This window comes from Schistocerca piceifrons, chromosome 3, assembly GCF_021461385.2.
Source record: "Schistocerca piceifrons isolate TAMUIC-IGC-003096 chromosome 3, iqSchPice1.1, whole genome shotgun sequence".
Taxonomy (NCBI): Eukaryota; Metazoa; Arthropoda; class Insecta; order Orthoptera; family Acrididae; genus Schistocerca; species Schistocerca piceifrons.
The window spans coordinates 407,348,191-408,501,623 of NC_060140.1; the positions used below are offsets into that span (position 1 = coordinate 407,348,191).

The 1,153,433-nt window shown below is 41.9% G+C and overlaps 4 protein-coding genes, 1 non-coding gene and 1 pseudogene across 9 annotated transcripts in view; 3 read left to right on the top strand and 3 right to left on the bottom strand.

Annotated features, from left to right (window-relative positions):
- The window catches only part of LOC124789384 (metabotropic glutamate receptor 4-like), an 876,620-nt gene extending 870,987 nt beyond the window's left edge, over positions 1–5,633 (top strand). Inside the window, exon 14 of the mRNA XM_047256716.1 lies at positions 4,353–5,633. Within this exon, the coding sequence (XP_047112672.1) occupies positions 4,353–4,636 (284 nt within the window). The 3' untranslated portion in view covers positions 4,637–5,633. The remainder of the gene's footprint in view (positions 1–4,352) is intronic.
- A 141,201-nt stretch (positions 5,634–146,834) lies between these two features.
- Positions 146,835–565,320, bottom strand: LOC124789880 (D-glucuronyl C5-epimerase B). Of its 2 annotated transcripts, none has more exons than XM_047257396.1 (9): positions 565,200–565,320; positions 266,406–266,573; positions 266,151–266,303; positions 249,665–249,836; positions 242,184–242,411; positions 232,696–232,868; positions 212,033–212,167; positions 193,391–193,578; positions 146,835–147,599 (listed from the first exon to the last, which is right to left on the bottom strand). In XM_047257396.1, the coding sequence occupies exons 2-9, from the start codon at positions 266,559–266,561 to the stop codon at positions 147,065–147,067; spliced, it is 1,740 nt and encodes a 579-aa protein (XP_047113352.1). In that variant the 5' UTR covers positions 266,562–266,573; positions 565,200–565,320; the 3' UTR covers positions 146,835–147,064. The 2 variants fall into 2 exon arrangements, with proteins under 2 accessions (XP_047113352.1, XP_047113351.1); XM_047257395.1 differs by lacking the exon at positions 565,200–565,320 and adding an exon at positions 275,473–275,668 and having other exon boundaries at positions 146,836–147,599.
- On the top strand, positions 259,134–259,251 carry LOC124791175 (annotated as a pseudogene).
- LOC124789881 lies at positions 276,740–889,081 on the top strand. The gene is made up of 4 exons (XM_047257397.1): positions 276,740–277,036; positions 577,015–577,111; positions 827,160–827,333; positions 886,630–889,081. Exons 1-4 carry the CDS (start codon positions 277,025–277,027, stop codon positions 887,847–887,849), a joined length of 1,503 nt encoding a protein of 500 aa, XP_047113353.1. The 5' UTR covers positions 276,740–277,024; the 3' UTR covers positions 887,850–889,081.
- Trnap-cgg lies at positions 632,070–632,144 on the bottom strand. Its single transcript has one exon. It is a non-coding gene; the product is annotated as a tRNA-Pro (tRNA).
- An 86,697-nt stretch (positions 889,082–975,778) lies between the features above and the next one.
- LOC124788197 lies at positions 975,779–1,120,135 on the bottom strand. Of its 4 annotated transcripts, none has more exons than XM_047255374.1 (7): positions 1,119,989–1,120,121; positions 1,039,576–1,039,709; positions 1,019,519–1,019,552; positions 1,008,021–1,008,240; positions 1,001,103–1,001,284; positions 982,669–982,840; positions 975,779–976,304 (listed from the first exon to the last, which is right to left on the bottom strand). In XM_047255374.1, exons 2-7 carry the CDS (start codon positions 1,039,623–1,039,625, stop codon positions 976,042–976,044), a joined length of 921 nt encoding a protein of 306 aa, XP_047111330.1. In that variant the 5' UTR covers positions 1,039,626–1,039,709; positions 1,119,989–1,120,121; the 3' UTR covers positions 975,779–976,041. The 4 variants fall into 4 exon arrangements, with proteins under 4 accessions (XP_047111330.1, XP_047111332.1, XP_047111329.1 ...); XM_047255376.1 differs by lacking the exon at positions 1,119,989–1,120,121 and adding an exon at positions 1,044,919–1,044,943; XM_047255373.1 differs by lacking the exon at positions 1,019,519–1,019,552 and having other exon boundaries at positions 1,119,989–1,120,135.
- Positions 1,120,136–1,153,433: the final 33,298 nt, after the last annotated feature.

Consider the following 1,153,433-nt stretch of genomic DNA (forward strand, 5'->3'; position numbering starts at 1 on the left):
AAAACAAAATTTGCATATCTTGTATTGCTGTCTTTAATCAATAAGAAATTCTTACAAAGCTAAGGCAAAGGAACTATTCAATCGATGTCTACGGTGCGAATTCAAAAGTGCCGGAGAGAAAACACACCGGCACAATACCTCTTCATTAGTTATCCAATCCGCCCCTCTAATCTGCAACTCTCTTTTGTAGAAATTCATTTCAAGTGTTATTTCCTTCTTGTATCTACCGTTTAACGTCCACGTTTCACTTCCACACAAGGCTACGCTCCAAAACAATAATCTCAAAAAAGATTTGCTAATGCTTAAAATCATATTAGATGTTTAAAAAGCTCTCACCTTTTCCTCTTTACTTCTGCCTTTGTCAGTAACTTTCCTCCGCAAATAGCAAAACAGATCTACTGCCTTCAGTATTTTTATTTTTTATGTGTGAAACTATATTCCCTTTCCATATTTCTTCTTGTTTTCCTGCGGTGCTTTCTCAATGTATGCATTGGATAACATGGAGGACTGATTCGATTTAAACAACATTGGTCTTAGCCCCCTGTTGTCCGCACGGAAACTAAGTTTATTGTACTGTATCTCTGTCATTCTAGTTAAGCCAACCATGACCTTTAAAGGGTAGCGGGAGACCCTTCACTAAATCTCTACTAATCACAATTTCTTCAGGAATCAGTTACCCAAAAATATTGTATCTTCTGGCGCTGAGTGCTTCGCTCTGGAAGATTAAGTGTTGTGCGATTTTATTCCTCATACCACACAGGCTGTACTTAAGGGCTTGTTTCTCTACTCCCGTTGTGAGCAGATGTTTCTTGAAATACCTATGGGCAGCCAAGAAACTTACCATGAGTCTATTCTGATTCCTGGCCAATCCCAGTATTACAGGAGTTTCGGAGTCATGAGCTTGTCACATTTCTGTTTTTGGGTTTTAGTACAACGTTCTGTGTGCTGCCTCCTGATCCAGCTACTTGGTTTAGATTTTACCATCGCCTTTGTGACAGGACAGGACAGGTTCTGGTCCAACAGAGTCGTCGCCCCTGCATGAGGGATAGGCTGCAACCACGGCTCACTCCTTTCATGTCCTTCAACTCTTATAATTCCAGTCTCGTTTTTCTTTCCCTCTGCCATTTTATCCCTGTTACCTCATAATTTACATGAGTGTATTCTACTCAGCAACGTCAAAAGCTTTCTCCGAATCTACAACTGCTATAGATATAGTACTGCCTTTATCAGTCTATTTTCTAACATAAAGCATAGGGTCAATAGTAACTGTAGTGCTCATACATTACTCCCCAACCCAGTCAGATCTTGTCTGAGGTCGGTCACAGTCAGTCTTTCCACTCTTCTGGAAATAACACACTCTACGATGAAAAATAAATAAAAAAAGAACGACGCACCACAGAGGAATTATCTGAATGAGACGGAAATCCGTACATGTGATGTACATTTATGCACAAACAAATGATTGCAATTCCAGAAAAAATGGTATCTTAGTCAAGAGAAAGACCTTCACAAATTGAGCGTTGTCCCACTTCTGGCCCATATGCAAGCAGTTATAGGCTTAGCTTTGATTGACAGAGTCGACGGATGTCGTCCTGAGGATATCGTGCCAAATTCCGACCAAATGGTGGGTCAGGTCGTCAAAATCCCAAGCTGGTTTGATGGACCCGGCAATGATGTTCGAAATGTTCTCATTTGGAAAGAGATCCGGCGACCTTGCTGGCCAAGGGAGGGTCTGGCAAGCACGAAGAGAAGCAGTAGATGCCCTCGCAGTGTGCGGGCGGGCATTATCTTGCTGAAATGTATGGTCAGGATGTCTTGGGATGAAGTGTTACAAAACGGATCGTAGAATGTCAATGACATATCGCTGCGCTATAAGGGTGCCGCGTATGACAACCCAGACTATCACTTCTAGTTGTCAAGCCATACGGCAGGCGACAGACAGGTTTGTGTCCCACCACTGCCTGTGGCGTCTCCAACGCGTCTTCGCTGGTGTTTGGGGCTCGGTTGGTTAGGTTGTTTGGGGGAAGAGACCAAACAGCGAGGTCATCAGTGTCATCAGAGTAGGGAAGAATGGGGAAGGAAGTCGGCCGAGCCCTTTCAAAGGAACCATCCAGCCTTTGCCTGGAGCGATTTAGGGAAATCACGGAAAACCTAAATCAGGATGGCCGGACGCGGGATTGAACCGTCGTCCTCCCGAAAGCGAGTACAGTGTGCTAACCACTGCACCACCTTACTCGGTTAGGGCTCAGTTCCATGCGGGCTCGTCAGTGAAGACCATTCTACTCCAGTCAACGAGTTTCCAGCTGAAGACGTATCTGAAGAAGCGCCCGACAGCAGTTGAATACGGCACGACATCCAAGAGTGGTTGTCTAAGGTGCCATTTCATTTCGTACCGTCCGCTGCACCCTTACAGTACAGCAGTACTTCGACGATTTTCGTCCCCCTGTTTTGTTGCCCTTCATGGCAAGCCATGCTGGGTTTACATTTCATCTACAAAATGTCCATTCACATACGGCGAGAGTTCCTACTGCTTGTCTTTATGCTTGCCAAACCCTACCTTCGCTAGCAAGGTTGCCAGAGCTCTCCGCAGTTGAGAACGTTTGGGGCATTATGGGCAGGACCAGCTCGGGATTTCGACGATCTAAAGCCCCAATTGGGCAGAATTTGACACGATGTCTGACAGGAGCACATCCAACAACACTATCAGTCAATGCCAAGCCGAAAAACAGCTTGCATGTTGTCCAGCGGTGGACCAACAATTTGTGAAGCTCTTTATTTTATTTTATTTTCTTTTAAGTGTTGTAAGGTGGAATCATTTTGAGCCACATTACAACTACCAATCCGGAAAGAAGACCCTTTAATAGTATAAACATCGAGACAGGAAACCATTAACGATACTGACATCGGCTAGGGATCTTAATTTGTAGCAGAATATCTGCACGTTGGGCGATAGTGAAGAGGACAGAGACGGGAGGCTGGTAGGAGAACGGGAAAGACACAAGCGAGGCAGGCAGGCCTGAGAGCTGAAGACAACAGCGCCTGTAAGCTCCTGGAAACCCCAGGCAGGTGGACCACGGCTTAGCGGGAGCCACGTGGCCGAGGACAAGAAGACACAGGGGCTCGCTCACAAAACGCGTGGCGGCGTGTAGGTGGTTTTTCCCAACGGCCGGAGCGGAAGCTTCTGGAACAGTCTGGAAGCTTCTAGAAGCTTCGGTCGGTTGCAAAATTGAGATTGGTCGGCGCTCAGAAACGAACACCTTCCAGCAACATGATTGGGCACGCATATTAAAGGAGGAAGAAAAAAGAACAGGAGCTACGAAAAAGCGTAGCGACTGAGAAACACTTGTTCCTGGGGCGTCGAGGAGAGAGGTTGGTCCTGGCGAGGTGTGCGACCTCCTTACTGGGACAGAGTACTTCTAGCGAGAGCCTGAGGATCGTCTGGTGATCCACAGCAGCCGTGGAGGTGCCTACGGAAGCTTTTGGTGAGGTAGAATTTATGTCATCTCGCTGAGGCGAGAACCTTTGCAGCGATAAGCGTTAGATCACTGTAGTGGTCGTACATTCGCAATGGCGGTTAGGGAAGTAAAGTAAATTGCTGATCACGTGTCTTTTTCGTTCTATGCTGAGGCTTCACATTGCTTGTCGCGAGTGAAGTTCTAAATATAATTGCAATTACCATAGCTGATGTCAGTATTCCGCGCTTGAATTAACGACCGCGAATATATCACAGGACAGTGCCAGACAGAGCGATTACCAAATGTGAATAGCCAGAACTATAATGTTGCTCGTACTGTGTAACCTTGAATAGAGTGAATTGCAGAAGAGTAAGAATTTAACACTACTGAGTGTATCATTTCATAGCTGGTACTTTCCTTTGTCATTTTATTATCTCCTTATTTGTGTGTTTAATGTTTGCAACCACCTTGTGGAGGCAGTGTTTGTAGGTCAGCACATCTGAACATTCTAGCATATACTGAGGATATGGTTAGAAACCAACCAGATTTGCATAAGACTAGTTAACGTCACATATAAAGCAAAGGATAAGCTTACCTTTCTGGAGAGCGTATAACTGTCAGGGCGACAAATTAGCGTTATAAAATCAGTTGCGCACAATTTTTCACTTATACGTTCGGCTCGCAGGCTTACCCATCAGCAGAAAAGAGCAAAACAGAAGCGGTAGCTTACAGTGTGTATGTTAGTATTTCGCAACCATGAATTATTAAACGGAGGGGTCGGTAATATTCACACCAGTCGTTACCTTTCTGCTATAGAATTTATCTTAACAAGAGTTTCAATTCTGTCCTCTAGGGGTGTATAAACGTAACCACAAGAGATGCTACTTTTTGTTTCAGGTATGGAGCTGGAACTGCGTGAAGACGTGGTTCACCAGCGCCGTCCAGTGGTGCACGGCTGCGTGCTGCTGCTGGTGAACCGCTCGACTCAGACAGAGCCGCCACCCGCTGAGCCGCAGACGCAGCCCCAGCAGCAGGAGCAGCAGGTGCAGACCCAGGCGGTGGCCGCGGAGCACGGCAGCAGCAACGGCCCCGTGGCAGGCGGCCAGCCGCAGCTGCAGGCGCAGCAGCAGCAGCAGCAGCAGCTGCAGCAGCAGCCGCAGCAGGTGGACGTGCAGTTATAGCGGAAGCGCAGTAGGGCCCACCGGCACTCAAGCCGCAGGCGGCGCTCACCCGTGCTCGTGTGAGAGAGACAGCCTGCGCTGCGCCGGTTGCTGAGGCTCAGCCCTCGGCGTTCAGCACTGTTGCTGGAGACTGAACGCCCCTGCCACGGCGTCAAGCGATTACGTGAAAGATTCCAAAGGTGCCGAGACAGTAACTGAGATTCTTCCATTCCCCTTTTTTCTTCCTGTGGACTAGGTAAAGTTTTTGCTATCGATTTCTTCTGTATGTGTGACCCGGGTTCTCATTGTCAACCCAACGAACTGTTCAGTGTAACGAAACACTATATGAAATGAAGAAGAATAGTCGTAATTACAGTTTGTTCAGTATTATGAAATGAAAAACGTAGTCCTGTAACAGTGTCAGAAAAGGTGTTCAAATTGGAGCTGACTTTTGTCCTGTCCCTTATGCCAAGCATACCCTTCATGTACATAGTCTGTCATAAACATATCTGTTTTACTCCTGAGCGAATGCGTTCGAAGTAAACCGTGTTGGTCACCATTGTCTAACGACTTCTTGAAATTAGCCTTTAGAGTAACTCTCGACACTTCTACAGTACAGAACTTAGTTTCATTTCCTAGGAATTAGTAAATTCTCTTACATGGATGCTAAATAGTATCTACGTTCCTTAAGTGTAGAGGTTTGGGAGATGGTAATGGTAAAACAGAATGTGTCACATGTTGAGCCCCTGTGGCACATTCCTCTTATCCGTCAGTTTCCACTGAGAGTTGTACAACATTGTTACTGTCATATATGTACAAAGTATTAAAATCTGTGATTAAGTAAATTAAGAAATCTGTGATTCATTAACCATTTAAAATGATCTGCAAATGATATACCAAATAAAATAGGAGGTAGCAGTCACATGTAAACCCGTTTCATCTGTGTATGGGCAACTGTCAACATTAAACCATATGAAAATTTGCTTTTAACTCACTTCCAACAAAAATGAAATTGTACCATATTATATTGTAAATAAAGAAATATTACCAAAAATAGTCAGCTTTATCTTTCTTGTTATCTCCATAAGTGTGTCAGTTGCTTAACACCCAAGTGTGCCAATGAAGTAAAGATATAGGTGAGTGGAAAGAACAAAACAGAATAGTATTTATCAGTTTGCAACATTAACGTAGGTAAATATACATGTTTGCTTGTAATGTTATGTAATATCTCGTCCTTCAAGGCCTACCAAAAAGAAAGGTAAAGGGAAATTATTTTACCCTCGTGTATTATGAACCGTCTGTATTGTAGGTATAAACTTGAATTCTACAAGCAGTTCAAGTGCGAAACTTAGCTGTATGTGTTCACCCTTTAGAACGAAGTTCATATAGATGTCAGGTCCAAACTTATATAATATCATTCCAGCTTTCTGAATGGATTGAAGGCCCCATTGCAGATAGGAATTAGTACACGGTTCTCAAGAGGCAGAAATTCCAGGTGTGAAGTAGTTTCAGGTCACCCCGGGCAAATCTTAAAAGCCCATGTGTATGAACTACACAAATGCATACGTTCTGCTCCCTGTCGCTCAGCAAATTCTGATATTCATCCGAAAAGTAAATATGTGGAAACTAAACATTTTTTATCTTACTCATTACAAATACCTACTATTAAGTGATGATTCAGATATAATATGTGTTATATTTGTACTCGCTTAACGGCTTAGACAAACAGCCCGCTTCAGCAGACGTTATAATTTCCTACCGCACAGTGCCACTTCAGAGCAATGCTACTTGCTCCTCTAGTGTGCCTCTATTTTGCGAGCAGCTGACCCAGTTGTGAGCTTATGTAGTTGCAATCTGATGTGATTTTCCTTTCCTTGCCGCTAATTTTTCGAGAGCCAAGTACCAGCGCATGTTGTTCTTACATTGTGACTTGATTAAGTACCAATGAGAAAGCGAAAACAAATAATACAGTCTACTATTCGAAAACCACTCAGTTCAAAACCTCAACATTGCAAGAAAAATGTGACATGCAGAGATCTGGAAAATCCATCCCGTCCCTGAGCACAATACAAAGCGCAATGAGGTCGCACAAGCACGCTTTATAACACAGACATTTACAAATTATAAAAAAGTTAATTTCTGAATGTGCATTAAACATATCTTTTTTCCCTTGTGTCTGATTGGAATTAAAGAAGACGCAGAAAATATTGTGATGATTAAAATAGGCGTGTTAAACTTCAAGAGGCTTCATGAAAAATATCGTGAACATGACACGCTGCGTAAGCAAACACAATGAAGTGACAAAAGTCGCCGGTCGGTGTGGCCGAGCGGTTCTAGGCGCTCCAGTTTGGAACTGCGCGACCGCTACGGTCACAAGTTCGAATCCTGCCTCGGGCATGGATGTATGTGATGTCCTTAGGTTAGTTAGGTTTAAGTAGTTCTAAGTTCTAGGGGACTGATGACCTCAGATGTTAAGTCCCATAGTGCTCAGAGCCATTTGACATAAGTCATAGGATACCTCCTAACATCGCGTCGGACCTCCTTTTGCCTGGTGTAGTGCAGCAAATCGACGTGGCATGAACTCAACAAGTCATTGGAAGACCCCACAGAAGTACTGAGCAATACCACCTCTATAGTCATCTATAATTGCGGAAGCGTTGCCGGTGCGGCATTTTGCGCACGAACTGACCTCTCGACTGTGTCCCATAAATGTTCGATGGGTAGCCAAATCATTCGCTCGAATTTTCCAGAATGTTCTTCAAACTAATCGCGAACAACTGTGACCTGGTGACGTGGCACATTGTCATCCATAAAAATTCCATCGTTGTTTGGCAAAATGAACTCGACGAATGGTTGTTAAGTAGTCTCCAAGTAGCCGAACACAACCATTTCCAGTCAATCATCGCTTCAGTTGGACCAGAGGACCCAGTCCATTCCACGTAAACACAGCCGACACCATTATGGAGCCACCATCAGCTTACACAGTGCCTTGTTGACAACTTGGGTCCATGGCCTCGTCGAGTCTGCGCCAAACTCGAAACCTACCGTCAGCTCTCACCAAATGAAATCGGGACTCATATGACCAGGCCACGGTATTCCAGTCGTTTAGTATCCAATCGATAAGCCATGAGCCCAGGAGAGGCGCTGCAGACGATATCTTGCTGTTAGCAGAGGCACTCGCGTCGGTCGTCTGCTGCCATAGCCGATTAAAGCCAAATTTCCCCAGCACTGCACGTTCGTCGGACATCCCACATTGATTGTGAAGTTATTTCAAGGAGTGTTGCTTGTTGTTATCGCTGACAACTCTACAGAAACGCCGTTGCTCTCGGTCGTTAAGTGCAGGCCGTCGGCCACTGCATTGTCCGTGGTTAGAGGCAATGCCTGAAATTTGGTATTCTCGGCACACTCTTGATTCTGGATTTTGGAATACCGAATTCCATAAGATTTCCGGAACGGGACGTCCCCATGCCTCTAGCTCCAACTAGTATTTCGCGTTCAAAGTGCGTTACTTCCCGTCGTGTGACCATAATCACGAAGGAAACATTTCCACGTGCATAACTGACAACAAATGACAGCTCCGCCAATGAAATGCACTTTTATACCTTGTGTACGCGATACTACCGCAATCTTTATATGTGTATACGCTATGCCATGACTTTTGTCTCCACGTGTAATGCTGTTGTTGCTGTTGTATCTTCAGTCGAAAGACTGGTTTGATGCTGCTCTCCATACTAGTCTGTCCTGTCAAAGCCTTTACATCTCTGCGTAACTACTGCAAGCTATATACATTAAAATCTGCGTACCGTAGTGAAGCACTGACCTTCCTCTGTAATACTTCCCCCATATTTCCCTTCATCACCGAATCGACGATTCGTTGATGCCTGATGATGATCCTAATAAGCGATCTCTTCTGTTAGTAAAAGTGTGCGACAAATTTCTTTTCTCCTTTATTCGATTCAGTAACTCTTTATTAGTTATTTCGAGCTACCCATCTGACCTACAGCATTCATCTGTTTACACACGTTTCAAAAGTGTCTATTCCCTTGGATAGTCCACTTACTCCAGTGGTGGCCAAATTCTTCACGGAACATTTCGAAGCACGGGCGCTGGACTTGGCACCTTGGAAATTAAGGTGTGGTACAGATACGTCGGGATACCTCCATTGTTTGGTGCCGTGATGAGGAACAGCCTGGTGTCTTTCTAAGACACCTGAACGGTCTCCAAGCCAACATAAAATTTACCTTGGAGGTAGAGAAGGTCCAAGAGCTACCATTTCTAGATGTGCTGGTCACGAGGAATGGTAAAAATCTGGAACACAGCGTGTATCGAAAACGCACACGGACCGATACCTACACAAACTGTCAAATTACCACCGCATCCAGAAAAGAGGCATGGTCAACACGCTCGTAACGCGAGCGAGACGTATGTGTGAGCCGCAGTACCTCAGACGCTGAATGCAACACCTGGAAAGCGTTCTGAGGAGCAACGGGTACTCCATCAGTTACATAAGGAGTGTCACAGAGTCAGACACTCGGCGAAATGACACATCGAAAAGAAAAAGAAATGTCGGGTATGGCCTTTCTGCCTTACATTCCCAGAGTGACGGACAGAATCGGCGGTGCACTGAACAACTTGTAAACCGACAAAGAAGATCGAAGAGCGTCTAAGGTCGGCAAAGGAGAAAAACGGCCCACTTGCAATGTCGGGAATACCACGTACATATGGAATAGTCTTTGTCGGGATGACTGGCTGATCAATCAACACCAGAATCACCGAACATAAGTGGCATTGCAGATTAGGGCAGGAGAGAAATCGGCCGTAGCGGAGCACGCACTGTGTGAGACCGATCACATAGTGAAATTCACCGACACGGAAGTTCTTGCATTAGAGACAAACTATTACACCCGTTTGTTCAGGGAAGGTATATAAATACACAAATGTGACAATAGCTTAAGAAGAAGCCTCAAGCTGAATGGATCTTGGATTCCACTGGTGCAGAAAACGATCGTTGCAGATATAAAGGGGAGGACCGTGGTGGAAATGACTACAGAAAAGCCCTTGGACGTTGGTGCTCCAGGTATGTATAACGTGCGGACACGAACTAGACTCCAATCCACCACTGGCAATAGAAAGCGAAGCTTTGACTGCCAGCCACTCGTGCTGACGAAATGTTAGAAGAATTGTCAAACAAACGTCGGCCGAAGAACAGGAGACAGAAGGCAACAGACAATTTATTATTCCCGTCTTGTCTGAACTATTTATCGTCAACGTTTCACTTCATAAACAATACTTCATAGTTTGCCACGACGATCATGAAAAGAAGACCTCATTTTGGGATACCGGCACATACTGGCCTCTTCTTTTCCAGTAAGTGTTCTGACAGACAAGCTCTGCAATGACTTCCTCTCCATCTTGTATTGTCGTAGCTGGGGACTACAGAAACTGTTGCACTACGCTAATCTTGCCTTTATGTCGACGTCTTCGTCTTCTACATTACTGGCCATTAAAACTGCAACACCACGAAGATGATGTGCTACAGACGCGAAATTTAACCGACAGGAAGAAGACGCTGTGATATAGAAATGATTAGCTTTTCAGAGCATTCATACAAGGTTGGCGCCGGTGGTGACACCTACAACATGAGGAAAGTTTCCAACCGATTTCTCATACACAAACAGCAGTTGACCGGCGTTGCCAGGTGAAACGTTGTTGCGATGCCTCGTGTAAGGAGGAGCAATGCGTACCATCAGGTTTCCGACTTTTATAAAGGTCAGATTGTAGCCCATCGCGATTGCGGTTTATCGTATCGCGACATTGCTGCTCGCGCTGGTCGAGATCCAATGAGTGTTAGCAAAATACGGAATCGGTGGGTTCAGGAGGGTAATACGGAACGCCGTGCTGGATCCCAACGGCTTCGTATCACTAGCAGTCGAGATGACAACCATCTTATCCGCATGGCTGTAACGGATCGTGCAGCCACGTCCCGATCCCTAAGTCAACAGATGGGGACGTTTGCAAGACAACAACCATCTGCACGAACATGTGCATGGACTATCAGCCCGGACACCATGGCTGCGGTTACCCTTGACTCTGCATCACAGACAGTAGCGCCTGCGTTGGTGTACTCAACGACGAACTTGGGTGCACGAACGGCAAAACGTCATTTTTTCGGATGAATCCAGGTTCCGTTTACAACATCATGACGGTCGCATCCGTGTTTGGCGACATCGCGGTGAACGCATATTGGAAGCGTGTATTCGTCATCGCCATACTGGCGTATCACCCGTCGTAATGGTATGGGGTGCCATTGGTTACACGTCTCGGTCACCTCTTGTTCGCATTGACGGCACTTTGAACAGTGGACATTACATTTCAGATGTGTTACGAGCCTTGGCTCAACCCTTGATTCGATCCATGCAAAACCCTACATTTCTGCAGGATAATGCACGACCGCATGTTGCAGGTCCTGTACGGGCCTTTCTGGATACAGAAAATGTTCGACTGCTGCCCTGGCCAGCACATTCTCAAAATCTCTCACCAATTGAAAACGTGTGGTCAGTGGTGGCCGAGCAACTGGCTCGTCACAATACTTCGGTCACTACTCTTGATGAACTGGGGTATCGTGTTGAAGCTGCATTTGCAGCTGTACCTGTACATGCCATCCAAGCTCTGTTTGACTCAATGCCCAGGCTTATCAAGGCCGTTATTACGGCCAGAGGTGGTTGTTCTGGGTACTGATTTCTCAGGATCTATGCACCCAAATTGCGTGAAAATGTAATAACATGTCAGTTCTAGTATAATACATTTGTTCAATGAATACCCGTTTATCATCTGCATTTCTTCTTGGTGTAGCAGTTTTAATGGCCAGTAGTGTGCCTTAGCCAAGGGTGTTGAATCATTTCTTCTGTTGTCGGTTCTCTTTGAGCTGTAATAGCAAATCCAGTTCTGTGTTTGTTTGTCTGTATTTAGTTATTAGTTCCTGCACCGAAATGCCGCGCGGGGTTAGCCGAGCGGTCTGGGTCGCTGCAGTCAAGGACTGTGCGGCTGATCCCGGCGGAGGTTAGAGTGCTCCCTCGGGCATGTGTGTGTGTGTGTGTGTGTGTGTGTGTGTTTGTCCTTAGGATAATTTAGGTTAAATAGTGTGTAAGCTTAGGAACTGATGACCTTAGCAGTTAAGTCCCATAAGATTTCACACACATTTTTTTGCACCGAAATCTTTATTTCATTTTCATTTCTTACGCTTTCCTATAGATTCACGTATTAATACTGAACGTGTTTTTTCTTGCTATACACGCAAGTTATTAGATCATAAAACGGCAGTTTACTTTTAATTTTGAACTCATCTCTGTAAAAGTACGTATTAATTTCTAATGTATGACAAAAATCCGTTGCCTCCTACACGCTCTGCTGAATTTTTAGGGCGTAAAAGAAAAGTTATTTTCCTTGTGTTCGTTTCTGTTGTCTTTCGACAGAAGAATGTGTTAACACAATGCAGTTTTAAGTTTGTTTTATCCGCTACCGTACACCAAGTACAGTTCAGGAACCATATTACATTTTGATTGAGCGCGACAAGACCGCTGACGCGTCCTTCAGAACAACGAATAGCAGAGTACGGAAACAGCTCACAGCGCTCCCACCCAAATCGGCAATTGTGGAATGATCGGGTCATAGTTATTATTTAAAACGTTTTTTGTTGGGGGGGGGGGGGGCATATAATATGGTGTGCCTAGGGGTAAATCCGCCGCTGCACATGCCAAGGTGGACAAGGGAAGACACTGCGAGAAGTCTGTGTGGTTTACTTTTTCTTTATTACGTAAATGTTTCCATGAACTGACAAATGCATAGCCATAGTCTCTATTGAAGACAATTTCACAGTATAATTTCAGCTGCTTCCCTTACCACAGACTCCCAATAGGTTGTCGTGTGAGCAAGTATTTTCATTTGTTCAGACAAAATCTTGTGCATATTTAACAGTCTGTGCTCTGCAACGGCTGTTTTAACATGACACTGATGTTCGACACAGCGATCGGCAAGTGTCTGTAGAGACTGGCCACCATGACGTTTGCCACACTCGCAAGGAATATATAATTCCCGAGGCCAATAATACATTTAACTGGACGCAACATTTCTTTAATCTTTCTGAGTGGCCAGAAGACTGCCTGTTTAGGACTCTACCTATCTTGCTAGTAGTTGCACCGCAGCATAGAAGCTGTGCCACATGTTGGTCCTCTTGGCTTGTTTGAACGGCATCGTGTCTTGATTTCCTCGCCATTGGTCTAATATCACAGATAGGATGCCCATTCCCTCTGAACACTGTCTTCAAATGGCTAATCTTGGAGCCAAGGTGGTCTTTGCCCAAAATAGTCCTGTCTCTGTGTAGTAAGGTGTTCAGCATAACTCTCATCTGTGCTGGATGGTGAAAGATAGGTCCATTGAAATACAGATCTGTTTGAGTTGGTTTTCTGTACACATAATGGCCCAGTCATCTCTCTGATTTCCGTCCAACCAACATCTCTAAGAAAGGTGACTTCCTGTCCTTTCCACCTCCACTGTAAATCTGATGTTAGGATGTATACTAGTCAAATGATCAGCGAACTGCCAAGTGTCAGGTTCATATTTTGATTTAGGCTATGGACGTTACTACTGAAGCAGTCATATGTAGGTTTGGCACATGCTCCGAGCTATGAGTTCCTTGGACAGTAGGCCTACCCTCACAACAGTCTCGAACTGGGTCTATATCGCTGTAAAACAATAGCAATTATACAGGGGACTAAACAGTAAGTACCAACCTGAGGATACTTCCATTTCATCTGTGTCGTGACCAGTGAGAAGTGTGGCACATGTCACTTCCCTTGCTGCAGAGTGCAAATAGAAGTGAAGCTGGGCCATGAATGCTCTCCTCCACAACTCTCATTACCAGACAATCTAAGTAAAGACAACCTCTTAACTTTGCATCTTGAATATACCATCACTATTCCCAATAAGCTGAACTTTGACCACTCCATGTCCACTTATGTCCAGAGTGCACCAATATGGCACTCCCAACCCCCACTCCCAGCTTTCAGCACTTACAGCCAGCACCATACCAAATTAGATATACTAATTCTACATCTACATCTACATTTATGCTCCGCAAGCCACCCAACGGTGTGTGGCGGAGGGCACTTTACGTGCCACTGTCATTACCTCTCTTTTCTGTTCCAGTCGCGTATGGTTCGCGGGAAGAACGACTGTCTGAAAGCCTCCGTGCGCGCTCGAATCTCTCTAATTTTACTTTCGTGATCTCCTCGGGAGGTATAAGTAGGGGGAAGCAATATAGTCGATACCTCATCCAGAAACGCACTCTCTCCAAACCTGGCGAGCAAGCTACACCGCGATGCAGAGCGCCTCTCTTGCAGAGTCTGCCACTTGAGTTTGCTAAACATCTCCGTAACGCTATCACGGTTACCAAATAACCCTGTGACGAAACGCGCCCCTCTTCTTTGGATATTCTCTATCTCCTCCATCAACCCGATCTGGTATGGATCCCACACTGATGAGCAATACTCAAGTATAGGTCGAACGAGCGTTTTGTAAGCCACCTCCTTTGTTGATGGACTACATTTTCTAAGGACTCTCCCAATGAATTTCAACCTGGTACCCGCCTTAACAACAATTAATTTTATATGATCATTCCACTTCAAATCGTTCCGCACGCATACTCCCAGATATTTTACAGAAGTAACTGCTACCAGTGTTTGTTCCGCTATCATATAATCATACAATAAAGGATCCTTCTTTCTATGTATTCGCAATACATTACATTTGTCTATGTTAAGGGTCAGTTGCCACTCCCTGCACCAAGTGCCTATCCGCTGCAGAGCTTCCCGCATTTCGCTACAATTTTCTAATGCTGCAACTTCTCTGTATACTACAACATCATCCGCGAAAAGCCGCATGGAACTTCCGACACTATCTACTAGGTCATTTATATATATATTGTGAAAAGCAATGGTCCCATAACACTTCTCTGTGGCACGCCAGAGGTTACCTTAACATCTGTAAACGTCTCTCCATTGATAACAACATGCTGTGTTCTGTTTGCTAAAAATTCTTCAATCCAGCCACACAGCTGGTCTGATATTCCGTAGGCTCTTACTTTGTTTATCAGGCGACAGTGCGGAACTGTATCGAACGCCTTCCGGAGGTCAAGGAAAATAGCATCTACCTGGGAGCCTGTATCTAATATTTTCTGGGTCTCATGAACAAATAAAGCGAGCTGGGTCTCACACGATCGCTGTTTCCGGAATCCATGTTGATTCCTACAGAGTAGATTCTGGGTTTCCAAAAACGACATGATACGTGAGCAAAAAACATGTTCTAATATTCTACAACAGATCGACGTCAGAGATATAGGTCTATAGTTTTGCGCATCTGCTCGACGACCCTTCTTGAAGACTGGGACTACCTGTACTCTTTTCCGATCATTTGGAACCTTACGTTCCTCTAGAAACTTGAGATACACGGCTGTTAGAAGGGGGCCAAGTTCTTTCGCGTACTCTGTGTAGAATCGAATTGGTATCCCGTCAGATCCAGTGGACTTTCCTCTGTTGAGTGATTTCAGTTGCTTTTCTATTCCTTGGACACTTATTTCGATGTCAGCCATTTTGTCGTTTGTGCGAGGATTTAGAGAAGGAACTGCAGTGCGGTCTTCCTCTGTGAAACAGCTTTGGAAAAAGGTGTTTAGTATTTCGGTTTTACGCGTGTCATCCTCTGTTTCAATGCCATCATCATCCCGGAGTGTCTGGATATGCTGTTTTGAGCCACTTACTGATTTAACGTAAGACCAGAACTTCCTTGGATTTTTTGTCAAGTCGGTACATAGAATCTTACTTTCGAATTCACTGAACGCTTCACGCATAGCCCTCCTTACGCTAACTTTGACATCGTTTAGCTTCTGTTTGTCTGAGAGGTTTTGGCTGCGTTTAAACTTGGAGTAAAGCTCTCTTTGCTTTCGCAGTAGTTGCCTTTGTTGTTGAACCACGGTGGGTTTTTCCCGTCCCTCACAGTTTTACTCGGCACGTACCTGTCTAAAACGCATTTTACGATTGCCTTAAACTTTTTCCATAAACACTCAACATTGTCAGTGTCGGAACAGAAATTTTCGTTTTGATCTGTTAGGTAGTCTGAAATCTGCCTTCTATTACTCTTGCTAAACAGATAAACTTTCCTTTTTTTTATATTCCTTTTAACTTCCATATTCAGGGATGGTGAAACGGCCTTATGATCACTGATTCCCTGTTCTGCACTTACAGAGTCGAAAAGTTCGGGTCTGTTTGTTATCAGTAGGTTCAAGATGTTATCTCCACGAGTCGGTTCTCTGTTTAATTGCTCGACGTAATTTTCGGATAGTGCACTCAGTATAATGTCACTCGATGCTCTGTCCCTACTACCCGTCCTAAACATCTGAGTGTCCCAGTCTATATCTGGTAAATTGAAATCTCCACCTAAGACTATAATATGCTGAGAAAATTTATGTGAAATGTATTCCAAATTTTCTCTCAGTTGTTATGCCACTAATGCTGCTGAGTCGGGAGGTCGGTAAAAGGAGCCAATTATTAACCTAGCTCGGTCGTTGAGTGTAACCTCCACCCATAATATTTCATGGGAACTATCCACTTCTACTTCACTACAGGATAAACTACTACTAACAGCAACAAAAACGCCACTACCGGTTGCATGCGATCTATCCTTTCTAAACACCATCTGTGCCTTTGTAAAAATTTCGGCAGAATTTATCTCTGGCTTCAGCCAGCTTTCTGTACCTATAACGATTTCAGCTTCGGTGCTTTCTATCAGCACTTGAAGTTTCGGTACTTTACCAATGCAGCTTCGACAGTTTACAATTACAATACCGATTGCTGCTTGGTCCCCGCATGTCCTGACTTTGCCCCACACCCTTTGAGGCTGTTGCCCTTTCTGTAGTTGCCCGAGCCCGTCTAACCTAAAAAACCGCCCAGTCCACGCTACACAACCCCTGCTAGCCGTGTAGCCGATTGCTGCGTGTAGTGGACTCCTGAGATATCCAGCGGAACCCGAAACCCCACCACCCTATGGTGCAAGTCGAGGAATCTGCAGCCCACACGGTCGCAGAACCGTCTCAGCCTCTGATTCAGACCCTCCACTTGGCTCTGTACCAAAGGTCCGCAGTCAGTCCTGTCAACGATGCTGCAGATGGTGAGCTTTGCTTTCATCCCACTAGCGAGACTGGCAGTCTTCACCAAATCAGATAGCCGCTGGAAGCCAGAGAGGATTTTCCCCTTAGCGACACACATCATTGGTGCCGACATGAGCGACCACCTGCAGATGGGTACACCCTGTACCCTTCATGGCATCCGGAAGGACCCTTTCTACATCTGGAATGACTCCCCCCCCCCCCCCCCCCCCCCCGGTATGCACACGGAGTGCCCATTGGTTTTCTTCCCCTGCTTGGCCCATGCTTTGCAGGGGCCCCTTTACGCACCTGACTTTGGAGCTCCCAACTACCAGTAAGCCCACCCTCTGTGACCACCTGGATCTTGCAGACTGAGGGGCAACCTCTGGAACAGGACAAGCAGCCATAGCTGGCCGAAGATCAGTATCAGCCAGAGACAGAGCCTGAAACCGGTTTGTCAAACTGGAGAGGCCTTCCTTTCAGCCCTCCGGAATGTCTTTCACGCCCTGCCACACCTCGAGACGACCTCCCACTCTACCACAGGTGAGGGATCAGCCTCAATGTGGGCAGTATCCCGGGCAGCCACAGTCGTAGTCCGATCGGGGGATGCGTAGGACGAACTGGCCGTCCCTGACAAACCCCCATCCGGACCCCCACAGTGATGCCCATTGGCAACAGCCTCAAGCTGTGTGACCAAAGTCAACACTGCCTGAAGCTGGGAGCGAAGGCATGCCAACTCAGCCTGCATCTGAACACAGCAGTTGCAGTCCCTATCCATGCTAAAAACTGTTGTGCAAAGAACGTCTGAATTAATCTACAGAGAGCACAAACAAATCGACACAAAATTTAAACGGTTATTAAAATACAAGATTGACTAGTAAATGTAGTAATGCTGCTACTTGCGCACTGCTGACACACTGCTTGGCGGCAGAAGGAGACCACGCGATTTTACACTATTCAGGTACTAAAACGCGATGCTACAACTCTCAAATACTATAATACGCCAGAAATTTATGAATTAAACAATGCAAGTACCAAAAACACGCAAAGAAATTCAGAATTAAACTATGTAACAAATGAGTGATCTAGGAGTATACGACTTTCTGCTGGCAGCTGCTTATCCAACGGCGGCAGGAAGCACACTGGCTGTGACCAACCGACACTGGCCGTTCAAAACAAAAACAGAAGACAGACGACTACGCGAATTTACACTATTCAGGTTCTAAAAACGCGATGCTACAACTCTCAAATACTATAATACGCCCGAAATTTACGAATTAAACAGTGCAAGTACCAAAAACATGCAAAGAAATTCAGAATTAAACTATGTAACAAATGAGTGAACTAGGAGTATACGACTTTCTGCTGGCAGCTGCTTATCCAACGGCGGCAGGGAGCAAGAGACATAAGAAAACACTGTCCAGAACACACAACCTATCTGCCACTGTTTACCATTTCCTCAGTTGATTCATGTTTGCTGGGTGTGATTATTATACTTGTATCATCAGAAAAAGCAACTAGCTCTGCATCTTCATGAATATAGGATGATAAGTCATTATTATATGTTAAGAACAACAAGGGACCCAAGACTGAATCCTGTGGAATACCATTCTTGATACCTTGCTACATCTACATTTATACTCCGCAAGCCACCCAACGGTGTGTGGTGGAGGGCACTTTACGTGCCACTGTCATTACCCTCCTTTCCTGTTCCAGTCGCTTATGGTTCGCGGGAAGAACGACTGCCAGAAAGCCTCAGTGCATGCTCGAATCTCTGTAATTTTACATCCGTGATCTCCTTGGGAGGTATAAGCAGGGGGAAGCAATATATTTTATACCTCATCCAGAAACGCACCCTCTCGAATCCTAGTTAGAGGGCTCTGCTGATTTTTTGCAGACTATCAATCTTACCTCCTACTGTCAACTTACCCTGTTTTGTTTACTTCTGACTTGTCATCTGTTTTCTTCAAATTCATATAACTGATACTCTGTCCTACAGAGATCTTTAATAATGTTATATGTGGTATCTATCTTTCCCACACTCATGCATGCTTCTATGGCTTTGCAGTTCTCTTCTAAGTTCACTTAGCCATTTTGCACTTCCTGTCAGTCTCATTTTATTAGATGTCTGTATTCTTCTTTGTCTACTTCAATTGCTGTGGTTTATATCTCCTTCTTTCATTAATGAAATTCAGTATCTCATATATTATCTAAGGTTTGCTGAAGGGTCAGTCAAACAAAATGGATAATGTCTTGAAAAAAGTACCTATAAAAGCAAAATGAGGGTAATGGAGTTTAGTCAAGAACTAAATTAGCCAATGCTGAAGGAATTACAGTAGGAACTGAGACACTATACACAGTCAGTGAGCAGTTGCTATTTTAGCAGGTAAAAAAACATAAAGCCTGAAATGAGGCGGATATAAAATGCAAGCTGACAATAGCAAAAAAACATTTTCTGAAGAAGATGAAATATTTAATATTGGATGTCAGTTTATCTTAGGTACTCATTTCTGAATGTATTTGTCTGGAGTACATCATTGTACTTTTAGTGAAACATGGGTGATAAATAGGTCAAACAATGAGAGTGCAGGAGGACTTGAAATGTGATGCTACAAAAGAATGCATAAGGTTAGACGGATGACTGAATAACTAATGAATAGATACTGAATTAAACTGGCTTTGAAATAAAGTTATGTCACAACTTGACCCAGAGTAGGGACTGGTTGATAGGACACATCCCAAGATACCAAAGAATCGTCAGTTTGATAACAGAGGGAACTGGGAGAGGGGGAGCGGAGTTAAAAATTGTAAGAGGGAGCCCATGTCTTGGTTAAAGTGAGCAGGCTGAAATGGCTAAAGGTTGCAGTATTTGTGGAGAAATGAAATGGCTTGCGCAAGACCTCTCTTGTGCAAGACTAGCACAGAGAGCTTCATTAAACCAGTCTTTTGATTGAAGACCTCACAACAATAGCGATGTTCCTTTTGTCTAAGTCTATTACTATCTGTTTCTAGTAAGAGCAGCTTATGATTCACTTTATTTAAATTAAATAACATGATGGTTTATAAGAATAAGACCAAAAATGTTTTTATTGAACTAATGTATGTAGATAAAAGTAGTATCTTTTATTTTTGGAATAGTGAACTTGAATAGTATACTTTCATTGTCAGCAAATGTAACAGTTTTATGAAGTGTAAGGATAGAGTTAAAGTGTAATCCATCGAATTGGCATAAGATTTTTATACTCTCCTGGAACACTTTAATAGCATGAAGAATTTCTGAATTCTAGCAATGTAATGATTTCTGTAACTTCTTTAGAATTTGTGTAGGAACTTCAAAGAAGAGAGTAGATTCAAGCACACACTTTACTGTAAACAAGAAAATTTAATACTATATTATTGATATTGAAGGTTCAAATGGCTCTGAGCACTATGGGACTTAACATCTGAGGTCATCAGTCCCCTAGAAATTAGAACTACTTAAACCTAACTAACCTAAGGACATCACACACATCCATGCCCAAGGCAGGATTCGAACCTGCGACCGTAGCGGTCGCGCGGTTCCAGACTAAAGCACCTAGAACCGCTCGGCCACACCGGCCGGCTAATATTGAAGGAAGTGAGATGGAATAGAAATGTTCATTAGAAAAATAGTGATATTCCACAGGGGTTCATCCAAGCATTGCCAATGTACTGACTTCCAGATGAGGAGGTAGATGACCTGCACGATGATGACAGGAGATTTTATTCAGATAGAATAAAACTAGTGAACAATTTTGTGATAAGAGGCCTGTCAGAATGACAGGAGACATATTTCACATAGCTAAAAAGAAACAAACTTTGTTGTGTTAACTCTTCTAATAACACATAGGAAAACCAGAATAAATTAAGCATTTAGTTCTGATTCTTAGAAACAGAAGACTTCAGTGACACATAAAAATGACAATTGTTTGACAAAAGTACATGTCAAAATGGAAAAGATGTTGGTGGTAAAAAAATAAAAAAGAGGTGGCAGCAAAGAATATCTCAAATGGAATAAGGTATACTTTAAAGAGAAAGTAAGAGTTTAAGTAAATGATTAATAGAATGTGATGCAATATGCTTTTGCAGCCAGAGACTGTGGTAATATGTGTGTGTGTGTGTGTGTGTGTGTGTGTGTGTGTGTGTGTGTGTGTGTGTGAGCTGTCTAATTCTGATGAGTGCCTTTATTGCTGAAGGCTTTGAAGGCTTACTTGTTTGACAGTGTTTTTGTTGTGTCTATCTGCAAATCAACATCTCTGTCAAATGGTGAGCAGCAATGTACCCCTTTCATAATATTGTCGTACAATATGTTTAATTGTACAAAACAATTTGCAAATATCTCAGAGTCGATATGAGAGCATTATTGAAACTTATGCAACAGAACCAATGAAAAACAACCATTGTAGAAACTTAAGTTGGGTAAGCATCACATTTCATCAATTAATGTGGTAAAATGGAAATGTTGTGTGGCTAGGGCCTCCCGTTGGGTAGGCCGTTCGCCTGGTGCAAGTCTTCCGAGTTGATGCCACTTCGGCGACTTGCTTGTCAAAGAGGATGAAATGATGATGATAAGGACAACACAACAATCAGTCCCTGAACAGAGAAAATCTCCGACCCACCTGGGCATCGAACCCGGGCCGTTAGGTATGACAATCCGACATGCTGACCACTCAGCTACCATGGGCGGACAATTAATGTGGTAGTGGCATGAATAACTAAGAATAATGAGAAAATTGTACAACCAGGTACCCATATTTCATTTTTCTATGATTTCCCGAAATCACTCCAGACAAATGTCAGGATGGCATGTTTGTACAAGGGCATGGCTGATTTGCTGCTCCATCCTTCTCTACCCTGATGTTTGTGTTCTGTTTCTAAATGACACTGCATTTGATACAATACTACACCCTAAAATTTCTTTCCTCCCTTCCTTTCTTCCTTCAAAAGTGTACAAATACTTTAAAAGTTTGTGCAGTTCTGTAGACAAATCAGGAACCCAGGAGGTTAATAATGAAAATAATAATATTTCAGAAATAATGCCAACTGAGGTGTATAAAGCCTTCATAGTGTGAAAGACAGAAGGGTGACTGGAGATGTTAAGGCTTCATAACACCCAAAGAAAGCAGGTGTTGACAGATGTGAAAATTACCGAACTATCAGTTTAATAAGTCACAGCTGCAGAGTACTAACACGAATTCTTTACAGACGAATGGAAAAACTAGTAGAAGCCAACCTTGGGGAAGATCAGTTTGGATTCCGTAGAAATATTGGAACACGTGAGGCAATACTGACCCTACGACTGATCTTAGAAGCTAGATTAAGGAAAGGAAAACCTACATTCCTAGCATTTGTAGACTTAGAGAAAGCTTTTGACAATGTTGACTGGAATACTCTCTTTCAAATTCTGAAGGTGGCAGGGGTAAAATACAGGGAGCGAAAAGCTATTTACAATTTGTACAGAAACCAGATGGCAGTTATAAGAGTCGAGGGACATTAACGGAAAGCAGTGGTTGGGAAGGGAGTGAGACAGGGTTGTAGCCTCTCCCTGATGTTGTTCAATCTGTATATTGAGCAAGCAGTAAAGGAAACAAAAGAAAAATTCGGAATAGGTATTAAAATCCATGAAGAAGAAATAAAAACTTTGAGGTTCGCCAATAACATTGTAATTCTCTCAGAGAAAGCAAAGGACTTGGAAGAGCAGTTGAATGGAATGGATAGTGTCTTGAAAGGAGGATATAAGATGAACATCAACAAAAGCAAAACAAGGATAATGGAATGTAGTCGAATTAAGTCGGGTGATGCTGAGGGTATTAGATTAGGAAATGAGATGCTTAAAGTAGTCAAGGAGTTTTGCTACTTGGGGAGCAAAATAACTGATGATGGTCGAAGTAGAGAGGATATACAATGTAGGCTGGCAATGGCATGGAAAGCATTTCTGAAGAAGAGAAATTTGTTAACTTCGAGTATTGATTTAAGTGTCAGGAAGTCGTTTCTGAGAGTATTTGTATGGAGTGTAGCCATGTATGGAAGTGAAACATGGACGATAAATAGTTTGGACAAGAAGAGAATAGAAACTTTCGAAATGTGGTGCTATAGAAGAATGCTGAAGATTAGATGGGTAGATCACAAAACTAATGAGGAAGTATTGAATAGGATTGGGGAGAAGAGAAGGTTGTGGCACAACTTGACCAGAAGAAGGGATCGGTTGGTAGGACATGTTCTGAGGCATCAAGGGATCACCAATTTAGTATCGGAGGGCAGCGAGGAGGGTAAAAATCATAGAGGGAGACCAAGAGATGAATACACTAAACAGATACAGAAGGATGTAGGTTGCAGTAGGTACTGGGAGATGAAGAAGCTTGCACAGGATAGAGTAGCATGGAGAGTTGCATCAAACCAGTCTCAGGACTGAAGACCACAACAACAACAAGTAATGATACAAAATGGCGGAAAAGTAAGATGAAATATACTTACAGACTTCATTTACAAATGCTTTTATTTATTTTCGAGATTGCAGTACAGTGCAGAGCTGAAAAAATAAAAAAGGGCTAGCTAATAATCTAACTGCACAGAAGGAGAAAAAAGTAAACTTCCATTTTGCAGATAAGAAAACTTGCTGTATGTGAAATGGAAAAACACTACCAATATATATCTTTTGATGACAAAACACAAAATGAGTGCATCAGATGTCAAAATCAGAACAAAATTAGGAAAGCTAGAGAAGATGAAACTTGCATGTAGGTTGGGTTATAATGAAAACAAGGCTGGTGTGGATCACAGTGACCAGCTAATGGACAACTACCCTTTTGAGATGAAGCAAACAAAGTGGTGAAAGAGAGTTTTTTTTTCACATTTTCATGAAAATTATTATAAATTTGTATGTTTCATGTAAGAAGTTAAAGCCCACTAGCAAATATTCTGCTAAATTCATTATTGAATTGGCAGCAGCTTTGAGGAAAAAAGAAAGCCTGGTTGAGTCAACTTCCATCCAAAATAGTTCACCTATAAATATACTCACTGGGGGACATTTTATTAAATTGATTCTGGCTGCAAAAATGTCAGAATTTCCATAGTGGAGATGTATGGTTTGTGCAGAATGAAGCAAAGCAAGATCTAGGAAAATTGAAGAAAAGATACCAGGCTCTGGTGCAAAGAACGTAATGTATGATTTTGTTTTCCAAAATGCTTCAGAATTTTTCATACCAAGGCAACTGAAACTATGTAATTTTCAGTGAAAAACTACATATTCAAATACTTTTGGTTTTAGTGCCAACAAATTCTAATTCTATCTGCTTTTAGGAAACAAAATTAAAAAAACAATTAGTTGAGAAAATGTATTTTCATTTCAGTATTTAAAAAAATGTTAATTGATTTAATTCTATCTTTCTTTGCAGTATTTCTTTTTTTAAAAAAAAAAAAGCATCTTTCAAACACAATAAACTGACTTAAATGATGTGCAGAAGAAGATGCCACAAAAAATTCAGACAAACCATTAAAAGTGCATTACTAGCCACATGAACTACACTCTGGCTACCCAGTCCTCAAAGTGTTAAATCTAGGACAATTCTGCAATTCATTTTGCTTCAAAATATGAGACAAAGACATGATAGTAAGCTATTGAAATCATTACCAACCAATTAAATTAATCAAGGAAGGGAGCATACTGACTTTTTGAAGTGACTATAGCGTGATGCATCTTTCGTATTGCACTGTTGCTACACAGTTTTCAGTGAGGTTAGTAAGAAGTTGTAAGAAAGCTACCAAGAAGTATTGCAGTAGCAACCATGGTAAGTGCAGTGTGGTGTCATGAGGGTCAGAGTAACACATATGCAGAAGGACTGTGAGACAAACTAGCTGTACACAGTGGAAAGTTTCATTGTTAGTGGTAATAGCTGAAGCAGGCAGGATGATGTCACGCCACTAGGGCAAGACCCTTGTTGTGAACTACATGATTGGAGGCTGGATGATATTATAACAAAGGTACTCTGAACCATATAAATAGGTCTGAATTTAGAGTCAGATCTGTCCAGAGTCCAGCAGCACCACCATGACACAAGATCCAAGCCAGATGATGAGACAATTGGGCAGCATCAGTTACAGCAGCCATTGGTTCAAGCTGGCATCAGGCCAGCTACCACCTGCACTGAGTCACAGTATCACTGACCAGTTGCCCACGCCAGTCATCACCAAACTCCAGCCAGAGGACAGTGGGTTGTGTCCCATGCATTGCAGTCTTCACTCACCTCCACATTTGATGCACGCAGAGCCTGACTCACAAAGAGTGGTGATTCCACAGAGGAATGCTGCCACAGCAGAAGTAGGGGAATACTGTTAATTTCAAGGCCATGGCCTACTGTCAGCTGTGGGTTGTCATCAGCATTACAGAGCACTTACATGCACATCTCCTCACCAGGGCAGAAGCAGCCACCATGAGTTGATATTGGCGAGGCTCGTCAGATTGAGCCATGTCTGCCTCACATTACTACTGATGTGACATGTACTTCAAGTTGAATAAAACATTTCTCTTTGTCATAAATATGTCTCTGGGCCCACTGGCTCATCACAACAACCACTCGCCCTACCGAGTGCTGTCTGCATTCTACAAAGCGGTGTCAGGAGAGCTGAAGTTGCCGCCAGTGAATGGTGGAGGATGTACCAGCCCCTGCAGTACAAAGTCTGAACTGTATCCTGAAATATCCTTATCGCAGGGTGAGTAAGACTGTTATTTATGTTCTGGTGACAATCATGGGGCCAGAGATAGGAGGCTTCATCACTGAAGAGTTACTTTTGTGATGCTGGGAGAACCAGTGGATGTCATTCAGTTTAAGGGTAATTCTAGGGGTGAATGGCTAGAGCCTGAATTATGTACTTGGGCATTCTGCACCTTGTGCTGAATCTGTGGCATTTGTTTGTTTCATGTGTCATTGTTTTGGCTATACGACGAGACCACATAGGGAGTCCAGATAGCTCATGATTATACTGAGGAAATGAGTGTAGTTAATGTTAGTATCTAAGGAGTATTGTGCCCTTGTTGTTGAGTTGTTACTGCTGAGACTTACAAGGGGATTCAATGGAAAAATAGAGACTCATGGTATCACCAGTGAGGAAGCTGTGCAATCATTGATTAATTAGGTTGAGCAGTGAAGGGCAGAAAATTTATTTGTCCATAACAAACTGGTAGAAAAGGTGAATGAGTTGGGTTGTTGAAATTGCAGAGTCTAGGCATAGCTTCAGTTGTTGCAAACCTTGTTACTCCTGTTTCCGGTAGGTCATCTGAGGATGTGTTGTCATTTACAGAAGAACTAGGGGGTTGATCAAACAAGCAGTTGTTGCAAATGGCAAGACTGCAACTGTTGGGGCAAGTGATGTCATTTGTGTGATGCACAGAGGCACTGGACAAGATGAAAACTTTTTAACAACTCACTCAATGATTGGTAGAGGGATATAGAGATCAGAATAGCGTTTAGTTATTCAGTGAGTAGTTGAGTACAATTTCCAAAAGGTGTAATGAAACCATAGAGAGGATTAGGAAATGTACTGTGCACACATTTGAGTTGACACAAAGCGATGAGGCAAACAAGATGTTGCTACAAGAAGTTAAGCAATGGGCACTCAAATCTTTCCTGAGGTGCTTAGCACTAGAAATATCTAGGCGGGTACACACTGGTGTGCCTAGGGATCTCCATGTGGCAATTAGGCTAGCAATATAATTTAAGAAGACTGATGGTGTAACATGAGTGAAAGACTGGAACATGTATTTACAGCAAATATAAGATGTTTCAATTGTGGGTGTACAGGGCACATGCAGCGGCAGAGCTGCCATCCACAGAGTAATAGGGGTGGTACAAAATACCAGTGGTTTGGTGGGAATAACAGTAGAAGTGGTATGGATCAGCAGTGGTATTGTGGGAAACATGGCAGGGGTGGTAATAAGCATCCATTAAATTGGAAAGGGAAATTCAGAACTGCCAAAAGGCATTCCCACTAAATGTGAGTGCAGTGAATAAGAATGCAGAGGCAGAATGGGCCATAGTGGGTGTAGTAGGTGGCAAGAAGTATATCATTTTGTTGGACATAGGAGTGCATGTGTCAGGGACTTGAGAGATTTAGTGTGTAGGACACAATGGGACCCACCACATAATTTGCATGGGGACAGGGGATAATGATATGTTGCTGTTGGGATTGGTACCAATGAATTTTCAATTAGAGGCAGGGTGTAGAATTGATGTCATGCAAGTGATGGCTATGGCCTGATCCTAGTGTTAGATTCTCTGCATCAGCATCATGCCATAACTGACCTTTGACAACATGTTCTGGAACTTAGTGGGATGACAGTCCAGCTAGGCTAAGCTGTCATCAATATATGACATAGCTCCATTCAGCAGTACTAAACAGTCCTCCAAAGTAGTACGTTCAGTCAACGATTTAACAATTACAACTTTCAGGGAAAGCCTACAGCAGTTAGACTGGGATGAGGTGTACCGTGAACCTGATGCCAATTTAAAATATAATTTATTTCATGACAATTTTGTAAATGCATTTGTAAACTGCTTCCCCAAGAAAATAGTTAAATATACTCATAAGAAACCATGTAACAAACCATGGCTTACTAAGGGTATAAAAATGTCTTGTAACTGGAAAAGGGAAATGTATCTCAAGAAAGAGTAGTGCCCCAGAAATATCAAACATTATAAAAACTACTGTGCTATATTAAGAAAAGTTATTAAAAAGTCCAGAAGTATGTGTACCATGTCTGATAAAATAATTAAAACAATTTGGAAAATTATTAAAAGAGAAACAGGTCAACCAAGAGCACAGGGAGACAGTATTACCATCAAATTGAGTGAAAACTTTACGAAAAAAAAGTCATAAGTTGAATATATTTTTAATAATCATTTTCTAAATGTTGTGGATATAGTAGGATCCAGGTGTTCATTAGAAGATGCTATGCTGTTAATGGAAGAGGCCATACCTATGCAATTTGATACAATTGAAATCTCACCCACTTCTCCCTCTGAAATTAGAAAAATAATAAACTTGCTTAAAAGCAAAAACTGACATGGAATTGGTGGCATTTCCAGCAAAATACTAAAAGCTTGTTCTCAACAGGTAAGTAAGATTCTCAGCCACCTGTGTAATAGCTCTCTGGAACAGGGCATTTTCCCTGATAGACTGAAATATGCTATTGTTATACCTTTGCATAAAAAAGGGGATAGATCTGATGTCAACAATTACCATCCAATCTCCCTTCTAACAGCTTTATCCAAAATTTTTGAGAAAGTAATGTATTCAAGAGTAGCTTCACATATCTGTAAAAATGAAGTACTAACAAAATGTCAGTTTGGTTTCCAGAAAGGTTTTTCAACAGAAAATGCCATATATGCTTTCACCAATCAAATTTTGAATGATCTGAATAACCGAACACCACCCATTGGGATTTTTTGTGATTTCTCAAAGGCTTTTGATTGTGTAAATCATGAAATTCTGCTAGACAAGCTCAAGTATTGTAGCATGAGTGGGACAGTGCACAAATGGTTTAATTCATACCTAGCTGGAAGAGTGCAGAAAGTTGAAATAAGCAGTTCCCATAACATGCAAAGATCAGCACATTCCTGAAACTGGGGAACTATCAAGAATGGGGTTCCACAAGGGTCAGTCTTGGGTCCTTAATATATATTAATGACTTGCCATTCTATATTCATGAAGAGGCAAAGTTAGTTCTCTTTGCTGATGATACAAGTATAGTAATCACACCTGACAAACAAGAATTAACTGATGAAATTGTCAATAATGTCTTTCAGAAAATTACTAAGTGGTTCCTTGTAAGCGGACTCTCACTGAATTTTGATAAGACACAGTACGTGCAGTTCCGTGCAGTAAATGGTATGATGCCATTAATAAATATAGATCTTAACCAGAAGCATATAGCTAAGGTAGAATATTCAAAATTTTTAGGTGTGTCCATTGATGAGAGGTTAAATTGGAAGAAACACATTGACGATCTGCTGAAATGTTTGAGTTCAGCTACTTATGCAATAAGGGTCATTGCAAATTTTGGTGATAAACATCTTAGTAAATTAGCTTACTGCGCCTATTTTCACTCATTGCTTGCATATGGCATCATATTTTGGGGTAATTCATCACTGAGGAATAAAGTATTTATTGCACAAAAGCGTGTAATCAAAATAATAGCTGGAGTCCACCCAAGATCATCTTGCAGACATTTATTTAAGGATCTAGGGATATTCACAGTAACTTCTTAGTATATATACTCTCTTATGAAATTTGTTATTAACAACCAAACCCAATTCAAAAATAATAGCAGTGTGCATAACTGCAATACTAGGAGAAAGGATGATCTTCAGTGTTCAAGATTAAATCTAACTTTGGGGTGAATTATACTGCCACTATAGTCTTTGGTCACTTACCAAATAGTATAAAAAGTCTGACAGATAACCAACAAGTATTTAAGAAGAAATTAAAAGAATTTCTGAATGACAACTCCATCTACTCCATAGGGGAGTTTTTAGATATAAATTAAGAAAAAAAATTTAAAAAAAAATAAAGAAAAGTTGTTGTATTAACTTGATTATGTTATTAAATTAACTTAATTATGTCATGTATTGGAAAATTTGACTCGTTCCACATCATTACGAAATATCGTATTCATGATCCATGGAACTAGTATTAATCTAATCTAATCTAATTTAATCTAATCTGTTGCAAAGAGCAGCTTTGTATAAGGCAGTCCAGATAAACTGATAACAATGACATTAATCTGCATAGTTGTGAGTTGAGGGGACTGGAAGTCACTGTCAGTGAATGTGATGCCTCACTTTCCTATTTGATATGTTGTGTCTAGTGGAACTGCTGGCAGCTAGTAAGATATTACATGCAGCGTAGCGTTTAGTATGATGGAAGTATTGTGCATGTACAGGAAAGGGAGAGATGTATGGTGAGGGATAATTACAGTGTGCAGAAGGTTAAGTTGTTAATGGAAATGTTAGTGGCAACATTAATAATTCAAGAAGAGGAAAATTGCTGCACAGAAGGTGTAGGCTATGAGAAAGGTTACAGATGTCACTGAGACTGCATTGAGTGAGAAGGTGAACCATTTGTAGAGGACAGAGAGGGCACAGATGAAGAACAGTAGCAAGAATTTCATGACTTGTGCTTTCCATGAGGGTCATTGCCTTCAACACCCATGACAACAGAAGTTTCTAAAGGGGAACGAAGCACCAGTGTACCAAGGGCCATAACCAAAGGCCATGCAGAGTACTATGGTCCATGCAGCCAATTTTGGAGGAGTTTATCAATCAGCAGTTGGCCAACACCATAATAGAAGAGAGTAACAGCCATTGGGATTGTGGGGGGGGGGGGGGGGGGGGGGGGGGGGAGCAATTGTAATCATACTGAAGAAGTCTATGGACAGATTGAGGGAGTATCCATTTCGCTGTGACTAGAGCCATTTGAACAGCAAGATTGTGACAAATGCTTACTCCACTCTCAATGTCAAAGAAACTATTGATAACCTTGGATAATACTAGTACAGGGTGTTTCAAAAATGATGTTATAACTTTAAAAACTCATGTAAATTTATTGAAAGAAGGTATAGAACTGGGATTAGTGTTATTTTGTAGGTAAACACATCAAGTTTTCTTTTTTTTTTTTTCTTTACCTTGAACTAAAGATCTTGTATGTGGATTCAGCTGGTTATCCTGGACACATCCCATCATAACTCATTTCTTCCCAAACTTGCTGTAGCACCGCAGGTGTAACTTGCTCAGTGGCAGCATAAATTCTTGCTCTTAGTTCAGGTATGAAAGCCGGCACAGGAGGTAAAAACATGTTATCCTTGGTGAACCCCCATTAAATAAAAAAAAAACTTTTAAAAAAACTGGTGTCAGAGAAAATCTCAGACATTAGCCAGGTAGTGGGGTGACGCGTCATCTTGCATGAAGTAAACATTTTGTTCCTTGTCATCCTCATCACTCTGTGGTATCAAAAATTGTTGTAACATATTCAGATATACTATCCTGTTGATGGTTCTCTCACAGAAAAAGGGGGCCATACACTTTGTTCTTGCTCAATGTACAAAACATGTTCAGTTTAGGGCTATCATGAATATGACGTGGATTTTCACTGCCCCAATTCCTACAGTTGTGTGTGTTTACCTTGTCACTTAAGTGAAAAGTAAACTCATCAGGAAAGATGATTTTGTCCAAGAAATGTTAATCCTTATGTAATCGATTTAACATATCTTCGCAGAAGTTCTTGCAAGTGTTTTTATCAGTGTCTTTTATTATTTGTATGATCATCAGTCTGTATGGTTTCAAATGCAAATGGTATCTCAACACAAGCCAAAGAGTCATATGTGTGATTTTCAGTTCATGAGATGCACACTGGGTCGATTTCGTAGTGCTGTTGACAAAATGTCTTATCCACTCAACTATATTGTCAGATATGCTTGGACAACCTGACGTTTTCCCATATCTTACAGAGCACCCTGTTTCTGCCAAACATTTATGCCACTCATAAATTGTAGACCTGCTAGGAGGATCTTTAGCATACTTGGTATGGAAATTACGCTGAACTGTTGTTGCTGACTTCGATTCTTCAAACTAAAACACACAGCTAGCATGCTTGGGTCCAGTGTAACTGCTGCTAGCACCCTTTATGAAGTGATTCAGCACTAGCAAACTAAGAGCCAAAACTTGATATATTTTCCTACAAATTGACACTACAATCATTTCTGTAGGTACTATGAATTAATTTATGTTAATTTTCAAATTTGTAAAGTCCTATTTGAAACACCCTGTATTTATTGACAATGTACTTGAAGAGTATCTACCATCAATTAAAGTGGTCCCAGAGGATAGAGTAAAGACCGTGTTTTCAGTACTATGGAGACATTACCAGTACAGAAGAATGCTGTTTGGTTTAAAGAATGAACTAGTAACATTCCAGAATTTGTTGGTCAGAGTTTTAAAATGGATTGAAGCCTCATCAGCGTTTTGAGTATCTGGATCACCTTATCATCTTTTGAAGATATATGCAGGTACACAGGCAACAACTGAGGGAAATATTTGAGACATTACAGGCAGCTCATTGACAGTGTGTTCTGAAAAATGTCAGTCTGTATTCAAATAAGTGAATTACTTAGGTCGTGTAATTAGTGAGGAGGGTGTGAGGACTGATCTAAAATTGGTACAGGTGGTAAGGGATTTTCCAATCCTAGGAACAAGCAAAGAATTACAGTTTTTCCTACTCTTTACAAACTGTTAAAGAAAATTCATGAAGGGGTTTGCAGATAAAGCAAAACCACTTATGCAGTTACTAAGGAAAAGTATCAAATTTGTGTGGTTGTGGAATGTCAGAAGGCATTTGATGAGTATTGTAATGTGTTGGGGTCGAGTCCTTTGTTGGTGTTTCCACATTTTTGGAAGGAACTTATATTATCATGAGATATGTCAAACTATTGTCTTGGGGGCATTTTGAGTCAGGGAGTCAATGGAGAGGAATATCCTATTGCTTTTTGCATCAAGACAACTGAATGGAGCTGAAAGGAATTATTCAGATAATAGTATGGTGAGTCAGGTGAGATGGCACAAATCTTTCTGTGCCCCTCATGTGGAACAAACCTTATTACTTTCCTGGAAGCAAAACCTAATAAGACAACACTCACAGATTCAATGATTTGTAGATTTAAGAGGTCTGTAACAAAACTTCTTGGTGAACTGTCTCTGCATGATTGTGGCACTAATTTGTTACATTGTAATATCTGTTGTGAATGAGTGGGTGTACATCCACTGGGTGCTGTTGTCTCTCACCATGTTTACAAGATATTAAGAATTCATTCACTTATCTCCCCTTGCTGTTCATTTCAGCAGTCAATGAGAATGATGACAAGATATGAAACTGGTAAAACAAGTTCTTGTTTCAATCGTGGCAACTGCAGAATTTACAAATGTGGGAATATGTGATATGCATCATGCCACAATTCCCACATTCACAATTTTCTTAAATGGAAATAAAGTAAACTCCATCTGAAAAGGTGTCAGATGGCCCAATAGTACCTACCAGCTGCTGTGTCATCCGCAGCCAATAGGCTCACTGGATCTGCATATGGAGGGGACTCGGGTCAGCACACCATTCTCTCAGCCATAGTCAGTTTTCATAAGTGGAACCACTGCTAATCAATCAAGTAGCTCCCCAACTGGCCTCACAAGGGCTGAGTGCACGCTGCTTGTCAACAATGCTCAGCAGACCCCAAACAGTCACCCATCCAAGTGCTAGCCCAGCCCGAAAGTGCTTATCTTCAGTGATCTGACAGGAACCGGTGTTACCAATGTGGCAAGGCTGTTGCCTCTTAAATAGTAATTGGCATCAGTAAAAAGGTTTTGGAGCTAAGAAAAAGGTTCCTACACTCACTCTATTTCAATACATTAAGCACTGAAGAGAACAGGCATGGGAGAGAGAGACAGAAAAGATTCAAAGAGGGAATAATACTAAGATGAGGTAGGATACAATAAGATATAATTGGGTTTTATAAGTAGGTATTTCAGCTGGAAATTTACTAAAAATTCAGTTACCTCACAAATTCCTTTGACACTTGTAACTTAAAAGACTTTTCTACTATTATCAATCTTCGAGGCCAATGTTATTAGCCATTTTCATGTGCCTCTCATCAGTGATGTAGTTATTATACTTCCCATTTAGCTGTGTGTAGTAACCCTATAGAGTGAAAGTGCATAATAAAACAGTGTGTCATACAAGTGCCTCCACAGCGAACCTAAAGAGGTCATTTCCCATCCTAGATAGATGGAGAAGCAAGTGCTGTATCTGTACACAGCAAACCAACATAAGCCCACTGTGGCAGGCCCTCAGCCTCTCCTATGTTTACTTGCTTATTGTATGCTCACCTACAGGATCGTATATTGTTCTGTTCTATAGTTATGAAACTTTGTACTGTTCTGTACTTCATTCAGTGTTATTATGAATCTCTTCATGTGGGGGCACAATAAATTTGGTTGGTATTAATTCTCATACTGTGTCTGTACAATGTTACAAGATACACTATGTGATCAAAAGTAACCGGACACACACAAAAACATGTATTTTTCATGTTAGGAGCATTGTGCTGCAATCTGCTGCCAGGTACTCCATATCAGCGACCTCAGTAGTTATTAAACATCATGAGAGAGCAGAATGGGGCACTCCACAGAACTCATAGACTTAGAATGTGGTCAGGTGATTGGGTGTCATTTCCCACTCCTAAACATCCCTAGGTCCTCTGTTTCCAATGTGATAGTGAACTGGAAACGTGAAGGGACACATAAAGCACAAAATCATACAGGCTGACCTCATCTGTTGACTAACAGAGACCACTGACAGTTGAAGAGGGTTGTAATATGTAATAGGCCGACATCTATCCAGACCATAAAATGTTGTGTGGAGTGATGAATCACGGTACACAGTGTGGCAATTCGATGGCAGGGTGTGGGTATGGCGAATGCCTGGTGAACATCATCTGCCAGCATGTGTGGTGCCAACAGTAAAATTCAGAGGCGGTGGTGTTATGGTGTGGTCATGGTTTTCATGGAGGAGGCTTGCACCCCTTGTTGTTTTGTGTGGCATTATCACAGCACAGACCTACATTGATGTTTTAAGCACCTTCTTGCTTCCCATTGTTGAAGAGCAATTTGAGGATGGCGATTGCATCTTTCAACATGATCAAGCAACTGTTCATAATGCACAGCCTGTGGTGGAGTGGTTACATGACAATAATATCCCTGTAATGGACTGGCCTGCACAGAGTCCTGATCTGAATTCTATAGACCACCTTTGGGATGTTTTGGAACACCGACTTCATGCCAGGCCTCACTGACCGACATCAATACCTTTCCTCAGTGCAGCACTCCATGAAGAATCGGCTGCCATTCCCCAAGAAACCTAACAGCAACTGATTGAACGTATCCCTTTGAGAATGGAAGCTGTCATCAAGGCTAAGGATAGGCCAACATCATATTGAATTCCGACATTACTGATGGAGGGCACCATGAACTTGTAAATCATTTTCAGCCAGGTTTCCAGACCCTTTTGACCACATAATGTACTTGGCAATGAGTTTGGTATTCTACTCCACATGTTTTGTTTCTTTGATTCAATATACAATCAAATGTCTGTGGAATAATTTATTCAATCCCTTGTTGAAGACAACAGTGAGTTATCACCAAACAACAGTGAGCTCTCATTTGCAAACAGCAAGCTTTCACTGACCAGCAGCAGGCTGTCAACATGGCACTAAACAATTTGGCGCCTTCATTGATGAGCCAGTTTCCACCACTGTTGACATAACCCAGACCATTTCCTCCATATGATAATCCTACAGAAGATTGTAATGTGTATGAAACATGCCTTCAACAATGTTTTAAAGCGCTTAGTCATCATTGCCAGTTTGTTACCGAAGCCTACTGTGACTCGTGTTCGTTTGAAGATTTTTGATGCTGTAACACACCTGGTCTCTGATAGGTAAGTTCATTAATACACTTTACAAAGTGAAAATCTCTCCCTCTAGGTGTTCTGAACATTGCTGAGTCTTTTGAAGTATCTAGGGCAGCAGGAAATCAAATATAAGCTTCAAATCAAGTAGCCACCATTGCTCTCTCTCCTCCTTAGCTGCCATCTGTTAACTCACAGGTATAAGACAACATCATGGCTGTGCAACCATGGCCTCCATGCTGCATGGGGCAGTGACATTCCTAGCAGCAGTAGCACAACAGTAGCTGCATGCTTCTCTCCCATCATGCCCTTTTTTATAAAAAAAAGAAAGAGCAGGCCATGTTTCTGAGGCATTGGGCAACATGCAACCACTGTAAAACTGTGAAAAAAAGGAATATATTGAATATATTGTATCTGTGTGCAACTCTGAACCTCCTTCAACAGACATGAACATGGATGTGAACAGCACTTCCCAAGTGATGGTAGCCCCAAACAGACTCTACATTGAAGTGTGTGTGATGGACAAATTGTTGAAAATGCAAATAGACACAGCTACAGCAGTGACTTTGTTAAATTCTCAAACCTAGGTGAATTTTGAATTATTGGAATTGCTCTCTGTCTCTCATTAGTTGGTGAATTATACCAGACAAAAAAATACCTATAGCCTACTGGGTCATTTTTCTACTGCCGTAGTGTACAGAGCAGTTGTTCACCCTTTGAGCTTTCTAGTAATGGATGATGCCAACACTGAAAACTTATATGGGTTAGATGCTTTCAAAATTTTTGAATTTTCTATTTCTGACAAACTGCATCTGGTATTTGATCAAGTTCCATACCAACAAATTGACGCACTCAGTTCAGAATATATCTAGCCTGTTTTCAGAAGGTATAGAGTGTGCCATTGATCTCAAGGCTCAAATCACAATTCAACTGATGGCGCATCTCATTTTCTCCAGTCCTGCCCAGTCCCAGTAGCTTTATGGGAGCAAGTCAGATTGAAACTGGATATCTTTAGGTGTTATCATACATTTCTTCTTGAGTGAATGGCCTACTCCATTGGTAACTGTCAAAAAACATTAAAATGTCTGTAAATTCAAAGTCTATTATTAACACCTATCCCTTACCCCATCCAGATGAACTCTTAGCATGGCTTTCCAAGGCCAATATTTTTTTCTAAAACAGACTTGTCAGAAGCCTACTTACTACTACCTCTGGATGTTGATTCTGAACATGTCCTCCCAGTGCATTCACAGCATCCATGCCACAGTGCATTAGTTACCTGGATACTATTGTGGTCTCGAGTTCCTCAAAAAATGAACATTTGTGGAACCTTTGTGCCTCATTCAAGGTACTACAGGCCACCAGACTGAAAATGTGACTTGGTGGAATCACACTTTTTTCAGCCATTTATTGTCTATGTCAGTTTTGGAGTCTTGCATGTTGGTGTCAAGCCTTTGCACCAGCATGTTTGTACTGGTCCGTGACTGGCAGTACCCAAGATCGATTGACAATGACAAGGGATTGTACAGTACCAACGTCTCTATGCCATTATTGCAAAGTATCCTGTTGCACAAAGTACTTAGGCCACCAGCCTACCACCACACCTTTAATTAAGTACGGTTTCTTATTTTTAAATAGATGTTAAGACTGCAGAATGCTATCTAATTGCAGAAGATTCCAGTTGGAGAGGAGCCTCTGATAATGACAAGAATCTAGCCCGTGCTGCAATCACACTGGCAATGAACTAATCTTGCACGAAATCAGCCTTAGTACAATTAATATTGCAGCCACCTCAACCGCTGACCATGCAAACAACAGCCTGTCTGCCAAATAATGGGAACAACAACCTTTCCTAGACACGATGCTGAAATCATACAAAGCCATGATAGAACTACAAATAATCACTTAACAATATTCACACACCAATGATTACTGAAGTTAAGCGGTAGTCAATAAATGGGCCTATTTAATGAACCACTCTCATTGTCTACGATACTGATCTTGTCAGAGCAGCAAATTATTTTAATTTCAGTACCTGATTATCTTGCGTGATGATAAATGTGACATCCAACTAGCAATTGTTATCTTTTGCAACGAGCTTTTCACAATGCAGGATGTACTCACTGGCATAAACTCGGAACTGTTTTATTACGTGTACTAAAATACCAATCTGTCTACCGTCTTGAAATGATTATTCTGTTTATGGACACTTCCATCACTACTGTTAGGAATTAAAACATTTTTAATTCTCCCTTAAGTATTTTTCCAACTCGACACAGCGATAATATGTAAGTGGTGAGACTTCGCATGCATCACAGAATAACAAATCTTTGTTAGTAGCAAAATCTTTGGCCTTTCCATAAGTAATTCAATTACTTCAATTAAACTTATTCATCATTTAGAAAATTTATCCCTTAATTGAAATCTTTTCTTTAATATTGAGAAGATCTACTTTCAGTAGATTATTTATAATCTCATTCTTTTAAGAACCTTTTACCAAGCACATTTAAAAACACCACATTATATGTGATATCAACTCAACTGTATCAATATCTCTGAATTACACTCGTTTATACTTCCAAAAATTATATAGATATATTCACACCAGATATCAATTAAATAGACTGGAAAGTTTACGTTAACCCCAATAAAATTGGATTTATTTTCTTTCTAGGTATCTCAATACACGTTGGTTATCACCAGTGAATGAGTGCCAGCAAATATATTATCATTCCCCACAATACGGAAACAAGTAATAAAAAAATCAAACAAAAATCCTAAATGTCACCACCAGTTTTCAACTAACCTTAAGTTACAATTTAAAAGCAAATCTTGACCTCTTCAGGTGTTGACCACACGCGACCTGCTAAGTTCCCTAACATTTAAATCAGCCACTCATCACCTAGATGAATCAAGATTTGGTTTAGTTACGTGTGGCTCATTAAATTGTTCCTTCAATTTACTATCACTTGTCTACTCAGTGATACGTGCACACCATCACCGTATAGTGAAACAGTTCATCGTTCTAGGAGCCAAATCACTCTCTGCTGCAAGCTAGTGGTCTCGAAAATACAACTACCAACACATGTCCGAGGCTTTCCCTTCTTGATACACACATGCACAATACGCAAACCACATCAATAAAAATGACAAACAACCCAATTACCTCTGGGCGCGTCGCGACCACTCAACATACAATGCAGACGGGATATTGGTCACATTGATTGCACAAAACTCAGCACCTAACAAATCAATCTCTCAATTAAATCAGGCTCAGGCGGGACTCACCCCAGGAAATTTTATGAACGAAACTGTTCCCACAACTATAATCAACAAAATTCCGTGCACTCTCCCAAGACTTAAGTGTCAACTGAGTAGCCTCAACACACCACGCAGTGAAATGCTGTAAGATCAGACCTGATATACACCACTACCACCACTTGGTCAGTGAGAGGTCTATCCAGGAACTAACTAACCCTTTTCATTGTACTACAGGAACCATTTAAAATGAACAAACACGCAACGCCATGCCAACTTTTAGCAATTAATGTAATAATCATCGATGCTGTCGATTCTTCGCAATAGCAGCCGGCTGCTGGGCATCGTTCAGGCGGCATTCCTGGATGCAGCGAGGGCGACATGGTATATCATTGCAGTCGCGCATGCTCGCCATCTGCTATTCCGTAGATGCTCTCATATCATCTAGTACACAATTTGATTTTGGTTTTACCACATCATACATGTATATTATCATGACCACCAGGTGTTATCATTGATTTATCGTGCAGGACGCTCAGCACCAGTAAGGGCGAATGTACCCCATGCGTTTTGACACAGCATATGTTGATGCCATTACAGCTTTGCCATGTCCTACCAATGTCAATGTGTTGCAAACTTTTCTCGGGGAGACTGTGTACTACCATAAATTTCTTCATGATGTAGCCATATTGGCCCAACCACTTCATGCTCTCTAACATAATGATGTTCCTTTCCAGTGGTCACCCACCTGCAAGCATGCTTCTATACTATTAAGGTCAAAATTACTCTTGGCTTCCAGCTTGATTACCTTCCAACAAGACCAACATATTGTTTTGCCCACAGACTCCTCACAGTATGGCCTTTGGGCCATTCTCATTCGCAAATATGTGGACAGTTCTGAATGCGCTATTGCATATACTTCCAAAACCCTGAATCAGGTACAACAGTATTACTTGCAGATAGAAAAAGAAGCCCTTGCTATTGTGTATGCACTCCAAACATTCCCTGTTTTCCTATATGGTTCTAAATTTCATTTGATTACTGATCATAAAGCTCTTGTTTCTCTTATCAACCCTTCAGCATCATTATCAGACAAAGTGGTCCATTGCCTGTGACAATGGGGTCTGTTTTCATTGTACTACAACTATGAGATTCGTTTCTGACCGACAGCACAACATGCTAATACGGACGCTCTTTCTTAGTTGCCAATTGGCCCCAATTCAGAATTTGATCAGAATGGACTGTTGTGTATACATTTAGATGTCAAAGTCCAAAACACCGTGGATGATTTTCCCTTTGCCACTTCTCAGATTTCAGCATCTGTCATGCCCAATCCTGTCATACATCAAGTTGTTCAATTTGTCCACCACGGCTGGCCAGAAAAACCACCAAGCCGAGCATCAGATCCTTTGCATAATTATTATGCTTTCCGCCACTGCCTCTCAGTTCTTGAAAGCTACTGAAGAGTAGGCATTCATGGTTGTTATCCCATACACAGTGCAGCAGGAAATTATGCACCTACTCTACCTTGACCACTGGGATGTTTCTTGTACAAAATAACTGGCCCACCACTACATGTTTTGGCTCGTCATTGACAATGATGTCATGTGCCTTGTGACATGACAGTCTCCACACAATGTGCAACCCATCATGTGGCATCACGGCCTTTATTTCCAATGGGACATTCCTCAACACTTCTGGCAGCATATTCAAGCTCATTTTGTGGGTCCATTCCTTAACTCATTTTGCCTTGTAATAGCTGCCACTTTCTCAAAATTTCCTATGGTCATCTACATCTGCATCTACATGTATACTGTGCAAACCACCATGAAGTGTGTGGCAGAGGGTACGTCCCATTGCACTAGTTACTAGGGTTTCTTCTCATCCATTAATGGTTGGAGTGCAGGAATAATGATTGTCTGAACGCCTCTGTGCATGTTGTGATTATTCTAACCTTATCCTCCTGATGCCTGTATGAGCGACACGTAGGGGGCTGTAGTATGTTCCTAGAGTCATCATTTGAATCTGGTTGTTGAAACTTTGTTATCAAACTTTCTCAAGATAGTTTATGTCTATTTCAAGAGCCTGTAAGTTCAGTTTCTCCAGCATCTCTCTGACACACTTCCATGAATAAAAAAAAAAAAACCTGTTACCATTCATGCTGCCCTTTTCTGTATATGATCAAAGTCCCCCATATTCTTCAGCAATATTCTAGAACCAGTCACATGAGTGATTTGTAAGTAATCTCCTTTCTGGACTGATTGCATTTCCCCAGTATTCTACCAATAAACTGAAGTCTAACACCTTCTTTACCCATGACTGAGTCTGTTTGGTCATTTCATTCATTTACCTACAAAATGTTACACCTAGATATTTGTATGAGTTGGCTGATTCCAACATTGACGCATTGATATTCTAGTCACAGGATACTATGTTTTTCTTTCATTTTGTGAAGTGCACAGTTTTACGGTTTTTAACATTTAAAGCAAGTTGCCAGTCTTTGTACCACTTTGCAGTCTTGTCAAGATCTGACTGAATATTTATGCAGTTTCTTCCAGACAGAACTTCATTATAGATAAATACATCTTCTGCAAAAAGTCTAAGGTTACTGCTCTTAATATTGTCTGCAAGGTCATTAATATACAACATGAACAGCAAGGATCCCAACATACGTCCCTGGGGCACACTTTACATGTGACATGTCCCAGTTACTTTTACATCTGACAATGACTCTCCAACCAAAATAATATGATGTGTCCTCCCTTCCATTAAGTCCTTAATCCAGTCACAACTTTCACTCAATACCCTATTCAATCATACTTTTGACAATAGGCATAGTTGTGGTACTGAGTCAAATGCTTTTTGGAAACCAAGAAATACTGCATTTACCTGCCTACCCTGATCCAGAGCTTTCAGTATGTTACATGCGAAAAGTGTGACATGGGTTTAACATGATCAATATTTTCAGGATCCACACTGAGTAGCATGGAGGAGGTCATTCTATTCATGATACCTCATTATGTTTGAGCTCAGAATGTGTTCTAAGATTCTATAATAAATCAATTTCAAAGAAATTGGATGATAGTTTTGTGGATCACTTCTACCACTCTTCTTGTTGACAGGTGTGACCTGCACTTGTTTCCACTAAATAGGCACAGTTTTTTGTTCAAAGGATCTACAATAGATCATAGTTAGAACAAGGGCTAATTCATCTGCAAATTCAGAATATAATCTGATAGAGATTCTGTCAGGCCCTGGAGCTTTGTTCAGTTTTAACAGTTTCACTTACCTTTTCAGTGGTATGAGGGCTGAATTGGGGCAGTTCTCCTGGGTTTTCCTCTGTAAAGGAACATTTGAAAACAGAGTTAAGCATATCAGCTTTTGTTCTGCTACCCTCACTTTCAGTTCCTGCCTCATTCATTGGGGGACTGGACACTAACTCTGGTGCCACTAACAGCCCTTAAATATGACCAGAATTTATTTAGGTTTCGTAAAGGACCATTTGATGATATTCTGCTATGGTAGTCATTGTAGGCTTCACACATTGCTCTCTTAACAGCCAAACATGTGTCATTCAATATCTCTCTACCTATAGCCCTATGCTTTTACTTATACCTATTATGCACTAATCCCTCTTTCTTAGAAGTTTCTTTACAGTGACTGTATACCATGGAGGGTCCCTCCTGTTACAAATATTCTACATACAAATACATCGCTGCATGCTCAAATATTCTTTTAAACATAAGCCGTAGTTCCTCTACATTATGGTTACTGATACCAGTTTCAATGTTGCTGTTCTCAAAGAGGTCAGGTCTATTCATTGCCATTAGATCCAAAAATATTTCCATTGTAAGTGGGGTTCCAGATAATCTGTTCTAGGTAGTTTTTAGAGAAGGCATTTTGTAATGTTTCACAGGAAATCTTATCACACCACCACTAACAAAACTATAATTTTCGCAATTGATTGTTGGATGATTAAAGTCTGCACTGATGATTGCAGTATGACTGGGTAACTAACATACAAGTGAATGAAGTTTTTTCTCTAAAGTTTTCAGTTACATAATGAGATGAGTCTGGTGGGTGATAGAAGAATCCAATTACCATTTTAAGTCCACCCTTCATACTGAGTCTTGCCCGCATAATCTCACATGCAGTTTCAATTTCCATCTTTCTGGATTTGAGTTTCTTGTCTATTTTGGTAAATACAACATGTCCATTTCCCTATCCTTTCAACACACACTTAATTTTTTTTCCAAAAATGTCATTGCTATCAGTTTTCATTGGCCTATTCAACAAATTTTTCTTGGAAAGATTGCTGTAAATGGTTGTCAAGGAGAACAGTTTGCAGTTTATGTCTCAAGATTTTGAAGATTTGTGTACCAAGGGTGGCATCCAGCATATTATAGCCCCTCCCTCTAACCCACAGTCCAATGGCAAGGTGGAGCAGCTGGTCGGCACATTCAAAACATATATGAAAAAATATACCACTCAGTCTTCTCCTGGGGAAGCCCTCAATAGGTTCTTGAGTTCATGCAGGTTCACTCCAGTCAGTGACCATGTTCCAGCACAGCTGCTTCATGGCCAGCAGCCCTGTAGGCTGCTTCAGATGCTCCAACCATTACACAGCCACCTTTGGCACCCGCCATGTAGTGATCCTATTTGAGTTCTCCTATCTAAACCTGTGGATTTGGCCAGTGCTGTAAGTACATACCAGCAGTCATCCATCACTGCCAAGGCCACCACCTCTGTGTCATGACACTATGACCAGTTCCAGCCACATGGAGCCGTCTGCACATTGGAGAGCCCTCCACCCTGTGGCTGCTTCCACCATCTGCACTGGACCCTGCTGCATGATCGACACCTCCTTCAGCTCCTGTGCCATCTTCACTCTAGGTGCTGCTGATGCCGGATGGAGTAGTCAGAGCTTGGCCGCCTCCATCTCTGCAGATCCTGTTGCCAATGCTGCCTGCACTGCTGCCTCCACTGCCGAATGCCATGTGGACATGACACAGCACCATCATTGCCCCTATATGGCCTTCCACAGGGGCTTGGGTGCCATATCTGTCTGCACCAGTACCATTTCGGACCATATTCTCCTGGACAGCACAATCTCCATTCCAGCAGTTGTCATGAACCGATGAGACATGGACATCTCCACAATGAACATTTTTCCCCAAGGAGAAGGAGTGTTGCAACCCTATAGAGTAGTGGTTGTCAATTTTTTTTTTTTTTTTTGCCTAAAAGCGAAAATTGACACTGCAGGACAACAGCTAGGGACACAAAGGAAGAAGGGGGAAGGGGTAAAGTGGCTACTGAAAGACAATTTCAGTTTTCACCAAACCATGGTTACTGATAGAAGTTTACCACTTACACATTTTGAATCTATATGTTATAAGGTATCAAGTCACATGTTTTCAAGTGAAAAAGAAAATAACTCACTGGAACTACATGTACTTTTCTGAAGGGTTACATAGCGACCAATTTTCCATACCTAAGCAGGTACTGTGGTCAGTGTCAGTGCCATTGCAACAGGACCCTATGTTTGTTTTTTCTGATGTCTGGCTACATTTCCTAGGCATCTTCATGCCCTAGTATGTGAAAGAATACCAATCTGCTGCAGCAGACCATTTTCAATTGGACTTTTGTATTGAGCCTAATATAACAGAACAGACACAGTATTAAACAGTATAACTTAATTAATGCAAAATTGTTAAAAAGAGTTTAGGTTTAATCTGTTGTATTATGCATGTTTTTTGAAAGTAACTAATTCTTACCCTGGTAAATACCTTAACCAGTTTTCTCAATGAATAATGTCGCCACTTTTACAATCGTTCACCATGTCGGCTTTAACGATCCACACAAAAAACTATCCAACTGAAATAAACAACAAGAAATTACATTTGTGGGTCAAAACGCTCCCCATAGATGTGTGAAAACAAGAATAACACAAATGACTTATCTTACATGAGACAACTCAACAAAAATTATTAAAAAATAACAGAACAAACTTTCTCTGTCACTGTCAGTGATAACAGTTGTGATGTAAATTAGAACTAGAGTGACCACTTCTTGACAAACAGCAATGCTGCTTATGGCTAAATATATGCAATGGCAACTTTTCCATTGTGGCCACTTTACCACACCCTATCAATCTTACTATTATTTGGTAACCTACATAAATGGTATATTGATTAATGACAATAACTGCAATGAGTGTGACAATCGCAAATACGTACTGAACACATTGAATGTCATTTTTCTTTTATTCATTGCATTGTATTACAATGGCCTAAAACATCTTAAAATATTATAGTCTCTGTAAGTACTTCTGTTTATTACTGAGCAAGAAAAATACACTCTTAAGAAGCTCTTAACATTAGCTGACATTTTTCACTTCTGCTGTTAGTTGCCAGAAGCACATTATTCTAAAATACAGCTGAGACCTGCTGACCACACAAACACTTCATTCATGGCACAAGCAGCCCACAAGCCAAAATTTAATGATCACTGCTCTGGAGCGAGTGTGTGTAATCAAACAGCACACGATACAATTGTCCCCATGGCTGGCCTAGAGAGGTCACCTTGCAACCTGGACAGACGGCACAGCAGATGCTGTACCATGTATACAACAGCCCAATAGAAGCCCAGTGCACCAGGCCCTTGGCCTCACTTATGTTTACTTGCTTATTGAATGCACACCTATGAGACTGCATGTTGACGTTTTCTATAGTCCTGAGGTTTTGTACTGTCCTATACTTCATCCAATGTTATTGTGAATGTCTTAATGTGGAAGCCGAATACACTTGGTTGGTGTTACTTCTGATACTGTGTCTGTACAATATTACAAGATCGTGCATCAACTGTTTTTCACTGACCACTCTTAGTAAAGAAGATAATTTGTAAATTACTTGTAAATGGCACAACATTTACAATATATTTATAGTTTGTTTCCATGTATTATGTCAACAGGAGGAGGTGTGGGAAGAGCCTGCAGAAGTAGATTAGGTATCTGATTGAAACTCCAGGTAGGAATATTCATAATGTAGTAAAAGACAAATTGTTACTTACTGTAAGGAAGACACATTAAGTTGCAAACAGGCACACTTAAAAGAAACTTACATTGAGTTGTTTGCCACAGCCTTCATCATCAAAGAACGACACACACTATACTATGATTTATAATAAAGAACAGACTTTACTTGCAGCAAATTACACATTCCCTCCATCTTCTTTTCTTGTTTCCATGACTGTCACATGGTGATCCAGCCCTCAAGCAACATAAATTGAGAATACTGGGAGCCTTCATGCAGTAGCATCAATGTCTGCTTGTTGATCTTTGAGATTCTACAATACCATAGCAAGTAGCAGCAAGAACTCCACTACTGAACATGAGCAAGGTGCATAGGTGGCAGCATGTGTAGGTGGCATCTGTATGAATCAATTGTGCTGTTGCCACATAAGCCATGTTAGCAATATATGTTTGTTTGTTAGTAGTAATTTCTTGACTTCCCATAGGCAAATAATAGAAGCATGATGTATAGTGGAACTCACTTACCTCTCCCAGTTAATTCTTATGGTGCCTTTCTTTCTTGGTTTCTCTTCCAGTCTATATTCACCCTCTCTCTGTGCCCTCACCCTTGGTGGGAACCTATGCCATAACCCATTTGGGACAGCCCTGCTTGCAGCACAGTTGGTTAAGCTGTGCCCAGAGGTGAAAGACTATCTTTGATTGTGACAATGCATTGAGTTTATCATTCTTGCTGGCTCTGTGTGCATTTTCTTTCTTTTTTTCTATGGACCTTGATTGTGTGTGAATCTATAAGTAGTAGCTAGTCATCAGTCATAAGCCAAAGACACAAGAAGGTGCTTGCAGCCATTTTCCATTTGGGCACATTGATATGCGAGCTGTGCATGGCACATTATACAGGTAATTATTGATTCATAGAGAATGTTCAGTATTTGACTGATTAGTCACATCAAGAAACTTGACTATTTGAAGTTTCAGTGTGGCAAGTTTACTAAAATCTGTGACAAACAAGAGATACACAAGCATGTGTAATTCCATTGTGATTTTTGTGTTACAAATGGAAAAAATACAATAAAATAGCTATTTTATTAACTGTTATAGACTATTACCAACAATGGCCTTGTCCTCGTCATAGTCCAATCCTAATTAAAAATATTTGATAATGATAACACTGAAAGACTGTCTTTGAAATTCTGCTGCTGGTGCTGCTGATGCTGATGCTGATGTTGGTGAAAGGTAAGCCATCTTTGCTGACTTTAGAAGAGGTTTCGGCACAAATATTGGTCTAGATTCTATGGAAAAAAAAGTAATATTAAGGAGGAGGTATTTGCACTCAATAATTATGATATAAGAGAAGCCCTGTGAAAAATTTCTTTCAGTAGTATTTGGATCAAAACATGTACTTGGATGACCCCATTAATGATAAGAATTTAATTCTAATTTTAACAAAGCATTTGCCACAGGACATTCAGCAAAAAATATCATGAATGTTTGACCCCCTTGACGAATAATCACAAGCTAGTGAGTGTTTGGAAGAATTAGAAGGCAAGCAAAGAGGTAATAGTCATTTTCACAATGACCATTTTATTCTGAACAATCATTTTCTGTACTGTGAAGCCAACAGATCAAGTAATACCGATAAGCCTGAGACAGGGATGTCCAACATCCACACTCATTGTATTCATTGTCCACTATTACTTAAACTAACATAATTAAAGAAGAACCAAGCAAGTGTAAGTATATCTAGATGTATAGAGAATATTATTAGGATAACACTGCTGAAAACTGCAACATGATATGAGTAGCAGATCACAAGATTTTTACAATTTAATTAAGCTGGTCAGTCTCAATTCATGAGCAACTGAAGCAAGTGGGTTCTAACAATACTGCAAAGTGGGGCAGTGTTGGCCAAGAAATGGAAGTCATTGGGGCACAAGTGTAACAAATGTTTTTGGAAAGTTTGAAGATTGTGGATGGATACAAAATGTATCCCAAACAAAAATGCTGCATAGTTTGCAGCAGCAGGCACCCCTTCTTTCTGAAAGTTTGGAAGAGTCCAAAGTAACATAACAAGTAGGGCCTTAGGATATTAAGGTTTGTAATAGTTAGGAGAGGGGTAAAATTCTGGCAGATATCATTCTACAAGCGTCTCACTTGAATGTATTGAAGAAAGGCATTTTAATATCAAAAATGTTCACAGTATGTCATTTTTGCTCTGGTGAGACAGCAGACAGGGGGATGTGCTGTTGTTCGGTAGAACAAAACTGGAATATGAACCAAGTGGATGTCTAGAGACAGCATGGCAGTTATGGCCAAGTAAGCTTTGTCTTTATGCATATTAATAAGTAATGTTGTCAGTAGTCAAGCCACATATGAAGTGCATGTCATTGGGTCATTGTAAGTGTGTTTTGCTTTGTGACATATTCACAGACTTAGACAATGTCAGACAATGTGCAAAGCTTTTGCCAGTCATAGTGCCATTGCTAGAATGCCAGTAATTAAGTGGGTTGTCTTTATTGTTCCACTGTGTGCTGTCTCAGTGTTGCAAAATTATCATTGCTGATGACCATTTGGTTGTGGCAGGGAGAGATTTCAGTTATTTTGTGTTCATTGCTAAAGGGTCAGCATTTCCAAAACAATCCTATCACTGCGTGGTATCATGACCTGTGTGTCAGGTAAAATTTCAAACAGAGTAGAGTGTGGGAGATTATTATTGTGCCTTCTGTTGCAAGTAACTTGTTTTTCACATTGGTAGATTCGGGATGAGAGGCAAAAGTTATGTTCATCATTGCACTGTGAATTCAAATCAAAGCAGCAGGAACTTTGTGCCATTGCTGTAATGAATGTTCACATATGAAATTGGAGGACTCTGGGCCTCAACAATGTATCAACATTTTACCCCATTTTGTGTGTGATTGGTTGGTGAGTGTAATGACTTCCCCAGTGTATTCTTTTTGCATTACTTTCATACACAGTCTGGGGTCCAACTTGTAGTTGTCTGTCCTGAGGCAAGTCAGGTAAGTTTGACAGGTGTGGATGGTGCATATGGACTTCAAATACGCAAAACCACAAAGGTAAGTCTGCTAATCACTTAATCCATATAGCCCTTCTAGGCTACAGAATCTTGATACAGGTAGTTTATAGGTTGCATGTTTTGTTTCAGAGCTTGGACTGTCATGCTTTTCTCTCATAGCATGTTGTGTGTTGTGTTGTGTTGTGTTGTGTTGTGTTGTGTTGTTTGACACAGATAAATTAATAAGTCCAATTCACATAAAATATATGAGGGAAGATCAAAATGGTTACAGAGCCATCAAGCATCATCTGAATAATCATCACTGATCATGATACAATGTTATGAGGAGAGACTGGTAATGTAATGATTATTGAGGGAGTTATATGCAAATGCACACTGAGAGGTGTGAAAATGGAAAGCTAACAGTTTGGTATTCTAATGAGGAGCAGAGGTTCTCTAACAAACCCACATTAAAATAAATTTAATTTTGGAAGTGCCTTTTCCAAAACTAAGGAAAAAAGTAATCAGTTGTGCTATGGCACACAAATAAATTAAATAAAGATGAAATTACAGGAGATATCCTCAACAATGAAGAAAATCTACTGCCAACTACTATGGATTCATTGTTTGTGGCAAGAAAATTCCAGCTTGGCTTGAATCTGGGAGCAAAAGGTAACTACATTGAGAGAGTTTTACAACAAGTTAAAGATATTACTATAATAACAGTCTTTTCCCATGAACTAACAACATAGAGCATATTGTTAGTACAATTGGAAAGCAAAGTCATGCTACAGTAGGACCAACCCAACTACAATTTCAGTTGGTCAGCGAATGGTTTGCATCAAGTGCTTTGGTTACAGATACTTCAAGCCTAGCAGTAGCTGGATTCTTGGCAACAGTTGGTTGACAGAAAAACAGTGCAAAATGACTTTTGGATAGGGGTGTTTAATAGACCAAGCATAGCAGAGGATCTGTGAGGTTGGTTTATTTGATGTATTTGTAATAACTGGTTAAAAATAATGTTGATGATGGGATCATGGCTCAATTTTGTATAGAAAATTCACTGTCTGGATGTAAAGATAACAAAGTAATACCAATTCATAGAATACTCAGAAGAAGTTTTGTCATTTAATAGATTTGTTGGAATCTCAAAAGGAAGAGTAATGTTAAGTTTTTCATATAGACATAGATTTTTTTAGAGAAGGCTTGATTGATAAAAGAATGAAAATGTCAAATTAAATCCAATCTTCACATGCTGAGTCACGATAGGCACAGTAAAAAGATTCACACAATCATAACTTTCGGCCATTAAGGCCTTTGTCAGCAGTAGACACACACACACACACACACACACACACACACACACACACACACACACACATGCACGCACGCACGCGCGTGCTCACACATGCAAACGCAACTTTCACACACGTCAGAAGACTCAGAGAGCTGAAACAGTGTAGTTTCAGCTCTCTGAGACTGCAGACGTGTGTGAAAGTTGTGTCTGCATGAGTGTGTGTGTGTGCATTTGTGTATGTGTGTCTACTGCTGACAAAGGCCTTAATGGCTGAAAGCTATGATTGTGTGAATCTTTTTATTGTGCCTATCATGACTCAGAATCTCCACTATATGGTGAGTAGCAACTTTCCTTCACTGGTATTGTAACATTCCATCCTGGATTTTCCATTGTTTGAAATTTATTTTAAATTTATGACACTTTTGACACTAATCCACTGTCTAATGGTGGAATATTGTGGTACAGTCCCATTTAAGTGCCCATCAATGAAGAAAGAAAGGTGATTATAAACAAATTTAACAAATTAAGCCAGAACTGCACACTTCAAGTAAATTTTTAATAACCTCATAAAGGTAATAAACATCTGTTTTGATGTTACACACTTCACACTTTATTTCACAGACCATGGAGACAATCTTGGAGACCTCTGTTCATGTCTTCAAAAGCATGTATTGTCATATCTTGCACTAATAATGGCATTCAACCTTTCAGGGTTGCTCCTGATTATTGCAGTAATGTCCTGTTGATGAATCATATCCCGTTCTTCCAAGAGGGTGTTCTGAAGGTCGTGTAAAGTCAGGGTACAACAATAAGTGTGACAAGAGCAGGAAAACATTATTTGCTCACATTCAGTGATAGGTTTTCCAGGTTGTGTGGAAAACAAAAATTCATGCTAGTACAATAAACAATCAACACTTCTTTGTTTGCTTTCAAAGCAATGTCAATAACATATCCCATCTCAAAAAATTGGTATAAGTGCTTCAACTTGATTAAATAGATAATTACACAAAGATTACACATCATTTATTGGGTGTTGCATTTTTTTGTGCTGGTCAGTGTAGTGCAGGTTGTTCACAATATCCTTACCAAGATTTCAGGGGCTTTTTGTGGAAACAGAGGAAGCAATCTCCGCCCACCAAAGATTGACAGCTGTGGGTAGAGGGTGTCAGGTTGGGTGGGGGTGGGGGAGGGGAAGTTTCTACTAACATGACATTGGTTTGCTACTTGGAATGCTGCAAGTTTACCAACTATTCATCATCTTGTTTTCTTATTGGCAATTTAAATTATTCCATAATTGACCCTTTTTTTTTTTTTTTTTTTTTTTTTTTTTGGTAGTAGTAGTAGTAGTAGTAAAGAGAAGCTGGTTTGATTGCACTGTGTTCCTGATTACAATTCCTTGTATGTATTGTGCTCTGAATTGCATGGTAAATGTGTTGTTTGTATTCTGCTTGATTTCTGATCACATCTGTAACATTGTGTGGAGTATATCAGTCCACACTTTGTTGTTCCAGACAAAACAGAAGCTGTTTTCAACACATAGTGTTCTGTGGACTTACGTGTATTTGTCACTGCTTCCAAATCTGTGTGTGAACTGCCTGATTTAAATGCATTGTAGGTATGTTGCCTTTACTCTACTTAATTTTTATTTGCATCCATTTTCTGTATTATCTGGCATTCAATGGAGAACTTCATGTTAACACTTTTTGATAGATCTGGTATTCAATTTCTTACATCATGTCTTTTATAATTCTGCTTTGAATGGTGTTGCTTCAGGAGTGTCTGTATTTCATAGTTATTTTCAGAGTATGGATGTGGATGTAGAGTACCGGTATGCTTTGTAGTCTTACATACTACAGCATTGTTCCTTGTAAATGCAAAAATGCTGCAGTAGTTTCACAAATGTGTTCACATGTTATTAACAGGTACTACAAACAATATATGTTAATGGAAATCACTGTACTAGAAATGTCCTCTCAATCCAATGAAAAGTTTGGGAGTCTCCATTAACTACAAGAAAGTAAGAAAAAACAGATGTGAACAAACATAACATGAGTAATATACTTACAATGCATTTAAATCAAACAGTTCACACTCAAATGTGTAAGCAGTAACAAATAGATGTAAGGCCACAGAATACCATACAATGAAACCAACTTCTGTCTTATATGAAATCAATTACTCTACCCAGTACTGCATTATGGATGGGAGAAAAAATTGCACAGAATATGAACAACATATTTACAATGCAATTCAGAGACTGCAATACACACAAGTAGATCATAATAGGAACAGGACGCTACAAAACTGGCTTCTTTGTCATATTACATCAAATAATTTTTATATTTTGACAAAGGCTTAAGTGCCATTATTTCCACTTGATAATTGCCATACAGTCAAAAATGCAATATTGGCTTCCACAAATAAATAATTCTAACGTCAAAAGATGACCACAGACTCATTTATGACATTTTACATGACTGAGAATCCACCCATGAGAAGCTAATCTTAGTTTTTTATTGAGATTTTTTGAATACATTACTTTGTAAGGTCACAAAAACATTCCCAAGTACACCATTTACAACCAGACAACAAGACTCTCCCATAAGATGTAAAGGAAAAATATTACTATATAATATTCACATTTCGCAAAGCAAGAATACTAATTATTGTGCCGTATATTTGAAGTTCAGTGCCAGGCCACTATGAGTGCTATTGCTGCACTCTGTTTCCATTGCATAACACATCCTTCCACTTCTTATAACTTAGGGTTTCTCTGGTTACAACAGTGCTTACTGGTTTGGCATGGAACAGCACAACAATCACTTCTATCGGCTATGGTATACATAGGTCATGTATTGCTAGATCATGAATGCTGGCAGCGGTCAAACATAGACCTCTCTTGGCCTGAAGTTGACTGACTTCTACACATTTCAGCTGATCCAGGACTATACAGCCCTTGCCTAAGTACATTGCAAACAAAATATAGCTTATTTGTTTAGTAAATGTAAAAAATATAAAAAGAAATCAAGTAGATAACCATTAAAGGTGAAATAAATGGTTATCAATTGTAGCCTTCATTGTCTACATCACAGTCCAATTCAAATTAAAACCATTAAATAACAACAACAACAAAAACAAGAGTGATTGGACTTCTTGTTTGATAAATGGTAAGATAAGGCAGAATAGGAGAAGAGAAATAGACCTAACGTGACATGTTCATTATGGTGGTGGGATTTTGAGGAAGTATCATATGGTCAAATGGCTACAAGGAGCCTCTATATAAGGTCAATGGGAAGACACATATTGAAGGTTGTGATTCAAATTGTAGAAGGCCACATGTGAGCTTGATCTGTTCTGTATTCACAGGTGTTTGCAAGGGGAAGGAGGGAGGTGGATGACAGTACAGCTGAGCTTTCAACATATTCCTGTGGATGTCAGAGTGATTACATCGGTTCCACTTGCTGATGGATCACTCCCTATGGACTCATCTGGATTTAACACAAAAGGTTTCAAGTAATGGTTAACCAATAGGTCAGGGGTAGCTATAGCGAACATGAGACATGTGTGTTGTAACCCACAAACTGTTTAATGAAACAGAGGTTCTAATTAATCCTTGCTTAGTACAAAGTTCCCTGCTAACATATATGAATAACAAACTGTTATCAGTTCTGTTCAATTACAAATAATGCAGAGAATAAGAAAATTAACAAATGCTGGCACGGGACAGTACTAACTTAACGTTTGAATATCCAAACAAAGTTTGTGTGGTTAAGAGGATGGGAAGAAACCATAATCTATGTGTGAAACATGGAAAGATAAATTGACAGTGGTCACACAGTGATTGAATTAGCCAGAATAATGAGAAACTATGCACGCAAATAACATTGTTAGTTGAGTCATGAGTGAGCATACAATCAACCAAGAAAAGTACTAGACTCACAAAAAGTGGCTAATCCTAGCAGCCCACCTATAAACAAAGGGAACTCAGCTACCCTGCTTGCCCAGGTTGCAATCTCTCTCTATATTCAGAATTCGGGTGCAGGGAGCATAGCAGGTGCTATTATCTTTTGCAGATTATGATGCATTTGCTCTCTAATGGGTCCACAGACAAAGTCCCTTGACCAAGTTCTCTCCTCCATATCTTGACCTGAAGTGTGTTCTCTACCAACACTTAGTTCTTTCTTCACTCTATGAGTCTGCACAATTCTCATGCACCAATGAAAAAGACTCAGCAAAATACTGGGCAACAATATATTTAATTACCAGACACCTGTCTCCACTTCTTGCAAAAGCTTTACAATGTTCACCAATCACTACACAACTAAGCACGCAGTTCTCAAACAATTCTGAGTTCCTCTCCATTCAACAGCTAAGTTTGTTAGTCAGCCAACATGCTCACTACACTTCTTAAGAATTGGCATCCTGAATTCTTCTGTTCTGCCATTTCTTTACATTACCAATGAGGAGACCTGTTACAACTTTTTGGCCCAGCATAAAGTGGTAACAGAAAGTCAGTACTTTTTTTCCAAATAGAAAAGAATTCCCGTTCATAATGTGGCCTAGACACTTCTCATGGAAAGCTGAGATCTTCGTCTGTCACCGACTGTGCCTCATGCAGTATTCCTGGAAGGCGTCTTTTTGGCACAAAACATTGTTCCTCTGAAGTGTGTTTTGTTTGAATGGCCTTGTTCATACAAACTGAGACTCTCTGTAAGTGAAGGGCCCACCATGCTACATTAATCATTTCTGTGAAAGTAGGCTCATTACCCTACATTGTGCAGGATACATTACACAAAAAACTGCAGGGATGCAACCCATAGGCAACAGCACTGACAACAGCCAGGTCATTGTCTCGTACCTACTCTGGGTGGGACCTCATGCTTTCCTCAAAAAGGCAGGCCACAGGTCCCAGGCAGGTCAATTTGAACACCTAGTTACTGGTCTCACCCATTGCATTCAGAATGGCTCATCACAAACCCAACTAAAGTACAGAGAAAATTACATACAAAACCCACCAGGGAAGACAAGCAATTTGTTTAGAAGTAGACAGCTTACTCCTGGCTATAACTGTCATTATTAACTGCAAATATTAACTGTTTTATTATCATTTGGGAATAAAGATCAGACAGTAATGATTTTAAATAAATTATGAATTGCATATGACACTTGTCAATCTGACAATAGACTGATGTGTATCAACACTCCTACCTCCAAAGAAGAATCCACACAAATGTAGTCGCATTTAGACTAGTGACAGTTTGACCACAGCATGAAAATTTGTGTCAATGAGATCTCCTACTGTTGATGGGAAGGGTTGGTCAGGATGGCCAGAAAAGAATTCTTCACCAAGGGAACAACTTATTACTCCTTCCTAAACCCATCACATCCATTCATTCCAACTGCAGGCATAATAGGGTCATAAAATTTATTTCAGAGACACAACACAACACAAGGGCACCAGCTTATACACTCCTGGAAATGGAAAAAAGAACACATTGACACCGGTGTGTCAGACCCACCATACTTCCTCCGGACACTGCGAGAGGGCTGTACAAGCAATGATCACACGCACGGCACAGCGGACACACCAGGAACCACGGTGTTGGCCGTCGAATGGCGCTAGCTGCGCAGCATTTGTGCACCGCCGCCGTCAGTGTCAGCCAGTTTGCCGTGGCATACGGAGCTCCATCGCAGTCTTTAACACTGGTAGCATGCCGCGACAGCATGGACGTGAACCGTATGTGCAGCTGATGGACTTTGAGCGAGGGCGTATAGTGGTCATGCGGGAGGCCGGGTGGACGTACCACCGAATTGCTCAACACGTGGGGTGTGAGGTCTCCACAGTACATCGATGTTGTCGCCAGTGGTCAGTGGAAGGTGCACGTGCCCGTCGACCTGGGACCGGACCGCAGCGATGCACGGATGCACGCCAAGACCGTAGGATCCTACGCAGTGCCGTAGGGGACCGCACCGCCACTTCCCAGCAAATTAGGGACACTGTTGCTCCTGGGGTATCGGCGAGGACCATTCGCAACCGTCTCCATGAAGCTGGACTACGGTCCCGCACACCGTTAGGCCGTCTTCCGCTCACGCCCCAACATCGTGCAGCCCGCCTCCAGTGGTGTCGCGACAGGCGTGAATGGAGGGACGAATGGAGACGTGTCGTCTTCAGCGATGAGAGTCGCTTCTGCCTTGGTGCCAATGATGGTCGTATGCGTGTTTGGCGCCGTGCAGGTGAGCGCCACAATCAGGACTGCATACGACCGAGGCACACAGGGCCAACACCCGGCATCATGGTGTGGGGAGCGATCTCCTACACTGGCCGTACACCACTGGTGATCATCGAGGGGACACTGAATAGTGCACGGTACATCCAAACCGTCATCGAACCCATCGTTCTACCATTCCTAGACCGGCAAGGGAACTTGCTGTTCCAACAGGACAATGCACGTCCGCATGTATCCCATGCCACCCAACGTGCTCTAGAAGGTGTAAGTCAACTACCCTGGCCAGCAAGATCTCCGGATCTGTCCCCCATTGAGTATGTTTGGGACTGGATGAAGCATCGTCTCACGCGGTCTGCACGTCCAGCACAAACGCTGGTCCAACTGAGGCGCCAGGTGGAAATGGCATGGCAAGCCGTTCCACAGGACTACATCCAGCATCTCTACGATCGTCTCCATGGGAGAATAGCAGCCTGCATTGCTGCAAAAGGTGGATATACACTGTACTAGTGCCGACATTGTGCATGCTCTGTTGCCTGTGTCTATGTGCCTGTGGTTCTGTCAGTGTGATCATGTGATGTATCTGACCCCAGGAATGTGTCAATGAAGTTTCCCCTTCCTGGGACAATGAATTCACGGTGTTCTTATTTCAATTTCCAGGAGTGTAAATTTCGTCCATCCTCTCTCTGAAATCTTACAATGGTTATTCTTTAGACTTTTCCATATTCATACTTAGATATTCTTACATTTTTGCATTTCTTACTGACTCTGACCGATTCTCATTCTCATTACAGTGATGGCTTACTTGACTGCTTATTTTCACTCTTTATTTGAACAGTTTAGTATCTTCATCAATATTCACACACATCTCTATTGTGCATGTCAATACAATTAACACATACAACAATGAAAACAATCGATTTTTGATGTCACTGTAATTTCTAAGCTAAGTAGTTTACATTTTCTACTACGACTTTCTCTCTCTGTTTACCCCGTTTTTAAAATTTTGTCTGTTTCCATGACTTTCCTAATTGATATACTTTTTCTTTTCCAATCATTTTTTTCATATCTTATACATTGCCCACTCATTAATTCTTATTAACAGTTGCCTGTTCTCATGACTTTTGTATGAATTTTTCTGATTTTTCCAAAGTGTTTATTGCTTTTCTACAGTTGTTCTATCTTTTATCCACCCTCTGCTTATCTTTTTTGCCACTCTCATGATTTCTAACACTCAAACTGTCCTCCCTTGCCATGATGAATCCCGTCTCATATTACATCTGTTCTTTTTGAAAAAATGTTTTTGCGGTATTAAAACTAAGGTCCCACATTCTGTTTCCTCAAACCTGCTTCCTCTTGGAGTTATTCCAAAAGACCTAACACTGAAAGTCCCTGTTTCTGAATGTAATCCTACTATACTCTAGGCTCTTTTACAGTTTCAAATACAGCAGTCTCTTGCTCTTAGTGACTAATCTCTGACCTATATGCCTCATCAGTCAATTTCCACTCCACCAGACTTCTCTCTTGCTACAAAATCCTGATGTTATCTTCCCCTCATGTTCCCTTGGATGGTATCATATGCCAAGCTAACTTTGAACTGCAACAGCATGCCAGACTTCTACTCAAAAAGTTATCCCACCTTCCCCTAAACTGCATCAACAGTGGTGTTTCCCTTCCTGTCCCTCTGCAGCTTCCTAAACAGCCACACCATCAACTATCATGCCTCTCCTACAAAGTGAGCTTGGCCAACCCTCTCAACATCCCACAGCCTTCACCATTGCCCCCCAGGCCAAGAATAACCCATAATCACAAGAACCAGTCACAACAGTATAGTGTCCTCAGCCTCTCGTCTAAAGCACTCTCCCCTATTTAATTGTCTGTATTATCTAATAGCCACACTTTCAGTCCTAAACCTGCATTTGATCATGCTGTTTTGGTGAAAGACCTACTTTCCTTCACACATAATGTCAACTGGAAGTATCAGTTTGCAACTCAATCCCAAAACATTTCCAACAGCAAAACTGACATTGAATCCTGCCTTGAACAAGTCCAACCATGATCCCAACTTGATCCACCACCACTACCTCAAAATCATATCTTACAAGCCTTCCAAGAATTACTCACATCCAGCATTGTGTTCCTCAGGTCCCTACAACAGGACCCTAACTTGTCCTCTGCAGAACTTCATACTCTACATTCCCTAAAAGCTGATTACTTCATCATTATCCTCCCAGCAGACAAAGGATATACCACTGTGGTACTTTTCCAGAAGAAATATGTTAGTGAAGGTCAATGCCAGATGTCTGGCACCTCTACATACAGCTTCTGCCATGAATATCTCAGCCCTGTGATTCAAATTTACCTGCAGTCCCTCCCTAAAACCTCAGGCCCCTCACAAGGACTAGTACCTCAATCCATAGAAATTCTCACCCCACCCAAACCATGGTCCCCCACCTTTTACCTTCTTCCTAAGATCTACAAACTCAATCATCCTGGCCATCCTGTAGTTGCTGGCTTCGGAGCACTCTCCAAACATATATCTGCCTTAGTTGATCAGCACCTGTAACCCATAGTACAAAGACTTCCCTCCTATGTCAAAGATACCAACCATTTCCTAAATTGTCTGAACTCCATGCCCATCTGACTACCACCAAATACCTTGCTTGTCACTTTTGATGCCACCTCCCTCCACACCAACAGCCCCATGTACATGATCTGTCTGCTGCTGAACATTTCCTCAGTCAGTGCCTACCTGATTCCAAACCTATGACATCCTTCCTACTCACCTTAATCAACTTTATACTTGGTAATAACTACTTCACCTTTCAGGGGCAGACATACAAACAGATCAGGGGTATGGCCATGGGAAACAGGATGGCTCCTTCCTGTGCCAACCTTTTCATGGGTCAGTTGGAGGGGGTTTTCCTGGGATTCACAAGTCTTCAACCCCTGGTTTGGTTTAGATATATTGATGACACCTTTACCATATGGACTCATGATGAGGCTGACCTGTTAAAAGTCCTGGAATCTCTGAATACCTTCTCCCAATTAAATTTCACATGGTCCCATTCCAAATCCTATGTCACTTTCCTTGATGCTGATTTCATCCTCACCAAAGGCCAGCTACACATTTCTGTTCACAATAAACCAAGTAACAAACAACAGAACTTACATTTTGGCAGTTGCCACATTTTCCACACCAAATGTTGCATCCCACACAGCATTGCCATCCTTTCCACACCAAATGTTCCCTCCCACACAGCCTTGCCAATCAAGGCAAATGTAAATTACTCCACCACCCTAGTTCAAAAGCAGATTTCCTGGACCATCACATCCAATCATAGATAGATTTTCATTGCTCTCCCAGTCTCTGAATAGTCTTGTCAGACCCTAACTTGCCCTATGCACCTTCCTACCACCACCTGTACCAGCCCTGTAACTGGCAAAACATATACTATCAAAGGGAGAGCCACCTGTGAAATGATAGATGTCATATACCAGCTGTTATGTAAATACTGTATGGCCTTTTATGTTGGCATGACTACCAACAGATTAACAGTTAGGATGAATGAATATAAGCAGAGGGTGTATATTGGCAAAACACAATATTCTGTTGCAGAGCAAGCTGTATAACATGAAAATTGTGACATCGGTGCCTGTTTCACCACACATACCATCTGAATTCTGCCCCCAGACACCAGCTTCTCAGAACTCCACAGGTGGGAACTAGCGCTACAACACATTATTGGTTCTTACCACCCACCTGGCTTTAATTTATGCTAATTTCTTCTGTCTCCGCATTTCTTCACAGTAACTAATCTTTCTTTCACTCCGTTTTAGTTTTCTATGTCTTTCATTGTCTTACCTGTCTATTTTTCACCACCTCCCCTGCCACCTCTGTAATGTACAACACACTTAGCTTTTCATTCTTATTAACTCATGCAAGATGGTTAGGCAGTAATCTCTATCTTGCATATTACTCTGCCTTCCACCTTTAAGCTCTCTCACCTAGCGCAGTCCCCAACAACCAGTCTTCCCTTCTCATCCCATCCAGTAACTCTCCCCTGCCCCACAGTTCTGGGTGACTTTCATAAAATCTATACCTTTTTCTAGACTTCTCAAGTCCTTTTCCTTCACCCCTCTTCCTCCCATACAACCCTTCTGCATGAAAAAGGAGCCACTGGCTTCAAAATCTTGCCTAATCATAACCTTCTTTTATGTGTGTGTTGTGCCATTGCTTGATGGGTAGATTTCTTATCTATCCAACCAAATAACACATACAGCTATTTAAAAATAGAACTCTAGAGTTCAATTAAAAATAAAGAAAGTATCAATACATGGTTTCACTCCTGCAAGAGCTTCTGAAAAGTTTGGAAGGCAGGAGATGAGGTACTGGCTGAAGTAAAGCTGTGATCGCAGGGCATGAGTCGTGCTTGGGTAGCTCAGATGGTAAAGCACTTGCCCGCAAAAGGTAAAGGTCCCAAGTTCGAGTCTCGGTCTGGCAAAAAAAGTTTCTTACTAGTTGAGACTTTAATCATCCAACAATGAACTGGGAAAATTACAGTTTTGTTAGTGGTGGGCATGATAAGACATTTGTTATACTGTCTACTTGATAATCTATGTTTAATGGCTTCTAATTACTTTGTAATTACTGTAATTCACAGTGTGAAACTACAATGAGAATGTAAGCAATGTGTTTATTCAGGCTACTGGATCATATATTGGAATTACATGTACACTAAAAAATAATTTACTCATATTTGAAGCAGGAAACATGGTAGGAATACTAGGAATAATGTAGTTTCAGTGCATTTAACAAAAATGTAATCAGCATTGTTTATTTGAATCACTTCACTTATTTATCCATAAAACAACAGATATATGTTTGACCTTGTATTTTGTTTCCTGTATTGCAATGGAAACTACCAAATGCTAACATTTTGTGTAATTTTGAACAGCTGTAACTGTAATTAACAAAATTACTGTATGTAACACTGTTCTAATTGTCAGTAAATGTATGTAAGAATCATGAGAAATCTCATAAGGGGGCCAGTACAGTGTGACATTTAGAGTGTGCTGTGTGATTTAACAGAAAGTCAAGGAATAAGCAACATTCAGAGTTCTAAATCTGAGTACACCTCAATCACTTGTTGAACTTTCATGTTGTCAGAGAACTATGATGTTCTCTGGGCCTTCATCATTTTAGAAATTTACTGGAATAATTGACTGCAATGGAGAAACAAAAAGAAGTTAAGTTCACACCAGCATCTTTTGAACAACCTGAGCTACATACGACCAAGTTCAAGAAATTTTATTTCAGCTACTTTCTTCAAGATTAATATTTATAAAGACTTTTACTTTGGTTTATTTATTTTTCAACAATTATTATCCTCAGCAAGATGGTTACATTGAATATAGTGTGAGGATTTGGGATCATGATTTAATTTGGGTCTAAGTGCTAAAGTCAGATTGTGAGTTTAGCTCTGCCACTCTAATATGAAGACTGAAAGATGATTTTATTAGAGAAGCAAAACTTTACACTGAATGCTGAAATTTTCTGCAACCAAAAATATTATGAAGATAAAGAAACTGAACTGTGGAACTGAGAATATCAGTAGCTGCAATCAACTTGGACATTGTAACAACTGAGATATTTCATCTAGTATTATTTAATCGATTTTTCAATGTTGTCATTTCAGTAGGCCACATGAAGAGCTTTTCGTTTGTTTAGAGTGTGTGTGTGTCCAATATTTTCATGATGTGTGAAGATAGTAAAGTGGTAAATTTGTTACAAAATAATGAGGAGAGTGGTCAAGACAATGTCTGTGAAATAGAATCAGAAGGGGAAGCAGTAAATGGAGATTGAGACGGTATCTCTTCACCAATTCCAGGTTTCAGACATGAGGAAATAGCTGGCTTTTTAATGTGCTTGCAAGACTCATTTGGGAGAAATTAAAGAAACAAAGTCAGAAGCTAGACAATTAGATTGGGAAGAAACTTGAAAAACAGAGTGAGAAACTAGACAAAAAGCTGGATCAACAACGAAAAAAATTAGATAGCCTAGATGAAAATTTGGAGAGGCAAGATAAAACATATCAGAAAAGATTTAAAAGATGTCAAAATTCACATAGAGAAAATGATAAAGGTAACTGAGGGATCAGAAATTGACTTAAATGATTTTAAAATGCATGTGAACACAGAGCACACTGAGTTTGAAACTCATATTACTCTTGTAGAAAACAAAAACAAGTTAGAGAATGATCTGAACAATGAGATAAAAGGAATGACAGATGCCTAAAATTCATACATTCTATCACTAAAATGAAAGTAACAGTATCAATTTGAAATTAAATGAATCAAATACAATATTTAATAAAGAAATGTCAGGAGCAAAAGGTGATGTTGGTACAAGTGTGAGTAATATTTCTAATGTTAGGGCAAAGGTAGATGAAACTGAGGGTCATGTTCCAACATGACATTTTTGTAGCTTCAGTGGTAGTACTTGGAATAGTAAAAACACAAAAAAATTTCACAGGAAAAACAAATTTCACCCCATGGACTTTACTTGCCACTGTAGGGATAATTTTACAAGTAGTATGTCAGACAACTTGTAAATTAAATTTGTAAACAAATTTTTAAATGAGAAAGCACTGCCATGGGCTAACCAGAATGTACATACAGATAGGACTTTTTGAGAATTTGGAAAATGTTTCTTGAACAAATTTTGGTCTGCAACCATACATGCCAGGATCAAATAAAAATTTGAACAGGTCATGTTTAAAGAAAGGTAGCATTCACATGAAACATTTTTATGAACAGCAACTTAAAACATTTTTACACTTAGATAAACCATTACATGAGAAAACAGAGACATGCATAAAAGGGTGATGCAGTGGCGATGTTTAGTATACAGATCAGATGACTCTATTGAACAATATTTAAGGCATGTTGATAAACTAGATACGGTGTGGGAAAGAAATGTGAGACAGAGGGATAGGCAAACGAAACATGGATTTTATCAGAATTGGGGTGGGGGCGGGGGGGGGGGGGGGGTGGCAATGATCATCATGAAGACAAGAGATAACAGAAACAATATCATGATAACAGTATTAGAGGGAAAGTCACTGGAATGACAAATGCTGGATCATTACAAGGGACATAATAATTGGAATGATAGACATAGGGATAGTGAAAGGGGTCATGAGCAAAGAAGTAATTATTGGGAAGGAAATTGATAAGAGGAATTTTTAAAATAGAGGGAATGGATCAGGAAACTAAACTGCACCTCATGGGGAACCTGTCAGTTTGAGGTGAGGGAAAATAGATACCAAAATGAGGCTAATAATTTTAGGAGAGGAAGATGTAATTTTCAAATGAAGATCACAGTAGTTCACACCAAGTTAGCAAGATTGAGTTTAGCAGAGAATTTTGGGAAGATATATTAATGGAAATGAAACAGGGAGAAAATAGGAAGCAGAGGACTGAAGTTGAACTTCACAATGGTGCCTTGACAAACTTATTTGATAAATCTTGTAGCAAGAATGGAGTTTCAATTAAAGATACTAGTGATGATGATTGTGATGAGTTTGGTCTTATGAGGTTAATAAGTGATGAAGATATAGCAGAGAATGGTGAACCTATTTGTGCTGAGGTTGAATATGTTGAGGCTGAGAATCATGTACTTGAGGGGGGGGGAGAAGATAGGATAGGTAGTAGCTATGATGGTAATGATAATGTTGATGGTGCTTGTGCCATGAATCATGATGTTATTGATGATGATTTAGGTAATGATGCTGTTGATGACATTTCTGAAATTGGAAGTGAAAAGTATTTGGTTTTGTGAGGAATTTGATGGGATGATTTATGTTGAGGTTGAAGAGGAAAGACTGATGAAATAAAATGACAAGAGTGCAGTTGTAGGTCTTGATGATGTTTAATGAAGAATAGGGAAGTACATAATGATCTGCTTATAGCAGTTAATATCAGTGAAACAACGAAGTGAGCTGATTAATGATGAGATTCAGAAGGTTACCTGTAATTATTTTGATAATGTTGGTAACAGTATTGAAATGCGTGATTTTTAAATGGAATTTTTCAGCATATACATTCAGTGGAGAGCTTACAGCCTGTGGAAAGCAGAAAATCTGTTAAGGAAGTATGTGTTTCACAGAGATAGAAGAGAATTTGTTGTACAAAGACGAAAACATTGATAATTTTAAGGTACAGGGGAGTTCACATACTTGCATTCAAACTGATAATTAGAGGGGTAATTTTCTGGTTGAAACTGGAAGTCGTATTTGTGGTATATCAAAAATGCTTAGAGACAGAATAAAAGATTGGGAGAATTTTGTTGTGCTTCCTGTAACTGGAGTCAAAATTAAAGTTACCTTTGGAAAAGGCAGCAAAGTTATTGCCAAAGAAGTTTTTTGTTTTTCAAGATAAATGATATTTCTTTTGTGCAAGGATGGTTAGTGACTGGGGATTTGAATGAAAGTTTTTGATAATGGGAATGAATTGGATTGTCAAGACTAAATTAGGTTTAAATTGTAATGAGATGAAATTGTCATTTACTGAGCCTGAAAGAGGAATTTCTGAGGAAACAGACATTGTGATGGTAAATAACAGTAATAACAATCAGATCAGGGGGTAGAGGAATTTGACGATAAAGGATACTATGAGTAAGGTGAAGCATTTTGTGATGAGAAAATGAGCAATGATTCTTATAGGGATTGTGTAGCAAAAACGATAGGGAAGCCAAAGTACTGAGTACAGAGGATAAAGAGGAGCTAGAAAAAATTTATGGGTTGTTGTTGTTGTGGTCTTCAGTCCTGAGACTGGTTTGATGTAGCTCTCCATGCTACTCTACCCTGTGCAAGCTTCTTCACCTCCCAGTACCTACTGCAGCCTACATCCTTCCGAATCTGCTTAGTGTATTGATCTCTTGGTCTCCCTCTACGATTTTTGCACTCCACACTGCCCTCCAGTACTAAATTGGTGATCCCTTCATGCCTCAGAACATGTCCTACCAACCGATCCCTTCTTCTAGTCACGTTGTGCCACAAACACCTCTTACCCCAATTCTATTCAGTACCTCCTCATTAGTTATGTGATCTACCCATCTAATCTTCAGCATTCTTCTGTAGCACCACATTTCGAAAGCTTCTATTCTTTTCTTGTCTAAATTATTTATTGTCCATGTTTCACTTCCATATGTGGCTACACTCCATACAAATACTTTCAGAAATGACTTCCTGACACTTAAATCAATACTCGATGTTAACGAATTTCTCTTCTTCAAAAAGGCTTTCCTTGCCATTGCCAGTCTACATTTTACATCCTCTCTACTTTGACCATCATCAGTTATTTTGCTCCCCATATAGCAAAACTCTTTTACTACTTTAAGCATCTCATTTCCTAATCTAATTCCCTCAGCATCACCCGACTTAATTTGACTACATTCCATTATCCTCGTTTTGCTTTTGTTGATGTTCATCTTATACCCTCCTTTCAAGACACTGTCCATTCCGTTTAACTCTTCCAAGTCCTTTGCTGTCTCTGAAAGAATTACAATGTCATCGGCGAACCTCAAAGTTTTTATTTCAACTCCATGGATTTTAATGCCTGCTCCAAACTTTTCTTTTGTTTCCTTTACTGCTTGGTCAATACACAGATTGAATAGCATCAGGAAGAGGCTACAACCATGCCTCACTCCCTTCCCAACCACTGCTTCCCTTTCATGTCCCTCGACTCTTATAACCGCCATCTGCTTTATGTACAAATTGTAAATAGCTTTCACTCCCTGTATTTTACCCCTGCCACCTTTAGAATTTGAAAGAGAGTATTCCAGTCAACATTGTCAAAAGCTTTCTCTAAGTCTACAAATGCTAGAAATGTAGGTTTGCCTTTGCTTAATCTATTTTCCAAGATAAGTCATAGAGTCAGTACTGCCTCACATGTTCCAACATTTCTACGGAACCCAAACTGATCTTCCCCGAGGTCAGCTTCTGCCAGTTTTTCCATTCAACTGTAAAGAATTCGCATTAGTATTTTGCAGCTGTGACTTATTAAACTGATAGTTCGGTAATTTTCACATCTGTCAACATCTGCTTTCTTTGGGATTGGAATTATTATATTCTTCTTGAAGTCTGAGGCAATTTCGCCTGTCTCATACATCCTGCTCACCAGATGGTAGAGTTTTGTCAGAACTGGCTCTCCCAAGGCTATCAGTAGTTCTAATGGAATTTTGTCTACTCCCGGGGCCTTGTTTCAACTTAGGTCTTTCAGTGCTCTGTCAAACTCTTCACGCAGTATCGTATCTCCCATTTCATCTTCATTTGCATCATGTTCCATTTCCATAATACTGTCCTCAAGAACATTGTCCCTGTATAGACCCTCTATTTACTCCTTCCACCTTTCTGTTTTCCCTTCTTTGCTTAGAACTGGGTTTCCATCTGAGCTCTTGATATTCATACAAGTGGCTCTCTTTTCTCCAAAGGTCTCTTTAATATTCCTGTAGGCAGTATCTATCTTACGCCTTGTGAGATAAGCCTCTACATCCTTACATTTGTCCTCTAGCCATCCCCGCTTAGCCATTTTGCACTTCCTGTCAATCTCATTTTTGAGATGTTTGTATTCCTTTTTGAATTCTTCATTTACTGCATTTTTATATTTTGTCCTTTCAACAGTTAAATTCAGTATCTCTTCTGTTACTCAAGGATTTCTACTAGCCCCCATCTTTTTACCTACTTGATCCTCTGCTGCCTTCATTATTTCATCCCTCAAAGCTACCCATTCTTCTTCTACTGTATTTCTTTCCCCCATTCCTGTCGATTATTCCCTTACGCTCTCCCGGAAACTCTGTACAACCTCTGGTTCTTTCAGTTTATCCAGGTCCCATCTCCTTACATTCCCACTTTTTTGCAATTTCTTCAGTTTTAATCTATAGTTCATAACCAATAGATTGTGGTCAGAGTCCACATCTGCCCCTGAAAATGTCTTACAATTTAAAACCTGGTTCCTAAATCTCTGTCTTACCATTATTTAATCTATCTGAACCTTCTACTATCTCCAGGGGTCTTCCATGTATACAACCTTCGTTCATGATTCTTGAACCAAGTGTTAGCTATGATTAAGTTATGCTCTGTGCAAAATTCTACCAGGTGGCTTCCTCCTTCATTTCTTAGCCCTAATCCATATTCACCTACTATGTTTCTTTCTCTTCCTTTTCCTACTGTTGAATTCCAGTCACCCATGACTATTAAATTTTCATCTCCCTCCACTAGCTGAATAATTTCTTTTATCTCATCATACGTTTAATCAATTTCTTCATCATCTGCAGAGCTAGTTGGCATATAAACTTGTTCTACTGTAGTAGGCGTGGGTTTCGTGTCTATCTTGGCCACAATAATGCGTTCACTATGCTGTTTGTAATAGCTTACCCGCACTCCTATTTTTTTATTCATTATTAGACCTACTCCTGCATTACCCCTATTTGATTTTGTATTTACAACCCTGTATTCACCTGACCAAAAGTCTTGTTCCTCCTGCCACCAAACTTCACTAATTCTCACTATATCTAACTTCAAGCTATCCATTTCCCTTTTTAAATTTTCTAACCTACCTGCCCGATGAAGGGATCTGACATTCCACACTCCGATCCATAGAACACCATTATTCTTTCTCCTGATAACGACGTCCTCTTGAGTAGTCCCCACTTGGAGATCCGAATGGGGGACTATTTTACCTCCAGAATATTTTACCCAAGAGGATGCCATCATCATTTAATCATACAGTAAAGCTGCATGCCCTCAGGAAAAATTACAGCTGTAGTTTCCCCTTGCTTTCAGCCGTTCGCAGTACCACAACAGCAAGGCCGTTTTGGTTAGCGTTACAAGGCCAGATCAGTCAATCATCCAGACTGTTGCCCCTGCAACTACTGAAAAGGCTGCTGCCCCTCTTCAGGAACCACACGTTTGTCTGGCCTCTTAACAGATACCCCTCCATTGTGGTTGCACATATGGCACGGCTATCTGTATTGTTGAGGCACACAAGCCTCCCCACCAACAGCAAGGTCCATGATTCATGGGGAGGGGGCGAGGGGGGGGGGGGAATTTATGGGTATATAATAATATTTTTGATGAGAGACCAGGTAGAATGAAGAATGATCAGTGTAACTAAAGCTGAAACCTCATGACCCATTTTTCATTAAGCCTTATGGTGCACCCATTTGTAAGACAAAAGTGGTTGAAAAGCAGTTACATAAAATGCACAAGTGGAGAATAGTGGAAAACAGTTGTAGTCGATATAATAACCTGTTGCTGGCAGTTTCTAATTAAGATGGTGGGATTAGGCTAGTTCTAAACTCTAGACATTTGAAGAAGTACTTGGAGAGAGAAATTGATCACCCAGAAAACATAGATGAGTTACTGAATAAATTTGAGACTACAAAATACATGACTAGTCTTGACTTAACATCTGGTTTTCAACAAACTGAATTAGAATGTGGCTATAGTAATTATACCGCATTTTTGTATAATGGTAAGTGTTTTCAACATTGTGTGGTTCCATTTGAGTTGAATGTTTCTGTAGCTGAATTTACTAGGGCCTTGGATTATGTTTTGGAGATATAACTTTTGGCAAAATAACTAATTAGGTAGGTGATATTCTATTATCCAGTAAGACCTGGAAGGATCATATTGTATGCTTTAAGTGAAATTGGGGAACAACTGTGACAGGTAGATATGAGTTTGAAGTTATAGAAATGCAAATCTGCTGTGAAACAACAAAATTTACTACGCATAAGTTTAAGAGGGAGCTAAAATCATTCTTCATTCTTGTAGGTTTCTAAATGAAAAGTAAGTCAGGACTCAAACTTTAATTGCATCTTGCATAAACAAATTGTTGTAAAAGAATATTATATGTAAATGGAATAAGGAAAGTCCTATTGCCTTTGATGAGACAAAAGACCAACTTAGTAGAATGAAATTCTACATAGACCAGCTCTTTCTTTGTCATTCTGTTTAATGACTGATAGCAGCAATTAAGGCTTGGATGTTCACTTCTTTCAGGAAAAAGTAGTAAATGGAGTTATAGAACATAATTCAGTTGCATTTGCCAACAGAACTTTACAGAAACATGAGAGGAATTACACCATCACAGAAAAGTAGCTTTTAACAGTAGCCTGGGATTTCAAGAAATTCAGGAATTATAAAGTTAAAGTTTATTCACGTCATAAAGCCTTATTTTATCTTCAGGAATGAAAATTTTATCATGGAAGTATCATGAGGTGGGCAGTTTATTTAGAACACTTTGATTACACAGTACAGTACAATAAGGAAAAAGAGAGTGTTATTCCTAATGCTTCATCTGTGTTACCAGTGGGGAGATGATGATGAACACAGGAACAGAAATCAAGAGAGTAATTTCAAAATTATCTATATGAAGGGAGTGAAAGATGAAAAAGATAGCAGCAGCAGTCAGTTCAGGATAAACCAAAGTCATGGTGATCATTGGAAGTTAAAATTTACTTGGGCAAGAAAGGTTACAAGAAAGTACAGCTATATTATTAATTTCACAAAGGGACACTATCTTATGAACACAGTCCAGACAGTAACAGATGGAAAGTTTATTGGTCTAAGCAGTACATTCACACACTCTTTAAGCCCACACGTGAAAGCTTTTTTCACTGTAATATGTTGAAATGCATACCAGAAATACAGGAAAGTATTTATTTCCATAATATTACTAGGAGAGTCATGAAATCTCTTGTCACTTGTGATAGATGTCAGAGAATCAAAGTTAACAACCCAACATGCAGAGGCTATTTGTAAAGTGTAATTCCTAACAAACAGTTGGACCTAGTTGGTATTGGTTTATCTGGCCAACTTCCTAATCAAAAGGAGGATACTGTTATATATTTGTCATGGATGGCTTATTTTCTAATTCATTAAACTTTATCCTCTGAAGAAAGCTACTAGTAGGAAAATTATAACCAGATTACACAAAACTGTTTTCACACTGTTGGTATTGCAAATGCTGTTCTTTCTGACAGTGGAAGTGAATTTATATCAAATACCTGGAAGGATTTTACTGATTATTATAACACATTGTTTCTATTTTTTCACCACCTTTGTTGAGATATATATAAGGGAGCAAGGCTGTCTGCACAGAACTTACTGTAGCAAAGATAAAACAAACTGGATAGATTGCTTTGAAGATGTTCTAAACAGTTTACAACACACTACAACTGGCTTTTTTCCATATGAAATCTTCTATACTAAGAACATGCTTACCTTATCAGTGAAACAGTTGAATTTCCATCATGTAACAGTACTTCTGCGGTTGAGAGAGATGCCGTTATTAGGAAGACCATGGAATAAAATTATAGTAAAAGAAAACAGAGACATGACAAAAAAAGTGAAACTTAGACTATTAAGATTGGAAACCTTGTATTAACTAGGAGTTATGTCAAGTCAAATTTTATAAGCAGTGAGATTAAGAAGTTTTTTTTTGACATATACATTGAACCATTTGAAATTGTAGAAAATCCACATTCAAATGCATACAGATTTATCTATTCAGAATCTAGGAAACTTTATGGACCTAGGAATTTAACACAGCTGAAATTATAGAGACAAACAAACTGAACTGGTTTTGTTTATTTAAAATTTCATTTTACATTCCATCAGGGGGTTGCACACTAGTTGAATCACTGATTGGGAAAAGGAAGAAAGTCCAATCACCTCTGTTTGGAGAAAACTAAAAAAAGAAAAACTTGTTAATACTTACAATATTGTTCCTACAGTTTTGTGATCCATTACAAACTTGTAGAACTAAGTTATCTGTACACAGTGATGAGTTGTTCCAGTGCATTTGATAAATATTTTCGAAGCTATCCTCTTTGGAAAACGGTGGACATTTCCCCCTTTTCCAGTAAATGATTCTCTCGTGGGAAGTTTGCAAAGAATGTCACAGTACCATAGGTTCACACAACTATTTAATTTTATTTATGTTACTAACCATTTGAAAACATTTATATTTATTTAGTAAAACATCTTAATACAATACAATATAAAAAAAGTTCAATTAACAATATTTTTAACATTTTATAATCTTCTTCATCAGATTGTACTATGTTGTCTTTTTGGAAGTCTTAATCTTCTCCATCAGACTGCAAATCATTATTTCCTGTGGGCCACTGTAGAATGTTGTTAAAAACTCTTGATACTCTAATGGAATGTACTTCACTATTTTATTAAGGTCTTGCAGCTTTTTCATATTTATAGGAATCTTATTGGTGTATGCCATAGTTCTGGGATAATCAGGTATTTGTTTTCCTTTAAAAACCCGTATGTATTGCGAAGCAGTCCATCTGTCCATTCCAAACAAACAACGTACACTGGATTCTGATGGTTAAAGGTCAAATTTAGCAAGTGAAAATATTTCCTTTGCTTGGAAATTTTTGGCAAATGAAGATTTTTTTAAAGTAGTGTGACCACCATTCCTTAAAGTCAGTAATATCTTTACATTCAATAATCTTGACTTGAAACAAAGTCAGTGTTTTTCTTGAATTAACTATCATCTCAACATACCTTTTGACAGAGTATATTCTATCTTGTTGTCATATGAGTCTTTATTATAGAACAATCCCTATCATATTGGAGAAATGAGTGACCTCGAACAGGAAAATAATGCTGAATTATTTGAAATTTCCCAGTCACTGTGAGATACATCAGGTACCGTAGAGAATTGTTGTTTTTATTTTGCCTGCCATAGGAATTACTGAACATGTAGTTCTTTCACTGAGCCAGGTAGTCCACTTACAGGGCTATTACAAATGATTGAAGTGATTTCATAAATTCACTGTAGCTCCATTCATTGACATATGGTCACGACACACTACAGATACGTAGAAAAACTCATAAAGTTTTGTTCGGCTGAAGCCGCACTTGAGGTTTCTGCCGCCAGAGTGCTCTAGAGCCCAGTGAGAGAAAATGGTGACAGGAGCCGAGTAAGCGTATGTCGTGCTTGAAATGCACTCACATCAGTCAGTCATAACAGTGCAATGACACTTCCGGACGAAGTTCAACAAAGATCCAGTAACTGTTAACTCCATTCTGCAATAGTTTGCGCAGTTTATAGCTTCTGTATGCCTCTGTAAGGGGAAATCAACGGGTCAGCCTGCAGTGAGCGAAGAAACGGTTGAACACGTGCAGGCAATTTTCACGCGTAGCCTGCGGAAGTCGACGAATAAAGCAAGCAGGGAGCTAAACATACCACAGCCGACGGTTTGGAAAATCTTACGGAAAAGGCTAAAGCAGAAGCCTTACCATTTACAATTGCTACAAGCCCTGACACCCGATGACAAAGTCAAACGCTTTGAATTTTCGGCGCGGTTGCAACAGCTCATGGAAGAGGATGGTTCAGTGCGAAACTTGTTTTCAGTGATGAAGCAACATTTTTTCTTAATAGTAAAGTGAACAGACACAATGTGCGAATCTGGGCGGTAGAGAATCCTCACGTATTCATGCAGCAAATTTGCAATTCACCAAAAGTTAACGTGTTTTGTGCAATCTCATGGTTTAAAGTTTACGGCCCCTTTTTCTTCTGCGAAAAAAACGTTACAGGACACATGTATCTGGACATGCTGGAAAATTGGATCATGCCACAACTGGAGACCGACAGCTCCGATTTCATCTTTCAACAGGATGGTGCTCCACCGCACTTCCATCATGATGTTCGGCATTTCTTAAACAGGAGATTGGAAAACCGATGGATCGGTCGTGGTGGAGATCATGATCAGCAATTCATGTCATGGCCTCCACGCTCTCCCGACTTAACCCCATGCGATTTCTTTCTGTGGGGTTATGTGAAAGATTCAGTGTTTAAACCTCCTCTACCAAGAAACGTGCCAGAACTGCGAGCTCGCATCAACGATGCTTTCGAACTCATTGATGGGGACATGCTGCGCCGAGTGTGCGAGGAACTTGATTATCAGCTTGATGTCTGCCGAATCACTAAAGGGAAACATATCGAACATTTGTGAATGCCTAAAAAAACTTTTTGAGTTTTTGTATGTGTGTGCAAAGCATTGTGAAAATATCTCAAATAATAAAGTTGTTGTAGAGCTGTGAAATCGCTTCAATCATTTGTAATAACCCTGTATGTAGTCACTGATAAATGTATGTACTTCATTTGGACCTCGACTGCCTTGTCCTTCATGGTAGTAGTAAAACTGTGCTGTATTGTCTTTCAGATTATGGATTCCAAACACAAAAATCCACAGTTTTTGTAAGTAGAACATTTCCTGTACAAGAAGACAAGGAAGTGGAACATTTTGCACATAATCAAACACCAGGCCAACTGCATCGTTCCTTTCAGCACACAGTTTTATCATCACTTGTTTTTTTATAAAACTTAGATGCTCATCGCTTGTGAACCATCGATCCTGTGACAGCCATTTGTTTTGCAACTTCATTCAGGAACAGAGATTTAACTTTGGCTAGAAGCTCCTCACAGGCAAAACAGACATCTACTCATGGGTGACCAAATCCATGATAAAAATTTTCATTGAAGTATTTGAGATAATATTCATACTTGACTGTCAATTCTGGGTTTTTACCATAAAACAAGTCATGCATCACTTTCACATTTACATTGGAATCCAAATATACAATATTTTTGCCAATGTAGTGACACTGGTGGGTTGGGAAAGACTGAATATGAGCATCAGTCTTAGCAATGACATCAGATCCAACTGTATTTCCTCTGTTAATATGCTTTCCTCTACAGTCATCTGGAGACTGGGCATTAACAAGGAGTGATGTTACGTGTACAACAGCCTTATCACTTACAGCATGCAAACTACAAAATGATTTGTGACATACTTGTATCCTCTCAGTCATAGCAAAGAATCTGTATGTACCTTTTTTCACAAATGTTGGATTTTCTTTTCTGCTCCTTCTCCTTTGTACAGGTGAATGCTGTATCAGTCCCAGTAAATACATGTCTGTCTCCTTCTTAGTTTTACCATTGTACAATATCCTAATTATTTCCATTTGATCCTCATCTTTGAAATGTTCAAAACACATTTTGGAACAACTGCAATGAAACAGAAATTTGGAGCAAGATACAATATACCAGTACTTCACTTAAATATTTAGCAGTAAAATGAAGACAAATATCACATGAAAACATGGGGTTGTCAGATTCTCTACATGCTGCCATGGAATATCTCAGACCAGACGTTTCAAGTTACTTCCATAATATGAATTTGACCCTCACTACCCCAGCAGAAGTAATATCCATACTAAAATTTTTAAAATCAAAAACATCTAGTTGGTATGATGAAATATCAACAAAGTTAATTAAAGAATGTGATTATGAGTTAAGTAACATATTAAGCTATCAGTGTAACCAGTCATTCATCAGTGGAATATTTCCTGAATGGTTGAAATATGCTGAAGTTAAGCCACTGTTTAAGAAGGGAGATAAAGAAATAGCATCAAATTTCCATACTATTTCACTTTTGCCAACATTCCCAAAAATTTTGGAAAAGGTAATGTACAATCAGCTTTATAACCATCATATCACAAATAACATACTGTCAAAGTCAGAGTTCAGATTTTTAAAGGGTTCTGGTATAGAGAAGGCTATCTACACTTACAGTGAAAAAGTACTTAATTCATTAGACAAAAAAAGCAACTGGTATATTGGGTGATCTGTCAAAGGCATTTGACTGTGTAAATCACAATATCCTTTTAAGTAAATTAAAATATTGTGGTGTAACAGGAAATTCTGCAAAATGGTTCAAGTCTGATATCTCTGGCAGGAAACAAAGGGTGTTATTAGAAAAGAGACATGTATTAAGCTATCAGGCATCATCCAACTGGGAACTAATTACATGTAGGGCCCTTACTTTTTCTTGTGTATATAAATGACCTTCAGTAACATTATCAGATGCCAAATTTGTTTTGTTTGCCAATGATACAAACATTGCAATAAAAAACAAATCAAGTGTAGTCTTAGAAAGATCGTCTATAAAAATATTTGTGGACATTTATCACTGGTTCCTAGCTAATTCTTTGTCACTAATCTTTGAAAAAACACATTACATGGAGTTGTTGTAACATTCTTTGCCCAACATCTGGTGATGCTGCTTACATTAATGAGTGGACAACAGAAGAATGTCTGGACACACTTCTCTGTTCCACTAATCAAAAACTTTAAAATGCTCTACTTTCTATGTTATTACTGGTTTTTTCTTCCAGTTTCCACTCTTCAATGAGTGTCCACTCACTAAAGAGTAGACAGCTCAAAATTAAATGTATATCTCAGCTTATTTTCGAAAAAAATGGACTTTCTTCCTTTTTCCAATTAGTGATTCAATTAGTGCATCATGTGTGTGGTAAATATAGGACCCCAGCCATGTGACATTTGCTTCTACAGTAACATGTTTCTTATTGTTTTATCTCTAATTTGCTCACCCATGTTTATATACTTAACTATTTGGTTTTGATATGCATATACTTGGTAGAAGATGGAACTTTGATTATGAAGATTTACTTGGTTTTCCCTACACATTTACAAGGGGTGGGGGATACAAAAATAGCCAGAATTTCTACGTAGAAAGCAATTACTTTATGCATTTTAATTTATACAAATACAACCTTAATCTCCTTCAAAGTACTATCCATTAGCATTAATGCACTTGTACAAACATTCATTCCAGTGTTGGAAGCACTTTTTAAATTCATTCTCTTTGATACGTGTTAGCACCTTCATGACATTGCATTTTATGCCTTCGACATCAACAAAGTGTTTCCCTCCCAAGTCTCTTTGCATCCTCAGGAACAGGAAGAAGTAGAAAAATGCTAAATCTGGTGAACAGGGCATGTGGGTCAAAGTAGTCACCTTTGTTGAAGCCAAAATTGGCAAGCACTGAGGGCCCCTGAGTATGTGTGGGAGCATTGTTGTGACACAGGAACCACTTGCCAGCTTCCACAAAACCAGACATTTTCACATCACACTTCTGTGCAACCTTTCATAACCTCCAAATAGAACTGATGGTTACTGTTGGCTTTGAGGGACAAATTCTATATTGTCAAAAAAATATTGTCTTCAAATTAGATTTCAGCTGCCAAGCTTTTTTGGACAGTGTGGGTCAGCTGACTTCCTTTGATTTGACTGTTGTTTACTTTTTGGATTAGACTCATAGTACCATGACTCATCACCTGTGATGATTTTGTTGAAAAAAATTTGGATCATCTTTGAATGCATCCTTATTTAATGACAGGCTGGAATATGATGGTCCCTTTGATCTCTGATGAGAAATCTCAGCACAAACTTTGCTGCCATTCTTCAAATCCATAAATCTGTAGTCAAAATGCACTGAAATGAGCTCTAGGACAATCTGGTTGTCATCAAGTTAGCTGACTGTCCTGCATCAGATTTCATTGATCAGATCATGGGTTTTCCCAATGTTGTCCTCACCTCGAGCATTTGAAGAGCAATTGGAATAGGGCTGATCTTCAATGGCCATTTCTTTCTCTTTAAACCAAGAAAACCATTCACACACTTGAGTTTTACTTAGAGTGTGTTCTTTGTAAGCTGTTTACATCATCACATCAGTTTTTGCTATCCTACAAAAGCCCTCTCACAGAGCAACCTGGTACAACAAGTATACTGTGTGCAGCATTATGATTCAGATTATATTTGGGTGCCTCTCTCATGTTCTTCTCTTATAATATATGCACCAGGAACAATTCTGCCATGTTATAATGAAAAGATTTTGCTTAGATTATGTCAGACACATTTATGTATATCGTTTGTCTACTAAAAGTTCATGATTTGCAAACTAACTGTACTCTGCCATGGGTCTGGCAAACTACTAGGTGAATTCATTTTAGATTTCAACACTTCTTACCTCTTTGATATATAGTATTTGATCAGCTATCATGACTAGAGAGTTATTACACTCATCTGTACAAGCTGTGTATTTTCAAAGCTTTCACACCACATACTCAGATAATTAATTATTTACCACTGAAATTACCTGAAGTTTAACACATATGAAATGGCTTTTTACACACATACATTGAGCCCACAGTTACTTATGAGTGGAAGATTTATTTAGCTATGTTGATCACACTGATACACTGTTTATTACATTACACTATGGTGCTCTGATTATATAAAGAAGGAGATACTGCTATGTTTGTTTGTTCAGATCAGTATTGTTTTCATTTTACCTTTTTCACTGTCATGTAAGATGCTTGATGAATAGATAAATACACAGATGAAGACTGATGATGCATACTGAACTGAAAGTACTTTACATGTTGTTTTTGAGATTATGAGTTACAGTTATGGTATTAACACACTGGAGAGATATTGATGGTGGATTTGTGGATTACTCTGCTGCACTTCAAGATATGTGCTGTTATGTGGAAGAGAAACTCAAATTTAATAACTGAAGGAATCACTTAGTAAGTCAAAACTGTACCTGACTTCCAGTGGATAATGATACCACACTGTTCTTGTTACCTTTTGGCCTAGTCTAAACTGTACCAGACCAAGTATTGTTTTACATTCCATTTATCTAGACAGAGAGTGGAGGTCTTGTGCTACTGGCTGCCCATACAATGATGCTCAATTTCTACACAATTTGAGTGGAGGACATGCTTCTTTTGTGAGCTGCAATATAAACTACAAACATAAATGACACATTGTAGCTATATTTTGTTCATTGTTCGTTTGACCATAATGAATGAGAAGCATTAACTGATATAGACATTTTCACATTATTCTTATCATTACTCTGGGTTTACTAGTAACTCTGATGAATTGATGCATTCACTACCAGAGACATGGAAATATGTTTCTTTTATGAAATGTATTATTGCTTAGGTATAGTACTGAGAAGAGTTATTAACTATGTTTTGTTGAGAAATTTTTACATTAGGAGAAAGACACTGTGATACACAACCGGGTGTATAATGCTGTAGTATTGACACATTCTTTGATACAAAGTTGACAACTCATGTCATTCCACTACTCTATCCTCATTATTTCACTTTTTAGGAAGGGAGAGGATGAGTCTACTTTTGGTTTTATGTTTCAAGTCTAAGCTTTTATTGATTATGTGACCAATCAACAATATCCCAAATTTGGATGTAGTCAACATCACTACATTCAGTAATATGATTTTTCATTGCTTGATACTTGAAGTACCTACATCTATGTCTACATCTAGATCTGTAGTCCACAAACCACCTTGAGGTGCATAGCAGAGAGTACATCCCCTTGTATCAATTGTTAGGGCTTCTTCCTGTTCCATTCACATATGGAGCATGGGAAGAATGATTATTTGAATACCTCTGTGCATGCAGTAATTATGCTAATCTTATCCTCATGATTCCTGCATGAGCAATATGTAGGGGGGGTTGTAGTATATCCCTAGAGTAATCATTAGCCAGAGCTTGAAACTTTGTTAATAGATTTTCTTGGGATAGTTTATGCCTGTCTTCAAGAGTCTGCCATTTCAGTTGCTTCAGTATCTCTGTGACACTCTATCACAGATTAAACAAACCTGTGACCACTTATGCTGCCCTTCTCTGTATACATTCAATATACCCCTATCTAGCATAGGTCCCACACACTTGTGCAATATTCTAGGATGGGTTGCATGAGAGATTTGTAAGTAATCTCTTTAGTAGAATGATTGCACTTCCCCAGTATTCTACCAATAAACCAAAGTTTATCACCTGCTTTACCCATGACTGAACTTACATGATCATTCCATTTCATATCTGTACGTAGTGTTACACTCAAGTATTTGTATGAGTTGGCTGATTCCAACAGTAACTCATTGATATTATAGTCATAGGGTACTACATTTTTTTTTTTTCATTTTATGAAGTGCAAAATTTTACATTTCTGGACATTTAGTGCGAATTGCTAATCTCTGCACCAAGTTGAAATCTTATCAAGATCTCATTGAATATTTATGAAGCTTCTCTCAGAGAGTACTTCATTATAGACATCTGCACCATCTGCAAAAGGCCTGATTTTACAATTAATATTGCCTGCAAGGTCATTAGTATACAACATAAACAGCAAGGATCCAAACACACTTCCCTGGGGTACATCCAAAGTTACTTCTTCATCTGATCATGACTCTCCATCCAAGATAACATGCTGTGTCCTCACTACCAAAAAGTCCTCAATCCATTCACACAACACCCCATACAATTGTACTTTTGACAATAAGCATAGATGCAGTACTGATTCAAACGCTTTTCGGAAATCGAGAAACACTGCATCTACTGGATTGCCTTGATCCAAAGCTTTCAGTATGTCATGTGAGAAAAGTGCAAATTGGGTTTCACATGATCGATGTTTTTGAAAATGATGCTGGTTGACATTGGGGAGGTCATTCTGTTCAAGATACCTCATTATGTTTGAGGTCAGAATATTTTCTAAGATTCTACAACAAATCAATGTCAAGGATATTGTACAGTAGTTTTGTGGATCACTTCTACTACCCTTTTTGTAGACAGATGTGACCTGTACCTTTTTCTATGAACTGGGCACAGTTTTTTGTTTGAGAGCTCTATGATGGATTATAGTTAGAAAAAGGCCAACTCAGCCACAAATTCAGTATATAATCTGACAGGGATTCCATCAGGGGCTGAAACTTTATTCAGTTTTAACACTTTCAGCTGTTTCTCAACACCACTGACACTAATACTTATTCCATTCATCTTCTAAGTGATACAAGTATTAAATTGGGGCAATTCTCCTGGGTTTTCCTTTGTAAAGCAACATTCGAAAGTGAAGTTAGGCATTTCAGCTTTTGCTTTGATACCCTCAATTTCAGTTCCTGTCTCATTCACTAAGGATTGTAAACTAACTTTGGTGACACTAACAGCCTTTACATACAACCAGAATTTCTTTGGGGTCTTATAAAGATTACTTGACAGTATTTTGCTATGGCAGTCACTGAAGGCATCATGCATTGCCCTCTTGACAGCCAAACATGTTTCATTCAGCATATATCTATTTATATTCCTACGCTTTGTTTTACATCTATTACGCAATAATCTCTGTTTTTTAGAAGTTTCTTTACAGTGACTGTATACCATGGAGGTCCCCTCCTATTGTGTGAATTGTTCTATTGGGTACATATCTATCCAGACCATTTTCAACAATTCTTTTAAACTTGAGCCAGAGTTTCTCTACATGCCCCTGACCTGTGCTGAAAGTTTCAAGTTCCTCTTTTAGATATTACACTCGATATTACTGAACATATGTGTCTTTCCACTTGGTTTAGTGTCTTTTGTACTTTGGTATTCATTGTTGCCACCACTGTGTCATGGTCACTGATACCAGTTTTGATGTGGACATCCTTAAAGAGGACAGATCTGTTTGTTGCTATTAGATCCAATATATTTCCATCATGAGTAGGGTACCTATCTTTTCTGGGTAGTTTTCAGAGAAAACATTTAGTAAAGTTTCACAGGACATCTTATCATGCCCACCACTAACAAAACTGTATTTTTCCCCAATTCATTGTTGGATGATTAAAGTCTCCACTAGTAATTACAATATGGCGGGGAATGATGTACAAGTGAACTGAGGTTTTCTCTGAAGTTTTTGGTTACGTCAAGAGATGAGTCTGGTGGGCAACAGAAGGATCCAATTATCATTTTATGTCCACCCTCGATACTGAGTCTTGCAAAACAAACTCATATACAGCTTCAATATCAATCTCGGTGGATTTGAGTTTTTTGTCTACTGTGACAAATACAACACCTCTATTTCCCATTTGTCTGTTGTTTCAATGTACCCTTAAATTTTCCACAAAATTCTTACTGCTGTCGATTTCAGATTTCAACCAGCTTTCTGTACCTAGTATTATGAGAGCTTCACTGCTTTTCAAGAGCGCTTTAAACTCTGGCACTTTGTTGTAAATGTTTTGGCAGTTTACCATCAGGATTTTAATACTCTCACCGGTGGGAGGCATCTCTTTTGATCCTACACTGGTACTTCTGGGTTTCCTACAGCTATCATTATCTGAATTGGAAGGAGAGTCACCTAATCTAAAAAATGCAAGTGTGCACTCCACATACAGTCAGCTACCAAAGTAGTAGCCTCTGATGTGTAGTGCACACCTGACCTGTTTAAAGGGACCCTACAGTTCTCAACTGTATGGCCCAAGTCCAGGAAGTCACAGCTAGATGTCACAAAACTTTTAGAGTCTCTGGTTCAGTCCTTCCACTCTACTCAGAAACAAAGGGCGACTATCAGTTCCGGGGATGATGCTGCAAATTGTGAGCTCTTCTTTGCTGCCTTGGTCCATACTGGTGATCCTCTTCTTCTTCACATCCTGAATACAAAAACGTAATTCCATCCAATGTCTGCATTTCACCAAACTCTGACCACCTCACTTCACTCAGTCCCAGGATGCACGCACATTCGCAGCACGCACGCACGCACGCACGCACGCACTCCGCTGCTCGACTCGCTGTGGCTCACATCATTACTGTCGCTCGCGCACGCCAATGCCACTAGCCCAACGCCATGGCTGGATGGAAAGGGAAGCAGGTTGCAGCCACACTGGAAATTCTCATCCATGCATCCATGCAATGGGGAACAACAGCGGCCGTCAACGGCAGCCAAAGCGCAAGCACACTCAGCAGAAGAGCAAGATTCAGCAGTGCTACAAGTGCCAGCAGCTGGGCCATACTGTGCGTGACTGCAAGAATGTCATCACGTGCTTGAAGTGCGCAGCGGCTCATGACACGCGCAGTTGCACGAAGCCTCATGGGGCGGCCAGCAGCTGCATGAACTGTGGCGGTCCACACGCCGCCAACTCATGTAGCTGCAGCTACCTCAGGGAGTCACGTCGTCAGCCCGCTATACCACGCGCTGTGGTGGGGTCAAGCGCCTGCCCCCGGCTCCGGTGAGGGGTGCGAGCCGCGCCGTCACGAAGCAGAAGCCGCCACTGACGACACCATGGCCGGCCTCCATGCCACCTTTGCGGCAGAACGGGCCGCGCTCAAAGAAGAACTTGTCAAAGTTCATCGGCAGCTCCAGCAGCTGCACGAGGAGATGCAGGTTCTGAACAAGAAGATGGTTCCCGCCCCCGCACCCGCCTCCCCTGCGGTGCATCCGGTTGGGGTGGACACCGTCACGCAGATGGACCTACTGTTGCAGAAGGACGTGGCCACTCAAACGGACGTCGCCCCGGAACCTGTAGCAATACAGGAGACCGGGGAGACACCCATGGACGTGGCACCATCCTCTCCTTCCCCAACTCCAGGTGGGAAGGCAACACAGAAGGGGAAGCAAGAAGAGGATGGCAATCTTTGCACGGACATCATACCCATCCCGGACAGCACGGACATGCCAAACATGCTGAAGAAGATTGCCACCATGGTACGGGATGGGCGCTTCAACACCCGAAAGAACCCATACCTCTTCACCCAGCCGGAAGGGGTACGGAAGCCATCGCTCCCACACAGGCCGTTTGAGATACGTGGCGGGCATCGGGCAATTCTGCTCGAGTTCGTCACCAAGAAAGATCTCGAAACCATCAACGCGAACCCGGTCTTTACGCCGCGTGACTGGGAATACATCCTAGAGGATGCAGTCGTGCGGCTGAGGAATGAGGTTCGTGATGGCACGAGGAAGCTGTCTGCAGACCTGCAGACAGTGCTGCAGAACATCTCTCGCGAGACAAAGAAGACCTAAAACATCAAAGTCCACTAGTATGCCTGCATGCCAGTAGCCAGGACAGGACAGACACCGGACAACGAGAGGACAAACCATACAGTGAGGCCACATCACCATCACATCACCAGGAACAGAAGGAACGACTGTAATAAGTCTAAACTCCTACTCCTCAGGCCAGGGCCAAGGCCTGTTTGTAAAGTGTCAGCGTCAGCATCACTCAGTCCCAGGATGTCAAGCTTATAGTTATTCATTTCCCTTGTCACTTGTTTCAGCTTGCTACTCTTCCTCAAGGTTCATATATTCCAAAAGCCAATTTTCGTTTTCCTTTTCATGCCAAAAGTCGTTACCAGTTTATCCATCCGGGTTTGTATTCTCATCTCGGTTTCAGCAATCAGGTTATTTAAGAAGGGTGGGTGATTGGCCCACCACTTCTGATTGCCTTGGTGGGGCTGCCACCTTATCGCCCAGGCACTGACGATTTGCCAGATGTTCAGCATATGGGCTTGGCATTTCCTCCGCACCCCTGTACGTGGTTTAACCACCAGCATCGGTTAAGTGGGGGAAATGGAAAGGAAAAGAAAAAGGATAGGCTAGGGATAGGAAAAGGATAGGAGACAGGTTTTCGACAGGTCATTGTGGGACACACTTGGTCTGGCCCCTCCCCTTCGGCCTGTCCGGCATGGGTGGCCCTGGTGGTAGCTACGCTACCGCCGGCATAGCCCTCTGGATCCAGAGCAGGCAAACCCCCTCACCCACATGGACAGTGCTACATTAAGGCGGTGTCCCCTGAGGAGGCTAAGTACATTAAGACTTGATATTTGAAATGTTATTACAATAAAATATATTTTAACAAAATTAAATTTTCACTTTTAATCTTATGCTTAATTGTCGTGCAATACTTGTGCACTACACGCAGATGCATTAAGGTGACGTGGCACTACTAGCAGTGAACTGAGTTAGGTCCCAGCACACTCACTCACTTCTGTAAATCACACACGATGCAGTGCTTGTCTGGCTTCATCACCCCCTATTTATTTTTGTGAAAAAATTTATTTTTGAACAAAATTAAATATCTAGAAACAAGGGATGTAATTATTTAGTTTACCTCTTTTAAGTAAAATTGATTTTTAGAAAATTCCTTATTACTACACATACAAACTAATCATGCTTATATACACATAGAAAATATGATATAAAAGACTTTCACAAAATCATTTACAAAAATTACATAGAAATGTTACATAAATTTTTCAATAGTTACAAAGATATTATTATTATTATTATTATTATTATTATCATTTATAAATTCTTCAATCTTTACCTGAAAAGAAACACACATGAATGTTTAACTTTACAGAAACTCACGTTTTTCACCACAATTGTAGGCACCAAGGTGGGCTTCTGTACAACACATTTCACTGAATGATTGGAAATGTGGGAGGAGAATTTACTTTTTTCATTTTATTTTATTATAAAAAGGAAAGGGTGTGCTCCACTGCAGATTGGTTTGTCTTTGCATCCATTTCCACTACAGCTTGTAGTCAGACTTTCATGCAGCCTCCATGTCCCTGAGAAACGAATAACATAGCCTAAGTTTCTGTTCTCAACTTACATCTAAGGGGGGACAAAGCACAATTTATAGTCTGTTTCCTGGCAATATTTCTAATAACTGAGCTGCTGTCAGAAAGACAAGTAGCAACAAGTTACATCTGAGAAAACAAGTCATTTTTCTTCATAATTTAGCTTGAATCACAAACTTTGCATTCATGCTTTTCTTTCTTTCATAAATGATAGCTTTTATGTAATCAAGTTAGCTTTATGTTCTTAAATAGTGACCTTTTTGGCTCATTGGTAATTTATTTTATTATTTCAGATGTTGCTTTAACTCAAAAGATTGAGTAACCTTTGCAAGTTTTACTTTTGTTTGGCTCAATTATCGTATGGAGTAGTATACTAAAGATGTCATTTGCTTAACAGCACTTACTTTGCTTTGTTGTACACATTATTAAAAATTTTATTTACTCTCAACATATCGATATTGTGTGGTCTGCATTTCCCAACATATTTGTAGGATTCTATTGTCTATTTTACCAATTAAACTTACCAACTGCCTTAAGCAAGATTAAGTGTTTTCCCCAATTTTATTGAGATGTGAGGGAACTTATTCATCAATTCTCCATCATTTAAATATATATATCAGCCTACTTACTTCACTTCTCCATTTTCTTCATTTTTCGAAATAAATATACTTCGCCAATTCTTTCTCCCTTTTTCTCCTTGTCAGCCTACTGACCTCATTATTTCTCTATACATTTTGTGTGATCCTCACACCACTTCCACACATCTCCCTTTAATTAATGTTAAAACACTAGTGCTTGCCTCTAGGGGCATTACATTTGTGGCGCCGTTGAGGTCGACACCAGCATCGATCTGCGTATCGTCTTTGAATTAAGCTAAGATTATCTTTGTGCAGTTCTGCCATGTCAGTTCTGTGTAAGCCTTTGATGTGTTCAGGTGAATAAACGAACTACTGCAAAATGGGAGTGTTGTTTGGTGTAACCAACCCGAACTTCCTCCTCACTGGTGACCCCGAGTTGTAACGTCTTCCGTTTTCGCCGTTTTACTGTGTCTGCAACCTCCACGTCAGTTATTTTCACGTGTATTACATCAACACAGCATTCGAACAATGACTTTGGCCCAATGCCTAATGCTGGATTTTGTGATCAACATGCATCGTGTTGTGGGCAATGTACACCCGCCAGGACTGAAACACGATGCCTCTCACTCGACGATTACGCCAATTTCGCCGGACATTTTCGAGCCTGCAACAATAAGTGAGGTTAGGAGTGGGCATTACTCTGGCTATTGAATGCCTTTGTTCCCACCACATGTGCCCTCCCTCATCGACTGTGCAGTTACCTCTTACGGATCTCCGTGCAGTGCAGGACCAATGCCGATTTCTACAAATGCTTTGTTGGACAACCTACCACCGACAGGACAATGATTTGCCATGCCGCAATCTGTGCAGTACCACGCAGACACCTGCCATGTGGCCAGAATTGCTTCGTTCACAGGTCAACCTACCCGCCAGGACTGAAACACGATGCCTCTCACTCGACGATTACGCCAATTTCGCCGGACATTTTCGAGCCTGCAACAATAAGTGAGGTTAGGAGTGGGCATTACTCTGGCTATTGAATGCCTTTGTTCCCACCACATGTGCCCTCCCTCATCGACTGTGCAGTTACCTCTTACGGATCTCCGTGCAGTGCAGGACCAATGCCGATTTCTGCAAATGCTTTGTTGGACAACCTACCACCGACAGGACAATGATTTGCCATGCCGCAATCTGTGCAGTACCACGCAGACACGTGCCATGTGGCCAGAATTGCTTCGTTCACAGGTCAACCTACTCAGCATCCAACCACACCCATGCCTGCCTCAGTTCAGCATCAGCACTTGCCTTCCTACTTCAATACCTCAGCCTGAAACAGGAACAATAACTTGTTATCTGTGCCTGACCTCCACCTCTGTCCCACTGCTACACCTCAGTGTTTTGTGCCACGACATTCACCTTATCTGCACACTGTTTTGAGTGGAGTGACTATGAACAGTGAACTTTCACATACTCCATCCCACATTTGACATCATATCCCACACTGTGCTTCTGGACAGCCCGCACCTCTGCAGCCTTCCTGCAACACAGGTGGCCCCAGCTCTGATCATATGTCAAGCTTTCCGCGGACTAACACGCGTTCTCAAACTTTGAGCTTTTTCTCACCTGTCGCCCACGCGCTGGCTCCAGTCGAACTTCCACTACTGTTCTTGGCACATCTCGGTGCCTCATCCACATCGGTCTTCCATGACACATCAATCCAAACACACCCACAACGTCTTGAGCTTCTGCAACCGCAACCGACATGTTATGGTGTCTCACCCGCATCGGCCTTCCGCGTCACGACGGATCGCGCTCAACCACAATGTGTCACCTTCACACTGCCTCCCAAACAGTCATTGTTGCCACATCACCTGGAGGCACACTCTCCTGGAATACTATAGCAACAACAGCTCGTTTCAGGCAGTGCTCCAACGAACTCAACTCAACCTGTTCTTCTGACCATTCTACAATGCTTACTGACACTGCCACCGTTTAATCCCGATGGAGCTACAACTTGGTTCAAAATTGCAGACGAAGTGTTCGACCATTACAAACTCGACGAGTCAACCAGGTTTCTGTACCTCATCATCCACCTGCACGACCAGGAGGACTTGATTGCTGACCTGGTCGACGCCCCGGACTCATCTACCCGGTACACTTTAGACAAAGAGACAGTTCTACGTCAGCTTGCCCACTCAACTGAGGCAGCAATACGCAAGTGCTCCACATTGAGCAACTAGGCAACGACAAACCTTCCCAGCTCTGGAGACGGCTACGTGCCCTGGTCAGCACTGATCATTCTTTGACACAGCTCTCCTTGCCATCTGGTCAGATAAACTATCTCCTCACATCCGCTTTGCTCTGGCTCAAAGGACTCCTGAACCTGTTGAGCAAAGAATGACGATTTCTGACAAGCTACACAATGCATCACTGTTCCACTTCACCAGCCACTGCCTACGTGACAAGTCTCAGGTTCAGGCTCATCGCCCTGCGGCTGGACGCGGCTGGGGCCGTACTGTGCCAACTGTTCCGCTTGCTCCAGGAAGCAGTAAACAAGCAACTGGGATGTCACCAGCTCTTCCCACTGTCATGCCCCCTCCTGCAGCTGAACCTGCTGCAGACACCGAACCTCGGCCACCATCACTGGCAACGAACTTTCTGCAGGAAATGCAGCCGTGCTACCCATACTGTTACTTCCACACAAGGTTTGGTGAGGCGGCACAGAACTGCAGACCACCCTGCTACTTCCCAAACGCCAATCGCAGGTAGGTTCAGGTACAGCCTCCTGCACACAACATGACAGGCACCCCCCCAGTGTTCCATTCTGTCTGGGAGCGAGCAAATAATTTCGTCAGGATACCTTTTCCTAGTGGACACAGGCGCCGATGTTTCACTGCTGCCCACGTCATTAGCGTCATCGAACATCTGCCTTCATCATACTTCACTGCAAGCCGTGAATTCAACTAAACTACAATGTTCGCATTCAACTTCACACGTCATCTCACTCTCCGCAAACCGATAACTCGAGTGGACTTTTTTAGTGTGCGAAATCGACGAGCCTATACTAGGCACTGACTTCATGCGACACTACAAACTTTCACCGGACCTAGTGTGAAACACTGTGTTTCACCATCTGTCCAGGACTCACTTCCCCTGTGCTCCATCGAGCAACCCCCCCCCCCCCCCCCTCCATGACACATCGGTCCAGGCTCATCTCATCCATACGTGCTTGTCTCTGTCAACGACGTTACAAGACTGCCATAAAGTGTACTGACAGTTCTGCAGGGCCACACCCTCCTAGCACGGCAGCGTTTGACACTTGACCGGACACAAGTGCACCTGCGCGACGAGCGTCACGTGTTCCCGAACTGACAGCTCCTACCCCGCCTCTCCCGGACAGCACCTCAAACAATTCAACTTCGGCTCCTACGTGCCGCCGTGCAACCGCCATTGACAACACAAACAGTGCATTCACGCCAAGCATTTCGCCCGCGACCGTGCTGCCACAGGCCTCGCCCTCGGACAATGGACTCACTAACACTTCACGAGCTCTACCGAGCTCACCCGACCACAGTGCCACTGCTTCGGGCCAGCGGCCATCTTGTCACGTTGACTCCTGGGACACTTCACATCCTTGGCTCCGACCACTACAACCACGCCTCACTTGCCCCGCCCACCACACATTGTAAACAAACTGCCTCCCGTGCCGCCGGCAACATTTCTGTCGTCACCAACGGCATGGTTCACAAGCTTTGCCTCACGCTAGGCCCCCTGATCTCCAGTAAACCACGTCGACTTTGTCCCGAGCGCCTCTCCAACCTTAAAAAACAGATTTCTGAACTACTAAGCTCCGGCGTCATTGAGCCCTCTGCCAGTAACTGGTCTACACCCATACACATGACACACAAGAAAGACGGGTTGTGGCGCATGTGTGGAGACTGCCGTTGACTAACCGCACAAACAATTATGGACACCTACCCCATACCCAACATTGCCGACTTTACCAGTTCCCTTGCAGGTGCAACCACGTTCTCTATCATTGATTGCAAATGGGCCAACCATCAGATCCCCATGGCACCTGAAGACATCGAGAAGACAGCAGTCGCCACCCCGATCAGATTATTTAAGTTTCGATTCAAGCCCTTAGGTCTGAAAAACACAACCCAGATCTGGCAATGCTTCATCAACGAAGTGCTGTTCATACTAAAATTCTGCTTTGCATATCTTGATGACATTCTTGTGTTCAGCTCCTCCATCAAGGACAATATTCGACATGTGCAAACTGTTATGAACACTCTCACGACAGCAGGTATCGAAACTAACCAGGACAAATTGCAGCTACATCAACCCACTGTCACTTTTCTTGGTTTTTGGGTCTCTGCCGACGGCATTTCACCCCCCCCCCCCCCCCCCCCGCGAGAAAGTACAAACAATACTAAACCTACCCAGATTTCGTCATTCAAAGAGCTCCGGCGCTTTCTGGGGATGGTTAATTATTATCGCTGACATCTACCCCGGGCTGTGGAGATTCAGGCTCCACTGACGGACGCCTTGGCAGGCACCAACACTTTGGATCTCGGGTCGTTCCATGGACCTCTGCTATGACTGCCTCTTTCATTGCCCTCAGAAATCTTCTTGCCGAGGTCTGCACCATCGCGCATCCTCATCCCAATCCTCAGCTTTTCATCACCACAAAAGCGAGCGATACTGCCATCGGCGCTGTCCTTAGCCAGACAGTCGACGGCCAAACTTCGCCTCTGCAGTTCTTGTCGCGCAAGCTCACCAATGCACGACGGAAATATTCCACATTTGACAGAGAGTTGTTCGCGGTCTACAGAGCAATCAAGCATTTTAAGACTGACGTTGAGGGATGCCCTTTCTATATTTTAACAGACCACAAACCCCTGGCTGCGGCCATTACAAACCCGCCAGCTGACCCGCCTCCTCACTGCTTCAGATACATGGACTTCATATCTCAGTTCACCACCAATGTCAGACACATAAAGGGTGCTGACAATATAGTTGCTGATTTCCTTTCACGAGTCGACTCCGTCCATTCGCTGTTAGACCTCTCTGAACTGCCTAACCTTCAACCCGCCAATGAGGAAACACAAAACCTGATTTCAGACTCTATCTCTTCACTACACTTTGTCCACACCACCTTCCCTGGCATTTCTGGTGAGGTCTGGTGCCACGACAGTATGGGCACGTTACGCCCCATCATCCCAACCACGCTCCGTTGAGCTGTCTTCAATGTATTGCATAATTTAGCCCACGCCAGTGTTCATGCATCTGCCCACCTTGTAGCGGAGTGCTTTGTGTGGAGAAATGTCAACAAGGACTGCCAGCAATGGGCACGCTCCTGCGTCGTGTGCCAATGCTGCAAAGTACACAGGCACACCTCACCCCCCCTTGGCGCCTTTTCGATCCCTTCTGGGCGTTTCCAGCATATTCATGTTGACATTGTCGGCCCTCTCCCCCCCTCTAATGGCTTTCGCTATGTTCTCTCGTTTATCAACCGAACAACTCGCTGGGTCGAGGCTGTCCCATTCCCCAATATTACGGCAGAAACTGCTGCTTGAGCTTTCATCGAGTCATGGGTATCACGTTTTGGATGTCCAGCTATCATCACAACTGACCAAGGCAGAAAATTTGAGTCGGCCCTGTTCAACGAGATTTGTAACATCTGCGGCATCCAGCGCATCCATACCACAGCATATCACACGCTAAGTAACGGGCTAGTTGAGCGCTGGCACCGCACTTTCAAGCCAGCTCTTCGATGCCACAACTCTCTATGGACGGAGGCACTTCCCCTTGTGTTACTCGGCATTTGTGCGATCTATAAGGAAGACCTCAAAGGCGCCAATAGCCAAGTTCGTATACGGCCAGAACATTGTTTTCGCTGGCGAACTTGTGAGCCCTTCCGCTTCTCTCCCTCAGTCTGACTTACCTTCCTTTGTGGAGCACGTCAGATGCCCCTTCATCAACCTCCATATCCCTCCACCCGCCAGCCACTCCCGCCCTAAGGTTCATGTCCTGAAATCTCTGGACAATTGCAAATACGTCATGCTCCGAGATGACACTGTCCGTGCTCCCCTCCAACCTCCATATACCGGCCCATACCAGCATACCGGCACTCAGCCAACACCTGTGACATACAGATAAAAGATTCAGCTGTTACAGTCTCTCTCAACAGACTTAACCCTGCTCATGTCGAGCCTGCTTCTGCCCCCTTCAGGTCACGACCATGCCACTCACTGACGCAGCTCACAGCGCTCCTACCACTCCCTACACGTTGGACTTACACACTCGGTCGAGTGACTTCCAGCTCCAATTGTCGAGCTCTTCTCCGACCTCGCCCTCTACTCCTTTCTCACACAGTCCGTCGAGTGATCACATGCTCCCCACGTCGAGCTTACCTAGGATCACGCCCTCGCCACCAGGCCCTTTGCCAGGTCCTTCGACCTCTCCCCTGTCACCTGCCTCGCGCTGTCGAGGTTTCTCACGCCCCCCCATCTTGAACGTGCCCTCGCTCGAGGTGTTTTTGCCTGTCCCCCTGGACATAATCCACAACATCTCAATAATACTGCATGATGATACACTGTTCATCATGTGTTTCCCTTCATCCAGTGCTCACGACATGACCTGCGCCTTTCCCTGCCACCTGGTGAAATGTGTTCCCCTCTCGCCCGACGTAGACCTGGACATGCTTCATGTGTTCGCCACACCCACCAGAGACATCATTGTCGTCGCTCCGTTCCACCCGCAAACCGCTGGCCTACCTGTTGCCACATGACCCGCACGCCCAGTACGACGCCTGGCTCGCTTCAGCAACTTCCAGTTTTGGTGGCCAAACCTTCCTTCATGACATCTACAGACACAGCTCCTCAACGACGCTGTCGAGTTGACCGTGGTCCAGCTCCCGCAGACCATCCCTGCCCTGCCGACACCATAGTCACCCCCCCCCCCCCCCCCCGCCTCTCAAGAGTACTACTCCATACTGCGGGGAAAGGGGGGGTGGGGTTATGGTGCTAACTAAGCTAAGATTATCTTCGTGCAGTTCTGCCATGTCAGTTCTGTGTAAGCTTTTTATGTGATCAGGTGAATAAACAAACTACTGCAAAATGGGAGTCTTGTTTGGTGTAACCGACCTGAACTTCCTCCTCACATTCTTACCCTTCCTTCTCTTCAGACAACTTAATTCCCACTAAAATTATTACATTATGCAGATTCTAATGGATTAGATTTATGCATTTCTCATTTCTAGCTTCAATAACTTCTCATAATGCAAAGTGTGTCTCTATTATTGTAGTTACTAACCCTTTTTATGGCTCTTATTTTTATCTGTTTACTTTTAGCCACGTTTTTCCTCTTATTGGCACCCAAAACATCACCATTTACCTGTCACATTCATTAGCAAGTCATCGTTTCAATGTAGTTATGTCTGGAATCAATTATTCACTATGAAGACTATTCACTAGGAAGATTACTTACTAAGCAGACTTTATAACCTAATATAATATACACAACATGAAGACACATGTGATCCTTACTTACTATGATAGAACAGAAGAAGGGATTGGAACTTGAAATGGAAATAAAGTTCCATCTAGCTGAGACTGCACGGTATGCCAAACCATGTATCCACCAAAGAGTGGCAGACTCCCTACAGTAGATAGTTACTGTTATTTTTAAATCTCTTCAGATCCACAATATTTTGTAGACCTAGTTCCTTTTTACTCCTTGGGTATTCCAAGCGGTATTCATTTGCATGAATGGTCCATGATAGACATGCATAAACTTTTTAGTTTCCACTGAAATTTTCTTTGATTTTTCTTTAGTCTTGACCAATACTAGTTCACCTTTTTAAAACTAGTGGGGGAAGCTTTTGCGTCATGCCTTTTTTTCTATCCAGGGCTCTTTTATGTATATTTACTCTGGCCTGTGCTTTCTTTTCATTCAAAGAGCTCTGAGTTAAAACTAGAAAATCAACCATGCTGGAAATTACGTTATGGGTTCCTGACTAAACATTAGTTCACACAGAGCAAAACCTGTGGCATTGTGTTTAAGATAATTGATTATTTCTTCAATAATTTTAATACAATCAGCCCAAGTCGAATGCTTCTTGGCACAGTAAGTTCTGCACAGTCTGTTTAATTCCTGCATAAATCTTTCACTCATATTCCTCAGCAGAAAATATGCCAAGATCCTAATATGGCAAATTCCAGTCTTTTCAAGACATACCTTAAATTTTTCAGATACAAATTGATAACCATTATCTGATAAGAGATTCTTTGGCTTACCAATCTTTACAAAATAGTCCTTTTCTAGCTTGTCTACAAGCATTTTGCATTAGTCCTCTTTATTGGATGTAGTTTGACATATTTGCTAAAACTGTCAATCACCATAAAAACAAGGGTACATCCTCCTTGAGATTTCAGGAGGGGTCCAAAAAGATCGACTGCACATAACTCCAGGGGTTCACTTGGTTCTACATAGTGCATCTCTCCTTACACTATTCTATTTACTGCACATACCTTTTGCTACTCTAAGATGCATGTTATCAAAAATGACTTTCTCACTTAATTTAACAATGCATTTCTTAGCCCCATAATGGCCATATCTTAGATGCACATAATCTATCAGCAAATCCACGTGCTGTGAAGGAGAACACACTTTCCAGTCTGCTGAATGTAACTTCCTTCTTCTGAATGTTCAAATGTGTGTGAAATTTTATGGGACTTAACTGCTAAGGTCATCAGTCCATAAGCTTACACACTACTTAACCTAAATTATCCTAAGGACAAACACACACACCCATGCCCGAAAGAGGACTCGAACCTCCACTGGGATCTTCTTCTGAATAAAATTCCTTTATGTAAGTAGTAATATTGTGCTACCTTGGGATAATTAGGGACTCCTAAATGGCTTGTGACTAATGTCAATTGACGATCATCATTCTGCTCCCATCTTAAGTTTTTAAATATTTTCTCTCAGTTCATGTATGGACAACATGCTTACTTCATTACCATCTGCTAAGCAGAGTTCTGATTCATTGCATAACTCAGCACTGCTTGATAGCCCATATGTTACCTGATTGCACTTTCCCTGTATATAATTAATTTCAAGGTCGAACTGCTGAAGGTACATGGCCCACCAAGTTAGTCTTGGATGCCTCAATTTGCATGCCTTTAAAAGTGTAAGTGCTTTGTGATCACTATAGATTATCACCTTACATCCTAACAAATAGTGCTCAAACTTCTGCATACCAAACATGATGGCTAGTGCCTCTAATTCTGAAATCCCAAAATTTCACTCAGCAGATTGTAGTGAACAACCCACAAAAAGCAATGGTTTTATGACCCTCTTGGTTGCCTTTTGTTTCCATATGAAACAACTCTACCACAATCCCATAACCACTTGCATCAACTGTCATGCAAAAGGGTTTTGTAAAATCTAGTTGAGTAAGCACAGAGCATTAAACAAGTGATTTTTAACAGAACGTCAGTAGAATCCAAACGAACCAAACATCGAACTGCGTTGTTTTTTATTTCAGCACGCTACAAACTTTTCAATGGCTGATAATTTGGATGGATCAGGCAATATACCATCCCTGCTAATTGCAAGGCCCAGGAATTTTATTTTGTCCTTTACACATTCAGTCGTCTCTAACTTCAATTTCATACCTCCATTTTATATAGTTTCTAGCACCCTGTCCAGTAGACTGCTATGTTCTTCCCATGTGGGCATTGTCAACAGTATTTCATATACATAAATAGTTACCTGATCTAATAATTCCTGCCCTAATACATGAGTCATTACTCTTACAAAGGCACACACAGAAATATTTAATCCGAATGGGACTACTTTGTACTGGTAGCACACTCCTTCATACAAAAAGGCTGTATATTTACATGATTCCTTTGCCAGGGGTAAATCCCAGCACCCACAAGTAATGTCCATTGGTGTGAGGTATCTAAGTGCTTGGAATTTTTGAATCAGCTTGTCCATATTCTGTGGATGATCACTTTCTCTGATTACAGTTTCATTTAATCAGTGTGCATCCAGTACTAATCTAACACTTCCATCACACTTAGGTGCAACAACAAGATGATTATTATATTCACTAACTGCCTGCTCAATGACACTTCATGCCAACATAGATTGAATTTCATTCCTAACTGCTTGTTTTCTGGAAACATGTATCTGATAAGGTTTCTTGAAAAATATCCACCCAGGCTTTATACTCAAATGGCATTCATACCCTTTAACTTCACCAGGTGCGTTTGAGAATACATTATGATGCGTAGTTAATACACTCTTCAATTCTGCTCTTTGAATATCAGAAATTTGCTTTTTTGATTGTACCTTTTCCTCTATTTCTTCTAGGCTGTATCTCTCTTCAACATTAGCGTCTTGCACATTATTACTGAATTCAGTATTTTGCTCTAAGTATCCTTTATTCTTCATCACTCTAATAGGCAGTTCCCAGGTTCCATTATTACCACCTATATTACTTCCTATAAAAGATTCTCTTATTACTTGAGAGTCATGTAAGGTTAAAACTAAGTTGTTCTGGTAAAAATCAATCCTTCCCTGATACTTTGACAAAAAATCAGTACCTATTAGCATATTGACCTAGCACTATTAAACAAGGATGCTCTATTATTACGTCACTTATACCAATGGGTATCAAAGCTTCGTGCTGAACTGGTCTAGAAACTTTTCCAGTAGCACGTATTATTTTTAATCCACTTCCTTTCATGATGGTTAATTACTGTTGTTGGGGACAGAATCAAAAAATGCTTGGGACAAAGCACTTGCTCCACTGCCACTGTCAAGAAGACAACTCACTGTTACAACTTATATGTTAGTTTTTATAATAGGGTGTGTTATTTTACACTGAACACGTTTCTCATACACATCTTTTAATAAATCCTTCTCAATTTGGTTCCAGCTAAAGTAGTTTTGATCTGCTGCAAGTACATTCACAATTAAATTTTGGAGCTCATCAATCTTACATTATTAGCTGCCTTTTCCATCCTGTCCACTAATTTTACGTCAAAGCACTTAACAACTCCAGCTACTTCTGTTTGCTGCACATCAGTCGAACCATCCTCTGACTCTGGACAACTGCGTCCCTGCACAACGTTGTTATTTATAATACTGTCATCAGCTTTTATCATTTGTGACAAGTCAATACAACTATTAGGTTCCTTGACCTCATTACTATTGCTACCCCCTTCATTCATCAATTCATCAATGTCTCCTCCATAAAACTTTGCAAAACCGATTCTGTTTCTACTAACTCAACTTTAGCTTTTAGATTGCCATCATTATCAAAGATGTAAGCTTTTACACCATCTTTTTCCATATCAGACTCAAAACCATTAACTACTTCTTCCCTATTACCTACAGCATATTCATGTTCTTCTTTGACCCATTTCTTCAAAGTATTCAAAATACTGTCCACTATATTATGAGAGTGGTTTGACACACCACTAGTACTGTCTGTTCCTATTTTCTCATCCCTATGTTCTATTTGCATGTGCTGGCTGACTGTTGTTTGCATTTTTGTTACTGGCTGTGTTACTGTTACTGCCTTCTGAGTGCCAGCTTCCTCATAGATGGGATTTAGTTTCCCACACACGGCCTGTTATGTTCATTTGATGCAGCTTTAGATAAGGTAGCATTTTGTTCCCCTTCTTATCTCAATGGCACTGTGTTTACATTGCTGCTTTCTTCATAATAACTGTTACGAAAGTATGGTGAGTGCCTACCCCCTCTTCCTCTACAATGGCCTTGATTTTGCTAATTTGTCCTTGTATTCCTAACCTCCATACTTTTAACATTCACATTCCCACTGTCATAATTTCTGTTTTGTATGTGATTGTTAGAAGATCTGCTACTATTTTGCATCTGCTCCTCTGCAGTAAGTATTCTTTCAGCTCACTCTAGATATGCAATGAATTTATTTACATTACCTCTAGGAGCTGAAATCATTCTTTTTTGCCAGTACCAAGGCAGCTTACCTTCTAAACTCATAATAACCGTATCTGATTTCATCTTTTCTGTCAGATGTGACAGTCGTGAAACCCACTTTCTAAAGAAATCTTTTACTGGCTCACATCCTGGAGCAAACTTTTTACAATTCCAAAACTCTTTTAAAACATCGTTCTGTTTGTTGTGTGACCAGTATTAGTTAAGAAATGGAGATTTAAATTCAGATAGAGTCTTACATTTCATCATAATGTCAGCTGACCACTGCAAAGTATCTCCTGACAAATGACTGCTTATGAAGGAAATTTTCTCCCTTTCTGACCACGCATTAGACAGAACATCTTCAAAATCATTCTAGAATTCTAATGGATGAATTTGTTTGTCTGGATCAAAATGTAAAAACTGTCAACACCCGATAAAAGCGGCATCAACTGAAGACACATGTTGTACAATAGTATTACTACTACCACCAGAGGTTACTCCATTTCCTAGCAATGTTAGTATTCAGTCCTTCTACTTGTAATTCTACTGCCTCTACCCTGTCAGAACATCTTTTGTCCACATCTTCACAAATTTTATTACAAGTTTCTTTTACTTCCTTAGTATTTTTCTGACAGTTATCTACTTTAATCTTTATTTCCTCTATTCTTCTATAGCAAAGTTTGGATTCGTTGCCTATTCTTTCTGACAACCTCCTTTCCAAAAGTTAATCTGCATCTTGAAAATCTTTGCAAACCTTTTCAATTTTGCATTTGAATGTACTATGCGCTTTATTTAACTGCTGCCCTCCTTTGACTTGTAGATCATGGTGGATAGCATCAATTTTATAATTTAAACTACTCAATTTGGAGGTCATTTCCTCCTTTAACTCTTTATTACTATCCCTCATTTCCTTATTACTAGACTCAATCTTATTTTCTAGTTCTTTATTACTATCCCTGAGCTCCTTACTAGTAGATTCAATTTTATTATTTAATTCTTTATGATGCGATTCGAGTTTGGCAAACAATAATTGCATCCAATTTGGAGCCTCTACATTGCGGCTTGGCATTTCCATTGATTTTAAAGGGGTTTCTTGCATTACCTGGCCTGGCTTAGTTTGAGGCATATTGAGCTCTGTTTCATTATCTTATAAGGTTATTAATTCTCTCTTCTCCTTTTTGACCTCTATTTCAATTACTTTGCCATCAGAAAATGATTCTAACTTTTCAGTATCATTGAAATTCAAATCAGATTCTACCTTTTACAAATCACACTCCAACTTTATATTTATTGGTTCGATGGAACAATCCTTATTAAACTCAGTTTCTGATTCTGAGGATTCATGGTCAGAGACTGGTTCCTTCTTAACATTTATATAAGTATCCATATAGTAACCTGTTAGCAGCAATTAACAAATATTTTAAATATTCTTGACTTAAGTTAATTGCTTGCTTAATTGTGCGGTGTACCAGCAACTGTGTTGTGACACATTGCAATGTGTTGCAGGCAGCAGCAGCAGCAGCAGCTGCTGTGGCGGTGAAGGTGGTTGCGATCGCCTACTGCAGTAGCTCCAGGGGGGGACCCACACTAACAGTTACTTTTATGAATTCTAAGTGATCCAGGATGGTGTACAGTCCTTGTGAGTTTACTATCCATTTTTACAGCAAATGCATGATTTGTCACAGTCCATCTCTGACATCATCTGAGGCAGAGTGCGATCTGACAGTTAACAGATGTGGATCTTACAGTGGCTGAATGTGAAGTGAACCTTTCTACTGCCTCTCAGGCTATATTTATATAGGCGCTGCAGTGGATGGCCAAGGGAATGTCTGTTGTCTACTGCCATAACACATGGCAGCAGCCTCAGAATGACCACTTTCTCAGACACACTATCATTAATAACATGGTTATGAATCAATTCAGACTCTTCTTAATTTTTACATGTATTTAGGTAAGTTGTTTGAAAGCACAGAAAAAGTTTCAGCTCGCTTCAATAAAAACTTTGCCTTCTAGAATTGATATAGTGAAACTAACAGTAGATCGTTACCTCTGAACCATACCTTTACTAGAATTTGCATCGAATGTTGTTGTTATTAAAGTTCTAAAATTTGGCATAGCTCTATCATTTAGTAGGCTTTATCATCTGCTGTAACCGAAATTCTCTACTATTAAAATGACAGGTACTTAATCTACTACAAATGGCTATATTTTAGTTACAAATTTGGTTTTCACTTAATTAGTCAAAAACTATAAGAGGTAGCTTAACATGGTCTCTCAGTTATTATTTATAGGGTGAAATGAAGCATAAAACAAATTTTTACATTTCTAAGTCCAGTTTTCAGCACCTTCCATTTTTCTTAAAAATGTGGATTCCAGTTGTAATTATTGCTCTTTAGCTTTGAAACTTGCACCATTTATTTATGAGCTCCATAGGCGCATTCTGATCAAATTCTGTCTTTCTAGCCTTATTATTTAGCGCCACTTATTTTTTTCTTAAAACTGCATTTTTGCAGAAACTATCAAGTCTAGTTACATTAAGACTTGATATTTGAAATGTTATTACAATAAAATATATTTTAACAAAGTTTTAAGCATAAATTTCCACTTTTAATTTTATGCTTAATTGTGGTGAAATACTTGCATGCTACATGCAGACACGTTAAGGTGACATGGTGCTACTAACAGTGAACCGGGTAAGTCCTGGCTCAGTTGCTCACCTCTGTATCTCACACATGATACAGCACTTGTTTCACTTCAACTAGCACTGCCCTGTTCTTCGTAAAAAATTCCACTTCTCGTCTGCATCTCTATGAATAGCAATGCTGCACTCCTCATAATTACTCTCCCATATATCTTGCCCTTTGGTCTTCTGCCAAGTTCTTGTCATACTGAGTCAGTCCCAAGATCCCTCTGATCATCTGTGACCAATGAAGCATCAACAAAAGCCCTCAGATTGAAGATATCAAAATTCAGATCTCTATCTTCAAAGATGTTGCATCCCATGTATTCAGTATCTTCAGCTTCTGACTCACCAGTGACCACATCTTCCCAGTCTTCACTATCATCTCTGTATTTGTCTTCATCATCTTCACCTCTTACATAGGTTACTAAATTTGCACTTAAGGGATTACTGGGACCTGTGGTTGATCAGATACACAATCCCTTTACTCCTTGGATCCTGTTCCACCATCACTCAAACATCTCCATCATACATTCTCATTACTCTCATTGCTATGACAGCAAATGGCACTTCATTCAGCTCCTGGTTGCATGTTAAAAGCTCATCTCCACATCCTAACACTGAGGGACCATCATCGTTAGTAGCCATGAGTACTAACATACTGAAACTCCCTTCTCCTGGTTCCCCACAGTTGTCTCTCAACCTTTATTTGACCTCTTGATCATCCATCCACACCACAGCAAACATTTCCTTGAGGTGCAAAATTATTTTGCGAAGTTTGCTTTAACAGGAAGGTATTGAACAGCTAAAAAGTTCATGCTGAGCATGTGCAATGACATTCAAAATCAACCCTAACTTCTTCCTTCACTTCTGCACTTTTGCTGCTCACTGTACTGAGTACTCTCATTCCACACCTTTTGAATACTTACCATCACATGCCTTGTATAATTCTTTGTCAAGCACAGAGACCTGACTCCCTGAATCCAGTACATGTGGTGCTATGCTACCACTCTTATATACATTAATTATTGGGTAGGCAATGCTCTCCCCTTCACTCTCCTCTTGTGATAATGTTTACTGAAATTCACCAAAGTCAATAAGATAAGCTCAGGATAGACTTATAGTTTCCCTGTCAAGTCCAGAACTTCCGCTGTTAGTCAGTCTCAGAGCAAATCATTCCGTTTGTCACACTGAGTATTAGAGTTGTGGATCTCTAATACCTCCACTCCCTGTTGAAATCAACGATCATACCTTCTGTCTTTGTACCACCATTCATCCAGCCTAAAATGCGGCGACCGATGACCTTACTATGTGTGTCTTTCATCTCAGTGGGTTTCTGTCTCTCTAATTGAGGTTGTGAAGTTCTCACTTTTCTGGGAATCCACAGTAGAATATCTTTGGCTTCCCTCTGAAGACCACGCCTCCATCCTTACTACCCTCCCTGTTTACCTTTCCCTGTTGTTTCATAACCTGGGTTGAGAGTAACTGAATCCACCTTCCCTTCTTTCCTTTTTTCCCCTCTCTCCTCCTTGATGAAGGAACAAAGTTCCAAAAGCTAGGAATGTAAATTTTTTGTTCTGTTTTGTGTATCTATCAGCTATACTGAGCTGAGGTAAGTACTGGCCAGCCCCTCTATCTCTTTGTTAGTATTTGTTTCATACAGTATTTTCAGTTTTACTTGATCCTGGTTTGCCTTAGACCAATATTTATAGAGAAATGCATGCTTGAAAACCATCTTATATTTTACTATCTTCCACAATGAGTGACAAGCACACTGTGTCTTCTTCACAGAGGTCTTCACATATAAAATTAATCTCCAAAGCATGGGATCAGGACGATGGCAATGCACCCTGGAACTGATCAGTCAAAATATTTGGATGCAGGTTGTTTAATGGGTCACAAAAGGGTGATATTGCAGGATTAAGATGAAATGTCTGCGTCTCTCATCTTCACCACAGTCATAGTAGTTTATCCCACTGTGAGAAGATGACTGAACGCGTGTTCCCTAATGCAGCACAGTCTGTTAGTCAGATTGCGCATTCCTCAATTCTTGTCTCTTCTATGCCTCACTCATTCTCAGTTCTACCTCTTTCACATTGTCACTTGGACTATTACTATTATCAGTATGTCACTGTATCTTGAGAAACACCTCTTGACTGCACTGATGATCTCTCATATTTTCCAGAGACTTGCATCATAAAGCAATAATAGCTGTCCCACCATTGTTATTAGTACTCAAACCTGCTTTTTCACCTTCTTAAGTCTCATTACAGAGTAGTGTGGTCCCTTCTTCTAATAAAGACACTCAGTGTCCAAGCTGTTCACTTAAGAGCAACTTGTGCATTGTTAATGATTTTTATTTGTTCTACAACTTCATCCTTCCATGTACAACTAGATTCAAGATCTCTTTTCCCAAATCTTCTGCAGTCCTTAGGGTCTCCTGCACCGACGACACCAAATTGTTATGAAATTCTTTCAATTGTTCGTGAATTTTCCTCATTTAATTATTCTGTATTTGTTTATTTTGCACAGCCATCTTTTTATATAGACATGCAAACTATTGTTTGTTTTCTTTGATTAAGTTTTGGAATAGTTCGTCATTCTTTTTATTTTTTTAAAAAAAGTGTATGTAGAACTGACAAATCAGGTGAAAGACATGCAGGTGAAGTTGACTCATGACCACAATGGTGGGGCCATTCCTCCTGTACTGTAGCAGTGGGTTCTGACATTGCCTTTACATCTCCGCAAGCCACCCAACGGTGTGTGGCAGAGGGCACTTTACGTGCCACTGTCATTACATCCTTTTCCTGTTCCGCTCGCGTATGGTTCGTGGGAAGAACGACTGCCGGAAAGCCTCCGTGCGCACTCGAATCTCTCTAATTTTACATTTGTGATCTCCCCCAAGGTGTAAATAGCGGGAAGCAATATATTCAATACCTCATCCAGAAACGCACCCTCTCAAAACCTGGACAGCAAGCTACACCGCGATGCAGAGCGCCTCTCTTGAAGAGTCTGCCACTTGAGTTTGCTAAACATCTCTGTAACGCTATCACGCTTACCAAATAACCATGTGATGAAACGTGCCGCTCTTCTTTGGATCTTCTCTATCTCCTCCGTCAACCCGATCTGGTACGGATCCCACACTGATGAGCAATACTCAAGTATAGGTCGAACGAGTGTTTTGTAAGCCACCTCCTTTGTTGATAGACTACATTTTCTAAGGACTCTCCCAATGAATCTCAACCTGGTACCCACCTTACCAACAATTAATTTTATGTGATCATTCCACTTCAAATCGTTTTGCACACATACTCCCAGATATTTTACAGAAATAACTGCTACCAGTGTTTGTTCCGCTATCATATAATCATACAATAAAAGATCCTTCTTCCTATGTATTTGCAATACATTACATTTATCTATGTTAAGGGTCAGTTGCCACTCCCTGCACCAAGTGCCTATCCGCTGCAGATCTTCCTGCATTTCGCTGCAGTTTTCTAATTCTGCAACTTCTCTGTATACTACAGCATCATCTGTGAAAAGCCACATGGAACTTCCAACACTTTTTACTAGGTCGTTTACATATATTGTGAAAAGCAATGGTCCCATAACACCCCCCTGTGGTACGCCAGAGGTTACTTTAACATCTGTAGACGTCTCTCCATTGAGAACAACATGCTGTGTTCTGTTTGCTAAAAACTCTTCAATCCAGCCACACAGCTGGTCTGATATTCGGTAGGCTCTTACTTTGTTTATCAGGCGACAGTGCGGAACTGTATCGAACGCCTTCTGGAAGTCAAGGAAAATGACATCTACCTGAGAGCCTGTATCTAATATTTTCTGGGTCTCATGAACAAATAAAGCGAGTTGGGTCTCACATGATCACTGTTTCCAGAATCCATGTTGATTCCTACAGAATTCTGAGTTTCCAGAAATGACATGATACGTGAGCAAAAAATATGTTCTAAAATTCTACAACAGACCGATGTCAGAGATATAGGCCTATAGTTTCGCGCATGTGCTTGACGACCCTTTTTGAAAACTGGGACTACCTGTAATCTTTTCCAATCATGTGGAACCTTCTGTTCCTCTAGAGACTTGCAGTACATGGCTGTTAGAAGGGGGGCAAGTTCCTTCACATACTCTGTGTAGAATCGAATTGGTATCCCATCAGGTCCAGTGGACTTTCGTCTGTTGAGTGATTTCAGTTGCTTTTCTATTCCTTGGACACTTATTTTGATGTCAGCCATTTTTTCGTTCGTGCGATGAGTTAGAGAAGGAACTGCAGTGCGGTCTTCCTCTGTGAAACAGCTTTGGAAAAAGGTGTTTAGTATTTCAGCTTTACGCATGTCATCCTCTGTTTCAATGCCATCATCATCCCAGAGTTTCTGGATATGCTGTTACGATCCACTTACTGATTTAACATAAGACCAGAACTTCCTAGGATTTTCTGTCAAGTTGGTACATAGAATTTTACTTTCAAATTCACTGAATGCTTCATGCATAGCCCTCCTTACGCTAACTTTGATATCGTTTAGCTTCTGTTTGTCTGAGAGGTTTTGGCTGCGTTCAAACTTGCAGTGAAGCTTTCTTTGCTTTCGCACTAGTTTCTTAACATTGTTGTTGAGCCACGGTGGGTTTTTCCCGTCCCTCACAGTTTTACTCAGCACATACCTGTCTAAAACACATTTTACGATTGCCTTGAACTTTTTCCATAAACATTCAACATTGTCAGTGTCGGAACAGAAATTTTCGTTTTGATCTGTTAGGTAGTCTGAAATCTGCCTCCTATTACTCTTGCTTAGCAGATAAACCTTCCTCCCTTTTTTTATATTCCTATTTACTTCCACATCCAGGGATGCTGCAACAGCCTTATGATCACTGATCCCCTGTTCTGTGCTTACAGAGTCGAAAAGTTCGCGTCTGTTTGTTATCAGTAGGTCCAAGGGATTATCTCCATGAGTTGGTTCTCTGTTTAATTGCTCGAGGTAATTTTTGGATAGTGCACTCAGTATAATGTCACTCAATGCTCTGTCCCTATCACCTGTCCTAAACATCTGAATGTCCCAGTCTATATCTGGTAAATTGAAATCTACACCTAAGACTATAACATGCTGAGGAAATTTATGTGATTATGTATTCCAGATTTTCTCTCAGTTGTTCTGCCATAAATGCTGCTGAGTCGGGAGGTCGGTAAAAGGAGCCAATTATTAACCTAGCCCAGTTGTTCAGTATAACTTCCACCCATAATAACTCACAGAAACTATCCACTTCTATTTCACTACAGGATAAACTACTACTGACAGCGACAAACACACCACCACCGGTTGCATGCAATCTATCCTTTCTAAACACCATCTGTGCCTTTGTAAAAATTTCAGCAGAATTTATCTCTGGCTTCAGCCAACTTTCCGTACCTATAACAATTTCAGCTTTGGTGCTTTCTATCAGCGCTTGAATATCCGCTACTTTACCAACACAGGTTCGACAGCCCCTGCATGTCCTGACTTTGCCCCGCACCCTTTGAGGCTGTTGCCCTTTCTGTACTTGCCCAAGGCCATCTAACCTAAAAAACCGCGGAACCCTCCACTCTGCTCTGTACCGAAGGTCTGCAGTCAGTCCTGTTGACGATGCTGCTGATGGTGAGCTCTGCTTTCATCCCACTAGCAAGACTGGCAGTCTTCACCAAATCAGCGAGAGAGGATTTCCTCCGATCCATAGCGACACACATCATTGGTGCCAACATGAGCGACTACCTGCAGATGGGTGCACACTGTACCCCCCCTGGCATCCAGAAGGACCCTTTCCACATCTGGAATGACTCCCCCCCGGTATGCACACGGAGTGCCCATTGGTTTTCTTCCCCTGCTTTGCAGCCATATCCCTAAGGGGCCCCTTTATGCGCCTGACGTTGGAGCTCCCAACTACCAGTAAGCCCACCCTCTGTGACCACCTGGATCTTGCAGACTGAGGGGCAACCTCTGGAACAGGACAAGCAGCCATATCTGGCCGAAGATCAGTATCAGCCAGAGACAGAGCCTGAAACCGGTTCGTCAGACAAACTGGAGAGGCCTTCCGTTCAGCCCTCCGGAATGTCTTTCGCCCCTGCCACACCTCAAGACGGCCTCCCACTCTACCACAGGATGAGGGGTCAGCCTCAATGTGGACAGTATCCCGGGCAGCCACAGCCGTAGTCCAATCGAGGGATGCTTGGGAAGAGCTGGCCATCCCCGACAAACCCCCGTCTGGACCACCACAGTGATGCCCATTGGCAACAGCCTCAAGCTGTGTGACCGAAGCCAACACTGCCTGAAGCTGGGAGTGAACAGATGCCAACTTGGCCTGCATCTGAGCACAGCAGTCGCAGTCCCTATCCATGCTAAATACTGTTGTGCAAAGAACATCTGAACTAATCTACAGAGAGCACAAACAATTCGACACAAAATTTAAACGGTTATTAAAATACAAGATTGCCTATTAAATGCAGTAATGCTGCTACTTGTGCACTGCTGACACACTGCTCAGCAGCAGAAGAAGACTATGTGATTTTACACTATTCAGGTGCTAAAACACAATGCTATAACTCTCAAATACTATAAATGCCCGAAATTTATGAATTAAACAATGCAAGTAGCCAAAAACACGCAAAGAAATTAAGAATTAAACTATGTAACAAATAACTGAGCTAAGAGTATAGAGCTTGCTGTTGGCAGCTGCTTATCCAATGGCGGCAGGGAGCACACTTTGAGGCTTCACCTTTGATGCTATATACTGTTGAACCAAGCCCTAAACTGTCTATGATGTTTTACATTTCTGTCAATCTGGGCTCCATATTATCTGTTGTTGTTGTTGTTGTTGTTGTTGTTGTTGTGGTCTTCAGTCCTGAGACTGGTTTGATGCAGCACTCCACGCTGCTCTATCCTGTGCAAGCTTCTTCATCTCCCAGTACCTACTGCAACCTACATCCTTCTGAATCTGCTTAGTGTATTCATCTCTTGGTCTCCCTCTATGATTTTTACCCTCCACACTGCCCTCCAATGTTAAATTTGTGATCCCCTGATGCCTCAGAACATGTCCTACCAACCAGTCCCTTCTTCTAGTCAAGTTGTGCCACAAACTCCTCTTCTCCCCAGTTCTGTTCAATACCTCCTCATTAGTTATGTGATCTACCCATCTAATCTTCAGCATTCTTCTGTAGCACCACATTTCAAAAGCTTCTATTCTCTTCTTGTCCAAACTATTTATCGTCCATGTTTCACTTCCATACATGGTTACACTCCATACAAATACTTTCAGAAACGACTTCCTGACACTTAAATCTATATTCGATGTTAACAAATTTCTCTTCTTCAGAAACGCTTTCCTTGCCATTGCCAGTCTACATTTTATATCCTCTCTACTTCGACCATCATCAGTTATTTTGCTCCCCAAATAGCAAAACTCCTTTACTACTTTAAGTGCCTCATTTCCTAATCTAATTCCCTCAGCATCACCCGACTTAATTAGACTACATTCCATTATCCTTGTTTTGCTTTTGTTGATGTTCATCTTATATCCTCCTTTCAAGACACTGTCCATTCCGTTCAACTGCTCTTCCAAGTCCTTTGCTGTCTCTGACAGAATTACAATGTCATCGGCAAACCTCAAAGTTTTTATTTCTTCTCCACCGATTTTAATGCCTACTCCGAACTTTTCTTTTGTTTCCCTTACTGCTTGCTCAATATACAGATTGAATAACATTGAGGAGAGGCTACAACCCTGTCTCACTCCCTTCCCAACCACTGCTTCCCTTTCATGCCCCTTGACTCTTACAACTGCCATCTGGTTTCTGTACAAATTGTAAATAGCCTTTCGCTCCCTGTATTTCAACCCTGCCACCTTTAGAATTTGAAAGAGAGTATTCCAGTCAACATTGTCAAAAGCTTTCTCTAAGTCTACAAATGCTAGAAATGTAGGTTTGCCTTTTCTTAATCTTTCTTCTAAGATAAGTCATAAGGACAGTATTGCCTCACGTGTTCCAAAATTTCTACGGAATCCAAACTGATCTTCCCTGAGGTCAGCTTCTACCAGTTTTTCCATTCGTCTGTAAAGAATTCGTGTTAGTATTTTGCAGCTGTGGCTTATTAAACTGATAGTTCGGTAATTTTCACATCTGTCAACACCTGCTTTCTTTGGGATTGGAATTATTATATTCTTCTTGAAGTCTGTGGGTATTTCGCCTGTCTCATACATCTTGCTCACCAGATGGTAGAGTTTTGTCATGACTGGCTCTCCCAAGGCCGTCAGTAGTTCTAATGGAATTTTGTCTACTCCCGGGGCCTTGTTTCGACTCAGGTCTTCCAGTACACTGTCAAACACTTCACGCAGTATCGTATCTCCCATTTCATCTTCATCTACATCCTCTTCCATTTCTATAATATTGTCCTCAAGTACATCGGCCTTGTATAAACCCTCTATATACTCCTTCCACCTTTCCGCTTTCCCTTCTTTGCTTGAAACTGGGTTTCCATCTGAGCTCTTGATATTCATACAAGTGGCTCTCTTTTCTTCAAAGGTCTCTTTTAATTTTCCTGTAGGCAGTATCTATCTTCCCCTAGTGAGGTAAGCCTCTACATCCTTACATTTGTCCTCTAGCCATCCCTGCTTAGCCATTTTGCACTGCCTGTCGATCTCATTTTTGAGACATTTGTATTCCTTTTTGCCTGCCTCATTTACTGCATTTTTATATTTTCTCCTTTCATCGATTAAATTCAATATTTCTTCTGTCACTCAAGGATTTCTACTAGCCCTCGTCTTTTTACCTACTTGATCCTCTGCTGCCTTCACTGCTTCATCCCTCAGAGCTACCCATTCTTCTTCTACTGTATTTCTTTCCCCCATTCCTGTCAATTGTTCCCTTATGCTCTCCCTGAAACTATGTACAACCTCTGGTTTAGTCAGTTTATCCAGGTCCCATCTCCTTAAATTCCCACCTTTTTGCAGTTTCTTCAGTTTTAATCTACAGTTCATAACCAATAGATTGTGGTCAGAGTCCACATCTGCTCCTGGAAATGTCTTACAATTTAAAATCTGGTTCCTAAATCTCTCTCTTACCATTATATAATCTATCTCATACCTACTAGTATCTCCAGTATGTATACAACCTTCTTTTATGATTCTTGAACCAAGTGTTAGCTATGATTAAGTTATGCTCTGTGCAAAATTCTACCAGACGACTTCCTCTTTCATTTTTTAACCCCAATCCATATTCACCTACTATGTTTCCTTCTCTCCCTTTTCCTACTCTCGAATTCCAGTCACCCATGACTATTAAATTTTCGTCTCCCTTCACTACCTGAATAATTTCTTTTATCTCATCACACATTTCATCAATTTCTTCATCCTCTGCAGATCTAGTTGGCATGTAAACTTGTACTACTGTAGTATGCATGGGCTTCGTGTCTATCTTAGCCACAATAATGCGTTCACTATGCTGTTTGTAGTAGCTTACCCGCACTCCTGAATAATTCCTTTTATCTCATCATACATTTCATCAATTTCTTCATCCTCTGCAGAGCTAGTTGGCATGTAAACTTGTACTACTGTAGTAGGCATGGGCTTCGTGTCTATCTTAGCCACAATAATGCGTTCACTATGCTGTTTGTAGTAGCTTACCCGCACTCCTATTTTTTTATTCATTATTAAACCTACTCCTACATTACCTCTATTCGATTTTGTATTTATAACCCTGTATTCACCTGACCAAAAGTCTTGTTCCTCCTGCCACCGAACTTCACTAATTCCCGCTATATCTAACTTAAACCTATCCATTTCCCTTTTTAAATTTTCTAACCTACCTGCTCGATTAAGGGATCTGACATTCCACGCTCCGATCCGTAGAACGCCATTTTTCTTTCTCCTGATAATGACGTCCTCTTGAGTAGTCCCCACCCGGAGATCCAAATGGGGTACTATTTTACCTCCAGAATATTTCACCCAAGAGGACGCCATCATCATTTAACCATACAGTAAAGCTGCATGCCCTCGGGAAGAATTACGGCTATAGTTTCCCCTTGTTTTCAGCCGTTCGCAGTACCAGCACAGCAAGGCCGTTTTGGTTAGTGTTACAAGGCCAGAATCAGTCAATCATCCAGACTATTGCCACTGCAACTACTGAAAATGCTGCTGCCCCTCTTCAGGAGTCCGCAGCTCGTGGTCGTGCGGTAGCGTTATCGCTTCCCGCGCCCGGGTTCGATTCCTGGGGGGGGGGGGGTCAGGAATTTTCTCTGCCTCGTGATGACTGGGTGTTGTGTGATGTCCTTAGGTTAGGTAGGTTTAAGTAGTTCTAAGTTCTAGGGGACTGATGACCATAGATGTTAAGTCCCATAGTGCTCAGAGCCAGAGCCTCTTCAGGAACCACACGTTTGTCTGGCCTCTCAGCAGATACCCCTCCGTTGTGGTTGCACCTACGGTACGGCCATCTGTATCGCTGAGGCACGCAAGCCTCCCCACCAATGGCAAGGTCCATGGTTCATATTTCTTAAACTATGGTGCTTTTCTGTGACTCACTAAAGCAAGTCTGCTGACAAATTTCCTGTTAGCTCTCCATTTTAAACCCACTATCTAGATCTCCAGATTACAAGAATCTCATTTCACTGCACACATTCTAAATAAACTCCTTGCTTGAGCTCATGTCAACTTAGGCATTCCTTAGCAGATCTACAGATTTTAAAACACGAAACACACCTCACACTCACACAGAAAAATCTTAAGGATAGAAGATGCCATTAATTTCAAAATCCCGTACACAAAATCTCTTTAGTAATGTCTCCAATCATTGAAATAGTTACCCTACAAAAGTACAGCACAGATTACTGAGCTGTTCACAACATCAAGATGAATCAACAGACTACAAATCACCACTTAAATGAGCTCTGAAATTTTGCTGGTAATTACTATTGTCATTTGAATTTATTAAAAATTTTATTTAAATGACAGTGAATTTTCAACCCTAAAGGTTTCAACCAATCAATCTACACAGGATTATAAATTTATGCTACATGTTTTAACTGCAGATCAAAAGGTAATAAGTACTTGAAATCTGCACAGGTGTCACTAATTCTTTATGTGAAGATACACCTGAGCCTTTGATATGCCCCTCTAAATATCAGAATGATCTACATCCATGGGACTGGCTGATGGTCATGGTATGCACGACCAAAGTGTTATGATGAGTTCTCATTTCATGGCACAACTGATTGAGGAGTCTTGTGGTAAGAGCCTAGACTTAACAAAATTTACAATGTTAATGACTGAATCGAAAACACTTTTAAGTTCTCTTGGAATAGTCTTCACTATCAGAGCCTCATGATGTATGAAGCAATGTGTTGAACCTACTGCCAGGATATCTTGTTTCAGTCCTGCAACAATTCTTTGAATATTCCAGTCATTGCTGAGTCACCATCTGTGCAAACAGAAAGATAACTTTTCCAGGACAGCCTGTTTTGTTCCAACATACTGGATATAGAACTATATACATCTGAACCAATTGACATTGAGGACAGTTCAGTACACAAAAGGAATTCTTCAATAGCAGAATCCTCATCAGAAAATCTGATTTATTTCATTAATTCATATTTCTTGTTTATATCAATTGACTTGTCGAGCTGTAAGGAAAACAAATGATGGTTGTTTTGTTTTTCATGGATATTGCACTGGAGATCTGAAGACATATCATCAACTTGCCAGGAAATAGTATTGTTTGGCAATGTAACCAAAGATATTTTCTTCTCATTGTCATAACCTAACATTGATATCACTGTTTTCTTAAATGCAAGAAAAATTACATCCTCTGCAGTAGTATGGGGATGCATTTTTTTAGCGACTTTACAACTGGCCAATTGTGCTTTTACAGAAATAGTTGCTCTATGTACCAAACCTTAGGTTTGCTTTTCTGTTGATGAAGTCAATCAGCTAAAATTGTTCTTATTTCTCCCAGATAAGTGACTATGTATGCTTCAAATATGTTTTCAATTTACTAGGGACCATGGATTCATTGCCTAGGTTTTCTCCATACATGACACTTTCTGGTGATCGAAAATTTTCAGGTCCAGTGAACATAGTCCAAAATTTAAGTAACTCTCTCAATACTTATGAAGTATTTCAGTAGGTTTCACTGTTCCCACAAGACTTACATTTGGATTCAGCCCATTCTCACTATTGTTACTGTTATTTGTTTGTGACTGCATCATCCTCAGCATTTCTTCTTTCTACCAAAAAGTTATCTATACTGAAAAATTAACTCATTAACTGGACAGCGCATTCATGTAACTAAAAATGAACTTCGAAACATGACACAACACTGTTTGCAATATGACTGCAAGTCTACAAACAAATGATTGGTAAAGACAAGTTATTTGTGCACCAAACTGAGGCTCACACTTTGTTGCTGATTTGTACATTACACTCTCTCGCTGTTGCCAGCCCTGCCCATATGTCAGTGCACCACAGGAACTTTTTACATTGTGTAGCATGCAATGGGGGAGGGTGGGGGGTGGGGGTGGGAATAAAATAAAATAAAATAAAATAAAATAAACTGAGAACCAGTGCTCTAGGCAAAGTGCTCTCCTCCAAATCTCATCCCAGAGTGCATTCTCTACCAACACAGAGTTTCTTCTCCACTCTACAAGTCTATGCAGTTCTCTTGGGTCTCAGTCTGGCACACAATTTTAATTTGCCAGGAAGTTTCATATCAGCGGACACTCTGCTGCAGAGTGAAAATTTCATTCTGGGAACATCCCCCAGTCTCTGCAATACCCTTCCTTCCAGGAGTGCAAGTTCTGCAAGGTTTGCAGGAGAGCTTCTCTGAAGATTGGAAGGTAGGGGGAAAAAAGTGCTGGCAGAAGTAAAGCTTTGAGGATGGGTCATGAGTCCTGCTAGGGTAATTCAGTTGGTAGAGTAATTGCCTGCAAAAGGCATGGGTCCCGAGTTTGAGTCTTGGCCTGGCTCACAGCTTTAATCTGCTAGTTTCAATTCTGAGTTACTCTCCCACACCTCAGTTAAGTTTCTTGCTTCAGGCAAAAACACTTACCTCCATGTCTGCACTTCTCATAAATTGGCATCCTGACTTCTCCTACTCTGCTATTTTTTACATTAGCCAGTGAGGGGACCAGAGGTTCTTCACTACACAGGTAGTGGCAACAGGAGGTCAGCCAATAAGTTTATAAAGCATAAAGAATTCCTGTTCACAATGAAGCCCAGACACTTCTCAAAGGATGTCCAGGTCCTTAAACATCAATGACAGCTGCTTGAATAGCATTCCCAGAAGGTGACTTTTAGGCACAAAAGAAAGTTCCTCTGAAGTGTGTTTTAGCTGGATGGGCTCCTTGTAAAGACTGAGACTCCCAGCATGTGCAGGTGCCCACCACACTAAGTTAATGATTTCAGCGAAACTAGCCTTTGACCCCATATCACACAGGGCACATATGCAAAAAAACTGCAGGGATGCTACTCTGACAATACCTGGTTTGCTGTCTGGTACCTGTTTGAGCATTTGTCTTGCCTCGCACTTTCCTCTGGAAAGGGGGCAACAGCCCCAGCAAGGTTGGTCTGAACATCTAGTTACTGGTGTGGCCCACTGTGTCGAACCTGGCTCATCATACATCCAACTACACTTCAGCGCAATTACATGCAAAACAGTTACCAGGGATGAGAAGGAAATGATATGTAAGGGGAATTTAATAAGTGATGCAGTACTTTTTTCCTTTGTTGAAAAGATGTATAATTTTTTGTAGGGCATCCTGAAATATTCTCATTTCAGCCCTTATAGATTCACAAAACTCTGATAGGTGGCAGTGCTACATGTGCCCTTCAAAATGGTGTCTGTAACAGAGGTATGTTCCAAGAGGAGAATTGTCACTGACTTTCTTTTGGCTGAAAACCAGAGCATTGCAGATATTCATAGGCATTTGCAGTATGTCTACAGAGACCTGAAGTGAACAAAAGCATGGTGAATCATTGGACAAGACATCAGTCATCACCACAAAAAGGTCATACAAACCTGTCCAACCTCCCATGTGCCAGCCAGTTGCACACAGCTGTGACTCCTGCAATGATGGAATGTCCAGACACACTCATTCGAGGTGAATGATGGATCACAATCAAACACCTCACTGTTCAACATATGTCTCTGTTGGTAGTGTTGACACACTCATCCGCTAGTTGGGGTAATCAATGGTGTGTGTCTGCCATACAGCCCAGATCTTGACCTTCTGATGTCCATCTGTTTGACCCAGTGAAGGACACACACTATGGGAAGCAGTATTTGGATGATGGTGAGATTATTGATGCAGCAAGACATTGGCTCCAATGTCGAGGAGTAGAGTGGAACTATGCAAGTACACTGGTTCTCCCTGTAAGGTGGCATAAGACTTTTGCATTGAATGGAGACTATGTTGAAAAATGGCTTTTTGTAGCCAAAAGAGTGGGGAATAATATGGCGTGTTAGAATCCTGAATAAACCAATTTGCTTTAAGAAAAAAAATGTATTGCATTATTTATTGGATGCCCACCACAGAAGGTGGCAGCATACTTCTGATGTAATTAATTACAAACTTTAACTATTCTGTTAATTGACAAGAATGAAATTAATACAGTAACGATTTTAAATCAGTTATGACTAGCACATAATATGTGCCAGTCGGGCAATACATGCCTATCAGGGTGAACAAGGGTGCTTGCCGCTCTCCACTCCCCTCCTCTGGAACCTGGAGTTCAGAGTTTTTATTCAACTGTTGTGTATATACCATACATTCTTGGTAATATAGTAGGTTTTTTGCATCACTTATAAAATTTAGTTCTTTTGGTTTAACATTTCTCAAAACAAACCAATCCATTTATATAAAGAAGATAGTTTATAGATTCTTGTCCACCCCCCTCCCTCCCCTCCAGCCTGAAAATTTTCTGTGAACTTGTACACTTGCATCAATGCTTATAAAGTCAAGAGATCACTGTCCTGGGGTTTCAGATGCAACCTTCAAGAAAACCTGGAGAAAAAATGGAGCTTTTGTTGATTGCCCAAGCATAAAAAATCCTAAATCACTGAAAACATTATATACATAAAATAAAAGCAGTGTGCCATAAGAAAGTCTTTCAACTTTGATGTGAAATTTTAGATTCATCACTCCCGTTTTTCATCTCTAACGAAAGCCTAACGAAAAAAGGATGTACAAAGTAGTGTATGAAGAACTATTGTATTGTGTTTTTATTGCTCCTTTGATCATATATTGTACAGAGAGTACCTCAATACACTTTACATTAAGTGCATAATGAAACTGCAAATGTTTAAATAGAGCTGTATGTTAATATTTACTTATTCTAGTAAGAGATGCATTCATATTATAAAACCTCCTATTTTTTTACTCAGGACTGGAAGCAGATAGACATCTACCAGTACAGTTTGTTTTAAAATGCAATTGTTCTGACTATGTGACAGAGATGGCAGCTCTGTTTTCCACACAGAACTCTAACAGCAGCGGTGAGAGTGAGAACTATTTTTTTTTTTTTAATACTTAAAATGATGACATCTTCATTACAAGAACTGAATGTAATCATTTGTTTTCTCCATTTGCGTGGTGTGCCACCAACTGAAATTCATTTTCAGTTGAGTGAGGCTTATGGTGACTGTGTATGGATGTGTCTCGTGTGTGTGAGTGGGTGCAACAGTTCAAAGATGGCAGGACATAGAATGACAGCAAACCAAGATAATCTCTGCCTTGTACAACTCAGTCAGATGACTTAATCAAGCAAGTGAAGAAAGTTGTTTTGGAGGATCACTGAATGAGTGTGGAACACATTGCCTCCAAATCTGGCACTGCTGTTGAAACTCAGCACACAGTCCTGTATGAAGACCTGAAAATGCAAAAAGTGTCCTGCAGGGCATGCCACAGATGATGATGATGATGATGATGATGATGGATGACCTTAAGCATGTGCTCATGACCTGTTCCCAGGAAGTGTTAATGTTTTGATGAAGGCATGAATAGGGTTTCCTTTTCATTGATTTTGACAATGGATGACACATAGATGGCATTTTTAAATCCTGGAATGAAGAGCTAGTTAGCCCAATTAAAGCAGACCCACTGACTGACACCAAAACAATTTCAGGTAAGCACCTGTGCTGAAAAAATTCATTCGAGCAGTTCCCATACAAAGTGTTTCTTGGAATAATATTTTTGCCATGGTTGATACAAGACAGATTAGTACTCAAGGACCATTAAATTTAGCTACAGGCTTTAATAGTTTCCTTTTGGTGGTAGGTCAATAAGGTACTTTTTCTGTGATATCATCCATGTTAATGTAGAAGCTGTCCCTTGCCATATTCCATTAAACCTAAAACTTGAGTATCTGTAGTAATTTCTCACCCTTTGGTTCTCCATTTGTCTTGTAACCGATCTGCAGTAGTTGCCCATTTTGCTAATTGAAAGTTCAATAATTTCATTAGGGCTGTTAGTTCATAATACACAGTGATAACCTTATAGTCTTTATCTGAACCATCTGCCGAGTCATCTATGAACATATTGGCTAGCATGTGTAGGTGACAGGAAATTCAATCTCATGTCAAGAAACATGTTCTTTCAGTGTTGCTGAAAGCAAGAATGGAGTGCATGTCAGGCCAAATGGAACCTAGTGAAATGGTAGGTCAGTTCTTCATTCATGGTATGGTAGTTTCTGTGACTATTTTGAAAAACATTGTGCCACAGAAATCTTGTCAAATCTTTGTCATCTTTTTGCAAAGCAAGTTGTACGAATGCTTAATAAACAGTAAGTTTTTCCAGCAAATATTTCCTCCCACTTCTAAAGTTTTATTGAGAGAGGGTACGAGAAGAGGCATCAAAAATGATCCTCCATTTTATTTTAGCAAGTTTCTTCTTCTTAACTGCCTAATGTGGAATTTAAAATACAGCATTGCTTGGTTCTTCTGGGGGAGTAAATTCTACATGGTTCCTTGTAATGTAGTCTAACATAAGACAGTGGAAGTGTCCTTTAAGAAATCATTGCAAAGAAGTTTTTATGTACACTAAGAAATCTGCTTCCTGTGTTCAGTAGGTTAGTAGAACACAGAATAATATTTTATTTCTTAGGCAGATAAATGGCTCTTCATTGCTTGAGCACAAGATATGATGCCTGAAGTTCTTGGAGGAGGACAGAATCTTTACTGTAGCAGGACACTGTTGTGACTCCCTTGCTTGCTGTGTGGTTCTTTAGTAGATACAGGAGTGAGGAACAGACATCATTCGTGAATTGAGAATTCTGATATTAATTTAGTCTACACCTAATATCAAATAGTAAAAATTATACATAAATTTGTTGCTGTATTTGTAGTATTAGATGGTGACACTATATTTGACAGCAGAAATAAATACAGATACAAAAGTTTTAAAAATCTGTTAATCTTCAATACAATCTCTATTCAGAAGATATCGAGCCCTGGTCACTATAAAAATCTGAAAATGTTATTCAACTGGCAAACACACAAAATGGGGCCAGTGCATGAAAGTTCAAACTTAAGTACACCTGCCGCTTGACTTCTGAAGAGGGGACACCTGCATCTCATTGACAGCAGAGTAATCATTCCTGGCAGCACCCTTATGTCACAGTGATGGCTATAGGAAACATGGTGTCAGTGTGCATATTTGAAAGTATGGCCGATCAGATAGTGGCCAATACCACAGACACATAGTAATGCCACTTGTCTCCAGATCCCAGAATGGTCTCAATTGGTCATCTGTCGACATATGAGCCTGAAGTACAAGTTAACAACAGCTAAATTCTCACAGACAGCCGATCTACTCCCACTGAGGAATCAGAATTACTAGTCACAGATGTAAATGTCTTGATTGCATCAATTTACAACACATAGTATTCAGGACACACAAATACTTGTAGTAATGTCAGAAGACATTCCCTTACATCAATATTTTTCTTCTGATTTGTAGTATAGAAACTAATGTTAGAAAGCTGAAAGGCTTACAATCTTAAATTTATCTCTCACCATGTTTCAAAGGTGTTGGAATATAAGTGAAACTGATGTTAACAGTAAACAGATACTATGTTTCATTGTCATCTCGAGTGATTTGAGCCAATGTGGTTGATGATCTCTGGTCCATCACATAATCTTACAGTGGAAAAATTCTTGGTGTTTCTTTGACTCATGAGATGTAACTGAAGTATTTTTCCCTTTTATATCTTGTTTTTAGAAAAATATCAATAATACACTGTCAGTCTTAAATTAATTAAACTGTACATACTTCTCAAATACTTCCTAAATATGCCATGTGCTGATATCAACATCATTACAATGAATAATGATGTTCTTTTACACTATCATAACATTAGTTCCACAAATTTTAATTGTTGGTAACACTTGTATACTGTATTATTTATATTGGAATGATCTCTCCAATCCAATTGGAAAATGCTGAGGAAACAGAGATGGTTGCATTCTCAGTTCAAAGAAGAATGTGGAAATGTTGACAGGCAAAAGTTAGTAGAAATTATTGTTTGTATAAAAAGACTGCTGAGCAACAATTACTACCATCACACATTAGTGAAAGATCTTGCTCAGAACCCAAGTAAATTCTGGTCATATCTGAAATTGCTAAGTGAGTCAAACGTTTCTATTCATTTATTCACTTACCAGTCTGGTGTGGCAACAGACAACAGCAAAAGAAATGCTGACATTTTAGATTTCATATTTAAGAAATCTCCCATATGAATGAGATATAAATAGGCACCCTGACACTGAGAAGCAACTGAAAGAGCTGAAAAAAAGTCATAAAGACCAGATGGAATCACTATTTGGCTTAACACAGAGGACTCTACAGCACTGACTCCTTACGTAGCTTGCATTTATCCCAAATCTCTCTCCTAGGGCAAAGTCCCACACAACAGGGATATAGTGCAGCTGACTCCTGTATTAAAGAAGGGTAAAAGAAAGGATCAGCAACATTACAGACCAATATCCTTAACATCGGTTTGCTGCAGATTTATTGAGCATATTCTAAGTTTATATATAAAAAATTTCCAAAAGACAGAAAAGCTTCTATCCACAAGTCAGTATGGATTTAGAAAGCATCACTGCTATGAAACTCAACTTGCCCTTTCCTCGCACAATATCCTGTGAACCGCATATAAAGGGCAACAGGTAGATTCCATACTACTAGAATTCCTGAAAGCATTTGACACAGTGACCCACTGCATACTGTTAACCTGTTAATAAAGGTTAAGAGTATACAGAATGGGTTCTTGGATACGTGAGTGGCTCAAAGATTTCTTTAATAATAGTATGGCAAAGTGGCATTGTTGAGTGACTATAAGAGGATACAGGAATTTCAATTTAGTGTAACAAATGGCAGCACACTCTTCATGTGGAAAACTGTAATTCAATACAGATGAGTAAGAAAATTGTTCAACTACAGTACTACTGGTGTGCTCCTTTACACAGTCAAATAAATTAAATATCTAGGCACAGTGTTGTAAAGTAATATGAAATGGAATGAGCATGTAAGGTCATAATATGGATGGTGAATGTTCAGATTCTAGTAAAGTGTAACTGATGTATAAAGGAAACGTAACACTAGTGTGACCCACTGTTGAGTACTGTTTGAGTGTTTGAGATCCTCAACCAGGTCAGATTAAAGCAAGACATTGAAGCATTTCAGAGGCATGCTGGTAGATCTGTTGCTGATAGGTTCGATCAAGACACGTTATTACGGAAATGCTATTTGAACTTAAACGGGGCTCCTTGGAAGGAAATGACATACTTTTGTGAAACATTATAGAGAAAATTTAGAAAACTGCATTTGTGGCTGACTACAGAATGATTCTGCCACCACCAACATACATTTTATGCAAAAACTTCGGTCTGATATGGAAACATACAGACAGCCATTTTTTCCTTGTTCCTTTTGTCAATGGAACAGGACAGAGAATGACAAGTAGAGTTACAAAGTACCCTCCACCATGCACAATATGATGGCTTGTGGAGATGTAGATGGCTGTTCTTTACCATTGTAACATGTATTTTATATTTTCCTGGGTTGATTTTTGGGAATTTTCATTAGTTATTATTCAGATTCACCAGATACCTTTTTTCTTACATCAGACATCCCCTTTTGGCTCTTTCTTTATTTGGGAAATCACAGTTTCATTGTGGCAGAAGTTCTCTCTTCTACACTGGATGCAGATATCGTGACAAAACTTTACATATGTCCATCCACATTGAGTGTGTGTTCACAATGTAGAGCAGATTATGGTAACGTGTCTCCATGTCAAGTTTGAGCCAGCCGATGGGGAGATGGTATGTGGTAGCCAATGAACAGCTGTTTACTAAGTGCGTCTTTAGGCCACTAAGATGCAAATTCACCATTTATATCAAGGTCACTTCATTCACTTTCTGCTTTTATCACATATTGAAACTCCTGTTATAGATGTATTCAGAATATACATAATTGCACATTTGGGCCCTTTTACGTTGAAATGTTAGTCTTTTATTAATATATGCAGCACTATCTATGTTGAAATACTGTCAATAATTTCATCTCAAAGGCAGAATCTAGGTTGTGGTGACAGAATGGTTGGCTCAAATGAACCTACCGATACCAGATGCCTGCCTTGTCCTGTAACATAGTGATGATGTGGTGTGTGACATCATACATGCACAAAGAGCAAGAGAGTAGAACACTGACAGTATTTCTTTTCCTTCTATATCAGTTTTTAGAATGTAGATTGTGGTGACAGATCCATCTATAGTGCAGTCCTAGGCATAAGTTAAGATAGAAGGCATCATTTTTTATGAGAGTACAAAATCTTAAATAAGGTGACAGACTGATGCCAATTCCAAAGAAAACTAAAAGTATTTCTCTTTACCCACACTTTCAACAAATTATCTGAGTATGAAGATTAAGGAATTGAAAACACCTGTTAGCTACAAGGCAAGTAGAAGTGTTTGTTATAAAGCTGTAAGACAAATAATAACATGCTACAGATAGGACTGAGTACTTATATATGTTAATATATTTTCTTTGAAAACCTTTTTAATGAGACAAATATTAAGGTAAGGATAGTGGAGAATGGAAGCTACGTGATACACAACTGAGGAGGCAGCAGCTTTCTCAAAGTACAGATTTTTTACTAATTTATAAATTTAGATGGCATGAGTGTGCAAATCATTATGCAGGATAGTGATAGTTTGGTTACTAACACACCCATGGACAGCTAAGCACATTGAAGTGCTCACTTCCATGATGTGGGGAAGCACTTCAGCTCTGTTTCGAATCTATCCAAAGAATTAATGACGAGGGCTGGTATGCCAGCTAGCCTGGATGTGATTGTAAGGCAGTTTCTCGCAATCACCTAGGTGAATAATGGGTTTGTCCAACGTCAGTTACATGATTCATGAACATTTAGAAAACATTCTCACACTTACGTGAGATAACATTAGATGCAGACAGATGGGGCACAAAAATTCCATCCTGGGGGACATGGTGGCATAAGGGAAGGCATCCAGCCACGTACTACCTCTAGCAATGTCAAATCCGAGATAACATACCAATCCCATGTAGACACGTGATATCATGTTAATATATATCTTGACTCATTCTACATCCCTGAATCTTTTTCTTCTTGATGGGATTGTTGAACATGATGAATGAATGAATCTGTAGCATAACACAAGGCCTGGATTTGAAAGATGACATTTTGGTTGTGAGTTGGCAAAGGGGTATCAAAAGCTTCATTTAATATGACAAATCTGTAGTGTAGCCCGAGGTCTTGGTTATGTTCAAAGATGACGGTTTTTTTGTGACTTATTGATGCTAACGAATGCAAAGTGAAATCTTGGTTGTGGTGACAGGCAGATCTGTAGCATAGTCAGAGATCCACATGAGACTGGAAGCTGATATTCTCATTTTCAACTATTTTCTGCCTTCTTTGGCCCTAGAATGCTGCAGAATATATAATAATAACAAACTCCATTATGTGGCATAAGCAGAAATTTAAAAATCTGAATTAAATTATTTATTAAGCATTTGTGTGTATTTGTTCCTGCAAACAAAGTCTTTTTTCCACAAATTTGGTTTTAATGGACTGCAAAACCTAGTACGTCAGGGTTGTTGCTCCCTTGACTGTTCGCAACAGGCATTACAAACATACATTTCTAGGTTAGAATGTGAATCACCCCTAAAAAAGTTTTACTGACATCACAGCCGTTTCTTGCCACCACGTAAGCCTGCATGTTGTTTTTGCACTGGTTGCGATGCACCTTCTACTATCTGTCTGTCGATTAATGAGGATTCACATATGTGACATCACCACGGTCCATTTGGTGGTGATGACTCACCACACAGCACTACTGCAAGCAGCTTTGTGGAGTTTAGCATCACACTAGGGAAGCATCGAACAGGGCAGTGACACATCCTGGACATCTGTGCCTGTGGCTGAGCCAAACGAGAAGTCTACAGCTTCCTCTCAGTATCACTTTGTACAAATATCTGCTCCATTGACCCTATTGTAGCAGTAGAAAAGGATGCAGCCCATCAGCAGACAAAAAAAATACAGAGCATACATTGTGATGTATATGATCTTACCTCTTGTTACCCCATTATACAATCGATACAGATATAATGATTTCAAAAGTCACACCCTATTACTATCAGACCTATGATGAAACATGCCAGTGAAAGTGGATCACATTGTTTTATCTACATTCACAGACATCTTTTCAAACAATTATCTGCCTGTTACCCTTTCCACAGTCTATGACATTATATAGTGAATATACAAATCACTGTACCCAGGAGAGGAGGGAGAGGAAAACCAGATATGGAAAGTAAAGTGGAATGCAAGGCATTTAATGATCTGTAAGTAGTGATACAATGTAAGTGACACTGAGTTCCAAGCTACTTTGATGAAGGTATAGGTTTTTCAGTTTAGAGTTTTGTAGATTACAGTGATTGGTTGCAGCCAGTTATTAATTTCAGTGAATTGTGTGTTTTGTGCAAGATACACAGTATGTGGCTTGGTCTGTTTATTGTGCGATGAAGTGATAGTCCAAGATATCTTACAGTTTGTTTTAATGTTCTCTCCCATCAAAATAACCAAAATGAAACACAACTTAATTAACTCACCGCAATCAACTGATGCAATTCTATGGGACAGTTTCAATAATGCTGCATCTCATGCCTTTGGTAAGGACTGAACAGTTAAATTACCATAATAAAAAGATTAATATCAAAAACTACTTACCTCTTTTTTGGTGCAGAATATAATTCCCAGATTTTTTTCAAGGTAGTAACTTTACTTATTTGTTTCCACTATATCTATTCTGATGGTACAAGCATATGACAGAGAACAAGTCAGATCTATGCAGCAATCATCTCCTGATACAGCATTAGTTAGATTACTGTCAACACTGCACTGCAGGATAATATTTTAAAATCACAGTTATAAGATGAACAAATAATTCTGAAAGCACTAAACAGAAGTTTGCATAAAATGACTGACTGACCAAGACTAACTGATGATGACGACAATAGTCCACTGGACACTGTCATATGCCTATATATATAGTTTCGACCACAGTACTACTACACCTCTGCAATCTCATAAAACGTAACCTTATCTCCAGTGACCATAATTAAGAACCTTATCAGGCGTGTTAAATTCCAGTCTTCCCTGATTAATGCCACTTCCCAAATATGTGGATAATTGTTATTTGCCAAAGGTATGGACAAAGTTTTCAAATAGTCTTCTAAAGGTCACTCAGAAGCATGCACCAGTATTATTAGTAGCACTCTGCAATCACCAATTCTTGCCACTAAATTACGAACATACATATGCAGACAGGCATGGTGGGGTTGTCGGCAGATATATGAGATGTGACCTCAGACTTAAAAGTCTTATGCACATTGAACCCTAAGGAAGAAAGAAATCGGAATTCAAGGTCATCGAAGTAAGGATACGGATTCAGAAGCACTTAATTGGTGTTGCCTATAAACCTCCAACAATTGGAACACTTCCATCCTTACAGTTGGCTGTACACTCACTACAGTGTCAATACAAGCATGTAATTGTAATGGGAGCCATACCTGCTGAGAGACACACCTTACAAAATAAACCAAAGAAGATTGTTGACTTGCAACAACCCTCACATCACAAAGCATACTATAATCAGACTTCAGCTGCAGGTGTCTCAGCAAATGACTTTACATTCATGGTCTACTTTTCATAGCCTACCATGAACCAAGGACCTGACTGAGGTGGGGTGTCTTGCATGCCTTAAAGATACAGGTAGCCAGACCATAGGTACAACCACAATGAAGAAGTATTTGTGAAAAGGCAAGAGAAACCTATGGTTTCTAAAGAGGGGCAGCAATCTTGTCAGTAGTTGCAGGGACAACGGTCTGGATGATTAATTGCCTTGCTGTCCAGGTACTCTGAAGGACTGAAAGCAAGGGGAAACTACAGCTGTTATTATTCCTGAAGGTGTGCAACTCTCCTGTACTGAATTTCATGTGATGGCATAACAGTCTTCAGCAAGAGTGCCAGATATGTTTCTGAAAGCATAAAACAATTCATGAGCTGTCAGATAATATGGGGTGGATACTGTTTGCTGCAATATAACTAATCTTACATGTTCTTTCATATCATTTCTCCACTCCCTTCTACTGGCACAATTCCTCTAGCAGGTGTGTAGGTACATGATTAAAGATGCCCTGGGTATGGTAAAGTTAAAATTTATTAAAAAATGAAACAGCAATAATGATATAATCAAAGACTGACTATAAGCGTTGGCAAAGACATTAGTTATGAATGCACATTAAAGTGCAGACAAATGACCAAACCCATCATTCATTTTTCTGTGTATACATGATTTTGTTTTCATTCTCTCGTATATGGAAGGATGATGAAGATGTATGGCTTAAAGTATGAAGTATTACGAGTGTTAGGTATTATATTTGTGTATGAATAAGCGTATATTTAACAACAGTATTCAGTATTTTTATTGAAGTGGAGCCAAGTAAGGAGGATTTTCTTCATTTTTTGACACGCACTGGTGTCCTCTAAGTTGGCTGACTGCATCTACAATTGAAACGTAAGAGAGGAAGTCCGAATAGCCTAAATTCGTACAAGCAGAACATTTCTAATAATGCAATTGTACTATACTTTAATTTTTTTTCTTTCCATGCATATATGTATGTATGTATGTATTATTATTATTATTATTATAACACAACTGGTGACCTGAGTGCCATGACGTCAGGAGACCGGTTGTAAGTAGGGTTTATTAACTATTGTTATACTAAGAAATTTCTACGACATTGTTATGGAGTCATAAAAACTAATTGTCTGTATTTTCTGTTTGCATGAATCACAATGGGGAGCATGTAAAGCAAAAAGGCAAAAATTGAGGAGAAAATTTTGGGAAAGGAGTAAGAACTAGACGCAGGTTATGTAAAATTTTCCATAGTGAGCTGTTTTGTTCGGTGTAGCAAAGGTAGGACGGCTAAGCAAGTTCCTTGCATGGTTACGCTTGGTAGTGTCTCTTTTGATGTAGATAGAAACATTTTCCTCATTATTTCCTTCCTTGAATTTTATGGTGGAAAATTTACAGGAATTTTTCAGTGTGATACGCGTTGTCAGTAAAACATAAAGAATTGCGACACAATAGTTTGTGTATCATAATAGATGTAAAACAGGATTTGGCATCACATAAATTACAGTTATCAAGTGTAATAATTAGCACATGAAATTTTAACATTTTTGTAAAACTTTTATTTTTGCATATTCATACAACATGGCCGAAAAATGTATGTCCATTGTTGATAGCAATAGTGAAAACGCAATCAGCCAAGAAGGTGTAGAATTACGTGATCGAACAATTGAAGTTCAAGCACCATGTGTGCCTACTGCAAAAAGTTTAAGCAGATCAGAGATAAGTGTCACAGATGTGACAAATGATAGCGATGCTCCGCAGCAGAATAACCTTCACGACACAATGTTTACTACCGACGAGACAATGTGATGCATCTCCCAAAGTGACACTGATCAAGAATGAAATATTGGAGAGCAATTCCAATGTGAATCTCGACAACATGTTACAAACACCACTTGGTCACAACACAAACATTATCTTGGAAGGTACAGCTGACAGCAACCACAGTAGTACAACTGACGCACTGCTATGGCAGTTATTATCTAACATAATTAGATAATATGAACATCAATTTCACTGATATGAAACAAGATAAGAATACCAAAACTGATAATTTCACACATAATCTGAACACAATCACACAAGATATGAACACGGTACAACACAGTTACACACAATCTAAATACAATGAATCAAGAACAAAAACAAGTATTCAAGGATTTGCAAGACACAGTCTCACAGTAATTTAATGACAAATTTTCGTACTGAAATCGACAAAAAATTGAATGATATGAAAAAACAAGTAAAGCATGAAGTACTTTCTGAAGTTAACAGTAACATTATGGAGTTAAAATAGAAGGTAGATTCTTTTAATGACCATCATGATCAAGTAGAGCAAAGGATAAGGAAAATCACAGATGCAAACAGAAATATTGAAGCCACACAACAGTAAAAAAGATAACCTCTGTCGTTAACAAACTAAATAACGGCTATGAAGGTGTACCTCCAGCTGTAGAAAAGCTTACTTTACGGGTAGCTACATTAGACATTGACTCAGCACGTGCTAAGAAGGGGAGAGAGAAGATCAATGAAAATCTAAGTGATATCATTAGTCAAACTGAAGTAGGTACATTAGATAAGGGCAATACCATTGCAGAGAAGTTAGTAACAGATTGTAAGTTATACACAGATGTAGTAGAAAAGGATATTCAGAAAAAAGAAAATGAAATCTTCTTTTTTTAGAAGGAAATATTACTAGATCTCGAAATATGCATGTAAATAATAAACAGGTTACAGCGAACAAACCATAACCTGTCGGTACTTAACCACTAATTGTTACAAGTCCCACAGCAGGTACCACTGACATTTGTAGAGTGCAAAATGTAAACATACCCACAACTCCAATATCTGAGCAACTACCAACTGGAATTACAGGTAATTACAATAACAACATAAATACAACTGAAAATGCCACGTGTCTGTCAAGTATTTTTGCAGACGAAGGTTTGCTGAGACATCGACAGTTTCCTACATTCACTACCGAAGGTAAAAGAATTAATCCAGTAGTATTCATAAGAGTTTTTCATCATGGATTTCCATGTTACTGGACGGAAGCACAGAAAATCAGATTTGTTTTGGGATACACACAAGGTGACATTCTTTTATGGGCAACTGAAGTGGCCAAACATTGCAGCACTTATATCCAATTTGAAGGAGCTTTCCTTGACAAATATTGGCCTGAGGCAGTGCAAGAAAGACTCAGACATGAGGTTTTCAACCCCGCACCATTCAATGACAAATACGGTAGTCTATGTGGATATTTTGAAAAATACCTTAACGAGACACGCTACTGGACGAACCCAATATCACAGGTAGACATGTTAAAAATTTTCAAAAGTCATTTACCATTGCATATTACAGAAAAATTAGTCACAATGCCAGAGCACGACACTGAATACTTTCTGTCAGTGCTTAATTCCATCGACTTAATCTATGAAGAACGACCTGTACCCAATAGAGCAACAGAAAATCAGGCACAACAACAATATAGTTATGTAAATCAGTCAGTAAAATGTGACCTAAACACGCAGCAAGGGTGGTAAAAACAGCAGCAAAGTTACATAACCAGAGGTATTGAGTACAGTAACAGGAACAGAGGTAACAGGAACGGAAAAAACAAACGATTTAAAAGAAACTTTCAAAATGAGCAAATTACTGTCACAAGGCCCTATGCTGAACATAAACAGAAACAGTCAGCCACAGCAGTGGCTGAAGCGTGGCAACAATGCCATGTCTTACACTGTACCGCAGCCAACCTTTAGGTGGCAAAATAACAGCAAAGCAACCAACGACATAAATTGGCGAAGTACCCACACAGTAAAACTAACTGAAATTACTCCAGGTAATGAATTAAGTCACACTACGCCATTGGAAAACACCAACCGGTCATAGTTAAGCCCCAGGCTATTGACCTCTCTTGGAGTGGGGGCAAAGTGAAACTATAAATATGTTTCATAAGGTTTGACAAACAAGGTGACATCACGGATGATCTTTATCAGCATGAGTTAGATGCAACAAATAATACCCAGGAAGAACAAGTACAGGCAATCATTAAGGTGAAAATATTTAATATTGACACACAGTTATTTTTAGGGGTTCAACTACCAACCTAACGTCAAATGCATTTTTCTATGAATTGAAGAAGAGAAGCAAATTCCCAACATTTCCTTTCCAGAATTGCAAAAATTGGTTAAACATCAGGCACTTTTTCCATTACAAACAGAACATTTTACAGTGAAGTGCAATTTTCTTATAATTGACAAACTTATAGTTAATTGTCTTATTGGCATGGACACATTTAGAAGATACAAAACACAGACTGACATAGGTAATGGTAAATGCTACTTTTATGTAAAGGATCAGCTTTTTTTTATTGATTTAGTCAAAACGTCTGATGAAAGTAACAAAAACAAACCAGAGTCAAATGAAATAGTACAATATTCCTTTCCAACTGGTTATTTCACAAACACATTTGATATCGGACAAGAAGCAAACACTGAGGTTAGTTACGAAATGGTAGAACAGAAACTAAGTGAATTACAGATACCAAATGATATGGAACGACAAGAACTTTATAACTTCTTATTTAAGTACACAAATGTTTTCAGTAAGGAGCCAGGAGTAATCAAAGACTATGAATATAAATTTGAAGTCTATTTTGCGTAATGTCATATCCTATTCCACGGGCAAAATGAGAGGCATTAAGGGAAGAGATCAATCATATGATTAAATGGGAAATTATACAACCTTCATTTTCACCCTATTCTAGTTCTATATTACCAGTAAGTAAACCAGATGGGTCTGTAAGATTAGTTCTCAATTCTAGAGGTATCAATAAGATTTTAGTACCAGTATGCATAAGACCACACAATTTGGACGAACAGCTTCTAAAGTTTTACAATACAAAATATTTCAGTATACTCGATCTCAGGGAATGCTACTGGCAAATAAAGCTCCATGAAGAAAGTAAAAAACATACAGCATTTGTTTATGGTGGCAGAAGTTACGAATTCTGTGTTCTACCTTCTCAGACTGAACATTAGCACAGGCGTATTTGTATCTGCCCTGGACAAGGTCTTAGGACCAGAATTGCTTAGCAAAGTCACTGTTTATGTAGACGACAGCTGATAGCAACACCCACTTGGTTAGAGCATATCAGGCTGATTGAACAGGTATTTCAACGATTTGCAGATTATGGAGTAACAGCAATTTAAAAACGTCTAGTTTTAGTAGGAAGCAAGTCAAATTTTTAGGACATGTTGTGTCAGAACAAGGTATATTACCTGATCCAAAAAAACTTGATGCCATACACAACTGTCCAGCTCCAAGGAATAGAAAACAACTAAAAGCCTTTTTACAACTATCATCCTTTTTTCGTAAATTTGTACCACAGTAACTGATGAACAGTGATGCATTACTCAACTTGTTGCGAAAAAATAGGGCTTGGTTATGGGATGATGAGTGTCAGGAGGACTTTAATAACATTAATCAGGCATTAGTCAATGCAAACAATCTTAGACACCCTGACATGTCCAAGGATTGTGTCTATGCATAAATGCCTCATCTCAAGGGCTGGGAGCATGCTTGTTCCAGATGCGAAAAGAAGGGAATGATGTACCCAAGGTCATCAGTTTTGCTAGTCGCACATTATCAGAACAGAAAGCTCTTACTCTGCGTCAGAATTGGAAAGTTAAGCTGTAATATGGGCATTTAACACGTTTGAATATTTTTTGTGGGGTAAGAATACCAAAGTTTTCTGTGGCCACTAGTCACTGTCATTTCTTTTAACATGTAAACTATTGCACCATAGATTAACTAGGTGGTGTCTATATTTGCACGAATTCAATTTCAAGATCATTTATATTAAATAAAGTCAGAATGTTATTGTATATGCCTTGTCTAGGTTACCACAAGGTTTAGAGGAATTTAGTGAATTAACACAGCAAGATGCAGAAATCAAAACGTTATTAATGCAGGGTACAACACAATAGTCTAATTACCATAAGTTTTGTAAGCAAATGAAAATTATGCAACAGTATGATCACAGATGGAGTACAGTCATGCAAAACCTTAAGCAAGATGAAGGTGTAAAAGTAAGTAAATGGTATCAGGAGTACGAGGCCATATTATTTCATAGAAAACATGAAAAATCTGATCAATGGTGTGTGCGCATTCCTGAAGATTATATCGGCAAATTTATAAGACACACACATGAAGTATGGGGACATTATGGAGCAGGCAAATTTACTGAAAAAATTGCAACACTTCATTATTTTCCAAATTTGAGAAGGTGAGCCTACAGGTATTAAGAAAGTGTACAGTATGTCAAAAATCAAAACAGTCCAGTGTGTCAAAATATACTGATCTATATCAAAATGTATGCCATTAAAAATGCAACAGCCACAAATATCAGAAAAAGAATTGAGGGAGACTATTTGAGAACAGTAGGTAAACCAAAGGTAGAACGAGTCTTTAAAGAATTTCACTTGTTTATTAGGACATACACCCCTAACAAACACACTACATGGGTACAATACTTAACTCCCTTCAAGCAAGTTGTCAATAACCTTCCACATTCTTCAACTGTTTCACATCTAATGAACTGATGTTCCAGACAAAACGAATGAGTGGGAGTCACCCATGCCAAAGGTACCCACTACAGAAATGACAATACAAGACAAAATCAAACAAGCCATGGTTACACTAGAAAACGGGGCCGAGTATAGAAAGAAAATTTATAATAAGAAACTGAAACGTGTTACACAATTTTTTGAAGGGCAACGAGTCCTCTTACGGACTACCCTAAATCAACAAAATTTGGCAAACTGAATAAGAAGTGGCAATTACTTTATTCAGGGCCATATATAATTTCCAAAATACCATACCCTGGGATGTGCAGATTAGCCTGTGAGAAAACAGGGAGAGACAAGGGTCTCCACCCTCACAAAGATATAAAAGCTTTTATAGAATGATGAAGCTAGGTAGCACTTTGTCTTTCTATCACAAGATAATTGTACATAGTGTATATAAGTCTAAATGTAATTTTTCTTCTGGAGTGTATTTTAAGATAGAGTAATGTGTATAGGCATCAGTAATTCTTTTGATTTGTACCCGTAAGCATAAAATCAACAGCAATAAGAAGTAATACACCACTCCATGCTGTCACACTGTCAGCACTCAACAATACGCACTGATGTCAGTAGTAGGAGAGGAGGCAGTAACCTGTACGCAAGCGTGACAGACTGCCAGAAGGCGCAACCAAATATGAATGCGATATGTACATGTACCTAACTTAAAAACAAAGTAAATGGAAATACTAAGCAATTGCATCTACTATATAAGAACTGAGGAACCTATTGATATATATACACAGAGATTTGATTAAATGCTAAGCTATGTACAACATATTTACAAGCAAAGGCAAGCATTATGAATAAATATACAAGACGTGTAAGCTAAGGAGAAATGACAAAATACCATAAGAAATGTCAAATAATTTTCTTTGAAGGGTAAATGTCATAATGGGTAACAAAATAAATGAATTTTTATGAATTTAATCAACATATGGAAATATCTGCAGAGAGATGTAATGACCAAATATATCAGTGGCCACCAAGCTACAAATTGCAATTAGTTTTAAGTTTTTTTTTTCTTTCAGTGACCAGTGCATCATCACTGCACAGAAGAAGAGAACTATGCTGAGAGTAGCGGGTACCAAATGAAGAAAAAGGACACACCTCGAAGAAACAGTTTAGTTATAAGGATATTTATACAAAGGTCATAAGGCAATGAAAAACAGAAATATGCATCATCACAGTACATCTCCGTGACATTTAACAGTACCTATGTGCTGCAGAGTACACATAAACATTTAAGCACGTGATTTTACAAAAACTAATTAAATTTTTATAGTGTCATGTGAAAGTATAAATAATGACATTTCCAGGTATTCTACAATGGCTGAACCTTTATATTTCACACTAAGCTACATGTAAATTGAAGGAAACAGCTCTAGTGCATGAAGAAACAACATGATATTATGTGAATGATTAGTCAGTACACATTATTTCTATGAAGTAAGAGTTCCTTAGCAACTAGTCCATGAATGTACGAGTAACATTTCCTCATAAATCCTTGAACCAGTAGATGAATATTTCCTTTCTTCCCTCTCAAACAAAGGAGGCAGTGCCAACTGTAGTTAGACCAGCAATGTATAATGTTTTAGTCCTATTTTGAATGTTTTTCTCCTTCCTCTACCAAAGGAAGATATGAGCCCCTTAAGTGATAAAAGCCTATCTATAAAATGAAGTATAAATGTATCATGTGCTTGTATTGTATCATAATAATGTGTTGTGTTATTAATCTGTATATGTGATGTGAACGAAGATACGCTGAAACTAACATACAAAATGTAGTAACAGAACCCAGTTAATGAAAAATTTATGATATTTTAAATTTAAGATATTTATGTTCATATTATAATCGGTGGATGGACTGTCAGCCATAGGTATAAGCTATCATGTTACGCATATTGTTTTAACTCAATACTTGTATGAATTTTTGTTGGAAACCAAACTCCATGTGAAGGAATAAATTTCAAAGACAAGCAATTTATACAATGTTTGGAATGGCTATGTGTGTCTTTCAACTAGTGGATGGTCAAGCACGGTGAGATTAACATGCGTGTGCAACGAAATAATTTCTGAGTATTGTGGCTCGCAACCCTTCACACATTAATAAATGAACTACAGTTGTTCGAACCAGTACTTACCTCGTCACCGGATGGTGTTGGCCAGTGTTCTCTTCGCTGAAAATGTGAGTACAATGCGCAATAATGACACACGGGCCATAAAAATGGAGATCTTCTGCCACAGCGTCAGATTTTGAATAATAAGCACACACCCACTGCATCCAGAATGAAGAAAAATGCCAAGGCATTTCTTCAATATTTAATACTCAGGTAATGGACTATGTACGTAATCTTTTAGTTTCTTGAAGAACTCTAACATACATAGGATAAGCTAACACATCTATTCCATTACATAAAGGGCATCGACCCCTATCGGTGAATGTAAATATAAGGTATGCACATACAAAAACACTGTACTTATCCATACCATGTCAACGTACAGTGTGGGGGCAATTGTGTAGGTACATGATGAAAGACCCCCCTGGTTACAGTAAAGTTAAAATTTATTACAAAATGAAACAACAATAACGATATAATCAAACACAAGCTGCAACATTGTCGCGAAAAAACAGTGACCTGAATACACAATAAGTTTCCTTTAATTTACATCTATGTATTTGACGATGCTGGTGCTGATTCTGCATTTAACATTTGATGATGCCACTACGGCTGCAGTACATTACGACTTTGTTTTTATGAAACAGATCTGATGATGGTCATTAAAGACCGAAACCGGTAATCTGTCAACAAAAAGTTTGTGACCATAGATGTAATTAAAGGAAATTTATGATATAATCAAAGACTGACTATAAGCATCGGCAAAGGCATTAGTTATGAATGCGCAGTAAAGCACAGACAAATGACCAAACCCATCATTCATTTTTCTGTGTACATGATTTTGTTTTCATTCTCTCATATATAGAAGGATGATGAAGATGTATGGCTAAAAGTATGAAGTATTACGAGTGTTATGTATTATATTTGTGTATGAATAAGAGTATATTTAACAACGTAATAAGTATTTTTATTGAAGTGGAGCCAAGTAAGGAGGATTTTCTCCATTTTTTGACACACACTGGTGTCCTTGAAGTTGGCTGCCTGGGTCTATAATTGAAATGTAAGAGAGGAAGTCCTAATAGCCTAAATTTGCACAAGCAGAATATTTCTAATAATCCAATTATATTAGCCTTTAAATTTTTTTAATTCATATAGATAATTTTATTATTATTATTATTACAACACAAAGGCCTCAAGCAAATGTGTGTGCACTATTTGTGGACATTACTTACTCCAGAAAGCTGCTCCTCAGTTTTGACAGAAGCCACTCTTTCTCTCTCTCTCTCCCACTACAATGTTAAAATATAGTTATAGAATTAATAAACAGCACCAAGAACAGAACCCAAAGCATGAAGTAAATAAATAGAACAGCCAATTGAAAAAAACTGCAAAAGTTTATTGTAATACCCTCAGATGTCATATGATACAATGTCAGTTTATCAGTACCTACAGAATAAAGCTTTGAACAATATATGTACAACAGTTTACAAAGAGTAAAGTATGTATTGTCTTAGGATTGGAGTTCAAATTTAAAATATATACACTCACATCATTTCATAAATTTGTTATTTTGCACATCAAAGTGAGAAAAAAACCACTGCATTGGAATGTACCACAAGGATGGATCTTTACAAGTAGATAGATAGACCTCATGAGATATTCATGCCAAAAGTTTTTTATAATATTCTGAACTGCATTTATCAGAGCCAGAAATATGAAATAATATAACAAACAACACAGAAGAAATTCATTTAAAAACAGAGATCATGACCAAAAGGATTATAATACAAAGAATATTCACTGGTTCTCATCAAATATCAGCAGAATGCTTACAGTTATTTCAGATATCAGATCATCTGTCTTTTTAGACATGCTCTAAATCAATGGCAATATTAATATAACAAACAATGAGTTACCACTGTCACCACCATTAATTCCTAATTACATATAGTCACACACAAGTAAAACAAACTACACAACATTACTTGTGTTTCTGAACAAACAGTACACAAAAATGGTTAGTATTATGAAACAGGATTTACAGTATAGGAAAATAGCACGGCTTTCAAGAGGACTATGACAACCAGTACAAAAGTGGAAAAAAACTTGTTGAAAGATATTGCTGTAATTTATGCATCATTAAAATAAAAGTAACAAACTTCAAAATTCCATGATCCATGATCACTTTCATAGAGCTGTTATTCAGATTACCAGTTTCAGAAAACTATGTTGTCATCTTTGGATCTGTAAAGTATACACCAAATAAGCCCAAAATTGGGTGTGAGATATCTGCATAACATTTTTAACATAATATGGATCCACAATGCACCTTATGCAATATACTTCAAAGAACATCGTCCATGAGTTCAACAATTTGTGTCAGATAATAAATAGACAGCCCAAGAATATGAATGGCATAGTATATCGGCATGTCAAAAGCAAAACAATCATATTATAAAATATCATACACACTAAATACATCAAGAAACAAGTCGTTAAAGCACCACCCTGTTTGTTGATGTACTTAGTTTGAACGTTCAATATGTTTTGCTTCTTTAACACACACTGAATGATAATTATGGATATGCAGAATTTCATTTTATGGTTAACAAAGAATTAAATTTAATTTTTTTTAGAACTAGCTTTTTAAAGATAAAAAAATATACTCTGATTACATTGTAAACATGTATAAGGATTTATATTTTGGGCTTAGGCTTTATGTAAAATGCTGTAATTCAGTTTTTTACTACTGTGGTGCCACCTGGTGGCTGATTGTAATATCTGCTATGTTTACTACCCAATCTTAGTCTGTATGCAACTTTCAAGCGAGGACAAGCATGTATATTTGGTGCACTGTGTTTTACTTTTGACAAGGCAATATAATATTCCATGCATATACCTGGAATGTCTATTTATTACATGACACAAATTATTGTATGAGATTCTTTGAAGTGAAGTGCATAAGGCATGTAATAGATTTGTATTAGGTTAAAAATGTTATGTAGAAGTTTCACACCCAGTTTTGTACTTATCCATTCTATGATTTTCAGATCCAAAGACTGCAACATAGTCTGCCAAAACTGGTGATCAAAATAAAAGCTCTACTAAAGCAATCACTGCATTTTGAAGTTTGTTACTCCTGTTTTCATATCAAACTAGATTGCCCCGAGAGTGGGGTAACATCAAGCATATGACGATCACAGTCTTTGACACATGGTACACAATTAAATTGTAGGAGACTGTGCCATAAAATACATTAACACTGCAATCAAGCTCAAGGAACAATGAGATGCCAACTGGCTATATGTCAACTCTGCCAATGGCATCAATCAGGTACAGTATGGAGGGGCATGAGATCAGCATATCCCTCTCCCACCTGTTGTCAGCTTTCCAGGCCTTGGAGCCACTACTTCTCGTTCATGTATCTCCTCAGATGAACTGGTTTCATATGCAGCTGACTGCAATTTGTAATCAACCATAAGCATGATACAATCAATAAACTATGCTTATATATGACAAATTGAAGAAAATTCTGACACTACAATGGAAATCATGAAAAATAAACACAATATAATTCTAGCTCCTATGAGTCTACATGGCTGTAGATATAGAGGCATGAAGTTTCTACTACACCACAATGCCATCAAGAGCTATGTCCAGTTTGTGAGCCGAGCTACCACTGATGTAAATCATATTAATTATTTCATGATAGAACTCTTGGCAATTGTATTTGCAGCAGATCTGCAGTGTGTGAAATTCCATTGTGATCATATTACTGTATGAAGCACAATATTGGTTTATTTCATTATCAGCCACATATTATAAGTGGTGTTCCTGTAATCTATTCATAAAGCACTTCTGTTTGAAGTAAAAGAATCTGCCTGAATTTAAAGTATAGAAGCACAAGTTGATTAAAGAGTGTGTTTCTCATTACATTTCAACAGACAAATAATGGTGTAACTATAATTTATGTAACCTGTGAGATCTGCAGACTCAATAAAGATACATCCTTGTAATCCTGAATAGTTTTGCTGTACCTTCAAAACAAATCAGTTTTTCAATATTCCACATGTAACTCTTGTATTACGGTAAAATGTTACATATCTAACTTTCAACATGTCAACATCATAGCATATTTTCATAATGTTTAGAGCCACTTCAAACTGATACACAAAACTGCCTTATTGTTGAACAAAATAAACATTTCACACACACACACACACACACACACACACACACACACACACACACACACACCTGTTCCACAATTCATAGAATATCTCAATAACAACTACAACTGCCGGCAGGAACACAGATGCACTTTGGTGCTTCACCAAGTAATAATTTCCAAAGTGACACAGCATATCACATTTCAAAACCAATAATAATTTTACAAAATTTTCCAGCTCACAAAAATCTCTTACATACATACACAAGAAAATTCACAGTGTGATAAAATAACCCAGTCATTATCATAGCCATACACAGTGGACAAAATAAAAATATGTAGTTGCAAGGATTTACATATTGCACTTTCCATAGTGGCACATGCGCCACATATTTTCAACATACCAACTATAAGTTGAAGGTAATGTTAATTCATTGGTGTAAAAAATTTAAAGAGCGCCATTACAGAGGAATGTTACAACAAATAAACCAATATGCTAATAAAAAATCCTTCTACATTCCTATATTTAAAAAAAAAAAAAAATGTAATGATCACAAATCTCACAATTTGTGAGTAAATCGTGTAATGAAACTGCCAGTGGAAAGTTCTCATGGAATAAGAGACAACATTTCATTTCAGCTAGGAAGTGGATTATTAGTGCAACATAACTTAATACAAAGTTAATATGGAATTAAAGATGTAAAATAATTATTTTCAGTGAAACTCCCACGTTAATTTCCTATTGGTTTTTAACCAAAGGAATGATCAAAGCATATTAAGCTAAGGAATACAGTCTAATTTGGTAAAAACAACATAACAAACTCTTCATTGCGTAAATTTTATAAGCTAGGAGTTGTACGCATTCTTTTATCAAATACCAGGGTTTAGAAGTAGACAACACAATGGCAAAGACTGATATTTAATTTACAAGCACACTCAAAATACAGAACAACAGATGAAAGTGAAAAATATTGTACTTCTTTGAAAATGTCTAGCTGCAATTCTGTAAAATATAAGTGCCTGTAGCATATAAGTAGTAAACAGCTTGATGCTGGCAGTTACATTGTTTCACATATTGCACAGTTCATCTTGGCTCTTATCACGTTTACAAGCAATTGATGCTTATGTCGTCTGCTGTGAATATAATGAATAAACAAGTCTCCGAGTTGTATTTCAAGAATTTTAATGCAGTGTCACTTAATACCCAAACTTCTGCTTAATAAAATACATTGCACCTCAATATACCTGGTAGAAGATACCAGATAAAAGAAAGCTATATGTCAATACTGGACTCTACTGACACTAGAAACCCTTGAAATCATAAGAACACAGTCACTCAAAAAATGATCCATTCAAAATTTCTTTCTGCCTTCCAAGATCCTAAATTAAAAACTATCAACACAGCATGAAAATCAGTGAAAACTGAAGAGGTCGGTGGAAGACAGTTCTAACCCACAACAGTGTATTTTGAGTAATCATGTGTTATATGCTTGGTTTAAAAAAAAGAGAGAGAGAGAATGTTAATACAATTTAGACAAAAAAAGAAATCCAGAAAAGAGTTTTTTCTAATGGTAAATGGGGAATCACTTGTTATCAGCTGGGACTCATTCGAATAGACAACCAACAACGTGCCCGTAGCAATCTTTACTAAACGGAGGGTTGGTTCTTTCTTCCAGCTTCAACTGAACTCACAAATAACATACTTTATTAATTCCCCTCCTCATTTTTCACTGGAAAGTTTGTTCTGCATTCACTACAGGATAGCTTTTGTATGAACTTCTACAGGTTACGCATGTGCTTTCTTCATTCCTCACCGAAGCTACAATATTCACAAACCAAAAGTACTATCGCCAATCACAGGTATTCCTTTTTTACATGTTGACCACATTTAAAAAATATCCCTGTTCTTTAGGCTCAGAATGTAAATAACGAAAATAGTTCTTCTTCCTCCACATAATTTGCACTGATGAACATAATTCAAGTGAAAGTGAATAAAAAGAGTGTTTCAGAGTATAACCATAAATGTTTAAAAGAAAGCAGTATAGTATAGCACAATTTAATACACCTAGAGGTGTGTTAAAAGAAGTTCACATACAACTGGGAAAACAATAATTTAACACCTTGAAACCACTCAAATTATAATGAAACCTCACAAATAAAAATGTCAAATAATGTGATGGATGTCACCTTCAGTACTGGGAAATCTGAAAATACATGTATTTGTTACATGTGGCATAAGCATTTTGTAGCAACTGGAAGGTTTTTAACTGAATTGGGTGGCATGAATGTTGATAAATTTCACTTGTATACAACAATGAAACTCAGCTACTGCAGAAAAACATACCTGAAAATATTCCCAATATTTCAGCTGAAAGCTCCAGCAAGCATCATTAAATGGTGATCAGATAATACAAACTTAATTTACTTGTATTAGCACACACATACATGCACAGACATCCCAACTCTGCATTTTTGCTGTTTACTTTCTCCTTAAATGTGATTAATCAATGCTGTTTATGTTTCAGTCTCTTATTGTACACAAATTGATTATGGTATTAACATGTAAACATTTCAATCTATTTGGTTTTTATACACATACAACATCCTTTCAACTATCCTACATATATAACAGACATTATTTAACAACTACCATCACAATGTTTGATAAATACTTTAACAGTTTATGTTGCTAATTCTTGTTTGTTTTCATAATAAATGTAGACAAAACCAGCAACATTTCAATTATGCATTTCTTGAATTACATTCTATTGGTCTCTCAGTCTTTCAGAATAATTTAAATTTAAAAACATGAACAGCTTAGCTCATTCCTACAAGAATAAGTTGCAATACACATAAAAATCTAGCACCATTTGAAGACAATTACAGAAATAAGTTTATAGAAAGTTTCTTAGCTATAACTGGTCTTAGAAAATATCACTATACCTCTGAAGGAAACAACATCTCATATCCTTTTACCAGTATAAGTACCAGTACACAAAAACAGGAAGAAAATGTTCACTGTGATAAATAGGAAGCTGATTGTGGTATATAAAGTCTCTGGGGACATAGCTGAAGCTGACTTAAGCCTCCAGTAAGTGCTTTGCAGATGAACCGTTTGATTTGTTGAAAAACAGTAACATAAACAAGTTGGACAAAAATAACATCATGCAAAATTCGTATGTAATAGAAGTGTACCAATCCTGTTGTGACCCCAAGTTAAATGTGGGGCAGACACAGAGCTACACAAAGGGCTGTACTCCATGGAGACGTCCAGTGGTCACAAATTCTTACTGAAGACACAAATAACACATATTTAACTATGCATGTAATAAATCAATCCCAATCATCCACTTAAAACTGCAGGATAGAAGAGGGAGAACCCAAGATGAAATAAAAAAGACAATATAATTATCTTTATCACTGTATTACAGAATTAAAAGTGTTACCACTGCCAGTATACCCTGTCATGACCTATTCTGTTTTTAATATAAGTTCCTGCTTCCTCTCTTTAGAATCACACCAATCAAGACTCCATACTTCTTACACTTGCTAGTAACTGTAGGCATTCCAAAAATAGCAACAACCATAGTGCACCATCTATCAAGAAAAGTTTGGCTTCAATAAAACTGCTTCCTGAAGGTAGGTATAATTAATGGGTCAATAATAACTTGCTTATGGTAACAATGCACCTTGAAATGGTCAAATCAAGCATCATTTCTGTGCAAGGACGAAGTAAATATGAGCGGAGAAAAAATATAGGATCAGAATGAAGATTTTAAATCAGAGTCTTGATCCAAAGAGTGTGATTGGCAAGGGATGGAAAGGAATACAGTGTACCATCCAATTATAGGCATCCACAAGGCTAGACAAGATGAGGCACCTAGCCTTTTCTGGAATCTGGGATACAGCCTTTTAAATCGTTGCACAAATTTCATGCATTTCTATAAACAGCTGTTTGCATTTCTACTAAAGCACAGATTTAGCACTACCGAGTGCTATCACTCACTACACTAATCAGAATTGCTTGTCTGTCAAGCGGTTCACAGGAAACTGGGCTGTTCCTTGGTGTGGTGTCACTTTCAATGCTCTCTTACGGCAAAAACGGATGCATCAAAGTTGTGAAAGAGATGTTTTAGAGAGTACTTCTTGTTTTCTATCTTCACTTTGAAGAGTATTATTCAACGGTATTTCTCATCAGTTATTTTTACATGTATCTGGCAGCATTTTATCTGCTGTTCTGACTGCTTTATTTCCATTTTTTAATTTCCATTGTCAATTCAGTATAATTGGTAAATGAATAGAAATATACATTTTTTAAAATATTTCCTAGCTTTATTTTGTAACTCGTTCAAACCAACTGATTTAACTAAGTGAAGATCTCATTTCAGGCCATTAACACACGAAAAGGGGGGAACTAATAATGTAAAAAAATGAAGTTCACATACACAAATGAAATATGATTATCTTTTAGGAAGTAACTGTTCTTCAAAAATCTGCTGAGTGGATAGCTATCAACTGTTGAAGATGAGGAAATTTACTGTATTTCTTGTCAAATTTAGTTCTTGGAGCAAGATACGTCTACAAATTCACAGAATCAGTTAATCAAAACTGACAATATTGCGATTTTGTCCCCTCTTGGATAAATTTCTGTGGATGCCCACGCATCAAATGTCAGGAAAGTATGAGAGCAGCAGAAAACAAAGACAGGCTCTAGTACTAAGGATGCAGATCAATAGAAGTAGTCATTAAATATGTTAAATGCTATAGATCACCGACACTGTAAAGGCATACATCTGATGAAACAAACTGAAAATTCTCTGTTGCACTGTAGTGCAGATTATCTAACAGACAATATGTATTTTCAATATGGACTAAGAATTCCCAATCAGTATCACTACAAATGCCATGTGGTGCATATGGAGAGAACATAAACTCTAACAACAAAATTTCAGAGCTTGTTCAGGGATATTTTCTGAAAATTTGAGTATAAGAAACCCATGGTCTCCAACGGTCTGTTATAGAGTAATTACATTTTGTCTGCTTTCTTATATTCAATTACCTCTCTGAATCTGTACTGAGCTGAAAATATGTGGACAACAGACACAAAATTGACTGTATGTGTACTGTCTGTCTAGCATTCCATTCACTCACAGTATTTGCCATTGACAACAGCAATGTACACTTTACTCTTCACCCTCAAGCTTGTCTTCAGTACTGCTAAATTCTGCCTCAGGTTTGTTTCTCTGGCAGTTAGCTGCATGTAGACAACACTGGTACACAGCAGTATGGACTGTTTTACTGATGAAGAGTTGTCTGATATGCACTCATCCATGGGTCCACCATATGCAATTGAAGAGTGGCAGAACAGTTCTATGTCAAGCTGCTCTCACAGCAACAGCAAAAATGTCACAGTACACCTGTATCCATCTGAGGGTTGTTGCATTACCCTGTTTTGTGTTGTACATTTTGTTGATTGCGCATTAGAGGCTTTTTCATTGTTGTGAAGGTATTTTCACAGAAGCAATGGCAAATTGGGTAACTGGAGACTATTATACCAAAATACTTGCAAAATATCCCTGAACTTCTTCTTCTTCTTCCTCTTCTTCTTCTTCCTCTTCTTCTTCTTCTTCTTCTTCTCCTCACTATCACTTACTTGTGCTCCACTGCAGTCAAGTTTTGGCACCTTTTTTTTTTAACTTTGTGGTCGAATGGCCTTCCTGTTGCTGCAGTCATGAGTTACCCTAGAGAGGGAAGTCACATGCATCACCTGTCTGTGAACTGTGTAAATCTTATTCTGTGTGTGATCGTATTTTGACTGTTTGTGAATCATATCTTTTGATGCGGAAAGTGGGGACTATCCCAGCACGTCCCTAAACGAGTGTGAGAAACTGCATACAACCACACTTGGACTAGATGGTGTGTTAGCCATGGTCGTTAATCTGCTGCGCAAATTTGATCTGGATCTGGCTCACCTCACTGTCTTGCGAGCTGGTGTACTCAGCATTATGCTATATGAGCAGGTAAAATATCCCTCAATGTCCTCTGAAATTTACTTTGTGGAGATTGAGCTAAACCTGTATACAGTAGATTCCGCATTAGTAAAACATTAAACTCTATAATCTTTGTGGCTATGGCACTTACATAAATGAAAAAAATTGGGGATTATTATTAATTATGACTAAAAATGATGACAACCTAGTGAAACAATACTATAATTTGTGCTTATGCACTTAAAGCTCTAGGAAACAGTAGCATGTGTTTCAACAAAAGAAATGACATAGTCTTTATATGGATGAGTATTTGAAACATTACAGAAGGGCAATATAGTATTCACCTCAGCAATATGGACTAGCAACAGCTATTTCTAGCAACATCCACTGCAGTAGCATACACTTATACTACAAATGATGAACTCTGCATTGTAGTACAGTACGCCCCTCTGAGGTAATGTGTACGGAATTGTGGAAAGCACAAAAAAGTCAAGATATGGTCACTGTGACACACAGAAGCTGAGACATAAAATAAATGTGTAATTTGATTCCTCTTTCTTTTACAGTACTAACATTTATGCCTTGTAAGTAACCATTCACAGTGTCTTGTCCTGGACCATGCTGCAACAGATTTCAATCTCACAGTTCATCAGTAATAATTATATACCATTCACTCCATTCTGACTACATTACGATGACTACTGTCTCACATATCTTACCGATAACCTTGTAATGTTTTTCACAGTTTCCTTTCATATCTATTACTTACCTCATTCTTTGTGACACACCTTAATTTGTTGATAGTTCCCTGATACATCTGATTTAAATTCTTAAGACCCCCTTTTCTCAGGTTTACTGTCAAATTATGCCATACATCACATACATGCTTACAGAAATTTCTCCTTTAAGATTAGTTTGATGTCTGACTTAAGAAGGTGCTTTTCCCTGTTAAACAAATATTTCAATTTTTCAATATTATGGCACTCTTTCCGCTACTCATGAGTGCCCCCACCCCCAATTCCAATTCAAAATTTTAAAGCATATTATGTATTATACATAGAACAATCCCTCCATTCCATTGGTACTTGTATGTGTTACTCATCCCAAAATGTCTTACCCATTTTCAACATTAATGACAAAACCTTTGGGAAATATTACACATTACCTTTCCCATCTCTATTTTCTCACCTCTCTATCTCACTCTCATCAACCTCCCTCCACTAACATCAACATTTGTATTCATGGAAGTTATATGGTATGTTATTATTATTACTGTCATTTTGTTAAATGATTGTCTTCCTTGACTACCTATTTTTATTGTCACTATTTGCTCTATGCAAAAATCGTAATGCTCTAGTAAGAACTAGCTTCCTGTCAAATGGGACAAAACTCGTGTAAAAAGTTTAGTATAGTAGTGGAAATTGTACAATGGAAACAACAAAACAAGATATATGCAACAACATGCATACTGAGTAGGGACAACTTTGCTTCACCCTTTAGTGAATATTGTAGCTTAAGAAGATATATTATTCTTTTATTATGCTGTGTTTGAGCTAGCATCAAAATAATGAACAACAGCATTATTACATAACTCCCAGCTATTTTAGAGAACAACTTTCATTTTTAACATAATTACATGAGAACATTAAGTCACAGAACTATGAAATCTGTTTGGAGACACAAACCACTCTCTACTTTATGCAGACATATTCAGTATTCCATGGGGAATTGAAAGAAAATACAATTTCACAGTGTTGTACAAAAAAGATCTATCTACATGATGTTGCTGTGGTGTTTTTTGCTTTTCAAGTTCCTTTTACCATACACTGAAATCCCTCTGACTAAATCACAATATTTCTCTCAAGAAAAGCAGCAACACTGAATCAGTTATACATAAATATGAAAACTGAGCTGGATTATCAGAATTTCTCTGGCACGCGGAATGTCCTCTTTTAAGGTCAGTTTTCTCAGATTTGTTATATGTTATTTGCTGGAGGGAAATCAAAATCTGAAAAATTAACAAACTAGTTTTTGGAAGACTGATGACATCAGACAACTAATGTGCTTGGTAATTCATATAGCTTAGTTTACACAAATCACCCTCTCCTCAAAATTCTGCATCACATTTTTATCAATATAATTAAAATCCAAATGCAGGACATCCACTGCAAGAAACCAAAGCTGACAAAGTAATCAAGAGGAGCCAAAGAAACTGCAAATGAAGAACAGTGATACCAACAAACCAGCTTTTGAGTGCATCAGTAAGTAATTATAACGGGTAGAATGAACAAAGAGATGCATTGATCAATGACCAACATCATACAAGCATAGGCATACCTAGCAATTAACTAATATCTTCGGAAAATGAATGACTAGACCTTCTTTACAGGTTTTGAATTGATCCTCTACCTAACATTCATTACAAACTTAGAGTGTCAGCTTTACCAATTTTTCATAATTATGTCTTGGGGTTCCTTGTGTGAACTATATCTTAATATACAAAACTGAAGCTTATAAACACTCAGAAACACAATACATTTTTGTCCTACAGTAAGAGTGTGAATGTCACAAAAATTTCATTATGCATGTTATTAGAACAGCTTTTCCACGTGATGCTGACTTTTTATAACACCAGAAAAAAACGTGTTTTACTGAAAACTGGATGCCTGATATTGAGCAATGCCTAACTAGTGGTGAGGAACATTTATATGCTTTACTGGCATAGTTATCATAGTCGTGTATGAGTGAAAAAGAACATGAGATCTTTATACAAAGAGCCAACAAAATTTGGTAAAATGTTCTCTCAATGCAATAAATATAAAAGAATGGTTCACAACATACTCAGTCTCAAGGAAGACATGGGGTATACAGACAGGATTTCAAAATGGTTGTAAGATTTTCCTAAAAATTATATATGACTGTACTTTTAACTTAAAACTGATTTTGTGTCTTAACTTTTCAACCTTGTTTCATAGCAGCCAAAGATACATACTATCTGCATAGAAAATTAAGTTATATTGAACAAATAGCCCCTCTTCAAAAAAACCACCAGCACCTTTTCCATCAAAAACAGGCATCATTTACAGCAAACTAAAATAATATAAACTAATAATGCACTTAGTTATGTGTGAAATAACACTACATAGCAGCTCTAAACAACTACAATGACAAGAAAGAAAATTGCACTCTGTTTGTGGTGCCTTCAGTGTGAATAACTACAACACTAATATAATCTACATTGTGCCTGCAATGCTGTTTAAGAACCTGCCACTCTTAGAACATGGAACAATGAAGTGGCTATAATTCCAGCAATGTCGAGGCAACACTAACAACCATGGGACCATAACATTGTTGATATCAGTACAGTGTACTGTGTGTCAAATAGACAAATGACTTTGTGAGATTCTAATATTAAAAAACATCTGCTGACAATTTCAGTGCAGTATGAAAGGTTACTACACCCTGAGGGATGACCACATCTCAAATTCTTAAAAAAAAGTCAATAAAATCAAAAGTACAAAACAACAAATGAAACTAACAATTCCTTGCAAACAATCACTATGCTAAAAACAGGGCAACTGCCCTACTTCTGCATAAAAAGTGCTCCAAATGTAAGTAAAAATGAAAGGAACCAACAACATGCTACAATTAGGTTACCAATATCATTGGTACAAAAAGTAAATATTACTTATTGATGAAATAATGACACTTACTAAGAACCTACTATGGGATCAACATTGGTGTGGTAAGGCACACATCTGTAATTTTTTTTTTTTTTTTTAATTTTTTTTTTTTAAAGCTGACTGGGAAAATTAGTCTTCAATAACTTCACTCCAAAAATGACTGCCAGTCAGTTCTTTCATAAGCATCCATTTAATCATTGGATTTAGCTTTATTTTTATCCCCCCCCCCACAAACTCCCACACAATAAAAGATTTCTTTTTTCCAAATGATAATGAAGCTTCCGATTTATCATCCTAATGTATAAATCTATTAAAACTAACAGAAAATAAAGTCATTTACCATGTAATGTTACCAAGAACAAATCATACTGTAAACTTTCTTACCATAATGCAGTGTTATGTCTCTTACAGCCATGCATAGCATCGGAGAGAAGTTTAGCATGACAAACATAAGTACATACAACAAAATAAAGTTGATTACCAAATAACATGTTTCACATGCTGTAAAGAAATTGTTCAGCTTCAGTTGTGTGCTGCATGCTTGCCCATCATGTAGCCTGCCCAACGATCAGCTGTTTCTGCCAGAAGGGTATCCGAATCAATGGTAGCAAGCAACAGCAGTTGGTTGACATGAGTGGCATGGTAGTCCCACCGTGCTAGATTAGGTGCTGTTCCCAATGTAAAATGTCGTAAATCATAAACAGACCCAAAACCTGTGTCAAACAGTGGTAGCAATGTCTTGAGTGACCTCATACCACGCTTGAATAGATCTGCTGCCTCAGCAGCTGTGTCAGATGGTGCAATTGTCTGCAAATCATACAGTCCTAGTAACGAATAAATGAATCCATTTAACACAAAAGAGGAGGGCTGTGTAGGATATTCTTCATACCAAGGTAGTTGGTCAAGAAACATTGCTAGCACACCTCCATTCTGACTTGACACACGAAATGGTTTGAGTCCAGCGACAGCAGCTTGAAGATACTGTGGGTCTCCTCCTGAATGGTGGTATGCACGTGCCAGGACAGAAATTGCGTGGCCCTGGCCCATTGCTGAGTACCTGCACAGGGCATAATTTCACATTAAAAGCATGTAATGTTTAGTGCAAAATATATTTCATCAAACAGTTGTTACAAGGGAGCTTTTGGTTACACAAATAAAATATTTCTAAAATGAATCGTGCTAGTTACTAACTACAAGCTGTATTACAGCTTAGTACAAAAGTTTTGAAATTAATTTTCTATTTGAAACTTCAGTATTGGAGCACTGGAAAATTGCAATTATGTTACAATTAATTTTGACTATTTCTTGGTATGTTGCTTTCCTCAACTATACCAAAAATAATTTGGTGTTATTAATTGGTAATCATGTCTTCTGCAGCACATATTAAACTAATTAGAATTGTGTGCATTATGATATCAAATATTCACCTTGTATCACTAAATTAATACTAAAAACAAAGATGATGTGACTTACCAAATGAAAGTGCTGGCAGGTCGACAGACACACAAACAAACACAAACATACACGCAAAATTCAAGCTTTCACAACAAACTGTTGCCTCATCAGGAAATAGGGAAGGAGAGGGAAAGACGAAAGGATGTGGGTTTTAAGGGAGAGGGTAAGGAGTCATTCCAATCCCGGGAGCGGAAAGACTTACCTTAGGGGGCCAAACTCTTTGTCTTTAAATATGTCTGCTTGTGTCTGTATATGTGTGGATGGATATGTGTGTGTGTGCGAGTGTACACCCGTCCTTTTTCCCCCTAAGGTAAGTCTTTCCGCTCCCGGGATTGGAATGACTCCTTACCCTCTCCCTTAAAACCCACATCCTTTCGTCTTTCCCTCTTCTTCCCTCTTTCCTGATGAGGCAACAGTTTGTTGCGAAAGCTTGAATTTTGTGTGTATGTTTGTGTTTGTTTGTGTGTCTGTCGACCTGCCAGCACTTTCATTTGGTAAGTCACATCATCTTTGTTTTTAGATATATATTTCCTACGTGGAATGTTTCCCTCTATTATAACTAAATTAATACTAAGATTTACTATGCCAAACCCTAGGGAAAATCTGTTAATTCTGTAAATTTCTGCAGAGTCAGTGACAAGCAAACTGGTAAATTCTACATGATATGCTGCAGATATCACACAGGAATCGAGCTGTAGTCATCGCTAACAAAATTTTGCCACTTAACTGCTACTTCAAAGAATTACAATAGAAGGCTACAATGCAAGTTTTCATGGCCAATATAAATCCATCATTGGTGACTTTTGTTACATTGCCATTAGACCATGCTCAAAGCCATGTTCATATGTACAGCATTTTGTGTCCTAATGATAAATCTTGACAGCCTCTGACGATGTCTCCAGCATTAGGATATGAAACATGCCTTAGATCCCTATACCAAAAATCGCTAAAATTAAAATCACATGGTTGCTTAAGAAACAAGGTGCAATTCCAAAGTTAAGTTTGTTATTTGTACCAGAGATCTAGAAAACTAAACGTATCAATTCCTATCACATTATTACTACCCTTTCCCTAACATGCATCTCCTTAAATATTACTAATGTTGGTGATTCAGTTAGACCACACTGACAATCAATACTATTTTCTCTGGGTGATTCAGTTAGACCACACTAACAATCAACATAATTTTCTCTGGAATGGATGTAAGGTAACAGATATAAAACTAACGTGCAATTATGTCCTAAGGCACCTTGTTACTTTCCAAAATTTTATTTGAGTGTCCTTATGATGAAAACAGGCATCTTCCACTTATATTGTTGAAAGGACAGTTTTATGTAGTTCAACCATTTAAAATGAGATACTAGAGTCTTCATCTGATCACAATTTTTTCTCCTTGTGATGGTCAAGATCATGTATGCCAAAAGGTATTAATATTGTTTCCACAAAATTCCTCATTTTGATTTATCATTGTTTGTATGTGACTTCTTGGTCTCATCACCCAAACTCACTGTTTGATTCCTTGACAAGAGGCAGCTATATGTGTCCCTTAAAAATGGTACTTCCGACGTAATTCTGTTAGTGTATATTTTTCATAGATATCTGAGCTGCTTGGCAGCCTGTTCAACTGAACTAACTGTTTAATGCAGCAGTGAGCAACAAATGTCCATCCACTGTATTGAGCCCTTCCAATATATAATTCAATGTAATACACAAAAAGAAATTCAGACAAGTAACATTCAAGGATTGAGCAAGACTAATAATGTAAAAATAGTCTACAATTAATATAAATAATATGATGTGATTACAGGAACACTTCACACTGTTGGCACATAATTAGATGGTCAATTGCTAACATGTGGAATCCAGACAGCATTATCATTGCCGCATCTCTACATGAACCACATGCAGTCAGTTATTGCAAAGGTGAAGGAGACTCATACAGGCTGATACACAATGAACAGTACATATCGTCTTTGAACCTGTATTCCAGTAACACTGATTTCTAGTCTAGCTGTCACATACTTACGGCCACTACGCATCTTATTATTTAAATATTTGTTTATTAAGTTTATCTGCAACACTCCACTGGTTTGATTCACTGTTCACGGAATTTGTGTTAATGTAACAACTACGATTAAGGGTCTCTCTCAGCCTCGTGTCTGTGTAACCTGTGCTTCCGTTTTATATCCTCTCACCTCTCCAAGGAAGGAACTACAGTTCTGAATGCTAGGAAGTGTGTCAATCAGCAGTAAATTTCAGCTCCTGAAGGTAATCAATAGTCAGCGATTCTGTTTCATAATTTACCACACTTTAAAAATAAATAAATAAATAAATAAAAATGAAAGAAAGACAGCTAAACCAGTGAAATATGAGAGAGCAAATTCAGTGTTCAAGAACCGCAGGAGGAGAAGATATACTTGGAAAAAGGCTGTGGCTCAACATCTCCTCTATACGATGCTCAGCAATTTGTCCTTTTCATAATACTGGGATAAAGTAATTAGGTAACAAGATAAATCTAATGACTTTTATGGTTCTAACTTTCATTAGTGGTGACCCTAAATTTGAGGAAAGTGGCTACTGCTGCCAAATGCTAGTCTCACATGTAGTGTAAAACCACAGCTCACGATTTGCAGTGTAAATCCCAGAACTGATCTGATCCTCTGATTTGAGGCTGGGTGGAGAACTTATTAATTAATGCAATATCATCTAGCTTATACCTACTATCAACTGAGAGTAAAAGGTCATTGTTCTCTTATGTTAGCAACTCCCTCTCTTCATTTCTGCAAAAATTGTATAATGTTGCAAGAATATTTTTTTGGGAAAGAATTAATTTTCTCATCTCTGTATTCCCTTGGTACACTGCTTCCATTGTTTGTCCAGTAAGGTATCTCTGAATGCTATGACTGAGCCATCATTTATGATTCTGTGAAACTACACCTCTCATCATAGCTAAACCTGATTGCCTGGTATGCTTTATTGCTTCTATTTGATCACCATGGTCGGATAAACTGTTTGCTATAGGACTTATATCTATTGTCTGAAAAACAGCTGAAATTACAAACAAATTAGCAAATGCGCATGCACTAAGTCCTCCTGTTCTTGGAGGAAATGGTAACACAAGGCAATAAACCAATGATGTACATCAGTACCTCTAGATGCATTCGTTCAGTACTATCCAAGATGAAATCAATATTGAAATTACCACATACATTAGTGTCCGTATCATTTTTATTAAGTACTAGCGAAATGGGCAATGCTTCACATTTGTTAAAGATGTATGAGAATTGCATGTATGTTCTAAACAGGGTATCCCTGGGATCAGTCTCAGGAAAAAAATTTCTGCCCCTTATTACGACTGTCTGCTTTGAAGGTATGGAATTAAAAATTATAATAAATCATATAGCATATGAATGAAAATGCTTCTTTGTTTTAGTTTTTATTGTTTTTAAAAATTTTTGTACACAATATAACTACAAAACTTCAGAATATACAACATTTTTCGTTTTTTTGTATACTGTTGTGTAACACCACAAATTGGTCTTATGCACTACCAGTTTATGAAAGGACAACATGCAACTGAACACACAAAACATTTGTCTAATTGTTTAAATAGTTAAAATCAACTGTGAGGAGGAAAACAAAACAGCTATATGTGTAAATGTGTTCTGGCACATATATTGCACAACACAGCTTCCTTTCCCCCCTTCCCCCTTTCCCTGGGTCTCTGCCAGCCACATCCTCCCACCTCTGTCTGTCTGCCTCCTCCTCCTCGTCCCCATTTTTCCTGTCTCTCCATCTCCACCTCCCTCTCTCTCTGTACAGCTCCTCCTCACCTCTCTTTATGTTCATCTCCTCCTGCTCCACACTCTCTCTGTCCATCTCCCCCTCTCACTCTTTGTCCATATCCTCCTCCTCTCTGTCTATCACCTCCTTCCACCTCCTCTGTCCACCTCATCTCCCCCTTTCTCACCCTCCACCTACTCCCCGTGCTTATCTGTGTCCATCTGTACATGTAGTCCCTATAACGCATCCCAATACTCCCAGCACAACATGCCTCCTCCCTCTCTATATGTCCAGCTTTTCCTCCCTTCTCCCTGTCCATTTTATTCTCCCCCTCTCTCTCTGTCCATCCTCTCCTCTTCCAACTGTTTCACTATCCATCTCCTCAACCATGCCCATCCCCACTTGTAAAAGGCTTGCCAATACTACCTAACATCCCCCCCTTCCCTGTCCATCCCCTCCTCTCCATTCTTTCTGTCCATCTGCTCTTCCCACTTCTCTCTCTATCCATATCCTCCCTCTCCCCTGTCTCTGCTCAGCTGTAGCCATAAAAATGTGTAGCCCATGCAAAATAGATATATAAAGCAGACCAATACCACTCTCACAACATGCCTGTTCTGAAGATTAGCCTGCATGCGAGGGGCTTGAATAACAGGTTTTGCCTTCCACGTGTAGGCTGCCCTGCAAATCAGGTCAATAAGTTGCGCCGATACTACTCCAGCGCATCACATCTGTCATGCAAGGCAGCCTATATGGCAGTGGCTGAAAAAAAAAAAATCACATATCTTTGCTCCTATTGCAACTAGGAGGTTATTAATCCCACAGTGGTAATACTTATGAAGTTTGCAGTTTGTAAGCAAAATTTGGTCGAAAGCAATCCAGACATTTGGGAGAAGATCCTGACACACAAATGTAGATGCCTGCTTTACACACACACACACACACACACACACACACACACACACACACACACACACACACTAGCCTTTTCCCTGTAGTTTCACCTGCATGCATGTATGTCACAAACAACACTTATATCTCTTCATCCAATTCCTCCTCTCCTCTCTCTCTCTCTCTCTCTCTCTCTCTCTCTCTCTCTCTCTGCTCAGCACCTTCTGACATCCATGTCTGACCATCTCATCACACCTCTCTATCCATTCCATCCCTCTTTCTGTCCATCTCTTTCTCTACCCTCTCTCCCTGTCCATTTCCTCCTTCCCTCCTCCTCTGTCTTTATATCTCCTCCTGCCCCTCTCTCTCCCTATTCATACCCTCCTACCCCCTCCCCCCCCCTCCTCCTCTATCCATCTCAACCTTCCCGTCAGGCATGCCCATCAGCCCCTGTAAAAGAGAAATGAAGCAGGCTGCCCTGCAAAGCAGGTCGACACTGTTCCCACACAAACAAGCCTGTCGTGCAGGGCAACCTGTATGGAAAGGGCATGAAAAGCATGCCTAACTGCCATGTTGTTCCTCTCAGGGCAAGGAGTTGTGGGTCAAATTTGGCCCACTTCAGTCCAGGTGGCTAGGAGAAGTTCTTACATATAACTACAAACAAACACTCAGCCTATATTGGTGTATAAGGTATGGAGGTATGGAATGGGGTCACTGTGGCAAGGTTCGTAGGTGGACATATCTGACAGCTGGTGAATCCCTTCTGCCAGGTAATCCTTGCAGTTGAAAACAACAGTGGTGGAGCCTTTATCTGCAGGTAGGATTATCAGTTTTTAGATGGTGGACTACTGTTCTTTCTGTGGAAGTAAGGTTAGTTTGCATGTTGAGGGATTTGGGGAATGATGGTGAGGCACGGTTCGAGGTTAAGGAATTCTGGAAAGTTAACAGAGGGTGATTTGACGGCAGTGAGGCTGGATCATGATTGGATGGAGGAGTGAACTGAGTTAGGCAGGGTTCAACATTGGTCTTTGGTTGAGTCTGATTGGTAGGACTGGTGAAGAAAAAGTGTTTCCACTGTAGGGACTGGGAGAAGGAGAGAAGCTCTTTAACAAGCCCTGCTTGACTGAATTTGGGGAGTGGGGCAAAAGGTGAGGCCTTTGGAAAGGACTGATATTTCTGTGGGGCTAAGGCTTCTCCCACCAACTCCCAAAATCCCACTGCCTGGCCACAGAGGAGCATTCCCTCATAACTCAGTACCACCCGGGACTGGAGCAACTGAATTACATTCTCCGCCAATGTTCTGACTACCTCTCGCTGTGCCCAGATATGAGAAATGTCCTGTCCATTATCTTTCCCACCCATCCTACTGTCATATCCCGCCATCCACGGAACCTACACAATATACTCGTCCATCCCTACACAACCCCTGCTCCCAACCCATTATCTAATGGCTCACACCCCTGTAACAGACCTAGATGCAAGACCTGTCCCATACATCCTATCACCACCGCCTACTCCAGTCCAGTCACAAACATCACCTATCTCATCAAAGGCAGGGCTACCTGTGAAACCAGTCATGTAAACTACAAGCTAAGCTGCAACCACTGTGCTACTATGGGCATGACAACCAAACAAGCTGTCTGTCCGCATGAATGGGCACCGACAAACTATGGCCAAGAAATGAATGGAGCACCCTGTTGCTGAGCACACCACCAAACATGACATCCTTCATTTCAATGACTGCTTCACCGCCTATGCCACACCAGCTTTCCTGAACTGCACGGGTGAGAACTTTCCCTGCAATATATCCTACGTTCCCCTAACCGTCCTTGCCTCAACCCTCATTAATCATTGTCTTCTCCCATCCAGCCCCTTCCCTGTTCAGATTCCCACACTACACAACCCCAATTCCACCACTGCACCCAGTCTTCTTACTTCTCTTCTTTTCCGCTAACCCCCCCCCCCCCCCCCACCTCGCGTCTAACCTCCCGACTGCATATACCTGTCGTACCCTCTCTCCACCTTGCCCTCCACACTCTGCAGCAGCACGTAACTGTCTGCCACCCCTATCCAACTATCCCTCCCTCTCCACACCCCAGCCTCCTTCTTACCCCCACCCAGTTGCCACTCCCATCATGCACTGCTGCTCACAGTGTGGCCTCAATTTCCTGAGACTGCAGTCACATGTGTGGGAGGGAGGGAGAGGGGCTCTGTGTGTGTGTGTGTGTGTGTGTGTGTGTGTGTGTGTGTGTCACTAACACATACTCTCACAAAATTTAGCATTACGACATATTTGAGGTAAATGAAGAAGTGGTATTAAGAAAATATTTTGACATAGCATCTGTTAAGTGACTGAATAGCAAGTGAATCTGTGGTTACAAGCACAGTAAAAGCAAAAAGAAAGTAAGTCTTCAAATATTTTCAGTACTCTATCTACGTAAAAATACTCTGCAAAAACCTGCAATGTACATTGAGATTCTCCTTCGTTACAACCACAAAGGATATATTGCAAAAATGATTCCTTATATGCTTCCATGTAATCAATTATTAATGTTATTTAATCTTCACAGTCATTATAGGAGCTCAAGATTAGTCACAGATTTTACTAACCAAGGGCTTCGTAGAATTTCTATTAAAGTTTCCACAAGACACTTCAAGTGTTTCTGTGAATTTCCCTACTGCCAATTTTTGTGTGTAGCTCATGGGCAGCTATAGGCAGCACTCTGGTGTCTGCCACTATTTCTTACTAATTGAGTGATGTGACAGGATATATCACTCTGTTATTTAGTGCACTGAAGCTCTCCTTTATGTGCTAAATGGGCTGAAGGATCTTTGTAACCACGTGGCACTGATTGGACAGCTTTATCGCTAAATTGGATTCCTCACAGAGATAAAATTTTATGATTGTATGCTGTTTTTGTTTAGTCACAACCTTTCTTTCTTTCTTTCATTTACATTTTCTTTGACTTAAGCCAATACAGTGATGGCTCTTACAAACATCAGTATGACAATAATTAGACTTAGAAAATATGTTTTCTACAGCAATTGTTGCATCTTATATCTATTTTATACATTTATTACGTTACAGCCAATATGCTGCTGGTCCACGTTACAATCACTGTCTCAAAATTCATTGAATGAAGGTAAACATTTTTTCTATCTGAAAAGATTTGAATTTTGTATGAAAATCATTCCTCATAAGAGAATTTGGTAGTTTGTTAAACTTAATCAAGCCATTGATGTATGGCCTTCAATCTGATGTATTTAATGTTGTTCTTTTTCAGAAATTTTTAAAATTTCATCCAGCTGTTGTGATCATGTAAATCACTGCTCTTGATACCGCCTGTTGATTGACTCATTAAAAATGTAACTAATTTAAATATGTACAGAGAATATGTTGTTAGGTATTGGTGCTGCACAAACACTTAACAACATGAAATTCTACAGCCTATCCCATGTATAAGTCTTACTGACTTTTTTTCTATAATATTATTCTTTTTAGGTGTACCTCAGTTCCACAGTCTCATAGTTCAATCCCGTAACTGAGGAGGGTGGAGTTGTCTCATAACACACTATTATCAATGTCTGGCTAGGAACTATGTTTGCAAGCTGCCTAAGGAGATATGTGGCACTGCTGACCTTTCCTCATACAAAATTCGTATATCAAGAAACAAAGCAATTAAAGACATACGCTGCCTATGGGCATTGATTTACATTAATGGGACAAGTTGAAAATTTATGCCGGCCCTTGATTTGAATTCGGGCCTCCTGCTTACTAGGCAGATTCTCTGACTACTACACCATCCAGACACATCAGTCACCACAACTGCATGGACTACTGTAGCACGTCTCCTGTCAGACCCAAATTCTCAACTTATACCACACACTACAGATGTAGTTATTAGCGAATGCGAATGTGAAATAATCTGGGTTAAGTTAAGTATCAAAGGTGGGTCAGATATGATAGTCGGATGCTTCTATAGACCACCTGCATCAGCAACCGTAGTAGTTGAGCGCCTCAGAGAGAACCTGCAGAACGTCGTGAAGAAGTTTCGTGATCATACTATTATAATAGGGGGAGACTTCAATCTACCAGGTATAGAATGGGATAGTCACACAATCAGAACTGGAGCCAGGGACAGAGACTCTTGTGACATTATCCTGACTGCCTTGTCCGAGAATTACTTCGAGCAGATAGTTAGAGAATCAACTCGTGAAGCTAACGTTTTAGACCTCATAGCAACAAATAGACCGGAACTTTTCGACTCCGTGAATGTAGAAGAGGGTATCAGTGATCATAAGTCAGTGGTTGCATCAATGACTACAAGTGTAATAAGAAATGCCAAGAAAGGAAGGAAAATATATTTGCTTAACAAGAGTGATAGGGCACAAATCGCAGAATATCTGAGTGACCACCATCAAACGTTCATTTCTGAGGAAGAGGATGTGGAACAAAAATGGAAAAAATTCAGAAACATCGTCCAGTTCGTACCGACTAAGGTCCAAAGCGAGGGGAAAGATCCACCGTGGTATAACAATCATGTACGAAAGGTACTACGGAAACAAAGAAAAGCTTCATCATAGGTTTAAGAGTAGTCGAATCATAGCTGATAAGGAAAAGCTGAACGAAGCGAAAAAGAGCGTAAAGAGAGCAATGAGAGAAGCATTCAACGAATTCGAACATAAAACATTGGCAAACAATCTAAACAAGAACCCTAAAAAGTTTTGGTCATATGTAAAATCGGTAAGCGGATCTAAATCCCCTATTCAGTCACTCGTTGACCACGATGGCACCGAAACAGAGGACGACCGAAGAAAGGCAGAAATACTGAATTCAGTGTTCCGAAACTGTTTCACTGCGGAAAATCGTAACACGGTCCCTGACTTCAGCCGTCGCACGGACGCCAAAATGGAAAATATTGAAATAAACGATATCGGAATTGAAAAATAACTGCTATCACTTAGTAGCGGAAAAGCATCCGGACCAGACGAGATACCCTTAAGATTCTACTGTGATTATGCTAAAGAACTTGCCCCCTTTCTATCAGCAATTTATCGTAGATCGCTGGAAGAACGTAAAGTACCTAGCGACTGGAAGAAAGCACAGGTCGTTCCCATTTTCAAGAAGGGTCATAAATCAGATGCGAATAATTATAGGCCTATTTCGCTTACGTCAATCTGTTGTAGAATAATGGAACATGTTTTGTGTTCTCGTATTATGACGTTCTTAGATAATACAAATCTCCTTCATCATAACCAACATGGATTCCGCAAACAGAGATCATGTGAAACTCAGCTCGCCCTATTTGCCCAAGAAATTCACAGTGCCGTAGACACTGGCGAGCAGATTGATGCCGTATTCCTGGACTTCAGGAAGGCATTTGATACGGTTCCGCACTTACGTTTAGTGAAAAAAATACGAGCTTACGGAATATCGGACCAGGTTTGTGATTGGATTCAGGATTTCCTAGAAGAAAGAACACAACATGTCATTCTTAACGGTTCAAAATCTGCAGATGTAGAGGTAATTTCGGGAGTACCGCAGGGAAGCGTGATAGGACCTTTATTGTTTACAATATACATAAATGACTTAGTTGACAACATCGGTAGCTCCGTGAGGCTATTTGCAGATGACACGGTTGTCTACAAGAAAGTAGCAACATCAGAAGACTCGTACGTACTCCAGGAGGACCTGCAGAGGATTAATGCATGGTGCGACAGCTGGCAGCTTTCCCTAAACGTAGATAAATGTAATATAATGCGCATACATGGGGGCAGAAATCCATTCCAGTACGATTATGCCATAGGTGGTAAATCATTGGAAGCGGTAACGACCGTAAAATACTTAGGAGTTACTATCCGGAGCGATCTGAAGTGGAATGATCACATAAAACAAATAGTGGGAAAAGCAGGCGCCAGGTTGAGATTCATAGGAAGAATTCTAAAAAAATGTGACTCATCGATGAAAGAAGTAGCTTACAAAACACTTGTTCGTCCGATTCTTGAGTATTGCTCATCAGTATGGGACCCTTACCAGGTTGGATTAATAGAAGAGATAGGCATGATCCAGCGAAAAGCAGCGCGATTCGTCATGGGGACATTTAGTCAGCGCGAGAGCGTTACGGAGATGCTGAACAAGCTCCAGTGGCGGACACTTCAAGAAAGGCGTTACGCAATACGGAGAGGTTTATTATCGAAATTACGAGAGAGCACATTCCGGGAAGAGATGGGCAACATATTACTACCGCCCACATATATCTCGCGTAATGATCACAATGAAAAGATCCGAGAAATTAGAGCAAATACGGAGACTTACAAGCAGTCGTTCTTCCCACGCACAATTCGTGAATGGAACAGGGAAGGGGGGATCAGATAGTGGTACAATAAGTACCCTCCGCCACACACCGTAAGGTGGCTCGCGGAGTATAGATATAGATGTAGATGTAGATGTAGTGCTCCTGCTCTTAGCCTCACTATTTGCAGCATCTCGCAGATTCCCATAAGAGTTCAAGCTTAGTGAACATCTGCACTGAAGGGATCACTGGCTATAATCACCATAATTGTATAAAAATGGTGTCTTCCCCCCCCCCCCCCCCCAGATGCCCGAGAAAACAGACACCACATTTAAAATACATGTAGTTTGTCCACCACAAATTTTCAACAACTTACACACTCAAGAATACAGCTCCCAGTTTCTGTTGTTGAGGTGTTGCATACATTATTATCTTTGTTGTGGTGAGGACTGCCTATTTTAAATGCCAGTAATTGACATTTGGTGACATTCACCTCGAAACCGTAACAACTGAAGTATTTCGTAACTTCTGTTACAGCACTAGTAGCGAAAGATTCTGGCTCCTTACATTTCCTACTATAGAATAAGATTGAGGTGTCACCTTCACAGATTACTATATGGGAGTTAACGAATTGTGCAGTGTCTTTGAGATGTATGAGGAAGAGAAACGGACCAAAGATTGAGCCCTGAGTAACCTTGTATTGTTGTTTCAGTGATGGATTGAAATTTCATAATTTTATTATCTAGTTTGTATGACAGTTTAGTGCACTGTTTGTGATTCAACCGGTATCTAAATAGAAAGTTCATGAATGGTCCTGAATGCAATAGGACTTCAGTCTTTTTTTTTAGAAGTTATCTCTGTTTTACCATGTTGAATGTTTTTGTCGGATCGAAAAAGTATTCCTGCACTCTGTGTTCTCTGCTCCAACAGATAGTAAATTTTTTAAAACAACTGTATAGCTTTGTAGTTGTACTTAGCTTTTCTGAAGCCACAACCTACAAGCACTTTGCGTTTTGTGAAAAAGACACTTAGCTAGGATACGATAATAAATTTGAATATCTTACTAAAGATGGAAATTATGATTTTGGTCTGTAGATGGAGACATGCTCCTCCTCCTCCTCCTTTTAAACCCTAGTTTCACTACACTCATTTCTAGAACAGCTGGATACATGTTTTCTCTAATGCTGCATTTAATCAGGTCGATAAGAGAATTTGAGATTCCCTTTAAGCTCACCTTAGTAATTTCACTTGATATGTCATCCTATCCAGGTGAAAAATTTTTCTTTAGCAAGTGTACTGCCTTATATGGCTCCTGCTCAGCCACTTCCACAAATTCAAACTCAGTACACTGAGTGAGGTGACATAGGGTCTCTCCCTGCGTATCTATAATACGACAGAAATGAAGTAGTTATTAAGAATATTACATACAGTATTTGCATTTTTTATAATGTTTCCATCATGTTTTATGCTGCTGAATGGTTCCATGTTCATCTTCTTGGGACTCTCATGGTGTATCTCAATTAGCTCCCAAGATGCTTTGCTTATGTTGTCAGACTGTTCTGTAGGTCTGCTGTTAATCTGATTAGATTAGATTAGGTTAGTACTTGTTCCATAGATCATGAATACGACACTTCATAATGATGTGGAACGTGTCAGGTTAATAAAAGGTGTCTATACAAGATATTACACTACACAAAATATTACATGACAATTTTTTTTGGTTGGGGTGGGGAAATTACCCATTTACTATATCCAAAAATTCATCTAATGAGTATGAGGAGTTGCAATTCAGAAATTCTTTTAATTTCCTTTTAAATGCTACATGGCTATCTGTCATACTTTTGATGCTATTAGGTAAGTGACCAAAGATTTTTGTGGCAGTATAATTTTACCCCTTCTGAGCCAAAGTTAGATTTAACCTTGATTAGTGAAGATCATCCTTTCTCCTAGTGTTGTAGCCATGTATACTGCTATTACTTTTGAATTTGTTCGGATTGTTAATAACAAATTTCAAAACTGAAAAACAGTTAAGATCCCAAGCTCTTTAACACTTTCGCTGCAGGCGCACAACTCTCCAATGCGGCCCGGCAACGTGCGAGTGCGGGCCGGTAACACTTTGAAAGGGCAGGTACTGTCATGAAACAGATTCGAAAGCTATGCTTCCACGCTATCATCACTCTGCAATTCTTCTGCAGCCTCTAAATGATAATCTCCGTGGTATGCCTCATCCTCACTACACGGAAAATCACTGTCGTCTAGTACACTAAGTAACTGTTCCTCTGTCAATTTAACACTTTTTCTGCTCCTTTTCACATTGGAAGGTCCAGGTGTCTGTTCATTAGTCTCCATTACAAACAATATATGTTCGATAACTGACCACACAAAGATGTACACGCTTTTATGCTAGCTTAGCCGCTGCAACTAGACTGCGTAATCCGACAGTGAGCGCGGACGCTTATAAGTGTCAGCCGCACTGGCTCATGGCTTGTTGTGACACTTATAAGCGTCAGCCACAGCGAAAGTGTTAAATAAGTGTTTGCAGGATGATCTTAGATGAGCTCCAGCAATTATTCTGATTACATGCTTTTGTGCAATGATCACTCTTTTACTCGATGATGAGTTACCCCAGAATATGATGCCATACAAATGCAGAGAATGAAAATAGGCGTGTTAAGCTAATTTACTGAGATGTATATCGCCAAAATTTGCAATGACCCTAATAGCGTAAGTAGCTTAACTCAAACGTTTCAGCAGATCTTCTGTGTGTTTTTTCCAGTTCAACTCCTCATCAATGCATACACCTAGATATTTTGAATATTCTATCTTAGCTATTGATTTCTGATCGAAGTCTATATTTATTAATGGTGTCATTCCATTTACTGTGTGGAACTGTATATACTGTGTTTTGCCAAAGTTTAATGAGAGCCCATTTGCACAGAACCACTTAACGATTTTCTGAAAAACATCGTTTACAATTTCATCAGTTAATTCTTGTCTGTTGGGTGTGACAGCTATACTTGTATCATTAGCAAAAAATACCAGCTTTGCATCTTCATGAATATAGAATGGCAAGTCATTAATATATATTAATAACAGCAGAGGACCCAAGACCGAACCTTGTGGCACCCCATTCTTGATTGTTCCCCAGTTTGAGAAATCAGCAGTTTTTTGCATATTATGTGAACTGCTTATTTCAACTTTCTGCACTCTTCCAGTTAGGTATGATTGAATTCCATAAGTTAGCAATTTCAATTTTAAAAGTTTTCTTTGTCTGATTGTGTGTTTCCTTGAAAACCTGCAGAGTAGCAGCTTCATAAAGCAAGTTTCCATCATGTATACTCTGCTTGAGTCTAAGCAGATTTGGTGGGAGCTTTAGTCTAGGATAATGTCCATACTGACAGCATATAATTACTGTCTGGTCTCTGACTGGACAGCAATAGTAATAATGACTCAACAGGGTTGAGTAGAACTCATTCCATTTATCATCAGACCCATTCACCAGTGGTACTTCCATCCATAAACCAATATAAATAACAGTGCACTATTTGGGAGTAGTAATTTTTTAGGAATTTGTTACTAATTAGTAATTATTAGAAATTTATGTAGTATTTGTCATTGAACCCACATCATAAAAATGGATGTCTGGTAGTTTCCAAGATTTCTTGAGAATGGATATGGTGACTGTTGAAACGTTTACTTATCAGGTTACAAACAAACAAAAATTTAATATTGATGGAGTTATTTGGATATTGCGTTCAAATGTCCTCAGAAGAATTTTTGCATTTACAGCAAATCCCTTAAAACTGTATTTATCAAGTCACAGCTTGACTTGCTGCGAGATGCTTTTTAACGTATTTATTTCCTATTATTATTGAGAGTACAGAGATATGACCATTTTCTTTAGAAAGCTCACACATCTGGAGAAAGTTCAAACGAGTTCCCAAAGCACAAGTATTAAACACTAAATCTTATCAATGAATTAGAGCCGGTCATTTGCTTAACCAAAAACTAAGCCTGTACTATTTCTTTCAGTTCATATTCTCAAACTGTCAATCTGTACCCGTTATCACATTCTTGGTTCATGTTGAGATTCATCAACTGTGTGATCAAAAAAATCTATATTTTTACATTTTGGGAAGTTGACAGCTGGATTTCTCTACATTTACAGCCATTTGCCAGTCATAGCAACAGGTTGATGTCTTGTCGACATCTGGCTGAATATTACAATTGTTACCAGAAAAGATTTCACCACAGCGAAGATTTCCTCATAGATAATCATGTCACTGAGAAAAAGTGAGACACTGTAACTAATACTAATTGGCATGTCATTTATTAATAATACAAACAGTTGTAGCCCTATCATACTTACTCTAGCACAACCTGTTCTCGCTCCAAGTGCCAGTCCAATGGCAGCCGGACACCAAGGGTCAGTGGTGGGCAGCAAAGGGTGAACAGCTGTAATGGCTGATATGTGGCAGTCAGACAGCTGGGTCAAAGCCTATGTGATCACATTGCAATGGCCAAATGCTTACAGGCAAGGGTGAAGTGGCTTGCGCAAACGTAGAAAGTGGGCAATGACACTGCCTGGTGGATAGCTTATCCTAGCTATGTCTACCCACAAACGAGCTGATGGATGGGTGCTGATGGCTGCCAGTGCCCCATGGGGGATAGTGTAACAGCTCTAGGACACCTACTTCATTTGCATTAGTGGATGGTACAATGCAAAATAGTGTGTTATGTTCTATCCATCAAACACTGCAAACATTGTTGTTAGCCATAAAAATAATAGTAATGTCATGCTGAGACTACCAGAGTTGGTACAACAGAATGGAAATGCAATAATGTGATGCATTTTCTTGAGACTTGTCTAGCACACATACTGTTACACTTGGGCTTGAGATGAGCTGGATTTCCTGGGGAAAGAAAACCAGCTGGAAATGCTGCTGTCAGAGGGGCTACTGTATCACTTTTTATTTTTTGTATTTATACAAACATTTAATCGCATTTCACCATAAAATTATCTAGACGAAAACTTGCAGTCTGCTGGATCGCAACACTGGTTGATGACTTTTCCACATACGGAAGTAAAGCTACTGCCGTTAAGCGAGTTCATTATTCTTAAGCCCAAACTCCATATTTACCAGGTGATCAAAAAGTCAGTATAAATTTGAAAACTGAATAAATCACAGAATAATGTAGATAGAGAGGTACAGACTGACACACATGCTTGGAATGACTTGGGGTTTTATTAAAACCAAAAAAATACAAAAGTTCAAAAAATGTCCAACAGATAGCACTTCATCTGATCAGAATAGCAATAATTAGCATAACAAAGTAAGACAAAGCAAAGATGGTGTTCTTTACAGGAAATGCTCAATATGTCCACCATCATTCCTCAACAATAGCTGTAGTCGAGGAATAATGTTGTGAACACCACTGTAAAGCATGTCCGGAGTTATGGTGAGGCATTGGTGTCGGATGTTGTCTTTCAGCATCTCTAGAGATGTCGGTCGATCGATACACTTGCAACTTCAGGTAAACCCAAAGCCAATAATCGCACGGACTGAGGTCTGGGTACCTGGGAGGCCAAGCATGAAAGTGGTGGCTGAGCACACGATCATCACCAAATGACGTGCAAGAGATCTTTCACGTGTCTAGCAATATGGGGTGGAGCGCCATCCTGCATAAACATCGTACATTCCAGCAGGTGTTTATCAGCCAGGCTGGGGATGATGCGATTCTGTAACAATCGGCGTACCTCTCACCTGTCACGGTAGCAGTTACAAAACCAGAATCACGCATTTCCTCAAAGAAAAAAGGCCCCATAACGGTAGATGTGGTAAATCCAACCCATACCGAGACTTTCTCGTTGTGCAATGGAGTTTCCACGACAGTTCTAGGATTTTCGGTAGCTCAAATTCTGCAGCTGTGGGCGTTGACAGACCCTCAGAGTGTGAAATGAGCTTCATCGGTCCACAACATGTTACTCAACCAATCGTCATTTTCCGCCATCTTTTGAAACGTCCACACTGCAAATGCCCTCTGCTTCACTAAATCGCCAGGTAACAGTTCACGATGCTGATGGATTTTGTGCAGATAGCATTGGAGGGTAAGCCTAAGTGCCAACCAAACAGTAGTGTATGGAATGCCGGTGCGATGTGCGACTGCACGAGCACTGACTTCCCCGTGCATAGATGAACCCTCTAGTCTCCATTTCTTCCTGAACTGTCTCAGCAGCATTACGCCTTGTGCTCGGTCGGCCACTACAGGGTCTATAGTCTAAACAACCTGTGACTTCGAAATCATTTTCGCCACAGCTGCATTTGTCAACGGACCTTTATCCATTCGAATCCCCTTCCTATGGCGATAGGATCGTAATGCTGAACTAGCACATTCCCCATTCTGATAATACAGCTTCACTAAAAGCGCATTTTCAGGCAACGTCAACATGCTGCGAATGCTGGCACATCTGATTCTCCCTCTCATTACAGCTTCTTTTATACACGACTGTCATGCGCAGTCATTGATGTTTTGCTGTCCAGCGCCATCTGTCAGACATACATTTTGTGAACTTTTTTTTTAATCTAATAAAACCCCATGTCATTCCAAGCATGTGTGTCAATTTTTACCTCTCTATCTACATTATTCCATGGTTTATTAAGTTTTCAAATTTATACTGACTTTTTGATCACCAGTTATTATAAAAATGAATGTACATATGTGTGAATGTTCCACAACTCTTCCTAAACCAATAGTCTGATTTCAACCACAGTTGGTACACATCTCCCTTACTGTCAAGGCAACAATCACTGTGGGCTATTATAGTTCAGGAGATATGATGTCAAATAATGAAATGTGTGAAAAACTACCACAACATGCACGATGTTTAAATTTATTACTTCTAACTCTATTTGTGATAAATTTCGCAGACAGTACCCTCATATGCTGCTAAATGCACCCACAACATTATACCACAGTACCATACATAGTTCAGGAGATATGACGTCATAAACACTGAGATGCTTGAAAAAATGTCACATCATGAATGAAGTTTTAATGCATTTATTGTTTATCACCAACACACTCCTACAGTTGCATTAACTTAGGAATTTTCTGATACCTGGCAGCACCTTTGACATTTTCCAACTGCAAAGTGCAAATGGCTGCAAGTGAAAACAACAGTTGTTTAAGGAGCTATGAAGAAGTGTTGCCATAGAGATGTTTACAAAATCGCATTGTAGACATGTGAAGCAGTTGCACCCAGCACCCAGGAAGTGTCCAGGATACTGTTCTTGCAGATTTGTAAATTACGCATATTTCTTTGTACGATTGTTTCTTAATTTCAGAGGTGTTTTCATGAATACTCACATTGGAAATTTTTTCAATATTATGCTACAAATGAGTTTCATTTTTGTTTCTGTTTCTACCAGAAAAGTGGCAAAATTAATATCAAGGTAGTGATGGTTTTGTCAGCTACTTATTTTACAAAGCAAAGTAAATTAGATGTTGACAAACCTCAGTCAAACCTGGCAGCAAATTAATTTAACTGTGTGGTATATGTTACATTGCATTTAGGAACTTTTGGGTAATTGAACATGTATCAATAATTACAGATTTCTGTAGTTGTATATATACATTTGGATGTAGCTGTATTGCATTGATGTACTGGTGGATATTGTATGGTATGTCTCCTGTAGTTGATAGTATAATTGGTACAATGTCAACTTTATCCTGATGCCACATGTCCTTGACTTCCTCAGCCAGTTGGATGTATTTTTCAATTTTTTCTCCTGTTTTCTTCTGTATATTTGTTTTATTGGGTATGGATATTTTGATTAGTTGTGTTACTTCCTTCTTTTTATTGGTGAGTATGATGTCAGGTTTGTTATGTGGTGTTGTTTTATCTGTTATAATGGTTCTGTTCCAGTATAATTTGTATTCATCATTCTCCAGTACATTTTGTGGTGCATACTTGTATGTGGGAACGTGTTGTTTTATTAGTTTATATTGTATGGGAAGTTGTTGATGTATTATATTTGCTACATTGTCATGTCTTCTGAGGTATTCTGTTTTTGCTAGTATTGTACATCCGCTTGTGATGTGATCTACTGTTTCTATTTGTTGTTTGCAAAGTCTGCATTTATCTGTTGTGGAATTGGGATCTTTAATAACATGGTTGCTGTAATATCTGGTGTTTATTGTTTGATCCTATATTGCAATCATGAATCCTTCCATTTCACTGTATATATTGCCTTTTCTTCGCCATGTGTTGGATGCATCTTGATCGATGTGTGGCTGTGTTAGATGATACGGGTGCTTGCCATGTAGTGTTTTCTTTTTCCAATTTACTTTCTTTGTATCTGTTGATGTTATGTGATCGAAAGGGTTGTAGAAGTGGTTATGAAATTGCAGTGGTGTAGCCGATGTATTTATATGAGTGATTGCTTTGTGTATTTTGCTAGTTTCTGCTCGTTCTAGAAAGAATTTTCTTAAATTGTCTACCTGTCCATAATGTAGGTTTTTTTGTCGATAAATCCTCTTCCTCCTTCCTTTCTGCTTAATGTGAATCTTTCTGTTGCTGAATGTATGTGATGTATTCTATATTTGTGGCATTGTGGTCATGTAAGTGTATTGAGTGCTTCTAGGTCTGTGTTACTCCATTTCACTACTCCAAATGAGTAGGTAAATATTGGTATAGCATAAGTATTTTTAGCTTTTGTCTTGTTTCTTGCTGTCAATTCTGTTTTCAGTATTTTTGTTAGTATTTGTCTATATTTTTCTTTTAGTTTTTCTTTAATATTTGTATTATCTATTCCTATTTTTGTCTGTATCCTAGATATTTATAGGTAACTGTTTTTTCCATCGCTTCTATGCAGTCGCTGTGGTTATCCAATATGTAATCGATGCTATTTTTCTTACATTTGTCTGCTCCAAAAGCCATATTTCTATCACTGCTGAATACTTCTGTTATCTTTAGTAATTGGTTGAGTTGTTGATTTGTTGCTGCCAGTAGTTTTAGATCACCCATGTATAGCAAATGTGTGATTCTGTGTTGGTATGTTCCAGTAATATTATATCCCTAATTTGTATTATTTAGCATGTGGGATTGTTGTTGTTGTGGTCTTCAGTCCTGAGACTGACCTGATGCAGCTCTCCACGCTACTCTATCCTGTGCAAGCTTCTTCATCTCCGAGTACCCACTGCAACCTACATCCTTCTGAATCTGCTTAGTGTACTGATCTCTTGGTCTCCCTCTACGATTTTTACCCTCCACGCTGCCCTCCAATGCTAAATTTGTGATCCCTTGATGCCTCAAAACATGTCCTACCAACCGATCCCTTCTTCTAGTCAAGTTGTGCCACAAACTTCTCTTCTCCCCAATCCTATTCAATACCTCCTCATTAGTTACGTGATCTACCCACCTTATCTTCAGCATTCTTCTGTAGCACCACATTTCGAAAGCTTCTATTCTCTTCTTGTCCAAACTGGTTATCGTCCAAGTTTCACTTCCATACATGGCTACACTCCATACAAATACTTTCAGAAACGACTTCCTGACACTTAAATCTATACCCGATGTTAACAAATTTCTCTTCTTCAGAAAAGATTTCTTTGCCATTGCCAGTCTACAGTTTGTATCCTCTCTACTTCGACCATCACCAGTTATTTTGCTCCCTAAATAGCAAAACTCCTTTACTACTTTAAGTGTCTCATTTCCTAATCTAATCCCCTCAGCATCACCTGATTTAATTTGACTACATTCCATTATCCTCGTTTTGCTTTTGTTGATGTTAATCTTATATCCTCCTCTCAAGACAATGTCCATTCCGTTCAACTGTTCTTCCAAGTCCTTTGCTGTCTCTGACAGAATTACAATGTCATCGGCGAACCTCAAAGTTTTTACTTCTTCTCCATGAATTTTAATACCTACTCCGAATTTTTCTTTTGTTTCCTTTACTGCTTGCTCAATATACAGATTGAACAACATCGGGGAGAGGCTACAACCCTGTCTCACTTCTTTCCCAACCACTGCTTCCCTTTCATGCCCCTCGACTCTTATAACTGCCATCTGGTTTCTGTACAAATTGTAAATAGCCTTTCGCTCCCGGTATTTTACCCCTGCCACCTTCAGAATTTGAAAGAGAGTATTCCAGTTAACGTTGTCAAAAGCTTTCTCTAAGTCTACAAATGCTAGAAACGTAGGTTTGCCCTTTCTTAATCTTTCTTCTAAGATAAGTCGTAAGGTTAGTATTGCCTCACGTGTTCCAACATTTCTACGGAATCCAAACTGATCTTCCCTGAGGTCCGCTTCTACCAGTTTTTCCATTCGTCTGTAAAGAATTATACAACCTCTGGTTCTTTCAGTTTATCCAGGTCCCATCTCCTTAAATTCCCACTTTTTTGCAGTTTCTTCAGTTTCAATCTGCAGTTCATAACCAATAGATTGTGGTCAGAATCCACATCTGCCCCTGGAAATGTCTTACAATTTAAAACCTGGTTCCTTAATCTCTGTCTTACCATTATATAATCTATCTGATACCTTTTAGTATCTCCAGGATTCTTCCAGGTATACAACCTTTTTTTATGATTCTTAAACCAAGTGTTAGCTATGATTAAGTTATGCTCTGTGCAAAATTCTACAAGGCGGCTTCCTCTTTCATTTCTTCCCCCCAATCCATATTCACCTACTATGTTTCCTTCTCTCCCTTTTCCTACTGACGAATTCCAGTCACCCATGACTATTAAATTTTCGTCTCCCTTCACTACCTGAATAATTTATTTTATCTCGTCATACATTTCATCAATTTCTTCATCATCTGCCGAGCTAGTTGGCATATAAACTTGTACTACTGTAGTAGGCATGGGCTTTGTGTCTATCTTGGCCACAATAATTCGTTCACTACGCTGTTTGTAGTAGCTTACCCGCACTCCTATTTTTTTTTTATTCATTATTAAACCTACTCCTGCATTACCCCTATTTGATTTTGTATTTATAACCCTGTAATCACCTGACCAAAAGTCTTGTTCCTCCTGCCACCGAACGTCATTAATTCCCACTATATCTAACTTTAACCTATCCATTTCCCTTTTTAAATTTTCTAACCTACCTGCCCGATTAAGGGATCTGACATTCCACGCTACGATCTGTAGAATGCCAGTTTTCTTTCTCCTGATAACGACGTCCTCTTGAGTAGTCCCCGCCCGGAGATCTGAATGGGGGACTATTTTACCTCCGGAATATTTTACCCAAGAGGACGCCATCATCATTTAATCATACAGTAAAGCAGGTTCAGAGCAAGGCAGGACCAGAAAGGACTTAAAGAGTCTCCCTGGTATATTCCACGCTTAATCTGTATTGGCTGTGATGTGATATTATTTGAATTTGTTTGGATATTAAGTGTGGTTTTCCAATTTTTCATTACTATGTTTAGGAACTGTATCAATTTAGGATCTACTTTGTATATTTTCAATATTTGTAGTAACCATGAGTGGGGTACAGTATCAAAAGCTTTTTGGTAATCAATGTATGCGTAGTGTAGTGACCTTTGTTTAGTTTTAGCTTGATATATCACCTCTGCATCTATTATCAGTTGCTCTTTACATCCTCGTGCTCCTTTGCAACAGTCTTTTTGTTCTTCATTTATAATTTTGTTCTGTGTTGTATGTGTCATTAATTTTTGTGTAATGACTGAAGTTAATATTTTGTATATTGTTGGTAGGCATGTTATGGGGCGATATTTAGCTGGGTTTGCTGTGTCTTCTTGAGCTTTAGGTTTCAGATAAGTTATTCCATGTGTAAGTGTATCAGGGAATGTGTATGGACCTGCAATGTAACTGTTAAATAATTTAGTTAGATGTGAATGTGTTGAGGTGAACTTCTTTAGCCAGTAATTTGCTATTTTACCTTTTCCAGGGGCGTTTCAATTGGGAGTAGAATTAATTGCAGGGGTGACTTCATGTTGCAAAATTATCACTTCAGGCATTTGTGGTATCATCTTGTATGTGTCTGTTTCTGCTTGTATCCACCGTGCATGCCTGTTACGTTGTACCGAGTTTGACCATATGTTGCTCTAGAAGTTTTCCACGTCTGTTATGTTTGGTGGATTGTCTGTTTTAATGTGTGTGTTATCTATTGTCTGGTAAAATTTCTTTTGGTTTGTGTTGAATGTTTGGTTTTGTTTCCTTCTGTTTTCACTTTTTTTGTATCTTCTAAGTCGTTTGGCCATTGCTTGTAATTTCTGCTTCTTTTCATCTAATTGCTCTATCGCTTCTTGTTGTGAGATTTTACCTAACTTTTTCGTTTTTTTCTGACATTTCATTTCCAATAAATTGTGTTAGCTGTCCGATGTCTTTTCTCCGTTTTTCTATTCTGATCTGTAGCCTGTGTTGCCATGCTGGTTTTGTGGGTTTCTTCTGTGTGTTGGTTGGTTCTGATCTCTGCCTAGTGTGTATATTTAGTGTAGTGACTGCTCCTATATAAACCAGTAGTTGGAACTCTTCCATAGTTGTGTTTTCATTGTTTTGTTGTGTATGATTGTGTTGATAGTTTTTATTGTTGTTTCGACTTGTGGGTTATTTGGCGGTCTATGCAAGAATGGTCTAATGTCTGTATTTGTGTCTTTGTATTCTATATATGTCAGCTGAAATTTTTCTTCTATATCTAACATGTGTGTTACTTCGAGTTCTATTTGAGCTTGTTCTGGTGGCTTTCTTAAGATTTCGTTTTCCTCTGATTGTTTAATTGATGCGTGTTGTTCTTTGTTTGTTTGCTCTGGGATGTTTGAGTCCATTACTGTATTTTCTTCTTCTTCTGATTGCACATTATTTTGTTCCAGTATTTGTTGTACTTGTTGTTTGATGTTTTGTAATTCTGACTGGGGTATCCTGTTATTTTTGATTATTACACGGATCTGATCAGCTAGTTGTTGTTCTGTTAAAAATTTTAATTCTGGGTATCTGATAATAAATGTTGTGTATACTTGTGATCTGTATCCAGTTGTGTTGGTTCCTACGTTTGTTGCTTGGTAATAACAGAACATGAGGTGTCGATTAACTTCATCTGACCATCTCATCCTCTGTCTTTGTTTTCCTTCTACGGTGGTTGCAGGAAGCATATCCTGCAAAATACCTCTATTTGGATTTAAATCATTTTCCAGTTGGCTAGCAGTGTCGTTACCATTGTGGGCGGGCACGTCGTCCCTGACCATGACGGCACTTGTCCGAGGCTTCTTTAGTTCTGTCCTGAACCAACTAATCACACTAAAAGGGGGGTTAGCCCTATTAGTGGTTTGTTCTTTTCGTCGCCTTTTACGACTGGCAGAACATACCGGAGGCCTATTCTTTTCCCGGGCCTCCACGGGGTTTATTATTATTATTATTATTATTTACATTTTATGGCCTTCATTGGACCACTCTAGCCAACTTTATACAAAGAATTTTCCAGTTTTCTGTCAGCCCAGTACTTCTTCATCGGAAATCACCCTTCCTTTTGTCTGTTTGCTGATTTTCGTTTGCAGTCTGGTTTGTTTGTCTGTGAGTTTCCTGGTTTTGCCAGTTTTGTTTCTTAGGTCTTCCACTGTACTCTGTAGCTCATCCATATCTTCTTTGATTTCTGTAATCCACTTAATGTTGTACTTACTATTCCATAATTTTTGTATTATTTTCCTGATGATCCTGTTCTCTGGTGTTCTGATTAGATGTCCAAAAAATGAAATGCATTTCTTCCTAATTGTACTCATTACCGGTTCTATTTCCTTGTAGACTGTTTCATTTGTAGCTACTCTCCAGTGTCCATCTTTCTGGTACGATTTGTTGATCCATGTTCTGATGATTCTTCTCTCTATTTTGAGTATTTTGTCTACTTGTGCAGTGTTAGTTGTTTTGAAGATGGTTTCACTTGTGTATATTATTTCTGGTTGAGTGACTGTTTTGTAGTGTTTTAATTTTGTTGCTATTGACAGGCTCTTTTTGATGTAGGTGTTCTTGGTGATATATCATCAACAATAATAAGTTCCAGGGTAAAAAAACTGTATGGGAAGACAGAGACAAATACATCCAACAAACAGATGCAAGTGCTACTCTGAAATGAAGAGGTTAGCACAATTAGAAAAAAGGCAGAGATGGATGCATCTGCAGGTGTTTTAAACCTGATGGAAGTCTACTTGAGCAAAAGACCCCCCCCATGAACCATGGACCTTGCCGTTGGTGGGGAGGCTTGCGTGCCTCAGCGATACAGATAGCCGTACCGTAGGTGCAACCACAACGGAGGGGTATCTGTTGAGAGGCCAGACAAACGTGTGGTTCCTGAAGAGGGGCAGCAGCCTTTTCAGTAGTTGCAAGGGCAACAGTCTGGATGATTGACTGATCTGGCCTTGTAACAATAACCAAAACGGCCTTGCTGTGCTGGTACTGCGAACGGCTGAAAGCAAGGGGAAACTACAGCCATAATTCTTCCCGAGGGCATGCAGCTTTACTGTATGATTACATGATGATGACGTCCTCTTGGGTAAAATATTCCGGAGGTAAAATAGTCCCCCATTCGGATCTCCGGGCGGGGACTACTCAAGAGGATGTCGTTATCAGGAGAAAGAAAACTGGCGTTCTACGGATCGGAGCGTGGAATGTCAGATCCCTTAATCGGGCAGGTAGGTTAGAAAATTTAAAAAGGGAAATGGATAGGTTGGAGTTAGATATAGTGGGAATTAGTGAAGTTCGGTGGCAGGAGGAACAAGACTTCTGGTCAGGTGACTACAGGGTTATAAACACAAAATCAAATAGGGGTAATGCAGGAGTAGGTTTAATAATGAATAGGAAAATAGGAATGCGGGTAAGCTACTACAAACAGCATAGTGAACGCATTATTGTGGCCAAGATAGATACGAAGCCCACGCCTACTACAGTAGTACAAGTTTATATGCCAACTAGCTCTGCAGATGACGAAGAAATTGAAGAAATGTATGATGAAATAAAAGAAATTATTCAGATTGTGAAGGGAGACGAAAATTTAATAGTCATGGGTGACTGGAATTCGAGTGTAGGAAAAGGGAGAGAAGGAAACATAGTAGGTGAATATGGATTGGGGGACAGAAATGAAAGAGGAAGCCGCCTGGTCGAATTTTGCACAGAGCACAACATAATCATAACTAACACTTGGTTTAAGAATCATGAAAGAAGGTTGTATACATGGAAGAACCCTGGAGATACTAAAAGGTATCAGATAGATTATATAATGGTAAGACAGAGATTTAGGAACCAGGTTTTAAATTGTAAGGCATTTCCAGGGGCAGATGTGGACTCTGACCACAATCTATTGGTTATGACCTGTAGATTAAAACTGAAGAAACTGCAAAAAGGTGGGAATTTAAGGAGATGGGACCTGGATAAACTAAAAGAACCAGAGGTTGTACAGAGATTCAGGGAGAGCATAAGGGAGCAATTGACAGGAATGGGGGAAATAAATACAGTAGAAGAAGAATGGGTAGCTTTGAGGGATGAAGTAGTGAAGGCAGCAGAGGATCAAGTAGGTAAAAAGACGAGGGCTAGTAGAAATCCTTGGGTAACAGAAGAAATATTGAATTTAATTGATGAAAGGAGAAAATATAAAAATGCAGTAAGTGAAACAGGCAAAAAGGAATACAAACGTCTCAAAAATGAGATCGACAGGAAGTGCAAAATGGCTAAGCAGGGATGGCTAGAGGAGAAATGTAAGGATGTAGAGGCCTATCTCACTAGGGGTAAGATAGATACCGCCTACAGGAAAATTAAAGAGACCTTTGGAGATAAGAGAACGACTTGTATGAATATCAAGAGCTCAGATGGAAACCCAGTTCTAAGCAAAGAAGGGAAAGCAGAAAGGTGGAAGGAGTATATAGAGGGTCTATACAAGGGCGATGTACTTGAGGACAATATTATGGAAATAGAAGAGGATGTAGATGAAGATGAAATGGGAGATATGATACTGCGTGAAGAGTTTGACAGAGCACTGAAAGACCTGAGTCGAAACAAGGCCCCCGGAGTAGACAATATTCCATTGGAACTACTGACGGCCGTGGGAGAGCCAGTCCTGACAAAACTCTACCATCTGGTGAGCAAGATGTATGAAACAGGCGAAATACCCACAGACTTCAAGAAGAATATAATAATTCCAATCCCAAAGAAAGCAGGTGTTGACAGATGTGAAAATTACCGAACTATCAGCTTAATAAGTCACAGCTGCAAAATACTAACACGAATTCTTTACAGACGAATGGAAAAACTAGTAGAAGCCAACCTCGGGGAAGATCAGTTTGGATTCCGTAGAAACACTGGAACACGTGAGGCAATACTGACCTTACGACTTATCTTAGAAGAAAGATTAAGGAAAGGCAAACCTACGTTTCTAGCATTTGTAGACTTAGAGAAAGCTTTTGACAATGTTGACTGGAATACTCTCTTTCAAATTCTAAAGGTGGCAGGGGTAAAATACAGGGAGCGAAAGGCTATTTACAATTTGTACAGAAACCAGATGGCAGTTATAAGAGTCGAGGGACATGAAAGGGAAGCAGTGGTTGGGAAGGGAGTAAGACAGGGTTGTAGCCTCTCCCCGATGTTGTTCAATCTGTATATTGAGCAAGCAGTAAAGGAAACAAAAGAAAAATTCGGAGTAGGTATTAAAATTCATGGAGAAGAAATAAAAACTTTGAGGTTCGCCGATGACATTGTAATTCTGTCAGAGACAGCAAAGGACTTGGAAGAGCAGTTGAATGGAATGGACAGTGTCTTGAAAGGAGGATATAAGATGAACATCAACAAAAGCAAAACAAGGATAATGGAATGTAGTCTAATTAAGTCGGGTGATGCTGAGGGAATTAGATTAGGAAATGGGGCACTTAAAGTAGTAAAGGAGTTTTGCTATTTGGGGAGCAAAATAACTGATGATGGTCGAAGTAGAGAGGATATAAAATGTAGGCTGGCAATGGCAAGGAAAGCGTTTCTGAAGAAGAGAAATTTGTTAACATCCAGTATAGATTTAAGTGTCAGGAAGTCATTTCTGAAAGTATTCGTATGGAGTGTAGCCATGTATGGAAGTGAAACATGGACGATAAATAGTTTGGACAAGAAGAGAATAGAAGCTTTCGAAATGTGGTGCTACAGAAGAATGCTGAAGATTAGATGGGTAGATCACATAACTAATGAGGAAGTATTGAATAGGATTGGGGAGAAGAGAAGTTTGTGGCACAACTTGACCAGAAGAAGGGATCGGTTGGTAGGACATGTTCTGAGGCATCAAGGGATCACCAATTTAGTATTGGAGGGCAGCGTGGAGGGTAAAAATCGTAGAGGGAGACCAAGAGATGAATACACTAAGCAGATTCAGAAGGATGTAGGTTGCAGTAGGTACTGGGAGATGAAAAAGCTTGCACAGGATAGAGCAGCATGGAGAGCTGCATCAAACCAGTCTCAGGACTGAAGACCACAACAACAACAACATATAACTAAAGAGACACCCGAAGTTGTGGAAAAGAAATGCCAAGTAGTTTGCAATTTGAGACAGGAAAGAGCCATTACTTTACGCATTGTAATCAAAATTGCAAGTACAGTCAGTTTTACATTTTAGTTTCTTTGCCGTTTTGGATGTGGACCAGCACACTTGGGTATTGGTGGACACTATTTTTGGTGTTTTTGTGATACTGTTTACACAGCACGCATGAGTCACAATGAACAAGACACAATGAGTTGTAGTTGGACCAAAGTATGCCTGTCATACAGTTTCCATTGCTGACATTAACTCAGGTTAGTATCAGATTGAGAAGTAGTTTTAGACTCACAATATGTATTATTCATCGAGAAATCTCATACGAAAAAAGAAAAAAACCTGCATGATTTTGTAATCAGTGACTGGACATTTACTGACAAAATCCAGTATGAAATACATCTAATGATCAAACATTCATTTCACGTCACATCTGCACAATTTTGTGGCTTCTGTGAAACATCACATCAATAATCTGGCATGTATGAATAACTAACTTTGCAACATGTGTACAGAGGAATAGTGCGCATGTTAACTATTTTAAAAGTACAATTATATGTGCTTATTTATGGAATATAGTTCAGTGACTTTGATTTGGATTGTGGAATAACTGTTATTCAGACACCCTCGATACATGTTCATGGATGTACCCACTTGTTGCTACACTGCAAATGCTGTGCTGGGACTGGAAGCACAATGATATGACTGATCATCCCATTTTCATTGTTTACAAAATTGCAAAGTTCCTCTGAAACCTAAAACAGTAACGGATTACAACAATTGCATGCTGGGTATCATGCTTACCTACTTCAACTCTCTAAAAAATGAAATAAAAAATAAAAATGTTGAAAAAAGTCTGATTTAGAAGTTACAGGAGTACAGGGTGTTCAAAACACTCCATATCCCTCTTTACTTTGTACATTTGAAGAAATAAATAGTTGTTCTATTGGTATCTCTGGTTTGCAGCTGGGGGAAAAAATGTTACCAGCATTGTATTGTTTTGTTTCAGTAGTCCACTGTTTCAGCTGAGAAGTCTTGGCTGATGTGAGCGTACAGTTATACTATTGAGGATGTCTGTGAATGAATAGTCTGACAATGACACGAAGTAGCGAGTTGCAGCCTGCCATGTTTTGTTGGCATGATTTCCAAATGCTGTGTCTCACTCAAAGACATTATTTTCTGATGCCTGTGCTACATATTACTGTCCACACAGGAGGAATGTGCTTTACTGTGCACAACAGTTGGAAATGAAACCTGCCCCCTGTTATTGTATGGGTCAGGATGTTATTATGATATCTGTTCAAACCATGTTTTCTTGAAGGGTGTGTGAATGGAAACTCCTGTCTGGATGTGCTGCATACGTGGTTAATACCTCATGCTTAAGATACGGCAATCTTGGATCATGTGTGGTTACAGCAGCACAGAGTTCCAGCAAACTTTGCTATTTGTGTTCTTGCAATCATTCATCAATAATTTAGAGCCAGTTGGAATGTATTTGATTTGGTTGGCTGGTTAATTTGGAGAGGGGTGGGGGTAAACAGAGGTCAGTGGTACAATGATTCAAATTGGCTGCACCTCCAAATCGAAATAAAGTTGGTCCATTGTAACATGAGACACAATTTAGGTCGAATGGATGAAGATACAGCTACAGTAGTTTGCTTCAAGTCGAAAGTTAAGCAGTTAAGCTTTATCATGTAGCCATTGCTATGCATCAGGCGCTCCGTCCGTATTTATACGGGTACCCTTCCTTCTCATGTGCTTCGTCTGGTTTGAATCGACTGCTTATTTTGCTTTGATCTGATAAGTGCCGTTCTCTTTGTTATAGGTGTTTACGTCACTCTAAGCTGAAAATGCATTATTGTACTGTTTGTCTCATTCTGATAATGAGTGTTTACGCCCTGTCACCGCTCGCGGCATGCCTTGCTTTTGTTTGCGCTACCGCCGCTTACAATGAAAAAGAGAGAGAGGAATTGTATCATTAGTGAAACAATGCCAAGAGACTGCTATTTGTTGTTACTTACACTGCTGCGTTCTTTGATAATGATCAACAAGAGCCAAATAATAGACTGGATATGATAGAAAATGTTCGGAACTAGAGTTTAGCGAAAATTTTTCTCCATTTGAAAATCTTTACAGACGCCTCTTTAGCACATTACATTCTGCACAGAAATTAGAGTTATCTTAGATGTAAAAAATCTAGTCAGTTGTTGTACTTCATTTCTGACTATATCACTATTCAGCATAAGAATAATACAAATATAAACATGACATGATGTGTATATTCTCCCGCATTTGCTGTTGTCTCACTCTAGTTTCGTAGTTTATTAGGCAGACACAATTTAAATGAGATAGCAGCAAACATGAAAGAATACATGGCATAATGTTTACATTCATATTATTCTTATCGTGAAGAGAATACTGCATGTGATTCACGATTCATAAAAGTTCCTATTAGCAACGATCTCTTGTCACAGGTAGGAAAAAATTTAGAACATAGAGTTGGCCATATTGACATACATCCCAAACAGTCTTGCCAGTCGGATTTTCAGTCATGACTTCAAATGCAGAGTGTGTTGTTGTTGTTGTCTTCAGTTCGTAGACTGGTTTGATGCAGCTCTCCACGCTTTTCTATCCTGTGCAATGCAGAGTAGCAACACTTATAAAATAAGAATGAAAATAACTTAGAAATTGAACGCTGAAATTTAAAAGAAAATTTTATTAGGTTTGTAATACATCTTATATGAAATGTTTAAAATATCAGTCATGATTCTGAATCACTATCACTCAATTCTTTGTTGTTCATTTCTTCATACAGAGCATCGTCCTCTGTACCATCTAGTGCACTGCATAATGAACATTTTTTAAATGCTTGTTGCACAGTCTGATATGGAACACACTTCCATGCATCATAAATCCATTGGCGTACTTGCGACAAACTTTCATGTTTTACACGTACTGTTGGTGTCAATTGTCCGTTGCTTTTGGAAAGCCAGTCTGTGTACATGCGTTTAACCTTGTCTCATCTTCTACCTTTTTTTTAAATGTATTTACTGACGCAGAGGTATTGGCGCCAGTCTTTATCATTGTGCCTGCAAATCATGCCTGTGTAGCGCTACATATATTCGACGTCAGAAGTTAGTTGTGGCGGCACCATCCAACATTTTTCAGAACTTCCGCTTACTTTGTACTCGATTCCAAGCCGCAGGTTTTTTGGATTACAAAAACCGGAAAAAAAGTACGGCTTAGATTCGAGTGAGTACGGTAAAGAACAAGGAGGGGTGGGGGTAGGGAGTAGCGAGAGCATGGGAGCATGGGGCACTCCAGAGGCACTACCCATGACAGGACATCATGAATGCTGTGGACTCATCCAGATCCCCATATCATACCATGAGCATGACAATGGGGACAACACCATGGGAAGAAGACACAAGAAAAGAGGGAAAGATGGGGCAAAACCTGGCCTGCACGAAGGCAAGGCCAAATTCCTCCCAAACTAAAACAAACACTAACTGGTAGACTACAACCGTAGGGAAATTTAGGTACTTAAACCTGGGAGGACAAACCACTTTCAGGAAGAAAACATAGGATGCGTGTAAACATGTGATGGTTGCCTGCTAACACCTGAGAATGCAAGCATCATCCGCTTACAATCATGACATGGTGTGTGGGAAGGCATATTTAGGGTGAAGGGCCAAAAGGAGGGGAAGTCTAACAAAATTTGGACCACCATGAGGGAGGTCATGCAACTACAAAAGGGGAAGGAGGCACCTCATTACAGAGTAAAAAACCATGGGATCAACCTGGTATGGCTGGCAAAAGGACGGCAGAGGATGGTAGACTCCCACTGCAAGAGGCAGATGGAGGAACGCCATGTGGTAGAAATCTCCTTCATTGCACGAAATTTAATGGACATGGGGCAGCCCCCAAGAGTTGACCAACAATTGAGCAAAAAAGAATTTAACGTAAAGTGGCAAAACCTGTCCCCAAGCAGGTCACAGAAAAGGGGGGGGGGGGGGAGGTGCAAATATACAAACAATGCCAAGGCATGGATGATGAGTAATATATTTTTACGTTTCCTCAGAGAATTTGACGCCAAAATGGGGAGTGCTGCAAGAAAAGTGCTGCTGTTTGTGGATAGATGTGCGGCACATCCACCAGACGTATTCTTTCTGAGAAATGTGAAAGTAATTTTCCTGCCACCCAATTGCTCTAGCCATCTGCAACCTTTGGACTTGGGAATAATACACACCCTTAAGGTTAAATACAGGACAGCCCTTGTAAAAAAGGCCTTGAATTTGATGGACCAAAGAAACCCAGCAGAGCTCACAACTGAAGCTGCATATTTTACAGGCAATGAATTTAATTACGTATTCGTGGAGGGGAGTCAGTGCTGAAACTATTAAAAACTGTTTCACTAAAGTGGATTCTGTGAGAATGAGATGGCAGCTCCGGTGGAAGATGTTGCAAGTGATTTGCAAGAGTTTCAGGAATTAATAGGCAGTGATTCTGACACTTTTGAGGACTTTGTGGCTGTGGATGACAATGTGGTAACCACAAGAGTACGAAGTATTGAGGAGCTGACTGCAGAGAGAAGCTTGGAGAATAATAGTGGTAGTGAAAGTGACAGTGACAAGGAAGATGACCCTGTGCCCCCTGCAGCTGAAGCCTTTGAAACATTCAGGAGATATATGATGGCCAATAGACTTGAGGAAAGAACGAGCAAGAAATGATTGCCATAGAGTCTAGGAGAAATAGAAAACAGACATTCTTGCTTGGATATTTAAAAAAATCATAGGTATGTGATTTTCAGATTGCATAGGTTCCTACACTTTAGTGCAAATTTAAGTTCCAATCATAATTTAATTATTAAAGTAATATTTTTGTAACTAATTCTTTTTTAATCTGTACCATTTACTGTGTTTTTATGTAATATGTTGAGTATATCATCATCATCATCATCATCATCATCATCATTTAAGACTGATTATGCCTTTCAGCGTTCAGTCTGGAGCATAGCCCCCCCTTATACAGTTCCTCCATGATCCCCTATTCAGTGCTAACATTGGTGCCTCTTCTGATGTTAAACCTATTACTTCAAAATCATTCTTAACCGAATCCAGGTACCTTCTCCTCGGTCTGCCCCGACTCCTCCTACCCTCTACTGCTGAATCCATGAGTCTCTTGGGTAACCTTGCTTCTCTCATGCGTGTAACATGACCCCACCATTTAAGCCTGTTCGCCCTGACTGCTACATCTATAGAGTTCATTCCCAGTTTTTCTTTGATTTCCTCATTGTGGACACCCTCCTGCCATTGTTCCCATCTACTAGTACCTGCAATCATCCTAGCTACTTTCATATCCGTAACCTCAACCTTGTTGATAAGGTGACCTGAATCCACCCAGCTTTTGCTCCCATGCAACAAAGTTGGTCGAAAGATTGAACGGTGCACAGATAACTTAGTCTTGGTACTGACTTCCTTCTTGCAGAAGAGAGTAGATCGTAGCTGAGCGCTCACTGCATTAGCTTTGCTACACCTCGCTTCCAGTTCTTTCACTATGTTGCCATCCTGTGAGAATATGCATCCTAAGTACTTGAAACCGTCCACCTGTTCTAACTTTGTTCCTCCTATTTGGCACTCAATCCATTTATATTTCTTTCCCACTGACATTACTTTCGTTTTGGAGATGCTAATCTTCATACCATAGTCCTTACATTTCTGATCTAGCTCTGAAATATTACTTTGCAAACTTTCAATCGAATCTGCCATCACAACTAAGTCATCCGCATATGCAAGACTGCTTATTTTGTGTTCACATATCTTAATCTCACCCAGCCAGTCTATTGTTTTCAACATATGATCCATAAATAATATGAACAACAGTGGAGACAGGTTGCAGCCTTGTCTTACCCCTGAAACTACTCTGAACCATGAACTCAATTTACCGTCAACTCTAACTGCTGCCTGACTATCCATGTAAAGACCTTTAATTGCTTGCAAAAGTTTGCCTCCTATTCCATAATCTTGTAGAACAGACAATAACTTCCTCCTAGGAACCCGGTCATATGCCTTTTCTAGATCTATAAAGCATAGATACAATTCCCTGTTCCACTCATAACACTTCTCCATTATTTGCCGTAAGCTAAAGATCTGGTCCTGACAACCTCTAAGAGGCCTAAACCCACACTGATTTTCATCCAATTGGTCCTCAACTAATACTCGCACTTTCCTTTCAACAATACCTGCGAAGATTTTACCCACAATGCTGATTAAAGAGATACCTCTGTAGTTGTTACAATCTTTTCTGTTTCCATGTTTAAAGATTGGTGTGATTACTGCTTTTGTCCAGTCTGATGGAACCTGTCCCGACTCCCAGGCCATTTCAATTATCCTGTGTAGCCATTTAAGACCTGACATTCCACTGTATTTGATGAGTTCCGACTTAATTTCATCCACCCCAGCCGCTTTATTGCACTGCAATCTATTGACCATTTTTTCCACTTCCTCAAATGTGATCCTATTTCCATCATCATTCCTATCCCATTCTACCTCGAAATCTGAAACATTACTGATCGCATTTTCACCTACATTGAGCAACTCTTCAAAATATTCCCTCCGTCTGCCCAAGGCATCCACAGGATTCACCAGCAGTTTTCCTGACCTGTCCAAAATACTTCCTTCTTACCTCCCTTTTGAAGACTGCTAATTACACTCCAGAATGGTTTTCCAGCAGCTTGACCCATAGTCTCCAATGTGTTTCCAAAGTCTTCCCACGATTTCTTCTTCGATGCTGCAATTATCTGTTTGGCTTTGTTTCTTTCTTCAACATAACTTTCTCTATCTACCTGGGTTCTGGTCTTTAGCCACTTCTAGTACTGTGTCCCTGTACCTTGTCCATTCCTTTTCCAATGGCTGTAATTGACTACATTCAACTAACTGGTACCTTTCTGTTATGTACTTGTGCCTGATTTCCTTATCCTGAAGTTTCTCCACTCTTATCCTCCTACATATGGACCTGACCTCCTGCACTTTCGGCCTCACAATCCCAATTTCACTGCAGATTAAATAATGATTAGTGTCATCAAAGAATCCCCTGAATACACGTGTGTCCCTCACAGCCTTCCTGAATTCCTGATCTGTTATTATATAGTCAATGACAGATCTGGTTCCCCTGCCTTCCCAAGTTTACCGGTGAATGTTCTTATGTTTGAAAAAAGTAGTTTGTGATTACTAAGCCCATACTGGCACAGAAATCCAAGAGTTGTTTCCCGTTCCTGTTGGCCTCCATATCCTCTCCGAATTTACCCATAACCTTTTCATACCCTTCTGTTCGATATCCAATCCTGGCGTTAAAATCACCTATGAGCAGAACACTGTCCTTGTCCTTTACTCTAACAACTACATCACTGAGTGCCTCATAAAAACTATCCATCTTATCTTGATCTGTCCCTTCACAATGCGAATATACTGACACAATCCTAATTTTCTTGCTAGACACTGTCAAATCTATCCACATCAGTCGTTCGTTTACATACCTTATTGCAACTACGCTGGGTTCAATTTCTTTCCTGATGTAAAGCCCTACAACCCATTGTGCTATTCCTGCTTTGACTCCTGACAGGTAGATCTTGTATTCTCCCACTTCCTCTTCTTTCTCACCCCTTACCCGAATGTCACTAACAGCTAAAACGTCCAGCCCCATCTTACCTGCAGCCTCTGTCAGCTCTACCTTCTTCCCAGAGTAGCCCCCATTGATATTAATATCTCCCCATCTCATTACCATTTGTTTGCCAAGTCGTGTCTTAGGAGTCCATGGTTTGTCAGTTAGAGGTGGGACTCCGTCACCTCCAAAGGTCCGAGGCATTTTGCTCTGATTATTGCCAGCATCATATTTAAAGTACCAGGGAAGCAGGTTGCTAGCCTTACCTGCCCCGAGTCCCATAGGGTTTTACCCCTAACGGCTGAGGGACTAACCGGTGGATTTGGTAGTCTTTGCCGTATGAGCACAAAGGTGACCACGACTCAGAATATGTCCGAGATGCCCAGCCTTATTCCAAAGTAACTGGTATCCCGACTGTCGGGACCACTTACTTGGCCACTCATACGTTGCCCGTGGTTCATGAACTAGGACATGAGTATATCATAAACAAAATTTGGCTCATATCCTATAATTGGGTCAACTGAAGAACAGGATACCACATGTAAGCTTTGGACAATGATGTCATATCTTAAGAATCTGTTACAACTTTTTACAGTGCAAACTGATCCATTTACATTCACCCATCCACCTACTGGTCCCCATGTTTTAATTACAAAAAACTAATCATTTGATAATTGATCATTTGCAATGAATATCGTATTATGGTGTTGTGAAAATTTAAAATGTCATCTATGGCACTATTTGTCAAAGCTGATTAGTGGTACCCCGATCTTCAGTAATGCCCTATAATTATTATTCGGAAGCCTTCCTCTTTATAGTGTTTTCCTCTACACCCGAAGGGCTGTACTTTTAGTTTACAGCTCCCTTGACCAAATATTATTGTTGAGACTACTCTCAATACCATCACACTAGGACTTTCGCAGTCTGCAGTGTCGATCAAACCAACAGACAGATTGCAGTCACGATTGTAAGGTCAACACATACAAAAGCTGAAGTGGAATATATTATAAACATTACATTTTGCTTCTTAGAACATAATAATGGCATTCACAGGTCTATTGTGTCCAATTAGTTCATGGTTTCTGAATAGTGGAAGCCAATACAATGCCTCAGAATCGAGGGAATATTTTGGATCAAGGTGTGTAGTCTGTTACAACAATGTGAACAAGATTTGAGTCATCCCACAATGTGCAGCACTGCATGGCCCAGTACTCACCGTCTGTGGAAGACTCAATGAGTAAGTATGATTCTTTCATAGCCACTGATTCCACAAACTCAGCACTGCCAAGTCCCTGCAGTCAGTTATTGTGGGTACACTGTTCTACACAAGTTTGTTTAGTATGCAAATTCTTATTCCCTCAAATACCAGCATCAATTTTACCTGATTATATTTCCCATATCCTTCCCACAACACTTATGTGTAAACTAATACTATTACACCAGATCATTAAAATAATCACTGTGCAGTTAATATACTTTTACATAATAATGTAATAATTGGTCATCACAATTTACTACTCCATCTTTGTTCTCAAACAATGGCAACATTCATATTTGATTGTATCATCATTTGACAAAGTAATAGGCTATTTTCCAATGTTAAAAATATGGTTCATATTGTTGTTATCCTGATTCATTATAACATTCAAATACCATTTAAAGTCAATATTCTCACAGTATATCTATTATTTTTACATAATTAAAACTTAAAAATCATTAAATATCAAGTTCTGTTATGGGATCAAACCGTTCTGTTACCGGCTGATGCTCTGGAGGCGTCACAGACTAGAAGTATGACAAAACTATAGAAGTATTAAAGGAGCATTAGCTAAAGTTACAAGGTTTTTATGTACTTCTACTGCAAACAGTTTAGCTATTAATGATGGAAAATCCAATTACAACTTTTAAGTAACAACAGAAACGAATTTTGTAAATGGTGATGGAAGCCTTGCGAAAGTTGATGCGTTATGCTCCTCCCCTTTTAGAGCGGCGATGTGTACAACAAGGGACATTCTTTTCCCTATTTCCTGCAACATCATTGAACTTGCTCAAAACTAAGGAACTGTAGAACTTTTGCATGACTAGGTTGTCTATCATCAGTCTTGAGCTGCAACTCAAAAAATAACAACATTATTCTTGGCCAAACTTAGTGCCAATTTTCTTTATAGAAGATACTCAGTAGATATTATGCATTCAGCAAGAGTTTGGGGATGCAACAGATATGCATCTGACTGCACATTAAGAGGCCACATGTTTGATTCCTGGAAGGGTAATATGTTTTTAAAACTTTTACATTAAATACGAAAACAGCATTAGCAAGAATCGAGTGTAGCAGTTGTTTCAATTGTGGGATTTATTGTACATAGCTTCACATTAGTCTCAGTCTGAGAAATGGATGAAACGAGGATAAATGCATTTACTTTGCGAACAAACAATTCACTTTTTTTGGAAAGCAGTTCTAACAGTGAAGATATCACAATAAGCCCACAGTACATCAAGATGTAGGATGATGAGTTTATACGGAAAGATATACAACATGCAGGTGACACGAACAAAAGGGTTGTGTTGTTGGTAGTGAAAAGCATTTGAAGCAGACTTACTTCATCATTATGCACGATGATAAAAACTGCAAAAGTTTAAACAATTAGGAATCTAATGGACAGTGCAAAGATAAAAACATTGTTTCTAATAATGTAGAAAGTGTGTGGTCACATAAACTAGAAATATTTTTCCGAATGCGACCTGTGAACAGCGATTGCAAATGAAAGTGCATGTAAACAGCAAGGAAAACACAATAATATTCTGTTTCTGATTTGTGTGATGGAGTTTTGTAATTAAGATTTGGTTTTCATATCAGAGGACTGTAAATAGTAAGTTATAAGATTTTTTTTGGGTTAACTCAAACCAGCAATCAACAGATATTACCTCATAAAATTCAACAGTCTATCACTCTAAAACTGTCCTACTAAATAATTCAGATGTAGGTGGGTAAAACAACAACTTTAACCATGAGTTTAATTTCACTGAACGATACCATCCTTTGTTACAACAGTGGGAAAGCTAATCTTGGACATAAGTTAATGTTAACTTCACAGTGTAACACACTTTTAATTGAGGTAGTGAAATTGCGCTTTGATGCGGTGGCAATTTGCTGGTACAGTGCAACCACATTTTACCCATCTTCTCATTCTCTGGAACACTACAAAAAATTTCCAGGGGTTTTTATAGATGTATTTGTACAGTATGAATACAGTATAACACATTTTCTGAAATGTAAATTTCAAACCCAGACATCACTGAAAATTAGCATTACGACATTAGGAGGAGCGAGCTCGCCAGTGATGTTACAGGCATCACATGACTCAAATGGAGCGTTTTAGTGGGCTTTCAAATTAATTGAATTTCATTTTCATAAAAGAACAGTGAAATTGAAGAGGAAAAAAGCATGCTAGGAACATAAAATGGCATATTTAATCATTTAAGACAATTTCAGGAAAACAGTTGAATTCCTTACTATACCAAACTTTTCCCCTAACCAGAAAGTATTATAACACAGGGAAGATTTGGACTCCCTCTGAATAAAATACTTCACTTCATAAAACTGCAAAATCTGGTGAGAAAATGCTTATTCAAAAGATCATACTATGTTATGAAACTTACTGTAACTATGAAATCCAAAACCCTATAATATTGTTGAATAATTGTCACAGTCCCTCATAAAAAAATTGTAATGCTGAAAATTCTTTATAAATCCAATGAGTATGTTAGCATTGTAGGTTTTATCTTCTCCTTCCTAGGTTAGGGCTTTCTAGGTGCTACACTCCAATTTCAATTTTTCATCTTTCATTGTTCCTTCTAATATGCCTCCTGCATTTTGTTCTCTCACCCCCCCCCCCCCCCCCTCCCACCCACCTTCCTCCTCCTCCATCCCCTTCCAGGACCACTGTTTACTTTTCCTTACATTTGTGGAAAATTTTCATTTAAAAAAAAATTCTGCTGCACATCTGTCTTTCTATCTATTCCTCCTCCTCCTCCTCCTCCTTCTCCTTCTTGTAAAGGGAACACTAATGCTTGATTTACTCACATGGAACAAATGTGGAAGCGTAACACTTCTGAATTCGTAGAGCTGACAAAAGTGATGTCCTATAACAGCATGGTATAGGATGGAGATAAACAAGACAGAGTTAAATTGAGTAATATGGTCCATGTGACCTGGCAAGGTCATGGCAATAAATTTTAATAATAAAATATCCAGGGGTGGCTCATTCTAAAGGACCAGTGGGGCCCAGCCCCACCAAAAATTTAGTAATGTATTTTTCTCAGTTCTATATCAAACAGTTCGAGTATGACAACTATCACATAGTATGACTGACAGAAACTCTATGTAATCAGGTCCAGTTCTTTCTGTTGTAAGTGCACACAAAGTGTAACATTCTGCAGTGGCGAACCAGTTTTTACTTCCCCATCCAAAGCCGAGAGCCAGGGGCAGCTGGCCCATAGCCCCATACTCCCTCCACACTCCTGGCTCGCAATCACAGTGATGTGACCATTAACTTTCCCTTCTCCACCTTCCTTCCCACCACAGCATAACTGTGGGCCAGCAAGCAAGGATCCCAGTGGATATGCAAACGTGTACCCCTCATTCCCCGCACCCAAGCCACGACCGACCTTACTCCCATCCACACCTCCAGATCTGAAAACTGTAGTCGCAGTGACATGACCAAGTTGCTTCCCTTTGTCCACATTGGCCCTCACTCTAGTGCAGCTTAGGGCCAACTCGAGTAGACCTGATGGACAGATCACCTCACCCGTACCCCTCTTTCCCCTGCACTGCCCAGCCGCATTCCCACTCTCCTCCCTTTGGCCACCTGTTCACAAGTCTTCACAATATTTTGGGGCCAGCCACCTCTGGCCTGCAGCCCCTACCTGTAGTTTCTGTCACATGCCTTACTGCATTCCTTTCCCCACCTACTGTCCTTCATTAAGGGGAAATGTGAAAACAGCGAACGAGGTGACCTCTCATTCATGTCTCATATTCTCGAGCTGTGTGGTTAAATTCGACTCTTCATAAAGTGATTTTAAAATGAATAAAGTAGATTGATTGTTTAAAACACCCTTTCATTTATTCGGTACGGAAGAGAAGCTGGAAATTGAGTGGTAGGCACACATCAACCAAAAGTAATAATCATCATCTTGTGGTGTTGCAGTTCTTCTTGTTGTGTCCGTGATTTCTACGAAAATAGGACGAGGAATTCCCCTTATACAAGACAGCTTTTTTCTGTTTTGTTTCACCTACACATGTTTCAGCACTTTTTGTGCTATCTTCAATGGGTTACTTTTTATTTTCTAACTTACATGATGCAATTGGACATTTATTTTGGTAGCTATTCTGCTACACAGTCTACAACATCTCATGGTTTTGATATTGTGGTGCTTTCTCATATGTTGTTGGCGAACTGAATAGGCTGATTTTGTGACCTTTGCTTGCTCTACACTGCACTTTCTCTGATTTTTCAAAACATAGGGCAGAGTTTTTGTCACTATTACGTGTGGTATTCATTTGAAATGAATACTCTGCCTATGTTTTGCAGAATCAGAGAAAGTGCAGTGTCAGGCAACCATAGGTCACAAAATCAGCCTACTCACTTCGCCAACAACATATGAAAAAGCACCACAATATCAAAAGCATGAGAAAAGCATGAGAAGTTGTAGACTGTGTAGCAAAATAGCTACCAAAATAAATGTCCAACAGCAAACAAAAAATAACCCACTGAAGATATCACAAAAAGTGCTGAAACACATATGAGTGAAACAAAACAGAAAAAAGGCATCTTGCACAAGGTGGAATTCCTTGTCCTATCAACGAAAAGATTTCTTGATGTCTCAACTCGATGGAAAGGAGAAGAGAACTTTTTGCAACACATGGTTGTGAAAAAAGTGTTGGTTAACAGTAAGTGAAGAGAAACAAAAATTATTTCATTTCTACTGTGTTATTTGGTGCTGAAGGATTGTGGGAAACAGTCAGTGGTAATGATGTAAAACGTTTAAGTGAATGACTTAAGGAAGATGAAGAAAGTGCACTACATTTAGAAAATGCTTGTAAATACAAAATGATTGGCAAAATTAACAATGCTGCTCAGTCTGACTTGGTTTATAAAATGTTAATCCAGAAACATAACATATTAGTTATGAAGCATAGACGCACATTAAACAGAATAGTAGAGGTCTTAATGTTTTGTGGAATTCATGAATTGGCACTAAGGGCTCACAATGAAAAATGGAAGTCAACAAACTATGGCAAATGCCTAGATTTGTTGCCTCGTCTAAGAAATCTTGGAAGTGTGTTAGATGACCACTTAGGCAGTTCTAGTACCTTCTGTATGTAAATATATGTCACATATGACACACAATGAACTTTTAGACCGTATATATCAAGAGCTGGTTAAAGACATTAATGCTGCCACTTTTGTTTCTGAGCAGGCAGAAGAAACAAGAGACATTAAGTGCAGAAGATAGTTCATCGTTATATTATGGTATATTAAGCAGAAGAAAACTGTTAAAAGATTCCTTTCTTTTGAATATGTTAATGACAGGACATCATGTGGGCTTAGTGAAGTTCTAAAAAAGTCTTGAATCTTTCAGTGTTCAAGAAAAATCATCGCTCAGGCACACATGGTGCCCTAGTAATGAGTGGCACTTGTGGTGTACAGAATCTGATAATTTCCCATACGTCACGTACTTTCATTGTTATATACACCAAATCAATTTGGTTATTCAGAATACTTATAGTAAAGATCGAGGAAAAAGATTCTTGGGGTGATATTACAATAAGAGAAGCATTTGCTATACAATATTTACCTCACAATCCATATTTTTTGTTCCTTCTAAATTTTTTCAACGAGATTATGAAACATGTTGGTATTTTGCATAACACAGTTCAGATGCACAGTGCAAATGCCATTACTATATTCAAAGCATTATGCCACTTTGAGTCAGTAGTTTCTGAAATACGAGAGAATAGTGAAAGGTATCAGGTTTCTGAAGATGAATGTTTTTCTCCTTCAAGAAAATGTTCCAAACATAGCACTGAACTTGATCTGACAACAGATGCCAAAGAAGTGCATTTTCAACTTCTCGCGGCGTAATGAATAATCCATTAAATTTCGGGCATGCAGCCGCGCAAATAAAATTTCTTCTACTGATATTTCGGCCGCGTATCGTCCGGCCATCTTCAGAGCGAGTCACAAGACTGATGACAAGGTGCCAAGCGCGGCCTTATATGCTCCACCGCGGCGGTACTGCGCATGCGGGTCACAGATGCTGCGCCGCCTGTGGCGAAAGCGTACGGACGTTCGATGTGCTTATCGATGTTTGATCGGCGGCGATGACACGGTGACGACTTCTCTGCAATTTAATTAGTCCAAGAGCCGGATTCCATGCTTTGTCCAAATTGAAACCTTTATCTCTGTTTATTAAATTGTTGGCTAATCGAATTTCTATGGCTTCCTTGAATACAGAATCCCAAAAAGAAGAGGTGGATGTTAAAATCTTCACATCACTGTAATTCATCGAATGACCCGTATCAATACAATGTTCGGCCACAGCTGACTTGTCTGGATACACACGCCTATTACAACCAGACAAGTCAGCTGTGGCCGAACATTGTATTGATACGGGTCATTCGATGAATTACAGTGATGTGAAGATTTTAACATCCACCTCTTCTTTTTGGGATTCTGTATTCAAGGAAGCCATAGAAATTCGATTAGCCAACAATTTAATAAACAGAGATAAAGGTTTCAATTTGGACAAAGCATGGAATCCGGCTCTTGGACTAATTAAATTGCAGAGAAGTCGTCACCGTGTCATCGCCGCCGATCAAACATCGATAAGCACATCGAACGTCCGTATGCTTTCGCCACAGGCGGCGCAGCATCTGTGACCCGCATGCGCAGTACCGCCGCGGTGGAGCATATAAGGCCGCGCTTGGCACCTTGTCATCAGTCTTGTGACTCGCTCTGAAGATGGCCGGACGATACGCGGCCGAAATATCAGTAGAAGAAATTTTATTTGCGCGGCTGCATGCCCGAAATTTAATGGAGATGCCAAAGAAGTTTGTGACACTGTGACCAACCAACTGAAAGGAAGATTTCAAAACTCTCATGTATTCATAGCTTCGAAATTATTGATCCAAAACAGTTTCTTTCTTTCACAGAACATTTCCAAGCCACTTTAGTCAATACTTCTTCATTAAATTACAGACCCTTTATTTGCCACGATACATTGAAAAATGAACTGTCAGTAATTTATCACAAAGATACGCTTAAAGATATTACGTCAATTTGTGAACTGTTCACCTTTCTCGTGGAACATTCCTTTGAAGAATCATTTACTGAAGTGCACAAAACACTGCAAATTGCCTAACTGCACCTGTTTCAACAGCAGAAACAGAGAACAGTTTCTGTACTTTAAAAAAAAATAAAACCTCCCTCACAAACAGTATGTATCAGGAAAGGCTGAACTTACTGGCTGTTTATTCCATTCATAAGGAGGAAATAAGTAAAATTCCAAACTTCAACAACAGAGTAATTGAGTCAAAAGGACAGGCATGCACAACTACTACACAAGTAACCTTACGGAATAGAAACCTCATTAGTTAACGTGTGACTTGGGTAAAATACATGTGACACCACTCCTACCCAAGGTTTTTCCAAGAGTTTGTGCCCTCGATCATAAGGCAAAAGCCTTACCAATATTTGCTCTCCGGAGCATTCTCAATGGGGAAAAATTACTTGCTTCCTCTCACAGTTACACCATTTTTCTTTTTATACCACAATCAGACTACAGAAACACAACTAGAGTAAGTATAAACATCAGTCCAGAAACTTTGTAGTCCACAGCAGAAAGTTCTATGAAAAAACTTTCTGAGTGGTTCACAAAAAACAAACTAATTACAAATACTGAAAAAGCTGTGTGTGTCGATTTTCATTTAATTCCTCCGACTAATCAAATGTCTATTCCAGCACAATTAAAAAATGATCCCCTAGAAAATGTAAGTGTCACAAAAATTTTGGTACTATGGGTTCAGCAAGACATACACATACAAATAAATTGTCTAGAAAACTATCATCTGTGTGCTATGACCTAAGAACTTTAAAGGCTACCACAAACAAAACAAAAGAAATGTAGTATCATATCCCAAAATCATCCAGAATATTTGTGAAGTGTACAAAAATCACAGTTCAAATAAACACTTACCAGCCTGGTTCAAGATCTAACATTCCAGATGACAGCCTCCTGCGTACAGCATTAGGCCAACCACCTGTATTTGAGTCTTGGTGGTTAACAAGCCACCGGGCAGCATCATAAAACTGAGCAATGTGTTGACTGGATGAGAGAGTTATATTATCCACACACCCAATTCCATGAAATGTCAAAGCTACAACCTACAACAGAACAAACACGAAACTACTACTACAACTTGCACACTTCAGTAGCATGACAGTACCACTTCCTTTGTGTTATTAATCACCAACAAAACAGGAATCTATGGATTTGATATAAAAGAAACAATAGTGCTCATTGTTAAAGAACAATCTGTCATAGCCTGTACATGTGAAACTGTTTTTTGACTTTGGAATCAAAAACAATCAATTCAAAAAAAAGTGGACGAGTTGTTTACTACAGACCAGTCCGTGAGATGTAAAATAAAATCTATGTATAAAGCCACAAATTTATGTAATTACTGAACACGTTTATCATTAGTGGTAGTTACCTTCAAACTAAACTCCTTTGGGTCTATAGGTTTGCCTTAATTCCCTCCAATGCTCAAAACATTTCTGCATCTACAAGGTGTACAATTTTGCTTTGGCCATTTTTCCCCAACATTTGAGGCTTTAATGACACAAATTGGTTACACATGAATCATTCAAAGTATTTTCCATCGCTGGCCACTACTTTCTCCCACCTTTTGGGCTGTGTACGAATCCCGTGTCGAAAAAATTTTTCATCTTTTGAAGCGATCCATGAATCGATCCAATTTGTGAAATCTTCATGAGATTGAAAGTGTTGGTCAGCCAGGCCATGCACAACAGGCCATGCACAACTATTCACAAACACACAAACGCCGTTCAACGTCTCTTGGTTTCAGCTCACACAAGACCTAAGTTCCTTCTTTCTGAATCATGCCCATAGCCTTGAGATGTTTTGAAATGGCTTGCTGTGTCACTCCCACTAGTTGTGACAATTCTTCTTGAGTTTGATGTGAGTCTTTACTCAACAACGTCTCCAATTCTGCATCTTCGAAAGCACTCTCTCTTCCACCACTATACCGGTCTACGGCATTAAAATCACCGTTACTAAAGTGTTGAAACCACTCACAGCTCGTTCTTTCACTAATAGCACCCTTACCATACATACTTGAGAGCATTTGATGAGACTCAGCAGCTGTTTTCTTCATATTGAAACAAAACGGTAACACGTTTCAATCAAGAACAACTTTATGATGAATACACAAATTTATTCATGTTTGAATGAGGTTATGTTGACTGAGGTCCAAGCTAACTGCCCTACGACTGCGATTTGTTTCTTTTGACTGCTACTTACCGTTGTCACCACCTATCGGCAAACGGCGGGAGCAAAGTTGTACACCTTGTAGCATTCTACAGCAAAGAACCAAAGAAACTGGTACACCCAACTAATATCATATGTCTGAAGTACTGCTGGAGGGAATTCACAGCATGACTCCTGCAAGACTGTCCATAAATCTGTAAGAGTATGAGGGGATGGAGATCTATTCTGAACAGTATGTTGCAAGGCGATATGCTCAATAATGTTCATGTCTGGGGAGTTTCGCAACCAGTGGAAGTGTTTAAGCTCAGAAGTGTGTTCCTGGGGCCACTCTGTAGCAAATCTGAACATTTGCAGTGTCACATTGTACTGCTGGAATTGCCCCAGTCTGTTGGAATGCACAATGGACGGTCCCATATCACTCCAAACTGCATGCCCCCCACACCATTACAGAGCCTCCACCAGCTTGGAAAGTCCCCTGCTAACATGCAGGGTCATGGGTTCATGAGGTGGTTGTCTCCATACCTGTACACATCCATCCACTCAATACAATTTGGAACAAGAATCATCTGACCAGGCAACATGTTTCCAGTCATCAACAGTCCAGTGTCGATGTAGATGGTCCCAGGTGAGGTGTAAAGCTTTGGGTCATGCAGTCATCAAAGATACACGACCAGGCCTTCGGCTCTGAAAGTCCAAAAGTCCAACATTTGATTTTTTATGGGATTCCTGATATTCACAGTACACTCGTGAAATGGCCGTACGGGAAAATGCCCACTTCATAACAGCTCTGTCGCATCGCTCGTGCGCCAACTATAATACCACATTCAAACTCACTTAAATCTTGATAACTTGCCATCGTAGCAGCAGTAACCGATCAACAACTGCATCAGACACTTGTCGTCTTATATAAGCGTTGCCAACTGCAGTGCTGTATTGTGCCTGTTTACGTATCATTGTATTTGAATATGCATGCCTATACCAATTTCTTTGCCACTTCAGTGTAAAAGGTTGTGCAAGAGCTCTGCCTTTTTACCTTCCAGCAGAGAGCAAGAATACCGTGCAATAAACTCTTTGTCCACTGAAAACTGAGCTGATGCATTCTAAACAAACTTGTCACAGCCAAAGCACACAGGCCAAAAAGTCCGAGTCAGAAAGTAACTGCATGTCTATAAACTTCGGCAAATAGTTCCTTAGCAATTTAAGCATTTTACTGAGTGGAGGTCATCATCACTGTCGTCGTCGACGACGACGACATCGTCGTCGTCGTCATCATCATCATCATCATCATCATTATTATTTATGCAATGCTGCTAAAAATAGTAGGTGAAACAAGTTCATAGCTTTGGCTATTCCCCGTATTCAGTTAAGTTCTTTTGTTTGCTTTCTGAACTACAACTGAACCAATCAGTTTCAAAATTCCCATCTTCCAAACTCAGAATACACTGCAAGGTGAGTAGCAGTTAACAGATAGAATGTGCAACTTGTCACCAATACAGTGCTGTATCAAAAGTATTTGGAAAGGCTTCAGAAAAATAGATTTATTTGAAATATTGCTACTATCCCTTAAAATTCTTCAAAGTACAGCCCTTGAGCATCAACTAACCTTTGCCAGCAGCTTTTCCATGCCTCTAAAGATACCCTGGTAGGTAGATTCTGGAAGATTCGGGTATGCATGCAAGCTTCTTTGATGGCACTTAGTTGCCATGATGCAAATTCCAATACAGGGTGATAACTAGCCTCTTCAGTCTTCTTAGTATTTCAAAGCAAAAAGCACCATTCACTGTCTACCCCCCAGATACAAATTTGTAGTGGACAACTCTCTAGGCACTGAAGAAAATTATTAGCTTGTCTTTCACTCTGGATTTGCTCATTCAATCTTTTTGGACAAGGTGATGCTACAGTGTCACTTGGAACCTTGCTGCTTTATTTCCAGGTCATAATCGAATTCCCACATTTCATCTTCCATGATTATGTTATCCACGAAGCCAAGGTCTTCTACAAAGCACTGCAGAAGGTCTTCACAGGCAGATACTTGCCTCTGCTTTTGGTCATTCTTCAAGATCTTTGGAATGAGATTAGAGCAGATCTCTTGCATCGCCAAATTTTCAGTCATATCACCAAATTTTCAGTCATAATGATATGCACTGTTATCATTGCAACTGCATCTGTGACTACACACATATTTAACTGATAGTCTCAATTTAGCACTTTATGCATATGTTGCATATGCATTGGTTCTTGACGTCAGTGCCATCCAATGTGGGGCTCGTCCTCCAACTCTGTGGGCCATCTTTGAAGAGCTTGTGCCATTGGAAAACTGCTGTTTGTGACGTGTTTTTATCCTTGAACACTTTGTGAGTCATGGCCAATGTGTCCTTACTACACAAAATTTTATGGTGTACCTCTGTTCACTCATTCACTACATTTTGCACCTGCAATGAGTCACTGAAAAGGGCACAATGAACAAATGCTTGCAGGCGATTGGCACTTGGGCAAGTGTTGATGGTCACACCCCCCACCCACCACTGAGCAAGTGCAGTGCGAGTGCAATGTGACAAAATGTCACATCAGGAGAAAGTTGTTCCCGATACTTTTTATACAGACTGTGTCAATGGACCCATAAAACAAAAAAATCTCTGGAAAGAAATTTACCTGTACCGCTTACTACAAAGTTTTTTCCCCCCCTTGGAAACATCCACTTATTGTTAGTAATGGGACTGAGCAGACTGAGCAGACTGAATATGACGAGGATGCAGGAGGGGAGACAGCAACACATAAAACTAATCTTGAGGTCACATTACATACTGGTTTTACAGAACAAAAAATATGGGTTTTGCGGCTTGGTGTCATGCTGCTTCCACTCACAGCCTGAGAATACTGATTTTGATAACAACAATATCTTCACCTACTTCCTGCAGACTAAAACTTGACTTCAAAGCAGGTAACGATTTTTGCTCGCTTTTCAGTTACAGCGTACTAACTTATATAACTGCTATTCAGTCAGTCATTCGTGTAAACGAACTGTGCTGAATGTGTACATAGCAGGCAATATGTATCTAATCACCACACATCTAGTTGTCAGGCTATACTCCTCACTGCTACTTTGGGTCAGACTATTGATTGCTTTTGCGACTTCATAAGTTCTCCTCTGACTGCAAGCTTATAATTGTCATAATCTACACCAATGTACCAATGTGAAATAATGTTGCAAATGCAATGTCCAATAAAAAGTGAAGCATTCAGAACACATAGTCAGATGTTAATGCAACTTTGTAAATGCACACACCATCAATAAGTATGTAAATGATTATCACTGCAACTCTCTGTGACAAGTAGAATGGCCACTAAGTGCTTTAGTACTCTTAACATTTAGTTTTGTTAATATGCCTTGCGGAGTATATAAAAGACATAAGCCATGTCAGATTTTCAGTGGTCACTGTGGAAGACATGGAAGATGCCAAGTACTCGAGGAGCCTCACTGTGAATCTCTATTTGACCGGCTGGTGGAACTGTGATACTTCAATTTGTAAGGCATTCATTCATATGTCACAGTGGCCCAATGTTGGACTGCATGAAAACTTGAGGGCAGACATACTCGTCAACAATATTCTGGTCGACCAAGTCTGATGACCATGAGGGAGGATAACTGTACTGAGCACCAAGCACATTGTAGTCCATTCACATTTGTCACATCTACATCTGCCATCTGAGAACAAGTAATAGATTCTCTATAACATTCAGTGTCATCCCATATCACTGGGCTGAGACTAGCAGCGACTGGGCTACCAAATATTGTTCAATGCGTAGGATGCCTTCAACACCACTACACAAACAGCTGAGTACTTTGGAGTGGTAACATGACCAGGAAGCATGGACTGCTGGCAAATGGCATCACATTGCGTTCAGTGATGAATCACAGTTCTGCACTAACCCGGATGACCATTGTCGGCGAGTATGGTGGCAACATTGGGAGAGCTCACATGCTTTCCATGTTTTGGAGAAACACAGTGAAGTTATATTTGGTGTCATGGTGTGGGGAATCATCGGGTATGCCTTCAGGTCACAGTTGGTAGTGATTGAGGGAGCTCTGATGGGAAAATGGTGCATCATGGACATCCTGTGTCATCACAGTTGCGTCTTATGGGGCACTACTGAGGTGCTATTTTTCAACAGGACAATGCTCTTGCACACACGACACATGTCTCTGTGAACTATCTATCTGATGTAGATGTACTCCCACGGCCAGCAAGATCCCCAGATCTTAGCCCAATAGGACATGAGAAGGATCAGTTAAAACAGCTGTGTCAGTTATAACAGTTGTGCACCAACCTGCCTCACAGGAGAATACAACAGTTTTAGGCACCCATCCCAACCAAATCAATGCACACATCCAGGCTACAGGAGAAGCAATGCCATACTGAGAAGTGGGTTCATACTGCCAAGTTCTTTGTAAGTTTGACCCAATTTTGTAATCACTGGCATAACATCACGTACCCTCTAAATCCCCTAAGTTTAATTTCAATTTCTTCTCCCCTTCTGGGTGCTCCACATTTTGTCAGGAAGTATAACAGCAATACACATCGCATATCACAATTTAAAGCAATGCACAGGATGTTACAAAAATGAAAGGTTTGTTACAAAATGATCTCTCTCTCTCTCTCTCTCTCTCTCTCTCTCTCTCACACACACACACACACACACACACACACACACACACACACACACACACACACACGCTCAAACGAAAAAACAGCGAGAACAGTTTTCTGACTGGTCTGATGCAGGCCAGACAATTTTCTTTCCTGTTCCAGTCATTTCATCTCACAATAGCACACCAAATCTGAAATGAACTCAATTATTCATCACACATAGTACATATTTTCTAATCCTTTGCCTTTCCACGAAATTTGTTGTGTCTACAGCTCCTAGTATTATGGAAGCTATTCCTTCACGTCTCGGAATACAGTCTACTATCCTGTTCCTTCTTTTAAACAGCGTTTTCTACAAATTCCTTTCCCTGCTAATTCTGGGAACTTTGTTGTTCTTTACTTTATCAGTCAACGTAATTTTCAAAATCCTTCCACAACAGAACACCTCAAATACCTTGACTGTCTACTTTTCGGGTTTTCCAACAATCCTTGACTCACTTCCAAACAATGTTGTGCTCTAGACAAAATGATCACAAAAAATCTTTCTTACATGCTTCATTCTAGCAGAGTTCTCTGGCACGAAATCCTCTCTTTGCCTGCACTTGTCTGCTTCTTATGTCCTCCTTCCTTCATCCATCACACATTGCATTATTTTCAAAGTACGAGAATTCCTTCACTGTTTATTATGTGGCTGCAATTTTGATGTTAAGTTTGTTGCTAACCTCACTGCTGCTGCTCCTTAACACTTTTTTCTTTATTCAGTTTCTTTTCATTTCATATCTTCTGCTAACAAGACTGTTAATTTCATTCAACAAATTGCTGTAATTCTTCTTGTACAGTTAAAAGCTAACATCACATTATGTGTGGGCTAATTCATCCTTTTATTGATTTTTAAGATCCTTTTGTGACCAGCAGTTAACTGTTTGTGGTGTATTACCTACATCACATATCTATTAGAGCCGTAACTCGATCTGCTGGCTGCCATATTCTGAAAAGCTGAGAATTGAAAATACTCCAGTAATGAACAGTAAAAATTTAATGCTCAAATGAAAAATTGGTGCAACCTCACATCCCTTTCACTAATGCACTACGCAATGAACACCTATACTAAGCATATTACTACACACGCAAAATATGTATTCTACATCACGTTTTTCTGAGACGTTTCAGGTCTAACAAGGGCACCTTATGGTCTGACCCCCTTCCATTTTCTTCGTACTCACTTATTTTTAATTATTAATGGCACAAAAAATTTGTATATTTATTGTGAATTAAAATTTGATACAAAAATGCTATCCAGCAAATAGCAAATAAAATACTTCTCTTTTTGTATCAAAAAAATATAATTCAGTATTTGTTAATTAATATTTCCACTCAACGATAAATAAATAACTTAAATAAAGGAAACAAAAGTTTCTGCTAATAAGAATCACACCAGTGACTTCATGATTGTACATCATGCACTCAGCTATTGGTTATGTTAATGGACATGAGACGTTTTATACTTAACAGCAATCAGATATATTCTAATCTTCAAACACAATTTTTTCATAAAGTTTTGAGAATTTCAATGTACTCCTTTAGAAAAGTTATGTAAGTGTGAATAAAATGGAATATTGCAATCCCGTAATGTTTTCTTGTAAGATTATACCTTATTAGGTCTATGTACTGAACAATCTAATATCTATGACAATATGTCTTTTTTGGTCAAAACTAGGCTTCGATGCACAAATACTGAAGCGTATGTAGGTAATGGGGCATTTGCAACTACCTTAAATAAATTATTTTATTCTCATATTAATCCCATTCCCAAATGCAATGCACCGATTCAGATATTGAAAATGTAAAAAATAGCTACTAAGTTAACCAGTGTTATGAAAGGAAATGAATTGAGTCAAAGCTAATAGTATCAAATTAGCAGTGCACAGTAAGAGTACAGGACAACATAAGCAATTGCCCTGAAATTGATGTGGATGGAGCTTGTAATGAGACTCTCAGTCAATTAACATGTCTTTTTACTTGAAGGTGCAGCCAGACAAAATAAGAGAAGAACAACATATAACGAAAAGATGATAAGGTGACCCAACTACACAGGCAGAAATTACACTGTCAACAAAGGCAAAGGATTGTGATTAGTGACAGCAGTTGGGAAAGTTACCTAATACTAGTTGTTTGACGGTCAGCAACAAAAACAACAGAAAGGATAGGACAGACGAACTACATATTTTAAATAAACTTTTCTTTTATTCAATTAGAAGCTAAATAAAGGTTTAATAAACATCTACTTATAAAATTTATGTACACCATCACGCAGGTCACACAGCGAATTTCTAATTATATGTTTAACATGATGTTAGTGACACACTGTAAGTTTCATATAAAATAAATTATTTAGCTGTGCATTGCAAAACACTTTGGTGTAACAACACATATTTTTTAAAGAGTTTTTATTTTATTTCAAGGAGGAGTAAGAAGAAAAAAAGATGAGGGTTTAGCATCCCAGTGACGAGAACTAAGAGACTAAGCATGAGCTTACTGATCAATGTTAGAGAAGGTACTTAAGTCACGTCAACTTCAAAGCAACCATTCTGGAATTCACATTAATCAATTTAAGAAAACCACAGCAGACCTTATACAAGATGGCTGTATGGCAATTTGAAAGCCACTCTCTCTAGAGCAAGTCGAGTGCCTTACGTAGGATATGGATGATGCTTTTGCTCTAACATCATCACCATCCTTAACTTAGTAGATAATGTATGAAAAGCAATGTAGGATTTGTTTAGGCCAAATCAGCACTTCAAAGTTGCCGCAATGGTCTGTAAAGGTGTAAAATTCAAACTAGATATCCTACAGTGTAGCTTACAGGTCAGTGTCTGGCATTATAACATCCATACTTCTCATATTGGTGTCCAGGGTCCATTCTGGTGATGATCTTTTTCACATTGTCTTGCAAGTCATCATGTTGAAAAAGGCACAAAGTACCAATTGTAGCAAAGCCTCTCACACATGATGAGAGGAAATACGATAAAACCTGTAGTACTTTGCTTCACTATGTTATATGTTACTGTAATGACAGCAATGATGTATCTCGAAGCTTCAATGGCCATTTACATCAAAAGCATATCTGACCGAATCTTATTAAAAACTTCCATAAAGTAACTTGTCGGTGTGTAGTATGCAGCTGCATCTTGTGAATGATGTCATATGGTGAACTTACTTCTGATGACAATCTTCACTGGAACCCTTTTCCATGATCCAAGATCACTACACGTGGTACAATATTCTTCAACAATAAACCTAGCAAATTCAAAGATTCAGCCTTGGTGACAGTGCAAGAAGTAAGACAGTAAGTGCACATCACTATCTGTTTCTTGCTGTTTCTCAACTTTGGAAATCTCTCCGAGAAGTAAATTCCAATTCAGTGAAGCACAGCAACTGCAGGAAGAACTGGAACCAGATGTTCTGGGGATAAATGAAGCACACTCTTCTGTCAAACCATTGACATTCCCTAAAGCTGTTTAAATAAAGTCTGACAAATTAGTACAGAATGGCCACTGGTATCTGATTCTGATATAATCATGCATCTACCACATCCCAGCCACCTGATGTCAGAATGATGTAGAAATACTTCAGTATGACATGGGATGGTATGCAATCATTTCTGCCCCATTTAGTTGTAATTATTTTTAAACAATATTACATTTCTTAATTTTAATTCTCTTTTGACAGTTCCTTCCACTTCAGTAATACAGAATTTTTCCTTTTTTGGCAGCAGAGTTTGTCAGAGCAGTGATGACTCAGATATCACCAGTGTTGTAATGTTACTCTAATGGATTATGCAAAAGCAGTCAGCATTTTTGCATATCCATTTTTGTATATTATTCATACATCTTATTTCTGAAGCGTTAGTACCTATTTTATCAATCATCCTCATGTATCCTTCAGGCTTCTAAACCAGCATAAAGAATGGTCATTAGTCACAACTCTGAATCAGCTGCCATATAAAAAGGATAAAAATTTACTGGTTGTCCAAATAACTGCATGACATGCTTCCTCAGTTGTAGAGTAATTTTCCTTGGACTTGTGAGAGCATTCTCTAGGTGCATGCAATCACTCTTTCAGTGCCATTCTGGATTTGCACTAGCATCAACGTGTTATTCTGCCTGAGCAGTCTCACCAAAAAGCATCATGACTGGTGAATATGGTGGTGCTATGTTAAAGAGTACAGGAAGCTGTATCTTGGATCTCAATACATGAAAATTTGGCATCTCCATTTAACAGTTCTTGTACTGGCTATGACTTGCAATTTAAATACTTTATGTGGCATCACATTGTAAGGAAGGTTCTCACATCACGAATGGGCCAAGGAATTGGAAAATCCATCATGTAGCTTACTTTTATGGACCAGGGCAGATGGTGTGTTAACTAAGTGCTCCCAAATTTTTATTCCATGTATGATTAAGATGTTTTTTGTATTCAAGCGAAGACATGTGTCATGGACACACTTCAGCATGTTTGTCAAGCAGCTACATGCTCTTCACATGTCTTTGAGAAAAGAACAATATTATCACACAGGAAAGATACTTCATCCTTTTAAGATGTTGAATCATACTGTCCATATGTGTTCAAAGATGGCAGGAGCATACATCCATTAGCATAACTTTGAACTCAAAGAAGCCACAAGATGTTATTAAAACAGTCTTTTCTTGGTCAGCTTCATCAATTTCAATCAGTCAGTAGCCAGTCTGCTTAAGCCTATGGAGAAATACTTCATTCCCTTCAGACAGTCTCCAGTTCTTACCAGTGGTTACGCTCCCTTTCTGATTCTGCTCAGCCACTACAATCCATTCACCATAAGAATAAACCTGATGTAAACACTGCATTATGTATTCTTGTGCATTTGCTGGAACCTCATTGGTTTTCTGTTTCCTGTGGGACTGCAGCAAAGCTGTCTTGAGTACTGTCAAGTATGATAATAAGGGTACATTTTGTGCTCTGCTTTACTTGCACATTGACTTAGCTATAATACGGGACAACAGCTTTACCGGCACATTTAACTTTGACAGCATTGGCCATTCAGCTGGTATGGCTAGCCTGCAGTGATGTGGCCAGCCGCGGTTCACACGTAAAAAGAGATGAGCAGAGGAGCAATACAGCTTCGATGTCATTTAATTCTTAAGCAGAATGAAATAATACACTGCAAATCGCCCACAATATGCTCCTTAGACGACTACACGAAAATAGCAACACATTATCATTTTTAGTTAATGTACTACTGAAATTAAAACAAGAATGATGAGAATTCCTGGCTTAACCACAGGGTAATTTTTCTGCATAAGCTGTGGGTAACATAAGAAAGTATTGAAGGATTTACCGTCAGTTGTCTGGCTTTTTTACATTACGTTACATTTATCGTTTTCCATGGATCCCTTGGAGAGGAGTCTCTGGGATGTGGATAGAGTCAAAGCCCCCTCCCCCCCCCACCCCCCACCCCCTTCTGATACCATACATGGCTATTGTACAATTCTAATGCACACAAAATTATGAGCTATAATCCTTGTGAAGTTATCAGCGATGGAGTAGAAGGAGTTGGCCAACAGGAAGTTCTTTAATTCACTCTGAAACTGATCTTTTTCACTGTACAAGACCTCTGATATGCTCTGGTAAGTTATTGAATATATGAGTACCCTTGTATTTGACTCCTTTTTGTACTGATGTCCTTATACAGATTGTTAATAGCAACAACAAGGGACCTAAAATAGAGCCCTGGGGCATCTCTTGTCTGATGGTTTCATATTTTGTCCTTATACAGATTGTATTTGGTTCTGATATTATAACCATGTTTTGCACTATTTTGTGTAAAAAGAGACACAAAAGGACATCAATGAGTATATGTACTGAGAAGTAGTAGTTAGAATACCAAGTTTCTTAAAGAGGTCTCTGCCTGACGATCTAGGAGTGACACCTGCTATAATTCTAATGACTTGTTTCTGAATTTTGAAAATTCTCTCTTTGTGAGAGGAGTGTCCCCAAACGATGATTCCACAACGTCTTCATTTTTAAATCACATATTTCTGCTATCATACGTGCTGCAAATGTAGCTGAACTAAGGCATTTCATTAAGTCTAGAGCGCGAGTTTTCCAATTTAGGTTGTCGTCAATTTGTAGCCCTAAAACATTGACACTGTCTACAGCTTTGATTTCATTGTTTGAATACATTATACTTATAGGGTCAGGTATTCTTTGTGAGGTACTAAACTGTATGTACTGGGTCTTGTCAAAATTCAGTGACAATCCATTTTCTGTGAACCACCCACTGATACTTACAAATATTTCATAAGCTGATTGCTCAGTGAGATCACAGGTACTGTTTTTCATACCAGTACTTGTATCATCTGCAAATAAGACAAAATTTGCATTTTGTGACACTGCCTATGGAAGGTCATTAATATATAAAAGGAACAACAAGGACCTAAAATAGAGCCCTGGGGCATCCCTTGTCTGATGGTTTCATATTTTGAATGACTATTGTTATGTGATAAGCCTGATACAGACACACACTGTTTTCTATTAAAAAGGTAGGATGAGAACCATGAGCCTGCTACTCCTGTTATCCCGTAATATTTTAACTTTTATATAAGGATGTCATGCTGAACACAATCAAAAGCTTTAGCAAGATCACAGAATATCCCAAGTGGTACTATATTTTGATTTATTGATTCTAATATACCATCTGTAAACGTGAATATAGCTTGATCAGTTGACAATCCTTCCTGAAGTCGAAACTGATTGCGAATGAGAATATGTTTCTGTACTAAGTGTTCATGAAGTCTATTGTACACAACCCTTTCAAACACTTTTGAAAATACTGCCAATAATGAAATGTGACAGAAGTTTTCCACTGATGATTGTCTACTTTTTTGTGTAATGGTTTGACAATAGCATATTTAAGCCTATCTGGAAAAGTACCACTGTGGAGGGATTCATTACATACGTAACTCAGTATGTCACAAAGTTCTGAGGAGCAACATTTAATTATGGTAGTACTGATTTCATTGTAACCACTGGTACATTTGTTTTTAAGAGAGCTAATAATATTAGAAATCTCTTTTGGTTAGGTAGGATATAGTTGAATTTTGTCACACTTCTGCGGAAATGCATTTTTAAATATTTTAAGGTGTCTTCTGAGGAACTATGCAAATCCAAGTTGTCTGCTACTGAAAGGAAAACGTTGAAAGTGGCTGCAATTTTGAAGGTATCTGTAGTCAACTCAGTATTTACATTTAACATAATTTCCTCATTTGTCTGATTAGTTTTTTCTCTTTCACTTTTTACTATGTTCCATATAGTTTTATCTTGTTATTAGAGGCATTTATTTTTTCTCAAAAAGAAACACATTTTGAGGTTCTGATTACTTTGTTCAGAATTTTACAATATAATTTGTAATGTGATTCAGCTCTGTAGTCATTGTTTTCCCTTTGCTTTGATTACTTCCTTAGGGCAGCAGTTTTCAATGTGACCTATGACCATATTAGAGAAACAATTATATTTTTCATTTATCCCGAGTGAATTGTATACATCTTTCCAGTCTGTATTCCTCAAACAGTTTTTTATACCTTCAATTCCTGTTTCATATATTATTCATAGTTTCCCACTTCCTGTTATTAGATGAATCAGACCCCACTAAATTAAATGTAAGCAACTGGGCATCATGATCTGAAAGGCCATTAAATATTGGATTCATACTATGATTTTCTAGTGTGGTAGTATCTTTGAAAATGTTATCAATAGCAGTGCTGCTGGTACCCATACCCTGTTTGGGAACTGTACAAAGGGAATGAGATTGTAAGAAGTGGTAAGAGACTATAGTATGGATCTTGAGTAGCTATCCTCCAGAAAATTTAAATTAAAATCTCCACTTAGTACGAGTGCATTATTTTTAGAAGTTAAGAAATTTAATACTGCATCAAGCTGTTTAGTGAATAGCTGGAAATTACCAGTTGGAGCCATGTATATTGCGACTATGATTATTTTTCTTTTGTGTGTTTCTACTTGTGTGGCACATGCTTCAAAATGCTGATCACTACAATATTTAAGAATGTCAATGTTTTTATAATTGTGACCCTTTCTAATGTAAGTGGCAAATCTTCCTTTCTCCATCTCTCTTCTACAATACTTTGAAGCTAAGGTATACCCTTCAATATTAAGCATTTCAATTTCACTAGCTAAATGATGGTAATCTCATATCTCCTTCCTTATCCAAAACAAAGAAATACATTTCAGTTCTGGAAGTGTCACTTGCTATGTTGTTAACGAGCCTATCAACAACAGAATCCACGAAGCCAACCAGGCGCAGCATTTTCTCTTCTTCTTTTATGACGAGCTGTTCTATATCCTGCCAGTGAGCGGCAGTACGTGTGAAAAAAACTGTGTGTGTTAGTTCCAGTATGTCTGGCAGCTTAACAGTCTTGTTACTTCCTGGGCCAGTTCCGGATCAGTTCTGTTGCGTTCGTATTGTAATGGTACAGTAGCAACTGTAAAACTGCAGCGTTTGTACGATGTATTTGATGCTGTGAAAATGATTGTTTTTCATGTTTCTAAGATACTGTGGTCGACAGGCATAGTCCAAATAAAGAGAACTTGGTTTTTTTTCATTTTTGCTTTAAAAAATTAAACTGTTATGTTTTCTTAATTTCAACAACTTTTATGAACAGTTTTTCATAAAACATCGATAATTAAGAATTTGTACTGGAAAGGAAAACAGGAATTTCACGTCCAATATGTAATTAGATACAATAAGTCGTGCATTATTCATAAAAAAATGATGAGTTTTATAATTACAAGATGTAGAGTATTTGAAATTGGATAAGGAAACAAAAATTATACTGTGGAGGTTTGAACGACAACATGAACAACTGCATTTGGTTCATATTTCATTACGCTACCGACTGCGCTACAGTTTCAACATGAGTCTGTTTATCAACTGCAATATATACACCACTGAGAAAACTTCAAAGCCGATTAACTTCATTAACTGATGAAAAACATTAAGAATGGCCTATTTCTCAGCACTTTTTAAGTGTGTTCCACATGCATGTTTCACTACGGAAAAGAAACCAGCCTCAGTCATTTTCACACTGCACATTATCAGCGCGACAACCAGAGCACAACGCTGCAGAGGCTGTGACTGTACACAATTTTTGAAATAAAAACTATGTACCTAAAGCGTGATTAAGAAAAACATTGATAGCTGTTAGTACATTTGAATATCTTTAAGTTTCATCTAATGTAACTTAGTAATAAGATATCTAATATATAAGTAGGATGTACTTCCAAGAGCATAACACCACCAGTATATGTGTGCTACGGCTTCTGACAAATCATCCTGTTTGTGTTTGTTTACATCAGGTTTATTCTTATGCTGAACAGATTATAGTAACTGATGCAGAAATGCCATTTTCCACCTTTCTTCTTCACAAAGATCACAGGATAGAAAAATAATTTTTTAATAGTTTCATGATTTCACTTCCTCCTGAATTATTCATCGTTCAGCTGCAAACACCCTATATATGAGCACTGAAATATGAGAGATGATACCCAGCACTGATTTAGTGTACCACACTGGGCCATCTCATTTGCCTTGTCTCATTTCCGGACTTGAATGTAACTGAAAATTGTTTTAGAACAGCTGACATTCAACAACATCATTCTTTAAGTGAGCCCACACAATTGGCAGCTGGACAGTAGATTCCTCCAGTGAGCATTTCATAATCGCAGCATAACATGATTCTGCATCAATGGCACTAGCCTGACCATTCATGGACTGGTTTGACTGTCCCTGTGTAAATAAAATTAGGGGCAGGTTGGGCTGTTAGTGGAAATTGGTGATGCAGAACTAACCATGTCCACTTGAAATGGTTATCACGGTTGCTGTTATGTAGGTTCCTGTTGTGTTGTTGAGCACCATTTTGCTCTTGGCTCGAGCATCAAAGTTAAATGGTGACACTGGCGTGAGTGGTACACCGGGTCTCTGCTTCTGTAGTAGAAGTTATATGCTCGGAAGACTATTGCTATCACTTCTTAGCTTAATACTTGTGCTTCCTTAATGCCACCCATATTGAACACTATGGTGGCTAAGTAACTTCATTATACCTGCACTAACATGTAAACCAACATTAAATGTTCTATGCGGACCCTGAAGTGCATGCTACAGTCAGACAAGGCAGAATGATGCTATTCATTGGAACAATCATTTGGTACACTGCCCCTTGTCACAATGCATCCTCCACCATCTGCCTTCTTATTTGTATGTCACTATAACATTACAAATTGAAAGCACATTCATTAAGTAAAAAATTTGGACTGAGCTGACATGCTTGCCTCAGGAGTGTATGCTGCAATTCAGACACACACAAGGTGTTCTACCAGATTCCAATATTTCATAAATAATGAAGTCCAGAAACTTCCAGAAATCACAAACATGAAATGATAAATGACTGCAGGGGGGCAGGAATCAAACTAGTGACCTGAGCACGACCAGCCAGCAAATATAATCACTACACCATTGTGGATGACAAACGACATATGGTAATACTGTCTTAACAAACATTTTTTTATGATCACACTACACTGAATGTGTAGTTCAGAAACTTAAATTTTCGTTCATTTTTTCCTATTAAAAATAAAATATTCAACTCAAATAAACTCTTCAGTTTAACTGAATCTACACGTGTGACTGAAAATTTCGTAGCTCTGAAGCTCATCACAAATCTTCAGATATAAATGATTTCTTCATGACTTCATAGCTGCCCTAATGATCTTAGTTCCAAGTTCAAACTGAAGAATTGTGTGCAAGTACATCCGGTAAATACCATAAAGAAGACGACAACGACACACCAAGAGTACATACAATAATAAACCAAAAGGTTCTGACCAGCTGCTTAATAGGGTGTTGGTTCACCCTTGGAATGCAATACAGCAGTGATTCAGCGGTACAAAAATCTGACAAGTCTTTGACAAGTTTCCCCCACAGGTATGTGCCACTAGATGTCTATGCACAGGTCACCCAACTCCCATAAATTATGGACCGGTGATTTCTGGTCATGGAGCTGGTGCCCAACAGTCTCCCAGACACATTCCCCTGGATTCATATGCAAATCTGGCAGCTAAGACATCAACATGAATTCGCTTCATGCTCTTCAGACCACTGTAGCCTGATTTTGGCCTTGTGACCAGAACAGTTGTATTGTTGGGAGATGCCATAGCCACTGGGGAAGATCTCAAGCATGAAGTGACACAGGTGGTCCACAATAATGTTTGTGAAGTCCACAGCTCTCATGGTATCTTTCGTTATTATCACAGGTTCCCTGGGAGCCCTGGTGAATCTCCCCCATAGCATAACACCTCCACCACCTCTGGCTGGCACCTGTGACTCAGTGCAGTTTTCAAGTAGCAGTTCATCTGGATGATGGTATATCTGGACACAACCATCAAGGTCGTGTAAGAAATCTACACCTATATCGACACTCTGGAATCCACCGTATGGCGTGCTGCCGAGGGTACCCTGTACCACTACTAGTCATTTCCTTTCCTGTTCCACTCGTAAATAGAGCAAGGAAAAAACTCCTATCTGTATGCCTCCATATGTGCCCTAATTTTTCTTATCTTCAAGGTCCTCACTTGCAATTTATGTCAGCGGCAGTAGCGTGGTTCTGCAGTCAGCTTTTTCTGTTTCTTAATAATGTGCCTTCCCTCCAGGGCTTCTGATTTGAGTTCCTGAAGCCTGTCCGTAACAGTTGTATGTTGTTTGAACCTGCCAGTAACAAATCCAATAGCCCACCTCTATTGTTTCAATGTCTTCCTTTAATCCAACCTTGTACGGATCCCAAACATTAGAGCAGTACTCAAGAATAGGTTACACTAGCATCCTATATGCGGACTCCAGACGAACCAAATATTTCTAGAATTATCCCAATAAGCCAAAGTGTGATTCCTCTGCCCAGGTGACACATTTCCACTGATCCATGGTCCAGTCTCTATGGCCCCATACCCATTATGTTGATGACATCATTGGGTCAACATGGGAGCACATACTGGTCATCTGCAGCAGAGGCAACTGTTCAATCATGTGTGCTGAATGGTATGTTCCAAAACATATGTGCCTGCACTAATATTGGATCATTTGAATCCCAGATCTGCTACAGATTGCCACCTATCCTGTTTTACACAGCAGGTAAGTGTCTGACTTCCATGTTCTGTGATGAGGTGGGATCATCCAATACCCTGCCACCTACTTTTGGTTTCACTGTCCTTCAACCTTTCCATGGACACTCCTCACAGCAGAACAACTGCTGACCAGGTCTGGAGTTTCCATGATACTTGTTCCCAAGTACCAGGCATAACATTAATGCCCTTTATCAATGTGACTTACGCCACTGCATTTCTCCATTTGCAGGCCATATCGTCACTAGTATGGATCTCTGCTTCACTTTTCTTATCGATTCATGTGGCCACAATGCCACCAGGTGGCATTAGATCTCGCTAAGGGCAGTGGTCGTAATGTTTTGGCTGTACAGTGTATACTGTACCTAAAAAAGCTATTCAAAGTATTACGTAAAAAACAGGTACAGACAGTCAAGTTGTAGCAGTTCCACATAAATAAAAAAGATGCTTGGGTTACCTTTATTTTGGATCTGAACAGCTTTCTTTTGGGCTTCTTCTGATATGCCAGACCTTTCTGTAGGTCAATGATGAGATCACGTGTCAGAAGGCGCCATTCAGATTGATGACCAATACCATGGTAGGTGTGCTGATCCTAGAAAACACACACAGTTTTTTAATATGGAAGACCTGAAAGAAAGGTCTGTGTCTTTGATTTCAATTATGGTTAAATGCAGAGATCAATTATTCTAAACGAGATTTACTATTCTGACAGCTTAAAAGGGATGCAAAAATTCAAAATGCGACAGCAGTTATTTGGAATCCTTCCATTCCACATTACACGTTATTATTTTTCTTACTGGAGGATAGCGCAGTAAAAGTTGTTGTGTTGAACTCTTGAGCTAGAAGAAAGGGCTACCATGGTATCAACAATTTAAAAGTGCAATAACAGAAACATTGGTAGGATACAGAGAAGTAGAATGTTACATTTGCTCAGTGTTGTGTTTAGTCCCCCTGTGTCAGTACTGCAATGTGTTAAATAAATGCTAACAATATAATCTGTTTTGGGTATCAGTTAATACAACTTCTATTTTTATTGTGACAGCTACAGCTTCCAATTGCAGTGTTCGTTTACCTGAGCCACGAAACTAAAATAACTGTAAACACTTAAGATAAAATAAAAATTATGCAATAGACTGAATTTTTGCACTTGGATTACTCCTTTACATAAGTAAGGCTCACAGGGGGACCCTCCATATTGTAAATCATGGATTTTGATGTGCTTCGAATATGTTGTAGAGACACTTACCCTGAGTATCTGACTATCTGGTTTTTTAGCAAAGGGTCTTGGTTTTTAAGAAAATCGATTTTGAATTTCAATGTGTGATTTGTATACCTATAACATAAGATGTATTCTGGGGAAGTCAGCGTAGCGCAGTGGGAAAGGTTAACGGCTACCGCTCTGGAGGTATCGTGTTCAAATCCTGCCTGTGCAATTTTTTTCCCCCCCAAAATCGACGTAGTTTTCAATTTTATTTCAAAGAATATCAGCAAACAGTGTAAGGTGTGTGAAATTATAAGATTATAAAGATATATTCAGTTGTTAATTTTTTCTATCATACAATATTATAAAATCTTATTTTTCATTGTCCACATTGCTTGATGTGCCAGATCAATATTGTGGGTGATACTTACCAAAGAAACAACCAAGGTACAAATTTTCGCAGCATCACGCGCATTTTATGAAAGCAACCGTCTTGCAGGCGTATGGTTTCATCATGAGCGATACTGGGAAACAATTCTTTTGCATTCAAAAAGATCTCTCTTTCAACTGCTAATTTCGATATGAACCATGCGTATCTAATCATGCTTTCAAAATTAGGTGCCCTGAGTTTATGTAGGATTAGTGAATGTAAATTTATCGAATCTTCCCTAGAAGCGATCTCCCTATTGTCTTCCATCAAGTCGGGATCATTCTGAACAATTTTCGTGAAAATTTTCACCTGTTGGTAAAAATAAACATCGCAGGGATGCCAATAAGGAGTGCACTTCGGTGGGACCACTTTTAGGGTGCAGATACTCGCCTTCCTTTCATCAGTGAATATCGTATAAAGTTGAATCAGTTTGCCCTCCCCACAAATCGATAATGCACAAAAAATTTTTGTCCCACGTACGGAAAAATTACAGAATGCAAAAATTCTTCATATACCAGTTTCGTGAACTTCCCGCATTTTGCGCAGGACACGACCACATTTCTGTATTTCCCAGTTAATTTGTCTACTCGTTTTTGAACGTTAGGACGAAATCGGTCTGCATACATAAAAAAAACATAAGGGAGGATTCGAACGCGGTACCTCCTGCGCGGTAGTCGTGCACCTTAACCACTGTGCTACATTGACTTGCTTGGGTTACATGTAATGTTACAGGCATACAAAGCATGCAAAGAACTTCAAAATCATTTATCTCAAAGCCGGCCGGAGTGGCCAAGCGGTTCTAGGCGCTACAGTCTGGAACCGCGTGACCGCTGCGGTCGCAGGTTCGAATCCTGCCTCGGGCATGGATGTGTGTGATGTCCTTAGGTTAGTTAGGTTTAAGTAGTTCTAAGTTCTAGGGGACTGATGACCTCAGAAGTTAAGTCCCATAGTGCTCAGAGCCATTTGAACCATTTATCTCAAAACCCAAGGCCCGTCGCTAAAAAACCAGATAGCCTGGTACTCATGGCAAATACCTCTACAACATATTTGAAGCGCATCAAAATCCGTGATTTACAGTGTGGAGGGTCCCTTTGTCAGATCCAGATTACTACGTTCCACGAGCAATGTGCTACAAATTGTACTGTGAGTTCATCCTTATCGATTGGTACAAAACTGACTTTTTTCTCATTCCCCGATACATTTTCCGGATGTGGGTTAGTCCATGAGACATGCAAGGATAGTACAATTGGTAATTTGCTGCCAGTAAAAGGCAGTGACCTTCCCAGTCTCCAGCCTGCCATATGATTAATTCATCACGAAGTTTCAGCACTATAAGTCATCTTCAGTTTCCCTGTAACAAATATGCTAGAACTCACGAGTGGGTGTCCACGAGAGAGATTCACTGTGATATAGTTTATCAGTTTTTATGAGACAATGCATCATTTACAAAGTTGTGGAAAGTCCATGTTGTTCAGTACTTCTTTAGGTTTTTTTACTTTTTTGCGAAAGAAACATGGTGTGAGCAGCAAAGAGGATTACTGAATGAGTACAGTAGTGAGAGCAGGGTTAAGAGAAATTCAAGAGAGTACTGCATAACAAAAATACTACCTTAAATACACACTTCTGTGTGGAGAAACACTTTCCAACAACAGCAAGTGAGCTGCACATGTTGAACACTAAAGCTGAATATCTTTGTAATGTGAGAAAAGTGACCCTTTTGGTGTGTTATGCAAAAACTGAGTTCAGATACAAAATATTCAGAGAACCTGTACATATGGAAAACGATGTAATAATAGTTATCGAGGGAAGAAAGGTATTTTGAGTGAACAATTTACTACACTGTTGAGATGTGGTGTGATTAAAATTATTTCACACAGTTTGAATGGCAGAACGAAAAATATTTGAGCCGTCATGAAATGGATACGATTGTCACAGAGGCAATATGCTAGAGTGGAATGGGTTGTAAAAGTGAATTAAAACAGCACCAGGTTGTGCAAAGATAGTTGTAACGTGCCAAACTGTAAGAAAGATCAGTTCATGTAAACTGCTGGCCTTTTTTCCTCAAGGCAAATAGGTAATTCCAGTTTACCAGCACATCTGCAAATCAGATCAAATTCACCCCATGATAAATCCACCATCACAAATTCAAACTATGGAATGGTAGAAGAGCTCCAATGAGTGGCTTAGAAAATAAAATTTAGTACTGCTATGTAACGCTAAGCCTTAAGATAATTTATAAAGAAAGGTCCGTTGGAAACATGCAACAGCACTTTACAGCACAAGACTTCCTTTTAGAGAGTTTATTGCTCTAAATGGGCAAATAAATCATAATTCTGCATTTGCCCATGGAATACAGCCAATTCAACCCTATTCAAATCACAACAGCGATCACTGTCAATGAAAACAGCTGACTGCAAGAGTAGTGAGATGCCAGGTACATGTGAAAACAAGTAAGGTTTTTATTTCTTGATTCATTATTCAGCACAAAAAAAAAATTATTCCAGCAAATTACTGCATTTTTTGCTGCAAATGCACTATGCATTTCACACTTGATTTGCTAACAACTGTTTGCGTGTACAAGAGTCAAAATGATGTTTCACATTTTATTACTGCTTGAAAAGTAGATTTCTCACTGGCTTCAATGATGAACAATGAATCCTCCAGTGAAGCTGAAGGACATAGTACCACACATCACTCAAGAATAAACACTTACTATACATGACTACAGCAGCAGCACGCTTGTTTGAATACTACAACTGAGTAAAAACTCATGTAGATGTTCGTCAGTAAGTCTTTGATTTACAAATTAGTAGCTCTAAAATATGGTGATTCTTCATAACTAAGAATATGTGATGTATTAACTAAATATAAACTTATATAAGGGTTTTCCTCGTCACATATAAGGTCAACAGTGTATGTCTTCTGTAGCTCTACAAGGTTGACAGATGTTTAAAAAAAGCAGCTCACTTTCTAATAAATATTTACATCTAGATCAACCTCTTTGCAACCAACATATCATAATTCATATACAAAATTAAAGTAGATACTTCAAAATCCTGGTGAAGTGTGATACAGCAATTTTCATCATATGACAAAATCAATGAAATAAATAATGTTTACAAGAGGGAATTTAGAGCAGTTCGATTTACAAATTTCAGAAAATATGTGGAACTTGACATCCATGGGGTGGGAGGGGAGAGAGTGAGAAGTAAGGTTGATTCTGATCAAAGGTTCTGAGATGCAATCCCTGAAGAGTGGACATGGTACACTGTTGGTGGAGACTTTCTACAAAATAACCACAGTAGGTCATCATAACAGGGATGTAGCCTTCATCTTTAGGGATGATGGTCAATTTGAGCCTGTTCTAACAAGGGAACCTCCCCATCGCACCCCCCTCAAATTTAGTTACAAGTTGGCACAGTGGATAGGCCTTGAAAAACTGAACACAGATCAATCAAGAAAACAGAAAGAAGTTTTGTGGAACTATGAAAAAAATAAGCAAAATATACAAACTGAGTAGTCCATGTGCAAGATAGGCAACATCAAGGATAGTGTAAGCGCAGGAGCGCCGTTGTCCCGTGGTTAGTGTGAGCAGCTGCGGAACGAGAGGTCCTTGGTTCAAGTCTTCCCTCGAGTGGAAAGTTTACTTTCTTTATTTTCGCAAAGTTATGATCTGTCTGTTCATTCATTGACGTCTCTGTTCACTGTAATAAGTTTAGCGTCTGTGTTTTGCGACCGCACCGCAAAACCGTGAGATTAGTAGACGAAAGGACGTGCCTTTCCAGTGGGAACCGAAAACATTTGATCGCAAGGTCATAGATCAACCGATTCCTCCACAGGAAAACACGTCTGATGTATTCTATATGACACTGGTGACGGCATGTGTGTCACATGACAGGAATATGTTGTAGACCCACCTAACTTGTACACTTGGCGAATGGGTAAAAAGATTCTTCTACCTTGCCCGATTTAGGTTTTCTTGTGGATGTGATAATCACTCCGAATAAAGTGATGACGGACAGATAATAATTGTCTGAAAATAAAAACTTAAACTTTTCATTCATGGGAAGACTTGAACCGAGGACCTCTCATTCCTCAGCTGCTCACACTAACCACGGGACCACGGCGCTCCTGTGCTTACATTATCCTTGAAGTTGCCTATCTTGCGCCTGACTACTCAGTTTGTATATTTTGCTTATTTTTTCATAGTTCCACACAACTTCTTCCTGTTTTCTCAATTGATCTGTGTTCAGTTTTTCAAGGCCAATCCACTGTGCCAACTTGTAACTAAATCTGAGGGGGGTGCGATGGGGAGGTTCCCTTGTAAGGACTTGGATGGCTGTTTCAGGCATTAACTAGTTCTTTTGTTACTAACATGGGCAAGTCAACTATAAACATTATTATTTGTCTCTGTTATTCTTGTCTGACGTATTTCTTCATTAATTCATTCGACATCCATGAAAGTGGTTTTTTCCCATGCTTGGATGAACAAAGAATTGTGTAATAATGAATGGGCATGTGAGCTGCCAAAGGTGCCAGAGCTCTGTAGTAAAAGTATTTAATGACACAATTCAAACTGTCAAAATTAGCTGACACTTAGAAGAAAAGCACCACCGGAAACAATTTGTACACAAGAACAAATTATGATGTCGGTAATTCGTAATATAATCACATTTAAAGCCTGAATCACAAAATGAGTTTTGTGAGTGTATAAGTAAACAGCAAGCACATTCTCAAATACTTACATAACTCTGCACAAATCTCAAAGTAGTTTTCAAGTCAAAGACTTCTGGAGGGAAAAAAACACTACTCTACTGGCTTGATGTTCCAAATAGGGCTGTGTGATATACTCAGAATGTTCCTATTCCATAAAATTCTTTCGAGCTGTGGTCTTTGTCAAATTGTAAAATTATGAATTGATGTTTTGGGCACAGTTGTAAGTGGCAGTTATCAGGTACGTTCCATTCATAAAGGTTTGCCTACAAAAGGCTATGGTTCAGTTATGAGTTCTGGCTCAGTGCACAATTTTATTGAATGATGAAACTCACGGTCCTGGAAGCCAGGGTGTGTATTGGTGTACAGTAGGGATGTGAAGTCACATAACTAGCTATTTAATACATTCAAAACAGTACTCATGGTATAGAAAAGCTATCAATAAGAAACAATTTGTACCTTCTACTTAACATATCTCTCTTGTCTATCAGTCATTTTGTTTGTATTTTTCATTACATTAGCAATCATCCATAAAAATTTGAAGGTATTCTTTCCATGCCAATTCTGAGTCCAGTGTACATGAAGATCTTCATCTAAACCGATCACTTTAAATAAGCAATTAAAAATTTGAGATTTTGAATCTCCTCTCCTCCCCCTCCCCCCCCTCCCTACCACTACCACCACCACCACCACCACCACCACCTAAACCCTCTGTGGATGGCAAACGTACAGATACAGTAGTAGTCTTATTGTCACACCAGCTTAGGACTGTACGGGTACATTTTCTCTTTTCTGTCATGTTATGTACTGCTTTATCAGTACGATTGCTTCCTTCTGTGATGGAATGGACTGCCATCTGTTGCAAACATCTACAACCACTTGCATTTTTAGGAAGTCTTGCATACATTTGATCTATGGGAACTAAATCTAGTCCTTGCTTTTTTGTAATTTCTTATTTGGTGAGAATGATGCACTCTAAAGGTTTGTGTGGCGATGAAATTAGAAAAATACTGCTAAATGAAGGCTCAGCTGTGGAATCTGGTAGTGATTACAAAGACCATGAAGACTGCAAGGTACTACTAACAGAAAGTGAAGATTCATTGAGTAAGATTGAAATTATTCATCAACTGGGCCCTTCAAAAGTGAGAAAGATGCAAAAGGTTGGAAAGAGGGAGTACCAATGGCTGACAGACTGCAAGGTTTATGTCTCAGAATTATGCTTTTTCTAATGATAATTCTGATGTGAATCCTCATTGTGGACTAAGTGAGGATCCTAGTGAAAGTGAATGTTTTTAGCTTACATTTGACAGGCAATTGATAGGATATACTGCCAATGAAACTAACAGCTTCTACAAAGTATTTTTTGCAGTCTGCGTGCTGATGGCACACATACAAAAGAACAGAATGAAAGACTACTGTTCTACTGACCCATTGACGGAAACACCTTTCTTTTCAAAAGTAATGCCTAATCACAGATTTCTGACAGTTCTTTGAATTGTACATTTTAGTAATGCATGCATTTTGGGAGACACAGAGAGCGAATAGGCTTTATAAATTACAGCATACTGTGAATTTTTTGACAGCAAAATTGAAATCAATATTAAATGCATTCAGAGATTTATGCATTGACGAGTGATGTTGTGGAAAGGTAGCCATGTTTTTAAATAGTATATACCAAACAAAAGGCACAGGTTTGGGATAAAACGGTTTATATTGTGCAAAGTTGAAACTACATTTATTTTAGATATTACAGGGTACACAGGAAGAGGAACAGAAATTGAAGACACTTGTGGCCTTTGTGTTTCTTGCTCTGTTGAAATCTTATCTCAACAAAGGACGGATAAGCGCGTGACTGCGTGTGAGATCGCTCTCTAAGTTTTCATCTATTTTTAGTTTTCAGATATATATTTTAACTGTTTTTGTGATAATATTTACTATATAAGTGACTTATTAGTGGTTTCTTCATTCACCTCTGCATTTCGTGTGTTGTGGCCTGATATTTGTGAGTGTTTCGTATCGAGCAACTTAACCTCTTACCCGTGTTTACATTCCGCGCTGACCAGTTGCAGCTGTAGCGGCGCATCGAAAGCTAAGTACTAATTAATTGTTTGTGTATAGTATTTTATTTAGGAACTTTAGTGGTCTTCAACCGGTGTTCTTGGTGTTTTCCGGTGAAATAACTTCAGAAGAAATTTTTGCGAACTGCTTTCAGTTTCGTTACTGTCATTAGACGTTTGATTTTCTTTCTGTGTTAGTATTTTGTTATATTCTCATTTGTTGTTGATTAATACTTTCAATAATAGTAGTTACTTCCCTTGTAGAGCAAGTTTGTGATAATTGTAGTCAGTTTTTAACATCTTCTTATTGTAGTAGCGGAACTTAGATAAAGTTGTTTTCTTGTTTCAATAATTGTAAAATTTTACCATGAGTGAGAAGTGTGGGCTTTGCCGTAGGTTTGTGAGTAGTGGATTGTGGTGTGAGACTTGTTCGAAGTATTTTCACTGGGGGGAATGCAGTGGGGAAGCCAGTGGGCATTCTGGTGAGATCCTCTCCTGGAACTGCAGGTTATGTAGCAAGAGTAAGTTGATAGAGGAGCAGGAGCGTAAGATCTGTGCCCTTCAGGTGCAGTTGAAAAACGCACAGGAGGAGCTAGATAGGATGAGGAGGGAGAAGGGGGTTGGGGAATGGGAGCTGGCTGTTGGCAAGAGATCTGCTAGGAGAAGGAGATTTTCAGATAGTTTTACTATTGGTGTTTGTAATAGATATGACCAACTGTCAGAGTCTAGTGGAGAGGAATCTCTAGTAGCTGTAGATGTAGGAAGTATGCAGCAGACCTCAGCAGTTACGGTGGCTAGGACAGTTGCAAAGTCTAAGAGAAAGAAGAAGGTTCTGCTGTTAGGTAGTTCTCATGGTAGAGGTGTAGGCCAGCAGTTGCAGGAAGTTTTGGGGAGTGAGTACCAGGTCACCAGCATTGTGAAGCCTAATGCAGGATTGGCTCAGGTGACTTTTAACATAGGGGGGTTATGTAGGGATTTTACTAAAGAGGATCAGGTAGTGATTGTGGGTGGGGCTGGTAATAGTATTGATAGGGATGGGAAGTATGACATAGATGGTGACCTGGAAAAGATAGCCACTCAGACTGGCAACACGAATGTGCATTTCGTGGAACTGTTTCAGCGTCACGATCGGCCTCATCTTAATATAGCCGTCAGGCGTAATAACATGAGACTTGGGGGTGCGCTGATGACAGAAGGCATGAGTCACATTTCAGTGGTGTCGGTGGAGTCTATCAGTAGGACGGGTTTCACTAGACATGGCCTGCACCTCAACAGGTATGGGAAGGGGAGGTTGGCAAAACTTATAGGTGACAGCATAGGTGGGGGTGGTGGGATCACTCATGGGAAAATTCCGGTAGTTGTGGGTGTTAGAGCTGTACCTTTTTTAGATTGAAGTCAGCTGATAGGTATTCCTGCTTAAGGGAAGCCTCTCTAACAAAGAAACCACTTTCTACAAAGCTTGGGTATCCGATTAATGAGGGAATTAGTATATTTCATCAAAATATACAAGGTATTCGAGATAAAGTTAGTGAACTGCTTATAGATGTTGACTCTGAAATTATTGGTATATCTGAACACTTCTTAAATAAGGAGATAATTCAGAGGCTTCCTTTACCAGGATACAGGTTGGCTGGCAGCTTTTCTAGGAGCTCTTTGCGGTGTGGGGGAGTAGCCATGTATGTGAGAAACGGTATCCCATTTGAGTCAATTGATGTTTCAAAGTACTGCACTGAAAAGGTGTTTGAATGTTGTGCAGGTGTGGTTAAATTTAGTGGAGCTAAACTTCTTACTGTTGTTATTTATAGATCCCCAGACTCCGATTTCACAACATTTTTGCTAAAGCTAGAGGAGGTTCTTGGTTCACTTTATAGGAAATACAAAAAGTTAGTTATATGTGGTGACTTCAATATTAATTGTATAAGTGATTGTGCAAGGAAAAGGATGCTGGTAGACCTCCTTAATTCATATAATCTTATGCAAACCGTATTCTTTCCAACGAGAGTGCAAGGGAACAGTAGAACAACCATAGACAATATTTTTGTTCATTCGTCATTATTAGAAGGGCATTCTGTTAGCAAAAAGGTGAATGGCCTTTCAGATCATGATGCACAAATTTTAAGTCTAAAAGATTTTTGTGCTTCAACACATGTTAAATATAGTTACCAACTTTTTAGGAAAGCTGATCCAGTTGCTGTACAGACTTTTGTAAACCTTATCAAGGAACAAGATTGGCAAGATGTTTATAGTGCTGATACAGTAGACGATAAATATAATGCTTTCCTCAAGACTTTTCTCGTGCTCTTTGAAAGTTGCTTTCCGTTAGAACGTTTAAAACAGGGTACTAGCACAAACAGGCAGCCTGGGTGGCTGACTAAAGGGATAAGAATATCTTGTAGAACAAAGTGGCAATTATATCAAAACGTTAGAAACAGTCAAAATCTAAATGCAGCAGCCCATTACAAACAGTATTGTAAGGTGCTTAAAAAAGTTATTAGGAAGGCAAAAAGTATGTGGTATGCAGATAGAATAGCTAAGTCTCAGGATAAAATTAAAACCATATGGTCAGTCGTAAAGGAAGTGGCTGGTCTGCAGAGACAGGTCGAGGATATAGAATCAGTGCGTAGTGGGGATGTCCGTGTTGCTGATAAGTCGCATATATGTACAGTACTTAATAATCACTTTCTGAATATAGCAGGTGAACTAAATAGAAACCTAGTCCCAACAGGGAATCATATAGCGCTCTTAGAAAAAAGTGTTCCGAGACTGTTACCTGAAATGCTCCTCCATGATACTGACAAGAGGGAGATTGAGTTAATAATTAAATCACTAAAGACCAAGAACTCTCATGGATATGACGGGGTATCTAGCAGAATACTGAAGTATTGTTCCACGTATATTAGCTCAGTACTTAGCCATATCTGTAACTTTTCCTTTAGCAGTGGTCGGTTTCCTGACCGATTAAAGTACTCGGTAGTGAAGCCACTTTATAAAAAGGGAGACAGGGATAATGTTGACAATTATAGACCTATTTCTATGCCATCGGTGTTTGCTAAAGTTATCGAGAGGCTTGTATATACAAGGTTACTGCAGCATTTAAATTCACATAATTTGCTGTCAAATGTACAGTTTGGTTTTAGAAATGGCTTAACAACTGAAAATGCTATATTCTCTTTTCTCTGTGAGGTTTTGGACGGATTAAATAAAAGGTTGACAACGTTAGGTGTTTTCTTTGATTTAACGAAGGCTTTTGACTGTGTTGACCACAAAATATTACTGCAGAAGTTGGAACATTATGGAGTAAGGGGAGTAGCTTACAATTGGTTCGCCTCCTACTTTAAGAACAGAAAGCAGAAGGTAATCCTCCGCAATATTGAGAGTGGTAATGATGTTCAGTCCCAATGGGGCACTGTTAAATGGGGCGTTCCCCAAGGGTCGGTGCTGGGGCCACTGCTGTTCCTTATTTATGTAAATGATATGCCTTCTAGTATTACAGGTGATTCAAAAATATTTCTGTTTGCTGATGACACCACCTTGGTAGTGAAGGATCTTGTGTGTAATATTGAAACATTATCAAATAATGTAGTTCATGAAGTAAGTTCGTGGCTTGTGGAAAATAATTTGATGCTAAATCACAGTAAGACTCAGTTTTTACAGTTTCTAACCCACAATTCAACAAGAACTGACATTTTAATCAGACAGAATGGGCATGTTATAAGCGAGACGGAACAGTTCAAGTTCCTAGGCGTACGGATAGATAGTAAGCTGTTGTGGAAAGCCCATGTTCAGGATCTTGTTCAGAAACTAAATGCCGCTTTATTTACCATTAGAACAGTATCTGAAATAAGTGACATTTCAACACGAAAAGTAGTATACTTCGCATATTTTCATACGCTTATGTCATATGGTATTATTTTTTGGGGTAATTCTTCTGATTCAAAAAGGGTATTTTTGGCTCAAAAACGGGCTGTTCGAGCTATGTATGGTGTAAGTTCGAAAACCTCTTGTCGACCCCTATTCAATAGTCTGGGAATTTTGACATTGCCCTCACAGTATGTATTTTCTTTAATGTCGTTTGTTGTTAGCAATATTAGCTTATTCCCAAGAGTTAGCAGCTTTCACTCAGTTAATACTAGGCAGAAATCAAATCTGCATGTGGAATGCACTTCCTTGACTCTTGTGCAGAAAGGAGTGCAGTATTCTGCTGCATCCATTTTCAATAAGCTACCACAAGAACTCAAAAATCTTAGCAGTAGCCCAAACACTTTTAAGTCTAAACTGAAGAGTTTCCTCATGGCTCACTCCTTCTATTCTGTCGAGGAGCTCCTGGAAGAGATAAAAAATTAAGCAAATTCCAGTGTTACATTCTTGATTTTCTTTATTTAAACTAACGACTTGTTTCATTTTATGTGTTTCTACAATCGTGTTATAATTTCATGTATTGACTCGTTCCATGACCATGGAGACTTCTCCTAAATGTGGTCCCACGGAACAATAAATAAATAAATAAATAAATAAATAAATAAACACACACACACACACACACACACACACACACACACACACACACACACACACACAATTGTTGAAACAGACGAACAACAGAGAAACACGCTAGAAAATCAAGAGACACAGTATTGTTGTATAATGTAGCCAAAAGATGGCGGCAATACATAAAACTGACAGGCGAGATCAGTTCTACTGAACATATGCAAAGTCAATAAATGGTACAACACGTTTTTCTTTCACCTCCTGGTCTTGTCTTGACTAAATGCCCATATTCTTTATAAAATGAAAACTCATAAAAAATCTCAGCCTCTTGGATCTCATGTCTCACACAGAGGCACTTTACTTCCCCAGTACCACAGATTGCAGCACAAGGATCTTGGACCCAAAGATTATGCCATGTATGCATCATAGGAAGACAGAATAAGGGTATGGATATTTAATGCACGATAACAAAATCTGTAGACAGAAATCTATAATCTTCTTTTAGACAATACTGATGTGTGTGAAATGCCAGAAGTATGGCTATCATCTACAATTATCCCCAAAAACAAAAATGGCAAACGTAAATTAACAAGTTGAGGGATATCTCAGTTCAGTGTGCTTTATGATGTTTTTTTCCTTTCCTTCCACTAATCTAGCTAAAATTAAGGCATTTTTTATGAAGTGGATATTGGAGTCATCAGGCAGTGTTACAGTTGGGGACATCAACTACAGACTAGACACATACTATAAGGTACATTTGGGTAAAGTATTGAGAAGTTTTGAAAAACCCATTATGGGAACATTTACTTGTTTTCCCATGGCATATGGCGTTACAGCTGAGCCTGCACAATAGCTCGAGGGGAAAATGGAATAGCAAGAAATGTAGTTGTCATTGTCAAAGTAGCCACAAGAAGAACAAGACCAAACATAAAATACCAGGCAGAGGCATACAGCAAATTTAACATATGTGCAGATCGCAGGATTCCACTCTTGAAGGTAATTCTGTCTCATAATTACAAAGTTCCTTTGATTGAATTTTTCTTTTGATATTGGCACATGCAAATAAAAATCACAGTCCTATCAGAGTCATAAATGGTTATGGAAGGGACAGAAGAATCTGCCCTACAATGCCAGCAAAGACAGCCTTGAATATCAATGTAAGAGCGTGTTTTTCAGTTAAGTCTATGGATACCATTCAACAGAGTAGAAGGATTTGGCCACTAGAAAATTCCTTAACTTGTTGTTAAATCCTCCACACATAATTGCTCAGGCACTTACCATGTCTTGGTAAGTGCGTTTGTGGTTCTTTCAGTACTTAAGCGAAGTCCAAGGTCAGCACTAGCACAACGAGTTGTTCATGTGATATTCATTGGACTGGTGCCTGTAAACATGTGTCATATTAGTGCTCTTTGAAGAGAGCTGTGACGGTGACATGGCTCTATTGTTGTTCCGGCGTAATGATTTGCGAAGATGGAAGGAGGGGAAAATAATAATAATAAATAATAATAATAGAGATTTGAGCAGTGGTTAAGTACTTCATAAAGAAAGGTATGAAAGCAAAGGGCATTCATGCCTATTTCCAGAATACACTGGAAGACTCTGCTCCTTCATATTCAATTGTTGCCAAGTGGACAAATGAACTTAAATTTGGCCGGGACAGCTTAGATGATGAGCCATGCAGCGGTCGGCCAAGATGTGCCACTACTCCAGAAATCATTGCAAAAGTGCACAAAATGGTCATCGAGGATCACTGATTGAAAGTGCGTGAAATTGCTCATGCATGCCAGATTTCACCTGAAAGGCTACATCATATTTTAACTGAAGAATTAGAAAGGAATAAAATTATCTGCAAGGTGGGTGCCGCGGCTCTCAATGGTGGATCAAAAACGCATGAGAATGGACATAGAGGAACAATGTGTGGCCCGTTTTAGTTGAAATGAACAAGATTTTTTGGGCCAGTTTGTGGAAACAGATGAAACTTGGGTGCACGACTATACCCCAGAGACAAAACAACAGTCAAAGCAGTGGAAACATGCTGATTTTCTGCCAGCAAAGAAAGCAAAGACAATTCCTTCGGCGGGAAAGGTCAAGGCATCAGTGTTCGGGGATGTGAAGGTGATTCTGTTGGTAGATTATCTCCCCACTGGGCAAACAATTGCTGGAGAATACTATGCTAACCTCCTGGACAAATTGCAACAAAAGATACACAAAAAAAAGCCAGGTTTAGCAAGGAGGAAAGTCATCTTCCATCAAGACAGTGCACGCCCACACACATGTGCCGTCGCCGTAACAAAATTACGCGAACTAAGATATGAATTGTTGCCATACCCTCCCTGTTCATCTGATGTGGCTCCGTCAGACTTCCATCTCTTTCCAAAACTGGAAATTTTTCTTGGAGAACGAATATTCACTTCAAACGGAGAACTGATTGCCAGAGTTGACAACTATTTTGCAAGACTGGAGGAAACTCATTTTCAAGATGGGATCAAGGCACTGGATCATCAGTAGACAAAGTGCGCTAATCTGCAAGATGACTACATTGAAAAATAAAAAAAATTTCAGAGATGTAAGTTTTCAACTCATCCTCTTATTCTCATTCACACTGATGTCTTGTTTTGGATTTTATGTTTCAGAATACGAGTTAGGAATGGAGTGTAGTATGACATTGTACAAATATTTCTATAGATAAACTCAAAAAATTCATAATTTTTTTCTGTTTTCCTTAATTCCTTGAAGGTGCTTCACAAATAAAAGAAGCAAAACATGTATGGCAATAAACAAACCGCCTTCAATTAGTTACATAGACGGAACATACCTCCATGAACCCAAAAAATTGTTTAACAGAGTGTCAAAGAATAAGGAGATGTGTAGAGCGTGGTTCAAATTTACTCCCAGAGATCCAAATGATGAAGTAACCCACTTCCCTATATGATACATCAATGATTTGGTTCTTAAAAACAAAATTTAAAAAATGCCTCTTCGAAAGTGTGTGGCGAGTGCAACTATTGAAGTTCATCATAGTATGTAACTTGTATCTGCTGAATCTAAATGTTTCATATATGGTGGTATAGGCTAAAAATATTATGGCGGGGATCTTTCATCTCTGTCTACTATTCTTAAGGATTCGATCGCAGATAAATACTTGTGACAAGCAAGAGTATAAATATGATTGCTGCTGGTTTCATTCGCATAATTTAAGCTGTGCTACTCGATTCCCGTCTGACCACACACTCTGACATCACTAGTATTCAGAAAAAAATAGTGAATTATTTGTGACGAGAAAAAATATAATTGTCACTGTCAGTTGTATCATGCACATCAATTTCATCTTTCATTTCTTAAACATGTGGATGTCATGAAATTGAAGATACTCATTACTGAAAAAATGCACTCTTTCGAGTAACTAACATAAAAAAACTTAACTTCGACAATTAACAAAGTCTCAATCTCATAATGTGTTATAAACACAAAGAGGAAGAAAATATTTTCGTACCCAGCAGTATGTGAACCCAACACTTTTGGCACTGCAGTTTGTTGCCTTTCTCATTTTTGGGAAGAGATGGAAGTCTGACGGAGCCATATCAGATGAACAGGGAGGGTGTGGCAACAATTCATATCTTAGTTCGCGTAATTTTGTGACGGCGACGGCACGTGTGTGTGGGTGTGCACTGTCTTGATGGAAGATGACTTTCCTCCTTGTTAAACCTGGCTTTTTTTTTTTTTTTTTTTTGTACCTGTTGTTGCAATTTGTCCAGGTGGTTAGCATAGTATTCTCCAGTAATTGTTTGCCCAGTGGAGAGATAATCTACCAACAGAATCCCCTTCACATCCCCGAACACTGATGCCACGACCTTTCCCACAGAAGGAATTGCCTTTGCTTTCTTTGGTGGCAGAGAATCAGCATGTTTCCACTGCTTTAGCTGTTGTTTTGTCTCTCGGGTATAGTGGTGCACCGAAGTTTCATCTGCCGTCACAAACCGGCCCAAAAAATCTTGTTCATTTCAACTAAATTGGGCCACACATTGTTCCTGTATGTCCATTCTCATGCATTTTTGATCCACCATTGAGAGTCACGGCACCCATCTTGCAGATAATTTTTTCATTTCTAATTCTTCACTTAAAATGTGACATAGCCTTTCAGATGACATCTGGCAAGCCTGAGCAATTTCATGCACTTCCTATCAGCGATCCTCCATGACCATTTTGTGTACTTTTCCAATGATTTCTGGAGTAGTGATACATCTTGGTTCACCACTGCACGGCTCACTATCTAAGCTCTCCGAACCAAATTTAAATTCATTTGTCCACTTGACAACAGTTGATTATGAAGGAGCAGAGTCCCTCAGTGTATTCTTGAAATCGGCATGAATGTCCTTCGCTTCCACACCTTTCTTTACGAAGTTTTTTAACCACTGCTCGAATCTCTATTTTTTTCCATCTTTGCAAATCAGTACACAGAGCCATGTCACTGCCACAGCTCTCTTCCAAGAGCATTGACATGGCATGTGTTTACAGGCAATGAATATCACATGAGAAACTTGTTGCACTAGCGCTGATGTCTTGTGATGATTCCGAAGACTTTTCAAACCGCCCTCGTAAAATGAAATAATGTGGCATTTTTGACAGTATCCAGAACACAGTCAATATCTTATCACCATCATTCATTCATGGAAGCATGTGATCAGTGACATTTGAACAGTATTACATACTCTAACCAAACTTTTCAGTACGGTGAAGAATGGTGCCTTTGTCGCCTGTTAGCTGCTTCGGGTTCATGCCATTGTGGCATTGCTGTGTGCATGTGCTGATCTGAGGCAGATTGCTTTCAATTGGTTGGCATGAGGAGAACTGACAACGGCACCTAGATTTGCTAGAACTGTTCGATATCTCTTTCAAAATGCTTACAGAATAATGTTGGGGCTCTCCTTAAAAAACGATCACCAAAATGGTGGAAAGATACAAAAATAGGGCCTCTGGGCATCTCCAACAGCCATACTACTTGAAGCGGCACTCCCTTAGCCTACATCTGGCACTTGTGTCACCATTAGGAGGCACAGTGAGCATGGCACCATTCGCTTCCACTCTATCATGGGCCAGCAAGTAGACTGTGCCACATCCTTCTGTCTATGCAGTGTCACACAGCCTCAGCAAGCCACTTCCAGTTGCCACCTCTATCAGGACTATGCCCCTTCACACCATGACAATGAGCAGCCATCAGTCACTGATGAGCCTCTGCCTCTACAACTTGGCCTATGTGGACTCGTGTGCAAGGAATTGGTATCAGCTGGTTTATTGAATGTAGTCTTTGTAACTAATGGAAAGCCACTCCCTTGAGGTCCACCTGTACTTTGAATCTGTTGTAATTTTGCTCAGTGGTGACAGCAGTCATTACTGGAAATGTAACTTCTAGATTTATCAGTTTACCAGACACTCTCAAGACAATTCATGAAATTTTAGGTGATCTTTATGTTCTTTCGGTTAATTAGTAACACTAGTGGACTTAATGTGAAGCAGACTTATATATTTGTTAAAATAAAGTTGATATTGTTTTATGTCTGCCTGGAAACTTTGTTTGTTTGTAGAGTCTGTATTATCCTGCTGAAAAATGGCACAATGATACTAGTGCACAAGAGTTAACATGTGAGGACACAGGATGTCCATGGTGTACTGTTTGGCCATCAGAGTGTCTCAACCATTACCATCCACAACCCGATTTCACACCCAATGGCTCCTTAATACTGTAATGCCAGGAGTAACACTGCCATGCTACATCAAAACATTGGAAAAAAGGGACCTCTATCCAGATTGCTGCCATACTTGGCGATAATTATCAAGCACAGTAGTGAACAAGTGCGATTTGTCGCTGAACACAATGTGAAGTCATTCAGCAGCAGCCCACATTTTCTGGTCACAGGACAAGTCTAAATGCAGCTGATAGTGTAGTGGTGATAATGACAGCCTACGAATGGGGTGTTAATTCCCTAGTCTGGCTATTGTTAGTCTCCAACTAATGGTGTGAAATGACACCATTATTTACTCTCGGATGGCGTGTGCAGATGCTTAGGGATTATGAAGTGCTCTGTGCACAATACGGTAACATGCCTGCCTAGCCTCACATTCTCATGCAGTCCAATACTGGGCCACAATCACACCCAAATGCCCCAATAATGTTGATATTGCATGATTTGACCAGGCGGGCAAATGGAAACCCACAATGAATATCCTTTTGAAACACTGTCAGGTGGCAATAGAGTTGTCTTACGCAAATGCATAGCATCTCTGTGCTCTTCACATTGATCACTCAATATTGAGCACTGTTCTTGCCACTTACACATTCTACAACACTTGACATGAAAAACACTCAAGTCCCCTGATGGCCATCCCACCTGTCAGAGAGAATTTCAAGTCTAATCACTTACATACCTGCCCTTGGTGTGTACATGTACAAAGTTACATCAACAACTGACTATGTCATCTAGGCATTTCCCTTGTTTTGTCTTGTTGTGTCTTTACAAACATTGTAATTTGCTAGAAATTTCCTTGTATCTATAAATGGGAGCAGCTTTTGCTGATGCAGGCTGTTCAGCTCTGCATGTACTTTGTGTATGCTCAATACACACAATTTCAGTTTGAAGTGTTAGTTCTCATAACTGACGCTTTATTCCAGATTCTATGTGACAATAATTTAACTTCTAAACATGGATATCACAATTCACACAATCAATATACTTTCTTCCTCCACCTTCTCCATCTTACTTCCACTGCTGGATAAAGGTCTCAGCTAAACTTTCCATTGCATAACAGTCTTCAACCATGCACACATTATTGCTTCTGGATTTTTTTTATTTTTATTTATTTATTTATTTATTTTTGCTTTTTGTTTTTTACTTCATCTGCTAACCTTCCATGATCTCATTATTTTAGTTTATTTTTATCATTTGGAATCTAGCAAATAACAACCCTGGTCCTTCTACCATCCTTTAGCTGTGACATTTGAAAAAAAAAAAAAAAAAAAAAAAAAAACAACAATCAGTACATTTCATACAAACAACATTTACTTTTATGTCTTTCTTGTAGAAGCATTTCCACTCTTCATAACATTAACATTTTAACACTATTTTCTATGCTACAAAAATGTTACTTGTTTAACATAAGGTGGTAGTTCACTCAAACACATTCTGACAGTTGTAGAAACACCAACTGGTGATAATTTATCATTTAAATACTATGTCATGTTAATACATACGGGGTGCTGCACTTAAACTCAGACAAATAAAACTTTTTTAACACCAAATTTATTAAAACAAAATACAAATCCTTTTACATATAAGTAGTGGTACCTTTCAAGAGTAACATTACTCGATGTAACCCCCTTTAGCTGCAATGACTGCCTCCAATCTTGTCCTGAAGCGATCAAATGCACACTTTGAAACAGTGCTGTCCATTTTGTGAAATGTTGCTTCGATAGTGGTGTGTAGAAGTACGACACTAGGGTGCCTCGTCTTATTTGTAGCTCTTTCGACTACGCTCCAAGCGAAGTCGAAAGGGTTAAAATTCGGGCTATTTGGGGGCCAGAACATGTCAGTGTTATCCAAGAGCCAGTTTTGGACTACATGGCTTGTATGAAGTCCTTCTCTGCCATACGATATATTGTATGTTTGCTGATATTCAAGACTGATGCCAATTTCCCCAGCAATTGCCCACGGTTCTCAGAAAGCAGCACCTGAGCCTTTTCGATGGCTGCCATGTTCGTGACACACTTTTCCTTGAATGAGGTTTCCTCACTGGGTTAGCAGAACATTCCCCAGACGTCTCTGAAGCATTATACCTTGGCCACTATATCAAACAGTTGATCTCAGGTACCTGAAGATTCAAACTATTTCACGCCCAGCATGAAGACTTTCAATAGCCGCTGATCTTTGGTTGTGTTTGCAGTTGTCTGTAACACCTCGGCCATTTTGAGGTTCTGACTGTTTACTAGATGCCTATGGCTTTCAAGAACATCAATCACGGCCTCTAACAGAACTACAATATGGCGGGTAATCCAAACTGAAATCTGTCCAGATTTAAGCACCGCACCCTGTATGTACAGAAAGTAGATTTGTTTCTTTCTGCTAAGCACAACAACAACTCAAATTAGTGTACATTATTTGTATGATTATTTTATTAACTGTTATATTTTGCAGCCAAAACAGAAGCAAACAAATATCTCCAAGCTAAAAATTTATTACCTGGGCAGATATAAGGAGGTCAGAGCTGATGTAGTGTAGATAGAACCACTCATGCTTCTCACGATTCTGCAGTGTCACTGTGAAACTACCATTGCCCTCGAGCTTGAAGTTAAGGCTCAGTACCAAATCCATAACATGATCAAGCTGTATTGTGACACCATCTACAATGTTTTCTACAACAAAGAGTAGAATTTATTCATAAAAAATAGTCATAAATAGTTTATTTCCTATAACCTAAAAATCACAGTACAATAACTGGTTAACGATTTAAGTGTGCCAACATAGAACTATGTGGGTGATGTACTATTGTGAAAATTAGATCTGTAAAAGTTAAACAAATTTTGTCTTCTCTGTTCTTTTCTAATAAAATTGTGCAGAGGGTGCTATCTTTCCTAGGATGCAATGTATTGTACAGGTGGTACACTATGAGAAATGTCATGCTAAATAACAATATATTACCAAGTACTATTTTCAGAAATATTACTTAGTACTTATTACACAAGTTTTTTAGTTAATTTTCTCACTAAAATTACGGTAGAAAGCAGTGGCGAATTTTCTGACATATGCAATTAATTTTTAGTGTTTTCAGGTGCCAAATTATGACATCAACTTTTTTTTTTTAATGGAATTATGTACTTTTTTCTGTGGCATTGAAAAGGGGGTTGAAGAAGACTCCAAGATATTTTAAGTGTGAAACTTGATTAAATAGTTACAAAATAGTACTGCAAATACCATCCCATCATCAGGAAAAGTGGTGCCACAAATATCTGCCCTAACATATAAAATGCAAGCAAATGCCAAACACTTACCTCCGGTATGGTTTGTGTGTTTACCTATGCATTTGAAGCCAATTAGTCTCTGCTCTGCTGTTAGAGCAGTGCTCTGTGTGTGTGTGTGTGTGTGTGTGTGTGTGTGTGTGTGTGTATTTGCTGAAAGGTGTCTAGATTGTGTTACAGAACACCAAAGTTTTAGCAGTGGTAACATACAATCCACACAACACTCCAACATTACTAGGCACATTGAACGTGCAACTGGGATCAAATAAAGGAGTGTTTTACAAATACCAAGTTTCAATACATTTCATCCTTTCCACATAATCCCACATGACTCAAAATCCATTACAGTTCTTCAAATGGTGTCTGCACAAACTGAAAATTGAGGTGGTATTTTTATACATGATTTTGTTCACTGATGAAACATCATTATAAACTGTTGGAAAATCAGTCTTCACTCTGTGTACTACTAATCAGTTGAAAATCGACACTTACTGAAGGAAGTAGAATATTAAACCATTCTCAGTTCGTCAACCTATGATGCAGGCTTTTGAAGAATTGCATCATTGATCTTTGTGGGAATTTTAAGAGTCCCATAAATAAAACCAGTATCCACGGATCTTAAAAGGTATACTGCTTCAAATATTGGAAGACATCCCACTGAATGTATGGCAACCAGTGTAGTACCAACATGACTGGTGTCCCACCAATTTCACACAGATAATTACAGACCTTGTTAACAGAATACTGAGAGATCTTCTGATTAGTCATTATGTGGTTATGGAAACACAGAATGGGCTTTGCACACACCAGACCTGTGAGGAAAATTAGAACAATCTACATCTACATCTATATGGATATTCTGCAAATGGCACTTCAGTGCCTGACACAGGGTTTATTCTCAATTAATCCACTCTCTAACAGTGCGCAGAAAAAATGAGCACCTACATCTTTCTGTGTGAGCTCTGATTTCCCTTATTCTATTATGCTGATCATTTTCTCCCTATATAGGATGCTGTCAACAGAGTATTTTCGGATTTGGAGGAGAAAGTTGGTGATTGAAATTTCGTAAAATGATTCTGCCGCTACGAGGAACATCGTTATTTTCATGATGTCCACCCCAAATCCTTATTGTGCATGTGACACTCTCTCTCCTATTTCTCGATAACACAAAATGTGCTGCCCTTCTTTGAACTTCTTGATGTAATCCGTAATCCTAGCTGGTAAGGATTCCACACATCACAGCAGTACTCCAAAAGAGGACACACAAGAATAGTGTAGGCAGTCTCTTTACTAGATCTGTTACATGTTCTAAGTGTTCTGCCAATAAAATCCACTCTTTGGTTCGCCAATAAAATCCACTCTTTGGTTCACCTTCCCAACAACATTTCCTATGTTCTTTACAATTTAAGTTGTTTGTAATTGTAATTCCCAGGTATTTAGTTGAATTTATGGCCAGTATATTTGACTGATTTATCGTGCAACTGAAGTTGAAGCATTCATTTTAGCACTCATGTGGATGACCTCACACTTTTCATTATTTAGGGTCAGCTGTCAATATTCACACCATACAGGTATCTTGTCTAAATCAGTTTACAATTGATTTTAATTTTCTGGTGACTTTACTAGATGATAAATGACAGCTCATCTGCAAACAACTGAAGACAACTGCTCAGATTGTCTCCTAAATCATTCATATATATAAGGAACAGCAGAAGGCCTATAATACTACCCTGTGGAATGCCAGAAATCACTTCTGTTGCACTCGATGACCTTCCATCAGTTACTATGAACTGTGACCTCTCTAACAGCAAATCATGAACCCAGTTGCATAACTGGGACAATATTCGAAGAGAACAGTCAACTGACACTCATTGAACACGGATTCAGAATTCATAATTCTTGAGGCACACAACTATCTCTTTACGCACACGAAGTGCTGAGTGCTAACGACAAGGGTTTCAAATTGATTGCATATGTCTAGATTTGCAGAAGGCTTTTGACACAGTGCCTCACAAGTGGCTCATAAATTGTACAACAGTTGAATAGGAAGGAGCAGACTCCCACCATGTATTCTGAAAAGCAGCATGAATTTCCTTTGCTTTCATACGTTTCTTCACGAAGTACTTAATCACTGCTCGAATCTCGATTTTTTCCATCTTCGCAAATCACTATGCGGGAACAACAACATAGCTATGTCACCATCACAGCTCTCTTCGATGAGCACTGACGTGGCACATGTTTACAGTCAACAGTCCAATGAATAACATGTGAACAACTCTTTGTGCTGTCACTGACCTCCTGCGGTGATTCTGAGAACTTTTCAAACCACCCTCTTAATTCATAACGTTCAAACACAGCATACATTCTAAAATCCTGCTACATATTGACATTAATGATATGGGCAAACATTTAGTGGATTACTCCTATTAGCTTTCTTGAATATTGGTGTGATCTCTGCAACTTTCCATTCTTTGGGTATGGATCTTTAATCGAACGAGCAGTTGTATGTGATTGTTAAGTATGGAGCTATTGCATTAGCTTTCTCTGAAAGGAACCTAATTGGTATACAGTCTGGACTGGAAGAGTTGCTTTCATTAAGTGATATAAGTTACTTCACTATGTCAAGGACATCTACTTCTAAGTTACTCATATTGGGAGCTGTTCATGATTCAAATTCTGGGGTGTTTACTTTGTCTTTGGTGAAGGAATTTCAGAAGACTATGTTCAGTAAAACCACTGTAGCAGCAATGTCATCGATAATATTTCCATTGCTGTCAAGCAGAGAAGGCATTGACTGTGTCTTGCCACTAGCATACTTCACATATGACCAGGAGCTCTTTGGATTTTCTGCAAGGTTTCAAGACAAAGTTTCATTGTGGAAATTATTATAAGCATCTTGCATCGCAGTCCACTAAGTTTCGATCTTCTGTAAAATATCGCCATTCTTGGAGACCATGCATTAGTTCAAATTTGGCATGTTTTTCTGTTGTTTCTACAACAGTGTTCTGACCCATTTTGTAAAACATGAGGGAGTTATTTGGTATAAATCTCTCTATTGCTGTTGATACTATTTCTTTGAATTTAAGCCACATCTGGTTTATACTTACACCGTTAATTTGGAAGGAGTGCAAATTGTCTCTAAGGAAGGTTTCAGGTGAATTTTCATCTGCTTTTTTGAATACATATATTTTTCGTGTATTTTAGGAGGATTTGGAAGTTATGGTATTCAGTCTCGCTATGACAACCTTATGTTCACCCTGTATCTGTTTTGATGCTCATTATTAGCACAGGATTACTTGCTTCTAAGAGGTCGAGTGTGTTTTCACAACTGTTTACCATTCAAGTGGGCTCTTTAACTAAATTCCCGAAATAATTTTCATAGAATACATTGCACACAATTTCAGATGATGTTTTACATGTACCTTGAGATTTAAACATGTATTTTCACCAATATATCAACTGTAAATTGAGGTCACCACCAACTGCAATTGCCCGAGTTGGGCATGTGTTTGAAATTGGAGTCAAGTTTTCTTTGAACCTTTCAGTAATTTTATCACCTGAGTTGGGATGTCAGTAAAAGGATCCAATTATTATTTTATTCTAGTGCCAAGAATGACTTCTACCCACACTAACTCAGAGGAACTACCTACTTCAATTTTGCTACAAGATAAATTACTTCTACATGCAGCAAACACACCACTGCCAATTGTATTTACCGTATCCTTTCCAAGCACTGTTAGGCCCTTCGCAAAAATTTCGGCTGAACTTATCTCTGGCTTTCAATGGATATAACAATTTGAGCATAAGTGCTTTCTATTAGCACTTGAAGCTCTTGTAGTCTCCCACCATAGCTATGAAAATTTAAAATTGTTAGGAATCTGCAGCCTACACAGTCGCAGAACCATCTGAACCTCTGATTCAGCTCTGTACCAGAGGTCTGCAATCGTTCCTACTGACTATGCTCCAAATGGTGAGCTCTGCTTTCATCTCGGCTCTGATAGCCCTCTAAACCAGGGAGAGTCTCTTCCGATCCAAAGCGACACTCATCACTGTTAGCAACTTGAGTCACCACCTGTTGTTGGCTGCACCCTGTGCTCTTCGTGGTATCTGAAAGATCTGTTCCACATCTGGATTGACTCCAGCTGGTGTGCACATAGAATGCACATTGGCTTTCTTCCCCTCCTTGGCAGCCATGTCCGTAAGTTGCCCCCTAATGTGCCCAACACTGGAGCTCCCAACTACCAATAATCGCACCCTTTATAACTGTGCAGATCTTGCAGGCTGAGAGGTTTCCTCTGAAACAGGACAAGCAACAGTATCTGACTGAGCAACAGTGTCAGCCACAGACAGCACCTGGAATCTGTTTGTCAGACTAACCGGGGAGGCCTCACATTCAGCCTCCTTGGGAAGTCTTTCGCAGGCTGCCATACCTCGAGGTGACCTCCCATGTGACAACAGGTAGGGGCCAACCTCAGTGTGAGCAGTAACTGGGCTGGCCACCAGTGTGAATCGATTGGCAGACTCGTGGTTGTGCTTGATGTCCGTTGGATCCCAATGGAATGCCCACAACAGTGACACCAATGTATCTCAGCCTCAAGCTGTGTAACCAAATCCAAAACAGCTTCCAGCTGACAGCAAAGTGTTACTAACTCAGCTCACATCAACACACAGCAATCACAGTCCCTATCTGTATTAAAGTACAGGGAAAACTACACAGACAAACAAAGGGCTATCGAAATGTGCTGCGGAACTCTACTGTAGACCCTGCCAAAAATGCTAGAACTGTGTCTAGTAAACATTAAATTAACAATCAGAAATTCAAAAATAAGCTGCAAAAGTATGCAGATGAAACTACGTAATTCACTCTTAGTTAGGAACTCATAAAATGACACAAAATTGGTTACTTACCTGTCATCGCTGTGCCTCGGCTGGCAGTGGCAGCAGCTGACTGACTGACTACTGTCAAATGGCAATTACTAGTTTTCAAAACAAATGAACACATGACTATCGACACATGGGTTGAAACACCTTTTTTTTTTTTACAACAGGGCAGACAGTTGTGGGACCTCTTCTCCTAATGGCAGGGCAGCAATCTGAGGTGTTTAGGTGTTTTTATCTTGTTCCTATTTGATGAAGTTCCATTTGTGTTACATTGTTCCCAGTCCTCTCCAAAGGCTCTATCTAATACCGCGGAAAAATTATGAACGTCCATAAAACACATCTATGTCATAATTTGGCAGCTATGAATGTTAAAAATGATTGGCGTAGGTCACAAAATTTACAACATTGGGCTTTATAACTTGATGAAACCCGCCCACTGATGTATTTGGAGCAAATAAATCTAATTTTGGTGACCAGTCTTAGCCACCCCAACCTTGTGCAGTTTTACTGCTGTGGTGGGTTATGGCCTTTTCTCTATTTTGGGTATGATTATTCATTCATTATACTATCCATAGTAGTGCCCAAGCAATCATTATTTCCTTATTAATTATTGGATCTACTCTTGCACTGGCCCAAATAGATTTTGGGTTGACAGCCCCATGCTTGCTCACTGTTTGTTAACTATAATTCAGCTGAATCTTACTATACAAGGAGTAAATGGAAATTAGGACTTTCTACTACCCAACCATGATATTACTGCACTCAGCCTTCCATGGCTGTTATCAGGAACACACCATGACGTGAAAGTAAACAAGTGTAGTGGTGAGTAAGGAAAACACATTACACTGTCCATGCTTTCAGGTCAGTTCTGCACGTAGCAGCGAGTGATTCAGTGGTCCTCGCATGATATTGTCAGTGGTGCAGTGCAGTGTTATCCGCAATCGTCAATACCCCTGAAAGTGGGAGACATTGGAAGATGAACAATTTTGCCAGAAAGAAACAAAAAAAGGAGATTCAGGTAACAATAACTCAATAGAAAGCAATCTTGTTGGAGGCAAAAATGGTAGGGAAGTGACAAAGACATGTAAAATAATTTTTTAAAGATTTTAACAAAGTGAAGAAACCAGAGAAAAAGTGAAAACTCCTAGAAAATAAAGGCATTCTAGAAAAGTTGTTTCTCTAGACAACTTTGATAAAGCACTTACTCTAAGAAAATTTTTAGAGTATTATGAGCATAAGAAGGAAATACCAACATTGAGTAGACTGCTTATGTTTTCAAAAAACTGAGAAATTTTCATGGGGGAAGGGGAAACATTTCAGAAAATTTTAAAAGAGATAGGATTTCATTTCAAAAACTGTAAAAATATGAGAACCATGCTATCTGAACTTTTGAAATTGTTGCAAAACATGGGGAATACTTGAGAACAATCACAAATAATGAAAAGGGACCATGTAAACCAGCAGAGTTCATGGATGAAATGTGGATGCATATGCATTATACTATGAAAAAGTGTTGGCAGTTTGAAGAAATTCCGGGTGATGACCATGATATGAATGGGGATGCTTATCACAATTGGTTAGAAGAGAAACTGATTCATCACATCCCAGCTGGTAGTATTGTTGGTCTTAATAATGCACTGTTATCATACTGTTCAGACAAATAAAGCCACCACTACTGCAACTCTCAAAAAGTACTTAACTGAATGCCTCATTCCAAACAAAATCAGTTTTGAAATGGATTAACAAGAAATGAGCTTTTACAAATTATGCATTATAATAAGCCAAAGTGTGTTTTTGAGACAGATGCAGTTTTAAAGCCTAAGGGATATACTGTTCTGAGGCTCCCACCACATCACTGCAATTTGAACCCTATAGAGATATAATCGCACATAAAATGAAGCAAGAAATTCCAGGGGAAAAAAATTCCTTTCATTAATTTAACTATCCTAAAACAAATAACTGCAGACTCTTTATCTAAGATTACCCAATATGATTGGCTAAAAGCTTGCAGACATGTAAAAGGATTTGAAAATGATTATTGGCACAGAAATGGGTTAATGGAAGAACTAACAGAGAATATAATAATCAGTGTTGGTCTGGAGAGGGAAGGCGAATTTGTGGCATGACAATGACAGTGGTATAGAAACTGAGACACCAGATGAAACTGGTAAAAGGATTCCACTGATAAAGATACAGCAGATGAAGTATTTGGCACCTACCCCTTGTGCAATGGACTATTCACTCCATAACTCTAAGCACTAACATTGGTGCAGTTTTGATTGCATAACTGTAGTTGCACCACTCTTCCTTTCCTCTGCAACCTCGATTCCGCACTGACTCATGATAAGCTGACTGAAGTCCCCTACTCACAGGTGCAATAATACTGTGAGCAACAAACAGAATGCTATGGCGTTTAGTTTTGGGATTTCACATACAGAGATATAGATGGGGAATTCAATTGAGCTATTCTGCAGATTCGATTCATTTCAATCTCAGTTTTAGTATGTGGTCATCCAGAAAGTAATTCACCACATTTTTTTCCTTCAACAATTCTTTATTTAACATAATAAGAATTACACACATGAAAGAATAGTGTTTTATCTACACACCCTATTTTCCATGCAATTTCCATCCCATTCTATGGCCTTCCTCCAGCCCAAAACAATAGCGTGTATGCCCTGTCGGTACCAAACCTACTCCTGGTGGTGGAGCCAGTGCTTCACTGTGTGAATCACTTCGTCATCGTCCACAAAATGTCTTCCATGAATGGCATCATTTAGTGGCGTTTGTCCTCACGAATGACATCAGCAACTCACTGCAACATGTCAGGTTTGACAGTCATGGATGGTCTCCCCAACTGCTGCAAATCGTGGAGCTCCACCGAACTGCCTTCTAATGACATCATCCGTGCCTAGCAACTAACTGTACTTCTGTCCACAGCGGTTGCTCCATAGACTTTGTACAAGCGTTTGTGAGTACTCCCCACAGTTTATTTCTCTGCAGTGAGAAATTTGTACAGACGCCATTTTGAAACTGTCCTGCAGGTATGTTATGTCGGAAGTGACAGCAACTTGGCACACTCACTCAGGAGACTTCAAATAATACATACGTAACTTTTCGCACCCATAGCATTTTTTTCAGCTGAGAGAGAGAGAGAAAAAAAATGCTGTGTATTACTTTCTGAGCAACCGTTGTACTTAAATATCCTGTAACATAATACTTGGACTTTTTTCAAATTTTTCTCTAATACTAGCAGTTCCCCACACTAATACAGATCAGAAGTTAATAAAGTACATAAAAGTTTCAGCTGAAACATTGTGTGACTTTGTCTGAGAGGAACTTACTACCCAGATAAAACATGTAAAGTTTTTCTAAACTGACAGTACCAAAGTATGAAAGTTAAGAGATGTTTCAATGGCACAGGAAATCCAGTCATCAAATAAAGGAAAGAAAAGCACAGAGTTCCTTATTTCATACTGCCAGCAGTTATCTTTCCTTTTACAGTGTCTTACCCTCTAACTGTGAACATTATCCACCTTTCTCAATGTTCTAAGCGCAGCTCATGACAAGTAGTCATATGCTTATTTCATGCAATGCATAGAATTGAAATAAAAAGTTAGGGATGGATTTCATTTATTTTGTCCTGAACCTAGTAATATTGCAGCAACAGTAAAATTCACTGGTGTTATCTATGTCAAAATATTTGGAGCCACGTAAGTACTGATGCTACATTCACTTCTCAATGTTCACTCTTTAAGAAATAAAGCACTTACAAGCTTCTGAAAAGAACATCAAATGTAAATATTAAAAGCAGTTCATATCTGGGCTAACCTTGGCTCTTAAAACAGACAATATAGTTCCCTGTGCCATTTTTTATATAATTAAGCTCAGCGTCTTTAGGAACTCTCCAACTTCCTCTCTCTTTATCTCCATCCTCCACAACCACTTGATGAGGTTCTGGCTCGGTCATGTTTTTACTATAATGTGCTAAGCCAAACTGTGCTATCTGTGTGGGATAGAAGTAACCCTGAGGTTGCCACTGAGTTGACACCGGTACTCCTAGAAGAAAAGAAGCAACAACATATATTTTATTCAGCTGTGTTTACAAAATAATGTCTCAATTATTATTTGCAACTCTGAATCAAGCTCCCAATAAAAATGGAATAATTCAGACACAAATGGACTTTATTTGAAAGGTATATGATGCATAGTTAAGATCATTCAGTAAATGGTAGTTAGCACATATGCAAGGTTAACATAATTCTAATGAAACTTTTCTACTTTCCACAAAATGTGACTGAGTAGCTATGCTTTCTTGTGAAGCACATACACAGGTGCACAATTGTTCTGTCAAAAATTTACATAATTTTAAATCACCTACTTTTCTTGATCATTAACAGAATGGGCTGTGAGGAATGGAGGAAGCAAGCTCTGTACATCCCAATGACTGTTGCAGAGAGAGAGAAAAGATAAAGGGAGAATAAGTTGGGTGTATCTTCCTCATGTAATGCTAACACTACATGTGTATTTGCTGCTTTGTACCAAGTATCTACAAAAAAAAAAAAAAGTGACACATAAAAGTAAGAAATATTTTAAGGTTTGGTGAAAGTAAAGACACAAAGTTAACAGAACAGAGCCACACCGGGCTGATCCTGTGCCCCCTGACAGAGCTGCCAAATCTGAGCTCATCCCCTCTCACCAGTTGTAATAACCACAGCAGAAAAGCGAGTTATAAATTAATTTTCATGTATTTCCTAAAAGTAATGTCACAAAATGAAAATGGATGAATGCTTGTAATTGTGCTAATCCATTTCAAGTTGAAAATGCTTGTATGTGCTCAATACATTAGACTGGTTCAGACTGTGAAAGAGATTTGAAAAATTAACTGTTGAATATTCCTTCCAAACACAGTACGAATACTGATCCTGTTCCAAATCAAAATCTACTATCCTTCGGTGCTGATTTTGAGCATTGTAATGAGCCTATTGATGAGAGAAATATCCAGGCATAAGACCAAAGCTACTGTACAGAAGAAGAAGAAATTTTACAGGTAAATATATTACCAACTAATGAAGAAATTACTACTAGGCAAAATGTTAACTGTGGAAACAAACACTGCCTGAATGCAACAATGCATGCTTACACCAATAATTAGAATTTGAGGAACAGAAATAAAAGAGATTAGGCAAAAGAATGCAGAATCATCTCTCTCAATGTAGTGCTGGGTTTTTGAAATCAAAAGGCTACAAACAGTGATTCAAGCCTCTTTTTCAGATTGTTGACAACAAGTGGTTACGAAATGATGGTGTACAAACTGGTCATCTGAAGTTATTGCGAAAGCTGCAACTATACGTTGTATATCTTATCAAGTGTTATCTTTTATCAGGGATGTATTTAAATATTCTCTTACTAGTGAAGTCACTATTAAAAGAATCAGGCAATTTTCTTGTTTAGGTTTTATTGATTTAGGCCTCAGTGTTTTGAAAAATCAAAGTTATTAACGAAATGAAAAAAAAGGTTGTAATATAATTATTGAGAATAAAATAATAAAACCTGTCAATACAGTTAAGAAAATAAAATGACATTATAGGGGGTTTCTCCGTACTACATGTCTTTGTAGTCTAAACCTGTGTGAGCCTCTTACACCAGAAGAAAAGCAGCACACTCCAAGATGATGAAAGAGACTGACGTCATTTGGAGGCTTTGGATCTGCATTTCACTGACCATAGCAAAAATAGGACAACTAATATAAAGCCTAATAATAACAACAAAAATAACTACAATATACTAAAATATGGAGAACCTGGGTTACATTCATAGCTACATATGAGTTAAACATGTGTGCACCATATGCCAATAAGCTTTCAAAGCAGTGCAGTGCAGCGAGAGTTCACAGTGACACCACAGCTCACAGCCCACCTGCGCATGACCCCTACCATGTGTTCTAGTAGCCATGGTGTGAACCAAGAGCACTGTTCTCACATAAACCACATTAAGCCATCTGCTCAGTAACAATCATTTCTTTATGACGCTAGTTGGACAAAATTACACTGTGACAACAGTGTTTTAGTAAAGTTGTGGATCTATGGAAATGCTTCTTCTCACAGACAGAAGATGGGAACACGAGGGGTAGAACTCCTGTACCTCTCTGGGTTAATTCATAAACTGTCTTTCTTACTTGTAATTTTTTTCTGGTAAATTTTATGCACCCTATCCTTGCCTTCACCATTCGTGAGGTCCCCTCTCATTATCCAATCAGTGTGGCCCATCCAAGCAATTCCACCTCTCATGGTGAAGAAAGAAGTAACCAGTTAACATGACAGCCACTTATGTAATTGCTGCTATAATGCTACACATATTACTGTTATCATCTTATCATTAGATCACTAATGTTGGCTGTAGGCAGACACAGAATCCTAGCTGTTCGAAGTCTTCAGACTTTTACCACTTCAGAACCAGGGAGCCCGGTGATCAGGTAAAGTATGACAAATAGTCAGGAAGTTATGCAAAATAAAGGAGTTGTTTAACACATATTTTGCATTACATTTGAAGTATCATGAAAAGTTTCACATTATGGCGTGACATATCAAAAACTGTGGGAAGGTGGATTATGGGGAAAGTTGAATTTGGGTACCAACCAACACAAATATTTGCTGAAGTGTAACACATGAACATCTGCTCTAGGTTCAAGGTAATTCCCCCCTTACTTAAAATTAAGTCACTGAAAGGAATTACACGGCAACAGAACAATACAAATCACAGATAGATAAGGTGTTGTCGATTCGATAATGTTTGTAAAGCCTGCATGAGTGCATAACAGGACAGCTTGTAGCACAATAGTGATATTCTGAGTCATGCTGGGTGTTGAGTGTGTACAGATTTCCCCATTCTCCTTGTAGAAGCCGATGTGCAATAGGATGTGTAAGCTCACTCCCAAAGCTTTACGAGATATGAGTGTGTCTCTAATTGTTGGCAATCAGACAATGACGATAGAGATTTACTTCAGCCATGACCGCATAAAAAACTGAACTGTAGCCTAACTGTACTTGGTGTAGCTGTAATTGTTTTCTACCAAATTAATCATTTTGATGATACTGACAATATAGAAGATCAATCATGGGGAAAAAAACGCACCACCACCAGGGACAAGTCAGCATTCCTATTCCAGTGAAATATTTCTCTTAATGTTCTATAACACACTTTATAATTAAATTTCAAATATTTATAATGCACAGTTTTTTCATTATGTGCTCACTCAACTGAGTCTGACCCACTTCTGCATAATGCTCTTGGTACCAACTCGCATCGTCACCAACCCGTCTGCCAGAAAAGGTGGGAAACTGCAGAAGGTTCTAGAAGCTAAGGCTTGCCAACTAGCACCTGCTGCTAGTTAGTTTACTGGCAAGGATATCTATAACAGTGTCCTTACAAACATCATGATAACTATGATGTGTTGTGTTGTGTTCAAATATATACCGAAATAAAGTACTCTGAGAAGGCAGTACAATTAATAGCTTAAGAGAAAACTGAGGATTCTTTTCTCCTTATAATTTTGAGTGCCACTAAAATACAGAAGCTACAAGGCTAAAATTAACAGTACTGTATTTCAGTTAGAAACCTGGAGTCATGATGTAAAAACAGTAATGCACTACAAATTAGCATTCCTTTTGGCTTAATTTATAGATTAGAATTTCAGCACCATATTTATTAAACAACATAATAAAGCTGGTAGAAGCGGACCTCGGGGAAGATCAGTTTGGATTCCGTAGAAATGTTGGAACACGTGAGGCAATACTAACCTTACGACTTATCTTAGAAGAAAGATTAAGAAAAGGCAAACCTACGTTTCTAGCATTTGTAGACTTAGAGAAAGCTTTTGACAACATTAACTGGAATACTCTCTTTCAAATTCTGAAGGTGGCAGGGGTAAAATACAAGGAGCGAAAGGCTATTTACAATTTGTACAGAAACCAGATGGCAGTTATAAGAGTCGAGGGGCATGAAAGGGAAGCAGTGGTTGGGAAAGAAGTGAGACAGGGTTGTAGCCTCTCCCCGATGTTATTCAATCTGTATATTGAGCAAGCAGTAAAGGAAACAAAAGAAAAATTCGGAGTAGGTATTAAAATTCATGGAGAAGAAGTAAAAACTTTGAGGTTCGCCGATGACATTGTAATTCTGTCAGAGACAGCAAAGGACTTGGAAGAGCAGTTGAACGGAATGGACAGTGTTTTGAAAGGAGGATATAAGATGAACATCAACAAAAGCAAAACGAGGATAATGGAATGTAGTCGAATTAAGTCGGGTGATGCTGAGGGAATTAGATTAGGAAATGAGACACTTAAAGTAGTAAAGGAGTTTTGCTATTTAGGGAGTAAAATAACTGATGATGGTCGAAGTAGAGAGGATATAAAATGTAGACTGGCAATGGCAAGGAAAGCGTTTCTCAAGAAGAGAAATTTGTTAACATCGAGTATAGATTTAAGTGTCAGGAAGTCGTTTCTGAAAGTATTTGTATGGAGTGTAGCCATGTATGGAAGTGAAACATGGACGATAACCAGTTTGGACAAGAAGAGAATAGAAGCTTTCGAAATGTGGTGCTACAGAAGAATGTTGAAGATAAGGTGGGTAGATCACGTAACTAATGAGGAGGTACTGAATAGGATTGGGGAGAAGAGAAGTTTGTGGCACAACTTGACTAGAAGAAGGGATCGGTTGGTAGGACATGTTTTGAGGCATCAAGGGATCACAAATTTAGCATTGGAGGGCACCGTGGAGGGTAAAAATCGTAGAGGGAGACCAAGAGAAGAATATACTAAGCAGATTCAGAAGGATGTAGGTTGCAGTAGGTACTGGGAGATGAAGAAGCTTGCACAGGATAGAGTAGCATGGAGAGCTGCATCAAACCAGTCTCAGGACTGAAGACCACAACAACAACAACAACAACATAATAAAGCTCTTCCAGTTTTCATGTTTGTAATTATAATAGTGTGAATTGGCACTTTCAGAACCAAAAGACTGCAACAGTCCCACTTGTAGAATTATAGTTTGTATATTAGTAGGAGTAAATGATACTCATTAATGTCACTGCATCAACCTTCCTTACCTACAGGAAAAAATTGCATTAACTTAGATTCCCAACTGTGAGGGATAGTTACATGTTTGTACAACAAGGAGACTTTTTCATTTTCCAGTAGAAGGCTTGCGGCTAGAAAGTTGAATGTTACACACAAAGTCCATATGGAATGACAATTTTTTTCTTGTTTCTCTGGTGCAATCAGCGAGTGCAGTCCATGAGATGCAATCAGTGCAATCAGTATGTGCTAAACAGTGTGAATCTATAATTATATAAGCTATAACCATGTGCCTCAGAAGCCTATTTTTGGTAAATAACATGTCATGGAAATGACGATGTGATTTTTTTAATGGAAATTTAAGAAACTGACTGATTTGAAGACATTTTTATAAATAGACAGAAACTGTTTAGCAGAATTTGTTCAAGCTCTTGTTTGCTTCCTGCTTGAGATATTGCATGGTAAGCAGAGTATTAAATGTTTCCTCTTTCAGGGCAGCCAATTATACTTTTGAACTAACTGACCAATACTTATTTTAGCAGAGATGAAGCTGCAACACTATCAGACTTTCAACTCGGAAATGTACCAGTTGCTGCTTGTCTGTATGATAAAGACTGAATACATTTCACATGATGAATAAAACTTCCACATTGGCTGTTAAAATACTTTTATTAAAAAAGTCACTACCAGTTTTATATCAGTAGAGATGCATCTTCTGGTGACAATTTTTTCAAAAGTCATGGTGTGGCAATGTGGTTGCTTACAGCCAAGCCCACCATTCCTGTAGATAAAACCAACAGCATACTAAAAGTGGTTGCTATGATTAAACTGACTGGCATAGCACAGCACCATGCTGTACCCAGTATACAAGTGTACACAGCACCAGCATAAAATGTACTGATCGGTACATCAGTACAGTTTATGCCAGCATTATGCATACTTCTGTGATATCTGTGGAATGATGCTGCACAGTCCCACTCAATTTAAGCACAGACAACTGCTTTTAGTGTGTTGTTGGTTTTATCTAGACAATGAACAATGGGATATGGCTGTAAGCAACCACTTTGCTTGAAACGATTTTTGAAAAGGCTGTCACATGAAGCTGTATCTCTACTGATGCAGTCTTTGATCTAAAAACTTTTTTCCATTGTTTTATGATCTGTTTAGATCTATATGATTATCACTGATAATCATCAGACACATTTGTCTTCCTAAACTAGTATACAAAACATGAAAATCTAGTAAGCAAGGTAGGCACCATCAATTGGTATAAAAACTTCTTTAAATATGTCTGCTTGTGTCTGTATGTGTGGATGGATATGTGCGTGTGTGCGAGTGTATACCTGTCCTTTTTTCCCCCTAAGGTAAGTCTTTCCGCTCCCGGGATTGGAATGACTCCTTACCCTCTCCTTTAAAACCCACTTCCTTTCGTCTTCCCCTCTCCTTCCCTCTTTCCTGATGAGGCAACAGTTTGTTGCGAAAGCTTGAATTTTGTGTGTATGTTTGTGTTTGTTTGTGTGTCTATCGACCTGCCAGCGCTTTTGTTCGGTAAGTCACCTCATCTTTGTTTTTTTTTATATATATATATATATATATATATATATATATATATAGAGAGAGAGAGAGAGAGAGAGAGAGAGAGAGAGAGAGAAAGGAACATTCCACATGGGAAAAATATATTAAAAAAAGGCAAAGAGTTTGGGCCGAGATGTCAGTTGAGGCGGAAGTACAGAGGCAAAGATGTTGTTGAGTGACAAGTGATTACCGAGGGGCGGCCTGGCCTCAACCTCGGCTAATAACTGGCTGCCCTGAAAGAGGAAACATTTAATACTCTGCTTACCATGCAATATCTCAAGCAGGAAGCAAACAAGAGCTTGAACAAATTCTGCTAAACAGTTTCTGTCTATTTATAAAAATGTCTTCAAATCAGTCAGTTTCTTAAATTTCCATTAAAAAAAAATCACATCGTCATTTCCACGACATGTGCGGTTGGATATGGGTGTGTGTGTGAGTGTATACCCGTCCTTTTTTCCCCCTAAGGCAAGTCTTTCCGCTCCCGGGATTGGAATGACTCCTTACCCTCTCCCTTAAAACCCACATCCTTTCATCTTTCCCTCTCCTTCCATCTTTCCTGATGAAGCACCCGTTGGTTGCGAAAGCTTGAATTTTGTGTGTATGTTTGTGTTTGTTTGTGTGTCTATCGACACCTGTACAACTTGCAAGTATACGAGATCAACATACCTTCCACAGCACTGACACATTTGACCCTCTCCCGAACTTCAACATTGTAGTTCTCAAAATACATGAACACTCCTTTTGGATCATATTTTCCTTTAGGTTTGTAAATCTTGGAATAACTATGAGACCATTCAAATCTTTCATACCCATCATAGGTAGCAAGTTTCCCAAAAACCTAGAAATACAAGAGAAACTGTAAATTTTTAAGACAGTTGTATTAAGCATGTAAACACTTCATAAATATTTAGATCTCATGAAACAACTAAGCATATCCCTGGCAATGGTACATAAGCCAAGCCATGGTTTTCACACCATAACTAGTGTCATGTTGTGACCACAATAAAGTCCAAATCTGAGAGCAGGGTTGTTATCATCAGTGAAGTACAACTCTTAGCACTGAAAGCACGTTTATTACAGACACCGACAGGACAGAACTGAACTCCTCGACAGAGAGTGCTTTTATTTATACAAACCTTGAATATCTAGAATATGCAGATGGTACAAACACAAATTTTGAAACTTTCTGGAAATGATAAATATTAAATAACAAATATTTGCTGGTAATGGGATTTTAACTGGTGACCCACAGCACACCAGCCAGTGACACTAAGTGCTACTCCACAAGACAGGCAGCACAGCTCATGACATTGCTCCTTCTCCAGGAGAAACAGCTATCTGCAATTTCAGCGATTGTTACTGGAGCTGACTACAGCAGCTTGGATCTTGATCACTGCACTCTAGTCAAGTTATCACAGCATAATTTCATGACCAATGAACAGATCAGCAGTTTCCTTGGACGAGAAGACCTAATTATCTATCAGCACCTGATGACTGTAGTAGGGCTTCATATAGAGGACATAGCTGACCCTTGATGAACTTCATATGTGACATTCACCAAGTAACAATGGATACATTATGGTCCGAAGTAGCACTTTAGTCACTTTTCTGCGAGTCCCACTTTTAACACAGTCATGAAAAGCTGCACCAGATCTGCTGGTCTGCACGTCACTGGCTGGTCCATGCCATTATAATGCTCTCAGCCCTTCCCCTGGGCACCCAAGATCCACATGCAAACCAGCTGTCTTCCATCTTCTGTTCCTGTGATGAGGTGTTTCATGTAGTCAACCTAAATATCCTCCAGTTGAAACAAGAATGGTGTATCCATTGTCACTTCGGCCTTATGACCATGATGTAGAATAAACGGTGTGAAGCCAGTAGTGTCTTGCTTTGCTGTACTGTATGAGAATATCACAATGGGTAGTATGATAATCCAATCTCTCTGTGCAGTAACAACGTACACTGAAAGCATATCTGTCATTGTCTTTTAAAGTGCTCAGTGAGGCCATTAGTCTGTATATGATAGGTAGCTGTCATCCTGTGGGTGATGTTGCCAATGTGAAATTACCTCTGTCATTAGTCTCATGTAAAATTTTTTCATGATCAAATATATCATATGAGTGCCCCACACTACAAAATAATGTCTTCTACATGTAACCTTACTATTTCTAGAGGTACAGTAGTCATCATAGCTTTAGTGACAGCATAACGGGTGAAGAAGTTAGTGCAGACTATTATCCTTTGATTCCTGTTGGTTGACTTCGCGATCTTCCCCAAGAGGTTGATTCCAATGTGGAGGAACGACATTGCTTCCTGCAGAACTGGTGACAGGTTCCCTGGATATAATTTTGACAAATACTTCTGTCACTGCCATTACTCAGAGTGGCACACAGAGTGTTTAATGGGCCAGTGACACATGTGTCTGATTACTAATACATCTGGAGATTCATGAATTCCAGATGAGCATGGCAGAAATACTTCAAGAATGCTGGCCACAGATGAGCAGGGATGACAAGCAACCATTTACATCCCATTGGATCATCGTTCCTCTTATACAAAGTTTTGTGTATTAATTGGTATTCCCTTTTCTCGGTTCCTCCTCCTTCAAGGCTCCTATCATTTTCAGCAATGCTAGATCTTCTCTCTGTTCAGCTGCAATGTCATTTAGTGCAGCGATGACCAAAATTTTGTCATCACTAGCATGTTCCGCCAAAGGACTCTTCGAAAATCAGTTGACATCCTTGTGTTTACATCCGTTTATGTATACCACTGTGACATCACACTCATGAAGCCTCAGCACCTGCCTCACCAGTTGACCCAATGGATCCTCTAGGCTAGTCAGCCAGTATAGAGAATAGTGGTCAGTTATGAAGGAGAACGGTTTGCCAAATAAAAATGACTAGAACTTGCTGATGAACAAACAACTGCATGACACTTTTTTGTTTGCTGAGCAGTTCATCTCAGACTCAAAATATTCAGGAACTATAAGTTGCTACCCTACCAACACCGTCCTGAATCTGTACAAGAACTGCACTTATCCCACACCTGACAGTGTGAGTGTGAAGTTCTGTCTTGGTACTCTTGCCATATAATGCTAAGACTGGCAATGTTGCACGTCCTTAAGAAATAATAAAGATCTTTCTTGCACCTCATTCCTGGGAAATATGGGGTCCCCGTGCAGTAATTCTTGCAAGGGATGTGCCTTGATATAGACATCCTTTATGAATCACTAGTAGTATGAGCACATTCCAAGGAAACTTCTCATGTCAAAATGTGCCGAGGAGTAGGAAAATCTATGACTTCTTATTTTCTCTGGATCGGGATGGTCTCACCTGCCATTCATTAGGTGCCCTAAGATTTATATTTCCTGGGCAAAGTGGTTCTTTTTGGGTTTCAGGCAGAGGCTTGCAATCTGAAAACACTTCAACACAGTTGTCAGGTGGCTTAGAGATATTCTTCAAATGTCTTCAAAAAATAATATCATCCAGACAGCATACAATGCCATCCATTTAAGGTGTTGAAGCAGATTGTCCTTTATATGTTATGGCTAGAGGGTTACACAGTCCAAACAATTTAACTTTGAACTCACAGAGGCTATCAGGTATTAAAGTCATCTTTTCCCGGTAAGCTTCGTCAACTTCAACTTGCCATTCTGCATAGCCAGATTTGACAAATACTTTGCCCCTTTCAAATGGTCCAGGGAATCATTAATGTGTGGCAATAAGTAGATATCTTTTTTCATTATTCTGTTCACTCATCAGTAGTCGACATCCTTCCCCTTCATAAAAACCACAGGAGGAGGACCAAGGACACTCTGAAGGTTCAATGATGTCATCTTACAGCACTTCTCTCTTCCCTGCGAATTATGTGTCATTCAGTCGGTGACACTCTACATTAGCGCTGGCTAATTTGTGGATGATCCCCAATGTTGACACAGCGTTTTACCACAGACTGCTTGTTCTGGCTTTTCTCCAGTCCAGATTTGAAAGTATCTGAAAATTGGTGAAGGATAGCTAACACTCATTGACATTGTTTCTCATTCACAACAGATTCTATTGGCAGTTTGACAGTAGCTTTCTCTACTGCTTGGTCCGCAGCTGTAGTGGAGAACAATCTTTTCAATGGTATTGGACTGCCCATCCTGAACTGGTTCACCTTCTGTACACATATACTTTTGGGGTGACTTGTGGCTGCTTGTGACTACTAGTGACCTAAATTTCTCCTTTACCACCCACAGTGCTTACGATGATTGTTGGTATGCAGATACCTTTTGTGAGCCCAATAAGCTTTTCGCAACTGACAAAAGATTCACAATTTAACTGTGCCTCTAGACTGATTAATGCAACTCATCCAATTGATGACAGCAGTCTAACAATGTCTTCAGCAGCAAACAAGTGCCAAGAGCTATCTTTGTTATGTGTGCTTGTTGGAATAGCTTCATCACTCTGGGGTTCTGATCTTCCACAGTCTCTGACTGCTCTGATGTCTGCAAGAAGTCTCATCCCCGAATAACGTAATGATCACAATCTGTTAAAATGATAAATTTGAAGAGATGTGTTCTGTTACTGATAGTCATTTTTGCAATGCATGTTCCTGCCGGGTGGACGTATTTCCCTTATGTGACCTTAAGCAGTACTGTTTTTACATCACAAAATATAGTCTTCTTTAGACAGTGACAATAAGTTTTTAACTTTACTGAAAAAGAAACTCCAGAGTCGAGTAGTGCCTGGATAAGCTGGCCATCGATGACATTTCCTGTCGTCTTGGTAACTGTCATCCAAGGAGGATTTTCATCTTTGTTGAGCTCACCTCCATAGATGGTCATCTCAGTTACCCTGAATTCAGTGGCTATGTGAGTGGCTGATACCCCAGTACAACAATGGGGAATGGCTACAGAGTGCTGGGGAGCAATCTCGTCCATGGTGTGGTGATGACCATTGTTCCACAAGTCGACTAAGAAATCTGCAGTTGACTGTTGTGATGGTTGACATCTTGGGGTATTATAGTCACTGTACACTCACCATCTTTGTCTACAGTAGTGTAGTGTGCAAGGTATCCACAGTTAAAACAAACCAGTGTGTAATCCTCTGTTCTACAAACGTCTCTTCTTCTGTGAGACATTATACTTTTCGGAGCAGCTGATTCTACCTGCACTGGCTAGATATTGAGTAGACATTTGACAGCTGCGGCATAAGTCCGAATTGGCCGAGTCCATTCCTCAAGGTGTCTTTGACTAATGGTGTAGATTGGTGCCAAAGATCATTACACCTATCCAGGAATATTCTCTATTACCTTCTGACATACAGGATTGATATTCATGGTGCTATCTCTTGAGTACTTTGTCCAACATTCCTGGGTGCCATAAACTGTTTTATTTCTTTTCTTACTACCTGGTGAATGAGAAAGACTAGGTCACGGTGGTGTACTGGCAGCCAGCCGTCCCTTTGACAATTTCTGAAAAAATTACTGCAAATTTCCTTTGAATGTAAGGCTGTTCCTTTAGTATCCCATGGTGATTTGGATTCCCTGCATAGCCTGAGTACTGATAAGAGTGAGTACGTCAGAGATACTTAGGGTCCAGGTGACAGCCACTGCTTGCACCTGTACAAAGTGTGGCCACTGCAGAAAGGAGCACCGCCCTCTGACGAGGGTTTGCCAATATACCACAGCCTGGCAGTTGCGACCAATCTCTTGCCAGTCACTGAAACCTTACATATGTACCATTGGATAGCAAAGTATTCTGACCACGTTTTGTGATCTGGATTGTGGTACACGCTTAGACAACTCGGATACTCTAGGGACTTGTCTTGGTTATTAATTCACCTCGTGACCTCCACGTGTTAGTCACCTCCAAAACTGCTTTTTTCAGTCTGCCAGTTTCTTTGTGACCACCAGCATGAGTAATCACAAACATGCGTTTCTACTTACACAGAACAGGATAGAAAATTGGTGATGAGAATTTTTTCACCATTCAGCTATACCAGTATGGCTTGGTTCATGAGTTTCTCGAGTTGTGGCAGCAGCAGTTGTTGCTACAGAACACAAGCAACAGCTAGACAGGCAGTTGGCATTTCACCAACAACACCACACACAGCTGTTACAGCTACTGCTACACTAATAGCAGTCATCAGTTGTGTCTGGCTCACCTCCCCACCTGACCTTCACTTGTGCTGATGAGGCAAATGAAGATTGGGAGATCAATTTCTGTCAATTACAGACACTGGGCATCAGTGTGCACTCTTACTGTCTTCCAGTAGGAAACTGTATGAAGTGGTGCGAAAACTCTGGCCACTCCCAGATCCTAGTAGTTTGACTTTTTCTGATTTTTGTAGTTTGTGGACTGACTATTATGGTCACCAAACTCACATTGTTGTGGCTATGCTCAGGTTTAAGGAAACCACTCCTGCACAGCGTGGGCTGCTGACTTATGAAGCTTGGCAGACAAGTGTGATTTTTCCTGTAAACAATGTGGTACATCCAATGCGGACTCCTTTATCTATGATGTTATTAGCCGTCTCACTCTGGATTGAAACATTAGTGCAAAACATTTAGAGGTATCTGATCCTGTCTTGAGTGGTGTGTTAAAAAATACCAAGGTTCACGAAGTAACTGCATCAGTGCAAGAACTATTTCACAATTATTCAGGTGTCAGTGTTGTTAGTAGTCTTAGTAGACATTACACTCCAAGATCAACGGATGACTTCCAATCATCGAATCATCGTCCAATTTACTGAGAACCCATTTGTCTAGTGACACAGGTTTTAGTAGTTAGTGCAGTAATTAACCATTCTCCACCCTCACCATACATAAATGAGCGCAAATGGAGGTGCTTCGTTCAACGCCAGTATGTCCCAAAGCAAGCAGACACTCATACATTTTCCTCCCCATTACTGTCAAAGGACCCCAAAAATGTTTGTTCTATCAGATCATGTCCAGATTGCAGTCCACAGCATTAATGATATCACTGCCCTTTCCGCAACGTCTGTTTTTTATGCTGCAAACTGGGCACCTCGCAGGTGTCTGCCTTGGCCAGTATGTGTCAACAACTTCAGCCATTAAAAGGCTGCAAGCTATCTTGTTGATATCTGTGACAGCAGCGACTGAGATGCAGTGATTAATGTTGCAACTGGACTTTTGTGGCGTGAAAGTACTTGTATCTGGTGACTCAGCTGAATCTTTTTACACATTTTGTAAGCTCCCAAACAGTTTCTCCAGAAAACAATGATGGATGGTTACTGCTGGCTTGGAATTCATTGCTCTCCTGAAAGTACAGGCCTATGGAACAATGTACTGCTAGTATTCCACTTTCCATTAGCATAGGTGAAGGCTTTAATTGCATCTAATTGGAGCCACAGCATTGGAGATGTTAAGAAATACCACGCGTCTCCATCAAACAATCCACATTGTTACCACAACCAAGTCCAAATACAAAAGCAGAGTCGTCAGTGAAGTACAACACTTAGCACTGTAAGCACATTTATTACTGACACAAACATACAGATATAATAGAACCCCTAAATGGAGCGACAAACACTAAATATTCCAGAATGTGTAAATGTTACAAACAAAAAAAAAAATTTGAGAACTATCCAGGAATGGTAAACACTAAATAAAAAATATATAGCGGTGATGAAATTTGAGCTGGCGACCTGCAGCATGCCAGCCATCAATGCTAACCATTACTCCACAAAGCATGCAGCACAGCTCACGGCAATATTATTTGGGTTCTTTCAGGGCTAGAGTTGACAGTCATTTCATTTCAGTGAATGTAGCAGATGTGTGCACAACAACAAAAACGAAAAAATAAAAAACAAAGGCTGAAGCTCACATTGGATTATGGTAGGGAAGGAAATTGGCTAATTCATCTGAATATTTTCAAGTTAAGAAAACTATACAATCAAAACTGTAAATGCTACAATATTTGTTCAGTTGGAGTAAGAGATATGCAACTATAGTCAACACAGTGTAAGAAGACCACTAACAGATGGCAGTGTTGTTGCCAGCTTTCAACTCCAAGGCTCAGATGACTATAGACAAAAACAACAGCCGCCTATAGAGCTGTGACATCACTGAAGCATTGCCATAGAGGCTTTTACAAAATCACATTAAGCAATTGGCTGCAGCACACACACAAAGCTGTCATGCCCAGCCTACTGCAGTTGTCAGGGATCAAATCACACCACTCGACTATAGCTGTTGAAAGAAATCTATTACAAATGTGGGCGTGCCTTCTCTGTTCAACTGTGTATACAAATCCTTTTTCACGGCCTTCACTCACGCAAAGATCTACAAGTTCAAACTGTGGAAATCAAATGATATTTTATCATCCCTTCACAAGCCACAAGATGCAAAGTTCAGCATCAAGGAACCTGCTAACTTCCTACATCAAAGTACACATGTATTGTTATTGGCAAATTTAACGGTATCCTGACCAAAGAGATATACATGCATAATGATCAGAATGGTGAGCAATTCAAAATTCAGCAGTGTTAACACTTCAATCAAAACACAATATGCACTGCAGAGAAAACACATAGTGTCACCCCAAATGAAGCTTAATTTCAAGGACATTAATTGTTCAAAGTTTAGAGATACTCTTGATGCTACAGTTTTCATCCTTGAACCAAGGCCAGCAGCTGCTAGGAGAGCAGCTGGTACCTCTTTATAATGACGGGGAACGGTTACAGCATGTTGTGGCGTGATCTTGCTAGGGGTATTGCAACGGGTATGAATCCACAGACACTACAATTGGCTGTAGTCGACTGGTGTGAACAGGAATGAAACACTAATCACCCCCTTTTCTACAGTAGAATACAATGTGCCCTGAGTGGCTCTCTCTCTCTCTCTCTCTCTCTCTCTCTCTCTCTCTTTTTTTTTTTTTTTTTTTTTTTTTTTTTTTTTTTTTTTTTTTTTTTGTTGCAGAGAGCGATCATAGATTTTCTTATTTCCCGGCACATTCACGGTGTGAGAAGTTCTCACAATGTGCTCATACTACTTGCAATTCATAAAGGGCTTCTGTACAAAGGCACATCCTTTGCAAGAATTACTGCTGGGAGATCTCAAATTTTTCTGGTGCAACAAGTTCAGGTCACTTATTTGGCAAACCAGTCTCCACTGTAACAGACCACCATTTTCTATGCTAGCTGACTAGTGCGACAGATCCCTTGTGTCAATTGATAAGACAGCACCGAGACTTCATGAGTATGATGTCACAATGCATACAAAAACTGATGTAAACACAAAGACACTGACTGCTTTTCAAGGAATTCTTTGGCAGAGCATAGCAGCATGGACAAAATCTCTGTCACTGCTGTAATAAATGACACTGACATTGAACAGAGGGAAGATCAAGCACTGCAAAAATCTATAGAAGCCTTGAGGGAGGAGCGTCCAACCAAAGGAGAATTCCAATTAATAAACATAAACTGTATGAGAGGAATTATGATCCAATGGGGTTAAAAAGGTTGCTCATCATCTAAGCTCATTTGCAACCAGCAATCTTTAATATTTCTGCAATTCTTCCACATCTGGCAATCTGGGATTTGTAAAGATTCCAGACAGTCAGACACAGGTATCATTGCCTTGTTTCTACCAATACCTTACACATTGTGCGAGTCACTAAATGATGCCAGTGGTGAAAGGATGTGTTGCAGTTACCTCCAAGCATCTGATAAAAATTCGACCTGAAGCAGTGTCATTCCACTAGACTGAACTGATCTCTTGTGGAGTTTCACAAGGTCAATCAGCAGGGATCTAGAGATAATAGTCTACACCCACTACCTCACCAGAAGCTCAGGGCAGTGCGAAGTTCCTTGTAAAGGACATAATTTTGAAGCATGGAGCACTCCGTATGATATTTCTGACCATGTACAGCTTTTCCATTTGAGACTAGTATCAGAGGTAATTTCACATTTCAGTGTCACCCACAGAATGACAGCAACCTATCACACAAAGACTAATGGCCTTAATGAACGCCGTAATGGGACATTGGCAGATATGCTTTCAATGTACATTGTTGTTGAACAGAAAGAATCAAATACAATATTGCCACATCATGACATTTGCATGTAAAACAATGAACTAAGACACTACATGCTTCACCCTATGCTTATTGCTCCACAGTAGTGAGGCAAATGCCAACGGCTTTGCCATAATGGTAACACCGGTTCCCATCAGATCACCAAAGTTAAGCGCTGTCGGACTGGGCTAGCACTTGGATGGGTGACCATCCGGTCTGCCGAGTGCTGTTGGCAAGTGGGGTGCACTCAGCCCTTGTGAGGCAAACTGAGGAGGTACTTGATTGAGAAGTAGTGGCTCCGGTCTCGAAAACTGACATACGGCTGGGAAAGCAGTGTGCTGACTGCATACCCCTCCGTATCAGCATCCAGTGACACCTCTGGGCTGAGGATGACACGGCAGCCAGTTGGTACCACTGGACCTTCATGCCCTGTTTGAGAGGAGTTTAGTTTTAGTGAGGCAAATACAACAATGGATATACTGTACCCATTTCAGACAGACAATACACAGGACGACTATGTGAAACACCTCATAACCAAGGCTGAAGAAGCAAGGCAGCCAGCTTGTATAAAGAGTGATACCCAGAAGACAGACAGAGATCATTGTAATGTCAAGCAAAGGTCAGCGATATACAGCTCAGGAGACTTGATATGAAATTTTACTTATTTGTGGAAAATTGGACGATCAGAAATGTTACTTTGGGCCACATTCATCGCTTGCTGGGCATCACACAATAAAGGATTGTGCCCTTCAGCAAGAAGATAAAAGTGCATAGATGTTGTCCATGTCCTCCATTGACGGAGGCACAGGCTGATGATGGGAGCTTCTTGTTCAAGGAAGTGAGTCTGCTTGAAAACAGCAAATCTCCGACAGGATAAAAAGTGAGGGATTGTGCTTTCCACCACAGGAACGATTGTTGTAGTCACCTGCTGAACCATCACATCGATGTTACCATGTGGAGAAGATTCAATGGCGACAGCAGAGGTGAAAATTTCCCAGTCCGCATTGTTTAACGCCCATCTGGTCAAGTGTCCATGGGTCTGATGCTGGAGCAGTGACAGGGAGATGGGAAAGTGATCACTACCACACAGGTCATAATCATGTGCTCTCCAGTGGACTGATGGAAGAAGTCCTGGGCTGCAAAGTGATAAATCAATAGCCGAGTAACTGCCATGAGCCACACTGAAGTGTGTGGCGGCCTCAGTGTTTAAGAGGCAGAGGTTGAACTGAGACAGTGAAGTTTCGACATCTCTGCCTTGGCCATTAAGCATGGTGCCTCCCCGCAAGGGATTACAAGTGTTAAAATATCCCAAAAGTAGAAAGGGTTTAGGGAGTTGAGCAATCAGTGCAGCCAATGCGTTTAGGGGTACTGTACCATCTGGAGGAAGATACATGTTGCAGACAGTTATTTCTCACATTGTCCTTATCCTGACACTACAATTTCAAGAGGGGTTTGAAGGGGCACCATTTCACTACAGACAGAGTTTAGGACATAAACACAAACTCCACCTGACACTCGATCATAGTCGCTACGGTTCCTGTAATATCCCTTATAGCCACATAGGGCAGGGGTCCGCATCGCCAGGAACCAGGTTGCATGGGGGAGGGGAGGAGGGGGGGGGGAGGGGACAGTGCAGAAAGCAGATGTAAATCTTAACAGTTGCCGTAACTCAGCCAGGTGGTGGCAAAAACAGCCTCAATTCCAATGGAGGATGATGTCATCGTGAGACTGGGAAGGCATGGAACATTCAATGAGGTAGTTTACACCTCAGAGCCACCTGCTGCCACCGACTTTTTGCCTGAGTAGTCTATATCCATTGTATTTGAGGGTCCGGCGAGATCTAGGTCCTCAGCAGATGCCAGAATCTCCACCTCATCCTCAGACACAGAGCTTGTAGGTAGCGGTGGTGTGGGTGCTACCACAATTTCCTTGTTCTTGGGGGTCTTCTTTTTCGATTTCTCACACTGTTCATTGGGTTTCTCTAGCTGGGAGGGCGTCTTTGATTCAGTCTCCGAGACTAAGGAGGAAAGTGAATCCCTACGACCAGTTACCTGTGGTTACTTCAGCCACTGGTGGGTGTCCGCTTTGCCACTGGTAGGAACTTGGGAAGGGAGTGGCCCAAGGGACCCCTTCCTAGCGAGAGGAGCCGAAGAAGACTTATGCTTTTCCAGCTTAGAATTGGGGACTGATGTCCCCTATTTTTTTTTTTTTTGGGGGGGGGGGGGGGGGGGCTGCTCCCGAAGTAGGTGGTGCAGGAGCAACAGGGAGGGAAGGGCCGCCGCCCCCCCCCCCCCCCCTCTCACCATCAAGGGGGCGTGTGTAGTTTATGGCTCTTCCGAGAGCTGACTGGAATTGGTGAAACATATGGGGCTGTAACAGTAGTTATAGAAGCAGCGTAAGATATTGTCACGCACATGGGATGGAGCCTTTCAAATTTCCTTTTAGCCTGAGTGTAGGGTAGTCAGTCCAGGGTCCTGTATTCCATTATTTTCCTTTCCTTATGTAGACTCCTACAGTCAAGAAACTGTAGAGGCAAGGCAAGATGACAGCAAAATTAAATATACAGAACCGATAAAGCCAGTACTAAATATAATAATGAAAATTCTAATGGAATTTATGAAAAAGCACAAAAATTTTTATAGAAATATGAACGAAAAATTCAACAGACTTGCAAAGACAATGAACAAAATGGGAGAAAATACTGTAACTGAAATAAGGCAGTCAAGGGATGGACAAGAGAAGAAATTTGATGAATTAAAAACACAGGTGTTATTGGATCTAAAAGTAGTAAGGAACAATACTGAAGAAGAAACAATGAACATGCAGGAAACATTTAAAGACAGGAAGATGAAAATTACAAAAAAACAGCATGAAACTATATTGCAGGACGTATTACAGGTAGAAAAAAAGCAGCCAGTGTGAGCCAAATGATATAGAATGTGCAACAGTCAATTTGAGAACATGCAGAGCAAGCAGGAAGTAATGAACTGCAGACCACAATGATTTCTATTGAGAAGCAGACAGCAGTAAGTGCTAGAAACAAAATGTCCATCGAATTTCTACCTAACTGCAAAGCTAAAATTTCTGTTCAAAAGAAAGTGCATTGTTAGAATGACACCTTGAAAGAAATCCACTTCTCATTGGACAGGGTGACTTGGTGAGGTGGATAGTGCAGGGAGTCTGACACAATATACACAGCCAGCAGACATGAAAGATACCAGAAACAGAAGAAATGGCAGCAGACCAAGAACCAGTATTACACGCACTAGCTGAATGTGAAGCAGACAGCTTCCTAAAAGGCAAGGATGTGGGAATGGTGAAACACATAAGACTAATGTTCATACAGCACAGACACATAAAAAGATAGCTGGATAAGAAGAGAAATGTTTTTGACACAGGTAGACAGAGGAAGATCACAGAGTAGAAAGAAATTATAGGTGATGGGATATCACTATGGCTTCAGACTTAGAGAATAAGTGGATGAGAAGAGGGAGTCGCGTGCCTGAGTGTGACTGTCAAGCAGATCTGCCTAGAACGGGGAGCAAACCAGCAAGCAAATGAGACAGCAGGAATCTCCTGCTAGTGTTAAGATCCAAAATCTGTAAGACAGCAGCAGCTACTGGTGCAAAAACCATGTCAGTCATGAAAAACAGAAGGTTAAATGACAAACAGGACAGTTTACTAGAGGAATGGAAAAAACAAAAAAGGAGGACTGGAACTAACCCAATTATTACGAGATAACTATAGAGCCAAACAATGAAATTAATAATAGATTCTGGAAGTTCCTGTGTGCCATAACAAGTAATGTTTACAATAAAGTACTGAAGGAAAGAATGGAAATATAGTTTTCCAGCTAGTGGATTTAAAGTTAATGGCACTTTGCAAATATTCTATTAACTGCCAAGTGCCGTTGGAGTTAAATCAGTGGATGTGTGCGTCACATCACAGGGAATTAAATACTTCATGTGTTATATGGTCATTTATATCATTTGCAGTTGTTAGGGAGAAGTGTATTGCTTGCACGAATTGTTGTGTTGTACTTATATTAGGAAACTATGAGAGAAACTAAGTGATGTTAAGAAGAATTATGATGAAATATTCAGGAGAAATGAGAGAAAATGAATCTACACTATGTGATCAAAAGCATCCAGACAACCCTAAAAACATACATTTTTCATATTCGGTGCATTGCGCTGCCACCTACTGCCAGGTACCCCATATCAGCCCCAGTAGTCATTAGACATCGTGAGAGAGCAGAATGGGGCACTCTGTGGAACTCTGACTTCGAATGTGGTCAGGTGATTGGGTGACACTTGATGTCATACGTCTGTACATGAGATTTCCACACTTCTAAACATCCCTAGGTCCACTGTTTCTGATGTGATAGTGAAGTGGAAACATGAAGGGACATGTGCAGCACAAAAGCGCACAGGCCGACCTCGTCAGTTGACTGACCGAGACCACACCACAGACAGTTGAAGAGGATCATAATATGTAATAGGCAGACATCTATCTACACCATCACACAAGCGTTCCAAACTGCAACACAATCCACTGCAAGTACTACGACAGATAGGCGGCAGGTGAGAAAACTTGGATTTCACAGACAAGTGGCTGCTCATAAGCCACACATCATGCCAGTAAATGTGGAACGATGCCTCGCTTGGTGTAAGGAGCATAAACACTGGACAATTGAACAGTGTAAAAACATTGTGTGGAGTGATGAATCACAGTACACAATGTGGCAATCCGATGGCAGGGTGTGGGTAGGGTGAATGCCCGGTGAACGTGTGTAGTGCCAACAGTAAAATTCAGAGGTGGTGGTGTTATGGTGTGGTCGTGTTTTTCATGGAGGGGGCTTGCACCCCTTCTTGTTTTGCATGGCACTATCAGCAAAGAATGTTTTGGAATGCCAACTTCGTGCGAGGCCTCACTGACCAACATTGATACCACTCCTCAGTGCAGCACTCCACGAAGAATGAGGTGCCAGTCCCCAAGAAACCTCCCAACACCTGACTGAATGCATGCCTGTGATAGTGGAAGCTGTCATCAAGGCTAAGGGTAGGCCAACACCATATTGAATTCCAGAAGGGCCAGGTGTCCGGGTACTTTCGATCACATAGTTTATGGTGCATGAAAAAGAAAGGAGGTGACTTTAAGGGAAGAAGGTAGATAAATAGCAAATGTGTTTTTTGGAAGATGACATTGGAAAAGAAGTACTGTGTTTTTCCTCTTAGATAAGCAATAGCTATAAATGCAGCAATGAGTGTTAACAGACACAATGGAATTCTGATGTACAAAGAAGAATAAAAAGATACTGAACTTTCCAAGATATGATTTAATATGAGATAAACAATACCAGGAGGAAGAAAAAAGTCTGACAGAATTATTAGCAGAAGTATAGGAAGTTTCACCAAATAACCACAAGTTATATATATAAAAAAAAGATATTGAAAAGAAAGTAAAACGAAATGCCTTATGCTCTTATTGTAAATCTTCATCAAATACCAGCAGCAATGAAAGACAAAAAAAGATGAAACTAAGCATACTAGCTGCAGGAGTGGACGAAGACTATGTGGAAAATATAATTAAAAAAATTAGTGGAGGAGATATTCCAAAGGACATTAATGAATGAAATTAACCACATTATCAAGTATTAAAATAATATATGTGTGACTGTCAGGAAAGAACAGTGTTTAGTTTTTTGATTAGGTCTGCATATGTGGTAGACAATGCTATGCATTTATAATAATTATGTTAATGAACAACATTAAAGAAGTGTTAAATAGTATATTTGTAGTACTTCAAAATGTTTATACTTTCAGATCATTAATGTGAATTTCTGGTGTACTTTCATTAAATTTTGGGGTAAATCATGTCTTACTTTTCAAAATTTTGGTAATCTTTCATTAATTTTTCAGGATTTTTTTCTTTTATTTCCAAACATCCTTGTTGATTGAAGATTCTGGAAACTATTAGTAAGGAGATGTAACAATACAGAGACTGTATCCGAAAGATCACATCCACCCTTACTTGCCTTTACTCTGGCAGAGTAGCATTAATGATGTAGTGATGGCCCTTACTAAAAGCAGGGAATAGTTTTTCACCTGCCGATAGTTTTGGCGCTTATTAGTTAGTATGACTTTGGTCATTATCTCAAGCAGGTTGCAAGAGTGAGTGCAAACTGCATATAAAATGGCATGATTTGAAGACCGGATTTAGTTTTGTAACTGATGAAAGTATATTTAATTAAAAGGTGACTATAAAATATCAAACAGTAATGGCAAACTTACATAGAACTGCACTAAGTGGGTGAGTGTGGCTATAGAGAATAAGGAAATACTGGTTGTAACTAATAAATAACCAAGTCAGTGTTTAAATAAACAATTTTGTCACCATTCCAAGGTATTAATCATATGTTATTACTCTGGTGTGAACTTTTGAATCAAAGTATTGGAAGATTGAGTGTCAGCAGGCACACGGTTGGCAACTTTAATAGCTGGAATATTTACCTTGGGTGTATGTCTGTCCTCCTGTGGTGTCATCGAGTTGTTAGTCTGTTTTCTACAAATTTAGACAGCAGATAACTTATCTCTTTCCAACCAGTAGAGTTGGTGGCTTACAATGGTATTTTGTTGTTTAATATATGTAATATAATAGCATTCCTAATGGTATGAAATACATAGTTTACCATTACTTTAAAAAGAGATAATAAAAACAAACCAAAATATTTATTGCTTATGGTATTGATGAAAGCCTATAAAAAATTTATAAGTATATGACGTATTACAGAATATGAGAATAGTACACAATAAATAAACAACTGTTCTTCTAGCACTTTCCTATGGTAGCAAAAACTTAGGTGTCAATAAAAAACATGCAAAATCCAAGACAGGCTGTAGGAATGAAATATATGGAAACTGCAACTGGAAATAAAATGAGTATTAAAGCACCTAATACAAATAAACTGAACAGCTCTCAGCTTCCCAAATCAGCTTTAGAATATATATCACATAGCAGAATTCACATATGAAGATCTGAACAGAAATGAGAACATTTAACTCATAAAGTGAAGAAAATGATTATTATTTCTTGAGTTATGAGATTAAGGCACAGTGCATTATAAAAACATACCTCATAATATTTATTGAGAAATGAAAATGGTACATATACTTCTCCCCCTTCTTTCCTGCAGCTCACTGTATATTCACCGTTAATACTGCAGTCAATTTCTTCAAAGCCCTGTATGTCGGTACCATGATCCAGCAAATCACCTGCACCTAGACCCTGAATCAGTGACAACATGTTCAGAAGTTACAAAATCATTACAGAAACCCACAAGACAAAACACTTAATAAGACACCAAACACAGTAACAAAGGGCACTTACTGGAACACTATTTGAAGGTTTCTTGTTGTTCCAATCTACAGAATGAGATTTTCTGGCATATACAGCTTCCCCACACTTCATCCACAAAGGTAGTGTCATACATATCGCAATAATACATAGGAGGAACAGCATAAGTTTCAGGTTCACCCGTATCATAACGATTAAGTCCTGTAAGAAAAAATGAAAAACATATGGTCTTCCATCAAACAATTATCCACATTATGCCCAAGATGGCTAAGACAGTGCCTCTCTGCAATCAATTTTGTATATTTATTACTTTCACAAGCAAAGTGTGCTTGAATTTGCTTTACTTGTGGCAACCACAACAGGTATCCACGAGTGAAAATCAGACAATAACACACAAAATTTTATTACCAGAAAGTTTAAGAGCAACAAAGCCAAAATCACCTACTATTCTACACAATCACCAATCCTCTCAACACATTTCTCCTATCATGGTACCAATTTCAATATGCCCTCTTCACAGAAGTCCATTTTGTTGGAGTACAGCCATCCGCAGACTGCTGATTTCACTTCCACATCTGTCGCAAAGCACTGGCCGATGAAATATCTTCACGGGACCAAACAGATGAATGTCCAACAGTGCACAGTCCGGACTGTATAGTGGATGCTAGAGCATCTCTCGCTCAAATTTGGGGATTTTCTCATGAACAGGAACAACAACATGGAGGTGAGCATTGGCATGAAGAAGTTTGACACCATCAACATTAATGTTGTGAAGCACTTTCCTACCAGACTAAGTCACTTTTTTTCATACTAGAGAACCAGCACATTTCCACTCCATAGAGGACCACTTGGTTTCGGGCATGTAGTGGTACACCTACGACTCATCATCACCTTTCAGAAAGTCATGCCCTTCTGTGTGTGTGTGTGGGGGGGGGGGGGGGGGGGGGTAACTGATCCAAACTTGTGATCATTCGCTGGCCCTTGTGGTTGTCTGTTAGGTTCATAGGCACCCAGCAAGCACTAACTTTACAAAATTTCAATTTGTCATGAACAATATTGTACATTGTGTCATAGGAAATGATGAACTGCTGTAATATGGTTCACAGTTGTACACACCAGTCATTTAAAATTGCTGCCTCAATTGCTCTGCCACTCTGCAGGGTTGCAGCTGTTGCCAGCCGCCTGGAGCGTGCTGAATCACTAAGATTCACACAGGCCTCTTGGAAGAATGAACACGAGCTGGAGACTTTGTTACAGTCTATACGGTCATCCCTATACACGTCATGCATGTCTCTGTGAATTTTGCACAGTTCATGTCCTTTGTCCCTCATATATCTAACTGCATTTCGCTCCTCTTCGCAAGTTGACAAACGTAACATGTGTGCCATGCTTGTTTTGCAGTACAAGCTTCTCTCACTACAGCTGCACATGAAAACAAAATACCCTCTGTAGTGCAAAACTTCATTATATTTGTGCTAAAATTGCAACATTCCAGCTAGAATATCAAGGCAGAAAAAAATGGTTGTATATTACTTTGTGTTCATCTGGCGTGTATATATTTTTCCTCGGCATACAAAATCGATCTTACATAAGTTTCACCAAATATTAATGTTCTTTTAACAATGAATGTTTCAAATTTGTTTTGGTTTACAATGCTCTCACCAGGCACTTTCTCCTTCTTTAATCCAATTTGATGTTAAATCCTCCTCTGTAGCTACAGTTCCTTGACGTTGCTAGAGATGGCCGGTTTGTATGTTGGTGGTGAAAGATATTTTCACTAACACTACTTGGCTATCACAACAAACAAAGTTGACAATACAGGATTCCTCATCATCATAGTGTTTGCCAACACCTGTGGTTAACTTCTAAACCTTTCCATTATGTCTCACAAAGTGACAATATGTGGCATCCTTAGTGTTACCAAACATAAACAGATTTGTTGTTGTTGTTGTTGTGGTCTTCAGTCCTGAGACTGGTTTGATGCAGCTCTCCATGCTACTCTATCCTGCGCAAGCTTCTTCATCTCCCAGTACCTACTGCAACCTACATCCTTCTGCATCTGCTTAGTGTATTCATCTCTTGGTCTCCCCCTACGATTTTTACCCTCCACGCTGCCCTCCAATACTAAATTGGTGATCCCTTGATGCCTCAGAACATGTCCTACCAACCGATCCCTTCTTCTGGTCAAGTTGTGCCACAAACTCCTCTTCTCCCCAATCCTATTCAGTACCTCCTCATCAGTTATGTGATCTACCCATCTAATCTTCAGCATTCTTCTGTAGCACCACATTTCGAAAGCTTCTATTCTCTTCTTGTCCAAACTATTTACCGTCCATGTTTCACTTCCATACATGGCTACACTCCATATACTCGATGTTAACAAATTTCTCTTCTTCAGAAACGCTTTCCTTGCCATTGCCAGTCTACATTTTATATCCTCTCTACTTTGACCATCATCAGTTATTTTGCTCCCCAAATAGCAAAACTCCTTTACTACTTTAAGTGTCTCATTTCCTAATCTAATACCCTCAACATCACCCGACTTAATTCGACTACATTCCATTATCCTTGTTTTGCTTTTGTTGATGTTCATCTTATATCCTTCCTTCAAGACACCATCCATTCCGTTCAACTGCTCTTCCAAGTCCTTTGCTGTCTCTGACAGAATTACATTGTCATCGGCGAACCTCAAAGTTTTTATTTCTTCTCCATGGATTTTAATACCTACTCCAAATTTTTCTTTTGTTTCCTTTACTGCTTGCTCAATATACAGATTGAATAACATTGGGGAGAGGCTACAACCCTGTCTTACTCCCTTCCCAACCACTGCTTCCCTTTCATGTCCCTCGACTCTTATAACTGCCATCTGGTTTCTGTACAAATTGTAAATAGCCTTTCGCTCCCTGTATTTTACCCCAGCCACCTTTAGAATTTGAAAGAGAGTATTCCAGTCAACATTGTCAAAAGCTTTCTCTAAGTCAACAAATGCTAGAAACGTAGGTTTCCCTTTCCTTAGTCTTTCTTCTAAGATAAGTCGTAAGGTCAGTATTGCCTCACGTGTTCCAGTATTTCTACGGAATCCAAACTGATCTTCCCCGAGGTCGGCTTCTACTAGTTTTTCCTTTCGTCTGTAAAGAATTCGTGTTAGTATTTTGCAGCTGTGGCTTATTAAACTGATTGTTCGGTAATTCTCACATCTGTCAACACCTGCTTTCTTTGGGATTGGAATTATTATATATATATATATATATATATTGGAATTATTATATTCTTCTTGAAGTCACCTGTTTCATACATCTTGCTCACCAGATGGTAGAGTTTTGTCAGGACTGGCTCTCCCAAGGCCGTCAGTAGTTCCAATGGAATGTTGTCTACTCCGGGGGCCTTGTTTCGACTCAGGTCTTTCAGTGCTCTGTCAAACTCTTCAAGCAGTATCATATCTCCCATTTCATCTTCATGTACATCCTCTTCCATTTCCATAATATTGTCCTCAAGTACATCGCCCTTATATAGACCCTCTATATACTCCTTCCACCTTTCTGCTTTCCCTTCTTTGCTTAGAACTGGGTTTCCATCTGAGCTCTTTATGTTCATACAAGTGGTTCTCTTATCTCCAAAGGTCTCTTTAATTTTCCTGTAGGCGGTATCTATCTTACCCCTAGTGAGATAAGCCTCTACATCCTTACATTTGTCCTCTAGCCATCCCTGCTTAGCCATTTTGCACTTCCTGTCGATCTCATTTTTGAGACGTTTGTATTCCTTTTTGCCTGCTTCAATTATTGCATTTTTATATTTTCTCCTTTCATCAATTAAATTCAATATTTCTTCTGTTACCCAAGGATTTCTACTAGCCCTCGTCTTTTTACCTACTATATCCTCTGCTGCCTTCACTACTTCATCCCTCCAAGCTACCCATTCTTCTTCTACTGTATTTCTTTCTCCCATTCCTGTCAATTGTTCCCTTATGCTCTCCCTGAAACTCTGTACAACCTCCGGTTCTTTCAGTTTATCCAGGTCCCATCTCCTTAAATTCCCACCTTTTTGCAGTTTCTTCAGTTTTAATCTACAGGTCATAACCAATAGATTGTGGTCGGAGTCCACATCTGCCCCTGGAAATGTCTTACAATTTAAAACCTGGTTCCTAAATCTCTGTCTTACCATTATATAAGCTATCTGATACCTTTTAGTATCTCCAGGGTTCTTCCATGTATACAACCTTCTATCATGATTCTTAAACCAAGTGTTAGCTATGATTAAGTTATGCTCTGTGCAAAATTCTACCAGGCGGCTTCCTCTTTCATTTCTTAGCCCCAATCCATATTCACCTACTACGTTTCCTTCCCTCCCTTTTCCTACACTCGAATTCCAGTCACCCATGACTATTAAATTTTCGTCTCCCTTCACTATCTGAATAATTTCTTTTATTTCATCATACATTTCTTCAATTTCTTGGTCATCTGCAGAGCTAGTTGGCATATAAACTTGTACTACTGTAGTAGGTGTGGGGTTCGTATCTATCTTGGCCACAATAATGCGTTCACTAAGCTGTTTGTAGTAGCTTACCCGCGTACCTATTTTCCTATTCATTATTAAACCTACTCCTGCATTACCCCTATTTGACTTTGTGTTTATAACCCTGTAGTCACCTGACCAGAAGTCTTGTTCCTCCTGCCACCGAACTTCACTAATTCCCACTGTATCTAACTTTAACCTATCCATTTCCCTTTTCAAATTTTCTAACCTACCTGCCCGATTAAGGGACCTGACATTCCACGCTCCGATCCGTAGAACACCAGTTTTCTTTCTCCTGATAACGACATCCTCTTGAGTAGTCCCCGCCCGGAGATCCGAATGGGGGACTATTTTACCTCCGGAATATTTTACCCAAGAGGACGCCATCATCATTTAATCATACAGTAAAGCTGCATGCCCTCGGGAAAAATTACGGTTGTAGTTTCCCCTTGCTTTCAGCCGTTCACAGTACCAGCACAGCGAGGCCGTTTTGGTTATTGTTACAAGGCCAGATCAGTCAATCATCCAGACTGTTGCCCTTGCAACTACTGAAAAGGCTGCTGCCCCTCTTCAGGAACCACACGTTTGTCTGGCCTCTCAACAGATACACCTCCGTTGTGGTTGTACCTACGGTACGGCTATCTGTATCGCTGAGGCACGCAAGCCTCCCCACCAACGGCAAGGTCCATGGTTGGAGAATAAACAGATTACATATTTGAAATATGTTATTTCCTTTCATTTGCATAATGTTCAGTAACAACATGAACACAACATTACACTCCAAAGCAACCATCAGATAATACACTGAAAATGAAATGAAATGTCGTGTGGCTACGGCCCCCCCCCCCCCCCCCCCGGGTAGCCCGTTCGCCTGGTGCAGGTCTTTCGATGATTAGGACAACACAACACTCAGTCCCTGAGCGGAGAAAATCTCCGACCCAGCCAGGAATCGAACCCAGGACCTTAGGATTGACATTCCGTCACGCTGACCACTCAGCTACCGGGGCCGGACAGATAATACACTGACCCAAGGTTAAACTGAATTACAATTAACAAAGCATTAAAATTCAGCAATAACCAAATAAAATCAGCAAAGGAAAGATATCAAACAGCATCTGCAATAAGGAATCTTAGGTCTTAAGTATTGCTTGATATGTACATTGAATAAAAAAAGCACTTAAAATGCAAAGGCCGATGTTAAAATTTATGACTCAGTTTGTTAACTCTCTCTCTCTCTCTCTCTCTCTCTCTCTCTCTCTCTCTCTCTCTCTCACACACACACACACACACACACACACACACACACACACACACACACACACACACACACACACACACACACACACCTTATACTTCACCACTTCCTTTACATACAGTCTTCTTTCTCCTGTACGGCCTACAATGTTTTAACATTTTATACTTTGCTTAAAAAGTACCACTGGCAGGTATGAAATTCTCAACACTATTTTAACTAACTTATAAGAATCAATCTTACATAAGTTTCACCAAATATTAATGTTCTTTTAACAACATGGCTCCTATATTAGACAGGTTTGTTACATGTACAGGCTGCAGTAGGTATATATATGTGCGGATGGATAAGTGTGTGTGTGCGGGCGCGAATGTATACCTGTCCTTTTTTACCCCTAAGGTAAGTCTTTCCGCTCCCGGGATTGGAATGACTCCTTACCCTCTCCCTTAAAACCCACATCCTTTCGTCATATATATATAAGGAAGTGGGACAGGAGACATCAAATTGTGCAACCCAGATATTCATGCCATGTGGCTGTTACTGCTCAGTTGGCAATAATCTTCCTGCATTTGTTTATACAAAACAATACAGATTGGCTGTTCACCAACCTACAATGTAGGCACAATATGGCAAGTCAAAATCTGCTATCCCTTGCACTAAATGTGTTATGGGTGACAAAAAGACAAACTGATTGTTTAACAACAATACTGAGACAAGCCCCTACTGGCACATCATAAGCCTGCAAACTGATTGTGTTGCTCCCATAATCTGTGATTTAAAAGCTGTCAGACCTGGGTGAAGACTGCTATAGATACTGGGTGAAGACTGCTGTAGATATAGCTCTGCTGAGGTTCAGCACTGTTCACACATCTCTCCAATCTCTTTGTGCTTTATAAGGTGAGTGAACCATGAAGTCAGAGAGCCTGTCAAAATAGCAAGTTCCAGGAACACAGTAATTTTGAGTCTAGTAAATAAATACTGGGAGTGCAGAGTTGGGGAACTCAGTTTGCACACAAGTCTCCCCCATTTTCCTATACCCTCCCATAGCTATTTTTTCATCCCTGTTCCATTAATCTCCTTTTCTCCACATATTCTCTTCTACTGCTTCCAACTAAACATCCCTTGATCTGCTGCCTTCGAGCGTCAATTCATGCATCTTCCTTGGTGTTCTACCACATGGCACTCTCTTTACATGTCCGTACTACTAAAGTCTTGCTGCTTCTATCTTTATTTGTAAAGGTGGCCAGTTCTTATTCTGTCCAACCTCATTAGTACCACACTGCTTTTGTGAAATTCAGTGTCACATGCCTATATCTCTCTCTTTTTTTTTTCTTCACTGTCCAGCTTTCAGAACCATAGGTCAGGATAGACCACAATATTATTTCCTTGGTCTTCTGCAAAATATCATCAACCCACACTATGCTCCTGACACTTCTCATAAACATGCTACTGCTTATCTCCCTCCCACCAAATTCCTAATAATTTCTTCCACTTGTTTACAGTATGCTTCCAAGACACTTAAAGCTATGAATTTCTTTCAACTGTTTCCCTGCCATCATGTTTCCTGAGGTAGCCTTCTCCCACTTTGTGCATGCAATAATTAACTCATTCCTCACCACATTAAATTTAATATTATATAATCCAACCACCTATGCCAACATATCTAATTACTGTGACGAAGTCTCCCTACGTTGTCAGCCAAGTCAGGGTGTCACCCTGCGGCAACATTTTGACAAGTTTCCTATTTGTCATCTTTAGACAAAGTTCGACCGAAAATGATGAATAGGAAATTCGTCAAAACATTGTTGCAGAACGACACCTTGACTCAGCTGAAAAACCAAGAAGACTTCTTCACTGTCATTAGACGTGTTGGCATAGGCGGTTGGATTATACAATATGAAATTTAATGCAATGAAGAGTGAGTTAATTATTGTGGGCAGGAAGAGGGCTGCAGTATTCCATGTAGAAATATTTGGTATTCAGAGTGTGCCACAAAGGAGAATTTGCACAGATGCTACAAAGATTGTAATATATATACTTATTTGGACTGCCTAGCTGCTCTGAAGTCTCTCTCAGGCCCTACATTGAAATAAAAAATTGTTCCGGAATGCTACGAAGCCCTTGTGAGACTAGGGGAAAGCCACAGAGTAAGGCTGCTGTGGGTCCCTGATCACTCAGGAATTAGTGGGAATGAACAAGCTGATAGAATGGACAGGACAGGCGTGACAACTTGATTTACTGGAGCAGAACCTGTCCTAATCATCACTAGGGCAATGGTAAAGTCACAACTATATAGCCGGAACAAGAGGCAGCACACAGAATATTTGACTACAAACCAAAAACAAAAACATCACAAACCAATTAATCTAAAGCGTCATGTTTCAGGAAAAGTTCTGTAATTTTGAACTTCAATAGGGAAGAGACTGAACTCATGATAGACTCATGACTGGCCACGGGAACTTTAATAAACACCTACACACAATGGATATACAAGAAGACTAAATCTAGAATATGTACTGAGGAGGATGGAACCACATCCCATTTAATCTTCTAATGCGAAACCCTAGAGGACAAAAGACGTAAGTCACACAATCTTCAGACTAAATGTACGCCTACAATGACTCAAATTTTACTTTGCAAAAATCTGGTAATGGCCTGTGTGTGTAGATGTCTGGGATACTTTTACTTAATTTCTAGACACATATTCGGTCACTCTGGTGGATGCCGTAATAGAGGACAATACTAACCATTGTTTTCTTACATTATGTTCTAAGAAATTCCCCTCTTATTGTAACTATAGTACAGCCCCTTCGGGTCACAGAGTGCGAAGAATCTAATTCAATTATTAATCAGATAATTATCCAAAACAAGAGATAGGTGTGATGATTCTAATGGTTCTTAACCTCGATTTTATAGCCTAAAGTCAACTTTGTATGTCAAAGTATTAAAACACCTTCGATCAAGAATTGAATTTTTCCACTGCTACACAGTTATGAAGTCAGAAAATGCCTATCAAATTCATCGACAATAGACTCGTCAGTTGCTATCCGTAATTGTAAGTCTTACATTACAGGAGGATAGTTTGTTCAAATACTTCTACATCATATATCTATATGTGGTTTCATAAAATTTGAACTTGGAATCAGAAAAACAAGCTTCAAAATTTTCGAAGTCATTTCCCTCGAACCGATTAAAAATATCCACCTATTCCTACAATCAACCAACATGTCATTATGTTTCTCATATGACAGTATACTTACCGGCAACGTTCCGTGAAAATAGCATTATAACTGTATAGAAACACTAAAAGTTGGTAAATACGTCAAGCTACTGCACCTGTTAGATACGGTTGAGTTTTCCAGCTCCCATTTGGGATGTGGACTAACTCCTACATTTTAAAATTGAAGCTGCCAGTCAACCACACTTCATGACGCTCAACAACAGTTTACATTGTTATCATTTCTTGTACTGCAACACCACGCCTCTCACTATCATATTTTGACACATCGTACTACGCAACCAATCACAACATCCCTGCAGGTCAGGTTAAAAACAAATCCAGAACCAAAGATCTTCCGACACCGGATATTGTTCCAAAGGTCTTCGTGCGAATAGTATCTAGACAACAAAGATATACAATGTTTGTACATATAAAATACTAAAGTAACACTGCGTATCAATAAATGTATTCCAGCTCATAAAACCGTATCTATTGGAGAAGGCAACATATTACCCACTATATTCACACGAATTTTAATTGATTGACGCAGCTCACAGTTGAAGAGCAGGAAAGCCTCAGTACAGAAATAAAAATACTACTCTAGATACCTATATAGGACACTAAAATTGAATAACGTAGCTGTTACAGAGTAAGTTAATATGCAGGAAATTTTCACCGGTCAACTGGGGATCCCCGCTTAAAAATTTAGGTACAACGCAAAGTGTTTGACAATTGTTTGTCTATACTATTTCTAAAATGTTTTCAGTATTATTCGTATTACCGAAAATTTTGAACTTTACATCAGAAAAAACGTAGTTCTCTAAAGGAAGGGAAATGATTTCCATTACTGTGAGAGATCTTGACACTGTACGGCAACTTTATCCACCGTAAATAAACAAGATAAACAATGTGTGTACTTAAAACATTGTTCGGACGCTCTGTCTCAATTGAGGTGGCTTACTCGTAGCAAAATGGTATTGTCCATTATGAAATTTCTCGTTGTAAATGAAAATCAACACAGGAATGAAACGGCGACATGTTATGAAGGAAGTGAGATCTCATAGCAAGGACGAGGGAATCCCCACAACACTTTCTTGAACAAAGTCTCCCTCGGATCGCCCCTCCACTGCCAGTGCGTGTGCGGAGCGCACTCTCGCGGCAGCTAACCCCTCCTTTCCCAACCCCGCCCGAACACGTCTTAGCGGAGATGCGCCCCGAGAATCGATCGTCCGGCAGATGGCAGTCAACTCGCCGCAAACCAACGCAAGCAGGGTTGCCTGCTTCGCTGAGGGGGGGGTCTCTTCTAGTATGAAGGCAACCTAGTTCTCGGGAAGATTTCAATGATGGATTAAGTGAAGGGGGCAACTGTGTGTGTGGTGTGGTACGGGTGCTTTTTTTTTTAATTCGAGGGACTGGTTTTTTGTGGGAGTGAGTGTATTTTTTCTAGTGTTTGGTGTGCTTTTTTTTCCTTGTTTCGCCTCTGTCCGCCGTGATCACGTTGGCGAGGTAGCACTCACCATGCGGAACGAAAGTACTATCGCGTCATGAGACGCAAATTTCGGCGGTAGGCGTGCGCGGGACTCGAACAAGGAGCCTGAGTGGAGAGTGTGCTGTTTAGGCTAGGGGGTGCAGCATCCTCGGCCTATCCCCAGCGGAGGAGATGCCGTGATGGCAAGGGAGGTAAGCAAAGCATCAGCATGTTACTTTGTGTGTTGTTAGATAACTAGGCGGTCAGACGCCGGCCGGGACACCCCTCGTGGTGGCCTCGCTCGCCGCCTGACAGCTCCCAATGTGGGGCACCTATTCGGGTCGAAACTCACTCTAGCCGCCCCTTATTTTTCTGTCATGATGCTTTCAATTCTTAACACAACTTACAGTTCGTAAAACCTTACCGCGTCTGTATATCCGACGTACTCCGGCTTTCTAAGGTTGACCCAGGAGATTTTATGTTTCAGTGCTATGCCTCTTAAAATTAATAATAGGAGCTGCGATTTCAAGTTTCCTGTGCGACTAGCCACTGATATTTGATAATAGTGTAAGACGATATTTGTCATTTACTTGATTCAGCAGCATTTAGTAATCGTGCCTCCTGCAGACAAAAAGATCCTTACGATGTATAAGCGCTGTACTACAGAGCTCTTTAAGATTTTTTTCGTTGTATTTAATGTCTGTTATAATTACTTATGCAAGTCCGCCTTATTATTATGAGTACAAAGACACAGTCGGGCACTTAGTTGTATACACTACGGAAAGAGAACGAAAGCGTGATGTCATCGTGTACAATCTCTCAAGAAGCTCTAAAGAAGTTCTTATACTTGCATAACCTTCTAAAAATTCTGTACATAAGCCGTCTGAAATTGGGGGGAGTCGTTTTAAACTTTGCGGGTGGTTTTACTTTGAGCGTGTTTCTTGTAGGATGTCTTATTCTGGCTCACTGGAACGATTTTCTCAGTAATATGGCCACCGGTAGCATTTTTAATGCCTTTTCCGAAACGTGTTTTGTCTTGATAACTTAGGAACAGTCATATCTGGAAGCTGTGCAGTGCTTCAGCTAGGAAAAAAATTGGACAGAGCAGATGCAAGCCATTCCTCGAGATAATTCCTTAAAAACTGCAAACTGTATTCCATAGTGAGCTGCTATATTCGGCCAGTAAGACTGTCGATCGCTTGAGTAGAGAAATAGCTAGCTCTTGCAGATATTAACATTTTGACACATTAATATCTCTAAAGACAAAAGGAGTGTTTTTTTTATAAAAATGGAAACTGTAAGATAGCATATCTTCATTCATGGAGACGATGTTTATGTATGTATGGGCGTCAATTCACAGCCATGGTTACAGCTATCTCTCATAAGCTTAGCGTGTCTACATGCAATTCAGTGAAAGTTATCAGTTAGAAAAGAAATTTTATATTGCACTAAATTTTATGATTTCTTTTGCAGTACAACGTACTTAATGGAGATACTTTGTTAAAACGTTTAAATGGCGTAAATGCGTCTAGGTATGGAATGTTACATTGCTGTGTGGCTGAGGAAGGTGTGATCGCACGAAACTGTAATTCTTCACGTACTTATCTGTGACCGCATAGTAAGCAGATATTTGCTGTAGATCAGATCATCAATCTCGATAACTATTTGAGTTTGGAGACGAAAGAAAGAGTCTTTGCTATCCGATTTTTGTCCGGAGACTGCACGTCGTGAATTAGATAGACTCAGTGATGTCGGAAAGCGTGCGATTCTTGGAGAAGCTATGTCGTCAATATAGTTGTCACTCAGCAAAAACAAAGCAATTTTAGTACGAGAACTATGTTATTAAAGCAAAATTAGACTTTATTTTATGCAGCGCATTTACTCGGCGTTATTGTCAGTAAGAGTGGGTTTTACTGTTTTTGTGTCCACGTAACATTTGTTACTTGTTTCGGATCTCAAATAGAAGACAGATTATAAACTGTCTTTGCAAACGAAGCATTGGTTCGTAGTAGATAATGCTGAGCAGAAATACGTGGCATTATATAAATCATAGCGCGGTAAAATTTACAAGTTTCAAAATTGTAGCTAGCATAGTGTACCGTAGCGCTGTACGAGAGTAACAAGCGCGCATCGGGTTACGCACGCTACGGTAGTAAGCACCACGTTTATTTACTTGTAATTCACTCGTTTTTATGATACTTTATTTCCGGTTTCTGAGACACTATATGATGCTGCCTATTTTATTCCGAACAACGCTTCCACAATTTCTCAATTTAGTCGCGATTTTCTTTTATCTTTTGCGTCCATCCACGGAGCGCGTTTGACCTAATCTAGCATCAATTTGCTTTAATCCCTTACAATACCTCTCCATCCGTTCGTGCCTTTTTATTACCGTGGTACTTGAGCGTTTGCATTTTATAGAGGAGACTTCTGAGCAGATTTGCGTTTGTTAATTATGGTTCTGAAACTTTGTTCTCCCTCTCGCTCGAATGGTTTATTTATGAATGCCATTTTCTGTTAGGTTCCTGTTAGCTCGTTAGTTCTCTTTCCACTACGTTCACTCGGAGTTTTTCGAACTTTCGTGTTATGATATGTGCCTGATAACCGTTTTCTTTGATTTCTCAGTTGTTTCTTTGAGATGGCGGTGTTCCTATTATTGTTACGAATGTGTTAAGTGTTCGCGCGGTTGCTGTTTTGACAATGAATGGTATCTTCGTGTAGCACTCCCCCTGTACAGCCTCGACCTCTGTATGTTGCCTTTAGTATTGTTGACAAAGAATGTTTGATCGCCTCTTGTAGCGTGTGCCTTATACGTATAATTATATTCTTTAACGTCGTTATTCGAATAGTTGGTAGACGTTATAGAATCTGCAGTGATTCTTGTTTCCTTCTTTTTTCAATTGACAATGTGAAGACGAGCACTGGCTGGTCGAAATAAGTTACCGCATTGTTAAACGCTCCTGTTATCGTACCGTATTGAAAAATTAGAATAAATAAATAAATGTGTAGTGTAGGCGCTTGCGAGAGTAGTACCACGCGGTGAAGTAGTTTGCGAATTTCAGTGAGCACAGTTTTCGCTGGCGATAGGAGGGCAGCACGCAGGAAAGCGCGTGGGCGGAGTGCGTACGCAGTGCCGGCGTGTGTGCGTGCGCGCGCGCGCGCGGCCTCACCCGCAGCGGCGGGGGCGGACGCCGTTTTGGGCGGGGTGGTCCGGTCGCAGAAGCCAAGTTCCCGCGCCGTTCGAGTCGAGCCATTTTGGAGAGAGGAAAAAAATTTTTGGGGAGGGGTTTTTCGGGAGCGCAGCGTAAGGCGTGTGGCGGCGGCAGCGGCAACGGGATCGATGGTGTGGGCCCGTCCGCGCGGCGTGGCGCGCCGAGTAGGTGTGGTGTGCCGCGCCGCGCGCCGTGTGGGCAGGTGCGCTGCAGTAGTCGCAGCGGCGGGCGGCCCCCGCCCTGGCGCCACCGCCGCTGGGAGGGGCACATGGCGCTCGCCTCGCCATTCATTCAGCGCCCAGATACATGTCGGCCGTTACGTGTTTATGATTCGCTACGACAGCCGGGCCACGCGCCTCCGCGCGCGGACACCTCTCTCCGCTCCACATGTCTCGTCCACTGACGGAGCCGGAGCCGCAGTCTCTCCGCCTCGCACCGAACCAACACTGTTGAACCAAACTACCAATTTTTTTAAATCGAAATCAACACATACACAATCGGTCCAATAAGTTTTGTTCGCATATGATGCTGTAATTTACCGTCTAGTAAGGTCATCCGAAGACCAGTATCAGTTGCAAAGCGATTTAGAAAAGATTGCTGTATGGTGTGCCAGGTGGCAGTTGACATGAGTTCCAGAACAAATCCGTTGGAATTCGATTACTCGATAAATAGTACCATTCTCAAGGCTGTCAATTCAACTAAGTAAGAAGTTAGAGTGATTTCAGGTGTGCCGCAGGGGAGTGTCGTGGGACCGTTGCTGTTCACAAAATACATAAATGACCTTGTGGATGACATCGGAAGTTCACTGAGGCTTTTTGCGAATGATGCTGTGGTATATCGAGAGGTTGGAGCTATGGAAAATTGTACTGAAATGCAGGAGCATCTGCAGCGAATTGACGCATGGTGCAGGGAATGGCAATTGAATCTCAATGTAGACAAGTGTAGTGTGCTGAGAATGCATAGAAAGATAGATCCCTTATCATTTAGCTACAAAATAGCAGGTCAGCAACTGGAAGCAGTTAATTCCATAAATTATCTGGGAGTACGCATTAGGAGTGATTTAAAATGGAATGATCATATAAATTTGATCGTTGGTAAAGCAGATGCCACACTGAGATTCATTGGAAGAATCCTAAGGAAATGCAATCCGAAAACAAAGGAAGTAGGTTACAGTACGCTTGTTCGCCCACTGCTTGAATACTGTTCAGCAGTGTGGGATCCGTACCAGATAGGGTTGATAGAAGAGATAGAGAAGATCCAACGGAGAGCAGCGCGCTTCGTTACAGGATCATTTAGTAATCGCGAAAGCGTTACGCAGATGATAGATAAACTGCAGTGGAAGACTCTGCCGGAGAGACGCTCAGTAGCTCGGTACGGGCTTTTGTTGAAGTTTCGAGAACATACCTTCACCGAAGAGTCAAGCAGTATATTGCTCCCTCCTACGTATATCTCGCGAAGAGACCATGTGGATAAAATCAGAGATATTAGAGCCCACACAGAAGCATACCGACAATCCTTCTTTCCACGGGCATTTGTTGAAGTTTCGAGAACATACCTTCACCGAAGAGTCAAGCAGTATATTGCTCCCTCCTACGTATATCTCGCGAAGAGACCATGTGGATAAAATCAGAGATATTAGAGCCCACACAGAAGCATACCGACAATCCTTCTTTCCACGGGCTTTTGTTGAAGTTTCGAGAACATACCTTCACCGAAGAGTCAAGCAGTATATTGCTCCCTCCTACGTATATCTCGCGAAGAGACCATGTGGATAAAATCAGAGATATTAGAGCCCACACAGAAGCATACCGACAATCCTTCTTTCCACGAACAATACGAGACTGGAATAGAAGGGAGAACCGATAGAGATACTCAAGGTACCCTCCGCACCGTCAGGTGGCTTGCGGAGTATTGATGTAGATGTAGATGTACCTGGGTGTTAAAATTACGAACAACTTCAGTTGGAAAGACCACATAGATAATATTCTGGGGAAGGCGAGCCAAAGGTTGCGTTTCATTAGCAGGGCACTTAGAGGATGCAACAAGTCCACTAAAGAGACAGCTTACACTACACTCGTTCGTCCTCTGTTAGAATATTGCTGCGCGGTGTGAGATCCTTACCAGGGGGGGATTGACGGAGGACATCGAAAGGGTGCAAAAAAGAGCAGCTCGTTTTGTATTATCACGTAATAGAGGAGAGAGTGTGGCAGATATGAAACGCGAGTTGGGATGGAAGTCATCAAAGCAAAGACGTTTTTCGTCGCGGCGAGATCTATTTACGAAATTTCAGTCACCAACTTTCTCTTCCGAATGCGAAAATATTTTGTTGAGCCCAACCTACATAGGTAGGAATGATTATCAAAATAAAATAAGAGAAATCAGAGCTCGAACAGAAAGGTTTAGGTGTTCGTTTTTCCCGCGCGCTGTTCAGGAGTGGAATGGTAAGAGAGAGAGTATGATTGTGGTTCGATGAACCCTCTGCCAAGCACTTAAATGTGAATTGCAGAATAATCATGTAGATGTAGATATAGATGCATTTTTTGCACGGGAAAAAACTGGTACTATTAATCGAAGAAACATGCAGCTACAGTTCATCTACGGCTGCATCTACATGACTACTCTGCAATTCACAGTTACGTGCTTGGCAGAGGCTCCATAGAACCATCTTCAAGCTGTTTCTCTAGCGTACTATTCTCGAAAAGCGCGCGGGAAAAACCAACACGTAAATCTTCCCTGCGAGCTCTGACTTAATTACGATGATCATTTCGTCCTATGTAGGCGGTCGCCAACTAATAACCTTCACACTCTGAGTAGATAGTTGGTGACTGAAAGTTCATGAGAAGATCCTGCCGCAACGTAAGACACCTTTGTTTTAATTATTGCGATCCCAATTCGCGTACCATATCCGTGGTACTCTATCCTCTATTTCGCGATAGTACAAAACGAGCGGTAAGAAACTAACACCTAAATCTTTCCAGTTTGATGTAGAAAACTGCCGGAGGTGCGAAATACAGTTCTTTTTATTTATTTGATTACCGGTTTCGGGCATCAGAATCCATTCTCAAATAATCCAAACAGTAAAAAATTGTGCATTGCGTGATACCACACAAACCATGTTAATATTGTGTTGCCTGCTCCAATAATTTTTATTTTATTGCTATACGAACCAGATTTCGCCCTCGACCATTTTCAGGTTCAAAAAATTGAAATAAACAAAATAGGAGAGCTTCTGTAAAGTTTGGAAGGTAGGAGACGAGGTACTGGCAGAAGTAAAGCTGTCAGTACCGGGCGTGAGTCGTGCTTCGGTAGCTCAGTTGGTAGAGCACTTGCCCGCGAAAGGCAAAGGTCCCGAGTTCGAGTCTCGGTCGGGCACACAGTTTTAATCTGCCAGGAAGTTTCAATAGAAATATAAATCACAAAACAAGAAAAAGGACACCACGAATCTTTCTTTGCCTTATTTATATGTCAAGTGATATCAGACTGATATGAAATACAAGTCCTCGTCGAAAAAGCGTATCTGGTCGTACAGGCCAGATCTGTCATTAGTAAATACATTGCAGACTTTCATTTCTGAACTCTATAGTAGGGACCGGTGGCCTTTGTAGTCTGATCCCTTCAACCCCCATAAACCAACCAACCAACCAAGTCTATAGCAGAGCCGTTATATGAAACAGCTAACAAGTGATCTATGGGCCACACTGTTGTGTGTAACAACATCTGACATGAACATAATGAAAAGATCTTCCAAAGATCGTTTGAGAGACATCACAGTCTGCTCATGCGATCTGTGAAGTATCAGGGAACTATGTAGCTGAACTGTTTATTTTGCTTGGTAATATAATTATCTTTGCCTTCATAGGTACATGACAGTGTTCACACTATATGGAATGGAGGTCCAGTATTGAAATTCACGTGTAAATATTGTGAAGTGTCTTATCGTAATATATTTGTAACAAACATGGAATTTCTACCTTGTAATACAGTTAATTATATAAAAAAAGTGCACTATATAAGGGAGTAGTTATTTTACGATAAGACACTTCATGATGTTTGCTTGTGAACTTTAATAGTGGACCTCCATGTCATATAATGCAAACTTTAATATGTACCAACGTATGTCAAGATAATCATCACGCAAAATAAACAGTTAAGCTACCTTGCCCCTTACACAACAGATTGCATGCCCCTTATACAACACAGATTGCATTGTTCAGACTGTGATATCTCTCTGGCGATCTGTGGAAGATCGTTTCATCTATGTCCATATCTGTTGCCCAGATGTAGTAGTGTGGCGCATACCTGTTTACTGGTGAGCAACTTTATTTAACTGCAGAGTTGTAGGGTCCAGAAATGAAAGTCTGCAATACGTATGAGTATTTGGTTGTTTTAGAGGTGTTCTCATTTTTACTAATGGCAGATCTGGCCTATGCGACCACATATGCTTTTTCGACAAGGGCTTGTATTACATACCAGTCTGATTCTTTTGACATGTAAGTAAAGTAAAGAATCTTGGTATTTATACACTATTTTTTGTGATTGCTGTGCTTTTATTATTTGTACTTCTATTGTTTATTCCATTTTCTGTTCTTGAAAATGGTCTAAGGCCGAAATCTGGATCGTATAACAATAAAATAAAAATTATTACAGTCAAATGGTGGCAGTATATTCAAAAATTTATCATGAATGTGGCTCCAGCCAAAACAAAAATTACCATTTTTTCTGTTTGGATAATTTAAGAATGGGTTCTGATTCCCGAAACCGGCCCTTAGTTAAATAAGAACAACTAAATTTCGCAACTTCGGCTCTTTTCTACATCAGACTTGTTAACTACAAACTGCTATCCTGCATTTAACCCAGCATGCTGAAAATGCTTAAATCTTTCTGTAGAAGCACTGATTTCTCTTATCTTATTATGATGATAATTTTTCCCAATGCATGCGGGCACTAACAAAATATTTTCACGCTCTGAGTAGAAATTTGGTGATTGAAACTTCATGAGATGATCCTGCCTCAACGACAAACGCCTTTGTTTTAATTAATGCCAGCCCAATTCGCGTATCATATTCGTGTAAATCTCTCCCCTATTCAACAATAATACAGCACGAGTCGCCCTTTTTCGAACGTTTTGGATGTCCTCCGTTAATCCTATCTGGTAAGCATCCCATACACCACTGCAGTACTCCACAAGAGGGCGGGCTCTCGATAAGTCAAAATCTTGTATTCTATTTTTGTCTGAGCTGTTTATCGTCCACGTTTCATTTCCGCGCTGGGTTACATTTTATAGAATTACTTCTATATCTAAATCAACACGTTTAATCTACAATCCACAATTAAGTGCCTGCCAGAGGGTTCATCGAACCACCTTCAAGGTGTTTCTCTACCGTTTCACTCTCGGACAGCGCGCGGGAAAAAGGTGCTAGCTCTGATATTCTTATTTTATTATGATGATCATTTCCCCCTATGTAGGTGGGTGCCAAGAAAATACAAGGTGTCTCAAAAGATACGGTAGAACTTTAAGGTGTCACAGCATCCAAACTAATTAAGATATTCACACCATGTCTGGCTTACGTGACACCCCGTCTCCCAAAGTTTTTATGTCATTCAGTCAATGTCAACATGTGCGCCTTTAGTGTCCACGCACGACACCCAGTCTGTGTTCAAGCTCTATTCATACACGATAGTCTATCCACTTAGGGCGCAACATATTCGCATCAGCTGTGACAATGGCAGCGACGATTCGCTTCTTTAAATCGTTAATGTGGTTAACGGGCCTTTGGTAGACTCTGTCTTTGGCTTATCCTCGTAGAAGTCCACTGGTGTAATGTCAGGCGGCCTATGAGGCCAAAGAATTGGATCACGCTTGCAAATCCGTTCTGTGTTAGCTTCATTTATTCCTGGTCATCCAGTGTGATGCTGCACATAAACGCTTCCTGTCTGCATAAAATTCCTGTATCACTGGCATATCTAAATCCGCAAGGTTGGTTGCTTCATATATCATGTTTCGAAGTTCCTTTGAGGCTGCGTCTCCGGTTTGGTCTGAATAAACTAGTCCATACTCTCAGCCTTTTCTTGAACCGTTATCATAATGCTTCAATCACGAGAAGCTGGAACGCACGCAAGTGTGTTTCTCACATGAGCCAAATATGGTGTGAATATCTTAATTGGGAGCTGAAAAATTTGTTATAGCGCACGTTTTGAGACACCCCGTATTTTCACATTCAGAGAAGAAAGCAAGATGATTGAAATTTCACGAGGAGAGCCTACCACAACGAAAAACGCAGTTGTTTTAATGATTGCCACTCTAATTTGCATATCATATCCGTTGCACTGTCTCTGCCCTTCTTTGAACTTTTTAGATGTCCTCCGTCAATCCTATCTGATGCGGATCCCACACCGGGCAACAAAACTCCAGAAGAATACGGACAAGTCTAGTGTAGGTCGTCTCTTTAGTACAAGTTTTTCATTTTCTGAGTGTTCTGCCAATAAACTGCAGTCACTGATTTGCGCTCCCCACAACAATATCTATGTGATCGTTACAAAGACGGAGCACTAGAACCGCCGAATTTTCGAACCCCCTAAACAACTGTCGGGACACAAATGTCCCATCTCTAATCGATGCGTTTACAGTTTGTTCTTACCCTTTTTTATTTTAGGGAATGAATTTTCCTGTTACAGATAGTCACTCTTATTGTCAGTTATTTTGTTTTAGTACGAAATATTAGGTAAAGACATGCTAGATACTTTACGTTCACTACCAGCACGAGTTTCATTCTTACGAAGATGTGGGAAAGCATCCAGTATACGCTGAGAATCTTAATTGACAGTCATCCCGTATTTCTGCCCACACTTATTAGGTTTTGAAATGAGTGAACCGACACCTAAACTTGAACAGGAACACTGCTTATCGACACAGGATCATGAGTACTTTTGGCAGTTTCTTATGACTGTACCACATACGTGTAACATGAGAGCAAGTTTTAATTTTTTTAGCCGCTCCGACCGTGTCGACAGTAAATCAAACGCGAGGTACATCATAAGTTTCCTGAAGCAGTTACGTGACACCAGTAAAGACAAACCTTTTCGCTTATGGAGAAGGACCAAAATTCTCCTGAAGAACATTTTGCTTTCCGCTGCTCCTAGGAGTTCCAACATTAGTAGCCACTTAGGTCCGTCAGGAGCTTCAGTCTCTGTACCGACAAACAAATTACCGAGAAAGCATTTTTACCTGAATTACGGCACCTTGTAGCACTTGCATAGTTCAATTTTGCACCGTATCGCACCGTTTCGCTGTACCTACACTCTATGCATTATTGTTAGATTTGATAAATGCCAACCGTAGCAGTTCTCGCTCTGGATCCACGAATCATTGTGGCAGAACCGTCTCCACTAACTTTTCTGTTATCGTGATGATGTGGTTGCCCTTTGGATGAGGCGGCTCCTATAGATCAGTGAAATGAGCATCATTCGTGGGAAGAACACAATCGCAACGAAAACTGGGAAAACAAAACTATACGTCTCAGAAACGTTTCATTTATTACTATTTTCACTACTATGTTTACATGGAAACTCAAAAGAATCTTCATAGCTGGTCTCTGATTCATACGAGTTCGCATCAGAATCAGCTGAAATACGTCTACATGCTCTCCCTCAGATTCAGCTTCTCCAGTATCATTTAGCAAGGCTGACATCTGCTCATTCGCGAGAACGTGACTACGAGTGATGTTGCAATACTTCACAGCGCCTGTTTGTGCTAGTTATGTGAAGTTTTATTCCACCAAAGACGCCGCACTTAGTTTTAGATTTGCATTGCAGCAGCGGGCCAAATAAAGGAAGCCAACAACGTGTGGCAGTCGGCACCGCTTAGTTTATTCAGAGGGACAAAAATGTTACGTCGGCGGGTCTAGGTAGTCCTCGTTTTTTCTCGAAAACTGTGCAACTGACGGCGTTGACTTGTAATTCGAAATATTAAGCCGTAACACTCACCCACGTTCTAAAACAATTAAGAGGAGAGAGGGTGGTTAAAATTTTGCTATGGGACAAAAATGCCCCCTCAGCGCTTCTAGTGTTAAATTTAATTCGACGTTGACAAATTTCTCTTTCTGAAAAATGCATTTGTTGCTATTTCCAGTCTGCATTTTATACCGTCTCTGGTTCGGCTATCGTCAGTTATTTTAGTTCCACAAAAGCAAAATTCATCTCTATCTTTAGTGTCTCGTTTTTTAATCTAATTCCCCCAGCATCAACTGATTTAATTCGACTACATTCCATTATCCTTGTTTTACTATTTTTGATAATCTTGTATCCGCTTTCCAAGACAATGTCCATTCCTTTCAGCAGTTCCTCCAAGTTCTTTGTAGTCTCTGACAGAGTTACAAATGTTATTGGCAAACCTCAAAGTCTTTGCTTCTTCTCCATGAACTATAATTCCCTTTCCAAATGTTCGCTTTACTGATTGCTCAATGTACAGACTGAATAAAATGGAGTAAAATCAAGGTATGCTACAACCTGGTCCCACTCCCTTCTTAACCACTGCTTCCCTTTCATGCCTTTCAATTCTTATAACTGCAGTCTGACTGCAGATAACACTTCGCTTCCTGAATTTTGTCCCTGCTACCTTCACAATTTGAAAGGGTTTATTTCAATCTAAATTGACAATGTAGCTTAATCTTTTTTCAGTCTTTTAAGGGATGTCTTAGGGTCAGTATTGCCTTGAGTGTTGCTGCACTTCCCAGAAACCCAAAGCTCAAATTATCGAGAGTTTGACTGATAGACTTGGTCTCAGGACAAAGTTTTGTTAACGACGCCTTTTTGTGGCTTCGCTCAATAAGATTCCTATAAATTACGCAGTGGTCTTCTGTCTGGTTTTTCATACCCAAACGAAGAGTAGGCAATGGACAAAAGGAGTGTCAAACTGATCAGCTTGAGGTCTAGTTTTGCAAAAACAGTATTTAATTGCTTTCAAGTAATTACGCCAATTAAAAAAAATTAATTAGTGATTTCAGGGAACGTTACACAATGAATTTTTGTCCATATTTTCGTAGCCAGAGGAAGAGTGAGAAATGGAGAAATAGGCATCAAATTGGCCAGACACTTAATTAGTAATTTAAGAGAAAAATGAAATATTTCACAAATAGCTGCGTAAACGAAATTTCAAAGGTTTTATCTCTTCAAGCTCATAAAAAGTGATATTGGGGTGATATTTAACTGCCAAAAAAGCTTCCTTCGAGTGAGATACTAAAGTTGCGACGTTTCAAAAACAAAAGGCTCTAGGGCTGCAAATGAGGTGTCGAAGAGTTCATTTCTTCAAGGCGTGGCTATTTTGCGAAACTGGAGTGATATTTCATTATGAAATGGCTTTCTTCGAATCATGTACTAATTTAGAACATTTCGAGAACAGCACACATTAGGAAGACAAATGAGGTTTCAAAAAGTTTATCTTTTCGAGACCAAGCTAATATGTGCAGAAAAAGTTACAATGATGTAATATTTGACTTTCAAACTTGTTTCCTTCGAATCAAGTACTAAATTTGGGACATTTTGGAAACTGAAGACGCTAAGATAGCAAGTGAAGTTTCAATAAGGTCACATTTTCTGAGCAAAATTTGTAAATTAAAAAAAAAATTGAAAAACTGGTCAGATGTTTTGTGAAATGATGTGTCTAAAAGTAAGAAATAAAATAGATTGCAGAAATATTTGACGTGCCTTTGAATGATGCTCGAACTCCTGTACAGCAAATTAAATGCGTCGGATGCTTGTGTAACCTGTTTTATTTCTTATTTGTAGGCGAATAATTTCGCAAAACATTTGAACGATTCTTCATTTTTTAAAGGAACAAGGACAGCAAGCAACAGCTTTACTCTTTCTTTGCTCTATTCTCCATCACGACATTTTTCACCAGTAAAAGTCAATTTCCAGTCGCGAAGACACTTAAAGGAAAATCCTGTTTTGTCAGTAGCGAACACATGTTGTGGGTCGTAATTTGCCAGAAAGCATCCTAGTTCATTTTTCTGTGCCGAACGAACAATGTCATAGTACTCGCCGACCCTCACCAGCGACGAACCCTTCGGTGCCCAGACTAAGATATAATCTCCGACAGTTAAATATTGTGCTCTAGATCGAGAACGCCATTTCAATAAAATTTCAGGGCGGGGATACTCACCTAGCTGAATTTCAGCAGTCCGGTGTTTCTGCTTCAGAACTGTCGATAGTGCGAATGACGAAATTCCGAAATTTTTTGGTACCTCTTTTTTGCCTTTTCCATTTCACAGCCCATGGGTTCAATAACCTGTTTCTTTTCTGCGAAAGTCGAAAACTTCCATTTCTTTAAAGTCAATTTTACAACTGATTTATCGAGATTCGAGTAAGAGAGAGTGTACTGTATACGTTTTAGAGCATCAGACGCCTTTTTCTTGTTGCAAGATAATATTAATTTCCATTTCAGACGCCTTTCGATGTGTCTAAAGCGGCTTTTTTCTCGAAGATTTCAGTATTATTTCTACTTATAGATTTGAAAATTTCACACCATACTTATTACTCATCTATCCCGCTAAAAACTTGCTTCGATAAGAAGAAAATAAGTAAATATTATAATATAAATCATATCTAATATAAATAATATATAATAAATTTTGTTGCTGAAAATAAACACATTAACAAATTTGAAATATGGAACTATGTTAACTGTAATTTCTTGTACAATGGAACATTGTTTATTCGGGCTAGGTGGTATTGTAGGTAATTCGAATACTCGAAAAACTGCATAAAACAGAAAGTCATAAAAACAGAATGACGTGGGTTAATTGTTATAAAAACAAACATTATTCTCATTTTCACCTAAAGACACAAATTATTCATTGTTTTCACATAAATGTTCACCATATTGAAGAAGGAAGGAGAAAAACAGTAAGCCTTGTACCCTGAGATATCAGTAAATTTCTTAGGATCACATTCGTATGTCATTTGTGTACAGCATGATCACGTTAAGTTTTTCACCAATAGAAGTTCGGTCGGAGGTTTTGCTCCTGGCGTTCCGTATCAACCATTATTGTGTTTGGCTTCGTTGTTGCCTGTGTGTGTGTGTGTGTGTGTGTGTGTGTGTGTGTGTGTGTGTGTGTCATAACGTCTTTAGATACATCGCCAGTTTTCTTAGCTAATCCATCACCTCTAACGTCACAGTGTGCTGACGAACAAACGGCGATAATTTCGTCATCAGAAATCAAATGTAGCCAGTGTCATTTTCATTTCGCAGCCAATCATTTACGTTTATAACACCTATGTCTAAGCATCATCTAATCTTTGCAGATGCGTCTACATCAAATTCAGTAAAAATGTTTTTCAACAGTTCTCCTTTATTCATCCTAGCAGAGCATCTGTCCGTGAGTACTATCACTCTCTTTCTTTGTGAGGTCATTTTACATTCGCAACAAACAAGGTAGAGTAATACAGTATTGTAGAACTCAATATCAAATTGTTAAATGACAAGTTACCAGTATACGTCTAAAACAGTTCACTTTTTCTCTGTTTTAACGATTGCCTATGAACTACTGAAAGTACACGAGAAATGCGATGGTGTATATTTATACTTTATGCATTTTTTTTTTCGACCCAGAGTAGCGTTCTTGTGCATTAGGTTTTTGCCAAGAGGGGTGTAGCAGTCCTCGAACAGCTCCCTATTCTCCTCGGCATGCTTTATACTCTTTGCGAACTTAAAATCTGCTCTCAAGAGAGTAGTATTTTGAGGAAGCAGAATCGATTCAGCGGAATATGACGGCGACTCTGAACATCATTCTGGTTAAGAGCTTTTGTAAAGGTGTTCGATAAAAATCTAGGTGATCGTTGCTGTAGTGTGTGGGTTGCGAAAGCATGTACTGTATCCTGAAAGCTAATACGGAATTAAATATTGCTCGGTCTGTTGCCTCCGTGTCGTACCGAACGAATACCATTCCATCGAACTCACAACGAAATCACGAGAAACAAGTTTGCGCTGTTACACTAATAAATTTGGGTCGACTGCGTGGTCAGAAATAGTCTGATAAGCTTGTAAGGGTGTTGCAAGGTAGGTTGTGCTGAGAAATAATTGTTGAGAAAAAAATAAATACATTGCGCCGTTTGCGAGTTAATTAGCATTGCGATTAGACAATAAGGGCATTCGAGTGACCCGCCAGAGACGGCGTCGCCAAACGTGTTCCTTTGGTTTCCTAAAACCGAACAAGAGAGTGATGCAAAAATTAGACATATGATTGTGCTAAGGATCGAACGTGAGCCAAAGACTGAGCAGTCGCGTGCGCTATGATCTACGCAGTGAAAAAACTGCCACTAATTGTATCTGGCGGCAGCTCGAATTTAAGCGCGCAATAGCCTGACTTGCTAACTTCAATTCTAATTAACTCGAAGACAGCACAACGTATCTAGTTTTTTACTTAACAATTATTACTCAGCACAACCTACCCTGTAACACCCTTACAAGCTTTTCAAACCGTTTCTGACCACTGTATAGGGGAAGTAAAATAAAAACGAGAATTATGGAGTATCCAGGCGAGCAACTCTTCATCCGAGACAAATCCTCGGCACGAATGTCTTTCTCCAGGGTTCCAAAAACGTGGAAATCACATGAGGAAAGATCGGGACTGTATGAAGGATGTGTGAAGGCGTTCCAGCTAAACGTCTGTAGCGTACTCCAAACAACCTTTGCAACATGTGGGTCCGGCCACTACGCTACAGAAATTTCCCTGGGAAGCCCTTACACATCATCTATAAAGTCTCCATCTCTCCCCCAGGCCATTTCCATATTTTTGGAGCTTCGAAGAAAGACGTTCGTGGCCATCAAATTGCTTCGGACGAACACGTGCACGCCTGGGTACTATCATGACTCCGCAGGCAACCGCAAACGTTTTCCCGTGAAGGCGTTGACCATCTTGTCTCACTGTGGGTAAATGTATTAGGAGCTCGGACGATTAGTTTTGAAATAAACAGTTTGTGGTGTCACCGCCAGACACCAAACTTGCTAGGTGGTAGCCTTTAAATCGGCCGCGGTCCGGTAGTATACGTCGGACCCGCGTGTCGCCACTGTCAGTGATTGCAGACCGAGCGCCGCCACACGGCAGGTCTAGAGAGACTTCCTAGCACTCGCCCCAGTTGTACAGCCGACTTTGCTAGCGACGGTTAACTGACAAATACGCTCTCATTTGCCGAGACGATAGTTAGCATAGCCTTCAGCTACGTCATTTGCTACGACCTAGCAAGACGCCATTACCAGTTTATATTGAGATTATAATTAATGTATCATCAAGAGCGATGTTCTCCAATTATGGATTAAAGTTAAGTATTCAAGCAACTCCTTAATTTATTTAGTAGACTCAACTCCTTTAACTGTTCCAGTCCGCACGCCAGTCTGCGTGAGCTTAAACGCGTGCATTTCGGCCTCCTCTAGCAACACGGTGTTGGCTCTTCTGCCAACACATCACACTTTACTTCCATTTTTCCATCTGTCTCGTTTTCATTTGACTGTCCTGTAGTTTCTTGTACGAGGTGGTATCCAACATTTCCCGAAAGGTCGTTGTTGTGGTCTTCAGTCCGAGGACTTATTTGACGTAGGTCTTGATGCTGATCTGTTCTGTGCATACCTGCATAGCTACTGCAACCTACTGATTAAGATACTGGTCGCTTGGTCTATCTCTGCAATTTTTATCTCACGTATTTCCTTCCATTATCAAACTGACAGTTCGTTTGATGTCTCAGGATGTATCCTGTCAAGCGATCCCTTCTTTTAGTCAAATTGTGCCATAAATTTCTTTTCTTTCCAATTCGATTCAGTTCTACTCATTAGTTATTCGGCCCACCCAAGTAATTCACAACAATATTCTGTAGTGCAACATTTCGAAAGCTTGTATTCTGTTTTTGTCTGAGTAATTGATCGTCCACGTTTCACTTCCGCACTATGCTATTATCTCGTACAAATACTTGCAAAGACTTAAATATATATTCGATGTTGACAAGTTTCTCTTCTTCGGAAACATTTTTCTTGCTATTGCCAATCTGCATTTTATTACCTATGTTTCCGCTATCTATAATCATTTTTCTGCTCAAACAGCAAAACTCATCTACTACTTTTAGTGTCTCATCCCCTAATATAATTCCCTTAGCATCATCTGGTTTGATTCTACTACATTCCATTATCCTTGTTTTGCTTTTGTTGATAATCTTATCGCCGCTTTTCAAGACAGTATCTATACCCATCAGCTGTTCCAAGTTCTTAGCAGTCTCTGAGAGCATAACAATATCATCGGTGAACCTCAAAGGAATAGTTTCTTTTCCATGAACTACAATTCCCTTTCCAAATGTTTCCTTAGTTTCCTTTACTGTTCATTCAATGTACAAACTGAGTGACGTAGGTGTAGGATACGACCAAGCCTCTCTCCCGTCTCAACTCTTCTCTGTCCTACTTTTATAACTGCAGTCTGGTTTCTGTACAAGATACAAGCAGCCTTTCGCTTCCTGTGTTTCGTCCTTGCTACCTTCACTATTTCAAATAGCGTATTCCAATCAACTTTATCAAAAGCTTACTCTAGGTGTATAAATGCTCTAAAGGTAGGTTTGCCCTTCTTAAGTCTGTCAGGGTCAGTATCGTTTTGTGTGTTTCTGTATTTCCCTGGAATCCAACAATCTGATCTTCGCCGAGGTCTGCTTGCACCAGTTTTTTTCATTCTTGTGTAAATAATTAGTCAGCAACGATTTATTAAACTAATGAATCGGTATTATTTACATCTGTCAGCTCTGCCTTCTTTGGAATAGGAATTATTACATTATTCTTGAAGTCTAAAAGTGCTTCGATTGTCTTATACGGGGTGAGTCAGGAGAAAAGGTACAGGGCTTGAGGGGAGATAGTGTATGTGATTCCGAACAAAAAACTTCATATTGCGAATGGTTTCCGAGATAGAACGTATGTAATAATACTTGTTACTTATTTTCCGTGTTGCTCAAACATCGTTATTGTTCACAACGTACGACGGTAGTGTAGAGGAAGCTGAGAAGAACAGTTTGATACAGGACAGTTGTGTTCCGTCAGGTCGGGAAACTACTTCAGGGTGGGCTACAAGGAGTACCTAAGCTCCAGCGCATGCGAGTCGCGCAGTGTTTTCCATATCGTCGCATTGTCTTTGGGCAGACTGAAAGTCCCAGAGAAACATGAATAGGTTCTTTTTTTTGTAGAAAACTAAATGTAATTTTGTACTGCGACATGTTTCCGCTGGAGGGTGCGGGTTTCGAATGATTCAAGAAATCGTACGAAAGTGAAATTACATGTGTGCGATTTCAGTCTTTCTCAGCGTATTCCACTGATGAATTCTTTTCTGGTTATCAGCCGAGTGGTGGCGTCGTCTTGTCGCAACGTTTCAATGAGTTTCGTACCCATCATCTTCGCCAGCAGATAACCCGAGAAGAATTCATCAAATTACATGTGTTCTATCTCGGCAGAACGTCGGAACATTGCATTTGGTCAGTCCGCAGCTCGTGGTCGTGCGGTAGCGTTCTCGCTTCCCACGCCCCGGTTCCCGGGTTCAATACCCGGCGGGGTCAGGGATTTTCTCTGCCTCGTGATGACTAGGTGTTGTGTGATGTCCTTAGGTTATTTAGGTTTAAGTAGTTCTAAGTTCTAGGGGACTGATGACCATAGATGTTAAGTCCCATAGTGCTCAGAGCCTTTTTTTTTTTTTTTTTTTGTATTTGGTCATATGAAGTTTTTTTACTCAGAATCACTAATGCTATCACCCCTCAATGCGTGTACCTTTCCTCCTGACTCGCCCTGTATTTGTTGCATACCAGTTCGAATAGTTTTATCAAGTTTGGCTCTGCCGAGGATTCCAATAATTCTTAGGGAATGTCATCTACTCCAGGTGCCTCGTTTCAACGTACTGCAATATGTTAAAAAAATTATTACGTCTTGCTTAGATCTTGTTCTAAAAAATCACCTTCAGAGTAGTTCCCTTTGGAGCGGATATACGAATTCCAATACTTCTGCAACTTTTGAAAGGCATTCTAGGAGTCTTCCTTTGTTAGAGTGCTTAAGACCTTTTGCGATTCAGCTTGAACTCCTCCACTGTATCAAATCATCGCCCCTTCAAACTGATTGTCGTTTTGAGCAAGAGGAAGAAGTCAAACGGAACAAGGTTTGGTGGGTATGGTGGGCAGTGAACGATTGCTATCTTGCTTTTCATCAAAGATTCTTAACTCTAGGGGGGGAAAAAAAGGACGCACCATGAAGGAATTATCCGAATGGGACGGAAATCGGTAGATGTGATGTACATGTACAAACAAACAAACGATTACAATGTCAAAAAATTTGATGATTATTCAAGAGAAAGAGCTTCATAAACTGAGCATGTCAATAACGCGTTACTTGACCTCCGGCCCTTATGCAAGCAGTTATTCCGCCTGACATTGATTGATAGAATTGATGGATGTCCTCCTGAGATATATCGCGCCGAATTCTGTCCATCGAAGAGTCAGATCGTCAACATCCCGACCTGGTTGTAGGGCCGTGACCATAATGCTCCAAACATTCTCAATTGGGGAAAGATCCAGCGACCTTGTTGGCCAAGGCAGGGTATAACAAGCATGAGGACAAGCAGTGGAAACACTCGCTGTGTGGAGGGAGTGCATTAGCTTGATGAAATGTAAGCCCAGGATGGATTACCATGAAAGATAACAAAAAAGGCATAGAATGTCGTCGACTTACCGCAGTGCTGTAAAGGCGCTGCGGATAACAACCAAACGGTTCCTGTGGTATGAAATGAGTTAGCACCCCAGACAGTCACTAATGGTTGTCTGGCTGTATGGAAGACAATAGTCAGGTTTCTATTCCACTGTTGCCTGGGGCATCTCCAGACACGTCTTCGCAGGACATCGAGCGTCAGTTCGAATTGGGACTCATCATTGAAGACACTTCTATTCCACTCAATGAGATTCCGGACCGAAGACGTGTCTGGAGACGTCCTGGACAGTGACGGGATACGAGTCTCACCTGTCGCTCGCCATATGGCCCGGCAACCAGGAATGAAGGTCCGATATTCTTTTCATCGCAGGACCCCTTGGTTGTCAACCGCGGCACCCTTGCAGCATATGCCGGTTTGTTGTACATCCTAGGATTACTTTTCAGCAAGATACTGCCCGCCCGCACACGCTGAGAGTTTCTACTGCTTATCTTCGTGCATACCAAACCCTACCTTAGCCAGCAAAGTAGTCAGATGTCTTCCCAACTGAGAACGTTTGGAATATTAAGGGCAGGGTCCTCGAACCAGCTCGGTTTTTTGACGATCTACCACGCCAATTGGACAGAATTTGCCGATATCCCTCAGGAGGACATGCAGCAACTCTATCAATCAATTTGAAGCCGAATAACTGCTTGCACAAGGGCTAGGGATGGACCAACGTATTGTTGATTTGCTGCATTTGTTAAGCCTTGTCTCTCGAACAAATCACCCATTTTTTTCTGAAATTGTAATCATTTATTTGTCTGTACATGTACAATACATCTACGGGTTTCCATCTCATTTGGATAATGCCTTCATTTCGTTTGTAAGCCACCTCTGTGGACGTTTTCTCTTCATGTCATCTCCTAAGTTCAGAACATGGTGATAGAATCCTTCATTGACCGTCTGACCGGGAGCTACGAACTCTTTACGAACAGTAAAAAAAGAGAACAAATCAACAATGACTTCATGTCACTCATGACTTGTTGGGCTTTTTTTGGTCGAGGTAAAGAAGAACTCTTCCGTTGTGACGACTGCTGCTTCGATTCGGGCTCATAGGCGTAAACACAACTTTTGTCACCAGTGACAACCTTTGAAAGAACATTGAATCGTCTCGAAACAGTTCCTTTGCAGACCTCCATGCGATGTTAGTTCTGATCGTCTTCAAGCAGTCGTTGAACAAACTTGGTCGCTCTTGTGTTCAATTTTTCTGACAGAAAACGTTCATACGTGCCACTGGCGGAAAAATGATCCTATCGGAGTACAAAATAACCAAGTATGTTTGTGTTTAATTAAAAGACACTGACTGAAAAATGGATACCAGATACCGCAGTCTACCTTCCTCAGCACCTTTAAAAATTTTCACAAAAGTTTTGGCACGCGAACATATTCACGCTTTTTTAAATATGCGACTCACCTGAATCTCCCCCAAGTTCTCCTAATTGTAACTCACTCACACTCACTTGTCCACCGCTGCATGTCGCTCATACCGATCCACTCGCAGTTGCTCTTTCTCACTCACTCATTCAGCCCAATTCATTTGTCATTATCTTCTGTCCCACAGCCACAGTCCTCTTCATTCTATCCTACTATTACAGTCTCGTCTCACTGTCACTGTCTCCCTCTTGATCTCTCTTAATGCTAATATCTCATTCCTTCGTTCCTACTGCTGCTGTCTCTTCTCACTGTCACTTTCTCTCTCTTCCTTGCTGTCATTGTCATAGACCCTGCCTCTCATTATCACTGGTTCTCATTCACTTCCACATTCTCTTTCTCTTTATTCCTCCTTCTCTGGCGCTGTCTCCTTCATCCTTTTCCTAACACTGTTCTCTCACTATGAAGTATGTTCCACTGCCACTGAGTTCCTCCCTTGCTCTCACAGACCCATTGTCTCCTTCGCTTTTTCTACAATTCTACAACACAACCACTGTCTACCACCTTCTGGTATTTATTAGTTCTCCTTGTCAATGCCACTGTCTTCTTCTCTCTTAGCATAAAAAACGCGAATATGAGCGTATGCTAAAATTTTTGTGAAAATTTTTAAGGGTTCTAAGGAAGGTAGAATGAGAGAGCTGGTACCACACATATCGGTCGGAGTCTTTTAAATAATTGGGAACATATTCGTATTTATTTGCTCTGATAGGACTATTTTTTCTGATGATTCTCTTCTTTTCCCCGCTGCAACAGGGCATGTAACTCATTCAGAAATGTATCGGTCAGTAAAATTTAGACAGTTTACTTAGATGAAATTGAATTAACGCAAAACTAATTTTACTCCTCAGATCGGATTTTACGTGCAAAAAATGTTGCATGTGTTTCAGTACTACAACATGGGGTTCCCGGATGATAACGGAGATACTTTACAGTATATTTCTCTGTGTTACGTCGCTTTATAAACTACGTTTTCGTCTCACACCGCATTTTACTATACAAGTAGGGTAACTTTGAGCCTCTGTATCTCGGAAGCGGATAAAGATATGAAGAAAATTTTCAAAGTTGTTCGAGATCGGTATCTTAGGAATATATCGTAAAAATTTCAGCCATTTGTTGTGCATTGCCATCTTGGAATCCTCGGTTGGGTTTTTTGGTGCGCCGGTGATGGGTTTCTGAGGAACCGGCCACGAACTACTGGTGCCTCCATAAGTTCCATCAAGGTCACCGTAGACCACATCAAATGCAAGAGAAACCAACCGGTTTGCTCTATTTGCCTAAGCAGGAGGAAGTGCGTAATATTCATACTTTGACCTTTTATTGTAGGATAATGATACTAAGAAGATTCTTTTGTTGGGTATAGAAATGGACTCTAGCCCAAGGGCTATCGAAAAAACTTGACGCTACCTTGTTATGACCAATAGAAACCGAGGTACGAGCACCGGAAAATCTCGTTTCTATGCGCGGCGTTTTGGAACACGTTAGGTACGCATGCTATCGTGCGAATGCCGGTAACTTATTTCCAAGGTGTTGCAGTGATCTTTGATGGCCTTTCTTACGATTCTGAGGACTCATATCCCTCATTTTTTGAACAGTCTGTGGTGACTCGATCGTTCGTCAACCTCAGTCGGCGCGTTTCCGCAAGTTTAAAACAAAACTTAATCAGACACTGTGGTCTTTCAAGTTAGCCATCGCTACAACGCAAACTCGCGAAACAGAACAATGGAAAAACGTCAGCCAACAGCTAAACATCTCAGCTCGGAGCCGGTTGCCACACTGATTCAGAAGGATGTATGGAGAGACGCCCAGCGATACTCCAGTATACTTGAAACCATTAGAGTGCAAAACTGAAATTTCGGGAACTTTTGTGTGCCACTTCGTACTAGTAGTACTTCTTTTATATCGTTATCAATAATTTGTTTTGAATGCAAGAGAACTGCGGTAGTGTTTTTATTCACTGTCACTATTTTCCGTCCTTCGGCATCGTTTATGTGCGTCAGTTTTTGCCAGAAGATGGACGATATTTTCGAACACCCAGCTTATCCGCCCGATTTGCCCCCAAATCTCAAATCTGCTCTCATGGGGGTTGGGGAGCTGTCTTTGGAAGATGTTGAATCACTTCAGCGGAACGTGAAATCGATTCCGAACCGTATTTACCTGTCAGAAGATTTGTCAAGGTGTTCCAGAAGAGTATCAAGGGAAGGGATGCACGTTGAAAACTAATATTACGGTAATTTTTTTAACGCCATGCCTCAAGGTAATCGCCCACACTTACTGAACCCACACTTTATATAAAGACTACAGAAAAGTAATTTCACAAAGCACGTGCTTTGACACTGCACAAAGACATTCTAAACGATATTTGACTTAAATATACCACTACATACAATAATGGGGCTGAAAATTTTCTGGCTCTGCACAGAAAAAATAATCGGAGTTTTGACGCTAAACGTTCAGTCAACATATCTCATACGTTCCCGGATCGTTGATTCAGCTTTTGTAGTCGATTCAAAAATATATCATGTGATAGATGATCAAACTGGCAATCTCTTCAACGTCGTCGTAAATATTGTGATCTCTCATGTTATTAAACAGACAGAGCTCCAAAGGAGCCACGTCAGGTGAACTGAGATAAGCGACCAACTGGAAACGTACGGGTTTTGATCTGGTATCCACGACTAGGGACGTGTATGACCGTACATTGTCCTCCAACAGGAGGATCCCTTTGGTTGACACCCCGCACTGTTTCTTCTTCCTCGACTTCTTCAGACAGTTGAGGCAGGAAGGTAGGTTTTAACGACCTATCGATGAGGAGATCATTAGAGACGGAGCGCTAGCTTGAATTGTGAAAGGATAGGAAGGAAATAGGACGTATCCTTTTCAGAACCTCCGTGCTCCCGAATACTGACCCATGATATTTCCATCCCTCGGTCGTTACTGGTCGAGGACTCTCCGGTAGTATTGCAGCTCTGAGGCGGTTAGTCCAGCATCACCACAACATTCACTCCATAAAATGAACGCCATGACTTTCTCGTCCGATATTTGGTTGCGGAACGTCTCCGTCCACGAGGAGCCATTGTGCCACCATTTCTTGGACCCCTCGGTTTTGGGATCATAAATGAGGATCCATGTTTCATTCTCAGATACTAATGTAGCGACCAAATTCTCTGTTGCATCAAAATAGGCCGAAAAAGATAACTCAACTTGTGCCATCTCCTTTTCGCTACTGAAACGCTTAGACACCTCGCTGAAAGCTGCCTTATATGTAGAATATTGTAAGTTATGAAACCAATGCGCTCACAGATGATGTCTAATATTATGGGTCAGTTTTTGACGGATTTTCACTGGTCCTTAAGAATCGTCTTACGCACAGCATCGCATGCCGACGATGGGGGCAGCCCACTAAGGAGTTCCACTTTATAAGAAAATTCCCCAATTGAAACGAAATACCCAGTGATGTAGAAAGAACACTTCTCGACTAGTTTTTGAGACATCTCAGAGCGAATGTCCTTTGCACACTTTCCATGGAGAATCAAGAACTTTGTGACGCCTCATATCTCCACGGAAGTGATACTAGCTTGTGGCTCTGCCGTCTCATGCTGTACCTGAAATGAAAAACAATTATAAGAATACGAAACATGTAATATTTGCACAGATAGTTAACAAGATATCTAGCTTTCATAGGGTACCAAATTGATTTTTAAATTTTATGGGGAAGGGACCAAAGTCAGAAAGACTCTCTCCCTTGGGTCAAACTAATCTCTGATCTTACGTGTTGCTATTCTTTGTATATATTCAATATTCCTTGTTAGTCCTATTTGGTATGGGCCTCACAAATTTCATCAATAATTATTTGCACGAGGTTTCTGTAAGTTGTCTGCTTTATCGCTTGATAGTGTTTCCCAGTATCCTGCTTATGATTCGAAGTCTGCTACCTGCTGCACCTACAACTGAGCCAATGTGATCATATCCAGATAAATCGTTGCATTCTTTTATTTATGAGTGGGCCGATTCCAGTTAGGATTCCTTAATATTATATTCATAAGATGCAATGCGTTTGTGTTTTGTGAAGTGCAGATTGTACATTTCCAAACATTCGATGTGACTTGTAAACGTTCGTACCACTTTGAAACCTTATCAACATCTGACTGAGTATTGTGCATCATCTACGAAAGTCTGAGGCTACTATTCTTATCTGACAGAAGATTAATCCTACAACATGAACAGCGAGATCTCAATCCATGTTAACTGATTCTTCCGTCGCTTCTTGGTAGAACAATATTGTGTACGTTCTACAAGCTCAAATTGTTCAACTAACCGGTTTTCGGCTTACAAGGCCATCGTCAGACTTGAACTTACTGTTGTCGTCAGAGAAATTACAATACGTATACGAGGGTTGTATTTTAAGTAAGGGCCGTTCGCGCGTAAAGTCCCGTAGTTCGTGCGGACGCCGCAACAAGCCACCGCGCAACTTGCCGGCATCCTTCCCGTTCACACTGATGCAAGTTGTAGCTCTGTAGCTAACGTGTACGCATCGCTGTGCTACTTTATAATGTTTAGGATTATTGAATCGCCCGCCACGTGTGAGATACGGTCAGTGATACGTTTTTTGACCGCGAGAAGCGTATCAGCTGCAGAAATTCATCGTCAGTTAACAGAAGTTTATGGCTTGAATGCAATGAGTGAAGGTAAAGTGCGTCAATGGGTTAGAGAGTTTAAAAATGGCCGTCAAAACGTCCATGACGAAGAACGCTCAGGCCGGCCCTCTGTGATCACTGATGATTTGGTGGCTGCAGTCGAAACAAAGATTCGTGACGACAGAAGATTCACAATTTACACTCTTTCTTTGGAATTTCCACAAGTTTCAAGATCGGTTTTGTACAAAATTGTGTCTGAAAACCTAAACTTTAATAAACTGTGTTCTCGGAGGGTACCCAGACTCCTCACAGAGGACCACAAAGGGAAGAGATTTGCCACTTCATTGGACTTTTTGATTCGTTACGAGGAAGAAGGGGATGACATGTTGAGTCAAATTGTCACTAGAGATGAAACATGGGTATCCCATATCACTCCCGAAAGGAAGCGACAATCGATGGAATGGCGACACACAACCTCACCCGTCAAGGTCAAAGCCAAACAGACACTGTCAAAGCGCAAGATTATGGCAACTGTGTTCTGGGACCGGCGCGGTGTTTTGCTAATGGACTTTACTCGTATGCCACGAGGAACGACAATCAACTCAGATGCCTACTGTGCAACTCAAAAGAAGCTCCGCAAAGCAATTCAAAACAAAAGGCGCTGCATGCTGACAAAAGGAGTTTTGCTCCTGCACGATAACGCTAGGCCTCACACCTCTCAAAAGACTCGGGATTTGATTGATTCTTTTGGCTGGGAAGTTTTGGACCATGCACCATACAGCCCCGACCTTGCTCCTAGCGATTTTCACCTTTTCCGGTACCTGAAACACCATCTTGGCGGGCAGCGCTTCAATGACGACGATGAAGTTAAAGCGGCCGTGAACTCTTGGCTGTCGGAGCAGGCGGCCGAATTCTTTAAAGAGGGAATTAAAAACTTAGTTGTACGGTATGACAAGTGCTTAAATAAACAAGGCAACTATGTAGAAAAATAGGTAAAAGTGTGTACAATCAGAAAATAAGTTTTTTTACAAAAGTATTTGTATCTTTTTTAAAAATAAAAACGGCCCTTACTTAAAAAACAACCCTCGTATGTTAACAACATTCCAAAATATGTTACTCAAGTAGACAGATGCACGAACACACAGTAAAAGAGTTGACACTGCAGAGGTGAGGCAATCAACAGGTTAAAAATTGAGCAGTAAATAAGTGTAAAGAGCAAACCAGGAAAAACCAGTGCTTATATAACATTTTAAATTAAATTGACAAACTGAATGAACGGAAAGTGATACATAAACAGAATAATAGATAGAACTCACAACTGTAACAGCAGTATATGTGGAGCACATAGGCAATCACAATAAAATAGATAAATATAGGAAAATGTAGGAACAGAAAGGAACAGACGGAGTGGGAAGCATCTGGGAAATTGAGGATTAAGTGAAGACCAGAAGAGGGGAAGTACTGAGCTCAATACAGCTCAGTACTCCCGCTCTTCTAAACTGCACTATCAAAGATGACATATACTGTGAGGGTAACATCTTTTGCAATATTGTTCACAAGTAAGGTAGCTACTTTGACGACAATCGTCAGTTAATGTCTGACGACGGCCTTGTAAGCCGAAAACCGGTTAGCTAAAAAAAAAAATCCTGTTGAATATACACAATATTGTGTTTTTTAAAGTTTTTAATATTTTTGGGCCACAGTTATGTAATAATCTTTGAATTATATTTTCGCCATTTGACTGTACAAACTTCTTTAGTTTATATCACTATTATTATTTCGGCCGTAAGCCCAACATTGTTGTAGTTGATAATGGCTTAAGGCCGAAAACATGATGGTAATATAAAGAATTTGCAGAGTTAAATGGCGAGACTATGATTCAAACGTTGTGTTTTTCGTTTAGATCTCAACAAATTTCAATGGGACGCGCCTGAAATTACTTTTCGATCACTCGCCATCGAAGATAACATGAAGCTCTCTTCCTACCAAGAAATCCACAATCCAGTCAAAAACTTCGTTTGACTCCTCATGTACTCGCACTTTCATTAATAAGCATCGGTTTGGCACTGATTCAAATGCTTTTCGGAAGTGAAGATGTACAACATCCATCTGACTGCCTTGATCAATGGCTTTCGTGGAGGACTGATAAAAGTACGGTTGGGCTTCGCATGACCGATTGTTTCGGAATCCGACTGGTTGGCATGCTACATTACGTTTAAGTTCCGAATACGTTCTAAGATTCTATAATAGATGAATGTCACAGATATTGGACAGTAGTTTAGTGGAGCACTTCTACTACCCTTCTTGTAGACAATTGTTCAAAACTGGCTCTGAGCACTATGGGACTTAACTTCTGAGGTCATCAGTCCCCTAGAACTTAGAACTACTTAAACCTAACTAACCTAAGGACATCACACACATTCATGCCCGAGGCAGGATTCGAACCTGCGACCGTAACGGTCGCGCGGGTCCTGACTGTAGCGCCTAGAACCGCTCGGCCATTCCGGCCGGCTGTAGACAATTGTTACTTGGACTTTCTTCAACCGTTGGGCATAGTTATCAAAGGTATCTACAGTACTTTATGGTTAAAGTGAGGCGAACTCAGCCGCAAATTTCACTGCAAGTGTTTTTTGATGACAATTCACACCTACAGTGAGCCGACTCTCAACGAGCCATACATGGCAGCAGATACCTCTGAGATTATTCGGTCTCTGGTGAAACAGGCTTCATACGAGAAAAGAACATACACAATGGAACTGGAGATTGACTGTACTGCATTGCAGCACCTATTGATTTACCACAGTGCAAGGCATGAAGTCAGCAAGAATTAAGGGTTGTACTCTCTTTGAAGGTAGGGATGTACTCGTAGCTACGATTCCGCATTATTTCCCACACGGTATTGTCTTCGACATCCATTTTGCGTGCAGCAAGCAAAGTGCTACTGCCGCTTCGAAGTTGGCTGCAGTGGTTGCCCTCCTCGTTGTTTATGCTGTGTTGCCACTTTTCCATTAGCTGCTGGAGCAGTCATCGAAACTTGATATTCGTAATATGTCTGCTGCGTGAATACTTCGCTCCATACTACATTTCACTTTCCCTGCAGTTTGTTTGCTTGCCCGTACACGAAAATAATGTCTGCTAATTCCGTGACATGGTGCAATGTCATTTCTGAAGGCTGATCAAACTGTATTAGTCGACAACATTGTTACTGCACCTGCGAGTGACGGTGCTTCGATCGGCTCGGTGCTTGCCTGTGCGCTAGATTTCTATCAGAATGTGCTTTGCTGTTCTAACGACCAGACAACTTGCTCGTCAAGCTATTCGGACTGCCGCAGTGTATACGATAGTCGAAGAAAATGGACATGGTTTTTGTTTACTGTAACGTCATCGCGTGTTTCCAATAACGGCCACGGGAGGCCAAGTGCACATGTCCAAGGTGGACAGTACACTTGTAAACACAGAATGCAGTCTTACAGGTCTTTTCATAAGGGCCGACCATATTAGCGTACACAGCCACAGCATATGTGTATATAGAGTGAGCATGGCCTACTGCGCATGTTATCAACACCAAACTAAGCCAGTCGCGTGATTTTGGGACGACGCTGTTTGTTCACAATTTGCAGTAATAGCGAAACTTTAATATTACGCGTATTCGCCTCATTTTTATACGTTTCTGCATGTTTGAGTTTTAGTAACAACTATGGTGCAGAAGTATGTGAAAGGAGAATCAGATAATGTACAAAAAATCTATAATTGTAAGTGTAGTATTGATATGAGGCACTTTATATGTTAGAAAATATCGAGACGCGGTATGCTGAAGTCTTGCAACGTGGAGATAATTTCTGCAATTTTATCACCACCTGTGTACGAGACAAGTGCTAGATAAATTTTCAAGTGTGTTTGGGTAGACTGGCAGTCAGTATATACACATTGGTGCCATGTTCATATGCAGATAAAGTTTATGCACGGCAGTCAGATTAATTACCTCCAGTTTATGCAGGTTCTCAAAATCCTGTGCGTATCTTGAGTATTTCTGCATGAAACATTTTCTTATCCAGCGTCATTGTAACGTAATTAACTGCAACAGATTCGACAATATGAATCAGTGCAATAGGAAACCTAAAAGAAATATTGTTGGCTGTCTCTTCCTTTATTAACCCAAAATTCGAGCACTAATCTTGCATTTTTTTTGTGCATAGTGTATGTCAAAAAAATGTTATAGATATTTTACGTGTCTATAAAAAGCAGAAAGGTAAATAAAGAAAAATTGAAAATAATATTGGACAAGCAGGTAGTACAAATCGCTTATGGTGTAAACTATAACAATTTAATAGTTCTAGATGCGTTGGTTTTTCGTGACACTTTGACGCCGCTACAGTGACATTCTAATGTAATTGATTAGAACAAAGATTCGACAATATGAATAACTGCAATAGAAAACGTAAAAAAATTGTTGGCTGTTATTTTTTATCGCGTTACCGAAAAAAACGTAAATAAATTCGAATCTGATTTATGATAAAGTGGCGAAAAAGTACAATAACAATGCTTTTAACGTCATTAAGCCAACTTCGTTCGGCTCATGGTATCAAATTGTTAAGATGTCCGCAAAACGCGACAGAGTTTCACGGTATTTCTGAGGTAATCTCTCTGTAGCAGTGAAGTAATGACATTCAAAATACGCTAAGCGCTGTAATGGCTAAAAACCGCCGTCCCAAAATCACGTGACTTGAGCTGCAGGAGATGTTGCGGACAGAATTCTCTGTCTGTGCATCCGAATGCCCATTTCAAAGATATTTACACTCTATGTTCGCAGTACATCATCTGTAATGCAGTTTCCGGTCCCTACCACCCAAAATATACATCTACATGTTAGTCAGTTTTGCAACCATACAATGTTGGTAACTGCACTATCGAGCCAAAAAACAAAAATTACCTGTTTAACAGCGCGTTGCTACACCTTTGTAACATAATCTAGCAGCGGTTCTGCGGGACATAGATTCAGCAGGGCCTTGGTAGGTTTCCGGAGGTTTCTGGCACCAGATGTCTTCGCACCGGTTACGCAATTCCTTTAAAATGCGAGCAGTTGGCCTGTGGGTGCAGAGCTGGCACCCGATTGCGTCCCACACGAGTTCCATCGGACTCAGATCAGGCAAATTTGATGACCAAGAAATTAACGTGCGTTCATTGTACCTGCATCAGCATTGCACTCTGCCGTTAGATCTGCCACAGATCGCCGTCCATCCTGTTTTACAGATAGGGCAAACATCCGACCTCCACGTTCTGTGATGAGGTGTGGAAGTCCAGCACTTTCTCCTCCACTCGTGGTTCACCGTCCTTCAACCCCTCTCCGTAGATGCTCACGACAGAACACGCAAACGGCCTACCAACTTCGCCCTTTTCGACCTGCTCGTTCCCAGACACCGGGCTGTAATAGTCTGCCTTTGTCAAAGTCGCTAATATCAGTGGATTTCCCCAACTCCGGCACCTATCATCGCCAGATTGATTGCCCATTCGTCACTATTCCGATTATATACTTTCCTCACTATATCGCGTGTCTGCAACGTCACCAGGCGGCATTCTGTCTCGCCTTGGGCAGTAGTCATAATCATTTTTGAAAACATTATTGGAGAAAGACAGTGACCAAAACAGAATATTTGAAATTAATTATAAAACAGTCAAGATCGCAAAGGCACGTTTATTGCAATGTGACAGGTTTGGTTCAACACGTGGTTATCTTCAGACTTTCAAAACTATATTATGGTACAGAACTTGAAATTATCTGTAAAATTATAAAACATAGATCTACCCATATTGATGGACAATGGCTGTACACGGAGCAGGAACCGCTGAATGACGATAGTCAACAGCTGGCGAGAACAGTGCAGCTATTTGTTAAATACTGAAGGCTCCGTCTACAGCTGGCAGCATGATATCAGTGGTAGCCAATCAGGTATAAGTCGAAAGAATTAAAGAATTATTACGTAAAGAAGTAGTTATTAGTAAATAGAACGTCAGAATCACGTAGAATAATTTTATAATAAAGAAACAGGTTGTTAATGCAGCTATTATCAAATAAACATACTAAGAACTTCAAGAAGGAAACAAATAAACATCGCATTTGTTTCGTGTAGGTTACGAACTTGGATCACGCTGGAAACATAATTACGATGTTGTTGGTTTCTATGGAGATGCTGGACGTCGTTGCAAAAGTGTAGCAGCATGACGATTTCCAGAGATGGCGGCGAGTATCGATAGGCGACGACCAACAGGCAATATTCCATAGATGTACGAAGTATGGCCACTTTGGAGGTGGTAGACGCTAATCACGAGCGGTTTCCATGGAAGCGGCCACAAACATCGATAAATTAAGCTTGGTAGAGAACGCGCCTTAGATGCAGTCCCAAGATGTAAATAAGCGGTACTTGTTGATGTATGTATTGATCTGTAGTAAGTCTTTGTTGATCGTAAATGCTAGAAGGTAACAACAAAAAGTATGAGAGGCTAGCAGTATTAGAGAAAAATATGTGCCCATAATTCAGAAAGGCAGTTATGCAACTTTTGTATATACGGGAACATATACAGGATGGCGTAAAATAATTTTAGGCATCATTCAGTTTCCCGTTTTAGGCAGGTAGTTCTCATCCTTAATCCATTGTAAGGTGTGACACGCAGCATACACGATACTTTCTTTGGTATATCTATTTTATGACTGTTATAGGCTATATGATCTCCACTTTCCTATGTCTTGTATAGCTTTCTTAATCTTATGGTAACTCCATCCTTTTTTAATGTCGTCCAGCATTCCATGTCTTCTTTCTCTCCTTCTCTTACCTGCAATCTTTTCTTCAACGACAGTTGCAGACACTTTCTATGCAGCTTGTGCCCCAGTCGAGATGTTTTCATCATCTTTAAAAGCACTTCTCCATTCGTCATACTGTCAGCCCATTCCATTTTTGACTAAAATCTTCTCGATTTTCAAGCCAGCTCAATTCGAATACAATTTTAGAGCTTTCGGCAGCTATCTCCGCCATCATCGTCAAGAGCAAAACCAGTCGCTGCTGGGGCAGGCACGGTTTTCCGCTCATATAGCCACTTCAGCGGCCTCTTCCACCAATCACACAGGGCCGAAACGACGTGTGCGCGGAAGGTGAGTTAGGTAATTCATCGCAGCTCCGCGCATGCGTCGTCTCGGCATTCACTCATTGGTGCCAGAGGCCGCAATCGTGACTATAAACGGAAAACCATGCCAGTTCTGGCAGTCAATGGTTTTACTCCTGACGACGAGAGAAGAAACAGACATCGAAACCTCAAGAATTTTACTCAAATTTGCGTGGCTTGAAAACTGGGAAGATTGTATTCAGACATGCTGGTATGAAAGACGCTAAGGACACATCTAATTTTTAATATTTTTCTTTACATATATATCAAAACTATCCAATTACGCACCCTTTTTGTTTTTGACTGCCCATGATTCGCATCTGTACAATACTACACTCAGGTAAAACCCTTGGCGAATCTCTATCTTAATTCTAACATTTTTTTTTTTTTTTCGAAACCTCTTTCACCCATTGATGATTATTTGCCAAAGGTTTTCCTTCCAGTGATATTTTGATGGAGCCTACAAGATTGCTCGTTCGCATCTCACCTACACTTATGCTAATTACACACTCCTTCCTGCTTTTAATATCCTCTCCATCATAAACTGTGTTCATCCTCTGATTTAGCCAACAGTGCATGCTTAGTTGTGTTTATCCTTTCTCTTCCTGCCATTATGTTTCTTTCTTCTTCTGATGCTTTGTTTAAAATAGCGCCTCAAAGCAAACACGACTGTGTATCAGCATACGTAATGGAACAGTATACCTCCCTGCGACATTCACGCGTCATATGCATTAAGAAAGAGTATCGATGAATCAGTCGGTGAGACGGAATCTTCGAAATTAGTCCGCTGCGGTAATTATGCAAGGTGTACACTATTATTTATTTATTTGCAAATTTATTTTATTTTGTTACCTACATACAAGAACACACCAAATATTGTACATAAATCGATATATATGAATATAACACCTAGTATTGTAACAAAAATAATCAATTAGTATAACTCAGAATTACGGCGTTAACGAAAAAAATCTACATAAAATATTTCCTTGCAAAAGAAGATAATAAAATCTACATAGTACCCTTTGTCCATCTGGCACACAGGTATGTGCTCATCCGGAATAAAGAAGGCACATGGCACATATTACTGATCTACTGTACTATACCCCATTTTAGAATAGAATTTTTGCATCTAGAGTTAATATGTAAAACGGAGGAGTTGCATCATACATAAAAGTTGGATATGAAGTCAAAAATATTGAAACGGTTTTTGTGAAGATCAGAACGTAGACGCATGTGCTCATGAGGTCTTACTGCAGAATACTTCTCGTGAACTGTAACAGGCTACATATCCCCTCTAGGAAATTTTCCGCTATTTATGAGAAATCTAGCTGCATTATTGGGCTGTCTTCCAGACCAAAAAACACAGTTAGTAGTCTGTGGCGATGTCAGTCTAGATTTCTTAAAAGATATGGATGTGAAAAATGAACATATACCATCACAAGTATTTAGCTGTGACAATATAATTTGATTACTTAATTTTGCAACTTGTTTGCAACAAGGTAGTGGGACCCTGAATGATACAATTTTTATAGACAGTACTTAGGCTGAAACATTTAATGTGTAGCCAGTTAATGGACTATCTGATCGTGGTGCACAATTCATGGAAATAAACAGTATAGCACATTAGAGCTCAGAGGCAGGCTCATACGATCCAGTAAGGCTTCTTTACAAGAACAGGTTACAATGTATACAAGTTAAAAGAGGTAGTATGTGATCAGGTACGTCCTAATGTCAAATTCAGTTTATTCCACAATACATTTTTGTGAATATTGAAAGGTGCTTTTCTAAAAAGTTACCCAGAAAATCAAATACAAAAACAAATAAACCGTGGAAAAATAAGGGAGTTAAAATATGTAAGAGGAAGGGGTAAATTTATACATGGTGAACCAGAACTCCACCGACAAATTTTCAGAGATAGTTCAGGGATACATTCTGGTATAACAGATCCACGATTTCTGGCGGTTCATTATAGAGTAGTAATGTAATTATAATTTATTCGGTTTGTTACCGAAATCATCCTTGCTTCTACGAAAATACGTTCACAACATTGAAGAAGCTGTAATATTCAATAATCAAAATATAAAATACGCAAAACAGAGTAAATCCAGTAACCCTCAGATGATACTGTGCTGTGGTTACTGTTGTTGTGGGAACAGCTCACCATGGCGTCATTATGCTGCTCTTCCGTTGCATCCAATGAACCCATACACAAGGTGCATATTGGGCAGCTATACGTCAGTAAACCTACCGATGGTACAGATTTATATCACTGTTAGCCCACAACTAACGCTGCCAGAAACCAGAACCCTAGACGGGACGAAGCAGTACAGAATGTAAACTTGAGAACAAAGAGTTAAAGAGGGGTTACTGTTGGCAGCAGCAGGTTCTGTGAGCGAACGGAAACAAGACACACAGTGCATACCGTCTACATTTTTACTGTTCAGTGCAATTCAGATACAAAGTTACTTGGCGACAAGAAACCAAACGACATGTAATAATGAACTGCAGGAGACTGTGGTTGTTTATATCAAAATATTCAGAAGATATTCCTAAACAACCCCTGGAAGTTTGAGCTTTGAATTCTGGTTCACCTGTATAAAGGCCAGAATAAGTCAAGATATGATGTTACTTGCATACTACCAGACATACTGTTATATTTTAAGGCAGTCATTGAACTTTCCAGAAGTATGCACAACCTGACCGAAATTAATAATCCAAATAAGAAAATTATAAATATAAGGGATATTGACAAGTGGCAGACAAGGCAGCCAGTCAGTGTACGAGACACCATACCAATTAAACTAAATGACAATGCTGTGAGTGCTAACTCAAAAACTGGAAGTATTTTTAGCAACCACTTTTAAAGTGTAGCAACAATACAGGAGTAAATGGTTCATTTGAAGAACCAATAGCATATATTAAAGATGTCATTCCCTAATACTTTAAGCACCAGCATCCTTCTCCAAAATTTATAGAATTATAAGAATTCTAAAAAATTTAAGCTCATATGGTGTTGATGTAATTCCAAGTATGATTTTGAACAGTTATTCTAACTTAATAAATAATGCTCTCAGTGGGATATGCACTGCATCACAAGCACAGGGAATTTTTGCAGACAGATTAAAATGTGCAATTGTTAGCTCTTTATAAGGAAGGTAACAAGAAGGACTAAAATAATTATTTCCCAATATCCTTACTGGCATTCTTTTCTAAAGATTCAGAAAAATAATATTCTCAAGAATAGTCCCACATTTAAGTAGAAAAAATTTGCTTAGCATATCACAGATGGGATTTCCATAGTTAGTTACTTTCATACTCTGTGGATTAGTTGCATGCTTAACTGTAACAATGTGGAATAATTCATTTTTCATTCACATTACACATTCATATATAAACATGGCCACATGATGATCATGTACAATTTTTTAGTATTGTTCTGTGTTAATAATTCTTACCTATCACCTTTTACACATTACAAAATTAGAAATTCATCTTTGGGATAGAGGGAGTTGTCAAAGAGAAACTTTTTCAGTTTGGTTTCAAATTTAACTTTGATGTCTGTCAGACTGAGGAAGTGACCAAAAATTTTGGTGGCAACATTATGCACTGCTTTTTGTGCTTAAAACAACTTTAATGTGGAGTAATGAATGTCGTCTTTTCTTCTGGTATGTCAGCGTTCCTTACATGCAGTGAAGTATTTACAATAAACTTCATGAGGGAATTAACATACAAGAAGCCAATAATCAAAACGCCCAATTCCTTAAAAAATGTCTACAAGATGATTTTGGTTGAGCACCACATATTATTCTTAAAGCATATTTTTAGGCGATGAACACTTTCTTTTTTTTGAAGTTGAGTTATCCCAGAATGTTATTTCATATGACATTATTGAATGAAAATACAATTTCCTGATTTGTCTTTCCCAAAAATTTGAAATGATTCAAAGTGCAAATGTGAGTGATTTAGGAGCACCAAAATGTGTTTCTACCAGGTTAAATTCTCATCAATATGGAAACCTAAAATTTTTAACATTTCCACCATAGTCATTATTTCCTTACCATGTGTTGCACCTAACCTTAGTCTAGTACTTACAAGTGTGCATAACGAAATATCTTGTGTCTTTTTGAAATTAAAAGTGAGAATATTTGCAGAAAACCACTCAATAATACTTTAAAGAAATTTATTTACCGTTTTTTCTGTTGCTGTTTGTATTTGTAGATTACCTACAATACTAGAATCATTCGCAAATAGAACTATTTCTGTTTGTATATTAGACAGAAGGTCTTTAACGTATCACATCCGAGCAAGGAGGGGACACAAACCGAAAACGGAAATTGAGTCTGTCACTGAAAAATAAATGTAAAGTGCACCAACATGCATGAAAAATATAATGAAATTGACTGCCAACAATACTTAAAGAGAACGTATACCATTTCGATAAAAGTTTTGTAGAATTTATTCTGTAAGTCGAGTTCTCTCAAGTTTTGGATTTTTAGAGTTGTGGTGCTGTTCTTGCTGGGATACGATATAAGGGAATTGTTAATTACTTTTTCAAAGATTCAGTAAACAGGTCTCTGAAAATGGGCTCTTCCTAAACTTCGCTAAAACATATAATCAGTCATGTACCAAAACACAGTCACACCAACAACTGATGTAACAAACAAATAGGAGTCAGTAAATAGGTCAGAATGCTCCAAATTTCTGGGTGTATGTATTGCTTTTGAACTGTAAGAAGCTTATTACTGAGCTCCTGAAGCAAGTTCACCTCCATTTTCTCATCATATAACTGCTAGTCTCAGAAACAAGCGTATCAACTTCCTGACATATTTTCCATATTTCCAATCAGTAATGTCTTATGAAACAATTTTTTGGGGTAACTCATCACTTACAAAAAAAGTATTAATTGCACGAAAGGGAGCAGTAAGAATAATATGTGGTATTCACCTGCTGGTGTCATGAAGGTACCTCTTGGAGGAGTTACACATTTCAAATGTGTGATCACAATACATTCACCAAAGAAATTCGTCCTAAATAATCCATCATAATCCATACCTACAACACTAGAGGAAAAAATGACCTTTATTACCCATTACTGAAGCTGTCAGTGGCTCAGAAAGGAGTTCATATTGCAGCAATAAAAATTTTGATCACTTGCCCACTAACATAAAATGTCTGACAGGAAATAAAGCAAGATTTAAATTTATCCTAAAAACATTTCTTCTGGATAACTCCTTCTGTTGTATGGATGAATCTCTTCTTATATACTGCTAGCCTGTAAGAAAAGTGGTGTAAGTGTAGCGGCATGAGTAGGACTAAAAAAATTGTGTGTTCATTAATGTTAACACTACTCACATATTCTCGTCATATCCTGTAAATTGAATTGTTCCTCATCATTTAGACAAAATAATAGTTCAAATGATGTATGGAACATGTAACTAACTGACTAGCTAACAACTAATTTGTCACATGACATATTTTGCAGTTAATAATTGTAGTCTATTCTATATAATACTACATACACTACATTGCTCCACTGTTCTTGGTATCAGAAACAAATCCATATTTCCTCATTTTGTCTGGCTCTATGGCACAACTCAAGATTCACAAAGGCTGTGCTGCAAGTCACCCAAGGTGTAGAGATTGGGGGGCAGCTGTCAGGATTTTAGGAATTCCTTCCTGACTCTTCCTGAGGCTTATATCATCGTTGAATCACAAAGGTCTTTGTAGTTGGATATTCTAAAGTGGCATGTCTCGTTGTGATGATGTGTGGTCTTCTTTTTGGTTGTCAGTCTGCCATGTAGGCTCATAGTTTATAAGCTGGTATTTTGGCTCTGAACAATTTCAGCTTGTGCCAAAGCTCCTCGTTCCTCATTATGCTACACAATGGTGTATTACTAAAGATGTTCCTGTCCTACTCTGTAACATATTGTCTAATGGTATACTCTATACAATGTGGTCTGTTGTGTTTTGGCATAATTTCTGTGGATAAGTAAGCTTGGGCCACATTCTGATGGGTAGTGTACTGTTTCCTTGCTTTTATGTTAGGAAGGACCTGATAGGTAGTCCTCGCTGATCATGCTGTGTCACAGATTTCTTACCATTCTCTTTCAATGCCTGCCTGTAATTCCTTTTTAGATGTGGCTCTTGTAGCCGTATCCCCTTTACCATATCATATTCTCCGTTTTTGAGCCAATATTGTGAACCGCTTATTCTGCCTACTGATCCAGTGATACCAGGGACACCTTAGTCAGTGTTATCCTATACACTGCCTGTCATACATAGAAGAACGCTTCTCTGCGGGCACTGAAGAGCCTATGCTGTCTTTACCTTTCGTACTCTATCAGCACATACACTCGACCCGTAACCAACAATAGCGTTTGTCTTGTGGTACGTTATTACTGTACTTAAAGGTAGCTGAAAGCTTCTTTCGATAATTGATGTTTTTTGTTCAGGATTTTAATGCCTCTATGGGAAATGATTTCCAAGTGCGCATGAAAGCTTTAATTTTCGTCGATGTCTGTACTGAGATACCTATCTACAACCTTTCTTTTCACATGTTGACCATTTATTCTGATTCTGGAGGTTGTCGATCTTGATAATTTTCGTTTTAGTAACATATAAGCTGTTTGTTCGTTACTGTCATCAATTTATTTTCTACACAATAATTTCTTTGTGTTTCAAGAACTTTCCCGCTATGTTCCTCTAATACAGATCTTCGTTTGACAGATTCTATAATTAGTAGATCGTCTGCGTATGCGAAGCAGCCTCTAGTGCTTGTCATGCTGTGGAGCTGGTTCGGTAGTGGCTGTATGCCAACATCTCAGAATGTTGGAGCGCCAACAGAGCCGTGTGGATCGTCTTTGGTGATGCTTTTCACAGTTTGCCTTTCGGGGCATTTCAGTTTCACCTGCCTGTCTGTGATATAACCTTGTAGTTTGTTATACACTCACCTGAGACAGTGCATCAGCTTCAGTCTTTTGAACAAGGCAGGCCACCATAAATTATCGAATGCTGCAGCTATACCACTCATTATGCCTATAGCGTAGTTGTCATTTGAGGTGTTCACAATTTGCACTGCCTGTTTTACAGCATCCTCAGTGGATCTTATTCGAGATTTATCCAGATTCTGAGCACTCGTTTCTGCAAAAGAAATTCGTTTAGTAACCCTGTCAGACATGGAACAATTTGGCATACTAGCTTATGCAACATTTCCGGCAAAATTCTATCTGGCCTAGACGCTTTCTTCTTCTTTCACTTCACTATTGTCAGCCTCACGTTGCCCACGTTTTCTTCAACAATTCCTCATTGAATATAATAAGAATTACACACACGGAAGAATGGTGTTTTATCTACACAACCTATTTTTCCACGTAATCTCCATCCCGTTCTCTGGCCTTCCTCCAGTGCGAAACAAGGGTGTGAATGTCCTGTCGGTACCAGTCCTTGTCCTGGTGGTGGAGCCAGTGCGTCACTGTGTGAATCACCTCCTCATCGCCCTCAAAATGTCTTCCACGAATGCGTCTGTCCTGGCGAATGACATCACCAGCTAGCTGCAACATGTCTGGTGTGACAGCCGTGGATGGTCTCCCCAAACGCTGCAAATCGTGGAGCTTCACTGAACTGGCTTTCGACGGCCTCACCATCCATGCCCACCGACTAACTGTACTTATGCCAACAGCAGATGCTCCATAGATTTTGAACAAGCGTTTGTGAATATTCCCCACAGTTTCTTTCTGTGCAGTGAGAAATTCAATGACGGCACGTTGCTTATAACGTACATCACTTACAGACGCCATTTTGAAACTGTCCTGCAACTACGCTATCTGTCGGAAGTGACGGAAACTTGGCGCGCTCACTCAGGAGACATCAGATAATACATATGTAACGTTTCGCATTCGTAGCATAGTTTTCGGTTGAGAAAAATATGCGATGCATTATTTTCTGGACAACCCTCGGACTACTGGTACTTTGTGTCTTCCATCGTTATATCGTTCGGTAGTGGATTTCTCAGTAGGAACTGCATTGATGTCTTCCAGTCTGTCGTCATCGTGCCATCGGATGGTCTCACGGTGAATAACACAGTGAGCGGTGGAACCTTGTTTGGTTCAAGTTTGTGTGGAAGACCCCGTCTCGTCCTTTCCTACCATTTTTCTGCTCTTGTTTGATGTAATAGTTCGTTGTATTGCTGATTGACTATTCGACAGGATTCGCCCTTCATTGCCGTTCTGTTTCCCCTAAGAATCTCAAGTAGTATCTTATCGCATGTCTTGGTGTGTGTCTTAAAGACTGTAAGGAGGGACTCGAGGAATTTTAATTCCTTTTGACTTTCTGTCAAATGTTGCGATAGCTTTGTCTTGCGCCGTCTGCGATGTCCGCACCAAATCATTGTCTTTGATGTAAAAATGAATTCCGCTTCCTTGCAGTGGTTGGAGTTCCGTTTCCTTGCATTGGTTGCAACTTGAATTCTGCCTGTAAAAGTTCCCAATTCGCTTTAAATAGACTTTATACTCGCTGGGGCTGGGTGTTAGCGTCGAAGTCATTATCTGCGTATGTAATTGCGGAATAGATGAAATTATAACCACCTGTTGTAATTCCGTCACACACCTGCCAGTTTGCTATGCAGTCAGTGAATTCAGAGTTTGCAAAGGTGATATCTGTATTTGTTGCCGCCACTGCGTGACTTTGGAAAGTAGATGTGTTATGAGACCTTCTCATGACAAAAAGCTCAAGTTCTTACATAGCGTCCGGAAGGCAGAGTCCTCTTTTATCATTTACTTTGCTGTGCCACAATGTTGATATCGCACTTGCGTTCATTACGAAAAAGTGTTTGTATGTCGATTTGTTATTTCCGCTGATTTTTTCCGTCTGTTTTGTAGCCCAGGAAACGGTGGGAGTGGAAAGTGGCTGGGGGTTGTATGGGCGTAAACTATTAACCAAAATATAATAAATTTATTAACAAATGTAACAACCTGTAGCACATACAAAATAAGAAACGACGGAAACACACAGGGCACAGATTAAAAAAATACCACTCAAGACCTAACACAAAATAGCACACCTTTCAAACTTGCCCCACTGGAAACAATCAACTTTACCCTATAGAAAGCACAGATTAATATAAGAAAATAACAACACACTAATACGAAAAGAACAGCAACGCACTAATACTTAATACAACAAAACAGATTATCAATGAATCAAGATCCGCTGAATTCATTCAGCATTATAATTAAAGCGTCATGAATTAAAATAACGATACACAGTAAAACGAGAATATGAGAATGTCTAATAAAAGATCTTACCCTAGAACCAAATCCCAAATGAATCCAACAAAAGTCGACACTGACATCTTACGAGACAGGCAATAAAAGAGGCAAAATCCGTAATAAAGCCAACCATGTGTAGTCTTTGCTGCACGCAGAACAGTAAAACAATTAAATCCACTAGCAATGTCAAATAAAATCTCACTACACACGTTTTGACCAAATATAACAGCGTATGAAGATGCACCATCATACGATGTGAAGGTTTTCCTTGGTGATGCCAATGCTAAAGTAGGAAGAGAAGATATTTTGAGACCTTATGCTGGCCTTCACAGTGTGCATGATTCCTCTAACAACAGTGGAATGAATTATGAGTACCTGCTTTCGCCGCAAAGACATCCATAAGATAACATGAAAGTCACCTGACCAAGGGACTCAGAACCAAATAGATCACATACTTGTAGAGGATAGAAAGCCGTAACAGTAGAAGAGAAGCAGACCAGAAAATAAATGCAGACCTACTGCAAGAGGACAACATGAAGGAAAGATATGCACTTGAAATTGGAAACAGGTTCACTTCCATGGAAAAAGAAGACGAAGGTCATATTGAAAAGTTTTGGTCGAAAATCAAGACAGGTTTAAAAGATGCCGCAAATGAGGTGCTGAAACCCATGGAGAAAAGGAGGAAGAGCGGAGGATGGTTTAATGACAGGTGTAGGGATGCAGTCACCAAGAGAAAAGGAGCGAAACTGCTAAGGCTGACGAACGAACAGGATGAAAGAACAACGTTGGGATACATGGAAGCAGCTAGAGAATCAAGACAAGTCCTTCGAACAGAGAAGCGAGAGTTCGTAGACAGTAAAGTAAAACTGGCAGAAGAAGACTGGACAGTAAGAAATATAAGAGACTTTTAGAGGAAAGACAAGTTCTTCAAGAAAGGGTACAGTCCAAGGATTGACGTGATCAGAGGTCAAGAAGAACAGATAATCACAGATGAAATGAAAGCTATGGAGGAATGGAAAAGTTCCTGAATGTGGATGTAAACACCATGAGTGCTTCAACAGAAAATGAGGAAGAATCATATAGAAAAATTCCTGAATGTGAATGTAAACACCATGAGTGCTACAACAGAAAATGAAGAAGAAGAATCATATAGAAAAATTCCTGAATGTGAATGTAAACACCATGAGTGCTACAACAGAAATTGAAGAAGAAGAATCATATAGAAAAAACGGACTTACTGTACCATTGGGGGAGTATGAACTACCAAGCATGGAATAGGTAAGAGCGACCATAAAACTGCTGAAGAGGGAAAAGGAATAGATGACATACCTGCAGAGATGCTGAAGGAGGGAAGAGCTACTCTACAAGTGAGACTATACCACTTAATCAGCTTAATTTGGAAGAAGGAAAGGATCCCAGAAGAATGGTAGGAGTGTGTCATCTGGCTTGTACTAAAGATAGGAGACCCAATGAGATGTAGCAACTATAGAGGAATCACACTACTGTTTCAGAAGGGGAAAGTCAACTGTATACCATTTACATACAATACGGCAAGTGCTAGCAAAGAGCTGGGAATTTCGCAAAAATGTTCACTGCCTTTTTGTGGACTTCCAAAAAGCATATCATAGTATGAATAGACAAGCAATATGACAAGAATTCGAAAGGGGACAAATTTCCAGAAAACTCATAAAACTGACACAGATATGCACCCACGAGAAAACATGCATGGTGAAAGTGGAAACATATAAAAGAAGCTCAAGGTGAGGACTGTAGCGTGACAAGGAGACTGCCTCTCTCCTCTTTTGTAACCTGGTACCGGAGAGAGCACTGAGAGAGGTAGCAAGCCTAGAGACAGGAATACAGATGGGAAGAAGGATCAGCACCCTGGCCTATGCGGATAATGTAGTTTCAATAGCAGAGAAAGATCAAGACCTGGTTCAGATGATAAGAACATTAATGGAAGAGGCAATTAGAGCAGGTCTGAAGTTGAATATGGATAAGACAAAATACCTCGTAGTTAGCAGAGAAAATGATGAGACTCCTGAAGGTGGAGGACAAAGTCTTTGACAGGGTAAAGGACTTAAAATATCTTGGGGATGTACTCAATGAAAGGAACGAGACAGACCAGGAAATTACCGCACGAATACAAGCAGGAAACGGGTCAAGGTTTGCTCTGGGAAAGCTGTTAAAGTTCCGGCTTCCATCGAGATCCTCAAACACCAGGATTACGAGACAATAATACAACCTGTAGTCTTATACGGAACAGAGACCTGGACCATCACCCAAAAGATGGAAAGAAAACTTCTGACTTTTGAGAATGCCACCCTCAGACACATTTTTGGGCCAGTGAAGGATGGAGATGAATGAAGGAAAAGAAAGAACTGTGAATTGCAGGAGCTATACAAGCCGATGGACATCATTGTAGTGATCAAATAAAGAAGACTGAAGTGGTATGGACATGCAATGCGTCGAGAAGGCCAGATCATCAAGCAGGTAGTGGAGGAAGATAATAGAGGGAAAAGACCACGGGGAAGACCACGACTCCGATATACTGATTAGGTCAGAGAGGATATGAGTATTCTGAGGCTGCCTGAAGAAGAATACATGGACCGAGGACGCTGGAGGAGGCTGATTGGTGAGGTCAAGACTGACTGCGGTTTGTGTGGCCAACGCAGTAAGTAAGTAAGTGAGTAACATTTTTAATGCCCAACAACAGCCTCGTTGTATTTCACAAACGTAATTAATAGGCAACTTAAGTAAGTCAGCCGTGCCTCAGTCAAATGCGCTACTGGTCACAGGAAACGCACCCTTCTGTCATATCCGAAAACACGCCACAGTGACCATCTTTCACTCCCGGCTGCATTGTGTTGCTTGGATTCAAGAACCCAGGCCACATCTGCTGCTCTGGCCAGAATGATGCCCTGTGTTGACAGCGAGCCACCAACAGCCTCGACCCTCCATCCATCAAGCTGTCTCGATGCTCTGATCCACATTTCCGGGTTCGTCTCTCCAGGCAGCGGTTCCTGTAATCCAAATTGCTGGTAGTTTTTTCCGTCGCTGACCGTTCCGGATCGCCTTCCGCACCACTGTGGCTGGCAAACCCATGCGACGGCGGCCACCTCATCCTCTGTTTACACAGAGCCGCGCTGACATCGGCGACTACCTGGGCCCGCCACCCCTATTGTATTGTATTGTATTGTATTGTATTGTATGTTAACCAGGGGCCTAGAAACGACGGAGAGTCTCCGTCCCCGCCACAGCTGCAGTGGTCCACAACCCAAAGACGACTACCGCAGTCCACTTCACCCCTCCGCTGCCCCCACACCGAACCCAGGGTTATTGTGCGGTTCGGCCCCCGGTGGATCCCCCAGGGATCGTCTCACCCCAGACGAGTGTAACCCCTTTGTTTGCCACAGACTGGCCGGCTCACAGGACCCCGACACAAGTCCGCCGGGCGGATGCGTGCCGGGGACCAGGCGCTCTTTCCCAATCCGGAAAGCCGTGCGTTAGAGCGCTCGGCTACCCGGGCGGGCCGCCACCCCAATACACAAGCAAGCTTTGCAGGTACACCAGGCGTGGCCCCGGCGCCACGCCGACGACTTGTCCGCTGCTGTCCTTGGCCCCCAGGCATTGGCTCTAAGACGATGATGTCACTACAGTTCCGATCATCAGATTGCCTTCCGTTGTTCCACTTGGCCACGTCTTGCCTTAGCAAGGCACTACGTCCTTGATGCATGCCTCTGCGGTGGAAGGCACACAAGAGCCACCGTGGCGCCACAGGTGAGACAGGAATTGTGCCACGAACTGTTAATTCACCACACAATGTGGTTATAACTCCTGACTGTATTGAAAAATATTGATAGGTTACGTATAATTTTCCCAAGCCATTCATTGTTTCCTTTCTCTCCCCGTTTTCGTCGCAGTGTACAGTACTGCGCCAGTGTTAAGCATGTTCGGGAACAATGGAAAATATAAAAAGAAATTATGAGCAATCGCTGTTAATTAAAGTCAAGAGTCACTCACAAACAGGAGATGTGTATGAAGGAAAGGAGTACTCCCTGCATCTAATAAGTGCACGATACCGAATGAAGAGCATTGCATTAGACCTATGAGTTTCAGGTTGGCACTTTTGTAGCGAGCGGAATGTAATATCTTCTAAAATTTTGCAACATAACATAAAAAATAGGGCGTTTGGTCTCTGATCGCAGTTCAATCTGCTCTGACTATTCTAAGAAGTATCATTTCAAGACTTTGCCAGCATTCTGGGATACAGCAAATATTTTTTGTACAGCAGCTCAGGGTCGACCAAGAATATTCTTCAATAAGACGGTCACTGAAGACCCCTACAGCGTGTGCCCGAACAATCTAGTCGTCGTCGTCGTCGTCTGCACAACGTGACCTGTATCTGGTCTGAAGTACAAGATGAAATTCATCAATGTTTCCAAGAGAATTAGCTGCAGAGCTCACGCCTATCTCAGGAGTGATATTTTTCGTTAAATTATGTATCGGAGATGAGATCACGTGGTACACAAGCCAGACGGCACGCACTTTGTGTGCAGCTCATGGCTTTCCCCCCCTTAAGTTTCGAAGCTTTCCTCGCAATTTTTGAAGCATTCCCTTGGGCCTTGGTAACACAAAACACAACCAGTCCTATGACTTACCCAATCTCGCATTGCCTTTTAAAGTCTTCACTCGCTAAATGGGTTCTCATCATAGAATGTGGCACATAGAACATTCCGCTAACCTTTTCGGAAACATGTTTTCTGCACTCTTTGTCCACCACAGCCCCTGACCTATGGAGAGAATCGTACTTAATTACACCATAAAATCAATCTCCGATCACCTGAATGGTTCTGAACTAAGAAGTTATCTCTTTTCCTTTATTCAGTTCTCGATGCAAAGAAACGTACAATACATTATTTAGGTTAGCACATAGTAAATGTGTGGTGGTACACCGTTAACGTTTACACTCCTTACAGTTCTGTCACCGGCTAGCACCTTTTTCCGTCTTCTTGTCATCGATTACTTTTTCTGTGGCCTGATTCCCTATCGTGTGATTTTCTCATTAACAACTTACTTCGATAAGAGCAGCAATATACTCAACTTTTCTAAAACACACAGATCTACAAGATATTTTCTTTTTATGGCACCGTTTCTCAGTTCACACAAACTACTCGAGCAGATCACATCACTATAATTTCATTCAAATACCTCTCTATTCTCAGCATTCCTTGGCGCATGCAGTGCCTTTCTGGCACCACCAACAAAAAACTACACTGATGCTTCTCGTTACCGTCAGACTCACAGCGTTCCTTGGCGTGTATGCTCAACAACTGCTACCTCAAATTAACACAGAAGTCATCTATGAAAGTCTATATGCTTCCTACGAAGCCACATATCGTAACTTTGTTCTTCAGTTACGGCTACACAGCAGGAAACCCAGTCAGCAATTGCTTTCGGTTGCTACTAAGCGTTCATCCATACAATACAAATACAACTACACGCTAGCCATATAATCACAATGATTAGCAGCAAGGACAATCTTTGTCTCGATTTACATACTTTATAACAAAAAACATCGTGAAAGGTAAGTAATACATACTAACTGCTACTTCAAAGGACACATATTGCAATATGAGAAAAACTACACTCACAAGATTTACATACATTCATTTATTCTTTAAAGATTTTGAAATTGCATTTGTGATTAATCCACATGACTTCTTCATGCATCATATCTCGATCTCAGCTGTATTTTTACATGTAACCCTCCTCACACGAAAAGAAACAGCATAATTATTAAACAATTTGTTGCACAGAAATCTGAGTTGCTTTGATAGCTTCTGGAAACCCACTAACACTTTATATCTTGCATTCAGTCCCAACTGACGCATTTATCCCTCGTGTCTGTGTTTTCCTCCATAAGCTTCTGTTTTGATATGGTTAATTATGAGTTGAACGATCTCCATGTGCCTATGTCTTCCGGTAGGTAGAAAATTCACCAGTTCTCGTAAACAGTCTGGTGGTACTTTGTTTTTCAAGAGTGTTTTGAGAGTCATTCCAGTTGATCCGTGGGGCAACTCATCCATTAATGCTGGAAGATCACTTAAAATGATTACACAATTACGGCGCTGCCTATTGAAATATACTCAATTTTCCTAATTCCTCACAGTGCTTTCGACCATGTTCAAATCTGGATGGTAGCATGAAGTGAAGACTGCTTTTATTCCTCGCCGCTTAAGGATGGTTTACTATGACCCAAAACTGCAGTCCGTTGTCCGAGATAACTTTCTCAACGTGTTCTGCCTCCTTCAGGAAGTGATCTGTGAATTCCATCACAACGATTTTTGCTGTCACGCTTTCCAAATGGTTAACTGTTACATATTTAGAAATGAGTTATACGGTGACAAATACACGTTGAAACCCCCACATGGTGTGCAGCAGTGCTTCGAATAATGGGAAACAAGGGTGCCTTGTTTGAGGTAGAGGTTGGTTTCGCCTTCTGGCTCACTTTACAAGCAGTGGGTATTCTCCTAATGTGCTTCTCCGTATCATTAAAATGGTCTGGCTCCTGTAGTTACGTGAAACATTTCCGTGGCCCAAAATGGCTATTAAGTCTGGAGTTCGTCGTTTTAGATACACACTTCCCAGTTGTCTTTTCAAGGGTACATTTTCATCATATAAAACGTGCACAGCACTGTTTCTTCCTGGTCTTCAAGTTTTGATTGTATAAATCTCAAGGCACTGTCTTTATACTGTTCCCTTGCAGGGGTTGGAGGGCTGAAGCTATGTAATTCCCGAAAGCTCCTCATGGTATATTCATCACATTATACTCATTCTCATTCAGTACTTTGTCTAATCCTCAACAAATTTAAATTCCTGAGGTTAAAATGCCCAGTGAGCTATTATTTTAGTGATAAATTTATGGACATCGGAATTGCAAGGCTCTATAGTCCGAGTACACCTTAGTTGCACGACCAAAATTATGGTACTTGAGTTTGGTGAAGCCTCATACTATATTTATGCCTCATGTTTGATAAATGAGTAATTCTGCACCGATAAGAACTTGGATTGCAAATGAGATTGTTCATGGTACATTCATTCCACCTTGTTCTTGCACCTGAAAAAGTGTCATGCCTAACCAGTTTGGTAACCGGCTGATGAGAGATAGAATTCTTTTCCCAGGTAAGGTGAACCAATATCGGAGCTGATACCAGTGCTCTTTTGATTTCCTCTAACTCTGCTTCTCCACACTCCTATTCCAAGCTATTCTTTTTCCTGTCAGATTACATAAGGGAAGGGTAATTAAATTTTCCATCATAATAAATATTTTATAAAAATTTATGAGACAGAGAAATACTTGCATTTTGTTTTGAGCAGAGTACAGGAAATTCTCTAATCGAATACAGTTTGTCTAGGTCTGGACGAAAGCACATGGACAAGACTGTCCCAATAGTTTACTTCCTTCCAACCAAATTCTGATGCACTTAGATTCACGATACTACCATATGTGTGATATGTCCACAGCAAGATATCTATAATGTTCGGTTGTGTTCTGCCCATTATTTTCTTGGAAATAAGCACATTGTCAACGAAGAGTGTGACCTTATGCAGTGAAATGGACATTGCAGTATCTGCTCCTCTAATAATGCTAATAAGGAGATGTTTAAATCGCAGGGCAGCTTCTTAAACTGAGTTCAAAAACTGTGTATTCCTGACAGGAGCGGTGCAAACCTGTCTCCGAGTAACATGCTGTTAGACTGACTGAAGTTAACACCTCAACTCCATTGAACCATTGGTGTAACTGGTTGGTCCTTTCCAGCTTCAGTGATAGGGAGTATTTATCTCGAATCTAGGACTAGTCTTATTGAGTCATCCTTGTTTGGTGCACAAAGCAGTGGGCTGTTGTACTAGCTCACCTTGTTCTAACACTGACTGAATCTCAGCCTTAACTTTTTCTCTGTATGTGAATGGTATGAATAGAGTAGCACGGAAAACTTACTATCTTGCTTTACTCGAAATTTGTACATAAAGTTTTGAATTGTTTACAGTGAATTAGGAAACACACTCACGTTTGCTTGTAATTTCTCACGTAACTCTTCTCTCTCAGCTTGCGCTGCTATATGATGTACTCTTTCTTTGGTAATTTCATTCAAATATTTCACTTCACAATTTTTCTTTTGTGAACTTATGGCATTGTCCAATTCATTCACCTTCGAATTCACTACTGTACTAAGTGATTCACTCACCAAATCATCTTTATCGACGCATTTCTCGAAAACTAGAGTTACTGCTTGCTTATCCACGTTTGATGTTGCACATCTGACATTCTGTCGAAAATAGTATAACCTGGTAACAAATTTCATCAATGGCTAACGCTGGGACAGTTTAAAAAATTGTACTAAACGAATGCATTTAGCATACAAAGGCTAATCACATTTGCCATATGACTCCCAATCCTCTGCCACGAACTGCTTCTTGGACCTTGGTCTTTTGCAACGGTAGTACTGGCCAAGATTTGTTAGCACTGCAGCAGTTATACACTTCTCTGATGGCTGACACCTGGCACCCAGGATCAAGGATACACTGAATAATGATAATAGCAATATTCAGATGAATTATGAGACACTTAATTGCCTTTGTTTCCTCTGTTTCTTTAAACAGTGTGTCTATAATACCTTCATAGTATTTGTACAACATTCCTGTTTCTCCCTTGTTCCTACCAGTTTCACATTGTTCTCTTTTCCTCTAGCCACAGACGTGGGTTTTCAATTCCTCTCCCATCGCATTCGTTATGTCGAGGATCGGATGATCGTATGATCGTATTTCTATGATCCATTAAAGAGGCACATTGTTCATTGGAGGCATGATTTCATTAAACCGCCATCAGTCGTCATTGTAGGGATGTAGAGCTCACGAACTACTCCCACAATTTCTGTTCCATCTCCCATTATTTCATTTTTGCAAGTAATTTGCCTGTCAATTTTTCCGTTCACGGCTCTCAGTATTTTATGGAGTACCTCCTCCTGACTATCTGACGTGATCTTGGCTGTTTGAATTTGGATCGTAACCCAGCTATTGCAGTAAGTTCTCAACGAATTTACATCTTGCATACTTTCTCCTGCGATCACGTTTTCTCATTGTAAGCGATGGGGTAATTTTGTTAGGCAAATCTGCACCAGTTCTAGGAGATCATAGGGGTTATCTAGGTATTAACTGCACTTCCTCCTTGAAGTACGCAGCGCTATTATGGTGACAAGTGTTGTTATAATTTTTCATCATAAGAATTTTAAGCTTCAGATTATCTTGTATGATCTCTGACCCAGATTCATTGAGGAAGTCTCTTCTACGTTCATCGTACTTCCTACAATTGTTAATTGAAACCTGCTCCCTCATGGCCGCTTCTTCTCTAAAATGACTACTTTTTCAATAAGGGTCCCCACAAGAGTGGTAACATGTTTTCAAACTGATCTAACCACATCCACGATCGTTGTTCATTTGTTGCGTCCAATAATAGAGATTAATTCTATAAGGATACAAAGTGCCGCCTACACTTACCATCGGCAGATTCTACGCTTTCGTTCCAACCCGTTTGTACCACAAATTTTGGAGTTTGGCGACCATTGTACAGACTATAGATTGCATAATTCTTCTGAGCCTCGCCATATCCATTTATTGCTTTCGTTAACATAGTTGATTTCAAGAGCACTTACTACGCAGATTTTTCCCTCACCTAAAAATGTTTGCTGCAACTTTGCTACCATCTCACGATTAAATTGTTGATCTCAAGCTGCGTCTGCCTAAAATGCAGCAGTGATCGTACCTCATGACAGCTGCATGTTGTGTGCAGTCCGATTCACCTTCACTCTGTGAAGAAATTTGCTTCACGAGAATGGCGAGTGCATCTACACATATCAAACAAGTTCTGCATGACCTCGGTTCCGAGTGTTCCGGAACCTGTACGGAAAATTAGAATAGAGATCAACATAAACATCATTTCCGCCCTTTTTACTGCTCATGAAAACCACACATTGCATGTCGTACCACCATACAGCAAGACCTTCAAAGGTGATGGTCGAGGTTGCTGTACACAACGCTACCTCTAATACCCAGCAGCACGTCCTCTTGCATTAATGCATGCCTGTATCCGTCGTGGCATACTATCCACAAGTTCATCAAGGCACTGTTGGTTCAGATTGTCCCATTCCTCAAGGGTGATTCGGCGTAGATCCCTCAGAGTGGTTGGTGGGTCACATCGTCCATCAACAGCTCTTTTCAACCTATTCCAGGCATGTTCGATAGGGTTCATATCTGGAGAACATGCAGGCCGCTCTAGTCGAGCGATGTCGTTATCCTGAAGGAAGTCATTCGCGAGATGTGTACGATGGGGGCACGAATTGTCGTCTATGAAGACGAATGCCTCGTCAATATTCTGCCGATATGGTTGCATTGTCGGTCGGAGGTTGGCATTCACGCATCGTACAGCCGTTACGGCGCATTCCATGAACACCGCGGCGAACATTGGCCCCACATAATGCCACCTAATAACAACGGGGAACCTCCACCTTGCTGCACTCGCTGGACAGTGTGTCAAAGGCGTTCAGCCTGACCAGGTTGCCTCCAAACACGGCTCCGACGATTGTCTGGTTGAATACATATGCGACACTCATCGGTGAAGAGAACTTGATGCCAATCCTGAACGGTCCATTCGGCATGTTGTTGGGCTCATGTGTACCGCGCTGCACGGTGTCGTAGTTGAAAAGATGGACCTCGCCATGGATATTGGGAGTGAAGTAGCGCATCATGCAGCCTATTGCGCACAGTTGGAGTCGTAACACGATGTCCCGTGGCTGCACGAAAAGCATTATTCAACATGGTGGCGTTGCTGTCAGGGTTCCCCCAAGCCATAATCCGTAGGTAATGGTCATCCACTGCAGTAGAAGCCCTTGGGCGGCCTGAGCGAGGCATGTCATCGACAGTTCCTGTCTCTCTGTATCTCCTCCATGTCCGAACAACATCGCTTTGGCTCACCCCGTGACGCCTAGACACTTCCATTGTTGAGAGCCCTTCCTGGCACAAAGTAACAATGCGGACGCAATCGAATCGCGGTATTGATCGTCTAGGCATAGTTGGACTACAGACAACACGAGCCGTGTACTCCTTTCTGGTGGAATGACTGGAACTGATCGGCTGTCGGACCCCCTCCGTCTAATAGGCGCTGCTCATGCATCGTTGTTTACATCTTTGGGCAGGTTATCTCTGAACAGTCAAAGGGACTGTGTCTGTGATAAATACCCACAGTCAACTTCTATCTTCAGGAGTTCTGGGAACCGGGGTGAGGCAAAACTTTTTTTGATGTGTGTAGTTTCCCCGCTACTTTATTGGCCTCAATTTTACAGCGTTTTAACGTAACTTCTTGGTGTGTTACCTACAGACAAACACGATCGAGAACTTTCTGCTGTTGTGAAGAAATCCTGGCTACCATCTCTTTGATTTGACCACTGGCTGGTTGGTGTTATACTGTATGAATGCCCCGTGAAGTCATATGCAATCGCCGTCAAATGGCTTTCACGTTGCTGATTTAATTCCTGCTGACCTTCCTGTACTTTGCTGATCTTCCTTGCTGTTTCGTCTTTCCATTGATTAGTTACACTGCTCTCCTGTCTTATTTCAGTCACTTACTGTCGAACAGAGTCAGTTGTCTCCATCTACATGATTACTCTGCAATTCATTAAGTGCCTGGGAAAGGGTTCATCGAACCATTTTAAACCTTTTTTTCTCCCAGTCTACTCTCGAGCAGTGCCTGAGAAAAACGAACACTTCAATCTTTCCCTGCGAGGTCTGATTTATTTTGTTTTGATGTTCATTTCTCCCTGTGTATGTGTGCGCCAACAAAATATTTTCAACCGTGAGTAGAAGGTGACTGAAATGTCATGAAAAGACTTTTGGCTGCCACAGATCTAACCTACTTCTTAGTTCATCAGCCTTTTTGTTTAACTCCAACTGACCGTCGTTTTACTTGTCAAATCTTTATCAAAACTATCAAACCTTTTTGCCGTTGACTCTTGTCAGAACCTTCAAACTTCTGCAATAGCAGCAGGAGTACAAGAGCTTGTGAGTGCGATGAACCAGCCTTTGTTTCCTCTACGCTATGGAAGGCTAGCGACGCCATACCGAGAGTATCTGCTCGTTCTCCATATGTGTTTCCTCACTTCGGATCCACTGAGGGACTTGCGCAGCTGAACCTGGCTACAATCACATTCTCCTAGGAAGCGAGAAGTCTACCTGCTACACCATTTCCCTTTAATTCCTCCCCTCCAGTCGACTTAAGGTCTCTTGTGCCTGTCCTAGCAGACTCGCGAAACTGCAGGCTTTCCTCAAACCCGGTATTTTGTTCACTGTCCCTAACGACTAAACTTTCTGCCCTGGGCCTGGTAGTGGCACCCGTTCAACCTGATTATTCTCTACAATTCTGCTTATTCGGGAACACTAACCCTCACGAACACCGATTAAAATGAAGTTCTATACAGCTGTTAAGTACCGAATGAAAACCTAGTAAATCCTTTAAAAATAGTTGACATGGATATGTACAGACAAATAAATTTTCCTCAAAAGATACAACATAAATTCAATGCTAACAAGGTGGAAACGGCCTGTCAACGTTGAAACAATGCAAGAAAAGTTGTTTGAACTCTGAAAGAGAAGAACAATTGACGTGCATTCTAAAATTGTACATATGCTGGTGAGTGCCATGTACGTCTGTGTATATCAAATTCACTGGCTATCAAGCTTGTGTTTCTTAATAATTAATGTACTTCAGTACGGCCTGTCAAACATTAATGATTTTGTGTGACATATAACTTGAATCTAAGCAAGCATGAGGTTGCACTAAAATTTTCTTCATTGCATATCTCTGAATATGAATCTTCGTCTCTTTCAATACACATCTGCATTGATATTTCAGGGTTAGGTATATGTGACTAGGTGAAAGTCATTTGTGGTATGAAAATAATTTGAAAATGTGAAAGGATTCTTTGATCATGACTGATGACAATTTATTCAAAATAACTACTGATGACAAACACTTCAAAACACATCTATAACACAAAATATTTCAGGTACAAACGGAGTTACACAATCTATTCCACTTCAGAAATATTTATTAAACTGAAGGTCCCATAGCACATCAAAATACGATTCAGAGGAGACACTAATTCTACTGTGAATGGATCAGCCTCATGTCCGAGACATTAAAATACAAACCCTGGGACAAGACCCACTTAATCCCCAATCATTCATACAGTTATGAAGCGGGCGAAGTTTAATTCTACAGCCCACTCCCTTTAATGCAAGCAAAAATTGAACAACGGAGGTGGTGAGTGCTATCATATCAGAGACGCATGACCACAAAAATTCGGTCAAAAAATGAAAATGTGTGTTAGTACTCACTGAGTCCATAATTTCATGCCCTACAAAATGAATTGCGACTTCATCGAAAGTTATAAGATCACGAACACATGGGTATCTAAAGGACAAAGGTAATGACATCAGACACAATTGTTCATCAGTCAAAATAATAACGAAGTCTTTGCCATACGATTTATGATGTAATGCATAAACAAATTAGCAGAAAGAGAGATCAAACAGTCTAATGTGCGTTTAATGTTTTGGACAAAGTTTACATTTGGTGGTAGTTAATAACGAAGAAAGCGCGTCGGCCGCGGTGGCCGTGCGGTTCTGGCGCTGCAGTCCGGAACCGCGAGGCTGCTACCGTCGCAGGTTCGAATCTTGTCTCGGGCATGGGTGTGTGTGATGTCCTTAGGTTAGTTAGGTTTAAGTAGTTCTAAGTTCTAGGGGACTTATGACCTAAGATGTTGAGTCCCATAGTGCTCAGAGCCATTTGAACCATTTTTTTTTTTTTTTGAAGAAAGCGCTTAATATGCGGAATTAAATAAATGAATAAAAAAGGATCACGAAACGTTTCCCTAACACAAGGAAGCTGAAGTAAAATGGATTAAACACATCTACAAAGTAACTATGATATTCAGTCACCTCTTCCTCAGATGGGCAAGGTTGCTGAGGAGAGCACATATCCACCCACTTACCAATTCGCCACATGAGTGGGGAAAAAGACCGCATGACAGAACGTGTTCCTCTTTCGAACTGATGGAAGGAAGAAGATCTCATTACGTGTTGCCAGCCACACACCAGTGACAGCATGACCTAATGTTTATCTTTGACACTGCTCACTGCTTTTTGCGGTCACCGGTTTTCTTTTCCTCCGGGTTAAGTTGGTAAGCCCTACTCGCTACTAGGATCAACTCTGTCCGTGGAAACATCTGACAATGAAATGCACTCACACGCGCACTCACACGCGCATTCACGCATTGATAATCTGTTATAGAATAAGTGGGTAATGGAAGGAACTTATATAAGTGAAGTAAATTAACAGATTGGTTTATCCCTTCTCCAGCGGCTGGTTATTCGCGTTGAAGATTAATGTGCATCGTGAATTCAGCACTGTGAGCACGATATATGCGTTCTAGATACGAGATTTATCAATTGAGTCTGATTGATCCGTTTAAATAAATCTAACAAGCTGACGCAGCGTACTCTCTGTTGTTAGTTATTACGCCATCTTGACCCATTGAATGTATATCTATTCAACGTAAGTTCCAGTTTTTTTATTATTCTCCATAGTTTTTTCAATAAAACTCTCCTTGTGTGTCCACACATCTTCCCGTAAACATTTATGGATAATTTTGTTTAATTCAGTATATTATAAAATCTTCCTATTATATAACATCTTCCCATTATCATTCACCGAGAACTGTCACCTTCTTTTTTTTATAGTTAACTTGTTCAATTTCAGATTTTGTATTCTCATTTTTTTATTCTTCTTAGCTGCTACAACTTTCGCTATTTGCATAAGCACCTTTGCTAGGTAATTTCCCCCTTCCTCTATGTTCGTAAATTTTCGTTTTCTAAGATGCCGAAATGGTTGTTTAAGTTAATCGGTTGTACCTTCCTGCTTTCACTCTGTATTTGTGGCTTCCTGCCTGATGAACTTATTGCTTTGTAACTGTATTCTGTTTCTGGAATGCATGTTACGATTCTATGAATCCTTGAAATTGTGGAGTGATTAAGGCTGTTACACTCTGTACAATTCGTTTGTCATAATTTTTAGTGTCATTTGGCCATTGGCAAGTCCTTTCCTATTTGTTATATTCTGGAAGGTTGTGTTAAAGACAAATATGTTGTTCTTATCGATTAATTTCGCTACAATATGACCTGTGTAATTTCTAATATATCTAAATTTTCCCACTGAAGAACTGTTGCCTTAGTTTTTGTCCCACTTTCGCATTCAAATTCCCCATTATCACCAAGTAATAGGATCTGCTGTCATTGATCAGTTCCTGGAACTCGACTTAGAGTTCTTCTACCTACTCATCGAAATATGACTACATTGGTACATAGATTTGAATAGTCCAATAGAATATCTGTCATTTTTAAGACAAGTCTTACTATCCTGTCCGAGTTTTCATCCATGTTTATTATACTTTATTTTTCTTGTTTGCAATTAAGCTAACACCTGAGTTTCCTCCCTGTTCTGTCCCCGTAGGAAAAAAAATTGTTTTGGTTTAAATTGTATTTTGACTCAATTTTTTCGCCGCACTTCTGATTCACTACTCCTGGTTGGTGCAGTATACCATTTGATTTAGTATAGCTCCTCTTACAAATCCACTAACATATCTTCGGAGCCCAGAAATTTGCAGTTTATAGGCCCTGAACAATTAGTAATACACGTACTTAGATTTCTAAGGCTCGAATTACAGTCTTCGCGTAACAAAGTGTGGATGCAGGAGTAGTTCAATGTACTCCAAGGCCTGATGTCATTGACCAAGTCCTCACGGTCCACTCCCAATATTCTTTCACCAGGTTCATCAGTAGGGCATCAGAATACCCTAACCATCGTACACTAGTCTACTAAGGTCCGAAGCTTTTGGCAGGACACGTAAACAACGCTACGCTTCCGCAGAGCAGTGCCTGCATGAGGCCTGGTCTGGTTGCTTCCAAAGCTCACGTCCTGTAATCAACACGTCAATTCGTATGCTAATCATGTATCAATAGCGACCTAAGGTCTACAGTCAGTATCGTTATTTTGTCATTTTCTTATTTGTTTAAGCCGTCGCAAATCATCTCTTTTCACTTTTTTCTTCAACGATGTGTCTGTTACTTTTTGTTTCATAATGGAGTAACCTACAAAATGATGCTTAAAACCCCCCAAAAGCGGCAATGGGCCAGTCTACAGAGAGCATACCACGCCTCTTACGAGCATGTGTCGTTGGTACAGGTAATCTTAACCCCCATAAGCTGTTTAGTTGTAGAAACAGCTTTTCCGTTTTATTACTTCTCTTGAAAATGTGTGTCATCGGTTTCTGTAAACTGTTGATTAAAGATTTTTGGGCATTTCTCTGGCGTTCTTGCACCGAATAAACAAACTCAAACTCGAGGAGAATCCAATGTATCTTTTCTTTGAATTGTCTGATCTCTCTTACGTTATTTCAGCTTAAAAATTACCACGGATTAACTAATGATATTGAAGTATCAGTCAAACAGCAGTTCATAGAGATTCCTATTTCGCAGATCAAAATATTTTCTTAATATCCTAAATGAATATCTTAGTGTATTAAAAGCCTTCCACACAGCTAGATTGGGTTATATCATCTTAAATTGCTCCGCGTTGTTATTCCATGGCACCGATGATTGTGACCAGTTCCTGTAACGGTTTGGTTGTGGCATGATAAAATAATTAGTGATCTTTCCCTGTCTACACCGTTGGCATAACATGCGGTTATGTCGATAGCCAACTACACTAAGTGTTGATCATCTGGGGGACATCTTACATCTGCTAGCAATTTCCCCATTACGCTGCATCCCTGTAATCAGTCCTATCGTTCGCGAACAATCTGCGAAGTCTATCAATGTTATCTACATCTACAGCTACAAGCCAGAAGCCACCTAACGGTGCGTGGCGAAGTGTACCCTGTACGACTACTAGTCATTTCCTTTCCTGTTCCACTAGCAAAATGGTGAGGGGGTCGAACCGCACAATAACACTGGATTTCATGTGGGACGGCGGTGGGGTGGGTGCACTGCTGTGGCCTGTTGTGGGGTTGTGAACCGCTGAGAGCTACAGCGGGATGAAGTCTTTCCGTCGTTGCTCTGTCCTTCGTTTAATACAACACAATACAATACAAGTGTCGATATCAGTAGTACTTTGTTTCGTGTATGACAATCTCTGGCGCAAATATAAGCATTCGAATTCTGTAGAGAGAAATACACTTACGTATGACAGAATAATGCTGTGCAAAGGGGTGTGGCGCCGCATCTTGGTACACTTAAACGACCAAATAACGCGCCTTGTAATCTCTGTTTTATACATCAAACTATTCAGGAAGATGTGCGCTACAAGATGGACGTATTGTTGAAAAATCGATTTTTTTAAAATTTTTTGCGCCCTACCCACCCCTTAATCCGACCTGGTACGGATCCCAAACAGTCGAGAAGCATTCAAGAATAGGTGGCACCAGCGTCCTGTATGCGGCCTCCTTGACAGATGAACCACACGTGCTCGTAGATACTTTATGGAAGTAAATGCTTCCAGTGGTTGTTCTACTGTTTTGTAATCATACAATAAATCGTCTTTCAATCTATGTATTCGAAGTACGTTACATTTGCCACTCCCTGCACCTAGCGTCGATCCTCTGCAGGTCTTCTTGCATTTCGCTACAATTTTCTACCGTCGTTGCTTCTCTGTATACAACAGAATCATACGCGAAAAGCCTCTTGGAACTCCCGACATTATCGACCATGTTGTTTGTATTACAAATAAGAATTTTTGCAGCCAAGATCGAGTATTAAAATATTCTGACTTCAACGACCGGTTTTGCCATAAGTCTAGGTGTCATCTTCGGATCTACAATTTAACAGGAGAAAAACATTATTATTACAATCTGCATTATTGTACAACCAGTATACAAGTTCGTAATATATAAACTGACGGAAAAAAGTCGCAACATCAAGAAAGAGTTGGGTGACATAAACGAAAGTTGACAGGCGTCTTTCTCCATCTGAAAGATGATGCCTACTCAAATTTTTCGGCAGTCGCGTAAGAGTGGTGCTAGTAGCGCAAATAAGGTTTGCTTTAAACATAGGCGCTATAAAGTTCGTGAGCGCTTATTACCTTTAAGAATGGATGTGGTGAGTTGACGTCAGTCAAGAATTCCTTCAAAGGGACCTGGTCGTGGGCGAATTTCCTATGGTTGATCACACTAACGTTGGTAAACTTTTCTCAAAAACTATTTCTTGAAATCAAAATAAATTTAAAATATGCATAGGCTGTCAGGTCTTCTTCAAGGAGTATTGCTTATATGACAGTAGCGTTGGTCTCACAATAAAAATTCCAAAAAAGGTATGTGACAAAAAAATAGAATTAAAAAAATATATCTAGATGTTTGTCAAACCTTTAATGTGACTTACATGACTCTAGTACATTTTAATGAAAATGACATAATTAATCTCTGTACCAAGTTTCATTGGCGAAGATTTATTAGTTATAGAGAAAATTGGACCTAAAGCTAAAAATTTCACACTTTCTGGAAAATGCATTTAAAGTTTCTCTTACAATCTTTTTAATCTCCGTTCAAAGTAAAATACTCGCCAGGTACATATCTCTCATCGTTGCGGATTTCTGTATCCTCCAGCTTACGTCTGGAGGCCCTCTTTTGTTTTAAATTTGTAGGACACTTTTCTCAGCCTCCCGCACTCTCAGCTGGTCAACTGACACAAGTGCATTCTTCATGTTCACCCCAGGCTCTGCGCCCATATCACCAAAAACTTTCAGCCTGCTGGCTTACTGGGGATTGGAATACAGCACTGCATCCGTGACACTAATTGTTAGTGGCCTGAGGCTCACAGATACTATTTTAGGCAAGCGTTCCCACACACCATTATTGAAACTTGTGTTGTGATTTTGAGCTCACCCATGGACACATTTCGCATGCATGTTTTTGAAACCTAGGTTTTAAAACATTTGCTACTGTCAGTGGTAGGGGATGGTTATGTCTATATTCATCACCAATTGCACTAGCTCTCTGATATTTACACCATGACTCGGTGCTCCGTGTCCAAAACGGAATGACAGGGGTCTTCTGTTACCTTTAAACTTTTTTCCAGTATTAAACTTCCTTATTCTGCCCATATTTACAAAATGCACAGATAAAGTGAAACTTTCTTTCTTTCGCTACTGTCTTTATCCCGCATCGTGCACAGGGTCGGCAGGGTAAGTACGGATTTGGCATAGTTAATTTGAAGGGGTGGCTGGAGGCCCTTCCTACCGCCACCCCATACCCCCTGGGACGGAATTAGTGTACCCCAGCTGCCTGCATCTAGTGTAAATCGTGTGAATGTGTTTCAAATGTCTGTGAGTCGTGTAACTGAGGCGGGACGTGGAGACCAGCCCGGTATTCACCTAGGAGGATGTGGAAAACCGTCTAAAAACCACATCCAGGCTGGCAGGCACACCGGCCGTCGTCGTTAATCCTCCAGGCGGATTCGATCTGGGGCTGGCGCGCTTACCCGAGTCCAGGAAACAGCGCGTTAGCGCTCTCGGCTATCCTGGCGGGTGGATAAAGTGAAACTATAAACACAATAATATTACTTCCATAAAATCAAGTACTTTTTCAAATCACTACGACGAGTAAAACGAAAACAGATCGCTGAACTAACATTCAGCTGTTACCTACGCTCGCTTGAATAATGTAAAGTCAAAGAAAGTCTTCTGCAGCAGGAATAAACACAGTTAAATTGACAGCAGACAGAAGGGTGTGTGTCCCGTTTAGAAAATGCTCTTCTTTCCTATTAATACGGCCTAAACTAACAAAAACCATACATATTCTGTTTCAGGATGAGATGGACGTAACACAACAACAACAAAATTTTCATTTCGACAGATTTTCACTTCCTGGTTCCTCCTTAAGGCGACAATTATCAACACCCCACCGAGTTTGAACGAGGTCGTGTAATAGGGCTATGATAAGCGGGGTGTTCCGTCAGTGATAATGCAGATAGATTTGGCAGCAATGCAGACACTGTACATGAGAATGTACGGTCGCAAGGAAACCGGGCTCCGAATGGCCACGTGGCACTACCGAGCGTTCGGCATACGGCCATGGCCCATCCTACTGCGTCTGTAGCAGCCATGTGAGCAGCAGTTAGCACCACAGTGACGCAACGAACTGTTACAGATCGGTTACTTCAAGGACAACTTCGAGCCAGACGCCATGTAGCGTGCAATCCACTTACCCCCAATCACCGCCATTTGCGACTTCAGTGGTGTCAAGCGAGAGCTCATTGGAAGTCGGAGTAGAGATCTGTAGTGTTTTCTCGTGGAAGCTGGTCCTACCTCGGTGCCAGTGATGGCCAGATGTTTAGGAGGAGGCCAGTTGAGGGCCTGCAACCAGACTGTCTGTGTGCTAGACACACTGGACCTACACCTAGAGTTATGGTCTAGGGTGCGATTTCGTATGACAGCAGGAGCACTCTCATGTTATCCCACGTACCCTGACTTCAAGTTTGATGATTCGGCCTGTTGTGCGGACATTCATGAATAGCATCCAGGGGCAGGAATGCTCTTCCACATACCGCTGTTGTAACCCAACATACTAGACATGCTGCCTTGGCCTTCCTGATCACCAGATCTGTCCCCAGTCGAACACCTATGGGACATCATTGGACAACTCCAGCATCATCCACAGTCATTAACCGTCCCTGTATTGATCGACTAAGAGCAACAGTCATGGAACTCCATACCACAAACTGACATCTAGCACTTGTGCAACACAATGCATGCACGTTTGCATACTTGCATTCAACGTTCTGGCGGTTATACTGGTTATTAATGTACCAACATTTGCAATGACTTACATTGCGCTTACATTAAAGTGCGAGCTTGCATTGTTAATCACTTAAATATTTTACCTAGGCAAATATATTTACGAAATTTCGTCCTCCAATAGAGCCGTTATAGGTATGGCCCGTCAGAAGACACTTGAGCAAGCATGCAGCGGTAGCATTGCCGGGCGGTTACGCACTGGGCTAACAGTGGTGTAAGTCAGCCATTACAACAATTATTAAATATTCTCTGAAATACTACAGTGAATCCACTAGACGCGTTGACACAGGAATGGTTATTTTATAATGAGAAAATTATCTATCAGTCTAAGTGAAAACAACTGTAAGCATTTATATAATATCCCAACATAAGCAAAGACTGTCAATGCACCTGAATCACTGATACAATTATATCATTACGTACTATATTTATAGTAGATGAATTATCCCCCACACAGACTCTCTACGACCTGATTCCATTCCCCATCCAATCCTTTTCCTCGAACACATCCACGTCCTCTACACCTCCCGTAGACTTGATTCCCCCCATTCCCTGGCTACTCCTCTTCCCTCCAACCCCCGCCAGCTGCCGCGCCTTCACCATTGTGTCCCCCCTACCCTCCACCTCTACACCCTTCATCTCTTTTCCCAAGGTGGCTTCCATCAACCCCCCCTCCCGGATTATGCTCTCTACCCCTCTTTTTATCCCTCCTATCAACTCTAATCCCACCTCCCCCTCCCTACCTCTGTCCTTTTCCTGGACTCCCTCTGTCCCCCCCCCCATTCCCTCCTCTTTTTCCCTGTCTTCCCTCTCTTTGACTCCATTCTCTCCCCTGAGTCCTTTTGCTTTTCCCTCCTCTGCCCTCTCCACTCCTTCTCCCGTCTGCCTTGCCCCCCTTTTTATGTGTCCTGTCCCTCCATTGGCTCCCCCCTTTTGCTTTTCCTCCCCCCTTTCTTTTCCTTTTTTCCCTCCTCTGTCTGGGTCGTCGTCCCCCCTCCCCCTCCCATCTGCCTTAGGCTATTTTATGTTATCTTCGTGTCTACTCTATAGTTCAGTGTTTAAGTGAATATTAAGTGTTGTGCATCCTCTTTTTTAAGTGCTGCGAACAGAAACCATACTCTCGCTAGGTGCATTTTTTATCTCTTGTGAACAGAAACCAGTCTTGCTGTGTTCTTTAAATTGTGCCTGTCTACTTACTATGTGTCTTCATTAGCATTGTCAACCCCGTGTTTTCTGTTTTAAAGTCCACAACGGTCCGCCATTTTGCAATTTTTAAAAAAGGTCACCATTTTATCGCCTGTTTTTTTATTGTTTTGTTATCTTCTCATTATGTTTTTTAACTCTTCTGTGGGTCATAGAGCGGCATAAACGAAAAAAAAATTATATTAGTGATGGTGACTATACATATAGACCTACTTCCTACAATTACAAAATCATTCACAAAACTATACCTACGACATTGTTACGCAGACGTGTAAGTGTAACGTCCTGTAAGACCCTCTTGTGGCACGCCCGAAGTTACTTTTACGTCTGAAGACTTCTCTCTGTTCAGAATAGGATGTCATGATCTGTTTACTAGAAACTCTTCAGTCCAATCACACAGTTGTTCGGCTAAGGACATACTTGCAGGCCAGCGTGCTTTGGAATTACAGCTCCAACATTCAAACATCCTTGGGAAAATAATGTAAACAGCAAAAATAAAAAATACAATATACTGAAAAACTGTAAGCTGCTAATATGAAGCACCTATGGGTAAATACGACAAATGTGAGAGGACTTTTATGACATATGGCGTATCAAATGTAACAAGAACATGCTTAAGAAGTAGTATAAAAAATGGTTCAAATGGCCCTGAGCACTATGGGTTCAACATCTTAGGTCATAAGTCCCCTAGAACTTAGAACTACTCAAACCTAACTAACCTAAGGACATCACACACACCCATGCCCGAGGCAGGATTCGAACCTGCGACCGTAGCAGTCCTGCGGTTCCGGACTGCAGCGCCAGAACCGCACGGCCACCGCGGCCGGCAAGAAGTAGTATAAAAGGAGTGTGATCTCGTTATGGTTATGCGATTCATACACAGTTGTGCTATGTACAAAAAGTATGTAAAAATAATTGTGATCAGGTTATTACGCTTTTCCACTTATACATTGGTTGTACAGTTACGCAGATTGTCATAATAATGGAATATTGATATTGTAGATCCTAAGATGACAGCTAAATGCTGTCGAAACCGGTCAGAGAGGAAACAAAAATATTTTGACACGTAATCTTGACTGCAAGAATTCTTATGGCTGCAGAAATTCTTATTTATTACCAAAGATCCGATCACGTACAGCCAACATGTGCTACTTATGTAGATAAATGTATTGAAAAGTAGTGGTCCTGTAAGACCCTCTTGTGGCACGCCCGAAGTTACTTTTACGTCTGAAGACTTCTCTCTGTTCAGAATAGGATGTCATGATCTGTTTACTAGAAACTCTTCAGTCCAATCACACAGTTGTTCTGATAATCCGTAAGCTACTGTTTTGTTCATGAGGCGGCAGTGCGGAACTGTCTCGAACGTCTTCCGGAACCCAAGGAACACAACAGCTACATGAATGCTTTTGGCTATTGCTTTCTGTGTCTCGTGGACGAAGAGAGCGAACTGGGTTTCACACGATCGTTGTTTTCGGAACCCGTGTTGATTCCTACGGAGGACACTTTCGATCTCCAGAAATGTCATTGTATGCGAGCATAAAACATGTTCCAAAATTCTACAAATCGACCGACGTCAGACATATAGACCTATAGTTCTGTGCGTGTTTTCGACGACCTTTCCTGTAAACGGGAATGATCTCTGCTTGTTCTCAATCATTAGGAACTCTTCGCTCCTCTAGAGACCAACGATGCACTGCTGCCAGAAGATGGAAAGTTCTTTTGAGTACTCTGTGTAGAATCGAATTGGTATCCCGCCAGATTGAGTGGTCTTTCCGCTGTTGAGGGATTTCAGTTGCTTTTCTATCTCGTAGTCACTTATTTCGATATCTGTCATTTTGTCGTTTGTGCGATGATTTGAATGAGGAACTACAGTGCGATCTTCTTTCGTGAAACAGTTTTGCGAAAAGACGTTTAGTGTTTCGGACGGCCGACCGGAGTGGCCGAGCGGTTCTAGGCGCTACGGTCTGGAACGCGCGACCGCTACGGTCGCGGGTTCGAATCCTGCCTCGGGCATGGATGTGTGTGATGTCCTTAGGTTAGTTAGGTTTCAGTAGTTCTAAGTTCTAGGGGACTGATGACCTCAGATGTTAAGTCCCATAGTGCTCAGAGCAATTTGAACCATTGTTTCGGACGTTTCTGTGTCACTGCTATTACGGTCACAGAGAGTCTGGATAGATGGCATCGACCAATTCAATTATTTAACAAATGATCAAAACTTCTTAGGATTTTCTGTCAAATCACGCATAGACCCCCTTACGCTAGTTTTAGCTTTTCCTTGTCTGTAAGGCTTTGGCGGTGTTTGAATTTGCTCCTGACTTGTCAGAATAGCTTGAAGAACACGGATATAATATCATCTGAAACTTTGTGGCAGATTAAAATTCTGTGCCAGACCGCGACTCGAACTCGGGACCTTGGTCTTCCGCGGGCAAGTGCTCTACCGACGGACCTACCCAAGCATGACTCACGCACCGTCGTCACAGTTGTACTTCCGGCATTACGTCCTCTCCTACCTTCCATACTTCACAGAAGCTCTCTGCGATGCTGCAGAACTAGCACTCCTGAAAGAAAGGATATTGCGGATACATAGCTTGCCACAGCCTGGGGGATGTTTCCAGAATGAAATTTTCACTCTGCAGCGGAGAGCTTCTGTGACGTTTGGAAGGTAGGAGACGAGGTAACGACGGAAGTAAAGCTGTGAGGAGTGGGGGGTGAGTCGTGCTTGGGTAGCACAGTCGGTAGAGCACTTGCACGCGAAAGGCAAAGGTCCTGAGTTCGAGTCGCGGTCCGGCACACAGTTTTAACCTGCCAGGAAGTTTCATATCAGCGCACACTTCACCGCAGAGTGCAAATTTCATTCTGATAATATCAAGTGTCTGTCCCCCTCCCCCTTTCCACGTCACCTGACCTCAATCCTATTGAACGGAGTGTGGGACAACTTCAGTCGCCACTGAGGAGCGTGCGATCAAACCTCAGGACGATGCTCTGACGTCTCTCGCTGTCGTTGAGTCCAAGCTGTGACGTGACGCCATCTTCATCTGAGCTAAACGAAACTCTATACGCTGCATGGTATGCGTCTCTAATTCAGCTGCTCAAGAATTTACGTCCTCGTGATACCACTTGACGACATTTCTCCCTAAGCTTTTAAATCTCTTTGATTCAGCGCTTGCTCCGAAACTTATCGATTTCATGAGTGTTATTAGCAACTACGGTTCAACTAACTTACGTAACCGACGGCTTTAATCCGTCTCTATGTAACTACAGTACAGAAGTCATGGTGGGATACCTACTAATATCATGTCGGACCTTCTTTTGCCCGGGATAGCGCAGCAACACAGCGTGGCATGGACTCCACAAGTCGTTGAAAGTCCCCTGCCGAAATACTGAGCCAGGCTACCTCCACAGCCTTCCATAATTGCGAAAGTGTTGCCGGTGCATGATTTTGTGCACAAACTGGCCTGTCGATTTTGTCCCCTAAATCTACGATGGGATACATGACGGGCGATCTGGGTGGCGAAATCGTTCGCTCGAATTGTGCAGAATGTTCTTCAAACCCATCGTGAACAATTATGGCCCGGTGACATGGCACATTGTCAGCCATAAAAACTCCATCATTGTTTGGGAACATGAAGGTCATAGATGGCTACAAAGAGCCACCAAGTAGCCGTACATTACCAAATACAGTCAATGATCGGTTCAGTTTGACCAGAAGACCCAGTCCATTCCATGTAAACACTGCCCACACCAGAATGGAGTGATCACCAGCTTGCACAGTGCCTTGTTGACAACTTTGGTACATGGCTTCGTGGAATTTGCGCCACCCTCTAACCCTACCTTCAGCTCTTACCAACTGAAGTAGGGGCTAATCAGGCCAGGCCACGGTTTTTCAGTCGTCTAGGGTGCAACCGATATGGTTACAAGCCCATTGCAGAGGCTCAGTAGGCGATGTGCTGTTAGCAAAGGCACTCGAGTCCAACATCTGCTGTCATAGCCCATTAACGCCACATTTCACCGCACTGTCTTAATGGGATACGTTCTCTGCAGTTATTTCATGCAGTGTTGCTTGTCTGTTGGCTCTGACTACTCTACGCAAATGCCGCTGCTCTCGGCCTTTATGTGAAGGCCATAGCCACTGCGCTGTCCGTAGTGAGACGTAATGACAGAAATTTGATATTCTCAGCACACTATTTACACAGTGGATCTCAGAATACTGACTTCTCTAGCGATTTCCGAACTGGAAAGTCCGATACGTCTATCTCCAACCACCAATCCGCGTTCAAAGTCTGTTAATTCCCGTCTTGCGGCCATAATCGCGTCGGAAATCTTCGCACACGAATCGCCTTGCCTGTGTACGGTGGCAGTATATCTACCCCTGTAAAGAATAAAAAATCTGCACATCAGATTTCTGTGCCACCTCTTGCTCTCCTCCCCGCCTCCCCACTCCCTTCGTCCCACCCTCCTAGATGTCAGGCCACCGTACAAACCGTAGGTGATAAAAAGTACAGCGCAGGCCGATGTTTTGGGCCTTCTACCGAAACTATTCATGGTTCCCAGTATATCAGTTTCTACATCTACATCTACATCTACATCCATACTCCGCAAGCCACCTGACGGTGTGTGGCGGAGGGTACCCGAGTACCTCTATCGGTTCTCCCTTCTATTCCAGTCTCGTATTGTTCGTGGAAAGAAGGATTGTCAGTGTGCTTCTGTGTGGGCTCTAATCTCTCTGATTTTATCCTCATGGTCTCTTGGCGAGATATACGTAGGAGGGAGCAATATACTGCTTGACTCTTCGGTGAAGGTATGTTCTCGAAACTTCAACAAAAGCCCGTACCGAGCTACTGAGTGTCTCTCCTGCAGAGTCTTCCACTGGAGTTTATCTATCATCTTCGTAACGCTTTCGCGATTAGTAAATGATCCTGTAACGAAGCGCGCTGCTCTCCGTTGGATCTTCTCTATCTCTTCTATCAACCCTATCTGATACGGATCCCACACTGCTGAGCAGTATTCAAGCAGTGGGCGAACGAGCGTACTGTAACCTACTTCCTTTGTTTTCGGATTGCATTTCCTTAGGATTCTTCCAATGAATCTCAGTCTGGCATCTACTTTACCGACGATCAACTTTATATGATCATTCCATTTTAAATCACTCCTAATGCGTACTCACAGATAATTTATGGAATTAACTGCTTCCAGTTGCTGACCTGCTATTTTGTAACTACATGGTAAGGGATCTATCTTTCTATGTATTCGCAGCACATTACACTTGTCTACATTGAGATTCAATTGCCATTCCCTGCACCATGCGTCAATTCGCTGCAGATGCTCCTGTATTTCAGTACAATTTTCCATTGTTACAATCTCTCGATACACCACAGCATCATCTGCAAAAAGCCTCAGTGAACTTCCGATGTCATCCACAAGGTCATTTATGTATATTGTGAATAGCAACGGTCCTATGACACTCCCCTGCGGCACAACTGAAATCACTCTCACTTCGGAAAACTTCTCTCCATTGAGAATGACATGCTGCGTTCTGTTATCTAGGAACTCGTGATCGTAGACAGGCTAGAAGCTGGTGTATTGTAACATCTAAACCGGTAATCACAGCTCATAGTGCTATCCTTAGTGCATACACTGAGGTGAATAAAGTCACATATAAAGATGGCGGCAGTGTCGCGTACTCAGGGTATAAAAGGGCAGTGCATTGGTGGAGCTGTTAGTTGCAAAAGTGAAGTGTTGATAGCCGGCTTTTAATCGTCTGCGATGTTTGTTGCAGTTACACCTGCCTCTTGGGTGATGACAAATGGGGTTCACTTCAGAGATCCCAGTGATTTAGGACTTCGTCAGGGATCGGCGAGTCCCGAGTGGTTAAATGTATACGGCAAAATGGTGCTATACAAACCTGGCACTGAGGCAACTGTAGTACTCGTACACCAGAGCCATAGTTGACAGTGGTGAACAACGGCTGCAGAAATGTGTCCGGCGAATAGACGTACAACTGTCGAGCAACTGACCGTCCGGATGAACCAAGGGGATACCAGCCATCTCTCCTCAATGACAGTTCAGCGAACGTCGTTACATACGGGCTTCCGCACCCACGCTGGCTGTTCTTCATTGACGACGAAGACAGGGATTCGCACGCCAATACCGCAACTGTGCGTCCACTGAGTGGGGATAGGTGGTCTTTTCAGATGAACCACGTTCTATGCTCCATCGGCGTGAAACGTCTGAAAGCAAACACCGTGCAACAATCGTGGGAAGGGACCGGGCCAGACGAGAGAGCGTTACGGTCTCAGGATGATTTCGTGGCATTCCCTCGGAGATTTCGTCATTCTGGAAGGCACAATGGACCAACACAATTATGCATTTATCCTTGGGGATCATGTTCACCTTTACATGCTGCTAGCATGAGTTCCTTAGAAGTAGATACCTTAGGGGTTGCGAAGCAACTCAAATCGCTTAATACGGGCAAGTCTTCAGGTCCAGATTGTATACCGATTAGGTTCCTTTCAGAGTACGCTGATACAATGGCTCCCTACTTAGCAATCATATACAACCGCTCGCTCACCGATAGATCTGTACCTACAGATTGGAAAATTGCGCAGGTCGCACCAGTGTTTAAGAAGCGTAGTAGGAGTAATCCATCGAACTACAGACCTATATCATTGACGTCTGTTTGCTGTAGGGTTTTGGAGCATATACTGTATTCAAACATTATGAATCACCTCGAAGGGAACGATCTATTGATACGTAATCAGCATGGTTTCAGAAAACATCGTTCTTGTGCAACGCAGCTAGCACTTTATTCGCACGAAGTAATGGCCGCTATCGACAGGGGATCTCAAGTTGATTCCGTATTTCTAGATTTCCGGAAAGCTTTTGACACCGTTCCTGACAAGCGACTTCTAATCAAGCTGCGGGCCTATGGGGTATCGTCTCAGTTGTGCGACTGGATTCGTGATTTCCTGTAAGGAAGGTCGCAGTTCGTAGTAATAGACGGCAAATCATCGAGTAAAACTGAAGTGATATCAGGTGTTCCCCAGGGAAGCGTCCTTGGACCTCTGCTGTTCCTGATCTATATAAATGACCTGGGTGACAATCTGAGTAGTTCTCTTAGGTTGTTCGCAGATGATGCTCTAATTTACCGTCTAGTAAGGTCATCCGAAGACCAGTATCAGTTGCAAAGCGATTTGGAAAAGATTGCTGTATGGTGTGGCAGGTGGCAGTTGACGCTAAATAATTAAAAGTGTGAGGTGATCCACATAAGTTCCAAAAGAAATCCGTTGGATTTCGATTACTCGATAAATAGTACAATTCTCAAGGCTGTCAATTCAACTAAGTACCTGGGTGTTAAAATTACGAACAATTTCAGTTGGAAAGACCACATAGATAATATTGTGGGGAAGGCGAGCCAAAGGTTGCGTTTCGTTGGCAGGACACTTAAAAGATGCAACAAGTCCACTAAAGAGACAGCTTACACTACACTCGTTCGTCCTCTGTTAGAATACTGCTGCGCGGTGTGGGATCCTTACCAGGTGGGATTGACGGAGGACATCGAAAGGGTGCAAAAAAGGGCAGCTCGTTTTGTGTTATCACGTAATAGGGGAGAGAGTGTGGCAGATATGATACGTGAGTTGGGATGGAAGTCATTAAAGCAAAGACGTTTTTCGTCGCGGCGAGATCTATTTACGAAATTTCAGTCACCAACTTTCTCTTCCGAATGCGAAAATATTTTGTTGAGCCCAACCTACATAGGTAGGAATGATCATCAAAATAAAATAAGAGAAATCAGAGCTCGAACAGAAAGGTTTAGGTGTTCGTTTTTCCCGCGCGCTGTTCGGGAGTGGATGGTAGAGAGATAGTATGATTGTGGTTCGATGAACCCTCTGCCAAGCACTTAAATGTGAATTGCAGAGTAGTCATGTAGATGTAGACATGAAGTATGTTTTTCGTCGGCACGATGGCATCTACCAGCAGCAGAATGCAACGTGCCACACAGCTCGCAGTGTACGTTCGTGGTTTGAAGAGCACCTGGATGACTTCACCGTACTGCCTCGGCCACCAAACTCCCAGGATTTAAACCCAATCGAGAATCTATGGGACCACCTCGATCGGACTGTTGGTTCCATGGATCCTCAACCGAGAAACCTAGCGCAGTTGGCCACAGCACAAGAGTCCTTACGGATGCCGAACCCTACCGGTACCTTCTAGAACCTCACTGATTCTCTTCCTGCACGTCTCGCAGCAGTACGCGCTGCAAATGTGGTTATTCAGTCTTTTGACAGGTGGTCACATTAATGTAACAGGACACTGTAAAGGAAAAATAATAACACTGGAGTAAATGAGAAACGTGCTCAAGTTAGAAAGATAGTAAAGCTCGGATGCAGTTTTTGTTCTTTGCTGCACAAGTTGTCGAAACCGAAGGAAACAAAACAAAAGTTCAGAAATGGGATTAAAATTCGAGGGAACCGTGAAGCAAACAAAATAAAGGTCAAAGGGGGTCAAACATAAGATTTGATTATACACAAAGATATGGCCAAACTTTCAGGAAACATTCCCCACACACAAAGAAAGAAAATATGTTATGTCGACATGTGTCCGGAAACGCTTACTTTCCATGTTAGAGTTCATTTTATTACTTCTCTTCAAATCACATTAATCATGGAATGGAAACACACAGCAACAGAACGTACCAGCGTGACTTCAAACACTTTGTTACAGGAAATGTTCAAAATGTCCTCCGTTAGCGAGGATACATGCATCCACCCTCCGTCGCATGGAATCTCTTATGCGCTGATGCAGCCCTGGAGAATGGCGTATTGTATCACAGCCGTCCACAATACGACCACGAAGAGTATCTACATTTGGTACCGGGGTTGCGTAGACAAGAGCTTTCAAATGTCCCCATAAATGAAAGTCAAGAGGGTTGAGGTCAGGAGAGCGTGGAGGCCATGGAATTGGTCCGCCTCTGCCAATCCATCGGTCACCGAATCTGTTGTTGAGAAGCGTACGAACACTTCGACTGAAATGTGCAGGAGCTCCATCGTGCATGAACCACATGTTGTGTCGTACTTGTAAAGGCACATGTTCTAGCAGCACAGGTAGAGTATCCCGTATGAAATCATGATAACGTGCTCCATTGAGCGTAGGTGGAAGAACATGGGGCCCAATCAAGACATCACCAACAATGCCTGCCCAAACGTTCACAGAAAATATGTGTTGATGACGTGATTGCACAATTGCGTGCGGATTCTCGTCAGCCCACTCATGTTGATTGTGAAAATTTACAATTTGATCACGTTGGAAAGAAGCCTCATCTGTATAGAGAACACTTGCACTGAAATGAGGATTGACACATTGTTGGATGAACCATTCGCAGAAGTGTACCCGTGGAGGCCAAGCTGCTGATAGTGCCTGCACACGCTGTACATGGTACGGAAACAACTGATTCTCCCGTAGCACTCTCCATACAGTGACGTGGTCAACGTTACATTGTACAGCAGCAAATTCTCTGACGCTGACATTAGGGCTATCGTCAACTGCACGAAGAATTGCCTCGTCCATTGCAGGTGTCCTAGTCGTTCTAGGTCTTCCCCAGTCGCGAGTCATAGGCTGGAATGTTCCGTGCTCCCTAAGACGCCGATCAATTGCTTCGAACGTCTTCCTGTCGGGACACCTTCGTTCTGGAAATCTGTCTCGATACAAACGTACAGCGCCACGGCTATTGCCCCGTGCTAATCCATACATCAAATGGGCATCTGCCAACTCCGCATTTGTAAACATTGCACTGACTGCAAAACCACGTTCGTAATGAACACTAACCTGTTGATGCTACGTACTGATGTGCTTGATGTTAGTACTGTAGCAATGAGTCGCATGTCAACACAAGCACCGAAGTCAACATTACCTTCCTTCAATTGGGCCAATTGGCGGTGAATCGAGGAAGTACAGTACATACTGACGAAACTAAAATGAGCTCTAACATGGAAATTAAGCGTTTCCGGACACATGTCCACATAACAGCTTTTCTTTATTTGTGTGTGAGGAATGTTTCCTGAAAGTTTTGCCGTACCTTTTTGTAACAACCTGTATTTCGATCATCTGCGGAAGTGACGAAGAATTATATGACCCGCTGAATCTAATGAGTAATCTACCAAGCACAGAATATGGATTGAGAATGAACCAAACATAGACGGAAGTGTTGAAGAGCAGCAGAAATTAGTGATGAACTGTCTCTTAGATTTTCTCAGTGATTCGTAGTCATGTCGTTGAAATTGGACATTCTGCCGGTGGTCCGCGTCTTCCCAACACGACATTTCGACGCCGTAATTCGGCCACCGGCAAAACATTCGATCTCGAGGAGGTTACAGTGATAAACGAGCTGACGAGGTAAGGGAATTGTGCTGCGTTGGAGACAAAATAGCACGTTACAGACGAAGCTAAGAGAACGTAAGAAGCAGACCATCACAAGGAAACAGCATTTCCCGCCAAAAGAAATCCAGTAATGTCAAACACAGGCCTCGATTTTACGAAGAAATTTTTGAGAACGCACGTCTGGCGCATGTCTCATGAATCCCTTACTCAGAGAAAACAGCAAAAGAGAAAAATCGAAGTACTTGAGATTTCACGCTACTACAGAAGGGTGCTAAAAGTTAACTGGACTTTAAAGCTGGAAAAGAGATTTTCTGCAGAATAATCGATGGTAGAAATGTGTGGAAAACACTCTCTATAAAAAAGGGGCAGGAAAAAATTGTTAAGTGATGGATGTTGGATGTAGATGATACCCTATGATTCGTACAAGATAGGAATCGCAGCGAGTGGCATCAAACCAGTCAGAAGTCCAAGCTCCTCGTCCTCCAGAAACTGCTTTTTCCATCACTGGAAATGATTTGTTAATGTGAAATACCAAGCTCTATCATAGTTCTAGTGTCCACATTAAACTGCAGTCTACCCATCCACCAGTTAGGTAGATCATTTCAAAGGTCACAGGAGGGCACGTGCAGCCCATCGCCAATAGGACCACCCTTAATAAAGTGTTGTTGTGTTTGGAACAATCGAGCGTTTGATTTTGTCTTATCCTACTAACGTATATTATTCCTATTTGTGGTGCACACCGTTTCATTCTTTGTAAACAGTATATTCTTCGTAGCCCTTTTATTTCTTTCCAGTAGTTTCGTTAATTCTAAAAATAAACGAATAAATTTTCCATCACATTGCGTTAGTGCGTCAGCCTTTCGAAATCCGACAAAAATCTGCCCCGGTCATTAAAGAATCGTTTAGTTAGTGTTATGAAAATGACCAAGGGTTTCGTTTCCTTGAAATTGAAAAAAATGTTCCTGGCTCGTCCAAATTAACACGAAAAATAAGAATAACAATCTGTACATGAAGTTACAACTCTTACCTTCGGATGTTGTATAAGAACATCACAACATTAATATGTGAACATCGAAAATTGAAGCTCCGACTTTTAACATTAATTATTCAAGGAGGTCAAAGAACTTACATAATTCTAAAGGTACTTTGGCATGGATGTGCACAAAAAGTAATAATGTGTGTATGTAGCCAATAAGAGAGGTAAAAGGAAATACACATGCACACATGATAAAAATTTTCTTCTGACTCTCACACTGCTACCAGCTTCTGTCCCATGTAACGATCAGGTTCTATGGTAAAAATGACACACGAAACGAAAATAACAACGTTTCGTGGAATCACATTTTAGGGACGTTCATGTTTATATGTTGCAGATGGTTCATTTGCTGTAACGCCTGCAAACCGGGCAGCTACAAAGCCACAACTGCTAGATCATCGATGTTGTCGGAAGTGGAAAACAATACATCGTAGTAAGATAGCCTTCGGGGGCAACACAGGTATAGGTATCTCTTTATTTTTTGCCTAAGAGTGTACGGAACTAATTTTGTGTTCATTTGCTGCCGTTACTACGAAGTATCAACTAAGTTCACAATTTTCAATTTCTTCATTTTGAACTGCTACAATTTCCTTATTATACGGAAATTATATTTGTCTTACGCTATGCCTCGAAGAACGAAACATATTTCGTAAGTGAACTTACAATGCGACCGCCAGCGTGTAACCAGATGGAGGAAACACAGATGGCAACCAAAAACGCGAGGAACAGAAAGTAATCATTTATTTACGTAAAAAAAACAAGACGTGAACTATTTTTATAATCTACAAATTCACACATAAAAACAAAACAGCCTCAATCTAGATTCCACTGAAGATGCATTAAAGCAAAAGGCGAAACGTGTCTGGGAGAAATAAAATACATTGAAGCAAGAAAATGCTGTTTTTATTTACAAACGCGGTTTGATGAATTTACAGTACAGGTATTGGACATGCATTTGCAAAAGTACTATGTATTCAAACCAGCTAGATGTGTGGCTCCACACTTCAAGAAGAAAGAAACACGATAGGCCGATCGCTGCGTTCCTCTTGTTGGTCGGTTGCATGTACAAGGTGTTTCAAAAATGACCGGTATATTTGAAACGGCAATAAAAACTAAACGAGCAGCGATAGAAATACACCGTTTGTTGCAATATGCTTGGGACAACAGTACATTTTCAGGCAGACAAACTTTCGAAATTACAGTACTTACAATTTTCAACAACAGATGGCGCTGCGGTCTGGGAAACTCTATAGTACGATATTTTCCACATATCCACCATGCGTAGCAATAATATGGCGTAGTCTCTGAATGAAATTACCCGAAACCTTTGACAACGTGTCTGGCGGAATGGCTTCACATGCAGATGAGATGTACTGCTTCAGCTGTTCAATTGTTTCTGGATTCTGGCGGTACACCTGGTCTTTCAAGTGTCCCCACAGAAAGAAGTCACAGGGGTTCATGTCTGGCGAATAGGGAGGCCAATCCACGCCGCCTCCCGTATGTTTCGGATAGCCCAAAGCAATCACACGATCATTGAAATATTCATTCAGGAAATTAAAGACGTCGGCCGTGCGATGTGGCCAGGCACCATCTTGCATAAACCACGAGGTGTTCGCAGTGTCGTCTCAGGCAGTTTGTACCGCCACAAATTCACGAAGAATGTCCAGATAGCGTGATGCAGTAATCGTTTCGGATCTGAAAAATGGGCCAATGATTCCTTTAGAAGAAATGGCGGCCCAGACCAGTACTTTGTGAGGATGCAGGGACGATGGGACTGCAACATGGGGCTTTTCGGTTCCCCATATGCGCCAGTTCTGTTTATTGACGAAGCCGTCCAGGTAAAAATAAGCTTCATCAGTAAACCAAATGCTGCCCACATGCATATCGCCGTCATCAATCCTGTGCACTATATCGTTAGCGAATGTCTCTCGTGCAGCAATGGTAGCGGCGCTGAGGGGTTGCCGCGTTTGAATTTTGTATGGATAGAGGTGTAAACTCTGGCGCATGAGACGATACGTGGACGTTGGCGTCATTTGGACCGCAGCTGCAACACGGCGAACGGAAACCCGAGGCCGCTGTTGGATCACCTGCTGCACTAGCTGCGCGTTGCCCTCTGTGGTTGCCGTACGCGGTCGCCCTACCTTTCCAGCACGTTCATCCGTCACGTTCCCAGTCCGTTGAAATTTTTCAAACAGATCCTTTATTGTATCGCTTTTCGGTTCTTTGGTTACATTAAACCTCCGTTGAAAACTTCGTCTTGTTGCAACAACACTGTGTTCTAGGCGGTGGAATTCCAACACCAGAAAAATCCTCTGTTCTAAGGAATAAACCATGTTGTCTACAGCACACTTGCACGTTGTGAACAGCACACGCTTACAGCAGAAAGACGACGTACAGAATGGCGCACCCACAGACTGCGATGTCTTCTATATCTTTCACATCACTTGCAGCGCCATCTGTTGTTGAAAATTGTAACTACTGTAATTTCGAAAGTTTGTCCGCCTGAAAATGTACTGTTGTCCCAAGCATATTGCAACAAACGGTGTATTTCTATCGCTGCTCGTTTAGTTTTTATTGCTGTTTCAAATATACCGGTCATTTTTGAAACACCCTGTACCTGCCAACAATGAGCCTTCACCAGCCCAGAGGATTTCCCTTAAAAAGAAACAGAAGAGAACCAAAGCAGACCTGCGTCTGAAATCTGAACGTCCTCCTTATTTTGAAGGGCATTAACCAAAAAAGAAAGCATCAGGAAGGCGAGAAAGCTGTGAACGGAACTGTATCGTTTAGTGCTTGGGTAGCTCAGCCGGGAGGGGACTTGTCTGCGAAAGGCAAAGGTCACGAGTCCCAGTCTCGGTCCGGCACACAGTTTTAATGTGCCAGGAAGTTTCATATCAGCGCACACTCCGCTGCAAAGTGAAAATTTCATTCCGTATCGTTTCCAGTCATACCCCGAAGCAGCAAACGCGACCGTGTGTCGATGAAACCTAGAATAAGACACAAACATCAAACGACAGTGACACGTCTTTTACTTTTCACGTAGGGGAGGCAGCTCTGACATCATGCTTGATAACAGAAGCCAGTAGTAAGAAAAATGAAGACACTTTCATACGACTTGCCGACCTATACAAAACGGAAAACGAATATTGACGTCCCATGGTGAAGATAGTACCTCACGACGGAACCACAAACTAACGACAGTCGCACTCAGACGCAGCCACGAATGAGAAACGTCGACGAATACAGGCCCTCAAGAGGTTCAGCACGCCACCGCTGCTGGTGGTCTACTGCTGCCTCACTCTTTGATAGCAGAGGCTGACAGCAACATCTTCGTAGCACAGTTACAGGCAACGAGCTAGTATCATTAGTCAGACTTTGCACCAAAGTTTATAGTTCAATGCTATGTGACTGTCATTCAAAGTTCAAAGTAATAAACAGTTATAACCGTGTTCTGCGACAGTATTAAATATGTATTGTAATTCATGTGGACATGGATTGCTCAGAGGTTAAGTATTCTGTATTACCGAGTTTTACTAAACTGAACTAATATGCTGCATACACTATGTGATCAAATGTATCCGGACACCCCCCAGAACATACGTTCATATTAGGTGCATTGTGCTGCCACCTACTGCCAGGTACTCCACTTCACCAACCTCAGTAGTCATTAGACATCGTGAGAGAGCAGAATGTGGCGCTCCGCGGAACTCACGCACTTCGAACGTGGTCAGGTGATTGGGTGTCACTTGTGTCATACGTCTGTACGCGAGATTTCCACACACCTAAACATCCCTAGGTCCACTGTTTCCGATGTGATAGTGAAGTGGAAACGTGAAGGTACACATACAGCACAGCACAAAAGCGTATAGGCCGACCTCGTCTGTTCACTGACAGAAGACCGCCGACAGTTGAAGAGGGTCGTAATGTGTATAGTGCGCGCAAAATGTCGTGGCCACTAGATGCGCAGTCTCGGCTGGGGAAGCGTGGGAAGAGTGGCACTGACCCCCCCCCCCCCCCCAGTCACTGAGAGTGCTGTAGGGGATATTCAGAGGGCTGGTGGTAAACGCCTGTCGGCCTCCCATTCTGAACAAACGAATGAACCCTCCAAGCTCTTTGGACGAAAACTGGTAAAAGTGCATCGGCCACCGTATCCTGTGCTATCTATAATACGCATACATCTATCCAGACCATCACACAAGAATTCCAAACTGCATCAGGATTCACTGCAAGTACTGTGACAGTTGGGCAGGAGGTGAGAAAACTTGGATTTCTTGGTCGAGCGGCTGCTCATAAGCCACGCATCACGCCGGTAAATGCCAAACGACGTTTCGCTTGGTGTAAGGAGCGTAAACTTTGGACAATTGAACAGTGGATAAACGTTGTGACGAATAGCGAGTGACGAATCCGATGGCAGGGTGTGGGTATGGCGAATGCCCAGTGAACGTCATTTGCCAACGTGTGTAGCGGCAACAGTAAAATTCGGAGGCGGTGGTGTTATGGTGTGGTCGTGTTTTTCATGGAGGAGGATTGCACCCGTTGTTGTTTTGCGTGGCTCTGTCACAGCACAGGCCTACATTGATGTTTTAAGCACCTTCTCGCTTCCCACTGTTGAAGAGCAATTCGGGGATGGCGACTGCATCTTTCAACACGATCGAGCACCTGTTCATAATGCACGGCCTGTGGCGCCGGAGTAGTTACACGGCAATAAGATCCCTGTAATGGACTGGCCTGCACAGAGTCCAGATCTGAATCCCATAGCACACCTTTTGGATAATTTGGAACGCCGACTTCGTGCCGAGCCCCACCGACCGACATCGATACCTCTCATCAGTGCAGCACTCGGTGAAGAATGGTCTGCCATTCCCGAAGAAACCTTCCAGCACCTGATTGAAGGTATGCCTGCGAGAGTGGAAGCTGTCATCAAGGCTAAGGGTGAACCAACACCATATTGAATTCCGCCATTACCGATCGAGGGAGCCACGAACTTTTAAGTCATTTTCAGTCTGGTGTCCGGATATTTTGATCACCTAGTGTATCTGTAGCTTCGTCTCGACCTCCTACAGAAGTAAAACTATTGACTGTCATCTAGGCTTGCTACGAAATACGTAGACGGCCCAGCCATATTAATGTGACAAACCTCTTATGTTCTACGTCAATGTGGAATGAACACTCACGGACGGCAGGTGGCAGCACCGGCAGTGAAGGGTATATAAAGCGTGTCGCGGCGACGCCGAAAACAGTACAGTTTATCTTAAAGCGTAAACGGAGCGATTTATCTGACGTACAAAAGGGGACGATTATCGGCTTTCGGGCCAAGGGTGGAAGCATTTCGAAATGGCGAAGTTTGTAAACGGTGTTTGTTTCTTCTTGAAGTGTGGAGCCACACTGGTTTGAATACATAGTACTTTTGCAAATGCATGCCCAATACCAGTATTATCTTGCAGCTGGGAACACACAAAGTGTCAGTACAGAAGCAAGAGCAACCCGTTAATTTCAGCTTCTTATCTAAATTATGTCGAGACTTCATTTTATCAGAGGCCTTGGGAAGATGTGCTGAGAACGTTAAACTTCGATTTAGATAAACTGAAGATACTTATGATGTGAGCGGAATTCAACACTATTATTCGCCAACTGCGGATTGTTTTTAAAGAATGCTTGTCGGCTAGGACGGTAAGAACTAGATAAATCTGGTTTTGACGCGTTTTTTTAAGTGCAATATTATATAAACTTGGTTGAATCTACCTGTCAGTTTACTTTCACAGTATTTATGGTTACGGCTTTGGAAGACACTGAAGATATCATCAGCATATTAAAATTTTCTTTAGCCACTGTCTTGTACCCCTTGAACGTACATGTTTTAAAAAAGGGCGATGTTCTGTCTGCCCCCCTCCCCGGCTATCCTTGTTTCTTGATCCCAGTTAACTAGATGAGTATTGACTTGCTGCGGTTCAAATCATTCTCAGCTAATCGTAGTACCTGTTCTATCTATCTTCGCATTTTTATTCACCACTCGCCTTCACTAAGCCTACGTCAGTATGAGTGGTTTGTCTCGAACGTTATTAGCGCTATGCCTGTTACGTAAGAAGGCACGAGGCCTCAATTTGCTGTTGCCTTTGTAGATTTCCAACAGTATTTCAGAGGGAATATTTACAAAAGAAAGTGTTATCACCTGCGATATGTTGATCATGTTAATCTTTTGATTTCAAAGAAAAATTGGCTTTTGTCCTTCGTGGAGTATTTCTCAGTACACAGAGCGAAATACTATTTCGCAGAATATGAACTTTATAGTGAAACAAAACGATCATATGGCATTACAGGCTAGGTGACCCCTTCTGGGGCCATTCGGCTGCCTGGTGCAAGTTTTTCTATTTGATACCTCCTCGCTAACTTGCGCGCTGATGAAGATGAGGTAGAATGATTAGGATAACACAAACACTCCTATTCAAAATAAGGAAATGAAAGAGTCAAAAGTTGTAAACGAAAATCAGCGAATTAAAAATTTACTGTCTGTCTGCTGATGTCGATAACAACCAAGTAGACACTTATCTAATTATTTAATTTATCTGTTCAGGTTGCGCTAGATTAGTTTGGCTTTAGGAAAGGTAAAGGCACAGAGAGGCTAATCTGACGTTGCGGTTAATAAGGGAAGTAAGACTTAAGAAAATTCAAGACACGTTCATAGGATTTGTCGACCTGGAAAAAGCGTTCAACAATGTAAAATGGTGCAAGATGTTCGAAATTGAAATTCTGAAGAAAGTAGGGGTAAGCTATAGGGAGAGACGGGTCATATACAATATGTACAACAGCCAAGAGGGAATAATAAGAGGGGACGACCAAGAACGAAGTGCTCATATTAAAAAGGATGTGCCCCCTACTGTTCAATCTGTACATCTAGGAAGCAATGATGGAAATAAAAGAGAGGTTCAGGAGTGGAATTAAAATTCAAGGTGTAAGGATATCAATGATACGATTCGCTGATGACGTTGCTGTCTCGAGTGAAAGTGAAGAAGAATTACATGATCTGCTGAACAGAATGAACAGGCTAATGAGTACAGAGTATGGATTGAGAGTAAATCGAAGAAAGATGAAGGAAATGAGAAGTAGTAGAAATGAGAACAGCGAGAAACATAACATCAGGATTGATGATCTCCAAGTAGATGAAGTTAAGGAATTCTGCTACCTAGGCAGTAAAATAGCCAATAACGGACGGAGGAAGGAGGACATCAAAAGCAGACTAGCAACGGCAAAAAGGAAATTACTGGTCAAGAGAAGTCTACTAATATCAAATATCGGCCTTAATTTGCGGAAGAAATTTCTGAGAATGTACGTCTGGAGTACAGCATTGTATGGTAGTGAAATATGGACTGTGGGAACAGAAGAGAATCGGCGTATTTGAGATATGTCGCTACAGACGAATTGTTGAAAATTAGGTGGGCTGATAAGGAAAGAAAAGAGGAGGTTCTGCGCAGAATCGGAGAGGAAAGGAAGATGTGGAAAACACTGATTAGAAGAAGGGACATCTGTTAAGACATGAGGGAATGACTTCCATGGTACTAGAGGGAGCTGTAGAGGGCAAAAACTGTAGAGGAAGACAGAGATTGGAATACATCCAGCAAATAATTGAGCACGTAGGTTGCAAGTACTAGGCCGGCCGAAGTGGCCGTGCGGTTAAAGGCGCTGCAGTCTGGAACCGCAAGACCGCTACGGTCGCAGGTTCGAATCCTGCCTCGGGCATGGATGTTTGTGATGTCCTTAGGTTAGTTAGGTTTAACTAGTTCTAAGTTCTAGGGGACTAATGACCTCAGCCGTTGAGTCCCATAGTGCTCAGAGCCATTTTTGCAAGTACTATTCTGAGACGAAGAGGTAGCACAGGTGAGGAATTCGTGGCGGGCCGCATCAAACAAGTCGGAATACTGATGACAAAAAGAAAAAAAACAGGTAGCAATATTTACAACAGTTGCACAGTGTGTTGCCTCCGGCCGCCCCTGTAGCCAGCACGCACACACCGCACCCTGCGCAATGTGCAAAGTCTGCTGTTCCCCCTTTTCTGTCGGCTGCTATGGATGTTACTATTCTGCTACTGCTTTCGCTTTTAGGAGTGTAAACACATACATGAACATCCCAGATACGAATGTGTGAATTTCGCTTGTTATTTTGTCATGTCATCAATTATTAAAAATAATGCCGCGTGAAATTCATTCCTCTGCGTTCTCGTTCTGATTCGAGGAAGAAGAAAGGCGCAGCATTAACTAACCACGTGTTTCTACGAACTGTCATTTCATTTACTCCTGCTATTATTTTCGCACGACAGACAATTTTGGAGACAACAGAATAATAATATGAATATCGCTGTAAAATAAAACATGGATAAAATTATGTGAATAACACCATATGAAAATAGAACTCTAACATACACGTAAACGGATTCTGAGAGAAGCTTTTCCTAATGTGTTAGGAACTTATTCCTATTCTAACAACCACCCTATTGTTCAAACAACATCACAGACAGCGAGAATTCTTGCCAGCAGATCATTTTCGTTGCGGCGAGATGTTTCATGAAATTTCAGTCCCCAACGTTTTCTTCTGAATGCGAAAATATTTTGATGACAACCGCCTGTGTAGGGAGAAATGATCGTTGTAATAGCATTAGGGAAATCAGAGCTCGCACGGGAAGATTTACGTTTGCTTTTTTTCCCGTGCCACCCACAAGAAGAAAGTATGTGGTTTGGAGTTCCATCACACTGCAATCGTATACGTACGCGAATATGTTCAATGAGTTAGTGGACTTCCTGTGCCCATTCCACATGATTTACATCTACACGTTGTCGGTTTCCCTACCCTACAATATTAGCAAATGTGCACGTAATAAATGAATTCATTACATTGTACGAGTAATTATTTGTAGGCGCTCGTACTCCAGTGGCAGAATTCTCTCTCTACAAGCTTGATTCCATTTTTTTAAGACTCAGCTTGTTTCCTGAACAATATACTCCATTATAAATTGACACATTTGCATCATTATGCACTATATTGCATTTGGAGTCGCAATTGCGACTCCTGTATTCGCTTCAGTTCTTTCCTTAACTAAAGGAAAAAATCAATTTACATAGCTGTCTTTGGCTATTTGAAATACTGCAGTGTCACTACCCTTGTTCACTTACTTACAGACATATTTGAAGGATTTCGCTGAAGTGCAGTATTCAATGTTTGGTGCTTGGAACATTTTGGAAAGTAGTGTGTTATATGGTGCTATACATTGATTATTTTCAGTTCGTCGCTGCCTCATATTCGTATTTTTGCTGTGAAACCACCGTTTTCTGTTGATCGTCTTATGTATTTGGGATTGCCATCAAATCCGGTTTTTGTGTCGTCCAAGTATGGTTTTGGGTATTTTTTTTTGTACATTTTCCGTCACTCATACATGGCGAATTGGGGTTTAATGACCCTCAGAGTCCTTGAATCATGTTTTTCACTACTATGTCGTACAGTTTCGGATCTTTTTGTGGGCTGGGAAATTCAGCTTGGATGATTCTGTCGGTATCCGCGGGATGAATTCTGTTGTGTAGCCATATGAGTTTGTGTGTGTGAGGCAGTCCTCGTTTTTGCCGTTCGATTGTGTAAATTCAGCATCTAACGGTTCCAAAGATGTATTTTGTTATGACTTCAATAAATCTCTTCTTTTTTTTTTCGAAAAACTCGGGGTATTACGTCGTGTCGATGCACGAGGACTTGTATCTTAGTTGTTCTTTGATTTCTGGCCATGACGAGTTGCATGTGAACGTTATAAAGAGGTCAGGTCGCCCATATTTTCTTATGTAGGTCATGGCATCTTGCGTGTATTTGCGCATGTCTCTCGGACTTCCTATATATGATGAGGGTAAGATTACCATTGTTCCAATGTCGTCAATGTTCCCTCATTTATTATTGCCTCTTGAAGGTGTATGTATTCTTCCGTGATTAGTTTCCTGTGCTTCAATCTTATGTAAGGGATCCGTTCCGGGAACTGTTCGAATAAACGGCGATTGTTGAGAATGTGACTGTATGTTTCATTGTCTCTGATCATTATGAGGAAAGCATAGAACTATTTGGAAGTAAGTTTTTTGCTTGTTTCTACACCTGTTTCAGGTTGAATTTGTTTCACATTAAAATTATATCCGTCCTGTCTGTGCAGAAATATTGATGGATATTGGAGGGCTCCATATGAATGGATGTCTGTGCAATCCGTTGTAGTCCCTCTCTTCTTCGTTGTACAGTTATGTCACGGTTTGTGTTTTCATAGTCCACAATTACGATGGCGATTTCGTCTATCTGAGGTGCATTAAATCGGCGTTCGTGTTCTTCATGCGGTCTTTTATCGTCTTGAATTATAACTTTAAAGTCATCAGAAATCATTTGGTCAAGTGCTGTGTTGAAAATGTGAATCAGTTGATTGTATTCATGTAAGATGCTCTGTACATCTCGGACTACTTCTCGTCTCAGTCCACCGATATTTGTGCATCGCTGATCAGTTTCTGTTTCTTCATTTCCGATAAAATATACTCGCAGAAATTTATGGTCTTCGTTGAATAGTGGTAGTAATGATCCCATACTGTGATAGATATGTCCTTGGAAGGATAAAAACATAACCAATTACATCTCTGTTAGAGTGTATCGAAGTGACACCGAAAGAAGTCATTTGGAAGCAGGCGTTCTACGCTTTTATATTTTGAAAAAAGTGTTTTGATTCTGGAGTTTCCCCTGTCATGTAATGTAAAAATTCCTGCGGAGGTGCTTCTAGTGGTGGTAATCGATTTTTTCCATTCATGCAGCAGAATCCTGGTGTTTCTGTACTGATGTATTTCGCTTTGCATAATTGGCAGATGTTATCCTTTTTTCCGATGACGACGTGTTTCTATGTGTTACATTCTTTCGTCGTATGGTAGTGGAATGCGACATTTGTTAGATTGTTCTGTTTACTTGTCCTCGTCCGCGCTTCTCGTAGGTGATATTTTTGTGGCTAACTCGAGATCACAGTCTTTTATTATAAGATCGTGTCGCAGTTCTTGATTCTTCAGTCCGTTCATTTCAGTGTTCTTCGGTTTCCCTGTTTCTCACGATGCTTATTGCCGTTCGTTGGGAACTTAACCCTCCGTCGCTCACGCGGATGACACTCGTCATCCACATGACTTTCCCGCTCAATTTTGTCTGACAGAGCAGTATTGAGATCACGCCATTTTCGATACCTTTCTGTTAACTCTCCAGCAGTTAGCTCCAGTCATTGTTGGCTTTCAGTTACGAAAGATACGTTGTTTATGAAACATAATTATAGTCTGGAGGACACCAGTCATCCGCGCGAGCTCTGCTGCCACAATCTGAAACAAAGTACTTCTGTATTACTTTATTGCTTTCCTAAATTCAATCGATCTTTCATGTGCGTTAATTTGGACTTATTGAAACAGACCTCAGTTACCTTCCGTGTTACATAGTATTCATTTTATTTTTAGACTGTAGAAGAAATGTCAAAAGCAAAAAAAAACCTCGGACAGAGTTTAGTAGAGATCCTAATGTATGGTTGGAATGGTTCAATGAGCTGAGTGGTGAAGATGGTCATAGTGATGACTCAGAGACAGAGGACTGTGTTCATGATTCAGGAACAGAACAAGAAGAAGTGCCAGAGAATGATGAATATGAGTCACAGGAAGAAGTAACTCAAGAGGACGCATTTCTTTTAGCGAAAGATGGAATAACCCAACGGAGGAAAAATAAATATCATACCATTGTTAGAAGCAGTTCTTGTGATATTATTACGCATTTGTCTGGACCAAAAAATCAAGCTCGTATAAAAAAGACAGAAATATAAATTCTGAATTTGTTCTTGGATGAAAACATAATAAGCATTATCGCAACATGCACTCATGTATACATCAGTGAAGTTCATGGTAAGTTCTCTAGGGAAAGGGATGCTAAAGAAACAGATGCGATAGAGATCAGAGCTTTCATTGGTTTGTTATATCTGTGTGGATCTTTGAGATGTTCTAGGAAGAGTATATCGAAATTGTGGGATAACTCAAAGAGAAACGGACTTGAATCATGTTATTTATGCATAAGTTAATACCCATTCAGGTTTCTGCTGAGATGTCTCATGTTTGATAATATCCGTGATAGAGGTGTTCGCAGAGAGACTGACAAGTTGGCTCCTATGAGACAGTTACTTGAACTATTCACGAAAAATTGCCAAAAATATTTTTCACCTAATGAATATCTTACTGTTGACGAACAGCTTTTGGCGTTTAAAGGAAACTACCCATTCCATTCAGGCAATATATCGCTAGCAAACCAACAAAGTATGGGTCAAAAGTGTTTACTTTGGTTGACGTAAAAACAGCTTACATTTTGAATTTAGAACCGTACGTCGGTAATCAACCAGAGGGACCATGTAATGGCAGTAATTCAGCTGAAGATATTGTTCTTCGAATGGTCGAACTCAAACGTTAGAATATATTATAATGTGTACGAATATTAAATGTATTATATTTAGATTTAATAAAAAATCATAAAATCAGTCGTAAAGACCGTTCAAAGTATACAAATAGACCGCTTGCTTTGTGGATGACACCTGTCATCCGAGCGAGTAGCAATGTCACGAATTTTCGCGCGAGTAACGGAGGGTTAAACATGCTTCGCGCTCTTCTTCTGTTTGGTTTTTTTCGTTGTTCGTTTTTGCTTTCGCCTTTTTGCTTCAAAACTGGCAAGATTTTCTCCTTTTTTTACGGCTGAGAATTGTCTAAAATACCAATAAAATCAAATTTTTATTAACAAATACTCTAAGTCCACTTTTCACACTTCATTTTCGATTTACGAGGGTTGGAACTTTAATAGTGGCAACTATTTATTTACAGCTCGTACAAAATAGATACGTGTTTCAAAGTTTTACTGACCTTAAAGGTAGTCACCAGCATTGTGTATAACCCGTTGCCAGCGATGTTGGAAGTCGTAGGATACTCTTAGCAGTGCCAGTTGTCTTGACAGTTCGAGCGGCGCGGTATAGTGCCCGGCGAATTTGTAGCAGTTCTGAAGCGAATGCCGTGAAGTGTTTCCTTCAGTTTATAAATCGAGTTGAACTCACGAGGGCTTAAATCAGAGGACTGCAGTAGATGGTATAGCACTTTGCAGTCCCATCAGTCAAACAAATCAGTATCAACTTGCACTGTACGTGCTTGAGCATTGTCCTGCAAATTGATGGTCAGGTCCTGCAGAAAGTGTCATCACTTCTGTCTCTAATCTGGTCGTAGGTTGTGTTCCAAAAATAAACAGTATAGAGACAGAGGTGATGACACTTCATTTCTTTATATACCGCTACCAATGGGTAGCCCCCACAAGTGGCGAATTCCAGAACATACCAAAAAGGCTACGAATGGTCCACAATGTTCCAGAACATTCGAGAGTGTTCTGGAATTCTCTCTAATGTTCTGGAATGTTCTAGAAATTTCTAGAGTGCGAAACTTCCCTGCCCTCATATCTTCAAAAGCACATCCTTCAGGTAAAAAAGGGAACTTTCTTCATCGATGGGGGGTAGGGGACTACCACACCATACCACCCTTAAAAGAAAGAAGGGTCCTCTATTGTATGATAGCGGAACAAACACTGGTAGCACTTACTTCTGTAAAATATCTGGGAGTATGTGTACGGAACGATTTGAAGTGGAATGATCATATAAAATTAATTGTTAGTAAGGCGGGTGCCAGGTTGAGATTCATTGGGAGAGTCCTTAGAAAATGTAGTCCATCAACAAAGGAGGTGGCTTACAAAACACTCGTTCGACCTATACTTGAGTATTGCTCATCAGTGTGGGATCCGCACCAGGTCGGGTTGACAGAAGAGATAGAGAAGATCCAAAGAAGAGAGGCGCATTTCGTCACAGGGTTATTTGGTAAGCGTGATGGCGTTACGGAGATGTTTAGCAAACTCAAGTGGCAGACTCTGCAAGAGAGGCGCTCTGCATCGCGGTGTAGCTTGTTGTCCAGGTTTCGAGAGGGTGCATTTATGGATGGGGTATCGAATATATTGCTTTCCCCTACTTATACCTCCCGAGGAGATCACGAATGTAAAATCAGAGAGATTCGAGCGCGCACGGAGGCTTTCCGGCAGTCGTTCTTCCCGCGAACCACACGCGACTGGAACAGGAAAGGGAGGTAATGACAGTGGCACGTAAAGTGCCCTCCGCCACACACCGTTGGGTGGTTTGCGGATTATAAATTTAGATGTAGATGTAATCGTACTGGAACTCGTTTCTGAGTTTTAACGACGCGCTTTGTACACTTACTTTTGTAGTATAATATATTGATGATTAGCACGTTTCCTACCGTCCCGTCCTAACTGTGAAGAAGATACTGGAAGGTGAACCAATTGCAGCTAAAGTACTTTCAACAATAGTTCTCCTTTCTTTCTCTACAATCTTCACCATTTTCTTTCAGACTGTCATTATCTATTTAAAAAAATCTGATCTACAGGTAATTACAGTAATTCATGTTCAAAATTGCCGTTTTTAGTTATACAAGGATTGGAGAAAAATATGGAAACACTGCGAGAAATACATGCTTGAACATAAATGCAGAAGCTAGCCAAGCCTACTAGTTGCGCTGTTGTAGAGCATGACACCTGTGCAATGTCCTCCGTACATTGCAAGTGTCAATCGCGGCCAGAACACAGTTCTCAGTAGTCGTAAGTGCGTTCTGTCAGAGCTGAGTGATTGCGATCGTGGTCAAATTGTTGGTGTTCGTATGGTGGATGCTTCCGTAACCAAGGTGGCTGAAACATTTGAAGTTCAAAGAGGCACCGTATCGAAGGCTTATACGGGACATAATGAAAGCACAAAAGCATTATCCGCTAACTCACAACTCGATCGAAATTATGTTTTGATTGATCGTGACAGACGGTCATTAATGAGGACTGTGACAAAAAAGAGGGGACGACAGCTGCAAAAGTCACTGCAGAACTCAAGGTCGCACTCTCAGACCCTGTCAGTACCAAAACAACACGAAGGGAGCACCAGCAGCAGGGAACTATAGGGCGACAGGAATTCCAAAACTATTCATCAGTGATGCAGATACAAGTAACAGGAAAACGTGGTGCCAAAGCCACGAAACCCGGGCTATGAACGATGGAAGAAAATTGTTACTCGGATGAATCTTGTTTCACGCTGTTTCCAACTTGCTGCCACGTTGACGTTCGAAGAGTGAAACTTGGCGGGAGTTCGACGACGTTTGAGCACTCACACTGTGGTATACCATGGACGCTATTCTTACTCATCAACGTCGCTTTACTGCCAAGGATTAAATGACCATTTTGTCTGATCAGGCCCACACCACGGTACGATGTTTGTTCCCCGATGACCTTATTGACGCAGCCCGTTACGTTGAGGCCTGGTTTAGCGAGCACGCGATGAATTGTCGCATCTTTCCTGGCCAACACAGTTATCAGATCTCAGTATTACTGACTCTTTGTGATCTACTTGGGAGAGAAAGGTGTGGGATAGCTGTTCACCTCTGTCGTAATTACAACGACTTGCCACTATTTTGCAGGAAGAATGGTGTAAGACACTTACACAGAACCTGTATATAACCATTCCGAGAGTACTGGAAGCTATCTCTTATGCCAACGGTTTTCCTGCACCGTTTTAGGCATAGTAATGTGTTTTGCTGTTGATTTTTCCATGTTTTTGTCCATTCCTTGTAAATCCTTAAATCCCTGGCGTTTTTCTGAGACCAAAATAACACTCCTGCTGTGTACTATAGTCGGACAAACACACTTATATGGTCGGATAATGCACTACTGGCCATTAAAATTGCTACACCACAAAGATGAAGTGCTGCAGACGCGAAATTTAACCGACAGGAAGAAGATGCTGTGATATGCAAATGATTAGCTTTTCAGAGCATTCACACAATGTTGGCGCCGGTGGCGACACCTACAACAAGCTGACATGAAGAAAGTTTCCAACCAATTTCTCATACACAAACAGCAGTTGACCGGAGTTGCCTGGTGAAACGTTGTTGTGATGCCTCGTGTAAGGAGGAGAAATGCGTACCATCACGTTTCCGACTTTGATAAAGGTCGGATTGTAGCCTATCGCGATTGCGGTTTATCGTTCGCGACATTACTGCTCGCGTTGGTCGAGATCCAATGACTGATACCAGAATAAGGAATCGGTGGGTTCAGGAGGGTAATACGGAATGCCGTGCTGGATCCCAACGGCCTCGTATCACTAGCAGTCGAGGTGACAGGCATCTTATCCGCATGGCTGTAACGGATCGTGCAGCCACGTTTCAATCCCTGAGTCAACAGATGGGGACGTTTGTAAGACAACAACCATCTGCACGAAGAGTTCGATGACGTTTGCAGCAGTATGGACTATCAGCTCGGAGACCTTGGCTGCCGTTACCCTTGACGCTGCATCACAGACACAGCGACGGTGTACTCAACGACGAACCTGGGTGCACGAATGGCAAAACGTCATTTTTTCGGATGAATCCAGATTCTGTTTACAGCACCATGATGGTCGCATCCGTGTTTGGCGACATCGTGGTGAACGCACATTGGAAGCGTGTATTCGTCATCGCCATAATGGCGTATCACTCGGCGTGATGGTATGGGGTGCCATTGGTTACACGTCTCGGTCACCTCTTGTTCGCATTGACGGCACTTTGAACAGTAGACGTTACATTTCAGATTTGTTACGACCCGTGGCTCTATCCTTCATTCGATCCCTGCGAAACCCTACATTTCAGCAGGATAATGCACGACCGCATGTTGCATGTCCTGTACTGGCCTTTCTGGATACAGAAAATGTTCGACTGCTGCCCCGGCCAGCACATTCTCCAGATCACTCACCAATTAGTCAATAGTGGCCGAGCAACTGGCTCATCACAATACGCCAATCACTACTCTTGATGAACTGTGGTATCGTGTTGAAGCTGCATGGGCAGCTGTACCTGTACACGACATCCAAGCTCTGTTTGACTCAATGCCCAGGCGTATCAAGGGCGTTATTACGGCCAGAGGTGGTTGTTCTGGGTACTGATTTCTCAGGATCTATGCACCCAAATTGCGTGAAAATGTAATCACGTGTCAGTTCTAGTATAATATATTTGTCCAATAAATACCCGTTTATCATCCGCATTTCTTCTTGGTGTAGCAATTTTAATGGCCACTAGTGCAGGTTCCCGTATCGTCCATTGGCAATAGTCGATGGCGGCAGAATTAGGTGTCACACTTTAGGCCTTAGATACATCCCTCATATGATGACACCCACCATCACTTACGGCAACGGTGCCCTATGCAAGCCTGGCGCATCGTCTCATGTTTTCATTGTACCCATGCTCTGTCATTAATATCCATCAACGTGTACCTTGGCTCATGAGTCCAAGCGACCTTTCTTTTCAAGAAACGGCCCTTAGCCACGATTTAGTTTGAACACATGAAAGTCACCAACTGCACTAACACAAAGGACAACTTGGAGTGTTAGTACAGATATAAGGCCGAAGCCGTTCATAAGTCAGTTCACTGCAAGTCATTAATAGTACGGTCACAGTCAGTCCATATAGTATGAATGTAGTTCAGGTAACACAGGAGCTGTAGTCAGACGGGTAGGTTGTGTGAACAGCTTGATGTACGATGAGCAGCAAATTAAGTACTCCGGGATTTTTATTTCTTTATTGATCATTTCATTCTCCCCACATGGTGGGGGTGCTGCCAGTAGCCAAATTCTTGATTTTCAGCCAGATTGTGTTAAAATATTAATACAAGAAATATAATTTTAGGATTTATTCTGAAACACAGATAACGATAGTGTGGCTGATACCAAGAGATGAGAAGGATGATGAGTGTGACACATCTAGTAGATCCCATGAGTTCCATGCCAGTAGTTGGGCTGGTGGTCTAGTGGCAGAGAGCGTACTTGGAAACCGAGAGGTCACGGGATCGGATTCCGGTCGGACCCGGAAATTTTCAGCCTGCCTTTAATCTAGCCCTCGCCTCTCAACAGTGTGGTTAGTCGCCAGAAAGGACACGCGGTTTGGATTCCAAGTCACACTGTTGGCCCGTGCCCCGGTTGGATAACTGGGATAGACTGGAACACGCAAGTCACCGAAGTGGCGTCAAAATATACTCTAAGACAAAAAAAACGACGCATTGCGAAGGAATTGTCCGAATGGGACGGAAATCGTAGATGTGATGTACATGTACAGACAGACAAATGATTATAAATTCAGAAACACTGGATGATTTATTTAAGAGTTGGAGCTTCATAAATTGAACAATTCAATAATGTTTGGGAAACCTGAGGTGGACCAACGCGTTACTGACTCGCTTGATTTCTGAAGATCATTCTCTTGAATAAATCATCCAATGTTTCTGAACCTATAATCATTTGCATGTCTGTACATATACGAGTCAAGTTTTCGTGCGGCCCGAAGTTCTTAGCCGTATTTTGTAATAATAACCATCTACCAACTAACACCTAAATTCGAAAATGTCAACTAGCGTTAAGAACTTCTTATGAGTGTCCTTTTCCTGCTCGATAACGAACGGAAATACAGAGACAGTAATATTTTGTGCTTAATTCCATTTGTCCTCGGGCTAAGTGATTTTGACCACTGACGTCAGCGGCAGAATAAGTTGTTCGGCCACTGCGGGCTTAGAGGATGTGAGGGGGGAAACGTTTCATTGTTTGTATTCGATCAGTTGCTTTGGTACAAATTTCAAACAGGACAGTTCAAAATGTGCGCTAACGACGACATCAAGTACTAACATGGTCTCATTTAGATTGTTGTTGTTGTTGTTGCGGTCTTCAGTCGTGAGACTGGTTTGATGCAGCTCCCCATGCTACCCTATCCTGTGCTAGCTTCTTCATCACATCAACCTACTTCCATCTGAATCTGCTTAGTGTATTCATCTCTTGGTTTCCCTCTACGATTTTTTCCCTCCACGCTGCCCTCCAATGCTAAATTTGTGATCCCTTGACGCCTCAGAAGATGTCCTACTAACCGGTCCCTTCTTTCTGTCAAGTTGTGCGACAAACTCCTCTTCCCCCCAATTCTATTCAATACTTCATCATTAGTTATGTGATCAACCCATCTAATCATCAGCATTCTTCTGTAGCACTACATTTCGAAAGCTTCTATTCTCTTCTTGTCCAAACTATTTATCGTCCATGTTTCACTTCCATACATGGCTACACTCTATACAAATACTTTCAGAAACGACTCCCTGACACTTAAATCTATACTCGATGTTAACCAATTTCTCTTCTTCATAAACGCTTTCCTTGCCATTGCTAGTCTACATTTTATATCTTCTCTACTTCGACCATCATCAGTTGTTTTGCTCCCCAAATAGCAAAACTCCTTTACTACTTTAAGTGCCTCATTTCCTAATCTAATTCCCTCAGCATCACCCGACTTAATTCGACTACATTCCATTATCCTCGTTTTGCTTTTGTTGATGTTCATCTTATATCCTCTTTTCAAGACACTGTCCATTCCGTTCAACTGCTCTTCCAAGTCCATTGCTGTCTCTGCCAGAATTACAATGTCATGGACGAACCTCAAAGTTTTTATTTCTTCTCCATGGATTTTAATACCTACTTCGAATTTTTCTTTTGTTTGCTTTACTGCTTGCTCAATATACAGATCGATTACATCGGGGAGAGGCTACAACTGTCTCACTCCCTTCCCAACCACTGCTTCCCTTTCATGCCCCTGGACTCTTATAACTGCCATCTGGTTTCTGTACAAATTGTAAATAGCCTTTCGCTCCCTGTATTTTACCCCTGCCACCTTTAGAATTTGAAAGAGAGTATTCCAGTCAACATTGTCAAAAGCTTTCTCTAAGTCTACAGATGCTAGAAACGTAGGTTTGCCTTTCCTTAATCTTTCTTCTAAGATAAGTCGTAAGGTCAGTATTGCCTCACTTGTTCCAATATTTCTACGGAATCCAAACTGATCTTCCCCGAGCTTGGCTTCTACCAGTTTTTCCATTCGTCTGTAAAGAATTCGTGTTAGTATTTTGCAGCTGAGACTTGTTAAACTGATAGTTCGGTAATTTTCACATCTGTCAACACCTGATTTCTTTGGGATTGGAATTATTATATTCTTCTTGAAGTCTGAGGGTATTCCGCCTGTCTCATACATCTTGCTCACCAAATGGTAGAGGTTTGCCAGGACTCTCCCAAGGCCGTCAGTAGTTCTAATGGAATGTTGTCTACTCCAAAAGCCTTGTTTCGACTTAGGTCTTTCAGTGCTCAGTCAAACTCTTCACGCCGTATCGTATCTCCCATTTCATCTTCATCTACATCCTCTTCCATTTCCATAATATTGTCCTCAAGTACGTCGCCCTTGTATAGACCCTCTATATACTGCTTCCGCCTTTCTGCTTTCCCTTCTTTGCTTAGAACTGGGTTTCCATCTGAGCTCTTGATATTCATACAAGTGGTTCTTTTTCTCCAAAGGTCTCTTTAATTTTCCTGTAGGCAGTATCTATCTTACCCCTAGTGAGATAAGCCTCTACATCCTTACATTTCTCCTCTAGCCATGCCTGCTTAGCCATTTTGCACTTCCTGTCGATCTCATTTTTGAGACGTTTATATTCCTTTTTGCCTGCTTCATGTACTGCATTTTTATATTTTCTCCTTTCATCAGTTAAATTCAGTATTTCTTCTGTCACCCAAGGATTTCTACTAGCCCTCGTCTTTTTACCTACTTGATCCTCTGCTGCCTTCACTACTTCATCCCTCAGAGCTACCCATTCTTCTTCTACTGTACTTCTTTTCCCCATTCCTGTCAACTGTTCCCTTATGCTCTCCCTGAAACTCTGTACAACCTCTGGTTTAGTCAGTTTATCCAGGTCCCATCTCCTTAAATTCCCACCTTTTTGCAGTTTCTTCAGTTTTAATCTACAGTTCATAACCAATAGATTGTGGTCAGAGTGGTTCCTAAATCTCTGTCTTACCATTATATGATCTATCTGATACCTTCTAGTATCTCCAGGATTCTTCCATGTATACAACCTTCTTTCATGATTCTTGAACCAAGTGTTAGCTATGATTAAGTTATGCTCTGTGCAAAACTCTACCAGGCGGCTTCCTCTTTCATTTCTTAGCCCCAATCCATATTCACCTACTATGTTTCCTTCCCTCCCTTTTCCTACTCTCGAATTCCAGTCACCCATGACTATTAAATTTTCGTCTCCCTTCACTACCTGAATAATTTCTTTTATCTCATCATACATTCATCAATTTCTTCATCATCTCATTTAGATTAAAGTTATATATTGAGCGCACAATGCACAGTGTGATGAACAATTTTTTATCTTGATAGGCAATACTGATGCAACATATATTTTTCACTTACATGTGTTATTTATGGCCAACGGCCTTGCCGCAATGGTAACACCGGTTCCCGTCATCACAGAAGTTAAGGGCTTTTGGGCTGGGCTAGCACTTGGATGGGTGACCATCCGGTCTGCCGAGCGCTGTTTGCAGGCGGGGTGCAAACTGAGGAGCTACTTGATTGAGAAGTAGCGGTTCCGGTCTCGGAAACTGACATTCGAGCCGGGAGAGCGGTGTGTTGACCACATGCCCCTCCATATCCGCATCCGATAATTATGCCTGTGGGCTGAGGATGACACGGCGGCCGGTCGGTACCCTTGGGGTTTCATGAGCTGTTTAGGGTGGAGTTAAGTTTTAGTTTTTATGTTATTTATGTAGGCTAATTTTATATGAAAGTATATGTACACGGAAGATGACATCCACTGCTTTTAAATGCTTAAAGATGGATACTAAATAAAATAAAAGTGACATGGATTTGTAAATGTGCATTATAGAGACGGTCGGCTTCAAACGTGGTGCATATTTGTAGCAAGGAATGTGAAACTAAGTTAAGACTATTGTAATGTAACGCCAAAAGAAGAAAAGAATGGTATTCATAACATTTAGTAAACATATGCGATCGTGTCTCATATTCCATAATACATTTAAATATAGGTGCATTTACTGCTGTTAATGAATTAATCTTCTGCTCACGCAAACAACACTTTGTCAAGCAATTGCAGCGTCACAACTCTGGCGTCACTGAGAGTGGCAGCAGTCTGAAAGAGAACTGTCTATGCTAAGTGTTCCAAATGGTGCCGACTTTCAACGATAAGTAGTTGGGGATCAGTTGCCGAGTGGTAACACCGGTTTCCGTTAGATCACCGAAGTTAAGCTCTGTCGGGCCTGGCAAGCATATTGATGAGTGACCTTCCAGGTCTGCCGAGCGCTGTTGGCAAGTGGGGTGCACTCAACCCTTATGAGACCATTTGAGAAGCTAAATGATTGAGAAGTAGCTGCGGTCATGAAATCTGACGACGACGGAAGAGCGGTGTGTCGGTTATATACTCCTCCATATCTGCATCCAATGACGCTTATCGACTGAGGATGACATGGCGGTCGGTCGGTTCCGTTGGGCCTCCCGAGGGCTATTCGGGCGAAAATTTACTTTAGAGTGAGTGGTCATCGTATCCCGCCGTTACTGGAGGAAATGTATTGACGGCTCATAACATATTAATTTACTAATATTACCAATTAATAATAAGGTCGGTACACATACGGTCGTAGATACTGCCCCACAATACCGGTTTTGGCGCCTTAGCAAAAAAGTTTAGCGACCACTGGTCTCGGGTATTTGTGACATGAAGTGCCCCGGTTGCGACGGCGCCATTTAAGGGAAAATGGTCCGCAGCTCGTGGTCGTGCGGTAGCGTTCTCGCTTTCCGCGCCCGGGTTCCCGGGTTCGATTCCCGGCGGGGTCAGGGATTTTCTCTGCCTCGTGATGACTGGGTGTTGTGTGATGTCCTTAGGTTAGTTAGGTTTAAGTAGTTCTGAGTTCTAGGGGACTGATGACCATAGATGTTAAGTCCCATAGAACTCAGAGCCATTTTTTTAAGGGAAAATGGCGCCACATGGCACACGTAGCACAAATGGTGTGGCCTATTCTTTCGTGACAATTGGCGTGCCATCAGTTTTTAAAAGTTGCATGTCCATCTTTAGCGAAATATCGATATCGCTACGTGAAACCATAGTTTCCTTTGCTTCACTCACCTAATGATGACCTTGTACTAATTTCAGTCTTCGTGTCTATGTGATACAGCACACTACACAAGCACCTTCACGTCGCCGCAGTATTTGTCAAACCGTTCTGGATCCATTTTCCGTGTTGAATTTACACCTAGTGTGTTTGGTGCTGTACGCCAACTAATGGATCCGCATAGGCGGACAGTAGGTTCCTGTATCGTTCGTTGCTAATAGAGGATGGCAGACTTACAAGGGTGCCATGACGACATCTTAATTACGAGACGTGCTGCCAAATTATTCCTCTCTCTCTCTCTCTCTCTCTCTCTCTCTCTCTCACTCTCTCTCGCTTTGTCCGCCGCTTGTTTTCTCGCGGTGGCGTTCTCGCTTCCCGAGCACGGGGTCCCGGGTTCGATTCCCGGCGGGGTCAGGGATTTTCGCCTGCCTCGCTCGAGATGACAGCGTGTTTGTGTTGTCCTTCTCATTTCATCATCATTCATGAAAGAGGCGAGATTGGGCTAAGCAAAGGTTGGGAATTTGTTGTATGAGCGCTGATAACCGCGCAGTTGAGCGCCCCACAAACAAACCAAACATCATCATCGTTATCTCTCTCTCTCTCTCTCTCTCTCTCTCTCTCTTTCCGGCAAAGGAACTCTGTCTAATTCACGTGATCACGAGCAAGTGTATAACGAACTCAGTGCTTGTTGCAACCGTGCAATATAGATAGATCAGACTGGACTGTTACTTTTGTTACGTGAACGTCCATAATCCATGCTTACAACGTAAGTATGGAAATGGCCATTGTCAACTGTGGACCGACGAGAGCGGCAGCACCGCTTTGATTACATCCTAGAAAGACATGCGGATTGAAGCCACGTATAGCTCATCTTTATCAATGGCACCGCTGGCGATGATGAGGGCAGCACTGACAAGGGAACCGCACCTAGTAGTCATCATCTATTTCTTTCAAATTTATGGTATATGCAAGATTTGCCAGAAATGAAAGTTACGAAAGTGAGACCTCCAGATAGCCAAGCGTTTAGACAAAATACCAGTTTTGGTGAGGATTGGGCGAGGCATGAGCCAGTTATGGTAACGTAGTTTCAATGCAGCGATTGGCGCAGCTGAGAGTACAGAATGGTGATCTGAAGGTTGTGGGTTCGAATCCCCATGATAATTTTTTATTTGCAATATTTACGTTAGTTACACTGCAAATAAATCGAAATAATGCTCCATATTTTGTGTGTATTAACATTTTCATAAAAGGCATTAAAAGAAAATAGAAATAAAAATTTGGAATTGCAAATAAATTTCCAGGAGGGGAGTGTAAGGTGTACACTAGAATTTCGTATAAGGTGTAAAACTAAATACTTTTATTATTTTTCAGTTGATGATTTACACACGCTGCGGTTATATTCGTCGTAAAAGAGGAGAAGCAGTAATTTTGCGCACGTTATAAACGCAGTATTTTTGCAGTGATATGGTTGTAAGGTTTCATCGCATAAAATAAAATATTTTGAGCATTATCTCAGTTTATTTGCAGTGTAAGTAACGTAAAAGCTGAAAATTAAAAAAAAATGCGTCCACATGTGGACTCGATCCCACGACCCTTGGATTTCCGCTTTGTACCCTTTCCGCTGCGCCATACACTGTCTGTAAACTACGCCAACATAAGTGGCTCATGCTTCTCCCGACCCACGCCAAAACCGTTTGTTCTTTTCCCCTAAACGCTTGGCCATCAGTAACTCCCACTTCTGTCACTTACATTTCTGGCTAAGCTCTCGATACACGAAAAATTTTAACGAAATCGGTGATGACGAGTAGGTGCGGTCCGCTTGAGGGTGTTATGCCTGGGAGGTAAGCAAATGGAGCTGTTCGCGTACTTGCAGGACATGAGGAAATTATGCAGGAGTAAAATTTTTTATTGTCTCTGTAATTTTCTTCTTGCATAATTAGTGCAAAAGAATAAGCAATCATAATTCCCTATGAATTTGTAACTTCAACAATTCTAAAATGCCACGCTGTCCTAGACACAGTATTGGTCGGAAGGGGGTGCCTATCGCAGGCCAGAGGGCCATGAGGTGGCACTTACTCCAATCCCCGCCAACTCTCTTTCCGCTGGAAAACAATACTCTCATCCAGTCTCTCCGCACAGGCAGGTGTATCTGTTTGAAGATATCCATTTGTCTTGAAATCTCAAAACTATTTCACCGTTAGCTGCTATTGTCCTTGCGACTCAAAATTCCACATTCCTCTGGGGTCTAAAAGCTTTCTGTAGAGTAGTACCTACAAATCGCAATTTCATTTCCTCTTACCAGCAAAGGAAAAAATTATAAAAATATGAATATAAAAAGTAACAAGTGGAAAAATGATTGTATCGGGATGCAAAAAAGGGAAATATGCTGCTGTTTAAAATAGACTGAATAGTGGGGTACCAACTGCCTCATTCTACATCCATGATCAGCTTTAAAAATTTTATCAAAAATTTCGGCATGCAAACATATCCGTGCTTAACGTGCAACTCACCCTTCAGTCCCAGAAGCTCTCCTAACTGTTACCGCTCACACTCACTAGGCCATCGCTGTAAGTCGCTCGTACCCATACACTCCCACTTGCCCATTCTCACTAACTCATTCAGCCCAACTCATTGTCATTATATCTTTGGATCTGTCTACGTGCCAAAGTCTCCCATCTTACAGCCACACTTTCCTTCGTTCTGTCCTGCTACTACGATCTCCTCTCACTGTCACCATGTCCCTCCTCTCACTGTCACCATGTCCCTCTTCCCCTCTCTTACTGCTACTATCTAATTCATTAGTTCCACTTCTGCCGCCATTACCTCTCTCTTACTCGTTACTATTGTCATACAATCTGTCTCCCATCATCACTGGCCTTCGAGCACTTCCTTTTTCTCCTTCTCTTTATTCCTCTCCCGGTGACACCGTCCCCAACACTCTTTTACTAGCACTGTTTTGTCACAGTCAACTATGTTCCATTTCCACTGTATCCCTCTCTTTATTTCACACTCCCAGTGTCTTCATAACTCTTTCTCTATCACAACCGCTGTCTGCTGCCTTCCAGTATTTATTACTTTTGCGTCTCTTTCCCACTGCCTCTGTCTCTCTCAGCATAAGAATGCGCCAATACATTCGCATGCCAAAGTTTCTGGGAAAATTTTTAAAGGCGCTGAAGAAGGCAGAAGAAGGCATCTGGTACCCCACTTCCCAGTCAGCCTTTTCAACACGAGCATATTCGCCTTGTATGTGCTCCAATAGCAGCATTTTTCCGGTCGTTACCCTCGTTTCCTGCCACAGAACGGCATCTCATTTATATGAAAATGGTCAGTGATATCTTGATAATTTATTTAGGTGAAACTGAAATAACGCAAAACTAATTTTGCATCTCAGACCGAATTTTAGGTGCACAAAAATTTTGCTTGTACCCCAGTACCGCAACAAGGGGTTCCGAGAACCCTTTTGATGATAACGTAGACACTATATAGCATGTACCTCCCTGATGCGTCACTTTATGAAGTACGTTTTCGGCTCACACCGGATTTTACATGCGTATTCTACGAGTACAAGAAGGATAACTGTGAACCTCTTTGTCTCGGAAACGGATAAAGATATCAGTCAAATTTTTAACTTTGTTCGAGATTGGCATCTGAGGAATATATCGTAAAAATTTGAGCCATTTGCTGTGGGTAGAAGTCTTGGAATCCGCGGCTCAGTTTTGGTGTCCAAAAACCATGTTTTTGCGGTGTTTCTCGATAACGCTTAAAGATGTTTGAAAACGGAAAAACGGTACTTCTGCATAATTCCTTGAGAGTATAAAGCTAAAATTTTAACAATTTTCTGCAGTTGGTTATGTAGATATCCGTCGCTGACGGGGGGACATGGTGAAGAACGCGTTTTTCGTCTTTTCTGAGGAACCGTGTATGAACTAATGGTGTCTCTATAAGCTCCGTTATTTAAATATCCGTTCCTGACGGGGAAAATGGTGGAAAGCGCATTTTATGGATCTCTCAGGAGCCGCCCATTACCTAATGGTGCCTCTATAAGCTCCTTAAGGCCCACCGTAGAGCACATCAAATGCCAAAAGACAAGTCGATCTGCTCCGGTTTGCTAAGCAAAACGAAATTTGTAATATTCATACTTTGACCCTGTACTGTAGGATATTGACACTAAGACCAGCTTTCTGTTGGGTATACAAATCGTCCCTAGCCCAAAGACTATCCAAAATACTTGACCCTACCTTTTTGTCACCAATAGAATCCGAGGCATGAGCCCCGAAAAATCCCGCTTTTATGCGCATCGGTACGGAACGTACTGGTAGCGCATGCTGTCGCATGCGTACCGTTCCTGTGTATTTGAATATTGTCTGCCTGATAGCAAAATAAAGTGGACAAACCTCTTATAAACTACTCTCTCCAAATTATGTACACTGAACAGCGGTGGTATTAGTACGTTTGCTCATTAATAAACACATTCCCTCAGTAGTAACAGGTTTTATACTGTAAGAAATTGTGATTCGTTTCTTCCACCCTTTCGCCTTCCACGAACCCCCCTCCCTCCCGACCTCCCCCACCTTTACCCTCACACGCCATTTCCTGGAATTCAGATTCTACGCACTCTCATGCTTTTCCGTATTGTAATTTTAGAAGTGAAGCGTTGTCAACTACTGCTTCAGGAAAATTGTTAGGTGGACCTCCACTGCACTACAGAACTGTTTGTGATCGTGTTTCCAAGTTACTGCTAAGTTAGAGACAATTTGTGAACAGTGACCAAGAGAGCCACGGAAATGCAAACACCTCAGCGCATCACAACGAGACTGCCACGCCAGAAGAACAAAGATGACCACAGCATTTACGAAAAGACTATGTAACATCAGTATGACTTTACTATAAAGTTGTTTTTGTAATGCCATTTAGCCTGAAGGTGAGGTATAACCCTCGAAACATGTCTCTAAATAAATAAGTAATAGAATAGTTGACAAAGTTTGTGACTGGCAGCGGTAATTTAAAAAAAAAACTTTACATATTTCTTGAGACAGTCACGGTCGAAAAAAAGTCAAAATGGCTTCAAAAGCAGAAATCTACTAATGCCAGTATTGCTGGTCCCTGTTTTGACCAGAACCGAAGTGAAATCTTCCTACACGTCGGTCAGAGGCTTGTCGAATCTGAAAGCCAAATAAAATAAGTTTGGAAACTAGACTACTGAAAGGTGTTTGATTTGACATCTTTATTATCTCTGTGGTCGGGTGTTGTTTCTGTCATCTTAACCTGAAGCGGGGAATTTCCTGTGAACAGAGCATATTCTGCACTGCACTGAGGCGGCTAAAATAGGCCTGAATTTAGCACGTTTATACGAGGTAACTATCTCTTTGGTGTTAGGGAAGGGGTGGTAGTGCGGAGGGAGCGGGTGGGGGGGGGGGGAGGAAGGTATTCATCTTCTCACTGGTTTGATGCGACCTACCACGAGTTCTTCTCTTGTGCTAACCACTTTATCTCAGAGTAGCACTTGCACCCTATGTCCTCAATTATTTGTTGGATATATACCGATCCCTGTGTTCCCCCACAGTTTTAGCCCTCTGCAGCTCCCTCTAGTACCACGAAAGTTATTCTCTAATATCTTAATGCTATCTTATTATCCCACATCTTGTTCTTGTCATTGTTTCCATATGGTCTGTTACGACCCAGGGAGCTGTGGTCACTTTATCTACACAAACAGAATTAAATAGAAGGCAAAATTTGAAAGGCTCTACAAGTATACTGGATATAGTGTTCCCTCAAAAACAGTTTCATTACTTCCAATAGGTGTTGACACACCACCTTCGTAAGCTGTATGAAACAAAAGTCACACAGCATGCACATTAATAGCTAGCATTGTCACAAATGTAGTTATGGAGTGATAGTATAATCCGTTCGACGCGCAAGTCCCCGAAATGGCGTCAAATCGAAAGACTTGCACCCGGTGAACGGTCTGTCCAACGGGAGGCCCAAGTCACACGACGTTTTATTTAGTGTGAACAGTAGTAACAGCAAACAGTAAAAAATCTATAGCTAACAAGGAATAGCAAGACAAACCTAGGAATTGGATTCACAAATGACACATGCTCACGGCTGTTTGTAGTTCAGCCTCGTGTGTAAAGGCGTGCGTAGGAAAATTTGAAACTGACTGTCAAAGAGTGTTGCGTATGAAGATCTTAAGGTATCATAGATACATAATTCCAAAGGACATCTTTCGTTGTAAGCTTATAATATCTATGGTATTCTAAAATCCTCTGATTGTATATCCTGTGACAGACAGTTCCAAATTTTCCTGCACACACTCATACACAAGTAGCGGAAAACTTATTCCGCGGTTTGTCTTTCCGTTGTTTGTGATTAACAGTGACTTTTTGTTGTTGTTTGTTATTACTGTTGTTCTCGGACCTAATATTATTCCATGCATATTACAGTTTAGGTCGTCTAGATTGGTAACCATCTACACTCCTGGAAATTGAAATAAGAACACCGTGAATTCATTGTCCCAGGAAGGGGAAACTTTATTGACACATTCCTGGGGTCAGATACATCACATGATCACACTGACAGAACCACAGTCACATAGACACAGGCAACAGAGCATGCACAATGTCGGCATTAGTACAGTGTATATCCACCTTTCGCAGCAATGCAGGCTGCTATTCTCCCATGGAGACGATCGTAGAGATGCCGGATGTAGTCCTGTGGAACGGCTTGCCATGCCATTTCCACCTGGCACCTCAGTTGGACCAGCGTTCGTGCTGGACGTGCAGACCGCGTGAGACGACGCTTCATCCAGTCCCAAACATGCTCAATGGGGGACAGATCCGGAGATCTTGCTGGCCAGGGTAGTTGACTTACACCTTCTAGAGCACGTTGGGTGGCACGGGATACATGCGGACGTGCATTGTCCTGTTGGAACAGCAAGTTCCCTTGCCGGTCTAGGAATGGTAGAACGATGGGTTCGATGACGGTTTGGATGTACCGTGCACTATTCAGTGTCCCCTCGACGATCACCAGTGGTGTACGGCCAGTGTAGGAGATCGCTCCCCACACCATGATGCCGGGTGTTGGCCCTGTGTGCCTCGGTCGTATGCAGTCTTGATTGTGGCGCTCACCTGCACGGCGCCAAACACGCATACGACCATCATTGGCACCAAGGCAGAAGCGACTCTCATCGCTGAAGACGACACGTCTCCATTCGTCCCTCCATTCACGCCTGTCGCGACACCACTGGAGGCGGGCTGCACGATGTTGGGGCGTGAGCGGAAGACGGCCTAACGGTGTGCGGGACCGTAGCCCAGCTTCATGGAGACGGTTGCGAATGGTCCTCGCCGATACCCCAGGAGCAACAGTGTCCCTAATTTGCTGGGAAGTGGCGGTGCGGTCCCCTACGGCACTGCGTAGGATCCTACGGTCTTGGCGTGCATCCGTGCGTCGCTGCGGTCCGGTCCCAGGTCGACGGGCACGTGCACCTTCCGCCGACCACTGGCGACAACATCGGTGTACTGTGGAGACCTCACGCCCCACGTGTTGAGCAATTCGCGGTACTTCCACCCGGCCTCCCACATGCCCACTATACGCCCTCGCTCAAAATCCGTCAACTGCACATACGGTTCACGTCCACGCTGTCGCGGCATGCTACCAGTGTTAAAGACTGCGATGGAGCTCCGTATGCCACGGCAAACTGGCTGACACTGACGGCGGCGGTGCACAAATGCTGCGCAGCTAGCGCCATTCGACGGCCAACACCGCGGTTCCTTGTGTGTCCGCTGTGCCGTGCGTGTGATCATTGCTTGTACAGCCCTCTCGCAGTGTCCGGAGCAAGTATGGTGGGTCTGATGACACACCGGTGTCAATGTGTTCTTTTTTCCATTTCCAGGAGTGTAGTACATATCTGGGCGTAGAATGTGTTTTTGTTTTATATAATTCACTCTAATGTAAATAATGACACGGTTTTTGAGAAAACGTTATATGCAGTGCAGTTTTATTCCCTTTTGACTATCATTTACTTTTGTTTGTTGTTATAGTTATAGATGCAGTTCAGAATGAGAAAACCTGAATAATAGTCAGTAGTGCTTATTAAAGTACAACTGTATTTTAAAATAACAACTTGATAGGAACGATTTCATCCCCTAAATATATCGATACTGTGATTACCCCCGGTAGAAGTCAACAAAAGAATTCATTTGTACCTTTATAGTTTACCACTGGGTCAGTTCAAAATATCCATATTCTATATGTATTATTTCTGCTGTATGCTAATAATGTTCCAACAATTTTTTTTCCAATACGAACTGTTTAGCTCTAGTCATCAGTACAATGGAAAAGATGAGTCGAGTAACAGCGAGCGGTTGCAGGTTTTACTTTCAGTAAACTTGCAGGCGTGGTATCCGCAGTGCGCGCCTGGTCGTACGAGCGACGCAGCCCAGCGAGCAGGTTAGCGCGGCGGGTTGCGCGCACGGCAGGGGCGCGTCCGGCCTTGGCTGGCGCAGCTCGGCGCGTGGCAGCTCGGTGCGGCTCCCCCTGCCCTGCTTTCCGCACTGGACTGTCCCGACCGACCCAGCCCGGCCGCCACCGCCACCCGGCAGACGCCCCGCTGCCGCCGCCACCGCCGCTCCGCCCCCGGCGCCCGCCCGCGTCTCCACTGCATCAATTACGACGCCGCCGGCGTTGTATGTCGGTCAGCGCGTGCGTTGCTCGAAATCGATCACTCACCGTGCCGATGACACGGCTGCTCGCTTTGCATTGCGCCAACACTTGGTGTCGTTCCTGGGTGCCACCTCTTCCGGTTACATCGCCTTCCTCTATAAGTATCCGACACAGTATCGCACAGCTTATCAATATGATTCAGTGCGATCTCTCGGGTTTTTGATTAATGTCGTACTTCGAACACCTTGAAGCAAACGCACTAGAATCTTCTAAGGGCAACTTGTTTTTGTCGATACATCGGACGACACTTTTGAGGTATGAGCAGATGGAACGAAACAGCTCGAAGAGCTCCTGGAACATTTAAATTTCATCCTTTCTGATATAGAACGTACTACTGAACTTCAAAAGGATACCCACCTAACAATCTTGGACATGTTAGTTAAAAGAAGAGCTGACAGATCCCTGGGTCACTTAGTATATAGAAAATCCTCGCACTCAGACCTCAATTTCCATGCTTTGAGCCTTCACAGATATATTTCGTGCTAAGACTCCGATCCATAAAATTCGAACGCTGAGCCTTTTCAAAGAATTAAAACAACCACGAATAGTGTTTCGAAGAAATGGCTACTCAGATCTACAAATTGAGCGGGTGTTGCACTGAGCGTCAACCACGCATGAGAGAAAGAAAAGCATTATGCTGGCCCGATCTCCTACAGAAAGATGTTATCCAGTGTATTTCATTCAAGTCAACAAGGGAAAAACTCTTCTTTGCTATAACAAGGTGGTTCAAATGGCTCTGAGCACTATGGGACTTAACTTCAGTCCCCTAGAACTTAGAACTACTTAAACCTAACTAACCTAAGGACATCACACACATCCATGCCCGAGGCAGGATTCGAACCTGTGACCGTAGCGGTCGCTCGGTTCCAGACTGCAGCGCCTAGAACCTCTCGGCCACTCCGGCCGGCTTCATCAAGGTGGTCTAGATCTCCGAAAGGCGGGTATATATAACATTGCATGTGGATGTGGCACGTTTTACCGGGAAGAATATTAGCTGAATCGAGGAGAGCGACACCAACGGCACAACTGAATGAAACAACGAAGTAAATTCACTGTCACCGAGCACTACGTGTGATGCAAACGCCATGTTGCTGAGATAGCGTAGTTAAGGAGTAGGTGTAATCAAGTTAAAGATGTCGAGAACATGATAAACTGGGAAGTTTCCACTTAAGTAATGCTCGAGATCTCGCATCAGTTTATTAAGACATCACCGGCCACAGCATCCACCAGATAGTGTCGGAAGTTCCATGCGGCTTTTCACGGATGATGCTGTAGTATACAGAGAAGTTGCAACATTAGAAAATTGTAGCGAAATGCAGGAAGATCTGCAGCGGATAGGCACTTGGTGCCGAGAGTGGCAACTGACCCTTAACATAGACAAATGTAATGTATTGCGAATACATAGAAAGAAGGATCCTTTATTGTATGATTATATGATAGCGGAACAAACACTGGTAGCAGTTACTTCTGTAAAATATCTGGGAGTATGCGTGCGGAACGATTTGAAGTGGAATGATCATATAAAATTAATTGTTGGTAAGGCGGGTACCAGGTTGAGATTCATTGGGAGAGTCCTTAGAAAATGTAGTCCATCCACAAAGGAGGTGGCTTACAAAACACTCGTTCGACCTATACTTGAGTATTGCTCATCAGTGTGGGATCCGTACCTGATCGGGTTGACGGAGGAGATAGAGAAGATCCAAAGAAGAGCGGCGCGTTTCGTCACAGGGTTATTTGGTAACCATGCTAGCGTTACGGAGATATTTAACAAACTCAAGTGGCAGATTCTGCAGGAGAGGCGCTCTACATCGCGGTGTAGCTTGCTCGCCAGGTTTCGAGAGGATGCGTTTCTGGATGAGGTATCGAATATATTGCTTCCACCTACTTATACCTCCCGAGGAGATCACGAATGTAAAATTAGAGAGATTAGAGCGCGCACGGAGGCTTTCAGACAGTCGTTCTTCCCGCGAACCATACGCGACTGGAACAGGAAAGGGAGATAATGACAGTGGCACGTAAAGTGCCCTCCGCCACACACCGTTGGGTGGCTTGCGGAGTATAAATGTAGATGTAGATGTAGATCTGGGATATACTGAGGCAACGTGTGTTTCACGGAATATTAGTGCAGGGTCTGAGCACCAGAGGACATAAAAGGTGCCAAAACTCGAAATCTGCTATAAATAGCGAAGCGACGTCAACAATACCACACAGTCTTGTTGGAGTCAAGTCTGTAAATACACGTAACAGCACAGCTTACAGCATCTGAATAAGACAATGGGGACGGTCTTCGAAATATGGAACTAACAACATAGCCGAACATCAGAAGGCACACCATGAATATGAATTCAGTCAGTTTTATGGTGCATACTGCTGTTCATACTACCACTCCGTAACTACATTTATAACCCTGCTATCTATTACTGTGCACGACGTATGACTTTTGTTTTGTACAGCTTGTCAACGTGGAGTAGCAATGTCTATTGGAAGTAATGACACTATTTTTGATGAAACACTGCATGCAGTGCAGTTGTAGAGCCTTTGATATTTTGACTTCTCCTTAATTTTGGCATGATATTGTGTTTGTGCACACAAATGGACCACAGCTCCCTGGGTCTCAACAGCTGTAGAAGGTTACAACTTAGGGAAACACAGAGATCGGAATGTGCCCAACAATAATTGAGGATTTTGGGTGCAAGGGCTACTGAGATCAGTAGGTTGACACAAGAGAGGAATTAATGTGGAGGGCCGTATCAGACCAGCCAGAAGACTGAATCCCCCGCCCCAAACAAAAAAGGCAGTTTACTTATATACACGTAGTTAAATTCAGGTCTATTTCACCCATCTCACTGCAGGGCAGACCACTTTTTTCCCTTACCTCCTTGTTCCATTCGTAAATAGTGCACAGGATGAACGAATCTTGGTAAGCCGCTGGATGTGCTTGGATGTATCTGATTGTTCTGTCATGATCATTATACGGGATTTGTGTGGCAGAAAGTAATATGTTACCGGACTCTGATTCGAACATATGATCTCAAAATATTGAGAGTACTATTAAAGCTGCAAGAGCGTACTTTCGTGGAAGATTCACCGTGTAAATTGCTTCCCCCCTATGTAATCTCACGAGAAGACGATGAAAATAAAATGGCACTTTCGAGCTCACGCAGCGGCTTGCCAACAATAGTTCTTCGGTGCAACATTCGCAACTGGAAGAGGAAAGGGAGACAAGTGACAGTGGTACACAAAGCACCCTTTGCAACACGCCATAAGGTGGCTTACGACATATAGATTTAGATGTAGTATCTGCTTTGCTTACTACTTGTTTAATGTAGCAGTTTCACGTTCTCCCTCTCGACTTACGCTCCTGAGTGATTTAAGGTTATTCCTGTTTCCAGTGATTGTTCGCCAATTGTGTAATCGAATAATAATAGCTGTTCACGCCTGTTTATACTTGATAGGGTACATTTAGTTTGGTTGAGTCTTAACTTCCGGTCCCTGTACCAAACGCAGATCATTTGCTATTCTTACCGAATTTTGAAACAATTTTCTGGCATTGCAACTTTACTATGTAATACAGCAATATGTCTCCCCGTTGAGAGCGATGTGTGGAGATCTGTGTGAATTGAGTTTCATAAGGTCTCTGTTTGCTGAACCTATTTTGATTGCTATAGAGGAAATCTCGCTTAACAGCGATACCGAGAGTAAGCCTCGCTGGAGAAGGTAATATTATCATAAATAGGTGGTATTCTTAATCCCGAGATCGCCAACCATACAGGGAGTTTCAAAACGAATATTCGGGTTTTAAGGTTTTGTAGCATATATTACACTCACCTTACAATTATAAATAATACTCGAAATGAAAGAGAAACACAAACAGTTTTTCGTACAATTATTCAGTGTGAGCACCGATTACACATCGACTCGATAGGCGAGTTCAGCTGGTATCGGAGGCACATACATATGATCGCGTCAGGTCGTGTGTCAACCGGCCCCTTGCGCTCAATCCACCGGTCGGATACAACGTCGTTTAACCATCCGCGTACTGAGTGATGTCAGTGAGGCGGCGCACCATGAAGATATGTTGTTCAGCTTCTTCCCATTGAGGCACGAGCCGTAGCTGTAACACATCAAGATAAGAAACATCAGTTACAGTTGATTCACCGAAAAAGAAATGCCCATAAACTTTCCGCGGGGATATTTCTTGGGGTTAAGCGTGAAAGACTCGCACTCGTTCAACACGTTTTTCAGTCCCTTTTTGTCATTCCATACGCTTACCATTGCGCACAAGTGTACAAGCAAAACTGTTTGAGTTGCTTTTTCATTTCGTGTATTATTTACAATTTTAAATTGAACGTAATAAATGCTACAACGCCTTAAAACCGGTATGTTCATTTTTAAACACCCTGTATATTGAAAACTTGTGGTTGACAGAGCGTTACTTCCCCGTATTCAATCAACCGAAGGCAGCTTGTAGTCTACCACCGTGAGAACATCCCATTGCAAACAGTTACTAGCAGCCTTTGTGGCGGTGAGTGGGAAGAGCCCAGACCCACGCATCGAAAGAGCTTATAATTCGAGATGCATAATAGGTTATATATATAGTCCTTGAGAGACGAGAGGGAAGTTTAGTCTCCCGTTGATGATGAGGTCATTTGATGCAGAGCAAAAGTCCAGGCCCGACTGGGGAAGAATAGGAAAGAATATCGGAAGTGTCCTTTTCAAAGGAGCCATTCCAGTATTCGTCTTAAGCGATTTAGTGAAATCACGGTAAACATATGGGTGGTCGGACGGGGATTTGAGTCAACGTCGCCCTGAAAATGTTTCCTGTTAAGAGATGATAGGGTGCATGCAGCGCGTGTTTTTCGCTGAGGAACATGTCCTCTGTAAACTCTAAGTTTTGTTAGGATTAAAGTGAATTGGTAGTGATTGGCACTGTAGGCAGCTTGAGGATATTCGAAGATGGTTTTTCTCTCAAACCCGCAAATTTTAGAAAATCTTGCGGCCATTTAACTCCTATTAGCCGATTTGGACAAAGCCGTTTTCAAGAAGACCTATGAAACACCACGAATTATTTCAAAGAAGCACATCGAACTGATACACAATGTACGTTACATTAAGTAACCATCAGTTTAAACATTACGTGAATTAGTTAAGAGAAATTGACATTATTCACCTGTATGTGGTTACACTGTACGTCAACAGTCATTACTGACGTTCATTGTCGACCCGAATACGCGACACCTTTCAAAACAAATGTGACCTTGCAACCGAACATGAAAAATCTAATTCTGATTAATTGTTTTTCGATTTTAGGCCTTCAGTGTGCCTTATTAATAGTTGTAGTAGTTTCTGTTGCTTACATTTGAGGTTATGAAAGCATCATGGGCTGAGAATTTTTTCAGGTAATTTCGCGTCTTTTAGTTTTACGTTATGGGAAGGTGCAACTGAAGGGACGTGCACATCACATTACCTTTGCTTCACTTTGTCGACACTGACGAGGTACGGGGAGTCTTTGAATATGTTGCCGGTAGAAGCCTTGATGTGAAACGTCCCGAATTGGTGGATGTTGTGGTGCAACCAGTACACGTGCTGTAGCATCTTCTGAGGGCACAGTAAACTGGCGCCTACATTTTTAATTTATTCGTTTTTTTAAATTTATGTATCAGGTTCCGTGGGGCCATGTAAACCAAAGCTAGTTGGTTGTGGAACTAGTCTGTGCAAAAAAGTCGGTTAGAAAATTTAAAATCAAGAGAAGCCAAAGAATGAATAAAGAACGATAAAAAGTTGTACAAGAGTGTATGAATAAATAGGACATTACGGAGAAAAGTTCTCAATAACTGCGACATAATCTTCTGCAGAATAAGTGTGTGACCAAAAACACCTTTCAACTTAAATATGAAGACTTGATATTCATCACCCCTTTTTTTTCAGTTCAGTTGGAAGTCTATTGAAAATGAAACTTGTTGAATGGCGCACAATTTTCTGTTAAAAGCCCAAATCGTTTTTCCGTCTACTGTTCACTGAATGAGTCAGTATTGTCAACAGTAATTATGAAATATATGCACAGGAATGGCAGAGTTACAACTTCAACTCTCGTCTACAGCCTTCAGAAGTTCTAGGAACTAGCTCTACAATGACTCGTTGTTCGTATGGGATTTGCACAGTTTTATCAGATCTAATGTTATTAGAAAATTTTTCGAATGTAGAGTCGCGTCACGTTGTATAATAACTGTCATCACATAGACAAAACCAACTTTTCGGTCACGCTTGCAGTGGCTCCATAGAGTTTCTCCATTAGTAGACACAGAAGACACTGCAATCGTGCCCGAAATGTAGATTTCATTTTTTTAAAGGCTGTTAACTACTCTGGCTGCGGAAACCTACGCACTTTCAAGTGAAGCCTGTTTTACAGGTACCACTGCCGGAACTGTCACGTCTGAAAGAATGAGAATCCATATGCGACTGCTGTTAGAGTTCCGAAAATATTTAGGCTCGGTTGATTGTTTATCATCATCTAGAATGTATACCTCTAGCAGCACACAATTATCTGGAACAACTTACTACCCGTATCAGTTTCCGCACACCACATGGAACAGCTGGACGAAGTGCAGGTTGATGTGCGCAGAAGAGACCTCTAGTTCCATTGTAGCAGAACCCTAGCACATTTCACTGCTGATGCGCGGACGCGTTCAATTATCGACTTTGGGCATTACAGCATTGGTTTAGGAGGATGTGTGATGTAACCACAGCCGAGAAGGCGTAAGTTGATACCTGACAGGTGCATTGGATTCGGTGCGACAGCGAACTCAGCCAGTCGCGTATTACGATTTTGTAAACGTCTCTATGGCAACGCTTTAGTGTTGTCGTAACTATATAGACGACTGCTGTTTTCGTCTGCAGGCGTTAGCTCTACGCATCTGGGAGGTGGCAATAACGCTACCAACCGTTAGGGATCTTCTTACGCCGTCTCCACTAGAGTACGTTCGCATGATTTAACGACCTTGACTTTCTTCATTGGTGGCACGGCAAAGATTTCTTTAATGTTATTTCAAATGCCACCAAAATTGAACTGAGTAGCCACGACTTAAAACAATATCCTCACTTCTAGCACTTCTTTATAAACTTTTATAAAGGGTGATTCAAAATTCCTATTAGAAGCTCCTAGGGGATGTAGGTGAAGTTTTGATGAGGAACACATGTCTGGAAATGTACCGTTTGGATGTAAAATTACAGGATCGGATCACTTTAGGGTCTCCCACTTCACGGTACACACACAGTGGAGACAATGTCTAACCTATGCGCTGCATGAGTACATGGCAAGAGCAATGCTTCGAATACTAGTCCTTGGGTTCTCTTCTGTTGGGCTGGTGCATACGTTGTATCGTTTTTCCATAGGTTTGTTAAACACAACATATAACAGAGAATTTAGTCATCAGTAATATAATCTCTTTCGCTATTTACAACAGTCTGCCGAAGCTGGGATAACTTTTCTATTTCGCGAGTGTAAACATCACGTGATTTTGAGGCGAAGAGGTCATCGAGCCATGTTCGGAGCGCATCTTCATCCGGAAAGGAAGTTCCTTGAAGGTTGTTCGAAAAAGATCGGAAAAGGTGAAAATTGGCGACGCAAGATCAAATGAATAAGGTGGGTATGGAATGACTTCTTAACCCAACTTCTATAGCGTGTTTTTTTGTCAGTCTAGCGGAACGCAGGTAGGCTTTATTGTGGAGTAGCGTAACATAACGCGTCTTCCTGGTCGTTGCGCCAGAAAGATGCCTCAGTTGTCGACAAAACAAGTCAGCAGTGATGGTTACATCTCGGGAAAGCGACTAGTATTACCTCACACCATCGCTATTCCACCAGGTGTGGGCGTCCCCTCTGCAACTCCCAGAACCTTGTAATAGAAATTTTGAATCATCCTGTATACGCTGATCAGCCAGAACGTTATGGCCACCGACCTACTATCGATGTAAATCCATCCAGGCCATAACAGCATCACCGCGCGGTTCTAGGCGCTACAGTCTGGAACCGAGGGACCGCTGCGGTCGCAGGTGCGAATCCTGCCTCGGGCATGAATGTGTGTGATGTCCTTAGGTTAGTTAAGTTTAATTAGTTCTAAGTTCTAGGCGACTGATGACCTCAGAAGTTAAGTCGCATAGTGCTCAGTGCCATTTTTGAACCATAGCAGCATCACCTGATGAGGGATGACTGCTAGTCAGACACACACACGGTGTATGTAGTATCAGTGAGCGTATTGTCCGTGTATACAATCAGGAAAGCACATGACCTATCTGAGTTTGACCGAGGACAGGTTGCAGAGCATTTCGGAACTGCACGATTTGTAGGGTGATCGAAGAGTGCTGTGGTGGGTGTCTTCATCACGTTCCGAAACGAAGGTGAAATCACGTCCACACGTTTGTGGGGTTGGAGGGAAACTCTTCATTGCAGATGTCGGACTTCTTAGGCCGGGCAGACTTTTAAAACAGGACAGGTGGCGAGCTGTGGCGGAACTTCAGAGTACAAGTGTGTCTCAACCTACCAGTGCACCGAACACTCTTAATGATGGGCCTTCGCAACCGACGACCCACGCATGTGGCAAAATTAGCACTAAGACATCGGCAACTACGAGTATGAATGGAATGGGCACGTGACCATCAGCACTGGATGTTGGGGCATTGGCAGAGCTTTGAACAGCCTGGTGAATCCTGATACCCTCCTCATCACGCCGGTTGGAGGGCGCGGATCCGTCGTCTTCCAGAGAACAGCTCTTTGACATAGGTACAAAGGAACGGAGACAAGCTGGCGGCGGCTCCATTATGCTCTGCTAAATATCCGCGTGGGAATCCATAGATCCAGTGGAGCTCGTGCGAGGCACCGTGACGGCTAAGGAGTAATGTACACTGGTTGCAGACCACACACACCGCTTCGTGACGATCATATTTCCCGACGGCAGCGGCATTTTTCAGCAAGATAATACACCATGTCACAAGGCCAGGAGCATGATGTAGTTGTTCGAGTAACACAGTGGCGAATTCCAATTGATGTGCTGGCCCCCGAAGACGCCAGATTTGAACCCGATCGAACACATCTGGGATGTAACTGAGCGTGGTGTCAGAGCTCAAGACCCCCTCACCCCCGCTCCCCCCTTCGGAATTTACGGGAATTAGGTGACTTGTGTGTGCACATGTGATGCCAACCCCCTACAGCGACCTACCAAGGCCTAAGTAGTTAAATGCTACGACGCTTCGCCGCTGTTAACCGTACCGAAGATGGACATACCGGATATTAAGTAGCTTGTCATAATGCTCTGGATGGTCATTGTATATAGGGTGAACTGCAACTCCACCCGCAAATTTACAGAGATTGTTGTGGATAAGATCTGAATATTTTATATAACCACGGCTGCCCCCGTCGGAGGTTCGAGTCCTTCCTCGGGCATGGGTGTGTGTGTGTGTTGTCCTTCGCGTAAGTTAATTTCAGTTAGATTAAGTAGTGTGTAAGCCTAGGAACCGACGACCTCGGCAGTTTGGTCTCATAGGAACTTACCACAAATTTCCAAAATTTTTAGTATAACCCAAGTATCTGGCGGCTCATTACACAGTTGTTTTATTTCGTTTAGATTCTTGCCCCAGTTAATTGTAGCTTTGTATCTCCACCGGAGTAAAGTAGTGCACAACATTGCAAATGTCGGCAGTATGCGCTTTGTGTCCTGTTTTGGTCCGCTCACGGTACCTGCTGTTGACAGCAATAATTCGGTCTTTAACTTGTTGCCCTCAAATTTCCATTCAGTACTTCTCGGTTCTGGCTGGGGTCTGTTTTCGGTCAGAGGTAGTTGTGCGTTAACAGTGATACACAGCAGTACTATGGGGAGGTCTATTGATGAAGAGCTGGCAGATATGCAACTCGTGTATGGATTCATTGAATGTAATGGAAGAGCACCAGAACAACGCTGCACACAGGGGTGCCAAACGCATCACAGCACCTTTGCATCTAAGGGTCGCTGTATTACTCTGTGTGGTGTATTTCACGGTTTGGCTATTACATACTGCAGTCTTCTTCACTGTTGTGAAGGTATTCTCACAGAAACGACGGTGACTGCAATAACAAACCGATTAAATGATAAATTTCTTCATTACTCGATAACAAACCGCCGGACGCTGAGGGTCCCTTTTACAAAAATACTCAAAAGGTATCCCTGAACAACCATACCGATGGCCTTCTGGTTCACCCTGAGCTCTGCAGCTAAGATACTATGAACTGTAATTAAATCGTTTTGTGAATTTCGTGACTATTTTTAAGTATTAGTCCCAGGGAACTCGAATTTTGACCGCTGTCGTTAAAACCGATTTTCTTAAAACCAATCGGACTTCATAGAAACAATTCTGATATGCAGTCCGAAACACCAAACAGTTAAATTACAGGTAAGTATGAGTTTTGAGTGTACAAGTTGAGGAGTGCAGCAAATCATGGCATTCTATATTACGGTCGTCAGCCCAAGACGTACATGCACTATATTGAACAGCGTGATAACTATGTAGGTACAAACTTTGAATGAACTACACTACTGGCCATTAAAATTGATACACCAAGAAGAAGTGCAGATGATAAACGGCTATTCATTGGACAAATATATTATACTAGAACTGACATGTGATTACATTTTCACGCAATTTGGGTGCATAGATCCTGAGATATCAGTACCCAGAAGAATCACCTCTGACCGTAATAACAACGGCCTTGATACGCATGGGCATTGAGTCAAACAGAGCTTGGATGGCGTGTACATGTACAGCTGCCCATTCAGCTTCAACACGATACCACAGTTCATCAAGAGTAGTGAGTGACTGGCGTATTGTGACGAGTCAGTTGCTCGGCCACTACTGACCAGAAGTTTTCAGTTGGTGAGAGATCTGGAGAATGTGCTGGCCAGGGCAGCAGTCGAATATTTTCTGTATCCAGAAAGGCCCGTACAGGACCTGCAACATGTGGTCGTGCATTATCCTGCTGAAATGGGTTTCGCAGGGATCGAATGAAAGGTAGAGCCACAGGTCGTAACACATCTGAAATGTCCACTGTTCAAAGTGCCGTCAATGCGAACAAGAGGTGACCGAGACATGTAACCAATGGCACTCCATACCATCACGCCGGGTGATACACCAGTATGGCGATGACGAATACACCCTTCCAATGTGCGTTCACCGCGATGTCGCCAAACACGGATGCGACCATCATGATGGTGTAAACATAACCTGGATTCAATCGAAAAAATGACGTTTTGCCATTCGTGCACCCAGGTTCGTCGTTGAGTACACCATCGCAGGCGCTCCTGTCTGTGATGCAGCGTCAGGCGTAACCGCAGCCATGGTCTCCGAGCTGATAGTCCATGCTGCTGCAAACGTCGTCGAATTGTTCGTGCAGATGGTTGTTGTCTTGCAAACGTCCCCATCTGTTGAGTCAGGGATCGAGACGTGGCTGCACGATCCGTTACAGCCATGCGGATAAGATGCCTTTCATCTTGACTGCTAGTGATACGAGCCCATTAGGATCCAGCACGGCGTTTCGTATTACCCTCCTGAACCCACCGATTCCATATTCTGCTAACAGTCATTGGATCTCGATCAATGCGAGCACCAATGTCGGGATACGATAAACCGCAACCTCAATAGCCACAATCCGACCTTTATCAAAGTCGGAAACTTTATGGTACGCATTTCTCCCCCTTACACGAAGCATCACAACGACGTTTCACCAACTGCTATTTGTGTATGAGAAATCGGTTGGAAACTTTCCTCATCTAATCAGGTTGTAGGTTTCGTCACCGGCGCCAATCTTGTGTGAACGCTCTGGAAAGCTAATCATTTGCATATCACAGCATCTTCTTTCTGTCGATTAAATTTCGCGTCTGTTGCACGTCGTCTTCGTGGTGTAGCAATTTGAATGGCCAGTAGTGTACTTATTTTTCACTTTGTAACAAACACTCATTCATAATTTCCAATTACAAAAAAATTAAAAAAGTTTATAGACTTATTAAGTATTTGACTTTGATTTAGCAATAAAGAGAAACTTTGTGAATTATATCTAAAAATAACAGATACTGTCTGACTCTAAAGTTTAACTGTGGAATAACTGTTTTAACCATTCAATACAATTTTGAAATGATAAAAAAGGAACAGAACTCGCAGCTAATACTCAGCAGCATAACAGTAAAAGTTCACTGAAGGATTGGGAAACGGAACCTGTTTCGGGCAGTATGCATCAAGATATTCGTTGCCCACAAACACTAAACTCAGTGCACTGAACCCAAAAATGAACACTTTTAAAGAGTGTGACTCTTACTTTGCACAATACTAAATCAGTAGTTTTCCCGGAGGTGGTGAAGTGAGGAAGCTGTTTATCGTTATCGTCAGTTGTACCAGGTGCACATTTCCAGCACCAAATAGCTTATGAGTGGTTCCTCTCAATATTTGCAATATCCCGTGGACGTTACGTTGCCTTTTCCATGCTCGAAGACATTATCCAGGCCCCTTCTACACCTCTAGCACCCACGATGCCTCGCTCTGCCAAGAGCAGCTTGCGGCTTGGCGGTTCCTGTAAGACTCTTCGAATGTTCTCCATTGGCGCGCGCTCCTGCTTTTCCTTTCATTCTCTTCTGCCTCAGTACCACAGAGGGTCTTACCTTCGTCTTTTCCCTGTGTTTTCGAACATTTTTGCTTATCTATCTCTACACAGGGTCTTTCTCCTAAGATTTTCCGGCGCATTTTCTCCGGTTTTCCGGCAAATATCTACCATTTCATGTTTGCAATATGTAGTTTTAGCCAGCTCAAACGAACATCATTCATCATGTCTTTCATGTGACTTCCTGCGTCGACGGAAAGCGTCGGTTTGTTTCCCGTAAAAAAAAGGGGAAAAAAATTGTAAAGTGGAATTTTACGTGTTCATTCGATAGAGTGATCCCTAAAATGTCTAGTGCCATATTCGTTTTAGCGATGCGTATTAACAGGTGCAATAAAACACGATGAATAACCAGTGCTCCAGCATCGGTTGTGCAGCGCTACTACATGGAGCCGGCCGGGGTGGCCGAGCGGTTCTAGGCGCAACAATCTGGAACCGCGCGACCGCTACGGTCGCAGGTTCGAATCCTGCCTCGGATATGGATGTGTGTGACGTCCTTAGGTTTGTTGGGTTTAAGTAGTTCTAAGTTCTAGGGGGTTGATGACCAAAGATGTTAAGTCCCATAGTGCTCAGAGCCATTTGAACCACTTTTTTGAACTACTGCATGGAGGTGGCAGTAAGCGCGGATATGTATGGTGCTGCCGCTGCTAGGGTACTGCTTATTCTTCGAGGTCCAATGTCCCTTTTAATACGCATCAATAAAAGGAATATCGCACGAGACTAATTTGGTTTTCTGTCGAATGGGCATCTAAGATTCCACTTTAAAAATAATTTGGTTTATAGCCGAAAACAAACCGTCGCTTACCATGGTCGCTTGGCGTCACATGAACGATGTGAGGGCGAGCAGTACTTGTTTGGGCTGATTCGAACTACACACTGAAAAAGCGAAACTGCAGATGTATTCTGAAACACCAGAGGAAAAGCGCATGGTGACTCTTACGAGAGACTGCCGGTGTATAGACCAACAGTATCTCAATTTATAATATAAAATGGTAGAATATCTGTATAGCAATTCAAGAAAATACAAAACAGCATCATTCATTTGCAAGAATCATCAGTATAAAAACATTAGCCTACATCGATAAAAATATTACTTATGCATTAGCGTACGTAATATGTGACCGTAATTTTATTTTTCAGAGGCCCAGAAAGACTCTATAGGCACATAAATCAATCAATCGCATTGAGCCACGGTAACTTTTATTTCCCCACTCTCTATGTGATCCTAGGCTGTTAATATACGCTCATAAGCATAATGGAAAATATACGGGAAACCAGCTCTCAAAAATCGAAATTTCTTATTGTCATTTCAAGCGCACTTATTTGTAAAATGAAATTTGATGAATACAAATGCGATGATTATTTTTCGAGATATTGAGAGATTTCCGACACATTGCACTTAAAGTCCCATGTCCTCTTCCGTGTCATTATAAGATTTAAGGGTTATTAAAAGCAACAAGCAACACAGCCTTCGCTCCAGCGATCCCGAAAGCTGATACAAAAGTAATATAGCATTTGTTCTAACGAAAATCACAAGCATATAAACTCTTTACCTGTGGCAGTTAGCCGCGCGGGGTTAGCCGAGCGATCTGGGGCGCAGCAATTATGGACTGTGCGGCTGGTCCCGGCGGAGGTTCGAGTCCTCCCTCGGCCATGGGTGTGTATGTTTGTCCTTAGGATAATTTAGGTTAAGTAGCGTGTAACCTTAGGGACTGATGACCTTAGTAGTTAAGTCCCATAAGATTTCACATACATTTGAACTTTTGTGGCAGTTATAAACACAATAAAACCTATGGTAAGGGGCCATGCTATTAATGACTTCTTAATTTTTTGGGAATGAAAATATGGTCCAAGTAGGCTATATTCTTTTTATTATCTTACACGGTAAACCCACAATCAGAAGGAAAGTTTTCACACTGTGATTTGAAATAACGTAGCAAGGATGGTGTTTGTGCACAGTGAAACATGAAAACTGAGTGTGTTAGACACTGTTTTATGTTTGAATGATGGGGAGTCAAGAAAATTCCAAGTACTTGAGGAACTAGGAGACAATCCAAGGGCAAACACATGACGGATGTTACGTAATACATATTTTTCAAGAGTCCATAAGGCAGATATATTGTTGGTGCACTCAGCTGCACACACAAACTCAGGAAGCAAAGAGTCGTGAGTGAGAAAAGGAGACAGGATGCCTATGATTCAGATGCCGCTGAATAAGAAACTGTGGAATATTAACTGTAAAAATAATGAATAAAATTTGTAAGTTAGAGGGAAATAATACCACAGTATTCCTGCTTTACGTACCAGCATTTTTAGATCCAAGCATCAGAAGTACTTTACTTTTGTAACACAAATTTTTAAATAAATATCAGCAGGTATCTGCACCCTGTATGTATCTACATCTGCGTTAGATCAAAATGTTCAAATGTGTGTGGATTCCTAAGGGACCAAACAGCTGAGGTCATTGGTCCCTAGACTTACACACTACTTAAACTAACATGATGAGAACAACACACACTCCCATGCCCGAGGGAGGACTCGAACCGCCGGCGGGAGGGGCCGCGCAGTCCGTAACATGGCGCCTCAAACCGCGCGGCCGCTACACGCGGCTGCGTTAGATCGAAACAGTGAATGTACAGTCATTTCCTAGCTTGATCTGAAACAATGTGTAAGTACGACTGAAGTAAGCTTCTGCCACCTGATAAAAATATTAATGTCAGTCCACAAGATGTGACGCATGGCAATTCATACCCCACAAGCACCACAGAAGGGGGGAATACATCGCAGCGTGCATGGCCAACTTACATTCGAATCACGGTAACTTCGGTAACTTCGTCTCGTCCGATAATCCAATACGACTTAACACACAACTGGACATTAGCTTCATTGGCTCCTCACCCAGCCGTTCCTCCTCCTCCCACACAGGGAATACCACACTGTGTCACAATGCTTTTCCTGCAGGTCTCCTTCGCTGCCTGGTCTGTTTGTTTGTTTTGTGGAATCTCCAAAAGCTCGACAACTTTATAGGCCATTTTGAAATTGAACGATAAAATACAGCCCTTCTGCTACCACCAGTGTCAGCTGAAACAGTTGTATTATTTAACAAAACGTGATTTAGAATGTTTTGCTGATCACTGGTATCTCCTGCGAGCTATTTCCTTGTATTGCTTGTCAGGCAATAAGAGTCTCCTAGGAAATTATTTTTTCCCGTTTTATTTAAAAATTTGAGTTACAACTTTATAAAAAATGAATGAAGTTTTTATACCTAATGCATCATTTCAATGCAGTTCTGTACCAAATATTATTTACTCGCTGGGAAGGCGAATCATGAAGACATGATCAGGGAAAATGACGTAACAGCGAGAATATCCCCTTTATGTTTATCATCAAGGGATATTACAGTACAATTGTTGTTCTAAACTAAAATACTGAGAAGTATAGACTTTTAAAACTTATCAGTCTAAAATAATTTGTGACATTGTTGCTCGAAGGCGATTATTCTTTGGTAGGAATGATGTAAATTCAATTTCTGATTTTAAACAGGAGTCATCGATATCTTTCCACTTGTAGGTTATTTATAAGCAAATTTCTACAAGTTAACCAAAAATGCGTAAAATGTTCTTCCTGGTTAAATTATTACATCCTCTTGCTCAAATAAAATCGTCACTATCCCCTATAAGAGAGTCTTACGACACCATTTTTTCTCTATTTCTGAACATACAATCATCCTTTTGCTCGAAGAAGAGAGAATTTGATGTATTGGTGGTTGTCTGTGCGTGGACAGCACTTCTATAGGGTTGTCGAATCACCCCAGTGGTCAGTTTAGGTTCCTCACAGCGTAGAATGTTCAGGCAGATCCCTAGACCCCGCATTCCTGAGCAAGTTGCGATTGGGCAGTAGCTTTTGTAGACCACCATATAAAACTTGCAGAATGTCTCACAGAAATCTCTGTGATTAGAACAGGTTGCAAGGATAGAGATTCCAGTGATTTTGTACTAAATGTCTTATCCGAAAAATACCTTAAGCAATTTATAAGTGTAACTTCATGATCGTCTTGGTGAGAGACAGAACAGATTGTTTCACTTCAGTTAACGCAAACGATGTAATCAGATGCTCTAAGGCCGTATGGCATTCAAGCCAATCCAAGCCAGAGTCATACTGATAAGTGGGCACATACTACCAAGTTCTTTGTAAATTTGCTTTCATTTTTTAATCATTGGAATAACATCACATACCCTCTCAAACAGTGAAGAGTCATTTCGTTTCTTCCACTACTTCTGCGTTTTTCATTTTTTCTTGCCGGGCAGTGTATAAAATGAATCGTGAAAATTTTAGGAAGGAGCTTGGGGAAAACGCATAAACTAATCACATAGAGCTATAAACCAAAATTATTGCCTCTAATTTATTAACTGAACATTGTTCGTTTTCCTTAAAATTTAGCCAGCTATGCCCAACAGAAACAACCGTTTTTATGTTGTCAATTTCTTTTGTAGTCCTTAGTGTAATCTTGTTTGTGAAAGGCTGCTGTAAAGAGGAGTGGATAAAATTTGCGACAACTGAATTATTATGATATCTTTTAATGCTGTCTTTTGTGGCACTTATTTCGGCGATGCTTATTGGTTGCGCTCTTTACTGAATATCTTCATATCTATGGTAGGTGCGATGCAAACAATCCGTTGCATGTACTTTACATAGAGTCCACAAGTCACTAAGTGACCGGTGATCATCCTGGAAATAACTGCTACAACGAACAGTATTACAAATTATTATAAATCTTCCCATTAGTGTCTACAACTTTCTGGAAGCACTTTTACGCTGTTACAGGTGTGCGTCACGAACTGTGAAAACAAATAACTCAGATTCGCATACTAGTTTATATAACAATTGCACTCAGATCTTCTATCATTTTAATATAATATAATTTTCAACTTCAGTTTAGTCACCATAGGTGAACACGAAGTTTCTTATAGTAATGATTCACGGTACTACAACAAACGTAGGAGCTAGCAAGATAAATATGAGATATATTTTTTATTCCTGTGGCTGCATGGGGTGAAGTGAGGCGGTGGCGGCAGTATTTTCTGATACGTTTGATGTGGCCCGCCACGACATCCTCTCCTGTGTTAAATTCTTCACCTCACTTGTTCCCAAGTCCTCAGTTATTTGTTCTGTTCTTTCCTCCAGTTTTTGTGCTTTGCGACCCCTTCTTTCACCACAGAGGCTATCCATTGACGTCTTAGCTCTTATGCTATTATCTTTCTTTTTATAGACAGTGTTTGCCACGTACTCCTTTCCTCGCTCGTTCTGCGGAGGGTTTCCTTTTTTTCATCTTATGAATCTGTACAATTTTCAGGATCCCTCTGCAACACGTCTGAAACATGTCGACTCTTTTCTTTCCTGGTTTACCATAGTCCACGATCTACTACCGCACAGTGTTGTGTTCCAGACGTACATTCTCAGAAATTACTTCTTGAAATTGAGGCCTATGTTTGACACCTACAGACTTCTTTCGGCGAGGAGTGTCCTCTTTGTGCTGGTGTGCATATGTTCTTGCTGCGCCCGTCATGTATTATTTTGCTTTAATAGCAGCAGGAGTCCTTCACTTCCATGTTAAGTATCTGGAAAGATAATCAAAATTTGCGCCCAAAGAAGAGCCACGTTGACAAAAGCTAACCTCACTTCTCATTTGCTTAACGTTGTCTACCATTTATTCTTACCCTGTTATCTCAGTATAAACACTGGAGTCAAATTCGTTGGAACTCTTTCTTCATCTTACAATTTCTGAGGGTCCTTACAGTTTCCTTCCATTCACTGTTATTCTGACTATAGTGTCAACAACTGTAATAGGAGAAGTTCTGAAATCGTAGACTCGCGCTTCATAACAAATAAATGTAACAATTTCGACAAAACAACATCCACAATAACAAACGAATGAATAGTGTGTGTGGTTGCTTGCAACAGACGCAAATGCTAAGCAGCGATGAGGCGTGCTGTCTACAAGGCGGTTCGTGGAATCTGTCAGCAGTCGCTGGCTTTCTTGAGAAGAGATTTTTGCCATTCCCCAGTGTATCTTGACACTGAAATTAGAATCCAGACCCAGAAACCATGTTGGCCAGCACTAGGTCATGTCGATTCTGTCGGGCATTGTCACCGTTGAAGAGAAAGTTTCGACCGACTGTGTTCCCTGAAAAGTTGCATCCGTAGTCGAAGTTCCTCTCGTCAGTACCTCTTAGCGATAACAGTATTCCTCCAAGTGAAAATATGAAACTCCATACGAAAATCCAACTAGACGTTTCTCCACATTAGTACCCCACCATCAAACTTGAATTCTGCTTTGATTTTCATGGGATCTGCCGGCTACTCTTCTGCTGTAGAAAAGTGTGCGACAAGAACCATTCTCCAAACAAAGGTGAAAGTCATCTGTGGAAAGCTGACTTCCCAATAAACTGGTACGCAAACCGAGCGAGGTGGCGCAATAGTTAGCACACTGGATTTGCGTTCGAGAAAATAACTGCTCAAATCCGCGTCCGGCCACCCACACTTGGGTTTTCCGTGATTTCCGTAAACTGCTCCAGGCAAATGCCGGGACGGTTCCTTTGACAGGGCATGGCCGATTTCCTTACCCATCTGTGAAACAAACCGAGCATGCGCTCCTCCTCTAATGGCCTCGATGTCGACGGGAATTTAAACACTTACCTTCCTTCCTTTCGTCTGCACTTCGCACACTGAGACTGAGGTGACAAAAGTCATGGGACAGCGATATGCACGTATACGGATAATGGTAGTATCGCGAACACAAGGTATAAAAGGACAGTACTTTGGCAGAGCTGTAATTTATACTCCTTCATGTCAAAAGGTATCTCAAGTGATAATGATCGCACGACGATAGTTACCAGACTTTGAACGGGGAATGGTTACTGGAACTAGACGCATGGGACATTCGATTTCGGAAATCGTTAGGGAATTCAATATTCCCTAGCGTCAAGAGTGTGGCCATAATACCAAATTTCAGGCATCATGTCTCACCACGGACGACGCAGTGGCCAACGGCCTTCACTGAGCGACTGAGAGCAGCGGCGTTTGCGTTGAGTTGCCAGTGCTAATACACAAGCAGCACTACGTGGATAACTTCACAAATCAATGTGGGACGTAGGACGAACGTATCCGTTAGGACGGTGCGGCGAAATTTGGCGTTAACGGTCTATGGCAACAGACGACCGACGCGAGGGTCTTTGTTAACAATACGAAATCACCTGTAGCGCCATTCCTGGGCTCGTAATCATGTCGATCGGATCCTAGAAAACTGGAAAACCGTAGCCCAGTCAGATGAGTCCCGATTTCAGTCGGTAAGAGTTGATGGTAGGGTTCGAGTGTGGCGCAGACCCGAAGTTGTGAACAAGGCATTTTGCAAGCTGGTGGTGGCTCCATAATGGTGTAGTCTGTATTTACATGGTGTAGACTGGGACTTCTGGTTCAACTGAACCTATCATTGACTGCAAATGGTTATGTTCGGCCACTTGGAGACCATTTGTAGCCACTCATGAACTTCTTCGTCCCAAACAACGGTGGATTTTTTATGGTTGACAGTTGTTCACTATCAGTTTGAAGAATATACTGAACAATTCGAGGGTATGATTTGGCCACCCAGAGCGCTCAACATGAATCCCATCTATGAATTCTGGGACATAACAGAGAGATCAGTCTGTGCACAAAATCCTGCACCGGCAACGCTTTCACAATTACGGATAGCTAAAGAGGCAGCAGAGCTCAATATTTCTACAGTGAACTTCCAACGACTTGTTGAGTCCATGCCCGTCGAATCGCTCACTACGTCGAGCAAAAGGAAGTCCGACACCTCAATGTAAAGAACTGCTCTGAGCCCCCGATGCATGGTCTTTCGGGATACAGCAGCTCCTGAGGCAGTATTTTATATCATGTGCACGACATGTTTACTGTTCCAAAATACATCAACAAGGACGTCACGCTGCGTATCCGAGGTGCTGACAGTAAGCACCTGGATGTTATTATTCGTGCCTCACATTTTTACCAACGTCGTCACATTGTCAAAGTGCGGTCAAGCTCCACTCCACGGACGATGTTCACATTGCAGCACCTTTCTCTTGCGGGCAAGCATTTCTCCTTCATAAGTGCAATCGCATTTGGGCAGATGGCGCGTTTCCCAGACGCTGGCGTGAAGCCACTGTCACACCCACGCCTAAGCCAGGCAAGGACAAACACTTTCCTTCTAGCTTCCGCCCCATTTCTCTCACTAGCTATGTTTGCAAGGTGATGGAACGTATGAATGATGGGCGGTTCGTATGGTGGCTCGAATCTCGCTATCTATTCAACATTGCACAATGTGGATGTCGAGCGCGTCGTTGTCCAGTTGACCATCCCGTCACTTTGTCAACCCATGTCACGAACGGTGTTTTTGGTGAAATACTAGACTACGACCGTGTTTTTTGATTTGGAGAAAGCCTACGACACCTGCTGGGGTACTGGTATGCTCCGTACTCTATATACGTGGGGCTTTTGAGGCCGCCTGCCCTGTTTCCTTCGGAAATTTTAAAAGACCGAGTTTTCAAGCTACCTGTGGGTTCGGCCTTGTCGGACACCTTGATCCAGGAGAACGGGGTGCCTCGAGGCTCCGTCATGAGCATCATCTTCCTTGCTAAAATCATTAACTGTATTATGACCTCTGTACCGCCAGGCATCTCCGGCTCTCTTTTCGTCGGCGACTTTGCGGTCTATTGCAGTTCTCCGCGGACTTGTCTCCTTAAGAGGCGTCCTCAGCGATGTCACGATCGTCTTTACCCGTGAAGTATCGGCAGTGGCTTTCGCTTTTCCACTGATAAAACAGTTTGTATGAATTTCTGGCGGCGCAATCGGTTTCGCTCTCAGGGTTACATCTTGGGTCTCTTGTTCTTCCATTCTATGAAACTACGAAATTCCTAGAGCTCAAGCTTGATAGGAAACTTTGTTTGTCTTCTTACGTGTCTTGCCTGCCCGCACGCTGTACCCGGTGTCTCAATGTCCTACGTGTTCTAAGCTGTACTTCCAGGATAGCGGAACGGGCTGCCCTCCTCCGTTTGTCCCGGCTATGGGTGCTTCATTTATGCATTTGCACGTCCGTTGATCTTACGCCATCTTAATAAAATCCATCATTGTGGAATCAGTTTGGCCATTACCGCCTTTTACACTAGGCAGGCTGAGAATATCTATGCAGAAGCTGCCGAACTACCTTTGTCAGACCGACGTGATGTCCTCATCAGCGGCTACGCTTGCCGTTTGTCTGCCATGCCCAGCCACCCCTCCTATGCCCTCTTTCTCAGTGACTCCCTTGACTATCAGTATGTGGCGCACTTATCTTCTCTGTTACCTCCCATATATCCCTTTCGGCTACTGCTCCGGCAGCTTAACTTCACGCTACCTGCCACGTTTCCGATGGCTGTGAACATTGATCACCTTGGTTTCGTGCGGTGGCACGTGTTCATCTTGGACTTCATTCGCTTCCTAAGGCACTACTCCGGATTCGATCTATCGCTATAAGCTTCTCGACATTTGCACGGGATAGTACCTTCATGTACACCGATGGCTCTAAGACTGACGTGGTGTCGGGTGTGAGTTCGTCATTGGCACCGACCATTTTTGGTGTCGGCTTCCAGAACACTGCTCAGTGTTTACAGCAGAGCTCATCACCTTTTATCAGGCCACCCAATACATCCGGTGACACAGCCTTTTCAACTGCGTCATCTGCTCCGACTCTCTCAATGTCCTTCGAAGCCTCTGTGCCGTACACAGTCCGTCCTTTAGTACAGAGGACCCAAGAAAGCTTCCATTTGTTCGCTGTTGAGGGAGCCGCTGTGATGTTCACGTGGCTTCGTGGTCACGTCGGTCTTTCGGGAAATGAGGCTGTTGATGCTGTTGCTGTCTGTCGGCAGGATGTGTCACTTAGCCATCACCAGAGGTCTCTCTTCACGGGAACAAGCTCCGCGGAATCAAACTTCTATTAGCTGCTTAGCCGACTTCATTTCGGCCCTCTCGTCGTGAGGAGATCATTTTAGATAGGTTGTGTATTGGGCGTTTTAGCAATCGCCATTTGTTAAGTGATGATCCCCCACCACTTTGTGCTCATTGTCGTCAACTTTTGGCTGTTCGCTATTTCCTCACTGAATGCCCTTTTTTTAACCACTTACGTTTTTATATATGTTTTCCATCTGAGTTTCGGCTGTTTTTGCGAACGATGCACGAGCTGTCGACCATGTTTTACTTTTTATCCAATGTAGCAATGCAGTGAAGAACATTTAACCTTTGGTTCGGGACCTCCGCTATCTCTCCAGCGTATTTTGTAGACCTTTCTCCACTAGGAAGTCTCCTTGTTCTTAGCTCGCTTTCCTTCCGTCACTTAAGCTTGACGTATAGTCGTGTATAAGTTCTTTTATGTCTTGATGATCTAAGGTTATGACATGAGCGCTTATGAACTTAGTTGTTTTCGCATCCTAAAAGAAATAAACAAACAAACAAAGTTGTACTTCACAGTACTGGTACAAGTTTACCCAAATTAGATTTATTTGATTCTTAATTTGTGATTATTCTGCCACGGTTGAGTTTTAAGTGGTTTGCATCGCAAAACGCACACCAAAAAAAGTTTTGCATCACCTTGGTTCCGAGAGTTCCGGAACCTGTACTGAAAATTGGATTAGAGATCAACATAAACATCACTTCCGACCTTTTTACTGCTCATGAAAACCACACATTGCATGTTGTACCACCATGTAGTGAGACCTTCAGAGGTGGTGGTCCAGTTTGCTGTACATACCGGTACCTCTAATCCCAGTAGCACGTCCTCTTGCATTGATGCACGTCTATATTCGTCGTGACATACTATCCACAAGTTCATCAAGACACTGTTGGTCCAGATTGTCCCATTCTTAAACGGCAATTCGGCGTAGATCCCTCAGAGTTGTTGGTGGGTCATGTTGTCCATAAACAGCCCTTTCCAATCTATCTCAGGCATGTTTGATAGGGTGCTGGCCGCTCTAGTCGAACGATGTCGTTACCCTGAAGTAAGTCATTCACAAGATGTGTTGGACAGTGTGTCTAAGGCGTTCAGCCTGACCGGGTTGCCTCCAGACACGTCTCCGACGATTGTCTGGTTGAAGGCATATGCGACACTCGTCGGTGAAGAGCACGTGATGCCAGTCCTGAGCAGTTCATTTGGCATGTTGTTGGGCACATCTGTACCGCGCTCCATGGTGTAGTGCTTGCAAAGATGGACGTCGCCATGGGCGTCGGGAGTGAAGCTGCACATAATGCAGCCTATTGCGCACAGTTTGAGTCCTGTGGCTGCACGAAAAGCATTTTGCAACTTGGTGGCGTTGCTGTCAGGGTTCCTTCGAGCCATAATCCGTAGGTAGCGGTCATCCACTGCAGTAGTAGCCCTTGGGTGGCCTGAGTGAGGCATGTCATCGACAGTTCCTATCTCTCTGTGTCTCCTCCATATCCGAACAACATCGCTTTGGTTCACTGCGAGACGCCTGGACACGTACCTTACTGAGAACCTTTTGTGGCACAAAGTAACAATGCGGACGCGATCGAACCGTGGTATTCACCGCCTAGGTATGGTTGAACTATAGACAACATGAGCCATGTACTTCCTTCCTGGTGGAATGACTGGAACTGATCGGCTTTCGGACCCCCTCCGTCTAATAGGCTTTGCTCATGCATGGTTGTTTACATCTTTGGGCGTGTTTAGTGACATATCTGAGCAGTCAAAGGGACTTTGTCGGTGGTACGGTATCCACAGTCAAAGTCTATTTTCAGGAGTTCCGGGAACTGGGGTGATGCAAACCTTTTTTGGTCCCGGCAGAGGTTCGAGTCCTCTCTCGGGCATGGGTGTGTGTGTCCTTAGGATAATTTAGGTTAAGTAGTGTGTAAGCTTAGGGACTGACGACCTTAGTAGTTAAGTCCCATAAGATAAAAAAAAACTTTCTTTGATGTGTGTAATATGCCACACATTCAAGTAGGGGAGAGCCGGGCGAAGTGGCGAGGGTAAGGTATTCATATTTTTTAAGTTATCAATAGACAAAAATGCATAGAAATCAGCGATTATAGTCTGCATCTACTGAAGTATAATATCGAATAGTTTAATTAGTATTTCAAAAATTCAATTTTCTCAACGTGTCAAAATGACCATTTAGTTTGAAACTCAAAAATAAAGGATAAAAACAGTTTTAACAAAGAATTTAATATATTTTATTGTAAAACATGATCCGAATTAAATTATTTACACTTTTCACAAATAAAAGCTGATTTGCGCTCCTCAGCTCTTGTACAGAGTTCGTGACCCCAGAGAGAGCACAATTGATACTTAATCCACTTCTTTGGCCGGCCGGTGTGGCCGAGCGGTTCTAGGCGCTTCAGTCTGGAACCGCGCGACCGCAACGGTCGCAGGTTCGAATCCTGCCTTGGGCTTGGATGTGTGTGATGTCCTTAGGTTAGTTAGGTTTAAGTAGTTCTAAGTTCTAGGGGACTGATGACCTAAGATGTTAAGTCCCATAGTGCTCCGAGCCATTTGAACCATTTGAACCACTTCTTTGGCTTTGAATTTGAAAATTTTTCTTCGCAGTACATGCACTCTGGGTGCAACATCGTTGCCATCGAGAAGAGTTGTTCTAGGGCTAGGTTTCCTGCTCTTCGATCCTGTTTTTACTGCCTTTCTTCTCTTCGGTGCTTTCAGTTTTTCCTTCTATTAACTTTCTTTTTCTCCGCTTTTCTTATCAGCCGCTTCTAGATCATTCTTATAAGTACTTGCTGTAAGTATCGCTGCTGAGCCCCTCTTTCGGCCGCTGCTTTCAGGTATCCTTACAAAATGGCTAGAAGCCACCGCCAAGAACGCCACTTTTCCGGCATTTCTTTTTTGACGCCATTACGCAAAAGCTGTATACCGTCTAATAGCATGACCGAAATTTCAATAGCTAAAGTAGGATTACGTGCTCAACATATGGCCCTTTCAACACAATTTCATTAAAAAGTCATAATTTATATTCTCTCTCCACGACAAATACAAAGACTGACGAATTACTTTACATCAGGGTAAATAAAATTCACAAAAATTATTGTAACTCTGAGGAGCGGCTCAGCAAACAGGTTATACTTCATGGCATAATGAGGCCTCCAGGAAGAATAAAGCATTCCCGGCGCCCTGCAAGCACCTTATACACTCCTGGAAATGGAAAAAAGAACACATTGATACCGGTGTGTCAGACCCACCATACTTGCTCCGGACACTGCGAGAGGGCTGTACAAGCAATGATCACACGCACGGCACAGCGGACACACCAGGAACCGCGGTGTTGGCCGTCGAATGGCGCTAGCTGCGCAGCATTTGTGCACCGCCGCCGTCAGTGTCAGCCAGTTTGCCGTGGCATACGGAGCTCCATCGCAGTCTTTAACACTGGTAGCATGCCACGACAGCGTGGATGTGAACCGTATGTGCAGCTGACGGACTTTGAGCGAGGGCGTATAGTGGGCATGCGGGAGGCCGGGTGGACGTACCGCCGAATTGCTCAACACGTGGGGCGTGAGGTCTCCACAGTACATCATTGTTGTCGCCAGTGGTCGGCGGAAGGTGCACGTGCCCGTCGACCTGGGACCGGACCACAGCGACGCACGGATGCACGCCAAGACCGTAGGATCCTACGCAGTGCCGTAGGAGACCGCACCGCCACTTCCCAGCAAATTAGGGACACTGTTGCTCCTGGGGTATCGGCGAGGACCATTCGCAACCGTCTCCATGAAGCTGGGCTACGGTCCCGCACACCGTTAGGCCGTCTTCCGCTCACGCCCCAACATCGTGCAGCCCGCCTCCAGTGGTGTTGCGACAGGCGTGAATGGAGGGACGAATGGAGACGTGTCGTCTTCAGCGATGAGCGTCGCTTCTGCCTTGGTGCCAATGATGGTCGTATGCGTGTTTGGCGCCGTGCAGGTGAGCGCCACAATCAGGACTGCATACGACTGAGGCACACAGAGCCAACACCCGGCATCATGGTGTGGGGAGCGATCTCCTACACTGGCCGTACACCACTGGTGATCGTCGAGGGGACACTGAATAGTGCACGGTACATCCAAACCGTCATCGAACCCATCGTTCTACCATTCCTAGACCGGCAAGGGAACTTGCTGTTCCAACAGGACAATGCACGTCCGCATGTATCCCGTGCCACCCAACGTGCTCTAGAAGGTGTAAGTCAACTACCCTGGCCAGCAAGATCTCCGGATCTGTCCCCCATTGAGCATGTTTGGGACTGGATGAAGCGTCGTCTCACGCGGTCTGCACGTCCAGCACGAACGCTTGTCCAACTGAGGCGCCAGGTGGAAATGGCATGGCAAGCCGTTTCACAGGACTACATCCAGCATCTCTACGATCGTCTCCATGGGAGAATAGCAGCCTGCATTGCTGCGAAAGGTGGATATACACTGTACTAGTGCCGACATTGTGCATGCTCTGTTGCCTGTGTCTATGTGCCTGTGGTTCTGTCAGTGTGATCATGTGATGTATCTGACCCCAGGAATGTGTCAATAAAGTTTCCCCTTCCTGGGACAATGAATTCACGGTGTTCTTATTTCAATTTCCAGGAGTGTAGCTGCCAGGCAACTTCTCACGGATGTCCCTTACTCTTCACAACTTCCTTCTCACTTCGTCAAATATTTGGTCTGTTACAGCGAGTGCTGTGTCATCTACATAGGTGAAGCATTTTACCTCAGATATGACAGTTTAGTCGTCTTACACGTGATCTATATGCTGTTAAGGACAACACAGAACCACTTATGATGCAACAGACCATGTGCTGTGTTTGTTAAGCGGTACTCTCTGGTGGTAACGTGTAGATCCGTATACAACCTCCTACAGCGTTACACTCCATTGTTAAACAAATGTTCTGCTTGTAATCAGATAACCCTGTTCTCGATATTATAAGAACGACGGGATATTGCAAAAGCGTGTGGGACTCACACGAAGTAGGATTAACATTGAATAGTGAAAGTATACAAAGAATAACAGTAGGAATGAGCAAAGGTTTGTTTGACTTTCAGGAGAACGTTACCGAGATGCCGAAAAACATGAACTGCCAGACGCTCGGATATAAGCGAGGGCTTACCTACAAAGTTTGAGGAAGCCTGAAGTGAATAATTCAGGAATATACTACAACCTCGCTACGTATGGTGAATACAATACATGACTGATTAGAGCGTGCCCAGAGGCCTTTATGCGGTCGTTTTTCTCGCGTTCCATACGGGAATGGAAGAGTAAGTGCTACAATTTGAAGTACCCTCTGACATGTACTTCACAGTGGTTTGCAGAGTGTAGTTGTAGACGATCTAAGTGTTGCACTTTGAGCAGAATTCTTGAAACTGCTTTAAAGGAGTCTGATAATCAAGAGTAACAGACATTCTTGGTTGACCGTAAGACAGGTATTATCACTCTATGTGAATGCCAACGCGTTTCGTTTAGCACGAACAAGGACGATTTCGGTTGTTCCTACTCAAAACTGAGCAACTGTCGAGTGATCATTTATTGTGCTACTAAGAACATTAAACATTCTCAAATAGCGACTTATTAGGATCCATTCCTTTGCTGTCTGTCTGACACCTTTTTATCTGGAGCAGGTAGGTGCCTCACGTTGAAATTTATGTCACATACTAAGATCTACGTTTCCTTGACCGTGCAAAAAAATTAAGCTTACAAGACAACAGTCAAAAGAAATATGTCCCATATTTCGATACTCGCAAACTCACTCATCAAAACCTGTAAATCAATTATCTACATACGTTTTGGACCTGGTGGTCCAGCGGTAAAGCGGATGCTGGTAACCGAGAGGTCTCGGTATCGAATCTCGGTCAGACTAAGGTTATTTCAGTCTTAGTTTTAGCCTAGCCTTCACCTCTCCACGGTGTGATGAGTCTCCAGAAACAACACGTGGTTCGGAGCCCACATTAAACTCTAGGTCCCCTTTCCATGGTTTGATAAGACAAGTCGTCGAAGTGGCGTCCAATAAAAAGACTTGCACCCGGTAATGAGCCACAGGAAATTTTTATTGCTATCTATATACATAATTAACTGTGCACGGAACGCTCAGAGCGCGAATCCTAGTCATACAGATCCGGTTTTTTTACGTTTCCAACGCACTGATCATCATGTCTTTAGGACTCACAAATCGCGGGCCAGGAATATGTTGAACTAAGATCAATATTTGTAAAAAGAAAAGAAATTCCACCAGGTAGTAAATAGATTTATTTGTTTCGAAAATGACGTTAAAGTATAGCAGCTTCGTTGTTAACGCGGAAAAAATCATCTGTGATTGTTCGGTGAGCCTAAACACGCCTAGTCAGGTCTTTGCAATGTCGACAAACATGAAGGAATACAAGCGTTAGGTTTTCGGTTGGACATGGCTCCGACTAGGCGTGTTTACACACCTTTATAATCACAAAAGTTGTTTTTATTGAAAATATGGTTTTCTATGCTTTGAAATCGATTTGCAAAAGAACTACGTACAGTAACTACATGGAGCATTTATTTACTTGTGCAAATGAGGATCGTAGCAGCGGTCCAGCGCGTTCCACCACAATCTGTAAAAGCCTCTTGGTATCATTATAGTTGTTGGAAATGTTGCGATGTCTCTGCATTCAAATGCTTAAAAACTTCTGAAATCGTCAGCCGGGGGAGGAGGGGGGGGCGGTGTGATGTGTAGGGCTAAGAACACTGAATAAATTTTTAACTGCCAAGATTTCTAAAATAATTTTATTCATATACATTACCGGTTTCGGCAGTTCTCTGTTGCCACCTTAGAGTGTGTGTTTAATAACGTATAATGATGTAAACATAGATTCGAAGATGGTAACAGAGAATTGCCGAAATAATCGATATGAATCAATGATTGTACCGACCTTCGCAGCTGGAAATTTATTCAGTGTTCAAAACAGTTATACAATGTTTTGACTATATATAGGCTTTATTTGCCATGGAAGATCCGTAGTTTAATTTTAATTTTCATAACACATGCTTGTCAGCATAGACAAATTTAAGTAAACAAATACTCCTCTTCCTTTTACTGAGGATGTGATTTTTAGTGTTTCTGTTTCCTACACTTACTCATCCATGTCATGAAGAAGTTCAGTCACTGGAGTTACTGACTGTGGGTAGTACAGTCATACTTCTTATTCATTAGGAGCAGTCAACGGAGCTTACTGACATGCACGGTTAGCACTTAATTTTGGTGCTATTTAAAGTGTACCTTGTCATTGTGCTTATTTGTTCATTAGCTTCTCTCCATAGATAGAACTAGTCTTTCGGGAAAATTTTGGATATTTGTGGTAAGTCCCTTTGGGACCAAACTGCTGAGGTCATCGGTCCCTAGGCTTACACACTACTTAATCTAACTTAAACTAACTTACGCTAAGGACAACACACACATCCATGCCCGGGGGTGGACTCGAACCTCCGACGGGGAAAGCCGCGAGAACCGTGGCAAGGCGCCCAGACCGTGGGGCTTCCGGGAAAGCCATTATTTGTAGAAGCGAGTACACTCACTCCGGATATACAAGAGGCGATCAAAAAGTTTCCGTAGAAGGCCATACAGTCGAGAATCGGTGTACCGATAAGGTAAAACTGCCGTGAGCATTGAGACAATCAATGCCACGAATGCACACAGATATCCGTTTGTTAAAACACCGTGTCCCACTGCGGGAAGAAGTGCTAACGCCTGCTGCACGTCCTCGTTCGACAGGAATCGTCGACCCTTAAAGGCCTTTTGAAAGAGACGGAATGCGTGATAATCGCATGCGGACTGATCGGGACTATAGGGCGAATGCTCGAGTATCTTCCACTTGAATTGCCATAACTTCTGTGTTGCGACGTTTGCGATATCAAGGAAGTGTCTTGTGTCGAACTGCGACCACCAAGGAACTCGGCTCACGATTCTGCAACGCTGGTTATCGACAGAAGTGCTGCCCAATGCACGTTCTTCATTCACCGACGGATGTCTACAGTGTTCGTGCTTCAGCATCCAAGAACAGTACGTTGGTCCTTTTAGACGCATTTAGTAATAACGTCACCATAGTTGACTTTACCGCACAACGTCGAAAAGACACGAATGCCACACTAATACCTTGCATGCCTGTCGTTGCTTATATATCCGAATCGGAGTCGCACTACATTATACACTACTTCCCGTTAAAATTGTTACACCAAGAAGAAATGCAGATGATAAACGGGTATTCATTGGACAAATATATTATACTAGAACTGACATGTGATTACATTTTCACGCAATTTGGGTGCATAGATCCCGAGAAATCAGTACCCAGAACAACCACCTCTGGCCATAATAACGACCTTATTACGTCTGGGCATTGAGTCAAACAGAGCTTGGATGGCGTGTACAGGTACAGCTGCCCATGCAGCATCAACACAATACCACAGTTCATCAAGAGTAGTGAATGGCGTATTGTGACGAGCCAGGTGCTCGGCCACCATTGACCAGACGTTTTCAATTGGTGAGAGATCTGGAGAATGTGCTGGCCAGGGCAGCAGTCGAACGTTTTCTGTATCCACAAAGGCCCGTACAGGACCTGCAACATGCGGTCGTGCATTATCCTGCTGAAATGTAGGGTTTCACAGGGATCTAATGAAGGGTACAGCCACGGATCGTAACACATATGAAATGTAACGTCCACTGTTCAAAGTGCCGTCAGTGCGAACAAGAGGAGACCGAGACGTGTAACCAATGGCACCCCATACCATCACGCCGCGTGATAACGCCATTATGGCGATGACGAATACACGCTTCCAATGTGCATTGACCGCGATGTCGCAAAACACGGATGCGACCATCATGATGCTGTAAACAGAACCCGGATTCATCCGAAAAAATGACGTTTTGCCATTCGCGCACCCAGGTTCGTCGTTGAGTACACCGTCGTAGGCGCTCCTGTATGTGATGCAGCGTCAGGGGTAACCGCAGCCATGGTCTCGGAGCTGATAGGCCCTACTGCTGCAAAAGTCGTCGAACTGTTAGTGCATATGGTTGTTGTCTTGCAAACGTCCCCATATGTTGACTCAAGGATCGAGACGTGATGAAACGTCCCCTTAGAAATGTTTATGAATTAGTGTGCTGGTAAACCCCTTACGTTATTGATTTTCAAACAGCTGAGCAAAACTGAACGTACTCAGACATTTCGCTCTTTACCTATTCTGATCAACACTAAACTGACGCACAATATTTTTTGCGCAACGCAATCTGACTTTCAATAATCCTTACAAGAGAATGGCCTTGACTAACATTAACCTATACGCTTCACAAATCACATACCTCACAAAAATCTTCATTGCTCGAACTACTACAATACAGCGAGCGCCACTACTGCCAGCTAAATAAAAGATTCTAACTACTGAAGGCACTAACTACTGATAGGCCTAGTTAGCAAATGAAAGATTTTGGTAGAGAACAAACAATGTATTTACCTTAATAGTGTTCAAAAGTCATAATATATATAGCAGTTCATGGCATCCAGTCTTACAAATTTACTGTCTATGATGGACACACGTCCAGATCGTCTGCTCTCAATATTCCGTCGTCTCTCTCCCCACATCCACCACTGCTGGCGGCTCTCCCCTAACTGCCAACCTTGCAACTGCTCAACGCTACTCGCTAACAGCCAACTGCCCAACACTACAATAGCGGGTGGTGCGGTAGCGTTCTCGCTTCCCACGCCCGGGTTCCCGGGTTCGATTCCCAGCGGTGTCAGGGATTTTCTCTGCCTCGTGATGGCTGGGTGTTGTGTGATGTCCTTAGGTTAGTTAGGTTGAAGTAGTTCTAAGTTCTAGGGGACTGATGACCATAGATGTTAAGTCCCACAGTGCTCAGAGCCATTTGAACCTCACTACAATAGCGAATATTACAACAATGCCTACCAGTCACAGACTGCACACAGCACAGCCAGTGATTTTCATACAGAGCGCTACGTGGCGTTACCAATATAAAAACCTAAACAGCCTACTTACAGTGGCTGCACGATCCATTACAGCCATGCGGATAAGATGCCTATCATCTCGACTGCTAGTGATACGAGGCCGTTAGGATCCAGCACGGCGTTCCGTATTACCCTCCTGAATCCACCGATTCCATATTCTGCTAACAGTCATTGGATCTCGACCACCGCGAGCAGCAATGTCGCGATACGATAAACCGCAATCGCGATAGGCTACAATCCGACCTTTATCAAAGTCGGAAACGTGATGGTACGCATTTCTCCTACTTACACGAGGCATCACAACAACGTTTCACCAGGCAACACCGGTCAACTGCTGTGTGTGTATGAGAAATCGATTGGAAACTTTCCTCATGTCAGCACGTTGTAGGTGTCGCCAACCTTGTGTGAATGCTCTGAAAAGCTAATCATTTGCATATCACAGCATCTTCTTCCTGTCGGTTAAATTTCGCGTCGGTAGCACGTCATCTTCGTGGTGTAGCAATTTTAATGGCCAGTAGTATATATACGCTGCTGCAACGCCCTCAAACTAAAACTTTTTGACCGCCCCTCGCCGCGACTTCTTGTTCTGCGTCAACTTCTTCAGCTCGGAGTAGCTCTTATGCCCTACGTCCTCAATTATTAGTTGTATGTAGTTCAATCTCTGTCTTCTCCTACAGTTTTCACCCTCTACAGCCCCGTCTAGTATCATGGAAGTTATTCCCTGGTGTCTTAATACTTGTCGTACCATTATGTCCTTTCTCGTCTTTGTTTTCCAGATAATATTTTCCTCGCCAACTCGGCGGAGAATCTCCTTATTCCTAACAGTCCACCTAATTTTCAGCATTATTCTGTAGCACCACATCTCAAACGGTTCGATTCTTTTCTTCTCTGGTTTTTCCACAACCCGTGATTGACTTCCATAAAATTTTTGCTCTAAACGTACAGCCTATTAAATTTCTTCCTCGAACTAAGGGCGACGTTTGATGCTAATAGACTTTGTTTGGTCAGGAATCCCTCATTGGCCGGCCGGTGTGGCCGAGCGGTTCTAGGCGCTATAGTCTGTAACCGCGCGACCGCTACGGTCGCAGGTTCGAATCCTGCATTGCGCATGGATGTGTGTGATGTCCTTAGGTTAGTTAGGTTTAAGTAGTTCTAAGTTCTAGAGGATTGATGACCTCAGATGTTAAGTCCCATAGTGCTCAGAGCTATTTGAACCATTTGAATCCCTCTTTGCCTGCACTAGTCTGATTTTTATGTCCGTCTTTCTTTCCCTGTCGTGTATACTTTGCATCTAAGGTAATAGTATTCCTTCGCTTCGTCTGCATCGTGGCTCCTAATTTTCATATTTCACCCTGAATTTTAATGCCACATTCAAACCTTTCTTTTATTTCCTTCAGTGCTTCTTCGACAAAGAGATTTAACAGCCGGGGAGAAAAACTGCATCCCTATCGAAGATCCTGTCTTACACTTCATTCTTGATATTCCATTCTTTTTGTTCCATCTTCGTTGTCACACCTTTTTTTTTCTGAGAATGTCGAACGCTTTCTCTAGGTCGACAAATCCTACGTTAATCCTTACTTCCTTTAGCAAGTGCAACGGCAGAGTGGTCTCTTTGGTGCCTTTTCCTTTCTTAAAACGCTAATGCCTCCAATGCCTTTCACTTCCATGTCTGACATCACTCTGAGTAAAAAAATGAAGTAGCCTATTGTTTGCGATATGGCATTGTCCGTGGCATACTTTACCGTGCGAAACTAAACGATTTCCTTGCGATCACTGAAACACGTGTATGCTGCAACGGTGGTTCTCTGCAGTTTTCAGTAATTTGGCAGATGTTCAGGGCTCGTTGGTGAGTTCCTTCCCTTCCTGGCATAAGGCCAGTGTGTTTCTGCGGTATCCGCGGCAGTACGTGTGCTTTAAGGCTTTCTAGATCAATGTAGAACACTATTTTCGTGTGGTGAGATAGTATGAGGTGTTTCATAGTTTTGGTAGATGTTACCGGATTGATCATTATGAATTGGAACATAAATTGGTACCTGCAAAGTGATGTTGCCTTGTCTTAGGATTCAGTTTAAAGTATGGCAACTTCTGTGGATACATACTCTCAGCAGACACTTCTGACTTCAATAAATCCATAATTTTTTCAATCTTTTCTTTTTTTCCCTGTTGACTCTTTGAATATGTTTTGGTGGATAAGGCTGTAGGTCCCAAGTTTCTGGCTTCAATCCGCAGTGAGTCTTAGGATATTTTTCTTTCACTTAGTTCTTGGTTTACATTTGGCATTTCATTGTATAGTATGTAGACAATTCCTAGTTGCTCCGTGCGTTGTAACCAACGTTAAAACTTTAGGTCCACCTTAGCGGAATGGGCAATTCAGTGCAGACGCCAGTGGATGCCAGGAACATGCTCAGTAGGACCACATATAGTTAAGTATTGTGGTGTAAAAATCAGTATCGTTTTCAGATAATTTTATCATGTTTAGGAGTTCTAATATTATTAACCTTGTTGAAAACACAAGTTTTGCGGCAATTTTCTCGTTTTACGTCGGTTTTCTTAACAGTTTTGTATATCTGTCACTGCTTTTCATTTCTCTCTTTGCTCTTTCTCTGCTGAAGGCAAGGCTTGCTCTCATGTCTACATATGCATCTGCATGATTAATCTGCAATACACAATTAGATGTCTGACCACCTTCTAGCTATTTCTCTACCCTTCCACTGTCGAATAGAGCGCGGGAAAAACGAACTCTTAAATCTTTCTGTGCGAGCTCTGATTTCTCTTATTTTATTATGATGACCATTCCTCATGATCATTATGATGAGCATGTGGGCGCCAAAATAATATTTTCCCATTCGGAGGAAAAGGTTGGTGATTGAAATTTCGTGAGAAGATCCTGCCGCAACGAAAATCATCTTTGTTTTACTGACTGTCACCTGGATTCTCGTATCATATCCGTGACGTTCCCTATTTCACAATAATAAAAGCTAACTGCCCTTGTTTGAACTTTTTCGATGTCCTCCGTCAATACGTTTTGATGCGCATCCCACACCGCGCAGCAAGAAGACGGGCGAGCGTAGTGTAGGCATTCTTTTTAGTAGACCTGTTGCATTTTCTAAGGGTTCTACTAATAAACTGTTGTCTTTGGTATGCCTTCTGCACAACATTATCTATGTGATAGTTCCAGTTTGAGTTGTTCGTAATGGTAATTCCTAGGTGCCGGCCGGAGTAGTGGCCGAGCGGTATCGATCAATCCCTAAAGAAGAAAAAAGGACTAATGAATCTATGTGCGGATATGCTTGCATTCCATGCTAAAGACCATTCATTCAATTATACATTGTTGTAGAGACTGCGGTCTAATACGCGCTGTACCATACAGCCACAGTTACAGTATGTGTCGAAAATGGTTTTATGTTCCTCAACGCAGGCGTGTACACGCCGTAGCATGTTCTGTCTCCACATCTGGAATGAGATTTGCATACACAATACTTTTGAGACGGCCCCGTAAACAGATATCGCACGGGTTGAGATCCGGTGAACGAACAGGTCATGCAACAGGATCCCCTCGTCCGATCCACCGACCAGGGATAACACGATTGAGGTACTTCCGGACGTTAACAGGCGAAGAGGGATGGAACACCATCATGTAGCAGTCACATAACCCTTTGAATCATCAGTGGCACTTCTCCCAGCAGGGGAGGCAACGTCACCCACAAAAAATGTCGGTAGTTCCGACCTGTTAGGCGACGTGGAAAGAAGACTGGTCCCAAAATACGGTCGCCAGTTATCCCGACTCTCACATTCCGGGTATCACCATACCATGGGATACTGCATACTATACCACAGATGACAGTCATGAAAGTTGAAGTCATCACTCCATGAAAGGTGGCCTCATCTGTGAATAGGATGGAAACCACTGACACAACTGCTCCCGATGTGGAAAGCCTGACGCTGCACACGCTGTGATAAGGGTAGTAACAGTTGTCACGGAGAATGTTCCACACGGTCGCCTGGCTTACCCTGTACTGGGGGCCCAACTGCCTGGTACTGACACGGCGGTCGCCTTCCGCAGTGTTAATCACATTTTCCTCCAAGTCTGGTGTCGAACTTACGGGTATGTCCTTCATGATTTCCTATTTCCTGAAACGACCCTGTCTCAGACAAACGGAGAAACATTGTTGCGAACATTGAGTGCTGTGCTTCTTATCGGCCCGGATAGGTCTCCTGATACAACCCTACTGTCCGCCGCCGTTGTCATTTGCCATTCTGTAAATAAGCACCGCGTCAGCAGGCTCTAGATTCGAATACGGAACCATTGTGTACAACGCTGCATCGCATCCACTACAAGGTGAGTCAGCAGAAGACTTGAATCGGACACAAAATTATTAGTTACTATGGCAGGAAATGGTGCTGGGACATGACGTATGAGTAACTGTACCACCGTCTAGGAGAAAATCATGCTTATTGTAACTGTGGCTGCATGATACAGCACATATTAGACGGCAGTCTCTGTAACAAAGTATCGTTGAATAAATGCTCTCTAGCGTGGAAACCATACATTTCCGGACATAAGTTCATTAGACCTGTTTTGTTTGGTATCCTCTCATCGATCAATTCCTAGAGTTTGTACACGATGGAAAAAAAAACACCCTGTTTAATTGCTAGCGGTAAGTATGCAGTTATTGTATCAACATACTTTGGTGTACAATCTGTTTTGCAACACCGAGGATATCTATCTCTAACTACTCATATTTTGACAAAAAATGTTTCCTGACTCCACGGCAGAATATTTAATTCACTGATTACAGATTCACAATATAAATACATCTGCTGCCTTAGGCTAACTTCTGCACACTGCCTATACCTGTAAATCGTTCTTGCATGGGCATGTTGATGGTAGCGCCAGCGACATGGCTCCTCTCCCGCCCCTATTAGTCCGTGTACTCTTTGATGTCCTTATTAACAAAGACTGATGTCATTTGGCTAGATATTTTTGTACTAGGTAATTATAAAAGTAATCATACTGATTAATTAATTTAGAGGGTTACTACTATACGTTGCATGTTTCCACTCAATTCTGCTCTATGCCATAACCTTCTACACCATTTCAGCTCAGGTGAAAAAGTTTTTTCTGTAGAAGCGTGCAATAAGAATATTGTGTAACGTTAATCACCATAAATCTTGCAGAAACTCTTCAATGATCTAGCGATGCTCCCACTAGCATGATAATGCTCATATGGTATGGTAATGCAGGCTTTCTCGACAAATTTCGTCGATGAAATGTTCGCGGGTTTCAACCGAGTCGTGCCGTCGTTTTCTAGCAGTGTTTCGACGAGTTTCCTGTTTCCTAGTGGCCTACCTGGCTGCGGTAATAGTGTGGGACAAAACAGTATACTGCCATACAAAAGTGCGCAGCAAGGTTTGCTGTTGCTGTTACCTGTTAAATGTAAACTTCACTCGTTACACTTCCTGGAAACTCTCCTTTCTCATGGGATCGGCGGAACACGAAGTGTGAATGAATGAAATAATGGGTGCATGAGTGCGGTAAAATTTTCAGGTTTGGAGATTTATTTTTCAGTTTATTCTTCGAAAAAATTTCAGGACAGTAAGAAAGGAAAATTAGACCTCAGCGAAGGGGGAGATCCAACTAGACAGCGAATGGGGTTTTTCACGATTCTGAAGACGAACATGAGGCTGCTGACATGTGGTCAGAAGGACTGTCACTTGCGAAAGTTATCATTAGTTTCCGTCCCCTTGCACTTTTATTGCTCTCCCTAAATTTTCTTTTACTGACATCACTTCTTCGACGTAGTATAAGATGAACGCAGCGCGGAAGAATTGTACCACTGTAGGGAATAGCCACCCTAGTGACGAACAGCTCTTCATTGAACGGCTCGCAGTAATAAAACCGCTTAGCAGCGCCCACGGGAAAACAACCATGACGATACTCGTAAGGCATCCATACACAGCATCTGTAGCCTAGGTCCGGTTTGGTCTGCCCACGTTACACTAGGAAACTATGGTACTTGTGCATGCAAGATTTCTCTCATTGCGACTTACGTGACGTTCCACTCCTTTACTTAGTTACCTAAATGAAGTCAATTACTTCTGGCTGCCTTTAATATTACCGATCGCGGCACCGATAACTAAGTAACAGGGTCTCCAGCCTCACTGTATAATGTTGACACTGTAACACAATGGTAGTTTAAGTGATGCAATGGACCCTTCTGACGACTCATTTCCCGAAGACAAATTCAATTGAAAGGTTCGGCGAATCATAGGGATATCAACGCTGGAAATAACAATGAATGGAATTAATCGAGCATCTATTCATTCCGCCACACTCAAATGTAACACAACACACAGGGATGCAGTGACAGCACAAAATACGTGAACAAACAAACTACTGGGCATGCTGAAAGGTAATGCCTGCGAATTTTGTATTGTGTTCTCAATATCTGTTGAGGTATTACATCTCATGTATATTATTCGGTCGACTTTCCGCTTCACTGACCCAAAATGTAATCCTTTGTCGCTTCGGGGCTCCGAATCTTAGCGTGTAACGTGGCGTTGTGTAACGTAACTATGCCGGTGTTTGAGAAACGGCTTGCTGTAATCGAGTTTCGAATTCGGAGTTCGTCCACACAAGGAGCACCAAATCCTTCAGCATGACAATGCCAGACCACACACGGGCACTGTTACATCTGCAACAATCCGACGCCTTGCGTTCACTGTCATCGATCATCCTTCATACAATCCCGACTTGGCCCCATCCGATTTTCATCTGTTATCAGAACTTACAGAACACTTTCGGAGTCTTCTCTTCGATGACAAAAAACTGGTCTCTCGTTGGGAGCAATGTGTTCTTCGGCAAGGTGTCTATGTTTAGAAATAAATGTGTAGACATAAAGAATAAAGGTGTAGAATGTTAACAAAGTTTGTTTTATTTGAAAAGCTTCAAGAGTTTTAAGATAAAAGAATTCCGAGACATTACTTTTCACTACGCCCTCATACCAATAAGGACAAATGTCTATAAAGTGGGAGTGAAAATCTTTTATTAAATATAAGTTCAAAGTAGCACTATTAGGGGAAAGCCCAGTAATTCCTGGCTTAACTTAAGTAGTTATCAAAACTTTATTAGTCTCATTCATACCCTAAGAAACTCGTAGGTTTTCCTGGAAACTAGCTACAGGTACAGAAAACTAGAGGTCCTCCAGCCCTTCACCGAAAAGATCACGTCTCCCCTTCAGCACTGTACCTTGATTTACGTTGACGGTGTCTCCCCGCTATCCGCAACTCCATGCAGAACTCGGCGCCACTTTCTTCGTCTACTGTCGCCGCTGTTTATTTAAAATCTCTCGTCGCACTCTTCGCCACCCTTGGGCGTTCAATCTGAGAGTGACGCTCACAGGTGTCGCCGCTTTTTCCGCTCCCGTATCCCGGCGCACGCGTCTGGCCTCCTCCCTCTTGTGACTGGTTGTTTCACAAACAACGTACTGACATGCGCTCATTGGATGTTCTATCCTCTACACCCCACCGTCTAGCTTGCTCGAGCCAGGCCAATTTCTCGGTGTAACTGTGGTATGGAAACCTCTGGTACCGTTAACGCGGAAGTTAACACTTCGCCGTTCCCGTCGCACATCCGTTCTCTTCTCCTTTTTCTGCTGACTGGGCTGCCCCTGTTTTTCTGCCTCATTCCGTGGATGTGCTGGACCAACTGTTGTCTCATGTCTTGGGTGGTCGTCGTCCGTTCTATGTTCGCAAAACACATTGCGCTCCAAAATTAAAGGATCATTGTGGCGGATAATTTTGAAATTTGGCTAAAAAGTGCCTACAACTTTTCTCCGTAATGCTGCAAAAGCCTGCCGCCCTGTGACGTCACCCTCTGGCACGGCGACGCTTCAACAGCAAGGTGGTGATACATGCGAAGATAGGCCACAGCTCAGAAGTTCATGTGAGTTGTAAGGCGGGTTAATGATGTCACATTGGCACCAGATTTTACAAAGTTTTTCCCAACGCCACAGTAGACGTGTCGCACGATGAGAAAGTCGTCACAGCCCCTCCTACCTACATTTTATCTCTTCTTTTGAAGTCTCTGCGATGGACGTCAGAAGCGCGACATCCACTGATGAAATCAGGCGGTTTTCTCATGGTATGGGCGGCCCCGGGAAACATTTCAGACTCACCGCCGCTCAGAATCGACTCGAAAAGACCTCAGGGGGGTGTCCTAAATGGCAGCAGTGAAACGACCCCTTTCTCGGGTGCGCTGATTGCCACGTATTTCGCTGTCGAAAACGACAGTTCGCAGAGCGATGAGCGTCAGGATGATGTTATTACATCTTTTGACACCGCTGAAACCGTCGGATGTTTCAGCCCTTCTGTAAGGACACTGCAGAGCTGCATCCACGTTGAGTGTGATCTATCAAAAAATGGTTCAAATGGTTCTGAGCACTATGGGACTCAACATCTAAGGTCATCAGTCCCCTAGAACTTAGAACTACTTAAACCTAACTAACCTAAGGACATCACACACATCCATGCCCGAGGCAGGATTCTAACTTGCGACCGTAGCAGTCACGCGGTTCCGGACTGAAGTGCCTAGAACCGCACGGCCACCGCGGCGTGATCGTATCCCTTTAGAGTGCAGCGCGAACGCAATTTTTTTCATGGGGCACAGGTTGGAACCACTAGGGACCAATGAAAAACATTAGACTTAATTTGAACGTGATCCAAAGTGGTAAAAGGTGCTTATACTTTTCCAGTCCTCCTGTTTTCCGCTCTTCTGTGGCGTCATCACCTGGGAGTGCAACAATAACATGTGTAAATAAAACAGCAAAGGATCACTCTCGTAAGACCCCCCAGTTCGGCAACACCATCTGTGCCACCCACGCAACTTTATTAAGCACGTTTCAAATGTATATGTCATAAATTTTGACCCTAAATCAGCCTGGCGGCTGCTTTAGCACCAGAGGGCTAGGCAACCCTTTCGACATCCCTAGGTGAGGTTTGCCTACTTTGAGGCGCTAGAGCATTCCGCCATGGTTATATTGCTTGTAATACCTTTTGAATATTTACTCTTGTTGACTTTCGTTAATTACGCTTGTACTTATAGCTCTGTTCGGCACGGGCATAAGTCTCATCAAGTTTACGTCATTGTCACAGGCCTTGTGAAGGACTTCGCGTCACACCTTTAAGTCTGTTCGTAACGTCATTCTGGCTACGCCCCCATCGGATCTGGAATGATGATTAAGTAACAAAGTTGTTTAACATTATCAAGTTACGAAAAGTGAGATATTAAAAAGTCAAATTTAAAAAAAGTTTCGGTGAAGTAAGTTTTTAAAACTTTTTAACTTCATATTTTTCATCTTCTATAGATTGATAATGTATAAGAAACGTGTCTCCATCTTTACGTTCCTTTAATCTCAATAAAAAATCCGCTGCAGCTAGTAGGCGAAACGACGCTATAAATAAAGACATATGTTAAGCAATCTAGATTGTTTTATTCACGAAAAAGTTGACGCTCGATCTTCTGTTTAAAGGAGAAACAGAAATGCGATCTTCCTTACTGAGACATTTTGGAAACAGAAATTTACCATTTCGGCCTTCTCTCTATAATTCCCCTATTTGATGTCGTTATGGTTACAGGCTGTCTGGACAAATTGTTTTGATAGGTTTACTGATTTGATATACGACCGAATCTCCATTGAGTTTTTAGTCACATCGGGGAGGTAGAATTTTACTTTAGAATTCTGTAAACGCTTCACGGTCGGCTCTTCTTACACTAATCTTGTCTTACTTCAGTTTTTGTTTGTCTATGAGGTTCTGATTACTTTTAAATCTGCGTATATGCTTTCTTTGCTTTCGAAGGAGCTTTGAAACTAGGTTGACGAAAAACGATTGGTCTTCCCCAACCCTCACAACTTTAATCAACACGTAACTGCCTCTAGCGTATTGTCCATTACTCTTCAACTTTGTCCATTTATACTGAACATTTTCAGTTTCCGTGGACATTGTTTCATCTGAATCGGATTTTTGCACTTTTTAAGCAGAAATAAATGCCTGACAAAAACACGTGAAACATCCAGAAGGATGTGAGAAAACGAAATGGAAACTTTGGTAATTGGGCAGGCATGTGATGTCATTTCATTGATTACAAAATCGATTCAAATTTACAAAGAACTTGGCAGTCTGAGTTCACTTATCAGTATGACATTGACCCACTGTGGCCTGGGTGTATGCACGGATTCGGTTGGGAATTGTGTCAGGAAGCCATTGTACCATCTGACGCCATCTGGCCTACAAGTGCTGTATCTGGTCCTTGATATACTGAATAGTAGCACTGGGATGGACTTGACGCCAGAGCTGATCCCACAACTGCTCTACTGGGGAAAGTCTAAGGATCTTGATCTCCGCAGAAGTTCCACAACGTCACGCAGACGGTTTATAGAGAGATGTGCCTTGTGTGGACAAGTATTGTCCTATTGAAAAATGGCACGACGATACTATGGCAAGAGAGGTAACACACAAGGTCACAGGATATTCGTGACGTACCGTTGTGCCGTCGGAGATCCCTCAATCACTACCGGCCGTGACCTGAAGCCATACGTGATGGCTGAGACACCATGACGTCAGCAGTTTTCAAAACATTGAAAGAAGGAGAGCTCTCCTCAGGTTGCCAACATATTTGCTGATGACTGTCATGTAGGGAACCACAGTTTGCCGGCGAACACATGGCGACTTCATTGATCAGCAGTCCATGCTTCCCGGTCAGGCATCGCTCCAAACGCACTTGTTTGCGTGGTGGCATTAACAGCAGACTACTCTTCGGGCGGTAATTCACTTGACAGGCTGCTGCTAGATTCCGACCAATTGTGCGGCGTGAGGCAGAACGTTCTCGGGCTACAGGAGCAGATGTGAATAGATTACGATGTGCCTGGTAGAGAATACGGCGATCCTCCTGCGTGATGGTTAGATGTAATGAAATGGAATCTTGACAACGAGTATGGCTACCCTCACGTTACCATGTGCAGTACAACATCGGGACACTGTCACATACGTTTGCCCCAAAAATTTGGATACTGCGTTGTAAGGAAACAAGTCGCATGGAGACCCACAACGAAACCCCTTAAAACATTGCCAGGTGCTGATAATGCTGTCTCATAAGCTACGCAGCATCTCCGTGTGCTTCAGTGTTCTGTCAACATCTCATGCTATCCAAGCTTCTTATATATTCTTCAGACGTGGTAACAGCATTAAAAGGAACTACATAAGTGTAGACTAATGGTCTTTCTACCTATCACAGAGAATCGCAAGACTAATCGTTCATTTCCCCACCGATGATGTTTACGTGACGAAAGTCAGGGGTGATCGACTTCCGACCGTGTCTTCTGAGGGTTTCCCCTTTTTTTGTCTGTTCGTGTCTATTGCTAGCCGTATTCAGTGATTCTACAGGATGTTTCAGTAAGAGCGAACAAAAATATAACAGGACATAGAGAATGCTCCAGTGAACAATTTAAGGTGGGAAACCTGTGGTTGGAGGAACCAGCTTAGGGAGGTATGGAAGTAAACTTGTCTACAAGTTTGTCTAGCATTATTTTCCAGCTTATTTACAGCTAACATGCGTACTATTTTACACGTACTGTGCCTTTTACTTACATGTGCTTTCTTTATTTCCTGCTAGGAAGCAAGAAGGACTAGCTTGATTACTTGGAAGCTATGATGCAGGTTTTGTTTACTTTATTTGACTATAAGATGATTCTCTTTTATCGTATTTACAATGTCCCATGACAGAATGTGCTCTGAATCAACGACAGGCCCATTCATTACTCAGTGCTATCGCAGAGACATGCAGTACAATATGATGGAGCAGTACCGATACAGTTTCGCAGAACTCACTGACATACGCCTTGTGTATGGGTAAGTGCTCTCGCTGCGTTGAAAGGCTGTACATGGATGATTTCCTAACAGGTATAATCGGCCACAATGTGTGTTTATTTCTCTCGGTCGACGAACGGGAAATAGGTCCATTGGAAAGAAGAAACGAGGGACTTGGCAACATGAGAACTACTCGCATGTCCAATTTTGAAGAGGAGTTGCTGGAACATTTGCAGTGGACACCACGACAAGTACTCGCCGTATTGCACGTGAAATGGACGCTGAACATACTAGCGTTTAGCAAGTACTCCACGAACAACAATTACACCCATATCATCCACAAGGAGTCCACGCAATGTTTGTTACTGACTTTGCACCAAGGGTCACATTGTGTCTGTGGTTGCTCCATCAATTGATTGATCGTCCAGACTTCCTCCAAATGGTGCTGTTTACTGACGAGGCCTCATTTGATCGTGATAGTATTCTGAACAGCAGGAATAGTCTTGTATAAGAAGACGGAAACCCTCACGCTGTAGTAGAGTCACACGATCAGTTACGTTTTGCTGTGAATATCTGGGGCGCCATTAGAGGCGACAATCTCATTGGGCCATCTCTTCCAAGTGGCCGTCTGAATGGCCAACTATACTTTAGCTTCGTGCAAAGAGTTCTACCTCAGTTGTTGGAGAGCGTACCGTTGGCTGTTCGTGAGAGGATGTGGATACAACGTGACGGTGCATCGCCTCACTTCGGTGTGGATGTCCGCAACCATCTAAGCGCTGCATTTCCTGTTCGCTGGATTGGAAGGGGAAGTCCTCTTCCATGGCCTGTGGGGCCACATGACCTGAATCCCCTTCATTATTTTCTATGGCGATATCTGAAGTCACTTGTGTATGAGACCCAAGTCAATACGGAGATGGAATTAGTTGCCAGACTTGAAGCTGCTCGTGATGTGATTCGAAACACACTAGGGATAATTGTCAGGGTGCGTCAGAAACTTGTTCGTCGATGTCATGCTTGCTTTGAGTTTGATGGCCGTCAGTTTCAGCACATTTTGTAAGATACAATACAAACGGTACGTTCATTGTGTCAGTGTTGGTATTTGCAGTTAACTGTTGTTGTTGTGGTCTTCAGTCCAAAGACTGATTTAATGCAGCTCTCCATGCTACTCTATCCTGTGCAAGCCTCTTCATCTCTGAGTAACTACTGCGACCTACATCCTTCTGAATCTGCTTAGTGTATTCATCACTTGGCCTCCGTCTACAGTCTTTACCTTCCACGCTTCCCTCCAATACTAAACTGATGTCCCATGATGCCTCAGAGCGTGTGCTACCAACCGGTCCCTTCTTCTAGTCAATTATTTTTAGTACCTCCTCATTAGTTACATGATCTACCCATCTAATCTTCAGCATATTTCTGTAGCACCACATTTCAAAAGCTTCTATTCTCTTCTTGACTAAACTGTTTATCGTCCATGTTTCACTTCCTTGCATGACTGCAATCCATACACATACTTCCAGAAAAGACTTCCTGATAACTAAATCTATACTCATTGTTAACAAATTTCTCTTCTTCGAAAACGATTTCCTTGCCATCGCCAGTCTACATATTAAATCCTCCCTACGTCGACCATCATGAGTTATTTTGCTGCCCAAATAGCAAAACTCATCTACTAGTTAAAGTGTCTCATTTCCTAATGTAATTCGCTCAGCATCACCTGAGTTAATTAGACTACGTTCCATTATTCTAGTTTTGCTTTTGTTAATGTTCATCTTATATCCTAATTTCAAGATACTGTTCTACCAATTCCTTTGCTGTCGTGACAGTATTACAATGTCATTGACAAATCTCAAAGTTTTTGATCATTCTCCCTGGACTTTAACTCCTACTCCAAACATTTCTTTTGTTTCCTTAACAGCTTGCTCAATACACAGATTGAATACAGCCTTGTCCGGTTTCCGTGCCAATTGTAAATAGCCTTTCGCTCCCTATATTTTATCCCTGCCACATTCAGAATCTGAAAGGGAGTGTTCCAATCAATATTGTGAAAAGCTTTCTCGAAGTCTACAAATGCTAGAAACGTAGGTTTGCCTTTCCTTAACCTATCTGTTAAGATAAGTCGTAGAGTTAGTATTGCCTTGAGTGTTCCTACATTTCTACGGAATGCAAACTGATGTTCCATGAGGTCGTCTTCTGGCAGTTCTTCCATTCGTCTATAAAGAATTCGATAACTAAATCTAAACTCATTGTTAACAAATTTCTCTCCTTCGGAAACGATTTCCTTGCCATCGCCAGTCGACATATTAAATCCTCTCTACGTCGACCATCATGAGTTATTTTGCTGCCCAAATAGCAAAACTCATCTACTAGTTTAAGTGTAACTTATTAAATTGATAGTTCGGTAATTTTCATACCTGTCAGCAGCTTCCAGTTAACTATAACTAATGTAAATAAAAAAGTACACAGTAATGTGATTTTATTGATGCACTACTGGCCATTAAAATTGCTACAGCAAGAAGAAATGCAGATGATAAACGGGTATTCATTGAACAAATATATTATACTAGAAGTGACACGTGATTACATTTTCACGCAGTTTGGGTGTATGGATTCTGAGAAATCAGTACCCAGAACAACCACCTCTGGCCGTAATAACGGCCTTGATACGCTTGGGCATTGAGTCATACAGAGCTTGGATGGCGTGTACAGGTAGAGCTGCCCATGGAGCTTCAGCACGATACCACAGTTCATCACTGGCGTTCTGTGACGAGCCAGTTGCTCGGCCACCATTGACCAGACGTTTCCAATTGGTGAGAGATTTGGAGAATGTGCTGGCCAGGGCAGCAGTCGAACATTTTATGTATTCAGAAAGGCCCGTAAAGGACCTGTAACATGCGGTCGTGCATTATCCTGCTGTGAGGTAGTGTTTCGCAGGGAGCGAATGAAGGATGGAGCCACGGGTCGTAACACATTGGAAATGTAACGTCCACTGCTCAAACTGCCGTCAATGCGAACAAGAGGTGACCGAGACGTGTAACCAATGGCACCCCATACTATGACTCCGGGAGATACGTCAATATGGCGATGACGAATACACGCTTCCAATGGGTGTTCATCGCGATGTCGCCCAGTACGGATGCGACCATCATGATGCTGTAAACAGAACCAGGATTCATCCGAAAAATGACGTTTTGCCATTCGTGCACCCAGGTTCGTCGTTGAGTACACCACGCAGGCGTTCCTGCCTGTGATGCAGTGTCAAGGGTAACCGCAGCCATGGTCTCCGACCTGACAGTCCATGCTGCTGCAAACGTCGTCGAACTGTTCGTGCAGATGGTTGTTGTCTTGCAAACGTCCCCATCTGTTGAGTCAGGGATCGAGACGTGGCTGCACGATCCGTTACAGCCATGCGGATAAGATGCCTTTCATCTTGACTGCTAGTGATACGAGCCCATTAGGATCCAGCACGGCGTTTCGTATTACCCTCCTGAACCCACCGATTCCATATTCTGCTAACAGTCATTGGATCTCGACCAACGCGAGCAGCAGTGACGCGATACGATAAACCGCAATCGCGATAGGCTACAATCCGACCTTTATCAAAGTCAGAAACGTGATGGTACGCATTTCTCCTACTTACACGAGGTATCACAACAACGTTTCACCAGGCAATGCCGGTCAACTGCTGTTTGTGTATGAGAAATCGGTTGGAAACTTTCCTCATGTCAGCACGTTGTAGGTGTCGCCACCGGCGCCAACCTTGTGTGAATGCTCTGAAAAGCTAATCGTTTGCATATCACAGCATCTTCTTCCTGTCGGTTAAATTTCGCGTCTGTAGCACGTCATCTTCGTGGTGTACCAATTTTAATGGGCAGTAGTGTATTATGTCCTTAAGCAGGCTTTTCTGACCTAAGGTTCCATACCTCAAATTGTGTAGTGGAGCATCCTGTATGTCATGTTAAATTTTTGCACGCTCTTACGGAAAAACCTTTTATAACGGCCTTATTATCACTAAGTTCCTATTGTACGGTAACTGAATCGAATATTTAGGACCTTTCTGTAAGGAGGTAATTTACGATGTTACTTTCTAGAGTCGGTTCTCTGATTATCTGGTCAAGATAATTTAAGAACAAGCCTGATCCACGGAAGAGGACAGGTGTTGGTACATCAGTAACGGGCGTCGTTTGCTGGAGGAGGAATGTGGGTGACCGCATGCCTGCGGGTATTCCCCGCCGCGGGGCCGGGTTGCGCGGAACGCCTGGCCGCTTCGGCTAGCGACTTGTGAAGCAAGCAGGCAGGCAGGCAGGCAGGCAGCGCGAGGATATTTTAAAAACTGGGGCGTGCCGCGCTGCGACGCCTCCCCCCAGGTGCGCGGCGCGGCGTACGCGCTGGGCTGAAGCGTGCCGTAAAACGCGCCCTTTGATCGCTGGCTCGCGGCCGGCCGCGCGCCCGACTGGAAGGCGGGCCCGGCCCGCACGTGGCGCCGGCGCCTCACCTCACCTCAGCTCAGCTCGGCTCGGCTCGGCTCGGCTCGCTGCCCGCGCCGCGCTCTAGTCTCGCCACGGAGCTCCCGCAGGCCGCAGCCGCGGCTAGCCACCCTCCGAGATTAAGGTCAGTCGGCCGCTCCCCGTCTCCGCTGCCTTCCCAGCTCTTTGCGATGATTGTTCACCGTCTGGTCGCGCGTACTGTACGTCAGACTCCGCAATCCATGTCTCGTCACTGATTTCCTATTTCGGTTTGCAGACTACAAAAAATATACTGAGCGTTTCAGGAGCAATCTCTCTTACTAAACGGCTGCCCCACTGCACAGTCCCTGTTGCATGCCGCCTATCTAACGGCTTCCAGGGGTAACAAAAATTTGATTTTCAGTATACCACTATGTTCCAAAACGCCACGCATAATAAGGGGATTTTTCCGGGGTTCATATCTTAGGTTCTATTGGTGATAGAAAGCTAGGCATCGAGTGTTTTGGAGAGCCCTCGCGCTAGGGGCATTTGTATACCCAACGGAAGGACTGTCTTACTTTAACCACATTACATCTACATCTACATCTATACTCCGCAACGCAAGCCACCCAACGGTGTGTGGCGGAGGGCACTTTACGTGCCACTGTCATTACCTCCCTTTCCTGATCCAGCCGCGCATGGTTCGCGTGAAGAACGACTGCCGGAAAGCCTCCGTGCGCGCTCGAATCTCTCTAATTTTACATTCGTGATCTCCTCGGGAGGTATAAGTAGGGGGAAGCAATATATTCGATACCTCATCCAGAAACGCACCCTTTCGAAACCTGGACAGCAAGCTACACCGCGATGCACAGCGCCTCTCTTGCAGAGTCTGCCACTTGAGTTTGCTAAACATCTCCATAACGCTATCACGCTTACCAAATAACCCTGTGACGAAACGCGCCGCTCTTCTTTGGATCTTCTCTATCTCCTCTGTCAACTCGACCTGGTACGGATCCCACACTGATGAGCAATACTCAAGTATAGGTCGAAAATGGTTCAAATGGCTCTGAGCACTACGGGACTTAACATCTGAGGTCATCAGTCTCCTAGAACTTAGAACTACTTAAACCTAACTAACATAAAGACATCAAACACATCCATGCCCGAGGCAGGATTCGAACCTGCGACCGTAGCAGTCGCGCGGTTCTGGACTGAAGCGCCCAGAACCGCTCGTCCACAGCGGCAGGCAAGTACAGGTCGAACGAGTGTTTTGTAAGCCACCTCCTTTGTTGATGGACTACATTTTCTAAGGACTCTCCCAATGAATCTCAACCTGGCACCCGACTTACCAACAATTAATTTTATATGATCATTCCACTTCAAATCGTTCCGCACGCATACTCCCAGATATTTTACAGAAGTAACTGCTACCAGTGTTTGTTCCGCTATCATATAATCATACAATAAAGGATCCTTCTTTCTATGTATTCGCAATACATTACATTTGTCTATGTTAAGGGTCAGTTGCCACTCCCGGCACCATGTGCCTATCCGCTGCAGATCTTCCTGCATTTCGCTGCAATTTTCTAATGTTGCAACTTCTCTGTATACTACAGCATCATCCGCGAAAAGCCGCATGGGACTTCTGACACTATCTGCTAGGTCATTTATATATATTGTGAAAAGCAATGGTCCTATAACACTCTCCTGTGGAACGCCAGAGGTTACTTTAACGTCTGTAGACGTCTCTCCATTGAGAACAACATGCTGTGTTCTGTTTGCTAAAAACTGTTCAATCCAGCCACACAGCTGCTCTGATATTCCGTAGGCTTTTACTTTGTTTATCAGGCGATAGTGCGGAACTGTATCGAACGCCTTCCGGAAGTCAAGGAAAATCGCATCTACCTGGGAGCCTGTATCTAATATTTTCTGGGTCTCATGAACAAATAAAGCGAGTTGGGTCTCATACGATCGCTGTTACTGGAATCCATGTTGATTCCTACAGAGTAGATTCTGGGTTTCCAGAAATGACATGATACGCGAGCAAGTCGAAGTTTGAATATTACATACTTCCACCATCTAAGCAAATGGAGCAAATAGGTTAGTTCTTTTTGCATTACCTGTTGTCTACGGTGTGCCTTAAGGGGCTTATGGAGGCACCATTTAGTTCATGGGTGGTTCCTTAGAAAATCCGAAAAAAGCGTTTTTCACAATTTTTTCTCCGTCAGCAGAGGATATCTAAATAACTAACTGCAGCAAATTGCTCAAATTTTAACGGTATATTCTATAGGCATTTATCTAGAAGTATGATCTTCTCGTTTTCAAAAATTTTCATCCGTCATCGAGAAACGCCCCAAAAACATGGTGTTTAGGTACCAAACCCGAGCCGCGGTTTCCAAGACGGCTAGCCACAGAAAATGGCTGAAATTTTTACGATTCCAAGGATACCGAGCTCGAACAACCTCCAAAATTTTCTTGCTATCTTTACCCGATTCCGAGATACAGAGGTTCGTTGTTATCCATCATGTACACCTACAATACCCAAGGAAAATTCGATGTGTGGTGGAAACATAGTTTATAAAGTTACGAAGCATGGAGAAATATCCTGAAAAGTGTCTCCTTTATCACCAGAATTGTTCTGGGAACCCCATGTTGTAGTATTGAAGAACATGCAACATTTTTGTGCACGTAAAATCCGCTATGACGTGTAAAATATTACGTTATTTCAGTTACACGCAAGTAAACTATGAAAATTTTACTGACGCATAACGTTCTTTTCATATGAGGAATATTCCGTGTTGTAGTAGAGAAAAGAAGGGAAACAGCGGAAAAAAATGTTCTTATGGGGGCATAAAAAAGTCGAATATGCTCCTATTTAAAAGACTGGCTGAATGGTAGACTACCAGCTGCCTCATTCTACGTTTCTCACCGCCTTCAAGAACTATCCGAAAAATTTTGGCGTGCGAACTTACCGAGACGAAAGAGATCGCGGTTTTGAGACAGTGACAGTTAGACAAAGAGATAAAAAATGGCTCTGAGCACTATGGGACTTAACTTCTGAGGTCATCAGTCCCCTAGAACGTAGAACTACCTAAAGCTAACTAACCTAAAAGCATCACACACATCCAGCCCGAGGCAGAATTCGAACCTGCGACCGTAGCGGTCGCGCGGTTCCAGACGGTAGCGCCTAGGACCACTCGGCCACCCCGGCTGGCAGACAAAGAAATAATGACAATGAATTTGGCCGGGTGAGTAAATGAGAGTGGGTAAGTGGGAGTGAATGGTTAGGAGCGACCTACACCGATAGACTATTGGGTGAGAACGAGTTACAATTAGGGGCGCTTGTGTGGGTGAGAGGTGAGCTGCATGTTGAAATGAGCGCAATATGTTCGCATCCCAAAACTTTTGGGAGCATTTTTAAAGGTGCTGAGGAAGATATAACGAGGCAGCAGGTACGCCAGTTTTCACTCAGAGTTAAACAGGAGTATACTTTCCTTGTTTGCTACGATAGGAGTATTTTCCCGCCCGTTTCGTGTAAATGACCGAATATAAATATTTAAAATACTGCCATAATATACTCATTGAGTGGTATAATCTTACGTTAAAGATTTAATACAGGAAGACATGTACCACAGTTAGAAACTGTGTAGAGTGAGGCAACGTAACTCACGACACACGTGTTAGTCAGACTATATTCGTCCGGTATTTGAGAATGAGAGACCTGAAGACTTCCATCAAACTTAATATAAACTTCAAACACTTGTTGAAATTTTTTTCTCGCTGGGACCTCCTGCAAAATGATAAAAGGAGAAAAGTTTATTGCTTAGTGCATTTTCGCTGTTCAGGCAGTAAACTTTCAGCATAAGGCTTGACATTTTAATTTATTACGTCGTTACAACTACTTATAATCTCAACACATTTTGGCTCTGAGCACTATGGGACTTAACATCTGAGGTCATCAGTCCCCTATAACTTAGAACTGCTTAAACCTAAGTAACCTAAGGACATCACACACATCCATGCCCGAGGCAGGATTCGAACCTGCGACCGTAGCGCAGACTGTAGCGCCTAGAACCGCTCGGCCACCCCGGCCGGCTCAACACATTTTTCAGACAGTATCAGCATACAGGTGATCCTAGGAGGAATGGTCAATATTCAGGGACACGACGGACACGATCAGTCGAAGCAAAAAAAATTGTAATAAAGATGGGCTCTGGAATGCATACTTTAAGAACTGTGAGCACTTCTTCATATTCAGTATTGTGGAACATTTCCCTTCTACTGAGCAATCTCTCTGCTTTCCTTATTTTGGGAGCACGTAGTATTGACCAAAGCGGGAAAAACTGCCTTGTAAACTTGGTCTCTAAAATTCATGTCTGAAGTGATATGAGCACTTCTACATCTACATGATTACTCTACAATTCACAATCCTGTGCCTGACAGACGGTTCATCGAATCACCCTCACTCTGTTTATCTACCGTTCCACACTCGAACAACGCTCTGAAAAAACGAAAACTTGCATATTTCCGTGCGAGCTCTGATTTATTTTATTATGACGATCATTCCTCCCTATCTAGGTGGGCGCCAATTAAATATTTCCGCATTCGGAGGGGAAAATTGGCGATTGAAATGTCATGAGAAGAACCTGCTGTAAAGAGAAACGGCTTTGTTTTAATGATTGCCACCCCAATTCGCGTATCGTGCCCATGACACTCTCACCCCTATTTCGCGATAATACAAAACGAGCTGCCTTTCTTTGAACTTTTTCGATGTCCACCACCAATCCTATCTGATGCGGATCCTGTACCACGCAGTAATACTCCAGAAGAGGACGGACAAGTGTAGTGTAGGCAGTCTCTTCAGTAGACCTGTTGCATTTTCTGAGTGTTCTACCAATAAATAACAGTTTTTGGTTCGCTTTTCCCCACAACATTACCTCTGTGATCGTTCCATTTTAAGTTATTTGTAATTGCAATCCCTAAGTATATAGTTGAATCACAGCCTTTAGATTTAAGTGATTTATAGCGTAGCCAACATTTAGCGGATTTCTTTTAGTACGCATGTGGATAAACTTCACACTCTTCATTACTTAGAGTCATTTACCACTTTTCGCACAATACAGATACCTTGTCTAAATCATTTGGCTATTGGTTTTGATCACCTTATGACTTTACAAGACAGTAAATGGCAGCATGGTGTGAAACATCTCTCTTTACTGCTAGTTTTCCATATTTCGGGAGGAGGTAATATGGACCAAAACAAGAAAAAAGTATCTAGTAAACGTGGACTGTAGAATGCATACCTCAAGAGACATGAGTACTTGTTCAATAGAATGTGTGCGTTATTGAGCTCATATGAGGTCACAATCGTTGAGATGCATGAAAAACTACATTTTCCCACAAACTAAGAGCAAATTACCCGGACTATACTCACCCACTTCAAAAACCTTAAACATATTCTCAAACTTTTCCAAGATAATCTCGCTTCAGTGCTAAATGTCAAATATTTACTCATTTGTAAATAAACAGAGCTTTGAAGATGTTTCATACATGGAGTTTCATTTTTCCAAGAATGAGGGGATTCGGGGTTTACCGGTAGGCTGGTTCAAATGGCTCTGAGCACTATGGGACTCAACATCTGAGGTCATCAGTCCCCTAGAACTTAAAACTACTGAAACATAACTAACCTAAGGACATCACACACATCCATGCCCGAGGCAGGATTCGAACCTGCGACCGTAGTGGTCACGCGGTTCCAGACTGAAGCGCCTAGAACCGCTCGGCCACACTGTTTACTGGTAGTTAATAATTTAGGATAAGATACTATAGACTAATTCGAATTAAATATTCTAGTTTGTATTGGTTACAGAGATACAGCTGATTACACAGATAAATTTTTGCTTTCGTATTTTGGTGCTCCAGTTGCTGTGAACCTGTTTATAGATTGGCATTTTTCTTTTGAAGCTAAAGCTAAGAAGTTGTATATGAGTTTATATAATTCAGTTTGTCAACAGTAACTATGATATGTTACAAACTTCTGCTGCGTCGTTTAAGAATGCCGAACGTATTTATAAGTGCTGAGTGTGCCTGTATATTTGTGTACGGTTTTTCTAATGGAAACGCTACTACTGTTTGTAGGGAATACAGTAGACGATTTCCTTACCGCAGAGAACCAGATTCAAGAGTGTTCATTCGTTTTTTCACTAACCTAACACGCACCAGAAAGATGAATCGGCAGAAATGCCTACAAACGGCCTTTAATATAAACACCATCAGCTTTTTGCCTGTGGGTTTGCTGAAAAGGCGAAGTCTGTAAAGAAGTGCCAAAACGCAAGAGACAGATTATCGTTTGGCTTATAAATACTGCCGCTCTATAAAAGAACATCTAGACGACATCAGAAAGTTACATGTGATGTTGTCGATAGAATTGGAAAGTGCATTGACGCTGGAGGTGGAATTCATGAACGTCAACATTGAAGTTAGTCATTCGCCTTTGCTTACCACTTTTTGTGAGTGTTTGCGTAACGTTATAACAGCTGCATCTCTGTAACCAATCAAAATTTTACACCTGTTACGTGGAATAATTTATTCGATTTAGTCTAGACTACGTTTTCGTAACTCCCCTGAAACAACCTGTGTTCAGTTTCATCAACGACATCGTTTGCACTAGGCCAAAATATTAAAAAAACACTAAAGCGCGAAAGAAACTGGTATAGGCATGTGTATTCAAATATAGAGATATGTCAACAGGCAGAATGCGGCGCTGCGGTCGGCAACGTCTACATAATATAACAAGTGTCTGGCGCAGTTGTTAAATCGGGTACTGCTGCTACAAAGACAGGTTATTAAGATGTTAGTGAGCTTGAGCGTGGTGTTATAGTAGGTGCACGAGCGATGACACGGCATCGCCGAGGTAGCGATGAAGTGTGGATCTTCCTGTACGACCATTTCACAAGTTGTTGTTGTGGTCTTCAGTCCTGAGGCTGGTTTGATGCAGGTCTCTCCATGCTACTCTATCCTGTGCAAGCTTCTTCATCTCCCAATACGTACTGCAGCCTACATCCTTCTGAATCTGTTTAGTGTATTCATCTCTTGGTCTCCCTCTACGATTTTTACCCTCCATGCTGCCCTCCAACACTAAATTGGTCATCCCTTGATGTCTCAGAACATGTCCTACCATCCGATCCTTTCTTCTTGTCAAGTTGTGCCACAAACTCCTCTTCTCCTCAATCCTATTCAATACTTCCTCATTAGTTATGTGATCTACCCATTTAATCTTCAGCATTCTTCTGTAGCACCACATTTCAAAAGCTTCTATTCTCTTCTTGTCCAAACTATTTATCGTCCATGTTTCACTTCCATACATGGCTACACTCCAAACAAATACTTTCAGAAACGATTTCCTGACACTTAAATCTATACTCGATGTTAACAAATTTCTCTTCTTCAGAAACGCTTTCCTTGCCATTGACAGTCTATATTTTATATCCTCTCTACTTCGACCATCATCAGTTATTTTGCTCCCCAAATAGCAAAACTCCTTTACTACTTTAAGTGTCTCATTTCCTAATCTAGTTGCCTCAGCATCACCCAACTTCATTTGACTACATTCCATTAGCCTCGTTTTGCTTTTGTTGATGTTCGTCTTATATCCTCCCTTCAAGTCACTGTCCATTCCGTTCAACTGCTCTTCCAAGTCCTTTGCTGTCTCTGACAGAATTACAATGTCATCGGCGAACCTCAAAGTTTTTATTTCTACTCCATGGATTTTAATACCTACTCCGAATTTTTCTTTTGTTCCTATACTGCTTGCTCAATGTTGTTGTTGTGGTCTTCAGTCCTGAGACTCGTTTGATGCTTGCTCAATATACAGATTGAATAACATCGGGGAGAGGCTACAACCCTGTCTCACTCCCTTCCCAACCACTGCTTCCCTTTCATGTCCCTCGACTCTTATAACTGCCTTTTGGTTTCTGTACAAATTGTAAATAGCGTTTCGCTCCCTGTAGTTTACCCCTGCCACTTTCAGAATTTGAAAGAGAGTATTCCAGTCAACATTGTCAAAAGCTTTCTCCAAGTCTACAAATGCTAGAAATGTATGTTTGCCTTTTCTTAATCTAGCTTCTAAGATAAGTCGTAGGGTCAGTATTGCCTCACGTGTTCCCATATTTCTACGGAATCCAAACTGATCGCCGGCCGGAGTGGCCGTGCGGTTCTAGGCGCTACAGTCTGGAACCGAGCGACCGCTACGGTCGCAGGTTCGAATCCTGCCTCGGACATGGATGTGTGTGATGTGCTTAGGTTATTTAGGTTTAATTAGTTCTAAGTTCTAGACGACTGATGACCTCAGAAGTTAAGTCGCATAGTGCTCAGAGCCAATTGAACCAAACTGATCTTCCCCGAGGTCGGCTTCTACCAGTTTTTCCATTCGTCTTTAAAGAATTTGCATTAGTATCTTGCAGCTGTGACTTATTAAACTGATAGTTCGGTAATTTTCACATCTGTCAACAGCTGCTTTCTTTGGGATTGGAATTATTATATTCTTCTTGAAGTCTGAGGGTATTTCGCCTGTCTCATACATCTTGCTCACCAGATACTAGAGTTATGTCAGGACTGGCTCTCCCAAGGCTGTCAGTAGTTCTAATGGAACTTTGTCTACTCCTGGGGCCTTGTTTCGACTTTGGTCTTTCAGTGCTCTATCAAATTCTTCACGTAGTATCATAGCTCCCATTTCATCTTCATCTACATCCTCTTCCCTTTCTATAACATTGCCGTCAAGTACATCGCCCTTGTATAGCCCCGTCTATATACTCCTTCCACCTCTCTGCTTTCCCTTCTTTGCTTAGAACTGGGTTTCCATCTGAGCTCTTGATATTCATACAAGTGGTTCTCTTTTCTACAAAGGTCTCTTTAATTTTCTTGTAGGCAGTATCTATCTTACCCCTAGTGAGATAAGCCTTTACATCCTTACATTTGTCCTCTAGCCATGCCTGCTTAGCCATTTTGCACTTCCTGTCGATCTTATTTTTGAGACGTGTATATTCCTTTTTGCCTGCTTCATTTACTGCATTTTTATATTTTCTCCTTTCATCAATTAAATCCAGTATTTCTTCTGTCACCCAAGGATTTCTGCTAGCCCTCGTCTTTTTACCTACTTGATCCTCTGCTGCCTTCACTACTTCATCCCTCAAAGCTACCCATTCTTCTTCTACTGTATTTCTTTCCCCCATTCTCGTCAATTGTTCCCTTATGCTCTCCCTGAAACTCTGTACAACCTCTGGTTTAGTCAGGTCCCGGCTCCTTTAGTCAGGTCCCATCTCCTTAAATTCCCACCTTTTTGCAGTTTCTTCAGTTTTAAGCTACAGGTCATAACCAATAGATTGTGGTCAGAGTCCACATCTGCCCCTGGAAATGTCTTACAATTTAAAACCTGGTTCCTAAATCTCTGTCTTACCATTAAATAATCTATCTGAAACCTGTCAGTATCTCCAGGCTTCTTCCATGCATACAGCCTTCTTTTATGAATCTTGAACCAAGTGTTAGCTATGATTAAGTTGTGCTCTGTGCAAAATTCTACCAGGCGGCTTCCTCTTTCATTTCTTAGCCCCAATCCATATTCACCTACTATGTTTCCTTCTCTTCCTTTTCCTACTATCGAATTCCAGTCACCCATGACTCTTAGATTTTCGTCTCCTTTCACTATCTGAATAATTTCTTTTATCTCATCATACATTTCTTCAATTTCTTCGTCACCTGCAGAGCTAGTTGGCGTATAGACTTGTACTACTGTCGTAGGCGTGGGCTTCGTGTCTATCTTGGCCACAATAAAGCGTTCACTATGTTGCTTGTAGTAACTTACCCGAACTCCAATTTTTTTCATTCAATATTAAACCTACTCCTGCATTAGCCCAATTTGATTTTGCATTTATAACCCTGTATTCACCTGACCAAAAGTCTTGTTCCTCCTGCCACAGAACTTCACTAATTCCCACTATATCTAACTTTAACCTATCCATTTCCCTTTTTAAATTTTCTAATCTACCTGCCCGATTAAGGGATCTGACATTTCACGCTCCGATCCGTAGAACGCCAGTTTTCTTTCTCCTGATAACGACGTCCTCCTGAGTAGTGCCCGCCCGGAGATCCGAATGGGAGACTATTTTACCTCCGGAATATTTTACCCAAGAGGACGCCAGCATCATTTATCCGTACAGTAAAGCTGCATGCCCTCGGGAAAAATTACGTCTGTAGTTTCCCCTTGCTTTCAGCCGTTCGCAGTACCAGCACAGCAAGGCCGATTTGGTTAGTGTTACAAGGCCAGATCAGTCAATCATCCAGACTGTTGCCCCTGCAATTACTGGAAAGGCTGCTGCCCCTCTTCAGGAACCATACGTTTGTCTGGCCTCTCAACAGATACCCCTCCGTTGTGGTTGCACGTACGGTACGGCTATCTGTATCGCTGAGGCACATAAGCCTCCCTACCAACGACAAGGTCTATGGTTCATGGGGGGGGGGGGGGATTTCACAAGTGTACCGTGAATATCAGGAATCCGGTAAAACGTCAAATCTCCGACATCTCAGCGGCCGCAAAAAGATCCTGCAAAAACTGGACCAACGACGACTGCAGAGAATCGTTCAGCGTGACAGAAGTGCAACCCTTCCGCTAATTGCTGCAGATTTCAATGCTGGGCCACCAACAAGTGTCAGCCTGCGACCCATTCAACGAAACATCATCGATACTGGCTTTCGGAACCGAAGGCCCACTCGTGTACCCTTGATGACCGCACGACACAAAACTTGACGCCTCGCCGGGTTCCTTCAGTACCGACACTAGACTGTTGATGATTGGAAACATGTTGCCTGGTCGGACGAGTTTCGTTTCAAAATGTATCGATCAGATGGACGTGTACGGTTATGGAGACAACCTCATGAATCCATTGACCCTGCGTGTCAGCGGGGTACTATCCAAGCTGCTGGAGGCTCTGTAATGGGCGTGTGCAGTTGGAGTGATGTGGGACCCTGATACGTCTAGATACAACTCCGGCAGGTGACACATACGTAAGCATCCTGTCTGATCATCTGCATCCATGTATGTCCATTGTGCATTCAGACGAACTTGTGCAATTCCAACGGGATAATGCGACACGTCACACGTTCACAATTGCTACAGAGTGGCTCCAGGAACACACTTCTGGCCACCACACTCCACTAACATAAACACTATTGAGCATATTTGGGATGCCTTGCAACGTGCTGTTCAGAAGAGATATCCACCCCTCGTACTCTAACGGATTTATGGAGAGCGCTGTAGGACTCCTGGTGTCATTTCCTTCCAGCACTACTTCAGAAATTAATCGAGTCCATGCCATGTCTTTTTGCGGCAGTTCCGCGAGCTCACGTGTGTCCTACACGATATTAGGCAGGTATACCAGTTTCTTTGGCTCTTAAGTGTATACCCATCTCACAATTAACCGATATTTCCATCAGAGTGGAAATTTTTTAAAAAACCAGCCGTGAAGTATTCTTTTATAATTAGAAATATTGTTTACGTTTAGAATATTCTGTTATGCATGTTACTCGCGTTTTAACAGCGGAAGACGATGCATGCGCCAATGCCACCGTCAGACATCCCTGAAATAGTTCAATAAAGTTTCTGGAGAACTGCCGAATGTCTTCAAATTGCTGCCACGATATTTCGGCGCTGAGTCTCCTGGCCATCTTCAGGTGGACAGTCATACAAAGGGACTGAGCTGACGTATTTAAGATCCCACCGGCCCTTGCGTGGTGTGTCCAGTTGGCGTTGTGCATGGGCCCTCCGTAGTGAAAACTGGCTTCATGGATATCACATCGATTGTCTTCGTATGATAAACGACGCCGGCTACCCAGCGCACGAAGTTTTTCTATGACGGGATTCCATGCATAATTTAATTCTAAATCGCCATCTCGATTAATAAGGGACTCAGACAATCGTATCTCCATTGATTCATTGATGATGGAGCTCCAAAAGTTTGACGTGTGGCTCACAATGTTCGTTCGGCAATAGCGTACTTATTGGCTTGGAGGAGGCGAGTATGCCGCTAATTTTCTACGATGAGTTCCTGTACTGTGCGCTTCGTTTGCCCTATGTAAGATTTGCCGCATTCACTGGGAATTCTGTAAATAACTGCCTTCCGCATCTCTAAGTCATCTTTGACAGATCCCAGTAGAGTCGGGATTTCAGGAGGAGAACAAACAAGTGCATGAACTTTATGCCTTTTTAATATTCTGCCTATTTTGGCTGGAATATTTCCAATATGTATTATAAATGAGTAGACATTTTGAAGGCCACATCTTCTCGTTTGTCCTGGCCGTTTTTGCGTCTTTAGCGCTCTCTGTACTTAGATTAGATTAGATTAGATTTACTTTCATTCCAATTGATCCGTAGTGAGGAGGTCCTCCAGGATGTGGAACATGTCAGAAAAACAACAATACATGACAAATATTTACAACTAAAACAAATAAGTTAATGTACCATTCCACAGGTCCCAAGTGGAATGATCGTCATTTTTTAATGAACACTATGAGTCATTTTACGAATACTAATGCACTGAATTTAAAATAAAAAAGTTTTTTAGTTATTTATAAGGTAATAAACATGTAATACAAGTACTGTAATACTTATTTACAATGAACACATTACTGCACTGAAATGGTGCAGAAGTTAGATTATACTTACACACACACCCACACATACACACACACACACACACACACACACACACACACACACACACACACACAGACACACACAAATTTTCAATGAACACATTACTGCACTGAAATTGTGCAGAAGTTATGTTGTACTTATGTACAAATCAGTTGGTTTTACTAAGAAATTCATCAATGGAGTAGAAGGAGTTGGCCACCAATAAATCCTTTAGGCTTCTCTTAAACCGAATTTCATTGGTTGTTAAGCTTTTTATGGCTGCTGGCAAGTTATTGAAAATGTGTGTTCCTGAATAATGCACACCTTCTTGTACAAGACTAAGTGACTTTAAATCCTTGTGAAGATTATTCTTATTTCTAGTATTGATTCCATGAATTGAGCTGTTGGTTTGAAAAAGTGATATATTTTTAATGACAAATTTCATTAAGGAATAAATATTTTGGGAAGCAGTAGTTAGTATCCCTAGTTCCCTAAACAGGCTTCTGCAGGATGTTCTTGCGTTCACACCACATATAACTCTTACTGCACGTTTTTGTGCCCGGAAAACTTTAGCTTGGCTTGATGAATTACTCCAAAAAATAATCCCATATTACATTATGGAATGAAAGTAAGCATAGTATGCCAGCTTTTTCATTTTTATATCCCCTATGTCTGACAAAATTCGCATTGCAAACAGCGATTTGTTAAGGCGCTTCAGCAGTTCTGTGGTGTGCTCCTCCCAGTTGAATTTATTATCAAGCTGTAATCCCAAGAATTTAACACTGTCCACTTCTTCTATCTTCTTGTCATCGTATGTTAGACATATACTCTTGGGACATCCCTTACAAGTTCTGAACTGCATGTAGTGTGATTTTTCAAAGTTTAGTGACAAAGAATTGGCTAGGAACCAGTGATTAATGTCCACAAATATTTTATTGGCTGATATTTCGAAGACTACACTTCATTTGCTATTTATTGCAATGTTTGTATCATCGGCAAACAAAACAAACTTGGCATCTGGTAATGTTACTGATGAAAGGTCATTGATATACACAAGAAAAAGTAAGGGCCCCAAAATGGAACCTTGTGGGACCCCACATGTAATAAGTTCCCAGTTGGATGATGCCTGTTAGCTTGATACATGTCTCTTTCCTAATAACACCCTTTGTTTCCTGCCAGAGATATAACATTTGAACCATTTTGCAACATTTCCTGTTACACTATAATATTCTAGTTTACTTAAAAGGATATTGTGATTTACACAGTCAAATGCCTTTGACAGATCACAAAATATACCAGTTGCCTGCAATTTTTTGTCTAATGAATTAAGCACATTTTCACTGTAAGTGTAGATAGCCTTCTCAATATCAGAACCTTTTAGAAATCCAAACTGTGACTTTGACAGTATGTTATTTGAGATAAGATGGTTATAAAGACGACTGTACATTACTTTTTCGAAAATTTTTGAGAATGCTGGCAACAATGAAATTGGACGGAAATTTGATGCTATTTCTTTATCTCCCTTCTTAAACAGTGGCTTAACTTCAGCCTATTTCAGCCATTCAGGAAATATTCCACTGATAAACGACTGGTTACACAGATAGCTTAATATGTTACTTAGCTCAGAATCACATTCTTTAATCAACTTTGTTGATATTTCATCATACCCACTAGATGTTTTTGATTTTAAAGATTTTATGACGGACATTATTTCTGTTGGGGTAGTGAGGGTCAAATTCATATTATGGAAGTTACTTGAAATGTCTGGTCTAAGGTAATCCATAGCAGCATCTACCGAACCTGACAACCCCATCTTTTCAGTAACAGTTATAAAATGTTTGTTAAAAAGTTATGCAACACTATACACATCTGTCACCAATGTATCATTTACTCTTAATGCTATTTGTTCCTCTTCATGTCTGGTTCTACCAGTCTCCTCCTTCACTATATCCCATATTGTCTTTATTTTGTTATCTGATATGACTATCTTTTCCTTGTAATATATTTGCTTTGACATCCGTATTACAGTCTTTAATATTTTGCAGTATTTCTTATAATGTGCTATAGCATCAACATTGGAAATGTTTCGGATTGACAGATACAGTTTTCTTATTGTTTTACAAGATACCCCTATTCCTCGAGTAATCCATGGCTTTTTTGTAGACTTTGCTCTAACCTTGGTGAGTTTTGGGGGAAAGCAGTGTTCGAATAAGGTAAGCACTTTATTAGCAAAAATGTTATATTTTTCATTCATGCCATGAGAACTGTAAACATCAGTCCAGTGAATGTCTCTGAGGAGTGTCCTAAAATAATCAATTTTTGGCTTACTGATTACCCTCTTGAGCTCAGATTTAACAGATTTTATATCCTGTTCAGTATTAACATTTAACAGAAGGAACTGCATGTCATGGTCTGAGAGGCCATTGACTATTGGTTTTGTAATATAATTTTGTTCATTGGACTTTTCTATAAAGATATTATCAATGGCTGTTTGTGAACAAGTGGCTATCCTAGAGGGGAACTTTACAGTGGGAATTAAGTTGAATGCTGGGAACAATATCCATTATTCTGGAACGCAGTTTGCAGGTGGTCCAGATCCATTTGCAGATTTTCGGCATCCGAGATGTTATGAGGCCAGTGGATTAAAGTCTTTAGAACACTCATGGTTTGTGCCGGATGTTGGCAACTAGTAGTTTACAGATCCAGGTCTGTGGGACTGGCCTTTCGAAACACCGAATGCCCAAGTGTGCTATCGCTCTTACGTCGCATCAAGACGTCTAAAAACGGCAAGTAACCATCTTTCTTCATGTCCATAGTAAATTTTATGTCGTCATGTACGGAATTCAGATGTTGAAGGAACTCGTAAACAGTGTCCAAACCATGACGCCAAATTATTATAGTGTCATCAAAGTATCTCAAAAACACTGTAAGCAATATAGGAGCAGCCACCTATGATTTAGCCAAATACTTGACGTCTTTACTGAAACCTATTGTAGGCAAGTGTCCACATCATACAATTAATTCTAGTGATTTTATCAGCAGACTTCACTCACTTAAGCACGAAAGGAACGACTTGTTGATCAGTTTCGATGCCGTTTTTCTTTTTAAAAATGTGCCTCTGGTGGACTCACTACATCTCACCGGCAGTGGGTTTGGGACTGACTTTACAGACTTGGTCGAGCACCCTCTCTTGTCGACATACTTTTTATTTGACAATGAGTTTTTTTAAATCTGACGGAGTCGTCCTTTGTCTACCCTGGTGGCCCATCTTTTTATGGAAGATTTTGAGGAGCAATCGCTCGCCTCAGCTACTTTAAGACCAACGCTATTCTGGTAGTATGTTGGTGACATGTTTATAGTCTGGCCTCATGGTTTGGACAGTCTCCGAGAATTCTTTCAACATCTGAACTTCGTACATGAAAACATAAAATTTACTATGAAGATGGAGAAAGATTGTTGCTTGCCGTTTTTAGACGTCTTGGGGCGATGTAAGAGCCATGGCACACTTGGGCTTTCCGTGTTTCGAAAGTCCGCTCATACAGACATGTATCTGCAAGCTACTAGTTGCCACCATCCGGCACAAACCACGAGCAATCTAAAGACTTTAATCCACTGGCCTCATACCATCTCGGATGCCGATAATCTGCTAATGGAACTGGACCACCTGCAAACTGTGTTCCATAATAATGGATATTAGTCCCAGAAACTACAGAGAGTACTACAGACGTAGAAACTAACGGGACAAAGAAGAGGATGTGGCCTTCAAAACGTCTGCTTATTTGCTATTGGAAATATTTCAGCCAAATTAGGCAGAAAATTAAGGACACATAAAGTGAAAGCAGTTTTTCGTCCTCTTCCTATACTCTTGGCGCCACTGGGATCTGTCAAAGATGACTTAGAGATGCGGAAGGCAGGTTTTTGCAGTATTCCGTGCGAATGCGGCAAATCCCACATAGGGCAAACGAAGCGCACAGTGCAGGAACGCATCGTAGAACATCAGCGGCGGACTCACCTTCTCCAAGCCAGTAAATCCGCTATCGCCGAACATTGTATTTCCACTGGTCACTTGATGAAATACAACCAAACGAAGATTGTAGCCCATACGTCAAACTTTTGGAGCTCCATCATCAATGAACCAATGGAAATAACACTGTCTGAGTCCCTTATTAATCGAGACGCCGGTTTAGAGTTAAATTCTGCATGGAATCCCGTCATAGAAAAACTTCGTGCGCTGGGTAGCCGGCGTCGTTTATCATACTAACACAATCGATCTGATATCGATGAAGCCAGTTTCTCCACGGAGGGCGCGTAGCGCAGGGCACACACAAACAGCGCACGCGCAAGGGCCGGTGGGATCTTAAATACGTCAGCTCAGTCGCTTTGTATAAGTGTCCACCTGAAGATGGTCAGAAGACTCCGCGCCGAAATATCGTGGCAGCAATTTGCAGACGTCTGGCAGTTTTTATGAAACAATCTGTAACCAGGAAAAGTTTTAATTCTCACATCTCTGTAATGTTTTTGTAACTGGTCCCCGCTGGATTTATTTATTATTTTTCTTTTTTTAATTGGCTTTCATTACGTTCCCGTACAGCCATCTCAACAATGGAAAGAAGATACGACGATGAGTTTCGACAGTAGGGTCAATCCGTACACTAGTGTGCCACATCCTCCCGGCATGTGATTTTACAAACCCCCAGTCAGTCTTAGTTTGATCGGTACCTAATTATATCATAGTTACTATTTTTCGTAAAGAATACTTCTTGCACAGCAGAGCAAACCAGACCACAGCCTGTTTGGAGTAACGCAAGTGGGATATATGTGGTAGCAGATTGTGGTTTCGTAGAGTAATTTGTGGAGTACGGAATTTTCCACATTGCACATTAGAAGGCAAATATCCAATTCACGGTCCATTTGTTGGTTAAAGAAGTATAGTGACTTTCGTAAAAAAGAATTACTCCACCACTAAGTAACTGTTATTGCTTGGCATAAACAGTCTGACATAAAAGTATAATCTCGATATCGACAACATCTTTCGAAATTTCTGTGATACATTCTCAGTGAGTATGCAACTTTTTTAAGGGGTGACGAACAATCATACGGCTTTTTGGCTTTTAAATTACCAGTAGTTCCCACCTTAGTCTAGGGGTGCCGACACGGTAGCTCAGCGTGTTCGGTCAGAGGGCTGCTCGCACTCTGTAATAAAACTGAGTAAAGGAATCAACGATCAATTTTAACGGATGTCTTGTGACGTCCGCCCAGACCAAACGCAACGAACAATACCGAACTAAATGCAAGAAAAAAGGGGGAGGGGGGGAGTAGCTTCTTTGATTCATAATCAAAACGTTTCGATCCCGGGTTCGAATCCCGCCGCTGCTTTAATTTTGATTAATAACCAGCGTTGGCGGCCGAAGACTTCCGGCATTATAAGTCAGCCTCATTCTGCCAACGGCCTTGTCAGAGAGGGCGGAGGAGCGGTCAGAGGTTCAGGGCACTCTCTTGACCTTGGAGTGGGAAACTGCCTCTAAAGGTAGAAGAATCAGCAATGATCAACGGCATGAGGATGCAGAACGCAATGGAAACCACTGCATTAAAGACAAGTAATGTGTATCCACAGGACATGTGGCCTGTAATTGAAGAAGTGTCATGATGATCTCTCTATTGGCAAAAGATTCTGGAATAGTCCCCCATTCGAGTCTCCGGGAGGGGACTGCCAAGGGGGAGGTTACCATGAGGAAAAGATTGAATAATCAACGAAAGGATAACGTTCTACGAGTCGGGGCGTGGAATGTCAGAAGCTTGAACGTGGTAGGGAAACTAGAAAATCTGAAAAGGGAAATGCAAAGGATCAATCTAGATATAGTAGGGGTCAGTGAAGTGAAGTGGAAGGAAGACAAGGATTTCTGGTCAGATGAGTATCGGGTAACATCAACAGCAGCAGAAAATGGTATAACAGGTGTAGGATTCGTTATGAACAGGAAGGTAGGACAGAGGGTGTGTTACTGTGAACAGTTCAGTGACCGGCTTGTTCTAATCAGAATCGACAGCAGACCAAAACCGACAACGCTAGTTCAGGTATACATGCCGACGTCGCAAGCTGAAGATGAACAGATAGAGAAAGTGTATGAGGATATTGAAAGGGTAATGCAGTATGTAAAGGGGGACGAAAATCTAATAGACATGAGCGACTGGAATGCAGTTGTAGGGGAAGGAGTAGAAGAAAAGGTTGCAGGAGAATATGGGCTTGGGACAAGGAATGAAAGAGGAGAAAGACTAATTGAGTTCTGTAACAATTTTCAGCTAGTAATAGCGAATACCCTGTTCAAGAATCACAAGAGGAGGGGGTATACTTGGAAAAGGCCGGGAGATACGGGAAGATTTCAATTAGATTACATCATGGTCAGACAGATATTCCGGAATCAGATACTGGATTGTAAGGCGTGCCCAGGAGCAGTCATAGACTCAGATCACAATGTAGTAATGATGAAGAGTAGGCTGAAGTTCAAGACATTAGTCAGAAAGAATCAATACGCAAAGAAGTGGGATACGGAAGTACTAAGGAATGACGAGATACGGTTGATGTTCTCTAAGGCTATAGATACAGCAATAACGAATAGCGCAGTAGGCAGTACAGTTGAAGAGGAATGGACATCTCTAAAAAGGGCCATCACAGAAGTTGGGAAGGAAAACATAGGTACAAAGAGGGTAGCTGCGAAGAAACAATGGGTAACAGAAGAAATACTTCAGTTGATTGATGAAAGGAGGAAGTACAAACATGTTCCGGGAAAATCAGGGCTACAGAAATACAAGTCGCTGAGGAATGAAATAAATAGGAAGTGCAGGGAAGCTAAGACGAAATGGCTGCAGGAAAAATGTGAAGAAATCGAAAAAGAAATGATTGTCGGAAGGACAGATTCAACATACAGCAAAGTGAAGACAGCCTTCGGTGACGTTAAAAGCGTGATAGCATTAAGGGTGCAACGGGAATTCCACTGTTAAACGCAGAGGAGAGAGCGGATAGGTGGAAAGAATACATTGTAAGCCTCTATGAGGGGCAAGTACTGTCTGATGTGATAGAAGAAGAAACAGGAGTCGATTTAGAAGAGATAGGGGATTCAGTATTAGAATCAGAATTTAATAGAGCTTTGGAGGACTTTAGATCAAATAAGGCAGAAGGTATAGATAACATTCCATCAGAATTTCTGAACTAATTGGGGGAAGTGGCCTTAAACGACTATTCACGTTGGTGTGTAGAATGTATGAGTCTGGCGACATACCATCTGACTTTCGCAAAAGCAATTCCGAAGACGGCAAGAGCTGACAAGTGCGAGAAATATCGCACAACCAGCTTAACAGCTTATGCAGCCAAGATGCTTACAAGAATAATATACAAAAGAATGGAAAAGAAAATTGAGGATGAGCTAGATGACGATCAGTTTGACTTTAGGAAAGATAAAGACACGAGAGAGGCAATTCTGACGTTGCGGTTGATAATGGAAGCAAGACTAAAAAAAATCAAGACACGTTCATAGGACTTGTCGACCTGGAAAAAGCGTTCGGCAATGTAAAATGGTGCAAGATCTTTGAAATTCTGAAAAATGTACGGGTAAGCCAAGAGGGAGTAATAAGAGAGGATGACCAAGAACGAAGTGCTCGTATTAAAAATGGTGTAAAACAAGGATGTAGTCTTTTGCCACTACTGTTCAATATGTACATCGAGGAAGCAATGATGGAAATAAAAGAAAGGTTCAGAAGCAGAATTAAAATTCAAAGTGAAAGGATATCAATGATAAGATTCGCTGATGACATTGCTACCCTGAGTGAAAATGAAGATGAATTACATGATCTGCTGAACGGAATGAACAGTCTAATGAGTACAGAGTATGGACTGAGAGTAAATAGAAGAAAGGCGAAGGTAATTAGAAGTCGTAGAAATGAGAAAGCGAGAAACTTAACATCAGGATTGATGGTCAGGAAGTAGATGAAGTTAAGCAGTTTTGTTATCTAAGCAGTAAAATAACCATTGACGGACGGAGCAAGGAGGACATCAAAAGAAGACTAACAATGGCAAAAAGGGCATTCCTGGCCAAGAGAAGTCCTCTAATATCAAATATCGTCCTTAATTTCCGGAATAAATTTCCGAGAATGTACGTCTGGAGAACAGCTTTGTATGGTAGTGAAACATGGACTGTGGGAAAACCGGAACAGAAGAGAATCGAAGGATTTGAGATGTCGTGCTACAGACGAATATTAAAAATGAGGTGGACTGATAAAGCAAGGAATGAGGAGGTTCTGCGCAGAATGAAAGAGGAAAGGAGTATGAGGAAAACACTGATAATGAGAAGGGACAGGATGACAGGACATCTGTTAAGACATGAGGGAAAGACTTCCATGGTACTGGAGGGAGCTGTAAAGGCAAAAACTGTAGAGGAAGACAGAGATTGGAATACATCCAGCAAATAATTGAGGACCTCTGAGATGAAGGCGTTAGCAAAGGAGAGGAATTCGTAGCGGGCCGCATCAAACCAGTCAGAAGACTGATGACAAAAAAAAAAAAAAGAGTATTTGTCACTTTCTTCTTTCCTCACGTATATTTGTCCCCCTCTTGAGAAGTACGACTGTTTGGGTCAACTATTGAGCGTAAGTGATAGTGGACGCGGTGAGAATGGCTGCATTGTTTGGATTATTGACGAGAGAATGCCAGCATATAGTCCTTCATCCGAATAGCGCCTATGAGGATCGAAGGGAATATCCGCGACCATCGGACCGTCGAATCACTTTCAACAAGCAACAGGGCTTCAGTCTGTTATTGCCTATCGTACAAGGTAGTTTGCCGCTAGACTGTTAAGGAACGGATCTCATATCTGGGTCCAGCAGTCTCGATTTAAATGCTTTATGCTTTCTCCAAAATCATTTGAAGTCAATTCCGGGTGTGATTTCTTTGAACAGGCCACAGACGATTTCCGTACCCGTCGTCGTCAAGTATCAGGTTGTGCCCGTATCTAACGAGCACATGACGTCGATCGTTATTTGGGCTGTAAACTGCATTCTTTTCATGAGGTATTAGTGAGTGGTCTGTGCTGTAACTGAGGGTATTGGTGCATATTCTACTTACCATGAACCATATGCCAAACTTCTAGTCCCTACATTGGTCCAAAGATTTCTAGTATCTGGGCTCAGCCGAATACCTTCGTAACGAACGTCAAGTCAAGAGTTCTTGTTAGCGGCCTCTGTATCGGAAACTCAAAGATTTCCCGCTTTAACATGAAATTAGTAAAGCTAAGGCAAAACCCTGAGAGGTGAGTAAACAAAAAAAAGTTCTCACATAAAATGAGGGACTGGAGACCGTCAAATATTTCATCTGCCTGGGGTGTAAAATTATATTAAGATCAAAGAATGATTTTACAAGCCGTATCCACCAAGAATAACCTGGTTTTACAACAGAGGAAACATTTTCATATCCAGCTACATAGACAGACCTCGCAGAAAAGACCTCATAAAATTTGTTTGAGTATGCTGCTGTACGGAAGTGAAACATGGACACTTAGGGAAGTAGGAATAAAAAAAAAGGATTGCGTTCTAGACGTAGTATTACCGCAGAATGCTACGGATTGCCTGCCTAGTCAAGGTATCATATGAAGAGGAACTGTGTAGATTGGTGAAAGAGAAGCCGTGGCTCTTCAAGCTTATCCAAGGGACACATGTGTCGGCAGTCTACTGAGACACGATACTGTCATTAAAAGCATCATTCAAGGGATAGTAGAAAGGCAGAACACAAGAGGGAGACCGAGACTGAAATACATCACCCAGAGCGTGGTGATACCAGCTGCACCACCAATACCGTTCTCAAGAGGAAAGCTGAAGACAGAAGAGCATAGCGAACCGCTGCTACCTGACCTAATGGTTGCAGACAGAAGGAGAAGGAGAAATAGAAGAAGAAGAACAAGAAGCATAGTGACCAGCTGCTGAAATCTAAGGTACCTGCATAGTGAAGTAAAGACACTGTATACAACTCATAAGGAAGGTTGTTGACCTTTTGTTACCAGAGAAGATTATTAATCGAATGTCATTGTGCACAATGATGATGATGATGATGATGGTGGTGATGATGGTGGTACATTGGTTCCACTGTCTTTGTCTGTTTTAGGTGCTTTGTTCCCTGGTCGCTACGTAACACCTTGTTTGCAGTCCACATATTTATTTTGTAAATGTTGTTCTTAAAAATCATAGTGAAAAACTAGTACTTACAATGATCATCATCAGCCATTTGATATCTACTGTTGGATAAAAATCACAGCCAGACTTCTCTACCCATTACGGCTTTCAGCTACACATGTTACCGATGCTCGCGCCCTGTTTTCTGATGTAGCCCACCCACCTTCCATTAGGTCACTTCGGTATCTTCTTGCCTATTGGTATCCAGCAAGTGTCTTCACTGGTCCATCTACATTCCATTCTCTTACTTTAATGCCCCGCGCACTTGTACTTCATATTCATTATAGTGACTATTACATTTTTTTACTCCAGTTTGTTCCCTGGCCCATGTACTTGTTTTCATATCTCTTCTAGTAATTCCCAATATGGGTCACTCAGTTGATCGTTGGGTAAATGCCATTGAGTAAACCTCAGTGTTTGATTGGTTTTCGGATTAGAAATCACTTACTCACTGCCATATGCCACAACTACTTATACACACTGATTGGAAACTTTTCTGTTCAGACATATCGGAATCCTCGATTTTAAAATTCGATTCAGTTTACCAATAGCCCGTGAGGCAATCGTTGCAATTCTGTTTGTATATTTTTCGGTCTTAAATAGCATAATTTAACTGGGGCTAACACTTGACAGCTAGCTAGCACTATCGTTACAAATATTTTAGCATACAACCACTAATATTTGGAACATAGTCCACAGACAGGCGGTTAGGTTGTCAGACTAACACCATCTGGCTGTCTTAAGTCAATACCGCATAAAATGCACTTCACATGTGTACAGCTGTTACAGCTCTGACAGACTGCACTAAGCCATCAGCCGTTTCTTAATAGTCCAAAGATTTTACAAAGGGCATGGAGGGACACCACACAAATGATTGTGTGCAAAATCTTTTACATTTATCGCACTAGTGCCAACCTTAAACAAGATAAAGAAAGGGAAGAAACTCGAACTGCTTGATGATCTCGAAATAGCAATACACCGGGTTGAGTTTGATAAGGCACTTAATGTGCAAACTGGCGAGAATGGTGTTGTCTTTTTAGTTCTTTTTTAAGGTTGACGTAGTGTGATAAATGTTAATGATCTGTGTCTCTCTATGCCCTTCGTAACGTATTTGGCATGTTATAGAACGGCAGATGTCTCTGTACAGTCTGTCAAACCTGTATAAATGTTTACGAATTAGAGATGCACGGAAAAGCAGCTGATACGACCTGAGTTTACCGCCTTACGAGAGGAGCGTTTTGAAGAGCGTATGGTAAAATGGATAAGCGAAACAGGGAACCTGGTGTTGCCATTTTTAAAGCAAGACGAAGACTAAATGTCCGATAATTAATATTTTTTTTTTTACTTTTAGTGCTTTTGAAATGCATTTTATATACGATTAACATAGACAACCATATGATGGGAGCTTGTGTCTCGAAACGTGTTGCTGTGGATTATGTTCCCAACATTAGTGTTCGCATGCTAAAAAAATTATAACGATTACCTTAATAACCGGTATCTCTGGTCCTTAAGATGGACCGTATTAGAATAACTAGCACTATTTAATTTTCTGTGTGTTCATTATAATCTACTTTAGTCATTTTATAACTGATTTTCGATAGCTGCCCGTACAGCGCACTATATGGCAGAACAGGATGGTGAAACATACCAAAACCTTCTATGAGTCCAGGTGGTAGTGATCGTGCGGATCAACTACGGAGGCTGGTGCACCGGCCAGCATGGGTGTGGTTTTTTGGCGGTTTCTCACGCTAGTTTAGTCAAAGCCTGGAATGGTTCTCACTTTCCGCCTCAGACAACACGCTACACACACAGTTAAAACACGATCGCACACGCAACAAATTTCTGCAATCGCCTACAAGTGGAGCACGCGGCTTCCCTCCTTCACGTAACTGACTGCTACGGTGACAGGAAGGGCGTCCGGCTGCAAAGTTGAATAAAAATAAAACTGTCAAAACTGGAGTACATCGGAGCCCGTATCGAAGAGGGGAAACTATAACGAAAAGAAGAGAAGGTAATTGGTTTTCTAACCTACTTTCAAACTTAATAGAAGCAATTTTACCATTCTGAGTTGAAGTTTACCGCTACTAGATGCAAACAATACAAATTTATCAATGAAATTAAGATGGTTCAGATTTGTCCGATTGACAAATAGCCCTCCGTTTTCCCTCTTTTAGGATTTGAAAATTTTCTGTAGCACTGCTAAGAACAGTTTTGGCGGCAAGGAAGCTTCTCGGTTGATTACTCGTTCAGCTGACTTTCCCACTATTCTGCTGAAGTTTACTCAATCAAATGTATGTTGAAGCGCTGGTTGGTTTCTCAACTGCTGTTAATACAGATTTAGTTAAAACCGAGTAAAAAGCCTTCTCAGGTCTATGAAACACAAATAAAGTGACAATTCATACTCACTGATCCATTTCATCGTTTCGTTCATCACTTGCAAAAGTACATTTACGGAATATTAGCTGAGAAATACAACTCCTCAACTCTTTTACAATACTGAAACCAATCTATAGTTGCAAGAAAGGATAAATTTACAACTATTGTAAGTTAAAAGATGTTTACCAAAACTATAAGGAACCGTAAAGAACAAAAAGAAATTGAATGTTGTTGAGGAAGAGAAATAAGGTGGCGTTAGAAGTGCATACAGCACAACGGTAAATCTAATACGCCTCTGATGTTGTTGTAGTCTTCAGTCCGAAGACTCGTTTGATGCAGCTCTTCACGCTACTCTATCCTGAGCAAGACTCTTAATCTCCAAGTAACTACTGGAACCTACGTCCTTCTGAATGTGCTTACTATATTCATAACTTGGTCTCCCTCGACGAGTTTTACTCCCCCAAACTTCCCTCCAATACTAAACTGATGTTTTCTTGATGTTTCAGAATATGTCCTGTCAACCGATCCCTTCTTTTAGTCAAGTCCTTAACCTATCTTCTGAGACACGTCTTTCGGTGAACATTGCCACGCGTATTTCTACATTTATCCGGAATCCAAATTGATCTTCCCCGAGGTCATCCTCTACTAGTTTTTCCATACTTCTTCTACAAAGAATTCTTGTTAGTATTTTGCAGTCATTCCTTATCAAACTGATAGTTCGGTAATATTCACACCTGCGAACTACTGTTTTCTTTGGAATTGAAGTAATTACATTTTTCTTGACGTCTGAGGGTATTTCACATATCTGATGCATCTTGCATACCAGATGGAATAGTTTTGTCATGGCTCGGTCCTCCAAGGCTATCGGTAGTTCTGAAGGAATGCATTCTGCTCCAGTGTCTTTTCTTCGACTTAGTTGTGATAGTGCTCTGTCAAACTGTTGTCTCAGTATCATACCTCCCATCTCATCTTCGTCCTCCTCCTTTTCTATAAAATTGTCTTGAAGTCATCTGTCTTTTTCCTTCCCCCTTTCCCTTCTCTCCTTAGTACTTGTTTCCCATCTGAACTCTCGATATTCATACAGCTCCTTCTCTTTTCTCCAAAGGCCTGTTTAATTTTCCTGTACGTGAGATCCGTCTTTCCGCTAGTGAAATATGCTTCTAAATCCTTACATTTGTCTTCTAGCCATTCTTCCTTAGACATTTTGCACTTTGTCCATTGTTTAGACCTTTGTATTCCGTTCGACTGCTTAATTTGTTTTGATTTAGTAGAAAATTGGCAAGCATTTGTCCGTCAACTATCTGAAACTATTGCAGTAAACTCTTCATGATAACTTATAATAATTAATCGAGTGTAACTAAATGACCATAAGTTGAAATCTGTACAACTGAGGCATCTCGCGGTGTGAAACTTCCTGGCAGATTAAAACTGTGTGCCGGACCGAGACTCTAACTCGGGAGTTCGAGTCTCGGTCCGGCACACAGTTTTAATCTGCCAGGAAGTTTCATATCAGCGCACACTCCGCTGCAGAGTGAAAATCTCATTCTGTAAATCTCGGGGTGTGCTATTTTCCTCCGGATCTTTGTTCAAAGGACGATAGGCAGGAAAAGAAGAGAGAGGAAAGACTATGTTAAGCATCTCACCGTTATTCAAGTCTTTTCAGAGGGAGACCTGTCTCAGTTGTAGAATTATTCGGAAAAATTCTGTCACGGTTTGTTTTAAAACGATGCCAAGCTAGGTCCAATGTGACGTTTACGTCACACTACATAACTGTCTTACATGCAGCTATCTCCGAAACACATGTGGGCACTCAGCGGCACAAAACGGAAACAGCACTGTCATTGCCTTTGATTTGCAAAGCTCTTTGGAATTAGGTGGTTGTCCAACAATAGAGAGTGCGCAGGGGCGTACACAACGCCAGAAAACATAGTGATCCTCAGCTACGGATAAGTTGATAGAACAGACGACACCAGATTGGTATCATCTAGTAAAAATTCTTAAAACTTACGAGGGGGTGCTGAAAAGTAATACCTCGGGACTTTTTATTTTGTTCTCAGTATAGGTTGAGTTGAAGTATTACATGTTATGCATATTATTAGGTCGATTTTCTAACTTCGCTGACGCGAAGCTACCCACCACACTTTCCAACTCTCCAACTCTCCCATGTCCCTCTACAACGCCAGCTGAATCTCCTAGTCGAGTGGCGTAATACTACAAGTAAATTCACAGAATTACAGAAGAGTAAAGCGGCTTTATAAGAGGAAGGCCATGTACGGATAATCTGAGGTATCTTCAAAAAAAACTTTATTAGGCTTTATAGCTTGTTGTACAACATTTGAAGCCCTGCGCCCCTCAAAATAGTCCCTTCTAGTGACAGTGCACTGTTCGAACTGTTTCTTCCACTTTCGACTAACCACCTGGAACACATTTCCTGGGATGGCGCGGAGCTCTCTTGTCTCACTGTCCTGAATTTCCACTGTGGTTTGGGACGTCGTCCTTTCAGGGTGGTTTTAAGTTTGGCAGACAGGAAAAAGTCTTGAATGAGATTTTCACTCTGCAGCGGAGTGTGCGCTAATATGAAACTTCCTGGCAGATTAAAACTGTGTGCCGGGCCCTTTGCCTTTCGCGGGGGCAAGTGCTCTACCAACTGGGTGCTAGTTCTGCAAGTTCGCAGGAGACCTTCTGTAAAGTTTGGAAGGTAGGAGACGAGATACTGGCAGAAGTAAAGCTGTGAGGACGGGGCGTGAGTCGTGCTTGGGTAGCTCAGTTGGTAGAGCACTTGTCCGCGAAATGCAAAGGTCCCGAGTTCGAGTCTGGGTCCGGCACACAGTTTTAATGTGCCAGGAGGTTTCAGGAAAAAGTCTTCTAGGGTTAGGTCTGGAGAATACGGTGGATGGGGCACAACGGGAATGTGAAGTTTTACTAGGTAGCTGTGGGCATGGAGTCACGCTTGAGCCGTCGCCTTATCACGATGCAACATTCAAGTCTCATTTCCCCACAATTCAGGCCTCTCCCTGCTTACAGCATCCCACATGCGCCTAGAACTCACCAGCAACTTCTCGAACAGTTAAATGACGATTTCCGCAAATCACAGCGCAAACATTCTAGACATGCTCATCATTTGTTGATGTGGAAGATCGTCCAGGCTTGGTGCTATCACCGACAGACATTCTGCCCTGTTGACAACGCGTAAACAATCTACAGCACTGCCGGCGACTCATATAGTCCTCCCTCTATGCATAGCTAAGCAGCTGCAATGTCTCTGTGGAAGTTTGACCATGTTTGTAGCAAAATTTCACAAACACACACGCACATATACACATGTTATTCTTCAAGCTTCTTCATTGTCATTTTGGCACTATTCCGACAAGTGCTCACTTCTGCGACGGTAACTCACTTACAAGTGGTCAGAGCGAAACGCGACAAACAACAGTTTGTTGCATAAACATGCCGCTACGTGCGCTCAGTAACCGCAGTCCGCTCTCTCTGCCAGTTGGTGGGATATTACAAAAGTTGTGTTTCTTTTTGAACACAACTCGTATTATTCGAAGCATGATGCCACGGGATGGCAGATCCGCAACTGTTCATTACTAATAGTGCAATTTGTAAAGCTGTAACTGTTTTGTCTTTCGCCTTATTTTATTTTAGACAATATGCGGCTAACATACAATAATGAACAGCATGTTTTAGGTTTCAGCACTGACTCCTTTTGTGCAAGGTAGTGGTACGCCCGCCCGGTTAGCAGTGCGGTATAACCTACTGCTTTCCTGGCCGGGAGGGGCGCCGGTCCCCGGCACGAATCCGCCCGGCGGATTAGTGTCGAGGTCCGGCGTGCCGGTCTGTCTGTGGATGGTTTTGAGGCGGTTTTCCATCTGTCTCGGCGAATGCGGGCTGGTTACCTTTATTCCGCCTCAGTTACGCTATGTCGGCGATTGCCGTGCAAACACTTTCTCCACGTACGCATACACCATAATTACTCTAACACGCAAACATTGGGGCTACACTCCACTGGTGTGAGACGTTCCCGGGGGGGGGGGGGGGGGGGGGGCAAGGGGGGGGGGGTCCACTGGGGGCCAAACCGCAAAGTAACCCTAAGTTCGGTGTGGGGCGGCGGTGGGGTGAGTGGACTGCTGTAGCCTGTTGTGGGGTTGTGTACCACTGAGGGCTACGTCGGGGACGAAGCCTCTCTGTCGTTTCTAGGTCCCCAGTTCCCTACAATACAATACAATACAGTGCTTGGTACTACATCCTGTTACAAAAATACGGGCTTGTATACAGGAGGGCGCGCTATGTCGTCGCCTTCTTGCGTTGTATGTTTCATTTGGACGCTACGTTTTGTAAAAAAATTTTAAAAAATTCTTGTAATGTAAAACTGATACCTTCATTTGAATATTAGGTTCTTCTGTAAAAAGAAATTGTCACCCTGTTTTATAATGTAAATTTGATATTTCTTTACTTTTAATAATGTTATCAATAAATTGTCGAAAGCCTGAATAAGCACTTTTGGCAGAGCAAATCGCTGCGAGATGTGCAGGAAGAGAGTCAGTGAGGACCTGGAAGGTACCGACAGGGATGAGGAACCATACCGACTCCAGTGCTGTGGCCAGCTGCGCTAGGTTTCTCGGTTGAGGCTCCATGGCGCCAACAACCCGATCGGGGCGGTTCCACACATTCCCCAGTGTGTTTAAATCCGGGGAGTCTGGTGGCCGCGGGTTTACGGTAGACGGATCGTGGTGCTTTTCGAAACACACACTTACACTGCGAACAGTGTGACACGCTGCATTGTCCTGCTGGTAAATGTCACTGTGCTGAGGAAAAACATACTGCATGTAGCCGCTAACATGGTCCTCAAGGATAGATGCATAATTGTGTTGATGCTCTGGTGTCTACAAGAATGACGTGATCGCCCAGGGAATTCCACGAAAACAATCTCCTGACCTTAACGCTCTCTACTCTGGCCTGGACCCATTCGACAATTGTTTACGGTGTTTGCTTTCAGACGTTTCAAGTTGATGGAGCATAAAACGTGATTCATCTGAAAAGGCCACCTATCGCCACTCAGTGGACGTCCAGCTGTTGTATTGGCGCGCGAATCCCTGTCTTCGTCGTCAGTGAACAACAGCCAGCGTGTGTGCGAGAACCAGGCGCCTGCTGCGGATGCCCATGTGCAACAACGTTCGGCGCCGGTTTTGGATAATCGCATTCTGCCACGCACGGTGTACCTCAACCACGGTGGAACGCGAACAGTTTCAGTCTTAGCCCTTTCGGAATGGTTTCCAGCCTTGGCTCAACAACCAATGAAAGTGTTCCTTTTGGACGTCAGATGAATCACTCCGTTTGCACATTACGACAACGACTACACTTTCTTCCGCGTCCCTCTCGACACATTTTACTAACCCTCCACTGAGAGTACTGCGACCTGCCGTCTGTGAGTGGTTGTTGCTCTTTGCCGTCGAACACAGGCAATGGTCACATTATCGTGACTGGACCGTCTACCATAGCACCTCTAACATTATCATCATTTACTATACTTTAACTGCAAAAAATGGTTCAAAAGGTTCGAAGAACTATGGGACTTAACATCTGTCAACAGTCCCCTAGACTTAGAACTACTTAGCTCTAACTAACCTGAGGACAAAACACACATCCATGCCAGAGGCAGGATTCGAACCTGCGACCGCAGCAGCAGCGCGGTTCCGAAACTGAAGCGTCTAGAACCGCCCGGCCACAGTGGCCGGATCTTTAACTACAGTTTAAATCATAAACCTCATAAAAACAAAAAAATCGCCCACGAACGTATTTTTTAAAAACATAATTTATTGTCATCTGTTTTTTATGGATCTCAAAACTTCTATAAACATATGTAACTTCTAGCTGACCAGCGGTTTTGTCCGCTACCAGAACGACGCTTCGTGGGGACTTGAAGTAACAATAAAGTAAAAAAAAATGGGGAATCGTTCTTGCGACGACACGGGCCACAAATGGGGAAATCCACTGATGTAAGCGACCTCCACAAAGAACACATTGTTATGGTCAGGCGCCTGGGAACGAGCACCTCGGAAAAGACGAAGCTTATCATCTGTTCACGTACTGCTGTCGTGAGAATCTATGGAAAGGGGTAGGCCAAGAGGTGTTGGACGCCCACGCCTTATTACAGAATGTAGAGGCTTGGGCGATCTCTGAAGGAGGATGGGTGGCGATCTGTGACAGATCTGACAACAGAGTACAGTCCTGACGCAGACACAGGTGACTCAGAGCCCACCTTTTAGCGCACACCGATGAACATAGGGTTCTGAACAGACGAACCTCACGTTTTCCCATGTTCATTCAACTGCATCAATAGTGACGATTGCAGAGGGCACAGAATCATCGAGATCAGATCGTGGATAATGGAAATGCGTCTCCCGGTCGAATGAATCATGTTTCTTGTTACAGTAGATCGATGGTCGTGTCTGGATACTCCATAATCCAGACGAAAGGGTGCTCGAAACATGAACCGCAACAAGGACGCAGGCCGGTGGGGGAAGTATTATGTTATTGGAGCCATACGCCTGGCCTTTCATGGAATCTGTGGTGGTAATCGATGGGATCATGACAGCCCTGCACTACGTGAACGTTATTGCTGGCCACCTGCATCTCTTTTACGTCTACATCTACAGCTACATATATAGTCAGCGAGCTACCGTACGCTGCGTGACGGCGCGTAGCCTGCGCCTCAAACACTCAGTTTCTTCCCTATTTCACTTGCAAATAGAGCCAGGGAAAGTCGACTGTCTCTGTAGCTATTTGCGAGCCCTAATTTATCTTATCGTGGGGTCCTCGAGAAATGGACGTTGGTGGCAGTAGATTAGTTCTGTAGCCAGCTTCAAATGCCGGTTCTCTGAAGTTTCTCAATAGTGTTTCTCAAAAAGAACGTCGCTTCTCTCCCCGCCCCACCCTCCCAGGGATTCTCATGTGAGTTCCCGAGTCATCTCCGTAATACTTGCGTGTTCTCCGAATCTACCGATAACAAATCTGACAGTCCGACTCTCAATTGCTTCCATGTCGTCCTTTAATCCGACCCGGCGCCTATCCCAGACGCTCAAGCAGTACTCAAGAATAGGTCGCACTAGCGTCCATGCGGTCTTCTTTACAGATGAATCACAAATATCCAACATTCTGCCAATAAACGGAAGTCGACTATTCGACTTCCTTACTACAATACCTACTACAACATGCTCGTTCCATTTCATATCGCATTGCAACCTTACGCCTACATATTTAATCGACGTGATTGTCAAGTGCCACACTACTAATGCTGTATTCGAACATTTCGGTTTTGCATTACCTTACAAGTTTGCACATTTAGAGATAGCTACCATTCATCACACCAGCTATAAATTTTGTCTAAGTCATCCCGTATCCTCCTACAGTCACTCAACGACGACACCTTCCCGTACGCCACAGTATCAGTAAACAGCCACAGATTGCGGCTTACCCTGTGCGTCAGATCATTTATGCGTATAGAAAATAATAGCGATCCTATCACACTTCCCTGGGTCACTCTTGACGCTACCCTTATCTGTGATGTACACTCGCCGTTGAGGGTACCATACTGGGTTCTATTACTTAAGAAGTCTTCGAGCCACTGACACATACAGGCATCATATTTCGTATGCTCGTACCTTCATTGACAATCTCCAGTGAGGCACCGTGTCAAAAGCTTATCGAAAATCTATGTCTGTGGAATTTGCCTGTTGCTCTTCACCCATAGTTTGCGGGATATCATGTAAGAAAAGGGCAAGCTCAGTTTCGCACGGGCGATGCTTTCTAAAACCGTGCTTATTCGTGGACAGAAGCTATCCCTCTGAAGCAATTTATTATATTTTAACTGAGAATATATTCAAAAATTTGCAATAAACCGATGTTAAGGATATTGGTCTGTAACTTTGCGGGTACGTTCTTCTATCCTTGTCATATACAGGAGTCACCTGCACTTTTTCCAGTAGGGACTTTGTGCTGGGAAAGAGATTTGCAATAAAGGCAAGCTAAGTAAGAGACTAATGCCGCAAAGTACTTTTTATAAAACCAAACTGGGATTCCATTCGCACCTGGCGACTTACTTGTTTTCAACTCTTTCAGTTGTTTCTCTACGCCAGAGATGCCTATTGCTATGTCTGCATACGGGAGTCTGTGCGATGGTCAGACGACGGTATGTTTGCACGATTCTCCTGCGTGAACGATTGTTTAAAGGCGAAATTTAAAACTTCGGCTGGCCTTTTGCTATCTGCTTCTGCCACACCAGACTGGTCAACGAGTAACTGCATAGAAGCCTTTGATGTTTAGCGATTTTGCTTAGGACCAGAATTTTCTCGGGTTCTTGGTAAGATGTTTTTCTGAAGCATGACATTGGTAGTTGTTGTAAGCTTCAAGCATCGATCTTTTTACAGACGTGCGAATCTCTACTAATATTTTCGTGTCGTCATTTGCGCGTTCTCTTTTGAACCGAGACTGCAACAGCCTCTTCTTTCACAGCATCTTCCGAATTTCGTAGTTAAACCACGGTGGGCCTTATCCGTCCTTAATCCACTTTCTCGGCACAGATTTCTCCAGAGCACGAATTAAATTCCTTTTGAACTATGTCCACAATTCGTCAACGTCCTTCGTCTGGAACAAAACTATGCCAAATAATTGTCAGAGTGGGATGCTAAAAACTGCTTATCTGCCCTTTACAGTAGAAATACTCTATTAGCCTTTTTGATTGATTTATTAAGAAACCATAGCCACTATGATGACATCACGATCTCTAATCTTTGTCTTTATACTGATGTGTTCAAAAGTATTTCCCAAGACTGTTTGCGTGTACCCCCTGCAGTGAATCCATAGCCGTCCCAGTCTGTAGTCGGTAGGTTAACGTCACCTTCAATTACTACTGCTCAATATGGGTATTTCCGCACTGCTTATCGTAGACTTTGTTTGAACGACTTTAAAAGTGTCATAGCGGAATCGAGTGGGCCGAAAAAAGTCTAATAACTGACTTCATTTTACGTAGATTCGTTATAAATGAGCAGATAATTTAACTGTCACAATCAAATTCGACTTCAGTAGAGACAATTAGCTGAACATTTCGTCTCCTAAGCCGTCTAAGCAGTCTTTCAGATACACGTTCCATGACTCACTCAATATCTCAGAGCTTTCTGCTTAGAGTTCAGCCATCTCACGGTCACGACATAACTTGAGCGCGAGGAAGTTCCTGGAGGGCAGTAAATTCGTGAACTTTCTTACGAATACTTCGACAATTTAGAAGTAAAATTTTGACAGTGGAAGTGCCTTTGCTCTGAACGCGGTCTGATGTCGTTATCTGCATTTGGTCTGGCGACTGCTCATAAGAGTACTACCGCGTAGCCTAAAAAACCTGCAAGTGCACTCCACAAGTACTCTGCTACCCCAGTAGCTGCTTCCTTTGCGTAGTACACCCGTGACTTATCAAGCGGAGTCCTACAATTCCCATACGATTATGCAGGTCCAGAAATCTGCAGAAAAGACCGTCATAGAGTGGGAAAAGTGTTTGGTTGAAATCCTCCACTCGACTGCATACCGGAGGACTCGGATCAACTCTGGGAACAATGCTGGAAACTGCGAGCCCCGCTTGCATCCCGCGCGTGAGGCCAGCAGTCTTCACCACTTCCGCCAGCCGTCCGTATGAACTGAGGTTGGCCTAAAAAAAAAGTGACAGGCGTTGTTGGTGCTCGCGTGTGCCACAACTCGCAGATAACTGCAGCCTGCCCTCTCGATAGGCGCATGGTGAGGGTCCCCTGGCAGACGTACCGAATGCACATTGGCTTTCTTTCCGGCCCTGAACGCTGTTTATCTAAGGGGCTATATAACGAGCCTAACGTTGGAGCTCCCGGTAACTAGCGAACCTCTGCCCCCGTGTGCCTTTTCGGACCCTCTTGAAGGAAGGGTCACCACTCACACGGCGCGTTGACTCACCCGATGCGAATGCGTTACCACCCGCCATTCACCATTGGCGATGCCATCTTACAGTAAGAAAACTGCCTATGTCAAAATAATAGAATCGTGTTACGGGGGCCGGCCGGGGTGGCCGAGCGTTTCTAGGCGCTACAGTCCGGAACCGCGCGCCCGCTACGGTCGCAGGTTCGAATCCTGCCTCGGGCGTGGCTGTGTGTGATGTCCTTAGGTTAGTTAGGTTTAAGTAGTTCTAAGTTCTAGGGGACTGATGACCTCAGAAGTTAACTCCCACAGTGCTCAGAGCCATTTGAACCATTTTGTTACGGGGTTTTGAGGAGCATGATAATAGTGAATCAAGTTGAGAAGTTGGTGATCTACTTCGTCACTTCGTCTTATCTCGACTTCATGCAACTCGCCTGGGACGTTACTGGACGCCAGCTCCACGCCCACAAACAACTGGCCCGCAATTTACAGGAATTGTATGACCTATGCTTGGACATCATGAGCCACAAACATCTGGAAAACTAAGAAGGACTTTTTGAATCCGTTCCACATGAAAAGTTGCTTTATTGAGTTTTAAAGGTATTAAGTAGGTGGGTTAAATGTCTTGGTTCAGTAGCGTATTTGAAATAACAAATATGAAACCCGTGTCTTACCCATTTCTCTTTCTGTTATGTTTTTCTTAACTGACTGCCACTATGCCACGCACCAGAAACATAATCCTTATTCTTCATACCATGCTAAATGGGAAGTTACACTAGATTTTCGTTTTACTACTTTGTTTTTCATGGTTACATTTTTTTATGTTCATACATGAATTTGATTACTGAATACCTAATACTCGAAAACATTTAACTTCAAAGTCAGTCCACAATTATTCTAGTTTCTCCAACCAACAACCAGCGCGTTCTTTCTTCTCATCACTTCATCGTCGTGCTTCTTGATTTAAGAAAGAAGGGAAAAGTCAAGCACTGACTTAAGAGCAAAAAAGTGTAGTAATAATAATAGCGGCCGAAGCCCTCTGGACTGCCATACAATGTATGTTGGAGATTATTCGAGAACAGTTAAAATATGTAACAACGGGTATACTGTAGAGGGCACTCAGTTATAGGAATCAACGTTCAGCTAGCTCTGGCATCCAGTGTCCCGGGTGGTTGGACTATGTATGTGTATGGAGTTTTCGGGAATGTACCGTTCATGGTTAAAAGCTCATCCATGGAAACACTTGAGAGGATGTTTACACTGCTACTGTAATTTTGGTAAGTGTTGTGCTTCTGTAGGCAGTATGTTTGATGCATCACCACTAGCCAATGTTGCTAAAGGAATAAGCGCATATTTGTACAAGTATATATATCCTGAAATGTGATCTGAAATTAAAAAAAGAAAATAAATGAATCTTTTTCTGTTGTAACTGTGTTTCATTTCATATAAACCATCAATAGTAGGTAAAGATATGCTGTCATTGTAGCTCAGTCAGTAAGGTACTTTCACTAAAAATTAGAATTCCCCCATTACATTAATACCTTTTCAAACTGGGTGAGATACAATGATTGCACATTTTTATGTGATGAAATCGACTTGTTGCAAGTAGAATGACCAAGAGAGGCATACACTGAGGTGACAAAAGTCATGGGATACCTCCTAATATCGTGCCGCACCTCCTTTTTCCCGGCGTAATGCATCAACTCGACGTGGCATAGACCGAACAAATCGTTTGAAATATCCTGCCGAAGAATTGAGCCCTGCTGCCTCTATAGCTGTCCATGTCGGACTATCTGGGTGGCCAGATCATTCGATCGGACTGTCCGGAATGTTTTTCAAACCAATCGCGAACGATAATGGTTGGTTTAAAAGAGGGGGAAAGGACCAAACTGCTTGCTCATCGGTCCCTTGTTCCGAATAAAACAATGCCACAAGGGGGAGAATAAACCAAACGAGACGTACAACACAAAACAGAAAGAAATGAAAAACCACAAGTACGAAGGAAAGGTAACAAACACTAAAAGGAACAAAAGATGAGAAGAAAACAACAGAGAGATACTAGAAACGGTTAAAAGAGAGTAAAACATGAAAGCAGATTACAGTGCTTCAAGTCTGGAAATGTCACTTTCTTTAGTCAAGAAAGACATAGAAGTTTATCATAGATGCATATCAAGATACTCTCCAAAATGCAGTAAAGTGGCTATCTAAAACTTTGTTCACTCTGGAGCTTGTGAGTTGACATACAAGTTTATTATATATTAACAACTGGACCTCATACATGTTAATGAGGCCCAACTGTCCTATCGTTGTTTACAATCACATCGCTGTTTCCCCGGTAGTCTCCTTGCGCACAGAAGTCGTGGTTTGCTTTTAGGTAGACACACATCGCCATTTTTTTAAAAGTCCCAGCAAAATCTTTTGTTATATGTCGGTCCATAAGACAATAGCCATCTACACGAAGATGTTACAGCACTTCCTCTAGCACAGCCATTTCAAAATCAACCAATTTAAATTTATAAGTACTACCGCAGGATTTTTATATTGCTACAAAACGTTTCCAGTGATTCCTCGCCGATTTTTCCAATATTTCTCTTGCTACTGCGCTGTTGTTCTCCTGTAGGAGAAATTGTAGCTTCGTCTTGATGCCATGTTTTGCAGAGATGAACTTGGAGGATCTGTTGTGTAGATGATTGCTGAATTACCCACAACACTTGTCTTTCTCTTACATTACAGGTTACAGCGACAAATCAAAACACACACACACACACACACACACACACACACACACACACACACACAGAGAGAGAGAGAGAGAGAGAGAGAGAGAGAGAGAGAGAGAGAGAGAGAGTAGCCTAACTGGGCTAGTTGTTTACAAGTGGATAAAGCCAGTTTCTTGGACATTATTTCCAGCCTGGGTCTTTTGGGTAGAAACGAAGCTTTCACAGCCTCAATTGGACAAGGTTATGTGTTGTCAACATAGGAGGAAGTATAAATGAGTGTCACCATTGTTAGGTGGTAATGGAACTAGATTTTGTAAGAATCAGTAAGCGTAAGGTTTGTTTAAGATAGTCAACATTGTAATTCACTCCATCTTCAGCACAGTCAATGTGGTTTACTGTATATAAGGATAGGCTTTGACAGGTAGGAATTTGTGGTAATGGTAGTTTTTCGGGGTGGACATTTGGAAGAAGAGGAAGAAATACACATTTTGTAGTTGCTCTGGCTGGATGGGGAATCTATAGCAGAAATGGGTGGCAAAGAAAGCAACGCACCCCTGGTAGGGTATCCAGTAAGGAAGCTAATATTCTTGTACAAAAGGTGTATTTATTTTCACATACATTTACGTATAGAATATGGGAACAGTCTGGATACGAAAGGGAAACACATTTAAATTTACTGTATGTATTTATGTAAAGTATTTACACATTAGCGTACTTGCAGGAAAAAGATGTTTACGGAATATATGAAAGATCTGTTTATAAACCCATACCCCAATTTAATCTACTTAAAGACAGGATGGTAAAATTGTATCAACTGGACTGGACAGTGCGCATATTGTTATTCAACACATCTTGCGAAGGAAAAGCAGTGTATCGAATAGATTAAGGCGGAATACTATTAAAGAAATTATGCGAGTAAGTGCAGTTAATTTGGAAAACTTTACCGAGAAGGACAGTTATAAAATGGCACTCGAACAATAACACTGTTACTAATGTGTAAGAAAGACTCGCCTTACACGGAGAATATGGAAAATTTTGTACACCAATGGAGGGAACAAAAATCTGTATTCACTGTAAATGCTAGTGGAGGGTGATCACAAGATTGTGGATTTTCCGAAAATGATGGACTCAACAGCAATCTTATGGACCTGCATATAATGAAAGATTTCGCTGATATTTTTAACAAATTGGAGATATGCGACTGCCTAACATCGAAGCATGACTAGGAGACTACCAGGGAAACAGCAATGTGATCGTAAACGACGGTAAGACAGTTGAGATTGTCTCTTTAACGTGGATGTGCTCCAATTGCAAAGATATATAATAAATTTGTACGTCAAATGACAAGCCCTAGAGTGACCAAAGTTTTTGGTAACCACTTTATTGGTTTTTGGGAAATGTCCTGATATGCGCCTATGCGAAACGTTTAAATCTTTCTCGGCGAAGGAACCTTGTAATAGCAGATTCTGAGCCACCATTCATAACTACAGAATGGGCGGTGTGTTCGACTATGTGGAAGACTCAAAGGGTACTGAACGACAACAAACAGTATATACACACACATAAAAAAAGTATTGCATCACCTCGATTCCGAGAGTTCTGGAGCCTGTACAGAAAATTGGAATAGAGATCAACATAAACATCATTTCCGCCCTTTTTCGTTGCTCATGAAATCCACACACTGCATGTTGTACCGTCATGCAGTGAGATCTTCAGAGGTGGTAGTCCAGATTGCTGTATATACCGGTACCTCTAATACCCAGTAGCACGTCCTCTAGCATTGATGCATGCCTGTATTCGTCGTGGCATACTATTCACAAGTTCATCAAGGCACTGCTTGTCCACATTGTCCCACTTTTAAACGGCGATTCGGCTTAGATCCCTCAGAGTGGTTGGTGGGTTACGCCGTCCATAAACAGCCCTTTTCAATCTATCCCAGGCATGTTCGATAGGGTTCATATCTGGATAACATGTTGGCCATTCTAGTCGAGCGATGTCGTTATCCTGAAGGAAGTCATTCACAAGATGTGCACAATGGGGGCGCGAATTGTCGTCCATGAAGACGTATGCCTCGCCAATATGCTGCCGATATGGTTGCGCTACCGGTCGAAGAATGGAATTCACGTATCGTACAGACGTTACGGCGCCTTCCATGACCACCAGCGGCGTACGTCGGCCCCACATAAATGCCACCCCAAAAACATCAGAGAGCCTCCACCTTGCTGCACTCGCTGGATGGCGTCTTGATTGCAAAGATTCACCTCGCCATGGACGTCGGGAGTGAAGTTGCGTATCATGTAGCCTATTGCGCACAGTTTGAGTCGTAACACGACGTCCTGTGGCTGCACGAAAAGCATTATTCAACATGGTCAATAATTCAAGAACAGTCTTAATCGCATTTATTTTGTTATAATACCGCCAACCGGTTGTCCAAAAATTCAACATGGTGGCGTTGCTGTCAGGGTTCCTCTGAGCCATAATCTGTAGGTAGCGGTTATCTACTGCAATAGTAGCCCTTGGGCGGCCTGAGCGAGGTATGCCATCGACAGTTCCATATCCGAACCACATCGCTTTGGTTCACTCCGAGACGTCTGGGCACTTCCCTTGTTGAGAGCCCTTCCTGGCACAAAGTAGCAATGCGGGCGCAATCGAATCGCAGTATTGATCGTCTAGGCATGGTTGGACTACAGACAACACGAGCCGTATACCTCCTTCCAGGTGGAATGATTGGAAATTATCGGCTGTCGACCCCCTCCGTCTAATTGGCGTTGCTCATGCATGGTTGTTTACATCTTTGAGGGGATCTAGTGACATCTCTGAACATGCAAAGGGACTGTGTCTGTGATACAATATCCATAGTCAACGTCTACCTTCAGGAGTTCTGAGAACTGGGGTGATGCAAAACTTTTTTTGATGTGTGTATAATGTGTGCCCCTGTATGCTGCGCCATTCGTTTCCACGCAGTGTCAGCTAAAGAATAACTTGGACAACAAATGCTGTGTGGTATTTAAGTGTTCTGCAGTACGTCTGTTGGGACAATAACAACATCTAAAAGTTGACTGGTGTGCAAGTAAACGTTCCAGACAATCTTAGCCAAGAAAAGATTATGGGCTATGTTTCGTTTCCCTTAAATTTTAATTATTTGCCAATAAACTATGTAGAGGTTGTTAATAGAGGTCCAAATCAATATCAGCAATATACATAAGCTTTATGGTAATCCTGGAGAAACATATTCTTCTCAAGCTAGGGCGCTGTTCTCCACAGTACCGTTAAATATAGATATTGGCGAACTAGAGTTGATACCCACAAATAATGTTCTTCCACAGGTCTTAAAAAAAACACCCAATGTACTGAACAAACTTAAATACACCCTTTCAGAGAAATTATTTCCTTTAGAGCAGTTAATGTGCTAAGTGAATGAAAATGGAAACCGGAAATGTAAGAGATCGAAGTTGAAAAACGAAAACTGGAGAATACTGTGAACACAGCTACCACAAATGAGGAATATGCTGAGCATATACTCAAATGATAAGAGGTAGGAATAATTAATGCATCGAGGAACATCGTCAAAGATGTTCGTTTTCGTGGTCCAAGTGTTATGCTGTTTGGGGGGGGGGGGGGGGAGGGGGCATAACGTTGCATTGGCGTACTGAGCTTCAAATATTTTAACACGATGCACTCACCGATCAGCGTTATTGTGACACTTTACTCGTTCCCGATGTGCATCGTTTCAGAGGTCCATTCGATTCTGACTTCATTTTTATGGATGACAGTGCGCGACAGACTGAAACAGCGCAGGTGGAGGGGCTCTTGAAACAAGAGGATATTCGGTGAATGGACTAGACTGCCCGTTCCCCTGACTTAAATCCCAACGAACACGTGTGGGATGCATTGAGAATATACATTGCAGCACGCCCACATGCACCAACGATAATCCAACAGATGTCAACTGCGCTTCTGGGGGAATGGAACGCCCTACCACAAGAAGTTCTTACCAACCTTGTGGCCAGCATAGTAGTATGTTGCAAAGCATGCGTTGCCATATGTGGTGATCACACACACTTTTAAGAACCATATCCCGCCTTTTTCAATATCCAGGGAACCATCATAAACGCGGTGATTTCAGCGTCATTATTGTCTTCGAATAAAAGTGTTATTTTTGCTCTTCTCATTTCGTATTTCTCTCAGTTAACTTCTGCACTAGTCTGTTGCAGTTTTCTCTGTGTATGGTCCAAGTTTCATGGAGCTTTGTCACTTGGTGGTGACACGTGATGCGAAAGTTACTTTGTTCCTTAAGTTTTTCACTTCAGCGTATTTGTTTAGCCTAAGGAATCACCAGACATTGTCACACGACCGTCAACACGTAATAGCATCAAGTAAATAGTACAATAATACTAATGCTGCTGCTACTGCTGCTACTACTAATGCAGATAATGATAATAGCTTAATAATAAAAATATAACTGGTGTTATAGATGGAAGGATGCTAAGGCAGGATGGAAGAGCTTCAAAGTGGAACTAAGACGTGAAGAACAATAAACGCATGAAGGAATATCAACTGGGTCCTGAACCTTACCTGGCTAAATAATTTTCTCAGCTGATCACGTTACTAAGATTAAGAGACGGTTGTTTATACACATTCTCTGAAAGGCCACATAAAGGTGAACCATATAACGATTCTCGTCCACTTCTGCCATTCTTGAAATTGCAACACTTAACTGCAGTGGGATATCCGCTTGGCAAAGCATCTAGTATCGACGATAATGGTTTTCGGCTACGCAAATACACCCGCTACTGTACTTAAGTAGTAAGTAAGCACCTTAATGTAAAGCGATCAGTGCATTTCCATTCCACTGTATAAATAAACTCTCTGATGCCTACCCGATTGAACTCTTTATCCCGTGGAAGTCGTTCAGACGCTGGCAAGAACTTTGATATATTAATTAGTAATAAAACTCTTTTTGTTGTTGTTGTTATTGTTGCTGTTGTAGTATTCAGACTGGTTTGACTCAGCTTCCCACGCTAGTCTGTCCTATGCCAGCCTCTTTCATCTCCGAATAACTACTGCAGCAACAGTTTGAACCTGTTCACTGGGCTCAGTGCTCACGCAATGGTCTCCTTCACAGTTCCTCCAACAACCAAACTGCCGTTCCTTGAAGTCTCAGAATATGCTGTCAACCGGTCCCTTATTTTAGTCGTGCTGTATCATAAAGTTCTTTTTCCTGCATTTGATTCACTACCTTTTCATTAAGTAATAGATCTTCTCATCTAACTTCCGCCATTCTTTTACAGCAGCATATTTCTGATGTTTCTGTTGCCTTCGTGTTAGTGTTGTTTCACTTTCGTACAGGGATGAACCCTAGGCAAATAGCTTCAAAACACACTTTCTAACATTTAATTTTTTAATCGATGCTAATAAATTTCTGTTTCACGGAAACGCTTTTCTTGCTATCGCTTGTCTGCATTTCACAGCATTTCTATATCGGCCGTCGTCATGCAGTTTTCTATTCACTACTTTTCATACCTCATTTCCTAATCTAGTTCTAATAACGTGATCTAACTTAATTCGACACGATTCCATTACACTGATTTTACTTTTGCGATGTTTGTCTAGTAACTTCTTTTTAATACATTATTTACTTCATTCAACGGCTCTTCCAAGTTCCTCGCCGTTTCAAATAGAAGTAGACTATCGTCAACAAACTTTACACTTTATTTATTCTCCCTGAACTGTAATTCCGTAAAAAATTGCTTCCTCACTGTGGATTTTAAATAACATCGGTGATAGGCGACAATCATACCTCCATCCTTTGTAACCTACTGCCATCCTTTAACGTCCTTCGACTCTTGGAATTGCTGTCAGGTTTCTGTACAAGTTGTAGAAATCCTTTCGCTCCCCATATTTTATCACTGTTACCAACATAATTTCGAAGAGTATTCCAATCCCTATTGTCAAATCTTTTTCTAAAACTGAAAATGTTATAAAAACAGGTTTGTCTTTCTACAATACATTATATTCCCTATTTCTACATTTCTCTGGAACCCAAACTAATTTTATCTGAATTCGGCTTCTACCAGTTTTTCCGTTCTTTTTGTAAATGATTCCTATTAGTATTTGCAACTGTGACTTACTAAACGCTTGGTTTGGTAATTATCACTACTGTCAGTTGTGATCTCTTTGGAACGGGAATTAATCCATTCTTCTTGAAATCTGTAGATATTTCACATGTCTCGTATAACTTGTTCACCAAGTGGAATAGTTCTCACACGGGCGCCTCTCCCAAGGATCTCAATAACTTTGAGGTAATGTCGAGTGTTCTCTGTCAAATTTTTCTCTCAATATCCTATTTGACATCTCATCTTCATCTACTTCCTCTACTGGTTTTATAATATTGTCTTCCAGTTTTTTCCATTGTTTGCGCATTGCGGACATGACATCTGGCATCTTAACATTCGCTCAGGTGTTTCTCCTTCCTGCGAGGCCACTTTATTTTTCCTGTAAGCGGCAACTATCTCTCCCTTGGTCATACATGCTTCTGCAGGTTTTTATTTCTCGTTTAGACAATCATGCTTTGCCATTTTGCACTTCATATCACTGGCATTTTTTTACGTCTCTACTCCCTTTTGCCTGCTTGATTCGCTCCATTTTTGTTTTCACCTTCCAGCACTTAAATTCAACATATCGTGTGTTTTGTAAGGATTTCAACTGAGCCCTGTCTTCCTACCTATTTGACGTTCTGCTGCCTTCTCCATTTCATTTCTCAAAGCTACTCATTCTTCTGTTGTATTCTTTTCATTTGTGTGAGTCAGTTATTCCCTAAAGCTACCTTTTAAACTCTCAACAGTCTCTAGTTCTTTCAATTTATCCAGGTCTCATCTCCTCAATTTCTTACCTGATCAGTTACGCAGCTAGTGCGTCTGTAGTTTCACAGAATAAACATAAACAATCGGAGCAGTAGAATAAAGAAACAATTGAATCAAACTTGTTGAAGTGTTAATAGTCCCATACAAAACTTTCACGCATAACACAGTAAAAGATTCATTCCATGTAGGCTTTCACGGCCGGCGTCTTTATCAGTAAACTCTTCCGGGCTAAGTTGCCGTGGTCGATCTGTAGAACTTCTTCTCCCTGACGTTTCGTTCTCAACTGCGGAGAACATCTTCCGAGGTGAGTCGACGACTGGCTGCTAGGAGCTGGGGCCGCCGCTTATATAGAGATCGTAGGGGGCGCCACCACACGTCACATGGCGTCGATGTGCAGCTATCTCTGGCTATCGTCTGTTCTCTCGATTGCAGGCAATCGATTGTCACGTGATTGATGCAACGTCGACCGCCATATCTTATCCAATTTTAATCCTTCTTCTTTACGATTAAAATTGTATTGATGTTTGTGGATTTCAATTGCCTCTCTATACATACGTGTATAATAGTGCGACGTCCTCGCTAGCACGCTTGTTTCACCAAATTTTATGTCGTGATCTCCATCCTTAAAAACATGTTCCGCTACTGCCGATTTGTCGATATGTCCCAAGCGACAGTTTCTTTTGTGCTCCGTCAACCGTGTATTGATGCTTCTTTTGGTAGTTCCTATGTAAACCCTGCCGCAACTACACGGAATTTTTTATATACCCCTGGGGTGGCTAGGGGGTGACGAGCATCTTTTGTTGATCTTAGGCATTCACTAATTTTCTTAGTAGGTCTAAAAATGGTCTCTACCTGAAACTTGGCTAGTACTTTTCCAATGCGGTCCGTGATATTATGGATGAACGGAAGAAATACTTTTCCAGCTGATGGTTGTTGCTGTCTCCTATTTTTAGGCATTTTTCTATTTGGGTGAAGTGCTCGATTAATCTCGTTTTTTGTATAACCATTTTTCGCAAAGGCCATTCGTAAATGATTTAGTTCTTCTTGTAAGTAGCCTGGTTCACAAATATTATTGGCCCTATCCACTAGTGTTTTTATGACCCCCCTCTTTTGCCTAGGGTGGTGGTTTGAGTTCTTATGGAGGTAGCGATCGGTATGTGTACCTTTCCTGTAGACCTTATGGCCTAAGGTCCCATCCGCCCGTTTGATAACTGATACATCCAAGAAGTTAAGTTATCCATTCTTCTCCTTCTCCATAGTAAATTTAATCTTTGGGTTGATGCTATTTAAGTGTACCAGAAAATCATTCAAGTCTTCTTCCTCATGATTCCATATTACAAAGGTATCATCCACATACCGATACCACTTCGAGGGGCTTTTTTTGGCCGACTGCAATGCTTGATGTTCAAAATATTCCATGAATAAATTCGCAATCGCGGGACTTAGGGGACTTCCCATGGCTACCCCATCGATCTGTTCATAAAATTCACCATTATACTGAAAATAGGTTGAGGATAGACAGTGTTGGAACAAGGCTACTATATCAGTAGGGAACATATTGGCTATATGGGAGAGAGCTTCATCAACTGGAACCATCGTGAACAAAGACACTATATCAAAACTGACAAGTATGTCATTAGGACCGACAGTAATTTCCCTCAATTTCTCAATGAAGTGTAGAGAGTTTTTAATATGACTCTCAGTTTTGCCTATGTGAGGTTGTAACAAGGAGGCAAGGTGTCTGGCTAGTTCTTGGGTAGGAGCTCCAATTGCGCTGACTATTGGTCTCAAAGGAACATCAGGTTTATGTATCTTTGGTAATCCATATAATCTCGGAGGATAAGCCTCCGTTTCACAAAGATACTTTTTAACTTCTGTAGGAATTGAAGACTGTTTTATCAGACGCTTGGTGGCATTCAGCACATTCGTTGTGGGATCCTTTTTCAACTTCTTGTATGTGCTGGGTTCCAGGAGATCACTGATCTTCTTGTGATAATCCTCAGTATTCATTAAAACAGTAACATTTCCCTTGTCAGCGGCAACTATAATAACATTCTTGTCTGCATTGATCTCCCGCAATGCCTTCCTTTCCCCTTGAGACAGATTGCTGCTGGGTGGCTTAGCTTTGCGTAATATCCTGGAGGTTTCCATTCTAATTTCATCAGCAGAATATGATGGTAACTGACGAATTCCTGCCTCTATATTAGCAATAATGTCCTCCACAGGAATCTTGGATGGAGTTATTGCAAAATTCCCTCCTTTAGACAGAACAGAAAGTTCTTCCTTAGACAATTCTTTTTCCGATAAATTAATAACCATTTGGGAATTGTTTGGAATCGCTGTTTCCTGTCGACCCTCTTGTAGACGATCAAACTTGTCCTTCTGCCTATTGGAAGACACTTCTGCACTAATCTCCATAGATCTAAATGTTAAACTGTCCACTTTGTTCCAATGACAAAACTGCATAGTATTGCTAATAAGTAAATGAAGATTTAGCAGTTGGCCATCACATACCGCCAGTCCTCGTCGTGTCTGATGTATCCGCTCACGTAGTAATGCCAGTTCCATACGAGAATAAATACGGTTAGCTTGTGGCGAATGAAACATTCTTCTCACTTTTAAAAACTTGGGCACTATACCGGTATCACGACAGCGTAGCAGAAAAGTGAGTGAGCAAAGTTGTTGACCTTTCTTCTTGCGTAGGTCGACGTTGCATCAATCACGTGACAATCGATTGCCTGCAATCGAGAGAACAGACGATAGCCAGAGATAGCTGCACATCGACGCCATGTGACGTGTGGTGGCGCCCCCTACGATCTCTATATAAGCGGCGGCCCCAGCTCCTAGCAGCCAGTCGTCGACTCACCTCGGAAGATGTTCTCCGCAGTTGAGAACGAAACGTCAGGGAGAAGAAGTTCTACAGATCGACCACGGCAACTTAGCCCGGAAGAGTTTACTGATAAACAGTAAAAGATGTCATCATTGGGGTTTGACACCAGCACCCTTTTGCTCCATAGTTCTGCTGTTACTTTTAATTAATGTTTACACTCATTTTGCTGGACGACAGCTCATACTGCGAACTAAATCTGAGTTTTGGTTGATACTCTTATTGACATACAACATTTGGTACCAATCTGAGTGTCTGAGTTTTGGCTGTAAGATCAAAGATCAGTGCTAAGCTTTAAATAGACGCTAATTGCGGCCAGCAATGATAAGAGTGCCCCCACATTCACAGTTTCTTTTTTCCTTTTAAAAAGATTCGCAATGTAAAATATATTTAAAAAAACATAAAATATGTAATGTAAGGAGATAAACAGTACAGCAATCAATAAAACAGTCCCTACTATAATAAAACATTAAAAGTAAAATAAAAAATCTTGGTTGATAAGTTTCCATTCACCATTTGTAAACGTTGTATATCACTAAAAACTATCGATCTGATGAATCTTGAAATAAGGTAGGTGTTGTTCCTAATACTAGTATTATACACAAATAACCAAAATTATTTATATTGAAAAGACATCAAGCATCCAGATGGATTTGTGGTGTAGCGTGGCTATGTCAGTTGATGTTCTTTGGTGGTTTCGTATCCCAATAATGACCATGTGTGTGACGGAGTTCTCGGCAGCGCCACATCGCGCTTCCTTCACGCCATGTCGCAGTTCGTCAACACGCCAAGGCCGTGATAACTACGCCTCGTATGTAACGCGTAGTCTCTAGAGGCTGCATCATTGGGCCACGATTTTAGAAGATCACAAAAACGCAACACTAATTCATGAAACCGTTTCGTGGTGTGAATTTTACTATGCTGTGGCATTTAAATCAAGAACTTATGCACCAATCCTGCTGGCGCTGTATGGCTTTAAATGTTGAGAACACTTTACGTCCATAGCTCCCTTGTGCATTTGCATCTTAAAGCAGTAAGTCGAGTTCGATTAGAACTGGGGTAGGCAATCTTTTTTTCGCACCACCCACTTCTGTATCTCTGCTAGTAGCAGATTTTTCTAACTGCCCACCACTTCCAGAATAAGGATGATATATAAAGTAAGAAAGTAAAATTTATCAGTCGGATTTACAACAAGATAACACATATAATATAATTACTTACCAAATACTCTGACAAAATTTTATGAAAACCCAATGGAAATTTTTCTACCAGGAAAGCTGGAGCGCGCATTATTTGGCTACAGGGACCAGGTTGACTGCCATTGGTTTAGAACATGATCGTATTTTGGCTCTTATCGTGTTAAAGTGAATTTTAAGTCAATGATTTAAAACCTAGGTAACACTGGGTTATATTAGACTAAACCATACCATATTTTCTCATGGAGGAGTGAGAGAGGAGAGAGGGAGTGCGAAATGTTGCGCTCTACACAATGCGTTTGCTATCTTACAGATTTTAATTATGTATTGTAATTTTTTGACCATGTGATGGCCTCATGATGTACCGTGGCACTCCCGCAGGCGAAACTAGCGTAATCGCAGGAAGTCCCCACTTCACGTTAGTAAAGTGATATAGCGACCAGTCACTGATGGAAAGCATCAAGACGCATTACAGCTCACCATTCTGCAGTATACTGTTTCCAGCTCTACGGACGAACCTTTAGCGCCACGTACGAGCCAACACCGACTCAAAGGAAGCCCTCGACGCTTGTTCGTGACGTCACGTCAGCTAGGCACATCGAACGCCAGGTCTGTTGCAGGCAGAAACGGTTTGGCGTGCTTATCACTATAAATCTCTTATTTTTTGACAAAATGTTTGGTATTGTTTTGGATTCTGCAGTTTTATTTAGATGAAAGCTTACTATCGTAAAGCTACAAATGAAGATCATAGTTCTGTATTACTGAATACAAACGTAGATCAATATGAGAAGACGCTTTGCCCCATTTCAAGCTTCGGAAATTTTACATTCAAGTAACTATATTTAATTGATCCATTTTGTTATCGAAACTTACCCCAACCCCCTTACAATGAACTCGTTTCTTCTATTTATTTGTTTATTTTCGTTTGATATCGTCACTGGAAATGTGAACTAATTTACATGTGTAAATGTCCAACTGTTGCCAGTCATTAGATTACAGTCGTTTTCTACGAAAGGAATTCTAAATAGGAAACAAAATAGCTTCATACATCGAAAATACTGCTGAGGTTAAACTTTTTTAAACATGCACATTAGAAAAGATAAATATTCCCCTCTTGCAACTGAAAGGAGAAACTTTATAAGATGGAAAAATTTTATTTGATAAAACAAGTATCTCTCTTTTGCCTCTTCATCTGTCCCCCACCCCCTCCCCCAACGTGTACAATCGCAAGATAATTTATTAACATTCAGTGCTCCTCACCCCATAGTCAACCAAGATACCTAAAGAAGAGCACCAATATGTTCACAGTTTCTTGTAAAAGCAACCCAGTACAAACGTAACTTCCTCAGATTTACAAATAATGTAAAGAAGCATGAATTCTGTTGCTGCTGGACGATGAAGTTGTTTTTGTATGTCAATCCTTAAAATAGGTGGAAATTTAAGTTCAGGAGTACACTATTTGTTAAGAAGTGTAATGAATTGCACAATTAATTGGTTGCAGAAATCTCTCAGAACAATGTGTGTTGGTCAACTACCGCCAATAGTTTCACATTTTCCTGTGTCAGGAAGGGAGACACTACCATTATGAGTATGCCTGCAACAGACCGGGCGTTCGCCGTGCCTAGCTGACGTGACGTCACGAACAAGCGCCGAGGCGTTCCTGTGAGTCGGTGTTGTACGAGCGCTCCGGATCGCAAGCGGAAGTGACGCCACAGCAGCACCAATCGCACTCGTAGAGCGATGACCCAGGCAGGCTCTGTAATTGAGCAAGGCTTCGCCTTAGACCTGACACAGACTCTGCCCGCTGCCCCAGTCTGGCCATCCAGGTGTAGGTTGACTGATTTTCTTCAGTCGGTAAGGCAAATACAGGGACGATTCCTTTGCAAAAGGACAAGGCCGATTCCCTTCCTTAATCCGAGCCTGTGCCCCATCTCTAGTGACCTCGTTGCCGATTGAACGTTAAATTCTAACTTTGCTCTTCCCCCCCCCCCTCCCCCGCTGCGTCGCGACACAGTGGTTGGATAAACATATGGAAATACCGCGAGAAATCCATACTTTGATATAAATTCAGATGCTAGCCAAGCCTGCAGGTTGCGCTGTTGTATTTGACCACGAGAGGGACATGTGCAATGTCCTAAACACATTGCAAGTGATAGTCGTGGTCGTAACAGTCTTCTGTGTAGTTGTACAGCGAATGTGGACAAAAATCATCAAAGTCACAAGGCGGACGAGAGTATGTGCTGTGTGATCGTGACGGACGGTCAGTGGAGAGAACTGTGACGAAAAAGTAGAGGAAGACAGCTACAAAAGTCACTGCAGAACTGAAATTCGGAGTCACGAACCTTGTCAGCACCAAAAGAGCTGGAATTCCGAAACGACTCATCAGTTATGCAATTGCCCATAACAGGAATACGTGGTGTCGAAGCCATTAAATGTGGTCAACAGAGAAATGGGGAATGTCATTTACTCGGAAGAGTCTTGTTTCACACTGTTTCCAACTTGTAGCCAAGTTTATGTCGCTCCCTTTTTTATTTTTATTTATTTATTTTTTTATTTTTTGAGCCATATGTCTTCTGACTGGTCTGATGTAGGCCGCCACGAATGGCTTTCCTGTGCCAATTTCTACATCGCAGAATATCTCTTGCAACCTACGTCATCAGTTAGTTGCTCGATGTATTCCAGTCTTCGTCTACAGTTTTTAGCCTCTACAGCTCCCTCTACTACCATTGATGTTATTTCGCGAAGTCTTAACAGATGTCCTACCATCCAGCCCCTTCTTCTTCTTCGTGTTTTCTATACGCTCCATTTCTCCTCATTCCTTATCCTATCAGTCCACCTAATTCTCAACACTCATCTGTAGCATCTAGAGTGCTTCAGTTCTCTGCTGTTCCGGTTTTTCCACAGTCAGTGTTTCCCTACCATACAATGCTGTGCTCCAGATATACATTTTTTGTCCGCAGCTCGTGGTCTCGCGGTCGCATTCTCGCTTCCCGAGCACGGGGTTTCGGGTTCGATTCCCGGCGTGGGCAGGAATCTTCACCTGCCTCGAGATGACTGGGTGTTCGTGTTGTCCTCATAATTTCATTATCATGAAAGTGGCGAGATTGGACTGAGCAAAGGTTCGCAATTTGTACGGGCGCTGATAACCGCGCAGTTGAGCGCCCCACAAACCACACATCGTCGTCATCATATACATTTAAGAATTTTTTTCGTCATGTTAAGGCTTGTATTTGTAACTAGGACACTTTTCTTGGTTAGGAATACAATTTTTTCTAGTGCTAGTCTGCTGTTTATGTCCTCCTTGCTCCGCCCGTCATGGGTGATTTTGCTGCCTCGGTAGCATAATTCCTTAACTACATCTAATTCGTGATAAACAATTTTGAAAGGTTTCTCGGAATTAACATTTCTGTAACTTCTCATTACTTTCGTCTTTATCCGAATCACTCTCAATTGGAGTGATTGGACTGTTCGTTCCATTCAACACATCTTGTAATTCTTATTCACTCTCACTAGGTATAGCAATGTCAACAGCGAAACTTTTAACTGATGTCTTTTACCTAGAATTTTACCCCCATTCTTCAATCTTTCGTTTATTTCCCTCTTTCCTTCTTCGATGTATATTCACGGTTAAAACCCACGTCATGCCATCCTGATGTGCGTTTCTCGTGATTTCTCTAAATCACTTCAGCCAAATACCGGGATGGTTCTTTTGAAAGGGCACGGGCGCCTTCTTTCCCCATCCATCCTTAATCCGATGCGACCGATGATCTCGCTGTTTGGTCCCCGTCTCCGAATCAATCAACCAACCAATCATCGATGTATAGATTGTTCTTGGTGTACCATTATTATTGTTCCATTTTGGTTCTTGTATATATTACATATTCCCCGTCTCTTCCTATAGGTTACCCATATTTTTCTCAAAACTTCGAACATCTTGTAACATTTTACATTGCTGAACGCTTTTTCCAGGTCGACAAATCATATGAACCATTCTTGATTTTTCTTCAGTCTTGCTTTCATTAACAACCCCAACATCAGATCAGCCCTTGTGCTGCGTGTACCGTGCGTAAAGCAAACCGATCGTCATCGAACACATCCTCAATTTTATTTCCCAATCATCTGTGCCGCGCGGAGTGGCCGTGCGGTTAGAGGCGCCATGCCACGGAATGCGCGGCCCCTCTCGCCGGAGGTTCGAGTCTTCCCTCGGGCATGTGTGTGTGTTTGTTGTTCTTAGCGTAAGTTAGTTTAAGTAGCGTGTAAGTCTAGGGACCGATGACCTCAGCAGTTTGATCTCTTGGGAATTCACACAAATTTGAACATTTGAACGATCTTCTGTATAATATTATCGCCAGCAAGTTTGATGTATGAGATGTTAAGCTGATAGTGCGATAATTCTCGCACACGTCAGCTCTTCCAGTCTTCGGAATTGTGTGGATGATATTTTTCTGAAAATCAGATGGTATGTCGCTAGACTCATACATTCTGCACTGCAACGTGAATAGTGGTTTTATTGCCACTTCCCCTAATGATTTTAAAACTTCTGACGGAATGTTCTCTCTCCATTCTGCTTTATTTGATCGTAAATCCTCCAAAGCTCTTTTAAATTTTGACTTTGATTGTGATCCAATATCTGTTTCCTATCGACTCTTGTTTCTTTTTCTATCACGTCATCAGACAAATCCTCCTCCCCCCCCCTCATAGAGGCCTTCAATGTATTCTTTTCACCTATCCCCTCTCTCCTCTGCATTTAACAGTGGAATTCCAACTGCACTCGTAATATCACCACCCTTGATTTCCATTGCACCAAAGTTTTTCGACTTTCCTACATGCTCAGTCAGTACTTTCTTCACATTTTTTCATGCAGCCATTTCGCCTTTGCTTCCCTGCACTTCCTATTTATTTTAACCGTAAGTGACTTGTACTTCTGTATTTCTGAATTTCCCTGAACGTTCCTGTACTTCCTTCTTTCGTCGATCGACTGAAGACTTGCATCTGTTACCAAAAGTTTCCTCACACCTACACACCTATCTTCCTTGTACATACGTTCTTCTCTACAACTTCTGTGATTTCTCTTTTTTGAAGATATCGATTCTTCTTCAACTGTACTGCCTATTGAGCTGTTCATTATCGCAGTGGCTCAAAATGGTTCAAATGGCTCTGAGCACTGTGGGACTTAACATCTGAGGTCATCAGTCCCCTAGAACTTAGAACTACTTAAACCTAACTAACCTAAGGATATCACACACATCCATGCCTGCCCGAGACAGGATTCGAACCTGCGACCGTAGCGGTCGCGCGGTTCCAGACTGAAGCACCTAGAACCGATCCGTCACAGCGGTCGGCCATTATCGCTGTATCTGAGTATCTGTAGCCTCACAGAAATTCAATCGTATCTCTTCACTTCGTAGTACTTCCTTATCCCACGTCTTTGCACACTGATTCTTCCTAACTAGTCTCTTAAACTTTAGTAATGCTCTTCATCATTACTAAATTGTGACTTTGTCTATATCTGCTCATGGGTACGCTTTACAATCCTGTATCTGATTTCGCAATCTCTGCTTGACCATGATGTTGTCTAAGAGAAATCTTTCCGTGTCACCCAGCGTTTTCTAAGTATACCTCCTACTATTGTGATCCTTGAACAGAGTATTCGCTATTACTAGCAGAAACTTATTCCAGAACTCAATTAGTCTTTCTCCTCTCTCGTTTCTATTACCAAGCCCATATACTCCAGTGACCCTCTCTTCCTACTCCTTCCCCTATAACCGCATTCCAACCTCCATGACTTAAATTTTCATCTCCCTTCACATACTGAATTACCGTTTCAGTCTCCTCATATACTTTATCTGTCTCTTTACTTTGCGCTTTAGACCGTTGACTGTATATCTTAACGATTATTGTCCGTGTTGGTTTCCTGTCGATTCTGATGAGAACAACACTATCAGTGAAATCACTCTCTTCCCTACCTTCCGAACCAAAGTGAATCTCACTCCCGTTATACCATTTTCTGCTGTCGTTTGCATTGCCCTATACTCATCTGACCAGAAAGCCTTGTCTTCTTTCCATTTCACCTAACTGATCCCCACTATATCTAGATTGAGTCTTACTGTTTCGCTTTTCAGATTTTCTAGTTCCCTACCACGTTCAAACTTCTGACATTCCACGCTCCGACCTGCAAAATGTCATCCTTTCTTTGGTTATTCGACCTTTTTTATGGTCACCTCCCACTTGGCAGCCATTTCCCGCAATAGAATGGGGGACTAGTCTGGAATATTTTGCCAGTGAGGAGATGATCATGACACTTACTCAGTTACAGAAGACATGTTCTATGAATACACATTATTTGTCTTTAGTGTAATAGTTTCCATTGCCTTCTGTGTCCTCATGCCGTTAATCATTACCGATTCTTCCGCCTTTTATGTGCAGTTCCGCCCCCCCCCCCCCTCCCTCCGAAGAGCAAGAGTGTGCTCTATATGTCTGTCCGTTCCTCTGCCCACTTTGACAACGCCATTGACAGAATGAGGGTCACTTACTATGGCGGTAGTCTTCGGCCGGCACTACTGATCATTTTCATTTAGAATTTAAGTAGTGGCGGCGTTCGAACCGGGGACCAAGTATGTTTTGATTAGTACTCAGAGACGTTACCCATAAAGCATGGATGTGACCAGAGTGAAGTGGGTGTTCGGTGAAGATTTGGGCAGCCATGTAGCGATATTCGATGGGCCCTTGGCTTCCTCTGCAAGGCCGCGTTACTGCTGAGGATTATGTGAAGGTCTTATTTCAATAGTGGTACAAGTCCAGTTTTGTTCATTCTGAGATACAGAGCCCTAAAGTTAAATGAGGGCTGAAAAATCTGTAGTTGAGATACCAGAAATATTCAAGCATATGACTTCTTGCTAGATATGAACTTTTATTTCTGTCTGTTTGGACCATTAATGTCAGAAGCATTACAGACAGAAAAATGGAGGTAATGAATGGACTTGTACCACTATTGAAATAAGCCCTTCATGTGACCATTTTGGCTCTTCAGGTCACGTTTCTTCATGGTATACGTTTGTTCCCGATTGTGATGCTATGTCGCGAGAAGACTGGGACCGTGTTCGCACAGTTCACGTTATCCAGGACTCGTTTTGTGAGCACGAGGATAACCTGTCCCAGCTCTCCTGACCACGAAAGTCACCAGATCTCAATATTATAGAGCCTCCGTGGTCTACTTTATAAGATTTCTTTGAAAACCAAGCAGTGCCTGAAGTTTCTTGGCAGATTAAAATAGTGTACCGGGCCCAGACTCAAACCAGGGACGTTTCGCAAACGTCCTTGGTGGGAATTCCGATCTGGCACGCAGTTTTAATGTATCAGAAAGTTTTATATCAATCCACTCACCGCTGTTGAGAGAAAATTCGTTCCAAATACAGGACCGGAATTTACCCATTGCGAGACGCCTGGAAGTTGTTTTGATGGCCAATGTATTTCCTCCACCGTAATGGGCATGGTCATGTAAAGTGTCTTTAGCGTTTCCGTATTTTTGTCGACACCATGTAGCTCTCCCACGTCAGACGCCCTGTCCCACCGCAGGTATCTCAGCGAAAAATTACATGCCAACTTTCAAACAAAAGACGAACAGGGCACCGCTAACCTCAGCAGCATAAATATCAACAACCAGTTGTCGAGCGCTATTCTGTGACAATGCGAGTGGCGGTCATTTGACGCAAATAGAAGATTATGGGTTTAATCTTTTTGAAATTTAGTACATAATAAATTAATATTAATAGGACACATAAGAAATTATAAACTCTCAACAACCTTTGGTTCTTTCAAATTATCAAGTTCCCATCTCCTTCACTTCCTAGCTAATATAAGTACATGGTGTTTCAAAGTCTTTCTATGAATAGTCTAGGGGTGATAAGTCACGTCATGGTAACAAAATGTTCGCTTACGCTTCCAGACGGTGCTAAGTATCTTTCAGTATTCGCCGGCCTTGAGACGACGAGATTTGACCGAACTAAGACAATCTACTAACAATGTGTACTGCATACTACCAACTGCAATATCGTTAGTGATTTACAACAAAAAAAAAGCAGAAGTGAATGTCGCTAAACGAAGAAGCGAAGAAAGATATTTTAGAATCGGGACCAAATTTTGCTGGGTCAAGCCCCCCTTCATACAGAGCAGGTGGTTGGATTATAGATGCATTTTGCCTACGCCCTGCCACCTCTCAGAAACATAAACCAATACAGAAGGACGTCCAGTGTCGCCGAGAAATGTCAACGAGCAATTTGTAGATGCCTGGTTTGTGATCCCTATTGTTGGCGGGATGACGGAGCATCGACTACTGTTGAGCGGGTCGGCTGGCGCTTGGGTCGTTAACGACACATCAGCAAAACAAGAATGTATTACATTAAAGTTTAAAAATGTGTATTCTTCTCTGTGGTGGTGCCCGGGCCAGCGGCGGCGCTGTCCATGGCCTCGGAACGTGCTGACGCTGTTTCAGCAATCTGACGTCTGCCCACGAAAAAGGCAGGCCGCGGCGCGTAAGTCACAGCACGTGACACTGAAGGTCTTACGGTTGCCAGCAACAGTCTCCGGCGGGGTGCGAGTAACTATTTCCGACGAGTTTGATAATTCCTCACCTCCCCTGCTCCTTTTAATGCATTTTAGCTGTCGACAGTACACGACAAATTGAAGACTTTTAGAGGGTACCTTTTCAATGATGTAATGATTTCCTATGTGCCCTGCACGGAGCCGAGCGTTCGTGAAATGTGGCAGACAAGCTGACTAGTGTGACGTCACAAGTTCGTTGCAGGGCCCGTATATCTCTTTGGCCTCGAGCAGTCTTTGGAGGACGTCGTCCTAGTGGCCACCATTTCTTGTAAACATACTGTCGAGCGGGCGGCAGGTCTCGCTGGCATTGCTACGCAGGATAGCAAGTGTATATTACCAGAAAAATCTCGTGGATATCGATGGAGTCTACTCGGGTAATCTCTCAGCAGCTCTGCACGGTGTGGAGAGATGGACAACAGCGTAACCCTTCCACCAAAGAAGTATGGGGATGTCGACGACGTCTTACAGCTACTAGTCGGGGGGAGCACTGGTTAGCTTGCTTCTCGAATACTGCGACAGGTTGACGGTGCACCAAAAACCATCAGTTTGGTTCAGAAAGCCAGTGGTATAAGTCTCCAGGTCTTATCATCAATGGCTGACCGGTCGGCAGCTCACAACTACCAAGTAGGTAGCAATCTCGAAGGCAGAAATCATTTTGGCGAACGGTAGCAGTGAATCACCGGTTCGGCCTCGTAGCTGGTATACTGCTACATAACCATGTTAAGGCTCGGAAGTCCGAGTATTATTACTATTCTTATGAGGCAATGATGTTACTCTTGGCCGAATGTGGCCAGGTTTTTCGGGCCCATCAGCGGTCTTCACCCCTCAATTCCACAAGAACGGCTTTCAGGGCTTCAGCTTCTTGACTTTCCGCCATCCTGGCAGTATCACTTGCGAAATCAAGCTGTGCTGTCAGAATTTCATATTGCTTAGTTCACGATACAGGACTCTCTATCGCACAAAGTGAAGCGTCAGGCATGAGGCAATATCTTTCGTGTTTGCTCTGCTACTCGCTATGTTAGCCTTCTGTCTGTTTGACATTCTGATAGCCACACGGGGTGTTGGCATAGCTCGCCTTGGCTTGGTGGTCTGCTCGAGAGGACTTTGAGAAAACTTTACATTTGCCAATAATACATTTCTGCGGTGTAACCATCTTGTCTCTTGAAGATGTTATTCCCCACGACATGATCTATCACCGATGCTTCTAGCGTGTTTGCAACAATTATCAGTTCAAAAGTGGCTCTGAGCACTATGGGACTTAACATATGAGGACATCTGAGGACATCACACACATCCATGCCCGAGGCACGATTCGAAACTGCGACCATAGCGGTCGCGCAGTTCCAGACTGAAGCGCCTAGAAACGCTCGGCCACTCCGGCCGGCCAATTATCAGTCCTAGCGAACACATGTAAGCACTAGTGTTCGGTACTCTTGTTTCTGACACTTTAACTTACGTTGTTGGTTGCTGATGAGCAGTTACAGAGTAACTCAGTGGTTATCTCTGGGTCTTTGTTTTCAATATCTGTGATGATGGGCCTTAAAATAAGCAGCCACATTGTGAGTGCTTGTAACTCTAATGTGAAAACTAACATGTTTGGTTCAGTTTTAATAATGCTGATAGTTGTTGCAACAGTTTCAATGCTTTCAGATGTTAGTTTGAAACTGTCGTGGCTTTTATATCCTTAACACTTTGGGTAGTAATTTGTAAACGGTCCAGCGACGTCATCTAAGGTATCCCACCATCATCACAGACAGCCAACGGGAAACTACTGGAATCTGTTATTTCAGAAGGAATGTGTTATTAGAGGTAACACTGATCAAAGACCTTGTAATATGGACACTCATTAATGTTACATTGTCTCACTTCTGTTTAGTCCTCTAAGGAGAGAGTTGACCGAAAACGTTCAGATCAGGATGACGAAGTTTTTGTACCAATAGTGTACCTCCTTCGTGAGAAGCGAATACCTTGCCATAAAACATAACAGCTGTTAATACCGTTGTGTTGGAGATTTTGATCTATACGGGACTTTCCGATCACAACAATACGTCATCTGACACAAATTGACAAAAAAATAATCAGCTGTTTTCAAAAACAATACGGAACGCTACATTAGCCCACTGCCTCCTCTTTGGCAAAAACTGTGAATTAAATTTTTTAACTATGTAATCTTCCTGTTGGTAAGTCAAAGACTATTCAACATCACAGTACTCTAGTACCAGAGAACCTGTCAACGCTTCGAAATTCCTAAATGTGTACAGGAGTTGTATGTAAGTTCTAATCTCTTCATCCCCCCTGTCTCCCCCGCCCCCTCTCACTGTCCATCTACTCCTCCCACACAATCTCTCTCCTTCTCCTCCTCACCCCTATCTCTGTCTATCTGCTCCTTCTCCCTCTCCCTGTTCATTCCGTTTCGCCTTTTTTTGTCCATCTCCTCATTTCACTCTGATTTTGAACCTTGTTTATTTTTATGGGAAATGAAACTTAATTCACTTAAAATGAATCGGTAAATCGAAAAGGATCATTAATATAGGGGCACGGGACAGACACCTCCATCAGCTGGGTATCTGAGGATAGTGGCTTCAATGACAGTATTTCTCATAGTTTTAATCTGTGAACGGATCGGACTGCAAAGTTTCGGATGATTCAGATTCCAGATTACAGCAATATTTTAATCATAAGTCAGTAAGTCATAAAAACAACATTCGTCTTTCCTCTTCAAGCTAACTGCAATGAAGAAAAGAAAACAGCACACTGTTGTGTACACAGTTTTTGTTTAAAGTTATACATAAGCAGAAAGAATATATTTTTAAGAAACAATTTATGTAATGTCAGATCTTAGTTTCTCCCGGCGTATACCAGCCATTTTCAAGGCAAAGTTGCAGCAAGTAAGCGTTGCGTACACACACACACACACACACACACACACACACACACTGTAAACACTAGCGCCATCACAAACCAAAGATATACGACGTCAAAAATTATCGATATTGAAATTAATACCTTGAAAACAAAGTATCAATGTTCCACAGTAATATTTATCAGTTTTTTATGGACCGGCTTTCGGCTTCTTAGGCCATCGCCGGATAGCGTAACGCTAAACAGGTAGTCCAAACAACTTCAGCAAGAGTTCATAACTTTATAAAGATATGTGACATTTTATGACTATATCGATACAAGAGACAAGCGTAATGTAATACCTAAAGAGACATAGAACAAATAAATTTTAATGTAACAGTGTATTCAAATATTAAATCTATCTCACTGCATAAAACAGAAATGTTCTACAAGTGAGTAATGGCGCAGACTATTGTGTCATATGGGCAAAGTGGTGAATGTGGCCAACAGACCGAATAAATGGCTCTGAGCCCTATGGGACTTAACTCCTAAGGTCATCAGTCCCCTAGAACTTAGAACTACTTAAACCTAACTAACCTAAGGACATCACACACATCCATGTCCGAGGCAGGATTCGAACCTGCGACCGTAGCGGTCGCGCGGTTCCAGACTGTAGCGCCTAGAACCGCTCGGCCACTCCGGCCGGCAGACCGAATAAATGGAGGGGAAGAAAGATATCTATGGAATGTGGATGTGAACAGTTATAACAAATTTGTTAGCTAATGGTGGAAGGAATAATAACTGGCTGCTGCTTTAATATGGGCGAGTAATGGAACTCTGCTTCGTCACTAAGGACCAAGTCAGGATTCTTTGACAGCTATTTATTACTGGCCAGAGTCTCAAGTATTGTCAGTTTTCTTCCTTTAGTTCCTTTATGAGAACATCACACTTCGCATCATTTGAATGACATTCATCCAGAGTATGTTCAACGAAGGTGGAATCTTTCTTCCTCAGTCTCCACCTCCTTTCACGATCAGTCAGTCTAGTAGTTATAGCTCTACTTGATTGACCCACATATAATTTGCCACACAGATTTCAGGAAATTCTGTAAATTCCACTCTGTTCTAAAGGTGGAATCTTATCTTTACTCTTGAACAGAAGGTGGGCAACAGTATTCCTAGTGTAGAAAGCTTGGGTATATTTTCTGGATTTTAGTTTCCTGGCAAGAACCTGTGAAGCCCTACCCACATATAGCAAGGGGGCCCTGGTTATCAGTATGGTTTTGCACTGTCTGAGGTGGATAAAGGAGAGCTGTTAACCTCTCGCTAATTTTTTTGCTTACATCAATCATTGTAGGACTATAACAATTACTGTATGCTATTTCTTTAATTATTTTTAGTTCATTTTCAAAATTTGGCTTGGTTTGGTTCGGGTACAGATAGTAGGCGGTGCACCATGGAGCGTAAGGGTGCATGTTTACGTGTTATGGGATGCTGGGAGCTGGCTGGTATTACTGTGTCCGTATCGCAATAAATTGGTGTTTTTAGCAATTTCAGTTTTCTGTTGACATTACCTAATAAGCTATACAACACTGTCTTCATCCATTTTTCCCCTACTTCGTCATATGGCGGTGGTGACAACAGAGAAAAATCCTACGTCCTGGTTTTCCCCTCATTTTTTAATATTACTATTGCTTGCATTCGATTTTACTTCAAAAATTACATTGTTTGCAGACCTATATACACCGCCTGACAAAAAGGGGAGGAGGAGACGAAGTCAGACTTTACGGGTTAAGAGGGTATGTGATGTTTCAGTGATTACAAAGACTTGGCAGTACGGCCAGTGTGGCCGAGCGGTTCTAGGAGTTTCAGTCTGGAACCGCGCGACCGCTACGGTCGCAGGTTCGAATCCTGCTTCGGGCATGGATGTGTGTGATGTCCCTAGGTTAGTTAGGTTTAAGTAGTTCTAAGTTCTAGGGGACTGATGACCTCAGATGTCAAGTCCTAAAGTGCTCAGAGCTATTTGAACCATTTGAATTTGGCAGTAGAGCCCATTTATCAGTACTACGTTGCACCCTCTTTGTCCTGGATGCATGCGTTGATTCAGTTGTGAAGGATGTCACATAGTCGTTGTATCCTCTCCTCAGGCAAGAAGACCTACATCTGTTCTAAATGGTCCTTTATCTCCTGTATACTACCACTAGCACAGAGCTTATGTCAGAGTTGAACCAGCACTTGTTCTTTTGGGGGCAGATCTGGATATCATGCCGGCCACGGGAGTGCTTCAGCATCACGCAGACTTCATAGGCACACGTGCTATGGGTGGACGAGCGTTGTCCTGTTGAAAAATGGCATAACGAAACTGTCGCGTGAACGGCAACACTGAGGTTGCAGGCTGTCCATGCTGTATGGTAGTGTCGTTAAGAGTTCTCGCAGCACTACAAACTGTGACTTCAGGTCATCCCCAATGGCTTCTCACGTTATGGCGTCAGTAGTAACATCACAGTACTTCTCCAAAGAATGGGGCCTCTACGCAGGTAGTCACCATGCTAGGCAACGATGGTCATCCGGGGTAGAACGAAACTACAGTTCGTCGCCGAACACAATGCGGTGCCATTTAATAGTAGTCGATGCTTCTCAGAAAAGTTACTGCTACCAAAGTGGCCGTTAGTGATGTGGTGCTGACGGCAGCCGACGCATGGGACGGTCATTCCCTAGACCGGTTTCCGCTAGTCTCTGACCAATTGTGCGGGATAACTCAGAACGCTGGAAGGAGTCCACTATTTGTTCTCTGATGGCATGTACAGATGTGAAGTGATTACGATGTGTTTTACACAAAGTAAGGGGAACCTCCCGTGTGACGATTAGACATGGTCGACTGGAGCCTTGATGAGTGTCGCTGCCCCCACGTTCCCACACACTGCAACGTCGAGGCACTATTATATCCGTTTGCCCCTCAAATCTGGCTTCCACTCAATTCGACAAGCCGGCCAAATGGAGGCCATCAAGGAGACCCTTTCAAACTTGGTCAGATGCTGAGAATGCTGTCTCACTTGCTATGCAGCATCTCCATGTACTTCGCAGTGATCACCTAACGCCTGATGCTGTTTACACTCCGTATACAACGTGAGACACCAACTATTGCCACCTAGAATAACTCCGAAAGTATGATAGTAGCTGAAACGTTTGTGGGGCGAATGTTGCATGGGACAACGGGGGCCATAATAAGACGTTGGTTTTATGTTGCTAGGTGGGATCGAGTCAGAGATATGAAGGTCAATTTTGTTTTTTAAATGGAATGCTATAGTTTGCTACTTATTTTCTGATAGCGGCTATCGAGACGAATCCAATGATGTGTAACAGTAAGATCTTTGAAGATCAACGAAGATCAAAAGGGTGCCATGAACGTCCATTTTCAGAAGGCGTTCGAAGTGATGACCATTGGTAGCAATGCAGTGCTGCAATCTTCTTATCATGGATTGAGTGGTATTCCTTATCACATCAGCTCTTCTCTAAGCACATAAATTGACAGTTCTCTCTCGTATATAGTGCAAATAATAAATATTCGCCGGATACAGCGTATCAATCTAACGAGACATTGACATGTAATCACCATTCGATGGTTTCGCAATACAACACTAATAGGACTGCTAATACCAGTATCGTCGAATCAAGCGAATGTGAATGATGTATTCCTTCTAAGAACAAGTCGATATGCTTCTCATTTACGGAGAATGCTAACGAAATTCAGTGAGCGCTAGAGACTTAAACACTGAAAGATATCTTCAACGTACTCGCCCTACACGTCGTACATTTTTATATGTGCACGATAAATTGAGAACAACTGGATCTTTAACGCATTGGAAACATATCCAGCAACGGAAAGTTACTAACGAGGAAGCGGAAATTGGTACTCCTGCCACTGTGGTTCGAGATCCTTGTGTTAGCTCGCGTCAAATCGCAAGTGAATCTTGCACGAACCAGAGTAGAGTTGATCGTGTTCTGCATCGCCATAAATACCATCCTTACCATATCAGTCTCCACGAAGAATTAACTGGTACGGATTGTGTTCGTCACATTGAATTCTGCCGATGGGCTCAACTTCAGATTCAGAGGGATGACACATTTATTAATTTGATTTTATTTACTGACAAGGCTACATTCACGAACCATGGAAATGTTAATTTGCATAACATGCGTTATTGGGCAACTGAAAATCCATGTTGGCTGCGGCAAGTTGCACACCAAAAACCGTAAAATGTATGGTGTGGTATTCTGGAGGACAGAATTATAGCCCCTAATTCATCGAAGGAAATCTTAATGGTTGGAAGTACACTACATTACTGCAAGAAACGTTAGGTCTGTTATTGGAAGAAATACCTTTAGGAACAAGGAACAGAATGTCGTATCAACACGATGGGTGTCCGACACATTTTCCGCTGATGGCTAGAGATAAGTTGCAGAGACAATTCCCAAATCGTTGGACTGTACGCGGAGGAGATGTGTCTTGGCCGGCTCGTTCGCCATACTTGACGCCTCTGGATTTTTTCTTGTAGGGATTCGTAAAAGACATTGTTAATAAAGACGTTCCGACTACACCTGAAGATATGCGCGAGAGAATTGTCAGAGCATGTCCTTCGATAAGTGCCGATGTATAAGGAATACCACTCAATCCATGATAAGAAGATTGCAGCACTGCACTGATACCAATAGTCATCACTTCGAACACCTGTAAATGGAGGTTCATGCCACCTTTGTGACTTTCAAAGACCTTACTGTTACACATCATTGGATTCGTCTCGATAGCCGCTATCAGAAGATAAGTACCAAACTATAGCACCCCATTAAAAAAAAAAAAAAAAAAAGTTGACCATATCTCTGACGCCATCCCACCTAGCAACAAAAAACCAACGTCATATTATGGCCCCCTTGTCCCATGCAACTTTTGTCCCACGAACTTTTCAATTCCTATCGTACTTTCGGAGTTATTCTTGGTGGCAATAGTTAGTGAGTCACTCTGTGTACTCTACCATGGCTGGAAAAACGCTAAGCACGAACAACACTAATGTTCTCTTGTGGCCATTTTGCTTTTCACAGAGAATTTCAACTCTTATAATTCACACTTATACCGATAGTGTGTAGTTGTTTAGAGTTGGATTGTAATCCCACCACGTCTTTTGAATTAATTAGTTCACGGGCTAGGATTATGCCAAAAATGTTCAAATGTGTGTGAAATCTTATGGGACTTAACTGCTAAGGTCATCAGTCCCTAAGCTTACACACTACGTAGCCTATGGACGAACACACACACCCATTCCCGAAGGAGGACTCGAACCTCCGCCGAGACCAGCCACACAGTCCACGACTGCAGCGCCAGAGACCGCTCGGCTAATCCCACGCGGCAGGATTATGCCGTTTTGTTGTTATTTTGCTAGTCTCAGCCAATTTAATTTTTATCACCAGTAGTGCGTTAACATGAAAACATGCGCATAGCCAGAAATCATCATTCAGGCGACCGCAAACTACCCATCTGCATTTAGGGGCCATAAATGAAGCAAATACAATAAGGACGACTAATAGCGTGGCACACGTTCACGAAATGCATAATTTTCTTCGTTGTCGTGAATACTGCGTTCGTTCCGCAATTACACAGATGAACAATATGACACATATTTCTTCACAACTGTTTGGTTTTAAACTGAAACGCATTCTGGTTTCAGGACTACATGTCACATTCCCAAACGACTATCAAGGTGCGTTTCACGTTCTTAAAATTCAAAGATGTATTGGGATCATGAAAAAATTGCAGCTAACATTTTCGTAAACTAACCTGCAACTGATTTATGGTTATGGTCCTAGACGGCAGTGTGGAGTATCCTGAAGATGTGGTGATGGACCTTTAATAGGACACTTCTAGTCGTTCTCTAAGGATTTAAATACAGTCCTGGCTGCCCAGTAATTGCTGACACTGTAAACCACGTGTAAAGAAAGCCAAAATTTTGACATTAGTTTCGAGGCGCAGCCTTCTCCTTCATCTTAGATTGACAAAATTTAGTAAGAAAATGGCTTCGTTCATTTCCGACGGGTGCCATTCCTTTTTTAGTCACCACTCTTCTGGCTATTTCGATTAGCCCGCCACGAATTCTTGCTCTTGCGCTAACCTCTTTATTTCAGCGTAACATTTGCACCCTTCGTTCTCAGTTACTTGTTGGATGTATTCCAATCTCCGTTTCCGCCTACAGTATATACCCTCTGCAGCGACCTCTACTACCACGGAAGCTATTTCCTGATGTATTAACACTAGGAGTGTTAATATTTTTAAAATGATCGGGAACCCGATGTATCAATATTTAAAAGATTTTCGTTATCGGCCCTCGATTTATAAAAAAAAGTGTCGATATATCGATAAAACGTCGGAATAAAATTCGACGTACCGGCCTATAAAAGTACCGGCTACACATTGTAAATATACTGCCGGTTTTACAGGTGTATATTAAATATTGATTTGTTATTAGATATTGTGTACAAGCTAGCTGGCTATTTGTCCTCCTTAGGGCAAGAACTGAAAGGAAAAATATACACGTTCAAGCTTGGCGATAACCACTTTGCTAACAGTAGTAACTGAATGGATGTGGCACAAGAAAAGATTTCCAATGGGTCCATCGTTCGGTTTCGTCACATATCGGATTTATCCGGAACTCTTCATATCGACTAACTTCCTTCTGATTTCTACAAACGCCAGCGACCTAGCAGTTGTAGTATCAAAATTGCGTGGTGAAGTTAAACGCTGCAACTACCGCTGGTAGCGCCGGGCGTCGATTATGTCAGCATTCCCTCTCACGTGTCTGCACACAGAAAAGACCAGTCTTATCACTTAGATTTTAGTTCATCATTTTCAGCAACTGTATTTGAGCCGGCCGGAGTGGCCGAGCGGTTCTAGGCGCTACAGTCTGGAGCCGCGCGACCGCTACGTTCGCAGGTTCGACTCCTGCCTCGGGCACGGATGTGTGTGATGTCCTTAGGTTAGTTAGGTTTAAGTAGTACGAAGTTCTAGGGGACTGACGACCTGAGCAGTTAAGTCCCATAGTGCTCAGAGCCATTTTTGAACTGTATTTGAAGAATGTCGACGTGAAGAAATAGCTCACTAGTTGGTAAAAAATTGTTTTTTGTCGCTACTGGTGTGCTATTTCTTAACATCGGAAATCTTGTTATTGCATTCACACTGCCACCCCCAGTGCAAACGAACTTCTTGGTGCCTCCTATACATGCTTCGCACAATCTGGTAGAAGGATTGCACGTAATGAAAGCTCAAAAAGTAGTGACACAGCTTCGCATAGCGAAAGTAAAAAGAAGTTCTACTACAATTTCAAAAGAATAGTTACAAATATTTACCGGAAATTGAGAAAAAATGTAATATAATTTAAAAATATCGGCACTCGATACTGCCATTTCGACATAGATATATCGGGGAAAATGATGTAGCCGGTATGTATATCGGTATTTTTAGGAAAAAACGATACAATGATATATCAGTATTTCATCAACACCTCTAATAAATACATCTCTTATCCTCTTGTCAGTGTTTTGCATGTTTCTTTCTTCGTCCATTCTGCGGAGAACCACCCCATTTCTTATAAGTGCGCTTCGTTTTCGACATCCTTCTAAAGCACAAGATCTCAAATTTACGATTCTCTTCTTTTCTGGTTTTCCCAGAGTCCGTATTCACTAACATACAATGCTGTGGTCCAAAACACAGTCTCAGAAATTTCTACCTCCGGTTAAGGCTGATATTTGATACTAGCATACTTCTCTTGGCCAGAAATGCCTCTTTTCCCTGTGCTAGTCAGCTTTTTATGCCCTCCTTGCTCTTCTTTTATGTCCTCCTTGCTTCCAACATTGCAAAATTTCTTTACTTGGTCTACTTCGTGATTCCCAATTTTGATGTTTAGCACCATTGTCTTTTTTTTTCTTGCTCCTCATTTCATTCGTCTTTCTTATCTTTACTTGCAGTCCGTATTCTGTACTCATTAGACAGTTCTCTCCATTCAACACGTCTCTTACACTACTTCTTCACTTTCACTGAGGACAGCAATGTCATCAGCAGATGTTATCACTGATATCCTTTCACTCTGAATTTATCTCCATCATTGCTTCTATGATATGTAGATTGAAGTGCAGGCCCGAAATATCATATCCCTGCCTCACGCTCTTTTTAATGAGAGTACTTCCTTTCTGTCTTGCATTCTTAAAAAATGGTTCAAATGGCTCTGAGCACTATGGGACTTAACATCTGAGGTCATCAGTCCTCTAGAACTTAGAACTACTTAAACCTAACTAACCTAAGGACATCACACACATCCATGCCCGAGGCAGGATTCGAACCTGCGACCATAGTGGTCGCGCGATTCCAGACTGAAGCGCCTAGAGCCGCTCGGCCACAGCGGCTGGCTCTTGCATTCTTACTTTTCCCTCTTGTACGTATTGGTTACTATCCGTCTTGCCGTAAACCTTACGCTTATGTTACTCAGAATTTGCACCATCTTACATTGTAGAATGCTTTTTCCGCGTAGACAAATCCTATGTAAGTGTCTTTGATTTTTCGTGAGTCTAGCTTCCACAATCAATTGCAGTGTCAGAATTGTCTCTTCGGTGCCTTTACCTTGCCGAAAGCTAAATTGATTGTCATCTAACAGATCCTCAGTTTTCTTTTATTCATTCTACTATGTATTATTCTTTTGAACAACTTCGAAGCAGGGGCCATTAAGCCTGTTGTGCGATAGTTCTCGCACTTATCTGCCCTTGCTATCTTCGGGAGTGCTGGATGATATTTTTCCGAAAGTCAGATGGTATATGTACAGAGTCGCATGCTTTACCCAGAAAGTTGAATTGTACCTTGATTGCCACTTCGCCCAATGATTGAAGAAATTCCGAAAGAATGTTATCTATACCTTCTGTCGTATCTGATCGTAGGTCATTCATACCTCAGACTATCCAGACCTAAATTATATAGAACTGTTCTGGAATCTTGCTGACAATAAGATCCGTAGTTGTAATAAGTCAAGTACTTCCCTCTCGGAGCTGAAGAAAGGTTAATGCTTTTGCTGGTGTGCCTTTCGAAGATAGGAGAAAATCGGTAGGTCGCTTTAAAAGAGCGTGTGCTGTCTACTGGTGACAGACGTTTCGATGTTTGTGGAAAATGAAAACGTAATAATATAAGTTAATATGGATTCAAATGGAGATTTCTCGTTATCGTACGTGACTGGAAAGGAAGACGATAAAGTGTCAGAGAGCTTGCAAAAGGTAGGGACATTACGGTGGTAGGCAGTTGTACGTATTCTGCCAGATAAGCGTGTAACCTCCCCACAAAATAATTTAAAAAGAACCAAGTGTAACCTCCCCACAGAAATAATAAAATGAACCAAGTGTAACCTCCCCACAAAAATAATAATTAAATGAATTTTAAATATTGTAACCTCTGAACAAAATTAGGTTCCCATTTATTATCTCCGTGCAGAAATGCATTCACATTTAATGTACCCACAAAATTCTTTTCTCATTTAATGTTAAGTTCGAGACAGAAAAATTCCTAAACACCAAAAATAATAAAAAAAAATTCAGTATCCTGGTAAATTTTATGACGACAGCAGCGCTGCGCCACGGCCCTGTATTCTGAATAAAAAAAGCAAAAATTCTTACCTCAATAAAAACTGCGAATATACCTGCTCTTACCTAAAAAATTTTTGGCACAGCTCCGTGCAATGCTGGCGTATGCTTTGTGATTCGTAAAAGGAATAATTATTCATTGGATAAAATCCTTAAATTGAAATTAATGCCTTTTTTTTTTTAAAAAAAAAGAATACTTTATATTATAAAAATTATTATTGGGGCATTTTTTGAAAGAAATTGGATGACAGTTAACATACATCACTAGATATGAGCATGGCTACTTCTTTACCTTTTACAATAATACTCATCCTCCAGAGTCCCGACCAGAGCAGACAAGCACAAACACGCGCAGACTACTGCCGACTACTGCCGACTCACGCAGACTACTGCAGACTACTGAAGACTACAGAAGACTAATGCCGACTAGCGACAAGCAACAACTAACTACATACTGCTCTCTGGTCAGAGACTCTCCTAGGTCTTGCCTGTTGCAGGCAGCGCATACATCGCATACCTTTTACATAACCCTCCATTGGGGGGGGGGGGGGGGGGGGGGGGGGCAAAAATTTGGCAGCGATGGTGAGTCAATTGGACTTGCCATGAGCAACAAATTTTTCTTAATTAACTAAGTTTACAATCACAGAATATATACATATATATATATAAGTGCAGAACATGAAATAAAATATAGTGCACATGCACTGAGTACAGAACGTATCAAGCAAAGACAAAATGTGTACACAATGAGTACAAAACATATTAACAAATGGCAAAAGTGCACACGCACTGCAGTACAGAACATATCAGCAAATCACAAAATGTACACGCAATGAATACAAATCATATTAACAGATGACAAAAGTGCACACGCACTGTAGTACTTTTTTTTATTACTATTTTACAAGAACTAGGATAGGAAAGGGAAGGTTTGCATCATGGTTGTAGCACATTAGGTTGCACGCAGCTGCACTGAAAGTCCATATCTTTCTACAGAAGCACAACACCAAGTGAGACAATCTGAAGTTCTTATCCCTGAAGTATTAATCAGTGTAGCCAAGACACTGAAATGTCGTAGTAATGTTCCATGTTATCATTTTGGTAGTACATTAGGTACACCAAACAGTGAGACTATAATAACATCTCCATCGCTCAAGGTGGTAGACAGCATGTCGTGTCAACACCACGTTCTTGTAAGGTACACCAACGTAGAATTAGTGCAAAAACCAAATATAGTGCTCCATGAGCATGAGGATAGACGGGACAAACGGATATTGTAGTAATTTCTGGTAATTAGGTCAGAAGGTGAAGGACATTAAGTCTTATGCCAGTCATCATTGATAATTACACTAGTCTAACAACTAATTTGAGTAATGCGTGGCACTCATCGCCCAGTTATTGAACATCTCTGTACCATGTATGAAGTATTACAGAATAATGTTCATAAGTTAACTGTTTACAGAGAACATTGGCACTCATTGACCAGTTACAAACCATCAGAAGTCATCAGTCAAAACTGGAGCTAATGAGTGTAGCGTTAAGCTACTGGTATTCATATATATAGCATAAAAGTGACATAATACAAATTTAAAATATAAGAAACAGTGGCATTCATTGGCCAATAAGTATTAAATATTACAAAACATTTTTCATCATTCGATTGACATATGACATATTTAAAAATAATTATTGGCACTCATTGGCCAGTTACAAATCATCAGAAGTCATCCTTCAAAACAGGAGCTAATGAGTGTAGCATGCATGCATTATTACAAAATATCATTCACTATTACTCAGAACTCATCATTCAAGTGACATATGACATATTTAAAAATGTAACACTCTGTAACTATTACTCAAGTCTGTAGTTGGAAAACATCATTCACTATTACTCATAACTCTTTTAAACTAGTAGCAATATTTGGGACTGGTAATATATTTTTTTTTGGTGCTAGCAATGCATTGCGTTGGGATCAATAATTAATTGCTGGGGCATAACAATATTTGCTTTTGACTTGTTGCTGCAAATGAAGATGGGTAACGTCATTCGTCATGAGTCAGCTGTAGCAAGGTTATGAAACAAATGGAGTATATGTGATCACATTCATGAATGACACAGGTTTAATGACCAACTGCTTATAGCATATTAATTTCATGAATAATTTCTCCTGCAAAAAATACAAAATGGATTATTAAGCTGAAATAAGAAACGCATATTATGCTGAAAAGTAGTGAACTTCGAATTAACAGGTAATGAAATGTGTATTAAATGTATGTACTCTAGCTGTCCTTTCCAAAACCTTCAGTCATCATACCATGCGACATAAGACATACTGTCAAGACGAACTGCAATAAATACTTAAATAACTACATAGCATAAATACATACACTTCAACATTATCCTCATCTGTAAAGAAAAACTTCATTATCATCACTATCATCACCTGCAAAGAAAAACTTCATTATCCATATCATCATAACTCCATTATTATCATCACCTGTAAAGAAAAATTTCATTATTCATAGTAGCATATTCTTCATCACTATTCATCATCATTCATTATCATCTGCAAAAAAGTCACTTCATTATTCGTTATACAACTATTCATAGTATAGAGTTCCTTATTTCTAGCATATTTCATCACTAAAACTAAGATGTGTAGTTCTGTCTGACAGCCTGCATCAATCACCTCGTATTCTGAAAGAAAAAAAATAGTTAAGACTGCTATCATACGATGTGTGTAGTATATTCTTGTTAATGCTTGTTAATTGTGATCCATTTACTCTTCATGACGAGGTATTGTATCTTCTTTCGTTCATTGCGAAGGTGAAATTCCCATAATTTTTTTTACACGTTATTTCTTTCTGAAAATGATGAACAATGATTAATGTCTTGCATTTAAATCATATACCCATTAAATAAAAGCTGGTTTCTAGTGATATAATTGAGCATACAGCATAGCATGACAGAAAACGTAATATGTCAAAAAACATAGGCAGTGTTCAGATGCAAAAATGTACACAGAGTATCACAATGTAGCAGCAAAAAAAAAAAAAAGTAAAAATAGTCACAATATTGAAATACATAAGGCAAAATGTCAAAATCAACTGGTGTTTGTTATATCTTAAATGTTTCATAGTGCATACAAACAAAACAGTAAAACAATCATACATACATGAAAAATGGAAAATGTGCACGGTCTGATGTGTAACGACAAAAAAAGCCTCTCTTTGTTCAGCTCGTATGTTGTGTAGTTGATAGAGGCGAGAGTTGAAGACTTTAATGGAGAAAGAATTTGATAAAATTAATATGTCACTAGATAGAATCGCATAATTGGTCATAAAATATGTAAGTTTATCTGGAAAAATGTGCACGGTCTGATGTGTAACGACAAGAAAAGCGACCTGCTAACCTTACCTTGCGGGCACTTGCCAAGAAAAAATATGATAATAATCAGTAAGTGTTCATGTGAATATAATAGCATAAGTGGTCATAAAAAAAATCAGGAAATGGCATTACAGTGTGATAAATCATAAAGTATGTTCATTCAATAAAGGGTTTGATGTTGGAGATATGGTGATTCCCTTTGGTTTTACTGGTTCTCAAAGTTTCGACGTGTACTACATTGGGGTGAGGAATGCTGCGAATTCGATATGGACCTGCATATAGAAGTTCAAATTTACTACATCTACTTTTTCCTCTATTAGATAAATAATGTGTGCGTACTAATATCTTCTGTCCAATGTGAAAGTCACGGCGTGTACAAACCTGTTTTTGCTGTCTTCTCCGGCACGTTTGATGTTGTTCAGCGCAATGTTAATTATTTCATGGTATCGTAGTCGACGAGATGTAGGAAAGGTTACTAATTCTTTAATTTTTTTAGGTGGTTCAACATTTTTCAGTATAACAGACGGAGATAGCATAGTAGATTCATTTCGTATGGAATTAATTACATCCTGGAATGAGAGTAAGTGTCCCAATCAATATGTTTTTTATGGCAGTATATTCTACACAGTTTACCAATTTCTTTCATTAATCGTTCACAAGGGTTCGAAGAAGCATGGTACCTGGATATATAGATCGGAGAAATGTTTCTAGCTCGTAACATACGTCTCCATATAGCAGATCGAAACTGTGACCCATTGTCGGAAATTACTTTCAATACATGCCCTACATGAAATAGAAAATGTTTTACAAATGCTTTCGAAACAGTTTTAGCAGTAGCTTTGCGTAACGGAGTGAAGGTAACAAATTTTGAAGTGAGTTCAACAGCGACAAAAATGTAGCAAAAACCTCTATTAGTTCTGGGAATCGGACCAAAAATGTCTACAGCGGCCATGTGTCTTAATTTAACAGGTGCAATGGGATGTAATGGAGGAATATGTGAAGTCGTATCTGACTTAGCTTTCTGGCAGATATTACATGACGCTAAAACTCGTCGAATACGTTTCTCCATGTTGGTAAAATCACAGTTCTGTCTCAGTATAAGGAAACATTTTCTGGCTCCGTAATGTGCGTAACTTAAATGAGTATACCAGATTAATTTGTTAACAACTTCGTCAGGAATGCATAATAACCAATTGTTGCTGCCAGGGTGAGAGCGGCGTAACAGAATGTTATTGCGTACAGTGTAATGGTTTCTAATGGTAACGTTATTCCTATCTTGCCAAAGGTGTTTAATTTCTTTCCACACGTTGTCTTTACTCTGCTCTTGTGCTATGTCTCGTAATGACGACGAAATGAAATTCTCAAATGCAACTTGTTGAATGTACATGACGCTGAAATTTGCTTTGCAGAAGTTGGTTGCGATGTCTTGCTGATTGTTGCTGAGAGAACGGGATAGTGTGTCTGCTACAATATTTTGTGTACCGGGAATGTGAACAATTGTAAATTAAATTCCTGTAAATAAAGTTTCCATCTACTTAATCTGTCGTGTGTAAATTTAGCGGAAAGTAAAAACTGTATAGCTCTATGATCCGTGTAAACGGTCGTATGCCTTCCATAAAGAAAATGCCGAAATCTCGTAAATGCCCATACAACACATAATGTTTCAAGTTCTGTAACAGAATAATTGCGTTCAGCAGGTGACAGAATGCGACTCGCAAAGGCTATGTTTTTAATGACTGTACAACCATCTTCTTCAATTTCCTGAAAAATGTCTACGCCTAAAGCGGTGTTAGAACTGTCGGTGGCAATGGAAAAATTTCTAGTAAGATCTAGATGTGATAAAAGTGGTGCATTCAACAAAGCTTGTTTCAAATAACATTTTCATGAACAAGATTCTGTGTATTTGAAGTACTGCTTACGTTGCTGGAAGATGCAACCTGTACTGTATCTAGTCAAATTCTATCTGACGTGCTATTATTTGCAGGAGGATGCTATGGCATTTCGACTATTTGAACTGTTCTGTTATTTCTTCCTGACGTATTACGTTCGGGATGATATCTACTGTCTGGTTCATTCATAATAATTTGTTGTTGCGGATGATTTTGCTGCTGGTAAGACCGACTGTTATTAAACATACGCTGAAAATTGTGCTCATTACTTTTACATCTGTCATGATAGTCATTTCTATACGGTGCATTGCGATAGGAATTGAAATGGTGTGTTTTCTGTACGTAGTTATTTCCTTGTTGCTGTGCGTTACTATTTGTTGGAGCTGATGCTATACGTGCAGGCGGCGAAACATTAAAGCTTGGTTGACCTTGTTCATTACATTGTTGGTTAGGTATGCTAACCGGCTGGTTTTGTTGCTGTTGCGTTGAAAAACCTCTATTGTTACCAAAATGCGTTCGCTGTTGCTAATAATTTTACACATACTGATGATTAAACTTTTGTCTGGTATTAAAGTTCTCGTGATTGTCCTTTCTGGAGCGTCTAATGATAAACGTCATTTTCAGATAAAACTTGTCACATCGGCTTTTCTTTAGTCATTCTTAATCGTAGATGGATCGATAGTTGAAAAGCTGTTTTGATAGATATAAAGGATAGTAGAAGGGAAGGCAGCAGTGCAGAAAACTAAAGATGAAATAGCACTACTACGGCTCGGGGCCCTGTGCACGCTATGGCACATATTCATTAAAGCGTAATGAATCCCCTGAGGTGTATTACGCGCTGCAAATAAATTTTAGTTTCTGCGTTACAGGCAATGCCGGTGAAAATTCAAAAGAAAATTGTTGTATCCAGTCCAAAGCTAGTTTCTGCATTACAGGCCAAGCTGTTGAAAGTACAAAAATAAATCGACGTATCCAGTTCAAAGCGTGTACCTGTGCTCTGTCATTTTTAAATACCTTAGATTTTTTTTACGGATAAAAATTGCTTATAATCAACGTTATCGTCTCTGAATGTGTGAACAGGTTCGGGGTTGCATGAGAATGTTTGTCTGTGTCTTTTCGGATTCTAAGTCGCGTGGTCTCTGTACATTACCTAAATTATACTGGCTGTGTGAGCGTAACAAATGTTCGGAATGTGCCGTATGGGCCGGCCGAAGTGGCCGTGCGGTTAAAGGCGCTACAGTCTGGAACCGCAAGACCGCTACTGTCGCAGGTTCGAATCCTGCCTCGGGCATGGATGTTTGTGATGTCCTTAGGTTAGTTAGGTTTAACTAGTTCTAAGTTCTAGGGGACTAATGACCTCAGCAGTTTAGTCCCATAGTGCTCAGAGCCATTTTTTTTTGTGCCGTATGCTGTGACGTGTTATTGACTGAAACATTTTTCATCTCTGTCACTTCTTGCTGTAAAGTTGACAATTTTCTACGTAATGCATTATTGGACGAATCTATCTCACTGATCGTCTGCTGTAAATTTTGGAATTCAGGTGTTTGATTAAACGAAATCGGTGAAGTATCGTCTGATTTGCTGTCATTATTACCTTCAATAACGTCAATACGACTGGCCAATTCATCATAGTTTTCAGTCAGTATTTTTACCTGATCATCGTTTTTAGTGTCAAAAGCATTAATTTGTTTTTGTATTTTACGTGTGGTTTCGTTCAATTTTTTAATGTCTGCTTTGAGGGCATCGGGATCCTGTATTAGTTCTAACTGTTCGAGTCTGTCGGTCACTGTCTGAAAGTCTACTGTGTGTGTATCTGTTTTTGATTTAAGATCGGAAATTTCATCACGCAATTCGGTGTTCAACTGTTTGATAGAATTAATTTCGTCTGATACTGTAGCAATATTGTTGTCTACGTATGTTTTTGCTTTCGTAAACAATTTACGCTTATCTTCCTGTCTCTGTGCAGTAATTGTTTCCATCACTTGTCGCTTTACTTTATTCTGTTCCTGTACGAATTTACGGTAACGCGTTTCACTGTTTTGTAGGTGGTGATTAAAACGTTCATCAATTTGACTGTTCTGTTGGTCAAATTTCGCGTCTACTTTTGCATCCAGTGTGCGTGAAAGTTCTGCTGGAATTAATTTAAACTCGTCGCGTAACTGTGTTGCGTTTTCGGAGCATTGTTTACCGACTGCACTAATTTCGTCTCTAAGTGATTCTGTTGTAGCTGCTTCCGTATTCCTTAATTCTTGAGCAACAGATCTAATTTCTTCACTACTTTTCCTAGCACAAGCCTTAATTTCCTCACGTAATTGTTCTTTAGTATCATGACATTGCGCGGCAACGGCTGTAATCTGTTCACTAAGCTGTCTGGAATTGTTGTCTAATTTTTCATTCAACTGTTTGGAATTGTTGCCTAGTTTTTCATTAAGGTTGTCTTGTTTTTCATTCTGTCGTTTGTAATTGTTGTCATTTTCTTTCTTAAACTGTAGCAATACTGCCATAATTTGATCCAAGCCAAAATTAGCGACTCTATTTTCTATGCTGTGTGCTGGTGTATCTGCATTTGTCACGTTTTCTGTAACCATTTGGTCATTCTGTGATTCTCGAAAAGGTTTCCCAATCGGATGTGCACTGTTAGTCGCTACCTCGGAATCAAATAAATCTGTCGTACTTTGAGTACACTGTTCGTTTTCGTTAGAAAAAATCAGCTGTTCACAATTCAAATTTTGCAAATCGGGCGTGTCGAACTGGGCACCGTTCATTGTAACAGAGCGTCCCGCGTCATCAATTGTCATTAAATTAACAGAGGACACAATTGAATTTATTTGTTCATCATTAGGATCAAAATCATTACTAGTGTTCGGCAGGCACTGATTGTCTATAAATGGAGGATTGTCATCATTACACTGAGTGTCGCAAATATTATCGGTCAAATTATTCGAGTCGGCTATTTCACTCATTGCACATCGCGATGTACTGTTAACAGTTTTTCGCGGCATTTTCACTAATCAAAATTAAGCACAAATGAAACAAGGACAATGCAAAAATGCAACAAACACAATTACAACAGAGAGCAACAAATTGCCGATGATCTGTGAAAGAAAGAGTGACAAATTAGTAAATGCGTTGCGCCAGATGCAAACTACATTTAAGTAAATAAGAGCAGATATGTGACTACTTATCAGAAGATTCACAAAGAAATACGATCCTGGCCGGATGTCGCCAAGTGTAACCTCCCCACAAAATAATTTAAAAAGAACCAAGTGTAACCTCCCCACAGAAATAATAAAATGAACCAAGTGTAACCTCCCCACAAAAATAATAACTAAATGAATTTTAAATATTGTAACCTCTGAACAAAATTAGGTTCCCATTTATTATCTCCGTGCAGAAATGCATTCACATTTAATGTACCCACAAAATTCTTTTCTCATTTAATGTTAAGTTCGAGACAAAAAAATTCCTATACACCAAAAATAATAAAAAAAATTCAGTATCCTGGTAAATTTTATGACGACAGCAGCGCTGCGCCACGGCCCTGTATTCTGAATAAAAAAGCAAAAATTCTTACCTCAATAAAAACTGCGAATATACCTGCTCTTACCTAAAAAATTTTTGGCACAGCTCCGTGCAATGCTGGCGTATGCTTTGTGATTCGTAAAAGGAATAATTATTCATTGGATAAAATCTTTAAATTGAAATGAATGCCTTTTTTTTAAAAAAAATTACTTTATATCATAAAAATAATTATTGGGGCATTTTTTGAAAGAAATTGGATGACAGTTAACATACATTACTAGATATGCGCAAGGCTGCTTCTTTACCTTCTACAATAATACTCATCCTCCAGAGTCCCGACCAGAGCAGACTGCAGACAAGCGCAGACACGCGCAGACTACTGCCGACTCACGCAGACTACTGCAGACTACAGAAGACTAATGCCGACTAGCGACAAGCAACAACTAACTACATATTGCTCTCTGGTCAGAGACTCTCCTAAGTCTTGCCTGTTGCAGGCAGCGCATACATCGCATACCTCTCACAAGCGTATTGCATAACTGCGATAAGTCCTCTATCTAAACGGACAGTAGTTTAGTGGTACGTATAGAGGGTGATACGGCTCCACTTGTAACAGTACTGGAGAGAACGCGGATAGTGCCTCCGATACTTCTTTCTCGGGCGTGCACGATGGTGCTGCCGCCCTGGGCGGGACTTAAGTTCTCTTTACCGAATATTATAAGGAAAATTATTCCACATGCGCTAAGAAGCGCTACTAAGCAAGCTCGCATGAAGTAATATGTTTCCAAAGTTAAGACCCTCTTTCGCTTGGTTCACTGCAGCAACTTTTCGTGTATTTTGCGATTAACGTGTCTCGTTTAGACGAAGGAGCTCCATGAAATCTTAATAACGTGTTCACGTTACGTATGAATTACTTTTATGTACTTCCGGCGTGTCATTTGTGAGCTACAGGAAGTGGTGATGGTTCCGTAAATACAGATTTGTGTGAAAAATGGCACAACACTTTCTACTCCTTTCAGCACTATCTGTACACGTCTGGTTTTACGTACTGCTGTGTTCACCAAGTTGGAATAGTTGGACCACTGGATGAGATTCACAGATGCACCGCTAGAGAGTCGCCCCTCCTACTTATGAGGAGGTGAACAAACGTGGTGCAAAAATGTTGCTGTCACTTTCGTGTTAGTTCTGTTGAAAAGTCGCATTCTCTGTTCTGGTAAACCTAAAAGTTTTATTGTGTAGTTACAAGATTTTAGTATTTAGGATTAGTTTGCACAATATTGATGCAGTTTTTTTAATGCGAGCTTAACAAATTTTTAGGCTTGAAACTAACCGGAAATGGCCACCTAGTGCGCTAACTGCAGATGGGAAGTCGTGCAGGTCCATCTCTTCCGGAAAATTGGGAGAGATCGACCACTTGTTTTGATGTGGGAGAGATGGAGCGAAATTAAATTTAGCTTTAAGAATGTGGAATGAATCCACTGTAGATATCCGCAGTCCCAGACTACGCTTGTCAATCGGAAGATACGTCTGTTCCAACAAAAAAATGGTTCAAATGGCTCTGAGCACTATGGAACTTAAGATCTGTGGTTATCAGTCCCCTAAAACTTAGGACTACTTAAACCTAACTAACCTAAGGACATCACACACATCCATGCCCGAGGCAGGATTCGAACGTGCGACCGTAGCGGTCACTCAGTTCCAGACTGAAGCGCCTAGAACCGCACGGCCACGCCGGCCGGCTCTGTCCCAACAGTTCGAAGAGCAGAATCTCAGGCACAGGCCAACCATCCACTTCAAAGTTGAGCTAGTGACTTCAGGCACATCAAAAGAGCAGAGTTATCTGCACAAGGCAAATTGCCTCACTGAAACAACTTATTAAACGCAAAACTTCGAAGATTACCACTTCAAAGCTGACTGTTCCTAGACCAACATAGACAAAACTTATGGAAGAAATGTCACCTGCTCCTTCTATTGATAAAGTCGTGAATTTTAAGAGGAAGGCAGAAACTTTACCCAAATGGCTAAACTCAACTGAAGATATAGAACCTGTAAAGAAAAGGAGGGATAACAAAATAAAGGAAACAGAAAAAGGCACAAAAATGTCACCAAAAGCAAATACTGGTGAAGAGGAAAACAGACTGAAGAAACTAACAAGGCAAATTACTGCAACTAGCTCACTGTCTTCATCAGATGTAGACGTCATAAAACATTATGAAAACAGCTTTTATGAATGGGAACGTGTTGGATGTTTTGAAATCTACAAAACAACTAATAAAAATGATTATTAGATTCAGTGTGTTTTCCATTCGCGATGGTCACACGAATGTTGTTCAGCATTTGGTAATAAGTGTAATTGCTTTGGTGAGAAAAGGATAGGATAATGCTTCAACAAAACCAACATCTCATTAGAAAGCCAGTGTTTAGTCAAGATTTATAATAAACTCATAATATTGTATTGGACTAAAATATTTAATAGTATAATTCTCTATTCATTACGACATATACCAAATAAGACATGTAATTTTTATTGACTTTACTCTTCTTGTATAGCAGTAAACTGGTCTATCTCACCCACACACCTGTATATTTTAATTTTATCACATCTCTTGCATTTTAATTGGCAATGCCTCAGTAACACATTGTAGTTAAGTTTATATAACGGTTTATACGAACATGCTACCAGAAGTCACAAAAAGTTGAAAGACACACAAATGTTATGCTGAAATAAAATGGACCAACTCTCCCGGACGTCAAACATAAATGTGGTAGTAATAGGACCTCCTACCAGTGAAAGTAGTTACTGTTATTGAGGTGGCTTGCTTGTACGTAGTAATCAGTCTGGAACCGCGCGACCGCTACGGTCGCGGGTTCGAATCCTGCCTCGGGCATGGATGTGTGTGATGTCCTTAGGTTAGTTAGGTTTAAGTGGTTCTAAGTTCTAGGGGACTGATGACCTTCAATGTTAAGTCACACAGCGCTCAGAGCCATTTTTTTGAAATTTCGTGAATAGATCTCACCGCGACGAAAAATGTCTTTGCTGTAATGACTTCCATCCCAATTCGCGTATCCAGTGACCGAGGACTATTGTAATTAGTGGATTGGCTGGTTAGGCTCTCCTGGACGGTGAATGTATACACAGTCCTGATGCAGTCTTGCGATACTGTTCACACTCCGAATACTGACGCTCGTATTGGGCGTTATACTAAGACAGAGAAGCCGAGTGTCTTCTTATGTCGACGTCGGAACTATTTGTGTGACGTAAGGCGGAAGCATGACATAGCACTGTGTCGTCTGATCATAACTACATCGTGCCTCTCTGGAGGCCGGCCTTGTCGAGTGTCGTCGTGTCTGTGTGTGGCTGTGTACTGTATGTTCTGGCGGTCACAGCACGTACTTGCCACATATAGAATGTTATTGTCGTAAAACTCGCACACAGACTCCTCATCAAACGAGACACCATTTCATTTTCAAACAAAAATATCTAACGAGCTACGGCAGACGCAAAACTCTCGACGTAAACTAAATATGAACAAGTACTGAGTAATTTTTGTATCCAAACGGAAGTTAATTATTTCTGGATTCCGTGAACATCTGGTTCTAACACCTCTCGATGGTTCTCCAGAACCATATCACAGCCGGCCGAAGTGGCCGTGCGGTTAAAGGCGCTGCAGTCTGGAACCGCAAGACCGCTACGGTCGCAGGTTCGAATCCTGCCTCGGGCATGGATGTTTGTGATGTCCTTAGGTTAGTTAGGTTTAACTAGTTCTAAGTTCTAGGGGACTAATGACCTCAGCAGTTGAGTCCCATAGTGCTCAGAGCCATTTGAACCATTTTGAACCATATCAGAAAACGATGAAGAGCTTGAATGTAACTGTAAATGAGCACCTCTACCGAATAGAAAATATTGTCGTCCGCGCACCTCCACGCCCTCCAGATATTTGTACAGAATGTGAGCTTCTGCTACCTTGTTAGTTTCGGAAACTTGGTTCCTAAATACAGGGTGTTTATAATTAAACTGTCACTACTTCATCCAGTGTAGGTGGAAAACTATTTACCGCATGAGTATCCAACTTCATAGGAATGATGTTCAGACGGTGCGCTGAAGGATTTGCATCGTTAGTTGTGTTAGTGCCATGATTTGCCGTTAGGTACCGGTGGTGGTACGGTGACGTAGGGCTGAAACACAAGCATCAGTCAACATTACAGTGGCAGGCAGCCAACATGGGTCTGGACAAGGTGAGCAGGGCTTTACTCGGAAAGCTGTTTTGTCGCAACAAGAACAACAGTGCCAATGTCGTCGCAGTAAAGGAATACGGAGAAGACCTCTTTCCACACTGAGTTGAAGAACACATGATTCGGAAGTTGGAATCAACTTGCGATTTGGAAATTCCTTCTGGGAGAGATCGAAAAATTTGTACCCATGTTATTTCTGCTGTAGACTTACCTGTACGATGGGGTTTATCAGCGGGGAACACGCTGGAGTTTGAAAATAAGCGAAGCGAAGGAAGTAGCCAACATCCCAACTGAGATATTTTGGGCAGCAGTAGAACAATCTCTACTGCGGATCGAGGTTGTCGTGGTTGCCGATAGTCGTCACATTGTACGCAACTAACAAATGTTACCCTCTCATGTGGGAATTAAAATGTATTTCTTTCAATGATTTATTCGTCATCTCTTTCCACATGTCCTTACCAATGTTTTCACAAAGTTTCATTATCTTACGACCATTCGTATTTTACGGGGCCCTCTCAAGTAGCGAAAGTTAAATTATAACCATTGTACATAGCCATTTTCCGAATACTGCACGTGTAAAAAAATCATCAAGAGAAAATAAATAGTTTCTTGATTGGTTTGGTGATTCTTCCTAGGCTTAAAATTGAATTATGAACAATTACACAAATTATTTCATTCCACTCTCGCGCTCTTCACTTCCTGCAACCGCTCATATAGCTCTCATGTAGCCAATCTAGTTTTATGTTTAATTATTATTTTTGGTAGTTACGATCGCAATGCGTATCACCAAATCTTCTCTCGGGAGTTGTACCTAGCTCCGTTTATCCAAGATGCGACGGAGGTACATTTCAGTTGGTCTCATCTGCAACCAGTACGTAGCTTTGCACTCACACTTGATCTCACTGCTATTTGCAAATATTCGTAATGTCTACTAGGCTGATTTTTTCGTGGTAGTAAAGGCATAGTGGTCGGCCAGTTATTCAGAGTTACATCATGTAGGAAACCATGAATCGCTTCCTGCGGAGTGACATTAATTGTAATTCTCACATCGCCACAATTCTCAAAAGAGCCACCAAGCTCAAACGCATCACCGGCATGGCCTCTGCTTAATATTGAACAATTGTTGCCACATTAATGCCAGACAATGGAGACAACTTATATAGATAGAGTACATATCATAGCCGCGGTAAGCGAATCTGTAAATCACGAGTGACAGAAAAAACTGCAAGATTACAAGAACTGAAACCAGGATGTTGAAGCTGTTACAGTGCGTTTAACGATGTGGAGCTGTTGGAATACAAGAAACGCAAGACGAGCTTTCATAGGTCAGCACTGCACGTATCTCATATTTGTGCGTGTGTGTGTGTGTGTGTGTGTGTGTGTGTGTGTGTGTGTGTGCATTTTCCTATGAGCGTGTAATTGTTCCACGCAGACGTATGGAACAGAATGTAGCGTTTTTTTGTTAGTATCTGTTGTGTGTTGTGATAGGCTTTAAAGGTTGTTGATGATATGAAGGTTCACGGTGGCACCCGTGGTATAGGTGTAGCGTCTTTGATTAGTAATCAATGCGCCCCTGGTCCCGCATTCGCACCCCGACTCTGCTTAAATTTTGTATTAATATAATCAGCAATGACAATCAAAGACTTACAGCATAAGAAGTCACTCTTATTCCGCTAACGGCGTTGTCAAAGAGGGCGGGGGAGCGGACAGAGGTTCAGTGCCCTCTTTGGGGTGGGAAACTCCCCCTAAGGCAGAAAATCAGCAATGAACAACAGCATGTGAATGCAGAAGGCAATGGAAACAACTGCATTTAGGTCAAATAATGTGTATCCACAGAAGATGTGGCAAGTAATCAAGTAAGTATCATGATGTTCTGTCCATTGGAAAAAGATTCCAGACAAGTTCCCCATTCGGATCTCCGAGAGGGGGACTGCCAAAGAGTAGGTGACCATGAGAAAAAGATCGAATAATCAATGAAAAGATAACGTTTTACGAGTTACACGGAATGTTAGAAGTTTGAACGTGGTAGGTAAGCTATAAAATCTGAAAAGGAAAATGTTATCGCTCAGTCTAGGTGTAGTGGGGTCAGTAAAGTGAAATGAAAAGAAGACAAGGCTTTCTGGTCAGATGAGTATAGGGTAATGTCAACAGCAGCCGAAAATGGTACAATGAGAGTAGGATTCGTTACGAATACTTGAGCGATAGGGCTGTTCTCATCAGAAACGACAGCAAACCAACACCGATAACAATGTTCAGGTATACATGCCGAACTCGCAAGCAGAAGATGAAGAAGTAGAGAAAGTATATGAAGATATTGTACAGGTAATTTGGTGCGTAAAGGGAGATTAAACCTAATACTCATGAGGGATTGCAATGCTGTTGTAGGGGAAGGAACAGAAGAAAGAGTTATAGGGGAGTATGGGCTTGGTAACAGAAATGAGAGAGAAGAAAGACTAATTCAGTTATGCAATAAATTTCAGCTAGTAATAGTGAATACTCTTTTCAAAAATCGCAAGATGAGGACGTATGCTTGGAAAAGGCCAGGAGGTACGGGAAGATTTCAGTTAGATTACATCATGGACAGGCAGAAATTCCGAAATCATATAGTGCATTGTAAGGTGTACCCAGAGGCAGATACAGACTCAGATCACGATTTAGTAATAATTAAGAATAGGTTGGAGTTTAAGAGACAAGTTATGAAGAATCAATGTGTAAAGAAGTGGGATACGGAAATACTTAAGAATGAAGAGATACGCTTGAAGATCTATGAGGCTATAGATACAGCGATCATGAACAGCTCAATAGGCAGTTCAGTTGAAGAGGAATGGACATCTCTGAAAAGGGCAATCACAGAAGTTGGAAAGAAAAATATAGGTACAAGGCAGGTAACTGCGAGAAACCCATGGGTAACAGAAGAAATACTTCACATGATTAAAAAACGTAAGAAGTGCAAAAACGTTCAGGGCTATTTTGGACACAGAAATACAAGTAACTTAAAAATGAAATAAATAGGAAGTGCAGGGAAGCTAAGGCGAAATGGCTGCATGAAAAATGTGAAGAAATCGAAAAAGAAATCATTGTTGGAAGAACTGACTTAGCATACAGGAAAGTCAAAACAACGCTCGGCGAAATTAAAAACAAGGGTGGTATCACTAAGAGTGCGATAGGAATTCCACTGTTAAATGCAGAGGAGAGAGCGAATAGGGGGAAAGAGTACATCGAAGGCCTCAATGAGCGGGAGGATTTGTCTGATGAGGTGATTGAATAAAAAACAGAGGCTGATAGAGAAACGACGTGGGATCCATTATTAGAGTCAAACTTTAAAAGATCTTTGGGAGACTTAAGATAAAATAAAGCAGAATGGAGAGATAACATTCCATAAGAAATTCTAACATCATTACGAGAAGTGGCGACAAACAGGCTATTCACTTTGGTGTGTAGACTGTGTGAAACTGGCGATATAACATTCTGGAAACTGCAAGAGCCGACAAGTGCAGTAATTATCGCACCACCAGCTTAACAGCTCAGGCATCCAAGTTGCTGATAGGAATAAAATACAGAAGAATGGAAAAGAAAACTAAGGATCTGTTAGATGATGATCAGTATGGCTTTAGGAAAGATAAAGGCACGAGAGAGGCAGGTCTTGCGCTGCTGTTGTTAATGGGTTCATAGGGTTTGTCGACCTGTTCAGCAGTATAAAATGGTGCAAGATGTTTGAAAATTTGAGGAAAGTAGGGTTAAGCTGTATGGAAAGACGGGTAATGTACACTGAGGTGATAAATGTCATGGGGTGGCGGTATGCATATAACCAGATAGCAGTAGTATCGCGCGCACAGGGTATAAAACTGTAGTGCGTTGGCGTAGTGTCCGCAGCTCGTGGTCCTGCGGTAGCGTTCTCGCTTCCCGCGCCAGGGTTCCCGGGTTCGATTCCCGGCGGGGTAAGGGATTTTCTCTGCCTCGTGAAGACTGGGTGTTGTGTGATGTCCTTAGGTTAGTTAGGTTTAAGTAGTTGTAAGTTCTAGGGGACTGATGACCATAGAATCGACGTTGGCGTAGTTGTCATCTGTACTCAGTTGATTCAGGTGAAATGGCTTCCGATGTCATTGCGGTCGCACGATGGAAATTAACAGACTTTGAACGCGGAATGGTAGTTGGAGATGGACGCGTGCGACATTCCATTTCGGTAATCGTTAATGGATTCAGTATTCCAAGATCCACAGTGTCAAGAGGGTGCCGAGAATACCACATTTCAGGCATTACCTCTCACCACGGACAGCCGGCCAGTGTGGCCTAGCGGTTCTAGGCGTTTCAGTCTGGAACCGCGCGGCCGCTACGGTCGCAGGTTCGAATCCTGCCTCGGGCATGGATATGTGTGATGTCCTTAGGTTTAAGTAGCTCTAAGTTCTAGGGGACTGATGACCTTAGATGTTAAGTCCCATAGTGCTCAGAGCCATTTGAACCATTTCACCACGGACAACTCAATGGCGGACGGCATCCACTTAACGACCGAAAGCAGCGTCGTTTGCATAGAGTTGTCAGCGTTAACAGACATGCAACATTAAGCGAAGTAACAGCAAAAATCAAAGTGCGGCATTCAACGAACGTATTGCTTACGGCGGAGAGGCAAAAGTTAGCGTCAATGGGCTACGCCAGCAGACTACCGACGCGAGTGCCTTTGCTACCAGTGCGACATAGCCTGCAAAGTCTCCTCTGTTCTCTTGACCATATCGGTTGGACCATAGAAGACTGGAAACCGTGGCCTGGTCAGGTGACTCCCGATCTCTGTTGGTAAAAGCTGATGGTAGGATTAGAGTGTGGCGCAGACCCCACGAAGCCCATGGACCCAAGTTGTGAAAAAGCTGGTGGCGCCACCATATTGGTGTGGGTTATGTTCGTATGGAATGGACTGGGTCCTCTGGTTCGCCTGAACCAATAATTGACTGAAAATGGTTGTGCTAGGCTACTTGTAGATCATTGCAGTCATTCTAGGTTGGAATTTTTATGGATGACATTGTGCCATATCATCAGACCACAGTTGTTTGCGACTGGTTTGAAGAACATTCTCGACATTCGAGCGAATGATTTGCTCACCCAAATGGCTCAACATGAATCATTTATGGGACATAATCGAGAGAACAGTTGGTGCAGAAAGTCCTGATCGGAAACACTGTCTCGAGTACGGATAGAAATATTGGCAGCATGGCTCAGTATTTCTGCAGGGGACTTCCACCGACTTGTTGAGTCCAAGCATCGTCGAGTTACTGCCGTACGCCGGGCAGAAGCTGTTCGGACATGATACTAGGAGGTATCCCATGTCTCTTGTGATCTCAGTGTGTCGTTTACGGCTAACATAAGGACAAATTAGTGTGAACAGCTTCGCTCTTCTATCGGTAGAAAAAGATGCACTTGTCTTTTCAAAAAGACAGAACGAGGAATTGTTTTTCGACAGTATGACAACGCAATTTAGCCATAACAATTTTTTATTTTCCTTTTTTTATAATTGTTATTTAACTTACATTGTATTACATCTTGTTACAGGAAAAATTGATTTACACTACTGGCCATTAAAATTGCTACACCACGAAGATGACATGCTACAGACGCGAAATTTAACTGACAGGAAGAAGATGCTGTGATATGCAAATGGTTAGCTTTTCAGAGCATTCACACAAGGTTGGCGCCGGTGGCGACACCTATAACGTGCTGACATGAGGAAAGTTTCCAACCGATTTCTCATACACAAACAGCAGTTGACCGGTGTTGCCTGGTGAAACGTTGTTGTGATGCCTCGTGTAAGGAAGAGAAATGCGTACCATTACTTTTCCGACTTTGATAAAGGTTGGATTGTAGCCTATCGCGATTGCGCTTTATCGTATCGCGACATTGCTGCTCGCGTTGATCGAGATCCAATGACTCTTAGCAGAATATGGAACCGGTGGGTTCAGGAGGGTTATACGAAACGCCGTGCTGGATCCCAACGGCCTCGTATCACTAGCAGTCGACATGACAGGCATCTTATCTGCATGGCTCGCACGGATCGTGCAGCCACGTCTCGATCCCTGAGTCAACAAATGGGGACGTTTGCAAGACAACAAGCATCTGCACGAACAGTTCGGCAACGTTTGCAGCACCATGGACTATCAGCTCAGAGACCATGGCTGCGGTTACCCTTGACGCTGCATCACAGACGGGAGCGCATGCGATGGTGTACTTGAGGACGAACCTGGGTGCACGAATGGCAAAACGTCATTTTTTCGGATGAATCCAGGTTCTGTTTACAGCATCATGATGGTCGCATCCGTGCTTGGCGACATCGCGGTGAACGCACATTGGAAGCGTGTATTCGTCATCGCCATACTGGCGTATCACCCGGCGTGATAGTATGGGGTGCCATTGGTTACACGTCTCGGTCACCTCTTGTTCGCACTGACGGCGCTTTGAACAGTGGACGTTACATTTCAGATGTGTTACGACCCGTGGCTCTACCGTTCATTCGGTCCCTGCGAAACCCTACATTTCAGCAGGATAATGCACGACCCCTTGTTTCTGGATACAGAAAACGTTCGACTGCTGCTCTGGCCAGCACATACTCCAGATCTCTCACCAATTGAAAACGTCTGGTCAATGGTGGCCCAGCAAATGGCTCGTCACAATTCTTCAGTTACTACTCTTGATGAACTTTGGTATCGTGTTGAATCTGAATTGGCAGCTGTACCTGTACACGCCATCCAAGCTCTGTTTGACTCAACGCCCAGGCGTATCAAGGCCGTTATTACGGCCAGAGGTGGGTACTGATTTCTCAGGATCTATGCACCCAAATTGCGTGAAAATGTAATCACATGTCAGTTCTAGTATGATATATTTGTCCAATGAATACCCGTTTATCATCTGCATTTCTTCTTGGTGCAGCAATTTTAATGGCCAGTAGTGTAAATGCACTATTCGTGACATGAACATTTAGTCAACAGTCCCTTATTGTCCGGATCTGGTAGGCCTGTGATAGTTCAAGTCACAATCCCTGCATACGCTATTGATTCTGGTGAGCTTATGATACGGCAGTGACGGAGACAGTCGGCAAGCGAGATAACGCACAGTTAGGAGAGCGTGGTACAGTGAGAATCTGGTGGTATAAAGACGAGTAACGAGTGGTGGCGCCTACTCGCGACCCGGCAGTGGTTCTCAAATTGCAGAGCGGACGCGCAGCTGCCGCGGGCGTTTGCTCAAGGCGCCGGCCGACCCCGCCTCAACGCGAGCACAAACATGACCCGGCCGCCGCCTTCCGCTGACCCTGACGGCGAACAGAACAGAACAGAAGAGAAGAATGACTCAGTTGCTACTGTTCCTGCACTGCTTCGGGGCTCTCGCCTGAATCGGATGCAGCCTCCCACACGATCTAGGGGCTGCCACTATGCCTTTAGCACGGAAAGCCACACAAAGACGAATGAAAGAATCGTGCTTAAGCTTCGGTATTTAATAACATTAGAAAAGCATTTGATCTGTATTTGAATACTGATATATTAAAAATAAGTCATCTGCATTTGTGTACTGATGTTGTTGTTGTTGTGGTCTTCAGTCCAGAGACTGGTTTGATGCAGCTCTCCATGCTACTCTACCCTGTGCAAGGTTCTTCATCTCCCAGTACCTACTGCAACCTACATCCTTCTGAATCTGTTTAGGGTATTTTTACCCTCCACGCTGCCTTCCAATACTAAACTGGTGATCCCTTGGTGCCTCAGAATATGCCCTACCAACCGATCCCTTCTTCTAGTCAAGTTGTGCCACAAATTTCTCTTCTCTCCAATTCTATTCAGTACCTCCTGATATAAAAATGTAAAATGTCAGAATTAAACCATACTAGTCATTTTACTATTTCTACATCTGTGTTGCGACCCGTAATCGTTTTCAGACCAGTTCAGCTCACTGTATCATAGATCTGGTTGAGCAACGTGGCCGGCCGGGGTGGCCGGGCGGTTCTAGGCCCTACAGTCTGGAACCGATGACCGCCACGGTCGCAGGTTCGAATCCTGCCTCGGGCATGGATGTGTGTGATGTCCTCAGATTAGTTAGGTTTAAGTAGTTCTAAGTTCTAGGGGACTGATGACCTCAGAAGTTAAGTCCCGTAGTGCTCAGAGCCATTTAAACCATTTTCAGCAACGTGTCTTACAAAAGGAACGTTCATTTTCTTGGTAAAAACGTTGGCAGCTCAGAAAAATATTCCACGATGACTGTCATCTATTAATTGTTTACGAAGCCAACAAAATATCTGGTTTGGTTCAGTAGCCGTGTGACTGTAGGGAAGAGCGAGGGGGAGGAACGGAAGCAAACACATAGTTTTCCGAAATTTGTTGCCACAGCCGTTTGGGATGTGCGTACTGTGATTCTGTGTTTTTGTGCAATAGTATTTAAAGCTGCCCATATTCATCCGGAGTTGGATCTATTTTATGGGCATACAGAATGAGGGAAAGAAAAGTTACACAAGGATGTTGAGACTATAAAAATGTATCTACATTTTAGCCTAATGAAGAGCGAAGTGGCAGGCCCAGAATGCAGACCGATGACACAGTGAACATCAGGAGAAAAACCGACACCTGATGTTTCACGCATCACTATTTACTCGATTTTCACGAAAAGCTCGGATATCGCAAACTGAGTACAAGATTTAAACTGGTGTTTGACTCAAAGGATCGAACAGATTTTAGGAGTTGGGTTGTAACTAAAAAAAGGCTTTGGCGATCTGCAACGACCCACCCTCCTCCCCGCCCATTTAGCAGGCAATGAAAGCACGCAATAAAGTACTGATCATCGCGATACAGTACTGCCTATCTGTCTGGTTAAACATAATGGAAATTATATAGTGTTAGAAGATGGTTCCAGTAATTCCCACGTTTAGTGCTGTGAAGACACAGGCAGCATAGAACTGGTGTGATGCAGCCCGCGACGAATTCCTCTCCTATGCCAACCTCTTCAACTCAGAACAGAGCTTGCACCTTGAGTCCGTACTTATTCGTTGGATACATTCCAATCGCTTTCTTCCCCTACAGTTTTACCCTCTAGAACTCTCTCTAATACAGTGGTTCCCAAGCTTTCTGAGATCATTATCCCTGAGCGTAATTAGACAGTAGCTAATACCCCGCCCTCTCCCTCCCCTCCTCTTGTCGTCTTTTGACCCCTCCCTTTTCCACATTATTATCAACCTTAACTCCTAACTAAACTGTAGAATGACTTTTCCTGGAACACGTTAATTTTTATATATGAAGATGGGATCTGCAGTTTCGGACATGTCCGAAAGAACAGATACCATCTTCATATATAAATATATAGTTAAGGCTAACCGGCCATTGACCATCTTCTTCTGTGCGGATGCACAAACAGTGCCCGAACTCTTAAGGGAATCGGAAAAAAGCCGCGAGTAATGAGTATAATGGGCAGGGGCACTACGAATGTAGTGCGGGACAATACGTTGAGAATGTGGGTCTCTCGGGAGGCGTGTCAGAGATAAGTCCCTGCGGTCGCACTATCCTTTGTGTCCTCGGTGGCTCAACTGGATAGAGCGTCTGCCATGTAATTAGGAAATCCCGGGTTCGTGTCCCGGCCGGGGCACACATTTTCAACTGTCCCCGTTGACTTACATCAACGCCTGTATGCAGCTAGGGATATTCATTTCATTGTAACTTTTATTTTTAAAACGATGAAAGATGAATGATCTTTAGTTTGTGTGTGAGTGTGTGTGTGTGTGTGTGTGTGTGTGTGTGTGTGTGTGTAAGAATTAATGACGAAGGAATTCGTGATGCAGCGCAAGTGTCATTCACAACTCCTTCTTAGATAATAAAGCTACCTATCTGCAGTGAGGGAAGACACTTGTTACAAAACATACTTCCCGTCCATAACTCGTCTCCACTTAGGCACTTGCTTGACCCACACACTGCTGCCCAAACTAAAAACAAACAAATTGAAACTATGTGAACTATAGTTATTGTGCATAAATTAGTTGATTGCTGCTTTCCTTACTTGGGGGGGGGGGGGGGGGTGAACTGGCAGAAACTGGAAGACTTACAGCTGTTAATGCTTTGTGTCTGACCACACCCACCCATAATAGTACTTATAGTAATAATAATAATAGTAATAACAATGATAATACTGTGTACAGCGCTATAGTAGCCCTTATGTAGTTACTACTGTGCCGTGCTGTCAATTAACTCATTTATGTGTCTCGAAGCGAGTAATGAAGCAATTGTTAGACTACTGCAGTTACTAACTAAATTTGGAGAAGACATTTTCTAGGGATATTTAGCATTTGTTACGTATATGTCTCACTTTTATCGTCAGCGGTGTACGAGACAAGGCACAACGTACACTGAAGAGCCAAAGAAACTGGTACACCTGCCTAATATCGTGTAGGGCCCCAGCGAGCCCGAAGAAGTGCCGCAACACGACGTGGCCTGGACTCGACTAATGTTTGAAGTAATGCTGGAGGGAAATGACAAATGAATCCTGCAGGGCTGTCCATAAATCCTTAAGGGCACGAAGGGACAGAGAGCTCTTCTGAACAGCACGTTGCAAGACATCCCAGATATGCTCAATAATGTTCATGTCTGGAGAGTTTGGTGACCAGCGGAAGTGTTTAAAGTCAGAAGAGTGTTCCTGGAGCCTCTCTGTAGCAATTCTGGGCGGGAGGAGTGTCGCATTGTCCTGCTGGAATTGCTCAAGTCCGTCGGAATGCACAATGGACATGAATGGATGCAGGTTATCAGACAGGAAGCTTACGTACGTGTCACGTGTCAGAGTCATATCTAGACGTATCATGGGTCCCATATCCCTCTAACTGCACACGTCCACACCATTACACAGCCTCTACCAGCTTGGACAGTCCGCTGCTGACATGCAGGGTTCACGGACTCACGAGGTTGTCTCCATACTCGTACACGTCCATTAACTCGAAACAATTTGAAACGGGACTCGTGCGACCTGGCAACGTGTTTCCAGTCATCAACAGTCCAATGTCGGTGTTGACGGGCCCAGGCGAGGCGTAAAGCTTTGTGTCGTGCAATCATCAAGGGTAACGAGTGGGCCTTCGGCTCTGAAAACCCAAACTAGTGCTGTTTCGTTGAATGGTTCGCATGCTGACACTTGTTGCTGGCCCAGCATTGAAATCTGCAGCGATGTCGGAGATTTGATATTTTACCAGTTTCCCGATATTTACGGTACACTTGTGAAATGGTCATACGGTAAAGTCCCCACTTCATCACTACCTCGGAGATGCTGTGTCCCATCACTCGTGCACCTACTATAACATCACGTTCAAACTCACTTAAATCGTTATAACCTGCAATTGTAGCAGCAGTAACCGATCTAACAACTGCGCCAGACACTTGTGTTATTACATAGGCGTTGCCGATCGCAGCGCCGTATTCTGCTTGTTTACATATGTCTGTATTTGAATTCGCATACCTGTACCAGTTTCTTTGGCGCTTCGATGTACTCGTATGTGTGTAGTGGGTAGACTATGTGAGGGACATTTAACATCCACCGCATTAATGAGAAAAAGTAATTATCGATAATTTATGCAGTTAGTATTAGAATCTTACAAAATTGTGATAGTAGTAATGATCTTTTGAAAATAATTTAGTTTTGTGACCGAAAAAGAATGTTCTTGCTTCCGTGGGGATCCACACCCTCTAAGTGTTTTATAAAAGAATACATTGTTCATTGTAGACTGTATTGTGCTTCATTAAAATCAATGAGCACGATATGTAATACATGACATAGCAAATGTGCTTGATAATGTCTCACTGCCGAAATTAGCTAATAGCTCGTGTTTAATGAAGCACAACACAGCCTAAAATGGATGATGTATTCTTTTATGAAAAAGAATCGAATCGTCAGTTCCCCCCCCCCAGAAAATTTCATTTTACCCGGCAGGGAGAAATTACCCCCAGGTTGGGAATCACTGCTCTAGTTCCACGGAATTACTGCCTTTATTCCGTGACGGCTTAACACACGGAAAACACTGACAATAAGAGGAGACGGGACGACAGCGCCTATTTTTCTTTCTTCGCCTTTTCTGTGGGGTGAACCACTTTACTTCTTATTTTGTAAGTCTACCTAATTTTCAGTATCTTTCTGTAGCACCACATCTCAAGCGCTTCAATTCTCAAGTTCTTCGGTATATCTGTCATTGCTTCTACGATATATAGATTGAAAACTAGAGGAGAAAAACTGTATCCCTGTTGTACATCCTGTTTAATGTAAGAGCTTCATTCTTTGTCTTCCATTCTTATATTTCCTTCTTGGTTCTTATACATATCGCATTTTACCCGACTTTTCCTACAGCTTACATTAATTCTTCTGACAATTACGAACATCTTGTACCATTTTACATCGCCAAACGGTTTTTCTAGCTCGGCAAATCCTATGTATGTGTGTTGATTTTTCTTAAGTCTCGCTTTCATTATCAAGATTTGGATCACGTATCCAGGACGTTCTGATTACTAGTCAAAGGCGCTACTCCTAGAACTATTTTCATAAATGAGTTTTGACGAATTTCGGGATGTATTGGAGTTGAAGGTTGATGTTTTCCTTTTGATCCAGACGTTAGCGATTGAGGCTACATCGCACTAGACTGAGTAATGGCTTGTTGAAGTCAAGCTTTTTCCGATACTGTTTGGGGTAATTTAATTCGACTTCAGGAGAAAAGCATGTAGTGAATGTCTGACGCTGCATATGTGGACCCAATTTTTTTTTTTTTTACTTACGAGTGACGCGCCAGGAAGTATATTTCGAGAAACAGTTGAATCTTTTGTGGAACAACTTAAGTGTGCGCTGCCTACGATACAGATTTTGACTTCAGAATCGAACTGAGTGGCAGAACATCTAGTCCATTCTTAGGTCTTTTTGGGTATTGGTGTGAACTGAGCATCTTTCAAGTCTTTAGGTTCGGATCTTTCCGTGAGCGAGCGGTTGTATTTAATTGCTAAATATGGAGCTATTGTGTCAGCATACTCTGAGAGGAACCTGTCTGGTATACAATATGGACCTGACGCCTTGGGTTTATTAAGTGATTTAAGCTGCTTTGCTACACCGAGGATATCTGCTTCTATGTTTCTCATCTTGGCAGTTGTTCTTGATTGGAGTTCAGGAATATTTACTTCGTCATCTTTGGTGAAGGACTTTCGGGAAACCGTGTTTAATAAACCTGCTTTAGTGGCATTGTCATCAGTGACTTCACCGTTGTTATTGCGCAGTGAAGGTATTGATTGCGTCTTGCCACTGGCATACTTTATGTACGACCAGAATATCTTTGGGTTTTCTGCCAGGTTTCGACACACAGTTTCGTTGTGGAAATTATTAAAAGCATCTCGCTTTGAAATAGGCGCTATATTTCGAACTTCCGCAAAACTTTGCCAGTCTTGGGGATATTGCGTTCTTTAAAATTTGGCTTGCTTTTTACGCTGCTTCTGCAACAGCGATCTGACCCGTTTTGTGTACCATGGGGGATCAGTACCACAACTTTTGTACGCTTACATGATCAGACGGTAAGAAGTGAAGACTGCCTTTTAAAAATGCGTTAAGAGCATTTTTATCAGATTTTTTAAATAGATATACTTTGCGTTTCTTTTTGATGGTTGTAGGAGTGACGGTATTCAGCCTAGTAGCTACTGCCTTGTGGTCGCTAATCCCTGTATTCGTCACAATACTCACTATTTGTCCAGGATTATTTGTTGCTATGAGGTCAAGAAGGCTTTCGCAACCATTTACGATTCGAGTGGGCTCTTGGACTAATTGCCAAAATAAATTTCTGAGAAAGCATTCAGTACAATTTCGGATGACGTTATATGCCTGCCGCCGGTTTTAAAAGTATAATTTTTCCACCGTATCGGGCGTAGATTGAAGTCACCTCCGACTATAATTGTATGAATGGGGTACCTATTTGAAATGAGACTCAAGTTTTCTTTCAACAGTTCAGTAACTAAATCTTCTGAGTCGGGGGGGGGGGGGGGTCGGTAAAACCATCCAAAAATGGTTCAAATGGCTCTGAGCACTATGGGACTTGACATCTGAGGTCATCAGTCCCCTAGAACTTAGAACTACTTAAACCTAACTAACCTAAGGACATCACACACATCCATGCCCGAGGCAGGATTCGAACCTGCGACCGTAGCGGTCACGCGGTTCCAGACTGTAGCGCCTAGACCCGCTCGGCCACTCTGGCCAGCTATGCTCGTATATTCGTTAACAGTCGACAGTGCTTTACGGAAATCTAGGAATATGGAATCCGCCTGTTGCCCTGTATCGATGGTTCGCAGGGTCTCAGGTGATACCACTCTGATTCCACCGCCCTCCCAAGCCCACACTGTTCCAGTCTCAAACGCTGTGTGGGAAGAATGACTTTGTGCAAACTTTCGTATCAAGTCCAGCTTTACTGATTTTCTCAGTGTAGTCATTACTTGAGACGTATGTGGGAGCAAGAAATATATTGCCAGACTGTTCTCGGAACGGACTCTGAGTATTAACAGTAAACAATACCTTGATGCATAACGCCTTTCCAGTAGCGTCTGCCATTTGATTTCATACAGCACCCTCCTTAACGTTCTTGTGCACACTAAACAGTACAGTGACGAAACGCACTGCTCTCCATTGAATCTCTCCCCCCCCCCCCCCCCCCGCCTCTCTCTCTCTCTCTCTCTCTCTCTCTCTCTCTCTCCTCCCCCCTCTGTTTCTTTCCCTGTGTCTCCTCCCCTGCTGTCATCGACAACGGCCGAGAAAGCCTACGTGCAACGCAGCTAGCTCTTTATTCGCACGAAGTAATGGCCGCTATCGACAGGGGATCTCAAGTTGATTCCGTATTTCTAGATTTCCGGAAAGCTTTTGACACCGTTCCTCACAAACGACTTCTAATCAAGCTGCGGGCCTATGGGGTATCGTCTCAGTTGTGCGACTGGATTCGTGATTTCCTGTCAGGAAGGTCGGAGTTCGTAGTAATAGACGGCAAATCATCGAGTAAAACTGAAGTGATATCAGGTGTTCCCCAGGGAAGCGTCCTGGGACCTCTGCTGTTCCTGATCTATATAAATGACCTGGGTGACAATCTGAGCAGTTCTCTTAGGTTGTTCGCAGATGATGCTGTAATTTACCGTCTAGTAAGGTCATCCGAAGACCAGTATCAGTTGTAAAGCGATTTGGAAAAGATTGCTGTATGGTGTGGCAGGTGGCAGTTGACGCTAAATAACGAAAAGTGTGAGGTGATCCACATGAGTTCCAAAAGAAATCCGTTGGAATTCGATTACTCGATAAATAGTACAATTCTCAAGGCTGTCAATTCAACTAAGTACCTGGGTGTTAAAATTACGAACAACTTCAGTTGGAAAGACCACATAGATAATATTGTGGGAAGGCGAGCCAAAGGTTGCGTTTCATTGGCAGGACACTTAGAAGATGCAACAAGTTCAGTAAAGAGACAGCTTTACACTACACTCGTTCGTCCTCTGTTAGAATATTGCTGCGCGGTGTGGGATCCTTACCAGGTGGGATTGACGGAGGACATGGAAAGGGTGTGAAAAAGGGCAGCTCGTTTTGTATTATCACGTAGTAGGGGAGAGACTGTGGCAGAAATGATACGCGAATTGGGATGGAAGTCATTACAGCAAAGACGTTTTTCGTCGCGGTGAGATCTATTCACGAAATTTCAAAAAAATGGCTCTGAGCACTATGGGACTTAACAGCTGTGGTCATGAGTCCCCTAGAACTTAGAACTACTTAAACCTAACTAACCTAAGGACATCACACACATCCATGCCCGAGGCAGGATTCGAACCTGCGACCGTAGCAGTCGCACGGTTGCGGACTGCGCGCCTAGAACCGCGAGACCACCGCGGCCGGCACGAAATTTCAGTCACCAACTTTCTCTTCCGAATGCGAAAATATTTTGTTGAGCCCAACCTACATAGGTAGCAATGATCATCAAAATAAAATAAGAGAAATCAGAGCTCGAACAGAAAGGTTTAGGTGTTCGTTTTTCCCGCGCGCTGTTCGGGAGTGGCATGGTAGAAAGATAGTATGATTGTGGTTCGACGAACCCTCTGCCAAGCACTTAAATGTGAATTGCAGAGTAGTCATGTAGATGTAGATGTATACATAGTTCTTCACGATAACTGATATCGTATGCATGATATGATTTAATTTAATATTTAGGCTTCTCCATGTACTCACAAAGCTACTTTAAGTAGAATGGCGACTTCTGCGAACAGCTGGGAGGTTTTGCCATGGGTAGTCCACTTTGATCGGTGTTTGACAATTTCTTCATGGAGCATTTCGAAAGAGAGAACTTAGATTTAGCACGTTGTACATCGAAGTATGGTACAAGCACCTCGACAACAGCTTCATCGTTTGGAGACACGGTAGGAACAGCTTCTAAGATATTTGAGCAGTCATTTCACTTACTATGAAGGCAGAAAAGGAGCAACAGCTGGCCTATTTAGACGTGCAGGCTAAGAGGAGTGATGAGATGCTAGAGCTATGTGTATAGAAAAATCGGCTCTTCTGGATCGATATCCGCTCACAATGTCAAATCATCATTCGATCCAGACAAAATATTAATACGCTCATTTCGCCCGCGTGACAAAAATGTGCGCAACAGCATCTCGGACGTGACGTGCAACCCGTGGAAACCTTCTGAAGAACAAAGGGTACTTTTATACTTGTGCAGAGGTAAAGCCCCGTAATTTCCCATCTGCCCAATACAAAGTTCTTCCTGATTATGAGTACACCCAGTCTAATGCGCAGCAACATGTAACACACACTGATGAGCCAAACATTATGATCACTTACGTAGTAGCCAGTGTGTTCCGCCTCTGGCACGGTGGGCAGCGGCGGTGCGTCGTGGCATGGAAGCAATGAGGCTTGGTTGGTTGCTGGAGGGAGCTGGCACCACATTTGCACACAGAGGGAGGCGATGAGCTATGACGCCATATTCTGTCACATCCCAGATGTGTTGATTTGGTCTCAGATATAGCGATTTTGGAGGGGGGGGGGATGGGCAGCACATCAATTGGAACTCCCCACTGTGTTGCTCCAACCATTCCTTCACAATCCTGGCCTTGTGACATAGCTCATTATCTTGTTGAAAAATGCCACCGCCGTCGGGAAACATGATCGTCATGATGAGGGGGTGTCTGCAACCTGTGTGCGACACAATGGACGAGCTGCACAGCAAGTTTATCAACAACAATATCCTAATCGCCGTATCCTGCATCATACGACCTTTGCTGCTGTGTACCAACATCTGCGTGAGACCGGGTCATTTAGCAGATTACCTGGTCAGGGACGCCGTCGCATGGAAAGAACGCTGCAATTTGAGGAAGCATATGGAGCATATAGAGCGGGATCCTTCAATCAGCACTAGTGCAGTTGCATGGCGACGAATCAGATGAAAGTAAGAACAGTCCTTCAAGAGCAGTTGTTACGTCCATTTCACTTACAGCGTGTCCACAAACTGGAACCAGTTTATTATCCACCAAGAGCACAGTTTTCGCAGTGGTACATGGAACAGTGTGAAATGCATCCTACATTTCTATCCTCTGTGTTGTTTACCAATGAAGCAACATTCTGGGGTGATGGAGTCTTCAACATGCAGACTTCGCATGTTTGCAGTGAGGTTAACCCACATGCCACAGTTACTAGCGCTCATCAAGTGCGGTTCTTCGTTAATGTGTGGGTCGGTGTTGTTGGGGACTGTTTAATTGGGCCGTATCTGCTACCTAGGCCATTAAATGGCAGGCACTATTACAATTTACTTGCCAGAGTGTGTGTGCGTACTGTAAGACCTTCGGTACATACACCATCAGATTATTTGACTTGTCGCTCTAACGAAGTAGGCGAGTGTCAGCAATATGTCTCGTGGTCTTATCGTGGCGTGTTTATCTTCTGTCGTTACGTCAGACGATAGAAAGGCCACTTGCACGCTTAGATTAGCAGATTGACAGTGACCAACTTTAAACAGAACTTGATTATTTGTCACAGACATTTATTCAAATAATAAAAAGAAAAGACATTACGTAACTTGATTCTGGATGCTAATTACAATTGACAATCTGAAGTTCCTTTGGTCTGGGTACATTAATCTTATTCTCACATATCTCTGATACTTGACAAAGTGTCTATACATTCATCTTCATGGCTATGTACAGGAATATGGTAATCTTATTAGGCGCAGACTGAAACTTGACCATAGACTGGTACAGACTAATGCAGACTGGTATGGACTGGTGCAGACAAATGCAGACTGACTGATCGGAGTTCTGTACACTCGTTATAATACCTCGCGCGTTCAGGTATCACTATTCAAGTGTGATCCGCGAGGAGAAAAGGTTCTACGTTAGCAGCAATCTCATTGGCTGCGTTACATATTAATACGCGGATCGGCGGAAGCAGAATTTGGTCCATCTCTAAGGCAGCGCCATCTCGTAGTGCAGAGACAGACGAGCGCTGCGCCTGCGCTGTTGTGCTTAGCGGGGCACGCTCTAGTGGGAAAGTTGTGTACGCGCTGACTACGCGGAACTATGTACACAACACAGATCATTGCCAAAATTGCTGGAATACGTCCCGCTCCCTACAAGACAACGCATGTGGTTCCAACATGACGGGGCGCCAGCATATTTCAGTCGTCGTGTGCGTCGATTCCTGGACCGACGGTTCCCAGAAATGTGGATTGGCCTGTAGCATGGCCTGCATGATCCCCAGATATGTCCTCTCTGGACTTTTTTGTGTGGGGAGAGATGCGCAACCTTGATGACGCAACTCCTGTTGCATCAGAAGAGGATCTGGTTGCCCAGATAGTAGCAGCAGCAGGAACAATTCACAATACTCCTGGGGTTTTTGCCTGTGTCAGACAGAACATGATCCGACGGTATAACCTTTGTTTACGTATCAATGGAAGCATTTTTGAAAATCTACTGTAATTGAAATTGGGTTGCGTTAATGTGTTGTCTCTTGGTCATAAAAAAATGGAAAAGTGTTTGTTGGTTTAATTAATTTGCCACAAGAGAAATCTTCCTCTACCAGTTTAAATACTCCTCATAGGAAAAAATGACATTAGGGAAAAATATTTGTTTTGATGTCCCCTACAACCTCCCAGAGTTTGTCGGTTTAAATACTTTTCACCCTGTATAGTATTATTAAGTCTACGATAAGTGTATTTTTGCCTTTTATTTCATTCTCTTGAAAGCCCAGCTTAACGTTATATTTATTTTTCCTTCAACAGGTAAAACTCAGCCTATACAGTATTTTTTTATTTCTTTAATATTATCCTGAATTACCACTGTATAAGATAGATGCTATTTGACGGTAAAGTGTTTGAAATAGTCTTCACTGAAACTATGGAAATTTGTAATATCTTTCCCTTTAAACAATTTCTACACTAATAATGAAATTGTAAAACCGTACTGTGTGTGCCTGTTTGTCTGTTTGGACACGCTAATCACCAAAATTATTAGAAGAACTTTCATGGGGTTTTCACGGATAACTTGAGCGAGGCTTGGGGCAACGTATAGGCTTTTTTTTCATCAAAATGCAATCACGAAAAAAAAGATATCATAATTTAAAGTTTTATAAATGCGAAAGTTTGCCTGCCTTTTACCTGCTGACGACTAAACCGCTAAACCGATTTTGATGAAAATTTGGTATGGAGGTAGCCTGAACGCTGAGAAAGTACACAGGCTACTTTAGAAAGCGTCTAGTGGAAGATATTTATTCATTTGGAGGATATCACGCGAATTATGGAAAAATATTTACTCTCTGAAAAAGATATTTACGCTTTGACTTTTGAACTTTATCTTTTTGGAAATGCTTCTATTGGTTGATATGTGTTAAGATTCAAAGTAATCAATACAATGATTATAAAATCTTTATCTTTACTTCCACACTATTTTTTCCATAATGTGCCTGTTGTATAATCTATAGCTACTAAGCGTACTATCCATTACTTGAGAACGTGAGAACTCGGTGACTTGCAACACCCTTTACACATAATTTCAAATCTTTTGGAAACTTTTTCTCGCTGAGAATCCCCACGAAATGATGAAAAAAATTTATTGCTTACTACATTCGCGCTGTTCACCCAGTAAAATTGTCGCATCAAGCATGACGTTTTGAAGTTTACTTTTATTGCTTCTTTGCTACTAGGTCTATTCGTAACAGATTTAGCAGACAGTGTCGACATAAGCTGCTGAATGTTTCTACAAAAGCATATCAATGCCTTTATCAACTTGTTAGCCAGTCCACACGAAATGGATATATTTTAGGCCTTGTAGCTACAAACAGGCGTGACCTTATCGACAGTGTCAGTATAGAGACAGGAATTAATGATCGATATATCGTCATAGCGCCGATGGTTACTTCACTTAATAAATCCGTCAAGATGCCAGGACAGTATGAATGCATGGTCTCGTGGTGATATGAATTAATAAAATTTTCCCGGGATTCCAGTCGTGTCAGGTGGTTAAGATCCCACGAGCTTTCGGACGAGTTCTCCTTGGTTTTTGTCAGCTGGCACATGACTGCCGTGGCCTCAGCCGTTATATAGCCGCGTTGCTGGCTGTGACGTCACTGGTGCCCTGTTCCTCGCCAAATGTGATAATGTTTACGCCGCACGTCTGTCGCGCCTGCTTCAAACTCGCGATGGGCGGGTCGCAGGCTGTGCTGAGCTTCAAACCGCCGTCCTTGTTGATGCTGTTTTCAGATATTTTTATTTCTTCCGCTTCTATTATGAACGCAATCCCAAAATCCCTTCGTCCTCATAATGACAGATGTTCAATTCGGTTGATAGAAATCGTTGGTATTGGTGACCCAATAGTGTTCATAATGTGGCGAAGCGGAAAACCTGTTTCGTGGATTTTACCAACTTACAGACTGGCAGAACGTCTGGCCAGTCCCCTTACGAGGCACATGGATCTCTTGTGTGCATCACATCAAGAACACCGACATTTTTACCGACCGAACACACATCTACGTCTTGGGGAAGGTGATACAATGGCCAGCTTTGATGTAGTCTCCTCATTTACTATTGTTCGTCTCAATGACTGCCTCGATCTCCTCTGCCAGTTATTCGATAGTACAATTGTGCGATTGTTTAAGCACACGTTGACATCTTCGTATTTCCTATACAGCGGCAGTATTTCGACCATTTGGATGGTAAGACGATGGGAAGTGCGTTAGCTCCATCCATAGCCACCTTTTTTTTATAAAGAAATTTGAAGACATCGCTTTGGATACGGCTCCAAATAAGCCAAATTGCTGTCATCGTTACATCGACGTCACTTTTGTCATTTGGCCCCACGGACGTGAAAAACTGGGAGAATTCTTACAACACATGAACGACACTCACGACCATATTATGTTTAGGATAGAAATAAAGACGGTGGACTGCCCTTCCTTGACGTCCTCGTTTGCCGGGAAACCAATGTATACCTCAGGAAACCTACACACGCTCTTAGCCACCACCATCCTGCACAAAAACGTGGCCTTCAGAACAACCTCACCTACCGTGCTAAAGTCGTCTCACACGCTGAAAATCTGTGGCTAGAACTAACCCACCTCCGAAAAGTCTTCCGGGAAAACGGCTACAGTCACCACCAGGTAACACAGGCTGTTTCTGGCGAGACACGCAACAAAACACCGGAGAAAAGAACCAGAAAGGTTCGCTTTTGCCTTTCTGTGGCTCAGTGTCGGGAAAGATTAGCCGTCCCCTGAAGAGACACAACAGCTCATCATCGTTCAGGCCCCCAGCAAAAATACAACTAATGAGGCTTTTGAAGGGCGATTTAGGACTCAGAACGCCTGGAGTGTACAAAATACCATTTCAGTGCGGCTGGTACTATGTCGGTCCAAATGTACGCACTGTAAATCAAAGCCGGACGGAACACGAGAGGTGCCTACGCCTACGTTGCCGTCAAAAGTCAGCCGTGGCAGAACACACTTTAGAAAGGCGACACCGAATTCTATTCGACGAGACATCTGTCATTACGAGGAGGAAGGGATTTTGGGATAACGTCATAAAAGATGTGGCAAAAATAAAAATATCTGAAAACGCCAACAACATGGAGGGCGGTCTGCAGATCAGCACAGCCTGGGCGTCGTGCCGAACCCGAGAAAACTCTGGTCATATGTAAGGCCAGCAGGCGAGTCGAAGGTTTCTATCCAGTAACCCGTCGACCAGTATCGAGTGCCAGTAGAAGACAGCAAAAGTGTAGGCGACCTTTTAAATTTCCCAGTTAAAAATCATTCTCCCAGGATCGTACAGACATACCATCCTTCGACTGATAGAAATGGGCATCCGTGTCGTAAAGAAGCAACCGATAGAGCTGAAAAAAAATAAGTCGCCTGATCTAGATGGAATCCCAATTCGGTTTAACAAACAGGACTCTACGTCATCGTCCCTTTACTTAGTTTCCATTTATCGCGAATCTCTCTACCAGTGCAAAGCGCCAAGAAATTGGGAAAAAAGCGAAGGTGACTTCCATATTTATGAAACGTACAAACTAACAACCGTACTTTTTAAAGTATCCTATGTTCTTCCTCGGAGTTCAGTCTGTCCCCATACCAAATTTCATCGAAATTGGATAGGCGGTTCAGTTGTGAAAATGTAACAGAGTTACTTTTGGACGTACACTACGTAATGAAAAGTATCCGGGCACATGGCTGAAAATGACTTACAAGTTCGTGGCGCCCTCCATCGGTAATGCTGGAATCCAATATGGCGTTGCTCCACCCTTAGCCTTGATGGCAGCTTCGACTCTCGCAGGCAAACGTTCAACCAGGTGTTGGAAGGTTTCTTGGGGAATGGCAGCCCATTCTTGACGGAGTGTTTCATTGAGGAGAGGTATTGCTGTCGGTCGGTGAGGACTGGCACGAAGTCGGCGTTTCAAAGCACACCAAAGGCGTCTATAGGACTGAGGTCAGGACTCTGTGTTTACCCCCCTTACACGAAGCGAGGCATTTGCCAGTGTGATGTGTGGCTTACGATTAGCCGCTCGACCATGAAATCAAAGTTTTCTCAACTCCTGCCTAACTTTCATAGTACTTGCAGTGGATCCTGATGCAGTTTGGAATTCCTGTCTGATTGTCTGGATAGATGTCTGCCTGTTACACATTACGACCCTCTTCAACTGTCGGCGGTCTCTGTCAGTCAACAGAGGAGGTCGCCCTGTACGCTTTTGTGCTGTACGTGTCCCTTCGCGTTTCCACTTCACTATCACATTGGAAACAGTGGATATAGGGATGTTTAGGAGTGTGGAAATCTCGCTTACAAACGTATGACACAAATTACACCCAATCACCAGACCACGTTCGAAGTCCGTGAGTTTTGCGGAGCACCCCATTCTGCTCTCTCACGATGTCTAATGACTACTGAGGTCAGTGATATAGAGTACTTGGCAGTAGATGGCAGCACAATGCCCATAATATGAAAAACGTAAGTTTTTGGAGAGTGTCCGGATACTTTTGATCACATAGCGTATTATAATACAACAACTACTAGTAATTTCCTTTCCTGTTCTACTCGCAAATAGAGTGGGAGGGGGGGGGCGAAGCGACTGTCTAAAACCATCCATATGAGCCTTAATTGCTCTTATCTTACCTTCCTGGCCCTTACCCTAAATGTAAACTAGTTCTATAGTTTTCTTCAAATGCTGATTCCATAAATTTCCACCATAGTGCCCTGCAAAAACAGCGTCATCTTACCTCTAGGGGATCCCATTTGAGGTCCCAAAGCGTCTCTGTAATACTTGCGTGTTGATCGTACTTACCGGTAACAAATCTAGCAGCTCACTTCTGAACTGCTTTTATGTCTTCCTTTAATCCGATCTGGTGCGACCCCAGACACATTAACAAAACTCAGGAATGGGTCGCATTAGCGTTGATTTGAATAACGAAGACAGCTGCGACAGTTAGAATTCTTTACTGTAGCAAAAAAGTCGACACCTAAAATTGTGAGATATGGAATGGAACACACGTTTTTTACATCAGTAAACATAAACCAAGTTACAAAATTATTAAACTTGTTGCGTAATGTGCGCTTTGTATGGTGTATTGGCTGCTTCAATACCACGATGTGGAGATGAGCGCTCCTGCCCACGCTAGTCGGTATGCACCACGCTGCAGCAAAGCTTTGTGATTGCAGCGTCGTCTTGTATCTGCAAGTACAGCTCACCGCCACTCATCGTAACAAAACCACTCATATGCGAGCGGAGCCGCAATTATCATGTAGTAGGTAATAATATTTGAAGTAAATAAAAAAAAATTATCTTTAGATATATTACTTTTGTTTTGACGCTCTTGTGACCCCCTTCTTTTATTGCTTATCATAAGGCATTGGGATTAAATCAGTCTAGGCAGAATACAAAATATATATCTTAAATGTTTTCTTGTTACGAAGGGCAGGTTTATTCAGAGTTTTTAATGCATACAACCGCTGTTATGAGCGAATGCTAATGTAACCCAAACCACCAGAAAATCAGACCGGCATCAAAAATAGCTATTTCCACCATCACTTTCACCCTAACATTTAAATACGTAAACAAAGCTCATCAGCTTCAGGCGTTGGCGGATAACTATCGCCTCATCCCCACTACGTGTGAAACCTCCCCTTAGAAAAATTTATGAATTACTGTGCTGATAAATCTCTTACGTTATTTAATTTTCAAACAGCTGAGCAGAACTAAACGTACTCAGACATTTCTTTCTTTACTTATTCTGATCAACACTAAACTGACACGCAATATGTTTTAGCGAAACACAATCTGACTTTCAGGTAATCCCTACCAAAGAATGGCCCTGACTAACAATAGCCTATACCTTTCATGAATCACTTACCTCACAAAAATCTTCGTTACGCGACCTACTGCAATGCAGCGAGCGCCAATACTGCCAGCTAAATAAAAGATTCTAACTACTGAAGGCTCCAACTAGGCATACTTAGCAAATGAAAGATTTTGATAGAGAACAATATATATACCTTAATAGTGTTCAAAAGTCATAATATATATATATATATCAGTTCATGACATCCAGTCTTACAAATTTACTCTTTCTGATGGACACACGTCCAGTTCATCCGCTCTCAAAACTCCGCCATCTCTCTCTCCACATCCACCACTGCTGGCGGCTCACCTTCAACTGCACAACGCTACGCGCTGTTCACATCCAACTGCCAAACACTCCAATAGCGAATAATCCATCAATGCCAACCAGCCACAGACTGCACACAGCACAGCCAGTGATTTTCATACAGAGCGTGACGTTACCAACATAAAAACCTAACAGCCTACTTACACGTGATACAGCCGTAGTAGCGAACATGGTCCCTACCGCCCAATAGTGGGCGTTCTAGCTTTCATATGGGGTGGTAGACGACAGGGGTCTTAAAAACATTTTCATTAGGTTTTCATAAAAATGTGAATCTGCTTCATAATTTTTATAAAGTAAAGTTACTTCCATAATTTATAAATCACCATTACTGTGGAGCCGGTGGGTCTTTGGAAAATTTTAGTACTAACAGAGATATAAAAGTGGGTGGTAGGTAAAATAGGTTGACTATCCTTATGTTACCCCGCCCGGCTAGCCGAGAGGTCTAACACACGGCTTTCCGTAGCGGCAAGGATCGCCTGGTCCCCGGCATGAATACGCCGGCGGACTTATGTCGAGATCCGGTGAGCCGGACAGTCCGTGGATGTTTTTAGGCAGTTTTACATCTTCCTCGGCGAATGCGGGCTGGTTCCCCTTATTCCGCCTCAGCTACACTATGTCGGCGATTGCTGCGCAAACAAGTTTTTCACGTACGCATACACCACCATTACTCTACCACCCAAACATAGGGGTTACACTCGTCTAGTGTGAGACGTTCCCTGGGGGGGTCCACCGGGGACTGAACCGTACAATAACCCTGGGTTCGGCGTGAGGCGGCGGAGGGGGGAAGTGGACTGCGGTAGTCATCGTGGGGTTGTGGACCACTGCTGCTGCGGCGGGGACGGAACCTCTCCGTTGTTTCTAGGTCCCCAGTTAACATACAACATACATCCTAGTGTTACTGTATACATGGTGATTCTTATTAATGTTTAAAAAGAAACCAAAGCGATATAGGTGAGGCTGAATCAAGTAATTTAATATGTGACACATGGGGTGGCAGATTTCGGGAAATACCTCAAAAGTGGATGACAGGTATTGAGCTTGTGACGTCACCACATGAGGTACCAAGCAGCGGCTGAGCCTTATCGGTCTGTCGCACCTGATAATCCCAACCCAAGTCTTGTATTCAGTTCGGTGTGGCTCTGGGCGAACGTCCATGACTTTAGGGTGTGGGGCTCAGGGTTCGAACCATGCGTGTGGCACGCAGTATTTTTTCGCATTGCGTTAACAATTACCTGTTTACAATGCGGTAAGATTTAGTATTTTATTTACCGGTCTCGCGGTCTCCACTGGTTTATTGCAAAGTACAGGAGAACAAAAATCTAGCCTTTTGCGTAACAAGTAAATAAGTACAAGCGTCCGAACTGCGTCACTACCAGGAAGCGACTTACAATTTCTTCGCTAAATATAGCTCGTAAACAGAAAAAGGAGTGACAAAATGAGAGAAACACATAAACAGTGAGGACGGTATTTTTGTAACTTCTACGTTTACAAAAGATCACGTTTACGAAAGGTGTTCGAAAAAAGAGTAGCCTAGCGGAGAGAGGGTGGGATCGACATGCCCAATCGCTACACGTGTGTCGAGGTACGACATCTGGTGGCGTCACATGTTCAACATTTATCATCTCCTTTCGGGGTGGCCGGCCGGAGTGGCCGTGCGGTTCTGGGCGCTACAGTCTGGAACCGCGTGACCGCTACGGTAGCAGGTTCGAATCCTGCCTCGGGCATGGATGTGTGTGATGTCCTTAGGTTAGCTAGGTTTAAGTAGTTCTAAGTTCTAGGGGACTGATGACCACAGCAGTTAAGTCCCGTAGTGCTCAGAGCCATTTTAGCCTTTCGGGGTATTTTCCGGCATTTGCGGCCCATGTGTATGAAATTACTTGTCGCAACTTTATCTACGTCACTGCAGGGGTTTTTGAACGTCAGTAAGAATCACCCTGTGTATTGGACACTCGACAGTTTTCCCTTAAGTGAATAATATCACTGAACCAAGCTTAAATTTATGGTCCCCTTTTGGTAAAATGCCTTTAGGGTAACAAATCTGTATAATAAATGTCGTATTCCGGAATTTACTAAGTAGTGCCTGGTAACGAAATATACTGCGTATGATTCACACCTTATGAAACCGCATTTAAAGAATCAGTACCACGCACAGCCAGAAACCACTTTTTCTTACGTGATGGATCCGTACAGGGTCACTAGTACAGTAAAATGGGAACAAATCGCAGCTTATGCCCATTCCAAATAATCATCACACCAAAACACCATTTAACAGAAGGTGATTTGTTGGCGTTTAGCCATCACCTAATAATTCCTTAATGCAAGAGCTCCCAGACGTTAGTGTACCACTGATGGTAACCAAGGACACTGCAAGTAGTATGAGTACAAGTAAACGAAAAACATGCCGAAATAAGTAAAATTATTCTCTTACGTTCTTTATTTTTAAAGCAAAATGATGGTGAGAAAACTGACTGATAAAAATAGTATTTGTATAATGTTAAAGAAAGTGGATTTACTGCAGAATGTTTGTTCCTGACTGTACGCAGCACACTGGAAGGTCGAACTGTAATTTCCCAACGCTCCATTCTTTAGTCGTCGCTAAGCCGCCTGGAATGATTCGCCTTCTTTTGGCGTTGGCTGCAAAATGGCTCTGAGCACTATGGGACTTAACATCTATGGTCATCAGTCCCCTAGAACTTAAAACTACTTAAACCTAACTAACCTAAGGACATCACACAACACCCAGTCATCACGAGGCAGAGAAAATCTCTGACCCCGCCGGGAATCGAACCCGGGAACCCGGGCGTGGGAAGCGAGAACGCTACCGCACGACCACGAGCTGCGGACCGTTGGCTGCATTTTGAACGAATCTTGTCGGTGGTTATTCGAAAGTTTTCGTGTCGCTTTCCAAGTGATGACGACTTACGCGGTGTACCAAGGTCTTGTGCTGCAGTGGTCATTACGCAGTGAAGTGCTTGTTGTTGTTATTGTCGCTTTGTTCAAAAAATGGTTCAAATGGCTCTGAGCACTATGGGACTTATCATCTAAGGTCATCAGTCCCCTAGAACTTAGAACTACGTAAACCTAATTAACCTAAGGACATCACACACATCCATGCCCGAGGCAGGATTCGAACCTACGATCGTAGCGGTCGCGCGGTTCGAGACTGAAGGGCCTAGAACCGCTCGGCCACAACGACCGGCCTCGCTTTGTTGAGCGTAGCGTTAAATGACATCGTAATACGAGGAAAGCTTGCGTTTGGAATAGGAGTGCGCGTATTACAAAGAGCTGATTCTTGACTACTACAATTGTGATGTGAAGTTTAACGTGACAGTGTGACTTACAAGTGATTGTGTTTCAAGTTAAACATTAAATGATTTGTAACTTAGGAAGCTCCTATCTCCAAGGATATAGTTTAATAAATATAAAGCAACACTTAAGCGCAATTATGATCAAAGCTGCTTACAATTTGGCTTTACAGTAAAGACCAGTACGGAAATCAGTGATAACCAAATTCCTCGAAGCGCTATATGCTTAGAAAACTTTCAGATCAAACCATAAAGCCTTCTTTATTAAAAAATCATCAAAGTTCTAAGCACTTACAGTTAGTTGGTAAACCTATTGGCTTTTTTCAAAGGAAATCTGAGTTTTGTAAAAAGGAATCCAAAGGCATGGCAAATTTAATTAACATTGATTCTAACTTGGTGAAAGCCTCATATTCGCCTAGTTTTAGAATTACAAAGGAAGGAAAACCTCAGACAATTGGCGAGTCTCTCTTACTGTCCGCGGCTAGAGACTTGATCCAAGCAGTTTTGGAGGAAAAAGCAGCCAAAGGAATACTATAAACGTGATAGATGCAGCGGGATTTTGGACTCCAAACGTTGGGGAGTTGGAGTTCATAATCCTGCCGCGACTATCACGTGTTGTGGTTTTCCTTTGTCCATTACCCTCCGGACATATGGCGATCCCCGCCAGTTTTGTAAACAACTAACCGCCTCCAGTGCTTTATCCTCAACATATTACAAGGTAAGTAAATTTTGAATATTGGCATATTTGGACATTCAAATTTTGTCAACCGATTTATTAATCTGTTCTTCTGGTTGCCTACGTTTGCCATTATGAATGGTGTCTCCTACTATCCGATATGTTGATTCTCAGTTTCGATTAGTTTGCCACTGGTGAGTGTCTTAAATATAGTTATAATCTAATAAGGTTTTTTAATACTTTTAGTCCTTCAGGTGCAATCCATTTCCACTTGGACGCACATGTAGGCCCAATAGCTTAATTAATTTCTCGCTTCTCTTTTTTTTTACCTTTGTAGTAACGGGACTGGTTAATTGGTTAAGCTTCTCAGACAGACGGTCTGCTGATGATATTTTATGCTTCGTTTATTATATTTAATCTTATTTATTACATTAACTACGGTTCTTCTTTCCATAGTGACACATCCCCTGCACTATTCGCGCCAGTGCTCTGCCGGTTATTACTTGTTTGCCGGTTATTATTTGTTGGCCGGCCGGAGTGGCCGTGCGGTTCTGGGCACTACAGTCTGGAGCCGAGCGACCGCTACAGTCGCAGGTTCGAATCCTGCCTCGGGCATGGATGTGTGTGACGTCCTTAGGTTAGTTAGGTTTAATTAGTTCTAAGTTCTAGGCGACTGATGACCTCAGAAGTTATGTCGCATAGTGCTCAGAGCCATTTGAACCATTTTTTATTATTTGTTGTCTATTTGCCCTCCTCATGTGGTTAGATTTTGTGACTATGAATGTGTGGGGCATTTCGGCATGCTAATGTATGTAACACTAATGTAAGTACTTTTCATTTAGGTTTACTGTTACCGACTGTCCTTAATTTTTTAATTATATTGATTACAAGGATGCTTTCCTCTTTATGTAATATCACTTGAAGATGCTGCTATAACGCAGCAAAACAGGTTGTGTGAACAAATTTAAGCTTATAAGTCAGTTCGATCAAAAGATACTGCCACTTACGTCGCCTTTTCGACCCTCGTAAGCTCATTGATCAAAACTGTTAGGGTACTTCCAGTCGATCTAGTAAAATGAAATTTGGCAACGTTTCTCAGTACAAGTAAGGGGAAAAGATTAGAAAATTGTTAATTTTTTTCATTTGTTTCCTGTCTGTCCGAAGACTCCGTTTTCTCAGGGGTAGGTAGACGTATAATTTTAAAATGTATGTCACAAACTAAGGTCTACGGTCCCTTGGAGGAATGATTAACAGTTTGCGAGTTTTTTCCTTTACCTGTACTGCGAAACCTTGCTTCTTGCCAAATTGGATGATTGTAGGTCAATGCATCCTATAGGTTTTGATGAGTGAGTTTGCGAGTGTCATAATTTGTGACATTCGTGCAATTGCCAGTAAGCACAGCATGTTAGTATAACTCCAGAATTAATAAAATAAATGAAAAATTACAATACCAAATGCAAAATTACACAAAATACAAGCTTAAAACATTCTTGAAAGTCTTTGAATATCCGGAATCGATATCTTGTCAATATCGATATCGATAACAGGCAAAAATCGTTGAGCTTATCTGAATTTTTAGGACTCTGTTTTACTACAATCCATTGTGAATTTATTACTTTGCTGCACAACTCGTTTATATTTATTTTTGATAAATTTTGATATGTCCGGACCACAATTTTATTTTTCTAACAACCTTACGTATTTAGACTTTACGCAAGGTTGTTGGAAAAATAAAAGTGTGATCAAGACATAAGAAAAGTTATCAAAAAGTGCATCCAAATGACCGCATCTTCTCACAGCATTTTCATACAAATTGCAGCTAATTTATATTACTTGTGATGTAAAAGCTTAATAAATATATTAAATGTCGTTCCCGTGTTACTTACTGAATATTTGTGTCAGAACTGCGTTAGTTGAATTTCATACTATTTGCTACAAATAAGTACCACATTGAAACCTTATCACTTGTTTGTGTCACATTTCTGCCATACATAGTGCATGACGGCATGGTGCAAAAGCCATACATGTGTTATCAGCCCTGAGAAAAATGGCGAAAACTCTTCCCCCGTACCGTTCCTCATCTTTGCGACAGTCGTCGTCCAACCTTCCGCACCCCTCCCCCCCTTCCCCCACCTTTCTTCCCCCGCATCAGGGTTCGTTAAAAAGTGAACAAACTATAGTGGAATGCAGTGCAAATATTTGATCAAGACTATGTTCAAACTGATCAAGGAGATCAGAGAGTATCTCAGGTCGGCAAAGGCCAGAAGCCATCCACTCACAGTGACTGGTGTATACTGCATACTGTTTATGAGAGGATATGTCTATGTTAAGATGACGTGACGATCCATCAATACCAGGACCATAGGACATAAATAGTATTCCAGATTGGGACAGGTGGAAAAATCTACCACAACGGAGAACACGCTGTGTGAGACCGGTCACCAAATAAAATTCGCTCACACACAGATTCTCGTTGTGGCGAAGATCAACCACGCCCGTTTGCTCATGGCAGCCATTGAAATTCATAAACGTGAGAACAGTTTTAACAAGAAGGAGAAAGACTCAAGCGAATACTGGATTCCCGTGCTGCAACGAACTACGGCGGCAAGATACAATGGTACATCTACTGCGACAATGACCAGTAAAAAGCCTTCCGCGGGCGTTAGCGCAAGCCATGGGCCCTACTGCAGTCCGCCACTGGTAGTGGATGGTGAATCATTGAGAATTCCAGTCACTCGTGCTCGCAGAACATCAGAAAAATCATTAAACAAATCTCGGACGAAGATGCAGAAACGAGAGCCAATAGGGTAGTACGACAACAAGTGGCCATGAAAGCCTCAACAACTTTGCACAAGTTAAAATCTTATCCTGGTCCAACATGAAACTGTCGTATTTTTACATGAATCAAAGTACAGGGAATTAGAACCAGATGACAACAGCACTTTTGAGTTTCTCGTCATCCTCAAATAGCTGTCCACCAAGTGAAGTGCCAGATGAGGTAAAAGACTATTGATATGGAGTTGGCCTGTAGGGTGGGTGAGTTTCCGGCCAAGTACTAAATTTTATCCTTTGTTACAGGCATCGGTGTCTTGACGTTTGTTGTTGTGGACGGCGGCTATCCTGGACGATATTTTGCCAATCGTTGACTCGCGTTCCATGAAAGTAACAAATGAAGATCCTTTTCATCCCAAAAAACGGCAGCTACGATTTTTCAGTTCGAAGACAGAGATTATTTGAATTTGGGCAACTTGATTGGCTTCTAAGTGTTGACTTGTTTTGATTCTGTGTTGATGTAGGTTATCAATCTTTCATCGGCCATAGAAAGGTGGGGTACAAAAATTCTCTCCCATGTAGACAGAAGTCCAGAAATACCCGTCCACTTGACATTCTTCTTACCATGTTTTTATTAGGTTGCTTTCTTGACTGTCTCTTCCACACAAATTTTAGAGCTGATTCGCTACGGTCGCAGGTTCGAGTCCTGCCTCGGGCATGGATGTGTGTGATGTCCTTAGGATAGTTAGGTTTAAGTAGTTCTAAGTTCTAGGGGGACTGATGACCTCAGATGTTAAGTCCCATAGTGCTCAGAGCCATTGGAACCATTTTTTTACAGCTGATTTTAAACCATCTTGCCGATGAGCTAGACACTTGAAATTTTAAATACAGTTCAGAACTGGATGAAACCGCAATATTGACTCGCTTTCTTGTCGCTCTGTGTGGTTGGCTGAAGAACGCTCGTAACGCCTGACATCTTAGCTGCTCTGTAGGACCAGCATATTGTGTGGGTAGTACCGAAATGCGTTCCAGGTAATATGCGACGGTAGTAGGCTGAAAGGGGGGGGGAGGGGGAGTGGTGGGGAGGGAGGAGCGTGGGGGGGGGGGGGGAGGGGTGTTGTGGAAGACGAGATTGATATTACTTTCTTGTCTGTCTGTTCCGTACAAATTTTGCAAATGATTGTAAGCTAGATACTTGATATTTTACACATAGCTGAGACCTGTACGACACTGTTAATTCGCGCTCTTATCTGATGAGTGGCGGAGGGTGCTTTGTGTGCCACTGCCATTTCTCCCTTTTCCTGTTCCAGTACTCAATGTTTCGCAGGAAGAATTATTGCTGGTAAGCCTGTGTGTGAGCTCAAATATATCTAATTTTTTTCTTCACGGTCTTTTCTCGAGTTGTAGTTAGGAGGAAGCAATACAGTGAGTCAAGTGAACTGGAGTAAACCTGAAATTTACCACATGTCTCTGTTGTAATCTGATCAAAGTAATTGAAATAGATGAAAAATTTCACACACACATGAGTCTAAAGAGCAAATAATTACTAAAATAAAAACGAATTGTTAATGTACCACGTTTCTATATCGGACTGACATATAAAATAATTTCTCTAGTCCCATACAGATTCGCATCTCCATAACCATAGTCCTCATTTGTGATTGTGCAACTAACAACTACAGCAACTTGGCAGTTGAAGATAGCTGAAGAGCACACATCATGTAGCCAAAAGTTCATGAGACCAGTAAATATATATGATACCTGTCATTATGTACCGATGGTTGAATGTTACTATTCAGTTTGCCTAGCGACCTAAAGATGACACTAATGTAGTGTCGAAACTAGTGGCGTAATTAATATATTTTCCAAAAAATACGGCTGTTAGTATTCCTTACTTCAAGAAATTTATGACCACCTGCGGTCCCAAGTCCAGTTCTGTGATGGATCATCTAAGATTTAATTTTAGCCAGTTGTTGAAGGTAATGTGTCGTATTAAACGATTTGTCGGTTGCTTATTGACTGCAGGCGAGACTTATTACGAAAAAGCCAAATTTTTAAATTTAAAGATATATTTGCCCTACAAGAAGAACATTATACCGCTACCAGTTAAAAAGTATTGAGAAGTAGTAGCATGAAACGAGAGACTAAGATTTAACAAATCCTCTGTCAGGTTTTTTTTCAAACTGCGACTGAATTAGCTGCGTTATTAACTCTGATTTATCGCAGACTTTTTTTTTTGCGCTTGGAGTACGAGAGGAAGTGTGAGTCAGCCGTGTTTACAAGTGCGATAACGGAGCAGACCAGTGAATGAAGGCACACACTTCTGCTACACAGTTCTACATCAATTCTGGTCGTGGGTGATAAATGACACACTCGCAGGAAAACAGCGAAGAAGGTCTAGTTTGGCGGCAGCGAGGAATTGCTTCAAGGCAGTTTTATGTAAGACATGTCTACAAAGCTTCGCTACGCCGTTGATGATCAGAGTAGTTCTGTCAGTGGTCATAGGCAGGGATGAGGTACTGCAGCCACTTGTCAGTTCTCAAAGGAACATTTGGTCCCGAATTCATGTTGGGAGACAATGTGACCAATGTCATCACAGCTGTCCTGAAGAACGAATTTGTTGAAGATGGGGCGTACACCCCAAGGACTGGTTACTGTCACCAGGTCTGAATAGTGTGCAGCATTGGGGAGACGTGCTGCAGCCCGTCATGGATACTAAGGCATCTTCCAGACTTTCGCATATATTTACTCAGAAATGGAATTGTCAGCCAATAGCCCCTATCGCTCAAGTTAGTGAGAACACAGCACACCATTATTGAGGAGATGTGGTAGCTACGTGGGAGGGGCAAATAATATCTCGTATTAACTACTTTGTTCTAGTTTTCTACTTATTTGTTCCTGTTATTATTTTATGTTTAATACCAGCTAAAAGCAAGTACTTAGTACTTTGTACGTTTAACGCGGACGTATTTCATCCTTCCATCGGCATGAGATTTTTTGCAAGGGAATTTCAATTAAGACAGTATGTACTGATTGCATCGTCCCTGACTATTCTGAAGATTTATTTCATGTGGTGCACTAAGGGAGGTAGGACGTCAAACGGGCCGTCTTGGAGCAGGAGAGACCATAGGACATTTTAATTTCACCTGTGTATACCTTCACGAATAAATTCATAAAACTTTGTCAGCATGACCAGGAAGGATTCAAGATTCACAATCATAGCAGTGGAAGTTCAAAAAATAACAAAATTAATTTTGTTTTACATGTGAAAATTCATCATCTTTTCACTTACTATTGGCTGCGCTTGTTGCTGTAGGTACACGTTTCATCATAAGTAAGAGAGATTCTTCGATGAATTTTGCACAGCATACAAACCATACTTAACAGCTGTATGAAACTCTAGAAATTATTTAATTTATGAAAAAATGAAGGTGCTGTTACATTTTAAACTACATGTTCAGAAAAAACTCAAATTATATAGTTAATTATCTCAATTTTTACCACAGTTTTCAATAGATTTGGAAAATTCTAGAGTTTCATACACCTGTAAGTATGGTTTGTATGCTGTGCAAAATTTATCGAAGAATCTCCCTTACTTATGAAGAAAAGTGTACCTATAGCAACAAGTGCAGCCAATGGTAAGTGAAAAAAAGGTCAAATTTCAAATGTAAAAAGAAAAAACTATTTTCTTATATCTTTGAACTTACACTGCTTTGAGTGTAAATCCTGAATCCTTTCTGGCCATTTTGACAAAGTTTTATAAATTTATTCGTAAAAGTATAGACAGTGGAAATTAAAATGTCCTCTGGGGCCTCTCCTGCTCCAAGTCGTCCCGTTTGACGTCATACCCCCCTTAAGTCAGTGAACTGTGGGAGACAGTGATCCAAACCATCCAAATCCGTCAAAGAGTCTACTCGTTGTCCTTTAATTTTTGTTCGGCATGAGCTCTCAGGTTTACCACTAATTGTAAGTAAATTTTGATTCACTTGTGAATACGGTAGGAAAAACTATGGCAACTTAATTTTTTCTTGAAGGCAGGACTGAACGTGATTTGATGCATTAAAAGAGGTCAGTTAGTTTTCGAAGCCGATGTCTGTTAATGGTTGTGAAGAAGAAGTACTTGCTTAAACTAAACCTTGGGATCGCAAAGATTGACTTTTACTCTTCGAAACATTCAATTACTCTGCTGAAAGAGCTACCTCTTTCACCATATTTAATGGATATTGTGTGATGAACGATGTTACTTAGACAGTCATGATAAAATGCTTTACTTCTGTTGCTCTTATAGTATAGAAACAATATCGTCGCACACCGAGCGTGCAAGGGTCGTACCGAACCAACATTAAATGAAAGACTAAGCACTAGTTCATTTGGTAATAAAGACAATAAGTCACGCAATCAGTAGAACGCTTGGGATTCTGTAAGTCCATTTTGTACCAGTCATTTCTCTGTGGATCAATGTCTCGTACTAAGATCCAATACTTTATGTGCTCAAAAATATCCGGACACTCCCAAAAACATAAGTTTTTTTCATATGAGGTCACTGTACTCCTACCTCCTACCAGGTACTCCAGATCAGCGACCTCAGTCATTAGACATCGTGAGAGAGCAAAATGGAGCGCTCCGCGGAACTCACGGACTTCGAACATGGTCAGATGATTGGGTGTCACTTGTGTCATAGCCCTGTACGCGAGATTAACAAGCGGCTGGTCGTAAGCCACACATCACACCAGTAAATGCCAAACGTCGCCTCGCTTGGTGTAAGGAGCGTAAACATTGGACGATTGAACAGTGGAAAAACGTTGTGTGGAGTGACGAATCACGGTACACAATGTGGTGATCTGATGGCAGGGCGTGGGTGTGGCGAATGCCCGGTGAACGTCATTTGTCAGCGTGTGTAGTGCCAACAGTAAAATTCGAAAGTGGTGGTCTTATAGTGTGATTGGTTTTATCATGGAGGGGGCTTGCACCCCTTGTTGTTTTGCGTGGCACTATCGCAGTACAGGCCTACGTTGCTGTTTTAAGCACCTTCTTGCTTCCCACTGTTGAAGAACAATTTGTGGATGACGATTGCACCTTTCAACACGATCGAGCACCTGTTCATAATGAACGGCCTGTGGCGGAGTGGTGACATGGCAGTAACATCCCTGTAATGGACTGGTCTGCACAGAGTCCTGACCTGAATCGTACAGAAAACCTTTAGGCTGTTTTGGAACGCCGACTTAGTGCCAGGCCTCACCGACCGACATCGGTACCTCTCCTCAGTGCAGCACTCCTTGAAGAATGGGCAGCCATTCCCCTAGGAAACCTTCCAGCACCTGACTGAACGTACGCCTGAGAGAGTGGAAGCTATCGTCAAGGCTAAGGGTGGGCCAACACCATACTGAATTCCAGAATTACCGATGGTGGGCTTCACGTACTTGTAAGTCATTTTCAGCCAGGTGTCCGGATACTTTTGATCACATAGTGTATATTACATGGATATTACCTCTTGCGAATGTAATCTCATAATCATTTAACACACATGGCATTATTAAAAGGAGCAAAGAATGTGAAAAGCGTGAATCAACCAGGAACCAATCGCAACAATTGAGCATTTGTTAATTTCCCTCTCCACATCATGAGTGATGGTTAACCACACCGTCCCCTTGTGGTCCAACTTTCCGCTTATTATTTTTTATCTAATCATCTTCAGCGAGCTTACCACGTTATATTCAAGCGTGGTCCTTTTAGGTTATTATTTTCACATTATACGTCCGGTAATTTGAAGCTATCCTTTGTGGTGTGCTGTCCAAGAAGTGTTCGCACCTTGGGGTGTTACAGTTAAAGATCATTTCTATTACACTAAGTGTAACGAATCTCTGTTTACATGCTTACGATTCTCAGTGAACCAATTTTATTAGAATTAATGTGTTTTACTTTGCGGAGTGGCTCTGTCCTTCCCTTGTATATCCGTAAGCTCCCTCTTTTATTGCATCGTACTAATTACACTGAGTATAACGAATACTTATATGCATATATCTACATCACGAATAAAGGTCCCTTACACAAGGTATTATTTATCAAATTAATTACTTTATCAGCAATAATTATACAATTTTATGCTTTGGAAGTTAATAAAAGGAGTAGGTCGATTCACCCCGAATAATCAATCAGACAAAAGTTCGAGAAGTACTAATTTCATCACACCTACAAAAACCCGAGTATTTCAATAAAATCTGAACCATGGAGCGATTATCATGCGTGTGGGGATTCGTTAGACTCAATGTAATTAGTACGACACAACAAAAGAGGGCGCCTACGGATGGACAGGGTAGGACAGAGCCCCGTTTACTAATAGCAGTAAGCATGTATTCGTTACATTCAGTGAGTTCTGCGCTCTCTAATGGAAATGATCTTTAACTCTTAACACCCCGACGCGAAGACACGTGGTCGACAGCGCCACACAAAGTATGTGTTCAAGCTGTCCGTCGTATAATGCGGAAAAAGTAAACCAAAAGGACTGCGCTTGCATATAATGGCTCTGAGCACTATGGGACTCAACTGCTTAGGTCATTAGTCCCCTAGAACTTAGAACTAATTAAACCTAACTAACCTAAGGACATCACACACATCCATGCCCGAAGCAGGATTCGAACCTGCGACCGTAGCGGTCTCGCGGTTCCATACTGCAGCGCCCAGAACCTCACGGCCACTTCGGCCGGCTGCATGTAATGTGGAAATCTCGTTGAATGCGATTAGCTGAAAGAATAATAATCGGAAATTTGGATCAGAAGGCGATAGCCCGGTGGATCAGCAGTCACGATGCACAAAAAAAGATATTGGCTTCAACGGAACAAATTCGTTCACGTAGCACGTCACAACTAATTAACACTCCGCAAAGTCACTGGCGTTGAACAAACATACCGAAACATGAAATATTAAACTTAGTAACAACTAACATAATAAACCCACGGGGTCGGTAACGAACGAACAACAATGCACATTTGTATGATCGCACGTAAAATGTGAAATCAATTTGACTGAAAGCCTGAGCTTCACTGAAAACATAAATAATTAGTAGCAGGGCATTAAAGCGTTGATTTATTCAAGTCTATCCTCATCCTAACCTGCACAAAGCAACCTGTCTTACATTGTCGCGTTTCAGAGGAACGGACATACCCACACCAGGACGTCGGCCACTATGGCTGACTTTAAAAACCGGTCTCCAACCGTCCGCTGAAAACGGAAAATGGTTCTTTGTAAGGAAGGGAATGGCGCCATTGAGCTAGCCAGTAGAGTGGCGCGAAAAAGCGGCGAGGCCTCGGATTTGCAGCATTTTGCATTAGAGGATATCTCGAAAATATTTAGATTGGTATTGTTACATCTGAAAAACACTCGACCACTCATCCATATGGTATAGACAGACATTCCAGGCGTGGTAAGGGACAAGGAAAGGGGATGTTTATCTCTAATAAAATAAAGCAAAGCCGCTCCATTGTATCCTTTTCCAAACTGCCGTACAACCCCAACTGGACAGCAGAGGCAACAGAAACTTGCGACGTTAGCAGTCCGCGAAAACTTAAATTATGAGAGGGAGCTGAGGGTATGCTCATTTCAGAATAACGACGACAAATCTGCAAAGATCTTCATTGTTCTGGAACTAGTTTCGGCAGTATATCATCGTCTGCTAGGCATACAGTTTTGAAAATGGTGTACACCACATGCACAGTTTTGTGTTAAGAGTACCGTGTAACAAGTCTGTCGGAGATGTATCCTGGGATATACGATGTCATGACGTATTCTAGGGCTACCTATTGTTACAGCGATAAGTAGATTTATAAGATAATTTAAAACTTCAATACACAGTATTAATGTTCCACAGTAATATTTATTTAACAGCTTGTTATCAAACGACTTTCGGCTTCTTAGGCCATCGTCATATAATTTGATACTAAACAGATAGTCCAAAAACTCCAGCGAGGATTCATAGCTGCACATAAATGGTTGTACAAAGATACCTGACACTTTATGACAGCATCGATACAAAACCTAAAAAGACTCTTATCAAATAACTTCTGTACTACAGTATATTCAGATATTAAAACCAGATGAATGTAGAAGCCAAATATGGTTCAAATGGCTCTGAGCACTACGGTACTTAACATCTGAGGTCATCAGTCACCTAGAACTTAGAACAACTTAAACCTAACTAACCTAAGGACATCACACACATCCATGCCCGAGGTAGGATTCGAACCTGCGACCGCAGCAGTCGCGCGGTTCCGGACTGAAGAACCTAGAACAGCTCGGCCACCGCGGCTGGCGGCCAAATGTGCTTGTACAAGTGAGTACTACCGCTACTATGTCAAATGGACAAAGTGATGAATTCGATGAACAGGCCGAAAAATAGCGGAAGGGAAAAGAAGTCTATGGAACGTGGGTGTGGAACAGTTCTAACAAGCTTATTATCTTATGGTGACAGAAATAATATCTAGCTCCTGCGACGTTAGTAAGGGGGAGTAACTGGACTGCCTTCGGTCATTGAGGACCATATCAGGATTCCTTGATTAGTTAAAATTATAATCATATGGTAGAGATAAATTTAAAAAATTTTGAAGTCCTCTAGAAGATGGCGTACTGTCGATACTGTTGAACAAAGAAATTTTGGCAGCTTTGTGGTGTCAATATACAGAGTGAGTCAGAAGGAAAGGTATCATACTCTGTGGGGTGATAGCATTATGATCTTGAACGAAAAAGTCATGTGGACATATACCCTTTTACGGACGGTTACCTAGATAAAAAACGTTTAATCACATTTGTACGTTTTTCTTTTTTTTTTTTTTTCAATAACTCAGGAACCACACCTTCCAGCGAAATCGTGCCTCAACACAGAATCACACTACATTAAATTTTCTACAAAAAAGGAGCTATTCATTTTTTCCTCTAGGGCTAATAGTTTGCACGAAGAGAGAGCGAGAATACTGAAAATCTCGCGCGACGCACATGCGCTGTAGCTTACGTCATTTTTGTAGGCCAATTTGAGGTAGTTTCCCGACTTTATAGACCAGAAGTGTCCCGTATCAAATTCTTCGTCTGAGCTCTTTCTACTCTACAACGATAGATGTGAAAAATAAATAATACAGGAAATAAGTAACAATGTACACTAAATGTGTTCTACCTCGGAAACAATTCGGAATAGGGCGCACGTCCATTTGAAGTTTTTTGTTCGGAATCACTATCACCCTTCGAAGCATGTACCTCTTCTCCTTACTGACTCTGCATCAAAATGTTTTTTTTTTCCTTGTGATAGCTGTGGAAAACAATTTAAAGAATATTTTGTACGTAACCTTGTTGAGGAAAGCACAGAATACTATTCCCCATTTGTCTTGCTCTGTCTTTTACTATGATGTGCCTTAAGAGCGTGAGAGTGTGTGGCATATTTCTAGTATATTCGTAATTCATATTGATTGATGATGCAGTATGTATAAATAACGTCGAATTTTTGTTTGATAAAACGCATTAAAAACGCAGTCCCATTTCAAAGGGGCCGCTTCTAACACACCAGTGCCGATTGTTACAGGTATACTTGGTCCCGGTTTACGAAGATTTTTAATATTCCTGAGTCGGTTCCGGGCACACATACATGATAGTAGCTTTCTTTCGCCGCGAGAAGTTAACTGCGGCCTGTATCAGCGACGGCAATAGATGTCCCGCCGGCACGAAAGCTTATTCAAGCTTTGTTTCTCGGCGCTTATTCTAGCGTCGCTAAAATTCCGTGCATCTGGCTCGAAGCTTCGACAGCAAGAGGAATGCCGCCACTATTATGAGCGAGATGTGACCGTGCTCGTTCTGCTCCCGTTGAGATACTAAGTCAGCTACATTCTTGATGGTCATGAACTATATAGCAGAGAGTTACCTACCCGTTAATTCCGTTAATTTTCGTAGCTGCGTGACATCGATTCGTGGAATAAAAAATGGAAGGAAGATTAGAGTTTAACGTCCCGTCGACAGCGATGTCATTAGAGACGGAGCACAAACTTGAATTTTCTTATGGATTTGGGGAAAGAAATCGGGCTTTCCCTTTTCGAAGGAACCGTCCCGGCGTTTTCTTCGAGCGATATAGGTAAATCTCGGAAAACCTAAATCTGGACGACCAGACGTGGATTTGAACCATCGTCCTCCCGAGTCCAGTGTGCAATCCCTGCGCCGCCTAGCCCGGACACGTACCTGTGACTGAGATCACAATGGCACCGATATCGGTGGATTCCACCGACGATTGATATCGGCCGAAGACGCGACCGATCTTTTATAATAAGCAAACCATTACGTGCACGGCCACACAATAGCCGATATCATCGTCAGAACGTACACACTTCGGACGACAGTCGGTGAAATTCAAATCAGTTTATTTTCTTCCGTCAAATCGACCAACGTTCTTACACACACAATTTGGGGTATGAGGAACTGCTTAATTTATTCCAAGAAAGAAGAGTTTGTATCATCCTGACGATGGAAATATGATAATCGACATATAGTTCGGACTCTATGGACTAATATCACACGTTAATTTGAAACCACAAGTAGGCAAAATCTTTATTGGAAATTTTAGACGTAAATTACGACCTCGAAAAATTTGCTCAGTTGAGAAGGGTGGCGTATCTTACACTTATAATACTGTAGTGGATCTTTTTTTTTTTTTTTTGGTATGTAGCTGTCTAGAAATTACTATTTACTGTTAACTGGCATTTTATGCCAGCATGGTGGTAATTCTGTTATATGTGTTCTACAAATTTGGTGTACGGCATGATTTCCACTTTTCAGTGCTTCAGGTGTTTAGAGTAACTTATGCTAAACATTCTGCTTGTCTTTCACTCTTACGATAAATGAAATCATTGAACTGGCGTGCATCTGCACAAGTTTAAGTAAATACAGCGAAAGCGAGTGTTCGTAACTTGCTTTACAAGGTCACCACAAATTATCCCGTATGTAACAGAACGTTTCTTCCGTGATAACACATATTCGTAAAACTTATCTCGTTTATCCGATTGCACAGAACAGAATGTACAATGCTCGCCTCTTATTTTCGAGACAGATCTAGCTCATTCACATGCATTCGGAATCTTTGTGGTAGAAAAAGCAGCAATGCAGCACTCGTCTCTAATAACAGGTGTCGCGGTATGCATCCGTTCGTAAGAAGTTAAAATGTAACCTGCTTCATACATACAATAGATTCTAACCTAAACTAGCCACCTTGTCCCCGCAAAAACTGAAGAAAGAGAGCGGACGTACTGTGAGTATGCTATTGGACGATGTTATTGGACGACATCTGGCGACGGCGTCCGACGACCATTGTCTGTGCCACTGTGCACGTATTCTAAGCGAGTATCAAGGTACAAATATACGTAGGGTTGGGCGTTCAATCCTCGATCGATCCTAGTACTGTTTCTGTCGCATATCGCAACTTTCATGTCTGGATATGATTTTTCTAGATGTGAAAAAGTACCAAGTTGCTGTATGGTACTTAAACTGAAGGTCAACCTAAAACTGCCTGGGGAAGTCAGTTTACTGTGTGAGATGCTGTGGAACACCACCTCCGATACGCTAAGTAATTCATTTTGGTGTTATGGATTAACAATAGCTATACCTTCATGCCCCCTCCCCAAGTCATGGACTTTGCCGTGGTGGATTCAATTGCTTTCCTCTGTTACAAAAAGGTACGGCCAAACTTTCAGGAAACATTCCTCACACACAAAGAAAGAAAATATGTTATGTGGACATGTGTCGGGAAACGCTTACTTTCCATGTTAGAGCTCATTTTATTACTTCTCTTCAACTCATATTAATCATGGAATCGAAACACACAGCAACAGAACGTACCAGCGTGACTTCAAACACTTTGTTACAGGAAATGTTCAAAACGTCCTCCGTTAGCGAGGATACATGCATCCACCCTCCGTCGCATGGAATCCCTGATGCGCTGATGCAGCCCTGCAGAATGGCGTATTGTATCACAGCCGTCCACAATACGAGCACAAAGAGTCTCCACATTTGGTACCGGGGTTGCGTAGACAAGAGCTTTCAAATACCCCCATAAATGAAAGTCAAGAGGGTTGAGGTCAGGAGAGCGTGGAGGCCATGGAATTGGTCCGCCTCTACCAATCCATCGGTCACCGAATCTGTTGTTGAGAAGCGTACGAACACTTCGACTGAAATGTTCAGGAGCTCCACCGTGCATGAACCACATGTTGTGTCGCAATTGTAAAGGCACATGTTCTAGCAGCACAGGTAGAGTATCCCGTATGAAATCATGATAACGTGCTCCATTGAGCGTAGGTGGAAGAACATGGGGCCCAATCAAGACATCACCAACAATGCCTGCCCAAACGTTCACAGAAAATATGTGTTGATGACGTGATTGCACAATTGCGTGCGGATTCTCGTCAGCCCACACATGTTGATAGTGAAAATTTACAATTTGATCACGTTGGAATGAAGCCTCATCCGTAAAGAGAACATTTGCACTGAAATGAGGATTGACACATTGTTGGATGAACCATTCGCAGAAGTGTACCCGCGGAGGCCAATCAGCTGCTGATAGTGCCTGCACACGCTGTACATGGTACAGAAACAACCGGTTCTCCCGTAGCACTCTCCATACAGTGACGTGGTCAGCGTTACATTGTACAGCAGCAACTTCTCTGATGCTGACATTAGGGCTATCGTCAACTGCACGAAGAATTGCCTCGTCCATTGCAGGTGTCCTAGTCGTTCTAGGTCTTCCCCAGTCGCGAGTCATAGACTGGAATGTTCCGTGCTCCCTAAGACGCCGATCAATTGCTTCGAACGTCTTCCTGTCGGGACACCTTCGTTCTGGAAATCTGTCTCGATACAAACGTACCGCGCCACGTCTATTGCCCCGTGCTAATCCATACATTAAATGGGCATCTGCCAACTCCGCATTTGTAAACATTGCACTGACTGCAAAACCACGTTCGTGATGAACACTAACCTGTTGATGGAACGTACTGATGTGCTTGATGCTAGTACTGTAGAGCAATGAGTCGCATGTCAACACAAGCACCGAAGTCAACATTACCTTCCTTCAATTGGGCCAACTGACGGTGAATCGAGGAAGTACAGTACATACTGACGAAACTAAAATGAAGTCTAACATGGAAATTAAGAGTTTCCGGACACATGTCCACATGACATCTTTCCTTTATTTGTGTGTGAGGAATGTTTCCTGAAAGTTTGGCCGTACCTTTTTGTAACACCCTGTATACACGGAGGTGACCAGTCACGGGATAGCAATAATTACACATTTACAGGTGGTGCTAGTATCGCGTACACAGGTATAAAAGGGCAGTGCATTGGCGGAGCTGTCGTTTGTACTCACGTGAATCACGTGAGAAAGACACAACGGGATTTAACAGACTTTGAACGCCGAATGGTAGTTGGAGCTAGACGTATAGTATACTCCATTTCGGAAATCGTTAACGAATTCAATATTCCGAGGTCCACTGTGTCTAGAGTGTGCCTTGAATACCAAATATGAGTCATTAGATAAAGTTGGCACTGGACCTATGGAACTGTGCAACGTAGACTAGCCTTTTAATAAATGTTCGTTGATATCGGTGTCATTTCACAGTCAGGTCGCGAACTGTATACTCGGTCCTTGTTGGGTCAAAGACGTACCCATACTTCGCAATTAAATGAAGAGGTGAATCGAGTAAAATGTTCCAAAAACACTGACAGAGAATGGATGTGAAGTACATATTTTTAATGGTTAAAGCATGTCACATAGCGAAAGACGCAAGAAGGAAGGACAGAAACGTGAACTCTTACCGCTTGCGTTAAAGGCGAAGGCCGGAATTGTAGCTGAAAGCATTTCTGCTAATTCCTACAAACCGTCCCTGTCTGGCCAGTGTTCAGTCCTTAATGAGTCAAAAGAACACTACACTGAAATTTTCCTGTCAGCAGCAGCATTCTCGCAAGTGTTCACTCGATTCAACGACTGACTGGAGCACGTGATGATTGTTTACTAGCGTCTTGTGTCCTACGTTTATCCCAATAGTGTGTCTGTGAACCCTACGTAAGCGGTATGTGCGAGTCCATGGAATGTTCCTTAGGAAGAATGAGAATTATTTTTTGAAACTCAGTTAACCGGTTTCCGATAAAGAATCGTTTGTGCATTTTTTCTTATTTGCTTTATATAACAGATTTTTGAATCGTTTGTGCATTTTTTCTTATTTGCTTTATATAACAGATTTTTCGTATTTCTTTTTAGAGCACTTGTGTTCATCAGTCTTTCGGTTAACCATAGTGCACTTCTCTTTCCACATTCGAAGTACGCGGTCATTCTAAAATGAGGTGAATGTGACTGAAGAAATACTGTTCGACTTTTTATCATGTCATCATATGACTTGAACAGGTTACATAGCAGCCCGTCAAAGAGTGCTCAAACGAGCTATTATGTGACGTATTCAAATGGTTCAAATTGCTCTGAGCACTATGGGACTTAACATCTGAGGTCATCAGTCACCTAGAACCTAGAACTACTTAAACCTAACTAACCTAAGGACATCACACACATCCATGCCTGAGGCAGGATTCGAACGTGCGACCGTAGTGGTCGCGCGGTTCCAGACTGTAGCGCCTAGAACCGCTCGGCCACAACGGCCGGCTATGTGACATATTCAAATCATCTTATGACTCCATGGTAATAAGCAGAAATGGTAGTGATGCTGCTTACGTGGCCTGGGGCCGAAATAAGTAATAAAAAAATTACAGTGCAATGACTGTGTTTCCCTAATGCAGTACCGAGCGGGGTGGCGCAGTGGTTAGACACTGGACTCGCATTCGGGAGGACGACGGTTCAATCCCGCGTCCAGCCATTCTGATTTAGGTTTTCCGTGATTTCCCTAAATCACTCCAGGCAAATGCCGGGATGGTTCCTCTCAAAGGGCACGGCCGACTTCCTTCCCAATCCTTCCCTAATCCGATGAGACCGATGACCACGCTGTCTGGTCTCCTTCCCCAAACCAACCAACCTAATGCAGTATGCGTAGTCTGTGTAAGATGTTGAGAAGGTTGCAATAGAGATGATCACACGACTGGGCTTTGTCCGTCGTAATGGAATGTACAGTTCAGGACTACGACAAAAGATTCATTTGTTTCCTAACAGTATTCTCACAGAGTTTGCATTGCGCTACGAGTGGAGTGTCTTGACAAAATGGCGACAAAGCAAGGAGAGAGTTTTTGTGTGTTGGAATATGCGAGATGTTTTTTCGTTATAACAGCACAGCGTGCATTCAGAACGAATTATCGAAAAGAATCGCCATGTAAAGGCAGAATTGTGCGTTGATTTCGACAATAATAGGGACACTGCTTGTCCCTATCAAAACAAAAGCACCGGTCGACTAAGTGTGTCAGATGTAACCGTGGAGAGAGCGAGGGAAAGTTTCGTACGCAGCCCAAAAATAATCAACAGTCCGCGCAAGCGACGAACTTGGAATACCGCAGCAGACAATGTTGAAGATTTTGCGACGGCGGTTACGTTTCAAACCATACCGCCGGCAACTTGTGCAACAATTAAAAATGGAAGCGCCTCCAATTTTTTCTTCACAATGCAGGAAGCACTTGAAGATGAACGTTTCGGCTTCAAGCTGATATCCAGAGATGAAACAACCTTTTGTTTTTCTGGAAAGTTTAATCACCACAATGTAAGAGTGAGAGGCATTGAAAATATGTACTCACAAATTGTGGCGCACGAACGAGATTCGCCGAAGGTTAGTGTTTTCCGTGCAGTGTCACAGACGATGCTGTGTGAGTCGTTTTTCTTCTATAAGAAGGCTGTGACTGGTACCTCTTACATTGATAATTACGTTGCAGTTGAAGCTGTTGCCACAACTGACTAATGATTCTGAAAGTTTTATATTCCAACGAGACAGTGCACTACTCCTCATTGGGGCATCCATGTTCATTGCTATCTAAAGGAAGACCTCCCGCATCTTTTGATTGGTCGTAGTGGTGAAGTTGATGTGGATTTGTTTCCTTCGCCCCTCCCCCCCTCCCCCACCCCAGGTCTCTTGACCTAACGTCTTTTTTTACTTTTTCCCTTGGAAACTGCATTAAGGACCGTGTTCCTGTACCCCACCGCCAAGAACACTGAAGCACCTCAGATTAGGCATCAAAGCTGTTCTGATGACCGCTGACAGGATGTTTCTCCGCAAGGTATGGAACGAATTTCACTCCTACGTTTATGTGTGTCCTGTCAGCGCAGGGGCACTCATAGAACATTGGTAGAATGCAAAATGCAAACTTGGCGAGTTTACCGTTGTATTCACGCATCAATCATATTTGCACATGTAATACCTTGGAAAATTTAGAGCTTTGGAAACGAATGAATCACTTATCAATGATCAGATATCAATGATACATAACAACAGGTCTGCGCGTGAAGTTTTCTGGTCTTCCTACTGACATGTGACAATGATGAACGTGTCTTGGTGCTTCTTCGTAGTTATCGGGGGTAATCCATTGCAGCGGATACTGGCGCTAAGAAACGCCAGTTTCTGTCTGAGAGCTGTGACGCCAAACATATGCCGGACATACCTGGAGTTGGTGTTCTCAAGCAGAAGTCGCCACTGCAAAAGATACGCATCCGGATGTTCTCCGTCAGTTGTGGATCGTGACGCAACAACAGACTCGGTGTGTGTAACATGTACTAAATATACGACCGCCACTTCACTGCACTTCTGGCCCACGACTGCTGGCCGGCGCGAGCCACTTCTGTGCTCTGCACTCGCTATACACTTACGCGAACACGCATGCGCATTGTCTCTCCTGAGAGCCCGCCAGCAACGGCCTTGCCGTAAATAGAAAAAAACAACCTCAGTAGGAACGACTGGGCAGTCTCGCTAACGACCACGGGAGCTACTGAGTAACGACTGTCAAGCTACTGAGAAACGAACTAGTTTCTTGCAGGCATATTAATTATTGTAAATATTCTTTGCTTTGTGATCTGTTTGTGGCTTCTCTTATTAGTAAAATATTATGAACTGTTGCTGGGTCATATTTTAAGATAAACTGCATTTACAAGATGCTTTCATCAATAGAAGCTAATTATGTTGATGTCGACTTGGTCCCAAGCTGTGAAACAGGGTTCTACTTTTGACATATAAAAAAGCCGAAAAACGATCAAACCGAGTATATCCTAAGTATGAAAGTACAATTAAAACAAAATATTACAAATATAATATATAAAAATGAGTGTTTTCTATGCATTCCTAGGCCATTCATTCGACTGAAATGAAATTTTATTGAGTTGCTTGGCGAATGCCTGCGAAGGTTTCTGTGGAGTTTAACAAGCACCTCACACCCACAGGGAGGGGCGTAAAAAGGCGGTGATAAGAAGGTTAACATCTGATGCACTTTCAGTCAGATTCTGTACGTACATGACTCATTATCTTTATAATTATTTGCAGAAAAAGTGTGGTGGAAGCGATATACTCCAACCACCCCTAGGGGTGAGAAAAAATATTCTATAACGACCGACATAGTATCATATCGATGGTTTTCTCGCTCACTAGATTTATCGGTGACAGTTATGATGACGTTTCTCCTGTAGGTAGCGGGCGGAGGGGGGGGGGGGGGATGGAGAGGGGTCAAAGGCACTGGCATATCAGCAGTATTTCTGTAACCTCTGAAGGAACTTTTCAGAAAATATCACTTATCACTTGCTGTCTGCAAAAATTCACTGTGACAGCAAGAAAGGGCTAGAAACCCTGCGATGGAAATGGGTGACGTGAAAGCGTAACTTAGACATGTCTCGTACAATTCCGAGCAAATTTTGTGTACACATTTATTTATATAAAATATTTGTATTTTCTTCCTGCATAAGTTGAGTAGAATACTTTAAAAGTAAGACGCTCGACCTGTGATATTTGGGTTGTTCAAAGTATCAATCACATCGTGAGAAAGAGTGATTTTTTCAGCGTGTTTCGGAGCCAAAGATCACGCCACACTTCTCAATACCACAGATACATTAAATGTTCTCTCTAGAGTCAATAGCGGAGATTCAGATGTCATTGACAATCATTTTCCTCAAAACAGTAATCAGTTGCTGACAGAGTTACAAATTTCCTCAGAAATCAGATGAAACTGCAGGTCGAAATTCGCTAGAGATACAGATGAAATATCTGTACAATTTTATGTGTGTGTGTGTGTGTGTGTGTGTGTGTGTGTGTGTGTGACATATGTATAAGCGAAGGAAGTTGCGGGCAAAAAAATTCAAATATGTCGATTAAATGTGGAAAATCCGTGTTTTTTCACATGGTCAATTATAACTGGTGTTCAAAGTGTCTCTCCGCAGTGCCGTATGATTGTTAGCCGCGCATGCCGTATGATTGTTCGCCTGCCTGGGTTTTTCAACGAAACAATAAGTGCTCAACGACACTGCAGTGATATTCTGTACCCATTCATAGGAGAACTTGTGTTAAGCGAAATACTGAACGGTTGTTTTCAACGAGATGGTGCAACCGCCCATACAGCTCGCGTTTCAACGTCACTGCTTGCTGATGTTTTTGATGATCGCATAATTTCACAGGACTTTGACCCCAACGATCGCCTGACGTAACACCACCTGACTTTTTCTTTTGGAGTGCAGCGAAAGCAACTGTCTATAAAAACCGTCCAAAATCCATCGATGAATTGAAAACTGCAATATCCACTTTCACAGCTTCTGTTACAGAAGAAACGTGTTTGGAAACATGGTTAGACGAATTGAATTGTACATTCAAACAGGGGGGACACTTTCAACGCTTAACGCGAAAATTTGTAAGTAAAAATGAATATTCAATAAATTAATAACTTGTATTTCACTGAGTTTCATTTCGGTATATTCACTGCGGCATAAGGCACGCGCGGCTAACAATCATATGGCACTGCGGAGAGATTTTTTTGAACACTCCGTATGTTGCTTGCTCACGAATGTGAAATTTATTGGTTTTTTTAGAAAACGGAAAGACCAAAAATACTATATATTCTAATGCGCTTGAACAGACTTTTTAAAATGTGATGTAATGCACAAAAAACATTTCTTTCATTTATTGTGTACCTACTTAGAAAGAAAAAGAGGCATTGGAACGCATGCTGGTCCCAAGGACTCAGTTTGTTACGACAAAAGTTCTAGAACTACTGGATGTATTTGGAAATGGATCAGCAGCAAAGGAACTAAACACAACAGTAATAATAACCTGAGATGTATCTGGTAAATTAAGTTGAGTTTTGAAAGTGAAGATTTTAACTTGTCTGAAATGGCAAGTTTACAGTCAGTGTTTTATCAGTTTTGACTTAATGCAGAAATCGTTTAAAAAATAGGATTTCTCAGCCAGCAGTTTAGAGGTACATTTCGGGAGTTGCTAGGAGAGACTGAACGACAAACGACTCGATCAGGGAACAGACTGGGGAGAAACAAGTAATTGTGAATGTACTGAAAATTATATGGAAAAGATCATGTTGGCGGGCGAACAGATGTTATATGGACCAACGAAGTTCTTTGCTGAATTGCGAGAGATAAGTATGACGGGTGTGATGAACTAATAGGATGAGGTCAGATGGCAGAAAACACTGAGGGCCAGCATGGATGCTTACCGCCGAGCATCGTAATCCTCGGAAAACTCTCGAGGAGATCTTTATTCAGCAGATGATGACAAACGGGGCGGCTGCTGCAGCTGATGATGATAATGACAGTGATGATGATGATGATGACGTAAGTGGCTTGATTGAATGCGGTGCTGCTTTGTGGTCGATGAAGTTAAAATTAATATTAGGTAAATCTGTTAGACATTCTAAACATCACAATAATTTGTTGTTATTTCGTATCTTTATCTTCCCTATTTATTATATACGTTGCATACACGGTGTTAACAAGAAGTATTTGATATTGTGAGAGGTGGTAGTACAGGCTAAAATAAGACAAAGGTCTAATAAACATGGGCTCTAAATTCACACCTCAAGAGCTATTAGTGCTTGGTCACTTATGCCGCTATCAAAAACATCGCTTGTACTGCAATCTCTTTGCTATTACGAACGACCTATGGAAAGTAGTGAACAAATGAAGACAGATTCCGCTTTTATTGCACATAGATTCAGCGTGCTGAAAAAAACTATTAATATTGTTACTGTAAACCGTGTTTGGCAAGTTTGTAAAATGTTTTTACATTGTAGTTTTATCTTGGCGTCTACCAGCATAATAGAAGCCTATTATTCCACACGGGAAATGGTGGACATGACCTTCTGTTATGTCCTGGCAAAAGGAAGCAACCGTCGAAGCCATCCACTGCGTATTGAAAAATATCCAGACTAAAAGGGCCTTACATTCCTATCAAACGACTTGCCTGTCCTGCTAGAGGATGCACCATTCCAACAACTGTTGCAGGTTTGGTTCATGAATGATGGATCACCAGTACATTTTCTCCGTAATGTCCGACAACACCTCATGCACACACACATTTAACGGACAATGGATTTCTCTGGGAGGTCCAGTACGTTGGCAAGTTGGCCTCCCGATTGCAACGAGTTTAAAGGAGAAGATATGTGTTTCACAGTAGCGAAGATGAAGACGTGCTCACGGCTTTTTTAGGTATGCATTTTGGAGCCCATGTTTACTGTACAGTTTTTCCTTATTTTGATCCATACTACTACCTCTCAAAATATTGAAACTTTATATTGTTTAACATCCTGTACACATCATTCGTACAGTAAAACTTCTTTGTGTGCGTGCACTACCAACACATGGCGTTGGATGTCTGTTCAAACGTTCATACTTTGCCTAGAGAGGATGAACATTTATCTCGCAGACGCACTAATAGTCAGTTCAGTTTAAGAAAAAAATGCGCGTCTCTGCGTGAGACTTCACTGAACAAGAAACTTGAGGTGAATTTTTAGTTACGCATGTAGCATAAGAGTTTCTTATTCCGTAAGGACCGTCGGACTTTACAAGGGCCTGTCTTCTATAAACAAGCACATACACGCTTCGTTTTTTCTTAGAGTTACGTTTAGGATCAAAACATTGATTTACCATTCACTAACGCTCAATGTGCTCTTCACGACAAGCATCCAGACGCTTATACTAGTTCGATCTATGTCTGGAGCTACAGCATTCACTGCTGGTTCTTTGCGGCATCCCAGTTCGCCGAAGTTGTTGGAAGTGAGAGACATAGCTGTCACCTCTTACAGACCCTCACCTCAAACCGGACTGTGACAGGCGACTTGGTGTAATGCGAGAACCGTACGCGCCTCACTGCCGATCCATCGTGGAGGTAATTCATCTGCATTCCAGTGCGTTGTTCCTGCATCCTATTCAGAAATGACATTTTCGGCATTTTCTCGCAATTGCACAGTGAACGAGCACATAAACATATGAATAACAATAAGAATAATAAAATATATCATTTCACATAACACTTTCAACTATGTTTTATCCTTCGTTTTATTTTCTGGAAGACGCTTTACCCAACGCTGTGGAATGTATAATACTTACACAATGTCCCCTTTATAGGCATAACGTCTCACTCGATAGAGAAGAAAGCTGACTCTGTTTCTGTACCTAGCAAATAAGAAGTCGCGGAACGTAAATTGGAAATCGGGCAACATCGCTGTGGTTGTGACATCAGCTGATAATGAGTGCAATGTAATTAACAATGTGTGTATATTTTTGAAAGTATTTTCGTGCAGAAGGAAACAATGATCTTAATTGAACATTTTACAATTAAAATTAAAACATTCTAGATCGCTAGATAATTTTTTCCATAATGCGGGGCCACAGTCATAATATATTTCTTTTAAGTCAATACCGCCATTAGACTGCTGTTTATTTGCAGTGTTACATTTACACTTACACAATAATGATTTCGGCTCCAAAGTGCCATTATCAAGTGCTGTAAGTGTTATGCAGTGCCTAAGATGGCATACTGATGTATTTGAAGCCGAAATCATGATTGTGTAAGTGTAAATGTAACGCTGCAAATAAACAACAGTCTAATGGCGGTACTGACATTAAAGAAATTCTAGATCGCAGTAGAACATTTATTAAAAAACGGCAACATGTTTCGGTCAAATAGCGACCATCTTCAGACCATAAGCACTGAAAAGTAAGTGCAATATAGATTAAAGGAATAACAGCTGATATAAGATAGATGAAATAAGATCAAAATTTAAATAAGTTATAGCCATGATGGCATGTGGTGGCGGTGAACGGAACAGGTATCGTGAATGCACGAACGACAACTGCTGATCAGGGTAGAGGGGCTATGGCCGGCCGTGATGGCCGAGCGGTTCTAGGCGCTTCAGTCTGGAACCGCGCGACCGCTACGGTCGCAGGTTCGAATCCTGCCTCGGGCATGCACGTGTGTGATGTCATTAGGTCAGTTAGGTTTAAGTAGTTGTAAGTCCTAGGGGACTGATGACCTCAGATGTTAAGTCCCATAGTGCTCAGAGCTATTTGAACCATTTTGGAGGATCTATGGGTTAAGCACTGGACATTCCGCCTACCACTTACCGCATTACGTCAATAACAGCCAATCGTACACACAGTACATAAAAAGCGTTTTTGAAATAATGTACACATAAAATAGTTGTACATAAATTAACAAAACACTTATATAACATCACATAAACAGTTGCTATATAAAGCAGTTAGTTGAAATACATTTAAATGTATACAGAAGAATGTACAGGAGAGTAATGAATTGTAATCGGCTGTGAGTACGTAGATTGCCCTCTATGGGCATTTGGAGGTAACTCGTAGAACATAATTATAGCAAAGATAGAGCTATGAGGCGCCGTTGGTTTCCACGAAGATGGCGTGACGGTATCGATTTGCACCATCCAGTGCTGGCGGAGGACGAAAATGACACGTCATATTACTTTAACATTTGGACCTGTCATTTTATGACTTGTGACATTTCGGCCATTTTTACGTCTCCCTGATGCTTTTACGGCAATCTACCGATCTACAGTGCTAATTTCCACATAGTATACTGCTTATACCTAATATTAAAACCACTTCTGTCTCCGGCCATCATAGCATTTCTAATTGCTACGTAATATACTGTTTTATACCTAATATGATACTCTTCTGTCCCCAGTCACCATGATAGTTACTTCACAGCGTTCTTCAGAGGACTTTTGTACGTCAACAGTTTCTCTTGTCTGCACGACATCGGAAACTACGACTGAAATGGGCACGTGACCGCCAGCACAGGACGTTGGCGCAGTGGCAGACCGTTGGATGGTCTGATGAAACCCGACACGTTCTTCATCATGCCGATGGGAGGGCGCGAAGCCGTCGTCTTCCAGAGGAACAGTTCCTTGACACCCTGGCTGCCAACTGCTGTCGCGTCTCTGACGTCGTCTTCCGCCAGCCCTGGATGGTGAATTTCGATACCTTCACGCCATCTTCATGGAAACTTACGCCGTCACATAGCTCCGTCTTTGTTGTGATTACATTCTACGAGTTACCTTCAAATGCTCATAGAGGGAAATCTAGGTACTCACACCCGATTATAATTGATTATTCTCCTGTACATCCTCCTGTGTTTATTTAAATGTATTTTGATGGTTGGTTGATTCGGGTGAGGGAACCAAACAGCGAGATCATCGGTCCCATCGGATTAGGGAAGGATGAGGAAGGAAGCAGGCCGTGCCCTTTCAAAAGCACCATCTCAGAATTTGCCTGAAGCGATTTAAAAATGGTTCAAATGGCTCTAGGCACTATGGTACTTCATAGCAGAGGTCATCAGTCGCCTAGACTAAGAACTACTTAAATCTAACTAAGCTAAGGACATCACACACATCCATGCCCGAGGCAGGATTCGAACCTGCGACCTTAGCAGCAGTGCGGTTTCGGACTGAAGCGCCAAGAAGCGCTCGGCCACAGCGGTCGGCGAAGCGATTTAGGGAAATCACGGAAAACCTAAAACAGGATGACTGGGCGCGGGTTTGAACCGTCGTCCTCCCGAATGTCAGTCCAGTGTGCTTACCACTGCGCCACCTCGATCGGTAAATGTATTTCGATTAACTGCTTTATATAGCAACTATTTATGTACCCTCTAGGTTAGTCGAGCGTGCTAACGCGCTGCTTCCTGGACTCGGGTAGGCGTCCCCGGATCGAATCCGCCCGGCGGATTAACGACGAGGGCCGGTGTGCCGGCCAGCCTGGATGTGGTTTTTAGGCGGTTTTCCACATCCCCCTAGGTGAATACCGGGCTGGTCCTCACGTTCCGCCTCAGTTACGCGGCTCGCAGACATCTGAACACTTTGCACTATTCCATGGATTACACTAGTCGCAGACATTTGGGGTACACTAATTCCTTGCCGGGGGGTTACGGGGTGGCGGCAGGAAGGGCATCCGGCCACCCCTTCAACTAACATTGCCACATCCGCTTAACAATGCCGACCCTGCGTATCCGCGGGAAACACGGCACGAGCAAAAGAAAGAAAGAAAGAAAGAAAGAAAGATAGTAACTATTTGTGTGATGTCATATAACTTTTTTTATTAACTCTTGTACAATTGTTTTACGTGTACAGTATTTTAATAACGCTTTTTACGTATTTAACGCCCGATTGGCTGTTATTGGCGTAATGCGATAAGCTGTCGGCGGAGCATCTAGTACTTTCCCCTAGCCCCTCTAGCCTAATCAGCAGTTGACATTCGTGCACCGACACGATACCTGTTGCGTTCACTGCCACCAGCTACCATCGTGGGTATAATTTATTTTAATATTGGTCATACACTGATCAACCAGAATATTATGACCTGTCTGTCCACCTCTCGCACGGATAACAGTGGCGACGTGTCGTGGCATGGAAGCAATGAAACCTTGGTTCGTCGCTGGAGGGAGCTGGCACCACATTTGCACACAGAAGTCACCTAATTCCCGTAAATTCCGCGGAGGGAGGCGATAAGCTCTGACGCAATGTTCATTCACATCCCAGATGTGTTCGTTTGGGCTCAGATCTGGCTATTTGGGAGGAGGTGGGCAGCACAACAGTTGAAACTCTCCACTGTGCTCATCGGACCATTCCATCAAACACTCCTAGCCTTGTGACATGACGCATTATCTTGTCGAAAAATGCTACTGCCTTCGGGAAACATGATTATCATGAAGGGATGTACGTGGTCTGCAATCAGTGTACGATACTTCTTGGTCGTCAATGAGCTCCACTGCACCCATGCATCCCCAAGTGAATGTTCCACCTGGTATATTGGAGCCGCCGCCACCTTGTCTCTGTCCCGCAAAACAGGTGTCAAGGATCTGTTCCTCTGGAAGACAACGGATTTGCACCTTCTCATCAGCACGGTGAAGAAAGTATCGGAGATTCATCAGACGATGCGACTGGGCCAACGTCCAGTGCCAATGGCCCTGTGCCCATTTCAATCGTAGTTGCCGATGTTGTGGAGTTATCATTGGCCCATGCATGGATCGTCGGCTGCGGAGGCCCATTGTTAGGAGAGTTCAGACACACTTGTACTCTAATATTAGTTCCGACACAATTCGCTACCTGTCCCGTTTTCCCTGTCGGCACAGCCTACGACGTCTGACACCTGTAATAATGGGTGGCCGCCCAACCCCTCGATGTCTGGACGTGGTTTCACCTTCGTGTGGCCATATGTTGAATAAGTTCAACCACAGCACTCCTCGAGCATCGATCAAGTTGTGACGTCTTCGAAATGCTCGTACCGAGCCTCAGGGCCATCACAATCAGCTCTCGGTCAAACTCAGACAGGGTGCGCGCGTTACCCATTCTGCACACGGACAGCACGCTCGCTGATACTACATGCACCGTACGTGTGTCTAAGTAGCAGTCATTCCTAACCAGGTGACGCTGCCGTCGCCTGGATTCATATCTACAGTAAGTCTGCGGTCATAATGTTCTGACTGATCAGTGTATTTTAGGCACCTTACACCGACTGTAATTACTGGATTTTCCTCAAATCTATATTGTACTTACATTTCAGTGTAGTCTGAAAGTGGGCGCTATTTGGCCGAAAAACCGGCTGCCATTTTTTGACAATGTTCTATTGAGTTCAACAGTGTTTTAATTTTAATTTTGAAATTTGTGTATAGTATATGCATCCACTGGGAAAGAAAAATGACTGAACAGTGTAGCACCAGTTTTTTTTCATTATCAAATAATTTCCTCGTTAAACAATATTATACGTTAGGAATAAATCGAATGAGGTAGTGTTTTACTGTTTTAAACAGACTCGCTTTGTACTCGGGAGGGTGGAAGCTCCAGTGTTCATCCAGTCATTCTGATGTAGGTTTACAAGGTTTCCCTAAATTACTACAGATAAATACCGTGAATGTTCTTAGTATAAGGTCACGACCTACTACCTGTTCCATCCTTGTCAAACTAGACCTGTGACTATGTAAATATCTGTATGCGAATTACGTTATTTTTGTTGTCCTTAAATTGTAATACCAAAACATGTCCAATATTCTTGTAAAAGTGATCTACGGATGAATAGCTATTACTAGCAAACGAGCTAGCTGCATCTGGGAGACACTTACCTGCAATCACGTGAACCAGCGACTTATAACTGGCGTCAATTTAATTTTAGTTCCGATATGTAAGCTATATTTCACCCAAGTTTCTACCTACATCATGTAGACCGTATAGTTATGTAATTTCGGATAAATCTTTTTAAAACACACTTAACTTATACTTCGCGAGATTAAAGCTGCAATAATAGCCTTCGCCCATATGTCATTTACGTTCACGTTAAACCGTACTTGTCACAGAATTCTCTTTCTGCCAGTTTATGAAAATACAACAAAGAAACCTCCTACATCGCGATAACATTGCCAGTTAATTATCAAATAATAATTTATGTTACAATCGTATCCTTTTAGGAAACCGATTAGTTGGTACAGTATTCATTATTCTCTTATTGTTAATTATCGAATAATAATTTATGTTACAATCGTATCCTTTTAGGAAACCGATTAGTTGGTACAGTATTCATTATTCTCGAATAATCTGCTGACACTTACTGCACTAAATACTACAGAGGTAAGAATCATAAAACACGAAATACTGAGCCTGAATTGTTTCGATAATACACATACATATCCTCGTGAACACTAAATTCATTGTGTTGAAGAATGGATTCAAACTGCAATGATCTTATCCTAGGAAATTTTCCTCGCTTTCAATTGCCAAACAAATTAAGCGCCGAAAAAACAGGAGGACTGTCAGCCACGTCCAATTTTCTTGAAATGAAATACAGGGAATCGTATTTATTTCTCGTTGTGTCAGTGATGCCAATACTACATTCATTGTTCATGCTTGAAATAAGTGTGCATGTTCAGTGATTCATTGGAAGTGAAGAGACGCACTTCCATCTTTACCCAATCTTGCAGGGTGATAACAACATAGGAAAATGTCCAATTACAGGATGACAACAACACAGGAAAATATCCAGTTGCTTGGCTAAAAACTGCATCAAAAGCTCAATATTTGCAATAATATAGCAGGTACTATCGTGTGAACAGTATATCCACTGGTTCCAAAAATTGGCAGCTGTTCCGTAGCCTGGATTACCAAAGAATGATCCTGCATGCCTACGAAGTTGTCATCTTCATAAAATGTGCACAAGTTGAAGAATAATATGAAAATGCTGCAAGCCCACAAACCTGACGAGATAGGTCAAAATTAACAGCTGGAAATTTTTCTATATTACCGCCATCCTACAAGATTACGGTCTACCATCTGCCTTGCTCCCGGTAATGTTTTTAAACTACGTACTACTATTGTCTTGGTATTTACAATGCATGTTATTACATGACTACAGATAATATGCTTTGCAATGAATATTCATCGCTTTTTCACATTTTGAACGATCCGAAGATGGTTTCAGGTAGTAACCGAAACCAATAATCGTACAGTAATTGTGATAGGAAAATTGCAGCCTAGGCATTAAAAGTTTCTTTACTTTAAAGAAATTTTTATTTAATAGACCATATTAGACCGCCGCCTCCTGCCTGATAATGTCAGGCTTCACGAAGGAACGCTTTTAATTGCACTTCCTTACAGTAATATCTCTGCAACGTTTGTCGAAAAATTTTCCGTTGCAATCTGAGTATCATTCGCATTCGTCTAAGCCTCGGTATCTCTCTCTCTCTCTCTCTCTCTCTCTCTCTCTCTAACACACACACACACACACACACACACACACACACACACACACACACACAAACAATTATCTCACCCTGTACTTTCCTCCGCTTGTATATTGTCCTCTCTTTTTCCGTTACTCTGTGTTTTTTATTTTTTTCATGTCAATTGTAAATCAAAGTGCACAGTCGGCCCCAATTTCAGTACGAAACTAGTGATATACAGTATGTCGATTTTGTTGCAGGAAGCACGAGGCAAGAGGCCCTTCAAGATATGGGACAGCTGGAGAAACATCCGGAAAGGACTGGTGGTCAGCAGCTTCGAGGAGCTCATCGTCAGAGGTCAGTGCCCGCCTGAGCAAACGCAGGGATCGCTCATAGCTGAGCCAAGCACTTCGGTGGCTCGCATTCAAAAGCGATCCTCCGACAAGATATTATTTCCAGGCCTGGCAGGCTTACGAGATGCAAGGGCTGTTCCCTGAAATCACGACAGTAAAAAATCGTCCTTCTTCGGTGTTCAGGAAAGAGCCTACTAGTGATCGTTATAGTGTACTTTGTATTTGAGAACGGCTCGCGAAAATGTTTCGAACTTTTCTTTACGAGAATAATCATGTCAAAGTGCAAAATATGAAGGTATAAGGCTTTGACAGAACAATATATTGTCTTTGGATAACAAACTGATTAGTGATTCGAAACATCTTTTCATATGCCATCCGCGTCTTTGTAGGAAATTGATTTTGTTGTCCGATAAATATGTTCCAAGTGAAAACACCATTTTATCATCTTCACTCTCATGGGAATGATTTTGTCACACGACCGTGGTGTAATCCATGGCAGAAAGAAGGTCAGCATCAGTCAAATGTCATCTGACTTTTTCACTGCAATGCAAATCTAGATTTCAACTGACAGTGCGGCTATCACCAGTGCTATAAAGACAGATAATACAATAATTAAACACAGAAACAGCACATTAATCAAACGCCAAGTCACAATTGTACATAATTACAATTCCACAATTACATACCTTTATACGTAATCATGTAGACTGAATCTGATTATAACGACACATATTCCAATGTAACGGAGCTATGTACAATCATTCGTCCTGGCGAGCTCGCTGTTCACAAATCTATACAGCTAACCTCGGTTTACGTCATACTGGATAGCCAACGCTCTCATTTATTGCCCTTATGTAAAATAATGGATTAAGCCAAAAAAATGTTGTACGTAAAAATACGGGGAATTCAAATAGTAATTAAAATATAATACAGTTTTTTCTGGAGGCACACACTTCAAAATATTACTATAACAAGTGTTACATTACGTCATACTAAATAGCTAACGCCCTCTTGTTTTTGTGCCCCTATGTAAAAGAAAGGATCAAGCTAATGTTTTGTACATAAAAATACAGGGAATTCAAATAGTAATTATAGTACAATGCAATTTTGTCTGGAGGCATATAAATACAAAAAAAAAATCACTGTGCCAAGCGTTACATTATGTCATACTAGACAGCCTACGACCTCTGTTTTTAGCGCCAACATGTAAAAGAATGAGTTAACATACAAAATTATATACATAAAAATACAGTGAATTCATATAACAATTATAATGAAATAAAGTTTTGACTGGAGCCAAGTAAATTTAATAATCATTATGACAAATGTTACCTTACACCCTTCTGTCCTAGAACATCATTTTAGTTTGAACCCTTACGTTTTATGCTTCTTGAACAACCGCGATTACAAATTGCACTCTATATTGTACACAGTTCTGAATGTTTTCATATACTTTTATCATCGAAAAGAGAAAACTGTTATTTATAATTACACTAACATACACTTTTTTTATAACGTCCAACACAAAACACAAATTTTAGTACCATCAGCATTTCATCATATTAGTCTGTTTTCTTATAACACAATACGTAGAGAAGAAACAAACGTTCTACGGATTCTGCACTGTAGATAACTGTGTGTCTGGTTAGTTATTGTAATGTTACGTAAAATAGAGTTAGCTGAATTTAAATTATTTTGATACAAGGAGCGCTCAGTAAGTAATGGAACACTTTTTTCCTCGGCCAATTTTGATTGAAAAAATGTGGAATTTGTTGCGGAACATCGTGGAATATTCCCACTTCAGCCTCTATCATTCCATGAAATTCCAATAAGTGGCGGTGCTACACGTAGCTTTCAAAATAGTGTCTGTAATGGAGGTGCTTTCCAACCAGAGAGCTGTCATTGAATTTCCTTTGGCCGGAAACCAGAACATCTCAGAATGTCTACGGAGACATGGCAGTAGACAAAAGCACGTTGAGTCGTTGAGCGAGGCGTCTGTCATCATCACAACAAAATCGCGCAAAACTGTCCGATCTCACGCGTGTAGGCCGGTCGCACACAGCTGTGACTCCTGCAATGTTGGAACGTGCGAACCACACTTACTCGATGTCACAATGGAACACCTCGTTGCTCAACTGTACGTCTCTGTCGGTATTGCTGACACACTTGTCCACCAGTTGGGATACTCAAAGGTGTGTACTCGCAGGATTCCTCACCGTCCAACAGAAGACCATAAAGGGCAACGACGGACCATCTGTTTGGCCCAAATGGAGAATGCATTCCGCGGAAAGTGGTACGTGGATGTTGGTGAGGTTGTTATTGATGCAGCAAGACATTGACTCCGACGTCGACCAGTAGAGCAGTACCATCTGGGCATAGAGACTCTCCCAGCCACGTGGTGTAGTGCCGTCGCACTGAACGAAGAATATTTTGGAAAATACGGTTTTTTAGCCAAAAGTGTGGGGAATAGTATTGTGTATTTGATACCTGAAAAAAACATCCTGCTTTTTGAAAAAAGTGTTGCATTACTTATTCAACGCCCCTCGTATTTATGGGATTCTGACTGTAATTAAGTATCCATTGTCCATTACATGATACACGTAAATTAATATGGTACATTCCTAAATCACTCCTGTACAAAGCTTCATCGCATTCACAAATTTCACTGCCCTAGGCACTTTTCGTAGATTCCTTACGCCAGATAGAGCAGTATGCATGTTTCGTTGGTAGGTCGTCTGATTCTTCGGGGAAACCAGGCGTGTTCAAACTGAATATCGCTTAATAAATAGTAAAATATACTGAAGTGAGTGTGATAGTAGTAATAGTATGTATAAAAACGTCTGATGTCGATCAGCAAAAGTGGGATACAGAGACAATGTACCTAACTTTTTACGTATGTAACATTGATTTTGTCGATAGCTGAATTGTATCACTGTTACCCATTTCGGAACACCAGAATATTCATTACACTACTTTCAAAATTTATTGAATGACATCTTGTAAAAAATCATGAAAAATTATTATTTTAGGTTATAATTTTTTTTGCCAGATTTATTAGCCGAAACTACTCCCACAAATAAAATAATTATATAAAACTGCATCGTTCACTGGTTTTCATGAAGCGGTTCAGTAATCAAATAAAATATGAGGAGCCCAAGTCGCGATTTTTTTAACTTTTAATGTATTTAAAGAACCTGAAACTTGGCCGTACCAAAATAATGGTTAATACAAGTACTAACCAATCTGTGGTATCATGTTTGCTTTGACTGGATGTTGGTTCTACAGGTGTCTCAGGCAAATTTGGAACATTGAGAGAGGTGCTTGTACTTTGGTGAGGTTGTGTATTTTACCGGAAGACTATTGCGCCACATCACTGCACTCGGAGCACACTTTGACGGAAGGAGTTGTTGTGGATATTGGCTGTAAATGACACTTTCAAGATCCACTGGTATATCTTACCAAGTGCATCCTCAATAACTAGCTGGTAGGCAAATCTTACAAGCTCACACCCAGCGTAGGGTCAGAAGGCTTGATCATTCTGAATCAGAGGCGTCTTCAATTAGATATGTAAATTAACCAGTTACGAACAAATGTGATTAACGACACCATGCTACTGTTCACAGGTGTTATTAGTTTTCTACGTCTTTTGTCCGTCCTAGGAGGAGAGGAAGGAACTTGGTTATACCGTAACGCCCGCTCTTTTTCGGTGTCCTTCCAGGAGCTGGATGAGGAACATTGAAGAAATCGAAGGAAGTCAATTGGCGTATCCTCGAAGTGGTTTGGAGAGCTAGGCAAAAATCAAGATAACTGGACAGGAATTTTTATTGTCTCGTCCAAAATAAGAGATCTCTGTTCTTTAGCCTTTGACACACTTCTCTTTATTGTTTTCTTTCCTTTTTAAACCAGGTCATCGTGGGCACTGCTTGTGCCATCTCGAGCTCCTAATCTACAGAAGTCCACAATTTGAATGTTCGTCGTTTGAATTTTGTTTTTCCTTTTTGAGAATCTAACTCATAGTGATTTTTATACAGCGTGGCGAAAATGAAACTGCGTAATATATTTCATGCAACTTGAGACAGGAAACCCAGTTTATATCACTCCACTTGGGGTGGATGATGAAAGCAGGTTTGCCTATCTTAAGGTTCGTGATCTTATGGGCCAGTTTTATTCTGACTAAACTGTGTATGCGGAAAGACATTTGTAGGACTGCTTAACTGCTGAAATAACTTGCCCAACATCGTACCCCAGAAACGACGCAACAACAACCAGCCAAGATCTATTGTACGAGGCATGTCTAGAAAGTATGTGTAATGTATCCTTAATAGGCTGTTTTTTTGGGAGGGGGAATGGCAACACTCAGTAATAGAAAGAGGGGGGATCCCCCAACCAGAGCAAGCATCACCTAACAGTACGCCTAGAAGCAGCCCGATCTACACTCTTGCAGTACGTGAACTCACGTTATAGTGTCGAACTGCGTGAAAGATGCCGGTAGGAAATCCCGCCAAGTACGTGCCACGTGCTGTGATCCGCTTCCTACTCGCGGAAGGAATAACACCTACACAAATTTTTTCGCGAATCAAAACAGTTTACTGCGAAGGTGTTATGAATTGAACTAGTCTGTTTAAGTAGCGTATGGAGTTCAGTTGAGCCTGAACAAATGTTCATGACGAACGGAGGACTGGGATGCATTCCATTTTGACTCATCAGTTTGTGCAAAAAACCGCGGAAACTGTTCATTAAGAACGTTTATTGACAGTGAATGAAATTTCTGTGATGTTACCGCAGCTCTCCAGAACTCTCTTATACGAGTCATTCACAGAGACGCTGGGGTACTGGAAGCTGTGCTCAAGATGAGTCCACAAACAGCTGACAAAGCAGCACAAGAAAAATCGAGTCACTGGCGCCCACAAGTATCTTGAGCGACATGGATTGGAAGGTAAGGATTTTCCGAGCTCTATTGTGACTGGAAATGAAACGTGGGTGGCTCGTTACACTCCTGAGACAAAAAGGCAGTAGTCACAGAGGCGTCACACCAATGCACCATCTACCGAATAGTTCAAAAACACAATTTCTTGCAAAAAAAAAAATCATGGTCTCATTGTTTTTGCACCCAAAAGGCATCATTTTGGCCGAATTTATACCTCGTATGTCGCTGACTTGCGCCTTCAGATTATAGTCTTTTCACCTCCCTGAAGGCACACATGAGTAGAATTAAATTTTCAACCGACGAGCTGGGGCAGAAAGACATTCCGAAATGGGGCAAGGAGCTGAAGGGAGAGTTCTTAGAGGAGGTCAAAAAGAGGTTTTTCCTATGGTTCACCACTGTATTGAATGGGATGGCAATTATGTGGAAGAATAGTCAACAAGTGTATCAACAACAACCTGTATTTTTTTCTTCAAATAACCATTGTTTCAAAAAATATAACGATATAGGAGATTTACTTTCTGAACGTGCCACGTATCATTCACTCAATTATACCACTTTGGGCGCTCATTAATTTAGCATCTAGTACAGCGGGGAAGTACTCTTCAGCTATGCGTCGAATAAGTTGTCAACTCTGATCTGCTTCAAGACAAGCGGAGACGGACACATTTACTGTGCTTATAAACGGTCCTAGGTTAAGATTAAACACAGCCTCATCCTGTTGTTCGTACCATATTAAATAGGGAGTTTCCATAATGTGTAAGATAAATCCTGGAACTGTAAATCCCTTTCGGCATGGTCTCAACTGGAGCACATATCGCTGTGAGCTCTGCCAAAGGCCATCATTCCATTGCAGAAACGAACGAAACCTATAATTTTATTGATAACAACTGTCTAACACATGAAGTGGCATAAATGTACATTCAGAACGGGAGATATGTGTGGTTTGGATTTGCTGATCGAAATTGGTGTTCGGTAAAAGGAAGGCATACTGTATCTCAACTCTCGTTGATTGTGAGGATATCAGGGACGGAGCACAAGCTCGGATTAGGCAAGGATAACATCCTTCCCAAAAGAAACAATCGTGGCAATCGTTCTATTTTAAGAAAACCACGGAAAAACTAAACTTGAATTGTCAGACGGGGATGTGAACCGTATATTTTTACAAATGCAAGTCTAATTCGCTAAGCACTGCGCCATTTCATTCTCTTCGTGTAAGGTCAGACGTGTTACTTTATGGACGTGCTTTTCTGTATCCGTGTAAGTGCCTGTCGGAGTGGCCGAGCGGTCCGCAGGTTCGAATCCTGCCTCGGGTATGGATGTGTGTGATGTCGTTAGGTTAGTTAGGTTTAAGTAGTTCTACGTTCTAGGGGACTGATGACCTCAGAAGTTAAGTCCCATAGTGCTCAGAGCCATTTGAACCATCCGTGTAAGTAAATACTAACTTTATTTAGGCAGAAACTTGTTTGAGGAGAAGCAAAAAATAAAATCTGCTATTGTTAGTTAGCATGAAATGTTTATGATGTAATGATCTTACTCCGAAACAGGAATAAGACAGCGGAGAGACGATTTTCATTCCAAATTGTCTGGAGAGCGTCGCTCAGGATCAGATTCACGTTCTCTTTTGTTGCTGGCATTAGCTGTTTCCACCCCAGCGATTAATTGTTCATAAAGTTCTACCGTGTTCCTAAACTATAACCGAGGTACGTAGCGCACAGATTGGGGCTCGCTGATCGCTCTTTAGGGATGAGCTGCATTCAGATCCCCATCCCGTCGTTTTGTCTTACGTTTTTCCAAATTTCGTCAGAATATTGCTGGGATGGTAACTTCTGCGTGGCCATGAAAGATTCCCTCCCTCATACTTGAGCGACTCAGAAAATGGCTCTGAGCACTATGGGACTTAACATCTGAGGTCATCAGTCCCCTACAACCTACAACTACTTAAACCTGACTAACCTAAGGACATGACACACATCCATGCGCGAGGCATGATTCGAACCTGCGACCGTAGCGGTCGCGCGGTTCCAGACTGAAGCGCCTAGTACCGCTCGGCCACTGCGTCCGGCTGAGCGACTCAAATAGTGCTCCGTCTGTTATTACATGTTTTCTTACATTTTATATAAAGCACCACCTCGGATGCTGTTGAGAAACGGTTTGCTTTCCACTGTCGGTTACATTCACTGAAGAGCCGCTAGTAATACATGCCTTAGGCCATGCCTAGTGCTTTGGTACACATGAAGGTCCTAGGCAGCTGTCATCTGAGGTGGTTCGACGAGCATAACCGGTAGCGGAAAGCTAAGCTTTTCCTAACAACATATATCGTAAAATTATTAACTGCTGTGGCAGCTCAATGCATAACAAGCACAACATTATTTCATTTCCGTAACTGCCAACCACTGAGTACGGTAGCGCAGTTATCAAAAAAGTGAAGTCCTTTCGAAAGGAACAGCGTTTAAGTTGATGTCCGTAAGTCACTATTAAGATTTTCCGTGGTTTTCTAAATCACTTGATGGCGCAGGCTTGGGTTGTCTCTTTTAGAAGAGCACGATAACTTCCTCCCACTGTCCTTTCACAAGTTGTGCCTATGCTCAGTCCTGATAAATTCAGCGTCGTAAAGCTGACCTTATATCTTCCAACGAAGAACGTCTGGGCTGAATTTAATTTACCAAGAAACAGTAAACATAATTTGCAAAGCAATATTTTCCACCAAGGGATACATACTGCACAGTAAATAACCCAAATTATTTAAGAGATGCCTAAAACAAACTTGTTTAAAAAGATTGTTAAACAATACATTCTATGAAGTGAAGGATTGGAGAGTAGGCGTTTGGCATAAATTGGAAGACAAATAAGGAGTATACCAAGTGGGCTGTCAATGGGAATTCGCATTGAGGAGGGAGCAGTGCTATGGTGGCCGGTGCAGTTGTGCAAAGCCACTGTGCCCGGGCGGGCGTAGTGGCTAGCGCATATACAAAAATGGCTCTGAGCACTATGGGACTTAACTTCTGAGGTCATCAGTCCCCTAGAACTTAGAACTACTTAAACCTAACTAACCTAAGGACATCACACACATCCATGCCCGAGGCAGGATTCGAACCTGCGACCGTAGCGGTCGCGCTGTTCCAGACTGTAGCGCCTAGAACCGCTCGGCCACTCCGGCCGGCCGTTAGCGCATACACCTAGTCATCAGGAGACCCGGGTTCGGTTTTCAGCCGTTGTATGAATTTTCATTCGTCAATTCTGTTTGCATGTGTACATCATAGATGTTTGACATTTGAAAAGGTTCAAAAGGTTCAAATGGTTCAAATGACTCTGAGCACTATGGGACTTAACATCTGAGGTCATCAGTCCCCTAGACTTAGAACTACTTAAACCTGACTAACCTAAGGACATCACACCCATCCATGTCCGAGGCAGGATTCCAACCTGCGACCGTAGCGCGTTCCTGACTGAAGCGCCTAGAACCGCTCGGTCACACCGTCCGGCTTTGAAAAGGTGTCTGGAACTATTTAGTTTCATTTAAGACAAATAATTAATAGTAATACACCTGTCCTTTCACTTTTTTGACCTTATGCTAAAGTTTTGCAATGTATAGTACTGTCATCTTCTTTTTCTCACCTCAATGTCTCGTTCATAAGGAGGAATGCTGAAGAGTTTTTCGGGCAAGCAAACTGGAAATAGCGGTACACCAAATGAAAACCACATGTCCACATAACATATTTCCCTTCTTTGTGTGTGAGGAATGTTTCCTGAAAGTTTGGCCGTACCTTTTTGTAACACCCTGTATAAACAAGACAGTATTGTGCACTAAGAATACACCGAACGTGGTTGTACTGTTTTAAACAGACTAGCCTCGTATCCAGGCAGTCGGACGCTCTAATCCACAATCCGGCGATCCTGATTTAGGTGTTTCGTGGTTTTCCAAATTTACTTCAGGCAATTAGCAGTACGATTCATAAAACACGGCCACGGCTGATTACTTGTCACACCCTTGTCAGACTAGACCTGTAACCATATGTGAAGTACTCTGTATATGAATTGATTCTAAAACTGGAATACAATGACATGTCCAAAATGGTTCTAAAACTGATACTACAACTACTACCAACACCATTACCAACAAGACCACAACCACCACCACCACTACTTCCCTACCCATCTACCCTCCCTCCCTGATATCTCCTCAATGACAAGGTACCTGCAGAGTTTGCAGAGGAGGACTGCTGAAAAACGGAATCAATAGGCGGTAGAATTGCATCAACTCGCTGCAAAATAATTGCAGTTACGTACGTACACGTTCAGTTCTGGCTAAGTTGTTAATTGTGGATGTTTTATTTATTTTTTTAAATGATAAACACAGGGAATTATGAAGTCACCGTTGAATAGTAAGCTCCCTCGATCGCTCCTTGACTGTAAACTTTCTGTCAAAAACTGATATTTATTCCCGTACTTTAAATTTTTAAAAAATATCTTAAATTACAGGCAGAATTGTGGTTTTAGCCTGAAAGAAATTAGAAAATGGTGATAGACCTAACTTAAAAAAACTTATCAGCTGAAAATCGTATTTAATTGTGGAAATTACAGTTAAATCCAGAACTGCGATTAGATGCAGTTTCTGCAAGAAATTGGAATATACGTGAGCATCATTTCTGTTTTATTGCACTGATTGTCTATTTCACCCAAGGCTAAATAAATTGTATATTTTTATTTGTTAGGGTATCTAATTAAAGATCATAATAGCTGTGAAAATTTCATAACTTTTAAAGACGTTCCAAAAAAATGAAAATGCGTTATACATAAACAAACTTTTCATTGAAACTATTACTAGAAGTTTACCTATGTATAGTAATTCTGTCTGGCCTTGAAATAAACTTTCGGAACAAGGAAGCCTGATGAGCTCTTGGGAAAATGGTCTTTTCATCATGGAAACTACCTGGACAGTACGTTAACAGACCGCATTATTGTTATTTAACGCATTGCTAGACATTTTTGACATATTTTGTTTTCTTCCTCGAGAGTGAAAATCGGGATGCCTCCAGGCTTACTTTATGACTTTTACAGAAGTGTAGGTTGCATTAAATGAATAATATTGCTTAATTCTCTTATTTACATTTCTTTCTTTTCTTGTTCTTGGTCTTGTTCTTGTTCGTACATGCATTAGCCTATGCAGCCTGTTACGAACGTTGTTTAGTATTCACGGAGTTGGTTCTTCCACCTTTTCTCCTATGCAGCCCGTTACGAACGTTGTTTATTATTCACGGTGCTGGTTCTTCCATCTCTTCTCTAGCCTTCCAGCTGCCCTTTCACATTTGGTTCACATGTATTAAATTTTAGGGAACTGACAGTTATCTTATCCTAAGTAGTTTACCCATTTTGTTTAGTAATACTGGTTGTTTTCGCTTATATTACAGTTTGTATTTGTAAGTCGGCCCTTATTTTGTATTAATTTTCCTTTGTGTTCTTGAATAATTTGCCATTCATCTTAAAAATCTCAACTTTTATTCTTTTTCGTTGGTTACATTCCACGCTTCATTGTCATACAACAAAGTGGGAATAGCCACAGTTTTATAGAATTTGCCGTAATCTCTCTTCTCACTTTATTTTTTTTATTTTTTGCAAAATATGATCCTGACATAATTATACCCTCGTATTTTAGTGCCTAACATCCGTTTCTTCGTGAAAATATGCAATACATCCTAAGGAATTAAGTGATTTTACCTTCACATTGATTTCTTGTCAATTACTATTTTACAGCTAATAAGTTCTATGCGTTCATATGCCATGACTTTGGAGTTGTTCATTGAGATACTAAGATTATGTATGTATTTCAGTTACCTGGTGTAATTCATGAGCGGCTGTTTGTAAGGATTTCTCACTATCACCTGCTATTACCTGATTGGCCAGCGAAGAAAAAAGTCATTACAAAATTCTCATAAGCGATTTTTGCGTGTAATTGCTAATTTTTTTACATTCACCGCCGTAACAAGTCATCCACATACAAATTAAAAAGTATTGAGAACATGCTGCACCCTTGCCGTACAGCTGACTTCTTCAACTCATGCAATGGCTATTTCTTAGGTTCTCTGCATGCTTCTACACTCATGCTCATAAATTAAGGATAATTGCAGAATGTGGTGCCACACAACGTGGCACTACACAGAACTGGCGCTAATGGCATAGGCACATAGGGAACACACATTTCACAGGTCTGTAAGTCCACGGTACTGGTGATAAGTTGAGAAAACCGTCCCGAAACACATGTGCTACAAAACGCCACTGTTTCTTGCGCATGTACCCTGACATCAATATGGGATATGATCACCATGCACATGTACACAGGCCGCAGAACGGGTTGGCACACTCTGGATCAGATGGTCGAGCAGCTGCTGGGGTATAGCCATTTTTTGCACCAGTGCCTGTCGGAGCTCCTGAAGTGTCCTTGGGGTTTGAAGACGTGCAGAGATACGTCGACCGAGAGCATCGCAGACGTGCTCGAAGGGGTTTATGTCTGTAGAACAGGCAGGCCATTCCATTCGCCTGATATCTTCTGTTTCAAGGTATTCCTCCACGATGGCAGCTCGGTGGGGCCGTGCGTTATCATACATCAGGAGGAAGGTGGGACCCATTGTACCACTGAAAAGGTGGACATTCTGGTGCAAAAGGACGTCCCGATACACCTGACCTGTTACAGTTCCTCTGTCATAGACATCCAGGGGTGTACGTGCACCAATCATAATCCCACCCCACAGCATCAAACCACGACCTCCATACAGGTCTCTTTCAAGGACATTAAGGGGTTGATATCTGGTTCCTGGTTCACGTCAGATGAAAATCCGGCTAGAATCACTGTTCAGAATACACCTGGACTCGTCCTCAAACATAACCTGGGACCACTGTTCCAATGACCATGTACTGTGTTCTTTCTACCAGGCTTTACGGGCTATCCTGTGACCAGGGGTCAGTGGAATGCACCTTGCAGGTCTCCGCGCGAATAAACCATGTCTGTTCAGTCGTCTGTAGACTGTGTGTCTGGAGACAACTGTTCCAGTGGCTGCAGTAAGGTCCCGAGCAAGGCTACCTGCAGTACTCTGTGGCCGTCTGCGGGCACTGATGGTGAGATGTCGGTCTGCTTGTGGTGTTGTACACTGTGAAAGACCTGTACTGTAGTGCTTGGACATGTTTCCTGTCTGTTGGAATCGTTGCCATAATCTTGAGATTACACTTTGTGGCACACGGAGGGCCTGTGCTATGACCTGCTGTGTTTGATCAGCTTCCAGTCATCGTAGTATTCTACCCCTCACAACGTCATCAATATGTGTTCTTTGAGCCATTTTCAATACACAGTCACCATTAGCACGTCTGTAAACGTCTGCACACTTACTCGCTGCACCGTGCTCTGACATGCACCAACACACCTCTGTGTATACGGACTGCTGCCAGCGCCACCGTGCGACGACCGCAGTCAAACGCACTGCGTGGTCATACCCCGAGGTGATTTAAACCTGCGAACCGCCCACCAGAGCGTTGTTTCACCATGTATCAGCATTATCCTTAATTTATGAGCATGAGTGTATGTACTTCTCTCAGATGTAGCAGCAGACCTGTTTGTTCCACATTATGCAACTTATTTAGGATTAACCTTACAAAATATTTCACTAGTGTGTGTAAATATAAGGGCAATTTCTGTTTGATACTACAGGTACTTTTCGAGTGCTTGGCTAACGGTAGATATGTTATCTGTCCATAACTTTTCTCCAAAACCTAGTTTACTCTTCTAGCCAGATAGTTTGACCCTGGGTAATGCAAGTCCTCACTCCACTTACACATTATTCTTGTTTTGACATTTGTTTAACACGTTTGGAAATTGGAAATTTGTGGTAAGGTCTTATGGGACCAAACCGCTGAAGTCATCGTTCCCTAAGCTTACGCACTGCTTAATCTAAATCTAAGGACAACACATACCCATGCCAGAGGGAGTACTCGAACATCTGACGGGGGGAGCCGCCCGGGCCGTAACAAGGCGCCTCACACCTATAGCATGTTTAAAAATCTTTTATTTTTTATTTGAGACTATGGATACAGGGTATTATTATAGGTCCAAAGATACTGATCGAGTAGAGAAACCAATGAATAATACTAATACACTCCTGGAAATGGAAAAAAGAACACATTGACACCGGTGTGTCAGACCCACCATACTTGCTCCGGACACTGCGAGAGGGCTGTACAAGCAATGATCACACGCACGGCACAGCGGACACACCAGGAACCGCGGCGTTGGCCGTCGAATGGCGCTAGCTGCGCAGCATTTGTGCACCGCCGCCGTCAGTGTCAGCCAGTTTGCCGTGGCATACGGAGCTCCATCGCAGTCTTTAACACTGGTAGCATGCCACGACAGCGTGGACGTGAACCGTATGTGCAGTTGACGGACTTTGAGCGAGGGCGTATAGTGGGCATGCGGGAGGCCAGGTGGACATACCGCCGAATTGCTCAACACGTGGGGCGTGAGGTCTCCACAGTACATCGATGTTGTCGCCAATGGTCGGCGGAAGGTGCACGTGCCCGTCGACCTGGGACCGGACCGCAGCGACGCACGGATGCACGCCAAGACCGTAGGATCCTACGCAGTGCTGTAGGGGACCGCACCGCCACTTCCCAGCAAATTAGGGACACTGTTGCTCCTGGGGTATCGGCGAGGACCATTCGCAACCGTCTCCATGAAGCTGGGCTACGGTCCCGCACACCGTTAGGCCGTCTTCCGCTCACGCCCCAACATCGTGCAGCCCGCCTCCAGTGGTGTCGCGACAGGCGTGAATGGAGGGACGAATGGAGACGTGTCGTCTTCAGCGATGAGAGTCGCTTCTGCCTTGGTGCCAATGATGGTCGTATGCGTGTTTGGCGCCGTGCAGGTGAGCGCCACAATCAGGACTGCATACGACCGAGGCACACAGGGCCAACACCCGGCATCATGGTGTGGGGAGCGATCTCCTACACTGGCCGTACACCACTGGTGATCGTCGAGGGGACACTGAATAGTGCACGGTACATCCAGACCGTCATCGAACCCATCGTTCTACCATTCCTAGACCGGCAAGGGAACTTGCTGTTCCAACAGGACAATGCACGTCCACATGTATCCCGTACCACCCAACGTGCTCTAGAAGGTGTAAGTCAACTACCCTGGCCAGCAAGATCTCCGGATCTGTCCCCCATTGAGCATGTTTGGACTGGATGAAGCGTCGTCTCACGCGGTCTGCACGTCGAGCACGAACGCTGGTCCAACTGAGGCGCCAGGTGGAAATGGCATGGCAAGCCGTTCCACAGGACTACATCCAGCATCTCTACGATCGTCTCCATGGGAGAATAGCAGCCTGCATTGCTGCGAAAGGTGGATAAAAACTGTACTAGTGCCGACATTGTGCATGCTCTGTTGCCTGTGTCTATGTGCCTGTGGTTCTGTCAGTGTGATCATGTGATGTATCTGACCCCAGGAATGTGTCAATAAAGTTTCCCCTTCCTGGGACAATGAATTCACGGTGTTCTTATTTCAATTTCCAGGAGTGTATAAGTGGGTCCAGAAATCAATGGTTTCTACGATAAGACGTAAGCACAAATGTAGTCATATCGGTGTTACAATACTTTCAATGTATAATGCTATTTTCATTTAGAAACACGGATAGTGAGATGTAAATTACAAAGTGATAACTCTCCTCGTTTCATTTTATCATAATTCCGGATACCTAAGTACAGTGCTGATAAATAGCGTTCGCCAGTATGTTCGCCAGTGTCAGGTCACCTTGGTACCCCAACTTAAAACCCATTGGACTTTTTGTGAGGGGCGTATTTAAAAGCGTTGGTATATTCCAGCACTGTTGGTAGTATCGATAAACTACAGGAACAAATTGTATATGGTTGTCAGTCCATTCGGAACATGTCTGGGATTTTTGAACACGTACGGGCTTTGATGAGGATATCTGCTGAAGCCAGTCTTCACATGAACCAAGGCTTTGTGGGAAAACTGTAATGAGAAAAAAAGTAAATTCCGTTTAATGAGAATGGTGATTGACTCATTATGAAGTTCCGTTTATTCGTGACACAATCATAACCGTTTCCTGCCCACAAAGGCCATTTTGAGATGTAACAATACGGGAAAAAAGATTATGCTATGATCTTAAAACAAGTAAAAGTATTTTTAATAGATCGGCTTGTGAGTTAAGCGATGTGACAGTATATATGGATCATACCTATGGGCAGCATTTGGTAAATACACGCCCATGCGTTTAACTAAACACAATACCAGAACATCAAGGAATTACACACATCAAAATAAGTTTTGCATCACCTCGGTTTCGAGATTTCCGCAACCTGTACAGAAAATTGGAATACAGATCAACTTAAACGTCATTTCCGCCTTTTTTTATTGCTCATGAAACCCAAACAATTCATGTAGTACCACCAATACAGCGAGACCTTCAGAGGTGGTCGTCCAGATTGCTGGACACACCGGTACCTCTAATACCCAGCAGCACGTCCTCTTGCATTGATGCATGACTGTATTCGTCGTGGCATATTATCCACAAGTTCATCAAGGCACTGTTGGTCCAGATTGTCCCACTTCTGAACTTGCCTCCAAACTCGTTTTACGATTATGTGGTTGAAGGCATATGCAACACTCATCGGTGAAGAGAAAGTGATGCCAATCCTGAGCGGTCCATTTGGCATGTTGTTGAGCTCATCTATACCGCGCTGCATGGTGTCGTGGTTGCAAAGATGGATCTCGACATGGACGTCGGGACTGAAGTTGCGCATCATGCAGCCTATTGCGCTATTGCGCACAATTTGAGTCTTAACACGACGCCCTGTGGTTGCACGAAAAGCATTATTCAACATGGTGGCGTTTCTGTCAGGGTTCCTCAGAGCCATAATCCGTGGGTAGCGGTCATCCACTGCAGTAGTAGCCCTCGGGCGGCCTGAGCTAAGCATGTCAGCCGGCCGTAGTGGCCGAGCGGTTCTAGGCGCTACAGTCTGGAACCGCGGGACTGCTACGGTCGCAGGTTCGAATCCTGCGTCGGGCATGGATGTGTGTGATGTCCTTAGGTTTAAGTAGTTCTAAGTTCTAGGGGACTGATGACCACAGATGTTAAATCCCATAGTGCTCAGAGCCATTTGAACCATTTGAAGCATGTCATCGACAGCTCCTGTCTCTCTGTACATGTCTGAACAACATCGCTGTGGGTCACTCCGAGACGCCTGGACGCTTCCCTTGTTTAGTGCCCTTCCTGGCACAAAGTAACGATGCGGACGCGATCGAGCCGCGGTATTGACCGTCTAGACATGTTGAACTACAGACAACCTCCTTCCTGGTGGAATGAGGAACTGCTTGGCTGTGGGACCCCCTCTGTCTAATAGGCGCTGCTCATGCATGGTTGTTTACATCTTTGGGCGGGTTTAGTGACATCTCTGGACATCAAAGGGACTGTGTCTGTGATACAATATCCACAGTCAACATCTGTCTTCAGTTCTGGGAACCGGGATGATGCAAAACTTTTTTTGATGTGTGTAATATTATTTCCCTCCTTTAGCTTATATAAACGTATGCTGTTTTATTGCTGGCGTAGATATTCTCTTTAAATCTCACACTGGATTTGCATCCGGGAGAAAGACGGTTCAAATCCCTGTCTGGCTATTCAAATTCAAGTTTTCCGTGATTTCCTAAATCGCTCCAGGCAAATGCCGGGATGGTTCCTTCGTAAAGGGCACGATCGATTTCCTTCCCCATCCTTGAAATATTCCGATGCTGTGCACCGTCTCTAATGAGCGCGCTTTCGATAGGACGCAAACTCAAATGTTTCTTTCTTCCTTCGTTCCTAAATCTCAGGTCAAAGGACCTGTCTGTCTGGCCGATACAGATTTTTTTCGCTGTGACGGCATGATATATTATAGAGTTCGAACTTCCCATAGTTATTTTTGTATGGTAAGTTATGAGACACTCTTATTTTTATATTATAGTAGCGAAGCAAGCAAAGCTTTGCATTTGCTAAATATGCATGGGAATTGTATAAACGCCCTACTCTCCTTCTCCCCCGTCTTTCTGTCATTTCCTCCTCCCCCTCTCTTTCTATCCTCTACCTCCCTCTCTTTGTCCATCTCGTCCTCCTCCGCCTCCTCTTCCTGTCTCATCTCTTCGTCCCCCCCTCCCCCCCCCCCCCCCCAATGTCACTCTCCTTCGCCTTCTCACCCCTCTCTCTGTCCGTTTTCTTCTTCGCCCCCTCCCTATCCATTTCCTCTTCCCCACTCTTTCTGTGACCTTCAGCCTTGAAGTTTGGAAGATAGGAGTCTAGGTACTGGCAGAAGTGAAGCTGTGGGGACGGGGCGTGAGTCGTGCTTGGGTAGCTCATTTGGTAGAGCACTTGTCCGCGAAAGGCAAAGGTCCCGAGTTCGAGTCTCGGTCTGGCACACGGTTCTAATCTGCTAGGAAGTTTCACTTTGAGCCTTGTTTATTGTTACTGCAAACTAAACTTCGATTGTGAAATGAATTCACTTAAGATGAATTGTTAAATCGGTTGATATCATTAATATAAGGCGTACAGAAAAACCTCTCGAACTGCTGTATCTGCGAGGATAGTAGCTTCAATGACAGTATTCATCAAAGTCTTAATCTGTGAACGGGTATTAGTGCAAAGTTTCGAATGATTCAGATTCCATTGTACAGTAGTATTCTGATGATAAATCGATAACCCCTAAATACAACAGCCGCGCGGGGTAGGCGCGCGTTCTAGGGCGTCTTCTCATGGTTCGCGGGGCTCCCCCCGTCGGAGGTTCGAGTCCCCCCTCGGGCATGGGTGTGTGTCCTTAGCGTAAGTTATTTTAAGTTAGATTAAGTAGCGTGTGAGCTTAGGGACCGATGACCTCAGCAGTTTGATCCCATAGTACTTGCCACAAATTTCCAGTTTCCATAAATACAGCATTTCTCGTACCTCTTAAAACTGATTGCAATGAAAAAAATAAAACAGTGCACTGCTGTGTATACAGGTTTTGTTTAAAATTGTACGCAAGGAGAAAGAATATGTGTGGATGAATCAATTTTGTTAATGGTTTAAATGCACTGATGTGTACGTTAAAACTGACTGCGAGAAAGAACACGAAACCACAAATTTCATAGCAGACCACTTTCTATCTCGCAGTTAGTTTTAACTGATAATCTGTACACTGCTGTGTAAAAAAAATATATAGCCACATCCGTTTCAATGTCAATAGAGAGAATGTGTTTGTTGCAGGAAGCTAATGCAAGTAGTGTAAGAGTTATCGTGTTGTGAAAATTGCAAACATAGAACTACTTAGATCAGTGGTCCCATCCTCGGGCTAATTACCCCCTCAGGGGTAAAAATAAAGTTTTCTGTGGGGTGAAAACTTAACGATTCGATTCCTTTTCATAAAACAATACATTGTCCATTGTAGGCTGTATTGCGCTTTATTAAACCCGTGCTATTAGCTAGTTTCGGCAGTGAGCCTCAAGCATATTTGCTATGTCATGTGTTACATATCTTGCTCTTCACACAGTGAGCACCGAGCGAGGTGGCGCAGTGGCTTAAACATTGGACTCGCATTCGGGAGGATGACGGTTCAATCCCGTGTCTGGCGATCCTGATTTAGGTTTTCTGTGATTTCCGTAAATCGCTCCAGGCAAATGCCGGGATGGTTCCTTTGAAAGGGCACGACCGACTTCCTTCCCCGTCCTTCCCTAGTTCGATGAGACCGAAGACCTCGCTGTCTGGTCTCCTCCCCCAAACAACCCAACCCCAACGCAACACAATGAGCACATAATTACGAGGAAGGTAACCGTGAAGTGACCATGGCTAACAGAAGTAGTAGCACTTCAGTTGATCGTCGAAAGAGGTCAGTACAAAGATACTCAGGGAAATTCAGGAATATACAAATACAGCGTCCGGCAATAACACCTCCCGCATTTGACGTAGCCGACGTGCGAGTTGTAGTGAGGATACTGATGTGGAGTCCGTTTTGTTTGAAAGCGGTGTACGTGCCATATTCTGTGGGCGCCGTGGTGTGGCTTGGTGAGCGTCGTGCCTCTGTTGTGGAGGAGTTTATATGTTACGTTGGTCCTGTGATCAGTACTCACCAAGCGCTTCGGAGACGATTCGAACTTGGCCGACATGATCGTATTCCGGACAGAAAAACTATTCAGCTATGGGTGTCAAACTTTTGAAATAAAGCCGGAAAATGTGGCGCGTGTGAGGTGTTTCTGCGCAACAATCACTAATGTGTTCAGCACTTAAACATGCAGCTGCACTGGGATTATCTGATAAGAGTGTAAGAAGAACTCTTCATGGAGCACTTCATATGCACCCCTTCAAAATGATGGTTATTCAGGAATTAAGTGAAAGAGATTTTGAAACTATCATAGCTGCGTGTGAGGAAATTTTTCAAAACACTCCACCTGACGTCTTGTTTATTTCTTGGGATGAGGCTGATTTCCACTTATCAGGAACTGGGCTGCAGAAAACCATCGTGAAATTCGTCAGCGACCGTTACACACCCATCACATTACGTTATTGTCACGTGCTAGAGACCTTCCTCCAGTCTACTCTAAATCAGTTTACCGCACATCATGAAGATCAAGAAGTGTGGTTCCTCTCGGTGTTCTATGGAAATGTCGCACGAGTTGGTTTCTGGTCATCTAGTCTCTTTGCGAGGATACATTGGTCGGCCCTCAAGTTCGCCTGATTTATCGCCTTGTGATTTTTTTCTTTGGGGACACTTAAAGGCTCTAGTGTACAAACATCGTCCCATAACACTGCAAGCACTTTAAGAGGTCATTACCCAAGAAGTAGCAGCCATTCCAAGAGAAATGATACGAAGAAGTATAGAGAACCTTCGGAATAGACTTCGTCAATGTGTCAACAACGGAGGACGTCATTTAGCAGATATTTTTATAACCAAATAATCCAAAACGGCAAAGTATTATTTTTTATAAATAAAAGTAATTTTTCTCTATCACAGCTAGTTTTTCTGATACAACCTATTAAAATAAAAGAGGTTTTATTCCGGACCCTGTACATGTCACTTTGGAGTGAAAGAAATCGGAAGTGCAAGGAAGCTAAGGCGAAATGGCTGCATGTAAAATGTGAAGAAGTCGAAAAAAAAGTGATTATCGGAAGGACTGAATCAGCATATAGAAAAATCAAGACAAGCTCTGGTAACCTTAAAAGTAAGGACGGTAACATTAAGAGTTAAATGGGAATTTCACTGCTAAATGCAGAGGAGAGAGTGAACAGATGGTGAGAGTACATCGAAGACCTCCGTGAAGAGGACGACTTGTCTGATGACGTGATAGCAGAAACAGGAGTCGACAGGAAAGAGATAGAGGAGCCAGTGTTAGAGTCAGGTATTAAAGGAGCTTTGGACGAGTTAAGATCCATTGAGGCAGAAGCGACAGATAAAATTCAGTTGAAATTTCTAAAATTGTTGGGGTAAGTAGCAACGAAACGGCTATTCACGTTGTTGTGTAGAATATATGACCCTGGCGATATACCATCGGACTTCTGGAATAAAATCATCCACATAATTACGAAAATAGCAATAGCTGACAAGTGATAGAATTATCGCACAACCAGCCGGACAACTCATGCATCCAAGTTGCTTACAAGAAAAAATGTACAGAAGAATGGAAAAGAAAACTGAATATCTGTCAGATTACGATCAGTTTGGCTTTATGAAAGGTAAAGGGACCAGAGAGGCAGCTCTAACGCTGAGGTTGACAATGGAGGCAAGACTAAAGAAAATTGAAGTCACGTTCATGGGATTTGTCGACCTGGATAAAGCGTTAGACAGTGTAAAATGGTCCAAGATTTTCGAAATTCTGAGAAAAATAGGGGTAAGCTATCGTGAAAGGCGAGTAGTATACAGTATGTACAAGAACCAAGAGGGAACGATAACACTGGGAAGTCAAGACTGAAGTGCCCGTATAAAAAATGGTGTAAGACAGGGATGCAGACTTTCCTCCTACTATTCAATCTATACAGCGAAGAAGCAAAGAAGAAAATACAAGAAAAGTTCGAGAGCGGGTATAAAATTCGAGGTGAAAGGGTATCAATGATATTATTCGCTGATGAAATTGTTATCATCGGTGAAAATGAAGAGTAATTACAGGATGTGTTGAATGGAATGAACAGTCCAATGAGAGTAAGTGGAGGGAAGACGAAAGTAGCAGAAATTAGAACAGCGAGAAACTTAACATCACAACTGGGGATCACGAAGTAGATGAAGTAAAGGAATTCTAATACTTATGCGGCAAAGTAGCCGATGTTGGACAGAGCAAGCTGAACATTAAAAGAAGACTATCACTTGCAAAAAGGGTATCCTGGCCAAGAGGAGTCTGCTAGTATCAAACATAGGCATTAATTTGAGGAAATAACTTCTGAGAATTTACGTTTGAAGCACAACATTGTACTGTATGATACTGAAACCTAGACTGTGGAAAATCGGAACGGAAGAGAATCGAAGCAATTGAGATGTTGTGCTATAGAAGAATTTTGGAAATTAGGCGGACTTATAAAGTAAGGAACGAGGTGGGTCTCCGCAGAATCGGCGACGAAACGGAATTTATGGGAAACACTGACAAGAAAAAGGGACAGGGTGAAAGGGTCACCTGTTAAAACGTCAGGGAATAACTTCCATGGTAATGGAGGCAGCTGTAGAGGGCAAAAACTGTAGGGGAAGATGGAGATTGGAACACATCCAGCAAATAATTGAGGACGTAGGCTACAAGTCTACTCTGAGAGAAAAGGTTGGCGCGGGGTAGGAATTCGTGGCGAGCTGCATCAAACGAGTCAGAAGACTGATAACAAAAAAATTGTGATGAGGGTAAAATGATATTGTTGAAAAAACTTCAAATACAAACTGATAGACAACTCTGAAAACTCTGTGTGTGTGTATTTTATATTAAACGAACTTAAGTGTAAACATGTTGCCATAGTTGTTGCTGAGAAAATGTAATATAATTTCAAATCAACTGACTGGTTCCACATTGTAGCGAGACATCGCAGTTGTGATTCAAGGAAAATACCATCATTAAAATCTTTGTGTGGCCATATCTCGTAGTTGTTTTACAATTATTGAAAATATTTCAAATCCAACTTTGCAACTATAGGAAAACGCGTATTTTATCACTAAACGCGTTTTATTTTATTTAAATAAAACATCAGTGATGCGTAATGAAACATTTAGAATGTGGTTTGCTTTCTGAATAGATAAGCAAGTGTTGACGTTACTTACGGTATGTTTTGGATTTATGATATAGCTGAAGGAATCATGTAATTGAAAAAGCTCTCTCTCTCTCTCTCTCTCTCTCTCTCTCTCTCTCTCCCTCTCTCTCTCTCCCCTTCATTTTCTGCTCAACTAATTTCCTCCATCTCATCTTATTACCAACTCAGTCTCCCTTCCAATACCTTGTTTCACTATTCACACATATTTGCTCCCTCCCCTCCCACCTAATTACCACTTACATCTTCAACTCCACCGCCGGCTGGTGTGGCCGTGCGGTCCTAGGCGCTTCAGTCTGGAACCGCGTGACCGCTACGGTCGTAGGTTCGAATCTTGCCTCGGGCATGGATGTGTGTGGTGCCCTTAGGTTAGTTAGGTTTAAGTAGTTCTAAGTTCTAGGGGACTGATGACCACAGATGTTAAGTCCCATAGTGCTCAGAGCCATTTGAACCATTTTTTCAACTCCACCACTGCACTTTCATTTCACTTAAGTAGTAAAGCGCAAACAGCAGTCATGAATAGGCCAGTTAGGCCTGGTTTTCCATCTAGAAAGTAAGCCATATTATAAATATATTTCGTTACAGGCCATTTATGGTTTATTACAATAAAATGAAACGCGTTTTGTGAGAATAATACTCACCTTCTTGTAATTGCCAAAACGGCTTTAAAATATCTGTATAAATAAAAATCAGATGCCGCGTGTGAGAAAGATCATCAGCTGAGAACGGCATGAACAATTTGGTTGATTTTTATTGTTACGTTCGTTATTGTCAAGACAAGATTTGGATGAAAGAAATTTTTTGGAAAATCCAACGGGAAAGTTGGAAATTAACATCAATTAAGAATGGCTCTACAGATTTGATTGGTTTTTGTCTTTGTTGTGCTCGCAATTGTCAGGACAAGGTCTGCACGAAATCAAATTTTTGGAAATTTCGGAAATTAAAATCAGTTGTGAAAGATTTTCCTTGAGAACGGCACGACCGATTTGGATGATTATTGTGTGTGTGTGTGTGTGTGTGTGTGTGTGTGTGTGTGTGTGTGTGTGTGTTCGTAATTCTAGATGGTAATGGTACCCTTGGTATGGAAATGAAAATAAAAAAATGCCTCCAGTTTCACAGTTCTGCTGTCACATGTTTTCATTAAAAAAATCTGTTTTACAGTTATATATAATATATAAATACATTGTAATAAATAAAGGGAAACTACAAATTTTTACACGAAACTCTAAGCTAGAAAATATTTTGACGGATTTACTTCAAATTTTTATTGCCGGCCGCTGTTGCCGAGCGGTGCTAGGTGCTTCAGTCCGGAACCGCGCGACTGCTATGGTCGCAGGTTCGAATTCTGCCTCGGGCATGGATGTGTGTGATGTCCTTATGTTAGTTAGGTTTAAGTAGTTCTAAGTTCTAGGGGACTGATGACCTTAGATGTTAAGTCCCATAGTACTCAAGCCGTATTTGAACTTCAAATTTTCACACGATCCTCTACTGAACATTCAGACGGAAATAAAGATACAGAGGGAGGAGGAGTGGGTGGACATAGAGAGAGAGGAGGTTATGCACAGAGAGATGGGGGGAGCCGGAGATGTAGAGGGAGAGAGAGGGAGAGAGAGAGAGACAGAGAGAGAGAGAGAGAGAGAGAGAGAGAGAGAGGAGAAGACAATATGAGCAGAGAGAGGGGGCACGGAATTTAGGATGTCTATGCAATTTCCGTACATATTTAGCAATTGCAAAGCATTTCCGCGTTTGCTAGTTTTCAGTCAATAAAACCGACAGTCGCCGCAAAACGTAGGTGGAAATATCGTTGCAATGAAAGTCAGGCCTGGAGGCTTGCTGAGGTAGCCTAATAGTTACGAAGACTGATCGTGATAGCCTGGAAATATAATTTCTAGTCCTGATCGGGTACAAATTTTAAATTTTCAGTGATAGCTATATTCTCATTACACTGCAGATTTAACATTTTTGACGGTAATATTTTCATGTTGCAGTTTTATTGATTTCATCCCTAAAGATCCAATCATTACATTTCAATACTTTAATTCAGATGATCAGAATAAGAGCTCAAAAGATGGTATAACGTTCTCCCTGTTGTGCTATGTGCCATGTCTTCAAATCTGTTATCCATCCAGTAGTTCTAAATTAATACTGTTATTGGCCCTATTGATTCTGGTGTGTTTCATGGTATCCTCTCACATCGTCACGACGACCTCTTTCAGTATTTTCGTTTAATTTGACATACTCTATCATGTTGCTATATTCGTTCGGCCAAAAAATTCGTTTTCTCGTTAGCAGCTGCCCCATTTCGCTAGAGATATATTATTTTCATTTGCCGTCTTCGTACCTGCAGGAACCTTTACTATATACTTAAAAACTTTGTTAAATCACTGTCCTTTTCGTCTACAACAGTAAACCGTTCATTTTCTGCGACGCTGTACTTATATGCTATTTTTTCTCTAAATTTCATGTTGAGACTGACGTAATTTTAAATACAGGTTTACACTATAAACTTTTGTAAACTCTATGTAAAATCTCTCTGATGAAATAATTGTTCCGGCTACAGCAGTAAGTATTAAACTAACGTTCATTAACTTCTTGTAATGTGTGTCTAGAGTTTCCATAAATTTCTTAAATAACATCGTTTTCCTCTTTTGGCGGTAACTGATTTTATTGTGCTGTTGTAGTTCCGGCCTAAGTGCCACTGTCAGGCATCTACAAGCGTAACATAACGCACTAATAAAGCCCTACTAGAAGACCATTACTATGTACAACAGTCCGCTAACATTCATATGCTGACAGGATTGGATGCCATTTTACTGCACAGAAAGAGTTTAAAAATACTAGCGCCCCTTTAGGGCTGTGTGTCACCCTCGATAGTCTGCGAATAAATCACAGATGTGTAAGACATTTTGCCACGGATTCAAACTGCAGGTGAGCGCAGAGGGTCATTGGAAAGAGAATACTTACAATAGAGTCAACAGCCGTTATCAGTGACACGACGAACATGATGCGCAAAGACGCATGTTGAAATACAACTGTGGCAATACAAAGTCAGTTAACCTGGGACAGAGATAACTTGGGACGTCTCTCTCTCAAAGGGTAATTAGCCAAAAGCAATATACCGGATGGGGCATTTAAAAGTGTTTTTGCAAATACCTCCAAAATTAGAAATAGGATTTAAAAAAGTTGCAATAAAAGTTGTCCGCCTTGAAGAGGGACATCAAATGATACGAAGTTGGAGGTGGATCAACTTTGAAATCGTAAATAGGAACCACGATTTTTTACTGCAGGTTCCGATTCTTCGGGATAAAATATTTAACTTTTGAATTTAACATTTTTTTCGTTGCTTATGGATGGCGCTATAATCAACAACAATCGGAATGGGTTAAAACTGTCGAAAAATGATATCTCGAGAAATACACATTATATTAGGATCCCAGGAGGTTAAAAAGGTAGTTACAGTAAAATATTTAGTGAAAAACTGTTTTATAGAAAAAAAAAATTAATTGGCTAAAACATAATTCATTATATTGTCAACATTATAGGTGTTATTTCTCTCACGGTTGACGCTCGACTCACCTTTACCAAGCCCGCCCGGTTAGCCGAGCGGTCTAACGCACGGCTTTCCGGATTGGGAAGGAGCGCCTGGTCACCGGCACGAACCCGCCCGGTGGTCTTATGTCGCCATCCGGTGAGCCGGCCAGTCTGTGGATAGTTTTTAGGCGGTATCCCATCTGGTTCCCCCTATTCCGCCTCAGCTACACTATGTCGGCGATTGCTGCGCAAACAAGTTCTCCACGTACGCGTACACCACAATTACTCTACCACGCAAACATAGGGGTTATACTCGTCTGGTGTGAGACGTTCCCTGGAAGGGAGGAGGGAGGGGGTGTTCCACCGGGGGCCGAACCGCACAATAACCCTGAAAGAGTGGTTCGGTGTGGGGCGACGGAGGGGTGAAGTGGACTGCGGTACTAGTGGAGGGGTCGTGGACCCCTGCGGCTGCGGCGGGGACGGCGCCTCTACATCTACATCTATACTCCGCGAGCCACCTTACGGTGTGTGGCGGAGGGTACTTATTGTACCACTATCTGATCCCCCCTTCCCTGTTCCATTCACGAATTGTGCGTGGGAAGAACGACTGCTTGTAAGTCTCCGTATTTGCTCTAATTTCTCGGATCTTTTCGTTGTGATCATTACGCGAGATATATGTGGGCGGTAGTAATATGTTGCCCATCTCTTCCCGGAATGTGCTCTCTCGTAATTTCGATAATAAACCTCTCCGTATTGCGTAACGCCTTTCTTGAAGTGTCCGCCACTGGAGCTTGTTCAGCATCTCCGTAACGCTCTCGCGCTGACGAAATGTCCCCATGACGAATCGCGCTGCTTTTCGCTGGATCATGTCTATCTCTTCTATTAATCCAACCAGGTAAGGGTCCCATACTGATGAGCAATACTCAAGAATCGGACGAACAAGCGTTTTGTAAGCTACTTCTTTCGTCGATGAGTCACATTTTCTCAGAACTCTTCCTATGAATCTCAACCTGGCGCCTGCTTTTCCCACTATTTGTTTTATGTGACCATTCCACTTCAGATCGCTCCGGATAGTAACTCCTAAGTATTTTACGGTCGTTACCGCTTCCAATGATTTACCACCTATGGCATAATCGTACTGGAATGGATTTCTGCCCCTATGTATGCGCATTATATTACATTTATCTACGTTTAGGGAAAGCTGCCAGCTGTCGTACCATGCATTAATCCTCTGCAGGTCCTCCTGGAGTACGTACGAGTCTTCTGATGTTGCTACTTTCTTGTAGACAACCGTGTCATCCGCAAATAGCCTCACGGAGCTACCGATGTTGTCAACTAAGTCATTTATGTATATTGTAAACAATAAAGGTCCTATCACGCTTCCCTGCGGTACTCCCGAAATTACCTCTACATCTGCAGATTTTGAACCGTTAAGAATGACATGTTGTGTTCTTTCTTCTAGGAAATCCTGAATCCAATCACAAACCTGGTCCGATATTCCGTAAGCTCGTATTTTTTTCACTAAACGTAAGTGCGGAACCGTATCAAATGCAGGAATACGGCATCAATCTGCTCGCCAGTGTCTACGGCACTGTGAATTTCTTGGGCAAATAGGGCGAGCTGAGTTTCACATGATCTCTGTTTGCGGAATCCATGTTGGTTATGATGAAGGAGATTTGTATTATCTAAGAACGTCATAATACGAGAACACAAAACATGTTCCATTATTCTACAACAGATTGACGTAAGCGAAATAGGCCTATAATTATTCGCATCTGATTTATGACCCTTCTTGAAAATGGGAACGACCTGCGCTTTCTTCCAGTCGCTAGGTACTTTACGTTCTTCCAGCGATCTACGATAAATTGCTGATAGAAAGGGGGCAAGTTCTTTAGCATAATCACTGTAGAATCTTAAGGGTATCTCGTCTGGTCCGGATGCTTTTCCGCTACTAAGTGATAGCAGTTGTTTTTCAATTCCGATATCGTTTATTTCAATATTTTCCATTTTGGCGTCCGTGCGACGGCTGAAGTCAGGGACCGTGTTACGATTTTCCGCAGTGAAACAGTTTCGGAACACTGAATTCAGTATTTCTGCCTTTCTTCGGTCGTCCTCTGTTTCGGTGCCATCGTGGTCAACGAGTGACTGAATAGGGGATTTAGATCCGCTTACCGATTTTACATATGACCAAAACTTTTTAGGGTTCTTGTTTAGATTGTTTGCCAATGTTTTATGTTCGAATTCGTTGAATGCTTCTCTCATTGCTCTCTTTACGCTCTTTTTCGCTTCGTTCAGCTTTTCCTTATCAGCTATGATTCGACTACTCTTAAACCTATGATGAAGCTTTCTTTGTTTCCGTAGTACCTTTCGTACATGATTGTTATACCACGGTGGATCTTTCCCCTCGCTTTGGACCTTACTCGGTACGAACTTATCTAAGGCGTACTGGACGATGTTTCTGAATTTTTTCCATTTTTGTTCCACATCCTCTTCCTCAGAAATGAACGTTTGATGGTGGTCACTCAGATATTCTGCGATTTGTGCCCTATCACTCTTGTTAAGCAAATATATTTTCCTTCCTTTCTTGGCATTTCTTATTACACTTGTAGTCATTGATGCAACCACTGACTTATGATCACTGATACCCTCTTCTACATTCACGGAGTCGAAAAGTTCCGGTCTATTTGTTGCTATGAGGTCTAAAACGTTAGCTTCACGAGTTGGTTCTCTAACTATCTGCTCGAAGTAATTCTCGGACAAGGCAGTCAAGATAATGTCACAAGAGTCTCTGTCCCTGGCTCCAGTTCTGATTGTGTGACTATCCCATTCTATACCTGGTAGATTGAAGTCTCCCCCTATTACAATAGTATGATCACGAAACTTCTTCACGACGTTCTGCAGGTTCTCTCTGAGGCGCTCAACTACTACGGTTGCTGATGCAGGTGGTCTATAGAAGCATCCGACTATCATATCTGACCCACCTTTGATACTTAACTTAACCCAGATTATTTCGCATTCGCATTCGCTAATAACTTCACTGGATATTATTGAATTCTTTACTGCTATAAATACTCCTCCACCATTGGCGTTTATCCTATCCTTGCGGTATATATTCCATTCTGTGTCTAGGATTTCGTTACTGTTCACTTCCGGTTTTAACCAACTTTCCGTTCCTAATACTATATGCGCACTATTTCCTTCAATAAGAGATACTAATTCAGGAACCTTGCCCTGGATACTCCTGCAGTTTACCAATATTACGTTAACTTTTCCTGTTTTTGGTCTCTGAGGACGGACGTTCTTTATCAACGATGATAATGTCCTCTCTGGTAAGCCGTCAGGTATTTTATCGTTTCGCCCAAGGGGGGGTCCCTCTAACCTAAAAAACCCCCGTGTGCACGCCACACGTACTCTGCTACCCTAGTAGCTGCTTCCGGTGTGTAGTGCACGCCTGACCTGTCTAGGGGGGCCCTACAGTTCTCCACCCAATAACGGAGGTCGATGAATTTGCAACCATTATAGTCGCAGAGTCGTCTGAGCCTCTGGTTTAGACCCTCCACACGGCTCCAAACCAGAGGACCGCGATCGACTCTGGGCACTATGCTGCAGATATTAAGCTCAGCTTGCACTCCGCGTGCGATGCTGGTTGTCTTCACCAAATCAGCCAGCCCCCGGAAGGAACCAAGGATGGCCTCAGAACCCAAGCGGCAGGCGTCATTCGTTCCGACATGTGCTACTATCTGCAGCCGGTCACACCCAGTGCGTTCAATAGCTGCCGGAAGGGCCTCCTCCACATTACGGACGAGACCCCCCGGCAAGCACACCGAGTGCACACTGGCATTCTTCCCCGACCTACCCGCTATTTTCCTGAGGGGCTCCATAACCCGCCTAACGTTGGAGCTCCCAGTCGTTTCTACGCCCCCATTAACATACAAAACAATACCTTAACCAAAGTGATTTTCAAATGACTGATAACACATAATATGACGATTCAGTTGATCGCGATTCGTAAAAGATGATTAGTCAGAGAAAAGTATCTTTGAAATAAAATTACCACAGGCCGCTTGTTGTTGATACATCCAATTGCGAAAGTTCTAACGGTTTTCAGTAGTCGCCACGTTGTTCTTGTTGCAACAGTAAGTTATGTCGATGGAATTAGTGTTCATGAAGCATGTGCAGAACACTTATTTGCGAAATTCCTGAATCTCGCGCGATTTATCGAGAACTAATGTATTTTTAACTTTGAAAAACCAGTTTCTCAATGAAGGTTTCAGAATAACTGCCATTCTAATGTTCTGGAGTCCTAATCTGATATGTATTTCTTGAGATATTATGATTTTTCGAAAATTTTTAACCCATTTTGATTTTTGTTGATTACAGCGCTACCTGTCTCCCTCTGAAGATGTTACATACAAAACTTACGCATTTTTTCCCGGAGAATTGGAACCCCAATAAAAAGAGAGTTAACCCCTTCCCTGCCCCCAACCCGCCCTTTTGGGGTGAGGCAGGGCGGGGGTCGAGTTTGATGTTACTGGATGTTCCCCTTCGAGACGAACAACTTTTATCATAACCTTTTTTTAAAATCTGATTTGCGTTTCCCAAAAACAGTTTTAAATGCCTTACCCTGTATATTGAGGAGGTGGTACTCCATACCCTGGAAATATTTAAGAAATATCAAGATTCACTGCTAAGAGTCACTTTTTAGCCAGATATCATAAAATCAGTGGCTCACTGTATGCCGGGAAGGTAGTTCATGTGATATCTGCGAAGAAGCAGTTACGCCAAACGACGAAAAAACATATCGAAAAACAAGAAAAAGTGATGAAGTGCAAGACTGCAAATCCAAAAGCACCGCGTTCTATGTCCGGTGAGTTCTAGGATTTTAATTTGTCCCTCACCACTTCTTGTACCTCAGAAAATGATCATTGATGTGAAAAATTTCGAGGTGCACCGTCGTTCGAAATCCAAACTGTAGGTCCCTTCTGTAAATGGCCGGGTGAGTCACTTCAAAGCTCGGAAGAATATGATGGCATACCACCTCCAACAGGCCCATGCCTAGTAAACTACTGAGGTGTTCGAAACAATCTTCGGATTGATGACCGCTGGATGAGATGTTTTCAGTGGATAAGAGATCTGGTGAACGTCCTGGCCATGTGAACAGTCCAACACGTTATGTATCGAGATAGGTATCGACAAAATGCTGTGTTGTGTTACTTTGTTGAAAGATAACATCACGAACATCTCGAACCTAAAGTACTACCATCATCCTTAATACGTCAGAAATGTAACGCCTGCTGTCCAAATTACCGGATATGCGAATCAGTGGTGATCGCTCTGTATATCCAAAGACACATCATAAGCCAGGTGCTTGACCTGTATAACAGTGATAAATGCAATGAGCAAAGTCTGTTCTCCTCGGAGCCCGCACACATGGGCTCGTCCATCGGGACACTGCACAGAAAACCGACACGCATTTTAAACGATGATGTAGTACCACGCGTGTCCATTTTAGTGTTTAGGCACACCAAAGTCTACGCACCTCACTCTGCTGTCGCGTCAAGAGAAGCCTCAACAATGTTCACTGTTCTGACAGCTCGTGGTGTTTCAGACGTCATCTGACGTCTACTTATCTTGCTGACAGCAAGTTCATTTCCTGACTCAAGGTACACGACTTGGCTGTTCGCTCCTGCACAGCTGAGCGAACAACACGTCTCTCCTCTCGGGCACAATCGCACAGGGCAACCTAAATCCTGCATCGCGCTTGGTGTGGCCCCCTTGAACCTGTACATTGCATATTCGCATGATAGTTTTGGTTTCCCGACTAAGGCGAGCAGCAATGTCACGCAACGATAACGCAATCTCCTCACAAATGACCAACAGTCAAAAATGATTTCTGAACAAGAAACCCTCTGCGTAATCTTCCCTCACGTACAGAATGTTACTCGTACCTAATTTGTACAGCAGCAGTGAGATGCTAGTCATTTGCTTATCGAAGAATATAAGTTTTCTTCATGCCTTCACTTTTGTTTCATGTCGCCATGATGGTGTTGCAATTTTAATGGTCAGCTGTTTACATAATTGCTGGAGAACTCATTACTCTGAATAGTTGAAGCGATGAGTTTCGTGGCGAGATATCAGTGAATTTGTCTGCTCACAGTATACGAAGCCAACCTATTCATCTTGAGCCGGCCGCTGTGGCGAGCGGTTCTAGGCGCTTCAGTCCGGAACCGAGCGACTGCTACCGTCGCAGGTTCGAATCCTGCCTCGGTCATGGATGTGTGTGATGTCCTTAGGTTAGGTTTAAGAAGTTCTAAATTCTAGGGGACTGATAACCTCAGATGTTAAGTCCCATAGTGCTCAGAGCCATTTCAATCATTTTATTCATCTTGAACAGGTTATAAAGTACTCATAACAGTCTACCAACCTTCACCAGCAAACTTCCTCATGCTGTCAATCTCGTTAGGACTGACTAACTTCTGAGCACAATTCGTCCAACCCAAATGTCTGTTGAAAAAAATCGAGTCAGGTGACCTCCAATATGAAAAGCAAAAGTGTGGCTTTCGTATTTCCCCATACGTTTCTTTCAGTGACATTCCATTAAAATTAACATGTTTCGAAGCTTATGCTAGATCAAATGCGGGCTGCGAACCAAACCTAGATTTTACAACCTTGTTGAGGTCTTCACAGCTTTGTCTGCCTGTTCCTCACTTTTAATTTAGAAACTTCACTGAAGTTCTGCTGCACATCTTGATAGACTAGCACTGCTAGAACAAAAACGGCATGTCTACTGCGTAAGGAACTGTTCTCAGAATAAATTTTGCACCTTGTAGTAAAGTGTGCAGTGTTGGGTACTTTAAGGCAAACTAAATATGAGTTTCTGATGGCTGTTCTGACCCAGATATCATTTTTTAAAGAGTAAGAGCTACGCAGTCTATGTGGGAGTGCTTCTGTCTCCGGACGATAAGAAAACGTTACTGGCGTATGTGAAGCTGTGGTGGTAGATCTTATCAGGGTAGCTCACTCGGCAAGACCATTGCCCACAAAAAATGTGTTGTAGCCTGGAGTCCCAGTTCAGTACACAGCTGCAATTTTTGAGGAAGTTTCAAAATAGAGCACGCTTCGCTGCAGAGTGAAAGATGATTTGCTAGCTAGTCCGATTTGTCATATTTCCGTCCAGCATGCGGCTCCACGGAGTCAAAACGTTTTACTACTCCACTTATCAGAAACGCCCACTTTTCCTCCCTGGCCAGTAGCTTTTGATTGGTTACGAGCAATTATCCATTGTCGTTTACGATCCTCCCCCACACCCCCACCCCCCAGCTGGCGAGATATGAGAAATGTTGTCTCCTTTCCCACTGAAAGAGCTACCAAGAAGGATTTCTTAAATAACTACATGACGAAATCTTGGGGTCACCTGGCTGTTCACTTCATGAGAATCTATGATTCTCAGTCCTTAATTCCAAGCGGCTTGACGCTTTCTTCCCTGTCTAGTACGTAATTAGCCCAAAATGTGTTCAGATATTTCCTTTCGAACGTTATTCAGTTCACCAAATTCCAGCATTTGAAATACGCATACAATGTATTTTACATTCTAGATTTTACTGTATTTAGAGGAATACTTTTTAAATAGTACGCAAGCGCTAGACGTATAAACAAGTCTATCATTTAGGAATTTGTCTATATAGAACACAAAAACGACACATTTAAATTTACCTCCATGCTTGAGACAGGTCTAACACCAATGATCACATAACTGGGCCACAGTTTTATCCTGAGACCATGGAAGTCGGTAACCACCGAGTTTGCCCCTGTCTTTTTACAGTATTAACTTCGTTGTTTATATGATAGGAAAGAGATATATTAACCTTTATTTGTGTTTTATTTCTTTTGTGTATTTCTCAGTACTTTCTTCATTTTTTTCTATTGTGTTGCTCATAGGCTTACTACGGTATAATTCTTCCTGTTCTTTCCTGAAGAATCATTATCTACCGTAAGAAACAACTCATTAACTATGTCCTGATCGGATGCGATTTATAGTCATCCAATGAAGCCGTGTGAGTTCAAATTCCAAGGGTCAATAAAATGTCGCACTTCAGATGAATGACTCTTAGTCCACGTTTCACGCCATTTGCTATCAATGACGAAGTTCTTATCAACAATCTATTGTGTCAACCGCGTGTGTGGATGCCTGGAGCGAATTCGCTTTGTGGTCAATTATTATTTTGGAATATTCTTTCAAGAGGGCTTACTGTCTCCGAAACAGAGAAAGGGCTAAGTGACTGAGTGCTGGAAGCTAGTATAATTGAAATAGTTCTTATGCAGCCAGAGAAGGAATATATTCCACTGCGGAGCCACGAATGCGAAGAACTTCATGAATCACTTAAAGTGGATAGTGATCCTGATCTATCTCATGAACGTATGCGAAAATGATTACAAAATTGCTTTAAGGAAGGCCATGGTATTTCGTAGCCTAATGTTTGTGTAAGCATTTCTGATGAAGATTGGCAGGGTTGCCGCAAGTTCTAGAAGTCAGAGAAATTAGGGGATCTCAGGGAATTCCAAACATATCAGGGGAATCAAGGAAATATCAGGGAAATTTGGAAAAAAAAAACACTGGAAAAAATCTCGTTTTTGTCTCAGTAGATGAAATGCTTTGTTTACTGAGATGTCATGCATCGTCACTGGTTGGGCGCAGCTGAGCATGTGCACCGATTCCCTACTCCCTGATTCTTGCTGCTCCTCCCCTTCCTACCACTCCCTCCAGCTTGCATTCAGTGCTCCCACCATTTCTTGCTGCTAGCCTAGCAGCTGTCTGCGAGAGGCAGGGAGGCGTGAGGTGTCGTTTGTTTGGACTTGATTCTCAGAGATTCTTGACACAGTGGCTAGAGACGGCGGTCATGTGTCCATGAGTTGTATCTGAATTATTGTATGAATACGTGTGTGTTCTCGTTTCCTGACAAAGGCTATGACCGAAAATATAGCTGTGAGAATGTGATTGTCTTTTCTACATGCCTGTCTGCGACTCATCGATTATCTTTACGGTGAGTTGCTACCTATCCTCATTAGTATTGAATCTCAGAGTATTTGCGCAAGTTATCTGTTGCATGGATTGATCACCCCGGTCTCATTTCATCAACATGGTGTCTGTGACACATGAATAGCTGGCCACACGAGAGGATTTCCGCAATGGGCCAAACCCGCAGGCCGTTTCTGCGGGTATCTCTAACGGATCGGGCCTGCCGATCTGAAACCCGTCGTTTTCCACTAATGTGCAGGCCCTGCCAATCGAATCTAGTGTCACCGATCTGTCCGGAGGTCGGGTCTGTCTTGTGTGTGACGTAATGCGGCAGTTTTCGTGGTTTATCCGTGGACCGAGGACTGCGGTGCTCCTGGGCAGGCCAGAGCCCACGGGGATGGATTTAAGGAATTGTGACTGTCTCACATTTTATAGACATTTTGTTGTTTGTAGTACATTTTAGCGTTTCGAAAGCAGCTTATGTATTAGAAAGTATGGACGCTAAGAAAATAGAATTGTGACAGTCGCTGGCGGTTTGTACGCTATGTACTCATATATTTCTCGAAAGAAAAATCACACAATACCTGTAAAATAATAGGCATAATACAGTGGATAATAACCGACAATAACGAACATAGTAGAACCAACATTTTACTGGCGGGCACCTATAGTGTTGGTTTACACAAGTCTTCCCTGCCTTATACACTTCTTTCAAGAGGCCTACTTTTTTTCTGAGGTTATTTTTGAAAACAGTGAAGGTATTTTAAACCTGTCCTGCGACTCCAGGGAAATGTGCATTTTTGTCACCAAATAAGTTTCGTTTTACTGAAGTAAAAAAATAACGAGAGTGGTCTTAATGAAACACATGTACCATTTGGCTTGCTTTCTCCAACTAAAAACAGTTAATTACAGGAGATGTTTACGGTAGTACTTAAGATTTTTGCTCACACTGGGGAGAAATACTTAAGTCCTTACATATTTTTGAGATCTCAAAATTTGTCAGGGAAAAATGCTAACGCTTGTGTGGACATCAGGGAAATATCAGGGAATTTCGCTTGGGGAAACTTGTGGCAACCTTGACTAGGGTCTAGCGTTCCTTCAACGAGACGGTCGTTACAGACCGAGCATAAGTTCAGAGTGGAAAAGGATGAGTCAGGGAGTAGACCGTGGTTTATTCAATGGAACCATCTCAGCATTCATATGAAACGAGCTCGGAAGTCCACAAGTAATCAAAATGTGGATGGTGAAGACCGGACGGGAATGTGAACCGCACACCTTCCGAAAACAACTCCAGTGTGATGACCACTTCGCCACCTCGAATTTAGACTGGGCGCCATTTCTGCGGATTTTGTACGATTTGTTAATGTTCATGTCTGTGATATTTGCACGTGAAGTCTTGTTGATGTGCTTGCCGGCGTTGTTGGAGGTGAACAGTGGGATCTACCGCCCACTTAACAGCCCACCCATCTCGACTAGCACGAGGAACGAGATGAGGGAGAGGATTAAGAGTGTAGCGCCCCTATCCTTCGGATGGATCACCACAAGCAGTGTCACTTGGTGCCACAGCAGGGGACACTAGGGTGAGATTTAGAATTTAACCAAAAGCTCTGGAATTGAATCTGATGATCAAGAACTTAAAGCAACTACCCATTCTCCACTCATTGGTTCAACAGTGGATAAGAATCGGGATACGAACTGGTAGAGTGATACCGCACAAATGTGCAGTTGTGACTTGCGCGGCGGAGGCAGATTATAAAGATAAAACTTCATGAATAAAAAACGTATTGAATGCATTAGTGTTATTCGGGGGCAGTACTCTGCCTATGAATCTAATATTTTCGTTTGAAGTTGGACCTCGTAATCTACACTCCAGTGATTAAGAACTTAGTGGGTGATCTTTAGCACACGTTAATACATTATAGCCTGTCATATTCTTGATACGGACCGTAAGTTACAGTTTTCTTTCATAATTATTGAAAATGCTAAGGAATGTAACTCCTTAAACTCCGTCATATCATTTTGGATACCGTTTTTCCACTTCTGGCCGTGGATGAATGTTTCCATTTCCTCCAACATGTTCAGTTTCCAGTCCTTTTCTGAAGTATGCCTTATTTTAAGAACACGGGGACCAGTTGGCTCTATTTGTTTACCTATTGCTGTGCTCAGGGAAAACGACAATCAGCAAGCCGCTATATGAATTCCAATTTCACTAATTTTACCGTCAGTCTTTCTACATCTAAATGGATACTCTGAAAATCACATTTAAGTGCCTGGCAGTGGGTTCATCGAACCACCTTCACAATTCTCTATTATTTCAATCTCGTATAGTGCGCGGAAAGAATGAACACCTACATCTTTCCGTACGAGCTCTAATTTCCCTTATTTTATCGTGGTGATCGTTCCGCCCTATGTAGGTCGGTGTCAACAATATTTTCGCATTCTGTGAAACACATGTAGGAGGAAGTGACTTTGTTTGACTATTCTTTGAACGAACTCTGAATTTCAACGTCAAACGACACCATCATGCAAAACGAAATTTCAGTCACCAACTTTCTCTTCTGAATGCGAAAATATCTTGTTGAGCCCAACCTCTACATAAGTAGGAATTATCATCAAAATAAAATAAGAGAAATCAGAGCTCGAACTGAAAGGTTTAGGTGTTCGTTTTTCCCGCGTGCTGTTCGGGAGTGGAATGGTAGAGAGATAGTATGATTGTGGTTCGATGAACCCTCTGCCAAGCACTTAAATGTGAATTGCAGAGTAATCATGTAGATGTAGATGTAGATGTAATATATGCCACTGCCATTGGATGAGGATTTCTCGGACTCAGTCTAGCGCTAACTAGACGTACACGTGACGAAATGTGCTGTTTATGCACTGTAAGACGAAGAAGTAGAAAAAGAAAAGAAACCGCCGCACTACGTAGAAATTATCCGATGAGTCGGAAATCGGTAGATGTGATGTACATGAACAGGTACAGACAAACAAATGATAATTTGAGAAAAATTGGATGATTTATTCAAGAGCAGGAGCTTCACAACAGCGCACTGGCCCACCTCTGCCTCTCACTCAAGCAGTTATTGGTCTTTACATTGACTGATAGAGTTGTTGGATGTCCTCCCAAGGGATATCGTGCCAAATTCTGCCCAATTGGCGCGTTAGACCGTCTTAAACCCGAGCTGGTTGGAAGACCCAGCCCTGCTGGCAACGGTAGGGTTTGGCAAGTGCGAAGACAACCAGTACAAAATCTCGTCGCGGTTCCACTGCTTCAACCAACCAAGCATGTATGGTTGTGGATCGCATTCCTCGAACATATATCTTGAGACAGCGATACTGAAGACTGTCAAGTTCAGACAGAGCTCTTTCTGAAGCATATCCATAAAGAAGGCTTCCTTAGTCTAGTACTGATCTAATTTTGTAAGCCCAGGATGAATTGCTAGGAGGGGCAACCAAACGGGGAGTAGAGTATCGTCGACATACAGCTGTGCTGTAAGGGTGCCTCGGGCCACAATCAAAGCGTCCTACTATGAAAAGAAATGGCACTTCAAACGATCACTTTTGGTTGTCGGCCGCATGGCGGGCGTCAGTCGCTTTGGTAACGGAGATCAGTTCGAATCGGGACTCATAACTGAAGACAATTCTACTCCAGTCAACGAGAGGTCGAATGTGCCCGGCAGCACTGCAGCGGGGTTGTTGGTGTACAGAGGTCAATGGTAGACAGCGCAAGGGGAGCCGTGATCTCAGCCCCTTTTCTGAGAGCCGCTTATTAATGATTCTTGTGGTCAGTGAAGCTCTAGTTGCACGTCGGATCGATGATGATGATGATGATGATGATGATGATGATGATGATGATGAATCCGGGGCTCTGAGAGCCTCTCTGACGATTGCTTGGCCCTCACGGTCTGTCGTCTCTCTCCGCTTCCCTCTTGACGGTGTGTTCGGCCACGGTTCACCAATTCCTGCCATTATCGTCGAATAGTGGCATGGCTCGTGTTCAAATGTCGAGCTATTCGCCGATTACTCAAACCGGTTTCTTTGAATCCAACTGCACAACCTCTCTCAGATACCGACGTTTGTGGATATTGCCCACACGCCTGTCTGCGAGGCATGATTACTGTCGAACTGAGTACACGGGATGAAATTCGCAAGGACTTTATGTCCTGGTATCGTGTCCCCAGTTTACTATCCTTTCCAGCTACGCGGTGAAACTGCACTGCTGCGTCACACATTCATCCATCGGCCGCCAAAGTTTACAATTTTGTATTTTCTTTCGATACCTGTGTGAATATCAATTTGCAAGCAATTTAATTAATTCTATAGCGCGTCCTATTTTTCCTTTTTTTATCGTAGATTGTTTCTGATTTTCTTAGTCTTCTCTATTAATCCTCCGTGGTAAGAATACTGCACTGAATCGGTGTAATGTTGGTTTTGTTTGAGTACTATATTTCTCTAATATTCCATCAGTGAATCTATTTGTCATATGTCTTTCATATACCTAGCTTCATATGCTCGTTCCATTTCAAATCGCTCCGTCCGCTTCTTCTAGATATTTTACAATTATGATTGTTTCTGCGATTGATTATCAACAGTGTAATAAAGCAATAATGGGTCTTTCCATTTGCTTATGATGAATATCAGCTGCCAGTCACTGCACTAAGAGTCTTTCCCGTAAATGGCTGCAATTCGACTGCACTGCTTTTTCCATATATACGAAAGCTTCATCCACGAACAGCCTTACGTAGCTTCCGATGTTTTCTAACAATCATTTATACAGGACGTGTCAGAAATACTAAATGGCTGTTTCCTCACACAAAAATAAGGAGATAATTATAAACAAACATGTCTGCTAAACCTTCGTTTTTTAGTTGTTAATGAAAGAAAACTCACCACGTTCTCAAGACCTAAACTAACAACAAACGTTCAAACTGTTCTCCGATTGATTCTACAAATGCTTCCTCCCGTCGTATCATAGACTGTTGCAACCCTTCATTGAGCCCCTACCATATTGAACGCTTTTTTAGGTCGTCATGATGACACGTTGTTAAAGTCTGTCTTTTTCGCAGTCTCACTGTCTGCTACATACACTAATTATTTTACGTGGCCCGCAAGTAGTAATCCAAAGGAAAGTGGTCAGTGGCATGTACAGTTCACGTAAGTCCCTGACCTATCTATCTGTCATCTACAATACGGCCTGAAAAGTGCTGCAGCCCTATCAAGTATTTGGTCTCAAAAAGTGTTCTGAATATGGTTTGTGTCAGTAGAATCTGTAAGATGTGCTGCACGAACATAAACAGCACTTCCCCGCGAAAGGCAAACGTCCCTAGTTCGAGTCTCGATCCGGCACACAGTTTAATCTGCCAGGAAGATTAATATCAGCGCACACTCCGCTGCAGAGTGAAAATCTCATTCTAGAAACATCGTAAGTCGTGCTTGGGTAGCTCAGTTGGTAGAGCACTTGCCCGCGAAAGGCAACGGTCCCGAGTTCGAGTCTCGGTCCGGCACACACTTTTAATCTGCCAGGAAGTTTCATAAACAGGGTGTCTCTCCTAAGAGTCGTTAGGCGCAGTTTCTCTAGTATTTCTGCTGGTATCATCAATTTCGTTCATGCAATGTGTAGGTGGAATCGGCCAATAAGTACTGCTCATCACATATTTCATGCAAACGACCAGTGTCAACGGAAAGCGTCGTTTTGTTTCCCAGTACAAACAACATTATTTTTAAAGCGGAATTTTAGGGCCCAGTCCATAAAGCGGGCCCAAATTATAGTACGGTATTCGGTTTAGAGATATGTATTAACAGGGACAGTAAAACAGCAAGAATAAACCAGAACTCGAGCAGCGACTGAGTAGCGCTGCTGCATGGCGTTAGCACCTGAATCACTGCTGAAGTATTGGTTATTCGTGGTGGTTTAATGTCCCTGTTGATATCTACCGAAAACAGCACGATTCGAATTTGGGACCACGCCATCGAATAGTCACGCAGAATTTCACTTTAATTATCATCTTCTTTGTAACGGGAAACAAACCGGCGCTTTCCGTTAACACTCGACGTTGCATGGAGCACGTAATGAGCAGTTTTTGTTTGGCCGACTTCACCTATACATTGCGAAAACGAAACTGCAAGTATCTCCCGAAACACCAGACAAAATGCGCCTGACAGCCTGTATATCTGACACCAATCAGTCACATACAATTACAGCCCAAAGATTAAAGATAAGCTGACGCCGGTATCTTGACTGAATTCTGCCAGGACGATTATCGTCCACCCATTAATTCTGGATGTGAAACTTTGCTATTCCGTCCTCTAATATCCCGTCACTCAGGGTGTTTTGGCGACATTATTTTTTCGGTTAATGTTTCCGCAACCGAAATTACTGCAGGCCAATGAATCACAACAAACACGTCACGTGCCAATGACCGTCAGTTCTCTGTCGAAAATAAATATCAGGTATGGCAGCCGAATCAAGCTGTTCGAACTTCGTTACTGAAGTCATAGTTACGCCGACTTTCTAGTGCAACTATTACCTTGCTTTCTAGATCTCGGTTTTATTTTGCAATGTTGTTGGATCGTTTAAGGCGATTCTTGCTTTCTTTCATCAGGAATTATTTAGGCTCGTGATACTTGCAGTCTTAACGTTCACTTACGTCTGTGTTTTCGGCTGCCGATTTGGATTTCATCTCGTTTCCATACACCAAGTCATTAGCAGCAGTATCTGCCTAAGTAGTATCAGGATACATTTCACGCTGCTTCTGAATGTTACCTCATCTGCAAGTGAGGCTGAAGATACGAGCGACAGTTTGCACGTTTGTGCAACAATCAAAAAGTATACATTATCCCTCGTTCGGTGGTCGCATTGTGAAAGAACGTGTACGTGTTGAAGATAATACGGAGATATGAACTACTCGCGAATTACTACTTAATGTATCAGATGTTACAGCGATATAATCGTGACTGATACGTGGATCTACTTCGACAGCATTCTTACTGGTTATAAGTACGACTGCAACCTGATCTGCTTCAAACCATCGTTTGTAGTACTACGGATATCTCACGTGTGAGCAACGCCACATAAACACCAGCAAAATTTGTGCCATCTGTCTTCTTCGGAAACGCGTTTTGATATAGTCGTGCGGCCTTTCGTCAGCACGGAGTGACTTTCTAATCGTGGTTAAACAAAAGTTTTCTTTTACCAGGTAACTGACTGCTAGTACGCACTGAAACTTTCAGGCAGACAAACGAACACAAATTTCAAATTTAAACGTATCTCAATAGAAATGCGACGCCATCAAGAATTGAATTAGTGCACCAGCAGATGTATCAATATTATCACTCTCTTACCTAAGAAATTAATGCGATTTGTTGAGCATTGTTTGATTTTACCTCAACATGCGTTGGATGTAAAGTTTCATTAGTAACTCAGAAGTGAAGGATTTTCGGATGTGTTTATTTGGATTTTTTTCTTAATTTTTGTTAGAGAAATCCGATCCCAAAATGTGTCTATTTCTGATGAACTCAATATATAAGGGGCGTTAAAAAAGTTTCCTTTCGAAGGTCGTACAGTCGAGAATCAGACCAAATTGCCCTGACCACTGAGGCAACCGTCCCACCGACACAAAAGGTTAAAGATAACCGTTTGTTAAAATGCCCTGTCTTGTTGCGTGATGAAGTCAGTAACTGCCTGATGCACATCCTCGTCCGACAGGAAGCCGACCCTTCAAGGCCTTTAAGGGACAGAAAGCGTTATATTCGCTTCGTGAGCGATCAGGACCGTAGGGCGGGTACTCGAGTGTATCCCACTTGAGTTGGCCTAACTTCTGCGTTACGACATTTGCGATATGGGGACGTGCGTTATCATCAAGCAGCAGCACCCCTTCTCGCACTTTTCCCGGACCGCGGTTTTCGGTAGACATGCTTCCCCATACACATTCTTCATTCTCCGATGGGTGTCTACCGGTTTTAGTCCTTTGGCAGTTAAGAAAAGAATAACAGGACTTTGGTCCTGTTTGGACTGATCTGGTAATAACGTTGCCATAGTTCATGTGTCTGCATTTAACATGTGCACTTTGAAGAGACATGAATGCCGCACTAATCCCTTGCCTAAATGTTGGTGCGTATATACTCTCATCAGAGTCGCATTGCTTGTACGGTGCAGCAGCACCCTCAGATGGAAACTTTTTGATCGCCACTTTTCTATTGCGGGCAACGGCCTTGCCACAGTGGATACACCGGTTCCCGTCGGATCACCGAAGTTAAGGACTGTGGGGTGTGGATGGCACTTGGATGCGTGACCATCTGTGCCTCCATGCGCTGTTGCCGTTTTTCGGGGTGCACTCAGCCTTATGATGGCAACTGAGGAGCTACTTGACCGAATAGTAGAGGCTCCGGTCGCAGAAAACCATCGTAACGACCGGGAGAGCAGTGTGCTGACCACACACCTCACCTATCCGCATCCTCAACTGAGGATGACACGGCGATCGGATGGTCCCGATGGGCCACTTGTGGCCTGAAGACGGAGTGCTTATCTACTGTGAACAGTAACAGCTCTCTCTCAATATTCACAGCTAACGATTTCTTCCCATTAAGTTCTATTTACAAGAAAATCTCAAATGCAGACACGAAGTTGTCTGCTATTCTATAACCTCGTATGTAGTTCACTAGGGACAGTGCGGAACAGCGTAGAACACCTGTCAGAATTGAAGGAATATGGCGTTAACCTAGTAACCGCTATTTGCTACCCTCTGGATTTCATGGACGAACTGAATTAATTTTTTTCATGACCACTGCTTGTGGATCCTAAGGAAGAGATTTTCATTCTCCGAAAAAAAAGTCATAATGCTACAGGTTAAAATGCTGTAAGAACTTCTAACAACGTGCAGCCCGTCTGCAACTGTGATACTTAAACATATAACACGTCAGCCTCAGTTGAAAATAGAAACCAATCTTTACCTAGGTTTCAACCAAAATAATTTGGCCTTCTTCAGTAGCTGTTGCCACTAAACTATTGCATGCCAAAGTTTGGCCATGTTAAGTATAAACACCCCAGGCCCACAAAATGGCCTTCTTCCATTCTTGCATACGCCGAGCGCTTGCCATTCCTCTTTCAGCAGACGCAATGGAGAAAGAGTTATAAACCCTTAAAGTTATTGCCTATAATATTGGATATAAACCTGAAACTGTGAGACAGCTCTTTAACAAGAAAACAAGAAAAAGTGCGACTTCATCTACACTAGGCGTCGCACCAGAGTATAACTCCACTAGCTTCATTTCTATTCCCTTCATAGGCAAAGCATCTTATAAAATAGAGCGACTCTTAAAGAGACACGGCTTCAAGATTGCATATTCTACGAATAACAGCCTCAAAAAGAACTTGGTCCACTCGTTAAAGAATACTAATGACAAATTATCTCGTTCTGGGGTGTACAAAATCACCTGTAGTGATTTCCCTAGTTATTACATCGGCCAGAAAGGAGGAGCCTTTTCGGCTAGATATGAAGAACATATGCCCACGAAAAGTGATGATGGCACGCGTGGCTCGACTTTTGCCGAGCACCTTGTTCAATTGGCCCACGCTCCCAATCCACCAAATAACACAGCTATTAAATTGCGATGTTAAAGGCACTAGGCTTGACATCCTTGAGGAGTTGCAAATCATTAAACACCTGTTGCTTGATAAAGTAAACCTACTTAATGACAATTGAGAAAAAAGAACTTTTTCAAAGGTTTTCAACCTTTGCTTCACCGGCCCTGATGTTACGGTGCCTTTGTAGTCACCGACGCCTGACTCCACTTTCTTTAGTCAAATAGTAATGTATTCAAAATTGAGGAATAATTTTGCCGAGTAATAGCTAATCTTCCTTATGGGCTCCGAATCCGTTTATAGGGTTCTCGTTCTCCTCAGAAGTAAGTTCGGTTACAGATTACGCCATTAACAGTTTTAATGGTTATATTAATCCAATTCCTAACGTAAAGGTAGCTACTGTTTATGCATCTATATTTCCACGTGCATATGCGCATGACCATCAGCAGTGCTCGGTAGATATCAGCTCGCTGCGATTAGTTCCGGTGCAGCTCTCACGGCCTACCGACCTCGTTCGCGCATTGGGGCCTGCTGTTTCTCCTCAGCTAAGTAATGTAGATTTATTACTGGGTACTATGGTGCTATAGTTTTATACTTGACATGGCCAAACTTTGGCATGCAATAGTTTAGTGTCAATAGCTTCTGAAAAAGGCCAAATTATTTTGGCTGAAACCTAGGTAAAGACTGGTTTCTATTTGCAACTGAGGCTGACGTGTTACATGTTTAAAATGCTGTAGTCACCACAGACGCCTACTGCAGCGGTTACACCGCAGACAGAGCAGCGATGCGGGCTGTAGACCCCGCTGCGAAGTCTGGTCGACGCAAGAATGTTTACAAGCAAGTACCACAGTTGACAACAAACACGTAGTTGCGGCCAACGTCCATCAGAGGGCATCAACCAGCAAGCAGAGGAAGGGGGCGCGACGATCAATGAACTATTTCCTGGCGATCACGTGTGTGCAAATAGTCCCAGAGATATTCTTCCGCCCGGGGCTAGATGAGCCGGCGCCCGGCCGTTCAGCTGGAAGTTGTCGACTCGCCGAGTGTGGAGAAGATCGGCGGGTCCAGAGGTGTGCCACCTCGACCCTCCTCTCTTCCGCAACGATTGTGACACGTCGCTTCCGTCGTGTTAGGCTAGCTACCAACTGCTAAGAGCCGACGTTGACGTGGAACAGTTGTACGGGTATAGAGTCGAAGGGAACTCTTATTATAGGAATTACGTGTTATTTGCTTGATCCGCAACAAGGGATTCTTATTGGTTTTTGGTTTTGAAGAGTGTGGTACTGTTGGTAGTTTATTGCAGTTTCCTTAATAAAAGTAAAAGTGGCAAAACTAGTTGCTTCTTGCTCTGTAGATTTAGCATAAAACGTTTTCCAGAATCCTACAACCGAGTTTCACCAACTATATGTGCCTATAATTTTGCGCAGCTGTCCGAAAACTGTTCTTGGAAATGAGAATGACCTGCTTTTTTTTTTAAAGCCGCTTGGAACACCTCGTTGATCTAAACAGGAAGTATCAAAAGTTCACACATCCATCTGACCACAGGCTATCGCGTTTCAACTGTAACGTGAAAAGCAACAGTCTTCGCTGTTATCTAATGCATCTGACCATGACTGCCAAGGAAAACAGTGTTAATAGAACATGGGGATATTCGTCGTTACATACAAAACCAAATCAACACTATTGGCGATTGTGATATCTATAGTTTCGGTTGCCTTGATGATCAAGATGAAATAAAGTTTCCCCTATGAGACATTCCATAAAACAACTGCTGACTGCAACTAAAGTTGTCAGTACCATATTAGGTAAGCTGAATAATTCCAGCACTGTAAATCCATTAATATTCACTGCAGATTTGCTTTGTACGTTCAACCACTAATGTGAAATGTGACTGAATTCGTTAAATATTCTTCAGAGCCACAAGCTGTACCGTCTTGCGTAGAACTGAAAAAAATCACAAATTCTCAATAATTTTAGTAATGAATACTAACGAGACTGTAGAGGACATAACCTGTCTACATGTCTTGATTAATTGAGCACACATCAGTACTTCCAGATGTAAAAAAAGCATAAAATTTCAGATCGTTCGCACTATCGATTTAAACAAAGATTAAAGCGTCTTTGTGTTTTCTTTAATAATTCGAAAGACAGAACGATATATCATTCTCATTTAAGTAAAGGGAAACCAAAGATCCATAACTTTCAAACCTTCCCGTCTCCTCTATATCTCTTGCGTTACGCAACCTTCCCTTCCACAATAACCTATGAAACCTTCCCTTAGGATTTCTATCTCTTGCTTAATAATAACAAATGAAATCTTTCCTTTGAAATTAATTCTCTTTCTCAATCTTCGCATACAAATTTAATTGCTGCTTATTAAAAGTGATTTTCTGATTATTTCGACGAAACATAGAATGTGTCATAGTCGTGGCCTTCAGTCGTTACCTGCAATAACCCAAAACTGTTCCTACCTTTTTTACTGTTACTGGATCGCCATCTGACTGCTACATCGAACTGCGACATGAATATACTTACTGTTTTACTATACTCTATAAGCTGCTGGTGGGCTGTCATAATGAGTGACTGTATTTATTACCAAAGCTGACGTTATTCTTTAATTAATTTGACTGAAGCTAAGTAATTCATAGTTAAACTTTTTCTTGACAACAATAAAATTTTGCAAAGTTTTACGTTGATGGTTTTTGGGATGGATTATAATCAGTAATGCAATATAGCTGGCAAAAATTAATTATATTCTGAATGAAATGATTTTACAAACGTTCAAATGGGACTTACTTTTTACAATAATCTTACAACTAGCACTGCGCAAACATATCTTCAGTAGTCTTGAGTTTCTCAAAAAAAATAATTCAATAATATTAGTTCCTCTTATGATAATAGTTAGCTGATATCTCTGTACTTCCGATTATAATCTCTTGTAAATCATAGCTGGTGGCTGGCAGGCACACCGCTCCTCTCAACCTCTCGCTTCAGACCTGCTATCGACTCGCTTCACTTCTCGCCTGCTACTGATTTCCTACGAACGCTAAAGTGCGGTCTCTCCTGCCAACAATGCTTTCTGGTACAGACAATCCCTGCTACCATTACAAAATGTATCAATGCGCGGTCGTTCCCGCTCTTTTCTTAAAATGTATCCATACGCGGTCTCTCCCGCCCTTTTTAAAATTATATCAACGTGCGGTCTCTCCTGCCAATAATACTTTGATGCAGACATTCCCTGCTACCACAATTATTTCCAACATGGCAAATATTAATTATTCCTACTTAATCCTATTAATAAAATATAAACATCTTTCATAAATTGTGGTTTGACAATAGAAATATACACGTCTTACAACTTCTCTGTTTCAAATTAAAGTTAAGTCTTACCGACGCATAGAATTCCTCACTATCCTAACATCGTCGATTCATTTTTCCTGTCCGTATACAAAATGCTTTCAAGATGTCATCCAGGCCAAGGAAGAAACCAGAGAAAATACGGAAAACTACTATGAATTACGATTACCATGCATTCATTCTCTCACTAACAATCCTTTCAGTATACCTACCGTGAGTGGTAGATAGCACTGTGAAGAAACCAAATTACTGAAGTTTTTGCTCAACGATTCTGTATGTTTATTGGGGGTGCTGAATACGAATTTCATATTTTCTGGCGTGTAGGAGGTCGGCTTCACAACTAAAAACGTGAAAAACATCAATTTTCACACTTTTTCCGGTTTTTCGCTTGTAACTTGAACACTGTGTGTTTCTCGACAATGACAATTTTCCGTGGTAATGGGAGCCAACCCATTCTTTGCCGACTTCCACCACCACTATTCTGGATCTAGGTGGTTACCGATCTACTGCAGCATCTGATGGAAAGCTCTGAGGGGGGGGGGGGGGGGGGGGGGGGGCGGTGGGGGGGGTGTTGAGCTGCAGATTCAATGGTAGGTATGGAAGCCCTGTCTGCTGATGACTTGTATGCTATTATGACTGTCACAATAATCATTGAATTACATTTCTTTTTTCGGTTGAAGAACAATAAGAACTCACTCTTCAGACTGGACCGTCCACAGCCTCTTGTTACCTTCTTCATTTTCCAGATGAAGAACTTACTCGAAGTGATGACCCAATCCTGGGCTCAACATCCTCTCCTTTCATAATACATGTATATTACTACTTACAAGTCCATATTCATCTTCCTACTCAGTATCATGTACCTACATACTGTAGATATAATTTGCTAATGTTTTCGTCAAATGTTTTTTTAATCGGTTCATTCAAAACAACCTCTTTTGAGCGTAATATGCAGCAACTTATAGCACTGCTGAGAGATGGATTTGACTGTAGGGCGCATAAGACATTTTTCGTAATCTTTGCTTTTCTCACTTCCCCGTATGAGAAAATTGAATGTTATATACGAATATTGTAGGAAATTTAATGTATTTTCATGAAGTGTAGAGTTTTTGTTGTTAATATTTATTGTCGCAGAATAAGCTGAGTAGCTTCGTGGTGTAGTGGTTGTGACACTAAACTACTGCATTGAGGGTCGTGATTTCAAAACTCACCTCGAATGTACAGTTCTAATTTCTGTATTCGGTTCGAGTACATTCTAGAAGTATCCACCAATGTCAAGAATCATTATAATGGAATGTTCTGTAGCTGTATATACTCGTATACTGTATGTACTCTGGCCCGACCGGCCAGTGTGACCGAGCGGTTCTAGGCGGTTCAGTCTGGAACCGCGCGACCGCTACGGTCGCAGGTTCTAATCCTGCCTCGGGCATTGATGTGTGTGATGTCCTTAGGTTAGTTAGGTTTAAGTAGTTTTCAGTTCTAGCGGACTGATGACCTCAGATGTTAAGTCCCATAGTGTCAGAGCCATTTGTTCTGGCCGGAAGCAGTTCGGTCCGCGCTCTTGTATGTGCAAGTGTTGAATAAACCTTCGTTACGTGAAGTTTGTGTTCGTCATTCATCTCATTACACCTTGTTTATATATATTCTCGAGTTGTTCGGGGTGGGAACGGGCGTTTTGACGTTTTCGCGGAAGGGTCCAAAACCGCTGCTTTTCAGCGCCCTCTAGCGCCGACTAGGCATAAAATCGTAACTGCCTAGTGTATTTGTAGAAAATTTTGTCTGCTTCTGTTTCGTACGGAGCGTTAATCTTCAAGAAACGCATAGTATTACAGATATAAGCGAAAAATTGAAAAGTGCGAAAATTGTTTTTCACGTTTTTCGTTGTGAAGCCGACCTCCTACAAGGCAGAAAACATGATATTCGGTTTCACGTCCCCTATAAAGATATTGAACCATTGAGGAAAAAATTTCCGTAATTTTGTTACGGAAACGGCTGTTTTGAACATCTTCTCTGTGCACTCAGCGCTATACAAATAAACGGAAAGGGTAAATGTTAACTGATTTCTCATCCTCCCACTTACTCTTACTTAAGTTTACGTTGCTTCCACTTCAGTAGATTATTTATAATGCTCGATCGAAGACATCTGTTCTTAAATCATTCCCATTCGTGATGAAATATACTTAATTACGTAGCGGTTACTTGTAACCAAAAGCATTCTTTAACTAGGCTTCAGACAGCAGTTGCAACGAGTTCGTAACCCTGTTGGACATACGTGAAATAGTCTGCTTTGTCTCAAATGCTTCTGTAGTTCTCCACAAAAAGAGATTCTCTGTCACAGTTAAGCATAGCATAATCTGTAAAAGGAACAACTCCACAGTAAGAAAGCCAGTCGCTTTATAACTAATCACTGATCAATGTATTGAGCATTAAGGCTTTCAGGCTAGTATACTTAAATTTGCTACAGCGCTTCCGTGTATTAAATGAGCCTTCCGACGTAATGTTGGTTGTATGTCAGACAAGTAATTAGACAGTATTACAGTAACTCATAAACTTTGAAGACGCAACTGAAACAGAAACGCAAAAGCGACAGTGGTCATAACTGGTCGAATCAGTCTTTGAAAACATAGCATTTAGGGCACCTGTTGATATTCTTGTTATTTTCTTTTGGAATACGATTCCTAAGTATTACGCATTGATAACCACTCTATAATAGCTACCTTGTGCTGTGCTCTTCGTCCCATTACTTTCTCTTGGCAAGTAGCTTGATGAATGACTGCGCGAACCGGCCGCTGTGACCTAGCGGTTCTAGGCGCTTCAGTCCGGAACCGCTCTGCTGCTGCGGTCGCAGGTTCGAATCCTGGCCCGGGCTTGGATGTGTGTGATGTCCTTAGGTTAGTTAGGTTCAAGTAGTTCTAAGTCTACGGGATTGATGACCTTAGATTTAAGTCCCATAGTGCTTAGAGCCATTTGAACAAAATGATTCCACCAAATTACTTCATGATGGTTTATTCATAATTGTTGGCCGGTGCCTGGCGTTGTTCTCGTACACGAATGTAGACGAGAAATCAGTTGACACAGTGCCAAACATAAAACAGGTGAATAGTTGTTGTATCGTATGATCAGATCGCTGATGAAGATTACTCGTAATTCGTTCCGGCCACTATTCATGTGACAACACTCTACACTCCCTTTAAAACACTTTCTAACCGTTATCGAATAATTGACAGGTGTACGTTATTGTGATATACTGTTATTATTATTTTATTTTAAATTCATTTTAAATCCTTTGTAGAAACCAAACTGTAGTAGTTTCCACAATCCCTTCTAGCTGCAGTTGACTTACATTGGCTAGCCACAATCAGTTCACGAATAGGGAAATTTTGATTCCGAGAAAGCCTCGATACTGCCATCAGCCAATCAGTATTTAGGACATCAGTCTTAAATTTCAAGTTCTGCAGTATTTCAAGGCCAGTATTTGCGTTATTGCTTATATTTCTTTTGTGGGCAAAGGGCCGTGGCCGATATGATTCACTGTCTAACGCTTTGTCTTTCAATGCTGGAGACATCAGAGGCTTTAACGATTCAGAAAGCAGTTGCAGTCTCAAACAAGCTCAGCAGGCCGAACTTTTTATATATATCCATGAAGCGGACTGTTCGTGACATCAGCGGTCTGATGACGTCACGAACCGACTGCTGCGTGGATACGTATAAACAGTTCTGCCTGATCCGAGCTTGTTTCAGGCTGCAACTGTTTTTTGGGTCGTTAAACCATCTGATGATGTCTCCAGCACTGGAAGACGAAACATTAGGACAACGGCCTTATGACCATAAAACAAATATCAGCAATAATATTTATTTGAAGTGTTAATTCGTTACATGTGTATTTGTATATTGTTCCCAATTTTTTTGATTGGTCTATCGACAATGGCTCGTCGATACCTTTACAGCCATTGTAATACAAGTGAGCACTGTATTATAAACTTCATAGTAAAAAGTAATGCACTTAATAATGCCCTCTGCCAATAACATGGCAAACATGTACGATTAGCAATAATTCACCATCCGTTTGCCATAATGTTTGACCAACGTAATCTAAATACATTACAATTTAAATGTTCGTTTGTTCAGAATCTTACGTCTCGAAACGTTCTTCGCCAATTTCCTTCAAATTTTTGCACGGTACTCTAATGAACATTCGGACAGACAGAGATTCAGTTAAATTCGACTACGAGAAAGTAAATGTTGTACTCTGCTATGAAAACGTGAAATTTCGGTTTCTTTGTCGTAGTCTATTTCGGTTACGATAGGTTGGCATGTAAACTGTTTCAGAAATTTTCCACATATATTCTTATATGGCGGATGGTTCAAAAAGAAAAACAGATTTCAGTTACTTATTACAGGCAAACTATAAAACATAGAAACAAATTGAAACTTTCTCCATCCAGTGATATAGGCAAAGTTTTGACGCAGCTGCGCTGTTGTTTGTTTGTAGCAACATGGCAACTACACCACAAGAGAAATCATTTTGTGTGTTGGAATTTACGCGAAGTCAGTCTATTGTTTAAGTGCAACATGCATTTCACCGTCTATTCAGAAAGAAGCCGCCTCTGGATATAAAATTCTTGTTATTTGTTTGCATATGCATGTGGCAGCATTTTGCCAAAATATTTATATTCCTGAAGCCTCCAAAAATTAGGATTTACAGTGTCGTTGCAGCTTCGGGCTGTAAGAGGTTATGTGTAATGTTTCCCCACTGCTGGTTGCCTTTTGAAACCTACACCACGAGTCAGAACTTTTTGGGCAAAGAGGATGTTCTGCAATGTTGTCTGTAAAGGGTTGATGAAAAGTCGCTACCCGCACTGCTCTTTTCATTTTCTTTACTGGATGCGGCATTTCTCTTAATTGCCAGATCATAGTAACATTCCATTAAATGTCTACTGATAAGAAGACGATGTCCTTAGACTGGATTACCATCAGGCAGTTTCTTTCCTTTCGTGATCTTTATTTTTCGGAGCCTTGCACCCATACTTTTCTGCAAATGTCCACAACATTCAAATTTTGAAATATCGGAGTCTCCATACACTTTAGATTCTTTTACTTTCATAAAACATTTTTAATCTCACTCCCCAAGGTAATTAATGTATCTACCGCTCTATAGTGTTTGAAACTTACGGAACACTTTGAGCACACTTTCCTCTTTCATTTCAACACTAAAACCATTGTGAATTTTTAGAGCGCTTATAAACAAAACCCTTCTTATAATACCTGCAACTGCAGAAGTGCTTTAATGATCTTTCCATTATCTGGAAGCACCCGCTTTCGGAGATGATTCTACACTCCTGGAAATTGAAATAAGAACACCGTGAATTCATTGTCCCAGGAAGGGGAAACTTTATTGACACATTCCTGGGGTCAGATACATCACATGATCACACTGACAGAACCACAGGCACATAGACACAGGCAACAGAGCATGCACAATGTCGGCACTAGTACAGTGTATATCCACCTTTCGCAGCAATGCAGGCTGCTATTCTCCCATGGAGACGATCGTAGAGATGCTGGATGTAGTCCTGTGGAACGGCTTGCCATGCCATTTCCACCTGGCGCCTCAGTTGGACCAGCGTTCGTGCTGGACGTGCAGACCGCGTGAGACGACGCTTCATCCAGTCCCAAACATGCTCAATGGGGGACAGATCCGGAGATCTTGCTGGCCAGGGTAGTTGACTTACACCTTCTAGAGCACGTTGGGTGGCACGGGATACATGCAGACGTGCATTGTCCTGTTGGAACAGCAAGTTCCCTTGCCGGTCTAGGAATGGTAGAACGATGGGTTCGATCACGGTTTGGATGTACCGTGCACTATTCAGTGTCCCCTCGACGATCACCAGTGGTGTACGGCCAGTGTAGGAGATCGCTCCCCACACCATGATGCCGGGTGTTGGCCCTGTGTGCCTCGGTCGTATGCAGTCCTGATTGTGGCGCTCACCTGCACGGCGCCAAACACGCATACGACCATCATTGGCACCAAGGCAGAAGCGACTCTCATCACTGAAGACGACACGTCTCCATTCGTCCCTCCATTCACGCCTGTCGCGACACCACTGGAGGCGGGCTGCACGATGTTGGGGCGTGAGCGGGAGACGGCCTAACGGTGTGCGGGACCGTAGCCCAGCTTCATGAAGACGGTTGCGAATGGTCCTCGCCGATACCCCAGGAGCAACAGTGTCCCTAATTTGCTGGGAAGTGGCGGTGCGGTCTCCTACGGCACTGCGTAGGATCCTACGGTCTTGGCGTGCATCCGTGCGTCGCTGCGGTCCGGTCCCAGGTCGACGGGCACGTGCACCTTCCGCCGACCACTGGCGACAACATCGATGTACTGTGGAGACCTCACGCCCCACGTGTTGAGCAATTCGGCGGTACGTCCACCCGGCCTCCCGCATGCCCACTATACGCCCTCGCTCAAAGTCCGTCAACTGCACATACGGTTCACGTCCACGCTGTCGCGGCATGCTACCAGTGTTAAAGACTGCGATGGAGCTCCGTATGCCACGGCAAACTGGCTGACACTGACGGCGGCGGTGCATAAATGCTGCGCAGCTAACGCCATTCGACGGCCAACACCGCGGTTCCTGGTGTGTCCGCTGTGCCGTGCGTGTGATCATTGCTTGTACAGCCCTCTCGCAGTGTCCGGAGCAAGTATGGTGGGTCTGACACACCGGTGTCAATGTGTTCTTTTTTCCATTTCCAGGAGTGTATATACGAGTATAGTACGCCCCCCTCCCTTCCGCCCCCCTATTTCTCACGCAGGGACCGTGAGAACAGGGTTAGATTAATTACAGCGCAGAGAGAGCTATTTAAACTGTTATTCTTCCCGCGCTCCGTAAGGCTTGAGGTAATCATGTCCCCCCCCCCCCCCCGCCTCCCCCTTTCACCTCTCGTCTCACATTGTTATAATATGGTCCCATTCTTAAACTACACCCCTTTTTGGAAATGGTTCAATCAAAGTACTTCTAGCAAATATTATGCCAATTGTCGAAAAGTTTAAATGGTCATGACAGGTGTAGAGCACAACAGAAACATAATTTCGAAGCAGGTCGACGTAAATAGACCTATCAGTTGCTGCTTTGATGTCCGACAGTAAAGTAATGGCCAGTTTACAGCATTTCCTAAGGAATATTAGAACGAGTATGAAACACACTCGCTATGCCAGAATGAGATTTTCACTCTGCAGCGGAGTGTGCGCTGATACGAAACTTCCTGGCAGATTAAAACTGTGTGCCCGACCGAGACTCGAACTCGGGACCTTTGCCTTCCGCGGGCAAGTGCTCTACCAACTGAGCTACCGAAGCACGACTCACGCCCGGTACTCACAGCTTTACTTCTGCCAGTACCTCGTCTCCTACCTTCACACTCGCTATGAATTGTTAAAAACCAACATCCACTTGCGCAATGAAACCAATTGTTGATTTATGCTGCTGACGAACGGTGTGCCACACAGTAATTATGACCTTGTTACTTGTCGTACAGGTGGAAGCCCAGCTGTCACACCCATAAGCAACCACCTTCAGCAGAAATACATGAAATGTATTCGCAATTGCGAATATGGAAAACCAGTAGCTGTATAATGGAATGACGACAATGAAAATTTGTGCCGGGTTGGGACTCGAACCCAGATTTCCCACTTGTAGCGAGCGGTCGGCTTACCATTTGGCTATCCATGCACGACTTACAGCTACACCCAAACTTCCATATGTCGTCAACCATGCGTCTACAACCTGTACTCGTACATCCATTATGTATATTCCCTTACAGGCGAGACATTTTACTTGAAAGTCGCTTGCCAGGTGCCGACGCGAGCGGCCGCCTTACCATTACGCTATCCAAGCACGACTCGCGGCCAGACACAAACGCACAAATTATTTAAATGTCGTTAATTACATACCAACTCTTACATGAGAAATATTTTCTGCATACCTTCGTTTCGTAGATATTCCCGCTAAACCTTTCGAGGTGTGTTTTACCCCTTGAAAGTGAAATTGGGCACAAACAAAAAAAAATGCGTATTGCTAAATGGCTCTGAGCACTATGGGACTCAACTGCTGTGGTCATAAGTCCCCTAGAACTTAGAACTACTTAAACCTAACTAACCTAAGGACATCACACACATCATGCCCCCCCCCCCCCCCTGCGGGTCCGGGGTAAGAATAGACCCGAGGTATTCCTGCCTGTCGTAAGAGGAGACTAAAAGGAGTTTCAACCGTTTCGGCCTTCCATGTGATGGTCCCCCTTTGGGTTTGACCTCCATTTTTCAAAATTCTACAGAAGTATGAGCCTTTTGGGGAAGGATGCCTTACGTGGTGTACCACTGGTCCTAAGTGCACTAAGACCTTGGCACTCAGCATTGTACCGGCGTTGTAACAATACCCACTATTCCTCAAATTGGGCCTAAATGCCTGATGGGTTGTACAAGTTACGCCCACAGTGCGTCCCCATCTGCACCTACGATCATGATGGACTTTCCATGGCACCAGAAATCCAGCACGGTAGCCAGCCCGTTGTGGTGGGGTCGTCATGTACCCTCTAGGTTGTAGCCCCCTGACAACACAGGGATCGTACTGCCGATACCTGAGCTGCACCCTCCCCACGTCGGCCAAGGAGTAGATGCCCATCTCCTTGGGGCATCAGGACTCCCGGCAACGGTCATCCTGCCAGGTGGCCCTTGATGAGGCTGGGTGGCGCCCGGGGGGAGAGCCCCTGGTCGGAGTGGGTGGTATCGGGGCGGACGTTTCGCAGATGAAACGTCAACACGTATCAGGTCGCTCTGCGGCCGAGTCTTTCAAAAGAAAAGGTACCGTTTCTAGTTCTGGTTCTCCTGCCCTTTCCCCCTTGGCCACTCCCTGGGAGGAGGGACAGGCCCGCCGGCTTGGGGCGAAGTACTTCCCCCGCTATTTGGTCTGTTCTCGAACCGATGGGGGGACGTTCGCCACCTCCAAGCCCATGTTCTTTGTTCAGCACATTGAGGACATCTTTGGGGAAATCGAGGCTCTCAGTAAGATGCGTTCGGGGTCCATTCTTATAAAGACCACCTCCGCCACACAGTCGGCGGCGCTCCAGGCATGCTACCGCCTAGGGGACATCACAGTGTCCATTGTCCCGCATCTGGCACTAAATAGGACGCAGGGGGTTATTTTTCATCGGGACCTCCTGCTACAATCTGATGAGGAGCTCAGGGCCAACCTGGAGCGCCGAGGCGTGCATTTCGTCCAGCGAGTCCAGCGCGGCCCCAAAGACCGTCGCATCGACACCGGGGCCTTTATCCTCGCCTTCGAGGGGGACGTTCTCCCAGAGAAGGGAAAGGTGATGTGCTACCGGTGCGACGTGCGACCTTACGTCCCACCTCCTATGCGCTGTTTTCGGTGTTTGCGCTTTGGGCACATGTCGTCACGGTGTGAGGCTGAGCCCCTTTGTGGCGATTGTGGACGTCCTCTTCGTGAGGAACATACATGCACCCCACCACCTTGGTGCGTTAATTGTCCTGGCATCCACTCGCCTAGATCCTCAGACTGCCCCACATATCAGAAGGAGAAGAAGATACAAGAACTCAAAACTTTGGATCGGCTCTCTTATTCTGATGCCAGGAAGAAGTATGACCGCCTCCATCCCGTGCCGTTGACCACTTCATTTACCTCAGTTGTGTCCACTCCTTCCGCGGTATCCTCACCCCTATCCTGTCCCCCCTCCGCCTCCTCCGTCCATCAGGGGGCTCTGCCTCCGCCTCCCAAATCCCTCCCTTCCAAATCCTCCTTCCCTGTGGCCCCTGCCCCCTCTGCCCCAGGGGCCACCCTTCCTCCTCCTCCTCTCCCCCCGCCACCTGAGAAGCGATCCTCTTCTCAGGCGTCCATTGGGGAAACGTTCCGGACCCCAGCTTCCGAGGTCCGGCGTTCCAAAACGGACCCCGCGCGTGAGGACCTTCTTCGGGTCCAGCCCACCATCCCTGTGCCTCCTCGGCCTTCCAAGAAGGCCTCCAAGAAGAAGTCTCTATCCCCCTCTCCACCCCGGCGCGTTTCGTCTGACACTCCATCCGTGAGTCGCTGCTCCCGGCCGTCCTCAGTTTCGCCGGGATGCTCTGCTGCCAGGCGCTCAGCTGGCCTCTCGTCGGCAAATGATGCTGCCCCTCCTACACAACCAGGGACTGTGGGCGCAGCTGGCGACGACTCGATGGAACCGGATCCGCCTCCCGCCGGTTGTAGCGTTGTTCCCTCGCAACCGGGCCCTCCGCGGCCATCGAGGTGACCAGCTCTTCCCCCGTCTCGTTCCCCCAACTTTTTGACTAGCGATGGCCTTGTTACATTGGAACATAAGAGGTATTCGATCTAATCAGGAGGAATTACAACTGCTCCTCCGCCTGCGCTGTCTGCTCGTCCTTGGTCTCCAGGAAACCAAGTTGCGCCCGGCTGACCGTATTGCCTTTACCCACTATACCTCGGAGCGGTATGACCTCACCCCTGTGGACGGTATCCCAGCTCATGGTGGGGTCATGTTGCTCGTTCAGGACGATGTCTATTACCATCCCATCCCATTGACCACCCCACTCCAAGCCATAGCTGTCCGTATTACTCTTTCTGCTTTTACTTTTTCAGTTTGTACCATCTACACTCCACCGTCATCTGCTGTTAGTTGGGCTGACATGATGCACCTGATCGTTCAGCTTCCCCCGCCGTTTTTATTGTTTGGCGACTTCAATGCCCATCATCCCCTTTGGGGCTCTCCTGCATCCTGTCAAAGAGGCTCACTCTTGGCGGATGTCTTCAACCATCTCAATCTTGTCTGCCTCAATACCGGCACCTCGACTTTCCTCTCGGACCCTACTCATACCTACTCCCACTTGGACCTCTCGATCTGTTCTACCACTCTTGCCCGTCGGTTCGAGTGGTATGTCCTTTCTGACACCTGTTCGAGCGACCACTTCCCCTGTGTCGTTCGTCTCCTGCACCACACCCCATCCCCACGTCCTTCGAGCTGGAACATACCGAAAGCTGACTGGGGTCTTTACTCCTCCCTGGCGACCTTTCCGGACCACGATTTTCTCAGTTGTGACAGTACGAGGAATGGAATGTTCGGCAGCATTGATTATAACAGCCGTGAGGTATTCGACCTGACTACCTTTTCTTCACGTCGCGTTTCCGTCCCCTGGTGGAACGAGGCTTGTAGGGACGCTATCCGTGCTCGACGACGTGCTTTACGCACCTTTCGCCGCCATCCTACGTTGGCGAATTGTATTGAATACAAACGACTCCGAGCGCAATGCCGTAGAGTCATCAAAGACAGCAAAAAAGCTTGTTGGGCCTCTTTCACCAGCTCCTTTAACAGTTTTACTCCCTCTTCTGTCGTACAGGGTGGCCTGCGCCGGCTGTCGGGCATTAAGGCCCACTCCTCAGTACCTGGCCTGACCACAGGTAATGAGGTCCTTGTTGATCCTGTGGCTGTCTCCAACGCCTTTGGCCGCTTTTTCGCGGAGGTTTCAAGCTCCGCCCATTACCACCCTGCCTTCCTTCCCAGGAAAGAGGCAGAAGAGGCTCGGCGACCTTCCTTCCACTCGCTGAATCTGGAAACTTATAATGCCCCCTTTACTATGCGGGAACTCGAACGTGCGCTTGCACTGTCCCGGTCCTCTGCTCCGGGGCCAGATGCCATTCACGTTCAGATGCTGGCACACCTTTCTCCGGCGGGCAAAAGCTTCCTTCTTCGTACCTAATATCGCGTCTGGACCGAAGGTCAGGTCCCCATGCGTTGGCGTGACGCCGTCGTTGTTCCTATACCCAAACCCGGGAAGGATAGACACCTTCCTTCTAGTTACCGCCCCATTTCTCTTACAAGCTGTGTCTGTAAGGTGATGGAGCGCATGGTTAATGCTCGGTTAGTCTGGATTCTTGAATCTCGACGGCTACTTACTAATGTCCAATGCGGCTTTCGTCGCCGCCGCTCCGCTGTTGACCACCTTGTGACCTTGTCGACATTCATCATGAACAACTTTTTGCGAAGGCGCCAAACGGTAGCCGTGTTCTTCGATTTGGAGAAGGCTTATGATACCTGCTGGAGAGGAGGTATCCTCCGCACTATGCACAGGTGGGGCCTACGCGGTCGCCTGCCCCTTTTTATTGATTCCTTTTTAACGGATCGAAAGTTTAGGGTACGTGTGGGTTCCGTATTGTCCGACGTCTTCCTCCAGGAGAACGGAGTGCCTCAGGGCTCCGTCTTGAGCGTAGCCCTTTTTGCCATCGCGATCAATCCAATTATGGATTGCTTTCCACCTAATGTCTCAGGCTCTCTCTTTGTCGATGACTTCGCGATCTACTGCAGTGCTCAGAGAACATGCCTCCTGGAGCGCTGCCTTCAGCGTTGTCTAGACAGCCTCTACTCTTGGAGCGTGGCAAATGGCTTCTGGTTCTCTGAAGAGAAGACGGTTTGTATCAACTTTTGGCGATATAAAGCGTTCCTTCCGCCATCCTTACATCTCGGTTCCGTTGTTCTCCCATTCGTGGAAACAACTAAGTTTCTAGGGCTCACGTTGGACAGGAAACTGTGTTGGTCTCCACATGTCTCTTATTTGGCGGCCCGTTGTACACGTTCCCTTAATGTCCTCAGAGTTCTTAGCGGTTCATCTTGGGGAGCGGATCGCACTGTCCTGCTTCGCTTGTATCGGTCCATAGTCCGATCGAAGCTGGATTATGGGAGCTTCGTCTACTCGTCCGCTCGGCCATCCCTCTTACGCCGGCTCAACTCCATCCACCATCGGGGGTTACGTCTTGCGACCAGAGCCTTCTACACTAGTCCTGTCGAGAGTCTTTATGCTGAAGCTGCCGAATTACCATTGACCTACCGGCGCGACGTACTGCTGTGTCGGTAAGCCTGCCGGCTGTTGTCTATGCCCGACCACCCCTCTTACCGGTCCTTCTTCGCCGATTCTCTCGACCGTCAGTACGGGTTGTATGTGTCTGCCCTGCTGCCCCCCGGAGTCCGCTTCCGTCGCCTGCTTCGATAACTGGATTTTGCCCTCCCTACCACCTTCAGAGAGGGTGAGAGCCCGACACCACCTTGGCTCCAGGCTCCGGTTCATATTTATCTCGACCTCAGCTCATCCCGAAGGAGGGTACTCCGGCTGCAGTGTATTGCTCACGGTTTGTCGAACTTCGTGCTCGACTTGCCGGTCACACCTTTATTTACACCGATGGCTCCAAAACTGACGATGCTGTCGGCTGTGCCTTTGTCGTCGGGGCCGCCACCTTTAAATACCGGCTCCTCGACCAATGTTCGAGCTTTACGGCCGAGCTTTTTGCTCTCCATCAGGCCGTTCAGTATGCCCGCCGCCACCGCCATTCATCGTATGTACTCTGCTCTGACTCAGTGCTCTTCAGAGCCTTGGAGCGCCCTATCCGGTCCATCCCTTGATTCAACGGATACAGCAGTCCCTCCATTCTTTCGCTGATAATGGTTCTCCTGTCAGCTTTCTGTGGGTTCCCGGACATGTAGGAGTGCCTGGGAATGAGGCTGCGGATGCTGCAGCCAAGGCTGCAGTCCTCCTGCCTCGGCCAGCCTCCCATTGTGTCCCGTCATCTGACGTTCGTGGGGATGTTTGTAAGAGGCTAGTGTCGTTGTGGTGGGATGCTTGGCCATCCCTCTAAGGAAACAAGCTCCGGGCAGTAAAACCGCTCCCAACTGCTTGGAAAACCTCCTCCCGACCATCTCGGCGAGAGGAGGTCCTTCTGACCAGGTTGCGGATTGGGCATTGCCGGTTTAGCCACCGCTACCTGCTCTCCGGTGACCCAGCCCCGCAGTGCCCTTGTAGTCAGGCATTAACAGTGCGCCATGTTTTATTGTCGTGTCCCCGTTTTAGTCAATTTCGTGTTGTCCTGTCACTGCCATCTACTTTACCAGATATTTTAGCTGATGACGCTCGAGCAGCTGCTCGTATTCTGCGTTTTATAACTTTGACTGGCTTGTCCAAAGACATCTAACCTTTTTACTTATTTTATCTGCATCTTTGTCAGGTCCTTCTGGTGTCCCCCCATCCCCTTGAGTTTTACTAGATTCCATGTGCTCTAACAACAGTGACTGGGCGCTAATGACCTCAGTAGTTGAGCGCCCTTAAACCCCACCAAAAAAAAAAAACATCCATGCCCGAGGCAGGATTCAAACTTGAGACCGTAGCGGTAGCGCGGTTCCAAACTGTAGCGCCTAAAACCGCTCGGCCACTCAGGCCGGCTGCGTATTGCTCTATTTTACCCTTTCTAAGCATGCCCCAAGTTTCATAAAGTTTGTGTACTGACACCTTGGGAATGTTCCCTTGTAAGCACACGGTGATCTTGTCGAGATGCATAGAAAATAATGTCTCCCGTCAAATGTGAAGCCCTGCTGATGGTTTAAGCATGGTTTCATGAAGCCACATAACGTAACTATCAAACATTTCCTTCTTCATGAAATTCTCAGTCGCACATTGCAGGGGCAACAAACACTCTCCTGCGGCGTTTTCGATGGGAAGTGTTTGATCATTCACCACACAGCCCGGACTAACTTTCATTTCCATCTATTCTCTCACATGAACCGTTAGCTATGAGAACAGCAATTTTGCACAGACCAACATAGGTAGTTCGCTGCAATCACAGGCGGCTGCCTTCTGTGACGAGGGTATTGGTATGACAAATGTCTAAATCAGAGCGGCGACTACGTAGCTAAGCATCTGAAAGCTGTAGCTAAAACGGCACATAAAACATTTTTTTTATTTTTACTGTGGTTTCCATTTCTCGACCGATCGAAGGTCGAAAACAAAAAAATGTAGCCATGGTATTACTGATCTAGCTGCCAAATCTGACCCAGTGGAAAACGCTAACTGTCATTTCATGTCATCTTGGAGATTACTGGAAAGACTTAATAATGCTTTAAGATAGATCCTGCGAACATCAACCTGTCTCCTGATATAGTTGGTCATGGGCTCTTGCTCAATTAAGTTGTTTAGGGTCACATAAACAAGCCAAAACAAGGACAAATAAATGTGGAGACCAGTGAACTCAGTCTTTGCATCATCGTTAAATAGCCTGAAAAAGTTGAATTTAGATGAAATGAGGTTGACGAAAGAAATTAAACCTTTCCAGATCAAACCTACATCATGTACTCCCGTTTTGAAATCGCTCATACACAGCTAACAAAAGCCTAATACGTCTCTTGGAAGATGTCTTCGAGTCGTTTTAGAGACTTACTTTGGTAACACGAGGTCGCGGCAGGGAGTGTCCGCCACCCGATACTATCCTCACCAAAGTATCGGTGCAATGCAGCATGCGATCTCACTATGTGGCGCAATGATATCATTACCGGAATAATTTGTAGTCTGGGCCGGATCAATTCCTTTCGCCTTGGTACTAACAAAACGGTTCAGATAAGGCTCACCAGTCCGACCTTGACCCGCGAAGCGAGGATAAACAAGTCATCATTTCTATGCCGCCGTCATCTCTGTAGCAGTTTGGTTACCTTCAGATAAGTTGCAGATTCACACTACCGTACCGGAAACAGGCTTGACTTCCAGTGTCCAAATGACGCTCAGATGTCACCCTGCCGTTTCACCGGAAAGTGCAGCTAACAAATAGAACTGGGACAATCGAAACTCAGCGTGGTGAAAGAAGCAGAGGTTGAAAATACCGCTTCAGTTGTAATTTACTTTATTTTCACACGACCGGTTTCGGACTGTTATAAGCCCATCCTCAGGTTTCGTACTGGAAATAACAAAAGGAGGGAGATAGTTTTCACACGCCGCAACACACACAAAAGACAAAAACAAACATTTTCTAAAAGTTTTAAAAACTTTTAAAAAACATTTCGAAACCGCGGGTCGGGCTAGGTGCTGTGAATCCCATGTCAATGCGAAAGCGGCACCAGACAGTGCTACGGACGACTGCCTGGGTAGGGAATATACACAAATGATATCACGACACACAACGCTGTGCTGTTGTCACCGTGCGCCGCGTGTGGCAGGCACGGTGTGCTTCCTATGAGCACAGAGCAGGGAGTAGCGGATGCGAACGAGGGGGTAAAAATATGCTCCTTTACAACGCATAATGCACATTTAACTTGTATCGTGTATTTTTTATGTAATTTTTTTCTTATTTTTTCATTTTAAATGTAAACCACTAAATTCAAATTATGAACTGCCGGGCTAGTGGCCCCGTGTTCTCTCCGTCAGTAGATGGCAGCACTTTTGCCACTCTGGTTTACCAATGTGCCTCCTCGTTCGTATCCGCTACTCCCTGGTAGATTAAGTAGTTTGTAAGCCTAGGGACCGATGACCTCAGCAGTTTGGTTCCATAGTCCTTACCACAAATTTCCAGATTTCTGATTATTCCGATTACATCATCAACCACGGCATCAAATGGTTCAAATGGCTCTGAGCACTATGGGACTTAACTTCTGAGGTCATCAGTCCCCTAGAACTTAGAACTACTTAATCCTAACTAACCTAAGGACATCTCACACATTCATGCCCGAGGCAGGACTCGAACCTGCGACCGTAACGGTCGCGCGGTTCCAGACTGTAGCGCCTAGAACCGCTCGGCCACTCCGGTCGGCAACCAGAGCATCGTGTAAGGAGGGACGGCTCACCCTTCTTACGAGACAATAATGCACAGAACCGATTCCATATTTACATCATCTCATAGCAAGAATCTTAAGGCAATTTCTATCCATAAGTTATGTCGCTCAGTTAACTCTGTACCCTGTAGATCTAAAGTGAAAAACTTGCAGACTTTCACACACGTTGATCCGTTTTTTTTTTGCTTCTGTTGCTCGTATTGACTTAACTGTGGCACTGAATGATTTGATACATGGATTTCATTATGTATCTACATTTGCACAGCTTCATGAAAATCCTTCTTATTACGGTACTGCAGTATGACTGAGCTGGATGTAGAAACACAGTTGCGAAGCCGAAAGTGCGTTTTATCCCTCTAATTCGTGATAATTTGGGATAGTTTATTAATAAAGACTTTTTTCGTAACTTCATCATGGTAAGTTGAAATTAATTTTGGATCAGTGCAGCACACATTAAACAGCGTTGTTTCAATAGTTTATTGAACGCAACAGTTATACATAAGAGAAATTTATCAACAGCTGTATAATCTCCCACATTGATGAATTGTTCTCGGGTTATTAAAGCCAACAATATTTGGCGTCGTCCTGTCGCAAAGTTTCGATGAGTTTCGTACCCATCATCTTCTGGCGAAGAAGATGATTGAAGCCAACAATATTTGGTGTCGTCTTGTCGCAACGTTTCGATGAGTTCCGTGGGTACGAAACTCATCGAAACGATGCGAGAAGACGACGCCAAATATTGTTGACTTTAAATTTTGTAGGTGGTGATTTTTATTCTTTTATATTTTTTATTAAGCTTGCTACACCCGGCTGATTACCCGAGAAGATTTCATCATGGAATACTCCCGAGAAAGACTGCAATCGCATATATCTCCCACAGTATCTAAAACAGACTGACAATGCTCGCATAGTTTTTGGGCCTTCACGCCGGTAAACAATACCGCGGTAGCCCTTCGTCTCACAGCATGTGATTATGTGTAAGTGAATTTTCTCTAAATCTAAAAACTTACGTTTATCTTTCTTCGTTGTTTCTTCTAAGATAAGTCGGAGGTTTACTATGGCCTTACATGTTCCTGTATTTCTCCGGAACCCAAACGGATCTTCCCTGAGATTGGCCTCTACCAGTTTTGCCATTCTTCTTTAAGTAATTCGTGTCAGTATTTTACAGCCATGACTGATCAATATAGTTACCTTACAGTTAACTTATAGTTCGGTAGTATTCAAATCTGTCAGCACCAATTATTACGAAGGCGTGCTGAAAAGTAATGCCCCCGCAGTTTCTATGCGAAAATTCTTAAATATTTTTAAATAACAGAAACTTTATTAACGTTCTACATCCTTACTCTTCATGTCTACATATTTATTTCTCGAAATGGTCACCCTGGCGACGAACACTTTTCTTCCAACAGACACTAGTTTCTAGATTTCGTCACTGTGGAATGTTTGCATTGTTGACGGAGCCACAACCTCACCTCTGGTTGCACCGTTCCATCACTATCAAATTTGAAGTGCTTTGAGTTTTGAAAACAGATGAAAATCTGATGGGGCCAAGGCGGGCTAAGTATGGACAACGATCGACGGTAGTGAACTGAAGGTGTCGGATTGTTACAGATATCGCAGCGTTCGTGTGTAGTCTGTCCTCGTCTTGCTGAAGGAGAGAGTGCTCCTTGCATGGACGAACTCTTCTAGTTCGTGGTTTCAGTTTTCTGTGGTTATAAACTTGATTAAAGCACAGTGTTTCTCACGCTCTTACACACGAGGACTATTCGAAAAGTAAGGAGCAATCGGTCGTGAAAAGGAAACTACAGTGAAAATCCAATGAAGCTTTGCACGGATGAGTTGCGCAATATCTCTAGTATCCCTGGTCACATCGCCCTTCTCAGTTCTGAGCCCACAGTGAGTGCGAAAGAGGCTTACAGAATAGTGTCTCCCGCCAAGGATGGGTGCCTGCCGAGAGATTTCGCCTGATTTCAGGCAGTCTCACTTAACACTTAACGTAACCGCCATGCTGTTCCTTCTTCATGACAGATCTCGGGCAGACACTGCAGGGGCAATGAAGACGCTCCTGCAGCGTTTTCAACGGGAAGTTTTTGATCACCCACAATACAGCCCACACTTGGCCCCCTCTGATTTTTATCTCTGCTCAAATGAACCGCTGCCTATGAAGGTAACGAGGTGCAGTCCATCATATAAAATTGTCGGAAAGCACAGCCGGCTGCCTTTTGTGGCGATGGTATTGGAGAGTTGGTACAACGCTACGACAGATGTCGAAGTCGGAGCAGCGACTGTATAGAGAAGTAGCTGGAAGGTGCCGCTATCTGTTGCAGATGAAACATTTCTGGTTTTCACTGTAGCTTCCAACGTCGCATTTCTCTTCCACTCGGCAGGACGACGGTTCAATCCTAGGTCCGGCCATCCTGATTTAAGTTTTCCGCGATTTCCCTAAGTCACTTCAGGCAAATGTTGGGATGGTTGCTTTGACAGGCCACGGCCGACTTCCTTCCCCGTCTTTCCCTAATCCAATGAGACCAATGACCTCGCTGTTTGGTCTCTTCCCCCAAATCAATCCAATCCAATCCATTTCCCGTTTAGCCATTCCTGGGTTGCCAATTTACAAACTTCCTAACACTCTCAATTTTAGATGTCTGTATTACCTTTGACTGCATTATTTTCAAGGGATAGTATACAAAGAAGGATGGCACAAATGTTTGATTGACGGTAGAGCATCACGAAAATATTAACAAAGCATAATTGGCAGACTCCTGAAGGCAGACGCAAATTATCTCGCGAACGCCTAGTTAGCCTACTAAGTTTCCAGCTACAGTATTACGTGAAAAATCTGGAGGTATTCTTTAGCCCCCCAGTCGTGTTCCCGTAGGGATCGTAAAGACAAGTTGAGACGTGCAGGGGTATTTTTAAACAGTCATTCTTCCCGCGCTCAACACGTGAATGGAACGGGAAAAAACGGTATGCGCCCTCTGCACTTCACCTCATACAGGTTTACATACCATGTATGTAGATTTAGAAGTCTTAAGCGAGGATTTTATTGAGGCGTTATTTTGCGTTTCAATGCTTCTCGTTGTTATTTGCGTCTATGTGACTGACGAACGTGGCAGCAGCATTCAATATTTGCTCACGCCACTGTATATTTGCTGTGGCCGCCGTTTCGCTCCCAATCTACTGGGCTGTCCTTTGCCCAAACAACACAACGTTCATATGTGAAACATATGTACAGTATTATGCCTGGTTTCTTCAAGGATTGTTACAGTGTTCGTTATATTGTCAGTTTAGTATTACGTATCTCTTGTTCTGTAACTTGTTGACGGCAAAGCCTCTGTGCCTCTTGTATTTTTAATGATTGCACGATAGGTATAACACGGAGAGTTGTCATGACGTAACGAACTAAAAGCCGACATTCAGCCCTGTCAGTTGCCCCAATCATTAGCGTCTGATGGAAGTGTTTTGATTTTAAAAAAACACCAGCTTGCGATATTCACCTGTGCACTAACTGATCTTAATATAGTTTTAAGTGTAAAGGAATCGCATTTCATTCATAACTGGGCTCCTTCAAGCAATGCATCCCTTTACAAGCAAATACATGAATTTTGGTTGCGCTGATTACTTTTACTGTAGTAGTCTTATTTCTTTCAAACTGAAAAATAGTCTGGGTTGTAACGTTATTTAATTTCAAAGACGCGTTTCACCCTTTGAGCCTTCTTGGGATCGTCCACAAAACAAAAAAAAAAAACAGTAATCTATCGTGTGCGACTACACGAATAAATAAATTACAGCACGTATTAAAACTTACACAAAAGTAGCTGCATATAAAAACCATCCACCATAGAGTTATAAACAATGAGATTTGGTCCTGTTTACAAGAAAAATTGCGACAATAAGCCACCCCGTGTATGAAGAAGGCGGAATAATTCCAAAAGAGTTTAAAAAACCTATGTTACCTTAAGCATACCAGCAGAAACCACCATAGCAACACAGCGTAGCACCACGCTTACGAAAGTGCAAACTCGCTAACAATTGTGCACGGCGCAATAGATCCTCTTAGCTCTCATACAAATATGTCTATGACCGACAAGAAAGCACACACTGCACTAGAGTGGCAAGGAGCAGGTGGCCCGCAAAAGTAGCCATAAGCCGCGTGCACGAATACACTACTGGCCATTAAAATTGCTACACCAAGAAGAAATGCAGATGATAAACGGGTATTCATTGGACAAATATATTATACTAAAACTGACATGTGATTACATTTTCACCCAATTTGGATGCATAGATCCTGAAAAATCAGTACCCAGAACCACCACCTCTGGCCGTAATAAAGGCCTTGATACGCCTGGGCATTGAGTCGAACAGAGCTTGGATGCCGTGTACAAGTATAGCTGCCCATGCAGCTTCAACACGATACCGCAGTTCATCAAAAGTAGTGACTGGTGTATTGTGACGAGCCAGTTGTTCGTCCACCTATGACCAGACGTTTTCAATGGGTGAGAGATCTGGAGAATGTGCTGGCCAGGGCAGCAGTCGTACATTTTCTGTATCCAGAAAGGACCTGCAACATGCGGTCGTGCATTATCCTGCTGAAATTTAGGGTTTCACAGGGATCGAATGAAGGGTAGAGCCACCGATCGTAACACATCTGAAATGTAACGTCCACTGTTCAAAGTGCCGTCAATGCGAACAAGAGGTGACAGAGACGTGTAACCAATGGCACCCCATACCATCACGTCGGGTGATACACTTCCAATGTGCGTTCACCGTGATGTCGCCAAACACGGATCCGACCATCATGATGCTGTAAATAGAACCTGGATTCATCCGAAGAAATGACGTTTTGCCATTCGTGCACCCAGGTTCGTCGTTGAGTACACCATCGCAGGTGCTCCTGTCTGTGATGCGGCGTCAAGGGTAACCGCAGCCATGGTCTCGGAGCTGATAGTCCATGCTGCTGCAAACGTCGTCGAACTGTTCGTCCAGATGGTTGTTGTCTTGCAAACATCCCCATCTGTTGACTCAGGGATCGAGTCGTGGCTGCACGATCCGTTACAGGCATGCGGACAAGATACCTGTCATCTCAGCCGCTAGTGATACGAGGCCGTTAGGATTCAGCACGGCGTTTCGTATTACCCTCCTGAACCCACCGATTCCATAATCTGCTAACAGTCATTGGATCTCAACTAACGCGAGCAGCAATGTCGCACTACGATAAACTGCAATCGCGATAGGCTACAATACGACCTTTATCAAATTCGGAAATGTGATGGTACGCATTTCTCCTCCTTACACGAGGCATCACAACAACGTTTTACCAGGCAACGCCGGTCAACTGCTGTTTGGGTATGAGAAATCGGTTGGAAAATTTCCTCACGTCAGCACGTTGTAGGTGTCACCACCGGCTCCAACCTTGTGTGAATGCTGTGAAAAGCTAATTATTTTCATAGCACAGCATCTTCTTCCTGTCTGTTAAATTTCGCGTATGTAGCTCGTCATCTTCGTGGTGTAGCCATTTTAATGGCCAGTAGTGTATAAAACTATCAAAAACAAATAGATTAGAATGCATATGTGCAAAACCTAAGAAGTTATACAAATTATGTAAAACCAAATATATATTAGTATACCCATATACGAGCAAGAGAAAAAGGTACAGTGATGGTAGCATGATACATGCGAGAAGAAGTATGTAATAAAGGCGCAGTAACTTGGTTAAAATTGAATATGCGTCTACAGCACATGCATTCATTAATCAATCCAACTCTAAAAGCTCTCTGGATGGACACTATGAGAGAGAAAGACTGTAAATCGACAAAACATAGCAAAATATGTTTTCAGTGTTTTCGGTAAGAGAACATAGATCAAATATCAGTTTCGTTAGTATGTAGGAAAATTCTGGTTTACGAGTGCAGCTTTGTCGCATTACATACTTATCTTCTTGTTTATTCGAAATTTACAACATAAACAAATTTACATGCGACGTATTACTGTATCAAATATTCAACTGACACCAGAGAACGGTCTGAAAATTCCTTCCTGTGACTCTTTTACTCACGAAAGTACTGTAACAATAACTATTTAAAACAACTGTTGCGGGTGCACTTGACGGAAATAAAGAACAAAAAGTAATGGTAAACAGTAGTCTGCTAACGTTTCTTAACATTCAGTATGGCGGCGCCGGCTTCAGAGCAATGCAGGATTGACAGCGTAAGTCTGTATCGCCATCTCCCCTCATACCTCGATGGACTGGCGTTAGGTATCTTTTTGTAATTATTTCTTTTCCATAATTTATAATCACCCGCGCGCGAATGTTAATCATGAACATTCGTGGCACCAATTTGCGGGCTCCTCATGACATTACTATCCACTTGTAATGGAAACGGCTCTGAAGAGATTTAAATTATCGAATGTTAACTTGAACGGATTTGAATATCTAACTTACAATGATGATGATGTAACGTTTAATCACTTAAAAGCTGAAAACTTTTTTTTGACACCAAAGTTACTATAAAAGCCTTATCCGCAGGTAGTAAATGAAACCTCAAAAACGTAAATTATAGAAATCACATGAACGATTATGTAAAGGTAAGGCAAACAAATTGTAATACTGCCCAAAGGTAGTTATAAAAGTAAATAATCTCACTTACGACCTAGGATTGCTGCAATACGCCGATTTCCAGAACGCGAACACAAATTCCTGTCGTCATAAAGAAGTCAGATTTAAAATTCTCACTATCTTTGTACTGTGCGCCAGCGTAAAACAAGCTACTGTATCTGACTGGCTGGAGCTAGAAACATAATGACGGACGCTAGCTCGCGCACATCTTACCCAATACAACATTTAAATACGTAAAATTATTAACAAGATCACTGAATACATGCATGCTCAAGCACATCCTCCAAGAGACAGGTAATGTTAAACATAACAACAAACTAAAGCAAAAGTTGGCAAAGAATGTTGATTAGGAAATGACGTAGCAAACAATGAAAACTAGATTTTTTTTTAATCCAGGCCCTAGAAAACTACATTTATTCAAAGAAATACATATTGGATGAAGTCATTAAAATTACATTAGAAATTATTTTGGCTGCTTTCTGAATCTTAACGGATGGAGAACTTTATGGCGATGCAAAATCCTGAAATTGTTCATCTGTGAGCGATAGATCACGTCGTGCGTTATTTTCATCGATCAGATGGTGGCCCCGGCGAAACTGGAGCAGGATCGTCAATGTTACAATCCTCTTGAAGTTTGCATAATCCGTGTGTCGATGACAATATTCCTTTGTTGACTCCCTTGTGTTCTGGTAGGAAGCAACTAGTATTCTTGTTCACTGACGTTCGAACATGCACGACGGTAACATTTCTGCCTCGTAATACAGTTCACGGTTTTTAAAACATGCAAAATCACGGCAACTCGCGGAATATAAAATTCGTTTGTTTTTGTCATACAAACCACACCTGTGAACTCACAATCTAGTAGAGATTATTCACATATAGAAAACTGTTTAGCTGTTTTTATAACCGATCTTATTACATTAACGAGCGTGAAATCGTATTAGGTTGCAAATGAAAAAATACAAAACACTTCAGTTCCTGCAACTCAAATCACAGCATCCAATTCACTCTAGCCAAGAAATAGTAACGGCTTACTCGTGTATGCATTTTCGATGGAATGTGTCAGCATTTCACGAGGATCGCACTATTTGAACTAGTCTGACAATTTGTACAAACTGTTTTCAGGGAAATATTAAGTCTACAGCGTTTGTCCGGAAGGTAATGCATCGCGTTTCACTTTTTTTAACTGATCGGGTAGATTCTCCGAAGTATGCCCTTGTGCATCAATACATTTTTTGCCATCGCGATTTCCACCCGTCATAAGCTTTCTGGAACTCCTCAATCTGGGTGATCTTCAAGAAAGCTGCCGAAGTAATTTGAACGTTGTCCACCGTATTTTTTGTCCACCGTATTTGCAATATAAGCGTTCGGCAGTATTTGACATATATTTTATTGTGACATTGTAATGTAATAAATTAAAATGTTTTATTTGTTTTGTGACTATTAGTGTAGTGTAATAAATTAAAATATGAGCCGTGACTTACAAAAAAAGAAACACACATTAATGCAATGGCTCAACATAAAAGAGAAATAACTAATGTAGGAATATTATTAACAGTGTAATATGTTGTTTAATTTAGCTCGACGTGTATAAACACTCAGTAAACTAGCCCATTTCTCAGGGTAGTTACGTAACCGTCTATAATTAATTGTCCTTTTCTTATTTATCCAACATTGGGCTCGTGAGAAGTCGTGTGCTTATTGCACCAGAGAATATTTGCCAAGTCTGTTCGATGTACACTACTCTAGTACCTAACTTAATGTTGTGGTTTCGTCTCGATCCCCCAATATAAGATCACAAGAGTAGCATCTACAAATGAAATCCTATAATGGAACTGGAATCCTGTGACCAGACATTTTCTGCCTGGGATGTTATCTAGTTATATAAAGAAAATCTGTAAATAAAATTGTTAAATTATTAGTAGCTGCCTCCGGTCTCGTGGGATCTGAAACGAAGTTAATTGTCCTAACCGACGGCACGTATCGTAGATGAGCTAAAAGAAAAATGTTAAAGATTTTTCTAAGATGGCGCCTAACATTGAAAATTCTTTTTTAAGGCCCATATCTACTTAAGACAGTCTAGGTATCAGACGATTAATTGACCACATACACAAATTCTTTTGACAAAATAACCATTATATTTATCGGTTTTTAAGTACAACTTACATTATCAGCTGGTACAGCAAGATGAGCTTTACACAAGAACGTCCTCTTAGGTCCGAATCCAAGCAAATGAGATAAGCGAATGACAAAGGAAAGATAGTTCGTGCATAGAAGCGCAAGAGTCCATGGAATAACATGTCCACTGTAGTTCTATCTCTTCTTCTTTGGCGTACTTGTCGATTATTTATAAAATCTATCGTAATATTTAGTTTACATTTTTTTTTAAACCCAAGTCCACCCAGGAGAAACAATACAACATGACGCCGAACCGTTACTCCCTCCGCGTCCAAGCAAAATTTCTCAATCACTCACTGTTCGACTCTTGACTATCGATATTTCAATCGCGCTCTTCCTTTCTTATAACAGTTGCATTTACTATAGTTAATACAAGAAAATATTACACGAAAAAGAAATATTACTCACCCAAAATTAAATACGTTAATAACAAATACTAAGCGTAACCTAATAAAAGTAGTGCAGAGTTTAGGCCATCTCGGCCGCCTCTGTAGTAGTGTAATCAGCGGCGGACTCGGGTTCGATTCCCGTTACAGACAGCGGTTTTTCTTCGTAGGAGTACTAGAACAGAGTGCACTGAGCCTCGTGATACCAGTTGAGGAGATACTTGTCCGAGTAGTAACGGCTCCAGGTTACGAAAACTGACAACGGTCGGGTCCAGGGAGCTGCGTGCTGGCCCCACGCTCCCCGCCCCCCGCCGCCACCACCATACCGAACACAATGAGGCTACCGGCAGATGGTGACACGGCAGCCAGTCGGTACCTTTGTGTCCGTCAAGACCTGTGGATGGAGTTCACATTTACAGTTACCCCTTCTACTGTAGAACAAAACACATTAACCAGGAAAAATTTGTCTGCTGCAGGGATGTAAAAAGCGAAAAAAATATCACTAAGAATCAGTAATGTTTTCACACACTGAATTCGTTAATTAATATGTTTTCTTTTACTGTACTTCAATTTTTTACCATCCGTATCACTGATGAAACTGGTCAGTAAAGACAGGATTTCAATTTTTTATCACTTTGGAAATCAGGATATGCCCTGACTGATTCACTAACTCATCATCGTCCACCACAAACCACTAAGAACAGAAAATTAAAACTTCGAGAGGTTGTTGACCTTATACTATAGGCATCGTCTAAGAAGGGATTTTTCGATATTGCACCCCTAAAGGTGTGAAATAGGAGATGAAAGGCTTTTCGAAAAGATGTTGCTGTTAAGGAAATTTTGAAGCTATAACTACGAAAATTGATATTTGGTTTCTCGATCAGAAAAAAAATACACATTTCGGCATTTTTGTAAATTCAGCCCCCAAAGAGGGTGAAATAGTGGTCGAAAATTCTTTTGAAATAAATCGTTATTAAAGAACTACTAAACATTGTTAAAGATACATCTATGAAAATTTGTATTTGACTTCTCGGTTAAAAATAAAAAAGTTACGTGTTTTAGTGTTTTGGAAATTCAACCCCTAAGGCGATGAAATAAGGGTTGCAATTTTCTATGAAAATATTTAGTTATAATAAAACATTTTAAAGCTAAATCTATGAAAACTGGTTGGAAGTAAAGAAATATGTGCTAAAGATTGTAGGATGAAAGTTTCCGTGGAAATATCACTGGCGAAACTCAAATGCCAGGATGAACAAAAACCTCCGACTCTAGAACAGCTTTCTGATCAGAAATACATTCGGAAAAGACCATGCTTCAACGGCCTCACTAGGAGTGGAAAGTTTAGAAGGTGTTACAAATTGTGAACTACAACAAAGGAAGTTTTTTAACAGCCAATAAGACAAATTGGCTTTGTCAGAGTCGCATAGAAAAAGAAACGGATCTTTGATAAATTATACAGTAGAACTAAACATGTTTTTGTAAAATTACCATTGTTGTAATTGCTACATAAACGCGGACGCTTTCTAGTATTTCAAGATAGTTCGTTCCATTTAAGATTTTTGCAACTTCCCATCACACCACGCATTCGAACTCTTATCTTCGGCTCCGTGTTTAGCTCTAAAACGACTCACTGGCTAACGGAAGTCCGTTTCCCAAAGAACTTGACAGCCTGGTCAACATGGTGCCCATACAGATCGAAGATGTAGTGCATCAGTGGATAAAATCCAAAAGTATTTTACAACATGTTTTGTACGTGTACTGTGAGGTTTGAGAAAGATTCGCCGTGTTTCAGTAGTGGAGCTGGAAAATTTCCTACGAAGCCAATGACAAGTTCCTCATAGATGTAAGCTGTGGGAAAGCCTTATTTACAAACAAAAGCTGAACGAATCAAAAAGGAATGTCAGGAGAGCAGTGCTGGAAGAGTTGAGTGAAGTCGAAAGTAAAATTTGTCGACCGATCTGATGGCAATTACTAAGGAGCTTAGTGTTAAATTGGGTCAGTAAATTGAGCAAAATCATCTATTTAGACCCTCAGTAATCATACTGGTAACGGAATGGAAGATGACACAAGCTCGCGATACCGAATTTCGCTTTCCCAAATTGTTTCATTGAGGACTGTAGTACGTTCCGTCTTTCGATTATCGTCCTAAAGCTGCAACGATAAACAATGAGATTCGTATTCCCGAGATATAAAATTTATTTAAGTTGATTTACTAAGGGTACGCATCTAGATCTGATGGGGTACCTGAATGTTCGCAAAAAGATTATGAGAAAGAACTTTTCACCTTTTGACAGCGATTTAACTTCGCTAGCGGAAACAAAGAAAGTTGTCAAGCGAATGAAAAAATTAATGTATAATAAAAGCACTGTTCATTCCCGTTTTCAAGAAGAGTCGCCATGTGTTAGTTATAGGCCTGTATGGCTGACGTCGATCTGTTGCAGAATTGTGGAACACATTCATCATTCCATTCATTTAATTGTTCTCATTGGCATTAGTAGGCCCCAAATTTCATCATAGCCTTTATTTGAATGAACAGCCCCGTATCGGGACAGGAGTGTAGCGGGCAGTGACAGGAAACCTTCAACATCGCTCATGGCAAGGCACTAGTGGAGGTGGTCTGCTGTTGCCTTCCTCCGAACTGTTACAAAGTGTTAATAGTGTATCTGTGCCGTGTAGATGACTGAGATGAGTGTTTGTACATTGTGGTGTTGGGTTTGTGTTGTTGTCGATGAAAGGAGGGGAGAGGGTGACACCCCGTGCCGGCACGTAGCCTACGCCTCGCGAATAACACCAAGGGGCCGCCGAACTTTACGTCCCCATCCGACGGACGGATCAGCTTAAAAAATGTCACAAGCCCTCATTTCAGGAGACTCTGCGGAGAGAATTGTAATTTAATCCAGGACACTGGCGCAAAGACTGGTTATCGAGAACGTTAACCACAACCTCTCCCCCCCTTGCCGGCCAAGCACTGGCAGTGAAAATTTCGTCCACCACCAGGATTCGGACTGGCTTACCTCCGAGTGGAGAGCCACGACAGAAGCCTGTATTAGTGGCCTAGTCTACGGAGGTAACTTTTGCTTAGTCAATATTAAAACGTCGTCCCCTTCTAGGCCTATGCGATTATGAATCCCAGTTGCTATAACTTCTGGTTTCTTCTTATTTTCTCTTCAGTTGGAAAGTGAACAACGTGAAACCACCAGGATACGCGAATGGAGCTCCCCTGAATGTCAGATTCCTTCAATTGTTCTTCGCACAAGTAAGTCGTCATCTTTTTGACGAATATTAGTCTAACATCAGCGGAGAACGTTAATGAATTTTCCATTGGCTTGCATATTGTCGTTTCTAATTACCAAAGTCTTCTAGGAAAAACTGTCTGTATTCCGAGCCAAAAACGGTCACCAGAGGCAGAAAGTTTCATCGGCCAAGTCTCTAAAATCGAAATTTTCCTAAAATAAATTTTCAAGTTCTAAAGTTACAGTAACTCGCAATAGATTTATTTCCAACTAATTCACCGTCGCCTTTGGTAGAGTCTTTATCTCTAAAGAGAACATAATTACATTTGACTGTATGCATTTTTAAATTCCCACATGAATGTAGTAGCGCCAGTGAAGCCATTTGGCTTGCGTATCCATTTTCAAACTCTGTATTTCTGCCGTCGTCTATGTCAATAAAATGCAAATATTTGAGTGTGGGCGTCGAAAATGTGTAGTCACCCTTTGATAGAGAAAATCAGTGGAAAACGAAACTCATTAATGATTTCAGCGTCATTTTGACGTCTTTTAGGTGCTCAGAAATATCGCCAATAATACTTAACATCGCTGTCGATTTAATAAACGAACTTCAGTTCATTGGTAGGATATTGGGGAAAAGCAGTCAGTATGCAAAGGAGACTGCTTACAAATCAGCTGTGCGACCCATCGTAAAATATTGCTCAAATGGGATTCGTACCTTATAGGACTTACAGGAGATGCTTAACATATACAAACAAACATGGGACGAATTGACACAAGTTTGTGTGATTCACGGGAGAACGTCATGAAAATATTCAAAAACCTGAAATGGCAAACTTTCATGATAGATACCAGTTAGCCCACTAAAACCTACATCTAAAATTTCCAGAGCCAGTATTTAGTGAAGGAACTAGAGCTATTCGCAGTCCCCTATGTATCGTTCCCGTATGAATCGTGAATTCAAAACTGTACTAGTTACAACACAGACTTTTAAGTAATCTTAATTCTTGCACTCCATTAGCGACTGGAACGTGAAAGATTCTAGTTTGATCCGGCCCGCCACGAATTCCTCTCTTGTGCTACTTCTCATTACTTTCGTCTTTCTTCAGTTTAGGAGGAGGAGGATATTAGTGTTTAACGTCCCGTCGACAACGAGGTCATTAGAGACGGAGCGCAAGCTCGGGTGAGGGAAGGATGGGGAAGGAAATCGGCCGTGCCCTTTCAAAGGAACCAACCCGGCATTTGCCTGAAGCGATTTAGGGAAATCACGGAAAACCTAAATCAGGATGGCCGGAGACGGGATTGAACCGTCGTCCTCCCGAATGCGAGTCCAGTGTGCTAACCACTGCGCCACCTCGCTCGGTTTCAGTTTAGGTTTACAGAGTTTGTATATAAATGTGATGGCTACGCACATTGTTTATATTTTTTATCTTTGCACCTTCAGTTTATGTGGATTACCTAGATCAGGGGTCAATGACATGGAGGTTACACTGTCAAAACCTAAATATCTTTTGGGCCACACATGATTGCACCTTAATATTTTACAGGTGTTGTATACGCAACAAAAGCATCTTCTGCTGTAAATTTTGATGTCATACATGGAATTGAGTCTTCTCAACAAATTACTGGAAAAGTTAGGTAATTAGGGGGAATGTTGAGCAACACCGGCACATATCTGTAAGACATTAAACATCGGTCACGAAACAGTTTAAAACTATTTATGTAAGGCTGTAAAGTGGTATTTTTTAAACACTTTTCAATCCCTGGGTAGAGCAGACTACTCGGGTAATGGCTCTGAGCACTATGGGACTTAACATCTATGGTCATCAGTCCCCTAGAACTGAGAACTACTTAAACCTAACTAACCTAAGGACATCACACAACACCCAATCATCACGAGGCAGAGAAAATCCCTGACCCCGCCGGGAATCGAACCCGGGAACCCGGGCGCAGGAAGCGAGAACGCTACCGCACGACCCCGCATGACCACGAGCTGCGGACCATAAATGTTCGATGGGATTCATATCAGGTGATCTGGGTGGCCAAATCATTCGCTAGAATTGATAGGAATGTTCTTCAAAGTAATCGTGAACAAGTGTTTGGCATTATGGCCAACGACCTTGCTGCAGTGGTAACACCGGTTCCCGTTATATCACCCAAGTTAAGCGCTGTCGGGCTGGGCTAGCACTTGGATGGGTGACCATCTGGTCTGCTGAGCGCTGTTAGCAGCGGGTGCACTCAGCCCTTGTGAGGCAAACTGAGGAGCCACTTAATTGAGAAGTAGCGGTTCCGGTCTCGAAAACTGACATACGGCTGGGAGAGCGGTGTGCTGACCACATGCCCCTCCATATCCGCATCCAGTGACGCCAGTGGACTGAGGATGACACGGCGGTCGGACGGTACCGTTGGGCCTTCATGGCCTGTTCGGGAGGAGTTTAGTTTTAGTTTGGCATTATGCAGTCCATGAATGGCAGCAAATGGTCTCCAAAAAGCCGAACATAACGACTTCCATTCAATGAGCGGTTCAGTTACACCCGAGGACCCAGTCCAGTCCACTCCATGTAAGCCCAGCCCACACCACTATGGAGCCGCCACCAGCTTGCACAGTGCCTTGTTGAGTCCATGGCTTCGTGAGGTCCGCACCACACTCGAACCTAATATCAGCTCTTACCAGCTGAAATCAGGACTCAGGCCACGGTCTTCCAGGTCGTGTAGGGTCCAACCGATATGGTCACGAGCCCAAGATAGGCGCTGCAAGTGATGCCGTGCTATTAGCAGTGGCACTCGCGTCGGTCGTATGCTGCCAAAGACCATTAACGCCTTACTTGTCTATTGTTAGCACAGACAGCTCTACGCAAACGCCGCTGCTCTCAGTCGTTAAGTGAAGGCCGTCGGCCTCTGCGTTGCCCATGGTGAAAGATAATACCTGAAAATTGATAATCTCGGCACAGTCTTGACATTGTGGATCTTGGAATACTAAATTTCCTAAGGATTTCTGAAATGGAATGTCCCAAGCGTCTAGCTCCAACTACCATTCCGTGTTCAAAGTCTCTTGATGCCCTTCGTGCGGCTATAATCACCTCGGAAACCTTTTCACATGTATCACCTGACTACAAATGAAATGTAACTCCACACAATGCACTGCCATGACTCCTGTCAACTCGGTGTAGTATAGCCAGAATAATCTTCTGAGGTGATATGTGACATGTGATATGTGGCTGAATTCCAATCAAGAACAACTGCCAATATGAGAAATACGGAAGTAGATATCCTTGGTGTCGCGAAGCAGATTAAATCACTTAATAAAAGCGAGGCTTCCTGTCCAGATTATACACCAGTCAGGTTCCTCTCAGAGTATGCTGATACAATAGCTCCATGTTTAGCAGTGCAGTTGTATATAACCACTCGCTCACAGAAATATCCGTACCTAAAGACTGGAAAATTGCTGAGGTCACACCTATACCCATAAAGGAAGTAGGAGTAATCCGTTGAATTACAGACACGTATCGCTAACGTCGATTTGCAGTAGGGTTTTGGAACATGTACTGTATTCGAACATTATGAAGTACCTCGAAGAAAACGATTTATTGACACGTATTCAGCACGGATTCAGAAAATATCGTTCTTGCGAAACACAACTAGCTCTTTATACTCATGAAGTAATGAGTGCTATCGACAGGGAATGTCAAATTGATTCCATATTTTTAGATTTCCTCACAAGCGTCTTCTAACCAAACTGCGTGCCTATGGAATATCGCCTCAGTTGTGCGACTGGATTCGTGATTTCCTGTCAGAAAGGTCACAATTCGTAGTAATACACTGAAAGTCATCGAGTAAAACAGAAATAATATCCGGCGTTCCCCAAGTGTTATAGGCCCTCTATTGTTCCTGATGTATATTAATGACAAGGGAGACAATCTCAATAGCCGATAAATCACACAAATCTGAAGGCTGTAAATTCAACTAAATTTTTCAGGAATACAATTACAAATACCCTAAATTATAACGATCACATAGATAATGTTGTGGGTAGAGCCAACTAAAGACTACGATTCACTGGCAGAACACTTAGGCCTAGAAGGTGCAACAGGTCTACTAAAGAGACTGCTTACACCACGATTTTCCTCTCTATTCTGGATTATTGCTGCGCGGAGTGGGATCCGCATCAGATGGAACTGACGGGGATGACATCGAAAAATTACAAAGAAGGGCGGCCGTTTTGTATTACCGTGAAGTGGGGGAGATAGTGCCACAGACATGATACCTGAATTGGAGTGGTAATCATTAAAACAAAGGCGTTTTTCGTTGCGACGGTATCTTCTCACAAAATTTCAATCACCAGTTTTCTCCCCCGATTGCGAAAACATTCTGTTGGCACCCACCTACATAGGGAGAAATGATGATCACGATAAAATAAGAGAAATCAGGGCTCGCACTGAAAAATTTAAGTGCTCATTTATCCCGCGCGCCGTTCGAGAGTGGAACGGGAGAGGCAGCTTTAAGGTTGTTCATTGAACCCTCTTCCAGGCATTTTTTTGTGAATAGCAAAGTAGCCACGTAGATGTAGATGTTGATCAGTTATTCGAAAACTTCAGGATACGCCTGATTCTCTGTGCACCTCTATAGGATCGGACTGATAGGAATTTTCCATATAAACGACATACTGGAATGTCCTAAATACGTTAGACACCAAAATAAGCTGCAGCAGAACCTTGCAAAAACGAGGATTTCCTTGTCAACAAACATTAAAATACTACTAAGTCAGAAAATTTTCGAAATTAACAGTTGCATCGCAAGCCGCTTGCAAGAAGCGAACACAAATCTGATGTATCAAATACTGTCATTTGTGAATTTATAAATGTATAAAATAGCTATGTAATTACCTCAATAAACAATTACAGTGGTTGTATTTTCTCCAGCAGATACTGTCGATGTATTGAATGAAATATATTTTCGTGTACGAAGAACTAATACAATCTCAGGTAGTTTTGTTCCATTCGTCGTCACGAAAACAAAGATGGTTCTGCAAGCCGCAAATGGGTCACGGATTTCCAAACAACTGATTTAAGGCTTTATTCTTCAAGGTACTAGTAGTAAGATAGTGTTATTCCCCTGAATGCCACGAAGTTTCGAAGGTCGTAAGGTGGAGCACAATTTTGTTGCAGGATAACGTCTGCATCATTTAAAATTGCCACTCGAATAGCAGAACAAATCGTTTCCAGCCAATCGGGATACAACTGTGTGTCCTTTCCGATAGTCACAGCATACAAAATTTTTGCCGTATTTGCCACCGGTTTCTAAAATCAACATTACAGTATTTCTAAGTCCAGCTGGCCGCCATCTTCATGTTGAATGCTGTTGTTTAATCTTGTTTACAACACATTACTGCTTGACATGCAGTTTTTCTATAAACACAGCTCCTTGTCAGGTAGCGAACAGAACTTTCTAATCCGTCAATCTAGACATTCAGACCAACCGTGAAGAATACTGACGTATCTCTTTTCTTAACTGGTTGGAATTCGCAATGTCTTGCATTGTGTTAATCGGAACCTGTTAAATTCCTTTGCAACTGAGTACACAACTCCACTTGGAACCTGAAACGAGAAGCCAAGGTTTAAATGAAAATTACTATTGAGCCCAGCATTATGATTGTGTTTATCATAGCTCAGCTGAAACTGATAATTTACACGGGAGAAACTGTTAAGGAGTAAATTTACTGGAAAGTGAAAGCAGGAATCCCATCGTCTCTAAAAAGACATCTGCAAAGCCCTTCCCCATAAAACACAGTACTGACGCTGCAAATATTCTGTGTTTCACTTTGCACTGCATAAATGGCTACCTAATATGATTGTTCACTCAATTTATCCACTGATCTGTTCCGTCCTATACATGTCACACTGTCTTCTGCTATTGTTCCATATTTCCATATTTTGATTAGCATTTGTTTCAGTCCCTCACTATCGAATCTATTGTTGTTGTGCTCTTCAGTCCGAAGATTGGTTTCATGCATCTCTCCGCGGAAGTCTACTCTGTGTAGGTCGTTTTATCTCTGCATAACTACTGCTCTCTACTTCTAGCGCTACGGTCGCAGGTTCGAATCCTGCCTCGAGCATGGATGTGTGTGATGTACTTAGGTTAGTTAGGTTCAAGTAGTTCTACGTTCTAGGGGACTGATGACCTCAGAAGTTAAGTCCCATAGTGCTCAGAGCCATTTGAACCATTCTACTTCTAGCTGAACTTATTTATTGGACTCAGGCTTTGGTCTCCCTCATTAATTTGTACAATTTGTAGTCTCCCTTCCCCCTCCACACACACACACACACACACACACACACACACACACACACACACAATTCGCCCCATAACCAAAGTGAAGGTTCCTTGATTCCCCAGGATACGCCATATCAAATGAGCACATCTTTTACTCAGGTTGTGCCATAAATTTCTGTTTTACTTCTTTGTTAGTTATTCGATCTATCCCTGTAATTTTCAGCAACCTTCTGCAGCAACGAATTTCAAAATATTCTATTCTCTTCTTGTCTGATCAGTTTATGTCCATGTTTCACTTCCGTGCAAGGCTACACCCTTCACAAGTACCTTCAGAAGAAACTTGCTAACACTTAAATTTAATCGTATGTTCGATATTAACAAATTTCTCTTTTCCAGAAATTCCCGTATTTCCAGCGTGCTTTGTATATTATCGTCTCTACTGCAACCACCGTCATATTTGGCTGACCAAATACCGAAACCTGTCTACTACTTTCTTTGTCTCATTTTCTAATCTAGTGCCCTTAGCATCATCTGATTTAATTTGACCACATTTCATTATTCTAGTTTCACTTTTGTTGGTGTTTATCTTACACTACTGGACATTAAAATTGCTACACCACGAAGATGACGTGCTACAGATGCGAAATTTAACCGACAGGAAGAAGATGCTGTGATATGAAAATGATTAGCTTTCCAGAGCATTCACACAAGGTTGGCCCCGGTGGCGACACCTACAACGTGTTGACATGAGGAAAGTTTCCAACAGATTTCTCAAACACAAGCAGCAGTTGACCGGCGTTGCCTGGTGAAACGTTGTTGTGATGCCTCATGTAAGGAGGAGAAATGCGTACCATCACGTTTTCGACTTTGATAAAGGTCGGATTGTAACCTATCGCGATTACGGTTTATCGTATCGCGACATTGCTCCTCGCGTTGGTCGAGATCCAATGACTGTTAGCAGAATATGGAATCGGTGGGTTCAGGAAGGAAATACGGAACGCCAGGTTGGATCCCAACGGCGTTGTATCACTAGCAGTCGAGATGACAGGCATCTTATCCGCATGGCTGTAACGGATCGTGCAGCCACGTCTCGATCCCTGAGTCAACAGATGGGGATGTTTGCAAGACAACAACCATCTGGACGAACAGTTCGACGACGTTTGCAGCAACATGGACTATCAGCTCGGAGACCATGGCTGCGGCTACCCTTGACGCTGTATCAGAGACAGGAGCGTCTGCTATGGTGTACTCAACGACGAACCTGGGTGCACGAATGGCAAAACGTCATTTTTTCAGATGAATCCAGGTTCTGTTTACAACATCATGATGGTCGCATCCGTGTTTGTCGACATCGCGGTGAACGCACATTGGAAGCATGTATTCGTCATCGCCATACTGGCGTATCACCCGACGTGATGGTATGGGGTGCCATTGGTTACACGTCTCGGTCACCTCTTGTTCGCATTGACGGCACTTTGAACGGTGGACGTTACATTTCAGATGTGTCACGACCCGTGGCTCTACCCTTCATTCGATTCCTGCGAAACCCTACATTTCAGCAGGATAATGTACGACCGCATGTTGCAGGTCCTGTACGGGCCTTTCTGGATACAGAAAATGTTCGACTGCTGCCCTGGCCAGCAGATTCTCCAGATCTCGCACCAATTGAAAACGTCTGGTCAATGGTGGCCGAGCAACTGGCTCGTCACAATACGCCAGTCACTTCTCTTGATGAACTGTGGTATCGTGTTGAAGCTGCATGGGCAGCTGTACCTGTACTCGGCATCCAAGCTCTGTTCGACTCAATGCCCAGGCGTATCAAGAATGTTATTACGGCCAGAGGTGGTTGTTCTGGGTACTGATTTCTCAGGATCTATGCACCCAAATTGCGTGAAAATGTAGTCACATGTCAGTTCCAGTATAAAATATTTGTCCAATGAATACCCATTTATCATCTGCATTTCTTCTTGGTGCAGCAATTTTAATGGCCAGTAGTGTACAACCTCTTTCCAATACACTACCCATTCCGTTCAACTGTTCTTCCTAGTATTGCTGCCACTGAAGGAATTACATTGTCATCACCCATCCTAATTTTTTTTTCTTCTCCCTGAACTTTAATTCTTTTACCAAACTTCTCCTTGGTTTGCTTTACTGCACTGGGGACAGACTACAACCCTGCTCACTCCCTTCTCAGCTACTGCTTCTCTTCCGTATCCTCCGACTTTCGTAGCTGCTATCTGATTTCTGTACATTTTGCTAAAAACCTTTCGTTTCTTGTACTTTACCCGTGATACCTTCAGAATCTCGAAGAGTGTATTCCAGTCAACATTTCCTGATGTCTGTAAGTTAGTTCGTTGATTTGGGGGAAGGGACCAAACAGCGAGGTCATCGGTTGCATCGGATTAGGGAAGAATGGGGAAGGAAGTTGGCCGTGCCCTTCAAAGGGACCCATCCCGCATTTGCCTGAAGCGATTTAGGGAAGTCACGGAAAATTTAAATCAGGGCGGAAGGACGAGGATTTGAACCTTCGTCCTCCCGAATGCGTGTCCAGTGTGCTAACCACTGCACCACCCCGCTAGGTGATATAAATAAGTGCTCTAAACGTAAGTTTTCCTTTGTTCAGTCTTTTTTCAACGATAAATCGTAAGATCAGTACTGCCTCATGTGTTCACACATTTCTCTGGAACGCAAACCTTCTTCGATGTCGGCCTCTACTATTTTTTTCCATTCTTCTATATATAACTCATGTGAGTACAGTTCATCCATGACATTTGTAGCTTGTAATATTCGTACTTCTCAGCACTCACTTTTCTTCGTCAAGTCTGAGTGTATTTATCCTATCACATATCATGCACTTTGGTTGCAATTCTTCTGTCAAGGCTGACTCCCCCAAGGATCTCAATAATTTTGAGGGAATTTAATCTAGAAGTATTGTTTCGGGTTATGTCTTTCAGTTCTTTGTCATTGTTTCGCAATATGATACCATCAATTTCATTTTTATGTACTTCCTCTTACCTTTCTGTAATAGTGTCTAGTTCATTTCCCTTCTACTGCCATTTTGGATAGTCCTTCACTTTTCCTTTCAGCTTTCTCTTCATTACTTGGTGGTGGCTTGTCGCCTGAACTCTTGGTTTTCACACAACTACTCCTCTTTTCTCCAAAGGTGTCTTCAGTGTTCTTGCGTCATTACTGTTCTTCTATACACGTTGTCCAGTTTGGTTTCCTCTGGATATGCATTTCTAAAATCTTCTTTCGAATCTATTCAGTATAGAATTTCATTATCTTGTATTCTTATATCTTTCAAATTAATGTAATTTATTGCAGACATTTCGACGTGGAAGCCTTTTTCCGTGTTGACACACAGTAAATTTCTCTTGAATTCTCTTCAGTTGGCCTGAATACATACATTCAGCTAAGTATAAACAACCAGTTTTGTTCCTGTGATGCTGTATCTTTTCCTCAGGGGAAATAGATCACCTCTAGTTATTTTATTATTCTGCATTCTGTTTCGGCTCTTCTACACCTACATTTTTTCTTCTTCATCATATGTAGTCTCCATTTCCACGTTCTCTGTCTTGTTCTCTTCTCTCATCGCACTTCACGCCTCACCCAATGAATCTTGAGAGTTTCATGTGCGTGTTTCTTCAGTTCCTTTCAGGTTCTAGTTACTGCCAAAAGTTCTCTCTTTGATATTTCTTCTCTACAGTCCTCTCAAGCGATTTCTCGTCATTTGCTTTCTGATTCAGGGTTGCTTTAGCCTATTCTGTACTTTTGGTTTGTTTCTTTCCTTGTTTGTATGTCCTTCATTCATGTTTCCACGATCTGAGGTGTTCCTTAACTATGAGAGAATCTCCCTCCCGTCAAAACGTTCGTTTCTTTATTCTTTTTCATACTGAACTTCGATGTGTTATCTGTAGTGTAATAGCAGTTCACAGCAACATATAATGTACGGTATATACTGCCTCATTTCCATTTCCTGGAATATCAAGCAGCAGTCTTAATTGCTCGCGCGTTCTGGTATTGGATTATGTAATTTGATTTAATACAGCAGTTGCTTGGCACGCAAACGTAAATTTTCAGAACCAATTTTTCATCTTAAATCGATTACGATTTCTTGGTCCACAATAAAATAAAATTATGTCTCTTATTATTTTGGTTACAAGATCTGATTGGAAACTGGTAGGCAATACACAACGCGAAAGAGGAGCTGCTGCACGTTTTGTGTTTATCGTCCCATCCGCGACGAGTCACTACAAGCAGATCACGAGCTCGAATTGAAAAGGTATGGAGAATGAATTCATCTCTGTGCCATTCAAAGGAGCTATAATAGCATTTGCCTTATACAATTCAGGGAATTCCCGGAAAAAATTAAATCTCGATGGCCAGACGGAGAACTGAACCGCGACCCCCACTAAAAGGGTAAACAACCACGCGAGGTACGATCTCGGGGATCAATCGGGCATCACGTGACAGCATCACAGGGGCCGCAAGCAGCGTGTGACATGAACCTCACCTCTGAGACGCAGGGCCGAGTGTTGCTCAATATCTGTGACTGGATTCAGAACTTCCTTGCAGGTAGAACGCAGCTCGTCGCTCTTAACGCAACGTAATCAACAGAAGTAAACGTTATCTCCCGTGTGCTCAAAAAAAGTGTGATAGGCTCGTTACTTTTTTTTGGTACATATTATAAATTGAAGTCCCCCCGCCGGGCTTTTCTGTCTCCATATGAAGGTTAATATTGCGAACTACTGTAATGATTTTGACATGGTTTTCATTAATAGATAGATTCACGAGGAAGGTTTGTGTGTATAAAAGTTGCCGTTCGAAGGCCATACATTTCAGAATCGGTATGCCATTCAGGCAAACTCGCCATGAGCATTGAGGCAATTATCCCACCAATTCGTCAGGTTGAAGATACCCGTTTGGTGAAACAACGTGTCCTGCTCTGTGCAGACGTTAGTAACTGCCTGCTGCTCTTGTCTCGTCTGACAAGAATCTTCGACCCTTCAGGGCCTTTTTTAACGAACCGAAGTACTGATAATAGCATGGGGAGAGATCAGGACCATAGAGTGAATGCTCGAGTGTCTCCCACCCGTAATGGGTAAGGCTGGACTCCCACATCAACTGGCGTCTCATGTCGAACGTAACTTGGCGCACCATTCCACAACGGTGGTTTCCGCGTGCTCCCTATACACATGGACGTATACCATTGTTTGTCTTTCGGCAGGCAAGAGAAGAGTAACAACACGCTGGTCCCGTTTGAATGCATTTGGTAATAAAGTCGTCATAGCTTTCCTCATTTACCGCAAGCACGTCCGAAAGCCGCGAACACGACAGTGATCCATTGCATACATGTCGGTGCTTATACTCGCATAGGAGTCGCACTGGTTTGCTTAGACGCTGCAGCAACGTCTTCAAATGGAAAATTTTTAATCACCCTCTACATGGTGATGCAGCTAAGTGATAAGACCCCTTGTATCTCCCCAACCGGAATAGATACAAAGATGCCGTTGGGACAGTGAATTGCAGGGACTGGGGCTACTTGAATACATCGCATTTCTTGTTTGTGTTATTTTTTATTACAGAGATATGAGGCCATCTTTGATTTTTTAAATGGAACCCTATGTAAATTTTTAGCGTAACATGATGGGCTTAAAAAGACTGTTTCAAATATGTGTATATCATAATATTTAGGCGAATAGTTTTTGAGACACAGATATGTTCTCGTATCGTGTTCGTCCATCGAAGCGGCGTTGTCCAATGCGACCTTTCCTGTTGTGTAGAGTACATGGTAAACGTCACGTGTACGTCCTTACACAAACACGCCCGTTTAACCGACAATAGTAATACATACTGAGATACTTTGTCCAAAAATTAACTGATGATGTCGCACAAATATTATTCAGTTATTTGACAACTGTGATACCAAAATAGTAGACAACATTCAGTATTAAAATACTGCAAGATGTTAATTCATTTTAAGTAATAGAAATACAAATGTAAATGAGGAGGCCCTTATTGGTCACAGTTATTTCGTGCGTATTTGTTTTTTATTTGAAAATATTTACTATTGATCACAATAGGAAGAAAATACACACAAAGATGCAAAATACATACTGTACATGATACAAAACTTTACTGAAGCATGAGCTCAAAATTCTTCCCCTCTGCTGCGATGCACATTTGTAGTCGCCGTTCGAGTGATTTGTGAACGGCTGCGAGGGTGTTATGTGAGACACCATTGCACGCTTCGATGATACGTTGCTTGATATCGTCTGGCGTGGTTGGTATTTGAGCATACACTTTATGTTTGATTGCTCCCCACAGAAAAAAATCAGGAGGGGTCAAATCAGGAGACCGGGCTGGCCACTTCAGCACGTCGTCCTATCCAACATTCCGGGAACTTTTCATTTAACAGTTCTGTAGCCACACGGGAAGAGTGAGCAGGACAGCCGTCATGTTAGAACCACATGAACTGAAGCGTAGTCAGTGGTACCTTTTCCACCAAATGGGCAGAACGTTTCGCAGGAACTGTGCATAGTTATTGCCATTTAGTATACCCGGAATGACGTACGGCCCCACAATGACAGTTCCGACGATGCCGCACCACACGTTAACACTCAACGGTTGCTCATGCTGTACCTGTCGAAGCCAATGAGGGTTCACTATTGACCAGTAATGCATTTATGCAAATTCGCATTACCGTGGTTGGTGAAAGTCGCTTCATCAGTAAACAGCACCCGTTGAAACAACGTTGGATCATCTTGTAGGCCCTGCAGAGCAAACCGGCAAAATTCCTGGCGCCGTTCGAAATCCACGCCGGAGAGTGCTTGATGTAATGAGAGGTGAAACGGGTGAAATCTGTGCTACAAGGAATGCGATATACACCCTCCTTACGCAAACCAAGATCATCCTTACCAGAACCCAAAAGCACTCTAATTTTAGATGGAAGTCGGAAAACACATTTCACATCATATTTCCGTAAAATACGACCGATCTTGTTGGAAGTGCTTTCTACGTAAGGCAAAATGGCAGTTGACTTAGGTGTCGACTCAGTATTATCATTAGTCAACCGATGTACAGTTGGTCGATAGCGCAACGCACGTTCAATCTGTCTTTCACTATAACCATTTTGACGAAATGTAGCTTCAAGATGGGACAGCTCAGCTGCCAAGTCTCAGTGTTGGAAATGACATATGCCTTTTGTACCAAGGTACGATGTACCCCTTCACACTGGGCCGGGTGGTGACAACCATTAGCCTGCAAATGCAAGTCAGTGTGGGTACGTTTCCTGTAAACTGGCGGGTTTGAAAGGCGCCGACTCCACGTCCCTCGAAATCTTCCATAAACAAATTTGCAATCACAGAAGGCAGCTCGTTTTGTATTATCGAGAAATAGAGAAAAGAGTGCCACCGATATGATATGCGTATTGGGGTGGCAGTCATTAAAACACAGGCATTTTTCGTTGCGGTGGTTTTTTTTCATGCAGTTTCAATCACCAACCTTCTCCTCAGACCGTGAAAATATTTTGTTGGCACCAACCTACGTAGGGAGAAATCATCGTAATAACAAAAGAAGCTACATCAGAGCTCGCTCAGAAAGATTGACGTGTTCCTTTTTCCCGCACGTTGTTCGAGACTGGAAAGTTAGAAAAGTAGCTTGAAGGTAGTTCGATGAACCCTCTATCAGACACGTAACTGTTAATTGCAGATTAATAGTGTAGATCCAGGTAGAAGTTGACGCGTAGGGTAATAACACGTCCATTGCCCATCTTGCTAAATCAGTATATTCATTCTGAGTCTGCACCAAAACATTTTCGAGAGAATTCTATTTAAATTCATTTCGAAGCTTTCTGTCACTTGAGAATTCCATTAGCCCCTGCTGTTCTACTGGTAACAAGTGGTCCGCCTGTTATCATCGTAGCGAACGGATTGTTGATCCAGTCATATTTAGATGAAGGTTTCGGAACTTTATCCTCTATTTGTTGATGAAGGTTTTCGAGATGTACTACGCCAATTCCACTAATTTTACCTACGTTCAACTCATTTTCCTTACAAAATCATTCAGACAAGAAAACATCTCGAAGTTACTCATCTCCGTCTAGGTTTCCTAAAGTCCAAGTTTTCTCTTAAACACAAACACTTTTCCACGTAGAAAGATGATATTTCGACCGTGAAGCGATACGTTAAGATCATTAGTTTCTCAAGAACTTCCGCGAAGTATCATAATATTAGAAACCATTTTTCATCCAGAAACAGAGTCGCGAGTTCAATAGAAAAAGACAAAGTTCATCCTTCAACTTCACAACGCGACGAAGACGTTTACTATGAGACAACCAACTTACCACCGAGTACAATAGAAGCGACCCATGAGTAGTATCCATCTCTTCGCCTAGAATGGAATACAGCCTCCTGTTTAAAGGTCGTGCTTTCGCAAAATTTACATCTCTGACTGCATCATTCAGCACTTTATGACTCCCGGTTCTACTACTCCAGGAAACAATACCTCCCGGTCTGTCATGCAATTTGTGAATTTTAAAGAAGTAGAAACAACACACTCTCTTCCAATGAACCCCTTTTTAGTTACACTAAAAGCTACCGCCCCGTCGGTACATATACCAAGATAATACGTTCATGACTGATTGTTGTCAACGAAAAAAGAATTCGCAAGAAGAAAACATCTTCCCCAGTTGTTCTTCCTTCCAGAGTCCTAGAAAGTAAAAAAATCTTGTGCATTTCATTTTCATAACAGCAGCGTACAAAAACAAGAAACTGGGAAAGCTTTCCGACCTCATCAAGTTGCAAAGAGAATTTGAGACTGTCATGAAGATGTGGCAGCAATTGATATTTCAGGTCAGTAGTTATTGCATCAATGTGATGAGCCACAGTATCATCTGAGAGTGGTGTCGACTTCAGACTCTCGCCAAACCTTTATCCATGCCTGATTTCGCACATTTAGACGGCTGCCGGAAGAAGTAATTTCTCACCAATAATGTGTGGCAATTTGTATTTTGGAATTAAATCCGATACACCTAGGAGTGTTCGTAAGGGTATACCTTTTTTGAGGAATCTGACATTTCGCTTTAGTTGTTACTCATTATCCTTAAAGAATGTGGTTAGTTTACTTACATGGTTTGGATGTTTTGTCTGTAGATGTCTCTTCAGTTTTATAGGCTTTAAGCTATCGTTGGCTAAAATCTCCACATAAAAAACGCATTGTTGTTTTTCCTCATTCAAGGATGTTGGTAAAGCCTAATGTCAGATAATCAACTTGAGATTTGCGCACTTTGATTTGGCATTTCAAACTAATGTTTCTGATAGGAACATAGGAAGAAGCGATAGAAGATTAAATTCGAACCTTTTTCCTTATTACAACTGCATACTTTCGAAGTAGAAAAGGTACACTGCGAATCACTTCCATGGGATCTCTTGTTAGCGCTCCGAATCAGCCTCTTATTTTCGGAAACTGCGGAACTTGTCACTTTATTTTAAATCCCGTTAACTACTTCCGCTGAGCGGGCACTAGAAATCAGCTTATAGATAATTCATCATCTTTTGAACTGACTCCGGAAGCTTGGCTGAAATCGAGTGGACATTCAAGATTGTCGTGACTCTTGCAGTCAATATTGCAATGAGATGGCGGTCACATGATCAAGTGGTTTATGTCGTTAATGATTGTTAAATGTTTGGTAAGTAACCCTGCGGATGATTGGTGACAGGGTCTGTGAGATACAATATTCTCACCATTCATGCTGACAGGGTCTATTGGCCAGCTCCTGTGAAGAAAGGCAGTAAATTAACGATGGAGGCGAATCCTAACCTGATTCCCAGAAATGAGAATCTGACGCTAGCAATATTTGTTCACTTGAAGTCTTTTTTTTCCCCCACCTCACTTCCTTGAAGGCGGCTGGTCTATAGCAAAGTCTTGTGTTGTTGTTGGGCTCTTGATTTCTTATCGGACTCGTTACCAGCGTGTGGCGATTCCTTCAGCGAACAGGTTGCTACTCCTTGGCAGATGGGCTACGATGGAACTGCTGAGATCGTGGTAAGTAGAAATTGCCCGTTAACCCATGGATCGCGGCTTATATCCTGGTTTGCGCAGTGATGTGAAACTGCGCACTACGTGTTGCAGGTGACTGCTAACGTCTGTTATCCTGACGACTATTGCTGTAGGCCACTCGAATTGCTCACGAGCTTACTCCACCTGCTAAGTAGGCTGCCCCGTGCAACACGAGTTGCTGGAGGGAAGACTAGCTTGCAGTGGAGATGCGACCTACGACTCACGGTCGCGACGTCGTGATAGAACGTGGGCGTGTAGAAAAGTAATGCCTCCGAATTTTTATGTGAAAACATTTTGAAATAAAACGTTATTAACAGGCAACATCTTTATTCTTTATGGCTACATATTTATTTCTTAACAATCACCCTGTCGACGGACACATTTCTCTCATAAGTGACCAGTTTGTTAACACCGTCAATGTAGAATGTTTGACTTTGTTGATGGAGCCACACCCTCACCTGTGCTTGTACCGCTTCGTCACTATCAAAGTAAGGTCCTCGAAGGCGTTCTTTAAGTTTTGCAAACAAGCAACAAATACCTTCTCATACGAGAAATTCTTCCACCAGTGAAGATCCATACAGATGGTCCACATAGCCTATGAAGAGGACGGCAGAAACAACTTACCTCCGAAAGGCGCACATGTGGTTGCAGAACTTCTGGGCGCTATCAGATTTGGGGCCATCCGAGATGGGGCCAAGTCGAGACTATGTGGAGAATGATTGATGACAGTGGACCCAAGGCGTAAGATTGTTGCAGATTCAGCAGCGCTGGTGTGTGGTCTGACATTATCATGTTAATGGAGAGGGTGCTCCATGTGTGGATGAATTCTTCGAATTCTAAACTCGATTACAGCACAATGTTTCTCACGCATCGACACAGTTACATTATGCAAAGTTATGTTACACGCTACTGTTCGAAGCCCTCTAGCGGCAGAGAGCTGTAGATGTGTGGACATGTAGAATAACGGTGTAGAATGTTAGTAACGTTTTATTTAAAAAGCTTTAAGAGTTTTCACATAAAAAATTCGGAGCATTACTTTTCAGCAATCCGTCGTAGCTAAGTGACATGCCTTCCGCTTTATGGGTCAAGAACTGTATTTAACGTCGGTCCTTTCCTCAGAAAGTGTTGTGCAGATGCTTGAAATAGTCCTTGGTGGCGGCTGAATACCAGACGTACTCCACAGTATTAAAGTTGTGAGATCTGGCTAGTCAGTCCAAGCAACGAATAGCTTCTCATACGAGAAATTCTTCCACCAGTGAAAATCCATGCAGATGTCCTTATAGTCTATGAAGAGGACGGCAGAAACAACTTACCTCCGAAAGGCGCACACGTGGTTGCAGAACCTCTTCTCTGTACCACTGGGCGCTATCAGAAACAAAGGTGTCTAGTCCCATTGAACCACGACGCTTTCGCACACGAGAACCACACCACCATAAAATTGGTCTCTTTCCACGATGTGTCCGTGACTGTGCCAACTGTCTTGTTTCTTCTAGAAAAATGAACGTTAGCGAGCTTCGTCCTGCAAATTGGGAAGGCGACCAACTGTGAACCGCACATTCCTCTGTTCAGTTTCGGTGTTGCGACCCCCCTCCCCCCCCCCCCCCCCCCACACACACACAGAATATTAATTTTTGTCTGGGATCATTGATATCATTCTCTCAGAAATAAAATAGTCATAACCCTCCTGTCCCGACCGAGATTTTCGTGAGGTTTCCCGTGGTAACACCAAACTGAAACTGTCCCAGTTATTTCCAATTGGGACACCTTACCCACTCGCAGCCTCCTGGAACGTATGGCTCAACAGAAGTGTGACTCTTTCCTGGGTTGAATCACAGACAGCTCTGTCTGTGTCTTGGGTGATGATTTTTGCCAGAAAATGCAACTGACCAGTCAAACGCACATCTGTTGTTTACAGCTTTAACGAAATTTAGAACACACATGAGACGTTAAAATATCATGGCCATTCGGGAAAACCATTTTCGAAAGCGACACACTGCCAGATACTCTATTGGACCATGTATCATGGATGTCATAAAAGTATGTGTATGTTTACCTCATTACCTCCTGAAATGTCAATGTTTCCACTTATGCATGATCAAGGAAGATGACACAGACATTTGCTGTGTAAATCTTCTCGCGAGGTTTATATTCCCATTCACACCTTTGCACGTAGAAGTATGGTAGCATGCTTAACCATTGACCTGCCATCTCCTGACATTTTATTGTAACACTTCTAATGTAGGACGTGTTTTTAGTATGCCTTTACCACGCTGCTGCTCTGAAACAACATGCATTCGCACCACGTAAATTCTAATACAAAATCCACTTCATTCGGTACTTAATCTTCAGAAAGCTGTATCCCAATGTGCTGTCTGCTCACTTCGTCCTGTGACACAGAAAGCTAACTTGCATTGCAATGTTTTGTAATTCTGCGGATCGTTTTACTTCAGCACGAATGAGATACGTATTGTGGTAAACCTGCTGTACGAAACAGTTGATATTTGCCTGCCAATTTCGGTAAGTTTTACAAATTTTTACTTCGACTGTTTTACATAAACTATGGATAAGACATGAAACTTCTCTCTAGCTACACCTGATATTGTTAAGTACCATGACGAGCCTGCTAGTGTCACAGTCTAATTAAAAAAATCATATTGTAATAAAATTGCCAAATACAGTGAAACTCATCTTCCTTCAAGTGATTTGCGGCAGTTATAATACAAGGTCGGGCAACGGCCTTGCTGCAGTGGATACACCGGTTCCCGTGATTTATCGGTTCGCCAAAGTTAAGCGCTGTTGGGCATGGTCGGCACTTGGATGGCTGACCATCCAGGCCGCCATGCGCTGGTGCCATTTTTCGTGGTGCACTCAGCCTCGTAATGCCAATTGAGGAGCTACTCGACCGAATTGTAGCGGCTTTGGTCAAGAATACCATCATAAGGACCGGGAGAGCGGTGTGCTGACCCCACACCCCTCCTATCCGCATCCTCCACTGAGGATGACACGGCGGTCGGATGGTCCCGGTAGGCCACTCGCGGCCTGAAGACGGAGTGTTTTATTTTTTATAATAAAAGGTCGTCATTCCAAATCGGGCACACGCTTACATAAACTGTTTGGTTGTCGGACAAACTCTTACATAAACCATTCGGTTATTCCTCGTTTCTCTAAAAGCGCAAACTTCAGACATGACCCAGACTATTCTTTCCACAACTGAACAGTGCGATTATAAAGAAATAACATTATCTTACTTTACAGACACGCTTCCAGCAAGGTATTGTCCTGGTAAGAAATGGCACCACGATACTGTCTCATGAGAGGTAACACATGAGGCGCAGGACGTCCGGGAAATACCACTGCGTCGTCTTAGTTCCCTCAATCACTACCATGAAGCCAGGAGTAACACGGCTGTGACGCTCCAAAACTTTGGAAGAATGGGACCTCTTCCCAGGTCGCCCCCATCCCCGGTACTACAGAACAGCGATTATCAATGTGACGTCATTCATCAGCAGTAGCCGCGCGGTTTGCGGCGTCATGTCACGGACTGCGCGGCCCCTCCTGCCGGAGGTTCGAGTCCTCCCACGGGCATGGGTGTGTGTGTGTGTTGTTCTTAGCATATGCTGGTTTAAGTAGTGTGTAAGTCTAGGGACCGATGACCTCAGCGGTTTGGTTCCTTAGGAATTCACACACATTTGAACATCAGCAGTACATGCTATCTGGTCACAGTACCAATCCCAACACAGCCGTTTATGCCGTGGTGTCAACAGCAGGCAACGCATGGAGCAGTAATTCCCTGATCCGGCTGCTGCTAGTGCCCGACTTGATACCTGGTACTTAATGGAATTAAGGAAAACGAGGAAGGGAGGACCCACCAATATAACTTTCTTTTCACACAACATGTTGATTTAACAAAATATAACCATAAAATTCTCTTTAACAAAATGAACAAATTTTCAAGATTCTTTTCACCTTAAACCTCAAGTTGAATAAGCTTTTGCAGAAGAAATCTGAAGTGCTGTATTACAAAACAGCAAACAATGCGACAATGATTACAAGACGGCCGGACCTGCAGCCTGCCCGTTGTTGGGTGCAACAGTGATGTTTACTACCGCGCTGGACACAGCGCCCTTCTGCAACAAAAAAAAAAAAAAGGTTCAAATGGCTCTGAGCAGTATGGGACTCAACATCTGTGGTCATCAGTCCCCTAGAACTTAGAACTACTTAAACCTAACCAACCTAAGGACATCACACACATCCATGCCCGAGGCAGGATTCGAACCTGCAACCGCAGCAGTCGCGCGGTTCCGGACTGAGCGCCTAGAACCTTCTGCAACATATGAAAACTGTATAAGCACCATTGGTGACAACAGTGATTCAGTTACGCAAAAAAGATGACGTAACTTTTAATGTGTAAGCTGTATGTCGAAACGTTCGAGGTTAAGATGCGTACCAGTGCTTAAGGAGATTAGCAAACAATATGACAATGACAATGCTTACTTCAAAGCAACCAAATTCTTAATTTCAATCGGCAACTAAAGTGCGACTGGATCCCAACCCGTCCCTTCTGACAATTTTATTTTGACTATAGCCCGCCGGACGAGGTGGCCGAGCGGTTCTAGGCGCTACAGTCTGGAACCGGGATGTGTGTGACGTCCTTAGGTTAGTTAGGTTTAAGTAGTTCTAGGGGACTGATGACCTCAGAAATTAAGTCTCATATTGCTCAGAGCCATTTGAACTTTGAACTAAAGCCCTGGTGATAGTTGACTGCTAATATTTTCAAAGTTAAACTGATTGTCAGTTATTAAGACCGCTCTGAAGGAACGTCTTAAAACATTACTTGTGAACACTCATTACAGGAGAACTCACTCGGTGGAACCACAAGATCCAGCTAAAATACACCAATAATGACCCTGTCTTACAAACACAGCGACGAACAGCTTAGTACAACAGGTTGTTCAGATTATAACTAATGACTGAGAAATGCAATTACAATCAAATAACTGAACCGGTTAACATCTAAATCTGACCACAATGTCCCTCTTTTGTTTAACGGCGACCTGTGCCTTAGTACAATTGTTCCGGTTGTATTTACGACTACGAGCTGATTCATTAGGGCATTAATGATCGGGTACAAACCAGAAAGGAGAAGCAATATAATAGTGGGACAAATTTTCAAACAACAACTAGTCTCTTAGTACAATACTACGACCAAACAGCCGACTGAGTAAAACTCTGAGGATCGGGTGCAAACCAGAAAATAATAAGGAGGGCAGGTAGACAATGACACAAATCACCACGAGGATTATGGAATGTTACTCCCCTTTATCAGCAAGCAGTTCCATGGATCCACGTTACGTCGCAGCGGTTACTGAGTGGTGCCGATGAAAGCCAGGTAGAAGAGGGCAGCCAGGCCAAAAGCGGTCGTCCGACACGAATGCCAATCACCCGACGGAATGTCTGCCTCCTGCTTATAGTCAGCGTTGATCCCGGTGAAGTACTCCGGTATCTTCGCTCTGCGTAGGCCCTCTTTGCGCAGCTCGTGGCTTCGGCCACTCTGACCTCGTGACCATCTCTTGTCGCGACGGTACCGCTAATCCCCAAACTTCGTGCCTCCCTCTGTCGGGGCAGCGAACCTCGTAGGCCTACATATATCGGCAAGAAAAAACTTTCTAAGGGCACAACCCACAGACACCAACTCACCTTGTAGATATTGGCAATGGGGCCGCAAGAGGGTAGTCGATACTACACCTGAGCCAGTGGCGCCACGGCTCACGACTAATTGGGTGGGATGCCTCAGGATGTTCCAGCAGTCTATTACTTGTTCCCGGATGGCAGGCGCAAAGGTCAAGGGGTTACGATGTGCATGATGTAGAATGATGCTATCCTCCCTTGTGCGCGTCAGACGTGGTTGACTGGAAACTTGAGGATGAGTATGCATATCCTCCCATTCCCGTGCAGTCCAGATGGTTCAAATGGCTCTGAGCACTATGGGTCTTAATATCTGAGGTCATGAGTCCTCTAGAACTTAGAACTACTTAAACCTAACTAACCTAAGGACATCATACACAGCCATGCCCGAGGCAGGATTTGAACCTGCGACAGTAGCGGTCGCGCTGTTCCAGACTGAAGCGCCTAGAACCACTCGGCCACAGCGGCCGACGTGCAGTCCAACATCGGGACACTGTCACGTCCAAATGCCCCTCGATAGGGCACCTTTCAAGCTGATAGGTGGTGGTAACGCGGCCTCACAAGAGTACGTAGCATCTCTGTGTTCTTCATAATGGCCTTTTAACCTCTGACGCTGTTCACGCCCCTTATATAATCTACCGGGTCTGGTAACAGCTCTAAATGCGACAGTACTAACGCACGCTCGTGGCCGTGTTAACCCTCACACAGAATTTAAACTCTTAATTTACACAGCTGGCCGCGGTGGTCTAGCGGTTCTATGCGCCCAGTCCGGAACCGCGCGACTGCTACGGTCGCAGGTTCGAATCCTGCCTCGGGCATGGATGTGTGTGATGTCCTTAGTTTAGTTAGGTTTAAGTAGTTCTAAGTTCTAGGGGACTGATGACCACAGCAGTTAAGTCCCATAGTGCTCAGAGCCATTTGAACCATTTAATTTACACATATGCCGATAGTGATTAGGTGTACGAAGGTACATTGACATCCAACCATGTCTTCTGGGTGCTTCAGTTATTGTCGAGCAATGTATAAATTAGTCAAAAAATGTCTATAACGCTACTTGAAATTTCCAGAAGACTTGGGGTTCTAGACTGAAGCACCAAATAAACTGGTATAGGCATGCGCATTCAAATACAAAGATACGTAAACAGGCAGAATACGGCGCTGCGGTCGGCAACGCCTGTATAATACAGTGTCTGGTGCAGGTGTTGGATCGGTTACTGCTGCTTCGATGCCAGGATATAAGGATTTAAGTGAGTTTGAACATGGTGTTATAGTCGGCGCATGAACGATGGGACGCAGCATCTCCGAGGTAGAGATGAACTGGGGATTTTCCTATTCGACCATTTCACGAGTGTACCGTGAATATCAGGAATCCGGCAAAACATCAAATCTCCGACATCGCTACGACAGGAAAAAAATCCTGCAAGAACAGGACCAACGACTACTGGAGAGAATCGTTCAACGTGTCAGAAGTGCAACCTTCCGCAAACTGTGTAGATTTCAGTGCTGGGCCATCAACAAGTGTCAATGTGCGTATCAGTCAACGAAATATCATCGATATGGGCTTCTGCACCCTTGATGACCGCACGACACAAAGCTTTACGCTGGGTCCGTCAACGCCGACATTGGACTGTTGATGACTGAAACATGCTGCCTGTTCGGACGAATCTCGTTTCAAATTGTATCGAGCGGGTGGACGTGTACGGGTATGGATACAACCTCATGTATCCATGACCCTGCATGTTAGAAGGAGACTGTTGAAGCTGGTGGAGGCTCTGTAATGGTGTAGGGCGTGTGCAGTTGGAGTGATGTGGGACCGCTGATACGTCTAGATACGACTCTGACAGGTGACACGTACGTAAGCATCCTGTCTGATCATCCACTATGCATTCCGACGAACTTCGACGATTCCAGCAGGACATTGCGACACCTCACGCCCAAAATTGCTACACATTGACTCCAGTAACACTCTTCTGAATTAAAACGCTTCCGCCGGTTACCAACCTCCCCAGGCATGAATATTATTGATCATATCTGGGATGCCTTGCAATGAGCTGTTCAGATGAGATCTCCACCCCCTCGTACTCATACGGATGTATGAACAGCCCTGCAGGATTGATGGTGTCATTTCTCTCGAGCACTGTTTCAGATATTAGTACAGTCCATGCCACGTCGTGTTGCGCGTTTCTGCGTTCTCGCTGGGGGCCATACACGATGTTGGGCAGGTGTACCAGTTCCTTTGGCTCCTCATTGTGGTTAGAATTAAATTTAGTTTCCAACGTAAAATAATTTTAAAATCTATTACATTTCCTAACTTAACAAAGAGAATCCAAAAAGTTGCACTGTAATTTCTGAAGAATCAATAAACAAGAATTTCTTTTGAACACTCCTTAGCCCTTTAACTACAACTTCGTTTATACTACTCCCAAAGGAGCTAAATCTGCATATGATAAAGGAACCTCTCCAGGGAAGCATGAAATACGACAATCATCTTCTTCACATACAAATTTTTGAAGCATCATCCACAATGTATTCTATCTGCAACAACAAATGTGTCCATGCATTTACAGAACGAAATGTATTTTACCTGAAGACAATAAAATGCCATGACGAGTAGTGTGGCTCTGTTCGTGATGTCCAGGTAGCCTTTCATCGACCAAGGCCCACATTAGCACTTATCGCCATCATTTGGCTGTTGCAGGGGTTGGACAAAAATATGGAAACAACGCAAGAATCTTACCATTGAACGTAAATGCATACGCTAGCCAAGACTACAAGTGGCGTTTTTGTAACTGACCACGAGCGGCACCTGTGTAATGCCTTTAATAACTTGTAAATATCAGTCATGATCAAAACAGTGTTCTGTGTAGTTGTGAGTCCGTTATGTCGGGACGGAGTGAATTTGAACGTGGGAAAATTCTTGGTCTTAATATGGTGGGTTCTTCCGTAACCAGGGTATCCGAAGTGTTTGGTGTTACAGGAGGCACCTCACCGTAACGAAGATTTACACCTCATACAGAGAAAGCAGAAAGGCATCATCCGCTGAGTCGCAACGCGGACGCAAGATGTGATGCGTAATCGTAACGAACGGATATTGAGGAGGTTTGTGATGGAAAATAAGCGAACGAAAGCTGCAAAGGTAACTGCAGAATTGAATGTCGCACTGTGCACCCTATCAACAACAAAAAAAAACAAAAAACGAAGGGAACTCCAAAAGCAGTGAACTGCAGGGCGAGCTGAAATTCCAAAACCACTCATCAGTGATGAAGATGTCCGTAATGGGGAAACGTGGTGCCATAGCTGTAAAACCTGCAGCTGGCCGGGGCGGCCGAGCGGTTCTAGGCGCAGGTTCGAATCCTGCCTCGGACATGGATGTGTGTGATGTCCTTAGGTTTAAGTAGTTCTAAGGGACGGATGACCTCAGAAGTTAAGTCCCATAGTGTCCAGAGCCATTTGAATCATTTTTTGTAAAACCTGCACAGCGGAACAATGGAAGAAATTCGTTTGGTCAGACAAGTCTTGTTTCCCAATGTTCCCATTCCCGACTTCTGGGCGAGTTTATGTGTGCTGTATGATGCCTCAAGCCTACGATGCAGACTGTCAAGAGTGAAATATAGCGGTATTCGGCGCTGATTTGGGCCGCCAAATTGTAGTAATCCGGGGGCCCCATAGTCACTCTGCCAGATCGCACCACCGCCGAAGTTTGTGATCATTTTGGCTATCAGATCCATTCCATGTATTTGTTCCACTATGGTGATGATGTGTCTGATCCTAGACTGGTTTTATGATGGTTCAAATGGCTCTGAGTACTATGGGACTCAACTGCTGAGGTCATTAGTCCCCTAGAACTTAGAACTAGTTAAACCTAACTAACCTAAGGACATCACAAACATCCATGCCCGAGGCAGGATTCGAACCTGCGACCGTAGCGGTCTTGCGGTTCCAGACTGCAGCGCCTTTAACCGCACGGCCACTTCGGGCGGCGACTGGTTTTATGAGCGTGAGGATGAACTGTCGCATATCCCTTGGCCACCAAAGTCAACAGATATCAATATTATTTAGCCTTTGTGGTCTACTTTGTAGAGAAGAGTTCGTGATCGATATCTACCTCCATCATCGATATCTGAACTTGCCATCATTCTTCAGGAATAATGGTATAACATTCACTTCAAAACCACACTCGACCTGCATTTATCTATTCTGAGACGACTGGAAATTATTTTGAATGCCAGCGGTTTTCCTACACCGTATTAAGCATGGTAACGTATTGTGCTGTTGGTGTTTCCATATTTTTGACCAGCCACTGTATTGCCAGTACCACCTCTGTTGTTGTAGCATGGAGCCGAGAATTCAAATCTTCCATACTTCGACATACAATTATCATGCAAGACTATTCCATTCAACTGCGAACAGCAAACTGGGGAGTTCACTCTCGTTGACCTTGCACTAGCCTCAATCCGAGTTGATATGCACACAGCCTGCATATTCCGCCTTTTCCTTTCGCACATTTACATCTCCTGCTACCGAATACTTGATCCTTACTTTATCCACTCACGGTTTCATCAAATTTCATTTTGACTGTATCTGTACAGGGTGTATCATAATTAATGGCGTAAACACATACAGTTGAAAGTACACGATACTACAAGCAAGAAAGTCTCAGTAAACACAGGGTCGAAAACGCATGCCTTAAGAGCTACGAGCAATTTTTCATCTTCGATACTGTCAAACAAATCTCTTCTACTGTAAATATCCAGTAAACATGTGCCCTAAAATGCATACCTTGAAAGTTATGAGCATTTGTTCATTACAAGAGTTATGCTTCAAAGCAGCGAAGATGAGAAAGTGCTCACAGCTCTTAACGCATACATTTTAGAGCACATGTTTACTGGACACTTTTTCTTGTTTTGGTCCGTACTGCCACTTCCCAAAATATGGAAAGCAAAGAACTTGCAGTAGAAGAGATTTGTTTCACAGTATCGAAGATGAAAAATTGCTCGTAGCTCTTAAGGCAGGCGTTTTCGACCCTATGTTTACTGAGACTTTCTTGCTTCTAGTATCGTGTACTTTCAGCTTATGTTGTTCGACTCCTGAAAAGCGCTGTCCCGAAATTTCAGTAGTAAATCTCTCCGTGATGCACATCATCTCTCTTGTAACGTCTGCCAGTGGAGTTTGTTTAGCATCTCTGTACCGCTCTCTCGCTAGCTAAACGATCCCGTGACGAAACGCGCCGCTCTTCTTTGGATCTTCTCTATCTTCTCTACCTGATAGGAATCCCAGACAGATGAGCAATACTCAAGAATCGGTCGAACAAGCGCCTTATAAGCCACTTCCTTCGTAGATGAGTTACATTTCCTTAAGATTGTTCCGATGAATCTGAATCTTTTGACTGCTTTTCCCACTATCTGTTTTATATGGTCATTGCACTTAAGGTCGCTCTGGATAGTTACGCCTAGATATTTTACGGCAGAGGCTGTCTCCAACTGTGCGGTAGGGCATTTCTTTCCTATGAATACGCAATGTGTTACACTTATTTACGTTCAGGTCTGCACCATTCATAAATTCTCTGCAAGTAGTTCTGCAAATTGTTACTATCTTCTGGCGTTGCTACTTTGGTATAAACAACTGCATCATCGGCGAATAGCCTTAAAGAGCATCCGACGCTTTCTACTTGATCATTTATATATATTGTGGACAGCAACGGTCCTATCACACATATGAAATGTGATTGTGATTCTGAGTTTTAGTGTTACAGGTTCACGTTTCTTAATAGGCTCAGAATAGCCGACGAGATCTGCTCTGTTGCTCACCATTGTAAATGCTTCTGAACGCCAAATTGCAGTTGTTACTCGTGGCCGACTTCACTCTGATGTTAGCAGATCACTGAACCTTTTCATGACTGCATCAGCGTCTGAGCTACTTCAAAGGCATCTGTGAATGTGCTCTGCAAAAATCGTCCATACCATGTCTTACTGACGTGACGTAAAATTTAACCAAGACACTGCACACTACTCAGAACAGAAATACAGTTTTTCCGCCAATACACTGTTTCTTTTCCTATAAAAACAACACATGTCGGTTTATGAACAAATTTTCACTGCTGTGATAACTCATACATTGTCGCTTTCTTTTCGCCAGTCTAACTTCATCCTTTATATGTACACCATTTTGTCAGAAGTATCGGGTCACCGCTACATAATTCGGGATTGAGCTCTAGGTGTCACGAAACGCGGACTTGCCAGCGTAAAAGGAGGTGGCTGATATAGTGTCAGTAGAGCAGCAGAATTGTCATTCGAACGTGGATTACACACTGGCGTCACATGAGTAACAAATCGATCAGGGCCATTTCAACCCTTTTAAAGATGTCATGGACACGTCGACCGTTCTAAAGATGCACAAGTCGACAGCTGGTGATGTGACGGCGGAGTGGAAACCCGAAGGAACAACTGCAGCTAAAGTAAGACCAGGCAGACGTCATTTCTAACCAACAGGGGCCGTCGAACATTGTGGAGTTGTTTGTAAAAGATCGCCTGAACTCAGCGGAAGCTAAGTGTTCCCAGCAAGCCAGCTGATCAGTAACTGTGCGCAGGGAGCTGAAAAAGAATGGGGTACAATGATCGAGCAGCTTGAGGCGAAGTAAACAGCGACGCCGCTGCACAGTTAGTGACTGAAGACAAGTGATATAAAGTCATGAGTTACGCTACATCCTTTGGCAGTCCGATGGAAGGGTTTGTGTTTAACGATTGTCTGAAGAACTTTACCTGCCATCGTGTATAGTTCCAACAGCGAAGTACGGAGGAGGTGGTCTTACGGTATAGGGGTGTTTTCTTGTGGTTAGGATGTTGTTCTCTTATTGCACTTAAGGAAACGCTAAATGTGAAAGGATATGGACACACTTAACAGCATTAGTAGTAATTCTTTCCGTGCCGGAGCAGTTCAGAGACGATGACTGCATCAACGTGGCCCCGAACCCTGCATCTGTGAGGCAATGTTTTGTGGTCAGTAACATTCCAGAAATGTACTGGCCTGCCCAGATTCCCGATCTGAACCCAGTGAAACACTTTCGGGATGAATTAGAACATGGACTTCGCTCTAGACTCCAGCGTCCAACGTCACTAAAACCTGTGGTTCTGGCTCTTGATGAAGAGTGGGTTACCATTTCTCTACAGATAATTCATTGAACGTATCCCTAGCAGTGTTCCAGCAGTCATAAAGGCGAAGAATGGACACTCCCCGTACTAACGTCCATTAATAGGTGTCCCTTTACTTTTGATCGTGTACCGTACGAGTTATCTGTGTGTTCCGGGACCCAAAGTGAGGTGTACAGAATTATTTTCATCCTCTGCAAACGCTGTGAACACGTTCTAGAATTGAGTGCGTTGTCCAAGAATGGTTCAAATGGCTCTGAGCACTATGGGGCTTAACATCTGAGGTCATCAGTCCCCTAGAACTTAGAACTACCTAAACCTTACTAACCTAAGGACATCACACACATCCATGCCCGAGGCAGGATTCGAACCTGCGACCGTAGTAGTGGCGCGGTTCCGGACTGAAGAGCCTAGAACCGCTCTGCCACCGCGGCCGGCTATTACGTTGTTTTCTGAAGCGCATTCTAGACTTCAGTATGATGATTTAATCTGCCACGAGCTTACAGCGGGCGTTCGGCTACATAATGAACAACTCTGGAAACAATCCCTGGGTTGAGGCTGAGTCATTTTTTTGCGATACTCTTTCTCACAAGGATGCTAGTCCAGCTAAGCATGCAATAGAGTTTTGCGGAGCTTGGAACGTGGGAGATAGATAGTGGGAAGATTGAAGTCGTGAAGATGGATCGTAAGTCTTATTTCTATGGCCCGCAAAAGACAATATTCCAGATTCGATTCCCGGCCCGGCACACAGTTTTAATCTGTTAGGATGTTTCCTGTTGGGCAAAACTGATTGTTTTCTATGCGGTCCAGTCACGTTAATGTGACCTTCGTCTACGTTCGACGTCAACATGCAGTAACCACTCACAGGCGACTGGGGACATCACTCATCACTAGCAGTGGAGGTTACACAAAGTGTGTCGGGGAGGGGGGGGGGGGGACTCGGAAGACAGGGCAGTCGTTGTTGTAATGCGGAAACGGAGAAATGTATTTGACGTCCAAAGAGGCATGATAATTGGTTTGCGGGCCAAGGGTAGAATCATTTCCGAAACGATTAACTGTATAAACTGTTCGCGTACCGCCATGGTTGAAGTACGAGTGTGCCGTGCGTGACATAATGGCATTATCCCAAACCGGCGCCATGCAACTTCGATATACCACAGGACATAGGTGACAGTGGTGACGACCGTTGCAATGTTTACGAGCGAACAGATGTGCAAATGTTGAGTAACTGGTCGTCCAGACGAACCAGGGGTCTACCAACAGTGTCTCCCCAACTACCCTTCAGCAAACGTTGCTACATATGGGCAACTGGCCATTGGGTCATACACTCATGTTGGTTGCTGTTCCTCGACGACAAAGGCTGGAATTTGCACGCCAGTAACGCAACTGGACGGCCAATGAGTGGCAACAGGTGGTCTTTTCAGATGAATCACGTTTCATGCTCCGTGGGATAGATGGCCTTTGGCGTGTGCAGTGTCAAACGTCTGTAAGCAAATACCTTGCAACGGTCGTCGGAAGGGTACAGGTCGGAGGGCATTCCATGGCTGATCTCCTCATTCTAGAAGATGCAACGGATCAGCACAAGAGTGCATCCGTCCTTGCGGACCTTGTCCTCTCATACATGCACTTTGTTTTTCCTCGGCACGATGGCATCTACCAGCAGGACAACACAACATGTCACACAGCTCGCAGGGTACTTGGGTGTTCGGAAGAACACCATAATGACTGTACTAATGTCCGCCCCGATAGTTGAATGGTCATCGTGACGGACTGCCGTCCTAAGGGGCCCGGGTTCGATTCCCGGCTGGGTCGGGGATTTTCTCCGCTCAGGGACTGGGTGTTGTGTTGTCTTCATCATCATTTCATCCCCATCCGGCGCGCGGTAGCCCAATGTGGCGTCGAATGTAATAAGACCTGCACGAAGGCGGGCGGACCTGCCCCATAAGGGGCCTCCCGGCCAATGACGCCAAACGCTCACTTCCATTTCCAGTGTACTAATTTCCCATGGCTAAGGAACTCCCGTGCCTTAAACCTAGTCGAGAATCTGTGGGACCACCTCGATTGGGCTGTTCGCGCCATAGGTCCTCAACCGAGAAAGCTAGCGCAGCTGGCCACGGAAGTGGAATCGCCACGGCTCCACATCCCTACGGATACATTCCAGAGCGTCATTGACCCTCTTCTTGCACTGCTCGCAGCGGTCTGCGCTGCAAATGTTGTTATTCGGGCTTTTCACAGGTGGCCACAATGTGACTGGACAGTGTAATAGTCAGTCACACAAATCGCATGCACTAATCTTTTGAATATGTCACTTTTATGAAAATCTGCTACGGAAATTTCATCCATCATAGAAAATGTACCTCTGTGGATTATAATGAAAATTATGAAGCAGAACTTTGGACACTATCATAGACAGAGACAGAAATAATATCTGGCTTGTGCAAGGATTGTGAAGAAAGATCTTTGCACCCTGTCGTTTCTTTCGGTTATCTAACAGAGGACCCTACTGGAAGACTGTTATGCTAGGATTTCTTAGCAGCTTTCGACTAATAATATGGTTCAATAACACAAGATTTGTTCTGTAGGACATCCACAACTGAGATATATGATTAATTAATTTAAAGAGTTCCGTCGTATTAATTTGTTAAAAGCACGACCGATTTAGGAAAGTTAAAAATCCCATCTTCACAAGTTTAAAGTTTTTTTTCTTTTATTGAGATGTATTTAGACATGCGTAACATACTGTGGGATTAGTTAGTGATAGGGTTCCAAATCCCTGCGTCTTAGGCGGAAACCGTCGGCCGTCGGGTAGCAAGCCTTACGCTATCAACGCCTATCACGACTGAGTTGAGGGTGACGCCGGAGGTCTGGAGGCGCTGTGCCGTGTGCACAGAACCGGGCGGCGGACAATTTCGGCCTAAGATGCTGTGATTTGGAGCCGTTTTACTGACTGGTGCAAGCGCATGTTATGCATGTCTAAATACAAAAATATTATCCACACTAAGTGGCATTTTAAACTGATCGTGATTTGAATAAACCATTAATTCAACTGTAGCAGAGCTTTTTAAATTAATTAATCAGTCATGATTGAACGGATTGCAGTAGCTATTCAGTGAAGTAGTTAAGCAACAGCTGCTATGTTTTTACACAGCGCATTTCTGAATTCTTCCAACGAAATTTTAGGCACTGATCATAATGGTTAATGAGTGTTTTGGTATGAGAAGCGCTTAGCCACCGACAGCTCGTTACAGAGTGATTCGTTCGGTATGTTTTGTCGTGTACCTTTGTGACTGCATTACGCCGATAAATGCGTCAACTCATTGCAAATGCGCGTCATGTTTTTAAGAGGACCGTTTCTAAAGACTTTCTCGAAGTAGACTACATTGTGGAATGCCCTATTGCGCGTCTCCTCCAGCATTTTCTCTTACAACGGTAAACATATAAATAATACTTTAAAAAAACGGAGTGATTCAACAACGTTGTTTGTGTACATCCAAACACACCATAGTACAGAACCGCTTGTTTACAAGAACACAACAAAACGTTTAACCTGTTGGCGCTCGTCTCGAGAGCTTCGGCTGATGGTCGTTTAATGGTTCTTCTGACGTTTCGCCAGCACGAGTTGTCAAAGAATCTCCCTCCATTGGTGGTGGCGGACTGGAATCGAATCTGCGGTCGGAGGTTATTTACTTGGCGCGCCGAGACCTGAGGGTCTTTCCGCGGGAATTACCCCTGTTCTTTTCAGCTTTTTATTTACAGCGCCCGTTCGGTACAGACGGGGTATCTAGAATCCGTTTATGTTCAGACTTTCGTTTCTCTTCTTGACGCAATCGTCGTATTTGAGTATTCCGATAACTTCCCTGAACACTTTGTCGTTGTAGTTTTTCTCCACAGCCAGAAAAGCATCCGTCGAATTTTATCACTAGTTTGTGCTCTGCCACGGGGAATCTCTCTTATCACTCTCAACCCGCAATGCTGTTTATCTTCAGAGATCCAGGTATTGACGGATCACCAAAACATTCAAACACAGATGTTTCCACATGTACATGCCACATACCATGTAAATTTTGACCTCGCTGTCTGGTCTCCTTCCCCAAACAACCCAACCCTCTCAACATAGTCACCTTGGCGAACAACACATTTCGGCCAACAAGAGACCAGTTTTTTGATAGTGTCACTGCAGAATGTTTGACTTTGTTCCCGGAGCAACAACTTCACCTCTGCTTGCACCGCGCCATCACTATCAAAATGAAGCCCTCGAAGGTGCGCTTTAAGCTGTGGAAACAGATGAAAATCCGATGGGGCCAAATCGGGATTGTGTGGAAGATGACAGATGACAGAGAACCCAAAGTATCAGATTGTTGCCGATGTCGCAACGCTCGAGTGTGCCCTGGCATGGTCATGCTGAATGAGAGAGTGCTCCGTGTATAAACGAACTCTTCGAATTTATGCTTTCAGTTTCATCATGCAGCGACATAATTACCTTACACATACCTTGTGTTACACGCTACAATTCGGACCCCTCTAGCGACAGAGAGATGTAATTTGCGTTAGTGAAGCGAGAAAGTCGACCGAGAAATAAGCGTGACATGTAATCTCTCAACCGATGTTGAGAACAAATAAAAATTCGGAGTCATCACCTTCCAGTACGCCCTCGTATATGCTCATGTTTACTGTTTTTGTCCTGGATGTCTTGGAAATATTTTGTATGCCGCAGTTCTCGATCTATTCTCGTAATTTAAAACAGCTTTGAGAATGATGTCATCCGTTTCGAATTCCGTCTTATGTTGTATTGTATTGTATTTTATGTTAACCGGGGACCTAGAAACGACGGAGAGGCTCCGTCCCCGCCGCAGTCGCAGTGGTCCACAACCCCACGACGACTACCGCAGTCCACTCCGCCACTCCACATCGAACCACTCTTTCAGGGTTATTGTGCGATTCGGCCTCCGGTGGATCTCCCCACCCGCCACCCCTCACAGGGAACGTCTGCACGTCTCACACCAGACGAGTGTAGTCCCTATGTTTGCGTGGTAGAGTAATGGTGGTGTACGCGTACGTGGAGAACTAGTTTGCGCATCAATCGCCGACATAGTGTAGCTGAGGCGGAATAAGGGGAACCAGCCCGTATTCGCCGAAGGAAATGGAAAACCGCCTAAAAACCATCCACAGACTGGCCGGCTCACCGAACCTCGGCACAAGTCCGCCGGGCGGATTCGTGCCGGGGACCAGGCGCTCCTTCCCGCCCGGAAAGCCGTGCGTAAGACCGCACGTCTAGCCGGGCGGGCTTATGTTACTATTCAGTATACATCAGTTCTGTGTCATCGCTCAAACAAAAGCTTTACTCCTACGTGGAATAAGGCATAAAACTAACAAAGAAATTACTGTATCCAGCATAACAGCTACACGAATATCTGTAACTGTTTTTAACTGCTGCCGGCCAGGCCTGCCAGTGTGGCTGAGAGGTTCTAGGCGCTTCAGTCTAGAACCGCGCGACCGCTACGGTCGAATCCTGCTTCGGGCATGGATGTGTGTCATGTCCTTAGGTTAGTTAGGTTTTAGTAGTTCTAAGCTCTATGGGACTGATGACCTCAGATGTTAAGTCCCATACAGCTCAGACCCATTTGAGCCATTTTGATAACTGCTAATTTTATTTCTAACTGTAAAATAGTGTTCGATATTTCTGCAGGCTCACTGAAAAATCAGTCGTTAATCGAAGGATGAAAAATACTCCTGCTAACTTCGCCTCCGTGGCCTATTCCTGCCCTCTCCACTCCACACTGCCGCATCCAAATCCTCGCTGCACTCCAAAATCTTCACAAAATTTTATATTTTAGTTTTGTTTTTGTACATATATATGTGCATTACGACGTTTCCGTTTTGTTTAATTTTACGTAAAATACAAAAGAGTTAAGAAGTGTAAGGGGCAGGCGTAAGTACAGTACCTTAAAAACATGGCAGGTGATGAAGAAAAATATTTTGAAGATGACAGAAGCGTCTTCGTAAAAGAGGTGGAGCGTCAATGATTCAGCAAATATGGACAAGGGTGATATTATCTCGTGGTTTATCGCAAGCAATTTGAACTTAACTGCTAACTAAAACACAGTGCATTCAGTCTGTAATACGGAACTGTTTTAGAGGCAAAATTTTGTCGTTACATATGATTACTATAGCTGAACATTTTAAATTCGCAGTACTGAAGGTAAATGAAGAGTTCTCTTGGAAGTATGACATTCAGGATCGTATACAGAAACTAACTGCTGCTAGATATCTTTACTAAAAGAACAATATTCACTGTTTGCCACGCTGAAACGTGAAAGGTGGTTTAGCTGCATGTTTTCAGTGTGTTATATAATATGGCACCATATTTTCGGTCAACTCTTTGTCTTCACAATGAATATCCTTAGCCCAGAACAAGGCTTTAGGGCGCTAATTCTTGAAATTCATGCAAGCCACTGCGCAAGCGTCTACGAATTTTAACTCTAGCATCCCAGTGAGCACACTCTCTTAAGGGATTAGTGGTTAACAGTAAACACAAAAGCAAACAAGGTGCCATTCACACCCGACCTGCACCCATTAGTGCACCTGTGAATGCTTCCACCTATCATGGCAAAGTCGTTCAGTGGCAGATGATTGATATCTATGACGATGATCGTGGGTGATACTGTCCTTTAACTAGCCCATGATTGACAATACGGCTCAGTGTTCATTCTGTTCCCCGGAAGGAAAGTTCAGTCAAAAATTCTACAGTAATGACGCAGATTCTATAAGCAACAACTATTTACATCATCGACAGCTCCGCGAACGCCTTCCGTCTTATCTAACAGGCGATGAAAAAGTGTCCGTTTGAGGGTACTGCTGCAACATATTTGCAATTTTCCGCGAATCCGATGTGGGTATATAAGAATTGGCATATAGTCCAGGGATTAGTGTGGCATTAGTGTCTTACCGACGTGCGTGTGGTAAATGCGGAAACGAACTATGGCGACGTCATTACCAAATGCATCCAAACAGGACAAATGTGCTGTACTTTTTTTCTTGGCTGCCGAAGGTCAAACAACTATAGACATCCATACGAGAATAAAGAACGTGTGTGCGGCAGCATGCCTGTCGAAAAACACCGTTGTCCAACAGCGCGCCAAGCTCATGATAATTTACGTCCCCGTATCGCAAATATCGTAACGCAGAAGTCACTACAACTCAAGTGCGAGACCCTTGAGCACCAGCCCTATAGCCCTGGTCTCTACCCACGTCATTATCACGCCTCGGGTCCCTTAAAAAAGGCCAATTATCGACGGTTCCTGTCGGTCGAGGATGTGGAGCAGCCAGTCACGGACTTCCTCACACAGCAGGACACGATGTTTCACCAAATTGGTGTACTCACACTGGCGCGTCCGTGGGTTGATTGTCCCAGTGCTCTCAGCGATTTTGTCTGATTGGCGTACAGGTTCTGGACTGTACCTGTACAGCCTTCGGACGGAAAGTTTTTGATCGCCCCGTATTGATAACACTGATTTAAACATTACACAGAAAGAGCAAAAATTGAAAAGAAATTCAAAGTTTTCAAATTTTAAGTTGAAGCCGTTCCTCGAAGTATGCTCCTTTAATCCAGTCGCTTTACTTTACGAGCGGCAAAATACTTCTATCGGAGCACGAGAAAAGGCGATTATGTTTCTCTTTAAAAGACTCACAGAAAAGTGGGAAGCTGTTGTCCCAAACCTCATTCCGCCCTCCGCACGAAAAACTTTAGTACGCGTACATATTCGCACATTGTTAACAAAGAACATTCTACATTCTTTTACCCAGTCTCTTTTTGTAGTAAAATCTTCAATTTATCCACTCCGTGCCCCCCCCCCCCCCTCACTGTTACTGTCTGTTTATGTGTCTCACCTACTGTGTCCTCCCCCCCCCTCTCCCCCCCCCCTGCCCCTTGACTTACGGTATATCCCACTGCCTGTGTCTCTTCTCTAACTTATACTGTCTCCTTTTGTTTGTCTTTCACACTGCCACCGTCTCCACCACACCTCAGCAGCTCAAAAACTCTGGCGTGTCCAAATTATTTTTTCCCCTACACCTACGTGCTTGAAATTTTAGTCCCAAATGCGCCTACCCCTCTACCTACGTGTTAAAGTTCGCAGGTGTGGGAGGGTCTAGACCCTCCCAAGCCTATGTGTTGTCTCCACTCATACGAAATTTTCATTTCAACTGTCTCCTCTCCTTTACTGCTACTGTCTGTCACTGACCATCATTACCTTCTCTCTCTTTGACTCCCACTGCTACGGTTTCCATCCATTTCTCTTTCTGTTTCATTGGTACTTTCTCTCCCGTCGTTCACCTCTCTTACGCCGTCAATGTGTCTCTACTACTCTCACAAAAAAAAGGTGAATATGTCTGCATGGCCGGCCGCAGTGTCCGAGCGGTTCTAGGCACTTCAGTCCGGAACCGCGCGACTGCTACAGTCGCAGATTCGAATCCTGCCTCGGGCATGGATGTGTGTGATGTCCTTTGGTTAGTTAGGTTTAAATAGTTCTAAGTTCTAGGGGACTGATGACCTCAGCTGTTAAGTCCCATAGTGCTCAGAGTCATATGAACCAATTTTTTGTTGGCATGCCGAAATTTTTGGTCAGGAAGGCGGAAAGAGACTTGAGACAGCTGCTTCGCCACTTTTGTGTCAGTCTTTTAAACCTATTCGCCTTTTTCGTGTTTCGAAAGAAACATTTTCCCGATGGTTCGCTTCTTTTCCCTGCTACAGCAGGGTGTGCTGCTTATGTAAAACTAAAGCTGTATGTAAGAAAAGTTTTCAAAGCTTATGTATCTACTTTAACACACATAAACAACAAATAAGTACGTATAATGTAAGATTAACACAAGACCGTTTGCTTTACGTTTTTTTCTGGGTACTTTGCTCATTGATAGTAAATAATTGAAAACGTTCATCTCATGATTTGTACCTTAAAAGAATAAAAAAGGTAACAGAAATATTTTAATGAATTTACGGTCTTTCCAGTCTTACATAATTTTTGACTGTCATATTAAGTTGTTTCGAGGCAAATTGAGACCCCTTTTATTTCATTTTCTTGTCACTGCAGTACAACTTTGGCATACTTGTATTGGCGTGAAGTGCCCATTACACACAGAGAGAGCGTGTGATAAAGTGTTATCGGTTAAAATATTCCTGACTAAAAACACGGTCAGGAATCCCTAGAACTTTTGTATTGTGTTCACTACGTCAATTTAAACTACGTTTATGCCTCAGACCGGACATTACGTGCATATTTTACGTGCCTAAGTACGGTAACTATGAACCTCTGGATCTAAGTAATGGTTAGTGATATCGAAAAAAGATTCAAGGTTCCCCGAAATAATCATCTTAAGAACATATGATAAAAACGTCAACAATTAGCCAAGAATAGAAATTATAGAAGGGGCTATCCCTACAACTGGTTCTTTTCGAAGCCAAACCTTATGGCTTTTCGGATTTTTCTCAGGAGCCACCAACGAAAAAATGGTGCTTTTACTTGCCGCCTAAGGTCCACATTAGGCCACATCTAATGCAAAACAATCAACCGATTAGCTCACTTTGCCTGGTCTGCAGGAAGTGTGGAATGTTTAAATTTTGGCTCTGTGCTGTTGGATAGCTACAGTATGACCGTTCTTCCGATAGTTGTACAAATGATCGCTAGGTCAAAGACTACCGAAAAAACTTGATAGTTTATCTCTATGCTGACTGGAACCTCAGATATGATCCCCTGAAAAATCGCATTTTCGCTGGCGACTTTCTGGGTACAGTGTACTTCCTCCCAGTAGTTAACAGAATTTGCACTGCAACGTATTATTTACCGTAAGTACGGCAGTAATTTTTTGTGCTTTTTATTATTTATGTAGTCTTTTTTGTTTTGCTTTTAAATTTTCTCGTTCGCTTTCTGTGTATTATGTAATGACTCGTTCCATGAGAGTACTGTGTCGGTGACACCATCCCGACGAGCCTAACGAATTAAATTAATTTTCGATTATAAAGCATAAACGAATGTAAAATTCATCATTAGCATTGCAAGAATCCAACTCTTGTTACATTTTAATGATAAAACACCTCTGAAGCCTAGTTTACATTGGAGGATATCGAAGCGAACACAAGCGAACTAGCCCTCGCAGACAGTTCACCAGCGCCGCAACTGGCCGATTCATCTGTGAACAAGCGTTTACTCTGAACCAGTGGGCCTAAAACTGCGACCCGCGGGCCGCTTGCGGCCCCAATGAAAAATCTGTACGACCCGCGATTTTCAACCGCATTTTATAGTACTATGCATGTAGCAACTAATCACCGACTCCATAAACGTCAACTAATGTTATGAGCTTCTTAAGAGTGCAGTTTTCGTTCTTAGTAACAAACAAAAAGACTTACAGATACAGTAACATTTTAAGATACGCTTAACTGTAATTGTCGTGGCTGAATTCGGTCGCTCACCTCATTGGCAGAGGGCTAAGTAGCGCGGCCACTACGGGCTTAGAAGACGTATGAGGAGGAACGTTTCATTGTTTGTATTCCAGTGCAGACGACTCACGGACGTGCGCGAGTCGTAACGATTAGCTGCTGTGGAAAGAATTTCGAACGAAAGTTACATGGATTCGCAAATGCACATTATAGAGGCGGTCATCTCCAGATGATGTGCCTATTTGTAGCAAGCAATATGAAATTAAATTACTGTTCTTGTAATGCAATACAATGAGTAGAAGAAAAATAACATTCAACGAATATTGCATAATTCATTTAAACGTAAGTACAACTTGCCATTGTTACTCAGTTAATCAGCCGCTCGCACAGACAACACAACAACTCTTCGTTAGGCAGTTACAGTGTAACAATTTTGGGATCGCTGAGGGTGGAAGCAATCTGAAATAGAGAACAATCAACACGAAATTTTCCGAACAGTTCTAACTTTTGACTTTGGCCAAATTACCAAGCTCTTACTACAGCAAGACGATTGAAGGCTCTTGACATGCTAATTTGTGTAGGTTACCAATTAATAATACGATCAGTGCCTCTCCACAATGTCCATATTAGCTCTTGAGCAAAGAAATTTTGACAACCACTCCTCTAGACGGAACAGAAGACTGTCGGTCGCTGTGGCCAAGCGGTTCTAGGCGCTTCAACCCGGAACCGCTCTGCTGCTACGAATCCTGCCTCGGCCATGGATGTGTATGATGTCCTTAGTTAGGTTTAAGTAGTTCTGAGTCTAGGATGTTTAGTCCCATAGTGCTTAGATCCATTTGAAAAGAAGACTACAAGAGATATCGAGAGTAATACGTGAACACTACTTTTGTTTCTTTGCGCTAACAATCAGCACGCAGGCTACACCACCATACAGATAGAGGCACGCAACAAAACTCTGATAGACGGAGAGCATTCTTTTGTATGGCAGCGCCCTGTTGTTGACGAAATAAGCAAAATTTTTGGTGAATTTGTACGAAAGGGTGAAATGCGTGACTGTAGAGCACTTAACACTTATCACTGAATGGCAGCCACAGTTTTCCTAAGAATTATTCCAAAACTTCTCAGATATGTCGGTTGATACTTTTCGATAGGTTCTCATTATAAGTGAGCAGAACACTAATTACCAACACAGAAAGCAGAACACTAATTACCAACAAATTTCCGACGATCATCAGCAACTGGACATTTACGTTAGTGATTATTTAATATTTCAGTAGCTGCAGTGTCTCAGATAATTTCTAATGTCTGCAGCGACATATTCTAAGCACTCCAAGGATTTTTTTTTGTTACCGCATCCACCCTTCTTTATGCGAAAATAACATCACAACAGTGAAGAAACCTGTAATAGGTAATAAACAAACCGTAGTCCACGCAACACACAGCAGACAGCAACGCAACAACCTTCAGCCGAAACACCATCCTGCGATATGGTTGCCGTCGCTGCCGGAACCACTAAGCAAGCGGACAACGAGTTAAAGAGGGCAATGCTGTTGACAGTAGCAATTACTGCAGGCGAACGGAAACAAAGCACGCAGCACATACCATTGCTATTTACAATGATTTGCACTATTTTCAGTCCGATACAGAGACAAAACTAGCAGGGACAAGAAACCAAACGAAATGCAACAATTCTGTAACGAGCGGACGGAGACCGTGGATTCCCTCTACCAAAATACTCTGAACGTATCAGTAAACAACCTGTGAAAGCTTGACGACAAAATTCTGGTTCACCCAGTACACTTTGTTATAGGGCAGATAGCGTGACTTCGGGTAAATCATTTTCATTTATCATTGAGAAATCTCTAGCGTAAGTGGTACATCAGTCATGTAATTAAAGCTATCATGAATCTAATAAACAAGAACAGTCAGGTTTTTCTCATATTTTGAAATTTAATCAACATGATTTATACATAGTCACAGTTGTTTACTTTACTACGCACTGTATTTCTCTGTCTTAATGAAAATAAATACAATGGTTGTGCTTATTCACTCCATACCCACCTGACGGAGGCATATAATCTATACAAATAGAAATGTAAAAGTTCTTTTGTTCAAAATCGCGTATCTCCGAAAGTTTCAAATTTTGACACAAAACTGAATTCGGGTGTGTTTATATACCTAGTGAAACGTCACATGTATAAATATGTATGTATTAAATACAGGGGAAATCTATATAAAAATAAAAATTTTCGTTTCTTCAGAATCTCCGAAAATTGTACACCGTTTGCTTCAAAATTTTGAGACAACGTTATATACGAATGCGCGCGTGTTTACCAAAAACCTCGGAAAGATACTGATGGATTTACTTCAAATTTTTGCACAATATTCTAACGAACGTTCGGACGTTAGAATATTGTGCAAAAATTTGAAGTAAATCCATCAGTATCTTTCCGAGGTTTTTGGTAAACGTAGGATATATATATATATATATATATATATATATATATATATATATATATATATATATATACTACGTCCGAACGTTCGTTAGAATATTGTGCAATATATATATATATATATATATATATATATATATATATATATATATAGGGGAAAATCTCAAAACGTACTCCATGATTTACTATAATTTTTCACGTTATTGTAACAGAAGTTTGGATATACGAGGGTTGGAACTTTAATAGTGACAACTGTTTATTTAGAGCTCGTGCAAAATAGACACGTGTCTCAAAGTTTTACTGACCTTCAAAGTAGTCACCAGCATTGTGTATAACCCGTTACCAGCGATCTGGAAGCCGTAGGATGCTCTTAGCAGTGCCAGTTGTGTTGAGAGTTCGAGCGGCGCGGTCTATTGCCCAACGAATTTGTAGCAGTTCTGAAGCGAGTGCCGTGAAGTGTTTCCTTCAGTTTATAAATAGATTTAATCTCACGAGGGCTGACGTCAGGGGAGTGCAGTAGGTGGTATAGCACTTAGCAACCCCATCAGTCAAACAAATCAGTAACAGCTTGCACTGTACGTGCTTGAGCATTGTCCTGCAAAATGATGGTCAGGTCCTGCAGAAATTGTCATCACTTCTGTCTCTGTTCATTTTTGGAACACAGCCTACGACCAGCTTAGAGGCAGAAGTGATGACACTTGCTGCAGGATCTGACAATCATTTTGCAGGACAATGCTCAAGCACGTACACTGCAAGCTGTTACTGATTTGTTTGACTGATAGGGCTGCTAAGAGCTATACCGCCTACAGCACTCCCCTGACTTAAGCTGTCATGACTTCAACTCGATTTATAAACTGAAGGAAACACTTCACGGCATTCGCTTCAGAACTGCTACAAATTCGTCGGGCAATAGACCGCACCGCTCGAATTGTCAACATAAACTGCAGTGCTAAGAGTATCCTATGTCTTCCATATCGCTGGCAACAGGTTATACACAATGCTGGTGACTACTTTGAAGGTCTGTAAAACTTTGAAACACGTATCTATTTTGTACGAGCTGTAAATAAACAGTTGCCACTATTAAAGTTCCAACCGTCTTATATACTGATGAGCCAAAACTTTGACCACCTGCTTAATAGTTTCTTTATCCGACTCTGGAACGAATATATCACTGACTCTGCGTATCAGGGATCCGGCAATTTGTTGGTAGGTTTATGTAGTTATGTGGCATTAGATGCCTACGCACAGCTCACGTAATATTCTCGTAAATAACGGGCCGCTGATGGCTCCCGATAGCGACCCAGACGGGTTCCATATAATTTACATCAGGCGAATTTCGTCGCCAAGACATCAACGTGAGTTCAGTATAATGCTTCTCAAACCTCTGTAGCGCGGTTCTGGCTCCGAGACACGGACAATTATACTACGGAAAGATGGCATTGCCATCGGGGAAGGCATCAAGTACGAAGGGCTGTAAGTATTTCGCAGCTTTCACCGTGTTTTCGATTACTACCAAAGGTCCCTTGCAAGCGCAGAAGGTCTCCCACAGCATAATGCTGCTTTCACCAGCCTGCGTCCGTGGCGCGCTGCATGTTTCCGGCCGCTCTTCACCCCGACGACGGCGTTTGGGGAGACGACCATCTAACTAGTGCAGCAAAAATGTGATTCACCCGAAGAGCCGACACGTTTCCATTGATTGACGGTAGAATCCTGATGGTCCCATGCCCATTGCAATCTCAACTAACAATGTAGTTGGGTTAACAGTTGAACTCTTAGGGATGGTCTGCTACAACTCCGCGTTCAACTTTGTACGATGAACGGTGTGGTGCGGAACACTTGTGCGTGTACCAGCATTGTGCTCTTTCTGCAGAGATGCAAGATCACCATCTATTCTACTTTACAAAGCAGAGAAAGCTCAGAACCCTACGCTCTGTGAAGAGCCGGCCGAAGTGGCCGTGCGGTTAAAGGCGCTGCAGTCTGGAACCGCAAGACCGCTACGGTCGCAGGTTCGAATCCTGCCTCGGGCATGGATGTTTGTGATGTCCTTAGGCTAGTTAGGTTTAACTAGTTTTAAGTTCTAGGGGACTAATGACCTCAGCAGTTGAGTCCCATAGTGCTCAGAGCCATTTGAACCATTTTTCTGTGAAGAGTAGTGGACGTCCAACCATTTAGCGCATAGTGGTCGATCACTCTCCTACTTCTTTCTGTAGATGCTGATGACAGTAGCACGTGAACATTCGACCAGCTTCGCCGTTTCCGAGATGCTCGTTCACAGGTCCTGCATAATAATAAGCTGCCTTTTGTCAAAGCCGCTTATTTAAATGGATTTCTCCATTAGCAGCCCATATCTTCATTAGGGTATCTGCACCGCTTACACACTTTTGTTACCGTATCACGTGCCCGTGGGCGGACCAGGCGTCGTCCAAAGTTGCGGTGGTCAGTGGTCACAAAGTCTTGGCTTATCAGTGAATCACCTAAAACTTGTACTGTAAATATTGCGGAAATGGAAAATGCTATTGATGTGTGGTTTTCACAGAATGAATTGGTAATCAGGGGCTTTATTTTTAGCCAACACACAGATTGTAATAATACTTTGAAAGTGTATTTTCTGAGCAAATATACACGTTTGACATTCACAAACAAAAAGTAGGGTAAATTACAATGTCAATGGTGTTTGTTGCAGGGGTGTAGTGCGAGTCATTTACGAGATACCGTATTGTGCAAATTTCCGAACCCATACTTTTTTGTGCCATTCAACTTGCGTAGTTGCTGGGTACGTTGTTGTTGTGTTTGCTTACAGTGTGCTTGTGTGTTCCTTGAGCGCGTTGCGACTTGCTAGTCAGTTGGGGTGTGGCAGTCCAAGCAGTAGGTCCTGAGTGTACGATGGGATTTACCGATGCATAAGAAGCCGACATGCTCATGGTATATGGAGAGTGTAGGAAGAATGAAGGTCATTCTTGTGCAGTTTATGCAGTAAGAGATCACACAAGACGTCAGCCATCTCTGCAATTATTTGTCAACCCCTTCAGCCAGTTATGTGAAAGTGGTAGTGTAACACCTAGACAATGCAACAGAAGGAAACAAGTGACGACAGAAGCGAGGTAAATTAATGTTATTGCGCTGTTGCAGTTGATGTGCACGATAGTTCCCGCGCCATTGCATGAAGAAGTGGCATGAGTCAGGCAAAGGTCGTACGCATTCTCCATCGACTATAACATCTCTCACCAAGAGCTGCATGAAAAATATTATGAGAAGCGTGTAAATTTCTGTACATGGATAGTCCAGATGTATAATGCATTTGGTTTAGTGATTAAGCCACGCTTAGCAATCAGGCCCAGGTAAGCAGCCGAAACATTGATAGGGTGACAATTCCCGTTGGTTTCGCCAGGTGGAACGTCAGCATCTGTGGAATGTAAATGTGTGCTGTGGGTAGTGGACAATCAGCTCATAGGCTCATTTTTCATAGACATCGAAGCCTCCTAACAGCCATCTATCGCGGATGCTAGAAGACGTTCTCTAGCAGTACTAATCTGTGGTACCATCATGATGGCTGTCGAGCCCATAGAGCATAAAGTACTAAAGCATGTCTTCACGATTGTTTTCCAAATCGTTGGATTGGATGCAGAGGACCTGTACCTTGGCCATCCGGTTCCCCGGATTTGTCGCCTGTAGACATTTTTCTGTGGGGTAAACTGAAAGACACTGTCTACAAGGACATACAAACTATGTCCGGTGATACGCAATGACGTATTACTGCAGCTTGCTCGGACATCTCGCTGCAGAGTTACAGATTAGGTACGAAGCTGAAGGGGTATATATAACGTACAACCCATTGATAGAGAACTTCAGCCAAGTTTTGAAAACATTATACATGGATCCGGTGGCGGTTACTGACGTATGTAAGTGTGCACAGGAGTTTTACTGCGGTTCGCGCGGCAGTCTGTTGACAGGTCTTTCTTGGCTTCCACGATATGCGGCGTGCTACACATTTACATGGCAAGCTACTTCTGAGGGTCATGAATTGACATTCTGCGGTTTTATACCTTCATCATGCCATGTGTATGGTCGTTCGCAGCTGGTTCATAGGTTACATTAAGCTGGCAATGTGTAGTTATTAGCTGTTACATTCATGTTTGTTCGGTTAGGCTCCGTTTACCCAGTGCGGTACTCGTTGCCTGAGAGAACCTGGTACGGCTTTCTCGTACCCCAATCGAGTTATTACCTGATGATCATATTTGTATGGGGCCTTTTAATGCAATTTATTTTATGAATTATCCCTCCTAGTTTCCTTTTTTTGCGCCTGGGTCGCGTGTATGATTTTATTCAAACAAAAGGATTTGTGAAGTGAAACTGGAGCAGATTTATTTTAAACCGAGCGAGATGGCGCAGTGTTTAGCGTATCTGACTTGCATTTGGGAGGACGATGGTTCAAACTAGCGTCCGGCCACCCTGATTTAGGTTTTCCGTGATTTCCCTAAATCGCTTCAGGCCAGTACCAGAATGGTTCCTTTGAAAGGGCACGGCCGACCTCCTTTCCTAATCCGATGGGACCGATGACCTCGCTGTTTGGTGCCCCCCCCCCCCCCCCCCCCTCAAAAAAAAAAATCAACCAGCCAAAAATTTTAGCAACAGTTGTGGGTGTCCCGCAAAGAATATACTATGCCAGCTTCTGAAATGTTGACAGCGTGCACGCTGTTTGCACTAATAATTTGCCGTCGTAGACAAGATAACTAATGTAGGCAAGCTCCCGGCAGCTAGATCCGGAATTACCGGGAATAAAGAAATGCCGTCACCAGAAGTTAGTGGGCAAGGCGAGCCGGGGAGGGGGCGGGGTTTGGTGCACGTTTTGCTCGTCAGACGAAGTTTTCGGTTACTCTCAATTCTGGACGATATTTGCTGTGCATTTGGGGGCACGCGGTACTGTCGACGGTGTTCCGTTTGTGGAGGATAGGAACTTTACATTGGCAGGCGCCTTGGTGCTCTTTGAAAGGAGGTGGTTATGTTTAGACACAAGGTATCACTCTTTATTCCTTTTGCTTTCGTAATCGTCTGGAGCACATAATGCTAATACTACGATGGGCGCTAAGTCCCCTTTTTCTGATGTACACTCGCTTCCAGCTCTTAAAGCCAGTATATGTGGGAAAATCGGCTACGTCTATAATTCGTAAGACACTCAACAGTGTGTAGCAAAATGTACCTCCTTTACTAATAGCATACCAACCGTTACGTTATCATTCGTGAAGGTAAACGGGAAGAGCAAACTTTGGTAAGCTTCCGTACGAGCTTGGTTTCTCTGATTCACTTTCATGGTCGTTCCGCGATATGTATCTGGGGCAAAGTAGATCTACTATCCCCTGCTGAGAAGAATTCGCGCGATAATTATGCGGCAGTCAGTCGGTTTTCCATTGTGATGTAGTCTAGAGGTCATTGTAAAAACATTATCGTTAGCGCCGTAAATATATTAAATCATCGCACCTTTAGGATGCACTGATATTCCTGGAATAGTAGTGGTCAAATGCTTGATATATGTGGCCATGGGTATAAGTATTTGTGGGGTGTAAGTTAAAGTTTATTAATTCTGATGCTCTACATGCAACTGCTGAAACCCGTTTTTTGGGTAAGATAAACGTTTTGTCTTATTCAGTTAAAATATAGTAACCACAGAGGGAATTGAGAGGAGGACGGGAGGATGGGGGAGCGTTCTCGTCTATTTCTTTCTTACAATAAGGATTTCTTGTCTGCATGGATGTTTCATACGAATTTTCTCTGATGCGTAAAAAAAAAAGCCGGTAATAAAACGTGTGTCAAAGGTAAAATTCGTGTGTATTGTGTAAGCAGGCAACACATCCCTTCATAAGTGCGACACAAAGCACAACGCCTCCAATGATAACTTTTATCGGAAGAAACTACGACATCTGTAGTGACAAATACCGTGATTAAAATTTTCACATCTGTTATTTGTTTATATATTTTTAGTGTGACTGCATATTGACTGCGATAGTCAGGAAGCAACAGCTAGTTAAGTTATATTCAGCAGTGACAATAATGTTTTCCTATAGCCAATGTTTTACGAATTATCGTTCGTGAAATTCGCGGCCTGGGCAAAATTTTTTATTAAAACAGTTGGTCGGCAGTTCTCTTGAGATGAAGATGCGTTGTAGTGTGAGTTTTGGAATTACACTCATCTCGAAATTGTGTTCAGCTTAATCATTCTCGTCACGTTTACAGTATACCTCTCCTTTCAGCGTAAAGAAATTCACTATGTGTTCTGTTGTACGATATTTTTCTGAATCAAAGCGTAGCTTGAAATGTTTGGGCGAAGAAGACAATAATGAAAACAACAGTTTGTGACTCGCCATTAATTTTCGTTTGTTAAATCGTTTATTGTCGGTATCTTAATGTGCTACTGAAGGTACACGTGAATTATTTGACTAAATGAATCAACTAGTTATGACTGAATTACTAGAGAAAAAGCTTGGAAGACAATGAGTAATGTTGTACTTGTAGCTAACATTACAGTGAGAGTGTTACGCGTCCAAACCCTTCTGCAATGGTACCAACAATTTGAGCATGGCCGCACAAACGTGGGTTACGTACGGAAAGTCTTCACCTTGCACCATGCGATTTCCTTGTTTTCGACAAGCCGGATTACAATCATCTGCGAGGCAAGAAATTTCCCAGCGATTAGTAGGTTCACACAGCGTTCCTCAAATGGCTCCATGGCTAAGAAGTGGATTTCTGTCGGTGAGGCTTGGAACGATTTGTAGAACGTCCCATCTGCTGGTTAGAGAGACTTGGTAGCGATACTGGAAAATAGTGTCATATATCTGTGACATTTTGATGTGTAGTGCAGCATTCAGTAAAAAAGGTATTTGGCATACTATAACAACGCGTAACTTATTTTTCGAAGTCCTCTCGCACCTTCCATTCGTATTCACTAACAGTATTTTTGTGTTTTATTAGTGATTTAGTTCTTTTGTTTGTAACTTTTCGAAGCACCGTTCTGTAAACTGACTCATTGCACACTGAAGGAGCTTCGGCACGCATAGTCCCACGGAACCTACGACGAAGTCTGTTAGTAGGGCAGCATTTTTCGGGTAGCTATATGCAGCTGCGGCGAGGTAGGTAGCGAAGAGGGAGACTGTTTGCCCGCAACCTGCCTTACCCCTCGCAGGCATTCTTCTAAGCTGTCTACTACAATAATTATGTTGCTTACTTTGTTTGTGAGCGTCAGGGGTTTATAAGTTTTGTGAATAAGGATATCCACACTTCACAGTGTTTCTTTTTGTACCTTACATTGCAGTTCCACATCACAGCACATAATACACACGGAAACACATGCATAAAAAACACTTATCCATGTATGAAATTGAAATGTTTGTCTGGAGCAATGGTCAACACTGTCCCGGGAATAAAATAGTTTCAACGACCCAGTACGACAAAGCTTTCCTGAAGATTTCCCTTTATTGTCAGAAAAATTCCGAAACTGGCAAGCGTCTCCTATTTATTTTTTCCCAATTGGAAACCCCTGTTCTCCACTTCCAGCCTTCCTGGTAATCGGCTGAAAATAATCGCAACTCACTAGCGGGGCAGATATAAATACGCTCTTAATTACACAGAAAATGTGGATTTATTGCAGTCGCATGATAATTCACAATTCCAGTCGGCACCGGGTCGGCGTAAATGTTAAAACACACCAAGAGAATAATCCAGATAGTCTAGGGTCAAGCCAATCAGTCAGTAACCAGTAGACACCCGATTCTTTAAATAATCTAACTCCCAATTAGAACACAGCTTCAGACATCTGACTGCCTTACAGGTGCGTTAATGCCTTAAATATTTATTCTTAAGCATGTAAACCAGAAAATAATTTACAAAAAGGTTTGAAATTATGTTTAAAGTTTGTTTCAAGTTGTTAAGTGGTGTTATCAGATACTGGATGACTACAATGTGGGTAATTTGCACTCAGTTTTAAGCAAAAGCTAGTGTTGTTACGCATGTCAGTGTTTATGATGTAATATCTCCTTAAATATGCGGCGTACAATGGTGTAATTTTGCTGGTACGTTCAATCGTAGTAGCTGGTAGTAAAGAAGTAATAAATTAATACGTCATGCCTGATGCTGAAATTTTACTGCATGAACAGCGATAACAAATTTTCTTTTAATCATTTTGCAGTGGGTGTCAGCGAGAAAAAGTTGCGTAAATGTTTGAAATTGTGTGTCAAGTTCGCTGAAAGTCACCAGATGCTTTCATTCTCAAATACTTGATGAATACAATCTGCATATTTTTGTGCACTGTGAGTTACCCTACCCCGAGATATGTACAGAGTTTCTATCTGTAATACCTGCCTTACTGTATTAAACCTTCAACACAAGATTATACCCCTTAAATATTAGATTATGACAGCATTTTAAATTTTCAAATTCGGTCAAATTATATGAAATATTGAAAATCAAGTTTCTGTTGCTCCTAGAGGCTGCTAGGCTACCTGCGACGGGAACTGGGTGACAGTGCCGCGTGTTGGCTCTTTAGTTACATGGATCCGTTGAACAGCAATCCGAAACATCGTTCAGTCGAAACCCAGTTCACGTCAGATCACCGAAGTTAAGCGCTGTCGGGCTTCGCTAGCACTTTGATGGGTGACCGTCTGTGTCCGCAAAGTGCTGTTGGCAAGCGGGGTGCTCTCAGCCTTTGTGAGGCCACCTGAGGAGCTACTTGATCAGCAGCGGCACCGGTCACGAAAACTCACAACGGCTGGGAGAGCGGTGTGTCCCTCCATATCCACATCCAGTGACACATATGAGCTGAGGATGACACGGCAGTCGGTCCGTTCCGTTGGGCCTTTGACGCCTGTGTGGGCAGAGACTTGGTCGTAATTAAACTGACGGTGTTCCGAGTGCTGCGGTGTGAGCTGTATACATCTCACGATCCTGAAACATCGCAGGTATGTTCGTTAATCGGTACGCTCGCAGTTTATGCTGAAAAAAAAAATAGTTTCACTTTGTACCACCAGTTGAAAATATGGCACTGTCAGTATTCAAATGGTGGTGTGGGTGTAGGAAAAGTGGAGGAATGGTCAAACATATGATAACGGTGGTTTCGACACGTTTACCAGCATATGGTCACAAGTTACAACTTGTGTTCAATATGATCTACCGAGTCGACAAAATGCTGCATCTGTAACACGGCATGGTCGACAGTTGCTCAAAAATGGTTCAAATGGCTCTGAGCACTATGGGACTCAACATCTGAGGTCATCAGTCCCCTAGAACTTTGAACTACTTAAACCTAACTAGCCTAAGGACATCACACACACCCATGCCCGAGGCAGGATTCGAACCTGCGACCGTAGCCGTCGCGCGGTTCCAGACTGTAGCGCCTAGAACCGCTCGGCCACCGCGGCAGGCGACAGTTGCTTGCAGCATATCTGGTGTAATCAGAGCGATATGTCATCGGATGATATCCTTCAGAACAAACGAGCCCGGATTCATCCGTAATAGACAGGATCTTTCAGATATCCCCACAACAAGAAGTTACACGGATTTAGGTCAGGGAATCTGGAAGGCCACACATCTTGAAATTGCCCAGGAACGATGCGGTCGTTACCGAAGGTTTATCGAGGCACATCTTTCACCAGACAAGCTTGTTGCCCCATCTTGCATGAAAATAGTGGAGTGGACACAGTTGCGTTCTTGCGAAGCTGGAATCACGTATTGCACAATGAGGTCGTTATAACGTGCAGATGTCACTTGACACCTATCAGGCCGGCGAGATGTCGTCTCCTCAAAGAAAAACAGATCCAGACCCAGACTAAAGGAGCTTCTGAAATCACATCAAACAGTTACATAAGCTGAGTGCAGTGGATGTTCCTGCGCTACATGTGGCTGAGGAGAATCCGATATGCGAGAGTTCTTTGCATTCGCGACACCGTGCAGTGTAAAACGTGCCTAATCCATCCAAAGAATATTCCCCGGCCACATGTCAACCAATTCAGTGAGCGCCAAAAAACGAAGGGCGAAGTCACATCGTCGTTGCCTATCTTGGGGCTTAATTTGCACATTCGCAGTCTTGTAAGCGTACTAGCGTAAAACCACTGCAAAAATGAACGGATGCAATTTTTACTAACGCAGCTGGTCATTCGCCTTCGTTACTACGTTATTATTTTGCGAGATTATGGTTTACAAACTGGCTCGCTCACGATGAAATTTGTAACTACATAATGTCAGTCTTGTTGTCCCAGAATACGAATGCCTCTAACTGCTATGATTACAGCTAATGGTGATAGTTTTTATTGCATACTCAGCGCTTTTTTTTACGGTTTGGGCGATCTGAAGATGTAAAAAGCAACCGAAACTAGTTATCGTGCTTTAAATAATTTAAGGAAAAATATTATATATGGTCTAGGCATTAAATATTTTTAATTTAAGAAACTTTTGTTTCATGAAATTTCAAATTTCGTCGCATGGTTTTGAACGGTCCCTAGTTGGGGGGGGGGGGGGGGGCGTCAGCGGAGTCTGAGGTTGTCAAGAATGTCGTCGTTGTGCTCATCACACTGCGAACCGCTCGTTTCAACCACGAGATTTGCAGGAACCTACTCCTCCTCTCCCCCCACCCCCCAGAAAAAAAAGAAAGAGTGGCATCATTGATGGCCTTTATGCCGTCCCCCTAAGGCCTTTACGTGTCGATTCTGGGCGGAGGTATGTCTGAAATATTTTTCTGATCACCCATAAAAAACCACATCGTATCAACGCTTGGAGTCGCGATCCTAACCTCCATTACAGACGCTTCAAAAGAAGAAGCGTAATTTGGGTGAGAAGGGATGTGGCGATCTTCCCATAGTGTGACACGTCCACAATGGTGTTGCGGTGTGCCGACCTTCCGGTAGTGTGACACGTCCGCAGTGGTGTTGGACAGAATTGCGGGGAAATTTGGTGTCAATGTGACACCTTACAGTGCTCATGAACTGCTATGGTCTGGCCTGTTTTTCACATGTGACGATGCCTCGCTGTTTTAAGCGTCGGCGAGCTTGAGGGTGATGTCGCAGGGTATCACCCTTTTGCTTCATTACAGGGGAAGGCTGTATGCACCTTCGAGTAGAACGGGAGACAGTTACTGCGGTTCGAAAGAGTGATACTTGTGTGGTGCAGTAAGTTCGGGGTGTCCCACAAATGTTGCGACAAACATTGAGTGGCTGTAGAGGATAGGAACCCGTGTCTGGAAAAGTTATCCAACGACGCTACAGAACGCCGAAGCTATAGACGCCTGCGCCTGCTACTAGATCACCCCTTCGACAGCAAACGTGACTTTGTACGCTGACGGAACGTGGGCAGCGTGTCTCGCGATGTTTTTTGCTACTCAGCGATCGAGACTAATTGCCACGATCGCTAATGGAGGGGATGGAGCCAGCTGCTGCATAGACACGCCGTGTGTCCTATGGAGACGATGCTCTGTTGCCTTAGTGGATGAAGTTTTCGGGCATGATTATCCATCTGCAGTTTATTTTTCTCCTGTATGCCGGAAAACAATGGAGATTTTATAGGGTGACGTTTCCTGTCACGTGTTCCTGTCCTCGTTTTGTCCCTCAAGACATCTACTACAACCCCTGGAAGTTTGTCACAACATTTCTGCTGCGCAAAACAGGATCACTTACGTGAAAACCAGTCATTTTCACCCACTGCGACGCAGAAGGGTGAAATATGACTCAAACCACCCTGTATATATTTTCCTTGCCATCTCAGGTAGCTGTAACAAAAGGTTACACGGCATGTCGTACTACATGCAGACCCGATGAGCAGACCCCCCAGACTCGGCGTGTCTCAGCTTTGCTCGGTCCTTCTCGGATGGTTCAGCTTGACTTCTCATTTAGTATAGCGGTGTGGCTTTTTTCGGTCGTCACGACTCTCTTCAGTTCGGCAGAATTGCGGTATCAACGCTGTTTACCCTCGTCATTTGGTGGTGGTACGAAGGACGTTCACAGGTCCAATGGCTGTTAGCACAAAAAGAGGCAGTCTAGTGATCTATCCTCAAAAGCCTTTAAAATAGGACTGAGAAGAGAGAGGGATGAGAACTCTCAATAAGGAATACGCTATCGCATAATCGACTGGTATCGCATATGTACTATAAAAATACATTACATCCTGCAAAAAAACTTAAGAGTTAGTTGAAATGAAACAGCAAAAAATCACAGTGATCGACAGATGGGATTCATTGATCTATACATCGCGAAGAGCTTTTTGCTAAATTCGGAGGCATGGAGTACGAGAAGGAATTGATGGTACAAATAGTAACATTTCTGAAGCTGCATGCATTATCCCACTGCCAGTTCCAACAGTTATCGATGGAACTGAACGAAGTGTATGGGGCCTTTAATATATTACTGCAAAGTAAGTTGCTTAAGTCAAGGGGCATGCCTGGAACGATTCTTCGATTTGAAATCCGCTGTTGTTGAATTTATCAAGGAAAAAAAGTGCAGGAACCAAAATGATAACAGCCGGAATGTGTTACAGACCTCGTATTTGAAGTGGCCTTGACTACACACAACCCACAGTAAGACATTGCAGGATTTGGTAGGGATGCATTTAAAAAGAAAATCGCGTTGTAGAACCGACAAACTCTGGCAAATAAAACACGGTTTGCTTCCCTACTTCCCTAAGCTCACTGGCGTTAAAGGAAACGCGAGGTCTAAGAATTCATTGTACCCTTGAAAGGATTACAAGGATAGTTTTCTAAATGTTTTGAAGAGACTGCAATCTTATATCAGTTTTCGAAGTGTTTCCGACACCGTTTTCAGTTTTAGTTGAAAGCGCCCCCGTGCATATGCTGATGTAACTGATTACTCTGCATTATAATTCCCGTTTTAAAGACAAATCATGCCACATTAAAACTGTCCAGGACACCTACAGTGTTTTCCTCAGGTAGAGTTTCCAGGTCTCCATAGTGAGAGTGTTACAGACTTTTTTTCGGTTGTAAAACCAATTCAGCCACGATTACGTAGCAACATAAGTACAAAAATCTGTGAAACTGTCTGTGTCTGTATGGTTGCTGACAGTTTGTACCAGATAAACATTATGTCTTCAGCGCAACGTAATTAAGTACTACTGAAAATTGGCTTTGTTTGTGACCTATGATTCTGATAATAATTAAATATGAAACCAAGTCTTGTGCATTGCCATCTAAATACGGTCCATTTGCAGTTCCCCCCCCCCCACCCCCCTTGAAGCTCAGACAGAGTGGCATGGCAGCTGAGTGAGTGTGCGGCCAGACTGAGCGCTATGGCACTAGAGCCAGGGCTCGGCTCATGAGAGGAATTGCTGGCTGCTTCTGCTGTTACACAACCAGGCAGCAGACTCGCAGTGGGCAGTGTTCGTGTTTTGGGTCAATGTCAGTACTTTTGGTGGACCACGTAGAACTGCATCTACCATTTATTGACGACTGGAACTTGTCGTACAAGTGGTGCATTCATACCATAATCTCCTGCGAAGGCCTTCCACGGTTTGGCATAATTGGAGCATCTAATGTACTGAGTGAAAACAATTGTTATTACCGGTTAGGAGGACCCACGTGTTATTTAACTCGTAAGAAGCTATGATGACGATTGATAATGGTTGACTGGGCAGTAGATACTGGGTCTTTGGCTATCGTCTGTGGACAGCGTCCTGGTGTTGTGTGATGAACCAAGGGGTGGAGATGCTTACCCAACTAAACACTCAACGGTAGGAGATGGCCGCCGGCACAAGGACGCCAGGCTGGGGAAGGTGCTGTAGCAAAGGAATAGTGTTTGCAGCTCGATGAGTGTGTAGCCTTATGAGACTACAGCGGCAGCGTCTTGAGGTGTGGGCTAACCAAGCCGATAGGCGTAGATACTGCGAGCCGCTGGCTGGTCGCTGCAAGTCAAATGCACGAGGCGCCCAAGCGTGGACTTCGAACCAAGGACCATCGGAAGACTCCTTGCTGTTGGTTGCTGTCAGCCAGATGTAGGCCCCCAGCTGGGAGGCACCAGTTGCGGTTCATAAACGAGCAGCTGGTTTTAGATGAGACTGAATGACCAACGTTAGATCGACAGCTAGTGTTCAGTACTTCTTGTTGTAGGCAGTGGTTGATGACGTGCAACTGGGCTGGAAGGTCAGCACTTATATTGACGTGCCTTGTATCTGTTACGAAAAAGTATAGCTTCCAGTTATGTCTAAGGCCCAGCAATAGGCATAAGGGCCAGTGTGGTAACCTGTGCTCGCCGTGCCGGCTCCAGGTTTGTTTTTTTTTTTCAGTGTACGCAGCAGAATTTGGTAAGCTCCCTGCCAGCTCTTCAGGCTGTAGGTTTCGGACGCCGATTGGGAAAGCCACTGTTGCAACAATATCTTCTTAAATATGTAAACCATTTTTGCACATTCAAACAGAGACCATGCCTATATGAAAAAAGTAACATCCTTCCTTAAGGTTGAGTCACTTTTTGTACCCTCTTTTTTGTCACCTTTACGTAGCATTCTTTTTCCCCTTGAGGAGGGAAAGATAGTACCGAGCGTACAAAATTCTCCACTTGCCGCATAGTAGTATGTCATAAAGCAGAAATCCGATTTCATGACTTATTTGGATCTTCTATTGTTTCTAGTGAAGAAACGATAAAAGAATCTTAGGTTACTTTTTACTAGGTATCTTAAGAACATCCTGTAGACGAATCCGTAAGAACCATACTGTGAAATGTAGGTACTTTATTATCAGTAGTCGGTAGATAGTAAACCATTTGAAATTTAATTTACAACTAAGTTGTAGGCTAACACCAGTGCCACTCAATCCCATAACAATAGTCGTTACGCCGTTTCACCATCTAGATCATAAATTTTTGTGAAAGAAAGTAACAAGTTTCATTACTCTTGTGGAATGTACGCTTTCAGATTTTTACCAGTAAGCGCTTTGTGGGTCTCAATATCTTTATTGTAGCGTTTCCTACAGGTGTTCGAAACACTTCTCTGGGACATTCTCAGGCTGACCAACACACAAACGATATTCTGTGCATGTTTGAATTTTCTTCCTCTATTCAGATAATCCAGCAGCGTAAGGGGACACAGTAGTGTTTTACAGACGATCACTGTCATGGACGAATCCAGTTCTTCACTCAGCATTCTTCCAGTGAATCTGTGTGCCTCTCAAATGATTCAGTGATTCCTTCCTTTCCCATCTCAAAGCTCTCTGGATGAAAATTTCTATATATTTCAGTGATGTGTCCCAATGAGTGCTTGACAACGCTGTACAAATATCAATTTTTTTTTCATGTACAGGTGCAGCACATCTTTATGCTAAGGGCTGTAGGCAATATGTACAAGAAGCACTGATCATCTGCAATTCATCCTGCGCTCTGCAACGATTTGTATTTCTCAATACTGCTGTATTTACAGATCCCCTATTAATAAAGTTACGTGTAATCCTTTAAAAAACTGTACAATTCGCGAAGTTGCTTGTTGTGTTTACTGACGTCATCAGCTTTCATTTTATACTTCGTACACAATAGTAACATTGTTGATTGTTACCCTAGATTCATTGTGGAAGTCGTAATGAGCTCGTCTCACTACCACAATTTTTCTGATATACTTGGCTTTCCCATATCGTGTTCGTTCGATCTAACGTAGTTTCGTTGAGAACGTGAGATTCACTTTTCATTTCGTTCCCTTGTGGTGTCTCCACCCTTCAACTAATAGGTCACTCTCCAGCCTCAGGAAAACGCTAGATTCAGCATTCAGCCCCCTCCATTCCTCACATTCCTAGCCCTGTTCGCTAGCCGCCGCGAGCTGTGAAAACATTCATCTTTGCCTCTCGGTCCACGAGCCGGCTTCCCGTAAAGTCGCGTAACGACTCCGCCCCCCCCCCCCCCCGCCCTCAGTGTGCAATATCGTAACTTACTTTTCGATACGTGTGAATTATATCCTTCACCAAGGAAAATTAGTTACTGAGCTTGAATCCACGCCACTGTTTTAAACTACTATGATACGAATGTGATGTGCTTTTCAATTTTTTTCATAATTTCTTTCAAATTCCTAGCCTTCTCTGGGACCAACACACAAACGATATTCTGTGCATGTTTGAATTTTCTTCCTCTATTCAGATAATCCAGCAGCGTAAGGGGACACATGAACCATGAACCATGGACCATGCCGTTGGTGGGGAGGCTTGCGTGCCTCAGCGATACAGATGGCCGTACCGTAGGTGCAACCACAACGGCCGGGTATCTGTTGAGAGGCCAGACAAACATGTGGTTCCTGAAGAGGGGCAGCAGCCTTTTCAGTAGTTGCAGGGGCAACAGTCTGGATGATTGACTGATCTGGTCTTGTAACAATAACCAAAACGGCCTTGCTGTGCTGGTGCTGCGAACGGCTGAAAGCAAGGGGAAACTACAGCCGTAATTTTTCCTGAGGACATGCAGCTTTACTGTATGATTAAATGATGATGGCGTCCTCTTGGGTAAAATATTCCGGAGGTAAAATAGTCCCCCATTCGGATCTCCGGGCGGGGACTACTCAAGAGGACGTCGTTATCAGGAGAAAGAAAACTGGCATTCTACGGATCGGAGCGTGGAATGTCAGATCCCTTAATCGGGCAGGTAGGTTAGAAAATTTAAAAAGGGAAATGGATAGGTTGAAGTTAGATATAGTGGGGATTAGTGAAGTTCGGTGGCAGGACGAACAAGACTTTTGGTCAGGTGATTACCGGGTTATAAATACAAAATCAAATAGGGGTAATGCAGGAGTAGGTTTAATGATGAATAAAAAAATAGGATTGCGGGTTAGCTACTACAAACAGCATAGTGAACGCATTATTGTGGCCAAGGTAGACACAAAGCCCATGCCTACTACAGTAGTACAAGTTTATATGCCAACTAGCTCTGCAGATGATGAAGAAATTGAAGAAATGTATGATGAAATAAAAGAAATTATTCAGATTGTGAAGGGAGACGAAAATAGTCATGGGTGACTGGAATTCGAGTGTAGGAAAAGGGAGAGAAGGAAACATAGTAGGTGAATATGGATTGGGGCTAAGAAATGAAAGACGAAGCCGCCTGGTAGAATTTTGCACAGAGCACAACATAATCATAGCTAACACTTGGTTTAAGAATCATGAAAGAAGGTTGTATACATGGAAGAACCCTGGAGATACTAAAAGGTATCAGATAGATTATATAATGGTAAGACAGAGATTTAGGAACCAGGTTTTAAATTGTAAGACATTTCCAGGGGCAGATGTGGACTCTGACCACAATCTATTGGTTATGACCTGTAGATTAAAACTGAAGAAACTGCAAAAAGGTGGGAATTTAAGGAGATGGGACCTGGATAAACTGAAAGAACCAGAGGTTGCAGAGAGTTTCAGGGAGAGCATAAGGGAACAATTGACAGGAATGGGGCAAAGAAATACAGTAGAAGAAGAATGGGTAGCTCTGAGGGATGAAGTAGTGAAGGCAGCAGAGGATCAAGTATGTAAAAAGACGAGGGCTAGTAGAAATTCTTGGGTAACAGAAGAAATATTGAATTTAATTGATGAAAGGAGGCAAAAAGGAATACAAACGTCTCAAAAATGAGATCGACAGGAAGTGCAAAATGGCTAAGCAGGGATGGCTAGAGGACAAATGTAAGGATGTAGAGGCTTGTCTCACTAGGGGTAAGATAGATACTGCCTACAGGAAAATTAAAGAGACCTTTGGAGAGAAGAGAACCACTTGTATGAATATCAAGAGCTCAGATGGCAACCCAGTTCTAAGCAAAGAAGGGAAGGCAGAAAGGTGGAAGGAGTATATAGAGGGTTTATACAAGGGCGATGTACTTGAGGACAATATTATGGAAATGGAAGAGGATGTAGATGAAGATGAAATGGGAGATAAGATACTGCGTGAAGAGTTTGACAGAGCACTGAAAGACCTAAGTCGAAACAAGGCCCCGGGAGTAGACAACATTCCATTAGAACTACTGATGGCCTTGGGAGAGCCAGTCATGACAAAACTCTACCATCTGGTGAGCAAGATGTATGAGACAGGTGAAATACCCACAGACTTCAAGAAGAATATAATAATTCCAATCCCAAAGAAAGCAGGTGTTGACAGATGTGAAAATTACCGAACTATCAGTTTAATAAGTCACAGCTGCAAAATACTAACGCGAATTCTTTACAGACGAATGGAAAAACTGGTAGAAGCGGACCTCGGGGAAGATCAGTTTGGATTCCGTAGAAATGTTGGAACACGTGAGGCAATACTAACCTTACGACTTATCTTAGAAGAAAGATTAAGAAAAGGCAAACCTACGTTTCTAGCATTTGTAGACTTAGAGAAAGCTTTTGACAACGTTAACTGGAATACTCTCTTTCAAATTCTGAAGGTGGCAGGGGTAAAATACAGGGAGCGAAAGGCTATTTACAATTTGTACAGAAACCAGATGGCAGTTATAAGAGTCGAGGGGCATGAAAGGGAAGCAGTGGTTGGGAAAGGAGTGAGACAGGGTTGTAGCCTCTCCCCGATGTTATTCAATCTGTATATTGCGCAAGCAGTAAAGGAAACAAAAGAAAAATTCGGAGTAGGTATTAAAATTCATGGAGAAGTAGTAAAAACTTTGAGGTTCGCCGATGACATTGTAATTCTGTCAGAGACAGCAAAGGACTTGGAAGAGCAGTTGAACGGAATGGACAGCGTCTTGAAAGGAGGATATAAGATGAACATCAACAAAAGCAAAACGAGGATAATGGAATGTAGTCGAATTAAATCGGGTGATGCTGAGGGGATTAGATTAGGAAATGAGACACTTAAGGGAGTAAAGGAGTTTTGCTATTTAGGGAGTAAAATAACTGATGATGGTCGAAGCAGAGAGGATATAAAATGTAGACTGGCAATGGCAAGGAAATCGTTTCTGAAGAAGAGAAATTTGTTAACATCGAGTATATATTTAAGTGTCAGGAAGTCGTTTCTGAAAATACTTGTATGGAGTGTAGCCATGTATGGATGTGAAACATGGACGATAACCAGTTTGGACAAGAAGAGAATAGAAGCTTTCGAAATGTGGTGCTACAGAAGAATGCTGAAGATAAGGTGGGTAGATCACGTAACTAATGAGGAGGTATTGAATGGGATTGGGGAGAAGAGAAGTTTGTGGCACAACTTGACTAGAAGAAGGGATCGGTTGGTAGGACATGGTTTGAGGCATCAAGGGATCGCAAATTTAGCATTGGAGGGCAGCGTGGAGGGTAAAAATCGCAGAGGGAGACCAAGAGATGAATACACTAAGCAGATTCCGAAGGATGTAGGTTGCAGTAGGTACTGGGAGATGAAAAAGCTTGCACAGGATAGAGTAGCATGGAGAGCTGCATCAAACCAGTCTCAGGACTGAAGACCACAACAACAACAGCCTGTAACGTTTTCAGTACACTTATATTCATGTCTTGTTTGTAATACTTTTAACCGTACAAGGAGTATAATATTTTATGGACTGCGGTAAAGACAACTTTATCTACATGGTCCCCTATCAGCGTTGTCGTAGAGCGTAATTCGGAGAGCGATGGATGGCGAGACGGGGAGTTTAACCTGATCGAAAACTAATCCGCGTACCGAACTAACGGCCGATGGTCTGGTACGCCGACAGTTTTGGGTGTAATTTCAAACGGGTTGCGTCACTTGTTAAGAAGAAAGAGGCCGGAGTTTTACGTTTTCTCGGCGGCTTTCTAAGGAATTTTTTTCGAAGTGGGTGTAGCGAACTTATAGTGGTTGCACTTGGCGACAGACATAACGGCTGGTGAAGAAGCGAGAAAGTTTCTAACTAATCTGGGAGCAACGGCCATAGAACGTTGACAGGAAGCGCGGAGGCAAGCAGCTTACCCTGCTGGACGATGCCTAGTAGCCGTCGACGATGTTGTCAACAACGCCAAGGCTTCTAAACGCCATCTTGCAACCACAAGTTGAGAGACATTGTGTGTCTCGTACATTGTGTAGCTTGGGCACAAAGTAAGTCGGACCCTCGCAACTACTTATTGAGACGATATGCAAGTTTTTCTTTGAACTTGGGCCCATAGTTGTTACGAACTGTTCGACTGACTCCAAGCTGCCTAAAACTTAATTTTTAGGATTTCTTCGTATTATCGTATAACTTCAACCTATCGTGATTTTCAAGGGGCCCTGCTAAAAAGTTTACTTATAAAAGAACATTAAATTTTCAGTATCGGTACATAATTTTAGATTTAAGGCACTGATTAAACAGGTATACACCCGTTAGCATGCTGTTAAACAGACATTATAAACTTATCTCATGCGTGTATCATCTTTGAAAACATGCGGTGTACTGTTTGCAAGTTATTTGTAGCAGCACCTTCTCTAAACTGACAATATCTCCCATCGCAGATGTTTTGATGATGAAACAGCTAAAAATGAATCAGTTCAAGCATAAGTTCTTATCTGTTTAATCACTGCTCTTAACTTTAACTAAATTATGCACTGAACATCTAACGTTTTACAACGTTCCATGTAACGAGGTTGGGGAGTGGAGGGATGACTTTTATTGACTGGTGGACGGTTGAGCGGAATATTACTTTTATTGCCATACAGTAATTCCTTGGAAACGTCTTGATCGCAAAAAACTTTATTTATAGCGCATTTTGTGGAGTCATCAGATAACATGTGCTTAGGAAGGCTCATACGTGGAGCAATAGAAGAAAAACGTAAAGTTTCATGTGCAATTGCCGTTAGGCGTATTTTCAAAAGATGCTATTTCGAGACATCGCATACCAGACTCAGCGCCTGTCTCACCAGTGCATACACAAGGAACTAAATGACGAGGCCTGTTGACTTACCACCTGGCAGTGGCGGCGCAAGTGTCCGGCATGGGAACTAGTGTGGCTGGAGATGGAAAGAAAAATTACGGGGATTATAAAATTGCAGGTCTAACTAGACCGTCCGCTTACACTAATAGAAGACTCAGACAGTAAAAATGAGACTGCACCATGGCGTAATGCAATACATATAACGATGATACATGTAATAGAAATTCATGCTAGAATGATACCCCGTATTAGGCAATAAGGACGAGTAATACTGAAATGATAAACTCCCATATTTAGGCAATGAAATAGCGTGAGGGAGTGATGAGCTCGTACAATGTATAATAGATTTATGTGTAGTGTTCTCAAGGCAACAAAGTGTAACAAACACCTACTAGCAACCCATAGCGGCAAAAACAGAAACCAGCTCTATGTTATCATTTGAAGCATGCGTCCATGGGTTGTAAAATCTGGCGTGACCTAAAATAGATGAAGTCAAAAATAAAACTGATACCAAACGTATAAGATCAGTATAGGCCGAAACAGGGCGGTCAGAAACAGTCTTAAGAGCTTATAAGGATGGTGCAGGGTAAGTTGTGCTGATAAATAATTGTTAAGGAAAATTTTTGATACTTACGCCGCTTCCGAGTTAATGAGTACTGAAAATAGCCATTCAGCCCGTTGCACGCGTAAATCCAAGCGACCCCCCCCCCCCCCCCGATAGAATTAGTTTCAGTTGTTGTAATAGCATAGATGACAGCGCACGAGATTGCTCAGCCTTTGATTCGGTTTCGATCCTTACTACAGTCCCATGTCCCATTTTTTTACCTCTTTTGTTCGCGTTTAGGGAATAAAACGAAGAACACGTTTGGTGACACCGTCACTGGCGGTCCGCTTGTATTTGTACGCGTAACTGCCTGATTGGTTAACTTCAATGCTAATTAACTCGAAAATGCTGCAACGTATCGATTTTTTTCTGAATAATTACTTCTCAGCAGAATCTAACCTTAAACAACCTTTCAAGCTTTTCAGACTATTTCTCGCCATCCTGTACATACATAACGGTAAAACTGCATGGCTGTGAGTTAAAAACGCATGCATAGAAAGTGGAGTAAGCTTAGTTGTCTATAGTCAGATATAAAGAAAAAGATTTTAACATATACATCGCGTATGACCATGTGAAACACTGGTACACTAGTAGTGAACAATGAACAAGACACGACGTTTTGTTGTACAAATTTGTGCTCTGTTAGATGTATCATCCTCGTATTGTACTACGTGTTGTTGTACAGGTTGCGGCAAGTTTGTTGCTACTGTATGACTGAGGTTAGGATATGTGTTAAAAGAAAGGCCTTTATTTAATAATTCACTCTGCTCTTTATTAAAGCAAATGTTGATGTTAAAAGCACATTACATAGTCTGTGCAACATGGTGTGCAATGCAGCCATGTAAGTAAATGGGTGATTAGATGAATTATACATAAAGACAGTTGTGACTGACTCTTTCCTGCAGATACCACGCATGGTAAAGTATCATTTTTAGAAACAACAAGGTCTAAATATGGTAGGAATTGGTGTTTTTCGTATACATTACATGCTCCTATTGCCCAATCTGGGGTATCATTCTGTTTCATTATATTTATTGCATTACACCATGGTTCAGTCTCATCTTTATTGTCTGGGTTTATCTAGTACTGCATTTTTATAATTCCCAGTTTTCTTTACTCTTCCATTCACTTTAGTTCATATACTGGTCCTCTGTATCACCATTTGTGTACTGGCGAGGTAGGCATTCCTCTCGGTACTCCGGCACATAAGTATGCATGTTCATATTTTTGCTTTTGATCTAATGCATGTCCCTCCTTTTAGAGTAGCAATTTATGTTGCAGTTCCTAATGTTGCAAAGCCGCAATCTTTGCACCCATCCCGCACCCATGAATTAACAAGTAGGTGTTATCCGAGGCTTTATCTGCCATTTTTGTAAAGTTAACGCTGTATTGGATAGACACTGTGTGCCACAGTGCCGTGCTGGGCAGCCAGGACATCTTATAAGTTACTTGACATGGACAAAAAGACGTTAAAGAAAGCCACCGTTATTAAATTCAACAAAACGTGTTCAACATACATCACCTCAAATTATAATACGTATTATTTTAGTAAGACCGAAGCTCATTCCCCTGTATGTATACTTCAGCTAATGTAAATAGCTGTTAGCAAAGAAATTTGTGCATTGTACTAAGAAAGACCACTTTAATGGGAAAACGTACTTAGCCCACATTCTGTTGGCTAAGCAGCTTGACAGTCCCACTTCTGACCGCGCTTGCAAGCGTATTGCGCATAGTGCTAAATTTCTAGGTGATGAAATTTCAATCACTCACGAACAAATGCTCGAGAGACTTCGCTTATGATCTTCCGCTCGCACGACCGAAAAGGCACCTAAATGCTCCTTTCACTTTCACACAAAAGTTGATAATTGCACCAACGTTTGCTGTAATAAAGAGGAGAGTGAATTATTAAATACATGCATTTCTTGTAAAACATGCCCTAACTTCGACCATAAAGTAGCAACAAACTAATAAAAGCAGCAGGGCTGTAAAAATAAATAAACCAATCAAAAAAAATTGTTCAAATGGCTCTGAGCACTATGGGACTCAACATCTTAGGTCATAAGTCCCCTAGAACTTAGAACTACTTAAACCTAACTAACCTAAGGACATCACACACACCCATGCCCGAGGCAGGATTCGAACCTGCGACCGCTAGACCACCGCGGCCGGCAATAAACCAGTCAACCACGAGCTAGACCAGCTACTAAAAGAAGTACTATCTGAGCCATAAACGTAGAGGTGTAGTATTTGAGGTAAGGATCAGCTGTTAGTCTACAGTATTACCGAAAACTGGGAGACAACAGAGTCCTTGTCATACATGCTGACAAAGAACATACTTCAGTTAATATATCTAAAGCCAAAAATGTTCAGAAAGCACATTATTTTACTAATAACACCAACATTGAAGTTTGCCACTATGACTTGACTTCGAAATTTACCAGTGAAACAAAAACTGCATTCAAAATGGTGCATATACCTGACCCTCATTTAATAAAGAGCCTTATTACGTATGAACCGCAAAACGCCCTCATTAGGAAGCACACTAAAAATCTGTAAAACTCGTGCTCCTCTTAGATCGATAATCAGTGCCGTAAATTCTCTTTGCTAGTGGCTTGCTAAAGAACTCAACTTCTTTCGTAACAAACACTATTATTATCATCCGGTTTCATATACCAACCGAAACCAAGAATAGCTAATTTCTCACCTTAAGGACATGCCAGTTGGTAATAAATGCTATATGGGAGTTGGGATGTGGTCATCATGTAAACGAACATCCTGATTAAGGAAGTTACTCCTATTATTAAAAGTAGCTTTAAACAATATAGCACCTGGATGTTCAGGTCATCAATAAGTTTCTAATGCTCCTCAAGCTCATTCTCAATACTAATGTGACATTGTTTACTATGACGAGGCAGCCTTGGTATGGGATCACCATTAGTCAACACAATTACTAATATTTTCATCGAACATGTAGAGATCAATATTTTAACACATACCCCACCTATAAGGACAATATCGTATGTTAACTGACATGATGTGCATGGCGTTTTTCTCTTATTCGATGGTACAAAATAGCAGACTATCCTTTGTCAATAGGATCTGCACGGTGTACATATCACAGTACAGAACCACAATAACCTGCAGTTAACATAGCTACCTTACTGCCCCCTGTGTTATACATGTATGTTAAATACACTCCTGGAAATTGAAATAAGAACACCGTGAATTCATTGTCCCAGGAAGGGGAAACTTTATTGATACATTCCTGGGGTCAGATACATCACATGATCACACTGACAGAACCACAGGCACATAGACACAGGCAACAGAGCATGCACAATGTCGGCACTAGTACAGTGTATATCCACCTTTTGCAGCAATGCAGGCTGCTATTCTCCCATGGAGACGATCGTAGAGATGCTGGATGTAGTCCTGTGGAACGGCTTGCCATGCCATTTCCACCTGGCGCCTCAGTTGGACCAGCGTTCGTGCTGGACGTGCAGACCGCGTGAGACGACGCTTCATCCAGTCCCAAACATGCTCAATGGGGGACAGATCCGGAGATCTTGCTGGCCAGGGTAGTTGACTTACACCTTCTACAGCACGTTGGGTGGCACAGGATACATGCGGACGTGCATTGTCCTGTTGGAACAGCAAGTTCCCTTGCCGGTCTAGGAATGGTAGAACGATGGGTTCGATGATGGTTTGGATGTACCGTGCACTATTCAGTGTCCCCTCGACGATCACCAGTGGTGTACGGCCAGTGTAGGAGATCGCTCCCCACACCATGATGCCGGGTGTTGCCCTGTGTGCCTCGGTCGTATGCAGTCCTGATTGTGGCGCTCACCTGCACGGCGCCAAACACGCATACGACCATCATTGGCACCAAGGCAGAAGCGACTCTCATCGCTGAAGACGACACGTTTCCATTCGTCCCTCCATTCACGCCTGTCGCGACACCACTGGAGGCGGGCTGCACAATGTTGGGGCGTGAGCGGAAGACGGCCTAACGGTGTGCGGGACCGCAGCCCAGCTTCATGGAGACGGTTGCGAATGGTCCTCGCCGATACCCCAGGAGCAACAGTGTCCCTAATTTGCTGGGAAGTGGCGGTGCGGTCCCCTACGGCACTGCGTAGGATCCTACGGTCTTGGCGTGCATCCGTGCGTCGCTGCGGTCCGGTCCCAGGTCGACGGGCACGTGCACCTTCCGCCGACCACTGCCGACAACATCGATGTACTGTGGAGACCTCACGCCCCACGTGTTGAGCAATTCGGTGGTACGTCCACCCGGCCTCCCGCATGCCCACTATACGCCCTCGCTCAAAGTCCGTCAACTGCACATACGGTTCACGTCCACGCTGTCGCGGCATGCTACCAGTGTTAAAGACTACGATGAAGCTCCGTATGCCACGGCAAACTGGCTGACACTGACGGCGGCGGTGCACAAATGCTGCGCAGCTAGCGCCATTCGACGGCCAACACCGCGGTTCCTGGTGTGTACAGCCCTCTCGCAGTGTCCGGAGCAAGTATGGTGGGTCTGACACACCGGTGTCAATGTGTTCTTTTTTCCATTTCCAGGAGTGTAGATGTCATTATACAAAATTATCTAACCGTCTCTGTAGTCATAAATTGCTGCTTTGCGTACCAAGTTGTAAGGGATATATAATGAGCCTTTACCCATATGCAACAATGAAAAAGTACTTCGGACCATTAAATTTATTTTGCGCACTAATGATATTCCTGTACAGGTCGTCGAGTCTCCAAACTATCAACTGAAACATAAGAAGTGTATGAATGTTAATGGAGCCGGCCGCGGTGGCCGAGCGGTTCTAGGCGCTTCAGTCCGGAACCGCGCTGCTGCTACGGTCGCAATTTCGAATCCTGCTTCGGGCAAGGATGTGTGTGATGTCCTTGGATTAGTTAGGTTTAAGTAGATTTAAGTCTAAGGAACTGACGACGATCAGATGTTAAGTCCCATAGTGCTTAGAGCCAATTGAACTTTGAATATTAATGAAAATTACATTTGCTGCTCAGTGTAACTCCCAGAACTATTATGAAGTCCGTATCTGAGGACCATATCCGAACAGTTAGATAAATATCTGAAGACGGCGGGCATTATACCAGCTTTCCACATGTCCTGTCAGGTTAGCTTTCAATTCATACATACACCATGAAACTAGCAGCAAACAGCCGTAGGCACAATCGGGTATTTACAGTATGAAATCACGCATGGTGACTGTGACTTTCGACATGTCGGTGAAACAGGATGTGCTTTTTCCACCAGGTTCAAGGAGAATCAGAGAGTAGATAGTTCTAAATCGGCACTTACTAATAACCCTAAGGCGTGCAACCATTCGGTCTCTGATGTAAGTAAAAATTTAACGTTCTACACCTTCAACTGAAAAGAGTAACCCTTGCTCTTCTAGAAGAGAAAGAAGTCCTCTGCAATCTTAATCACTGCCCAGACTGCACGTTAAATGAGCAAAACACGCTGCAACACAGGTTCGTTCTTGATCATTACGGCCTCCTAAATAAGCGCATTCTTGAGCCTATGCCCATATCTCTCAGGTTTCGACAACCAGGTATACAGTACACGTACTACACCACTGGCCATTAAAATTGCTACACCAAGAAGAAATGTAGATGATAAACGGGTATTCATTGGACAAATATATTATACTAGAACTGACTTGTGATTACATTTTCACTCAATTTGGGTGCATAGAACCTGAGAAATCAGTACCCAGAACAACCACCTCTGGCCGTAATAACGGCCTTGATACGCCTGCCCATTGAGTCAAAGAGAGCTTGGATGGCGTGTACAGGTACAGCTGCCCATGCAGCTTCAACACGATGCCACAGTTCATCAAGAGTAGAGACTGGCGTATTGTGACGAGCCAGGTGCTCGGCCACCATTGACCAGACGTTTTCAGTTGGTGAGAGATCTGGAGAATGTGCTGGCCAGGGCAAAAGTCGAACATTTTCTGTATCCAGAAAGGCCCGTACAGGACCTGCAACATGCGGTCGTGCATTATCCTGCTGAAATGTAGGGTTTCGCAGGGATTGAATGAAGGGTAGAGTCACGGGTCGTAACACATCTGAAATGCAACGTCCATTGTTGAAAGTGCCGTCAATGTGAACAAGAGGTGACCGAGACGTGTAACCAATGGCACCCCACACCATCACGCCGGGTGATACGCCAGTATAGCGATGACGAATACACGCTTCCAATGTGCGTTCACCGTGATGATCCTAAACACGGATGCGACCATCATGATGCTGTAAACAGAACCTGGATTCATCCGAAAAAGTGACGTTTTGCCATTCGTTCACCCAGGTTCGTCGTTGTGTACACCATCGCAGACGCTCCTGTCTGTGATTCTGCGTCAAGGGTAACCGCAGCCATGGTCTCCGAGCTGATAGTCCATGCTGCTGCAAACGTCGTCGAACTGTTCGTGCAGATGGTTGATGTCCTGCAAACGTCCCCATCTGTTGACTCAGGGATCGAGACGTGGCTGCACTATCCGTTACAGCCATGCGGATAAGATGCCTGTCATCTCGACTGCTAGTGATACGAGGCCGTTGGGATCCAGCACGGCGTTCCGTACTACCTCCATATTCTGCTACCAGTCATTGGATTTCGACCAGCGCGAGCAGCAATGTCGCGATACGATAAACCGCAATCGCGGGAGGCTACAATCCGACCTTTATCAAAGTCGGAAACGTGATGGTACGCATTTCTCCTGCTTACTTGAGGCATCACAACAACGTTTCACTAGGCAACGGCGGTCAACTGCTGTTTTTGTATGAGAAATCGACTGGAAACTTTCCTCATGTCAGCACGTTGTAGATGTCGCCACCAGCGCCAACCTTGTGTGAATGCTCTGTAAAGTTTATCATTTGAATTTCACAGCATCTTCTTCCTGTCGGCTAAATTTCGCGTCTGTAGCACGTCATCTTCGTGCTGTAGCAATTTTAATGGCCAGTAGTGTACAATATGACGGTGGTACATCTATTAGTGCACAGGCCGGCCTGTGTGGCCGAGCGGTTCTAGGCGCTTGAGTCTGGAACCGCGCTGCTGCTACGGTCGCAGGTTCGAATCCTGCCTCGGGCATGGATGTGGGTGTGTCCTTAGGGTAATTAGATTTAAGTAGTTCTAAGTTCTACGGGACTGATGACCCCAGAAGTTAACTGCCATAGTGCTCAGAGCCATTATTAGTGCACAAACGTTCATATCAATAATGACGTGTGATGTTCATTCGTTATTAATGGTTTTTTAAAATATTGATAATGGCTGGGGGCAGCGACTGTAATGTATCTTCGTGAGGAGGAATTGAAAAATCAGCCAAATCGTTACAATAATACAAGATTTGTTGAAAACTCCTTGACCCAGGTTTCGACCTCTTTAAAAACATCATCTTCAGCAGGTACAATGATTAACAGCTAAAATAGTTACTATTTATTCATGTTAAAATATGGGTATAAAGGAAAAATAAAAACTAATAACTGACTTGCAAAGAATTTTTACATCTGCTGGTTACATGATGATTTGCAAGTAAGTTACATTTATAGCCATAAGCCACAAATGAAGATAAATTCACATCCATAGTAACACCACACGGAACACCAAGCTGCTGCATTAGAAAATGTTTCACAAGTGTAAAGAATGAACTGACGTCGCACCCATTTCCCATGAGCAGAGGAAAATTTAGGACGCGAGAAGGCATACTACTATGCACGGAGTAAGTGCGAAAAAGTGCGGGTACGATTAGCACTGAAATATCTAGAAGCGACTAAATTATTCAGTTATTGATATGCTGGGTGATTATAGTTAATGTTAAGTCGCATAGTGCTCAGAGCCATTTTAACCATTTTTCAAACAGCTGTAGAAATAATGCCACTGCCCAGATTGATGTCAAATTGCAACGGAATATTATCGGAGAAGGGGGAAAACGTATGGCAGAAGAAAAATGGTTCAAATGGCACTGAGCATTATGGGACTTAACAGCTGTGGTCATCAGTCCCCTAGAACTTAGAACTACTTAAACCTAACTAACCTAAGGACATCACACACATCCATGCCCGAGGCAGGATTCGAACCTGCGACCGTAGCAGTCGCGCGGTTCCGGACTGCGCGCCTAGAACCGCGGGACCACCGCGGCCGGCAGAAGAAAAATAAATAGTTACAAAATTCTGCAATAGATGGTGCTGTAAGGATCATAATTTAATAGTGGTCGACTATAAATGACAAATGAATCGTACAACAATATCTAAGGTGTACGTTTGACGTTAAACATACGTAACTACTCAGTGTTCGTGGGTGTACAGGTGTGATACTGTTAGTTACGTAAGCCCATCCACCACGGATAGGTCATATCATACCACATCGGATGGGAAAAAATTGGTTTTTAATTGTCCTGAGGCCAAAAACCGTATAAAAAGCATCAATCACATCGGTTTTTTATTGTCCTGAGGCCAAAAACCTCATAAACAGCATCAATAAAAATGAAATCAGATTATTAATTTCCGTGTGACTGGCGCAAAATATGTTCAGTATGCGGTCCATCGATATCTGCAATAAGTTGAAATTGAGAAACAGCATGTTCCACAACTGATCGAAGCGTTTCCGGGGTCAAGTTCAGAATGTGTTGCGCAATGCGTGCCTAAGTTCGCAGTCGGAACACTGAACACAACATCTTTCATATAGCCCCACAGCCAGAAGTGACACGTATTAAGATCAGGTGATCGGGATGGCCAGGCTGCAGGGAAATGGCAGCTGATAATTCTAGCATTTCCGAAATGGCGCTTCAGCAGCTGCTGAACTGGATTTGCAATGTGCGGAGATGCGCCACGCTGTTCGAGAGCTGGAATGACGTGGTTGCGCAAAAGACACACATAGCGCTTACCAGCCACGGTACAGGTGACAGGACCGGAAGCACCCGTCTCTTCGAAAAAATATGGCCCTACGATAAATGATGCCGTTAATCGGCACCACTCAGTGACCTTTTCAGGATAAAGTGTTATTGGTTGATTTGCGTTTGGATTTTCCGTTGCCCTTATTCGACAATTGTGTGTATTGACATATCCTGTCAGATGGAAGTGGGCTTCGTGTGACCACAAAATCTTCCATGGCCAATCATTGTCCACCTCCATGTGAGCAAGAAATTCTAAAGCAAAAGTCTCTCTTACTGGCAGGTCAACAGGAGCAGCTCGTGCACAGGGGTAATTTTGAATGGACAGCACCACACGTTTGCACACCACCACTCGTCTCCTCCTGCATCGCTGTGGCCACTGCTTCCAATCACTTCGTCTCCTCCCACTAACAGTTTGCACACCAAAAGAACCCGTTTTTTCGAATTTCCAAATCATTTTCTCCAGACCCATGGCAGTCATCAGACCAACGCCTTGTTTCAAACCCTTTACCGTCCGAAACTTCTGCAGAGCGACGTGTGCACAGTCATCATTCTTGTAATACAGCTTTACAAGCAGAGCGCGATCCTGCAATGAGATAGTCAAGGCAAACGTCGCAGACGCGAAAGGAGGAAAAGCCGTGTACCCGGCGCGTTTATACCGAATTCAATGGGTCGCGCGCGTGACAGGTGTTTTCATTTACGTATTCTGACACATACAGCGCCATCTATTGGTCAATTTTCACACTATTTTTTTCCTCTTCTCCGATAATATTCTGTTGCAATTTGATGTCATTCTGACAGTGGTGCTATTTCTACAGCGTTTTGAATGTTTAATTATAGTCACCCTGTATAAAAGGACTTAGCACCCGCGTGGTAGTATAAAAAGACATACGACGTATTTTTGTTTCTGAGTGTCACACTACGTATCTCGAAAACGACGGGTCGTACGAAGAAAATGTTCTTGGTGAAAAGTTGATATTAGCAGTGGGTGGTACAACTGGCCATCTCCTAAGAACCTCTCCTGTATATGCGGCGTCATCTTCGTATTTTCGAATTGGAACCACCCCCAAATTTTATTGCATATTTGGAGTGTAAGCAGACAAAGCGTACGGTTTACGCAAACCATTGTTTCCCATTCGTGATAGATGGCGCTATAATCCGCTAATTCAAGAGTGCCTGTTTTTCCAATTAAGAAACGACGCATTTGATTCCACATTTCATTTACGATGTAAATGTAAACCTTTGGGTTCTAACAGTTGCTCCTGAAGTTTAAACGTTACTTGAGTGTTGCAAATTCGATGAAACAGCAGAAATAACACGGCTAGAGCCGGCCGGTGTGGCCGAGCGGTTCTAGGCGCTACAGTCTGGAACCACACGACCGATACGGTCGCAGATTCGAATCCTGCCTCGGGCGTGGATGTGTGTGATGTCCTTAGGTTAGTTACGTTAAAGTAGTTCTAAGTTGTAGGGGACTGATGACCTCAGATGCTACGTCCCATAGTTCTCAGAGCCATTAACACGGCTAGACATTGTCATTCCAGGGAAGTTAGTATTTTGGTCCCTACGGTGTTGATTGTGGTGAGTTTCCAAACCATCGGGATACTTCATTTTGATGGCCTCCCTTGAATCCCGCTACAAGGGTGACTTATTTAGATGTGTTTCTCCGTTAAACTGACTGGAAGAAGACAGTTACAGCTGTCGAAACCCGTAGTCAACAATAAAGACTAGTATATGCGACCTTGGCTATTGATAATGTTTTCCAGTGGAAACATATTGCCTGGTCGAATCTCTTGTAACCCCAGGTCGATGATAGTCCAGACACGTGTTGTCCGTCGAACGCCTGCTCGAAATAGGCACCGCGTCCTGGACACTGGCCGATGGGGCAGCATTATGCTGTAGAGGGCATTCACCTTGGCTGCCATGGGACCTGTGGTAGTAATCTAAGGCACCATGACAGCTGCGTACTACGTGAAGATTATCGCGGCCTGGCTGCGTTCCTCACACTTGATGTCTTCCCCCACAGTGGTGGCGTCTTCCCGCGGGATAGCTGCCCTGTCACGAGACCAGATTCGTGCTGCAATGGTGTGAGGAGAATGTTAGTGCACCCCCAGCTGATGTCTTGGCCACACAGTTTGCTTGATTTAAACTCGAAGGTACTCATCTGGTACTCTATCGGACGCCAGCTACGCATCCACAAATCACTGACAGTAAGGGGTGTTCAAGGTGAACGTTAATGAAACCGACAAACTGCAGGGACGGATTCCTGATTGCAAATGGAAAAAGGTCCTATGAACATGTATTCGGGAATGGATGGTGTGCGTGCAACGACAACAAATCGTCCCGGAACACAGTATAGAGCTGCATCGCATCCACTCCACAACAGTGATCGAATTCAAAGTGACCTTCATGGGATGTGGTTGTCATGCAGGAGCGCCGGCCGCTGTGGTCGAGCGGTTCTAGGCGCTTGAGTCCGGAACCGCGCTGCTGCTACGGTCACAGGTTCGAATCCTGCCTCGGGCATGGATGCGTGTGATGTCCTTAGGTTAGTTATATTTAAGTAGTTCTGTGTCTAGGGGACTGATGACCTCAGATGTTAAGTCCCATGGTGCTTAGAGCCATTTTTGTCATGCAGGAAACACATAATCGTACTTTGGCTTAAACCATGTTGGCGGGCCACTTGCCTGGGGTTTGTACTAGGTTTCGTCTCAGTATCCCGTAGAACCGGGTCCTCCAAATCTGGTGTACGCACAGCCCACCGCCTCCCTGCACGTTCTTATGTATGAAAAGGACTCAACGTCACACAAACTCCCAAAAAGGGCTAGAAATGTAGGGTGATGCGGTTAGTGTCTGTGAGGATACTTGTTTTGGTAGAAATGTGCTGCCTCTCGACCGTTACCATCTGCTTGGCTGTACACAAACACCAACTCTGCTTCTTCCCGATATGAATGCCGTACCATTTTCCTGCTTCCAGTACGCTGCGCCAATCACACGGCCTGCCCCCCCAATAAAAGTGCGTGAAATCTTATGGGACTTAATTGCTAAGGTCATCAGTCCCTAAGCTTACACACTACTTAACCTAAATTATCCTAAGGACAAACACACACACCCATACCCGAGGGAGGACTCGAACCTCCGCCCGGCCCGGACCAGCCGCACAGTCCATGACTGCAGCGCCTTAGACCGCTCGGCGGCCTGCAACACATAAGGGACAAACGGCAGGTGGTAAGAGAAACGTTCATTCGTCAGTGCCATCTATCGTGGCAAAGATGCGTTTCCGGACACATGTCCGTAGGAACTTTTTTCCCTCGATTTCCGGTACTGCGGTTTGTCGGTTTTATTAACGCTCACCCTGTATATACCAAGTTTGGTTCAAACTGGTCCAGTGGTTAGGAGATGTGGAATGAACACACAGTCACCTTTTTAATATGTATGAATTTCTGTTTTTCAGAGTTATTGCGCGGAAGTACCTGATTAACCATTGACTTTACTCCTTTTATCTTCATTGTATTAACGTAATAACAGAATCTATAACATTACTATGTTTAATCTTTTAAAAATCGTTATTTATTGATCTCGTCTCCACTGTATCTTCTGAAAGTCATTCTACTATAACGTGAAGCACATACTACTTCTGTTCTTGGTTTTTTAAATAATTTATTGTAGTCCTCCGTGAGTTTGATACCTCTCTCAGCTGTATCATTTACAATTTTCAGTTTAATATTTGTAGAACGTTGACAACATCTTCCTTTTCATTTAGCTAAGAAAGATTTATCTTGAAGATCTCATCAGTCGGGCCAAACCCGAGGCACAATGTGTTTAATCTCATTACTGTTAATTTCTGTATGAACATTTTTTTGTATTTTCTTCTTCTGGATCTCCCTTACCGCACTGACTGTTTTCATCATTTTTTATTCAGATGACAAACTGAGACCAAACCGCGCCAAAATGACAGCGTCAGGAAACCGGTACTACAAATGATTCTCCTGTTTTTGTAAAATCACAAGAGAGATCATTAGCAACAACCTTAGATTTTATAAAGTATTGAAAGATATCTGAAATTCAAATACATTGCTTTGGCTCCTGAACGATCAAAGAACTTTGTCGTCAATGATGTCAAGGAAAATATGAATATTGCAAACTGCATATTCTTGCTAGAGTGGTAATTTAAATTCATCACAGAACGTAATCAGTTTTAAGCAATAAACAGCTTTCATTATCCAGTTGGAGCTCGGAAGGATATTCCAGGAGACGATGCTTCACCAATAACGGGACAACTCTTATTTGTTGGGTATACTGCAATCTCTGTCCTTCCCTTTCCCTTGTCTTATAACCATTCTAATCGGAGCACTTCTTTCTTTGTCTTCCTTTCTTATTTTTCGCTTATACATCGAAGCGCCAAAGAAACTGGTGTAGGCATGCGTATTCCGATACAGAGATATGTAAACAGATAGAATACGGTGTTGCGGTCGGCAACGCCTATGTAAGACAACAAGTGCCTGGCGCAAGGTTGTTAGATCGGTTACTACTGCTACAATGGCAGGTTATCAAGATTTAAGTGAGTTTGAACGTGGTGTTATAGTTGGCGTACGAGCGATGCGACACAGCATCTCCGAGGTAGCGATGAAGTGGGGATTTTCGTGTACGGCCATTTCACGAGTGTACCGTGAATATCAGGAATCCGGTAACACATCAAATCTACGACCGAAAAAAGATCCTGCAAGAACGGAACCAACGACGACTGAAGGAAATCGTTCAGCGTGACAGAAGTGAAATCATTCCGCAAATTGATGTAGATTTCAATGCTGGGTCATCAAAAAATGTCAGCATACGAACCTTTCACCGAAATATTATCTATGAGGACTTTCGGAGCCGAAGGCCCACTCATGCACCCTTAATGACTGCACGACACAAGGCTTTACGCCTAGTCTGGGCCCGTCAACATCGACATTGGACTGTTGATGACTGGAAACTTGTTGCAGGGAGAGACGAGTCTCGTTTCAAATCGTGTCGGGTGGATTGACGTGTGAGGGTATGGAGACAACCTCATGAGTCCATGGACCCTGCATGTCAGCAAGGGACTGTTCAAGCTGGTGGGGGCTCTTGAATGGTGTGAGGCGTGTGCAGTTGGAGTGATATGGGACCCCTGATACGTCTAGATACGACTCCGACTGGTGACACGTTTGCAAGCATCCTGTCTGATCGTCTGCATCCACTTACGTCCATTGTGCATTCCAGCGTTTGCCATACTGTATTAGCAGTGGACGATAAATGAACCTACTGCCCGACTATGTGGATATTAGTTGGCGTATAACACGCAATGCATTGGCTGTGAATTCAGCACGGGTAATGGATCAATATGGTCTAAAAATACTGCGCAGACATGAAGGGTGAAGGGGCTTGTTAGTCCACCCGTTCACCTAGACACGAAGATTGATATTGGGGCAGGAACATTATTAGATGGTCGAAGTAAAGAATACTACGGAGTCGAATACTGATATTGATATTTCGCGGAAGATGGACATGTCTCACAGGATGGCAGCACAACGATTGTCACAACAGAAATAGGCCACGCCACCTATGCTGGATGTGTCTAGTGGCGTCATTCTGCTGTGAAAAGCCTCCGTCGCAATCGTTAAATACGTTAGACTATCCGTCGACTGCAAACCAAAATACCCCCCCCCCCCCCAATCTAAAAATTGTCCGGCAAAAGTCCAACAACAGATAAAAATTACTAAAACTCCTTGCAGGCTGTTCATGTGGATTATTACAAAAAAAAAATGGTTCAAATGGCTCTGAGCACTATGGGACTTAACATCTTAGGTCATCAGGCCCCTAGAACTTAGAACTACTTAAACCTAACTAACCTAAGGACATCACACACATCCATGCCCGAGGCAGGATTCGAACCTGCGACAGTAGCAGTCCTGCAGTTCCGGACTGAAGCGCCTAGAACCGCACGGCCACCGCGGCCGGCTGATTATTACAAAAGCCTTATCCAACTCTCCCTCAGCTTCGCTAACGCAGCATGAATCTTCACATCCCATTATGTCATGCCATGCATTTCACCCTCCCCTGCTGCACATAACCTCCACCAGGTAACAAAAATGCCCGCTATTCTTAAATTCCTCGAACATCTTCACATATCCTATACACCCGCAAACTCGAAGATCAAACTCGATGTTCTACCCAATCCTCTCGAACCCCGGGCTGCTTTCAGCATCTCACCCTCACTGCATGTCCACACTCCGTGTATCCATTCCGTCGGTAATTTCAACATCTTCCCTCCTCGTGACCAGAACTCACCCCTCACGCCTACAGCTCTATTCTACATATCCTTCCCTTACTTCTAGGCTCCAACACATCTCCCAGCCTCCTGACCCATACATGCTCCTTCCTGCTCTGGTCTTCACTTGACAACCCGCTAACCAGCTCAATATTATCCTCGCCACTCCCAGGTGTAGGGAAGACGATTTATCTGTATTTTCCTAATGCCTCTCACCCTCTATCCTGCCTTCTTTCTTTGCTGGGAGCTATCTACAGGATGACGAAAAAGCCAGTAAACATTTGATAATTCAACACTCCACGGAATAATGTAGATAGAGATGTAAAAACTGACTCACATGCTCGGAATGACTTGGAGTTTCATTGAAACCAAAAACAAATCCTCAAAATGACCAACAAATGACACTCTTCATTGGCATACCAATTGAATTTTCGCAAAGACTTTGTCCTTTATAAGAAATGCTTAGCTTATCGGCCGTCATCCATCAACAATACCTGTAGTTGAGGTACAATGATGTGAACAGCATTGTACAACAAATCAGAAGGTATGGTGAGAAATCGCCGTTGGATGTTGTCTTGTAGCATCCCTAAGGAAGTCGGACGATCGCGACAGACCTGCATCTCCAGGTGGCCCCACAACCAATAACACTGAGGTCTGGGAACGTGCGAGGCCAAGCATGACGGATGACGGACGTGGAGGCTCAGCACGCGATCCTCACCAAACGATGTGCTCAAGAGATCTTTTAGATGTGTAGGAATATGAAGTGGAGCGCCATCCTGCATAAATATTGTATCTTCCAACAGGTGTTTATCATCCAGGCTAGGAATGATCCTCTTTTTGTGTGTGTGCCTCTGCGTGCGTATATATATATTTTGTGGGTGTGGGTGTGTGTGCGTGCACGAATGTGTGGATGGTTGTGACGATGTGCTACGAACTTAGTGGATAGACTTCTTTTGTGGATGGCCAAGGCGTAACTTTGTCTTTATTGTAATATTCATAATGGCATTGGGCTTTTTGTTTCTTTGGCCCTTGTAGCTTTTAGGTGAAAGGTGAGGCGTATAGATGGTGTGCGACTTCGGTAATCGCCCGAGGTGTCTGGACCCATTGCCAACGCTCACGAGCTATTGATCCCACCTGACTCCCTCTCTCAGTATGGCTCATATTATACTGGATACTCATGCGACGTCACTGATGTGTTGCTGTCCAGCGCCATCTGTTGGCTAGGTTTTGCACTCGTTCCCGGTTTCAATAAAACACCATGTTGTTTCAGGCGTGTGTGTCAATTTTTATCTCTCTGCATACACTAATCCGTACAGTATTGGAATTAAAAATTTAACGGACTTGTGAGTTATCCATTATGTTACTAAATGACTATACCGATGCACGATCACCGAATCACAATTGCAGGCTGCTTATGTAACTGCTTCCAAAGCCAACAAAAATTTTGTTTTCAATCTTTCATGACCGAATTTAAAAATGCTCTCGCCGTGTGGAGTGGCCGCGGGGTTTGAAGTGCCATGTCACGGATTGCGCGGCCCCTCCCGCCAGAGGTTCGAGTCCTCCCGCGAGCATGGGTGTGTGTGTTTTTCTTAGCATAAGTTAATTTAAGTAGTGTGTAAGACTAGAGACCGATGATGTCAGCAGTTTTGTCCCTTAGGAATTCACATACATTTGAACATTTTTTAAAAATGCTCTCATAATCTTTTGATTAATTTACACGCCACCAAAGTTCTATAAATCCCTCCAAATCCTCGAACGCCTTGCACTCCGTTTCGCATTCCTCATGGGTTTATCTTGCGCCAACTGGATCCTCTACGATCTCATCAAATTCCCATCCCTCCTCACCTACATCGAACACTTACGCATCTCCTATACTGTCCTCAAGCTGGTTTCCAATAACCTCATTGTCTCCCCTCTGATCACCAACCCTGGTATGCAGTCGCACCTTTACAAACCCATCCCTCTGTCCCTAAACCTCCACACCCTTCATATCCTATCCCAATGCAACTTCAACCTATTGCCTTCCCAGACAATGAGATCCGACGCGATATTCATCGTTCCTACCAACTTCAATTCTTCTCCACCTCTCCCACCACATTAGGGTCCGCCCCGGTAGCTGAGTGGTCAGTGTGACAGACTGTCAATCCTAAGGGCCCGGGTTCGATTCCCGGCTGGGTCGGAAATTTTCTCCGCTCAGGGACTGGGTGTTGTGTTGTCCTAATCATCATCATTTCATCCCCATCGACACGCAGGTCACCGAAGTGGCGTCAAATCGAAAGACCTGCACCAGGCGAACGGTCTACCCGACGGGAGGCCCTAGCCACACGACATTTCCATTTTACCACATTAGGGCTCTTATCTCCTTTTTCTCTCCATCCATCCCCATCCCATTCCTCTCGCAACCACTGCCCTACCCACTCGCCACACTACTCCCTACCCTTGTCTTTCCTACCGACTGTATTTCCCACTATCGACCTTACCTCCTACATCTCATCTCCATAGCATTCCCATTTAACAGACGTCTGTCTTCCTCCCACACCCCTCAACCCTATGGAATATACACTCTCCTCCAACAATACTTCTCACCCTTGTGCAGGTCCGTCAGATTTTACGTGAAAGTGCAGTGCTTCAGTGTTTTTATCCGAAGAATTTCACCTTCCTGCGACGTGTTTTAAAATTTTCAAATTTTCTTTGTTTTTAACTGTTCGTCTTTGATTTTTTGTATTGTTTTGTATTTCACATTGTAAATTTCTGGAATACCCCTGGCTGAAGAGCGGAGAATTGTACCACTGACCCCCCCCCCCCCCCCGCCCCTCCTCTGATTAAGACGTTAACACCCTCCCCATCCCCAAAAAGAGATGAATTTAAGAGAGTTTATCGCTTACCACAATTTCGCTGTTCATGCAGGGAAACTTCAACATCGGGCATAACATGACATTAATTTATTAATTCTTTACTGCTAACTCTACTCTCAAGACATTTTGCATACAGTATCCACATATAGAACCACTACGCTTTTGTTGAATTTAAATCTTTGGCAATATTTTCCTCTACTCATTTTGCCGGCCGCTGTGGCTGAGTGGTTCTAGGCGCTTCAGTCTCGAACCGCGCTACCACTATGGGCGCAGGTTCGAATTTCGGGCATGGATGTGTGTGATGTCCTTAGGTTAGTTAGGTCTAAGTAGTTCTAAGTTCTAGAGGACTGATGACCTCAGATGTTAAGTCCCATAGTGCTCACAGCCATTTGAACCATTTGAACCTCTTCCTGTTTCACCATATTCACTCGCGCGCTCACTCACACACACACACACACACACACACACAAAAGGCGAAAGATAAACACACAGTGACAGTTGGCTACACTACACATCGTAAACACATACAAGTTGATTAAAAAATGTAAAGTGCAAGTGTTCGTAACAAATGTGGGTGAAGGAACGCCGAAAATCGCCCAGCTGGAGCATGGAGACTAATGAACACATCTCCAGTACCACACATACAGGCTAACAGCGCTGTAAATCGTAACACCCAATTGCAATTTCACCTCACGGAATTTGTGCTACAGAAGTTGATTCTAATCTGAAAAAGAAGGGAAAAACATGACAAAATTTCTCATAGTAGCATACTGTTACTAACACATAACACATTTATTTTACGTATAGAAATAAACATGTATCATAGGCCACTGGAGTTGCTTTACGAATAAAAGAAGAGAAACGCGTGTGCCAGCAAACAGCCTTTCATAGTTGCACAGACGGAACATACTTCCATGAATTTTGAAGCAACTAAGGAACGACGGAAAATAGAAAAATTACGCTTCAGAAAATAGCGAGAACTGACGGGCAAGTGCGGGGCGGCAGTATAAACGGACACTGTCGCACCAGTGGAGCGGTACAGAAGGTCGGCTGCGCCAGCGCCATCCACGGAAGCGAGCTGCGGCATCTTTTATATCGATACTCGGACTGAGCGGGTGTTTGAAATCACTGTTGGATAATAAAACGACCATGGAAAAATCAGAGAAACTCGACCTCACTCTGAGGCTTACCGACGGATGTTCTTCATGTGAACTATTAGCAGAAGGAGAGAACAGGGAAGGAGGCATGACAGCACCGTCCAAAGTACGACCCTGCACACATCCAGTGTGGCTTGTGGGATAAATGTAGAACATCGTGGAAAAAGCCAAGGACGGTAGCGGTGGGCCCTTGACGTATTGGGGAGCAAGTATGTAGACATTCAGTTATTGATATCTTCTTTGGTGACGGGAAGAATACTGTTACAGCTCAGAGCTGCAGAGATGAGGTCTCTTCAACGACTTTTCATATATTCCAGTCTTCCTTTTTGGTGGACGATAAACACCATCCGCATCAAACTGTTCAGATGGATAATTCCCCGTAGATTAAGTTGTTGTTGTTGTTGTTGTTGCTGTTGCTGCTGCTGCTGATATCAGTTGTGGTGGTTGTGTTGGTGGTGTTTGTGGTGGTCGTCTTCAGTCTGCAGACTGCTTTGACTCAGCTTTCCACGCCAGTCTGTTACATGCGAGCATCTTTATCTCTGAGTGGCTACTGCCACCTACATCCAATGGAACTTGCTTACTATATTCGTCTCTCAGTCTCCCTTCATAACTTTTCCCCCACACTTCTCTCTGGTGATTACTTGATGTCTCAAGACATGTCATATCCAACGATCCCTTCTTTCAATCAAGTCGTGCCACAAATTTCTTTTCTCCTCAGTTCTGTTCAGTTTCTCCTAACTAGTTAGTGATCCACCCCACTAATCTTCTGCATTCATCTGTAGAACCACAATGCAATAGCTTTCTATTTTCTTCTTGTCTAAACTGCTTATCGTTCAAATTTCACTTCCCTACATGGCTACTCTCTTGACAAATACCTTCAGAAAAGATTTCCTAACACTTTAATGTTTATTTGATACTAAAAATCTCTCTTTTTCAGAAACGCTTTTCTTGCTATTGCTAGCTTATATTTTATATCCTCCCTACTTCGGCCATAGTCATTTATTTTTCTGCTCAAATAGCAAATCTTGTCCATTATGTCGCTCAGCAGCAACTGATTTAATTTGACTACATTCCATTACTCTTGTTTCGCTTTTGTTGCTGTATCCTTCTTCCGAGACAACGTCCATTCCATTCAACTGGTCTTCCAAGTCCTTTGCTGCCTCCCGCAGAACTAAAGTGTCACCGGCAAAACTCAAAGTTTTTATTTCTTCCCTCTGATTTCTAATTCCTACTCTAAATATTTCTTTTGTTTCCTGTACTGCTTGCTCAATGTACAGACAGAATAACATCGGGGATAGGCTTCAACCTTATCTCACGCTCTTTAACAACCACCGATTTCATCTTATGCCCCTCGACTTTTATAACTGCCTTCTGGTTACTGTAAACTTGTAAATAACTTTCGCTTCCTGTATTTTACACCTGATAATTTTAGAATTTCATGGACAGTGTTCCAGTAAACACTGTCAAAACTTTCTCTAGGATTACAAATGTCAAAAACGTAGGTTTACCTAACCTTAACCTATCTTCTAAGATAAGTCTTAGGGTCAGTATTACCTTGCTTGTTCCTGCATTGCCGATCAGCAACGCCAGTACTGGAGGAGCAGTAAGAAATGCAAAAGTTGTCTGCATACAGAAAATGTCAGACAGACGGTCCCACAGCTGCTGTAAGACCGTTAATGACCACTAAAACTAGAGGGACACTCAATACGGAGTCCTGCGGGACCCCATTCGCTTGGGTATGGGGTGAACTGTTGTTGTTGTTGTGGTCTTCAGGCCTGAGACTGGTTTGATGCAGCTCTCCATGCTACTCTATCCTGTGCAAGCTTTTTCATCTCCCAGTACCTACTGCAACCTACATCCTTCTGAATCTGCTTAGTGTATTCATCTCTTGGTCTCCCTCTACGATTTTTACCCTCCACGCTGCCCTCCAATACTAAATTGCTGATCCCTTGATGCCTTAGAACATGTCCTACCAACCGATCCCTTCTTCTTGTCAAGTTGTGCCACAAACTTCTCTTCTCCCCAATCCTATTCAATACTTCCTCATTAGTTACGTGATCTACCCATCTAATCTTCAGCATTCTTCTGTAGCACCACATTTCGAAAGCTTCTATTCTCTTCTTGTCCAAACTATTTATCGTCCATGTTTCACTTCCATACATGGCTACACTCCATTCAAATACTTTCAGAAATGACTTCCTGACACTTAAATCTATACTCGATGTTAACAAATTTCTCTTCTTCAGAAACGCTTTCCTTGCCATTGCCAGTCTACATTTTATATCCTCTCTACTTCGACCATCATCAGTTATTTTGCTCCCCAAATAGCAAAACTCCTTTACTACTTTAAGTGTCTCATTTCCTAATCTAATTCCCTCAGCATCACGCGACTTAATTAGACTACATTCCATTATCCTTGTTTTGCTTTTGTTGATGTTCATCTTATATCCTCCTTTCAAGACACTGTCCATTCCATTCAACTGCTCTTCCAAGTCCTTTGCTGTCTCTGACAGAATTACAATGTCATCGGCGAACCTCAATGTTTTTATTTCTTCTCCATGAATTTTAATACCTACTCCGAATTTTTCTTTTGTTTCCTTTACTGCTTGCTCAATATACAGATTGAACAACATCGGGGAGAGGCTACAACCCTGTCTTACTCCCTTCCCAACCACTGCTTCCCTTTCATGTCCCTCGACCCTTATAACTGCCATCTGGTTTCTGTACAAATTGTAAATAGCCTTTCGCTCCCTGTATTTTACCCCTGCCACCTTTAGAATTTGAAAGAAAGTATTCCAGTCAACATTGTCAAAAGCTTTCTCTAAGTCTACAGATGCTAGAAACGTAGGTTTGCCTTTCCTTAATCTTTCTTCTAAGATAAGTCGTAAGGTCAGTATTGCCTCACGTGTTCCAGTGTTTCTACGGAATCCAAACTGATCTTCCCCGAGGTCGGCTTCTACTAGTTTTTCCATTCGTCTGTAAAGAATTCGTGTTAGTATTTTACAGCTGTGACTTATTAAACTGATAGTTCGGTAATTTTCACATCTATCAACACTTGCTTTCTTTGGGATTGGAATTATTATATTTTTCGTGAAGTCTGAGGGTATTTCGCCCGTTTCATACATCCTGCTCACCAGATGGTAGAGTTTTGTCAGGACTGGCTCTCCCAGGGCCGTCAGTAGTTCCAATAGAATGTTGTCTACTCCGGGGGCCTTGTTTCGACTCAGGTCTTTCAATGCTCTGTCAAACTCCTCACGCAGTATGGTATCTCCCATTTCATCTACATCCTCTTCCATTTCCATAATATTGTCCTCAAGTACATCGCCCTTGTATAGACCCTCTATACACTCCTTCCACCTTTCTGCTTTCCCTTCTTTGCCTAGAACTGGGTTTCCATCTGAGCTCTTGATATTCATACAAGTGGTTCTCTTTTCTCCAAAGGTCTCTTTAATTTTCCTGTAGGCAGTATCTATCTTACCCCTAGTGAGATAGGCCTCTACATCCTTACATTTGTTCTCTAGCCATCCCTGCTTAGCCATTTTGCACTTCCTGTCGATCTCATTTTTGAGACGTTTGTATTCCTTTTTGCCTGCTTCATTTACTGCATTTTTATATTTTCTCCTTTCATCAATTAAATTCAATATTTCTTCTGTTACCCAAGGATTTCTACTAGCCCTCGTCTTTTTACCTATTTGATCCTCTGCTGCCTTCGCTACTTCATCCCTCAAAGCTACCCATTCTTCTTCTACTGTATTTCTTTCCCCCATTCCTGTCAATTGTTCCCTTATGCTCTCCCTGAAACTCTATACAACCTCTGATTCTTTCAGTTTATCCAGGTCCCATCTCCTTAAATTCCCACCTTTTTGCAGTTTCTTCAGTTTTAATCTACAGGTCATAACCAATAGATTGTGGTCAGAGTCCACATCTGCCCCTGGAAATGTCTTACAATTTAAAACCTGGTTCCTAAATCTCTGTCTTACCATTATATAATCTATCTGATACCTTTTAGTATCTCCAGGGTTCTTCCATGTATACAACCTTCTTTCATGATTCTTAAACCAAGTGTTAGCTATGATTATGTTGTGCTCTGTGCAAAATTCTACCAGGCGGCTTCGTCTTTCATTTCTTAGCCCCAATCCATATTCACCTACTATGTTTCCTTCTCTCCCTTTTCCTACACTCGAATTCCAGTCACCCATGACTATTAAATTTTCGTCTCCCTTCACAATCTGAATAATTTCTTTTATTTCATCATACATTTCTTTAATTTCTTCATCATCTGCAGAGCTAGTTGGCATATAAACTTGTACTACTGTAGTAGGTGTGGGCTTCGTATCTATCTTGGCCACGATAATGCGTTCACTATGCTGTTTGTAGTAGCTTACCCGCATTCCTATTTTCCTATTCATTATTAAACCTACTCCTGCATTACCCCTATTTGATTTTGTGTTTATAACCCTGTAGTCACCTGACCAGAAGTCTTGTTCCTCCTGCCACCGAACTTCACTAATTCCCACTATATCTAACTTCAACCTATCCATTTCCCTTTTTAAATTTTCTAACCTACCTGCCCGATTAAGGGATCTGACATTCCACGCTCCGATCCGTATAACGCCAGTTTTCTTTCTCCTGATAACGACATCCTCTTTAGTAGTCCCCGCCCGGAGATCCGAATGGGGGACTATTTTACCTCCGGAATATTTTACCCAAGAGGACGCCATCATCATTTAATCATACAGTAAAGCTGCATGCCCTCGGGAAAAATTACGGCTGTAGTTTCCCCTTGCTTTCAGCCGTTCGCAGTACCAGCACAGCAAGGCCGTTTTGGTTATTGTTACAAGGCCAGATCAGTCAATCATCCAGACTGTTGACCTTGCAACTACTGAAAAGGCTGCTGCCCCTCTTCAGGAACCACACGTTTGTCTGGCCTCTCAACAGATACCCCTCCGTTGTGGTTGCACCTACGGTACGGCAATCTGTATCGCTGAGGCACGCAAGCCTCCCCACCAACGACAAGGTCCATGGTTCATGGGGGGGGGGGGGGGGGGGTTAACTATGACAGGCCTTAACTTGGACCCGAAAAGTTCGGAGCGACAGGAAGTTCTGGAAAAAAATCTAGAGCGGGCCCCAGAAACCCCACTCATGTAATGTGGCAAGGATATGGTGTCGCCAGGTAGTGTCGTAGGCTTTTCTTAAACCGCTACCAGGTGTTAGTGTAGGGAAAAGACTGTTCGGATGGCAAACTCAAAGGACACCAGGTTATCGGCGGTAGAGACACCCTGGGGGAAACTGCCCTGGCACGGAGCCAGTAGGCCCCAGGAGTCCAGGAGCCAGCACAACTGCCGACTCACCATACATTCTAGCAGCTTACAAAGAAGATTGGTGAGGCTGATGGGCCGATAGCTATCCGCATCAAGCGGATTTTTACCAGGTTTGAGCACTGGAGCAATGGTGCTCTCCCGCCACTGCACTGGGAAATGCCATCACTCCAGATGCAGTTGCAAATGACGAGGAAATTTCGCTGGTAGTCCTATGAGAGATGTTTAATCATCTGAGCTTGGATGAGATCTGGCCCAGTGCTGTGTTGGGACAATGTGCAAGGCCGAGGAGGAGTTGACACTCAGTAAATGGATCATTATACAGTTCACCGAGGCGTGTAGTGAATGAGAGGAATTTCTCTTCCACTCGCCATTTGAGGGTACGAAAGTCGGGGCAGGGGGGGGGGGGCAGGTTATTCTCCCATACAGAGGCCTCAGCTTAGTGCTCAGCAAAGGCTCAGCAATTGCATTTGCATCGGTAGATAACATTCCATTGATGTTAATGCCAGTGACACTTGTTGGGGTCTGGTACCCAAGAACGCATCTGATCGTTGTCCACACTTGTGAAGGTGACGTATGGTACCCAATGGTTGAGACGTAACTCTCCCAACACTCCTGTTTACGTCTTTTTCGTGAGCTGGTGAACACGACAACGGAGTCGTTTAAAAGCTATTAGGTGCTACTGTGATGGGTACCGTTTATGTCGCAGTAGGGCCTGCCTACGCTCTTTAATGGTCTCAGCGATTTCCGGTGACCACCAATGTACTGTCTTTCGCCGGGGTACCCTGAGGAACAAGAGATCGCGTTTTCCGCCGCAGAGACAATCGTTGTCGTCGCTCGCTCGACCACCACATCGATGTTATCGTATGGGGAAGATTCAACAGTGACGGCAGAGGTAAAAATTTCCTAGTCTGCCTTGTTTAATGCCCATCTGGGTAGGCGTCCTGGGGTATGACACTGGGGGAGTGAGAGGAAGTTGGAGAAGTCGTCGTGGGCTCTCCAGTGGGCAGATGGGAGAAGTCCTGGGCAGCAAAGTGATAAATCAATGGCCGAGTAAGTAGCATGAGCCACACTTGAATGTTTATTCTTGGGGGGCCTTCTTCTTCTTAGATTTCTCTAGCTGCTCCTTGGGTTTCTCTGGCTGGGAGAGCTTCACTGATTGAGTCGCTGAGGAGGATCTTGAAGCCCTACGACCAGCTGCCTGTGGGTGCTTCAGCCACTAGTGGGTGTCCTATTTCCCACTGGTAAGAACCTGGGAAGGGAGTGATCCAAGGGACCCCATCGTAGCGAGAGCAGCTGAAGACGATTGATGCTTCTCGAGCTGAGCAATGGGGAATTATGTGCCCGATGGTTGGGGGTGTGGGGAGGGGGGACATTGCTCTCAAAGTAGGTGGTGTGGGAGCAGCAGGGATAGGAGTGCCCCGCCACCCCCCCCCCCCCTTACCACACCATCGAAAAGGCAGAAATAGTCTTGCAGACCTGAGGGCCAAATGGCGGATCTCATGGGGCTGTCACGCACACAGAATGTACCCTTTCAAATTTTCTCTTAGCCTCAGTGTAGGTCAGTCAGTCAGTCCAGGATCTTTTATTCCATGATTTTCCTTTCTTTATGTAGAATCCTACAGTCCAGCTAGCAAGGGGAATGTTGCTCGCCATAGCTGACACAGATGGGAGGCGCGGCACATAGAGTATTGGGATGTGATGGACGTCCACAATCGCGACGTGTGACGCTGGAAGTACAGCAGGAATACATATGCCCGAACTTCCAGCACTTAAAGCACCACATCGAGGGGGGAATATATGGCCTTACATCGGTATGCGATCACCTTGACATTCTCGGGGAATATATCACCCTCAAAGGTGAAGATGAAAGCACCGGTGACCACCTGATTATCCTTCGGACCTGTATGGACAGCGCCGGTCGCTGTGGCCGAGCGGTTCTAGGCGCTTCAGTCCGGCACCGCGCGACTGCTACGCTCGCAGGTTCGAATCCTGCCTCGGGCATGGCTGTGTGTGATGTCCTTAGGTTAGTTAGGTTTAAGTAGTTCTCAGTTCTAGGAGACTGATGACCTCAGATGCTAAGTCCCATAGTGCTCAGAGCCATTTGAACCCTATGGACACGCCGGACGAAATGAACACCTAGTCGCTCTAAGTTGACGCACAGCTCGTCATCTGACTGAAAAAAATATCCCTGTGGAATATAATACCCTGGATCATATTTAAGCTCTTATGGGGTGTCATAGAAACAGAAACATCCCCCAGCTTGTCACAGGCGAGTAATGCCCGTGACTGTGCAGGGGATGCTGTTTTTACCAGGACTGACCCACATAGCATTTTGGACAATCCTTCCACCTCCCCAAACTTGTCCTCTAAATGCTCCACAAAAAACTGAGGCGTCATCGACAGGAAGGATTCCCCATCAACTCTCGTACGTACTTGGTACTGGGGCGTATAAGGTTCGCTTCCACGTTTAACCTGAATAATGTCGGGAGTAAACCATAAAAATGTCTCACTTCCATCTCAACTACTGCTTCTCTTTCACGTCTTTCAACATTATTGACTGCTGTCTGGTTTCTGTACTAGTTTTAGACAACTTTTCGCTCCTGCAATAACTGTACTTTTAACTGGCTGTAAGTGAATCCAAAGACAAATTCGTAAAGTAAATTGAAGTTAAGGAAGAGGAAACAAAAAATTTGTGGTTTGATGATTTTGCAATTCTGTCATGGATGGCAAAGGAATGGAGGAGCGGTTGAAAGGAAGGAAGTTTATTTTTATTTATTTATTTCATTAACAGTACAGAGTAACCCACCGCCTTGAAATGTAAGGTGGGTCGGGTGCTTCTGAATCTAATAGCAAAGACTTCTCATTGTTACAATTTTATTGGTATACAAATGTTAATAATTTTTTTAATAATCTAAAGAACGTAGTATATAAAGATTTCTCTGAGGTTACAGCGAATTGAATGCTTAACAATTGTTAAAATGGTTCCGTATAATTTGTTACTACCTAGTTGACGATAATATAATTTATATAATGCAAATGTCAAAGAAAAATAAAAAATAAAATAAAATGTAACACAATGATGGTGGTGAAAATAATTTGTAGTATGTAGAGGGAAGGAAGATTAGTGTTTAAGATTCGGTCGACAATGAGGTCATTAGAGACGGAGCACAATCTCGGATTGTGCCAAAGCTGGAGAAGGAAATCGGTCGTACCCTTTCAGAAGAAGCATCCCGCCATTTGCATAGAGAGATTCAGAGAAATCACAGAAAACCTAAATCTGGATGGTCGGACGCGGATCTGATCCGTCGTCCCTCCCGAATGCGAGTCCAAGAGCAGTTGAATGGAATGAATAGCTTCTTGAAAATAGACTGTAAGATGAATATCAGCAGAAGTAAAGCAATGGTAGTGGAATGTAGTCGAATTAATTCTAACGATGTTGTGGGAAGTAGTAGACAAGGTTCGCTGTTTGGGCAGAAAAATAAGACAGTGGACGAATTAGAGAGGAAAAATGGCCGGTTAGATAGAGTATAAAATGCAGGCTGGAAAATAGCAAGAAAAGCGTTCCTGAAAAATATAAGTATTTTTATATCGGATATAAATTTAGGTGTTAGGAATTCTTTTATGAAGGTATTTGTTTGGGCTGCAACCCGGAATGGCAGTGAAACGCGGACGATAAGCAGTACATAAAATAAGACAAAAGAGGCTTCTGAAACGTATTGCTACGGGACAATGCTTAAGATTAGACGGAATAGATCGAATAACTAATGAAGAGATTCTGAACTAAGTTAGGGGGAAAATAAATTTACGGCGTATTCACTAACTACAAGGAGGAATCTGTTGTCTGGACGGATGCTGATGCATCACGCACTAGTGAATTTGGTAATGGTGGAAAGTGACATGCATGTCCGATGGAACTTTGCATCGAACTGTACAGACACTGTAATATACAGACACTGCCGTATTGCATTCAGTCACAAAAAAAGGCAGTCTGAGGAGCAAAACAATGCCTCTCCCTATTCTGGAATCATACAATTTGTGTGAGAGCACTATAGGACATACACACCAGGACATAAGGGAGTTTTGGTCAGTCCTGGAGGCGTAGTCGGATGTCCGAGGCTGTTAAGGCGACCGCTCGAGTAAAGCGGGAGATCCGGGTTCGAGTCCCGGCTCACGCAAATTTTCATGTTACTAGAAAGTTGTATAGCCGTTTTACAATCGTATTCGCAGTTTGTGACTGTCAGTCGTCAATAGTATCTGTTCCTTCGGACGTGAAACATGAGTGGGAAATATTTATGTTTAATTGTAAAGACGATGAAATTCACTATCATTTTTTGCGCCCTGTGTTGCGCACTCGTTAAATCTCGTGGCCCAAATCATTGTAGAGGAATCCTTAGAATAGCTGATTTTTTTTTCATGTTTTGCATCAAGTATATGACTTTTTTTATAGCTTCTACTCATCGTTGGCACGTTCTTGTGAAGATTAATTAGCGACCTAAGACATTGTCCGATACTAGACGGCCGTATCTTGTGCAATCAGTATGACGTGTTCGACAGAATTTCCATTCCGTTTACGTGTTACCTGAAGATGTTGTTAAGAAGGAAGAAGAAGCGGCAGAGACAAGAAATGAGCAGAACGGGGGCAGCTTTATTGGTTGTTTTTCTGAGTTGACCTTTTGTCTTAAATAGACAAAACTAACAAATATTGGCAAAAGTCTGGACTAGACTTAATTAACGGGTGTCAAGCGTTTCAAACATTGATCCCATTTTTAAGCCGTATTAGGGAAAATTTTAATGAACATGAAAACCAAACTAGGAGCTTAAATGAGCATGTTTATCAAGAATTTAGCGAAGAATGGAAATACAAAATAAGATGGTTCCCTCTTTGAAAAAAATCAGAACTGAGTGGTCGTGATACATTTCGTGTGCCATTCATTACAGCTGATGATAAACTATAAGTAGAACCGAAAAAGCGAGAGGAAAACTATTACGAACTAGTATTTTACAATCTTTAACAAACAATTTAGTAAAGCTGGAAGCTAAAAACTCTTAACAGAAAAGTCAAAACTTTGTGAAAAATACCGAGGTGATCACTACGAAGAAAGTTTTCATTCTATAATTCTTCATTTTAGAAAATGGTTCTGATTTTCCCTGTTACATTTCACGATTCGAATTATACGAATTAATGTTTGAAAATGATGGTTCAAATGGCTCTGAGCACTATAGGACATAACATGTGAGGTCATCAGTCCCCTAGACTCAGATCTACTTAAACCTAACTAACCTAAGGATATCACATACATCCAAGCCCGAGGCAGGATTCGACCCTGTGACCGTAGCAGTCGCGCCGTTCCGGACTGAAGCGCCTAGAACCGCTCGGCCACCTCGGCCGGCAAGATAAATTACTTATATTTTCGTTAATGTCTTAAGTAAACCATTTATCTGCAAAAAAAGAATCTCTGCTTACAAAATCTACTAACCTCTGCTGAAATTTAAAATTTCCCATGCTTTTACGCCTGGAGAGTGCCACAAGCCCCTAGCTGACATCCGCCAAAATTGTATTGGCTATTCCATATCGGTCGGGTTGAGAAGCTCGATTTGGATCTACTCTGTCCGAGCGACTATTAGAGAAAACGCAAAATTTATTAATTCTTCCCTTAACAGGCAAAAGATTAGATAACCTAGTCAACCCATATGGCCAGGTATCTCTGAAGTACCCAGCGAAAGGAGACAACATATTTCTCAGCAAAATATACGGAAGCAAACAATTTGGTGAGACCCGGCGTTATGTGTAGAGATGGTAAAAAAATTTATGCACCCGTGAGGTTCTTCTGAAAATATACTTCTCTCTAGGATTCAAAGATTTTCTTGCAGGCCAATGTATTCTGAAGTTGATCCCAGGCCCTGCTACTCCATTCACAATTCAGATTATTGATTTAAATTGTATATGAAATCTATAGCGTAAGAACCACTAAAAAAATTCTATAGTATTGAATTTTAGTTGCAAAATAAAAGTCGGAAAGGCTTTTTTATCATCATAATAGGATTGAGCACGCCAAAACTCAAGAGAATAAGTCATTTTCATTTTTTTAAAAGTGTTCTCATCGTTGGCTCGAGTTGTTATTTGTACCGTATGAATTCCAGTTTCGTACTACCTCAGTGGTTTCTGCGCCACTTTTGAAACAGGCACACAAGAGGTTTCTGGAATAACATTAAGTAAATGGCTCTGAGCACTATGGGACTTAACATCTGAGGTCATAAGTCACCTAGAACTTAGGACTACTTAAACCTAACTAACCTAAGGACATCACACACATCCATGCCCGCAGCAGGATTCGAAACTGCGACCGTGAAGTGCCTAGAACCGCTCGGCCACTCGGGCCGGTATAACATTAAGTAATGCACGAATATAAATAATTGCTATTGAAAATGCTAGGTACGCCGAAATAGGGAAATAGCCGGATGTTCTCCGTGTGACTAGAGTGAAGGATGATTCTTGGAAAGTCACTATCATTAGCAGTAAGAATAGACAAAAAAATAATTTCATTTCATTCATCATCAACTCTGCGTACCAGGTATAATCTCGAATCCGAGTTGAAACTAAACGAATCGAAATGCATTTCACAAAGCAGATAACACATATCTTAAATATGTGTCTTATTCAGTTTTTCTGGTCCTAATTGCTAATTCGTTAATTTTTATTCGCTGTGCACATTGTCAGCCATATTACTTACCTTTCATATGTGCTCATATCCTATAATACGAGGCTTGTTGCCGGTCGGTGTGGCCGTGCGGTTCTAGGCGCTTCAGTCTGGAACACGTGACCGCTACACTCGCAGGTTCGAATCCTGCCTCTGACATGGATGTGTGTGATGTCCTTAGGTAGTTAGGTTTAAGTAGTTCTAACTTCTAGGGGACTGATGAATTCAGAAGTTAAGTCCCATAGTGCTCAGAGTCATTTGAACGATTTGAGCTTGTCTACAGAGTGACCCAAAAGTCCGGTAACATGTGAAAATGCACTAATTCACAGAGTAGTGTAGGTAGAGAGGTAAAACTTGACGCACATACCTGAAACGACAAGGGTTTTGTTTGAATCCAAAAACGAGTCCAGAAACCGGCCAACAGTAACAAGTTTCGTAACAAGTCAGTGACATCGCATGACAATCGTGTATAAAATGAGCTGTGGAGAGCGAGGGAGTCAGATGCGCCAGCAGTCGCGGCATATTGACTTAACCAGAAAATGCACTGTTAGTGAAGCTCTACTGTCAAAATGGAGACCGTGTAAAGGTCCTGTCGCTGTGATGAAAATAATGTCGAAATTCGAAGCCACGGGTTGTTTACACGATCGGCACCGTAATGGGTGACCAGTCACAAGTGCTATTGCTGCTCGGACTGTTCAGGAGATATGGAGACATAAGCGGGCTCATCTCTGCGTGGTGAAGTCAACGCTCGTGAAGTCTCACTTAGCACCGGCATTCCACGCACTAGTGTTTGGAGAGAACTATGGCGTACCCTCCAATCCTATCCGTTCAGAATCCTGCGTCATCATGAACTTCAGCGCGCGGCGCCCCCCCCCCCCCCTCCCCCATCCTCTCCCATTTTATGACGCCAATTTCTCACCATACCTACTGGTTTGTTGTACAGTATTGTTGTCCACATTGTCCCTCGACTACAGGCATTGTTGAGAAATAACGGTCGACATGTTGAGCGTTTGTTATGAATAACATGATCTTTGCTAAAAATCATTATGGTGCTAATTATTGTTTTGTCTCATTTGGAGCACCATTTGTTGATCAGTTTGTGCATTTTGTTGCGGTTTCAACAAAACCCCATGTGATTCCAAGCATGTATGTCAATTTTTACCACTCTACCTACATTATTCCGTGAGGTATTAAATTTTCAAAAGTTAACTGACTTTTGGGTCACCCTGTACTTCGTGACTAGCTATGTTCTTCAAGACAAGCGTATAATCCCTTCACGCATCTGCCTAGGACTTCCACAGGCGTTGAAACTGGATAGAAGTTTTATCAGTTGCGCGATGTGAGGGGCCTTCGCAATAGTGCATAATGAATATCTAACCGATTTAATGTGTCCCTCAGGCGAATGAAGACAAAACACTCCTAACACATCGATATCGAATCTGTCGGTAATGAGCCATGGGATACCAGATGTTCCTTTAATCAAACTAGTCATCGAACTACCAATAACAACCTTTCAAAAGTTGTCAACTTATTTATATCCAGTCTATAATTTTTAATTGGTTTTTGTTATTTATTCTCAGGTTTCCATAAAACATCTGGGGCGAAATTACTCGATCATTGGAAGAGTCAGTACATATACACTACTGCCATTAAAATTGCCACACCACGAAGACGTGCTACAGACGCGAAATTTAACCGACAGGAAGAAGATGCTGTGACAGATTTTCAGAGCATTCACACAAGGTTGGCGCCAGTGGCGACACCTACAACGTCCTGACATGAGAAATGATTCCAACCGATTTCTCATACACAAACAGCAGTTGACCGGCGTTGCCTGGTGAAACTTTGTTGTGATGCCTCGTGTAAGGAGGAGAAATGCGGACCATCACGTTTCCGACTTCGATAAAGGTCGGATTGTAGCCTATCGCGATTGCGGTTTATCGTATCGCGACATTGCTGTTCGTGTTGGTCGAGATCCAATGACTGTTAGCAGAATATGGAATAGGTGGGTTCAGGAGGGAATACTGAGCGCCGTCCTGGATCCCAGCGGCCTCGTATCACTAGCAGTCGAGATGACAGGCATCTTATCCGCATGGCTGTAACGGATCGTGTAGACACGTCTCGATCCCTGAGTCAACAGATGGGGACGTTTGCAAGACAACAACCATCTGCACAAACAGTTCGACCACGTTTGCAGCAGCACGGACTATCAGCTCGGAGACCATGGCTGCGGTTACCCTTGACGCTGCATCACAGACAGGAGCGCCTGCGATGGTGTACTCAACGACGAACCTGGGTGCACGAATGGCAAAATGTCATTTTTTCGGATGAATCCAGGTTCTGTTTACAGCGTCATGATGGTCGCATACGTGTTTGGCGACATCGCGGTGAACACACATTGGAATCATGTATTCGTCATCGCCATACTGGCGTATCACCCGGCGTGATGGTATGGGGTGGCATTGGTTACACGTCTCGGTCACCTCTTGTTCACATTGACGGCACTTTGAACAGTGGACGTAACATTTCAGATGTGTTACGACCCGTGGCTCTACCCTTCATTCGATCAGTGCGAAACCCTTCATTTCAGAAGGATAATGCACGACCGCATGTTACAGGTCCCGTACGGGCCTTTCTGGATACAGAAAATGTTCGACTGCTGCCCTGGCCAGGACATTCTCCAGATTTCTCACCAATAGAAAACGTCTGGTCAATGGTGGCCGAGCAACTGCCTCGTCATAATACGCCAGTCACTACTCTTGATGAACTGTGGTATCGTGTTGAAGCTGTACCTGTACACGACATCCAAGCTCTGTTTGACTCAATGCCCAGGCGTATCAAGGCCGTTATTACGGCCAGAGGTGGTTGTTCTTGGTACTGATTTCTCAGGATCTATGCACCCAAATTGCGTGAAAATGTAATCACATGTCAGTTCTATTATAATACATTTGTCCAAGGAACACCCGTTTATCATCTGAATTTCTTCTTGGTGTAGCAATTTTAATGGCCAGTAGAGTATAATGCACAAATTACTGATACAGGAAATAACTGAACGACGGAAACAAGAGATTCCTGTAGTATGTACAAATAAGTATCACAGTTCGGTGAAAGGCTCCAAACTGCTGGCAAAGTGGTTGACAGACGAACTGAACCACGCGAATGGTCGGATGTCAGTGTAGTTTTGTGCAAGTTCACACCATCAGCAAGTATATAAATTATTACAATTTCAGTTCACTGTGTCAGGTAGATCGGCCACCAGACTGCATTATTACATTTTTTGGATGTGAGGCCCGCCAGTTACACAAAACACCGTTTTTCTCAGTAGCCAAACATGTTTCGGCACCACTGTGCCATCATCAGTGGGTTTTCGTTTTTATTTAGTCTACAATGTGAACATTTTGTTAAATGATTATAAAATTATGTGCATTTTTTGTTCAAACAACATTTCGTTTCTTTTTGTAAATACCTTTACATTTGGTGAACATGAATTTTCTGGATCACTTTTGTGTTAATTATTACAGGTAGCTTGTCATCTGCAACCAAACGATGCTGATGAGAAAAGTTTTTTGCTGGAAGTTAACCTATCTTCTAGAATGTAATTTAGTTTTTCGCGATGTTTTCGCGTCTATTTTCGTATTTACTTACGTTTTCGTGTGGCAAGCATTTCCATTCTCCGCATCATGCTGAGATGTGATGCATACGTAACTATAACAAGTATTTTCCACAAATAACGTAGTAAAACACTTTTTACTACACTAGAACACAGTGTGATTGTGGTTTGTTATGTGTCCCCGCCCAGTCAGTATTCATTTGTTCACCAGAGTGTTCGGCACCAAATTTGAATTTTATTTGCATTTTATGTGTGTGTGTGTGTGTGTGTGTGTGTGTGTGTGTGTGTTCGCGTGCGTGCGTGCGCGTGAGTGCGTGTGCAGACTTTATCTGTTTATGCTGTTTTTATTTGTAAAGTTCCTTTAATGTGTTAAATAGTATGCCCTTGCAGAGTGTAGTGTATTCGTTTAAGACCTGTTTCCCTTCTGCTATTGCCTTCTGTATATGGAAGTTTTCCTCAATGGTCAGTTTGCTGTATAGGCTGTGGCTGGGTTTTAGTATTCTTAAGTCTGTTTCTATTGTAGTTGAGTGGCGGTAAGGTGGTCAGCAAATGTGCTATGGGAGCTGTTGCCTTTTAAAGCTCTGAGATGTTCCGAATATCTTGTTTTGAAGTTTCTGCAGCCGGCCGTGGTGGCCGAGCGGTTCTAGGCGCTTCAGTCCGGAACCGCGCGACTGCTACGGTCGCAGGTTTGAATCCTGCCTCGGGCATGGATGTATGTGATGTCCTTAGGTTAGTTAGGTTTAAGTAGTTCTAGTTTATAGGGGACTGATGACCTCAGATGTGGAGTCGCATAGTGCTCAGAGCCATTTGAACCATTTTTTGAAGTTTCTGCATGCTTGTCCTATGTATATTGACTGGCAAGTGTTGCATGTGAGTTCTTATATTCCTGATCTGTTAAATGTATCCATGGGTGTTTCTTGTGTTCTGATCTTTTTCTGTGTTGTGTTCTCCCTCCTGTATCCTATTTGGAGTCTCTGTAAAAGATGGATGCTTTATTAAAGGACATCACACACATCCATGCCCGAGGCAGGATTCGAACCTGCGACCATAGCAGGAGCGCGGTTCCATGCTGAAGCGCCTAGAGCCACTCGGCCACATCGGCCGGCTCTGTCCCCCAAAGACTCCAGTTTCGCTTATTGACGAACTAATCCAAATGAAAGCGGGCTTCGTCGCTAAGCCAAACCAAGCAAGCGCATACTAATTTCCATCATGCTCCGCGGCCAACCCTGCAGTTTGGACGTCCGAACGTAAACCGTTCAGAAGTTATGACAATTTTATTTCGTATAGTCCAATAATTATCAGACTGTACATCGAGGATGTAGATCTACTGCGTGTCTGTTGTCAATGAAAGTCAGTCAATCAACAAAATCCAAAACTAATAGTATTTTTATATATGTGTGATGTCTGTTCCTTCGGACATGTCCGAAAGAACAGATCCCACACATCAATATATACACCTTGACGCCTTTAAGGTCTTTTCTGTGCGGATACTCTCTCTCTCTCTCTCTCTCTCTCTCTCTCTCTCTCTCCCCTGAATTCTTGCGGAAATCATCGTATAGCTGCGAGAAATGAATATGATAGACAGGGGACGCTACGTAAATAGTGTGCGACAAGTTGGGAATTTCGATTGGAAGGGAAGCGTGCTCGGATAGCCCAAGCTGTTAAGGCGACCTCTCGCGTAAAGTGGGAAACGCGGGTTCGAGTTCCAGTCCGGCTAAAATTTTCACTGGTCACCAATGAATTCATTTCGATGTCCAATTGCGGCTGATACCGGAATTTCTCTTTCATCGTGTAATACACTGACGCGCCAAAGAACCTGGTATAGGTATGCATATTCAAAAACAAATGTCAAATGTGGATGAATTTCTAAGGGACCAAACTGCTGAAGTCATCGGTCCCTTTACTTACACACACACACACAAACACACACACACACACACACACACACACACACACGCCCGAGGGAGGACTCGAACCTCCGACGGGAGGGGCCGCGCAGTCAGTGACATGGTACCGCTAACCGCGCGGCCACTTCGCGCGGCCAATTCAAAAACAGAGATATGTAGACAGGCAGAATACGGCGCTGCGGTCAGCAACGCCTATGTAAAACAACAAGTGTCTGGTGCAGTTGTTATACCGGTTACTGCTGCTCCAATGGCACGTTATCAAGATGTAAGTGAGTTTGAACGCTGTGTTATAGTCGGCGCACGAGTGATGGGACACAGTATCTCCGAGGTAGCGATGAAGTGGAGATTTTCCCGTGCGACCATTTCACGAGTGTACCGTCAACATCAGGAATCCGGTAAAACATCAATTCTCCGACATCGCTGCGGCCGGAAATGATCCAGCGAGAACAGGACCAACGACGACTGAAGAGAGTCGTTCAACGTGACTGAAGTGCGACCCTTCCGCAAATTGCTCCAGATTTCAATTCTAGGCCATCAGCAACTGTCAGCGTGCAAAACATTCAATGAAACATCATCGATATGGGCTTTCGGAAGCGAATTCCCCTCCATGTACGCTTGATAACTGCACGACACAAAGCTTTACGCCTCGCCTGGGCCCGTCAACACCGACATTGGACTGTTGATGATTATGAACATGTTGCCTGGTCGGACGAGTCTCGTTTCAAATTGTATCGATCGGATGGACGTGTATGAATATGGAGACAACCCCATGAATCCATGGATCCTGCATGTCAGCAGGGGACTGTTCAAGCTGGTGAAGGCTTTGTAAAGGTGTGGGGGGTGTGTAGTTGGAGTGATATGGGACCCCTAATACGTGTAGATAACTCTGACAGGTGACACGTATGTAAGTATCCTGTGTTCAAAATGGTTCAAATGGCTCTGAGCACTATGGGACTTAACATCTGAGGTCATCAGTCCCCTAGAACTTAGAACTACTTAAACCTAACTAACCTAAGGACATCACACACATCCATGCCCGAGGCAGGATTCGAACCTGCGACCGGTGCGGTCGCGCGGCTCCAGACTGAAGCGCCTAGAACCGCTCGGCCACACTGGCCGGCGTATCCTGTGTGATCACCTGCTTCCACTCATGTCCATTGTGCATTCCGAAGGACCTGGGCAATTTTAGCAGGACAGTGCGAAACCCCACGCGTCCAGAATTGCTACACAGTGGCTCCAGGAACATTCTTGAGTTTAAACACTTCCGCTAGCCACCGAATTCCGCAGACATGAACATTATTGAGCATATCTGGGATGCCTTGCAACGTGCTGTTCAAAAGAGATCTCCACCCCCTCGTACTCTTACGGATTTATGGACAGCCCTGCAAGATTCATGGTGTCAGTTCCCTCCAGCACTACATCAGACATTAGTCAAGTCCATGCCCCGTCGTGTTGCAGTACTTCTGGATGCTCGCGGGGGGGGGGGGGGGGCCTACACGATATTAGGCAGGTGTACCAGTTTCCTTGGCTCTTCAGTGTAGCTTTTTGATGAGTTGTACCAGTTGGTTCTGGTGACAGATTTCGGCTTTTGGAACTGAAACCGATCGTTAGAATGAAAATATGTATTAGACTACGCCTTGTTCATAAAATACGTGAAATAACGTAAAAGTATGCCAAACAGTGGAGGAGAATTGGAGATTAGTCATTCAAGTGAGGAAATCTATTGACATTAATGCACACACAGTTTCACGAATTTCATTAGCATCAGCAAAGATATATCTGAGACGAAAATGCGTTCTATGTTACACGTTCGGAAGAGAAGACACGTCGACAATCGGTATACATGTGTAAGAACTGATGTTTCATTTACGTCACTCCTTGTTTCCCAAGATTTCATACAAAGATCGTTTTTGCGTATGTAATGAAGGGAAATATGTCACTAGATACTCAGAGGCACGCTAAGATTCATCCTTTGAATAAAAAAAAAATAGGAAAGAGCAAGAGTTGTTGCGCTGGACGTACGCATCGAAGGATCTAGACAATGTTGGGCCCTTCTACCGTTGCGCGGAGCTTGACGTACAGGTTCACGTGTAGCCATTTGACCGTCGTCAGTATATGTGCGATACAAACTCCAGCAACAAAATCTTTGAGAATTTTGAAGGACAGGGACCTGTAAGTAGCCCTGTGTCTCATTTCAGAATAATAATGTAGCCATGGTTTTTCGGTTTGTTACCGCAGTTACCTTTTGCTTTTGTGAAAATACCATCAGAACAGTGAAAAAAGCCTGTGATATTAATTACCAGAACGTACAGCACTAAGTGCAAAGTAATTCAACAACCCTGAGACGTATGTAGAAGTACGGTGATGCGGCCAGCGTCTCTGTCGTTACAGCAGTTGTGCCGCCCTTCCATTGCACTCAGTGAACCTGTACACAAGGTGCAATGGACCAACTCCTCAGCAGTAAAGCTATCCATTCCTGTGTGTATCTCTGTTGCCGTACGACTACCAGTACTGGAAAATCAAACCCGACATAGAACTGAGCAGCATTGAATACCAGCTTTTTAAAGAAAATTTTTATAGCCAAGATCGCTTACAAATATGTTTTTATTGGTTTGTTTCGACAGGTGGGAGTGTTATCATATCGTTAAAAACTCTTTTAGTTGTACGTCCTGCCACATCGTGCGCTCATTAATCATGACACGTTAACATTTTAGTGAAGATTATATTGCATATACCACACAGGTGTGTCAAAAGTAAAATGACAAACAAGTTTTTCACAAGTAAAAATACACACAGCTAAAATTCACATTGTGGATCTTGGCATATCTACATATGTAGCATTCCTTTGATGTTTGTCAGTTGTTAAAATCCACAATACGTAGTAAAAGTCACATTTATGCCAATGTTTACGTATACACGACGAGTGAAGCATATCGTGGAAACAACTCACTGACAAGCATCAAAGGATATAAAACAAAGTTTACAATCAGAGTATACAAGACGAAAGTGGAACACAGTATACACAGTAGTAGTATGCTATATAAATCCTACTGGTGAGATAATAAGAAATGATGATTCGCTGTTGGTACACATTTGGGATATTCCAAATTCAGTCCATATTAATGACTTTATATCTAAATTAACAATAAAATGCTCTTTATGTGTACTGTGAGAATTGTTTCAAACGCTGCAGAAAAAGAAATGAATATTTCTGCTGGTCTATAACAAGTACCATCTACACAGAAGAGACGAACACTTTACAAGAACCATATTTGTGTATTGCACCTGCATTCAGACACATCCACACGAAAAATACATAGTGACATACATTTTAGAAGCTGAGCGTTCCATATTTTGCTGAGTAGCACGTGGGAATATGAAGTTAACAGAGCTTTTGGTCTTCCTCTGGCATTTTAAGTACCGAGAGCATTAGCTTAGCAGCGCAGGGGGATGGATGTTGACACTGCTGAACTCTTACAGTATTTGCTATATCGTTGAATGCTAACAAAGGTTGGGAGCTGCTTGGCAAGCGATGACCAAGAACTCGAAGATTACTTGCATGTACATTTATGTGGTAAGTGTTCTTAAGACACAGCAAGAATATATGGTTTGGATCGACTTCCTCTTCACAACCACACAGAGGGGTGGCGCTTAGGTTTGCCGAAAGAGGCATTCGTTGAACTCTCAGTGCTTAAATTTCAGCTGTGCTGTAACAGTCGTGAAGCTCCTTGAGGTTCGTGCTGTATTATACCACGGTACTGTTGGTATCGTAGGACGGATTAGTGCGTAGTAAATGCCTTTGATTTTAGGTGTCCTCTACCATACCTCTTGATAGAGGAATACCGCTTTCTGACCGTTGGTACCATATCTGTGAGAGGGAGTTTATCATAGCCAATAATTCCATACAGAGATGCCTGTTTTGCTAGGACATATACTTGTGCGTTTCCAGGTATCCCAGAATGACCTTTCATCCATACTATCACGATGTTGTGACTATTCCTCTGCACCCGAAACACAACGTCGACACTTGCTGTAACTATGGGGTTGATACCAATATTATGATTGTTTCTGATCAGTTGCAGAGCTGTCGTACTATCAGATATGGTGATTATTGTGTGTGCTGTGGTCCTCTGTGCGAATATCAGGGTTTCGAAAACGTCAATCAACTCGGCTGCCATAATGTGAAGTGTGGATTCAGCGTGTTCAGGCCTTGTTTGTTTCGTGGCACCCAATAAGCACAACCAGCATCTCTACTAGACTAGGACACATCCGTATATACCACGCACGAATCGTGAAAGTGAAACAGGAATTCCAATGATGATGTATTATATGGGTCCTTGTTTTGAAATTTAAACTGGTCTGGCATCGATCTGCAGAGGCGACGTTTCGTATGGCCTGTTATAATGCTGTAAAGAGGACTTATCCACACCTTGTTCCTTAACGCCTGCATTTCTGTATATTCAGCCGAGAAGGCTTATTTATGTAGTATCTTCCGCACACAAAATAGGATGTCAATTACCGGATCTTCCCGTCAAGGGGCCCATATTCGTCGAAGTAGAACGGCAGGAGGAATTTCTTGCAGAGGAATATTCGTCGCAGCTTTAACGGTGTTTCATTTGCTTCAATAAGCAACGCGTTGGTTGGGGTTGACATGATCGTCTCAGCAACTATAAGCAAGGCTTTGTACTGCATAGTATCAAGCTTTTGGAGCGTGAAGTTTGACGCTGATCCGTAGCATATGTGGCCGTAATCGAAGTTTACCTTTAGTAGGGGCTAAGAATAAAGTAGACGTTTCTGTTGCCAGCAGCAAGTAACACAAGTAAATGGAAGAAGCTTGTTTCCGAAACACTCACAGTTCATACGTTTGTGCAGATATTTTCAGTACAGTACAGTTACAAAAGCAAATACGAGTAAGAAATCAAATTGAATGCAAGTAGTCCGCAACGAGGCACCGGAGACCATGGGTCACTTGTAGCAAAATTCTCAGAAAATATCGGTGAACAGCTTCCGAACTTTTGTTAGCAAAGTCGCGGTTCACCTTCTATAACAGATTCCCAGGCGGGTGGGTTTTCTACGGGAGCTGCTGCATATTCTAGAAAACAACTATGATTTCACCATTCTAAAGGGTTGCACGTAGGTTAGTACGAGGTCGTGCCGAAAAGTAATGCCTCCTAATTTTTTTTGTGAAAATTCTTAAAGTTTTTTAAATGTTTATCTTCTTCGTGTCTAAATAATTATTTCTTGTCAGAATCATCCTGGCGACGAACACATTTTTCCCAACGGTAGGCCAGTTTGTTGATACGGTGACTGCAGAATCTTTGACTTTGTTGATGCAGCCACAATCTCACCTCTGCTTGCACCGCTTCTTCAATGTCAAACTGAAATCAGCGAAGGTGTTTCTCAAGTTTTGGTGGCAAATGTAAATCTCATGGGACCATGTCGGGACTGTGTTTAGGATGGTCGATCACAGTGAATCAAGGCGTCGGACTGTCGAAGATGTCACAGCGCTCATTTGTGGTGTAGCGCTCTCACGCTGAGTTACTCCAAACGTGAACGAACTTTCCGAATTCGAAAGTCGATTTCAGCACGCTTTTTCTCACCACACCGACATAGTTACGTTACACATCACCATGTTACACGTTACAATTCGGAGCCCTCTATCGGTAGAGGGCTGCAAATATGCAGACATGAAGAACAAAGGTGTAGAATGTTAATAACGTGTTTTATTTAAAAAGCGTTAAGGGTTTACACATAAGAAATTCAGAAGTATTACTTTTCAGCACGCCTTTGTAGATTGGTAGAAAATGGACTATGAAAGGGAGCACTTGCAGTTAGGGGTGCAACGTTAACGAAGTGATCATCAGATAAAGTCGTACACCTAAATTTCCTTAACCATATAATTCGACATAAGTAGCTCTCATAATCAAGACCCTACTGCACAGTTAGAAGATCCGCAGTCGAGTGGCAGTGTTTAACCTTCTGGGCGATAACAAGCACGCGTTGGTGCGACCTAAAAAGGTGCAGAGAGCGTGCAGCGTTGACTAAATAGCAAAAAACTAGAGTTCATCAGAGAACCGTCAAAGAATAATGAGCCTGGAATGCTCTCTTCCAGCTGTGCTACAGGGAGGTGGTTCTGTAGTGATGTAGGTCGAAGTTTCACGGTAGTGCATCGATGGATCGATCGAGGAGGCGCAGGAGTTCAAGGACTGGACTCGCATTGGCGTAGAGGAGGTTTTAAAGCCCACCTCATCACGTATATTTGGGCCTTCTCTGCTCTCCAGTGATAATTTAAATCGAATGTTTCATTCATCATCCTTGTACGTTCATGTTCAATTGAACATTCCTGTCTTTTCCATTCCTTTTTAGTTAAACGTTCCTGTTCCTTGCGTTCTTTTTCACCCATTTGCTATAATCTGGACTTTAAAATATCGTTAACCCCCTCCTACAGCAGTAAAGTAAAGTAGTATGGCGTGGTTGGCTGGGAGACCCCAACGGAAAGGGTCAACCTCCTGATTGGAAAGGTTTTTCCTAACCGCTGCGCGTAATGGGACGTTTACTTCGCTAAGTACTAGATTTGTGTGGCAAGTGTATCTGACTGAATTTACCAGATATAGACTGGGACACTCAGATGCTTAGAACGGGTGGCAGGGACAGAGCATCGAGTGACATTATAGTGAGTGCCTATCAGAAAATTACCTCGAGCAATTAAACAGAGAACCGACTCGTGGAGATAACATCTTGGACCCACTGATAACAAACAGACCCGAGCTTTTCGACTCTGTAAGCGCAGAACAGGGAATCAGCGATCATAAGGCCGTTGCAACATCCCTCAATATGGAAGTAAATAGAAATATGAAAAAAGGGAGGAAGGTTTATCTGTTTAGCAAGAGTAATAGGAGGCAGATTTCAGACTACCTAACAGATAAAATGAAAATTTCTGTTCCGACACTGACAATGTTGAGTGTTTATGGAAAAAGTTCAGGGCAATCGTAAAATGCGTTTTAGACAGGTACGTGCCGAGTAAAACTGTGAGGGACGGGAAAAACCCACCGTGGTTCAACAACAAAGTTAGGAAACTACTGCGAAAGCAAAGAGAGCTTCACTGCAAGTTTAAACGCAGCCAAAACCTCTCAGACAAACAGAAGCTAAACGATGTCAAAGTTAGCGTAAGGAGGGCTATGCGTGAAGCGTTCAGTGAATTCGAAAGTAAAATTCTATGTACCGACTTGACAGAAAATCCTAGGAAGTTCTGGTCTTACGTTAAATCAGTAAGTGGATCGAAACAGCATATCCGTACACTCTGGGATGATGACGGCATTGAAACAGAGGATGACACGCGTAAAGCTGATATTCTAAACACCTTTTTCCAAAGCTGTTTCACAGAGGAAGACCGCACTGCAGTTCCTTCTCTAAATCCTCGCACGAACTCAAAAATGGCTGACATCGAAATAAGTGTCCAAGGAATGGAAAAGCAACTGAAATCACTCAACAGAGGAAAAACCTCTGGACCTGACGGGATACCAATTCGATTCTACACAGAGTACGCGAAAGAACTTGCCCCCCTTGTAACAGCCGTGTACCGCAAGTCTCTAGAGGAACGGAAGGTTCCAAATGATTGGAAAAGAGCACAGGCAGTCCCAGTTTTCAAGAAGGGTCGTCGAGCAGATGCGCAAAACTATAGGCCTATATCTCTGACGTCGATCTGTTGTAGGATTTTAGAACATGTTTTTTGCTCGCGTATCATGTCATTTCTGGAAACCCAGAATCTACTATGTAGGAATCAACATGGATTCCGGAAACAGCGATCGTGTGAGACCCAATTCGCTTTATTCGTTCATGAGACCCAGAAAATATTAGATACAGGCTCTCAGGTAGATGCCATTTTCCTTGACTTCCGGAAGGCGTTCGATACAGTTCCACACTGTCGCCTGATAAACAAAGTAAGAGCCTACGGAATATCAGACCAGCTATGTGGCTGGATTGAAGAGTTTTTAGCAAACAGAACACAGCACGTTGTTCTCAATGGAGAGACGTCTACAGACGTTAAAGTAACCTCTGGCGTGCCACAGGGGAGTGTTATGGGACCATTGCTTTTCACAATATATATAAATGACCTAGTAGATAGTGTCGGAAGTTCCAAGCGGCTTTACGTGGATGATGCTGTAGTATACAGAGAAGTTGCAGCATTAGAAAATTGCAGCGAAATGCAGGAAGATCTGCAGCGGATAGGCACTTGGTGCAGGGAGTGGCAACTGACCCTTAACATAGACAAATGTAATGTATTGTGAATACATAAACAGAAGGATCCTTTGTTGTATGATTATATGATAGCGGAACAAACACTGGTAGCAGTTACTTCTGTAAAATATCTGGGAGTATGCGTACGGAACGATTTGAAGTGGAATGATCATATAAAATTAATTGTTGGTAAGGCGGGTGCCAGGTTGAGATTCATTGGGAGAGTCCTTTGAAAATGTAGTCCATCAACAATGGGAGTGGCTTGTAAAACACTCGTTCAACCAATATTTGAGTATTACTCATCAGTATGGGATCCGTACCAGATCGGGTTGACGGAGGAGATAGAGAAGATCCAAAGAAGAGCGGCGCGTTTCGTCACAGGGTTATTTGGTAAGCGTGATAGCGCTACGGAGAAGTTTAGCAAACTCAAGTGGCAGACTCTGCAAGAGAGGCGCTCTTCATTGCGGTGTGGCTTGCTGACCAGGTTTCGAGAGGGTGCGTTTCTGGATGAGGTATCGAATATATTGCTTCCCCCTACTTATACCTCCCGAGGAGATCACGAATGTAAAATTAGAGAGATTCGAGAGTGCACGGAGGCTTTCCGGCAGTCGTTCTTCCCGCGAACCATACGCGACTGGAACAGGAAAGGGAGGTTCAAAATGGTTCAAACGGCTCTGAGCACTATGGGACTTAACATCTGAGGCCATCAGTGCCCTAGAACTTAGAACTACTCAAACCTAACTAACCTAAGGACATCACACACATCCATGCCCGAGGCAGGATTCGAACCTGCGACCGTAGCGGTCGCGCGGTTCCAGACTAAAGCGCGAAAGGGAGGTAATGACAGTGGCACGTAAAGTGCCCTCCGCCACACACCGGTTGGTGGCTTGCGGAGTATAAATGTAGATGTAGATGACTAATTTGTGTGTGTGTGTTTTCTGGTGGCATGTGTGCGGATGATGATGATGATGATGATGATGATGATAGAAGTGAGAGGGTGAATTCCAGTGCCGACATTTGGGCTATTCCTCTCTGATACCACCAACGGGGCCGCCATGCTTAACTTCTCCATCGGACGGTCGGATTACCACCACACCCTCACTCCGTGAGACACCACGGAGAGGTCTGAATTGTAATCCAAGACATTGGCGCAAAATCAGGTGATCAGCAACTCTACGTCACCAGCCCTCGTTCAAAATGGTTCAAATGGCTCTGAGCACTATGGGGCTTAACATCTATGGTCATCAGTCTCCTAGAACTTAGAACTACTTAAACCTAACTAAACTAAGGACATCACACAACACCCAGCCATCACGAGGCAGAGAAAATCCCTGACCCCGCCAGGAATCGAACCCGGGAAACCGGACGTGGGAAGCGAGAACGCTACCGCACTACCACGAGATGCGGGCACCAGCCCTCGTCCCCTTTGCCGGTAAGACAAGGAAAAAAATTGCCACCAGCGCGTGACATACCTGGGCAGTTACCCTTCTAAGTACCGGCCACAACCGGTATCTCTAAATTTCGCTGAATCTGACCGAACGAGTGTATTAAACGAGGCAAGACCGTTGGTTCTCTACGGCACTCATTTTTGTATGTGTATCAGTGAAATCACAACTTACAAATTCAAATTGTGTAAGTGATGTCTTTAGTTATGGATCTTCCACTTCAGTTCGTTCAAAATAGAAGAAGTTTAATGTTACTGTTACTTTTTTCTTTGTACAGACTAAACGCAAGTATCTTGCTGCCTCGCTGCCGATTATGGTGATATTTTTTAGATCACGCCGTTTCTCTTTCCTGACAAGTTAGTTACACTTACTGAACTCACAAGGGAATGGTTCAGTCCGACATATCGAATCCTACCCTGAACTTTTTCACGCAAGAAGAATGTGCTGTCAAAATTATAGCCGCTGAGGCGCACTGCAAGTATTTTTAACAAAGACGTTGAAAATTCCCGAGTTTATAGTCCGCCAGGCACATGGAAAAATCTTCATTCCTGCCGTAGGTGTAGCAGATAGTGCATTGTGCAACTCTGCTGACATATATCCTTGATTGAAAGCACCTTGGTAAACAGATAACACGGCACGGCGCAGTTGTAATTTGTGAAGCGAATTTCTGTTTCCGTTCATAGTTTGACACAATATTTCACAGTTACTGTTCGCTCGAATATGTAACTTATTTAATATCGATAATAATACCTTTGCGGTATCGCGATTAAGAATGGAGATGAAACTGAATTAACTTTCTATGTGATTTTTCGAATATGCTTACTAGCAACATCTGTCTTTGTGCAGGTCGCAGAGTTTCACAGTAATCTGGCATTCAGTTAATATTTTCAACCTTCCAAAGAAGAAATGGGCAGAACGTGGTATGCAATAGAAATCACTTCTTCTAAAGCCCAACATGTGTGTTATTTATTAGTTAATTTCTCGGACGTCCACTTGAATGTTGACATTTTGTTAGAAATCGTGAAAGCATTAAAACAAATTCCCTAAATTTTGGTTCAGATGTCGATTATTATGCTATTTAAAGTCTAGAACAAAAATAGTGTCCCTTCCAAGCGCAAAGAAAACGTGCAGTAAAAGTTTTCAGTGACAAAGAAGAGTCTGTATTATTTTTTTAGCTAATCGAAGGAGAGAGAAAACACTTCAAACTTAAGCAGTATGCAAAACCGCTTTCATTTTGTAAAAATATGAACATGAATTGTAAGCATGGAAGAAATATTTACAGGAAGTACAAAATATGTACCAAAATGAAACTTACGAAGTGTGAAACTAAAACTATTCGATTTAGAACGAAGGAAGGAAGGAAGAGTGAGGTTAGCGTCCCGTCGACATCGAGGGCATTAGAGGCGGGGCACAAACTGGGATTGTGTCAAAGGTAGGAAAGGAAATCGGCCGGGCCCTTTCAAAGGAACCATTACGGCATTTGCCTGGGTCGGTTTAGGGAAATCACGGAAAACCTGAAAGTCGATAGCGGGACGCGAGTTCGAACCGTCGTCCTCCCATGTGCGGGTCCCGTGTGCTAACCACTGCGCGACCTCGCTCGATAAAAGATTTCGAACTGCTGATAACAGTCAGTTAACCGTTACTGAACGAGATCTACGAAAGTGGATGCCCCGAATTGCAAGAGAGATAAACATTACTGATTTCCAGGCTCCTTTGACCTGGTTAACAAGAGTCAGGAAGAAAGTATACGGAAAACGAAGTCGCAAAATTACCACTTTACGTCAGGTAAACGTTTGGAGTAGATGTCATTAATAGGTAATACTATCGAGAAATTCGTAGCTGATATGAAGACGAAGCTTCTCGTGGTCCCATAAGAAGCTGTGTATAAAGCAAATCAGTCAGGTTTTTCGTGGGAAAACTACGTACAAATCCCATTTGTCACTTTGAGAAGAAAAAAATAAATAAATAAATAAAAGAAAACAGACAGCCGCTTGTGTAGTCGATGAATGCTATGTCACGTTCGTATACAACTACTCCATCGATAAGTAACAGTTGTCTTCAGAAATCTCAAGGAAAATTAGAATCAAAAATTTAAAATAATGGTTGTAATCGACATAACAAAATGGGAGAGCATGATTTTCAATGTACGGTCACGACCATTTCTGACTCCATTCCAGTTCTGTCTAAACAAAATTAGTGAAGTGCCTCAGTGCATTAATTTTTCCTTTAATAATGTACTTCGTGTAAGGAATACGTTTGTTTTCATCATGCAATAGACATTTAGCATTTTTTGTGATGATTACAGGGATAAACAAGGAACTGTTTCATTGTTGTAAAATATGTATTACTCAAAAATTAACATAAGAACTTATAGGAATTTCCATAAAATATTTAATGTCAAAAATGTTGAAGCCCCGATTGATGCATGTCGTCTGTAATGTAACATCATACACTGAACTGATTTTCTTTCTTCTGCGAGTCACTTGTGTGCAACAACTGTATCTGCAGCATCTTAGTTGTGCGCATGAACTACAAGTTATTCAAAAAATTAACGATCTGAGACATCTTTGGTGTGGTTTAAATGCCTTGGACTTCACGCTACATTCGCTTGTCACGGCCGAGTCTACTTATTCGCAGATTCCCCTCGTTAGGCAGGAAAGGCTGTACAAACCGCTGTTATAAGCGATTCTACGTGCTGCAAAAGTGAGTAATTAACATATTTAAAGAACTTGTAGTGCGCATTACCAGCTAAAATTTTGATAGTGCATTTCTTATGGTGTATTCTTCCTGTGTGTAAAATTTCAAGGTAGGTTCCGAGATGGAGAGCATGATTGTCAATTGCAGGACGTACCATACGCAAAGTTACCTGAGTTCAAGGCACCCACGCTAAGTAATGATTCTCACTAACAAAATTCAGTTCTCCAGTTAATTCAGTTTTACCCACCAATAGAATCAACACACATATATATAAAGAAAAAATTTTTTTGCCTTGCTTCAATGCACTAAAGTTGTGGTTTCTGGCCTCTGAAATGTCACCGTTTGTTGTCTCGTCTAGACTGCTTACTGCTGGTGGTGCTCATTATAACAGTGGTTGTTGACTGTTCGGTTTTCCAGCAGCAAAAATGTTAAAGTCGGTAGTACTTCTGTGTGCATATGACTAACTACATACAAAAGTAAATAATTGTTGTAATGGTCAACTAAGTAATAGATAACCTAGACAGTAGTTCGTTCTTTACATCAAATAGTTTTTCAGAATTATTTATTACTAGGCTCGTGTATAGAAACCAAGTTAAACTGTCACGAAACCGTCACGGCTTACTCTTCTGACTTCCACAAAGTAGTTAGAAACGTGTCTGAATGAGCAGGACAAATGTCTTTTTTGCACTATATCTGCTTTTCAGTGAGAGCTGTTTACGACTAAAGTTTCTTTTTTTTTCAGCTTAGCATTTGCAGTGCCACAAACCCAGAAATATATTTCTTAACCTTTTTCAACTTAGGCACTCCTGACAACATAAAATTATAGGGACATAAAATTCCACACTCGTGACTTCGGCTCAGTAGGGAAGAGAGTTGTACCTGGAGGGTAGTGTTTCTAAGAATAAATCCTCGTTCCTGGCCGGTGTTTCAGTCTAGTGACTGGTTTTAGAATCAGTTAAAGGAATGTGCACTGGAGAGTTCCATAAGTAGCCTCCAGCATTTTCTACTGTCTTAGTTGTTGTGAGACATGAAGTTTTGTTTTATCTGAAGTTTGTAAATATACTGACGGAAAAAAATCGCAACACCAAAAAATAGAGTAATGAACTTTCGAAAATGTATTCGTCTAGATAACATATTTAAATTATTTAAGTCATTAATATTCCAAGATCATAGGTTAGTGTAAGTGCGACATAATCCACTGAAAATGTGTAATGGTTCAATTCACTTGACGCCTTCCTGAGAGACAATCTTCACTCATTCCAAATTAATAATATAAGTGTAGACCAGACGTGGCTTAAATTCAAAGAAATAGTATCGGCATCAATTGAGAGATTTATACCAAAGAAATTAACAAAGCACTGAGCTGATCCTCCTTGGTACACAAAACGAGTTAGAACACTGTTGTAGAAACAACGAAACAAACATGTCAAATTTAAACAGACGCAAATCCCCAAGATTGGCGATATTTTACAGAAGTTCGAAATTTAGCGCGGACTTCAATGCAAGATGCCTATAACAGTTTTGACAATGAAACGTTGTCTCGAAACCTGCAGAAAATCCAAAGAGATTCTGTTTTGTGGCGGCGTTCGTAGCGACAAACAATTCGCTGTAGAAACGGCTTACGAAGTCACCGCCACACTTTAATAGCGGGCCGACCGGTCCGCTGGAACAGTGAACAGAAAGATGAAAACCCAAACACTCTGATTAAATAAAAGTCGGTACTTATCTTGATTAACGAAGATACGGAAACACAGTAGTGAACTCCGTGTCTACAGAGATCTGTCTAGTTCGAGTCGGAGCGGCTAGGTCAGCGTCGGCTGACGACAAACAACAACTCTGCTGCGATGAACACACAACTGACTAGCAAGTACACAATTCGGTGGCGAGTATACAACTGAGCGGCGAATACAGAACTGTCCTACCGCTCGCGACTCCAGCGCTTAAGAAACCAGAAGCCAGCGGTGGCGCGCGCAGACTTGCGGCGATTTCCTGTCTCGCTGGCGCTGCTTATGCGGACGGCGTCCGGACTTTGATGCTGCCAACCTTTTGGCAGCGGGCTCGGGTGGCATTACTGGCTAGGATATAACATTCTGGTCGTATGTGAAGTATGCTAGCGGCAAGAAACAGTCAATGCCTTCTCTGCGCAATAGCAATGGAGATACTATCGCAGACAGTGCTGCCAAAGCAGAGTTGCTAAACACAGTCTTCCGAAATGCCTTCACAAAAGAAGACGAATTAAATATACCAGAATTCGAATCAAGAACAGCTGCCAACCTGAGTAACGTAGAAGTAAATATCCTCGGAGTAATGAAGCAACTTAAAGCACTTAATAAATAGCAAGTCTTCTGGTCCAGACTGTATACCAATTAGGTACCTTTCGGAGTATGCTGATGCATTAGCTCCATACTTCACAATCATATACAACCGTTAGCTCGACGAAAGATCCATACCCAAAGACAGCAAAGTTGCACAGGTCACACCAATATTCAAGAAAGGTAGTAGAAGCAATCCAATAATTGCAGGCCCATATGGCTCACGTCCATATGTAGCAGGATTTAAGAACATATATTGTGTTCGAACAATGAATTACCTCGAAGAAAACGATCTATTGACACACAGTCAACATGGGTTTAGAAAACATAGTTCCTGTAAAACACAACTAGCTCTTTATTCACATGAACTGCTGAGTGCTATTGACAAGGGATTTCAGATCGATTCCGTATTTCTGGATTTCCGGAAGAGACAATCTGAGCAGCCGTCTGCTGTCGATTATCGACTAATAAAGTCATCAGAAGATCAAACTGCAAAACGATTTAGAAAAAATATCTGAATGGAGCGAAAAGTGGCATTTGACCCTGAATAACGAAAAGTGTGAGGTCATCCACATGAGTGCTAAAAGGAACACAAAGTTCGGTTACACGATGGGAGAGAGTGTCACAGAAATGATACAGGATTTGGGTTGGAAATCGTTGCGAGGGAATCTTCTCACGAAATTCCAGTCACCAACTTCCTCCTCCGAATGGGAAAACATTTTGTTGACACGGACCTACATAGGGAGGGACGATCACCACGATAAAATAAGGGAAATCAGAGCTCGTGCGGGAAGATACAGGTGTTCATTCTTTCTTCGCGCTGTACGAGATTGAAATCATAGATAATTGTGAAGGTGGTTCGATGAACCCTCTGCCAGGCATTTAAAAATGTGATTTGCAGAGTATCCATGTAGATGTAGATGAATGGTTCATATAGTTCGAAGCACTATGAGACTTAACATCGGAGGTCATCAGTCCCCTAGAACTTAGAACTACTTAAACCTAGCTAACCTAAGGACATTACACTCATCCATGCCCGAGGCAGGATTCGAAACTGCGACCGTAGCAATCATGCGGTTCCAGACTGAAGCGCCTTGAACCGCTCGGCCCCGGCCGGCAAAATGTGTAATGCTGGTACATTAATAACCGATGTAACCGCCAGAATGTTGTGCATGCATTGTGTAGTATAAGTGCTGGATGTCACTTTGTGGGATAGAGCCTATGCCTGTTGCACTTGGTCGGTCAGTACAGGGACGGATAATGCTATTTGTGAATGACGCTGGAGTTTTCGTCCGAAGATGTCTCATATGCGCTGAATTGGGAATAGATCTGGTGATCGGAGAGCCCAAGGCAACATGTCGACATTCTGTAGAGCATTTTGAATTACAACAGCGGTATGTGAACGAGCCTTATCCTGGAATGCTGTTCATGAATGGCAGAAAAACAGGTCGAATCACCAGACTGACATACAAATTCGCAGTTGGGATGCGTAGGAAGACGACGAGAGAGGTCCTCATCATTTCATCATCATTCATGCAAGTGGAAGATTGGACTGAGAAAAGGTTGGGAATTTGTACAGGTGCTGATAACCGCACAGTTGAGCGCCCCACAATCCAATCATCATAATCATCATCATCTGAAACGGGTATAACAATGGGAGAAATGTGTTGACAACGTTGGTGTCTATGTAGAAAAGTAGATAAAAGATGAAAGTTCGTCTGTGATTTTTTTGTTTTGTTACCAGTTAAACTCTTTGGCAATAAAATTACTGTGCGTTATATTCCGATCTTACCTTGTAATTTACGATATTCATTTGTATCAGATAAATCTAGTTAATGACATGTGTAATTGTTATTTACTATAACATACACACATTACTAACTAGTAATTGGACGGTATGCTTATTTCGAAAGAAGTGTGATTTCTCGAAATTGTGCTGAGTTACACAAGAACTGTACAGTTAATTTTATACTTACAGTACTAGAGCGGTTGAAACATTGTAACTAATGCATGTTATTCGGTCGATCTTTCCCATTACGCTGACGCAAAGTGCAGCCTTCTGCTAATAGAGCGTTCCAAACTGTAGCATGTAACATTTCGGTAACTATACTGGTAACTATAGGTAACTACACTACTGGCCATTAAAATTGCTACACCGAGAAGAAATACAGATGATAAACGGATATTCATTGGACAAATATATTATACTAGAAATGACATGTGATTACATTTTCACGCAATTTGGGTGCATACATCCTGAGAAATCAGTATTCAGAACAACCACCTCTGGCCGTAATAACGGCCTTGATACGCCTGGGCATTGAGTCAAACAGAGCTTGGATGGCGTGTACAGGTACAGCTGCCCATACAGCTTCAACACGATACCATAGTTCATCAAGAGTAGTGACTGGCGTATTGTGACGAGCCAGTTGCTCGGCCACCATTGACCAGACGTTTTCAATTGGTGAGAGATCTGGAGAATGTGCTGGCCTGGGCAGTAGTCGAACATTTTCTGTATCCAGAAAGGCCCGTACAGGACCTGCAACATGAGGTCGTGCATTATCCTGCTGAAATGTAGGGTTTCGCAGGGATCGAATGAAGGGTAGAGTCACGGGTCGTAACACATCTGAAATGTAACGTCCACTGTTCAAAGTGCCGTCAATGGGAACAAGAGTTGACAAGGACGTGTAATCAATGGCACCCCATACCACCACGCCGGGTGATACGTCAATATGGCGATGACGAATACACGCTTCCAATGTGCGTTCACCACGATGTCGCCAAACACGGATGCGACCACCATGATGCTGTAAACAGAACCTGGATTCATCCGAAAAAATGACGTTTTGCCATTCGTGCACCCAGATTCGTCGTTGAGTACTCCATCGCAGGCGCTCCCGTCTATGATGCAGCGTCAAGGGTAACCGCAGCCATGGTCTCCGACCTGATAGTCCATGCTGCTGCAAACGTCGTCGAACTGTTCGTGCAGATGGTTGTTGTCTTGCAGACGTCCCCATCTGTCGACTCAGGGATCGAGACGTGGCTGTTGTGATGCCTCGTGTAAGGAGGAGAAATGCGTACCATCACATTTCTGACTTTGATAAAGGTCGGATTGTAGCCTATCGGGATTGTGGTTTATCGTATCGCGACACTGCTGCTTGCGTTGGTCGAGATCCAATGACTGTTAGCAGATTATGAAATCGATGGGTTCAGGAGGGTAATACGGAACGCCGTGCTGGATCCCAACGACCTCGTATCACAAGCAGTCGAGATGACAGGCATCTTATCCGCATAGCTGTAACGCATCGTGCAGCCACGTCTCGATCCCTGAGTCGACAGATGACAGTGTTATTTACGGATAATATTTTTTGCGAAGTGCGAATTTGGTTGTAAGTGTAGAAGGTTTTCTCACTTGGTGCACCTAAAACTTAAGAGAGATATTGAGGGTGTTACATATCGAAGGCCACTAATAGAATTCCACGCCGATAATAATTTTTATAAATTATATTGAAACTTAGTTTCATTAGTTATTTTCATGTCGGTTCATTCGAATTAACTAGGATTTTCATACATGAATTGTTAAGTTATCTTCTTAATGTATAAAAATTCAGATTGCATATTTTTGCGCTCGTTAAACTCTAAAAGCAGTCGGCTGATTGACTTGAAATTTTGACGACACTGCAGTCAAATATGCGCGTGTTTTTACACACCTTTTTTAAAAACATAATTCCTTTTTTAAAATATAAGTAATGTATACAGGGTGTTACAAAAAGGTACGGCCAAACTTTCAGGAAACATTCCTCACACACAAATAAAGAAAATATGTTATGTGGACATGTGTCCGGAAACGCTTAATTTCCATGTTAGAGCTCATTTTAGTTTCTTCCACCTACGCTCAATGGAGCACGTTATCATGATTTCATACGGGATACTCTACCTGTGCTGCTAGAACATGTGCCTTTACAAGTACGGCACAACATGTGGTTCATGCACGATGGAGTTCCTGCACATTTCAGTCGAAGTGTTCGTACGCTTCTCAACAACAGATTCGGTGACCGATGGATTGGTAGAGCGGACCAATTCCATGGCCTCCACGCTCTCCTGACCTCAACCCTCTTGACTTTCATTTATGGGGGCATTTCAAAGCTCTTGTCTAAGCAACCCCGGTACCAAATGTAGAGACTCTTCGTGCTCGTATTGTGGACGGCTGTGATACAATACGCCATTCTCCAGGGCTGCATCAGCGCATAAGAGATTCCATGCGACGGAGGGTGGATGCATGTATCCTCGCTAACGGAGGACATTTTGAACATTTCCTGTAACAAAGTGTTTGAAATCACGCTGGTAAGTTCTGTTGCTGTGTGTTTCCATTCCATGATTAATGTGATTTGAAGAGAAGTAATAAAATGAGCTCTAACATGGAAAGTAAGCGTTTCCGGACACATGTCCACATAACATATTTTCTTTCTTTGTGTGCGATGAATGTTTCCTGAAAGTTTGGCCGCACCTTTTTGTAACACCCTGTAGATAAATATGTAATATAGAAATGGGAAATGTTATTATTAAAAATTTCTAATAGTTGTTGAGCGATTTACTTCGAATCTTTACTGATTCTTCAATAAACATTCAGACGGACATTATATATATATATATATATATATATATATATATATATATATATATATATATATATATATATATATACAGTGACTTGTAATATTTTGAAGTATGTAGGTTAAGTACTTTTTGAGAATATATATATATATATATGGGAAACACTGTTATAAAATTCTCAAAAATTACTTAACCTACATACTTCAAAATATTACAAGTCACTGTAACAAACGTTTGGACACACATAGACTAAACATTTTAACATATGTACATAAAAATATATAATAGTGAAACGTTAACAAACAGAAAAGTTACATTTATGGCTTATCGCCTTATGATTTAAATACTACTACAGACCATAAATTTACAAAAAGAATAAACAATGCTCAAGGTCAAGGCGAGGGGGCAATAGGAGATGGACAGAGGGCGGGAGGAAGTGGAAATACAGGGCGGAAATGAGGAGATGTACAAGAGAGGGGCCGGAAGTGATGGAGCGAGAAGGGAGAGGAGAAGAGGGACAGAGAGAGAGGAGAGAAGCGGCAGAAAGAGACGGAGAGAGAAGGGAGGAGAAGATGAGAGGAGGGAGATGGTGATGGTTAAAGACAGGGGGAGACGTGGATTAGGACATATATCCACTTGCCATCCATATTTAGCAATTTTCCATTTAACAAGATTGAACCATAGCACCGTGTGGCCGAGTAAGCTACTATTGTATAAACTCCTGTCTTTAGTACTACAAAATCAGAACCGACAATTTAAATAAATGCAATGAAGCACAGGATATTCACTCTATTCAATGTACGATCTGCCTTAGACATAAAAGAGAGCAGCTTGTCAGATGGCAATAAATAAAAACATTTCCGGGCCGGTTTCTAATTTGTTCCAAGATATCCGAGAGTCTGGTGTATGAAACAAAATCCAAATGGCATTTTGCAGCATTACACCGGCCACTTCAAGAATCTATGATATGTTCACGACGAATGTGCAGACACGGAAAAAAAGTTTGAGTCTAATGCAATGGATGTGTTTAAACAACATCCCTCTTCCAAAATAGCGTCTTTCAGTTTTGTATGGAAATCTTGTCGATCATTTACAGTTATCTGATCACTGTCGCGTTCTCGGCGGATTGGATATTCCATACTTTTTCGGACATGGATCCAGTACACTGCAAATTATTTATTCCAATATCTTCCATCCATTGTCATGGTCTATCGGCGACTGACTTTTGAGAGTGGAAGCGTGGGTATTTTATGCTTGTGATGCCGAAAACAAATGATTAACAGATATTACTTTGGTGTTCAATATGTTGGATTACAGCCGGTGTCTGCCTAGCTTCTGACTGATTTTAATTCGCAAAATAATTCTCACTGAACTTGTGCATTTTAAACTTTAAGTTTTATATCATACAACGATATGTACGATATCGAATGACACTTCACCTTAGCATTAAATCTTGTCGAAAATACTGCAGATACGATAACATGGAACTCTGAGTTATGGTTCTCAAAATTATGGTTATTAACATCTGAACGTACCACATCATTCAAAATTAAAAGAAAAATGGAAAAATAAATTCTCATTCTGGAAACACCCCGAGGCAGTGGCTGAGCCATGTCTCCGCATTATCCCTTCTTTCAAGAGTGCTAGTTCTGCAAGGTTCACAGGAGAGCTTCTGTGAAGTGTGGAAAGCAGGTGACCAGGTACTGGTAGAAGTGAAGCTGTGAGGGCGGGGCGTGAGTCGTGCTTGGGTAGCTCAGTTGGTAGAGCACTTGCCCGCGAAAGGCAAAGGTCTCGAGTTCGAGTCTCGGTCTGACACACAGTTTTAATCTGCCAGGAAGTTTAAACACACAATTGTTTAAAAATGATTAAAAGAACAGCAGCTAGAACAGATGTGTTTTTCACCAACAGGTGCCGCTGTTGCTGTCCTGTATCCACAGTGCGCCATCATTCAAACAAATTTGCCAGCTGGTGAAAATGGAAAATGATGCAGACAAACTGTGGGACGTTCCGTGGACAGACGAGACGCACTTTTCACTTGATGGAAGTGTATATGAACGCATGTGTGAACTGTATTTCGCCACTATGAGAACTATTGAATGAAGTGGGACTTGTCGGTGAAAAACGTAACTACTGTATTTTGGCACTAATGCATTTCATTATTAAAACTACTCCGTATCTTTCAGTACATTTATGTGAAAATCGCATTTTGTTGGTGACAATACCTTTCGAATTACTGATCTTTTTTTTCCATTTTTTGCCGTTGCCAATCACACAGTGATTGAAGGTATCCGATGTCCATTTAATTTTTGATCAATGCTCAGAAATTGGCGGAGTAAATCATAGATTTATACCAACTGAAATAGAAAGAACTTCTGTGAACTTAATCATAAAATGATTATCTTAGATAATCTAAGGAGTTAGTTAAAATATAACATTAGAGGATGCTTGATGTGAGCTCGAAGATGTGCGTGTCACATATCAGAAACTGATAACTATAGCTTATTTGCTACTTTTGAGGTATCCGCACTACGTGTTGATACAGCCTCTGCCACTTTTCAGAACATAATGAACTGCTATTTTAGGTTGACGTGTAGCCCTTCGAATTGACTTACTTAGGCTGTTGCGACCTCAGGAGGACATCCTGAGTCTATTGAGTAGAAACACAAAGCCCTCCTCCATGTAGTTTACACAGGTTGCCAGTGATCCGAAACAGACAGTGTTGTGAGGTTATTTCCAATCGTGTAGTGCATGTACACACGACAAAACTCCCTTTCCACTATACTGGTAGAAGAGTCTTCAGCACACTATAAACTATCATCTGTGCTGTCTCGTGGATGGGGATAATATGTTGTAATTGACACTGCAGGCTTACCAAACCCACCAGTGTGAAAAACTGATTTTTTCCCTCCTGGTGGACCACAGTCATGTAGAACTTTTTGAAAGAAATTTCCGTCATTTGACTCTAAATTAATATTCACTCAGTCATGATTTCGGCTTTTTAGCCTTTCTCAAGTTTAACTTAAAATGATTAACACGATCCTACAGTGCAAGGCATAATATGAGGAACAAAAAGTCATTACATATTTAAGAACATCTCCAACATGCCACAAAATGTCCGATATGCCTAAATGGCATGTCACTGTAGAAATAGCATACACTGCAGAAACTAATAGTACACTCTTGTAGCAGTTTCCAATTTACTGAAGATTTGTTGTTGCAACAGTGCATACGGAGTACATGAAATGATTAAATATACAGGTCAATATAATAAGCGGTATTGAGGTACCAGGTATCAACCCGTGCTGAAACACCCACTTTAGTACGTGCTGTAGCTTCCACAGTCTGTAATGCAGACGCTGACTCTGGCACCCAGTCGATAGTACAGATGGCGAATACTGTCCTGGATCGCACCCCACACCGTAAGACCTGGGTGGAGCCCGTGTGTCTTGGACGAATTCAATCAGCGCTCATCAGATCTACGTCGTACGCGTAAACGACCATCACTGGCGTGCAGGCAGAATCTGCTTTCATCGCTGAAGACCACGGCACGCCATTCCATCTTTCAAGCGATCCTCTGACAGTACCAATCGAGCCGCACATGTCGAAGCTGTGGCGTGAGTAGGAAATGGGCTGAGGGTATGCGTGCCCGTAGACCCACTGGTTCGCAAGAGTTCGTGTTGATGCGTCTGGGCTACTGTGGTAGCTGTACAATCTACCACTGCTGCCGGTATAATCCGACGATCCTGGCGGGCGTCCGTGCAGAGTGGACGTCCAGAACCTCGTCTACGGGTGTGAGAATGTTCACGGCACCACTGATATCAGCACCGTTGCACACCTGGCGCAGCACGTCCAACTTATATGGCAGTTCTCGGAAAGGGCCATTCCGCCACTCGGGAAAGCCACAGTTTGGCCCCTCTCAAACTCGTTCAGTTGGCTGTCGAAAGCACGAGTGCATCTCCGTGGCATGGTTGCCTTCTTGCTTCACGCATCTGCACCACACTGAACCCTCTGGCTTCGAGGTTTCCGTATTAAAACGTAGACAAATGGGGCTCTGGTAGCTATGCCATTACGCTACCTGTTGCTATATGACACCGAAACAATTGTACGTACATCTACTGTCCGCGAAGGTGGCGTATGCCGTAAGCGGATCAAAATTGACGTTTTTCGAATTTGGCCGAAAACGCTAGATACCGTCCGAAGGAGGTATGAGCTCGCTTTAAGGCAGCTCCCTGTTGAAGTGTCTGGTAGCGACTCGTTGAATCAGAGTTCGGTTCCTCCATCTGGCCAATACTTTTTTTCCGCCTTGGTAGGTAGCAATGGCTTTCTGTGGTAGCTGCTCTTAGTTTTCATGAGTACAACACTGGTGCATATTGTATATAGTCTATAACAGATCTACTGCAGTACAAACTAATAAAAACTGATCACAAAACTCTCAGAATTTCAAACAAATTTTATCCTAATTGTTTTAATGGTACTTGTTTTATAGGAGTGAGAGAATATTATTTAGAGGAGTAAGTGATTTTAGATCAGACTCCTAGCAAAACTTTTTCTTTTACGAAGCTCATATTTCAAATACAGAAGAGCTTAGCTCATAGAATAATTAAATTCTTAGGCACGAATGAAACTTAATGACGTACTTATTTTTCAAATTACGAACTCAAATGTGAGCGCGAAGCTCAACAGCATTCCTTTTGTCTTTTAATTCGGGAAGAGTAGAATTCACTCACTCAGTTTCGGAAACAGTCATCTTCAAATTAAGACGCTGAAGAGAAAGTTTTGTCTGTATGCACGAAACTATTCACAGATGTAGCAGACAGGAAGGGTAAGCAGATACAGCAGGAAACTTCATTAAGATGAAATTGAGGTAGAGAGAAAAATGTATAACAATGAATTCAAATTTTGGTCTCGATAAAAATTACAAATATGCAGGGAAAATTAAGTTCAACTATTTAGTGTCATGTGTCCGAATAAGAGCTGTAAATTCTGTCAGACAATATTTATTAAAATAGTGTTGCACATGTGAATGATCCGAAAGAGATAAGCAGGTACGAAATTGCACGACATACAAATTGAGAGGACGAGTAGAATATGGTTTTCCAATGGGAATTATAGTTCATTTCTCCCTAATTTTCAAGGAAAATAGAACTCCTTATCATCGGTGGTCTGCGGATGTGAAACTACAGACGCCAGATGACGGAATGCACTACGCTTTGCCTTATTGCAATTAGAATTTAATTTGAGAAAATTACTTTTTGTTTTTGCTTTGATATTGTTTTTAGTTTACCCAATAAATACTATTATTACTGAAAATTATTTTAGATCGAGAGGAAAGCTACTTACGTGAGACAGCTGGATTCTGACTGAAGAAAGTGCTCTGTTCTGTTGAGAAGTATGAGATCTTAGATCTATCAGCGCCTGAGGCAAACGGCAGTGACAATAAGACCATTACGCACTTCGACACTGTCTAGAATCATTGATTTTAAAGGTGTTGTAATTAAAGTTTTTTGAGTGTATGTTCTTTTAGGGCTTTAATATCTGAAGGTGAGTACCTGTTGCAACAATATTCGTATGATTATGTCCTTAGCAAACCGCTTTCATTCAGTGTAATGAATGGTCCTTCAAATCGAGCAGCGGAACAGTGAGACCTGGCTTCTAGCGCAAGATGGCTTATTCCGAATATGTGACACCATGGGTACCCTAATGTGCGACAGTATAGATTATTAGGACATGCTGTCTCATTAGGATAACTTTAGCTTGCCACATTAATAGGTAGAGTCAGAATAATATTTTTACTAAGTGATTTGACAACTTTGGAAGTTATTGAAGCCATCCGATTAACCTGTTGTGCTAATACTTAATGGGTATCACATGACATTTTTGTGGTAGTCATGAGACCGTTTAAAACGCATTGTCTCCAAGGACAGTGGGCAAATAATCCAGTCATGCAGCAACATTTTTTATTACGAGGTTATTTGGAGCGCTCTACGTGAGAACAGTAACAATGGTAAGTACTATAAATGGCCTCTGGAAGACAGGGCTTTCCCCATGATTCAGGCATATGCTTAGAGACAATGACTGCAATACGCCAGGAATTTGGCATACAAGACAGAAACAACGGAACAAATGTGAGTCAAAATGGTATCCGGCCAGCTCACAAAATCGGCAAGCCACATCAAGAGCCACCAGGTCTAGTCAAATCAGCACTTTCTGAATCCGTTAAACAGCTATCATCATCTCCATACAGGGAAAGTTTGAAGCAATTCAAAGAGCTGTAGCGGAATCGAAGTAGACAGAAGCGAAAGTTTTGTTCTTGAAAAAGAAAAAGAGGATAACACGGAAACAATCTTTCCGTTATTCGGAGTCTAATACAAATTTGAGGACAGTGCATCAGATATTCGATCTGAAGAAGAACAATAACAAGAAGAAGACACCGAATGTACATCCTGGAGTGGTTTTTCTCTGAACACCAACATTGAGAAATGGGTCCACGAAGGGCGTTAACTTGAAGGAGAGCTTTTGTTTGCCCTGACTGCACTTCTTTTGCGCAATAAACGCAGGAAGCTTTGGAGAGGCGGTAGTGAAGATATTTTAGGATCAAACTGTTCGTATATTGGTTCACATACTGGTAGATATTAAGTGTTCCCTCTGACTGTCTCATTTTACTCTATTTCTATTTCTATTGAAATTTAGGTATTTGTGCTTTTTTTTCAAATTTGCATGTGTTAAGTGTCATGGATCAACAAAAAATTTAAAGTACAATGATTTCACGGAGATTTCCAATTAAACATGCAATTATACAAAATGACGTAATATCGAGTGAAGCAATGTGAGACGAGGAAAGTTTCACATCATGGATAAGGCTAGTATGAGGTCTGCCTCGTGCGACGAGGCATGGAGGCGGTCAGCCTATGGAAATATGTCTCATTATCCGCGATATTCTCTCATGCGTCCAACACCAGGTGCCACAGTGAGGTGTGTGTGGGCCGATGTCTGTCAGTAAGTTCACGTGACGCTTCATGTGCGTCCACAAATTTTCAATACGACTAAGTCCGACGCTCGTTTTCATTCTGGTGCGAAAACCATTGCTAAACGATTCGACTCGAGTGAAGCGGTAAGTGGTCCTCCTGGAACAGGATCACTTCATTGGGATAGCGCATCCTCACGCTCGGCACCATAGTATGTTTTCTGATGTGCAGACACTGATCTGCAGCGAGATGACCACGAATTCGATGAAGTATCCTTGCCCCATCTTATGACATCCACGTCCAGCACGAGACTTACGTGGGCAACACGTAAATGTTGCTCCACATACTGGCATGTAGATCATCACCCGACCCTCATTCATTTAGCTAAATATTGACTCGTCTGAAAAGATGACATGGTGCCAGTCACGGTCTACATTTAATTCAGTGAAAGTAAGCCTATAAATATTTATCTTTTGGATTTGCAGCTTTTGTATTTTTTCCGTGTTTGCAGTTATAATTATTGGACACAGGTTTCGCCTTTCATGCAAAAACACTTTTTTTCTCTTGTTACCCAAACATTTTTCGGCACCTCCGTGTCATCAGTGGGTTTTACTTTTGAAAACGTGATGATACATTATATGGTCGTGCATAACCATACAACGTAAAAGTACTTTTTCACTTAAAAAAAAGCACTGATGGTGGCACAGAGGTGCTGAAACATGTGCATCTTCATACTTTCGCGGCGCAAAGATTGTTCTATAAAATTTCGCTCGTGCAGCCGCATAAATTCGACTTCTTGTAATATTTCGGCTGAATATCGTCCAGCCATCTTCAAAATGACTTCGAGATGACTGATGCTCCAGCACTTGCTCTGTCCCGTCTTTCTGGGACTCAGTAGTGAAAGAAGCAATTGAAATTCGGTTGGCGACTGATTTAATTAATGGAGATAGCGGCTTCAGCTTGGACACATCTTGGAATCCGGCAATTTTTGTAATAAAGTCACGAAGACGTAGCGACATTGCAGCTCGCAGTGACACATTGATATCACCATGTGGACCGACTGCGCAGCCAAAGATCTAATTCCATGCATATGTGATACCTCTTTGCCGCCGATCAACTTCTCTGGCGCCTTGTATATCTGTGGCAGCATGCGAAGTGGTTCGTTCCGTGTGTTTAAAATGATGGAGCAAGTGCTGGAGCGTCAGTCGCCTCGGGTCACTCTGAAGACGGCTGGAAGGTATTCAGCCGAAATATTAGAAGACAAAGTCGAATTTATGCGGCTGCACGCCCGAAATTTTGTGAAACGTGTCGAAACATGTTCGGGTAACAAGAGAAAAAACTTGTAAATAATAGATTTCAGCTATCAGTCGTCCTTTTTAAATTTTATTGGCAGATCTAGATTTCAGCTAGAAACTAGCCATTCTCAATGCTCTATCATTTTTGATCAGTGCATGTAATGCCTGTTGGTCGGGCTTCATCCACAGTTCATCAAAATCATTGATCAAAAATGATTGTGCATTGAGAATGGTTAGTTTCTATCTGAAATCTAGTTCTGCCAATAAAATTTAAAAAGGACGACTGAGAGCTGAAATCTATTATTTACAAGTTAATATAACAGTCGATGCGTGCAATAGCCTTCTGAATGGAAGGTAACCTGAAGAGAAAAAACTATTTTTGGATGAAAGACAGAACCTGTATCCTACAATAAGCCTATAAAGTTTGTGATCTTCAGAGAGGTCCTCTTTAATATTCCCGTAAGCGGTTGCGAACGGTTTGCGGGCATCCAGAAAAATTTATCACATTCTTGAGTTGTATGGCGTTTAAAAACGGACACTCCAGACAGCTGTCAACTAACACACTGTCTTGCTGAGGCGTCGACACCTCTCGTAAGCCCGACCCCTGAATGCATCCAGGTACCGTTGTGTCGCCCCTCCACTTTATAGACATTCGGGCACAGCGAGGTCGAACGCCGCACCTGGCTGCCGCCTCCACGCGCCCTGAAATCACCGTACTGGGAGAGTGCCAAAAAGCTGTCGCTCGTGGCATACCTATTTCAGACATCTGTCATATACCCGTCTGTGGTGCAGTGTTCGGCAGATCTCTGCTTGCAATATTCAAGGTCCCGGGTTCGATTCCCGGCGGGTCAGGGATTTTCATCTGCCCCGAGATGACTGGGTGTTGTTATGTCGTCTTCATCATCATCATTCATCCCCATTTCGGTCGGAGGAAGGCAACGGCAAACCACCTCCACTAGGACCATGCCGAGTACGGCGGTGCGGGTCTCCCTTCTCCTCTGTCAAGACGCATGGGACTCCATTTCCATTTCCATATACAGGGTGGTCCATTGATCGTGACCGGGCCAAATATCTCACGAAATAAGCGTCAAACGAAAAAACTGCAAAGGACGAAACTTGTATAGCTTGAAGGGAGAAATCAGATGGCGCTATGGTTGGCCCGTTAGATGGCGCTGCCATAGATCAAACGGATTTCAACAGCGTTTTTTTTTTAATAGGAAACCCCATTTTATTACATATTCGTGTAGTACGTAAAGAAATATGAATATTTTAGTTGGACCACTTTTTTCGCTTTGTGATAGTGGCGCTGTAATAGTCACAAACATATGGCTCAGAATTTTAGACGAACAGTTGGTAACAGGTAGGTTTTTCAAATTAAAATACAGAACGTAGGTACGTTTGAACATTTTATTTCGGTTGTTCTAATGTGATACATGTACCTTTGTGAACTTATTATTTCTGAGAAAGCATGCTGTTACAGCGTGATTACCTGTAAATACCACATTACTGCAATAAATGCTCAAAATTATGTCCGTTAACCTTAGTGTATTTCGCAATACGTGTAACGACATTCCTCTCAACAGCGAGCAGTTCGCCCTCCGTAATGTTCGCACATGCATTGACAATGCGCTGACGCATATTGTCATGCATTGTCGGTGGATTACGATAGCAAATACCCTTCAGCTTTTCCCACAGAAAGAAATCCGGGGACATCACATCCGGTCAACGTGCGGGCCATGGTATGGTGCTTCGACGACCAATCCACCTGTCATGAAATATGCTATTCATTACCGCTTCATCCGCACGCGAGCTATGTGCCGGACATCCATCCTGTTGAAAGTACATCGCCATTCTGTCATGCAGTGAAACATCTTGTAGTAAGATGGGTAGAACAGTACGTAGGAAATCAGCATACATTGCACCATTTAGATTGCCATCGATAAAATGGGGGCCAATTATCCTTCCTCCCATAATGCCGCACCATACATTAACCCACCAACGCCGCTGATGTTCCACTTGTCGCAGCCATCGTGGATTTTCCGTTGCCCAATAGTGCATATTATGCCGGTTTACGTTACCGCTGTTAGTGAATGACGCTTCGTCGCTAAATAGAACGCGTGCAAAAAAATCTGTCATCGTCCCGTAATTTCTCTTGTGCCCAGTGGCAGATCTGTGCACGACGTTCAAAGTCGTCGCCATGCAATTCCTGGTGCATAGAAATATGGTACAGGTACAATCGATGTTGATGTAGCATTTTCAAAACCGACGTTTTTGAAGTTCCCGATTCTCGCGCAATTTGCCTGCTACTGATGTGCGGATTAGCCGCGACAGCAGCTAAAACACCTACTTGGGCATCATCATTTGTTGCAGGTCGTGGTTGACGTTTCACATGTGGCTGAACACTTCCTGTTTCCTTAAATAATGTAACTATCTGGCGAACGGTCCGGACACTTGGATGATCTCGTCCAGGATACCGAGCAACATACATAGCACACGCTCGTTGGGCATTTTGATCACAATAGCCATACATCAACACGATATCGACCTTTTCCGCAATTGGTAAACGGTCCATTTTAATACGGGTAATGTATCACGAAGCAAATACCGTCTGCACTGGCGGAATGTTACGTGATACTACGTACGTATACGTTTGTGAGTATTACAGCGCCATCTATCACAAAGCGAAAAAAGTGGGCCAACTAAAACATTCATATTTCTTTACGTACTACACGAATATATAATAAAAAATGGGGGTTCCTATTTTAAAAAAACACAGTTGATATCCGTTTGACCTATAGCAGCGCCATCTAGCGGGCCAACCATCGCGCCATCTGATTTCCCCCTTCAAGCTAGACAAGTTTTGTTCTTTGTAGTTTTTTTCGTTTGACGCTTATTTCGTGAGATATTTGGCCCGGTCACTATCATTGGACCACCCCGTATATATTTATCGGAAGTGAACGCTAATTACTTCAGTGTAATTCCGGATCCTGAAATGCTGCCACGCGGTTATCACATAGCTGTAAAATTGTGCTCTTTTTTGTTTATTCGACGTAAAAGCGTCGCCTCATGTCATACAGATAACATATGCATTTAGGGTGTTACAAGACGATACTGACAAACCTCGAGGGGCGTAGAGGGTGTCTTGCGGAAAAATTGAGGATGGGAAAGGATATACACGTTTCCGGAAACATCGTCCAACGCTGCTACAGTGCGTAGAAGCTATAGGCGCCGGCGCCTGCCCGCTAGGCCACCCCTTCACGCGCAAACGTATCGTTGTAGACTGACAGACAGTGGGCGGAACGTTTCGCAATGTTGTTCGTTATTCAGTGATGGCGACTGATCGCCATCCGCCAGAAGAAAAGATGGAGGTAGCTGCTTCGTAGACAGGCCTTATCTCCCATGATTGCGATGTTCTGTTGTCTCAGCGAATGACAGTTTCGGACACTGGTTTCCATCCGCAGTTTGTCTCAAAGAACCCTCTAAAATCTGCAATGTTTTTCGATATACAGTGGAAAAATAAACTGCAGAGAGCATCGCGTTCTTAGAAGACAAGGGTTATCTTTGGAGCAGCTTGCTACATTTTCGCCCGACCGCTGTGGTCGAGTGGTTCTAGGAGCTTCAGTCCGGAACCACGCGGCTGCTTCGAATCCTGCCTCGGGCATGGATGTGTGTGATGTCCTTACGTTGGTTAGGTTGACGTAGTTCTAAGTCTAGGGGACTGATGACCTCAGATGTTAAGTCCCATAGTGCTTAGAGCCATCTCAACCATTTGCTATATCTTCTGCAGTGGGTTGGGGATTTTCACTGCTCGGGGGCTGGGTGTTTGTGTTGTCCTCATCATTTCATTATCATCATCATCATCATCATCATCATCATTCGTGACAGTGGCTGGACTGGATTGGGTAAAAAAAAAAAAAAAAGACTGTAAAAATTTGGAAATTTGGGACTTTGTACGGGCGCTGACGACCGCGCAGTTGAGCGCCCCACAAATCAAACATCGTCATCATCGTCATCTTCTCCAGTGATGATGGTGACATTCAGTCGCGATCGCTGAATAAAAAACACTGCGAGACGTTTCGCCTACAATCCTTCAACGTACAAAGTAACGTTTGCTGCCGAAGGGATGACCTATTGCCAGGCGCCGGCGCCTGTAACGTCGATGCTGTGTAGCGTCGTCGGATGACGTGTCGGACATGTGTTCCTATCCTCAATTTGTTCCTCAAGAAATGCTCTACAACCCCTCGACGCTACTCACTCTTGTTTTGTAACACTCTGTATACAAAAAAATATGCGATAATTATACGCATTCGCGGATGGTCTACAAGTAACATCGTTACAATAGGAAGGTAATAAATACATTGCTAAAAGTATGTCACATGTGGTGCTGCCATCATTGTGTGCTATACCATTGGTGCGAGCAGTGCACAACCGAATGACCCCTAGTTTATCGAGGTATGCAAACAGTTTTGTTTTGTCGACTGTACCTTGACATCCGACTAGTCCTTTCGACATAGTGCATCCGCTCATATGGTGCCCCACATCACTGATACATGGATGAGCGGAACACTTCCCGCACACAGTAACAGCTTCCACATACGCATCTGCCTACATAAGGACTTACAAGGGCTAACCTCAGTTAGCAGGCCTGTATCAGGAGACTCAATTAAATGTTAGTCTTAGCATGCTTTGTCGCAGCCACTTGTCAAGAAACAGTTATGGTATCACTTAAAAATTTTATTTAGTGTAGTTTGACAGCTTTTAGTTTTAATGAAATGAAACTACATAGCTTCAGAGACCTTTTCAAGTCTCAAAGAGCTATGATGTTCATATACAGACTGAAGCGACGAATGAACAATTGTTACAAAGCCTGGATTCAAACCAAGTAGTTACCCTGTTCACTAATCAGGTGCGTTAACCACTACGCCACTCTGACACAGAGGCTTTGCACAACTACACGGACTTCTCTAGCATGGATTTTTCCTCAGTCCAAATTCTCATTCATGCCTCAGTCCACTTGGTATTCACCTTAAACTGTACTACCTTTGCAGACGCTCTCCGTGGAACAGCACCTCAGCATCGAACGAAATGGGGTATCCTGCCTGAAACCTAGGCATAGGTGTTTTAATAAAATGGATCTATATGGTTCCACAAACCACAAACCTTTCCAAAGCCCGGTTTCATTCCCGGCCTTGACACAAATTTTATTTTCATTCGTCACTTCAGTATATATATATATATATATATATATATATATATATATATATATATTATTTTGTTGATGTAATATCATCATATGTCTACTTGTATACTTTCTTATTTTTATAGAGCTGTTGATAATTTCTGATTTGTCTGTCTAAATAGGTATAGCCCACAAACAAATTACTTGAGCATTGAAACAAACTTCATAGTAAAAACTAATATGCGTTGTGAACTGTACCAGTTTGTTCATATTATAGACGATAAAAATTTATTATGAAAGGAGGAGGTTCCTACTTAGTGTGACCCATGTTCAACAGGGCTTACTTCGCTAACTTCGTGAAATTAGTGCCGGATTGATTGCGTGACGTAGCACACACTACTGATGCCTCGATCTACATGCAGCAAAAGAGATACTACCTGCTTCGAGTAGGCACATTTGTATCTTATGTCGCAAGGTAGAATCCTAGAACGTTTCAAAACGGGGAAGGACTCAGACTGGAGTCCGCTGCAGACCTTTCCAGCATAGAAAAAACTTAATTGGTCTCTGGGAATCGAACAAGGGACGTCCGCGTCGGTAGCCAACAATTCTAACAACTAGTCGAAGGGGGCCGTCTAACAGCATCCACGCCTCAGACACATGGTAAGGTGTTTGTTTGTGCATTTATTTCACCCAGCAAGATTCAAGCCTTCTCCTAAATCTTATAATAAAAATTAAAAGTGATAATAATAACAATAATAATAATAGCTGGTGTCTCTCCTAAGAGCCGTCAGGCACATCTTCTCTGGTGTCTCGGCAGCTATTTGTAATTTCATTTTCGCATTGCAGTGCTGGAGTCAGTGCAAACTATTATTGTTTGGCCCGTCTTTCTTGCGACGTCCAGTGTCTTGGATTGTTTGGGGGAGGAGACCAGACAGCGAGGTCATCGTTCTCATCGGATTAGGGAAGGACGGGGAAGGAAGTCGGCCGTGCCCTTTCAAAGGAACCATCCCGACATTTGCCTAGAGCGATTTAGAGAAATCACGGAAAACCTAAATCAGGATGGCCGGACGCGGGATTGAACCGTCGTCCTTCCGAATGCGAGTCCAGTGTGCGTCCAGTGTCAACAGGAAGCGTCGGTTACAAACATAATTATTTTTACATCGGAATTAGACGTGTCCATTCTACAAAGCGCTCATAAATTAGTCTAGTACGATATTCGTTTTATCGATATGTATTAACAGTGACAGTAAAACACGAAGAATAAATAGCAATCCAGCAGCGACTCAGCAGCAGTCAGCCTGGACTAAGGCACACTGACTAGCAGTTTACTCAAACTTGCAAATTTATACATCACTTGTTTCCTAAACATATGACCATAAAATCTCAAATTATCTCTACAATATAAGCCTTCATAATTCCGTGTCTCGATATTTTTAAACATATAAAGTACCTCATACGAATATGATAATTAAAATTGTACATTTGTCGTACATACCTGTGAAAAGTAACTGGTCTTCCTTTCACATACTTCTCTTTACACCCGTAGCAACGAAAATACTGCACCAGAGCTGTTACTAAAGCTCAAACGTGCAAAAACGAAAACAAAATAGGACGAATATATGTAAAGTGCAAGATTCGGTAATATCGCAAGTTATAGACAAGCAGTGTCGTCACAAAATCATGTGACTAGCCCGGTCTGATGTTGAGAACATGTGCAGTAGACTAAGCTCACTCCATGGATATACGAACTCTATGCTTTAACGCACATTCATCACAGTCTCAATTTTGAAGGATACGTATATCGTCGCCAGATGTCGGAACTTCATGAAACTATAGTGGCTGAAGTGGGAACATTCTACGATGTCCCACAAAAGAATTCGCATTTTTTTTTCAACAAAATTTGGCCGAGAAAAAGGTGTTGAGTTAATTATTGGATGTCCTCAAATGACATTTACATTGCTGTGCAGCAGAATGAGACGTTCTCAAGACGGCTATTGTATAACCGAAAACGGAAACTATGTTGGAAAAAATTTTGCAATCAAGACACTCAAATAAGAAATTAACTAGGCACTGGTTTTTGTGCGAAGACCTTCTTGTGATTAGGTGAATTCCATGTTAACGAGTGCAGTCACGATAGAATCTTCTTAACCTGGACTACTGTTAGAGCAGCTACATCCTAAAAGGTCGATAACTGACATGTAAAAAAGGCTGTAATAACAACACATAAGAGGAATGAGCGATATGGAGGCGCTCAGATCTTCATAGGATTATCAAAGTGCGCGAACGAACATGCGATTGCTTTGTGCAGTGGAGTAGATCGCCGTGATCACAACCTATTCCTTTCTGAGAAAATATTTTCTTCTTCCTCTACTGACGAGAAATTAACATATTCCGTAGCACTGCGTCTTTTGCATTACTTACTATTATTAGTCCTTAAAAGTGTATCTGGACAGTGTTGTTTACAGTGGCTTTTAACCTCTTGTCTCTCCAGTTACCTGTTTTCCCAGTTTTTGGAGGCCGCATTGATCGATATACTTGAGTTGTATCTCCTGACAAGGAGAGGGTTCTTTGCACTTAGAGCATTGAAAAACTGTAACACAGTTATAGATAGTAATTTAAATGATTGCTCGCTAACTAAGGGGCTGACTGAAGAAAAACTAGTAATGGCTTTTTACGTCATGTCGAATAAACAGTGACACAAATTACGGCACAGTCATGCCGAAAGTAGCAAACAAAAGAATGAAGAGATATGGATTCACTTGCAATCTAGAGATGTCAAGCCAAACTTGAAAGGAACACTACAGAAAATTTGAATGGTAAATATAATACATTTATGCATACGTACATCACTTTCTTTGATAACTGTTTCCCATTGAAGTACTGCAAGTAGAAATTCAGTACTAGCAAGACTGTTCCATTGATTATATCAGAATACTATGTAGAAGGAAACGGGTGCCTGTATGCTCACTAACCTTAATTGCCTCGAAAGTCGTTTCCATTTCCGTCCAGAAGTTTAAGTGATAGGCGGTTGAAAAATTTTAAATAATCATGCGGGCGTTGTTCAAGCTCATTTTCAATTATAGTACAGTGTCACATTATATTTTCATGATGATCCGCTTGCAGATAAGAATCTCCATAAAATAGGTTGACAACCCACAAAGACCTCAATAAGCGTAATTTGGTACTTCCAAGTACGTCGAACGTTTGTAGGATAGTTTTCCAAGAAAATAGTGTCCCATGTAAATATAGGGTGTATCAAATAGGTTCATCCCATTTTTAAAAAAAATGATAACTATTACGTTATTTCGGATATGTGGGTGAATAACGTACTGTCGGAAAGAACAAACTCTCAAGTTTCACCTGCTTCCCGCTAAGTAGTGCGCCCACTTCAGTTCTAGTGAAAAGGATATCGGGACAACAGAAAGCGTTTTGTGCTCTACGTTTTGTGCAGTGCGGGTCAGTAATAACTGTTCGACCTGCCGGCCGTTGTGGCCGAGCGGTTCTAGGCGCTTCAGTCTGGATCCGCGTGACCGCTACGGTCGCAGGTTCGAATCCTGCCACGGGCATGGATTTGTGTGATGTCCTTAGGTTAGGTAGGTTTAAGTAGTTCTAAGTTGTAGGAGACTGATGACCTCAGATGTTAAGTCCCATAATGCTCAGAGCTATTTGAACCATTTGTTCGGCCTGACTTTTGTACTAGGTATGGTGTGGATCCTCCTACAGCACAGTGCATTAGATGATGGCATTAAAAATTCAGAGAAACGGTTGTATGTGTGAAGGCAAATCGCTGGCCGTCCCCGAGTGTCTGTCAAAGACGTCGAACGCACCCGCCATAGTTTCACAAGGAGTCCGCAGAAATCCGTTCGCCGTGCAGCTCGACAGCTCAGCATGCGCCCGACGTCCGGCTGGCGTGTGTTGCGTCGACGTTTACACGTGAAACCATACGAAATTCAGCTACTGCAAGTTCTTCGTGAAGGTGACAAACAACAACATGTGGAGTCCTGTAATTTCGTTCTTGGCAAGACGGAGAATGACAATTTTCTTCCACGCTTAGTGTTCAGTGACGAAGCAACATTCCATTTAAATGGAAATGTGAACCGTCATAATGTCAGAATATGGGTTACGGAACAACCAAGTGAAGTTGTACAACATGAGAGAGAGGGACTTTCCAAAACTTTGTGTGTTTTGTGCAATTTCACGGAAAAAGGCGTATGGTCCATTTTTCTTTGACGTGAACGCTGTTAAAGGAAGCACATATCTCGATATGCTTGAGAACTTTGTTTTCCCACAGTCGGAGACTGATTCGAACGACTTCGGTTACCAACAGAATGGGGCACCGGCACACTGCATCTTGAAGTGCTAGAATTTTTAAATCAAAGGATTTCAGATCAATGGATGGGTCGCACTGGAGCCAAATGATTGAGCCTTAGATTACTGGCCTCCAGGGTCACCGGACCTGATCTATGTGATTATTTCTTGTGGGGGTTTGTAAAAAACTCTGTTTATGTGCCCCCGTTACCAACAACAATGAATGAACTGAGACATCACATAATAGCAGCTGTGGAGACTGTAAAAATGGCTCTGAGCACTATGGGACTTAACATCTATGGTCATCAGTCCCCTAGAACTTAGAACTACTTAAACCTGACTAACCTAAGGACAGCACACAACACCCAGTCATCACGAGGCGTGGAGACTGTAACTCAAGACATGCACGCTGCAGCATTGATATATGCCGTGCATCTGAAGGAGGCATACTGAACACCTATTAGAAGGTGTCAAAATTTTTTTTGAGTTTCCCGTTCATAAAAAACGAAATTCATTGTATATGTTTATTAGTTTTAGAAATATAGACATGCTAAGTTGTTTAATTCTTTTTGATACATCCTGTATATGACACAGACAAGTAAGTAACTAAACCAATTCGTAAATGACATGCGATTTACATGGTCCTGCTTAAACATCAAGTAGGCTTGAGAAGATCAGCACGCCATATATTAACGGTGCGCCAAGACACCGTGAAATGTATCCTTTCCGCGCTATTCGTTTCTATATAGATTAAAATACCAGTTACAAGGCGACCGCGCGTACTCGTCACCACCTGCTTCGACCACATTTATTGTATACGCAGGGCTTGGCCAGAAATGAAAGTGACAGAAGTGAGAGCTTCAGATGCCAACCGTTTCGAAAGAAAAAAGCATTTTTGTCACGGGTCAGACAACGCCTAAGCCATTTACGTTGGCGTAGATTCCAGGCAGAACGGTAATCTGAGGGTCGTAGAAATGACTCACCATGCAGAGAATATTTTTTGTTTTCTATTTTCAATGTTTAAGTTACGTATAATACAAATAAACGGAAATAATGCTCTGTACCTTGTATTTGGTAACGTTATCATAAATGGCAGGAAATGGAAAATCAAGGAAAAATTTGGATGGCAATTAAATTTCCAGAAAGGCATTGTAATGTGTACACCAGAACCTCGTGTATAAAATTAGATTCTTTTATCATTTTACAGTTGGTGATTTACACGTGCTGGAGTGATATTCATCGTAGTAACAGGGGAACCCGTTATTGGCGTGGAGCTGCTGAGGGCTGCTCGAAGGTCACAATAATCTAATGGAATACGAAATCCTGTACGCTATTATTACACTCTCTTCTTGGAAAATTATTTTCCGAGTTATCATGGACCCTGTATGTACAATCCTTTCTTGACAATAATCTAATGGAATACGAAATCCTGTACGCTATTATTACACTCTCTTCTTGGAAAATTATTTTCCGAGTTATCATGGACCCTGTATGTACAATCCTTTCTTGACAATAATCTAATGGAATACGAAATCCTGTACGCTATTATTACACTCTCTTCTTGGAAAATTATTTTCCGAGTTATCATGGACCCTGTATGTACAATCCTTTCTTGGTAGTTATTTACAATCCCAAACTACCTTTTGCCTTTCCTTTTCATGCCTTTTATGAAGATATTAATAAAAAGAACATATTGAGCATTATTTCAGTTTATTTGCAGTGTAAATAACGTAGAAATTAAAAATTAAAAAAAGTCAGCAAACGGACTCGACCCCACGATCCTCGGATTTCCGTTCTCTATGCTCTCCGCTGCGCCTGCCGCTGCCTCGGTACTACCGTAACATATATGGCTTGCGTTTCGTTTGATCTGCGCCAGAAATGCTGCTTTTTTCTAAATCCTTGGCCGTCAGGAGCTCCCACTTCAGTCACTTTCATTTCTGGTCAGGCCCTGCATATTCCATGAACTTGGACGACATGGGTGATGGCGAGTAGGCACAGTCACTCGCTAGTAAAACCACTTTATATAAAAGGAGAAAGAGATAGACAAATTCATACAAATTTTTTCTGCTAGCAGTTTATCGCAAAGGCAATTAATAAGCGAATAGTAAAATATTACACTACATGTAATTTGTTTTAAGATTCGCTATTTGGCTTCAGGCAAGTACCTTAAGGAAAAATCGAGTGTATTATTTTCTTTATGTGAGGCACTTGTAGAGTCAAATGATACGCCGAAGACAGTAACTATCTTCTTTGTTTAAGGAAAAAACATTCGACTGTTAGGACTGTACTATACTTTTCAATAACTTGGAATCTCTCGGAATTAGGGAAATCACTCAACAATTATAAACATCGCTACCAATAAATAGGAAACAGACGGTAGACTTCCAGGGCAAAAAGTTATAAAATATATTTGAATCAGACTTGGATGCTGCAAAAAAAAAAAGAGGTCCCCAGGGTTCCGTTCTAGGTCTACAATTTTCTTAATACGTATGAGTGCTCTATCACTAACATCGAAAAATGAACCACAAAATTTCCTTTTTTCCAAATGGAGTAAGTTATAACTAAGGAAAGTTGAATAACTTTCATCAAAGTATCATCTTCAGGATATTATGCAGAAACTAGGGGCTCTTATCTTGACATTAAGAATAGCTATCACTGTCGCAGTTATTAAACGCGAAAACTTGTTGACTTTACATACTTTGACTCTGTTACCTTCTATGGTAACTCTGCTGTATATAGTCAGAAAAATTATGCTTAGCCCACAAAAGACGACTCACTCAAACGATCTCCCGTTTAGAACACGAGATGTGTCAGTTTGAGAACTTCATGAAGGTCATTGTTCATCTGTATCGGAATTCCATCTCCGGCATACCTCAACGTATACTCCTTTATGGCATTTTTCATTAATCATATGGACGCTTTCAAGAGAAAATGCAACATTCGACAGTAAAATGATTTGTGTTTGTATTACACTTCTTTAACCATGGTCCGTAAAGTATTGTATTCTGCAGGTTCTAGTTTCTGTAGACCTTCAACATAACTGAGAAATCAGAGTTACTGCCCTCAGATTTTCAAACTTAGTTGAAAGGCTTCCTTGCTGTACTTCACTATCCTAGGATTTTTGTTTGAAAATTGTTATCAGCAGTCTGTAAATAATTTAATGACTTATTCTACGATCGAGTTGTTTGGCACAAGGTGTCACAGAAATTGGAAATTTGTGGTAAGGTCTTATGGTACCAAACTGCTGAGGTCATCGATCTCTAAGCCTATTCACTATTTAATTTAACTTAAACTGACTTACGCTGTGGACAACACACACACTCACCCATGCCCGAGAGAGGACTCGAATCTCCGACGAGGGGAGCCGCACGGACCGCGACAAGAAGCCTGAGACAGCGCGGCTACCCCACGCAGCAGGTGTCAGAGACCTGAAAAAAAAAACTATATAAAAATGTAGTAGTGCGCTCTCTCTAACGACTGTGGTGTATTTGGGACATTAAACTGCTGTAGACTCTACGTGATTTCTCTGAGGACAAATTTGTTTCCATTATCCCAATGTCCTATAATAAAGTTCTCGTGCTCGCTGCAATCATTAGTGACGTAGTCGTTCGGTCAACAGTGGAAGATGCTCTGTTCGTCCGATGTGGAAGGTCATTTGTAACAACGATATTAGAAATATTATGAACTCTGAAAGCTACATCACAGAGTGCTGCCCGTTCTGTTCTGTGAAACAGATAAACCTCGCATTTTCACCTTTTTAGACGGCACTATCGCCATTATACCAGTTCCAGCCGGAATGATGACAGCCTGAGCCTCGTGCCTCCACGATACTTGATTCTTGCCTGTGGCCCATCCCAGTCTGCCATTCTTAAAAGCCTGTTAAATCTGCAGCCCTGCCCATCCACCGAAGAAGTGTATGTGCGTCAGGGGTCCATTTTGTACCCTTCACACGTGTCTTTTTACGGGAGAGGGTTGGTCAGTGACCATAAAGTTCTAGCTTAGTGGTCGCCGGTCTTTTTTTCCAACGGGCCAGTTAACTCACAAAATTGTGAGCGTGGGCCATATCAACATACGCGCTCACTCTGGGAAAAAAGACGAAAAGCTAAGATCAGCATTGCGAGATAATCATGGGTTAGTGGCATACAATCGAAAAAACAGGGAGAACCAACATCATTAATTATTAAAAATGTTATCAAAGACGCGACGTTAGCAAAAAGATAATTATTTCAGATGTATGGTCCACATATCCGAATCTCACAAACTAAACAGCAAAAAACTTAAGTGAGATTTTTGAAGCTGACGTTTGGATTTCTAGATATCATCAGTGTTTGGTTTGGTATTACTGCGTCCAATCAAGAGTACTAGTTTCAAATATACATAAGTCAATTTCGTTCGATATGCTGACTTCAGATATTTCATTTTCTAAAACGTTTGCTCACACACTTAGATTGTTCGCAACACTGATCCCATAACAGCGGCAAATTTCTTCAGATTGGGAAACTTGTCATAGCTAAGCAGCTGTAAGATTCAACAAATTTTCCTCACTCTGCTCCTCTTACAACAAGGTATTTTCTTCCAAATAACTTAGCTCTCGCTGTACTTGAACTGGCGTATTATCAAGGTTACAATCGAACTTATTCTGGAACAGAAGAACGTCACTCTAAAGTCTGTCAAGATCTGAAAATCTCTCCAAAATTTTTTTTCCTAAAATGGAAGTTGACACCTTCGGGGCTAATAGCACAAAACTCTTTGAAGCAGTGAAAAGAAAAGTTTTTCCTCCATTTGTGTTTCAAAGAATGGCAGCTTTCTCCGAAATCCTTTGATGATTTTATAAAGATCAAAAACGAGGTTATCCTTTCCCTGAAATTTCAAGTGCAGTTCATTCACGTAAGATGTGATGCCGATTGAAAATGACAGCTTGGACAGCCAGGCAGGATCTGACAGCTTTGGATGGGCTCTATCTTCTCAGTGAGAGAAACGGAGACTGTAAAGACGAAATAGAACTTCACCGCAACTGCTCTATGATAATCCACTCACAGAATTCAGAATCTATTTCTTCGCGAAAATCCTGGGACTGACGGTGATTGAGTGCTTGTCCCCGAATGAAGTTCATACGGAATAACACGGGATAAATGCCCCGCACTATTTGTGGTAGTCTTTTGGCAGTCATGACGCAACATGATATGAGACCACGTTCGTAGATCCATGTGTACGAAGATATTTGAGTCCGTATGCTGGGACGCCGGCGGCGGTCGAAATTAAGAGATGGCACTCTTGTCTTGCTGCAGTAAGAACGAACGTTCTCGTGGCGGGTGGCATGTTGTTGCTCGACAAATTCCGAAGAGTGCCTGAGTGGTTCCCCAAACACGAATTCTGCTGCAGAAGCTCCGATGTCCGGCTTAACGGCTGCGTGTAGTGTTAGTAACACCATCAGTAGAGGACGTACGTCTGGTGGACTACAGGTTTTATCAAGGAAATTCAAGTACCGTCGGCTGACCGGATAAACTGACGTCGCGGGTCGGATGAAATCTACGAACCGTAGTTTGGAGACCCTGCTCTAGCAGAACAGTGTTTACTACTTCTAAGGAAAATTTTGTTGCAGAATGGCCAATGGATGATTTTCTGGCAATAACAGAAGTCATTTAACATATTAACGACGCGGCCGACGTGGAAGCCGTGCTGGTTCCATTTTAAGAATTAAATGAGAAGCGTCATAACCAGGGAGTGACTAAAGACGTACTTTAAGAGTAATTATACATTTTCACAAAATGTAGAGTAAACATTAGAAAATTTCGAAACAAACCAGGATCTGAAGAGAGTCTTGGCGCAACTAGTTAATCTGAATAATACCTCAAAAACCGATGTATAAATGTCCTGAAAGCATTAGAAGTATCTTTATGCAGTAGGGATGACTTCTTCTTACAGGTCTTAATTTATCTACAGTCGATTTCGGTGTAAACACATCTTTTGCCATCACTGCAAAAAAATTCAGTATCAAACTAGTTACTTTTAAAATGGGGATCATACATTAATTTCATTAAATTAAAACAGCTCCAGTTTTTATTTGTTCATATGCGGAGCAAAGTGTTATAACCTTTCCAACAGACAAGAATTATGGACAGTGTCTGTACTGCATCATATGTGTAGTTATTACACTAAAAACAGACAGCCTAAGGCACAGATGTTTTAAAAGGTAAGAACCGTTAAGGCACACAAAATGGTTTAATGAACTATAATGGGTATAGAACTATATTGGGCTACATCAGCCTTAGGAGGCGCGTTGTAGTCCTCTTGCGTCACTGATACAAAACAGTTTAGATGGAGTGACGCATAACGTGTCACTTACATGAGGCGGCATCTGAATTGTTTTAATTTATTGGAGTTAACGCATAATTAGTTTAAAAGCAGCTGTAGATAGTTTGATACTGCATTCTGTACAATTATGAAAATATATGTTTATCGTATTCAGGATCCAGAAAATGGTGTAATGTAACACCAAAATCGACAGCAAATAAAGTGAAACCTATAAATACAGCTGAAAGTGTCGTCCTTACAATATAAAGCTACAACAATGGTTGTCATCCCACGAACTTTCGAAGATGGCTGTGCAGAGATGAGGAGCCTCTCTCTGTGTCTAGTTAAAGAACAAAAAACAAATTCTAACAATAAAAGCACTGCTGCGCCGTTATTGTCACGTTCTTGATTCCCTTTCGACTTTTTCTTCGTATCGGCGATTTTGAAGACTGAAGGCCAATTTTATTCGCTTGTATGACGTACCTGTTTCGCCTCAGACTTGTCCACGACAAGAATTTTCCAAGTCCATCATTCTGGTAGAAACAGATAGATATTTCGTATGAGCTTGTCCACGAACCATTAAGACACAACTTGTTCACTGGACGCACACTTACTCAGACAGGGCAACGATAGTGAAGGAAAGGGCGATTTGTGTCTCGAATGAAACTTTTCGACATTCTCCTTAATGGATTTCGAGAAATCACGGAAAATGGAAAAATGATTAGCGAGAGAGGAATTTGAACCTAGTGAATCCAGTCCGTAGACAATTGCGTCGCCCCAGTGACAAACTGCTGTTTTCTGACTCTACATTATTCTATCTGATCAAATGTATCCGTACACCTGTTAGGGGACGTTGTTACGAATGTGTCCATCCTAATCATCGTCTCGAACTGATCCTCTGCCGTACGCACTACACAGCGTTGTAAAATGTAGTCACATAATTCCATCATTCCGCAGTTAGTGTTTTTCTTAAGTGCAATAAGGGGAGCACAGTCATACCTTGAAAAACACTCCGTACTACAACATCACATGCTCCATACTTCACTGATGGCACTACACGCGATGGGATGTAGCGTTCACTTGGCATTCGCCAAACCCAAATCCTTCCAACGGATTGTCGCGGTGTATGGCGTGATTCGTCACTCCATAGCGCTTTTTTCCGGTCATCCATTGTCCGTTGGTGTCGCTCGTTAAGTCACCTGAAGCTTCGCTTAGGACTGTCAAGAGAAAGATGGCTCATTAGGAGCTGCTCGATCATTGAACCCCATTCTCTTCGACTCTATATGCACAATCATTGTGCTAACTGGACTACTGGTTGCACTTAGTGACATCCGTGAGGCTTCGCATAGCGATGTATTGATTACTGCAGATCACGATGACTCTTTCTTACCGGAAGGTGACTATCAAGTTCACGTTCGACGCGCAATACACAAGACCAAAAGCACACGAAATCGAACGTTTCATGCGCGCAGTGGTAAAACTAGATCCCCGGGAGCTGATGGGAATTCACCTATCAATAGTGTCCAGCGTCGTATACGTAAAACCCACAGACGAGGCAGCGTGCGACAGACTTATCCGTCGATCCACCGAAGGTTACCGTCTTTGCAACGCCGACGAGAACGTGGGTGTGGTATCTGTTGATCATGCCGGTCTCGGAGTGAGAACGGTACGCGTATTCGAACTTCCGTTCGAAGTTCCTGCGGACATGGTTATCGCAGCTCTTCGCCCTTACGGCACGGTCCTTAATCATGCTGCGGAGAAATGGACCAGCTTCGAGACGTATCCCGTACTCAACTGAGTGCGCCAAAAAAGTAAAGAATTGAACCATGAGACAATAGGTGGCTGCCGGGCCATCGTTATATACGATGCTCGACCGAAAATCTGTTCTGGCTGCGGGCAGGAAGGCCATGTCCGAACTGACTGTCTTCAGCAACGTCTAGTACATCTACCTCGGGACACCCTTCAACCGACACAGCAGATGACGTCGCTGCCTATTACGTACGTGGAAGCGCTACGTAACGACGTGGGCGACGCATATGACAAGCCGTTGTCCGTAGAATCTGCGAGTATCGTCCCCGATCCCACGTCACTGACGGCGCAAATGGCTTTGTCACACCAACAGCCAGACGCTCCAAAACAGCTGCGCAGCCATAGTCCTACCACGCTCCAGTCGAGCCCATCATCAGATATGGAAGCGGATCCGAAAGAGGATCGCACTGAACAGCATCCCTCAGCAGACGTGGAAGCTCCACCACGAAAATAGCGGTCGAAGAAGCGCAAAAAGAGACGGCTGTCCACAGAAGACGAGCAAAACAACCGAGGCGACGACCAAGACAATGGGAACGATCAAGATTTGTTTCCACTGCCAGGCCAGGACGACATCACATCCACAGCGTCATTGCTACAAATCGTGGAGAAGCCGCCACATCAACGAGACACGATGGATACAGATACGCTACATGATGAGGTTCCACCTGCAGATGAACGCCCGTCAAGAGCGAGAGTCCTCACCAATGCATAAGGAGATTGCGTGCAAGAAATGGAAGAAACTGATGAGATGCAGGAGGACGACTTTCAACCGTTTTTCTCCCACCGACAACGAGTCGGGAGAGAACTTTGTCCATGGCGGCCACTGAGGCCGTGTCGTGTGGTCCCGGTCCAGGAAGAACGCTCCGTCGACGGCCGATCAGTAGATGCGTGAACTCCCAGCAGTGCACAACCGATAAGATGTCACACGTCTACCGTATTGGCACATTTAACATCAATGGTATTAGCACCTCAGTAAAGATACAAATGCTGCAAGATATGCTGCGGGCAGCGGACGTCGACATAGTTTTTCTGCAGGAGGTACGAAACGATGCCCCTGTTGAGTTTTACGGTTATGACGTCTATCGTTTAACAGATTATGACGGTAGCGGTGGCACAGTCATACTGTTACGAGAAGGAATACTGGCGGAAGGTGTGGAATACTTACCACCGATCCATGGTGTTGCCCTGACTGTAGCGGCTGTACGTTTGGTGAATGTTTACGCACGGTCTGGTTCGACCAAGAGACACAATCTTTTACACAGAGGAAGTCAGGATAATTAATCTTCGTTGATCAATTATGGAGTGTGGGACGACGGTTGGCATGAACTTCTTGATGCAATAATTTACCAACAGCCGTGTGATTTGTAGAAGTTTATTTTATTTTATGAACTTCTATGTGGTACCAGTTTCGGCATTACATTGATGCCATCTTCAGGTCCCACTCGTCATAATCGTAAAATCTATATACACGGAAGGAGCCTTATAACTGGATCCGTGAATCAATCGTTCTGCAACAGCTCTTGGTGGCCAGGCGCCACAGGAGAATTATGTTGTCGGCGGCGACTTCAACTGCGTTCTGCAGCTCAAGGACCAACGACCACACTTCTTTCCTTGCCCGGCATTAAAGACGCTGGTCCGGGATCTTGCACTGATTGACACGTGGGAAATGACGCACGGCGACAGCCGCGGATATACGTACTTTACAAGTCACTCAGCTAGCCGATTCGACAGGGTGCATGTGTCACGTGGGCTACGCAAGGCGACGATTGACGCCGATGTGTGGCCTACGGTCTTTACAGACCACCAGGCTTACATCTGCACCATCGCTCTGCCACGACAGAAGACATGGCGCAGTAGGGGCCCATGGAAGCTCAACGTTACCCTCCTGCAGGATCAAAACTGTTTACGGGAGGTTGAAGTCACATGGCGACAATGCGAACGGCGTCAATGTTCGTACGATTCAACGCTTAAATGGTGGCTCTGCTGCGTCAAACCGGCTTTACGCAGAACGTTCACACGATATGGCCAAGATAAGTCACATTGCCAACGGGCGACTTCCGGATTTTATTTCATAGACCTACGTGAGTTGGTGAAACAACCACCGTCTGCCGATCGTCAGCAGGCTATCCAACGTATCAAAGCACAACTGTTGCGTCTAACGGCAGTGAAGATGGAAGGAGTTAAAATTCGTGCGAGGATGCTCGACCGATTACGCAACGAAACGGCCGTCATTCCACTACATACTGAGAGAAAGAAGGCAGCGCCGACGTACACTTGTACGGGATGTCGAAATGGCCGATGGATCGCGGGCCACTTTACAGAAGGATATTGCACGTGCTTTTGCTCACCACTATTGCAGTTTCTACGCGGAGGACCAGCTGGACAGAGCAAGACTGACAGAGGTGCTTTGCGAAATGCCAGCGGACGGGCACTGAAGTGGGCGGCCTTATGGCTGAAATCACAGTAGATGATCTGGACGCTGCCCTAAAGTGTGGTGCGTTAAACAAATCCCCTGGACCGGATGAGCTCCCTCTGGAGATCTACCGCACGTTTGCTCCTCTGATGGGACCGACGTGGGTACAGATGTATAGTGAACTCTTAACACCTACCATACGTGTCCCTACCGAGTTCACAGAGGGTATCATGATACCGGTTCCAAAACCAAGTGGTCGTCATAGACCACAAGACTACCGGCCTTTGACATTATTCAACTGAGACTACAAAATCTTCGTACGTATCCTCCGTGCTCGCCTTCAAGCGACAATAAAGGGCAAAATCCATTTATATCAAACGTGTCTAGGTGGGAAGAGCAATATACACACAGCGCTAGGGGGCATACAGGGATGTCATAGCATTATTGTCGGCATGTCGATTACGAAGAGCCCTCGTGGCAGTGAATTTCGATCATGCTTTCGACGGAGTGGACCATGTGTTCCTCCGAGGAGTCATGGAACGGATGGGAATCCCCCTCCAGTTTGTGGTCACGATCTTGAGGTTGAGTAATGGCGCAAACTCGAGAGTCATGGTGAATGGTGTTATATCCGAACCTTTCACCATCCAGCACTCAGTGAGGCAAGGTTGCCCCCTTTTGGCCATCTTATTTGCAGTCGCTCTTGAACCTGCACTACACGGCCTCCGACGAAGACTTGAAGGTGTCCAACTATGGACCTCATCCTTCCAATGCGGCGCATACGCCAACGACGTTGTTCTTTTGGTCAAGCCAGTAGACGAAATCCAGGCGGTGCTGGAATGGCTGCAGTAGTATGGAGCGGTAGCGGGTAGTGTCATCAACCTACGAAAGAAGTGGGCAGAGGGATGCCACCAGGGACAGCAATGCCCAAGGTCCCCACACTCAAGTGTTTGGGAGTGGTACTCGATGGAAACATACGACGTCGGATAATTTTCGACGGCTACTGCGACAGATTCGCGCATTGGTACGTCAACACGCACTGCGCGCGTTAGATATGTTCCACGCGCACATTATGTCAACGTCTACTTGGCGCCGAAAATAAGTCACTTGCCACTCATACTGTCGTTGCCCACCACGATCGCGTCAAGACTACAGTCGGCCTTCGGACATTTCGTAAGTGCTGACCTCCTCTTCAAAATCCGCTACGATACCTTGACGCTAGCACCGAGAGGAGGAGGCATCTGACTCGTAAACGTGAAGAACGGGGAGCGTGAGCTATTTCTTAGTACGATGCACCGCTATTAAAAAACCGAGCGTCACCTTAAGGGGCGCTGTGATCAACAAAGTGGCTCCCCATTCACTCTGTCCGCCAGTCATTGTAGGCCATATCACAGCACCACTCACACACCTGCGGGACTTCTTCGTCGATTACAGTTACGTTCCGGACAGTTTTCCGGAGACCAGGCTGCCCACAACGAAAGACATATATCGAAGCTTCCTTCAGCAATAATCTCGCAATGTGGCCGAACAGAAGTACCCAGCGATATAGTGGCAGAAAATGCGGAGAGCGGTCCATCTTCCCCCTCTCCCTACAAAGGTACGCGTATTGTGGTACGTAGTGATGAACAGCAAATTCCCGATCCGTCAACGACTGCACTCTATTCATCTGGTCGACACGCCGATATTCCCCCACTGCGCGATCGTCGAGTCCGACAAGCACCGTTTGGTTTGTTGCACGGCAATCGACTGTTGGTTTCTAACTAGGAAAATGCTCTCTCTTTTACTGCGTACGGCGCACAAGGCGATCAAAGCTGACGACCTACTGTTCCCGGACAAAGTATACTTTCCCACCCCCAGGACAAACGCCGTAAACTGGATAAAGTGGATGGTGACGTACACAACTGGCCATTAAAATTGTCATACCGCAAAGATGATGTGCTACAGATGCGAAAATTAATCGACAGAAAGAAGATGCTGTGATAAGCAAATGATTAGCTTTTCAGAGCATTCACACAAGGTTGGCGCCGGTGGCGACACCTACAACGTGCTGACGTGAGGAAAGTTTCCAACCGATTTCTCATAAACAAACAGTAGTTGATCGGTGTTGCCTGGTGAAACGTTGTTGTGATGCCTCGTGTAAGGAGGAGAAATACATACCATCACGTTTCCGGCTTTGATAAAGATCGGATTGTAGCCTATCGCGACTGCGGTTTATCGTATCGCGACATTACTGCTCGCGTTGGTCGAGATCCAATGACTGTTAGCAGAATATGGAATCGGTGAGTTCAGGAGAGTAATACGGAATGCCGTGATGAATCCCAACGGCCTCGTATCACTAGCAGTCGAGATGACAGGCATCCTATCCGCATGGCTGTAACGGATCGTGCAGCCACGTCTCGATCCCTGAGTCAACAGATGGGGGCGTTTGCAAGACAACAACCATCTGCACGAACAGTTAGACGACGTTTGCAGCAGCATGGACTATCACCTCGGAGACCATGGCTGCGGTTACCCTTGACGCTGCATCACAGACAGGAGTGCCTGCGATGGTGTACTCAACCACGAACCTGGGTGCACGAATGGCGAAACGTCATTTTTTCGGATGAATCCAGGTTCTGTTTACAGCACCATGATGGTCGCATCCGAGTTTGGCGACATCGCGGTGAACGCACATTGGAAGCGTGTATTCGTCATCGCCATACTGGCGTCTCACCCGGAGTGATAGTATGGGGTGCTATTGGTTACACGTCTCGGTCACCTCTTGTTCGTATTGACGGCACTTTGAACAGTGGACGTTGCATTTCAGATGTGTTACGACCCGTGGATCTACCCTTCATTCGATCCCTGCGAAACCCTACATTTCAGCAGGATAATGCACGACCGCATGTTGCAGGTCCTGTACGGGCCTTTCTGGATACAGAAAATGTTCCACTGCTGCCCTGGCCAGCACATTCTCCAGATCTCAATTGAAAACGTCTGATCAATGGTGGCCGAAGAACTGGCTCGTCACAATACGCCAGTCACTATTCTTGATGAACTGTGGTATCTTGTTGAAGCTGCATGGGCAGCTGTACCTGTTCACGCCATCCAAGCTCTGTTTGACTCAATGCCCAGGCGTATCAAGGCCGTTATTACGGCCAGAGGTGGTTGTTCTGGGTACTGATTTCTCAGGATCTATGCACCCAAATTGCGTGAAAATGTAATCACATGTCAGTTCTAGTATAATATATTTGTCCAATGAATACCCGTTTATCATCTGCATTTCTTCTTCGTGTAGCAATTTTAATGGCCAGTCGTGTATTATTTGTGTCGCACCGATGACAAGAACGTCATAGACTTCTGGTACGTACTGCAAGAGCAACATGATATCTTGCGGCGACACGTTATTCAAGGACCCTCCGGCTACTTGGGGTGTTCCGGGTATGAGAAGTGTAGTGAGGAGATAGCCCAACGTCCAGGAACTAACGTTTAAGTCTGTAACGAGAAGCCGACCTGGATATACGCCAACAGGGCTGTTGCAGGGTCTTGTTTCCTTTTTCTTTCTTTTTCTAGTGAACTCTATAAATCAAGACGGCGTTAGGAGCCGTATTTTTTTACGTTTGGATGCGTTGAATGACACCTTTAGTTTCTGTGTATTGTGTTTAGCACCTAAGAAAGACAATAAAACACCTCAAATGAATCCCCTTCATGCCTTAGTCCACATTCCCAGAAAAGGAAGGGTGGAGACATGGTGGCTAGGCCTCAGGTTGCGACCCCTGCCCGCCCGGCCTCCACCAGCCCGTGACCTGATCCCACCGAGGAAAAAAAAAGTGACTAGTGTTGCTGCCTCTGGATAACGGGGTCCCGAGTTCTATTCCCAGCCGGGACGGGGTTTTCATCATTAGGGAAAGTGACGAGACTGGACAGTGAAAAGATTGGGAATTTGTACGGGCGCTGATAACCACGCAGTTGATCGCCCCCACAAACCGAATATCATCATCATCTGTCCGTCAGTACATGAGGTCTGCCAAGTCATGGTTTCGCCGTGGATGTTCCTTCGCGTTTCCAATTCAGTCACATCACCGACAGTAGGCTTGCGGTACTTTAAAATGGTTGAAATGTCCCGGATCGATTTGTTACTCAGGTCATGTGGCTAGGGCCTCCCGTCGGGTAGACCGTTCGCCTGGTGCAAGTCTTTCGATTTGACGCGACCTCGGCGACTTGCGCGTCGATGGGGATTAAATGATGATGATTAGGATAACACAACACCCGGCCCCTGAGCGGAGAAAATCTCCGACCCAGCCGGGAATCGAACCCGGGCCCTTAGGATTGACATACTGTCGCGCTGACCACTCAGCTACTCAGGTGACATCCAACAACTAGTCCACTTTCGAAGTCACTGACCTCTGCTGATCACACATTCTGCTATTACTGCTTCTCTACTGACAATACAGTTCTCCCCGCCTCCTATACTGCAGCGTCAAAGAAACTGGTGTAAGCATGCGCATTCAAATACAGTTATATGTAAACAGGCAGAATACGGCGCTGCGGTCGGCAACGCCTATGTAAGACAACAAGTGTCTGGCGCAGTTGTTAGATCGGTTACTGCTGCTACAATGGCAGGTTATCAAGATTTAAGTGAGCCCGAATGTTGTGTTATAATTGGCGCATGAGCGACGGGACACAGCATCTCCGAGGTAGCGATCAAGTGGAAGTTTTCCCGTACGACCATTTCACGAGTGTACCATGAAAATCAGAAATCCGGTAAAACATCAGATCGCCGACGTAGCTGCGGCCGGAAAAGGATCCTGCAAGAACGGGACCAACGACGACTGAAGAGAATCGTTCAACGTGACAGAAGTGCAATCCTTCCGCAAATTGCTGCAGATTTCAATGCTGGGCCATTAACAAGTGTCAGCGTGCGAACCATTCAACCAAATATCATCTATATAGTCTTTCACAGCCGAAGAGCCACTCGTGTACGCTTGATGACTGCACGACACAAAGCCATACGCCTCGCCTGGCCGGTCAACACCGACATTTAGACTGTCGATGAATGGAAACATGTTGCCTCGTCGGACGTGTCTCGTTTCAAATTATATCGAGCGGATGGACGTGTACGAGTATGGAGACAGCCTCATGAATCCATGGACCCTGCATGTCAGCCGTGGACCGTTCAAGCTGGTGGAGGCGCTGTATTTGTGTGCAGCGTGTGCAGTTGGAGTGATATGGGGCCCCTGATACGTCTAGATACGACTCTGACAGGTGGCAAGTACGTAAGCATCCTGTCTGATCACCTGCATCCGTTCATGTCCATTGTACATTCCGATGGACTTGGGCAATTCCAGCAGGACAATGCGACACTCAACAAGTCAAAATTGCTACAGAGTGGCCCCAGGGACACTCTTCTGAGTTTAAGCACTACGCTGTCACCGAACTTTCGAGACTGTACATTATTGAGCATATCTGGGATGCCTCACAACGTACTGTTCAGAAGAGATCTCTACCCCCTCGTATTCTTACCGATTTATGGACAGCCCTGCAGGATTCATGGTGTGAGTTCCCTCCAGCACTAGTTCAGACATTAGTCGAGTCCATGTCACGTCGTGGTGCAGCACTTCTGCTTGCTCGCGGGTGCCCTACAAGATATTAACCACGTGTACCAGATTTTTTGGCTCTTCCGTGTATTATACTGGAGGAGTGGTGGGGGTGGGGGGATGGGGAGGCTTCTCGTGTCGTCTAGTGGTCAGCTGCGCATTATATAAAGGTGTCCGAATATTTTTGACCAGATAATGTATTAGCAAGACCACAGCATATACGGTCTTCTTGTTTATGTATTACATTTAAAAAAAATCCCTGCAAGCCTTCACTATGACAGCGAGGAAATCTGTTGAGGCGTTTTCATATCGATGGAAAACCTCTCGATTTGTAGGCTACTATATGAAACACGTAGCTTAGAAATCTTTTTACTCCACTGAAATAGCAGGTAGAATTTTTTTTAATTCTGTCGAGTTTTCAGCTAACTTAGGAACAAAGTAGATGAAATTATTATGGTATGCAATCCTATACATCGGATTATTTCTTTGAAGATTCAGGGGTGCCCTGGGGGGAGGAGATGAGAACGTGTATCTCCATTGATATTTGACCAACTTGCCTAGAGACGGCAGATTGTCTTGTCGTGGACAAGTGCCGTAACAACATCCATGTTCATGTTACTTAGCTTTACAGACCCTTTCAACATTTCCCACTGGGACTTAACGCCTAGAATAGAGTTGCATTTTTAATTGATTTATGATTCCAACTTAATATCTGCGGACTACCTACTTCCTATCCGCCGAATGAATTCGGTATGGTACAGATTATGAAATAGACGAGATTACAAGTGAGCTCTGACGATTCCTTTTTTATTCGCGTAGGTTTTATCTTCCGAGTCCTAAGCACTGCACCCGACGACGGCTGCGTCCCCACTGTCTGTTGTACCGGAGAATACCGTACATAGCCGTCACTCTCTGAGATCTGTGTTATCAGTCTTTCCCCTGGCAGAAGCTCCAGACGGACGCTCCTACACCTCTTTTCTGTCTTAGGTGAGTACCACTGCCTTCGCTATTTGTGTCAATATGTGTGTCTGCGTATCCCTTTTTATGTGCTTCCATGTCAACCACACACAAATGCAAAAGTTCGGCGCAAAAGTATGATGGCGATGATTACTTCTCGTTGTTGTGTGTTGGCAATTACTTAGGGCCTGTAGCATAATATTTTTAGTTGTAGAAATGTATCCTGTTGTTGTTATAAACAGTTTTTGTCTGGTGTTAAACACTTAGTAATTCTATGTTATTTTAAAGAGACCTTGACCTGTGTACAGTACCTGGGGCGGGGCAAAGACTTGCACGTAAACTTTTATTTCAAACTTAATAGTGTTAGCGTTTGTTCACGTTAGATTTTAAGCATACTAATGCCGTGCACACGGCCTGTTGCTCTTAACGGTCACATGTGCTGCTCAAAAACTATCCGGTTACATGTGCTGCTCAAAAACTATCCTTGTGTTGCCCGTTAGACATACCGTTGTTTTTTTTCCGAGACAGTAAGATTTCTGTGTTGAACAGCATTTCGCCAGTCATTCATACAAACGAGTCGTAGATTAGTTTCCTCACAGATACGAAACTGAAATTCAGCGATAACGAGACTAATTAACCATTTCTGGGCCGTGATTCATAATGACGATGATTATCATTTGTAGGTTTGGTCGCACGATAGCATTGCGGTTCAGTTGCAAATAGGATCTCACAGTGTGGGTGATTCATTTTAAATGAAAATAAAGTTGCGTAAGTTTAACTGATACGGAATGTAATCGAGGCCGTTGACTGACTATAAGCTAGGACTGGACAATAATGAAAGGAATCGGTCATGGGCTTGTCTGAGGGACCATCGCTGAATTCGCTTTGCGTTGTGGACAAAGGAGAACCCAATGCATTCATCACTGTTCCACGTTCACATAGGACCTTATTAGAACAAGTACAGTTTTGGGAATGACTCGATGTAGTTTTTGCTCGAGTTCTCAGCAGCCGTAAACCTTTCAAATGCTTATGACACTTGCGTTCACGCAGTTTGTCTCGCGCTGGTCTTTTTATTTCTTCGGACACACCTTAGAGGAGAGGCCCACACAGACAACACTGGAAGATTCAGTGCCTTGTATCACACATCAAATGCCAATCATATCATCATAACTGGCATAAAACAAAAATGTTTCCCAACTCATTCACCATTAGTACTACAAGCCTCTGGAACTACTTTACCGATAGTGAACCTGTGTTCTAGCACGACTCTGCAAATTAGTAAACTTATAACTTCACGACAATGTTTCGGAAAGAGGCATTTCTCGCAGTCCCTCAACGAAAGAAACCATAGCTTCTCCATTCATTAATTTTCTTATTTCATATCCCACCTCTTCTTTACATTTTTGTCTTTCTCTTCCAAACTTTTTCTTCGCATTTTCCAGTTTGACGTTTTGTCCCTTTTATTTTTATATCTTCGTATTTCACCTGTTCCTTCTACTCCATTTATGTCCACTAATAGACCAGTACACAGTTCAAATCAATGTTTATGTTATTATTATATACTTACTCGATTTTGACCACTCAAGTGTGTGTTTAAGCTTATTAGTTGGTATGGCTGTTTTTGCCTTGCTTCCTTCCCATAACACTTTACTGACTGAATTGTACTGGTTCTTGCGTTCTTCTGACCGTTATTATAACTATACTTGTTATTCTTTAATTGCGTGAGTTACAGCATAGAGTTTACTGTACGCTAGAATATAGAGTCAAATTATGTTTTGGAAAAGACATGCAAAATTACTTTGACAGTTAAAGAGTAATATTTTGGTTTGAAACGAGATAGAGGCTTTGTTAATGACAATTACAGATGCAGTACTGAAGTCCATTGGAAGCAGTGCTATTACCGTATTGTACAGCTGCTTTGCAAGCAAACGTTTGCGGGCGATCGGACAGATGTTCAGCTTTACACGCTACGAGATGAACACTGTCAGACTCTCCTTAGTCCAGTTGTAGAGAGATTTTTCTGGAAGTCCTCTGTGAACGACTCTTATGCCAAATATAATGACAGAGAAGATTCCAAAATTGACAAGCTTTCACAGTTTCTTTGTTTGTAATATCACCTTTCTCTAAGTCCTATTTTTTTTCACTGTATGTATCTTGCCTGTTTCTGGAAAGCAGGACAGCTACGCCAGTGAAGAGAGTAACTTTCTATATCGTTTTCGTTCGCAACAATGCTATTTGACTGTTATATTCGACTGATAAGTAGGTTGAAACTGTGTGGTCAGCATACATCTGAAAAACTTGTATTATTATTACTATTATTATTGTTACTGGTCCTGTTGTTTCCTCAAGTCTCCTGTACACTGCTATTACTATGTTTTTTTAATATCGCTATTGACAGTCCTATGATTACATTTAGTTTCATTCTCACTTTTATTGTTTGTGTTAGCTAATACCCAGCATTATATTTCGTTTTAGAAATACTGTATTTTTTAAGGATAGCTGGTTATATCTAAGCCGCAGCCTATAGCAGTAATCTTGCCAGATAAAGTAAATACGATGAATATGACGACTCATAGCTTAACACTTTCAGATCCTCTGGCTACAATTGTGTACACTATGTCTTAGCTGCAACGGAAGTATTTTTTTCCCATTCCAAATCTGAGGTACACGTTTGTGAATTTTCAACATTTTCATCACGCGCAAATGCTGCCTTCTGTTGGGCATTACTATGAAAGTATCAGCAACTCATTGCAGCAGTGCGCAGCAGTTCGTGACCACCAGAATACACGGATGTGTCTCATTGAATACTGCTGATGATATATTGCATGGTAATTACTGAATGACCGTTTTATTTAATTTATTACAATAGAGAATATTTTGTAATTAGTTACTTTTGTCCATAAAATGAAGCCAAGTGTACAAAGTATGTTCCGAAAACGGGAAATATTTTTTGAGTAAATCTTGCCTCTAAAATCATTAGAAATCACGTAAGAGCAGTACCACATAAAGAAAAATTTTCCTTCCTCCAGAAAAAATTCAGGTCTGAATGGGTTAAGTGCATAGGTTTTCCTCAAATTGACCTCACATGGTGAAGAGAACAATGATTTTCCTAAAACTAAGCTGGTGAAGAAACAATTCCTCGAAGACTTCTTGACACTGTCTTTCTCTCTACATATATGTTGCATGATTTTCTCAACGCATGCATTTGCAGTGTTATTATTAGGAAACCTCTTACACGTTTGCGTTATAATGCTTGATTGTGGCCGCTAACAGTTACTTGAATGCTAAATGTAATGATGTGATAATGGTAGTAAGTATGTTTGTGTTTGTATGCACATGGTACATTTAAAAATTCAGTAAATGGGCTAGTTTCTAAATGACACACATTGCCTCGAGTGAAACGTCGAACACCCTAACATGAAACGGATTCCTCAGTTGTGGCGAATAAAGCATAGTCAGTGCGAAGCCACTTCTCCTATAATCGTCTAAGCAACGCATAGACACCAACATCCATTATAGATTTCGGAAAAAGGAGACGGGGACGTAATGGACGATAATGCTAATTTACGAAACGTGGCCAGTTAGACGAAAACTATTTTGGGATCGGTTTAAATGCTTTGTCAATGGAAAGAAAACTCTTTTTGACTCTCAACTTTTGAGTCAGTAGTTATAAGTCCAATGACAAACAACATCTGCAGGGTGCAACATACGCTGGCTCTGAAACGGTAACTGTCGCCGAGAAATATAATGGAGGACAAAGAGACTCGCATAGACTGTGATAATGCATTTACAAATTTTTTGGTAAGCGTAAACTACAGTGTTTATCGACTTGTGGTGCCTAAATTGACTGCAGAGCACAAGACAACACAGAGGGAAACTGTGGAATGTTTCTTTCATCCGTATAACTTCGTCTACCTCTATACACAGCACCCCCGATTATGATGTAAGACGGAAGGATGCTGTTGAATGTCCCGCCACCCAAACGTTTACTGCACTCTTTACAGCCTCTGGTGTAAGATATAATGTCATCGTTGTGTGTCAGAGTTCATAAAAATTTAAACATGTTTTGCACCAAAGAAAATATTATATCGCTGGAAAGTCATTCAGCTGGCATTTAGACGAGACAATTAACATGCTCGCAAAACAATATTTATTAGTGATAGTATTATTAGTCCGCAGCTCGTGGTCGTGCGGTAGCGTTCTCGCTTCCCACGCCCAGGTTCCCGGGTTCGATTCCCGGCGAGGTCAGGGATTTTCTCTGCCTCGTGATGACTGGGTGTTGTGTGATGTCCTTAGGTTAGTTAGGTTCAAGTAGTTCTAAGTTCTAGAGGACTGATGACCATAGATGTTAAGTCCCATAGTGCTCAGAGCCATTTGGACCATAGTATTATTAGAATTTGCAGGATGCAATTTCTGTCTTGAATGAAAATCACGTTATTACTTCCGTCTGTTTTACGTATGCTGTTTCATTTGCACACCCATAAAAATAGAATGGAATAAATGGACCCAAACATTGTAGACAAAAAATCATTATGTCACATATCCGTTGGTGAATTTTTTGAAGGATTTGTTCAAACTTTGCGCTGCATCACTAATGAACTGACTGCTGTCAATATGTCTGGTGTAATCACTTCACACCCAGCTATAATTCGCTCTCTCCTGTTCTCCACAGTCTTTGAAACCTTCTTGTAGACCACTTGCTTTACACGACCCTAGAGGAGGAAATCTAAAGATGACAAACCTGTCGATCTTGCTGGATACTCCTGAATAGAACAGCGTCTTCCTTCCCAATGGTTCGGAAATAGGTGGGTCACTTGACCTCTTGTTACTGAAGAATAGTAGCTGGGACATCCATCACGCTGGAACCACATCATTTGACAAGTAAACAAGGGCATATTTTCTAATGAGAAAGGTAAAGTATTTATCAAAAGGTCTGTGTATTTTACCTCGTTCAGCATCACATGCTGTCCGGTTAAGCCACACTACACGTTCAGAATCCGATGTCGGTTGAAAGCCTAACGAAGCCATTGTAGTTTCTCCATTGACCAGTAGTGCATGTTTTTCAAATTTACATTCCCCTGACTTGTGATTGTGGCCTTATTTTTCCCTTTTTTGTTAGAGAACCCATTTACAGTATTGCAAATAATGTTCGAAGTCACTGCCATGCTCAGAGGTGGCGCAGAGAACGAAAATACGGAAACACCAAAATCGTTACCATTGTAATTCAGAACCGCTTCCAGTCGTCTCGGAACTGATAAATAACTGATCCTGAATGGCTATCAAAGGCATCTTACTCCACTCTTCCAGCAAAATAGTAGCAAGTTGAGGTAAAGACGCATAGTAAAAGAAGTAAAGGTGGATAGTGATCAGGTGCCGTTCTCGCATTTTGGGCTCTGGTGACTGTGGAAATCAAGGGAGATTCGACAATTCATTCGTGCTCTCACAAAACCAGTCCAGCACAATGCGAGGTGAATGAAGAGGGCCCTGTCGTCTCGGAACTTATCATCACCGTTGCGGATCAAATATTGTACCGTAAGATGGAAGTGATCAGCCAAGACGATCACATAATCCTTGGCAGTAATGCGTTTTCGCAGAATAAACATGGGATCTATGGAATACCACGATATGGCTGCGAAATTCATCACTGGCCCCAGACATATTCCACTCTTGGCAGCAAGCAGTCTGGATCATAGGCTTGGAACGGTGTGTATAAAACGTAAACTAGGCCAGAAGCTGGAAACACTGTGAAACAAGTTTAATTCGACCAAATGATTTTCTCCCTTTGATGCACAGTCCAAGTTTCATGGCTTCACCACATTTTCCTATTACGGGCATTTCCAGCAGTGATGAGTGTTTTTGGAACTGCAGCTCACTGTGCTTATAGAGCTTCCCACTGTTGTTTTGGTCTTTCAGAGGTCGCGAGTACGACATGTAGTTCTTCAATATCTTTTGCAGATGTCGTCGTCTTATTTTTTGTCGCAGTCCTCTTCAAAAACCGTCCGACATTCTCAACCGACACACATTTTCGCCCACGTCTTGCCTTGGCAGATGTTTTTCAGCTTTCTTTTTCTTTCCTTTAATGTTATTTTTCACCTCATACAAAGGTGGGCTGGCAGCGGATATATCTACTCCGCTCTTCAGCCACAAGCATTACAATAAGAGAGACAATGAAGACAGAAAGGGTAACAGATTGGTGGTTAAAAAACAGTAGATAAAAAAATTTAAAACACGAAGCCGTTCACACTCGACGAAAAAACACGAATAAACTGTCGGCACTGCGCACAAACACTGATGAATTAGACGGTACAAGTGAACGAAGGAGCGTGGCGGCGAAAAACACTAAATCACAAACACGATGGCACACACACGAGAAACTGATGGCGATGATCTCCGGCGCGCGAATGTCCACGTAACATGTGCGAGTCCGGGGACCTGCCAAGAGGGGAAGAAGGTGGGGGGGGGGGGGGGGGAGGGAGAGTGGAGAGCAAAGATGCCAATGGCAGAGGAGATGGTGGGAGGAATGAATGTATGGGGGTAGGGGAAGCCCAGGGGAGGAGGGGGGAAAAAAGGGAGGAGGGAGGGAAGGGGAAGAGAAGGGAGAGAGGGTGCCATAGGAACAAACACAGGAATTGGGAGGGGAGTATCAAAGTTTGTAGGAGGGGTAGATGGAGGGGAGGAGGGCATCATCAGGGAGGGGGAGCTGGCGGAAGCCACCTTGGGAGAGGGTAGGGAGAGTGGAGAGATGGAGAGCAGGTCGGACGTGGAAATACAGGTGCGGGAGTGGGTGGGGGTGGGAGAGGATGGGAGAAACAAGCGGGTGAGGAGGATCGAGTTTACAGTTGGTGCAGAGGATCCGTATCCGTTCGAGGAAAAGGAGGAGGTAGGGGAACGGAATAAGGTCGTATAGGATCCGCATGGGGGAGGGGAGACAGATGCGATAAGTGAGGCGAAGAGCATGGCATTCAAGGATCTGAAGGGATTTGTAAAAGGTAGGAGGAGTGGAGATCCAGGCAAGGTGGGTGTAGCAGAAGATAGGGCGGATGAGGGATTTATAGGTATGGAGGATGGTGGAGGGGTCCAGATCCCATGTACGGCCAGAAAGGAGCTTGAGGAGCATGCCTTGGCTTGGATTGTCCGGAGGTGGGTGGTCCAGGAGAGGCGACGGTCAAGGGTGACGCCAAGGTACTTAAGGGTGGGGATGAGGGCGATAGGACGGCCACAGACGGTGACATAGAAGTCGAGGAGGCGGAAGGAAGGGTTGGTTTTGCCTACAGTGATCGCCTGGGTTTTGGAAGGATTGACCTTAAGCAACCACCGGTTGCACCAAGTGGTGAATCGGTCGAGATGGGACTGGAGAAGGTGTTGGGAGCACTGCAGGGTGGGGGCGAGAGTAAGGAAGGCGGTGTCGTCAGCGTACTGGAGAAGGTGGATGGGGGGTGAAGGCGGCGGCATGTCCGCCGTATACAAAAGGTACAGAAGAGGGGAGAGGACGGAACCTTTGGGCACACCGGCGGAGGCGAGGAAGGTGTAGGAATCCGTGTTATGGATGGTGACGTAGGAAGGGCGTTGGGAAAGAAAGAACCCGATCAGACGGACGTAGTTAATAGGAAGGACGAAGGTTTGGAGCTTGAAGAGGAGACCGGAATGCCACACACGGTGATAGGCACGTTCGAGGTCAAGGGAGAGGAAGATAGCGGAGCGACGGGAATTAAGCTGTTCGGAGAGGAGATGAGTGAGGTGAAGGGGAAGGTCATCGGTAGAGAAGGATGGCCGAAAGCCATACTGGGTAACGGGAAGTTGGCGGTGCTGGCGGAGATGCTGGTGGATGCGGCGGGTAAGGATGGGTTCCAGTTTCAGCTTTCCCTTTATGCGGTATAAATCTTCGATGCCTGCGTCTTGTAGCACCAAACACATCAGCTACTTGGGTTACGGAAGCATCCGCCACACGAGTACCAACAATTTGCCCGCGTTATAATTCACTCAGCTCCAACATAAAGCACCCAAAAATACGCAGAACACTGTTGTGACCACAACTGACCCTTGCAACGTACTGAGGACATCGCAAAAGCACAGTTCGTGGTCAAATACAACAGCGCCACCTGCAGGATTGGCTACCATCTGCATTTATGTTCAAGAATGTATTTCTCGTGGTGATTCCATATTTTTATCGAACGCCTGTAGCTCTTCATGTAGAGAAATGTGGTACAGTTGCTGCTAATGTCTACGATGAATACGTAGAACGGTTTTCTGTCTGGTACCAACCGCACTCATTGTACTTAACGAGAACTGGCATGCGAACTTATTGCATCAGCTACAAGAGCGTCTGCTTTTGGAGCATCGCTAGTAAGTCTTCCCTCGTATACATTTTCTTGGGGCAAAACTTACAGTTTCGCGGAGCTTTTCATAGTATTATCGTAGATGGGACGAGTTGGACAGCGTCTACCTGGTGCGGGCTTTGAAAAAAAGTTATTGGTGGCCCTCAACTACGTACCCTCAGAGTTGAAATATTAAAAGTTTTGGCTGGTTTCGTTGTCTAGAGGTTGGGATACGTAGTTGCCGCATTACAAGCCAAATACTTCTGAGTCTACAGTATACAATATGAATATACACATGAATCGAATGGTCGAAGGTTCCTGTCATTCGGCAATTGCGAATTTTGAATGTAACATAGAAATTTATAAATTAAAGATTGCAATTAAATAAAATCTTTAAATGATGAGTATGATAGCAGAAGTACCTTTAAGAATGCCATTTATTACTGCAAAACACTTATTGGTGTCGATGGTCCAGCAATTAAATGAAATATAAGTTGAATAACATGGAAACAACAGATTCCTATTTCAAGTAATTAGTTATGAACAACAACATAGCTTGCAAGATATTCACTTCTAAATGCATACTACGTCTTCACTGCAGAAGCCACGGAAATCTCACAAGTGCACAAGCGGGCACTACGAAATATTTCTATCTCCCGCGACCACGCGCAAACTGCTCAACACTCTCCAAGTATTTCATGCGACCGTCCATCGCGCCTTCCCGTCCAGCACTCCCCCATGACCCGTGCGACTCGATGGTGCTCTCCCACTTCCATACAGCCTCTCCATTGACTTCGGTAGTCGCCTAACGTAGTAACGAGCGCTGTGATTGGCTAGATCGCTCCCGTCATGTCTCCAAGCCAACGCACACTCACAAACATATTGAAACACATACAAAATACTGGGTTTACATTTAAATAACTTGAAATTCAATCAATATTCCTACGGCTGGACCATAAACACGGTATAACACACATTATTAAATACATAAACAGATTAAATAAACATATATCAAAGGAATAGAACAAAAGTAGTCCAGTACCTAATGCCTCTGTGCTTCTAAAACACAGTAAATATTTGACCAATTTCTTCATGAATAGTATATATCGGATATAAACAAAGACATAGACGAATAAATATATTTATAAGCATGCTGTTATCGTTTTCTCGTGTAACTGTGGAGTACCTATGGCCTGACGCAATCAATAGTAATCGGCCACTTTGACCCCCAATAACTCATGTACTACTCAAGTTACATGCCTGTAATTCATACCAATTTGGGTTTACACTAATAGCTTTCTAAAGACACGTCGATCGACAAAATCGGATTAACCATTTAGACTTTGGAAATTCGTTGTTGAGTGTTACTTGTATAACTTAGTCAGATACTAAACTTTAACTTCGGCTATTATTAATTTCTACATGAACTGTGAAATGTCAGCCTTTATGGTTTCACACAGTCCGCCATCTTTGGCACTCCCGGCATACAAATCTCCTTCATCTACACAAAGCACTGTTCTCGACACAGCGTCAACATGGAATTCCCAGCCACGCGGTTGGCCCGGACCATTCGCTGGGGCTGCCCTTCTTGCTCCAGCTAACGTTCGGCACCACGCGGTTGCTGCCGTGTCCCGGCTTGCCGATCGGCCCGTGCGGCCACGCCAGCTCCGAACTTGGAATATTTTCAGGGCGCCACAACTCACCCATTACTTCATATGGTAACCGCTCTGCATGCAGTTCTGCTGCTGCTGGTGCACTTTCGTGACATTTCCCATATATTAACAGTGTGTCGATTAATTGTTCATTAGTAAATGGCACTGTACTCATGAAATGGCTTATGCAGTTACTAACGATTCGACTATGTGAATTTTTTACCCCGAACAACACACTCTTAATGAACTGCTGTATTCCTCACAATAAACCTGATCTATCCCTACGTAGACTGTACTTCAATTAACTTCTCCGAAGAGCAGCACACGAATGACGAAATCTCTTGTCTCCACGAAACAGGTGTCTGCCGAGAGTTACGGAAACATCACGTATCTGTTGCCACGGCGGTGCAAGTTCCCTTGGAGTGTGGCGTATACTTTGGGGGTGGCTGGTCGTTCAACGACAGCAGCAACAGTACCAAAATCCTTATACTTATTGTATTTTTTATACGTAATTCCTTTCAAATCTTCAAAAGAGTTATATCTTTGAACTGATCGATATCTGCAAAAAAGGCACAATTCAATTTAAAAAAAATTATTGCTCATGTTTCAAGAAGACATGACTAAGTACCTTGTGGTTTTTAGAAGACGACTGCACGATGACTACAAAAAGAATGACACACATCAGCGTGTAGAGAATCTCTCTCTAAGTTTAGATTCGTAATACGCGCCGTGGCACAGTTGCCTCAGGGCCTGTCTGAATACGTAAACAAATGGTCTTTTCCGTATTGTCGCATCGAATTAATGCGTGCACGCAGATAGGCCACGCAGCGACCAGATTTCCAAAGCAGGCTGGTACTGTGCCTTCACGAACTATTTGTGTTAACTACCTCAATGAACTGCATACACTTATTGACGTTTCCCGTGTCACAAGCTGCGACCATATTAAGCACTTGTAACGTGAGTTAAGTACTTCGAGAGATGCCTGTTCAAATGGTTCAAATGAGTCTGAGCACTATGGGACTTAACATATGGGGTCATTAGTCCCCTAGAACTTAGAACTACTTAAACCCAACCAACCCAAGGACATCACACACATCCATGCCCGAGGCCGGATTCGAACTGGCGACCGGAGCGGTCGCGCGGTTCCAGACTGTAGCGCCTAGAACCGCTCGGCCACCCTGGCCGGCAGAGATGCCTGTATCTTATCTTTATGTCTTGGACGTAACATCCATTTTATTTTGTGAACCGTTCAAAATATGGAAACGAGAACTTCAGCAAATATTAGTATGCAGAAAGGCATGTAATTTTTTGTATGTGTAATCCTCATGACTCTTGTAATAATCTAAATATAACTGCAACTATGTTTGTTTTATATGGTTGATATACTTTTTATCGACGTCCTATAGCAGTTAAAAATAAAAATACAGTGATGTAACTCTTATTAATGTTGGCATCAATAATTTATCCGAGAAATGAGCCAAAACTGAAAAAGGCGATCGGAATCGGATACTGCTGTGTAAATACCGCCAAGCGAGACTCTCGTTTCAGTCTCCGTTGTTGTATCAAGCCTTTCGATAACAGCTGTTCTCTTGAACATGGGGTCCGCCCCGATAGCTGAGTGGTCACCGTGACGGATTGCCGTCCTACGGGCCCGGGTTCGATTCCCGGCTGGGTCGGTGATTTGTGTTGTCTTCAGCATCGTTTCATCCCCATCCGGCGCGCAGGTGGCCCAATGTGGCGTCGAATGTAATAAGACCTGCACCAAGGCGGCCGGACCTGCCCCGTAAGGGGCCTCCTGGCCAATGACGCCAAACGCTCATTTCCAATTTTCTTGATCATGAGTATGTAAACGCATTTGAAATGGTTTCCCTAAGCGCTAGTAGGTAGCGTATACAGCCGTTGCACAAAAATATGGAAACACCACTCCAGATGGATGAATGCAGAGTCTCGCGGCGATAACATTGAATAAAATGTTCTCGAGTTTCCAACCGCGTCAATTGGTTAAAACTACACGAGCTTTCGGCCAAGCAATCCTGAGCCACCTACGCAAGGTTTTCAGGAATAACGGCTACAGCACCCATCAAGTGAAAGAAGTGATTTCTGAGAAATATCAGAATAAGACCACCGACAAAGAGCAGGAAAAGAAACTTGCTCTGCTGCCATTCCGTGGCTCTGTGTCGAGCAAGATAAGCTGCCTGTTGAAAAGACACAAGATCAAATCAATCTTCAGGCCTCCAACGAAAATCCGTCAATTACTGAGACCAGTTTAAGACGCTGTAGGTCTCAGAACACCTTGTGGGTGTGGCCAGAAGTACATCGGACAAACAGTGCGCACTGTGGAACAACGCAGGAAAGAACATGAGAGGTATTATAGCCTACGCTATCCACAGAAATCTGCGTTAGCTGAGCATGTGTTAGAAAACGGTCACCACATAAAATCTGGCGATACCTCTGTCGTGGCTCGCACTAACGGCTTCTGGGACAGTTTAATAAAGGAAGCTATTGAAATAAAAATTACCACAAACACTCTGAATAGAGACGGTGGCTTACAGCTCAGCGCTGCGTGGGATCCAGCGATCGCGCGGTTGAAGAGGGCACATCGAACGCCGACCCAAAACATGCCTATATATGGCAATGTCACGGCACCAGTGACGTCACAGCCGGCAGCTAGCGTATATAAGGGCGCACCAACAGCCCACTGGCAGTCATAACACTTGACAATGGCCAAGGAGTGCTTGGCCGAAAGCTTAGTCATAACACTTGACAATGGCCAAGGAGTGCTTGGCCGAAAGCTCGTGTAGTTTTAACCAATTGACGCGGTTGGAAACCCGAGAACATTTTATTTACCGCTACAAATGCTTGCTTGAATATAAATACAAGTTGCGCTGATTTATTTGATCACGTACTGCTCCTGTGCAATGTCCACAATACGTTGCAACTATCAGTCGCGGTCAGAACCGTGTTCTGTGTAGTTGTGTGTGCATTACGTCGTAACTAAGTGAATTCGAACGAGGGCGAATTGTTGGTGTTGGTATGGTGTGTGCTTCCGTAACAAATGTAGCGGAAGTGTTTGGTGTTTCGAGAGACAACGTATCTCACATTAGTAACGCACACAGGGAAAGTGGGGATACGTCATCCAAGTCACAACGCGGAAGAAATTTTGTGTTAAGAGTGATTGTGACACACGGTCACTGAAGAGGATTCTGACGAAAAACGAGGGGACTACAGATGCGAAAGGCGTTGCAGAACTGAATGTCGCACACGTGTCAGCACCAAAAAGACCCGAAGGGAACTCCATAAGCAGAGAACTGCAGTGCGTGATGCAATTACCCGTAACAGGAAAGCGTGGTCCCGAAGCCATGAAACCTGGACTGGGGAACAATGCCAGCAAGCCATTTGGTCGGAGGAGTCTTCTTTCACGATGTTTCCAGCTTCTGGCCGAGTATAAGTCCCAAGAGTGAAACACGGTGATTCTGTGATGAATTGGGCAGCCACATCGTGGTATTCTGTTGGCCTCATGGCTACTCTGCAAGGTCTCTTTTGACTGATGAGGTTCATCCCATCGTACAACTTTTATTGCCCAATGAGATGACAGAGCCGCTATTCACACAGCTCGCATCGTCCAGGACTGGTTTTTCGAGCACGAGAGCTAACTGTCGCATCTGCCCTGGCCACCACAGTCTCCAGATCTCATGTTATGTATGAGCCTTTTGTGGTCTACTTTGGAGAGAAGAGTGCTTGATCGCTATCAACCTCCATCAACATTACCTGAAGTTCACAGTATTTTGCAGTAAGAATGGTATAAGAATCCCTTGAAGACCATACAGGAACGCCTGGAAGCTGTTCTATCTCAAATGCGTAAGCCTGTCTTCTTGCGACATATAAGGAAGGAGCCTGCCACGAGAGCAGTAGCCAGACTGACTGGTGTCGAAACAGCGAGCAACAAAATCTGCGCTCGACATCTGGCAAAGACATCTATCTAGAAGAGTCGTCAATAAATCGTGGAAGAACACTGGTAACTGCAAACCCAGACATCAAAAAATCAGTTACGGTGATTTGTTTTCATCTTCTGTTTTCTCTGTTTTGTGATACCATTTATAGAACTTAATTACTGAATTCCAGGTCCACCTGTTTGTTACACAAAAATTGTTTTTTTGTAGAAACCCAAACATGTTCCAGCACGTTTGTGACATTGTCAGTGGGTACTCTTTATTCGTAAACATGTTTAAGTAATAATTATTCTGGCGGAACTGGGCCTAAAATATTTTTGTCTGTTGTTGTCATTACTTTAATTTTTTCTACGTTCGTGGGTTATGTTCGGCCGTCTGTACATTATTGTATATTGCTAACTTCTCGTATGGTATTTAATGATGTTACGGAAAGTTTGGTTGACAAGTTAACAAGTATCTTTGTCTACAAATGTAATTCTGTTTTGCGAAAATATTTTGAGGCTATATATCTCGATTATTTACATTTAGTTTCTCATCTGCATTTTCAGCTGTTGTTGAAATGCACACACTAGCACAGCACTTTTTTCAGTCGCAAGTAGCACTGTTTCACTCTGCAAGAAAACGGTGTTTATTTTTGTGCGTCACGTCCAATCCGTGTTCATGTTTGCTCGTTCTCATATCACACAGTAACATCAGTTAATTTCAGATAACAAGCTACCAGTATACAGGGTGTATTTGATAACTGAAGACATTGTCCTAAACAACATTACATCAGTATTTACTTCATTTGCAGAATAATAATTACAGGTTTTACGAGTAGTATGTTGTTACGTTGTTTAGTACCTCCAATTATGCATTTCATGAGTAAGCGTTTAATATTTGTTTTCTCCTGGGTGGCATATCAGATATAGAAGTGTGGACATGTGGACGCTAAACGGATAGTCTATACTGAAAGGCTTAGTCCAATTCACGGCGCAGCTACACCCATGCAGAAAGCATCCGGTAGTAAATTAATGGGTGATCAAAAAGTCAGTATAAATTTGAAAACTTAATAAACCACGGAATAATGTAGGTAGAGAGGTAATAAATTGACACACATGCTTGGAATGACATGGGGTTTTATTAGAACCAAAAAAAAGTTCACAAAATGTCCGACAGATGGCGCTGGACAGCAAAACGTCAGTGACTGCGCATGACAGTCGTGTATAAAAGGAGCTGCAATGAGAGAGAGAATGTCCCAAGGTGGCTTCCGCCAGCTCCCCCTCCCTGATGATGCCCTCCTCCCCTCCATCTACCCCTCCTACCAACTTTGATCCTCCCACCCTCCTCCTGTGTTTGCTCCTCTGGGCACCCTCCCTCCCTTCTCTCCCTTTTCCCTCCCTCCTCCTTTTCTCCCCCCTCCTCCCCCGGGCCTCCCCTCCCCTGTCCCTTTCCTCCTGCCCCCGTCTCCTCAGCCATTGGCATCCTTTTTCTCCCCTCTCCCCCACCTCACCCCTGTTCCCCTCTTGGCAGGTCCCCGGACTCGCACACTCTAAGTGGACATTCGCGCACCGGAGATCACCGCCATCAGTGTTTCGTGTGTGCCGTCGTGTTTAGTGTTCAGTGTTCACCATCACACTCCCTCGTTCACCAGTGCCATCGTCATCTTCAGTGTTCGTGCGTCGTCTCATCAGTTAGCAGTGTGGATTATCGACGAGTGTGAACGGCTCCGTGTTTGTCTCTATGTGTCTCCTGTTTTATTGCCCACCGTTCTGTAACTTATGTCTTCTCACTGTTTTTGCTGCTTGTATCTTCTATGGCTGAAGAGCAGCGTAGTGTGCTGCTGACAGCCTGCCTGTTGTACAGGCTTTAAAATAACAATAAAGTAAAAAAAAAAGAGAGAGAATGCTCCCCCTCCCTGATGATGTCCTCCTCCCCTCCATCTACCCCTCCTATCAACTTTGATCCTCCCCCCCCACTTCCTCTGTCCTTTCCTTTAGGCACCCTCCCTCCCTTCTCTTTCCTTTTCCCCCATCCCCCTTCCACCGCCCCTCTTCCCCTGGGCTTCCCCTCCCCCTTCCTCCCTCCCCCTCCCTCCCTGGCCCATGGCATCTCTGCTCTTCCCTCTCCCTCTCCCACTCCCCTTCCTCCTCCTCCTCCTCCTCCTCCTCCTCCTCCTCTCTTAAATGGCTCTGAGCACTATGGGACTTAACATCTATGATCATCAGTCCCCTAGAACTTAGAACTACTTAAACCTAACTAACCTAAGGACAGCACACAGCACCCAGCCATCACGAGGCAGAGAAAATCCCTGACCCCGCCGGGAATCGAACCCGGGAACCCGGGCGTGGGAAGCGAGAACGTTACCGCACGACCACGAGATGCGGGCTCCTCCTCTCTTGGCAGGTCCCTGGACTCGCATACGCTCAGTGAACATTCGCGCGCCGGAGATCATCGCCATCAGTGTCTCGTGTGTGTGCCTTCGTTTGTGTTTAGTGTTCTTTCGCCGTCACGCCACCACTGTTCACGTGTGCCGTCGACGTCATCCGTGTTATGTGCGCCGTGTCAACTAGTGTTAGTGATATTTCTCGTCCAGCGTGAACGGCTCCATGTTTTTTGTTTTTTAGTGTCTACATTTTTTGCCCGCCGTTTTGATTGTGCCACCTATATGTATTACTTATTGTAAAACTCAAGGCTGAAGAGCGGCGTACTATGCTGCTGACAGCCCGCCTTTGTGTAAGGTGATCAAAATCACAATAAAGAGAAAGAAAAAAGAGAGAGAGAGAGAATCAGATGCGCCAGCAGTCGCAGCATGTTGACGTTACCTGAAAAGGCGCTTTTAGTGAAGTTGTATTATCAGAATGGGGAATGTGCCAGTTCAGCGTTACGATCCTATCGCCATAGGAAGGGGTTTCGAACGGGTAAAGGTCCGTTGACAAATGCAGCTGTGGCGAGAATGATTTCGAAGTTTGAAGCCACGGGTTGTTTAGACGATAGGCCCCGTTGTGGCCGACCGAGCATAAGGCGTAATACTGCTGAGACAGTTCAGGAAGAAATGGAGACTGTAGCGGGTTCGTCCTGTGCACGGGGAAGTCAGCGCTCGTGCAGTCGCACATCGCACCGGCATTCCATACACTCCTGTTTGGTTGGCACTTAGGCGTACTCTCCGATGCTATCCGTAAAAAATCCATCGGCATCATGAACTGTTACCTGGCGATTTAGTGAAGCGGAGGGTATTTGCGGTGTGGGCGTTTCAAAAGATGGCGGAAGATGACGATTGGTTGAGTAACGTGTTGTGGACCGACGAAGCTCATTTCACGCTCCGAGGGTCTATCAACGCCCTCAGCTGCACAATTTGGGCTACCGAAAATCCTAGAACTATCGGGGAAACTCCATTGCACGACGAGAAAGTCACAGTATGGGTTGGATTTACCACATCTACCGTTATCCGGCTTTTTTTCTTCGAGGAAATGCTTGATTCTGGTTTTGTAACTGCTACCGTGACGGGTGATAGGTACGCCGATATGTTACAGAATCGCATCATCCCCAGCCTGGCTGATAAACACCTGCTGGAACGTACGATGTTTATGCAGGATGACGCTCCACCCCATATTGCTAGATGCGTGAAAGATCTCTTGCGCGCGTCGTTTAGTGATGATCGTGTGCTAAGCCGCCACTTTCGTCATGCTTGGCCTCCCAGGTCCCTCCAGACCTCAATCCGTGCGATTATTGGCTTTGGGGTTACCTGAAGTGGCAAGTGTATCGTGATCGACCGACATCTCTAGGGATGCTGAAAGACAACATCCGACGCCAATGCCTCACCATAACTCCGGACATGCATTACAGTGCTGTTCAGAACATTATTCCTCGACTACAGCTATTGTTGAGGAATGATGGTGGACATATTGAGCATTTCCTGTAAAGAACATCATCTTTGCTTTGTCTTGTTTTGTTATGCTGATTATTGCTATTCTGATCAGATGAAGCGCCATCTGTCAGATATTTTTTGAACTTTTGTATTTTTTTTTTTTTTTTGTTCTAATAAAACCCCATGTCATTCCAAGCATGTGTGTCAATTTGTACCTCTCTATCTACATTATTCCGTGATTTATTCATTTTTCAAATGTATACCGACTTTTTGATCACCCGGTATGTGATGTGTTTGCAGGAAGACTGTTAGACACTCAGAAAAAATGGGAACAGAAGAAATGGGTACATATTAATGTACCAACGATCACAATATCCGTACCTATATCCCTAACAACCTGTATAGTAAGCCGGCCGCTGTGGCCGAGCGGTTATAGGCGCTTCAGTCCGGAACCGCGCTGCTGCTATGGTCGCAGGTTCGAATCTTGCCTCGGGCTTGGATTTGTGTAATGTCCTTAGATTAGTTAGGTTCAAGTAGTTCTAAGTCTAGGGGACTGGTGACCTCAGATGTTAAGTCCCATAGAGCTTAGAGCCATTTTTGAACCTATATAGTAATGTGAATATAGTAATGTAAATGCTTCAAATGGCTCTGAGCACTATGGGACTTAACTTCTAAGGTCATCAGTCCCCTAGAACTTAGAACTACTTAAACCTAACGAACCTAAGGACATCACAAACATCCATGCCCAAGGCAGGATTCGAACATGCGACCGTACCGGTCGCGCGGTTCCAGACTGTAGCGCCTAGAACCGCTCGGCCACTCTGGCCGGCATAATAATGTATAAAGGGTGCTACGTAACCCACCAAAGCAGAAAAAACTGAGGCAATAACAACAGACAAAAACTGTTTTTAGGCCTAATTTCGGTATAATAATTTTTACTTACATTTTTACATTTTGCAAAACTAAAAAAGCAGTAGTCACTGATGATCACGCAAAGGTACTGAAACATTTTTGGTTTATATACACACCAGTGTTTTTGCATAACAGGCAGAAATCCAGTAATTTTGCCTACCAACGTGTCTACTGCAAGAGCTCCAGAACCAAATGACGAATAATTTACGGAACTTTTTAGACACGCTATGTCTTTATGCATGCATGTACGTAGTTTACATTTAGTTGGTTTCAGTGATGACTTTGCAGTTGTCCTGTGCCTGTGATAGATAGCAAGTGTGATGTGGGTGGGCGCTGGTGCGGCGTAACAGGTTGCGGTATTGTCCCCAGGAAGGGAGAAGCTCGGCCTGCCGGTAGGTGAGCCGGTACGCCTCGTGCTTGAAGCAGACGGGACGCAGGTGGAGGACGGCGAGTACTTCCGCACGCTACCCAACAACACGGTGCTGCTGCTGCTCCGGCAGGGCGAGCGCTGGTACCCCAGCGGGGTCGACGTCATCCGTGCTGGTGAGGACGCGCGCTCCGCCGCTAGCTGTCACTGCCACCGCACTCCACCAGAAGAATGGCACCCTCCACAACTGCGCGACGCGCTCTGCCCCCGCAAAGTAATGCACCACACTGCCCCCCAACCCACCACTTAACTGTCCAGCCAGCTACCGAGCCCTAAGCACTGGAGAGCTGCGTTACTGCGGACCGGGTGTACGAACTGCCAGTGCTACCTGATAGTGGATTTATCAAACATAAACGCAGAATGCAACGAAACTACCGACAAAATTTCGGGTTACATCAGGAATATCTTATGAGTACGAGGGCTGATCAACGCAGACTGAGAATGGTATTTTTACGCATGTTTATTACTCCATTCAATGTTTACACGACCTTTTTAAAAGCACCCCGCTCATACTCGAACGCACTTTTTACAGTGTCTCTCCCAATCCTCGAAGACATGACGTAGTCCGTTCTTTGTCAGATCGTTGAGAATCGCCTCACTTTTCTTGGGCACTGCTTCAGAGTTCTCTATCGAATGCCAGGAAGCTTTGCCTTTAACGATGGTAACAAAAAAAGAAAGAAAAAGGTCACCGGGTGCAAGGTCTGGGCTATAAGGCGGATGCAGTACACAACTAATGTTGAACTGAGCCAGAAACTGCATGACTTGATTTGCGACGTTAGCTGCGCACTGTCATGATGAAGTCGTCACAATCCGAGTAAGTTCTAAGGGTTACCCCGCCCGGTTGGCAGTGCGCTCTAACGCACGGCTTTCCGGGCGGGAAGGAGCGCCTGGTCCCCGGCACGAATGCGCCCGACTGATTTGTGTCGAGGTCCGCTGAACCGGCCAGTCTGTGGATGGTTTTTAGGCGGTTTTCCATCTGCCTCGGCGAATGCGGGTTGGTTCCCCTTATTCCGCCTCAGTTACACTACGTCAGCGATTGCTGTGCAAACAAGTTCTCCACGTAAGCGTACACCACCATTACTCTTCCACGCAAACATAGGGGTTACACTCGTCTGGTGTGAGACGTTCCCTGGGGGATCCACCGGGGGCTGAACCGCACAATAACCCTGGGTTCGGTGTGGGGCGGCGGAGGGGTGAAGTGGACTGCGTTAGTCGCCGTGGGGTTGTGGACCACTGCGGCTGCGGCGGGAACGGAGCCTCTCCGTCGTTTCTTGGCCGCCGGTTAACATACAATACAATACAAGTTCTAAGCGTTTCCTTGTAAAGTTTTCCTCAGATTAACCAATACTGACGTGTAGTATGCTGCTGTTACTGCAGTGTGAAAGAAAACTGCGTATCTATAAATCATTCAATGACAGAAAATATCATCACCAACACTTTCCCTCCAAATGGAATAAATCCCGCCTTTTTTTATGTTCGAGAAAGCGATTTCCGCACTGTGGTGGCTCGTTTTCCTTCATGGTCTCAATGACGCCTGCATGACTTACCACCGGTGATAATCGATTCCAGAAACGCCTCCCCTCCGTCAGAAAAGAGACGCAACACCTCACGGATTGTCTCCATTCGCACAGCCTTTTGTTTGGGAGTCAACAGACGTGGCACCCAGCGGTCATGAACAGGTGTCATATGGAGATGATCGTGAGCAATCGCAAAGACACTGTCACTTGAAATTCTCGACACTTCACTGGGGTTACATAATGCTATCTGCCAATCCTCAAGGGCAATCACAGCAGCTGTGTTGGTTCATGTTGACTTCACACACAGCAGAAGTCGAAACACCAAACACTGTTGCACTATATAGTGAATCTTTACCGTACGCTTGCCGCAGCTTTTCGTAAGTTTCAGTAGCTTTATGGTTCAAAGGAACACGGAATTTTATTGCGTCTTAATGCTCCTTTCGCGTCACCTTCAATATTTGGTATGCGAAATGCAAAGAACATTACTACCAACCTACCAATACGAGAGTGCTCCCCCGTATGGATATTACACATAAAACCCCGCTCTTTTCAACTTTCATTGTACAGATGGGAAACTATTACAGAAGCTACAGGAAAAAGTAGTGTCAGTCTCTATTGACCAGCTTTCGTATTTTGGTGCATCAGATTCTTGGTCTCCAGCGCTCGTTACAGAGTAACTGTAGTCCGCTTGACTACTTACCCCGTATATCTTTGCATATGTACTGCACTGAAAATATCTACAAACAGTGCAAATGTCGACTATATAACTGTGTGAAACAATGAAACACGATAAAGGAAAACAGTTCAAAATATGAGACTGACACGACGTGCAAACTGACTAAAGAGGACTGGCTGGAGGTCAAAGGCAAGGGAGTAGATGCATGCGTAGCTAGAACAAATATAGGGAAATAAAGAGAACTTTGAGAAAAAGAGAAGCAGCTGTATGAATATCAAGAACTCAAGTGGCAAGCCATTGCTAAACAAAGAAGGGAAAGGTGGAAGGAATACGTGAAAGGGTTATACAAAGGAAAGAAACGGGAAGCCTGTATTAGGGAAAGAGAAGAGGAATTAAGAAGACGAGATGCAATATATAAGTGGAGTTCAAAAAGAAACGAGCCGGAGGTCTAATTACAGAAACCAGTACCTGTATGTTAGAAGTATTGACCCTCGCTGTTGAGACACTTGTCCCACTGCGACACAAGTCGGTGAATGGCTGTCTCAGAAAATTCCCAGGCCTGCGATGTTAACCAGTTCCGCACGTACAGCTGGACGTCGTCTTCCGAGGTGAATCGTTTACCCCTATGCTGAAGTTCTCCTTTGACCAAGATGGCCCGCTTCTGATTCACCACCTGCAGTACGGGACAACAGTGAACGCCCAGCGTTACTCGCAAAGCTTAACCACTCTTCGCCAAGCGATCAAATCAAAACGACCAGGCAATCTCACCCGTGGGGTCATTCTGCTCCACGACAATTCAAAGCCTCATACGGCCAACACAGTCAAGGCAAAAATGGCTCTGAGCACTATGGGACTTAACAGCTGTGGTCATCAGTCCCCTAGAACTTAGAACTACTTAAACCTAACTAACCTAAGGACATCACACACATCCATGCCCGAGGCAGGATTCGAACCTGCGACCGTAGCAGTCACACGGTTCCGGACTGCGCGCCTAGAACCGCGAGACCACCGCGGCCGGCGCAGTCAAGGCACTCCTGCAGAAATTCAAATGGGAGGTTCTTGGCCACCCTCCATACAGTCCGGACCCGCTGTGATTACGCTATTTTTGGTGCCCTTAAAAAGACTCTGAGGGGCAAACGATTCACCTCGGACGACGACGTCCAGCTGTACATGTGGAACTGGTTAACGCCGCAACCCCGGGAATTATGAGAGACAGCCATTCACCGCCTTGTGTCACAGTGGGGGCAACGACCTTGCCGCAGTGGATACACCGGTTCTCGTGGGATCACCGAAGTTAAGCGCTGTCGGGCGTGGTCGGCACTTGGATGGGTGACCATCCAGGCCACCATGCGCTTTTGGCATTTTTCGGGGTGCACTAAGCCTCGTGATGCCATTTGAGGAGCTACTCGGCCGAATAGTAGCGGCTTCGGTCAAGAATACCATCATAACGACGGGGAGAGCGATGTGCTGACCCCGCGCTCCTCCTATCCGCATTCTCCACTGGGGATGACACGGCGGTCGGATGGCCCCGGTAGGCCACTCATGGCCTGACGACGGAGTGTGTCACAGTGGGAAAAGTGTCTCAACAGCCAGTGTCAATACTTCTAACATACAGGTACTGGTTTCTGTAATTATGCCTCCAGTTCGTTTCTTTTTGAACACCCCTTATATGGTAGTACGGACGACGTACTCTCAGAATTACTGAGAATCTTGGGAGAGCCCAGCCACGATAAAACTGTTCCACGTTGTATGCAAAGGTACAGTATATCACACAGGCAAAATTCAAAGCGAACAATTTTATGCTGTGAGCAACCGCAGCTGAAGTAATCCATATTTGACAAATAAACTGCTTCCAGCTGTACATGAAACATTATTTACAGGAAAACAACCGGTTTCGTGATATCAGATCACATCCTCAGGTGTAGATACGTCGGTAAAACATTAAGCCCATAATATTGGAAGGAGGGTGACTCAACCTTCTTAAAATAATTTGATTTGGGGCACCCTGCCTGTTGGGTGGGGGGGGGGGGGGGTAGCAGCATTATATTTTGAGAAGATTGAATCCCCTTGCTTCCCATGTTATGGGCTTAATGCTTTACTGACTTATCTACACGAGTTGGATAAAAAATAGTGGCAACACTGTCGCAACATGGATAGCATGGCATGCCTGCTGTCTATAGCTGATACCAGACGGTCAGCTGATGTAGCGCAGTGAACGGCGATGGCTGTGTCCGAGTCAGTTGCCTGTGTACTGTCTGAGAGTGCAGGAGGCCAGTTCAAGCTCCCTAACAGTATGTTTAGAAGACACGAACAACGTGCGTGGATCAAGACTGAAGTGGCACGCAGTCGGAGTGCACAACAATGTTGTGGCACTGCATCCTATCATCCTTCATGACAATACACGATGGCACACGGCGAATCCGGTGCAGGAGCTTCTGTATATGGGGGTGGCAGATAATGCAGCGTCCACGATATTCACCCGTTATGAGTCCGTACGATTACTAGTGTTAGCCAAAGGAATCTCTTCGTGGCATGCGCTACAATACAAGAGAATACATCATCCGTGTCATAGGGCGGTCTTTGCGAGACATCGACATAGATGGATTTTCTGACGTGTACGACGCCTTCCATCTCTGCAGCGGAAGGTGATGTAGATGCGGGTCCATTTTATTGAGGGCATGTAATACGGTGAAAATATGTCAATGAAGTCCGGTATGAATTACAACCGTGTTGCCACCACTTTTTATCCAACCCATGTACATCTGAGGATGTGATTTGATACCGCGAAACTAGTTGTGTTCCTATATATAAAGGTTCATATAGTATGTAGCTGGAAATGGTTTATTTGTTAAATAATCCAAAAAAATGTAATAATTCCTATCCCAATGAAGGCAGGTGCTGACAGCTGAGAACGTTACCGAACCATCGGCTTAATAACTCGTGGTTGCAAAATACTGACATGATTTATTTACAGAAGAATGTCGACATTGGTAGAAGCCAACCTCTAGGAAGATCGCATTAGGTTCCAGATACATGTAGGCAATACTGATCCTACAAGTTATCGTGAAACACAGGTTAAAGAAATTGAAACGCACGTTTGTAACCTTTGTACATTCAGAGAAAGCTTTTGGCAATGTTGACTGGAATATACTCTTTCAAATTATGAGGCTGCAAGGATATAACGGGGAGCGAAAGGTTATTTACAACTTGTGTCGAGAATAAACGGCAGTTTAAAAGAGTCGAAAGACATAAAAGGGAAGCAGTGGTTGGAAGAAAGTAAGGCATTGAGCAAGAAGTAAAGGAAACTAAAGAGAAATTTTGAAAATGAATTTAACTTCAGGAGAAGAAATAGGAAGATTGAGCTCTACCGATGACATTTTAATTCTGTCAGAGACCGCTAAAGTGTGACAAGAGCAGCTGACTGAATGAAAAGTGCCTTGGAAAGACGTAATATGATGAAAGTTAAAAAAAAAAGATTAGAATAATGCGGTGTAGTTGGACTACATCTGGAGTGATGCCGAGGGAATTACGATAGGAAATGATGCACTAAAAGTAGTAAACGAGGTTTGCTATTGGGGCAGCAAAATAACTGATAGTGGGCAATGCAGAGAAAATCGAAAGTACCGGCTGACGACAGCAAGAAAAAATTTGTGAAAAATGGGGATTTCTTAATATCTAAAATAAATTTAAGTGTTGAAGAGTTTTCTGAAGTTATTTAGGTGGAGTGTAGATTGGTACGGAAGTCAAAGGTGTACGATAAGCACTTACGAGAACAGAAGCTTTTGAAATGTGGTGGTATAGAAAAATGCTGAAGATAAGGCGGTTAGATCGAGTAATTAATGAGGAGGTACAGAATCGAAATGGATAAAAAAGAAATTTGTGGCACAACTTAACTGAAAGAAGGAATCTTTACTGATGGCACATATCTCGAGACAGCAAGGAATTGTCAATTTAGTAATGGAGGGAAGTGTGGGGGCTGAAAATGGCAGATGGGGACCAAGGTATGAACACAGTGAACAGGTTCAAATGGATATTGGTTACAGAAGTTATTGGGAGATGAAGAGGCTTGCAGAAGGTGGACTATCCTGAAGAGCTGCACCAAACGAATCTTCGGACGGAAGACTTCAACAACGACAACATGTGTTTTGCGTCGCGTTTGGAAAGAAATTTGTTCCATTGACTCACGTCACTTGCTGTTGACAACACCAATAGCCACTTTACTCTTCGCCTTCAAGCTTGCATTTAAAACTGCTTTTTTTTTCGGTCTCGGGTTTGTTGCTCGGGCAGTGTTAGTTGTACGTTAAGGGTGATACACAGTGGTATGGGTAGGTTTACTGACGGAGAAGTGGCCAATATGAGTTCACTCAGTGCAATGCTAAAGCAACGCAAAGACGCTATGCTGTTCCCGCACTGACACACAGTGATAAAAGTGTACCTATTTTGTCGGAGGCTTGTTGTATTACTCTGTGCTCTGTATTCTACGTTTTGGTGATTACATATGAAAGGCTTTTTCACTGTGTGAAGGCGTTTTCGCATAAACCGAAATAACAGGAGTAACAAATCGAATCAATCATAATTACATTATTACTACATGATGTGATCAAAAGTATCCGGACACCCCAAAAATATACTTTTTCATATTAAGTGGATTGTGCTGCCACCTACTGCCTCGGTACTCAATAGACATCGTGAGAGAGCGAAACTCACGGACTTCTAACTTGGTCAGGCGGCTGGGTGTCACTTGTGTCATGCGTCTGCACGCGCGATTCCCAGACACCTACACATCCCTAGATCCACTGTTTACGATGTGATACTGAAGTGGAAACGTGAAGGGACACGTACAGCACAGAAGCGTACAGGCCGACCTCGTCTGCTGACTGACAGAGACCGCCGACAGTTGAAGAGGGTCTTAATGTGTCATACGCATACATCTATACAGATCATCACACAGCAATTCTAAAGTGCATCAGGATCCACTGCAAGTATTAGGAGAGTTGGGCGGAAGGTGAGAAAACTCGGATTTCATGGTCGAGCAGCTGCTCATAAGCCACGCATCACGCCGGAAAGTGCCAAACGACGCCTCGCTTGGTGTAAGGAGCGTAAACGTTAGACGACTAAACGGTGGAAAAACATTGTGTGGAGTGACGAATCACGCTACACAATGTGGCGATCCGATGACAGGGTGTGGATATGGCGAATGCCCGCTGAACGTCATCTGCGAGCTTTTGTAGTGCCAACAGCAAAATTCGGAGTCGGTGGTGTTATGGTGTGGTCGTGTTATTCATGAAAGGAGCTTACAACCCTTGTTGTTTTGCGTGGCACTATCACAGCACAGGCTTACATTGAAGTTTTAAGCACCTTCTTGTTTCCCACTGTTGAAGAGCAATTCGGCGATGGCGATTGCATCTTTCAACATGATCGAGTACCTGTTCATAATGCATGGCCTGTGGCGGAGCGGTTACACGACAATAGCATCCCTGTAATGGAGTGGCCTGCGCAGACTCCTGACTTGAATTCTATAGAACACCTCTGGGATGTTTTGGCACGCCGACTTCGTGCCAGGCCTCACCGACCGACATCGATTCCTCTCCTCAGTGCAGCACTCCGTGAAGAATGGACTGCCATTCTCCAAGAAACCTGGCTGTACGTCTGCCAGCGAGAGTGGAAGCTGTCATGAAGGCTAAGGGTGGGCCAACTTCATACTGGATTCCAGCATTACCAATGGAGGGCGCCACGAACTTGTAATTTTCAGCCAGGTGTCCGGATACTTTAGATCACATAGTATATATAATGAGCCACGTGACCTTTGTACCAAAGTACTCTGAACGTATCCGTGAACAACCTCTGAGATAAGTGTTCGGATTCATCCTGTCTACTCCCCTTAATTAGCTTACCGTGTTAGCGGCGAGTAGGGATCAACTTCATATTACTTTGCAGCCCAACATCCGGCTATATTGCCAGTTTGTAGATAACGAACTTATAGATTCCGCGAGTAAACGTCTACCTACTGAGTTGCTCTTCATGGAAAACAGTAGTACCTCATTCATCCAAGTGTAATTCTGAGAAAATCCTTAAGACCCTTCATACGTCTAGCCCCGTGAAACGTGGTCACGTCGCTTTATTACGTTCCTCTTTCCCAGAGCTGTAAAATGTTGTTAAAGAGGAAATATTTAATTTTAAAAATTTATGATTTTCCATCAACATTTTGAGAAATAAAAATGTGAACGGACTTAAATATACAGTAAAATATTCCCCATTTATATAGACTGCCTGACAAAAAGTGAGGAACACAAAGACATGTCGGATGTCAATGCAACTTTGTACACGTACACACCATTGGCTGGTAAGTAAATGATTAAGACTTGCGATTGTCTATGATAGGTAGAACGACTGCATTAGTATTTTTCGTATTTCGCGCTGTTACCAGACCTGACAGGCTACATAAGGGGCATGAACAGCGTCAGATGTTGAGTGATCTTGGAGGTACCACATACTCATGTGATATAGGTCTATCGACCCCTGACAGCAGCCTCATTGTGGGTCCCCATTTGGCCGGCTGGTCGAATCGTGCAGTATACAGATTTGTGGTTCATTCGGACGTGACAGTGGCCCGATGTTTGGCCACATGGGAATGTGAGAGCAGGAATACTCGTCATCAAGGTTCCAGTCGATCACGTCAGACCACCACGAAGGAGGATGGAGGATTGCCTTATTGTGCACTAAGCACATCGTAACCCTTTTCACATCTGTGCCTCCCATCCAGCAACAACTAATGAAGTCGCTTCAATATTTTGTGTCATAACGCACTATTCATCGGCGACCAGCGCAGATGGACTAGGGAATTACCTCCTACGCGTAGACTGCCATTAGCACCACCACACAAACGGATGCGTTTGGAATGGTGCCGTGACCGGGAACCATAGATTTCTTACAGATGATGTCGCATTGTGTTCAGCGATGAATCGCTGTTCTGCACTACCATGGGTGACCATTGTCGGCGAGTATGGCGGCGACCTGGAGAGAGGTCCCATTCTTCCAGTGTTTTGGAGAGACACAGCCGTTTGTGTGGGGAGCCGTCGGGTATGACGTCAAGTAAAGGCTGGTAGTGACTGAGTGCGCTCTACTGGTACAGCGATACGTCACGTACATACTGCTTTCTCCTGTGGTACTCTTCTCATGTGACAATATCGTCGTGCCATTTTTCATCAGGACAGTGCTCGCACATTCGTGACAAGAGTTTTTATGAAGTGAAGTGTCAGTGTGGCGAGGTATTCCCGTGGCCAGCAGGAGCCCCGATAGAACATGTGTGCTCTGACGTCAACTCCAGCCCAGCGTCAGGCTGTCAACGACCTGGTGCAACAGTTGTGGCATACCTTGTCTCAGGAAAGGATAAAACGGGTTTATGACTTTAATGGTCAAGAAAAGCTCGTTGCCAGACGTAAAATGACCCCTCAGACGATGCCTGGATTCTGAGGTATAAATCAAATTAACTGAGAGAACACAGTCACGGAGAGTAGAATTATTATTATACTGAATTTTTGTACAGTGATTCCTATTTGAATTCCCAATTCAAGTCTTTGAAAAATGCTGATACATGTTAAACGCTTCATCTATTCACAATAAACATAAGTCTGGAGGCCAGTTCAGAGGTGAGAGTTCCGTGGAGAAAGTTACTTCTGCACTAAGACGATACCAGACTATTCCGCACCTGAGCCACACAACAGCTCGACAAGAGCTCCGTAAGAACTGGGTAACAACTCTCACGAAGTGGGCTGAGGTGAACTGGCTCAGCTGCAGTTGGACGGTCGCTTTATCACTGTGACGCATGGCACCTGTGGCTACTCAAATCATGGGGCGTGACGCTCGTGCTGCTAGGGGTTGGACGGCGGCAGTCGCTGTCATTGTCACTGTCGGACGACGGACGTGGTGTGGTATCGACTGGTTATGAAACCACAAAGACACCCTTCCCAACTGAATCCGTGCATGCATCCAAGCCAGAGGGTGTGTAAGGTCATATCGATATGTGGGCTCATACTGCCAAGTTCTTTGTAAATTTGACTCTACATTGTAATTACTGAAATAACATCACATACCCTCTCAACCTGAGGATTCGTTTCGTTTCCTCTTCCCCTTCTGAGTGCTTCCTTTTTTCTTTTTACCAGGCAGTATATTTTCATTTGCCAATAGGCTTGCCGCAGTGGTCACAGTGGTTCCCGTCAGATCACAGAAGTTGAGCGCTCTCTGGTTGGGCTAGCACTTGGATGGGTGACCATCTGGCCTTCCGAGCGCCGTTGGCAAGCGTGGTCCACTCAGCCCTTGTGAGGCAAACTGAGAAGCTCCTTGATTGAGTAGTTGCGGCTCCGGTCTCTTAAACTGACATACGGCCGGGAGAGCGGTGTGCTGACAACATCCCCCACTATATCCGCATTCAGTGATGCCTGTAAGCTGAGGATGAACGGCCCCCGGTCGGTACCGTTGAACTTTCATGGCTCGCACTGGCGGAGTTTAGTTTAGTATCTTTGCATTTGCCGAAAACTTTCTTTCCGAATCGCTAGCCGTTATTAAACATCAGAATTTTATTTAGGTGGTGCCTCAAAGTTCGTAAAAATTTGAAGAAGAATATGAACTTCTATGTAATCTGCTGCTTGGATAAAAACTTTTCATTGTCTACAATTTTCGATCCACTGATCATCATCAGGTCCCTGTATGATTACCAAAAGACGTGGAGACATTTGGCTCATTTTGTCGTCAATAATACGTAATATGTGAAGCATCCTATCTTAGAAGACGACATACATAAAGAATAAAACCAATTTACTCAGCGCAGGTAACATGATGGTGTCTTCCACAATCAAATCCAAAAGCAAGAAATTAGAGCTGTTTATGACGCACATATATTGTAGGGGTGCTGTGACAAATCCCTGTTTCATTAGCATGAATTGTTTTTCTTGCTTTTTAGCAACAAGCATGATCATAAAAGGACCACTTGGATTACATTCCATTATTGTCGTCAGAACATCACCTGCATTAAGTACTCTGGCTAGATTTTTTAAGCATAGTATATCAGTTTTTTGTACACTACTGGCCATTAAAATTGCTACATCAGGAAGAAATGAAGATGATAAACGGGTATTCATTGGACAAATATATTATACTAGAACTGACATGTGATTACATTTTCACGCAATTTGAGTTTTATATCCTGAGAAATCAGTACCCTGAACAACCACCTCTGGCCGCAATAACGGCCTTGATACGCCTGGCAATTGAGCCAAACAGAGCTTGGATGGCGTGGACAGGTACAGCTGCCCATACAGCCTCAACACGATACCACAGTTCATCAAAAGTAGTGACTGGCGTATTGTGACGAGCTAGTTGCTTGGCCACCATTGACCAGACGTTTTCAATTGGTGAGAGATCTGGAAAATGTGCTGACCAGAAAGACCCGTACAGGACCTGCAACATGCGGTCGTGCATTATCCTGCTGAAATGTAGGGTTTCGCAGGGATCGAATGAAGCGTAGAGCCACGGGTCGTAACACTTCTAAAATGTAACGTCCACTGTTCACAGTGCCGTCAATGCTAACAAGAGGTGACCGAGACGTGTAACCAATGGCACCCCATACCATCACGCCGGTTGATACGCCAGTATGGCGATGACGAATACACGCTTCCAATGTGCGTTCACCGCGATGTCGCCAAACTCGGATGCGACCATCATGGTGCTGTAAACAGAACCTGGATTCATCCGAAAAAATGACGTTCCGCCATTCGTGCACCCAGGTTCGTGGTTGAGTACACTATCGCAGGCACTCCTGTCTGTGATGCAGCGTCAAGGGTAACCGCAGACATGGTCTCCGAGGTGATAGTCCATGCTGCTACAAACGTCGTCTAACTGTTCGTGCAGATGGTTGTTGTCTTGCAAACGTCCCCATCTGTTGACTCAGGAATCGAGACGTGACTGCACGATTCGTTACAGCCATGCGGATAAGATGCCTGTCATCTCGACTGCTAGTGATACGACGCCGTTGGGATCCAGCACGGCTTTCCGTATTACCCTCCATATTCTGCTAACAGTCATTGGATCTCGAGTAACGCGAGCAGCAATGTTGCGATACGAAACACCGCAATCGCGATAGGCTACAACCCGACCTTTATCAAAGTCGGAAACGTGATGGTACGCATTTCTCCTCCTTACACGAGGCATCACAACAACGTTTCACCAGGCAACGCCGGTCAACTGCTGTTGGTGTATGAGAAATCGGTTGGAAACTTTCCTCATGTCAGCACATTGTAGGTGTCGCCACCGGCGCCAACCTTGTATGAATGCTCTGAGAAGCTAATCATTTGCATATCACAGCATCTTCTTCCTGTCGGTTAAATTTCGCGTCTGTAGCACGTCATCTGCGTAGTGTAGCAATTTTAATGGCCAGTAGTGTATTATGGGTACATTGTCCTTACAATTACTTCAGGACAGTTCAAAATGAGTATAGCTATTACAAAGGACGGTGATGATTTAATGCATAGCGTTACACCGATAAGAATTATAAAGAATGTGAAAGTTCGCATTTCTTTATCTAACTGATGTCATGTGTTCTACATGAGTCTCCCTGGTCACACGGAGACTCCCTTTTGTCATACGGAGAACATGTAAGCGATTATCCATTTCCATCCATATTTTCGTAAGCATGTATGGAGTCGCAGGCGCAAACATACTAGAAATACGGAATTTCAGTTCGGGAATTGTTTTCGGCAAAGCAGACGCATACACAGGGCCTTTCATACATCTTCATAAAAAGAAATTCGTGGTTGTCAGGTCTGCAGATGAAAGTGGCCGATAGCGGAACACAACGTCGTCATTTCCACTTGACCGGCCGGTACGTTTTCTTCGCACAAACATCTCGTTTCCAAAATATGGATACCACCAGGCTTTTGCACGTACTTGATTGTATCGCTGATGAAATTTGGTATGCAGTGTAATGACAGAAAGACGATTGTTAAAATCTAACACGTAGAATGCCTTCTTTACGCGATCCGCTGGTGTCGCACGGAAACATTCACTTATGCCTCAGGCGCATATACTGGCTTCCGATTCACTGCAATTGCGCAACGATCAAAATTTTGACCTTTCATTTACACATGTCAAAAAAAGTTTTGCATCACCCCGCTTCCCAGAACTCCTGAAGATAGACGTTGACTGTGGATATTGTATCTCACACACACACACACACACACACACACAGTCCCTTTGACTGTTTAGAGATGTCACTAAACCCGCCCAAAGATGTAAACAACCATGCATGAGCAACGCCTATTAACCGGGGGGTCCGACAGCCGATCAGTTCCAGTCATTCCACCAGGAAGGAGGTACGCACCTCATGTTGTCTGTATTTTCAACCATGCCTAGACGGTCAGTACCGCGGTTCGATCGCGTCCGCATTGTTATTTTGTGCCAGGAAGGGTTCTCAACAAGGTAAGTGTCCAGGCTTCTCGGAGTGAACCAAAGCGATGTTGTTCGGACATGGAGGAGATACAGAGAGACAGGAACTGTCGCTGACATGCCTCGCTCAGGCTACCCACGGGCTACTACTATTGCAGTGGATGACCGCTACCTACGGATTATTGTTCAGAGGAACCCTGACAGCAACGCCACCATGTTGAATAATGCTTTTCGTGCAGCCACAGGACGTCGTGTTACGACTCAAACTGTGCGCAATAGGTTGCATGATGTGCAACTTCATTCTCGACGTCCATGGCAAGGTCGATCTTTGCAATCACGACAGCATGCAGAGCGATACAGATGGGCCCAATAACAAGCCGAATAGACCGCTCAAGATTGGCATCACGTTTTCTTCACCGATGAGTGTCGCATATGCTTTCAACCAGACAATCGTCGGAGACGTGTTTGGAGGCTACCTTTTCAGGCTGAACGCCTTTGACACACTGTCCAGCGAGTGCAGCAAGGTGGAGGTTCCCTGATGTTTTGGCGTGGTTTATGTGGGACCGACGTATGCCGCTGGTGGTCATGGAAGGCGCCGTAACGGCTGAACGATACGTGAATTCCATCCTCCGACCGATAGTGCAACCGTATCGACAGCACATTGGCGAGGCATTCGTCTTTATGGATGACAATTCGCGCCCCCATCGTTCATATCTTGTGAATGACTTCCTTCAGAATAACGACATCGCTCGACTAGTATGGCCAGCATGTTTTCCAGGCACGAACCCTATCGAACATGCCTGGGATAGATTGAAAAGGGCTGTTTATGGACGACGTGACCCACCAACCACTCTGAGGGATCTACGCCGAATCGCCTTTGAGGAGTGGGACAATCTGGACCAATAGTACCTTGATGAACTTGTGGATAGTATGCCACGACGAATACAGGTATGCATCAATGAAAGAGGACGTGCTCCTGGGTATTAGAGGTACCGGTGTGTACCTCAATCTGGACCACCACCTCTGAAGGCCTCGCTGTATGGTGGTACAACATGCAATGCGTGGCTTTCATTAGCAATAAAAAGGGCGGAAATGATGCTTATGTTGATCTGTATTTCGAATTTTCTGTACAAGTTCCGGAACTCTCGGAACCGAGGTGATGCAAAACTTTTATTGATGTGTGTACATTCTCTGAAGTACTTAGTGATGCATCACTAAGTAGTAAAATAGTTTTTTTTATTTTAGTATCTGAACAGAGCTCCAAGGACAGCACAGCCGATGGAAGCTATAGAAAAATGAAGAAGAACCAGGCTGCAACTGTGGAGGGCTGAGACACCCCACCCTCCGGTGGGAAAAGAGTTTTAGAATCTCTACCCCCCTGTACCCCCTCGGTCATGATGAGAATTGGCCAATCTGTAAGGCCTTGTACAGGCTGAGGTCAGGAGTGGGCAGATCACGGGTTAACCCGGCAAAATGGTGATACACTGAAGAAAGCAATGTGACTGGGGGAAAGAACAGACTGCCCAACATATGCTGCAGTGTCTAGTCACCTGCACAGAAGATGAGAAGATGACCTTCATCAGGCAACGCAGAATGCACTGGAAATGGGCAGATTTTGGTCAAAGATTATATAAACTGTGTTGAACTGTCAACAGTTGTATAAACTGTTTTTAATGTATCCAGAATGAGATTTTCACTGTGCAGCGGAGTGTGCGCTGATATGAAACTTCCTGGCAGATTAAAACTGTGTGCCCGACCGAGACTCGAACTCGGGACCTTTGCCTTTCGCGGGCAAGTGCTCTACCATCTGAGCTAACGAAGCACGACTCAGGCCCGGTACTCACATCCTTACTTCTGCCAGTATCCGTCTCCTACCTTCCAAAACTTTACAGAAGCTCTCCTGCGAACCTTGCAGAACTACTGGCAGAAGTAAAGCTGTGAGTACCGGGCGTGAGTCGTGCTTGGGTAGCTCAGATGGTAGAGCACTTGCCCGCGGAAGGCAAAGGTCCCGAGTTCGAGTCTCGGTCGGGCACACTGTTTTTAATGTATGTTTCTGACACGAGAATAAAAAAAGATACAGGACTCATACGCGTCATCATACAGTCATTGTCACACATGTAAAGTTTAACACACATAGAATTTAATACATTGTACATAAACATAAAAATGCAATAGAATCATACTAAAAGTTGACTGCTCTTCCAACAAGTCTTTCAAATAGGCTGTACAGTGACGCATTTCTGGAAACAGTAACGGGTGGTGACTTGTAGCGTTGTATGTCTTCGGATAACCAAAAGAGATGTCGGTGGCATCATCTGCGTCACCGAACTCACACAAAAGGTTTTCGACGAGGCGTAGATGCTGCCCGCAATAACCGTGGTTGAATGTGGAGCCTCTTACAGTGTTCGTGATTCTTCTGGAGAATCATGTTTCTCGTGCAAGAACTTACTTCATCAAACACGAGTACGTACTGAAAAGTAATGCTTCCCAATTTTTTATGTTGAAACTCTTAAGGCGTTCTAAGTAAAACAGTCGTTGTCAACTTCCTGCATCTTTACTCTTCATGTGTACATACTTAATCCTGAAATAGTAGCGCTGGCGACGGACACATTTCTCCCAACGAGAGACCAGTTTGTTGACGCCGTCAGTGTAGAAAGACTGTCATTGTAGACGGACCACAACTACGCGTTTGCTTGCACCTGTGAAAGTGAAGTCCTGGAAGGTGATCTTTCTGTTTTAGAAACAGATGAAAATCGGATAGGGCCAAGCCGGAACTCTATGAAGGATTATCGATGATAGCGAACCGAGGGCGTCAGTTTGTTGTAGATGTCGCAGCAGTCGTGTGTGGTTTGCACTGTTATCCCGAAGGAGAGGGTGCTCCATGAGTGGACGAACTCTTCGAATTCAAAAGTGGATGACAGCAAGCTGGTTCCTAAGCAACGACAGAGTTACCTTACACACCGCAAAGTTACGCGCTATAATTCTCAGCCCTCTGAGAGAGATGGCTGCAAATGTAGACATGAAGAATAGAGGTACAGAATGTTAATAACTTTTTTTTATTTAAAAAGTTGTAAGAGTTTTCACATTAAAAAATTCGGAAGCATTAATTTTCAGCACACCGTCGTAGTTATAACCCTTTGTAATCTCTATATTCATTTTGAATTGCAGTGTATATTTTCAGGCAGAAAATTAGTGAAATATTTTCATGCTTTTCCAATGTTAAGCAGGGAACTGATTATCATCTGAGTGATGGAAACTGGTAGTCGATGAAAGCTTTTTACTCAACTAGCAGCTTATCGTGATGTCCACGACGTTCCTTAAATTTTAATTATCAGGGATACTCAAATTGCTATGAGCACTATGGGACTTAACATCTTAGGTCATAAGTCCCCTGGAACTTAGAACTACTTAAACCTAACTAACCTAAGGGCAACACACACATCCATGCCCGAGGCAGGATTCGAACCTGCGACCGTAGCGGTCACGCGGTTCCAGACTGAAGCGCCTAGAACCGCACGGCCACACCGGCCGGCTCAGGGATACTCAGGCTATGCCCAGCGTGAATAGACTTTGGAACATAGGGCGACATTATTATTCCAATCAAAACCATTGCCCAGTGAATGCTTATACCTAGCGGAAGAAAATACGAGTATCGAAGAATGATTGTACGTGGAAAGTTAAAGAAGTCCTGGATGCGATTGCGGATTCCTGCCTTCCGCGCATAGCGCTCTATCGACTGTACCATCCGAACATACCTCAAAGCGTCAACTTGTCGCGGGCTTCTTCCCTTTCGTCCCATTCTTCCAGAAGAGCTCTCACGGTGCTGCGAGACTATTCTGTACGCGTAAGTTTAACACAGAAATAAACATTGCGCTACGTATTCATCCGCGGTTGTTGTTACCTCATTGGAGTCTTCTTCCTGCGACACTTAAGTTACGCCCCATCGAGCACAGTCGCGAACGATTACTACGATAGTTTCGTGCTGCAGCCTCGGAGTACTGTTCACAAAATCGTGTCTTTTTTTCTAACACAAACGACTGTCTTCTTCTTGTCTTCCGAGCAGAAGATAGTTTACCAGCGTATTTACAATGAATTTTCACTCTGCAGATTAAAATTGTGTGCCGGACCGGGTTTGGAACCTGGAACGTTCACCTTTTGTGGGCAGCTGCTCTACTGATTGAGCAATCTAAGCACGACTCATTTACCCGTCCCCACAGCTTTACTTCCGCCAGTCCATCCTCTACTAGCTTGTATTTTTCACAGTTCTCCTGGATAACTTTCAGGAAAGGACTCCAGGAACGAATGCTACTGCGGACAAATGGCTTAGCCACTGCAGTGGTTCCCAGCTTGGGGATAATTATCCTCTGAAGGGTAAAAATAAACAAAAGGATTTGATCGTGTTTCAGCCACGAACCTAAATTGTTTTTAAAAGATTTTCGTAGTACTGTAATACTGATTACATAAGTTGCCAATAGTCACATTAGATGGTTTATAGAAGGAGTTGGTCATATATTCGCTTCGCAATCTGTGAATTCCACCGTAATGTGTTTCACTTTAATGGCAGTAACTGAAGAAAACTAGCATTAACTTGTGGTACAATGTTTCACGAAAATGCCTCCTCCGAGTTGTTCGAAGGACTTTCAGCAAGTAATACAACTTTTTTTCTCTGCTAATTTCGGTTGAAGAAATTCGGAATTTGCCCTGGGGCACAGTGGAATATTCCAGCCTTGGCCACTATAGCGGCGGCGTTATACCTATCCTTCAAAAAGGTTGAAACGTCCCCTTTGAACAATTTATACAGGACTGTGCTTAACCTGACACACAATATTTTTAGCGCAACGCAATCTGACTTTCAAAATTCCCTACAAAACAATGGCCCTGACTAACATTTAACTATACCTTTCACAAATCACTTACCTCACAAAAATCTTCGCTGCTCAAGCTACTGCAATACAGCGAGCGCCACTACTGCCAGCTAAATAAAAGATTCAAACTATGGAAGGCACTAACTACTGATAGGGATAGTTAGCAAATGAAAGATATTAATAGAGAACGAACAATGTATTTACCTTGATATCATCACAAGTCATAATATATATATCAGTTCATGACAAATTACAAACCTCCGCCATCTCTCTCCCCACATCCACCACTGCTGGCGGCTCACCTCCAACTGCGCAACGCTACGCGCTGTTCACATCCAGCTGCCGCTGCCCAACACTACAATGGCGAGTGTTACAACAATGCAAAGCAGACACAGACTGCCCACAGCACAGCCAGTGATTGTCATACAGAGGTGGCGTTACCAATAAAAAACCTAAACAGCCTACTTACATAGCCCCCATGCTCCCCACAAAAATTTTTACAAATTGGTTTGGGCAGTGCCCAATACAGATTTGAAAAAAATTTTTCATAATTACAATAACAAAGATATCAAATGCACACACTTATTGATACAACGTTGGTCAAAAGCTAAAATTTTGTCACAGTCCATAAAGACAGTCCTGATTCATCACAGTAAAATAGCAGTGTTTTTCTCAAAGTCTAAGCAGTAAAAGAAAATGCACACAGAAGTAGTGGATTTCCATGCAGTCTTGAAGAAGTAGTGTTGACCTTCCAACGGAAAGACAGTGCTGACTCTCGACATGCAGACAGGTAATGGGCCACAACAGAGCAAACCCACAGCAGAGTCATTCGAAGTTTGGAAGAATATTGGTAGGTAGGTCATCACAGAGCAGACCCACTGTAGTCCTGGTAGAGATTACGGTATTGGTGGGCCACCAGAGGTGCAGACCCACTGTAGTCCTTGTAGAGATAATGGTATTGATGGATCATCAAAGATGTAGACCCACTGTAGTCCTTGTAGAGATAATGGTATTGGTGGGCCACCAGAGGTGCAGACCCACTGTAGTCCTGGTAGAGACGGCCAGCAGCCATCCGTTGCGACTGTGCAGGTGCACAATCACCATCGAAGATTCTTGCAGAGAATATAGCAAGTCCATAAACCACCACTTGTGCACTCACAAAGTTTTTGAAATTGTCCTTAGAACCAGCAATGCTGTTATCCAGTCCCTTGCTGAGTTATTAACACACGTGCAAACACTAACAGTCCCTACTTCTCATATATTGTCCATATACTATGACCAACAGAAACGTGTGCAGTGAAATGTAACTAACAAGTTAATAATGTCATGAACTGGTGACAATTACAATTTTATAACATAAGAATACAATTACAAAGGTACAAAATACATCATTAAAAACATAATAATACAGATAACATTTGTAGTACAGGCTTTACAAAAGAATAGAAATAAACATATACATGAGTGTTACAAAAATAGTGACATAAGTACATACATAAAATAATGAGAATAGTTTTCGAAACATTAATTTCACACATGAACATTGAAACAGAACAGAATTGTAAACAACTTTACAAAGAAAATAACATATTATTAATGCAACTTATATTTGAGGATAACAGTATTCCTCCTCATAGTGAATATAGCTTAGTATTAGAAGAGAAAAAAATTCTATGAAACAGTACACAGAGACAGGAAGAAAACAAATACTCAAGGGTACACAAACACATAGTGGAATAACACCAATAGGAAAGGACAGGGTTCGTTTTCAGTGTAACATTTGGTACTGCAGTCCAACCCAAAACTTCATATATCTTTCCTCTTATTTCATCCTTTGTTTCCACCAAAAAAAATTCTATCTAAGCATGCTTTCTGTATTTATATGTTCACACATTTCTTACCTCAACATTTATTTCCAAGAAAATCCTACCTAAACCTGTTTTCTCAATGCATTTCTTCCAATTCATCGCAACTCATTCTCTTAGAGGCTACCCCCTCTTAAGCTAACTTAAATCTACTGAGCTCAGATGCTAAACTAAGGGACGAGGCAATGCAGCATCACATAACAAATCAACACAAACAGCAATGCAAAAAATGCAAATTGGCGAAGCTAGCAGCATAAATGAGCAAAAGTCAAATTCAATAACACTATACCTGGCGAACAGCAGCAACTTATACCTAAACATGACATAGCTCAAGCAGAAAAAATAGTACACTAAAGATAACAATGCAGATAAGGGAAATGTATAATCACATCTTAATGTCTATGTAATTAAAGTGGTGCACCACAAGAAGTTATTCTACCAAAAAGTTACCAATTACTTGAAAAGAAAATTATGAATGCAGTTACTAGTTCCTTCTTATTGTTCTTTCCTTTCCAAGTGCTCCTTTTTTAAAGAATGTGGATCATAAAATAATTATTTAATAGATCTGTTGACAGAAAGTGTTCACATTAGCAAATGCATTTAATTTCATTTTATGAAACCAATGCTGCAACACAGCTGGAAAACAGATGTCAAATGAAATAAGCAATTACGCAAACCAAAGCATAAAAACATCATTCAATAGCTATGTGGCATTTCGTAAGTCAGTAGCTCTCAATTCTCGTAGAAAGACACTTGTCATTATCAGGTTTGCAGATGTAAGAATCTTTCCAAGGATAATGGCCTCCCCTTTTTTTTTTGTGCTACCTGTGCCGCTGAAAAGGGCTCGCAATAATGGCTTTTTCTCCAGGCGTCTGACACAGCTGGGTGCCCGCGACGCATTACGTGCAGGTGGTCACTTAACTTTCGTACGGAAATATTTACGACAGGAGATTCTGCTACCGTGGTAGTCTCATATAAAAATATTTCACAGGTCAAGAATTAGCGTTGCAAATCTGTAGAAACAAAATGCTATTGATATAACAGTGTCCAAAAAAAATTTTCGTCTGCATTGTAATACATTCACGAATATACACATACATTTCATAACTCTTAAAGTACGTTTCTTGGTTTCCAACATCCTTTTCATAAATCAGAGTCCCTAAACGCTACTCATTATTCCTTACCTTATTCGTCGACACTACTTCAATATTTCATCATAACAGCTACGTGGCTTAATCAAATAACTCATATAGCATCAGCTTATTTATCATAAACATACCTCAACAGCATAGTACACATCGTCGTCGTAATAATAACATCATAACACCTCAGTCAAATCTCAAAAACGTCGTAGCTTTCTGCAATAATTTCAAAGCCTAAAAAAATTCTCTGCTCATTTAAATAGTGTCATCTACCTCAAACGTACTTTAAAAATCATGATCTCATACCAAATACATCATTCAAAGCTCTCATAGTATCACAATGGTTCCGAAAAATATGAACAGTTTACAAAGTACAGACAAAATACAATTTCATAAGTGTGAAGTTATCCAACGGTGTAATTGCATAAACATCTGTCACTGATGTAGTAAAAAACATGTTTATCTCTCAGTTAAATGATCAGATAGCTGTGTAATTTGTGTGTTAGAGAAATATGGTACCGATGTGTAAAGTTGTCAGGGTCGCCATATGAAACGTCCCCTTTGAACAATTTATACAGGACTGTGCTTAACCTGACACACAATATTTTTAGCGCAACGCAATCTGACTTTCAAAATTCCCTACAAAACAATGGCCCTGACTAACATTTAACTATACCTTTCACAAATCACTTACCTCACAAAAATCTTCGCTGCTCAAGCTACTGCAATACAGCGAGCGCCACTACTGCCAGCTAAATAAAAGATTCAAACTATGGAAGGCACTAACTACTGATAGGGATAGTTAGCAAATGAAAGATATTAATAGAGAACGAACAATGTATTTACCTTGATATCATCACAAGTCATAATATATATATCAGTTCATGACAAATTACAAACCTCCGCCATCTCTCTCCCCACATCCACCACTGCTGGCGGCTCACCTCCAACTGCGCAACGCTACGCGCTGTTCACATCCAGCTGCCGCTGCCCAACACTACAATGGCGAGTGTTACAACAATGCAAAGCAGACACAGACTGCCCACAGCACAGCCAGTGATTGTCATACAGAGGTGGCGTTACCAATAAAAAACCTAAACAGCCTACTTACATAGCCTACTTACAAGGTGTCTGTAACGGAGTTGTGTTTCAAACAGAGAGCTGTCATTCTGTTTCTCTTGCGGAAAACCAGAGCATCATAGATATTCATAGGAGCTTGCAGAGTGTTATGGAGACCTGACGGCGAACAAAAACACGGTGAGTCGTTGGGCGAGCTGTCTGTCATCATCGAACTAGGTGCGCAAACGTGTCCGACGTCTAGCGTGTCGGCCGGCAGAACACAGTCCTGACTCCTACAGTGTTGGAACGTGTGAACACTCTCTTAGGAGTTGATCAACGGATCACAATGAAACACGTCACTGCAAAACTGGGTGTTGTAATGTTGTTGCATTAATTTGCTATGAAAGCGGTGCTGATAGACAATAAAAGCGGGTTAAAAGCTGTGAGCTGTCTGAGGAAGTTAACCTTGCATTACTGCGCAACTGTTTCACCAGGTATCCAGTCTAGCTTACCAAATTCCCAACCAGACTAACATTAATTATAATCTTTTAATAGTCAACCGATAACCAGTGATATATATATATAAGAGAATTTAAATAAAAAGAAATAAATCAGTTTATATTTGGAGATTTATTTTAACATTGATCATTGAAATTTCAGCATATTAAACTTGATTCATAACTAAACTGGTGCCTTATTTAGGATTGTGTAAATGTGAGATTGTAATCTTACGGAACACATCAAATATGGAGCCAAGATTGGGAGACTGCATACAACACTGCATTCATAAAATAACACACGAAGGACGTTGAAACATATGCAAGAGGAAATTAACCACAACCTACTGATTCAATTTTCACCCAAGGAAGTTACGTTCGTAGCACAATCCAGTCCGTCATGTAATTACCACACACTGTTATACTAAATTCATACTAACTCTCTGTGAAATCTTCCCGAAAAGAATAGCTGAGGGCTACTTTGATGATTACACCACATGCTTCACGTGGTCAACTTGGTTTTCACAAAGAGTGTAACTCCACAATACTTTTGATAATTAAAATAAATTAGATCGAAAAGCAATTTACTAAAGGAAAACCTCGAACTGGTTACTATCGTCTTACCATTAACCTGATGGGTCAAACAATTGTATAAGCACGTGGTACTGGTCTCACAAAGTACACCCCACGTGGTTTGAACATAAAGAAAAGTTGCTATATTGAAAAATATTGTCAAGACGAGACGCACATTCGCATTGAAGATTGATGATGCTAGTTAGCGTTACTGATCAACACGTGATTCCACTTTACTCATAAAGTAGTGACAAAGCAACTACCGGAATATATTCTGAACTTCACACTCGAATTACACTGCGTTGCAATTTAAGATAACATTAGATATTTTAGAGCTAAACCTGAAATAAAGGTGATTAAATTTTCAGTTAGGCTGAACTTAAGAAATCCATTGTCCTACAGACTTAGCAGACACGCGCTTAGCTGGAGATCTTACCACTTCCGACGATCGCCGCTGACAGCTGCCGTGGTCCCTTCCTGAGGGTGGCTCACAAATACAAACGGAAGTGGCCAGAGAGGCAGCTTCCTATACCAACATGACAAGGGACGGACAGGACCATACTAAGAATAGAAACCTCTCTGCTTTTAGAAAGCGTAGCTACCTGTTCCGACGTTGGTCCTACTGTTCTCTAGCAGACAGGTTTGTGTGCTACCCTCAAGCATGCAACTAGGAATACATTTGCTCATTCATCCTCTCACACAGGAGGGAAGGGGGATGACAGTATCTTATCATATACAGTATATAAAAGAAAGCGGATGTAGGTTCCATATGAGACTGTGTGACATGAATTACATATAAACAGTGTTTTAAAGTGTAGTAGTGTGACAGATCGTTCTTGTTTATGTGTAAAAGTAACACATTCCACTACTCAGTCTCCTCCCAGATAGTCAGAAACGCCACAGTAAATTTAGACGAGGAATTTATGCCGTAAATGACAACAGATTTAAGAAATTAACATGAAGGGAATCCAACAGAGACCGTTCATAACCCCAACGCTCTGGGAAATGACTGTGCAAGGAATTTTCTGGCCATGCTAGGACATTCCCAAGCTGGCTTCTCACACCCAACTTAAACAAAAAACGTAAAGAAAAGGCAAAAGTTCACCAGCTACTTGCTAAAACACTACTTGCTAAAACACAATAACTTCAACACATCTTTAGAATCTACCAATTTCAAAGAGAAAAAAACAATCTGTGACACATATTTAAAGGATAGTGTAGACATAATTCGGTCAGCAAGTAAAAACAATGGTTCCTGCGTCATTAATATGAAAACAATTTCTGGATGTTACCCTTATGGAGTTCACCAGTATTTGCTCATTGCAAGAGCCAACTGATCACAGGAAAATTTATGACTGTTTATTAACAAGAAAAATTTATGAAAATAGGAAAGGTGCCACAGCAATTAGAAAAAACATGAAAAAAACATCAGCATTATAAAGCAGAATATTACAATGCACAATCTGTAAAACCAAAAAAAAGATAAGAGAAAAAACATGTTTTACAAAGTGGTTATCGCAAGAAAATTCTATATCTTATAAAACTAATAATTTGTAGAATTGAAATAACTTTGTGGTACTAATTTAATCACTCTACTATATTTCAGTTAGTTAGCAAACAATGAGCACTGTGTCATTATACTGAAACTACTATTAATTATGTGATTGTTACCATTATGGAGTTTCTCACTATAAATATGCCCCATGCAAAGGCTAATCGATCACAGTCCTATGAGAATGAATAGCTATCTGACTGATAAACGAAGCAATGCCACAGGAATGAATTTACAAAACAAAATATCATTAATCTAATACATCACATAAGAACAAACATTGATCAATAAAACAGCTGTGAAAGTACAGTAGTCAACATCTAAAAAAAACACCAATAAATAAAACACCTACAAAATGCAAGAGTCAGAGTCTAAAAAAAAAAAAACAAAAAATAGAACACCTGCAAAATACAAGAGTCAGTCTAATAAACACCAATAAATCGAACCCCTGCAAAACACACGAGTCAAAGTTTCTGTGACAGAAACACACGTACACTCCTGGAAATTGAAATAAGAACACCGTGAATTCATTGTCCCAGGAAGGGGAAATTTTATTTACACATTCCTGGGGTCAGATACATCACATGATCACACTGACAGAACCACAGGCACATAGACACAGGCAACAGAGCATGCACAATGTCGGCACTAGTACAGTGTATATCCACCTTTCGCAGCAATGCAGGCTGCTATTCTCCCATGGAGACGATCGTAGAGATGCCGGATGTAGTCCTGTGGAACGGCTTGCCATGCCATTTCCACCTGGCGCCTCAGTTGGACCAGCGTTCGTGCTGGACGTGCAGACCGCGTGAGACAACGCTTCATCCAGTCCCAAACATGCTCAATGGGGGACAGATCCGGAGATCTTGCTGGCCAGGGTAGTTGACTTACACCTTCTAGAGCACGTTGGGTGGCACGGGATACATGCGGACGTGCATTGTCCTGTTGGAACAGCAAGTTCCCTTGCCGGTCTAGGAATGGTAGAACGATGGGTTCGATGACGGTTTGGATGTACCGTGCACTATTCAGTGTCCGCTCGACGATCACCAGTGGTGTACGGCCAGTGTAGGAGATCGCTCCCCACACCATGATGCCGGGTGTTGGCCCTGTGTGCCTCGGTCGTATGCAGTCCTGATTGTGGCTCTCACCTGCACGGCGCCAAACACGCATACGACCATCATTGGCACCAAGGCAGAAGCGACTCTCATCGCTGAAGACGACACGTCTCCATTCGTCCCTCCATTCACGCCTGTCGCGACACCACTGGAGGCGGGCTGCACGATGTTGGGGCGTGAGCGGAAGACGGCCTAACGGTGTGCGGGACCGTAGCCCAGCTTCATGGAGACGGTTGCGAATGGTCCTCGCCGATACCCCAGGAGCAACAGTGTCCCTAATTTGCTGGGAAGTGGCGGTGCGGTCCCCTACGGCACTGCGTAGGATCCTACGGTCTTGGCGTGCATCCGTGCGTCGCTGCGGTCCGGTCCCAGGTCGACGGGCACGTGCACCTTCCGCCGACCACTGGCGACAACATCGATGTACTGTGGAGACCTCACGCCCCACGTGTTGAGCAATTCGGCGGTACGTCCACCCGGCCACCCGCATGCCCACTATACGCCCTCGCTCAAAGTCCGTCAACTGCACATACGGTTCACGTCCACCCTGTCGCGGCATGCTAACAGTGTTAAAGACTGCGATGGAGCTCCGTATGCCACGGCAAACTGGCTGACACTGACGGCGGCGGTGCACAAATGCTGCGCAGCTAGCGCCATTCGACGGCCAACACCGCGGTTCCTGGTGTGTCCGCTGTGCCGTGCGTGTGATCATTGCTTGTACAGCCCTCTCGCAGTGTCCGGAGCAAGTATGGTGGGTCTGACACACCGGTGTCAATGTGTTCTTTTATCCATTTCCAGGAGTGTATATGCATTGAACTAAGAACCGTATAATCACTGTTCACTGACACACTCAGTAGTTCCACTATTCCGAGGCACAATTTAAGGGGAGGAGGGGGGTTCGTCGCCGCAGCTGTCAGTAGGGATTTTTGTCCATCTGTTGCGTGCAATCCCGCCGTCTCTGCCCTCTCATGAAGTTTCTCTTGGTGGCCCGTGTCACGTACATCACGATTTGGTTCCATGTTTGTGTTGTCAAATTCGTGCGGTATCCTCGTTTGACACGCCAGGTTGATATTCCTGGGCAAGGATGACACTTAATGGCTCTTCTTTGTGCCAATCTTAGCTACCAGCGAACATCGAACTATGATTTACTGTCGCTTGACAGTGGGCATCCGCCAGGAAATGTTGATAGGAGTCGTTGAAGTCTGCCAGTTTCTCTGGACAGTATGTGTCAAAAGGCTCCACGCCCCTTGTGTTGTTACATTCTTGAGTTATCCTCAATTGGCTCGCCAGTTTGATATTCCTGGGCAAGGATGACACTTGTAACGTTGTTGCTTTAATTTGCTATGAAAGCGGTGCTGATAGACAATGAAAGCAGTTTAAAAGCTCTGAGCTGTCTGGGGAAGTTAACCTTGCATTACTGCGCAACTGTTTCACCAGGTATCCAGTCTAGCTTACCAAATTCCCAACCAGACTAACATTAATTATAATCTTTTAATAGCCATACGACAAATGGTGAGATATATATATATATATATATATATATATATATATATATATATATAAGAGAATTTAAATAAAAAGAAATAAATCACTTTATATTTGGAAATTTATTTTAACATTGATCATTGAAATTTCAGCATATTAATCCTGAGTCATAACTAAGGTGGTGCCTTATTTAGTTTAGGATTGTGTAAATGTGAGTTTGTAATCTTACAGAACACATCAAATATGGAGCCAAGATTGGGAGACTACATACAACACTGCATTCATAAAATAACACACGAAGAACGTTGAAACATATGCAAGAGGAAATTAACCACAACCAACCGATTCAATTTTCACCCAAAGAAGTTACGTTCGTAGCGCAATCCTGTCTGTCATGTAATTACCACACACTGGTATACTAAATTCATACTAACTCTCTGTGAAATCTTCCCGAAAAGAATAGCTGAGGGCTACTTTGACGATTACACCACATGCTTCACGTGGTCAACTTGGTTTACACAAAGAGTGTAACTCCATAATAATTTTGATAATTAAAATAAATTAGATCGAAAAGCAATTTACAAAAGAAAAACCTCGAACTGGTTACTAACGTCTTACTATTAACCTGATGGGTCAAACAATTGTATAAGCACGTGGTACTGGTCTCACAAAGTACACCCCACGTGGGTTGAACATAAAGAAAAGTTGCTATATTGAAAAATATTGTCAAGACGAGACGTTATAATCTCACGCACATTCGCATTTAAGATTGATGATCTTAGTTAGAGTTACTGATCAACACGTGGTTCCACTTTACTCACAAAGTAGTGACAAAGTAACTACTGGAAGATATTCTGAACTTCACACTCGAAATACACTGCATTGCAATTTAAGATAACATTAGATATTTTAGAGCTAAACCTGAAATAAAGGTCATTAAATTTTCAGTTAGGCTGAACTTAAGAAATCCATTGTCCTACGGACTTAGCAGACACGCGCTTAGCTGGAGATCTTACCACTTCAGACGCTCGCCGCTGACAGCTGCCGTGGTCCCTTCCTGAGGGTGGCTCACAAATACAAACGGAAGTGGCCAGAGAGGCAGCTTCCTATACCAACATGACAAGGGACAGACAGGACCATACTAAGAATAGAAACCTCTCTGCTTTTAGAAAGCGTAGCTACCTGTTCCGACGTTGGTCCTACTGTTCTCTAGCAGACAGGCTTGTGTGCTACCCTCAAGTATGCAACTAGAAATACATTTGCTCATTCATTCTCTCACACAGAAGGGAAGGGGGATGACAGTATCTTATCATATACAGTATATAAAAGGTTGCGGATGTACGTTCCGTATGAGACTGTGTGACATGAATTACATATAAACTGTGTTTTAAAGTGTAGTAGTGTGACAGATCGTTCTTGTTTATGTGTAAAAGTAACACGTTCCACTACTCAGTCTCCTCCCAGATAGTCAGAAACGCCACAGTAAATTTAGACGAGGAATTTATGCCGTAAATGATAACAGATTTAAGAAATCAACATGAAAGGAATCCAACAGAGACCTTTCATAACCCCAACGCTCCGGGAAAAGACTGTGCAGGGAATTTTCTGGCCATGCTAGGACATTCCCAAGCAGGCTTCTCACACCCTACTTAAACCAAAAATGTAAGGAAAAGGCAAAAGGTCACCAGCTACTTGCTAAAACACAATAATTTCAACAAATCTTTAAAATCTACCAATTTCAAACAGAAAAAGAACACAATCTGTGACACCTATTTAAAAGATCGTGTAGACCTCATTCGGTCAGCAAGTAAAAACAATGGTCCCTGTGTCATTAATATGAAAATAATTTCTGGATGTTACCCTTATGGAGTTCACTAGTATTTGCTCATTGCAAGAGCCAACTGATCACAGGAAAATTTATGACTGTTTATCAACAAGTAAAGTTTATGAAAATCGCAAAGGTGCCACAGCAATTAAAAAAGAACATGAAAATAACATCAGTATTATAAAGCAGAACATTACAATGCACAATCCGCAAAACCAAGGAAATGATAAGGGAAAAAACATGTTTTACAAAGTGGTTATCGTAAAAAAATTCTATATCTTATAAAACTAATAATTTGTAGAATTAAAATAACTTTGTGGCACTAATTTAATCACTCTCCTATATTTCAGTTAGTTAGCAAACAATGATCACTGTGTCATTATACTGAAACCACTATTAATTGTGTGATTGTTACCGTTATGGGGTTCCTCACTATAAATATGCCCCATGCAAAGGCTAATCGATCACAGTCCTATGAGAATGAATAGCTATCTGACTGATAAACGAAGCAATGCCACAGGAATGAATTTACGAAACAAAATACCACAAATCTAATACATCACACTAGAACGAATATTGATCAGTAAAACAGCTCTGGTAGTACAATAGTCAACATCTAAAAAAAACACCAATAAATAAAACACCTACAAAATACAAGAGTCAAAGTCTAAAAAAAAAACAATAAATAGAACACCAGCAAAATACAAGAGTCAGTCTAATAAACACCAATAAATCGAACCCCTGCAAAACACATGAGTCAAAGTTTCTGTGACAGAAACACACGTGTATGCATTGGACTAAGATCCGTATAATCACTGTTCACTGACACACTCAGTAGTTCCACTGTTCCGAGGCACAATATAAGGGGAGGGGGGGGGGGGGGTTCGTCGCTGCAGCTGTCAGTAGGGTGTTTTGTCCATCTGTTGCGTGCAATCCCGCCGTCTCTGCCCTCTCATGAAGTTTCTCTTGGTGGCCCGTGTCACGTACATCTCGATTTGGTTCCATGTTTGTGTTGTCAAATTCGTGCGGTATCCTCGTTTGACATGTCAGGTTGATATTCCTGGGCAAGGATGACACTTAATGGCTCTTCTTTGTGCCAGACCAGAGTACATCGAACCATGACTTACTGTCGCTTGTCGGTGGGCGTCCGTCAGGAAATGTTGATAGGCGTCGTTGAAGTCTGCCAATTTCTCTGGACAGTACGTGTCAAAAGGCTCCACGCCCCTTTATCCCCTGTCTTCGGTCGTTTCACCGCGGCCGTCTCGTCACGGTCGCGTGCGTGTGGTGCGTTGCCAGCAGATGGATTTCCGCGCTTTGGACCTCTCGGCCATCTCAGGTCATCGCCTCCACGAAGGGTCGCACTGGTGCGGCCGCCCATTAGCTCCAGGCGCAAGGAAAAGTGTTTCCTTCGTACCCTTCTTTTGTGGTCGACCGCGCTCTCGAAGTGGCCCGGTTAACAGCGTGTCCTTCTGGGAAACCCGCCTGTTTACAACTAGCCCTCCTCCTCGCTGCTCCCGCTGTCTCGTGAGAGTTTAGCCGGTTCGCTTTGACGTTCTCAACTGCATTCACAGAAATTGTTCTTCATAGTTATGTGATTACAAAATGTCATACATAATACCACTTAGTATTGTCTTTCACAATTTTTAATAACAAAAGTGAGATTTAATTTTTTTAAATAAAAAAGTTAGATGAATCGACAAGCCGGCCGCGGTGGTCTCGCGGTCCCGCTGTCTCGTGAGAGTTTAGACGGTTCGCTTTGACGTTCTCAACTACATTCACAGAAATTGTTCATCATAGTTATGTGATTACAAAATGTCATACATAATACCACTTAGTATTGTCTTTCACAATTTTTAATAACAAAAGTGAGATTTAATTTTTTTTTAATAAAAAAGTTAGATGAATCGACAAGCCGGCCGCGGTGGTCTCGCGGTTCTAGGCACGCAGTCCGGAACCATGCGACTGCTACGGTCGCTGGTTCGAATCCTGCGTCGGGCATGGATGTGTGTGATGGCCTTAGGTTAGTTAGGTTTAAGTAGTTCTAAGTTCTAGGGGACTGATGACCACAGCTGTTAAGTCCGATAGTGCTCAGAGCCATTTGAACCATTTGAATCGACAGTATAAAAATTAAAGTTAAATGACTTGGCAATATAAAAAATGAATTGACAGTATAAAAATAAAATTACATGAACTGACAATATAATACCTAAATCCACATCACTAATGTGGTTCACTTGCGTTTTAATAAATCAAATGGTACTTATTAATTCACTAAAATGAATAGGATTATGCCTTGTGGAAGTATAGGTCAGGACAGCATAGGGTTCACATGTTATTTACACACACACACACACACACACACATGCACACCTGTTGTCTATTCTACAAACTAACTACCCATAAACATGCATTACTCAAAATTCTACTTCTATCCACAACTAGTTAATCCAACAAGCTACTTCAATGCTACTTCAACAAAGTGTTTACACCACTACAACATTGTTCTAATTCGTCCTTTTCCTGACGCTCGCCGCATGTGTCTTGTCACATGATAAATATGGAGAACTTTCCTTAAACATACAAAGTAAAAAGAACAATGGTTATTTACACGCCAAAACATTTATACCAGTTGACACACCCGATAAGAGACTCGCAATTATACATTTATCATACTCATATATTCACACATAAAACAGTAAGAAAATTTCATCTAAAATTACGTTATCACAAGAATTAATAACATAGATGACTATGAGAAATGTAAAAATATTTTCATCATACAGGTTATACTACATTTTCTTACCCATTTCGTTCCTTCTTTAAGTTACCTTTCGCTTCCAAATCAGTTATTTCGCCTGTGGTGGTCATTCTGGATTCATTTCTCATGAATGGCAAAATTGTGGTCACCTCTATTCTGTAAAACAGTTTCATCTTAACATATTGAACTTACAACAGACACAAAAGATCCGAATCCTCCTGTAGTTTAAAAGACAAATGTTTTGCTTCATCCTTATTACCTTAAACCAAGCTTTCCTTCGGTCCCATAATCAAAATTATTTAATCTTCCTCTACCTTCAAGAGGGAAATTTCCTCAGTACAAATCATATAGGCTGCAGTGCATCCCGCACCAGCGAAAACAGTAAGCTGTCATGCCCACAGCATCAGCAAAACACATAAACGCCGCTTTTCTAGGACAAATATTAACGCAGAATAATTTTTCAGGCTCTGGCTCAACATCAATCAAGACTACAGAAAGGATCCATATTTCTGTTCCATTCTCCATTTGCTGGAAAACTGCTCGTCATTTGACTGCCATAATACTATTTCAGGGCCACGTAAATTACACACACCACAATTCTTCTTTCACCTTGAAGGGAATCAATATGCTGACGAAATCCACAGACAGCACTTTACATACTCAGCTATAAAGAACAAAAAAGACATATATCATCAATATTAACATATCATCGCATATTGGGAAGCCATTGGTTAAACAATCGTATTATCGCGTCCTGTTTTCAAGATTACAAACTTACTCATTCCTTTCTCAGAGTTCCCCTATCTTAAAATATTCATACAGCACGCATACTATAGTAAGAGATCCTCATTTATACTGACAGATATAGAATAGTAATAGATAGATAGTAGCACTGAAAGCAGAAAATCGGAAACACGGCTACTAACAGCTGGTGACCTGGGTTTGCCAGACCCATAATACCCACAGATCGGATATTCCCCTGAGTTTTGCATTAATTCAACACAGATCTTGCTTCTCTCAGGAGCGACTCTTTTCAATTTACACAAAAAAACCATAAACAGCATTTCACTCGTTCACAAAGAAACCTTTTATCTTCACATTTGAACCAACCTAAATCCTAATTGCACAAGGAAAGAAAAAAATTTAAAAACATCACTTCAATCAATCACATAGACACATCTTTATCATTATTTTTACCAACATATTATTCAAAATGCATACGTCACAAATGTAAGCTAATCAATTGTTTCTCTTCACCGTCCTCTCTACTCCTCACTGTCCTTTCTGCTCAATGTATGGTTTTACGTTTGACACATGGTGTAGCCCTTTTGATTTCTTCGATCGAAGAGTTTCAACTTCTATGGCGTTTTCATGGGGAATCTTCCTTATCCGATACGGGCCGTTAAAGAGATTAAAAAATTTCTTGCAGACACCTGACCGTTTGTTAGACAGCTTGTGTGATCGGATAAGAACTTTTTGTCCTACATGAAACACTGTTTTTCTCACGTTTTTCTTATACGCCTTGACTCTGGATTCTGCTGCACGCTTGATGTTGCGTAAAGCTAAGTCAACAATTGCGTTCCGGCGTAGTCTCGGCTCCAGTGGCCAAGGCACCACCTCTTTGATTTTGCTCGGGGGCTCCTTGTTTTTTAGCACAGTGATTGGCGGAAGCTTTGTTGACGTATTGGGCAACTCATTAATTATGTTCTGAAATCCTTTTAGGTGTATGTCCCACGATCGGTGATCACGACTGCAGTATAACCTACATAATTTTCCTAATTCACGCATGATACGATCACTGGGGTGCGAGCTGGGGTGAAACAGAGAGATATATATAGTTTTAATTCTTCTCTTTCGAAGTATACGCTGCCAGTATTGCGATCTAAATTGTGGTCCATTATCCGAGATAACCCTTTTCACACGCCCAACTTCATGCAGAAACTGCTTTGCAAATGCAGTTGCCACAGCCCTTCCTGTGGCTCGCCTCAACAGAGTCAGACACACAAACATGGAGGTTAGCTCCACCGCTACGAGAACATATGCAAAACCTGCTTTAGATCGTATTAGTGGCCCAAATAGATCCACGGCCGCGAAGTCACAAAGTTTGCTTGGTATTATCGGGTGCAATGATGCAGCATACGTCACTGTGGCCGCCGTTGCTCGCTGACAATGTCCGCACACTCTACGTACACAACGAATACGCCGTAGCATATTATTAAAATAGCATGTCTCCTTTAGTTTTTCACAACATTTCTGTGCTCCGAAGTGACCATAACTCAAATGTATGTACCATATAATTTTGTTTACGAGTTCCTCCGGAATCACCAACACCCATCTGGAGTCGTTCGGGGCTCGTTTCTTGAATAGTATTCTATTGCGCACTAGGTAGTACTGGCGTATTCCTACATTCTCCTTGTCCTCCCATTTCTTCTTTATATCTTTCAATACTGCGTCCTTATCCTGTTCGTCCGCTATACTCCCTAAAGAGATGGTAACAAAGTTCTCGAACGCAACATTCTGTAAGTATAGGATGCTAAAATTATTTTCACCGAGTTCCCCTTCTTCTGTGTGAACCAAACCTACAGGAATGCGCGATAAAGCGTCAGCAATTACATTTTTCTGTCCCGGAATGTATTCTACAGTGAAATTATATTCCTGTAGGTATAGTGCCCAGCGTCCTAGTCTCCCATGCGTGATTTTTGTGCTCATAAGAAATTGGAGTGCATGATGGTCAGTGTATACACTGGTGGTCCTCCCAAATAAGAAATACCTAAATTTCGAGAATGCCCAAACTATCGTGAGTGCTTCGAGTTATGTCACTGAATAATTTTTTTCACATCGAGAGAGCACCCTGCTCCCAAACGAGATTGTTTTCCAAGTTGTAATATCATCATTTCCTTCCGTTTGAAACAGTACCGCACCTAATCCTGACAAGGAACTGTCCGTCATTAAACAGAATTCTTGTGTCAGGTCGGGATGCACGAGGATGGGAGCCTCTACCAAAGCCTTTTTCAGTTTATAAAATTCATCGTGTGCCTCTTGATCCCAGACCCACAAAGCGTTCTTCCCTGTTAGTCCACATAGACGGGGTGTACCAAGTACACTAAAATTTATAAATCGCTTATAAAAATTACACAGTCCTAAGAATGCTCGCAACTGTTTTTTTACTTGTCGGCACTGCACACTCCGCTATCGCCGCAATTTTCTCCGGGTCAGGTTGTATTCCATTTGCTGAGACAATATGGCCTAAGAATTTTATGTTCTCTCGTCCGAACTGTGACTTATCTAAGTTGACTGTTACACCTGCCTTCTCAAAAACGTCCAGTAGTCTGTTCTGAACGTCATTATGATCCTCCCACGACTTTTCCGCAATTAATATGTCATCCATGTAAATTGTCACTCGCTGTTTCAAATCATCAGGCAAAATGCTATTTAATCCCCTTATAAAAGCAGCTGATGAGACGTTTAGTCCGAACGGTAGACGCCGGAATTGGAAACAATTTCCATAACACAGGAACGCTGTATATTATCTGCAAGATGGGTGTAGCACGATTTGCCAAAAACTCGAACGGAGGTCAACAGATGATAGTACCTTTACCCCGTGGAAACGTTGTAAGAGTTCCTCAAGGCTCTCAGGCCTGTCCGTTTCCGACATAATAATTGTGTTTATCTGCCTCGAGTCTAGTACCAAACGAACCGAGTTGTCGCGTTTTGGTACGACAAGCAAGGGTGAGTTGTACGAGCTTACTGCCCGCTCAATTATTCCTTGTTCTAACATCTTGTTTATTTACTTCTCCACCTGGGCTTTATACGCCACGGGAATAGGGTATGGTCTAACAGAAAACTTCTGATGGTCACGTACTCAGAATGGGTAAGTAAAACCCTTAATCGCCCCCGGAGTCTCAGAAAATACCCGTTCATGATTCCTAAGTAGGCAATACAATTTCTCCTTTTCCCTGTCCGTGGTTCTGACACCCGCGATGCTCTTTCTCAGTGCATCAGCAAAAACAACATCTTTCCCCTGCTCACAAGACGTAGAGCACAACTCACTTACATAGTTCACGAGCAGCTCCAGTCTGGGTTGCGACTTGGTTTGAGCTTGAAATTTTAGGCAACTAATTTCTGACTCGGCACGTAGTATGCATTCATCAAATACTAAATTCATTGGCTGATCCCCAACTTGAACTGTCATTACTCCTCCACCCATGTCAATTACTGCATGGTGGGCATTCATGAAGTCATTTCCTAAAATCATTGCCACATTCAGCATTGGGAGCACAAAGAAGTTGTACTCAAACTCTCTTCCCTGGCAGGTAAAATTAAGCCGTGTCTGCCTCCGGATTTCTACGCTCTTACCGTAGATTGCGCCCTTCACCTTTATTCCTCGCACTTGAAAAATGGGCCACGTCCCAGTCCCTTCGCATTTTTGAAATGCTGCCTCGCTCACTATGGAGAAAGGGCTTCCAGTGTCAATGACACACTTAAAACATATTTCGTTTACTGCAACTGTCACGACTGGATTTATTCCCGAAATTTTAGCACTCGTAGTTTCTTGCAACAAATCCTCCCTAATATCTTCCCTCTCTATATACCGTATGCACTCATTTGCCATGTCGCTCATTTGTTCCGATTGGGCGCCTTCTGCGCTGATCGTTTGTCATTTCCGGTTTTGTTCATTTCCATTTGCTGGATTATGTCTAGGGTTAGCCGGCCGAATTTCAACATCATGAGGTGCTCCGCCTACAGTCCTATTCCCACCGTGTTCACCGTAGTATCGATTCTGGTTGCCGTAGCTGTTGCGTTCACGATCCTGTCCACGTCCTCGATCATTTCTGTTGTTCCACCTGTGTTCGCGACTGTTACCCCAGTTTCTATACGGCCGGTCCCGATTATTGTTCCGTTCGCGTCGCGACGACCAGTCACGCCGTTGATTAGTACTACGGCCACGACTGCGATAGCGCTGCTGTGCCCAGTAATAACTTTGTGCCTGATTAGGCGGGCATTCTCCTGTATTGTATTCCAACTCTTGGAGAAGTGTCTTAAACGTTTCCACGTCCTCTTTGCATCGTCCCGCAAGAATGACGTGGGGCAAGTGCATCGGCAATTTGGTGATGCATATCCTAATTAGTTCCGCAGGTCCGTATGGATCGTATAGAAATTGATTTGCCTGCAGCAAGTGGTCGAATAGGCGTGCTGGGCTGCCGAAACCAGACTGGTTCAAATTTGGCAGCATAATTGTGCCATGCTTGACCCTATCTTGTGCCGCTTCCGACCAATAGACGGAGAGAAAGGCTTGTCGAAACTCCCGAGTGGAGTTGCAGTGACGCGCTGCCGACCTCATGCGAATCCCCGGTTCGCCTTCCAAATAGCCACACATATATTCTATCTTATGTGAACTTGCCCAGTCGGGGGGAAGACAGAACTCAAATTGCTCGAGCCATGCTCGTGGATGTATTCCTTTTTGCGAATTTCGAAATATATCAAACTTTCTCACTGTAAGGAAATGTTTGAAAACAAATCCCCGCATTTCCTCCCGGCGAGGCTCTTGAATGTTTCTATTTTTCTCATGTGTGCCCCTCAAAATAAATTCTTCCCTGTCGTCAAAATCTCCCTCGTGGCCGGAGTCCCTCTCTGCACTGTTCGTACGGCTATTTTTAGTGCTCATGGCGAGTTCGGAATCACACGCCGTGCGGTTTTCCAGATGCGCCACGCGTTCTTGTAATTCGCCTGTTACAGCTTTGTGCCGCCTGTTCACTTCGAAATGTCCCTTCTGAAATCTAAGAAGGGAATGCACTTCTTCGGTCTCTGTGGCCGCTACCGGTGTAGTATTGTTCTCTCTTTCCGCCACCTTCATCGTGCCTACGATGTCCGCTAATGCCGCAATCTTATCATGTATTTGTCTGTTGTCCTCCGCCCCAGTCTGCTTCAATTGTTCTATTTGCTGTTCCAGTGCGTGAATCGCTTGACTGTTGTCCGCTACTGTGTTGCTAACGGACGTGGGACAATGCGTTTCCGCCTCTTGGAACCTCGAGAGTACCTGCTGGTGTTCTCTTTGGCATTCTTCTCTCAGCGCTTGGAAATTCCTAAGTAGCTGTTCTTCGCTCTCTTTAGATTCCGCATCGCGACTCCGCTTGCCCTGTTCTAAGGCTTGCAGACGATCATCGATTTGTTCAAATGCACGGCCTAATTCTTTCATAATATCACTTTTTATTTCACTTTCCAGATTGTTTATTCTTTGTGAGATATCATCGCACAGTCTCTGCATCGACTTGTCGACTTTATTTGTCTGCTGGATTAGTTTTTCGTCTATTTGTTGGCCTAGCTCTAGGATCGATTTTTCGGATGATTCTTTTTGTTCTCGGAACGATTTTTCTGATTTCTGCGTCATTTGTTCGCCTAGCTCACGGATCGATTTTTCAGATTTGTGCGTCATTTGTTCGCCTAGCTCTCGGATCGATTTTTCAGATTTCTCTGCGTTTTCTTTATTTTGTTGCAATAAGGCTTTCATGAGTTCTGCCAAATCAATTTGGTTAGTTGAGGCAAACTAATTTCTGGCTCTGAAGTGAGCCCGTTCGTCCTGTTTTGCATTTCCTCTGAAGTATTCCCCATTGCATTTTCGGAACTGTCCGGCGTGTTAATATTCAAAATCAAATTATCCCCATGGTCCATGTTGCTTAAGTTGTTGGACCGCCTACTTTTAGCTTGGTTACGAGTCTGCATTAGTTCAATTTATGCCCGGTACGCAACACACTAACCAGAATAAATGTATCCCGCAAAAATTACGACAGTCACACGAAAGGTACCCATCCTAGTATGCACTTTTTCACACGCACATCAAATTTATATCTTTGATCGAAGTCAGTGCGATTTACAAGCGAGAAAAAAAAACATATACATATAAAACACACAAATATAGAAAACAAAACAAGACAAACAACACAACACCGCTCAACAACACTGTGAATGTTTTGAAAGTCTGCTCAGAAACAACGCAGAAGTTGTTTGAGCGCTGCAGGGAAAAAAAATTAAGATTATACAACTCTCGCAATCTAACATTTCAGAGATTCCAGAGTCTAGCGGAATCACAGAACAGGGTCGCCATGTGTAACGTTGTTGGTTTAATTTGCTATGAAAGCGGTGCTGATAGACAATAAAAGCGGGTTAAAAGCTGTGAGCTGTCTGGGGAAGTTAACCTTGCATTACAGCGCAACTGTTTCACCAGGTATACAGTCTAGCTTACCAAATTCCCAACCAGACTAACATTAATTATAATCTTTTAATAGTCAACCGATAACTAGTGATATATATATATATATATATATATATATATATATATATATATATAAGAGAATTTAAATAAAAAGAAATAAATCAGTTTATATTTGGAGATTTATTTTAACATTGATCATTGAAATTTCAGCATATTAAACTTGATTCATAACTAAACTGGTGCCTTATTTAGGATTGTGAAAATGTGAGATTGTAATCTTACGGAACACATCTAATATGGAGCCAAGATTGGGGGACTGCATACAACATTGCATTCATAAAATAACACACGACGAACGTTGAAACATATGCAAGAGGAAATTAACCACAACCAACCGATTCAATTTTCACCCAAAGAAGTTACGTTCGTAGCACAGTCCTGTCCGTCATGTAATTACCACACACTGGTATACTAAATTCATACTAACTCTCTGTGAAATCTTCCCGAAAAGAATAGCTGAGGGCTACATTGATGATTACACCACATGCTTCACGTGGTCAACTTGGTTTACACAAAGAGTGTAACTCCACAGTAATTTTGATAATTAAGATAAATTAGATCGAAAAGCAATTTACAAAAGAAAAACCTCGAACTGGTTACTATCGTCGTCCTATTAACCTGATGGGTCAAACAATTGTATAAGCACGTGGTACTGGTCTCACAAAGTACTCCCCACGTGGGTTGAACATAAAGAAAAGTTGCTATATTGAAAAATATTGTCAAGACGAGACGTTATGATCTCACGCACATTCGCATTGAAGATTGATGATGCTAGTTAGAGTTACTGATCAACACGTGGTTCCACTTTACTCATAAAGTAGTGACAAAGCAACTACCGGAATATATTCTGAACTTTACACTCGAATTACACTGCGTTGCAATTTAAGATAACATTAGATATTTTAGAGCTAAACCTGAAATAAAGGTCATTAAATTTTCAGTTAGGCTGAACTTAAGAAATCCATTGTCCTACAGACTTAGCAGACACGCGCTTAGCTGGAGATCTTACCACTTCAGACGCTCGCCGCTGACAGCTGCCGTGGTCCCTTCCTGAGGGTGGCTCACAAATACAAACGGAAGTGGCCAGAGAGGCAGCTTCCTATACCAACATGACAAGGGACAGACAGGACCATACTAAGAATAGAAACCTCTCTGCTTTTAGAAAGCGTAGCTACCTGTTCCGACGTTGGTCCTACTGTTCTCTAGCAGACAGGCTTGTGTGCTACCCTCAAGCATGCAACTAGAAATACATTTGCTCATTCATCTTCTCACACAGGAGGGAAGGGGGATGACAGTATCTTATCATATACAGTATATAAAAGAAAGCGGATGTAGGTTCCGTATGAGACTGTGTGACATGAATTACATATAAACTGTGTTTTAAAGTGTAGTAGTGTGACAGATCGTTCTTGTTTATGTGTGAAAGTAACACGTTCCACTACTCAGTCTCCTCCCAGATAGTCAGAAAGGCCACAGTAAATTTAGACGAGGAATTTATGCCGTAAATGACAACAGATTTAAGAAATTAACATGAAAGGAATCCAACAGAGACCTTTCAGTGTTACTTTTGGCGGTGCTGCCACATTCGTCCATTGGTTTGCGTACTCAAAGATGTATGTCCGCTGAGTTCCTCGCCGCCTGACAGATGAGCATAATGGGCAACGAAGGACCATCTGTGCGGTATTGATTGCGCGTTGCGAGGCTGATTGTGACAATTTTTTGTCGAACATCGTCACAGGTGATGAAACATGGGTTCATCATTTTGAACCGGAAACAGTACGGCAATTCATGGACTGGCGCCACACCACCTCTCCTTCGAAGAAAAAGTTCAAAGAAGCACAATCAGCGGTAAAGTCATGGGGACTCTGAATTGGTTATTCTGTTTGATGTCATCCCTCATAGTGCAACTATCAACATTGAAGTGTTTTGTGCTACCCTCAGGAAATTGAAGAAATTAGTTTAGAGTGTACGTCGCCACAAAAATGCAAACAGATGTCTCCTTATCCACGACAACGCAAGGTTTCACACAAGTCTGCGCACCCGAGAGGAGTTCACAGAACTTCACTTCACTGTTATTCCTCATCCACCCTACAGCCTGAACCCCGCACTTTCCGACTTCCATCTGTTTCGCCCATGATGGATGCACTCCTCGGGAAGCAATAGGCGGATAGTAGGAAGGTTATTGACGCAGCTTTGTACCCAAAAGAGTAGGGAATAACATGGTGTATTGGAATCCTGAATAAAAGAAACGCGCTTTCAAAAAAAATGTGTTGTATTACTTACTGAAGGCCTGTCGTAGATATTTCCCGCAATTGACCAGTAATTCCTTTATTATTCACTTCGAAACAGATAAACGAATTAACTGACAGCACAAAACAACAGCAACTATGTAATGGTTATTAAACTGCTGTATAGCCTACAGACGGTTGTTATTGTCAGCAACAATGATCAGACACAAAGGACTGGCTGCCTGAGGTCTTCTGATTTCTGGCAGTTCAGAAATACGGAGTACAGTAATCAAGTGATTTACAAACAGTAGGCCTAAAAAGTTGTTAGTTAGTGGGATTGCAGAGTGTGGGTGGAGAAAGTGTCGCTAGGGAGAGGAGTGGTGCAGAGGAAGCATGTTTTTCCACAGGTGCCTATCCTCAATGAGAACGACGAACTTTCCTTTCCGAGAACGAGTTGTAGATAGCACTCACGAGGCACTAAGAATTTCTTCATCGTTCTATAAAAAAAATATTGTTAGAATAAAGCAGCACAATTTGTCACATTGACTCATCAGTTCAGTAAAACGCCTACAAAAACTAAATATCATTTATCTTTTGTCATTTTGAAAATGAAAACCTTCAAAGAAAATTCTTCTTAATTCTAAAGCTTAGTTAGGCGCCAATGTCGATGATGGTGGGAGGACGGGTGAGGGTATTTCCCAATATCTTGTCTCACTCAGGGCCGAAGAAAGGCTGGGAACCATTGCTCTAGGGGACTGATCCCAGAATGAAATTTCACTCTGCATGGAGTGAGCGCAGATTTGAAACTTCCACGCAGATTAAAACTGCGTGGCGAAACGGTAGTTAAACCTTTGACGTTTGGCAAAGATGCCTTGTTCCAAAACCGGTTTGGCACGCAGTTCGGAACTGGCAGGAAGTTTCGTACCTGTGTTCTGCTTTTTCTTTCCGCGCGCCTAACACACTCATCACAAAAACTCCCATTCAGATTTCTTTAATGTCAGTACCGCCATTCGATTGTTTTTTATTTGCAGTGTTACATTTACACGATCATGATTTCGGCTTTAAAGTGCCATTATCAAGTGTTTTAATGTTATACAGTGCCTAAGATAGCATACTATCGTATTTAAAATACACTATTAGACACGACAGTATTCCATCTTAGGCACTGTATAACGTTAATACACTTGATAATAGCGCTTTAAAGCCGAAATCATGATCGTGTAAATGTAACACTGCAAATAAAAAAAAAAAAAAAAAAAAACAGTCGAATGGCGGTACTGACTTTAAAGAAATATATTATGACTGTGGCCCCACATTATGAAAGAATTATCCCATTCAGATGCTATTTCTGAATTCTGCAACTGGTATATGGAAATGGAAATGTCATGTGGCTAGGTCCTCCCGTCGGGTAGACCGTTCGCCTGGTGCAGGTGTTTCGATTTGACGCCACTTCGGCGACCTGCGCGTCGATGGAGATGAAATGATGATGATTAGGACAACACAACACCCAGTCCCTGAGCGGAGAAAATCTCCGACCCAGCCGGGAATCGAACCCGCGCCCTTAGGATTGACAGTCTGTCACGCTGACCACTCAGCTACCGGGGCGGACTACAATCGGTAATGACATATTTTTTTCTAAAACCTTTTCTAAAGCATTAACCAAAATCTGTTTCTCGCCGCTTTTACCGGTTTTCCACGCCTGTGTTTCAAGACAAAATAAGCTCGCCTGTCTTCAAAGAGAGAATGACTATCCGATGAAATCTGTAACAAGAACTACACTGATGTCCAAAATTAAAGCAAGAAACGGAAATATTGCAAGCTTGTGTTTATTTTTCCACAAAACGGTTTAACAGGTGATGATAAAGTAGAAGCAATGTAAAGAATACAGAACGTAATCAACTGCAACATGCACAATGGTAGACAAAAACGTTCTTCGTTTTCTTTTTTTTTTTTTTTTCAACTTATCAAATCTGCACGCACATTCTGACAACTGGTTAACGTGCTCAGTATGGGGTGTGACCACCTATGGCACCAATACAGACCTGATAACGACGGGACTTGCTGTGAATGATATCATCAATCTCATATTGAGGGAACAACGCCCATTCTTCCCGCAGAGCTACTCAAGAGCGTGGTCGGTGGATGCTGACGTGATGCAACCCATCTCCTTCGTGCATCCCAGATATGTTCTATGGGATCCAAATCCGGAGAGCGAGCAGGCCACTCCATGCGTGCAATATCTTCCATTTCCAAAAAAAAAACATCGACCACCCATGCTCTATGAGGTCGAGTATAATTGTCCATCAGTACGAAGTCTGGGTCTACAGTACCTCGCAACAACCGCGCATGAGATCCCAAGATCTCCTCACGGTAGCTGATAGTAGTTAAATCTTGCTGATTGACCCGTACAATTTCATGTAGAGGTGTTAGAGTGGTCAACATAATACCTTCCCACACCATTAGGGATCATCCTCGATATCGGTCTCTTGTCACAATGTTTGGATGCCGAAATCGTGTTCCATGTGCCCTCCAGATGCGAATGCGTCGAGAATCACTCTCCATACCAAATCGGGATACATCTGTGAAAGGAACATAGGTCCACCGTTCGAGCGTCCAGGTGGCATGTTGACGGCTCCACTCTAGACTTTCCCTTCTGTGAAGACACGCCAGAGGTAAACAAAGAGCAGTTCTTCAACAATAAAGGCAACTCTGCTGAAGCCTTCTGAACACGGTTTGTCTCAGTACAACACTTCCAAGACATACTGCTACGTCAGATGCCATTTGCAGTGCATTAGTAAGGCGGTACCGTCATGCCCTTACAGTCGAGCAGCGGTCCACACTTTCTGATGTCACACGTGTTCGGCTCTGTCCTAGTCTTCGGGATACAGTTTCGGTCTCTATAAACTGTAGCCTCATCCGAGAAACAACAGAATGATTCACATTAAGCCGTCGGGCCACGTCACTTTGCGACTCTCCTGCTTCCATTCCTCCTATGGCCCTCCGCAGCTGACAGTCTGTAGGCGTCTCCTCTGCACCTTACTGCACCGTCTGTGACTGTGTACATAGCGACTGTGGATGTGAGATTACCCTGCAACCACTACCACGCCTGATAGGTGCCCTGACGTCATTGCTGGCGTGGTTGTCCGTTGATCGGAATGCGATCTTCTGTGCGGAACACAATCGTAACAACAACTGTTGACAGTTTGTATGATTATATCGTGAATTAGACACGAGACAAGGAAATAGCACTTTGTTGCTTTATTTTTGGACACCATTGTATATAAGTTACACATTTAGCATAGAGACTGGCAGAAGCGGTGAAGATTTTAAATGATTTGCTTGTCATTCACCCTAGAATAATAAATAACTGATACATTAAGTAGGACACACTTCCATTGCAGATACACTGCAACCTACGAGTAATGCTGAGCGTGTTGAGCGGACGATGGTTTACATTAGAACTGAACTTAACGAGGTATAGCACTTCTGCGGCCGGCAAGACAATTCATAAACGGAATTCATTCGCCCCATGTTTTAGTGATATTATTAAGTTCCTTACTAAGAGTATTATCCCAGGTATAATTGTGCCGAAAATTAGGCACCTTTCGCGCATCTCATTTCATTAAGAACGATACAGAAAATCAATCTTAAAATCTGAAGACTTATCAGATTACTCTTAAATTAATAATGATATGCTGCTCCTCATGATAATACTGTCTAAAGTGTACAGCTGCCTTTTTACTAGGATTGTCTTAACCGATGAAGTTGTACTCGAATGTCCTGAAGATTGAGTGTTAAATCCCTGTCTCCCTTCCTTACATTTACAAACTTCTGTGGTTTTTGGTTGTGTAAGAGAGTTAGTTCATGGGGCAGTGCCGTGCAGTCTATAGTTATTACTATGATACGATATCGCTTTGACATTTGGAGTAGACCGTTAACGTTAATACATAAATCAATCGCAGTATTCGCAGTCTTGGCTGCATTTAATTTTGAACAGATATCCGATTTAGGTTCAACAGCGGATACCTTCTTATTTGGGCGGTTTGAAGTTGGAGTTCGTTCTGGCGCTTCCAAAAATGCTTTCTAACACTATTTTAATACGAAAAATAAGGTGTGAATGCATAGTTTATGTGACGAAGGGCCATTGCACATCCTTAATACGTGTAAGACGCCTCGTCGAGAATTTTAATTCAAGAAACCATCTGTTTTACGGTAACCTTAGATTTTTAATCAAAATTTAAATTGTTTACATTGATGACATCGTTACTGGATGTAGTGATCACAATAGTCTCGGTCGTAAAGTATTTTATATTAACTTCTGTTTCAATGCCTTGTGCAATACCGCAGAAGGAACATCCAGCTTCTCGCAGTCCTATTACACGATGTTGTTCAAACTCAGTGAGCTGTTGATAATGGCGTCTTTGTAACCTTAAAGGTGTTTTTGACCAACTTCAACTCACCACTTCCAATCTCGAAAGCAACTAACGCTCATGGCCGTTACAGCGTGTATTTAAAGAAAACCTGGTATTCATCATTACAGTGGAGCTACCAGCGCCACTCTTACGCAACTGGCGCGAAGTTTGAATAAACCTCTTGTTTCAGATGTAGAAACACGCATAACAGCTTTCATTTATGTCGCACGACTCCTTCTTGGTGTTGCGATTTTTGTTGTCTGTACCATTCAAATTAAAGTCCCCTATATTCATTGATAAGTAGACTGATTCATGATGAAGTTTTTTTATATATTTTAATTGGACTGTGTGTGTGTGTGGTTTTTTTCTTTTTTTTTCAACGTCCTATCAGTCGCAAAATTAAAACCGTAGTGAAAATCCAGTGACGCTTTGCACATATGTGTTGCACAGTGCCTCTAGTTTTCCCGTCTATCACGTCACGTCTCACTTTCCAGTACTGAGCGCACAGTGATCATCTAAGTATGCTTAGAAGATTGTGTCTCCCGCCAAGTGTGAGGTGCTTGCTGAGAGGTTTCGCCTGATTTCATGCAACCCACATAACATAACTGCTGCACGTTTAATTCATGACAATCTTCAACCACACACTGCAGGGGCAACAAAGACACTCCTGCAGCGTTTTCGATGGGAAGTGTTTGATTGCCGACCATACAGCCCCGACGTGGTTCCCTCAACTTTTCACATGAGCCGCTGGCTATGAGATGCTTAGCGCTATCCATGCGGATACTTAGCGCTATCCATACGAAGCCACTGCAGATCAAGATTCACAAGCAAAGCACTAGGCTACAAATAGTAAATCATTGTGGCAGTTCACAAGACTTGCTATTTGTAGCCAAGCATTTTATATTTGATGATATTGCCCATGGCATTGAAACCGATCTTATGTTAACAAAAAATACTTTGTTATTGAAACAGAATATTTGAATCTTTCAAAATTTTAAACATGGCTGAAGCAGCAACTGTTAAAAATCTTCACGGTAAATGATAGCAGCCAAACAGTTGCAGGATAAAGATTTACTAAAATCCTTGACCACCTTCATCAGAAGCACTTGTTCAGGTGTATTTTTGCTTCTGATGAAGGTATATTTAGATATACTGAAACCGTGGTCAAGGATTTCAATAAATCTTTATCCTTGCAACTGTTTGGCTGCTACCATTTTCCGTGAATATTTTAATATACTGCTAAAACCTAAAGTGGACAAATTCATTGCGTCAGTAATGTCCGCAAGCTGTTCTCGCCTTACAATCAGTGCAAGTTCCATTGCTTCAGTTTATGACTATGCGTGCCCTCTGAAATCGGTCCACTGTTCAGATAAACTAAAGTATGACAAACACAGCGAATTTTACAATTGATATCGTGACTATGGTGGTCAACATTGAGACAGCTTCTGTACAGAAACACATTTGCACTGCCATACAAGTACTCTCATTGGTGATTGGGGTAATGAACAGAACGAATCACTCTGGAACGAGCGGAGACCACCGATTCCCCATACATAAAACAATCGAAAAACACCATCGCTGATCAACCTTGGAAAGCTTGTTGGTAGATTTAAGACTCTCAATGTATTTTCCTTGCATGCAGGGACTGTTGTGCAGCCTGTTTAAAATAAAACTTACCCTAAAGGTATTTTCATCGTTTCGTGGCAACGTAATCTAAAGAGCAAAGAGTGAAGCTTTGGGACATTTTTATCACCAGTTGTTCATTTCTTTAGATGAGACCTTTTTGAGTCTTTCGGGATAAGTAAACTCAGAGAAGAAGAGCCATTAAGCATCAGAAAACCCTCGTTAATATTTTCCGGGCCTGTTTTGTTTTGGCCACCTTGTGTGTACGCTTTGCTGCTCGGCTTGTGCGTAGTCCTGTGGTTTTAGCCACTTGACCGACTATCCTCTTGGTCTTTAAGTGAGGTGCATTAGTTTGTCGGGTGCATTTTACCTCCTGTTCCTTGTTCCATTTATGCATTTTTCTTCAAATTTAAAACTGCATGAATTAATCAAGCTCAATATTCATTCGCCAAAACCACGATGTTATTTTCATCTGACAGAAACAAATAACGGATATTTAGTGCAGTTCAAAATGCTCCATGACAGTATAGCAGAATCAATTCCTTGTCTATGTCCGTTGTGTAACAGTAACAACCTTCTTTGGAAGTGAAAATTTATTGTGGGAGAAGTCTCCTGTATAAAACTATAAAAGAAGTTCATCGTTGTGAAACGAGAGAATAGTACTAAACCGCTATTAAACTTAGAGTCTTAGGAAAATTTATGCATGAATAGTCGCTATGTAAGTGACTACGCACATTAAAACTTTTTCCTCCTGATGAAGATGCATGACATCACGTACTATAAGTTGAAGTTAGCAGCGATTTTATTCTGTTGTACATTGCTTGGTTAAGTCGAGTAACTGTTCTGTAGTGATTAAATGTAAGAGTAGCCCCACTGCTGTAATGGAAATGCAAAAAATTATGTATTTGCCTGTAATTTTGTACTTGACCTTCAGATAAATTGGCATGACCTAAAACTGGAGTTCCTTATAGCGTTACCCATACTGCTGCATGAAACTGATTTAATGTCTAAAAATTATATTTATATTTTATGTTTGTCTGATGAAGGGCGGGCGCACACCATTAATGCGTGGCAGACGTGTCGTTGGGAATGTTTTATTCACGAAACAATCTGTTTTAGTGTATCCCTAGATTTCTTGTCAGAACTAAAAATTGTCAAATTTATCTCACTAGTAATTGTCCGCAACCATAATCGCCAAATAATCAGCACAAGCTGCATTAAAACAACCAGCACGGTTTAGTACATTTATGGCAAATAGAAAACAGTTAGAGTGATAAATTTTTATTTTAGTTTATATGACAGGACGCGACAGTCGGAACCGAGGTACAAAAGTTTTGACGTATAGGCCTATAAATTTCCTGTACTCCAGTAATGGTACATGGAAAATGAAGAAAGATGTTGCATAAATTAAACGTTATTCACATATTGTGCAGGTTTTGCACTGTATTTGATCAACACCACAAGAGCATCACCTGTGGACTAACTGCTTTTACTTTAGAATCTTGGCTAGACTGCTGAAGCAAAAACGCGATATTGGTATCACGCACAGAGACACTCATTAAGGTGTACATGTTACACTATGTTTGCCTCTACTTCCACTTGTCACAATGGTTTAAGGAATGTTGCTGGGAATGAAGGCTAAGTCTGATTCGGATGCTATCCGGTCTAGTCATCACACTCGAGGGGGAAAATCTGTTAGCTATCCCGGACGGGGCAGTTGTTAAACACCTCGATTGGCCACATTAGGTAACACTAGGTTTTTGTGCGGCCGTTCCTCTCCTGTAAAAGTACATCTCCCTGACGTTGTAATGGACAGTACATGGTGGATGATGATCTGGTGTTTTCCAAGGAACAGTGCACGGCACGTCCAGAACCGAACGGTCATTGCAACGTATGACGCCACACACTACTCAATCCCGTGTTTGCTCTTAACGTCGTTGCATAATGCGCCTCCGGTGCGATCTCTTGATCGACAGGGCATTTGCAAACGACCACCAGTGACTCAAAGTCAGAAACGGCCGTTATCAGTATAAGCAACTAAGCGCCATTGAATCATCCAGTTTCTCTTTCGGGACACAAACGCAAGCAGACTACACGGCATTGCGACGTTATAGGAAGTCTGTCGGCCGGCACCTATAGTCCTAGTCGTAGCTCGGGTGTCGGCAGACAGTTCCCGATGGTCCTAGGTGAGTGACACTTTGGGGACAACATAGGGCCTAATTTGTGTTGCATTGGACGTGCAGTCAGCAATAAGTGGTCGCCTCGTGTGGCAATCCACGCGTTAATATGTAAAGAAACCGCGCGGAGCCATAACGATGGGCAAATCTACCTTCTTTGGACTAGTATGATGGTCGAAACAAAGACTACTGCTTCAGCCTAGCGTCGAAATTTCGTCTATATTTTTGCTTGTTCCAAGGGTCATAATCACCATAATTCGTAATGACATGTATCGGTTCAGTATCATCAAACAGAGTAAAAGACAGGTCAGTTAACAAGTAAGTTACAACTTGATATGATGTACTATCTGTCTGAAAGCCTGAACAGAAGCTGTCGCTACTATGTGACCCTCTAGGTAACAATGGTGAAATTCGGTACGAGATAACTGATATTTATTGTCACAAAAGAGAAGTTGAAGGATGATAGCCTCTTGCCCGCTCCATTTTTTACTATCGTGGGCTTTATATGATTGACATCAACAGCTGGAAACGCACGTGACTTCATGCGTCATGAAATAGGGGGTAACAGGGATTTGAAGAGCAGACGAACGTCGAAAATAAGCGTCACTTCTGCCGGCCACATAAGCGAATCTGTGATAGGGTACAGAGGTAATCTAGGCTTGCAAAAGGTAACTAAAGCCGCTGTTATCCCGTGACATGGCCCACCTCTTAACATACGTCATGTCGGCTTATCTCCAAGTATTTGCACTGTGTGTACCGCGCATGTTGACTGCACATCACGAAATGTAAAGAATGAGTTTTGCTTTATGAAATCCCGAGCTTTGTAACGAATAAATGCTTACCTCAATCGTCATCGGCGATGAACTGTTAACAGGCCAAGGCCAGCTGCGGATCAATGTACAGCGAACATCCTGTGCCGCCCACGAAAAAGAAATCATGGTGACACCACCCTCCGTGAAAGCGGTGCTCGCAGTCTTCTGCAATAACTGTCTTATACAGGTTAGAGCAGTTCCACCCTCTAGCTCAACTGCTTCGTGAGGCGACTGAACGAAAGCGAACGGGTGGAGTCATGAACAAATGCGATTTGCCTCTGAAGGGCAAGAGCGTCCTCTGACTACCAACAACTCCAATTCAGAGTGTGCAGCCCTCAATCATCCTTTGTTGTGACACAATCTTGCCCAAAGTGATTTAAATTGTTCGATCATTTCGAACATAATTTTTTGAGTGCAGACTTCCTGACGATACAAATATGCAAAGGAAGATTGCCGTCTGGTTTCAGCACGATCCAAAGATCACACGTTACTCTTCCGTGGCGTGTAACACGATGGAACATGTGTTTCGAACGTATAATTTCCTGTCGATGCAAAATGCAGAGGGAGATTGCTGTCTGGTTCCCACGACAAAACAAAGAATGTCTGTTGCTCTTCAGTGGCGAGTAATACAGTGTAACAAGTGCTTCATCGCACTGGGAAATACAGCGTAATATTTAAAGTATTAATCAGATCATTTCTTTTATTTATTTAACGTCTTTATCAATTTGTAACTTGCTTATTGACTTGACCAACCGGAAGACAAAGCTAGAACTGTACGAATAGAAGAAAGGAAGCGTCCGTTTGACGTCTAGGTTATTAGAGGGCAATTGTACAATTAGGACGCTAGATAGCCTGAAGGAACGGGGCTCTGGTTTGCCTTCAGCATTGCCTAATCAGCTGTCATGCGATTCCCACACTGACACCGAGCGAACGCCGGGGACGATTCCTTTGATAACACCATGGCTGAATTTAGTGCCATTTTTTCTTTAATAAGGGTATCATACACCCAACGGGTTGGAGATTTTGCTCATGTTTCGCACGGTTGTGGTACGTGCTTTAAGGCAATAAATGCTGTCCTAGTACAATCCGCTTCTCAAGCGTATTCGAGAAATCGAGCTTCAGAGGTTAATGAGCCTCTTGAATACCATGCGAGAGCGCTAGCTGCGGAGTACACAAATAACTGGAAGACTACCCGTGCTGTTTCCGAATCGTGTCGGTTTCTTTTACTGTACTTTCTAATCTAGCACGAGACACTTCTGTAGCTAAAAATGAAAAATAAATAGAGCCTTAACATCCTTAGAGAACGCAAGAAAGCACTAGAAGCTCTGAAGGAGACAGCTGAAAAGGCTGGTCTACAAATATCTTTTGAAAGAAACAGAATACATGAAGAAAAAAAAGTAACTCACCAAGAATTTTAAAATCCAAGTATGATGACCTCAAGAAAACAGACAACCTTAAATATCTGCTTGAAAATATGAACATAAAAAGTGACAGAGAAGCATTTAAAATCATAACTGAAAAGAGCATATGCGAAAGCGAGAAATCTGTACAATAAAAAATATTTTGCTAAAGAAGTTAAATGAAGACATTATGATACGGTCGTATAACCAGAAGTCCTCTATTGGTAGGAAGTAATTCTTTTACATGAATCCAAAACAGCATTAGAAGGTTTGTGAAATAAAGAAAGAAGGCTCTTATGAAAAGTATTAGGTCCAATCGAGAACAAAGTTTTAAGACAAAATAAGTAAATTTACTCATTCTGCTCCAAAATAAGATATGAGATCAGGAAAAAAAGGGGGTTACACTCTGTGAGCATGTAGACAGAATGAAGGAAGACAGATTAACAAGAGAGATCTACACTTTGTCCAAAACAGGAAAACAAACAAAATGACTAGGGAGACAAGACAAAGAAGATCTTAGAAGAAATGTAGGTTGAAAAGGAGACCCTACTCAACAGAGGCAAATTCAGACTAGAAGTTATGAAATTCGAAAGTATTCTGGGAGATAAAACAAACAGAAAAACAAGTATAGCTACTGATCAGATTGGAGGAAAAGGGACAATCTGAGGAAATGAGAGAGTTTTGGAGAAGGATGAAGGATATGAGAAATATATAGTCTAATTACCTTGATGTGGTTCTTAGTCGGTCTCAAACAAATTTTTTTTTTAAAAATGATGATAATCATTGTGGTACAGTTGTGGCAAGTACAGTCAAGATATAACTAGAAATCATGGTTAAATGACCATTTATTTATCAAAGCGTTTACATTCATACGAGTATCACAGTGAATGCATACCGGGCTGTACCTGCTATGAATTACGTAGATTGTATTTGGATACGCGCATGATTGTATCGATAAACGAAAGTTCATTTCATCGTGATTCCTTATTATACCTCCAGTATACCTTCCCGCGAGTGTACCACAACAATTTTAATTATTATTATTGTTCCTTGCGGAAGAAACATGATTCGTTGTAGCGATGATTGATGGAAGATCAGAAAGATAAAAGACGCTGCTCCGTGGCCAGCGCTGTCCGTAAGGTGTTCAGTAGGCTCGTAAAATTTTTGAACCTGATTTTTCCAAAACGCCTGAGAAGAGCATTGTACAAGAGCAGCGTTTGTTACAGCTAAGTATGTATTGCAATTGTTCGAACGATGAGCCAAATCTCTGAGTGGTGAATATTTAGCAAGGTGGGTAAAGGAGTGACTGACACTAACCATAGGAGGTTACTAAATGATTCAGCAACCAATGATAGGTTCCAGGGCATGTATACGATTCTTCCGTGTAATACGAAACATATCTACTGCAGATATACAGACGTCTCTTGCGTATATCGTAGTTTGGGAAGCTTGCTTGTTGTGGCTTTTTTTAAACGTAGATGTAGATAAAGGAAGGTGATTTTTTTTAGTTAAACGACATGAAGTCGATCAGGTGACCTGCAACCGTTATACGATTCACTGAGAAGCCCTTAACACTGCTACATGTTGCTAAATAACAAGAATTAACTTGTTGTACCGTATAAGGAACAGTCAAATGCAAAAGAGACAGATGGAAACGTTTTATTCTTTCAAAATTAATCACCATAACTGTTAAAACATTTACCCCACTGTGAGACAAGATGGTCACTGCCTTTATGGAAAAATGTTTGTGGTTGCCTACGAAACCATGATTGTACTCGACATACACCTCTTCGTCCGAAGAAAATCTACGGCCACGAACGCGTCAGAGCTGCAAAAATATTTAAATCGCCTGGTGAGACACAGAGATTGCGTGGCGGATGCATAAGGGTTTCTCAGTGAAATGTCTGCAGTGTAGTGTAAACAACCTTGTCTACACGTTGACAGACATTATTCTGCAATAGAATGACCCCGTCCGCCAACCCGCTGCTCGTTCATTTTCTGGAACATAGCGCTACAATTATCGCACAGCGGTAGGTGGGTCCAAACGCCTAGGAAAGTTGATGGAAGACATCACACCGTTGCAGGGTAACGCCCGCCCACATGTTGCCAAGGTTTCTTCGACTAGGCTGCAGCAGTTTCGCTGGGAAGTCCTTACACATTCTTCAAACAGAGCCGATCTCTCCCCAATCGGTTTCCATATTTTTGAAGCCCCGAAGAAAGACACTCTTGGCCGTCGATTTGCTTCGGACGAAGAGGTGCACGCCTTGATACATTCAGGTTTCCATTGGCAACCGAAAACGTTTTTCCATGCAGGCGTTGCCTGTTTTGTCTCACAGTGCACTGCAATGTACTTGCAGTTACAGCGATTACTTTTGAAATAATAAACAGTCTACTTATTTTTTTCCATTTGTCTCGGTTTCATTTGACTGCCCCTTATAAAAATTATACTGACGCCTCTCGGGATTAGCTCGTCATAAGAATAACAGAAAGAGCTTGATAAGAAAAGTATGGTGTCAAGTGGTAACACTACTAAGACAATACGTTGTATCAAGTTTGATTCTGATATTCTGATGGTGGACCACGCCCCAAATGCATCACATCATTTCGGCCTTGAACGTACTGAGCAACCTATCTGCTTCTGAGCTTAATACAGGTTGAAATGGAACAGCAGTTAGATAATTATGTTATGCCGTTTCTGTGCCAAAAATTAACGAGACGTACGTGATGTGATCCGTGGTCCATTTTAGGGAACATCTCTGTTTTATGTTCCCTATATCACGAAAATCGTCTCCTGTGTGTGGATTGCAGCTGCTGATGTCGTTGATGGCACACGAGCAACATTTGGGATATTAGAGACAGAACCCACAACAAGGACCCACATGGTCTATTTGGATGAAGCTCGAAAGTAGAAGTTCACATGGTCTCACCATTGACTGGGAACTGGTCATGGAGAAAAATGTCGCACCGTATTTGACTCGTATCGCGGTCATGTTTGGTGGTCCGAAGTCAATGCACATGACACATTACCAATGCCTTTATCTTCGAAATTCCTCAACGGATCTTGAAAACGTGAACCTAGAGTGTGGTGTGAATCACACACCGTCATTTTGACTCTTTTGTGGTCAGTGTGCCACTGGACATGACCAGTCTCAGAATACGAGAAATAAAATACATACAAAGTTTTTTTTAAATGACACAGGGCTCTATCGTCTGTACTATTTGCTATGAATTCCACAATTCCAGTTCATTTTAAAGTAATTAAAGTGCTGAAAACACAGTACTTATAAACATTAGTAAAACAAATAAATAAAATGTGAACCTAAATAGTTCATTTGTCACACATACGTTCACATCCCTTTTACTTGTTTTATTAACGTTAACAACTTCGTTGTTTTGATCACCTTAATCACTTGAAAATGGCTTAACTGTCGGAACTGCAATTGTGGAAATTGTAAAACTACTGCAATCAATGACGGACCTGATGTCATTTAAAAATTCAACGAGACTGTAATCCCAAAACAAATATCAGGTACATTCAAAAAGAAACGCTCTGAAGGCTGAAAAATGACAACCACTAAAAGGATATTAACGTTACTACCTACGAAAGAAACTGCGGTCTAGGCGTGTAGAGGTTCCTAACTCGCCCCCAGGGGCACACGGGCGCACACCCACGTGATGACAGACCTAGCAAACGGACGCCTCGCCTGTCCACCGAACTCAGTATTACTGAAAGCAGTGAAATGGAGGTTTCAAAAGAAGTGCAAATCGTTGTCGTGCGTTTCCTGACGTTGGAAGAAGTGCGAGGACCATCAATTCGTCGAAAAATGGCGTGAGTGTACAGAGAGCATTGTATATCCGTTGCAAGACTCAAGGCGAGTTACGGTAGCATCCATATCGTCGCAGAGATCGGACTGAGTGTCGTAATTGCAACGAACATGCAGTGCCCTCCGTACACTTGTAGCATTCTTTGATGAATTTCCATTCCTCGCACTACAACCCTCTTCTCTTCTTTTGAAGCCTCTATTTCTCTATTTTCAACACAACTGAGTGCTGTGATCGGTCGTTCTCGCTGTCGTCATATTGATGTGCATCTGTATCCCAATAGCTACGAATTTGGGACCTCAGCCGTCATTTAGGAGCGAAACGTTGCTCCGCAGGCTATTACTTTACGATCCTTACAGGGGTCTTAATTTTACAGCCTCTAGCTCAGTTCTTTTTGACTGCACTTTATATATGATTTCCTAGGAGAATAGTAAATATTCAGGGGTATGACAGAAACGACCACTCGAAGCAAATAGTCTAGTAAACGTGAGCTCTAAAATGCATACCTTAAGAGCTACGAGTACTCTTCATCTTAGTTACTTTGAAACAAATCTCTTCTGATGCAAGCGCTTTGCTCTCCATATTGTGAGAGGTGGTGCTATGGACCAAGCCAAGGAAAAAAGTCCAGTTAACATGGGGTTTAAAGTGTGTACCTTAAGAAATCTTTTTGTAAAGGACATCAATTCGCTGTTGACGGTATAAAATACTTAGTTTACCATTTTCAAGTGGTACTGCAAAAGGTTTTGCTTCATCTCGTGTCAGACTTTGAAATCCTCCGAAATGTATACACGTCATCATCAAAAATAAACCTTTGCACTGTAGAAATACTGTAACATCAAACGAGTACAAAGCTCTGTACATCATGAGATGGTATAAATTACGTAAACTCTTACCAATGTTAACATGCTTCACATAAATCGCAACAAGTCAATGTTCTAACACACTGCCAGCCGGGGTGTCCGAGCGGTTCTAGGCGCAACAGTCTGGAACCACGCGACCGCTACGGTCGCAGGTTCGAATTCTGCCTCGGGCATGGATGTGTGTGATGTCCTTAGGTTAGTTAGGTTTAAGTAGATCTAAGTTCTAGGGGACTGATGACCTCAGAAGTTAAGTCCCATAGTGTTCAGAGCCATTTGAACCATTCTAACACACTGTTTACGTGAGAACTAATGCCGTTAGCGCGTAAATACATTCGGAAGTCAGATAGTCTGTGCGCAGAGAGAGACGAGTCAGAGGCTGTGAATTGAAAACCTCTGAAAGGATCATAATCGTCACAGCCTGCTGGACAATGTTTCGTTCCTGTGTACAGACAGTCTGACTTCTGAAAGCCTCTATGTAAACAGTCATGTTAGAACATTGATTTGTCGCGATTTATATGTAGGATGTTAACATCAGTAACGGTTCACGTAATTTACACCATTTCACCATGTACAGAACTTCGCGCTTGTTTGATGTTACCGTATTTTATCATGAAAATTCTTATTTTTGAGGATAGCGTGTATACATGTCAGAGGATTTTTGAAGTCTCACATCTGCTGAAGCAAAATCATTTGGTGTAATACTTGAAAATGGCCCAAAGGCCGAAACTGCAATTATGAAATAAATAATATCTACATTCAACGGCGAATACGTTATCTTTTAAGTTTTACATCTCTGTTGACCCCGACCATGAGAAGTTAATCTACGAGCACTTGTCCATCTTCGCTGCTGTGAAACACATCTCTTCTACGAAATAAGTGGTCATAGCTCTTAAAATACCATTTTAAAACTCATGTTTACAGGACATTTTTTCTTGTTTCGGTCCATACTGCCTGTTCCCAACATACAGAAAGCAAAGAGCTTGCAGAAGAGATTTGTTTCACACTGTCGAAAATGAAGTAGTGCTCATAGGCCTCAAGATATGTATTTTAGAATCCATGTTTACCAGAATTATTTGCTTCAAATAATTGCTGCTGTCATATCCCAGAATACTGTCTATTCTTCCCGTAACATCTTGTGTAAGTGATGCGCTTAAAAATAAATTCATAAAACTTTGTCAGAATGACCAGAAAGGATTCAAGATTTGCACTTATAGTGGTGGAAGTTCAAAAATATAAGAAAATAATTTATTTTTTTTACATTTGTTGGGTTGGGTTGTTTGGGGAAGGAGACCAGACAGCGAGGTCATCGGTCTCATCGGATCAGGGAAAGATGGGGAAGGAAGTCGGCCGTGCCCTTTCAGAGGAACCATCCCGGCATTTGCCTGGAGTGATTCAGGGAAATCACGGAAAACCTAAATCAGGATGGCCGGACGCGGGATTGAACCGTCGTCCTCCCGAATGCGAGTCCAGTGTCTAACCACTGCGCCACCTCGCTCGGTTTTACATTTGTATTTCACCTTTTGTTCACTTACCATTGGTTGCATTTGTTGCTATCGGTACACTTTTCTTCATAAGTAAAGGAGATTCTTCGATGAATATTGCACAGCATACAAACCATACTTACAAGTGTATGAAACTCTAGAATTTTCCAACTCTATTAAAAAAACTGTAGTAAAAATTGAGATAATTAACTATAAAATTTGAGTTTTTCTAAAAATGAAGTTTAAAATGTAACAGCACGTTCATTTTTTCATAAATTAAATAATTTCTAGAGTTTCATACACCTGTAAGTATGGTTTGTATCCTGTGCGAAATTCATCGAAGAATCTCTCTTACTTATGAAGAAACGTGTACCTACGGCAACAAACGCAGCCAATAGTAAGTGAAAAAATGATGAACTTTCACATGTAAAACATAATTAATTTTGTTATGTTTTTGAACTTCCACTGCTATGAGTGTGAATCCTGAATCCTTCCTGGTCATGCTGACAAAGTTTTATGAATTTATTCGTAAAAATATAGACAGTGGAAATTAAAATGTCCTGTGGTGTCTCTCCTGCTCCAAGACGGCCCGTTTGACTTCCTACCCCCCTTAATATTTTTGGTATTCTGATGATGAGCTGCGTCCGAAACGCGTAAATAAAAGTTTTTTTTTTTTTGAGGTAAGTGGATTCGTGCTGTTTAGCGAACTGGAGCAGTGTTAAGAGCTTGCTCATTGAATAGGAAGGAGTAGGACACCGAGATGTAGGGTAGTGGCCGGCGTCAAGCGTGACTGGGAGCGCGAAAAGTGCGCGCGGCGAGTTGTCGATATCTGGCGCCTCAGGCGCGCGGCCGCGGCTGCGGGCAGCGCGTGCGTGCTGCCGCCACGCCCTCGGTGTGCGCTCGCCCGGGCCCGCCCCGTGTGGCGTCCGCCCACTCACGCACTCTCCGTCCGTCTCCGACAGCTATCACCGCCATCCCGAAGATCGTATGCGAGACAATCCACGCGTTGGAGTTGCACGATGAGACCCCGTCGTGGAAGATCATGGACAACAAGGGGCGCATCACGGTGGTCCTCCACTGGGACCAGAGGCAGCAGCAGCAGCAGACGCACAAGCAGCCGGGGGCCGAGCCGGGGGCGGCGGCGGCGGCGGCGGGGGCGGGCGCAGCCGGCGGCGCCCCCAAGTTCTCGCCCAGCAAGAAGGTCGAGCAGCAGGTGCGGCCGTCGCTGGTGATCCAGACGAGCCTCGAGAAGCTGGGCATCCACGGGGCGCAGGTGCAGCCGCAGCCGCAGGCCGGCAAGAAGGAGACGCTCATCAACGACGTGTACGCGCCGTCGCCGCGCTTCAACTCGAGCCCGCAGATCACCGTCATCAACCACGACGAGGTGAGCAAGGGCGGCGCGGCCGTCACGTTCCACCCGCACCACCTGCACCACCACCCGGCGCACCGGCTGCCCAAGCAGCCCGGCTCGTTCGACGCCGCCACCGTGCACGTGCACACGCCCGAGTGCGTGAACCACGCGGGCCGCGCCGCCAGCCCCGGCGACGGCAATGGCCCGGGCGACGTGGCCGAGTGCGACTTCCACTGCTGCGCGCTGCACGAGGAGGGCCGCAAGATCGCCGTGCACAAGTCGGTGGCCACGTCGCCCATCCAGGACGCGCAGCAGCAGACGTCCCCGCAGCCGTCGTCGCTGGCCGGCGCCGGCTCGGCGAGGGCGCAGCCCAAGCAGCAGCACGTGCGCTTCCTGGACGTGGAGGGGGCGGCGGCGGCGGCGGCGGGGGCGGCGGGCGCGCGCGGGCCCGCCGACGAGAGCTCCGAGTCCGAGACCGAGAACACCGTCATGGAGGACGAGGCCGTCACCTCGGAGAAGTTCCTGCTGCTCATAGACCAGCTGTCCGTCGACCAGAAGCGCCACCTCACCATCAAGGACATCGGCATCATCCTCGAGAGGCTCAGCTCCAAGATCCTGGACGTCGAGCGGCTGGACCGCGAGTCGGAGAGCGACGACTGCTACAACTGGACCATCAAGGCCACCATCCGGGGCGACGTGCTGCGCGAGTTGGGCGTCATCTACAACGGCAACTACTACGCCATCTCGGAGCACCCCGGCTACAAGGAGGAGTCCGAGGAGAACCGCGAGGACCCCGAGGAAGAGGAAGAGGAGGAGGAGGATAGGCTTTAACCGTAGCTGAACTCACTGTAGTACGATAGCAGTTGACGATCAGTTATGTTTAACTACTCGAGAAAAAAAAACTTGTAGGAATGAAATTTAAAAAGAAAACAAAAAACTTAAAAAAAAAGAAACTGTTGACATTCCCGAGTTGTTTAATTCGTTTTTTGTTTTTACACAATAATGACGTTCGTCGTCGTTAACGTTGATGGTGCTGACCCCTCCAAAAAGAGTTTCTTCCGTTTTTAGTTCGACAGGAGCAATAGTTTCCTCCGCGCGCCACTCGTGCACACGGTGCCTGTTCGGCCACATTCTGGCTGACCTCTCTCCTCATTCCGGAAACCCTCCCCCCTCCCGTCCCCCTTTCCCGTACCCACAACTCCTTCCTACCTTCCCTCCACACCCGCCTCTCGTGCTCCATCGAGGGCGCGCGGTTGAAAAGCAGTTAAACTTCGACTACAGTCGTGGATTCTTTTGACCCGTTGTTGCAATTCTGTTGTTGAGAGTAGGGCGACTGATGTTTATGTCTGTGAAAACAATCAATAATTATTATTATCAACATTATTACTAAAGCACGAACGCTGCCCAGTGTGGTGGGTTTTCTACGAGTGTGTTCATGTACATGTGTCGTGTCGTTATAAATGCCATATGTCATGTGACTCGTTTCGATCCCCGCCCGTTTCGTGTTGTCATTTTAATACTGCGCCTTGATGGCTCGGAACAAATCTGTTGAAGATGTTAATGAGAGAATGTTGAGAGTGATTAAATTAAAAAAAAGACTACAGTTCATGCCGCAGCCATCAACATTTAAAATCCACAAGAGTATTAGGGTAATTAAAAATTGGACACGTTTTTTGTGGGAGGTTAATTGATATCTGCAGGAAGTCGAACGAAGTATGAAGTTTAACTCACTATTAGATGAAAATGTGTACAGTTCAGATAATAAAGGCTAAGAGAGAAACGAACTCTTGCATGTGCAGATATATCCAAATGTCTTCCTTTACTTCCAAAAAGTAAATGCTGTTATTCGATAATCAGACTGTTATTCGGTAATCAGTTTTTTGCAACGACCAATTTTGCTTTGTTCCCTCAAAAGTCACTTCCAGGAATTGTACACAGAAGCTGTCGTGTTTTCTTTTGTGCTTTTGGATATATCGGTACATGACCTATTAGGTAGGTTTAAAATTTAATTTCATCTTTCTCAATAATCGTTGTTTTATTTTTTACTTTTTATCAATCAGAAGAATCGCACAATATTCTAGATTATTCGAGTGTTCTTGTTCCATAGTTCGTTGGATAAAATTGGGTAGAGAAACGTACTTCATATATAATATAGAAAAGCGTGTTAATCTACATGCTGAAAATGAAAACAATATATTGCTGTAAAGTTGTTAAGGGTGCAGGAAGAATAATGAAAACATAGTAGAAGCTGTTGAAATTCTGTAAAATAATTTAATATTTCTTTCTCAATGTTTCAATTTTTCTCGTTATGTTAGCACAGTGAGATTCGGTTGTGAAAAATATCCAAGCAAAGCAGTCAGCGGTATTGTGAAATCCAAAAGTATATTTACGTCATGGAGTGCATTGTTATGGGAAACGAGAAAATTTGTAGGCCTATATTAGATAAATTATGATATAGAAATATATATTTAAAGTATGTCTAAAATGAATGACTCAATCATTAAAAGAAGTTCTAAACTTACAAGCATTGAAGAAACGTAGCAACGTTTTGGTGAATTTTTCAGGTTCGTTTTTCACATGTTTTTATTTGAATGTATGTTTTGCCAAAGATGCTAATTGTCACTGCCAATGAAGACAAAATATGAACGTTGAATATTGTCCAGTGGTGGAGTAATCCTTTCTTCAATTTTTCCTCTCATTCCCTATGCCTTCGTTCCTATATCCTTCATCTACTAGATTATCAAAACGCTTGTTTGTTCACAAAGTATATTCAAAGCACGTTATATGTTACGCATCCGCTGAGCAAGTTTGGTGAGCCAGCATGATTTTGTACATTACTACACATTTGTTGGTATGCACTTTTAAGTCACACGTGTTGCATGAAATGAAAAAGCCGTAGGGAATAAGACTTTTAGAAAAAGAAGACATATCGACAAATTGTCGCTTTGAAATTTCTGTTTATCATGAATGGCTCGCTTAACAGCTCTATTAATTCAATGAAAAACACTTCAGTTATTTCGTGTTTTTTTTTTTTTTTTTTAAAGTAAGAATCATTCAAGAACGTTTTATTTTGAGTGGAGACACAAATACACGCCAATGTCATGGACAGTTTGTAAACAGTCTGGAAATTTACTTTTTATTGTATAGTAATAGTTTTTTGTTTAGTTCAGTGTAAACTGCAACTTAAAACAAACGTCGTAATGAAAGCAAAATAATTAGCAAAGTCATCACCGCAAGGAATCTTCCAAAATACTTTAAGAAATGTTACGTTTGTTTTAGTAAAAGATATATTCAGGAATCATTATCATATTAATCCAGCACCTAGTAACTGCATTCTGTTTATAACTCACGAAATCATAATTTCACCGTCAGGCACTGCTCGTAACTAACCACTGCCATCACGAACAACGTATCACGCAGTCTGAAATCAGTAACTTCTCCAGTGTTGATCAATGCACATTTACAGTTATGTATACAGTAACATGTCCTCTGTTGTAGGTAATGTCGGGGCTTTAAAATATTTTGTTGTAGAAGTCAGTTTTTATCTAGTCTTTTAATCTATTAATTCTGCACACGGAAGTGGAATTCAAAAGCCTTGAATTCAGACAGGTTCTTGCTGCTATGTTGGCGGGTAATGAGTATTCTTGAATACAACACGATGGAATTTACAGAAAAGTCTTTCCCTGAGTTCTCATTGTACGAATCAGGTAATCCAGCAGCCTCTAAACGACGCATTCCTTCAAAAGCACCGAAGCTCACTAAAAAAGAAACGTGCCGATTTTCCTAGTGCTGGATACGGGAATATAAAATTTCAGTGTTTAAAATTTTAATTCTTATTTGCTTCTATTGCTCCTTCTGTTCTAAGAAGTAGATAAGACATTACTGCACAGCGTCACAGATGAAAAGTTAACAACAGACTTATTTTGTCAGAGTTGTGCCCTTCACAAAAAGACAGAAATCTCATTAATACTTTTAATTTATACTTCTAGTCTTTCCTTTCGTATATTTTTACTGGCCACTTTCTTGTCCTTCCTTTTCAGTAGAATATATTCGTTGTCGATTTTTACCGTGTTTCCATTTATAATTAGCCTCTCCAGTGTGCTATGTTCCTTCCGTCAGGATGTATATTACTACGTGATTGTCCTTCGCAACGTTAGATGAGAAGTAACTGTTCTTGACTGTTCAATTTAATGAAGAGCATGGTCTATTAAATGGGATCAACTATTCCATGTGCTGTAGCTATTACTACAAGACGTTGCAAGCGACGGGCAGTATAAGTTGCAAATGAAATAAAGTGCCTTAATAAATATTGTGTATTACATTTTACGACGTGACAGTATTACGCTTGCAACAAAGTGACAGCCATAACGGTTTACAGAAACTGACTTCGAGTCTATGAAGGCGTTGCGATACGGTAATAGGCACAGTGACTCTGTTTTTTTGTGAAGTGCAGTTTGTGTGTGGCGTGACCGGAAATCTGCACAATACTGTTATCATCATTGTTCATTTTGGCTGCCATACTTTCATATTAACATGAGCTTCTAATGCCTTCACTGTCATACAGAAGTATGTCAGTGTCTCCTAGTGATTAGTAAATGAATTATTGTTAAGCGCAAGTAATTACGCCTATACACGGCTCACTGTAGTGACATCAGTAATATATGAATTATCTGCTCTTCGTTCATATTTGCTTGCATACATCAACTCTGACAGGGTATTCTTTTACGTTCAAATTGAATGGCATGTGATATTTTCAGGTACCGGTGCTTAGAACTGGAAAACACGAGATAAGAAATATAGTTTTACTTGTTGTGGAATGATAATTACAATAGAGCACAACATCACGTCTCAGTCATTATGTTCTACACAGTTTCCGATATGTAACTGAGTTATTATTCCATTCTGAAGGACCGTGGTGTATTTTGATTTTCCTCCTGTTCCAATTGTTATTACTACGTTTTCTTCAGCCAGATAACTAATGGACAAATTATACTTTTAAAGTTTATACCTGGCATTCTGCTCCCATGTAGTACAAAGTTTTCTAAGGAGAACTGTGGATACCTGAAGCAGGAGGATGATTAAAAGGGGTTAATAAGGTCACCATGAATTAATAGTTCTGCTTAGATGTTAGTAACTTCCAAATCCATCGAAGAGTGACTACAAAACTGTAGCGTGGTGGGTAAGACACGAGGGATTTGTTTTAAGTTTTTGAAAAATCATGATTTGACCCAATAGCTGAAGGTCACTGTATTGGCACTTCCAGTTTCTGTTACACAACAGACCAACGTCAAGTATGAAAAAGGCGTCAAGTTTTTTATACCTGAGGATTGTTTGTTGTTGAACCGGAGCTACTAGTTTCAATGAAGCGTAGATGTGGCTATGAAATAAGATCTTTCAAAAACATTTAAAAGCTGTAACACATTACTACCTTAAATAATTTATTGATGTGTATTTAATATAAGATGAAAAATGAAGGTTAGGTATAAATGACGAGGATGGTTTTTTCTAAAGAAATAGCCAAACTGCATACCATTTTCAGTGTGATTCTGGATGTGTGTATTGCAAATAGGACGACAATATGCCGTCCGCAATAGAAACTAGATTTAGATGTCCTACTTTCTTAGCCATTCCGTAGTTAAAGCGATTGTTTCATGCGTGTCTTAGACACCACCACAGGGTTCACTGACTGGACATGCTGTAACAACTTGTTCGAGGCTGCGGAGATAATGTCTGCTGCTATAGTTACGGGATTTCCATTTCCTGCTATTAGTACATCTATAAGGTTGTTCTACCATGATTAGTTAGCACACAGTTAGTTTGATAAATGAAGGCACAAGAGCAAGAAGAATAAATATTTAAATATAGAATAATCATTGAGAATCTGACTTCGAAGTAAACCTTCAAAATACATTAACACTGTTTTATCGACGAAACCGCTGGATGAAGTACATGTTCTGTTTTTGAATTACTATCTGATTTAAATTGGCGTCTGGCGTTTACGGGGCAAAGTTTCTTCGACATTATTTCGACAAGTACTTAATTACCTTAAAGTCTCTGTCTCCTAAAAACTATGTAAAAAACCTGAAAATCACGTATTATATAGATGTTTATAGCGTCGGTAATAATGTCCAGAATTGTTTTTACTTTCTATTAGGGCCAGAACTATGCTAATTTATTTTGAAAGGATTGTAATTTTCCAGTCTGGGAAACAGCTTCAACCTTATAACGTCACATTTTAAAAACTATTGACAGATATTAAATACCTTTTGTTTATTACTTAAATACCTCTCTCGAGGGAATCTTTCCAAAGTTGATTGGTGCATTAGATTTGTATGTATAAGCTTTGGATAACGGCATTTTTATATAGTTTCTCATTGTTTCAGTCGCAGGAAAGTAATTAGTTAGACAAACTTCAACAAAAATCTCGTAAAAATTATGGTTTTCAATTATGATATAGATCCCTATGTTAGGTTTGTAGAAGATACCCTGATTTAAGTTAGTTGGCGTGTGGCGTTTAAGTACAAATCTGAAATTCGAGTGTAATAAAAGATGTTCATAGTATCAGAAATCATATCCAGAATCTGTTCTTAATTTTGAGTAGGGTCAGATTTATGCCTATAATTTTTTGATATGGTTGAAATTTCCAGTCTGGGAAACATTTTCAGCCTTATAACGTCACATCTAAAAAATTGCCGGAGGTAGTTAGCAAAATACCTCTCTCGAGAAGATCTTTCCAAACAAAATATTTGATCAAGGCGACATCCGCAAATGAGGGACATATTTATAAAATAAAAATCTGCTTCAGTTGCTAGTAATTATTCCAGTTTATTCCACGATCGGTTTCGACGCTTGAAGCGTCATCTTCAGGTGCCACCAAGTGGCTATTCCGTGTCGTGCTGTTCAGGTGGGCGCTGTGGTTTCTGATCCCACACGTCCATGCGTTTGTTTGATATGGATGTCATACTCCATGACTGACTGCCCGACCGGCAGACATTTATGTTCTCGTTAATTATTTGGTGGCACCGGAAGATTAAACTTTAAGCTTCGAAACCGGTCGTGGAATAAACTGAGATAATTACTACCAACTAAAGCGGATTTTTGTACTACAAATCTGTCAAAATTTAATTAGTGCATTGCACTTGGTAGGTGTCACTCTTTAATTCGTAGAAAGTAATAAGTTAGACAATCTTCTGCAAAAATTCTGTAAAAATTCTTATTTTCATTTATGATACAGATACCTATAGTGTCTCACCTATGGATATTTTTCGACTACTTTCGTAGCATATTGTAAGGCTTTCGAAACTAAACATTACCCCAAACTCCTTCTGCAAGAGCTTGCAAAGAACTGGCATATACAGTGGTTCGCGCAGTGTAGTAGGAGCCGAATATGTTTTGGTAGCGTGAGCATTCCAGCCGCCAGCTGTCCAATGCCAACTAGTTTAAATCAGACCTATAAACAACTTGGAGGAAAACAATAGCCAACCATATTTCGGACCTTTGTTCGTAAGATGCGTTTCAGGCTCTTCTTAAGTGATCTGTCTGAAGGTAGCGTATTACTTGGTACGGCCTTATTGAAACCGTGCAGATTTCTTTAATTTGGTGCGTGCAAGCCTGTTCGCGGATCTCTACCACGAGCTGGGCTGATCCGCTGTCGCGCAGCCACTAGCCAGGCTGTCTGCACGCGCGGGACTGCTGCCCGTCGGGCGCGCTCGGTCGCGTTCGGCCAACGTCGGGCCAGCACGTGGGGCCCAGGGGTGTCCGCGTGGGTGGCGTAGCGGGAGTCGCGGTCCCTGCCGACCGGACAGGGGTGTCCCGGAGCGGCCGCTATTGATCTCGCGCGCGGCGCGGCGCGGCGCGGCGCGGCGCGGCGCGGCTTGGCGCGGCCCGCCATTGATCGTGGGCGGCGGCTGCCACCGCCACCGCCGCCTCCTCCTCTGCTCGGCACACGTGCTGACCTACATCCGCTCCCCGCCTCCCACCACCTTCAAACGGGCGTCGCTGCCGCCGCCCAGCGGCCATCGGCGACGGATCTGCCGGCCTGCGGACACTGAGGTTCGGGCTGCCGCGCTGGCCTTCTCGTCCCGTGAGTCACGCCACATATCAGCTCGCCGGTGGAGAAGTTGCTTCTCGGCCACCTTACAGCTCGCAAAGCACCAACGCGAAATAATTTTCACTATAGCGGATAAGACGAACACCGTATTGGTCACTTTCTATATTAATCCTAATTACCGGTTCGGCTCTTGCCAGAGGTCACCTACAGATCCAAATCTGATTAGTGAGAATCGCAGCTTATCAGGACGAGGCCTCAGTTAAAACTAAAGGCCCCGCTTGATGACCACCTGCGTTTCGCAACAATTTGATTTGGATCTTACAACTTTCTTGGCGCGTTATTATACGGTTCTTTTAATTCTGTCCCTTCAAGCTTTTTTTATGTAGCCATTTTTTCTTTGTGTGAATAACAATAAGCCTCCAGAACTGCTTTTATTGTTTATTTACTGCCTACCTAGATACAATCAATAACTTGATTCAGCTACCCCTACCTGTGGGTTTTATGCAACCCACAACACATTCAAAAACCACACACGAAATACTCTTATTCTCTCGCTTGCTACGGGCAAACTGTTAGTCCTACAGAAAAAAATGAACAGGGAATTTAACGTATTTTGTAACGGGATACGTTTTCGCTAGAGGCCATGGTTTTCGACTCACCCAAGAAAAAGGCGTTTGAAGTCACTGTTGTAGGTTTTCTTGAAAAATTCAGAAACTACAGCCTCAAGTGTAAACATTTCCCAGTACAACATGTAACTACATTATATTTCTTACGAAAAGGTCATGTTCATTTTTTTTGTAAGACTAATAGTTTGCCCATGGTGAGCAACAGAAAATAAAAATTTTGGGCTTGGTATTTGAAGGCATTGCAGTCTGCATAAAATCCGTAGGTGGAGGCACTGAACCATCCTTTTGGTAGTGCATGTATATCTGTGTGTGTGTGTGTGTGTGTGTGTGTGTGTGTGTGTGTGTGTGTGTGTGTGTATAATTTTGTGTGTATAATTTTTGGTTGTATGTATAATTTTTACTTATAATTCAATGTCATTTTTCAGTTACGATATACTTTTTTTGTCATAGCTGTACTTGGCTATTACAATAGGACTTATGAGTCAGAGATATGGTTTAATATGTATCTCGCAGAAAATCGACACTCTACTGTAGATATGGTCACTAATCTTTCCATTCTTAATAGAGTGGAAAAGTAAGCGACATGGGCACCTTATAGGAAATAGAAATCTACACACATTTGACAAAAAATCCAAATAATGTTTTAAAGGAACAAACAGAAATTAGAAATTTAAAAAAAAATGTACTGAGAATGTTGATAAAATACTTACCATTGATATATAACTCGAAACAAAAGGCAGTCCAAAATTGTAGATACGATCTAAATAGATTTCCATCACAGATGTAAATTTTGTAACAAAGCAAATCTCTCGCACATGTCGATTAATAACGTACAGAAAACAGTGAATAGATTGCCTTTTGTTTACTATGTATCCATCCTCGCAGGTACGCGACTGAATGTTGAGAGTAATTTTTCTAAATATTAATGTCTGCACATGCCAACGTATCCATAAGCCTGCACGTAACGGAGGATTGTTCGTCCCATTCTTTAAATTACTGCTAAAGGCGGATGAGTAGACGAATGGACCTTACCTGTTTGACTGGCGTTATTCACCGTCTCCGTCTTCGGAAAGAAGGAGAGAAAAGTAAAGAATCCACAGATGAACTATTATTATTATTATTATTATTATTATTATTATTACCTGTGGTCTAAGCAATCGAAGGCTGCTATTACTCAGTCTTAATAAAAGTATTTATTTCAAAATTTCTGATTGGTTGATAGGAGAACGGAAAATAAAGAGATATTGCAGTCAGAAGATAACGTCTGGCAAGTCTAAACCTAATGCCTCACCCTGCTGACAACCTGCGATTCGCAGCAATTGGATTGGATCTGAAGATGACCTCTAGCAACAGTCTAAAAACCAGTAATCTGAATCAATGTAAAAGTGACCCCGATGGTTTTCGTTTTTTCAACCTATTAAAAGTAGTTACTCTGTCCCTGGACTTTATATTCAGCTACAACCATTTTCACTCATTATTCATTTTCGTCTTGAAAAAGGTCGTCAGTCTTACTTTTACGCTGTCCCGCTCTTTTCCTATCATCACCACCCACTTCTTCTTCTTTTTCTGTTGGGTTCCCAGGTTTAAGGTAGCTCAGCCTTTTATTGCTTGACTACCTTCTCCACTTGACTTCTCAAAGACCTTCATAATGAAATGTCGTAACGCAGGAACGCTGGATTTCCTTGCGAATGATTGACCCCAGCATTCGCGAAATATGTTCTTTAATTATGTTTGTATTAGAAGTTTCTTAGTGTAGCAACCATCTACATCGTGTTTTCATTTTTCTTGTTGTTATTATGATCTTCAATTCAGTCCGTAAACTGCACTATTCTATCCTGTGCAAGCCTCTACACCTCTGCATTAATTTTGCAACCTATATCCATTTGATCCTGATTGCAGTCAAGCCTTTGTCTCCCTCTACAATTCCCTCCCCACACTCCCATCCCCCTCCCCCGCACACACACTTCCCTCTATTACCAAAGTCATGAATCTCTCATGCCGATGTGTACTATCAACCTAGCCCTTCTTTTAATCAAGTGCAAGAGTTTTCCTTTCACACAATGTAATTATAGATGTAAAACAGTTAACGGCTTGATTCTTACATTACTAAAAATGGTACTTAAAGTCAGATTTATTTTGGCATGTCTTAACGCCTGCCTTTTTCATTCTCCATGTGACCATAGCTTGCAGGTCGTCTGTAGAATTTTTTGGGCATATTCAGGTCGAAAGCAGACAGAAGATGCAACTTCACCTGTGTTCACGTGGAGCACAAAAAAGTGAAAACCGTTAGAATCGTGTGGCATATGCTCTGTTATTCATCCCACTAATTTTATGATTTCCCCTCATACTGTGTCCAAGATAACTAAAAGATATCAATCACTACACTATCGTTGTAGTTCTCCATCGTGTTTTATCGCTGTATGTGAAAGTATGAACCTATGTTTCGGCTACTGTAGCAAGTAACATTCAGTGGGTTGTATTAATGCTATTGGATCGGTGCTGTATCAACTCTGATACGCCCAAGTTTTACTTTCCTCGCATTGCCTGTTGCAAAACTCGTTATTTGGGTAAGGAGAGTTAACGGTCTTTATTAACAACTTTTTTTAAATTTTAATATACATGACTGAATAATGTCGAATAAGCTGCTACCGTCCAATAACATTTCGAGAAAAAGTCGCTACTGATTTAGGACCACCAACCCTCCTCGATTTTATAACGCTCTTATTAAGTGAAAATAGATGCTGGCGGAACAATAATATATTGGAAGTGAAGTGGCACTAATATTTCGTCAGTCACAGCTTCGCTGACGAAATGATTCAAAGACCATTTCTTATTAGATGAAAATAAACCAATAGTAATGTGCCAGCTAATGAGTGCAAACTGTCTTAAATTGTTTTTTTTTTTTTTTTTGTTGATAGATTCTATTAGTTTCTTCAAGATCATCAGTCGCCACTAGAGTTTGATCTTGTCACCTAACGAGAAGTTGGCTTCGTGTATTTATTTTTCCGCTATTTTCTGTAATTTGTGTTACAAATCCTGATCATATTTTAGTCTTCATCCTGAACTTTCTATTAATTAATACCGTGCGGCAATCCCGCATCTAGTGCATCTTTACGGAACTGTCTTTCTTTCATGTTTCTACATTGCTTTTTAACATTTGACCTCTTGGCGGAAATTACGGGCTTCTCAAGCTCTTATCAGTCCGTAGCATCAGAATTATTATCTCCGCTTTCATACCTGTGATTTTCACGTTATTAGTATCGGATTCTTGGACGGACATTTTGTAACGTGCACTGAACTGTGATTTTTCTACCGCCTGCTTTGTGTCGTATTGCATAGACCTTTCTGGTTTCTGTGTCGATAATGTGCTTCGAAGCCTTTGGTGTATTATTCGCAGGCTTGACACTAAGCAATCTAGTATTCCGCTTCGCAACTGCTGCCTGTTACTTCTTCTTTTGTTCATGTGCCATCCTCTTCGTTCTAGTAATTATTCTTCACCTGCCTCTTTCATGTTTCTACATTGCTTTTTAACATTTGACCTCTTGGCGGAAATTACGGGCTTCTCAAGCTCTTATCAGTCCGTAGCATCAGAATTATTATCTCCGCTTTCATACCTGTGATTTTCACGTTATTAGTATCGGATTCTTGGACGGACATTTTGTAACGTGCACTGAACTGTGATTTTTCTACCGCCTGCTTTGTGTCGTATTGCATAGACCTTTCTGGTTTCTGTGTCGATAATGTGCTTCGAAGCCTTTGGTGTATTATTCGCAGGCTTGACACTAAGCAATCTAGTATTCCGCTTCGCAACTGCTGCCTGTTACTTCTTCTTTTGTTCATGTGCCATCCTCTTCGTTCTAGTAATTATTCTTCACCTGCCTCGCAGATTATCAGACGCTAAATGTCCTCTGATGCCATATGATTAATATTCTTCGCCTTTTCACCTCTGCTTTGTCCTGAGCATTATAAATTTATTTGTTTACAGTAGTCCATAACGTCCAAAATCATCTGTCGCGGCAACTAACGAAGATGACTGTCACCTAAATATTGCGCAGAAGCGCCACGCGTCAAGGTGAAAATATGATATCACTATCTTTAACGTATCGAAAAATATTTGAGGAGAAACATGTAGATGCTTCACCAAATCTGTCATTCTTCATTGGGTAAGTGAATAAATATATTCATAGAGCCCATAGCAGACATCTTTTTTAAGAATGAAATTACGCTAAATCCAACATGTTACTTCCCTTCGAGCAGGTGCCATAGTCGTTCAAAGTTCCTTAAATGAGATTTTCTGCCTCCATTTGTAATTATTTTTTTCCACTACTGTAAAACTTCAGCTGTTACTCCTTTCTCATGCGGTATTTTACGTGCACGTGCACAATCCTCCAAGTTATTGAGCCAAAAGCATGCGGTGGACAAACATAAAGCTTGCGACTAACAGTATAACGAACGTGCGCATGACAGGTTGTAAGTTTTATATATGCCCTCAATATGCTGGTGGCTAGACAGCTTGATAGTTTGCCCTCATGCACGTCGTCTAGCGTTTGAAAATGGCACAACAGCCGAATTTGGCGAATAGTGGGAAATGAATAATAATTACAAGGAGTAAGCTAGAAGACTCAACTATTACACAAAAAAAGTTGCGTTCTTTTTGCATGTTCATGTGTGCAGTCCTGGCACACATCGACATTTCTGCGCCACAATACCGTATCACGTAGGAGCCAAAACAAAATAACAAAAAAAAAAGTCTCAGTCCGTTAGTAAATGGAATATCGCGTGGTAATGAGTTCGGCAGCAGCGAAAATGTTACGACTCTTGTCATCTCAATCCAGACAGCCAAAGAAGTGATTTGGATTGTCCTGACATAGCTTAGCGATCTCCTTTGCTGCCGAAAGCGGATTGCTGCGCGATATTCTATTTACCATTGAATTGCGCCATTTTGTTATGGCTAGCCTAGCAGAGTGCTTCATTACTATGGTGCGAAAATATCACCATGTTCCAGGATTGGCCGGCCGCGGTGGTCTCGCGGTTCTAGGCGCGCAGTCTGGAACCGTGCGACTGCTACGGTCGCAGGTTCGAATCCTGCCTCGGGCATGGATGTGTGTGATGTCCTTAGGTTAGTTAGGTTTAAGTAGTTCTAAGTTCTAGGGGACTGATGACCACAGCTGTTAAGTCCCATAGTGCTCAGAGCCATTTTTCCAGGATTGCAGGCACAAAAACTGTTTATGTCTACGAGGTGATGATTAAAAACTGTATGACTACTACTCTGCTCATACAGTCGAAGGCGTAACTTGTCATCTTCCACTTCGTATAGTGTTTCACGTGAATGTGCTCCTTCAGTAATTGACCGACCGAGGTGTAAGACACAGACTGGTCTCGTGACAGAGAGGCTGGCGGCTCGATTCCTTTTCCATCCATCCACATTCAGGTGAGACTTCCGTAAATCACTTATGTCGAATGCTGGGGTGTGGTTCCTCTGAAAGGGCACGGTCGATTTCTTTCCCCAGTCTTCACCAACCCGAGCTTGTGCTCCTTTCTAACGACCTCACCGTCGACCGGACGTCACACCCTCACCTTCCTTCGTTACTTCAGTAATTGGCAAAAATTACTCTCTCGTGAGTCCTCAGTGACGGCGATGAGGCCTCTGTGACTGCGAACCCCTTCCGGGAGCTACTGACGCGCCAGATGCAACCCGGCGCTGCGAGGTGTGACCGCACAGTGCCATACACGCAGCGACACGGTCCCCCGATGCCCGCATAGTATATGTTTACCGCTCCGCCAACTGTTAATTAGAACCGTGCGTCAAATTAATAACACAGCAGGGAAGAGGCCACCTCGGAGGGCCGCGGACGGCTACGGGGCCTCGAGATCGAATATCGGCGAAGCCATTTGCGATGGGCGTGGCGGAGCGGAGGGGGGCAGTGCCTCCATATTAACTAGCAGCCGCCGGCCAACTCGCTCCTCTGCCGTGCTGCCTGCCACTCACAATCCATTCACTGTTCCCCGGAATTTCCGTAATTGTCGCATTTCTCCGTCACTACAGTGAACAGTCTGTTCAGATCCGATTGCCTAAACGCGCCGCAAGCTGTGTTCATGTTTCCTTGGAGTCTTCTCGGATTGTCAGTCGATCAGCTGCTTCGTCCTGAAGTAACGTTTCGAAAAGTAGCCTGCTCATCATTTTAGGCATCCACAGGAAAACTGATGGAAACGTTGCATCAAGAAAACACTGTTATATGTACTAAGATAGTGAAGGCTCACCGGTCACTTGACCATCTCCTTCTTCTGTGCGAATGCACAAACAGTGCCCGAACTCTCACGGGAATCGGCAACGCGCCGCGAATAATAAGTATAATGAGCGGGGGCACTACGAATGTAGTGCCGGACAATACGTTGAGAATGTGGGTTTCGCGGGAGGCGTGCCAGAGATAAATCCCTGTAGTCGCGCTATCCTCTGTGTCCTCGGTGGCTCAGATGGATAGAGCGTCTGCCATGTAAGCAGGAGATCCCGAGTTCGAGTCCCCGTCGGGGCACACATTTTCATCTGTCCCCGTTGACGTGTGTCAACGCCTGTAAGCAGCTAAGGGTGTTCATTTCATTGTAAAACACTGTTTGTCGACTAACTACCGGAGAAGACTTAACCGCTAAAATTCATTAAGAGCTTAGGGTCCCAATTCGAATAAAATCGTATTGAGTGTTGAGCCACGTCATAAGAAAACAGCCAAACAACTATAGAATCGACGCTTCGACTGAAGTTCCACCGATGCTAAACAGATGAATCGTCCTGAAGAGAACCGCTGCAAATACGGTAGAAACGTCGCCTTTATAGTTTTATTGTTTCATTTTGACGTAACCTAACACCGAAAAATATTTTACTCAATTTTTCGTGTATGATCGCACTATTTATTTCATATTAGACGTTAGGATAAAAGCCTTGCGAAGCTTCCTTTCTCATATTGTCTGAGGTTTATTACTTATTTTGCCCAACCGGTAGTCACTCATCCTTTAAGTTTGTTGTTTCTGGAATTTACACATGTGGAGTATATTTTTCGTTTGGTTCTTATGTTTTTTGGCATTTTTGATGTTGGTCGTCTCGACTTCCTCTCTTATGTCAACTTCTTCATCTCCTAGTACTTACACCCAACGTTCTCAGTCATTTGTTGGCCATATTCCAATCTGTTTCTTCCCCTACTCTTTGTCCCCTTAACAGCTCTCTCAAGTACCATATAAGTTATTCCTTATCGTCTTAGCACATATCCTGTCATTCTGCATCTTCTTCTAGCCACTATTTTCCACATATTTTTTTTCTCTGTGATTCTGCGAGAGGTCTCATTTCGTATCTCATCAGTCTTCTTATTCTGTAATCTCACATATCAGGTGCTTCGATTCTTTTCTGTTCCGATTTTTCCACTGTCCATGATTCGCCACCATGCAGTGCTGTGCTCCAGCGTACATTCTTAGAAACGTCTTCCTCAGATAAAGGCACTTGTTTGATACCAGTAGCTAGGAAACCCTCTTTCGTCTGTGCTAGTGTGCTTCGTACATCCTACTTGTTTCTTCCGTCATGGGTTACGTTGATTAGAACGTAGCAGAATTCCTTCACTGCGTCGTACTATGTGGTCGCCAATTTTGATGATGTGTCTAGACAATCTCACTTCTGCTACTCTATTCAACGTCACCGGTAATTCTTCCTTATAGTTTTTGATATTAGTAATGTCATCGATGACTTATTATTGTTATCCGTTCACCTTTAGTTTTAATTCCACCTCTGAACTCATTGTTTCGTCGATATACAGATCGAATAGTTGAGCAGAAAAACTGCATCTTTGTCATATACCCTTTTTGATTACTTGTGTAATAATTGATTAATTGGTTTCATATAAGGTGCAACTTTAATAAATTTTGGTCTTTTTCTTATCTCGACCGAGTTCATTTTTTTTTATCTAGACTTTATTTTTTTTATCTAAGTTGTGGATTCATTGTCCATACGTCGCTATAATATGCCAATACTAGTGTAGCTACAATTGCAGAATTTCAGTTAAGCCTATCTGATTATTTTGTTACTCATTGTTCTGTGTATAGCGGTATACATCAGTGTCATTTATGAATACTGTTATCGGTATTCATGGTTGATATTACGATCTAACTAGGTAACACATAGCACCTGTTCTATAAGTTATTCATTGACACCAGCTTTCGAGCGGTCTGGAAAATTTCATACTTTTCGTCTTGTTTTCTGAAATTTTTCATCTGTTGTTGTCAATTACGTGTCTTAAGCAGTTCTCTGGCCGTTGTTAGTCATCACCATTTCTTTGGTACTACCATTTGATTGTCTGTAAACAAAAATGTATTCATGCAATATTGTTTGATGGAATTAATCTCATTGCACGGTTAATTTTATATACAAGCTGGGCTAATCTTACTCCTTCGTTTTTCCAGGGCTTCTCTTTTAATTGCTATGTTAATATAATTTGTGTACTTAAGTATAACTTCCATAGTTTCCTACGAAGTATTTCTGTTTTTTCGATGTACAGTCATCCGACGATCTATAAACCCCCTTATAAATATTTGGATTTTTTTCTCTTATTTCTTCACAGTTACGCGTGTTTGCTGCGATATTGCTATCACAATAGCTACCTTTACCAAAACAGTTTTGCTCTTGTAAGAGACGACATCGACAATGATTGGAAAGTTTCACTTATATAGAGAATATTATGAATTAGTTTTATGAATGCTGTCTGGCGTGAATACTGGTGACAGGAGCAAGTTTCAAATGAATAGAAAACGGTACAAGTAAAATCACAGTGTAAGAAAGGAAGCTGAAACCTACCCGGGAATAATAGACGCTTCGATAATGTGATCTGTTATTCAAATTCATCTGCACAAGTTTCAAGAGTTATCTGTCAATGTTAAGATTGCGACGTAAGTACAAAATTAAACATTACAGAAACTAAAGATTCAGTAGCATGATTCCTCTTCCAATACAGCTGACGATAAATTGCTTACACAAATATTCATCCGATTAATTTTATTTTTTACTAGTTCATAAAATCTGAGAAAATGTCAGCATACACACTTCCTTAAACTCCCAAGCACAGTCGTTCATCTTGTGCTTCATAGAGCGCTTTTTTGCCAATTCCGGTCACAGAAATTGTATCGAGAGATTAATTATATTCCTCCGTCTGATTTTTTTTAAATTCGTGTCAGTGGTCACATTTTCAATGCTTATGTAAAAATTCAACTTGTTTGCTATACGTATTGTATCAGACACACACAGCTCTTTCGTATTGCTGTTATATACAAGACAGTAAAACGTTTTACCTCCATTAATTGATGGACGTTTAGTTAATAAAAATGACAGAGGACTATCACATCTACGGAATTCTTCTTGCTAAACGTATTTCTCGGTGTATTTTTCAGAGATTCCGATCGTAGTTCTCAGTATAGGTTCAGAGTGCTTCCTATGTATTGTATTACTTATATCGGCTGGTTATATTTCCGAAGGTCTTACGTAAATACTTTTTCTTGGGTTTAATTCCTCTTTGTATTGTAAGACAGCTGACGTCGCTTCAAATCCCCCTTTGGCCATTCATTTTTTCTGTGTTACCCTAGATCGCTTAAGACAAATGCCGGGATGATTGCTTTGAAAAGGGCACTGCCGATTTTCTTTCCTATCCTCTGTCAATCACAGCTTGTGCCCCGTGTCTAATGGCGTCGTCGTCTTCCTGTTTCCTTTTTTTTTTTTTTTTTTTTTTTTTTGCCTTGCTCCAACACTCCTTCCATATATCTCTGATTGTCTTGCTTCTTTCTTTCGGGCCGTCCACCAGTCAGAAATGGGAAGATGCTGCCATTCATTTCTTAAGTTTACCAGAGTTTGCCGGCAGGCAGTGAAAGCTGCTTCCTTCTAATCACCTGTCTACTTCTTTCGTCGTTTTCCTTTCTTCGCAAAGTCGGCATGATAATCTATATTTGATAATGCCGGTTGTAGAGGGTGACCTCATGCCCTTCCTTATCACCCCATCACCCCGCCCCTCGAGACGGAATTTGTGTACCCCCTCTGTCTGCGCCGGCGAGTCGAGCCTCCTTCCTACAAATGGAGCAAACCCTATTCTTGTCTCCTGCGGGTTACTAAGAACGCTGTGCTGATCTTGGAATGTCTGGCCAACAACGACCGACCCAACGGATGGTACTGCTTGCAGAACGATCAGCCACACGCAGGTGGAAGTGTTTGTTCGAACCACATCGCACAGTGCATGACATCGATTCTCCCACTGAAAGAGTACCTTTACTGGGCCGTGAATTGGGCAGGTTGAGAGTACAGACTGACGTTCCATGGACCAGCAAGTTGAGTTTTCCTACAATGACGAGCTGATGGCTACGACACCTGTTACGATTTTTTACTAATTTAGCCGTCTAGATCGCTTAATCTGTTACCATTTATCATGACGTTTCGGCTACCGCTATCATCACATCAAAACGTAGAACTAGTAAAACTAAGTTCAGTGTCAATTACAAAAAAATTATACGCCAGAGGCGGGCGTCAACTGCGATTGACACTGAACTTTTACGAGTCGTAATTTCTGATCTGATGTTGGGAGTAGCCGAAATGTTGTAATAAGTGAAAATGTATTTAGCAATCTAGAAGGTTTTCTCGCAAAGAAATCATAATGATCGTCAGTTCGTTTAGGGAATTAACTTTGTTTATTACTACTAAGATCAGTTGCAGCCGGAGGACTAATTGGACGGTGTGATTGATGCGAATGGTCGGAGAGGCCCGTTGTCCCTTCGGACAATCTCCTCTCCCCCCTCCCCCCCCCTTTCCTCCATCAGCAATACATCGGACGTCCAGTCCTCAGATGGCGAAATCTCACATGTAGGTTAGGTTTTATTTTTCTTCTACTCTACACGGCAGCGTGTGCTGTTCTTTATTGCTACTAGTCGGTGGTGATCACACACCGTCAGACGTGTCTAGCGACTGTCCATCCTACCGGTCCAATTATTAAAAAAAAGGCACCATTTTAACAGTAATAACTGGTAGCATTCGATCGTTTTGTGTCCTACACACAACTCAACAACGCGTGCCGAGAATCAATGCTCCCATTATCAGGTTGGGTTGTCAAATTGTCAAAGTCAGCTCATGAGGTTACCAAGGATATAAAGACATTGGACTGTGGGTCCTCATCTTACAATAAAATCGCCGACTCCTATCCTTAGCCGTTCCATATCACACAGCACCACCAACCAAGCCGCGTCCTCCTACTCAGGTGTGGGCTCCAAGAATGTCAAGACGGTTCTCCAGCCATCGAGGAGTTGTGTTGTGAACTGAGATGTCCGAGGAACTACTGTGTAAGAGTGGGTTTTGACTCAACCATATTGCTATTCTATTCGTCACCCATCTTTCCTCATTTCAAAGATGCTACCTGCACGTTGTCGTCTACGATCTTTCGAGTCTAGCTGTTTCATCAAAAAAGTACTGCAAATTTATAAATATGCATCTGCTTTAAAATAACTCTATAAAGCCGTTAAGAAAACTCGTTCCGTTTTCTTGCTCTTCCGTGTTAAGAATATTGTCGTATTGCTTTCATGAATGGCACTCTCTAATTCTTCTACCGAATGGAGTTCACGTCCCTTCTTTTCTTCTCTAAGTCATCTATTCCCTTAAGGCGATGGCGTGTTTCGTACGCATGGATCACAAAGGCTGATTTATCGTAGTAAGTTAGTCCGAAGGCATCTTTATGTCGTTTGTATGAGGTCGAAAATATTCTTCCTGTTCGTACCGTACTTTGCATCACAGGACTCGAAGTGTATTTTTAAACTCTTGATCTTTTGAACTCATTTACTCCTTACCGACATCATGTTTCATTTTATTGGGTTCTAGATTACTTGCCAGGAACGCTATTTTGATAGCATCAGGAGGTTTAAAAAGCGGCATCTTAACACTCTTGGAGCTGACAGCTGATCAGGTGCACGGTGCTGTGTCAGATGGGACGGCTAAGGACAGAAGCCGACGATTTTAGTGTACGACGAGGACCCACAGTCCAATGTCATTCTATTCTGTTTTATGAACGCGGCAAATGTATTGCTAGACGTTTTGGTGCTCTAACCTCACGAGATGAGTACAACAACCTGATGATGGGAGCGTTGTCTCTCGGAATGCGTCGTTGAGTTGTGAGTAGGGTGTAAAGCGATTGAATGCTACCAGTTATTACAGTTAAAATACAGGGCGATTCCGTTATGATGTCACAAACTTCCAGTCATGATGGAGACGAGTAAGTATGTCGATTTGAGGTAAGGGACTCTGGTCCGGAAACGTAGGCAACTGTCAGGCTACTGCCGTTGTTTCAGCCAAACAAGAAAAATGTCCAGTAAACATGGGCTCTAAAGTGCATAGTTTAAGAGCTATGAGCATTTTTTCACCTTCGATACTGCGAAACAGATCTCTTTTACTGAACAAGTGCCCGTTAGTTTGAAATAATAATCAGTCTTGGCCGCAAATTTTTTTTATTGAAAATTAAAACTCACATTTCAGTGCTAACCGGTTTCGGTCATACCTGTATGATCATCAGACCATGCCTCATTAGGTAGTGAGCAGAGACGGGGAGCAGAGCGCTGACAAATGCCGGAAGACACATCCGCCATTGGCAGAACTGTCGCCGGAGGTGTGTTCCGACACTCGTCAGTGTTCCGCTCGCCGCCTCTCTTCACCACCTAATGAGACAGACCTAACGATGATATAGTTATGATCGAAACCGTTTAACGTTGGCACGTGATTTTTAATTTAAAAAATTGCGATCAAGACTGATTATTATTTCAAATTATCCAAGCATATCGCTGCTTTTTCCAGTAACGTATTTTACAATTCTTAAGTGCCTATAGTTCTTAATGTTTGCGTTTTAGAACCGATGTTTACTGGTCATTATTTTCTTGTTTTAGTTCATACTACCACCTCTGAAAGTTGCCTACCCTACAATCTTAGCAACAACAGTACCGGTATATGTGTTTCAAATTGAAACCGTTTAACATTGGCACGTGATTTTTAATTTTTAATTAAAAAAATTGTGATCAAGACTGATTATTATTTCAAGTTATCCAAGCATATCGCTGCTTTTTCCAGTAACGTATTTAAACATTCTTAAGTGCCTATAGTTATTAAAGTTTGCGTTTTAGAACCGATGTTTACTGGACATTATTTTCTTGTTTTAGTTCATACTACCATCTCTGAAAGTTGCCTACCCTACAATCTTAGCAACAACAGTACCGTTATATGTACTCCAGTGTCAGAGGTATCAGAAGGATTTTCGCTTCTAACTTTCTGTTCGTTCGTTTCCGAACCAGGTTCCCTTATTTCGAATTGTTACGATCGCCCTTCTCCATCATCTATGAAAGTTTGTAACGCCATCAAGGAGTCACTGTGTAACAACTGCCCCCACGCTTCCTTAATATGGATGATATTAAATAGCACGTCTTTAGTTTAGAGGTCCGCCACGCGATCGACTAGGCTCAAGGACCGGGACTGTCCCGAGATCAGCACAGCACCGGACAGTGTTCGTGTGGTACCACGAGTGACCAGTGGTTTTAGGAAGCGCCTCTGGTAGCCCGAGCTGGGGCGCATCCCGGCAGCGCTGCAGTAGCCGCTCCGGCGTCTGCTCTCCCAGAGAGCAGGAGTGCTGTCCCGCCCGGTCTGGTCCGGAGCTGCCGGCGACCCGGGCGGGGCTGCAGAGGACATAAGCGAGGCGATGCGGTCCAGGGCGCAGCGCCGAGGACCGATCTGCAGCAGCAGCAACGGTGGCAGCGGCACGGGTGGCGGAAGTGTGGCCGCGGGAAGCGGGTCAGGGGGTCATGCAAGCAGTGAGGCGGAGCCGCCAAGACGGCCTCCCGCCGCCGCCGCCGCCTCCCTCTACCTGCCGCCGCCGCCGCCGCCGCCGCCGCCGCCGCCGCCGCCGCCGGTCGATACTGCGGCCGTTGACCCGCGGCGCGGCGCGGCGCTGCTGCAAACAACGGCCGCCCCTCGCTCCTCCAGCCGGCGCTGGCCGTCCGCCCTACCGCAATCCGCAGGAGCCGCCGCAGCACGCCGGCGCCGCGGAGCTCGCCCCTAATTCTCCTTGTGTACACGCTCCCCTACCGCCGGCTCCCTACTAGTCATCTCCGACCGGCCGCTCGCGATAAGTCTTTTCACGCCTCTACGTCCAGCCCATATTATACGCGACTGATCAAAACTGGCCTAGCCTTAGATAGCAACCGATGATTACACTGTCCGCTACTGTCCTTGTGTACACGCTCCCCTCTTGCCGGCTCCGTACTAGTCATCTCTGACCGACCACCCGCAAGGAGTCTTTTCACACCTCTACATCAGGGCCCGTGTTATACCCGAATGATCAACGGTCGCGTAGTCCTAGATAGCAACCGACGACTACACTGTCCGCTACTGTCCTTGTGTAAACACTCTCCTCACGCTAGCTCCCTTGCTAATCACCTCTGACAGGCCACTCGCGACATGTCTTTTCACACCTCTATGCCCAGCCCATCTTATAGCCTTAGATAGCAACCGACGATTACACTGTCCGTTACTGTCCTTGTGTACACGCTCCCCTCTTGCCGGCTCCGTACTAGTCATCTCTGACCGACCACCCGCAACGAGTCTTTTCGACCTCTACATCAAGCCCGTGTTATACCCGAATGATCAACGGTCGCGTAGTCCTAGACAGCGACTGGGGTCTACACTGTCCGCTGCCGAGGCGCGCAACAAGAATACGACAGCGGGTTGGGTGACCACTGTGACGTGCTCTACTAGGTGTAAATTGTTTACAACGCACCACGGTCATGTAGGAGAAGTCGAGAGAAACAATTTATTATACGACACTTATGATCTATCAACCTGGGAAACAACCTCAATCCATAAAAGCCACGTCACATTTTTTATATCCTCGCATCCTCTGACCTCACCGACTTAGCTGTGCACTTACAAATTGTAAAATGACGTTTGTGTAAATGTTACTTCACAGTTTTGTGACCAATCCTAAACCTTTCTTTTACTGTCCTCATTGCTTTTTAGATGTAATAGGTTGACCAAAGGGGCCTCAAGACTGCATCGCTGTCTTACACCCTTTTCAACCGGAGAACTTCGTTATTGGTCCTTCATTCTTATTTTTCCCCCCTTGGTTCTTGTACATGTTATATATTGCCATCTTTCCCTACAGTTTACATGTATTTTCCTGAGAATTTTGGACATCTTGCACTATTTTACGTTTTTCAACGCTTTTTATTGTAAAATGGCGTTTATGTAAATGTTACTTCACAGCTTTGTGACCGAGCGAGGTTGTACGATAGTTGGCACTCTGGTCTCGCATTCGCCAAGACAAACGGCTTAGATCTACGTGCGGCCATCCAGATTTTCGCATTCTGTGACACAGCTGAATCGCTCCAGGCAAATGCCTGGATGGTCCCTTCGAAAGAGCACGGTCGATTTCCTTCCCCATCCTTGAAACATTCCGAGCTTGTGTTCCGTCTCTAAGGGCCCCGATGTCGACTGGGTGATAGACCCTAATCTTCCTTCCTTGCTTTCCAAGTTTCGTGAATTTTAACAGTGTAAAAGTCACAATTAAATCGTTTTGTTTCTCTGGTCTTCTTACTATGAAACTACTGTGCTTGTAAAGGTTGAGTTGAGATCAAACTGTAAAGATAATAAGGTTTTGAGATTTGCGAACGTCTTTTCCTTTCATTGCCGTAACAGCAAATACTAACAAAAATGTTTCCTAAAGCCGGTGGCGAAAGGCTATATAAAATGTGCGCGACGCGCATGCCCATTATTTAGCTGGACTTTGTGAGCCAGTTTGAGGTCTTTTTCAGGTTTGATGGACCACAAGTCTCTCGTATCAAATTGCTCACCTCGACTTGCCCTACACCTTTGTGGTATGTTGTAAACAGTTATCGTCTATACCCGGCATAAAATAATAGTATGCGCCATACGAAAATCATTTCCACGAATACAGTTACCTCACTGTAACCGTCCTCAGTTATTTCCTGGGTGTATTCCAACCTCTGTCTTCCTCTACAGTTTTTACCCTCTACAGCTCCCTCTAGTACGTTTTAAGTTATTCCCTGATGTCTTAACAGGTGTCCTATCATCCTATTCCTTCTCCTTGTCTGGATTTTCCATGTATTCTTTTCTTCGTCGATTCTCCGGAGAACCTCCTCATTCCTGACCTTGTAAGTCCACGTAATCTTCAACATCTTTCTGTAGAGCGACATCTCAAACGCGTCGAATCTCTTCTTTCCAGGTTTCCCCAGAGTCCGTAATTCACTACCACACAGCGACTTGCTCCGAACGTACATTCTAAAAAATTTCTTCCTCAAATTAAGGCCAATGTTTGAAGTAAGTATGTTTCTTTTCCCACGGATGCCCACTTTATCTGTGCTAGTCTGCTTTAAATGTCCTCATTGTCTCTTCCGTCACATGTTATTTTTCTTCTAAGATAACAGAACTATGGTTACCTGACATTTTCAGCAGGAGACCGAGCTCTTATTACGAAAAATACATTCTTCTTGTTACAGATACTTTGTTTGCCCAGGTCACAGTAATTAAATATATGATCTACTAGTTTCGGCAAATTCTAATTGCCATCTGCAGATCAACTACATACACAGAATGATACAATGTTGATCTACGCAGATGATTTGAAGATGGCAATTTCCCGAAACTCGTAGTCCATGTAAATAATTACTGCGATCAGGACAAATAGAACATCTCTGACAATAAGATTATATTTTTCGTAACAGAATTAATTCACACTGTCTCCTTCGTGGTCCCCAATTTTGACGTCAATTTTATCGCTAATTTCATTTGTGCTACTCCTAATTGCTTTAGTATTCGTTCGGTTTACGACAAATCCATAGCATCTGCTCATTAGCTTCTCCATTCCATTTAACAGGTCCTACAAATCTTCCTGACTTTCACTAAGGATAGCAGCAGCATCCAAGTATATCATTGATGCCCTGTCGCCCTGAATTTTAATCCCAATCCTAAACCTTTCTTTTGCTGTCCTCATTGCTTTTTAGATGTAATCGGCTGACCAAAGGGGCCGCAAGACTGCATCGCTGTCTTACACCCTTTTCAACCTGAGAACTTCGTTGTTGGTCCTTCATTCTTATTTTTCCCCTCTTGGTTCTTGTACATGTTATATATAGCCCGTCTTTCCCTACAGTTTACAACTGTTTTCCTGAGAATTTTGGACATCTTGCACTATTTTATGTTGTTCAACGCTTTTTATATGTCGACAAATCATATGAAAGCATCCTTATTTTTCCTTTAGGATAATACTAGTATAATTCTCCATTTATGTGAGCACGGCATTAATAGCTGCTGCATCAATCATCTGCTAATGTCAGTGTAGTCTGCTTGTAATGTGAAGAGCGAGTAGGTGAGTCCCCACTCTCTCTGTCGAACTTCGTCGCTAGGACAGGTTGTGGTCATTTACACCTCCTGGTGGCACAGTGATGTCCTTCTCTGATGACATACTGGACAGAATGAGACCAGTACGATGCACTAATGGGCGAAGAGAAATGTAAACCTCCAATGAGGTACTGTACTTGACGTATCAACTGGCCAACAGCCAGGCCTTATAGTGGTTTCTACGTACCTACTAGTCCATTCACACGCCAGGTATAGTGTGGTCTCCGACTGTGATTCGACAGTTGTTCATTCGTTGTGTAATATCTACATCTACATCCACTCTCAGCAATCACTGTAAAGTGATCTTACACGTTAGAGAAGCATCGTGAGTAAATAAATAAATGACAATACTGCTTCAGTAAAACATTTCCCACTATATGACTGTAAGGTCATATTGTTTACAAACCAAAGTGTCAGAGGTGCTCTTGCAACTGACCTTCGCTAGTGTGTTGTATTTACATTCAATATATCATCTTGATGAAAGCCATTTTCAACAGTGGCCGGAACGTTGGTTTTATAAAGAAAACACGGCGATGTGGTCACATACCCAGAAAGGTGTTACTGAAGAAAGTTCACCGGTCATTTACCCACAAAGCTTCCCAAATGTGATAACTTCGAGTGTTTTATCTCCCACACCTGTTTCTTTTCTGCATTATAGGCCCCAACTGCGCCCACGTACCTAGCAGACTGCTATTACTTTTTCCCCCATTGTTTTAAGTCTTAAGTGTTTTAATGCTTCCCTGCAGCTCTTGTAGATGTAGTAAATAGGCTACTCGGCAAGGTATGCGTCGTGTATTGCAGACGATACTCCTCGCATTCCCGAACAGAGAGCGCTAAGAACGAACTACTTCAAAGTGAACAATCTACTGGTCATTTTTATAATTATTTACCTCTAGTCACCTTTCCAAGACTTAAATCCGCATCTGCCGGTATTTTACAGCTCTTCGAACAAGGCGCCCTCCTGTACGAACTTACCTACTTTATTCTGGAATTTGCCCTGACTGTATACAGCAATATCGTTTCTTCAGGTTACAGTAACTGTAACTCCCAAAATAATACTTAGTGAGGTGGCGCAGTGGCATGCACAACGGAAGAGTGGTCGGTCTACATATTGCCAGCAAGCAGTCTGCCGACTGGATTGACCGAGATCTTCCATCTTTTTCTGTCTTGTGGTGATCTTTTCATCTCTGTGTAACTATTGCGCCCAACATCTTCTACTGTCTGTTTTGCTCTTTTAGCCTTCTTCTGGTCCTACAGTTTCTGCCCACTTCCAGTGACAGGCTAATTATTCCTGAATGCTGTCAATCATTTTGATGCATGTCTTCCATAGAGTTTTTTCCGCACCTGCTCTTTTTAGTACTGCTTCTTTTTGTCCTTTACATCTGCTGCTGAACGTCAGTCCCTAACTTACCTGTCTTTTCGCAAAGTCCAGAAGTCTGCACACAGAAACAGGCAATAAGTCTGCACACAGAAACACGGTCTTCCACCACATGTAAAACATCGGATACCGTCAATAAAGGCGAAGAAAATATCCTACACAACTGCCTGAAAGTAAATAATTGTATAAGTATTTAGTAGCTTGTTTATTATGAAATGTTACTAATTTATTTACTGTCCATCTGACCTAGAGCTCCCCCTCCAATGATCTAGTCGTTGCCATTTTCTTTCGAGTTAAGATCCTTTCTAGAAAGAGAACTGTCGATCTTATAATCGTTTCAGTTGAAGCATCGCCCAACAATTTATAAATTCCCTCGCCCGTCAGGAGTAACACTAAATATTATAGCTTTCCGCAACGCGTGATAGGCCTATATTAGCAGGATAACTTCCGATTTTTGCCCAGGTTTTAGATGGATTTTTCCAATGTTGGTGGTGTTGCTGCTTTTATCTTATTATGATTATTTTTAAGGTTCTCCATTTTGTTGATTTTCGTTGATGGTTTACTCATCTGTAGCTGGTGTTCTTTTTTCATTTTTGTACATTAATTTTCTAGGTAATTGTCCACATTATCCGCCACACTAGCGATAAAATCTTTTGCCATTTTTGTCGATACAATCACCACCCAGTTTGTTTATTGATCGCTATTGATTTCCTCGTGTTTCATTTGTATTCTAGGTGTCACACGAAGTTCGAGACCCAATTTAAATTTCATCGCAATTACTGAGAGCTTATGATGTGCCCAGGATGTGTCTGCTACTCCTGTTGCAGTTCAGTTCTCGTTTGATAAACGCTATCTCTGCTGTCATTGATCGATAACATGCTGGTGTTATGGGCCAACAGTATCAGGACTAGAGAGTACTTGCGGAGGTATGCAGCAACAGTAGTATATGCAGTCAGATTTGATCCTCTAGCTTTCTAACCTGTAAGTCAACACTCGACTAATTTATAGCCGTTTACTGTAGCTGCTCTGCAAACCTCTTTTAATGTTAGCTATCGCTCTTATCACTGGTGGCGTAGCCGGCTAGCGATAGGACTCTTTTGCACTTAGAGCAGCCCTTTTAAAATTGAGAGACTACTGTCTCATCATCATTTCCAGTACTGGACCGCGGCCGCATCTGTACCAACATAAACGCATCCCTGCCACCGCATTTCTTCAACTCACATGGTACATCGACACATTTAACAGATTCGTTCTTCCCAACACTTTCTTACCAGTTTGACATATGCACCACCGTCCTGTCCCTACTTCTCGCCAATAATTCCGACATATTTCTTTCCTCGCCGATTCTACGGGGCCCTCCTCATTTCTTATTAGTTTATTTTACTAGTTTTAATACATTAAAAACGTCTTTAAATAATCCGTTACCATCGAGGAGCATACTGATTAACTTTCAGTTTCTTCTCCTCCCATCAAGCGGAAAGGGCGGGGGGGGGGGGGGGGGGGGGGGGGGGGCGGGGGGGAACGAAAAAACAAGTCAGCAGCGCGAGCCAGCTTTACTTCGGAGAAGAAACACTGCACGATAATTCACGTCTGAACAGGCTGGAACTCTGAGGATATCTTGAACAGGAAGTAACTCTTTCGATGAAAGAAGGTGGAGTAAGTTGTCGTAAACTGGTTCGCAGCAAGTGGTGGACCAATAGCAGCTACGGACGTCTGAATCGAGCGAGTGGACGGCGTGTCAGGCAAAAAAGAAAGAAAGCAAAAAGGGTCCAAAGGAAGAGAAGTGGAAGAAGAAGGAAGGAAAGCCTTGGGCAAACGTTTCGGGACACGTTCCCCTCTTAACGAGCCGGCGCGAAATTTAATTCAGCGAGTGGCGTGTGAGGAGCGGTGAGCGGTGCCGGTGCCCTCCAACACGTGGCAGAGTCCCGCGCACGTGCGAGCCCGCCTGGGCCGGCCTGGGCCACGGGCCACCGCGGCCTCGCCCGCTGCCCGCCGCCTGCTGCCTGCCACGGGCTGCCCACGCGTGCGCTGCCGCACGCCCCTCCGTGCCCCACCCCGTCACTCTGTCACCCCCCGTAGCTCTCAGTCGGCGTCGGCGGGGAATCTCGGCACAGCTCGGCAGTCCTCGGCAGCAGTCGGGAGCGCGCGCTGCGGCCCGGGCCCGGACGAACTGGTCCAGCACACGCCCACGGGGCGCACACCGCCCACGCGCGATCTCACGATCCTCCCCCTCCTCCAATTAACGGCCGCACTAGGTTTCACCTTCACTCACCAAAGTGCGTGCCGCCGTCCACGCACTCTGCTCACCGTGAATGTCACGGCCTCTCTTTACACGAATCAACGTTAATGTAGAGCAGCGATGTTTCAGCCATTGCATTCAAACTGCCGACCCTTTTACTCTGACCCAGGTTCCATCCTTTATTACCATCCCATCGCCATATCACTTATCAATCGATGCAACATAAGGCAGTTGCAAGTCTTTTCCCATGCATCTCGGTCTTGCGCAAGGGCAAACGTGTGACTTCCGTCCAAGTCTTGATACTATCCTTCATTTCTTTCTCCGTTCCAAATACTTGTTGTAGGCAGTGGTTCACAGCTATCATGAGTAATGTTTTCAAACCGCCAAAAGCTGCTTTAACAGTATTTCTCGTTTATTAATGACTAGTTTCAATCATGCATAATCATGGGTCGACTTAGGTTGCGCGGAAATTTTTTCGAGAGGGGGAAAGAATCTGAAATTGCCATTTTTGTACATAATTGTTTCAGTGGGTTCGAGAACGTGTCGTAAGCTAAAAACTAAATTTGACAAAAACAACACAAAACTCGTTGTATGTCAAACGACTGGCAAAGAACAACTCTATGTCTTTTTTTTTAATACCGAAATGGTAAGCATATTTCATTAGTTTATGCTAAGTACAAGTAAAATTGCACTCTTCTTGTAATCAAATTTGGAGCACTGATGAAAAGTTGTCGTGTTTCCAGTACGGTGGGGGTGTTGATATACTGCAAAGTTTCGAAAAGTGTAAGAACTCATCATCTGCTGACCAGAGGAGGGGAAGTATGATACTCGTCGCTACTTTGCAGTATCTCAACACTGCTCCCCCTGATGGAAACCCTAGAGCTTTTCACCAGAAACGTATGCCAGGAGAGTGTGTAACCCCATAAATCTGAACTTAATCACTAGAAAAAAAATTATTCATTTTCCAATAACGTTATGTTTTCACCAAAAGTTAAAAATGTGAAATAGAAAACAAATCAGGACTGAGATAATCCTGTCGCATTACAATCAAAATAATCAGAAAAACAATGGCAAATTAGTACTTCTCGAAATGGAGGAACAGTGCACACCCCAGCACTGTTACGGACGGGGCGCTGTAACAAGTTGCAGGTGTACAGCCAGTGCCCAGTAGAGCATAGCAGTTGAGGATTGACCTTTAATTTAGTTTCACCACACTCCTCACACATTACCACTGCGACGATGGATATTCGCAGTGGAATGTCTATGAAGACATGTTTCGTCTGGTTAAACTAATGGCCACTTTAATCTTGATTTTTCATTTTCGTCGTAAGAATCTAATGCTGTACACCTTTCGTCATACTGTTACCTCGGCGCACCCGATGATTCGTTTTCTGTCACTTTTTGAAGGCAAATCCCATAGACTGAATTGTTATTATTATTATTATTATTATTATTCAGTGTATCCTTCCAGTCCAGTTGTATGACACTGTCCATGAAGCCTTCGCAAAGTTGGTATATTTCTTTGTATTGTCCATAACATCGCAGAAACTGTTGCATAAAATGAAATTTATCCTTATTGGCCATGGGATATATTTATTTTTGTACTTTACTGCTGGCTCTCTAGTGAAGATATCTGACACCCATTTCGTTCGACATCTTGTCCTTCCTTCCAAAATTTACACGCCACCGACCAACTTAACATTTTGCTTGCACTATCCATCAACTTTTCTACCAGCTTTCTCACTCTTTTCATCTTATCGTCTTTAATAAATTGAGTCACATTAACAACAAGAAGCAGCTGTCCACGAACGTATTTTCCAACTATTGCTTTCCTTACTTGCCTTGCGAGGTAATAATGGGGATTACTTTTAAGTAGAATCTTGCCTTGCAACTTGTCACATGTCTAAGTTAGCTGCGGTAGGATCTACGGTTCGCCTTATCGAGTAATAACAACCACTGTGGTTCAACAAATTTTGAGAAAGGTTTTCCTGCTTCCTACAGAAATTGTTTGAAAACTGCGATCACGTTACTCGCAACAAGTGTGATTGAATATGACTGCGGTGTACAGCGTTAGGGCGACATCAAGATTGCGAATTTACAGCATTGCCAAGTTAACAAGAGCCACATGAAGCCCGTGAACCGCATTATGCCCACCCCTGTTCTATGTTGTGCAGTCTTATACTTCACTTGTATGTTTGATGTCAACGAAATGCCTCTCCGTACCATATTTATAATACTATGTCGCTCTGATGATACATGTCATTGATCTCAATTTTTTTTTTTAAATATAGATATAGCAGCTTTCAGTGGTCCGAAGGTGCCACTCCTCAATCTTTTCCGATTGATCTGCTCCTATTTCCTCGTACTCTCGCTTTCAGGATTCCAGTCAAACACGCGTTCGGAGATGTTGTCTTCCGTGTTTCTCAGAATGCACGTAGCCTAGCGCCATTTAGACTCACACTCACTCTGATGTCCATGGATCTGTCCTAAGGGATTTTCCGAAGGGCTTCATTTGACTTAAGATCAGGTGGATAACTGTGTGCTGGACATTTTCCAATTCGGTCGTAGTTCTGCAAAGTTTCTCATGCTTTGTTCTCTCTGTGTTTGACATCTTCGTTGGCACTTCCATCCACTCAGATAGCAGTTCCAAGACAACAGAAAAGATTGGACTGTCTGTGTTGTCTTTGGTCTCGTATCCTCGTGTATGTTATATTTTCTCATTTCTACTGTCTCCCTGGGTGTCTTTAAATCAGTTGACTGTGCTTCCCTTGTTTTGGAGTCTTGCCGTCAAGCCTCGAAGAACAATCAACAAGGACAGCATATACCTATGGTTCTCTCCTGCATTTGTTTAAAAACATTCTGAAAACTTGATTCGTTCTTCAACGTGGATCTGCAATCTAGATACTTAATTTTTTACGGAAATACTCGAGCTTCCAACGCTGTCCAGAGTGAGCTTCGTTTGAAACTGTCAGAAGTTACCTCGGAATATCCAGATCGCACTTCCAGCGGTCACCGGATTGTACTGATCATTTCACTAAAATCTTGAGTGTGGCGGTATAGTCCGAGCAAGATCGGCTGACTCCGATCCAGCTTGCTTTCTCTCTATCTTTTTTTTTTGTTATAGTTGTTACACTCCATTTAGATTATTCTTGAGGAAATCTTGCTGGGAACGGGAATAGCTCTCTCTTTGCTACACCAAATACATATTGCCGTTAAGTATTGCCGGGTGACAAATCAGGTTGACGATCCCACGGTTCTACACAATATTTCATATTTCGAACACTAACATAGTCGTCTTCGTCAATACGGAGAATGGGCGTACCAACAGAATATATCTGCCACCTCAGCTGGCCAATATTCACGCAGGCTCTTTGAATGATTCTCACATATCTCCTGATCAGTTTAAACGCACACTATACTACCATTATCCAGCCTACACCATCGCCCATGCGTTAGTTCGGGGCATAACACAGTCCAAAGCCCATAATTTATAAACCTTACCATGACAACTGACTCACTCTTCGAAATACTGTGCAAAAAAATTAGATTCGTCATCCGGCTAGTCGTTCAAGAATGAGACTTCCAGTTGTGATGCTCTTAATAACATCCACGAAATTTGTTTCCAACTATCCCTTTACCTTTGCTAGAACGCCCTCTCAATTATGTTTTCTAAAGAGCGATTATCCCCTAGGCCAAGGTCCACAAAAATACTTTTTCCCAATCTGTTCAACTTACCAGATTTTTTTCAAGCACCCCCTTGCCATTTTTTTTTAAAAAAATACATCGAAGATGTTTCGGTGAGTCTTCTCTAGATCCGCATTTCCATTACTTACCTTTCCTACTTTCTCACTGTGTAGTATCCACTGCCACATACGTGTTCGAAATAAACGTTTGATCAAGCCTCGTGAAATTAAGGCGACCAAGTCTATTGTTGGTTTACAGCCCATATCACAGGCATTGTCATCAGTACGAACCGGTGAACTGTCCACTGTCCAATGGATGTACTGGTTTCATCACTGCAGCAGTTCAGTCTGCATTACGTTTACTACGCTTGACTCGGTTATTACTTGCAATACCAAATGTGTGACCATATTTCTAAATTGCGGTGAGATTTTTCGTGCAAATTATTTGCTGTCTGGGCTGTGAAAACTTTCTCCTAGAAAAAAAAATCGTTGGAGGAGTAGTACAGCAATGGAAAAAGGAAACAAAAATTCCAACTTTCACATTCACAGAAGTTAGCTTCTTGCTTCCTACTTAAATCACCCAGAAGGTGTAACAGTGCTAACGAAACGGATTGTATAGTGCAGTTTACAGTTTTTCTGTACCGTTCTCTCTAATATTTTCCTCTGGTAACCTTATCATGTAGTTAACGTTGTATAGCTACCGTGCAAAAAATGCGATCTGCCAGTTTGGGTCCAGCTATCCTGATTGATGCATTACGTTCTTCCCCTAATTTATTTGCTTTCTGTTCCTTAGGCCTGTCAAGCCTGTTATGTTGGCTATTCGGACATTTGTAAGCAGAAAGGCGATGAAAATTTCTGTCTCGATTTTACAAAAGTAGTGAGTGTACTGCTTAAGCTGGGCGAAAATGTGTCTGTATTTGGTGTCTTCGGTTTTTTAATGCAGAAGAAGGAATCTTTTAATAATGTACCTGACAAGCATTAACTATCTACACCGTTTTTTATGCATAAAGATGCGCATTTTACTAGCTAATGTTGTCGATTGTACTGCTGCAGTGAGATACTATCATCTTCGCCGTGCCGCTTACCCAACAATGGAAGTTGAACACCGAAAAACGGGTCTGCGCAAAACAGTTGATTTGAGCGGCGCTACTCGCAAGATGTGATGGTTTTTACACATAAATACCGAGGACAGTCCGCGAAGGCGGGAAGGTCAAAGGGCGCACACAAACCGTGGGCGGAGTAGCCACGCCCTTCCAGCGGCCACCCAAGACGCCGCAACACCCAACTGTTTCTATGCAGCTATCTTCAAAAACGCCAACACAAGTCTCAGCTTCCAATCGGTTCGCATTATCTTTCTGTATGATTCAGATATGGTCTGCAGCAGTCAGAAAGTAGGCCCTTAATTCGCAGTTATTTTATATTCACGAATTCCCCTTTTTTGTTAATTAGTGCAGAGCCATCATGAGATTCTCTTTGAAAGACCAAGGTAAATCAATGAATCTTTGGTATCAAAATTAAGCTAACTGAGCACCCACCAATTTGTGGTCATAAAGCTCTCAGATTTCTTCTGTTTTTGGGCAGTCATTATTTTTCTTACACTATGGTCTGCGTACCATCTTTTTGTTGAGTAATTCATACCCATTTCGTTTTTTAGTATTTCTACAAGATAGTAAATGATCTGTTGTATGGTGCTTTCTAAAAGGTTTCATAAAAAGTTGCTACATTAGAAATTTCACTTGTCAGTATCTTAATTTTTTTCAATGTTACATAAACTGATCTAAAAGGACACACACACACACACACACACACACACACACACACACAAGTGCGTGAATGTGCATATGCACGTGTACAGCCTTATAAAATCTTTACATGATTACATGGCTTCATTCAGGAGAGTCGATTACCAGCTATTGTTATGTGTTTCAATTTGTAGTCATCACTATAGGTACAAGCCCACGACAGCAACATCTGTTACTGGTGAAATATTTATTTATGTATGAAACAGAAAACTGTCAAGATACATAATTATTTCAACCCGTTACTGGTACCGATCTTTCAAACATGGTGAGATCCAGTGTTTTACTCTTACAAAATAGTTCATACATTTGCTCTGTTTCCTCTCAGACATTCCAGACAGAAAGGATTTGTTTGTTAATATAACAGATAAAGCAACAGTATGCCTTTTAACTTCATCCCTGAGACAAATGACTAATTACTGTTTATATGGATGTTTGTATTACATTCAAGGACTTTAACTGCCATCTACCCACACAGCACATTGTGACCATTCTGAAAATTATGAAACAGTCGACTCTGAATATATTATAGTGGACAATGGCTTGAGATTATTCACATAGATATAAGAAAATGAAATAAAGGCAACCTAACTTAAATGGTGGTTGCTTCTGTTTGTTATATGGTTGGTAATATTCCACAGAATTATCTATTTATTCTGTGGCTTTCTTTGTTGAAATTTTAAGAAATGTTTTCCATATTAAGTTCTAGTGCAGAATCTGACTATACAATTATATTCTCATGGGCCTGTGTATTTCTCAGTTTGGTATTTACTTTTTTATTTTCTTTCTTACTTCCTATGTGAAATAACTCTGTTCACAGACACTGTCCATATCTATTACTGAGTTGAAGACTAATTTGTTTCCACAAAGTTTCATTTTAAAGAGAGCTTCATTGTCACTCTATTAACAGAGTATGTAGAGATAATGAAGGACCAGTGCAGCTACATTACTGTCAAATTCAGCAACCCAGCATAATCAAACCCAGTAATTATTACAATTAAGATATCCAGTCTTAACCACAAAATTTTGTTGAGCTATAGCCCAGAGTTTTCTTTTCCTCTGTTCCTTCTTTAAGAATATAATTTAATTGGAGCATCCACTATTTCCCAGGTTATATTCACTATGTAAGTAGTGTTTGCTACTGCTAAAGCCATTAACTCTGAAATAAAGAGATACTAGCAATACGGAAGTTCACCTGAAGTAGGTGTAATTATAAAGCTTCCATACTTTGTTTCTCTATGAGCAATGGATGGTTATAACAAAAATGAAGAATACAAACTGAAGAAAATCCCCTCAGACGTAATGTGGGACACAAAGGAAATGTTAGAGCAAGATCTAACTAGTTTTTTTCTTTCAGAAATGATTATTTTAAAATACCCTACAGCAGCAATTCTGAAACAACACTTCTGAACACATGTGCTAGCATAAATGATAAGTCAGCAGAACGTTTTTTTTTTTTTCTTTTTTTTTCTACAAATGGAAACTATCTTTCATCCAACTCATATTTCTTCATTATTCTCTCTCTCTGCATAAAAATAAAAGTGCTGAAGAATTACTAAAAGGAATTTCTAAAATTAACATTTTTTTTAATATTCATTCTAATACTTACACAAAAGGAAATACATAGAAAAGGGGCCTTATTAAAACTTGCTATAACTCATACAGTTTGTCATTATTTTATCACTTCAAATTATTTTATTTCATTGCACTACAATACTGAAGATGATAGAACTAATTTGGCTTTTGAATAACAGAAATGGCATTTTCTTGCAGCAGTGACCTGTGTTAGATCCATCTACAGTAAATTCACAGGTATTGGAATTATGATCAAGAGCTCAGGAAATCAGAGTCTTCATACTACATATGCATAGACTTTGTGAATGGTGACTTACAGATTTTAAAAGTTACAAAGTATCTTAAGCTTCTACTGTTTCATTAGCAGTGTCTTACAGTGATCACTAAATAAATGTTGCTTTCAAAAGTTCTTAGCAGTGCATTCCACTCACGCATATAATTAGTTTTTGTTTTTGTAGTTTATCTCATATGATTACAATCTTTATAATTTTCTTATTTTTCATGAATAATAACCATGTAGCAATGCCATAATGCCATTTCATACATGACATTGGCCAGACTACTCAGCTGCTTGTGCAAAATAATAGTGTTGCAGGTATATTAAGAACTAAACATCTAGAACATAACAGGAAATCTTTGTGTAACAACCATGATATTACTGGTCAAGAGAAAAGGAATATCTCCTTTTTTTTAAATTTTCTTTCACCGAACAGTGGCTATCACTTTTCTTAGTTGAGATAACCATATTATGTATATGACAAGATTTTTTTCAAGCTTTCAGTATTTTGAAGACAGCCAGTATACGTTGTTGCCACTGATAAGGGATTAAATTGATTACAAAAAGTATAGTACAGTACTTAAATTTCAATATAATTTTAATGAGAAATAGCTTTTGACACTGCCCTTTGTACAACCAAACTACCTCGGAGACTATCATATTGTAAGTGCTTGCATACTAATTTAGTCTGTGTCATCACTGCAAATGCATGAAATAGTTCATCAGGGGACAGTTATGAGTATTTGATGAATTACATTTCTGCTACTCTGATCTGTTCATTGAAATTTATTTTGCATTATTATACATTCAGATTTAGTTATTGGAAATTCTTATGTTATGAATATTCTGGCGATTATTTGGTGCCCATCTGAATCTGAAGTTCAAAATTAGCACATGCAGTATACATGAAGAAGTATCTTCAAGTAGTGTGCTCCCGAAAGCTTCATAACATGCTTCAGTGTCTACTGTTATGAAATATCTCATTCATTGTAAGTTGATGTGTCTAAGTTATTGCTTCTCAAGAAAAATATTTGTGTTTGATTCCCTACACCCATTACCTAAAGTACCCATCACACCACTTATGGTCAATTTCTCAACAAGCTCATAACCTAGCCAAAGCAACATCACCATATTAAAATGAAATGGAACTGATTTTAAAGGTAGAACTACAATGAAGATGAGAATGTCCACAGAATAATGAATATACACGCACAAAGGATACACTTAGTTCATGGGGCATTTATAGACTGCTTTTTTAAACAACCTAAAATTTTGCTGTAATTTCCTAATTGAGTGCCAATTTCAAGTAAGCATGGGAAGTCTGATCTGATGTGAAATGGTGTTAGAAATTTTTGCTGATGAAATAGGAAGTATGTGCCTCATATTTGTGCTAAAGTAATGGTCTCTGCAACACAAAACTGATTCACTGGTCAGTAACGTTAAAATACCTACGATGTCCATATGTAATATAGTAATTTATTGTGCTGTTACTTTTGCATGGTTTGTTTCCATCCCATATGATTTTTGGTACAAAGCGTCAGTTACATAGCCGAAATGCTTAGTATAATATTTTTGTTCGGTGCATACTGCGTTAATGATATTTGAAATTAGCAACAACATTTCAGAATTATAATTTGCAAAATTAAATTCTGTTAGCAAAAAGGTTTAAAATGAATGTGCACACACAGACCTCAATCAATCACAGGTACCTAATAATACCTACAGAAATACTGCAGCAGTGTGTAACAAGATGCATCACTCGAAGTATATGTACAATAAGAAGTATTTCTTAGCTTCCATAACCCAGATACAAAAACTTTCCCCAATAATTTCTACATGCAAAAAAAGATCTGCTTTGATGAACTTTGTTCATCAGTCTTACAAGGTTCTGGTGAAAAAACCTGAAATAAATATGAATACATTTTAATTTAAATTCTTACTGTCAGGGTATTCAGTTTTGATAGCTTTAGTATGTCAAAAGTGTTTATTATTGTTGTTCCTCTTTTTTCAGCAACAATTACTCACCATTTCATCTGTTGTAAGTGGCTGTTCCCTATAATAGCCTACTGACTACATAAATAAATATACCATTACAAGTTTTCCTCTGCCCGGCTGTCCCCCCCTCTCTCATACTTCAAAACAAAAATGGTAGATGACTGTCTCTAGCTACAATGGAAAGCAGGTTCTTAGAGTAACGGCAATTAGATTCCAGTACCATTCACAAAAAATTGATGTTGAAACACTAATATTCTATAATGGCAACATTTATCTTGTAGCTAAGCTTATCAACTCTTTACAGAAACATCCTGGTGCTAGATCACAGTAATTGGTGAAAGACTGTGATACAGGGTTCTTCAGAAATGCCTGAGTGAACTCATCCATAAAAATGAAGTAAGAGTGTTGACAAAAGTACATACACTGCTCTTACACCACAATAAAGCTTGTAACATTTGCAACAAAATCACAAATACAACGAAAGTTAGGTGAATCTGTGCATTACAGTGAAAAGACTATCCACACATAGTTCACAATTTTCAAAAATGTCCTCTTTCAACAGTATGAAAGGGCAACAAAGCAATATGATAAAGTTGAAGGATTGTACTGCATAAAAACGCGAATAAAATATCTGAGATTTCATTTACATCAGACTTACTTAAATGTATGACATCTTGTTCAGTGTTCCAATATACTGCTAGGAAGTCAATGTACCTTCTTTAAATTAGATATTTATATTCACTAAGAGCTCACTAAAGAGCAAGCTTGATAAATATTTTCTATTTTGACAGTATATGTTATATATCAAACAAATTCATTTCTTATCATACTGCTACACAAAATTATTTTGAACATATGCTACTGTATGTTAAAAGAAGCCAATTTTGGCAGAAAATTTGGTGCTGACTAGACAATTGGTTTTGACAACAATAAAACATGTTCTTGAGCTGGAAATCTCTCTGTTATAATCATACAGTAGCTGTGTGGCACTAAGAGACTTAAGTTCATGGTTACTACAGAAATACTTTGAACCAGTTTCTTTGCTAGAGAAGACAACTCCTTGGATTTTTCAATAATAATAATATCATTTCATTCTTTCCTGAAAAAATCTTGACTCATAGCAAAGTGCCACAAGTTTTGTTTCATATTACATTTCCATACACAAAACACTCACATACGTCTTTCTCAGAACAGAAGTACAATGCACTACTTCACTCAAATGGAATGTCTTATGGCAATACAATACATGTCAGAAACGAAGAACATATGTTGTGTATACTATGAATACTAACAGATTCATAAAACAATATATTTTTTAAAGAAGAGAAGATACACAGAAGCCTGCATGGAATTATTGTTAAGGCAACACTTATTTCTTTTTCTGCCTATTTCTATGTTTTTTCTGTTACTAAACACTTTTGAGTTCTCTTTGAGAAGTAAACATTAACACTGAATCACAGTTCACTTTACTGATGTATTCACATGTGGGACAGATCACACTGAAATAAATATATTTGTTTTACAGCTCATGTATTCACAGCACCTTTGCAGAAAAGCTGAGCGGTTTACAGCAAAAGCATTCACACTGTTCCTTATATAGCTGTGTTTTAATAACACTGTAGCTTAGAAACCTCTGACCTTCATGCAGCAACTTTGTATGCTGAAATGCCAAAAACTGCATGAAATACATTGATCCATTAACAGGAGTGCCAGTTCTGTAACTGAGATAAGACAAAAATATTTTACTTGTAGAAGTTCTTGTTTAAGACAGAAACCTATCATCAGATACACAGCAGTTTCCCTACAAGCAATTTTTTTAAATGCTAGTTCATTTCACTGACTTGTTTGAAACATTATTATCAAAAAATATTACCTCAGCCATAACCTTTCAACAATATTAAAAGTTTCTTAACCATACGAAAGTACAATAGAATCACTCAGCAGCTGTTGCACAGGTTGGCAAAACATATCTAGGAAGTCAATGTACCTTCTTTAAATTAGATATTTATATTCACTAAGAGTTCACTAAAGAGCAAGCTTGATAAACATTTTCTATTTTGACAGTGGGCAGCCTTAATACTCACCATGTACTTAAGTACAGCAAGATCCTCTTACAAAATTCAGACGTCAAGATACCATTAGCGATTCTACAATTATTAAATAATGTTGTCTGTGTTTTAGTAGATCAACTCGATACCCAGGCTACAAAACTGACAGAGTAGGAAACTGCCACTTACAACAGGCTGGTAGGCAAGAATCGTAGTAGCTGCTTGGAGACTGTGTGACTGAAGTGATTGATCTCTAAGACTGTGTGTGTGCTTGTGTATTTATGTGTGCATTCTCTGTCATGTGCACTTGTACATGTTCCTGTGTATTATATGTAGGATTAAAAAATGGAGTTAAATGCATTTATGCAGAGACTGGTATTACTACATGTTGAAAATATTCTATGTGTGGATTGTAGACTGAGAGATATGAATAGCATCTGTTCTTGTTATAACTGACAATCAGGAAAAATCTGATGCTTATTGTTGCAATCTGCTGCACTAAAAATCATCCTTTAAGTGTACTATAGGTTAGTGAGGTATGTTATGAAGATAATTTGGATTGTTGTTAGTTTGACTGACTATGTGGGAAAAATACTGTAAGGAAAATGAAGTATTAGAATAGAGTTCACAGTAATAACTGCTAGACAGTAATAAAGAAAGACACTGTTTCCAGTTATTTGAATTTTACACTTGGCCATGTTTGCTGGATTATTATTATTACTATTATTATTATTGTTATTATTATTACATAAGAGGTTGAAACTTTGTTATCCATCTTAGATTGGTGACACTTATTTGTATCACTGTGAGCAATTTATGTCTGAAGCTGTCTTTAAAAGATGAGATTTATTTCAGGCTTACTTATTAACATAAAGCCATAGCAAAAGTTCTTCAATTTCTGGCAAAAATATAACAATACCTTTTCAACACATTTGTATGGCATGTAGCTTCTTACACAACACAAACATGGATTTCATTACATGCACAGAGATTTATTTGGTAAAGAAATGCTGCAACAAACTTCTTGGAGTTTCTGTGGTGAGCAACATTAGAGTAAACTATTGATAAGTTCACAGTCCTTTGAAGAACTGTTGCATAGCACATATATGAACACTGAGATTTGTACCATAATGGGCCTTTTACCATAATGGGCCTTTTCTATTTCTGTTTTCCCTCATATGTCACCTTTGTTCTAGACATCATTCATGACATTCATTAGCCAGTACCTGCATTTTCAACTTCTGTAAACCATGTCATTCTGCACACAACAATAATATTGTTGTATTTTCTTTACTGCAGATCAGTTCTCTCTTACATCTCCGTACCCAACTTTAAAAATTTCTGAATGAGAAAAGTACACTGATTGTACCAATTCATTCAATTGATTTTCTTCTTTTATCTGTTAGACAGATAACTGATGGCATTGCAGTGCATAAAACTGAATCATTGTAAGGCTGAATTAAGTTTCCTCCTTGCAGTCTACTTTTCAGTACATGAATCACACTGAGCACACATTTTGGTTGGGAATTTATGGATGGGCAAACATGAAATTATTTCACAAGATTATGAGCAGTTTTCATATTTTATGTATTTTCTTTCCTTTTTATTGTGTAAACACATTTAATGTTTACTTAAAATTATCAACCAGCTTGTATTTTGCAAGTATATTTTATACAAGGAAATTTCTTCATATTAATAATTTTCTTCTGAGCTCATTTTGTACAGCATATTACTATAGCTCCCTAACTGTTGCATAATGTATGTGACTACTGCGTCTAAACAGCTAGTCAGCTAGTTACGAGAAGATTGCAAATCAGCTTTTTTCTTCTCAAATATTCAGAAATTGGCGGCAGCCTTGCTAATCAATACGTAATTATTATTCAGTAATTAGGTTTTGGAGCAAACATACTGTACTGTAGATAGAAAATGATAGTTATGGGTCATGATTAATGACCTCTAATGTCTGACATGTTGAAATAAATGAAATTTTATAAAGACAGCTGGTAAGAAACTGAAGGGGGAGATGTCATTTGGGTGAAAGGGATAGATAGCAGTACTGAAGTGAACTGAATTTGCTTAGCTTAAATAAATAAACTTACTGCATTTGGCATTGTAATTTATTACAGGTAAACAAAACAGAAAATATAAATACTGAATGTAAGTTCAGCACTCATGGCTGTTCATATATAACCAATGGTTTGGCACTTCCAAACATCAGCATACCACACAATGCCAAATGACATGTCTTTGTAGTATGTATGAAACTGGTAATATAGAAATGCTTGTTATTCAATTTATTTTCATTTCAAGTCCATATTGTGTTTTTTATGAGCAATTTTCAATGTAATACTGTATCTTTTTCTACAAAATGTAACATTTTGTATTCAAAAGATGTCAGATTTCGTATTGTTTCATGCAAATGCTCTTACAAAAGAATCTCATAGTTGATTAGTTCCATAGGTACTGGCATAATAAAGTGAAACACCCACTGTGCTGGAAGAAAGTACAATGCAAAGAGAAAGCTTCAGTGAAATTGATTCCACATATTCTGTTTTGTGAAATTAGAATTCTTATTTACTTCTAATTTTGTATGTCACCAGTTGTGGAAATAGTGATGGCAGTGAGTGGCTTTTCCAGGCATTGGCATCCAATGCTCTTGTCATGGATATAAACATAAACTATAGTGTAAAATCATCTAAGACAGAAACCAACTTCATAAGTTCTGGGGTTGTGATCACCTTTTTTTCTGGTGTGATTTGTAAATGAAAACTACCAGAAGAAACAGACAAAGACTAATCTACTTTGCAAATGAAAAGCTCACTTGAATCTTCACTGCCCAATTGTTGTTTACAAAGAAAAAGATGTTAATTAAAACATAAAAACATTGGTAAGTAAATAAAAGACCATATTAATTATAAAATAAATAACTAAAACCAATTATTTGTCCTAGTGTGTCTTATTTCATAGCCTTTTGCCTTTTGCTCCAGTGGCCAAGATGATAGTCTTCTTGTGGCTTCATTAACAGGTATGTGCAATTAAAAAAAAGGTAGGTTTTCTGAAAGTATTTGTGTTCTTTAATCACCAGAAGCTTCCATATCAGCCACACTACACAACTGGTTAAGAAAGTGCTAACAAAAGATAAAAATAACCATAGTATGATGTCAGCAGGGCCATGTGGCAATACTTTGTACCTCATTCCCTCTAGCCACTAAGGATGCAAGGTGGAATAAATTGGAGAACTGACTATGTTTCCAAATTATCAGTATCAGAAACTATTTGAAAATCTGACTCTACTGAATACACATAACTATGCCATTCGGGTTTTTAACAAAAAAACCTTCAAAACTAATGATATATAAACACATTATGGTTGATATTGTATGAGGTCAGCTCCAAAGTGGAGGATAGGTTCAGAACATTGAGATTAATTGATGAGTTAGATCATGATAGATTGTATACATCCACTTTTGTGAGGGAGTTATGAAATGGTTATATACACACGATTACACAGAAAATTACTTTTACTTCTATATAATAATTTTATCTGTTTGATGCCTAGGGAAAACTATGGAAAAAAAAACTTTTAAAGTCTTAACTTTCTCAAAATGAAACACTGAAGTTATTTGGATTATAGTTGTTAAATCTAATCTTCAGTAACAACAACACTGGAAGGGAGAACTGTGTTGCGGTGAGGGTACATTATGTCAGGTTCAAAATTTAATGTGTTTTTGAGCCCTTGGTATTTGCATCCATTAGAAGTGCAAATAATAATAAACCACCAGCACCTGATGCAATTTAAGTATCATAGCTGAAACATCCACATTCATCCACCATTATTTATAAGCAATTCCCATCCTCATCACACATCTGTAAAACATAGAAAACTGCCCAGTACATAGCCCTACCTAATTTAACAAAAGCTTTTCATTCCTCAGACTGATTGCTCCATTTCATCCCTGAGCATTCTGTAAAGTTTCTTAAATGTGTCATGAAATGAAGACTCACATAGTCCTAGAAAAAGATTGCTGTATAAACTCTTAACAGTGTCCACTCTGCCTAGAGTGTAGCACTATCTAATCTCTACACTTAGCTAAACAAGTCTGTATAAATGGTACACTGAAATTGTCAGTCATAAATATTGCACTATATGCCAGTGAAAAAGTTGCATTTAAAGCCACAGCTTTTAAATTGTATAACAGGCTCACTTCCTAGAATGTGCAGATCCAATTGAAATAATAATGTTCACTTCAAAAATGAGACCAAGCAGCAACCAAACCTCCACAGTTAGTTAAAATTTGGGATAAAGTGACTCTTTGATATATTTAAGCTTACTAATCAATATAATTGGCAAAAAACATTGCTCTTTCTTGTAACAGTGGTGCAAATTACTACATAGTGGCGAGTTGTGATAAAATTTTACTGGCCTGTCATATTTGATAATCAGAGCAGCGGATAGTCTCAAAAGATAGAAGCCAGGCATAAATATAGAGATTTATTAATGATTCACCTGACACCAGAGAAAGAGGAAATGTGAAAACCTCTGTGGGCAGTGTTTGTTTGATGAATTTCTCCTCTGATTACACAGAGATTAAAAATTTAGGATACCTCACTCTACCCTCATCAAATGACTGAAGTAAAATTTTGATGTGTAATAACAGGAGAAGAAACACTGGTTGTTGTTTAAAGTTGCAAATGACTTCACTTCTTGGTCTGTTGAAAATCAAATAGTTCTTCAATTAAAAAGGTAGTTGCATTAACACTTTAGTAGGTCTGAAACAAATACTAACAAAGAGATAGAGGGGCTGGCCAGTACTTACCTCAGCTCAGTACAGCCGATAGATACACAAAAAACAGAACCAAAAATTTACGTTCCTAGCTTTCAGAACAAATGTTCCTTCATCAGGGAGGAGAGAGGGGAAAGAAAGGCAAGAAGGGAAAGTAGATTCAGTTACTCACAACCCAGGTTATGAAGCAACAGGGAAAAGAAAACAGGGAGGGTAGCAAGGATGGAGGCATGGTTGTCAGAGGGAAGCCAAAGATATTCTACTGTAAGTACTGTGCCAGCTTCAAACCAAAGAGGATGCATACAGAAGTAAAGAGGTATATAGTATAAAGATAAACACAACTATGTAGGATGAAAAGATGCATGAATGGCTAAAAAGGAAAGGGAAAGAGGAGAAGACTGAAGAGTAAATGGGAGTGAGGTTGTTTAACGTAGGTTCAGTCCAGGGGGATGGCAGGATGAAAGGATGTGTTGGAGTGCAAGTTCCCATCTCCGCAGTTCCGAGGGACTGGTGTTGGGTGGGAGAAGCCAAATGGCACATAAGGTGTAGCAGGTTCCTAGGCCCCTAGAATTATGCTGGAGGGCATGCTTCGCTACTGGGTATTGGACATCTCCTAGGCAGACAGTTCGTCTGTGTCCGTTCATGCGCTCAGCCAGTTTAGTTGTTGTCATAGCGATGTAAAATGGCTGTGCAGTGCAGGCATGTCAGTTGGTAAATGACATGTGTAGTTTCACACGTGGCCCTGCCTTGAATTGTGTATGTTTTACCAGTAGTGGGGCTGGAGTAGGTGGTTGTGGGGGGATGCATGGGGCAGGTTTTGCAGTGGAGTCAGTTACTGGGGTAGGAACTGCTGGGTAGAGAAGGTAGTCTGGGAATATTGTAGTGTTTAACAAGGATGTTATGGAGGTTAGGGGGGTGACGAAAGGCAACTCTGGGTGGTGTGGGGAGAATTTTGTCAAGGGATGATCTCATTTCAGGGGTTGACTTGAGAAAGTAATATCCCTGGCGGAGTAATTTGTTGATGTTTTCGAGGCCAGGATCATATTGGGTGACAAGGGGGATGCTTCTGTGTGGTCTGGGGGTAGGAACATTGTTGTTGGACGGGGAGGAATGTATTGCTCGGGAGACCTGTTTGTGGACAAGGTCTGCAGGACAGTTGCGGGAGAGGAAAGCACTGGTCAGGTTATTGGTGTAATTGTTGAGGGATTCGTCACTGGAGCAGATATGTTTGCCATGAATACCTAGGCTGTAGGGAAGGGAGCGTTTGATGTGGAATGGATGGCAGCTATCAAAGTGAAGGTACTGTTGTTTGTTTGTGGGTTTGATATGGACAGAGGTGTGGATGTGAGCTTCAACAAGATGAAGGTCAACATCCAGGAAGGTGGCTTGGATTTTGGAGAAGGACCAGGTGAAATTCAGATTCGAAAAGGAGATGAGGTTATGGAGGAAATTAAGGAGTGTTTCTTCACCATGAGTCAAAACCACAAAGATGTCATCTATATTTATGTCTATCTATATCTATATCTATGTCTATCTTTAGTAGGTCTGTTATAGTAAAGTATGTTATAGTATAGTATGTCAAAATTAATTTCCCTTCAAATTATAACATCCATCATATCTTTCCTGTATGAGGACAATATAACTTAACGTGAATAAAATCTTCTCAGTTTTCAAGCCACATCAATTTGAATAAAACACACAAGCTTTTAGTGACTATTTCCACCATCACTGTCAGGTGTAAAAGCCACAGACTGCCGGGCCTAGTATATAGTTTTCTGCTTACACTGACACAATTGCTGGCTCTGGCACCAGTCAGGGAGGGCTGAAACGAAGCATGTAAGGAAGGTGACTTGGGTAGCTCATAGCAGCCCCAGCTCGCCTCAGGCCCAAATGACACCATGTGCCTTGAATGGGAACAATACATTTGAAGCTGCCATTTCTGCCTCCCTACAAGTGTCAAACATCTGTTTGAAAAAAAAGCAAAGATGGATGTAACTGCAACTGCCACCTCCCTACAAGTGTAAATAATCCAATTGAAAGAAAGCAAAGGTGGATGCTTGATGCTAGTGGGGAGGTGGGAGTGGCAGTTTCAAACAAGGTGCCAGCCCCTCATGACACTTGTCATCACCAGGTCACAAGGCGGGCCGAAGTTGCTACAAGCTGCCCAACTCACCTTCCATGCACATGTCGTTTTGGCCTTGGCTGTTTAGTGCCAAAGGCTGAAATTTGCTTGTATAAACAGAAAACCATACCAGCCCCAGCAGTGGTTTTTAGTCCTGATGAGTATAGTGGAGATAGCCATCGAATTGACGTGGCTTGAAAACTGAGAAGACATTATTCAGACATGCCACCACAAAATATTCCAAGGACACATCTTAGCTTGACATAATTTCATTGTAAGTTAGAGACACTTCATCTGAGTACCCACTTTTTCATAGCAATTATTAAAATATTCTCTTTTTGGCATAAAAATACCTTGTGCATGATGCAATACTTGGAAATACTATGTAACAACAGGTGTTTTGGCTTTTTATTTATGAAGTGTTGGAAGTTATCTTGAGTGGTTCTTGCTTTTTAATGTTTACTTCGTCACAGATATGCTACCCTATTTCACAGTAATGCAAGTCTTGGAACACACTTATGCTCTATATATTTTGTAAACCATTGTTTTATTGTTCACAGTACTGTTAACTGTAAGTATTTCAAATAAAATATTTTATTTTACTTTTATCCTTATTTTGAGTTTATGTTATCTGTTAGTTTTCAACACAAATAAGATAATTTAATAACCAAGGCTGTGTTAAAGACTGCTGTATCCCAGCTAAATAACAGATAATACATGCAAAAATAGCCACAGTTTTGGGTTTCATTATTATTCCCACTGCACAGACCGTCTGTAACTTTGCACAGACACAGGAATACTGTTAAATCATCATCTAATGTCACACATGTGCTATTGATTTTGCAACTGTGAAAGAAAATACTAAGTACAAATATGCATGTTTCGTAGTTAATAATTTCATATACTGAAAGTAAGTACAATCACACTGTTTTTGTACTTTTTGTGCCAGGGTAACTCTTTCACACACCCAATCACACATACTTTAGCTGCATTAAGGAAGAAAATTATCTTGAAAGACAATAGTACCAAAGAAACTCTAAATCTGCTGATATATTTATAAGAAATTAACTAGAATGAAATGTACCCTCAGAATCATAATGAAGTCAACTTAGTTTATCATACAGGTAATCAATGTTATTATTATATTCTCCACTTCTTATGTGATTGGACACACATGCCTGGAGATTCACTGAGTATGAGAATGCATAATTTCCGCATCAGTAAGCCATTATTATTTATCTAAAATATATTTAGCTCTATATGATGAAAGTCCTCAGCCGAAATATTTATCTGATAAAAAAATATCAAACTACAATCTTTGCCTTTCATGGGTGGCATTCTACTGTCATGAACGACAAAAATCTCTGTTTAAGTTACAATTCAGTGAACAGTTTTAATCTGTCAGGAAAAAGCAGACTTCCCCTCCCCCTCCCCCTCCCCTTCCCCCTCCCCCCCCCCCCAGATATAACCAAAACTTTCAACACAGTAAAGCATATGTTCATCAAACAGGCTGTCACTTTTGGAGAAGAATTTAATCATGCAGCAATCAATTGGAACAAGTTCAATTTTCTAAGTGGTGGGCATGACAAGACATCCTGTGAAATAATACTAAATGCTTTCTATGAAAACCATTTGGACCAAATAGTTCAGAGGCCATCGTATATATTAGGTCTTGTAGCAACAGACCTGACCTCTTCAAGGACATCCATATCTAAACTGATATCAGTGACTATGATGCCATTGTATACCAATGAACAAAGGACAAATAAAACTAGTAGGCAGACTGTAATGTTCTGTAAGCCAGGCAGTCATATCAGATGTTAGATAGGAACCCAGAACATTTAGCTCTGGCAAGGAGTGTGTAGGGGAACTGTGGTTCACATTTAAAGGAACAGTTGACTAAGCACTGGATATTATGCATCTATGCCCATGATGGGAGGGACTTTCTATTTTACAGTCACCATAAAGAAACTTCTGAAGAAAAAGTTACTACTGTGTAATAGGTGTGAAATGAAACAAACATTATGTGGCCAGAACTCTCCAAACAGCTGTATTTAAACCAATTTTATTAAGGCACTACTAATTTTTGGCTTGTAGCTTAAAATATGTACAGAACATGGCAAAGAATGTAGAAGGGTCAATCTTCTTAGTTAAAACCATAATGTTCTTACAACAGATAGTCGAATAAAAAGTTGGGCAAGCATGTTTATATGCAGAGGTTTTCACCGTCCAGCTTTTTATTCATTAACTATCCACCCTGTGAACATTATGGTTCTAACTGAGGAGGTAGGACCTTTTATATTGTCTGTCATATTTTGTACCACATTTTATTGTTTATATTTACCTGGTGATGTGGCTACAAGGTATGAAACTAGCCACAAAATGTACCACCACAGCTGTGTATGCTCAGACTTCAGAATTATTTGTGGTTAAACAAACAGCTATAGACAGAGAGATGCTGAATGAAACTTCGGCTGTAAAGAGACTGCATGAAGTCTTCAGTGACTACCACAGCAGAATCTTATTGAAAGATCTCTCATAAACCCCAAACAAATGCTGGCCATGTGGAAAAGCTGTCTGTGGCACCAAAGTTAGTGTCCAAACACGCAAGGATGATGCAGTAACCAAAATTGAGGGTTGCAAACCAAAAACGTAAATACTGAATTCTGTTTTCAATGTTCTTTTATGATGGAAAATACTTAACTACTGCCCAAGTTTAATTCCCTCACCTTTGCAAAGATGAATGATACAGATACTGCCATCAATAGCCGTGAGAAACAGTTGAAATTGATAAAATGAAACAAGGCTTGAGGATCTGGTGTAATCCCTGTTAGATTCTATACAGAATTTTCAGATGAGTTAACACCAGTTTTAACCACAAGATACTGCAGATCACTCAGATGAGAACTTGTGTCCAGTAGCTGGAAGAAAGCATAGGCCCTGCCCACATTCAAGAGTGGTAGCAGAAGGGATCCAACTCATTGGTATCCATCTGTTGTAGAAGCCTAGAGCAGATTCTGAGCTCAAACATAAACATAAACAGAATTACACCCTCCATGCCAGCCAACTTGGATTCTGAAAACATCTGTTACACAAAACATCCTGAAGGCCGTGGAATCAAAACAGCCATGTGAATGCAGTATTTCTCGACTTCTGAAAAGCTTCTGATATAGTACCACACCAACATTTATTAACAAAACTGTGATTGTATTGGGTATCAAGCAAATTTTGAGACTGGAATGAGCATGCCATGGCAGGAAGTCTGCAGCATGTCATCTTGGATGGTGAGCCTTCTGCAAATATAAAAGTAATTTTAGATGTGCCCCAGAGAAGTGTATTGGGACCCTTACTGTTCCTGTTTAATATTGATGACTTAGCAGACAATAGATTAATAGTGACGTGAGATTTTTTTAGGATGGTGGAGTTATTTACAATGAAGTATTAACTGGAAAAAAAGATGATTACAGTATACATGACTCACAATTGGAAACAGTCAGCTTAGACATATACGTTCATGTATCAGTTTGTATGGATACAAAATGGAAGCTCAAACATGGGTAAAGCAGGTGGCAGGCTTTGCTTCATAAGCAAGACACTGGGAAAATGCAGTCAACCTACAAAGGAGAGTGCTTATAAAAGATGTGTGTCCCACCTTAGAACACTGGTCATGTATTTGGGACCCACAGCAAATAAGATTAACAGAGGACACTGAATGTATACAAAGTAGGGCAGTACAAGTGATCACTGGTTTGTTTGACTCATGAGAGAGCAGCGTGGAAATTCTGAAAAATGAATTGGCAGATGCCTGAAGATAGACACCAGTTACATGGTAAAAACCTATTTATAAAAGTTCAAGAACCTGTGTTAAGGATACAGGGTACTTTCTGACTCAATATTATGTAAAAATCAACACCTATTTCTTCCAGGCACTGTTTATAATGTATATGTATTACAGATTTTTTTGTTGCTACCAGGTAAGGCAGCACACTTTCCACACAAATTAGAAGTATTTTAAATATCTGAACCTGCTTAGGGTTATTAAAAAATTACAAAGAAATTGATGCAATTTTTTTTCCAAAATGCTTCCTCAAATTGAAGTACCATTCAATCCAATGTTATACATTTGAAAGAAACCAAATTTTTACCAAATGTACATGACATGATGGCTGAGGTACTATACCTATTTAATTATAGACCTATGTATATTACAAGGATAAAAAAATATCACATCTTACATTTTAATTTTTATAATTTTTTTCCTAGTAAAATTGTTACTTGTACTATAATTTAGTTGATTATGCAATAAAGCTTAGGTCTACTACATAAGTATGGACGATCGCAAGTTACAGAAAAAAATTAGAGCAATGCTTTATAAACTTAGGAAATATTTGTACCTGATGTCTGAAAAATACAACTTGTGGGAAATTACGAATGAAGATATGAGTCCAATTAAACTGTGCCTCACAACATTCCTGAAGCATAGTCTTCATCTTGCAGCATATCTTTATCTTCAAGCTTCCTCTTGGCATTCCTTTTAGCATTCCTTGCTTCTTCCATAACTTGATGAGAGAATCTTTCAGCTTCATGCACCCATTGTCTGTCACATGCAAGCAGTTGATCTTCCGCATTAGAGCCACATTTTATGCCTAAATTTCTCAGGACTTCCAACCTTCCTATCAATCCATCATTGAAACATATCACTGCATCTAGTACACCAAATCTTAATATATTTAGTCCTACAAAAACATTCTTGGGTAATCTTCCCCATATGTAATGGTTGAAACTTTTATTTGTATTCTGAGTGCTCCAATGAAGACATTTTCTAGGCAAAACAGGGTCACTCAGGTATCTAAAAATTGGTTTTGTTTCATTCGCAGCAAGCTCAGGAAGATAATGCTTATGATGGTATATTTGGCCACTTTCGTTTGCTTTTTGGTAACCACACCAAGAATCTGCTTCTTTAGGGCAAAGTCCATGAACAGGGTGGTCATCTGTGGACAACTTATGAAAGTAGGTGGCCCATACAGCTTTTCTCATTGCTGTAACATCATTCAGAGGTGCAGTTCATCTAATGGGCAGTCCATAATAACTCTGAAGGAGGTCTATTGCAGTTTCTGTCAATCTGCCTCTGCCAGACAGAGATTTTCCATCAGATAGCAACTTTCCTTTCATTTCTCTTCGTAGCTTCCTCAATCTAGCACCCATCATCTTTTGCACATGTCCACAACACTCCAGTTTTTTTTATGAAGGTATCACCAAAAATTTTGAACTCATTAATTTTGTTGAAAGCTTTAGAGTCCCCATCACCAAGGTACTTCATATATCAAACATTATAAACGGACACCGACCTCCGAAATATTTTTAGAGCTCCATCACACTCCATACCTCCACTGTAACCATCAAAATTATTAGAACACTGATGTTCAATATGTCCTTCAGTGTTATCATGGCAGGTGTGGCAGTAGTTAGATAAGCACTCAACATCAAAAATGTTTCCATTCTCCAGCGAAGTGGCACTTACAACACCATTCAAGGAATGATGTCCTCAATGTTGCCATGTCCCATCAAGTGCAACAGCAATGTCCCTGGTTCCACTAATATTTACAGTTTCTTCTACTGCATGTTTCATAGACGCTTTAGACACAACCATCAAGGTGCCTAAAAGTAGTTTTATGTACTTTCTGAACCTACTGGGAGGAGGAGGAAGGTCCATCAAACCACAAAATGTTTGAGCAGCCTTTTTCCCTTTTCCTATTGCATGCACTGGATACACTAACTTCAAGTTCACATCATATTAATTATACACAATGTTCAAAGTAATTTTCAATGTCGATTTATTGAAGGATCTACACAGAACTACTAATTTTGACATTAAACCCTTCCTGCTAATTTGTTCAGTTATTTCCAGAAATCCTACACCATCACATTGTTTATATTTTGCCACTTCCTTTATCAAAGAACATAAGATGCCCATATCAACAACAACAAAGCCACTAAAAACAGTGTCATTGTTAACACAAAAATTTGAATCACCAGGAGGCGTGCCATGTGGGAGTTTCTTCATGAAGAACTGATACGTACGCTACTTTCAACAGTGTGGCTTGCTTTATTTGTGAACTGGTTACCATGGAATTTCCTTTTATTGAATTTCTTGATGTGTGGCATAGTTCGTATTTATTGTACACTAAAGGATTTGTACTTCCACAAATATATGTAGCACATGGGCAACAAACATTCAGTAACACGTGAACAAACTGCTTCAGCGAAACAAAAGTAAATACTAGCAAAAATAATCATTTACAGTCACTAGAAACCTGCACTGTTACCAACATATACAATGTATCATACATATAATTGCAGGAAACAGAAAGTTTACAGTTCTTTTTGAAATAATACTGATTTCTGTAGCAGAAAAAAAGAGGGCATGGCAGTATATATGACTGTAACTTCAAAATTTGGTATATATAGGTCATTTTTCATTTGAAACCTATAATGCTGAAGATTAGATGTGTAGATCACATAACTAATGAGGAGGTATTGAATAGGATTGGGGAGAAGAGAAGTTTGTGGCACAACTTGACTAGAAGAAGGGATCAGTTGGTAGGACATGTTCTGAGGCATCAAGGGATCACCAATTTAGAATTGGAGGGCAGCGTGGAGGGTAAAAATTGTAGAGGGTGGCCAAGAGATGAATACACTAAGCAGATTAAAAAGGATGTAGGTTGCAGTAGGTACTGGGAGATGAAGAAGCTTGCACAGGATAGAGTAGCATGGAGAGCTGCATCAAACCAGTCTCAGGACTGAAGACCACAACAACAACAATGTATATATCAATGTAATCATGAAAGACTATAGAATTTAACAAAGTCATAAAAAAATTTCAATCTTTCCACCATTTATAAGTACCCTGTATCCTTAAGGGGAGACTCCAGAGATATACTTCAGCTCCCCTCGTATTGCTCCTGTTGGGACTGTGAAGACAAGATTACCAGTTACAGTGCACACACAGCATTTATGTAGTTATTTTTCCCACATTCCATATATGCTTAGAATGGAAAGAAATCTACATTGTACATTGCTAAGTACCCTCTCCTGTACACTTCATAGTGCTTTGTAGAGTGTTGTTATAAATGGAGAAGCACTACTGTAGTGTGAACATTTCAATCTCAACAGACTTCTTTAGATGTGCAGTAGATCATACCCCATCTGAGCAAAAGTTTCTAGACACCTATTAATGGACATTAATATGGGTTGTGCCCACCCTTCATTTTTATAATGGCTTGAACTCAGTTGGGGACACCTTCAATGAGGTGATTGATTGTCTATGGGGAAATGGCAGCCCATCCTCCCTCAAGAGCTGAAACCACAAAAGATAGTGAATTATTTATTTATCCAACAAAATTATGGCCTATTATTTGTGAAGCTAAAACAGGCCATAGCACTCACCTTTTTGTGGATAATAATACATGTATATATTAAATTATTTATACTTAGTATATATTTTTAAATACTTATATTGCCACTACAAAAATATAATGAAACCTCTTAACCAGTTATCCAGCTACTAATATTAGTGTCAGTACTACTGATTCTGTTCCATTTCTGTTCATTTTAGTAGGGTGATTCTCAGATGTAGAGGGTTGTTTCTCCTATTGGATATGTCCTCATATTATCCTGGTCAACAGACCTCAGCATTCTTCCATAGTGCAGGGATCCCTCCTTGCATGAGACACTCACTGAACAGTTTACACAAGTGGCTATCTAATTGTCATATAAGGCTAGTACTATTTTGACAGGTATCCCATCTGGTTTTGGAGATTTTTTTCTTTTCATTCTTAAAACTATTTGTCTGATTTCTTCTTGTGTGAAGGTGCTTTTTATTTCTGTAGTCTTCCTGTAACAGTATTTAACCTATGCTGATCTTCTGTCTCTTCTTCTTTGTCATCAAGAAGCACTGTTTTACTTACCAGGACAACTTTATATTACCATTTCATCATTTCTTTTGAACAAGGGCAAAGTCTGATGGTCACTACTTTTGCTCAGTCTATTTTGTTTTGTATTTCCCTGAGACTGGTTTCTAAGATAGTATTCACAAACTGTTTCCATCATTCAGTTTTTGTTTTACATAACTGTTCCTTAAAACTTTGCTTAACATGTTTATACTTGCAGCCATCAGATTCATTCATCTTGCATCATACTGCTCTGGTATAGCTTCCTGCCTCTTAATGTTTCACATCTTAATTCTAATAACATCTTGGTCCAGATGCTAATTTTGGTGATAAGAATCTCAGTACATTAGCTTACTATGCCTACTTTCATTCACTGCTTTCGTACGGCATCATATTCTGGGGTAATTCATCGTTGAGTAGAAAAGTATTCATTGCTCAAAAACGTGTAATCAGAATAATTGCTGGAGCCCACCCATGGTCATCCTGCAGACATCTATTTAAGGATCTAGGGATCCTCGTAGTAACCTCACAGTATATATATTCACTTATGAAATTTGTTGTTAATAATCCAACCCAGTTCAAAAGTAATAGCAGTGTGCATAGCTATAACACCAGGAGAAAGGATGATCTTCACTATGCAGGGTTAAATCTGACTTTGGCACAGAAAGGGGTAAATTATGCTGCCACAAAAGTCTTTGGTCACCTACCAAACAGCATCAAAAACCTGACAGATAGCCAACCAACATTTAAAAATAAATTAAAAGAATTTCTAGATGACAACTCCTTCTACTCATTGGCTGAATTTTTAGATATAAATTAAGGGGGAAAAAAACTTAAACATTAGTTTCATGCAATATTTTGTGTAATGTAATATCTTGTAGACACATCTTTTATTAACCTGACACGTTCCACATCATTACGAAGTGTCGTATTCATGATCTATGGAACAAGTGTTAATCTAATATAATCTAATTTAATCAAGGAACTCCTCTAGAAGGACCTCTCCTGATAGGTATCAATGCTTCCATTGCTCCAGGCCACTATCAGTTCTTGCACTTTAATGTCTATATCATCAGTCTGCAATGGACTTGCCCAACAACAAAACACACTTCTCAGTTAGCCTTCTTGACACTCTATTTGGGACATGAGCAGATGTCTTCTCTGGTGTCTTGGGTTTCCCTTTTAGTGGTGATACAGTGTGTAATTTTGTGATCATCTGATGTCATTGCACCCTAAACCTTCCAGTTTGTCATACAGCACATCACTGCCATATTTGCTACAGTGACATCTTTATTTGACATTGTTCTGATCCTCCCTTTGTAGGTTCACAATTGCAATGTATATTAAATGTCTGTAGGTTGAGTTCCATGACAGTTCTTCTAGTTACCTGTCATGGTTGTCATTCGGGTTGCTACACCACAATACTGACTTCACATTTGCTTCATTGGAGTACACATGAAGCTTAATTTGTCCTAAGTGAATAATATCCTATTCAGCCCTAGCAGATACTCTTCAACCTCATCACTAAACTGAAAATACAATGAAGTTGGACCTTGTGCTCTGAAGTAAAATTGATGTTCTAATTCTTCCCCACAGTATTTCATTGGGTTCATGACAGGACTCTGGACAAGCCAGTCTATTTCATGAATGTTATTGTCCACAAACCATTGCATGTTTGTCTCCGAACTGTTTCCCCACTGTATGCAGTACACAAAGCTATAAAATGTGTTTTGCAAGTGTGATAAGGGAACCACACCCAAACCATGAGAAACACTCCCATACAGAATACCACCTTGTACATATTTCACTGATAATATTACACATTACAGCAGGTAACTTTCTTCAGGAATTTGCCAGATTCATCACTTCAAATCATTCATTTCCAGTCATCCACTGTTCCATGGCTTGCTCTTTACACCATATCAAGCATTTCTTAGCACTGACAATAGAAACATGTGGCTTGTAAGGAGCTGCTCAACCTCTGTACCCCATATGTTTTAACTCCCTACACACAGTATTGAGCTAGCCAGACTGCTGGTAGCATTTTGGAACTGACATGTGATTCCTTCTGTTGATTTCATGTGATTTTTTACACAATGCTCGATGATTCCTGTCCATCAGTGCATGAGGTCTGGCAGATCTGCCTCTCATGGCATCTATTGGTCAGTTCTGTAATATATATGTGTGTCCAGGTACTTTTGATCAGATAGTGTATGTGTGTAACTAAAAGAGCAAAGAATCAAATACTGATGAATTCCATTACAAGCCTATTGTGGAGCAATCAGTTATACACAATTGTTATTCAATGAAAAGTGAAAACTTGTGAGATGAATGGTAACATTTAACTTAAAGATATTTTGTGGTTCATACAACAAAATTAAATGATTGAAAGGAAATATCTCACTATTTGGTCAATTTTGACACCATTAGTAAAATCAAATTGTTGTATCATATTATGTAAATACTGTAATCGTTGAATATTTTTGTAGCAATGGGGATACCAAGATGGAGATAAAAAACAGAAATGAGGAAAGGCAACCAATTTTGTGCACCTGATAGATGAATGGCATGCTGAAACATGCAACAATGGTAAAATAATGATTAACAATCACAATGAACACCAAACTGAGAGGCTGCAGCAGGAGAGAGAGGGAGAAATGTGGAGGTAGTGAGAGTATGAAATCAGGACAGGACAAATGCAGAGGAAAATGATAAGAGAGAAAAGAGTGACAGCAGGTGGGTGGAGTAGGGGTGCTGAGACTGAGAACTAATGGAAGTTTAAGTCTGAGTGTTTACAAGAATAGAAGTTATGCTGGAAGGACAATTCCCAAATTCAAACCAATGTTCAGTTTAGTGTTCTTTCTAGGCAAATCAAACCTATGATGAAGTGTATATAGGATTATTGTCTTGGAATAGAAATGTTACTTCTGTTTATCTCATTGCATACTTCTTTTACTTACCTGCTGCACTGTACTGTACTGTAATGATTCTTGTTATGTACAATTTAAGTTTCATCACTTTATGTTGCTTGGCAGTGAAATATCATTAAAAAATTACTTGTGTCCTAAAGTTTTGCACACCAGTGTGTTAAGAACATAATTAGATTATACATATGGTTTAAGTTAATTTTTGAAGATACTGAAACAGATAAGGAAAGTAAAGGGTTACTGTGGGTATTATAAAGTTTTCCCAGACATAAAAATTTCAGTTCTTTGCAAAAGCACTACACTAATCCACAGTTCCTAAATTACTATCACAGGTGTTAAAAAAAATATACAGGAGGGTAGTGATTGCCACAGAAAAAGCCATTCAAAGACAAAGTACTATTTGATGCAGAAAATAAAACCAAAGAAGTGTGGGATGTCATAAAAAAAAGGAACTGCAAAAGGAAGGCACAGGTATAACAACATACAATTCAAAGGTGAGGGTACAACAACAGAAAATCCTCAAAAATTGGCAAATTATGTAAATGACTATTTCTCTGGTATTGTGGAGCTGTAGAAAAGCGCTTCCAAAACATGTGTAGCATCCACAATGACTTATGAAGCAAGTGCAATGATGTTGTTTCTAACAGACACTGATGAAATCAGCAGATATACAGGGTGAGGCAGAAAGGACGGGCATTTTTAGAACAGCTAGTATTCAGGCTCAGGTGGTCGCAGTGGGGGGGGGGGAGAATGTGGTAACATGATCGGTAGCCCCTGTCATTTTGTTTAGTCAAGGTCATGGAGCCATGGACTGTGCAACATTGTGTGTTTAGCTACGACAGTTCTGTGTGCAATAGTGAGTCTATCATTGCAGTGCAGCTTGAGTTTCGGCACCATTTCAATTTAGCTAGACATGATAGTGTTCCCACTCATAACACCATTTTACGATAGGTAGAATCATTTCAAACATGAGGAACAGTTATGAACAAAAAAACCATCAGGAGCTCCTCACTCAGTTCGGACACAAGAAAATGTGAAAAGATTTCGGCAAGCCATACTCTGTAGTCTGGTTGATCTGCTAGAAGACACTCAGCTGAGCTGCATATCAGTAATCACTCAGTAAGGCATATTTTGCACACTAACCTAAAATGTCATCCCTACACAATTGCCACTGTGCAAAAATTAAACCCAAGAGATTATGAACAGTGGCTAAATTTTGCCCAAGAAATGGAGGCCATATTTGAACAAAATGACAACATTATTTTGCTTATGAGTGATGAAGCTCATTTCCATTTGAATGGAATGGTAAATCAGGAGAACTGTCATTATTGGGCCAGTGAAAACCCAAAACTACTGGATGAGAAACCATTACATAGTCCCAAGATGACTGTTTGGTGTGCTGTGACAGGTACAGATGTTATTGGTCCATACTTTTTCCAAGACGAGAACGGGAACACTGTAACCGTAACCTCTGAATGATACAGAGAGATGATCACTGAAGTCATCCTACCTGAATTAAGAAAAAAATGTATACCTATCTGGCAAGTGTGGTTTCAGCAGGATGGAGCTGCAACTCACACGGCAAGATTGACTATGGAAGCAATTAAGACTGTTTGTCGTGGTAGAGTTATTTCACAGTTCTGGGACATTCATTGGCCTCCTCATTCCCCTGACCTATCTATGTGTGACTACTTTTTGTGGTGTTACCTCAAATCACGTATGTACGTGCATAAACCATGAACACTTGAAGAACTGAAGGAAGCTGTTCCTGTGGAAATCATCCATATAGGCAGGGGCATGTTGCAGAGAGTTGAAGCCAACTTCTGAGAGTGCGTTGAGAAGTGCATCACTGAAAACGACCGTCACCTGGAAGATGTTGTTTTCAACCATTAATTTTGTTAAATGGTAAAATTATTTGATTGTTATTCTGTAATAAAAATTTTTTTTGAAGCACTCCTAACAATATATTGTTCATTTGAAGACCATGCATCCTTTATGCCTCACCCTGTAGATAGGCTCCAATCTATTCAGAAGGAGTGTACAGGCAGCATACAAGCCATATTGACAGACACAATAAATAAGCCATTTAGTTCAGTTATTTTCCCAGGGTACCCAAAACATGCGCTAGTGATGCCCTTACTAAAGAAAGTTAATGCAGGAAGTACTGAAAACTACAGGCCTGTTTCACTACTGTCTTCACTCTAAAAAATAATTGAATCTATAATGAAGGCAGACTAATTAGTTACACGAATAAATACAACATTTTGAATGAAGCATAGTTTCATTTCTGTAGTGAGAGAAGTGTAATATCAGCCATTACAAACCTTACAAAAGTGGCATTTGATTTTCTTGACAAGGATGAATAAGCTATAAGTATATCCTTAGAATTGTCAAGATTTATGACACTGTTGGCAGTAAAATACTACTAAACAAGCTACAAGTATAAGAGGAAAATCAAACAAGTGGTTCCACTGTTACCTCAAAAACAGGGTGCAAATGCTAAAAATAGTTTACACATCCACTGCTCATAATTTTTTAGTAAAACAATTGTCAGACAAGATATATATAAACATGGGTGTTCTTCAGAATAGTCTGTTGGGTTCAGTTCTTGTTGTGTACATAGTTCTGCATAGTCAGCACGTACACAACTTTCCCAATAGAGCGCGCCCCGCTAAGCACAACAGTGCAGGTGCAGCGCTCGTCCGTCTCCACACTACGAGATGGCGCTGTCTTAGAGACGGACCAAATTCTGCTTCCACTGATCCGCATATTAATATGTAACGCAGCCAATGAGATTGCTGCTGAAGTAGAACCTTTCCTCCTCGCGGGTCACACTCGTGCAGTGATACCTGAACGCTCAAGGTATTATAACGAGTGTACAGACCTCCAATTAGTTAGTCTGCATTAGTCTGCATTAATCTATAGTCAAGTTTCAGTCTGTGCCTAATAAGATTATCATATTCCTGTACATAGCCATGAAGATAAATGAATAGACACTATGTCAAATATCAGAGATACGTGAGAATAAGATCAACGTACCAAGACCAAAGGAACTTCAGATTGTCAATTGTAAATAGCATCCAGAACCAAGTTAAGTTATTTTTATGCTTGTTATTATTTTAATAAATGTGCCTGAAAATTAATCAAGTTCTGTTTAGAGTTGGTCACCGTCAATCTGCTACTCCAAGCGTGCAAGTGGCATTTCTATCATCTGACCGAACGGCAGAAGATAAACACGCCACGATAAGACCACGAGACATATTGCTGACACTCGCCTACTTCGTTAGAGCAACAAGTCAAATAATCTGATGGTGTGTGTACCAAAGGTCTTACAGTACACACACCACAGTTCTGTTCTTGACACACTGGTTTGCAAAACTGTAGGACAAGAGTAACTTTTGCATGATGTGTCACTGCCAGGTAACACAAGCTGATGAAACTTAAATCATACATAGAAATAATCACTACCGTATAGTACAGAAGGTAACTGAAAGAAACACACAATGGAATGGATAGAAAGAGACATTTTTATTTCTAGACAGTAATTACACTGACTTTATTGTGATTTATGGTAGTCCCCTGGACATTACAAAGCTCAAACTTGGTTCGTAATAGTGTGTGTGATTCTCATGGATGGCAATGCATGCTGTGAAAAGTGCTCCCAAGCTGGCCACAATGTTAGTATGAGATCTTGTCTTAGGGCAGCCCATTCCTCCAACAGTGCAGATGACAACTGATGGATGGTCATTAGTACATGTGAACATGCTGTAATGTCTTCCCAATGCTACACTGGACTCACATTCGGGAGGACGACGGTTCAATCCCGGGTTCGGCCATCCTGATTTAGGTTTTCTGTGATTTCCCTAAATCGTTCCAGGCAAATGCCGGGATGGTTCCTTTGAAAGGGCACGGCCGACTTCCTTCCCCGTCCTTCCCTAATCCAATGAGACCAATGACCTCGGTGTCTGGTCTCCTTCCGCCAACAACCAACCAACTTCCCAATGCATCCCACATGTGCTTCATGGCATTTATGTCAGGGAATGGGCAGGCCAGTTCATTCGCCAAATATCTCGATTCCAAAAACTTCCCCACCTGTGCTGTTTGATTCGGTCATGCATTGTCATTCTTAAAAATGAAGTTAGGCTGAATGTACCACTGAAAAGATGCACATGGGGTAGGAATGAAATGAAATGATCGTACGGCATTGTTGGCCGGGAGACCCCATGCAGGGTGTTCGGCCGCCGAAATTGCAACTCCTTTTTAGCTGACGCCACTTCGGCGAATTGCGAGTCAATGATGATGAAATGATAATGAAAGACACACAACACTCAGTCATCACGATGCAGAGAAAATCCCTGACCCCACCGGGAATCGAACTCGGGACCCCGTGCGCTGGAAGCAAGAATGCTACCACATGATCACAAGCTGCGGACATGGGGTAGGAGACAGTGTCACAGTGACATTGCCTGATGAGTGCGCCATGCTCAAAAACTTGAAAGTGCAAAGTGCAACATTATGCCTCCTCACTCCAACTCCACTCAACACCTGGACCACCAGAACAATCATCCTCAGATAATGTTTTGGTGGCCCATGTGTCATTCTGTGAGGATGCATAATATTGCATGGGCACACAGCCCTCCAAATCTTTGAATGCGTTGCATTGACAGGTCAGTGTTATTGTGACACTGTGCTCTTTTCCTGTGTGTGTTCTTCCAGAGGTGTAACAGGCCTAACTTCATTTTTATGGAAGAAAATCTGCAGCTATACTGAACATTGCAGGAAGAGGAGGAGGTGCTCTTGGAACTGGAGAAATCTGCCAAGTGGACTGCCTGCCCATCCCCCCCCCCCCCCCCCCCCACCCCACCCCTCCCCCGTCGCTTTCCCCATTTCAATCCAATTGAGCACATGTGGGATGTGAATGACCATTCAGCAGTTATCAGCTGTGCTGGTGGCAGAATGGAATACCTTGCATGGAATGGAATAAACACACAAAGATACTGGCAAAAAGAATGTCATTAGTATGTTATGTTCTTAGGGTTTTGTCATCATTTTGTAATAGCCAATGTCTTGTGGTGACATATTATTCCTATGTACATTCTTAGGCATGGTATTATTTTCTAGAGATCAAAGGCACAAAACATAGAAACAGTTTTTAAACTGCAGAAAAGGGCCATCAGAATAATAACTAGAAGTAGTAGTCATGCTCACTGTAAAGAGCTGTATAAAAAATTGGGTATACCTACTGCACAAAGTGAGTATGAACCATGGTGCATTATCAGAAAAACATTACTAGGTGTTTCGCTAACAGTCCTATACATAATCATGATACAAGATCCAGTTTGGACTCAAGTTTATGTAGGAAAAAACAAACAAAAAAACACCAAACAGAATTTCTTTTACGTGGTATAATAACCCAAGGAAATTGAGGAAATTACTAAAATACATCTCTTCAAAAAGGCAAGTAAAGCCCCATCATAAGTACTATAATGCATACTATACAATTAATGATTACTTGGAGGACTCAGAGTAGTTGGCGATAACAAAATGGGAAAAGTACAACAACTTGTTTCAATACATAGTCATGGTTTACTGCTTTTACAATCAAGTCATGTGTCCAAGATCTAAAATGCATGGTAGTAATGTCTTGTCATTCTCCTGAGTTCAACATCTCACACATTGTCATGGAAAATTGACTCAGTTTTTTAGGTGGATGCACGGAAGGACAGCAAAATAAACAGGGAGCACAGCTGAATGTTTATGGCCCTGGTGTCAGTTTTCCAAACAGACTGGAGTTAGTGCAAGGGGCTTAGCAGCCTATTCATGGCCCACAAGTCATCCACAGGTGTCCTTAGTGTACACAATGATGAAGAGCAAAACTATATGTTATAAGCTATCAGAAACAAATTGTGTGGAAATCAAAGAGTGATGTATACTAAGGGCCAACTGAATTAGGCAGTGCAGCTATTAAAATAATGACCTCATGTTCAGAAGGCTGGAGTCCATTCTGTCCAGCCACCCTGAGTTGGTTTTCCTAAACCACTTCAGTCATAAGCTGGGATGATTCCTTCATCAAGAGCAAGGCTAACACACCTGCCCTATCATTAAAGAACATGCTTATGTTTTCTGTTGATGCCTATATTTTGGGCTATTGATTTTTATTGTATTACCATGACAATTCCTATATTATTGTGAGAAGATTCTTGGATGAATGAAAATAAATAAATGGAAGGGACATAGCAATAGAACTGAGGATCAGTTGTTACAGAAACTTTTGTCAATGATCCCTTCTACAAACTGTTACTTAATAACCTAACTCACTCATGTTTTCTATTTTGATGTGTAATATATTTCCTGTGTTAAGTGAGACTAATTAGCCAGAATGTTAATTACTGTCATTTGACACTAAAAATACTTCTATGTTTATAGTTCTAAAGGTTGTAACATTCCACGTGGGAAAAATATATCTAAAAACAAAGATGATGTAACTTACCAAACAAAAGCATTGGTATGTTGATAGAGACACTAACAAACACAAACACACACACAAAATTCAAGCTTTCGCAACCCACGGTTGCTTCATCAGGAAAGAGGGAAGGAGAGGGAAAGACGAAAGGATATGGGTTTTAAGGGTGAGGGTAAGGGAGTCATTCCAATCCTGGGAGCAGAAAGACTTACCTTGGGGGGAAAAAGGAACAGGTATACACTCGCACACACACACATATCCATCCGCACATATACAGACACAAGCAGACATATGTAAAGGCAAAGAGTTTGGGCAGAGATGTCAGTCGAGGCAGAAGTACAGAGGCAAAGATGCTGTTGAATGACAGGTGAGGTATGAGCGGCGGCAACTTGAAATTAGCGGAGGTTGAGGCCTGGTGGGTAACGGGAAGAGAGGATATATTGAAGGGCAAGTTCCCATCTCCGGAATTCCGATAGGTTGGTGTTAGTGGGAAGTATCCAGAAAATGTGCGGTTCCTGAAGAGGGGCAGCAACCTTTTCAGTAGTTGCAAGGGCAACAGTCTGGATGATTGACTGATCTGGCCTTGTAATAATAACCAAAACGGCCTTGCTGTGCTGGTACTGCGAACGGCTGAAAGCAAGGGGAAACTACAGCCGTAATTTTTCCCGAGGGCATGCAGCTTTACTGTATGATTAAATGATGATGGCGTCCTCTTGGGTAAAATATTCTGGAGGTAAAATAGTCCCCCATTCGGATCTCCGGGCGGGGACTACTCAAGAGGATGTCGTTATCAGGAGAAAGAAAACTGGCATTCTACGAATCGGAGCTTGGAATGTCAGATCCCTTAATCGGGCAGGTAGGTTAGAAAATTTAAAAAGGGAAATGGATAGGTTGAAGTTAGATATAGTGGGAATTAGTGAAGTTCGATGGCAGGAGGAACAAGACGTCTGGTCAGGTGACTACGGGGTTATAAACACAAAATCAAATAGGGGTAATGCAGGAGTAGGTTTAATAATGAATAGGAAAATAGGAATGCGGGTAAGCTACCACAAACAGCATAGTGAATGCATTATTGTGGCCAAGATATATACGAAGCCCACACCTACTACAGTAGTACAAGTTTATATGCCAACTAGCTCTGCAGATGACGAAGAAATGTATGATGAAATAAAAGAAATTATTCAGATTGTGAAGGGAGACGAAAATTTAATAGTCATGGGTGACTGGAATTCGAGTGTAGGAAAAGGGAGAGAAGGAAACATAGTAGGTGAACATGGATTGAGACTAAGAAATGAAAGAGGAAGCCGCCTGGTAGAATTTTGCACAGAGCACAACATAATCATAGCTAACACTTGGTTTAAGAATCATGAAAGAAGGTTGTATACATGGAAGAACCCTGGAGATACTAAAAGGTATCAGATAGATTATATAATGGTAAGACAGAGATTTAGGAACCAGGTTTTAAATTATAAGACATTTCCAGGGGCAGATGTGGACTCTGACCACAATCTATTGGTTATGACCTGTAGATTAAAACTGAAGAAACTGCAAAAAGGTGGGAATTTAAGGAGATGGGACCTGGATAAACTGACTAAACCAGAGGTTGTACAGAGTTTCAGGGAGAGCATAAGGGAACAATTGACAGGAACGGGGGAAAGAAATACAGTAGAAGAAGAATGGATAGCTTTGAGGGATGAAGTAGCGAAGGCAACAGAGGATCAAGTAGGTAAAAAGATGAGGGCTAGTAGAAATCCTTGGGTAACAGAAGAAATATTGAATTTAATTGATGAAAGGAGAAAATATAAAAATGCAGTAAATGAAGCAGGCAAAAAGGAATACAAACGTCTCAAAAATGAGATCGACAGGAAGTGCAAAATGGCTAAGCAGGGATGGCTAGAGGACAAATGTAAGGATGTAGAGGCCTATCTCACTAGGGGTAAGATAGATACTGCCTACAGGAAAATTAAAGAGATCTTTGGAGATAAGAGAACGACTTGTATGAATATCAAGAGCTCAGATGGAAACCCAGTTCTAGGCAAAGAAGGGAAAGCAGAAAGGTGGAAGGAGTATATAGAGGATCTATACAAGGGCGATGTACTTGAGGACAATATTATGGAAATGGAAGAGGATGTAGATGAAGATGAAATGGGAGCTATGATACTGCGTGAAGAGTTTGACAGAGCACTGAAAGACCTGAGTCGAAACAAGGCCCCCGGAGTAGACAACATTCCATTGGAACTACTGACGGCCTTGGGAGAGCCAGTCCTGACAAAACTCTACCATCTGGTGAGCAAGATGTATGAAACAGGCGAAATACCCTCATACTTCAAGAAGAATATAATAATTCCAATCCCAAAGAAAGCAGGTGTTGACAGATGTGAAAATTACCGAACTATCAGTTTAATAAGTCACAGCTGCAAAATACTAACACGAATTCTTTACAGACAAATGGAAAAACTAGTAGAAGCCAACCTCGGGGAAGATTAGTTTGGATTCCGTAGAAACACTGGAACACGTGAGGCAATACTGACCTTATGACTTATCTTAGAAGAAAGATTAAGGAAAGGCAAACCTACGTTTCTAGCATTTGTAGACTTAGAGAAAGCGTTTGACAATGTTGACTGGAATACTCTCTTTCAAATTCTAAAGGTGGCAGGGGTAAAATACAGGGAGCGAAAGGCTATTTACAATTTGTACAGAAACGTTGAGGTATGCCGGAGATGGAATTCCGATACAGATGAACAATGACCTTCATGAAGTTCTCAAACTGACACATCTCGTGTTCTAAACGGGAGATCGTTTGAGTGAGTCGTCTTTTGTGGGCTAAGCATAATCTTTCTGACTATATACAGCAGAGTTACCATAGAAGGTAACAGAGTCAAAGTATGTAAAGTCAACAAGTTTTCGCGTTTAATAACTGCGACAGTGATAGCTATTCTTAATGTCAAGATAAGAGCCCCTAGTTTCTGCGTAATATCCTGAAGATGATACTTTGATGAAAGTTATTCAACTTTCCTTAGTTATAACTTACTCCATTTGGAAAAAAGGAAATTTTGTGGTTCATTTTTCGATGTTAGTGATAGAGCACTCATACGTATTAAGAAAATTGTAGACCTAGAACGGAACCCTGGGGACCTCTTTTTTTTTTTTTTGCAGCATCCAAGTCTGATTCAAATATATTTTATAACTTTTTGCCCTGGAAGTCTACCGTCTGTTTCCTATTTATTGGTAGTGATGTTTATAATTGTTGAGTGATTTCCCTAATTCCGAGAGATTCCAAGTTATTGAAAAGTATAGTACAGTCCTAACAGTCGAATGTTTTTTCCTTAAACAAAGAAGATAGTTACTGTCTTCGGCGTATCATTTGACTCTACAAGTGCCTCACATAAAGAAAATAATACACTCGATTTTTCCTTAAGGTACTTGCCTGAAGCCAAATAGCGAATCTTAAAACAAATTACATGTAGTGTAATATTTTACTATTCGCTTATTAATTGCCTTTGCGATAAACTGCTAGCAGAAAAAAATTGTATGAATTTGTCTATCTCTTTCTCCTTTTATATAAAGTGGTTTTACTAGCGAGTGACTGTGCCTACTCGCCATCACCCATGTCGTCCAAGTTCATGGAATATGCAGGGCCTGACCAGAAATGAAGGAGACTGAAGTGGGAGCTCCTGACGGCCAAGGATTTAGAAAAAAGCAGCATTTCTGGCGCAGATCGAACGAAAAATGTGCGGTTCCTGAAGAGGGGCAGCAGCCTTTTCAGTAGTTGCAAGGGCAACAGTCTGGATGATTGACTGATCTGGCCTTGTAATAATAACCAAAACGGCCTTGCTGTGCTGGTACTGCGAACGGCTGAAAGCAAGGGGAAACTACAGCCGTAATTTTTCCCGAGGGCATGCAGCTTTACTGTATGATTAAATGATGATGGCGTCCTCTTGGGTAAAATATTCTGGAGGTAAAATAGTCCCCCATTCGGATCTCCGGGCGGGGACTACTCAAGAGGATGTCGTTATCAGGAGAAAGAAAACTGGCATTCTACGAATCGGAGCTTGGAATGTCAGATCCCTTAATCGGGCAGGTAGGTTAGAAAATTTAAAAAGGGAAATGGATAGGTTGAAGTTAGATATAGTGGGAATTAGTGAAGTTCGATGGCAGGAGGAACAAGACGTCTGGTCAGGTGACTACGGGGTTATAAACACAAAATCAAATAGGGGTAATGCAGGAGTAGGTTTAATAATGAATAGGAAAATAGGAATGCGGGTAAGCTACCACAAACAGCATAGTGAATGCATTATTGTGGCCAAGATAGATACGAAGCCCACACCTACTACAGTAGTACAAGTTTATATGCCAACTAGCTCTGCAGATGACGAAGAAATTGAAGAAATGTATGATGAAATAAAAGAAATTATTCAGATTGTGAAGGGAGACGAAAATTTAATAGTCATGGGTGACTGGAATTCGAGTGTAGGAAAAGGGAGAGAAGGAAACATAGTAGGTGAACATGGATTGAGACTAAGAAATGAAAGAGGAAGCCGCCTGGTAGAATTTTGCACAGAGCACAACATAATCATAGCTAACACTTGGTTTAAGAATCATGAAAGAAGGTTGTATACATGGAAGAACCCTGGAGATACTAAAAGGTATCAGATAGATTATATAATGGTAAGACAGAGATTTAGGAACCAGGTTTTAAATTATAAGACATTTCCAGGGGCAGATGTGGACTCTGACTACAATCTATTGGTTATGACCTGTAGATTAAAACTGAAGAAACTGCAAAAAGGTGGGAATTTAAGGAGATGGGACCTGGATAAACTGACTAAACCAGAGGTTGTACAGAGTTTCAGGGAGAGCATAAGGGAACAATTGACAGGAACGGGGGAAAGAAATACAGTAGAAGAAGAATGGATAGCTTTGAGGGATGAAGTGTATTCATCTCTTGGTCTCCCTCTACGATTTTTACCCTCCACGCTGCCCTCCAATACTAAATTGGTGATCCCTTGATGCCTCAGAACATGTCCTACCAACCGATCCATTCTTCTGGTCAAGTTGTGCCACAAACTTCTCTTCTCCCCAATCCTATTCAATACTTCCTCATTAGTTATGTGATCTACCCATCTAATCTTCAGCATTCTTCTGTAGCACCACATTTCGAAAGCTTCTATTCTTCTCTTGTCCAAACTATTTATCGTCCTTCTGGGTTACAGGACTGGAGTAGGTGGTGGTGGGAGGGTACATGGGACAGGTTTTATGCCGGGGGCAGTTACAAGGGTAGGAGCCAAAGGGTAGGGAAGGTGGTTTGGGGATTTCATAGGGATGAACCAAGAGGTTACGAAGGTTAGGTGGACGGCGGAAAGACACTCTTGGTGGAGTGGGGAGGATTTCATGAAGGATGGATCTCATTTGAGGAAGTTGTATCCCTGCTGGAGAGCCACATTCAGAGTCTGATCCAGTCCCGGAAAGTATCCTGTCACAAGTGGGGCACTTTTGGGGTTCTTCTGTGGGAGGTTCTGGGTTTGAGGGGATGAGGAAGTGGCTCTGGTTATTTGTTTCTGTACCAGTTCGGGAGGGTGGTTGCAGGATGCGAAAGCTGTTTTCAGGTTGTTGGTGTAATGGTTCAGGGATTCAGGATTGGAGCAGATTCATTTGCCACGAAGACCTAGGCTGTAGGGAAGGGACCGTTTGATATGGAATGGGGGCAGCTCTCATAATGGAGGTACTGTTGCTTGTTGGTGGGTTTGATGTGGACGGATGTGTGAAGCTGGCCATCGGACAGATGGAGGTCAACGTCAAGGAAAGTGACATGGGATTTGGAGTAGGACAAGGCGAATCTGATTGAACCAAAGGAGTTGAGGTTGGAGAGGAAATTCTGGAGTTCTTCTTCACTGTGAGCCCAGATCATGAAGATCTCATCAATAAATCTGTACCAAACTCTGGGTTGGTAGGCCTGGGTAACCAAGAAGGCTTCCTCTAAGCGACTCATAAATAGGTTGGCGTACGAGGGGGCCATCCTGGTACCCATGGCTGTTCCCTTTAATTGTTCATATGTCTGGCGTTCAAAAGTGAAGAAGTTGTGAGTCAGGATGAAGCTGGCTAAGGAAATGAGGAAAGAGCTTTTAGGTAGGGTGGCAGGTGATCGGCGTGAAAGGAAGTGCTCCATTGCAGCGAGGCCCTGGACGTGCGGAATATTTGTGTATAAGGAAGTGGCATCAATGGTTTCAAGGATGGTTACCAAGGGTAACAGATTGGGTAAGGATTCCAGGCATTCGAGGAAGTGGTTGGTGTCTTTGTTGAAGGATGGGAGACTGCATGTAATGGGTTGAAGGTGTTGATCTACGTAGGCAGAGATACGTTCTGTGGGGGCTTGGTAACCAGCTACAATGGGGCGGTCGGGATGATTGGGTTTGTGAATTTTAGGAAGTAGGTAGAAGGTAGGGGTGCGGGGTGTCGGTGGGGTCAGGAGGTGATGGAGTCAGGTGAAAGGTTTTGTAGGGGGCCTAAGGTTCTGAGGATTCCTTGAAGCTCCGCCTGGACATCAGGAATGGGATTACCTTGGCAAACTTTGTATGTAGTGTTTCAGACAACAGACAAGGCTTGTGTCTGTATATGTGCAGATGGATATGTGTGTAGTGCGAGTATATACCTGTCCCTTTTTCCCCCCAAGGTAAGTCTTTCCACTCCCAGGATTGGAATGATTCCTTACCCTCTCCCTTAAAACCCACATCCTTTCGTCTTTCCCTCTCCTTCCCTCTTTCCTGATGAAGCAACCGTGGGTTGCGAAAGCTTGAATTTTGTGTGTGTGTTTGTGTTTGTTATTGTCTCTATCAACGTACCAATGCTTTTGTTTGGTAAGTTACAGAATCTTTGTTTTTAGATATATTTTTCCCACGTGGAATGTTGTTTTTGATGGCTGTCTTCCTACACATTTTAGTGTTTACTGGTGTGTCATTGTGGAGAATAATACACAGGCAGACACTAATCATTCCATATGCATGATCAGATCTTCGTGATTATTTCTGTGCACAATAACCCTCCAGCTAATGGATCAAGTCTCACTAATACTGTATCTAATAGTTTTTATTCCTGCTGCCTTCTTTTTGAGTCATCAGCCTTTTGACTGGTTTGATACAGCTTGCAATGAATTCCTTTTCTGCGTCAACTTTTTTGTCTCAAAGTAGCACTTGCACAACACTTCCTCAGTTATTTGTTGGATGTATCCCAATCTCTGTCTTCCTCTTCATACTTTACCCTCTTGTACCAAGGATGTTATCCGCTAATGTCTTAACACACATCTTATCATCCTGGTCCTTCTGCATGTGTGTTCTTCTTCAACAATCCTGTGGACAATCTCTTCATTCCTTGTCAGTCAACTTTATTTTCAACTTCCTTCTATAGCATCACATCTCAAATGCATCAATTTTCTTCTTGTCCAGTTTTCCCACACAATGCTCTGCTTTTGTCTTTATATAACCATTTTTGTGGCATAAATGTAAAAAATTTTGCAATGTAATGCTCACTGAAATATGTGATGGAACTAAGCTTTGTATATTTACAACAGCTGCCTTCTACTAGATCTAGCAATGTACAAGGCTAGCTCACTGCTTACAAGTGTATTTCACACATGTGTATTTCACAAGGTGTATCGATCATGTGAACATTATTTCTTTTGTCTGTACTTTATTAAGTAAAGGTTGCTTTGCACTGAAATGAGTAGTATGAAGTGATAAAATATCAATGATAAAAACAGTAATGAAAAAACATCACCAATTGTGATCTTCTGTGGCTTATTAAAGGCATTCAACAGTCTCAGTCATTATGTTATATTAGATAAGTTAATTTTTTCTGAAATACATAGTTCAGCAAATGCCTGGTTTGTTCTTATTTAAGAAACAGAATGCAGAAAGTTACCTTAAGCTGTTTGAGTAATACAAAGAGGAAGGCCATATCATCTGCATGGGGAGAAATTACAATTGGAGTCCCAAGGAGATTGATTATGGGCCAACTACAGTTCTTGCTTTATGTTAATAATCTGCCACTTTATCTGAACCAGCAGACAGAATTATTCCTGTTTGAAAATGATGCAAGCATTATTGTGAAGCTGAGAAAGTAGTAAATTATGTTTTTGTAAAAGTTACTGCATAGTTTTGCACAAATGGGCTAGCTTTAAATTTTTAAAACAACACAGTTCATTCAGTTTCATGCCGTCAATAATATTCCTCCTCCTATTAACCTAATATACTAACAAGATATAATAAAACAAGATAGGAAATTGTAAGCTCTTAGGTGTGCATATTGATGAAAACTTAAAGTGGAAAAAACCATGTAGTAGACATGCTAAAATGTTTAGGTTTGGATATTTTTTACCGCAAAAATAACTGCCAGCTTTGAGGATGCAGTAAATTAACATACTTTGCATATTTTCATTCATTAGTGTCTTATGGGGGTAAGACTCTGGGGTAACTCCTTGCTTAGGCAAACTGTATTCATTGCAAGAAAGAAAGTTGTAGGAATGTTCCTTACTTTAACATGCAAAGTTATAAACACATAAAGATCAGGTCTGCACGTGGCTGTAGAAACATAAACAAACTCAAGTTCTAAATGGACTCAGGTTCAAAATGTAAATCAGGCACTCACTCGAGATATGTATGCAGTAGCCAGACATGGTGTGGTAAAAGGGGCAGAGTCACAGAAATCGTTGCCTCTCCCAGTGTTCACCACATGATATCCTCACATACAATACCCACTGTAAGACTTGTAAAGCAAAATTTAGTCTGCACAAGTGCGTGATGCAGAAACACAATATCCTTGGCAACTGCTTGCCAGACCTAAAGACAGTGCAGGCATCTTGCAGCATCATAAAAACACTACTGTCAGGTGTGTCACCACATGGCTAGTTCCTCATGGTGTGGGCATGGAGCAGCAACAAAAGTGGATGTTATGAAGGATGGACAAAGACTGGTAAAACTCGGTTGGAAGAAGCCTCACTAGGGGCGGCTATTGTTCCACACCAGTAGTCAGTTACCATAGCAGTGAAGTGTCCTGTCACACAGCAAGGTTGACAGCCATGAATGGAAATACTGCTGGAGGGGTGAAACTCGCTACCTAAGCAGACAGCCATAAAGAGTTATGAGTGTATGGAACCGCTAAGACAGCTGTGCGGTGAAAGGTCACCACGCAGCTCCACCCCCTACCCTTGCCATGAGAATGGAGCAGTGGTGTTCAATGAGATGACAATGGCAAAGGCTGATACTGGTGTCAGGTTGTGTTGTGGCAATGGTACAGTCATAAGGCATTGATCATGTGTGTGTCAGCTCTGTGGTGGGAGCGGGTGCAGCACATCCAGATGTCAGGCACACAAAGGGCACAACAGCCGGATGTCAGTGGTGCCAGTCCACTGCGTGACAATGCGCGGTAGCCTGCAGGATGGGGGTGCCATGCAAGTATGGTCTGAACCTGTGTTCGGTGCTGCACACACAGGTGTGAGCAGGTGCAGGGAGCAGTTGCCAGGGCAGGACTGTGAAGGCAAGGGTGCAGCAGCCTTGCTGGGTGGCTGCAAGATAGTGTTGACAGGTGGCCGCATTTTACACCTGAAAGTGCACACACTGGGCAGTGTTAGATGAACCACCAGTGCCTGCTGTGTCAGGTTGGGATTGCAGTGCTGAGAGCCTTTAAAATAACGCTGCTGTGAAAACATCGGAGACTGCAATGTAGTGTTGGGTACGTAACTGGCAGTTGACGACAGCAGAAGAGAAATTACTGGGATGGTTGTAGGCTGCAGGGGAGGTAGAGAAGCAGGGACATGAGCATCCTATGCATCTGTCTTGATGACAGCTGGTGTGTTGGGTGCAATGCCAGCATATTATGTTGAGTTTTCAGTGGTTTTGGCTGTGGTGCTGTGGGCAGGTATCTCATGGATTTCGGTGGTGGGGGTGGTTGGCACAGTTTCATTGGTGGCGTTGGAATTGTCACCATTGTCCACATTTTGGAATTGTCGGAGGGCCTGGTATCACCAGCAGCAGATTGCATCTGCAGGTTTTTGGTGGAGATTGTAGTCAAGCTTGGCAGTGTGTGGTCCGACAGCATATAGGCGGGCTTCTGCCAATCAATTGATATGCTGGTCAGTGTGCCATGCAGATGGAGTCCTGTTTCATGACCCGGTGGGGGTCAGAGTATTGCAGTTGCAGAGGGAGCAGCGAACATTGATGCACAGCGTAACATGGGTGCACCAACACAAGATCATTGTGAATGAAAGTTCTGCATTCATTGTTGTGCTGGGAAGAGTGGGTCACAGGTGGCCATGGAGTCCTGCAAACTCCAGACAGTTGCCTGGGACAGCCAGCAGCTGGCTGTAAACAAGATCAGTGGCTGATGCCTCAAGGTCGGTCTTGTGAGTAATATGGAGACTGAGAAGTACCAGCACCAGGGCAGTGGTCCACCTGTTGTTGTGTTAGGTGAGGGTGGCATTCAAGGTGTGTTGTAGCTGTTCCACCATGCCACTGGCGGCTCGGTGGTAGCTCAATGTCAGGTACAAGTCAGCCCCACACTGATCTGTCAGTGCATGAAAAAGGCCAATGTAAATGGGCACCTGCAGTCCTTAGTGATGTGGTATGGGCAGCAGAGATGGGAAATCCCTGTGGAGATGAAGATGGCTGCTACCATGGCAGCAACAACATCAGGTATTAACATTGTCTCAGGCCAGCATGTGAACCTGTCCACCATTGTAAGAAGGTAGTGGCAGCTGTAAGATGAAGGTAGGGGGCCAACAATGTCCACATGAACATGGGAGAAAGTGATATATGATGTCTGGGAAAGCTGTGACGGAGGCATATATGTGGTGACTGACCTTGGTGCACTGACAGGCAAGGCACATGTGGACCCAGGTCCTGCAGTTCCTTCCTAATACCTGGCCACACAAAGCACTGCATTGCTAGAGTGGCAGACATGTGCACACTGGGGTGCACCAGGATGTGTAATTGACTGAATGTGGCCTTGCGGTTGACAGCACGTAGGAAGAGGCATGGTGAGCCAATGGATACATAGCACCAGATACTGTTGTCGGAGCCAGCATGTGTTGAAGATGGAGGCTGGAGGCGGCCTCTTGGCTGATGCCAAAGCCAGCAAAGATAGCATGCACCAAAGAAAACTGTAGTCACAGGTCCTGCAGGTTGAAGGGCAGCAGATGAGCCATGGCACAGCTGGCTGGATTGGTTGCATCATGCGGTAGATTGTACAGTGGTGCTTTGAGGCCAGGAGGAGCATTGGCAGTGGAGACTGTGGCTGGTGTGGACAGTGATGTGAAGTCTAGCATCAGGGGCTGGGACACTGGCGTTGCTGCAAGTTGTGTGTGCAGGTCAGCATTGCGGTGTTCCATTTCCATGAGGTACATGGTCAGGTCGGCAATACTGTTGTGCAGCACTGGCAAGGGAGCTAAATGTAGTGGAGCATCAGTAGGACAAATGGCAGTAACCACTGTTCGCAAAGTTGCACAAGAGGTGGCAAAATACACGTAAAGGAGTGAGTTGTTGGTGTGAAATGCACTAGTATCCATACATGAAAACAGAAGTTGCTGGATGCACACATGCAGGAGTCAGAGCACGTGCCTAATGGGGCAAGCCAGCCAGTAATGTGCCAAAATAGAATATTAAGTTGAGTGAGTTTATCACCGTGTCACCAGCATAGGAATGTCCCTTACTTTATTGAACTAAGTAATGTGCAACATCACAAACACATAAAGGTCAGATTGGCATGTGGGAGAAGTAATGCAAATGGCCTCAGGTTCAAACTGTAAATCAGTCTCTCACTCAAGATGTGAATGTACTTTCTGGGAGCAGCATGGTAGAAATGGCAGAGCCAGAAAAATTGTTGCCTTGTCCCACTGTTCACTGCATAATACCTGCACTTACGATACCCACACTAAGACATGCAAAGCAAAATTTGTAGTCTGCACAGGAGTGTGATGCCAATATACAAAATCCTCAGCAACTGCATGTCAGGCATAAAGATGGTACAGCATTGGTGTCTTGCAGCATCGCAGAAGTACCAGACTCAGGTGCATCAGTACATGGCCAGTTCCTCACAGTGTGGGGGCAGAGCAGCAACAGAAGTGGATGCAATGAGGATTGGACAAAGACTGCTGAAACTTGGTTGGTGGAAGCCTCACCAGGGTCAGCAATTGTTCCGCATTGGTAATCAGCGACTGTAGTGGTGAAGTGTTCTGTTTCACAGTAAGATCAACAGCCATGAATGGAAGTACTGTGTGAGGACTGAAACTCACTGCCTTAGCAGATGGCCGTAGTGGTTTTTGAGTGTATGAAACTGCTAAGACAGCTGTGCAGTAAAAGGCTGGCACTCAGTAATTAGAACTATGTGTGGAGGTCAGTTACATAGATCTCACAGGTATCTCTTTAAGCAAATGGGAATATTAACTCCAGCTCGACAGTACATGTTTTCACTTATGAAATTTATCATTAACCCTCCATCTAAATTTGAGAGTAACAAGGACATTCACAAGTACAATATTTGAAGGATAAATGATATGCTTTAACCTTAAATGTATCTAACTTCGGCACAGAAAGAGGTGAAATATGCAGTTATAAAAATCTTTGCCAGTCCACCCATGGAAATAAAATGCCTGATGAATAACAAAAGGGTTTCCAAATGTACATTAAAGAGCTTTCTCATTAACAACTCCTTCTATACCACAGAGAAATCAGTGAGTAGAGATAATTAGTCATCAAAAAACTGTAAAATGGCTGTATGTATCCATATAAGTATTATTTTTTACTTATATGTATATAAATGTTCTGTACTTTTTATGCTGAGACAATCCACATTATAAAGTTTGTCATGAATTTGGTCTGTGGAAAATGTAAATAACTAACTTCAATTACAGCAATGGTTCTCAATACAAGATGTAGCAGTTTCCACTTCTTTGAATATAATCTTTGATCATGATGTTCTACTGTCATAATGGAGGTAAGTAATTTAGAAATTTCATACATAGGGTTATCATAAACAGTCTGAAAGCTTGTAAAGGTGCTACAGGATAGCTTTTGTTGGGAAATAATTGCTAAGAAAACATTTGATATGTTGCACCATTTCTGAATTAATTAGCACTGAAGTTAGTCAGGCCATTGCACACACAAATTCAAGTGGACCACCAGAGACAGTGTTACCAAATGTGTTCTTTGTTTGTTTTTCTGAAGCTGAACAAGAGAACAACACAAAAATTGGACTTTGGACAGAAGTAAGGATCATACCTGAGCCCAGGGCCAAGCAGTTTCATGTGCTATCATCTGTGCTATAAGAACAATTGACACTAATTGTACCATGGGTGGCTGCTTGAATCTGAACATCCAAAAGCCCGATTGTCTAACTTCATTGTCAATCAACTCAGAAATGATGCAACATATTGAATTTTTTCTTAACAGTTATTTCTTAGCACAACCTACCCTGCATCATCCTTACAAGCTTTTCAGCTGTTTTTGACCCTCCTGCATAAGTCCATATTACACAACGTATAATGCATGTAGATGGCAGTTACCACATCAGTTACAATACTTCCATGTATTAAAATTCCTCTTTACAGAGCCCATTCCTAAACTGTGTAAGGTTCAACATTATTCATAGCTTGTCAATCACTCAAAAATTTTCTTAGTTGTTTGAACATGTCTGCAGTCTCACCTGAAGCCTGACTTTGTTAGTATATTTTTCCTGCTTTTCCTGACTCCACAGGGGCTCCCCTGCATACCTCTACACACTTACAGCATCAAAAGAAAGGATATGGTTGAAACTGTAGAGCTCCAATGAGGTGTAAATTCTAAAAATAAAGTTTCACTTTGGAGTGGAGTATGCCATGATGAGAAATTTTCTGTAGTATAAACCTAAACATCACTATGCAAACTCAGAAAAATGGATTGGATTAGGGCAAGGGAGCACTTCCATAGTCATACTGTCAGTAACATCCCATCTGGCCAAGACAGAATTAATCCTATGCCTGTGATTTTTATTGTTTTCAGTAACTCATTGTTAGTGTAATTTATTGTGAAAGACAGAGTACAATGTATATATATAATTCCTTCTGCCACGTAACACAGCTTGATGAAAGATGTACCATACATAGACAGAATGTAACTAAAGGAAATACACAATGAAACAAACTGAATGACATTTTTATTTAAAGACAATAATTGCAATGAAGTCACCATGATTCATGATGGTCACTGGATGTTACAAAAGATGAGATATGGTTCTTAATAAGATGTGGGATCACCATGGATGGTGATGCATGCTCTACAATGTGCTCCTATTGTAATCTTAATCTCCCACACATCACCATTAAATTTCTCTGCCTCCGTAAGAGTTTTGAAAGGTTTGTGAGGTGTAAGATGTACAAAAGAAAAACTTTTTACTTACCTTCATTTACTCTTGTTGTTGGCTCCAAGTCTTGCATCTAGGGGTACATTCTTGTGGTTGAAAATTTGATTTAATGTTGTGGGTTCCTGATGACTTAATAACTGATGAAGATTAGCCTATATATTTCTTGAATTTTATTCTTTGTCACATTATTAAACATCGCACTGTTTTTACAATTTCCACTTAATATTCCAAATTACATTGTTAGTGTTGATCATTAAAAAAATATGTTTGTCTCCATCAGAGCCATACCCACTACTCCTAACATTCTGAGGTACTCACAATTTTCCAAAGAGTCTACAAAGCGAAAGAATTTACAAACTTTCTTGACAAAAGAAGAATCTTTGCTAAAATATAACAGTATTTTGTAAATGAGTCCAGAAATAAATTTTATAATTATTGCCTGATTGTGAAATTAATAACAGGAATTGTACACTACTGGCCATTAAAATAGCTACATCACAACGATTATGTGCTACAGATGTGAAATTTAACCAACAGGAAGAAGATGCTGTGATATGCAAATGATTAGCTTTTCAGAGCATTCACACAAGGTTGGCACTAGTGGCGACACCTACAACGAGCTGACATGAGGAAAGTTTCCAACCAATTTCTCATACACAAACAGCAGTTGACCGGCGTTGCCTGGTGAAATGTTGTTGTGATGCCTCGTGTAAGGAGGAGAAATGCATACCATCACGTTTCAGACTTTGATGAAGGTCAGATTGTAGCCTATCGCGATTGCGGTTTATCGTATCGTGACATTGCTACTCACGTTGGTCGAGATCCAAAGACTGTTAGCAAAATATGGAATCATTGGGTTCAGGGGGGTAATACAGAATCCCATGCTGGATCCCAACGGCCTCATATCACTAGCAGTCGAGATGACAGGCATCTTATCCGCATGGCTGTAACGGATCATGCAGCCACGCCTCGATCCCTGAGTCAACAGATGAGGACGTTTGCAAGACAACAACCATCTGCACGAACAGTTCAATGACATTTACAGCAACATGAACTATCAGCTCGGAGACCATGGCTGCAGTTACCCTTGGTGCTGTATTACAGGCAGGAGCGCCTGCAATGGTGAACTCAACGACGAACCCGGGTGCACGAGTGGCGAAACGTCATTTTTTCAGATGAATCCAGGTTCTGTTTACAGCATCATGATGGTCGCATCTGTGTTTGCTGACATCGTGGTGAACGCACATCAGAAGCATGTATTCGTCATTGCCATACTGGCGTATAACCCGGCGTGATGGTATGGGGTGCCACTGGTTACACGTCTCGGTCAACTCTTGTTCGCGTTGACGGCACTTTGAACAGTGGACGTTACATTTCAGATGTGTTACGATCCATGGCTCTACGCTTCATTCAATCCCTGTGAAACCCTACATTTCAGCAGGATAATGCACGACTGTATGTTGCAGGTCCTATATGACTGCTGCCCTGGCCAGCACATTCTCCAGATCTCTCACCAATTGAAAACGTCTGGCCAATGGTGGCCGAGCAACTGGCTCGTCACAATACGCCAGTCACTACTCTTGATGAACTGTGGTATTGTGTTGAAGCTGCATGGGCAGCTGTACCTGTACACGCCATCCAAGCTCTGTTTGACTCAATGCCCAGGCGTATCAAGGCCGTTATTACTTCCAGAGGTGGTGGTTCTTGGTACTGATTTCTCAGGATCTATGCACCTAAATCGTGTGTCATCTGCATTTCTTTTTGGTGTAGCAATTTTAATGGCCAGTAGTGTAAGTAGCCTATGCCAGATATATCGTAATTTCAAATATTTTTAAAAGAAGAGTGATTTTAACTGCACGCACAGAATCCTAACAAACTGATTTCTTTTTACATATTTTAGTCCCAAACATAACACATTGTATACAAAAACATAAGAAGTTCATTCAGTTAATCAGCTGATATGTTGTTCACCTATACAAGAATCAATAGCACACATGGTATCGGTTATTTCTATAAAAAAAGGTAATGTTAAAGGAGTGTGTCCTATTACGCCATGCTGGTCTCAAGATTGGTAAGGTAATCAACAATGCTGGATGTACCCTCATAAAGTCATAAGTGGGAACATGTAATGCACCCAGGAACATTGTCAAACATGATCACTTTGGTGGTCCAGCTGTTATGGTGAGGGAGGTATAAAGCTGCAGGGATGTACTGGTCTCCAAAATTTTGAATAAGGTACACTCGCTACTCAGTCTTATTGTGACACTATTCTCCTTCCTTGTGTGTGTATTTTCAGGAGTGCATTTTTATGCATGACAGTGTACAGCGGCATTGACAGTGCAGATGGAGGAGCTTTTGGAATGAGAGGATATTTGGTGAATCAACCAGTTTCCATTTCCCCGACTTAAATCAAATCAAGCATGTCTGAGATGCATTGGCAAGACATATTGTACCCAACATGTCCACATGCACTAGTGATCATCCAGCAGCTGTCAGATGCGCTTGTGGTGGAATGGAAACCCTACATGAGAACTCCTTATCAACCTCATGACGAGCATGGGAGCACATCACATAGCTGTCATCCTTGGTAATCACATGTCCTACCTTTGTGATGTCCAGGGCACCATCATGAATCTTGGTGACTTCAATTAATTATTGTCTTTGAATAAAAATATCATTTATGTTCACCTCATTGTGTATTTTTTTCAGTCACTTTCTGTACTGTACTGTATCAGTTCTTTCTGTATATAATCCAAGTTTCATCAAGCTATATCACTTGGCGATGACACATATCATGAAAGTTACTTTCATCCTTAAGTTTTGCACACCAGTGTAGTTGAAACAATAGCTTGCACAACAAAATACTGTAACACATACAAATCTGTAGACTTAAAACAAAAGTCATGCAATATATTCCATCATGAATAAGGAAACTTGTATATTGAAGAAAGGATGAAATTCTAAATATCAGAAAGGAAATTAGAAGGACAAGTGGAATAGCAGTAGACACACTATGTTTATCAGAACATCACATGGAAATCACTGAAATTGACAAGATTCCTCTATAGCGATAATATCATACTAGTGTATACAGAAGCAAGAAAATGACGAGTAACTATGTGTAAGAAAATTTTCTACAGGCCCTACAATCTATAGTTTAACATATATTGTGTCCTTGGATGCTATGCTGTAGTGCTGGATCTGAAAACACAAGATTGTGGTAATACTGGGACTTCAGAAGGTAGCAGCAGGGATTATATTCAGTGTCATTTGGCAGCTAGAGAAAGTTCTGAAGATTCATTATTTGTGCAGGCTTCTATCTGATCATACTGTGCATGGACACTTTAGAGTTTTCAATTTCCAGCTTTGGATTGTTTCCCACATTAAGGTCCACTGATGATTGAAGGTCATAGATATAGGAAACTTGTTCTTATTTACAACTACCTTTATGTGATTTCCACAAAGTAAAGGAAAATAGTAAATGGTTTATCTGACAGTGGCGGTTAGTGTAAGACCCAAAGAAATGACACCTCATAGATATAATTATTAAAAACCTAATGATTTACTGCTGAAGCATTTTTTTAAATGTCCCAAAGTTGGACATGCTCCAAAAATAAAGTGGAGCTTATATAATACTAGGTACAAAAGGCTGGTTAAAATCTGAAATTAACAGCAGTGAGATTTTTGCATAAATCTGGGTGTATATTGAAGGGATGTCATACTAGGAAATGGAAGTGGTGTGTTTTTCCTAGCAGACAATGAAGTCAAATCCACTGAGATAGATATTCAAGCTGTATGTGAGATTATCTGGGCAAGGCTCAGTATCATGGGTGGCCATCAACATATAACTGCTTCTCTATATTAGCCACCTAGTCACTTATCTGGCGAGCATTCCTTGCTTAGCAAATGTCCAGGTAAAATATTACAATATTATTCCTACTGAACCTCTCGGTGTGGTGTTATGTTTACCTGACTTCCTGGATTGGCCTCAGATAATGTGGAGACGCTTGTCAAGCTGCCACAGAGAAATTATTCTCCCAGAACGATTGACCTCTGGTGATGTGGAGGTTGCTGTGGAGATGATTATTCTCGCTGCATTTCAGGCCAACATGTTGTCACCCTGTAGTATTGTTGGTGGCCCAGGCCTGTAACAAGGTGATTGTAGGATTGACCCTACTTTGCGTAGAAGGAACTTGCACACTGCCAGATTCTCTCCCACAAAAGCAGAATTTCAATGTCTTTTTGCAGCAGCCGAGCTAAATACAGCATCAGGAGGCACAGAATAGCTTTCAGCATTCAATTCTGCACCCTCTGCAGTGTCGAGATGTGTGAATCAGCATTCTTTCTCAAACCACAGCTGCATACTATAGCACTGGGTTTGGGTTGATTTGGGGGGGGGGGAGGAAACCAAACTGCAAGGTCATTGGTCTCATAGGATCAGGGAAGGATGGGGAAGGAAGTCAGCTGTGTCCTTTCAGAGGAACCATCCCGCATTTGCCTGAGGCAATTTAGGGAAATCGCAGAAAATCTAAATCAGGATGGCTGGACGTGGGATTGAACCGTCATCCTCCTGAATGCGAGTACAGTGTGCTGACCACTGCACCACCTCGCTCAGTGCTATAGCACTGGTCTGACCAGTGTTAGAGCATAATGCCATGGCGCAGAGGCAGCAACAGCTGTGGATTAAGAAGGGGATACAGGATGTGGAGATGCCAGCGCTCTGCTATGTTATATATATGTGGGGTCCAGGTGAGCGTTCCGTCAAGGATCTCCCTGAAGTATTTTGCAGTCTTTGTCCATGGAATGGAGCCTCCCACGATGTTGACAAGTGTCAGATCTGGTGGCAGATTCCTTCAGGTGAAGGCTACTGCCTGGCTCTTGGCTGCATTGAACTTAGTTGCCACTTCATCGCTTCTTTTCCAATTGCATCATACCTGACTTGCAGGTAGCATCTCATTGTTTGGACATTTATGCTGCAAGTGAACAGCAATGTATAATCATCACAAAGGGCCTACTGTACATGCACCAACTGTGGTGACAGCAGAGTATAGGGAGTACAGCAAAGTGCTAAGTATAAACCCATGCGATACCCACTCATGTATCTGGTGTTGAGTGGATGACCCATCATCTGCCCTCACATGGAAGGTCCTCTCAGCAAGGCAGGACTGAAGGAGGACCATGTGTGATGTCAGTATCCTGTGCACAAAGAGTTTGTACGTGAGGCCATTATGCCATACAGGATCGAAAGCCCTGGAGACATCGAGGAGCACTACCCCAAGGTACTTCCTTGTTACCAGTGCCCTCATCGCTGGTTCCACCAGTCACAACCGCTAGGGAGAGGTGGAGAGGTCTCTCCAAAACCCAGACTATTTGTCTCATATGATACTCTCTTGCATGACATGTAGCATCAGCTCCCTAGTGTTACCACTTCCGCGTGTTTCCATGCAGAGGGGTAGACATCCGACCAAAGTATGTGATTGAAAGCATCGGCTAATGGCTGATGGAATCACAGTGGAAGGTTCTTCAGCAGGTGATTGTTGATGCTGTCGCTGCCTCCTGCTCTCCTGGCATTCAGAGAATCAAGTTGAGATGTTATTTCTTCCTTTGTGATTTGGCTGTATGTCATATTCTTCTACCCTGGCAGCCAGAAAGGTGGACAGTTGCTCTTCAGTCTGGCAGCTGTGTTTCTCATTGATGACATCGGCCACCATCATGAAGTTTTCTATGAATGCATCAGCTAGTAGTACACTTGTCTTACCATCTGGCTCACAGATAACGTCATGGCCAACCTGCAGCAACGGAATGCACTGTGGCACAGGAAGCTTTTTGTGACTCTCCAGGTACTGCCATTACCAGAGTTTAGGGTGGACACAGTGTCTGCCCAAACTTGGTTCCTGTGCTCCTCTACAGCTGTCTTATTCTCCTGTCTCATGCAGTAAACCCAGTGTTTCATGTCTGGTTGGCGAGTGAGCTGTCATTTATGGAACAGCCATTTCTTATCAGTGGTTGTCACTAGTATGAGGGGCAGCAGTTGGTGTGAGAAGTCTCATGGTCATTGTGGTGACCTCAGAGTGGCTGTATCTTTAACTATTCTGCAGTTGAAGAAGTCTAGCACTATGTCAGCCTCCTCTTCCCCTGGGTCAGGTGCATTGTCCAGTAGGTCTATCACTTCTGTTTGGTAGCACTCACTGTTCATGCTTCGGCAACTTGGATGGCTGGCAGGTAGCATAGCTCTAGTCACATCCATGTGGAAGATCACAGGGGCAAGGTCAGATAACAGGATGTTTTTTGTCATAGCAGTAGTAAATTTCCCAATGCCCTTCAGGAAGGGAGGGGGAGGATGTTGAACACATCTGACAGGCCTCTGTTGTCTGGAAAGATATGGAGCGTTCTAAAGGATACAGGGTTACAGGACCATTCCAGTGTGCTGAGCCCATTGTAACTGGTAAGGGGTGACTTCCATTCCATGTTCTTTGCATTAAAATCACTGGCAATGAAAAGTCGCCCCCATACACAGCAGAGAGTTGAAGCCCACGTACTGGAGCAGTCCCTTTGGCTGTCGACAGAATGTGATGAAGAAAATATTTTCAGTGGTAGTGTTGGCAGCCACCCTGTGGCTTCCAGCATGGCAAGCACTGACAGTATGAGTTGATGGTGCCACAGTTTGGTTTTGATGTAGACTGATGTGCTGCCTCTTGTTGTTAACCTGTCAGTGAAGTAGGAATTACATTGACCCTGGGTTAAGGAAGGTTTCCTTTACTGTAGGAGCTTACAAAATTTTCCTTGCTGTGGCCAGAGATTAAATGTATAGATTGTTAAACCATGTACATAGCTGTTATTCATGGTGCATCTAGTTTCTTGCAGCACTGGCCTAGGGGACTGCCATGAGTGTGTTGACAAGGATTGTAAGTTGATGCATAAGTTGGTTCAGTGACTGCAAGAGTGATTTAAGCTCATTTGTGTTCTGTCTTGGGACAGCAGCAGCTGGGGCAGCTACCTCCAGTGCTGGGGTGGCAGGTTGTGACTGGGTGACTGCTACTGGCTGAGAAACACGCTTCATGGTCTTTGGTGATTCTTTTAAATGTCTTGAAGCTTAAAGCAATAGTCAGTTCAGAATGGTGGAAGACAACTCTAACTAGGCTGAAAGCCTAAACTCTAACTAGGCTGAAAGCCTAAACTTCCATAGTCAAGATATGGAACTCACTGCCAGATTTTGGCTGGACTGTCCCACCATATCCACCATACAGAACAGAACCTGATGTAGCACTTTCAGCTCATAAGCTATTGTCAAAGCTATAAGACAGTGGCTAGCCGCAGTTGGCTCAAGTCTTTATGAGTTCAGCATGCTGGCTATTATTCACCATTAGCAAAGATGGTGGTGAATATGTGGGAAAACAGCGGGATGTAGCTGAAATACTACTACTTTTAACTGTGTTACTGTACTGGTGAATCTGCTGTAGTTTCCATTAAAATCAGTTTTTTAATGATCCTGGTATTCATTCATCAGGTACCTGCAATAAGAATACTTTATTAAGTGGATAGCAACAATTTTGCAGAGGCATCTTCAAACTCCCTGGATTTCTTTCTCTTACTTCCTACCTCAGTGCACTTCTTCTTTAATGGTATTTGCTTTTAATAATAAAATTCAGTTTCCCCTGAACTGTGATCTATGCACCACAAGACAAGACAAACAAGTAAATTTCATGCTGACCTAGCTTTCTAATCTAAAATTCAGAGTGAAGTTCTGTATTTTGGTGCAAAGGTGTTTGACTGGCACCCATCTGAAGTAAAGCAAGAAGTTAAAAATCCCAATAAATTGAAAAAAATTAAGAATATTGGTACTTTATTTGACACACCACCTACAAATTATTTCATTGTATAGATTCATAGACTGAAGATAACTGGTACCAGCACTATTAGTAACAGTGCAATGTCTTATTTTGCCATATATAAATTGATAAAGTATGCACTCTGTGATAAAATGGGTATCAGGAATATTGTTCCTATCAGACATCACTCAGAAAACTAGAATTTTTGCTGAAAAGTGAAGAACAACCAATTGTTGGTGTGGCACTTCTTTCAGCTTTCTTTTATTAAAATAAAATGTATTCTTAAATGATTTACTTTATAAAACAATAGAAAAGGTTAGATTGCTATTTGTCACATAGAAGAGGTGTTGAGTGGAAGACAGGCACAATTAGAAAGACTATTAGGTCTGTTCAGCTATCAGATATAGGAACTCACACACATGCACGGCCACCATCATCTATGGGCTGAGCATGCCACCTAACATGATGTTCTTAAATTTGATAACTGCTTTACACCCTGTGCCATGAGGATTATTCCCACCAGTACCACCTTTTCTCAAGTGCACAGGTGAGAAATCCCCCCGAAACATATCTTTTGGTCATGTAACACCTTTGGCCTCAACCTTTGCTAGTCCATGTTCTCCATCTCCTCTCTACTGTCTTTCCTACTCCTGCCCAATCGTCACATATGCCTTCTATACTCTGAGCGAACCTGCATAGTCCTTCCCCTTCTCTACTTCTCTCTTCTCCCCCTTTTGCCATTACAGCAAAAACTCGCATTGCTGCACCAACCCCACCAGATCACTGCACATGCCTACAGGGAGTACTAGCATCATCCTCCATCCATACCCTCCTATCCTTCACCCTCTCCATCCTATGCCTCATCTCTAGCCCCTACTACCTATCCCAGCAAAATCCTGCCACCTCAGATGTAGTTGCAGTCAGGCCTTAGTGCCTGGAGATGACAGTGGCCGTGTGTGTGAGCTGTGCGTGTGTGAAATTGTGTGAGTGTCTTTGTCTAGTGAAAGGCTAAGTCCAACAGCTGAATATATCTAACAGTATTTTTCAGTGTGCCTGTCTGCCATCCAACACTTACTCTATGTGGTGAGTAGCAGCTTAACCTTCTCTACTGGTGTTATTCAATCTTAGATTTTCCATTGTTTGAAACTCTGTAACACCTATACATAAAAGAAAACAATAACATTCTGTAGTAAAATAATTTATTAAATACTAGATTAATGGGATCACAGCTCAGACAAACTTCTCAAAGAAGTTTTCAAAATATTTACAAAATTCACTCTTTACATAAATAATGAACACAACAAGCATAAGTCCAATGTCACTATATAAAGTAAAAGTTTTAGGCAGCTTCTGGATCTACAGTGACATTTAGGAATATTATCACAAGGAATCTGCCTTTTTTCATGCAAAATTATGCTGGTGAAATGCTGAAGCTATTTTATAGCTTAGTTGGTAATGCTCTTATTGCCTTCAAAATCCACAGGAGGATTAACTATATGATATTTAATAGTGCTCCTGTTGTTGTTATGTTTGCAGTTTTGTTGCACTGCCACTGAATTTGTTACTATTTGTTCACTTATTTCATTTTTTTTCCTTCGCCTCCAATATATGCACATGAACCATGCAGCTGTTGGCACAAGAACCATGATTACAGGAATCAGAAAGAGAAGATGGACAGACCCATCAACTCCTTGCCCAAGAACAGGATCTGAAAGAAACATCAGTATTTAATAAAGTTAGTCATATAATAACTGCTCAACCTTAAGGTTTACATTTGACAAGTTCTATTTTTCCTAACAACTTTATGTGAAAAGCTTATTTATGAGGTCTTCATATACTGATTACTATGACTATTCACATTCTGTTCAGTGCTGCAGCCCTGTCATTTTGTCCATTGGTCATGTTGGCATTAACTGTGTAATCAGGAGGTCAAAACCCTCCAAAAATCATCTACAATCGATTCAAACAAATTTTCACTCTTATTTTAAGTTTACAAGAAGTTGTTTGTCTAGTGTTACATTTCAGGTCTTCATCTTTATTCCATTGTTCAATTAGTATAGACATTTATAGTATGAAGGATATCTTTTATATCAAGCTATACTAATGTCTATGTGTAAGACCTTTTCTTCAAAGCTGTGGGTTTCTTGAAGTGTCAGAATCTCAACTTACACTGCAAAAACTGTTTGCTGTTTGGAGGGTACTTCCGGTTTTAAAACGGACATATGGTTAATTTTCAATTGAAGTGAGAATGTGTTTTATTACTTTTAAAAGCCCAATTCTGTAGCTCATTTTAAGTTTCAATTTGCATTTATGCTTGTTGGGGATGTATTCCAGTGCAAATGTGCATAATTGGTAACATCGATGAGTATTTGGAGTATGTTGGTCAGCATGAACTGCAGCTGTGACATTTCATCATCAGCTGATGTGGCTCAAGCATTATTATATACCATTGCATACCTGTGTGTTTACAAAGGCAATACATACCATTGAAGCATTTGATTGTGACCAGCTTATCGGTGCCAGACACATGGGACCCACTGTCTCATACAGGCACTGTGCTTCTCATGTGCTACTATGTCAAGGAACTACTGTGAGTACCTTAACTCAGGGAAGACTGCCACTGCCAGAGTCATCTACTGCGGGAAACAATTGTTGCTGACAAGGGTCATTGTTGATTATCATGGATTGTAGTACTGGATAAATGAGCAACAATACGATAGACTGATTTCTTCTGGGTGGGCACCACAGCCTTGCTAAATTCAAAGAAAGAAATCATTTCCAGCAGGTTGTTTAGTAAAAGTAAATTATTTGTGTAGTCCTATGGGCCAGTGTTGCACTTTGGCTCATTTTCAAGGCCACTGCATAATAAACAGTCAGAAACCACACAATGCAACTCTTCACAGTCCAACCACATATGTAGACATCGTGCAGGTCCGTGATGTTATCTTCACTTGGCTCACCTGGCTGAAGACTGTAATGAACTCATAAATAGACTTGGATCCTTTGTAGCTATGATGAGATGGTTATGGCTTTATGGTGTTTAATTATTTCATGGATTTCCAACACTCTTCCAAAGCCAGTTTTCTGCTGTTCAATAGCCAGCCGCGGTGGCCGTGCGGTTTTGGCGCTGCAGACTGGAACCGCAGGACTGCTACGGTCGCAGGTTCGAATCCTGCCTCGGGCATGGGTGTGTGTGATGTCCTTAGGTTAGTTAGGTTTAAGTAGTTCTAAGTTCTAGGGGACTTATGACCTAAGATGTTGAGTCCCATAGTGCTCAGAGCCATTTGAACCATCTGCTGTTCAATGGACAATCATTATCATTGATCTGATGTCAGCAAACTGAATTGCATTATGGAACCATCATGGTTGATAAGTGTGCTCTTGTGTGTTGGCTACTCTTCTGTTTACAACAAACTGTCCTCCACTGTTATTTTGATAATGTGTGTTGACAATATGATGAGTGAAGATCAAAATTATTGAAACATAATACAAACTATTAATGTAACAGATTTTGGGTGTTTTAATATGTCTCTTTTTTAATTATTTACGAATTGTTGAGAACTGCCTGTTGGAAAGTTCCTTTAGACAGTTGGCTGGGCTATTGAAGGAAACTAACATTGCACATTACTCAGTTTTTGAACCTAATGGAAGTTCTAAACCAGAAGCTTGGTTCAGACAATTCTGTGATACTAATTTCTTGACCTTTTCTACTGGATGGAGAATATTAGAGGCCCCCTCAACAGATCAGGTGTGGACAACACCAAGGAAGTTACTACTTGCATAGCAGAGTATGTGTGGTGCGCACATGGGGACCTTTTTAGGTTAGAGGAATTCTTTTGTATCGTCAAAGATGAATCAGTTGCCAAATTTGAAGATGGATCAGCCACATTTTTCTCAGAGGAGAATATTCATCTTTATACACTGTAAAGAGAAAAATTTGTAAGGTGATATCAGTAAACTGCAGGAAGTCCATTTTGAGATCCCACAGTTAGTATTGCTAGTTCAAGGTAATACTGTCCACGTATTATTAGGAAGAAAGTTAACTGAAACCAAAAGTAAACAATAATGAAAACCTAAATTTGGACTGGATTATATACTGCTAACCACTAAAATTGCAGCACCAGAAATGTTACCAAATAACAAAATTTTACTTAATGTGTGTATACAGTATGGACGGAAGAGTACTTGATTAAATTTACAAGGGATTTTGGGCTATAAAGGGTGCAAAATGTAGTAAATACAATTACCATTTCTGCCCACAACTATGGCTTTAATCCAGCTGGATATTGCATCAAATTGACCTTGGGTGATAGATGTGGGTAAGTCACTGCTGCTTCAACTCTATGCTACAGATCATCAGTCATAGTGACTGGTGAGTGGTGGAATGCCAGTCTCTTGACAACCCACAACCTGATCTTTTCACTGTATGAGAGATCTGGAGAACATACTGGCCAGGGTATCCATCAAACACCCTTAGAGAGGAGATGGCAGGACCGTACAACATGCAGCCTTATGCTGTCTTGTTTAAAGATAATGTCAAGGAGACCTTGAAGATAGATAAACATATAATGGCTACTGTCCAGAATACCAGCCATGGGAACCATGTAGTGTACACAATGCAATTCCATATCATCACACAAGGTTCTCAGCCCTTATGAGAATAAGAAATGCAATCAAGTATTGTTTGTTTGCATCAGAGCTACCAAACACAGGAAAGTCCATCATGATTCTGTATGCAGAACTGGGATTCCTCTGAAAAGATGAGGTGATGCCACTTCTCTGTTCAATGTTGGGACTGAGTCCACCACAGTCTACATCTACATCTACATACTCCACAAGACATTGTACCACGTGTGGTGGAGGGAACCCTGAATTACTACCCATCATTTCCTTTCCTGTTCCACTTGCAATTAGAGCAAGGGAGAAATGATTGCCTATATGCCTCAATATGAGCCCTATCTTATCTTATCTTATCTTCATGGTTCTTACACAAAACCTACATTGGCTGCAGTAGAATTGTTCTCCAGTCACCTTCAAATGCCAGTTCTCTAAATTTTCCGAAAAGCATTCTTCAAAAATTATGTCGGCTTCCCTCCAGGGATTCTCATTTGAGTTCCCAAAGCATCTCTGTAATACTTGCATGTTCTTAGAATCTACCACTAACAATTCTAGCATCTCATCTCTTAATTTATTTAATGTCTTCCTTTAACCAACCTGGTGCTGATCCTGAACACTCAAGCAATACTGAAGAATAGACCTGCACTAGTATCCTACATGCAGCCTCCTTTACAGATGAATCACAATGAACCAAAGTCGACCATTTGCTTCCCTTCTAAAGTCGACCATTTGCTTCCCTTCTAGAATCCTTATGCTTTTCATTTCGTATCACTCTGCAACATTAAGCCCAGATATTTAAATGATTTGACTATGTCAAGCAGCACACTATTAATGCTGTATTTGAATATTATGAGTTTGTTTTTCCTACTCATCTGCAATAACTTCCATGTTTCTACATTTCGAGCTAGCAGCCATTCATCACAAGATCTAGAGGCAGTGCACCTCTCTTTGCTGCTATTTCAAGAGAAGCTACAACAATGCTCATTATGCTGGCAATACAGACATAGTCTCCCTGTCCATGTGGATACTTGTCTTGCTGGAAACAAGCACATTTCATGCCTCAAGGTATGTGACATGGCTCTAAGATCCCGCACAACCTAGTGAACAATAAGTCTGTCCTTGCGGGCGCTAGTTGTGCAGTGCCACTGAATCCTGCACTGTGTTGATTATGGCTCACTGAACCCCTAGCACAAGTCTTGGGATCCTCATCAAACTGAGCAGCAATACTGCAAATCGATAAACCACAGTCTACATAGGCTGCAATTCTGCTGCTGTCAAATTCTGAAATGTGTTGGTACACATTTCTTATTCTTAAACACAAGGTATAATATATTCTTCTCCCAAAAAACCAATACCCAAATGTGATTTCTGTGTGAGAAATCCACTGCATTAACTTTCCTTGTATGGTGGAAGTGTGTTTATTTCTGCAAAAAATTCTATAGTATCTAGTTAGGCCATTACAGATTCTAAATCTGAAGTATGAATGAATTTAAGCACCAAAGTTACTTTCATAAACCTCTGTCTCAAGAGTTGCATTTGCAGCACACTTCATAGAAACCTCATACAATATTGAGAATAAGTTTTTTGTTGATGCTATTGTAATTGGAGAAAAATAAAACTTACCCATTATAGAATGAGAGAGTAATGTTATTAAAACTGAGTCCATATAATTCAATTTAGGAGAGATTGTACTGGATGCAATGTCAGAAATTACTTTGAGCTGATAGTTGCAGAACCAACTTTGAGGGTGTCTTAGTGTTAGACCTCATCACAACTAAAGTTTTCTGAACAATTAACATGGAGGAGTATATTATTAATCATGAGCCTGTTATAGCATTAATGACAAAATGTATACAAGAATATTAAGAAAATAATTTTCTTAGCAAGAGCAACAAGATACAAATTGTAGAGACAGTTCATTCCAAACAAGTTGGTTAACATATTGCTTTCTCAGACATATATTTCATGAAATTACCACAATAAGAGGTTACAGAGGTTTACTGACAATAATTCTTCACAGAAATCATTCACAAGTAGAACAGGGATTTGGGGGGGGGGGGGGGTTGGAGGAGAAGGATGTAGTGTAGCCACAAGTACACTCTTCCACACACCATTCAGGTGGCTTGTGGAGCACAGACTTAGATATAGATGAAAATAATTTACACTTCTGTTTGTAGACAAGATACATACAACATTAATTTCTTGTCAATATTTGTTTGCCTCTAATACTAATACAGCATCTTTTATGTGATAGTTAGATGTGCAAAAAATGAATGTCACCATTCACCTGACAGATGAAGTAATCCATGATTCTACCAGAATATTTAGATGCAGAAATCATTGTGCATGAAATGAAGTTTATTAAAATATACTTCTACATTACTATGCTAACAGAATGTACTCTTACCTTGTCTGTCATTTATGTCATTGTGCCTTGTAATTGTACCTTGTGATTCATTTGATTAATCATGATATTTCTAAAACAAAATTTGTGATTCAAGCCCCAATTCATTCCCTTATATTTTAGTCAATTCGAGCAATTTCAATCTGTTTCACTGATTAGTTCAAATGAAAAATATAAATTATATCATGATTTGCATTTCAGATTAAACTTATAGCCTTTCAAGTAAATGGCTGGCATAGTCAGTTTACAGAACAGCCTGTGTTACAGGCTTACCATCACTAGTATGATAATGCTCTATTCAGACAAACATTCACCTGGCGTCCTTGGAAAACAGTCCATCCATTTATCCATCCATCCATTCCAGTGCCCTATATCCAGCCAATGATAGTATGCTCCAGTTTCACAGAGAACAAAACCTGTATACAGGCTATTATTATGTTGGGGCCACCATTCCCAATGGCGAATCCACTGCCAGCACCCTGCACCCACAACCCCTTCTTAAGAGGGATCTGTGTACTCCTTCTTTCAGCATCTGGTGTTAAGCAGGTAGTCAAATATGACATTGTTTTTCAGTTTGCGCATCATGTAACTGAGGCAGAACCTGGGAACCAGCCTGTATTTACCGAAGTGAATGTGGAAAACTGTCTGAAAACCACAAACAGACTAGCTGGCACACCATTTCCTATCATTAATCATTGAGGCTGAGCTGATCTGGAGCCAACATGCCTCCCTGTGAGCTGGAAGCATGTGCTTTAACGCACTCAGGTATCAGGGCAGGTCTTTGGATACAGTATCTAAACTAAGTGAATTAATTGTTCTGTTTAGCCAGATACATTAATTGCTGTTTTTCCAAATGTGGAGCAGGCCATGACATGCCAATGGGACCCATTATTACTAAATACAATATTTCAGATTATGTGAGTTTACTTTGTCTCTGCAACAGAGTAAAGCTATCTTGAGATGAATGTCATCATAGTAGATGTTAGAATTTTATTCGTTAGATAAAGTTATCGTAAAAATAAATTTTTTATAGATATAAAATATAACATACTATTAGAAGTCCTTGGAAGCACTGTCAAATGAACTTCTCTATAGACAAAACCTCTTGAGTTAGTTACCACACAAGCATAATCACGAGAATCCTTTTGTTGAGCAGCAGGAAGATTGAGTTTACCAATGTAAGTATCTTCTGATATAGCTAATTGTCCACTGGAGTTAAGTGCCTGAAATTGATAGAGAGATAAGATTTTTGTGAACAGTTACAATTGCAAGAAACTTTCGAAGCTTAATATCAGTAATGAATATATCTATGCAGGCAAGAATAATATCTTCCAATGATTTCTCTATTACAACACATTCAGAGGAAAGCTCACTATGTTCCAAACATCCCTTAAGGAACATATGATTCTGGGTGTGCTAACGGCAAGCACCTTTGAGATCTAAGACAGTTCTGGAGGGTTAAAGTTTGAGAAGTTGATGTCCCTCTCAGTGGGTTGCCCTACAATATCTATAAAGTGTGTACATTCCATAGCCCATAGCAAGAACTCTGAAGCAGGATGATGGAACATCTAACATTACAAAGAGAGGGGAATCTTGTCTTAAATTATTCGCTCACAAAGGTTGTAGAAATGTAAGGGAAAAAGAATAAACTTCAAGCAGTCATAACTGTAATTGCAACAGCATGGTCATCCATGTAAGGCAGTTGAACCCAATAAAAGAACACAAGAATTCAGTTCTTTTAAACAGATGTCAGTATAAATCAGACAGACCAAAATAAAGGAAAATCTAGGAATTGTCAGAATACATTTTCAACTGGAATAGAGAAAAAGAGACATTTGAAAAGCTGTCACCTTCCTTCATAGAACTGTGAAATAACTGAAAAGAAACAGGAATGAGATGAATGTGGAAGCAAGTGAAACTGAAGAAGATGTAGTTTCGTAGACCTTCAACATGATTGTGCTTCTGGATTCCCTAAAAATGTGGTATACCCATATGAACCAAATCCTCTAAAACCACAAAAAAACGAATAAATTCCCAGGCTACAGGCATAATTAAAATTGTGCTGAACAGTCCAAAGAATCCTGTAATTCAGTAACAGACTTGTAAACATATGAGACTGCAATTCTGATTGAGCACTAGTTTGGAAAATAAATGTTTTGAACTTTGTAAAGCAATCAGACAGGGTACTAATAACAATTAGCATAAGTAACTGAAAATAACTACATGTAGAGATTTCAGTATTGATTTCATCTCAGGTAGTTCTGATTGAGGGTGCCTTGAATTACAAATGTCCAGCTTTGGTTTGATGCCCACAGTAACATTCCCAGTAAGAACAGGACGTAGTACAACAGCAGAACAGGATGTAGTGCAACAGCAGCTGATACTTTATTTCTAAATCGAACTTTTTTTCATGACACACACGTGAGATCCATAATGAATGGGTTATCTGACCATATAGTTAAAATGATAACAATAAAACATATACTCATCAAACATTTTCAACTCAAGAGAGAAAATTAAAATTTCACAGAATTATAAGTGCTGACTCGGTGGCACTGTTCAAGTACAGTTTACAGAATGAAAACTGGGAACAAGATTACACAGGAAATACAATACATGAGAAATTTAGTTACTCCCCAAAAATCTTCTTCAAATGTGTAACAGTTGTGATACTAAATGTAGCACTTCTGCTACTAAATGTAACTGGGTTTTCTCTTTTGATGACAGTCAATTTTCAGGATGAGCATTCTAAAGCATTCTGTCAGGGTGAAAATATTAAATTAATCAATTTTTCTCTCTTAACAACATGTGGGCAGGGTGGGTTCTTCCTTGGCTCGGGTATGAGGTAGAATGAAACAGCATTTTTACATAAGATAACTTTTATTGAAAGTTTCATACAACTGTATCTTACTGGATGTTCTGGTTCGGAGAACGGCAGCTGTGTCGTTTGCGTAGCCTTCTGCTGCAGCAGCGGCGGCGGCGGCGGCGTCTGATTACGCGTAGCAGTGTGTGTCTCGTGTTGCTGTCTCGCCCAGCTGACTAGAGACACGCAGCGCGAGGTGGCCTGTTTAATTATTGCAAGCAAAGTTGTGCATCGGATGGTGATACCTTGGATGTGGCATTCCAGTGTTTCTCTTCTCTAAGTGGCCGCATGTGTTGTGCATCGGCCAGCGGAGCGGCGCGGCAGGGGAAGGCCAGTATCGCGGACTCGAACCACGGACTCCCGCTTGCCAGTCTTCGGCTGTCAGGTCTTCATCCCAGCTCACAGGTGACTGCTGATGTGAGGCCGCCTCCTTCCCGTCCTCACGAGTCGCTACTCTTCTCTTCTTCCTTCGTCTCTCATCTCTCGTGTGTCGGGCCAACTGCGTCTCGCGTATTTATTCACTTCAGTTTACTGGAGGTGAACGACTTCACGGTCATTGCCTCTTCTGTCACATTGAGGAGCTTCTCGAAGAATCTTCTTAACATTGGTCATTGGCTTTTGGAATGTAGGCGAGGGCCTTTGCTCACATGCGACAACTGAGAAACACGTGAGCCGGTCGGGCGATGCCCTGACGGCTGAATCGACAGTGCCCACTTATGTGGAACTCGCTGACTTCACGGTCATTGTCTCTTCTGTTCTGCTGTTCTGCCCACTGTTTGCCAGTATGTAACTCTCTAAACTAAACCAAGTTTTTCATTTACATTCCAATTTCTACTTCACTTTGATTTCACTAATTTATTTACTTAAGTTACTCACCATAGCTAGATAGTGTGAAAAGTGATCTATAATTGTAAGAACATACTTATTACCAGCAAGTGTTTTATGATATGGCCCATAGAGATCCAGTCCACAGATTTGAAATGGACATGAAGCCTCGGGGAGCCTCTGTAAGGGTATTTTTGAACGAGAAAGTTCAGCTCGTTGTGCGCACGCAATGCAATTACGAACGTACTGCGCAACATCTTGCTTTCTGGTTTGCCACCAAAATCACTCTGCTACGCGTCTTTCGGTTGTCTGCTGTCCACCGTGTCCTGCAAGGATATGATCGTGGGACTCTGCCATTATTTCTTGTCTAAGGTGTTGGGGAACAACAATTCGCGGTCCAAATTTTGTTTTACGGCACAGTACACCATCTTCAAAGCAAAATTGTTTTTGAGTTGCGTATTTTTTGCATTCTGTATCCTCATCTTGTGCCTTTCTCCAGTCCTCAGTATCTCGGCCTGTTGCTTCCAAAAGTGCTATTTTCTGACTTAGACAATCTGCATTCGTGTGTTTTTTGCCTGGTTTATGGATAACTTCGAAATCCATTTCGGAAAGACATAGGGCCCAACGGGTGAGACGACTAGATGGATCCTTTAACCCAAGCAACCATTTTAAAGCTGCGTGGTCTGTAATAACCTTGAATTTCCTACCATACAAGTAGCATTTAAAGTATTTGATGCCATAAATAACAATTAACAATTCTTTCTCCGTTGTGGAATAATTTATTTCTGCCGTTGTTAGTTGTCTCGAAGCGTAGGCTATGGGGTGTTCCGTGCCATTAATATTCTGACTCAAAACAACTCCTACTGAATGACCTCTTGCGTCACATGATAAAATAAATTCTTTATTATAATCTGGGTAGGCTAATACTGGACTGTGTGTTAACTTATCTTTAAGGGTTTGAAATGCTGATTCACAATCTTCAGACCAATGAAATTTTGCACCCTTTTTCAATAATTGGGTTAAGGGTATGCGGAGGGAAAGGTAGCAGTTTCTAGGGCTAGGAATGCAACAAATGGGCATCAGGGCCAGTGAGTTGATGCAGCACACAACGAGTGACATGGAGGCATGGATTAGGAGGGGGTGACTAGACAGAGGAAGTGGAGATTGTTTGGTAGAGGGTGTGGGTGCAATGGGTTAGCATAGATTAAGGCCAGGAGGGTTATGAGAGTGAAGGATGTGTTGCACAGATAGCTCCCATCTGTGTAATGCAGAAAAGCAAGTGATGCAGGAAAGGATCCAGATGGAATGGGCTGTGAAGCAGCCATTGAACTCAAGCATGTTGTGCTCATTAGGATGCGGTCTACTCTCTTCTTGGCCACTGTTTGGCAGTAGCCACTCATTCTGGTAGACAGCTGCTTTGTGGTCATCTCCGCGTAAAATGCTGTGCAGAAACTGCAGCAGAGTTTGTATGTGACATGGCTGCTTTCAGGTGTGACCATGCCTCTGATGGGAAAGGACAAGCCAGGATCAAAAAATCTTGCACTAGAAAGAGAAAACATTACTTAATGCAGATTGCTGCCATTTGGCTGTTGTGGACATGAAACCAAAGCTGGCCATCAGTAATTCTAGGTACCCTTACTCAGAACTATGCAAGATCAAACCAACACTGATGCAATTACTTACCAGTTATTCCAATAAGCTTATCCATCTCTAAATGCTTAATGAAGTTGAAAACATTTTCTGTTTGGGCCAACTAACTGTCAGAACTGCTGCATTGTATGTCTCCATGTCTATTACTGAAATACAACACTCAAAGAGCTGTTTCTTGCAGGATTCACTGAAGTCTTATGTCCTAGAACTCTATTCTACTTTGTGTGTATGTTGTCACTCCCTGTGCCTTCACTTATGTGACATTATCTTGTATGCATCTAGGTGTATCTGTCCAGTTTGTGTAATTTCCAAATAACTATCTGTTATGCATAGCATATCTGTAGACATTTCTTTAAATGTTTCAAGTTGTCTAATGGTATGAAATGCTCATCTTCCTTGTTTAATTCCTTATGTCTTGATTGAGAAGTCCATGTACTATAAAAGGACCTCATGAATTTATTGAAAATTTCAGGGATTGGGCAGTTAACACATGTAAATGGAAATCAGTCATGCAAGTAACCTTTTGCCACAAAGATTTAGTGTTACCACTATGGCCAGTCCAAGAACATTTTTCCACAAGCAACTTATCATTTGGCACCTCCTGTCCCTCCTTCTCCCCTCATACATTTTCACTCATGTCAGTTTTTGCTACTAATTGTGATACACACCATATACAGATCGTGCACTCAGCTTGGAGCCCAAATGACTTCTACTAATTGTGATACATCTTGTATTAAAATCTTACAGGTGGGGCACCTCTGGCACCCCTCTCAGCTTGGTGCCCCAAATGGTGGATTGCATTGCTTGGGCCTTAAACCGGTCCTGGTTACATATCAATCAGACATATGTGTGATTGCTTCACTCTGTTAAATGATTCCTGAAGTTCTCCATACACATGTTCAATGGAACACTTTCTCTTCAAATTTATCAGAAGAGCAGTCTCAGTAACTCTATATGTCATCCTTGGAGCAGTCCAGATTTTCAACCTTATAATAATTTACTCACATGTTCTCCTGCAGTCAGTCTGGAAGAACAGTTTTCGAGCACAGTCACCAATAGCTGAGAGAGCTATGTGCAATGTATTGAAAATTTCAGCAAAAGCAATTGTCTATCTAGGCAAGGATCCAGAGTATACATGGAAATTATTTTTACAATTTGTACTGTTGCGTATGTCACAGTTAAGCTGAAGTTGCTGTTCATAATTACCTCAAATACCATTTAATTGTAAATGTACATGAAAGTGATGTAGACATTTCATGATCTTTGAAGAGGTGTCCTTAAGATGTCACCCCCCCCCCCCCCCCCCCCCCCCGGGGGGTGATCTGAAAATGAACAATCATGTAAGGTGGGTGAGCCCTCCTCTGAGGGGGGCCAGTTGGAAGGAACATGCTACTGTAGACACTGCAATCAGGGGGATTTTTTCACAGTGAGCCAGTCACCATCTCAGTTTAAATCTACTAAATGTAAATGACATTCAAGATTCAAAGCCCCTCCCAGCTGCACCTTGGTTTGTCATGGTATCACGTACTAATGACGGATGTTAGTCCTTCCCTATGATTAATCTGTTTATTATTCAGAAAGGCATTGATGCAATTACAGGCCCTGTGAAATCCTCCTCTTGCTTACAGAATAGGACTTTGCTTCAGGAGATCAATTGTGATTTCCAAGCCCAACAACTGTTTACAGCCTTTTTCCACCATGGCTAATCTGTTCATGACAAGGCCCATCACAAGCTAAATTCTTTGCATGACGTTATTTACACTCAGCTGCTTGATGGTCTGCCCAATGGAGAAATTCAAAATTATTTCTCTGATCAGGGTGTCACTGCAGTCCATCAGGTAATGAAAAAGATTAATGCAAACTTGGTGGCTACATGCACTTTTTTTTTCCTCACATTTGATCAAGTAGTGCTTCCATCAGAGATAAAGGCAGGCTATGAAGTCATCACAGTCTGACTGTACATTCAAAACATGATTCATTTTTACCAGTGTCAGTGTTATAACTACACTCATATTTCATGTCAAAAAATGTCCAAATGTGTTAGTTGTGGTAGAGATGCTCATGAAGGCTTTGGCATTTGAGGTCTCTCTGTTTCTTCTTCCTCCCTGTGTGCTCCTGAATTTCATTTCATGGAATGTCCATCTGTCTGACACCTAGCAGGTACTCTCCACTGTATCAGTTGTAATGAGGACCAAGCAGCCTCATCCTGAGAGTGTCCTATGTATCTGGAAGAGCAGGCCATCAAGCAGATCCAGGTGATGGAAAAAGTACCCTACCCTGTCAATCAATAATTGTTGACCATTTGAAAGCCCTTCATTTTACTATATAGACTTATAGTACTGTTCTTACTATGCCTCGCCCCATGAAGGTCATGGCCACACAGACTTGCATCTCCAGTTAAGTACTGGAGTTGTAAAATCACCCAGTATCATGGTAGCATCCATAACTACTCTCTTACAGCTGCACAACAAGCCACAAAATCTTTGTTACCCATGGCAAAATCACCTGCAACACAACTGGCAGTCCAAAAAGGACAAAAGGAATACTCCCGTGAAGTACTGTTATGTCCCTCCAGCTAGGAAATGCCAGTCTTTCTCTCCCAACATTAAAGAATCTAAGAAATCAAACACAGGAAAACAGCATTCTCCTTCCCCCACTTGGAGATCCTCTTCAGTAGTGTCGCATCATGATGGATGTGAACCTTCCTCTGCCTTGGCTTCATGTGGCAGCCCATGTTCATCTTGGACTTCATTCACTTCTCAAGGACACTACTCCAGATTTGATCTATCACTGTAAGTTTCTCGACCTTCGCACACAGCTTAGCAATAGCACCATCATGTACATTGCTGGATCTATGACTGACCATGGTGTTGGGTGGGCCTTTGTCATTGGCACCAACATTTTCAGTATTGACTCCCAGAATACTGCTTGATTTTTACAGAAGAGCTCTTTGCCCTCTATCAGGCCAGTCAGTATATCCAGTGACATAGGGTTTTTAATTGTGTCATACACTCTAATTCTCTCAGTGCCCTTCAGAGGGTCTGTGTGCTGCACACCATCCATCCCATAATGTATAGACACTTTTAACTTCGTTTACTTCTTGATGTTCAAAGGTTATGACGTAGTCACGTAAGACCTCTGTTGTTTTTGCATCCTTAAACAAAAACAAACAAAAAAACCTTAAGATGTTCAGTTATTTTACCCAACATTATGATTATTATGTATAGAAATGTTAATACAGCACCTGAGAACAGCTATATGGAAAAATGGAGAGTGGAAGTGTGACAAATATTAATTTTTTCTGCAGATCAAGGCAGTGAGAGGAAATACTTCTAATTGTGAGCACAAAGTGTGCTGAACTTAAGGACTGATAAGAAATGTATATGAAAATTCTGGCAAAATGTAAATATTTACCAGTAAAGGAGACCCTCCGTGGAACAGCAGAGGTCTTCAGCTGTCAAGTGGCACATACAAAAAAGAATAAAACTTCAGTACTTCCTGAATAAAGCCTTTGATGAGCTGCATTACTCCTAAATATTTATGTGAACACCAAGAAATATTATACATATGGTTTCATTTAGAATGTAGCCATTAATGTAGATTTATGCTGCCTGTAAATCATTGTTTTCTGTTAGAAAATATGTAAAATGAATTGCTGTTGAGAATTGAACTATCTGCTATCAACATGTTACACCCATTGTACTGACAGTGCACAGTTAAATTGACTTTGGGTTCCAACACAGTTCCAAAAAAAACAAAAACGAGTTACAGGTAGCTGCAGCACACTAAATAAAAACCCCTTTGTGAAATCCCTAGACCTCCAGACAGATAACTGACAGAGGAAGAACCAGCATATCAATACATTAACTAAAAATCTCACTAATTTTCTACTTTGTTCTGAGAAATATTTCTCACTGTGTTAACCTACATGCTAACTACTATATGCTACTTTCATCTGATAGTATCGTCTGACATTATCTTTTGGGACAATACAGTTAAGGCCAAATAGGAAATCATTTTACAAAAATATGCAGTAAGAATATTATGTGAAGTTGATAACTGATGCAGAAACCTCTTCAGAGACATTGGTGTGATAGCACAGTTACACTCTTATAGTTCACTACCTGACACAAGAAGTGAAGTACCTAGCAGCGGAGGAGGGAATGAAACAAAACTTCGTGGGTTCAGAGGGTATGTTATGTTATTTATTTATTTATTGTCCTCTGAATCAATACTGTACATGACATGCACATGGTGATGCACGAACATACATTTGATGTTGGACAATATGATAATTTGCTGGCATGAAGTAATATGCCAAAAGTTTACACAAACATGAGTTTAGAAACATATTTTCTGAGAAGTTATGAACACACGAATTACATACTCAGTTACACATTTGTATTTTAGTGCTGTATTCCTCTCACACAGATACATAACAGTACCTGGTTGGATATTCTTTCTGCACTTAATTTGCTTAGTAGCAGATGATATAGATGCAAGTTTTTTGCACATACTTGCATGAATGTTTTACTCTTTACAAAATTCTTTGCTGCAATTTGTTTCATGTTTCTTTCCACCCATGTGCAGCAGAAATTCATTTGCACTGTAGAAACAATGATCAAGTAGGAATGATTTTAATTTTTTATTAAATACATTCAGGGACTTACTGTTTTTCATTTCTGATGGCAGGCTGTTGTATATTTTAATGCCTTTATTGAAGGGATAGTTTTTAAGGGCTGCCTATTATCAGTATGACAATACACCTCCTCTGGCCTGGATGCACGCACTAATTCTGTTGGGAGGGTTGTCATAAGGCCATTGTTTTCTCTCTTGAGGCTAGCTGGCCCACAATTGTTGTAACCGTCCTTGATATCCCAGGTACTGCCACTAGAATGGAGTTGACATCGAAACTAATCCGAAACTTGTTCTACTGGGGACAGATCTGGTGACTTGACTGGCCACAGGAATGCTTCAATATCACACAGAGTGTTCGTAGACTCATGTGCTATGTGTGGATGAGCACTGCTCTTTGAAAAATGACACCATGTACTATCACATGAGGAATAACACATCAGGACATGGGATGTCTGTGATGTGCCATAGTGCTATCAGAGGTCCCTCAATCACTACCAGACATGACCTGTAGTCATACCCAATAGTTCCCCACATCATGATGCCAAGGGTAACATGGCTGTGCCTCTCCAAAACATTTGAAAGAATGGGGCCTCTCCACAGGTCACCATCACCCACCACTGATTGTTATACAAAGTAGTGCAAACCACGATTCATTGCTGAAAACAATCTGACATAATTCATCAGCAATCCATATTACAATAACACCAGTCCAAATGCAGTTATTTGTGTTGTGGTGTTAATGACAGTTTATGCATGGGACAGAAATTCCCAAGTTTGGCTGCTGGTTACTTGTTCTCAGGTGGAACACATGTGACGGGGTTACAATGCGCTTGGTGCACAGAATGGTGATCCTCCCTTGTCGTGGTCAGATGTAGTCAACTGGAAACATTACGATGAGTATGCCTGCCCTCACATTCCCATACAGTGCAACAGCAGGTGTGTGGCACATCCAAATGCCCCACAGATCAGATTTCAAGAGCTGGACAAATGGAGACCCACAATAAGGCCCCTTTCAAACTCTGTCAGGTGTGATTAACGCTGTCTGACACAAATATGCAGCATCTACATGTCCTTCACAGTGATCATTTAACATCTGACACTGTTTCCTCCCACTATATATCCTACCAGGCCAAGTAACAATACTAAACATGAACAACACTAAAGCATTGCGGTGGTCCGCTGATCATTTACATACCCACTGATTTTGTGAACATATATGAAGTTGCATTGGTATTTGTATATTTATAAAGTTACTTGACATTTGAGTGTATCTTGTGAGTGCTTTGCCAGGTAGTATATTTATGGTTGACAGTAAGAGTGAATTTAGATAGAAAAGTGAGTTTCACAAATGTAGTTTACCAGCAGACATTAGGAAGGATATCAGAAATCCCCAGATGTAAGCGAAAGAGTATCTTGTTAGCACATAACATATAAGAATATTTACTCACTAAGAGGTGGCAGGAGAACACACGTAGAAAAAATATTAGAGTTTCCAAGCTTTCGGACCCAGTGGCTCATTCTGGTAGAAGGGTTGAAGTGGAAGGGAGAGGGTGATGGAAACGGAATGGTGAGATATAGGAAAAGGAGTAGAGTTCAGAAAAATCACCCAGAATCCAGAGTAAGGGAGGCTTACTGGTCAGGATGAGAAGTAAAAAATTGATTATTTTCATTGATTTACATAAGAATATTTGTGTTGGGGATGTAAATTTAAATTAAAACTAATTTCCCACGTTAAACAGTTTCACTGATGTCAAGTACTACATGAAGTACTAGATAAAAATAGCAGGATTTTCTTTTCTTCTTCTTCTTCTTCTTCCTCTTCCTCCTCCTCCTCACAGTACTGTTTCCTGCTTTGCTACTAATCTACATAAAAACTTAATTTCTAGGGCATTACATATAGTAATGTAGATGTAATCCCCATAATCAACAATGTGAGTAGATTATCACTGGTTGTAAGTATACTTTACAAAAATAATCTGTCATGGGTTCTTCTAAATGTTAATGTAATGTTGTCTTTTATCACAACCTTTAGGTTGTCCTTCACAATAGGATTTATGGAACACAATGTGTAAATAAATGATTAATATGCTTGCTCACCATCACTGATTGTACTCTTTGTTCTTTTGCTTTAACAGGCAATGGAAAACTGTCACTGATTAATCTACACTTTACAAATGTGGACTACAAAATCAGGCTGTGTTATATGTCACAGGAAACTGCCAAAACAAATGCACAGTAAAACATAATGTGTTAATTAGGGCAGGAGAGTTCCTCTGTGGAAAATGAAGGCCACATTACTAGTGTTATTTTCATTTTAATGTAACTGAATAAGACAACCAGTTTATTAATGGAATAATAGTACTATTAACATCAAAAAAAGCTGAGTAATGCTGCAAACCTCAAAACTAGAACAATTCCAGCAGAAAAATTCACACTTAGGACACATCGCAAAGTTGACCTCATATTTTAAGGAGAAAAAGCACACTTGCTAGATTTGAACCCCAGCAATTGATCCCTTGCAAAAATTTGGGCCATATTTCCCATAATACGCTGTTAATCCTTCATGAAAGTAGGGCTTCTAAACTTTCATGCACACCAGTTATTTGTCATTTCCTCCACCCCACTGCAGCCACCTAATGCTTGAGCACACAACATTGTACCGTAGAATGAATGAGGTTTGTGGAATATTGTTTTGCCATTTTAACATACTTAGTTCATTGTATCAAAGGGCATAGTTTGTAACCCGTAGCTGGTGCCAGAGATCCCTTTGCTTTGAATATTTTTTTGTCACAATTCAGAAATGTAAACAAAATGAATGAAAGGAATGAAGGTGTGATCAAATAAGTAGGGTAGTGCTAGTTAATTATTTATTAACATCACTGTTGATTTCTCTGTATTTTAAAGCTGATACTATTAAAGTGACGTATACCTGAAGAAAGATGAATACTTCATTGCAAGTCACATGATTAAATTGTACATAAAAAATCATTCACCTAGTTTCATCATAAATTTTCAGTTGCTTAGGTTTTTCATTTTAATTTTGAGGCATATATAGGATGTTTCAGAATTACACTGACCAACTTTGATGGAATGTAGTAGATGTCTTCAGGAACAAAATGTGGATAGGAAGCCATGTCCAAAAATGTCATCCAATGATGCTACAGAGTAATGAAGTTATAAGAGCCAGTGTCTACCACAAGGCCTTCCCTCAAGCAGCAGGCATGAGTCTGTTCACAGAACATGGCCTGACAAACCAACATCACAGAGACCACTAACAGTGGTAGTGACATAGTGGAATGACAAACACATCCAATAGAAACATAGTGCTCAGTTGTAGTTTGACACATGCTGGTGTGCCCCAACATAGAGACATTTACCCCCGCTGAGCAGTGTGACACGTTTCACGTACGACATGGTGAAAGGTAATGGGCAGGCAGCATTACCCAACAATATCCCATTAGGGGTCTCCTGCTGCACTCTACATTTGTGCCCGTCCATCAGCGTGTGGGTGAAATGGGCAGTTTCACAGGGCTTCAACATGACAGAGACCACATGTGAAGCATACGCATGCTACAATTTGCAGAGGACATACTAGAGAGGTTCAACGCAGACCCATCCTCGAACACCCACACTGTGGCACATGCAACATAAAGCTCCCATTCGGCACTTTGGCAAATGCTGCATGAGAACAGAAGGCATTCATTTCATCTTCAGAAGACATAGGTACTGATGGCCCATAATTTTGCTCTGCATGTCGAATTCAGGTAGTGGTTCTAGCAGTGTTGCACCAGATAGCTGTATTACACTGAGTACGTGTTGTTCATGAATGAGGCTTCCTTCACCAATGAGGGTCCATTCAACACTCACAATGACCATGTGTGGGTGAAGGCGAACCCCCATGCCACTTACAACTAAGGTTATCAGGAAAAGTTCAACATCAATGTATGGGCTATCATGGGCCACGATTACCTGATTGACCCCTACATGCTTCCCCCTCAAGTCACAGATGACAGCAATACAACATTCATCCGGGAAGTGAGGCCGGAATTACTGGAGTCCATCAATATATGTTTTTCCAGCACAATAGGGCATTCACATAGTTCAGTCAAGCTTCCAGAACCCAGATTGGACCAATATTTTGGGACTGCTGGGTTGGTCGAGGTGGCCCTGTAACATGGCTACTTCTGTCACCTGACCTCAAATCATTCAACTTACTCCTATGGGTCCATCTGAAGAATGTGCTGCACAAATCCCTGGTGGAGTCAGCAGAAGACGTAGTAATCTGATTATGTCCATTATAAATGGTTTTGTGAAGGTCTGCCACTGAAAACATGGGTTTGTTTATAAATAACGTTTCTGCTACCAATCAAGAATTTCTTTTATTCACATGTTACTCCACACGTTTCAGGAAATGATTCTCATTTTCAGGTGTGTTTTCTCTTTGTAATATGCCATTTTAACAAAATGTTTTCGAGGTGTGAGGTTCTACTTTGTTTTGTTGACTTTACTGAAATATATAAAAAGTACACAATTTTTAGTACTTACAGTTTTCTCATGATCTGTTTGTGCAGTTTCACTTACGTTAAACATCACACACCACTTTCAGTGCGCAGTATATATCGAGAATACCTTACATAAGCTAACAGTTACAAAGATGTTTTAGTTTCAGTTGACAGATATAATGTTACAAGTCCTCCACAGAGCATGATATGCTTTTGAACAAAGGGTATTTATCATATCAATATACATATAACTTGCATTTATCTGTTTTTCAATGGTGCTTATTTCTATAAGTTACTGTTTTTATTTAAGCAGCAATGTAGGAAAAGACAGATTGCTACTTACCATAAAGGAGACATGTTAAGCTGCAGACAGGTGCAATTAAAAGTCTCTTACATAACTTTCGACCACGGCCTTCATCAACAAATGAGAAACACCCATCATTGCCCGATTGCATCTTAACGTATCTTCTTGCCGGTAAGTAGCAATTTATCTTTTCCTACATTGCTGATATTCCTACCTGCAGTTTCCATTGTCTGTTTTTATTTAAGCATATTCTCAAAGCATCTGAAGAAAATCACTGTTTCACTTTCAAGTTTTTCACTAAAGATTTTGTCTACATATTTTCTGTAATGTGAAGGTATTTCTGGTTCCTCTAACAAATCCATTTCATGCACATTATTTAATCAGTGGAATACTTTAAAATTTTATCCTAGTTTTTCAAATGGGTGTCCTGTATTATGTATGTGTGTGGCTGTTGCTGATATTTTGTGTAGGCTTTAAAGTGCTCTGTGTACCTGGCACTGAAATTTTGGCCCGTTTGTCCTAGGCAGAACATACAACATTCCTGGCATGTTATTTTGTATATTCCAGAGTCTGGTTTCAGTCATGATTACGCTTTACATTATTTATTAGTTTTGTTGTGGTTTATTTGATGTAGAAAACCCAACTTTGTGTTTTGAAAATATTTGCAAGCTTCTGTAATATACTGCAAATGTATGGGATGATATATATACATTTGTTTTTGTCTTTTTTCTCAGTGGTGCATTTTCTGTTTGGGTCTTTCTTTACTTTGTCTAGGACTGTGTCAACCATGGGAGCAGTATAATCATTGGCAACTGTAATCTGTTTCACTATGTTTATTTCTTGTTGCATTTCTTCTTGGTTCAAAGGTATTTTAGTTGCCTGCTTATGGATGTCCGGGTTGACATGAGGTTGCAGGGATTGTGGTGTTGGTCATTGTATTTTCCTTATAAATTTTGAATGTGTGTTGTTTCTTTAATATTTAAGACCAGGTAGTTGATATGTAGGTCTTGTTCATGTTCCACTGTAAATGTCATTGTCTCATGTAGATTACTGAAGCAATTTACACTACTGGCCATTAAAATTGCTACACCACGAAGATGATGTGCTAAAGAAGTGAAATTTAACCGACAGGAAGAAAATGCTGTGATGGGCAAATGATTAGCTTTTCAGAGCATTCACACAAGGTTGGAGCCGGTGTCGGCACCTACAATGTGCTAAGATGAAGAAAGTTTCCAACCGATTTCTCGTACACAAACAGCAGTTGACTGGCATTTCCTGGTGAAACGTTGTTGTGATACCTCATGTAAGGAGGAGAATTGCATACCATCATGTTTCCAACTTTGATAATGGTCGGATTGTAGCCTAGGGCGATTGCGGTTTATCGTATCGCGACATTGCTGCCCGCGTTGGTCGAGATCCAATGACTGTTAGCAGAATATGGAATTGGTGGGTTCAGCAGGGTAATACGGAATGCCGTGCTGGATCCCAATGGCCTCATATCACTAGCAGTCGGGATGACAGGCATCTTATCCGCATGGCTGTAATGGATTATGCAGCCACATCTCGATCCCTGAGTCAACAGATGGGGACGTTTGCAAGACAACAACCATCTGCACGAACAGATCGATGGTGTTTGCAGCAGCATGGACTATCAGCTCGGAGGCCATGGCTGCGGTTACCCTTGACGCAACATCACAGACAGGAGCCCCTGTGATGGCGTACTCAACAACGAACCTGGGTGCACGAATGGCACAACGTAATTTTTTCGGATGAATCTAGGTTCTGTTTACAGCATCATGATGGTCGCATCCACGTTTGGCGACACCACAGTGAACACACATTGGAAGCATGTATTCGTCATCGCCGTACTGGCGTATCACCCGGTGTGATGGTATGGGGTGCCATTGGTTACACGTCTCGGTCACCTCTTGTTCGCATTGACGGCACTTTCAACAGTGGATGTTACATTTCAGATGTGTTACGACCCGTGGCTCTACCCTTCATTCAATCCCTGTGAAACCCTACATTTCAGCAGGATAATGCACGACCACATGTTGCAGGTCCTGTACGAGCCTTTCTGGATACAGAAAATGTTCGACTGCTGCCCTGGCCAGCAAATTCTCCAGATCTCTCACCAATTGAAAACATCTAGTCAATGGTGGCCGAGCAACTGGCTCGTCACAATACGCGAGTCACCACTGTTGATAAACTGTGGTATCGTGTTGAAGCTGTGTGGGCAGCTGTACCTGTAAACAGCATCCATGCTCTGTTTGACTCAATGCCGAGGCGTGTCAAGGTTGTTATTATGGACAGAGGCGGTTGTTCTTGGTACTGATTTCTCAGGATCTATCCACCCAAATTGCATGAAAATATAATCACATGTCAGTTCTAGTATAATATATTTGTCCAATGAATACCCGTTTATCATCTGCATTTCTTCTTGGTGTAGCAATTTCAATGGGCAGTAGTGTAGAATATCTGTCTTTGGCATCCCTTTCCACTAATAGTAGTGTGTCCTCTAGATATCTAGTATAAAACTCGATTTTCTTTAGTCCGGGTTCTTGGCTGCTAAATAGCTTTTGTTCCAAGTGATTTATGTGTGTCTCAGTTTTGGTAGCTGATATACATGATCCCAATGCTAGGCCGTGTCGTTGGTTGTAAATGTTGCCATTAAGGGTGAAGTATTTGTAACTTAGAATTAGCTGGGGAAGTTCCATAAATTCAATGATCTCTGTGTGTGCAAGTTTCTTAGGTTTCATAAGGTTCTTTTGGATCACTGCTACAGCTTCTTGTATGGCTGAGTTTGAGTAAAGGTTGGTAATGTCAAGTGATAAGAGCTTACCAATTTAGGAGACATTTACCTTTTAGTTCTTCAGCTAGTATCATGCTGTTTTTTTTATAGTCTATGTTGTTTTATATGTATAATTTTTCCATGTTATTCAGTTTCTGTGACAGGTTCTACGCCGCGCTGTTTATATAGTTTACCAAGGGATGTATCAGATTACCTTCTTTATGTATCTTTTGCTGTGCTCTTAGGTGTGGTGCCTTTGGATTCACACATGTAAGGTAATCCAATATGTCACGTGGTAAATTCTATAAATAGCCCAGCACACAAACAGTCACAGAACCTGAAAATCATCAGAAATTATACATATGAAACAACATAGCCTATTAAAAAAACAGTATGATACTAGTTGAAGAACTAAAAGGTAAGAAAAAGGTTCCTGTCCTCTCAGAATGTCAGCCATTATTCATGTAATGTGACTGATTGTCGCATGCTTCAGCAGAGTAGATGGCAATAGCTCCTGCATAAATCAACATTTGCCTTTGTGATTTTGACCCTGTCTTTATTTGTCTTGTATACTATACCAAAACATTGGAAACTGTATAGAGAGTTTCAGGAGACAATACTCTATGACAGAAGCCCATGAATGATGCTGTCAGCCCCCACGGCATTGGCGCATCGCATTCATATGAGACAAGGCCTGTATAGGCAGCAGGTAATTATTTATTCATTTGCAGCTTGAACAGTTATAAACATCAGTCTCATATTCCTTTTTTTTTAGACTAGGCTATTCCAGCTAGCATACCCACCAGTGGGCTGCCAGGTGTACACGTGCACAACGGGCAGGGGTGAGTAGTAAGATGGTGCATGTGCAGTCAGGCAACCAAGTTGTAGGGTATATGATTGTTCTATGCTAGGAGCTCACAGACAGGAGGGCTAGGACATGTGCAGAACACATGTAACAGGACCACCTGGCAGTCAGTCTACCTAAACTGTGCCTGCTCATGAGCGAGTTGATGAGGTACCAGTACCTGCACCCCACGAGGCAGCATTGGAACAGCCTTCTTTAGACCAAAAAAATCATAGTGACACCACTGCTGATATTACCCTTGGCCATTTAAATGTATTACAGAAAACAGGGTATCACTAAAATTTCTTAAATTAATGCATTACCTAATGCCTTCTAAAAAATTGTGGTTATGTGCCACAAAAATCTGGAAAAAATTAGTCAATCTCTGGCAGTCACTATAATGAAGGATGATACCTTTGAGACAATTTCAATTAATATAGCCTCAATAAAGATAAATCCTCTATGGATACTTCCTCTTGCTCTTGACCATTAACTTTCTTTCTCTGTACTGAGAAACTTGAACAATGAACCACATGACTGGTTCTCCTCAATGTTTGAGTAACACTTCCCTTCAGGGTGACAAATAATAACAATCCAAATATTCAGCAAAAGTTCAGATTGGTCAAGAAAAGTGACAGAAAACCTGTTATGGCCTGTCCAGAGGAACCCTCCTTGTATTTGCCTTACAGTATGTTATCTAGCAAAACAATGGAGTCCTAAACTTGTACAATTCGCAATGCACTTGAGTCCCTGTGAAATATAAATCTACTGCCTAACCACTGTACTAGGTTGCCCTGTTACTGTTACAGTAAACCAAAGGCATGTGCTTAACTAGAAACTTCCGCTAGTTTACAGGAGACATGTTAATGATGAATGATATTAGTCTATTTTTGGAAGGGTGTGAAAGAAGAGGAACTTTTAATTTGACGTTTCCGCAGGAAGTGCTTTTAGCTGAAATGTCACATAAAGCCTGTAAATAAAACTCATTCAAATTCAACATTTTCCATGTAGTATACACACAAAATGGGCATCAACAAAAATGACATAATTAATGCTGGAAATACGTACTTCATATATATTGTCTCCATAGCGTATAGTTTGTGAAGCTGAGCTGCTGTCATATTTCCGGACCCAATGGAACTGTGCAAAAACATTACTTAGTGCTTTGCAACTGAAAATAATTTGTGAGCCTTCCAGAACTGTTACATTCTCTGGAAACACCTCCAAAATTTGTGGACATTCTGCAGTTTCTGAAATAATAACCGAAATTTTCACTGACATTGTTGCGTAACATTATAGAAAAGTTTTCATTGATCGTTTTTATAAAGGAGTCCACAAAGAGAAACACAACACTTCAATTAAAGTAAATCATACAACTATGCCACACTGTGGTCTGATCTGAGATTATGTTTTTGCAATATGTTGTAGTTTGTTATGGTTATTTTTTGTGATAAATATGTAGTATGTGGAAAAGTGATGAAGCATGCTGAAATAAACTAATAAACTTTGGTTACTATATTTCTCATTGTTATTATCAGTCTAATTGCTCATTAATGTACAATATTGCCTGAAAGTTGGATAATTTTACTTATATTTTTCATTAAATACAAGTAATAAATCCTATACTAATTAGTTTGTGAGATAAATGTTAAATACACATATAAAAATGTAAATGCAGTGTATTCCAGAAGAACCTGAAAAATTAGTAACCAGGAAAAATGGATTGTACAAGACCATAAGCAGTTTCCGTCACTTTAATTGTCCTCATACCTTCTTTCCTTATGGGAAATGGTATCCTGTCAACATCCAAATAAATATAAACATAACATCCACATCAGTTTAAGAAGATAAGGGATCACCCATGGCCTAGCAAAAGTGAGTATTTTACTGATGATTATATTTAAGAATACTAAGTTGATAGAATAAAAATAGCCTAACTGCATCTCTCCATACAGTGGAGGTGTTGAGTCGCAGATAGGCACAGCAAAAAGACTGTCACAAATTAGCTTTTGGCCAGTATGGCCTTTGTCAAAAATAAATCCCCCCCCCCACACACACACACACGCAAAAGCAACTCATGACTGCAGTCTCTGACAACTGAAGCCAGATTGCAGTCATCTGTGTGTGAGTTTCGTATGTGTGTGTGTGTGTGTGTGTGTGTGTGTGTGTGTGTGTGTGTATGTTGGCATGCACGCGTACCTGTGGCTGGCATCTATTTTTGATGAAGGTCATACTGGCTGAAAGCTAATTTGTGACAGTCTTTTCATTGTGCCTATCTGTGACTTAGCATCTCTGCTATTTGGTGAGTGGCAACTTTCCTTTTCATAATATTGTTACATTCCATCCTGGATTTTCCATTGTTTGATTTCCAACTGCATCTCTTTCATTCTGTTACTACCTATACTTTATTTTGCACTTAGTGTTCTGAGCACTCTAGTGTTCTTTTTGTCTCCAGATACATTGCAGAGAAAGAAACATTTTCATTGTGGAAAGCTTGAATGACCATCAAAATTTCTCCTTCAATTACTTTTATTCTTCCAGCCTTGAATTTGTCCACATCCCTTCCCCTTCCATGCCCGACCTATAAATATACATGAACACAAGAAAGGTATGCCCCTCCCTCCCTTTCAACATATAAAATATGCATAAAAACAATTCCCCAAATACTTTTACAGTAATTGCCGATTACTTCGTTACACTCACATTCTTTAAAGAGTTTCTAATTTCTTTCCACTATCAGAGGAAGAATTGCTGGAGAAAGGGGAAAAATAAAAAAGCAATAATATTAATTACTATTTCTTGAGTTACATCAGTAACTTCCAAGATGTTATTAGTTACTTCTGTATTAGCTACCTGCATCCATAGCCTGCAATTGCTAACATGCTTCTGCGTGGTAGCACTCAACTCTGAGGTAATCTAGTTCCAAAACTGGTTGTGGATGAAATTTTCAATGCAAGTATTTGGCTAGCAAGGGGGTGGGGGTGGGGGTAGGGGGAGAGGTGGTGATGTAAAGTTCCTGACCACCAGTCTTTCCATCAGCTTTATGGATTTAATTCCAAGCCTCTCCGCAAATTTTCATGAAGAGACGGCAAATGACACTGTTGGAGCCATCCACTGGATCAGGACATTAAGGTCAGCAGTCCCCTTGGTGCTATTCAAGAGGCTATGTGTTGGCACCAGGTTTCTCCCTCTCCCTTGTACCATCATCATCATCAAAAATAAACAACACAAACACAACACTACACTATACATGCACCTATTACACTCATCAACACTCCACATACAACACATCTCCTACACATCCACAACAAAAGGGCCATTTTTGTGGAGGAAGAACATCCTTTCTGACAGCAGATGACCACACCCTGTTGGATATCCAGCCAATGATGCCACTTAACATTTACATTTTTACTATGTTAGCTGTGCAAACACCGCGTGGGATTAGCCGAGCGGTCTAAGGCGCTGCAGTCATGGACTGTGCTGCTGGTCCCAGCTGAGGTTCGAATCCTCCCTCAGGCATGGGTGTGTGTGTTTGTCCTTAGGATAATTTGGGTTAAGTAGTGTGTAAGCTTAGGGACTGATGACCTTAGCAGTTAAGTCCCATAAGATTTCAAACACATTTGAACATTTTTGAGCTGTGCAAACCTAATATGCCTATCACATGCAAGGAATGTATTCCATTCCTTTTTATTCTTAGTCTGTACTAGATCACACCCATCAACACTCCTGTTGAGCGTCAGTCGATTCTATTGATGTAGCAGCAATATCAGCTGTCTCTGGTAGTTGCTAAAACCAGTTTCAAATTCCTTGTTGACTCAGGTGCTATAATCCCACTTGTGTGTCTCTTCGATTTTTCTGAATATTACATCTGTAATCCTATTAAGCACTTGTACAGCAGATAAATCACAACAGGACTCATGAAGTGCCTGTTTCTGTCATGTTTTCACTTATTATTTCAATGTATTTTCTTAATGGGTGCTATACTTAACACTGTTCTCTGATGCGGTTCAAGAAGCATTGTCACGTATGATCCTTTATGAACAGTTTATCTTCTTGTAGTTGTGTCATATGTGTTGAGACTGAGCCTCTTTATTTGCTGTCTTTATCTAATGTTTGGAAAGAGCTCTTACAATGGTCAACCTACCTTTATTATGAGCTAATGAGGCTGCCAAAATTGCAGTGTACATTGATGAGCCAGACATTATGACCTGTCTACCATGAGAATAAATGCTACCTGGCAGTGTTAACAGCTCATGAAATAGTTACAAGAAGTATGTAAGCAGAGGGAAGACAAATTGGAAAGCAATCTAGTGATAAGATGGGCCACAAATCAGGATATCCACTGGCATAAGCAACACTGACAAAGGTAACCTTGTTATGGCCCACATCCTGGGAATGAGCATTTTGGGAATAGAGAAGCTGGTTGGCTGGTTTCATGCTACTGTCATGGGAATCTATGGAAAGTGGCTGTAAAACAAGGAAACCACAAGTAAGGGTCACCTATGCCTATTCACAGGAGGTGGATGTCAGAAGCATGCTGTTCTGTAAAGTAATAAAGGTAGCAATTGATGGTATATCTAATGACAGAATACAATCTAGTTCAGGTGCAAGTGTTTCAGAGCACAGTGTTGAACATCGAGCTCCACAGCAAATGACCCTATGTGTGTTCCCATTTTGACCCAACAACATCATAAGTAACAGCTGCAGTTGGAACATGATCATTGAGATTGGACCATGGGTCAATAGAAATGTGTCACCTGGTCGGGTGAACCACCATTTTGTTATACTAGAGTGATCATGCCTGTATATGCTCTTATCCAGGCAAACAGCTGCTTGAAATGTGCTCCTCATCATTACCAGCCAATTGGGGCAACCTTGTGCTATTGGGAACACTCACCTGGGCTTCTGTGGGACCTGTGGTAGTAATCAAAGGCTCCATGACAGGTGTGATCTACGGGAATATTTTTGCAGACCACCTAAGTCTCTTCATGACTGATGTCTCTACCGACAGTGATGGCATCTTCCAGAAGGATAACTATCCATGTTAGGTGGTCAGAATCATACTACAGTGATTTGAGGAGAATGATACTGAACACAAATTGATGTCTTGGACACCAAAATTGTCTTATCTGAAGCTGATAGAATACATCTGGATGTCATTGGGTACCAACTCCTAGACCACAAACCAGTGGCCCACAATTTACAGGAATTGTATGAACTGTGTATAGACACCTGGTGCCACATCTCCAACAACCTACTAAGGGTTCATCAAATCCATGCTATATAGAATTGCTGCTGTATTGTGCTCTAAAAGTGGAACAAAACACTGTTAAGCATAATGTTATAGTTCATCCTAATACAACTTTAACTGAAATTCTGTTTTATCTCTGTTTTTAAAACATGTTTTTGTTCTATTCAGATATAATTTTTTGCTTCCTCAGTCTCAGACCCAGAAGATAATTAATATAACTACTGGCATCACTTCTTTTGGTGTGGTTCATAAATCTGTCAAATGCAAAGAAGACAGTGACATCACTGTAATTTATGGCTCACTGATACTGTAACAGATCTGTTTTATGTTTTTATAGATATAGCAGTAAGCAAGTGCTTGTTTCCCAGGGGTAATTTGTTTCTCCTCCTATTTCATTCACATAGAGTTTGGTACACTACCATTCAGGGATTAACACCTCAAGATATAGAATAATAGCAGTTGTTATAACAGTAAGCTCAGTTATGTTTCCAATTTTGTAACTGTAAAGTTTATACATATTCAAGAGATACAGTTCAACATAGTTGGCAAATTATTATGTTGTTTTGTATAATTTGTCCAATGAGCTAAGAACAATGTTGTATCCACCTTTACTTGCAGCTAAGGGAGTTCAGCCGGCCGCAGTTGCTGAGCAGTTCTAGGTACTTCAGTCCGGAACTACGTAGCTGTTACGGTCGCAGGTTCGAATCCTGCCTCAGGCGTGGATGTGTGTGATGTCCTTAGATTAGTTAGGTTTAAGTAGTTCTAAGTTTAGGGGACTGATGACCTCAGATGTTAAGTCTCATAGTGCTTAGAGCCATTTGAACAATTTTTTTGCTAAGGGCAGGTCATTAGCAAGTACCAGCAATCATTCAGCATCATTTCTTTCTTGCTGTTCTGCTAGTCAAATAATTAGTCACTGTTTGGTAACCTTTCTCCATCAGTTTTTACCTGGACTAGTGACTTTGAGATTTAGTATTTATTACTTTGTAAAAACTGATATTTAATTTCACATGTCCAGCAGAGCCTCTACTAATTTCCTTGATCTACTTTTCTTGGTTCAATGCTCTGTCATTTTAACAATGTGGTGAGGAAGTACTGACTCACTGTTTGTTGACAGGGGGAAGATAACTAGCAAGGCTTCAGTGAACTTCATAACATCACTACCCTACCTCAAAAGGCCAACACCATTTGGAATGTGTTTGTCAGTTAATTTATGGTTGTGGTAAATACAGTGGCACAATTGTGATAAAACTAAGTAGTATGTATAGGTTACATTTCATAACTCATTGTAATATAGTGTGAATGTATGTCTAGTGTATCTGGTACTGTGTTTTCCCAAATTCATATATTTTCTCTCTCCTGGCACTTAGGACAAATTTTATAACATGTAATTCGTATGACGAAATAAGTGATGAAACAGTACACAAATAATAATAGTAAGAAAACATACAGCAAAATTCTCTCAGCTTAAGGATTTGATATACAATAAAATATGATTGTCATCAAGCTAAGTATATTGGTAGTTTCTTCTCATCCATTCAATATATCTCTCCTGATCTGGGATTCTGGGCGACTTTTCTGCAGCTCTCCCCATTTCCTAAATCTTACCAGTCCTTTTCCCTCATCTGTCTTCCTTTCCCTTCAACCCTTCTGCCAGAAGTAGGAGCCACTCACTGATTATGAAAGATTGTGCATTGTCGTATCTTTTATATGTGTTTTCTCGTGCTGCCACTTGGTGAGTAGACTTTTTACCTATTCATATTATATTATAAGAACATTAAACATATTTTAAGTCAGGTATGACATTTTATGAGATTTGTGGATCTCAAAGGCATAGCAAAATATTTGTAATGAGATTTTGAGGCCATTCTAATGGCGATAATCACCTTATCTGTGCTTGTTACTCACAATGAAAGCACCATTCTTACGAATTAGAGTACATCAGACTTACTGAATGGAAAGGGTCCTTCTATTCAGATATTATTATTGGCCATGTCTCTGTGACTTTGGATATCATTTCCTAGTTAGAAAAGCATTCACTTCTCTAATTCCACAGCTACTGTAACAGTTACCTACTTCTTTCAGTGAGTCAAATACAATTTCACTATTTTCCTAATGTACACATCTAGTCACTATTCACTGTCCATGCCATCTTTTTGCATTGTTATTTGGAGTACAATGATGTATCTTATGTATTGTGTGTGCTCTTATTAAACAAATATCTCTGCACAGGAACTCTACAGATACATCTAGGTGATTACTCTGCTATTCACAATAAAGTGCCTGACAGAGGGTTCAGTGACAAATTAACTGTCCTAATTTTTGTTTTATTTTATCTCAGTGCTTGAAGCTACTCTTCTAGAACTCACCAATTGCCTATGGTGTGTGTATACTCCTCCTCACCCTAACCCCACTCCCACACCAGTTTTTGCTATGACTCCCATAATTTTCTCTGTTTCTGTTTCTCAAGCATGACATGGAAGTGTTCTCTTCTCTCTCCATATTTTGAAAAAGGAATGTAACCACATGAATATGCGACAAATACATTTCTGTTTGCTTTAAATATTGCTCTAGTATTGTTCACTTTGCAGATTAAAGAGTGAGTTTATTGTTATTCATTGTTTATTGCAAGTATAGAATAAAAAAAACTGGATTTCACATTAGTTAAAGTGCTTTTATACATGTTCATGTTTCTATATATTAACTTTGTAAATACTTTCTGATCCAGTACATACCAACAACTTCCAAAATATATGAAACAATTGTTTTTCTGTCAGCAGTTTTGTTTCCATAAGGATAAACACACTGGTACATCCCACTGTTTGCTACTGAGACATTCTTCATTAACAGATTGCCACGGCACAATTTCTTTCCACAAAGGTGTAGAGGTTTATTAATGTCCCCTTCCTCAATATGCTGTGGGCATGGGTACTGGCCATATCTCTCACCACACTCCTGGAAAGAAAAGGAACCTTAAATTTAGACATAAAGGCACAAACGATAATTCTTATCTTAGTCAATAGAATATTTCAAAATACTAAAGAAAAAAATTATAAATCTCTGAAATCAACAGCCTTTAAGCATCTACCAAGAAAACAGAAGACAGGGACTTCACCCAATAACTCCCAACAGAGTTTCAAATAGATCATGTGGCCATTTCAAGAAAGTCCTGTAGATAAGTCCAGAATGTGAGAGTGTTAAGAGGGGCGAGCTTGGACTCATACCACTACCTCTCAAAAACAAAGTTCTGATTTCTACCTAGGAATACAAGAAAGCCTCAAATTCCCAAACTTACCAAGTCTGACTTGGAAAAACTGAAAACCTGCAATATGCATACAGAGAGAATGCAAACACTAGATCATGAATGCAACAACTGGGACCAGCTAAGGGACAAATTAGTAAAAGCCAAAAGCCGCAACAGAAGTCACCCCACTAAGGAAACAGAGGAAACATGAGTAGTGGACAAGTACCTGTGACCAAGCAATCGCAAAGAGACAGGCAGCTTGACTAAGATGGAGCTCACAGAAGTCTGAAACAAATACTTAGAAGTTCATAAAACAGTGTCGGCTAAATGCAAAAACCATCATGCAGGTTAAACGTCAGTACACTCAGAACCAACTGACTCAATTATATGAAGATTTCAAGAAGAATACCACCAGAAACTTTTACCAGACTTTCAAGCGAAATCTTAGAAGCTATGTCCCACCCAGCTTACACTTCAGAGGACCAGATGGAAGCATAGCCTATAATGACAAAGACAAATGCCGCATATTGGCCAAATATTTTGAGAATCTTCTCAACTGTGAGTCCCCTAACACCGCCTTTATCTATCAAGACAGTCCCAGACAACCAAACTCTCACCCTCCAACAGAAGAAGAAGTGTAAAACATCATTCAGTCCCTGAAGAATAACAAAGCACCAGGAGAAGACACTACAGTTGCAGAGCTGTGGAAGCAAGCTGGAGACAAAGCAATCAGCAAGGTGACTGACATCCTACAGAACATTTGGGATACTGAGAAGTTACCAGATGACCAGACATCTGCTCTGGTCCACCCCTTAAACAAGAAGGGTGACCTGTCTGACATCAGCAATTATAGAGGGATCTCATTGACACCAGTCACCTGTAAGATATTATCTAAGGCATTACTGAACAGAGCCGAACCTCAATTGGACTCAGAACTTGGAGATTATCAGGGTGGTTTTAGAAAAGGATGTTCTTGTGCTGAACAGATCCTTAACTTGAAGTCAGTATTAAGTCAAATTAAACTAGTGAATAAACAGTATGTAGTTACTTTTGTTGACTTCACGAAAGCATACGATTCAATTGACAGACATACATTTACAAGAAGTCAGTATTAAGTCAAATTAAACTAGTGAATAAACAGTATGTAGTTACTTTTGTTGACTTCACGAAAGCATACAATTCAATTGACAGACATACACTTACAAGAATTTTGCAGGAAATGGGCCCGGACCAGAAAATCCACAGCCTTATCCAAAACACCCTGAGTAACACTAGATCATGAGTAAAGTTAAGGGGAACACTTTCAGAAAGCTTTGAGATAAAGAAAGGAGTTAGACAGGGAGATAGTCTTTCACCTCTTCTCTTCAACTGTGCATTGGACAAGGTTATCAGAGAAAGGCAAAAAGAAATGGAAGCACAAAATATACTGAGCAGTATTTATCTGGGACACAAATGGAAGGGACTAGTACACTATTGGCCATTAAAATTGCTGCACCAAGAAGAAATGCAGATGATAAACGGGTATTCATTGGACAAATATATTATACTAAAACTGATCTGTGATTACATTTTCACGCAATTTGGGTGCATAGATCCTGAGAAATCAGTACCCAGAACAACCACCTCTGGCTGTAATAATCGCTTTGATAGCCTGAGCATTGAGTCAAACAGAGCTTGGATGGCGTGTACAGGTACAGCTGCCCATGCAGCTTCAACACGGTACCACAGTTCATCAAGAGTAGTGACTGGCGTATTGTGACGAGCCAGTTGCTCGGCCACCATTGACCAGACGTTTTCAGTTGGTGAAAGATCTACATCTACATCTACATTGATACTCCGCAAGCCACCCAACGGTGTGTGGCGGAGGGCACTTTACGTGCCACTGTCATTACCTCCTTTTCCTGTTCCAGTCGCGTATGGTTCGCGGGAAGAACGACTGTCTGAAAGCCTCCGTGCGCGCTCTTATCTCTCTAATTTTACATTCGTGATCTCCTCGGGAGGTATAAGTAGGGGGAAGCAATATATTCGATACCTCATCCAGAAACGCACCCTCTCGAAACCTGGACAGCAAGCTACACCGCGATGCAGAGCGCCTCTCTTGCAGAGTCTGCCACTTGAGTTTATTAAACATCTCCGTAACGCTATCACGGTTACCAAATAACCCGGTGACGAAACGCGCCGCTCTTCTTTGGATCTTTTCTATCTCCTCCGTCAACCCGACCTGGTACGGATCCCACACTGATGAGCAATACTCAAGTATAGGTCGAACGAGTGTTTTGTAAGCCACCTCCTTTGTTGATGGACTACATTTTCTAAGCACTCTCCCAATGAATCTCAACCTGGTACCCGCCTTACCAACAATTAATTTTATATGATCATTCCACTTCAAATCGTTCCGTACGCATACTCCCAGATATTTTACAGAAGTAACTGCTACCAGTGTTTGTTCCGCAATCATATAATCATACAATAAAGGATCCTTCTTCCTATGTATTCGCAATACATTACATTTGTCTATGTTAAGGGTCAGTTGCCACTCCCTGCACCAAGTGCCTATCCGCTGCAGATCTTCCTGTATTTCGCTACAATTTTCTAATGCAGCAACTTCTCTGTATACTACAGCATCATCCGCGAAAAGCCGCATGGAACTTCCGACACTATCTACTAAGTCATTTATATATATTGTGAAAAGCAATGGTCCCATAACACTCCCCTGTGGCACGCCAGAGGTTACTTTAACGTCTGTAGACGTCTCTCCATTGATAACAACATGCTGTGTTCTGTTTGCTAAAAACTCTTCAATCCAGCCACACAGCTGGTCTGATATTCCGTAGGCTCTTACTTTGTTTATCAGGCGACAGTGCGGAACTGTATCGAACGCCTTCCGGAAGTCAAGAAAAATAGCATCTACCTGGGAGCCTGTATCTAATATTTTCTGGGTCTCATGAACAAATAAGGCGAGTTGGGTCTCACACGATCGCTGTTTCCGGAATCCATGTTGATTCCTACATAGTAGATTCTGGGTTTCCAGAAATGACATGATACGCGAGCAAAAAACATGTTCTAAAATTCTACAAGAGATCGACGTAAGAGATATAGGTCTATAGTTTTGCGCATCTGCTCGACGACCCTTCTTGAAGACTGGGACTATCTGTGCTCTTTTCCAATCATTTGGAACCCTCCGTTTCTCTAGAGACTTGCGGTACACGGCTGTTAGAAGGGGGGCAAGTTCTTTCGCGTACTCTGTGTAGAATCGAATTGGTATCCCGTCAGGTCCAGTGGACTTTCCTCTATTGAGTGATTCCAGTTGCTTTTCTATTCCTTGGACACTTATTTCGATGTCAGCCATTTTTTCGTTTGTGCGAGGATTTAGAGAAGGAACTGCAGTGCGGTCTTCCTCTGTGAAACAGCTTTGGAAAAAGGTGTTTAGTATTTCAGCTTTACGCGTGTCATCCTCTGTTTCAATGCCATCATCATCCCGTAGTGTCTGGATATGCTGTTTCGAGCCACTTACTGATTTAACGTAAGACCAGAACTTCCTAGGATTTTCTGTCAAGTCGGTACATAGAATTTTACTTTCGAATTCAATGAACGCTTCACGCATAGCCCTCCTTACGCTAACTTTGACATCGTTTAGCTTCTGTTTGTCTGAGAGGTTTTGGCTGCGTTTAAACTTGCAGTGAAGCTCTCTTTGCTTTCGCAGTAGTTTCCTAACTTTGTTGTTGTACCACGGTGGGTTTTTCCCGTCCCTCACAGTTTTACTCGGCACGTACCTGTCTAAAACGCATTTTACGATTGCCTTGAACTTTTTCCATAAACACTCAACATTGTCAGTGTCGGAACAGAAATTTTCGTTTTGATCTGTTAGGTAGTCTGAAATCTGCCTTCTATTACTCTTGCTAAACAGATAAACCTTCCTCCCTTTTTTTATATTCCTATTAACTTCCATACTCAGGGATGCTGCAACGGCCTTATGATCACTGATTCCCTGTTCTGTACATACAGAGTCAAAAAGTTCGGGTCTGTTTGTTATCAGTAGGTCCAAGATGTTATCTCCACGAGTCGGTTCTCTGTTTAATTGCTCGAGGTAATTTTCGGATAGTGCACTCAGTATAATGTCACTCGATGCTCTGTCCCTACCACCCGTCCTAAACATCTGAGTGTCCCAGTCTATATCTGGTAAATTGAAATCTCCACCTAAGACTATAACATGCTGAGAAAATTTATGTGAAATGTATTCCAAATTTTCTCTCAGTTGTTCTGCCACTAATGCTGCTGAGTCGGGAGGTCGGTAAAAGGAGCCAATTATTAACCTAGTTCGGTTGTTTAGTGTAACCTCCACCCATAATAATTCACAGGAACTATCCACTTCTACTTCACTACAGGATAAACTACTACTAACAGCGACGAACACTCCACCACCGGTTGCATGCAATCTATCCTTTCTAAACACCGTCTGTACCTTTGTAAAAATTTCGGCAGAATTTATCTCTGGCTTAAGCCAGCTTTCTGTACCTATAACGATTTCAGCTTCGGTGCTTTCTATCAGCGCTTGAAGTTCTGGTACTTTACCAACGCAGCTTCGACAGTTGACAATTACAATACCGATTGCTGCTTGGTCCCCGCATGTCCTGACTTTGCCCCACACCCGTTGAGGCTGTTGCCCTTTCTGTACTTGCCCAAGGCCATCTAACCTAAAAAACCGCCCAGCCCACGCCACACAACCCCTGCTACCCGTGTAGCCGCTTGTTGCGTGTAGTGGACTCCTGACCTATCCAGCGGAACCCGAAACCCCACCACCCTATGGCGCAAGTCGAGGAATCTGCAGCCCACACGGTCGCAGAACCGTCTCAGCCTCTGATTCAGACCCTCCACTCGGCTCTGTACCAAAGGTCCGCAGTCAGTCCTGTCGACGATGCTGCAGATGGTGAGCTCTGCTTTCATCCCGCTAGCGAGACTGGCAGTCTTCACCAAATCAGATAGCCGCCGGAAGCCAGAGAGGATTTCCTCCGATCCATAGCGACACACATCATTGGTGCCGACATGAGCGACCACCTGCAGATGGGTGCACCCTGTACCCTCCATGGCATCCGGAAGGACCCTTTCCACATCTGGAATGACTCCCCCCGGTATGCACACGGAGTGCACATTGGTTTTCTTCCCCTCTCTTGCTGCCATTTCCCTAAGGGGCCCCATTACGCGCCTGACGTTGGAGCTCCCAACTACCAGTAAGCCCACCCTCTGCGACTGCCCGGATCTTGCAGACTGAGGGGCAACCTCTGGAACAGGACAAGCAGCCATGTCAGGCCGAAGATCAGTATCAGCCTGAGACAGAGCCTGAAACCGGTTCGTCAGACAAACCGGAGAGGCTTTCCGTTCAGCCCTCCGGAATGTCTTTCGCCCCCTGCCACACCTTGAAACGACCTCCCACTCTACCACAGGTGAGGGATCAGCCTCAATGCGGGCAGTATCCCGGGCAACCACAGTCTGTAGAATGTTCTGGCCAGGGCAGCAGTCGAATATTTTCTGTATCCAGAAAGGCCTGTACAGGACCTACAACATGCGGTCGTGCATTATCCTGCTGAAATGTAGGGTTTCGCATGGATTGAATGAAGGGTAGAGCCACAGGTCATAACACATCTGAAATGTAACGTCCATTGTTCAAAGTGCCGTCAATGCAAACGAGGTGACCAAGACGTGTAACCAATGGCACCCCATACCATCACGCCGGGTGATACGCCAGTATGGTGATGACAAATACATGCTTCCAATGTGCGTTCACCTCGATGTTGCCAAACACAGATACGACCATCATGATGCCGTAAACAGAACCTGGATTCTACCGAAAAAATGATGTTATGCCATTCACGCACCCAGGTTCGTCGTTGAGTACACCATCGCAGGCACTCCTGTCTGTGTTGTAGTGTCAAGGGTAACTGCAGTCATGGTCTCCGAGCTGATTGTCCATGCTGCTGCAAATGTCTTCGAACTGTTCGTGCAGATGGTTGTTGTTTGCAAATGTCCCCATCTGTTGACTCAGGGATCGAGACATGGCTGCATGATCCATTATAGCCATGCGGATAAGATACCTCTCATCTTGACTGCTAGTGATAAGAGGCTGTTGGGATCCAGCACGGCATTCCCTATTACCCTCCTGAACCCACCGATTCCATACTCTGCTAACAGTCATTGGATCTCGACCAACGCGAGCAGCAATGTCGTGATACAATAAACCGCAATCTTGATAGGCTACAATCTGACCTTTATCAAAGTCGGAAACGTGATGGTACGCTTTTCTCCTCCTTACACGAGGCATCACAACAACGTTTCACCAGGCAATGCCGGTCAATTGCTGTTTCTGTATGAGAAATTGGTTGGAAACTTTCTTCATGTCAGCACGTTGTAGGTGTCGCCACCAGTGCCAACCTTGTGTGAATGCTATGAAAAGCTAATCATTTCCATATCACAGCAACTTCTTCCTGTTGGTTAAATTTCGTGTCTGTAGCATGTCATCTTCATGGTGTAGCAATTTTAATGGCCAGTAGTGTGGTAGACTGTTTAGCTTTCGCAGATGATCTGGCACTTACAGCAAGCTCAGTGAAAGTAGCAGTAAAGCAGCTCTATATGCTCAATCTCCAGGCTGCCAAGGTACGACTTCAATTGTCACTAGAAAAGACAAAATACCTCACCAACATCAGTGTTACTCCCAGTGAACTACAGTTGAAACAAGGTCAAACTGAGAAAGCTGACAGATTCAAGTCTCTAGGAGAATGGTTGGAACCTAATCTATCAGAAGGAACAGCACTAGCAACTCAGATTAATAAGTTATAATTAGCATATCGATTAACCAAGAACATCTATAATAAGAAATGCCTATCTCGCAATTCCAAACTAAAACACTACCAAACAGTTATCTTCCCTGAAGTCCTAAATGTTGCAGAATGCTTGAATCTGAACAGGAAAGGCTTGACAGATAAACTAGAGATTCAGGAGAGGAATATGTTGAGAAAAATTCTGGGACCGGTCAAAACAGATGGTGAGTACAGAAGACAATCAAACCAGGCACTACACAATGATACTGGGAAAATCACAGATGTAGCCAGGAAGAGACGTCTCACTTTCTATGGACATATCACAAGGATGGACCAAACAAGACTAACCAACCGACTTCTCAACTACAGGAAGAGCAGGAAGACCCTGACACCACGAATGATAGAAGTCAAGAAAGACATCCAGGAACTGAAAATAACTGAAAGTGACATTAGAAACCAAGCACTTCTCAGGAGGATACTAAAAGAAATAAGGTTTCAGGACAGATCACCCCATAAACAGACTGGTGGCCTTTGGACAAAGGAAAGAAGGGAGAAAAACAGCCAGAGAATGAGGGTTTATTAGGGAAACATCAAGTCCCTCTCCAGGCTGAAAAGTTGAATATTGTGGACCTTAGCTGGCCCATTCAAAATAAGAAGAAATCTCTTTGAGGCAAAAGAGTATCGTGTATTTAGTCAGACCCAAAATGGATATTGCTGGAGCAGACACAAATGAAAAGCGAAAGTTAATCCTCAAGGTTCCTGAACGTCTTCAGCAGATAGTCACAGAAAGCCCTCTTAACATATTACTTACAACTGTATAAAGCTAAATAGTTTTTCTACTTTAAATGTGCCTTATCAGAAGTACGGTACTTGGAATTATGATACATAAAGGTAAGGACTGTCTTCTTTTAACAGAACTAAATAAAGATAGATCCCTGTCATTTAAATCTTAGACATGGGAAGGAGCTACTGTCATTGTTTTAGTTTTGTCAAAAGTTATGTGTCATGTTGCATTGAGAATTCACTCCTACATACTTTGTCAGTGTCAGAGAGCCAGGTAAGCATCAGTTTGTTGAAAATGCGTTATGGAACTTAATTTCATGAGGTTCTTCTTCAGAAACAATTGCTACCTTTACAAGTCAGTCAGATAGGTCCATATTTAAAATAAATTTATGCCAGTGAGACATGTTGCTTTCTTATTCAAACTGTAACTCTGTCATCATTGAGAATCAGACAGCTAAAGAAGACAAAGAAGTTAAATGTTATTTATAAATACTATAGCTCAATTGATCAGTGGATGATTGAACTTCTTAGGAAAATAATATTATGATAGTAAAGGTTATTCAGTGTGTTCTCAGTATGTATTCTAGAAGGAGTAATTTTTTGGGCGAGTGATCACTTCTTAAGAGTAATCGAGAACATAGGGTGGAGTGAGCTGTGGATCACTACTCATATCAGCAGCAACAGTGTCCACTACATGGTATCTGAAACATCCCTAAGTTCTTTCTGAAGATTTGCAGAAGCAGTAAAAAAGTCTAGCTAGCAACATTCATTAGGTCTCAGGATTGCAACATTCTCATAATTTACAGGGTTCTTTGCACTGAGGCCAAGATTAATCTCCAAATGCTTGATTAGTTTGATGATGCTCTTAGCTGCACATTTGTTGACATGTACTGTAGAGAGGAGAGTGGCACAGTTTATATGGATCTGCAAAGTGCCTGCTGTAGTAATAAACACAAATAAGTATGTCTAGAATAACCAGTTCATAGTTTATATTTTCAATATGAAATCAATGTACATAGCTATGCTGATGCCAAACAATTAACAAATATGACAAAAGTAGAGCCAAGTTAGCACACAGATAAACCATAACAGAATGAAGAAGAGAACCCTCTGCTTTGTAATTATAATAGATATGTTGATAGTCTGAATCATGAAGTGGTGCAGTCTCTTGGCTGCGTGTGCAGAGCTAGATGTGATGCTGCTGTTGCTATTTTATTGCTGCCTGAAGGCTGGGCTCATGCCACCAGGTGCTGGCATGGGCAGGTTGAATCATAACATGATAGCCAGCACATTGTATCTTGTTATATTCACTGCCACCATGGTGCTGGTTGGTACAGCACCTGTGGACCATTCAATGCCACTGGTTGTTGCTGAAGCTCGTCTACGCCCAGCCCATGATGCTGGTGCAGAGGGCTCGAAAAAATGTTGGAGGAGGTGAAGTAGGCAAGATTGTGCCAGGTGGAGGAGGTGGAGACAAACAGAGAAGAGATCTCCAAGAATGGAGACAAGGGCTGGACCTGGACCGCTGGAGGGAGGAAGGCCTGGGAGTTTAGTGCAGGGATTGCAGAGGCTGGTTTATCACCCTTGGGTGGACTTGGTTTCAGTACTGAGTCACCAGCCATTCTTCACCTGCAGTGTGAGGATTGTCTAACCGTGCTGGCTGTGAATGACTGCCTGGTGCAGCACTCACTGTGACTAAAAGTGAAAATCTAGATGGGGGTACCTGGCGTGCATCTCAGTGACAGAGAAGCCCAAGGAAGGTGCAGGGCAGGAACCAGGAGGTTCAGGACTGTATGTGCCTGGTGCCTGTGCAGCAGTTATGCCTCTCATTGACTGCTGTGGCCTTGTAAGAGCTGAGAATGTGTTGGAGTTGTTCTTCCTCTGGAGCGGTGCTGATATACTTACTTATTTGCATCTTGAAAGTCCTTATGAGGTGTATTGCCTGCCCGTTTGACTGAGGGTGAAAGGAGAGCACCCTGACATAATGGATACCATGTTATGCACAAAAATCTTCAAAAGTCTATGAGGTAAACAATGTGTTGTTGTCCATCTCCGGGATATAGAGAAGCCTTAATGGCAAAAATACAGGGGAGGACCCACATCATATTCTGCTGTCATAGGGCAGCAGTTTGCGATGTATGGAAACTGACAATAGGCTTCTATGACTACCAATCAATAAGTGTCCAAGAAGGGCCCACAAAATCTGAGTAGACATGCTCTCATGGCTGTGAATGCTCTGGTCATAGAGAGTAATGTTGCTGTGGAGTGGCCTGGTTTCCTGCACACTTAGAACCAGAACAATTAAATGTTGATTCTCACAATCAATCTTGGGGCAGTAAACAAGTTGGTGAGCCAGCGTCTTCATTCTTAACACCCACCCAATTGCCGCATTGCAGGAGGCGAAGAGTGTCTCACTGGATAGATGCTGGAATGACCACTGTTGCCACAGTGCATTCAGTAGACAGCAAAATGATGCCACCAACAAGAGTTAACCTATGGTACAATACAAAGTAATTGTGGCTGGGACACAGAGCTCTAGCTGAAAGCTGATCTGGCCAACGCTACTGAATATACTGAAGGAAACCAGGACTGGAATTGACAGCATGGGCACTGCAGGACTCATAATGGGGAACAAATCCAATGTCTTTCTAGCTTCCTCATCAAGCTAGAAACAAAGTCCTTCATCCTGATGGAAGCCAGGGTCAGGTCTAATCAGAATATGTTGGCATTAGAGGGCCAAGCCGTGTGGCAGAAGTGAATCTTGGAATGACAACGACTGACAAACAGGGCCCATCTTATGTGACAGTTGTGCCATGGTATTACAGAGAGAAACTAATAGTGTGTGATCAGTAAGTATGTGAAACTTGACACTATATAGAAACATGTGAAGCTTCCTGAGAGAATAAATAAAAGCGAAGGTCTCCTCCTGTATTTGAGAACAACTCTTTTGTGCTACATTAAGCATTTTTGAAGAAAAGCAATGGGCTGCTCTGAACCATCTGTGTTACACTGAGACAGCATGGACCCTCCATGCCACCATGCCATATTGAGATGCATCCAGAGCCATTACAAGCTGGTAACCAGGTTTATATCTAGTCAGGAACATGTTGGAATTCAGATCTTTCAATTTTCAGAACACTTTTTGACAGTCAGGCATCTAGAAAAACAATGTGCCTTTCTTGTGCATTGGTTGAGAGGATGTGCTACTGTAACTGCATGCAGGAGGAACTTATGATAATACATAACTTTGCCTAAGAAGTCTAGAGCTCCTTCACATTAACAGGACAAGAGAGTACCTCAATAGCCGCAGTATGACCATTGCTCAGCTGTACCTCTTGATGGGAAATGACATGCCACAGGTATTCAACAGAAGGCTGAAAGAAATACAACTTACCCAAATTACACTTGAGACCACCACCCTGCAATGTCTGAAACAGAAGCAACCACAGGTCATTGGCTGGATGATAAGGATTCGATGACAACTAATGCTATCATTCTATATTGTTCTTCTTTCACTTAATCACTAAATGCCAGCAGCACAGGCCCAACTCAAAAGAAACAAGATCACACCGTGAGTTTGAGGGTGATACAGTCTGTGTAATCTGTGGCCCTGTCTAGCCACTGTGCAAAAAGCACAGAACATCCCCTGCAGAGGTCATCCAGTTCTCGATAAAGTATGAAGTTAGCCATTAAATTATCAAATCAGTGAACATGAATCCAAATGCTGTGAAAGCAGACAAATTTTCCAAACAGGCACCATCCACCAAAAGGACCATCAATAGGTGCACCACCACCTTTTATGTCATGTCTGCCATAAACTGCCCAGTAATAGGAATTTGTTGCCAGTTATAACTGACAAAATAGCATGAAGCAGCAGACAGTCAAGGCAAACTGAGGTGCACATAAGTGTTAAGAGTTCAGAAGTGTTTTTGCCACACTTGTATCCACTTGCAATTGAAGGAAGGTGTTGTTGACACATACACATTGATAAACAGTTAGTTAGAAAGAGTTGCAAGATTACCGCACACATGGCTAATGGCAGTAATATCCTTGACTGATTGAGGGAGGGCAGGGGGGTTGTCAAGGGCTGAACATGACGTCATCAGTCGCGGGATTCAAAAGTTACTTGCATTAAGGTAGAGGGTCCACTAAAAGTGGGCAGATCCTGTCAGAGGGGTCAAACTATAAAAGGAGGAAGTTAAAACACACTCAGTAGAAGGCATATAAAGAGTAGGCAAAGTCTATAAACTGAAAAACAGAGGGGTAAAAGGGTAGTCATGGGTTCCAGACATAGAAAATGTGAAGAGATGCCCCAACCACAACCACCCTGCCCCTGCTCCAGAAGTAAAGAAAAATCTTATAACTGAAAATAAAAACTACTTTCATGTAGGAAACTGAGGACCAGTTCAACCATCCATTAATCATCTGCTAATATTAAGGACAAGGAATCTGGAAGGCTACACTTAGTTTGAATGGCCCAAAGAAGAGGACAGTCTACCAATACAAGGGATGCCGTCAGTCTGACAGTTCATTCCCTGGGATGCCCACATGACTTGGGACCTAGAGGAAGGCAACAGAGCAGGCGGCATGGCCAAGGGTTGAGAGAGTAGCATGGGTCTACAGCCTGCAAGCTGCTCACTGAGTCGGTACATATTGAAACACTGTGGAGGGAGGCCTGAGTAAAAAAATGCAGTGCCCTGTTAATGGCTAGCAGCTCTGTTATGAACACACTACATGATCCCAGCAGTAAATGGTGTTCCATGTGAGTAGGAGATGTAAAAGTGTGTCCCACCTTATCTATTGTTTTAGAACAATCAGTGAACTCTTCAAGAATGGAACGTACAAGATGCCAGAATATCACAGGGGTGACAGAGACCTTAGAACTGTGAAATAGGTCAGTCCTAATCTGTGGTCAAGGCACCATCAAAGGAGGAGGGGGTGTGGGAGGAAATAAGTGGGTTTCCAGTGAGTGGAGGAGATCCCAAGGAAGGGAAGTAATATGAATTCCAACTGGCAATCCCACCCTGAGGTCGGGTATCAGGAGGGAGACATCCCTCGTTTGCAAAGAAAACAGGTCACGTGGGATGGTCAGGGAATCATTAAATGCTGATCGCATAAGAAACCAAGAGTTGGCTCCATCATATTTGTAGAGGGGGAATCTCAGCTTCTGCGAGAAGGCTGTCAACAGGACTAGTGCGGAAGACACTGATAGCCAGACACACATCAGATTGATGAATAGGATTAAGTAGTTTGAGAGAGGAAGGGGCTGCTGAGCCATAAACCTGACAGCACACAGCGCACAGTAAAGATGAAGAAGAGTAGCACAGTCTGCACCCTAAGATGTGTGGGCCATTAGACAGAGAGCATTAAGTTTCCATATGCAGGTGGTCTTCAGGTAGCAAATATGAGACAGCCACATCAGCTTTTTATCAAAAATAAGGTCCAAGAAATGGGACTGTGTTACAACATCTGGGTGCTGGTTGCCTAAATAAAGTTCTGGATCAGGGTGTCCAATAGATTGATGGCAAAAATGCATAAGCCACATTCTGGAGGGAGAAAACTGGAAACCATGGAAGAGAACCCATGCAGAAGTCCATCAGATGATGCCTTGGAGTTGGCATTCAGCAGATGCTACTGAGTGAGAGCTGCACCAGATGCAAATATTGTCAACATACGATGCTGTAGTAACCAGAGGCCCAACAGAGGTGACAAGCCCGTTGCCAGCAATGAGGAAAAGTGTGACACTAACACAGTACCCTGTGGGATACCATTCTCCTGGATCCAAGGGATGCTGAGAGAGGTGCCAACTTGAGCCCGGAAGAGTGGGGGGGGGGGGGGGGGAGAGGGGGGGTAAAAACTCATGGATAAAAATTGGAAGGGGGCCATGAAAGCCCAGTCATGGGTGTAACTTAAATGTGATGGCACCAAGCCATGTCATATGCCTTATGTAGGTCAAAGAAGGCCACAGAAAGGTGCTGGCAGTTAGTAAAAACCTGTTGGACTGCTGTTTCCAATCTGAGTAAATGGTCAGTTGTAGATCACCCTTCCTGGAAGTCATTCTGATATGGGGACAAAAGGCCCCTGAGATTCAAGTACCCAATATAATTATAAGCTAACCATACTCTTGAGTGGTTTACAAAGTATGCTGGTAAGGCTAATCAGGTGGTAGCTGTCAAGAGATATTGGGTTTTTTCCGGGATTAAGGACAGGGATGACTATGCTGTCTCACCATTGTGAGTGGAAGTCATCTGTGAGCCACATGTGATTGAAGACCCTTTGGAGATGCTGCCTGTGAGTAACATTCAAGTGTTGGATCATCTGGTTGTGGATGGAATCCGGGCCTGAGCTGTGTCATGTAAAGAGGTAAGAGCCTGCAAGAATTCCCATTCAGTGAAGGTTTCATTTGAGGATTCAGTTTGGTGGGGGTTGAAACAACACTTCTTTGGCCAGGGAGCAGGAGTAGCACATTGAGGGGAGGGCATAGGAACCACTGGAGATGGGGAGATGGGAGGTGGATGGGGCTGGGGTAAGGAAGAGGTAGGAAAGGAAAATGATGTACCAGAGGCAAAAGTAGAAAAATCATTGCTGGTTGGACTAGGTCATATTTTTGGTGAGCCTAAGCATAAGATAGATGATCCAGTGACTTGTACTCTAGGATCTTCTTTTCTTTCTTGTAAACTGGGCAAGTTGGACCATAACAACATGAGCTGGCATCCCACATCTTCTTATGTTCACTCCCACAGAGGCACCAGTGTATCAAGTGTATCAGATGTGGTAACATACAGTTACCACGTCTGCCTTAGGTCAGAAATTAATGCTTGAGTGACAGAATACATGAAGAAAGATATCACAATCCCGCAGGTTAAATGAAACTCTTCGAGCCATACATGAACACTCATTAGTCTATAAGTGACAGACTGTGAAACAGTGAAGTTTACCCATGGGGAAAAAACTGCTAACCGTGGACCATGAACACATGGAAAAGAACAGATACATCCTCCTGGGTTTTGAGAAGATGTTTATTCAATACTGTCAACTCTCAGTGAAGTTAAGGGTATGCAGAATACACCCATCCCATTCCAGGTTTCACAAACTTTTAATATGCACAGTCCAAGACAATATTCTGAATGTGTGCTTTAGAAACAGAGCTAATATTTGTTGTGCCTTAAGAAAATATCATGGTACAGTTTTACTTTCAGTACACATAATGTACTACATGTCTATATCCGCATCTATATCTACACTCTGAAAAACCACCCTAAGGTGCATGGCAGAGGTTTCGTCTCATACCAGTCATCAGGGTTTCTTCCTGTTCCATTCACATATGGAGCATGGGAAGAATGCTTGTTTAAATGCCTCTGTGTATGCAGTAATTATGCTGATCTTATCCTCATGATCCCTATCGAGCGATAGATAGGGGGTCATAGTGTACTCCTACAGTAATCATTTAAAGCTGGTTCTTGAAACTTTGTTAATAGACTTTCTCAGTATAGTTTACATCTGTCATCAGGAGTAGTTCAGTTCCTTCAGTATCTCTGCGACATTCTCCCACAAATTAAACAAACCTGTGACCATTCATGCTGTCCTCCTCTTTGTATGTTCAATATCCCCTGATAGTCCTATTTGGTATGGGTCCCATGAGTGATTTGTAAGCAATCTCTTTTGTAGACTGATTGCACTTACCCAGTATTATACCAGCTTGAGACTATGTGATTATTCCATTTCATATCCCTACAAAGTGTGTCCACATGATGTGAACATTCTTAATTTTCTTTTTTCAACTAGGTGGAGGTGGCAAAAGAAAATTTCAACACATGGTACCACACAAAGGGGCAAGTATGTCAGTGTGAGGTTAGTGTTCTTTGATCTTTTTACCTACAAAGTAATTGAAGGAAGTATGGTTTTCTTTAATGGAACACTGTCATTTTTTTAATGAGAGGTATCAGAAAGAGTTTGAAAATAATGATAGTAATAACACACTTGTTCATTTACGTAGCCACACTTCCTTCAAAAATAGTCAAGAAATATGTGAGATATGAAGTGGCAGAACCAATTATGAACTTGAGATTGAGCATATCTATGTAGAAATGTATTTATTTGTTGTAATAGTTATCTAGTATTTCTTCTGTCATCACGCAATAAATAAATAAAACAGCACACTTTCACATCTATTGCCACAGGCAAGAAAAAGGGGTCAGACTGATACCATGGCTCATCACTGTGTATCACATTATAAACTTCTCAGTGGAGTCCTACTGCATAGCCGTAGCACATTTAAAGGAAAACAAAAAACAGCACGTATAGACTTTGACAATTACCATGCTTTCCTTGTGATATGTTCCTCCTCCACACCCTTACCACTTGTTGCAATGTATCTGCTTAGATGCTGAGTCCTTGTAAGAATAAACTACCTATCTAATCTCTTCTTTCATGGCCTGTAGTTACCTCAACAGTCTAGTTCACAGACAGACACCATATGCACCCGCAGCTAGCTTTGGAAAGAAAATGACAAAAGAGTCCATGTGTTAACTAACTTTTCTAAGAGCTCTGATTTCTCTGAAATAATGCCACACTATTTGATACATTTCCTTCCAGCTCCCTCTGCTCCCAGTTTCCATAACAACCTGGTCAGAACCCAAGTTTGCTCCAACAGCATTTTCCGTAACTAATGGTTTTAAACCCTTTGAGTTCCAACACTCAAAAACCTAACAGACAGCCTCCTATTGTTACCAACACTTGCTCTATTAATGGCAACAACTATTTAATCAAAGAGATGGGATCCTGAAAAACATGTCATGTACCAGTTTTTGTGCAACACTACCAAACATTTTGTGTTTGTATGACAAACTTTAGATTGGCTAATAACAACAGATGGATATACACAAGAGTGTATATACTTCCAAAACACGGTATCCTGCTGCATAGCACTCTCTAGTTGGTGTCTGTTTTATCATACAATACCATCTTACCTCCCATACACATACAAACATAGAAATCATGGACTTAAGAGGTGAAGCACCTTGCATGCTTCTACAGTACAGATAGCCATACAACAGGTGCAATCACAATGAAGGAACATATTTGGAGAGACCATACAAAATGTATAATTCCTGAAAAGGGGCAGCAGCCTTTTCAGTGTTTGCAGACATAACATCCCAGATGGCTTACTGATCCGGCCTTGCAACATTAGTCAACATGACCCTTCTATGTTGATACTGTAAACAGCTGAACACAAGAGGAAATGACAGCCGTTATATTTCCTGAGGCCATGCAGCTCTGCTGTATGGTTAATGATAATGGCATCTTCTTGAATAAAATATTCTTGGAGATAAAGTAGCCCCCATTCCAATCTCTGGAGGGGGGGCTACTCAGGAGGATGTTACCAGTAGAAACAAAACTGGTGTTCTCAGTTTCTAAAGCAGCAGTTTTACATTTCTACATGTTCCACCTGTGGACACTTTTGAGTAAAATTTCTCTACTTGCATTAGAAAAACAAATCTGTATTTAAGCAATTATCAGTCTGACTCCCATTGTTCAATTCTGTAGTGAAATGCCATAATTAGGTATGTATAAGGAAATTTAGGATTATGAATATAATAGAGGGAAACATTCCACGTGGGAAAAATATATCTAAAAACAAAGATGATGTGACTTACCAAATGAAAGTGCTGGCAGGTTGATAGACACACAAACAAATGCAAACATATACACAAAATTCAAGCTTTCGCAACCAACCGTTGCTTCGTCAGGAAAGAGGGAAGGAGAGGGAAAGACGAAAGGATGTGGGTTTTAAGGGAGAGGGTAAGGAGTCATTCCAATCCTGGGAGCGGAAAGACTTACCTTAGGGGGAAAAAGGGCAGGTATACACTTGCACACACACACAAACATATCCATCCGCACATACACACACACACACATATCCATCCGCACATACACAGCAGTGTATGTGCGGATGGATATGTGTGTGTGTGTGTGTGTGTGAGTGTATACCTGTCCTTTTTCCCCCTAAGGTAAGTCTTTCTGCTCCCGGGATTGGAATGACTCCTTACCCTCTCCCTTAAAACCCACATCCTTTTGTCTTTCCCTCTCCTTCCCTCTTTCCTGACGAAGCAACGACTGGTTGCGAAAGCTTGAATTTTGTGTGTATGTTTGTGTTTGTTTGTGTATCTATCGACCTGCCAGCCCTTTCCTTTGGTAAGTCACATCATCTTTGTTTTTAGAAATTTAGGATTACTTAGCCAAGAAATCCACAAGATATACTTAATGCCAAATTACCTAAATTAGAAAATGAATGCAGTCTACAAACACAAAACACAATTTACTTATTCTTTTTCCAGAGCTGTTTCACAGAGAAACACTGCACTGTAGTTCCTTCTCTAGATTGTCGCACAGATGACAAAATGGTAGATATCGAAATAGATGACATAGGGATAGAACAACAATTAAAATCACTCAAAAGGGGAAAGGCCTGGACCTGATGGGATACCAGTTCGGTTTTACACAGAGTATGCGAAGGAACTTGCCTCCCTTCTTGCAGCGGTGTACTTTAGGTCTCTAGAAGAGCGTAGAAGTTTCAAAAGATTGGAAAAGGGCACAGGTCATCTCTGTTTTCAAGAACGGACGTTGAACAGGTGTGCAGAACTATAGACCTGTATCTCTAACGTCGGTAAGTTGTAGAATGTTGGAACATGTATTATGTTTGTGTATAACGACTTTTCTGGAGACTAGAAATCTACTCTGTAGGAATCAGCAGTTCCCCACAGTCATTCAATGAACAAAGTAAGAGCATACGGACTATCAGACCAATTGTGTGATTGGATTGAAGAGTTCCTAGATAACAGAACACAGCATGCCATTCTCAATGGAGAGAAGTCTTCCAAAGTAAGAGTGATTTCAGGTGTGCCACAGGGGAGGGTTGTAGGACTGTTGCTATTCACAATATATATAAATGCCCTTGTGGATAACATCGGAAGTTCACTGAGGCTTTTTGCGGATGATGCTGTAGTATACCAAGAGGTTTAACAATGGAAAATTGTACTGAAATGCAGGAGGATCTGCAACGAATTGACGCATGGTGCAGGGAATGGCAATTGAATCTCAATGTAGACTAGTGTAAAGTGTTGTGAATACACAGAAAGAAAGATCCTTCATCAGTTAGCTACTATATAGCAGGTCAGCAACCAGAAGCAGTTGATTCCATAAATTATCTGGGAGTAGGCATTAGGAGTGATTTAAAATGGAATGACCATATAAAATTAAACGTCGGTAAAGCAGATGCCAGACTGAGATTCATTGGAAGAATTGTAGGGAAATGCAGTCCGAACACAAAGGAAGTAGGTTACAGTACACTTGTTCGCCCACTGCTTGAATACTGCTCACCAGTGTGGGATCTGTACCAGATTGGGTTGATAGAAGAGATAGAGAAGATCCAACAGAGAGCAGTGTGCTTTGTGACAGGATCATTTAGTAATCGCGAAAGCGTTACGGAGATGATAGATAAACTCCAGTGGAAGACTCTGCAAGAGAGGCACTCAGTAGCTCAGTAAGGGCTTTTGTTGTAGTTTCGAGAACATACCTTCACCGAGGAGTCAAGCAGTATATCTCGCGAAGAGACCATGAGGATAAAATCAGAGAGATTAGAGCCCACACAAAGGCATACCGACAATCTTTCTTTCCACGAACAATATGAGACTGGAATAGAAGGGAGAACCGATAGAGGTACTCAGGGTACTCTCCGTCACACGTCATCAGGTGGCTTGCGGAGTATTGATGTAGATGTAGATTCTGGGCTGAACTATAAAACTTAATGCATCATTATAAGCATAGGAAAATGAATAGTCCACAAAAAGGATGAGAAACGGAAATGCACAATCTCAAATCGTTAAAGCCAACTAGAAACACACTTAAAATACAGTGCTTTACCTGTAAAATGTAAACTTTCACAGCCGGAATTGTCACCATTAATAAAATATTCCGGGCTATTATGCTGTGGTCTAAGGGATTTCATTTCAAAAGCCGACGTTTCATCCTTATCTGCAGACGACATATACATTGTGGCGGCATGGCAGGGAGGAACTGGATCGTTTTCATAAACATCTGAACAGGAGCAATCCAAAGATTAAATTGTCTTGATGTACTGGTTTTCAAGAAAAAAGATGGTAGCTGGTGCCACACAGTTTACCAAAAACCCACACACACAGACCATTGCCCACACTGGGATTCGAACCACCACCCACAAAAAAAGTGAGGTATTATAAAAACATTGGCGGACAGAGCAAAGAAAATCTGTGAACAAGAGCTGCTTGATGCAGAAATAAAACATCTCACCACTGCAGTGCTCAAGAGTGGTTATTCATTCACTGAGGTGAAAAGAGCGTTAAGACCACTGCATAGAAATCATAGTGATGCTCAAGTGCCAGTGAAATCAAAAGTTTTCCTGCCATTCATTAAGGATGTGACTGACTGCATAGGAAAAATCATGAGAAAGTGGAGCATCACAGTAATTTACACACCCATATGGAAGATACAAGATCATTTAAAATCAGTCAAGGATGCTCACCAACTGTTGGAAAAAGCTGGAATTTATAGGATTCTGTGTAGTTGTGGGCAGGTGTACGTGGGTACTACAAAAACAACTGTCAAAAAATGACTTGAAGAGTATAAGGGCACTTTCAGAAGAGGGCAGACTGACAGATCAGCTGTTGTGGAACATGCTTTACAGTCAGGAGACCACCACATTCATTTTGACAGGACTCAAGTACTGGCAGCCACAAACGGATACCATGAAAGGCTGTACAGAGTGGCCATAGAGATTGTGGAACACCCTAGGAATTTTAATAGGAAGGAGGAGGGCGTGAAATTGAATGAAATTTGGATTCTGGTACTGAAGAAGATGTGTACCAGTCTTCTGTAGTAACAGCGGACAATGGCTTTTGACAACAGCCAGTTGCACTTGCATATTCTAAACGTGACATCACGCCACTGTGTGGAAGCTTGAGGAAGCAGAATTTTGCTGTAGTCAGTAGCAAGCCAGAGTGTGAATTGGACATTCAATAAAGCTGCAATCCCTGTTGAAAATGTCCGCAGATGGGGACAAAATGTTGGGTTTGTAGTTAAATCCCTTAGACCACGGCATAATAGCCCAGAATATTTTATTAATTATGAGTGTTTTACCTGTCATATGTGTGCAGATACTAGCCTTGGTAAAGAGGTGTACATAAAAATTTCAGACATAAGTAGGCAAAAGCAAACTAATCCTGTGCACGTATTTGAGCTCCTGTGTGACAAGATACATCAAGTTTACTCACTGGGTGTGATTAGTGTGAATGATGGGCTGTTTGAGTGAGTCTGACAAAGTAACCAGCACATGAGTATGGGAGTTTCAACATACCTGAAATATATCCAGCAACTGAAGGAACTACAAGTCAGGGTGAAAATATACCTTCACCCCCAAAAATAAAGTGAACTAATGAGATATGAAGTACTGATGAGAATATTGGACAATATTTATGTGGGTTACTATCCCAGCTAGCACTCAAGCTTATTTCAAGGTGGATATTGAGTTTAGGTTCAGTTGAAAATTCAAGATTGAAAAATCAACCTGTTACACAGCTTATTTCAAGATGGATATCGAGTTTAGGTTCAGTTGAAAATTCAAGATTGAAAAATCAACCTGTTACACGGTTTACATCAAGCTGTAAAAATTTAGCTTGAATTAAAATAATTTTCTCAAGCTTGAAATATACTGTAATTTCTCTGGGAGGCTGTACAGCAGATGCGTGCGCAGCATAGCTTCCATAGACGTCCACAGGAAGCGCCACAAGTGTTTATAAGCCTTGCAGCTGCACTGACTCTGCTAGGTTTACGGCCATTTTATTTTTGTGATGTGCATTAATGATTGTTGATTGTTGTGAAGTTTGTTTTATACTGGAAAATAGTTCGGAAAGTGTGTGGCGTCCCCTTACTGCTACACCGGGTCTGAAGAAGATATATAGTGTATTACAGGTACGCTGGTGAATTTTTTCTCATATTACAAATGTTAAATATTATTACATAACCTAAATATCACATTCTTTTACGTAGAAAAATTGAACCTGGATGAAAGTGAAATGGATTACCAGCTAAGAAAACATATTACAAGTTGTTCAGCAAAAAGGTCATTTTAAACTAGCTCTCTAGTACGTGGCACTAATAAATTAAAACTTAATGTTACTTTACCTTTTTAAAATCTCGCCTTTTTATATATATCGCCCTATTACATTTGTTTACTTGTAAATACTCGCGTGTGTCACACCATGAATGAATAATCGTGAAGTGTGAAAAGTTTCTTTGCTAATACAAATAGTAATGACATGGTGAACGGGAAAAGTGCATCAAGAACCAGTCACTACATAGGTGTCAGTATTTTTTATTTACGTAGCTTTGACTGGTCTTCAATTGCTCTTAATTTTGTTGTTCCCTAGGTGAAATAATACTGCAAGGCCTACTGGTACTTCTTACTTTTATTGTTATTTGTAATGTGGCTCAAATTTAATAAAAGGCAATATTAAAATATGACAGAACATTTTTTGTTCTTTTACATTTCAGTTCCACTGAACTGGTAATTTCTTAAGTTCATTTCGATTTCATCTTTTATTTCATTTTGATTCAGTTTTACTCACCAAAATATAATTGTGGATAGAATAAACCGTCTACATTTTTCTAAACGGTAGTTTCCTTATAAGCTTACAGTATGAGGTGTATATGATTTCAAGTAATTGTTTCTTTATAATTCAGATTAAATGGCCCTGAAACTGTTAGAAATAGTGATGTGTGGCTTCTTCATGAAGTCATCGCCAAATTACCCAAATGTCATCTTTACTTTCAAAATTTAAAACAAAAAGTTATTTCAAATTACTTTAAAAACCCTTTGGAATGAAGTCACCAGAAGCAGCTGCTTACTCAGTGACGTTTATACTAGTTAATGATTCTTACTACGTCAGTGAGTTTGAAGTTATTTTGCTAATCTGGGGCATAAATTATATTTAGGTTGATCAGTTTCAACTTTTTACATTTTTTATGTTTAAGTATGGGTAACATTTTCTTTTACCTGTTACAGGATCATTGTACCAGCAGAAGTCAGCGATATTTGATCCTGCTCTGGTCTGTGTGCTGGGGCCGGAGGGGCTTCAGAATAATTAAAATTTAAAATAAAACAATTTTAAACACTTTGAAAATAAAAATTTTTAAACGTACATGTCTTGATAATTTTTTTTTTTTCACACCATTTCCATTCGGATATTTATTTAATTAATTAGGTTTAATAAATTCAGATTAATAATTATATAACTTAAAACAAGTTGTAAATACCAGGCTGTATTCCACGTGTGTAGATACAGCTGGAGCCAAACTTGATAAGTTAAGCTTGAAATATAGCTTGAACTCTGCCAACTTTGATGTTTGTTTCAAGCTTGAATTCAACTAACAGGCTTGAATATTCCAACTTTGATCAAGCTTATATACTTGAACTTTACATCTGGAAACAAGTTTGAAACCAGCTTATTGTGCTATCTGGGATAACTGTGGTTACAATTATTATAAGAAACTAATAAATCAGTACAGCTGCATTCTTTCAAAAACTCAATTCAAGGTAATTTCAGATTGTGAGATGCATAAAAGACAAGATTACTTCAAGGGACACAAAATCTGAAAATGAAAGTTTTAAAAAGAGTCCCTAAAGACAATGCATCCATAATCCGGTGTTGACATATTCCAGTATGGATTCTGGAGTTTGTTAGCACAGTTTCTCTGGACAGTTTCAAAGCTTCTTTGGATTTTGTGCATTCAAAGAAGACTAGAACATTTCATCCAGGCATATCACTGTGGTCATGGCTTGCAAAGACATTGAAAAAGACCATATTATTACACAGGCAGCAGAAACATTTGCGGCAGATGTGGACATGTGCATTAAAAATGAAAACATAAGGTGTGTGTGCTAATGATCAGAGCCAATTTTTCTATGAACTATGGTCTTCATCAACACTGTCACACCGAGGGAAAACCAACAGCTGCTAGTGTACAATCTGTTCATAGGGCCGCAAACAAACGTGACTGTGCCTAGGAATGGTGTATTAGCAAACAAACATTACACTCAGTAAAATTTGACATAAAATAATCATCTCATGGGTAATCATATGTATTACATAATTTTTAATGTAATTGTCTTAATCACAATTTTTTTTAACATGATTACCGATTTTGGCTATGCAGTAGCCATCTTCAGAATCTCTCATTCTGCTGCATTGCAACAAATCATAAACTTGTGTTATTTCTCATAATGGTAACTTGTTGCAATGCAGCCAAATACAGTTTTGTGTATTTCTCATAATGATAACTTGTTGCAATGCAGCCAAATACAGCTTCTGAAGATGGGTATTGCATAGCCAAAATTGGTGATCTTGTTCAAAAAATCTTTGTGATCAAGACAATTATTTAAGCTTTACAGTTGTTTGCAGGAAATATATGGGACATTGTTCCACAGGTTACAGTGAAACTGGCAGCAGTGTCTCCACAGAATGTTCATATTGAAGTGAGTAAAAATGAAAAATTACTAGAGAGCATATGGAAAAGCTTTTTTGTATTCAGTTGTTGGTGAAAATGTTGGTGACAGGTGTCTATTACTTTGCATTCTTGGTCAGGACACAAAGACTGCAATCTTATTGAAGAACTGTAATCACAACAAAGACTTTTTCCCAACAAGGTACCATGTTAAAGACAGCGCCACTGAAGACAATCAAATACTGCCAATCTCTTGAAGTACATTTGTTTTTAGATGGTACAAATTCTATTCCAGATATCTTGTTGATTTTGTGTACTTGTAAACTGACAAAGTACAGGTAATGTTACATGACTGCATTTCATCATCCAACTTCACTCTGTGACCAGTAACCATTTTTCTGCATTGACATACAGATCTATGTTAACCCATGCTTTGCAAAGGTCTGGTTACAAAGTTGATGTTCATGTTGCATCCTTTGATAATGTGATGACTGTGGCTTTTTATACTGGACTTCTGCATTGTAGATACATCAAAACTGATGTAACATTTCCATATGTTGCCCTTTTCAAATGTGCATACTGTTCCATTCCAACACGTTTTAACCATTTCATTTAAACTCGACAATTACACTTTAATGACAAATAAAAGAAGAATGTAGAACAACATAGCAACTTCTATTTTGGAAATAGAATTTTGTAAGTACTTTGTATGTCAACATTATGTCAGTTGATCATTCAAATGATGTTATCAAAAACAAAATGTTAGTTTGAGGCACTTGACACACCATACTGTTGCTCCACTAAACAGCCCTACATCACTATGATTTATTGCAGCAGCCTCAGGTGAAGCAAGAAATTGGTGCAGTGAACAAAGATTATGAGAAAATAATTAAACTTTTCATAAATAATAGTAGTCACGCAATCCACAGTTTGTATCTAAAAGTCTGCAAAACAAATAGTAGAAAATGAAGTGCCTAGTGAAACAGTAAATAAACTGCAAGAATTAAATTAATGAACAATAATATTAAACTGTTGTTAATAATGAAACTGCCAATACTTGTCAGATTAAGTGTTAAGGCTGAGTGTGCTCTCTCACGATTCCTAACCTCTCCCCCCCCCCCCCCCCCCCCACATCTACCCTCCTGATGCTGCACCTAGCAGCCCACTATCCTGCCCGTAGACATCCCTGAGTATTCTCACAGCCAGAACCCTTGCTATCCCACCTCCTACTATCACACACCTCCTTACCCACCCTAGAAAACTCTCAACACAATCACAGTCATGCCTTAGTACCCAGAGACGATAATAGTCATGTGTGTGTGTGTGTGTCATGTTTGTGTGAATGTGTGTGAGGTTTGCTGTCTACATCTGATGAAGGGCTTGGACTGATAGTTGAATAACATCTAGCACTCTTTTTCACTGTGCCTGTATGTCACCCGATGCCTCCTCTATGTCGTGAATTGTGATCTATCTCATCAAACCATAATTGATCTATCCGAAATTTTTCATTCTTTGCACTTACAGGCTCTAAGAAAAACTCTCTGAATTGTAATATTGTTGGACAAAATACAATGTGAAATACTGTGTCCGAATGAACACTGGCTTAAGAAAGAGGACTACATCTTATATATCTCAGATGGCTGGCTATACACCCAAAACTGGTTGCTATAGGTCTCAGATGAAGAAAGGTGGTAGTGTAGCTATATTAGTTAAAGGACAATGTCCCTTAAAACCAGAGTGACAGATAGTAAACATTTAAATGTAGAAAGAAATCTGATGCTTCTCCTATCCAGGTCCCTATTTGCAAAGTGATTGAAATGTCTGTATACTGTTCACCCAAAAAATACTTTAAGGAGTGCATGATTGATCTGTTAATCTCATTACTTAAATGTGAGATGAATAGAATATTAAGAGCCCTAGCCATAATCCAGTCCCACATACTGTTCTTGCATTGTTACTTGGCTCATGGAATCCCCCCAAATGACCTTACCCATCTCTGGCTGCCACCCTTCCTTCCACAGTGACTTCCATCTGTTCAGATTCCACCAATCCTTAGCCCTCACCAACATTGTCCTAGGGTACAGCTATGGGCACCTGCGTAGCACCATCCTATGCTCATCTATTCATGGACCATCTAGAGGAATCTTTCCTGAAAACCCAGAATCCCAAACCCATCTTCTGGTCCAGATTCATTGATGACATCTTTGTGATCTTGATCAAGGGTGAAGATACCCTATCCGCATTCCTCTAGAACCTCAACACCTTCTTCCCCATTTGTTACACATGTCCTACTCAACCCATCAAGCAACCTTCCTCATGTTGACTTCCACCTTAAAGATGGCTATATTAATACCTCTGCCCATATCAAACCTACCAACCACCAGTAATACCTCCACTTCGACAGCTGACAGCCATTCCATATCAAGAATCTATTCCACACTGCCTAGCCACCTGTGGCCATCACATCTGTAGTGACGACTAGTCCCTCTTGAAATATACCAAGGGTCGGTCTCACTGAAGCTTTTACAGATCGTAATCCCCCCCAACCTTGAACAAAAACAGATCTCCCATGCCTTATCTTTCCAATCAACCAACTTCCACAAAACACTCTCTGTCCAGCCACGGAGGAGCACTCCCCTTATGACTCAGTACCACCCAGGACTGGAGTACCTGACTTACATTCTCTGTCAGTGTCTCTCCTACCTCTTGTCATGCCCTGAAATGAGAAATGTCCTACCCACTATCCTTCCCATCCCTCCCACAGTGGCATTCTTCTGCCCATCAAACCCACATAACAGCCTCAGCCATAGCTACACAACATCTGATCCCAGCCCCTTGCCTCATGGCTTATATCCCTGTAATAGACGTAGATGCAGGACCTGTCCCATACATTCTCCCACCACCACTTTCTCCAGTCCGGTCACAAACATCACCTATCCCATCAATGGCAGCACTACCTGTAAAACCAGTCATGTGATCTACAAGCTAAGCTGCAACCCTGTGCTGCATTCTACATGGGAATAACAACCAATAAGCTGTCTGTCTGCATGAATGGCCACCAAGAAACTGTGGCGAAGAAACAGCTGGATCACCCTGTTGCCAAGCATGCCGCCCAACACAACGTTCCTCATTTCAATGACTGCTTCACAGCCTGTGCCATCTGGATCCTTCCCACCAACACCAGCTTTTCTGAATTGCGCAGGTGGCAACTCTCCCTGCAATATATCCTATGTTGCTGTAAATTTCCCGTCCTCAACCTTAGTTAGTCATTGTCCTTACCCATCTAGCCCATTCCCTGTTCCCACTGCAGCACTACACAGCCCTGTATTCCACGAATGCACCGAGTCCTTTTACTTCTTTTCTGCTACCCTCTTCTTCTTTTGCCCACCCTCGGTGTTATCTCCCAACTGCACCTAGCTGCCCTAGTCTCCACCTAGTACTTGCATGCTCCCAGCAGCACCTCACCATCCCCTACCCCTACGCTACTATCATTCCAACTCCCCAACGCAGCCTCCACCTTACCCCCACCCAGTTGCCTCTTCCATAATGCACTGCTGCTCGCAGTCTGGCTCCAGCTGCCAGAGAGTGTGGTCATGTTGTCTATTTTTTATGAAATTCTTGTTGAGCAAAAGCTAACTTTCCGACAGTCTTTTTGTTGTGCCGGGCAGCAGTCAAACATTTTCTGTATCCAGAAAGGCCCGTACAGGACCTGCAACATGTGATCGTGCATTATCCTGCTGAAATGTAGGGTTTCGCAGGGTTCGAATGAAGGGTAGAGCCACGAGTTGTAACACATCTGAAATGTAACGTCCACTATTCAAAGTGCCGTCAATGCAAACAAGAGGTGACCGAGACGTGTAACCAATGGCACCCCATACCATCACGCTGGGTGATATGCCAGTATGGCGATGACGAATACACGCTTCAAATGTGCGTTCACTGCAATGTTGCCAAACATGGATGCGACCATCATGATGCTGTAAACAGAACCTGGATTCATCCAAAAAAATGACGTTTTGCAATTTGTGCACCCAGGTTTGTTGTTGAGTACACCATCGCAGGTGTTCCTGTCTGTGATGTAGCGTCAAGGGTAACCACTGCCATGGTCTCCGAGCTGATAGTCCATGCTGCTGCAAACATTGTCAAACGGTTCATGCAGATGGTTGTTGTCTTGCAAACGTCCCCATCTGTTGACTCAGGGATCGAGATGTGGCTGCACGATCTGTTACAGCCATGCGGATAAGATGCCTGTCATCTCGACTGCTAATGATACAAGGCCATTGGGATCCAGCACAGTGTTCCGTATACCCTCCTGAACCCACCGATTCCATATTCTGCTAACAGTTATTGGTTCTCGACCAACACGAGCAGCACTGTTGTGATACGACAAACTGCAATCGTGATAGCCTACAATCGACCTTTATCAAAGTCGGAAACATGATGGTATGCGTTTCTCCTCTTTACACGAGGCATTACAACAACGATTCACCAGGCAATGCCGGTCAACTGCTGTTTGTCTATGAGAAATCGGTTGGAAACTTTCCTCATGTCAGCACGTTGTAGGTGTGGCCACCGGTGCCAACCTTGTGTGAATGCTCTGAAAAGCTAATCATTTGCATATCACAGCATCTTCTTCCTGTCGGTTAAATTTCACGTCTGTAGCACGTCATCTTCATGATGTAGCAATTTTAATGGCCAGTAGTGTATAAAGAATATTAAAAAATAGCTAGGTGGTACAATCCTAATGTGTATAAATTAAAAATACTGCTAAGCCATACTATAAAAAATCATGTAACAATAGTAACGTTTAACGATATATCTCTTTTCGACAGTAGGACTGCTGAGGTACATTAGGGACATGCAAGTTGACTAAATAGTGTCCAATCAAAAGATCTGCACCAGGCCATTGAACCATATGGAGTTATTATCATCATGTCTATATAGCTGTGGATGATGCTTCATGCAGCGCGAAAGCTGTCTACGACACCTACCTATTTAGATGATGGTAAGACAGTCTAGCATAGAACCATTATAATTTTGGTAGCTGAGCCTATAAGGGACGTCTCAGCCAACTATTACATAAAACATCCACATAAGTAATTAATGCAGGAGAAGATCTGCAAGAGAAGATACTAACATTCATTTCAGATGTACTGGTTGATCAAAAAGTCAGTATAAATTTAAAAACTGAATAAATCACGGAATAATGTAGATAGAGAGGTACAAACTGACACACATGCTTGGAATGACATGGGGTTTTATTAGAACCAAAAAAATACAAAAGTTCAAGAAATGGCCGACAGATGGCACTTCATCTGATCAGAATAGCAATAATTAGCATAAAAAGTAAGACAAAGCGAAGATGATGATCTTTACAGGAAATGCTCAATATGTCCACCATCATTCCTCAACAATAGCTGTAGTTGAGGAATAATGTTGTGAATAGCACTGTAAAGCATGTCCGGAGTTATGGTGAGGCATTGGTGTCGGATGTTGTCTTTCAGCATCCCTAGATATGTTGGTCAATCACGATACACTTGTGACTTCAGGTAACCCCAAAGCCAATAATCGCACGGACTGAAGTCTGGGGACCTGGGTCGCCAAGCATGACAAAAGTGGCAGCAGAGCACACGATCATCACCAAACGACGTGCGCAAGAGATCTTTCAAGCATCTAGTAATATGGGGCAGAGCGCCATCCTGCATAAACATCGTACATTCCAGCAGGTGTTTAACAACCAGGCTGGGAATGATGCGCTTCTGTAACATATCGGCGTACCTCTCACCCATCACGGTACCAGTTACCAAACCAGAATCAAGCATTTCCTCGAAGAAAAAAGGCCCGATGACAGTAGATGTGGTAAATCCAACCCATACCGTGACTCTCTCGTCATGCAATGGAGCTTCCAAGACAGTTCTACGATTTTCGGTAGCCCAAATTCTGCAGTTGTGGGTGTTGACAGACCCTCGGAGCGTGAAATGAGCGTCATCGGTCTACAACACGTTACTCAACCAGGCGTCATCTTCCGCCATCTTTTGAAATGCCCACACCACAAATGCCCTCCGCTTCACTATATCACCAAGGTCAGTTCATGATGCCGATGGATTTTGTACGGATAGCATCAGAGGGTACGCCTAAGTGCCAACAAAATAGTAGTGTACGGAATGCCGGTGCGATGTGTGACTGCACGAGCGCTGACTTCCCCGTGCATAGACGAACCCGCTACAATCTCCATTTCTTCCTGAACTGTCTCAGCAGCATTACGCCTTGTGCTCGGTCGGCCACTATGGGGTCTATCATCGAAACAACCCGTGGGTTCGAACTTCGAAATCATTCTTGCCACAGCTGCTTTTGTCAACGGACCTTTACCCATTCAAATCCCCTTCCTATGGCGATAGGATCGTAACGCTGAACTAGCACATTCCCCATTCTGATAACACAGCTTCACTAAAAGCGCCTTTTCAGGTAACGTCGACATGCTGCGACTGCTGGTACATCTGATTCTCTCTCTCATTACAGCTCCTTTTATTCACGATTGTCATGCGCAGTCACTGACATTTTGCTGTCCAGCGCCATCTGTCACACATTTTTGAACTTTTGTATTTTTTTGGTTCTAATAAAACCCCATGTCATTCCAAGCATGTGTGTCAATTTGTACCTCTCTATCTACATTATTCCGTGGTTTATTAAGTTTTCAAATTTATACTGACTTTTTGATCACCCGGTATGTGCACACAGACAAATACACATGGTCAAAAGCCAAGGTACTATGTTCAGTTACTTTTTTGCATGGCTATCTGCTACTTGATGTATGAGTTGTTGCTTAATTCTTTCCATGCATTGATTTCAGTTACTGGCAGATCTAAAGAAATAAAGTTTTATTTTATATAGTCAACATAACTTTTTCCCATTTACCTGGAATATCCACGTAGCTTTGTGCTTCTTGAATCCACTACTAAGACCATTTTTCCAATGTGGATGGCATTTCAGCTCTACGGTATCACCCACTTTCGCCATCTTCCGCTCAAATTTAGGATGCATCTGCGACTCTGTACATTAAAGAATAAATAATCATATTACCAGTGGATCCAAAATTGTAGAGTAATACTGTTTTTCACATTATATAAAGGTGTCAGAATTTCTGTTTCTGTCATTCACTCCTAGTTTTATTTCAGAAACAACAGTGTCTCTAAGACATTGTACAAATTTTCTTTCAGGTACTTATGAAATAATGATATCACCTGACATTCATTACTTGCTATACTGAAAGTCAGGACAATGTTTGCCACTAAGAAAAGCCGTTCTCATATCTTGAAATGAGATAGGCATCTTATACTGTATTTTTTGATAATACAGAATATTACACAAAGGAAAACTACACTTTATGTTCTCTATGAACCAATTACGACATCAACATTATTTGAAAAAATAAAAACATTTCAATGTCCCACAACATTTTATTTGAAAAAATAAAAACGTTTCAATGTCCCACAACATCAAAAAACATAAAATGGTTTGTTCAAAGCACTGTTCAATAATGTTTAGGTCCTCCACAAACTCTCAGGCGCTCTTGAAGGTAATGGGGCTTGCTCATTAGCAACTCATTGCAGGCCTCTTGAGCAATATTGTCCCACTTCTCAATGGAGGATTCCTGAGAGCTTCAATCGTTAATGCAGGATGTTGATGACTAGAAATTGCTCTTTTGAGAAAGCTCCATGCTTTTTCTGCACAAATCATACCTGTTAAGCATGCTGACCAATCAATTCTTCAGATCCCATGTCCTATCAGACACCAACACATTGTGCTTGCACTATGAGGTCAGGTGTTATTCTATAGAATGAACCCCTCCCCTACAGTCTCTGCAAAACCATTCCCTATGGCTCAGAGAAAGTTGTTTGCATACAATGCAGCAGTCATGTTCCCTTCAATTGGACCAAGTGGTGTGCAGTGGCCATATATGATACCTGCGCAGAATATGATTAAGCCACTGGATTGTTGGTGATGTTCCACAGTCATTGAGGGATGATTTACCAGGTCACAAATTTTTTCAAACCAAGTGCTAGTCTGGATCAGGTGACAGAGGATTTAGGCTCACTCTGTAAAGGATTGACCAGGGAAGACACCGTGGTTATTGTGGGAGGGCCAGGGAACAGCATCAACAGAGATCCTGGGTACAGTATAGAGTGTGACCTGGTAAAGATTGCGTCGGCATCGAGACACACCAATGTTGAATTTGTATCTGTCCTGAGACGCCATGACCGGCCTCATTTGAACTCTTCTGTTGGGAGAGTTAATTTGGAGTTGGAACGGCTGCTTGGGTCGGGTGCGGGGGCTCATATTGGTGTGGTTCCTGTTGATTATCTCAGTAGGTGGGACTGTACCAGGCACAGCCTACATCTCAACAGGAAAGGGAAGGGGAAACTGGCTGGGGTAATAGCAGGAAATTTAAGGGGGGGAGGCACTGCCATGAATGGTAAAATACCAGTGGTTACAGGTGTTGGAGCAGCACCTTTTTTAGGATAGGTAAGACAGAAAGATGTCAAGTTCTACGAGAGGTCAGGATTGAAACAAATCTTCAGTTTAGGAAAGAAATTAAACAGCACAATTCTAGCACATTTGATCACCAATCACAGCTATCAATTATAAATTTACACCAATCACCAGAAATTTTATCTCCACCAAGTTGTATCTCAGTCCTAGGTAATTCCATTGATGAATTAAAGTCACCCAACCCAGTTGACATAATCTGCCTCTCTGAACACCATGTGACCACTGGTATAGGAACTAGGCCTAAGCACAATGAGAAACTCAGACAGGAGAGTACTGCAAATGTTAGAATAAGGAAAGGTTCTCATAAAAGTATAATTAAAAATAATGTAAGTATATATCATCAAAATATTGGGAGTTTAAAGAATAAAGTAGATGGGCTTCTGGTTTGTTTAGAAGATTTAGAAGCTGAGAATGAAATAGATATACTATGCCTGTCTGAGCATCACATTGTTACTGATATGGATAAGGTAAATTTAAGTGGTTATAAGCTCTCTGCACATGTAATGAGAGAAAATATGGAGAAAGGAGGAGTTGCCATATATGTCAAAAGTTATCATTGTGCAAAAAGTATAGAAACAAAAAAGTTTTGTGTAGAGAAACATATAGAAGCATGTGCCTGTGAGCTTAAATTAAATAAAGGCACATTTATAATTGTAACTGTATATAGGTCCCCATCAGGAAATTTTCATCTATTTCTGAAAAATTTGGACTCCTTGTTGTGCTATCTGTCAGACAGGGGGAAGCAAATTATTATTTGTGGGGACTTCAATGTAGATTCTCTGAAAGAGGGTAATAGGAAAAATGACCTTGAAGTATTACTCAGTTCTTTCAATTTGACACCCGTTATTGATTTTCCTACTCGGGTGGTAAAGGATAGCAGCTCACTGATAGATAACTTCTTTATAGACCAAGATAAGTTTAACCAGATAAATGCTCAGCCTGTTGAGAATGGTCTTTCTGATCATGGTGCACAGCTAGTTACAATATATGACATAGCTCCATTCAGCAATACTAAACAGTCCTCCAAAGTAGTACGTTCAGTCAACGATTTAACAATTGCAAATTTCAGGGAAAGCCTACAGCAGTTAGACTGGGATGAGGTGTACCGTGAACCTGATGCCAATTTAAAATATAATTTATTTCATGACATTTTTGTAAATGCATCTGAAAACTGCTTCCCCAAGAAAATAGTTAAATATACTCGTAAGAAACCTTGTAACAAACCATGGCTTACTAAGGGTATAAAAATATCTTGTAACCGGAAAAGGGAAATGTATCTGACAGCAAGAAAGAGTAGTGACCCAGAAACTATCAAAAATTATAAAAACTACTGTGTTATATTAAGAAAAGTTATTAAAAAATCCAGGAGTATGTGTATCATGTCTGAAATCAGCAACTCTGATAATAAAATTAAAACAATTTGGAATATTATTAAAAGAGAAACAGGTCAACCAAGAGCAGAGAAAGACAGTATTACCATCAAATTGAATGAAAGCTTTACAAACAAAAAGTCAGAAGTTGAAATTATTTTTAATAATCATTTTCTAAATGTTGTGGATATAGTAGGATCCAGGTGTTCATTAGAAGATGCTAGGCTGTTAATGGAAGAGGCCATACCTATGCAATTTGATACAATTGAAATCTCACCCACTTCTCCCTCTGAAATTAGGAAAATAATAAACTTGCTTAAAAGCAAAAACTCACATGGAATTGATGGCATTTCCAGCAAGATACTAAAAGCTTGTTCTCAACAGATAAGTAAGATTCTCAGCCACCTGTGTAATAGCTCTCTGGAACAGGGCATTTTCCCTGATAGACTGAAATATGCTATTGTTATACCTTTGCATAAAAAGGGGGATAGATCTGATGTCAACAATTACCGTCCAATCTCCCTTCTAACAGCTTTATCCAAAATTTTTGAGAAAGTAATGTATTCAAGAGTAGCTTCACATATCTGTAAAAATGAAGTACTAACAAAATGTCAGTTTGGTTTCCAGAAAGGTTTTTCAACAGAAAATGCCATATATGCTTTCACCAGTCAAATTTTGAATGATCTGAATAACCGAACACCACCCATTGGGATTTTTTGTGATCTCTCAAAGGCTTTTGATTGTGTAAATCATGAAATTCTGCTAGACAAGCTCAAGTATTGTGGCATGAGTGGGACAGTGCACAAATGGTTTAATTCATACCTAACTGGAAGAGTGCAGAAAGTAGTTCTCGTAACATGCAAAAATCAGCACATTCCTCAAACTGGGGAACTATCAAGAATGGGGTTCCACAAGGGTCAGTCTTGGGTCCTTTATTGTTCTTATTATATATTAATGACTTGCCATTCTATATTCATGAAGAGGCAAAGTTAGTTCTCTTTGCTGATGATACAAGTATAGTAATCACACCTGAGAAACAAGAATTAACTGATGAAATTGTCAATACTGTCTTTCAGAAAATTACTAAGTGGTTCCTTGTAAACGGACTCTCACTGAATTTTGATAAGACACAGTACATACAGTTCCGTACAGTGAATGGTATGACGCCATTAATAAATATAGACCTTAATCAGAAGCATATAGCTAAGGTAGAATATTCCAAATTTTTAGGTATGTCCATTGATGAGAGATTAAATTGGAAGAAATACATTGATGATCTGCTGAAACGTTTGAGTTCAGCTACTTATGCAATAAGGGTCATTGCAAATTTTGGTGATAAACATCTTAGTAAATTAGCTTACTATGCCTATTTTCACTCATTGCTTTCATATGGCATCATATTTTGGGGTAATTCATCACTGAGGAATAAAGTATTTATTGCACAAAAGCGTGTAATCAGAATAATAGCTGGAGTCCATCCAAGATCATCCTGCAGACATTTATTTAAGGATATAAGGATATTCACAGTAGCTTCTCAGTATATATACTCTCTTATGAAATTTGTTATTAACAACCAAACCCAATTCAAAAGTAATAGTAGTGTGCATAACTACAATACTAGGAGAAAGAACGATCTTCACTATTCAAGATTAAATCTAACTTTGGCACAGAAAGGGGTGAATTATACTGGCACTAAAGTCTTTGGTCACTTACCAAATAGTATCAAAAGTCTGACAGATAACCAACAAGTATTTAAGAAGAAATTAAAAGAATTTCTGAATGACAACTCCTTCTACTCCATAGAGGAATTTTTAGATATAAATTAAGAAAAAAAAGAAAAAAAAAAAAACAAAACAAAAATATTAAAAAAATAAAAAATAAAGAAAAACAAAAAACACAAAAAAATTAAGTTGTTAAATTAACCTAATTATGTCATGTATTGGAAAATTCGACTCGTTCCATATCATTACGAAATATCGTATTCGTGATCCATGGAACTAGTATTAATCTAATCTAATCTAATTGCACTCCCTTCTTAGCTTCCACCTGTGTAAAGCATTGTCATCAGCGTGCAAGCCTATTCAAGCTTTGTTTGTGAACAGCAATCTGGTCCCATGGTCTTGTATCCAATGTTCATATGCTCTAGCCCATCTTACACAAACACTCTTGTGATGTTGACAGAGAGGTGGGGTCTTGAGAGGTCTTCAGCTGTACAAACCCCTGAAGTCTGTTGCGCACAGTTTGGGTACTCACAGTAACCGCTGTGGCTTCTCGAAGTTTGTGGCACAGAGTATTTGCTCTCTTTGTAGAGTGTCACCATGCCGATATCATTACATACCAGTCCTGAGTTACCGTAGTTTTGCATGGACAGCCTTCACAATGTCAATCAGCTACTGAATGCATTTTCTGGAACTTTTTCCACGGCCTGGAGATGACACTTTGATTAACATGAACAATATTCACAACATCACTTTGTCTCTTGTTTTGTCCCATCAATGTGTTGATTTTGATATGGTCTGCAATGGAGAGCCTTTTCCAAGGCATTGTGTTGCACTATGAGGTACATGGACAACTGTGCATCACCTTCCAGTTTAGTAAAAATGAGTCTGTTGTGTTTTCAAATGCATCACATGCTGATAACAGTTACTTCTCCATGATCTGCTAAAACTACTGTCTACCGTATAAATTGCTTAGTCTCATTGTACTTATTTTATTGTCTTCCAATTTAATCAAACTTATAACATGCAGTAAACCAAAATACTCTCTTGTGGGTTATCACGACCACAATATTTCTATGATAAATCCTATCATCTTCTTCATGCACTGTGATATTTGCTGTTATGTGTGCTCACTGCCTGGATTCCCAATTAGACTGAACTATTGTTGATCTTGCACCATTATTGACTGCTGAGTTCAATTCCTGAACCCCTTACGCCCTTTGATGTTCTTTTGTTCTTCAGAGCACACAATCACATTCTAAGACATCCAAATTCTGTCACTGCATCCCAGCTCTGGTGGTTGTGATAGCCAATGAGATCTTAACAAATTGCGTGCCACACCCCAAGCCCTTGTGTAAATTGAAACCTCTAGCCCTATTTATTAGGTCTCCTGACATCCTTCTTTTGATACACTCCTTCACTGTGCTATTCAAGAAATTTAGCATTCAGACCATAAAACTGGTCTCGTCATATTTTATTTCATTATTATATTTGAGGCAGTGTGCAGGGATAGCTGATTTTCTTGGCTGTTTTAGTCAGTTGTGTTGCTGAAGTTCCTTGCATCTCTCTTTGACATTTCTGTTAGTCTGCCCCACATAAGACAAACAATACCTATAACGTTTGGAGATCTAGATCATATTTAACATTACAAAGAGGACTTTTTGTCTTAGTTGATGGTTGTGAGATGCACTTGATGCCATGTTTCTGTAGGAGTCTAGTAATCTTTCTGGAAATTGGGCCAGCATAAGGTGGATAAAGATTCTTGGGTTCTCTTCCTCTGTCTATGTCTCCACCTCTTTCTCAGGTGTTCATGATTTTTGATTTTTTGATTGCAATGCCCATCCAGTATGATGGTCAGAGTACCCATTCCTTCAGGACATTATTCAGAGGTGTTGTAATTCTTCAGTGAGGCTCCCCTTGCCTAAAAGTGTTCAAGCTCTATGGACTAGGGTCTTTAGCATCGAATTTATTTGTGATGGATAGCAATAACTTAAGATGTGGCCAACGATGTCAGTGAGCATACGTTTTTTACACCGTATTACAGAAAAAATGAAGCACTCATAAGGGGAGAAGGAAAAAAAATGAAACTTCATGGGTTCAGAGGACATGTGATGTTATTTCAGTGATTACAAAGTCAAGTCAAATTTATAAAGAACTAGGCAGTATGAGCCTACTTATCACTACTATGTTGCACTTCCTCTGACCTAGATTCATGCACTGGTTTGCTAGGGATGGGCATCAGAAAGCCATCGTATTCTCTCAGGAGGCAGGCTGGCCAACAACTGTTGTAACTGGTTTCTGATGTCCAAGATACTGGCTCTGGGATGGAGCTGATATTCAAGCTGGTCCAGTACATGTTCTATAGAGGATACACCTAGTAATCTTGTTGGCCATGGGAGTAACTCAACATCATGCTCACAATTTACGTAAACAAGTGTCATGTGTGGAAGAGCATTGTACTGTTGAAAAATGGCTTCACAATAGTGCTACATGAGTAGTAACACATGAGGATGGAGGATGTCTGTGACATACTGTTGTGCCATCAGAGTTGCATCAGTCACTACCACTGTGACCTGGAGGCAAACCCCATGGCTCCTATACCATGTCATTAGGAGTAACACTGCAGTGTCTCTCCAAAACAGCAGAAGAATGGGATGTCTTCCCAGGTTGGTGCCATGGTCACCTGTGACTTGCGATAGTGTTCAGACACGATTCAGCACTCAACACAATTTGATGCCATTTATCAGCAGTCTATACTTCCTTATCAATGAACCTCTCCAAACACAGCCGTTTGCGTTGCAGTGTTAACAGCAGCCTGCGCATAAGATGGTAATTCCCCAGACCAGCTGCTGCTAGCCTCCAACCCATGATGTGGGACGACACAGAAGAATTTGCTTGGTGTTTATTACTAGATCTTGGAGGGCAGCCAGAGATGTGAATGGGTTACAATGTGCTTGGTGCACAATATAGTGATTCTCTGTTGTGGCAGTCAGAAGCTGTCAACTGGAACCTTGATGACGAGTGTGCCTATGCCCATGTTCCCATGTAGTCCAACATCTGGCTACTGTCACATTAAAATTTCTCAAAAAATCTAGGTATTGTGTGACTTGACCAGCCAGCCAAATGGAGAATTACAATGATGCCCCTTTCAATCTATGTCAGGTGTTACTAACACTATCTCAAATCAGTAAGTGACTCCTTTGCATATTTCACAGTGATCACTCAAGATTTGACAATATTCGTGCCCTTTCTGGGCCTTAGCAAGCCTTATAATAACATTAAACACAAACAACACAAATACAGTCTGGTAGCCTGTAATTGTAATTCTAATTATTTATATACCCATCAATGTTGTGTGTATGTGTATAGAGATACACTAACATCTGAGGATGTCATCTGGGTGTTTCATCTTTTTTGTCAGGCTGTGTATACATACTGCAACACAGGGATTTGACCATTTTTCTCTTAAATAACGTGTCACGGAAAGGTTCCATCCTCAATTTTATATTGTGAGGGATAGAGTTCAAATGTTCCAGGAACTCATTATGGTTTGTTTGCTCCATGCAGACACACCACAAATGTGTCATCCACTTACTAATGTAAAAACATTGGTTTCATCCTTCATTCCCTTCAATGAAGATGCAAAGTCTTCTTTGTAGTTTTAAAGACAACCCTGGTCATTGAAAGCCAAGTGATTATCACAGTCCATGCAAATGTGATTCAAAGTGCACCATTGATAACCTGACTAAAATAACCAAGCAATACCTTACACGCAGCCAAGAAATGAAATATGATGGAGCCAGTATTGAAAGTTTCTCGAACAGCATAATTAAGTAGTCAGCTGAAACAAAGATATCAAAAAACCAAATAAACAGGGATAAATATTTCAACCTATAAAGAGCTTGGCGTCCAGCATCCAGCACAATATTGACAATGAATGGGATAAACTAACATGTTCATTCATAAATTATAGGCAGTACAAAATGATAGAAGTGCTGGAAGGAGAGTATTTCACAAGTGGCGTTTGCATCTAATAAAGCAAATTTTCTTTGTACACTGTATACTACCAGAAACTTATTAAGTATTTACAACAGTCAACTACTTTATATTTATGGGTAGTGTACTACCAACTAATCTATGTGCAAAACAGTGCATGTATTCACATGGATCACTTTTCTTTTCAGGTGTAGCCCAGTTATGTGATGACAACAGTGCTGCTAAGAATTTCTGCACAGTACATATTTTTCTGCCTATATTCTCTGTGCCTTACCTCTCTTTAGTTTTCTTCAAGATTGTGGATAATCACAAAAACATTAGTTCTGAAGCATATCCCACTACATGAGTCAGCTCTCCCAAGAAAGGCTAAAATAAGCTACTATGTAAATGAATCTACCACTGCTACAAATTTTGTGAGCACTGTATACTGGAGTTTAACACTGTTTTTCAATGGCTAAGACCATTGCAGCATCAGTACTGGCCATGGTAAATTGTTGGAATCGAAGAGAGTGCATAATTCATGTTAATAGTAAAGTAGAAGACTATGGTGAATTACACCATCTTTAGATGAACTGTGGTGCTGTGAAGATTATTTCTTCGGTTATTTTTATGTGTATTGCAGCATTTGGAACATTATAAAATCCCGTTTCAGTGAAAATATTGACCAACTGTTGTTGTGCACCACTAATTGTCTAGCCAAAATCTGGAATAGGAAAAAAGTGAAACCTGAGAAGTTTAATAAATGATCTGCCAGAATGATACCAAATAATCACTAATACACTGACTAGTCTCTTAATGGAATAACTGCCATAGAACTGTCAGCTCTGGAAGTTTGTGCAAGTATTTATATATCAATTGAACTATACACAATATATATGTGCTTGTATATATTAATCAAGGATTTATTTGCTTATAAGCATATGGAATAAATCAATTTGTGTTTTAGTCAGACTTGTGCCTAATTCCTTCCACATTGCCACCTTTCCCGGTACTTCCTCTTTTTTTGTATGGATTTGTACATTATACAAGACACATTAATTTTGCACACCCCAAATCAACTAATCCTTTGGTTCATCCAAAATTACTTACATTTGTCTGCACTATAGAAATATACAACCTGTCAGTGGACTCAGGTTCAAGTGGGGGCACAGGGTGAGGTGGGAGGTGAGGGGAACATGGAAAAGAAGTAGACAGACTTAGATTTTTACCTGTATCGATTTCTAAATGTCAAACCTAAATTATAGAGAATGAAGCAGCACGAAAACTAAGAATTTTAAAAAATGTCACAAAATTCTAGACATTACAGTGAGCACGGGTCATAAATCCTGCTTGGGTAGCCCAGTTGGTAGGACATTTGCCCACAAAGGCTATGGTCACAAGTTTGAGTCTCAGTCTGGCATACAGTTTTAATCTTCCACGAAATTTCAAGTAAGAAAGTTACTAAGTAATGATTCCAATATTAAAACAGCATGAAAACTAAGAACTTTGAAAAGTCACAAAATTCTAGGCATTACAATCTATGTATGACACAGTATACCATAAAATATGTGATGCATAAAGGAAGAACTTCAAAAAAAGTTCTACACTACTGGGTGAACGACAAATGAGAAAAATCATTTGAAGATTTGTTTGGCTACATGTAGTACAAAACCATTCAAACAGGGAAATTGTGACTTTCAAAGTTAGTGACACTGTCAGTTGGTTTTTTGTTCCTTAATTAAAAATGTCAGATCCCTTAATCGGGCAGGTAGGTTAGAAAATTTAAAAAGGGAAATGAATAGGTTAAAGCTAGATATAGTGGGAATTAGTGAAGTTCGGTGGCAGGAGGAACAAGAATTTTGGTCAGGTGAATACAGGGTTATAAATACAAAATCGAATAGGGGTAATGCAGGAGTAGGTTTAATAATGAATAGGAAAATAGGAGTGCAGGTAAGCTACTACAAACAGCATAGTGAACGGATTATTGTGGCCAAGATAGACACGAAGCCCACGCCTACTACAGTAGTACAAGTTTATATGCCAACTAGCTCTGCAGATGATGAAGAAATTGAGGAAATGTATGATGAGATAAAAGAAATTATTCAGGTAGTGAAGGGAGATGATAATTCAATAGTCATGGGTGACTGGAATTCGACAGTAGGAAAAGGAAGAGAAGGAAATGTAGTAGGTGAATATGGATTGGGGCTAAGAAATGAAAGAGGAAGCCGGCTGGTAGAATTTTGCACAGAGCATAACTTAATCATAGCTAACACTTGGTTCAAGAATCATGAAAGAAGGTTGTATACATGGAAAAACCCTGGAGATTCTAAAAGGTTTCAGATAGATTATATAATGATAAGACAGAGATTTAGGAACCAGATTTTAAATTGTAAGACATATCCAGGGGCAGATGTGGTTTCTGACCACAATCTATTGGTTATGAACTGTAGATTAAAACTGAAGAAACTGCAAAAAGGTGGGAATTTAAGGAGATGGGACCTGGATAAATTGAAAGAACCAGAGGTTGTACAGAGTTTCAGGGAGAGCATAAGGGAACAACTGACAGCAATGAGGGAAAGAAATGCAGTAGAAGAAGAATGGGTAGCTTTGAGGAATGAAATAGTGAAGGCAGCAGAGAATCAAGTATGTAAAAAGACGAGGTCTAGGTGAAATCCTTGGGTAACAGAAGAGATACTGAATTTACTTGATGAAAGGAGAAAATACAAAAATGCAGTAAGTGAAGTAAGCAAAAAGGAATACAAACGTCTCAAAAATGAGATCGACAGGAAGTGCAAAATGGCTAAGCAGGGATGGCTAGAGGACAAATGTAAGGATGTAGAGGCTTATCTCACGAGGGGTAAGATAGATACTGCCTACAGGAAAATTAAAGAGACCTTTGGAGAAAAGAGAACCACTTGTATGAATATCAAGAGCTCATATGGAAACCCAGTTCTAAGCAAGGAAGGGAAAGCAGAAAGGTGGAAGGAGTATATAGAGGGTCTATACAGGAGCAATGTTCTTGAGGACAATATTATGGAAATGGAAGAGGAGGTAGATGAAGATGAAATGGGAGATATGATACTGCGTGAAGAGTTTGACAGAGCACTGAAAGACCTAAGTCAAAACAAGGCCCCGGGAGTAGACAACATTCCATTAGAACTACTGACAGCCCTGGGAGAGCCAGGCCTAACAAAACTCTACCATCTGGTGAGTAAGATGTATGAGACAGGCGAAATTCCCTCAGACTTCAAGAAGAATGTAGTAATTCCAATCCCAAAGAAAGCAGGTGTTGACAGATGTGAAAATTACCGAACTATCAGTTTAATAAGTCATAGCTGCAAAATACTAACGCGAATTCTTTACAGATAATGGAAAAACTGGTAGAAACTGGCCTTGGTGAAGATCAGTTTGGATTCCATAGAAATGTTGGAACACGTGAGGCAATACTGACCCTACGACTTATCTTAGAAGAAAGATTAAGGAAAGGCAAACCTACATTTCTAGCATTTGTAGACTTAGAGAAAGCTTTTGACAGTGCTGACTGGAATACTCTCTTTCAAATTCTGAAGGTGGCAGGGGTAAAATACAGTGAGCGAAAGGCTATTTACAATTTGGACAGAAACCAGGTGGCAGTTAATAAGAGTTGAGGGGCATGAAAGGGAAGCAATGGTTGGGAAGGGAGTGAGACAGGGTTGTAGCCTCTCCCCGATGCAATTCAATCTGTATATTGAGCAAGCAGTGAAGGAAACAAAAGAAAAGTTTGGAGTAGGAATTAAAATCCATGGAGAAGAAATAAAAACTTTGAGGTTTGCCGATGACATTGTAATTCTATCAGAGACAGCAAAGGACTTGGAAGAGCAGTTGAACGGAATGGACAGTATCTTGAAAGGAGGATATAAGGTGAACATCAACAAAAGCAAAACGAGGATAATGGAATGTAGCCGAATTAAATCAGGTGATGCTGATGAAATTAGATTAGAAAATGGGACACTTAAAGTAGTAAAGGAGTTTTGCTATTTGGGGAGCAAAATAACTGATGATGGTTGAAGTACAGAGGATATAAAATGTAGACTGACAATGGCAAGGAAAGCGTTTCTGAAGAAGAGAAATTTGTTAACATCAAGTGTTGATTTAAGTGTCAGGAAGTCGTTTCTGAAAGCATTTGTATGGAGCGTAGCTATGTATGGAAGTGAAACATGGACGATAAATAGTTTAGACAAGAAGAGAATAGAAGCTTTCGAAATGTGGTGCTACAGAAGAATGCTGAAGATTAAATGGGTAGATCACATAACTAATGAGGAGGCATTGAATAGAATTGGGGAGAAGAGGAGTTTGTGGCACAACTTGACTAGAAGAAGGGATCGGTTGGTAGGACATGTTCTGAGGCATCAAGGGATCACCAATTTGGTACTGGAGAGCAGTGTGGAAGGTGAAAATCGTAGAGGGAGACCAAGAGATGAATACACTAAGCAGATTCAGAAGGATGTAGGCTGCAGTAGGTACTGGGAGATGAAGAAGCTTGCACAGGATAGAGTAGCATGGAGAGCTGCATCAAACCAGTCTCAGGACTGAAGACCACAACAACAACAACAACAATTAAAAACATCAGCTGTGGCACTGAATTTACTTACTTGAAACTTTATTTGTAAGTATCAATCTAAATAATGTTGTTTTAATTTAAGTGCATGTTAAGCAAATCTGCAGGCCCATTTCATCAACCAAAAGTTCGGTTTTAAGGTATACTATAATCTGACTTGTGTTTTGACCGACTAAAAATTAGGGTTGTGTTTGCCGAATTTGTGGGATTGATAGACGTAGTAAGTGTTTCTTCAGAAGAAGACCAAGAATTAAAAAGAAAAATATTGATACCTTTTTCGATATATCAAGAGCGGGTAATGATATTTTTATAATATCTATTCATCAGAATCCCAATATTTCTATAAATGTCAAGTCCTAGTGTGAATAAGGACATGTAGAAACCTGTTTTGTATCTAGGAGAATAAGAAAGAAAATCTGTCTGGTTGAAAAAAAAGTTTTATTCTGTACAGTAACTAAAAATATTGTATGAATTGTTTTTTTATTATTCTGTTTTACTAATAAAAGTTAATTATGTTATTGTAACATTAAATTGTCAAGTCACCCCCCCCCCCCCCCTCCCGCCAAAAGTAACGAAGAGCTTTAAAACATCTCTTTCACCAAAAGGGGACAGCCGCACGGACCGTGACAAGGCGCCTGAGACCAGGCGGCTGTTGGGAATAGATACGGTAGTAAATAACTAAAAAATTAAAATGTAATGCCTAAAGCTGATGTCTGACTGATAAATAGCGAAAATGTAGTTGGCGATAAACTCTTTCTCCTTTCATCATTTCGTGAGTGGTGTCAGCAAGAAAAAGTTTCGCAAACGTTTTAAATTACATGTAACATTTGTTGAAAGTCACTAAGTGCTCTCGTTCTCAAAAACGGTTCTAGACGAATTTTCTCTGGGCATTTGCCACAAGACAAATAGACAATGTATAACTGTCAAAGCTAATTTTTTACACATCTAAATGTCTGTGACGTATCTCCTCAGCTATGTGCCATACCAGTACAATGATATAATTTTGCTGGTACATTCACAAGTATATGTATATACTGTCTGCGAAATGCGTTGCGAGTAGAGTCGACAGTAAAATAGTAATAAATTAAAATGATATGTCTGACGCTGTGGCCGCGAGGAGCTATGGGCCCTGCCCATGCGCACTCGCCACTCCCTGTTTGACCGAGTCTAAATTGGTTCAAATGGCTCTAAGCACTATGGGACTTAACATCTGAGGTCAGCAGTCCCCTAGACTTAGAACTACTTAAACCTAACTAACCTATGGACATCACACACATCCATGCCCGAGGCAGGATTCGAACCTACGACCGTAGGCAGCAGCGCGGTTCCGGACTGAAGCGCCTAGAACCGCTCGGCCACAGCTGACCGAGCCTATACAACCTCTACGCCGTGCGGTGGGCCTCGGGAGCTCACGTGAGCTTATCAATATGAATCCCAAAGCAACTAAGATGAGAGGTCAGTTTAAGATTCACAAATGTAATCATCCGATCCGCCCGATCGTAGATAGTACCGGGAGTGCCTACCACAAGTTAGTTAGATTTCTGCTTCAGAAAGTAAAAGATAATTTTGTGTTTGCAAAGAATTAATCCGTTAAAAATTCTACGGAGTTAGCAAATCGGTTGGAACGTGTAACGTGCTCTGAAAACTCCAAGTTCGTGTCTTTCAATATAACAAGTCTATACACCAATGTTCCGGTGGACCAAACCCTCTGGATTTTAGAAGGTAACTTGCATCAATATAAGAAAATGTCGGAAAATAAAATAGATGAGTTAATGAATCTTCTGCGTATTTGATAAGTGGCAACGGCCTTGCCGCAGTGGATACACCGGTTCCCGTGAGATCACTGACGTTAAGCGGGCGTGGTCGGCACTTGGATGGGTGACCATCCAGGCCGCCATGCGCTGTTGCCATTTTTCGGGGTGCACTCAGCCTCGTGATGCCAAATGAGGAGCTACTCGACCAAACAGTAGCGGCTTCGGTCAAGAATACCATCATAACGACCAAGGAGCGGTTTACTGACCCCACGCCCCTCCTAACCGCATCCTCCACTGAGGATGACACGGCGGTCGGATGGTCCCGGTGGGCCACTCGTGGCCTGGAGATGGAGTGCTTTTTTTTTACAATTTGATAAGGATAACTTCCTTAATGATCAACTTCAGTTAAAAAACAAGAACTTTTTTGAATGTTTTATGCCATTATTTAGAATATCATGACCAGTTAATGATTGGTTGGCAGGAGCCGAGCAGTACTTCTGTGGCGGTGTGACACAGATGGTCGGTGTTTGATGTACTTTATTTTAGACATCCCTTAAGGTATCGACTAGCATGGATGCATTTGAGCACGTGACATTTTGTTATATGATTCCCATTAGGTGGTCTTTCCACATACGGTGCTTACATAATGTGGCACACATGGTTTTTAAATAATTAAGATGCCAGCATCTATACCATAGACAATAGTCATATTCATAGAAGTGGTTACTAGCCCGTAAGGGGCGAAATGGAGCCTCAGGTCACAAGATGAAGTTTAGCTGGTCCGTCTCGAGCTTTTGGGATTTAATTCCCCTTACATTTACTTGTAGCTGCAATTCAGAGACGACTTCATCCTTGTCCATTTATGGCATGCACATGGGCATATTAGTAGCTGTCTTTTATTTCTTTTTATTCTTCCCTGTGAAGAACATGCCCTTTTCCCATGTCAAGTGTCCATAAAATTTTCCTATGTGTCTTTTTCGGGTCAAGCACGTCTAATCAATCATATCTATTTAACAATAGCCTTTAATATAAGGGGCGATAATTCTCTTTTGTAGAGCGTAGTGAAATTGACCTCTGTCGGTCGATAGAGTATAAGGGCGATGAAAGGGCGTTGCACGTCCGTTCACGCAATTACCATATTTTTTACACGTAAAACATAATTTGACCTATGCTGGTCATCTGCTATTACATGGCGATGAAGTGGCGCTGCTCGTTCACTCACGCGTTATTTTTAGTAATAAGATAAAAATTAATCTTGATAATATTCTTCATTCAGCGCGTGTCAGCAATGAGAAATATATGTACATCAACTAAGAAAAACACCTACTCGACCAACTGTGTACAGGTTAACCGAGATTATTGCATTATGGCGTTTACATACTACAGTTTCGCTGTTTTATGTCCTATGTCATCTTTCATTAATAACGATGGGCGCGTTATGCAGCATTCGTTGTGAACGGGCCGATATTTCTAATCGTGTAAGTCGGGGTAGTGTGTTCGAACTTACATAAATCCATTAATAGTTTTTTACATGTTAGTCATAACCTGGTGCAGAGGCTTTATGTTTAAGAGTCTCAACCTTCCTATAAGTTATTTGTTTTAAGATATAACTGCGTCGGTCTTTTGTCTTTGGCAGTCATGGTCTCAGACATGCGCAATGTTCCCCGCCATGTTGATTTGCAGCGCGTTATTTAGTCCTACTTGGTTTCATGTGAGCTCCCGAGGCCCACCGCACGGCATCCATGGAGACGAGGCGCACGCCAGAGCTTAAGTCAAGTCTTGGTGTTGACTTAGTACGTACGTACCGCATTTTTAAAATGTGACTACGCCCATCCAGGCTGTTTTTACTTTTATTTCTAGACCATGCCCTCTTAGATAAATTATATGGTTCAAATGGTTCTGAGCACTATGGGACTTAACATCTGAGGTCATCTGTCGCCTAGAACTTAAAACTACTTAAACCTAACTAACCTAAGGACATCACACACATCCATGCCCGAGGCAGGATCCGAACCTGCGACCGTAGCATAAGCGCGTTTCCAGACTGAAGCGCCTAGAACCGCTCGCCCACACCGGCCGGCTTAGACAAATTATAGTTTCAAGTATATCTTCTGAAGAAGGCTCAATTATTTGGGCTGAAACCTAGGTAAAGGTTGGTTTCATTAGCGCAATCGAGGCTGACTGGGCTGCAATGTAGAAAGTACAAAAACTCTGTCATTTTGTAGTAGGCTCGTACAGGTCACACTAAGTCCGGTGACTTCTGATGGATTCATGCATCGTTGTTTTTGTTCGGATGCCAAGGTGTGCGGGACAAAGTTCGCAAACACTTTTCTCTTCTTCAAAATACACTACAGGCCATTAAAATTGCTACACCAGGAAGAAATGCAGATGATAAACGGATATTCATTGGAAAAAGATATTATACTAGAACTGACATGTGATTACATTTTCACGCAATTTGAGTGCATAGATCCTGAGAAATCAGTACCCAGAATAACCACCTCTGGCAGTAATAACGGCCTTGATACGCCTGGGCATTGAATCAAACATAGCTTGGATGGCGTGTACATGCAGCTTCAACACGATACCACAGTTCATCAAGAGTAGTGACTGGCGTATTGTGACGAGCTAACTGCTCGGCCACCATTGTCCAGACGTTTCCAATTGGTGAGAGATCTGGAGAATGTTCTGGCCAGGACAGCAGTCGAACATTTTCTGTATCCATAAATGCCCGTACAGGACCTGCAACATGCGGTCGTGCATTATCGTGCTGAAATGTAGGGTTTCGCAGGGATCGAATGAAGGGTAGAGCCACGGGTCGTAACACATCTAAAATGTAACGTCCACTGTTCAAAGTGCCGCCAATGCGAACAAGAGGTGACCAAGAAGCGTAACCAATGGCACCCCATACCATCACGCCGGGTGATACGCCAGTATGTCGATGACGAATACACGCTTCCTATGTGCGTTCACCGCGATGTCGCCAAACACGGATGCGACCATCATGATGCTGTAAACAGAACCTGGATTCATCCGAAAAAATGACGTTTTGCCATTCGTGCACCCAGGTTCGTCGTTGAGTACACCATCTCAAGCGCTCCTGTCTGAGATACAGCGTCAAGGGTAACAGCAGCCATGCTCTCCGAGCTGATAGTCCATGCTGCTGCAAACGTCGTCGAACTGTTCGTGCAGATGGTTGTTGTCTTGCAAACGTCCCCATCTGTTGACTCAGGGATCGAGACGTGGCTGCACGATCCGTTACAGCCATGCGGATAAGATGCCTGTCATCTTGACTGCTAGTGATACGAGGCCGTTGGGATCCAACACGGCGTTCCGTATTGCACTCCTGTACCCACCGATTCCATATTCTGCTAACAGTCATTGGATCTCGACCAACGCGAGCAACAAATGTTGCGATACGATAAACCGCAATCGCGATAGGCTACAATCCGACCTTTATCAAAGTCGGAAACGTGATGGTTCGCATTTCTCCTCCTTACACGAGGGATCACAACAAAGTTTCACCAGGCAACGCCGGTGAACTGCTGTTTGTGCATGAGAAATCGGTTGGAAACTTTCCTCATGTCAGTACGTTGTAGGTGTCGCCACCGGCGCCAGCCTTGTGTGAATGCTCTGAAAAGCTAATCATATGCATATCACAGCATCATCTTCCTGTCGGTTAAATTTCGCGTCTGTAGCACATCATCTTCGTGGTGTAGCAATTTTAATGGCCAATAGTGTATTTGGGAGAATGTCTTGAACAGTTGATTTAGAGAAGTTGCTCCGTCATCACAATAACGGTGATGATGATGATGATGTTAGTTTGTGAGGCGGTCAACTACGCGGTCATCAGCGCCCGTACAAAGTCCCAATTTTTACACAGTCCAAGTTTTACACAATCCAATCTAGCCATTGTCACGAATGATGATGATGAAATGATGAGGACAACACAAAGACCCAGACGCTGGGCAAAGAAAATTCCCAACCCGGCCGGGAAACGAATCCGAGACATCGTGATCTAGAGGCAGCAACGCTACACAATAACGGTGACTCTGCGACCGCACGTTCCCATTTAACACTGCCTGCTCCCAAGTGACTGGTCGAAAGTACATCCGTTGTTTATCAGTAACCAGCTTAGCGTCCGCTGCATCGCTCACGTAGACTGTATGGCCTGCAGAGATATTTTATTGCTTATATTAAATATAATTTTTATGTTCACAAATTATCTTCTAAGCTTTTTAGGCTACTTAAGGCCACATAAGCATGGTCTTTTCCGAATGTACTTCTGACCAAAAAGCGATTCTGGTAGCTGGAGTCTGGAGTTTTTATTAATCATGCCTTTTGCGTTCTTTTGGAGATATTTCCACAGCAGCTTTTATTCCGTAACAAATATTTCTTTGTGTCTAATTTCCTTATATCGAATCGAGAAGTGAAATACCAGTTTTCATTAATTTAACTTTAAAAATTTTTTAATGCAATAAAATATTTTCTTAAAAATTTTCAACCCTATATTGCTCTCCCTTAGGTGTTGAATTTTCAGAAACACTAAAACACGTAGGTTTTTATTTCTAACCGAGAAGTCAAATACCAAGTGTCATAAATGTAGCCTTAAAATATTTTATTACTTCTTTAGTAGTTATCTAAAAAAAAAAAAAAAAAAAAAAAAAAAACCTTTCACCCACTGCTATCCTCTTAGTGGTTGAATTTCCATAGATGCTGAAAGATGTATTTTTTATCTTCTGACTGAGAAACCAAATGCCACTTTTCGTAGTTCTACCTCCAAAATTGCCTTAATAGCGACATTTTTTTAGAAACCCCCTTAGGGTTGGAATTTCGAAAAATCCCTTCTTAAACGACGCCTACAGTAATAAGCTCCACACTTTCCCCAGATTTCAAGTTTCTATCCTTAGCGGTTTGGACGGGGCGATGCAGAGTCAGTCAGACAGACAGACGTTGCCTTTTATAAATAACGATTAGTTCAAGCTGTCACGATAGTTACTGCACTGATGTCGCTTATAAGCCAGAAATAAAATTAATCTCGGATATTTTTGGACGGACGGCGTACGTTAAAACACCACGGAATAGGTTCCATTGCACTAGAGGGAGCTGTAAAAACTGCAGGGCAAGACAGAGACAGGAATATATCTAACAGTTATTGAGGGCGTTGGAGGTAAATTCTGTTCTGATTTGAAGAAGTTGGCCTCATGAAACAAGTCAAAAGACAGAAGTGTTTCCGCCATCCTCCACAAAAAAAGTTTGTAATTATGTTGTTAAGGAGTGAAAAGAACGGGGAGGCGTGTCTGCACAGAGCCTATGGCTCTCGACTAATAGTAATGGGGGAGGGGAGCAGCGCCAAACTCAGGTCTCGATCCTACAGACGGATCACTACCAATTATGTCATATGTCCTCATCCTATGAAGCTCCGTGGAGGTATTTGGTATTTAATACAGAACGTTGGTGAATGATCTGGAGCTGAAAAATTGTACGCTGCCACTTCCCCTCACCATGCTGTTCACACCTGGTTACGAAAATTCCCTTCACCATCAATATTCGAATAGGCTACCGCTAAATCGAGCGCCGTTGCACTAGCATGTGTGGGCGATCACGGCTAGAAACACGTGTAATCGGTAATCATCAGTAAATTTGGCAACAAGTAAAGCAGCACGAGGAACGGGTTGCACCATATGTGACGAACAGCAATAATGGCACACAGCGGTGACTAGCGTCAAATTATCCCACAATGTTCAGTAGAAGGATAGTCCGCCCCCGGTAGCTTAGTGGTCAGCGCGACAGAATGTCAATACTAAGCGCCCGGGTTCGATTACCAGCTGGGTCGGAGATTTCATCCCCATCGAGGCCCAAATCGCCGAAGTGGCGTCAAATCGAAAGACTTGCACCCGGCGAACGGTATACCTAACGAGAGGCCTTAGTCACACGACCTTTACACTAGAAGAATAGACTACATGCTTTATTTAGGAAAAAAATGTTGCGAACAACTAAGACTCAAGAGTGAAGAAAGATACGAAATGACGTAGAGAATAGCAATATGTGACACAAGGGGACGAAAAATGGTTCAAATGGCTCTGAGCACTATGGGACTTGACTTCTGAGGTCTTCAGTCCCCTAGAACTTAGAACTTCTTAAACCTAACTAACCTAAGGACATCACACACATCCATGCCCGAGGCAAGATTCGAACCTGCGACCGTGGCGGTCATGCGTTTCCAGACTGAAGCGCCTAGAACCGCTCGGCCACAAGGGCCGGCCACAGGGGACGTTTCTAGAAACAAAACATTTAAAAGTGTAAGAGTACCAGGAAGCAAAAGAAAACTGTCGTAAACTGGTCTGCGGAAATGAGACAGAGGGGTAGTGGAAGCATGGATGAATAGTGCTTCAAAAGATGTTCAAATGTGTGTGAAATCTTATGGGACTTAACTGCTACGGTCATCAGTCCCTAAGCTTACACACTACTTAACCTAAATTATTCTAAGGACAAACACACACACACATGCCCGAGCGAGGACTCGAACCTCCGCCGGGACCAGCCGCACAGTCCATGACTGCAGCGCCTTAGACTAGTGGTTATTGAGAAAGGAGGAACAAAGTATTGAGAACTGGAAAAGTGATCTCACGAAGGCTCTACTGCTAAAAAAGAGCAAGAAGTCGTGGGAGTGCCGCGTTTGTTCATCTGAAATATAAAAATATTGTTGACACTGATTACCGAGCGGAGGAAATGGGCCATTTGTGAAGGAGGAAAGCAGAACAGCTCTGGCGTCTGTAGCCCTCTCACTGTTACGGAAGCAGTCTTCCTGCTTTCATGTTGACATTTAATAGCACGCGTTTTCATCGAGATGTGGACATAGGTGCGGATGATGACGGGATGATCATTTGAAAACCAATTAAAGAGCCGGCCATTGTGGCCGAGCGGTTCTATGCGCTGCAGTATGGAACCGCGCGACCGCTACGTCGCAGGTTCGAATCCTGCCTCGGACATGTATGTGTGTGATGCCCTTAGGTTGGTTAGGTTTAAATAATTCTAAGTTCTTGGGGACTGATGACCTCAGATGTTAAATCCCATAGTGCTCAGAGCCATTTGAACCAATTAAAGAATCATCATGTCTGTCACAATAGTGTTCATCGTAAAGCAGAAAAGAACACATTTTGTTTCAAAGCCGTGTCCGTAAAAAACTTGATTACAACTACATCATAATTTTGCAGCACAAGTGAATTTTTATCTACACAAGAAAGTAAGGTTAAACCTCTCGACTGGTAATAACGTGGCGCTGCAGAGTATTCCAAACGGCGAGCTAGTGTCCTGGAGACATAGTTAAGAAGAGGTGCGTTAATTAACAGTTTACACTACACATGTTTTACGGGGGTTATAATTAAACTTTCGCTACTTAGGTCAGTGTATACGGAAAACTATTTACCGTATGGCTCTCCAACTTTAAAGGAATGTGTTCGGATTGTGCACTGCAGGGTTTGCCTTGTTAGTGCTATTTGTGTCATGACTTGTCCATAGGCGCCGGCATTGGTACGGCGACATAGGTTTGAAACACTGGAATGGGTGTGCGTTACAGTTGTGGACGGTTAACACGGGTCTGGACAATGTGAGAAGGCTTAACTCATAGAGCTGTTTTATCAAAACAACAGTAATAATGTTGCTGCTCTTCGCGAGTATCGACGCATTAAAAGAATACGGAGAGGTCTTTCCGCACCGAGATTGAAGAACACGATTCGGAAGTCCGAATTAACTGCCGAATCGGGAATTGTTCCTGGAAGAGGACGACGGCTAACTGCACCACATATTATTACTGCTGCCACTGCTGAGATGTGCGATCTTCAAGTAGTGCACGAGCTGTGTCTCGACAACTGAACATTCCACTGTCCACCGTTGTTTCGAGCAGCAGTAGAGCAATCTCTAGTGCGATTCCAGGCTGTCGTGGATGCAGATGGTCGTCACACTGAGGTGCGTTTGTAACTTGGAAGGTAAGCATTGTACGCAATTAACCACTGTTACCCTCTCACGTGGAAATTAAAATGTGTTTCTTTCAATGGCTTGTTCGATAGTTCACTTCCGCATGTCCTTACAAATGTCTCCACAAAGTTTCACTGTCCTACAACCACCAGTTTTTCATGAGAAACCTCTCAAGTGGGGAAAGTTTTATTCATAATCACCTTGAACTTATTTTTGCCACCAGTGAAAACTTTTTAAGGTGGCTTGCGGGGAGTGGATGTAGTTGTAGACAACCCGGGTGATAAGAGACTTCGAGTCTATAAGAAAAAATACCAAGACGACGTACGTGTTCACAAAAGTGCTTTCACATCGGTAAAACTCGAGGATTTGATGTATGAACTGCTGCAACATCCACCATATTCAAAAGATTTGACATCCTCTGACTTGCACCTGTTTCAACATCGAAAGCAACGTTTTGAGGTCAATAAATCGATTAAAACAGCCGTGAAGGGGCATTTTACAGGCCGTGACGGGGCATTTTACAGACCATCCTGAATCAAATGGTTCAAATGGCTCTGAGCACTATGGGACTTAACTTCTGAGGTCATCAGGCCCCTAGAACTTAGAACTACATAAACCTAACTAACCTAAAGACATCACACACACCCATGCCCGAGGCAGGATTCGAACCTGCGACCGTAGCGGTCGCGTGGTTCCAGACCGTAGCGCCTAGAACCGCTCGACCACCCCGGCCGGCATCCTGAATCACTTCAGGGTTTTAATCCATTACCTGTAATGACTGAGAAAAGTCGCTATGTCGAAAGAAGTGGATTTTTAGGGTTACGTATCTCAATCTGAAAAACGGAAGCCTTAAAGGATCATTTTGTTGTCCGTTTGTCTGTCCGTCCGTCCGACTGTTAAGAACCCATTCTCTCAGGAATGGACAGATGTATCTAACTGTGGTGTAAAAAAGTTAAGCTTCTAAATTAACGCAACCAAAAGATACGGCCGATTATGTCACATATTTTGATACTCGCAAACTGACTCAGCACAAACTACAGAGTGCTTCCCATCGACCTAGAATCAAGAAATTTGGCAGGGTTTTACAGTACATGTACAGGAGGAAATAACTGGTGTTGCTAATTACAACGGTGACATTTTACTATAACCTCAAAATTAATAAAATAAATGATAAATGACAATATAAAATGCGAAATTACACAAAAACATCAATCCTAAAATTAAAGCATTCTCGAAAAAGTCTTGGTATTCCCGGTGACCAATATCTTGCCCTTACCGATATCGAGTGGAGCCAAAAATTTTCGAGATTCTCGGTTCCTGGGATGGTGGTGTTAAGTTCCTATGGGACCAAACTGCTGAGGTCATCGGTTCCTAGGCTTACACACTACATGAACTAACTTACGCTAAGGACAACAAAAACACAAAAACACACACACACATACACACACACACACACACACACACACACACACACACACACACACTGAGGGAGGATTCGAACCTTCCATGGAGGGATCCGCGCGAACCGTGACAAGGCGCCTTGGACCACGCGCCTACACCGCGCTACTACTGGGATGGATCAACTGTCTAAACTCATAACTAATTTTGTATGGAACCCTCAGAGCGCAGTCCTACTCGCACTTGACCAGTCTTTCTCTTGGGAGGGCCTTGGATCCCATAAAAACAATACAGAAGGTACAGAAATTATTTTTACTAAAGACACACTTTCACCGCCAGACCGAGAACTTTTCACCCTGGCCTCTTATTCACGCAATGATAGTTGCAATACAGACTTAGTACAGTAATCTGTTTGTGGTGCTGGGGATGAATTTACTTCAGAGCGTCGCCTGTCAGCGCTAATGAGATCCCCGCGGGCAGCGCGCATCTTTCTCCGTTATATTACCATCGGGGGCCCAATGAGTGTACTTCATCCCCGGCTCCGGGAACTAAAGGCCGTGGCGCCTGGTGTTCAGACAGCTGGTGACATGATCCGCATCTTGTTTTTGCTTGTTGGCGCTCGTCGCGTAGTTTTTCTACTGGGTTTTATCGTCGCCGGAATACTCTGGTACATCAGCTTCGCCGAACGGTCGATGTCCGCTGGCGTATCAACAGACAGTCGTCGGAACTGCGAGCTCGCATACAAGAAGCACTCATCGGAGACTAAGAGCATTCCGATAATGCCACTTCAGAACTCGAGCAGCTGTGAGCGCGGACGGATCCCATAGAAGCTACGGCGTAACGGCGCCGATAAAGGGGTACTAAGATACAGAGTTGCTATCTTGCACGGTAGCAACGAGGTTGTAAACTTACTGTTCGACTGATGACGCAGCATACTGGAACCCTGTTATCTCACGTTTGTCTGCCGCTGGAACTGAAATGGACGACTTGCTACAGTTAGCTGGTGCTTGGTCTGAACGTTTAAGTTGCCAGTGAAATGTCATAAACGCGTCAACAGCAATATTTTTAGGTGTCCTCTCAGTAAATTTGTTGGCTGGAAAGCATACAGTTAACTCCAAGGAAGATGACTTACTCATCCATAATAGTTTCGAGAGCTTTTTTTTCCCCCTCCCGTAACTCAGTCGTCACTTAGCATGGATGTGACAGAAACGGAAACATGAACTCTGCAATGGTCGTGGCTGTACGGCAGGTAATTTCCTCTTTCCACATCTTAATAATCAGTGGTGCTGCAGTGACTGAAAGCATTACATCGTTCGTCTCACTTGACAAGAAATTAAACACTTTAGTATCAGACTAACAGTCACACCATTAACTCAGTCTCAAGATTTCTTATTCGAGCACGAATTGGAACAAGAGTGTCTGCTATAGTGGCAGCTATGGGTACTGGAGAGTTTTCTCACACGCAGCGTGAAGGAGTGAAGGAAGGATAGTTTTCAACGTCTATCGACGTCTGCGTCAGTGAAAGTGAACCCATATCTCAGTTCAACAAAAGGAGGAACCAACCGAAACCTTGTTGAAGGAACAGTCCTGGCATTCGCTTTAAATGATTTGTCGAAACCAAAGTTAAAAAGACAAAGTAAGCGAATTATTCTCCTGTGACAACCTCTTCAACGCAGAGTAACATTCGCACCCTACCGTAGGTGCAACCACAACGGAAGGGTATCTGTTGAGATGCCAGACAAATGTGTGGCTCCTGAAGAGGGGCAGCAGCCTTTTCATTAGTTGCAGGGGCAACAGTCTGGATGATTGACTGATCTGGCCTTGTAACCAAAACGACCTTGCTGTGCCGGTACTGTGAACGGCTGAAAGCAAGGGGAAACTGTAGCCGTAATATTTCCCGAGGGCATGCAGCTTTACTGTATGGTTAGGCATCAAGGGATCACCAATTTGGTATTGCAAGGCAGCGTGGAGGGTAAAAATCGTAGAGGGAGACCAAGAGGTGAATACACTAAACAGATTCAGAAGGATATAGGTTGCAGTAGGTACTGGGAGATGAAGAATCCTGCACAGGATAGAGTAGTATGGAGAGCTGCATCAAACCAGTCTCTGGACTGAAGACAACAACAACAACAACAGCAACCCTTAGTTGGACAAATTCTAATCTCTCTCTTCCTCCACAGTTTTTACCCTCTACAGCACCTTCAAGTACCGTGGAAGTTACTCCTTTATGTCCTAACACATGGCTTATTACCCCGTCCTTTCTTCTCGTCAATGTATTACACATGTTCCGCTCCTCAAACACGGGGGTGAAGAAAGTAGTGGAATACCTCGTAACATCGTGTCGGACATCCTTTCCCCTACGTAGTGCACCAACTCGAAGTGGCATGGTCTCAACAAGTCGTTGGTAGTCCCCTGCACAAATAATGAGCCACTATGTCTCTATAGCAGTCCATAACTGCGAAAGTGTCGCCGGTGCAGGATTTTCAGCACCAGCTGCCCTCGCGATTATGTCTCATAACTGTTCGATGGGATTCATGTTGGGCGATATGGGTGGCCAAATCGTTCGCTCGAATTGTCCAGAATATTCTTCAAACCAATCGCGAACAATTGTCTCGGTAACATGCCTCATTGTCATCCATAAAAATATCATCGTTGTTTGGCAACATGAAGTCCATGAATGGATGCGAATGATCTCCAAGTAGCCGAACATAACCATTTCCGGTCAATGATCGGTTCAGTTGGAACAGAGGACCCAGCCCATTCCGTGTAAAGACAGTGCGCACAATCATGGAGAAAACAGCGCCTTGTTGAAAAACTGGCTCCATGGGTACGTGCGGTCTGCGTCACATTCGAACCCGACCAACTCTTACCAGTGAACTCGGGGTCCGTCTGACCAGATCACGGTTTTCCAGTCGTCGACGGCCCAACCGATATGGTTACGAGCCCAGGATAGGCGCTGCAGTCGACTGTTGCCATAGCCCATTAACGCCACATTTCGCCGCACTGTCCTAACGGATACGTTCGTCGTACGTCCCATATGGATTTCTGCTGTTATTTCACGCAGTGTTGCTTGTCTGTTAGCACTGACAGCTCTACGCAGACGTCGCTGCTGTTGGTCGTTAAGTGAAGGCCGTCGGTCACTGCGTTGTCCGTGGTGAGAGGTAATGCCTGAAATTTAGTATTCCCATCACACTCTTGACACTGTGGATCTCGGAATATTGAATTGAATTCCCCAACGATTTCCGAAATGGAAGGTCCATGCGTCTAGCTCAAACTACCATTCCCCGCTCAGTGTCTGTCAATTCCCGTCGTGCCGCCACAGTCAGGTCGGAAACCTTTTCACATGAATTACCTGAGTACAAATGCCAGTTCCGCCAACGTACTGCCCTTTTACACCTTGTGTACGCTATACTATCGCCATCTGTATATGTGTATATGTAAACGACCCTCCTTCTAATGTATAACAAATGGAATCAGTTCTTTTCCGGATGACACTAGTATTGTAATAAATAAAGGCTTACATACAGCAACAGGCGCAAAATTTTAGGTGTCAAGACTGATGAGAATTTAAGCTGGGCAAAACACTTTTTGGAACTCCCAAAACAACTTAGTTCGGCCACACTTTCACTTCAAATCACTACAAATCTGGGGAGAGACAAATCAAAAAGTAAAATATTTTGCGTATTTTCGTTCCAAAATGCCATGTGGAATAATGTTGTAGGTTAACTGATCCTTCAGAACGGAACTCTTCATTACTCAAAAACGTGGTGCAAGAATAATATGTGGTGCTCATCCACGATCATCTTGTAGACATCTGTTCAAGGGAATTTTGACTACTGCTTCACAGTCTATTTACTTCCTCATTAACTTCAAAGGGAATTACGATGTTTATAATTACGAGGGGATGCTGAAAAGTAATGATTCGAATTTTTTATATGAAAATTCTTTAAGCATTTTGAACAAAACTACGTTATAGACATTCTACATCTTTATTCTTCATGTCTACATATTTGTTTCTCAATATAATCATCCTGGCGACGAACACATTTCACTTGACGAGAAACCAGTTTGTTGACTGCGTGACTGTAGAATGTTTGACTTCGTTGACGGAGCCACAACCGCATCTCTGTTTGCACCGCTTGATTACTAATAAAGTGAAGTCATCGAAGGTGTTCGTTAAGTTTTAGAAACAGATGAAAATTGGATTGGGCCAAGTATGGAGGATGATCGATGGCCGTGTACTCAGGGTGTCGGATTGTTGCAGATGTCGCAGCATTCGCGTGTGTTCCGACATTATTACGCTGACAGAGAGGGTGCTCCATGTGTGGACGAACTATTCGAATTCGAAACTCGATCACAGCTCGCTGTTTCTCACGCACCGACAGTTACTTTACACACCGCCATGTTACAAGCTAGAATTCGGAGTCCTCTAAAGGGAGAGGGCTGCAAATATGTAGACATAAAAATATATAGCGTGACAATAACGTTTGTTTTATTTAAAAAGCTTTAAGAGTTTTCCCTTAAAAACTTCGGGGGCTTTACCTTTCAGCACGCCCTCGTGCAAGACAGTAAGAAAAAATGACAATCAGTGCTCCATATTATGGATGATTTCAGCTAAGAGAGGGTACACAGAGCCGTCATTAAAATTTTAGATCAACTGCATAAAAGTCTGACAAACGGCAAAGATAAGTTAGAAAACAAAGTGAAAAAGTTTCTCCTTCACAACGTCTTCTAATTCGTACGAGAATTTCTATTTTTATAACGTGTAAAAGCTGGCGGACAGAAACTACTAACGTAAATCTGTATTTAAAAATGCTTGTCAATGATCAACATGTACCTATACTTACATATGAATTTGTAATGTGAATGTAAAATGACTCGTTTCACATCATTACGATTAACCATACAAATAGTCCATTGAACATGAAACTAATTAACTAACAGATTCTGACGAGGATCCCCACATTTGTTGCCTCGAAACTCCACGTAATACCCAACATGCTTCCATAGCGCCACATCTCAAATACTTCGTTACTGTTCTTCTGTGATGCTCCCAGTTCCGTACGATTCTGTGCTCCAAACGAACATTCTCAGAAATTTCTTCCTCAGGTGAAGACCTGTGTTTAATACAAGTAGACTTCTTTTGGCGCAGAATGCTCTGTTAGCCTGTGATAGTCGACGTTTTTTAGCCTCCATACATCGACGTCCGTAATTTTGTATGAAAGGTAGCAGAATTTCTTTGCTTCGTCTACTTCGTGATTATCAATTTTGATATTAAGTTTCTCGCTGTTCTCATTTCTACCACCTTTCATAACTTTTGTCTTTTTACGGTTGATTCGCAGTCTATATTGTCCAGTCATTAGATTGTTCATTCCATTCAATAGATCCTGCAATTCTTTTTCACTTCCACTGACGATATCAGTCCCATCAGTGAATCTTAAATTGATTTTCTTTACTCAGAATTTTAATCGCACTTACGAACCCTTCCGTCATTGTTTCTTCGATGTATCAACTGACCAGTAAGAGGCCGAAGTCAACATCCCTGTCTTACATCCTTTCTAGTCCGACTACTTAGTTCTTGGTCTTCAGTTCATATTTTTAATAGGAGCTAGGCACATGGAACTAAGGAAACAGAGAGTGTGAAACCTGATCTTCTTACACAGTCTATTCTTTTAGAATTACACAAAGCAGACTGCCCAGCTTAACGCCACCATATGAAGGACGGATCATCAACAGCACCTCGTGCGTCACTCCATGGGACATTACGAAGAGGATTGTAATTTAACGCAGGATTCTGCGGCACAATATGCTGATCAGTGGTATCACATAATCGCACTAGCGTTCGTTAGCGACCTCGGCCACGCACCCAGAGTAACGAGGTCAAGAATAAAAATAAACCATTCTAAAACAGAAACTCGAAGGATTGTCTTATGGGTGCAGAATAAACTCTGCGTGAAAACCAGAATCATGGAACAGCTTCGTAAATTTAACGGAAATTTACGTAATATCCGATGATCGAGGAATGGAAGTGGCCTTTCTTAGGTATGGTGGTCTAATGGAAATTAGATGGTCAACTCGGCCGCTCTTTGTATAGGACACTGTCGATACGGGTCTATATCTCACTGGGTATAGCTTTCATCATAAAACTCAAAACTGAGCTAACGCCCTAATGCAGAGAACAAGGACTATTTTAGACAAAGCCTACTTCAACTCAGAAGTTAATCACCTGATCACAGTGTTAAGAAGGAACGGGTATTTAGCCTGTGATATTAGTTCATCTGTGTCGAGGAAACCAAGACGCGATGCCGCTCAACCAAGGGAGGAGAACAAACACATATCGCGGCTGCCATTTTTCTGCGCAACAACAATTATTATACGTAGACTGTTAAACAGACAAGGAATCAAACCTCTTTTCTGGCCACATTGGAATATGAAAGAAATGTTGCGACTTATAATATTCATTGCTTGTGTGGCAACAGTTACATGGGGCAACCTATAAGCACACTTGTCGACCACTTTGCTGAAAACGTCACCTTAAGTACATAAATTTCCAAACATCAGCAGTGGTAGAGCACAGTCTAGTCAATAAACCCAAGACAGTGTTTGAACAGACGAGAATTCTGGCACACGTTTCAAACTACTGAGAGGCTGTGATTAAGGAAGCAGTAGAAGTGTGCAACTTCAATACGGACACAAGATATACACTGTACAATGTACACAAGGGTGCGCTTGACACAAAAATCGTAGAAGACTTCATAATAGTTTACCAACTGGTGCGAGTAGTGGCGCTGCAAGCGTAATCTATGGACGTACAGGGCGCCGCCTCAGAATTCATCTCGGTGATGTCATCTTGAGAGCATACAACTGGGAGCCTTGAGAGTTACACGACGGTCAGACCCAGCCTATGCCCTAACGACGATGATGGAGGTACTTATCGAAAGCTTCAGATTTTGTCCCAATCCGCGACAAAAAAAAAAGGTCAACCGAGAGCTTTTTAAATGACCCTGTCGCGAGAGGCTTCGTAGCCATATCCTAAATCCGATTACAATTACCACGAAATAACTACAGCAGCCGAGGTTCTACTTCGCAACAAAAACATTCGTCGGTGCACAGCAATGAGCAAAAACAGCATTGCTGATAATCTATCGGAGTAATTCCAGATATATGAAGTACTGACTGGGCCAAAACCACAGGTAATGGCAGAGTGGGTTGAGCGTTCCAGTGTCCAAGTACGGGTTACAAATAACTGATTTCGCTTGCTAGTGAGAGTTCTAGATTTTCTACCGACGCCACAACTACACTTACAGCTTTTTCGTTACATGCAGAACCTCCCACCAAAAAAATATTTTTATTTTGACGGATTGTAGGAGCTAGCTCCAAATTAGAGATGGGAAAAACTGGCCGGTTAAAACCGAAACCGGTATTTTAATTTTTAATAACCGGTGTATTTCGGTATCTGTTTGGTCTCGATTGTAACAGGTTTTTTTTTATTTCTTTACCAGTAAACTGGCATAACAATTTGTCATAGCACCACCGCACAAATTTTTGGATTTTAAATAAAACAGTTTATAAAAACGAGTAACGGTTATTTGCAAAATTTTCATTGCTTTGAAATGCTGAGCTGTTCTAGAAACTGGGAAGCACTATCAGTACTATCTGAATAACAACGCCTACAGTAAGAAACAAGCAAACAAAATTGATTAAGAATCGGTACAGCATTTCAGAGACAATAGTGTACCTTTTGCCGTCTGGTGTGGGCTATTAGAAGGTAGGCATTTACTTGCAATATCCAAGATCTGTCTCCTGTCTACGGGTAGTTACTCGCTGTCATCCTTGGACATCAGTTGTATTGCAGAATGTTACCATTTCTTATTTGGAAGTATTTTACACAGTGGTGTAGCAATGAAGCACAATGTTCTACTTCCTTTGAACATTAAAAACGGAAGGAAACGCAACAAACCTGTGACATAATATAAGGAGGAAACATTCACACATTCCTAAGAAGAGAGGATAAATTTTATTGGTGTACCTATAATTTTATGAACGTGCTATAAACTAGGGACAGTAACCAGACCATTAATTTTGTGGTTTCCGCAGGGTGAAAAACAGATGCCATTCAAAAGTGATGAAGCAAGTCATCAACTTGTGACCCATCGTTCTCACTGTCCCCCCGACCATCCCTTTCATCTTTGCTGGAGAAAATGAGACCGATTTCTGCCGCAGCCTCAACCTCATATGGATAGTGATCCCATACTCCTTACCTGCATCAGAATTTTTCAGTCTTCGTTCCAAGTCAACTGTTATTGCTGGAAGTAATAGCAAGAAAAAAATCAAAAATGGGTATTTCAGAAACGGGTTATTTTGAGTGGTTTTAACAGTCAGGTTAAACTGGAGACGAAAAGAACCGGTGTAACGAAAAACTGGTTGTTTCAGCAATAACCGCTACCCTTCTCCAAACACACAGATCCCAGACATTCTCAGGAAAAGCAACCCACTGGTAATGGGCGTCATTGAAGCTACCAAGGCAATCGAAAGTCTCGGGAAGGAGGTTAAATTTATGTGGATCAAGGAACACCAACATTACATATTACGTAATTGTCGACGTTTTGGAGAGAACCGTCACTTAAATCGGCTCATTTAAAAACATCGAACTACCGTCATCATATCTGAAGATAACCAACACGCTAATGGGAAAACGAATATCAATTACCGAAATGCAGTAAAGGCACAAATTATGGACAAATACAATGGAAAATTCACTGGAAGCCCTGGTTCCAGAGACTAAAGCGAATAAAAAGTTTTAATTTCTATAATCCGCATGAGGTTTAATCACGGATCATTCTCCAGCCATCTTCACAGAATAAATGTACGAAAAAATCCTTACTGTAAATGTGATGGAGTAACATTAAGAGATATAAACCGTATTTTCTTCGACATTAAGTTAAGCTTTGTGCAATCCTAAGTTTCCATCATTTTCTTCGCATGTTGGCTGTATACAGAAAACAACTACTCAGATGTCATTAACGACAAACCACTAAAACTCTCCTTCATCAAAATAATTCACCAAAACACTGAGAGATGGCTGTATGGTGTGCAGGCCAAAAGCCAAACAATCAACACGACCTTATGGAGAAATTGGAAATCTGTGGTAAGATCTTATGGGACCAAACTGCTGAGGTCATCGGTCCCCAACCTGACGCGCTACTTAATCTAACTTGAACTTACGCTAAGGACAACACACACACCCATTCCCGAGAGAGAACTCGAACCTCCGACGGAGGTAGCCGTGCGGACCGTGACAAGACGCCCCAGACCGTACGGCTACCCCGCGCGGCCCTTATGGAGAATAACCAATGCTTCCCATCGATTAGTCGTTGTTGTGGGCTCCAAAGCACGAAAAGAACAATAGGAGTTAATGTATTTTGGACGTTAATGACATTAGAGACGGAGAGCAAGCTGACAGTGGGGAAGGAAACGGCCGTGTCCCTTTCAAAGTAATCATCTTTGCCTTACTTGATTTAGATAAACAACGGAAAAACAGTCTTGACAGATGGAGCAGGAATGTGAATCCACTGCCTTAACGACTGCTCGGTGCACGCTCTTAGGAGCCCAGGTGACATGCGACAATATCTCATAAATATTCGTGAAGCGAAATGCCTCGTCAAAAGGAAGGTCGTGGAGGAAACTCTACAAGGTGTCTTCAAAAAGCAACGAGAATTTTGAAATCCCTCGTGCCCGTATAAGTCCAATTCACGCGATTTTTTGTTGTTATGTTGGTTAACATGTCTGAAAGGCATCTGTACAGTGTTAGCCACATTGGATGGTCAGTCTGTTGTCAGCTGTCAAAAAAGTTACATGTGTTTTGGTAGCATCGGCGACTGTTTATCTCCTTGTCTGCACATGCAGTTCCTCTCTTTATGGTCAGGCTAAACGCAGGAACTATTGTACGGATTTTGATATGGTTTTCACTACCAGATAGGTATTTTATATACTGTCCAGTAAAATTAATCGGAACACCTGTTAGAAGTTTAAATAACCACCTTTTTCAGCACGGGCCGCTGCGAGATGTGAAGGTAGAGATTCAATGAAGCTCTGGAAGGTATCGACAGGGATGTGGAGCCATGCCGACTTCAGTGTCATGGCCAGCAGCTCTAAGTTTCTCGGTTCAAAGGTTCCGTGGCGCGAACAGACTGATCCAGATGGTCCCACAGATTCTCGACTGGGTTTAAATCCTAGGCGTTTGGTGGCCAGGGGAGTACTGTAAACTCTTGCTGGTGCTCTTCGAACCACGGACGTAACTGCGAGCGGTGTGGCTCGTTTGTATTGTCCTGCTGGTAGATGCCGAGGAAAGAACAAACTGCATATATGAAAGTTCCTGGCAGATTAAAACTGTGTGCCGGACCGAGACTCGAACTCGGGACTTGGTAGAGCACTTGCCCGCGAAAGGCAGAGGTCCCGAGTTCGAGTCTTGGTGCGGCACACAGTTTTAATCTGCCAGGAAGTTTCATATCAGCGCACACTCCGCTGCAGGGTGAAAATCTCATTCTGGAAACTGCGTATATGGTGGGTCCCTAAGGACAGATGAATACTTGTGTTGATCCACTGTGCCTTCCAGAATGACGAGATCACCCAGGGAGACACCAGGAAAACATTCCCCAAACCTAAGCCTCCCTCCTTCGGCCTGGGCCCTTCCAACGATTCGTGCAGGGTGTTTGCTTTCACACGTTTCGCGCCGTTCACGCCAAAGGCTATATGACAGTTGGAGCGTCAGATGGAGCTGAAAACGTGATTCGCTTTAAAAGGCCGCCTGTTTTCAGTCAGTCGACGTCCAGTTGCGGTAGTGGCGTGCCAATTCCAGCCTTCTTTAGCAGACAGCACCGGTATATGAACCAGTTGCCTGCTGTGGAATCCCAAACCCAACAACTTTCACTGAAGACTCGTTGAGGAGACACTGTCTGTATCCCCTTGGTTCACCTGGACGGTCAGTTACTAACAATTTTACATCTATTCGCCAGTATACGTCTCCACAACCGTTCTTCATCCCAATCACCTACGGCTCATAGTGCACCGCATTTACCTGGGCACTGGTTTCAGACGGACCGTTTTGCCATGGGTGGTATACAGTGAAGAGCCAAATAAACTGGTACACCTGCCTAATATCGTGCAGGGTCACCGAGACCACGCTGAAGTGCCGTAATATAGCGTGGCACTGACTCGCCTAAAGTCTGAGGTAACACTGGAGAGAACTGACACCATGAAACCTGCGGAGCTGACCATAAATCCGTAAGAGTAAGACGGGGTGGAGATCTCTTCTGAACAGCACGTTGCAAGGCATCCCAAAAAAGAAATGGTTGAAATGGCTCTGAGCACTATGGGACTTAACATCTGAGGTCATCAGTCCCCTAGAACTTAGAACTACTTAAACCTAACTAACCTAAGGACATCACAGACAACCATGCCCGAGGCAGGATTCGAACCTGCGACCGTAGCAGTCGCGCGGTTCCGGACTGAAGCGCCTAGAACCGCTCGGCCATCGTGGCCGGCGAAGGCATCCCAGATATGCTCAATAATGTTCATGTCTGGGGGGTTTGGTGGCCAGGGGAAATGTTTACCCTCAGAAAAGTGTTCCTGGGGCCACTCTATAGCAATTCTGGACGTTTGGCGTGTCGCTTTGTCCTGCAGGAATTGCCCAAGTCCGTCGTAATGCACAATGGACATTAATGGAGGCAGGTGACCAGACGCGATACTTACGTGTCACTTGTCACAGTCGTATCTAGACGTGTCAGGGATCCCATATCACTCTAACTGCACACGCCCCACACCATTACAGAGCCTCCATCAGCTTGAACAGTCCCCTGCTGAAATGTAGGGTCCATGAATTCATGAGGCTGTCTCCATAACCGTACTGTTCATCCGCTCGATACAAATTGAAAGGTGACTCGTCCAACCACGGAACATGTTTCCAGTCATCAACAGCCCAGTGTCGGTGTTAACGGGCCCAGGAAGCATAAAGCTTTGTGTCGTGCAGTCATCAAGGTACACGAGCGGGTCTTCGGCTCCGAAAGCCCATATCGATGGTGTTTCGTTGAATGGTTCGCGCGCTGACACTTGATGGCCCAGCAAGGAAATCTGCAGCAATTTGCAGAAGTGTTGCACTTGTGTCACGTTGAACGATTCTCCTCAGTCGTCGTTGATCCCGAACTTGCAGGATCTTTTTCCGGCGCAGCGACACCGGAGATTTGATGTTTTACCAGATTCCTGATATTCACAGTACCCTCTTGAAATGGTCGTACGGGAAAATCCCTTCATCGCTACCTCGGAGATGCTGTGTCCCAAAGCTCGCTCGCCGACTATAACACCACGCTCAATCTCACTTAAATCTTGATAACCTGCCATTGTAGCCGCAGTAATCGAGCTAACAACTTCGCCAGACAGTTGTTGTCTTATATAGGCATTGCCGACGACAGCGCCGTATTCTGCATGGTTACAATCTCTGTATTTGAATACGCATGCATATACCAGTTTCTTTAGCACTTGCGTGTAGCTTAACAGGGTGGCACGCGATCAGTTTACATATTTCTCCGTTTGGAATGCATCCACCATTGGCCCGAAAGCCAAATAAATCACTCCGTTTCAGCATTACGACCATGATTGAACTCTTGTCCGAGTCCTCCCCGACACGCTTAATATATCCTCCTCTGCTAGTGCTGCCTGGAGCTGTTTATTAATGTCGATGTCGATCATAGGCGGTGGTCACATTAATGTGACTAGACCGTGTAATATTTCGTGCAAATTGGCTGAACTATGATGATTTAAAGTGCACCACTATTGTGAAAACACTGACATTGCCATACAGCGGTTAATTGTAGGACTCCTTGGAATCATCCACGATATAGGAGTAAGGTCGTCCGACTGCAGCGTCATGCCGGCGCGAGCTAGTGCTACCGGGAGCCAAGCGCGGGATACCGCTGACTTCCTAAACGACCGGCGATGCAGCAAGTACCAGATACGAAGCTGACAAGAACAGATTCTTTGGTACTGAATTAAAGTTTAAGGGATGTGAAGAGTAATTCTGGAAGAGGTCACACAGGAAATATAGCTCGCGCTGGACTGATGTTGGAATCAGGTAGCCGGCAAAAGGCCGTACCTCGTGCTGAACTCCGTACCGGCACGGTAGCTCAGCGTGTTCGGTCAGAGAGTGGGCTGGTCTCTGTTATAAAAAAGCTGAGTGAAGGGATCAACAACGAACTTTAACGGATGTCATGTGACGTCCGCTACAACCAAAAACAACGAACAATATAGAACAAAATGCAAAAACACTCCGTTGTGGTCGGGAGGGCGTACTTTTCTGTTGCTTAGTCGGACGACCTGGAAGTGACTGAACCTACGCTGAACTCGTGCGAATCGCGTGGTGCGGTACATCGTAGATCCCGTCATTGCCACGGGATATTAGTCCAAACGCAAAATAGATATGGAACACATAACATTCACGCCTCCTGAGCACTTTCCTGGCTTGCGCGGCTTAGATCGTTTAAATGATACGAAAGTCACGCTCTATTACCTAACGTTGTTCTTTGAATTTTAATCACAACTCCGCGCAGTGATCCGTAAAGAAAATTATCAGTATGCCAGACAAGTCGTTCCGGCATAGATACTTAGTGTTATCCATAGGGAGCCTGGGCTGGTCACTAGTTTTGTGTAAAGATGTAACAGGCAATTTGTATTAAATCTGGCTACCAGAACACAGTCCTAAGACTCCCTAATGTTTGGCAAAATTATATTTGTATCGGCACGAATAAGGTTTCGTCTTCCTACGCCTTCTTCGAGTGGTGGTGTGGTCACATGAAGACGGGTTAGGAAACCGAAAGCCGGTTCATAACGATACAAATATAGTTTTGCAGAACATTACGAGTGTTTCCTACTTAATATTACCCTGTTCTGCCAAGTACCGATGGAAAATTCAGTTAATGTGAAAAGCTGTTATGGAAAGAATCAGTATATCTACATGCGACACAGCTTCCGAAAGACGAAAACCGAATTTCGGAAACCGTTTTTCAGTGTCGTGTTTAGATGTTACGGTATGAATCGGATTTGCTAGCTCAGTTAAATACAGCGTCTCGAAAACAGCAGTTCCAGTTTCTAATTTAGTCAGCACAATCTCTATTTTTCTTCATTTAAATAAAGGTAAACAGTTTCACGCTCAGACCAATATTTCTGCTTCTCCTTCACTGCACAGTGGGTCACTGCGTCCACACTACTCGAAAATTTTGAAAACAAGATGTAACATGACAATCGAAGCACGTTACAAAGACGATTGTGCGTTTACATGAGAGCGAAAATTGATTGTGGAAGTGGAAAACTGGTGGCTAGAAACGGCTTTGCAGATTCGATTTTGGAGTGTTTGCAGAACCAACTAGAAACAGTACCGGTACTGTTGAATCGGGTTAGGAAATCCGTTTTTGGGAGCCCCATGTAAATATACTGTATGAGAGGCGGCAGTTTTGTATGCGATATTGTTCACAGAGAACATATTTCCAGAATACATGTATGAAAGAGGTTCTCTGGATTCCAAAGTTTAGGCTGTGGTCAAGTATTCAGCGTGTGTGTGTGTGTGTGTGAGGGAGAAAGAGATTCGGTTTTTGAGTTTCGTTGGAAGCGGCGTTGTGTGTTGTTAATGAGGCCTGTTGCTGAAATTTGGAAGATGTTAAGAAGGTAATTTGCTGTGGGCGCTAGCTTAGTAGATAGTTGGACGTTGCGTATGGGGAACATTTTCAGTATAGGTTCGTAAATTTTCGTACCTCACACTGTTTGACTATTATAGTACTTACGTTTCATTGTCCGCCCCCGGTAGCTGAGTGGTCAGCGCAACAGACTGTCAATCCTAAGGGCCCGGCTTCGATTCTCCGCTCAGGGACTGAGTGTTGTATTATCCTAATCATCATCATTTCATCTCCATCGACGCGCAAGTCGCCGAAGTGGCGTCACATCGAAAGACTTGCTCCAGGCGAGCGCTCTATCCGACGGGAAGCCCTCGTCACACGACATTATTATTATTAATGTTTCATTATCTTGGAAATGCATGAACTCAGGAAAGGAACACATCACTCTTTACCACATTTCATTTTCTAATGTTGGATGTAAATATTGTTTGAAGAGTCCGCCTCCGTAGCGTAGCAGTAGCGTTACCGTCTACAACGCAGGGGGCCCGGGTTCGATTACCGGCAGGGGACGGGATGTTTTGTGTCCTTCATCATCATTGACACACAAGTCGCCGATGTGGCGTCACCTAAAAGGACTTGCAATACGGCGGCCGAACTCCCCCGAATGGGGCCTCCCGGCCAACAATGCCATACGTTCATTTCCATTTTTTTTTCCATTGTTTGAAGAGTTAAATTCTATGTATGTTTGAAGTTTATCCCAAAGTATTAATTAGAAGAATTTTATTTTGGATGTTCAAATTAAAGTAGCAATGACCAGTAATTAAGTCTTGTTGATACCTTTTAATTTCGATGATTAGAACATAAACCTAAAGTGCACTTGGCTTGCAAATTATTTGACATTAATTATCCACATCCCACTTACTATCCAGAAGACCGCATTGGAGTCTGCGAGATCCGATTGTTAACTTCACGTGGTGCAAGATCTTGCATATCACATGGCAAGATTAATTAAGTAATAGCAAGCAGCGTGATTTATTACTGGTAGGCAGCTGCGAGACAACCAGTTTGTCCATTTGCTCACAAGGAACCCAAATTGTTTATTATGGAAAGAACTGAACATCGTCTGTTTAGATTATATTCACATTCTGATGTTATTTAGTTCAGTAGCTGTTTAAATGTCTTTTGTTAGAGATCAAAATATTGAGATTATTCACATGTGATAGCTAAGATGCGTTTTGTCCAAGAGGATTGCCTACAGGGTACGTAATAACGCACGTTGCTACTTAGAACACAGTAGTTTTATATGCAATCCAAGTAATGGTTACACATTGCGACTAGTGGGAGTAAAACTATATTACGTACACAGTCACATTAAAGTCTAGAGATTTCTTTGAAATCCAAGTTAAAAGTGTCTTTTCAAAGGTTATACAGATAAGAAGTTAAAAAACATAACACTCACACTGAATACTAGTCTCTTTAGAAATGTCGCACTTATAAAGCTGGAAAGTTGCATCCGAGTAAAGGCATAAAACTTTCAAATGTTTACAAGTCGCAGAAAGTTTTAGAAATTTTAATATTCCTTTTAGTGGGAAACACAAGCATGAAAATAGTGAAGGAAATGATTCTAAACGATCGGTGGTTAACAATCAGAAAAGTCACTGATGATAATGTGATATTAATTGGTCCGTACTTTGTAATTTTTTCGGATGGTTTGGGCATGAAATACTCGACAACAAATGTTATTTCACAACTGTTAAATTTCGAACAAAAACAGCGCAAAAATCAAGTTGCTCGGCAGTCTTTAGATGTAGTGAACAACGACGCAGAACTACTGCAGCTTGCTATAACAGATTATGAAGCATGGGTTTCCTGATAATCCGTTGAAATTACGGCTACGTCGTCCGCAATGGAAGCACTCTGGATCGTTAAGGCTGAAAATCTCGATAAGTGCGATCAAATGTGAAGATTATACTCACTGTTCTTTTCGATTTTAACTTGATACTGGACCATGAGTTCTTGTCACAACGTCGATCAATAAACAGTATTGGTTACAAGTTAAACGCTGATTGCTTGAAGCAATCTGAAGAAAAGAAAGCTGCCCGGTATTATCCGAAACAATCTATCGCCAATGCATCGCGATATTGCACTAGCTCACACTTCATTAGTACTGAATTTTTGACCAAGAACCATAATGATGGCCCAGTCATCAAATTTGCCAGATGCGTTTCCATCTGACTTTAGTCTGTTCCCAAGAATAAAGAAAACGTTAAAGGGCAGTCGTTTTACCGAGCGAGGTGGCGCTGTGGTTAGCACACTGGACTCGCATTCGGGAGGAAGACGGTTCAATTCCGCGTACGGCCATCCTGATTTGGGTTTTCCATGATTTCCCTAAATCGCTTCAGGCAAATGCCGGGATGGTACCTTTGAAAGGGCACAGCCGACTTCCTTCCTCTTCCTTCCCTAACCGATGACCTCGCTGTTTGGTCCCTTCCCCCCAAATTAAACAACCAACAGTCGTTTTACAAGCACAAATGAGATTAAAAATGGATCGCAAGAAGATCTAAAATCTATCCCAAACAAGCGAGATTCAGAAGTGTTCCCTGAATGGGACAAAGCTTTGGTATAAATGGCTCTGAGCACTATGGGATTTAACACCTGAGGTCATCAGGACTTAGTACTACTTAAACCTAACTAACCTAAGGACATCACACACATCCATGCCCCAGAAATCTTTGGTATAAGCATGTAATACCTAATTGGGACTATTTCGGAGAGGAAAACATCAACCTAGACAAATAAAATTCTTTCAAAAAATAAGTAAATAGATAAAAATAAAAATTCCGTTATTTTTCACACATCTCGTATGTGATGTATTCCGTAGAAAGCTTGTATATTCATTGCAACATCTCGCTGGATCATACTCTTGTCGCCTTATGAAATCTAGGGTATACTGCGACCATGACATCAACTTCCTTAAGATAGTGAGGGACTGCCGTCATCTGCACCAGCCAAGGTTATGGCTGATACCCAGTGGCCTTGCAAAGCATGGCATCAGCCTGATACATTGAAAACCGTGACGAATGCTAACCACGGCCACTACGGCCTCTTCCCCTGTATTCCTAGTTCGCAAGTAATCATGCAGTGTGTGTGCCAGAGCATATTCCCTCATTTCTTGTTTCTTCCGCGGACGGTACTTAGGAAGAACGAATGTCTGTACGGCGGAGGTTCGAGTCCTCCCTCGGGCATGGGTGTGTGTGTGTGTGTGTGTGTGTGTGTGTGTGTGTGTGTGTGTGTGTGTGTGTGTGTGTCCTTAGGATAATTTAGGTTAAGTAGTGTGTAAGCTTAGGGACCTTAGCAATTAAGTCCCATAAGATTTCATAGACATTTGAACATTTTTTTGAATGTCGGTATCTACAATACTGTTTGCGAAAATCGCGACCCCAAGAATAACACGTGATTATAACAAAATTCAGTCCACATAAATGGTCAGAATTACAGAAACTGTACACGCACTTTGATCGTGATAATTCGGTACGGCCTGAAGTCATCCATAAAGCAGTGAGAATCTCTACACGTCGCAACAGGGAATCAAACAGGATCCCCACAAGCTGCTGGGGAACAGATTGCTATGCGGTTTGAAGGTGCGTCCGTAAAGCATCGACGACGGTTGCAGGAGGACCAGAATGAACATGCTGCCGACTGGCCTCACCGCAGACATGTTCGTTGGGCAGCATGTCAGTCGAACGTGCAGGGCAGGGAACTGGTGGTACCCTCTGTTCTTCGAGTCAGGCTAGCACATTCGTCACCACATGAAGCAGGTCATTGTGTTATTGCCCAGGCCTCTAAAACCTGCCTGATGGAGCATACGAGACGAGATCACATGTTATAGGCAATTGGACACAGTACCTTCACACCTGGCGTTTGTCAGCTACACGATCCTCAACAGCGCTGTATGCCCGGCTGCTTTCACCACGGTAGCGTCTAACACGGGCACGGCCATCAGTGTGGGACAAGTTGCAGCGGTACTCATCCGAAAACACAAGATTTTGCTACTCACATTCCATTCACAGCGTTCATGTGCCCATTTAGCGTGAGGCGTTGGTGGGTTTTGATGAATGGAAGCAGACGCAACGGTGCATGTGTCACCAGCCCAGCCTTCAGCAGGCAGCATCGAACCGTCGACGTAGACACACTTATACACGTTGCAGTGCTGCACCGTCGAGCTAACACTGTGGGCGAAGCTGTTCTGTAGGTTACTGCCATGCAAACAAGATGGCGGTCATCCCGCACTGCGATCACATTGTGTGCTCCAGTAGCTGCTCGTCACTGTTGACGACGCTCTTTTATCTATTGGTTTCACACACGCATCATTGTCGTAGCAGCGTGTTACGCACGATCCGCAATGTCGCGGTAAGACAAACCAGTTCTCTGGAGTTCTATCACTACTTTCTGTTCGAACTCAATTTCAGCCTGATATTGCGTCTTTTGACGTCGACAAGACATACCGGTACTGTCTTGCAGGTTTCCACTTAATTTGAGGGCTCAGCACCGACTCGACGTGGTGCAATATCGACCTGTCCAGTAATACAATAGAGGACCCTGTGGGCCTACGTGTACACCACCTCTCTGCAGTCTTAATCATTTATTGTGGTTGCATGGCTCTACACGTCTGCTGACTTTGGAGTGATTCAGACGTTCCTTCTGGGTGCTGCAATTTTCACAAGCAGTAGTGTATATCTGAATTTCTCTAATTTTTGCCGTCGTGAGCAATGTTCGAGACGTATGTCTAGAGGAAGCAATACTTGATTCCCGAAAAGTGTCTGAAACGGTGGCCCGTTGCAGACTGTTAACGAAGATAAGAGCATACGGAATATGTTCAAAGATATGTGAGTGACTGAAAGAATTCTTAAGTACAACAGAACCCAGTACGTTGTCCTCGACGACGAATGTTCATCAGAGACGAGGATATCGACAGGAATGCCCCAGGGAAATGTGATAGGATTCCTGTTATTCTCCAAATACATAAATGATCCAGCGGACAGGGTGAGCAACAATCTGCGGCTGTTTATTGATGATGCTGTGGTGTAAGGGAAAGTGTCTCGTCGAGTGACTGTAGTAGGATACAAGCTGACAGACAAAATTTCTACTTGGTGTGATAAATGGCAGCTAGCTCTAAATGTAGAAAAATGTAAGTCAATGCCGATGAGTAGGAAACCAATCCCGTAATGTTATACATACTAGTCATTAGTAGGGTGTGCTGCTTGACACAGTCACATCGATTAAACATCGAAGCGTACCGCTGCAAAGTGAAATGAAATGGAACTAACAAGTAAGGATTGTAGCAGGGAAGGTGAATGGTCGACTTCGATTTATTGGGAGAATTTTAGGAAAGTGTCGTTCATCTGTAAGGCCTTGTACACACTAGTATCCTAAGGCGAGCGATTTTTATGTCTAGACAGTGCCTATTGACAGTCGATTGTACACGGCAATTGAGAGAAATTTCTTGTCTGTAGACACGCTTTTGCAACAAAAGCGCGGGACTTTTGACTCCCATCTGAACTAGGAGACATTCGACAATTCCTAGACAATGCTGCGCCACACTTCGTAGTGTGGACATGTTGGTAGCGATGGCCTCCATTTACTGTCACTGCGCCGTGGAAAACGCCTTGCAACGTTTTGTTTATTTATTTTCTTATTGTTAAACACCACGTATCACGATATGTACAATGGAAAAAGTGTTGTACCTGAGAAGATTTTCATGTGGCATCGTGCTAGTGGGAAGTTAGTAATCACTACAATTACACAGGAAAACGTCCTCACTGAGTAACTCCACCGCTCAACCCGGACGACTACTTACAGAAACTACAAATTTGGAAAGCGTGTTGATATTACACTGTAGATGTCGATTATGAAGGGATTTTTTTGAATTCTATCCCTAAGGGGGTGATATAACAGATGAAAGGTTTTTTGAAAATATGTTGCTATTAAGGAAATTTTGAAGCTAAAACAACAAAAACTGATATTTGCTGTCTTGGTCAGAAATTAAGACATACGACATACGTGTTCCAGCGTTTTGTAAATTAAACCCCTTCTGGAGGGGGGGGGGGGGTGAAATAGTTGAAGTAAGTTATTAAAAATTACTGAAATATTTTTAAAGTTACTCTATGAAATTTGATATTTGACTCTCGGTACAAATTTAAAAAATCGTGTTTTACTGTTTCTGGAAATTCATCCTCTAAGGGGATAAAATAGGAGATGAAAGTTTTTATGAAAATATTTCATTACGAAAGCGGTTTGGAAAATATCTGAAAATCTGTACATGGATTATCTGTTAGAAATGTTAAAAAAACCTTGTTTCAGCGTTTGTTTTTTTTTTTTTTTTTTTTTTTGGAAATTCAACCCCTTAAGGCGAAGAAGGGATGAAAATTTTTGAAAATACTTTGTTACATTAAAGCAGATTTAAGGCTGTATCTATGAAAATCGGTGCTTGACTTCTAAAGAAATGTGTTAAGGTGTGAAACTCCAACTACCAGAATCGCTTGTCGGTCAGAAGTGCATTCGGAAAAGACCATGCTTCTAAGGCCTTAATTAGCGTCAAATGTTTAGATGTTGCAAATTGTGAACAACATAAAAATTCCATTAAAGAGAAACAAATAAAATCTGTGCAGGCCATAGAGCTCGTTCAGAAGACAAACATCGCAACAAGAATAACTTGGTTATGGAACAGCTGGCCAAAAAATATTGTGTATCAGTGAGTGACGGTGAAAAAAAATGTTGTCTTCTACTTTCAGTGCCGAAAGTAAATTATAGCCGAAACGAGGCCCGCTCCACAAACAGTTCCCGTTTCAACCACCGTCTGCTTTTTGTCCATTACTATCACTGCACAAGCCACTAATTCCAAGAAGGTTCGCTATATTGGCAAATTTCGAGGAAAAAGGCAGTCAAGTGCGTACACGACACAAAATATCTACACTGCCTATAACATTTTCTAGCTACATCTTTGTAGACAGTCCCTCTACAATGTCTGTAGACAATCGCTCGTTTTGTATGCAAGTGTGTACTTACCTTAAAGGAGACCGCGTATAGAACTCTAGTGCGACTCGTTCTTGAGTACAGCAGAACAAATCTACTGCCACCAATGTAAATTTTCGTAAGGACCACGATGATAAAAGAAGTTATGGCTCGTGCGGAGGTATATAAAAAGTAATTTTTTCCTTGCTTCATTTACGACCGGAACTAGAAACGAAATGACTAGTAAAGACAAAAGGTATCATCCGCCACGCACACTGCAGTGGCTTATGGAGTATGTATGTAGATGTAGATCCGCATCAGAATGGAGGGACGAAACTTTATACCACAGTAGGAATGTTACGAGGTCTCGCTGACTGCTGCACCTGCCAGCCCGTCATCGTTGTTCCAGACAAAGAAACTTTTCTCACGGTACAAAAGATAAAAAAAGCAATGGATGTCGACACTATATTACGTTTTTCCTATCGGGGGAGGCAACAACTCGCAATATAACATGACTGGTCCATAGTGTAGAAACATAAGGCTTCAATGAAGTGTTCGCGTGCGTGTCTCCATGACGGGGGCTCCTCAACAGTAAGAGATAATAAGGTACCTCAAGATGAAATGCTACCGGGAAGCGTCGTCGCAGTGAGGTCGTGCAGTAGTTAGCCCACTGGGCCTGCACGCGAAAGGAGCGGGGTTCAAAAGTCGTCCTGACAGTTTTCATGGTTTGACTAATTACTTGCGGCCAATGCCGGCTTAGTTTCTTTCAAAAGACGCGACCGATTTCTTTCCCCGTCCTTTAAAGACCGAGCTAATGCTCCAACTGCAATGACCCCGTCGTTAACGGGGGCTTAATTCTAATTTCATTCCTTTATTTTCATACAATTATCGGGATAAATGATATTGAAGCATAAAATGCGTGCAGCATTCTAAATTAAGAACGAAGGCCGTTTCTTAATCTGCGATAGCTTCAAGTACCACTGGGTTATATCGGGCGTAGTCACTCAACACTTGGTGTATTAGTTTTATGTAGTAGTGGACTACGATTAAAAGAGTACAGCAGTACGAAAATATCAGCGAGCCTCACTGCAAAGCTCTAGGATTACTTGACCGTGCTGTTTGTATTACAATTAATGCCATCTATCTCTTCTACATAATCAGCCATTTTTTTTATAGTTTCTGGGTCTGTAATTACCCTTCAATGGCTACCTTGCGTGTCTGCATAATTGATTTTTCCTCCATACATATTTTCTCCATCTTGACATTTGACATGCATAAGTTTTTTCTTAAAGAATTTTTCAAACTTCAGAAACAACCGCAAAATAATTGAGGATACACCGTGTGGAGCTACCTAAAGTGGACTGTCCAGGTGAAATTAGCTGTAGCAAAACCAGATGCCAGGCTGAGAGTCAATGGAAGAATCAGAAGGAAATGTAGTTCACTAGTTACAGGATTCATGCTAGACATAGAGAAGATGTTAAGAAGAGTGGAAAATTTTGCCATGGGACGAAATGGATCAGGCAAGGCATAACTGAAAACAAAGAATCATGGGAAGAAATGTAAGATTCTCAATGCAAATACTGGAGGGAAACAATAGAATAAACTGAACAATGAAATGAGAAGGATACTAAAGAGCGTGAATACTAGATAGAAGCAAAATGTAAACATAGAGTAATAGGAAGCATAGGCGGAGATTAAATAAATCTATACGGAGGATAGAAATTTGCAAAGAGAAAATAGAAGTAAATCAATTATATAGAGACTTCAGATGGGTAAGCTATGAAAAGGCTTATTATACTAAAGAACTATATGACTCCAAAATGAATTTTCACTTTGCAGCGGAGCGTGCGCTGATTTGAAACTACCTAGGCGATTAAAGCTCGAACCTGGGAACTTTGCCTTTCATGGGCAAGTTGCCTACCGATTGAACTATGCAAGCACGACTTACAACCCGTCCTCAGTGCTTTACTTCCGCCAGTATCTCATCTCCTACCCTCCTTCCTGTATTGTATGCAGGAGAACTTCGATGAAAGTTCGAAGTTAGGAGATGAGGTGCTGGTGGAAGCAGAGTTGTGAGGGCGGGTCGTGAATCGCGCTCGGATAGCGCAATTGGCAGAACACTTGCCCGCGAGAGGCTCAAGTCCCAGGTTAGAGTCCAGGTCCGGCACACAGTTTTAATTTGGCAGGCAGTTTCAACTATAAGACTTTCAAAATTGTTTTAATCAGTGCAGTGAATTCAAGGGAGAACTTTAGGAAACCACAGCAACTACCAGGAAAGGAAAGACTATGAACAATGTGTGTGTGTGAAATCCTAAGGTACTAAACTGCTGAGGTCATCGGTCCCTAGACTTACACACTATTTAAACTAACTTACGGTAGGGACAACACACACACCCATGCCCGAGGGAGGACTCGAACCTCCGGCGTGGGGAGCCGCGCAATTCGTGACATGGCGCCTCAAACCGCGCGGCGACTATGAACAGTGACAGGATCCCAAATGAGGTGTTGAAGGTAGTTTGAGAAGGTGTAGTTCAGAGACTAAAATTACTGTAAACAAAATATACAGCATAGGAGGAACGTCGAGAGGATTCACTTGGAATATTCATGGCCCCATACGAGAGTAACAAAAGGCAGAGTAGAACAAAAGACTCCAAAACTATTAGCCTTACATCTCACACTACCAACCACTGATCGTATAACATTGGGGGAAATAGGCAACACATGTCAGAGGATAAGTTTGGATTCAGGAGAAGACAGGAAGATGAGACGCCATTGGGTGTGTGAGATTACCGATGGAAGTCAATAGGAGGATGCATGTTTCATGGTTTGGAAAACGCTCTGCTCGAATAAGATAGGCTACTGAAAAATCCAAAAATGTACTGAAAGAAACAAAAATAGACTGGAAGGACTGGAACTAATGAGGAACTGCATCTAGCAAGTATGACGGAGAACAGTGGCATAACAGTATGAGAAAGAAACAGATAAATTGCTATTAATTGTTAAAAGAGATGTAATACAAATTGTTAGATAGCTCCGCTCTGTTTTTATCTTTATCGTGACACACTTTTGAAAGATACTTTGAACACTACTGGCAGAATATAGGTAGGGTGTGAGAGAAAGTTACTAAAATTTCAAAAAAATCGAGAGATTTTAAAAGAAAATGAAGAAGATATGCAACCGACGGAGGTAATAACAGGACTCAAGGGACAGGATAATATGTATAAAGCAAATATTCATAAAAAAGGGTATGAGAAAGAGGTTCACAAAATATTTCATTCAGCGTGTGGTCATTTATGACTGAGAAATTTGGACAGAAACCTTTAAATCTGACTGGAGAAGAAATGAGATAACTACACGGGTTCATACAGTAAGGAATGGTTAAGTGATAGAAAGAGTGAAAGAACCAAGATCTCTGCTCCAGTATACAGAAAGAGTAACCTGACTTGGGTAGATTTCAAGAATTTGCCTCTCAAAAAAACACAAAAGGTAGAAACAGAGCTCCAACATTACTGGACTGAGAGTAGTTGAAGCTTTACAACAGTCCACATAGACTTTCCATTCAAAGTCGCAATGCTTATTTGTATAAAAAATGGCGACACTGCAAGAACGATCATTTTGTTGGTGCGTCCATTGTTAATGCGCAATGTGCATTTCGGCAATCCTACAAAGAGCCACCTCGTCGAAAGCATATTTGTGAGTCGCTTCGAAAATTCGTGGAGAGTGGCTGTATCTGAAAATGGAAGAGCAGCGGTCGTCCAGGCACATCGAATGTAAATGTCGAGAGTATCCGTGCAACTTACGAAAGGAGCCCAAGGAAATCCACAACTCGACCAAGCAGTGAACTTAAAATCCTTAAATCAAAGGTACGGGAGTTCTGAAACACAGTCTACATCAGTATCCATACGTCCCGCAGTATCCATACAAACTGCAGTTATTGCAAGCATTGAGTTCGTATGATCACACCAAAACATAGGCATTTCGCACAGCAATTCTAGAGGACATAGATGATAAAAATTTTTCTTAACAAATATTTCTTTTCGGATGATTCCACTTCTCACGTTTCTGCTAAAATTAATCACCATAATATTATATTTTGGCTGATTGAAATTTCTATGCAGGTTATTCAATGTGAAGGAGACACCAAATGTTCTAGTTCTGTGCCATTTATGAAAACAAAATTCATGGTCCCTTATCTTTCATTGAAACATTGCCACAGGATTATCTTATCTCGAGATGCTAGAGACTGACTATTTTCCCCAGTTTCGAAGCGATTTATATAACTTCATCTTCATGAAAGACAGCGGACGCCACACAACACCAACCAAGTCCTAAGTTATCCTTGTACCACTGTTTCAATATGTATTGCAAGGCGAGTGGCAGAAGATCAGTTTCGTCGTGGGCTGCGTCCCGGCCCTTACTCCCTACGACGTATACCTATAGCGTACATAAAAGACCGTGTTTTTGTTCCAACCATGCATGTTACTCTTCAAGATCTATGGCATCAAATTGTCGAAGCTGTGAGATCGAAAACTAGAGACTAGTTGATTCATGCGAGGCAAGAAATGAACTACTGTTTGACCCTATCCAGGAAAGTAGGAGTTGTATTTCTGACCTTTGCAATTTGAGAGAAATGTTTGAACTGCTCCATCTTTTTTGGATAATCATGTACAACTGAAATAGTCATTTAACACACATATATGCCATTAACTGAATTTGCCGTCGGTGCCGGCCGGGGTGGCCGAGCGGTTCTAGGCGCGTCAGTCTGGAAGCGCGCGACCGCTGATAATACACTCCAAGACAAAGAAAACAACGCACCACGAAGCAATTATCAGAAATGGAAATAAATGGGTAGATGTGATGTACATGTAGAGACAAACAAATTATTACAGTTTTAGAAAAAGTGGATAGCTTATTCAAGAGAAACAGCTTCACAAATTGAACAATTCAATAACGGTCTAGTCCACCTCTGGTCCATATGCAGGCAGTTATTCGGCATGGTATTTATTGACAGAGTTGTCAGATGTCCTGCTGAGGGACATCATGTCAAATTCTGTCCAGTTGGTTTGTTAGATCGTCAGAAACCCGAGCTGGTTGGAGGACCCTGCCCACAATGTTCCAAACGTTCTCATCTGGGGAGAGATCTGGCGACCTTGCACGCCAGGCCAAGGTGGGTTTGTCAAGCACCACAAGAAGCAGTAGAAACTCTCGCCGTTTGTAGGTGGCTCAAATGGCTCTGAGCACTATGGGACTTAACATCTATGGTCATCAGTCGCCTAGAACTTAGAACTACTTAAACCTAACTAACCTAAGGACAGCACACAACACCCAGCCATCACGAGGCAGAGAAAATCCCTGACCCCGCCGGGAATCGAACCCGGGAACCCGGGCGTGGGAAGCGAGAACGCTACCGCACGACCACGAGATGCGGGCGTTTGTAGGTGGGCATTGTCTTGCGGAAATGTAAGCCCAGGATAGCTTGCCATGAAAGGCAACCAAACGGGCTTAGAATATCGTCGACGTACCGCTGTGCTGGAAGGGCGCCGCAGGTGACACTCAAAGAGGTCCTGCTGTAAAAAGCAATAGCACCCCAGACAATCACTTCTGTTTGTCGGGCCATATGGGGGGCGACAGTCAGATTGGTAACACACCGCTGTCCAGGGCAACTCCAGACATGTCTTCACTGGTCATCGGAGCTCAGTTCAAAACGATGTAAGGTGGCTATAACATCGCACTTTACAAGCACTCATCCACACACTTTGCTGTGATCTACAAACACAATTAGGTATCATGTGATAGGTTGTACATCGTATATATGAATATATGAAGGAGACTGACATTGTCACGTACGTCTCGTAAATAATTGTTAACGCTTATTGCATGAAAGGTGACGGAGTGTCTTTATTATAAAAACGGCATAATGAATGATTGCCTATACTTGTAGAGGTTGGGACGCCAGTGGAAATGAAACGGCTGACGGAGCTGAAGCCCTGGGTGGAAGGCCCACACAGGTGTGTTGATCCTGCTTAAACACAGGAAATAGCAAGACGGACGTCGTAGCACCTAAGCACTGGAGCACAATAGAGTCGCGACCGGCCGGTGTTGTAGACGAACCAGAAGGATTATACTTCGGAAACACTGAAAATCTTGGACGCAGGTGAGAAGAACGAAGAAGCGGCACCTCGGAAACCACGCAGACTGGGTTATTTCTAAAGATTTTTACTCAGAAGCGTACCATTGTACGAGTGTAGGGTTTTCCTCGCAAACTTTTCGCGCTGGACGACAAACGACTAAAATATGGTTGGTCGGTGTTCGGAAGAATCTGTAGAGAGGGAGAATATTCCGTGGTTTCGGGAATATGATTCGTTTTCGGAATTATGAGGGTGGAGAACCAAGCCTTGCTGGGAAGTCAGTGCTGGGGAGAAGTGGTCTTCCGTTTTGAGCTCCCGTGTGTGACGCTCGCTCAGTATCAGCTTCTTGTTGGTACGGACAAAAACAATGGCTCTGAGCACTATGGGACTCAACTGCTGAGGTCATTAGTCCCCTAGAACTTAGAACTAGTTAAACCTAACTAACCTAAGGACATCACAAACATTCATGCCCGAGGCAGGATTCGAACCTGCGCCGTAGCGGTTCCAAGTACGGACAAACTTGCTGTCTTTCCTCTCACGAGATTTTATAGTTAGAACGGTTAGGCACTGTGCTGTTGTGCACTTATACGATTCTGGACTTCCCCTCCGGGTTGGAAGTCGTCAAAAAAAGATGGCTCTGAGCACTATGGGACTTAATATCTGAGGTCATCATTTCCTAGAACTTAGAACTACTTAAACCTAACTAACCTAAGGAGATCACACACATCCATGCCCGAGGCAGGATTCCAACCTGCGACCGTAGCGGTCGCGCGGTTCCAAACTGTAGCGCCTAGAACCGCTCGGCCACACCGGCCGGCTGGAAGTCGTCGTTGAGTACGCAGCGTTCAGTGATTGAGAGCACTTCTTCTGCCTATACTTACGTTGAGACGTTATCTGAACTCCGTCCTTGTGGTTGGGAGTTCGCGTTTCTCGTATATAGAACACAGAGAGGAGAAGACAGTATTAGAATATATTAGTCAGAGGACCGCCTTCTGCCGTCCTAGTGTTTGACAGAGTTTTTATTTGTGGCTGGAGTTCTTCCGTCGTCGCAGACGAGTACGAGAATCATCACTTCGACGCACCGGACACTGTACATAATGTGATATCGCAAATTGCTTCGGCTTATTAGGGCTATGAAAGCTAATCAGCTCTGATCACGTTAGTCTAATTCCACTGAGGTTCCACACCACCGTAGATCATGTTTGAAAGTAGTGTCTTCTAGTGTGACTTCCGAAATTTTCCCGGCGTATTTCTTCTTCTAATAATTTCCGGGTATGCAGCTGGATCCCGTCGACGGGATCCGGCTGCATACCCGGAAATTATTAGAAGTGTCTTCTAGTGTTTGGTACGCTGATGATGTCAATCATTTCGCGTTATTGATATTATATCGCGCAGTCATAATAAAGGGAAGAGATGGGCAACTGATTAGTAATTTTATTTAGGGAATGTAAACTTTATAATATAAGGGTCTTTTTAATCTAAAATAAATATATAAGCAGAGACCTCGTTTATCATTTCGTAGGATTAGTTGCCTTCATTATTCATTTATGTTTAGATTGTAATTTATAGAATTAAGAGCTCCTAAGATCTGCTTCAGGGGGTAGTCAGGCAGGGCCAAATCTTCTTTTTAGCGTTTATTGTTCTCCGTTGCGCACATTCATTTTACACCCGCCTGGAGTAGCATCATGGAACGAGACTCATCACTGAAGACAATTCTAGTCTACGGGATCCCAGACCGAAGACGTGTCTGGAGACGCCTCCAGACAGTGGTGGGCCCGACAGCCAGGAATAATGTTCGGGATACCATTTGTTTTCAGAGCAGGCCCCTTTGGTTGTCATACGCGGAATCCTAACAGAATAGCTGTACGTCGACGAAATTCTATGCCTCGTTTTGTTGCCCTTCATGGCAAACCATCCTGGGCGTACATTTGGCGAGATTATGCCCGCGCGCACACGGCGAGTGTTTCTAATGCTTTTCTTCGTGCTTGACAAACCCTACCTAGGCCAATATAGTCGCTGGATCTCTCCACAATTGAGAACATTTGGAGCATTGTGGGAAGGGCACTCGAACTGGTCTCGTGATTTTGACTATCTAACGCGCCATTTGGGCAGAATTTGGCACGATTTTCCTCAGACGGACATCCTACAGCCTAACAATCAATGCCAAGCCGAATAACTGTTTGCATATGGACCAGAGGTAGAACAACGCGTTATTGATTTGCTCACTTTGTGGAGCTCTTTCTCTTGAATACATCATTCAGTTTTTCTGAAATTCTAATCATTTGTTTGTACATGTAGGTCCCATCTACTGATTTCCGTTCCAGTCGGATAATTCCTTTATGGCGCATCTTTTTTTTTGTCTTAAGAGTGTATTAAGAAAGAAGACAAACACATTAGGAAGTAAAATTCTTGTCGGGTTTCCAGCCGGATCAAACTGTCATCTGAGCACAATATTTCAGCGGTGCGCCTGGCCGCCATCATCAGGTGAGAAAAGCTCCACTGCTCTCGCCCATAACTGATTCCACTCGTTTTTTTTTTTTTCTTTATTGTAATTTTAAGCACCTCATACAAGGCGGGCTGGCAGCAGCATAATACGCTGCTCTTCAGCCTTAAGGGGTACAATAATACGATATATAGGTGACACAGACAATACAAAAAAACGGCGGGCAAAGAATGTAGATACAAAAAACAAGAAACATGAAGCCGTTCACGCTGGACGAAGAAACACTATCACTTGTTGACACGGCGCACAGAAGACGGACGACGGCGACGGCACACGTGAACAGATGAGGCGTGACGACGAAAGAACACTAAACGCAGACGAAGGCACACACACGAGACACTGATGACGATGACCTCCGGCGCGCGAATGTTCACTGAGTGTGTGCGAGTCCGGGGACCTGCCAAGGGAGGAGGAGGAGGAAGGGGAGTGGGACAGGGAGAGGGGAGAGCAGAGCAGAGCAGAGATGCCAGGGGCACGGGAGAGAGGGGGAGGGGGAAAGGGGGAGGGGAAGCCCGGAGGAAGAGGGGTGGAGGGAGGGGAAGGGGGAAAAGGAAAGAGAAGGGAGGGAGGGTGCCTAAAGGAAAGGACATCGGAAGTGGGGGGGCAGGGTCAAAGTTGATAGGAGGTGTAGATGGAGGGGAGGAGGGCATCATCAGGGAGGGGGAGCTGGCGGAAGCCACCTTGGGAGAGGGTAAGGAGGGTGGAGAGATGGAGACCGGGTGGGCGTGGGAATACAGGCGCGGCAGCGGGCGGGGGTGGGAGAGGATCGGGGAGACGAGCGGGTGAGGAGGATCGAGTTTACGGGAGGTGTACAGGATCCGTATCCTTTCAAGGAAAAGGAGGAGGTGGGGGAAGGGGATGAGATCATACAGGATCCGCGTAAATTTATACTTGGTATTCCACTCGCAATTGACAGCACCTTTATATGCATCGAAAGTACAACAGCGCATGCGCTAGATACAGTGCACACGCGCTCAATCAATCCTGCTGCCCCCTGGCGCAAAAAGAGATGCAGCACCCCCGGTGGCGAATACTGTTGAAAACTATATATCGTTACAAATAGACGGCCGATTGAGATTCCGTTGTTTCTTCATATCTGATAAAACAGGATTCCACGCTTTACTTAGCGGGTATCCATTATCATGATTAATGATATTGTCTGCTAGTCTGATTTCGACAGATTCTTTTAAAACACAATCCCAGTACCGCGAAGCATAGGCAACTACTTGCGTCTCATTGTATAGCATCCTGTGTCCCTCTGTAAGGCAATGCTCAGACACAACAGATTTATCTTGTAATAATCGCGTATGGCGATGATGTTAAATACACCTGTCGTTGACGGTACGAATAATTTGGCCAATGTAAATTTTCCCGCACTCACACGGTATTTTGTAAACGCCAGACTTCCTCAAGCGTAAATCATCTTTAACAGAGCCAAGAAGTGATCGAATCTTAGCTGGCGGACGAAAAACACATCTGATCTCATATTTCTTCAAAAATCTACCTATCTTGGCGGACACTTTCCCAGCATACGGAATAAAATCCACCGACCTAAAGGTGTCTTCAGAAGGTTCTGGTAGAGATCCAAACTCAAAAGCACGTCGAATTTGTCGGTACATATAGCCGTTATTACTGAACGCCTCCTGTGAACAGCTCCTGTGCTAAATTCTTTGCATCCGAGACAGCATATGCTCGTTTAACCAAGGTCCGAAGGACTCCTGTACGTTGAAAAGGTGGATGGCAACTGGTAGCATGTAAATACCTGTCGGTATGAGTCGGTTTCCTGTAAACACTGTGTCCAAGAGTTCCGTCTCCTTTTCTATAAACTAGTTTTCCAAAAGAGGTAACTCTCCCTCCTTTTCAATTTCCATCGTGAATTTGATGTTCGGATGAAGACAATTAAAATGGTACAATAACCGGTACAAAGAGTCTATTCCATGTGGCCAACATATCTCGGTCACACATTAGGAAGTGTTTTTAAGACTGTCGTGATGAAGTCTTCGTTGTTACAGCGTACAGCGTGGGGAATAGTGTGGCCGGCTGTGTCTTTTGTTGTGTCTTGACAATGTCAAATTTACATCCGCTTTGAAAAATGATCCTGAAATGATCGGGTGAACCACTGATCCCAGACTCCTTTGCGTATACATTTTATTGGAACGAAACACTAATACGTCTGCCTACTGCTTAGCTGCGCCCATCTCAGCTGCTTCCAAGTAAAGTTATTCGCGCGTATCAGAACGCTTTGCTCGTATGCTGTACAGCGTCTAGTGGTCATTGTAGTTTCCTAGCACCTGCGTAACACGTGTCTGTGAATACTAATGCTGAATTCGAATAAAGGCGATGAGGTGTTCTACAAAATTGGCGACCTTGACGTCTGTAGAATGTTAATTAATAAAGGTTCCGGTACAGACTGTCAAAGAGTCACCTTCGCTTTTAAGTAACAATGACTGGATGAGAATCACTGGAGAATGAAACGAGCAGGCCACTGTACTGTTACAGTTATCTAAAAGATGTATCTTTCTTCTGTTGAGAAGCAAATGCTGTCCATAGCATAAGCAAACTTGGTATCAAGAGTTTAAAATTACAGTATCTCCGTCTGAACAAAAGCAGGAAGAACTATACATTTCTTAAGAATTTTATTGTACCTCGATCGCGCGAATACGAATCATTCTCTTCTCCTTGACATCATTAGAGGGAGCTATCTGGTCCCATTATTCAGGTTTTCGTTGCAATCAAACAAAGTGTCATAATATTTCTAGGCTCCTGCTTTGCGCATATACCGTCACTACATCATCCGTCTGTTACACGATGGCAATAAACTTACCCACAACAAGACCTAACAAGTCAGCAGATTAACCAAAATTATCTCAGTACGTGTCCATAGAGAGGGCCGTCGTGTGTGTCGCTTCTCGAAAACGTCTAACTAATCTACAAAAGTAGCTAAGTTAGTTTTAAATAGTTTTCACTTTCAGGTGGTTTTCTTTCACAAACAGTTATATGTTGTATATTTTTAATTTTATTTTTGCAGTTTAAGAGTTACCAGCCTTATACTTTTACGTAGTTGTATTCAAACAATTAGGATGTAGATATGGTTAAATTGCGAGCTTCTCTCAAGGGTTGTTATTTTGAAGACTTGCTATGCTATTACTCAGCCTATTCAAAGATGTGTAGCTGTGTATAAAAGTTAGTTTCATTTGTAATGTAATTTCCTAGTGTTAATTATAATTGTAAAGCTCACTACCATTTAAGAATATTTTTCACCAGACGCATTTCGCTTTTATTTACAAAGCACCTTTGGTGATCAATCTAGAAATGCGGTAAGCATAATGTTTCTACATTTTACTATCGATAGCTTAAAAACAGTTCTTCCTTATAAACTTTGCATACAATTTAGTTACAGCGTTTTCTCCTCTTGTTTATTTGTTCTGAATCCAGTGCTAGATGTTAGTGGAAGTTGGGAAAAAAAAGAAAAAAATCCTGCTTGGACTTTCACCTGTCGTGATTCTTTGGCTTTTACTAACCGCTTTGTTTGCTTGCTTTCGCGTTGTTTGCACTTATCACTGGCTCAAACACAAACAACATTGACAGAAATGACAATGAAATTTAAATACATAGACATTAGAAAAGCTATATACACTTAGGGGTAGAATGAAGAAATTTTGAGAATACAGGAGGAACAAGTACGCTAAAGCTAACTAATGGTTCTATTTGTTTTGTTGCTTGTTTGATTTCTTAAGAATTATTCAAAGTTTGTAAAATAAGGTAATATAATACAAATCAAAACAGGAACCAGCTCAAGTAAAATGCCACAAATACATCAAGTATTTACAGGAGCATAGCTATTTCACCTCCTCTTTAATATACATGTTGTAAACAATAACTGTCAAGAACATATCACAGTGGTGTAGAGGAAGTCGAGACGAAAAATTTAATACGGGACACCTGTCATTTATCAAGTCGAGAAATTACCTTAATCTGGACTACAAAAACCAGTTAAGCTACAACGCATGCGAATCGCGTGAGATTTACAATAATCTATCGCTCTCTTCGCGCAAATTATTAGTCTCCGAGAAATAATGAATAGGACGATTCTTGTATGATATTTAATGTAGTTTAATTTTATACTGAGACAAGTTTTAGCTATAGGCCGCGGTTTTTGAATTATTCAAGAAAAACAAACTAACCCCCATCCTAACTCTCGCTACCCACCGTTCAGAATTTTTAGTATGTTGTTCATGGCACTAACGCCATACAAAAGCATATGACAGCACAAATTATTTCCGATATTCGACAATTTTTGGCCTTCATTAACAAGGGTATTACCACCCCTTAGTTGGAAATTTCGTTGCTGTCGTGGTCCTCAGTCCGAACAGTGATGCAGTGCCCCATGTTTCTCTATCCTGTGCAAGCCTACATCGTTTTGAACCTTCTTACTGTATTAATCTCTTGTTCTCCTTCTACATGATTACCCCTCACACTTCCCTCCAACACTAAATTTGTGATCCCTTAATGCCTCAGCAGATCCCTTCCTATAGTCAACCTGTGCCACAAATTTCTTTTTTTCCCCATTTCTATTCAGTATTTCCTCATTAGTTACGCAATCTACCGATATAATCTTCTGCATTCTTATATAGCATCACATTTCAAAGCTTCTATTCTCTTCTTGTCTGAACTGTTTATCGTACACATTTCACTCCCCTACCATGCTAGGCTACACTCCAGGCAAATATTTTCAGAAAATACTTCTTCATACTGAAATCTATATTCGATGTTAAAAAAAATTTCTCTTCTTCAAAAACGATTTTCTTGCCATGTTCAGTCTATATTTCACATCCTCTACTTCGGCCATTACCAGTTATTTTACAGCTCAAATGTCAAAACACATCTGTTACTTTTAGTGCCACGTTTCCTCAGCACAGCCTGATTAATTAGCCGGCCGGAGTGGCCGTGAGGTTCTAGGCGCTACAGTCTGGAACCGAGCGACCGATACGGTCGCAGGTTCGAATCCTGCCTCGGGCATGGATGTGTGCGATGTCCTTAGGTTAGTTAGGTTTAATTAGTTCTAAGTTCTAGGCGACTGATGACCACAGAAGTTAAGTCGCATAGTGCTCAGAGCCATTTTTGAACCTGATTAATTCGACTACGTTCCATTACTCTTGTTTTGCTTTCGGTGATGTCCACCTTATATCCTTGTTTCAAGACACTGTTTATTTCATTCCAACTGTTCTTTAAAGTCCTTTGCTTTCTCGGACAGAATTAACAATGAATAACATCGACAAACCTCAAAGTTTTTATTCCTTCTCTCTGAACTTTAATTCCATCTCCAAATTTTTCTTTGATTTTCTTTACTGCTTGCTCAGTGGACTGATTGAATAACACCGAGGATAGACTACTATCCGACTCACTTCCTTCTAATGCACTACTTCCCTACTACTCTTATAACTGCCGTCTGGTTTCTGTACAAGTTGTAAACAGCCTTCCGCTCCCTGCATTTTACCGCTGCTACTTTCAGAATTTCAAAGAGTGTCTTCCGGTCAACATTGTCATTGTCTTCTAAGAAGTCGTAGGTTAGTACTACTTCGCGGTCACCGGACATAACACCACTGGAATTCTTCCTTTGGGTTTATGTCAAGGACCATGTTCAGATGATGTCCGTGATATCCTTCGAACAACGAAGTTTATTTAATATGTGTGTGTGTGTGTGTGTGTGTGTGTGTGTGTGTGTGTGTGCGCGCGAGTGTGTGTGTGTGTGTGTGTGTGTGTGTGTGTGTGTGTGTGTGTGTGTGCGTGTTGGTGGGTGGGTGGGTGAGGGCGCGCGCGCAAAACTCTGCCTTACCCATGTTTGTAATCAGAGAATTTGATTAAATTACCCTCTCTGCAAAATTCTACCAGGCGTGTTCCTCTATCATTCCTTTCCCCAATCAATATTCACCTACTATTTTCCCTTCTCTCATTTTTCCTGTTATCGGATTTCAGCCCCATTACTATTAAATTTTCATCTCTCTTAACTAAACGAATAATTTTTTTACATCGTGACACATTTGTTCAATCTGTCCATCACTTGTGGAGCTAATTGGCATATTAACTTGTACTGCAGTGTTGCGTGTTGGCTTCGTGTTTATCTTGAGTACGATAATGGATTCACTATTCTGTGCATTCCTATTTTCTTATTCATTATTAGGCCTACTACTGCATCACCCCTATTAAATTTCGTATTTATAACTCTGTACTCACCTGATGTGAGGTCTTGTTCCTGCCACCGAATTCGCTAATTGCTATTATATCTAACTTCCCTTTTTAAATATTCTAACCCACCTGAACTATTAAGGGTTCTAACGCTACACGCTCTGACCCGTAGAATGTCAGCTTTGTTTCTCCCGATTACGACATTTTCCTGACAAGGCCCCGCCCAAAGATCCTAATCGGAGACTATTTTACCTCCGGAAAATTTTACCCAAGAGGTGCCATCGTCATTCGGCATACAGTAGAGCTACAAGAGTGAGGTTAATGAGAGAAAGAAGACTTTTGTAAACGTTATGAAAAAAACTAATTCCAATTACAATTCGATCTATATTTAATCTTTAAAAGCACTGTAGTTTCGTAGTAAGAAGACCCAGACAAATAAAACGGTTTAGTTGTTAACTTGGTGCAGTTAAAATAACAATGCTGTGAAGAAAAATTTGCATAAACGTCAATTTTACAGTTTTTAATTGGACAACTTACCCGGTGGTGTGTTAGCCCAGTCAGTGAAGACCAAAAAAGGTCGAATACGGGAAGTAATTCGTGGAGATGCAAAATTAATACGTAACAACGTACTAAAAATCCTGACCGGTGGGGTATGAGTGTGGCGGTGGTGGAGCAAGGGAAGGTCAGTTTTGTACGTTTCCTGTAGCGAGAACCTATTCCAAAACAAAATTAGAGTACATCAAATTTCCTAAAAGAAAAGGTAGTATTAATTTTTTCTCTAGGACTAATAGTCTGTGCAAAGACGGGGTGAGAATACTGAAAACCTCGCGCGAGGCTCATGTGCTGTAGCTTAGATGGTTTTTGTGGGCCAGTTTGAGGTAGTTTCCCAACTTGATAGACCAAAGTGTCCTACATCACCCGACTTGATAGACCAAAGTGTCCTACATCAAACTGTTCGTATTTCACGGAATAATGTAGATTAGAGAGATAAAAGTTGACACATACGTTTGACATGACATGGGATTTTATTGAAACAAAGTGCGCGATACGATCAAAAGATGGCGCTTCATGTGAATACAAAAGCAATAATAGCGTAACAACTGATTTCTAGTAAAGACGGTGTTCTTCAAAACAAATGCTCAACATGTCGGTCGTCAGTCATAAAAGATACCTGTAGTCGAGGGACAAGTTGTGAGCAGCACTATACAGCACATCGAGGTAGGTATAGTGAAAAATATTGCCGTCGGATGTTGACTTCAGCATTCCCGGACGATCGTGGTAGACTTGCGACTTCAAGTAGTGCCACAGCCAATAATCACATCAATTTGGGTCTGGGAACCCGAAAGGCTAAGCAAGACGGACGTGGCGGCTCAGCATGCGATCCTCACGAAAAGATGTGTGCAAGAAATATTTCACACGTGTAGCAATACGAGATGGAGCGCCATCCTGCATAGAAGCTAGGGTCGATCTGACTCCCTTTCTCACTGCAGCTCATTCTATACCTGATTCCCGTGCGGCGTCACTGACGTGTTACTATCCCTGTGGGCCAGCTTTTGCACTCGTTTTTTGTTTGAATGCAACCTCTCTACCTACATTATTCCGTAAATTAGTGCATTTTTAAATGTTAAGGGGCTTTTGGGTCGCCGTGTATATGGATGTGGGACTCGAGAACTGAAATTTAGAGACAACTTTCAAAGCCATTGGTACTGTTAATACTTATATTCTGCAGTTTAATATTTGATGCTATTATTAGCATGGTTATAAATGCTATTATTTGAGATGTATAAAAGTTCTAAAAATTTTATGACGTTTCTTAATCATGAAATATGCCTACTTATGCTGCTTTAGGCTATACAACAGAATCAGATACTTGTATCATTAAAATTTGTGCATGTGCTGCACTTTATTCTTATCCTGTACGTTGATTCAAAGAGAAACAATGTTGAGCAATGCTGCATGTTATAGTAATTGAAGATATTTTCCGTATGAAATCGTCACAGTGTGTGTCATTCGATACGAGGGAAAGCCAAAACAACTCTTTAAAACTTAAATGAAACTTAATTTTCCCGATGTACCTTTATTCAGCATAACTTTCGTAAGTTCTCTATTGTCTCCAGGGCGGTCTATTAATAGATCTACTCTGCGGACGAACAAAGTGCATAAATAACTGTAGGGCTTTGACCTTTTGTGCAGATAATCGTTTAGGTGTCGTGTAAATGGGTTGCAAGTCATGATTCACGGGATGCTTACCTCTTATTGTTAGATTTAACATCCTAATCTCCTCTTGCGGACTCAAGGAAAATTTATAGTATACGTTTCCAAGTGATTTGCCCATGTTGCAACCATTTTATCTACAGTTTACTCTCAAAATGTTTCTGTGAGCGTAACTTCGATGAATAAGTTCACTGAAATTAACAAAACCGTTTTGCTCGAGTTTTCTAGCAACTAATCTGATCAAATTAGCCCTGTCTCAAGGCGTATCAATCTTTGCAGTTGTATTAATTTTTACTTTATTCTATTTTATTTTTTACTTTTTCGATAGCTGTGTGAATGGAATCAGCCTCAAGGTTCAAGAGAGTTATGATTAATAGCATACACCTTATTACTACTGTGTTTTTCTTCATGAAATATATTCATAAGCATGACAGAGAAATTAATATTCCTGTTCTGGCCACTGCAGGAGTCGCTAAACGTGTTGACCTCAACGACTTCTTCAGATAATGATAGCATGTGCTTGCGAATACATGAAGCTACTTCATACTCTCCGTGGCCAGCAATAGCTTCATTCCAAATATAGCACTGAGCGGATTTGTGCTTGTTGGGTACAGATAACACAGTCAAACAGAGCGTTTACGGTGACAGTTTATGGAAAGCTGTTGCATTGAATAAAAGGAAGCTCCGTTCTGATAAGGAGATGTTTATTGGTTAAGTTATTTTTTGTTCCAAGTGTAATTTATTTTTCATATCGTATCTACAGTTACATTAGCCAAAGTTGACGCTGGCTGTTCTGGCAGTAAAAACCATGAAGGTTCTTCATCAATGTACGCACTGGTTATTGTTGTGTGAACGACTTTTTTATGATACAACATTGGTTTTCCGGAAGCCATGTTCTCTCGCTGACTTTAAAGCTAGACTTTGGTTATTCTTATTTATAAAACTTTGTAAATTTCTTAGCCGACTGCACAATGTATCTCACTTTCGTGAAAGCTGACCTTAGTTGTCCTTGCATTAAGCCACAGATCTACAGGGTGGTGAGAACCAGCTTGAAAAGTTTGTGTGTGTTGCAGGTTGGGCTGCGCTGAGAAATAACTGTTAAGAAAAAAATCCGATTCGTTGAGCCGTTCCAATGCTCCAGTTCTGCAAGGTTCGCAGGAGAGCTTCTGTAAACTTTGGAAGGTAGGAAACGAGGTTCTGGCAGAAGTACAGCTGTGAGGACGGGGCGTGAGTCGTGCTTGGGTAGCTCAGATGGTAGAACACTTTCCCGCGAAATGCAAAGGTCCCGAGTTCGAGTCTCGGTCCGGCACACAGTTTTAATCTGCCAGGAAGTTTCATATCAGCGCACACTCCGCTGCAGAGCGAAAATCTCATTCTTGATTCCGGATTTGTTTCCTATTCAGATCTCCGGGAGGGGTCTGTCAACGGCAGGTGATCATGACAAAAAGAGTGAATAGCCAACTAAAGGGTAGAGTTCTACGAGTCGGGGCGTGGAATGTGAGAAGTTTGAGTGTGGTAGGGGAAATAGGAAATCTGAAAAGGGAAATGCAAACGCTCCATCTAGATATTGTGAGGGTCACTGAAGTGAAGTGGAAAAAAACACAAATAATTCTCATCAGAAGAATATAAGGTAAGATCAACAGCAGATGTAATGGTAGTTGGTTTCGTCATCAGTAGGGAGGTAGGACAGAGAGTTACTTAGGACAGTACAGCGATACGGTTGCTCTCAATAGAACCGAAGGCAAACCAAAGTCGACAGCGGACAAGGTTGTTCAGATATACATGCCGATGTCAGAAGCAGAAGATGGACAGAGAGAGAGAGGAAATATATGAAAAGATTACGGATAATTCAGTGTGCAAAAGAAGATGACAATGTACAAAAAATGGTTCAAATGGCTCTGAGCACTATGGGACTCAACTGCTGTGGTCATAAGTCCCCTAGAACTTAGAACTACTTAAACCTAACTAACCTAAGGACATCACACACATCCATGCCCGAGGCAGGATTCGAACCTGCGACCGTAGCGGTCGTGCGGTTCCATACTGTAGCGCCTTTAACCGCTCGGCCACTCCGGCCGGCGACAATGTACACTACGGGCCATTAAAATTGCTACACCAAGAAGAAATGCAGACGATAAACGGGTATTCATTGGACGAATATATTATACTAGAACTGACATGTGATTACATTTTCACGCAATTTTGGTGCATAGATCCTAAGAAATCAGTACCCAGAACAACCACCTCTGTCCGTAATAACGGATAACGGCCTTGATACGCCTGGGCATTGAGTCAAACAGAGCTTGGATGGCGTGTACAGGTACAGCTGCCCATGCAGCTTCAACATGATACTACAGTTTATCAAGAGTAGTGACTGGCGTACTGAGACGAGCCAGTTGCTCGGCCACCATTGACCAGACGTTTTCAATTGGTGAGAGATCTGGAGAATGTGCTGGCGAGGGCAGCAGTCGAACATTTTCTGTATCCAGAAAGGCCCGTACAGGACCTGTAACATGCGGTCGTGCATTATCCTGTTGAAATGTAGGGTTTCAGAGGGATCGAATGAAGGGTAGAGCCACGGGTCGTAACACATCTGAAATGTTACGCACTGTTCAAAGTGCCGTCAATGCGAACTATAGGTGACAGAGACGTGTAACCAATGGCACGCCATACCATCACGCCGGGTGATACGCCAGTATGTCGATGACAAATACACGCTTCCAATGTGCGTTCACCGCGATGTCGCCAAACACGGATGCGACCATAATGATGCTGTAAACAGACCTGGATTAATCCGAAAAAATGACGTTTTGCAATTCGTGCACCCAGGTTCGTGGTTGAGTATACCATCGTAGGCGCTCCTGTCTGGATGCAGCGTCAAGGGTAACCGCAGCCATGGTCTCCGAGCTGATAGTCCATGCTGCTGCAAACGTCGTCTAGCTGTTCGTGCAGATGGTTGTTGTCTTGTAAACGTCCCCATCTGTTGACTCACGGATCGAGCGGTAGCTGCACGATCCGTTACAGCCATGCGGATAAGATGCCTGTCATCTCGACTGCTAGTGATACGAGGACGTTGGGATCCAGCACGGCATTCCGTATTACCCTCCTGAACCCACCGATCCCATATTCTCGGATCTCGACCAACACGAGCAGCAATGTTGCGATTCGATAAACCACAATCGCGATAGGCTACAATCCGACCTTTATCAAAGTCGGAAACGTGATGGTACGCATTTCTCCTCCTTACACGAGGCATCACAACAACGTTTCACCAGGCAACGCCGGTCAACTGCTGTTTGTGTATGAGAAATCAAGTGGAAACTTTCCCCATGTCAGCACGTTCTAGGTGTTTGCAAATTACAGCATCTTCTTCCTGTCGGTTAAATTCGCGTCTGTAGCACGTCATCTTTGTGGTGTAGCAATATTAATGGCCAGTAGTGTAATAAACATCGGGGGGGGGGGGGGGGCTGGAAAGCGGTGGAGGGGGAAGGAATGGAAGGCACAGGTACGGGAGGATACAGGATCATTCACAGGAATGAGAGAGTAGAAATACCAGTTGTGTTTTGCAACGAATGTCAGCTATTACCAACTAATTCATTGTTGAAAAACCATAAGAGAGAGAGGTATATTTGGAAAAGGCTCACAGATACGGGAAAATTCCAGCTAAACTAACATCATGGTCAGACAGAGACTCCGCATTCAGATATTGGATTGTAAGGCATTCCCAGGAGCAGATATAGACTCGGATAACAATTTTTAATGATAAAGGGCAGGCTGAAGTTTAAGACACTCGTCCGGAAGGATCAAAATGAAAGGTTCTGAGGAATGAAGAGATACCCTCGAAGTTCTCTGAAGATGTAAATGCTGCCATAATGAATACCGCAGTAGTTGAAGAGGAATGGACATTTCTAAACAGGGCAATCCTAGATGTCGAACAGACAGACATAGGTATAAAGGAGCAAACTACGAAGAAACCTTGGGTAATAAAACAGTACTTTAAATGATCGACGAAAAGAGGAAGTACAAAAATCTTTAGGAATATAGAGGGTAGACATATAAGTCACTTAGGATGAAATAAATAGGAAGTTAGGGAAGTCACGGCGAAAAAAGGCTGCAGGAAAAATGTGAAGAAATCGAAAAAGGACTGATTCAGCATACAGAAAAATTAAAACAATTTTCGATGAAATTAAAAGCAAAAATATCAACATTGGTAGTGCGATGGGCATTCTGCTGTTATACGCAGAGAAGAGAACGGGTAGATGGAAAGAGTACACTGAAGGCTTTTGCGAGGGGAAGGTAATTGTCTGATGATAGAACAAATTGGAGTCGCAACTGAAGAGAGAAGGGATCAGTATTAGAGTCAGAATTTGAAAGAGCTTTGGCAGACTTAGATCAAATAAGGCAGAAGAGATAGATAACATTCCCTCGGAATTTGTAAAATCTTTGGAGGACGCGGCAATCAAGCGACTATTTTACGTGTGTAATCTGTGAGCCTAGATTAAAGACATAACATAAATTTCAGAACAGTATCATCCACACAATCCTGAATATAGCAACAGCAGGTTAAGTGCGAGAACTACCGCACGATCAACAAGACAGACAAGACCTCTCCCCTCAATGTACTGTTTCCATCTATCCCGTCTCTCGTCTGCACTTAACAGCGGGATTCCTAAAGCATTCTTAATGCTGATACCTTTGCTTTTAATTTCATCGAAAGTTGTTTTGAGTTTGCTATATGCTACATTAGCCCTTCCGACGACCATATCTTTTTCGATTTCCTCACATTTATCCTGCAACCTTTCCGCCGCGGATTCCCTTACTTTCTATTTATTTCATCCTAAGTGGCTTTCAATATTTTCCTAAACTTTTTGTACCTCCATCCTTCATCGATGAACGGCTCATGCATACAAGTTGCTGACAAGAATAATATACTGAAGAATGAAAAAGAAAAAAATTGAGTATTTGTTAGATGACGACGAGGAGAAGAGGTTGGTACATGAGAGGAATCCGTGACGAGCCGTATCGAAGCAAATCTCCACAAGAAAATTTAAAAACGCATGCAACTTTCAACGTCGTCATCTGTAGGACACGTTTCGCGAACTCCGTATTATAAAAATATAGGGGAAACCGAGGCACACGACACTGGTTCCATTTCGGTATTTTCAAATTATTTTCGTTAGAATCATCCTATTTAAAATTATTTAGTCCTGTAATATGATTACTGAAGTATAACTTGGTATACGTACTTTTAACTCAACATTACATTTAAAAGCGCAAAATAAGTTTATATAGGCACAAGTCGAGGGTCTAAATGCAGCCTGTGTATGGGGCAAGTTTACGCGCTTATGGGGTCTCGTTTATGCATATCATAGAACACAAAAATGAGTAAACAGAACATACTACTAAAATTTTGAAAACATGTTTTATTGGGAGTAAATAAAATTGCAGACTTACTTACACCAATTAGCATGGTAAAATACAAATGTTTTAGCGGCAGTAAACTTTTATTTCCGAGCTTCCATCTACACATCAGAAAACCTGGAATAGAGATCAACATAAACATCATTTCCGCCCTTTTTATTGCTCACGAAAACCACACATTGCATGTTGTACCACCATAAAGCGAGACCTTCAGAGGCGCTGGTCCAGATTGCTGCAAACACCGGGCCGGTCACGGTGGCCGAGCGGTTCTAGGCGCTACAGTCTGGAACCGCGCGACCGCTGCGGTCGCAGGTTCGAATCCTGCCTCGGGCATGGATGTGTGTGATGTCCTTAAGTTAGTTAGGTTTAAGTAGTTCTAAGTTCTAGGGGACTGATGACCTTAGAAATTAAGTCCCATAGTGCTCAGAGCCATTTTTTTTGCAAACACCGGTACCTCTAGTGCCCAGTAGCATGGCCTCTTGCATTGATGCATGCCTATATTCGTCGTGGCATACTATCCACAAGTTCATCAAGGCACTGTGGGTCCAGCTTGTCCCACTCCTCAACGGCGATTCGGCGTAGATCCCTCGGAGCGGTTGGTGGATCACGTCGTCCATAAACAGCCTTTTTCAATCTATCCCAGGCATGTTCGGTAGGGTTCATGTCTGCAGAACATGCTGGCCACTCTGGTTGAGCGATGTCGTTATCCTGAAGGAAGTCATTCACAAGATGTGCACGATGGGGGCATGAATTGTCGTCCACGAAGACGAATGCCTCGGCAATATGCTGCCGATATGGTTGCACTATCGGTCGGAGGGTGGCATTCACGTATCGTACAGCCGTTAAGGCACCTTCCATGACCACCAGAGGCGTACGCCAGCCCCACACAGTGCCACCTCAAAACAGCAGGGAACCTCCACCTTCCTGCACTCGCTGGACAGTGTGTCTAAGGCGTTCAGCCTGACCGGGTTGCCTCCAAACACGTCTCCGACGATTGTCTGGTTGAACGCATATGCGACACACATCGGTGAAAAGAACGTGATGCCAATCCTGAGCGGTCCTCTCGGCATGTTGTTGGGCCAATCTGTACGGCACTGCATGATGTGATTGTAAAGATGGACCTCGCCATGGACGTCGGGAGTGAAGTTGCACATCATACAGCCTATTGCGTATAGCTGGAGTCGTAACACGATGTCCTGTGGCTGCACGAAAAACATATTCGACATGGTGGTGTTGCTGTGAGGGTTCGTTCCGGCCATAATCCCTAGGTAGCGGTTATCCACTGCAGCAGTAGCCATTGGGCGGCCTGAGAAAGGCATGTCATCTACAGTTCCTGTCTGTCTGTACCTCCTCCATGTCCGAACGACATCGCTTTGGTTCACTCAGAGACGCCTGTACACTTCCCTTGTTGAGAGCCCTTCCTGGCACAAAGTAACAATGCGGACGCGATAGAACAGCGGTATTGACCATCTAGGCATGGTTGAACTACAGCCAACACGTGCCGTGTACCTCCTTCCTGGTGGAATGACTGGAACTGATCGGCTGTTGGATGCCCTCCGTCTAATAGGCGCTGCTCATGCATGGTTATTTACATCTTTGGGGGGGGGGGGGGGGTTAGTGACATCTCTGAACAGTTAAAGGGACTTTGTCTGTGATACAATATTCACAGGCAACGTCTGTCTTCAGGAGTTCTGGGAACCGGGGTGACGCAAAACTTTTTTTGATGCGTGTTCAAATGGCTCTGAGCACTATGGGACTCAACTGCTGTGGTCATAAGTCCCCTAGAACTTAGAACTACTTAAACCTAACTAACCTAAGGACATCACACACATCCATGCCCGAGGCAGGATTCGAACCTGCGACCGTAGTGGTCGTGCGGTTCCGGACTGTAGCGCCTTTAACCGCTCGGCCACTCCGGCCGGCTTTGATGTGTGTATGACCTGTATAGAAATCTGAATGTTATGGAAGAATTATTCATCTTCACTGTCCGTGTTGTAACTTAAGGCCACAATAAATGTGTTTCCTGTGGCACAATCGTTGTTAGGCCACCTTTTACACCAAAGGCACAGGACCAATTTTCTGTTTCTTTTAGACTGGTTGTATAGCTTCAAGCAGTAAATAAGAAGACAATTTCCATTCTCTTCACAAGACTGCTGCTGGTTGTAAGAGAAAGGAACAAGAATTGGGAAGAACATTCGTTGAGATGTGAGTGCTTCCTAATAGATGCTTTGGAAAGACCAGTATGTGAGAGGAGATTGAAAAAAAAAGGAAAAGATACAAGATGATAGACGACATAGGGTAAATTGGAAGTTGCGCGGGCCTGAAGAGGTTGGTAGAAAAATCTGCCTTTTGGCAGAACACTGATATGAAACACTGATACACTACGTGATCCAAAGTATCCGGACACCTGAGTGAAGATGACTTACAAGTTCGTGGCGCTCTCCATCGGTAATGCTGGAATTCAATATAGTGTTGGCCCACCCTTAGCCTTGATGACAGCTTCCACTCTCGCAGGATGACAGCTTCCACTCTCGCAGGCATGCGTTCAATCAGGTGCTCAAACGTTTCTTGGGGAATGGCAGCCCATTCTTCACGGAATGCTCCACTGAGGAGAGGTATCTATGTCAGCCTGGCACAAAGTCGGCGTTCCAAAACATCCGGAAGGTGTTCTATAGCATTCAGGTCAGGACTCTGTGCAATCCAGTTCATTACAGAGATGTTATTGCCGTGTAATCACTCCGCCACAGGCCGTGCATTATTAACAGGTGCTCGATCGTGTTGAAAGATATTATCGACGTCGCCGAATTGCTCTTCAATAGTGGGAATCAAGGAGGCGCTTAAAACATCAATGTAGGCCTTAACACTACCGCCTCCAGATGACGTTCACCGGGCATTCGCCATACCCACACCCTGTTATCAGATCGTCACATTGTGTCTCGTTATTCGTCACTCAACACAACGTTTTTCCACTGTTCAATCGTCCAATGTTTACTTTCCTTACACCAAGCGAGGCGTCGTTTGGCATTTAACGGCGTGATGTGTGGCTTATGAGCAGCCGCTCGACCATGAAATCCAAGTTTTCTCACCTCCCGCCTAAGTGTCATAGTACTTGCAGTGGATCCTGATGCAGTTTGGAATTCCTATGTGATGGTCTGGATAGATATCTGCCTATTACACATTACAAACTTCTTCAACTGTCGGCGGTGTTTGTCAGTCAACATACGAGGTCGGCCTGTACGCGTGTCCCTTCAACTTTCCACTTCACTGTCACATCGGAAACAGTGGACCTAGGGATGTTTAGGAGTGTGGAAATCTCGGGTACAGACGTATGATACAAAAGACACCCAATCACCTGACCACGTTCGAAGTCCGTGAGTTCCGCGGAGCGCCCCATTCTGCGCTCTCACGATGTCTAATGACTACTGAGGTCTCTGATATGGAGTACCCGGCAGTAAGTGGTAGCACAATGCACCTAATATGAAAAGCATATGACGTTGGGGGTGTCTGTATACTTTTGATCACATAGTGTATATGTTGTCCTTATCAGTTCTTGTTCTCAAAGCATCGTTCTTTCTCTTTGAGATTCATTACCTTCAAATAACTTTCTTATGTATTTCTACCTTTCATTCTGCTGTACCTTCATTTCTGACTGCGTTACCAACTGCTGTTGCCTTACGGTTTCCTCGATGGGGGGGTGGGGGGTTTATCAGTTAGGACGCCAACGCAAGACAGTGCGTAAACGTGTCACAACATGTGCGTATATGTGCCCCGTCGCCATGTTTGAATTAGTTTCGAAAGCACAGTAGTAACTTTCAAGGTTTCAAATTATACAAATGTACCTTGTAAAGTAGGATAATCGCCTGCAAACGAACATGTGTTTATCTATTTTCAGTTCTAAAACAGGTGTTCCCTTGGAGCTTCTCTATTTATCTTGCACGAAAACACCAATACGCTCTTCGCGGTTCATTCAACTAGTGCCGTGAAGTTTGTGAGAGCCAGCAGATGGCTGTACTGATCTTCCATTCTCGGTAGAACGTTTCCCGAGAAAATAGTGTTCTCCGCAGACGTGCCCCGAGCGCAAAAGTATCCCTGTATCCCCTGTGTATGTATGTTCCAACTCGCCTCCTAAACCAGTGCATCGATTTCTGCTGCACATGGTACACATATTACTTACTGCCTGGAAAGAACCACTGTGAGAGTAAGAACCAACTACCTTCCATAAGGTTTGAGTTGGGAGGAAAAAAGAAACGTAGCTCACGACGCGCCAGTACCGTGAATGTATTAACCCAGTAGTTGAGAATGAGAGCAGTCAGGGACTTAACACTTCATTTCAAACCCTTGTTAAACTATTTTTGGCTGACAGTCCACAAAATGATGAAAGGAAAATGTTTATCGCTTGTTACATTTTCGGTGTTCGTGCAGTAAAATTGCCGCATCGGGCGTGACGTTTTAATTTATTACTTCATTCCCTACTTAGTCTACTCGAAACATTTCGCAGAAAGTATCCATATATACAACTGAATGTATCGGCAAAATAATATCATTGCACGACACATAGTTCAGTATTTGTGACGTCATAAACACTTAGCTGCGTGAAAACAAAACTGCAAGACGAAATTCGCTAGAAATACAGGTGAAATATGTGTACATGTGAGAAATATGTTAAATATACATGAAATTCATGTGGCATGTGCGGACGTCGGTGCACCCGAAAGTAAAAGCTTCCTACGAAACTCCTGGATAGATTCCAATCAAATATGCTCCCCATATTACTTACTGTCTGGAAGGATATATCGTAGGGTAAGAACCACCAACCTCCTATTGGGGTGGGGATCTATATAAAAGTGTATCTGTGTTTGGGGGGGGGGGGGGGGGAGATGAACAGAGAGGGAAAGGAGGAGAATGACAGAGAGCGGGGAGGTGAACAGAGAGGAAGAGCTGGACAGACAGAGGTGAGAGGAGGAGATGGACAGAATTAGGGGGGAGAGGAGATGCACGGAGTGATTGGGGGGGGGGGGGGAGATAACAGAGACAGAGAGGGGTGAGGCGGCAGCGGACAGAGAGAGGGACATGAGGAGATAGACTAATGGAAGACTGGAATAAATACTCAGGTAGTCCTCTATAATGTAGTTTTTCGCGGCCGGTATTGTCTTCACTTAAAACTTCCGGGTTGATAGGCCGTGGTCGATGTATAGAACCCTCCCCTGACGGAGACGAAACGTCAGGGGAGAGTTTTATACATCGACCACGGCCTATCAGACAGGACGTTTTAAGTGAAGAGTCTTCTATAATCAGATTGGCAGTTGATGACAAAGAGCTCCTTATAGCAACTCCATCCGTCTGTTCGCAGCACTGATCACTGAATAAGAAGTATGTGAGGGCAACCCATGTAGAATTAGGTTAGTTAATTCAGCACCAAACTATGCTGAATAAACAGTGCGAATCAGGGGAAAGCGAATGATAAGAGAGACCACATCAATACTGAAATATCAATCATTCAAATGCAGTCCGTCTAAACGACATAAGTATCCGTGGAGTTCTTAATGTGACGTACACCCCAATATAGTAGTGAAATCAACGGAGAGCGAGGTTTCGGATGACAAATATTTACTGTCAGTATGCCTAAGAGGAACGCCTTCTTTGAGTATGTAGAGGGGACAGGGCAATTCGAGTTAAAAACCATTTTTGTCGGGTCAGCACTGACTGCGATACGCTGGATCAGATGGACTCTTATTTTGGCAGTGTTCTGTAAATTTCCACACCCTGCTTCACTACAGGAGAGTGCCGAAACCGCGTCCGCGTCCAGAAGGCACAATTTTCCGTGAACAGCCTGACAACCAAATAAACCTAATTTATACAGTGATTGCCAAAGCCACAATATTTCCCGTCCCAGTCAGCAATGCTAGATCAGCGGTTTAGTACAACCACATCTAGAAATGTGTGAGAATTCTGTAAGACATAAACCTTAGATTCCACGTGGAGCCAAGTGTCCCCTAGTTGTGCACTTTTGCGGACGTCTATGCAGCCGAGCAACTGCATTCTTTTGGTAACGTCAGTGCTGGCGAGCAACAATATCGTCTTGGTGAAATATTTCGACAAACTTTTCTACTCGTCACAATCAGCCAGTAAATGTCTAGTCTTGACGCAACGTGTCCCACAATCCGCCTCAGCAGGTGAGGTTGCTAACTTGCCACCTGTGCGGTGGCGCTCGACTCGAAAGTAATCCCGACAGGGTTGGGGGAGAGGGGGGGGGGGCGTAAATTTCCTGATTAACAGACTTCGTGTCATGTCTATGTTATGAAGTGAGGGCTGTAGTTGGTGATATGTCCGTCGAACGGTGACGTTAAACCTGTCGGCACTTTTGATGCTATTCGAGAGAAGCAGGCCATGGGCCAACGTCGGGTTTCATCCTCTCCCTCCTCTCATCATCGCACAACAGAAACATGGCACCACACTAGACACACCCATTACTGTGACCAACTCATCAGATACACACAACTCTAACATTTCGCAACGTACGTGTGCCATTCTGCACAAAGAATAATATTGTTTCTCGATTATGCGGCTGAACCTACCACTCTGAGCCCCTCAGTCAACAATGCTATACGATAATCATTCAGCAAGTTCCACATCCAACATGTCCCTGTTACGTTTGAGAATCACGGGCCAGAAATTTGTGAAAAATATCAAGGCGATACTGTTGCCCGAAAATGATTCCTCGGGAGTTTGTCACGTGCCCCGCTTTCCGTGGGATGACTCGATTTTTAGGGGTGTCACGAGTCGCCCCGCTTAAGCTTTCCGGTGAAGTGAACGGACGCTACAGCGCTTGCTCGATAGGTACGTTTCGAAAAGACTCAGCCCCTTGGCTCCCACTGTTATACCATTACCGTTACGCCACTGTTTTCTGAATAGTGTTTCAAATTTTCCAGTGCTCTCGTCTATGGCTGGCCTGGACTTCTCTTTGCGTTCCAACTGGTAGGCTACTGAATCTCTATTCCACTCTCCTGTAGTGACAAACAAAGCACTGGACGTAGGTGACTTTTAGCTGTGTACACAACGCACCACAACGTTCTCTGCCATTAAGTCAGTAAAAGTACGACTGGTAAGTAATTTGTAGAATATTATCTATTTCGAAAAAAAAGCAAACAGACACAGCAGCTGTTATTCTATTGCGCGTGTGTTCAGTCAAAGTCACCGTAAAAGAGCGATGTTTGGCAGGGAGGAAAACTCCCATGCGCTCTTAGCCTAACTGTTGATTATGCATGTTAAAAGATGATTATTAATATTTAAATACCTTACTGAGTTTTTCTGAAGCGTAACGGAAATTCTTTATTGCTAGCATAGTGTTGGAACGTTTGAAGAACATAACAGTACCTTTGAATACAGTTGTACCGATGTACCAACGTTGTTCACAACCCATTGTAAGGAGATGCTTATACACTGACTGGAAATATGCACTTTTATTTTATGTCCTTTTAGGTCCTTGTCCCGCCGACTTTTTTAAACCACCAGTCGCTAAGTCCTGACATTCCGAAAACTGGATCTAGAAACAGTATTCATCGGTGTAGGTTGTGATGTAATCAAATGCGAAACTTATTCATTATATGAATGCAAGGTTTGTAGAAAACTATACACACTCAGATTTATTGTTTCGTTAGTAATTATTTATATATAACGAGAATTTTTAAAGTTTGGTTAAGAGTATGTGAATTTAAGGCTATCAAGCCTTGCTAAATGTTTATCAGTTCATCTCTTTGACAATGATGTAACCTGTCTGCTTCAAATGTTATCTTTGTACTTTGCCTGTACACACTTGGCAGTGTGTTGTGGAGTGATGGAGGCAAGTGCTGTTTGTAATGCGCTAGAAAGTAGACATTGCAGTTGGAACTGATAGCTCAGGGATGCGAATGAAGTCATATTTTGTTATTCCGATGTTTGAAGAGTTAAAATACAAACATGTAAAAGCGCCGCTATATATTTAATTTGTAGTTTGTGGTTCATCACAGTTTCAAAGTGATAGGACCAGTGGATGTTCTTCTTACGAAATATAATTGCAGATGTTATCAAGCCTGTCTAAGAATCCAACTTCAGGACTACCAGCGAAGTAAAAAACTTGTGTTTTATTAAAGTGAATATAACTTCTGCGAAACTCTATTCGGAATAATGACAAACGTCCGCTCCACGGATAAGGTCACTGCATAGACCAGAGTTGCCCAACCCGCAACGCAAAACAAGAATCAGTGCGGCCCAGTGAACATTTATCCCACGGTCGGTAAAAAAAAAAAAATAAATAAATAAATAAAAATAATAAAAAAAGTATTCCATCACATTCCGATTATGTAAAGTTGTGATAAAGTGAAGCACAGTCCCAAGGACGGGATTCAATACGCAGCCATAGATCTGTCACAAGAATTTTAAAATCGATTTCTGAATTTTCGACAAAATAATCAAAATTTTTGTATTTATGCGATAGCTTTACAAAAAGATCTTCAGGTGAAATGCATAGAGTTGCAGTCTGCCATCCAACTAAAATTTGATCATGTATGTCTGTTGGCCTTTTACAAATTATACCTCCCCAGAGACAAATATCCCTTGCTGCACAGTGATGGGGTAAACACTCAGATGACAAATGTCAAGGGATAGCTATGTGCACATGTACAGATGGCCGTAGTATCGCGTACACAAAGTATAAAATGGCGGTGCATTGACGGAGCTGTCATTTGCATTCAGGTGACTCACGTGAAAAGATTTCCAACGTGGTTATGGCTGCGCGACGGATTTTGACGCGGAACAGTAGTTGGAGCTAGATGCAGGAGAGGACACTCCACTTCGGAAATCGTCAGAGAATTCAGTATTCCGAGATCCACAGTGTCAATAGAGTGGTGAGAATACCAAAATTCAGTCATTACCTCTCACCACGGACAACGCAGTGACCAACGGCCTTCACTTAACGACCATGGGCAGTGGCGTCTGATGAGAGTTGTCAGTGCTAACAGACAAGCAACACTGCGGGAGAGGACAGCAGAAATCAATCTGGGTCGTACGACGAATGTATCTGTTACGACAGGGGGGGGGGGGCAAAATTTGGCGTTAATGGGCTGTGGAAGCAGAGGACCGACGCGAGTGCATTTGCTAAGAGCACGACATCGCTTCCAGCCAGTGTTTTTTTTTTTTTTCTAAAAAATGGTTGAGGGTACTCCGACAAGGGATATAATGCAGCGAACATTAGTTACAACTGAAGAATGGGATACCACCCGTCTGCTTTTAGCCATGACGTCAACAACATGTCGATCTAAAAAAAAAAAAAATCGGACTCTTCAGTTGAATTTAATACAGCTCAAATGAAGCAGGCGATACCGAGAAACACACATACAAGAGCGAACACTTCAGCTTACATCACTTCAAATGAAGCATGCGATTTGAGCGTACGCATATCCGTTTAGCACTACCATCGCCCACTATTAGCGGCCGAGGGCACTACATACTTGTCGAACTGGCTACCAGCGATTCAGTTGTCGAGAACTGTTGCCGCAGCTTCGAAATGCTTGAAACAGTTAATGACATCGATTATCCCAACAAAAACTGCACTGGTATTGTTCGTATTGCAATTACCAACACGAAAAACTGAAATAAAAAATTTACATCCGTGAAATAAATCTTTGGCACACTTCCAAGTTCTCAGCATCGTAAAAAAATTACTTTGTCGACGAAAAAGTTTAGGGGTACGCATCCCCCAGCGTTCCCCCAGAAAAACAACACTGCTTCCAGCGCCTCTTCTGGGCTTGTGACCATATGGTTCGCGTCCTAGACGACTGGAAAACCATGGCCTGGCCAGATGAGTTCCGATTTCAGTTGATAAGAACTAATGGAAGGGTTCGAGTATGGCGCTGACCCCACGGAGCCTCGGACGCAGGATGTCAGCAAGGTATTGTGCAAGCTAGTTATGGCTCCATCATGTTGTGGGCTGTGTTAACATGGAATGTGTAGTGTTGGCAGAAGAGCCAACACCGTGTTACTAGAGGAGGCCGAAATGCACGCGTTTAGCTCACGCAGGCTGGCGCGAGGAGGGAAGAACTATACTGACGTGAGGTCTGGAACATGACAAGGAATGAGAATTCAGAAAACGAACGTAATTAGTTTCATACATAACTTTAATCCATTAGTGATGAACGTCGCTCTTGACGGTACATGATTCACAATATTACCTGTTCAGATTATAGTAACTGAATATGGCGCCTTGCTACGTCGTAGCAAATGACATAGCTGAAGGCTATGCTAAACTGTCGATTCTGCAAATGAGAGCGTATGTAGACAGTGAACCATCGCTAGCAAAGTCGGCTGTACAACTGGGGCGAGTGCTAGGGAGTCTCTCTAGACTAGACCTGCCGTGTGGCGGCTCTCGGTCTGCAATCACTGATAGTGGTGACACGCGGGTCCGACGTATACTAACGGAAAGCGGCCGATTCAAAGGCTACCACCTAGGAAGTGTGGTGTCTGGCGGTGACACCACAGAATGGACTGGGTTATCTGGTTCAACTGAACCAATTATCCACTGGAATGAATGCTGCTTGAAGATCATTTGCCGGCCGGTGTGGCCGAGCAGTTCTAGGCGCTTCAGTCTGGAACCGCGCGACCACTACGGTCGCAGGTTCGAATCCTGCCTCGGGCATGGATGTGTGTGATGTCCTTAGGTTAGTTAGGTTTACGTAGTTCTAGGGGACTGATGACCTCAGATGTTGAGTCCCATAGTGCTCAGAGCCATTTGAACCAGCCAAGACCATTTGCAGCCATTCATGGACTTCGTGTCCCCAAATAAACGATGTCATTCACGGATCGGAGTTGTTTACGATGTTGTTGTTGTCATCTTCAGTCCTGAGACTGGTTTGATGCAGCCCTCCATGCTACTCTATCCTGTGCAAGCTTTTTCATCTCCCAGTACCTACTGCAACCTACATCCTTCTGAATCTGCTTAGTGTATTCAGCTCTTGGTCTCCCTCTACGATTTTTACCCTCCACGCTGCCCTCCAATACTAAATTGGTGATCCCTTGATGCCTCAGAACATGTCCTACCAACCGATCCCTTCTTCTGGTCAAGTTGTGCCACAAACTTCTCTTCTCCCCAATCCTATTCAATACTTCCTCATTAGTTACGTGATCTACCCATCTAATCTTCAGCATTCTTCTGTAGCACCACATTTCGAAAGCTTCTATTCTCTTCTTGTCCAAACTATTTATCGTCCATGTTTCACTTCCATACATGGCTACACTCCATACGAATACTTTCAGAAATGACTTCCTGACACTTAAATCAATACTGGATGTTAACAAATTTCTCTTCTTCAGAAACGCTTTCCTTGCCATTGCCAGCCTACATTTTATATCCTCTCTACTTCGACCATCATCAGTTATTTTGCTCCCCAAATAGCAAAACTTTTACGATTGGTTTAAAAAACGTTCTGGACAATTCGAGCGAATGAACTGGCCACCCAGATCACCCAAGATGAATTCCATCGCACATTTATGGGACATAATTGGCAGCTCAGTCCATGCACAAAATCCTGCACCCTCGACACTTTCGCAATTACGGACGGCTATCGAGGCAGCACGGTCAGTATTTCTGCATTGGACTTCCAACGACTTGAGTCCATGCCAAGTAGAAGTGCTGTACTACGCCAAGCAAAAGGAGGTCCGACACGATATTAGGAGGTATCCCGTGACTTTTGTGATCCGAGTGTATTACGTACTTCGTGCTCCGTTCTAATCATCGGGTAAGGATCTGAATCCCGTTCGCAGTGTCTTCCCACAGCATCGTCTCGTCCTGTGTTGCAACTGAAGGCTCAAGGAGGTGTCCTCGGCGGAGACCCACCTGGCAGAACGGCGGAAGGCGAAGAGACGCAGCAGCAGAGGCAGGCGGTCGCGGCCGCGAGCGCGAGGACGGGCGCCGGCAGCAGGCGCATCCTGCGCGGCGCGGCGCTGTGGGGAGCGCCCTCTGAGCTGAGCCGTGCTGCCCTGGCAGGCCGCTGGACTTGACTGCGGCCGCCGCGTGCCGCGCCGGGCCGCCGCGCTTATCGCGCCTGCGCACTGGGCGAAACCTTATCTCGCGCGCCCGCCGCGGCCGGCTCCTTCGGCTGATACGCACTTCTCGAAACCGATGCGCGGCGCTGACAGATAAAGCACCCGCGCGCTCGCACGTGGGGCCGGATGTCGCCGCCGATCAACCTTCAGCTCTGCAACAGAAACAAAGATACGGCGGGCGTTCCCAGAAAGGTCCCTGAATAACAGTGGATGGCGTTCAAGTGTAACTTCGACGCTGGCGGCAGCGGACCGATTTTACACACGTATCCGAGGAGGAATGGTCAACATTCGGGGATATGACAGGAATGAACACGCGAAGCAAAACAGTCTAGTAATCGTGAGCTCTAAAATGCATACCTTCAAGGGTTCAGCTTCCTCAGTCAGCCTATACAATAAGCTATTTTTACGATTTTTTTTATAGATCATAATTAAGCAGTCGACACAAATCTTTTGCACAATATTTATTGATTCTTGGACAATATTTTCAGATTTTTTAAAGAAATTCAATCATTAAAGACCTCCCTCCCTACCATTCGTGAAGTTAAATTTGCTCTGCCCAAAATGAAGTGTGTCAATGAAGCGAGCACTACAGTCTGCAAATCTTGTCTGAAATCAAACAACAAACAATTTTCTTAATATACAGGGTGTACATTAAGTCCGGGAACACTTTCAATGATTTAGTGCACAAGAAACAGACACTGTACAGATATCATACATATGTCATTTTGAAGAGAAACCTCGAAAGTTTTTTTTTTTCTTTTTTCATGTATACCACCACAGCGTCGTTTGCTAATTTGCCGATAGCGCTAGTCGCAAACATGGCCAGTTCAGGTGCGGAGCGAGCTTTCTGTGTGTTGGTTCAAAAATGGCTCTGAGCACTATGGGACTTAACATCGGAGGTCATCAGTCCCCTAGAACTAAGAACTACTTAAACCTAACTAACCTAAGGACATCACACACATCCATGCCCGAGGCAGGATTCGAACCTGTCGCGCGGTTCCGGACTAAAGCGCCTAGAACCGCTCGGCCACCGCGGCCGGCACTGTGTGTTGGAGTTCGACAAAAACAAGTGTGCTACAGCTGTTCAGCCGGCCGGTGTGGCCGAGCGGTTCTAGGCGCATCTGTCTTGAACCGCGCGACCGCTACGGTCGCAGGTTCGAATCCTGCCTCGGACATGGATGTGTGTGATGTCCTTAGTTTAGTTAGGTTTAAATAGTTCTAAGTTCTAGGGGACTGATGACCTCAGAAGTTAAGTCCCATAGTGCTCAGAGCCATTTGAACCATTTGAACAGCAGTTCAACGGATGTTTAGAACCAGGTACGGTAAGAAGCTACGAACAAGGAAGGCCATTTACCACTGGCACAACAAATTCGTTACGACGGGCTGCTTGTGCCCGGCAAAGAGAAGCTGACGTCCCAGTGTGAGTGAAGTGAATATGGAGACATTCAAAAGGAGTCCATAGAAATCGCTGTGTCGTGCATCCTCTGATCTCGAAATGGCGCCAATGTTGGTAAAAATACTTTCAAAGTTCCTCATCAAAATGCAGTATGTACGACATCTGTAAAGTGTTTAGTTATTGCGCAATAAATAATTGAAAGTGTTCCCGGACTTCATTTACACCCTGTATTGGACATTGCGCACGGAGGTAATGGCACATTTTTCTGTAACTTGACAAAATAATAAAATGTCGGATGTTTGAAACAAAGCTTTAGTTTTGTCGTTTGTTTTTACTCACCCTTTAATGCAGTAACTAATGAATAAATTGAAATAACAAACTTAGCCTGTTACTCCTTGCAGACATGCCCGAGGAGTAATTCAGCCAAGTTTCACAAAGATGTCTCTATTAGTTTGCCCGGAATCCATTCCGTCAGCTTGAAGTACACGGTATCTGTTCTCAGCTAGCAAACATATGCTCTAAAATGCGTCCCTTCGAAACTACGAGCACTTTTCTTTAGTAGGAGAAATATGTCCCACAGCAGTAAAAACGAAAAAATGCTCACATCTTTCAAGATATGCAGTGTAGAGCCCTTGTTCGCTAACCCTTTTTGAGTCGAATAACCGTTCCTGTCGTATTCTTCAGTCTTCGTTGCGATGCTCGATAGCTGCGATGAATTTTTGAATGATTTCGTGATGCCGTCAGCTGCCATTCTCTTTATTTGATGTACGATTGTACAATTTCGGCCTTAGGCCATTTTTAGGTGTCTAAAGCGGAAACATTACACATTGGAAGCGCTAGTATCACTTTTGATTTTAACATAGGAACAAGTCATATCTCAAGGTGTACTAGACGCATTGTAATAGGAGCAAGGACGTAACAGCATAATGTACCATCAAAGGCTCTTCCATAAAGTCAGTTATAATGCGTCTAATATACCTTGAGATATGACTTGTTCCTATGTTAAAATCAAAAGTGGTACTAATGCATCCATTCTAGATACTTGAATTTGGCCCAAATTGTACAATAGCACATCAAGTAAAGAGAATGGTCGCTGAAGTCATCGCTCAATCACTCAAAAGATTCATCGCAGTTGCAGACCACATCGCAATGAAGTCTGAAGAATATGGCAGGAACGATCGTCCGAAGCAAAAAATACTAGTAAACTAAAATGCATGCCTTGAGAGCTATGAGCCCTTGTTCACTTTCGCTAGCGTGATACTCATCTCTCCAAGTGAACAAGCGCTCACAGCTCTGAAGGTATGCGCTCTAGAGCCCATGTTACTAGACCAGACTAGATACAGTGTATTTCAAGCTGATAGAATGGACTGAGGTACGTTAATAGAGATATCTTGGTGAAATTTGTCTGAGCTACTCCTCGGGCATTTCCACAAGGAGTAATATGCTCTCTTTTAATTTTAATTTATTCATTAGTTATTGCAAAAAAGTGACCAGAAATATTCGACAAAACTACATGTTTATTTCAAACGTTCGCCATTTTATTATTTTGTCAAATTTGAAAGAAAAAAAATGCCACGACTCCGTGAGCAATATCCTATCTACTAAGAAAATTGTTTGTTCTTTTGATTTCAGATAAGATATGCAGACTTCAGAATTTTCGTCATGGACACACCACATTTGGAAAGAGCAAATTTAACTCCTCGTAAAGGAAGGCTTCATGATGACTGAATTTCTTTAACCAATCAGAAAATGTTGTCCAAGAATCATTAAATAATGTATAAAAATATATGAAGATAGTAACTGCACTCGAAAGAACAGATACCATTAATGAGCGTGCAGCTTCTCTAGAATAAATGATAATTAATTGAAACCCTCATTTGCCGACAGGTGTTGTTAATATACCTTGACGGGGTAATGAGTGGATGGGCAAATATCTATTAGGTACATCACGTATGTAGATTGTGGACAGTTGAGAATGTGGGTTTCGCGGGGGGTGGGAGGGGGGAGGGGGGCGTGCAAGTGATAAGTCCCTGCAGTCGCGCTATTCATCTGTGTCCTCGGTGGCTCAGATGGATGCCGGCACGGTAGCTCAGCGTGTTCAGTCAGAGAGTTACGTGCCCTCTGTAACAAAAAAACTGTGTTAATAGATCAACGACGAACATAAACGGGTGTCTTACGACGTCCACCCCGAGCAGATGCAACGAACAAAAGCGAACAAAATGAGATTAAAAAAAAATGATAGAGTGTCTGCCATGTAAGCAGGAGATCATGGGTTCGAGTCCCGGTTGGGGCACACATTTTAAGCTGTCCCCATCGAGGCATATCAATATCAACAACACCTGTCGGCGGATTAGGATTTCAATTAATTATAATGTATATAAAGATTTACGTTCATTGCTTCATTAACTTTTCAAGGAAAAAAATCTTAAAAATAGCTGACGAGAGTGGACCCTTAAGGGATGTATTTTAGAACACATGATCACTAGACTTTTTTGGTCCGAATTTTGGTGCCTTTTAAATCCCTTAATATCGACCGTTCCTCCTAGGACACCCTGTATTCGCGGTTACGATTGCTGCTTCGAACACATTTACTCTGCCTCATTTAACCATGTTCTAACCGGGAAGAAAATGCCTGCTAGAGTCAGATACTCGATCACACTCTTTGAAATTTTGAAGGAAACAGGGATAAAAATACAGGAACCGAAGAGTTACTACAACTTGTACAAAAACCAGACTGCAGTTACACGCTGTCCAGTCACATTAATGTGACCACCCGTCAAAAGCCTGAATAATCATCTTTTGCAGCGCGGAACGCTGCGAGACTTGCAGGAGGAGTGTCAGTAAGGCTCTGGAAGGTACCGACCAGAACGTGGAGTCATGCCGACTCCAGTTCCATGGCCAGCTGCGCAGGGTTTCTTGGCTGAGCATCCATGTCGCTAAAAGCCCGATCGAGGTGGTCCCACAGATTCTCAGTTGGGCTTAAAGCCGGGGTGTTTGGTGGCCACGGGAATACGGTACATTCATCCTGGTGCTCTTCGAAACACGCATGTAGAGTGCGAGCTGTGTGGCAACTTGCATTGTCTTGCTGGTAGATGACGTCATTCCGAGGGAAACCAAACTGCATGTAGCAGCGGACATGGTCCCCGAGGGCCGGCCTCTGTGGCCGAACGGTTCTAGGCGCTTCAGTCCGGAACCACGCCGCTGCTACGGTCGCAGGTTCGAATCCTGCCTTGGGCATGGATGTGTGTGATGTCCATAGGTTAGTTAGGTTTAAGTAGTTCTGAGTCTAGAGGACTGATGACCTCAGATCTTAAGTCCCATAGGGCTTAGAGCCATTTGAACCATTTGGTCCCGAACGATAGATGCATACTTGTGTCGATCCTTTGTGCCTTCCAGAATGACGAGATCACACAGGAAAATGCCATGAAATCTTTCCCCAGACCATAATCCTCCCTCCTGCGGCCTGGACCAAAAAAAAAAAAGTTCAAATGTGTGTGTAAACTTATAGGACTTAACTGCTAAGGTCATCAGTCCATAAGCTTACACATTACTTAACCTAAATTATCGTAATGACAAACACAGACACCCATGCCCGAGGCAGGACTCGAACCTCCGCCGGGACCAGCCGCACAGTCCATGACTGCAGCGCCTGAGGCCGCTCGGCTACTCCCGCGCGGCTGGCCTAAACCCTTTCGACGATTGTTGCAAGGGGTCTGTTTTCAGACCTTAAACGCCGTATACGCCAAGGATCGATCACGTGTTCGATGGAGCATAAAACGTGATTCATCTGAAAAGACCAGATGTCGCCACTCAGTGGTCGTCCAGCTGGGGTACTGACGTTCAAATTCCAGCCCTCGTTGCTGATGAACAGCAGCTAGCGTAGGTGTATGAACCAGGCTTTATATACCATCCACTGCTGGTGCTACCGCTTGCCATGTGTGATTGGTTATTGTATGTTGACGTCGAACGTAGGCGGTGGTCACATTGATGTGACTCGATCGCGTAATAGTCGAAGAGCATGCAAGGGAAGCCATAGCTGAAGAGGAAATGACACAGGGTTGTAGCCTATAGCAGAGCTATTCAACGTCTATATTGAACAAGCTGGGTAAGAAACCAATACGAAATTTGCAAAGGGAATTAAAGTTCTTGCGGAAGAAATACAAACTTTGCAGTTTGCCGATGACATTGAAATACTGACAGAGACGGCTGAGGACACAGAAGAGTAGTTGAACGAAATGGACAGTATCTCGACAAAAGACTGCAAGGCAAACACCAATAAAAGTAAAACAATGGTCTTGATAGTAGAAGTAAATCAGGCGATGCTGAGGAAATTAGATTAGGAAATGAGAAACTAAGTAGTAGATGACTTTCTTTTTAGGGCAGCAAAGTAACTGATGGTACCGAAGTCGGGAGGATATAAAACGCAGGCCGCCGATAGCAAGAGAAGCATTTCTAGAAAAGATACATTTGTTAACATAGTATATAAATTTAACTCAAAAATTGCTATGAGTACAATGGGACTCAACATCTGAGGTCATCAGTCCCCTAGAACTTAGAACTACTTAAACCTAACTAACCTAAGGACATCACACACATCCACGCCCGAGGCAGGATTCGAACCTGCGCCCGTAGCAGTCGTGCGGGTCTGCACTGAAGCGCCTAGAACCGCTCGGCCACCGCGGCCGGCTATAAATTTAACTGCTGGGAAGCCTTTTCTGAAGGCATTTCTGTGGAGTTAAGACGTGTATTAAAGTGAAACGTGGACGATAAGCGACTGAGACAACAAGAAAAAAATGTGAAATGTGGTGCTATAGAAGAATACTGAAGAATAGATGGGTACATCGAATAGCAGATGAGGACACACTGAATCGAATCGAGGAAAAAATAAATTTATGACGTAACTTGAATAAAAGACGGAATCGATTGATAGGACAAATCCTGAGGCACAAAGATATCGTCAGTGTGGTAAAGGAAGAAGAGTAAGGGGTAAAAATTGTAGAGGGAGACGAGGATGTGAATACAGTAAGCAGGATAAATTAAATATAGATTGCCGAAGTTATGCAAACCACTCTTCGGACTGAAGACAACAACTACTCATAGTAATAGGCATTCATATTTATTTATTTATTTGAGATTCCGTGGGACCATCCGAGCCAGAGCTACTTGCTCATGGAAGAAGGCAGTACACAGTTTCCAAATTAAGATCAGAAAATTTCTAAACAAAATAATTAAAGAATTAATAAAACACGAAAATAATTGCGAGAGACTAGGCGAATGAATAATACATTGCAGATAAAAGTTAAAGACTATTGCGACGACATCCTATGTGTAATAAAAGGTGTGCGACTTAAGAAAATTTTTCAATTTGGATTTGAATACTTCGGATTTATCAGTTCTACAGGCAGGCTGCTGAAAATAAAACCTGCCGGATACTGCAAACATTTCTGAACAGTGCGTACGGAAGTACTGTCCAAGAGCATGTTGTTTTTCCGTCTATTGTTCACTGAATGAATGTTGCAGATTCTTTTGAATGAGTCAGTTTTGTCAACAACAAAACCCTTGATAGAATATATGTACAGGGATGGCAGAGAATTCCGAGACACATGAACAACGGCCTACACGAAGTTCGCAAACTGATGCTGCAGATCAGTCTGGCAACCCTTTTCTGACCTACAAATATTCTCGACGAGTGCCCAAAATTGCAATTTTAAGTAATCAAGTATGGTGAACTACAAAGTTCAATTCTAGGTCAATTATTATTGCTAATAAACGTCAATGGTATTCCACCTTCACCTATTTGCCCTTTTATCAGAATGCACAAATATAAGAGTAGTCTTACAGAAAGGGACAATATTTGAAAACACCAGCAAGTGGTTCGAGGCACAGTCATGTTGTTGAATTTTGTGAAGTCAGTACATAAAATGCAGAACTTCTTATAGAACGCGCCAAAATTAAGAGCCATAATATGTCCAAATAAAGAATATGTTTAGTTTTTTGCACAGGTACAGATTACAATATGCATCCTTATGTATATTTAATAAAGTTATTTAGTCACCCGTGAAAGATTTATAATCAAGAAACTGGTTTATTCTGCATGTTCCCTTTTGTGTATGGAATCATTTTTGTGGTAAAGTGCACTTACAGTGGAAACGTATTGAGAATAAAGAAGTTACTTGTAAGTACTACGTCTCATGCCAGACGCTGTACGTTTAGCAGACACCTCTTTAACAAAAAATTGTCGAAACAAGGCCCCGGGAGTAGACAACATTGCATTAGAACTACTGACAGCCTTGGGAGAGCCAGTCCCGACAAAACTCTATCTGGTGAGCAAAATGTATGAGACAGGCGAAATACCCTCAGACTTCAAGAAGAATATAATAATTCCAATCCCAAAGAAAGCAGGTGTTGACAGATGTGAAAATTACCGAACTATCAGTTTAATAAGTCACGGCTGCAAAATACTAACGCAAATTCTTCACAGACGAATGGAAAAACTAGTAGAAGCCGACCTCGGGGAAGATCAGTTTGGATTCCGTAGAAATATCGGAACACGTGAGGCAATACTGACCCTAGAAGCTATAGGCAAACCTACGTTTCTAGCATTTGTAGACTTAGAGAAAGCTTTTGACAATGTTGACTAGAATACTCTCTTTCAAATTCTGAAGGTGGCAGGGGTGAAATACAGGGAGCGAAAGGCTACTTACAATTTGTACAGAAACCAGATGGCAGTTAAAAGAGTGGAGGGAAATGAAAGATAAGCAGTGGTTGGGAAGGTAGTGAGACAGGGGTGTACCCCTCCCCGATGTTATTCAATCTTTATATTGAGCAAGCAGCAAAGGAAACAAAAGAAAAATTCGGAGTAGGTATTAAAATCCATGCAGCAGAAATAAAAACTTTAAGGTTCGCCGATGACATTGTAATTCTGTCAGAGAGAGCACTGGACTTGGAAGAGCAGTTGAGCGGAATGGACAGTGTCTTGAAAGGAGGAGATAAGATGAACATCAACAAAAGCAAAACAAGGATAATGGAATGTAGTCGAATTTAGTCGGGTGATGCTGAAGGGATTGCTTTAGGAAATGAGACACTTAAAGTAGTAAAGGAGTTTTGCTATTTGGGGAGCAAAATAGCTGATGATGGTCGAAGTAGAGAGGATATAAAATGTAGACTGGCAATGGCAAGGAAAGCGTTTCTGCAGAAGAGAAATTTGTTAACATCGAGTATAGATTTAAGCGTCAGGAAGTCGTTTCTCAAAGTATTTGTATGGAGTGTAGCCATGTATGGAAGTGAAACATGAACGATAAATAGTTTGGACAAGAAGAGAATAGAAGCTTTCGAAATGTGGTGGTACAGAAGAATGCTGAAAATTAGATGGGTAATCACATAACTAATGAGGAGGTATTGAACAGAATTGGGGAGAAGAGAAATTTGTGGCTCAACTTGACAAGAAGAAGGGATCAGTTGGTAGGACATGTTCTGAGGCATCAAGGGATTACCAATTTAGTATTCGAGGGCAGCGTGGAGGGTAAATATCGGAAAGGGAGACCAAGAGATGAATACACTAAGCAGATTCAGAAGGACGTAGGCTGCAGTAGGTACTGGGAGATGAAGAAGCTTGCACAGGATAGAGTAGCATGGAGAGCTGCACCAAACCAGTCTCAGGACTGAAGACCACAACAACAACAACTCGTTAACGTAGTTTTAAGCTACTAATGTTTCTAAAGAAAAACCATAGCAGAAACCATCTTCACACAGACTTCAAATGTTAACGTTAGTACAGAAACTTGTCGCACGCATGGGTATTCAGTTATTCCACATTCATCACGACTATATAAGCATTTTATGGAAAATATAACAGAGTTTGTAGAGATCACCTAGAAAGGGTACAAGTATGAAGCCGAGACTGAACTAGTATACATGCTCAAGCTTTTCGTAACATAATGACTCACCGACCAAGGGGAGGTCCCTTACGAAGCCATCACTTCGCTCCGCCCAGTGGCGGCAGGGTCACCAGGAATGCGTTCTCCGAAGAGCCCATACGTTTTACATTGCTCAAGCTGTAGATTGAGCATCGTAGCGAGCTTCGGTACTCGTACTCGCGTTTCCTAGGAGGCAGAAGGGGCTGTTGGAAATCTCTGTGCGCCGGTGGGAAACGGCTCGAAAGCAAGGGGAACCGCCATCGAATTCCACCACAGGCAGAAGCTGCAGCCAAATGCCAGCAATGCAATAGAGAGTAACAAAATACGGAATCACTCCTTGACGACGTGAAATGTCGCTTCGCCAATCGGAAGAGGAAATCCGGACGGATGGCCTTTAGTCGAAAGACGCCTGACGAGAGATGGGGACGAAGTGACGATGTGACGTGATGAGAGAATATTTCGGCACCCCGTTGCAGGACGTGGAAGTGAAGAATGTAAATTGTGACCTCGGACTGACTACATTAAGAGCCGCGGACAGCGCGGAATGGCGGAACGGTGTGTATCCGGGGCGCTGAGAGAGATGCAAACAAGCCGACGGACGAGGAAGAATGCGCTAAACAAGCGCAGCGGTAGCGGCCCAATTCTTTTCTCTGACCCCAGTAATATGCACTTTGGCCACCTTACGGCATGTGACGGAAGGCACTCAATGAGGCACAATGCCTCTTTTGTAGCGTTTTCCACTGGAATTTGTTGAACAGCTACGTAGCTATCGCGCGCCAACTAGGCTATCCCTTGACAAAGCGCGCCCTTCTTAATTGGATCTTGTCTGTTACTTCTACAAATCCAACCTAGTAAGGGTCGCAACATTCAAGAATCGGTGGAACAAGTGTTTTGTAAGCCACTTTTCTTGTGGACGAGTTACATTTCCTTGAGATTCTTCCAGTGGCGGCTCGTGCAAAATTTTGCCTATATGCTACAATAAGGTGGCCTAAAGCCTTTTGACTTACAAGGTGGTAGTAGTAATATTAATTAAACTGAATATGTCAATTTTAAATATATAAACTAAACTGTTTAAATACATATAAATTTTGTAATTAATCGTTTAATATTGCGAGGAATAAAATAAAATGAAATAAAATTATGGTAGCAGCGGGTACCGAACACGAGCCAGCGAATTGCCAGTGTGTATGACCGCAATGTATCTTTGATCATGCTTGAATGCATGCATCTTCGTTTCATGGACGATGAATTTACTAATGCTGTTGCAGCTTATTTGACTCAAAGCACTTAATTTGAACACAATTAGCAGTTTTTTAAAAGTTCACAACGTGTATGCTTATTGATCCATTTACAGGGAGCTCATTCCATCTGCGTCCAGCGTGGAGCCTACGTAATTAAAATCATTACGTTTCATTGACGACCAACGTGGTACATAGCTAAATCCATCAGCACATCTCAAGTTAAAGAGTGAGGTGCTGAATTTTCTGTCTTCATCTCCTACACCAATGTTCCAATCACTGAAGAATACCTTTACACGAATTCTTAAAACCAGCGTATTTTATTATACTAATCTCACATGAGCATTGTAGTATTACAACATTTCATCACTTTAAGTCATCCAGTTACATAGCACAGCAATAAATTAATTTGATGTGCTAAGTGAAAGATCCAATTGTATCATGTATCACTGTCTATTCAGACTCCCTGATGTATTATCGTTATTCAGTTTAAAAAGTTCAGTTTTTCTCCTTCTGTCCTTCATGCAAGGATACCTTTTCTTATTACATAAGCTAGTACAAATAATAATAATAGTATTCAGATGCACTTAAGTGTTTATTTTATAGTAGTCCAACAGAGATCGTGTTACTAATGATATGTCCAGACTGTATCTCTGTTTAAATTTGTAATTGCGTTGGGAAGAGACTGCTTTGATGGCGTGTCGATTTAGGCGGCATCCATGAGCCATTACAATAAGCAGATTTGCATTCTCTAGAAGTCGAACCTTGTAGTATAAATTCCTTGTCACGATGTCCAATCAACTTTTTTTGTGTAATAAAAATATTGTGTCTCACTATACTTTATATTATCACAGTCCGCCGTCACCAAGCGTATCTGCTCCCCAACAAAGACTCTGAACCAGACTACAAAGAAATCATACAACGGACAGGTTTTATTTTGGCCAACAGTAGTGGCTTTCTTATGACATGTTTTCCTTTGTGATGTCCTGCAGTGGTCAATGAGATGTATCCCGACTCTAAGCAGTTTCTTTTCGGTGGAATTAAGTGCATTAATTTCTTTTTAATCACATTTCTTCCTCAATTTTGAATGGGATACGTTACAGCAAGTACATAAGTTAACGTGACTTCTTCTGATATCGCAGAAACTCCTCTCCGAGCGACCCATGTAATACGGTTCTTGAGATGTCGTATCATAACGACGAAGAAGAATAAAACAAAGATGATGTTGACGATGATAAGGTCTGACAGAGACGACGCTCATGTTGCTCTTCTGGAGGTACTGTAAAAGCCAAGCTTCATCTGGAAGACGCTATTACAACTGATGCAGAAAGACTGGTAACGCCCAGGACCATCATTTTACGTGCAGAAAAAAGTTCTAATACAGAAATACGTTCTGACTGGCACGTAGTTTCTTATTACTGTGTTCCACAGGCTCCAAAGGTATTGCTAAGGACAAAACCATTTCTTCTCCCACCTGTTGGTGTTGCGGTCTACAGTTTGAAGACTGATTCGATGCAGCTCACCACGCTAGTGTATAACACATTCGCACTGACGTCACCTCACCCCCTGAAAAGCGCACTGGACGCTTAGAAGTGCTGTAGATAGTGTAGAACTGGTACCAGGAGGTCATGTGTCCCTCCACCCCTGACTAAGTCTTGATAGTAAGGTTGTGTGTACTTTACCAGTTGGTTATATCGTATCAGCGCAGTAAGATGGTTCGACGTGGAGACATAACGGAATGGCACAAAGGAGCGCCGTGAATGAAATTGTACGATTTGTTGCTACACTTTAAGACAAAAAAAAGAGAGACACTACGAAGGAATTATCCGAATGCGACGTAAATCGGTAGATTTGATGTACGTGAACAAAGAAAAGACTACAATTTTATAGAAATTGGATCATTCGCTCAACAGAAAGTGTTTCACAAACTGAGCAAGTCAATGACGCACGGGTCCACCTAGGGCCGTTATGGAAGCAGTTATTCGGCTTGGCACTGACTGACAGAGTTGGATGTCCTCCTGAGATATACCGTGCCACACTCCTTCCTTACGGTGCGTTAGACCGACCATCAAAATACCGATATGGTTGGAGGGCCCTGCCCATAATGCTCCAAACTGTTTCAGTTGGGGAGACGTCCGGCGACCTTGCTGGCCAAGGCAGAGTTTGTCCGCCACAAGGACAAGCGATAGAAACTCTCCCCGTGAGGCGGCCATTATCTTTCTGAAATGTAAGTCCAGGATGTCCTGCCACGAAGGGCAACAGAAAGGGGCGTAGAACATCTTCGACGTACCGCTGTGCTATAAGGGTACTGCGGGTGACAACCAAAGGCGTCCTGCTATGAAAAGTAATGGCACCAGAGACCATCGCTCCTGGTTGTCGGTCCATATGGCGGGCGACAATCAGGTTGGCATTCAACCACCGTCCGGAGCGTCTCCAGGCTCATCTTCGGCCTGGAATCCCAGTAACTGGAGTAGAATTGTCATCAGCGATGAGTCCCGCTCCGAACTGAGGACCATAACCAACGAAGATATTTTCGGAGACGCCCCGTACAGCGGTGGGATACTGACCTTACTGTCGCCGTCATACGGCCTGACAACCACGAGTGATGGTCTGGGGTACCACTTGCTTTGATAGCAGGACTCCTTTGGTTGTCATCCGCGATACCCTTACAGCACAGTAGTACGTCGGCGATGTTCTACGACCCATTTTCTTGCCTTTCGTGGCAGGCCATCCTGAGCTTGCAGTTCACCAAGCTAATTCCCGTTCGCACATGGTGAGAGTTTCTACTGCTTGTCTTCGTGCTAGCCAAACCCTGCCTTGGTCTTCAAGGTCGCCGGATCTCTCGCCAATTGACACCGTTTGGAAGATTATGGGCAGCGCCCTCAAACCATACCGGGATTTTGACGATCTAACGCGTCAATTGGAAGTAATATGGCACAGTATACCTCAGGACATCCAACTATATTAATCAGTACCAAGTCGAACAACAGCTTCCTTAAGGACCAGAGGTTGACCCATACGTCATTGACGTGCTCAGTTTGTGAAGCATTTTCTCTTGAATAATAAATCATCCAATTTTTCTGAAACTGTTATAATTTGTTTGTCTGTTCATGTACATCATATCTACCAATATCCGTTCCATTCGGATAATTCTCTGGAGGTGCTTTGCCTTTCTGGCTTGGAGTTTATACGTGTACAAGGACGGATGGTGCAACATTTGTACAAAGAATTGTGTACCACTCGCAGCCAAGTGACACAGCCTAAAAACAGTTGTCGTCAAATATTCTGTCGCACAGGGACCAGAAACGAGAGTTATGCCATGCCAATGACAATCGATTTCCAGCCAGGTAGGGCCGGCCAGAGTGGCCGAGCGGTTCTAGGCGCTACAGTCTGGAACCGCGCGACCGCTACGGTCGCAGGTTCGAATCCTGCCTCGGGCATGAATGTGTGTGATGTCCTTAGGTTAGTTAGGTTTAAGTAGTTCTAAGTTCTATGGGACTGATGACCTCAGAAGTTAAGTCCCATAGTGCTCAGAACCATTTGAATCAACCAGGTTGGAATTGCTGCTCTCGGTTAATGCTGATCCATCTCAAACAGTTTCTTAGCCGACATTCCGAAGGGAACTACAGGAATGGACAGTTAAAGAGTTGGGTACCTCGCAAAAGACAACAGTGACGCATATAGCTGCACATCTTTGCTGGGTCAAACAACACAGAAACCACAGACTGGAAACTTGTAGTGTGGTCCGTCGAATCGTATATTTGTCCCTTTTCAAATGACGCAAGGCGTCCGGTGCACAGACGGTTCAACGATGCGTTTCATTCGCAGTTTGTGAAGGGTGTAGTTCAGGCCGGAAGTGGTTCTGTTAAGTTTTACCTTTTCTTTTTGCGTACCGTAAATTAGGCTTGCTCATTCAAGTTACTGTGAACATTAACCACGATGTCTATTCCAACATTATCTATGTTCAAGTGTTGCCCTTATTTCTACATCCCCATGACGAGTGCTGTGAGCAGTCCCGTCTTCTAAAATGACAGCAACGGCTTTCACGAGGCTGCATGAATACGTTGCTATGCTGCCTGTCTTAGACAGTATAAGCGTGATGGCTCCGGGAAGAGACAAATTTTGTGCCCGATTTGATTATTACACATTAGTTAGCAATGACTTTAACGCACATATTACGAAAGGCCATAAGGCTTGGGTCAGTATACTGGGGCGTCACAGTATTGGAAAACGTGACGCAACGGATATGCTCTCTTTACACTGTGTGCTTAAATTATTAGCAACATCAGTACATGAGTACGTCATACGAGGCAACGTCTTCTCACTATGTTTTTTCCATCTCATCGAAGTTCTTCCCAGTGTGATCACCCTAGCTTCGAATTCACTCTGTTTCGACTCTCTTCTCTCTTCCTTAGAAACAGTACAAAAGAAAACCGTTATTAACACTTAAATTCTGCAAATTATGCATAGCGCTAGCTAATAGGGGATCACAGGAAAACTGCAATGGACATATCTTTCATTCGATTCAGGAAAGGCATTCAAAGGAGCCTTTTTTCCGTCCTGGTTTTTGGGTTTTGAAATGTGGCAATTATTTAAATTTCCTATGATGTTCCTGGATATCACCACCTATTTCGGTTTTTCCGTTAGCCTATTGTGATGCCTAGAACATTTATCCTCCAGGCAGTTTTTTTTTCATCAGTCTACTGAGTAGCACTTGCAACCTACGTCCTCAATTATTTGCTTGACGTATTCCAATCTCTGTCTTCCTCTACAGTTTTTGCCCTCTACAGCTCCCTCTAGTACCATGGAAGTCATTCCCTCAGGTCTTAGCAGATGTCCTATCACCCTGTCCCTTCTCCTTATCAGTGTTTTCTACACATTCCTTTCCTCTCCGATTCTGCATAGAACGTCCTCATTCCTTACCTTATCAGTCCACCTAATTTTCAACATTCGTCTATAGCACCATATCTCAAATGCTTCGATTCTCTTCTGTTCCGGTTTTCCCACAGTCCATGTTTCACAACCATACAATGTTGTACTGCAGACGTACATCCTCAGAAATTTCTTCCTCAAATTAAGGCCGGTATTTGATATTAGTAGACTTCTCTTGGCCAGAAATGCCTTTTTTGCCATAGCGAGTCTGCTTTTGATGTCCTCCTTGCTCCGTCCGTCATTGGATATTTTACTGTCTAGGTAGCAGACAGAATTCCTTAACTTCATTGACTTCGTGACCATCAATCCTAATGTTAAGTTTCTCGCTGTTCTCATTTCTACTACTTCTCATTACCTTCGTCATTCTCCGATTTACTCACAAACCATACTGTGTACTCATTAGACTGTTCATTCCGTTCAGCAGATCATTTAATTATTCTTCACTTTCACTCAGGATAGCAATGTCATCAGCGAATCGTATCATTGATATCCTTTCACCTTGTATTTTAATTCCACTCCTGAACCTTTCTTTTATTTTCATCATTGCTTCCTCGATGTACAGATTGAAGAGTAGGGGCGAAAGGCTACAGCCTTGTCTTACACGCTTCTTAATACGAGCACTTCGTTCTTGATCGTCCACTCTTATTATTCCCTCTTGGTCGTTGTACATATTGTATATGACCCGTCTCTCCCTATAGCTTACCCCTACTTCTTCCAGAATCTCGAACAGCTTGCACCATTTTATATTGTCGAACGCTTTTTGCAGGTCGACAAATCCTATGAAAGAGTCTTGATTTTTCTTTAGCCTTGCTTCCATTATTAGCCGTAACGTCAGAATTGCCTCTCTCGTCCCTTTACTTTTCCTAAGGCCAAACTGATCGTCACCTATCGCATTCCCAATTTTCTTTCCCACTCTTCTGTATATTATTCTTGTAAGCAGCTTCGATGCATGAGCTGTTAAGCTGATTGTGCGATAATTCTCGCACTTGTCAGCTCTTGCCATCTTCGGAATTGTGTGGATGATGCTTTTCCGAAAGTCAGATGGTATATCGCCAGACTCATATATTCGACACACCAACGTGAATAGTCGTTTTGTTGCCACTTCCCCCAATGATTTTAGAAATTCTGATGGAATGTTATCTATCCCTTCTGCCTTATTTGACCGTAAGTCCTCCAAAGCTCTTTTAAATTCCGATTCTAATACTGGAACCCCTATCTCTTCTAAATCGTGATGACTGGGTGTTGTGTGATGTCCTTAGGTTAGATAGGTTTAAGTAGTTCTAAGTTCTAGGGGACTGATGACAAACGATGTTAAGTCCCATAGTGCTCAGAGCCATTTGAACCATTTCTTCTAATCGACTCCTGTTTCTTCTTCTATCACATCAGACAAATCTTCACCCTCATAGAGGATTTCAATGTATTCTTTCCACCTATATGGTCTCTCCTCTGCATTTACCAGTGGAATTCCCGTTGCACTCTTAATGTCACCACCGTTGCTTTTAATGCCACCAAAGGTTGTTTTGACTTTCCTGTATGCTGAGTCTGTCCTTCCGACAATCATATCTTTTTCGATGTCTTCACATTTTTCCTGCAGCCATTTCGTCTTAGCTTCCCTGCACTTCCTATTTATTTCATTCCTCAGCGACTTGTACTTCCGTATTCCTGATTTTCCCGGAACATGTTTGTACTTCCTCCTTTCATCAATCAACTGAAGTATTTCTTCTGTTACCCATGGTTTCTTCGCAGCTACCTTCTTTGTACCTATGTTTTCCTTCCCAACTTCTGTGATGGTCCTTTTTAGAGATGTCCATTCCTCTTCAACTGTACTGCCTACTGCGCTATTCCTTATTGCTGTATCTATAGCGTTAGAGAACTTCAAACGTATCTCGTCATTCCTTAGTACTTCCGTATCCCACTTCTTTGCGTATCCTACTTCCTGACTAATGTCTTGAACTTCAGCCTACTCTTCATCACTGTTATATTGTGATTTGAGTCTATATCTGCTCCTGGGTACGCCTTACAATCCAGTATCTGATTTCGGAATCTCTGTCTGACCATGATGTAATCTAATTGAAATCTTCCCGTATCTCCCGGCCTTTTCCAAGTATACCTCCTTCTCTTGCGATTCTTGAACAGGGTATTCGCTATTACTAGCTGAAACTTGTTACAGAACTCAATTAGTCTTTCTCCTCTTTCATTCCTAGTCCCAAGCCCATATTCTCTTGTAACTTTTTCTTCTACTCCTTCCCCTACAACTGCATTCCAGTCGCCCATGACTATTAGATTTTCGTCCCCCTTTACATACTTAGATTTTCGTCCCCCTTTACATACTGCATTACCCTTTCAATATCCTCATACACTTTCTCCATCTGTTCATCTTCAGCTTGCGACGTCGGCATGTATACCTGAACTATCGCTGTCGGTGTTGGTCTGCTGTCGATTCTGATTAGAACAACCCGGTCACTGAACTGTTCACAGTAACACACCCTCTGCCCTACCTTCCTATTCATAACGAATCCTACACCTGTTATACCATTTTCTGCTGCTGTTGATATTACCCGATACTCATCTGACCAGAAATCCTTGTCTTCCATCCACTTCACTTCACTGACCCCTACTATATCTAGATTGAGCCTTTGCATTTCCCTTTTCAGATTTTTTAGTTTCCCTATCACGTTCAAGCTTCTGACATTCCACGCCCCGACTCGTAGAACGTTATCCTTTCGTTGATTATTCAATCTTTTTCTCATGGTAACCTCCCCCTTGGCAGTCCCTTTTCAGATTTTCTAGTTTCCCTACCACGTTCAAGCTTCTGACATGCCACGCCCCGACTCGTAGAACGTTATCCTTTCGTTGATTATTCAATCTTTTTCTCATGGAAACCTCCCCTTGGCAGTCCCCTACCGGAGATCCGAATGGGGGACTATTCCGGAATCTTTTGCCAATGGAGAGATCATCATGACACTTCTTCAATTACAGGCCACATGTCCTGTGGATACACGGTACGTGTCTTTAATGCAGTGGTTTCCATTGCCTTCTGCATCCTCATGTCGTTGATCATTGCTGATTCTTCCGCCTTTAGGGGCAATTTCCCACCCCTAGGACAAGAGAGTGCCCTGAACCTCTATCCGCTCCTCCGCCCTCTTTGACAAGGCCGTTGGCAGAATGAGGCTGACTTCTTATGCCGGAAGTCTTCGGCCGCCAATGCTGATTATTTATCAAAATTTAGGCAGTGGCGGGGATCGAACCCGGGACCGAAGACGTTTTGATTATGAATCAAAGACGCTACCCCTTTTTTTTTTATTAACACATATCTGTCAGTTTTACAAAAAATGCACGTCTTCTCATTTGTAATTGGATGTTGCGCACAAAAACACAGCTTTGAATGTAAATATAAATTCTTTGTTACTGCTCTATTATGAAACATAATTAATACACATTCTTTGAACTGTAAAAAACTTTCCAATTTAATTTTCTTTTCATAACTATGTGTTTTACACTTCACAGAAATGCTCGTAAACCGTGCACTTTATGTAAAATTTTACGACAGCCGGGAATTTATTTTTTTATTTTTTTTTTATTTTTATTTTTTTTAAAGAAGGTGGGGGAGGTCGCGGAAGGCAGAGCGATCAGGGGTCGTAACCAGAGGCCTGGTCGCAGTGTCCCCCTCGTCCATCAAGGAATCAGGGATGGGAAGGGGAAATCTTTTGTGGGAATTATTGTTTATTTATTTATTTTTATTTACTGTTTTAATACATTCTTAATGTGGTTTTACTTTATACCACAACAAAAATAAATGTATCTAGCACCGCATCGTGCTCTGAGAAAAAGAAAACAATATCTCGGCACGTTCCTACACCGAGGTAATGTATATGGGGAAAACGAAAAAAAGTGCTTCATACAGGATACAGAAGGGTGTGTCGCTACTCTCCTTACGCTTCATCATCCAGGTACGTCTTCACGTATGTCGTATGTTATTCCACCGAGAATCGAACGTAGTCATGTCAGCTCACTCAATGGGTATCTTCTCCTACCTGTTGATGATCCAGCTGCGCGGAGGGTCGCGTAGGGCACTCCCTAAGTAATTAGAAAAATACTGTCTGTATTTTGGGTTCCGTACGATCTTGCAATGACGTTCTTGTAGGTAGTTCCAAAAGTCTAATACATCTTTAGGTCCATCGTGAAATAAGTAGTGTACCGCATGCGCACGGATCCACGTGACAGCGTTGGTCTTGGCGCGCGGGAAATACTGTTGATCCGGAAATAGTAGAAACCGAGGTGTAATGTGTTCCGGAGTCACTCGTAGAAAATACGACAAAATTTGTCGCACCAAGCGCCATACGTCTTCTGCCGCGCCACATGTGAGACGGTGTTCGTCCGTGTCTGGTATCCCGCAGTCTACGCAGAGAGGCGATTCCGCCATGTTTATCTTGTGGAGGCGTGATCAGGTGATCTGTTTACCATTGACTGTGATGTACCATGTGGATCGGACGGCTGTGTCCAGTGGAATCGCGTGAATCGTCTTCCACACCACCTTCCAATTCACCTGAGGGCTTTTCGTCTCCACGATGTTTGGTGGGCGCCTCTGCTGTAGGACATGATATATATCCCGCGCCGACGCCTGTTTCGTCGGTGGTACTGCGATACGGAAATAGCTGTGTTCAATATAAAAGTTCCCGAAGTAGTAGAAGGGTGGGGGTATGTCTTGCGTCGTCAGTGGGGGCATAATGGACGGCGGAGCTAAGGACTCCAACAGCAAACCTGTCAAACTTTCCGGGTGGTGGCGCCACAGCTTGATGTGTGAGCTGACATACAGGGACACAGCACTGCCGTGGACATGGACTAGGCCAAGACCTCCCCTTTCTGGGGGAAGGGTCAGTGACTCATAACTGACTTTGAAGAGCATGCCTGTACTGACGTAGGCTCCGAATGCCGCTAATAGACATCGAGCCATCAGTAACGGTATTGGGAGAACACGCGCTATGTGTGGAAGGCGCGATGCGAGGTAAACATTAACGAAGTGTGTCCTTTGGAGAATGTCGAGGGTCCGCAGACGAAGGTTGAAGATCTGGACCCGAATGTGTTGTAATAAGCGGCGGTAGTTAAGAGCCGCGGTGCGCCGTATGTCGTCGTGAAACTCTATTCCGAGACATTTGAGAGTGCCACGAAGCTGTAGGGGTTCGACACACGCTGGGGTCAACCTGTCTCCTATGGCCATGGCGACCGATTTGGCGACGTTGAGACAGCTGCCGGAAGCCACACCGTACGTGGTAATCCATTCTAGTGCTCTGTTGACAACATCGCGATTGCGGAACACGAGAACCAGGTCGTCTGCATATGCTGTACAGCGAAATGTGACGTCACGTAGGGTAAGACCGGTGAGGCGTTGACGGAGACCACAGAGGAGCGGTTCCAGTGCCAGAGCATATAGTAACGTCGACAAGGGGCAGCCTTGACGGACGGAGCGGAAAATCGGGAGGGACTGCGAGAGACGCCCGTTAACGAGCACTTTGGAAGTCGCTCCTCGGAGTAGGCGCATCACGACGGCTGTGAAATGCTGTGGGTACTGCATGTGCTGGAGAACGGACGTTAGGTATGCGTGATCCACTCGATCAAACGCTTGGCTAAAATCTAGTGAGGTCAGCGCTCCCGGGACGCGGCGTGCCCTGGCTAGGGCTATTAAGTCACGGTATCGACACAGTGCTGTGTGGATGTTGTTGATACCCCCTAGGGAAGTCTGATCTGGCGAGATGACGTAAGGTAGGGTCGGTCGTAGACGGTTTGCTAATAGTCTGGTGAATATCTTCATGTCGCAGTTGACAAGTGTTAGCGGGCGGTAATCTTGTATTCGAGCCCCACCTTTAGGCTTGTGAACCGGTATAATTATTCCTTCTACGAAGGTCGCAGGGAGCGGCACCGCGGGGGACATAAGCTCCCGACAGATGTCTGTTAACTTGGGAGCCAGTAAATACTGAAAAGTTCTATAAAACTCCACAGGGAGCCCGTCGGGGCCAGGAGACTTATTCGCCGCTCCTTTACCGATGGCGTCGATAACTTCGTCTTCCGTAATGTCGTTCAATAATTCAGTTTGTAAATCCTGTGGGACAATGCCGTAAACCAGTTGTGAGACTGCTGTCACCGTCATCGGGTCGGAACATTGAGCAGAATAAAGTCGTGCGTAATGGTCGAAGAAGGCTGCAGCAATATCGCGTTGTGTGGTGTGATGAAGGCCGTCCTCAGTGGTGATGGCATGTATCAGCGCCCGTCTTCGCAGTGTACGTTCTCGGATGACGTGGTACATGGTGGGTCGTTCCGTTGCGAGTCTGTCTTGTGTTCGCGCTCGGACGATCGTCCCTTCGAGGTGTCGGCGCATATGGGCTACGATCTGTGCTTTCGCACGCTGAACTGTCAGCTGTCGTTCCGGTGTGGGTGGCAAGGAGGCGCATTCGCGAAGGACGGTGAAATAAAAATCAAGGGTCTGCCGCCTCCAAGCAGCAGTCTCACGACCATACGTAATAAAGGTTCGCCGTAGGGCCGGCTTGGCGCAGGTTAACCACCAACTAATCGACGTAGGATACGTTGGGAGGCGGCGGACGCACAAACTCCACGTGTCTTCGATGGCGCGTCGACAATCCGGAGAAGCGAGATGAGCAAGGTTTAATTTCCAGGGATGTCGGCTGCGCCACACCCGTTGGCGACGAAGGGTGACGGCACATATATAGGCCTCGTGATCAGAGAAGGCTACTGGCCACACCTCCGCGTCACTCACCGTTGCCGCGAGAGAACGGGAGACGTAAATCCTATCGATGCGACTAGACGAGTGACTCGTGAAATGGGTGTATCCCGGTCTATTTCCTCGGACATGTTCCCATGTATCTACTAGCTGGAGATCGCCGATGAGTGTCCCAAGTTCGGGGCACGGTGAATGGCGTGGCAGCTGATCTTTAGGTGCTTGGGTGCAATTGAAATCGCCCCCTAATATCATCGTGCCTGCCCTGAAAAAGCGGTGCTATTCCTTCTGCGAAGAAGAGCGATCGGTCACGACGGCGATTCGTTCCGGAAGGGGCGTACACGTTGATAAACCGGACGCCTTGCACCGTTACGGCCATTCCTCTAGCGTCGGGGAGATATCGGACTTCGTCCGCCTCGAGGCCCTCTCTGAGGAGAATGGCGACTCCACTGTTAGTTGGCGAGGCGTGGGACACATGAGCCGTATAACCATACATACCCGGGAAATCTTCGACGAAGACTTCTTGGAGAAAGACAATGTCAACGTCTGCTGCATTGAGCATGTCTTGGAGCAGCGACAACTTCGTACGTGTCCGAATGGTGTTAATGTTGATGGTCGTTAAGCGATAGGTTTGTAGATCGTCTCCTGCGGTGGGGGCTGCCGTCAGTGTCGCCGTAAAAGGTGGGGCCTGTGATCTGCTGGCCGCGTCCGCGCCGTCATCTGTTGCTACTCGGGAGGGGCCGAGGTGTGGGAGGAGAGACCCCTCTCCTCATCCACCACAGCGGCCGTAGAATCGTCTTCAATGTCATCCGCCCAAGGTCCGCAAGTTAACGGTGGCTGCGGCAGAACACTTGTGGGCTGAGTGACTAAGGGTGAATCCGCAGTTGTTTCCGGTTGTGTACCAACGGCGGGCGCTGTGCTGGCCATCCGTTTGTCCGAGGGAGCGGAAACGGATTTGTCAAAATCAGACAAAGTGACAGGTGAGGGCGATCTCGTGTCATCCATTCTCCTCCTCGTTTTCGTCGGCCGTCCGGTCGTCAACTGGAGAAGACGTCCGCTGGAGGCAATCGTCTGAGGGTGTGCGACGTCGCTTTTTATGTTTTCTCGGTGACCTTTGTTTGCGGACGTGGGTTTCTGAGTCCGAAAGAGTTTGTGGTTCCCGTATAGCATCCCCCTCAGGGAGAAAGGCAGAGGTCGGTACAACCCTAGCGTCGAGTTCCATTCTCTCGTCCGAATCTTCTTGTGGAGTCGATCGGCGGCGTTCTTCAACCCCTGCAGACACCGTAATGGTGTTGGTCAATCCAGGACCGGCGACAGGTGCGCATTCTAACGCTTCTTCTCTTCCGGTGGGGTTGTCGTCTGTCATGACGGTCGATCGTGTCACCTCTGCGTAATTGAGGGGGAGGGCCGTGAGCGTAGGAGGTGGTGTCGTGTCATGCAATGGAAGTTGTGTAATCCGACGTTGAATACACGCCGAGCGGACATGACCCTCCTGGCCGCAACAAGAACAAGTACGAGGTTGGCCGTCGTACATTATTATTGCTCGACAGCCACCTATGACTAAGTAGGACGGCACATGTTTCTTTAATTCAATTTTCACTTGTCGGACGCCGTTGAGGACTTGGTACGTCTCGAAGGTGTTCCATTTTTCGGCCACGTGGCTAATTACCGTCCCATAAGGGCGGAAAGCTGAGGTAACGACGTCCGGTGGTACTTCGAAAGGGAGTTCGAAGACTCTTAGTGTGCGTAATCCTAGTCCAGCATGGTCAACAGTAACCTCTCCGATGTGACCATAGGAGTGTTTGAACTTGAGAGTGTTCGCACATCTGTTCACAACTGCGTGACATAACTCGTCATCGACCATCTTGACGTAAACGACGCTGCTTGTGATGGATAGGTGGATACCGATGATGTGCTGTGTTGGTATTTGAACTTCGTCACGGATAAATCGTACGACTTCAAAGGCTCGTGGTCGTGCGTAGTCGGGCTGGAAGCTGATCTTGATGGTAGCCTTTCTGTACGAATGAGCCATGGCGACTCAGTGTTAACGGACGCGAGTATTAGCTGCGGCGAGGAAGTAAACAAACTACGCGCGCTCGCGACTCTGCCGACGGGACCGCGACACTGCGGACGGGACGTAAACAAGACGTCCTCGCCGCTCACCGGCCGAAAGCAGACTGACCCCTAGACCACGGGTACCATCTCTCAATCCGCGCCCAAAAAGTGCTGTCAGGATATATCGGAAGTTTCTGAAATTTCCGTAATACCACCCGAAGTTTCACCAGGGAGCATCAGCAACATTTAGCATGTCATAAAAGTCTTAATCAGCAAACTTGCTATACTTATTACAATACAACATAATGAGAAAGCCCAACACAGCTCCTTCCCCGTTTTTATTTTAAGAAGTTATGTGCTGCAACGTAAGAAGTCGTTGCAGGTCGAAGATGTGGGGCGGGCGCCGTTACGTTCCAATGGGATGAAACTATTGTTTGTTCACACTTCGACTTTTGATGAAGAGCTAGCGAGCGAATCTGTTTCGGAAAGGATTGTTTTTCTGTCAATCGATTACTTAACGTCTGGCAGTTGCGTCGGTAAACAGATTCTGGTCAAATTGATAAACAGTCGCCAATGACGTCAAGATTTCTCCGAGAGCGTTGGTCGCGAAGTAAACATCTGTCCAATGGTGGACACCCTTCACAAACTACAGTTTTCGAAATTAGCACACGCCTTCAATGCTTCGTACTTGAAACACCGCTAATGTATTGGACTCTTATCAGTAGATAACCGTTCTATTTCCGCTCTGGACGGTCTGATTTGGTTATCAGAAGTTCTCACAAAGCAATCAATGACGATGCAGTTTTTTATTTGTACGGCCACAGTTTGCTTCCCCAGCTTCTGCAGCTTGGAAAATAAGATCACTAATTCAACAAAAAACAAGTAACTACTGGAACTGCTATTACGCCAACAATTCATTAATTTACATACTGAATACGGCTGTACAGTTCGAATACTGCCACCTTTGTTGAGTTCTCGCTGACCAAGGCTCTGTTCTTTTCTTGATATGTTATTATAAGTATGTGGATGACCTATTATATACTTATAAGAAACCATCAAGAACAAATAACACAAATAGAAACTTTAATAGAGGAAGGAGACCTTGAAAAAGCAACAGACAAAATAAAAGACCTCCTAAATTTTAGTGATACAAACAAAACCAAGAACAAGAACGGCAAAAAGATGGTTCGATGCTGAATGCTATAGGAAAAGAAACACTTCTCTAAGAACGCTCCACAGATTAATAAACCAGCACGGCGAGGAAACATGCAAACTATACGCAGAAGAGAGGAAAATCTGCAAAAAACTAATAGAAGAGAAGAAAAAAGAAGACATAGAAAAAGAGAAGCGGATGAAGCAGCGAAAGACCCATACATAGCAGCAAGACCAAGAAGACTGGTTCATACACCAAATATAGACATGAAGGAATGGGAAGACCACTTCAGTAAGATACTGAAAAAACGAGGAATCCAAACACTCCGAAAAAAAGAGAAACAGCAACAAAGGAAAAAGACCATGTATGGGAACCTCTAAATGAAGAAGATGTAAAAGAAGTAATAAAAACACTGAAGATCAAGAAAGCAGCAGGACCCGATAATATATATATATATGTAGTGGACTGACAAGACAGCCAGTCCACAGTGACGGGTAACCGAAAGGCACGCGCTTAAACTCACGCAGGCTGGCGTGAGGTCTGAAACAGGATACGTAATGAATGCTATAAAGAAAAGTACGTAGCTGCTGGAATACTTAACTTTAATCCACAATTGGTGAACACTGGTCTTGTTACTGTACATGCTTCATTAGATACATAGCAAAGGATAATTGGCGCCTTGCTAGGTCGTAGCAATTGACTTAGCGGAAGGCTATGCTAACTATCGTCTCGGCAATTGAGAGCGTAATTCTCAGTGAACCATGGCTAGCAACGTCGGCTGTACAACTGGGGCGAGTGCCAGTACGTCTCTCTAGACCTGCCGTGTGGTGGCGCTCGGTCTGCAATTACTGACAGTGGCAACACGCGGGTCCGTCGTCCGTCGTATAATAGCGGACCGCGGCCGATTTAAAAGGCTACCACCTAGCAAGTGTGGTGTCTGGCGGTGACACCACAATATATATATAATGAACATATACAAGATGCGAAAGAGGCTCTCCAACACGCGTGGATCAAACTATTCAACAAATGCCTAGAATTCGGAAGAATTCCGACCCAATGGAGACACTCGATAATAAAAGTTCTCTACGAAGGTAGAGGAGACCCAACGGTCATAAACAAGTACAGAGGCATAGCTCTAAAAATTCTCAGTTCAAGATGTTTTCAAAGTTAATTACACAAACAATCAAAACCTGTGTGGACAGTCACCTCCCAGAACCACAAATGGGCTTCAGATCTGGAAGATTAACACTTAAATAAAGGCAGTCAGACTTCTTCTAAACAACATCAACGAAGCGCTACAAAAGAAACAAATGTTCTACACAGTGTTCATAGGCTTCACCAAAGTCTTTCGCCTACTGGAAAGAGATCACATAGTCCGATAACTGGAAAACACAATGGAAGAAGATAGCGTGTGGGCAAGAATAATCAAGGCGGTCGGAGTGGCCGAGCGTTTCTAGGCGCTTCAGTCTGGAACCGCGCGACGCTACGGTCGCAGGTTCGAATCCTGCCTCGGCCATGGATGTGTGTGATGTCCTTAGGTTAGTTAGGTTTAAGTAGTTCTAAGTTCTAGGGGAATGATGACCTCAGAAGTTAAGTCCCATAGTGCTAAGAGCCATTTGAATAATAATCAAGAAATATCCTCGAATACGACTTGATCACAATATCAGACAACCTCTCTTTTTCGAACCTCATTTTGCAATCGAACGGAGTCTTACAGGGTGACCCGATGACCCCTTTGATGTACATTCTTGCCAATGAAGAAGTACTGCGAGAAAATGATGTATACATATATGCATACGCTTACGACATACCCGTAGGTTCAACAGATATAAAGAAGTTGCAGTAAATCATTGAGAAAATAGATAAATGCAGTGAACACAAACTACACATAAACATAACAAAGACCGAAATGGTGATTTTCAGAAAAGGATGCAAAATACCCAAGAATGCGGATCAACATCAGAGGACAAAAAATAAAAAATCTCATCAGACTAAATACCTAGGGGTGACATTGCAACCAACAAGCAAATGCTTCACAAAAGTACAATAGAACGTGCATCCCAAGCAATAACAGCAATACAGGACATCAAAAACATCCGCCTACTCAATTTAGAAACGGCCGTGAAATTATTCATCGCAAAAATCTTGCCAATCCTGGACTACGGGATAGAGGTTATATGGAGCCACCTGACAGAAAAAAATCTGGAAACACTAGAAAAGCTAAAATCGACTTATCTAAAAAGGGCACTAGGTCTCTCAAAGACAACAAAATCTAGACTAGTGTACCTGCTAGCGAGAGAGACATTCCTAACTGAAGACGTCAAACTGCGATATATGATGCCACACACCAAGGCTTCCAGAAATCAACTGAAGATCATGGAGGACAAACGAGAAAAAGTATGACCGGTGTTCTATGGCACCGAAGTAATGACGAACCGCTCATGGACAGCACCAAACTTCGAACTGCGACATGTCGTAAGTAGATTATCTATTCACAGCTTTCATCATCTAATTTGCAAAAACAAAAATTATCACGACCCAAACACAACATGTGTGTGTAAACTATGTAACGAAGCCTGTGAACGATATCACATAGAGCTGTGGAGTAAAAGAATGAAATCTATAAATGAATATGCAACAATGTAAAATGTTAAGCAAAGTAACTATATATGGCTATTTGGCTCCAATTTTATTAAATAAAGTATGAGTATGTGGATTATGTCATGCAGAAATGTCACGTCTTTGCAATAGAACAATCGGCAGATTAAAACTTTGTGTCTAGGGGGACTTAAACCAGTAACCTTGTGTTTCGCAGGCAATGCTCCTATAACAAAAATAATGGCTGAGCTACCCAGCTAGGACTCACGGCCGTTCGTCAGTAAGATATGTAGGAGACGTTTAGAAAGCAGAATTGAAACTGTGAGGGCGCGCTGAAATCTTGCCTGAAGAGGTCAGTAGCTAAAAGCATTACGCGCGGCAGGTGACGTTCCCCGTGAGTATTCTTGTTTAGTACACAGTTATAATCTTTCTGAAAAATTTAAAAAAAAGTTCACACTACGCTGCAGAGCGAAAGAATCATTCAGAAGCCTACCTATAATAAATAATATCAGATATTGGTGACTGCTTCTTCTTCCACAGGTTGTTCAAGTGGTGAAACCTTCAAATAGGCATGTTAACACACGTTCATTGCCTCACAGAAAACGTGAAGCACCAAGTATCGAAAGAGTAAACGAAATGAAACTCCATGGAAGGAAAGGATATGTGATGTTGTTGGAGTGATCATAAAATCGAGTCAAATTTACAAAGAACTTGGCAGTATGAGCCCATTTATCAACATGACTTTGGGAAGTGTGCCATAAAGCAATTGTATCCTCTCCTGAGGTAAGCTAGGCCACAATTGTAACAGGTCCTTGACATTATGGTTGCTGGCGCTAGAATGTATTTCACTTCCGGACTGGTCCCATACATGTTCAAATGGAAGCAGATTTTAGGATCTCGCCAGCAACGGAAGAACTTAAACAACACGCAGACGTTTCATAGAGACACATGTCATGTATGAAAAACCATCGTACTGTTGAAAAGTGGCAGCATGAGAGGCAACAATGATATCCGTGACATATCGTTGTGGCGACATAGTTCCCTCAGTCACTGCCGCTAACAATGCCGAAGTCAGACCCGGCAACTCCCCACCCCCTGACACCAGCCGTAACACAGCTGTGCCTCTCCAAAATTTCGGAAGGGACACCATACTCACCAATGATGGTAGGTATCCTGGATAGTGCAGGAACACGATTCATTGCTGAACACAATTTAACGCCTTTCATCAGCAGGGCACATTTCCCGGTCACATCACCACTCCAAACACTGCTGTTTGAGTTGTGGCATTAACGACAGCCTACACCTGGAACAGCTATTCCCGACTCCAACTGCTGTTAGTCTCCCACCAATGGTGTGGGATGAGACAAAAAGTTAGAGGGAGTCCATTACCAGTTGTCGTATGGCAGTCACAGATGTGAAGGGGTTGCGATGTGCTTGGTGCACAATACGACGATCCTCCTTTGTGGTGGTCACACTTGGTCAACCGGAATCCTGACGATGAGTCCGTCTGGCCTCACGTTCTCAAGCATAAAAGCAACTTGAGAGTTTATGCTCCGCCAAGCATTCAGAGCTTCAATTTAAGACGAACCCCTTCGGAGTCAACGACCAGTTCTTTTAAATTTCCCTCGCTTAACTAAATGTATCCTGTGACTCTCGTCAGTTGTAAAATAAGTAGTTTTCATCTGCAACGAAAAGACTCGTCCATAAATACAATCTTTCATGAAGTACTTCATTTGAAAATGAAAAACAACACTTGGACCAGTGTCTGAGTGGGCGAGTCCAGTGTGTTACCAGCGCTCGAATCGCAGACTACTGGGGTCTGGGATGCAGATCGACTGGTCTGAAGCGATATACGATTTGATTGGAAATTACAATTCCTGAGCCAGCTCCAAGTTCTGCTTTATCGCTAGTTTAAGTCCTGCATTTAACGCTGTAAATCCGTGTTATGGAGTGGTTTCCCTTGTCGATACTGAATTCGCCTAAAACGTACATTTCCTGTACTCGGAACCGTGATCAAAGTCTCGAAATACACAGTTCACGAAACATGTTAATTAAAATTATTACTAATAAATTCATTCGCTGATTGCGAATTCTTTGACATTAGCTGTATTAGGTATAGATAAACTATCTATCGTGCCGGCCTGGGACTCGAAAACTGATTTCCCGCTTATCGCGAGCGGTCGCCTTGAACACTTTAGTATCGGTGTACGCTGCCTGGAAAGATCCAAACCTCCATAAGCCACATTGTCTGCAAGCCGGCCGTTGTGACCGAGCAGTTCTAGGCGCTACAGTCTGGAACCGCGCTGCTGCTATGGTCGCAGTTTCGAATCGTGCCTCGGGCATGGATGTGTGTGATGTCCTATGGTTAGTTAGGTTTAAGTAGTTCTAAGTCTAGGGGACTGATGACCTCAGATGAAGTCCCATAGTGCTTAGAGCCTTTTGAACTATTTTGTGTGGATTCCCACAATAGGGACAATGAGACAACAACGTGTTCAACGTTATTACTATCGTCGCTTCGTCCATCTAGGCACGTATTACAAAGTTTATTTTACAATGTGTAAGATTACGTCTTACCTAATTCTTATTCTGCAAAATCGCTTTAAAGATAGTCACCTGGGGAGAGAGAATACGTCACCCCTTTCCTTTCACAGTCGGTGTTTACGTCAGCTGAGGCTTCCGGGCTGAGAGGCCGTGGTCGATATATAAAGAAAACTATTCCCTGACGTTGGCTCTGAGTTCGGGAGACAAAACGGCATTTTACCCCCGAAGATGTGTTCCGCAGTCGGAGACTAAACGCCAATGTACAGTTTTTTCTATGTACATCGACCATGGCGTGTCAGGCAGGGAGACTTAAATGAAGGAAATGTCACAGTATTAAAAGTCAAAAATTTCTGAATACTGTGAGTCTCATGCGTCCTTCCCTGGTGACGGACCTTTTCAGCTAATAAACGTTTATCCAGTGTCGCTAAGCAAACACATTCGTGGAATAGCCTTTAGCTGCGATAATAATATTATACACCATCTGAATAAAAGTAACCGGAAGGCTATTAGCGAACATTAATAAGGGATGTGTTCATCCTTTACGTTCAGCACGGCTTGGACTTCAGTGAGGTACCTGAATGTCTGTCGAGGAATGCAGCCCATTCTTCCTTAACGGCCGAAGACAGAAAAGGTAGTGATGTTGGACCGTGGGGTCAGGAGGAAAGTTGGCGCTCAGACTCATGGCAAAGGTGACCTTCTCCAGGAATTTGGCAAACCAAAACCCTTCTGCCGGACTGCCACAGGGTGTAGCTTCACTGATCATTCCAAATCATTCGTTTCTTCCACTTCCCCGCAGCGTCGCTCTTTACAGCACCTCAAGCGTCGCTTAGGAGCGACTATAGCAGTGTGTGGTTTATGAGGAGCTGCTTCACCGTTGTACGGCGTTCTTTTTAACTCCACACGCACATCCACGGCGCTAGATAGGCTGCTGATAGCACTTTGGACCTCAAGAGTGATTCCTTCTGCCGAATTAATGCGAAATTTTACAGCCACTTGAAAGAAGCGCAAAGGTGAGCTCTTGTGCTTGAGTGAATAGTCATAGTAATAATAATAATAATAATAATACCACAACAGATAAATGCAGACTTTGCAAACAACAAATAGAAACAGTAGATCACATCACAAGCGGATGTACAATACTAGCAAATACAGAATACCCCAGAAGACATGACAATGTAGCAAAAATAATACATCAACAGCTTGCCTTACAACATAAACTTATAAAACAACACGTTCCCACATACAAGTATGCACCACAAAATGTACTGGAGAATGATGAATACAAATTATACTGGAACAGAACCATTATAACAGATGAAACAACACCATATAACAAACCTGACATCATACTCACCAATAAAAAGAAGAAATTAACACAACTAATTGAAATATCCATACCCAATACAACAAATATACAGAAGAAAACAGGAGAAAAAATTGAAAAATATATCCAACTGGCTGAGGAAGTCAAGGACATGTGGCATCAGGATAAAGTTGACGTTATTCCAATTATACTATCAACTACAGGAGACATACCATACAATATCCACCAGTACATCAATGCAATACAGCTACATCCAAACTTATATATACAACTACAGAAATCCGTAATTATTGATACATGTTCAATTACCCGAAAGTTCCTAAATGCAATATAACATATACCGTACAGTTAAAAGGAAGTCACGCTTGATCAAGGTCCGCGTCACTTTCCATTTTTGACCAGACATAACGTCTGAGGAAAGAAAGAAAGAATAATAATAATAACGTGAAGTGGTTTTCCTGCTTATGGATTTGTATGTAATGATTCCTAATGTTCAGTAAAAATATTTGCGGAATTATGTCAACTACAATGAATGAACAGAGATAAACTATTTCTTTTATCTTTATGTATGAATAAGGTAAGTATTCGGGTACTTAACATCTATAAATCTCTTACGTAATGCTAATATTTATTCTTCGAAGTTGTAATTACTTTATATATGAAAAAAGCGACATTAGATTATTTCCTTCTTCTCTTGCGGCAGCGGTTCAAATGGCTGTGAGCACTATGGGACTTAACATCTGAGGTCATCAGTCCCCTAGACTTAGAACTACTTAAACCTAACTAACCTAAGGATATTACACACATCCATGCCCGAGGCAGGATTCGATCCTGCGAGCGTAGCGGTAGCGCAGTTCCAGACTGAAGCACCTAGAACCGCTCGGCCACACCGGCCGGCGCTGGCAGCGGCACTGTCGGGTGTGTCTTCGTTGTATCATTTTTTTTTTCAATAATAACTAAACCATTATGTTTCGCACCTCTAAGCCCTCTTGTTTTAATCACATAATGCAAGTAATTTCTAGCCATTTAAATTAAGCTGGAAGTGACTTGCTTCCTGATGCAACGACCAAGCGCAATATAATCTCAGTCGTTAATTATTTTATTATTAAAAAGTCGAGCCAGCATGTTAATTCGAAGTCCGATTAATTTTTTACAAAATAATCTCTTGAGTATGAACATTAACTGTGTACACGGTCATTGGTAACCAAACACACAGTTGACCAGAGTGAGCAGTCTGGGCTGAATTTAATTTTTATTCAAGCTACAAATGCTAACCTGTTTTTATTTAAAGTAAAAATAATCAGTATTTACAACCATTTTAGTTGCAAAAGACAACAACGGGGTACCCTCTTT

Bases quoted from the DNA above. Each gene is read 5' to 3' on its own strand.
- LOC124789881 (XM_047257397.1), top strand. The intron at 577,112-827,159 runs GTCAGTGCCCGC...TATTGTCCCCAG, and splicing joins CGAGGAGCTCATCGTCAGAG to GAAGGGAGAAGCTCGGCCTG. The intron at 827,334-886,629 runs GTGAGGACGCGC...CGTCTCCGACAG, and splicing joins GGTCGACGTCATCCGTGCTG to CTATCACCGCCATCCCGAAG.
- LOC124788197 (XM_047255373.1), bottom strand. From the start codon at position 1,120,079: ATGCGCCTGCTGCCGGCGCCCGTCCTCGCGCTCGCGGCCGCGACCGCC. The intron at 1,039,710-1,119,988 runs GTGGGTCTCCGC...TTTAATGTACAG, and splicing joins GCCTTCCGCCGTTCTGCCAG to AGTCGCAGATGCATCCTAAA. The intron at 976,305-982,668 runs GTATGTTATATT...TGTTTCTTTCAG, and splicing joins GCTTCCAAGGACTTCTAATA to ATCCTGTTCTTGGGCAAGGA.
- LOC124789880 (XM_047257396.1), bottom strand. From the start codon at position 266,561: ATGATACGGGTGAACCTGAAACTTATGCTGTTCCTCCTATGTATTATT. The intron at 193,579-212,032 runs GTAACCCAAGCA...GTTCTGTTGTAG, and splicing joins TGTTCAGATCCAAAATAAAG to GTTGTAGCTTTGACATTTCA. The intron at 147,600-193,390 runs GTAAGTGTTTAT...TGCCCTGTGCAG, and splicing joins TTAGATCTTGAACCAGGCTG to GTACTCAGCAATGGGCCAGG.